Source organism: Pan paniscus, chromosome 1 (assembly GCF_029289425.2).
Source record: "Pan paniscus chromosome 1, NHGRI_mPanPan1-v2.0_pri, whole genome shotgun sequence".
In the NCBI taxonomy this organism is placed as follows: Eukaryota; Metazoa; Chordata; class Mammalia; order Primates; family Hominidae; genus Pan; species Pan paniscus.
Genome location: NC_073249.2, coordinates 152,189,412 through 153,342,844, shown reverse-complemented (window position 1 = coordinate 153,342,844; position 1,153,433 = coordinate 152,189,412). Strand labels below are relative to the sequence as shown.

General features: G+C 35.9%; 4 protein-coding genes and 2 long non-coding RNA genes across 12 annotated transcripts; 3 read left to right on the top strand and 3 right to left on the bottom strand.

Moving 5' to 3' along the window:
- Nucleotides 1–136,404: 136,404 nt before the first annotated feature.
- LOC130541789 (uncharacterized) lies at nt 136,405–200,500 on the top strand. The gene is made up of 4 exons (XR_010109733.1): nt 136,405–136,502; nt 161,429–161,526; nt 170,811–171,092; nt 197,627–200,500. It is a non-coding gene; the product is annotated as an uncharacterized LOC130541789 (long non-coding RNA).
- Nucleotides 200,501–489,284: 288,784 nt separating this feature from the next.
- Nucleotides 489,285–661,786, bottom strand: LRRIQ3 (leucine rich repeats and IQ motif containing 3). Its single transcript, XM_003830588.5, has 8 exons — nt 661,530–661,786; nt 646,970–647,218; nt 646,072–646,395; nt 618,923–619,056; nt 572,634–572,793; nt 537,865–537,994; nt 504,499–505,219; nt 489,285–490,243 (listed from the first exon to the last, which is right to left on the bottom strand). Exons 2-8 carry the CDS (start codon nt 647,216–647,218, stop codon nt 490,087–490,089), a joined length of 1,875 nt encoding a protein of 624 aa, XP_003830636.1. The 5' UTR covers nt 661,530–661,786; the 3' UTR covers nt 489,285–490,086.
- Nucleotides 661,746–1,007,426, top strand: LOC100990811 (fucose-1-phosphate guanylyltransferase). Of its 3 annotated transcripts, XM_055117300.3 has the most exons (27): nt 661,746–661,894; nt 663,196–663,363; nt 664,905–664,997; nt 699,723–699,831; nt 713,069–713,154; nt 714,285–714,382; nt 734,887–734,997; nt 794,458–794,556; nt 799,023–799,161; nt 805,844–805,988; nt 806,077–806,181; nt 816,304–816,398; nt 817,025–817,174; nt 830,296–830,382; nt 830,948–831,004; nt 832,062–832,154; nt 832,243–832,300; nt 832,427–832,621; nt 833,322–833,426; nt 903,246–903,298; nt 903,664–903,716; nt 906,681–906,813; nt 925,345–925,454; nt 953,219–953,278; nt 956,119–956,288; nt 1,003,258–1,003,337; nt 1,006,905–1,007,426. In XM_055117300.3, the coding sequence occupies exons 1-27, from the start codon at nt 661,774–661,776 to the stop codon at nt 1,006,979–1,006,981; spliced, it is 2,850 nt and encodes a 949-aa protein (XP_054973275.1). In that variant the 5' UTR covers nt 661,746–661,773; the 3' UTR covers nt 1,006,982–1,007,426. The 3 variants fall into 3 exon arrangements, with proteins under 3 accessions (XP_054973275.1, XP_008954285.2, XP_008954287.1); XM_008956037.3 differs by lacking the exons at nt 699,723–699,831; nt 713,069–713,154; nt 714,285–714,382; ... (19 more) ...; nt 1,003,258–1,003,337; nt 1,006,905–1,007,426 and adding an exon at nt 667,985–670,836; XM_008956039.4 differs by lacking the exons at nt 699,723–699,831; nt 713,069–713,154; nt 714,285–714,382; ... (19 more) ...; nt 1,003,258–1,003,337; nt 1,006,905–1,007,426 and adding an exon at nt 668,802–668,968.
- On the bottom strand, nt 932,988–976,357 carry LRRC53 (leucine rich repeat containing 53). Of its 2 annotated transcripts, XM_034967643.3 has the most exons (5): nt 976,259–976,357; nt 947,298–947,411; nt 944,189–944,895; nt 939,315–939,830; nt 932,988–936,225 (listed from the first exon to the last, which is right to left on the bottom strand). In XM_034967643.3, the coding sequence occupies exons 2-5, from the start codon at nt 947,351–947,353 to the stop codon at nt 933,905–933,907; spliced, it is 3,600 nt and encodes a 1,199-aa protein (XP_034823534.3). In that variant the 5' UTR covers nt 947,354–947,411; nt 976,259–976,357; the 3' UTR covers nt 932,988–933,904. The 2 variants fall into 2 exon arrangements, with proteins under 2 accessions (XP_034823534.3, XP_034823529.3); XM_034967638.3 differs by lacking the exon at nt 976,259–976,357 and having other exon boundaries at nt 944,189–945,004; nt 947,298–947,408.
- Nucleotides 1,007,427–1,031,068: 23,642 nt separating the features above from the next.
- On the bottom strand, nt 1,031,069–1,136,892 carry ERICH3 (glutamate rich 3). Of its 3 annotated transcripts, none has more exons than XM_003830584.5 (15): nt 1,136,435–1,136,892; nt 1,112,276–1,112,369; nt 1,109,731–1,109,856; nt 1,106,089–1,106,160; nt 1,104,393–1,104,521; nt 1,099,324–1,099,482; nt 1,094,756–1,094,971; nt 1,083,712–1,083,892; nt 1,075,590–1,075,776; nt 1,069,565–1,069,866; nt 1,062,664–1,062,900; nt 1,052,615–1,053,064; nt 1,039,846–1,039,887; nt 1,034,055–1,036,447; nt 1,031,069–1,033,395 (listed from the first exon to the last, which is right to left on the bottom strand). In XM_003830584.5, the coding sequence occupies exons 1-14, from the start codon at nt 1,136,455–1,136,457 to the stop codon at nt 1,034,073–1,034,075; spliced, it is 4,593 nt and encodes a 1,530-aa protein (XP_003830632.5). In that variant the 5' UTR covers nt 1,136,458–1,136,892; the 3' UTR covers nt 1,031,069–1,033,395; nt 1,034,055–1,034,072. The 3 variants fall into 3 exon arrangements, with proteins under 3 accessions (XP_003830632.5, XP_057159107.2, XP_057159108.2); XM_057303124.2 differs by having other exon boundaries at nt 1,099,387–1,099,482; XM_057303125.2 differs by lacking the exons at nt 1,069,565–1,069,866; nt 1,075,590–1,075,776.
- LOC134729632 (uncharacterized) lies at nt 1,039,896–1,089,099 on the top strand. 2 transcript variants are annotated; one of them, XR_010110897.1, is made up of 3 exons: nt 1,039,896–1,040,464; nt 1,078,154–1,078,244; nt 1,084,374–1,089,099. It is a non-coding gene; the product is annotated as an uncharacterized LOC134729632 (long non-coding RNA). The 2 variants fall into 2 exon arrangements; XR_010110898.1 differs by lacking the exon at nt 1,039,896–1,040,464 and adding an exon at nt 1,052,719–1,052,891.
- Nucleotides 1,136,893–1,153,433: the final 16,541 nt, after the last annotated feature.

Below are 1,153,433 nucleotides of genomic sequence, written 5' to 3'. Positions count from 1 at the left end.
TAGTCAATAATATTCATCCATTTTTAATAATAAACCAATTGTGCATTCCTCAAATAAATCACAGAAAATCATACACATTGCTGTATTTGGTTTGTTAATATTTCATGGTTGAGTGTTGCATCTGTTTGTGAATAAAATTGACCTGTAACTTCCCTCTCTAGTGTGACTGTGCTTGGTTTGTCAATCAATATGTTCCATTGTCACAAAATGAAAGAAGAATGTCTCTTTATTTTATGATTCTGAGATTATCTGTGAAGAATTGGAAACATCATATCCTGGAATGTCTTGCAGAAGTTGACTTTATACTAACTGAACATATTGTGTTCTCTGTGGAGAGTTTAATTATTGATATAATTGCTAATAGGACCACAGAAATTACATTATTTTGTGGCTAGTTTTAATAAATTATACTTTGTTAGAAATATGTTCATTTTTAAAATTTTTTCAGATGTATTGGCATTATATTTTTTAAATATTTTCTTATTTTCTGTTTAATCCCTAAAATATATCTAGTTCTGTTTCTATTTAATTCCTAAAATTGTTTAATGCCTTTTAATTGTGAATGTATTTGTCACTTTCCCCTATTTTGTAAGCCCTTAGAAGTGCCAATATTTGGCTTTGCTGGCCCTCTTTATTTTACATATTTTCTATTTCATTAATTTCTAACTCTATTATTCTCTTACATTTGTATTTTTGAAGTTTATTATATATTTATTTCCACTACTTATAGTGGTGGTTTAGCTTATTAATCTTGAGCTCTTATTATTTTTTAATCTCAGCTTGTGTATCATTAAATACTCCTCTATATACTGATTTAGTTGCAGCCCATGAATTTGATTTGTTATTTTTTTCACTGTGACACAATAATAAAAATATATTTGGTCTTTGTCTCCAGTTCCCAGCACACAGTTCTAAAACCTTTCTAATTTCCTGAGTGATAATCATGCTAGGAGCATCTTTTGTTCTAATATTTGGTTTTGACCTAGATTGCTGACACAAGAGCTCCTAAATCCCTTGGAATTTCTTGAGTGATCAGAGTAGGTTTTATTCTAATGAGGTTCTCTCGGTGGACTCCTAAATACTTTTAGGAAGCGGGGTGGTCACTAGAAAGACCAAGCCATAATTAGAAGCCTAGAATTTTCAGCCCCACTCCCCAACTCCAGAGAGGGGAGAGGGCTGGAGAATGAATTAATAATTGATCTGTTGACATTGCCTACGTGATGAAGCCTCCATAAAAACCCCCAAACTACAGGATTCTGAGTCCTTCCTGGTTGCTGAACACAGCCATGTGCTGGAACGTTGGTGCACTCCAACTGCAGAAGGACAGAAGCTCCTATGCTCAGGATCTTGCCATATCCACCTCTTCATCTGACTGTTCATCTATATCCTTTATAGTATCCTTTTTAATAAACACTCAAATATAAGTAAATCTTTCTCTGAGTTGTGTGAACCATTATAGCAAATTATCAAACCCGAGGAGGTTATGGGAGGCTTCAGTACACGGCTAGTTGCTCAGAAACGCACAAGATAACCGGAGATTTGTCATTGGTGTCTGAAGTAGAGGCGGTCTTAGAGGTCTGCGTTAACTCTAGGTAGTTTAAGTCAGAATTAAGTTGCAGGACATCCAGTTGGTGTCTACAGAGAATTGGAGAATTGTTTGGTGTGGAAAACCCACACGTTTGCTGCCAGATGTGCTATTTGACAGAAAAAGAAGATTTTTCTTTCATTCATATTTTTCAAATCTAATTTTCTTCTAATTTTTATTATGTTGTGTTCATTGTCCCATGATTTGATTAGACTTTTAAAATTTAAACACATAGAGTTTAGGCTGGGCACCGTGGCTCAGGCCTATAATCCCAGTCCTTTGGTAGGCTGAGGCAGGTAGATAACTTGAGGCCAGGAGTTTGAGACCAGCCTGGCCAGCATGGAAAACCCTGTCTCTACGAAAAATGCAAAAATTATTAGCCAGGCGTGGTGGCATCCACCTGTAATCCCAGCTACTTGGAAGGTTGAAGGACAAGAATCACTTGAACCTGGGAGGCAGAGGTTGCAGTGAGCTGAGATGGTGCCACTGCAGTTCAGCCTCATTGACAGAGCAAGACTCTGTCTCATAAATAAATAAATAAACACATAAGGTTTGTTCTAATTACTTTTGTTATTTCTGACTTAATTTTTCTAAAATACAAAGTAATCAGTTCTGTTTGAAATAACTCAACATTTTAGAGGTAGCTTTATGGTTTAATATGCACTCTACTTTTATAAATGTTTTATTTATATTTGAAAAGCATAATATCAAGCATATGTATTCTGTAATTGTTAAATACAATTTTAGATACATTTGTAAAATTGTACATCAAACAATTTGTGTTATTTCTGCAGGTGAAAATTTTTATGCCTTCATTGCTTTTTTAAAATCAGCCTGCTTTCTATATTTATTGGGTGACATGTGATTAAAAAGTGGTGAATTTGCTGATTTTTCTTTATATAGCTCTCAAATATCTGCTTTTAGTTTTTTTTTTCTGACTGAGATCTATTTTTCTAATTTTCTTTAGTGAAAAAAAATCTGTATTTTTTTAAATTTGAAAATATTTCATTCTTGAAAGGTGAGTTAGGTAGATGTGTAATTCTAGTTTGATAGTTTTTATTTCTCCATAAATATTCTATTATTTAAACATATTTTTTATTGTTCTTATTATGCTTGATAATTTGGCTTTTAAATAAGTTGCTGTTCCTTTGAAATGTGGTCTTTTTTTTCTTAGCTATCTTTAAAATATATTTGCTGTTGGTATTCCACACTATCAATACAAGGTGTCCATATGTATATTTCAAGTAGGTAAAGTATTCCTATGTCTATTTCTCTGCTGTTTCCTTTGGGTATCACTTGTGTCTCATTTTTTTTCACGTGTGCCTCGTGATATTTTAATTAAGAACTACTCGTTTTTCTCAAACTTAATATTATCATCTTTCACATCTAGGTTGAATTTGAATTACTCAAGAAAGGATTTGTGAAATTTTGGGGGACTACTTTTCTGGGAAGCTAGCAAGGTAAGTTGAGAAATTTTCTAATCAGTTTCCCCACTTGATCTTTCTTTGTGTGTTTGTTTTTCCTCTTCACTGGCAAAGTTAAAGCAACCAAGTTTTCTGTCATATTCGAGATGGTGGAGCTCATTTGTCACTTTATTTTGTAATATAGGTGTACCACTTTTAGTTTATAGCCTTATGTGGGGATTCTGCTTTTAGTTTCTCCACCTTAGGCTTTACCTTCTGCCTTGGGCTATATCCTCAGTTCTTCACATTCTGGGGGGTTTTCAGTGTACCTTTTGGTAGCCTGGGTTCATCACAAAATTTCAAGTTGAATACAAGTTTTCAAACCCACTTACTTCCCAGAATCATTGTTTTCACATGACTTCGAGGGTTTAAATATTCTTTTATCTTGTGCCAGGTCAATGATTCTCTTCCAAAGATAATTTTAATATTTTTCCCCTTCCTGCAGCGACATCCAATCCAGGTCTAAGTCCTTTCCTACCCAAAAATTACATGTTCAGTTTTTTTTTTTTTTTTTTTTTTAATTGAGACGGAGTCTCTCTCTGTCGCCCAGGCTGGAGAGCAGTGGCGCGATCTCGTTTCACTGCAAGCTCCGCCTCCCGGGTTCACGCCATTCTCCTGCCTCAGCCTCCCGAGCAGCTGGGACTATAGGCGCCCGCCACCACGCCCGGCTAATTTTTTGTATTTTTAGTAGAAATGGGGTTTCACCGTGTTAGCCAGGATGGTCTTGATCTTCTGATCTCGTGATCCATCCACCTCGGCCTCCCATTGTTGGGATTACAGGCGTGAGCCACCGCGACCAGCCACATGTTCAGTTTTAACAAACTTGTATTGCTGATATTTTTTCCCAGGTGTTTTTCTTAATCTAGTAAAATGAAACGAATGAACATAGGTTTTAACGAAATTTACTTTTTAGTGAGGTTTTTAGATTTAGTTAAGGTAAGTTACAAAATATGCATGGAAATTTGTCACACTTTCCAATAAAAAACAGAAAAAAAAAATAGACAATTGCATGGATTCCGGCTTTACTTACTAAGTGGCACACAGGACTTTTAGAAACACCATTTTTCCTTTTTTCTTCTACCTACATAAAGCAATGTTGTTGCATCTGATAATGCTAGAAAATGACCTTCATAAGCTAAGAACATTATGGAATCCTAAAGCATTAATGATTCATATAAGATAAAAAGGTTGAAGAAATAACCTTCCATGTTCCCACGTCTTCCCAAATCCACATGATCATGTCTTCTGAATAAATATAAAGTAGACTCTTTTCTCCCAGATATATCCAGCGAACACATATCTAGGTATTCAAACATATTCATAGTACACACATTGTATTCAATACTGTCATTCTAAATGGGAAATGTTCAAAACATATCCCTAAAAATTTCTCTTTAAAAGGTGATTAATGAATTTTGATAAATTTTGATATTTTGATAAATCAATGTATTGATACATTTTCCTATAATCAGCAAGATTTCTGAAGGAACATGAAACTTCATCTACAATTATTAAAATAACAGTGAACTCTTTTAATCAGTTTGATATTTACATAGTTAATTATATTTATGAGAAAGTCTGTATTTCCCAGTCTATTAGGATAGAAATAAAGCCTTAACAAATATTTTTCTGTCATTCTTATTCCTTTTTCAACAATATTCTCAAAAGATTCTTTAAACTATTTTAGAAACATTGCACATCTATGTCGAGTTCTCTAGCTTTAACTTTCTCTCTGTACATATACATGTTAAAATCAAGGTTCAGTGACTGCCAAACTAGCACTGACCTCTCAATAGGGGTGACATTAAGACTTTTTTTGTGGTTTGTGATTTTTAGCAAAGTAACACATAACTTCTGGAAGCTCCCATCCAACGCATACTTTCACAGTTCTTTGTTCATCTTTTTCTTTTGTGTCAGTGACTTTTAGAGGGGAAAAAGATAGCTCTAACTTTAAGCTTTGCTCTTTTAGCACTTGCAAATTGTAATTTTTTTTTCATGGCACCCACTAACACATAAAGATGATGTTGTTATGATACATAGGAGAAAGAGAATGAGTGTGAGAGATAAGAGATTGGATATTTTGTGGGTAAAATACCCATATTGTTGAATTTGTACAATAAAAACTCTCTTGAGAGGAGTGAACATTAGTATTAAATAGACGTGGTGTCCTATTTGTTTTTAAGGTTTGATGATTTTCTACATTCTATGTAAGATAATCTTACAAGGCAAAGGTAGCCTCTTGTGAACCACATTCCTCCTAGAATAATAAGAGTACTTATTTCTTGTATTTTAAATGTCAGTAAGCACTGATTTATTAAAAAGCATGCAGGTGAATGTGTTTATTCTTTCAGCATAAATTGCATAGTCGCTTAATTCTATTTACTATTGTAAAATACCTATAATATCACTGCAGATAGGGTAAGCAAGGATTCAAATGCACACATTTGATGGATCTCTCAAACAAACAAAAGGTGTGTATCCATGACAACCAAACCACTGAGATCCATTGGTATGTGAATAAGATACTCTTTAGCATTATGCAGATTTTTAAAAAAAAACTGACATGTAGTTACTGGGATAGAATTTATGAATGTGTACATTAAGTGCATTATGTGTTCCTGAATTCATTTATGATTTACTTGACCAAGAGCACTAGAAATGTTCAACCCCAAGAATGACACTGGCTAAAATCAAATTTTCTATTCTTTGTTTTGATTTTCATTAGAGGGAAAGGAGCTTTGAAAATTTTATTTTTTCAAGTATTTTTCAACCATTTTGTTTTTTAGATTTTTGGTGGTGGAGGAGGGAGTCAGAAGAACCAAATTCCTTGACTAGATTATAAAACAAGAAAAAAACTGTAAGCATTAAGCTTTTGCACTCCTGCCTCTGAGAAGTGAAACATGGGTGAATAAATTTCAATTTTACCCTTTAGGAAAAAGCCAAAACTTTCCATGCCTTAGCTGTTTCTACTATTCTTATGTGGTCACTTGTAATATATGCTCCATAATTAGTTGGTCTGGTTTAATTCTACCTAATTTTATGATAAGTTTGAGTATTTAGTGATGCCTACTTGTTTTCTTCTTCCATATTATTTTTAAGAACTTTTTTTGTCTGTACATATCTTATAATAGCCTAACTTCCCTCATCATCAAGCATATGCTTTTCATGTTAGCCCTATTTCATCTGGGGACTTGGGGCAGACTATGTCCATAAAGATCACAAATACCTTTAAAAGAATAAAGAATACCAGTAGAGTCCAAACTACTTTTAAAGTATTTCACTCTTAGGTTTATATAAAATTATCTAATTTAACTTATATGAGCCCCAAAACTTAAAGCATCTTGGAAGGTTCTGCCTTGCCTATTGCATTTAAGTAGACAAATCTTGACTCTAGAATTTAAGGCTGTGCAGTTAATTGCCCCAAATTTCTCTTCCATTTACATTTTCTCTACTCTTATACCTATGATCTATGTTCCAGTCAATCTGAATTAATATCTTAGAAATTCATCTCCAAGATCCCAATACAGTGACTGGCACATGGTTAGTTATAAATATTAAACATGTGAAGAATTTACATATTTGTTGGAGCAAATCTTAGTGTAGCAGACCTAGGTTTTTTTAAATAAAAACTTTCCTTGTGATTTATTTAAAATTTACATAGAAACTTTCACTTGTACCTAGGATAATGGTGACTTCCTAGATGTAAAATCTCTTTTCATGTTCTGCCCCAAAATCTATACATATCAATGAGGTGTGCAATAAAATCACACACAATCTTGTGATTTTTCCTGTTTCAAGGAAAATGAACACATGAACCACAAAATATCTGGAATTAGAGAAATAAACACAAAATACCCACGTCTCTCAACAGAGTTTGTGCTGTAACTACACAAATATATTACATGACATGAGAGGAAAGTTTGCATGAATGACTGTGCAATGAAGAAGAGGATCATAGAAATGAAAGCACAACTAATGTAAAAATAAAGTTACCTCCAGAAAGAGAAAGTTTATCACTAAGTGCTGAAGCATATAATGCAAGTTTAGGCCTTGCTAATACCCAACACTAAAACTAAGGAACATAATTGAAATATGAAAGACCAAGCAGCAGTCTCAGAGAGGCATCCTATTTTGGGTAGAAAAAATAAAAGAAAAGGCATCCTTTTCAGTAGATAAAAATCCATTCACTGAAACCAACTACAAGGGGGGAAGCTGCAACGTAACCCCTCAGATATGATTAATAATTTTAAAAATTGTGTAAGAATCAGGGGGAAAGAACTTGAATCAAATATTTTAAAACGAAGGACAGAAATGAATAAAAATAGAAATAAATCAGTGTAATTTCTCAAACTCAGGGAGGACATTAAAAAGAAAATTGAAAATCATTTGAGTATTAAAGAATAAAATATAAAATAACCAAATAAGAATATGTTTGAATAAAAATTTAATAAAGGTCATTAAAAATGGTAAATATACAAGATTTTTAAAAATAAGATAAATAAATAAATTAAAAGTATTAGAATGAAAATAATTAAAGAGTAGAAGGCAGGCAATGAATATCATGCAGACATATAATTGGAGCCACTAAAATAGAATAAGAAAACAACCCAAAAACTCTGAAATAATTTTAAGCTACAATTTTTAAAGTTTTGTCAAAATTGAAAGAAAAATAAAATCCACATATTGAAAGAATCTATCATGTTTCTGAGATAACTGACTCAGAACAATCAACTACAATACACATCCTAGAAAAAGTTTAGACTAAAATCAGATTAAAAATTTTTCACAGACTCTAAAGGGAAAAAATAAAACTTTTAATAATAGTACAAAAATAAGACAGGAATAAGAATTCTTAAAATTAACAACTCAAAAAATTATATGGAAATCAAGAAACTCAAGAAAATAAGTATAACTGTTTGATGTATCTTTTATATATTTAAGACTATAGAAAAACAGTTTATGCATGCAAAAATTTCAATACATACAGTACTCCTGAATCCTTCCTGAGGAATCCATTGGCAAATAAGTATCATTTAACTCAGATATAAATGAGGAAGATTTTAGCAAAAGAATTATAAGTGATCATTTAATATATTTAACTATAGAATAAATATATTAAATTTTTAATTGTATATTAAAACAATGGAACAGGGTTAGAAGTATCTATGTGAAATATAAAATACAAAAAATATGAAGTATAAAAAAATGGAGAGAAGGAAAAAAGAAAAAGGAAAGCAGAATAAATTCACTGATTAATGCATAGGAAATAGGTGAGAATTAAAGGATAACATTTAACAAGAACAAATCAGATTAAAAAAGCTAAGAAAGAAAGGAGGTTAAAGGCACTAAAATTATGTAAATGAAAGTGTAATCAAAGTAACAAAAATACAAACCTTCCTTACACCAAAATATATTTTAAAATTCTATGCACTGATAAGGAATGATTCTCTGACAAGATTTTGAACGGGAAAATAAAAGCAGAGTTCTGTATATACAAAACTTTATATATATATATATATATAAAACATATACAATTTACATATAATTTTCTCACTTTTCTGAATAAAATAAGACAGAAAATGTATCCCAGGTGTCTGTTTAATTTTGCAAATACATAAATTTTTTTTGTGTGTTTCTCAAAAACACCGGAAGGATAAACTTGCCTACAATTAAATGAGTGGGGTAAGAGAATGGGATGGAAGGGATAGAATGGAAGCTACACTTGTCTGAGTACATCTTTCTGTACAGATTTAACATTGGAATCATGTTAATGTTCCTCATATTCAAAATAAAAACTAAATTTTAAAAGATGGAAGTATGTCCTAAAATGGAATATAAACATGAATACAACTGCATTTCAAATGAATAATATGACCACACTGAAAAAAAGTACTAATTCATGTAACTTTTGATGAGAGTACCTTGACTTCTTGCCCTCAGTCTAAAAAGAAATTGTAAATATATTCAACTTTACTCCTAGGTATATGTTTTTATAGTGGTACTGGTATAGCAATTCTGAAACTATATTACCTACATTGTAAGATTATAGAAATAAGCATATTCCTTGTTAGAAGTCATAGCATCATTATAGAAGAAAACAAATATCAAGATTGAATGGCAAAAGTCAAAAACTGAATTTGTTGGGGTATATAAAAATAGGAATTATTAGTAGAAAGTCATGAATTCCAAATACCTTGCTCTGTCCCTTGTTCATCCCTAGCAGGGATGAACATCACCGGGGATCAGAGAATGATTTTTCCTGCAGTAGAATGCAATAAATAAATGTAGAACAAATGATAGATTCAGAACATCACCCATTTTCAAACCTCAAAATTAGAATCAATTGAGGCAAGAATCACTAAGAAATTATAAAACTAAACAGTGAAAATTTTATGAGGAACATATATTTATAGAATCACAAAGTATATTCCACAAATTGCGTTTTAATTACAAAGGGAAAAGAGTAACTTTAAAATAAAGGCATATGATGGATACCACCTTAGCTCTCCATTTTATTACTAAGCTCCCTGTCTTTTGTCTCTGCATATGATTTGACACTGCAGATTATTAGTTACCATATCTAGTACACTGAGATGAGATTATTTAATTAATAATAAGCTATATCACTTTTCAAAGATTGAAGAAAGAATGAGATGTAAAGAATTAGAAAAAGTCATTGGTGATTAGTCTGAAGTAATTTGGCTGTGATAGAAAGAAGAGAAATTTGTAGCTGAAAATAAATACGGGTCTAAGAAAGTATTATTTCTTTAAAAAGCAGATATTTGAGCATATATATATATGTATATATATATATATATAATCGACAGAGGTGCAGTGGAAAAGTGACTTTAGCTTTTGCTGATTTCAATAATGTAAATATTCCCACTATGAACATTTTCAAGTTGCCAACAGTTTAACAATCTCTTAAATCCCTAAATATTTAACAGGAGCAGCAGGGCATGGAGACAGCATTATGGGAATCCAAAACATCGTTGGATAAATTAGCAACTCTGATGCTAAAGAGAATAGGAAAAAGATTCTAATTATCTAGAGTGATGCTTAATGCTTTTGGCCCTAAATCCGTTTCCTCTAATGTTGATAGCACAAAACCAGCACATTTTTCTTAGAATTGGCCTGATAGGACTTTCCCTTCAGTTTTCTTTCAATCCCTTTAATTACTTTTTTATTTTTGAAAATTTGTCTTTTAAACTTGAGCAATCTGTTTCCAATTTTTTGGTAATTAATGATGTATATTATATGTACCATTGTTTGTGTTTTCTACTTGTGTGAGGTAATTTTCTGGGTTTTTCATCTTTGCTTGGCAAATTTTGACTGCTTGACCATTTTGTAATACCTTTATTGTGCATCATGTACAATTCCACATTATGAGTCAATTATTAATGATGACTCTAGCAATTACAACATGCACACTGAATTTAGTAAGTCAAAATTTAGGCAATATCTTTTTCTTCTTTTTAAATAGTCTAACTAATTTAGGACATTTAGCTCAACTCAATGTTACCTTAAAGGTTAATATTTTAATCTGTGTTCTATCATCTTCTTTTCTCTTTAAAAACAAAACACTGCTATTATTATTATTTTACAGAGTCAAGGTTTTATTTCAATGTTTACCCACTTTATTAGTCTGTTTTCACACTGCTGATAAAGATATACCTGAGACCAGGCAATTTACAAAAGAAAGTGGTTTAATGGACTTACAGTTCCATGTGGATAAGTAGGCCTCACAATCACGGCAGAAGGTGAAAGGCACATCTTACATGGTGGTGGCAAGAGAGAGAATGAGAACCAAGTGAAAGCGGTTTCCCCATATAAACTATCAGATCTCCTGAGATTTATTCACTACCATGAGAACAGTGTGGGAGAAACTGCCCCCATGATTCAATTATCTCACACTGGTCTCTCCTACAACATATGGGAATTGTGAGAGTACAATTATGATGAGATTTGGGAGCGGACACGGAGCCAAACCATATCATTCTTCCCCGGCCCCCCCTAAATCTCATGTTCTCACATTTCAAAACACAATCATGCCTTCCAAATAGTTCTCCAAAGTCTTAACTCATTTCAGCATTAACTCAAAAGTCCACAGTCCAAAGTCTCATTTGAGACAAGGAAAGTCCCTTCTGCCTATCAGCCTGTAAAATCAAAAGCAAATTAGTTACTTCCTGGATACAATGGGGGTACAGGCATTAGGTAAAGACAGCCATTCCAAATAGAAGAAACTGGTCAAAACAACGTGGCTACAGGCCACATGCAAGTCCAAAATCCAGCAGGGTGGTCAAATCCTAAAGCACCAAAATGAACTCCTCTGACTCCACGTATCACATCCAGATCATGCTGATGCAATAGGTGGTTCCCCATGGCCTTGGGCAGCTCCGCCTCTGTGGCTTTGCAGGGTATAGCCTTCCTCCCATCTGCTTTCATGGGCTGGCATTGAGTGTCCACAGCCTTTCCAGGAGCACAGTGCAGGCTTTCAGTGGATCTAGCATTCTGAGGTCTGGAAGACAGGGCAGTGGCCCTCTTCTCACAGCTCCACTAGGCAGTGCCCCAGTACAGACTCTGTGGGGGGACTCTGACCCCACTTTTCCCTTCTGCACTGCCTTAGCCAAGGTTCTCCATGAGGGCCCCACTCCTGTAGCAAACTTCTGCCTGGGCATCCAGGTAGTTCCATACATACTCAGAAATCTAGGCAGAGGTTCTCAAACCTCAATTCTTGACTTCTGTGCACCCACAGGCTAAATACCACATGGAAGCAGCCAAGGCTTGGGGCTTCCACCCTCTGAAGCAACAGCTTGAGCTGTACCTTGATTCCTTTTAGTCATTGCTGGAGCATCTGGGGGCACAGGGCACCAAGTCCTTAGACTGCACACAGGAGAGGGTCTCTGGGCCCAGCCTATGAAACCATTTTTTCTTCCCAAACCTCTGGGCTTGTGATGGGAGGGGCTGCTTCAAAGATCTCTGACATGTCCTGGAGACTTTTCCCCCATTGTCTGGGTGATTAACATGTGGCTCCTTGCTACTTATGCAAATTTCTGGAGTCTTTTCCCCCATTGTCTGGGTGATTAACATGTGGCTCCTTGCTACTTATGCAAATTTCTGCAGCTATCTTGAATTTCTACTCACAAAATGGGGTTTACTTTTCTGTCACATTGTCAGGATACCAATTTTCTGAACTTTTATGCTCTGTTTCCCTTCTAAAACTGAATGCCTTTAATAGCACCCAAGTCACCCATTGAATGCTTTGCTGCTTAGAAATTTCTTCCGCCAGATACCCTAAATCATCTCTCTCAAGTTCAATGTTCCAAAAATCTCTGGGACAAGGACGAAATCCTGCCAATCTCTTTGCTAAAATATAACAAGAGTCACCTTTGCTCCAGTTCCCAACAAGTTCCTCATCTCTATCTGAGACCACTTCAGCCTGGATTTCATTTCTCATGTCATTATCAGCATTTTGGTCTAAGCCATTCGACAAGTCTGTAGGGAGTTTCTCACATTTTCCTGTCTTCTTCTGGTCCCTCCAAACTGTTCCAACGTCTGCCTATTATCCAGTTCAGAAGTCTCTTCCACATTTTCGGGTATCTTCTTGGCAGCACTCCCCTCCTGGTACCAATTTTCTGTTTAGTCTGTTTTCAGGCTGCTGATAAAGATAACCAAAGTCCAGGCAATTTACAAAAGAAACAGGTTTCATGGACTTACAGTTCCACATGGCTTGGGAGGTCTCACAATCATGGCAGAAGGCAAAAGGCACTTTTTACAAGGCAGCAGCAAGAGAGATAATGAGAATCAAATGAAAGGGGTTTCCACTAACAAAACCATCAAATCTCCTAAGACTTATTTACTACCATGAGAACAGTATGGGAGAAACTGCCCCCATTATTTAATTATCTCCCACCAGGTCCCCCCGCAACAACACAGGGGAATTATGGGAGTACAATTCAAGATGAGATTTGTGAAGGCACACAGATCCAAACCTTATCACTCACATAGTCACAATGTTCCATATTCTTTATTCTTTCTTGTAATACAAGTTTGCTATTTGAGGTCAATTTCTTCTAATGTTTATCTTTTATAGTGCCCTTCAGTGAGGAAGTGATAGTGGCATATACTGTCTTTTGTTTTCTGCAAAATGAATTTCCCTGACTTAAAACCATAGGTTAACATTCACTTTCACTCAATGTATTTAAGATATCATTTTACTATCCTGTAATTTCCAATGGTGTTGAGGATAAATTAATCAATGTGGTAATCTTTCTTTGAAGGAAATTGTTTTTACCTAGCTGAGGTGTTCTCTTCATCATCTACACTTTCACAGTCAGATATGTAGCTAACTTTTTTCTATTTATCCTATTTGATTTTGATTTATCTGTGTATTTTTCTCTTTTATCTCTTCAGACAAATTAAATCAATATCACTCTTACCTTTCTCTGGAGTCAGATTTTCACGTGACAACCGGAATTTTAAACATATATTTTAAATAATATATAGATGATACATTTGTGCATATATATAATTTATATATAATTTGTAATGTAGACTATATATGTATATATAATTTATAAATCCTATTAGGAAACCATATTAGGTAACCTCCTCTATTTAAAATTTCCTTTAATCTTCTGTTCGTATTCAAAGTAAAATCATAATTCCTTAACATTTCTAATTCCTAACCTGATCTGACTTCTATTTCTCTCCTCTAATCTCATACTACTATTTCTCTTCATTCACAGACCACATTTTGCTGTTCTTATAAGACATTTAGGTGTGCTATCTTCATTGCCTTTGCACTTGCTTTTCCCTCTGCATGTAATTTTTTTCCTCTCAGAATGTGAGGTTTGGTCTCTCACTTTCTTCACATCTCTCCTCAGTTGTTATCACCTCCTGAAAAACCTTGTGGGATCACTTTAGCTAAATATTGTGTATCCTTTCCCAAAATATTCCAACCCCTTCTCTTTTATTCATAACACTTATATTGTTATACATAATTTCATAATATTTATTTATTTTATTATTGTATGTATCTTGACTATAATATAAGCTGCATTTATCCAGGAGTTTAATCTATGTTATGCAATACTATATCCCATGTCTTTGGGCAATGTTTGGCACTTACCACATTCTTAAGAAAACAGTATTGAATCAACAAATTACTGAATAAGATTTTCATGGTGTTGCTCAAACTCTATTTAAGTTCTGTGATTATACTGAAGTAGAAAAGTATAAGTAGCCTCCGCCTGAGAGTACTATAAGAAGATAGTTCTTTAGAGGGAGAAATAGGATTCAAATAACATAAATAGAAACTAGGAATAATATTTAATAAAAAGACCATACATGCCAGGATTTGAATTTACATGCAGTTACTCTAGAGCTATAGGATCTCTAACAGATGAACCTATTTAAATTTAAACTTTTGTTTTAAAAATACTAGTTAGTTATGAACAGCACTTGTTCAACGCAAATAAGCATCATCCTCAGCAATTTACACAAATAACTTAATTCTCACAACAAATATATGAATTAGGTTAATTATGAATACAGAGGAGTTAAATAAACTAATTGAGGTTCAATACTTAGTAAAAAGCGGAGCACAAACCCGAATCCAGCAAATCTGATTCAGAGGTTCTGTTCCTTTTTATTTTTTATATTTTAAATTATAGATCACAGGACATTGCACTATTAGTACTGAAAGGTCAATTCACCCAGCTTCCTCCAATTCACCCAGCTTCCTCCATGGTCACACCTTCTGTAACTATAGTAAATATCAAAACCAGGCAATTGATCTTTATATAATGTTTATTTTTGTGATGGTTAATATTGAGTGTCAACTTGATTGGATTAAAGCATGCAAAGTATTGTTCCTGGGTGTGTGTGTGAGGGTGTTGCCAAAGGAGATTACCAGTTGAGTTCATGGACTGGAAGAGGCAGACTCACCCTCAATTTGGGTAGGCACCATCTAATCAACTGCAAGTGTGGCTGGAATAAAGCAGGCAGAAGAAAATGGAATGAGGTGTCACTGAGTCTTCCAGGCTTCATCTTTCTCCCATGCCGGATGCTTCCTGCCCTTAAACATCGGACTCTAAGCTCTTCAGCATTTGGACTCTTGGACTTACAGCAGTGGTTTGCCAGGGGCTCTTTGGCCTTTGGCTAAAGACTGAAGGCTGCACTGTTTGCTTCCCTAATTTTGAGGTTTTGGAACTCAGACTGGCTTCCTTGTTCTTCAACTTACAGGAACCTATTGTGAGACTTCACCTTTTGATCGTGTGAGTCAATTATCCTAACAAACTCCCTTTCATATATACATATATCCTACTAGCTCTGTCCCTTTAGAGAACCCTGACTAATACAATGTTTTTAGAGTATACATGTACATAATGCATACAATATGGGCTATGTCATTTTTATCAGACATATTATGTTGCCATCACTTAAATAAAAATAAATATTCCATCACCACAAAACCTATTTTACCACTCTTTCATACTCAAAGCAAAGTATCTCTAACCCCTTAAAACAACTTACTTATTTTGTTTCTGTAGTTTTATCACTTTAAGAATGTTATTTAAATAAAATCATATAGTATATCAACTTTGAGGATTTTTTTCAGCATAATCGCCTTGAGATTGTTCTATTTGAAGTGTGTTCATTGTAGAAAGCATATTCTCCTTGAATCAGTATTTTTTCCCCACACTGGCAACAATTATTTTAATTGATGCATTTAGATCATTTATATTAAGGTAATTATTGATATATTAGAACTTGTCATTTATGTTTCTTTTCTGTTGTTCTCTGCTTTTTTCTTCAGTTTTGTTTTTTCTATTTTTCTATATGTTACGGATACATATTTTATAAATCCATCTTGATTTACCTATAGTGTTCTTTTTAACACCCTAATTGAATTATGAATGATATGCAAAGTACTGTACATATATAAATGTACACAATCTGATGTGCTTGGACACAGGCAAACATTATGATACCAACACCACAATCAAGATCATAGATACATCCAATATCTCCCAATGTTTTCTGTGTCACTTTGTTTCTGCTTTTAGTAATAAGAGCACTTAATTTGAGTTCTACCCTCTTAAAAAAAACTTTGAAGTACCCAATACCATATAGTTAACTCTAGGCATTATGTTGCACAGCAGATCTCTAGAAGCTATTCACCTAGCGTAACTGAAACTTCATATCCATTGAATAACAACTCCCCACTTTCTTCTCACCATGGCTCCTCCTTTGGTATAGAAATAACAGTATTGTATTTTTAGCTTCTCTAGGTTTGGCTCTTTTAGATACCTCTTAAAAGTGAAATCATGCAGTATGTGTTATGTGAATGTATCTGTAGTGTTTTTTAGTATATCTCCTTGTTTAGATTACCTAATGATGCTCTAAGTATCACATTCAATATAAATCCTTTATCAGTGTCTACTGGTGTCAACATTTGACTAGTTCAAGAATGGAAATCTTACCTTTTTGATATCTCTTTATCCATTACCATAAAATATTATGGCATTTTTTTCCATAGGTTTACTATTTCCATTCTTCTTTATTTATCCCTGCCATTCCAAGATTTCTTCTTCTCTTATTTCCTTTCTGTTTAGAGAAATGCTTTTGGCTATTCTCTCAGGGCATATGTGCTGACAAAAAAATTCTCATGCTTTTCCTTCTTCTGATAATGTATTGATTCCTCTTCTGTCCTCACAGATAGTTTTAGTGATACAGAATTCTGAGTTGACAGTTCTTTTAGCTCTTGAAAGATGTTGCGTTCTTCCTTCTGGCCTCTGTGGTTTCTCGTGAGAAACCAGAGTTGTCATCTTTTCACTGAAGGTAATGCTTTATTTCTCTCAGGTTGCTTTCAATATTTTATTGTAGTTTTTAGAAGTTTGATAGTATTCCTTGGCATGTATTTCTTTAGATTTTTCCTCTTTCAGGCTCAAACAGCTTCTTGAATCTGTAGATTATGTCTTTTACCAAATTTGGGAATTTTTCAACCAGTACTTTTTAAAGTACTTTTTCAGCAATACCTTTTCCCACCCTTCATGTTGTCTCCTCTCCTTTTGATACTTTGATGACAGCAGTGTTATATCTTTTGCCATAAACTCCCATGTCACAGACTTTGTTTATGTGAATTCATTCCATTTTCTCTGTGTTGTTCAGAGAGGGTATAATCATGGTATTGGCATCAGCTGAGTGTCTTTTCTCCTCCGAGTTGAGATTTTTCTGGCTGGTATAATCGATGATTTTTTATTAAATCCTGAAACTTGGGTATTATATTATGAGACTCTGAATCTTATTTGCAGCTCCTCTTTTAGTGAGACTCCACTGACAAGACTCTGGCAGGAGAAGAGTCTCTGCATCATTATTTCCAGGAGGCCACGCTACAAACTTGGCATCCATTGACACATTGGGAGAGTGGTCTCCGTACCAGTGGGTTGTAGTGATAGTTCTGACTCTCCACTAGGCTTCCTCTAACATCATTCCAGCAGGAAGAGGAAGAGGTAACTCATTAGTTTCAAATGGTGTTGGAAGTGCAGTCTTCCAAAGTCGTTTCCACTTGGCACAATAGAGGAAAGGGACCTGGCTATCTCTTGGCAAGAATGAAAGGCAGGGTTTCCCAGTCAATCTTCTTTAATTCCATGCTAGCTGGAGCTTAGGTTTCTCCTTCTTGACTGGAAAGGGTGAATGTCTTTGTTTCCCATATGATCTTTACCGAGGCAGTTGTGAGTGTGGCCAGTTTTCTCTAAGGTATTTAGCTAGGGTAGAGTAATTATTGTTGAACATTTTTCTGTCTTGCTAGGCTGCCCCTTTACCAGTCTTTTGGTTAGCACAAATAGGTTTTTCTGACGTTTTTTCACCCTTTGCAGTTGGTGTTTCTAGGTTGCTCACTTCTCCGGCATAAATTTGAAATATATGTGGCAAAATAAAAACTTAGAACTCATTACCATTGTATTTTTTGTCTACTTCATCTTTTTGAGAGCCCAGAGTCCATGTTTTTAACTTGCATTTTATCCTGCCTCTCAGTGAAGTTATGTATAAAAATCTTAATACATGAAAAAATTTTAAAAGTCTCCCTACTTGCATTTGCAAAATCAGCATTATAATATTTATAGCCCAAGATTGCTGTGACTATTAAATCACATATGGTAAGTAAAGATTTTGGCACAGTGCCTGGTGTTTAATAAGTATTCAATAAACTACAGTTATGCAAATAGGAATTGTAACTTCAAAAGATTTCAGTATTAACTGGTAGAAAGAATAAGGTAAAAACTCAGGAAAGATTAACACTACAAGAAAATTAATATTCAACCAATAATAATGACTCTTAAGAGTTTAACTACCAATTATGTTCCAAAGCCTTTATACCTGTTTGATGTCTAATTGTGATTATCATCTTATGAGACAGATAATATTATCATTCTATTTAAAAGATCAGAATACTTAGTAAAAGAGAGGTAAGTCCCATCACCCAGTATTCAAGGGAAATAGTATGCAGACAAAGTTTTAATTCTGTCTAGGCTGTATTCTACCAGAATACAATTGATATATAAATATATCATTCCCAATATGAAATATCTGAACATTTCCATACTGACCTCTTCAAATTATATCATGTTAAATATATGCTTATGATTATATAAAATAATCTAGAGCTTTTATAAATCATCTAAAGTATGATTATACAATCCACACCCTATGCAGTGAGTTTAAATCAGTGCTGTGTGATTTAAATCACAATTCACAAAAGAATAAATTGAATTATTTTGAATATCTAGAAACAATATAATAGTGATATGCTTAAAATAAAAAAAAATTTTAAAACCAGGGAAAATAATTTTTCTAGAGGAAATTAGACAATGTGGTATCTTGCAAAGAAAAAAAATGGTAGAGATTCATTATTATTTCAGATATTCAAGGTGAGGCATTAAGCTACACTAATGCTTTATGAGTTTATAATTCCCTTCCCACAGTAATGCTAAAGGACCAAGAAATGAGATGAGAAACACCCTCCCACTCTAATTCTTCTAAGCTGTGGACCATGTAACAAATCACTGGTATTACGTTGATAACTATGTAGTAAAACTATGTAGTAAAACTATGTGTTACTGACTGATATTGTTTGGCTGTGTCCTCACCCACATCTCATTTTGAATTGTAGTTCCCATAATGCCCACGTGTCGTGGAAGGAACATAGTGGGAGGTAATTGAATCATGGGGGCGGTTATCCCTATCCTGTTTGCGTAGTAGTGAGTGAGTGCTCATGAGATCTGATGGTCTTATAAGCGGCTTTTCCCCCTTTTGCTTGGCACTTCTCCTTGCTGCTGCCATGTGAAGGGTGTGATTGCTTCTCCTTCTGCCACGATTGTTAGTTTCCTGAGGCCTCCCCAGCCATGCCGAACTGTGAGTCAATTAAACCTCTTTTTTTCTTTTCTTTTCTTTTCTTTATAAATTACCCAGTCTTGGGTACGTCTTTATTAGCAGTGGGAGAACAGACTAATACAGTAAATTGGTACTGGGTAGTGGGGTGTTGCTGTAAAGATACCTAAAAATGTGGAAGCACCTTTAAAACTGGGTAACAGGCAGAAGTTGAAACAGTTTGGAGGACTCAGAAGAATAAAGATGTGGGAAAGTTTGGAACTTCCTAGAGACTTATTAAATGGCTTTCAACCAAATGTTAATAGTGATATGAACAATGAAGTTCAGGCTGAGGTGGTCTCAGAGGGAGGTAAGGAACCTGTTGGGAACTGGAGCAAAGGTGACTCTTGTTATGCTTTAGCAAGGAGACTGGTGGTATATTGTCCCTGTCCTAGAGATCTTTGGAACTTTGAACTTGAGAGAGATGATTTAAGGTATGTAGTGGAAGAAATTTCTAAGTAGTAAAGCATTCAGGAGAAAGCAGAGCATAAAGGTTTGGAAAATTTGCAGCATGGTGATGCAATAGAAATGAAAAACCCATTTTCTGGGGAGAAATTCGTCTGCTGCAGAAATTTGCATAAGGAACAAGGAGTGGAATGTTACCCACCAAGACAGTGGGGAAAATGTCTCCATGGCATGTTAGAGACCTTCACAGCAGCCCCTCCCCTCCTAGGCCAGAAGGCCTAGAAGGAAAAAATGGTTTCGTGGGCTGGGCTCAGGACTTTCCTGCTGTGTGCAGCCTAGGGACTTGGTGCTCTGCATCCCAACTGTTTCAACCCCAACCATGGCTAAAAGGGGCCAAGCTACAGCTTGGGCCATTTCTTCAGAGGGTGCAAGCCCCAGCCTTGGTGACTTCCACATGGTGTTGGACCTGCAGGTACCCAGAAGTCAAGAATTGAGATTTGGGAACCTCTACCTAGATTTCAGAGGATGTATGGAAATGCCTGGATATCCAGCCAGAGGTTTACCATAGGGATGGAGCCCTCATAGAGAATCTCTGCTAGGGCAGTGCAGAAGAGAAATGTGGGGTGGGAGCTCCCACACAGAGTCCCCACTGAGGCACTGCCTGGTAGAGCTCTGAGAAGAGGGCCATCATCCTCCACACTCCAGAATGGTAGATCCACTGACAGCTTAAACAGCATGCCCAGAAAAGCGCAGACACTCAACATCAGCCCCTGAAAGCAGCCAGAAGGGGGCTGTATCCTGCAAAGCCACAGGAGTGGAGCTTCCCAAAGCCATGGGAACCCATCTCTTGCATCAGTGTGATCTGGATGTGACACATGGAGTCAAAAGAGATCATTTTGGAACTTTAAGGTTTAACTGACTGTCCTATTGGATTTTGCAATTGCATGGGACCTGTAGCCCCTTTTTTTTTGGCCAGTTTCTCCCATTTGGAATAGGTGTATTTACCCAATGCCTGTACTCCTATGGTATCTAGGAAGTAACTAACTTGCTTTTCATTTTACAGTCTCATAGGCAGAAGGGAGTTGCCTTGTCTCAGATGAGACTTTGGACTGTGGACTTTTGAGTTAATACTGGAATGAGGTAAGAATTTTGTGGACTGTTGGGAGGGAATGGTTGTGTTTTGAAATGTGAGGACTTGAGATTTGGGAGGGAATGATATGGATTGGCTGTGTCCCCACCCAAATCTTATCTTGTGTTGTAGTTCCCATAATCCCCACATGTCATGGGAGGGACCTGGAGGAAGGTAATTGAATCATGGGGGCACTTACCCCCTTGCTGATGTTCCAATGATAGTGAGTGACTTCTCACAAGATCTGATGATTTTATAATGGGCTTTTGCCCCTTTTTCTTGGCACTTCTGGCTGCTATGTGAAGTAGGACATGTTTTCTTCTCCTTATGCCATGACTGTAAGTTTCCTGAGGCCTTCCCAGCCATGCTGAACAGTCAGTCAATTAAATCTATTTCCTTTATAAATTACCTAGTCTTGGGTATGTTGTTATTAGTAGCATGAGAATGAACTAATACAGTGACTTAATCCTTATTCTGTAGGTTTGCTTGATTGTTTAAAGGATTGGTGTAAGAGCAAGTGGAATTAAGGATGCATGCACAATTCATGCAATTCTACTGAAAATTAGTGTCTATTCAACAGCAGTATTTCTCAAAGTTTATTCTCCTGACCAGCAGCAACCACATGAACTAAAAATTGCTTAAAATGCCAATTCTCACTTGGAAGCTACTGAATCAGAAACACTAGTGTTGAAGCCCAGATGTTTGTGTTTTAAGGAGACCTCCAGGAAATTTTTATGTATGTTAAAGCTTGAGGACCACTGGTGTTGAAGACATAAGCCAGCTTCCTACTGTCCTCAATTCCTCTCAGCTTATGCCACTAACTTCTATGCATTAATTTACCCAAGTACACTTCCAAAACCAATTCTAACAAGGACAGAAATTTAAGAATTATGCCCTCTAATAAGTCTTATTATATAAACCTAAAATATTATTTCATTCCATGAGCACTATACACTCGTTTTCTCACTAACTCATTGTCTGTCAGTGATCTCAATCCCCACCTCTTTCCTCAGCCTCTTGGCTTTGACAAACTACTGAGAGACATCTTAGTTTCCTCCACTGACAACTGATTCTTCCTTCAAACTTTTTTCTTGAACCATTATTCTTTCCTTGAATTCTAACCTAATTAATGGATATTCTGCTTCATATTCTGTCTAGATCTAAGCAATCTTGGAAATTCCGTATATTGTTACTTTTTGCTGTTAGTCTACTCTACGTAAGTTACCGAAATTATGGGAATAAATAGAGTATTTAAATTTTATGTGTTCATAGAATTTATAATCTAGAGTGGATGAAAAATATTGATGAAGTAATTTTAAGTATGAACCGTTATGAAGAAGAAGTTTATGAACTAGGAGCATGTTAGGGGATAATAATAAATTCCCCATTAAAAATTCACAAAACGCTACCCTGATGAAGTGCATTTAAGTAGAATCCTAGAGGAGGATGAGCAGGAATTAGTCAGACACAGGTGATGTAAAGAGGAATGTGTGAATTTCCTAACAAAGAAGTATGAAGTATTCAAGCATCTGAAAGAAAGATATTTGGAAGAGAAGTACACAGAGATAAAATGAGGGAGGATACATGGTTGCACAGTACTTGGCTTGGGAGAGATTCAGGACCTTGTAAATCAGATAAAGGGTATTGAACTGAATTCCAAAGACAATAAATAAAGCAACTTATGATATGTGACATGAGGACATTTGCCATAAAGAAATATTGCTCAGAAGATAGCAGATAATGAATTGAAGAGAACAGGAATAGATGTCAGGAAAAGAACCAGGAAGGTATTGGGGTCAAGTGAGCAAAAGAAGATGATAACTTGGGCTAGTATGACAGTATTGAAGTTTGAGTGTTGCAAATACATTTGCAAAATGATTAACTGTTGCTATGGAGAGTCAAGAATAAAAGATGGCTACTATTATATGTAACTTGAAAACCCTAGTATCATATTCTTAATTCAATTTTTGGTGCCATCTATTTAGTTCTAAAAGTGTTTTATGAGATTAATTTTTAAGCTCCTATTCGTGAGTGACAAAATTTGATATTTGTCTTTCTGTGTCTGGCTTATTTCACTTAACAAAATGTCTTCCAGTTTCATTCATGTTGTTGCAAATGGCAGAATTTCATTTTTTATGGCTGAATAATATTCCATTGTGTAAATATACCACATTTTTTTATCCATTCATCCACTGATGGACACATGTTGAGTCCATGGCTTGGATATTGTGCATAGTGTTACAATAAACATGAGAGTGCAAATATGTTTTTGATACACTGATTTTCTTTCTTTTGCATATATATCATCAGTTGGATTGCTGGATCATACTGGTTCAATTTTTAGTTATTTGGAGAAGCTCCATACTGTGTTCTGTAATAGCTGTACTAATTTACATTTTCACCAACAGTGTAAGAGTATTCCCCTTTCTTAATATCCATGCCAGCATTCATTTTTTTAATGTTTTTGGTAAAAGCCATTTTAACTGGGGTGAAATGACATCTCATACTCATATTGTACTACAAAACTGTAATAACAAAAAACAGCACGGTAGTGGCATTTAAAGAAGACACTTAGAACAACAGAAAAAAAGCGAGAACTTTGAAATAAATTCATGCATTTATACTCAACTCATTTTTGGTCAATGACCCAAGAACATATATTGGGGAAAGGACAGTCTATTCAATAAATAAATGGTGGTTGGAAAACTGAACACTCATATGAAGAAGAATGAAACTAGACCCCTATTTCTTACCATATAAAAAAATCCACTCAAAATAGATTAAAGACTTAAATGTAAGACATGAAAGTAACAAAATTACTAGAATAAATCATTGGAAAAATGCTCCAACTTCTTAATCTGGGCAAAGATTTCTTGAGTAAGACCTCAAAAGCACAGGCAGCCTAAGCAAAAATATACAAATAGAATCACCAAGCTAAAAAAGGTTATGCATGACAAAGGAAACAACAAAATGAAGAGATAACCTACAGAATGAGAGAAAATATTTGCAAACTATTCAATTGACAAGGAACTAGTAACCAGTACATGTAAGCAACTCAGAAATCTCTACAGCAAAAAACCTCACAAATAATCAATTTAAAAGTGGGCAAAATATCTGAACAGATATTTCTCAAAAGAAGACATACAAATGAGCAACAGGTATATGGGGAAATGTTCAACATCACTAATCATCAGAGAAATGCAAATCAAATTCTTTTATACCATTTGATTTTTTTAAAGCAACAATATGTCTCATTAAATTTTTTATTCAAGGGCTATAAAACTAAAATAACTCTTAATAAATAGTTAAAAACCAAAATTCACAAATGGGACCTAATTAAACTAAAGAGCTTCTGCACAGCAAAAGAAACTATCATCAGAGTGAAAAGGCAACCTACAGAATGGGAGTAAATTTTTGCAATCTATCCATCTGACAAAGGGATAATATCCAGAATCTACAAAGAACTTAAAAAAAATTACAAGGAAAAGACAAACAATCCCATCAAAAAGTGGGCAAAGAATATGAACAGACACTTCTCCAAAAAAGACACTTATGTGGCCAGCAAACATACGAAAAAAAGCTCATTGTCACTGGTCATTAGAGAAATGCAAATCAAAACCACAATGAGATACCATCTCATGCCAGTTAGAATGGCGATCATTAAAAAGTCAGGAAACAACAGATGCTGGAGAGGATGTAGAGAAATAAAAATGCTTTTACACTGTTGGTGGGAATGTGAATTAGTTCAACCATCGTGGAAGACAGTGTGATGATTCTTCAAGGATCTAGAACCAGAAATACCATTTGGCCTAGCAATTCCATTACTGGGTATATACCCAAAGGATTATAAATCATTCTACTATAAAGACATGTGCACACGTATGTTTACTGCAGCACTGTTCACAATAGCAAAGACTTGGAACCAATCCAAATGCCCATCAATGATAGACTGGATAAAGAAAATGTGTCACATATACACCATGGAATACTATGCAGCCATAAAAAGAGGATGAGTTCATGTCCTTTGCAGGGACATGGATGAAGCTGGAAACCATCATTCTCAGCAAACTAACACAAGAACAGAAAACCAAACACCACATGTTCTCACTCATGTGTGGGAGTTGAACAATGAAGACACATGGACATGGGGAGGCGAACATCACACATCATGGCCTTTTGGGGGATGAGGGGTTAGGGGAGGGATAGCATTAGGAGAAATACCTAATGTAGATGACGGTTTGATGGATGCAGCAAACCACCATGACATGTGTATACCTATATAACAAAACTGCACGTTCTGCACATGTATCTCAGAACTTAAAATATAATAATAAAATAAGAGTTAAAAATTGTTCACTTATCATTTTCATCATAATTGGTATTTTTAAAAATCACAGATATTCTCAATATTATACATATTAATATTTTGCATTTGAAGTGAAAGGCTGAGGTTCTTCAAATTACAGAATGTATCTGTGGTATATTGATGAGAAAAATCACTTGAAATCATAAACAAATGTCTTGCTACAATTTGTAATATCAGAAAAATTTTGTATTTAATTTTAATACTTAATTCAAAAATTTGTGTTGTCCTCTTTTTCTTGAAAGCCAGCTTAAATCATCTCAGAATAGTATTTTTTCAGATCTTTTGCCAGTTTCCTTACAGAATAAAATGAGAAGTAAACTCAGTGGCCACAGTTTATATATCCAGTTACCAGTAATTTTATTAAGACTTCATCAAGATAAAGATATATAATTTTAACAACTATCTTCTATGATTAACTTTGATTCACATTTCCATTATACTTATTCATGCTATATAAATGGTAGTCTATATATATTGATGCCTATGCATTTTTGTATTCTACTCACTAAACAATCACTAACAAATGAAAATCTCTTATTTTGTGTCATGAATTTTCAATATTAAATTGAAGAAAATATCATCAAGCTACAGTTTAACTTTGAGATGTAAAGAGCTGAAAACAAAAGGAAAAGCATTGCTTCCTCAATTTTAAAAAGGAAGTAGAGTGGAAAAACTGAAATTCAGTATTTTTCATAATCCTAGTAGAGAACTGAGGTTGCAGAGAAATGAATAATCCAAAATCTGGAGAGAGATGAACACCTGCAGGAAGAAACAAAACTAGAGTGACTAGAACATTTGCTTACCTGTCGTAGAGGCCACAGAACACCATAGAAACTAGTAAGAAGCTGCAGCTTGGAATTTTAAGAATTCCTTAAAGTCAAGTGTGGGCTAGCATGAGAGTGTGAAGATACTGTAGGTTACAGAAAGAAAGTCAACACCTCCCTTTCATGTTTTTCCTTCAAGAAATTCTCTAAGAGCTCACAGGCTCACAGGGAAGAGAAGAGAGAGTCCAGAGAAAGCTTTCTTTGTGGTGATGACTCAGGGGAAACGGAACGGTGGACAGTGCTGAAATTCCATCCGTGATCATTTTGCTATATCCCCTAAGGAATCAGATCTATAATCTTCAAGGAAATAGCCAAAAACTCAAAAATAAACAAATAAATAAAAAAACAAAGAAACAAAACCCTCAAATCTACAACCTGTGTGCACCGGTGGAAACTCACTGCCAGTTGGGAATAGAAATAAAAAAAAAAGAAAAAGCGCCACTTTGGAAGAGGGGCAGGAATACATGCCAGCATTGCATCTCTAAGTGGATAGGAACATTTGTGAAGGCCACACGCAAGATTCAGGTTTACAGTACTTTCCTAAAACTATGGCTTAATTTAAAAATTTCATTCCACTACCCACTACCCACACAATAAAAAGCACCAAGGAAAACTAACAATAAAATACATAGAGAGAAGGGATTATTCTCTCTGGGAAGCAGCACAAGGGAAGACCCGAGGTCAAGTGAGCAGTACATTCATTCACCAGATGAATTTGAGGTCTCTGGTCCTCTGTCACCATAGCAACAATAAACTCCAAACCCACCCCAATTTCCTACTAGAGGAAAACAAACCCCTATACTAAAGGCCTACTACAGAAAAATATATAGGCATCTCAAAATATTTTCTTTGTTATCTACCATTCTATATAACAAGTATAGTTTTCAACAACAACAACATATAAAAACTCAAAACACACAAAAATCACAGTCTGAAAATATAAAGCAATAATCAGAACCAGATTCAGATATGTTACAAATATTGTTATGATCAGACAAAGTCATAAAATCACAATGATAGATACATTGAGGCCTCTATTGGACAAGGCAGATATATGATAAAGCAGATAGGTAATTTTATCAGAGAGGGAAACTGTAAGAAAAACCACTGGAAAATATTAGAAGTTTAAAACACAGTAACATAAGTAAAGAGAGTCTTCAACAGGCTCATCAGTAGACTTGACTCAGAGAAGAAAAGAATCAGTGAATCTGAAAATAAGTCAATAAAAATTACCCAATTCGAATGCAAAAATAAAAAAGAAAACAAAAACAGAACTGAGTATTCAAAAGTTGTAGGACAATGATGAATTAAAATAGAGACATAATAGATACAGTAAATAAAACCAAACGCTGGTTATTTGAAAAGATCAAGAAAGTGGATGAACCTCTAGTTAGGCAAACCCAAAAAAGAATGAGAGAAGACACAAACTGCCAATATCAGGAAGAAATGAGTGGACTTCACTACCAAATCCATCGACAGTGAAAGTATAGTGAAAGGATGCTATGGATAAGTCTATGCCTATAAAGTTAATAATTCATATAAAAGACAGGAATTAGCAAAAATTAATCAGGAAGAAATAGATCATTGGGTTAGTCATACGTGTATGACTTCAAATACTTATATATATGTGTATACATATGGGTGTATACATATATATATGTGTGTATGTATATGTATGTGTATGTGTGTGTATATATATGTGTATATACATTCAATTTGAATATGCATTTGAATTTGAAGTAAACACCTTCCAAAAAGGAAACTAGGACTATATACTTACACTGGTGAATTTTATTCAACAGTAAAATAAGAAATAATGTCAATTCTACATGATATTTTCCAGAATGAATAAGAGAATGAAATACTTACCAACTTATTTTATAATGTCAGATATGCCTTAATATCAAAAAGAGACAAAGATAAAAAAAGATATAAAACAATAATCACCATGGACATATATACAAAAATGCTCAAAAAAATACAAGTAAATAAAATTCAGCAATATATTTTTAAAGCGAATAATAAATTACAATCAAATGGGGTTCAGCATAAAAAAGTAAGGCTGTTTCAACTGAATTGTATGTCTCAAAATTTAGATGTTGAGTTTCTAACTCCTAAAGTAAATGTATTTGGAAATAGGACCTGTAAAGAGGTCATTAAGGTTCAGTGAGGTCATAAGGGTAGTACCCTAATCCACTATGGGCAGTGACGTATAAAACTAGGAAGAGGTGGTACAAGGGATGCACACACACACACACACACACAGAGAGAGAGAGAGAGAGAGAGACAGAGTAAAGGCTATGTGAAAATAGCAAGAAGATGGCTACCTGCTAGCTAAGGAAAGAGATCTCAATAAAAACCAAGCCTGTCAATACCTTGATCTTGGACTTCCAGCAACCAGAATTGTGAGAAAATAAATTTCTATTGTTTACTCTCTGTGCTGTCTTGCCATAGCAACTCTAGCAATTCATCGTATTAGCTGACAAAGTCAAACAACAGCAAAAACCACAAACTCATGATTATCACAATAGAGGTAGGAAAAGCATTTGCTAAATTCACATTTATTCATAACAAAAAGTGTAAAACTCTTGGAAGTCTAAGAATCAAAGGTAACTTCTTTTTACAAAAGGAACATATTTTTCCTATATGGTAAGGATCATCTATAAAAACCTACAGCTAACATTACATTTAATGGTAATACACTAAATGCTTCACCCCAAGTTAAAGATACTCTCCCTCATCACTTTTATTCAACGTCACACTGAAAGTTTTGGCCAATGCAATAAGCAAAGAATAAAAAACATAGTTTACAAGTAAAGAAATAAAACTATCTGTATTTGCAGAGGGCATAATTTTCCATATAAAAAAATCCAAATGTTATTTTAGCAAGCCCCTCTAACCAAGAGTTGAGTTTATCAAGGTCATAAGTTACAAGGTCAATACATAAATATCAACTGGATTTCAATATACCAGCAATAAACAAATGTAGTTACAATTTTTAAAAATTCATTTATTATAGCCCCCAAAAGTGAAGCATTTAGATATATCTAACAATATTTGCCAGATCTGTAAGTTGACAATTACAAAACACTGATGAGAGAAGTCAAAGGAAAGCTATAATTGGAGATACATGCAATGTTTCTGATTTGGAAAGCTCAATATTGATAATATACCAATTCTCCCTAACTTTGATCTATATATTCAATACAAATTCCCCCCAAATCCTTTTGTTTCACAGTTTGGTGCCTGTAATCCCAGCCACTCAGGAGGCTGCGGTGGAAGAATTGCCTGAACCCGGGAGGCAAAGGCTGCAGTGAGCAGAGATCATGCCATTGCTAATATTGTTATAAGCTAATTTTAAAATGTATATGAAAAGATGAAAGAAGAATGGTCAAAACAATTTTAGCAAAGAATATATTTGGGACACTAATATTTTCCAATTTCCAGGCTCACTATAAAGCTACAGTAATCTTGACAGTATGGTCTTTGCGAATATACAGACACATAGATTAATGGAACAGAATAGATAGCTCAGAAATAGACTGACAAAACTTAGACAACTGAATTTTGATTAAGATATTAAAACAATTTGATGGAGAAAAGTATTTTCAACAAGTTGCAAACCAATAGAATGTTCATATGCAACCTAGTAAACCTCAACACATGTCTCACACTTTACAGCAATGTTATCTCAAATAAATCACAGCTCTCAATGTAAAATTTAAACCTATAACACTAGTAAAAGAAAATGTAGGACAAAATATGCATGACCTTGGATTTGGCAATTAGATTTTAAATACGATGGCAAAATCACAATTCATGAAAGAAGCTGATAAACTAGACTTCATTAAATTAAAATTTTTGCTCTGCAAAATAAGCTATTAAGAGAATAGCTTACATATTGGAAGCAAATATTTCCCAATAACATATAGAAGATTCATATAAAATATTAAGAACATTTATAACTCAACGATAACACACTTAAAAATAGCAGATCTGATAAATACTCCTTCAAAAAGATATACATATAAGGATATGAAAAAAATGCTTAACATTAATAGTTGTGAGGAAAATGTAAATTAATACCGCAATGATATACCACAGGACATCTATTATAATGACTTACAAAAAAAGAAGACAAATATCAATATGAAATTATGGAAATAACACAACGCAGAACATCATGAATTCTCATTTTTTCTTGCTGGGAATGCAATATAGTATAGACACTTTGGAAAAGAGGTTCAGGGCTTCTTGAAATATTAAACGTATACCTACCAAAAACCCCAGCTATCCCACTCCTTTGTATTTACCCTAAGTGAATCAAAATTTTCTAATCATACAAAACCTGCACATGAAGGTTTGTAGCAGCTTTGTTGATAATGGTAAAAGCCCGGGAATAAGAAGATGTCAACATGTAAATGAAACGTAAACGACTGTACAGTCATAAAATGAATTACTACACTGACCTAAGAAAGTGATCAGTTGGTTCACACAATTACATAAATTAACCTTTCACACATTTTGCTACTTGAAAGAAGCCAGACCCCAAAGGCTACATATTGTATTATTCCAATATATATGGCATTCTGGAAAAGGTAAAACAACAGGGATGGAAGACTAAACAGTTGTTTCCAGGAGTTGCCACGGGCACGACTGAGTAAAAACGAATCCCACATGACAATTTTCAGATGATGGAACTGTTCTGTGTTATACTTCAGTTCTGGATATATGACTCTGAGCATTTTCAAAACCAGTAGAACAACACAACACAAATAATACATTTTATGAAAATTATGAGAAAAGTCAAACAAGATACTAATTCAAGTATGGAATTTAAGCGGTGACAAGTTAATCTAACCCTATTACAAATATAACTACAACTTCAATGGAATCTGAAAAAAGTACAGTCTTGTGCTGCATAACAATATTCTGATCAACAATGGATGACATATACAATGTGGTGGTCCCATAAGATCATAATATTGTATTTTTATTGTTTCTTTTTTTTTTTGAGAGAGAAGGTCTTGCTATGTTGCCCAGGCTAGAGTGCAGTGAATATTGGCTATTCACAGGTGCAATCATAGTGCTCTATTCCTCCAAGCTCCTGGGCTCAAATGATTCTCTTGCTTTAGCCACCTGAGTAGTTGCGATTTTTATGGTACCTTTTCTAAGTTTAGACATGTTTAGATACAAAATTACTTATCATGTGTTGCAATTGCCCACAATATTCAGTACAGTAATATGCTGTACAGGTTTGTAGCCTAGGAACAATAGCTTATACCATGTAGCCTGGGTGTGCAGTAGGCTATACCATCTAGGTTTGTGTAGTACCCTCTATAATGTCTGCACAATGGTATCTCCTAAGAACACATTTCTTAGAACTTATCCCTGTGGTTAAAGAACATGTGACTGTATATATATTAGCACTCTCTTTCCAAGAGAGAAGCTGACCTCCAATCAATATAACTCAAAAACAGTTTTGACTAGAAAACAAGGTTAAAGACAAATTACAAATAAACGAACAAAATCTATGACACACCTGTAATATAACATTATACTCTAGTTAGTAAAGATGTTTCGCATAGAATTTCATTTAGCAATTGCCTGGGCACAGTGGCTCATGCCTGTAATCCCAGCACTTTGAAAGGCCAAGGCGGGTGGATCACTTAAGGTCAGGAGTTCAAGACCAGCCTGGACAACATGGTGAAACCCTGTCTCTAAAAAAATTAGCTTGGCATGATGGCGGGTGCCTGTAATCCCACCTACTGGGGAGGCTGAGGTGGAAGAATCACTTGAACCCAAGAGGTGGAGGTTGCAGTGAGCTGTGATCATGCCATTGCACTCCAGCCTGGGCGACAGAGCGAGACTCTGTCTCAAAAATAAAAGAAAAAAAATTTCATTTAGCAATTATGAAATTAATTTGGATGCATGTTAGAGTTCATCAAGTAGTTAAATGCATTGTAGATGATGGGAAATAGGTTTCTTATTGCTAGGGAAATAAGTTACTTTCAAATATAGTAAATTCTCATGTAATGCTTTCCACAGATTCTTGAAAACTGACTTTAAGCGAAGCAACATATAACCAAACCAATTTTACCATAGCTCAATTGATATAAACAAGAATTCAGTGCTTGTGGCATATTTCTGGTCATAAAACCATCATCAAACTTCTAAATAAAGACTGAATCACTTCTAATATTAAACATTAAAATAAATGTGAACCATATATACATTTAAGAAATATAAATAAAGTAATTATTTACCTGCTTATTCAGTTAAGAGTTGGAGGTGGCTAAAACCCTTCCCAGCAGCCCAGGGTGTGAGGCAGAAACCAGCCCTGAACAGCACACCATTTCCTCCCAGGGCTCACTCTCACACACACCCCCACACTCACTCAGACTGGGACCATTTAGGCATGAAAATTCACCTAGTATGCACGTCTTGGATTGGGATGGGGATGTGCATGCTAAGTAAATTTGCTTGCCTAAATGTGGGAGGAAACCATAGTACCCAGAGAAAAGCCCTGTAAACATAAGGAGAACATGCAAACTCCATAGATAGTGGTCCCAGCTGGGAATAATTTTTTTTTTCTCATCCACATTATAACAAAATGGTATTGAATGAGACAACATTATTCACAGACCTGTTGTACATAAATAAGCAAGGAGGGAGATATGAACAAACCCCATGGTTTGTGTTAAGGTGGGATATATTAATATGAGCTCATGTTTACTTTAATACATATACAGATTAAGTAAATGCAGAAATAAATATACATATGGGTGTATATATATGAAACAATACATAAATATATTTGCTAGCTTTTTCACATAAAGGATCTCAAACTTGTGACTCTGTAAGATTGGATTTTAAATTCCAATCTCCAAGTAAAGGACCAGGGTTCTTTTTAGCACTGGCTGATTCTAGGGCTGTAACTCAGAAAATATAAGATGAACCTAGCACCTTAGGCTGCCAACCATAACAAAGTGTTAGAAACAAAGTCTGAGTACATGTCAAAAGGATATCAAAAGGATATGGCGACCAACCAGAAACAGCTCCTAACATCCAAAGGTAGAATATTTGAACAGCAAAATAAATTATTATGATATTGGATTATAATTCAAAGAATGAAATAAATATCAATGAGTATATACTAATATAAATAAAGGATCAATTAAAAAAATAAGTGGCAGAAAAGGGACAAACCTCATTTACAGATGGATTCCAAATACAAAATGTAGGAGAAATAAGGAAAATAATAGAAAATCATTATTTGAACACCACAGTTATAATTGCTGCAGACAAGACCAAATGATGAATGATATAATTAGCGGGCAAACATTAAGGAGAAGAATAATTTCATAGCCTCAAAGTATCTCCTAACAAATATTTCTTAATTATTGTAGTTGTTTAACTTATGCCCATAAAGTCCTTGATATTTCTGCCTCCAAGAGGTAGAGACTAATTTCCCTTCCCTTGAAAGCATGTCAGAATGAATGACTGACTTGTTTCTAACAAGGAGTATATGGAAAGGAAAAAAAATGAGCAACATCTCAGTGGAGAAACCTAGCAGACATCACCTTAACCATGTGATCAAGGTTAAAATGACCAGCAATAAGTCATGTTGATATCATATACTTTTGATGTGATGCAATAAAAAGGGCATTTCCCCTCTACAGTAATATTAAACATCCTTAATCCCAGTTTGATCATGAGAAAATATCAAGCTCAAATTGAGTGATGTTCTATAAAATACCTCACCACGACTCTTCAAAAGTGTCAATGTTATGAAGGACAAGTTAGGACTGAGAAACTTTCATAGATACGAAGGAAACTAAGAAGAAATTATGACCAACTGCAATGTGGTATCCTGGATTGTATGCTGGGATATAAAAAGGACATTAGTGAAGAAAAAGTGAAGAACTGCAATCTGAATAAATATATAATGCAGTTAATAGCATTATTCTGATATTATTTTTCTAGTTTTGATAAATATATTATAGCTATGTGAGATGGAAGCTGTGGTGTATGGAAATTGTATCATCTTTGCAAATCTTTAAAATTATTTTAAAATAACTATTTAAAATTTAAGTCATTGAGCTTGTTTTCTTTTTATAGCTTCTACTCATATGTCTAGTGCTGATTCACACTTTCAATATTAGCCATTTTCAATAACTCAAAATTGATAGATCTGTTAAGACACATAGGGGATATTAACTTTTCTTCTATCTTATATGCCATTGATAATATATGATGACCAAGAGTGCCATTTGACAGAATAATTCTGCCAACAGCTAATTCTGTTTTCCTTCTGAGCAATTGTTTTCTCTCTGTTTATTTGCCTGGTTTTCCAAGAGCCTTGGCAGTTTATCTTATACCAGTTAATGCTACATATGAAGAGCAACTTTGAATAATTCCTACATAGTTGGGTCCTTCTTCTGTGTGTACTGACAAAATTCTTTTTTTTTAACTAGAAAGTACTGATTTGTAATTTTGGAGAGAAAAATAAAATAATTTGGCTTACTAGAGCGATTAGCATGTTTAATTTGAAAAGCCTGGCAATCTGTGATGATTTAGCATGACTTTTTTAGAAAAGTTCCATAAAAAAACAATGCAATTTGGATTGGAGCAAACTAATCACTGCTCCAAATATATATATATATATATATAAAGTTTATCTTTCTGATATTTATATAAATGCACTAAACTTTGAGACTCTCTTATCTAGCACAAACAGACTTAACATTACATATGTTTAGAGGGGCCTTGTTCACCATGATTACAACTTGATTCTGCACTTTCACTTTCACACTTTCACTTTCTCAGTGAACTGCTTTTAAACTATACATACATCATTGTGAATTTGTGGTTATATTAGTTTTCTATTACTGTGTAACAAATTAGGACCAATTTAAGGGCTTTAAAATACCCACAATTATTTCACAGTTTCCATGGGTCAGGAGTCAGGACACAACTTGTCTGAGTCTTTTATTCAGGGTCCCACAAAGTTTCAATTAAGGCATTAGCTGGGCTGCATTTTCATCTGGAGGTTATACTGGGAATAATCTGTTTCAAGCTTACTCAGACTGTTGACAGAATCTGTTTTCTTGTTATGGTATGACCAAGGGCTCTAGCTTTCTGCGATCTGCAGATTGTTCTGAGTTCCCACAGGTATGTACAGTTCTGAGACTTTCCACAGTTCCTTGCCACACAGGTTTCTCACACACAGTCATTTTCTTTATCAAGCTTGCAAGTAGAGACTTATATAAGAGAAGTCTTATATAATGTCACTTAAACATGGGAGTGACATCCTGTCACCTTTGCCATATTATACTGGTTAAGTCCAAGTCACAGTCCCCATTCATACTCAAGAGTATGTGATTGCATAAATGCATAAACACCAGGAGATAGGGATCATTGGGAATCACCACAGTACCTGTGGCTACAGTGATGGAATAGAACAAATATCACAAAATGTAAATTTAATAAATGAAACTATCAGAATACAAAGCCTATAAAATTATGTTCACTGAGAATTATTTTGCCCTATCAACTACATATTAGCTTAAAATTTCTTGTAAAACAGTGCCAACTTTCATAAATTTCATGATTATTTAATAACATAATGAAAATGTATGTATAATTATAAATAAATTTATATATCCTGTGTATCTCATGCAAGTTTATTTCTCTCTAAAGCCACAAAATGCTTGCCAGCCATTTAATATGTCACCCAAGATGACCAGTATTCAGCAGACTATTCTTTAAGAAACAGCACCTGAAGTAAAGATCTCTTCTTAGAAAACAGTCCATATTATCTCATCAAGGTAAAATGTGGATTTGGGGCATTTCCCACACTCTAATTGCAAAGTGCTCTTTTAATATATACATTTTTCTCTTTAATAAATTCCTGTGGAGCAATACTACCATCAATGTGAAAATTACAGTGAAACTGTTACAACAAGCAACAGCTCACTGTCTTCTTGTAAAACAATTTATGTGCTAGGGTGAACACATAACTTTGTTTGATGCATTGGAGCTTCAGCTAAATTGTGAAAATGTAAAGAGGTGAATAAGACAATATGCCAGAATTTCTGGCTATTTAAAGTATGTACTATAAAAGTGTGCCTTAGCAACTGTTTATGTAAAAGATGGATAAGAAGTGATCTTCCCCCAAAAGATAATCATTTATTTTGAAGATGATTTGAAGAAGATTTATTTAAATCAATTGCAAGGAGAAAATATCATTTTAAGTACAGCTTCAAAAACAAGGAAAGGAATATATTACACTTGTAGCTCTTTTGCTAAAGACTTGTTATTTTTGTGCTAACTGGCCCATTTCAAATACAGACATTCAGTCAGCTGGAGTACATTCATTGTCTTCATGTTATTTCATTTTCTTGGCCTACAAAGCCCAAGTATGCTATTAAGCTAAAGAAAAAAAAATAGATACAAAAGGTATTAAAAATATAAATGGAGTACTTCAAATATGGCACTATAATAAGTAAGTAATATGTCTCCTTTTATAGTCGTAGATGAAGCACAGAAAGTGATTACAGCCACAGATTTATGAAATGTTGCAGGAAGCTTTTTTTGTAAGTTTTTAAGGTATAGTTTTTCATTTGCCTTGAACTAACTACTATTTCAGGTGGCAAAACTAACACAAAACACACTATTTTATTTCTATAGCTTAACTTTCAAATAGTATAAAAGTGTATTCCTCTGAAATGCATGTTTGCTTTATTTGTATCCACAACATTATCAAAACATTGATAACTTCTCTAGATATGCTTAAATCGCATCATATAAAGACTTTTTTTACTTGTTCTTTTACTTTTGCTCACATTCAATAGCTATATTCAGTAAATCTCATCTGTGTCAGAAAGTAAGAAAATTATACATTAATGCTATATAATGGGTTTATAGTTAAATTTCACAAAGGCATAGTCTTTCATTGTTAGCTTTCCCTTTAGCAATATTTCCCTGTGATTAAGTTAGAGATCTGATAACCTCCTTATGCAGTATATGCCCAATAGCAATATAAAACTCAATATCTGCTGCATTATTTTATAGACTTACTCCATTTTACATGTAAAATGAATACAAAATAAATAGATAAACCAAATATGAAATATAAAACATGGACATTTATCACTTGCAAATATGAATGGAAAGAACAAAATAAATAGAAAAAATTTGTGATGGCAATATAAGAATATGGAGAATAGATAAATCCACAACTTTGTATTTTTTATGTTTTAGATGGGCTTTGTTAAAGCTCCGATCCTCTGAAATGGGAAGTGTGCATTGTATAATCATCTTCATTAATATTCATTCCAAGTGCAGGCTAGGTATCATATTCATTTATTTATTTTTTCCTGAAAACTTCAGCGTTACATCGTTCAAACAAAAATCAAAGAATTAGTACAACTAAAGCTACATCTGGCTGATTTTCTTAGTTTATGGGAGAATAGCGTGGTTGCAGATTATTATTGATTTGAAAGTGATTAATTAGTCACTGAAAAATTGACTTTCTACTCATGTTAGATACCATTATTGGGCTTTTTTCCAAGATGGCAGATTAGAGGTTTTTAGCATGCCTCAGCCACTTAGAAATAGCTACATAGTGCATAAAAATCAACTCTGTTAGCTTTAATTCAATGAGGAAAATGGGAATCCACTGCAATAATGAATGATACTCTAGGTCTTAAAGAGAAGGCAGGCAAATAGCTCCCATGATGGCATCCTGCTGATAAAAGTGAATAAAACCCCAGTACATGAGAGAGACAGACAGCCTCCCTCTATGACTCACCTTTCCACTGGGGATTAGAGCAAACCAAACTGAGGGAGAGCACTTTGTTTTACCCAAGCCCTAGAGCTAACATGGAGAAGCTTGGAGATGTAGTGAGGCAAAGACACCAGGAAAAGCTGCAGGTGTTTTCCCAGAACAGGGACAGAGAGAAGGATGCCATTTTTTTTCTTTCTTTCTTTTTTTTTTTTTTGAGACAGAATCTTGCTGTGTTGCCCAGGCAGGAGTGCAGTGGCACAATCTTGGCTCACTGCAAGCTCCAGCTCCCAGGTTCACGCCATTCTCTTGCCTCAGCCTCCCAAGTAGTTGGGACTACAGACGCCCATCAACACGCCTGGCTAATTTTTTGTATTTTTTTTAATAGAGACAGGGTTTCACTGTGTTAGCCAGGATGGTCTCGATCTCCTGACCTTGGATTACAGGCGTGAGCCACTGTGCCCGGCCAAGGACACCATTTTTAATACAGGCTCATGCAAAATCAACCATTCTTTGGTCTGCAGCATGACAGCACAGACATTTTAGTCTTTGCGCAGAGATTGAGCACCTGCCCTGGAGTAGAATAGAGGCCTCCACAGCCAGAACTATGGAAAGTGCCTCAGCAGCAGGAACTGGAATTGTAATTTCCCCTGTCATTGGCCTGGGGCAGGAGAAGAGCTGCTACAGCTACAGTATCTCCTATATGATGGGAGTTGCAGCCAGGGCCAGCTTGGTAACTTGGAACTGGTCTGCGTGTGTCACTTCTTTGTGCCCCAGCTGGCTTCCCTGAAACCACAGTGCAGGGACCAACAGCCAGAATACCCATACCATTCCTGTGCAGAGATCCTGTGCAAGGAGGTCTCTCTGCTTCATGTCTAGGCAGATTCTCCAGACACTTGGAGCACCCACTTGCCTTGTTCAGCAGCCTGACCCACACTACCATTTCTGGACACAAATCATGGTATGGTGAGGCCATCTCCACTTCATGCCCAGGCAGATCTCCAGACATGTGGAGCACCCACTCACCTGGATCAGCAGCCTGAACTGCCCCACCTTTCCTGTGCAGAGATTTGGGTGCACTAGGTGCCTCTCTGCTTCCCACTCAGGCAGATCTCCAGGCATTCAGAACAACTGCTTGCCTAGTTCTGCAGCCTGAGTCACCCAATCCCTCCTTTGCAGAGGTGTTGGTTCAAAGGGGCCCTCTCTGCTCCATGCCCAGGTAGATCTCCAGGCATTCAGAGCACCTCCTTGCCTGGAACAGCAGCTGGAGCCAGCCCACCCATCCTGTGCAGAGCTTTATCAATGGACTGAACCAAGCAGAATTAAAAAAAAAAAAATCAGAGCTTGAAAGCTAGTCTTTCTAAGTAACCCAGTCAAACAAAAATAAAGAAAAACAATTTTAATAAATGAAAAAGTTTTCAAGAAATATGGGATTATGTAAAGTGACCAAACCTATATAAATAATTGGCATTCCTGAGGGAGACAGAGAAAAAGAAAACAACCTACAAATAATATTTGAGGGAATAATTCAACAAAATGTCCCTGATCTTGCTAGAGAAGTAGATAAGCAGATACAAGAAAAACAGAGAACACTTGTGAGATACTCTGCAAAACAAACATCACCAAGGCATGTAGTCACCAGACTGTTCAAGGTCAATGCTAAAAAAAATTCTTAAAGGAGGCTACAGAAAAAGGCCAGATAACATACAAAAGGAACCCGCTCAAGCTAACGGTGGACTTCTCAGCAGAAACTGTACAAGACAGGGGAGATTGATGGCCTATTTTCAGCATTATTAAAGAAAATAAATTTCAACCAAGAATTTCATATCCCACCAAAGTAAGTTTCATAAGCAAAAGAGAAATACAATCTTTTGCAGAAAAGCAAGTGCTAAAAAAATTTATTACCACTTGATCAATCTTGTAAGATATCCTTAAGGGGGTTCTAAACATGGAAATAAAAGAATGATGCCTGCTACCACAAAAACATACTTAAGTACTTTGCCCACAGACCTTATGAAGCAACCACATAAAAGACACTAAGCAACCAGCTAACAGCTTAATGATATGATCAAAACCTCATATATCAATATTAACCTTGCGTATAAATGGTCTAGACAGTCCAGTTAAAAGGCACGCCATGGCAAGTTGGGAGAGAAAACAAACAAGCAAACAAAACAAGAAACAACAAGACCCAGCTGTCTGCTGGCTTCAAGAGACCCAGCTCATGTGTAACAACACCCATTGGCTCAAAGTAAGAGGTTTAAGAAAGATCTATAGTGCAAATAGAACACAAAAGAGAGCAGGGATCACTATTCTTATATCATATAAAACAGGCTTTAAACCAATAATAAAGGACAAAGAAGAGCATTACATAATGATAAAGAATTCAATTCAATAAGAAGACTTAACCATCCTAAATATGTACACACCCAACTTTGGAGCACCCAGATGCATAAAACAAGTATTTCTAGACCTACAAAAATAGTTAGGAAGCCACACAATAATAGTGAGGGATTTCAACACCCTACTGACAGTGTTAAACAGATAATCGGGGCAGAAAACTACCAAAGAAATTCTGGACATAAATTTGACACTTGACCAGTTGGATGTAACAGACAACTACAGAATACTCCACCCATCAATTGCAGAATATAAACCATTCTCATCTGCACACAGAATTGGCTCCAGGATTGATCACATGCTTAGCTATAAAGCAATTCTCAATAAATTTTTAAAAAACCAAAATTATACCAACCATGCTCTTGGGTCATGGTGGAATAAAAATGGAAATCAATATCAAGAATATCTCTCAAAATGACACAATTATATAGAAATTAAACAACTTGCTTCTGAGTGACTTTTGGGTAAACAACAAAATCAAGGCAGAAATCAAAGAAATTCTTTGAAATAAATTAAAATGGACACCACATACAAAAATCACTGTGATGCAGCCAGAGCGGTGTTAAGAGGAAAGATTATAACGTTAAATGACCAAGTCAAAAAGTTAGAAAGAACTTAAATTAACAACTTAACATGACCCCTAGAGGAAATACAAAAATAACACTAACCACACATGTAGCAGGAGAAAGTAAATAACTAAAATCAGCGCAGAACTGGTTGAAACTGAGACTCCATAATCCATACAAAGAATCAAAGAAAGGTTGACCACTAGCTAGATTAACAAAGAAAAAAAGAGAGATAATCCAAATAACCATAATCAGAAAAGACAAAGGTGGCATTATAACAAATCCCACAGAAATACAAAGATCCTCAAAGAGTATTATGAAACCTCTATGCACACAAACTAGAAAATCTAGAGGAAATGGATAAATTCCTGGAAACACACATTCTCCCAAGATTTAATCAGGAAGAAATCTAAACCCTGAACAGACTAATATCAAGTTTCAAAATAGAATAAGGAATTAGAAAACAAAAACATAAACAAAACAAGCCCCAGACCAGCTGAATTCTAATAGACATGCAAAGAAGAGTTGTTACCAATCCTACTGAAACTATTCCAAAAATCTGAGGAGGAGGGACTCCTGCCTAACTCATTCTACAAAGCCAGCATCACCCTAATACCAAAATCTAACAAAGACCAATGAAAAAAGAAAAGTACAGGCCAATATCCCTGATGAACATAGACTCAAAGATCCTCAACAAAATACTAACAAAACAAATCCAACAGCCCATCAAAATGTTAATTCACCATGATCAAGTAAAATTCATTCCTGGAATGCAAAGTTTGTTCAAAATATGCAAATAAATAAATGGGATTCAACATATAAACAGAATTAAAAACATGAACTATATGATCATCTCAACAGATGCAGAAAAGCTTTTGATAAAATCCAACATCCCCTTATAATAAAAAACCATCAAAAAATTAGGCATTGAAAGAACATACCTCGAAATAATAAGACCCAACTATAACAAACCCCCAGCCAACATTGTACTGTGCAGGCAAAAACTGGAAGTATTCCCCTTGAAAGCCAGAGCAAGATGAGGATGCCCAATCTCACCACTCCTATTCAACATAGTACTAGAAGTGCTAACCAGAGCAATCAGGCAAGAGAAAAAAAATAAAAGGCATCCAAGACAGGAAGTCAAATTATCCCTCTTTACTGATAATATTTGTCTATACCTAAAAATCCCTAAAGACTGCATCAAAAGGTTCCTGGAACTAATAAACTTCAATAAAGTTTCAGGATACAAAATTAGTGTACAAAAATCAGTAGCATCTCTATATACCAGTATTTTCAAGCTGAGAGCCAAAGCAAGAACACAATCTCATTTATAATAGCCTCAAAACAAACAAATAAACAAAAACCTAGGAATACATCTAAACCAAAAAGGTAAAGTTTCTCTACAAGGAAATCCACAAAACCTTGCTCAAAGACATTATAAATGATACAAACAAATGGAAAAACATTCCATGCTCATGGATTGGAAGAATCAATATAACATGGTCATACTGCCCAAAGCAATCTACAGATTCAACACGATTCCTATCAAACTGCTAACTTCATTTTTCACAGAACTAGAAAAAAAAACTATTATAAAATTCATATAGAACAGAAAAAGATCCCAAGTAGCTATCTTAAGCTAAAAGAACAAAGCCAGAGTCATCACATTATCTGACTCCAAGCTATAGTATAATACTATAGTAACCAAAACAGCATGGTACTAGTACAAATACAGACACATAAATCAGAATACAGAACCCAGAAATAAAGCTGCACACCTACAGCCATCTGATCTTTAAGAAAGTCGGCAAAAATAAGCAACAGTAAAGGACTCCTTATTCAATGAGCAGTACTGGGATAGCTGGTTAGTCATATGCAGAAGAGTAAAAATAAACCCCTACCTTTCACAATATACAAAAAACAAAAAACAGTACGGGATGGATTAAGATTTAAATGTAAGACCTCAAACTGTAAGAATCCTAGAAGAAGGAAACACCATCCTGGACATTGGCCTTGGGAAAGAATTTATAACTAGGCCCTCAAAAGCAATTGCAACAAAACCAAAATTGACAAGTGGGACCTAATTAAAATAAAGAGCTTCTGCACCAGAAAAGAAACTATGAACAGAGTAAACAGACAGCCCACAGACTGGAAGAAAATATTCAAAAACTATGCATCTGAGGTCTAAATCCAGAATCTATAAGGGACTTAAACAAATGTACAAGCAGAAAACAAGTCACCCCATTAAAAAATGAGCAAAAGGCATGAACAGAATCTTCTCAAAAGAAGACATACAAGTGCCTAACAAACGTGAAGGAAAGCTCAACAAAACTAACCATCAGAGAAATGCAAATGGAAACTATGAGATATCATCTCACACCAGTTTGAATGGTTATTACTGAAAAGTTGAAAAACAACAGACACAGATGAGGCTGTGGAGAAAAAGGAATACTTATACACTTTCCGTGAAAATGTAAATTAGTTCAGCCACTGTGGAAAGCAGTTTGGAGAGTTCTCAAAGAACTTAAAATAGAACTACCATTAGAACCAGCAATTCCAATTCTGGGTATATATCCAAAAAAATAAATTATTTTACAAAAGGGCACATGCATAGGTATGTTTGTTGCAGTACTATTCACTGTAACAAAGATACGAAATCAATGGTGGATTGCATAAAGAAAACGTGGTGTATATACACCATAGAATACTATACAGCCATAAAAACTAATGAAATCATGCCCTTATATGCAAATACACCATAGAATACTACACAGCTATAAAAACTAATGAAATCATGCTACAGTACACAGCCATAAAAACTAATGAAATCATGCCATTATCCTAAGTGGATTCATGCCAGAACAGAAAATCAAATATCACATGTTCTAACTAATCAGTGGGAGCTAAACAATGGTTACTTCACGGAGATAAAGATGGCAACAATAAATTCAGGGGACTACTGGAGAATAGAGGGACAGAGGGGGTTAAGGATTAAAAAACTATTGGGTACTATTCTCACTAACTGAGTATGAGATCATTCATACCCCAAACCTCAAAATCACTTGATATACCCAGTTAACAAACCTGTACCCCCTGAATCTAAAATAAATTTAAAATTTTGTTTTAAAATTATAAGAATTTGAGATAATGCATGTGTTAATTAGATTGTCTTAATTATTCCATATGGTAGTAATAAGTCACAATACAACTTTGTACCCCATTAATACATACAATTATACATTCTCAATTTATAATAAAATAATAAATAAAATTATGATTATTTAATGCAAAGCTGATAAAGTTATGATGCAAATGAAATATACACTAGTAATATTCACACTGGTCACCCAATAAATATCTATTGAATGAATGAATAAATGAATATTTAAAAATTAAAAAAATAAGAAATCATTATTGTCATTTTCAAACAACATCTACTTAATGTTGGTTGGGACATTGATTTAGGGATGGAAGCAACTGTAAACTGTTTTAGTAATATCTAATATAAATGTTTCAGTTGAATCAGAATTGTGTTAAGAATTCTGGTTATTTTCTAAAATTTATTAAATCATATACAAGGTGATGCTATAGCCTTTAGAAAAACAAAGCTTTCTGAAAGCCCTATTTGCTTTGGATCTTCTATAGCTGGGCAAGTTTAGGATCTGTGTTACACAGACAAAAATCAAATACAAACTTGGAAAAATTAATTTGTTCTGCTTTCAGAACATATTTAGTCAAAATTCACATTGAGAATTGCCAAGTTGAAACTTGCAAATTTAAAACTCTTATTTCCTCCCCTTCCTTGGCAAATTAGACAGTGATGAGTAAATACTTTCTTGAACATCACATACTTTTTATCCTTTTTAGAGCTTTCTATTTCCTCTCTTATTTGTACACAAAAATTCTTTTCCAGTTTTGACAGCATTGGCTGATTTTATTAGCATTTACTTTAATTTTCCAATCAAGAATAGTATCTATTAAATCTGTTTATTTTTATCTTACTTCTTCTAAGTAGGCTTGGCTTACCCTGTAGGAAGTCAGACATTAACCACACTTCTCATTCTTAGCAGCACGATTTTCAGATAAGCCTTCAGAAGCAAAGATAAATAAGTATTAATATATGTTGTAATAATACCTTGCAGACAGATCTAAGTTATGCAATTTGAAAATTAAGAAAGAAATATTTTTCACTTCTCAAAATCAGAGATGAAAAAATATAAATTCTCCATTTTTGGGATTTCTATAAGAAGGTTGACATCTATTTATCCTGAGTACTTTGCCATTTACCTCCCTGGAAGCATTTGGTAAAGAAATTGTTTAGCAAACTTTGTGCTGGGATCTTTGCTAGGTGGCTCTGCAAGTACTTTAAAGATATTCTTTTGTGCCATCAAGGAGTATGCCGTCAGCAGAAGAGACAAAAAATTCACAATATTTTAAATGCTAAGACTGGGAGAAGCACTGGGTATTTGGAAAACAGGAACCTCTAGCCAAGGTGGAGTAGTGTAGGCCAAATGAAAATCAATCATTCCTTCAAAGGAGATGCAACATTTCAAGTCCACTAAAGAGAGAGTTCTGCCCATCCTCACTTTTCCCCATCTTCAGTTCTCTTTCTCCTTCTATTTAGAGAGTAAAATTGTCATTTGGTATAAAATCATTACACAGATGATGAAGCAGGGCTGTGCTGTATCCTGAGATTCTCAGCAGTGTAAAGAAAGTGTTTTATGAAATTCGAGGTAAGTGCTTAAGCTTTACCTACAGGGTACTGTATTTGTTCTTGTGCTTATTTCCTAGATGAGGCAGAGACACGAAAGGGCGGTTATTCGCCCCAGGTCCATCAGATTCACACTCAAGGCATGCTCAAGTGTTGGGAAATCATGAGAGATGGCAGAGGCTGTAGTAATCAACATGGCCTTCACACTTGAGTATGAGCAAGTAACAGGATGTAACAGATACAAATGGACATTGACTGGACTTATAAATATATCTCCAAATTTGAAGATAAATTAAGAGAATAAGTGGTGTTCCAAGGAAGAAGAACACTGAAGTAAAAAAGATAAAATAACACTACTGGGAAATCTCTATGCAAGAGAGTAATTCTTCATAATCTTTCATTCAAAAAATGCAATTTTGTAAGAGTCCAATTAACTATCCTGGAAAAATAATGCTGGAAAAAATAGGTTTTACAAAAAAGCATTGGTAGTTTGAAGATAGAAGAATATTGAAATAAATATGCAATGGAAGATCATAGAAAAGTAGAAAATAATTCAACAAACCTAAAATGCAATAGTGTAATTTAACATAATATGTATTTTAATGCAATATGCAGTTTACATATAAGATGCAGAATAGCATTAGAAAGAAAATTAGATGATGGGCAAACAAGAATCTCTATCAAAATTAAGAGAGAAGAAACAAAAAGACAAGGAGGAAAATAAAAGTATAAGAAAGAAGGTGATAAATAACAACAGAGAATGTAAATCCAACCTAAGAATGCTCAGTAGCCAAGGAAGAAAATAGAAAAAGAGATCTAAAATAGGGTGATGGTGATGAAGAGGTGAAGAGGGAGAATAAAGATGGTGACACTAATAATAACATTACTTTGTTAAGACAAGTCCTAAATACAGGCAAAATTATTCAATACTTAGAAAACGGTATTTCTAGAAACTCTGAGAAAGCTAAGAAAAAGTCCAACCCTCTAATGCTTGTTTTTTTAATATAAAAAGTGTGGATTTACAAACACAAAATATGAGAATTATGAGACAGGAAATCTAGGGAAATGTATATGTATCCAGATGAATACACAATACAAGTTGTTATTTTGTTTTTAACTTTGGTACCTACAGAAATAATGTTGTCTTCAACACATTCACTTCAATAACTTAAAGAAAATCACTAGAGGAATTAAAAACTGGATTTCTATCTCTAAAAATCACTATAAAATCTGATTGTCAAGTTCCCAAGAAAATGACCAGCATATACATAAAAAAGTTAAAAATCTGAATAACTGCTGAAAACTACGTTTTGTTCTGGTTTTTTTTTAGATAAAAGTTGATAGGATATTATTGAAAAAGTACAACGGACTTGTTTTCACTCTCTCTCATATTTAAAAGACAAGAATGGCATGGGAAATGCACATAACAAAAATAAGACTTCACTGTCATAGCCAAGCTTGAAGAGTGAGGCTAGAGCCTGAGGCAAGCTGATAAACACACAGAGAGCTACATGTTTCAGAAACAGGTGACTGCATTAAAGGAATCCTTCAAAGAGAAACAATCTTCCTTGGAGCAGTCAGCTACAAACAATGGTCTACCAAAGGGCAGAATAGTGAAAGCACTCTGTCCTAGACCAGAATGTAGAGGGTGAAGACAGAGGAATAAAATAGATGTGAGTATAAACAGATAGATAGATGACAGACACATGATAGATTAGAAAGATAGCTAGCTAGCTAGCTAGATAGATAGATAGACAGACAGACAGTTTTGGATATACATTATTGTATTTATGTCTCTTTATATTTTATATAACTCCTCCCAAATTTTAAATGAACAATAAAAGAATCAGAGAGTAAAATGAAACGTTTGGACAACTCTTCTAAGAATCTCTCCTGCAAGCATATTTGCCCATGTAGAGGAATATTTATGCACAAGAATGTAAATGCTAACCCTACTAATAGCAAATATCTGGAAACAATCTAGAAGCCTATAAAAAGAGGACTAATTATATAAATGGTGGTGCTTCTATACAGTGAAATATTGTAGCCCTTTGAGTAAAAATGAGTAGTGCTGGAATATGTGTGATTACATTAAAAATGAAGCATGATAGAGAACAATGACAATGGTATGTCCCTGCATGTTCATAAAGATCACATATATAAATATATATATATGCACAAACCATTTCTGTAATTGATATGTCTATAATTTTGTACTAGTATTATGCCATATTACTTATGTAGAATTATAAGTAGGCTTTGCCAATTTAGAATGAATCCAGATTGAAGGCTTTAGATTATTTGTTTTCTACTATAATTAATACCCTTTGACAAGGGCACAATTTTGTCCTTCCAGAGGGAACCCACGGCTCAAGCTCTTTAAAAACAATTGGCCAAATGAACGTCATTCACCAATTTTAACTTAACCATGCAGGCATTTGGGAATTGGGTGGGGAATAGTGACCAACACATGCCAGATGGAGTCGGGAGAATTGGCCACAGAGCTCCAGATACTAGAGAACCACTAGGACACACTACACACCAGGAGTAGTACAATGTTAAAATGTTATCTTGGATGAAGAAATGGTAAAGAGGCCAAGTCCTTCTCAGTGACATAATTGTTACTAAAATAAAAGAGAATTTTAAACACTTGATTCATAGAGAAATTTCCTATATGCCCCACAAGCAACTTTAGGCAGCCAATGCCTCCAAAAAAGTGAGAAATATTTAAGCATTAGTTCTTGGTACCTGCTGGAAATTATGTGCATTTATAAGTCAATGAGAGAAATATTATCAAGTCTTTTGTTGCAGACTGCTGGTTGCCGTCCCAAATCTATTAGCCCCTTTTTCCATAATAATTAAATTTTAGTGGGGCATATGGCCACAACTAGTCAGTCTAACAATTCCTAGTCTCTTTTGCAACTTGGTATGGTGAAGTGACTAAGTCCTCTCCAATGGAATGAAAAAAGAAATAATGAGTGTACAAGACATCTCAGATGCTCAAGAAAGTCCAGTTTGCCCAGGACTCCATTTACCCCTTTCATACGGTCTGGAGCACAGATGATATTAAAGTAGCTTCCATCATGTAGACATGGAAAATTCTCTAGGAGATGGTGGAGAAAAAAAGGTACAAAATTACCAAGACCCTGAATTCCTTCTGTAACAATATTTTGCAATACAAATAAGAAATAAAATTATATTTCTCCGCAAACACTATGTGGATTATTTTTGCAGCAATGTGGCCATTATCGTACCTATTAGACCTTTATTTTAGCTAAGTCAGCATACTGAGCCTCTGATACAGTGACCTGACTGAACACAGAGGCAAATCAATTATTACCTCCAGCTATCTTGATTACATTTGTCCACATTCCTTCCAATATCCTTTTCTAGCTGACTTTAACTCAAATACTTTCATGTCTCTGATATCCATTAGAATAACCACTTGTCTCAGGGTCAATTTCTTATTTTTTCTATGCTAATAGTACTCTGCAAAAGGATTCTCTAAGAAAATGTATGAAATTGGATATTGCCTGGATTGCAAAGATAAACTCAGGAAGACCAAAAAAAAAAAAAAAGCCTGAAAGCCTTTTATGGGTCCCTGTCTCTGAAACCACATACTCATTAAGTTTTGTTAAATTATGAATGCATTCATGTCATGACAGCTATAAAAGGTGAATTAAAATAATGTGTGGATGCATCTAGCACAGTATTAGAAGCTGAGAGAGTCTCAATAATCTTGTTACTCCCTTTTTCTTAGCCAATCTGATGGCAAAAATTTAATCCAATTATTATTATTTTTTTACACTGCAAATAAAACCAGTGTATCTTTATTGGAAAAGAGAGGACATAAGGATATAAAACAAAAGATCCTGTTAATTAATAATCTTTCTTAAAAATACAAACAACTCATAACATGTGTTTATTAGCACCTGTTTTGAATCAAGGATTGAGACAGTAGCCATGGGTACTGTATAAATTGATATCCAAGGTAACAAAGAATTAACTGCAATTGAATCTGAACATTTTTTCAAGAGATCCAGGGTCGGATTTGCATATTTAAAATTTATGTTACCCTAGCAACTGTTAAGTCATTTTTTACACATGGTTAGTATCATGTGATTGTATGTATTAATAATCTTTTAATAGTTTATAATTCACTAAGAATATTTATAATTAAAATCGGGGACATATTAAGATGCTAATAACACAACATATTAATGTGAATGCAGACAAAAAATAATACATGGTAAAATTCAATTTTTTTTTTAAGTTCCGCAAAACATGTGCAGAATGTGCAGGTGTTTTACACAGGTATATGTGTGCCATGGTGGTTTGCTGCACCTATCAAACCATCACCTAGATTTTAAGTCCCACACGCATTGGCTATTTGTCCTGATGCCCTCCCTCCCTCCACCCTCGCACCGACAGGCCCCAGTGCCTATTGTTCCCCTCCGTGTCCATGTGTTCTCCTTGTCCAAATCCCACTTATGAATTAGAACATGTGGTGTTTGGTGTTCTGTTCCTGTGTTTGTTTGCTGAGGATGATGGTTTGCAGCTTCTTCCATGTCCCTGCAAAGGACATGATCTCATTCCTTTTTATGGCTGCATAGTATTCCGTTGTGTATATGTACCACATTTTCTTTATTCAGTCTCTTATTGATGGGCATTTGATTTGGTTCCATGTCTTTGCTATTGTGAATAGTGCTGCAATAAACATATGTGTGCATGTATCTTTATAATAGAATGATTTAAATTCCTTTGGTATATACCCAGTAAGGGGATTGATGGGTCAAATGGTATTTCCGGTTCTAGATCCTTGAGGAATCGCCATGCTGTCTTCCACAATGTTTGAACTAATTTACATTCCCACTAACAGTGTAAAAGTTTCCTATTTCTCCACAGCCTTCCAGCATCTATTGTTTCTTGACTTTTTAATAATTGCCATTCTGACTGGCAGGGGATGGCATCTCATAGTGGTTTTGATTTGCATTTCTGTAATGAACAGTGATGTTGAGCTTTTTTGTGTATGTTTCTTTGCCACATAAATGTCTTCTTTTGAGAAATGTCTGTTCATATCTTTTGCCCACTTTTTGATGGAGTTGTTTTTTTTCTTATAAATTTGTTTAAGTTCTTTGTAAATTCTGGATATTAGACCTTTGTCAGATGTGTAGATTATTTTGTAGGATAAAGAACATTAGCAAATTCCAAATTGAAGATACATTAGGCATGAGAATAAACAGTATCTTTTTAAAATTTTGCAATCTTTCTCACAAGTTTCTTAAAGTTACTACTCTACACAAACTGTCCTAACCTGGAAAATCTTTTCTACTCTTAGTACATCAAAGGAGCCTTTCATTCACCACATGTGTGTATTTATTGGTGCAGTTCTGCTTAACACTTCTCACTGTGATCTATCTAGATATTTCTAAGACCAGTCTTTGCTACTTCTTTGAATCTCTCTTGAGATATTTGCACATAAAAATATGAAATAATGAATGCCAGGCAGTGTGGCAGTCATTTGGTAAGTACTATTACTATGTTTTACCAAATCTTCTGATGAATATACTGAGTCATCTAAGAAACCAATGACATGAGCCCTGTAAAGAGTGGAGCCAGAATTTTAGACCAGGTTATTTTGATTACAACAGACTTTCCGATATAGCATGCCACTGACTTAAAGAAAATGTTTCATAAGTCCAAGTCAGAGGAATGATAATCAGCTTGAGAGTTACAAATGGAAATCAATCATGTACTTTCCTATAATTCTACTTATCAATGACATAAAATAATTTGAAATATGCACACTGATTAGGTTTGTGTTACAGTTGAAGTATACTGACGAAGTCGCTGTTATCCTGAGATTTTATTTTTATAAGGGAAATAGTACAAAAATAATAGATGGTTTTAAAAAGTGGTTACTGTCAGGAAAATAATAAAATAGTAACATGACAGAAAGTAATGGAGGCTGCGTTACTCAAAAGAGGCCCTGGTCCAGACCCAAAAAGAGGGTTCTTAGATCTCATATAAAAAAATAATTAGAGGCAAATCCATAAAGTGAAAGCAAGTTTATTAAGAAAATAAAGAAATAAAGAATGGCTACTCTATAGGCAGAGCAGCCCCGAGGGCTGCTGGTTGCCCATTTTTATGGTTATTTCTTGATTATATGCTAAACAAGCAGTGAATTTATTCAAGAGCTTTCCAGGAAAGGGGTGGGCAATTCCTGGAACTGAGGGAGGATCCCCTTTTTAGACCATATAGGGTAACTTTCTGACATTTCCTTGGCATTTGTAAGCTGTCATGGTGCTGGTGGGAGTGTTTCTTAGCATGCTAATGCATTATAATTAGCGTATAATGAGCAGTGAGGATGACCAGAGGTCAGTTTTGTTGCCATCTTGGTTTGGCAGCTTCTTTACTCCAAACTGTTTTATCAGCAAGGTTTTTATGACCTGTATTTTGTGCTGACCTCCCATCTCATCCTGTGACTTAGAATGCCTAACCTCCTGAAAATGCAGTCCAGCAGGTTCCAGCCTTATTTTACCCAGCCCCCATTCAAGATGGAGTCACTCTGGTTCAAATGCCTCTGACAGCTGTGGACTCTTTATTTTAGGCCTGAGAAACTTCTACAAGATCTAAATAACAAGTAAACTCTAGCTATGAAGTTATCTGCATGATGAACTTTGCAAGCAGAAGGCACAGCAAGTGCAAATGACCTAACTAAGAGCAGTGTTGGAGAATTTCAGAAGCAAGCAGAAGGCATGTGCAACTGGAGAGTTCTGTGTAAGAGTGAGCTAATATGTGTCAATGAATCTACTGAAAATAATTTTCTTTTTTAAAAATGGAGAGATTTTATTTGAGTAGACAATTTGCAAACCAGGGAGATACAGCCTTCACTATGAAAATGAGGAATGCAAATTTGTTTGGTTGTGATTGGTCAAAGCAGGTCACAGTGTATTGTCTAGTCCAGGAGGCTAAACGATATTTTCCAGCCATTGTTTCAGGTGGCATAAATAGGACACAGCTATGAAAGTCCCAAAGTTATGTGAGCACGTGGGTTTTCTGGGAACACATGGTTTGTGTGTGACCTTTAGTGAGTACATGACCATTACTTCTATTCTGAATTTAGGCTCAAGGACTGACTCTTTCAGGGTTCACCTATGACATGAGGTCCTGAGAGGAAGGCTGAAGCCAGATTATACAAGCCATAGCAAGGCTTGAATTTTATGCCAAACTCAATAGGAAATTACTGAAAGGCTTTAAGCAGTGGATGACATGGGAACATGTGTATTTTTTAAAAAGATTCTATGAATGAGTAAAAATTTATGTATGCAGGTAAGAAGAAAAGATCCAAAGCTCTATCAGTGAGGAGATTATACAATAGTGAAAACAAAACAATGATGGTAGGTAGAACCAAAATGGGGAAAGGGAAAAAACTACATGTATTTGGTACTCTATTAGAAAGGTAATGTCAAAAAGACTTGCCAATAGATTAGATACAGAGAGTGAAGAATAGAGAGTGCTTTGTCTTGGATGTTTTTGTTCTCTCCAAAACTCATGCTGAAACTTAACCCCCAATGCAACAGTAATGGAAAACACGGCTTAATGCAGGGTGTTTAGATCATAAGGGCTTCACCATCATGAAAAATGTGATACCAGTACTAAAAGAGCTTGTGGGAGTGGGCGCACTCTCTTTTGCTTTTCTGCCATGTGAAGAACAGTGTTTCTACCCTCCAGGGAATTTACCCTCTAAGGCACCAACTTGGAAGCAGAGACCAGGCCCTTACCAGACACCAAACCTGCTGGTTCCTTGGTCTTGGACTTCTCAGCTACAGAGCTGTGAGAAAAAATTTCTGTTCTTTATAAATTGCTCAGTCTTAGGAATTCGGTTATAGCAGCATAAACAGACTAAGATAAAGAGGGACCTAGAAGGACTTTTAGTTGTATACATTAAAACCAAAAAACCTTGAATTCAAATCCAGGATATGCTATGTATTAGTTCTGAGACCTTATTCAAGCAATTTGTCTTCTATTAGCTTCATTGTCCTCATTTGCAAATTGAGACAATACTTACGTTTAGATAAGAAAAATAGATAGATTTAAATAACACTAAAAGAGGCCAGGCATGGTGGCTCACACCTGTAATCCCAGCACTTTGGGAGGTTGAGGGGGGTGGATCACCTGAGGTCAGGAGTTCGAGACCAACCTGGCCAACATGGCGAAACCTCATCTCTACTAAAAATACAAAAATTAGCCAGGCATGGTGTTGGGTGCCTGTAATCCCAGCTACATGGGAGACTGAGGCAGGAGAATCACTGGAACCTGGGAGGCAGAGGCTGCAGTGAGCCAAGACCGTGCCATTGCACTCCAGCCTGTTAACAAGAGCAAAACTCAGTCTCAAAGAAAAAAAAAAAAAAAACATACTAAAACAAATCATTACCACAGTGTCAAATATATAGTGAACTTTCAATAAAGGTGATATTAGTATTAATATTATGTTTACTTCAAACTGAAAAGTACCAATGGAATTAATATTTTTGCTGGAATCATAATTGTCTCTCGTTAAGTTGTCTCAAGTCTGTTAAAAACAAACAACAAGAGAAGTTTTATATCTGAGGTAAATGTAATGATGTAGTTTTATAGAAACCTTTATGGTGGTGTATATTTGGGTAAGACAGCATGTATCTCTGCATAACAAGAGAAATATTAGAGAAACTTACAGGGAAGAGTTTTTCTGGGTAGTCCTGTAGAAAATGAGGTTTAAAAAAAAAAGAGAAGGACATTTGAATTGAAGGAACAGCATCAACAGAAAGACTACAGAGAAAAGTGCTTGATGCGCTTCCTGGATGGAGAACAGACCAATGTAATGAGTGCTGAGTGTCGCTGACAGAGGAGCAGAAGGGTGAGAGATAAGGTAGGTAGACAGGGACCCTGCTCTGCCCATGTTTGCTCGGCTTCAAGGTAGGCTGAGGCAAGATTTGTAAAGGGCTTTGAAAGTATGCTATGAAGTTAGGAGTTATTCCCACAGGCAATGCAGTGTCAGAGTAATCAGAGTTTTAAGCACGATAAAATTGATGTTTTAAAAATATTACCCTTTTGGCTGTTGAAGCTGAAGTCAGAGTAAAAGCTACTAGAGCAGTAAAATGAGTTCAGAAACTGCAGGAGGTTTTTTTACTTTTTTTTTTTAGATGAAGGTGGAAGTGGTACCTACTTGATAATTATTAAGCATATAGAGTTTTTGTCGTGTTTTATTTCCCTCATAGTCAGTCATGGGCGAAGTCAAGGTCGAAAAAACAAGTCAGGGACGTAAACCCAACCCACAGCTTCGGATTCTCGGTTCAATACTTTATGCAGCTAAATAATGTGAAAATGTGCCTGGATGCTGCCTGATAGAGGGAAGGTTCCATTTTTAATATGTAAAACTTACCTTTGTATGCACGAAATAAATTATAAGAACTGTGCCACTTTAATCAATCTGTTTTGCTAGAACTAGGCTCTATAGCTATTAAAAGACTTCTACTTCCGGAGACTTCCTCATGCCATGCAGCTTAGTCATGCCTCCTTGAGCACATGGAGGCATGAATAAACTTTAAAAGAGAAAGAGGAATATGCCTTCACTGGTTTTGTAAACACAGTAGCCAATGTGTTTGCCTAAAGGGAGAGATCTGCCACTTTGTAAGTTAAGCCTGAGTGAATTGCAGGGCTTCTAGACAGATACTCAGGAAATACATCTGCAAAGTTTTAAAATAAAATCATTACCCTATTTCCAGGGCACAAGATATATAGGGCAGCTGGCTATTTGGAAAAAAAGGGTTGAAAAGTTCAAACGGAATGGTTTGTGCCTTTCAGGATCATTTGAGTCCATGGAAGTGGCTTCATACAAAGATCTATTTTTTAAATGAGGAATCAAAATTAAAGTAATCAAAGTGCTGTGCACGAGGTCAAATGGTTAAGTGGAAGACCTTCAGCTGCAACCCTGGCCTCATGATGACACATGCAGTGGGTTTTCTACCCTGCTACTTAACATGTTATGAAAACAGGGGCAGTGATTAAGCATGCTTTCACCCTGCCTTGTGATTGTGCAACTACACCCAAGAATGATATCTTCACTGTGTGTTTCCCCTCCTTGCTTCCTTCTTTCCACGGAGAAATACATTCTTTATAATTTCAAACTAAACTTTCTATTAATTTACACATGCATTGACTCATTTATTCATCAAACATTTATTATGCATCTATAAGTTAAGCACAGTGACAAAATCTCCAAGGAGGTCATAATTGGGAGATAGAGGAAGAGAGAAAGATATTAAACATTTAATCATCAGGGAGTATGAACAGTATTTGATTTTTTTTTAAAGAACAGGAGAAGCAAGAATGATTAACAATTATTCTTACCCTTTAAATTGCAGAAAACATACTGCTTAAGATTCTGTTAAGCCCACAGGAAATAACCAGGCTGGCATATTTAGATTCATTTTCAAACTTTGACATAAATGAAATGAGATGTCCCCCCCAAACACCTGCTGGCCTGCCAAAGTTTGAAACTCTCATAATTTGAGACATTAAATTATTAGACAACAAAAGCAGCAACATTATTGAAAATGAGTGAATCCCAGTTAAAATCACATTAATTCACTAGCAGGATTCATTTACTTAGATTAAATTGTTGATAGATCAGACTCTTCAAACACTGATTATGAAAAAGGTGACCTCGGTGAGCATTTGGACTGTCAGTAGATTCATCTTCAACACTTTTCTCTAATGTCTTAAAAAGAAGTTCTCAATAGTTTGCTGCAATAGAAGCATGACAAAGGATCTTTGAAATGAATCAGGTTTTAGAAACCTGTCCCTCTCAAGAGATAGGAAAAAATGATGTGCTTATCCTTTCCCTCAAACTACACAAGCACAAATCACCAATACAATAAACTACTTAAATTTAAAAGTCTACTCACTTCCTAAAAACAGGGTAATTAAGTCTCATTTCAATTTTTATACAAAGAATTTGCTATGGCCTGATATCATAAAACCTTGAAGTTATAAATAAGTTACTATTTACCTGTGAGAGGGACTTTAAAAGTGCACAAGAATTTCAAGTTCTTTTCAATGCTACTTTCTTCTGATTCTTTCCACTTAAAATGAAGTAAACAAAGAACAATATATAAGCAAAAAGGAAAAGTATTTGTGCTCAATCTAATATACTAAATAATACATTTAGTTTTATGGATGACTTCTCTGTTGAATTCAAAATATTATATTTATACTTTTTCTTAAAATCTTGAAAGTTTCTGTTAACTTTTGTGCATGCCACCTTCTTCAAAGCTTGCTATGTTTTAAAATATCAACCCTTAGATGATAAATAGAATTGAATAACCAAAATAGGAGGATACTTCATACTTGATTTAAAATTAATCTTTAGTCATTATCATTAAAACTCTTTTCTAGTTCTAAGGAGAAACTTGTTCAAGGCTTCTGATAACCGTATCTCTAAGGAGGAGAAAACGGTGGCTTCCCTAGAGTGAGAAAATCCACTGGCGCTCATAGGGTCTGGGCCTTATCATGGGGCATCAGACATGGACCAAGAGACACGAATCTAACAGCACTGAATTGGAGGGTGGATGGAGGGAAGGCCAAGGTTACACCCTTACCTTTTCAATGTCTCTAACTCATTAGATCTTTTTGATCCTGTACTTCTGTGGCCTTATTCATGTCTGTCTTATCTGATGAACTCATTAGCTTAATTACTGTCTGTACTAGCATTTGCCAGACCTTACTACTATGAAATGAATTTCACAAAGTTTGACCCAGAAGCTATCTGCATCAGAATCACCTGAAAACTTGTGACAAAGGCAGGTTACCACAGACCTACTGTCTGAAGATGGGTCTGATAACCCTTTATTTCAAACCAGCACCCCAAGTGATTTTCTTCCAAGATTAAGTTGGAGAAACACTGATTTTACAACATGAGAAATAGTTATTCTAGAAGTTGGTATCAAGCCTTTGGCTGCAAAATCTGAACCAATACTTTACTGAACTCTCAGCTTATTGATGACATTTCCTATTTCCCTTTTAATGATACAGAAATAGCATAGCTATGGAAATGATGGGCTTCAGAGTAAGGCAAACCCAAGTTCCATTTTGCCTGTCTTTTCACCCATGGAAGAGATAAATCAACGCCTCCTCAAGTGTTTTGGTTATTGTCTGTCTTCTACAGGAGATAAAACGCCATGAAAATAGTGTTCCACATCAACTTTCTCTGTATCCTCAGCATCTCAGACAGCCAACAGAACATAGTAATTGCTCAAAAAATACTTGTGAGTTTATTGCAGATGTTAATTTGATAAAATTTGTATATAAAATTGTAATGGGACCTGAAAAGTAAACTTAGCTATTGCTACTATTACTACTATTATTATTATTACTTTAAAATATGAGAAGTTTCAAAATAAGATAAATTAGTCATAACAGATATGTAGACTCTGGTTCTCTTCAGAAGAAAAATAAAGGGAGATTAAGTTTTACTTAAGAATGCATATTTCATTTCAGCAAAATAGATTATTCCGATTCAGAGCAGAAATATTTACAGGTAATAGAAATCATACAACTAGAATGTAAGTTTACTCAGGTATATGAGTGCTTAGAAAAGTAAAATTAAAGCTTATAAATTTTTCTTTTTATGAATAGCTCAAGGTAGATTTGGAACTCCCTTGAAAAAAAATCAGAATGGTGGCAACTAGCCTTTGGTTAATGGCTTAGATTTATTTAAGAGATGGTGTCTTTCTCTCTTGCCCAGGCTGGAGTACAGTGGGACAATCACATCTCAGTACAGCCTTGAACTCATGTGCTCAAGTGATCTTCCCACCTCAGCCTACTGAGTAGCTGGGACTCCAAGTTTGCACCACCAAATCTTTAGATTATTTTTAAAAGGGGAAGAATGTATGTACATCTTCCCATATAAGTAAAGTTGAATTATGAGACTAACTGTGTACCTGTGCTGCCAGAGATTCTCAAATAGAGCCTAATGGTGTCCTTGGATAAAACTAACGTTACAGCCAAAGTTGTGATGAGGCCCATCTAATCTGCTGCCATTTGTTGTCATCAACTCACTCATGCACCTCTGCAAATCTCTGTCCAAATATCACCTGAATGGAGAAGCTATTTCTGCTTCCTCACCTTACAGGGTGAGTGCAAAAGTAATTGTGGTTTTTGCAATGTTGAAATTTGCCATTTGATAGTGGAATGCTTTCTTAGACAAACGTGGCTGTGTTACACATCATTTTAAGGGGCACTTCTCACTTTATGTTTTTTGTTAATGATTATTACTTGCTGTTTATGTTTATTTTAGAATAAGGAAATGATGTTAGACAAAAAGCAAATTTGAACAATTTTCTTATTTAAAACTGGTCATAAAGCAGTGGAGACAACTCGCAACAACAACAATGCATTTGGCCTGGGAACTGCTAACAAATGTACAGTGCAGTGGTGGTTCAAGAAGTTTTGCAAAGGAGAGGAGATCCTTGAAGATGAGGAGCACAGTGGCTGGCCATCGGAAGTTGGCAACAACCAATTGAGAGCAATCATTGACACTGATCCTCTCACTATAGAAGTTGCCGAAGAACTCAATGTAGACTCTACATTCAAATGCTGAATGACCCTATGGTCATTGAGCATTTGAAGCAAATTGTAAAGATGAAAAATCTCAATAAGTAGGGCCTCATAAGCTGACTGAAAATTTTAAAAAGTCACTTATTCTACACAACAAGAAGGAACTGTTCCCTGATCAGATTGTGAACATGCAAGGAAAAGTGAATTTTATATGAAAACCGCCAATGACCAGCTCCGTGGTTGGACTGAGAAGCTTGAAAGCACTTCCCAAAGCCAAACTTCCACCAAAAAAAAAAGGTCATAGTCATTGCTTGGTCTACTACCACTCTGATCAACTACCGTTTTCTGAATCACAGTGAAACCAATACTTCTGAGAAGTATGCTCAGCAAATCAATGAGATGCACCAAAAACTTCAAAGCCTGCAGCCACATTGGTCAACAGAAAGGGCCCAATACTTCTCCATGGCAATACTCGACTATATGTTGCACAACCAACACTTCAAAAGTTGAACAAATTGGGCTACAAATTTTGCCCTATCCGCCATATTCACCTGACTTCTCACCAACCAACTACCACTTCAACCATCTTGACAACTTTTGCAGGGAAAATGATCCCACAATCAGTAGGATGCAGAAAATGCTTTAAAAGAGTTTGTTAAATCCCAAAGCACAGATTTTTATGCTATAGGAATAAACAAACTTATTTCTTATTGGCAAAAATGTGTTCATTATAATGATTCCTATTTTGATTAATAAAGATCTCTTTGAGCCTAGTTATAATGATTTAAACTTCACGGTCCAAAACTGCAATTATTTTTGCACCAACCTCCACTGGTGCAAGTTAAAAAGTAGCGTCAGCTAACTCATTGCTTATTTTTTAACCTCTTATCCTCTTTATTTCTCTCTGTAACACTGACCACCATTTAAGATGCTGTTACTTTCTATTCACTTATTGTCTCTTCCTCACTCAACATAATATAAGTAGAAGGCCTGGATGATGCCCATCTATATTGGATGAGGGCAGACCACAAGCAGAATGTTGATTTAAGGTTATAAAAATGATAAAATTTGAGCCAAGATAGAGTTAGACTTTGAGGGGTCAAGACTGGTTTTGGGCAGTGATAGACGTACAGTATAGATGTGACTCTCTCCAGCAGAATGCTAGTAGTACTGAAAGCCATATGAGAAGAATCTGTTTGAATATCAAAGCCTAAGTCAGCATTTCTCAAAGTGTGTTCTATTAAATACTTTGACAGATTAAGAAGAAAAAAGGAAAGAAAGAAAAGTGAACAAGGTGGGAAAATAAAATCAGGAACTTTTAAACTACATCTTTTTTTAGGTTTGCATTTAATATTAACACATCATAAACTATGAGAATCCATGGAGCAAAAAAACAAACAAACAAACAAACAAACAAAAACCCTCCTTAACTGAATATCCCTTGTTTCCTAAACTTATTTCATCAAATACTATTTCTTCCTCACATCACATGCTTTAACAATGAGTTTGAAAGAGGTAATTTTCACAATAATTAAAAATTACAACAATTTTAGCCATGTAGGGAGTGAATTAAACCCCTTGGGTTATTTCCAATGAAAAAGACATACCACCAGTGGCCTTGAAGGAGAAAAAGAAAGAACAGCTTCTCTGTTAGTACCTTAAGCTGTCGTCCCCTACAAACTCAGCTCAGTGAGATGTGACCTCATCCTGAGAGATTCAGGTCTTTTACTGACTTTATTAAATATTTCTTTTTGCTGAGTCTGAGTTTGAGTTCTGTGTGGGGCCCTGTATTCTCCAACGACCCCCTCAAATGTATTATTTATTTTGTTCCCTGTGATTTAATGAAAGATTGTGGTTACAATATCCAAACTGAACCCAGATATCCTGTATTAGTTAGGGTGTTCCTGAGAAACAGACTCAATAGAATATATGTAAATAGATAGACAGATGAGGGGAAATATATTATGGAAATTGGCCTACATGATTATGGAGCTGAGAAGTCTCACCACATGCCATCCACAAGCTTGAGAACTAGGGAAGGTGGAGGCATAGCTCAGTTCAAATCTGAAAGCCTGGGAACCAGAGAAGCTGAGAGTGTAACTCTGAGTCTGAAGCTGAAGGCCAGAAAATCTGGAGTCCTGGTGTTCAAGGACAGAAGAAGATGGATGTCCTAGCTTTAGAAGAAAGAGAAAGTGAATTTATCTTTCTTCTGTCTTTGGTTCCACCTGGGTCCTCAAGAATTGGATGGTGCCCTTCCACATTGGGTTAGGGCAGTTTTTTCTTACTCATACCGCTGAATCAAATGCCAATCTTTTCCAGAAACAACCTTGCATTAGTTTATTTTCATGCTGCTAATGAAGACATACTCAAGACTGGGTAATTTATAAAGGAAAGAGTTTTAATGGACTCACAGTTCCACATGGCTTGGGAGGCCTCACAATGGTGGTGAATGGCTAAGGTAGAGCAAAGGCACATCTTACATGGTGGCAGTCAAGAGAGCATGTGCAGGGGAACTACCCTTTATAAAACCATCAGATCTCATGAGATTTATTCAGTATCATGAAATCAACATGGAAAAAATTCATCCCTATAATTCAATTACCTCCCAACAGGTCCCTCCCATGATGTGTGGGAACTATTAAAATTCAAGGTGAGATTTGTTTTGGGACACAGAACCAAGCCATATCATTCTGCTGCTGGCCCCTCCCAAATCTCATATCCTCACATATAAAGATCATTCATACCTTCCAACAGTACCCCAAAGTCTTAGCTCATTTCATCATTAACCCAAAAGTACAACTCCAAAGTCTCATCTGAGACAAGGCAAATCCCTTCTAACTATGAGCCTATAAAATCAAAAGCAAGTTAGTTACTTCCTAGACACAATGGGGGTGCAGGCATTGGGTAAATACACCTGTTCCAAATGAGATAAATTGGCCAAAACAAAGGGGTTACGGGCCCTATGCAAGTCTGAAATTCAATGGAGCAGCCTAGTCTTAAAGCTCTGAAATGATCTCCTTTGACTCCATGTCTCACATCCAGGTCATGCTGATACAAGAGGTAGGCTCCCATGGCCTTGGGCAGTGACACCCTGGTGGCTTTGCAGCATACACCCCCCTTCCCAGCTGCTTTCATGGGCTGACACTGAGTGCCTGTGGCTTTTCCAGATGCACAGTGCAAACTGTCAGTGTATCTACCATTCTGGCATCTGGAGGACAATGGCCCTCTTCTCACAGCTCCAACAGGCAGTGCCCCAGTGGGAGCTCTGTGTTGGGGCTCTGACCCCACATTTCCTTTCTGCTCTGCCCTAGCAGAGGTTCTCCATACCCCTGCAGCAGACTTCTGCCTGGACATCCAGGCTATTCTATACATCCTCTGAAATCTTGGCAGAGGTTCCCAAACCTCAATTATTGACTTCTGTGCACCCGTAGGCTGAGCAACAGGCAGAAGCTGCCAAGGCTTAGAACTTGCACCCTCTGAAACCATGGTCTGAGCTGTACTTTGGCCACTTTCAGCCACAGCTGGAGCAACTAGGACACCAGGCACCAAGTCCTGAGGCTACACACAGCAGGGGCCGCTGGATCCAACCCAGGAAACCATTTTTATCTCCCGGACCTCTGAGCTTATGGTGGGAGAGGCTGCCAGGAAGGTCTCTGACATGCACTGGGGACATTTTCCCCATTGTCTTGGCAATAAATATTAACTCGTTAGTTATGTAAATTTCCGCTGGCTTGAATTTCTCCTCATAAAATGGGGTTTTCTTTTCTCTCACATTGTCAGGCTGCAAATTTTCCAAACTTTTATGCTCTGCTTCCCTTTTAAAAATAAATTCCAATTCTAAAGCATATCTTTTTGTGAATACGTAAAACCGAATGTTTTTAACAGCACCCAAGTCACATATTGAATGCTTTGCTGCTTAGAAATTTCTTCCACCAGATGCCCTAAATCATCTCTCTCAAGTTCAAAGTTCCACAGATCTCTGGGGCAGGGGCAAAATGCTGCCAGTCTCTTTGCTAAAGTATAACAAGAGTCACCTTTGCTGTAGTTCCCAACAAGTTCCTCATCTCCATCTGAGACCACCTCAGCCTGCACTTTATTGTCCATATCACTAGTATTAGAATTTTGGTGGAAACCATTCAACAAGTGTCTAGGAAGTTCCAAACTTTCCCACATCTTCCTGTCTTCGTAGTCCTCCAAATCTCTAGGAACTTCCAGACTTTCCTATATCTTCCTGTCTTCTTCTGAGCCCTCCAAACTGTTTCAATCTCTGCCTGTTACTCAGTTCCAAAGTCACTTGGATCTTTTGAGTATCTTTATAGCAACAGCCCACAACTGGTTACAAATTTACTGTCTTAGTTCGTTTTCACACTGCTGATAAAGACATACCCAAGACTGGGTAATTTATAAAGGAAAGAGGTTTAATAGACTCACAGTTTCACATGATTGGGGGGGCTCACAATCATGGCAGAAGACGAAGGAAAAACGAAGTCATGTCTTGCATGGTGCAAGCAAGAGAGCATGTGCATGGGAACTCCCCTTTATAAAACCATCAAACCTCATGAGAATTATTTACTATCATAAGAACAGCACAGGAAAAACCTGTCCCCATAATTTAATTACCTCCAACCAGGTCCCTCCCATGACATGTGGAGATTATTACAATTTGAGGTCATATTTAGGTGGGGACACAAAGCCAAACCATATCGACCCTCATAAACATACCCTGAAATAAGGCTTTGCCAGCTATCTGGATATCCCTTAATCCAGTTGAGTTGATGACTAAAATTAATCATCACATACACAGTGGTGCCCCTTAAATGATTTTTTTTTTTATTTCATTGATATTGAAAACAGGTAACTTTGATTCATATTCAACCCAAAACCTGAGGGAAACCTGGAAAATCAAACTGCATTCTTTTTCCAATAATTATCTGTCCAAAATTCATTTTGGAAAATATCAAATTTAAATGATCCCTCTTTTGCTAGGTTTTGAAACTGACAAAAGGAAATTTTAGTATTCTAAAATAGAGCTGAACCTGGGCCAGTAAATCTCTGCTGCATCCCTTCCCAAGTCCTTACCATCAACCTTGAAGATGGGTCTTTGAAGTCAGCGTAGGGATGGAAATGGGGCCTTGTTGGAAGCAGTAACAACAAGAGCTCCAGATGTTCTGACAGGTGGCCTCCAGGAAGGTTTCATTATCAGGGCAATTAATATGGATGTGACCTTCATCCTGAAATGAGCCAAGGAGGCTTTTTGATATTTTCCACATTTCAGGTCTGAGAACCTTTCACAGCAGTCAAGATCAGATAGAGCAAGCCTATTAAGTCTCTCCGGATTCAAATATATACAGTGTGTTAAGAAGAGAGTAAATTTATCATAAAGGGCCTAAACTATTTTTTCCCTCTGTAAATGATAAGACTATATCTAGAAGCCTACCTCTACCACACCCTTGTCCACACTCCCCCCACAACACTTTCACAAATTTACAAATATACAAACGTGAACACACAGAAGCACATTTTATACTCTAAACTGTGTACTCTGAAATCTGATTTAGTTATATAATACGTGTCACATATTTTTCACTTCACGAGGTTCACATAGAATAGATTTATCCACTTTAACTTCAAATATCTTACTCATCTTTCAACTTTTAACTTCACTGTTATCCTCTCCAAAAATTTTCTTTTAACTTATCTTTACCTTAAGTGCCGCCTTCTCTGTATTTCCAAAGCATCCTAAAACTATCTATGTCTTTTGGAACCCTTATTGTATTGCATTGAAATATGATTCAGTATCTTGTGTCTAAAGATTTCTAACAGGGCAAGGAGCTGGTCTTGTATTCCCAGAACTAGGCACAGAGTCTAAAACATACTATATTCCCAATAATGCTTATATGATTTATCATAACCTAAGTCTTTATACACAGTTAAATAGTAATCTATCAGGCTGGGGTGGTGGCCCACGCCTGTAATCCAAGCACTTTGGGAGGTCAAGGCGGACAGGTTACCTGAGGTCAGGAGTTCGAGACCAGCCTGGCCAACATGGTGAAACCCTGTCTCTACTAAAAATACAAAAATTAGCCAAGCGTGGTGGCACATGCCTGTAGTCCCAACTACTCAGGAGACTGAGGCAGGAGAATTACTTGAACCCAGGAGGTGGACGTTGCAGTGAGCGGAGATCGCACGAATGCACTCCAGCCTGGGTGACAGAGCAAGACTCTGTCTCAAAAAAAAAACTAGTAATCTATCAGACAAAACGTTCTAACACCAAGAGAGTACTGGCAAATGAAAATATAGTAAAGTTATGTACTAATTGTAATTCTGTGTGTATGAGAAAGATCTTCGTTAAAATAACATTTAACTGAAATTTTCATATAGGAGTGGTCATCTAAACAAATGTCCTTTAAAAATAAAATGTGGCTTTTCATTCTGGGATGAGAAATCATAATCCCAAATTTTTACTCTGTGGTATAGAATCTATAATATTTTATTAAGATTGAACAATTTAATTTTAGCTTTAATTAAATATTTCTTTGATCAAACATTAAGGACAATAGAGTAAAAAGATAAATTTGATTTCTCACATTATTTTTCATAGCTTTGAACATAGTATCTCAAGCATGCTTATTTACACCAAATAAATATATTTATAAATGGTTTACACTTGACTTGCCATCTTTTAGCATCATTTATTCCTCTTCACTTGAAACAACTACTCTGGTTTTCCTTTGTTGAAATAATTACACTCAAAGAAGGACACTCCTATTGTGAAATGAGATTGTAGGATCATGACAGCTGTCATCTGGATTATGAAATTCCCCAAAAGTACTTTTGTTTTCCATTATTGTCACACTGTAAACACGTATTTCACTCTAGCCCCCAGAAGGACTGATTGAACTGTCATAAGATTAGAAATGTTTAAATACATAACTGAGGCTATTTTTTTTAACAACACACACTATTTCAGGTTAATCTAAGTAATACTTCCCAAAAGCATAACATCTAATACTGCATCTGGAATTTCTCACAATTCTCTGAAGTATTCACTCTCAGAGACAACTTAGTATAATAGACAAACTTTGCCAACTTAATACCTATTTCGTCTGCAAAATCATTAATAAATATAGCATATAAACCATCTGCATCTCTACTCTACTGTTGTTAAATAGCTTGAGGGTGATTTTACATTGCAAAGTTGTTTCAATTGCCCTTCATACTGTTGTTAACTATTTCGTTAAGTGCAGGCAGTTTCATCTTTAAATCCTTTGTTCATCATAAGAGTATGACTCATCTTCCTCCTTAAGGGAACAATACTTCACTGTGGAAACAAACTTTTACTTCCATGATCATGGTGAAAACAGCTATCATAAACTATTCAAGGTTACACACCAGGAAACTAACTGCATGATTCCATTCTCCTTTCTAGGCACCAAAAAAGCTATTCAAAGAAGCAATTTATTCATGAGAGCAGGAAGTTGGTTCTTGCTATAATCTTTCCAATTTATTGCTGAAGTGGGTAATTCTGCAATAATTAAGCTCATCCCTTATTATTCTCAATGTGACATGATTTTGCACCCTATTGTTATTCGATTTATAACCTTTGCCTTTCAGCTACAAGTGAGCATTAACCACATTTTATGAATAATCTCTCCTTCTGGAGAAAAATAAACATAAAATCAAAGGACATGCTGCAATAATGATACTTTATGCAGTAACCAGAAATGATACCTACCAAGATGGTGACTACGGGTTAAAAATAAACTATCAGAATATGTTTTTAAAAAACCATCAATAACAACAACAAAAAAAAAAAACAAGCATCTGTCTCATCTCCTTTGTTTTTTTAGAATAGTGTGTTTAAGAAGAGTAAAACATAAAATCAAAGGCCTAAGTTTGAATATTCCATCTCCCTCATTGGTTATGTGACTTTTGGAAAACTCAGCTAACCCTTAAATTTGGCCTCTTTATCTATAATGTGGATGATAATGACTGTCCTGTTTACTTCAGCAGGCCATTATAAGACTGAAATCAGGCAAAATATATGAAGAAAAATTTTAAGATGTAGACCACAATACAAAAGTGATATAATATCAGCAGTCTTTCCAGAAAATGAATAACGTTAAAGATAATTTAAAATTAGGACAATATGATGATTTCTAAACAAGTATGTGGGAGCCTAATATGTTTCCTTTCCTGAATGTTGAAAGGTAATGTTAAAACCCATGCCTGGTACATTTACACTGAATGTTTAATAAGTTGTGGTTACAGCAAAGCTGTGCTTCTCTTTAATGGAAATAAATATCAAGCAATTAAAAAAAAAGAGTCAGGTAAATAATCTTCCCACAAAATAAGATCAAATGATTCTTCCTAACAAGACTATTGTTTTTCTAGTTTATTTATGTATGATGGCCATATACTAGAAGGAATAAGGGAATCAAGAAATAAACTAGAAATTTTGGTGGGAGTCCTTAAAAAAGTAATCTGAAACCACCGTCTACGTCTTTGGTTTCAAAGCAGTTAGCGAAATAGAGCACCAAATTACAAGTCATCTCAATAAACTTTGCTTAAAGATAAACTAACTTCCTAGCTTTGAGGCTGAGTGAATTGTTTCAAAGAAGATTGCTGTCAACAGGATTACTAGAAACTGACTATGGTCAAAAGGAAAGCTTTATACATTTCAGAAGTGACAAAGCCTATTGAAGTGTATCTTGAATAGTCAGACCATGGTGACCATTCTGTTAATATCTTGTCCATTTATTTCCCTTCCCCTACTTCACTAAGAGCATAGGTAGTAAAATAACAATTGTAGTTAAATCCTTCCCAGTAAAATAGGCCTGTAACCTTAAACAAAACTGTGACATGGTACTCTGCAACTTGTTCTGTGAAGTGGGGAAGTCAGATTGTTCCAAATTTTAATTATATTTTCTAATATTCCTTCTTCTTTGCAGTATTCTTCACATACATCCTAAAGCTAATTTGTATTTATTTGCTGGCTTTCAGGATAAGACCTAAAACTTAATGCTCTTATCTTTGGTCACCAGTGTCAAATGTTGCTTACACTCATCTCTGTGTCCTTCTATATGGCCCCTCATTGCCTTTTTTTTTCCTTTTGTCTTCATTTTAACATTCATTTCTGTATTACTCGGGCTGCTTCTTTGATGTTCTAGGGTTTTGAAAGGTTCACTAGTCTAGAAATTATTGTACAGAGGAAGGGCTTGAGATTTTGAAAAGCTAGTATAGCAGTGTCTAATCATTCTCTCCATGAAAATCATGGCGTGGATATTTGAATGCTCATTGGGGCCAGACATAACTTGGGGGCAGAGTGTAAGGGTATCTTTCATGGTCTTTTCAGGCAACACCCTGACTCCTGTACCTGGTATTTCTGAAATTCTTGGTTCATAATAAAAAAAATCAGATATCACCCTGTATTAGTTGGTTCTCATACTGCTATAAGATACACTGGAGACTGGGTAATTTATAAAGGAAAGAGATTTAATTGACTCACAGTTCTGCATGGCTGGAGAGGCCTCAGGAAACGTACAATCATGGCAGAAGGTGAAGGGGAAGAAAGGCATCTTCTTCACAAGGCGGCAGGAAGAAGAAATGCTGAGTGAAAGGGGAAGAGCCACTTACAAAACCTTCAGATCCACCCGCCTCGGCCCCAGCTACTCGGGAGGCTGAGGCAGCAGAATGGCGTGAACCAGGGAGGCGAAGCTTGCAGTGAGCCGAGATCGCGCCACTGCACTCCAGCCTGGTCGACAGAGGGAGACTCCGTCTAAAAAAGAAAAAAAACCTTCAGATCTCGTGAGACCTCACTCACTATAACGAGAATAGCATGGGGAAAACTGCCCACATGATTCAATTACCTCCACCTGGTCTCTCCTTTGACTTGTGGGGATTAGGGGGATTACAATTTAAGATGAGCTTTGGGTGGATACAAAGCATAACTATATCACACTCTCATGGAGACATGAGTCCTGCCATGATCCTGGTAGTAACTTTGGGTCTAAAAGAAGATACGATAAATGTAGGGAACATGTTTTCAACCACCCACCAAAATATTCATCTATCAATTGATTAAGCAGGCAGTTTATGATAGTATTTTGTTCCTTTAGCATATTCTAGATGTAAAGACTATGCAAACAAATTAATCAGCTCATGTATTTATATTAATATTGTGATATGCAGTATATATGATAACCAGGGATATAGCTCAGCGATATGTACACTGTGGTGTGTTTTTGCTTGATTTTGTTTGTTTGTTTGTTTGTTTGTTTTGGTCAGGAATTATAGTTTAAGGTACTCAGTTCCGTGATACACTAAATTAGCATTCCTCAGTAGGCCTTCCAATTTCATTCCTAAGCATGTTCAACACCTTCGACTTTAATAAAAGAAAAAAAAAAAACCTCGGCATTCAACAAAGTGCAGAAGTTTGAATGACAAATGTGTTACACCTCTAACACAAATGTCACCTTTGAGATGAGAATCTGAAATACTCTCCTGAGGTTATCTCATCCTGAGAAAACAGGGAGAACAAACAGGCAAAAATACTGCCATGAAAGATGGCCAAAATGAAAAGTAAAGAAACACAGGCACTCACTCACCATAGTAGCTACAATGTACTCTATGCCTAAAATACAACGGGGTGTTTCCTTCATCATTGGTAATACTGACTATTTCAAACAAGCTCAGAGGAGTTTAATAACCTCTCTAAAGTAATGTAGGTTGTAAGAAGTAAAGCCAAAGATTTGTTGCCAGGTTCATCAAAGATTTGATGCCAGGTTCATCTAAACACAGGTTCAGGATCTTTTCAGGTGCTGTTGAAGATGCTAAGTCATTTTGCATGCACAATTTGAACCATGACCTTACTTATTTCTGTATAACAACATTTGGATAGATATTTTTACAGTAAGTCCTCAATGTTGCCTATAGGTTCTTGGAAACTGCAACTGTACTGCAAAATGAAACCAATTTTACTGTAGGCTAATTGATATAAACAAGAGTTAAGTGTCTATAGCATACAGTACATCATTTCACTTAAAGGTGAGCCTAGAATCTATCAATTACATTAAGCAAGAACTTACTGTATAATTCCGATATTAAGATAAAGAAATGAAGGCATAGAAAGACTTCAATTAGCTTGCTTGGTATTGCCCATCTCCTAAGTGGTGAAAACCTGAGTGTTACTTTGACATCAAAGCTCAAGTTCTTAAGCACTGTGTTTGTTAATATACAATATGTGAACTCTAAAAGAATACATTCTATTTTGAAACCAGAATTCCATACTTATCACACTCAACATATTCATTCAATGAACACTTATTTATACTGCTGTATATGACACAGTCTATTAATCAACTATGGATCCAGGAAAAAGTAAACTAATATCTCTGCTTTTGGAACCTTATAAAAGCAATGGCACCACCAACAAAATCCAATCATAGAAGGATATTATATTTACATGAAACTACATTTGGTACAAATCACAAATCCTCACCTGAGTAGAAATTGAAAAGAAATAGGATATTAAATGAAAGATTAAAGTAATGGCAATATTTATTTCAGATACATGTAGAGTTATTGATTAATTTAGTAATTAATTAAAGTTAACCCTCAAAAAGAAAAAATCCTATACCAGGCTCTTTTTAGGTACTAAGGAAACTATGGGTAAATGAAAAATTGAGAAAATATTTGCTATTCTAATAGCCTCACATTTTTAAAGCCCCAGTTGTCTCTACTGTGTTACCTTTATTACTGGAAGCACTATTTGTCTAACTGATATATAAATAAATAAGACATTCTCTATTGATTTGGCGTATTTTCAGACATATATAGAAATACTATAAAACATGAGATTTTATAAATAACTTTTATGTACTCTTTAGAACTACCGATTTATAAAATATTTATCGTTGGTAAATGTTAACATCAGTACATGATGAATATCTTATCTTCTTGCTAGTTTGAATGTGATCATTTTTCTCTGGAAGTTAGTAAAATAATGCCCATTCCTACTTTTAAACCCCTCTGTTAAGCAGTTGGTTTTCATCCCAGCAGTGTGTACGTATGTGGAGCTGCATGTCAATCAAGATCGCTATTCCTTACTGCTTGGCACTCCCCCTCATCTCAACACACACATACTAGCTCTCTTAGATTAGTGAATACCTAGTGTAAAATAGGATACCACATCTCTACCCTACTTCTACACCCTATCAGACTTTATGCTAAAGTATTGCTTTTTTCCTGGCATTTCTAAGATATTTTTCTCAAACTTATTATGCTTTTGACCTTGTGGCAAATAGGCAAATTAAATGTGAGGAAACAAAGGTACTGCCCCATCTGACTAGAGAGCAGAAGTCCATTTAATTCTACTGTTCTTCCCAAGTAGTTTCCAGGGTCCACATGGAATGGATATAATTTTGCAGCTGCTAATTTTCTAAGGGATTCAAAAGAAGTCATGAGAAAAAAATATGTATGTGGCCAAGGAAAGATCCTTTTAATGCATTTTGCAATTTATGCAAATCTATACCTACTATAGCTTGCCATTTAGGAAATTACATTAAACCATTTTCCATTCATTAACCATTAACCTAGCTTGATGAATGTCCACTAACTTCCCTACAGTTAAGGTACTACAAAATTTCCATTTATCCCAGCAGTTGGATTTCATTTTCCTCAAAGGACTCCTCTCACTCCCAATGGTCATCAGCCACCATGCAGAGCCTCCCCACTTTTGTTTCAGTGAAAACCTTTCAAACAAGTACTCAAGAGCAAGTGCCTTAGAATCCTCCTTTCTTATATCTTACATGTGTCACTGAAAACAAAGCTCAAAGATATTTTCTCTTTATCTTGTTTTTCTTTTTTGATGCAATTGCACTTAAAGGGCTGTACAGTTTGGGAACAGATTGATACAAATCATTTCTGATGTGTAAGCATCCCTGAGTGATGCATGTGCTGTTACCTGTCGGCATCTTTCTTTCCCTGCTTAAGTTTACCTGCCAACTTTGAAAGAGGCAAATAGCTGATTTTATATCCAAGCTCATCTGCAAGTAGAGGCTCAGAAAGAAACTTGAAATGGAGGGAGGAGTTGTTCTGAGAGCTTTCTTTTCACATGATGCCTTGTTCCTACGGAAACCATTTTTGTCTTGTTTTTAGATGAACCGACCTGCTTCTGTCATATAAAAAAGTGTGTGTGTGTGTGTGTGTGTGTGTATGTGTGTTTCTTTTTGCTCATTTTTGTCCCCAGAACATAATTGTAAACTCTGATTAAATAAAAATAAAGTGGCATTGTTTTTATATTTCTTATATGATTATCCTTTACTCAGTGAGAAGGTTTGAAATTGAACTGAAGCAATTGGAGTCAAACTTTGTTATTATAGAAATTTTAAATGTTTATTATGTCACTATGAATTTGCCGAGGACAGAAAGGTAAATGCAATTACATCACTGTGTTAAAGTTTATTGGTATAGTACTACAATAAGGCAGTAGTTATATGAGGATTAAGACAAAGAAGAAAAATGCTGTTTATAAAATATATAAATTTATATGCTTATATTCAGGAAAAGATGTTGACAGTCTCACACTAGTGCATTTAGTCAGAAGTTATTATTTGTTCTCTATAATTTTGAAAATCAGATTGTTTTAATCTTAAAACCTTATTTTTCTTCTTCCTCTTGGGAAGAAAAGCTGTATATTTTTCAGTGACTTTCAACAACAATGCTAGTTACTCTAGATTTTTCACCTTCCTGGAATAAAGGAATCAGCCTCAAACTGAAAACCTTTTCTTCTATCTGCAATAGATATAGCTATCTAGTTAGATAGACAGATAAATAGATAGATAGATAGGTACAGATAAAGATATGTAGAGATATATACACACACAAACATATGTACATTTTAAATTGTGAATCTAATGTCAATGTATCATGGGAAATAATGAATAGTATCTGTTATTTTTTTGTTTCTGAGTCTGAGATGTATCCCAAATTGCAGAGCCTGGCTCAGAGGCCACTCTGAATTTATTTTTCTCAAATGATTATAAAATCAATGGAATTAGTAATCAGAAAGTCATAAAATAATTGTGCATTATACTGACGACTCCCCTCCTTTACTATCCCACTCTTATCAGTATGCAAGACATAATTACCTTATTTTTTCCCCTCATAAATAACACCTAACAGCTTGAGAAACATGGTTCATATTACTCATTCTTAGGACTACACCTCCTGTAGTTGATACTCTGGGCACATGATCAGAAGGAAGTTTGCTTACCAAATTCCTTCATCTTTGCTGCTTCTCTAGTATGGTTACCAATCACTCAACAAAAATGTTGTATAATTAAAGCATTGTGTTTGCTGAACTGAAAGGACAGCCCAACAGCAGCAAAGTTCCTATCATAGATTTGGTTTTTCCTCATCTATTCTGCCTCTGTTGTTACTTTTTAATCATCACTCCCACCAGGCATTGTCTGACTATTCAGACAATAGCTAAGTGAATTGAGAATTCTATTAGGTTTACATCAGCAGTGGGCACTGCAGACATTACCAACTCATTAGAAAAGGAAATTCAAAAGAAACAAATAAGAGCTTTTTTTCCTCTCACTTTCGAAAGATTTCAGATACCACTATGTAACAATGACTATTCATAGTTCAAAAGGTAGAGATGCAAGCTACAGCTTCACAGGAGACAGACTCGTTATTTTTGTTTAAAATGTTCAATAAAATATTGTCCTCTAATTTCATTTTTCATTTTAGACCACAGACATGTGAATTATATGCCTGCAATTGTTTAAATGACCTTGTATCAGCTAAACAATATTTATTTTGAAAAAGCCCAAATTACCATAGACTGTGATATCTTATACTTAATTCCTATATTGTTTTATCGTGATTCTTAGCTTCTTTGCGTTGGGTTATAACGTGCTCCTCTAGCTCGGTGAAGTTCATTATTACCCCCTTTCTGGTCTACTTCTGTCATTTTAGCCATCTCAGTCTCAGCCCATTCCTGAGCCCTTGCTGGAGAGGTGTTTCAGTCATTTGGAGGAAAAGAGGCACTCTGGCTGTTTGACTTTTCAGCGTTTTTTGTGTTGATTCCTTCTCACCTTTGTGCTGTTCTCGTAGGCCAGAAAGAAAAACCAGGCCAAACTCAGCTGACGCCCATGGAGGGAGGATTTAAACCAGCCTGACCTCCCGAAGTGCAACCCTGTTTGTAGGTTATCCAGATAACCGCACACTGCAAACAAAATCTGAGCTTGACAACAAGTTACCTTCTGTGTGACTAAAACTATCACTTAATTTTACTATAACACTATTTCTATTGAATATTCAGTACCTTATTCTTCTATTCAAAATTTACGTACTCCAACACAATCTAAAAAATGTGTCATTCTATTTTCACCTGATAGTTCTATTTCTGCCTAGCCACCCAATATACTTCCAGGCACTTTTAGAATAAAGATAATCATACAAAATCTTGTGCCTAGAATTATCATAAAGATGGATTTTAAATAAGAACAGTGGTTGTTTAAGAATTCACCAGTCAGAAGAGAATTCTAATGAAGTATTTTTGTATACACTTTTATATTATATCAAGCTTTGTTATGTTATTCCAAAATAAAAATATATACCCATTACTAGCTAGATGTATTTAATATTATAACAATAAGACTAAAATAACTTATCTTGACAGCTGTATCAATTAACTATAATCACTCTACTTAATATGCATCCAGTCTAAATTTTATTGCTTCCCTTGACCTTAATTATTAGACAAAATAATTGTCTGTAATAGAACATTGGTTTTTATATCTATCCTTTCCAGCACTTATCCTTTGAGTTGCAAACAATCCAATTACATAGTTTAAGTTATGTAATAATATACAAGTAAGTATTATTAACTATACTCACCCTATTGTGCCAAAAGTAGTTGGACTTATTTATCCTTTCTATTTTTTTGTACCCACTAACCACCCTCACCTCTCCTCAAAGCTCTACTGTCATTCCTAGTCTCTGGTAACCATCCTCTTACTCTCTACATCCATTAGTTCAATTGTTTGATTTTTATATTCAACAAATAAGTGAGAACACGTGATGTTTGTTTTTCTGTGCCTGGCTTATTTCACTTAACATAATGATCTCAATTTCCATCTGTGTTTTTGCAAATGACTGGATCTCATTAACTGAGGTGAGATGGTATCTTATTGTAATTTGATTTGTATTTTGATGATGATCAATGATGTTGGCACCTTTTCATACGCCTGTTTGCAGTTTGTATGTTTTCTTTGAGAAATTTGTATTCAAATATTTTGCCCATTTTTTATCAAATTATTAATTTTTTTCTGATAGAGTTGTTTGAGCTCTTTATATATTCTGGTTATTAATTCCTTGTCAGAGGAGTAGTTTGCAAATATTTTCTCCCATTCTCTGTGTTGTCTCTTTACTTTTTTGATTGTATCCTTGGCTGTGCAGAAGCTTTTTAACTTGATGTGATCCCATTTGTCCATTTTTGCTTTGGCTGCCGGTGCTCGTGGGACATTGGTCAAGAAAACTGCCCAGACCACCAACATCCTGGAGATTTTTGCTATTTTTTTTTTTTGTAGTGGTTCCATACTTTGAGGTCTTATACTTAATTATTTAATCCATTTTGATTTTATTTTTGTACATGGTGGGAGATAGGGGGTCTAGTTTCATTCTTCTGCCTATGGATACACAGTTTTCCCAGCACTAGTTATGAAAGAGACTGTCTTTTCCCCAGTGTATGTTCTTGGCACTTCCGCGGAAAATGAGTTCACTGTAGGTGTGTGGATTTGTTTCTGGGTTCTCCGTTCGGTTCCATTGATCTATGGGTCTGCTTTTATGACAGTAAAACGACCTTTTGGTTACTATAGCTCTTCAGTATAATTTGAAGTCAGGTAATGCAACTCCTCCAGTTTTGCACTTTTTGCTTAAGACAACTTTGGCTATTTTGGCTCTTTTGTGGTTTCACATAAATTTTTTCTATTTCCATGAAGAATATCATTGGTATTTTGATAGGGATTGCACTAAATCTGTAGACTGCTTTAGGTGGTATGGATACATTAACAATATTGATTCTTCCAATCTACAAACATGGAATATCTTTCCATTTTTTGTGTCCTCTTCAATTTCTTTCACCAGTGTTTTATAGTTTTCATTGTAGACATCTTTCCACATTTTTGGTCGTTAATTCCAAGGTATTTAATTTTATTTGTAGCTATTGTAAGTGGGATTACATTCTTGATTGCTTTTTCAGATTGTTTGCTGTTGGTATATAGAAATACTACTAATTTTTTGTACCTTGCAATTTTACTAAGTTTGTTTATCATTTCTCATATTTTTTTGGTGTAGTGTTTAGGTTTTTCTGTATATAAGATCATAGCATCTGCAAACAAGGATCATTTAATTTCTTCCTTTCCATCCAACTGGGATGCCATTTATTTCTTTCCCTTGTTTAATTTCTCTAGCTAGAATTGTCACACTAGTTTGAATAACAGTGGTAGTGAAAGTGGGCAACTTGCCATGTTATGGATCTTAGAAGAAAGGCTTTCAGTTTTTCCGCATTCAATATAATGCTAGCTGTGGTTCTGTCTTAAATTACTTTCATGATACTAGTTGTGGGTATATTCCTTCTGTACCCAGATTTTTGAGGGTTTTTATTATGAAGGGATGTTGAATTTTACCATATGCTTTTTTATCATCAAGTGAAATGATGATAAGGTTTTTATTCCTCATTCTGTTGATATGGTGTATCATGTTGATTGAGTTGCACATGTTGAACTGTTCTTGAATCACAAGGATAAATCCCACTTCGTAATAATAAATGACCTTTCCAATGTGTTGTTGAGTTTTGTTTGCTAGTATTTTGTTGAGAATTTCTGCATAAATAGTCATCAGAGATATTTGGCCTGTATGTTTTTTATGTATCCTTGTCTAGTTTTAATACGAAGGTAATACTGAACTTGTAGAATGAGTTTGGAAGTAGTCTCTTCTCTAATTTTCAGAATAGTTTGAGTAAGACTGGTATTAGTTTGTCTTTAAATGTTTGCTAGAATGCAGCATTGAAGCCACCTAGTCCCTGATTTTTCTTTAATGGAAGAAGTTTTATTAAGACTTTAATCTCCTTGTGATTGGTCTGTTCAGGTTTTAGATTTCTTTCTGGTTTAACCTTGGAAGGTTGTGTTTATCTAATAATTTGTTCATTTCTTCTAGGATTTCCAATTTATTGGCATATAGTTGCTCTTAGTAGCCACTAATGATCCTTTAAATTTCTGCAGTATCAGTTCTAATGTCTCTTTTTTATTTCTGCTTGTATTTACTTGTATCTTCTTTTTTCTTAGTTAATCTGGTTAAAGGCTTGTCAATTTGGTTTAGTTTTTCAAAAAAACACCTTTTTGTTTTATTGATCTTTTGTTTCAAAGACATTTTCTTGATCTTTTTTTTTCACTGATTTTATTGTTCATTTTAATTTTATTTCTGTTCTGATCTTTCTTTTCTTCTTCTAATTTTGGGTTTGGTTTGCTCTTGCCTTTCTGTTCTTTAAGATCCATTTTTTAAAATTTAAATGTTTTCCTCTTTTTTAATGTAAGCACTTACAACTATAAACTTCCCACTGAGTGCTGCTTTTGGTGTATCCCGTAGGTTTAGTATGTTGTGTTTTGATTATCATCTGTTTGGAGAAATTTTTCGATTTTCTTCTTAATTTCTTAATTGACCCACTGGTCATTCTGGAGCATATTGTTTAATTTCCACATATTTGTAAAGTTTGTAAAATTCCTCTTTTTATTAATTTTTAGTTTTATTCCATTGTGGTCAGAGAAGTTATCCAGATACTTGAAAAGTCCTGTGTATTGTTATCTAAGATGTTTCTGTTTTAGGGAGTACCTGAAGCCCCATAATGCTGTGCTTTGTGCAGACTCGTAAAGATACTACCTTGATGGTCTTGGACAAGACATGGAAGAATTTTCTAGATTACCAGACAGAGACTCTTGCTCTCTTCTCTTACTTTCTCTGAAACAAAAAGAGTCTTTCTGCTCGGAGCCACCTAAAGCTGAGGGTGGAGTGTGACAAGCACCCCTGTAACCACCACCATGACTGCAATGGGTCAGACCTGAAGCCAGCACAATACTGGGTATAATAACTCAATAAACAAGAGGAGAAATAGGTACATGCCAATAAACAAGAAGAAAAATAGACATCTGTGCTATTCCCCCAAGTCCACCAGATCCAATCTCTGTACTTCTTCTTTTATTAATTTTGAAATGGCAAGCTTTATTATAGCTTTTACAAACTGTAAAAATGAATATCTTTTAAAAAGATCTATACGAATATTTTAACAAGTCCTGCTGGAACTACTCCCTAGCTAATACCTATGTTCACTCAAGGCCCTGAGGTTCTACAATCAGTAGGTGGCAAAGCCAGCCAGGCCTGTGTCCTTCCCTTCAGGGAGGTGATGTGCCTCAGGCCCTGAGTGGGTCCAGAAGTGCCATTCAGGAGTCAGAAACTGAAGTCAAAAATCTTAGACATCTACCTGATATTCTACTGTGTTGCCACTGAGATGGAACTCAAACCACAAGGCACAGTCCTTCCCATTCTTCCCTCCACTTTCCAAAGGCAGACAAGCCTCACTCTGTAGCTACCACCACCCATGGCCATGAGGAGTACTGCCAGCCTATCACCAATGTTCTCTTATGGCCACCCTCTTTAGTCAGCTTCTGGTGAACGCTGCGTGGCCTGGGACTCACCTTTCAGGGCAGTGGGTTCCCCTCTGGCCGAAGGCAGGTCCAGATGTGATGTCCAAGTGTCAAGTCTGGAATCAGGAACCCCAAGAGCCTGCTTGATGCTCTAACCACTTGTAGCAGTATTGGTACCTAAGGTGCAAGAAAAAGTCCCCTTTACTTTTTTATCTCTGCTTTTCTAAAGCAGAAGGAGTTTTGGACCATAGCCACCAAACTTGGTAATGTGCTGAGTCTTGCCTGAAGCCAGAAGTTCTCAGAGGCTTACCCAAGGACCGTGATGTAGTAGCTGGGTTTCACTGTTGGTTTATTCAAGGCCCAAGGGCTCTTCAGTTAGCATGTGATGAATGCTGACAAAACTGGGTCCTTTCTTCAAGGCAGCAGGTTCCCTTCCAGTTCAGGGTTATTCTAGAGATGTTGTCTGGGAGCTAAGGCCTAGAATGGCAACCTAATGACTCTTACTAGTGCCCTATCCTGCTGTGGCTGAAATGGTATCCAAGCTGCAAGACGAAGTTCTCCCCACTCTTCCTTCTCCTTTCTTCAAGTGGAAGGAAGGAAACTCTTGGCTGCAGTAGCTGGTATTTCAGTATGTTGCATGCCCCCAGCCACTCCACTGTCTCTGGGCCTAGTTTGCCCCTAGGACTCACCTACAAATTGCAGTCCTTATGGCTTAGACTTCCTTTCAAGTTTCCTTAAAGATCCAGAGCACTCTGGCACTAGGTGGTGAGGTTTGTGGGCACTCACGTGTAGACTGCTGGGATCAGCAATTCCCCTCTGTCTAGGGCTGGTTTAAATCCTCCCTCCATGGGTGTCAGCTGAGTTTGGCCTGGTTTTTCTTTCTGGCCTATGAGAACAGCACAAAGGTGAGAAAGAATCAACACAAAAAATGCTGAAAAGTCAAACAGCCAGAGTGCCCCTTTTCCTCCAAATGACTGAAACACCTCTCCAGCAAGGGCTCAGAAATGGGCTGAGACTGAGATGGCCAAAATGACAGAAGTAGACCAGAATGGCAGTAATAATGAACTTCACTGAGCTAGAGGAGCATGTTATAACCCAATACAAAGAAGCTAAGAATCACGATAAAACAATACAGGAGCTGACAGCCAAAATAGCCAGTTTAGAGAGGAGCATAACCAACCTGTTCAAGCTAAAAAACACACTACAAAAATTTCACAATGCAATCACAAGTATTAATAGAACAGAACAAGCCGAGGAAAGAATCACAGAGCTTGAAGACTATCTTTCTGAAATAAGACAGGCAGATAGGAAAAGAAAAAAAATGAATGAAAAGGAATGAACAAAACCACTGAGAAATATAGAATTATTTAAAGAGATCTAATCTATGATGGATTGGGGTACCTAAAAGAGATGGGTGAATGGAACCAAGTTGGAAATTATACTTCACGATGTCATCCAGGAAAAATTCCCCAACCCTGCAGGACAGACCAACATTCAAATTCAGAAAATGCAGAGAACTCCAGTAAGATAATCCATGAGAAGATTATCCCCAAGGCACATAATCATTAGATTCTCCAAAAAAGAAAAAAAAATTGTTAAGGGCAGCCAGAGAAAAAGGCCAGGTCACCTACAAAGGGAAGCCCATCAGACTAACAGTGGACCTCTCAGTGGAAACCCTGCAAGCTAGAAGAGACTGGGCGCGTATATTTAACATTCTTAAAGAAAAAAATTTCCAACCCAGAATTTCACATCCAGCTAAACTAAGCTTCATAAGTGAAAGAAAAATAAGATCCTTTTCAGACAAGCAAATGCTGAGGGAATGCACACGACCTGCCCTGCAAGAGCTCCTGAGGAAAGCACTAAATGATGAGTTAATGGGTACAGCACACCAACATGACACATGTGAACATATGTAACAAATCTGCACGTTGTGCACATGTACCCTAAAACTTAAAGTATAATTAAAAAAAAAGAAAAGGAAAGGAAAAAGCATTACCAGGCACTACCAAACACGCTGAGGCACACAGACCAATGATGCTATGAAGCAATCACATAAACAAGTCTGCAAAATAATCAGCTAGCATCATGATGACAAGATCAAATCCACACATAACAATACTAAACTTAAATGTAAATGGGCCAAATGTCCCAATTAAAAGAAACAGAGTGGCAAGATGCATAAAGAATCAAGACCCATTGGCACGCTGTCTTTAAGAGACCCATCTCACATGCAAAGACACACATAAGCTCAAAATAAACAGATGGAGGAAAATTTACCAAGCAAATTGAAAACAGAAAAAAATAGGGGTTGCAGTACTAGTTTCTGACAAAACAGACTTTAAACCAACAAAGATAAAGAAAATACAAAGAAGGGCATTAAATAATGGTCTGGGTTCAATTCAACAAGAAGAGTGGACTATTCTAAATATATATGCACACAATATAGGAGCACCCAGATTCATAAAGCAAGTTATTAGAGACTTTCAAAGAGAATAAAACTCCCACAGAATAATAGTGGGGGGCTTTAACATTCCACTGACAATATTAGACAGATAATTGAGACAGAAAATTAACAAAGACATTCAGGACTTGAACTCAGCTCTGGATCAAGTGGGCCTGATAGATACATATAGAAATTTCCACCCCAAAACAACAGCAGATACATCCTTCTCATAGCCACATGACACTTACTCTAAAATTGATTGCATAGTTGGAAGTGAAACATTCCTCAGCAAATGCAAAATAACTGAAATCATAAAAGTCTTCCAGACCACAGCATAACCAAATTAGAACTCAAGATTGAGAAATTAACTCAAAACCACACCATTATATAGAAACTGAAAAACCTACTGCTGACTGACTCTTGAGTAAATAATGAAATTAAGGCAGAAATTAAAAAGTTATTTGAAATAATGAGAACAAAGATACAATGGATTAGCATTTCTGGGATGCAGCTAAAGAAGTGTTAAGAAGGAAATTTATAGCACTAAATGCCCACATCAAAAAGCTAGAAAGATCTCAAGTTAATCTAACAACAAAACTAAAAGACTAGAGAATCAAGAGCATACAAGCTCCAAAGCTAGCAGAAGCCAAGAAATAACCAAGATCAGAGTTGAAGTCAAAGAGATACAGACAGAAAAATCCCCTTAAAGTGTCAGTGAATCCAGGAGCTGGTTTTTTGAAATAATTAATCAACTAGATAGATAATAGCTAGACTAATAAAAAAAAGAGAGAAGATTCAAATAAACACAGTTAGAAGTGATAAAAGGGATATCATCACTGACCCCACATAAATACAATCATCAGAGAATAGTACAAACACTTCTACGCAGATAAACTAGGAAACATAGAAGAAATGGATAAATACCTGGACACATACACTCTTCCAAGTCTGAACCAGGAAGAAACTGAATCCTTGAATAGAGCAATAACAAGTTCTGATATTGAGGCAGTAATAAATAGACTACCAATGAAAAATAAAAATAAAAAAAGCCCAGGACCAGACAGATTCACAGCTGAATTCTACCAGAGGTACAAAGAAGAACTGGTGCCATTTATACTGAAACAATTCCAGAAGTCCCCCCTAACTCATTCTGTGAGGCCAGCACCAACCTAATACCTGGCAGAGATACAAAACACACACACACACACACACACACACACACACACAAAAAAAAAAAGGAAAGAAAAAAAAAAAAGAAAACGGCAGTCCAATGTCCTTGATAAACATCGATATAAAAATCCTCAACAAAATACTGGCAAACTGGATCCAGCAGCACATCAAAAAGCTTAGCTACTACAATCAAGTAGGCTTCAGCCCCAGGATGCAAGGTTGGTATAACATCCACAAGTCAGTAAGTGTGACTGTGACCTTTGCAGGGACAAGGATGGAACTGGAGGTCATCATTCTCAGGAAACTGATGCAGGGACAGAAAACCAAATATCACATGTTCTCACTGATAAATAGGAGCTGAATGATGGGAATACATGGACACAAAGGGAACAACACACACTGGGGCCTGTCAGAGGGTGAAGAGGGGAGGAGGGAGAGCATCAGGAAGAATAATAGCTCATGGATTCTGGGCTTAATACTTAGGTGGTGAAATGATCTATTTAGCAAACTACCATGACACATGTTTACCTATGTAACAAACCTGCTCATCCTGCATATGTACCCCTGAATTTAAAATAAAATAAAAATAAATAAATAACAAATAAACCTATTTTTATTCATTTAAAGAAGATTAAATATAAATTAAAAATTGGCTTTTATTACCTTATAAAATTATTATTTTCAATATTTGTCTCAACAATTATAATTTTCAATAAATCATCATCAAGTACTCAAAAAAAAAAACAAAAAAGAAAAGCACTGAATTCAATGCCTTGCAGTTGTTGTGTTCCCTCTCCCCCAGTACCCAGGGATGCTCTCCACACCATGTAGCTGCTGCCAGGGGTTGGGGAACACATGGCATTGGTGATTCAGGACTATATTTTCTATCTCTTCTGTGCCTCCTTCAGAGAATTTTAAACCAGGTACTATGGGTGCTTATCTGATTTTTATTTTTTACGAAGCTATTTTCTTCTGTGTAGATAGTTATTAACTTAGTGTCCTTTGTTGGGAGTTCCGGGGGTGATGTGCCTCCACCAATAGAACGTTCTTATTTAGCTTAGAGCAGATACCTTTTTCTCTGGTTTTAGAGTTTAACTTACCAAATGCATTACTTAAAAACATAGATACTTTCTAAATATGTGATATCCTTTAAACCTTTTGATAAAAGCTGGTATTTCCTTCTAAAATATATTGCAGTTAATCTTTTAAAATAGATTTAGCCCACAATACTGGTGATTTTTTAAAGTATCTTTTTCTATTATAGTGCTGTTATAAAACTATCATGACTAATAACCCAGTAAACAAGAGAAGAAATAGATACATCTCCAACTATCCCCCAAGCCCACCAGATCTGATCTCTTTACCTCTTGTTTTATTAATTTTGAAATGGAAAATCTTATTTTAGCTTTTAAAGGCTAAAAGAAAAATGAATATCTTTTTAAATGATTTAAATCAATATCTTAACAAATACACCAAAATATTTACATACAGGAATATATTCTATTCTCTGTAGTAGTTACTCAGAACTTGCACTTGCAAAGTTTTAATCTCTCAAGACACTTTGAGACAGTTCCTAAAGAATTTCTTTCTAAGAGATGGCACGCAGAATGAATGAAGATTCTGGAGTTTTATATTGGATAGACAGTAGCTTAAGGCTTAGTTTTATTTTATCACTAGCTTTGTAAAAAATTACTTAATCTCTCTGTTTATCTCAGTTGTGAATTTATAAAATGAAGTGAGTGACAGTAGCATTTACCTCCAGATTGTGGTAAAAATTATGAGAGTTTGAAGAATGTCAAGTACTGAGCAAATTATTTGGCACATAGTAACACCTCAATAATACAAGCTATTTTATATTAAAAAACAACCTTTTGAAAAATTAAATCATACCCTTTAAGACAATACTAATATGTCAACATTGGAGAAAATTAAAACTATTTGTGGAGGTTTAGAAAAGAATTCTCAACAAAGAAATCCAACATTGTTTTTAAAAAATGACTTAATCTGTAAAATTCAAATGTACTGGACTCTGAAGTTATAACCTTATGAAATGTATAGCTATAACTTATAACCCATAAGCAAGTAGATTATTTAAAGGACCTAGGGATATGCCACAAAAAGAAAATCCCAGATGGTGATATACCTGGTAGCCTGAAAGTAGGAGGGTAATTTCTTTCGGGGTATACTAATACATATATGCTTTATTTCTAAAGACTGGGCAACCGATAAAATAATAAAGAAAACTGGCACTGACTAAGATACAGTGGTTATTCTAAATAGCAACAGAGTAGATGAGCCATTTACCAAAACTCATATTGAACTTCAGAATACCAAGAAGGTGGAAAAAAACATGGATAAAGACTTGGTCTGGAATCTGCTCCTACATTCGCCTCACAGGTAAAAATTACAAAATTTCATCAACTTGTTTAATAGTGGAGTTTGCTTGACTACTATTTTGTTTTTATTCTTCCTCAGCTATGCTTGCTGTTTGTTTTTTGAGTGTGTTTTCCTTAGTATTCTGTTCTTTTTGCTTTGGTAAGGATGCTTAGAGCATCTGGGTGCTATATGGAGCTTAGCTGTAGATCATCGAGTTGTCTATTGCTGCATAAAACTACCGTAAATATAGAAACTTAAAACAGCCCCTAGCTATGTAAGTCAAAAGCCCAGGTATACTGATTGTGTTCTCTGCTTAGCATCTTACAATAGTGCAATCACGTTGTCTATAGGTTATGTTCTCATCTAGAGCTCTGAATCCTTTTCCAAACTCTCTCAAACTATTGGAAGAATTCAGTTCTTTTGAGGCATAGAAGAGAAAGAATCCCTTTCTCTTCTTACTGTTAGCCAAGTATTGGTCTTAGTTCTTAGTGAGCACCTCAGTCCCTTCCCACATGGCCCCATTCAACTTTCAAGTGAACAAGAAATCTCCCTTGTTTAGAATTTTCCTCATGCTTCAAATCGCTGATTTGCTCTAAAGGAAACTAAAGGCTCATGTGGTTAGGTCAGGCCCACCAAGATTATCTCCCTGTTTTAAGGTCAACTGATTTGGGACCATAATTATTTCTTCAAAATCCCTTCAGAGTTGGTACATGGATTGATATTTGGCTGAATGACTTGGAGAGAGTGCTGGTACAGTGGGTTTTTGGAATCTCAATAGCCATCTTACAATCTGCCTACTATGGATGGATGAACAGATTGAGTAGACACAGTCATTCTTTGGATCCAACAGAAGTCAAATTCATGTACAAGAATAGTCTATTTCTGGGAAGCTTGCCCAAATTCTACAATTGAAACAATAATTCAGACTGTAAGAAAAAAATACTCGGTCTTCTCAGAGGGTAGCTAGTTCAGTCAGGTGTGTTACCCAATGTCTTCTCTAAATTTAACATCCCTAACTGTGTAGTGAAAATTATTAGTGCTTGGAGCTTAATTGTAGACTCTAGAGGCTTAGATCAGACAGTTGTACTGTTGTTCACTTTCCCCTGATGTTTATATAGTGACTGAATGTGCTGCCGCTACTGGCACTTAGAACAGAGGCTTGGGCTTTTATTTTTTACGTGCCTCTGGAAAGAAAATCAAAATCAATTTGCTTTTACTACAGAACATGAATGAGTTAGACTAACTCTACCTAGTAGGAATGTAAACTTTTAGTGGATGTACAATCTGTACTAAGATGACTTTTTGGTAATGATCTCTGCTAAGAAAACTGCTTACAACATTGTATTGAATGCCATATAAACACTGACTAAAGATAAATGGATTTTGCTAGGGCAAAATCTGTGACCCCACCACTCAAGTGTTCACCTTGGGAGCTATCCAGACTACCACCAAAGAACATTAAAGGCAAACTGTTAATAACAACATAGGAAGCCCAACACCTGATTAGTCACTTTGGGTATTGAAGACAGCACATTCTACTCCCAGGAACTTTATAACAACCTCTATAACAAGTCAATAGACATATGTTCAAATTTAAGTGGAAGTTCTTATAGCATGAAGCCTTGCAAGAAGTACAGACAATAAATTAAGTTCAATCCTAGAATCCTCTATATTCTTTAGACCTCATAGAGTTAAAGCTAATTGGGAAATGTGCCAAAATATTCCATCAGTACTCAGCATCTTCTAGGCTTTTATATTTGAAGATATCATCCCACTACAGATCAGTGACTATAAATATTTTGCAACTTGCTCTTAATAGAAATGGAAAAACAAATTATGACTTTCCAATCAATCTTCTCATCCCACAATGAAATCTTTAATTAAGGGCTCAAATGACCCTCAACACCTTAGCCACATTTATAAACAGATAACTGCTCACTTATTAGACATAGAAATAACCTTGCCTACTACTCCAAGCAAATTTCTGGCTCACAGGAGGCCTTGACTAAAAGACCTCATACTTCCAAAGACAATAAGGATTACTATTGAAAACAGCCTGTCTTCAGATTGGATCAATCCAAAAGACTACCACAGCCATTCATCATAATTACTTCAAATTACCATTGAACCATAGAATTGGATACTATGTACAATGATCCAAATATCAAATGGTGTTCCTGTCCATACAGTGCACTGAGATAGGCACACAGATTCCTGGGCTACCAATAATAGGCTAATCCTATGATGATGACATTAAGCTATCAGGACCTTATTACTAATGACACATCCATATACATTAACTTGCTCATGAACTAATCTTTATTTATACATATTTATGTCCACATAAAGTGACCATAATTAAGAAATAGTATCTGGAATGATGAGCCCCATCAAACATGCATGGCCATCTTGTCTACCAAGCCTATGGGTCCTATTCTCTCATTCTCTAATCCACTGCAGTAATGAAAATTACTGTAAAGACCTGGGACGTACACCAATAAAATATTTTTGCATATGTTGGAGCCCCTGTTGTTCACAAGATCTTTCCTTTTGCCAGCTATTCTCACTTATTAAACAAAGTCCTTTTCCAAACCAAAACATTCCATTGTCTTTAACTATTTGTAAGTTTCTAATGGCATGCTCAACTGTGCCTTTGTTGATTTTTCTGGCACCCACAAGTGGGGTATAAAACAAGGAGAATTTAAGAAAGAACCTAATATTCTCCTCCTTTTCACATAAGGGTATTCTGCTTCCTTTTTTTGTGTTTACTGTGCTCTGTGAAAATGTGTGGGAAATCGTGGCAGTGGCAGAGCAAGGTGGCTAAATAGAACTTTTACTGATTGCCCTCCCTACAAGAACACCAGGTGAACAACTATCTGCACAAACATGCACCTTCAGAAGAACCAAAATTCAGGTGAGTGATGAAAGTACCTAGTTTTAACTACATATCACAGAAAGAGGTGCTGAAGAAGTAAGAAAGACAGTATTGAATTGCCAATGCCATCCCATCTTCATCTCCTAAAAGCGCAGCATGGCCTGGAGAAAGAATCTATGTGCTTGTGGGAAAGAGAGTGTCATAATTGTGGGAGTTTGGATTGGAACTTAATGCTGCCCTGTCAGAATGGAAAGCAACACCAGGCAGAACTCAACCAGCATCCACAGAGAGAACTTTTAGATCAGCTCTAGCCAGAGGCAAATTGCCCATCCCAGTGGTTGGAACCTGAGTTCCAGCAAGCCTCACCACCATGGGCTAAAGTAAATAAACTTGAAAGGTAGTCAAGCCCACGAGGACTGCAATTCTTGGGAACATTCTAGTGCTGTGGTGAACTTGGAGCCAGTGGACTTGGGGGACATGTGACCTAGTGAGACACCAGCCAGGATGGTCAAAGTAGTGCTTGCACCACCCCTCCCTCAACCCCAGACAGTGCAACTCACAGCTCCAGGAGCCTCATCCTAGCTGTTTGAGAAGAGGAGAATGAAGAGTAAAGAAGACTTTGTCTTGCAACTTGGATATCAACTCAACCATAGTAGGATGGGGACTGGGCAGTTTCCCTGAGGCTCCCATTCCAGGACCTAGCTCCTGATGACATTTCTTCACACACCCTGGGCCAAAAGAAAACCTATTGCCATGAAGGGAAAGCAGTCCCAGTGGGATTTACCCCCTGCTGATTAAAGAGCCACTGTGCCCTGAATAATCAGCAGTGAAATACCCAGGCAATACTTGCCATGGGCTTAAATGAAACTCAGAGATGTGCTGGCTTCAGGTGTGACCCAGCACATTCCTAGCTATGGTGGCTATGGGGAGAGACTCTTTCTGCTTTAGAAAAGAACAGGGAAGAGTAAAGGGTAATTGGTCTTTCAGTTTAGGTACCAGCTCAGCCACAGTGGAGTAGACCACCAAGTGGGCTCTTGAGGTCCCCAATTCTAGGTCTTGACTCTTGGATGGCATTTCTGGACCTTTTCTAGGTTAGAGGGGAGTCTGCTGCCCTGAAGGAAGAATCCAGGCCTGGCATCATTGAATACAAGTTGACCAAAAAGCCCTTGGACCTAGAGTGAACGTTGACAGTAGTCAGGGAGTACTTGCCATGAGCCTGGGGCAGTGAGGCAATAGGGAGAGAATCCTCTGCTTGTGAAAAGTGGAAGGAAGAGTGAGAAGGACTTTATCTTGTGTTTTGAGTACCAGCTCAGCCCAAGTAGAATAGAGCACAAGGTAGATTCCTAAGGTTGCTGACTCGAGGTCTGGGCTCCCAGGTTGCATCTCTGGAACTGCCCAGGTCTGGGTTGGGGGGACTCATTGCCCTGAAGGGAAGGACACAAGACTGGATGGGTTTACCACCTGCTGATTGTAGAGCACCAGGGCCTTAAGTGAACATAGGCAGTAGTTACCATAGGCCTTGGATGAGAACCAGTATCTTGCTGGCTTCAGATCTGACCCACTGCAGTCCCACTGGTGGTGACCATGAGGGTATTTAGGCTGCTTCTCTTCCAGCTCTAGCCAGCTCAGCACAGAGAGAGAGAGATAGAGACTCTGTTTGAGAGAAAGTAAGGGAAGAGAACAAGATAATCCAGGTAATTCTTCTAGATATTATGCAGGACCACCAAAGCAGTACCTCTACAAGTCTGCAAGAGCCAGCATTACTGAGCTTGGAGTGCCCCCTAATGCAGATACAGCTTCACAGACCATAAACTTAGATTACCACATCTAAGTCCATCTAAACAGCAGAAAAGCTGTATTAGTCCTTTTTCATGCTGTTGATAAAGACATACCTGAGACTAGGCAATTTACAGAAGGAAGAGGTTTAATTGGATTTACAGTATCACATGGGTGGGGAAACCTCACAATTATGGTAGAAGGCAAGGAGGAGCAGGACACATATTACATGGATGTCAGCAGGCAAAGAGAGAGCTTATACAGGGGAATTCCTCTTTTTAAAACCATTGGATCTCATGAGACTTATTCACCATCATGAAAACAGCACAGGAAAGACTTGCCCCCATGATTAAATTACCTCCCACCAGGTCCCTCCCATAACATGAGGGAATTCAAGATGAGATTTGGGTGGGGACATAGCCAAACCATATTATTCTGCCCCTGGTCCCTCTCAAATCTCATGTCCTTACACTTCAAAACCAATCATGCCTTCCCAACAGTCCCCCAAAGTCTTAACTCCTTTCAGCATTAACTCAAAAATCCACTGTCCAGAATCTCATCCGAGACAAGGCAAATCTCTTCTACCTATGAGTCTGTAAAATTAAAAGCAGGTTAATTACTTTTTAGATACAGTGGGGGTACAGGTATTTGGTAAACATTGCCATTCCAAATAGCCAAAATAAGGAAGCTACAGGCCCCATGTAAGTCCGAAATCCAACAGGGCAGTCAAATACTAAAGCTCCAAAGTGATCTCTTTGACTCGATGTCTCACATCTAGATCATGCTGATGCAAGAGGTGGGTTCCCATGGTCTTGGGCAGCTCCACTCCTGTGGCTCTGCCGGGTATAGTATCCCTCCCAGCTGCTTTCACATGCTGGCATTGAGTGTCTGCAGCTTTTCTAGGTGCATTGTGCAAGGTGTAGGTGGATCTACCATTCAAAGGCCTGGAGGATAGTGGCCCTCTTCTCATAGGCAGTGCCCTCCACTAGGTAGTGCCCCAGTAGGGACTCTGTGTGGGGGTTCTGACCCCACATTTCCCTTCCATACTGCCCTAGCAGAGGTTCTCCATGAGAACACCACCCTTGCAGCAAACTTCTGCTTGGACATCCAGACGTTTTGATACATCTTCTGAAATCTAGGCGGAGATTCCCAAACCTCAATTCTTGACTTCTCTGCACTCACAGACTCAACATTACATGGAAACTGCCGAGGCTTGGGGCTTGTACCCTCTGAAGCCATGGTCCAAGGTCTATGTTGACCCCTTTCAGCCACAACTGGAGCAGCTGGGATGCAGGGCACAAATTCCCTAGGCTGCACACAGCATGGGGACCCTGGGCACGGCCCACAAAACCATCTTTGACTCCTAGGCCTCTGGGCCTGTGATGGGAGGGGCTGCTGTGAAGACCTCTGACATTCCCTGGAGACATTGTCCCCATTGTCTTAGGGATTAACATTTGGCTCCTCATTACTTATGCAAACTTGTGCAGCCAGAAAATGGGATTTTCTTTTCTATGGCATTGTTGTGCTGCAAATTTTTGGAACTTTTATGTCCTGTTTCCCTGATAAAACTGAATGCCTTTAACAGCATCCAAGTCCCCTCTTGAATGCTTTGTTGTTTAGAAATTTCTTCCACCAGACACCCTAAATCATCTTTCTCAAGTTCAAAGTTACACAAATCTCTAGGGCGGGGGCAAAATGCTGCCAGTCTCCTTGCTAAAACATAACAAGAGTCACATTTGCTCCAGTTCCCAAAAAGTTTCTCATCTCCATCTGAGACCACCTCAGCCTGGATCTTATTGTTCATATCATTATCAGACTTTTGGTGAAAGACATTCAACAAGTCTTTAGGGAGTTCCAAACTTTCCCACATTTTGCTATCTTCTTCGGAGCCCTCCACACTGTTCCAACCTTTGCCTGTTAACCATTTCCAAAGTCATTTCCACATTTTGGGTATCGTTTCAGCAATGCCCAACCTACTGGTACCAATTTACTGTATTAGTCCATTTTCACTCCGTTGATAAAGACATACCCAAGACTGGGCAATTTACAAAAGAATGACTTGTGCAGGGGAACTCTTCTTTTTAAACCAGCAGATCTTATGAGACGTATTGAGAACAGTATGGGAAAGACTTGCCCCATGATTCAATTACCTCCCACTGGGTCCCTCCCACAATATGTGGGAATTCAAGATGAGATATGAGTGGGGATACAGCCAAACTATATCAAAAGCCTTTCCAAGGAGGACAACTACAAATAAGTCCAGACTGTGAAGATTACAATAAACACCAAACTCTTCAATTCCAAGACACCAAAAAGCATCCAGAAGCATCAAGACCATCAAAGAAAACATGACCTCATCAAATGTACTAAATAAGAAATCAGGCACCAATCCTGTAGAGACAGAGATATGTGATCTTTCAGAGTAAAAATTCAAAATAACTGTTTTAAGAAAAGTCAATGAAATCCAAGATAACACAAAGATGATATTCAGAATCCTAGCAGATAAATTTAACAAAAAGATTGTAATAATTAAGTAGTCTCAAGCAGAATTTCTAGAATTAAAAAAATGCAATTGACATACTGGAGAATGCAGCGGTGTTTTATTAGCAGAATTGATGAAGCAGAAGAAAGAATTGATGAACTTTAAGAGAGGCTTTCTGGCAATACTGAGAGGAAACAAAGTGAAACAATAATAAAAAAGAATGAAGCATGCCTACAAGATCTAGAAAATGGTTTCAAAAGGGCAAATTAAGAGTTATTGGCCTTATAGAAGAGGTAAAGAAAGATTGGGGTAGAAAATTTATTCAAAGGGATAATAGAATGTCCCAAATCTAGAGAAAGGTATTAATATTAAAGTACAAGAGATTATACAAGGAGGTTTAACCCAAAAAAGACTACCTCAAGGCATTTAATAACCAAACACTCAAAGATCAAGGGTAAAGAAAGGATCCTAAAACGAGCAAGACAGAAGAAACAAGTAACATACAATGTAGCTCCAATACATCTGGTATTTTCAGATAAAACCTTGCAGGTCAGAAGGAAGTGGCATGACATACTTACTTAAATTGCTTAAGGAAGCAACCTTTTACCCTAGAATAGTGTATCCAGCAAAAATATCATTCAAACATGAATAAAAAATAAAGACTTTCCCAGGTAAAGAAAAGCTGAAGCATTTCATAAACACCAGACTTATGCTAAAAGAAATGCCAAAGGGCATTCTTCAGTCTGAAAGAAAAGGACATTAATGAGCAACAATAAACCATCTGAAGGTGTAAAACTCGCTGGTAATAGTAAGTACACAGAAAAACACAGAATATTCTAACACTGTAATTGTAGTGTGTAAACTACTCATGGCTTTAGTAGAAAAACTAAAATGTGAACAGATCAACAATTTAACTGCAATGGCTTTTCAAGACATAGACAATACAATGAAATAAATAGAAACAATAAAAAGTTAAAAAGTGGGGAGATGAAGTTGAAGTGTAGAGTTTTTATTAGTTTTCTCTTTGCTTGATTGTTAGTTTGCTTATGCAATCCACGTTAAGATATGATTTGCAAGCCTCATAAACTACTCGTAGCTTGAGTACAAAGACTAAAATATGAAATGATTAAAAATATAACTACAACAAATTTTCAAGACATAGACAATGCAATGATATATAAATAGAAAAAATGAAACTTTAAAAAGTGGGGAAATGAAGTTGAAGTGTAGAGCTTTTTTATTTTTCTCTTTGCTTAATTGTTAGTTTTCTTATGTAATCAGTATTAACATATTATTTGCAAGCCTCACGGTAACCTCAACAAAAACTATGACATAGATATATAAACAATAAAAAACCCAATGAATTAAAATGTACCACTACAGGAAATTACCTTCATTAAAAGGCAGGCAGGAAGAAAGGAAAAAAGGAAGGGAGGACTAGAAAACAAATAACAAAATGGCAAGAATAAGTTCTTACTTATCAATAATAGCATTAAATATAATTGAACTACACACTTCAATCAAAAGACACAGTAGGTGAATGGATTAAAAAAAACAGGATCCAATGGTTTGTTGCCTACAAGAAACACACCTCACCTATGAAAGACCACTTAGACTAAAAATAAAGAAATTTAAAAAAGATATTCTATGAAAATTGAAGCCAAAAAAGATCAGGAACAGCTATACTCATATCAGACAAAATACATTCCAAGACAAAAACTACTAAAAGGGACAAAGAACACCATCATAAAAGAAAAAAAAGGTCAATTCAGAGAGAGGATATAACAATTCTAAATATGTATGCATCCAACACTGGAGCATTGAGATATATGAAGCAAATATTATTAGAGTTAAAGAGAGAGAGATAGTTCCCCATACAATATTAGCTGGAGACTTCAACAACCCATTCTCAGCACTGGACAGACCATGCAGAAAGAAAATCAACAAAGTAGCATTGAACTTAATTAGTACTGTACATCAAATGGATCTAATCAATATTTACAGAACATTCCATCTAATGGCTGCAAAATACACATTATTCTCTTCAACATATGGATCACTCTCAAGACAGACCTTGTGTTAGGCCACAAAATAAGTCTTAAAAAATTTGAAAACACTTAATTTATATTAAGTATCTTCTCTGAACACAATGGAATAAAACTAGAGGGCAGTATACAAGAGGAAGTTAGGAAACTGTACAAACACGTGGAAATTAAATAATATGCTCCTAGATGACAATTGAGTCAATGAAGAAATTAAGAAGGAAATTTTAACATGTTCTTAAAACAAATGATAATGAAAGCAGAGGGTACCAAAACCTATGGGATACAGAATACAGTGAAAGCAAAACTAACAGGAAAGTTTATAGTTATTAAGTGCCTACATAGAAAAAGTCAAAAAAACTTCAAATAATCAACAAAATATGGCATCTGAAAAATTAGAAAACAAACAAACAAAACTCTCAAATTAGTAGAAGAAAATAAATAAAGTTCAGCGCAGAAATAAATAAAATTGAGGCAAAAAAATACAAAAGATCAACAAAATAAAAGATGGCTTTTGAAAAGGTAAATACAATTGACCAAACTTTAGCCAGACTAACTATGGAAAAAAGAGATAAGAATAGAGTAAATAAAATCAGAGATAAGAAAGGATACTTTGTAACTAATTCAACATATCATTAGAGACTACTGTAAGCAACTATATATCTATAAATTGTAAAACCTTCAGAAATGAATAAATTCCTAGATACATACAATCTAACAAGATTGGACCATGAAGAAAACCAAAACCTGAACAGATCAAAAACAAGCAACAAGATTGAAGCCATAATAAAATGTCTTTGAGCAAAGAAAAGCCAAGGACTCAGTAGCTTTACTGCTGAATTTTACCAAACATTTAAAGAAGAAGCAATACAAATCCTACTCAAACTATTCCGAAAAATAGAGAAGGGGGGAATATTTCCAAACTCTTTCTATGAGGTCAATATTATTCTGACACAAAATCCAGATTAAGACACATCAAAAAAGATAACTACAGAGCAATAACTCAAAAGAACATTAATCCAAAATTCTCCACAAAATACTAACAAAGTGAATTCCACACAATGAGAAATCATTTATCAAAACCAATTTTGGATGTATCCCACAGATGAAAAAATGTTTTAACATGGAGAAATCAATCAATGTGATACATCAGATCAACAGAATGAAGGATAAAAACCTTATCATCATTTCAATTGATGAAAAAAAGCACTTGATGAAATTCAACATCCCTTCATGATAAAAACCCTCAAAAACCTGGGTATAGAAGGGACTAGAAGGGACGTACATCAACATGGTGGAAGTCATATACGAAAAACGCACAGCTAGTATCATACTGAAGGGGAAAAACCAAAAGCCTTTCCTCTAAGATCTGTAACATGGTGAGGATGCCCACTTCTACTACTGTTATTCAAACTAGTACTGAAATTTCTAGCTAGAGAAATTAGACAAAAGGAAGAAATAAATGGCATCCAAGTTGGATGAAAAGGAAGAAGTTAAATTATCCCTGTTTGCAGATAGGAGCTTATATTTGGAAAAACCTAAAGGCTCCATCAAAAAACTATGAGAACTGATCGACAAATTCAGTGAAATTTCAGGATACGAAATCAACATACAAAAATCAGTAGCATTTCTACTGATTGTTTGCCAACAGCAAACAATCTGAAAAGGAAATCAAGAAACTAATCCCACTTACAATAGCTACAAATAAAATAAAATACCTAGGAATTAACTTAACTGAAAAACTGGAAAGATCTCAACAATGAAAAATATAAAACATTGGTGAAAGAAATTGAGAGGACACAAAAAATTGAAAGCTATTCCATGTTAACGGATTGGAAAAATCAATATTGTTAATTTATCCATACCACTTAAAGCAGTCTACAGATTTAGTGCAATGCTTATCAAAATACCAATGACATTCTTTACGGAAATAGAAAAAAAATCCTAAAATGTGTATGAAACCAGAAGAGACCTAGAATAGTCAAAGGCGTCTTAAGCAAAAAGCACAAAACCGGAGGAGTCACATTACCTGATTTCAAATTATAGTAAAGAGCCATACTAACCAAAAAGCATCATACTATCATAAAAACAGACCCATACACCAATGGAACAGAATAGAGAACCCAGAAACAAATCCGCACACCTAGAGTGAACTCATTTTCAACCAAGGTGTCAAGAACATACCTTGGGGAAAAGAGTTCCTTCAATAGATGGTACTGGGAAAACTGAATATCCATATGCAGAAGAATAAAACCAGATCTAGTCTCTTGCCATGTACAAAAATAGAATCAAAATGGACTACAGACTTAAATATAAGACCTCACACTACAAAACAACTACAAGAAAGCTTTGAAGAAAATCTCCTGGACATGGAGCTGGGCAAAAATTTCTTGACCAATGCCCCACAAGCACAGGCAACCAAAGCAAAAATTGACAAATGAGGTCATATCAAGTTAAAAAGCTTCTGCACATCAACAGATAGTCAACAAGGTGAAGAAACAACACAAAGAATGGGAGAAAATATTTGCAAATTACCCCTCTAACAAGGGACCAATAAACAGAATAACACACACACACCCTCTCTCTCTCTCGTTTGCTTACGTACATGGTGGCCAAAAATTATTTTCTCCAACTATTTTGAACAGTGACTCATAAAGACAATTCCTTAAAAGGTTGAATATGTTACTGTATTTGTTACAGATGCACGGAACCTTATTAAGGCCTCACTCCAAGAAGACACTGGAAAACTACCACTCTCAGACAATGCTGTGATGCCCTCTACTGATACCAGCAGCAATCAAAGGTGATGACATGCTTATAGTCAATAAGCCTGGAGATCCAGGGTATGAACTGATCAAAGACAGGTCTGGGTGAGTCTGGAAGCTCATTTCCTTCCCTCTTCTGATAGTTTGGCAGAGAGATGGCTTAGCTGAACTAAGCCCATTTAAGGAGAGACAACAAGACTTGCCATGAATGGCCACATTCCTACAAGGTAAGGCTGTCCCCAGGTCTTCCAGTTGCAGACTTTGGCTCATTTTACTTAGGGAAAAGGTATACCTAGTCCTTCTTAGACTAGCCTCCAAATATGTATACAGGATAGGAGCAAGACTCAGTTTCACTCATGGGTGTCCTATTAGTTGTGTTAGATCCCTCTCCACTGTAATATTGTCCATGATGCATAAAGAACACCTATGTCTGGTCTGCTTTTTGGAACAACGGGAGTTGCTGAGTCTATGTGCTGTACTATTTCTCTGCTTGACACTTTCCCCTTAATAAGTCCTAGATCATATCTAACCTGTGTGGTGCTAGTGGTCTGTGCTCATGACCTTCATGCTGCCCACTAGAGGATTCAACTAAAGCAATGATGAGAAAAAAATCTATGGTCTAAAATGCTCATACAAATAGTCAAAAAGGAAAAAATGAATTAAGCACCTAAATAATTTAGAAAAATTAATAAAGCCCAAAAGAGCAGATGGAAGAAATTAATGAAGCTGAAGCACATACTAACAAATTAAAAAACAGAAAACTAAAAAAACCTAAATTGATCATTTAAGACAAGACCACAAAAGCAGAGATAAACTGCTAAAAATGTAATTGAGATAAAGGGAGCATGAATAAGCAATATAATAAATTAAATAAAGAAATAACCGCCAGAAGAGAGGTAATTTAAAAAAAGAAGAAGAAGATATTTGGACTACTTTAAATTTACTTTTAATGACTAAAATATAATTTACTGAAGTTAACTCCAGGAAACATAATATCTGTGTAGCCTGATTTCCATGGCCAAAATAGAGATAGTTATAAAAGAACACCATGCCCAGATGGCTTGAGAGTGCAATTCAATCAAAACTTTTCTTTTTTTTTTTTTTTAAAGAAGTACTTTCAGTGCTATTTAAACTCTTCCGGCATAAAATGCGATAAAAGTCCAAATTCTTATTATGAAATGGGCATAACATGGGAAAATTTTACAAATATTGCTCTGTAAAAATACTTTCAACTAAGTTTACTTTTGAATACAATCAAATTCCTTAATATGTTTAGCATATATAATCCAGCATGATATTGAAAGAATAATACATTGATTTTTAGTAGATTTGGTTACAAATATGGGTAACTATTCAATATAAGTACAATTATCAATATGGTTTATTATATTAACAACTCATTCTCTCTTGAATCTATTTCAGTTGAGTATTCACTGTCACCATTTATCTGAAATAGCACTTGTAAGTGTTGCCAATCACTCCACAGTACTAAACTCAGTAGTTCTCAGTCCCTGTGTTTCTTAACATTTTAGTAAATTCTGATACAATGGATTTCTCTTCTTTTTAAAATATTTTCTTTACCTGACTTTTAAAACTTTGTGATAGCCTCATTTTCTCCTTCTATCTCTGGATTTTCTTTTTCAGTGTTGCTTACTGGTCCCTCCACATCTCCCGGAGCTCTCAGTGTTGGAGTCGCTAATGGCTCAATTCACAAACTTTATTTTACTAGAGCCAAACTTTAACTCTTGGCCTTCATGTTCATCTTATGGTTTGAAATAGTATCTATGCATGATGGAATCTTCAGCTCAGACCTTATGCCTGAAGTCCAGAGTGGTTATTGAACATCTCCGCTTAGAAGTGGACAATGTATCTCAACCATAGCATATTGGAAACTGTGCTCTTGATCTTAAACTTTCTTCAAAATATATTTTTTGTGCTATCCTCTCTATCTCAGCATACAGTAACTCCATTCTTTCAAGACTGTCTTTTCATCATAACTCACATTTATTTCATTAGGAAACTTCATAAACATTACTTCTTACCACTACATGTAGCGCTAACTACCACTATATTCCAAATCATTTCTCACTCAGATTATTGCAACAACTTCCTAAATTTCCTCTCCACTTTGCCTGTGCTCTCTTACAATCTATTCTCCATTCAACAACCCATGTAATCTTTTAAAAACGTAAGTCAGATCATTTCACTTTTCTGTTAAAAACTGACTTCCCACCTCACCCAGAGGAAAACACAAGGTTCCTATAACAGCAGTTTCACAACATGGCATCTAATCAAGTGTCTGACTTTATTTCCTGTTTTTGTCTCTTGCTCTTTTTGCTTCAGTCACTTACCATTTCTCATTTTACAGAGAATGTAACAGGTAAGCTCAAGGTTCAGGGCTTCACACAGACTGTTTCCCCCTCCTGCAGTGCTATAATTCCTCCTCTCCAAAGCTTCGCTTCCTCCTCTTTCAGATTTTTAGCTCAAAGGCCACATTTACCATGAAGCAGCCCATTTTTTTAAAGATAGTATCTTTTTTCCCCTCAGAAATTCTATTCCCTTCACATGCATTATTTTCTTCTTAGCACTTATGAACATCCATATTACATGTTACTTTTTCATTTTGAGGCCTGTCTCCTCCATTGGAATATAAGCTCTGCTAGGTCAGAGTTTTGTGTGCTTTCTGCACTGCTGAATTTCCAGTGCTTACAGCAATGCCTGAGACACAGTCAGCATTTGGTAATTGTTTGTTGAATGAATTGATTTAATAAATGAAAAGTAGCATCTCAAATTACAGAAGAATCTAGTGGCCTACACAATAAATGATGTTGGCGCAGCACTGTAGCCATTTTTGGTCAAAAACTGGATCCACACTTAATATCAAGATACATTCCAAAGGAACCAAAGATGTAAACATGGAACAAAAATCTACCATGTAGGGTAGAAAATTTAGGGGGATTATTTTATAACCTCAGTGTAGGGAAGCTTTTATAAATATGACACAAGATCCAACAGCCATAAAAGAAAAGGTTGATAAATTAGATCACAAAATCTAAACTCTAACCATAGGGCAAATATTATGCTTAAAGAAACTCAAAAGGCAAACAACATAGAAAGAAATATTTAAAACATAGTAGAAAAAATGATTAATCTCCTTAATATGTGAGTCTATAAATTGATATGAAAATGACCAACCCAGCAGAAATTATGGGCAAAAGATATGAACAAACAGTTCATTGTAAAGGAGATACAAGACATTTTATTTTATTTATTTTTATTTATTTATTTATTTTTGGGTGGGGAAATGATAAGGAGTGGCTAAGCCATCTGTTTCTCTGAAAGATCTAGGGAGATCCAGCTGCCACGTCCACCACCTGTGGATGACACCTCCAGAGGTGATTGAAATGACCCCACCTTGCAGTCAGGAGATATGAGAAATTTTAAATGTGAAAAGATACTAAATAAGGGAATTGCAAAGTCCAAATACATAAGGGCTCAGTAAAGACTTGAGAGTTTAATAACAATTCTGTTGGCATGGGTATGGGAAACAGGAAGCCTCAAAAAATGCTGGTAATTATATATACGAGCACAATACTTATGGAACAAAGTTCAGCAGTATCTATCAAAATTACAAATCCATATTTCCTTTGCCACAGAAATTCAATTTCTGAGAATATATACTTCAAGCATAGTAGTATCTCCACAAAATTATGTATATCAAGTGTAGCGTGAATTATTTAAAGCATTTTTGTAATAGCAAGTTATTGACAATTTTTAAATGAATATCAGTAGAGAACTGATTTAAATAAGTTTAATTAATGTAAAAGAAGAATGAGAAAGTCGGTATATGCAATTTGCAAAAATTTTCAAGTTATATTATTAAGTTGCATAGCAGAGTTTATATGTGCAATTACTTAGGTTAAAAAGGCAAAGGGGGAAGAAAGGAGATGTATTTTTTTTAAATGTTTTAAAACTCTGGAGGCATAGTCAGGGTATCCAAAATGAGGGCTACTTGTGATTAGGAGGTGTTAAAATGAGTTGATGGGACAAGGATTGAGGGAGGAAGTTTCACTATGTAATTTAATTTTTGAACTGTGTAAATCTTAACTTTTCAATAGTGTGAATTTTCCTATTTAAAAAGGTAAATCTGTATTATGATAAAAAAAGAAACTCCCTGCATAGTACAGACCAGTTGCTGTAATCTTACCAAATCATGTGCCATTTCCTCACCTTGGCTTTCAGGTCTTCATGCTCTTGAATATGTGTCCAAATAAGTCTCAAAAGGATATTCCAAAACTGATGGTTCAAAATGAGGTTGGCCAGCAGCTCTTATTGAAGCATTACCAATTTTCCATGGGTATACGAAAATTAGATAAAAGCATAAATCATAAAAACTAAGACAGACTGAAAGAAAGATGCCAAGTCCCTAGGGGAATGTACACTAAGTGGACTGAAAGGTACACTCAGACTTTAATTATGATCCCAGGAAATTCTACATGTCAGCATTAAAAGCTATTTTGAACACCATAAAACTTAGAATGCTATATTCCAGAAGAACAAAGAGGGATTACATAGCCTTATTCAATAAAAACAATGGGTTAATGTAGAAGGAATCAAGAATACCGTTGGCATTTAGGTGTTAAATTTTCTTGCGACGTGAAAACATACCTCGCTTATCATGTATTCTTATGGAAAAAAGCAAAAGCACCTTCCAAATTAGATTTCTTTCATCATGGGAGATTATTAAAAATTTGCTATTTTGTATTTTAGCAACATCAATATAATATTTAACATTGTTTAACGTCTATTATTCCAAACAAATACGTCTTATAACACCCTTCATTTGGCTTTGTAACATGTATTAAAATGTTTGTACCATGTGTCAGTTGGTACTTTCAGGTAAATATTCACAAGGAAAAAGGGAAAAGAAACAGTTGAATACATGATGACCAATGTAGCCATGAGTAGGAAATTTAAAAATAAAACAGCTAAATTTACTGAGTTTATTTAATTGAATTTGAAACTTTTTAGAGCCATCTCCTTGAAAATACCCCAAAAAAGAAAAGTTTTAATTGGATGACTCTAAAATAATCTAAGAGCATGGGAATAAGTTTTACATCTATGTTACTTACTTTTTAAATTAAGGTTAAGACTGAGTGACAGTTTATTGAATTTTAGAAATATCTTTCTTTTGAAAATATTTCCAGACATTCAACAAGTCCAAAATGTGACAGGATTTATCTTTCCTCGATTTAGATATCTGATTTGACTAATGAGGCAAAGCTTTTCATTTGGAAGTGTTTTCATTTTGGATTTATTTTGGCTTAAAATTCCTTCAGATCAAAGAAATGACATAAGCACCCGCCTTGACATAACTATCCCTTTCCTCTCATCTTGTACCCAGCATTTTGTTGTTTGCTCATTTCTTGGGCAACCATGGTCACTAAGTATACTCATCAACTATTAAACTCTTATGTAATTTATTTAAACATCCTGATTCCTGATTCTTGTTCAAATAGCATCATGAACAGAAGATATAGTTTCCCCTTTCCTTTTCACACCCCTAAAAACAACCATTAAAATAATTTGTCTTAAGATCACATCTAACAACAGCCAGGAAAAATAAAAATACAGACATCAAATAGTAAGCACGTTATTTCTAGTTTGATATAAGTTGTATATCTCTTGAGAAAGCCATGAAGCCATGTTTCAACTTTCCATGGTGTTTGTGTGTGTGCATTCTAAATTGTTAGGTAACAATAAGCTATAATAATAACATAATTGGTAAATAAAGCTATTATTTGGATAATCTTCCCAGTTTTATAGCCCACCTGTTGCTGCATTATTTCAACCCATGTAACTTTTGCATAGTACTACTCTAGATACAATTAGATGATTAAAAGAGAAGTAGAGCAGGATTAGAAGAAGAAAAAGGAAATTATAGGGTTTGTTGTAAGCTGCTTGTAGCTAAGTGACCCTCACCAAAATTCTGCTGCCAATGCTTTAGCATTTTCTTTAGCATTTTCTCTTTGACTGTGTGAACTGATAGGCAGAAATATTCAATTCCCAGTTCATTGACAGATCTTCATTAAAACAGACATAGGAAACAACAGCCTACAAGAATAATACTCCCATAATGCAAGGTAATGATAGTAATGAAAAGGAGTCATTTATATTGGCATTGAAAAGAGGTTACATATAGAACACACAAAAGATTCATTATCGAGTTACACAGAGTATTGCAAAATCAAGAAACTGCAATATCAATCATCAAGTATGACAGTGTAATATTGATCTGCTCCATATATGTGGAAGTGAGTAAAAAACAATTTTTATTTTTCCTCAAAAATGTATGTGTATCCCATTGCTTAAAGCCTGCCTGTGATTATTAGCTTTTCATTGGAAGACATATAATTCAAAGATGAGAATGTACTTTTTATCTCACTATAACTATTTAGCAGTGAGAATGAAACGATGTGGATTTTACTTGTGTCTCTGGCTTCTATTTGTTCTATATTAGTTTTCCAGTTCTGTTTCCTCATGTAGAGTATGCAAAGGCATGCCATTCTCTAGCATATTTTCTGGCTATTTTATAGTTGTCTGGTTATCTCATAGCCTCGTGAGGCAGCATCATTAACAAACAGTTCATAAATAGCATGTTTGTTTATCATCAACTGAGATACCAGCCATACCTTATAGGATTTGTAATATCAGATTTCTTTTCAAACATTGAGTATTCTTCTCCATAAGGCTACTTTGGTGGTATGTGAAAAGATCATTGGACTCAGACTGACACCTGGGACTCAAATATTTGCTGTATCTTAAAAAGAACATTATATTTTTGTGTAAATTTTATCTTTACTTTTCTCTTCTATAAAGTAAAAGTACCCCTTGGTTCCTTTCTAAATGTAGCATCCTGTAATGTTATGTGGCAAATCTGTATGTAAATCATATGAGCTGTTTTATGAAGAGGGGGTGGTGTAAAAAAGGATAAAGGCATATAGGAAAAGAAACATGTAATTATGATGATAAATGACCTTGTTTCTAGTCATGACCCAGTATTGTCATAACTACAGTAATATTAGCAAGTGTTTTAAACTCTCTAGTCATTGGTTTCTTCAACTGTAAAATGTGAGAGTTCTCTGGATCAGAGGTTTTCAACAGGTCTTCTCAGGGACCTAAAGACCATGCCAGTTGCAAGTGAAAAAAGGTGAAACCTTCCTTTATTCCATGTCTTCCATTCTTTCTCCAGGTCCACGATATTTTGTTCATGAAGTAATTGCTAAAATTTTACTAACCTCTTCATCTCAAAAGTCTCCCTAATAAGTCCTCTTATATACTAATTGGTATGTTTTTCCACCCACCGTGTATATGGATGTAAAAACTGTTGTCTAAACATATCAAATTTTTACCTAAGGTAACATTGCTAGGTTGACAGTAGAGTAAAAACCAGAACCCACTTCACTTATCATTTTTTCACCACAAGTTGTTAATGAGGAGTAAATAATCATCGCATCAATATGTTACAGCATATCTACACGGTGGTATGACACATGACACAGTAGCGTTATACCATTAAGTAATTCAGAAATTTATATGGTCTTAAATTCCTATAAGCATAGATAAACATTGGACTCATAGAGTTTTAAAACTAGAAGGGAATAGATATCATCTAATTTAATTACACATGTTAAATAAATATTCTCTTTGTATTTCTAATGAATAATCACCCCTGTCTATAATTTAAAAAAATTCTGGTGTTGTTTAGGACACATTCTCTTCGTTTTTGCAGTTGGCTGTGGCCATGTGCCAATTTCATGGATCCCAATTCTTTCCTGAGAGTCCCAACTACAGCCATGAAAGTACTCTGCAATGAATAAGTTACTTTTACCTAGTAGAGGCCATGATCACATAAGCCTGGATTAGTAAGGATTCTTGTGCCTTTATTGATAAATCCTTTTGGATAGCTTAGGGAAAATAGACTGTGAAATTGTTAGTTTAGATCATGAAGATGACTTCTCAAAGAGAACAACTGTGAATTGTGGCCAAGTCTCCCAAACTGGTTTTGTTCAGTTCTGAAACTTGCAATACACCAGAAATTTTAGGGTTTGGAAATTAGGAGGTCAAGAGTTTGAATGAAGAAGTGGTAAACAGTAAGTGCAGGACTATTAGATAGTAAGAACATTGAATTAAAGCGCTCAGAGAAATAGATATGGGAAGAGCCTTGGACTTAGTGGTAACGTCTTAAATCCACACTCTAACCCAAGATAGAGTATGATGAGCATCTTGGGAGATGGCACAGAGACAGTAAAAGTCTGGCTGCATAAGGTAGAGTTTCTTTCCTCTGACCCTGACTCCTATGTTAATCCCGACATCACCAATGAACTTTAGTCCTATAGCATGCTTACAGTTATCTTGAAACAGAAAAGTGGTTGAAGATGGAAGGAACAGTCATACAGATGGGGGCTTGCCTAGTAAATGTGGACATGAAAGGGCCTCTCAGTATTCCTGTCAAGGGGGCTTGGGAAATGTGACTAAGGACAAATGTTCTTTAAATTTCTATGTTAATTCATAGGAGGCAATAAATCTCAATATTTAGTCACAAAGACTTTAGACTTTGAACAGTTCCTGTCTCTATCCATCAGAAGCTATGGATTCTAGGTCAAGTTACTTAACTTTTCTGAACCTTAATATCCCAAAATAGAATGGGAAAAATAGAGGAGTACCTACCTCATAGGGTTGTTGTCAGGATCAAATAAGATAATCCCCATAAAGCAGTTAGAACTGGGCCTGGGAGGCAGTAAGAGCTCAATAAATGCCATCATTTTATATAGAAATTGTGTACCAATGCCTCCACCTTCTATCCAACGTTTGTTTGGAGAAGGCTCTCTGGCTTAGGTTACCTGGCTGTAGGTCTGTGTTGCCAGTAGTCTTATGAATATAGTAGTTCATTTATATTATTTTAGTATTGTAATAGTTTCCTTATAAGGTGCTATTCTTCTAGAAATTAAGAATGCATTATAAATTCCTTCTAAAGACATTGCAACTATGGCTGTGTGGCAACTGCAGAATTAGACCCACATTGTTCTCAAACACTAAAATCAAATTAAGAGGCTGTACTATTAAAAGCAATACTTATTCAGCTCCTTTCCTCTTTAAAGCACTTTGTAAACACGAACTAATTAATCCTCACACTCTTATGAGGTAGGTAAATAATTGTTAGCCCCCAGTTTGAGGAAACCAAGGTTAAGGTTAAGAGGTTTGCTTGCTCAGGGTAATAGAGTGAGGCAATATTTAAGTCCCAAATTAAAGGGTTTTAATTTATATTAATTTATTTTGGACACTGTATTGAATTCTAATGATAATTTATTATATTGTATTACCTTACACTATTTCTGTCCACATAGCAGATAGAAAAATGCAATTCTTTCCTGAGTGAATAAAAATTGGTGGAAGAAACACAAGAACTGCTGGTATTCATAGCTTCTGTAGGTTTCCCCAGTTTCCTTGCTTTCTTTCTGTGTCCTGCCTGTAAAATCACTGATTGCCTTAACTGCTCTGTAACCCAGTCAACTACAGGTTTTTCCCAGCAGGCTTGAATCCCAACCAAGGCCTTGAACATTCCCAGGCACTAGGTTGTTGCCCAAAACACTGAAATAAACTGGCCCTGGCTCAGAGCCAAATGTCTTAAACTCATATAAACTCCATACCCTTACCTGTTCACTGCAAACACACTTAGGCAGAACACCCCTTTTCACTTGTTGTCCATGGCAAGGATGTGAGTGCAGCACCTCTGTGAGCATCCTTAATAAATGCTTTGCACTGGTGAATTTGCTCATGTCTAATTTTGGTGTCCACCAAAGAAAAACCATTGCTGTTTGCCTGTACTTGTGCTTTCTAGTCTTCTTATCCTTTCTTCTCTCTAATCTCATATCAGATTCTCTGTGCCTTCCTGTAATCTAACTTTAGGCAAACTTCTGGGAGCATGGATATATATTGGATAAAAGTTTAGTAAGAAAGGTTTGTAGGTGTAAAGAAATTTTTTCAGCAGAAATTTTGTACATAGAGTACATATATTTAACACTTTACACTACCTCTCCATGAAGCCAACTCTGTTTTACTTATTTTATCTGGTTACTTAACTAAAGAAATAATGCAAATTATTATTTTAAACATTGGATACATGTGATATGACATTTTTTGTTTCTCTATGACTATTTGAATTCAAAGCTGGGGAGAAAATTGTTTTAAGTCTTGTGAGGCTGTGTTACCCCAATAGTCACCCCAAGTCCTAACTAATTCTTAGGATATATAAGTGCATAAAGAAGAACAGGGGAAACTTTCAGAGCCATAATTTTTTTTTGTCTTGTGGGGAATACCAAGCCAAATAAAGAGAGCTCAAAGATAATTCTTTATAGGAACATGTTGATTACAAGAAGTCTAGATTATCAGTCCCTAAAAAACGCTGTTTAGATATAAAAAGCCTGTTTATATCAGTCCCTAAAAAATGGTGTAATTATGTAGCAGTCTCTCTTATCTCCTTTGATACTTATATTAATAGTAATAGAAGAGAATTGGAGAAAATCTGGGAGTAGAGGGAGCACACAGTAGAACAGCCTGCATTCCCACAGTTTGGCATGAAATGGATGCATACGTTTCATATGAGCCAAGCAGATGCCATGCAGCATAGTCAGACTTTAGCTATCTTGTTAATACTTCATCCATGAAAAGGGATCCTAGCAGGAAGACGGTTTGGGGTGAATTGGCAAAGGTGGGATCTCAAAGGGTGTGAAAAATTGAGACATTCTACAGGAACCTGTACAATGAAGAGATCCATGAAATGCATCCTAAAGAGCAAATGCATGCACCTTACAGGGTTTGGATGCCTACCATCAAGAGGCTGGGTGATGTTAGAGCAGTAGCAGAATCAATCAAGGACAAAAATAGCTCCAATTAAGTAAATCCCAAAGCACCAGAGAGGAGAAAAACTTAGAAAAAGGAAATGAAAAAAGTAAAATCATAGCCCACTTCTTATCATAACTGAGGAAAGGCATAGAAGTTCCTACCAATTACCGTGGTTCAGTGGTCCACAAGAGGACCCAGTCTCAAGAGATTTGTATAGCAGTGCGAGTTCCCCCTTGCTGAGGAGCTCAGCAAATATTGTTTACTGAAGACTTGCTTAATAACTTACTACGTCAAGATGCTCAAGCTGAAGTTTGAGGAGGGCTGAGAAATGGGAAGAAATAATCACTATCTTGGAAATAATATTGGAGTTTCCAAACAGAGTGAAGTAGACAGGACTGAAAATAAATGGAAAATTATGAGATTTGCCTGAGACATCATGGATGAAAGTAATAATAGGAGAAAAATTATTTCATATTTATGCATCCACTGAATTCAGGCTATTCAATGAAGTGGTTAGAATAGTATTCAGTAATTATTGAACAAAATTATTAACCATTTTAAATATTTAATTCTCTAACATTTTAGTTGAAGAGTAAGCAACCTATAATGTTACCTCTGAAAAATAATAATCTATTTCAGGTTCTTGATGACAACTGGCATGATGCTTTTTCTTATAATGATCCCTCATGACAATTGTTTTTGGTAATATCTGTTGTCTTAGGTGTTCTGCCAGTAGGAAACATCTAATTGACTAAAAATAAGTAAATAAATAAACAAACAGATAGTCATGTAATTTAAGATTACAATGACATAAATATATATGGCTGTTTGGTAAATTGTGAGCTACTTATTTTCAGGAGCCAATAAAAGTGTGCTCTTGAGTAACCTGCAACCCAATAAGACTGCTTTAAAAGTCTCTCATGCTGTCCCTGTTGGTATGCTTTCAATCTTCTGTCCTAAAGATTTCAAGGACACAAGAAAATAAAATATAATACTGTGTCACATAGAGTTCTCGAAGCCATTGAGTCTGAAAGACAGTTTGTCATTGGTGCTCAGGATAAGATGATGATATGTCTAGTGCCTCTGACCTGATAATAGTTTTATAATCAGTGATATAGCTGTTTGCTCTGCTAAGTCAAAAATCTGTCTAAAATATCTGTATAATGTTTTTGTTTGTTTTTTGTTCATTTTGAAATTGTCATTACATTTATCATATATTTGCTCCATAGTAAAAAGAAAGGAATCCAGCAATGTAGTTAGCTCTCAAAAGGCGCAATAAAATCTCTTCACAACCACTGTGCTGACCTTACAGTGTCAGGAATACCAAAGGGGGAGAGATTTTGATGAAAATAGCAGTGATGGCTCTTGAATAAATTTAAAAATTATGAGATATGGACAAGAACAAGCCTTTCCAGTAACCAAGCACATGCCTTATTATTTCTTAGCCCCAGAGTGATACAAGTTCAATGTATTCAATTTTAGAAATATAATTGCAGCAAATTCAAGAAAATACGTATTTTACTAAGCAATAAATAGAGCCATTTCTTTTTCTTTCTCTGAATGATAAAAGGATCAGTGCTAGAAAACAGCTGCAACTCCAAAAAGATAAGCTTAGCATCTCAGAATACACGGTTTGGATTTTTCTAAGTGGTCTAAAGGAATAGCCAGTTCCATTTCTCTACCCCCCGGAAAAGGATGCGAATGAAGGGTCCTTTCAGACAGCTGCAAATGTGAATGATTAAAGTGGCTCAGACAATGGAAGAATGAAACCTGCATTTGCAGATGTCACCTTCAAAATAGTGTGGAGTTGACAGCATTGTTTTTATCTGCTCCTAGCACCTAAGAACAAGCAAATTGATTTCAAAATGAGGAACCAATATGTTCATTTTCATGAAAAATACCAGCCAAGTCTGGACTCTGTATTTTTGTTGCTTATCCAGAGGCTGATGCACAGCAACAGTATTATTTTCTATAACCATAGAGTTGATTTTATCTTTTGCAGTCAATTGAATGCAAAGATATGTAAACAAAGAGATTTTGATTCTCATGTAATTTCATAAGGTTTTAGTATCTTTCCAAGATTTTTTGTTTAAATGCACTTTTCTGATCTTCAAATTTATTTGGAATATTTTTCTTTTTAGATTTCTGCATGTCTACTATGCCAACGGCAGCCCTTACTAATGAATGAGTAGGGATCCTCTGATTTTACAAATTTTAATTCTCACTGTTTCTAGGACAAACAGAGGTATTTTGTGGGGTGGAGGGTGAGATAGCTGTAGCAGAAGGTATTTTCACCTTGCTTCTTAAGGTATAGGCAACACTGTCTGGAACTACGTTTTCTGTGAATTCCTCATGTTTCATTATCTTACCTCAGTTCTATTTCTGTTAGTCTCTGTTTTATATCCTACAGCTGGTTTTGTTATCTCCAGGCCCACATCACATCAAAATAGCATTCAACACAGGCAACTGTATGTAACACAGTTTTAATGGAAACTAAGGTGTAATAGGTATATGGCACCAATTAGAACAGAAAGTTGAAAATTAAACATTAAATCTTTCAGTTTTTCAAAAGACCCCAGGTTTTTCCATCAGCTTGATTCCAGCATTCTATAATGTCTCTCCGTCCTCACTTTCTCCTCTCTTCTCTGCTCTTCTTCACCTTTCTTCCAAATTCTTGTTTATTCCTTATGCAGAGGTGTTCGGCTGTTTGTTCTTGGCCTTTCTCCAGAACACTCTGAAGTTCTCACCTTATCTTTCTAAGAAGATGAATAGATATTGTCGTGGGTTTTTGTTTTTTCTTTTTTTTTGAGACAAAGTCTCACTCCATTACCCAGGCTGGAGTGAAGTGATGTAATCTTGGTTCACTGCAACCTCTGCCCCAAGACTCAAGCAATCCTTCCACCTCAGCCTCCCAAGTAGCTGGGAACACAGGCATGTGCCACCACACCAAGTTAATTTTTGTACTTTTTGGAGAGATAAGGTTCTGCCATGTTGACCCGGCTAGTCTCAAACTCCTGAGTTCCAGTGACCTGCCCACCTCAGGCCTCCCAGAGTTCTGGGATTACAGGTGGCAGCCATCATGCAAGGCTGGACTATTGTTAATACAAAAATTTTCCTCATATCACACAACGAATAAGCTCTACCTCATACCATTCTGCTTCACTCTTATTATGGATTGGCCTTTTTTTTTTCATCCCTAAATGTCAGCAAACTGATTTGCTTCTTAGAGTCTTTGCAGTTACCATGTCTTCCATTTGATCATTCAACCCTAAATTATGTTCATGTCTTACATCATCTTGCCATCTAAATCTCACCTCAAAAATATATTTTGAGAGATCAGTCATTGATATGCTATTTAAGTTACACTCACATCACATACTCATACTTGATTTTTAGGATATAATGCTGTGTTTTTAGCACTTATTCTTACATAAAATTATTTTGGATGTAAGGCAGCAGAAACAATACAGAAAAGGTTCCAATGTTACCACCACTACTAAAGTACTCCAAAGTCTCTGCTGTAGCACATGTGGCATCATCATGTCACCACCACGTGTTTCCATGTGTGAAACCCAACCACTCCTTCATACCCACATCAGACACTCCAGACCCAAATTCCTGTATGGGATTTCAGATTATCTTGGCTTTAGATCACGGGCCTTCACCTTGGCTGCCATGAGAAAATTCTCACTGGGTATCCCTTCTTCATTTTCAGTAGATGATAGCAGAGTACTATATCTCAATAACAAGCTGTACAGTAAGGGACTTCTCCCACAAAATAGCAATGATATTTAGATGCTGAGAAGCCAAAAAATGATCAAATATCAAGAGGGGATATTGTAAGCAATATACAATGTAAAACAACATTCCTAAAATGCAAATAACTAATATACATATATATGTAATATAGATACGGTATATTGCTTTGTCCCTGAAGTTTCCTCTGGAAATAGTGAAGTTAGCATAGCAAATTTTCTTTTAATGCCTATTACATTATTAGAGGTGGAATAAGCAAAAAATAAAGCTAATTGTCCATATTTCTCTGCTAAAAATACTTAAGTGACTTCTGTCCTCATAGAATTATTACCTTTGGACACAGAATTAATTTCCTACATATAAAATTTAAAAGTAGAGGGCATTCTTCTTATTTTTTTAAAAAATTTGCCTTTTCTGTACCATCAAACAGAGAAAAATGGAACAAAGTCACTTTTAGAGTTTCAGGACAGTTTTTAGATGAAATTAGGCAAAGCTCTTTCAAAATCTAAATTACAAAATCTACCAGCTCATATACATTATACACTGATGAAATTTGAATTTGTGGATCAGAGCTATGCAAAAATGTTTAGTTCCTGATAAGTTTGCTGCAGTTACCTATTATGGAAATTCCACCTGAATAGATCATTTGTATTCACAGAAGTTATAGAAGGAAAGAACTACACAATTACTAGGTCATTTAATCTGTTTCCTAAGCAAGAGAAGGCTATTCCCTACACTGTGTTTTCCAGAATTTTGTGATGAGTATGTGATTGGGCCTAATTCTTGCCATTTTTCTGCAAATCTCTAAAGTTGTTTCTCATTCTTAAGCTTTGGAAAGATGAAAGAAATGTTTAAGCATGCACAAAGGAAATGATTCTCATTTGAGTCTCCTTGGTTTGTGATTTAATAAATCTATGCTGTCTAAAGTTAGATTATATGTATTTGAACAAAGATATCTGGTGTGTTATTATTATACCTAGTTAAAGCTACCATTCTCTGTACTACAAAAGGAGGAGAAAATGGCTTCATTATTAGAAGTCCATTTTACTTATGTTGTAAAACCAGTTAACATTTATCTATTCAGAATATTTTGTAATTTTTGTTGTTGTTGTTATTGCTGTTGTTTTTCCAATACAGACTCTTGCTGTTGCCCAGGCTGGAGTGCAGTGGCTCAATCTCAACTCACTGCAACCTCTGCCTCCCAGGTTCAAGCAATTCTCCTGCCTCAGCCTCCTGAGTAGCTGAGATTACAGGCACGTGCCACCACGCCTGGATAGTTTTTGTATTTCTAGTAGAGATGGGGTTTTACCACGTTGGCCAGGCTGGCCTTGAACTTCTGACCTCGTGATCCACACAACTCAGCCTCCCAAAGTGCTGGGATTACAGCCGTGAGCCACCACGCTTAGCGTAGTTGTTAATACTGATAACATATTTAATCCTCACAACAAACCTAAAAGTTTGGTGTTTCTCTTACCATTTTAGAACAAAAAAAGTTTAAAAGTCAAATTATTTATTTAAGATTATACCACTAGAAAGTGGCAGAACTGAAATTCGGACCCAGCCTCATTGTTTTCAGAGCCCATGTAACAGTCTATTAAATTGATTTATTTTCAATAATATAATAAATATCTGGTATCTGGAGTTTCCATTCAGTTGGTGCCAAATCTATAGGTCTTTCTTTAGAATTTTCTAGCTCATTAAAAGAGTGTCAAATTTATCAGACAGTAGGGAAATCATAAAGGTAATAAAAAATAAGCAGCTCCTCATTTTTGTGTTACAGACTCTGTAAACCATCAGTGTATTCCTGAGGATTCCTACAGCAGAACCTCCTATAGTTTTTTGCACCACATAGAAGTTAAAAGTGACCCTACCATGTGTTGTATAAAGTCTAATCATTTCATAAATAAATTCCACCTTACCAACCAACCTAGTAGTACTTCTTGAATAATCCTTTATACTAGGCAATATGACCATGTCTCAGCCCCCTTTTTTTTGGTCAAGTATTAAGGAAAAGAGTGAAGAAAAGGTGAGGAATAAGGGCAACAGTTCCACAAACATCTCTTTGTGAAAAATCCACAGCCAGACTTTCTAATAATGACTTTAAGTATTTAGGTCATGTAAGGGGAGATTCTGAGTATACATACCTAGATGCCAAATAGGTATCTCAAAATAAATATATCCAGAAATTTCTGATGACACTCCTTCTCCCCACACCAAACTTCCATCTTTGACTTTGTTCCATTTTAGTTGATGACTACTGCATCCTCCCAGTTGCTCTGGACAAAATCCTTTGGTATACCTGGAACTATTCTCTTTTCTCCCATACCTTACATCCAGTCTGTTGTAAGCTCTGGAGTGTGTACCTTTAAAATATACAAAGTTGCTTCAAAGTAACTCAAGAATTGGGAAGGAGGTTGAAAGTCAATGGGGTATAGATAAACAAGTTTATGTATGACTTGATAATTGAGCTGAGTGACAGCTACATTGGAGTACTTCCACTTAACTTTTTACTATCTGATTTTTTGATAATGTATACGTATATAGAAGTGTATGCATATTTCTCTTTCAGAGAGACAGAAACAGAGATATAGTAAGAAACAGAGATATAGTAAGAAACAGAGATAGTTCAATCTGAATCACCAATAGCATTTTGGGGACTAATTGCAACAGCCCCCTATGTAGTCCCTTTGTTCCCTAAAGTTTATTTTAAATAAAACAGTCAGAGTAATATTTTTAAATGTAATTTTCTGCTGAAAAGCCTGCAACTGCTCCTCATTTTACTCAAAGTGAAAGTCAAAGTCTTTACCATGCTCTTGTTCTTGTCTTTCTCACGCATTCCTTTCCCCTTTCCCATCCTACTTCAGCCATACTAGCCTGCTTGCTCTTGCTTGCTCATAACAGCTCCTTACTTAGAGCCCCTGATTGACAGTTCTTTGCCCCAGAGAAGCTTAGCCTCTGTATCCTCAAGGCTCTCTCCTTTGCTTCATCCAATGAGATCTACCTAAATCCGCATACTGCATGCCACTTCTACCTCCGACGCCTTCAATCCCCGTTACCCTGCTCTGTATTTTCTCTTTGCCGTAGCAATAACCATATTGTAACTTACTATATGTAATGATGTAGTTATATAGTATATATTTATGTTTATAGCTTTTCTCCCCCCTTCTAGAGTATAACTTCTATGAAGACAGAAACCTTTGGATCATCCTTGTACCCTAAGTACAAGGATGCACTTGATAATTTTTGTCAAATGGAAAGCTAAATGAATGATCCATGGAGAAAGTTTGGTTGCTTAAAAGCACCACTTAAAAGAAAAATTTGAAAAGTCACCTGAAAGAAAGTTAGCGTTAGCTTAAACCTTCCCTTAAATAAATCAAATAATTTACCCAATGCTCTTCTTGATTTTACAAGAAGTGATGTTTGAAAAAAATGGAATCTTTAATTAAACTTTATGATGGCTAAATAATTTGGGGTCCAACATTTGATCATATTGTTTTATATTCTGCATAACATCATAAAATAAAAATGAAGCCCCAAACATGAGGTACAATACTACTTAAATATTTATGTCTATTTTATAGTACTTGAAATATAGTTTTATTATTTTTCAGTAATTGAAGAAGATTATGAATATTTTATATTTGTTTTTTATCATATATTGTTGAGTATGCCTCTGGCTTGTTTTATGGTTAATACTTAGAAATTAACTCTTTCTTTTTTAATTTTGTAACATTGATTTCATGGGAGTCTGTATTTGCCTTCTGGTGACCTGATTCATAACAATGTTACAGGATGTATGATTATATAAACCAGGCGCTTTTGAACCATGTTTTTTTTTTCTACCATTTAATTTTAGCATTTGCTGTGATTTTGGAGATACAAATTACATATCTTTTTGATAAAGTTATCTGAATCCTCAAGCACATGAAAGCAATTTTACCCCATATTCTCATTATGCACTGTGTTTTTCTTTGTCACTAAAAATCATACTGTTTTATTATTATGTAACTCTATTGTGTAATGATCTCTAAACCAAGTCTAAGAATGTGCTTAAGATGGAAAAATTTAGGCTGGAGAATAAAATAGTAGTAACTTATGTTTCTTATTATTACATTTAACTAATTTTTTAAGTTTTTTTGAATCTAGATAACATAATAACATAATTTATTGCCACTGGAATTGTTAATATTATTTATAACAAACTAAAACAAATAAGAGAGACATGTAGAACTTTTAATGGTGATGTGCAACAGTCTAATTGTTTTGAAGGCCTCCAATTTAAAATACTTAAGAATATATTAGTAACTGTGGGTTCCAGTTATCTATTCTGAGGTTGCAGCAAACCAATGCAAAATTTAGTGGCTTAATACAATTTTTTTCTTACAGTCTGTGAATCAACTGGACTCAGTAGGGTGGTTCTTATGAGATTACTGTTGTAATATGGCTGTCTTGTATTATTAAACTGAATTAGACTGAATTATCTGAAGGATAGACTGGAAGGACTCCCATCATGACCTCTTACCTCACATGTCTGGTACCATACCACTCCTCCTGCTGCCTTTGTCTCCAGTAGGTAAGCATGAACTTCTTACCTGGTGTATGCATCTTCCAGAAGCAGGTAGCAGAAACTGCCAGGGCCCTTAGAGGCTCTTAGAGAAAAGACTCAGAACATGCACTGATATGGTTTGGCTCTGTGTCCCCACCCAAATCTCATCTTGAATTTTAAACCCCATATGTAGAGGGAGAGACCTAGTGAGGGTGATTGGATCCTGAGGGCAGATTTCCCCTTTGCTGTTCTCACGACAGTGGGTGAGTTCTCACGAGATCTGGTGGTTTGATAAGTGTCTGGTGCTTTCCCCCTGCTCTCTCTCCCTCTCCTCCCACCTTGTGAAGAAGGTGCCTGCTTCCCATTCTCTTTCTGTCATGATTGTATGTTTCCTGAGGCCTCTCCAGCCATGAGGAACTGTGGGTCAAATAAACCTCTTTCCTTTATAAATTACCCAGTCTCAGGCTGTTCTTTATAGCAGTGTGAGAATGAACTAATACATATACAGAAGTGACAGGACAGGCCACATTTAAGGGCTTGGAGAAATAGACTTCACCTCCCATTTGGGGAGTTACAAATGCACTGTGAGTCACAGGATTGATGGCAGACTTATTGTAAATAAGCTTTGTAAATAAGCCACAATTTATACTTGTGAAATTCACTTCTTCATAAATCAATTTTTCTCAATTGTAGAGTGGGAACAATAATAAAGTCTACTTCTAGCATAGTTATGAGGGCTAAATGAGATAATGCTTGTGAAGTCCCTAGCACTGTGCCCATAATAGAAGCTCTAAACAAATTCCAGCTAACATTACCATCCTTTCCTATGGAACTGAGACTTCCTTAAGGACAGATATTGCCTGTTTTCATCTATATATCTGGACATAATATAGTATCTGATAAATTGCAGACCATTAATAATCATGAAATTAATATATAAATAAATGAATGTTAACCTAAATATTTCTGGATTATAGTGCCACAGGGTCTGTGTACTGGCATCAAGTGGAAAAACCTTAAGCAATCTGGGTCCAAAATTGTATGTTCAGGATTGTCTTTCCTAAATTAACAATACTTAATAGAATGGTTTACTATTGCTTTGTTTCTTATAGACACAGTCTCAGGGTGACAGATTAAAATATCCTCCCATACAGTGAAAAATATCTGAAGCTGGAAAATAAATATGGGCACACCTTGTTTTTGTTGGTAGACTAAGCAAAAGAGCAGTACGCTGATGTAAAATGCTTTCAAACAACTCAAATACAGGTTATATAAATGATCAAGAGGAACAGAATTGCAAAGCATCATGGGCTGCAAAGCACAAAGCTCTTCAAATTATTTCTTATTCATTTATAAAAGTATGGATAATAGACCATATCCAGTAAGCAATAGCTTTTCAGATATAGATAGACAATCTCTTAAAAACCAGTTTACGATTGAGAGGAGGACAATGAGAGAGGAGCTTGAAACATCACCTCCTCCGCCCACAGAGTATTCTGCGACATTTATGGCTCTGTTCTCAGATCAAACCTGAGTCTCTTGCTATATCCTGGCTGTAGGATCTACAACACTTCCCAAGTATCCAACCCCTTATTATCTCAACCTCTCTTTGCCAAAGTATATTAAATGTATCAGAACTTAGCACATGGTCCTTCCAAGCCTTTAAGCTCAGGTTATGACCTTGTAGTTATCTGGAAAAAAATACAGTTATAAATATTTTGGGATCCTTAAAGATCCAATAAACTGATTTTGAAACTATGGTAACCACTATGTGTACCTTTGTTATCATCAGGGAATATGATCTATATTCTAATCATTTTTCTTACCAACTTACGGAATATATATATATATATGAATACACCCTCTCCAACACACACACAAATGTTTTAAAGTAAGCAATGCCTTTTTTAAGCACCTATATTTCCTCATAATAGTTTATCTCCTTGATTGGCAATAAAATAAAAAGTACAGTCATGCATTTCTTAACAGAAGAACATGTCTCTGACTTCCTTTTTAAAGATTATTATAAAAATGCCTTATTTTAAGTTCTTTACTTTTGTATTGGTATACTTACACCAAAATGATATTTTTGATTATTTTTTGTGGTATTTAAATATGAAAAACACTTTAGAATATATATGTTTTCTAACAGTTGTCTTAATGATCAACAATGTGTATCTAAACAAAGGTTTAATCAAATGACAGTATAGTCGGCATTAAATAAAATGGGTAGAAGTAGCAACATCTTAAAAAATGTATGGATAGTTTTTACCTGGTAAATAATGATAATCAGAATATTTTGTTTTCCTTAATGTAAAGTTAAAGGGATATAATTCTGAGGCACTGGATCTTGTGGGATTTCTCAGCTCTGGATTGTTTATACTTACTGCCAGGCAATCTCACCAGATAAAAGTAAGGGTGTGAAAGGCCAAGTATCTGGGAGAAGTATTATTTAAGAGCTCAAGCCACTTGACCTACTGACTTATAAAACGATAATAATTTGAGTATATTGACAATCTGTACTTCATTAAGAGAATAATGTTGTTTCAACTCCATTTAACTTTTGCATCTCTGAATGTTATGCTTTTCTACAAGAAAATGGGCTGCCATGGGAGCCTTCGTAGGTCCTGACTGAATGAGTAACTCCTCTCATTTATACTTGTCGTTAAGGGTCAGAGAATCTTTTCAACATAGACTAACCCACCAGGACACATAATTAGAGCCATAACATGGTTTGTGTCAAAATTAATCATACTTAGTGTTTAAAACAATCCGTCCTGAAGGAGGAGATTATATCGGCTTATTTTGTGATAATTTTGAGGATGCACTTGATAAATACTAATAAACTCTTTTTCAGAGGAAGACTTACAGATAATTGTACTTGGCCAAAGAAGGGTTGACATATGTCATTTATGTCATAGAAAAAAAAAATAGGCCTAATTCTAAACAACATTGAATGTAGACTTCATTATGTGCTTTGGGCAAGTGTCCAATTTGACACCATTTTTTCCCCTATTAAGAGTAGATTTTCTTATTGAAAGAAACATTTTTTAGAAATGTGAATGGTTATAGAGTATTACTCATAGGAATTAAAAATGTCTTTTCTGCCCAAGGCAAAATGACATTGCCAATCCCATCATAACTCTAAGCAATTATAATATAATAGTAATTGTGTGCATGAAGATGAGTGTGATAAGTAAAGGATACAATGGTTGTTTAGAAATACACACACACACAGGCATCCACTATTTTCTTTGAAATATTACAAATTATTAAATATTTCTCTTGTAGTCCTTAAGGACTATATGGTACCATATTTGGCTTCCAATGGTGTCAATAAGTCACTGTTCTTTCACTGCCTATAGAATGGCAGAGTACAGAGTGATCATTTTTAAGGAGATTACCCAGAAGCTACACAGATCACCTCTCTTCACACACTGCCTTTTCTCAAACTTAAATAAATAATCCCTTATAGATTTAAGAGAGACTAGAAAATACAGCCTGTACCTAGGGGAATAAATTAATATGTGTGGTTAATATTCAAAGGGTCCTATTACCAAATAAAATAAGAGATATTCGATACTGAGGCATGTTTGTAGTTTATACCTTATGGAAGTTAGAAGATTTTTTGGCTGCTAAGTATCTGTCCTTTTTCCAGCACTCCAAATTTCCTGTGTGGAACCATGCTTTTTCCACTTTTTCTCTGGAAGATTTCATTTGATTTTCATTACCTGATTGCAGGAGTGGAGCATTTTACCTAGGTCTATCAATTAGAATGATTTTATCTTGAGGGCCATAGTGATTGATTCTGCACTGGGTGTTAAACTGACCTAGGTTCAAATAAATACTCTTTCATTGTTGACAGGAACTAAATTCTTTTCCATTTGATGTGACTATAAAGCATGATTGCTTTGATGCTATTAGGGGCCATTTAGCCATAACATGGAGCCTAACAATGAAGCCAATACAGAGCAAACCCAAACCAAACAATAGAGATAGACAAGGTTTTAATTACCTTCTATGAGCCCTGTAACCAATCCTTTTTAAACTGGTATTTATCTGCAGACATTTCAGCTATATAAGTCAAAACATACTTGTCAAGACTTAATTGATAAAAAGCATTATAAGGAAGCACATAAGTGAGAAGAGAATTAATTTTTTGGTAAGTTTTTAGATGATAACTCTAAAATACAATGGAGTAAACTAAGTGTTTACCCCGTAAGCACTTTCTTCAATTATGCAGAATTTTGAAATTTTTTTCATGGGTTAGCTTAGTTCATCTGGGCTGCTATAACAAAATACCATAAACTGGCTAGCTTATAAACAACACAAATTTATTTCTCACGGTTCTGGAGGCTGGGATCTCCAAGATCAAAGCATCAGTAGGTCTGGTGAAGGTCTGCTTTCAGCTTCACAGGGAGGATTTTCTCTGTGCATCCTCCCATGGTGGAAGGGGCAAAACAACTCTCTGAGGCCTCTTTTTTAAAATAATTAGATTTTATTTTATTTTTTATTCTTCTAACCTTTATTTTAGGTTCAGGGGTACACATATGTGTTTGTTACAGGGTAAATTGCATGTCGTGGGGGTTTGTTGTACAGATTATTTTGTTACCCAGGTAATAGGTAGTTTTTCAATCCTCACCCTCTTCCCACCCTCCACCCTTAAGTAGGGCCCGGTGTGTGTTGTTCCCTTTTTGTGTCCATGTGTACTCAATGTTTATGTTTCACTTATAAGTGAGACGTGTAGTATTTGGTTTTCTGTTCCTGTGTTAATTCGCTTAGGATAATAGCCTCCAGCTCCAATCATGTTACTGCAAAAGACATGATCTCATTCTTTTCTATGGCTGTGTACTATTTGATGGTGTATATTTACCAAATTTCCTTTATCCAGTCCACCATTGATGGGCATTTACGTTGATTCTATGTCTTTGTTATGGTGAATAGTGCTGCAATGAACATAATGCATGTGTCTTTATGGTAGAATAATTTATATTCCTTTCGTTGTCTACCCAGTAATGAGATTGCTGCGTCGAATAGGAGTTTTTGTTTTATCTTCTCTGAGAAATTGCCAAACTGCCTTCCCCAGTAGCTGAAGTAGTTTACACTCCCACCAGCAGTATATAAGTGTATCACATAAATCTAACTAAAAATGAAAAACGTATGATTATCTCAATAGATATCTATGGAGATATCTATTGAAATATTATCTCAATATTTCATGCATGAAAAGCTTTCAATAAAATTCAACAACATTTCATGTTAAAAACCCTAAACAAACTAGGCATTGAGAGAATATACCATTGAATAGGCAAAAGCTTAAAGCATTCCTCTTGAGAATTGTAACAAGACAAGAATGCACACTCTCAACATTCCAATTCAACATGTTACTGAAAGTCCTAGCCAGAGCAATCAGGCAAGAGAAAGAAATAATATACATCCAAATAGGAAGAGAGTAAGTCAAACTCTTTGCAGATGGTATGATCTTATACTTAGAAAGCCCCACAGTCTCTGTCCAAAAGCTCCCAGAGCTGATAAACAACTTCAGCAAAGTTTCAGGATACAAAATCAGTGCACAAACATTAGTAGCATTTCTGTATGTCAACAACATCCAAGCTGAGAGCCAAATTAACAATGCAATATCATCACAATAGCCACAAAAAGAATAAATATCTAGGATTACATCTAGGATTACAGCTAACCAGAAAGTAAAAGCTCTCTACAGTGATAGTTACAAAATACTGCTGAAATAAATCAGAGATGGCACAAACAAATGGAAACACATTCCATGCTCATGAATGAGAAGAATCAATATTGTTAAAATGGCCATACTGGCCAAAGCAATTTACAGATTCAATGCTATTTCTATCAAACTACCAATGACATTTTTCACAGAATTAGAAAAAGAAGATTCTAAAATTTATATGAAACCAAAAAAGAGCCACAACAGTGAAATCAAACCTATGAAAAAAGAACAAAGCAGGAGCCATCACACTACCCAACTTCAAACTATGCTACAAGGCTACAGTAACCAAAAAAGCATGGCACTGGTACAAAACAAACAAATAGACCAATGGAACAGAATAGAGAACCCAGAAATAAAGTCATACACCTACAACCATCTGATTTTTGACAAAGTTAACAAAAACAAGCAATGGGGAAAAGAATCCCTATTCAATAAATGGTGCTGGGATAAGTGACTAGCCACATGCGTAAGATTGAAAACGGACCCCTTCTTTTCACCATATATAAAAATCAAATTAAGATGAATGAAAGACTTAAAGATAAAACCTTAAACTATAAAATTCATAGAAGATAACATTGGAAATGACATTTGATGAATAAAAGACTTAAAGATTAAACCTTAAACTATAAAAACCGTAGAAGATAACATTGGAAATGACATTTTGGACCTAGGTCCTGGCAAAGATTACATGATGATGATACCAAAAGCGATTGCAACACAAATAAAAATTGACAAATAGAAACTGATTGCAGAGCTCCTGGAAGGCAAAATAAAACAAAACAAAACAAAAACAAAATTAAAAAAAACCCAAACCAACAACCAAGAACAACACAACAAAACCCTATTAAGAGAGTAAATGGGCAACCTACAGAATTGGAGAAAATATTTGCAAACTATGCATCCAACAAAGGCCTAATGTCTACAATCTAAAAGGAACTTAAATCAACAAGCAAAAAGCAAACCTCATTAAAAATGGGCAAATAATGTGAACAGACACTTCCAAAAAGGAGACATACAGGCATACAACAAGCACATGAAAAAATATTCAACATCACTAATCATTACAGGAACACAAATCAAAACCAAAATGAGATACCATCTTACACCAATCAGAATGACTATTATTAAAAAGTCAAAAAATAACAGATGCTGCCAAGGTTGTGAAGAGAAGGTGAGCCTCTTTTTTAAGAGCACTAATTCCAATCATGAGGGTTTCAACCTCACGACATATAATCACCTCTCAAAGGTTTCATGTCCCAATTCCATCACTTTGGGTGTTAGAATTTTAATATATAAATTTGGATGGTGGGATCAAAACACAAATAGATCATAGCATGGGTAAAAAAAACATTTTCAACAAAGACACTTCTAGCTCACCTTATATGAACTTACAATATTAAAATAGTATTTTTCTAAAGTGCTTAAATAAAATGATTCTTTTTTTCTCATATTAGTAACAATTCTACACTGTTGCAGCATGTAATACAATTATTTTAAGATTTAGCTCAAACAGAAAAGTAAAATCTCTTCCAAGAAGTTTCATTTGGCTTTTCTTGTTACTTAGTTCTCTTATCTTTTCTATGCTGTATGTATACCACTGTATTGTCACTCAATTATATTGAAATTACTTGTTTAATTGCCTGTTTTTATCACTTCCATGTGCTTAATACATCTTCATACTCTCAAGGCCAATAATAACGCCTGGCACATAGCAGGAATTCAATTTTTTTAACATAAACTGTTTTTGAAGCTGCTTTAGTTTCACAGTATAAAAAACTGAGCAGAATATACAGACAGTGCCCATACATATACTCCCTGCCCTCACGTACCTACAGCCTCCCTCACTGTCAATTTCCTGACACTCCCATAGTGTTATTTGTTAATAATGAACCTACTTTGTCACATCAGGATCACTCAAACTCCATACTAGACATTAATTAGGGTTCATTCTTGGTTTTGTACATTCTATGGGTTTTGACAAATGTATAATGACATATATTCACCATTATAATATCATATGGAATAGTTTCACTGACCTGAAAATCAGTGCACTGCTTCTTGATTTCTTCCTCCTCCCAACACCTGGCAATGACTGATATTTTTAGTGTCCCATAGTTTTGTGTTTTCCAAAATGTTATATATTTGGAATAATATAGTATGTAGCCTTTTCAAATTGGCTTTTTTCATTATGTTATACTTATTTAAGATTCTTCCATGTCTTTTCTAGGCTAGATAGCTCATTTTGTTTTAGCACTGAATAAAATAATTCATTGTTAGGATGTACCACAGTTTCTTTATCCATTCATCCATTCACCTACTGAAGACATCTTAGTTTATTCCAAGTTTGGGCCTTTATGAATAAAGTTGCTATTAACATCCATATACAGGTGTTTGTGCAGATACAAGTTTGCAACTCCTTTGGGGAAAAATTGAGGGGTGTGATTGCTGGATCATATATAAAGAGTATGTTTTACTTTGCAAGAAACTTGCAACCTGTCTTTCAGGCGGCTGTTTGCACTACCACCAGCAATAAGTAAAAGTCTCTCTTGTTCTACATCCTTCCCAGCATTTGGTGTTGACGGTGTTTTGGATTTTAGCCATTTTAACAGGTGTTAGTGGCATCTCATTCTTGTTTTTGTTTGCAGTTCCCCAATGACATGGTACTGTGCATCTTTTCATATGCATATTTGCTATCTTCTTTAGTGAGCCGCGGTCTGTTCAAACCTTTTGCTCATCTCATTTTTAATTCAGTTTGTTTGCTTTTGCATTGCTTTAAGTGTTCTTTATGTATTTTAGATAAGAGTTCTTTATCAGATATGTCCTTTGCAAAGATTTTTCTCCACCCGCAACTTGTCTTATTATTCTCATGACAGTGTTTTTCACAGAGCGTAAGTTTTTATTTATTTTAATAAAGTCCAGTTTTTCCATGATTTTATTTATGACATGATATCTAAAAAGTATTCAGCATACCCAAGGTCATCTAGATTTTCCTGTATGCTATCTTCTAGAATTCTTATAGTTTTACATTTTACACTTAGGCATATGACCTTTTCTGAGTTTATTTTTGTGAAGGATTTTGCTCTAGCACCATTTGTTGAAAAGACTATATTTTCTAATGTTTTGTTGTTGATGGCTGAATTATCAATATTTTTTAACTTTTAAGTTCAAGAGTATATGTGTAGCCTTATTACATAGGTAAAATTTTGTTGTGGGGGTTCGTGGTACAGATTATTTCATCATGCAGGTATTAAGCCTAATACCAATTAGTTATTTTTCCTGATCTTCTCCTCCCTTCTTCCCTCCACCCTTTGATAGGCCCCAGTTTGTGTTGTTCTTCTCTGTGTGTCCACGTGTTCTCATCATTTAGCTCTCACCCATAAGTGAGAACATACCACACACCTACAACTATCTGATCTTTGACAAACCTGGCAAAAACAAGAAATGGGAAAATGATTCCTTATTCAATAAATGATGCTGGGATAACTGGCTAGCCATATGCAGAGGATTGAAATTAGACTCCTTCCTTATACCATATACAAAAATTAACTCAGAATGGATTAAAAACTTAAATATAAAACTCAAAACTATAAAAACCCTGGAAGACAATCTAGCCAATACTATTCTGGATATAGGAACAGGCAAAGATTTCATGATGAAGACAACAAAAGCAATTACGACAAAAGCAAAAACTGACTAATCATATCTAATTAAACTAAAGAGCCTCTGTGTATCAAAAGAAACTATCAACAAAGTGAACAGACAGCCTACAGAATGGGCGAAAAGTTTTGCAAACTACACATGTGATAAAGGCCTAATATCCAACAACTGTATTTTCTCTATTGTAATGCCTTCACTCCTTGTCAAAGATAAGTTGACTATATTTATGTGGGTCTATTTCTGAGCCTTCTATTCTGTCTATTGTCATTGTCTATTTGTCTGTTTTATGGCCAATACTAAATTGTCTTGATTATTGTAGATTTATAGTGGGTCTGAATTTAAATATTGTCTTTGCTATTTTTCATTATTGTGTTGGCTATTCTGGATCTTTTGCCTTTCCACATAAACTGAGGTCAATAAATTGTGAATAAGTGGAATTAAGCATTTGCATGTACTTATCTCACCGATTCTAAAGTCTTTGTAATAGAGATGGGCTTTCCCTCATGGAAAATACAATAATCCTGATTCATCATCAATGGGATATAGGAGTTAAAATTTCATGACCACTTTGTCAATAACAATAAAACAAGTGTCCTATTATCTCTCATTTAATAGTCTTGTATCTTATTTTGAGTTAGCTGGCTGAGCTAGACTTAGAGCTTAATTTATGTCTGTGCAAAGTAAAGGAATGGACAAAAATATGGATTGTAGCCTTATATATTGATAGAAGTGATTATATTTCAACTTTAATTTTGTATGCTTGAAGATAGCTCTGGTAAATGAACTGGAATAGAGTCCTGCACTTCCATTTAGAAAATCTGGTCCAGTCCTGCTATTTGCTGTATAATTAACTGTTTAATCTTAGAAAACTCCTTACCTACCCACACCCAGTTCAACCAAAAGCAAACTTTGTTTTATAGCCTGGAACAATGTTTTTTCCATAAAACAGAAGTTGTTTCTAACATTAGAATATCTAATACATGTGAAACTGTATCCTTTGGGTATAAGGGAGGTATACATAGGTAGTGATTTTTATTTGATTGGTTGCACAGTAGTATTCCTCAATCCCTTTGTTTTTAAATAGTACTGTTTCTGTGATGAGATAATATAGCCTCTTAGTAAAAATCTGTTCCTAAATGTCCCAAACTCTACCAAATATATGAAGAGTGGGAAGAACAGGCATCTTGAAACAGAGAGGCAGCTTTCTGCATTTACTATCATTTTGAACATTAAATTCCTGAGGAAAGCAAAAATCTGTATAATAGGTGACATGGTTTGGCTGTGTCCCCACTAAATCTCAACTTGAATTATATCTCCCAGAATTCCTACATGTAGTGGGAGGGAGCCAGGGGGAAGTAATGAAATCATGGGGGCCAGTCTTTCCTGTGCTATTCTCATGATATGAATAAGTCTCACGAGATCTGATGGGTTTAGCAAGTTTCTGCTTTTACTTTCTCCTCATTTTTCTCTTGCCATTGCCATATAAGAAGAGCCTTTCACCACCCGCCATGATTCTGAGGAATGGCCAAGCTATGTGGAACTGTAAGTCCCATTAAACCTCTTTTTCTTCCCAGTCTTGGGTATGTTTTTATCAGTAGCATGAAAATGGACTAATACAGTAAATTGGTACCAGTAGAGTGGGGCACTGCAGAAAAGATACCCAAAAAATGTGAAAGTGACAAATGGAACTGGGTAACAGGCTGAGGCTGGAACAGTCTGGGGGGATCAGAAAAAGACAGGAAAAAGTGGGACATTTTAGAACTTCCTAAAGACTTGTTGAATGGCTTTCACCAAAAGCCTGATAATGATATAAACAATAAGGTCCAACTGAGGTGGTCTCAGATGGAGATGAGGAACTTGGGAACTGGAGCAAAGGTGACTTTTGTTATATTTTAGCAAAGATACTCGTGGCATTTTGCCCCTGCCCTAGAGATTTGTGGAACTTAGAACTTGAGAGAGATGATTTAGGGTATCTGGTGGAAAGGATTTCTAAACAGCAAAACATTCAGGAGGTGACTTGGGTACTCTTAAAGGCATTCAGTTTTAAAAGGGAAACAGAGCATAAAAATTCAGAAAACTTGCAGCCTCACTATGTGAGAGAAAAGAAAAATCCATTTTCTGGGGAGAAATTCAAGCCAGCTGCAGAAATTTGCAAAAGTAGCAATGAGCCAAATGTTAATCCCCAATACCATGGGGAAAATGTCTCCAGGCCTTGTCAGAGACCTTCACGGCAGCCCCTCACATCACAGACCCAGAGGCCCAGGAGGAAAATGTGGTTTAGTGGGCCGGGCCCGGGGTCCCTGTGCTGTGTGCAGCCTAGGGACTTGATGCCCTGTGTCCCAGATGCTCCAGCTGTGGCTGAAAGGGGCCAAAGAGCTTAGGCTGTCACTTCAGAGGGTGGAAGCCCCAAGCCTTGGCAGCTTCCATGTGTTGTTGAGCCTGTGGATGCACAGAAGTCAAGAATTGAGGTTTGGGAATGTCCCCTAGATTTCAGAAGATGTATGGAAACACCTGATGCCCAGGCAAAAGTTTGCTGCAGGGGCAGGGTCCTCATGGAGAACCTCTGCTAGAGCAGTGTGGAAGGGAAAAGTGGGGTCAGAGCCCCCACACAGAGTTCCTACTGGGGCATGGCATAGTAGAACTGTGAGAAGAGGGCCACCGTCCTTCAGACCCCAGAATGGTAGATCCACCAACAGCTTGTACCATGTGCCTGGAAAAGCTGCAGGCACTCAATGCCATCCCATGAAAGCAGCCAAGAGGGAGGCTGTCCCCTGCAAAGCCACAGGGTCAGAGCTGCCCAAGTCCATGGGAACCCAGCTCTTGCATCAGTGTGACCTGGACGTGAGACCTGGAGTCAAAAGAGATCATTTTGGAGTTTTAAAATTTGCCCCGCTGGATTTCAGACTTGCATGGGCCCTGTAACCCTTTTGTTTTGGCCAATTTCTCCCATTTGGAATGGCTGTATTTACCCAATACCTGTACCCCCATTGTATCTAGGAAGTAACAAGGTTGCTTTTGATTTTACAGGCTCATAGGCAAAAGGGACTTGCCTTGTCTCAGATGAGACTTTGGATCGTGGACTTTTGGGTTAATGCTGAAATGAGTTAAGACTTTCGAGACTTTTGGGAAGGCATGATTGGTATTGAAATGTGAGGGCATGAGATTTGGAGGGGCCAGGGGTGGAAGGATATGGTTTGGCGGTGTCCCCACGAAATCTCAACTTGAATTGTATCTCCCAGAATTCCCACGTATTGTGAGAGGGACTCAGAGGGAGGCAATTAAATCATGAGGGCTGGTCTTTCCTGTGCTATTCTCATGATAGTGAATAAATCTCATGAGATCTGATGGGTTTATGAGGGATTTTGCTTTTGCTTCTTTCTCATTTTTCTCTTGCTGCCACCATGTAAGAAGTGACTTTCACCTTCTGCCCATGTTTCTGAGGCCTCCCCAGCCATGTGGAATTGTGGAATCTCACTTCATTTCATTCATTTGATCTTCAATCACTGATGCCCTTTCTTCCAGTTGATCGAATTGGCTACTGAAGCTTGTGCATTCGTCACATAGTTCTCGTGCCATGGTTTTCAGCTCCATCAGGTCCTTTAAGGACTCTCTGCATTGGTTATTCTAGTTAGCCATTCATGTAATCTTTTTTCAAGGTTTTTAACTTCTTTGCGATGGGTTCGAACTTCCGTTAGCTCAGAGAAGTTTGATCGTCTGAAGCCTTCTTCTCTCAACTCGTCAAAGTCATTCTCCATCCAGCTTTGTTCCATTGCTGGTGAGGAGCTGCGTTCCTTTGGAGGAGGAGAGGCACTCTGATTTTGAGAATTTTCAGTTTTTCTGTTCTGTTTTTTCCCCATCTTTGTGTTTTTATCTACCTTTGGTCTTTGATGATGGTGACATACAGATGGGGTTTTGGTGTGGATGTCCTTTCTGTTTGTTAGTTTTCTTTTTAATGGTCAGGACCCTCAGCTGCAGGTCTGTTGGAGTTTGCCGGAGGTCCACTCCAGACCCTGCTTGCTTAGGTATCAGCAGCAGAGGCTGCAGAACAGTGAATATTTTGCTGAACAGCATATGTTGCTGTCTGATGGTTCCTCTGGAGGTTTCATCCCAGTGGGGTACCCGGCCTTGTGAGGTGTCAGTCTGCCCCTACTGGGGGGTGCCTCCCAGATAGGCTACTTGGGGGTCAGGGACTCACTTGAGGGGGCAGTCTGTCCGTTCTCAGATCTCAAACTCCATGCTGGGAGAACCACTACTCTCTTCAAAGCTGTCAGACAGGGACATTTAAGTCTGCAGAGGTTTCTGCTGCCTTTTGTTCGGCTATGCCTTGCCCCAAGGCAGGCAGGCCTCCTTGAGCTGTGGTGGGCTCCACCCAGTTCCAGCTTCCTGACCGCTTTGTTTACCTACTCAAGCCTCGGCAATGGAGGGTGCCCCTCCCCCAGCCTCACTGCTGCCTTGCAGTTTGATCTCAGACTGCTGTGCTAGCAGTGAGCAGGGCTCTGTGGGTTTGGGACCCTCCAAGCCATGCACAGGATATAATCTCCTGGTGTGCCATTTGCTAAGACCATTGGAAAAGCGCAGTATTAGGGTGGGAGTGACCCAATTTTCCAGGTGCCGTCTGTCACCGCTTTGCTTGGCTATGAAAGGGAATTCCCTGACCCCTTGCACTTCCCGGGTGAGGTGATAGCTCACATTGCTTCAGCTCATGCTCGGTGCACTGCACCCACTGTCCTGCACCCACTGTCCAACAAGCCCCAGTGAGATGAACCCGGTACCTCAGTTGGAAATGCAGAAATCACATGTCTTCTGCGTCACTCACACTGGGAGCTATAGACTGGAGCTGTTCCTATTTGGCCATCTTGGAACCTGCCAAGTGTTTTTTCTAAAGAAGTGGTATTTGTATGTCTTTTTATAAGCATTTGTACAGTTTTTTATATAAGTGATTTTAAAATGATGAATTTGGCACGTTTTCCTCTACAGTCATTTATTATTAATACCATTGATGATTTTAAGCCATGAGTTCTTTACACTAGGTGTTATTTTATTTATTTGCACAAAGACTGTAGGAAAAGGCTAAAAAGAAAGATAATGAGCAAAGTTAACTACTGTATGTTTGGGGGTTGGAAATGCAAGCTTTTTCATAAGTTAATATAAAATGATGTATTTTATTATTTTATTTCTGAAAAGACAAGTAATAAATTTAAAATTATTCATCCAAAATACCCAATAAAAAGCATTTCTCTATCTTAGTGCATTGATATTATATACTCAATCTTTTAATACATTTCATGTCATTATTTAGAAAATTGCATTATTCCTTTCGACCAAAGGGAGAGTCAGAATAGCTTTAAAAAACTGATAATAAGAAATGGATGGTTTAGAAATAACCTTCCAATATTCAGATAATCTGTCACCAAAAATAAAATAATATGTGACAATTGTTGAGCTCTTACTTAATTTGGAGCAATGTGTTAAGCACTTTCTAGGTGAAAATAGGTGTTAAAAATCAGATCTGGAAGTACAAAAGAATATTTCTGCCTGTGGAGATATGATAAAAAAATCTTTTTGGAGGGTTTCTTTTTTTTTTCCCAGGGACAAAAACATGGAAAATAGGGGTATATCAGATAAAGTAAAAAATGGACCTGAGGCTGAAAAAAACATAGGGGTCAGAAGTTTGAACTTGATCTTAAATGGAACAGGGAGACTCTGCAACTGTGGATGCATACACACAAATTTGTATTTGGAGATGACAATTCGTTATATTGCAACATTCTGAGTATATAGTAATATAATCCAGAATTAAAGCACTAGCCATAATAACTGAAAGAAGAGGGTATATATATATTTTTAAATCTCAAAGTAGAAGTGCAATTATTTGGTGACAAAATGGATATAGATGATCATGAACAACAACAACAAAAAGATGACTCTGGAGATTCTAATTTGTCAAACTAGAATTTCTTATTATTGAAAAATTATTAAAATCAAGTGTATTGATGGCAAAATAGTTTCATCTGAGATGTTTTAAACCTCTCAAATGTTAGAATTTCACATAGACTAGATCAAACGCAGCAGTAATTAGTAATGTTACTAAAGCATAAATGATTCCTCTGATTTGCCCTTGTGAATTATGAAATAGTAGCTCTCAGAATATAACTTTTCTCCTAGCAACTTAGTGATATTATAAGAATTATAAAGAGAAGATTTAAAAAATACACAAGTTCTAAATTATGCCCAGATTTTGTTATACCATGAGGGGCTGTGGAGTAGGAGGCGATGAGTGGTGATATTTGTCTGTATTTCTCTTCCTCACCTCCAGCTGGAAATTAATGTATTATAACAATAACAAATAAAATATAACAAAATGATGTGTATTCATCATGCAAAGTAGAGATATGAGTGTGTGTTTTAATGATCTAGTCAACTTCTGAATTTGGAACATATGGTGAAGATAGAAAAAAATATGATCTGACTATAAATTTGCTGATCAGTTGGTACTATGAATATATTGCTCTACACATCTTGGGCACTTGAGAAATGTTCATTTAAAAAATGAAATTGAAAACCTGTGTTTTCAAATGTTCCCTTATCACATTCATACAATTTTGGTCATAGAGTATGCATATTAACAATTGCAAAGAAGAAATTTAATTATGAGAAGACACTGATGTGCTGAAAAGATCACTGGCTTGAAGTCGGATAGCTCTGGATTCCAGTGCTGGCTTTTTTACTAGAGTTATGTGACCTTGAAAAAATATGTATTGAAAGTCATTTTCTTCATTTAAAATGCTAGGATAGTACAATATAACTCATTGTCATTGGGTTCTTGGAAGGATTAGCTTAGATATCACACATAAAAAACACTTAGAAAAAATCTGTGCCAGATGTGGTGGCACACACCTGTAATCCCAGCTACTTGGGAGGCTGAGGCAGGAGAATCACTTGAACCTGGGAGGTGGAGGTTGCAGTGAGCCAAGATTGCACCATTGTACTCCAGCCTGGGCAACAAGAGCAAAACTCGGTCTCAAAAAAAAAAAACACCCAAATCCGTGCCCTCTAAATTAAAATAAAACATTACAAAAACACAGGTCTGAATTAACTTGTCAATAATGTAGCCATTAATATTGAATATTTACTATTAACATAATCAGAATGAATCTGATACGGTTCGACTGTGTGCCCGTGCAAATCTCATTTTGAATTGTAGCTCTCATAATTCCCACCTGTTGTGAGAGAGACCCTGTGGGAGATAATTGAATCATGGAGGCGGTTTCCTTCATGTTGTTCTCATGGTAGTGAATAAATCTCATGAAATCTGATGGTTTTATTAAGGGGAAATCCCTTTCACTCGGCTCTCTCTTTTCACCTGCCACCATGTAAGACATGCCTTTTGCTTTCTGCCATGATTGTGAGGCCTCCCCACCTACGTGGAACTGTGACTACATTAAACCTATTTTTCTTTATAAATTACCCAGTTTCAGGTATGCCTTTATCATTAGTGTGAGAACAGGCTAATACAAAATCATCTGTGTGACTATGGGTTTTTTGTTTGTTTGTTTGTTTTTTGAGATGCAGTTTCACTCTGTTGCCCAAGCTGGAGTACAGTGGTGCAATCCTGGCTTACTGCAACCTCTGCCTCTCAGGTTCAAGTGATTCTCCTGCCTCAGACTCCTGAGTAACTGGACTTACAGGTGCATGCCAAGATGCTCAGCTAATTTTTTGTATTATTAGTAGAGACTGGGTTTCACCATGTTGGCTAGGCTGGTCTCAAACTCCTGACCTCAAGTGATCCACCCACCTCAGCCCCCAAAATGCTGGGATTACAGGTGTGAGCCATCATGCTCAGCCTTCTGTGTGATCATATTTAAAACAAACATGGAAACACAAAGCAAAATTAAAATAAACAAACAAAAACAACAGCAACACCAAAAGAATGACCTCATTAGTTTTAATAAGCTCAAGAGATGGTTTCCATAATTCTATACTAAGACCACAAGTATCACTGGAAATATGTTGTTGAATATGTACAAAACGCCAATAATAATTATGCCATTCTTCTTCTTCAGCTGTTCAGTTTGAAATAATGTTGGGTTTACTGAAAAGTCACAAAAAATATTAGGGAGAAATTCCATATACCATACACTCAGATACACCTATTTTTATTTTACTACATTTGCTTTATAATTCATATAAATATATATACATCACACTTATACATAAACACGTCAATGTATGACCATTTTATTTATCTATATATATAAATAGTTGTTCAAGTTTATTTTTTATTTTTGCGCCGCTTGAGAATAGATTACAAACGTCGTATAACCTTATCCATTAATACTGTAGTATATATTTCCAAGGAAGAAAGGTATGTTTTGTATTTCAAAATAAATTAATTTAACATTGATATGTTTACCTTATCTATAACCCACATTCTAATTTTCTCAATAACTTCTTTAGATTAACTGAAGAAGTCTCCATGAGCACAGGTAATAATAAATAAATGCATAACCAACTAACTAAAGTAGTTAATTAACAATGAAGAAAGGAATGTGGATAAATTGTAGAATTAGATAAGCAACATTTTGCAACCAACATAGTAATAATTGATTTGGGCAAGAATTTAAACAGAAATTTGATAATCGCATGGGGAAAAAAGTCAAGCAAATTGAGCAAAATTGACATTACCAGAGAGACATCACGTACCTCCAGATAAAGTACCCTAAAAAAAGGACACAACAAAGTTTTTGTGGTATTTCTACTGGGGAAGCATAACTCAAACTTAATCATAAAATAATATTAAATCATTTATTTTTTAAAAGAAACTTGTAGCAACATCAATTCAGCTGTTATCATCCTATTTTCTAGGCCTAGCACCAGAGACACTTTCCAGAGAAGAATTTGACTTTTCTTTTGCCCCAGACTGGAAAGCATTTAGCATCACGCTGGATGCAGATTATGACTGAGCTCTGGAAGAATTCTTTAAGGAATCAGAGTGGTAGTTGCTTATAATACTCAAGGTCTGTGACTTGTAGGCCTTTTCCTCAACTTGGAGAACGTAAACTAGAAAATAGGAAATTAATAGTTCCTAAAAATAGGCATATATTGCTAGCCATTTTCTCATTAATAATTGTTCCAGAGACAAAAATTTCAACCAAAATTTGCTCAAGCAGCATGTTGTATAGATGGAGAATGTATATGATTCTACCCGTCTGTCAAATTCATAAGTAAAATGACACTCTGCCATGCGAATTAAAACAAACATGCAATGCAGAGAGTGGTTAACTATATTCTCTCCTTCGAGTATATCATAGTCTTATGCACTTGAAAGGAGGATATCACTAAAATTATTTTGAAAATAAAAGTAGATCTTTCCAAATCAACACTCTTGTGTATTTATTGAACACCTGCTTACCTGTCAGAGGACTGTAAACTGTACTGACATCACTATTTAAACCAATTACAGAGATTACCGTTGGAAGTGGACAATCAGTTCTCACCAAATACTCTGAGTTAATATTCAAGTCAGCTCATACTTTCTAAGATTATTAAACTAACATCTTCCTACAAATAGCTTATTCTCATCTTTCATTAGGAGGAAAATTAGTCCTGAGTCCTCCTACCTCCCGGTACCTATCACTCACCTCTTAGTACAATGTTAGATCCTGGGTCCTTCTATCTTTCTGTACCTGTCACACTTATTTGTCATGGTTTGGTAGCGCTTAAGAAAATAATAGAATACAGGTTGCCTCTGTTTTATATTTATAATGAAAACTGCATTGTGAGTCTGGTCACCTGTCAGTTGTACAATACCGCCTTCCTATATGATTTGGGGGATCTAAATACTGACTATGACCTGCTGAGATTTGGGGTTGTGTAATTTTTTTTTCTGCTTCTTTGGCTCTCTCTGGGTCTATTATGACTTGTTTGTTCTCTGTCTGTCCTCTGCCTGTCACTCAAGACTGAAACGACACCTCTTATGCTAAACTGATAACATCAGTATGTGCACCTTTCCTGAAGTTTAAATATAGACCTCATGGCTATACTGTATTTTTAATAGATAAAAATTATTCATTCACTGTAATTACTAAGTGAACTTTTAATACAGGCCATTTCCCTTCTTACCCTCACAGCAATTACCCGCTGTACATGACTGAAAACAATAGCATCCTTTTAAAACCAAAATGGCGATTGATACATATTAGATGCAGAACTATATTGTTTGCAGGTTAGTAACTGTGGGAAGACTGTATTCTTATCTGTTTAATTAATGATGTAGGCTTTTATATTTGGTTTTCATAAGAAATCTGTTGCCTGGTAACAGATTTGCCTGTGGGCTCCCAGAAGAAGCTGGGCTTTCTAAGCAAAGCACCCTGTTGTCTTATAAATAGGGCAGTAAAGCTTGCTCAGACATGCCTTAGGCATTCAGCAGTTCTTTTCCTGTACAAGTATCTGATTCCAGCTGGGAGGTTTCCTTCACCAGACACACTCAAGTGGACAAAGAAAAAGAATAGCCCCAATTTCCATTTTAGCCTAATACTATGAAGAAAGAGAAGAGACCAGAGAGCTATTTGTTCTCATTTCCCAAACTGGCAAAATAAACTACTTTAGAGAAGTATTAATTAGCTGAAAATAAAAATCAATTATAATTCCTGGACAATTTAGCTTTAGGACAAACTAAAGCACAGTGGGACAATGGCAAGCAGTGTAATCAAAACAGAAACACTGAAAAAAATCCTATTTATAAAAATGGATTCTATAAGTTATGTATCTCTGAGCACAAGAAAAGGTTTTGTTCAGTCGGGGTAACTATCCCCTAAGCTACCTTTTATCACTTGTATGAAATTACCTTCTATTTTTTTCTGTACAACTATTGGTTGGTTTGCTTGTTCTCTATGCCAATACAAGTTCCAAGAGTGTAGGATGCTTTCCCTGTTTTTCTTCATCTATGCTCACAATACCTAGAACAGAAGATGACACAGGTATGTGCCCAGTAAGTGCTTTCTGAATAAAAGTACTTTAAATAGTCTATGAGCTCTTTAAGGACAGAGGCAATGTAAAATTCCAAGGTTTTTTAAATTGGTTTTAGTTTTGTTTTATTTTTAAATTTTCACTGCCCAGCACATGATTGTTTTTCAATTAAGTTCTATTAAATGAATGGTAGCATGAGTGAATGGATGGATAGCTGAGTGGGTGGAGGGATGGATGGATGGATGGATGAATGGATGGATGGGATGAATGAATAAATGAAGAAATAAATGAGTGAATGAAGAAAAGAAAGAAGGAAGGAATAATGAAACCTCTTTCCTGGTGAAAACTGAGTTAAAAGCTACTAACATAAAAGGACACCATCTAGTGGTGACTAAATAACAACAGGTGAAAGTAGAAAGCAGACAGTACTGAGGACGTGCTCGAGAAACCAATTTTGACATAATCACTAAATGACTGTGGGTGGGTGGAAGGATCAAAATTGTTGCCATATATTCTAAGAATTTACTATAATTCATATCATCACTAAAATCTGTTTCAAATACATATTTTTACCATTTTAAATTTAGCTACTACTTACTGAGTGCTTAATATATTCTAGGTACTATTTTCAAATTATTTCTAATCTTTAACATATATCTTCTTTCATTCACACTGAGAAAATTAAGACAGGCAAAGACTAAGAGATTTGCAAAGCCTCCATATAAACTAAGTAAAATATACCTGTGCTATGTAAAATATACCCATGTTTTGCAAAATAAATTGAGGAGAAGCATTCTATATATATATGTATTTAAATGATATCAAAATCCAAGTAAATGTTAAGGGTCTAAAGTAAATTTAATATTTAGAATTTACCTGCAACATTGAAAAAATATTGACCATAAAAATGCTAAATCTTTCTTTATCTTAATACCCTGGAATATTTACTTAAGAAGGCAGAAAAATCTTACAAGAATTATATACTAGGTAAGCATGTGTGATGTTTTGTTACTGTTGTTATTGTTATTTTTGTTTTTTGGTATAAATAGTAAAGATTTGATGTCTACATGAAGTACACATAAAAAGTTTAGTCAAATTTTTGGCAAATTAGAGCATTTATTAAGAATGGTTAAAGTCTCAATTACAGAGTATCGAATTTTGGGGGTACTATTAAATATTTCAATACTACCTTCAATTCCTTTAATTACTGCTTAGAGATTTACTAGCAGTTATTTTGTAAAGGGGAGGAGCTTTATAAACAAATGTAAATGACTTTAATGTATCCTATGCTAGCACCACAGCAATGATTTATATTAATATCACTTGTGTCTCAAAGTAAATAATACCTTCTTTTTCTTAAGGCAAGAGTTATTTCTTAAAGTACATTTGTATTTCTAAGCTATATAATTGGCTCTGTTAAAACAGTGGAATAGAAAGAAGTGAAAAATTAAACTCATTTAATAGAAAATATTTTCTCTGTTCTTGAAAATATCTAATCACATCATATATACTAGTGTTGCAACCTGCATGAAGTAGCAAGTAAAATACCCATCTTTCTTTCTATACATTTATAATAGTTCACTCCCAAAATAGCCATTTTGTTGCAGCTGTCATGTTGGAAGCACATCAACTTACTAGCAAGTCTAGGAGGGGATAGTAAGAAACGATGGCAAAGCAATGGTTTCAGAAATATAATGTCACAGATTGAGCCACGTGAAACAGAGCAACCCAACTCATTTAATATAGTATAAGTAAAACTGTTTTATATAAATTTATTTCTTGAAATTCAACTCTTGATTTTGAAGCAAAGCCCATAATCTAAAACTCAGTACCCTCTAAAATGTTATAATACTTTATCATTTATACCATCTGGCCCTTCTGAAAATAGGAGTCTTTCTTATTCCTGGAACTCATAAATCTGTTCATTCAAATATATATCATCATTAATAAGTAATTAATAAATATATATCTATCAAATAAGACTGAAAGTCTTCATTTGCTTTTATTATGCCCTTAGTGATACATCTTTGTAATGCTAAATAAGCTGCCACAGTAGTAGTAGCACTAAATCATGGTGGTTAAGCATGCAGACTAGAATCAGGCTGCCCCAGTTCTAGCACTTGTTAATATTGTGACCTTAGCATTACCATTTTGCATTTTCACAGGCTCATAAAATTAAGATAATAAAAATATATCTGTCTTATGGGATTGCTCTAGAGATTAAGTAAGACCAATGATGTGAGGTATCATTATTAGCTAATTTCAATAGAATAAAAGTAGCATATAAAATATTTTTGGTATATTCTACAGAAAATAAACTTACTCAATTTAATCTAACTGAAATTTTACAAAAGTCATGGGCCTTGTAGTTTACTTCTCATGTAGATACCAATCAAGAAGCAATTTGTCAAGAAAATAGCATGAGCTAGTTCTCTTAGAATCTAGATACCATATAAGTGCATATATGAGTTCAATAACAAAAAGTACCAATACTCAATTTTATTATGATTGAGCTAGAATTGTGAGCCCATTTTTCACAGAACAAAAACAGAAGTCAGATAGGAAGTGTAATTGTAAATGAAATAAGCATTTCACAGAGATCACTTAGATCAAGGACAAAACAAAATTCTAATACCTGGTACCAATTTTCTGAACTTTAAATAAAACCAATTTTTTATACTGGGCCATGAATATTTCTTCCAAAGCATATTTCCTCCAAAAATATTTTCTCTGAAACAATAATAAAAGGCAGGGAGCCAGGCATAGTTGTGCATTTTTAAAACTGTCAAGTTGTAACTTAAAAGAGTAATCCAAATTAAAAAGAGCATTTCAGAAAAAATAGTCTATCAATCCATAGTTAAGTCTCTTCTCTAGTCATCTACAGATGAATATTTTGGAAAATTTCAATTCTTTTCAGTTATCAGATCCTTGATTTTAGACAATACTTAGTATTTGCAGACATTTATGCCAGTTCACTTGTTTGACACAGAAGGCTAACAGACCACCAATATTCATGGTCTTCTACAGTACAACATTTGCTGTCTCTCTTGTATCTAGATGGTGCTATGTGACTAATTCTGGTTAATGAAATATGATCAGAAGTGATAAGTGTCAATTACAGACTGTCATTATTAAGTATACGTGCTCTGCTCTCATTTTTAATCAATTTAAAAACCTAGTTTTACAGATGGTAGCTTCACAAAATGAATGAAGCCTGAATTAGTGAGAGACATCATGTGAAAGAGAGCCACCCTGTTGAGCTACTTGATAAGAACATCAGCATTGGAATTTATATAAACAAAAAATAAAATTTATCATGGTAAACACTTTAATTTGCAGCTTGCTTCTTTAAAAAAGTTAGTCTACCTGAATAATAAAGATGTCTAGACATTTCAGAGACTTTGGAGTCAATTTTCATTACACTATAAAATTGATCAATTATTAACAAGAAAGTTGTTCCTAAGGAACATCATAGGAATAAAAGACCTGTTCTTTGATATGAATTTCTCTAGCATCTTTCCTCCTTTGTATGTCAGGCTTCATTTCATAAAAGTTTTGAAAATTTATGTCTTCGTTACTAAGTATATATATTCAGACTCTATCTTTTAGGAGCTCAGAGACATGTTAAAGAGATGCTGGAAGTACACACAAAGGGCATAGAAGAACAGAAGAGTTGAAATTTCAACCTTCTTTGGTGTATCAGGGAAGTTTTCATCTGATAGTTAATTTTTAAGCTAAAATCTATGAACAGGAGTTTGACAGATGGCCAAGAGGAGTGAAAGATATTTCAGACAGATGGAACCATATGAAAAATGACAGAAAATTAGAAAAGGAATGGTATGGAGATAAGTTCAATAAGGATAAAGTCTGGAGTTCTGGTGGGTAGTACTGGGGAGGGGAAATAGACAGGTAGAGAAGTGAAGGTATGGTTATCAAATTAACAGGCTAGATTGGAGTCAGGGTTGTAAGATGGCATAAGTCTTACTTAAAAATTTATTTCCACAGACCTTATATAAGTTTCTTTCATAGTTCATGAAAGGTACTTCTGTAGCTACTTGGTCCATTTGTCTGTCTTCCAATATGAGATAATTCACATTAAAGGCTCTGAAATTATCACTTGTGTATTCATAATGATATACACAATGCTCAGTTGCTCAGTAGATTAAAAATGTTGAATAACTATTTCTTCAAAAAATGGATTTGATGTGTCATACAACTGGATTTTGAAATAGTCTAAGTGATTATAGGAGTTGGAAAAGAGGGAAAACTGTTCAAATATGTACCCAAGTCCTCTTCAAAAGAAGGTGAAAACACTAGAGGCCTATCTACATGACCTAAGATGATGGAAAGTAGGAGGGAACACGGTCATAAAGTATATTTACAGAGGAAAGGCTATTTTAGGAAAAAATAAATACAAACCACAAAATTTCAGTGGAGCACTGGAAGACAACTGCTTTTCCTGTTGTACCAGGAAATGTTGGGAGAAGAAAGGGCAGATTGGAAGGAAGAGGAGGATGGCCAACTCCTAACTGCTAGTTAAAAGTGAAGAGAGGTTCTGTGGACTTTTTGAGGTCACAGGCTAGATGAGTGTTCTAGGAAAAGAATGATATGTGAGAGAAACTCTTGTAAATAGGACAGGAATTCCAGAGGATACAGTGGAAAATGTTAGTTAAAGGACAGTACAAGGAGTTAAAGCAAAGTACAGGGAGTGATAAAGTTCGATCCAATGGCAATGAGCATATTCTAGCAACACTTCTTGACTTTTCAAGAATAAATCATTTTGAAACCAACTGTATAACATATTACATCAAATGTCACCCTTGATCAGTGTGGAAACTTTGAAAACTTAATTGAAGACGGATTCGGTACCTGATCCTCCATTATGTATATTGTTTTATTGTTTTGTGTGATTCTGGAAGATCAATGTTTCACTTTATCTCTGTGGTTATGCTAGCACACTTGCACACCACAATGTGACTACTATGTCTTCACCATTAAACATGAGGCCCTTTGAAGACAAGGCATGTACTTCACTCACCATTACCTACTTTTCACATGAATAATGAAAGTTGATTCCTTAGGATTATTGATATTAAGAAAAGTTATGATTAAAAAGTAAACTCACACTTGCTTCAAGTCTCTGTGTCATTTATACAATGGAGATTAAAAAATTGAAGTATTTCAATTAATTTTATTGAAACGGAAATTTGAAATAATTTTTTAAAAAGATTCCTTGTTCATTTGTCTATAAATATCATTTTCTGCACAGTGCTTGAAAATTTAGCCATGTTTATGAAATAATCACCATGAAATGAAACACCTGCTGCATTTTTTCTAAAGTACAGGGGAATGATAAGTCAACCAGATAATTCAATTGACCAATTTTTTTGACATCAGCAATGATAGATTCTTTTTTTCCCATGATGTTAGAAAGATGCTGATGAAGTATATATTTCTTTTGAAAATTTAAGACATGAAGTTCTTATAATCAACTAATATTATGAAAAGTGCATTTTCCTGTATTGCAAAGGCTCTTAAATTCAAAATTCGAGATAGCATGATTAATAAGAGAATTAATTGTGAATTTAGCCATGTCTTTTCAGAACTGACAGCTTTGCCTCTTCTAATCAAGTACTTGGTTTCACTACACTGTCAATCCAAAAAAAAAAAAGATAAATAAAAGAGACAGTGTCCAGTTTCTATATTATTAATTTACAATACATGGCTAAAAGTTTTATATAAGAATCTTAAACAAAGGCAAAAAAAACTCTGATTAAGCAGATTAGAAATAATTTATGGCAGATTATAATAAAATTGTATGATAACAACTGACAATATTATGGAATTGATAGTGTTTTGTTATAAGTGAAAGTAGCCATAGATTCTCTCTCTTTTAAAGGCTGCAATGAGATCATTTAAATCAGATTGTCATGTGGCCAACTCACCATCTACAAGACTATAATCCTATCTAAATGTGCCACAATAGATATCACCATGTAATTATTAAATCAATAAACTAATTTCCCCCTCAAAAATAGAAATTATGTTAATTCTTATGATATAGTGCCAACAAATGTAAGTTTCTGCCTTAAATAATAAGTAATAGACAAATGATTAAATTATTTTATCATTTTATTATTTTTACATTTACTCCTATAGTTCAGCAATTATATAGTACTGAATCTTGTTTCTAAGAAAGGAACAATTACAATTTAACTGCCTAATTAAATGTTGATTCAGAGATTTTAGATTTGATAAATTATTATTACTATTTGTAGAATATAAGTAGTTCCTATATTTTTAAGTGTCAGTTTTATTCATTAACTCTTATTAAATAAGTACTTACTAAGTATCTACAAAAAATTTATTAAAATATATGGAAATAATAAATTGGCAGATAAATGTATTTCATTTTATGATTATTTCATAAACATGGCTAAATTTTCATGCACTGTGCAGAAAATGATAATATATTTATAGACAAATGAACAACATACTAAAATATGGTGAGATTCACTATATTTGATTGTGTTATAGGAATCAAATATTTAAATTTTTTTTATGTTAAAAAAGAAGATATAAAGCAAGTGGCAACTTTTAAAACCTTTTTTAGATTTAGCATATATTTATACAATCATCTAGATCAAGATTTTGAACATATTCAGCACCTCAGAATATTTTCTGGTGTCCCCTGGTGTCCTACTCATTAATTACCTACAAAGGTAGCTACTATTCTGATTTATTTTTACGGTATATTAGTTTTGCTTATTCTTGAACTTCATGTACATGAATTTATGTGATATGTACTCTTGTATCTGGCTTCTTTTTTTCAACATAATGTTTATGGGATTTCTCTTGTTGTTGCATATGGTAATAATTTATTCATGTCATTGTTCCATAATTTTCTGTTTTATTAATATGTCACATTTTATTTGTCAAGTTTGCTGGCATCAGGCATTTGCTATTTGCAATTTGTCTTTAGCTATTACGAAAAAAAGTAGTCATGCGTATTCTCACACTTTTTTTTTTATAGACAGAATTTTACTTTGTCACCCAGGTGGGAGTACAAAAAAATGATCACAGCTCATCACCATGTCTGGTTAATTTATCTATGTTTTTTGTAGAGGTGGGGTCTCACCATGTTGTCCAGGCTGACATTGAACTCCCGGCCTCAGGTCATCCTTCTGCCTTGTCCTCCTAAAGATTTGAAATTATAGGTGCAAGCCACTGTCCCTGGCCTCTTGTACCTATTTTTGATGAAGATATACACTTATTTCTGTTAAAAATACGCCAGGCAGTACAATTCCTGGGTCAGTTCATAACATAAACCTATGATCAAGTTTTAGGTACTATGAAGTGATTTTCCAAAGTAGTTTCGCCAATTTATACTCTCACCACCTATATATAAAAGTTCCACTTATACCATCCTCTTGTTATTTCTTGCTATTATTAATCTTGTTTTAAAAAAATTTTTAACTTTTATTTTAGGTTTAAGAGTACATGTGCAGGTTTCTTATTTAGGTAAATTTGTGACTTAGGGATTTGGTGTACAAATTATTTTGTCATCCAGGTACTAAGTATAGTACCCAATAGTTTTTACTTCTTGTTTGTTTGTTTTTTTCCTGAACCACTACCTCCTCCCGCTCTCCACCCTCTGGTAGGCCTCAGTGTCTGTTGTTCTGTTCACCTTTGTGTCCATGTGTTGTCATTGTTTAGCTTCCATTTATGAGTGACATCATAGGGTATTTGGTTTTCTCTTCCTGCATTAGTTTGCTAAGAATAATGGCCTCCAGTTCCATCCATGTTCCTGCAAAGGACATAATCTCATTCATTTTTATGGCCACATAGTATTCCATGTTGTAGACATACCACATTTTGTTTATCTATTCTACCACTGATAGGCATTTATGTTAATTCCATGTCTTCGCTATTGTCAATAGTGCTGCAATAAACATGTGTATGCATGTGTCTTTATGGTAGAATGATTTATAGTTCTTTGGGTATATGCTCAGTAGTGGGACTGCTGGGTCAAATGGTAGTTCTGTTTTTAGTTCTTTAAAGAATAGCCACAGAGCTTTCACTAATAGTTGACTAATTTAAACTTCCACCACAGTGTATACACGTTCCCTTTTCTCTGCAACCTTGTCAGCATCTGTTATTTGTTGGCTTTTCAATAATAGCCATTCTGACTTGCTTGAGATGGTATCCTGTTGTGGTTTTGATTTGCAACTCTCTAATGATCAGCGATATTGAGCTTTTTTTCATATGCTTGTTGGCTACATTTTTGTCCTCTTTTAAAAAGTGTCCATGTAATTTGACCACTTTTTAATAGAGTTGTTTGTTTTCTGCTTGTACATTTGTTTAAATTCCTTATAGATTCTGAATATTAAGCCTTTCTCAGATGTATAATCTGCAAATATTCTCTCCCATTCTGCAGGTTGCCTGTTTACTCTGTTGACAGCTTCTTTTGCTATGCAGAAGTTCTTCAGTTTAATTCAGTACCATTTGCCAATTTTGGCTTTTGTTGCAATTGCTTTTGGCATTTTCATAATGCAATCTTGGCCAATTTGTACATCCAAGATGTTATTCCTAGGTTATCTTCCAAGGTTTTTATAGTTTTAAGATCGACATTTAGGTCTTTAATCCATCTGGAGTTGATTTTTTTATATGGTGTAAAAACGGAGTCCAGTTTCTTCTAATTGTATACTGATATCTCATTGACAATTATTTTTACACAGGAAAAGTAAGCCTCAGGAAAAAAAAATAATCTGAGAAAAATGACAATTTATGTTTTTATAATATCATAATTGTTTTAAAATATCCCAATGAGTGTAGGCAGCAAAATCATAAACTATACATATTATTTATATTTTGAATGCAAAAACAAAATATTTTCTATTGAGTTTTTTAAATTATACTCTAAGTTCTGGGATACATGTGCAGAATGTACAGGTTTGTTACATAAGTATACATGTGCCATGGTGGTTTGCTGTACCCATCAACCTGTCATCTACATTAGGTATTTCTCCTAATGCTATCCCTCCCCTAGCCCCCCAACCCTGACAGGCCCTGGTATGTGATGTTCCCCTCCTTCTGTCCATGTGTTCTCATTGTTCAACTCTCACTTATGAGTGAGAACATGTGGCGTTTGGTTTTCTGTTCCTGTGTCAGTTTGCTGGGAATGATGGTTTCCAGCTTCACCCATGTCCCTGCAAAGGACGTGAACTCATTCTTTTTTATGGCTGCATAGTAGTCCATGGTATATATGTGCCACATTTTCTTTATCCATTCTATCATTGATGGACATTTGGGTTGGTTCCAAGTCTTTGCTATTGTGAATAGTGCCACAATAAACATACGTGTGCATGTGTGTTTATAGTAGAATGATTTATAATCCTTTGGGTATATACCCAGTAATGGGATTACTGGGTCAAATGGTATTTCTGGTTCTAGATCCTTGAGGAATCATCACACTGACTTCCACAATGGTTGAACTAATTTACACTCTCACCAACAGTGTAAAAGCATTTTTGTTTCTCCACATTCTCTCCAGCATCTATTGTTTCCTGACTTTTTAATGATCGTCATTCTAACTGGCATGAGATGGTATCTCATTGTGGTTTTGATTTGCATTTCTCTAATGACCAGTGACAATGGGCTTTTTTTCATATGTTTGTTGGTCACATAAATGTACTACTACCCCTTTTGTACTCCTTGTTTGAAACTGCTTGAGAAATAAAATCCAAGATACAGACAATTAAAAAAGTAATTGTCATTTTATCATATGGCTAAAGCTATTTAAACACTATGGCTCTAGATTTGCAACCACATCCCTCACCATATTTAGACAGTTATGCCCATTGATGTAGATGATCACATATCTCTCTAAGAGACAGAATCTGCCCACCTCTCTGCCTGAAAGAAAGCTGATTAAATACATTCTCACTTCAGGATACTTTTTCAGCAGGCCCTGAACAAGAACAAGAAATAAAACAAAAAACAAAAAGGAATGGGCTCAGCATACTCTTTACTTCTTCCAAGAGTAACAATTGGATAATTACAAAGAAGTGGAGAGAGTAGAGAGTGGAAAATTTTTCTGGGAGTATTGGGAGTACTAGCGTATATGAAGTCTCACCACACGGCTACACAAAGCCAGAGAAATTTCTTCCTCCTATAATTTCCTAAAAGGGCTACTTCTTCATAATACAGCATTATTTAAACAACTGCTCTTTGCATTATCAAAGTACGTTCTTATGTGTACACTTTTGATAAAGATAAGCCTTTGCAAGATAAATTGTCATTTTTTAAGTTGGCAGACTGATCATTATACCTACTTCTTTTCTTGCAGAAAATAAGAGGTTTATTATTTGAAGAGATTCAATCAGAGAGAACTTGGACCCAAGGGCCCAAGACACAGTTGAGGTAGAAATATCATATCAAAAGTAGTAGTATTAAATAAAAGACTACATATTAAATAAAGAAATCTCTAGCATTTTAACTTCATTCAATGCACAGCAAGCCAGGCTTCTCCCTTTTATATAGAAGGTTGGTGCCTATGTAGGAAAATGGAGAACCAAGAGTAAAGGCCTACAGCCATTTCATTCTGTAATGAACTTCATGACTCAACAAGTCCAGCCAATATAAACCTAGATTCCCATTAGGTTTTTACTTATTCTGACAATCTCCTTTAAGCTATTTAAGTTTAACATGTTGTTATGATTGGATTTAGGCTTATTGTTTGTTTCTTGTTTAGACTTTCTTTTTTGCTCTTTTGCTATCTTCAGGTTAAATAACTATTCTTTTTAAGTAATTTCATTATAATTTATGTATTGGCTTTTTGCTGCAACTTTCTGCAGACTTTTTTCTTTAGTGTTTGCTGTAGGATTATAATGTATAGCTTTTATAGCCCACTTAGTGTTGCTATTACATTATTGAAAATAAATTGTAAGAATTTCACAAATCAGTAAGTATATTTACCACCACCACCATCATTTATGATCTAGTTTTTATTTGTATTATATCTATATTTGTTGTAAACCTCATAAAACAAATAGTTTTTCTTTAATCATATGCATTTTAAATAAATTAAGAGGAAAAAGTATTTTATATCTATTTATATAATTACAATTTCTGGTTATCTTCATTCTTTCCTGAGGATGTTTCCACCTGGTATCAGATCCCTACAGAATGAAGAATCTCTTTTCATTTCTTATTTATTTATGTATTTATTTATTTTTATTATACTTTCAGTTCCGAGATAAATGTGCAGTACCTGCAGGTTTGTTACATAAGTATACATGTGCCATGCTGGTTTGCTTCACCTATCAACCCGTCATCTAGGTTTTAAACTCCGCATGCATTAGATATTTGTCCTAATGGTCTCCATCCCTTTGCCCCCCATCCACTGACAGGCCCCAGTGTGTGCTGGCCATGTGTTCTCATTGTTCAAATCCCACTTTTGACTGAGAACATGCGGTGTTTGGTTTTCTGTTCCTGTGTTAGTTTGTTGAGAATGATGGCTTCCAGGTTCATCCATGTCCCTGCAAAAAACACGAACTCACTCTGTTTTATGGCTGCATATATTCCATGGTATATATGTGCCACATTTTCTTTATCCAGTCTATCATTGATGGGCATTTGGGTTGGCTCCAAGTCTTTGCCATAGTAAATAGTGCTGCAATAAACATATGTGTGCATGTGTCTTTATAGTAGGATGATTTATAATCCTTTGAGTATATACCCAGTAATGGGATTGCTGGGTCAAATGGTTTTTTTGGTTCTAGATCCTTGAGGAATTGCCACACTGTCTTCCACAATGGTTGAATTAAATTACACTCTCATCAACAGTGTAAAAGTGTTCCTATTTCTCCACAGCCTCACCAGCGTCTGTTGTTTCCTGACTTTTTAGTGGTCACCGTGCTAACTAGTATGAGATGGTATCTCATTGTGGTTTTGATTTGCATTTCTCTAATGACCAGTGATGATGAGCTTTTTTTCATATGTTTGTTGGCTGCATAAATGTCTTCTTTGGAGAAGTGTCTGTTCATAGACTTTGTGCACGTTTTGATGGAGTTGATTGTTTTTTTCTTTTAAATTTGTTTAAGTTCTTTATAGATTCTGGATATTAGACCTTTGTCAGATGGGTAGATTGCAAAAATTTTCTCCCGTTCTGTAGGTTGCCTGTTTACTCTGATAATAGCTTCTTTTGTAGTGCAGAAGCTCTTTAGTTTGATTAGATCCAATTTGTCAATTTTGGCTTTTGTTGCAATTGCTTTTGGTGTTTTAGTTATGAAGTCTTTGCCCATACCTAAGTACTGAATGGTATTGCCTAAGTTTTGTTCTAGGGTTTTTATACTTTTGGGTATTACATTTAAGTCTTTAATCCATCTTGAGTTAATTTTTGTATAACGTATAAGGTAGGGGTCCAGTTTCAGTTTTTGGCATGTGGCTAGCCAGTTTTCCCAACACAATTTATTAAAAAGGGAATCCTTTGTCCATTGCTTGTTTTTGTCAAGTTTGTCAAAGATCAGATCATTTTAGATGTATGATGATATTTCTGAGGTCTCTGTTCCATTCCATTGGTCTATATATCTCTTTTGATACCACTACCATGCTGTTTTGTTTACTCTAGCCTTGTAGGATAGTTTGAAGTCAGGTAGTGTGATGCCTCCAGCTTTTTTTTTCTTTTTTTCTTTTTTTGTTGTTGTTGCTGTTGTTGTTGTTTGTTTGTTTTTGCCAAGAATTGTCTTGGCTACATGGGCTCTTTTTTGGTTACCTATGAAATTAAATTTAAAGTAGTTTTTTTCTTTTATTATTATTCTGCAAAGAAAGTCATGGGTAGCTTGATGGGAATAGCATTGAATCTATAAATTGCTTTAAGCAGTATGGTCATTTTCACGATATTGATTCTTCCTATCCATGAGCATGGAATGGTTTTCCATTTGTTTGTGTCCTCTCTTGTTTTCTTGAGCAGTGGTTTGTAGTTCTCCTTGAAGAGGTCCTTCACATTCCTTGTGAGTTGTATTCTTAGGTATTTTATTCTCTTTGTAGCAATTGTGAATGGGAGTTCACTCATGATTTGGCTCTCTGATTGTGTATTGTAGGTGTATGGGAATGCTTGTGCTTTTTGCACATTGACTTTGTATCCTGAGACTTTGCTGAAATTGCTTATCAGCTTAAGGTGTTTTGGGGGTGAGATGATGAGGTTTTCTAAATATACAATCCTGTCATCTGCAAACAGAGACAATTTGACTTCCTCTCTTCCTATCTGAATACCATTAATTACTTTCTCTTGCCTGATTGCCCTGGACAGGACTTCCAATACTATTTTGAATAGGAGTGGTGAGAGAGGGCATCCTTGTCTTGTGCCAGTTTTCAAAGGTAATGCTTCCAGCTTTTGCCCATTCAGTCTAATATTGGCTATGGGTTTGTCATAAATAGCTCTTATTATTTTGAGATATGTTCCATCAATACCTAGTTTGTTGAGAGTTTTTACCATAAAAGGATGCTGAATTTTATCGAAGACCTTTTCTGCATCTACTGAGATAATCATGCGGTTGTCCAATTTCAATGTAGTTGTGTGGTTTTGAGTGAGTTTCTTGATCATGAGTTGTAATTTGATTGCATTTGGTCTGAGAGATTGTTCGTTATGATTTCCATTATTTTGCATTTGCTGAAGAGTGTTTTGCTTCCAATTTTGTGGTCAATATTAGAATATGTGCTATGTGGCATTGAAAAGAATGTATATTCTCTTGATTTAGGGTGGAGGATTTTACAGATGTCTATTAAGTCTGCTTGGTCCAGAGCTGAGTTCAAGTCCTGAATATCCTTGTTAATTTTCTGTCTTGTTGATCTGTCTAATATTAACAGTGGGGTGTTAAAATCTCCCACTACTATTGTGTGGGAGTCTAAGTCTCTTTGTAGGTCTCTAAGAACTTGTTTTATGAATCTGGGTGCTCCACTATTGAGTGCATATATATTTAGGATAGTTAGCTCTTCTTGTTGCATTGATCCCTTTAATATTATGTAATGCCCTTTGTCTTTTTTTGTCTTTGCTGGTTTAAAGTCCCTTTATCTGAGACTAGCATTGCAATTCTTGCTGTTTTTTTTTTTTTTTTTTTTTTTTTTTTTTTTTTTTTTGCTTGCAATTCGCTTGGTAAATATTCCTCGATTCCTTTATTTTGAGCCTATGTGTGTCTTTGCACATGAGATGGGTCTCCTGAATACAGCACACTGATAGGGCTTGACCCTTTATTCAATTTGCCAGTCTGTGGCTTTTAATTGGGGCATTTAGCTCATTTACATTTAGGGTTACTATTGTTATGTGTGAATGTGATCCTGTCATCATGCTGCTACCTGGCTATTTTGCACACTAGTGGATACAGTTTCTTCATAGTGCCATTGGTCTTTATATTTTGATGTGTTTTTGCAGTGGCTGGTACCAGTTTTTCTTTTCCATATTTATGGCTCCCTTCATGTGCTCTTATGAGACAGGCCTGATGGTGACAAAATCCCTCAGCATTTGCTAGTAAAGATTGTATTTCTCCTTCTCTTATGAGGCTTAGTTTGGCTGGATATGAAATTCTGGGTTGAAAATTCTTTTCTTTAAGAATGTTGAATATTGGCCTCCACTCTCTTCTGTCTTATAGGGTTTCTGCAGAGAGATCCACTGTTAGTCTGATGGGCTTCCCTTTGTGGGTAACCCGACCTTTCTCGCTGGCTGCCCTTAACATTTTTTCCTTCATTTCAACTTTGGAGAATCTGACGCTTATGTGTCTTGGGGTTGCTCTTCTCGAGGAATATGTTTGTGGTGTTCTCTGTATTTCCTGAATTTGAATGTTGGCCTGTCTTGCCAGGTTGGGGAAGTTCTCCTGGATAATACCCTGAAGTATGTTTTCCAACTTGGTTCCATTCTCCCCATCACTTTCAGGTACACCAATCAATTGTAGGTTTGGTCTTTTCATATAGTCCCATATTTCTTGGAGGCTTTGTTCGTTCTTTTTCATTTTTTCCCTCTAATCTTGTCTTCATACCTTATTTGAATAAATTGGTCTTCAATCTGATATCCTTTCTTCTGCTTGATTGATTCAGCTGTTGATACTTGTTTATGCTTCACAATGTTCTCATGCTGTGTTTTTCAGCTCCATCAGGTCATTTATGTTCCTCTCTAAACAGGTTATTCCAGTAAGCAGTTCTTTTACCAAGATTTTTATCAAGGCTCATAGCTTCTTTGCTTTGGGTTAGAACATGCTCCTTTAGCTCAGAGGAGTTGGTTATTACCCACCTTCTGAAGGCTGCTTTTGTCAGTTCGTCAATCTCATTCTCCATCCAGTTTTGTGCCCTTGCTAGAAAGAAGTTGTGATCATTTGGAGAAGAGGCACTCTGGTTTTGGGAATTTTCGGCATTTTGCACTGGTTTTTCCTCATCACCTCTTCTGCATGTCTGCTGGAGTTTGCTGGAGGTCCACTACAGACCCACTTCACCTGGGTATCATCAGTGGAGGCTGCAGAACAGCAAAGATTGCTGCCTGCTCCTTCCTCTGGAATTTTCTCCCAATTTATTTATTTTTTGAGATGAGGTCTCACTCTGTAACCCAGGTTGGAGTGCAGTGGTGCAATCTTGGCTCACTGCCGCCTGGACCTCCTAGGCTCAAATGATTCTCCCAATCACCTCAGCTTCCTGTAGCTAAGACTACAGGGTTGCACCATTACATCCAGCTAATTTTTTTTTTTTTTTTTTTTGAGACGGAGTCTCGCTCTGTCACCCAGGCTGAAGTGCAGTGGCGATTTCGGCTCACTGCAAGCTCTGCCTCCCAGATTCACACCATTCTTCTGCCTCAGCCTCCCAAGTAGCTGGGACTACAGGCGCCCGCCACCATGCCCAGCTGATTTTTTTTGTATTTTTAGTAGAGACGAGGTTTCACTGTGTTAGCCAGGATGGTCTTGATCTCCTGACCTTGTGATCCTCCTGCCTCAGCCTCCCAAAGTGCTGGGATTAAAGGCGTGAGCCACCATGCCCGGCCACTAATTTATTAATTTTTGTAGAGACAGGGTCTCACTGGGTTACCCAGGCTGGTCTCAAAATCCTGGCCTCAAGTGATCCTCCAGGCCTGGACACTATAAGTGCTGGGGTTATAGGTGTGAGCCACCATACCCAGCTTAAGAATCTTTTAGTACAGGTCTGTTGGCAATCAATTTTCTTAGTTTTGATTTATTTAAAAATGCCTTATTTTGCTTTTACATTTGAAGGATGTATTTCCCAATATATAGTTTTTTTCTTTCTTTTAGTCCTCAAGAAGTAGTTTCATGATCTTCTGAATTCCAATGTTTCTAATGAGAAATACCCACTTTTGAAATTGTTTATTGTTATTTTTTCAAGCTTTTTTTTTTTAACTTTTACTTTAAATCCAGCAGTACAAGTGCATGTTTGTTACATAGGTAAACTTGTGTCATGGGGGTTTGTTGTACAGCTTATTTCCTCACTTAGGTATTAAGCCCAGTACCCATTAGTTATTTTTCCTAATTCTCTCCTTCCTCCCACCCTCCACCCTCTCAAAGGCCCCAGTTTGTGTTATTCCCCTCTATAGTTAGCTCTCACTTATAAGTGAGAACATGCGGTATATGGTTTCTGTTCCTGTATTAGTTTGCTAAGGATAATGGCCTCCAGCTCCATCCATGCTCCTGCGAAGAACAAAATCTCATTCTTTTTATGGCTGCATAGTTATTCCACATCCTCCTGTTTTAATGTAATATTTTTCTAGCTCTTTTTAAAATTTTGTCTTTATCCTTAATTATCTCAGTATAACTATGATGTAATTTACTTTGTATTTATTCTGCTTTGGGGCTAATGACTTTTGAATCAATAGATTTGTGACTTGTACTAAATTTGGGAAGTTTTTGGCAATTATTTGTTAAAATATTTTTTTCTGCTTTTCTTTCTTCCCCTTCATTTCTGAGACTTTAATAGCTTGTGCATTAGAACTTTTAATATCACAAATTCTTTAGGCTCTGTTTGTTTATGGGACCATTTTTGTCCTCTGTGTTCTTCAAATTCTATAATTTGTACTGATTTGTCTTCAAGTATACTGACTATTTACATAGTACCTATATTTCTTTTTTTAAGCCCAACCAGGTATTTTTATTTTATATATTCTAATTCTCAATTTTCAAATTTCAATTTGATTCTTTGTGGTTTGTATTCTTCTGCTGATATTTCCAAATTGTTCATTTATTTTAACCATATTTTTATTTATATTATTGAACATAGCTATAATAGCTGTTTTAAATGACTTTTCTCTCAAATTTTGCATCTTTCTGTTGGTTTCTATTGATTATCTTTTGTATGAAGTACTGTTCTCATTCAATGAACAAAACAAACCCATAATCTTTCCTTGTGGAATTTATATTCTAGTAAGAGAAGGCAGACAATAAACAAGTAAATTATATTACATATGAAAAGACAGTAATTACTACAAAAGTGAACAATAAACAGATAATTTTAAATGCGACAATTAGAGAAGACGTCACTGAACATGATTGGGGCAAATATTTGAGGATGATGAGGGAACAAGACATTCAGTTCAAATAGCTAAGATGAAGGCTTGAGGCTCAATGAACAAAAAGTGAAAATGCCATTAGGAAAAAGCATGAATGGTGTGCTTAAACACCATCAACCAGGCTTGTTTGCTTAGAGTGAAATGGGCAAGGGGAAAGTGCATTAGAAGCAGGTATAGATAAGTAGTGAGGATGCCAAATTATGTACTGGCTTGTAGGCCACTTTAAGGACTTTGGTTTTTACTCTTAAAAAGATAGAGAATCATTAGAGGGTTGTAAGTAGAGAAATAATATTATCTGATTTCATCTTTAAAATATTATATTCATCAATATATTAAAATATTTTCATTAATATATTAAAAATATTTTCATTAATATATTAAAATAGACTATAGAAAAAGAAGGTTATAAGCAAGAGGTCAGGTAAGGGGCTGTTGTAAAAATCTGAGAAAGAAAAGGTAATGCCTGGGATCAGAGCAACAGCACCTGATTTGCCGGAAGAAGTGAGCCCTGTTTATGTTGAAGATAAAGTGAAACATATTTTGTGATGATATTGTGAGTTGTGAGAAAAAGAGAAGAGTAAAGCTTAACTTCAGGGTATTTGGTTTAATTGCCCGGAAGAGCCATCAATACTAACTAAATAGGGAAAGGCTTTGGGTAGTACATGTTTAAGGGTTAAAGAACAGGCCTGAATTTAATTTTTGCCTTGTTACATTTAAGATATCTAACAGACATTCTAATGAAACTTTAAAGAGAAAAGCAAAAACAAACAAACAAACAAACAAAAAACAAAACTTTGGAGTTCAAGTTACAGGTCCATGTCTGATATATGTGTTCAGAAAGCAACAAAGTGTAGAATATTTAAAACCATATTGCTAAATTAGGTTACCTATTGAGTTAGTACAAACAGAGAAGAGAACCAAGAGTTGGGTCTTGAGATACCACTACATTAAGAGGCTTAGGGAGATGAGACAAATCCATTAAAGAAGATTGATGAGAATCTGCCAGTTACTTAGGTGGAAATACTAGAGAGTGACATCCTAGAAGCCAAATAAAGCAAGATTATCAATGAGGAGGGAATAAGCTTTTGACAAATACTGATGACAGGTTAATTAACATGAGGGCTGAGAACTGGCTATTTAAATTAGCAAAAATTAGGCCATTAGGAGCTTGACAAAAGAAGTTCCAATAAGAACAAAAAACTAACCTACTAGCAATAAAGATATGTTTCACATGAGTTTAAGGGAAAATGAGATGAGAAAAAATAGAGACAGTGGGTATAAATAAACTTTTCAATAAGTTTTGCTGTAAAGGTAGAAAAAAATGAGTGGTTAGCTGAAGGACGGAGCAGGGCCAAGAGTGTTTAAGATGGGATAACTTATTGTATGATGATACGTTGATAAGAATAAGCCTGTATAAAATGAAAAAAATGATATAGACAAAAGGTTTGAAAATTCCTGGAGGGATGTCTTTCAGTATGTGAGAGGATATGGAGCATTTGAAAGAAGCAGGGCTAATTCATCTATAGTAATAGGTAGGAGGCAGAATAAATATGTCCAGGTGGTGGTATCTGGGTAAATGTCATTCTAAAAGTCTGTAAAACCTTTTTTTTATACAATATTTTCTATCTTTCTCAGTGAACTAGGAAGCAATGTCTTGAGCATAGGAGAGAAGGTCTTGTAAATTTGTATTCAGGGGTTGAAGAAGAAATTCATCATCTATTAGAAAAATTGAATGGACTGGGGTATTGTACAGCAGTATTAAGGATCTGTAATAAATAGAAGGCATTAGAAAATAAATATTTAGAGAAAAAAGGAATTCATAGAAATTAACTTATGATAGCAAAAATGCAAACTTCAATTGAAAATCTAGAAAAAAATTTGAGGAAATATCCTAGAATAAGAAGTAAAGAAGTAAGTGGTTATAAAATAGGGAGAAAGTTTCAAATATAGGGGTGCATAATATCTAAATAATAGAAGTTTTATAAATAAATAAAAAATAAAACGTACAGGATTATAAAAGAGTGAAAAATTCATGAAAATTATTGAGATAATTTTCAAGATCTCAAGATTAGAAAAGATTTAAAAATTACTCCCAAACAGGAAGGAAGCACAACAGATAAGAAGGAAGAAAAAGATTCACACCAAAGCCCCATTGACATGATATGAAAATTTAATACAGGAAGGCTCAGGGCAAAACAATAATGTCTTCAAACTTACAAGAGGAGTTAATTCTCAGTCTATATATATATATATATATATATATATATTTTTTTTTTTTTTTTTTTTTTTTTTTTTGAGATGGAGTCTCCCTCTTGTTGCCCAGGCTGGAGTGCAATGGTGCAATCTCAGCTCACTGCAACCTCTGCCTCCCAGGTTCAAGTAATTCCCCCACAACAGCCTCCTGAGTAGTTGGGATTACAGGCACCTGCCAACATGCCTGGCTAATTTTTTTGTATCTTTAGTTGAGACGGGGTTTCGCCATGTTGGCCAGTCTGGTCTCAAACTCCTGAACTCAGGTGATCCTCCTGCCTTGGCCTCCTAAAGGGCTGGAATTACAGGCGTGATCCAGCACGCCCCAGCCAATGTATCCATTCATTGTGAGGCTGCAATAAATACATTTTCAGACTTGCATATACTCAAAAAAGTAATTTTGTTGTGTTATTTTTCAATAATTTATTTAAAAATTTGCTTCACCAAAAGGAGAGAGTCATGAATAAAGAGGAAGACTTTGGATAACATACAGGATATTTATTACAGGCAAAGGGCATCCTGCAGATGATGGTTAAGGGAGATTCCAGGATAAGCACATTCGTTAGGACTTCCATTCAGACTGCTATATGAGGGCAAGAGCCCTGGCAATAATGATTTTTAAAAAGTCCAAAAACCTTAGAGTTCCTGATATGTGTAAACAACAGAAAAAACAAATATCTCACCTGATTCCCTGTAATTGCCTCCTAACTCTTCTCTCTGTTCCACCCTGTTTGCCTCCCAATATAGTCCCCACTATTCTCAACCCAGCTGCCAAGCAAATCCTCTTAAAATGCTTTTAAAAGACTTTTAGAAACACATTCTTTTAAAACTCAAATAATATCACTTCTCTGCTCAAACCCTGAAAACTTATTTCCCATAAAATAAAATCGAAGTTTGAACAGTGACTTACAAGTCCCCACATATGTAAACCCCATTTCCTAAATTTATCTCCTACTCCTCAACTCCTCATTCTGTCAGTTCCTACCACACTTTTCTCCAACATGCCAGGCATGCTTCTAGATTGGGTCCTTTGCTCTGACTACTTTCAAGGATGTAAAGGAGGTCCTTTAAACCTCTTCTCTAATGTCAGCTTTTCAAGGACACCTATGAACTCTGCTTTCTATTCATCATAGCCTACCCTACCTTTTGCCCCCATAACTTCTAGCACTTCTAATGTTGTAGATAGTACGTGCCTTGTTACAATATGGTTTACTATATGTCTCACTGGCCAGATTGTGAGCTCCAAATAGTCAGAGAGCTGTTTATGAGGATACTGTTAGGTTCCAGATTCTCAGAGAAGTACCTAGCAATTTAAAGGCACTCAGTAAATATTTCTCAGAGAATTGTTTCTGTGCCAGATTTTGAGGATGAAGTAGCAAACAATATGTATTAAACAAAAGAAAAAATGCTCCAGTTATTAATTCTAAGAAAAATAATATTTGTACAAAAAATAAAATAAGCTCATAGTCTACTACCTCACTCAGCTGCGGAAATATTTACACAGTATTTATAATATAAGCTTTGCTTATATTATATTATATATTATATAATAAAAGCTTTGTTTATATTACTATAAACAAAATTGGTGATATAAACTTAAGAGAAAGGTTGAAGGAATAGTGTGTATGTGTGTAATAAGTAAAAAAAAAAAAAACCTAGGTCTTCCTATAATTCTAGGAAATAAAAGTATATATCTAACTAAAATATCACAATTACAAAAATTGCGAGAACAATTTTAATAAAAAATAGTGGCAAAGGGCCGGGTGTGGTGGCTCATGCCTGTTACCCCAGCACTTTGGGAGGCTGAGGTGGATGGATCACTTGAGGTCAGGAGTTTGAGACCAGCCTGGCCAACATGGTGAAACTCCATCTCTACCAAAAATACAAAAATTAGCTGGGCGTGGTTGCAGGTGCCTATAATCCCATCTACTCGGAAGGCTGAGTCCAGAGAATTGCCTGAACCTGGGAGGCAGAGGTTGCAGTGAGCCCAGATTGGGCCATTGCACTCCAGCCTGAGTGACAGAGTGAGACTCCATCTCAAAGAAAAAAAAAGTGGCAAAGTTTTTTTTTCTAGTGGGTAGAAATTTTGGAATTTGGGTGATGAAAACTTTTTTTAATAGTGAGATATAAAAATAATTTTTAAAACTGTATCCATCAGTAACTTGGATTTATCTTAAAAATAAATGTATAAATATTTTAAAATGTTATTCATCATTTTGTGAACTATTCTTCCTTGTCATGGTCATAAGCTTTAGGTTAACACCAATGAATCAAAACCACTAAATAATTTAAGCCCCTTTTTCATTTAGAGGTCCAGAGCACTGACAAACCAGTTTAGCCAATTTGTATTAAAAATGGATCCACTGGCCGGGCGCAGTGTCTCACGCCTGTAATCCCAGCACTTTGGGAGGCCGAGGCGGGCCGATCACAATGTCAGAAGAGCGAGAACATCCTGGCTAACACGGTGAAACCCCGTCTCTCCTAAAAAATACAAAAAAAAAATTAGCCGGGCGTGGTGGCGGGCGCCTGTAGTCCCAGCTACTAGGGAGGCTGAAGCAGGAGAATGGCGTGAACCCGGGAGGCGGAGTTTGCAGTGAGCTGAGATCGCGCCACTGCACTCCAGCCTGTGTGACAGAGCAAGACTCCGTCTCAAAAAAAAAAAAAAAAAAAAAAAGATCCATTTATTTAATCATAATTCTCTCCAAAGCTATGGCACAAATAACTCATTTAGTGTTTATTAAAACATTTTACTGGAACCATACCAGTCTAATTTATGCAAAATTTGTCTTGATTACAATACGTGTAGTTCATATGGCTCTTACATAGTACAAATGGGTTTGTAATTATTTGGCTGTTTAAGGGGATGATTTACAAGTAAATTTTGCATGGTTATAACTTAGATTTTACTTAGAATGAGTTGCAAATTTAACCCTCTCACTCAAATAACAAGAAAATACAACATGGCAATTCTAGAAAGACTAGGACATTTAAAATATGGAACGAAGTTAACTTCTGAAAGATAATGGAAACCTCAAAGACGGAATCATTTTAATGTTGGGATATTTCTGCAAGTGTTTTGTAAATGTGCTCCTTAGCTTCAAAATCAAATCTGCTAAGTGAACTGAAGTGAGAAAATGAAGTGCATTGTTCAAGTTCCTGAATGTCAGGCTACAAGTTTATCATTTCAAAGCTTAAAATGCTTTATAGCTTTTCAACTGGACTGTGAATAGAGGTGAATATATTAGTTAAGCCAAAGACATTTTTTATAATCTCACTTAATTTTATTTTTTCTAAATCGGGTTCACAGAGAAAAAATATTCTTTTTCAGCAAACTTTAATCATTAACCAAGTACCAATAAGAAGAAATATATACTCTTTACCCTATATTTGAAAGGTCAGCTGTCTGTCATATATTCTTTTTTGCCTTGAAAGCAGCATGAGATCACACAATCTTATTTTACTTGGCTTGCTTCAGATTTATCACTTCTCCAGCTATCAATGGAACACAGCTTATAGCATGTTGTTCACATAAGCTGTGATATACATCTGCCAGCAAAACATTCTAGTTTCTAGGATTTCTCTCTCTTCTTCATAAGAAAAATTCTTCCATTTCTCATTTGCTTACTTCAGAAGCATCCCTTTTGAAACATTTCCCTGTTGTAATACATGTCTGGTTGCAATCACTTGTGAGACTTGGCTTTGGATCATGGTACAGTAAAATACAATATATGCTCTAATTCATTTAACATAATTTCAATGAACAACCATTACATGCAAAACTTTTAGTGGATGTAAAAAGATGTGTATCGTGTATTATATGAAGTCTCAATATAAATAATAATAAATTTTCCAAAGATAAAAGGGATCCACGTTAGAAGTAGTTTCCCATCACCAGAAGTATCATACATGGGAAAGATGACTAATTAGTACATGATGAATTTTTCTGAGTATTACATATGAGGAAGAAGAATCAATCACCAAGTAAGGTGGGATATTGTGTAGTAAAGAATTTAATCTTGCCCCCAAAATAGTATGGGCCTTGCCCTTGATTTCTAGGAGGTAAACTATAAGCCGTTGGAATATCATGGATGATAGGATTATTTTTATATGCCTGGAGGCCTTGGGTCATGCCAGACAGTCTAACAATGTTATTCAGGAAACCAGCCACTTTGTTGGCTTCTAGTGAATTTTCCTGTAAGTGCACTAATCCATTGTCCACTTAGATTAACCCGACCAATAAAGACTGGAACTCAACCTGCTGTATTTGTCTCATAGATAACTTAATTTGTCTTAATAGATAACTATTCACAGAGCTCCAAGCATCAGGATGAGGCCTACCTGTAGGACTGGCTCCAAACAGGCCTTCCAAGTCCCCAGACACCAGCAGATTAATACATTCCACAAATCATCAGGATCTAACTTAGAAATCTAGCTTCATTTTTTCTTTCTTCAGTTTGTGTGTTGAGTTTTCTATGGTTTTTGTGTTATCCCCTTCACTCGGCCCAAGGTAGAGCAGAATGTGTTAGCAGTTGCACAGACTCTGCATTGACCAGCAAGAAATAATTCTGGGGAAAGTCTATTGTTCATCATAACCCTGGCCAGTGTTTTGATGCTGAATTGAATGCCATGTAGGGATAAAAGTGTACATGGATTAATTCAGCTACAGTCAGAGACAAATTTTACAACATATTTTCCTAATGGGAGAACTCACATTGTATAGATAACTGACTATAGTATGTAAATAATAAGCTAATTATTCTTCCTGTAAGTTTTCTCCCAAGTAACTAATGGCAACTTCATTTTAGAGAGACCTCCACAGTCATGGGAGGGATATAAGTTTACTGGTGACATTCCCTTAAATAAGTGAAGGCCTCTGGGACAATTCCTAAAGTGCCAATTTCTGTGTTTTGGGGAAGATGGCAAGATAATGTCTGGCTTCCACACAAGAAGCACAGTCCTGGAGTTACATATGGGAGGAAATTGTTGCTTACATTTGTTGGGACACCCTAAATAGGAATGATATGAGTTGGGTGACAGGTTGACATTTCTTCCAACACTCCTCTCAACCAACTGATATGCCTTAGAGTTGCCAGTTCAGTTTGAATATTTTAGTCTAGTTCTTGTTTTGGAGGGAATGTTTGAAGATAGTTGGTTCAACCTGTCCTGTTTGTTCATGTCACCAGATGGGATGGCTACTCTGTGGAAAAATGGAGAGAAGAGAAGACTACAGTGATGGGAGCAGGTACTATATCCAGTGGTATTTTTCTTGGGAGGTGCTGGAGTCAACCGGCTGTTTCCAATATACTTCTTAGTAAGATTAAGAGAAATGGCAATCAAATTATGGTCAGACCAGAGTCATGATGTCATGGTGAGAGGGTAGGGAGGGGATGGCAGTCAACCCAGCAGTCAGTTACATTTAAGGTGCTTGCCACAGTGTGGGAGAGCCACACAAGGCATTTTCCTTTATTAGAAAGGGTGAAGGCAAAAGAGCTTCTGAAAGACAAATTATCATTAATGGTTCTTTCTCTTCCATACCTCCCAGGGTCTAAGGTATTCTCTCCTCAGATACTAGGGTTACTCTACTCCACTAGCTCAAAATCAATCTGTTCCTCTCCAGTAGCTATAAGATCACTGTTTTTCCAATAATTTCCTATTCACACCTAGAACATTTGTCCATAAGAGTCAATTGCAAGAGAGGCAAGAGCATTATTATAAAACTCAGCCACAATTAAATTTGAATAACCTCTTTTGGCTGAACTGCCACTTGGAGGGTGCATCGGTTATGCCTGCCTAGGGTTTCCATTAGAGGGAAAGAAGTACCCATCATGCCCAGAAATTGTCAGGGTGGAATCCTGAACTTTCATCACTTTTATAAATATTTTTACTCTTGTAAGACTATTTTTCTCCCAGTCCAGTCTCACTTGGCTAACTCCCACTATTTCTAATTATAAGTGTTTCCACCAGAAGTTCTTTCATCCCTCTTGACTAAGTTAGTTGCTTTTCTACTTTCTTCCAAAAAGTATCTTCCATAATACATAAAATTGCCTACATAGATTCCCAAGTTCCCTACCCTAGTCTTTACTGGCTTAGATTATGTTTTAATCAATAGTGCATCGGCAGCATTTAGCATAGGGCCTTGCACGTAACTGATCTTAACAGTGTAGAATAAATGAATAAAAGAAACCTAGAAAAATAAAATCTTTGCAGGATAGTTTCAAATCGTCAATAGAGAGAAACTAAGGCTCAGCAATCTCACTGTCAAGTCCAGAAAATGTGCATTTGTATACTGATTGCACTATTGTTCGTAATAACAAAAATTGGTAACTAAATATTGAACAGTGAAAGAATTGGTTAATAAATTGTGAGGCATCTCTGTTGTAGAAAACCATGCAGCCACAGCAAAGAAGATGTTGGACCTATATACATTTTATACATTGAAATAATGTATCATTCACATATTTAAAAAATAGCAAGTTACAGATTCTTACATATAGCATTATCCCATGATTATGATTATTAAGAAACAAAATGTACACTTGCACATAGGTCAAGAGAAGACAGAGAATGAGAGAGACAGTGAGAAAGATATGAAAAAATCCAATTAAAATACAGGAATGCTGTAGCCATCTCTAAAGAGGGGTTACTTCTGAAGGTGAACTGGAGTTGGTGGAAAAGACTTTTGTTCATTTCTTTATATCATGCAAAAAAAATTGGAAACAAGGGTAGTTTCTCGTATTTTGTTATTTCTATTGTTCAAATAGCTTAAGCAATACATTTTTAAAGAGGAAACCAAATAAAGTATTAACAGTGCTATTTTAGTGAAGTTAGATTGAAGGTAATTTATCTTACTACTTATATTCTGCTGTATTTTTCACTTTCCTGCAATAAGCATATATATTAAATAAAAGTTATGTAAGAATCTTTCTTGGCAAAGCCTGGAAAAGCAATGAAGAAGATTGCTAGAGCAGAATATGCTGTTATTTTATCTTCTACTCAATTCATCTTGAAAGTAAATAGATTGTAATGTAGGCCATAATTTTGTGTTTAATTGCCACCTATATATGTTTCTCTCACTGCAATTAAAATGGACATAATGAAGAAAATGTTTATACTTTCTGTATAAATCATCAGAAAGTGTCCCTCTGGAGTTCTCTGTCAAGAGTAGTTGTAATGTTTGTATTTTAAGTATTTATTATAATAGTGTGAAAACCCATCTTGCTTATTCCCACAGTGTCTGGGCTTGTATTAGGCACATGTAGATTTAATAAATGTTTATTGAACACCAAAATCATTGAATAACTCTAAAACTATAAAATCAAGTCAATTAAATAGAGAAAGAAAGTTAATTCCCCTAGGGAGCTTTTTCTGAAACAAAATTTCACAGCCTGGGGAAATATCCATTTTGGAGTTGAACTCTTTATGGCTTAAACTGCATGGGGTGTCATGATAAATACGTTTCCTTAAGGTTGCCTTTGTCTGACTGTTAGCAACTCACTAGGTGGCTGCAACTGTGGAAAAATATTTAGTTCTTTAAACATTTCAGTCATGCAGTAGTTCTTTAAACAGTGACAAATAGCCAACATTTCTCCATAGTTTATAACCTTTTTCTTAATAGGTTTTCCAGTGGGAGTGAGAGCTCCTATTTAGTCAACATTTAGTTAATGTTATTTTTCTAATTATCCAATATGACTAATTTAAAATGTCTTAACTTTTAATCAAATCAACTTTCTGCACCAGCATGGCTACTTTTTCAAATGCATAGTTTTATAGTTCTCAGTCTACTCAACTGTTCAGAAACAACTCTCCTTTAAATTGTGAATTTAGCAAACATTATTGACTACCATGTTCTGGTCCAAATCTACACCAAAATAACTCTATTAAAGCTATCAAATTGTATACTAGTAATACATGTAAAACTTTAGAATATTTGCATTTGACAATCCATTTGATCTTTGCTTTCATCATTCCTCTATTCTAAAAGTTAATCTTAATCTTCACTTGTTAAAACTTATTTCATTTATAAAATCTGGCCAAATACCACTTCTTGATGCTTAATTGATTCTCCTTATTTAGAAGTCATTTTTCCTTCCTTTGAAAATTCATGGTATGCTTTTATTTACGTTCAAACGTGTTTTTATATTGTGCAATCTGTTTTCACCTACCTATTTTGTTGATTATCATTTATTTGATACTCCGTAAAGTATTCAATAAGCATTAATTATGCGCATTGTACATGATGAGTACCATTTTTAGGCACTGAAGAAGTTATAGCAAATATGAGAGAGTTTTGTCCTTAAGGAGCTTACTATCTGGATTTTTCACTTAATGCATTCCAATTTATGTTAAAATTTCTCTGGTCTTAGAATACTAAAATGAAAGCATCTTAAGTAAGGAGATATCAATTTATTTATTCTCGGATACCTCTTTGCTCATCACAGAGTACATAATGAGCTTTGCAATATTTACACTAACATAACAAATTATTATTGATCAAATATGTTATAATATATTATCTCTTTTAATCCTCATTGCAACTATAAGATATGTACAATTAGCCTTATTTTAAAGATCTTACTAGAATTTCATTGGTTATTCATACCAAATAGTATATCAAAAATTTCCAAAGATTTCTTAAATAGTAAAAATTGTAAAAATATGCAACTCAGTGGTCAAGAAATCAGAGGCTGTATGGACCAAATAGCATGACCATTGTTTTCTCCCTAATAGCAAATGTAAGGATGCTAAAATAGTCATGATTATTTGAAAATAAGTATTATTGCCATATAACTAGACATGTTTAAAACATTTCTCACAGAAACAGTGATGAAACATAGAAATAAGAGCTCCCAAAATTGATATAAAATGTGATAAGACACTAATAATCACTATTATTATTACAAATATTTAACCTTATAATTGCCATAGAACATGGGATATTAATATTTTAACTTTTATAACTATATTTAAAAACTTCAATGATTGCAGAATACGTCCAGTGCAGGATCAGTCATTGAATTAATTTACACATATGTAAGTCTAATACTAGCTTCCTGGGGTTAAAAAATATGATTCATCTACATAACCCAGAGCTCTCATGACACTATACTCTTTTGATCTCTGTCATTTACTTCTTCATTTCTTGAGCTAGTCTTTCCAACCTCACTTAATCATCACAAATTAAAGTTTCTCAGATTTCTTGCTAGGCCCCTTATCTCCTGACTTTATTTTCTACAAACGTAATCATAGTTACCCCCATAACTTTAATTATGTGGCCATACTTCAATCATTGCCAATTTTCTAGCTGTAACACTTGCTCACTAATTTATGAGGTTCAGACTGCAGAATGGGTTCAAAACTATTTTTTTTTTTTAAATCCAAAGGCTATTTTCCAAAGAATTCTCCATGGCTCACTCTGGCAGATATTTTAGTTTAACAGAGTCATAGAGCACCATGTAAGCTGTTGTAAGAATTTGTTTTCACCTTCATATGAAATGGTGACTGTAAAAAAATATGTGTTTTGGGGTCAGGGGTGGGGGTGGGGAATGGGCAGCCTCAAGAAAGCAAGAAGAGAGCAGTTAGGAAAGAAGTTTGAACAGACATGTATTGCTGATGTGAATATTACAAAAAGAGAGTAATCAAGGATTAACATAATTTTTTTCATCCAAGTATCTAGAAATTTGGAGTTGTCATTTACTGAGATTGAGAAAACTACAGAAAAAGCAGCTGTGGAAACACAAATGGGATTACACTTTAAAGTTAAGTTTTAGAAACCTATTTTATATCCAAAAGAAGATGTATGAGTCTATATTTGAAGGGAGATGTTCAAATTGAAAATAGAGACTTGGAAGCCATTAAATGGGTTTTAAAGCAGTGAGATTTGATGAAATGCCCTCTTGAGTAAGGGACCAGAGGGGTAGATCTGACTTATTTGTGACTTAGCCCTTGACATGTCTCAGAGCAAACATAGATGAGGCTGTGCAGATACCACGTAAGTTAGTGCAATTTAGACTGTTAATGTGAACACGATTTATTTCACTTACAGACAAATTAGGACCTCAAGGAACACAGATTAGAGTCGAATAGTTGAGTATATATTTGTCTCATTTACTAGACTGGGGGTTTCTCAAAGCTAGAATTCATATATTATTTAATAATTTCAGCTAAGACTATTTCTTGAATATATTGAATGTGCAATCATTGTTGAGTTAAACAGAATAGGAAAGTATTCCTATAGAAAATGCAGTTGATGCCCATGCAGATCTTTGCAAGCCAGGTTTGCACATCCTTCAGCCTTTGCATTGTTTCTGTCTTCACTATTCTCTGGAGACTTGCCCTTGGCAGATGAGAATGACCTTGCAGGGAGAAGCAGGTTAGACCCCATCCCCTTCCAAGAGTTACTAGTAGTCAATGCCTGACTTGTGAAGCCCTTAAGAGTCTAGCACCTTTAGCTCTGTGGTGTAATTCAGTTACCAGAGCTCCCCAAATAATCAGACCTGGGCTACATTTCTCCTGAAACCATATCTTTGCATAGCTTCTTCTCCTGCCCTATCACTTGAGTTTCCCTTGAGAGCCCTCCTTCAATGAGTCACATGTGCAAAGATTTCTGCCCTAGACCTTACATCTAAGAAACAAGAAATAAAGTAATAGCCAAGTCACAAATGGACACATATGACTCCCCAGGCATTTATCTAATATAATTAAATTAACCTAGAACTTCTAAATTATTAAACCTTTCTGGTTTGGGGGATGGAATGGAGAAGGGATTCTATTCTGTATTATTTGTGAGCTTTCAAATATAAATGACTCTGGAAATTTCAGGTCATCGCTTATTTTTCCCCCACGTCTCACCCCAGCAAAATGTCAGACTCCTCTTTTTTTCCAAGGTAAAGAGCCACTTATAGGTGAATGTATAAATATGTAAACTTTCTAAATTAAAGTCATATTTCCAATGTTGTAGAGAGAAATGCATCGTCAGGCAAATTCATCTCTATGTGAACATCATAGAGTGTACTCATACAAAGCTAAAGGGTGTAGACTACTCTACACCTAGAATGTATTGTATAGTCTATTGCTTCTAGGCTACAAATCTTTACAGCATGTTACTGTACTGAATAGTATAGACAATTGTAATACAATGGTAAGTATTTGTGTATCTCAACATATTTAAATATAGAAGAGGTACAGTAAAAATATGGTATAAAAGAAAAAATGATAAACCTGAATAGAGCATTTACAATGAATAGTGTTTACAGGACTCAAAGTTGCTCTGGGTGAGTCAGTGAGTTAATGACTGAATGACTGTGAAGGCCAAGGACATTACTGTACACTACTGTAGACTTTGTAAACACTGTACACTTAGACTACACTAAATTTATTTTTTAAAATTTTATCTCTTCAGTAATAATGTTATGTGTCTTATTGATTTATGTACTTTGAACCATCTTTATGTCGCTGGGAAGAATCCTACTTAACCACAGTCAATTATCTTTTTAATATATTGTTTAATTCAGTCTGCTGGTATTTTGTTGAGAATTTTTGCATTTATGTTCATCAGCGATATTGACCTGTAGTTTGCTTTGTAAGTTGTGTCTCTGTTTGGTTTTGTTATCAGGGTAATTGTGGCCTTGTAGAATGAGTTTGGAAGTATTGCCTTCACTTAATTTGTTAAAATACCTTGAGTAGAATTGGTATTAGTTCTTCTTTAAATGTTGGTATAATTCAGCAGTGTAGCCATCTGATCTTGGGCTTTTCTTTGGTGGGAGGCTTTTTCATTACTACTTCTATCTCATTCCTTGTTATTTATCTGTTCAGGTTTTCTATTTTGTCATGGTTCAATCGTATTAGGTTGTATGTGTCCAGAAATTTATCCGTTTCTTCCAGGTCTTCCAATTTATTGCCATATAATTGATCACAGTAGTCTCTGATGATAGTTTGCATTTTTCTAGTATCAGTCATAATGTCTACTTTTTCATTTCTGATTTTATTTATTTGGTCTCATGTCTGTTTTTCTTAGTTTAATTAAAGGTTTGTGATTTTGTTTCTCTCTTAAAAAACAAACTTTCCATTTCACTGATCTTTTGTAGTTTTTTTAGCCTCAATTTTATTGATTTCTTCTTTGATATTTATTATTTCTTACCTTATTTAATTTTGGGTTTGATTTGTTCTTGCTTTTCTAGTTCTTTAAGATGCATCATTAAAGACTCAATTTTTTGGATGTGGTCATTTATTACTATACACATCCCTCTCAGTACTGTTTTTGCTGTGTCCCACAGGTTTGGGTATGCTATGTTTCCATTTTCATTTGTTCCCATTTTTTTTAGATTTTCTTCTTAATATTTTAATTGACCCATCAGTAAATCAGGAGCATATTGTTTTATGTTCATATATTTGTATAATTTCCAAAGTTCCTCTTGTTTTTGATTTCTGATTGTATTCTATTGTAGTCAGAAAAGACACTTACTATGATTTCATTTTTTTTGAATTTGCTGAGACTTGTTTTATGGCCTAACATATAGTCTATCCCGGAAAATGTTCCATGTACTGTTGAGAAGAATGTGTATTCTGCAGCTGCTGGATGAAATGTTCTGTAAATGTCTGTTATGGCCATTTGGTCTATATTGCAGATTAAAACAGATATTTCTTTGTTTATTTTTCTGTCTAGATCATCTGTCCAATGCTGAAATCCCCAATTATTGATGTTGAAGTCCCCAGTTATTGGAGTTAAATAATAAATGAGCCCTAGCTTATTTTAACTTTTTTACTTTATATAATTTTTAATTATTTTTAACCTATTACCTTTTCTGTAATAATACATTTTAAAACACATACATTGTACAGCTGTCCAAAAGTATTTTCTTTCTTTACATCCTTATTCTAAATGTTTTTATTTTAAATTTTCTTATTTTTATTTTTTACTGTTTAGATTTTTTGTTGAAAACTAAGGCACAAACACACACAGTAGCCTAGGCCTACACAGGGTCAGGATTATCGGTATCACTGTCTTCTACCTACACATCTTTAGGTAGATCTTTAGGGGCATTAATACACATGGAGTTGTTATCTCCTATTATAACAATTCCTTCTTTTGAAATGTCTCCTGAAGGACCTGCCTGAAACTGTTTAACAGTTAACTTATTTTTTAATGAATAGAAGGAATACACTCTTAAATAATGATATAAAGTATAGTATAGTAAATACATAAACCTTTAACTTAGTTGTTTATTACTATTGTCAAGTATTATGTACTGTACATAATCATAAGTGCTATACTTTTATAAGACTGATAGCATAATAGGTTTGTTGACACCAAAATCATCACAGTCAGGCAAACATGTGAGTAATGCATTGTACTAAAACATTACAATGACTCTGATGTCACCAGGCAATAGAAATTTTTCAGCTCCATTATGATCTTATGGGACCACCGTCAAACGTGTGGTCCCTCATTGGCTAAAATGTTATGCAGCATGTGACTGTATAGCAAAACCATAAAGAGTTCAGGAAGTCTTTGAAATGTTTTAAAATCCCTGATGTTTAGTTGAAGTTATACTATTTAGAAATAGAAACAAAATCCTAAGCCCCTCAACTGACTGAAATCTCCCCTCTTGGCCAAGGGGTCACCAGGAAAACTTTGGAAACTAAGTTCTCAGCCATGACAGGATGAAAGGTCAGACATGCCTGTTATAACCTCTCCCTTGCTAACTACCATTAGGCTTTCTTCCCTAAGGGCCAAACAGAAAACAGCCCTTTCAAAAGACTCCATCCTTGCCATCAACCAACCGCCTGACTGCCGGCCTTCCCTTTTGGAGTTTCAACAAAGCTAGTGACCACCATTTCTTCCTGATGAGAGACCATTAACCATTGGTTGTTCTGGCCAAGGGTTTTCGTGTCTTCTATTTCACCTTTTCATGTCAGGGAGTTGAAAATTCCACCCTTGAATCATGCCAATGCCACTGATTTTTTGTACATGGAACCCCTGAAGAGGCATGAAGCTCAATTGTGCACATTTCTCCTCTCATAAATATCAGGACTCCTCCTGTAGTTTATTAAATATGTGTATTTGGCTTTCCTTCTCAGTATAAATTTCTATTCCCTTTACCCCTCCCTCAAAGTATGTTTCTGGCTTCTGGCCACAGGCTATGGTTCTCAGCCTGTCAGAATGGCCATCCTGCAGGCTGCACCCTCTTGTAAGAAATAAAGCTCTCCTTTCCAAATTTATGAACTTTGTCATTCTTTAGTGGACACTGTGCTATTATAACAAATATTTATTTTGAAAGACAAAGCCAATACCCTGTGCTTTGACTTTGGAAATGTCTTTATCTTTTCTTTCTGTAAATCATAGGTCATTATGCTCTGCCCACGTGCCCATCTGTTCACACGTATGTAATATGCAGCATGTGCCTCACACTGTTACCCATTGGAGTGCCTATGTGACTTAGCTGACTCCTACGCTGCTTGTTTTGGCCCAATCAATATCTATGTGATATAGCTGAATTCCTACTCGGTGTTAACTCTGCTTATTTTTAGGAAACAGGATATCTGTGGTCAGAAGTTGCCTCTTAGGACTAAACCAGTGAAAGATGGGAAAATCCATGATGGAAGCTTGCTTGAACTCTGAAGAAACACTGGCTTCTTTGTAATCCAATTTCCATATTAAATGACAGTCCAGCCAGTACCATGAAAGTTGAAAATCACCATGACAATGACAAGAAGAGACCAAAAAAGGGCAGAAAAGGGGCTCCTTGATTCCAGGGAAATCTTCAACCCTCCTTGATTCCAGGAAAATCTTTATCCCTTCCTAAGAAAAGCGTAAGTATTCCTGCCTTTGCTTTCAATTCCCAACCCCTTCATTAAAGTTATCCTATATCTGTAACTTCCTGGTTCTCAGGAGCCAAGAAGTTGATTGGTGGGCCACTCTCCCACTTCTCCATTTTATGACCATCAAATAAAGCCTGCACTTCTCAATGCTCCTTTCCCATTTCATATACTGGCTTCACAACACCAAACATAAAAGACCCCACCTTTTACGGTAACTGGGAACCCCTAGTAACAATAATGGTTAAAGTGTCACAGAAAATATTAGGCCCAGGCATTAACATAACTAGAATCCAGAGAGAGAACAAGGAAGGTCCTCTTGGGGGAAGGAAGCAAGAAGGAAGAGAAAATGAAAGGGAGATGAAGGAATGAAAGGACAGAAGTATGAAGGAGGGAGGATGGCTAAGAATGAAAGGAGCCTAGAAAGCTGGCCTCCAAAGAAATTTAGGCTCAGCGTCTGCAGAAAATTTATTTCCTTGACCCAGGGAGTCCCTCTTCGGTAAGGAGGATTATTAAAACTTCGATAGGTCTCCCTTGGCAATGTTCGTATATTATTTCCCAACTTATATGAAAGAAAACAAAGAGACAGCTTGCCTTGTGAGAAGACAGTGTGGATGTGGCAATGAGAAGATGAAATGTAAATCCTTTTATATTGTTACAAGTTAGACATAAAGAAAGACTTCACTGGTGTGTCTAACAGTCAGTGATTTTGCAGAGACAGCTTGTCTGGCTCTGCCCCTTGCATGGCATTGTGCTGTGGCTAATTAGACCAGGCAGCTCTTTTTCATTAGTGTTTTTAGTTCCTGCCCTAGTAATGTAAAGGTAAATCTATTTTTATCTTCTTGGCTGTATCTATTGATATTTAATGACAGGAAGTTCACCTTTCAGTACAACTAAAAATATTATGCCTCTGAGGATAACTGGTTTTCTTTTTATTCTTTTTTCATCTACACTGAACAGAAAGATCACCATAATAATCATATGCTATTTTAATGATAGTGTAAATGTATTGGCATTTTTCCTCTCAGGTAGAACTCAAAGTGAAGCTTTCAGGTTTCTGGAGAGAAATATTTTGGTCTCTTCATAGTTCGCACTGTTACACCCCACAGTCAGCTGCCCATTATTCATTCTCTCTGCCCAGATGATAAAATAACAAGCTTTGTACTCCATTGCTGTGTGTTTTGGTGCTTCAAAGATGGCATGCTGAGAGAACCTGCCCTCTCCTAAAGTGAATGTTAGAGGTTTCAGGAAAAGGTCCAACGTCCTTCAAAATCTTACCTTCTCTAATAAGGGAGGTGAAAGATGTCAAGAAAAGGCCACTAGCAGTCCACTGTGAATTATCTGTTTCCTCACCAAGAACTAATGGTCTGCACTGGGATTCCTCATCTTTTAACTCTCATGCCATAGTCAGGTTTCCAAGAAATGCAACATATAGCATCCTACAGAAAAAAAAAATACCCAGTATTAGTTATGTACAGATTTCTGTCCTGAGAATGGCTCTAGGGATCTGGGATCAGAGTATAGGAGAAAAATAAGAAAGTCATTTTCCTCCATTAATTCTAGAGCTTATCCAAGTTATCAGGTTCCTTAGTCATACCAACTTCCAAATTTTTCAAAATTAAAGGTAATATTGAATTAATTTAATCTTGTAAGAGAAACAGGTTGATAATACTAAACTTCGAGTATATAGGTGCATTAACCTTGGAATATATAAGTTCTTTCTATCTCCTCAAGTTCTTCTGATTGATTCTCAACTTCACTAAACAAGAATCCGTAAAGGCAGAAGACAAAAAATATGTGACTATAGTCAAGTGGGCTCAAAAGTCTTCACTCATATTTATAGAGTCCTTACAATGTTACTGGCATTGAGCCAAGTATTTTATATGTATTATCTCACTTAATTCTCACCAAATCTGATATGAATGATGTTATTTTCTGCTCTTGTGGATAAGAAGATAAGAACCAGGGAGGATAAATAACTGGCCCACAAACATATAAACAGTAAGTTGCAGAGTGAAGTTTAAATCCAGAAACCAGAGACTTTGCTCTCAACTGCTGATCTGAAATAAAAGTTATTACTCTTCTAATGAGGGAGACATTTCCTTCAAGTCTTGTTTTTCTGCATAAAAATTCATGCAGATATTATGTGACAACTTTTAATATTTGTTTCAAGAATAAAATTTGTTTAATGCAACCTTTTGGTTACCAGATAAGACACTGTTGCATTTTAAAAATTAGTTTCTGAAATTTTGGTAGAATTGAAAAATATAAATATTACATATCGAATTTTCTTATTATTGTATACATACACATAGATTTGATGTAAAAAGCGATCAACTGATGAAGGAACAAATGTGTGATCTATTAATTCTGTTGTCTTCCATTGTACATTCCTAAAAATTGGGTCTAGTCCGGCTTAAGAAGCAAAGCAAAATAACGCTCCACAGATTAAAATCCTCCAGTGGCTTGTCTGGAATGTAAAGTCCCAACTAGGGAAAATATAGCCCTTGATGATCAATTCCTGGCTAATTCTCCAGCTTTACACCTAACTCTAGTCATATTCAACTTCACTTAAAAATCCATACACTGGCCGGGCGCGGTGGCTCACGCCTGTAATCCCAGCACTTTGGGAGGCCGAGGCGGGCGGATCACGAGGTCAGGAGATCGAGACCATCCTGGCTAACACGGTGAAACCCCGTCTCTACTAAAAATACAAAAAATTAGCCGGGCGTGATGGCGGGCGCCTGTAGTCCCAGCTACTCGGGAGGCTGAGGCAGGAGAATGGCGTGAACCCGGGAGGCGGAGCTTGCAGTGAGCCGAGATCGCGCCACTGCACTCCAGCCTGGGCGACAGAGCGAGACTCCGTCTCAAAAAAAAAAAAAAAAAAAAATCCATACACTATGCTCTAGTTACTTCTAATTTTTCCTAAATCCCTGCTCATGTCCAGAGCTTTTTGCAATTCTCTTGCTCAGTTAATCACTCTTCATTCTTGGACTTCTACTTAAACATTTCTTTTGGAACATCTTTCTTAATTCAGTTCTCTAAATTAAAAGTAGATGACTTTCCTATGTATTCCCATATATACTATAATTCTCCATTTAGTACTTGACCCTTAGTATTGAAATCGACTTACTATTGATCTGTATTCTCCATTATATTATAAACTCTTTGAGAGCAAGTGCAATGTCGTATTCAGCTTTATTTTATTTTATTTTATTTATTTTATTCAGCACTTAGCACAGTACCAGACCTTCATAGTAAATGCTTAAGAAAATATTGACTATTGAATTAATTATTTTACCTTTACTACTGATGAAGGGAGTTGAAAAGTAGTTATTAGGTAAAACAATTGTAGCAGTAAATATCAACTCCTTTTACTAACCTAAAATTTGGGACATTTCACAATGTTATATAATTACAATGGTGCTCAATGAATTTATATCTTTCATCATTATTTTATCCATTTATCTATTTTTTTAGAGTCTCTTTACTCTTTTTGTCATATCTTCTTCCTCTGACATTGGCCTCTATATAGAGCTCTGTCTGAGCAATCTGAATGGGATTTGAATAGAGGTGACAACTTGGTTTAAGTTCAGGCCTATCCAAATCATTGCTCTCAGTGGATTCACTTCTACTTCTTAAACTACATAATTTGCTCGTTTAATACACTTATAATAGTTTTATAAAAATAGAGTACTTATTTGCCTCTTTGAGAATTGTAATTAGTTGTTATCTTTCTGGCATTATTGCATCATCTTCTAGATTGTGACTTCTACTTCACTTGATGAAAAGAGCAATGTCTGCCTGCTGACTCACTGTGATTAGTAACCCATTTTACATACAGGAAGAAACAAATAGGTTTGCTAACTATGTTATTGATTGGACAATTCATTTGGAAAAAGCAATTCTTTTCTTTTGATGTAATTTTTGCAAAAGGGAGAGAAAATGCACTTCATAAAGAAAAGACCAGTATCTGTCCTCCATAATTCTGTGTATGAGAGTCACAAAAGCAGATAGATGGGACATTCAAATCGAGTAATATGAGAAGAGCTTATTTAATGTACTGTTTATAAAAGTACTTTCATAACCACAACATAGGGCTAGTGCAGTGCCTAAAGTTAGTAATAGTAGAACACCAAGAGGGAAAGATTACCAAAATCTGTAGACAGAAAGAGAGAGAGATGTGTGGAGCGATCTTTCCTCAAAAGATCCAGCCTATTTATGGCATATCCACAGGGAGTAGGTTTACTCCTTTCCTCCAGTCTCCAGCCAGTACTCTGGAGTAGTTTAATATAACTGGTATCCAGAGAGAGAACAAGAAAGGTCATGGAGGTAATTCTTATAGATTATCCTCTTGGGGTACACAGCAAGTCAGAGAAGGTTAAAGAGTAGATCTGAATGTCCAAACAGAATTCGTGAATACATCTAGTTTCCAGTTGAGCTCCACCGACTATTATTAAGTAACCTTTAAGTTCATAGGAAAATAACATAACAAGCTTAGACTGATCCATCATTCACCCAGCTCCAAGACCTTTTGCTGAACTCAGGGACTCTGCCCTTCTGTTAGGGGTATTCTAGCAAAATTACAATTTACAAATTGACAACTTCTAAAATTGACAGCTCTTGTATGTGTATTTTCAAATACTTCTTAATGCTACTACATCATTAATTTCTGATTATTACCAAGCTTTCTACAGTTTAGAAAGATGTGTAGTCTCACAGCCTATTTCCATCATCCAGAATGTTTATGTCATTGTAGTTATAACTTCTCACCCTTCTATATTGTGTCGTTCAACGTGTGGTTTCTCTGGGGAGATGGATTACATTTTCAATAGATCCTAACTAACCTCTGGTCATTAGACTGAAAGTTCCAAGAATAAAGGATTCATGTTAGGATATATTTTTGGATATTTAACCTTCTATTTCAGCAAAAGTTCAATGTCTTTTTAAAATAAAAATGAATATAAAACATATTTACCTTTTTTCCATTTTGGCAATTAAAATCATTTACCATAATGAAATACTTTTGAATTTTTTTAAGTGTGGCCAAAGCATTTTTCAGGTCTTTATCAAGGCCTTTGTCTCAATATATTTTTCTTATAAAAGATAGACTAAAAATGATTTCATATAGAGCTTGAGATTTATTGGGAGGTACATTACTAAGGCAGCAAAGGTGAGAGAGGGAAGAAGGTAAATCAAATACAGGATATATATTTCAAAACTATTCAAACCTCCACAAGAAAATATAACAGTGACTTAATCACATGAAACAGGTAAGGTTGTTCAGAGCCATGCTGCTTTGCAAAAGTTTCCTGGGGAAAGAAAGGAAAATAATTTATCTTCAGATTTCCTGACCTTGTCTCCTCTTTCTCAGTGGCCAAAAATTGACCACATGCATTAACAAAGCCTACAAAAAAAACCTTTCAGGTTGTGTCAACTAGACACTCCAGCAAGCTGCTCTGGAAGTCATAACCAAGCTCTGATGTGTGAGGCTTTACCTAAGTCCAGAGTGGTGGAAGGAGCCAGAGCCTCTTGAGATCTGTTTATTCCTGGCCTGGGCTCCTAAGTCCTAAAGCTCCTCATTATGTTGGGGCCAAGGGAAGCGAGACATTAATCATAATCTTGAGGCTAGCAGAGACAAGTGGCAGTATTATATGATGGAACATGACTTTCCGTTGGGCAAGAGGTTTGGGGCCAGGAACTTAACTATTTAGCAATTAACTGTGAAACAAAGTGAATCTGGGGAACATCATAAATTGAGTCTCTGAGATTCACATACATACTCCCATGATATCTGGCTTTGTGGTAACAAGAGAAATAATAACAAAATGTTATAACTTCTTCTGTGAAACAGGAGGTACAAGTTCAATCTCTGAAGATGATGGAGGAATATACCTACGCTTGAATTCATCTGGAGTCACAACTTTACACCTCTCTCTTCAAAGTCCTCTTTCCCAAGACAGGCGCCCCTTTCTAGGGTCATTCATTCTAAAATCTATGTGTAATTTCAGCCTATGTGAACTGGAATAGGAGTAATCAACCAAATCAGTGTTGTTTTCCACAGTAAGCTCTAAAGATGAGATATATTTTAATAAACATGTATCTTTTTTATTATACTTTAAGTCCTGGGATATATGTGCAGAATATGCAGGTTTGTTACATAGGTATAAATGTGCCATGGTGGTTTGCTGCACCCATCAAACCATCATCTACATTAGGTATTTCTCCTAATGCTATCCCTCCCCTAGTCTCCCATCCCTGACAGGTCCTGTTGTGTGATGTTCCCCTCTCTGTGTCTATGTGTTCTCATAGTTCAACTCCCACTTGGGAGTGTGAACATGTGGTGTTTGGTTTTCTGTTCCTGTGTTAGTTTGCTGAGAATGATGGTTTCCACTTTCATCCAAGTACCTGCAAAGGACATGAACTCATCCTCTTTTATGGCTGCATAGTATTCCACGGTATATATGTACCACATTTTCTTTATCCAGTCTATCGTTGATGGGCATTTGGGTTGGTTCCAAGTCTTTGCTATTGTGAATAGTGCTGCAATAAACATACGTGTGCATGTGTCTTTATAGTAGAATGATTTATAATCCTTTGGGTATGTACCAGTAATGGTATTGCTGGGTCAAATGGTATTTCTGGTTCTAGATCCTTGAGGAATCGTATAGTATATATTCTTGTCCTGACAACAGAGTAAGATAGTAAATAAAACACATACCTGTGACAGACTTTCCAATGGAAAATATTCTAAATGGAGGACACTGACTAGAGCAGTCCTTGTTAGTTTCCCTGTAGAATTCTTCTAAAATTATAGAAACACTCAGCGCATAGGACAATCACAATTATACTTACAGCTTTTGTTTATGAAACACCTAAATGTCTGAATAATAATATCATTAAGGAAACAAAAAATAATTTTGGCATTTACCTATTTCCTAATATTCCTGATTGCATATATATATTTTAAAAATTCCTTTTGTATAAACTCATCAAAATGTTTTATTATTTTGTTCTTTGTATTTTACCCATTTACTTAGTAGTTCTATTTTTAAAAGCATATTTAGCATGCCATAAAATATCACTACAAAAATAAGTACCTCATTCTTTCTCTCTCTTTTTACTGCATTCTGTCTTGAAACCAATCCAATTCAATCTAAATGGAGGTGACTCCACAGCACCACTATTATGGCTAATGCAATACTGACTAGTGTTTTCCACAATACTCTGTTGATGGTCTGACATCCTATCTGGAACTATTATACACAGGTGATGGAAATGATCATTCTTTCCTTCTTAAAGTATTCTCTTCACTTGACTCTAGGATACAATATATCTAACAACAGCTTTTTACCTCAAGAGCAGCCTATTCAATGTCTCATTACCAGCTTCTGCTCCTCTTGCAAACTTCTCAGAGAGTGTTTCACTTCTCTCAATTCCTGTCTTCTCACGTACATTCAGATACCTAAATAAACTCATCCAATCCGATTAAAAAAATACTACGTCTGCTCTGATGATTTCTAAATTTCTATGTCTAGTCTGAATCTTTATTCTGAGCTGCATACTCATATACCCATGTGTCCAATTGTGTTCTCACATCTCCATCTCATATCTAAAAGGCATCTCACATGTTATTTGGCCAGAACAGAATACTTTTTCTCCGTGTAAATTTTTCTTCTCTCAGGTTTCCAATAAATTGAACAATTTCTTCAGGTAGTCAGGCCCCAAAACTTAGAGTCTTCCATAGCTCTTGTTTTTCTTCTAAACTCCTTACTCAATTCATAAGCCAGCACTAACGTATTAACTTTTAAAATACGCGCTGAATCACCATTTCTTGATCCTACGTTACCACTGTCCTGGTCCATGGCACTATCCTGTCTTCTTTTGACTGCAGCACTGAGCTGCAAATTTTGCCCCCATTCATGTACATTCTTTACAGAGCAGAATGGCAAATTTCCTTTTTTCTCGCCCAGTCTTTTTCCTCCTCTATATCACTCTTTATCAGAACAGAACAGAGAAATATGATTCATGCTGCCACTTGCATCTCTCCTAAGACTCTGGCAATAAGTAACTGTTGAATTTTTTTTTCATATTGCTCCTATCTTCCTAAATTTTCTAAGTTACTCCTCCTTTCTAGGGCCTTTAGTTGACATAAAAGGAATTTAATTAACTAAATTTTGCATTTTAAAAGCATTACATTACTTAAGATCAACTATAAAGCAGCTTCTAACTAAAGATCTTATTAAAGGTATCCAAGTGTTTTCTTACCGAACATTTTAAGCACATAACTAAACATATTTTAAAACTAGTGTTTTGGTTACACTCTATTCACACTCCACGCAAGTTCTAGAAAATTTGCATTTTAGTCAAATATGTGTAAATCAATTCAAATTAATTCAGGAGAAAGATTTATTTAAGGAAATTGTACAGTGAGTCCTTTTAAAAGACTTTTTTTATTAAGTGAATCATCACTCTCTAAAACATCTCATTTTAAAATTCAGATTTGCATTTATAAGGTTTACTTATCATAGGAGCCCCTGTATCTCCAAAGTTCTCTAGCTTAAAAATATTTTTGGCTTGGTTTTTCTCTTAGTAATAAAAACATTGTTTTACTGTTTGATTAGTATGTATCTTAAACTGACTTCAAAACTGACACATTTCCCTGTCTTAATTCTACTGAGGGTTAATCCTCTTGGTCACATTTGAACATCCTTCCAATCACTGTTATCTGACATAATTAAACTAAAAATGTCACCTCTTTTTATTTTTATTCATTTTTACAATTCATTATGTAATAATTTAAGCATATGTAAAAGTAAACAAAATTATTTTTACTTATAACCACTTGTTTCTGAACTTCAGCAGTGTTGACATTTTAGACCAAATAGTTATTTTGGGGAAGTGCTGTCCTGTGCATTTAGGAATATTTTAGAAAATTTAGCAGTATCCTTGGCCTCTTTTCCTAGATGTCAGTGGCATCTGACTCCCAGCCATCACAATAAAAAATATATCCAGATCTTGCCATATGTTCTCTGAAACAGGGCTTCTCAACCCCCGAGCCATGGACTGGTACCAGTCCATGGCCTGTCAGAAACTGGGCAGCACAGCAGGAGGTGAGCAGTGGGCAAGCCAGCATTGCTGCCTGAGCTCTGCCTCCTGTCAAAAACAATGGTGCCATTACATTCTCACAAGATGGCAAACCCTATTGTGAACTGCACATATGAGGGATCTAGGTTGCACAGTCTTTATGAGAATCTCATGCATGATCATCTGAGGTGAAACAGTTTCATCCCAAACCCATCACCTCCAACCCCATCTGTGGAAAAATTATCTTCCACAAAACTGGTGTCTGGTGCCAAAAAGATTGGGGACCGCTGCTCTGAAGGATAAAATTGATCCTGCTTAAGAACTACTGCAAAGGCCATCCACCACTCCCTTACTTTCCAGATATATGATTTAATCCATATATTCTCCAGTCATCCATCTATCTATCTATCTATTTATCTATCTATCTAAAGACTTATAAACAATCACAACACCATCACCATAGCTACAAATATGTAACAACAATTCTCAATATCATTAAATAGCCAGAATCTTCTCCAAATTCCAATTCACTCATATATAACACATTTTTCTTTCTGCAGTCTATTTTTGTGTGTTACATTCTGTCTCCTCTCTTTTTCAATCTCTAGATAGATAAATGTTAAAAGATAGATAGATAGATAGATAGATAGACAGATAGATAGATAGACATGTAGGTACATACGCTTATCTCTGGAAAGATAAGTACATACTCACACGCACACAGACAAAGAATACACATATATTTGTGTGAGTGTGGGTATGAGTGGGTGCATGTGGATAGTTTGAATTAGAGTACAAAGTAAATATAATATAATTAGATTTAAGTCTTTTAAAATCTTTATGGTTTCATTATCATTCTCTTGATGTTCCTAGGGAGTTATATATTAAAGAAACTGCTTCATTTTTCCTATAGAATTTCACAAAGACTTGATTTTCTAATTGTACCCCCATAGTGTAGATGACTCTGTTTTTCTTGGTATTTCCTGGCATTTGAATCCAAATGAAAGTCTTTGCACATCCATCTGAGGGGATTAACCCTTTATTTCCCAAGGAAACAGAAATGGCCTCCCTTGAGGCAACTGCCAATCAAAACATACAGCTCCTCCTCAGTACCTATGTCCACCACAAATTTTTGCTTCTGGGCTTATAACTAAACTCAAAACCCAGCAGACCCCTCAAGGTGAGGTGCAAGTGTGACCCATGAGAAGGTTTGTGACACTCCAGAAGCTCTAGATTTTTCCAATTTATACAGATAGAAATCCAGGGTACCCGTATGGGAATGTAAGCGAAGGATTTAGAATAATGATGAAAGGAACATAAAGTTGAATCGTGCTGAATTTACTTATATTGGCTCACTATGCAGAGATTTTACATTTAACGACGTAGCTCAGAGAATTTAAAAAGGGCTGTAATAGTTTATTTGGTTTGTGGGCTGAAACATGGATCAAAAGATGATCTCCAATGAGTGAATTAGAAATGTCTAATCTTAGCCGGGCATGATGGCTCACGCCTGTAATCCCAGCACTTTGGGAGGCCCAGGAGGGCTGATCACGAGGTCAGGAGATCCTGGCCAACATGGTGAAACGCTGTCTCTACTAAAAATACAAAAATTAGCTGGGCATGGTGGCATGTGCCTGTAATCCCAGCTACTCAGGAGTCTGAGGCAGGAGAATCGCTTGAATCAGGGAGTCGCAGGTTGCAGTGAGCCTAGATCTTGCCACTGCACTCCAGCCTAGCAACAGAGTGAGACTATGGCAAAAAAAAAAAAAAAAAAAAAAAGGAAGATGGAAAGGAAGGAAGAAAGAAAGAAAGACAGAAAGAAAGAAGAAAGACAGAAAGAAAAGAGCGAGCCTAATCTTCCTTAGTTTAATGTAGAGGGGAAAGGATTCAAAGTTCAAAGCCTTTAGGAAACTGGAATGTTAGAGTAGATTTGTCATTTAAGATACTCGCTCACAGTGGGAAGGTCTAGAAGACATATTTATTATGAATATTATGAGAAATAACATTATGATAGAAGCCCTGCATCCTTGAAGAGCTTCATGATCATTATTCTCTGCAGGCCAGACCTTTCAGTGGGAACTGCAGCCACTCAATTGGGAAACCTGAATGCAACAGGAGTAATTGGACCTCAGGGTGGCAGCAGCCAAAAGGCAGCATTCAACTGCCAAAGGCAATGCGGGAGTGGTTACCATTATAGACTGCAGAGTCAATGAAGCAATCAGAATGGTATGGCTCATGCAGACTAATTGATCATAGAGTTTCCAGAAGTGAAATTGATAGGAAATCTACTAAATTCTTACTTGATCCTCCATCAATGTCCAGACTTGAGTCAGGTTACAGACCCAGAACCCTTTGAGTACAGGGGAGGTCAAGTTCCCTTGAGGAAAGACCCTGGTATACTACACAAAATGTATACTGTTAATCTTTCTGCCAGGCTTTTCCGAAGGAATCAAAAAGGATCTATGGCCTTTTATAAGCATAACTGTATATTGGAGAAAAAGAAATAATTGGGCCTTTGGGAGACTACTTAACGTTGGCTCTGAACTGACACTGATTCTAGAATAACAAAAACATTATTGTGGCCATTCAGTCAGAATATGGGCTTATGAAGCTTTACCTCATGTTCATCACATACTGGGTAAAGTGGGTTTGAAAATCCATCATGTAGTTATTTCCCCAGTTCCATAAGTATAATTGGAATAGAAATACTTAGCAGAGGCAGAATTCTCACATCAGTTCCCTGATCTGTGGAGTGAGGGCTATTATAGTGTGGAGGGTCAAGTAAAAGCCATTAGAACTGACTCTACCTAAGAAAATAGTAAATCAAAAACAATATTAAATTCCTAGAGAGATTGCTGAGATTAGTGCCACCTTCAAGGACTTAAAAGATGCAGGGTGGGCAATTTCTACCACATCTTTGTTCAACTCTCTGATTTGGCCTGTGCTGAAGACAGATTAATATTGATGAATAACAGTGGATTGTTACAAGCTTGACCATGTGGTGCTTCCAAATGCAGCTGCTGTACCATAAATAGTTTCATTGCTTGAGAAAATTAACACATTGCTTGGTACCTGGTATAGAGCTATTAATCTGGCAAATACCTTCTTTTCCATACCTATCCCTAAAGTTCACCAGAAGCAGTTTGTGTTAAGATGGCAAGTCTAGCAATACATCTTCACTGTCCTATTTGAGGGGTATGTCAACACTCTAGTTTTATGTCGTAATTTTGTTCACAGGGATCTTGATTACCTTTTTCTTTCATAAGATATCAAACACTGGTTCATTTCATTGATGATATTATGCTGACTGAACCTAGAGAGCAAGAAGTAACTACTTTAGACTTATTGATAAGGCACTGTATGTCAGAGGGTGGGAAATAAATCCAACTAAAATTCAGGGGTCTTCTACCTCGTGAAAGTTCTAGGAGTCCAGTGGTATGGAGCATCTTGAAATATCCCTTCTAAGCTGAATGATAACTTGTTGCAGTTGACTTCTCCCTCAACTGAAAAAGAAGCACAATGTTTACTGAGCCTCTTTGGACTTTGGATACAACATAGTTCTCATTTAGGGATGTTACCGTAGGCCATTTACAGAGTGATCTGCAAAGCTGCTAGTTTTAAGGGGAATCCAAAGGAGAAAGCTCATTGTAAAAAGTCCAGCTTACTGTGCAAGCTGCTCTGCCACTTGGGTCATATGAACCAACAGATCCAGTGGAATTTCAGGTGTCAGTGGCAGACAGATATGTTGTGTGGAGCTTTGGCAGGTTCCTAGAGGTGAATCCCAGTGCAAGCCTTTGGGATTTTGAAGTAAGATCCTACCACTAATTATAGATAACTACTTTCCTTTTGAGAGACAGCTCTTGGTCTGTTACTAGGCCTTAACAGAAACTGAGCACTTGACTATGGGTTAACAAGTTACCATGCCCATCATAAACTGGGTAATATTTCACCCACCCAAGCCATAATTGGGCATAAATAGCAGTACTTCCTCCTCAGATGGAAGTGATATCTATGTGAGCAGACCTGAGCAGGCCCTGAAGGCACAAGTAAGTTACAGGAAGAAGTGGCTCAAATGTTCATGGTCCCCATTCCAGCTACACTGTCTTCTCTTTTCCAGCCTGCACTTACAGCCTCATGGAGAGTCCCCTATGATCAGTTGACAAAGGAAGAGAAGACTCAGGCCTAGTTTACAGATAGTTCTGCACAGCTTGCTGCAGCAGTGGCAAATGGACAGCAGCAGCACTACAAACCCTTTCTGGGACATCAGTGAAGGAGAGTGATGAAGGGAAATCCTCCCACTGGGCAGAACTTTGGGGAATGCAACTGGCTGAGTACTTTGTTTGGAAGTATATATGACCAGATTTAGAATTATAAACCAATTCATGGGCTGGAGCCAATGGTTTGATGGATAATTAGGGTCTTTGAAGGAGCACGGTTGAAAAATAGGTGACAAAAATATTTGAAGAATAAGTATGTAGATTGACTGGTCTGAATGGGCAAAACACTAAGATAATTCTGTCTCATGTGAATGCTTAGCAAAGAATGACCTCTGAAGAGAACTTTAATAACCAAGTGGATAGGATAACCCACCCTGTGGATTCCAGGTTCTTTTCCTAGCCCCCTTTGTCATTGTTCAATGGGCTCATTAACCAAGTGGCCATGGTGACAAGAATGGAGGTTATGCATGGGTCCAATAACATGAACTCCCATTCACTAAGGCAGATATGGCTATGGTTCCTGTAGAGTGCCCAACTTATCATCAGCAATGACCAATACTGAGTCTCTGATATGGCTTTATTAACCTGGGTGATCAACCAGCTTCCTGGTGGCAGGTTGATGACATTAGACCACGTCCATCATGGAAGAGACAGTGTTTTGTCCTTACTAGAACAGACACTTATTCTGAATTTGAATTTGCCTTCCCTAGACTCATTGCTTCTGCTAAAACTACCATCTGTGGACCCATAGAATGCTTAATCCACCATCTTGATAGTCCACATGGCATTGCTTCTGATTCAGGAACTCAACTTTGCAGTAAAATATGTGAAGCAATGAGCTTATTCTCATGGAATTTCCTGTTCCTATCATGTTTCCCACCATCCTGAAGCAGCTGACTTGACAGAATGGTGTAAGGGCCTTTGAAGATGAACTTACAGTACCAGCTAGTGGCAATACTTCTGATGGCTGGGGAAAAGTTTTCCAGATGGTTGTATATGCTCTGAGTCATCATCCAATTTATGCTGCTATTTCTTTGATAGCCAGAATTCATGGGCCCAGGATTCAAAGGGTAGAAATGAGAATGTCTTCATTCACTATTACTCCTAGTGAACCTCTCTCAAAATATTTGCTTCTTTTTCCATGAATTTATGCTCTTTTGGCCTAGAAGCCTTAATTTGAGCAGGAGGAATGCTTTCACCAGAAGAAACCACACTGATTCCACTAATAGTGGAAGCTAAGATAGCCACACAACCACTTTGGGCTCCTCATGCCTCAGAATCAACATGCAGAGAAGGGAGTTAGAATGTTGTCTAGGGTAATTGAAATGTACTACCAAGGGGAATTGGACGACTACTTTAAAATGGAAGTGATGCAGAGTATGTCTGGAAGGCAGAAGATCCCTTAAGATATGTCTTAGTATTGTCACGCTCTTAATTAAGGTCATTAAAAAATTACAATGACACACTCCAGGCTGAACTACTGACAGCCAAGATCCTTTAGAAATGAAAGGTCGTATAACCTTGCCAAGTGAAGGACTACAACCAGCTGAAAGCAAAAAAGAAAATACAGAATGGGTAGTAGAAGGTGCTTATAAATGCCACATGCAACTACATAATAACTTACATAAATGATAACTGTAATTGTCATGAGAATTTCCTCCTTTTTCATTATGAATACATTTGTGTTTACATATATATTATATACATTAAGCAAGTATCTTTTTTCCTGTTATTTATCATGCACCATAAGATGTATTGACATTATATCAATATTTAAGTATAATATTTTTATTATATTTTTAAGTTACAGGATAAGTGATGAGTAAACATCATTCAAAGATGTTAACTCCCTTTCTGGGGAAGGGACTAATGCATTTTGGTTGTGCTCAAAACAGTTTGTTTTATGTTAGGTAGAATTATGACTTTGTCAGTGTCTTTATTTGGAGTTTAGGTATGGTTCAAGGAGATCTATATGGGTGCCATGATGACAAGTGATAGACTTATAATAGTTAATTTTATGTGTCAACTTGACCAGGCTAAGGGATGCCCCGAGAGCTCATAAAACATTATTTCTGGATGTGTCTCTGAAGGTGTTTCTAAAAAAGCTTAGCATTTGAATTTTCAGACTGAGTGAAGAAGATCACCCTCCCCAAAGTGGATGGGCTCTATCCAATCCACTAGGAGCCCAAAGAGAATAAAAAGTTGGGAGAAAAAAGCAAATTACCTTCTGTTTGAATAAAGACATCTACTCCTGGCTTTATATATGAGCATTCCTGGTTCTAAAACCACAGGACTTGGACTTACTTGCATCACTGCATTTTCTTGTTCTCCAGCTTTCATAGAGCAGGTAGTGGAACTTCTCAGTTTACATGGCCATGTGAGCTAATCCCATATATAATATATGGAATATATATATACACACACGCACACATATGTATATATATTCTATTGGCTCTGTTTATCTGGAGAACTCTGACTAATACAGATGACATCACAAGGTTTTGTGTCCCTCCAATAGAAGGTACATGATGCCTGAATGTCTTTCTTTATATAATGCTAAAAGTGATTGATACTCAATGTTTGGGTACTTTAATCCATTAAAGGTTGAAAAACTGCTATTCTAATTCTATTATTCCTTCTTTCATTTGTTAGCTGGGATATTTCTCTAAATAGAATTTTCTCACAACTACTATTGGACTACTCAGGGGTGGAAAGTGTATAGAAAGAAGAGGATAAAAGCTAAATTATTTCACCTTATGGCTGCTTTTCATAATAATAACCAATTTCAGCAGAATCTTCCAATGGTGATAGGCCAGGTTTCTTTTGTTAATATTATCTTTATATACTCATGGATTTAAATATGCTTTATTCATTTCAACTCATTACAGTTATTAATTTTTGTTAATGTGAAGTTTTCCCTTATATTTTCAGTACGATCTCTTCAAACTGACTCCAGAATCCTCTTCATAGGGCTCAAGAATCTTTGAAAATATTTTACTCCGTGGTATGTTCAGATGTCCAGGCTCATCTTGCATATTTCCAAACCTGAAATCAGCCATTTCTTTAAGCACAGAAGAGCACAGTTCTCACGACAATTAAAATAATGTCTTTCCATGTCACTCACATTTCATCAAATCTATATCTATATCTACTCATTTTTCCATGCATATGATGTATGAAATTTACAAGTCGACCGGGCGCAGTGGCTCATGTCTGTAATCCCAGTACTTTGGGAGGCCAAAGCAGGCTTCTGTCTGTAATCCCAGCACTTTGGGAGGCCGAGGCAGAACTTTGGGAGTCCGAGGCAGGCAAGGTTAGGAGTTCAAGACCAGCCTGTCCGATATGGTGAAACCCCGTCTCTACTAAAAATACAAAATTTAGCCAGGTGTAGTGGCGGGCGCCTGTAGTCCCAGCTACTCGGGAGGCTGAGGCAGGAGAATTGCTTGAACCCAGAAGGCAGAGGTTGCAGTGAGCCAAGATCGCACCACTGCACTCCAGCCTGGGCGACAGAGCAAGACTATGTCCCCCCACCCCACCCCCGCAAAAAAAGTTACAAGTTAATGTTTATTGAAAAAATCTCAAAAATATGCTAATGAAAAGTAGTGAGAAAACTATTACTGGAGTATCATTAAACAGCAGAGACTTTGGAGTGCAACAGTAGTTTTGGATTCAGCTCCTCCATTGACTAATTCCTTGACCCCGTTAAGCTACTTAATCTCTTTGAGCTGATTTTCTCATCTTCAAAATGGAAATATAATGTTTACCCTTTTTTGGTGTAGCAATTATTAAACTTATCAATGTATTTTACCATGCCATGTGCTGATGTATTTTCTGGTGCATGGACACAATACATAATCTTCGCTATTATTATTATTCCTCTCCTTTTCTAATTGACTCTTTTCTGTTAGGAAAACCTATTTCTTTGCTCTCAGAACCTTATAAGTTATTTTGGCAATAGGTGTCTTATTACCTGTCCACCACATGGTAATAATTTTTGTCTGCAATACAGAAACCACAGATTTCTGAGGTTACTATGGAAAATAGGAATTAGCTGTAGTAAAAAGGAATTATATCTGATTGTTCCTTTCTCTCTTGTTACTAACATAACCTATCATCTTTACCTTCCTTGACTACTACTGTGCACTGAACTGAGTTTCAATGTTTCCTTTATAATAACTTCCCAAGTCCTCTTACTGGTCAGTGTGCTAACTAATTCTTCCATTTAACATCTACTCCCTTGGCTTGATTTCCAGCTCCTAAAGAAATAAAGACTCAAGCTGAACTCTAGCAGCAATCTGCTTGTCTGGATTATAAACCAGATTACTTGTCAAAAGAACCTGTGAGAAGGAATAGAGTGGTTATGATTTTTGAAGCTAAGACTATTATGCCAATTTAAATAGGTGAGACCACTTGCCCTATATTCTTACTTATTCCATCAACAAGAGCACTTTAAATTTTCTTGCAAGACTGAAAAACATTCTCCGGTTTAGTGACACCTTTAGGAAAACCAATATCTCAGTTCAAAGATTCTATTGCCAAGAGGAAAAAAAAACTGTTTTAAAAAATAAAATGAAACAAAATAAACCTAATGCCTGTTTTTATGGGGACTCTGCACTTGCCTTGTTTTCAGCCATGCACAAGCTAAACAGATTTAATTGCCTTTTCATATGTCAAAACCAGCCTGTCCAGAGGGACGCAATAAGAGAAGCTTGTACAGGAACATTTTATGCTGTATCTGTTCCTGGAGCAATGGTGCTTATGTTTCCAAGACTGTCAATTAAGCATATTTTTCCCCAGCACATATTCATTAAGACACAGTTGCCAAGTTCATTGCCACTGCATTTTTTATTATATACATTAGTTCTGGTTAAAGGACAATTTAGGAATGTTTTTATGGGGAATAAAGAGGGCCTCTGGCTGGATGATTTTTCTATCATTTATTACATTATAGTAGCAGAGAAAAATGGCCCTGTGTCCCTCATGATACACACTTATCTGCATTTAACTTAGTCTGATCCTTTGAATACCTTTATTGAGTAATGTTTTATCACCATGTAATTTGTTCAAATACACAGTAAATATGTGTGTATTGGCCTTTCATTGGAGATGTCTTACTAAATATTAGCTAGCAGGGATGGGAATATGAAGCAAATGACCAAAGGGATGTTATAATAAATATGATATAGGTATATTAAGAAATTCAAGCAAGTTGTTGTGTCTAGATGGTCATAGGTATGGAACAATGGCAGAAACTAAGAAACAGAAAAAGTAACCCTCCCATATTAGGAGAGTCAATGATGTTCTAAGGACAAAACAGATGGGGTTGAGTATACCTTTACATATAACTTGTAGTTTGTCTTCCAGTCCTGTTTCTATGCACTCTGTCCTAGTCCTAAAGGAGTTAAACAATACTGCTCTTTGATGGATTGTGTCCTGATTTGAGGGGCAGACAGTTTCCAACCTTTCAACTTGTAAAGAAGAATACACAAGAGTGAGCATGTGTCAGAAATCACCATGTGCACATGTTTACATTCAGAGAGGTATACATTTCTAAATGGTTATTTACATGATATACTCACATTTTGTCAATTACTTTAGCGTAGTAAATTGGAAACTCTATGTGGAGCTATCAATAAAAAGGGCAGAATGAAAGGACGCCACCAGAATGTCTTGGTTTTTGAGGCTATGTGAAACATCTCTGTAGCCCCTAGGATGTTTTTGCTTTTCCCATCTGAGTCATGACTGTTGGAGAGAAACAGACTCCAAGACTGATAAAACCATGCAGGAAGTTTATTAACGAGTGATTTTTGCATCGTTATTTATGAAAAGAAGGGAAAGAAACACAAATGGAAAGAAAAAGAAGTTAAACTGTGATGCAACAGAACCTTAAGTGACCCTGCAGTGGTCTCTGAAGATAAGGTGATGCTTCAGAGTTATATGGAGTTGGGTGGAGAGATATAGGTCTTTATAACATTAAATTAACTAGCCATTCATTTTGAACAGTGAAGGGCTAGTGAGCTTGGGTGAAGCAGCTCTCTTCAGCTGGGGCAATGCTCTACAGGGGCTGGGAGCTGCAGGGTATATTTCTGGACAGCATTCCCAGAAGATGTGAAGATTCTGGGTACTGTATTACAACTTCTACAATGGTGGAAATGGTGACAATTTTTTTTCAAAATACTGCTGTAATGATTAAATTTGATCAACCTATTTCTTGGCATAAGGCTGGGGCTCGATAAATATTAGTTAAATTTGTCCTTCTAATAAAATTCAAGTAAGAGTTTTAAAAACTTTTAAAATTTATAAAAATTTATGTGGAAGGTATTTCTGCTATAATATGTTTCTTTCCCCTTGGAGCGGGAACAAAAGTTTTTGAGTAATAATATCATCTCATCTTATAATAACTTTATAATGCAGGTGTGATATACATTTTATTTTACAGGACAGGAAACTGAGATTTAGATTAATTTAGAAATACTTGCACAAAGTCACAAAAATCAACTGTAAAGAACCCAAGATTTTATATGACAGTTTGTTTTCTTTTTATTGTAAAATGAGAAGATTTGCAATAAGAAGATCTGATTTGCTTTATAAGTTCTTGTAATTGGGCAAACTTAACAAACGCTGGTTTTAATTTTTTTATTTATGCATGCAACTGAATCTCCAGGCTCTGTAAGCCATGTATGTCAGGGGCACATCCCAATGCAAGTGACATATAAAGAGACACTTTAAGGGCAAAGTAAAGAAACATAGGCTGTATATGTCAGTAACGAGAAAGTATGGTATATTCAGATATTTGAAGACAGTTTTCTATGCCAAGAGCATATAGTGTGATGACATGAGAGAAGTAGGGATGGGTAGGAAAGAAAAATAACCTAACATGACATGATTATGAACTTGGACTTGGAGTCATAGACAATGATAAGCCACTGAAGAATTTTAAGCTGGAGAGTTGCATTATGTCTATTGATCTTAGAAATATCACTCTGGAAGTAAATGGGTGCTAGATAAAAGGAGAAGAAGCTGGAGGTGAAAGCCCTATTCAGAATTCCATGTCAGAATTATTAGTACTAAATTGGAAAAAAGTGAGTGATAGTATGAAGAAGGGAGGGTTTAGGTTCAAAAAATACCAAAGATATAAAATAAACATGATTTAGTAAAATCTTTCATTTATTGATTCATTTAACAAAGTGTTGCTGAGTATCTTCTTTGTGGCAATAACTTTGTGAATCCTTGGAGATTTCTCCATGGTTGAGTGGAGAAAAATATATAAAACTATGTATAATTTTTATTAATATTTGAAGAAAACAAAAAGTACATATCCATTCAACTCTTTTGTACAACTGTGTTTTCCCTTACTGTCCTCTTTGAAAAGACTCCCTGCTTTATAATTTTAATTTTTCCTCTTTCTTGGCTTTTTCGTTTACTTATATTTTATCCAGAATTAATATATGTGTATTAATTCAAGTATCAGGGTAATCCTAGCTGCTAACAGAAAGGAATCCTATAATTTATATGGCTTAATTCACTAAGAGTTTAATTCTTATTTACATAATATTCCATTGTGGGTGCTTCTGATTGACAAAAAGCCTCCTGCTTGAATTCTCCTCAGGATACTTTCACTCTTGTAGCTACATTCAATTTTAGGTTTTTGGAGTTCTATGCCTTCAGCCATAAACTGAGAAAATATTGGGAAGATTAAAAAAAAGGAAGTTGTTATATAACCCGATGAGAATAGCACACACTATTTCCACTTATAATACCTAATACAAATGCAAATGCTATGTAAACAGTTGTTCTACTCTATTGTTTAGGGAATAATGACAAGAAAAAAGTCTGCACATGTTCAGTACAGATGCAACCAACTTTTATTTTTTCAAATATTTTTGATCCACACTTAGTTGACTCCTCAGGTGCAGAATCCATGGATACAGAGGGCCGAATATATTAATATTTCAAAAAGTATAAAATATATTAATAATAAAAGAAAAGACATGGGGAATCTCAGTAGAGAAGTAGAAGCTATAAATAACAAACAAATGGAAACTCTACAGCTGAAATGGATAATCACTGACATAAAAAATTTACTTGATTGGTCTCAGAGTAGACCAGAGATCGCAAAAGAAAGTCAGTGAATTTAGGCCAGGCGCGGTGGCTCATTCCTGTAATCCCAGCACTCTGGGAGGCCAAGGCAGGCAGATCATCTGGGGTCAGGAGTTCAAGACAAGCCTGGCCAACATGGTGAAACCCCGTCTCTACTAAAAATACAAAAATTAGCCAGATGTGGTGGCACAGTGGCGTGTGCCTGTAGTCCCAGCTACTCAGGAAGCTGAGGCAGAAGAATCCCTTGAAGCTGGGAGGCAAAGGTGGCAGTGAGCCAAGATCATGCCACTGCACTCCAGCCTGGGCAACAAGAGTGAAACTCTGTCTCAAAAAAAAAAAAAAAAAAAAAAGAAAGAGTCTGTAAATTTAAAGATAGGGCAATAAAAAAATTCAACTGAAAAAAAAGAGAGAGTAAAGTTGAAAAAAAAAACAAACAGAAAAAGGCTTAATGTGCTGTGGGGTATTACCAAGTTATAAATATGTATATTAGAAGTAGCAGGAAGATACAAGAGGGAGAAGAAAGCACAAAAGTATTTGAAACACTAATGGCTGAAAACTTCCCCATGTTGGTAAAAGGAAATAAATATCCAAGAAGCTCAATATATCCAAAAGAAAACTTACTCAGAAAAATTCAAGATAAACTCGTAGTTCTTTTTGATTTTATATTGTATATCAATATATACAACCAGAGCAACATGTTCAAGATTTTCTTGAATCAATTATTTTCTGTTTAGTTATGCTCATTTAATGTAGTTATATTTTTGTTTGCCTTTTAACTTTTAAGTTTATGTTTATAAACTTCTTTATTGAATGTTATTTTTAAATATATGAAATATTACCATGTTACAAAAATTAAACAAACCCCTTTTCTGTACCAACCCCCTCTTACCATAATATCAGTTTAAATAGTAACCCAGTCTCTGTGCACCTCACGATACATGAATTTCAAACAAAGTCAAATTGTGCACTTACTCAAAGAACAGGCTTGCAATGCAACATTTATTTATATATTTATTTATTTGTGATGGAGTCTTGCTCTGCCACACTGGCTGGAGTTCAGTGGTGTGATCTTGGCTCACGGCAACCTCCATCTCCCAGGTTCAAGCAATACTCCTGCCTCAGCCTCCCAAGTTGCTGGGATTACAGGCACCCGCCACTATGACTGGCTAATTTTTTTGCATTTTTAGTAGAGACGGGTTTCACCACGTTGGCCAGGCTGGTTTTAAACTCCTGATTTTAAGAGATCTGCCCACCTTGGCTTCCCAAAGTGCTAGGATTACAGGCGTGAGCCACCACTCCCTGACAAAATTCAACTTTTAAACTAATATTTGTATGATATCTGTATCAAGAATACATTAAAAGAATAATAAAAAACTATCATGAACAACTCTTTGCCTGTAAACTTGATAACCCAGGTGAAATGAACTAGTTCCTTGAAAGACACCCTCTACTCAAATTCATACCAGGAGAAACTGACAATTTAAACAGGTCTATATCCATTGGATCAATAATTAATAACTTTCCCAAAATGAAAGCACTAGGCTTAGATGGGTTCACTGGTAAATTCTACCAAACATTTAAGAAAGAAATATACAATTCTCTACAATATCTCCCAGGAAATATAGATTGGAGAAATACTTCCTAACTCATTCTATGTGGCCAGCATTATCTTAATACCCAAATCAAACAAATATATTTCAAGAAAGAAAAACTACAGACCAATATCTCTCATGAACATATATATAACAATTGTCAACAAAATATTAGCAAATCAAACCCAATAGTTTGTAAAGATAATTATACACCACAATCAAGTGGGATTTATTTCAGGTATGCAAGACTGGTTGAACATTCAAAAATCAATGAATGTAATCCATTACATCGATAAACTAAAAAAGAAAAATCATATGATCATATCAACAGATGCAGAAAAGCATTTGAGGAAATTCATCAGCCATCCACGGTAGGAACTCAGCAAAATAAAAATAGAGGGGAACTTCAACTTGATAAAGAACATCTACCAAAAATCCTACAGCTAACATCACATATAATGGTGATAAATTAGATACTCTCTCACTAAGATCAGAAACAAGGCAAAGACTGTTATTCTCACTACTTGTATTCAACATTGTACTGGAATTTCTAGCTAGTGCCATCAGGCAGGAAAATAAAATAAAACATGCAGATTATAAAGAAAGAAAACTATCTTTGTTCATAGTTTTAAACTATATGCTATATAATATCATTATAAATAATATAAAATAACAAGAGACAATCTATGTCATTTTGGGTTTTGTGATTACTTTAGATGCACCACCACAATTAAAATCTATGAAAAAAAGATAGATTAAACATCATTAAAGTTAGAAACTTCTCTGTAATAGTCACTGTTAGGAGAATGAAAACACAAACCATGGGCTGTGAGAAAATATTTGCAAAACACATATCTGACATTTTAAAAACCCTGGTATTCAAAATCTGCAAAGAATGTTTAATGCTAAATAATAAGAAGGCAAACAACCCCATTAATAAATTGGCAATACATCTCAACAGACACCTCACCAAAGGAAATTAACCAATGAGAAATACACATATGAAAAAATAATCAACACTGAATGTCATTAGGGAATTTCAAATTAAACAACAATGAAATATCACTATACACCTATTAGAATGGCCAAAATCAAAATCACTGACAATAACAAATATTATGGAGAGTGTGAAGCAACAAGAAATTCTTATTCACTACTGGTAGGAATGCAGAATGGTACAGCCACTTTGAAAGATAGTTTCATAGTTACTTACAAAACTAAATATACCCTTACTATATGATATCATTTGGTTCTGTGTCCCCACCCAAATTTCACGTCGAGTTGTAATCCCCACGTGTCAGGGGAGGGACTTGGTGGGAGATGATTGAATCACGGAGGCGGATTTCCCCTATGCTGTTTTCATAATAGTGAGTTCTCATGAGATATAATGGTTTAAAAGTGCAGCATTCCCCCCTCACCTTCTCTTCTGGAGCCTTATGAAGAAGGTGTTTGCTTCTCCTTTGCCTTCTGCCATGATTATAAGTTTCCTGAGGCCTCCCCAAGCATGCAGAACTGTGAGTCAATTAAACGTCTTTTTCTTATAAATACCTAGTCTCAGGTAGTTCTTTACAACAGTGTGAAAACAGACTAATACACCATATAGTCCAGCAATTATGCTTCTTGACATTTACTCAACTGAGTTGGAAAACTTACAGCCATACAAAAACCTGTATATAAATGTTTATGGAAACTTTATTAATAATTACCAAAATGAAAGTAATTAATGCATTCTCTAACAGGTGAATGGATAAACAAATTGTAATACATTTGTATGATATATGATACATTCAGATATTAAAAGAAATCAGCTATTAATGTAAAAAAGACCTGGACAAACCTTAAAAGCATATCTCTAGGTGAAAGAAATCAATCTACAAAGTCAACATACTGTATGAATCAAATTATATGACATTCTGGAAGAGGCAAAACTAATGAGGCAATACAAAAATTAGTGGTATCCAAGTGTTCAGTGTAGCAGTAATGGAGTGGGGAGAAAAGACTTGGTGAGAAACAAGAGGTTGTTGGGGCAGTAAAACTATTCTGCATGATATTGTAATGGTGCATACATGCCGTACATTTGTCAAAATTTATGAAATATACAATATGGAGTTAACTGTAATATAGACTATGGATTTAGTTAGTAATGATGTATCAATATTTGTTTATTAGTTGCAGCACATATACCACACAAATTGTAAGATGTTAATAATAGGAGAAACCAGGTGGGGGGTGAGGGACTATATGGGAACTCTATGTATTTTCTGCTCAATTTTTCTACAAACCCAAAGCTACTCAAAAATACACTATATTAATTTGTTTAAAAAGAGGCTTTCTGATTTTTAAGCATCTCAGGCTTGTGGGTTTCTGTGATGAGTTTTCTAAATTATAAAATTCTGGTGTCCTTTAGTAGAACTAAATAAATGCACTATTTTGCTCATGTTAACTATGGTTTTTGTTTCTTTGTTCTTTAATTCTGAGATCAATATTTGGAGACTGAGCCCTCAGAGAGTTCTATTCTGTCCAAGCAGGGATTCATATTAGTGAATAGAATACTGTGACTCTTTTAATTAGCCTGTTGCTTTATTCTATGAAAAAAGAATTACTTTACTTCCAGGGTTTGATGTATGAACTGAGGATGGCCATATTTATTCCCTGATGCTCTGAAAACAGAATCTTATAAGATGTCTGCTACAAGTGTGTGAATAGGAACAGCCCAGAGTACAAACACAGTTTGCACTTACCTACTGGCTATTATAAGGCTGACTGTACACACGTGCCAAGATTTCTTAGGGCAGGCAGAGAGAGAATGTCAGTCACTCAGAAATTATTACAGGATATTTTGGGGCCTTGATTTTTTTTTCTACTGGGATTTTGCTAACTTGCCTTTTATCCTATTTGGCTAAATGCTTTGTTCTGTTGATTCACTCATACTATCAATATGAACATGATTGTTGCTTTCTAAACATACCTGAAAAGTAAAGCCAAAGAGATCACAATGTATAGAAAAATAGATATATCCCCAGGGTCATAGCCTGCTGGAAACTGATGTGTTCCTTTTGAAGAGATTAAGTATAAATTTTCCTTAGTCACAGGTCTGGAAGAAAAATTGGGGAATAAATAGCACCTTTTCTGATTAAGAATAGGATACCTAATATAAAAAGAGTATAACTTTATCCATGTAGTGGGATGTAATTATTGAAATAATAGCAATGATAATAATGTTATAATTTATAGACCATGTATTTTATAACAAATAATTGATTTGCCTGCCTTGTATCATTTTAACATTTGCCATGTAGTTTTGAATATAATGTTCCATAATTTTACACATTATGTAATTGAGTCTTTATATATTTATGTAACTTGTCTATAGTCACAAACTAATAAGGGATAAAGCCAGGATTCAAATTCAAGTTTACCTATTGTGAGGTCAAAGGTGGCAAAATTAATGGTACTTTAGCTAAATCAAGAATGTAAACAGTCCAATAACTTCCTATAAAGAAGTTTATTAACGGCCCATCTGTATTTGCAGGTATACTTCAGATGACAGCATGTGATGTGATGGAAATCTCTACTATTCCCAGGAAAAATGTCCTGTCAAAGTTATCAGATCCATTGCTTAACAAACTTCTATCCTAGCCGATTGACCAACTGAAAGATTTCTGTTGTAAAACATATTCTCCCTTAGATTTTATGGGTTGATTTTCTTTTCTTTTTTTTATGTTTCTTCAAAACACACACAAAAATCATTTCTTGCCACCAAACAAAATAGGATTTAATATGATTGATCGGAACAGGATACAATTAAAGTGAGGATATCCAATGACAATTATAGTCAGGGTGTTTGAACAGATTTCCTGGTATCTCTAAGAATCCCTTAATGATTCACAATTACAAATTTATGTTAAATCCAGGTTTCTCATTCTCTGGACTAAAAGGTAAGAAATGAGACATCAGTACTTTGCTGGTTTGAAGATATGAGGAGTTTAGTACTCTGATTATAGCACTCTACAATAAGTTTGCCTAGTTCTTGAAAACATTGAGCTGTCACTGCAAACGAGAATTTTTCCTTTCCCCTGTAGTTTGAACATATGATGCAATCAGTCTTCTAATTTTTGACAGAAGAGGAAAAGGAAGTGATGTCAGCTATTGACTGGATTTCATAGTCGTAAAGATTAGACTAGGACTGGTTCCTGACTAAAAAAATATAGCAAAGATTTCTAGTTTAAGATGATGGATTAAGCACATATGGTTATCAGATATTCCACTTAAGACTTCAGTGAAATAATGGTAAGGGAAAAAATAATAACAACAAAGAAAAGGAGAGTGGTAATGTTTCAAACAATTATTATAAAATAGAATACAAATAATTTCTAACTTAAGAAGCTGAGGGAAAACACTATATCCAAGGATACGTAAGAAGGGAGCTGCAGCCAAGAAATAAATCTATTGCCTTCAGTACTGTAAAGAGGTTCAGACACAAGACACCTCAAGTATTTCAGAGCCAGAGAAAGAGAACTGGAATTGAGAGGATTCAGGGCAGTACAGGTGAAAAGGCACTTTCCCAAACGTCATCAACTTGTGACTACATAATACAGCAAGGAGGCATTTACTCCTCAGCAAAAGCGATATAAGGTTTTTAAATTTTTTATTTTATTTTTTATTTACATATATTTATTTATTTACTTATTTATTTTCTTAAAGAAACACTGTCTAGAAACTCTGGGAAGAACAAGCACTAGCACACCAGAGCAAAGCCCAGCGGCTCCTCAGGGCCACAGGGCACATTTTCCAGTGCCCTGCCTACCAACAACAAGGTCAAGCCTTCAGGTCTACAACTCTTTCACTGATATATGGAATAATAAAGGTGTTCAACTGACTCATTTTAAGGTATAGAAGTTTACCCAGGCATTAGAAGAAAGTCTAAAACATAAATACCTTTATTCAGAAGTAATAATTAAATCCTAATCATGTGCCAGGCACTATTCTAGGCACTAGAAAAAAAAACCAGCAGTGAACAGAAAACAGATGAAAATCTCTGATCTCATGAAGTTTGGTGGGAGATAAAATACATATATACATATATATAGACAATTTACAAAATAGCAGAATTTCATAAGCATTCTGGAGGAGAATAAAAAACAAAAGAAGACAGTGAAGAATGAGGAATGTGGGAATTTTAAGTGGTGTTGTCATGGGAGTCCTCACTGAGAAGTGGTATCTGTGCAAAGACCTGAAGGAGACATAAAAGCCAATCTCAGTAGATATTAAAAAACAAAAACAAAAATATGGAAGTAAGAGTAGTAAAGTAAAAAGCCCGAGGTCAGATCATACTTTAACATTTAATAAAAGCATGGACGGTTGTGTGTCTTGGATGCAATTGCATGTGCAGGCAAGTATTAGATGAGGTGCAAACGAATAGAGTGAGGCTAGACTTCAATAGGCCATGTAAGTCATGGTGAAGACTTTGGCTTTTTCACATTCAATAAAGTACACAAACTTTAAGTATACAGCTCAATGAATATTGACAAATGAATAGTCTGTGTAACCGTGAGCCAGATCAAGTTTAAGAACTTGCCTCTCATCCCAGAAAGTTTCTTGTGCCTCTTTTGATTCAATTCCCCCCAGCCAGGCAACCAATACTATAATTTCTATCACCACAGATTAGTTATTTATGTTCTTGAACATTCTGTACATGTGTTCATAGAGTATGTACTTTCTGCTGTCTAGCTTCTTTAGCTTTACGTAGAATGTGAGGGATAGGTATGATTACATTAGTCGCTCATTTTCTTTTATTGCCGATAGTATTCCATTGTATAAATGTACAGAGTTTGCTCATCTTTTGTACTGTTGATAAACATTTGGGGGCTACCAACGTTCTTGTTCACAAGTCTTTAACTGAATGTCTTTCTCGTGGGTAAACACTTAGGAGTAGGAATACTAGGATCTAGAGTGTTAACTATATTGGAAATTATTCAAAGGGTTTAGCATTTTGCAGTCCTGCCAACAATGTATGAAGCTTCCAGTTGCTCTGCCTCCTCCTCATTATGCCATATTGTCATTCTTCTCATTTTTATCCATTTTCCTGAGAATTAATGATGCTGAGCATCTCTCTATGGTTAGCACCCTATGGTTAGCATATCTTGATTGTGAAGTGTACTTTTCATGATAGTTTTCTCTCATGTTTAATTAGAGTGTCTGATTTTATTTATTGATTTGTGTAGATTGTTTTTATTCTGATATTAGTCCCCTTTTGGATATATGTATTGCAAGTAATTTTCTCCCAATCTGTAGCATGTGCTTTCACTTTCTTAATAGGCTCTTTGGGTTTGTTTTGATGTTGATGAGAGTTTTATTATGGATAGGTTTTGTTTGTCAAATTTTGTTTCTCTACTTATTAAAATAAATATTTGGTTATGACCTAATTTTGGAGATTTTTATTTCTCTTTGATTACATTGTGGTGAGAAAGTATATCCTGTGTGGTTTCAATATTATGAAATATATTGAGATTGAGATTTATGCTTTTGGCATATATATTTTCAAGTGCAATTAAAACAATATGAATTCTGACATTAAATGTAGTATTCTATAAATGCAAATTGTTCCAAATATGTTAATAGTATTGTTCAAATCTTCTTAAGATCAGTAATAAGGCAAGGACTTCCAATCTTAAGATATCTACTCAACGTTATACTGGAAGATCTAACCAGATTAATAAAGCATTAAAAATAAATAAAAATTATATAGATGGCAAAATAAGAAAAACCGTCACTCACATCAAAAAACATGATCTTGTGCATAAAAACTGTGAATCTACAAAACAAAATTGCTGAAACAAAGTAAATGTAGTTATTTACTAGTATATAAGTTCAATATACAAACATAGACAGTATTTGTATATATTAGCAATAAATAATTTGAAAATTAAACAATGTCATTTAAAGTGACATCAACAATAAAATACTTAGTCATACATTTTAAAAATGTGTACAAAATCTGTACAATAAAAACAACAAAATATTAATGAGAGTAACTCAAGAAAATCTTATAAATGAAGAATTAGGTCATGTTCATGATTTGGAAGACTCAATATTTTTAATACCTGACTTTTTTTCTAAACAGATACATAGATCTAATGCAATTTCAATCAAGATCTCTGCAGAATTTTTGTTAAAATTGATTAATTTATTCTACAATTTATATGGTAATATAAACAGAATAGCAGAATCAATCTTTAAAGTAAGAAAGAAAAGGATAAAAAGCACTATGTAATTTCACAATATAAGTCCATAGTAATTAAGGCAGTGAAGTGTTGGCATAAAGATATACATAGATCAGTGGAAAAGGCTAGAATCTAGAAATAAATGTACAAATTTATGGTCAATTAACTTTCCAAATTAATTGACCAATTTATGGTCAATTAATTCAAATCATACAGGAAAAACCACCCTTACATTGGGAAACAAATTAAATCTTTATTGTAATCTCACACCTTAAAAAAAAAAAACACAAAACAAAACTCAGAGTGGATTATATACCTAAGCATAAACAACAAAACTATAAAACTTTTAATGGTAATGTGGGAAAAAATCCCTAGAGTCTTGTGCTAGGCAAAACCCATTTTGGTAAGTCACCAAAATTAATACAAGAAAAAAATGATAAATTGGACCTCATCAAAATGTGAAACTTCTGAACTTCCAAGGACACTTCTAAAAATTAAAAATCAAGTCACATGCTGGGAGAAAATATTCACAGCATAACAAAGGATTTGTAAATAGAATATATAAAGAATTTTCATTAAGAGGATAACAATTTAAAAATAAGCTAGGACTGTCATGGTGGCTCACTCCCATAATAAGAGCACTTTGGGAGGCTGACGCGGGCAGGTTGCTTGAGTCCAGGAGTTTGAGACCAGCCCAGGCAACATGAGAGAACCCTGTGTGTGCAATAAAATATTAAAAATTAGCAGGGCATGGTGGCATGTGCCTATGGTCCCAGTTACTTGAGAGGGTGAAGTGGGAGAATCACCTGAGTATGGTAGTTCAAGGCTGCAGTGAGCCATCATTGCATCAGTGCATTCCAGCTGGGGCAACAGCATGAGAATGTATCTCAGAAAAAAATTAGAATTAAATAAAAACAGGGTATTAATATGAATGAATGCTTAGTAAAAAATACATATAACCAATGAGGATATGAATAAATGCTTAACACCTCTAGTATTCACAGAAATGCAAATTAAATTAACAATAAGATAGCAATACACACCCACTAAATAAGGAAAACTTAAACAACTAGAAATACAAAGTGTTGACAAGCATATGGAGCAACTGGAATGCTCAATATTTAGTGGTGGAAACATAAAATGGTATAAGCACTTTGGAAAATTTTTTGGCAATTTATTATTCATTTAAGCATTTAATAATTAAATAGCCCAGAAATTCATTTACTTGACAGACACAATAATATATGTTCACAAAAAAATTTCTAAGTCAATGTTCATGAAAGCCCCAAATTGGAAACAATAAAGATGCTTCTCAACAAGTGAACAGATAACCTAATTATGGTTTATATATACAATTGAACACCACTCCACAATAAAAACAAGGAACAAACTGCTGCTACATTCAACAACATGGATGAATCTCAAAAACATATTAGACAAAAGAAACGCTATGTAATCTACATATTCCAAATATGTAAACAAAGTCATCGAAGTTTTAGTTGCCTTTATAATAAGGAATGATTATCTTAAAAGGAAGTATGTTCCACCTATTATAAAATAATAGATGGAAGTAAATTCCTCTAAAAAGGTGCCAAACACTAAAATTTAATATATAATGGGGAGCTCATTTTACACCTACTTTCTAATGAATTGAAGAGTAAATAGATTTTAGAAAAATTTATTCATTTCATTATAATCAACAAATATTTTCTGCATTCCAACTACAGCCCATGCACTAGTTTTATAGCAGATTTCAAAAAACAAAACAAAAAACCTATTCTCATGTAACTTACAAGCTAATGGTGGGGTTAAGAATGAGAAATAAGGAAAACCAAAATAAACTAGTAAAATATGTAGTACGTTAAATAATGATATGAGTACTTTGGAGAAAAATAAAACAGGAAAGGAGGAAATGAATATCTTGGGGTTTATAATTTTAAATAGAGTAGTACTGGGGACCTCACTAAGAAGGTAACATTTGAATAATTAGAATAAATGAGTGAAAGTGCCAAGTGGCCATTTGGAGACAGGGCAGTCCAAGCAGAAATGTCTTCCAAGAGTTTAAAGCATCGTTATAGAAAAGTATATCTCTACATTTCTAACTCAATCATTTTCAGAAGCTATTTAAAATATGCAGAAAATAATTTAAAGGATTTGGGAGATGATAATCAAGGGGTACAAAATCTCAGAGAAAAGGAATATGTTTGTTTTGGGATCCATTGCACAGCATGGTGAATATAGTTAATAATAGACAATTGTACATTTCAAAATTGCTAAGAGAATAAATTTCCCATGTTCTCAGAACAAAATTTTTAAATATTTAAGGTGATAGATGTCTTCCTTAGCTTGATTTAATTACTTACAATGCATTCATAAACATGACACTACTTTGTACCCCATAACTTTATACAATTACATATTGTCAATTTACCAAAAAAAAGAACTTAAAGGATCTGATTTTTAGGCTGTTCTTTCCTTCTTATCAGAGGAACATCCCTGAGACAAAGAAAAGAAGGGAGATGCTCTAATTTATCTTCTTGTTAACATAATTATTAGACCTCCGAGTATATAGAATAGCTATATTTAGTAGTAGGGGGGTTTACTTGGAGGTATATCTGAGAAACGTTCCTAACATAACATGCCTGGTTGGCAATTGCTTATAGAAACAGTTTGGCGATAAACTAAAAGTTTGGACCTGTGTCCTTGCCCAAATCTCATGTTTAATTGTAATTCCCAAATATGGAACAGGGGCCTGGTGGGAGGTAATTGAATCATGGGGACAGACATCCCCCTTGCTGATCTCCTGAGAGTGAGTGAGTTCTCACAAGATCTGGTTGTTCAAAAGTATGTAGCACCTCCCCCTTCACTGTTTTCCTCCTTCTTGGGCCATGTAAGACATGCCTGCTTATCCTTCCCCTTCTGCCATGACTGTACATTTCCTGAGGTCTCCCAACCATGCTTCCTATACAGCTTGTGGAAGTGGGAGCCAATTAAATCTCTTTTCTCTATAAATTACCCAGTCTCCATTATTTTTGTATAACAATGCAAGGATGGACAAATACACTTAGAATTTATGCATTATAAGGTGTGGATCTCGGGAAAATTTCATCACTTCTCTGTTATAAAAAGACTGAACACTTCTTGCTATGTGAGGTAATAAAATTAGTACCTCACTTGGAGGCCTTATCTACTCTGAGACGACAGGGTGCCTCCATGCAGAAAAGAAATATTCAGAATAGCCCTCAGTCTCCAAAAACATTCCATGCTTCTTCTAGCCTCTTGATTTCTTGTATCCTTGAAATTACTCTTAGAATTTGATACTCCCAAGCACAGTGGCTCAAGCCTGTAATTCCAACAATTTGGGAGGGTGAGACAGGAGGAATGCTTGACAGGAGAGGTTCAAGATCAGCCTGGGCAACATAGTAAGACCATGTATAAAATAAAGTTTAAAAGTAAAAATAAATTTATATGTAATACCTAATCATATTTTTACTAGATAAAAATCTTTGAAACTCTTCACGGAGTAAAAACCTTACTAAGTGTGAATCTTGAAAATTTGACTTCAGAATCCAATCATTTTGATAAGTTAAAGATGATATACAGTGTGATATATGTTCATAGTTGCCAAGATAACTCAATGTTAAACCATATATTCCTGAAGTGTTGATTGTACTGAATAGTAAATCTGTATAATAGACATTCATCATTTATATCTAGCCAACATCTCTTCTCCTTTTTCAGTAGCAACATTCTGCTTTCTCACTGGAGAACTCTGTTTTACTAATTCTATGGTTCTACTGGGATTGTCAAATTTTATTCATCTATTCCAATTACCTTCACTTTTTCAAGGACAGGCACACAAATCAAGATACTCTATTCAAATTCTCTTTTTAGGGATTTATTTATTAAGCAAAGTAACATAGGGAGAAAAAACACTTTACGGCCACTGGCAGTGTTCTGAAGGCATTGTTCATTTATTCCTCTTCTTTAGTTTCCTTAAATTGACTTGATTCCAGTAGTGACCACAGTGAAAATAATTTGTACCCTCGACTTAAAGTGGATGTTTTGTATGTATTTTAGATCTCAGATTTATGAGAGGAAATGTGTAATCACAAATAGAAAAGTTTTGTTAGTTGAAATTTATTATTCATCCATAATCACCTACATAGTGGTGCATTGCTACACAGAGTATGTGTTTTAGTCAATTTTCATACTGCTATTAAGAAATACCTAAGACAGTGTAATTTACAAAGAAAATAGGTTTAATGCATTCACAGTTTCACATGGCTAGGGAGGCCTCACAATCATGGACCAAGGAGAAAGAGGAGCAAAGGCACATCTTACATGGCAGCAGGCAAGGCAGCATGTGCAGAGGAACTGCCTTTTGTAAAATCATAAGACTTCAAGAAACTTATTCACTATCATGAGAACAGCATGGGAAAAACTCACTCCTATGATTCAATTACATTCCTCTGTTCCCTCCTATGACCAGGGGATTGTGGGAGCTAAAATTCAAGATGAGATTTGGGTGGAGACACAGCCAAAACATATCAGTATGTCATAGTATTATGATACAAGTTAGTTCAAGTATTAATGAATCTAAAACTTCAGTTCAATTACTGGAGAGTTTATTAAAATTCAGAATTATGCAACCCATCTCATTCAGTTGATCTGCCTTTTTAACAAATACCCTAATATTTCCCAAGGAATGGGAACAATGCAAGCAAATTGAACTGGATAGGTCTCACAATTTTAGTGTTACTAACAGAGTACATATCAACTTTCAAATAGCCTATAAATAAGTTCCCTACTATCTCTGAGAATGTGGGATATGATGGGTTGGGTGGGAAGTGCTTAAGAGATTCCATGTAAAGAGCAGAGAGGAATGGATTAAACAAAAGACATATTAAGTTTTCCCCATAAGATTAATTGAAATAAATCCCAAAGTACTAAACACAGATGAAATTTCCTTTTAGAAAAAGGACTTGAAAGTGTATAGAACAAGAAGTGGCAGCTCAAGAAATGTTAATTTTGAAAGAGAGGAATATATATGGAAGAAAAAGGTATGGAAATAAATGGAACAAAGAAACTAAGAGACAAAAAAAGAGTGAAACAAGAATCATTAATACTTCACTTCAACCACCTCCCAAGCACCGTCACTATCTGTAATAGAAACTGCTGAGTGGGGCTCTCAAACTAAGAATTCATTATGGGAAATTAATTGGAAAAGGGAAAGTAGACCACATCCATACAAAAGTAATACAAAAAATTAGAAAATACATGGGAAAACTTTCCTATTAACAAAGTCTCATTACCCCAAAAAACACAAAATTGAAGAAAACTGAAAAACAATACCCCAACTGAATTAAATATCCTCAAACAAGCCTTTAGGTATGTGAAGAAATACTTTGAATCTGAAAATCAAAAGCAAAGAACAACAACAACAACAACAAAAACAAAAACAACAGAAAAAGCTGGAAGGAATAAAACAAGAATTAAATTTAGCAAATAAATAGAAAAGAAAGATAACATATTGATCATACTCTCAGTATGAGATATATTAAGTAAATAACTAGAAACACAAACTAAATTATAAGCCACCATAGGGAGAAATGATTAAACAAAAATTTAATTAAGGCCAAAATAGAAAAGAACAAAAACCGAAAGGATTATAATGAGGAAATAAAAAGCATTAGAAAGAAAATAGCTGAAATGGAAGGCCAGCAAAGAAGGTAAATCATATGTATAATTGATATCCCTAAAGAACAAAATCAAAACAACATAACAGAGGTAATAATTAACACTTTTAAAGAAAACTTCCAAGAATAAGATCTGAATTTATACATTGAAAGATCCCACTAGTTCAACTGGGTATTGACAAATGTTGAACCAGAATAATAATCTCTAATATATATTGCAGTAAAATGACTAGAATTTAAAGATTTAAAAAAATTCAACAAGCAAGAGATTAAACTTTCAAAGCAACATAATTATACTGGCATTAGATTTCTCACAAGCAATGTACAAGGCAACAATGGAAATGTAATTTCAAGAACCTTAAGCAAATCAGTACAAACCACCTAGGCTGTTAGCAAGTGCAAAGGCAATAGGAAAAACAGTATTAAGAGGAGCCAGAACTCAGTGAATACTGTAGACATGTGTCCTTCCTGAAGAATCTATTAAAGCAGAGATTAGCACACTATTCTATGACACGTTTGATAGTAAATATTTAAGGCTTTGGGGATCATTTGGTCTCTATCAAAACCACTCAACTATGGTATTGCAGTACAAAAGCAGACACAGATAGTACATACATATTACATAATGAAATCATTAATGCATTACAATAAAACTTTTTAATTATAAAAACAAGAAGTAAGCTTAATTTGACCTGTTAGCCTTAGTTTGTCAACCCATACTAAAGGATAAGCTTTATCCAACCAAACAGTGACTGGAAAAGCTTTCTTAAAGTTACTAATAATGAACACTTTTCTTATTTAAAACATTTATTTAGACGGTTAAGACTAAAACAATGTTAGTGTCATTAATATATACGTATGTAAACACCACATGTTTTGAAAAAAGTAGAAATGATTCAGAATTATTTAAAAAGAGAAGAAAAAGGGAGAAGTAGGGACATGGATGAAATTGGAAACCATAATTCTCAGTAAACTATCGCAAGAACAAAAAACCAAACACCACATATTCTCACTCATAGGTGGGAATTGAACAATGAGATCACATGGACACAGGAAGGGGAATATCATACTCTGGGGACTGTGGTGGGGAGGGGGGAGGGGGGAGGGATAGCATTGGGAGATATACCTAATGCTAGATGACGAGTTAGTGGGTGCAGCGCACCAGCATGGCACATGTATACATATGTAACTAACCTGCACAATGTGCACATGTACCCTAAAACTTAAAGTATAATTAAAAAAAAAAAAAGAAAAAAAGAAAAAGGGAGAAGTAGGATAAGATCATAGTTTTTTAATAGGAACTAGGTTGGAGTCAAAAGAATGCCATTTATAACTGGCATATCAAAGGGTTAAGGTTATAGTTAGGTTAGATAGAGGGAATTAAGGGTACTAAAGGTAGTATTCACACAAAAGTAACTACTAGTATATTTTTAAAAACCTTCCTAAATAGTAGAAATACATTTAAAAACAAAATAGGCATATAAAATACAGAAATAAACACAAATATAAATCACACAGAATATATACAAATAAGATAATATGATAGAATTGAGACCAAATATAATTGCAATTTGCTGAGTAAAGCAAAACCTATTTTATAATCTATACAAATGACCTAATAGTGAGGGACAAAGATTTGTCAGGTGAATGGGAAGAACAAAAAAGTAAGGGCTGAAATCCTGACACATAACAAAGCAAAATCTAATCAAAAGCATTAAATGAACCAAAGAACACTCTGAAGTTAAAAGACATGTCCCACTGTATTAGCTTGTTTTTGCATGGCTACAAAGAAGTACCAGAGACTGGGTAATTTACAAAGAAAATAAGTTTAATAGGTTCATGGTTCTGCAGGCTGTAAGGGAAACATGGCACCTTCATCTGCTCAGCTTCTGGGGAGGTCTCAGGGAGCTTTTACTCATGGCGAAAGGTTAAGAGAGACCAGGCATCTCACATGGTAGAGAAAGAGAAAGAGAGAGAGACTGGGTGGGGCGGGGTAAGGTGTCACACACTTTTAAATGACCAGATCTCCTGGAAGCTCAGAAAGAGAGCTCACTTATCATCAAGGGGATGGCCTAAGTCATTCATGAGGAATCCGTCCCCATGATTCAAACACCTCCCACTGGGCCTCAGCTCCAACATTGGGAATTACATTTCAACGTGATATTTGAATGGGGACGAATGTCTAAACTATATCACCCACAGTAAAAATATGAATATATATGCACCAAATGACACAATAATGATTTATATAAAACAAAAGTTTAAAAATAGTAAAGAGAAATAGATAGAAACAGAATAACAATAGTAGCCTTTAATACACCACACTCAATATGTGATATATCAAGTGGACAAAAAGTAAGTAGGTAGATCCAAACATATATTACATTCAGATAGTAAAGAATACATCTCCTCAAGTTTATATGGAGCATCCACAAAAAATGACCATCTATAAAATAAAAATATTATAACCATTCTGTGTGACTGCCATTCATAAAACTGAAAATTAAGAATTCCTATTCCTATTCTTTGTCCCCACACAAAAAAATCCCTTCCAACTGGAAACTTAGAATATATTCTATTAAACAACTCTTTGGTGAAAGGAGAAATGCAGACAGAAATTATAGAGTATCTGAAAATAATAACAAATAAAATACTACATGTTAGAATTTAACAAGTGCATTTAACAATAATTGGACATTTTCTAGCTCTAAACATCTATATCAATATAAAGTAAATAATTATACATAAATGCTTATATTTCTAAGTCAAAGTGCTTGACAATAAAGACTACTGTAAACCCAAAGTAAGTACATGGAATAATATAGTAAAGATAAAAATATAAAATAAGATAGAGAAAGTAAAAATAATAGATTAAATTAATAAATCAAAATCCTGTACCTTAACAATTTCAACAAAATGGACAAACAGTTGTTTTAAAAGAAAAACTGAGATAAAAGCATACAAAATAAGAAATTACATTGGTTATTATAAAGATATTGTAAAAAAAAAATTTTTAATTACACAGGGAAATAACCATTGATATAAAACAATTTAAGAATGAAGGTTAATTTGCCTACCTCAATGCAAACAATCATTGTTATATTATTACTTAGATTGTAAAGGTATGTTTATATACTTTGTACACTTTTATTTTATTTTATTTTATTTTATTTATTTTGTTTTATTTTATTTTATTTGTTTTGTTTTAAAGACAGAGTCTTGCTCTGTCTCCCAGGCTGGAGTGCAGTGGCACGATCTTGGCTCACAAAAACCTCTGCCTCCCAGGTTAAGGTGATTTTCCTGCCTCAGCCTCCCAAGTAGCTGGCATTACAGGTGCTTGCCACCACGTCCGGCTAATTTTTGTAGTTTTAGTAAAGACGAGGTTTCACCGTGTTGGCCGGGCTTGTCTCAAACTCCTGACCTCAAATGATCCACCCACCTTTGCCTCCCAAAGTGCTTGGATTACAGGCATGAGCCACCACAACTGACCTATTTATACATTTAATATAATTCACAATAAACAAGAAAATACAATATTAAGTATGAGCATTATTTAAGACAAAAAGTGATATAGCAATAATGTGACATCTTAGGAGAGAGTAGCCTAACTTAGTTGACATGTTTTTGTTACTGAGATTTGAAATGTACCAAGAAAAGTGGCTCCATTTTTTCTACAAGAAACCCATTTGACAGGAAGTATGGCTCGCACCTATAAAGGTGAGATAAAAGAAGTTGAACTGTCTAAGCTTCCCTTGGGGTCAGCATTTCTCAAGATTATTATATTTTCAGATCCATTAGAAACAACATAAGCCTTCTTTATCGCTTTGAAAATAAAATTTTTTAACAAGTTCTCTAGCTCTCTCAGAACTTCTGGTTACCTTTGGCATGTGTTTTTCTACTTTGTGCCCATCATTCTGCATTTTTATCCATAGTCCGTTACTGATGGTTACTTAAACAAATTATTTAATTACCATAAATTGGTAGTACTTCCTAATAATTTCTCCAAGATTCAAAATTATTTCTGTGAATTCTGTATTTTAAATCTGTAAAATATTTATAGCAATCAGCTCTAGTGAATACACTAAATGTTTGAGTATATATTTTAAAATACCTTTCTAGCACTATGAAGACTAAATTTTTTTTTTTCAGGCAGGCTCTGTCTTTATAAATGTTAGATGATGAAAAAGGACATAAGTCCAAGTTAAATAGTCATTGAACAAGTCTGCACTGTAAAACTTCATTAGATTGAAACAAATTCAGAATGTGTTTTTAAAAATCACTTACTATATAGGAATTATGCATGCCATATTTTAAATTTTGCTTTATAAAGTCATTTCTAAATTTAAAAATAAATCTATGTAAGAAAACTATAAATCTTCAAAGGAAAAAAATGTAGTATGTTTTCAACTTATTAAAAAAGTTGTAGCTGAATTTTTCTTTTCCTTTATCTGTATAATCATGACTTTCAAATGTAGAACTATTTTAGTTGTTATTTATTATAAGCATCTTTTTTATTAGTAGCAGTTAAACATTTTGACTAATATATGTTCTGCAATGAAAGTTTATAGCTGTAAAAATGTTTCACAATTTTCAATTGGTCAAAATATTTTCATGCACCCACTGAAATTGATCAAATTTGAAATAATATTATCTGGATTATTATTAAAATCACAGATAACAATAATATATTAAATTTATATTAATAGTTTTAGTTTGAACATATTTTCTCCCATCCAAGTATTAACTAGGCCCGACCCTGCTTAGCTTCCGAGATCAGATGACATCTAGCGTATTTCAGGGTGGTATGGCCATAGACTGAACAGATTTTCTCACACAATTCTCAAACTTTCCTTTCCATAGTCCTTTTGATCCCATTTCGGTGAATAGCTCTCTGTTAGTTCCACAATATAATAGGCTAAGCAAGACCAAAAGAAAAATTTTCTCTTGAAGTTTGTATTTTATTTAAAAATTTATGCAACATTTGGCTTCTACTATCAATTATGCCCATATCCGTTTTAATATAAATTTAGCATGCGACTTCATTACAATCATTCATTTGCATATATCTTCAGCTCCCTTGCCTCTCTTTAATTCTTTGTCCTCCCCTGGAAAATTCCAACCCTGATTAAATCTAATTCTCTTCTCACTTCTGGCATGCTCTTCTGCAGCTAAAAATAGCTGGAGGATTAAAAAAAAGAAGAAGAAAAACTCATACCCATGCTGACTGATTAAATTTTAAATTTACAACTCCTAATCTCAGTTGGGTTATCTCTTCTACATAGCTATCCATTCAGTCTTCCACTATCCTAAAGAATGATTTTACACATTCTTCTCTTTCATTATACTTCCAACTCATCTCAGTAGTTGCAGTGCCAAAAGTCCTGTGGTAATCAGACCACCTAAGGCTGGTTGTACTGATTGCCTTATTCGATTTTGCCAGCACAACCCTAGTCCATATGGTAATGTAGAATAAAATAGTAAAAAAGATGCCACTGTCTCAAGACACTTTAATAACATATGCCCAAATTTTACTGTTATAACTGTATAAATCTAGGATGAATGTGAGGTGAATGTGTTCTCTAGAGCTGTGCAAAACATAAGTTGCACAATCACAAGTAGCATCTTGAACCCAGCCAATCTGATGTGATCATTTTTTCATGTGAACCAAAATATGAAAAGAAAATGGAAATATTACTACCAGAAAAATCTTAACCATTTCTAAATTATGGAAAGAAGGAAAGCAAGCCAATCAGCTCACTGGACATAAAAGGGAAGAAGGGAAGGAGTAAAATTATTCTAATTATCTTCTCTTAATTGAGAGTGGTGTTTAGGACTATAACATTGTAGTAGGAAAAACAATGCATCTTGAAGAGGAAACGACTGATACTATCTTTAAAAATATAGTAGAATGCTATGTGTTCCATTAAAATAAAGAAAGCAAAAGCAGTCATTAGCAAGAAAAAGTGTCAGAGAACTTCAAAAAAGCAAATGAAAGAAAGAACAAACCAATTAGATCCAGCCTTCAAAAATGGGGAATTGAAAAAAAGGAATCGATAATCTAAATTTGTTTACAAATACAGAGGCTATCAAATTGAATTAAAAACTAAAACCTATACAAATGCTGTTTATCATAAGGACACTTAGAAAACAAATCAGTGAAGTGAGATCTATTGAGAGATAACTGCAAAAATAACTCCAGTTTTCCAACCATGTTATTTCTATACCCTTTTCCTATGTAACTCCTCTGAACTAGATGTGGAGTCTATCACCTCACTCCTTCATTCTGAGCTGTTTCTGGGACTCAGAATCAAGGGGAGAGCTGTTCCTGGGACTTGCTCTGGCCAAATGAATTTGATAAAAGCGACAATCTTGCATGTTTCTGACCTATATTGAAACCTTACCACCATCATGGAAAAGCCTATGCTAGCTTGCTGGAGGGTAAAAATCCACATGGAATGAAAGTCCAGTTTTCCCATCTGAGACCATCCTAGATAAGCCTATAGCCAATTCCCAAATATTTCAGAAAACTGGTCATAGATCAGCAGAACCACCTACTGACACTGCAGTTTACAACAGATCCATGAGTAGAACAGCCAAAGTAAGACAACCACCAGCTGCCTCTTTAAGAATATACAGTCGTTATTTTAAGCCACTAATTTTGGGGATAGATTGGATTATTTTGTATCAATGGCTAATTGGTACATATTGAAAATAAAGAAAAGCAAAAAGATAAAACACAGGTACTATCTAAAAATAACAGAATGGCAATATTAATATCAGACATGGTGACATTTAAGTTTGAAAATAATAAATAGGAGATAGTGAACTAATGATGAAGACACAATTTAAGAAGCTCTAGTGTTAGTGAAAAATATAGAGATTTGAAAGGCCACTTTCTCTAATGTTGTCAATAAAATTGGAATTATTTTTTAATTACCAAAATATTCCATAAAATTAATGAACAGCTCCCGGATAATACTTAGGTAAAAGATACACACAAAAAATAAAAATTCTAAACTATCTAGTAAGAAATGAAAGGAGAATTATTTGCAAGAAATCTAAAGAATAAGCAACACCTGTATTTAGAGGATAAAAGTATAATTTTAATTGTCATGCTTATCAAAAAAGAACAAAATAATAAATTCAGTGTCCTTCTCAGGGAATGAAGTTTTTCTTTTCACTAAATAAACCAAAGAAAATCATAAAAATGAATTAATAAAATACAAAAGCTAATTAAATATAAAAAAGATTAAGACATGTATGAGAATATAATATTGGCAGAGTTAATTCAATACATTAGGAAAAGCATGAAAGAATTTGAACAGTACTGTGACAATAGACTTCCATCTGGAAGAAAAAATAAAATAATTCAATAAAGAAATAATTTCAATTGAATTAATGAAAAGTAGAGAAGAAATGAAAATCTTGCAAATAAAATAGAAAGTTGCATGTATAAACAATATGATATTTTGCTCAGTCAAGACTGAAAACAAAGAAGCCACAAATAATAGACATTATGACATAACAATTTTAAAACTTTACATCATTAAAGATACCAAAAACTTCAGTGAAAATAAAATGAGTCTAAAAAATTTGTAATTCAGATGATAAATGAAGGAGTTAATATCTATTTGGAACTAAGTGATCTGAAATAAAATCATCTACGAAAAAACAATGAGCAAAATATATTAACAGAAGTTTTTTAGCAGAGTAAATTTAAATGGCCAACAGAAATATGAAGAAATACTAAAATTCAGTAGCAGGCATGCAAAAGAAAATTAACAATGAGAAATTATTTTACTCCCATTAGACTGGCAAAATATTTGAAAATTGTTTTAAAATGTATTGTTGACAGGTATGTGGTGAAAGGGATTCCCTCATACATTGATGGTAGAAAAGTGAATTGTTTACCACTTGGGGGAAGCAGACTTTTAGCCCCTTGAGTTAAAACCTGATACACTAGTCAATCTAGCAATTCTATTTCAGGAAATATACCCCATACAAATAAAAATACATATAAAGATATAGGTAGAAATAGATCTATTGTTTGTGGGGGAAGAAACCTTGTGGGGGCAAATGTTTGTGGAGGCAAAACCCAGGAAGCAAATAAATGGCCATTAATTTCTGAATAAAATATGGCACAGACACCTATGAACTATTATGGAGCTATTAAGCATGATTAGAGCTACTGAAGAATATAAGTTCTTATTTCCGTTACGTAGTTTTGAAGAAGAAAAAACAAAATTCAGAAAGGATAAATTATATGATTAAAATTGGGTAAATGAAACCTAATTTTAAAAACCATATTTATATGTTTGAAAATACAGGCTCATATACTATTATGAGTTCTAAGGAGTGTGCATAAGGAGAATACAGACTGTTTGTAAGGACAGAGAAAAGAGAAATACATGGAGAGATGGAAAAGCTCAAGCCTCCTCCAACTCCAGAAGCCTTCTTCATATCCTAACTTAATATAAATAGCACCCTTGGGTTTATAAATAGCACAGTTTGCACAGTTGTACATGGCAGCTACGCATTGATCGAAGTTCTGTTTAGAGTAAAACTAGGAACCTCATCTGAGTTTAACAATAACAGATGCTGAGGTCATCCAGTTGTCTGCCATGTTCTTATGGACCTAATGTTTGTGTTCCCCTACGATGCCCTAACCTCAGAACTGATGGTATTTGAAGATGGGGCCCTTGGGAGGTAATTAGGTCAAGAGAGTGGAGCCCTCCCGATGGGATCATTGCACTTATAAGAAGAAACTCTGGAGACCTAGCTTATTTTCTCTGCCATGTGAGGACAGACCAAGAAAGTGGCTGTCTGCTAGCCAGGAAGAGAGATGTTGTTACCAGAACATAACCATTCTGGCACCCTGATCTCAGACTTACAACCTCCAGAAATGTGAATAAAATTCTACTGTTACATCACCTAGTCAATGGTGTTTTGTTGTGGCAGCCTGGGCAGACTAATACATACGAGCTAAAAGTAGAAGGTGGTAACAAGCATATCATATTTTCTTGTAAATTTCTGCTTTAGAATATAACCATCATTTCTTGTAATGCTTTGTGGGAAAATCAGCTCATAATTTTAATTTGACACCTCCATCAAGGAGCTCATAAAGAGTTCAGGAGGAGCAACATGCAGACACCAATTAACTGTGACATAATATGATGAATAATGAAGTTCTAATACTCTACTATGGAAGGAGGGAAGAAACAATAGTTTTGAGTTGGGACTTAGAAAATATTTCAAAGAAGAGACACATTATTAATAGATCTTGAAATATGAATGTTTTCCCCCAAAAGCAGAGAAGTAAGACATTAGAGATAAAGAGGAATGTATAAATAAATGTACACAGATTGGGAATTTGTTTACTTTAAAAAGATAGATAGCTTTGATTGAAATAGATTGTAGGTATATGGCTTAAAGTGGCCTAGATGAAGTTGGAATGCTCACTGGGAAAGATATTTTTCTTAATTTGTGTTCCCAGAATCAGATGATGAGACAATAATTTGAATACAAGTGGTTACTTGGAAGGGGTGGGCACCAGCAGAGGAGTGGAGAAGTGATCAAATAAGAGAATGCAGCCAATGGGTTTGCATTATCAAGCTAATTACCACAGCAAGAGTGACTGGGTGTCTGGAGCTTAATCTCATGAGAAACATAAGAAATGGTGTAAAACACTCACTAGGATTGTCCTTCCCAAAGTGTGCATGAGATTTGAGGTATGAACTTATCAGCTCCCAAGTGGCATTATTTGAGAGCGGTTCCTGGAGAGTGTTAATTCTCCAGCTATACCAACTTCATATATGCATCTGCAAATTGCAGAAAAATCAATATTATCAGGAAGAGTATCCTGAAATAGTTAAAATCAGATTAATATGGCAAAGGACTTACAGCATCTGATACAATCTTGCATATTATGCAAAAGAGTTGGAACTTTATATGTTAAAAGGAATGAGTAAGGTTTTTCTGAGTAAAGGAAAGTGCATGATGATCACAGGTGTCTTGTAAATTAATTATAACAACAGCATGGAAGTTCAATTGTATTATGTGGAGAGTGAAGCGTGATGGTGAAAGTTTAGGTGAAAGATGAACTAGTGCTCCAACAATGGCAATAGGAAATAGGAAGGATAGATGTATATTAGTGACATCCCTTTAATTTTTAATTAAAGTACAGACTTGGAAATTCAGTAAATAGTTAATCTAGGGATAGGGAATACTTGAAACGATCAGTAAAATATATATTTGAGTGGCTGGTTAAATGGTGATAGCATTTAACCAGCTAGGGAATTTGGGAAAAAAGACTGGTTAGGAGTGAACATTTTAAGTGTGGCTTGTGCTGTATTTACTGACTCAGAACTCACTTTGGAATATTCTGGTACAGATGATCAGTAGATAATTACGTTGGAACTGGGGCTCAGAAAATAAGTAGGACTTCTAGAAAGAGGAGATGTATGAAGTCCTAGTGTTGTATGAGTGAGTATGTGGCTGCCTCTCCGCTTTCATGTACTTTGAATAAAAAAATCTTGATTCTAATTTCCAACAAATTAAAACTCTTGTGAAAGGAAGAAAACAAGACCTGAAGTAACAAAATTTGGATATGAGTTTAGATTTGCCATCAATTAGTTTTAAGGTTGAAATGGAGGGACTTCAAAAGGAAAACACTATAATAATAAGGGCATGTACTACAAGTTTCTTACGGGAGATGGGTTGCTGGAGAAGAGGGATAGATGTGACTCTGTTTGTGTTACATTTGGTAAAACAGGTTCTCTAAAGATATAGGGAGAAAAAAGTACTCTTCCCTACACTACTCTCCACTCAACACAACACTTCTGACATTAGATGTTGGGGAGTTTCCCCACGCACTAACCATGCAATTCTCCAGCTGGCCCCAGCTGGGTGCCCTCTTATTCAATTCAATTCTGATACTGTCTACCTGGAGACAGCATCAGTGCCACAGGTTGAAGGCTCAGTCCCACAAGACTGCTCTCCACTTCAGATGCCACTTGCAAGTAGTTGATTGTCACTTATACAGTACTTCTGACCTCCCTGGCTATAAACTGGACGCTCCCATAAACCTCTTCTCAGGTTTATTAATTTGCTAGAGCATCTTACAGAGCTTAAGGAAACACTTTACTTACATTACTCAATTCTTATAAAGAATACTCCAAAAGATACAGATGAACAGTCATATGGAAGAGATGCATAGGGCAAGGTATGGGAGAAGGGGCATGGAACTTCCATGCCATCCCCAGGCATGTCACTCTCCAGGAACCTTCACATCGTCAGCTATCTAGAAGCTCTCTGAAACCAATTCTTTTGGGGTTTTGTGGAAGCTTCATTACATAGGTATGATTGATTAAATCATTTGCCAGTGGTGAGCACCTCAACATTCAGCCTCTCTCCCTGCCTGGAGGTTGGGGTGGCTTTGGTCCAATCATGCCAACATTAAGTTGATTGGCTTCGGTCCAATCAATAATGCCAAAAAAACAAAACAAAACAAAAAAAAACTATGCTTTGGTCTTTTTGGTGACCAGCCCTTATCCTAAAGCTATCAAGGGGCCCCAGCCAGCAGTCATCTCATTAGCATATAAATGTGCAAAATACACTAATCATTAGGGATTCCAATGATTTTAGGAGCTTTATGTCAGGAACCTGGGACAAAGACCAAATGTATATTTCCTAATCTCACACAGGTCATGTGGTTAAATAAACAAACAAATATGTAAAGTATAACTTTGGCAAACTTACATAAGTGGGGAAAATAAATTCTTAATGGCAAGGCTTGATCTCATGACTTTGCCTAAATTGTTTAAATTCCAAATGTATATTGCAAAAATTAATAGAATATCAGATAACTTTTAAATTACATCTTCAAAATTTAGCAAATTTTGGTGATAGAAAGCTATATTCTACCTTATGGTGTAGTGTGTATGCATTTTTGAGTGATATGGATTAGGTCTGTATGTTTTATTTCTCAAAAGGAAATTATCCCTAAGAAATGCAGAGACAGTTTGCAGGAATTTGACATAGATTGAGAGCCCTGTGTACTACAAATGAAAGAGTTCAGAGCTTTCAAATTGCACTATGTAAACTGAAGAGGCTGGTTAAATAACAGATCCATCCTTCTTTCTCTTTTCAAATAAATTGAATACAAACAAAATGCTGACTTAGTAAAACTGTTGAAAAAGCTTGTTTCCTGAAGAAACATAAAATTTAATTATTATTATGTGAAACAGAGAAAATGTGACTAGTAATGTTTTACATGAGTGAACAGGATGGTAATTTTGAGACACAGTAGTAAATATCCAGAAATCAAAAAAAAAATAGGTAGCAATGCTATCTATGATGGGTGACTTCCCATTAGAACTAATTGTCTATGTCTATTTGATATGTAATAAGACAGGCAAAGGAGATGCAGAAATTCATTTATAAGTGGTTGTCTCACAACTGTAGACAAAAGATTTACTGAGAAAACGTATGCATTAAAAATGTAAGTTCCAAGGCCTCTTTTTGTATTAACTGGTATTCATCTCCTCTGAGATCTAATCTGCTCAACAGACTTCAACCACGTTCTTACACGGCAACAATAAAGAACTGCAATTAAAAGCATTTTAAATTTGACTTAGCAAACTGTTTAAAGCTTTTCCAGAGGAAATAATGTGTGTCCTTTACAACAGTCCATTCTTCATTCTCTCCTAAATTAGCTGCATAATATGTGAGCAAATTTCCATGCCTAGTTAGAGCTCATTATTCAGTGAAGTCTCTGGGAATTAGGATTTTTTTAATCAATTTTTTTTTTGCCTTTGCCCTTTAAGCAGCTTTCCAATTTAAACAGCCCTAAAGAACACTGATATCATAGTACCCATTAATTTCTTCTTGTTTTTGATGAAATGGCAAGAAGCATTGATTTTTTGCATTGACGATCTATGTGTGTATATGTTTTGAAATATATTTATTATTGTAAAAAATGCATAACTTGGTAATTGTAAATGTGTAAATATAACATGTGGAGATTATGAGTCAGAGAAGATTAAATGTAGAATAAATAGCTAACAGGATAAAAAGAAAAAAAAGGCTGCATAGAATGAAGTCTTAAATTGCCAATCTATTACTTGAATATATTAAGTTTCTTTCTTTGGGGTGATCATTTTCTAGATTTGATTTAAAGACGTTCTAATCATTGTTTGCTGCTGCTACTGCTGCTGCTTCAGCTGTTTGCAACCTCAATATGTGTCCATGTCAAATCGTAATGTGGTACAGTCAAATTCATAAATGGGAGCCTTTTCTTTTGTTTACTTTTGTGTCCAGGATTTCCAGATGCAAACCTAAGAATTAAGGAATTCACGAAGAACATATCTGTTTGATCTAAATCCTAATATCTGCATGTGATTTTGTGTTTCCTACTTATTTTTAAGGTGATTTGTAGCAGGTCAACAGCCAAAATTAAAATAATTGTGTTTAAGGAAAATGGCTCTTTTAATCAGATCCAACTGGGATAATGAAGTATTTTTTATCAGAAAAACAATATATGGAAAAAAGGAGAATATGACAAAATTGTTTTAAATATGTGTATGAATAACCATTATTATTATTAAGGACAGTTAGGAAAAAATCTAAGATTAGAATTGGCTTAGATTAAAATCCAGCTGTTGGCATTTACCAATTTGCAGCACTTAATCTCAATAAATTTCAATCATATTATTAAGAAAGTGGTAATATCACCTAAATCACAAAGTTAATGAAGAATTTAAAGTAACTATAGTATTTGAGAAGTGTCAATGTATTTATTACATTTCACTTAAATTCTTCAATTTAGTATTCAAATTAATTAATCAACTCTTGTTATACTGATAACATTCAAAAGGCGATAAACTGAAAAAACTGCTATGCCTCTGAAGGTGTAGTATCACATGAACATGTAACATTTGCTATTGTCAGGGTACAAGTTTCGGTTTTTAAATCCAACCTCTAAGTATTTATTGATTCATTAAAAGAAATAAACTGATCATTGGGGTATGCTACAACCATATGGCAATAGATACTTTAATATCATTACCAAAATGCAAGAATCTGGTGTTAAGATTATTATCATGGGTCTCTAATTTCTTTGCTTTTAAAATCATGAGAAACTAATGATGAAAAATCAATGCAATGGAATTAAAAAGAGGTCAAACATGTGCTGGCCTCTATTGCTTTCCATCGTGCTGAATGCCATCTCTCTCTCTCTGCTATTTCAAGAAACAAAGCTGCCCATGGCTACATTTTTTTTCAATTGGAGGTTTGTTCAGCTATATTTCTCTTCTGAATTTTGAGAAGCATTGTTCCTCAAATTGCCTTTTCTTTTCTAATCACTAAATTAGTAGCAAGCAATGGTTGCCTTAGCAACTCTTTAATAGGCTGCAACTCTCAAAACTTGCTTTTTCTGGAGAGAGTCTTCAGACAGGCTTTCTAATGGAACCAATAGCTCTTTTTAATAAATATGCAAAAACATCATTTCTGACTAGAAAACTAATCTTGTAGCTTAAATATTTAAAATATTTTATTACACATTTGAGAGTTAGCTACAAATATTTATCAAAATCTTAGTTTTTATTTTACAAAGTAATAGGTGATAATGGTAACGTCTCTAATTTGTTAATTATTGTATTATCTAATTTTTTTCTACCTAAGAGGTATGTATATGCAGCATTACTTTTTATGTTTATCAGATGAGAAAACTAAATTTTACAGTAGTTATTTTGGTATCATGCTGGTATTTAACAACCAGCAAGCAGTCCTCTGAAAAAAAAGTATGTATTTATAAAATTTTATTTTAATATATTACTGAAATAAAGTATGTATTGCACACATAATATAAAAATAATAATTACCTTTAACACTGGGTATTTTATTTTATGTTTATGTAACTTAATTTTTAATAAAGGCTGTATTTCATGATTGGCTTGCAATTTTCCTGAAAATTAAAAAATAGACACTTGCAATCTAGTACTAGTTATCTCCAGCTTACCATTAGGTTAGTTACTACCTCAAAGTCACACTGCTACTGAGGACTGGAATATGTAGCAGTAACAGTAATATTTAAGAAAGATACTTTAAAAAATATGGCTACAGAGATGTCTCAGAAGTTCAAAGAAAGATTACCCTGTTGGCACAAGCTACTCACATTTAACTTAAACTTCTTCTGTGTATTTCTCTGCACTTGTGATTTCCCTGGTAACATACTGCTCAGGACCCAGCACTTACTGTAACTATAATTTTCTGGCACAAAAATATTCTTAACTCATTCATTCTTAACTCATGACCTACTGCCCACTTCCACGGTTGGCCTGAGAATTTGCCTCCTCAGTTTCGACCCTGTCAACTACCTTTCTTGGAGATCTCTTCTCAGTCTGACCTGTTCTTCTGGCTTTGTTGTGCTGTTTCCAACACAGTTTTGTTCTTCAGCTGCCAGATTTCCACATGCCTTTACAGAAAACAGGTGCCCTTTGAGACAGCACTGACAAAATGAAGTTAGAGCATGGAACTCTTTGGACCTGAGGACTAACCCCAAAGTACCAGTGGCACACTGACCAATAGCCTCAGCAGTGTTTGCTGCTGGCAAAGCTGTGAAGAAGGTGAAACTTATGTTTCACACTTCTTTATCCTCTTTTTATTACTCTCCTTTTATGTATTCTTAAGTCACCTGACTCCTCTTTTTCATTTAATTTCCTCACCCTTTACTACCCTTCCCTATAAGTAGATCCTCAAGGCTCAGCTCAAATGAACACATTCCATTAAACTTTCTCCTTTAGCCACCATCTGAGTTAGTATCAAACAACTACGTCTCTTCCCTCCCACAACATTTTGCTCATTCCTACACTATAATCAACAGTAATACCTTTCAAGAAAAATGTATGGATTAATCCTTATGTGCTAAGCACCAAGACGTGTGCTAACAATACAGAGCTAAATATAACCAGAAAGTACACCTTGATGTAAAGGATAATTTTTGGAAATGCAAAGTACTGGGGACAAAGGAAATTGTTTTGAAAGGGGAGTGAATACATTTGTTTTTGTTGATCCTCAAATCTCACATCGTGGCCACCTAGTCTTATTCTGCTTAGGATCAATCTTAACATCAGCTAAAATAGAATAGAACGTTAATTTCTTCATTGAAAGAGAAAAGGCAAGTGCTTTTTTTATCCACTTTACTTCATTTATTAATGCATCAATGGTATTATTTCCAAGTACTAAAAGCAGAGTTGGGGTAGGAGACCCTATTTGGATTGAAAGTATCCTAAGGGGAATCATGTTTTAATTTAACAAATATTTACGGAACATTTACTCTGTGACAGGTACTAGGCTAGAGATTTTCAAAATGACATTTAATCCTTCCCACAACCTTCTCTTTTATGGGTGAGAGAACTTATCTTATAAATGAATCCCGCAGCTCCTTAGAGCTTGACCATGACAATTGGGAAAATAGCACAAATACCAGGGTCCTGTCTATATAAGAGATGACAGAGTATAATGTCATTAATTCATTGTTATCTTAGCCAAACATAGAAAGCCATGCATATTCACTAATAATAGCATACTGTCTCTGAGGAATAATTCCATGGTTGATTCTACAGGGACAGCATGTGTTTGTTGTTGTTAATGTTGCTTTCTAAAAAGATGATAAGTATTTTCCTTTTATTGTTGTTTTTGTTCAATTGTTTTGTATTTATAGAAAGAGAAGCACTATGGGCACGGGCTGATGCAGGTGAAGTCCAAATAATTGCCTTGAAACTTGCATGGCATTCCAATTCAATCTTAAATGCTCATGAAATTTAAAGCAGAAGGATCTAGCGTGAGGCAATACTTAGGCTTTAGCCCTCTCTAGTTTTGTAATTGTTTGCTTTTCCTTGCTCTATGAATACTTTATGACTCAGGATATCAAAAATGCACCAACAGTTGCAGTAGATAAAAGACTCTCCACCATGTGCAATCCATGGGGAGAACGCCATTGGAGACCAAAGGAGCAGTCTGACCTTTTCCAGAATATTCACTCCTTGCAGGAAGTAAGGATTTCATAGTAGTGGTTTCAGTATCATCACAAAGCACCTCTTCTCTTAAATATCTGGCCCTCTCAAGGTTAAACTTTTGATCCAATTATCAAATATCTATCTAAGATATTTCGCTTTTTACTTTGTATTTGGTTGTGAATTTTGTTACTTATAAAATACGAATCTTGAAATCCAGGTAGATATATATCCTTTGTATTTGCCTGACTAGCTTGCAGGAGAATAACTTACCTGTAATCTCAACAGGGTTTAATCATTTGTTATGCTTCTCAAAAGCCTTAAATATATAGGAGTTTATACTTTGAGTATACATTTACATGCAATAAAACAAATCCAGTATTTATAAAATGTCTTCACATGGTCCTATTATACACCCTGAATATTTTAAAGGGTTTAAAGTAAATTTAAAACCAATTAACCTATAAAAAATCTCTATCGTGTAATTAGTGTCAACAAATAAATATCTCTAGAATTACACCTGCCCAAAATAGTCTCACAGATATTTAAAAATGTTTAACTATATGTGGAGTCCTTCTAGAGAATCATGAATTATAACTTCTATAAGATTTGTAGTAGGAAATGAATATATAAATGTACAACACATAGAAAAATAGGTTTTTTGATATTTAACGTCATTAGAAAAAGACAGGGCAGATTTTTAAAGAATCCTCATATCTTGTTTTCTCTGATTCCATGGTGTTCTTTTAAAGAGATTGAAAAAGACTAGAATTCATTACAAGTTCTTAATTGCCAGTTTCTCTACAAAATAGATGTTTATGTGCAGGCTTCAGAATAGCTACCATTCATTTGAGGGAGATCTTGTACAGCCGAAGTTTAAATAAACAGCAATGTTTTACTAAGTTTGTAAAAGCATAATTAGTCCTAGAGGCACAATATTTTTAAGCATCAAATACTTGTTCTCCAGCTGTACTCGTTGGTTCTGTAGTTTCAGAAGCAGCTTATAGCCATCTCAATGAAGTCCAAGCCTTCTCATGACTGACAAGCACTTTCACTGTGTGTTGTGCTCACAGAAACAGAACAGTATATCACCAATACTTCTTTGATAGAGGCATCTGCTACTCTTTTTGTTGTCCAGTAGTGCATATAAACACTGCAAAATGGATTCCATGGGGGCCTTGTAGCATTAATTTGTGTTTGTTCTGTCATGCAATTGTATTAGAGAAATAAAAGAGCTGATGAGACAATTCCCAGGGGGCAGAAATGGTAGTTTAAACATATCTTTTCTACAATTCTGTGTTAGGATCTACAGGGGATTATAGTATTCATTTCTTTCCTCTAATAATACCCTAGTCAAAGTCATTTTTAGGTATTTGAAGATTTTTGTTTTTAAATAGAATTTTTTTCCATGCATATTATGAATAACAAAATCAGCATTTATAAAGCATCTTCACCTTAACTGCTTTCTAAGTAATGCACCCTTCTTATTACAGCTAGTTCAGGTGGTACCTTTATGGAGTTAATGAGACACAAGTCACTGGCCATAGCACTAAGTGTGGACCACATTTAAACCAGTAGACTATGTTCTGTACCTTGAAATGTGTATATATTTGTAACCATATTTACAAAACATAAAGATTGTTATTGCTCCTATAAAGAATTAATATATTGCCAGGTGTGGTGGCTTATGACTGTAATCCAAACTACTTGGGAGGCTGAGGAGGGAGGATCACCTGAGGGCAGGAGTTTGAGGCTAAAATGAGCTTGATTGCACCACTGCACTCCAGCCTGGATGACAGAGGGCGACCCTATCTATAAAAAAAAAAGAATAAAAATTTATGCCATATAAGTTAGTTCAAATTCATCAATGCTATGTGGAATAAAAATAGATATAAGAAAGATAGATGATAGTTAGATGATAGATAGATAGATGATAGATAGATGATAGATAGATAGATAGATAGATAAATAGATAGACAGATTATATCCTTTTGTAGGTGGCAACGGCCATTTCCTTCCCCTTCTTTGTGCACTTGCTGACACTGTGAAGCTTGGAATGCTCTTTTTCTCCTATTTCAAATATTCAAATCTTATTCATATGTAAACATCTACCAAATGCTATCTTTTCCATGAAGTTTCTTGTTTTATCCAAGTGGAGGTAACTTCTTTTCTCTTTTGACACTGAACAAGGATTTTGAGAACAAGGATTATATCATTTTGTTATTTAGTTCCTTGTCAAATATTAGATGTTCAAAAAGACTCTAGGTACGATAAATTATTTTATCCCTATTCTAATAAATAAAGAAAAGGAGATTTTATAAGGTGTCACATAGTCTTGAATACAGTTCCCTTATCATATATCTATTAAAACACTTTTCAAATATGAAATGGGCTTCTGGCTCTGAAGAGCAGAATGATATCTCTGATTTATGACAATTCTTCAGATGACAGTAAAGGAATAATAAAAATATAAATGCACAACAACAAAGAGAATGGCAAAGAAGATAAAAGCAGACAAAAATCAGATAAGGTGTCGGTGACTGATTAGGAAAAACCAAAAACGTTTTATGTGGGAATACAAAAGACTGAAATATTTGCAATGGTAAGTAGGGGCAAGGAAATGGCCATATTTTAAGAGTATAATTTTGCATCTGTAGAGCAATGAGAAGCTATTGAAAATTGTATTTTGGGAGGTTGACATAATAAGATCTACATTTTGTAAAGACAAATGAGACCTGGGGAAATATTTGGAATATATGTTAAAGATACAGGCTTATCTGTATATAAAAAGCATATTAAAAGTTCTTATACATCTATAAAAATGATTTCTAAAAATGAGCAAATGTTATAAATTGCCAATTCCCAAAAAAAACACATGTCCTATACATAGAAAAATAAAAATTTAAATATCAGTGAAACATGGTTTACCTACAAGACATCATAATTAGAAATTGCTAGTGTCCATGCTATAATACTCTCTGCGGCCATTGGAAATGATATTAACTATATATATTGGTATGAATAGATGTCAATGATTCATTATAAATAGAAAACATGAGTTTCAAAAGTCTCTGCATTGAATTATTCCATTTTTTGTAATAGTTGTGCATGTGCACACACACACACACAGAGATTAAAGTATATAGAGGTAAAAATATAGTAATTATTCCTTTATATATAAGAAATTGCCAAGCCTGTGCATGTCTTCCATTTTTTTCCATTTCATCAATGTCTATGCATGCACTGTAAGCTTTCTTTAGATATTTTCATTGATATTTTACATGTATGTATAACTTATTTAAAATAGAAAATAATTTGTATTTTACATGTATGTCATTGGCATGTATTACTTATTGTTGACATGATAAATTTTCAATCCAATTACATTATACACGTGTGTGTGTGTGTGTGTGTGCGTACACAGGGCCTTATCAGTGAGACAGTAAACAGTCTGTTCCCAAAAAGTTAAAGGGATGTGCTGAGCTGAGCATTCTCACTACATAATGCATCCAATCATATAAGTTGCTCTACAGCTTACTTATATTATTGTGTGTATTTTGATGTGTAGTCCTTCTTCGTATATTCGTCTATCTTCCTTTTGAGATCGTTGAGGTCAGGAACTCTATTTTACATTTCATATTTCCAGGACTTACCAACAACTAATAGAGACTGGGAGCTCAGCATTTTTCAATGACATGAAAAAACTAATCTTGAGCATTCCACCTGAAAATCAACAGTCATCTCTCCTGTGAGTTTAGGTAGCACATACCATTCCCTCATATTTGACAATGGTTTGAATTGGTTTAGTAGTTTTAAATGCACTTATTCTTCTCTCTTAACTAGAGTGACTGCTCAAAGACAGAAAACATGTCAATGTTTGCTTACCCCAGTCCATTTGGCACAGTGCTAAGTGCAGCCTGCAGCTCAGCATATTCAACATTTTGATAATAATGCATTCATTCTTTTAACAATGAGAATTGCTTTATGGTTTTTAGGTTTCAAAAGTAGTTTTCCCATCTAACAATGACCTGATATAATCATTTCTTCCAGTCTTTTATTCTGTGAAGACACACACACACATACTCTTTCTTTCTCTTTCTCTCTCTCTCTCTCTCTCTCTCTCTCTCACCACATTACATAAGCCTTTGACGGGTGAAATTCTCTAATTTCTCACAGTAGACTACATACTCCAATTTATTCTCTATTAGTATCAGTCTCACGTTTTGTCTTAATTCTCAACTGATTCAACACTATGGGAGTTATGGTGCTCATTCAAATTGCGAGCATTGTTGAGAAAGAGACAATCTCAAAATGAGGGTAACATGAAGTGGAATTGAGCAAGCCATAATTTGAAGAAAAAAGTTGACTCTTATCTTTACACCAATGTGGTATTTTCACAGTAATGATTAATGGTGATTTTGGTGTGATGGGAAATAAGCTTGAGATTTTTCTATGTATTATTTCATATAATCTTCACAAATATCCTCAGAGAGTGCTCCTTCATTTTAAAAATAAGTAATTTGTATACTTATTTTACAAATAAGTATACAAATTACACTCTCGTTTTACTTGTTAAAGACAACCAAGTTAAAGACCATCAAGATAGTAAGCAGTCGGATTATGGTTCAAACCCACTACTCTCTAGCATCAGAATACATGCTGTTTAATAGTAAACCACATTAGGTTTTTAATAACTCTTTTCCAAAATATCTTCTTTAACAGCATAAGCTTTTTAAGCACTTAATATATGCTAGACACTTCCTAAGTATTGTGAACAGAAAGATAAATAAGTCAAAATCTCTTATTTAATAATTTCACTTTCTAACCACTTCCTCTCAATATACCTTTTTGCCTTTTCCTTATTGCTATGAAAATACCACTAAATAAATGAAACAACTATTTGTACAGAAATGACTGAATAGATGTAGGAAACTTTGAGTCTCCAGACAAAAGCATTCTATGAGCTTACGGTATTGTAATTATTATGAATTGGCGCAAAAAGTTCTATGACTCATTTTGTTGTGGACTTTGACTTTATTTTCTAAGTGTAACCTTTCATACCCCAATTTTTCTAACTTTTAGAAAGTGTTCATTTTTAAAAGATGAATTAAATACATAGATTTCCAGTTCGCTTACACTTCAATTAGCATGAGATCATCCATAAAGGGTGATGAGACTTAGAAGCAAAGGACACATGAGCCCTACTACAAAAGAACTTGTACACAAAGAGCAGTCCAGTGCTGAGCTGCACAGCTGCAATTCTGGACATATTCTCATCTTGGCAGAGGGCATTTTCTTCTTGTAGACACAGTGTTGAGGAACAAAGATTCCATGTGGATCAATTATGATTTATTATGTTTCAATTTAACCTATAATTTTTGGCGCTCAGGAAAGGTTTGTAAAAACCACAAGTGATAAAAATGCACACTATTTTATAAAAGAGGACTTAAGGATAAAAGCAAAGACAAACCACTTTTCTAACAAGCCACTTTTTCTAAAATACTGATGGAGTTTAATCCTTAATAGTTCTTATCTGGAGAGATAAAAGTATAGTAATTATTCTTTTATGTATAAGAAATTTGCAAGTCTGTGCATATCTTCCTTTTTTCCCATTTCACCAACGTTTATGCATGTAAGCTTTCTTTAGATATTTTAATTGATATTTTACATATATGTATAAATTATTATTATTATTATTTTAAATTTTATTATTATTACACTTCAAGTTTTAGGGTACAGGTGCACAATGTGCAGGTTTGTTACATATGTATACATGTGACATGTTGGTGTGCTGCACCCGTTAACTCGTCATTTAACATTAGGTATATCTCCTAATGCTATCCCTCCCCCTTCCCCCCACCCCACAACAGTCCCCAGAGTGTGATGTTCCCCTTCCTGTGTCCATGTGTTCTCATTGTTCAATTCCCACCTATGAGTGAGAACATGCGGTGTTTGGTTTTTTGTCCTTGCGATAGTTTGCTGAGAATGATGGTTTCCAATTTCATCCATGTCCCTACAAAGGACATGAACTCATCATTTTAATGGCTGCATAGTATTCCATGGTGTATATGTGCCACATTTTCTTAATCCAGTCTATCATTGTTGTAAATTATTTAAAATATAAAATAATTTATATTTTACATGTATGTCAGTGGCATGTATTACTTTTCGTTGACATGATAAATTTTCAGTTCAATTACATTACAAACTTCTGATAAATAGAAACTATCAGGGTTTTTCCAAGGTCACTGAATTTGAAATTTAAAAACTGCAATCAAGCTAAAACCCTAATAATTTTAGAATCAGTATGTAAACAGAGGCAAGTAGTAAAGGGCATGGCTGTTAGGTCAAATGGTTCTCCCCAAAGATAGGAACTTGAACCAAAAGCAGATAAAACCATTTGAGAACTGCTTTTAAGCAGAACGATAGCAATATAAGAAAGACCCTAAAATGGTATTCAAGAGAAAAAGCCATATTAAGCATGATAGAGAGAGGATAAAATATTTAAATGAGTCATATTTTGTTTAGTTCTGTTTTAACCAAGAAAGTGTTGACACATTGAAGTTGTCATTAATGTGGAGTGAGTGCTCAAGATTTTGGATTCATTCAGTATAATCATAACATTGAAGACTTCAAAAAGTTCTATACTTGAGAGACTGAGTTATGTTTGCACAGTTGTTTTCCCCAAATTTATATATACACAATTCTTTACTATATATGACTAACATAGATTAAAATAACCCCACACCATCATAAATGACTTGATGAAATAGAAATACATTCAGGTAAGACATGCCAGGACTCCAGCTAAATTAAAATTCCAGAAGAGAAGTTATGTCCTTTTTGGTTACTGATAAATTCTAGTACCACTCACATGCCAGGCATGTAAAAAGATGTGCAGTAAATGCTTATTAAATGAATGAGTAAAAAGAGAATGTAATAAGTAAGTGAAAGAAGGAAAAAACATAGATTATTTTGAAATAACTACCAATGAAGACTATGTCATAGGGTTTTGGGTAAGATTAAATTAGCTAATATATGTACCATGCTTATAAAAGCATCTAGAAATTTGTAAGTGTTCCAAATTTTAGCTATAATTATGAGTTATTTACAGAGAAGGTAGAAGTTAGGGCCAATTAGATTGTAAAACAAACTGGCTCTTAAAGTTGCTGAGTTAGATTTAGACAATAAACACTTTATAAAGAGGGTGAGAAAATGTTTATGGATTACTAAAGGCATTGGTGTCTGAGGTTTAAGAATCCAGCAGAAACTGTATGACTGTCAATGAGGCAGGTTTCTCACAAATCTTAATTTGAGAGTTGGTATAAATGATTGTAGGGGATGCACATCCAGTTCCAATAAGAATTTTACTTCGTGGCTGGGAACACACAAAATGGATCAAGTTCTTAAAAAACAGCATTCACAAGAGCATGATGCTGTTCCCAAATGATCTACAATTAAAAGTCTTCCCTGAAAAGTCAGTAGAGAACCCATTAAAACATAACTTCATACTGTACCACTGAGACTTCCCTCCTGTTCACACTTTTGACCTGCTGCTGTTTACTTTTACCCATGTAACAATCCCTGACCATCAATTACCTGAGGGTAGTAGAGAAGGCTTTGATCTCTTTCTACATACATTTGTTGAAACACTTGCACAGCATCCAGGTCTGCTCAGTTATGAAAGAAAAAGAATGGCTGTACCCCCAAAGGTATGTTCTTTTAGTATGGGTTTGTTCTACTTATTTGGAAGCAAGTCTGCCATTTTAGTTACATGTTCTCATGATTCTTGGATTTTACTGTTACACTAAGTTCCTACATTTTTGTATTCCCACCTAGCTGCCTTTTTCGTTTGCCACTGTCATTTTTGGCCAAGAAAATTGCTCTGAAGAGATTTGTCCTGTCTCTAGTACTGATGGCAGCAGCAGACTGTCTGGAGCAGCCACTGCCATCACCAAACCACTGCAGGGAGGGTGTGGGGAGGAAGCAAACCCCCCTGCAGCCCGCCACCTTGCTGACTGCCAAGATAGGGCTAAGTCATGTCACCCTCTGGCAGGGAAGCAGCACCATCAGACAGAGAGGAGCTCTGAGGTAGAGCTGGGCCCTGGCAGTGCTGTGCTTGTTCACAGAGATCTGGTACTGCCCAGGGAAAGTGGAGCTGGAGCCATGCTTCTGGCCTGGGGTGGAAAGTGGGAGCAGCGATGCTTTAGGGACCTGGCCAGTAGTACAGCCACTGTGCCCACCCAGCCAAGGCTGCTGGGATCCTCTGCCTTGGGAGGAGGCTCTGCATGGAGCCACCAGAGGCCATACCCCTGGGGTCAACCCACATCGGGGGTGACCGCCAAGCCTCACACTCCCTATGGCTGGGCCCAGGGATGATCTGCTCTGTCCTGGGTTGCCCCTAAGCACTGGGGTAAAGGGGAAGCTCTTAACAATGTCACCCCTGCCCCAGACACCAGCCCAGGCCCAGCGAGGACCTGGAGACCCCACCCCAGGCTGCGAGGGGGCACTGCTGGGGCTGCGTGCTCCACGGAGCTGGCAAGATCTGGGAGCATGTGGCAGCCCCACCCTCCCAGGTGTGGCTACAGCTATCTGACTCAGAGTTGTCATGCCCATTCCAATCTCAGAGCACTGTGGGGCCGAGCTCTGGTGCTGTCACAGCCAAGCCGGGGGTACACACACTTGAGGTAGTGCTGACATGCCAGTCGCCTGCTGCCTCAACACCCTTTGGACTTTAGGTGCCAGTGAGTGTGGGTAGACAAGCCAAGGGTGGGCTGAGGGCATCTCAGCACTGGCCTGCAGGTGCCCCTCTGCATGAACAGCCTGGGCACTATGAACAGCAATGGGAGGCAGACAGGATCTTGGGTGGAACGGAGTGGGTCCTGGGTTAGGCCCCACCTTCAAGCCAGGGAGGGCCTGAAGGCTGGGACCTGGGCTGCCAGTCTTGCTGACCAGTGTGGGGACTTGTGGTTCCTTTTCCAGGTCCACCCATGGCTGCCCATGAACCAATTGGTTCACACTTCCTTCCCTCTGAGGCCTATAAAAGCCCTGGGCTCAGCAAGAGAATAGTAGAGGATGGAGAGATGATAGGAGGACCAGCTGCAGAGAGCAGCTACACTCTCTGCTGAGAGCTGCAGACAATGGGATAACCAGCTGCAGAGAGGAGTTGCCCTCTCTCCTGACAGCTGAACAATTGTTAGATTGACCAGCTACAGAGAGGAGCTACCCTCTCTGCTAGGAGCTGAATACCTGTTGGGGCACCGTGTCTATGGAGAGGTGCTGCCCACTGAGGGTTTTCTCTGAGCTCTTCTATTGTTCAATAAAACTCTTCTTTATCTTGCTCATCCTCCACTTGTCTGTCCACCTCATTCTTCCTGGTCGCAGGACAAGAACTTGCTACAAACTGAAAGATGAGGGTAAAAGAGTCACTGTAACACAAACAGGGCTGAAACATGCCCCTTGCTCACCATGTTGCAGGTGAAGAGAAGGAGAGAAGAGCTGTGGCCCTTTGGGGGTCCTAGACCTGGGAGCTCCCCAAGCCAGGACTGTGACTCCCTCTTTGGAGCCCTGTGGTTCCTGGCATCTCCAAGCTTCCAGGCACCACTGCATTCCCCGGTGCCAGCCAGGGAAGCTGCTTGCAGTGCGCCTGGTTCAGCCGCAGCCTCACAGAGAGCTGGCACTCATGCCAGCACCTGTAGCTGCCTGCCCCATGTCAGCAGCCGGCATGTCTGACTACGCAGTGGCTGGACCCCATGCTGGCTCACACACAACTCTTGCCACTCCATGCCTGGTTCCAGTCACCCTTGGATGCATGGGATCCAGGCTGGTAGCATGAGCTGAGCACAGTCTGCCAGGCCGAATGAGTGGAACAAGCCCAGTGGACAAAGGTATCACCAGCCAAAGATTTCTAGACAGAAAAACAACACCCCAAAGATCCCATAATGGCACCTTGCCATAGGCTTAAGAAAATAGTGGCTCTGCTGAACATCTCTTCTAGTTCTAGCCATGAAGGTGCTATTTATCAGCAGTAAAGGGAATGAATATAGCCTTAAGGAGTGCATGCATGATCTTTCAACCATCCTAGTCTCCTTGCTCATTCTCAGCCCTCAGATTCTGGGGTAAAATCATAAATTGATTTTTATAGCAGTTTTCTACTCTTCCCCACCATAATTTACTGTACTTTCCATAAAGAAAGAGACATATATTCTTGACATTATCTTTTAAGGGTGTCCTTAAAAAATATTTCTTGCTCTATTTTATGTAATAGTGAGAAATTAACTTTTACACTTTTTGTAAACATATATTTTGGTCCTTTTATGGGATAGGTTCACAGGGGTTTTTAAAGATGTATTCACATAAATTGATGAACTGATACATTATTGTTACTTTTGTGCTACCTTGAAATAGCAATGACAGACATGTAGACTCCTGCTGATAACAGACATTATTTTTATTTTTACAAATAATATGTGGAAATGGTTTGATAGATGTAATAAAGCACATCTAAACAAGCTAATGATAATCATTTTTAATTTATTTTTAAAGGATCTATAAACAAAAACATATTTCTTCTAAGCCACTATAACACCAAAAATTTACCCATGATCCTAAAGCAACAAACAAATAAAAAGAAAACACACACATACAAAAAACAAGCCTAAATCCACTTTGGTGAATATCTTTTATTTTCAAAACTTATATAAATATCTAATTTTTAATGGCATGTTATTCTTGTGTTATACACAAATGACTCCAAATATATATAGCACAATAATTAGAATTTAAAAGATAAAACATAATGGCACATATGAAATAATGATGTATATTGCAGTTTCATAGAGATTGACATATTTCATTGGAATAGCATTTATTTTTTCAACAGCTCTTCATTAACTTTTATTCATAAAAAGATAAGCCACATATTGGGAAGAGATATTTGCAGCATGTAAAACTTGATAAAATATTAGTATCCGTTGTACTTAACAACTCTTAAGAAAATGATAAGTAATACAGTAAAAGTAGGTAAAATACCTAAATAGAAAATATAAAAGGAAACATTGAAACTTCAAAACAGGCTCTACACCTTTAAGGTAAAGGTTTTAAGGTGACAAAATCAAAAGTTAAGATTGCAATTAGATAGCTTTTATACTTACTAGATTGGTGAAAAAATTTCACAAAATCAAGTATTTGTAAGACTGGAGGAAGGGGAACACTGCTGGTAGACGTATAATTTGTTTAAACAACTTTTGAAAAGAGTTTGGCACAATTTGTTACTATGACATATGCTATAACCAGTGATTACGCTCCTCGGCATATACTCTAGAGAAATTTTTGAATTTTGAATTACTAGGTAATTAGCAGAATGTTTGTAATAGCATTATTCAAAATAGCAAAATCTTAGAATCAACACACATATCTGTCAAAAGGAAATTGGGGCTGGACACGATGCCTCACACCTGTAATCCCAGCGTTTTGGGAGGCCAAGGCAAGTGGATCACTTGAGGTCAGGAGTTCAAGACCACCCTGGCCAACATGGTGAAACTCCATCTCTATTAAAAGTATAAAATTTAGCCAGGCGAGGTGGTGCATGCCTGTAATCCAAGCTACTCGGGAGGCTGAGGCAGGAGACTCACTTGAACCCAGGAGGCGGAGTTTGCAGTGAGCCGAGATCGTGCCACTGCACTCTAGCCTGGGCAACAGAGCAAGACTCAAAAAAAAAAAAAAAAAAGGAAATTGAATAGATAAATTGGGATAGTGTCATACAATAAAATAGTCCATAAGAATGAAAAATTAATGAGCTGTAGTTTATGAACCAATATAGATGAATTTTGAAGGGTGATAATATTGAGTTAATAAAAAATAAGTCACAAAAGGCTGTTGTTATTATGATAACATTTTAACGAAGTTCAAAGCAATACCGAAAAATATATTGTTTCAGTATTGCTGAAAGAAAAATACATGCAGCCAATACTGAAAAATATATTATCTAGTGAAATTCGATGCATGAGATTAAAATCTATAAGCAAGGATATGATACACTAAAAATTCAGAATGAAGGTTATTTCTGTGAGGAATGAAGATGCATTGAGAAAGTGGTGTACTAGTAACAATATTGTTTTGATCTATTCCTTAAGTAGAACGTTACAACCGTATCTATTTGTTTTCATTATTATACTTCAAAACTCATATATAAAGATTTTGTATATATAAGTTTTTGTATAATTACTTATTTTAGAGTTTTGTATGTATGTCATAAATACATAGCTATATGTATATATCAAATATTACATTATTATCATGTATTGTTTTTTAAAAAGAATATGATAGCTTATTTAAATGAATTACTTATGTGTGTTCTCAATATGATAAAAAATTAACTCAGTATTCGAAATTCACAGAACAAATAGTCAACAAATGGTATAGTAAGAAATGATAGGTTTGCACTCATTGAGGAGTTTTCAAGATCGGAAAATTTTTATTTTTTCACGATTATACTCCATGGACAGTCAAGTCATAGAACCTAGTTTGTTTTCATGTGATCTCCCACTCTGGGTCAATTCTCTGGCCACAGGAGTTGTGGGCCGGAGTCAGGGATGTGAGTAAATGTCAAATTACATATTATACAGAGAGGTCTATGAAGTGGTCTCTAATAGCATAAGTACCCAAAACAACTGTAGGGAGAAAGTAGATAAATCTCAAGAGTGGCCATTAGAAATTATTACACTACAGCTGTTGAGCGAACCACACAGATCTAAATCGCTAGAGCTGCCTTGGATCTGGAACATTTCCACAGCAAAGTCTCCTTCCAATCTGAGAAAATTCTAGCTATATTACTGTTACCTTCTTTATGTGGGGTTTGGCTACCCAGCTAAGATCACTGCCTTCCTAATTTTCACAGTTATTTTATTTTATTTATATATATATTTATTTATTTAGAGACAGAGTCTCGCTTTGTTGCCCAGGCTGGAGTGCAATGGCATGATCTCAGCTCACTGCAACCTCTGCCTCCCGGGTTCCAGCAATTCTCCTGCCTCAGCCTCCCCAGTAGCCGGAATTACAGGCACCCATCACCACGCCCGGCTAATTTTTGTATTTTTAGTAGAGATGAGGTTTCACCATGTTGGCCAGGCTGGTCATGAACTCCTGACCTCAAGTGATCTGCCTGCCTTGGCCACCCAATGTGTTAAGATTACAGACATGAGCCACTACGCCTGGCTTAATTTTCACATTTATGTTTAGAATACTTATGATTTGAGACTGAAATGTTCTAAGAAGTCATCTTGCTGTAACTACATCAATATCTGGTAGAATACTTCCCAATATATATGGACATATAATCCAGTTTCTTTCTTTAATGTGTGCATATATATGGTCACATATAATTTTTGTGTATTTATACATAATTTTAAATACAATATATTATTTACATTTTCTAAAAATTTAAATTAATATTTTACTTCAAAAGTAAACTTGTATAAGACAAAAAGAAAGCATAAAAGTAGAAAACCAGATGAAAATTAAAAGTATTTTCCAATTTCATTTATAACTCATCCTCCATGTGTAACCACATACAGCTGACCCTTGAAACAATATGATATTGAACTGCATCGGTCCATTTATACATGGATTTTTTTTCAACGAATATCTTTTAAAAAATTTTTAGGGATTCATGACAATACGAACCATGTATCCTAGAAATATCAAAAAAGTATGTCATGAAATACATGTATATATACATAAAATACACGAAGAGTGCATAAAATACATGTATATATTAGTCTATTTTATCATTTATTGCCATAAAATACACACAAATCAATTATCAAAAGCTAAAATTTATCAAAGCCTATGCACACAAATGCTTACAGATTGTACCTTGCACCATTCAAAGTCAAGATAGATGTAAACAAATGTAAAGATGCAGTATTCAATCTTAAGTGTATCACTGTCATAATTTTGTAGCCACCTCCTGTTGCCATTGAGGTGAGTTCATGTGTTGCCAGGATCCCGTGTAATGCTTACTCTGTGTGAGGAGTTTGTCTTTCCAGGAAATTGCATTATCACAGAAAACATTTATTCCTCCATGTTCCAGCATATGTTTTCTCATGTTTAGTGCAATACCATAAACCTTGGATAACACCATGAAACACATATGAAATGGCACTGGTGATGCTGGAAGTGCTCCCAAGAAGCAGAGAAAGTCATGACATTACAAGAAAAAGCTGAATTGCTTGATATGTACTGTAGATTGAGGTCTGCTGCTATGGTTCCCTGCCATTTCAGACAGATGGTCCATCCTGTAAACAGATGATGGAAATTTACAGTATTGATAAATACAATACAGTAGTGTAAAGGCATTTCCTCTTTCTTATGATTTTCTCAACTTTTTTTCCAACTTAGTGTATTTTAAGAATATTGCATATAATGCATATCATTTACAAAATATGTGTTAATAGACTATGTTATCAGTAACTTTTCTGGTTAACAGTAGGCTACTAGTAGTTAAGTTTGGGGGAAGTCAAAAGTTAGATGTGGATTTTTTTGATGCCGCAGGGTCAGTACTCCTACCCTTATGTTGTTTAAGGGTCAACTGTAAATACATGTGTATGCACTGTAAATATATATGTATGCATATAGCAGGCTTGTCTGTAATAGCAAAATCTGGAACTGAACAAATTGAGATGGAAAGGTCTCTCAACAAATAAATGCAAAAAGGTATTGAACATTATATAAAGCATTGTATCATTTGTCCAAGAAAGAGATAAGCACAGGTGCATATATTACGAGAAGACTATTTTTGGAAGGACATGTAAAAATTTTATATTCTTATATAGCCATACATATTTTACATACATACATATATACATATACATTTATATGTATACATGCATATATGCATATATGTATATCTACATATATATGTAGATATACATATTTTACATACATACATATATACATATACATTTATATGTATACATGCATATATGTATATCTACATATATGTATATCTACTTATATACATTTTCAAAATAATAGATTGAAAAGAATTAGATAAGAACTTTCACTCTGTATAAACATATACATATATACAAACATATACATATAAACACTGTATAAATACATATAAATGTATATATGTGTGTTTATATAAGATTATACAATTTAGTAAGTACACAATAAATACTATTATTATTATTATTTGGAGTTAAAATTTAACAAATAAAAGAAGCTATGCTACTCCTCTGTACAGGAAAACCCCAAATGTTCTCAGTTTCATGTATAACAGAACATGGAAGATTTACACTTAATGAAAATTATTTTACTATTAGAGTTTCAGTACTCTATTTCACAAATAATCTAGCTATAGAAACCAAGTCTAAATATTAGTAATCCAATCTCTCTTCCACATGTTTGCCATTCTTGCATGATTCTGAAACCACAATATTCCTGATAGGCTTGCTATGTTTCCTCCTGTTTAAATGGAAATTCCAAATTCAAAATCACTGTGCATGTAACCCTGGAACAGAAATAGGACATTAGTGAAAGAATTGATGAAATCTGAAAAAAAGTTGAAGCTTAGTTCGAGACCAGCCTGACCAACATGGTGAAACCCCATCTCTACTAAAAATACAAAGAAATTAGCCGGATGTGGTGGTACACGCCTGTAATCCCAGCTACTCAGGAGGCTGAGGCCGGAGAATCACCTGAACCCGGGAGGTGGAGGTTGCAGCGAGCCGAGATTGCACCCACTGCACTCCAGCCTGGCGACACAGCAAGACTCCATCTCAAAAAAAAAAAAAAGTTGAAGCTTAGTTTATATTTATATATCAATGTTGGGCTCTTAGTTTTGACAAATATAGCACAATAATATAAACTGAAATTTGGTTTGAGTATACAGAAATTATCTGTACAACATTTGCAGCTTTTATGTGAATTAAAATTAATACAAAATTAAAAGATTTTATATACATTATTTCATGCATAAATCTATTTTAATTTAAGTGGTTCAGGGAAAATTACTAGATTGAGCCTAACATAGACTCTATCAATCTAATATTGAAAGTATTCTGTTATATTTTTTCAGTCCTCTTATTTACTCAGTTTGAAAACGAATTAGAAATACATATATAGTCAGCAAATATTTATCAGATAGCTACTCTGTACCACTAGCTGGAGGATACATTAATGAATTAGGTATAGTTTATTTTCTAGCAAGAGCTACAAATATGTATATAAATAATAATGATTCAATAGAAGACTTGTTTCCTACAGGAAGGGTTTAAAGTGTTACTAGAATTTATAGAAGAGAAAATATCTTCTCTTTGCAAATATTGGATCAAGGAAAGTTTTAAGTAAGAGTTGTCATTTGAATTGGACCTTGAGTGATCACTTGTTTTTGGATAAGTATTGATTAGAAAATGTACATAAAGAAAGACTACAGTATACAAAGTCAGTAGAGTATATGGAGTTTAGGGGACATACAGAATTATAGTGGAAAATAAAGACAGAGCCAGAAAGGTAAGTTTCCAGTATTTTGTAGAACACATTAATGACCAGGTTGTAATGTACTTGATTTTTCAGGGTTTTGACAAAAAAGTAATGTCAAGACTGTAATTTCAAAATACCGCATTCTTCTAAAGATACTGTCTCGTTTCCATATGGAATTAGAGAATGTTCTGACAACTTTTTCACTTAGTAGGATGAATTAGAACCCCTCAGGAGACAGATCCTGGGGAACAGAGCAAGCCAGCAGCTGGGAAAGTTTAGTGTGAACGCAGATAGTTCATCAAAAGGAAAATGTTGACATATGCCAAGTGGTTACGTGGGAAATCAGTTATTTCCAAGGACAGAAAGTAACAGATTTCTCTACAGGACAACAGAGTGTGAGGATATGGAAGCCAGGATGGAAAAATTGTGTAGCAAAACATATGGTCAACATAAGGGAAACAGATATCAGAGTCCAAGCTATTGTGCGCACATTTAAGACAGAAATCCAAATTTGCAAAGAAATGGAATTAATCAGACCAGTACTTAACCCTTGTCTAGAAAGGATAAAGCAGAAAGTTGATTATAATAACTAGATTCCTGTTTAAATCCGTGGAAAACCCCACTTATTTCCTATCAATATTAAAGAAGACTCTAATCTGGCCTTTGACAATGATAGAAATTCATGAGTTGACAGGAGACACTTATACTATTGAAAGGGCACTTGGAAGAATGAGAAATGGAAGGACAAGGAAAGAGGTTCAGTAGGAATTTGTACTTCGTACTCTGAGGACCAAGGAGAAGAACGAGAGCATTGGACTGAGAACTGTTGGATTGTACAAAAATTAAAACCAAGGCTCCAAGAATAGCCAAAAATAGACATTTTAATCTCAGTTAAACTAAATCATACAAAAATACTTGTATGCATGAGGAAGCATACTGGTTAAAAGAGAATTAGAAGCCCTGCCTTCTCTACATCTATCTGCCTTCCAAACTTGGACAAGTTTAAACATTTCCCTCAGCATGTGCCACCTAGATTAAATGCACCTTCTTTCTCTAAGAACTGATGGTTCAAGTGGAAAGGCCATCATAACTCTCTGAAATTTGACCAGTCTAGTTCTGAGTCATATTAAATCTCATGACCCATGTGGGTAGCCACAGTTGCAGGAATCACTGCCCCTGGAACAGTAATCAATACAGAGATTGGGTATTGAGGATATCACAGGTACACTTAGAAAAACCAGGTTATGCATCTGACAATGAGTCCGTAGAACAAGGCAGAACAAAGTTTTCCAAATTGAAGAGTAGTTTTTCATTTTTTCAGACTGTTGTTCAAGTCTAATATGACTGAAAAATGTATTGAGAGATTAACATATAAAACAAAATATGTAATAGTTTCTTCAGCATGACTGACTATATATCAGTAATATACAGAAGCAAAATAATATATACCTTACATCATGTATGTGAATACCAGCATTTTAAAATTTAAATTATCTATCAGAGGGATATATTTATGTTTGAACATAATGCTGTTCTCTAAAACTAAAGTCATGTAAATAACAAAAGGAAATACTTTGAGGTTGATAAGAGAAGCTACATTTTAAATGCATATATTATAAAAATGTAAAATACATCTTAGTTTTCCTAGCAGAATATGATTTAATTGCCTCTTTAAAAATCAACTGTTGTCTTCCTATAAAATGAATGTTCTCTCATAACATTTTAATACACTTAACTCTTCTGCCTCTTTCAGCATTCTACATCCATTTCTAGGTCAGGTGTTTACCATTTTCAAAGCATTTATTCTGTCATCGTTAATATGGAATTAATACAGGTCTTAGTTATTTATCCTCAACAATTTTCAAACCAATCATTTAGAGTGAAATACAGCTTAAAATTTATGGACAAAATAGTTGATAAATTAGGAAGAATGACAAGAAGAGTTGAGATGATTAACATTTCTGCGTTACTTTTCCGGAAATAGACAAAATAAAATAAGTTATTTTGATGAAGATGTAAATAACATGAATCACTTTGGTGGAATATAAAACAAGTGAATGATTTTCTTAGAACAGCTAAAAATCTAGTTGTTATTTTTCTAAATGAGCTATAAGAAAAAGTTGGTATTTTTAATTTAATGTAGCAGTGGAGTCTTTACCTGGTGTATGCACTTTTCTAAGCTCTATTCTTGTGACAGCCTATTAGAGATCCTGGAAATCTGTGAGGACCTGTTAGTGTTATTTTGTCAGGAAAAGATCTTTCTGAACAGTAGCCAGAGAAAAAGCTCTTTGATTTAGAGAAAATAAATGGATTCTTTCATTATAATGCCATTCTAAGTTAACACAGTGTACAATTTAAAAGTAAAACGTTTAGGAGGTTTAAAAAAAGTAATGCATTAGTTTTTGTTTGTTTTATACACTAAGAGATACATGGACTTTAGGTACTGGTATTGCAAATGAAAGTCAAATCAAGTGAAAAAGCCACTCAAAAGCATAATCAATATGGGGTAAAGATTCTAAAGACTGTGAACTAGGAGACTCACATAGAACTAGGATTAGGTTTTAGTAGATTTAGTCCAGGTTTAGTTCAAAAAGCTCTTTAATTGCACATTCAATTAAAACAGCTACATGTGAGTAATGACTATCATATTAGACAATGTAGTGTTAGATCATCCATTATATCTATAGTTTTCTTTAGATAAAAACCATTTTTATTGCTGAATCTTACCATCACCAATAATGCTATGCACCCAGTTTGACCATCATCTCTTTTTATCCAGGTCATTTCTTTCAGTGCCATGATCCAAACTAACCTTTATCCCTTTGAATTTATTAATCCTAACACCTTTTCACAGAATCCATCTTACATTCCATAACGTAGTGGTTAATTTTATGTGTCAATTTTACTGGTTCATGGGGTGCTCAGTTTCTATGAGAGTGATTTTGAATGAAATTAACATTTAAATTTGTCGACTGATTGAAGCAGATTGTCCTCTTTCATGTGGGTAACTCTCATCCTATCATGTCAACCCATGGATAGAGAGAATCCTTCCTGCCTGACAACCTTTGGACTGAGACATCAGCATTTTTCCTTCCTTTAGACTCAAACTGAAACATTGGCTTTCCTTGGTCTCCAACTTGCTGACTCATTCTGCAGATCTTTGGACTTGCTGGCCTCCATAATCATATGAGTCAATTCCTTATAGTAAGTCCCAATCTCTCCCTCTCTCTGTCTCTCTCTGTACATTTGAGTATCAATCTATCTATCTTATTCATTTTGTTACTCTGAAAAGCCTTGAAATAGTCAATTATTATAATTAGGCTAAAGTCTCTTGCTTCTCTCTTCATTATACTCTGAATGCTCTGTCTCTCTGCCTTCTCAGAACCTCTTCTTTGAAGATGAATGTAGAAGAAAAAAGGATACAAAAACAATAATCAGTGTCATGTTGGGTAGCAATCACCAACATCAGTGCTGTAAGAAAAACATTCTATACATTTCTAATTCATTTACTCTAGAACTCTTCTAAGTGAATATTTACAATCTTTTTTCTTTCCTCACATTTTAACATTTTTCTCCCATCCCAACTCTCAGGTAAGACTTTTGGAAGCAATTTCACTAATAAATTTATCTGAAAAACTTCTTCAGGTGCCCATTGTCACATCACCTACCTACCAGAATTCTTACCCATATATGCTGCCTCTTCACCTGAGATCACACATAGGGCCAGACTCCGAAAATAGCCAGTTCATTCTTTGTTTTTTGCATCACATGCCCTCAGCTATTACTTCCCTTAACTTCTCTTTTTTCTGAGTGAGAATGAAGATAAAGAGAACTTTTTAAAGAGATAAAGGCAGAGGCCACTTATCCTTAAAGAGAAAAAAATTCCCCAAGACTGAAAAGAGCATATGTTTTTTGAGGGTTAGATTTCCTAAATAAGGTGTACTATCATCATTTTTTATAGAACTTTGGAGAGTTAACTTCAGATCAAAATTTCTGTGGAGTGGTAGTATCAGGGCTTTAAAGTTACTCAAGAATATCCATGCTCAAAACTGACATGAACATTTTAAAGTTTTCTCTGTAAAATACATCGCAATCTTAGAAAATAAGTATCTCAGTAGTAACTATGAGAAACAGAAAAGTAATTATTCTTCTCTGACTTTTCTCATCACTTTAGTAGTCTTCTGATCCTTATATAATTCTAAGTAGGAGAGATCACTTCAAGATCAAGTTTGAAGTTCTTCCCATATTGATAAATATAATTTCATAGTCACATTTTATTTGATTTAGAAATAATAAGCCAATGTGACAGTTCTGAACTCAGATGTAGTGACTGAAAATTCATACTTGGTACATATATGAAAAAATTTCCAAGATTATTAAAAATTTGTATGCATCAGATAATGACACCTCAGAGAGAATAAAAACTCTAGAATTGGAGCTGACTTTAAAAACAGCCATGATCTGGGATAAATCTAGTGCATAAAAGTAACTGTGAACTCTCAAAAGTTACTGGTGACTTTGTAAATATGTGTAGACTGTTAGGAGTCTGAGTTTGCAAAATTATGTCAAAATGCTTTAAAACCCTTGAGAAGATACAGGGTGACAAGCAAAAGGACTTTCAAAAAGAAGAAGGGTGTGAATTGTTTCCTTGCTAGAATTTTTTGACAAGATTAATATCTGCACAATTCCCTATAAAGCAAGGAGATTAAAAGTGATCTTTCACCTTCATGTTGCAGACTATGGATCTAAACATCTTGAATCATCCTTAGAGGCACGAAATACTTAGTTGTGACTCATTCTAGTTTAAAGAATGCCCTTGTTTCCCTAATGCTGTACTTATCACCATATTTTGGATAGGTGGTAAAAAAAAATTGTTTTGCCTAGTTAAGAAAAGTACTCCCAAATAAGGATGCGTTTTAGGAATAAAATGGCTCCCAAAGAAGAAGAGTACATTGACTATTAAGTAAGATACAATCTTAGTGCTGTAGCAATGGTGATTCTCTAGGCTAGGATACAGTCACAATTGATAGAATTTCGTGTTTTCCCATATTTTGTAGCCGTTTACATTCACTGACTTAACAATACGTCATTGACAAAACAGCTGAGAATATTGGAATATGTTCCTGGAATTTCAAGTAAATCATACTTTATATCAAATATTTGACTCACTGGGTGTGGCTCTGGAGAAAGTCAGACTCAGGAAGTTTGCCTTAACTACATTACGGTCAGTATGTAGGCAGGGCGAGTTAAGTGGCGTGCTCTGCTCCAAGCTCAGACAGCAGACAGCACTAACATCCTGCTCCTGACTTCTTCCAGCCACCAAAGCTGTTTACACATACACAAAGCAGAGGAGAGGAAGAAGTAATTGATTGCCTCCATAACGAGGGCAATCACACACACAGATAGGTCAATTTCAGTGGTACAAGACCAAGCCGTGCCACCTGAGGTGTTATTATAACAATTCAAAGTCTCGACTACTTGTCAAGCTCTTGAAAGGCCAGAAGAGAGTACCTTTCTACATACCTCCCGAAACTTTGCTGCTGAAAGTGTCGCCCATTATCCAACAGCATTAGCATTGCTGGAAGATTGCTAGAAATGCAGCAAATATCTAAGATTACCCAAAATGTATTGAATCAGAATTTGAATTCTAACAAAATCCCTAGTTTAGTCATATGTACATTAAGGTCTGAGAATCAATGCCCTAAATTCTGCCTTCCAGAGTGAGAGAACCTGCATATCATCCTAAATATTACTGTCCTTCAAGCACTTATGGTTATTATTGCCTACAGCTCCCAGGACTTGGAGTAAGAGAATAGACTATGTGCTAAGACTGCCTGAATACAAACACAGAATATTAGCATTTGCCAGGGAAGCACTACCATATGTTATGGAAATAGACAACTCAGAAATCTCACAATACGATAGAAGGTTTTGGTTTTAGATTTTTGTTTTCCCTCACACATGTTATAACTCAATATAAGTCAGGTGATCTTCCGCATGTTATAGCTTTACCATCTGGAACAAGTGGCCTCCAACGTCACCATGGCAGGAAAAAAAAGAAAAATTAAAGGGGCTCACTAGCTCTTCATTGCCTTAGCCTATAAAGGACAGATATTACCTGTTTGTGAACCACCAGACAGAACTAGTTAAATAGTGAAAAGCATAAATATTTAGTGAGCTCTGCTTCAATCTTCCTAAATGCTTTTATAATTATATTTTATTTGGTTCAAGTTTTCATATTTCTCCTATAGCAGCTCAAATTCATCAGGGGTCACCTGTTTTGGGGTTCTTGTGCATTTTTTCCTCTCACTGGCTATTGGATCCCTATTTGATGGCCTGTTATTTTCATTTATCTGCTTATTGGGGCTCAGGTCCAGCTTCCCAGACAGCTTACGTATGGGGCTGCCAATGACTTATGCAAGTGCCCGTGTCTTTGCTCTTGTGAACCAGCAGGTATTAGCCATCAAAGAGGTCAGTCTCTGGTCGTCACCTAGCAGAAAGCCCTCAGTTCCTCCCAGCCCCAGTGCTTCAGAAGAAGATTAAACTCAGCCCATCTTTTAAGTTTCTCTTTAGTTCTTTATGAACCATAGAGACTATAAACACACATTAATGTCAACCACGTCAGATAATTTGAGATCTCTCTGGCTGGGTTATCTTTCTAATCTTCTATGTTCCAAGGCTTACTCCCAGGGCTCTTAAGTGCTGTCCCCCAGGCTCTTCTCCACTGGAGCAACAAATGACTGAATGAGCTCTTTCTATCAGGAAAAGACAGAGACTGGTCTCATTTGCATTACCTCTTCTCGGGCAGCTGCTCAGCAACCTAAAGATATCCAGGAATACAGTACATCTAGGAAGCATCCAAACTATTATTTATCAGGATTTCTCTCCATCCTTTACAGAAAAATCGGCTTAATGCATTTCATTTCCTTTGTACTATATTAATTAAGCTGTAAAATGTAGAACAGGGAACAGAACCAAGGTTAGCTGACTACAGCTTCTAAGGTACCTGTATCTGACAGGTTCTACTGAGTCACATCAGCTTCAGTGTCAAGAGCAGGACAGAGGAGAAAGACAGATGTTGGAATCACAAAAGCAAGTTGATCACATCTCTATATACGATTGCCATAGGATCTGAGATGGGGGAGGAGTACTTAAGAAGGGTGAATGAGCCAGGAGCAGTGGTTCATGCCTGTAATCCCAGCACTTTGGGAGGCCAAGGCAGGAGGATCACTTGAGGTCAGGAGTGCAAGACCAGCCTGGCCAACCTGGTGAAACCCAGTCTCTAATAAAAATACAAAAATTAGCTGGGTGTAGTGGTGCACGCCTGTAGTCCCAGCTACTTGGGAGGCTGAGGCAGGAGAATCCCTTGCACCCGGGAGGCAGAGGTTGCAGTGAGCCGAGATCATGCCATTGCACTCCTGCCTGGGTTACAGAGTGAGACTCTGTCTCAAAAAAAAAAAAAAGAAAAAAATGGTGAATGAGGTCCCACTACATGGATAACCAGAGAATGGCTGTGGTTGCCTTTTGCTCGAACCTGTTTCATATCCCCAACTTCATGTGGAGGGGTCAAATAGATAGGTGTCAGATTTCCCTCTATTGCATTGATGGAAGGGCTAAATGAAAGAGTCAAGTGGGATGGGTCAAGAAACCCAGATGCCTTGATCCAACTGGAAGCCGGACTGGGTATCCTGCCATACATAACCTCAACCTCTACCTCCACCCAGGCCATGGCTATCCTAAACTTTCCAGCTAACCAGAACAGCAAAGTTCCAGTCAAGTATCAAGAAGACTGTAAGAAAAATCTTGGTATGGTAAATACATCAATCAGTCCAGAAAGACTGGCCAGACTAACAACCTTTACAGATAGACTAAGCAAATCTAATCAGACTATGGGACCGGGCACATAGCTTGGACCTTCTCAGATGTATTGAAGACTCTAAGAGACCAGCCATTCTGCTAACGAGGATGGCCTAGATACTCGGGGTGCTCCAGAACACTGTCTCAACAAACCTTAACACACACAATTAAAGCAGTTTAGAGTCAATGATCACCTCAAAGCCTCTGACCGTCTAAAATCAGTGAGCTAAGGCAGACAGAAAACGCAGTATACCACCATATTTGACCTTTCCCCGACCCTCCCCTTGGCACCCAGGAAAACATCTGCCCTCAGTACCTTGGCTGCCTTGAGTTACACATAAAGGGCAGAGAAGGCTGAGACTACTCAGTGATTCTAGTTCAAGGCTGAAATTTTGCTATGTTTCAGTTTGGTGTGGTTTTCTCGTACACACATCAAGCTAAAAACACAAAACATCTGTGAGAACTACACTACATCTTGACAGGGACATTTGGCAAGAAGGTAGTAACTGTTTTTGAGATTTCCTTCCCTACTTAAGGGTGTGCACACCTCTGATCCTGCCATGGAAGCAAATGTTGAACCAGATTATCTAAAACATCTTCTAACCTGCCTTTATCTTTGGCAAATATACATTGCTCTTTCAAGAATGCTGTCATTATATCGATTTGATGTCGTATTTGAAGTTTTTAAGATGATAAAAAATTGAACGAAATGTGCTATTAGTGACAACTATTAAAAATGTTCAATGTACAGATTTTATACTGTATAAAGATTATTCAAGTTACATTTTGAAGGGTGAAAGAGCGAGAGAGAATTGGAAAGAGACTCCTGGTATAGAAAGTAGCTTAAATAAACAAAACCAAAACCAAAAGCCTTTCCAAGGGACAAATGCCTTTGTAGAAAGTAGTGAGGTCAGTAGTTGAGTATCTCATTAATTCATTTGAGAAGAAATAGAAAATGGGTTGAATGAGGCAAGATAGTGCAAGGCTAAGGGCTTGATGAATGCCAGATTGAGGGGTTGAACAGTTGTGTTGAGCTCTTAACTGGGGTTAAACAGATAATTTTCATTTGATTATCTATCTAGTAAACAGTGGAAAGTTATGTGAGGATATTCACAAGGAAGGATATGAGAAGAATAAAACCAAAAAAGTAGAAGTGAGTCCATTTTTGTCAGTGTTTAATTGCAGAGGATATTAAAGAAATGAGAGAATAGAATCCTAAACATGGAAAAATATAATGAACTCTTAATAGTCATTTCACATAAAAATATATTCCTAGAGTGATATTTCTCTAAAACTATTATAAACAGGCAACTAAATAAATCATTTTATGTTTAACAAACAAGTATCTTTCAAAATACGATTGCATTTTTAACTTGGCAAAGCAGTTTTGCAGCTGTCAATGAATAACATAGAAAAATCTTACCAACTAAAGAGCCATTACATGGAAAAGAGAAATTCCAGAGGAATAATGAAAGGCTTACTTAAGGAAAAAATATGATTTTCAGTAAATTTAAATACATACTTAGATTTTTCAGCTGCATTTTTGTCTACATAAATGAAATGACTGATTTGAAGATTTCCATAAAGAGTTTAGATAAATGCTTACTATCAGATAAATAAATAAATATTAAAATCCTATGCTGCTGTTCTCAATGATCAAAGTTAGCCAAGAAAGAAAATGGACAATATTTCCAAATGATCTAAAATTTATGGAAAATTACATTTTCCAAGGTTGTGCTCACATCTGATCATTATAGTCATTTAATTATAAGGTTTTTGGGAAGAGCAACGGTAATTTTTTTCCCTAATCCATCAAAGACTCCATAGCATAGTCGTTAATATTACAGACTCTACAGGCCAGATTGCCTGGGATCACATTCTGATTCTGCCACTTACTAGCTATATGATTTACTTCTCTGTGCCTCAGTTTCTCATCTATAAAATGGTAATGCTGATCATAGTACCCATTGACCTAGGGCTGTGTGAAGCAGGTTCACTGTGCACTGGTTACTGACCTGTCTGAATCTGGTGAGGCAGTATACTTGTACACACAACATTACATGAAGTGGTTTTATTGCCTACAGATAGGTAGCAAGGGACAAAAGAAGACTGGCTGTGTCAAAATACCATCCCGCCAAGGTTTTGTTAGTTGTGGTTGTGACATTGTGCCACCTTAGACCAGCTAAATTAAAACAGGGTCCCTCTGGCTCTCTCCCATGTGGCAAGTATCAGGTCTTCACTTGATAATCCAGGGCTCAGCTTCTATAGACGCGCACTGTAGTATTGGGAATGCTGGTGTAGTTCACCACTGGCAGGATGTAAAGTTGTCTGTGATCTGGGACAGAATGATGTCCAGGACAGCAGATTCAGCATTTCTTCAGGTTACCTGCAGTGGCTGCAGCTTACACAGCCAAATCAAGGCATTTTTCTTCCAGGTCTCTGCTGTCACATCCTTGTAAAAAAAGCTGACTGACAGTTAGTACCTCACCCCACTTCCCTCCTGGGGTCCCAGATGTTCCCCACCTATCACATGGGGATTGGGCTGAGTTGGTGTAGTGACCCAGTCCTGTTTCAGTCTCAAGACTACCGCCTGTATAAGGCACCCATTGCCTTATGTTGTTTGACCAATAACTTTCAACCTTCAGGTTAAGAAGAGGTCATGTCCCATACTCATTCACCCAAATGGAAGGATTACATGCCCCAGAAGCTACTAGAGGGACCTTAGCACCTTGGTATTCCTTGGTTCTGTTCCTCACCACTGTGGGAGCTCATAAAAGGGAGGCACCTGGGGGAAGAAGTGCCTCCAGATTAGAGTCAGGGGTCCTTGTCTGGGGTACTACGACAATCTGAAATGGAAACCACCCCCAGGATGTGCACTGTAATGGGAAAAGGGGAAAAATGTTGGGAACACTGAAATTGATATTCTGCAGGCACAGCTTAATCAGGAGGCTGCCTGGTTGACCTCCACTCCCACCATGCTCAGTGTTTTCTAACATGCACTGTGTGCCATTTTTCCATTGTGTTGAGTACAGTTTTTAGTGTACATACTACCTTGTTAGATGGGGGCACCACCCTTCTAACATTGGCTAGAATATTCATGTCCAGTCTCAGTCAAAACAAGGCCATCCACTGGCTGGACGGTGGCCATACCCCTGTGGACCCTATCTGCTTATTTCACAGAGCCATCAATAAACCATGCTATGCTGTTGGCATGCATATCTCTGAATCTTGGGTTGCAAGTACCTATGAAAGGAACTGGAGGATCCCTTATGGGTCATTTGGTCCCTTCTGATAAGCTAGCCATTTGCTTATGGAATCTACTAGTAACTTGGAGTCCTGGCTGGGCCTGATATCAAATGTACCATTTCCATTTGATAATTGAGCTCTGTGGAGCCTGTCTAACATTACTGGTTCCGTTTGTGCGGCCCAAGAGAGAGAATGAGCAGTTCAGGTCACAGCATCCCATGTGGCACTCCACCTGTAAGATGCTCAGTCTCCACCTGTGCCCAGTAGCAAACAAGGAGTTGCTGTTCGAAAGGGGATATATCTGCCTCAGACAACTTATAAGTCCCAAATTTGAGAGACTGGTATGCCCTGGTAGCAGTTTTCTGTTGTCACAGACTTCAATCTGCATGCATAAACATTGCACACACCAGTAATTCCATCAAGGTAGCAGACTCAAGGTTTTCAAGGTGGTGCCTGGGTCTTGACTTGTTGAATGGCTTCCAAGATCTGCTGCTGCAAAGGGCCTCATTTAAACTTGGCAGCTTTGCTGGTCAACTTGTCTAAGGGGGGCCAAAAGAATATGCAGGTGAGTTACATGATGCCTCCAGTACAAAAGACACCTACTGGCTGTTGGGCCTCCTTTTCCTGAGTGGATACTGCCAAGGTCAAAATTATCACTTGACTCTATCTGGGATACTTCTTTCGTTGCTCACCCAAGTAGCATTGGCATTCAGCCTGCAATAGTTCATTGTTAGTCTCCATTCCTCTGAAGACCTTTTTGATGAGCCAAACTGAGGTATTACACTGTGACAAGGTGGGTTGTAACATTTTTACCTGTAGCAAGTTTTGAATTAACCAAGTAGTATCCTCTCCTCCACTTAATAAGCATCACAGCTTTTACTGAATAGCTAAGGCTCAAATTCTTAGCTGTGAGGGGACACACACCCTAGGGTGGTGGTGATGTTCTGTGTCACAAGCAGCCGAAATAACAATGCTTAAAGTCATTCAGCAGTGGGAACCATGGTCATTGGCACCCAAAATGGCCCACAGAGTCCCACCCACAAACAGACAAGCATCATAAGCAAGTAAGCACAATGAATCATCACATTTGTCTCAAAAACCTCCTGATGTCATCAGTTTAATTTTTCTCCTAAGAAGCCCTAGAAACATTGTCATGTGGGCTCAAGTATCCAAAAACCCCAGAAAAGTCCTTTCTTTCTTTTTTCATCTTCACAGGAGTATAGGGTCACTGGCCTCGGATGGGGATCTGGAGACTTTGGCCCCATTCTTAACTGCACCGTTTGGTCTGAGACACTTGGTTCTGCAATGTCACTTTATCAGACAAACACATCAGCTAGACTACAGAAGGTTTCCCTGGCTTTTCTTTTTATCTGTTTTTCAGTGCTCCCTTTCTTTTTTAAAGACCTGTAAACTAAGTGTTAATTTCTGCTCAGATGCCTCAGAATCTACCTGAGCACTCATTTCTAGAGCTCCCCAGCCCTGGAAATGAACAATCACTTACATGCCCCCATAAAACAGGAGATGGTGTGCTGCTCTCCTGTTTCCACAATTCTTTTCGTGCCTCAATCTATGCAGCCAGCTCATTCACATCTGTTGGGGGGAAGGGTGACTTATCTTATATTCCCCTTACTACCCATTCTTCACCTTAAAACATCTGATTGCATGTCCAGCCCCTGCACCCCCAGGCTGATGTTTCTGTCCTAGGCTGGGTCCTGGGAGGTATCACTCTTCCTGGTTTGCCAATAACCCATGGTTCTGTCAGACTGGACCCTGCTTGCTAAGCCAATTTTGTAAAGCAGGTTCACTGTGCACTGGTTACTAGCATGTCTATGTTTGGTAAGACAGAACACCTGCACACACAACAAGTTACGTGAAGCAGGCTTATTACTTGTAGATAGGCATCAAGGGAAAACAGAAGCCTAGAATTTTTCAATGTGAGATATGTCCCCCAAGCTCAAGTAAGCTGCTGGGGCAGATGAAGTCTCATCTGTGTGTGCCTCACTTGCACCACAGCTCAGGAACCCTGGAAAGCAGGCATGCCTGGGATTTATATTCCCTGGGGTCACTGACACGTTGGACAGAAATGCTGATGGACATCTGTTTTTAGGGGAGGATTAGAACTGATCCAGTCTGTTCCTGTCAGTCCCTCCTCACCTCAGGTTGTTGCATTCCCAGCACAATATACTATACAGCATGATCTACAGCTATTCTTGAGAACTACAAGTGAGAAAAGGGAGCAGGCTAATCAGAAAACTGTCCTGCAGGTTGTTAAAAAGAGCAAATGTAAAAATACTTAGCAGAATGCTTGGCAGTGCTAGGCCTTACTACAAATGACAGAACTGTACATGGCCCCACTCTGGAGAGAATATTGATAATCATTAAGGTAACAATAACAACTGAGGAAATGGGAATTCAAATGTGGAGGAGACAATGAAAAAAAGTGAAAGAGAAAATGCAGAAAGGAGAAAAGACAGAAGGTGAAATTTAGGTTAAAGTAGCTAAAATATACAGAGAAAAAAAGATAATGTTCCTTTGAGGATTTTAAAAAAATGATGGCAATATCAATGACATATTACACTCATCCTGTTCTCCAGTGTTCTCCATTAGAATTTACATAAACAGATTCTGACTACCTAGCATTTTAGACACAATGCTCTAATTAAGCCAAAATTCAATATTATTAGACTAAATGCATAACATAATTTATTGTGTAACTAACCACTAACACTCAAAATATAAGATAAATTATTCTTTTCCCCAGCCGTCGAGTGGACAATTTAATGGTTATTACTAGGCATAGGATTTGCCAACAATCAATATAAAGAAAAGCTATTGTTTCTGAGCTATATCACACGTTTTGAGAGATGGCTCATTTATTTCTTCTTTCATTCTATATAATATATTGGTTAGAAATCAATCCACACCATCAAAGTCCATGGGAGAAAAGCTGGAACATAAGGTTACATAGCCAGAGGTCTTCAGTGACAGCTAAGGCATCCAAAGAACAATCATGCAGTAAAATAAATATTCCACTGGAAGCTGGAAGCAGAAATTAGGAAGGGTTTGACTATCATTTTTTAGTTCTATAGTGTGATAAAGATGTTCTAGATATTTGTGCTTTCACTAGTACCCAGATTTATCAATGATAGCAAAGAATGACTGGAAGCTTAAGCCCAAGATCTCCTAAAGATTTTGACAAATTTCAGACACTACTTGATAATTCAAGGTAATTTCATATTAAATCCTAAACATGTTTTCAGTGTGTTAGGCAAAGTATTGTCTGTTTTTACTTAGTCTGTATAGTTTCCAGTACCCACAGGAAGAAACAGCATTCAAGCATCTATCCTTCTAATTATTAGCACAGGTCTTTTCTTAATGTTGACATTATCACCTCCTGCCTTGTAAAAGACTGAAAACATCTAAATATACATGCAAAATGTTAAATGTTGCAAAAATAACATTTCATGGTATGGGAATAAGTGATCTTGAACAACTGCTAGAATCATAGGCAAAGCCACTGGTATGTGACGATTAGGCTGATTTAAACCTGTTAACAATTGAAGAAGAGAAAATTAACAAGGTGCTTCAAATGATAATGCTTTGAGTTTTAAAGTCTAAAAAATGGCTCTTGGAAAAATTGATGAAGCTCTAGTATATTTTGTAAAATTGATTCTTTTTGTGATTTGCTGCATAAGTCAAAATTGTATTTAGAATATAATTTGGTGCTATCATACTACTATTTTGTCTAAATGTAAAAATACTATATATATGTGTATACATATATATATATATATATATAAGGCTTAAGTCAGTCTGTTTTAAAAATTAATAACAAATTAAGATCGTAGCACAGATTTTTTTTTTTTTTTTTGAGATGGAGTCTTGCTCTGTTGCCTAGGCTGGCATGAAAGGGCACAATTTCGGCTCACTGCAACCTCTGCCTCCCAGGTTCAAGAGATTCTCCTGCCTCAGCCTCCTGAGTAGCTGGGATTACAGGTGCCCACAACCACGCCCTGCTAATTTTTGTATTTTTAGTAGAGACGGAATTTCACCATATTGACCAGACTGGTCTCGAACTCCTGACCTCAGGTGATCTGCCCACCTTGGCCTCACAAAGTGCTGGGATTACAGGCCTGAGCCACTGCGCCTGGCCTGTAGTCCAGAATTTTAAAGCATAAGATAAAATTACTTTTATTATTAATTTTTCAAAATAAAGTCTCACTCAACCCCCACATCTCCCAGCATTTGGTATAAAATTTTGACCTTATTTTAGGAGATTTTCTTATGTCTATTATTTTATGCTAAGTTACCTTGTACGACAAGGACCTCGTGTGTATGTATGTACGTATATATCATGATATCTATGGTAAGAATTCTAGTTGTAGCCCTGTCTTTATCTCCCTAATAACTTGTTACATTTAATTCTAAATACAAGAGAATGTTTCTACAAGCTCCTGGAGGGATTCAGAAATTCAACCAATTAGAGATTATCTACTATTCACCTTTCCAGAGAACATCATGAAAATTTAAAATAGGAAAACACAAAGAAAGCCTAAGCATCTCCTTTCAGAACAAAAGATGTTCTGTAGTAAAGAAATTTGTATTTCTAAAACATGATTTTCTGTCTTAAGCCTCCTAATGTTTGAAGCATGCCAAGAAGTAAGTAATGCCATTACATTTATTACCTAATATGCCAATGATAAGGTGCATTTTGGAGTTAGTGGGAAAGATATGGCAGATTAACATTAGATCGTTTAAATAATAACTAAGCATATTCTTAGAAGGTTTTGGATATATATGAGTGCTGAAATTCATATTATTCTTGCTCAAGTGTTAGCCCAAGACTACTGAGGTTTTCTGGGTGAGTATAGATAAAAGAAAAGTGTTTTAATGATGGTCATTTCCACCCCTTTTTCATGCATGTTTTAGCATTCTGTTTGGAATTGGAGATCTCTCTTTTGATCTCTGATGTAACAATGAACTCTGATATATATTTTTCTGAGAGATCTGCTTCCTACTGTTATTTTTCAGATTAAGGTTCCTCCTCAGTACATAACCATCTCATCTTTTTTTCTGAACAGAATCTCTTCATTCAGTGTCCCCTGCTTGCACAGCCTGTGCACAGCCTTGCTCCAGGCATCCATCCTTCCATCTGATACTATTTATCCATTAACAACAAAGATAATATGGCCTCAAAGGTGCTCAAAGTTTTAACAGTTTAAGGTCGCACTGTCAAATTTGCTGCCTCTTTAGGGAACTCTTTGTTGTCTTTTAGGCTTTGCTTCAATACCTTAACAATTTATTAGAACTCTCAATGTGACAGAGTTAATGTACATTCAAGATAATTTGACTAGTACTATGTTAAGTATTTTGAAGGCTACATAGCTATAAGAGTGAAGCAAATAGACAATTAACCTCGATGAGTTCAAGGCAAGGTTATTAATAGAAAATAAACTATATCCATTATTTCTGTCCACTGGAAGAATTAGTTTTCAATACACATCCAGCAACAATTTGATATACATACTTTTCTTTCTAAAAGTAGCAGTAGGGACAGAACAAACAACAGAACACAGAGAGAGGAACAGGTAGATATACATATGGAAAGAACACTCTTGTTAGCTACATTTAGGACCTACACAAGTGTAGATTAACATATGGATGAACAATTCAATTACGTTCTTATATCAGTTAGAATCTTTGGCAGGCAACTGAAGCCAGAGCTGGCTGAAGGCATTTGAAAGATGAATGCAGGATAGAACATACAATTAAAGAAAATAATTTTTAAAAAATCATCTCAAATAGTTTTGGAAAAGCAGCTACAGGAATCTGGAATCAGAAACTGCTGAACAGTCTCTTTAAAAACAGAAGCAATCAGCTGTCACCATGTTTATTCTTTTGGTTCTCAGCTTAGGAATCTAATTCTAAGATGAGAAAATCTAGCTGGCTTAACTTGGATCATTGGCCCTTTGCCTTGAGAAGGGCAGGGCCCTTGATGAATGGTTACTTTGCATCATATCCAATGGGATATGCTCCTTAAAGCAAAATCACCTCCATACTATCAATAGGAAGAGAAAGAGATGTCGAAAATGCAAACCAACCAATGTCCACAACATACTTCAGAACAGACTTAGATAGGAACAAAATAAGAAAACTAGGATAATTTAAGATGTCTAAAGTGGAACAGAATTATTCTGTTGGCAAGAAAAATAAAAAGGGGAAAATAATTTTACTAACTGGTGAGAACAAGTTAGAAATTCATTCTGGAGCAATCTGTATTAGCTTCATAATGTCACATGGCAAAAGATCTTCTCCGAGCATTTTAAAAAATATTTCTAGGTCAGGTGCAGTGGCTCACGCCTGTAATCCCAGCAGTTTGGGAGGCCAATGCGGGCAGATCACGAGGTCGGGAGATTGAGACCATCCTGGCTAACATGGTGAAACCCTGTCTCTACTAAAAATACAAAAAATTAACCAGGTGTGGTGGTGGGCATTTGTAGTCCCAGCTACTCAGAGGGCTAAGGCAGGGGAATGGCCCAAACCCAGGAGGCAGAGGTTGCAGTGAGCTGAGATTGAGCCACTGCACTCCAGCCTGGTGACAGAGCAAGACTCCACCAAAAAAAAAAAAAAAAAAAAAAAAAAAAAAAAAAAATTCTGTATTTGGTATATACCACTACCTAGTACAATCAAAATTCTGATGCCCAACATAGATAAACCAGGTAAACAAGATCACTAATAGCATCTTGCTGTGGCTTGACTTTTTTCCGCCTGGTTGAGCTACCTGTGGTTTGTTCAATTGTGATCATGGCAGAAACTGTGACCTAAAGAAAGATGAGAGAGCTCTCCTATTACTTCACTCGTATTGGCAGAAATAGGGTATGAACTCTTATGTTTTCTGCTTCCACGTCCAATTGCTCCACTAAAAGAGAAAGGTCTCTTCAAGTACTTAGAAAGAAAAAAGTTGTATGACCATAGAATAAACTGCAGTGAAGGAATTCCATTAGCAATTTCCACTGGTAAAAGGAATAAACAATTCGAGGACCTGCTTGACAACAGGTAGGAAACCCAAAGTAGAATCCCAGCATAACCACTCGGTTTGCTATTTGAATCCAAGCAACAGCATTCTGCTAACTGTTTGTTAATTGTACAGTGAGATGTTGTATCTTAGATAGTATTGTTGGAAGGGTAAGTTGATCATATTAAATTGCTTTTCAAGGGTACAGCTAATTTTGGTTTTCTACAAAACACACTATTTTTCCTCTTGTATTTAAAATGTGAAGTTTTTTTGAATACACTAAGCAACACCATAGTTATTACAGTTCCCAGAGACCAACACTTTACTCCACCAATTTAGCAGAATGTTGTTAGTGCTAACTCATATTTTCATCTCAGGAAACACAATATTGAAGAAGAGTATGATCTTTGGAGTCAGATGGATGGGCTTGCATCCCAGTTCTGCACTTATGCACACTGTGTCTCCAGACATGTCACTTAATTTTCCTAAGCCTCAGTTTCCTCTTCTACAAAATGGGAACAATAAGGGTGTGTGTGTGTGTGTGTGTAATAAAAATTATCCATATAAAATGCTCAGGACAGTGTCTGAAACATATTAAGCATTCACAAGATATTGGCTATTATTTTATAAACTGCTGAACCTGTCCCAGGATAATTATTTTATCTATAAGTTACAAATAATCTATGTTTTTATTGCTAAAGTGCAATTAGGATTGAATGAGATAATATATATATATAACTGTAAAATATGAAATACCATTTTTAAAAAGTATTTTGTGATTATAATAGTGAAGTATTAAAAGTAAACAAAGAGACTTATTCCTGGGGTAAATTACCTCCTATATAACAGAGACAAAAAAAAAATTACAGTTAAGAAGAACAAAGACGAAATACATGCCACAAAAAAGCATAAGGTAGGATTCTCTGAACTTATTGCCTACTAAGTATGAACTCTTGCCAAAACAGACTAGTGTAAGCCTTAAAATGAATCATACCCATTCCCGAATAAGAAGTAAAAGGCTGCTATAGCAATACTGGTGTATCTACAGCATTTGGTAGCAAACTCAGGTAAAAGCCTTGCTATAGTTTGAATGCATCACCCAGAATCAAGTGCTAGAAACTTAATCCCCAGTGGGACAGTTTTGGGAGGTGGGTTCTAGTGGGAGGTATTTTGGTCACGAGGGCAGAGGTCACAGAAATAGATTAATGCCATCTTGCAAAGGGCTCATGGGAGTGGGTTTCCTGTCTTAAATTCTTACTCTTCTACCTTCCATCATGTGATGATGCAGCAAGAAGGCCCGGTTAGATGCTAACATCTTGATCTTGGACTTCCCAGCTTCCAGAACTGTGAGCCAATAAACTCTTCTTTATAAATTATCCAGTTTGTGGTATTTTCTTATAGAAGCACAAATGGTCTAAGACAAGCCCCTTTTCCAAAACAAATAAAATGATAAAAAATCAAATCAGCCTTTTGTTTTAGAGAAGTCTGAAGCCATGAGATTGTATATGTGCTAAATATATTATGTATTACAATGATATGATATATATCATAATTATGTAAATAGAATGTCTTCTGAATCCAAACAAGAATGGATGTCTCTCAAAACAAAACAAAACAAGCTGTACAATATAACAACTTAACATGCAGTAAATATGCCAACCTGACAGAAGGTCTGTGGTCTATACGAAGGATTGAAAGTGGATGTCAAAGGATAAGGAGCACTTGGTGTCAATCTAATACTAATATATAGTGACTGTGTTTCTGGCCTGTGGGCGGTCATGGCATCAAACTTCCCTATGCTGATGAAAAGAGCCCTTTGTAGTATCTCCTTCTCTCTTAATTAAGGCTCTTTAATACTAACTGAATGTATTTACTCACCAGAGGAGACCAGCAGCAGACTTTGGATTAGTCAAATATTGCTTAAATGTCAGGTGAGTCTGTTGGCATCCTGATTTTCATGGCATATGTACGTGTCAGTACCTCTAGTCAGTTTATTAGGGATAGATGAACTCTGTGAGGATGGAATCGCATGATGTTTTATTGTGATTCTAACAAACCGCTCACACCTGTGAGATGCTGCCTGAAGCAACTGGATTACCCCTCTCTGTATATGTTTCTTTGCAGCAGTATGTTACTTCGACTAGCTTCCTCATTTTATGGAAAAAGAAAATAAAGCTAACATGTGTAAAGACAATTAGCAGTAGAGTTAGAAATAAAGCAGAGGTCTTCCAGGCTTGTTATTTTCAAGTATAACATTGTATAATTGGCAGAAAGACAAAAATGGAGGGAGAGGGGGCAAAGGTGAGAGGGAAAAAAAAGCAGAGATAAATGAAAAGAAAAAAGGAAAGGCAAGAAAGGGAAGGGGAAGGAAGAAAATAAAAGAAATTCTGGCCAAATATTTGGAATAAAACTTTTCCCACATGTCTTATTAAGACAAAGAACAAAATGAAATTTCCATGGTCAGAACACTCATGATTTTCTGTCCCTCTTCGGCTTTTATTTTAATGTTTTTGAATGATTGGGACTGGAATATCATTTTTCTCAATATTTTACACAAATAGAAATATACAAACAAGCTTAAATAATGTACTTTTTGGAAATGTCATTCAGAACATTGAAATAAAGACAAGAACACTAATGTCGCTTTTACTTTTCCTAAGTGTGTGTATAAGCAGCAAGGCCTTTAAGAACATTCAGGCAAATGAGGAATAATAAACTGTCTTTAAAATAAACTGAACAGGACAAAGTAAGGAATTCATGGAAAAATATCCTAACAGCTGTGTTCTACTTTGATTATAGGCACTATAGTAGACCAGACACTCCTAGAGTGACCACTAATTGTCCATGTCTTCATATAATCCCCTCCCATTGAATGTGACTCAATTCTAAACACTGAATTCGATAAAGTTGATGAAGTGTCACTCCCATCCTTACATTATGTTTTATTTATACATATAAATATGTATAATTATAACACGTATAAATACAATACAAATAATTTATATATAAATGATACTTATAAATATTTATTATATCATGGAAACCCTAGAATAATAATAATGTCTTGTTTTAAGTCACTAAGTTTGTGATAATTTGTTACACAGCAATAGAAAACTAATATTGCTCTGGTCTACTGCAGTTTAGCCTGGTAAATCTAATAAATTTTCCCTGAGCTGACAGGATAGAGCCAGATACACCCACAGTAAGAGTCTAGATTCATCAGTACTAACTATTCCATTTTGGTCAAGTCCCTTAATTTTACTGAGCCTCAGTTTTCTCATGTATAAAAATGGCAATACCCTTAACTACCTTGCAGGTTTGGTATAAGGATTGGAAACAATAAATATAAAATGCATGGTACATAATAAGCATTAAGTAAATAGGAGCTCCATTGTTAGCTGAAAGTTGGCCTGTTGTTTTTGGCTATGAAAACCAGAACATACTCCGCAGATTTACTTTCAAAGAAGATGCTGTTGTCTTTCTGGTCCTGGTGGTGACCACTGAGACCCACTATCTAAGTTCTATCATTCAGGCCAATGACTTTACTGATCACATGGGCAAGAGGCAACTTGAGTTAGAGCTAAGATTTGGGCCATGGAACAGAGCAAGTCTATGCAGACTGCATAGATTCAAACATATATTTTGAGTTTAATCATCCATTTCTAACCCACAAAAGAATTGGTCACAGCTAGAAAAAGGAAATTGTGTAGCCAGTAAATATCTTTTTCCATGAGTAAGAAAAAAATTACAATCACTTAAAGGCTTGAAGTTCTTAGTTTAGTCAGGTAAAATTTCTTAGCAGATCTTAGCACTAATTATAGTAATTTAGTCTCTCTCATATATTTCTGGGGAACTTTAATCAAAGGAGAGTGAAGCTGTATAAATACTTTGATTTTACTGTTTGTATCTTTTTTCAGTTCTTCATATCTCTTTCCATTTGATTAGTTCAAGAACGGCTGGGTTTTAACCACTAGAGTGAGGACTCATTATCAATAAAAGTCAAAAGAGGATTACTTTACAATAGTAAATGTCATAAAGAACAGGCTATTCCCTGGAGAAAATTTCTCCAAGTGGGACTAATAACATCACAATTTCTCATCAGCTGTAATTGCACAATACAGAGGGCAAGGTGGTAAAAATAACAAAGCTCTGACTCAGGGAAAAATCTTTTTCTTAATAGCTGTACAAGAGAGTGGAAATAGGAATTTAATATACTACAGTCTCAGCTAGTGCTTTATGTTAACATAAAACACGTTGGTTTGGTTTGGTTTGGTCTGACTCCCTTGGATTGGTAACATGGAATAACACATTATGAAAGCACAGAACCTTCCACTTCTATGTCATGAGTGTTCTGCTCTAAATACACACTGAACAACTCCACCAAGGGAAATAGTCTCTGAAGCAGAGGGAGTTATGGTCCATGCACTGTTTCTTTTGTGCATCCTTACTACTTCTGAAAATTGCACAGTCAGAGAAGATCCGATAATTAATTTTATACCAGAAAGGGAAAATATGATTGGGCTATATAAAACTGCTCTCAAACTAACACCAATGCAGGTATTAATATTCCAAATCTTTCAGGCCTCAGTCCCACTATGAAAACAAGGAAAATATTCTTGATTGCTTCTTTTACTTAGATTTACTAAGGGTCCAATATTTTGCATATTTTTAAATGAAAATTTAAGACAAAATATTTTTCCACTTTTTTGAACGTTATTGAGATTAGTGAGTATGCAGAATTCAAAATACAGATCAAAGGAGTCAATGGTATATTCATTTTATTGAGTAAACTTGAAGTTCCCATTTCTGGTTATATTCCTACAATTTTAATGATAACGCATTCATTTCTATATAGCTCGTAATTAAAACTGTAACAATCCATTAGACAAAACTTGTAAGATTTGATAAGCATAATGAACGTCACTATATATATGAACTTCAGAATTAAATTAAGAATTTTTTATCTTTCATAACATAGAAAAATATTAAATATATTAAAATATTAGCTACTTATAACAAATGCCAAGTAATAATAAGTATTCTTATTATTATATGTATAATAATACTTATAATAATATACTTATAAGAATACTTATAATAATAAGTATTATATTATTATAAGTCTTATTATAATACTTATAATATAAGTATATGTAAGTATATTATACTTATAAGTATATGCAAGTATATTATACTTATAATATAAGCATATGTAAGTATATTATACTTATAATATAAGTATACGTAAGTATATTATACTTATAATATAAGTATATGTAAGTATATTATACTTATAATATAAGTATAATATACTTATGTATACTTATAAGTATAAGTATATTATATTTATATTATAAGTATAAGTATATTATACTTATAAGTATAAGTATAATATACTTATATGATAAGTATAAGTATATTATACTTATATGATAAGTATAAGTATATTATACTTATATGATAAGTATAAGTATATTATACTTATATGATAAGTATAAGTACATTATACTTATATGATAAGTATAAGTATATTATAGTTATAACATAAGTATAATTATAAGTATATTATAAGTATAATTATAAGTATATTATACTTATAACATAAGTATAATTATAAGCATATTATACTTATAACATAAGTATAATTATAAGCATATTATACTTATAACATAAGTATAATTATAAGCATATTATACTTATAACATAAGTATAATTATAAGCATATTATACTTATAACATAAGTATAATTATAAGCATATTATACTTATAACATAAGTATAATTATAAGCATATTATACTTATAACATAAGTATAATTATAAGCATATTATACTTATAACATAAGTATAATTATAAGCATATTATACTTATAACATAAGTATAATTATAAGCATATTATACTTATAACATAAGTATAATTATAAGCATATTATACTTGTAACATAAGTATAATTATAAGCATATTATACTTGTAACATAAGTATAATTATAAGCATATTATACTTGTAACATAAGTATAATTATAAGCATATTATACTTGTAACATAAGTATAATTATAAGCATATTATACTTGTAACATAAGTATAATTATAAGCATATTATACTTGTAACATAAGTATAATTATAAGCATATTATACTTGTAACATAAGTATAATTATAAGCATATTATACTTGTAACATAAGTATAATTATAAGCTTATTATACTTGTAACATAAGTATAATTATAAGCATATTATACTTGTAACATAAGTATAATTATAAGCATATTATACTTGTAACATAAGTATAATTATAAGTATATTATACTTGTAACATAAGTATAATTATAAGTATATTATACTTGTAACATAAGTATAATTATAAGTATATTATACTTGTAACATAAGTATAATTATAAGTATATTATACTTGTAACATAAGTATAATTATAAGTATATTATACTTGTAACATAAGTATAATTATAAGTATATTATACTTATAACATAAGTATAATTATAAGTATATTATACTTATAAGTATAACAAGTATATTATACTTATAACATAAGTAAGTATAATTATAAGTATATTATACTTATAAGTATAACAAGTATATTATACTTATAACATAAGTATAATTATAAGTATATTATACTTATAACATAAGTATAAGTATATTATACTTATAACATAAGTATAAGTATATTATAATAAGTATAATTATAAGTATAATAATAAGTATTCCAAAATTAATATATATGCATGTATAATTAATTTATATCTTTCATGTTTACCAAAAAAAGACTCAAAGCCTATTTATTTCACCATAGAAAATTCATAAGAACTGTAATGAATATTGAAGAACAATTGATAATAGTTTTTTAAAGTAACCTATATTTTTAGTAGGCATCTTGAGTTTTTCTCAAATGTAAGTCTCACAACATCCTCCAGAAGAATCAATCAACAGTAAGATGTAGTGAGAGGCTTACGCCAAAAAGAAAAAAAAGCCATTCTGTTATTGAGTTAAACCCATGTTTATATCAAAGCCAGGGTTTCTAATGTCAGACTTAAAATACCCAGAAAATGTATTTATTAAGAAAATGGCATTATCACATTCCTTCAACGGTGGAAAAAAGCTTATACGTTTATGCTCACCATATCTCTCCTCTTCCAGCAATGTGTACATTAAACAGTAATCTAAATCTAGGTCACTGCTTTACACTCTTACTCCTCTTCAAGGATAATGTTGGGACAATTGCACATCTATCTGTGAGTCTCTGAACATATTATGTCCTTGCCTGCCTCTGGCTTCTATTCCTGCTTTTCCTGAGCCTGGAATATTTTCCAAAAACTCTTCTTTTCCTGCATCTTCATCAGGCCTTTATAAATGTTACTCATTCTTCTAAATACAGCTAAAATAACACTTCCACTCTGAAGTCTTCAGTCACCACAAGCAGGAATGAATCACATCTTCCTCTGGGCTCCCTAGTAATGTGTTTATACTTAACTTTTGACACTTGTCACTTCATGCTTTTTGTTATGGTAATTTTGAAACATATTTTTCTTCCCAACTAGATTGTAAAAACATTTAGGCCAGAGATGACACCTTAGTAAACATTGGGTGAATTTAATTTAATTGCAAATGTTTGCTCAAAATGGATAGAAAAAAAAATGAAAATACGTGTTTGGCTCTTATTGTTGAAATATGTTTCTCCCCAACTTCACAATTATTCCCAGTAGTAAATGAACTATGAGATATTGTTCATGAATACAGGCTTTTAATGGATATTTTCTGATGAGATGTCCTTTATTTGAAATTTCTTGCAAGGAACACAAAAGCTCTGGAAACATTTTTTTTTTCTTTTCTGTAGCCTAACTAGAAAGCCACAGTAGGTTGTTTTCTTTACTACTACTCAATGAAATCGCTAATTAAGCTTTTTCTAACCCTGTCTAGACCAGTGGTTATCAACTTTTTTGGCAAATAAGAATCTCTTTTCAGTATCAATAATATCAGGAATCTCTAACACTGTTGTGTCTGCTGCCGTATCCTCAGCACATAAAACAGTGCTCAGCTCATTGGTGTTCTTCTAGAACACTCCTGCTAGTGCCCTACTCCAACATTCCTTAGATCTCAATGAAACACTGAATTAATTGCCCCATCACTTGTTCACTCTTCCCCCCCACCACCCACCAACTCCCCACACTCTCATTCTCTTCCTCGCTGAGCTTGGCATCTATGATTTATCATTATATTTCTGCTTTGCATACATCCTCAACTCACTCCATCTTCCAAGCCAGGCTAAAATCCAACCCTCGTTAAACGCAACTCTCCTCACATTCTACTCCTGCCTCAGCAGGTGAAAGTGGCTGCAGAGAAACACTCTCTGTTCTGAGCTATATCCTTGAATCACTAGTGGAGCAGAAGTGCTATACTGAGCAGTCTGGCTCTATTATTCTTTTTTATTTTGTCCGCATATGCATACATATTTATTAATTAAATATTTATTGAATGCCTACAATGTACCTAAGTATATTTGGCAACAGTAGAATTTTTTTTTTTTTTTTGAGACAGGGTCTTGCCCAAGCTGGAGTGCAGTGGCACAATCTTGGCTCACTGTAGCTCTATTACTCTTAACAGATAATTTGGCTTCAGATTTCACAAAGATTTTGTACTTGCTCCCCTCAGATTTACCAAATAACTCACACGTATAACCTGACCCTCTGCATGTCCCCCATTATGCTGTCTGTATAGCTGTCTATGGCCTATTTACACAAGAAAAATATGGCTCAGAAAGGCTTAAGGACGTGTTCATGTGAGGGTCTAGCCTTTGAACATAAGAACTTAGGCATTCTCATACTCATAAATTCCCAAAGTAAACATTGTTTTCTAGGGTGGCAAAATGATAAGTAACATTTGAAGAAAAACTGGTTAGACAAGGTTGGGTTCAACTCATGACACCACTTTGCACTAGTTGCCTGACCTTCGTCATAGTATCGAAGTTCTCAAGGCCTGTATTTTGTAAAATGAGGATAATAATAGTTGTGTTACAATTAATTGTTAGGCCATTATTGAGCACTAAGTAGGTACCCTATAAATTTTAATGCTCTTCTCTTCTACTTACAAAGAAACTGAGTCTTGGTCTCATATTCTTTGCATTGCCTATGGAGAAAAACATGGCAGAAATTCCATAACTGTGAGTTAATACATCAGAAAACAAAGAATAAGCAAGGAGACATTTACTGAAACATGCACATTTCTGTTCATTTCACTTTGAAATTTTAAATATTATTGGGCATTACTCTCTTAATCCTAATCTGAGACATAAGCATGAACTATAAATTAGTTAATTTTGGTAGGACAAAGTAGGTCAGAAGAATGCACAGTGTCCCATTATGGGGATCCTGGAATTTCTTCCTATCATGGCCCATCATTGCTCTATATGTCAACACCAGCTCTCAATAGTGTGTGTCTGTTGCTTATTTTACCTTTCTTACCTGACTGTATGGTCATGTGTCTTGCAAAATAGCCTATTTGTACCTTCCCTGTTGTAATTATCTCAAGTGGCGCCTTCTAATCGTGGCAAAGATAAAAGATAGTCGCAAAGGTCCCCCGCAGTGACACTTGAAAAGTTGGCCACTTAGAAATGTTGTCAATGAGAAAATTTTGAAGCTGTCTTTCAAATCCTGACGTCTAGTGTTACCATATTGTGACAGGCAACTTTAAAAGAGAGAATAAATCTTCTAAGCTACTATCCTTTCTGCAAGTTGCAGATTTATTTCCTTTTCAAATTACAGCCTTCACTCTTGCTTAATTTTCATTGTCCTAATAATTCATCACAGTAGGCTTCATCTCAACGTGACAGCAAAAAAAAAATGGAAACTTTGCTGGTGCTCAATGAATTCATATGTGAGGGAAGAATTTATTCAGAATAAATGTTAATAAAATGCAAGCACAGATTGCTAGATAATGTTAAGACACAGCTATATATAGACAATCAAAGAAGGCTGCTTCAGATAAAATCCTATATTATTTATGATTACTATTTAATTTTTCAATTCCAGATAATTTACCGTTACTAAAATGGTTATGATTGAAGCTGACCTGAGTGTCCCTCTTACTCATCTAAGAGCACAAGTAAATATATAATTTAAAATACCAAATACTTATAATCCTATCCATAGAAGTTGAAAGTTAGTGGATAAATTTCAGTGAATAATACTACTCTTTAAAAAAATTAGCATATCCAATCTGTACTCATAGTACCTATGGTAAATAAGGGAGTGAAAGCTAGGAAATACAAAATAAAATTCGGAATACTAATTTAAATTCAGCTTTCACTGATACATCTTTTTCCTCTAGCCCAAATAAAGACCCTTATGTAGGAAAACAATTACAAGACACAGAACCCACATGTCACTTCCTTTGACATCTGTCACACTTTCTAAGGATTTGCCAATGCATAGAACTGTAAGTGCAAATGTACCCAAAATAAACTCTTTTCTATATTAGGCTAGAGAGATCCTGAACGCTGTGCATTTATTATTTTAATTGATGATTATTACAAACATCACATATAAGTTTACGATTCCATTTGTCTAATGAAGAGATAGCAAATTCAAATTACTTCAGGTGCCTGACAGAAAACGCAAATGTAGAATCCAGAAAAGTGGGCCCTGTTTTGAAGAGGAGAGGACATGCCCTCTGTAAAAGTATTCAAATTAAAAATTATGTTAAACACTCCAAAGGGTACATCTCCTTTAGTCACTAATTTTTGACCCCTGGTCTACATTATCTAGCTTTATTCCCTAACATGAAATTACAGAATGAGCATGCATTCAAGAACAATTATAAGTGACAAAGAGCATAAAAAGTTAGCTATAGCTGTTGGGATTTTCTACTGATCATTTCTTGTAGCTGAGTAAGTCTTAAGAAGCATAAGCAAAGGCAGAGTTGTTGAATGGTAAGGAATACACAGATCAATGAAGACATAAGGTACTCCTCAACTTAAATAGAATGATGGCCTCTGAATAATACGTGTGTCGGTCATATTTTCCTGATGATTACTGACTTGCAACAGATTATTTCTGTGGCCTCAGGAAATCCTAAAGTTCACAGCTTCTTTAAGATTGTTGCTCCAGGAATATCCCTAGTCTTTCAGAACTACTGAACAAATCCTAGCTTAACCTATTTTGTATAAACACAGTGTACTATATTTGGATATTCAGGTATTAAAACAATTTTTTACACAGGAAACAGTTCAGGCAGACCTGCCTTAACATTTCTTGTGCACGCAAAATTCATGACTTTCATTATTTTAAAGTGAACGCTCAGCATAATGTCAATTCATATACTCCAGGTTCTCTTCTAGGATGTCAAAATCCGTCTAACTTGTTCATTGATTTGAGTAAGTTTCCTTATTGTGCTTGTTCATTAATTATCAAACAGCTGGAGAAGAGGCTATAAATTTTGGCATAGCAAGTTATGTTCTTATTACTGGTTAGAAAAGGTTGAAGAAGTAATTCTTTCTCAAAGATTTCAATATGATAAACTGAATTTTAAAATAATAATTCTTGCTTAGGATTTGATTTATTCTTTCTGTTGTCCTATCAGGTAAAGAGTTGCCTCCTCCATGTGAGCTTATCATGCTCAATAGTTACCCATGGGGATTTAACTAATTTAGGATTACTTCCAGGCTCTACAGATGCACAAATTGCACCCAAAATACTCCTTTCTTAAAACGTGAATTTTGAAAATAAAAAAATCAATCTCTATGTTTACTGTGAACATGACAAGAAATTAACATCCACGTGTTTACTAGATTGCTTCTTCATTTTTGGCCAGCTCACCTCAACATAAAATGAAGTGGAACCGGCCAGGCGCGGTGGTTCATGGCTGTAATCCCAGCACTTTGGGAGGCCGAGGCGGGTGGATCATGAGGTCAGGAGATCGAGACCATCTTGGCTAACACGGTGAAACCCCATTTCTACTAAAAATACAAAAAATTAGCCAGGCATGGTGGCACATGCCTGTAGTCCCAGCTACTCAGGAGGCTGAGACAGGAGAATAGCATAAACCCAGGAGGCAGAGGTTGCAGTGAGCCGAGATCACATCACTGCACTCCAGCCTGGGTGACAGAGCGAGACTCTGTCTCAAAGAAAAAAAAAAAAGAAGTGGAACAGAATAAATATTTTGGAAAAAAAAACAAAACTTGTATGCTCTAAGAGTTTAGATAACAGTTGATGTGAGGCGAACGTGATAACCACTACACTACGGAAACAACTACATATCGTTTCACACCAGTTAGAATGGTGATCATTAAAAAGTCAGGAAACAACAGGTGCTGGAGAGGATGTGGAGAAATAGGAACACTTTTACACTGTTGGTGGGACTGTAAACTAGTTCAACCATTGTGGAAGTCAGTGTGGTGATTCCTCAGGGATCTAGAACTAGAAATACCATTTGACCCAGCAATCCCATTACTGGGTATATACCCAAAGGATTATAAATCATGCTGCTATCAAGACACATGCACCTGTATGTTTATTTGGGCACTATTCACAATAGCAAAGACTTGGAATCAACCCAAATGTCCAACAACGATAGACTGGATTAAGAAAATGTGGCACATATACACCATGGAATACTATGCAGCCATAAAAAATGATGAGTTCATGTCCTTTGTAGGGACATGGATGAAGCTGGAAACCATCATTCTCAGCAAACTATCACAAGGACAAAAAACCAAACACCGCATGTTCTCACTCATAGGTGGGAATTGAACAATGAGAACACATGGACACAGAAAGGGGAACATCACACACTGGGGCCTGTTGTGGGGTAGGGGTAGGGGGGAGGGATAGCTCTGGGAGATATACCTAATGTTAAATGATGAGTTAATGAGTGCAGCACACCAACGTGGCACATGCATACATATGTAACAAACCTGCACGTTGTGCACATGTACCCTAAAACTTAAAGTATAATAGTAAAAAAACAGACTTAATGATGTATACCTTTCTCCCCTGGAGCAAAACATCCAGAAAAAAAACAAAAACAAAAACCTAAGATCCTAAATATGACAAGAAGACAGGGAAATAGACTTGCTGTTATCCAGTTGATTCAATTAAAGTTGCCTGAAATTATCTCAAATCAAGCATTTTAAAAGAACTAAGATAAAGTCAGTAAAATGTTTCAATTTTTAGTATTCTGTCTTTTTTCATCGAAGATGATATAAGGAGACTGTAAGTTCCAGAGATCTCACTGATTCCCTTTTGCTTGCTTCCATAAAATAAACTTCGTATTGGAAGCAAAGCCCTCTGCCATCCTGACTGTCTCAGCTATGTTGACTTTACCACCAGACAGGTTTGGCATAGCTTCCTAATCCAGTTCTTCAGTAAAAGCATACTTGTGAAATTATTTTACTCTAATATTTTGTGATTACAAAAGGAAAAATAAGCCAGTTTGACTTGTCTTGTTGTAGTTTGTTTTAACCCTGGTCTCTTTTTTATACGTTGTAATATTGTTATTTTTGCTCTTCTTGTTATTTTTGTTATCATTGCTCATGTTTTTATTGTTTTAATAATTAAGCCATCCAATTGCTTAGAGGGTAATTATCAGGAATAAATTTAAAAGGTTGTAAAGATAGTCATCAAAATAAAAGGGAAAGTCATTTAAAATTTGTCTGGAGTTTAATTGAGTGAGAGGGCAAGTACTTTATACACATGGTAGAGTATAACCAAAATTCTTGCTGTAGACTTATGAATTTTGACACCAAAAATCAGAAGATGAGCCACTTTAACTCATCTCCCCACTCTTTATTCCAAATCTCTCACACAAGAGTGCATTGTACTTTATTGTCTCCATCTCCAAAACCCATTAAGGGTAGCATTCAGCTCATTCAAACTCCTAGGATGCTACTTTTTCACCTTGGCTCTAGTAATCTAAGTCTCTGTAGTCCAAGAATGTAAATTGGATAATACACCATTTTTATTTACTACATTTCTCTGAAAAGGACTGGCTAATTAACAACATCACACATTATTCAGAAACAAATCTTAAAAGCCCACTAGGTTAAAAGCATTATCCATAGCTGAACAGTAAGGCAAGGACTAATACAGGTTCAGCTTTCTGCAGAAATAGTATTAGGAACTTTGGAAAGAAAAGTATGCTCTTATAAACCAAAACCGAAAGTCATTTTTATATATAAACACAAGTAAAACAATATAGTTTTTAAAGTCTATCATGGAGATTATATCCCTATGGCTTCTTGAATAGATCAAGTAAAAGTGGCTGAAGAGACAGGAAAAAAGGGAGAAACCATAGAGTATTTTAATTACACATAAATTTACTGAATTTGTAGATTTTGTACCAAGATGTGAAAGTTGTAAATGTTGAAAAATGCATGTCGTCTGCAAACAAAGACAATTTGACTTCCTCACTTCCTATTTGAATACGCTTTATTTCTTTCTCTTGTGTGAGTGCCCTGGCCAGAACTTCCAATACTATGTTGAATAGGAGTGGTGAGAAAGGGCATCCTTGTCTTGTGCCGGTTTTCATGGGGAATGCTTCCAGTTTTTGCCCATTCAGTATGATATGGGCTGTGAGTTTGCCATAAATGGCTCTTATTATTTTGAGATATGCTCCATCAATGTCTAATTTATTGAGAGTTTTTAACATGAAGGGATGTTGACTTTTACCGATGCCCTTTTCTGCATCTTTGAGATAATCATGTGGTTTTCGTCTTTAGTTCTATTTACATGATGAATTACACTTATTGATTTGCGTAGGTTGAACCAACCCTGCAGACCAGAGATGAAGCCGACTAGATCATGGTGGATAAGCTTTTCAATGTGCTTCTGGATTTGCTTTGCCAGTATATTATTGAGGATTTTTTCATCGATGCTGATCGGAGATATTGGCCTAAAGTTTTCCTTTTTTGTTGTATCTCTGCCAGATTTTGGTATCAGGGTGATATTGGCCTCATAAAATGAGTTAGGGAGAAGTCCCTCCTTTTCAGTTGTCTGGAATAGCTTCTGAAAAAATGGTACCAGATCCTTTTTGTACCTCTGGTAGAATTCAGCTGTAAATCCTCTAGTCCTGGGCTTTTTTTTTGGTTGGTAGGCTATTTATTACTACCTCAATTTCAGAATTTATTATTGATCTATTCAGGGATTCAAATTCTTCCTAGTTCAGCCTTGAAAGGATGTATGTGTCCAGGAATTTGTCCATTTCTTCTAGATTTTCTAGTGTGGTTGCATAGAAGTATTAAATAGTATGTTCTGATGATTGTTTATATTTCTATGGGGTCACTGGTGATAGCCCCTTTATCGTTTTTTATTGTATCTATTTGATTATTCTCTCTTTCCTCCTTATTAGTCTAGCTAGTAATCTATCTATTTTATCAATTGTTTTTCAAAAAACCAGCTCCTGGATTCATTGATTTTTTGAAGGGTTTTTCATGTCTCTATCTTCTTCAGTTCCACTCTGATCTTGGCTATTTCTTGTCTTCTGCTACGATTTGGGGTTTGTTTGCTCTTGGTTCTGTAGTTCTTTTTGTTGTGATGTTAGGGTGTCAGATTGAGATCTTTCTAGCTTTTTTGATGTGGGCAATTAGTACTATAAATTTCCCTCTTTACACTGCTTTAGTTGTGTCCCAGAGATTCTTGTCTGTTGTTTCTTTGTTCTCATTGGCTTCAAAAAACTTCTTGATTTCTGTCTTAATTTCATTATTTACCCAAGAGTTATTCTAAAGCAGGTTGCTCAATTTCCAAGTAGTTGTGTGTGGTTTTCAGTGAGTTTCTTAATGTTGAGTTTGAATTTGATTGTGCTGTGGTCTGAGAGACTGTTATTATGATTTCAGTTATTTTGCATTTACTGAGGAGTTTTTTACTTCAAATTATGTGAACTACTTTAGAGTAAGTGCCATGTGGCACCAAGAAGAATGTATATTCTAGCTTTTTGGGTACAGAGTTCTGTAGATATTTATCAGGTCCACTTGATCCTGAGCTGAGTTTAGGTCCTGAATATCCTTGCTAATTTTCTGTCTCCATGATCTGCCTAATATGCAGAAGATTGAAACTGGATCCCTTCTTTACACCTTATGCAAAAATTAACTCAAGATAGATTAAAGACTTAAATAGAAAACTCAAAACTATAAAATCCCTGGAAGAAAATCTAGGCAATGCCATTCAGGACATAGGCATGGGCAAAGAGTTCATAAAGAAAACACAAAAAGCCATTGCAACAAAAGCCAAAATTGACAAATGAGATCCAATTAAACTAAACAGCTTTTGCACAGCAAAAGAAACTATCATCAGAATGAACAGGCAACCTAGAGAATGAGAGAAACAATTTGCAATTTATCCATCTGACAAAGGTCTAATATCCAGAATCTACAAAGAACTTAAACAAATTTACAAGAAAAAAACAAACCACCCCATCAAAAAGTGGGCAAAGGACCTGAACAGACACTTCTCAAAAGAAGTCGTTTATGCAGCCAACAAACATGAAAAAAAGCTCAACATCACTGATCATTAGAGAAATGCAAATCAAAATCACAATGAGATACCACCTCACACCAGTCAGAATGGCTATGATTAAAAAGTCAAGAAACAACAGATGTGATGAGGCTGTGGAGAAATAGAAATGCTTTACACTGTTGTTGGGAATGTAAATTAGTCCAACCATTGTGGAAGTCAGTGTGGCGATTCCTCAAAGACGTAGAACCAGAAATGCAATTTGACCCAGCAATCTCATTACTGGGTATATACACAGAAGAATACAAATCATTGTTATGAAGATACATGCACTCTTGTGTTCACTGCAGCACTAGTCACAATACCAAAGATACAGAATCAACCCAAATGCCCATCGATGACAGACTGGAAAAAGAAAATGTGGTACATATACACCATAGAATACTATGCAGCCATGAAAGGAATGAGATCATGTCCTTTGCAGGGACATGGATGAAGCTGGAAGCCATTATCAAAAGCAAATTAACACAGGAACAGAAAACCAAACACCACATGTTCTCACTTATAAGTGGGAGCTGAACAATGAGAACACATGGACACAGGGAGAACAACACAAGGTGGGGCCTGTCCAGGGAGCAGGGGGAGGGAGAGCATCAGGATAAATAGCTAATGCTTGCTGAGCTTAATACCTAGGTAATGCATTGATAGGTGCAGAAAACCACCATGGCATAGGTTTACCTGTGAAGCAAACCTGCATGTCCTGCACATGTATCCCAGAACTTAAAATAAAATTAAATTTAAAAAAGAATAAAATATAATAATTAAAAAATTAAATGAAAAGAAATAATGAAAGAAAAAAGAATTCAATTTTTTTGTTATAAGCACAACAATACTCTGGAAAGATACTTAAGAAAATAAGGACAGTGATGACATGTAAAGAGGAGTTTCTTGGAACTAGGCAAATGAGATGAAAATAAAAACGGGATGGGATAATTTACACTATGTATATTTTTACAGATTTTTGAAACCATGTGAATGTTCTACTTATTTTAAAATTAAATAAAAAGTAAATGAATGCCTAATAAAAGTCAAAACTATGTAAACACACACTCATTAAAGGGTTTTCACCCTCTCTCCCTAAGTCTGTGTAATCAAATTCTCGTTCTAGGCCTATGATTCTGAGTGTTCTGATATATTGTTTGCTTTAGAGTCACTGGCAAGAAAAGGAAAGTGATGGGAATTCTTTCTTTCTACAATGTCACAAAGAGACACTCCGTCTTTTCACACAATATATCTTATTTACTTTTAAATTATGTTTTTATTTTATTCAAACCTTTTTTTTTCAATTTTCACAGGCCTATTTATTTTGATTATCCAGAAAATATTCCGCCTCTAATCTTTGTTAGTGAATTCAATTTACTAATCCCTTAAGTTTAGGTAAAATGTGATCAGTCTTGGAAATTAATACTCATTTTACAATTTGTCTTAGATCTCAGCTCTTTATATTGATATCTCTTCAATATTACATTGTGACTTAGATTCTACTTGATTGCTATATCCATAACCAGCTGGGTTCAAACATTTTAGTTGGTATAAAACTGTTACTGAAACACTCTTTTAAGCCTATTGTACAGGGCAGCATTTTAAAATGCACTTTCTTCTTCAAAAAGCCCAAATTTGCCCTAATTTGATTCTTACGATCTTTCTTCTGACCAATCCCATAATCCTTCAGTTTGATCAATTTCAGCAATTCCTTATGTAAAACATGTGAAAATGCCATGTGTCAGCCCTCTAATTAGTCAAGTGAATTTTCCAAATAGACTCGAGGCTGGGATGGTAATGACAGTCACAAAACTGAAGCACCTATGTGCAAGAATCACATTACTGTTTTATCATTCCTTTTGAATAGATCATATTTACTGTGAATTTGATGGTTTTTTATACTATTGAACTAAGGGAAATGGAATAATTTTATCTAATTTCTCTGCTGCCATTCCTAGAAAACCCTGAGATGCTTTGCTACATCTTATGGATTTGAACACTTAGCACAATATATGATAAATAAATAGTAACCAACCTCCCCCTCCATACACACACACACAAAGAAGTAAATAGAAACAGTCCCCATTGGGGCGTTTAACAAAGTTATCAGTTTTGTATTTAAGCTGCTAAAAGAAAACCACAGACAACAGTATGCATAAATTGAAAGACTGTTACACAACAAACTTGAAAATGTTATATTTACATGGCAACCAGCTTATTATATTTACATGAACATCTGGTGCAGGTTCACTAAAATCTTAAAAACAGATGGACATGAAGAAAGAACTAGTAATTAACAAAGCTATATGCTGATTGAATCAGCATGTGGTTAATTTTAATGATTGCTGATCTTTATTAAGGATGGTGAGATTTTAAAAATCAAATCTCTTTCACTGACATGTCAATTGACCAAGGAGGTGCTGATAGCTACTCTGGTTATTAACATGCTATTTCAGCAGTTACCACAGCACCCTAACTGCACAAGGCATGTTTGTAGAAGTAAAATTCAAAAACTAATATTATATTGCCCCTGAAACCCTCTCCTTATTATATCTGCAGAGGGGAGCTTAGCAGCAACAGTTATTATCCTTTGGGAATAATCACATACAGATGTATATTATTTGAATATTGCTTCCATGTTCTGAATCATTTCAGTCAACTCAGTGCCTCCTGCTGCCCTTCATCCATCCTGAAGTCACATTGTACACCTCTCTGAGCTCTCCAAATAAGGCACCCTTTGGTTGCCAAGCAACCACAGATTTTCTACAAGTGTCTGTGCCATGTGTACTTAAACTGCGGTTGGCCTTTTTTCCTTTAACTTTTCCAAGTTTAGAAAAATAAATATATGAAATAAAGGTAGAGCTATGTATGTTTTGAAGGAGGCACTGGGAACTCAGAAACCACTAAAATAGCAGAATCCCTTTCAGATATTGTGTCCAGATATGTACCTTAAAAAAAGGAAACCTTTACAAATATGTATTTTATTTTATTTTATTTTATTTTATTTTATTTTATTTTACTTTTAGGGAAGGGTCTTGCTCTGTTGCCCATGCTGAAGTGCAGTGACGCAATCATAGCTCACTCCAGCTTCCAAATCATGGGCTCAAGCAATCCTCTTGTCTCAGCCTCCCAAGTAGCTGGGACTACAAGTATGTGCCATCAAACCCTCTAACAAAAATATGTTAACAAAGTAATTAATTCATCAAACAAGTAAAAATTACACTGTCAATATTCTCTAAGATAGAGAATATTTTATATCCAGCACCAAGTGAGGGGATGGCTGTTCCTGTGTTTTTCTATCAAGCATTACGGAGCTTCAATGTGAATACATAGAATGTTAGTTCTGACAGTCAAGTTACAATTAGTCTATTAGGTCTAGCAATGGTCCCCTTCTCTAGATGGAGTTTGTCTGGGTTGAATGGCCTTGATTTCCAGAGAGAGGTATTGAAAACTTGCTCACTAGTGGCCTTTAACACCAATTTGCAAAAAATAGATGGATTTTAGAGAATCCATCAGTCACGTCAGCATTGGAGAATGAGTCTTATGGTTGGCTTTGAAGAAAAGACTGAGTAATTATTCAACATTCAGGAAACAAAACACTTCACTATAAATTAAGTTTATCTCATTTAAAATCAATTTTATTTACATATTTTGTTTGTAAATGTTTATATTTCCAGAACAAAATAGGAATTTTATTTTCATGTAATTATATGTCCTTGAATTAACTATTTTACCTAAGTGTGATTGAAGATTGGTGTGACTGATATTTGTCATCATGAGATTTGGCATCTTAAGTAGAATTTGTTTTTTCAGTAAGCTAAGTTTAACTGAGTGACCTGTGAATTACAGAAGAGGAATTTATCTTTATCAGCCATGTTCTAACCGTTCTTGTGTAACCTAAGACCAGTAAGACACTGAAGTCATATTTCCTTGGTGAAAGTCTTGGCTCCATCATATAGTAGCTGAGTGACCTAGAACAAAACACTTCTTTTCCATTTATCAGTTTTCTGTAAAATCAGAGGGTAATAGTACCTATTTAATAGATGTTATAAATATTAAATGAGAGAGTGGCATGAGCAAGATAGCAAAATAGAAAATCCCCAGGCATCACTCCCTCTACAAAAATACAACTAGAAAGTATTAAAAGATAAGAATACCATCCTGGAAACACCAGAACTTGAAAGAGAAGTGGAAGAAATTCCTAGACCCACAGAATTCAGAGAAGCTGCAATGAGTAAAAGAAGTATTCACTTTCGATGACACCCCCTGCAAGCTGGCATACTGCCACTCACAGAGAATTTCTCTAAACCCATGGTTGCCAATGGGGGAGGAGAGAATTGGAGGTACACATTTGATCTCCCCACTGGTTTGGGAATCTTCATGGGAATCTGACTCTGGTCCTGTCCCGTGGGAAATACTGGGAGTGCCGGGAGGACTTTAACTACCTGAGTTAAACTGGGGACAAAAAGTAGGTGCTGATCTTAGTGTCCAGTGTGCAGATCTCAGTGGCTATTAAGTGCTCAGACTAGTGGGAACACCATGTTGAAGAGAATGTTCGGTGCCATAATCATAAAAGAGGACACAGTTCATGACAAGACTTGAATCCCTAGCAAGTTTTTTCACAATGCCCAGGAGCTTAGGTGAAGCCTTCTTTTGGCCTGTAAACAACTAAAATGTTGATATTACATTCCAGTGCCTGCTTTCCCGGAAGATGGCCATTGGGAAACAACAGCAGGACAGCAATATCATTTCAGGACAGTATTTAAGCTCCAGGGTTCACTGTAAGTTTCCCCACACCATGAAACAATGGCAGGGCAACAAGTTATGTCCAGTGTAGTGCATTAATTCTTGTGCTCACTATAAGTCCATTCCAGAGTGAGAAGCAACAACAGGACAGTGTTTAGGTTCTGATACTAAGAAGTAATGGTCTAACACCACTAAAGAACACCTGCAAAAGCTGGAAGCAGTGGCTGTGTTTTTAAATGTACAGGCATCAATGTAAAGACACAAGAATTTTAGAACTCAGAGAAAGATGACACCACGAAAAGAAGCCAGTGAAGCTCCAGCAATGGATCCAAAATAATTGCAAATCTCTGGAATATCTGTTGAAGAATTCAGAATAATTTTCTTAGAGAAGTTCAGGGGATAACAGGTTAATAGGGGTAGAAAACTAAATAAAATTTGGAACACAATTCAGAAACAAAATGAGAAATTTAACAACCAATAAAAACATTGACAACAATTTAAAACATAGAAAGCCTAGAACCTGAACTAAAAAACTCATTAGAGACCTTCAAAAGCAAACCTGATCAAACAGAGAAAATAATTAATGAGATGGAAAACAAAACATATGAAATTACACAACAGAAGATCAAAAAGAAAAAAAGCATAAAAAAAGAGTAAAGAAGACCTACAAAAATCATGAAACACCATCAAGCACATTAATCTCTACATAATTGAAATTCCCAAAGTAGACAAGGGATAAAATTGGCCTACAAAACATATTTAATAAAAATGGCTAAAAATTGGCCAGATTTTGAGATAGACAACACCATCCAAGCACAGAAAGTTCAGAGATCTCCAATGAAACTCAACACAAAAGGAACTTCCCAAGACACATCATAATCAAATTAGCAAAAATCAAAGACCAAGAAAGAATACTCAAAGAAGCAAGACAAAATAAACACATCACATTCAACAGAGTCCCAATACAGCTTTCACTAAATCTCTCAGTAGAAACCCTGTAGGCCAAGAGAATGAGAGATGCTACATTTAAAGTGCTGAAAGGGAAAAAAAAACAAAACAAAAAACTCACAACAAAGAATACTCTACCCAAAAAACCAATTATTTAAACACAAAGAGATAAAGACTTTCCCAGACAAACAAAAGCTGAGATAATTCATCAACAGCAGACCTGTCTTAAAGGAAATACTAAAGAGAGTTTTTCAGTCAGAAATAAATGGATGCTGACACATAACAAACAAAAAATCTAATGGTAAAAACCTCACCGATGAAAGCAAACAGACAAGTTCAGAATACTCTAATAATGTAATTATGATAAATAAACCAGTTTTATTTTAAATATTAAAACTAAAAGACACCAGGCATGATGGCCCACACCTGTTATCCCAATGATTTGGTAGGCCAAGACAGGAGGATTGCTTGAGTCTAGGAGTTGGTGACCAGTCTGGGCAGCATAGTAAGACACCATCTCTATAAAAAAGTAAAATAAGTAGCAAGGCATGCTGCCATGCACCTGTACTCTTATCTACTTGGAAGGTTGTGGGAGGGTTTTTTGAGCCCAGGAGTTCAAGGCTGCAGTGAGCTGTCATGGCACCACTGTACTCCAGCATGTGCAACTGACAGGAACCCCATCTCTAAAAAAAAAGGACTAAAAGACAAAACTATTAAAAACAACAAAACTATAATAATTGATTGAGATATATGCAATCTGAAACATCAAAAGTCCAAGTGTAGGGAGGGATGGTGTTAAAGTGTAGAGTTTGTTTTGATGCTTTCTTTGCAATCAATGCTACGTTGTTAGTATAAAATAGCCTGTTGTAACTATAAGATATTTTTTGTAAGCCTCATAGTAACCATAAAGCAAAAACCTGTAATAGGTACACAAAAATTTATAGCACAAAATCAAAATATCTGCTAGAAAAAAAAATCCCTCAACCACAAACAATGACAGTAACAGAGAAAAATAAATAAGAATATATAAGACCATTATAGAAAAAAGATATCCAAATTAGATGAAAATTTTAGAAGATCTAAATAGATGAATAGCTATGACATGCTTACTTATTAAAACATTCAATATTATGAATATCTCAATTATTCCAAAATATAATACCCTTCAAAGTAAATATAATATCAATAAATATCTCAACAGAAGGTTTGGGGAACTTGACATACTGATTTCAATATTTATATGAAAAGCAAAGGGTCAAGAAAGCCAAGGCACTGCTAAAGAAGGGCAGTGTAGAGGATCTTTGTACATAAGGTATAAAGACTTTTTATAAATCTATTACAAATTGTGGTATCAGCACCATAATCACAAATAGACTACCAGACTGAAAGATCTCATGCAGAAACAGACCCACACATGAAAACCTGAAAAATGAATTGGAAAAGGGCAGAAAAAACTTAAAGATAATTTGTGAGCAGAATTCCTAAAATTCATGTGAATAGTAAAATAATAACTAAAATAAATGACAGTTAACAAACAAAGTTAATTCAATTAGCAAATTTAGGCTGTGAATTATCTTATTTGGCTGTCTAAATATCAATTCAATAGAACATGTAAACTGAATCACCACTTGCATTTATGCTGTATAAACAAAGTCTGAAAGACATTTTAAAGAAAGAGGGATGTTTTGCATAATTGACATTTTCTCTGGACAGAAAGTAGTGATATTTTGTAGCAATGCAGTAACATCAAACAGGTCACACGAAAGGAATGTCACTTTTTTATTGAAAAGAGGGAAAAACACCATGGAAAAATTCATTTTCTTGTCTAGATAACTGGAAGTCCTGCAAAGAAAACAAGACAGAAGGCTTATAAGGGGACTATGATGCTTGTTTCCTGAGCTTCAGCACTACATGATTTTAGCCTAGTATTCTGTGAAAAATGTATTTATCATCACTGGGCTTCGAGCCTCTAGACCTTAACTACAAGATCATCTGAACTTACTAAGGAGATTCCCTTGGATCAAGATCAACCGCAGCCTATCATGTTCAAGTATTATGAGTCTCATAATTAGTTTTAAAATGGAAAGCTAAATTCTACAGCACTCTATAATAACAAATAATGATTTCTCTGAATCTCCTAAACATGGTCATGTCAAGAAATGAACATGGAAAACTGATCTTATGAGAAAAGCAAAATATAGCTCCAATAAAAATTGCACTGATGAAGGGGTATTGGGGGAGATCTCAAACTCAAAATGTAAGCCTCACAGATAAGGAATGCTGCTATGTACTAAGCATCTTTATCCTCATTCAGCAATAACAGAGATCAGCAAAACATTGTTAGAAATCATGTCCGTTAGCATGGATGCTATTGTCAAGATTAGATAAATTAAACTGATAAATCCCAAGTTTGGATCGAAAATATCTATCAACATGAAATAAGTCAAAATATGTGTCAGGCAGTGCTGCCAAGAAGGTTTTCAAAGTTCCCACAAGCATAGTATGATTGGAAAATCTACAATTTTTAAGGAAAACAATAGACCAATTGCCAGGTAAGTATAAGCATATAGGTCTGGCATTTGTCAGAAATCTGGCATTGGAATCAAATCATGGCCAAAACAAGGTGCACAGTGTATGTAAGTGACTTAGGCAGTTTCACATTGTCAGCCAACCTCACAACAAATGACACCGTGTTTTATTGGCAAGTGTTTTGTACCTTCTTAATTGAGTGCTACATGAGAGTAACTTACCTTGTACTAGGGGCAACAACCTAAGCATCTGGAGATAAGAAAGATGTAAATTTAATTCTGCATCTAAGAAAGAATTCATGTTCTTCTGCAATAAAGAATTAGCTTTGAAAATATACTGGAAATTCTCAGATAGATTTTTCTAACATATTACTTAAAAAAATGATAGCTATTGATGGAATTAAAGAGAGAAACAAAAGGATGAAATGAAGGAGGAAAAGAGCAGTTGATGAATCTATAACTATGAGAGCCAGTGGAAAACATGTGGTTCTATGTCTCATGAGGCAGATATGCAGCCCCAAGGGGAATCTTCAATTTTATGAAAAGTCAATAAGAGCCCAAGAAGCTTTTCACTTTATTTTAATATTCCAATCACTTTTGGAAGATCCTAACAGGTCAGTCTTACTCTCAAAGTTTTCCTCTGAGATGTTTTCTGGGTTTACTTGCACACTTTGAGAGTAAGTTACAGAATCTTAGCTTTCCAGAGCCAGAAAGAACCTTTAAAACTATCTATTCCAATCTCAGCATTTTGTACAAGGTCACAGATCATGAAAGAGTTTTTTATCCCTGAATTAATATGTTATATATTTTTGTATTTACAGAGTTCTTTAAAACGACTGAAGAACTGTCACAAACGTAGCAAAATGGTCTTCATATGTGATACAGCCGCCTCTCCAGAAGTCAGCTTTCTTACTGTATTATTGATTCTAACCTTGGGAAAGCCTTCCTATTATCCTTCAAGTTCTGCTGAAAATGAAGTACTTGGGATCAAGGGAAAAAATACCTACTAGTAATGCTCAGACTTCAGGAATAAATGATCTCCAGGATGACATTAGCACAGTCCTTCACCTGGGAGACAGCAAGAACTAAGAGAAAGGAAAAAAGTACCCAGGTTCAAATGATGACTTTTAGAATAATTTTCTGATCTGGCCAGGACAGATTTTACTGTAATGATCATGCTAATCTAGTCTTGATTAGCATGACCATGAAAATAATTATCATTTATATGTAATTTTAAATCTTAAAAGCCTTTGTTAAAATGTTCTTTCCTGCTATAGCACATGCAGTATTGACTAGAGTAATGAATTCATTATGGGGCTTCTGATTTTTTTTCAAAGTCTATAAATACATACCTTGTACCCAAGTCCTAATATTAGCACATAGACTATGTATTGAATCTTTAATATGTCTTTCTGGTCATTAATATTTTAAAATTTTAATGTATATGTATTTTTGGTATGATATGTTGGGAGACATTTCTGTAACGTGTGTATATATATATATCTTATTTTACTTAGAAAATTACATTCTTTCTGAACTTCATTATTTCTTCACTTACATCACTCTAATGTTAAGAGCTTGAAGATCATATAAACTTAAGTACTTGCTAACTACTTTTTCCGAAGGTATTTTAAGAAACTGTCTTCACCACATAATTATATGAATAGTCTCACTTCTGTTTTCTAAAAAAATGACTACGCTAATACCTTTTAATGTTTTAAAATTATACTAACAATAGATGCATTTGAAATATTGAAACTGTAGTGAGATTTTAATATCATAAAATAAATACAATAAAAAGCGGGACAGTTTTTCAAAGAGAGCAACTTGATATCACTTTTAATGTGTTACATTCCAAAAGTTCTCCTTTGTGAAAAATTAAAAACAACTACATACATTCTAGGAGAGAAAAGTCAACGGCAAACCTCCTTAAGTCTGAATGAAGAAAATTTAAGATAATTTTCACATCTGCAAACATAATACTCTTCCTGACTATAACACCAATAAATGTATGAGAATCTATTATCATGATAAGAATGTGTCTAAGGAAAGTACTCACATGTTTTTGTCTAAATAATATAACTTCATAAAACTGTATACAAATTGGTACACAAAATAACTAAACTCCTAAGTGTGGAGTTTTGTTGAAAGTGTTTTTATCAATTTATTATTTTTTCAAGTGAACTTTAGAACAAAATGTTTCTCTTTTATAGAATACTGGTCTAAAGCACACAATACTTTAAGGTGTTAAGAACACATGTTTTCTGTTTCATTTACAAGAAAAAGACAGAGTCCTTTTATGACTCTGAGGGCAGACAGGTTTAGTTGTGGTTTTCAAATTGGTCAGACTCACTCAAGGACTGTTAGAAGTGTAGTTTCTAGCACTTCATCCTGGAAGTTTTGTTTAGTAGTTTTTAGGGTAGAGTCTACGAAAGTTTTTATCAAACACTCCAGGTACTTTGGTATAAGAGATCTACTGACCTGTATGTAGGATCCATAAGGATAGGATTGAAAAATGATAAAATTCAAAGTAAGTTGACAGAGGAAGTGAGCCTTCATTCTGCCATCTCCTATCAACATTTGTATAGGAATGTCACTGTGACCCTATAAGCCTAAACTTCCTCAATTGTAAGGCAAAAATATTTTGAGAATCAAATGAAATAAAGATAATGCAAAGGTATAATAAGTAGGAAAAAATGAAATGAATACTAATTATAATTGAATATCTTCCTACAATAGAGTAGATTGAAATTAGTGAATGCATTTGGTAGGGGAGAAGCTAAGTTATACAAGGAGACTTCAAAAAAATTCATAGAAAAATTGAGCAAGAGCATTGTTTGTGGTGGAGCAGGATCTCTGATGAAGCTTTCTCAGGTGTTTTTCCTACCTCCTCCCTCAATTCTCTGCCATAGCCTCTCTGAAAATCAAAGAGAACATGAGAATGGCAAATGTAGCCTCTTGCAATCTAAAGAAAAGCGGTGGAAGGCTGGGTCATGGATCTGAGAGCAAACAGGGAGTTGACCAGCATAGTAATCTAGTTAGACTGTAATGATTAAAGATATAAAGCAACAAACGTGTTAAAGCCTAGAAGCTAGCTTGTTCTAAATATGCCTACCACTGGTAGGCTTCTAAGCAGGAGGGTACAAGGAATGCTTCCTTAAAATCATTAATGGTTTAATTGAGAGGCAGTATAGCAACAGCACAGGTTTTAGGTTTCCACCCTGGCTCTGTCACTTCCAAGCTATAATAAACCTTCTCCCAGCCTTAAATTTTTAATCTGTAAATTGTGGTTAATAACATTTGCCTTACCAAACAGGTACAAATAATAAAAGAGGTAATGAATGTAAAGAGATTACTACAATGCCTTAACTGATCGTAACAATAATGATGGCTTATAACATTATTGGAAACTAGAAAAGAAGAAAATAAAAGTGGTAGCTTAGTGTCTTATAAAATCTTGCTTTAATCTATTTTTTTCTATATTTAACTGTGATTTTATAACCATAGTTCATTAAATATAGATGGCGTCTAATGTAAGACATTTTGTAATTTTTATATACCTCTAAGACAGAAAAACATTCCATTAAACTATGACACAGCAATACGTCTTTCTTTTTATTCTCATTTGAACTGAATGTCACTGGAAGTAGCTTCTGTTTAAAGTAAGCACAAAGTTTCTGACAAATTATATTTGATACCCTATAAAGATAGTTCTGCACAATGCATAAATGGATCATATGAGGCTCTTGCTGCTTTGAAATTTTTTACTTGTCATTGTCAGTTTACCTGCCTTTCTGTTGCTTTGTTTAATATTTGTTAGACAAGCCTTATGCATGTACCTCAGTAACAACATTTAGCCTCATCTCTTTATAAGTTTCTTTTTTTGAGTACTTTCCTTTTCTTATTTGTTGCTTTGCAAGAATTTGGTTCATTTCTCTCAAGACAAATATTTTCTTCTATCATGTCAAATTAATATCACCGCACTTTTCCTGGAACTTTCAGTATACACAGCAACTTTTTGCTTAAGTGCTGAATCATAGTGTAAATTTCTTCAAATTATTTTAAATGGCTATTAAATTCTAAACTCTCTAGTGTTAAAAATGTACAAACTCAACTTATGTAATGGCAGTATGAACAAATATGATCAAGTTCACACACCATGTCAAAGTTGTTGCCTGATCAACAGCAACTGTGGTATGGCAAATATTTTAGGATGCATCCCAATTTTATTAATAGATGTGCTTCTTGGTACCAATAAAATATGATCACATTTACTGATGTACCAAATCAATTTGTGGGCAAGTGAAAAGAACAGAAATTAAAGAAAAAAGAATCAAACACAGAATTTTCTACGGAGAATGTTTGTTTTTAATAGATAGAAAATAATGACATCTATTTAAGTGTTTATCAGAACCCAGAACATATTTCCAATATTTAGCTATTTTTTTCTATGCTTATAACTTATATGCTGCCAGGGAAATATCATGTATCTTTTTATTTTAAAAATAATAAGCAGTAGTAGTGAATAGGCATGAGAATTCTAAAATTGAACTCTACATGGGCAGAAATTTTATAGATATTTTCTCTAAGATCAGTAGTTTTTTTCTGTCAAAAATTTCATTGAAAAACTGCATCTTACAGCATAGCTGGGATAAATAATTTTTAAATGATTTCTTTTAAAGAAATCACCTATTTTTTAAAAATTAAGACAAAACATGATACATGATCACTATTTGCTCAGTAGTGGTGAATAGGCATGAAAATTCTAAAATCAAAATTTATATGGGTATGAAAAAATATTAAGGTAAAGAATATTTAAGATCTGTGGAGGAATATGATGACTCATGGAATTAGTAATGTGTTGCTAATAGCACCTAATACAGCATCGAATTACATTTTTATAGCCTTTATAGTCCTAGTTAAACCATTCAACACCCTGAGAAATGGATCAATGCATTTATCTCTAGCTTATGCAGGAAAAAGGGATTCGGTAATGAGCTATCTTCATTACCGAATAAGATAGAGGTTGGTAGAGATAAAAGTAGACAAAAACGAAAAAGAAGCTTGTTGCTTATATGAGTTTGGTTCATCCTGATTGAGGGTGGCATTAACCAGAAGTTTCTAAAGCTCCATTGTAGCCAACTGTAGCCACAGCCCAGTAGCTAATAGTTGAGGAAGATATGTTAAATCAACCTGAAGCAAAGAATGAACATTTGAGTTATGATTCACAAAGCAAGAAAATCCTCAGTGGGGGTTCCAGAGGGAAGGCATACTAGTAGAAGGTGGATTGTTAAAAATATTTCAATCCAGAAGCAAAACTATTGGGAAACTCTATAGCATCTGGAAGCATAAGAATCTAATGGGGATCAAGATTTAATTCATTCTGAATTTCCAGATATATCTAAGAAGATTCTAAGTTGCTAATAACTAAGAAGGCATAATTGAACAAAGCTAATACAGATGCTTTTATAGAATACTGTTCTTACTCATACTGGGACTGACTGGGTCTAGAGGGAAAACATACTTCCTCTCCTTAGAATATTTTATCACATCTAGACCAAAATCCCCTCCATTTTCCAAGATTTCCCTGTTTGCTTTATTCTTTTCACCTCTAACCTACTCTGTTCATATAGATAATGCATAAATGACAGCTAGAAATCTTAGTGGACTAATGTGTAAAATACATACACTTTAAACATAGAATCATTTGTATCTTAATTAAATATATGATGATCAATAAAGTAGTCTGTCATTATTAAAGTCTTGTGAGGAAACAAAAATGAACCCAGGTAAGTTATCTGCCTCTGGAGGGGCATACAGACTAGTAAAGAAAGTGCATCTATAAATATCTAATCATAATAAAAGCAGAATAGAGTAAGTGCTAAGTAGAAGCAGAAATACTGTACTGTAGCAATCAGAGAGGGAATGATTAATTGTAATTTGGAAGATCAGTGTCAGTGACAGCCTCTCTGAGGAGATGGTATTTAAGTCTCTTTTGAAGGATTTCAATAAATAATGTAGGGAAGATGATTTCAAGCTGAGAGAGACAGCATGAGTAAAGGTAAGGAACGTTGAAAGTGCATGTTATTTTTGGAAAGCCAAGAGGAGGAGTTAGTTTTGCAAACAAAATGTAGATTACAAGGAAGAATAATATGTTTGAACTTGCTTGAGCTTCTGATGCATTGGCTAGTTATTTTCAATTGGCTTTATGTTATGTATTCTGCTTACATGTTTTAAATGTATGTTGTGGTTGAGTTTACTTGTTATTTGCCCGAATGTATTATCTTTTAGTGGAAATGCTTTTTTTTCTAGTGATGGTCACACAATACACTCAATTCTACACTTTCTTCTACAGTGTGACATTGACACATTTCAAAAGAGTGGTAGAGAGTAAGTTCTCTCCTGTTTTCCCCAATCTAGCCTTATGACTTGCTTGTAACCAAAAGAATGTGGTGAAAGTGATGCCACAGGACTTCTGACATTAAGTCAGAAAAGGCCATGCAGTTTCTGCCTGGTTCTCTTGACAATAACCCCTCTCAGAATACTTCCTCTTGGAATCCAGCTGATATGCCATAAGAAGACCAGACAGCATGGACAGGCCACATTGTAAGTCCTCCAGGCAACAGTATGATCCTAGCGTGAATCAACCCAGTCCAGGTACCAGCCATGTAACTGAAACAGTCATTTTAGAAATAGATCCTCTAGTCTCAGCTGTTTTAGCCCCCAACACAGCTCACCCCAGACTGAGGTCCCAGATACTGTGGAGCAGGGGATATCTTTTCCTGACAAATCTCCAGTTAAACAACCTACAGATCCTCTGAAGATACAAAAATTGTTGTGGCTTTATGGCACAAAGTTTGGAGTGTTTTATTATGAAGCAATAATAATTGATACACTTTTCCTCCCTGTGTAAGAAAATTACACAGGGAGGAAATAATATGCTGATTATGCTTTTAATAAAATTTAAGATATAAATATGCTAAGACAATGTATAAATAATGAAGTCAGGATTGAGGAATCATGAAATTTTTTTGTTGTAAGCTTTTTAAAGAACTAACTGATTTAAAAACTTATATTACACAAATTATTTGTACTTAGTCCTTTCATTAATAAAATTAAAGTTTATTTTTTTCAAAAATAGCTAACTGGAACATCCTACGAATGAATAAATACATTTTTCTCTTCTATCTCTAAATCCAAATCTTCAATGAATTTGGGTCTCTCTCTTGCTATCACTCTCTCACATACACAGATACACACACACACACACATTGCAGCATAGGATAGAGTGGATCACTGAGAACTCTCTGGAAGTTATGATACAGATGGATTCTGTAGTATACTGAAATTGGCTTCAATTTTTTGAAATACCTCTTATCAAGAGTTGGGATCTATTTCTGCACCTCTTGAATTTGGGCTTAAAACAAATAATAGGGAGGGGAGGAGAGGAACACCAAAGGGGAGGGAAAAGAGAGTGGGTAGGGGGAGGGGAAGAAGGGAGGGTAGGGGAAGGGAGGGAAACAGAAGGGGAGGGAAAAGGAATGGGGGAGGGAGGAAAGGAAGAAAGGGAGGGGAGGGGAGGAGAGGTAAGGGAAAAGGAAAGGAACGTGTACATGTTCATCTATTAGAAATGTCTTGAGAAAGACCTGTACTATATAAAAAGATGCCTGTGTTTCTGAGTATAAAAAAGAAACTGGCTGGGCACGGTGGCTCATATCTGTAATCCCAGGACTTTGGGAGGCTGAGGCAGGTGGATCACCTGAGCTCAGGAGTTTGAAACCAGGCTGGCTAACATGGCAAAACACTGTCTCTATTAAAAATACAAAAATTAGCCTCATATGGTGGCATGCTCCTGTAGTCCCAGCTACTCGGGAGGCTGAAGCAGGAGAATCACTTGAACCTGGGAGGCAGAGGTTGCAGTGAGCCGAGATCGTGCCACTGCACTCCAGCCTGGGCAACAGAGTGAGACTCTGTCTCAAAATAAACAAACAAACAAACAAATAAACTGACAAAATTGATAATATGCATAATAAAATATTTTTAGTAATGACGTAATTCAATTTAAACAACTTTAAATTTTATGTGCATAATCCCTTAATTTCCTGAGGCCAAGACCAAGAAGGATCATTGATTTAATAATTATTAGTAGAGACAGCAAAAAAAAAAAAGGAAAACCACATTAAAGGTCAAACAAATATTTTACTAATTGAAATACCATCAATTTAACCATAAAAATCGGAATTGTTTTCTTTTTTAGTATCGTGACATGGTCAAGTTTGTGAATCTAATTCAGATTTCACTGATTCCTCTGAGTCACCTGGGGCCATCAGAAATTACACATAGAGTCATATACATTTTTCATAACCCCTGCTTATGAAATTCACATTGTTTAGCAAATTTATAATTATTTTAATTTCAAGATATATCAAAAACATTAGGGCTTATTTAAAATAAACTTTGGCTAATATTATAGTTGTAAGTTTTTAAAATTGCACTTTATATTGTGGGAATTTAAACCTTTACTCTTAAAATTGAGCACTTACATGTATGTGAATGGAAAACATTTCGAGTAATACATGCCCAACATGAAAGAATAAGAGTGGAAAAGGGCCAGAGGTTGCTGTTTTCACTTTTCAAATATACTTTTTATATTTACATGATTATATACTTTTCATATATAATATGTTTTATATTGTTTAAATACACTTTTATAATACATTTGGAAAATTTTATACTTTTTTTAAATGAGCTTAAATAATCAAATTTAAAAAGTTATGTTTCATATATGGAAGGAAAAAAGGGAATGCAATTTGGAATACCCAATATGGACACAGGCAATGACAGACAAACATTCCTAAGAAATTTAAAATGGGAACAGAAAATGACTAAATGATTTCTGATACGGTGACTTTTTTTTGTTTGTTTGTTTGAGACAGAGTCTCTCTCTGTCACCCAGGCTGGAGTGCAGTTGTGCAATCTCTGCTCACTGCAACCTTGCCTCCTGGGTTTAAGCAATTCTCCCGCCTCAGCCTCCCGAGTAGCCGGAATTACAGGTGCATGCGACCACACCCGGCTAACTTTTGTATTTTTCATAGAGGTGGGGTTTCACCATGTTGGCCAGGCTGGTCTTGAACTCCTGACCTTAGGTGATCCACGCACCTAGGCCTCCCAAAGTGCTGGGATTACAGGTGTGAGCCACTGCACCCAGCCAATATGGTGACTTTTAAGACCCCAATTAAATCCGCTGGTACACCTCTTTAATGCCATTAAAAACGTTGAAGAGAAAGAAACATAATTAGTATATAGAGATGCACTATAAGAAATTTAAGAAAGAGCAAAGACTAAAAATCAGGCACTATATATCTGTCCTCATAGGATCACAAAACAGTGGAGTCAATATGCTGAAAGGTGTGTATATTTCCCGTTTTAAAGAACATTTTCATAGTTATTTTACTACAAAAATATTTTTACAGTTATTTTACTCCCAATTTTTTTGACTTAAAAAATGAAAGGAACTGTAAGTTTCCATGCTATGGTTTGCTCCCTCCAGGTCCTCAAAATCCTCTGTCTTCCACCAGATTGAAAAAGGATGGGAGTGATACACTATGGGCCATGCCTGGAACTGGTTCACATGTACTTGTCCACACCTCAGTTCTATGGCTATATTTAACTATAGGGAGGTGGGAAAATGGAGCTAATTTGTGAGTCCAGGAAGAGGAGAGCACAGCCATTGGTGACCACTGAGATGATGAAATGGAATATGGCCTAGTCGTTGTGATACAGTGCCTTTCCAGAGAGCCAGAATTCCCTCCTCCTAGATTCCCAAGTCCTACTTTGTTATGACTGGGATGGAAATTAGAGAAAATGTCAAACTATATAAGGACATCTACTCATTTTACCTTCAACAGACTTATCTGCCATAAAGTTTTTTTAATGTTTGGGAGTCATTTGTTGTGCCTAGTGTTCCATTATTGGAACACAAAGCATGTGGGGGTTATTTATATCCTACTCCTCAAGGTCATCACCAAGGTCTGAATGCAAAAATTCAAAATATTGCAACCTCAGTCATAACTGGGTTAAAAAAGCAAGTTACAAGTAACATAAAAATGTAGCCATAAGACTTTGCTATAAAGAACTTCTTTAATGACAGATTTAGTTATGCAGCAGATGATGGACTATCCTGTGTATATAGTAGTGTGAAAGGACTGCTCCGGTTACAAGGAGCTTGGATGCTCTTGTCCATAGGTATTAGCATTATAAAAGTCTTTAACGATAAATAGATACAAGTACTAAACTAGGAATAGATAAATAAAACTTCTAATAGTACCTTAGTTTGATCATATTTGGCTTAAAATGAGTAGTAAAATAAAGATAAAAAGATAGCATTATGTAATAATTGGAAGGGCTATTCTCAGTTGAGGCTGAGATAGGTGGATATTTCTTTCCTACAAGCTTTTCAATGTTGTTTTGTCCCAAACATAGTGAGGGATGGGGTAAGCTGATAATTGGTGTAGTTTCTCTTGCCTGGGATGCAGGCGTCTCCATGCTCAAGCGGTAGCTCTATTGCCCAGCCTGGCAACAGTATTCTTAAACATATTAAGCCATGTACTTTATGGTTGTCTGTCAAAGCAGAAATGTAAAAGCTTATCATCTGAATCCAAAATAACTTTTAACCATAAGTTTAAAAACCAATATTTGTTGATTAAAAAAAGGGGGGTTTCGAAATTACTGTGTCACTTCCTTTAGCATGTCAAGGAGGCAGGCCCAACTGATGACAGACTTTTATAAAAGGGTGCTCACATCTTACAGATGGAACTGAATGACTAGAGGCAGAAAAAGGAGAGAGGGGAAGGGAAGTAGATAGTCAGGCTATTGCCCTGACCTGGTAAATGCCAAGGGAGGGCTTTTGCTGTGGTTGCCATTGAGAACTCCAGAGGACAGTGCCTCTACCTAAGCCTAGAAGAGGATATACCTAAGCAAACAGCATTGCAGTTAGGCAGTCCGAGGGTCTGAGCTCAGTTTTCCTGGTTCCTGGGTGGACTAACACAAAGCACAGAACTTCATGATTAGCATGGAGTAAAACAAAGCACAGAACTTCATGCATGCCTAACTTTGGCATGAGAATTGACAGACTATCTGGCTGGGGAGTTCACAGGAGCAACCATTGCAAGGACAGAGGCAAAGGCCACAAGAAAACTGTCTTCATCAGGAATATATATGTCATAAAGCCAGAATTTTAGAAAGATCCAACACCAAAAACTTGTTAGCAATCATCAAAGTCTCCAACATCAAGAAAACATTGTACTGTACTTTCATCTGCAATACATTTAATTTTAATGCTAATCCCTAGGACAAAAAGTATTAACCTTATTTTATTAACAGTAAACTTGAACCTTAGAGTAAATAACTTGCCCAGACCACCTGGTAAGTGGAATTTAGATTCATGCTGACTCCTCACATAAAGTTGAACTTGTTCTCATTTAATGTGGCCTATAATACATACTGTTTTCTGTGCCATCTTTCTGTTCTGGTACAGGATATATAATTTATAAAATCGTTCTTTTGGATTTTGTCTCCAAAAAGGGCCTTATAGAATATCTTCAATCCATTTTGCTAATAATTCTGCCTCCAGAATTATAAGTGAATATGTAGTTGAGGGCATGATGTAAGTTTAGAGTTATGTAACACCCCAAGTTCCCAAGACCTCCACTGCCCTGGAACAAGATTATACAACCCTACTTGATTATCATGCCTGAAGGATCTTCCAAGTTAAGGGATTTCCATGACTTAAAATGAGATGCTTCCTCTGACAGGTTAAACAATAAAACATTTTACAACCATTTTTACCTAAAAGGTATTATAATCTAGAAGGACTGGGACATAATTAGGTAAAGCCAAGATTTATAGAGATATGACCATATGCAAGGAGCCGTCCCTGGCATTAAGAAGTGCATACTCTCATAGAGAAGCCAAATACAGTGATCATAAATCTCTGTGTGCCAGATACTGTGCCTGACTCTTTACACACAAAGTCCAATTAACCCTCAGAGAAAGTTCAAATTAAAGGTCATTATGTCTGTTTTATAAATAAGGAAACTGAGGAAAGAGAAGTTAAATCACTTGTCCATAATCACACAGCAAATAAATTGTAAAGCCTGGATATAATGTGATACATGTCAAGATAGAAGAAATAGAGTTAGACATGTATATCTCTTATTTAAAGCAAGGGTTAAGGAAAACTTAAAAAACAACAAAAAATGTTGACACCTGAGCAGATGTCATTTGAAGTTTAAATAAGTTTGACAGACAAATTAAAGAGCACACAAAAAATGTGATATAATATATAATGTCCCTTACATATCAGACAGAATTCTTTCCATGCATTAATCCTAGTGATTCATCTTCAAGATGAATTGTTTAACCACTTAAATGTCAAGGTAAAAATGAAGTATATGCTTGTCACAAAACTATAACCTTTTTAACAAGGTACTTTTTGTTTTGGAAAAGTAGGGAAATTTCTGGAGTAAGTATAACCACATTTTGAAACATATTTCCTAGTAAGAGACCCTGGGTGCCATGGATGAGTTTGAGAGGCTCTGGTCAGCAGTACAGAGCCCCCATTCTTACCCCAGCACAGAAACAGCTGATGCGTTCAACCTAGGTAGGTGAGGGTACGGTTTTCAAATACTCATTTCTTCCAGCTTGCATGGTCTATTTATCTCATAGATAGCATTTATCACATGATATTGTACTTATTCATTTATATAACTGTTTTCCCACTACCCTGCAGGCTTCAACGGGGCAGGGAATCACATTCCACAGCACCTATATGCCGCTGTGATACCTAATAAGCTCTAACCGTGTGATGGTTGAACAAAACAGAAACAATCCTTCTTGCTGATAGCAAACATCATACCAAACTGAAATGACAGCTTATTAACCTAGCTTGAAATACCAGATCACTCTCTCACTCCCGAAGACCTATTCACATTTCCACAGTGACTCAAACCAGAATGTGGTGGTGTGTGCCAAAAGAGCCAGATGTACTTCTCTATTCATTTTCCTCAGGCTTTTTAGGCCATATGGCTCTCACCAGTCCTATAATGAGACTTTAGGTTTAAGATTCATAAGTCCATCATTTCCAGAACGCATAGCCCAGACACAGAGCCCAGGCTATTTTTTCCCAAGTTGACTTGGCGCTGGATCGTGGTGTGATGAATTTATTATGTACAGCAGCAGGCATGGCACTTTTTAAAAGCAAGTGCCAGAAACAGAAGCCATTGATGAAAAAAAAAAAAAAGTCAAAACTTTGCCAATTTTCTCCAAATACCAGCAGAGTAAACTATCATCAATACAAGTCATTTTCCCCATAAATAACAGCATGAAGCAAATCTATTGCATTCTCAACTCTTTAAAAAGACTAAAAATAACCTCAGAAAGCTGATCTAATTATCCTACATAAATACAACATGTGAACATTAGAGTATGGCACCGACTAATTGAACAGCTAAGGCTACTGGAGAACTTTTAATGGAAGATTCTAAGATTACGTGAGCTAATAACGATGGCATTAAAAGAATGCACTGATCTTCGCAGTATAGTTTGAAGACCATAAAACATTGCAAATGACAACAGCTGCATTTTGATGTGCAGACAAAGGTCTTCCATAAGGGAACTCTGCTTTCAAGCTTTTTATAATATATGGTAAATTCAAGGGGTCTTCTTCCATTTTTCTGCAGAAACACATATTTTCTTAATTTCCTGGCATTGCACATTTGATTACTACAGAAATGTCACTACTTCCTATTATACTCTAGTAAGCCTAGTTATGCTAGCATTCTCCAATTTAGACTGATAACACTATCATTAAAAGTTATGTTTTAGTTATAGTGCTGATCTCCATGAAAATGCTGGTAATAAGTACGTGCAGTACCATCAAACATGAATGTTACATGTGAAGTAAAATTAAAAAGTACTGTAACTAATCACTGATTTCCTTTAAGAGATGCTACTAAATATACATTATTAAAGCACTACATGCCAATATTGATGAAGTTGAGACACTAACAAATTAAGCCCAGGAAATTAAACACTGAAATCAAAGCAGTGACTTCAATGCAAACTGTACAAAATAAACATACAATATCCATACTGATATGAAATCCAAACTTCTGATATGTCATTGGATTTCTTACTGGTTGGACTTTTCTCTTTCTCCAGCTAGTCAAAGATAATTAAATATTTTCTTGAATAGGAAGTGTTTTTTATTTTGTGGTAGAGAAAGAAAGCTAAGCCATCGTTGCCGAAATCATTTCACTGTAATTGACTTGCATTTATTTCTTTGTTCAATTTTCCTATAAAATTATAATTTTAAAACCTACTTTCCCTATCATTAGGGATGTTTCCTCTTTAATCACTAAAAATTCAAAGAGCTCAAAACTTGGTTACATTAGCTTCAAAAATCTGTCATTGGAGAAGGGTCATAAAAATGCTATTTTATAGTTGTAAAAATCACTGAACTCTATTGAGTGAGTTTATTCAGTTAATGTGTTTGAGTCCTATGCAAGCCACTGAATCAGAGTGAAGGGGTTCTAAGGATTTAAGGACACCCTTTCTTCAAGGTGTCCTCTGTCTGACAGAAGAAGTTCAAGGAAAATATGTAACCACCTATAATACAATGTAATAATATAATAGTTGCCATTATTAAGATAAAATTGTTATGTGATTTTAAATGAGCAAAAATAATATATGGATAGTGAATGTAAAGTGTCATTAGGTAGAGGATGGAACCTGAATAAGAAGGATTTGGTAGGTAGTCATGGGAAGGCCATGGATATTATGCAAGGAAGGGCCATGATGAGCAAGTAGCCTGGTTTTATTGGAGTTTCATATGAGTGATACAATTTTAAGGACATCAGACTAGATGGGGTGGAGTGTGCTGTGGGGAAAAAAGCCTCAATTGCTGGAATTAAGAGTTGATATTTAATTTTATCAGCAAGGAGGTATATTGAAAATGACAGGATTGAGGACATGCAACCCCAAAATATGGCTCCATGACATATTGAATATTTTTAAAGAAATTTGAGAAATGGCAGGTATAGGAGGGATTCTCTGAAATTCTCCTAAATTAGTTCATCAGACCCTCATGTGAGAGGTGCTCTTCTCATCCAGAGGAAAAGAGCATCTCTATCTCCAAAGACAGAGGGAAGCCAATAAAACTCTGAACCAACAGGCTTTGCTAAGATTTCCCTTAGCTTCCTACCCCTAGCTCACACCCTCTTCTCCTATCATATTTTTCTATAACTTGCTATTCTTCAGTCTTCATATAAAAATGCTCGATTAACTATATCCTGTGATCTTTATTTCCTTAGGAAGGCTCCCATGACATGTTAAACATATTAAATACATTTGTATTATTTCCTTTTGTTAATCTTTCTTTCATTACACAGTATCAGCTGATAATCTAAAAGAGTAGAAAACAAAATGTATTTTTCTTCCTCTACTAAAGTTCACCAGCAAGAAAGGATCCAAAAAAAAAAAAAAAAAAGGCTAGTCTGGAAGTGGAGCAAGACATTCAGAGAGTGAAGAAAATCTGGAGGAGTTAAGTTAAGGAGATTGAGTAAAAAAAAAAGAGAGTACAAAAATCATACTAATAAATTAAGCTACCTATATAGTAATTTTAGAAGTCAAGAATTCAAAAGTAGAAATTGAATTCGTTAAATACAGGGATAAATTTTTAGATGAAAAGTTTCAAACTGAAGGAATATCTTAAACACATATATATTTATAATAAAATCTATATATATTATATATACATATATGAAATATATAAATATATATAATATATACTATATATATGAAAAATGAAGTATTTTGAAGTCTTGACCAGACTCAGTAGAAAATACAAAGGTCATGATCAACTAATAATATACAGTCATTTGAGTGCTGATTATTTAGCATCCTTAGTTTACTTCAGATCTTGTTATTAATTACTTTCTAACAATGTTATAGGAAATAATAATAAAAGGGCAAACAAATATGGATACATAAACATCATTACCATGCTACTATTCAAGTAGAAAAGTAGAAACAATCTAAATGTCTAACAGACTGAGAACAAATAAAATTATTTTAAAGATTATTTAATAATAGGAAAAGGTACAAATAATAATGTTAAAAGAAAAAACTATATGATCTAATCGTTCTAAAATTATATAGAGGAAAGAGTGTTAAGAACTACTTCAACTTCACAGAATTTAGGATTGAATAATGAGAATATAAGTAATTTAATTTTGTTATTTGTACCTTTCCATACTTTACAAATGCTTCAAAACTATTTGTAATAAAAGACACATTTTTAAAAGTTTAAAATCTTCCTAAGATAGGAATTGCTTTCTTCCCAAATAGAAGCGCCATTTTATCTAATATTCTCTAATCTAAGTATAGCCAGACTAATCCTCAGATATACTTCTCTGTGAAAAGAAATTCCAGAGTTTCCTGTATTTATTTCCCAATTATTTCATAAGTAATCAGTTCAGCTTTCCAATTTTTAAGAAGCATAAATTCACCCAGGAGCAATGTGGGATTAAGGACACTACCCTTAGAAGAGGGGGTGAACTACTGACCCTAAGGAGAAGAAGAGAGAAGGAAATGGGAAATTCTGTATTCTTTGGAGTTGCGTTCTTCATAAAACATGTTAGCTACAGAATAGGCACAAAAGTCTTTTTTTGTTTGTTTGTTTTGAGACGGAGTCTCACTCTGTCCCCCAGGCTGGAGTGCAGTGGCCCGATCTTGGCTCATTGCAACCTCCGCCTTCCAGGTTCAAGCAATTTTCCCGCCTCAGCCTCCCAAGTAGCTGGAATTACAGGCGCCTGCCACCGCACCTAGCTAATTTTTGTATTTTTAGTAGAGGCGGAGGTTTCACCATGTTGGCCAGGTATCGAACTCCTGAACTCAGGCAATGTGACTGACTCGGCCTCCCAAAGTGCTGGGATTACAGACGTGAGCCACAGCACCCAGCACTAAAAGTCATCTACTTTCAGTGTAATTTAAAACACGCGTTGTTGAGTCTTATTATGTGGCAAAATCTGTGCCAGACTTCATTGTTTAAAGGAGACACCCTAAGAAGGACTCTGATGCGGCCGGACCGGGTGGCTCAAGCCTGTAATCCCAGCACTTTGGGGAGCCGAGACAGGCGGATAATGGAGGTCAGGAGTTCCAGATCAGCCTGGTCAACATGGTGAAACCCCGTCTTTACTAAAAATAAGTAATAACAATAATTTTTTTAAAAAAAATAGCCGGGCTTGGTGGCACGTGCCTGTAATCCCAGCTACTGGGAGGCTGAGGTGGGAGAATCGCTCGAACCTGGAAGGCGGAGCTTGCAGTGAACAGAGATTGCACCTTTGCACTCCAGCCTGGTCGACAGTGAGACTCCGTCTCAATTAAAAAAAAACAAAAACAAAAACGGCTGGACGCGGTGGCTAACGCCTGTAATCCCAGCACTTTGGGCGACTAAGGCAGGCGGATCACCTGAGGTCGGGAATTCGAGACCAGCCTGACCAACAGGGAGAAACCCCGTCTCTACTAAAAACACAAAATTAGCCGGGTGTGGTGGCGCATGCCTATAATCCCAGCAACACGGGAGGCTGAGGCAGGAAAACTGGTTGAACCCGGGAGGAGGAAGTTGTGGTGAGCCCAGATGGTGCCACTGCACTCCAGCTGGGCAACAAGAGAGACTCTGTCATAAATAAATAAATAAATAAATAAATAAATAAATAAGGACTCTACTGAGTCACAATCCTGTGGTGTTTGGCCTGGGCGCAGGGGGAAACATCTTCCATTTTCTTAATTAGTAATAACTATGTTGTAATTATAATTATATAAATGCAAGAGTTAAAGGCTAAGGGAACAATTCACCAAATTAAACATGAATAAGCAATTTTCTGAAACCCATTTGGTCTGATAGTAAACAGCCCAATGGAATATAAACTGTGGATATTATGATTTCCCCAGGGTGCTTTTCTGTCATAACCAAAGACCCAAAGCCTTATGAATCTGTTTTGGTTCTATCCAATTTTAACTCAGCTAACCTAGCACTGTTACTAATCCAATTGAGTGTGTGACCTGGCTAAAGTGGACAGCATAATAGAGCTATAGCTGTTTTGACAATGTCATTTCTCTGCTAGGTTCCAGTTATTCAGTTTCATCTGTGATTTATATGCAGAGTTCTCCATGGTTTGGTAATAATTTTCTCTGTTTTTATGATTCCAGGGAAATAAAAGATGCCTTGCAATCCATTTATGCCCACTAGCTTTACTTTATAAACTCTTTATCACTCTGAGGAACACGATATTCTACTTTATCCAAGTTCTAAGAATGTTTCTTGAAGAATTGAGAAAGTTCAATTCAAATAAAACTAAAGAGTGGCTCACAAAAGAAAGGTTTTAAAAATGTATTCCAATCTAACTCTTCTAGTAACTGAGGCACAATGCCACTTTCCTGTTTAATCAAAACTGCTGAGCCTGACATTAAGGACCTTTTGCTATAGCCCTTTGTAAGTACAAAATTAAATATCTTGCCAGATTTTAACTCCTATCTTTTACCCCAGCCACATAAAGTTTCTTTTAATTCAAGTTCACATGTTCTCTTAGACACACTGTTACTGCTTCTGCTTTCTTTCTTTCTTTCTTTCTTTTTTTTTTTTGAGACAGAGTCTCCCTCTATCCACTGAAATGCAGAGGTGCGATCTCAGTTCACTGCAACCTCCACCTCCTAGGTTCAAGTGATTCTTATGCCTCCCAGGTAGCAGTTACGATGACTTGCTTCTCTTCATCTCCCCCACACTTAACCCCCAAACTTCCCTGAAGAATTTCTATTCAACCACCAACACTCTGATTAGGTTATAAAATTAATGAATACTTCCATTCAAAAAGAAAATTTGGATATGTCCTGAGATCTATCAGTATTATACTCTGTTAGACAATTTAGTTGATTAAATGATCTTTGTGTCTGGTAATGTAGCAAATTTGTCATCCAGTATTGACGAGAGACAGACCACCCTGGAAGGGTCACAGATGGAGCCAAAATAGATAGGCATTTGGGCACTTGCTAAAATTATAGAAGCATACGTACTAAAGAAAGAAATTTCTGGTCTTTCTATTTTTTGTGGCTCTGGTTTAGCATTAATTCTTCAGGGAAATTTAAAATCACTGTTATTGTTCACTTTCATAATGGTTGTATGAGGCACTCAATGGACCTGTTATCCAGTAAAACAACCATAATCAGTGAAGATCGTATATTTTAAAAATAACCATTTAAGGTCTCTGAAAATTTTACCAAAGGCATATAACAATTAAGAAATGTGTTGAAGAAAATATGCTAACGTTCTGTCAGAACGGTGAGAGTCTATTGTACTTGAGCCATTACCAGTTTCCTCCTTCTCCTGTTCCAATGTGATGGACACTCTGCTCCAGGAAGTTGTGGCTAAGAAGATGGTGCTCCCTTTTGCCCAAGCTCACAGTGAAAGGCTAAAGTAACTTCATGGTATGTTCAGGCTGTCAGTATTTTTCACAATCCCCAGCCTTGTGTTACTGATGTTCAATTCCAGGCAAATGCCAACAAGAATTTGAGCATTTCCCTTCTCCATCCAATCAGTTCTCAGAGGGTAAAGTCTGTACTCCATGTGTGGCACACAGAGAATACGGGGGCCTCAATTACTCTTACCTTAGCTGCTAGTAGGGCAGATGTTCAATGCCAGGAAAGGCAAGCCAAGAAAACCTGATGCTACCACATTTTTCCAGGGTGCTGCTGATAAAGCAGTGTTGTCACTCTGGGAAAAGTAGGACACTATCACCATCCTCAGTTCTGGAGTACTGATTCAGACATTTAGCCTGGAGAAAGAGGCAGGCCATAATAAGAGAGAACTCTGAAGTTCTCCCCAAAGGAACTGACTTTATTTGGAACAGGGTGTGGAAATTTTTAAGGCTAAGAGTATTTGGGAAAACAATGTAGATTCTATTGTTAAGCAATTATGAAAAGGCTGTTAGCTCCTCCTAAAACATAGGGCAGCTAGTTTACCAGAGAGAAGCAGGAAAACAGACAGCTGAGAAGAGTCTTCTTGAGTCATAACCAACCTCAGATACTGGCTTTAAAAACTAGACCTGCAAAGGAACTTGAATTCAATTGGATCAGAGTGTAAAAAAATGTATGTCCCATGACATTGCTGAAAACAACAACACAATCAGATAGCAATTAGGAAAGCCTAATGCTGAGTATGACATTAAGAGAGGCAGCTAGCTTAACAGTGATCAGGGAAAGAGACAAAGAGAGTCCTGCTAAAGAACCATCATTCCAATGTGACTGTTGGCATGTGCAAGGCTTTCTTCTCTAAGAAGTGACATCAGAGGCTTCACTGTGGGAAAAATGAACTTCAGTAAAATAGTTCAGCCAAGTCTCTGATTAAATAAGCAAATCACATCAGCAAAGAGAGTAACCAAAAAGGTAAATACAAAAAGATTCACACACGACACATCATATTAAAAACATAGAAAGCCAAAGACAAGACAAAAATCTTGAAAGCAGCAAGAGAAAAGTACTTGTAATGTACAAGGGAACTTTAATAGAGCTAACAGCTAATTTCTCATCAGAAACACCGGCCGCCAGATGGCAGTGGGATGGCATGTTCAAAGGGATTTTTAAAAAGTTAATCAAGAATCTTGTATTCAGCTAAAGAATGTTTCAAGATGAAGACAACGTAAGGGCTTTCCCAAATAAAGGAAAACTAAGATAATTCATCTATAACAAATTTGCCTTACAATAAATACTAAAGAAAGTTTAAGGCCAAAAGCAAGTGGCACAGACAGGAATTAGAATACACATGCAAACACAGACATAGGTAAAAATAATTATGAAGTTATTAAATACAACATATGTGCATATTTCTTCATTTCCTTCATAAGTTGCTTTAAAAGTAATTTTATAAAGAATATATTTACATATAACTGCTTCTTGGGATTAAAGCATATAGAAATATAGAATATACTGGATAACAATAAAGAAAAGGAGATAAGAGAGAGCAAAGTGGTAGGAGAATGCTGTGAGATAATAACTTGAATGCACAGGAACAAATAAAGAGAACCAGAAGCAATAAATAAAAAGATTAAAATAAGGATCTCTAGAAATATATACTTACTCTTTTTTTCTCCTAGTTTCTTTAAAAATTAAATTATATGTAGTAATAATTATATCAATAGACTGTTGGGTTGTTAACATGTATATATGTAAAATATACAGCAGTAATAGTTCAAAAATGGGAAAGAGAATAGGGCAATATAGGAATGAGTTTCTGTGTATCACTGGAATTAGTATAAACCAGAAGTAGACACTCATAAGAAAGCAGTATATAGTAAGTCCTAAAGCATCCACTAGAAGATAAACTCGTATAGAACTGGTAACATTATACTGTAACATTAAAGAAATATTAGCAAACATTTCAATGAAATCAAAATTTTACACACTAGAAAATATTCAGTTGATACTAAAGAAAGCACTAAAGAAGAATAAAAAAGACATGAAACATATTGAAAACAAAAGTAAAATAGCAGATATAAATCCAGCTATATCAATAATAGTATTAAATGTAAATAGATTTTTAAAGTTAATCAAATGACAGAGATTGTCAAATTTGATTTTTTTTTTAAATCCACCTACATATGGTCCACAGGGGACATACTTTAGATTCAAACATAGAAATAGGTTAAAAGTGGAGGGATGAAAATATATGTCATCCAAAGAGCAACCATAAGAAAACTGGTGTGGCTGAACTAACTAATATAATATAAAATAGACTAAAGAAAGTTACTAGAGATAACGGATGACATATTAACAATGATGCAATAATTCATCAGGAAGTTATAATAATTATAAAAATATATCCACTTAACAGAACCCTAAAGCACATGAAGAAAAACTTACAAAATTGAAAGGCAAAGAGACAACTCATAATAAAAACTAGAAATTACCATACCTAATTGTAATAAAAATTAGATCAACTATGTGGAAAATAAAATGAAATTTAAAATTTAAAAAATTTTATAAACCAACTAGATCTAACCAACACATATGGAATACTCCACTCAAGAATAATGAAAAAAGGTAGAATTGAAACCATACAGAGTGTGATTTCTGACTATAATTAAATGAAATTAGAAATCAATAATTAAAAAATGAAAATTCATGAATATGTCAAAATTAAGACACTCCTAAAACCAATGAGTCAGAGAAGGTATCACAAGATAAATTATAAAATACTTTGAGAAGCATGAAAATGAAGACACAAAATTCCAAAAATTATGGAATGCAAACCATACATACAATAAGAAGTTAATATTCAAAATATATAAGGATTTCAATTCAATAACAAGAAAACAAATATTCTGATTAAAAATTGGGCAAAATACCTGAAATTGACATTTATCAAAGGAAGACACAAATGGCAAACAGGTATAAGAAAAAGTACTCAATATCACTTGCCATCAGAGAAATGCCAATAAAAGCCATAACGAAATATCATCTCACACCTGTTAGAACGGCTACTATCAAAAAGGCAAATGAAAACAGACATTGACAAGGATGTGGAAAAAAAGGGAACCCTTGTATAAAGTTAATGGGGATGTAAATTAGTGCAGCCATTATGAACAATAGCATGAAGATTCCTCAAAAAATTAAAAACAGAACTACCATATGATCCAGTAATCTCTCTTTTGGGTAGATATTCAAAAAAACTTAATCACTACATATGTCAAAGTGATATATGTACTTTCATATCCATTGTTGCATTATTCACAATATCCAAAATACGAAATCAACTTACATGTCTATCAACAAAAAAATTGAATAAAGAAAATGTGCTATAGATAAAAGATAGATAGATAGATAGATAGATAGATAGATAGATAGATGATAGATAGATAGATGATGGATGGATAGATAGACAGACAGGCACAAAACTGAATTCTATTCAGCCTTAAAAATAAGGAGGAAATCTTGTCTTGGGACAACATGGAAAACCTGAAAGACATTATGCTAAGTGAGATAAGGCAAATGCCATATGTTCTCACTTATATGTGGAATATAAGAAAGTTAAATTCATAAAGAATAGAATGGTGTTTGCCTGGGGCTGAGATGGGTGGAGAGTGTAGCAGAGAAGGCTTGGGGAGATGCTGGTTAAAGTGCACAAAGTCTCAGTTAGAATGAATAGATTCTGAAGACGTACTGCACAGCATCATCACTATAGTTAACAATAATAATGTATTATATACTCAAAAAAGAGATTAAATCTTAAATATTCTCACCACAAAAAGTATATATGATGGATATGCTAATTCGTTTGATATATTTCACAATATATACATATGTTAAAACATCACACTGTACTTCATAAATATGTACAATTTTTATTTGTCCATGATTCCTTCATAAATCTGGGAGAAAAACAGAAACAAACCAAGTGCCCAACAATACAAGAATAAACAAATTGTGATATTATCTGTACAATGGAATACTACTCAGCAATAAAGAGGAAGAAACTTCTGATACATCCTACCACATAAATGAATTTCAAAAGCACTATGGTTAGGAAAAGAATCCAGAACAAAAGAGTATGCACTGTATGATTTTATTTTTATAAAGTCCAACAGTGGCCAAAACTAATCTATGCAATTTAAATTAGAATAATATTTACTTTTTATGGGGAGAGGTAAAGAATGAAAAGGGTCATTTGGGGGTATTTTAAGGTGATAACATGCTCTGTGTTTCAACTTATGTGTTGGTTACATGGGCATATACTTTGTCAAAACTCACTAAACTCTCCACTTAAGATCTGTGCATTTTTGTGTGTGTAATGATATCTTAATCTTTAAAAATCAATTTTCAAACTGTTCAAGTCAGCAAGAAAAAAACCACAAACAAATAAACAAAGGAATGAAGTCCTGATACATTCTATAATATGGATGAACCTAAAAACATTATGCTAATTGAAAGGTCAGTCATAAAGGTGCACATTTTGTATGATTGCATTTACATGAAATATCCAGAATATGCAAATGTCTCCAGACAGGAAGTAGATTATTGCTTGCTTCGTAATATTGATAGAGGCAGGGAACTGGGAAAAAATGGTGAGCGATTGCTAACAGATGCTGGATTTCTTTTTTGGGTGATTCAAAAAGTCCTAAATTTGATTGTGGTGACTGTTATACAATATGTGAATATACTAAAAAACATTGAATTGTAATCTTAAAATGAGTGAATTGTAGGCCATATAAATTATATCTCAATAAGTATATTATGCTTTGAAAAACCAAACTTGTTATTCTCTCAAGGAAATATATGCCATAGCAAGATTATCTTCCAGCACGTTAATAGTCAAAACCACAGGGATAACTACGATCAATGAGGAGGTGCCTTCTGAACTGGGAATTTGACATTTTCAGTGTGCTCAGAACAGTATCCCTAAGGTGGGCTTTTTCAACAATCAACAAACAACAATAAAGGGGAGTTTATTTAGTATTAACTTACACAATCACTAGGTCCCACAATAGGCTGTTTGCAAGCTGAGGAGCAAGGAGAGCCAGTCCGAGTCAGATTTTCCAGGGCAGGAAGCATGCAGCACAGGAGAAAGCTGCAGGCTTGGAGGCTAGGCCCATCTCTCCTTTTCACGTTTTTCCGCCTGCTTTATATTCGCTGGTAGCTGTTTAGATTGTGCCCACCAGATTAAGGGTGGATCTGCCTTCCCCAGCCCATTGACTCAAATGTTAATCTCAATATTAACCATCTCAATATTAACCATCACAGTCTGTTTGAAAATTGCACTGTATAATTTAACAAAATGTCTAAAAATCAATGGTTGAATTACAGATCAATTTATGGATGGAACACTTTTGTTTTCAAACATATCTTCATTACTAGTTATGAGCTAGAGGTCTGGGGCATTACCTCCAAGAGCTTCCACAGATGTCCCTTCATAACACAATGTTTTGTATTTGTTGAATTACCTTTTGTCTTACCTTCAAATTCTCTTAGCTGAATATGTATTCATAATATTAATTGAAGGGTATTTGGAGAAAAAGAAAGGCACATAAAAATTTCAAGAAAAATAAAACCTCAATAGAATTCAGAAACTACTATTCAAAAACTGTTTACTCAGAAGTATAGTTTCTAAGTCTAAACTCAATTAATGTATCTAATTAAACATCGAAAAGAGTTTCTGTGAATGGAATGAAAACACATTGAGAAATCAAAAAAATATATGAAAATCTATGTGAAATTGGGCTTATTACTTCTTAGAAGCAGTTGAGAAAAGCTCTTCATTAAAAAGATATATATTTCCAGCTAGGCACGGTGGCTCATGCCTGTAATCCCAACACTTTGGGAGGCCGAGGCGGGCAGATCACCTGAGATCAGGAGTTCAAGACCAGCCTGGCCAACATGGTGAAACCCCATCTCTACTAAAAATACAAAAATTCACCGGGCATGGTGGTGGGCACCTGTAGTCCCAGATACTCAGGAGGCTGAGGCAGAAGAATTGCTTGAACCCAGGAGGTGGAGGTTGCAGTGAGCTGACATCATGCCACTGCACTCCAGCCTGGGTGACAGAGGGAGTCTCCATCTCAAAAAAAAAAAAAAAAAAAAAGAAGAAGAAGATATGTATTTCCTCTAATCCCAACACTTTGGGAAGCTGAGGCTGGTGGATCGCTTGAACTCAGGAGTTCAAGATCAGCTGGGCAACATGGTGAAAACCTGTCTGTATGAAAAATACAAAAAAAAAAAAATGTCACGTGTGATGTTGGGTGCTTGTAGTCCCAACTACTCAGGAGACTGAGGTAGGAGGATTGCTTGAGCCCCGGAGGCAGAGGTTGCAGTGAGCCAAGATCAGCCCACTGCATTCCAGCCTGGGTGACAGAGTGAGACCCTGCCTTAAAAAAAAAAAAAAAAAAAAAGATATATACTTATTTTGATTACATAAATAACACATTTAAATAAGTAATAAACCGTTGAAATAACTAAAATTATGTGTCAACAATTATTCTTTTACCCCATACCTCCTTGTGTAATTTAATTGAGTCAAAAATAGTATCAATATGAGATTTTTGGTGTCTTTGAAGGTAGCTTTCATACAAAATAAATGCTATTCAATATCTATATTATTAATATTTTATTAATGGAAAAATTTAAAAACCTAATTTTTAGCTATACTTCTAATTTAAATATATCATGTTATTCTGTTGATAAATCCAGCATTTCAATAATTACTTTTAAGAGAAGTTTTATTTATTAAAAATTTTTAAACATTTTAATCTACACACAAATTTAGTATTTCGATCTTATTTTTCAGGTACATTGTCTAATAAGTTCTTATGTGGTTCTTGTAAGTTAAAAATTTAACTAATAATTTTAATGTCTCTTTAAAATACTAATAATTTTTCACAAATTTAAGAAAATCTTGGTATAAAAAATCACAATTAGTGACAAATTTTAAATTAAAATTACAAGTCTAATCTGCTAAAAACTTTAAATTGCCAAATTGTACTCCTAAAATGCCAAATCCCCTTTAATGCTACAAATACTCAAAATACTAAATATGCACAGATTATTTCCAAATATAACATAAAACTACGAATACTATGGATTTGATTTATCTCATCATTTAAAATTTAATTTTAAATATTCCCAAGATTAAACATAGTCATTCACAAAAGACATAATTATGTGTTTTTCAGCAATTCAAAACCTGATAATTCAGGTTTATCATCCAATGCAATTTGGGGTTTTTTACCCGAACAATTTTGGGGTTTGCTTCTCAACTAGCTGAGGCTGCATGTCAACAGAGATTTAGGTTAGATGCATTGGTTGTTGTAGACATCCAAGGCTATTTTTCTTTGCTTTTTAAACTTTTTTTCGAGATAGGGTCTAATTCTGCCACCTAGGCTGGAGTGCAACGGTAGGGTCTTAGCTCATGCAGCTTCCAACTTCTGGGCTCAAGGATTCTCCTGCCTTAGCCTCCCAAGTAGCTGGGACTACAGACACATCATCATGCTCGGCTAAGCCTACTTTTCTTACCAGAGTAAGAGATAAATAGGTTCCTCTTCTGGTTTTGATAAATCATTATGCCCTTTACATGGGGCAGTCTCACAATTCACATCCCTGGAATGAAACACACATTATCTAATTACCAAGTATGATTTAAGTTCTTAACCACTAAACAGTTCTATTCCTTCAGTGGATCCAATTACTCGAGCTGCTGCTTAATCCTTGTGTGAATCATTTTCATAAACTTCTGGTCTGGAAAACAAGAACTCTTTATAGACCTTTAAGTAATATACAACATCATTCTGAATCTCTTTTGTGGAATGTCTACGTCTACAGTTACAGCATTAAAATAATGTTAGTGAGGGGTTTCTTCTTTTTCCCATATTATTATAACATCTTATTATTCATTAATTTATCAAATCTGTCAAAACCTACTGAATCCTAAGCAATCACACTGTGTTCTACTTATGTATTCACATGTTACGTTTCAGCACTGGTTTTAGTCAATTTTCAAGCATCACAATAGTTGGCACTGAATGCAAGGAGGAATTAAGAATCACATGATGAATTAAGCAAGTACTTTGCTCACCCTACTCCTTCTTCCTCTTCCCTCAACATCAAACACAAACAACAAACTCAATAACAACAAACTTATATTCATTTTATTAATATACACCAATAATTTTAAAAAACATTCTGGATTGCTTATACTTTGTCTTTTGGGTTCACTGCCTGTTTTTAAAATCTTTTTAAAATTGTTGTAGAATACATATAACATAAAACTTACCATCTTACCCCTTTTTCAGTGTACGGTTCAGTGGTATTAGGTACATTCATAATTCGCAACCAACACCACCATTCATCTCCATAACTCTTTTCATCTTGTAAAACTGAAATTCTCCTCATTAAACAATAATTCCCCATGCCTCCCTCCTCCCAGCCCCTGGCAACCACTGTTTCTGTTTCTATGATTTTAATTACTCTAATTGCTTCATATAAGTGGAATCATACAGTGTTTGTCTTTTCATTTCTGGTTAATTTCCTTGAGCTTAATCCATGTTATAGCATATGTCAGAATTTCCTTTCCTTTTGAGGCTGTGTAATATTCCATTGTATATGTGCATGTGTGTGTGTGTGTATGTGAACGTGTGTCATGCCTTGCTTAACAACAGAGATACATTCTGAGAAATGGCTGGTCAGGAGTTTCCATTATTAGGCAAACATCCTTTAGTGCAGTGGTCCCCAGCACTTTTGGCACTAAGGATCAGTTTCATGGAAGACAATTTTTCCATGGATTGAGGATTCGGGGAGATGGTTCCAGGATGAAACTGCTCCACTTCTGATCATCAGGCGTTAGTTAGATTCTCATAAGCGGGGTGCAACCTAGATCCCTCACATGCGCAGTTCATAATAAGGCTCGTGCTCTTATGAGAATCTAATGCCTCCACTGACCTGACAGGAGGCGGAGCTCAGGCAGTAATGCTGGATAGCATTTTTTGTTTTGTTTTTAATGGCCATCCTGAAATGTCACGTGGTATCTCATTGTAGTTTTGGTTTGCATTTCCCAATTGATTAGTGATGTTGAGCATCCTTTCAGGTGCTTATTCGCTATTCATGTATTTTCTTCGGAGAAATGTCTATTCAAGTTCCTTGCCCATTTCTTAATTTAGTTGTTTGTTGTTTTCCTGTCATTGAGTTTTAGAAATTCGTAATATATTCTGAATATTAATCCTTCATCAAAAATATAACTTGCAAATCTTTTCTCCCATTTTGTGAGTTCCCTATTAACTGTGTTAATAGTGTCTCTTGCTGCATATTTTTTTTTAATTTCCATTAAGTCAAATTTTTCTGTTTTTTTACTTGGTTGCTTATGCTTTGTATCATATGTAAGAAATTAATGCCAAATCCAGTGTTCTGAAGCTCTTGTTCTATGTCTTCTTCTAAGAGTTTTATAGCTTTAAGTCTTACATTTAGGCCTTTGATCCATTAGGTTAATTTTTATATATGGTCTTAATAATCTAACTTCCTTATTTTTCATACAGATATCTAGTTTTCCCAGTACCATTTGCTGATAAGACTGTTCTTTACCAATGAGTGGTCTTGGTACCCCTGTCAAAAATCATTTTCATGTATGTGAAGGTTTATTTCTGTGCTATCTATTCTATTCCATTGTTCTATACATCTGTCATTATGTCAATACCACACTATTTGACTAATTTAGCATTGTAGTTAGTTTGAAATCAGAAAGTGTGAGTCCTCCAACTTTATTCTTTTTCAAGGCTATTGTGGCTATTTAGGATCTCCTGAGAGTCTGTATGAATTTTGGAGTGGGGTTTTCTATTTCTGCAAAAAATATTATTGGGGTTTTAATGGGATTGCATTGAAGCTATAGATTGCTTTGGGTAATACTGATATCCTAACAATATTGCCTTCCAATTAATGAACATGAGAGGTAGTTCCATTTATTTTTGTGTTTTAAAATTTATTTCTGCAATGTATTTATGTTTTCATTGTACAAGTTTTTCACTCCCTTTGTTAAGTTCATTTCTAAGCTTTTTTATGATACTGTAAATGGAATTCATTGAAACACCAAATTTGGGACATTAAAAGCAAGCTGAACCACACAGGCTTAAAGCCTCAAAATTTACCAATTATATGATGTACAGAAAGATCCTGAGCCACTCTCTGCTTCTGTTTTCTTCTCGTCTTTACAATGGAAAAAGTAGAAGTCCCCATCTCACAGGGTTGTGATGAGGTTTACATCTATAAAGCCTTAGAACATTGCCTGGAACATATGAGGTACTTAAAGCCCATTAGATATTTTGTTAATACAGAGAAGAACAATGGACCAAAATAGCCCCTGTTTTGAAGTAGCTTACAGTCTTAAGTAAATTAATGCCAATTCTGAAAAGTCATTCAATAACAGACTCAAAGATGAAACAATTGCAGTATTTTTTGCCTTCAAGAGGTATTCATTCTCCCTTGCTCACAAATCCTCACTATCTCCCTATAGATTACAGTTTAATTTCAAATGCTGAAATTTAACATAAGCAAAAAGAATGGAACACTGGTTTGCAAGCTGATGTTTCAAAAATCTCACATAAAACTATCCACCACTGCATAAGCCTTTTCCATAGTTATTAGCTGCTGGATATTGTTCATGCTGTCTTCACTGCCTTGGATGCTGCCATTTCCACCAATTTAAATCATTAATACCTGAATCAAATGCAACTTGAAATTTATTCCCACCTGATTTAACATATTCTCTCCTTTCATGGAGCCCCCATAACATTGTGCATCTTTCTAATAGCACTAAATTGATCCTGATTTACATTATGCTTATTTGTTCCCCTGTGGTCACTTTCTAGTTGACCTTATTTCTTTGTTTTTTATCCATTTCTTTAACCTCTCCTCCCTGTGGTGTTTTAAATGCCATAATTCTCAATAAATGTTTTAAAATAAATATGCTGAATTTTTGATGTGTACATCAAATCTATCGGTAAACTTAACGAAAACTAGTTGTACCAAAACCAATTAGTTCAATGTACCATATTTTGGCCTTTTAATATGTGTTGAACTTCATCAGTGTGTAATTACCAAAGTGATGTGATGCAAGGAAGAATGACGAAGCTTATTTGAGCACTTACTCTATGCCAGGCATATTATTTTACATTTTACTCATAACAACCTTTGTTTTACAAATTAAAAAAAAAATCAAAAGAGAGGTTAAGTAACCTACCCAGCATCACATAGCTAATAAATAGATAACTCGGCAAATGACACAGATCTATAGAGCTCAAAATCCATGAGTTTTGTCTTTGTTTTTTGTTTCCTCCTTCTTGTCCTACTCCTCTTTCTCCTCCTCCTTCTTCATTTTCTACAACACAAGCCTGCCATCAAAAATGTTGCCATGGACATTTGAACCAGAATTCAATAGTGGAAATTATCAGATAATTAAGAATCACTCAAAAAGATAAAAATTAGTAAATGTTATTAATGTTTCTCCACTTGAAAAAACTGCTGCAACCAAATCTCTGTTTTATTTTAGTTGAAGTGACCCCTTAATTTTCAATTCTATTGTGTTTGATAAAATACACCTAGAAATGGGAAATATATGGATGAGGAAAGCAAATCTTCTTGATACGTAGTTATTGACTTAATTAATATTAGCTCATGAATATGAGTACTACCTATCTCTTCTTTTGTTATCTCAATAAAAATAAATTTTACCAAAGTAAAGAACAAATAAGAAGTAATGAAAGACTAAATAAAATCAAATTTATCAGCACTTAAAAGCCAGTATAAAGTACACTGAAAACTGTCATATCCTAAAATATAAACTAAACATATATCCCCTCTTCCACAAAACACCTAAATCATAGAGTACATGTACTGTGACCATAACAGAAAAAGATGTTCTTTTAAGTGGTAGGATTTCTAGCAATTTATCTCTGTAGTCCCTTTAGAAACATATACTTTTAAAAAAGACCACCATAGGCTCATTTGATTATTATAGATTATTGATAAAAGTGGACTTTGAGATGGAGTGCAAAAAATATATACAGAGGAGGCATGTAAAATGTGAACACTGTGTCTAATTTTAGTATTTTGACCTAGTAATATACAATTAAAGCCCAAGAAATCTCTGATATCAACACTGTCTCTCACTACTCCAAGCACCTAGATTTAAGAAATGTAGTAGAAATCAGACCTCAGTCACACCTTGGCACACCAGAAGTGGAACTGCTATCTACATCTTCACCTGGCATTACTGTAGAACTCTTGTATACTTTGTTTTTTGATTCAGAAAAGCAGGAGACTAGCTGAAAAGTTAAGTAAGAAGAACAGTATTTGAGTTTTGATGGAAACAATGTCTCTCTGCTTCAAATTTATTCCAGACATCCTTTAGAGCCCAGTATGTTTGAAATGTAATAAAGGCTAAACAGACAGCTGTTATGTATTGCACAAACTTTCTGTGGCTTCCAGTGAGGCAGCCATTCTCTGAATCCCTCCAGAGTTCTAAAATAAACTAAGGAAAAAACAAGGCCTAGAAGATCATTATGTGGCATGAATATGTGAAGTAATAAAGCAATGAAAAGAAGAAGTGGTGTCTATGGAAAATTTCCTAAAAATGTTGAAAAGGAGGGCAGGAAAAATAACATTTAATACAACAAAATATTCTGTAAATGTTATTTTGTTGTGTGTTTGTTTATTAGGGCTTATCTACTTTGTTCAATATTTTGTGCCCAGATCCTAGCCTGATGCCAGGCATATAATGGGGACTTAATGAAGATATTTTAATGAATGAGTGAATGTTCCACAATCCAGTGTTCTGGGTATTATTTCTGGGCTGTTCTCAAATTTTTATATCTCAAGTTATATAAATGCAATGCAAGCCAATATATATTTATGTCTTTCAAATTAGATTTTTAAGCATAACCTACTTGCAATCTATATGACAAAAGAATTTTAGTTTGAAGAGACTTGCTTATTTCATGGACGGATTAAAAAAGGAATGTTCTTCCAAAGACCTGTTTCCGAATGAAGGAGGGAAATACAATGACTAATTCTGTATTATGTATTCAACATGTCTTATTTTATTTAACCCATACAATCTGTTTATAAGTTAGCTATTATTATCCTTTCCACAAAGAAGAGAACAGAATTAAATAACTTGCCCAAGCTTAAAAGCTAGTCAGTGTAATGATTTGAGCCCTAAAACTCATTGTTTATGGCTCTAAAACCTATGATCTTACCATCACACTATATACTATGGAGATGGCATCTTGTAAGACAAGACAAAGCTACCTTAAATCAAGAGAAACTGCCTCTGAGTAGTCAAGTCTTAACAGACTATTATTTTTCCTTGATGTCTTTTCTATTTTAAAGCAGCAATACTTTTAGGGTGATGTATAAAATGTAACTAAAAGTGGAGAGTAGATTAAGAAATTTACATTGCACTCTCCAGCAAGTACAAATTATATCTCTTCCAGTTTTCATTTGAGGATATATATGAGAATTTATTTTTCAAGGATTACCATACAAAGATAGATAGATACATAGTGATAGCCCATCCAATATGCTCTTCATACAATTCAATGTTGACATATCTCAATTAAGAGGGGGCAGATTTTTCTATCCTTAAGACCAGTCTGAGCAACACAATCAGACCCCATCTCTACATAAAAAATGTTTTAAAATTTAGCTGGGCATGGTGGTGTGTGCCTGTAGTCCCAGCTACTAGGGAGGCTGAGGTAGAAGAATCACTTGAGCACAGGAGTTCAAGGGGGCAGTGAACCATAATTGCTCCACAACACTCCAGCCTGGGTGACAAAGCAATTAACACAGGATTCCTGTCTAAACACCATTGATAGAACACTTGCATCTGTTTACACCCTTTACTGAAGTTCCATTGAAATGACATTATACATACATACCTCATAAGGATAGATAGAATGGGAAAGTAGCAGTATAGTGGCCATGAAAATGTACCTCTCTGATCTCCTACTGTGGGAAGCATAAATGATGAACAGCTCAGCTGCTTCATTCTGAAATCCATCATTGCATTCATCCAGAGGCCACATTTCCCATAAGCAGCTAAGCTGCTCCTGGTCAAAGAATGATCTCTATAGGAATGCTAACGTCAGGTCCTGGGAGATGTGGTGCTCCCCTGAGGGTTGACTTTGGCTAGATCCATCCCATCAAGTTTGCTGAACTCTTAAAAAAATGCATTGCTGTGTAAGACTCTTCCACTTAATGCTTCTTTCTTCCTTGCTTTTCCTCTCTCCTTCAAAAGTATCAGACCAGCATAATGGTCTAACAGCCCTCCCAGCTTCCTTCAGGTCCCTCCTAATTTTTCCTCACAGGCATTTCCTATAAGAAATAATATGTTTCTGATATGTCTAAATCTATCTTGGTGTCTTCTGCTCAGATGACCTCAAACTAGCACAAGCAGTAAGAAAGTTCAGAAATTTTTGGAAAAGGGAAAGGATACAGAGTGTTAACATACTTAGCAAAATTTTTTTTAAAAAAGCTAAAACCCAAAAGCCTGCATAGGAATGACAAAAAGAAATAAACAGGTTCACAGCACAAAAACCATAGAAATGTGCATAAATTAGAAGCATGAAGTATTACAGAAGATGGTGTTTTGGATATGCCTGATGCAGGAACATTGATTGGAAGTCTAAATAAGGAGACTGAACAACCAGGTTCACCTCCACTTCTTACAGCCAGAAGACAGCCCTTCCTCTCCCCAGAGGAGAGTGTGTGGGTGTGACACTGAACTAAAAATGAAAGGGTAAAGATATTTTGGAAATATCTTTATTTAATCTCCCCACACTGAATGACAAGATTGTTATGGACTGAGTGTTTGTGACCTGGTCCCCCCATCCAAAAATTCATACATTGAAATCCTAATTACCAATGTAATGGTACTAGCAGGTGGAGCTTTGGGGAGGGAATTAGATCATGAGGTGGAGCCCTTATAAGAGAGATCTGAGAGCTAGTGCTTGCTCATCACCCCGCCCACCACCACCTGCGGATACAGGACAAGACAGTCTTCAGCAAAGTGGGAAGATGCCCAACCGGGCACTGGATCTGCCTGCACCTTGATCTTGGACTTCCAAGCCTCCAGAACTCTAAGAAATAAATTTCTGTGGCTCAACCCACACAATCTATGGTCTTCCATTATAGCAGCCCAAACTGACTAAGAAAAAGACTTTCTAGATAAGAGAGACAGAGGCAGAGTGAGAGCGGGAGGGAGAGAGGGAGGAAGGAAAGAAGAAAGGAAGGAAGAAAGGAAGGAAAGAAAGAAAGAAAGAAAGAAAGAAAGAAAGAAAGAAAGAAAGAAAGAAAGAAAGAAAGAAAGAAAAAAGCACTCTGAGGCACTAGGATTGGCAGATTTAGCAAATAAAATACAGGATACTCAGTAAAATTTGAATTTCAAATAAACAACAAACAATCTTTTCATATATATGTTCCATGCAATATTTAGAACATACTTCAAGTAAAAATATATTTGTTATTTATCTAAAATTCAAATTTAAGCCCAGCATGATGGTATATCCCTATAGTACCAGCTACTGTGGAGGCTGGGGCAGGAGAATCACTTGAGCCCCCAAATTCGAGGTTAGAGTGAGCTATGAACATGCCACTGCACTCCAGCCTGAGCAACAGAGCAAGATACTATCTCTAAAATTAAGAAAAAAGAGAAAACACAGAGTTAATTGTGTTGCATATTGTATATGGAACTCTGTGAGGTACATCATTGAAAAAAATTTCAAAATACTCAAGATAAAGAGATCTTAAAATCTTACAGAAAAAAATTAAAAGAATCAGATATAGGAATGGCATCTGGCTTTCCAAAAGCAACTACAAAAAAGATACACAAAAATTGAGCAATGCCTTTAAAATTCTGGGGGTAAAAATTTCATCTTAGAATTCTATACCCAGGCACATTGAGTTAGTTTGGATATTCTCAGACATGTGATGTCTCAAAACATTTACTCCTGTAGCCATAGTGGTATAAGTTGGGCATTGACTGAAATAAAATTATAATACAACCACTTGGCTAGACTGAAGTAAGTTAGAGAAAAGGAAGGTGGCAGGAAGCTCAGAGACAGTGCTGGAAAATGTGGTATTTAGCTCCTATGAGGGAACCTAATGTCCCTGCCTCCCTGTATTAACTCCTGTGTGTATGCTCCTCTGGCATTGCACTAGAGTTTACATGGATGACCAACAGAGTATGATAGGGAAGATAAAAAGTCACATCCAAGATTAGGTGATACAAAGTCATGGTATCTTTTATTACCCAACATCACAATGTGCACACCCTGGGGAAGCCAGCTGCCATGCCTTGAAAACACTCAGAGTCTCCCTTGGAGTGGTCCATGTGCCAACAGCCTCTCTTGGAATCAGATTATCCAGCCCCAGTCAAAGCTTCACATGATACAATCCCAGTTCAAGTGAAACTTCCTGAGACAACCTGAGACAAAACCAGCCAATGATGTGGGTCCCAGATTACTGACCCTCCGAAACAGAGAGATAATAAATGTGTATTGTGTGAAGCCACTACATTTTGGCATAATTTGTTACTAAGTAATAGATAACTAATATAAAAGATAACAGTGCAACATCTCAGTGTTCTGTAATAGTCAAAAAGAGCAGTATAAGCTTTATTTTTTAATTTTAAAAATTTCATTAGTGTAAATATCAAAGGAAATATCTAAAAGATAACAAAGTGTTATCTGTAGAGGAGATTCTACATCTGTGGACAGAAGAAGCAGATGGCTATGATTTTTTGTTAGAATTCTTTTTTATAAACTACTACTATAATTTTTTAATGTTCATTTTAATGAATACTAGATGTGTGATTTAATAGTAAATGGATGTTTATTTACTACAGAAAATGTAGTTATTCCATGAAATGACTGTGTTTAAACTCTTAGTTTTGATAAATTTTTTAGTCCTTACTAGAGTAAGAACTAACAAGAAATCCACGTAAACATTAAAGAAATAAAGTAAAAATAACCAGATCTTTCTAGCTATATCTGACACAAAGTAGGTGTTCAATAGCTGCTAAATAATAGTTGTGTCTTCACCATTAATATTATTTTACATTTTGCATTATATAAAGTAACGCTTGATTCCCCATCCAACTGGCTAAAAGGGAGATGAAAACAGAGTTTCATTCTGGAAGAATTGACTAAGGTAATTTTTAATTTTTTTGTTAATTGTGTTATCAAGACAAGCCATTCATTTTTTTTTCTTTTTTCATTTTTCAATCACTTAGGTCACTGTTTCCTTTCATCAGCATAGGTAATTCAGCTGACTTCATGTTTGGTTGAACCAGAAGCAGGGACCTAACAGAATGAATTATAATCTGTCTCTCCGATACTTGCCAAAACAATGAACTGATCCCCTGCCTCCCTATTGAACAATGCAGCTCCGAGGCTGTTTTGGATAACAAAATACAAATTCCATAGATCACTTCAGAAGTGACTCCTTAATACTGTTCTAATAATAATAGCAACCATATGACTTTTAAGCACTCCAACTGGAACATTACATCCCAAGCCAGTTTATAGGTTGACCTCAAAGATAAACAGTGTATACTTTCACATGCAGTGTAAGTCAAGAATACCAGGTAGATACTTCTGTTCAAACTGTCACCTCTCATACCTACCAATATCTCTGATATTTCATTATTAAAAGGTATATTGACAGGGGAAATTGTTTAAGGTTTTTGTAAGATACACATATTCCTAGGAATGACACTCTTTTAAGATAAGGGTCTTCATGCTTCAAAATTGTATGATCACTGCTAAAGAAAGAAGATACTAATGGTAAAAGCAGTGACTGATCTTGTGTGAGAAGATCTTGAACTAGCTCTAAGTGGATATATACATGGGGTCCAGAGAGCTTCTCAAAAACACAAATAACCAAACGCCACCCCATCTTGTATTATTATTTATTAGATCTTGGATATTCACCATATGTCATTTCCCCCACCCCTCCCAGAAAAGTTCCCCAGTTAACTAGATAGTCAGGGTTAGCTATGATGAAAAAAAATATTTAATATCAACTGAGCTATCAGGATCAACTGATTGATAACCTAGGAAATGATACACATGCACGCAAATTAAAATCATGCCTCCAATAAGAAGCCTCTTCTAATACCATGTATCATTCTCACCTAATAAATCCTAATTATTTAAAGTGCCACACAGCTTTGGAAGACAAAGCAAGTAATTCAAGAAAACTTCATAATTTGGAGATAAATAAAGAGATGTTCTCTTTATTCCCACAGTGACTTTTCTTAACTTGAAATTAAGTAGTGCTGAGGCTCTATAGCTCTCCCAAAATGATAGATGTTACCCTTGAAGGGAAGAGACCATGCTTGTTTACCTCCTCTGCCTCCAAAGGCACGATTAAAATAACCAGTTAGGATCAAGAATGGCATTCTGTGATCTCTTGGATCTTTCTCCCTTGGCTTTGCAGAGCATGAGAAATCTAAACATTCTGCTGCTTAGTATATTGCAGATGATGAGTGCCACCACCAAGATTCAGACTTACCCCCAAACTCCTAAATGGATCCTCTTTTTCTTCTCTTTATCCAAGAGTCACCCAAGCAAGAAGGCGGGAGTAAAGAGTGTTCTTACCCACAAACTCTTCAATTCTCTTCCTTCCTTTACTCTCCAGACTTCTTTAAATAGATAAGAAGTAGGGTGTTGGAAGGGAATATAGGAACTTTCTATTGGAACGTATCCACTTTCATATCTACGGCCTGTAAGTTTATATCTTTTCCCTGAGGGAAAAAAAATACCTACAGAAATCTTAAGTTTATGCTTTCTTGAGTTTAGAAGCTACCAAGTGGATTGACATTGAACAAATTGCTTTTATTTTCTATAACTCAGCTTCCACATCTGTAAGGGTCATAGACTTAATGATCTCAAACAACTCTATTAATTTCCCAAATATTTTGTTCCAAAATTCAACTGACTCTCTGGCCATGTCATACCTACGTTGTATGCTTTAAAGATTCATTTTGGCAAGCTGAAGCCAGAGGAAGTGCACTGAAATGGGTCAAGCACTGGTGGTTGTCTTTGAAGAGACAAATTTGCTGTTAGAAGAATAAACCCTTGGATGTTAACTTGCATTGAGCATTATGGAATATTATTAATTATATTTTTACTATTATTCTGGTGGAGATCTTTTTTTTTTTGAGATGGAGTCTTGCTCTGTCGCCCAGGTTGGAGTGCAGTGGTGCGATCTTGGCTCACTGCAAGCTCTGCCTCCCGGCTCACGCCATTCTCCTGCCTCAGCCTCCCGAGTAGCTGGGACTACAGGTGCCCACCACCATGCCTGGCTAATTTTTTGCATTTGTAGTGAGACAGGGTTTCACCGTGTTAGCCAGGATGGTCTCGATCTCCTGACCTCGTGATCCACCTGCCTTGGCCTCCCAAAGTGCTGGGATTACAGGCTTGAGCCACCGTGCCCAGCCTCTGGTGGATATCTTATATCCCAATTTAAAAATTTATCTGTTTGGATGCCTTTATTCTTCCTTTTTTCCTTCCCTCCCTCCTTCCTTCCTTTCTTTCTTGTTCTTGTTGCATATTGGGTGTCCATACATGACGCTCTTACTTGTTAGTTATTGTATTTGCCACCCATTGCTATATAGCAAACTAGCTCACACTCTGTGGCTTTCAGCAATAGTCATTTAATTTTACTCAATAGCCTACAGATTGGCTTCACAATTTTTCTGGTCTGGTTCAGGTTGACTCATGAGTCAGCTGAAAGCTGGTAGGTGGCTTTATTATGTTTGTCTGGGCTCTAATACATTTTGGGGCCAGTTTGGACTTGCTTTCATGGTTGTAGCAAGGATTTAAAGAGAAAGTAGAATAATGAATAATGTCAGTCATCTCATGGCCTGTAACAGAACTGACATACCATCACTTCTCCACTTTTATTGTACAAAGCAAGTCTCAAGGCCTGCCCAGATTCAAGGCATAGATAGACAGACTCCACCTTCTCATGGGAGGAACTTCAAAGTCACATTGCAAGGGGCATGAATACAAAGAGAGAACAAATTGAAGCCATTTTGACAGTCAATTTATTAGAGTTACTTAATCATTTTTAAAAAGAAAATAAATACGTGAGAATCCACCACCTAAAGGAACAACTAGAACTTTGGCAACACTTAAGTGTAATAATATAATTTCCTCATCATATCATTGCCCTTCTTCCCAACTCAAACCATCATCTGAATCACATGATCATCATTCACTTGTGTTTATTTTTACATATTTGTATTGCATATATAAAAGTTACTTTTTGGTTGTTTTTAATTTTTGCAGGTTTACCATGTGGTTTTCAATCTTTCAGAACTTTTCCCATTGAGTATTTTCCTACTAGCATTTGTCTATATGTAACTATACATCCCTGTAATTCATTCATTTCAACTGCTATATAATATTCCAATGTGTGACTCCATTTCACTTTACTATTTATTTTTTGACACGGTTCCCCTAAAATTTTCATTAAGATCTGTGAATCACACTTAGTAACTTCAATATTTCAATGTGAAACACATCCTTGAATAAGGTCTTTTAATGAGGTAGTACCTGATGCTCTCAACAGTTATGTGAGCAAGACTCATATTTTCACTATCCATAAAAATATTCCCACAAAAGCTAAGGTGGAATGAAGGCATTCATTGTGTCTCTCTTTCATTGAAAATAACAACAAAAATAAGGGGAAAACAAATCAATTTCTAAACTCTTCAGCGATTTTTAACATTAGATTGTCTTTTGTTAGAAAAAGGAGTTACTTTTGCAATCTCTATTTGCTGATATGTGGCTTCAGACTTAAATAGCTTGGTATGTCTTTTAATGGGTTCTCCTCAATGAAAGCCCTATGGTTTGTAAACACTGTACTTATAAGTATACACCTATGCACTGCTGTTTCAGAAGTGACAGGCATTAAAGAGCTGCACTAACCTTCTGCCAGTTCAGGACCAGTTCCAGACTATGTTATGTGCCAGTGACCAGTGTGACTTAGTGGCTTGAATACACAGGATTCCAGATCTCTACTATTGAAGAGTTAATCTTGCTAATCTTGGATACAGAACAAGGTCCCATTAGGCCCACTGATAAAATTGATTCACTTTCTCTCTGCCTCATCTTGTTGAGGTTTTACAGGCTATCATATTAGCTATCATTATTGTAAACAGGACAGAGCTTCTGGTTCTTTGTTCCTTTTTCTGCCCCTCCTCCACCGTCACTATATTGACAGAAGCAGAATATGCTGCATGAAGTGAAGCACTTATCTCTTCACAGACTTTTTACTGAGCAAAGTGTGTTTCATGTTCCTTGAGGCAGGTACTACTTCTCTAATTATAATTTTGCAATAACTAATGATGTTCTGTGTGTGGTGAGGGAAAAAAAAATTTCTTTGGGGAAATTCAAAGAGCAGTTATAAGTAGACTGTATAAAATTGAGCAGTACACAGCTGTATTAATCAGGGTTCTCCAGAAAAAGAAAACCTAATAAATAGGATATATGTATGTATATATGTATATGAGGAGGTTTATTATGGAAAATGGCTCGTGTGATTGTGCAGGCCAAAAGTCTTCATATGACACCGTAGGCCATCTGCAAGCTGGAGAACCAGGAAAGCCACTGGTGTAATTCAGTCTGAGTCTCTTTACTTTTTTTAGAGACACTGTGGCTTCAGCCTAATTGGCCTTCCTTCATTTCCTTGACATGAAATGCTCAGAGCTTTCAGAGATGCTGCTTCATCTAACTGATGCTGTCCCCAAACTCTTCTCTCCCCTAGTCCCTCACACAATCCCTGTCGCAGTTAATTCCTACTCATCCTTCAGAACTCAGTTCAAAACTATTTCCTCATCATTTCCCTACCTGCCTAAGCTACATGCTCTCATAGTACCTTACCCTTTACCCTCTGTATTAATTCATTCTTGCACTGCTAGAAAGAACTACCCGAGGCTGGGTAATTTATAAAGAAAAGAAGTTTAATTGGCTCATGGTTTCACAGGCTGTACAGGAAGCATGGCTAGGGAGGCCTCAGGAAACCTGCAGTCATGGCAGAACGTGAAGAGAAAGCAAGCACAACTTACATGGCCAGAGCAGGAGGAACAGAGAAAAGGGGGTGGTGCTACACACTTTCAAACAACTAGATCTTGTGATAACTCACTCACTATCACGAGAATAGCACCAAAATGGAAATTGGCCCCCATGATCCAATCACCTCCCACCAGGTCCCTCCTCCAACATTAAGGATTACAATGAAATTTACGTGGGATTTGGGCAAGGACACAGACCTAAAGAATGTTGCTCTCACTACACTACTATGCTTATAGTTAAATAATCACTAGTTTCATGTTAATCTCCTCAGCTAGAAATTAAGCTGAGGGTATTGAACATGTCTGTTTCTATTTACCTTCATGCTTTGCACATAGTAGTCATGCAATAAATGTTTATAGAATAAAGTAGTAAATGTACATACACTAAATAATTTTATTAAAATTACAGGAGGTTTACAATTCCTAGTATCTAGATACTTTTCAATAAGAATCTCCGGTAATCATTAAATTCCTTTTCAGATGAAAAAAATGACTATGTTTTGCACTGGAAACTTTAAAAAAAGATTTACAAAAAGATCAAAGAACAGGAGAATGTAAAAGAGAAAGGGGAATAAAAAAAATAAAAGGGAGGCCTTTGGAGAATTGCTAAAAGTTGTATGCTTATGCCAACATTGACTTCAATTGCTTTCAGCAAAGAGAGGAAACTAATTAGCAGAATAATCTTTGTTTCCCAGTTTGAAAGATTACTGTGATTGCTTTCCTCCAGTGCCATGCCAGGCCTTAATGGTTTTAAAGATTAATTGACAGCATGTGAAAGCCAACTAGCTAATGGCTGCATGTCACCTAAGTGCCCTGAAGAATGTGTGTTCACAGCGCTCAGGTAGTGAGGACTCATGCATTTGTTTACAGTGTTTTGTTCATTGCTGTGTGTCTTCTGCATATCTGTTCCTATTATATAGACTGCTAACTATGTGTCAGTAGCTCCTCATAGCTACTTTGTAAATTAACATTTTTTTATGTTTAGTAGTAAGAATCTTACCTATACCAATTAAAATTCCTAGCACTTCAATAATTATTATAACATCTTCTTACATATAACATTTATTTTGTGCATCCATCTCATGTCTAAATTTTGTTTACGGTGAATTTTAAAATGAAGATTAATTATGTGAAAACCTATCTATTCAGAGTTCTATGAAATAGACAAAGCACTTGATCTCAAAATGTTTCCTTTATAGAAAAAATTTTAAAAAACACACATTCTAGCCACAGATCAGTAAAAGTTGTTTTGAGTTTAGAGCAACTTCTTTGCTACAGACATCATAAATTCTTTTACATTCATTTCTTTTCCCCCAATTATAAGGATCTGAAACACACAATTGCTTCTCAAATCTATTAAATTTGTAATACTTTATAGTAAACGTTTTGAATATTGACTCATCAGCTTCATATTGCGACCTTCATTTTTCTTTGCAACCCCAATTCATTATCAATTTTTTTATCTCCTAATAAATGTATCCCTGGAAAATGCCTAAAATTATTTGGATAAAAACTGTAAAATTTTTAAATTAATAAATCTATTAATTAATTAATCAATTATAAATGCAAAATAATTTTCAATAAGTAAACGCTCTCATTCTGTAGTGAAAAGAACCAAACCACATGGACAAACTCATCTATATCCCAAATCCTATTTCCTCTGATTTCCAGTTTTAATCAGAAAATATTCTGAGCTTTTAAAAAGGTCCCAGGACATGAAATAGTCATATGCAAATAACCATTGTAGCTGTTAATTTCAATATGTCAAAATATTAGACTTACATCTCTCTATGGATATCAGCGTTTTAAAAAGAGGAATGACATCCCTGATTTCATTCTATTAAGGCATTTAAAGTAAGCAATCCCACACCGCTCTCTAATCACTCAACAGAGAAGAGGGTTTAGCTGTGCAGGCACAGACTGAAATCCCTTGTTTCTCCTAGTGTTATTCACTGCAAATAGAAATACTGGGCAGACCAAGCATTGCCAACCAAGGCAAGCCTCTTTGAGAGATTTGCTGTTTCTTCATCCAACTAAGGAAGCTCTGCCTCGAACTTCATATTCATGGTGTTTTACCTGGCAACCACCCACACTTTCCTTAAATCCTTCTGTTGCATGTTGTTTGTACTTGCTACTGATTTTCTATGAAGCAATGTGTCTTGGCTGATCAGAATAGAAAAACCCTCTCTTCTGGCCGGGCGCGGTGGCTCACGCCTGTAATTCCAGCACTTTGGGAGGCCGAGGCAGGCGGATCACGAGGTCAGGAGACTGAGACCATCCTGGCTAACACGGTGAAACCCCGTCTCTACTAAAAAAAAAAAAAATACAAAATATTAGCCGGGCGTGGTGCCGGGCGCCTGTAGTCCCAGCTACTCGGGAGGCTGAGGCAGGAGAATGGCGTGAACCCGGAAGGTGGAGCTTGCAGTGAGCCAAGATCCCACCACTGCACTCCAGCCTGGGTGACAGAGTGAGACTCCATCTCAAAAGAAAAACCCTCTCTTCTGTTTCCAGGAATTAAATTGTCACTGCACATGCACAAGTATGTTCATCACAGTACTTTTCTCAATAGCAAAGACATGGGATTGACCTAGATGTCCATTAGTGTTGAACTAGATAAAGACAGTGTGGTACATATATACCATGGAATACTATGCAGCCATAAAAAAGAATCAAATTATGTCCTTTGCAGCAACATGAATGCAGCTGGAGACCATTATCCTAAGTGAATTAACACAGGAACAGAAAACCAAATACTGAATGATCTCACTTATTGGTAGCTAAACATTGAGTACACATAAACACAAAGCAGGAGCAATAGACACCAGGGCTTACTTGAGGCTAGAGGGTGACAGGAGGGTGGAGGGTGAAAGGAAGGTGAAGATTGACAAACTACCTCGCAGGTGCTATGTTACTACCTGGGTGACGAAATCCTCTGTACACCAACCCAGCAACATGCAATTTACTCATGTAACAAACCCGCAAATATACCCTCTGAACCTAAAATAAAAGAAGCAAGACTATTTTTTTAATTTTAGAAAGTTAAAAAAAATAGTTCCAGTATAAACAAAGAGACTGACGTCAAAGATAATTTTGGAGAGTTTGAGCAAAGTTGTTTTGTGATATATGAAAAGAAAGAAAAGGCATACTTTTAAACGGGTATATTTTATAAATAATATATAATTTATAATATGTAAATATAACTAATTAATAAATTAGATTAAATATTTTTAAAAAGGAGTAATTTGTTTCTGCGTTGTCACTCCAATCACTGCCCTATACAATGACTTCTGACACAGACCTATGCAACACAACAGAAAAATGGTGCACATCCACTAGATTGCTGAGTCTAAAGGAAAAAACATCTGGGCCCCAGCTGGTTCTACTGCTGGTGCCAGCTGGCCATGATCTTCAGGCTATGTGAAGTTCTCTAGGTCTCAGTTTCCTTGCCTATAAATTAAGAGGGTTGGTCTGCAGTAGGAGTCAGTTAACTTCAACGTGTATATAATTCTCTAGGAATCTTGTTAAAATGCAGTTTCTGATTCAATAGATCTGGGATGAGGATAGCTTTAGGATTCTGCATTTTTAACAGTCTTTTGGGGTGATGTTGATGTTGCTGATTTGTGAAGCACATTTGAATAGTTAGAGAGAATCATTAAAAAAATTGTTGATTTCATTACACCATCTAATTTAAAGATGACATGTAAATAAATAGGAGAACTTCTTTCAATATTACTATTGGGGGAAATAATTCACTTTAAAATTATTGTATTCTTTTTGACATTTAATTGTCCTCAGTGTCAAACAATTTCTCCCTCTTTCTAAAACTCCTTTTCCCTTGATAAAAAACAAAACTGATATGTATTGAATATCACGTGCCATGTGTGTACCTTTAGTAAATATCGACAGATGATGAAATTGGAAGCAGAGCAATCCTATGACAAATCTGGATTCAAACCCAAGTCTTCTAATAGTGATATCTCTCAGGACTTCTGCCTAAAAGAATAAACTAGGGGACTCCAACAACATTGCTGTCATCCACACCTCAGTTGTATCATTGCTATGTTTTGAAGACCTAGAACAGCCATCTCACTCAGAAACAAAAGTGTTTAAAACACATGTAGAAGAAAACACAAGGAAGCAGAAATGTTCTGGTGGCCTACAGACATTCAGGACTTAGAAAAAATGCCCTCCCCAGAAGTAATGGTGGTAATTAAAGATGCAGGCCTATCAGACTCCTGTGAACAATGGAAGATGTTCTAGAGGCCATTCCAGCAGAAGACTCAAAGCCAAGTCTCCATGTCATACACATTTAACTCTTACCCAACCACTTCTATGTCCCAATAAAAGCTTATTCCCATAAATATTATTTAGGAAAGACATCAAATTATTAATAGTTCTCTTGATAAATTAAGAGTCACCATTTTACAATTATATAGATAGATGATAGTTTTCCAAATTTCTTCTAGCTAAAGTGCAGTTATAAAAGCATACAATTAATTATTTATAAAAGTCTTTTTTAGGCAGGGCATGGTGGCTCATGCCTATAACCCCAGCACTTTGGGAGGCCTAGGTGGGTGGATCACCTGAGGTCAGGAGTTCAAGACCAGCCTGGTCAACATGGTGAAACCCTGTCTCTACTGAAAATACAAAAATTCACTGGGCATGGTGGCACGTGCCTGTAATCCCAGCTACTCGGAAGGCTGAGGCAGGAGAATTGTTTGAACCTGGGAGGCGGAGGTTGCAGTGAGATGAGATTGAGCCACTGCACTGCAGCCTGGGTGACAGAGCGAGACTTGTCTTAAAAAAAAAAATCTTTTTCAGTGTAAAACTGCCATTCAACACATAACTTTAGTATTATTCCAACATTATTCCTGAAGTAACTCCTACCTGCTCTTTGAGTTATAATTCTAATGCTATTGCTATCAGCTTTATCTAAATTGACCTCTTACAAACTCCTGATACCACAGTAACCTGTGTGTATTCATGTAAAGCACAGAAGGAGAAAACTTCCTTTTCCTGTCCTTTTTAACAAATTCTTTCTGAGCATAGATTATACACAAGGCAATGTGCTAGGTACTAGAAAACATGTATTGTTTTTCATTATTCACTATGTGCTAGGATATACATCTCATTTAATCCTCATATATAATCATGGTATAGAAGTGAATATCTTCATGTGGCAGATAAGGTACAGGTTTGTCAAGGAAAGTGACTTTCTTAAGATCAATTTTTCGGCCGGGTGTGGTGGCTCACACCTGCAACCCCAGGACTTTGAGAAACCGAGATGGGATGATTAATTAAGGCCAGGAGTTCGAGACCAGTCTAGGCAACAAAGCAGGACAATATCTGTACAAAAACATTTTAAAAATTAGCTGGGCATAGGTGTGAGCCTGTAGCTCCAGCTACTTGGGAGGCTGAGGTAGAAGGATCCCTGTAGCCCAGGAGATCAAGGCTGCAGTGAGCTATGATCACACCACGACATTCCAGCCTGGGCCGTAGAGCTAGACCCGGTCTCAAATTTTAAAAAGTCAATGTCTCCACAGTAGCAGAGTGTGAAATCCTACCTGAATCTTCTAAAGCAGATCTTTGTTCTTAAGCCATATACACTTTCCATTTCACACACTCAATTTTAGGATTTGGTACAATTATGGCATCTATGACCACTTTTGCCAAAAAGATTTTTCTCTGTTACTTCTATAGGTATGCAGGAAAGTGTCTGAGAACTCCAAGCAGCATGTGCTACTAGCAGTCTGAAACAGTCCACTTTTTCTTGGAGCTGTGCAGCCAAACACAAATCCAGGGACTCTGCATTCTCTGCATTTGGCATAAAACAGAGGAATATGGCCGGGTGTGGTGGCTCATGCCTGTAATCCCAGCACTTTGGGAGGCTGAGGTGGGTGGATCACCTGAGGTCAGGAATTCGAGACCAGCCTGGCCAACATGGTGAAACCCCATCTCTACAAAAAATACAAAAACTAGCCGGGCATGTTTGCATGCACCTGTAATCCCAGCCACTCAGGAGGCTGAAGCAGGAGAATCACTTGAACCCGAGAGGCGGAGGTTGCAGTGAGCTGAGATTGTGCCATTGCACTCCAGCCTGGGTGACAGAGCAAGAGTCCATCTCAAAAAAAAATTAAATAAATGATAATAATAATAAAACATAGAGGAATACATTACAGACAAGACAATACCTGCTCTTTGGAGCATATTAATATTTTTGCTAGCAAATCCTACTCAGGTGTGTGATTTTCTCCTCTCTCTCGTGGGTGTTCTGTATTAAATAGTGCAAAGTTGAGCGAACCAATACAAGTTGCCTTTTATAAGTCCATTTATAAGAATTTTCTGAAAATATGATGTCGCTTTCTGTAGCTTTTAAAAATACGGTGCTAGCTTTACCTATCTAATGCTCCACCTTCTGCTTCCCACAGAAGAGCTAAGCACAGAAAGTCCTTAGTGACCTTCACTGTTTGCATCTCCCTGGCACAATCAGCTGCAACGGGAGTGGAGTGTAGTCTCCTCCATAAAACTGACTTTCCCCATTGAGGGTAAACCACCAATTAAATTGATTTAATATCACGGAATGTAAACACAGTCAATATTTAACTGAATTTTCCACTCTTCGAGACATTAGCTAGGTATAATACCTGTTCTAATTCTCAGTAATTCCAAACTTCAGTAAATATTTATTAAATGCCTAATATGTGTCAGAAAATGTGCTAGGCCCAGGAAGAAGAAAGGAGGCAAAAATCATAAAAGAAGACATAAAAATTACTAAATCAGATGAAGTATGTGAAAAGATTTTGTAAATGAGAAAGGTATGGAAACATAAGATTTTTCCGTAAAAGCTTTATTTTCTTAAGTCTGAAAAGGGATATAATGTTAGGCATATTAACATACGCTTTATTCTAGAAAAAGAAAATATTTCAAATCTTAGGAACCAAAGGCATCTTATCAAACACTTACGACCTACCTGGAGTCTGTATTGTTTTAAATATTGTCTGGGAGAAAAAGTCATCTGGTGTATGCTACAATATTTTGTAGAATCTAATCTCTCACCTACAGAGAGAAATGGTCTTTGAATGCAAGGGAGTCTTCAGCAGTGGCACTCAATATGACAAAGCAAATGCAAACTGGGTCTAATAACTAAAGACTTTTTGACTTTTAAGATGTTCAATTGAACATTTAAAAGGTTTAGTCTCATATCAGTTCTAGAAAGCCCCCCTGGGGCAGGCTTAAGTAACTATGCCATTAGGCACTCACTGCAAATTGCCTATTAAGTCTGACTGAAACTGTAAAATTGCTTTTCACAATGCAAATTAATGTAAATAAGAACAATTGGTTACACATATCACAGGCTATCAAATTGTCGACAGATGATGCATAATTTTTTCCCCTCTCTGAATTAGCATTACTTTAAAGTTACATTTAGTAGGCCTTAACAGGCTTGGGTGTCCCTACGATAAATTTCACAAATTTATTATCAGCAGTTCTTGTGTCCTCTGTATGTTATCTATATGCAATACAAACCCCTTTTTGTCTATTCTCAGGGCACTTACATCCAGGTACAGTGGGTACAGCACAAAAAAAACTTAGCTTTCACTCTTGGGTTACAGTAGAATTATTCCATTACTATACATTTTTAAAAATATTTATCTTTTAAACAAATGTATTATAAGAATGAAACAAGTTAGAACTAGATCATAAAAATGGCATAAGTCTTCTTTAGTAATATGCACAGAGAAACCTTATTGCTCTTATATTTATGATTCTTATATCGGAAATTTGCAAGTTAACCTATTTTAATCCCTTAGTTTTCACATCTGTCAGATCGAAAGTGATAACATGTAAGCACTAGGAATGTTGATGGGGAGTGGGGGGAGATTAAATGAAATGCTGTGTGTTAATGTTTGAAGGTATTTGTTAAAAAAAAAAACTCTCCTTTGTTTTTCAACCCTAGGTTGAGGACAAATTAAAATTTAGGCAAATAAAGGTAAAAAGATTACCTATATTTACGATAAATCTATAGTGATGACCATGGCTTGCTGATTATACTCTATCCCAGACCTAAACTGACCCTCTGAATTGTTAACAGCATTGTACAATAGCCTACTTACTGGGACCAAAACTTCCACACCCAATTTACTACCCAGTCAAGAGCAGGGAAGAGCATACCTCTTTTGCCTGCCTCATCTCAAGGGAGTACTGACTATAGGGGTGTAGCAAGAGACAAAAAAGTATTCTAATGAAGCTTTCTTCACAGGAAACAGAAATTAAAAGGAAGTTCCTTCAAATGATGCTTATAAAGCACAGGGCCCAGTGTCTGGAAGGAGATTCTAAATGTACCTATTGTGGCTATAATTTATTTGTTCATTATGATTTTTCTGACAACTCTGAGGAATAATACCAAACAGCATAACTTGATGGCAGTGGAGTAGAGAGGTGGTAGCTGGCTTAGGTGCACACATTTCCCTGCATTCTTAGGTCTGTTGCCTCATTAACAAACAGAATTGCCAGTGAGTCCCAAATATGGTTTCAAGCCTCCTTCCTAGGACAGAAAACTTCCACACCCAATTCACTACCTGGCCAAGAGCAGGTAAGAGCAAGAAGTCCTTGGCACCTTAGAGACTGGTATCGGTTGTTGTCTACTTGCACCAATCTGTTCATTTCTGCTTCACTTTGATATGAGAGGGATTTCATACCATAACTATAAAGTGCACATAGTGAGACTTGAATGATGCCACAGGAAAAAGAAATATTCTTAACCACTATACCTCACTAAAAGAAGATAATCCGTAACACTTTAGGGGTTTCATCATGTAAGTTCCCACTAAGGAATGTAGAAATACAACTTGCTACTATCATTTTGTCCTCAACATTTTAAAGATTCAACCAAAAAACTGATAGAAAAATATTTTAAATTTAATATTTATTACTATGATACCTGTAAACCTGTCAAAATTAACAGTTTTAAACACCTCCTATCATGTTTTTATCATTGTGCTCAAGATAAATATGAGACAAGTCTCGACTATTCTGGAAGAGAATTTAGCAAGCAAGTAAAATAATAAAGAAATGTAAGTGTCTGACTTTTGTGTGTGTGTGACAAGGTCTTGCTCTTTTGCCCAGGATGGAGTGCAGTAAGGCTATCATAGCTCACTGCAGCCCGAAATTCATAGGCTCAAGAGATCCTCTGGCCTTAGCCTTCCAAGTAGCTAGGGCTACAGGTGTGTCACCATGACCAGATTTTTTTTTTTTTTTTTTTTTTTTTTTTGGAGACACGGAGTCTTGCTATGTTGCACAGTCTGGCCTCAAACTCCTGGCCTCAAGCAACCTTCCTGCCTCAGCTTCTCAAAGTGTTGAGATTACAGGCATTAGCCACTGCATTTGGCCTGACTTCTTAAAAGAAACTATAAAAAGCAGTATTTCTCCAATTACAGTAGTTACATATCTTCTCCATCATATAGTACAAATATTCATGTGAAAACAGTCTACAAAATTTTATTTGTGAGATCATTCTAATAGTGTTTTTTGCAGAAATGATCAATATGTTGCTTTCAGAAAAAAATTTCATACATAGTACCAATTAAAATTTTATGTAATTATAATAAAATGGTATAATTCACATGGGAAGAAGGTTGTACAAATGAGGTTTCTTTTCATTACCTCAGTCATGTTCAAACCGAAGTGGCAACTTTTAACGTTGTATAACAACACAAAGTGGTACACTCATTAACAAAAAGAGATGTCATACTGCATTCCAAAAGATATTGCATATACATCTTTCTGTAATTTCTATATTTTGTAAATCACATATCTGTAAATCACATATGAAGCATAATTTATATTTTAATGCAGCTCTTTCAGTTACCCTCAGTTATTATTAATAATTAAGAGTAATGGCAATTAGAAAATAATTTCTTTTGGAGTAAAAATAATTATTGCTCAAGACCAAATCATAATACAGACTTCAGTTTCATGGAATCACTACTGAACATCCCAGCAAGAGCAACATTCATTCTTAAAAAAAAAAAAAAAGATTGTAGGAAGACCAAGCCATATTGTTACCTTTGCAAAACATTTAGAAAATCTAAAACTATTATAGCATTGATATTTAAATTATTGTTAATTACCAGTTTTTGTTATTAATCATCTATAGTAAATGCTGTGGATACACACCAACACCTTTTAACTGCAATCACCTGTTACTCTTTCTGCACACGGGAGCCAGGAGTAGGAGTGCCATGGAATTAAATTTCCTAGGACTATGCCTCAGGCCATTAAAGATAAGCACCAATTTTTTCTACTTTTTGAAGGCAACATTGCTGAGGAGTATTCTGTATTGCTTCCCGGAGTTCTCCAGCATAATTGAACATAGGTTGCCCACTGTAGAAACCTGCTCAATAACACACTTTATGAAATTTCTCTCCATTCTTTACTTCCTTACTTTCTTACCAGTGTTTCCTGGACGACCCCACAAATAAACTACCTGTACTCAAACCTTTTAAAGAAACCCAGCCTTTGATAGCAGCTATTATATACAGCATGATGTTATGTATGCCATCTACAAAGTAGAACTCAGTTGAAATGTTTAAAGTTTACTTTTTCCTTTATTAATTTAATCTTCATAATAATTCTACAATGAAAGTATTAGGCTCTTTCTTTTACAAAGAAATTGAGGTTCAGAAAGGTTAATGTCTTGCTGAAAATTCATATATTTAGTCAGTGACAGTGCTGAGAGTTGAGCCTTTTTATTTGAACTCAAGTCCATGTGACTAGTGTGGAGGATTTCTGTTTGAATGCGTTTGTGCAAAATCTGGTTGACCAGTTGTTAGTGATATTGAAGAAGTGTTTTGAAATATATGCACATGTTGCCTGAGGTCACTGATAGTTTTTTTTATACCATTCAGCATCAAATTATATAAGGTATAAGACCTTGTCATGCCTATGAGATTAGGTATTCCTCTGTCATTGGAGGAAACTCTGAAAATATCTTATTTTCACTGAGGTTATCAAAGCAGCCATGTTTTCTGTAGTGAAATAGTGGAGAGTTATATAATGTACTCCCTTATCTAGCTTTAAATATATCTATGTCTTTCAGAGCATTCTGGTAAATTGCATTGCACTGAAAAGGAAAGCACAGATAAAATTGGGGATTAGTGATCTTTACTAACCTGAAGAAAAGCTTGAAAGCATGGAACTGGGTTGAAGGTAAAATGTATCCATTGGTAGAACACAGAAAATACTATATTTTGTTGACAAAGATATTTGAGCATCATCTTTCTCTTTTGCCCCTTTGCTATTGCTTGCTGAAGAGGGTGTTCTCTAAAATCCAGAGATCCTTTTTAAGAATTTATAGCAGGGCTGCCCCCTTAATCTTTTCCTCATCTATAAATCACTGATCTTGAAGCTTTGCTTTGAAGGTTTATATGAAATGCATCCAAATACCTAGTATATACTAGGCATTCAACAAACGGCAAAATATCATCCATATGGCAAAATAATCTCTTAAAGCAGAAATCTTTCAATGTTTTGTCCTTTCTTAACTCTGACCCTTTTGCTAGTCAGGACTCTATTCACATTACCTAGGAAATAAGAAGGACTGATATTGGAAAAAAAAAAAGAGAGAGGGAGATAAAGACAGACAGAGAGAAAAGAAGGAAGGAAGGAAAGAAGGAAGTCATTTTTTTTTTTAAATTTCCAAATAAGGCCTTGGAATCCGATAGGAATGGCCAAGTAGGAAGTCAAGAATGGAATTTGGCTGGCATGGTGGCTCAAGCCTGTAATCCTAGAACTTCAGGAAGTCAAGGCATGGAGATCGCTTGAGGCCAGGAGTTCAAGATCAGCCTAAGCAACATAGCATGATCCCCATCTCTACAAGAAATCATTTTAAAAAATTAGCTGGGCATGATGGCACATGCCTAAACTCCCAGTTACTCATGAAGCTGAGGTGGGAAGACTGCTTGAGCCCAGGAATTCTAGGCTGCAGTGAGTTATAATCATGCTGCTATTCTCCAGCCTGGGCAACAGTGTGAGACTCTGTCTTTAAGAAGAAAAAAAAAGTTTTTGTTGTACGACAATAGATTAGATTGGGAATCAAACCAAATTTCCAACCACTCTTGTACTTAGTCAAAGGCCTGTCATTCTTGCTATGCTATTGTCTGAGAGTGCACCTGTCAATAGCTGTCTAGTGTGTTCTATGATCATTTAGGAGAGATGACAGTGGCTGGGCCCAAAATTTGCTGTGCCTCAACTGATGAAATAAGCCTCAGCTAAATACTGCCCAGTGTGGTGGTTCAAAACATCTCCAAGAACCCCAAAATTGAGGATGAGAGAATTGAGACTCACAGGCAAGGGAGGGTGGGACAGAGACAGCCCCCAAGAGCCTTGTGATTCTGCCCAGTGGTATTCTAGTTGCTGCCATTGTCACCCTTGAAACCATATTATATTTTCACTATTGTGCTTCTCAAAATAACATAGTAGTCCTTATATTGTGTTGGATTTGCCTTCCATTCCCTATTCCAGAGACAGAAGTGTATTGCTAGACTCTTCACACAAAAGCCTCCCCCAATGCCAAATAACTCATTTAAATATGCTTTTTATTTTTAAGACAAATATTTTGTGTCATATGCAAAACTGTCAGTACTTTTAGATGTTTCTGATGGTTTTTAAGATAATTCTCATTACACATTCAATCTAATTTTGCTTTATCCTGACATTTTAATATTAAAGATATATTCTATTAGTTACTATGTTGTTTCTGGGAATACTTTATTTTAATTCTAGAAAATTTGCATTAGTCTCCTCCTATTAAGAGAGGTTTTATTCTCCCCTGATAAATTTTGCTTTATAAGAACATGAAATTTACTGATATACTAATGGCCATTTTAATCACATGTCCATCTTGTAGAAAGGAAAAATAATTTTCCCTCTGCCCTTCTAAGTTCTCAGTTGGGACCCATGTAACTAAAGCTGATTAACAAGAGAAAAACGAACAAGTTTATTAACATGTATACCTCATACATATGGGAGAAAAGTCAGGGAAAATGTACCTCTCAACGAAGTGGTTTACAACTCTTTTTTAAGCAGCATCGTCACTGAAGAACAATAAATTTGTAAAGAAATGACAGGACAAAGGGAAAAGGGCCTAGAGTCTCCAGGGGCAGAAAACTGTGGGAAGGCAAATATATGGGGAACTAAATAAATTCCAGCTAGTAAAGCTTGTTACATAGGCTCCTCTGATGCTGACTCCAGGCTGATGTCATCTTCAGTGATCAACCTTTGTGCTTCTGGTAAGAGAGGGGAAGAGAGATGCTTTTTAAAATATTTGTCCTGCTTTTCAGGCAAATGGGGGAAGATAGAGCTCTGCTTGTATCTGCTGTTTCTCAGCTGCCTTCAGCTCAAAATAATCTTTATGCCACAGTGGCATATTTTGGAGTGGTATATTCTGCCACTTTTCAATCTTTAAAAGAATATAGAGACCTATATTTGATCCAAAGAGTAAAAAAATAAATTAAAAAGACTATTTTAGCAATCAAAAGTCAATATCAAAGCCTGTGGCAATTTGCTGATAGATTATCATAGGAGTATTTTAGTAATAAAAAGTAAACTCTGAAAACCAACTTATATTCATTTGACTATAAGAATAAAAAATTATACTACATCTTTTAATATTTATTTTCTAGGAAATTTAGGAAATTCTCCACTGATGTTTTTTATTCTGAATATAAATTAAATGCTGTTCTCACTTATTATTAACTAAATAGCAGTCTGAAGGATTTACTGTGAGCCCACATTTTATTTTTTAAGATTTGATTCATTTCTCTTTGTTGTTATAGTCTTCATGTGACTCCTCAGGTGTTGTTAAGCGCCATTACTAATGTGATCTATTTTGCTCCAGGTATTTAATTACTTTTTAAATTTAACTAATGCATGTTCTTTTGTAGGAAATACAATGGTGCAAAGATAAAAATCCTAATTCACTGATAGCACTAATATCCAGAAAAAAATCATAGTAACTTATTAGCATATAAATGTAACCCACCTATGCATATGTGTCTGTAAATGTCTGTATACGTGTGTATGTAAGTGGCAAAAGTTAGTTTAAACTGTGCATGATGTTTTCTCTCTTCTCAAAATTTCACTTTTATAACTTCCAAAGAGAGAATTAGGTAAATGTATTAATTTTCTCTAGCAATATTTGGTGCTTGTAATGATATCCTAAAAAATTTAATTTACTCATCCAACTACTATTATACAATAACAATATATTGTGCTTTATTTGGTTTAAATATTTTCATGCAATATAAGTGATGTAACACTAATAAACAGTTTCCAAAAAAAATATTAATTATATATTTCTAGGTACTTCATTTTATTTTCAAGGTAAAGCTATTGAGGAATTCTTTGTTTCAATGACTCATCTTCTCTTATCTGGTAGAGATTTCATTTATTTCCTCCTCCTTCTCCCACCCTTTAAAAAGATAATTTGCTTACCTACCTGCAAATTGTTCATCTTTGCTAAACTTTGAATTCTTTCCGTTTCTTTTAGTATTTGGCTACAATCCTCCAAACTAACTTTTCCAATTTTTCTCCCGCCCACCTGACCTAAAGTCACTGACAGCTAAAACCTTAAAACCCAGATCCCCATCCAGACTCTGTTCCCTTCCAGCTTGACCTTTTCCTCAGGATCTTAAGAAGCCTTGAGAACCAAAGCTCAGTGATATGGAAGACCTCATATATGGACTGGGCCATATATGGACTGGATTTCTTGCTAGACAAATTATTATTTGATTCACTAAGAAAGCCTGAATGAAATGCTCAGATCATCCATGTCATTATATAAGAGGTTTAAGACTGAACAATTTCAATGAAAGCATTGACATACTATCTAGAGTACTGGAAAAAATTCAATGATCCATGCTGCATAACTGACAGATTTTCCTCCTTCAATGTCTTGAAATTCACTGGACTGGTTAACTTCAGAGTTAAGCTATTGGCTTTTCAATATAATCTCTAATATTAATGTTTCTCTTTTTCATTTTAGGTGTCCCAGTTCTAAAAATGACTGAACTCATCAAAACAAATGACTTTTTTCACTACCTCTCTATAAATGGTTCAACTGGTTTTGCAGGATCAAGTCCTAGAAAAGGCCTCCAGAGGCCTATTTTTTGACCTTGTTATAACCCACTCAGAAACCACTCATATATGTATATATTTGTTATATATATAAAAAATATCACCACAAAATTAATGAGCAATATTTGCCTTAAATTAAAGAAGAGACTGTCAACTTTGAACGTTACCTGACTGTATACTCCAAGAAATTAGGGACTGTTGGAACCAACTCCCCCATCCCCCAACCTTTCCATATTCCAGAAAGGCTCACCACCTAACCAGCTAACTGCAAAAGATTACGTTGAACTGGAATGGTCCTAGGTAAGACCCACCTTCACCCCTTCTCAATGACTCAGACAAGGCCTATCTCCATGTTTCTTCAAAATTCCTTTGTTGACTGGCCCCTATAAGACCTCAGTCCTATCTTTTCCTTGTAATCTTTCTCATTATGAAAGGTAGCCTTATTGTACCAACCTGAATAAAATCACCTCCTTAATTGCCTGATTCATTATATATAGCTTGTAGTCAGAAGGTCAAGATCAAAATCCAGTTCTGAATGCTATTTACATGACTCTAAAGTTGCATTGGGTAGCAGATGCAAAAATTTTCCCTCAAATACATTTTTTTTCTAGAATTCGCTTGCTACAATATCTCATTTATACAACTGTCCTCTTCCTTAAGTATAACATTTAATAATAATGACAAAGAAGTATACATTTGACAGGGTCCAATGTATCCCTGTCAATTATCAGATCCTCTTCAGTAGTTTAGCCCTAAGAACTAGAAGTCACTGTTTATTAAATGTGCATTAACTTTTAAACATTTTAGAGCATTTTCTACTTTATTTTATTTTTTAAAAATAGGCATTAATATATACTTTTTATCAAATTGAAAGAACTAAGGATTATTTTTCTAGTGCCACTTCTTTTTAAAACTTGATGTTAATATAAACACATTCTCTCTTACAAAGAGCTAGTTCATAACAAGGCTAAGATTAACAAATAGTCAGTTGGCTCTAAGATTCATTAGGGGAAAAAACTGAGTTACTTTCAGTATATCACTGGAACCACATTTGCAAAGATTATGACAACAGCAAGAGAAATCTAACATGCCTGACTCTGTCTTGCTTCTAACCTCACATTCTGGCTATCTTCACTCATTCCTGGGTGCAGGCAAAGCTGACTATGGAAGGAATTTAGTTGACAGTTTAACTTGGAAACAAGGAGGATACTAGGCCCTCTCCAAAACTAAATCCCTCCTTGCTCAGGGACCAAAAACTAATGAAAGGCCATGAGATGAGGGTTATGGGAGGGGCCTGAATTCTGCTAAAATGCAGGTGTAGTTTCTATAATCCCTTACAGCTCAGGAGTCATGTGACCAGAAATCACAAGATTTGTGACTTCCCAATTGATCCGATAGACAATATCACTATTGTAGAACCCAAGATTTGTCTTCTGAGATTTTTTTTAGAATTTTGCATTCTGTTGACCTACTGACTTCACCCGGACCCATGACTCATGACTCAGCAGGTCCTGTAGTTGCCCAGCCAGTGGCAGACTCAGCACATGTGTACCATTTTCCTCACCCCTATGATTTCATCCTCAACCAAGCAAGAGTACCCATTCGCTAGGCCCCTGCCTATCAGATTATTCACAAAAACCCTAGGCTTTGAATTTTAAGGGAGGCTGATTTGAGTGATAACTCCAGTTCTGTCATGTGGCCAGCCTTGAGTTAATTAAACTTTTTCTTTACTGCAACACCATGGTCTCAGTAAATTTGCCTGTGCAGTGGGCAGGAAGAACCTGTTGGATGATTACATTGCCTTAAAACTATTTAGCATAATAGTGCACAGCAACAGGTTAAAGAAGATGCATCTTGGCAGGATTAAAGATAAAGTTAGCTTATGGATGAGCTATCTACAAAAACTGAAGGTGTCCTAAATATTCTCAACTTTACCTTCAATTTAGGGCCCACACAGATTGGAAAGAGCTGGAAATAAACTGGAGCTGGAGGTCGAAGCAAATAACAGAGATACCCTAGAAAAGTAGAGCAGAGGAAATAAAGGAAACACAAGAAGAGATCAAATTGATTGAACTGCTCTAGGGTGTGGTGATGGGTGTGTACTAATCTTGGAGACTGAAAGACTTCTGAGGATCGAAGATGAAAAGCTAAATAGATTAGAAAGGCCATTTCGGAAGCCCAAGCTCCCTGAGGACTTCTTATAAATAGAAAGATACACCCCACATCAGATAAAGGACTATTTTGTACATTCTTTCCGATTTTTTGTGTGCTTTGCCAGCTAACAACAAGAATGTCAAATAGTAAGAAGTGTAACTACTCTCTCCCACCGGTAAGAACTTTAGTAGATTTTCAATACATGCATGTCTGCCTCTAAAACATATGATTCTTTCTCTCTCTTCTCTCTATGTTTCTTTCTTTCTTTCTTTCTTTTTACTATCTTTGGCTGTTCACTATTGATTACTCTGTCTTTTGTCTCAAGAAGTCAAGAGTTACTACATAACCTGGCTTTAGTTAAGAATAAGGGGATTTAGTGTACACATAAGTAAAAGAAGCTGGATAAACTTTATTAGTTCTCTTATGAAAAGTGCCCTGCAGTCCTTGAGGTGTACATTTCACAAAGCAGTTTTCTGCTCAGAACTTTGCAATGTGTCAGCATCAGGTTATTTACAATTGTATTTCCTTGCTAAGGTAAAAGGTAAGCACGGAATGAAAGCAATTATCACTGTTTTTTTTCCACTTGGGCTGTCAATGCAACATGCCCCTGTGACACAGCCTGACACTTTTAATGAATTCCCAGGGTTATGCGACAATACCACTAACACCCACATCTGTCACGCAGAGATAGGGATTTTCCTTCCGTTCTTGAGCTTGGATGCTAACATTCTTTGTCCCAGCTAATGAGGATCTGACTTTTTATCCTGGAACAGGGCACTTTAATAATGTGTCTCTACAGATCGCATTGAACAAACCCTAAAGTGTGATTCAGTCAGAGCTGATTTCAAATACAATGTTTAATAAAATTCAGTGGAACATGCTTAGAGGCTTTTTTTTTTTCTGTCTGTAGAGATAGCTGCATACGTTGTGGAGTCAAAAGGCCCATAGTTAAATTTACCACTTTCTCTTTACAACAGCACTGCTTTGCCATAAGTCCACTTCTATTTGTGTGCTTGCTTGCCTCTTTACTGACAGGGACTTCTGAAAATTTGTTTTGTTGAACTCTGGCAGAAATGCATGACTGCCTAGCATTATTTAACAGTCTGTGCTAGGAGAGGCAAGCTTGCCTCTAGGAGTCATAGGCTCTTGGCTCCCTACTCAAACATGACTACAAAGCATCTCTACTCATTCTGTTTTGTTATGAAAGACAGAAAATAGTAAAAGGCAGGATGTAAGGTATGAGCCAATGTAGGAAAACAGTTTTTGGGGACGAAATTCATTAGTATGGACACTTGACATGAACTGAAGCATGAGTTATAATAGAGCTTTAGCAACTTAGGAAGAAAGGGTACAGGCTAAGAAAGACAGCTTCCTAAAAGTTTGCCTCTGGATGAAAAGTAGAAGCTTAAAATATTGGGTGCAGTCATAAGAGATGTGGTCAATATAGCCTAGTTTGGAAAACTCAGAAGATTTATTGCATTAGGTGAGCTGCATCAAGGAAAGTCCAAGTAGTGGGTAACATTAGCCTCAGATGTGCAGCTCTGGACAGATTTCAAATTCTCAGCACATTCAAAGTGAGATAGTAGCCACGAACTGGAGGGATCGTAGGGAGATAGGATCCAGCTAGAAGAAGCTATGGAGGGTGTCTAACTCCAGCAAGTGGACTGCAGAAGAGAAAAAAAGCTTCAGTACTAGAGGAAAGCTTAGGTACCACATTCCAAAATCAAGCCAAAAGCCCAATGATGACACCTCAAAAAAGAAAAGAAGCAAGACAAGAAAGGGCAAGAGAGAATTGGCAAAGTGGGTTAAATTTTAAATAAAGTGTTCATTAAGCAAAGTGATCAGTAAGAAAACAGATGTGAGGTTAACTGACTTTGGCAAAGCGGACTTTTCCCAGGTGCAGAAAGAGATAAAGGACAGGCTGCAATTTGAAGAGCCTATAGGTGCCTAGGACAGAATCCAGTCAAAGGCAGCAAAACTAGCTCCATGTCCCATAGGTTGAGGTGCTGATGATCTTAATAGGTAGCTTACCAAGATCAATGTTGTTCAGAAACTGAGTGAACCTCAACGTACAGGTGGAAGGCATTAGCAGCACCGGCAGAGAATTGCTGAAAGAAGGCAGGGGCTGATTGGCACGTGAAATCATCACAGGAAGTTTATAAATAAATTCTAATAATTAGTCAGCTTAAGACAAGCATTTAAAAAAATACAGCCTCTGCTGCTACTGCCTTCAAAACAACAAAGACAATGAATCTAAAATTCCCTTATATATATTAATATATTTAATCTTGCTATATGCATACCACGTTTATTACCTTTGTTTTTCACTTGCGAAAATCCACGGATAGAAAATTTTTGTGACTTTTTTAATATCCCACAGCAGAGCCATGAAGTAATATCAGGTACCCTAACTTATGAAAGGCACCCTAAAAAACTACTACTTCTTAAGATAATAAGCAATAAATAGAAAACAATGTTAAAGCCACACATACAGAACAGTGAAAGCAGCTACAGTTGTGATTTCTACCACTGTTGCAAATCCCAAATCCCCAGAGGTGACAGCATATGAAATTGGAATGTCCTATAGACCTCACCACATTGTGGGCCCTCATTACTGACACCTTCTCCCAGGGGGTCGCAGGGTATGGTAGTGGTGAAAGTAAAGTCAGAAAAACACTGGTTTAGTAGTTAATGCAAGATTTTTAGTTTCCTGGAAAGGTAATAATTTGTACTCCCAAGGTGATGAGACATGGGCATAGGATACATACGTGTATAGAACTCTTTCTTTTCAGTCTTCTTGCACCTATACTGTCAAGAACTCATGTGTGATGGTAGAATTTTGTCATTGGAAGTCTTCAGCTTTGGAAGAGCCAACCTTGGGCTTATAACCTGGGTCAACGATTTACTAGCAGGGAAAATCATTTGCACTCGCCAGCCTTAGTTTCCTCCTCCTTGTAATACATATAATTGAACCTGACTCAAAGTGTTAGGAGGAGGATTAAATGAGACATTATAAAGTGTCTAGGGCTACATATGGTAACTAGTAGGTAGACATTCAACAAACATGACTTCCTTTTCCTTGCTAATCTCCCTCTCATGAAAATTACTTGAGGCTTCAGCAGTCTGTAGAAAGCAGAGAAGTTCTAAGAGACCTGAAGTTTGGTGCAGACTTCCAGGCTAGGATCCCTTTCTAAAGGGTGAAAATTTTGAGAAAAGTTTTCTCCCACTCAGGGATGCCCCATATGGTTCTACAGGCTGTGCCCCAAAGACAATAACATATCTGAAAGGGGACCATTCACATTGTAGACCTCATCAATTCGTTTATTTAGAACAACAATTTCCTGGCAGATGGCAGTGGTCTGTTGCAGCAAAGTCAGCATATCACAATTTTCCAACAGATGAAAGTAAGGTGTCTTAAGGAATGGGTACTTCTGATGTCCAAAGATCCTTTATGTGCTAGCAGAGGCCTTGGACACTGTTTGCCTAAATGTTTTTCATTTCCTTTTCCACAGTGCTTGAAATTCCATAAACTAGAGATTCATTTTGCTGTATATATATATATATAATGTTATATATATATATATAATGTTATATATAAATAAATATAAATTAAAAGAACTTAATACATTTTATTAATAAATATAAATTAAAAGAATTTATATAGATTTATATATAAATCTATATAAATTAAAATAATTCAAAATTATTGACTCTAAGTTATTCATATATGCTGCTTTTAGGGTTTATGGTTACTCTCTTGGAATACCTGTGAGGAGATATGACTCTGGACAGATTTCAAATTCTCAGCCCATTCAAAGTGGGACAGTAGCCATGAACTGGAGGGATCATAGGGAGACAGGATCCACCCGGAAGAAGGTATGACTCTAAATCTCTCTGCAGGGATATGTTATCTTTACCTTCCTAAGTTGTTTTCTACTTAAACAGCTAAGAAGATCCATACTATAAAGAAATGTAAAAAAAAAAATCCATACAGACATTCACCACAGAGTCATGAGGTGTAATAATACTATTACAAAAGAGTAAAACATTGAGATGAATAATTCAATATACCATATTCTGCCTAATATTTCCATTAGATTTAAATCTTTATGAGTAATCCATACTATTAAAATATGTGAGGGATTATATATTTTGCTAATTTTAGAGTTCAACCAATATATGTGTGTTCTAATTTACCACTTAATAAAATCATAATTAAATATAAGGTACCTATATTACCCACGAAGGTATAGAGTGTTACTTTAAGGTAGACTTAGATTACTTGTAAATACATATTGCAAACTTTAGGGATGTGGCTAAAAATATTTTTAAAATAAGTATAATTAATATACTAAGAAAGGAGACACAATGGAGTTATATAAAATGCTCAATTAAAACCAGAAAAGTCAGAAAAATAGTAGAAGAAAAAAAAAGAAAAAAACCCATGACAAAAAGCTGTTATAATTAAGGTAGCTATCCAATCAATAATATCAATATCAATTTAAACGTAAATGGTCTAAGTATATCAGTTAAAAGAGACTATCAAAGTGGATTTTTTAAAAAGCAAGACCTGATAGAATGTTTTCCATAAAAAAATCACTTCACAAGCATGTATCTGATAGACTCATATCCAAATTATACAAAGCATTCCTAAAATTTGACAATGAAACACATTTTTCTTGGGATTACACTACTGTCCAGTGAAATCATAGTGAGAGTAACACTGCTAATGACATTAACTAGAGCTTTGCTTTACCCTGGTGCAATTTTTGAAAAAAAGAAAAACCCATTTTCCACAAACACAAAATCTCAACAATGAGAAAACAAACAACTCAATAAAAAATGGGCTAAAGCTCTGAACCAACACTTCGCCAAAGAAAACATATCAATGACAAATAACATATGAAAACATGTTCAACACCACATATTATTAGGGGGTTGCAAAACAACAATGACAGTGGGATATGACTAAACTCCTATCTGAGTGGCAAAATCCAAAATACTGACAATGCCACATGCTGACAAGGATATGGACCAACAGGAATTCTCATTCATGACTGGTGAGAATACAACCACTTTGGAAGATAGTTTTGCAGTTTTGTGCAAAGTCAAACACAGGCTTGGTAAATGAATCAGCTTTAGTGCTGCTAGGTATGTATCCAAATCAGTTGAAAATTTATGACCACATAAAAACCTGCACACAAAAGTTTATATTAGTTTGGTTTATAATTGTCAAAAATGAAAGCAACTAAGGTATTCTTCAACAGGTGAATGGATAAATAAACTGTTTATATGTATGAGAATTTTATCTGATCAACATCTAGACAACGGACTATTATTCAGCACTAAAAAGAAATAAGCAATCAAGCCATTAAAAGACACGAAGGAAGCTTAAATGCATATTGCTTACTGAAAGAAGCCAGACTGAAAAGGCTACATACTGCATAATTTCAACTGCATGACATTCCGGAAAAAGTAAAAGCATAAACACAGTAAAAATATTGATGGCTGTCAGGGTTTGAGGGTGGAGAGAGAAGTGATAAATAGGCAAAGCACAGGACATCTTTAGGAGAGTGAAATTATTCTGTAAGACACTACAATGTTGGAAACATGACATTATATGTTTTTCAAAACCCACAGAAGTGTACAACATAAAGAGTTAACTCTAATGTAAACTATAGACTTTAGTTAATGTATTAATATTAGTTCATTAATAAATACACCACATTAATGTGAGGTGTTAGTAATAGGGGAAATTTTGGGGGCAGAGGAGGAGAAAGAAGAAGTATATGGGAACTCTCTCTACTTTCTGCACAATTTTTATTCAAACTTAAAATTGCTCTAAAAATAAAATATATTCTTAAATTATAACAAAATATGTGTTAACATGATTTGTTTAATGTCTCTCTCTTCTCTGTTCTATGCTGTAAACTTTATAAGAATCAGAACTCAGTAGTTTCTTTATTTTTTGAGACGGAGTCTCACTCTTGTCACCCAGGCTAGAGTGCAGTAGCGCGATCTGGGCTCACTGCAACCTCTGCTTCCTGGGTTCAAGCAATTCTCCTGCCTGAGCTTCCTGAGTAGCTGGGATTACAGGCCCCAGCCACCATGACTGGCTAATTTTTGTAGTTTTGGTAGAGATGGGCCTTCACCATGTTGAAAAGACTGGTCTCGAACTCCTGACCTGAAGTGATCTGCCTGCATGGGCCTTCCAAAGTGCTGGGATTACAGGCGTGAGCCTCCATGCCCGGCCAGTAGTTTCTAGATAAATATTTGTTAAATAAATTAATTAAAATTCAACATATAATATCAATATAATCTAGCCTATCTGTGGAACCCCAAAAAAGAGTTCATGAAATATTACCTTTTCTGGTGCTATGATCTGAATATTTTTGCTCCCCTCAAATTAATATGTTGATTGATACCTAATTCCCAATGAAACAATATTAAGAAGTGGGGCATTTGGGACGTGATTAGGTCATGAAGGCTACACCCTCATAAATAGGATTAGTGCTTTTACAAAATAGTCCTGGGGAAAATTTGTTTGTCCTTCTGCCATGTGAAGACTCCATAAGAAGGGGTCATCACTGAAGCAGAGTGAGCCCTCTCCAGATTCTGAATCCTCTGACATCTTAATCTTAGATTCCCGGCCTTTAGAACTGTGAGCAATAAATTTCTGTTGTTTATAAATTACCCAGTCTATGGTGTTTTATTATAGCAACTTGAACAAAGGCAACTTGGATGCTCTCACTTTTATCATTTTTGAGTATTTCTGGGAATACCTGACGCACAGAAAAATGTAATCTTGCCAAACTACTTCTACGTCTTACCTCAAGATAATCAATGAAGATATTTAACAAAAGGTTGTATGTAATGACCATTAAGTCAGTGTATAATGGCATATGAAAGCTGAAAATTTCACAAGTTACTGAGCTCCAATTTTGAGAATCTTATTTTTAATGGGTGTAAGTGATGTGGAGCCTTCTAACAGAATTCCCTTACTGGCCCCAAAACCATATCTGTGAAAATTTCCTCTAAATCTTTATTTTATCATCTTGATCTAATCACCAACTCTGTGCCCAGCTGCGAATAATATCTCATTTCTGCCACTCATACACATAATCTTAAAGAAAAAAATTGAAAAACTACAGATTATTTCTCTCTTTTTTGCTTTCTTTTCACCTCCATAAATATTCTACTTTTTCCTTTAATAGTTCTTGAATTATTTGAATTTGTTTTATTTTTATTTTTTTGTTCCCTTGAAGGATTTTATTACTTCATCTACCAAAATCTTGCCCCTCCCCTGCCACCATGGCAACCTATAAATCACCACAGCATCCTCCCCTCAGTGTGGGGCAACAGTCAAGCCAGAATAATCTCCAGGTGTTTTATATTGACTTCCATATGTGTTGCATCCATGTGCTTAATGTACATGCATGTGAATATCTACATGCAAATGAAAAACATCCTGATTTTCTGCTGGAGTGAATTTTGGACATTGACAGATGCAACCTTTTTCAAAATTGAAACTCTGACTAAAATCATATGAACTGGTAATGAGAGATCCCGGATTATAATTATGAATTTTTGATTATCAATATAATGCTCTTTCTACAAACCACTCTGAAATTAGACTCTATACTTTCATGTAGTATAATCATTGCCTACCCTGGATGGAAATAAAGATGATTTTCATTAACATTTTGCCTGAGGGATTTCAAATGGAAGTAAGAGTCCCTTGAATCTTCCAATTTCTTGTACTCAAGCTTAGTAACAATTGAAAATTATTCTCTGGCATGACGCCATTTTCTCGGCAAGGGGAAGCTAAGTCCCACACTGGTGCAGTTTGCATTTTAGTGTATTTTGTAAATAAATTCTTAACAGATGGACAAACCAGCAGGAAGCCAGCACCAGGGAGTCAGCAGGTGGACAGGAAAGCCAGAAATGGACTGGCACTGATCAGATTAACAAAACTAAAATATCTTGGGATTCACACATGCTGCCCACAGAATAAGTTGGCACTGACCAGATAGGCAAACTCAAATCAACCCTGAGCATGGAAAATTTCCATTACTCTGATGCCTATAGGGTACCAAGGTCCCACCCAGATGGTGACGCCAAAGCTATAAATCCTTCAGAAAATCAGTCTGTCTTATTTTTCTTCCCTTGAAGTTGACATCCAGCAAAAAGGCGAGAGAAAAATTATAATTTTAAGGAATATCAAACTTCTCTTTATACAATTGCGTTAGCCACAATAGTAAATGGGAATGGAGGAAGACACTGTCACTGAACACTAAAAATTATTGGTATAATTTCCCAAAGGACTTGAAATATTTCACTGCCACTATAGGCACATTCCCTTCTACTCTTCGACCCATGGCATTGTTCCCAAAATGTACAGCTCTAATAGCCTCATTTTAATGTCTGCTGCCCTCTCACACAAAGATGTTACTCTTGCATTAAAAGCTACCTTCCCACACTAAAATGTGACTCCCAGAGGATCTCTGCCCTCTGCCTTGCATCATAGGTGTTATCCGGTGAGATAATGGCTGGCAGCAGAGGTCTAGTGCTGGCAGGACATCCAGGAACAGTGCACTGGGCACTTGTCCTGGTCAGGCTCAGGGGTTTCTAAACGTGTCAAGCTTTCCCAAATCTCCATGAACTCATAATCTTCATTTGCAAATTCTGAAATGCTTAATCACATCACTTAAATTTTTATGAGTTTTATAATAGGTGTAGCAAATCCCTAGAGTCAAGGTAGACTCAGATTTAAATTCTGACTTTGCCATTACCTAGCTGCCTGATTATGAAAAAGTTGCCTTGGATCACTGAGCCTAACTTTCCTCACTTCTGAAACTAGGATTGTGAGGATTCACTGAGAACATATATATAAAGAACTTAGCCAAGCAGCTAGCACATAATAATAAACAAATAACCATATCTATTAATATTTTTCATTATTATTATTTTATTTGCTATTAGAAGTTGAAGACTGGGTGCAGTGGCTCACACCTATAATTCCAGCACTTTGGGAGGCTGAAGTGAAAGGATCCCTTGAGCCCAGTTCAAGATCAGCCTGGGCAATATAGTGAGATCTCATTTTTACAAAAAAAAAAAAAAAAAAAAATATATATATATATATATATATATATATATGTATATATATATAGCTGAGTGTAGTGGTGCATGCCTGTAGTCCCAGCTGCTGAGGCAAGTGGATCACTTGAGCTCAGGAGTTTGAGGCTGCAATGAGATATACTCACATCACTGCACTCCAGCTTGGGTGACAGAGTGAGACTCTGTCTCTAATAAATAAGTGAATAGAAATTGGAGTAAGGTTGGTGTGAAGGCTCTGATTTTAAAATTATTCTTAGAGATCACTGATACACCTGGCATAGGAGATTTAAAAACCAGTCATAATGTATAATGAGGCTTCAGAAGAACAGGAACATACAGGGATAAGGTTAAAGAAAAGTAGGTTTAGAGGCTTATTGTGCCTAAAAGCAAATTATGAAATCCACAAGTTTACATGTAATGTGTTGAGCCTATATTTAATCTAAACTGATTCTATATAATAATCAACTAGATTAAATTAATATCCCAAGTTTAGCCCAAACTGGATGAACTTGAAATAGATAGAAAGTTCTCCAAATAGCAAGGATAATCCTACTCAGAACCACAGACAGTGACTAGGATAATAGGGACACACCTAATTGGTCTCCAATTCCCAGAATAAAACCTAATCTACTATATTATAAGGCCTAAAATTTCATGAGCTGCCTTTCCATCTTCAAACCTCACAGGGCCCCAAAGAATGAACTATGAGTTTTCTTGCTCTCACCAGATGTGGCCCTCACAGAAATGGGAAAGCTCCCCACCCAGCTGCTTCCCTTGTCAGCTAGAGCAGCTACACTCCACCCCGTTTCTGTCAGAAGTGAATCTAACAGGATTCACCTCCTTATCATCATATTAAGGTAGTCAACAAAATTAATACCATACTCCCACAGGAACCGGGGATCACAGCATCCTCTTGTTACTATAGATCCTATCTCTCACAACCCATGCTTATTAACTCTGCTCTCATGCACAAGCCCTGTGCGGCCCTGCATTGTGTAGTGTCCTACTCCCGGCGTCTGTGACTATCCATGACTTAGAAACTTTTGTCAGCCTCATGTGTCCAGTACTGGGTGCTGTGTGTTCAGACATCCTCCTAATCTTAGTTGGGGGAAATCTCCCTCAACACTGGAATGAAGAGGAGATAGAAAAAATACCTACCAGAGTCCAGCAGGTTGAATACAACATAGGTTTACTCTCCTGTTGCAGAATGAGCACATAATCAGATAACGAAGTCCAATTGACTTGTCATTCCCAGTGAGGGTTTGAAAGGAAAGGTGCCATATGCAGCAGGCTTGAGACAACAAAGACAAGAAGCAGGGAGGCTTTTCTGCAAATCTGAATCCTTTTTTTTTTTTTTTGAGACGGAGTTTCGCTCTTGTCACCTGGGCTGGAGTGCAATGGCACGCTCTCGGCTCACTGCAACCTCCACCTCCCAGGTTCAAGCAATTCTCCTGCCTCAGCCTCCCGAGTAGCTGGGATTACAGGCACCCAGCTAATTTTTGTATTTTTAGTAGAGACGGGGTTTCACCATGTTGGCCAAGCTGGTCTCAAACTCCTGACCTCAGGTCATCCACCCACTGCGGCCTCCCAAAGTGCTGAGATTACAGGCATGAGCCATCATGCCCAGCCTTCCTTCTGATGTTCTACTAGAATGGGACCAGAGACAGCAGCCCTCAAGGCCTGGCTTTGTACTTACCCCAACTGAAAATTAAGCTGTCAGAGCTCAGGGATACCCCAAAGCTAGTGGTATACCAAGATGCATTTTATCACTCAAAAAAAAGAGAAAAAAATCATTTTATTTCCCATTCACTATTTCTATAAAATGATGAAAAGGAAAAATGAATTAAAGAGAGAAAATTTAGAATTTGATCATTGTCATTTGCCTTCCACAAAGATTCACCCTCTTGCTCTTAGGGAGGTAGTGACAGAATACTATTTATGGTGATCAATTGGATGACCTTCATTTACCCTTTAAAATCTCCCACATGACACAGAATAGAAAGCAGGAGTGGAGGCTGAGTATATGTGGCCCCCTAGCTATGCTATGGACAAGTTTATTCAACATGCTCTATCTCTAAATGGCATTTTAAACTATCAATAGATCTAGATCTATGTTAACTTTAATGAACTAAACTGAAAAACTGACATTTTAGGACCCTGTACACATTACTTAAACAAAATATAGCTCTAACAGATTTAGCTGAGGTGATTTCTTTTCAAACCCATATTTACCTACATCTGTGAAAAATAAGGGTAGGATGAGACTCTCAAATCTTTTTGGACAGATGTCCTCAAATGTTCCCTTAAAAACTTTTCAACATCCCAGAAATATTACAAGGATTGGGTTCCACCTATTCCTGGATGAAATGGCTGCATTGTGGATAATGGTTTAAGTGCATAATTATTGATATGGATACCTCTATTACCATCATGAAAGTTAAGCAAAAAGCAGATTAAGATTTAGAAACAGCAGTAGTAAGTCATGCAGGAAAGAGCTATTTTTCCGCAAAGGATATTTTCCAACCTGTTTTTTGTAACAATACACCAATCAGAAGATTTTGTTTGGGTTAATATTTTGCAACCTGTGTTTTGTAACAATACACCAATCAGAATATTTTGTTTGGGTTAATATTAATGTGACCAATCTAATGCTTTCTTTCTTTCTTTCTGCTTCATTAAAGGCTATATGTAGAGTGTCTTAAATGAGTTCCCCCAAAGTGGACCCCGAGATGAGGATTAGGGGAAAAGCAGTTTCTCTGTGACCTGAGCCCAGGAAACATGAACATGGGAGTGGGGGATAAGACAGGGAAGAGGAGAAAGCCAATACAGGGTGCAGGATCAAGGAAGTTACTACGGTGGGCAGCCAGAGCTCGGAGACAGTGGATCCTTTGCTTTAAAAATGTCAAAGAATAGGGTAGGGATTTCTTTCCAAGATGATTTTAGTGCAGCCCACCCCACTTTGGTAGGGGAGAGTGAACCAGATGCCCTCTCAAGGTCTCTTCCAATCTTATGATTATATGATTGCTCATTATCAAAAATTGGCCCGTAATTGGTTTGACTCAGAGAGGTCAGGATGTGAAGGGGACTGCATAACCTTTTGATTTTATAGTAAAGAACAATGTAGTTATCCCAGTCAAGTTTCTGAAGGACATTTAAAAAATTTTCGTAAATGTGCCATGATAATCTTCATGACTGCTAATTAAGCGAGATCACCTAGGAGTAGGCTACAATTTTGACAGGTAGATACGGGAGTTTTATTATAATGGAAATGATGGGGACCCGTGACAGTCCCTAAATACTATACATGCATGTATGACCCTGCTTTGGTTGTCTGTCTGTTTTTAAACTACTACTTTGTTGATATATAATCAGATACTGGTTTTAGAAATGATTTAAGAGAGAAAAAAACTCATGCTTCATTTTGCTTGCTTCTAATTGGGGAAAAAATCATCCTTTTACAAACAAATGGGGATCTCACTTTAATTATGTGACTCTTTGTACATAATTTTACGTAAAATTAGTCACCCTGAATGCATATTTTAAAAGGACTAGCTATAGCTAATTGACCAACAGTGAATTTTCAAAGCGATCAGTCCAATTACTGTCTGCCAAGATGCAGAGATCAAACGCGGTTTTCTCTTTTTCATAGTCCTAAGGTTTGTAGGAGCAGAACATTTATACTCAGAATAACTTTTTTAATGCAGTAAACTTAATGAAATAAAGTTCTCATTTTAACTAGGAGAAGCAAAAGAACATAAAAGAAGTTATCTGAATAAATAAAAGTATATTAATTTTCGTTTTGCAGGACCCCTTGAATCAAACCGGTAACAGTATAAAATGTTAGCATTGAAAAGAACCTTAGTGACTGCACTAGTCCAGTCTCTTAATTTTGTAGATGAGACAATCGAGGCTGAAGAGGTTTCAAGAGAGGTTTCTTTCCATGATCAATTTTTTTTTGGAGCTAAGTACTTGGAGTTATTTATTTATTTATTATTGTGTATATTTAAGGTGTACAGCGTGATGTTTTGATATACATAGTGAAATATTTACTATGTTCAATCAAGTTAACATATCCATTGTTTCACACAGTACTTGCTTTTTTGTGTGTGTGGTAAGAGCACCTGAAATCAACTCTAAGCAAATGTCTGGTATACAATACAATATTAAAACTATAGCTTCCATGGTGTACCTTATATCTCTAAACATTCATCCTAGACATTTGAAAATTTTTACCCTTTGACCTATATTTCCCCTCCCTACACCCAGCTCCTGGTAACCGACCTTTTCTTCTCTGTTTTTATGTGCAGCCATGTACTTTTAACGGGGATATATTCTAAGAAATGAATCGTTAGACAATTTCATCATTGTGTTGACATTGTAGAGGGTACTTACACAAACCTAGATGTTAAAGCCTACTACACACCTAAACTATATGGTATAGACTATTGCTCCTAGGTTACAAACCTGTATAGCATGTGACTGTGCTGAATACTGTAGGCCATTGTAACATAATGGTAAGTATTTGTGTATCTAAACATATCTACACATAGGAAAGGCATAGTAAAAATGTGGAATAAAAAATTAAAAATGGTACACACCTATATAGGACACTTACCATGATGGAGCTTGTAGAGCTTGAAAGTTCTCTGGGTGAGTCAGTGAGTGAGTGGTGAGTGAGCATGAATGCCTAGGACATCACTGCACAATACTGTAGACTTTACAAACACTATCCACTTAGGCTACACTAAATTTCTAAAAACAAAAAAAGTAATTGCACTCTGCCATTGTGATGGCTACGACATTACTTGGGGGATAGAAATTTTTCAGCTTCCTTATAATCTTATGGGACCACCTCATATATCTGATCTGTCATTGACGAAAACATCATTATGCAGTGCATGACTGTATTTGACTTTTTAGAATTTGAACTCAAGTGTCCCGTGTGTTAATATTCTTTTCACAATAGTAACTAGGGAAATAAAATTATATGTTGAATTATTTCAGAAACATGACTTAAACCTATCTCACCTTGAAAAATAAGAACATTTTGTAAGATATTGTGAAAAATAACATTTTCATATTATATCCAACCTCTACCCTTCACTTATAAACATCATGCTATGAATCTTCTGTAGATACACTTCAAGAAAGAAAGTGTCAGATTAGGATACTCATTGTCAAATCTAATGGCTTTCTTTTGAGTTTGACACTAAAACAACATTTTTCTGGTAATGTGATTCAACATTACCTTAGAAATAGGTTAAAATAGGCTGGCCACAGTGGCTCATGCCTGTAATCCCAGCACTTTGGGAGTCAGAGGCTGGTGGATTACGAGGTCAGGAGTTCAAGACCAGGCTGGCCAACATAGCGAAACCCCATCTCTGCTAAAAAAATAAATAAATAAATAAATAAATACAAAAATTAGCCAGATGTGGTGGTACATGCCTGTAATCCCAGCCACTCGGGAGGCTGAGGCAGGAGAATCACTTGAACCCAGGAGGTGGAGTTTGCAGTGAGCCAAAACCACACCATTACCCTCCAGCCTGGGCAACAGAGCGAGACTCCATTTCAAAAAAAAAGGAAATAGGTTAAAATATTAATCATTTCCACCAAAGTAAGTAAAACATTTGCAGTACCAAAAAGGTTAATAGGTATTCCTACTACCAGGTATTTTCCCTGGCATCCTATCTGCATGAAGATATATTTCCTTCAAAAAAAAAAAGATGATTGATAAATGAAAAGAAAAGGTTATCTAGTTTTTCACAGAAATCTGGAAAATAAGCCACTAAAAAGCACTATTTGCCTTGTGGCATAAATGATTTTCCACCTCTACAAAAGAGTAAAGAACTGAAAGCTATGATTTTGTTTTTATTTTCCTTGTTGTACTTGTTTAAGTACTCCAACTTCAGTTTTATTAGGCTGTGAGTTGCTTGAGAGTGTCGGCTATCTTTTTATTAATCTTTATATCATTATTGTTCAGCATAATGCCTACAACCTAAAAGACAATAAATGTTGGAAAGGTAAATGAGTAAGAATCTGAGGTAGCTAGCAGTAACAATAAAATCTATAACCATGGAAATAAGAGTAAAAAATATTGATCCAGATGCTAAAGAAGAGGAAAGAAAAATTACATCAGAAGCAAAGGCTAAGAGAAGGTATTACAAATGAGCAGAAAACAGCTCAGAACTTCTCAAGATCCAAAGTAAAAAGAATTGCTTGAAAGGTTAATATTTCAATATTTCAACATTCAACAGTGTTAAATGTTTCAACATTTAAATTGGTGGAAAAATATATATTAAAATCATATTTTAAGTTTACAAGAAACTTTAAAAAATAAAATTCAATAAATATCCATTAAGCATCTAATATTTTGAAGACACTTCATTAGGCAATGTGGGGCTGTACAGAGATAAAGAAAATAGAGTCATCAGCCTTACAAAGGCTATCTAATGTATGACACAAAACAAACACATACATGAAAATAATGCAGGGCAAGATGGAATACATCCTTAAGAAGTATGATGCGATTCAGAGGTGAAGGAAATCACACATGATTGCAAAGATCATGAAAGTATTCTTAAAATAAATTTTGTTTGAGATAGGCCTTGACATTTAAGTAGGTTTATGAAATTTGGACACATGGGAGTTCAGGTAAGGCTTTCAGACATGAGGGGAGGATGTACAAAAACTCCCAGTTAAGAGAGCATGTTTCACCCTCTTAGAGAAGTGAACAGTCCTTGTAATATAAGTTTAACTCTAACAAAGGCTTTATGTCAGGAAGTAATAAGAGATAAAGCTGAATTAGTACTTGTAATACTAGTAGAAATCCACTACCTCCTGAAGAGAAGTAATTTTGCAAGAAACAAATTCAGCATCCTTATCTTGATTCAAAGCCCATCTTTAATTTCCACTCAGGTTTGAATTCTTTGACATATCTAATTTTAATAATTAAAGGACTCTTTGGAATACACAGCATCTAGTGTTCTTTTATAATTCATGAACTTGAAAAAGTTTTAATATTGTATGTATGTGAGTGAGCTTAATAAAATGGGCTAACAAGCCATCTGCTTCATGACACACACTTCCATAAATGTCATGAAACTTTATGTTATCACAAAATATGACAACAAGGAAGAACTTTCTGTGGAAGAGAAGTTCTCTAACAGGCCTTTGCAGGATACTCTGGTCTTTGCTTGATCTGGCACATTGCAGCTATAAGAATAAATGCCCCTAATAGAAGCAGAAGAAAAATTGGCCGTAAACTTTCATAGGAGAAAGCCTGATGCTTTGACCACAGTTTCTATGTTCCTTTTCTAACAAAAAATGCCAATGCTATCCAAGTACCTATGCTATTTAGAAGATCCCACAGGTCTTAAATTCTCTTGTTTAGAAGACTAAGATACTAAGCCAGAGAAGAGGAGTCATCTATTATTTTAGTAATGCATAAATAGTAGATGTTTACTACTCCCTTTTCAGGGCAAATGTAACTTTCTAATGCTTTTCCATAAATCCTGCTGCTATGGTTAAGCTACCTTTTGAAAGAGTTAATCCTGTTCCCAGGGATAGATATTTTATTTCCTACTTATAGGAAGTAGCACAAAATGAACTCTCCTTACATATATTTATAATATGTAATATACATAATAAATATATTTCTTGATGTATGCATCAAAACCACATAATGAGGCTGCACTCTGCTTTAGTTCCTGGTATCAGACACATTCATAGGAATAATCATATTCCTAGTTGCCAAGGGGTTGCCACAGCCAGTTTCTTATTATATGTGGCTTACATGGACTCATCAACAAATTTGCAAACTCCACAAGTCTATGAATTCATTTTCCTGTGTTTCAACGTCTTCCCTACTCACCCATATACACAAAAGAGAAGTCACCAGTAAACAACAAATATGCCATAGAAAAGCAATTCTGCAATGGTTCAGGTTTTATGTTCTAATAATGCTGAAATCCCAGCTTCTAGGATTCAGTGTACTATATCAGCAATCATGAGTAAAACTACAGAAACTCATTAAAGAATTTACTAATCAGTGCGTTAATTGAGGCTATCTGCTTCCCATTATACAGAGACAAATTAAGCAGGTTAAATGGTTCCCAGAAAACATCTGTGGCAGCATGTCAAAACTAATGATAAATAAAATAGAGCTCCCTTTGTGGTTGATTTTTTCACCCAGCTGCATCCTAAAAGTGCTATCAGAAAAAGCTATTCATTGTTTGTCAAATCAGAATAAAATCCCCAAACCACTAATAGGATTTTTCTTATAACTTTTGAAATAAAGGTGATCAAGTTCATAAAATAGCCATCACTTGTGCCACATATTGTGGGTTGAAAAAACAAATGGTCCTTTGGAAGACATCTACCAAATCTATGTGAAATATATAGAGATAGTTAATAACCTCCTGAATAATGTGTTTTACAGAATAAATCAAAATTATCTTTCTAAGAAAGAAGTGATTGGGTTATTAGAAATATTGCTTTCATCAAGGTTCTACTCTTTGGTTAAGCAGGCTGGTTATTTGGGTCAACATAGTGAAACATAGAGGAACAGTATAAGAGCAAAGTAAGAGGGAATTCAAATTTTTGAATTATTTTGTGTTTGTGTGTATGTGTGTGTGTCAATATACATATATACACACATACATATGAAAATAACACCATGATATTAGTCACTTCTAATTATATAGATACTATATGACAAATTATCAGGCAATGTCTCCTGCTTACAACCCATTGATAGCTTTCCTTTTTTCTCAAGATACAGTTTAAAATTCTTAATAGAAGACACAAAGCCCTGGGTGAATTAGCCATGGCTTTTCCTATCCGTTCATCTTCCTGTATTCTCTCCTTTACTTTGGTACTTTTTATATACTTGGTCTTCTGTTCCTTAACTGTGCCTTAGTCCTTCTTTGTACATGCTATTCCTTTCTACTAGAGGGCTCTCCATCCCATTGCCACTCTCATTCTCCACATCTGCATAATTCCAGTCCCTCTTTAGATGTCAATTTGTATGTCATTTTTCTTTATAAAATTTATAATATAAATCAGATTTCCCTTTAATACACTCTTATTATACCCTGCTTCTTTTTAAAATTTTTTACAAAATTTTGAATAGATTTAATGATTAGATGTTTAGTAGTAAAATTGGTAGCATTAATAGTTCACTGTGAAAACTGGTAGAGGAAGAACATTTTCAACTTTCAGATTAAGCAACTGGATGAAGGAAGGTGCCATTCATGGGAAAAAGGAAGAGTATGACAGAAACAAAATTAAGACTACGAGAGGTAATGAGTTCAATTTTAGGCATGTTTAGGCTTTAGTGTCTCAAGGACCTCCATATGAGATGTACACCTCACAGTGAGTGGCACACAAAGTGGGAAGTAAAAATGTAAAATATGGATTGGTACAGATTTCAGAGTGCTCATTCTATAGATGATAAATAAATTGATTGAGATCTCCAAAGAAGATTGCGTAGAGGAAGAAGAGAGGAGAGTATAACACTGAAACTAGAATTTAAGGGCTAGGTATAGGAAAATAAATGGAACTGAGAAGCAGCAGCCACAACAGTAAGAGAAAACCCAAGAGAGCTGGTATCTAAAAAAGAGCAAAAGAAATACCCTTCACGAAACAGGAAGGTCAATGGTGCCAAATATGGCTAAAAGATCTGGGAAGACATTGACTGAAACTGATATTTATCAACAAGGATAACCTTGGCAAAAAGAGTAAGAATCAAGCGCTGAGAGAGGAATGAGTGACAATGAAGCAGAAAAAGTACAGTACCTATATCAAGAACTCTGTGAATGGAGAAAGACACTACTGCATCTAGAAGGGATATGAGATGGAGAAGTGGGGTGTGTGTGTGTGTGTGTGTGTGTGTGTTTGTTTTCTTGTGTAACAATAAGAGAATGCTCAACTGTTTGTGGAAAGGAATCAGCAGAGAAGCAGAGGTGTACTGTGTGAGAGAGGAAAGAACATCAGTAAATTTCTGATGCTCTTTAGGGTAAAAAATTTCTGATGCTCTTCAGGGTAAAAAATTTAGGGTAAAAAAGGGTAAACAATTTCAGTAAATTGTGTCTTCTGAGAGGTGTAAAATTGGAAAGAAAGATTAGAAAAACATGGTTATAAAAACATGGGAAGATTGAGGAGCAGTTTTAAATGCACAGTGAACCAAACTGCACCATTCTGTGAATTCTTCAGCTGTGTTAAGCACCTCAGATGTAAGGGCAAGGGTATTAAATTAATCAACATGTGTTCCCTGTGCAAGCTCAACAGCAAAAATAGGTGATGGAGTTGAAAATATTGCTAAGAGAGTCATGAAAGTAATGGTAACTTGAAGTCTAGTATGAATAAGACATGAAATAAAGATAGGGATTGGGTAAGGAGACTGATAGAGAAAAAGTAGGTAGACCAAAGGATTGAATAACTAAATGAGGGGGATGATCAGCAGTAACTTATTAGACTACTTTAAAGTTAGGAAATTAGGGAAGCGAATGGAATGTTTGAGTTCAGGATTTTAAAAGAGTAACATCTCCAGATGAGAAGAAGGTTCAGAGTGTGATCATATGAATGAGTAGATGAAATGGTGTGGAAGTAATGATGCCTAAAAATGAGGAAGTCAGCGGCCAAGAGCCCAGAGTTCAAAAGCTTGCTTTTCACAACATTTGTTGAAGACACTCAGGATGATCATAAGATGATATTTCAGTGGAAAGTAAACATTTTAACTGGGTATCAAAAGCTTCCATGAGTAAAGTGGAATAATCAGGTAGTCAGCATTGACAGGAAACAGAAAGGTAGATTTGTTACCGGGAAGTGTGGGGGTTCTCAGTTCTTGTCTTTCTTGGGAGAAAGAATTTGGCCAAGAGATAACTTAATAAAGAGAGCAGAGAGTTTTACTAAGGAAATAGTGTACACTCTAAGAGAGGAGCAGGATGGTCTGGCTGGAAAACAGCAGCAGTAGCCGCAAGCATTAAGTAGTAGCAGAGTTTATTTAAAGAGACAGTATGCTCTGAAAGATCAGACAGAGTGGGCTCCTCAAAAGAGAATAAGCCAGCAGCCCTGAGAGTTCTGCATTGCGGTTTTTATGTTAGACTCATTTTTTAAGTTCCTGCCTCTCTCTTAAGTCTCCGTCTTATCCCTCAGCTAGTTACTGCCCTAAGTTTGTGGGATTCTTCCTTACACTCAGTTGATGATCACCTGTGGGCCAGGTGGTCAGTCAATACAAATTCTGCCTGATGGCAGCGTTGCTCATTACTGCCAGCCTAGGAAGGTCGTATAGTGGTCAAATCTGTACTTACTGTGCCTGCACATCTCTTAGGAATTTCCCCTTTGTCCCTTTTCTCTTCTTATCATCAGGTAGCTGGCTACAGTCTGACAGGTTAACTGCAAAGTCAGCAGTTACTGGGCATCTTAAGAGGTGTTTTCAGGCATTCCTTTCTGCATAGGTATTTCCCCTCCCATCTGCTCTTAGCATGTTTCGTGCATGTTTCAGGTAGTCTCTGGGACAGGAAATGTTCCAGAACTTCCTTTCTCAAGGGCTTCCCCTCCTGCTCATGTCTAGCTATCTGCGTACTCTAACAGATTGTAGAAGGATTAAATGCCCAAATGTGGAAGCAATGGTCTGTATTTACTCTTAACAAAGGAGAAAACAGATATTCAAACTTAACCTTGAAGCCAAAAGACTAGGAAGCTTGAATGTTTCTCCCATCCATCTTTTTCTATGCAAAGTCAAATACCACTTACTAAATTTGTGAAAGAAGTAAGCTGCCAAGGAGTGTTGAGATCTGTGGGTGTAAACTGCAATCTAAATATGGCCTAAAGACGCATTTTGTTGTATTAGACTTTTTTTGTTATGGTTTTATTAGACCACTTTTTACAGAAATAGAATTTGATAATCTTTAGTCAGGGAAAGCATGTTTTGTTTTATCAATAGCACTGACCACTTTCTATTTTCTTACAACTGACTTAATTTCCATATGCACATTACATGGTTCCCCCATAGGTATTTGAATAGTCAACATCTGCTCCAGGTTTTTTTTTTTCCAGAAAGAAAACATGGAAATTTTGGTGTTTGTGCTCATTCTTATACTCTAGGAAGTTCCAAATGTAGTTTTTGCTGGACAAGAAATCTTGAGCATAGTGGTAGGATTGGTAGGGACTTCTGTGTCAGTGAAAAATAAACTAAGGTCAAGTAGTACTCTAGGTTTAGGGCAAATTAAATATTAGCTAGTATGCAATCTATAAACTGAGAGGTCACAGAAGCAGCAGGCTAAATAATCATGTAGTTAAATACAGGACTTCTAGCTTAAAAGGCAGAGATATGGTTTTCCTGTGTAAAATAACTTGTAACTGTTAGTCCCAGGACACATGATATACCAAGAAATAAGGGGAAAAGCACCATGATGGAAAGACATTCCTAGAAAGAACAGGGAGGAGCACTCAGTTGCCATTGCCAGATAATTTCCAGATCAGATGTGAATATTGATCAATGTTTAGTAATTTAAGCATGGAAGACAGAAGAGTGGCAATGGAGATAAGGTTAGCACCTGAAGAAATGTCAGCGCATATCATGTCATCCACCAATCTACACTGCCCATGATTTATAAGTACCAATGAGTTAAAATATTGTCCAAAAATAGAGGTAAAAGGAAAGGTTAAAAAGCACAAGAGTGGCAGGCAGTGCAGACAATTCTGGTAAATGAGTACGAAAAAAAGTTATTCTCTAGCATTCACTTATTTATTCATTCAATAACTAGTAGTTGAGCACTATTCTAAACTCAGTAGTATGCTAAGCACTGAGGCTTGATAAGGAAAATAGAAGCTCTTGCTCTCACGGAGCTTATGGTCTAGTCAGACACTTTACAGAATGTTTCCAGCAATCTTCTTTCATCATCCAAGAATTAGAAAATAGCTGTAGTTAAATAAAGAAAATATAATATAGTGGGTGGACACACACACACACACACACACACAGAAACATGCAGAGTGGAAATGTTAATATACTGTGTGGTCCATGCTCTTTCAAAGACCTAAGCTGGCAAGCAAAAATAACAATGTACATTAAGTCAAAATAAATAAATAAACTGATCTAACTTTAAAAGAGATGCAGGAGCTAGAAAACAGAACTGAACTTCGGTAATGTAAAACATTTTATAACTATTACTCCACTAGAACAGCAATAATAATTGTGAACAAGTATCATTATAAATAGGCAAGCTTAATGTTAAAAGGGGGAATTAGAATGGACTTTCAGAGTTAAAATGGGCTGAGATTGTGCATCTAAGATTAGGTGATACATTTAATTGAGAAAGCTTTAGTAAAACTCGTGGTGAAAGCTGCAATAGAGCCCAGAGGAATAATTCCTTTGAGCTCCCTACAGAGCCCCCTACAGATCCCCTAGCAGGTTCTTAGATAGAAAAAAATGACCATGGGTCAGGCCTGATGGTAATCAGCATTTTGAGAAAACGAAAAGGTCCCTCCAACATCAGAGAGTGCCATTTCCACTCACCTCTTTCCTCTGATCCTGCTGCAATATTTTCCCACCTAGATGGATCATACATGGCAAAAGGCCCCGTCTATTCATGTGCTTGATGGCCTACTAAATTGCTCACTATTATTTTTGACGCTGGCTCTATGAGGCTGTCATGGTTGTCATTTCTGTTACAGATTCACTACTTGCACAGCAACCCCTTTGACAGTCAGTAGCATAAAAGGGCATTGAAATCAAGACTCACAAACCCCTTCTGCCAAGGATAAAGGAACTTCCTGGGGGTACTTCAAGCACTCTGTTACATAGCCGAATGAGATGAAAGGAAGCAAATCCTGTTGATGGTCATTCAGAAGCAGCCAGATTGCTCTGCTATGTGCCTTGCCTGTAGATTGCCAGTTTACCACTATTGTTTAATTTTCAGGAAGTATGAACAGCACGCAGTGTAGTGTACAAGTCCCTGTGGGCAGTCAAAGCCTTTGTAAAGAGCTGATATGCAAAAGAGATATGTGATTGTGATGGTGGAGCCCTTCCTGGGAGGTAGGTTCATATTTGCCTAACCATTTGTTCTGTTTGTTTGCTAGCTTTATTTTACGCATAAGGACATCTTGGGAAAGCAAGTATTCCCATTTGAAGACCACCAATACCCCAAGAATCTGAATTGATCATCCTTAAAGGAGTGGGCATATTGTAAAGACAGATCTTACAAATAAAGCTTGATGAAAAGAGTGTTTCTTTCTATCAACTGCTTAAATATTTATTGGGCATAATAAACAGACTGATACCATTTTTGGTATTTGATTACTGACAGATTTCATGCCCCATAACTCTCCCTTCCCCTTATGTCCCACATTTGGGAAAGCTAATAAGAAGTCTGGTGTTCCTTCCTTTGGGACTAGTGGGAAGTTAAAATTACACAATGCTCAGCTGATAAGAGTGACCGTCATCCCAGGCCCACCTTCTAACTTCCATAAAACTCCAAGCTGGTTGCTACCCCCTGCTCATCAAGCCCATTTTGGACTACTTAATGGGCCTTTCCAATTCTTCCCAGAAAGTTTCATTATTTAAGTAGAAAATATGTTTGTACTATGTTGCATATATGTCATCAGTCTCAACACTTAACCATATTTTGGGTAGAGGGTTCATCTCAACTTTACACAGTGACCACTACTTTAAAATTTATCAAGAGAGTCATATTACTTCTAATATGGTGGATGAAAACCAGAAATTATAGCTGGCTTCTCAGTTTCCTATTTAAAAAAATCTAAGCCCTGTATGTTGTCTTAGACACCGCTAGTCTAAAGAGAAGTGGGGGTTGGAATAGGGCCCAGATTTCTCCATTGGTTTACTGAAAGATTGAATGCTTGTTGCCATTATAAGTAGTTTCCTCTGGGAGACTATTGCCTCAGTTTCTCCTTTGAGTTCCCACAGAGTGAGCAAACTTGTTGTCAATAACAAAGAATGACAAAGGATGGCAATGAAGCAAACACATTCTTTTGCCCTGAGAAAGAATATCGTAACCATCTTAACAAGTGGAATAGGAATAGAGGCGAAAGTTTAGTGAAACCATCCTCAGATTGGCTAGCAGATTGCCATTCGGCCTTTGCATATTTGAGTAAAACACAGCTCATCTAGCTAGAATTCATACAGTATGGTATTTCAGATCACCACAAGACTGGCCACAGTAGCTGGTAATGAAAGTAAAAATAGATTTGGAATAAGAAGATAGGTTTCAGTTTCAGCTCTGCCAGTGATCACCTATCACACCCCTATAATAAACCCATTTTGACAAAGTTGCCAAGAACATACACTGGAGAAAAAATCATTTCTCAATAAATGGTGCTAGGAGAACAGTATATCCATATACAGAAGAATGAAACAAGATCTCTACCCTTCACAAGTACAAAAATAAAATTAAAATAAATTAAAAACTTAAATCTAAGATGTCAAACTATAAAACTACTAAAAGTAAACTTTGGGGGAAATCTCTAGGACATTGATCTGGTCAAAAATTTCTTGAGCAGTACCCCATAAGCACAGGAAACCAAAGCAAAAATGGACAAGTAGGATCATATCAAGTTAAAAAGCTTCTGCACAGCAAAGGACACGATCAACAAACTGAAGAGACAACCCACAAAATTTGTGAAAATATTTGCAAATTCCCCATCTGTCAAGGAATTAATAATTAGAATACATAAGGTGCTCAAACAACTCTATAGGCAAAAATTCTAAGAATCCTATACAAAAAAAAATGTGCAAAAGCTTTGAATAGACATTTCTCAAAAGACATACTAAACGCAAACTGGCATATGAAAAGGTGCTCAACATCATTGATCATCAGAGAAATGCAAATCGAAACTACAATGAGATATCATCTCACCTCCAGTTAAAATGGCTTACATCCAAAAGGCAGGTAATAACAAATGCTGGCAAGGATGTGTGGAAAAGGGAACCCTTGTACTCTATTTGTAGGAATGTAAATTAGTACAACCACTATGGAGAACAGTTTAGAGGTTCCTTAAAAAACTAAAAATTGAGCTATCATGTGGTCCAGCAATCCCATTGTTGGATTATATGTCCAAAAGAAAAGAAATCAGTATATTAAGGAGATATCTGCACTCTGTTTGTTGCAGCATTGTTCACAGTAGCTAAGATTTGAAAGCAACCTAACTATCCATCAACAGATGAATGGATAAAGAAAATGTGGTACATATATACAATGAATTACTATTTACCTGTAAAAAAGAATGAGATCCAGTCATTTGCAACAACATGGATGGATTTGGAGATCATTATGTTAAGTGAAGTAAGCAGCCAAAGAAAGGCAAACATTAAATGTTCTCACTTATTTGTAGGATCTAAAAATCAAATCAGTTGAACTCACAGATTTAGAGAGTAGAAGGATGGTTACCAAAGGCTGAGAAGGGTAGTAGGGAGCAGGAGAGGAAGGAGGGGATGATAAATGGGTACAAAAAATAGACAGAATGAATAAGACCTAATATTTGATGGCACAACAGGGTGACTATAGTCAATAATAACTGAACTGTACATTTTAAAATATCTAAGAGTGTAACTGGATTGTTTGTAATACAAAGGATAAATGCTTGAGGGATGGATATCCCATTCTTCTTTATGTGATTATTATGCACTGCGTTCCTGAATCAAAACATTTCATGTACCCCATAAATATATATCCCTACTATGTACCAACAAAAATTAAAAATAAAATAAAAAATATTAAAAGATGTATATGACCTTGGAAAAAGAACAAAGTTTTTTTTCATTTGTTTCCTTTCTAATCTTCAATATATTTGCTTAAGAAGGTAGAAAGTACAACTCACCCTTGAAGGATTAACAGAGACAACCCCCTGCACAGTAGAAAATCCATGTGTAACTTTTGACTCCCCCAGATCTTAACTACTTATAACCTACTGTTGACTGGAATCCTTGCCGATAACATAAGCAGACAATCAGCACATTTTATATGTTATATGTATTATACACTGTATTCTTATAGGAAAGTAAGCCAGAGAAGACAAAATATTATTAAGAAAATCATAGAGAAGAGAAAGTATATGTACTATTTATTAAGTGTAGAAATGGCTAATCATAAAGGTCTTCATCATCATCATGCTGCATAGACTGAAGAGGAGAAAGAGGAAGGGTTGGTCTTGCTGTCTCAGGGGTGACAGAGGCCAAAGAAAATCCATGTGTAAGTGGACCTGAAGTTCAAACCCGTGTCGTTCAAGGGTCAACTGTATAATCACACTGATTTTGGAAAGTTTTGGTTTTAAAAAGTGTCAAATAAATGTTTTGATGCTTACAGGGATTAAAAATAAAACATCTCTATTGCTAATGTCAGCAAGAGGAAAACATATTTATTCAGGTGGGTGCAATAATATAAAATGCCTGACTGCCACGATTGTTTTCTGTAGTGTTAGTACTTACTATATTCAATTTATAGAGAGACTCTATCTCTAGTAGTTCCATAGTGAGTAATCAAATAATTTTATATTACCTATACATATATTTGTGACAACTATCTTACATGTATTTCTGCTATTTTATGATAATATATAATGAAGAAACAAAGAATATTAATGCTACTGTGAAATGATAATTTCAAATAGTCGTTATAATTTTGTTCCTGTCTTCCCTCACTCAGTGCTCTATTCTATATAATTTCAACATCTCCATAATTCCTTTTCAATTCCTCTAGAGCAGATAATCTTGTCTTCTCCTCCCCTTTCCCTCCCTCTTCTCTCTTCCTCTCTCCACACAAACTTCCAGGGAAAGGAATATTTATTCTACCTGTGTAAAGAAGGGTCAGGACTCAAATCTTGCTACAAATGCTCTTGGAGACATCTTTGTCAAGATGAATATGAGGTAGCCAGCCTGGTTGATGGGAAGAGAAATACTATGACTATGATTCTTAAGAATCCCTGGAGACCTACTCACACATGTGCTGTGCTCATTTTACTAACTGAATACAGGAAATTGCATTCTATCTTCAGACAACAAGATTACCCTGGAATTGGCCACTTGAAATTGCAACTTCAGTTTGCCCAGCAAGTGGGCATGAGGCAGAACAGGGTGAACAGGAGTAAAATTATATAGCTGCCCTTTATCTGAAGCTAAAATAATATTTTTTTCTTTCTTTCCTTCTTTCTTTCCTTCCTTCTTTCTTTCTTTCTTTCTTTCTTTCTTTCTCTCTCTCTCTCTTTCTTTCTCTCTCTCTTTCTTTCTTTCTCTTTCTTCTTTCTTTAGTATTTTTTGTTTTTTTTGAGACAGAGTCTCTCTCTGTCACCCTGGCTGGAGTACAGTGGCACAATCTTGGCTCACTGCAATCTCTGCATCCTGGGTTCAAGCAATTCTCCTGCCTTGGCCTCCCGAGTAGCTGGGATTACAGGCGCGCACCACTACACCTGGCTAATTTTTGTATTTTTAGTAGAGACGGGGTTTTAACCATGTTGGCCAGGCTGGTCTTGAACTCCTGACCTCAAATGATCCACCCGCCTCGGCCTCCCAAAGTGCTGGGATTACAGGGGTGAGCCACCATACCCGGCCATATTTTTTTTTTTTTCTTATTGAGACCCAGGACCATTTCCATAGTGACATAGAGACCATTTTCTATGATGGGATAGACATGCCATCTGCATGGTTGTTACTAGAGTATTTCAGTCTACAATCTTTATCTGCCCATCCTGGCACTCAGGTTCCTCTCCAGTGTAAAACAGCACTCTGATTTTGCTCTGAAGAATGCTCTCTGTATGTCTTTGCCCATGTGTTGTAGCAATGTTAAGTCCCTCGTGCTCTGGACATGTAGATGAGTCCTGTCAAGGCTTTCCACTGACAGTGTCTCATTCTCTAGGACAGTGATAGTACTTTCTGGGATTTTTCTTAGAGTTATGTGGAAAGAGGAATTATCTTTTTCCTGTGAAGTCTACAGCTTCTGGAGGCCATCTTGCCCCTATGAAGTTAGAATCCTCCTGAATCAGATAAACAAGTTAACACAAAGACAACTCGAGCTGAGACTTGTGGAAAGATGAATTCCTGACTATATGAGTGTGCATCAGCCTTTTCTGAAGATGGACCTGGACTATTAGTTTTATGGAACAACTCATTTTCTTTGATTTTAAAGCCTATTTGAGTTAGAATGTGGTCATGTGAAACCAAAAAAATTCTCTTTATTGTCTTTGTTTTCCTCTCTGTTTCTCCCAGTTGACTGCAAATAATTCCAAGTCAGAGATTGTGTCTTAATATGATTTTTATGTTTAATATCCAGGAAAGTATTCGAGAAAAATTCTTAAATGAATATTTGAAGAGAAAATGTAGATTAAACACACAGAAATTTGATATTATTGAAAGATTCATGCAGCAGCAACAATATATTAAACACTATCTTAACTTTTCAAAATTTGAAATGGAAGTTTTCAGAGATATAAATATATTGCTATGGAATACAAAAAATGCCACTAGTGATTTTTTACTATGAAGCTACCTAAATTTCTCTTTTATTTTTCTTTCTTTTCCTCTTGAATTTGGAAAATATACAAGAGTGTTTTAATTATTATTACATTTCTTATATAAAAAATAATTCTAGATCAATTACTGAGAAATGATACAGGTTAACAAAAGTTAACTTTTGGTAGGAGATTAGCCATTCACTTAGCAAATATGATCCACACAAAATAAAGCATATAGAAAATTCAAAACTAAAGAAACACATTGTTCAACTCCATTTACTAAAATTTTATTACTAGAATTTATTTGTTTGCAGGTCTCTTTGATCTCTTCAAACCAACCACATTTTAGTGATAGAATCATGTGATTTTGTGATGAAATCATGCCAGTTTGGAACCTCTTCCTTATAGCAAAACAATGAGAATGACCTCAATTTCGGCAGATGTCAGCAGTATTTCAACAAAATAGCTAAAAACATATTGATAAAATGTGAAAATAAATTAAACAATAACATGTATTTATTTAAATCTAAGTTTATATCTTTCTGTTTATATGCATATATAAAATTGTATTCTTTGGTCATTTATTTGCATCAGAATACAACTTCTTTCCTTGTAGTAGTCGTGGGTCTGACATGAGGCTAGATCATTGCGATGACTACAGTACTGAGGATTTCTGGGAAAAATGTGGAAGAAGTGGAAGATACTGATTTAAGATCTTTTCAGCCTGAAGAATTATGTAATTAAACCGTAATTCTACCGTATTTTTCCCCCTTATAGTTTCTGAGTCTAGGGAATGAGGGAAGATGACTGTTATTAAATCATTTGTTTGTCACATCTCCCTATAAAACATATGGTCATAGACATTGCTATGGCATCCCTCCACTGTGTCTCAGTAAAGAGAGAAAAAAAAATAAATTCATTAAAACAAGAATGAAGTCAAAGAGCTTCTAATGAAAAATAATTTTATAAAATTTATTTTATGAGACAGTATAGTTATCATGCTAAGAAATTCAATAGATTATGGAGTATGAACCCTTGCGACTAGTCATTACATAATATTTGTTCATGAGATGCCAGGAATTTACCCAATTTTTAATATAATTAAGCACTGAAACTTTAATGCATTAAATTCATATAAGTTTACAATTAAAATAGAAGGTGACAGGGTAATTAATGTTTCTTTTTTTCTCTGTGTTTTTCTTCTTTCTTCCCCCCAGCCAGCCACAAAAAGGTCACCGTTTAATACTGCAGTCTTCTGTTTAATTGAAAGTTGTCTTGGAAATTTTTTTATGCAAAACTTTATACACAGTCTCTGCTTGCTGCACTCCACATGTGTGAAGAAAATTAAGAAATAAGCGATTATCACAGTGCAAATAAAAATTTAACAACATCAAAATTGCAAACTCTCTTTACAGTATATAAATTGATGAAATGTATGAAACAATATCCTCTTTCTCTGTGTCCCTGAGGTTTTCTACTTAAAAAGGAAGCTAACTGAGCTCCTGTCAGAAGTCATGCACTGTGTGAGACATTTTCACATATGTCACTGAACCTTCTTAGCAACCTCAACAAGGAGTATTTTCTCCTCTTTAAACAGAAAGAGAGTGAGGCTCAACCAAAGAATAAATGAGCAACTTACCAGAGGTCACAAACATAGGAAGCAACTGACCAGGGACTTAAACTCAGTTCTGCCTAACTTCAAAACCTATTACTTAAGGGATTTGCCTTTCGGTTGACTGGTTTTTCAAGTAGTAATGAAAATAGTATCTTTATGTAGTGGAAACTGGAACTGCTGTCAGAAGCTCCTTCCAAATGAAAAGTGGCATCATTATTTTCTTTTCTCGTGTAATAGGCTATGCAGTTTATCTAATAATACATACTTATGAGATACTTATATATCTTATAATATGAATACTTATGTAAAATAAAAATGTTTTTTATTCTTTTAATTATACTTTTAAGTGTTCCTGTAGTATAAATAATAAATGTTATTATTTTCTGACCTATGTTTCAACCAGAGAAATAACAAGTAGAGTTTGTGTTGAAAATCAAAGTATTATTTAAGAACATACCAGGGGGCCAGGAAGAAGTCCATTTACTTCAGAGCATTGAAAAGAATCTTCTGGCCCAGTCCCCGTTTTATGCATCATCATATAAACTATGAAAGCATGCAGTATGTAATCAAGTGGTAATGTGTGTGGCATGGATTATAAAACCTTTCAGAATTTAAAGGACAGATTAAGGAATAAACTTTATCATTATAAAGGTAAAGAGATACAGCATCCCTGTTAGATTTAATTGTCTGTATATGTGTACTGCGAAAAGTTATTTTTTTCCTGGGATGCACTGTAATTTCTCATTTTAAGGAAAAAATTTTCAGCTGGGAGACAAGTAGAAAGAAGAAAATATCATTGATATGATCCCATTAAAATAAGTAGGATATCATAAATTGAAGTATAGAAACCACCAGTTTCCTTTATTAGAATTTTTTTCAGGCAATGTCTCTGCTGGTCTCCTGTGCTCACACTGGATCATATCTAGCAACAGCACCATATGAAAAATGGCCACAGCATACTTAATTACCTTCGTTAATTACTCAGAGATCTGCAGCAGCAAGAGTATCTCACATGGGTCTGTTTTATTTCTGCTTTGCAATTATGTGTGCAACCAGGTTTCCCTTAGAAAACAAATGAGCAGAGCTGTAAACAAAAGTCACTAACAAGAAACAAAGGTGATCATTTCTATGGCTGAAAGCCATGAATTTGGAAAAACAAAACAAAACAAAAAACTAATCTTTCAGAAAATCCAATTTCAAACTTCCACGTTCACAAGAAGTTATCTCCAAATTCCCTGAATTAGTCATATGTGTGGTCTATGAGAAACTAGTGAGTCTCTTCTCCTCTAACTGTAATTGATGAATGAAGGAGATAACCACTACCATGTGACCTCAAATGCTGTAGCTAGTTGGCACCACAGAAAAGTTAATTATAATCCTTGAAACAATGTAGCATTTCATTTTGCAACCATGAATCATTTGCTGTTTTGTCTAGTCTCCTGAGAGTCATTTTTATAGTAAACTAGTCTTTATAGTGTCACACAGTGATTAGCAACAGTGACACATTTTACAGATTGGGTTCTCAGAGCTGTGCCTACCATGTTGCTATAAAAAGTTTGGTAGAGATCTTAGTGTTAATAATCTTGATTTGTCCTTACAAAACAAAATTGGACTAAGATTATAGCCAAATTACTCTTAACAACATTGTATGATTAAATACATTGTAATAAATTGGACCAACAGACATGAGAGGAGAAGGAGGTGAAACTGTCTTCCCAACAGGTTAACTTATATTTGCATGTTTGTCAATTAATGACATTTACAGTTTAGAAAAGTGTTTGAAAGCTCACAATGTAAGAAGAGGTTCCTATCCTATTAGGTTTAAATATCAAAATGCTCTGAATATTCTTAAAACGTTCTCAACTTTAAAAATGGCAACACATTTTCTACGGATATCATTTACCAAAAAGTGTAACAGATAAAAGAAGATTTGAGAAAGAATTTGGAAGATTTGAGACGTCAGAAAGAATATGTATTAGTCTGTTCTCACAGTGCTATAAAGAACTGCCCAAGACTGAGTAATTTATAAAGGAAAGAGGTTTAATTGACTCACAGTTCTGCAAGGCTTTGGAGGACTCAGGAAACTTACAATCATGGTAGATGGGGAAATGAACACATTCATCTTCACATGGTGGCAGGGGAGAGAAGTGCAGAGTGAAGGGTAGAAAAGCCCCTTATAAAACCATCAGATCTCATGAGAACTTACTCACTACCATGAGAACAGTGAGAATAGGGTGGGGGAACGAACCCCATGATATAATAACTTCCTATGAGGTTCCTCCCCCAACATGTGAGGATTATAATTCAAATTACAATTCAAGATGTGATTTTGGGTGAGAACACACCCAAACCATATAATTCCCCTCTGGCCCCTCCCAAATCTCATGTCCTCACATTTCAAAACACAATCATGTCTTCTAGTCACCCATAGTCTTAACTCACCAGCATTAACCCCAAAGACCAAGTCTAAAGTCTCATCTGAGACAAGGCAAATCTCTTCCACCTATGAGCCTGTAAATTCGAAAGCAAGTTAATTACTTCCTAGATACAATGGGGGTACAGGCATTGGGTAAATACATGTTTCAAATGGAAGAAATTGGCCAAAACAAAGAGAGTGCAGACCCCATGCAAGTCTGAAATCCAATGGGGCAATCATTAAACCTTAAAGTTTCAAAATGATCGGTTTTGACTCCATGTCTCATATCCAGGTCACACTGATGCAAGAGGTAGGCTCCCATGGCCTTGAGCAGCTTCATCTCTGTGGCTTTGTAGGGTAAAGCCCCCCTCCTGGCTACACAGGCTGATATTGAGTGTCTGACACTTTTCCAGGGACATGATGCAAGCTGTCAGTGGATCTAATACTCTGGGGTCTGGAGTAGGGTTGCCCTCTTCTCACAGCTCTACTAGGCAGTGCACTGTGGGGGACTCTGTGTCGTGGTTCCAACCCCACAATTCCCTTCTGCACTGCCCTAGCAGAGGTTTTCTGTGAAGGCTTTGCTTCTGCAGCATACCTCTGCCTGGACATTCCAGGCATTTCCATACATCCTCTGAAATCTAAGTGAAGGTTCCCAAACCTCAATTCTTGTCTTCTGCACACCAGCAGGATCAACATCACATGGAAGCTGCCAAGGCTTGGGGCTTGCACCCTCTGAAGCCATGGCCTGAGTTGTACCTTGGCCCCTTTTAGCCATGGCTGGAGTGGCTGGGATACAGTGCACCAAGTCCCAAGTCCGTACACAGCAGGGAACCCTGGACCTGACCCAGGAAACTATGTTTTCTTCCTATGTTTCATCCTGTGATGGGAGGGGCTGCAGCAAAGGTCTTTGACATGCCCTGTAGACATTTTTCCCATTGTCTTGGTGATTAGCATTCAGCTCATTACTTATGAAATTTTCTGCAGCAGGCTTGAATTTCTCCCCAGAAAATGGGTTTTTCTTTTCTATTGCATTGCTAGGCTGCAAATTTTTCAAATATTTATGCTCTGCTTCCTCTTGAATATTTCGGTGCTTAGAAATTTCTTCCACCAGATATCCTAAATCATCTCTCTCAAGTTCAAAGTTCCACAGATCTCCAGGGCAGGGGCAAAATACCACCAGTCTCTTTGCTAAAACATAGCAAGAGTCACCTTTGCTCTAGTTCCAAAGAAGTTCCTCTTCTCCATCTGAGACCACCTCAGCCTGGACTTCATTGTCCATATCACTACCAGCATTTTGGTCAAAACCATTCAACAAGTCTCTAGGAAGTTCCACATTTTTCCATATACTCCTGTTTTCTGAGCCTTCCAAGTCTCTAGGAAGTTCCAGACTTTCCCACATTTTCCTGTCTTCTTCTGAGCCCTCCAAACTGTTCCAGCTTCTGCCTGTTACCCAGTTCCAAAGTCACTTCCACATTTTGGGGTATCTTTACAGTAGCACCCCACTCCTGGTACTGATTTACTGTATTGGCCCATTTTCATGCTGCTATAAAGAACTGCCTGAAACTGGGTAATTTATCAAGCAATAAGGTTTAATTGACTCACAATTCTGCATGGCTCAGGATGTCTCAGGAAGCTTGTAATCATGGTGGAAGGGGAAGCAAATACATCCTTCTTCACCTGGTGGCAGGAGAGAAAACTGCAGAGCCAAGGGTGGATAAAACCATCAAGTCTCATAAGAACTCACTCACTATCACGAGAACCACATGAGGGAACCACCCCCATGATCTAATCACCTCCCACTATGTTCTTGCCCCAACATGTGGGGATTATAATTTGGATTACAATTCAAGATGAGATTTTGGATGGGGAGAGAGCCAAACCATATCAGGATACACATGTAAGCCAAGGTAAGTGACATTATAAATGCTTTTGCATCTCTTAAGAATGCAGTTTGTGTTATTGACTGTGTATGTGTCTTTCTATAATTTAGTGGAAGTGTATTTAGATTTTTCTCTGCTAGTATGAACAAGAACATATTAAAGATGAAATTGTGTCTGAGCTTCCTTTAGTCATCAACTTTAGATCATCAGACCCAAAAGATAACTTCTATATTTGAGAAAGAAAAATGAGACCTTCAAGTAAAGAGGGAGAAACATTTGAGAGAGATCTTTCTTACTTCCTCTCTCCTCAGACAGGTATACATAGCTTGAGGTAGTTTATTCTCAAGTCCATGGTTAGGGTAATGGGGTTTAATGTGCACAGGAAGGGTGAAGGAGAGACACAGTTGTATTAGCTTCCATTTTAAAATGTGTGTTACCAGGATGACGCCTATCTGTAAAAATTGCCTACTATAATTTTGTATTACAGATTGTGAACTCCCAGCTGGACATAGTAGCTCATACCTGTGATACCAGCACTTTGGGAGGCTCAGGCAGCAGGATTGCTTGAGCCCAGGAGTTAAAATCAGCCTGGGTGACATCAGTTAAAATCAGGGGCAAGGCCCTGTCTCTACAAAAAATACAAAAATCAGCTGGTCATGCTAGTACACAACTGTGGCCCCTGCTATTCTGGAGGCTGAGGCAGGAGGATTGTTTGAGCTCAGGAGGTCAAGGCTGCAGTGAGCTGTGATTGCACTACTGCACTCCAGCCTAGCTAACAGGATGAGACCCTGTCTCAAACACTATAACAACAACAAAAATCAAATTGTGAACTTCTGAACAGCTCTTTCCATTTATCTTTGTATGCAGAACTTAAAGTGGGAGTACCTGTTTATCATGAAGACTCAGATTTGGAATCCGTGGATTAACCACTTGTGTCTCTCACCAGGCATTAACATTTATAATATAATACATAGAAATTTTAACACATGACCATTGAAAGAAAACTGTCTGTGCCATTTGAAGATAGCTGTGTCTTTATGTAGCATCACCTAAATTATGTGCAAAAGAAGTCAATCTCATGTTGCTGACAACAATCCTCTGTAAAACCTGCAGATATAAAAGTTGAGGAGTAAATTATAGCACTAATAAAGTTAACCTGGTAGAGTCCAAAATGGCATATGCAGCAGAGAAAAAAAAAGAAACAGAAACAGTTCATGCTGTTATAATTGCTACAATTTCACTGGCAATTTAAATAAAATAATTCAAATTGCTGCAATTAACACACACATAGAATTCAAAGGATATGGGGTGACCTCGCACAAAACACATTGTAAAATCAGCCCTCCTCCTAAGAATTAACCTTCATAAATCATTTGCATCCAGAGGACGCCTGGATTCATACTCTGCAAAGATTATAAGCACTGGAAAAGCAAGGCCCCTAAAGGAGAATGCCCATCAACAGCAAGCATTCTTTCCTGGGTTGTATCACCCATATGAATGCACAGAGATTGGCCGTGTTATATTCACAAACTCCCTGGCTGAAGGTAGGATTTTGCTTTTTCTGCATGGTTGCCCCCGTGCAGCTTAGAAGGAATCTGTCAGCGAGGACTGAAGGCTGCTGTATTGCTGAGAAGTGATTCTGATTCACATTGACAGAGATTCCACTTTTACTTGACTGCAGAAGCACAGGACCATCTTGTCTGTGATTTAAGTCTGAATAAAGGGCTCTCTCCTCCAATGCATTAGAGCACAGTCACCACAAATTGTTATTTGCAAAGTGGGGGAAATTTGTTCAATGTTTCTCCAGTCACCTGAAACCAAATTTAAGACATATTATCTGGGACACATTGAAAGCCTTTTCTCTTATTAGGTCAGACTTATGCAAGCACGGAACTGACAGTACCAGGAATGATGATTTGTGGTCAAAAATCAAAAAAGTAACACTTGAGTGAGTCTAATATGAGTGAGAGATGACCTTTACTATCCCTTGTTCAGAGGTTAAGATTTGGGGAACAAGGCAACCCATTTGAACAACTGCCGAACAGAAAGAACTAAAGAGAACTTTTAACATCCAGAATGTGTGATTTTTTTAACACCTTAATAAGAATCTTGACTCTGAATAATGCTGTTTAAATATTATAAAACTCTTTTCTCTGCCATTTTTGAGTTCACACATAGATGCTTTACAACACAAAGGCAAAGGAAGAATTAAATTACTACTTGCCACTCACATTTTCCCTCAAAATTTTTGTCCTACTATGTGTGTTTGTGGCCTTGTCTGCTTAATTGATACCAATGCATTTTGCAGCCAATTTTGGCTACAAAATGCATTGGTATCAATTTAATGCCTTGTATTAAAAATATGTAGATATATTGAAGTCTAAACAGTGTTTAATAATAATAATAAATTATTCTTATGTTAAATTTAATTTGTTTGATGATTATTAAATCATTGGCAATAGGATAGTAAAAGAATAGTTAATAACAAAGAGAATTCAAGTGAATTTGAAGAAAAAGTACAATTTACTCAGCTATGGAAATGATAATTGTGAATTGAGAGGGAACTGGACCTCTTTGCAAATTATTCATATAAGGGTTATTGTCTCAAATGGAGATAACAATAAACAAAAGCATCTATTTAAATTAGCCTCTCCTCTTCAAGGTGGGTGGGTAAATCCTTCTTACAGAAATTCTATGAATGGCTGTGGCTGGATCCAGATGTCTCCAGCAGAACAAAATGGTGGGAGGTATAAAATAAAAATCAGAGGAACCAGCAGAAGCATGTACCTTGCTTGTGAAAAGTTCAAGTCCAATTAGTCAGGAAACAAAAAAGTAGTGTTTTGAAAGAACAAAAATATGATTCAAAACTAGGAAACAAAATGAGAATTCTTGAATACAAAATATTTGTATGCAAATCAGTAGAAGTTAAAGAACATTCTTCTTGAAATAAGTACTCCTTAAAAGGCTGACAAAATCAGATTCTTAAGTGGCTATCTGAACATTAGTTGAAACAGCTTAAATGGTGCATGCTCAGGAATAACAAGTTTTAGTAATTTATTCCCAAAGTGACCTTTCCCAGACCATAATAAATCATCCATATGTAGTGTCTTTTTCCATGAACCTTCCATTTAAGAAGGCAAAAATAGAAATACTGCTGAGAGTTTGAGGCAGTGACTGACTCCAATAAGAAAACTGAAATTGAAGCATAAAAGCACAAATCTAACTTCCTGGCTGAAATTCATCTTTAAAGAAAGTGCATGTCCTATGGCTACACGGCTGAAATCACTCTTGCCTCATGCCCCAGATTTCTTTTGCTTCCGTGGATAGTCAAGAAAAGAAGAGGAGTCATTGCTCTTATTATTCACATTCAAATGTTAACTAAGAAAATCAGTGTTAAATAAATGAACAAAATGATTAGTGGGGATTGTGTTTGTCCCATTGAAACAGAAGCCTAAGGGACTAACTTTAGAATTCTAATTTTGAGTCTCAAAATTGTCACTATTACTCTTATTTGAAAATGAATTGTTTAAATCAAAGTTATTAAAGTGGTAATCATAATGACCTTTCATCCTTTATATACTTCTTCTGTTTAACCAAAATTTGTACTTAATAGCCCTAAATTCTGTCTAAATTTAAGGCTGAAGTTTTAAAGAAAGAATGCTATGGGAAAATCTGAAGCTTCATAACAGCATTTCCTGCAGTTCTTTTGGCTCATTGCACATTGTTGTTTACAAATTATGCACAGAGTTGGAAGTGGGAGAACTATATGCTTAATATAAATTTATATTTTTCAAATAAAGTCATACTTATAAACACAATACACACAATTACAATTGGTATTGTAATTGTATTTAAAATTACACTTGGTATTGTAATTGTATTTAAAATTACAATTGGTATTGTAATTGTATTTAAAATTACAATTGGTATTGTAATTGTATTTAAAATTACAATTGGTATTGTAATTGTATTTAAAATTACAATTTTTCAAATAAAGTCATACTCAGAAATACACAATACACACAAGTACAGTTGCCCCAGCTATGGAAATAGTAATTGTGAATTGAAAGGGAACTGGACCTCTTTGCAAATTATTCATATAAGGTATTCATATAATGGTATTAATATAATGGTATTGGTGTAAAATTAGGTATAGTTATAGAGAATAAGTGAGAAGAAAAAGAAAACAGAACAATGTAACTATTGCCATACAATAGAAAGTTTAAAGAAAAGATAAAACCACGCTTCACGTTTTTTATAAATGACTGAATTTTAAATTTCAATTGAATGACACTTAAAATTCCCAAGATGGAAATGGGTTACCCACAAGCCACCCTCTGCCGTCATTCTGTAATTACAAATTAAACAATGTCACAAAGTAAATGAGGTTGATAATTTGTTATGGTTTTATAGCATCATAAGTATAATGACAATTTGATGTTATGCCTTATATTAAAAATACGTAGCTACATTAAAGTCTAAACAAATAGTGTTTAAACAAGCTTGCATATAAATTTATCTTTGAAGAATGGTTTTGCTAAAGGAATAGTAGGCACAAAACACTACTAAAATAATGATAGATCAGTAAATGTGCATCAAAAATAATAAAAGACTTGTGATGAAATATAGATTTGAATTGAAATATAGACATGGATCACCTCTATAAATACATTGTGGATTTTAAACTATCCCGTGAGAAGAAGTATCCAGATCAAAAAAGATTGCATAACACTGTGCAGCCAATAATGGACAATTTATAGACGTGTATTTCTCTGATTGTATGAGTTATAGGAAAGGAAAAAAATGGGCTATGCTCCATGCCTCTTACTGGAAGCAAGTTTTTGCCTTGATCAGGCATACTATATTCACTAAACTAACACACACACACAAATTCTCAAAATCCATTTATGACAACTCAAATATAGAAGAAAAGGGGAAAAACAAAGCATCTATATGAATTAGCTGGACAAGTAAAAGTAGGAGAGGAAGATATTTTTCATTTTGACCAGAGAAATTTGCTCATAGAGAATGGTTAAGAAAACTAAAAGAACAGAGGTGTCAAAGTGTTAAAAGTAACTCTTAAATTGCTCTGGAGAGAAATATCAGCAGAAATAGAATATAAGTGTCCAGTAACCTACAATATTTCTTGTTAATATTTTATTTTCCCTAAAAAATATACTTCAGAAATCCCTTACATGAAATGAAAAAAGTAGTTCTGCTCTTCTTGAACAATGCATTTCTCAAAGCAATACTTATGAATTATTTAACCTTTCCTTATTTATTTATCTAGTGAATAATGATTAGGCAATAACTTAAACGAAAGAGTTAGAGTTCAAAATAAATTGTTCAGTGCTTCATATATTAACGTACATCTTAAGAACAAATAGCTAACTGCAGTTCAAAAAAAATAGTGTGAGACGTGGATATCAAACCAGAAAGATTTTGTTCCTGGTTTGAGGAGTATTTTGCAGTGCTAAATTACCTTAATATATCCACTTTAATCTGATTCCTTTTTCTATAGGCAACAAACAAAAGCCTTTTATGCAAATGATCAAGAGAATACTGTGATGAAAACTCTGCAGTTAGGAGTTGGAATCTAGTAAAGCCTTTACTGACTTGATTTTAGATGGCTGATGAATCATCTAAAATCTATTTGCTATGCATCGCTTTCTTCACTTGTACCTCGATGGCATGCTATTACAGAGATCTTGGATTTCTAGTAATCAAATATTATGATCAGGAAGCATTGACATTGCATAATATATCTCATTTTATAGTCCTTTCTGAGAAGCCGATCACTGTACAATATAAATGATGAAAGGAGTAAAATGAAGTCAAAAGGGAGTAAAATGAATAATCCCAATTCTCAGTAGGGAAACTATGTTGTTGAAAGTAGAACACAAAATATTTGATACCAAGACAATTGCTGAGCCAGTTTTTACTCAAAAGTTATAATTTTTAAAATGAAATTTCACTAACCAATGTAGCTGGGATCACTCATTGCACAATACAATGAACAATTGATTAAGTAGACCCTTTGGTATTAAGTGCCGGGAAGCTTTATGTTAAGTAACTTAGGAAGAAAATGTGAAAAAAGGTGGAGTCAGTGCAGTGTGCAGGGTTATATGCATTTTTAACTGTTGTAAGTCACATAGCAAAAAATGCCTAGTTAGATACAATCATGTTGAAGAAATAGTGACCACACTGCATTTACTGGCAAGAAATTGATTTGCTTGATATCATCTAAGAAGTAGAGACTCTATGTTCCAATTTGCACCAGGCAGCAGAGATACATATATACTGTTCTGGTTTCTCTTCATGATAGAAATGCAACTGGCTATTAGAAGTATTATTATTATTTCCTTAATTGATGCTTGTGATCCTCTGAAACAAAATGGATTTAGCAGTTGGTATTATATCAGACTTAATTTGAGAATAAAACAACAAAGTTTCAATAGCTTTTTGTTTGTCTCCAAGTTTAGAAATGCCACGTATCTATCCATTTTCACCATCTCCACTGTTTCCATCATAGATGAATATCCTGTCAATGTTCATACAGACCTTCTCAGTAACTGGACCCCTACAATATTTTACATGGTCTTTCTATCCATTCTCCACGCTGCAACCAGAGTTAACTTTTCCTAATGCAAATCTGTGTCACACAGCAAAATACTCCACTCAAAACCTGCTAATAGCTACCCATTGCTCATAAGATGAACCTGATCTATCTATAAATCTGCCTATATGTTTTGTATAACTTACACTTCTCCATGCTGCAGGCACCCTAGGTTTTATTCAATTCTTTGCATCTCTTGCTTGCCCTCAAGCCTTTGCATAGGCTCTTTCTTAGTCTAGAATGCTTTTTCCATTCTCCCCATTCTCCATTAGCTTACTTACTTCCTAGTCTCCCATTTAAAACTCAGTTCAAGCTTTACTTTGTTTAGTTTTTAAATTCCGTCACAGATTGGTATTGCTTTATTCCAATGAACCCATGTCAGAATATATTTATATGTGTTAATTCTAAGTGTTAAAAAGTTTTTCACAAAAAAATATAGAATACAGGAAAGTGCACAAAACAAAAAATACCTGCTCAATGATTTATCATTAAGAAATAAATGATGTACCCACCACACAGGAGGTAGAATTTTGCATGCATTATCCATGCCCAATTCATGCCTATACTCAATGAATGCACATTCTCAACACTCCTCCAAACGGAAGCATTGTTATGACTTGTCTATTGAAAACCTGAAGAATTTTACTATCTAAGCATATATCCCAAACACAAAAAGCATGGATTTGTTTGCATTTTTTTCTTTTGAGCATGATAGAAATGAAATCAAAAACTAACTATTCTTTGTTTTGATTGTTGATAATGTAGGTCTTTCAGCTTTATTATTTGTACTCAAAACTGCCTACATAATTTTTGGTTGTTAGCATTTCAAAATAAACTTTTGAATCAAATTTTCAATTTTCGCCAAAACAAAAATGAAAATGCCTTACTGGAATTTCATTAAATCTGTTGATAAACATTAAAAAAGAGATATATTGGCAAAAATAGTTTTCCAGTTTATGTACACGATACAGTCCTCCATTTGTGTAACTCTTATTTAATTGATCTCTACATTGTCTTATAGTCTCCAGTATAGACAACTTGCACATTTTTAGTTGGATTTATTTCTAGGTGTGCTTTTTCATTCTAAGTTGTATCAGTTTTTAAATGTCATTTTCTATTTGTTTCTAGAATATAAAAATATAATTAATTTTTTTCAGTTCCTTGTATCTGGGATCCTTTATATAATAAATTCAGTTATTATATTTAATCATTTTTGTGGATAATTTTGGATTTTCTGCATACACAATAATGTTACCTGTGCATAATTACATTTTTATTTCATACTTTCAATACATACTTACAGTTTCTATTTTTATTTTCCTAACTTACTGTTATGGCTAGAGCATTTAATACAATACAACATAGATAAAAAGAAATGAACACTTACATCTTGTTCCTGTCTCAAAGGGAAAACTTTCAACATTTCAAAACAAGGTATAATGTTTACTGTAGGGTTTTGTGATACCTTTTACGTAAGTAAAAATGGTTTACGTAGATGCCATTTGTTAATTGTAATACATGTTATTAAATGTTATTGATCTCTTCTATATTTTGATCTCCTCTATTATATGTTTATTTTCTAGGTTAATTTTGTGCTCACCTTTCTTATTTCCTTCTTTTTATGTTTTGTTAATATTATTTTTGTTCTTTTTCTAAAATTTTAATATTATTAGGTCATTGATTCTTAACTACCTCAAGTACTGATTGATTCTAATTTCACAGGTTTTTATGTATTTTAATTTTATCATCATTCTTCTGAAAATACTTTCTTATTTTATTTTATTATCATTTTATTATAGTATTATTTCTTCTCTGGCAATAAAAATATTCGTGGTGTAAATTTTTTGATTTCTAGATAAATGTATTTTTTAACAGAGAATATGTACTGAAAAATTTTGATCCTTTGAAATGTATGGAGACTCAATGGTTAATTTTTTCAAAGGTTTTACATTCATTTGAAAGGAATGTGTATTCTTCATTTCTTGCGTACTCTATACTAATATGTTAATTAAATCAAGTTTGGTATTTCTGTTGTTCAAACATTCCATATCATCATTGATTCTTCTATTAGTTACAAATTGGAAGTATTAAAATATGCCACTAAAAATTGCAGATTTGCCTACTTTTCATCGTGGGTCTATGTACTATATGTTTTAAAGCCATGCTACTGAATACAGATAAATACAGATATCTTAGTTCCTTTATTATTATTGTTTTCCTCTTTGGCCCTACTTAGGCATCCTTCTTATTTGGTCTGCTATTAATGTAGCTACACTTTTTCACTTGAATAATGTTTGAATGTTGATGATAGTGTTTTTTTCTCACATTTTACTTGCATTTTTCTGAATCCTTATGTTTTACATGAACCTTCTAAAAATAACGTTGTAAGGATTTGTTTTTATTTGGTCTGAACTTTGTATTTTAAATGGAATTTAATCAGTTTACATTTAATATAACTACTGTTAGATTTGTATTTAAATCTATCATCCTACTATGTGCTTTCTATTTGCCATACCTGTTCTATATTTTTGTCTCTTCTTTCTTGCTTTTTTCCTTGATTCAGCATTACTTGCTATTCCATTCCCCTCTTCTGCCTCTTGCAAGTTATGCATTCCTTCACTATGCCCTTAATAATTACCCTAGAGATTAGAACATATTTTTTTCACCAATGTCTAATATTAACTGATATTTTTACATTTTATCCAGACAATGCATGGACTTTTAAGCACTTTACTTTTACTTCTTTCCTGACATTTATGCCATGCATGTCATATATTTTAATTCTACATAAATTTTAGAATGCTCAAATTATTATTATTATCATACCATAAGGACAAGGTCAATACTTAGATGTTTAACATTTTCACAACTTTTTATTCTTGCCTATATTCCTGATCTTCCATCTTGTAATGAATGATCATGTCCCCCACAAAATTCATATGTTGAAGGCCTACTCATCAATGTGATAGCATTTGGGCATTTGGATGTGGAACCTTTTGGAAGTAATTAGGGTGAGATAAGTTCATGAGGGTAGGGCCCTCATGACAGAACTGCTGTCCTTATCAGAAGAGACACCATAGAGGAGCTCTCTCTCTCTCTCTCTCTCCAGCTTCCTCTACCCCAGAGAAAGTCACATGAGCACAGAGCAAGAAGGAAGTCATCTGTGAGCCACAAAAACAGCCCCTCACCAGAAACTGAATTGGTTGGCAGCTTGATCTCAGAGTTAGCCTGCGGGACTGTGAGAAATAAATTTCTATTGTTTGACATGCAGCCTGTGGTCTTGTTATAGCAGCCCAAGCTTACTAATACACATCTAGAATGATTTCTTTTCTGGAGAACATTCTCTATTATTTTCTTAACTGTGAGTTTAGGTTTAGAATTTTGGCTTAGCAAATATTATCTCTCAGAAATTTATAATTTTTTATGTCTTCATTTTCCACTTTCTCTTGTACTTATTATTATATCAGTTCTTATTCTAATTATCACCTCTATAATGATACTATAAAGATAATATATCTTCTTTTTCTTCTCCCTTTTCATAATTTTCTCTTAATTTTCTTGCTTACAGTTGATTTTCTATGGTTTATCCAAGTGAGGATTTATTTTTCCTGGAGTTCATAGGGCTTCTCCAGTGAGTAAATTGATGTTTTTCATCTTTAAAAAATGTTATTAGCCATTTCCCCTGTCTCCTTTGATAGACTATAAACTTTATAAAAATGGGATTTATATCTGTTATTTTAGTTGCTCTTATATTCCAGCACACAGTTTTTGATAAATGTATGTTGATTTATCAACAATTCTGGGAGGTCCTCTTGATATGTCCTTCCTTACTCTTTTCTATTCTGATTTCAACATCTGCCCCTTGTGCCTCTCAGTATTCTGTCCTTAAACACACTATGGTTCCTATTGCATTGAAAGCACGGTGCTTCTCAGGCAAGGCAGTCACCTGTGGGTGTATTCAGCTATGCCATCCGGGTGAACACAGACATGAAATAACTGTGGCCCAGGCTTCAGAGGCATTTGGGTAAATAGTTTTACAATAAAGTTAAGCAATTTCATTACATACTTGAAATATTTGTATACATAACAAACACAGGTGTAAAAGAGCCATAGTTTTCAAGATGGTTCTAAGAAACCTCAGTCTGCAGCAGAGCCATCTCTGTAATGAGTGTGTGGGGTGTATATTCCCAAGTATTTTATATGTTTATCTGTCTACTTTGGATTGAATTTTCTATCAAAAATATAAATAGTGAATAAAAGGGATCTGAAAGCCATTTGAAAAAAACTCCAAACAGCATTCTTTAAAAAGAAGAGTTATAAATGCCAAGCATTCAGGCTATCTTCCCTGGTCCCCATTCTCTCTTCATTAGGGAAATTTCAGAAGCACTGTGTGCACTTTAATTCAGAATTTACTTGTATATCTTCAAGATTTTAGACATTGGGATGGCATAACTTTTGCTTTTAGTCATCTTTATATTCTCCAAGCCTAGCACACTTAAAAAAATAAGAACTGAATAAATGAGTGGATGAATACATGAATTATATTATGTATTGTAGTCATTTTATGTCTTTGAGAATCACTTCTTTAGAAAAAAAGGAGTTAATAGGTGGCAGCACAAACCATGAACAATTCTCAGGAAAGGCCATTCAAAAATTAAAGTAAATGAAAAGATATAAAAGCTTTATCTACAAAAGGTAAGCACTTCTGACATGATCTGTTTCAGCAATGTTAGTAAAGCTAGACTGGAACAACTGACGTTCTACATAATCATTTCAGTTAATATATTCACTCTAACCTATTTTGCATCTACTTGTTTATTGCTGCATAAACAGAAGTGAAAGATCTACTGTTTGCTAGCTACTTAACTTTTGTGAGTGTAGCATAATTATAAGTGAATTGATAAGTAATGAAAACATTAAGTGTTGTGTAAAGATTATGACTCCAGTGCCTAGTAGGGCAATTAAATTTGATGTTTGTTACTGTGTCTCACAGTGAATAATGATACGGTTTCCCCTGTGACTATGTAAATAGCTGATTGATAACAATAAAGAAGTGGTTATGAAGGCCGATTCTACTCATTATTAAATATGTGACTAAGCAATTCATTTGACAATGAAAGTGATTGGTAGCAAACACTGTAATATGGCACAGATGAGATCAATGTTGGACCGTAATGAGTGTTAAATGGTAAATGCTTTTTTTTTAATTTATTGATCTGTGAGAGGAGCAAGAAATGAACATCATGGAGCATTAGTATTTGTAAGCTGTGACTTGATTGCCAATTCATTTGCCTGACACTAATAAATAAATAATAAAATGAAATATAGCCAACATTTTCAGAAAGTAAAATTATATTAAAACCCAATACATTGCACATGGTGTGGATCCAATGAATATATGTTATTAAGTTGTTTTGATTCTTTTGTTTGTTTGTTCCTTTCTTAACATTCCTTGTAGCAATAAATACTTTAATAAATAAATAGTCCTTTTAAAACAAATTTTGTCAGATATGTAAAAATCTAAGGTCTTTTATTTTTACATTTGACTCAAGTAATAATCAACAGCAGGTCCAAGAATGAAACACACGGATAATAATAAATCAAGAAGTCTTTGTATCACATCTGGATTGCCCAACAGTCAGGCCAAATATTTGCTGAAGGAATGAGCAAAGAAGACCACAAAAATCATTTTTGGAAAGATTTTTTAAAAATAAAATGCACAGTACTAGTTATAACAAGAACTGTTAAGACTGTGTTGTATTGTCCTAAATTTATTTGATGATTTTGTATTATTTTGTATTGAATTACATTAAGCTGAGTGGAGGCTGGAAGGTAATATAAATTATAGGGTGATATAAAAGACTTAATAAGGCCCAGCCTTTAGATAAATATAAAAATCTGCCTTAGCCTCTGCAGAATAAATTAAACTCCACACATGAGGATGAGGAAATAGTACCTGAATGACACCGTCTTTTTTTCACAAGGTTGACAGAAGTGTTTACTGGGGTTTGGACATATACTGCCCCTGTTTTAGAGACTGAGGCTTTAAGAGTAGAGAACAGAAGGCACAGTTTAGAAGACACCTGATGGTTCATATGATGTTGTCCTGTTTCTCGGAACAAAATTTAACCAAAATTTTAAAGAAAAACACATTGTTTTAAATTACATTGCACTGGTTATTTTAGAGCCTAGGCCTTTTTGAAGCATGATCGTCTTTCTGTATTTTTAGAATAATTTTATTAAAGTCAGAAATAGGCCTTTAAATTTGCAAGGTGAAAATTATCATACTGAAAGGTAAATTAGTAATTCTGAAAAATGTTTTACTATAAAAACACAACTTTTACAATAACGGCAAATCTTTTTTTTTTTTTTCACCACAATTAACCATCTGGCAAATGAGTTATAATTAGGTCATCATTTGGTAATGTGATTTCAATAGACAAAAAGAATACTAATAATACAATGAGCCAAATTTCATTATTAATATAATTCATTATAATTTCTCTAGCACTTCAGTTTTGTTTTAAATGACTCTATTTGTTAATCTTTCTACATCTCTTTCATGAAGATGAATAATACAACACATTCTCAATTGATAGACATGGAAACTGAAGATAAATGCCAAGTAATTTATCCGTGGCAATTTCTAAAAAGGCTATGTTATTTATGTAGCCTCCGGTAACTTCAGACACAATTAATTCAACAAACATTTACTGGATACCTACCATGTATCAACACTGTATTGGCCATTATCCACCATGAAGACAACATAGGCTGTGACATAAATGAGTTGAGAGAAAGAAGTGAGAGAAAATTATAAATGCATGTTGCAAAGTAAAGTTCAAAATCACCAAACTACCAAGAGAATAGGATTTGCCTGGAAACTATAAAATGGATCACAAGAATGTATTTCAAGAAGTTTACCAGATGACTAATTGGCTATGGGAATTTGTGAGAAAAAAAGAGTCTAGAATTTTTCTTTCTTTTTTTTCTTTTTTAAAAATTGAATTGATATCATTGATGGTACTGTGCTCAATATGGGCAATTCATGAGAAGTAGAAGCTTGGGAAGAGAAAGTAATTAATTCAATTTCTATGTGATCAAATTTGAGTCTTGATGGCACTTCAGATATGTAGCGTAAGAACTTGCTAAGTTCTAGAGATGTTGATTATGAAACAGTTAATACCATTGAGGGGAATCAAAAAGGTTGGCCAGGGAGAATATATTGAGTAAGAATAGATAAGGCTGAGAATGAGGTTCTGGGGCAACATTTATGCTTGAATGATGAAAAGAAGGAAAGAGGCCAGCAAAGTATCTTAAGTGGCAATGGTCAGAAGTACAAAAAGAAGCAGAAAGTGGTATCATGGAAACTTCCTCCCCACCCTGCAAAATATATATATCACAAGAAGATTAAATCACCCAGGGTTTTTCTTTTATTTTTCTGCATTGATACTGTATAAAAAAACCCACAAGATATCAGTGCTTACAACAAAGCATTTATTTTCTGGCATATTGATCTATGAGTCAGCAAGGGCAGCTCTGCTTCATGTTTTGGGCAGTGCCAGGCCTGGCTACAGTTATAGGTTGAGTTCAGGTGTCCACCATGTGTCTCCTTGTTCTCTCCAGACCACCACTAGCTGGAAATGTTCTCAAGCAACATGGAAAGAGCATGTGAAGCCAAGCATATTAGAGCCCTGGCTCATGTCGTATCCGTTAATAGTCTATGGGTCCAAGCAAATCACATGTCAAAGGATCAGCAGTATATACTCCACATACACTAGTAATAGAGGCTTTGCAAAGTCACCTGGAAAAGAGCACAGGTTTATAATTCTATAATATGGACAGAGTGAAGAAATAAAAACTGTAATCCAATCCAATCTGTAACAGAATAATGTGGTCAACTGTCAAGGATCAATTAAGGGAAGAGCCAGATAGAGCGGAGTCTACGGTTTTTGTAATAACTCACTCATTTCCAAGTATAAAGGTTTAGGGGAAATGAGAATTTCTTGTAGCATATATTCTCTCCTCTATTCTACAGAGAAATATAAATACCTGAGGAGATTTGTAAAAATACCTATGCTTGAAACTAGATCAATTAAATCAAATGTACTGAGGCTGAAAGGCAAACTTTAAAAAAAAATTTTTACAATTCCTCAAGGGACTGTAATATGCAGGAAGGGTTTTACAGAAGTAAACAGTCTCCACTTTGCAAGGGATGTTAGAAAAATAGTCACATTATTGCATAGTTTTAATTTTATGTATATGCATGTACATGTGGTATTACCTGTATATATATGTAATATATATGCAAATATGTATTTGTATACATACACGTTACAAGGGAAAAGAGAGAGATACAAACATCATGTTTACCTCTGAGTGATGGGTTTGAAAATGCTTATGATTTTATTATTTATACTTTTTTACATTTTTAAATTTTCTGCAATGAAATGTATGACTTCTAAACTCTGAGATAATAAATCAACATTAATAAGTAAAAATTCAGACTAAATTAGATGCCCAGGGTCAAAACTGCAAAATATTAATAATTCACAAAAACAGAGAATAGTCTTCCAGAATGAAGATGTGAAAATTATTGAATATCTGAAGGAAAAGAAAAAACTGAGAGCCAACTATTTCCTATAAGTGGTCAGCATGTTCTAAAAGATCATGATGAGGGCTAAAATGTAGTGATATACTTTTATTTGAATCTAAACTATTTCAATGCAGAATTTTGTCATAAGGGTCTGACTATACTCTGAAATATCAGGTGAAAATAAGATTGAGAATAAGTTAGTGACAGTTCAGTGTCCAATATGCATTTTTCTTCTCTGCCTTTCATGAAACTTGATAGGTTAAAATTGATCCTTTCATACCATGAAATGGGATAATTTTTCATCTCAGTTTGATCTTATCAGGCATCCTGTACCTCTCCACTTGATGATAAAAAATAAAACATACCACTCCGATGGAAAAAAAAATGAAGAAAACTGAAATAAAATAGAGATGGAGGAAAAGTAGCAATTGCCGAAAGTTTGGATATATAAATATGCAAATGTAATATATCCCAGGTTTTAACTCAGTTGATTTGTTGGGCCTTCACAAAAGATATGGGCAAATTTATGGCCCATTTTTTTCCTGTCTTTCTAAAAAATTATTTTGTTTTTGAGCACTGAAAAGGGAAGACTGTCTGTATTTTTGTAAATAAATGTGCCTGTGGTTTGTGAGATCTAGGCACATATGTTTCAAGCATAAATGTTTTCTACTGGGAACTCTATAGAAAACCTATTATTGAGAGTTAGATGATTTCATGCCTCATAAGTTTAACACTAACTGGCAGAAGTCAAAAGGAATTAACTTTTTTGCAACTGTGTCACAACTCCAAACATTGTGCCAAACATCCCAGTTTTTAAAAATTGACTGGGTAGAAACATCCATTTGTAGTTGATGTCTGTGTTGAACTCCTGACAATGACTATTGTTGCTTTTATTATTTAGGTAGTTATTGTTCTTATTGTTTTTAAATGTGAACCAAATATATGCCCCTTTAATTACAAAATATAAACTACACTTTTTCAACCACACTGGTGGCTTTACATGAAACTAGCATTGCAACAATGACTTCTTTAATAATCCTACACTTGCTTCCATATGAATGTTAACATTACTGCAGAAAATCCAAAGTTTGTGATTATAAATACACGAACACTAAAGAAAGAAAATTAAACAATATTTTCTTTAATAAAAGACTCTGAATATTTACATTCTAATTAAGAAAAGTTTAGTGGCTGGCCGAATCATGGTAATGGTGGAAATGAAGTATATGAATTCCCAGCCCCATACTCTGATCATTTAAATGCACTGTGTATCTTTCCTTTATCCACAGGCAAGATTCAGGGAGCAGAGACACATGAACTCTCCCCATGACACCCCTAATGACCATTGCTTAGTAGAGGTAATACCCTTTCTCTAATACAAAACCCATTAACCTGAAGACACCCAAAGACCTCCATACTCAAACTGAGGTTTAAGTTCTGCCTGTACATCTCTTCAACCACAATTGACCTCAAGGAGAAAACTATAGCAAATGTGCTCAGCATGCGGTAATCCTGTATTGGGCCATGAAGGAGGAGATATAATCCTTCTCCCAGTTGAAAGCTCAAAGGGACGCCAAGCTCTTTTTACATTAGTATAGAGAGTGTGCTAGTATAGGGTAGCACCACTCACTGAAAAAGGGGATAAAGTTTTTATGACCCCAGAAACACAGGAGAGAGGTTCATTCTCACTCCTAAGGAACAATGAACTTAACTGTTGTTCCTTTAGCATGGGGGGATTCGTTTACCATTTCCGTAGATTAGTACCACCTATTGAGCCAGGCTATTTTTATGCAGGGTACAAGGTTACAATGAGATTTCACTTTCTAGAAAAAGAGCAAAGAACAAAGATCAGTAACCAGATTCAGAATAAAGTAGTGTCTATGTGCTTTGTTAATAATGAAGAGAAACAGAAAATTTCAAGCTTCCAAAGATGATTTCAAACAATGGAACTGCTTCTTCTCCCCTCATTGCACCCATGGGAACTGCTTTTGCTTATTAACCGCACTGAGAAAGATCAATTGCAACCTGTCGCTTTGATAGAAGAAGTAACTGTTCGTTGCACTCAAGCAAGTCTTCTTTTTAAAAAAATTTTGAATAGGAAATGCCACAGACATGTATGGCATTTAAAATATTGTATTCTTAGTACATCGATTTTGAGAACAGTTATTTAATGATATTTAATGAATTGCAATTATTACTATAGACACAATCTCATAATACAGCATTTATTTAGGCTTTGGAGTAAAAGGGAGTGTTTGTACAAACCTTTTTTTTTTCTTTCTGTAATTGAAATGTTATTTACCTCTTCCTAACAGACCGAGCCATCTGTATAGACTGGTATTTAAAGGTAATGCTGGGTTTTCATCTGTTCTATTCTGGCTGTGAATATCTCCTGATGCCTCCCTCTTTTTTCTTAGATGTCATGAAAGGGCAAACTCAAATATCCAGTGTTTTCATATAAAATGTCATTCATCACATGGCTATAGCCATCCATTTATTGAAAATCATTATTGGGAGAGGTCTTAAAAGGAAAACCTAGAGATAACTCATTTGTGGCCTTAAATCTAAAAGAAACCTAACATGCAATCTACATAGAAAGAGAGACATAACTTGTTCTAAGCATGATTTATATTTTTAGTCATTTTCTCTTTCTCTAAATTTGTGCTTAGATTTTTAAATGAGTCAGAACCCTTCCTTAAAAAATCTATTCCTTTCAAATTTCCATGGCAAAAACTATTGACAGCTTTCCATGAGACAATAGATCATATTTGGAAAGACCAATTTGATGCTAACATTTGATCTCTGAGTGGCATATATTCCAGAAGGAGATTTAATTATACATCTGACTCCCACTCACCCATTTGGCAGAGTTTCATTTGATTTTTATTAAACACAAGACTTGAAAACATGAGATATAGCTTTATCTTTCATGTTTTTTTAATGCACCAGAAAAGTAGTTAGAAAGCTGAAGTTCAAACTTGTGTAGATACAAGTTCTTGTTCCCTCTTGCTTTGTAACTGATGCCTTAAATTCAAAAGGGAAAACATTTTTCTTCTGAATACTTTGGAGTAAGTAACTTTACTGGGACTCCTCTCTCCCTCACTCCACACTCCAGGTTATAGAGTGAGAAGACAGCCTATTTAAAGACTTTTTTTCATTATTAAGAACCCTTCCAACCATACCCATTAAATGCATAACATTAATATATTCTTGGGGTAGTGGTGACCTTGGTTTAGAGATACATGGGAATAAGATCTATAGTTCATGGGTCCCAACTCACTCCTATCTTACAATAGAAACTCTCATTCAATAAGCCTTTGGATATAGCAAAGTGATCAAGAATTTCCTCAGACTTTTTGATATACTTCAACTCTGGTGCTGGTTTTGAGTGACATTTGGCTAGTCATTCAAACTCTTTACTCCTCAATTTTCTTATGTTTCAAATGAAAAAGAAAAAAAGGACATACTAATAATTTAGGATACAGTGAGAAAATGAAATACTGCGTGTAAAACTCTTATTCTAGTGCTATGCCAGAAACAGAGTAGAAGAAAGTTACATGTTTAAATAATTTAGATACCACGATTCTCTCTAGGAATCCATACATGAACAAGTTGTTACTTCAAAAAGTTAATCATCTGGGGAGATACAGAAAAGAAAGAAAATACAGGTGGAGTGTGAAAAATGATGGAGGATAAGCCGGTTGCTGTGCAATCATGGAAAGGGGGAAAACTTTTGACCAGAAAAGAAGAGGAAAGCAACAGAGTTTATCTAAGCAGATGCCTGAAATGTAGGAGGATTTGGTTAGACTGTTCACAGGAAGCTAAAAGTAAAAGAGAGAAAGGAACACACGTGATCTACTGTGCCCTAAAGATCCCTGTTTATTCATTAGCCCTTGGCAAACTACAGCCTGGGTGTTAGCTGACATCCTTGCATAGCCCTCTCTTCCAGAATAGAGAACAGACCTTGCCTTCCTTCCTGAAACAAACACAAACATTCCTAAGATTGTCATATAAAAGGAGGGATAGTTATTTTATTATTCTTACATATAATATATCATTATATACATTGTATCCACACAATAATGATGAAAATATTAATTATATTATCAATTAGTAAATTATGACAAATTTAAAACAAAACTGTTAGCAGCTATAAAACATGCCTTTAAACATTCACAGAATCTAAAATATAACTCATCATCATGAAGTTTTTGTGGTGCCTATTGTTCTGTTAAAAGGCATTACATTTAATCTGCCCATAAGTCGTTAGTAACCTTGAACCCTTTTTTTTTTTTTTTTTTTAGACGGAGTCTCACTCTGTCACCCAGGCTGGAGTGCAGCCAGCACAATCTCAACTCACTGCAACCTCCACCTCCCAGGTTCAAGCGATTCTCCTGCCTCAGCCTCCTGAGTAGCTGGGACTACAGGTGTGCGTCACCACACCCAGCTAATTTTTTGTATTTTTAGTAGAGACGGGTTTTCACCGTGTTAGCCAGGATGGTCTCAATCTCCTGACCTTGTGATTTACCAGCTTCGGCCTCCCAAAGTGCTGGGATTACAGGCGTGAGCCACCATGCCCAGCCCCCACTCATCTTTTAGGTAAACTTTTGAATGGTCTTTTAATGTATCAACTTTGCTCTCATTGTCTACTTATGCTTCATCTATCTTCCATCAGTGTCATACATTTTATTAATAGGTGTTTATTTTTCATTCAAGTTTTACAGTGGCTTAGACAATATTCAAGAAATTCACCTTATGTTTTATAAAGTATATCCATTTTCTTACTAGTCATTTGGATCCAATCTGAATAGCACATTTTCTGTTAGAAATCACTATTTAGGGCCTAGAAGTTTAGTCTTTAACTACCACTCTTGCTTTTAAAAAAGGTATACATTTAAAACAAAGTGACCCCCTAATTTTTACCCATGCTACACACATGCACATACACACACGCACACACACGCACAAACTAGACTAAAACATTTAAAGTTAAAATCAATTATACTGATATTCAGTTAAAATACAAATCCATGTGATTCAGAGTATATATTTTTACATAGGCTTTATAACCATAGATTATGTACACCCAAATCAAAATTGAATTACATACCAAAGCGTCTCAGGATAGTCTTAGAAAGGTTGTGATGAGAACAGGCCCATGGAACTGTCTCCAAATATGTCTTACAGCCATTCATACTTCCAGTTATAAAGAGCATTTAAATTTTTTTGCTTCCTTGACGTTCACAGAAACATCCAAATTGCTTCTTAAATCCCTCTACTCTGAATTCCCCAGCTACTCCAATGACAATATTTTGTAATGTTAGCACCTTGCACAGTTTCCATCACTCTGTAGAATCACAAGCTACTCTGTAAACCTAAAACAAGTTTATATCAATATAAAAGGACCACAAGTGATTCTCTTATCTACCTTGAATCAAAACTGTTAAGACTAAAAGCAACTTCAGAATAATCTTACTTAAAACCACTAATCTCTGGTTTATATGCAGTCCATTTGTTCATCTGTTCATCAAAAATGTATATAAGTACTGGGCATACAACTGTGAGAAAATAGATACTCCTGCCCTCTTGATTCTTATGTTCTTTTAGGTAAACTTTTGAATGGTCTTGTAATGTATCAACTTTATGTTCCAGTGGAGGAAAAAAATTATAATGAATAATATATGTAAAATACATAAGATGTTAATAGGAAGGGGAATAAGAAGTGTTGATGGAGTTGCCTCATTATACAGGTGACATTTGAGTAAAGACTGGAAGGACATAAATAGCAAATCATATGGCTATCTGGAAGAAGCTTTTTCTAGTAGAGAGAAAAATAAAGGCAAAGAGAAGAATGAAGGAGGGGTGGAAGAGTAGGAAATGAAGATTAGATAAATAATAAGAGTGCAGAAGCTTCCGTAGAAAAGTTTAGTCTGAGGGAAATGGGAAGATACTGGGTGATATGGTTTGGCTCTGTGTCACCACCCAAATCTCATTTTGAATTGTAATCCAAATTATAATCCCTACGTTTTGAGGGAGGGACCTTGTGGGAAGTGATTAGATCATGGGGTTGGTTCCCACATGCTGTTTTCATGATAGTGAGTGAGTTCTCATGAGATCTGATGGTTTTATAAGGGGCTTTTCCCCGCTTTGGTCTGCACTTCTCTCTCTAGCTGCCATGTGAAGAAGGGTGTGTTTGTTTCTTCTACCATGATTCTAAGTTTCCTGAGGCTTCCCCAGCCATGCAGAACTGTGAGTCAATTCAACCTCTTCCCTTTATAAATTACCTAGTCTCAGGTATTTCTTCATAACAGCCTGAGAATGGGCTACCACACATGGATAGAATGTTTATACCCTCCAAAACTTACATTGACATTTAACTGTCATTAAAACAGCATTAAGAGGTGAGACCTTTATGAAGCCTTTAGGTCATGAGGTTCTGACCTCATAAATGGACAAATTCTGCTTTCAAGGGAGTAGGTTCATTATTGAGGAAGTGTATTTACTGCCTCATGCTGTCTCTCCATTTGCTCTTTCATCCTTCCACCATGTGATGCCTTTCACCACATTATGATGTAGCAAGTAGGTCCATTGATTTTACACTTCTCAGCATCCAGAATTGTGAGCCAATAAATTTCTGTTCATTATAAATTCCTTAGTCTGTGGTATTCTGTTACAATAGCACAAAACTAAGACAGAAGCCAACTGGAGTGTTTCGAGTAGAAAGATAATACAATTTTACAGTTTAATAGGACCACTCTGGCTCCTCTGAATGTGATTAACTGGGACAGGAACTTATGATGCCCTATAAATATAATCCCTTATAGTACATTAACACTTAGAGCAATGATATCACCAAAGTGTGTACATATTGATTTTAATAAAAATATTGAAGGGCTGAACATTATGATGTAAAGACCAGAAAATGAAAAGTAGACAACAAAGAAGACTAAGAAGAACAACTAATGAAGTAGAAGGAAAACTGGTGGTGTGTGTGATCCTGGAAGTCATGTGTTTAATGGAAAAGGGAGTACATCAGTGGTGCCAGATGCTGCTAATGCATCAAATGAGATGAAGACTGAGAACTAACCACTGGGTTTAGCAATCTGGGAATCATTGTTGACCTTGACAAGAGAGTTTCAGTGGAGGAACATAAGTAAAAGCTTTGTTAAAGGAGTTCAAGGGATAATTGCTGGAAAGTAACACAGGAGAGTGAGTACACACAACTCTTGTACTATAAAGGAAAGGTGAGGAATAGGGAAATAGCTGGAGATTAAAATAGGGTTAGAAAAGAGAGGTTTAAGATTGGAGAAATAACAGATTCTTTGTACACATAAGAAAAATCCAGTAAAGGGGAGCAAAGGAGATGAGAAGAAATAAATATTCAGGTGAGAGAAAAAATGCTGGAGCAATCTTAATGAGACCAAAGGGGTTAAGAGGAAGCCTACTCAATAGGGGAAAGGATTGGCCTTTCTTCAGATCACAGACAGTTCAACTATAGTAATAGAAGTTTATTACGGATGGAAGGTTAGATGTGATGGTAGGAGTTTGTTGAAATTATTTTCTGATTGATTAAATTTTTCCCAGTTAAATAGAAAACAAGACCTTAATCTGATGTTGTAGATAAAGGAGTATGTTAACAGTTTTAGAAAAGAGGAAATTATATAAAATAATTATATGAGAGCTGAAGGATAAATGAACAAGAAAAATCTAGTATAATTGTTAGGCAGCATTAAGGGCTCATTTTAGGTTAGTGATCCTGAATTTAAAGTGAAACCATTCAGCATGGCTGTGTGTTTTTCTCTAGTAACATTCAGTTACAGAGTAGCAATTTGCAATTAAGGAAGGTTATAATTTTGGTAAGTGAATACAATGAAGTAAGAAAGGGGCAAGAGCTTTAGGAGTATATGCAAGAGAACGATTATAGTAATTGTTCATAATATTGAAACTTGAAACAGAGGATAGTCAAGAAATGAGGGGATAAGAGACAGAAAAGATCATAAAAATCAATGAATTGTAGGTCCTAGTGATATAAAATGATTGCTGGAGTTAGGGTCCTAAAATAATTAAGTTGAAAAGATTGGAAATGATGAAGAGAGAGTCAAATGCTTGAAATTAAGGTTATGTTTCAACAATGTTTAGGTTCTGCCCATTAGAGAAAGTAGCTGAGGTAGGCAGAAATTAAGATAATTAGAGGATGAAAGTTCAATGAAATGCAGGCCCAAAGTACTATTAGGATAATCTACAAAGATAATGATATACCCTAAATTATGACAGAGGTGGTTTAGAAGAAAGTAACTCTTTGCCTGTGAATAATATCTTCAAGAAAGAGGATTAGAAGTTGACTATACCAAGGAGGTATTGTAGTTGATATAGTTTTATGCATGAGAGTCAAAAGTGGGAGGCTTAGGTAAGAGGGAGGAAGAATAAAATGGAAGCAACTAAGAGAAAATGGACAACCACTCTCTTTGCCTTCCTCCGGCAAATGTGGTACAAGATGAGTGGGAAAGAAAACAGCCACCACATGAAATGGCTTCAAGAGAAGCAGTGTCCTCATGTGAGAGGTAGATTTCAGATAGAGCAAGAGGGTGAAGACAGAGGGATTTCTCTGAAGATCTCTGTCAGTTGCAGAAGAAATAGGACAATGCTTTTGAGAGTTGTAAAGGAGTGCTATCAGAAACAGGGATATACAGTCTTAGACTGCAGTGTAGCAGAAGATAGAAGATAATAGATTTGATTTTCTTTTGCTAACTAAAATTTAAGAAGCCATATGAATTAAATGTATGTCAAGGTTATTGTTGAAAACCAGGAATCTAAAAGTTCAAGCATCAGAGTCTGGGAAAAGGAAACCGGTGTTTGGGCTATGGGGCTGTTAAGCTTCATGAGTAGTCATAAACAATTTCCTTTTTTGTTATGACCATGATAATGATCAAATCTTATAGTTAGAGAAGTATATGACAGGGTAGAATCTTGACTTTCCACTCTACCCCGCTACCTAATTGCTGAGAGAGTACCAACCCTTTCTCCTACATTACCAAGGGATTTAGGGAACTTCCCTTCAACAACACATAAACTGTATGACATACCTTGGGCTTCCAGCTTTACACAGCCACCTTCAAGTCGAAGGAGGACCGATTGCTTTACCTGTCGGCTTTGCAGAAGACCATCTGCCTCTATGGGAAGCCAGACCAAAGAAAATTGATCTTATACACAATTACGTCCATATCTCAGGCTACACACATGATCCCAAAATGTGGCCTCTAAGTATTATACTCCACTCTTTCAGCCACTGATACAATTTTTGTTTATCAGGCCCATGATACTAATCACTGGTCATGCTTGGAAGACCCTTGAAGACAATCAAGTCAATGAACAGGAAAAGGAAGTATGTGAGTAACACCCGTGACTCTCTACTAGTCCGGAAGCCAAAGAGGCCTAGATCTAGACAGCAGAAGAGATCTCAGGAACTCTTAAACCATCATTCTGCCACATTTGGGGGACTAATTGATTTCTCTTATCACTGATATTGATCCTTATATAGGGTGACCATAGAATTTATTATCCAAGCCACATGATATTTGAGAGTTGAAGAAGATGCTTAGTCAGAATTTCAATCTTGCTCAATAGCTATAAGCTGGAATTGTTCCAGAAAAACAAAAATATGTGGTCACTCTACCTACATACAACATGTTTGCTCAGGGAGCAGATTACTCCTTGGCTGGCCAACAGACTTAATTGTTTAAAATTATCCTAGCCAAAAAGCCAAGGCTAATCTGCTGCCTATAAAGCTCACATAACATCTTTGGCGTTTTGGCCTGGGATAGGTGACAGATTTTCTATTGTCCTGGTTACCTTCCTCTCAGGAATGAGATCACAAGCAACGTCATGGAGTCATTACTACTATATACACTCTACAGGTCAGAGATTGGTCATGGGTTCTGCAGGAAGGAACCCTAGAAAACTTTGAAAGGGAAGTCCAGTCACTCCCAGGGTTCAACTCTTGTGGATCTGAGGATGTAAGTGGAAATTATTTGTACATATAGGAAGAACAGCTTGTCACCCGGTTAGAGACTGTTCTTACCATAATGGACACAGGCATTGCATGTAGTTGGGAAATACTGGTATTTGCAGCTGCAAGGAATTGTAGTAATGCTTTAGAGGAGGCAGTGAGGTGGGACAAAGCAGGAAACAATCAGTTCCAAAGATGTGAAAGTACTTCCCATAGGTCTTAAACAATAAGTTGAATATTTATGAATGTCGGAGATATACATGCAGAAGAGCATGATAGGAAAAGGGGATGAAGTGTTCAAAAGTACCTAGGAAACAATGGGGAATTTCAGGAGACCACATATAATGTAATGTGTCTATCAACAATAGTGATTGCTATCATTTGTCAAGTGCATACTTTATAGGAAGAACTGTATTAAACTTTTCTCAACAATTCAACATGATCCAGTTCCTATACCAAATCCCCATCTAAGAAATAATAATCTGACTCCAGAATTCTGAAGACTGATTCAAATATTTCTTAACTATTTCTTTAAAGGAATAGCATAAGACTCTTACGTAGTACCTTATAGAAGAAACTTTTTACAAGCCTTTGTAGGTGGTTCTCTCCCAAAAGATTCCCAATCTAGGAAGCTACTAAAATGCTCCTCTTTCTGTCTCTGCTGCTGTCTCAGAACCATGCTGTTCCTTTCTCCATTTCCTCACTCCCTGTGTCATTTAGATCCAGGATGTCTGCAGTAAAATTAGTCCTCTGGAAATCTCCCTTTCCTGTCTGCTGATGCAGACCCTCCAAAAGCACTGCAGGACTTCATGACAAACACAGTCCTTGTGAAGGATCCTTTCTTCTTGCTGAGAAAACAAGCTGAGCCCTTACTCTTACTCTGCTCTTCTGGGGAACAGCAATCCACTACCTAAATTCTGCATAGCGAGAATGAACTCTTGACTATATATATATATATACAGAATGCTTACTCCTTTGTAGGTGGCATGGGGATAGAAACGGAAGAGAGAGATTATAATTATTTGAACATTAATACTTTTATTCCCATTACAATAAATTTCAACAGTGATGATGACAGATTATACCTACTGAGCACTTTGCATTGGGCATTCTTCTTAGTGGTTTAGTTTTTCTAAGCACTTCAAATCCTGAAAACAATCCTGTGAAGTAGATTCTATTGTACCCCCTTTTACATATGAGGAAACCAAGGTACAGCAAAGTTATTTAACTTTCCCAAGATCATACAGCTCATTATATTATAATTATAATTATAAGAGGAGGTCAAAGAGCTAGCTTGCCCTCTTTCTGTCATGAGAAGTTACAAGAAGTTTGATGTCTGCAACCCAGATGAGGGCCCTCACCAAAACAGAAATATGCTGGCACTCTGATCTCAGACTTTCAGCCTCTAGGAATGTGAAAAATAAATTTCTGTAGCTTTTAATCCACCCAATCTATGGTACTTTGTTATACCAGCCTGAACTGAGACACCAAACTAATGCACTCTGATTAGTCTGATGGTATATACTGATGACCTTTGAACCATGCTGAGCTTAGTCTTAATAAGAAGTAATATTGCATATTATTAAAGTTTTTCAAGTATGATGGAGAAGGAATAAAAGCCATGATGCCCTCCCTGCTCTACTTAGAATAAGTGAGGCATGATTAGAGAGGAATATGATTAGGCAGGTTTCAGATTTTCTTCAAGTATCTTGTCCATCATGCTAAGGAGTTTTGGTTTAATCTAAATATAATGGGGGACATTAAGAGTATCTAATCTGGGGAATAAAAAGATCAGGCTATGTTTGAGAAAAATCTTACAGAAATTGTACTGTCAGCTCTCTGCATTCATAGATTATACACTTATTGTTGTCAAATTTGAGCAGCCTCAATGATTCCTGACTTGAAATATTTTGGGATTTTGCTGAGGCATGAACCTGAACCCCATGCCATATGAGGCCAGAATGGAAAGAACTATTGAGAAAGCCTGGGGTCTGTTAGAAACTATGGTCCAACTCTGTATCCTCGTATCAAGGATCTAAGTCCCTAGTATTAGCACTTTTCCAAATCACATCATACCTGTAATAATGTAATAATTTTGCTGATTTTTTATATTCTTAATTGCTCTTTGAGCCTGTCCTACATCCCATGGTCCTATCAGTCTTCCTGTAACTATATATAACTTAGAAAAATAAGGCCTCATATTTTATTTGATTTTTTCAAATAATTTATACTTTCACTCTCTAATTTTTCCTTCACAACAATCCTAAATTAGGCAGGGATGGTATATAGTTTAGTAAAAGTAAACTTTTACCATTTTGGAAAAATTAAGGGACCAAAGAAGGATCAACTAGTTAAGTAGTGATGGAGTCAAAACAAGAATTTATAGTTTATTTTATGAGCACGGAGGTGTTATGGAAATGTTCTGCATCTTTATTGTTTCAGTAGTTTTACAAGCATGTAAATTTGTCAAAAGTAATCAAATTGCATGCTTTAATAGATGTGCTTCATCCAACACAAATTATACATAAATAATATTTTAATAAGTTTAGTTTAAAAAACAGACCTACTGTTATTAACTTTAACAGTGCTAGAATTAAAATCTATCTGTTTCATTTTGGACTTTATCAAAAATGAAACAAAATAAAAAGTACTTCCAATTGTATATTTTCTACAACATTAAATTTAAACTAACTCAAAAGTTTTTCACAATTAAATTCCATATTACTTTTGTAGTCTGATTCCAACTCTTACACCTATTTCCACTTCCTATTCCTACCTCCATTCCTTTTCTGCATAAACTCTGCTACATCCAAACTATACAACTATACATTCCCTGAATCAAAAGGAGGTCTCTGTACTTTGGTTCATGTTAGACTTGGCCATGAGAAACCACCTTCCACCTCCTCATACACACCCAAATTTTTATATTTCCCACTTTCCCCCTCCTCATACACACCCAAATTGTTTATATCCTGCTTTCTCATTCCTATCTTCAAGATTGTTCTGATAGCCTTGCCTTGGTGGTTACTTTTCTTTCCTTCATTCATATAGCATGTATTGCTTTTCATCATTTGGACGTTTAGTTCTTTCGTTTAGTCACACATTTTTTCTGTGCCTCTTACGTGCCAATGATTTTGTAAACATATGTGTTTGTTCTTTCCTGTCAAACTACTTAGATTACAATATCTCAGTCCTATGAAAAATTATATGCTTGGTATCCCCAGTATACTTTAAATAAATAATAGGCACCCACTTAAGATTGTATGATGTCGTTCAAAGAGCCCTGGACAGGGAAATAGAAAACCTATTCTCTGGGCTCAGACTCACTAGATGAGCAAGTTGAGGTATAGTCAACTTTTCTGAACTTAAATTTTCACATTTTTGATTGGGAAAACTATATTAATTATGATACTTAGTTCTGACAGTCCAATGAAGCAATGTATGTACAAGTGCATTCTAAAACACTGTGTTCCTTCTGCAATTGTGGTGCAACTCTGTGTCAACCTTTCTTCAACTTTTACTGCTTCTTTAGACAGTCAACAATTTATTCATGTGTTGAAGGTAATCCATGCATCAATACATCGATTGATCCACAATTCATACATCCCATATCAAAGCTGATGCTCTATTATGCACAATAATTTAATCTAATTTATAGAGTAAACCTGACTTTCTTTCTCTGCCTGTTTCTGATCAACTTTTAGGAATGGCCCAACTAAAAAATATTACAAAGACTAGAAAAAAATTTGGTTAATTGAGCACTTTTGTTTTCCAGCAGCAAAATTCAACTCTTGATCAAAGAAGCTACTCTAGTCTGGCTAGCTCTGATTAAAAATTCAGTAATTCCACTATCTATGGATAATTAACTAAAATGTTGACAGAGTGGTGGGATGCTACTATGATTCATTTTAATATGCTTTTGTTTAATATTGGTAATGGAGTAAATATAATGCACTAGTTTATAAATTATGCTGAAGATAATTTTAATTCTTTTGAATTAAATATATCCTCTTCTAATTTAATTTTATACATGTAAAGTTTATTATAGATGTGACTAATGTTTACCAATTTTCAGGATACTCTGGGAGCCTGGTACTTTATTAACTAGATTTCTATTTCCAAATTATTTCTACTATTTTCTTCTTTTAAAAATATAGCATTCATGCTTGAATTTACCAAGTGCTTATTTACCTATGCTACTTTTTGCCAGATACTACTTTACCTAGTACTCCAACTTAATATGTTCTTCTACAAACTCTCCATTCATTTGGGTTAGTTGATGCAAACAAGTGATTATTTATTTACTTGCAATGATTCAAGTAACATTAGGATGAGTCATTTACTTGCAAAGATTAAAGTGACTGAATCAAGTAAAGTGAGCTGTTGGTCACATTAAACCACCTATCTGGTGACCTCTGTGCATTGTCATGCAAAATCAAGCAAGAAAGCCATGCTTTTTAAAGTGGGAATGTGCTACCTAAGCAGAACAGTGAGAAGACCTCTGCAGACACAGATCAGATGAAGGACATTCACTCTGCTCAGTAAATCTATGGGGCTTGAGAGGCTTTTCCTGACCTGGTAATGTGCTGAAATTGCAAGAAATTCTTGTAGGAAAATGATGTGTGATAGGGGAAGGGTAAAATACACTGCCCCACCTTCATTTGTCTTGACATAGCCAAGTTTCTCCATTTTTCCATCCCACATCTAGAAGTAGTAACATTTTTTCCCTTCACATCTCAAAGGACTCTTCTGAGCATCAAAAGGGATCACATAGATAATAATATGAAGGAAAATGTAAAATTGAATACAAATACGAAAATCATAGTTTTCTGTTTCCATCCCCACCCATAAACTAATGAATGACATTCAGGATAAAAGATATGCAAGGGTAGCTGAGGTCCTGATTCCCCTGATCAGGGATATTCTGAGGGAAAAGAAGCTTAAAATTTTGTTATTACTCAAATTAAAATTAATAAACATGCATTGAGAACCTACATGTATGTATAGAACATTATGATGACTACTACTGGGAATATAGGTGATTAGTTGGGCCTCTTGTATACAAAGAAAAACTAAAAACTAAATGAAAGAAACACTGTACAACTGGAAATTCTCTAAGACATTTGCACAAGCAGAGAGAAGGAGAATTTTTTTAGCAGAGTCTGAAAGATGAATAAGAGCTTGAGAAGAGGAGAAAGCACAGAGGAACCAACCACATTCATTAAGATAACAGCATAAGCAAAGGGATAGAAGTATGATTGGATAGTACACTGGGAGGATGAAGAAGAGAAACACTAAGACGTTGGATGCAAGAGGGGAATAGAGTGAAAAGTTTGATACATTAGGGCAAGGTTAGAGGCTCCTAATATGATTTTATGTGCACTTGCCAGTCAGACCAGCAAAATGACAATACTTCGGTCCGAATATTTGAATTCTAGAGACCAGTCTTTCCACATTAAATCCCTTTTATCAAACTTTACATCTGAGCAGCTTTAGGGATGTTTGGCACTTCTCCGTCTCCTAGAAAATGTTCAGAGCCACGGAACCCAAATTAGATATTACTTTGATCAAATTGCCACTGAGCTCAAGAAAAGGTTCTCTTCATGCTCTGTCACCCAACAAAACAAATAAGTATCAACCAAAAAATTACTTGTGAAGAGAATATTAAAGAACTGAAGTTGAACACGTTTTCCAAAAGCCAACTGCCTAAAAGTCATTAAAGGATTCCTTAGAAATTTTCCATGAGGACAGTATGTTTTTACACATGTGAATAATGTGCATGATGAAATTATAGAATGGAGACATGCAGCTAAAATGTAAAATTGAAATGCTAATTGTCAATATCAAATAGTTTCTGAGTGTCTTCCCACCTTACATTTACATGGACAAGCAACTTCAGATTCTTCCTAGTAACCAGGTTTAGTTCAAGCATCTAAAATGAAAATGAATGAATCCCATTACATTTACAATTGGTGCCAGTTTTACTGAAGATTATAACTTGATGAAGCCACCATATATCAATAATTTTGACTTAAATTATTCAGAACAAAACCCCTCATTTCTACCAAAAAAGCTTCCTCTAACACAGTCTTATAGTATTAGTCAGAATAGGCCATGTTGTAGTAACAAACAACTCCTACATTTCAGTGATTAAAGCAACAAATGTTAATTTTTCACTCATACATCATGTAAATAAATGATAAGCTGCAGTTCTGCCTCCACGTCACCCTCACTGTGAGACTCAGGATAACGGAGCAACAACTATTTGAGACGTGAATTATCAATGTAGAAGACAGAGTTATGGGGGATCTCTGTTGGCAACTAAATGCTTGGTTGTCATATAAGACTACATTTTATTATCTAATTCAAGCTTAGGGTTATATCACATATTTTTTATCTTCTCACAAATATATGTTAACACAGATTCTTAGTTATTTTAACAGACTCATCTGAAATAATTTATTCCTCAAACTGCACTTGTGAAAACTGTAGGGCTATATTTATTCCTAAAAGGTATTTTCTTGATCTTTTTTGCATTAGTGATTTAAGTGTATGAAACATATATTATATAAACTATATTTCCAGCTTTGGGTCATGTTCTTAATAGTATTTGTTGGTATACGTGGAGTACATTTTTAAAAACTTGATAGAAAGGAAATTATTCTTCTGAACCAAATTAGTTTAAAGTTCTTTCAAGCATTAAAGTCAATATTTCAACCACTTTAATCTCAGTTCTAAGCTCTAGAAACATCTTTTTCATGATTAGTCTCACAATACCAAGTTTCTTGAAAATGCTAAGTATGCAAATAAGACTTGAGCTTAATTTCTAGGTTACATTTAGATAATTAAGAGATTCAATATAGATTCTAAATCTTATCAGACCAAAAGGAGCATAGTTATAGAACAGATAAAAGTGGAAGAACAATAGTAAAATCATAAATTTTATAATGGTGAATTAAATTAATGGTTAACCGGGATGTTATTGTTGGTCAGTAAAAAGCCGATTCAATCTGAAAATATTTTTCTGACTTGTCTTCCAACATACTCAAAAATTTATTTTTCAAAATTTATTAAGTGATTTTTTTTTGTATCAGACCCTTTGCATAGAGAAACACATGATATGGCCACTGCTTCAGGAAATATGTTTCCTAGGTGGGATGAATGGCCAATGTGTTAATAATTCTATTCAGTTGTGTGGCTGAGTCTGGGCTCTAAGTACAGTGGGGCCACAAATGGAATGGTCAATTCTACCTAAGTGGTCAGAAAAAGCTTCACAGAAGATGACATAAGAAGAGTTTTTCGAAATGAACAGGTTGGATGCAGTGGCTCATGCCTGTAATCTCAGTACTTTGGGAGGCCAAGACAGACAGATCCCTTGAGTTTAGGAGTTTGAGGCTAGCCAGGGCAACATTGCAATATCCCATCTCTACAAAAAAATGCAAACAATTAGCAGGGCATTAGTGCACCTACTCGGGAGGCTAAGGTGGAAGAATCACCTGACCCCAGGAGTCAGCTGTGATAGCACCACTGCACTCCAGCCTGAGCAACACAGTAGACCCTGTCTCAAAAAAAAAAAAAAAAATTTTAAAAAAAAGAACAGATGTTCGCTCTTTGAAAACTTTAAACTCCAGCAGAAATAGCACCAAATATTAATCATCCTATTCCACAAAGGTACTTGTTTACATTTGCCTTCTATAATTAAAATGGAATCCCATAAGGATCTCTATTCTTGGATATTTCACTGCTCCACATTTCAAGTCTAATTGCTTTGCTGTGTTCAAAAATTTGAACATACATTTAAACATATTGATTTATATTTTAAACTGATTTGAGTATATTGGAAGAAGCAGAAAAGTGATATCAAGATTGTAAATCACAAATATTATATTTAGTTATTGATACTTTACTACTACCAGAACTATTTATCCAGATCCAGCTGTGGAGAAACAGGATGGATCTATTTATTGCCCCAACCAAAGCAAGATCAAAGCTGGAGAAATTAGCCTTATGTGGGATGATCAAAATTCTAGTGGGTAGAATCATAGTAGTGAGTCTGAACTAAAGTCCCAGAGTATGAGGCCCAAGCCAGAAACGCAGGATCAGTCAACAAGTCCAAAGGTCAGTTTCAGGGTCCAAACAAGAAGACTGAAACAGCAGTAAGTTTGCCAGCAGTGATGAGAAACAACAGAGGTTAGAAGCAGCACAGGAAACATTCTGGACTGTCTTAAGTGGAATTGTAATGACATTAACATCGTGCTTACTGTTAGAGTATATTTAACGCTACACACAGTAAATGTTTAGAAGTGCATAACTTCTAAACATTTATTGATCTAGTATATATTCCTTTTGTTGTATAAAGGAAAAACCTCTGGTATAAAAAGAAAAAAAGAATTTATTACAAGAACACCGAAGTAGCTAATATAATCAAAGGGATAACTATGACTTGAGATAAAAAGGCAGCAGACAGGCCCAAAGACCACTGTAGCAAGGATTCATAGACCTTTACTGTAGACACAGCTCCAGGGTCAAGTGTCTTCCCCTGTATCAATAAACTATGGTCAGTAGGCCCAGGTCATGTAATCCAGAAGAAGGAAAATCAGTGTGAGCTAAATCATCTGAGAGATGGTTTCTATATTTTCTCGCAGTTAGCGGTTAAATACAGATGTGAGAGTAACATTTGGTTGTAGGCTACAGCCACATCCAAGTATGAAACTAAGCAACGTAGCTATTATATCAGCACAAAACCTACTGGATGACTGAAATTAAACCAGTAGATTTCCCTTACCTCCTTGTCTTTTTGAGGTCAGTGTTTGCTTTAATGAGTTTCTGAATAAAGCTAGTCTATGGCATAAGTTTAAGCTATTTGTATAGTAGCATTATGAGGTCAGAAAATGGCATTAAGAAGATACCTGGCTTCTATGGGTTCCGAACACCTAGAAAAATGCTACCCATGGAGGACTTACTAAATGTTTGCTGGATAATTTTAAAAATGAATACATGTTTCCTCTGGGAACTCCCAACTTCTAGTGATATCTAAAATACAGCAGTCTTTCTGACTGGACATTGTAGGTAGTAAATACAACTCTCTTGAGACAACCTCATAATGGCTGGCACAAAATCAAATAAAGCTTGTAATTACATACAGGAATCTAAGTGCTTCTGGATGAGAAAGCATATCAACTAAGGGGAAGTCAGAGTATCTTCCAAGATCCAACAGGAGTCTTGAGTCACAGGCTAAGATACTGATCTGTAGAGCAAGCAATCATTGTAAAGTCAATTGCATGACAGTTTTATCCCTTATTATTATATTTCCCTTTGCCTAAGGCTTTATTCAGGAAAGAATTCTTTTTGAAAATCCAATAAGATTATTGCTTCTTTTTATTTCCTTTACACGGCCATAGCACATGTTTGGCTTTATTCCCATAATTTATCAGCCCTTGGCCCTCAGGCACAAGAATTTTGTAGCATAGTACAATAAATAGTGACCAGAATAAGCCAGGGCCTGTGGGACACTAGCAGTAGCAACTTAATAAACGCTGAGTTTGTTGCTTCTGGACAATCTTTTTTGATGACACAATTTAATTCTCAACACATCTTAAAGAGAGAACAATTTTCACTATTCTCACTGTAAATTTATTAAGGATCCGAAGAGCTTAAAGAAATTAAGCCATTTTCCTTGCAATATGAGAATAGCAGGGCTGAAATCAAAGAGAACCATAGTCAGAGCTTAAACCTTGGACAATTATCAACTGCCCATAAACCTTGTCCTCATTCAAGGTCAAAGTTTTCCATTGGGGAAACTTCTTATTAAACTTCTTTCAAAAATTGACTTAAGTAACAGAATGTAACTCTAGGGAGAGACTTTCATTTTGAACACATCTTGCTTATCCACAGTGGAGACAGCAATCAGTGAGCTAAGTTGCTTCCATTGACCTGACTACTGCTCCTTTGAGTATCCTCAAAGTTAGCTCTCCCATAAGGCATAGGCAGCTCAATAATTGTGAAACAGCGGGGAATAGAATATTTGCCCCAGGAGATATTTCTTAAAGGAGTTTCATGGTCATCTTCCTTATAATATGGGGATTCTAAAAACTTGGAAATTGTAGAAGTGTGTTAGTCTATTAAAAGCTTTGATAATTCTTTGATACAGTAAAGAAACTCATTTAACACAAGATCTCCCAAACACATTGACCATGCAATCCCTCCTCATAGAATATGTCTTGCGGAACATGCTTTGGAAAATGTTACCATGAAGAATTAGGAGAGCAGATGGTGCTCTTCCTCAAAGATATTGGGTGTCTGATAATCAGTGAGATACCTTTCAGGGTGAATGCCTTCTAGGTGACTTCCTGTACAAACAGCAGCCATCCCACCAGACCCACTAGCATATCATAACTCAGAAACAAGCAAATTCCTCAGGTCAGTTTCAAAGTCTGCCTTAGAGCCTGAGAAATATAGAATGTACATGCTGCAGCAGCTCCATTAGAAAACAGAAATGCGTGATTTGCTCATGGGAAAGTAAGAGAACAAAAGAATATGTGATTAATTGAAGTACTGGCTCCCACACTTGGAGCCCACAGCTGGAGTCATTTAGCACATTAATAGAGATGATGACACTAAAAGAAGAAAAAAGGTGGAGGAAAAGGATGAGGAGGAAAATACAGGATAAGGGGTTGAGGAGGAGACAAGGAAGTAGCTGACAAAAAGAAAAAGATAACTCAAAGCAAGCCTACTGTGAAAACTTTTATAGTTTCAATTTAGAAGTAAGGGTAGATGTTTTGGTAATTGAGCATTGGGAACACTGGGAAAAAAAGTTTTTATTTCCAGGAATGTTATGGGTCCTTTCACCCTGGGAAAGCTCAGTCCTGAAGTTCATTAACACTATTGAGGTTTTGGAACACTACTGAGGCTGAAGAAAATACTTCTACCCTGTAGCTATAATTATCCAGTAAAAAGGTTAATTTACAAGTGGGAGCAGACTAACAAGGGTAATGTGAAGAAAGGATCTTAGAGTTACACATCTCTAACATGCAACATACAGACTTCTTCTGTGGATTGACCATCTACAGGGTTAGATGTCCCCCATATAGCTGAATAACACCAGAAATTTATATAGTTACTCTGAATCACTTAGAGTCAAATAAATCCTGCCTGCTACTACAGCCCACATTCAGTGTGGTAATCAGATAAAAGGATGTATTTGGAGTCAAATAATATACCATATGATCTAAGAAATATTTTCTCTTGTGACTTACATTGTGCTCCTTCCATTCAGGGACCCTGACTGTAGCCATTTTGGGCTGACTCTGGGAGTTTCCCAGACAAGCTGTTAGATTCCTACATGCCTACCTGCTCATTCTGACAGCACCTACAAAAATGTCTTTTTCATGACCATGATCTTTTACTACACTCATAATTTCTCTCAACTCTTCATTCAATCCATTAGAAATGTATGTTAGTTCTATGTTTAAAATATATTATACCATGATTGCCCCCTCCCATTTCTTGTTGCTATATATCTAATCCAAGTCACCAGCATGTATAGTCTGGATTTCTGCAGTAACTTCCCAATAATTTCTCTCATTCCATGTTTTCTCAACACTCTTATCCCCATAATCCATTCTCTATAAAACAAAACCAAATTCTAAGTTTTTAATATCAACTCAGATCTCTTCACACTTTATTTCAATGTTTTCCTATTGTGATTATAGCAAAATAAAACTCTTCGTCATAGCCTAGAGTGTCTTATATTATCTGGCTTCTGCCTATTTCTTTGAATTCAACTCCTACACTATCCTGCTTGTTCATTATTACAGTCTAGCCACATTGGCTTTCACTTTGTCTCTGGAACATACCAAGTTGACTCTTCTTCAAAGAATGATCCTTATTGATCTCACTACCTAGATTGCTTTTATGTATAGGTCTCCTTATAGGTGCTAGCTCATCTTTCAGATCCTAGTTCAAAACTCATCTCAGAGGAGCCTTCTCCGATCATCACCACACCCATCCCTCTCCATCACTGTTACCTTATCTATCTTATTTATGTGTGTTTTTGTAAATCAGACTACTCATTGTAATGTAAGCTCCAAGAGTGCAGGAACCTTGTCATCTTATTCACTGATGTGTTTTCAGTGCCTAGAAAAGTGATTGACACAAAGTAGGCACTCATAAAATGTTTCCTAGATAAATAAATGAAAAAAAAAATGTCATTTGTACTGAAACTCGTTTTGGTCAAATCTTCCAACAGCAGGTAGTCCAAACTAGCCAGGACCTTCTAATAGGACTATTGCATCAGTCTCTCTCCTTGTCTCCCCGTTGTGCATGAGTGGCAGGATGTTCAGTAGTATTAAAAGGTTCCATGGAAACCTGTGTGTCAACAATATGCTCTAGAATGTCAAGCGATGTGGCTATTTCTGGAGGCAAAAGGAGTAGTTACTAAAGGTAGTTACAAAAGAGTTCCCGAGGATGCTTTGGATTATATATAAATTTACATTCTCTATAAGGCTTGCTCTATTATTCTGAATCCTATTTCAAGCTCCACTTTGCAGATGGCATAACTCAACACAACCCCAACTAATACTGATCTCTCAGCATTTGTGCAAGTAATACCACTACTATTGTCATTGTTTTTTGACTAATATAATACTACAAGTTGTACACCGTGCCAGGGAAGTTATGTATATGTTTTATTTAATATTCACAACCTTACGAGATAGATATTATTGTTGTTCATGTTTTTAAAGATGAGGAAACTGAAACTTAGACTTTTCTGTCCGAGGTTGTATAATTTAGAAATGAAATCCAGGTCTTCTTGACTCCAGAATCTGAGCTCTTAATTGCTACACTCATTTCCTTCACAATTATAAATACAGTCTTAAGAGATCCTTTGTATAAGGACTTGACACCAAAAAGAACAAAAATAAGATTTTATTGAGCTAGGTTCCTTTGTGTCTACTACTGGGCTAGGTGAAACAGATAAAAAGATGAACTGTCATAGTTCTTGCCTCAAGTTACTCATGGTTTAAAAAAGGAATTAGACCTACACAAAATAATTATTATACAGTGTACATGTTATAATACTGGTGAGGTGTGTATGGTCCAAATTAAAGTAGTCCAGGTCAAAGTAAGATTTTTGGTATAATTAATGTCTGGGCTAAACATTCAAGATAAATCCATCTTAAAACTTGAACCAATTTCTTCTTGGTTAAAAGCCAAGGCAAAGGGAATCAGACATATCTGGACTATGTTACCCAAATGCCAGCCATGTAACATCTAAGGGCAAATATCTTAAATCCTCATTCAGTGTCTTGTAAAAGTCTGTATGCTCTTCAAAATAGCTGTGAACTACTGGGAGCCTTGCATGGTCAACCTGCAGCTTAGAATTCCTGCTTTCCTTAATTCTCTGCTTTTTTTCTTGAGACTGTTTCCTTATCTTAGTGCAGTTCTGACATCTGACAAAACCTGGGACTCTTTGCCTTGTCCCCAGCCTCCTCTTTCACCCATCAACAGAAAGTAAACCACAGATAAAAGTCTGCAGCAGAAATTTTACTGGAGATTTGTGGATCATGGTGAAGAGTTTACACCATTGAAACACAAAGAATACAAATGTAAATCATATACAGTGGATTCTTGTTACAGCTTTGTTCAATAAAGTCTGTACAAATCCTGAATTAGCAATACTGAAACATTGGTCCTCGGGGGAAGACAGGTTAGTCTCCTGTGAAACTCTGGTGACAACATTCCATCACCAAATTAATAAATAAATTTGTTTTATGTGTGTTTCTGTTTAAAAACACCTTTTAAAAATATATATTGGTGATTCATGAACATGAAACTCACAACCAACAGCACTGTAATTCATGACTGATTTAAATTTATCTAAGACTTTTTTTTGTTTTTTCTGTAAGGCATACCACAGCCTTCTTTCACTTAAAAACAGTAGACAGCACTTCAGCACTATGATTGGGGGCTGTTTTAAACAGAAAAATTACAAACAAAAAGGACACAAAAAAAATGTCTAAAAGTGTCACTAAGTGTATTGCAAAAGGAATACTTTTTCACCATATAAAGGCTGAAACAGGATGACAGAGCATTGCTTTGTCCGTTGACCTCAAGCTGTGCCCATCCAACGACTCAAATTTTTTTTTGTTTGCCATTTTGCACATATCTATGAATGACTGAAAAAGTACCACTCGTATGGATTTTGGGGTTACAGATACATTTTAGTAAGTGGGCAAGTTTTTAAATGCAGAATCCACCTTTACTAAACGATCGACAGTATTAGACACTCTCTTAGTACGATTGCCAACAGCACCCTCTTGCTGGCTTTCCCCCAACCCCATCCCCAACTGCCTCAACCTCTTACCATCTGCTGGTTTATTTTATTCCCTTCAATTTCCCATCTTATTTTATTATATCATTTTTCCAGATTGCCATCTCTGATCCAAATTCTTATCTTTCTACTATGAGAAGTAATATGTTCGAAGCCACCATTAAAGATATATATCTAGCAAATGATTATACAGAGCCAGCAATGTCTCTGTGATTATCGTCTTTTTTATTTCAGATTATGTTAGTTTCCTAGAGCTGCAGTAAGAAAGTACAGCAAACTTGTTGGCTCAGAGCAATACAAATTCATTGTATTATATGGCTAGAGGCTACAAGTCCAAAATCAAGGTGTTGTCACTGTCATGCTCCGTCTCAAACCTGTAGAGGAGAATTTTTCCATGTGTCTTCCTAATTTCTGGTGGTTTGCTGGCAATCCTTGTTCCTTGGCATGCAGGCACAGCGTTGCAGTCTCTGCCTACATTGCCACATGGCATTTTCCCTGTGTGTATCTGTACCTTTGTGTCTCTTCATTTCTTTTAAGGACACCAGTTATATTGGATTAAGGACCTAACCTACTAAGTGTGGCCTCATCTTAACTAATTATATCTGCAACAACCATGTTTCCAAATAAGGGAACGTGCTGATGTACTAGGGGTTAGGACTTCAATATATATTTTTGGGACCACAATTCATTCCCTAACTGCAATAGCAGCAGCAGTAGTAGTACAAAGTAGCAGGTGTGGTTTTCAATAGCACCATTTTCCCCTTTCTTTTCTTTTCTTTTCTCTCTTTCTTTCTTTATTTATTTTCTTTCTTTCCCTTTCCTTTCTTCTTTCTTTCTCCCTCTCTTTCTTTCTCCTTCCTTCCTTTCTTCCTTCCTTCCTTCCTCTGTCTCCCCTCCATCCTTCCTTCCTTCCCTCCTTCCTCCCTTCCTCTCTCTCCCTTCCTTCCTTCTTCCTTCCTTCCTTCCTTCTTCCTTCCTTCCTTCCTTCCTTCCTTCCTTCCTTCCCTCCTTCCTTCCTTCCTTCCCTTCTCTATTTCTCTCTTTCAACAGAGTCTCACTCTGTTGCCAGGCTGGTGCAGTGGTGCCATCTCGGCTCACTACAATCTCTGCCTCCCGGGTTCAAGCAATTCTCATGCCTCAGCCTCCTCAGTAGCTGGGATTACAGGTGTGCACCATCACCACAGCAGCTAATTTTGGCATATTTAGTAGAGACAGGGTTTTGCCATGTTGGCCAGGCTGGTTTCGAACTCCTGGCCTCAAGCAATCTGCCCAACTTGGCCTCCTGAAGTGCTGAGATTATAGGCGTGAGACATTGCACCAAGCCAGCACCTTTTCTCTTTCTATTACAGTTGTAATCACAACTCTGCAATGTGACTCTTGGAAAATTGTTCAGTCTTCCTAAATTGTTCAGTCTTCAAAACTAGCTTTGAGGATCATAATAGATAATATATATGAGCCACTTAGACAATACCTGGCATTTAGTTAGAGCCTAATAAATGGTGCCATTAATAATGTAATGCACATATACATACACACAAATGCACTTACAGGTGTATGTTCATGCTAATAATGTTAGATATATATCTAGCAAATGATTATACAGAGCCAGCAATATCTCTGAGATTATGGTCTTTTTTATTTCAGATTATATTAGTTTCCTAGAGCTGCAGTAAGAAATGTTAAAAATGTAGTAATAATGTTAGCATGAATATGCACCTGTAAGTGCATTTGTGTGTATGTATATGTGCATGTATGTCTCTATATATGCATATGCATTTTGGCTAGTGTTTGCCTAAAAATATTGAGAAGATAATAAATTAATCAAAATGCAAGGTAATCAAAAGGAAGACTATTCTTTAACAATTTAAGAGGCTCACTTATATTACATCATCATATTCAACATTATTTTTCCTATTTTCATCCAGATGTTTCAAGAGTAGTCAAGAAGTTTGGCTTTTCATTGACTAACGTGTATAAAATTTAAATATTGATTATTCCATAGTTGATAATCAGGCATTGATTTATCTAAGTGGGGCTATGGCAAGTGTCCAAGTTTTTCCTTGGGAGACGCTGTAGTGAGGAAGCTGATTTGTTGATGCTGACTCAATAAGCACCTGAGGAAATAAAGCGAACAGACAATTTTAAGATTGGATGATTGGATGGTGGCAGTTGAGAGGGTGTAAAAGGAAAACCATCACCTACTGTATCATTTTATGCTCCTGAGACGGCTACATTCATACTTTGATTCTCAATTTCTCTGACAACTTCCTTTGGCGCAGTTTTCACCTGAGTGATGAGAGGCTAGTGAGACTGAAGATCTTGCAAATTGAGGAATATTCTATCAAATTTATATCAAATATTCTATTAAAATATCTGACACCAATCCTGTAACCGAATTTGATTGGACAAGGTATGCACCAAGCTAGATCATGAATATTCTCTCTTCCAGAAGTTTGGGTGAATGGGAGATAGATGCTGGTTTCAGCTGTTTAAGTTGAATTGAGAACATCTTAATTTGGTAGCTGCAAGAAACCCAACTTCCGTCATATGCCCGGAGAAACAGAAAGAGCAAAATCAAGCAGAGCTGAAGGGAGAAGCCAAGATGAGAGACCATGACTTAAACACACACACACACACACACACACACACACACACACACACACACACACACACACACAGAGACGGTGGCTACCTGGGAACCTGCCAATTCATATCGCCTTCTTTCTGGAGTCTCAAGTGTGCTTTTTTCCATTGGGTTCCATGGGACATACCTGTATAGGTTAACAGGCATCCCACCTCTTTTTATATTATTTTTATTTATTCACTAACTAGCCTTCACTGAGATAAAACGCAGTTAGACCTTTCCACCATTTGTTAGTGCCCTGGGTGAGACAGTTGAGCTACTGCCATAAGGCTGGCAGGAGAGAATTTATTTGACTTCCTGTAAAACTTATCTGATGAACAATGGTGATATGTAAATTACTGAAGTATAATATTTTAACCTTATGAGGAGTAAGACTATTTATTATCATAAACGGTCAAACTGACTTAGGCACTCTGTCTCCTCTTCATTTTTAAAGAAAATATATACTCCTTAGAAGAAAACATTAATAACTTTGTCAACACTTTACTTCAGTGCACTGCAAGTAAAACTCCTTCGTAGGTGTCTGAGATATATGTTTTATATTTTTTCCTACAGTCTAACCACTTGGCTCCACCTCCTGCCAGAGGCTATAATACCTTAAAGGCTTTAACAAAGAACTATCCCAATGTTTGTCATTTTACACTGACATTGAACTTAATGAGTTTCAGCTGTCATCACGTTTTAAAACATAAATCTATGTTCTATTTTTCGTTGTTTTTTTCGGTGACATTTTTAAGGTTTCCTAAAATTTTATGGCAGATTTGACACACTTGCCCTGGAGTGTTTTATCTTCACAGCACTCAGGAGCTAATGTCTAAAATGCTGAGATCTTGTTCCACAGCACATATTCGTTGATTCATTTATACTTTAAACTTTTGTGGAAAATCTTCTGAAGGCAAGACTTTTGAGAGGCATTGTCCTGGGTTTCAAGAATCTTACAATTCAGGAAAGCCATGTATATAAATGAATCAAAATAAGCTAGAAAACATAAGTACTTTAAGAGAGAGCATCCAAAGGATCAAGATAGTTTTGCTTCTGGATAAGCAGACTAGGAAATGTTTTGAGAAATAATAAAATTGGAATCATTATAAAGGTTGATATGATTTCGCTGTGTCCGCACCCAAATCTCATCTTGAATTATAGTTCCCATAGTCCCCATGTGTTGTGGGAGGGAACAAGTGGGAGGTAATTCAATAATGGGAGTGGGTTTTCCCATGCTGTTCTCATGATAGTGAATAAGTCTCATGAGATCTGATGGTTTTATCAAGGGCAGTTGCCCTGCACAGGCTCTCTTGCCTGCCACCATGTAAGACGTGCCTTTGCTCCTCCTTTGCCTTCTACTATGATTGTCAGGTTTTCCCAGCCATGTGGAAGTGTGAGTCCATTAAATCTATTTTTCTTTATAAATTACCCAGACTTGGGCATTTCTTTATAGCAGTATGAAAATGGACTAATACAAAGGTAAAAACTGAAAAATGGTGTGCAGATTATTTATTTTCTTGGTACTTTAAAAATTAAAATAACAAATATTTTCTTTTAACTTCAGCTAAAATATACATCACTTTTGTTTTTACTGATTGCTTCCATTCTTACAGTAATCCAACACTTATTAGCAAACCCTATGTTATTTTACCCTTTTTTATAGGCTTCCCTAATCTGATCAAAAATCTTTTCACAGTCAGTGAAGAGTCAACATATCTCATTCTTTTTCCCAGGCTTATAGGACCTGTTTCTAGACCTTCCAATTTCTTGATAATTCTGCAAAGTAAACAACTGCTTCTTCTTCATATAATCTGATCATGAATATGCCCAATAAATAAACCCCTATTATGAATCAAAATGTATTCTGCAGAAGATGGGCTCAAGAAAAAAACAAAGAATGTCTTCTATTGAAGGACATTTGTTTATACTCAAAGTATCAGAAATAAAATTAACCACAAGTAAGAATTCAACTAAACTGTCATTTCATGTATATATTGTTTCCAAGTGATAAAAATATGCCACTTGATATTTTACAAGTTTGCATTCAGTATCAGCAGGAAATCCAAGAAGGAAGACGGCTGAATCTCCAAGTTTAAGTTATGTAAAATTATATGCTTTTTGCCTCATGAAATCTGTGACATTTGAGAAGGACCAAAAGAAAGGGTAGTTCCCTCTAAGCTGAAGAAAATTCTGCCTTGGTCTATATGTAAACTCATTGCAATAGAGAGTGTAGGATTAAGTGATTCAATTCTCTATCCAAGTAAGAGAAATATGCGAAAATTATATTTAGTCCACAATTTTTTTCTTCTGTCATCCTGTTTGAAGGAGAAATATCATGCATATGGATGTCGTTTTTTGTTAACTAGAAAGTCTTCCCTCATAAACACTCAATCCCTATCTCTTTCATCTCAGGCAAAAATACAAAAGAGCCTCCCTCAACAATGTACAATTCTTGTGGATATACTGATGGAAATTCACAAACTAGTTACACAGAAATGAAAACAGAAAAATGATTTGATCACCTAAAGGAAGCAGACTTTTTTTTTTTTTCTGGAAACAGGAGAGGTCAGAACCCTGACCACAACATGTCAGTTCTCAAACTCTGAGATGCACTGAAACATGAATGTTGTCATTTCAGCAAGACTTGGTTGTGATCCAGACCTGCAATGTATGGTTTTTCTGATTGTTCTCCAAATAAAGGCACTCAGCTAAGAGGACAAGAGGGGAATGACATCCAGCCCCTGCTTTTGGAATAAGGAACACTTTTTTTCTAGTTCATATGCAAGCTTAGTTGTCTCATAAGTCATGGGTCCTAAAGACTCCACCTCTTTCAATAAGGTGTTTTCACTAATTCCCACAACAGCATAGTATGGGCTAGTGTTGACCTAGAAGTAACACCAAAGAAAATTATTTAGACTCTGCTGTTAAGGGTAAATGATGTTAGATATGAACTAAAAATAATGTCTTTAAAATGTACTATGCACCAGACTTAATGCAATCTCATTAAACTTTTCCATAAACTTTATAAGATAGATGCTATTACAAAGAACCCTCTTAAACATCTTTTATCTAAAAGACTCTGTAGATTAAAGACATTCTCTACCCTCTTCCGTGAAACATAATGAGCACTGAACACTTAAAATCATGAAATTAATCTTTAACACTGAAGACTGCTGAAGAGTTTTAATTTCTCCATTCAAAGTTTCACTTTAATGCTACCAAGAATGAGTTGAGACAGATCCCAAACTTGTCAAATTCAGGTGTGACTGTTTTAAAATTTGTAATTTTTAAAAATAACTTATAAACCAATAATTGGAAATTTCTAAATAATGTTGTTTTTTTATAAACATTAAGTAAATCATTTTTGGAATCTAATAAAGATGGGTCAATAAAAAGAATTTATCTTGTATTACAAGTTTGTGCAGCCACTATAAAGTGTTGGGAACCATAGATAAATTAAGGAAGATTGTGTAGACAGATTGCTTCACAAGTATTTAAGTTCTCATTCATTTTAAAGAAACTAATATGAAAAATCACAGATGATACATAATGGATGCGGTTTATGGAATACAACAAGGAAGTCCAATCAGCAGACTAATACTAAAAGAAATGTTTTTTACTCTTCATCAAAATATTGGCAAATGCTTATCTTTAAGTTATAATCACGTTTAGGATATGTACATCACTTTTTATGATTACCCACTTTGACAAACTTTTTAAAAGAGCTTTTACTGTGCTTTTAAACATTATAAAGACGATGAAAATGCACCGGCATATTATATAAACTGCAAAAAGTAATAGCCAACAGATGACAGAACCTTTCATAACCTTGGTCCCCACACTAATCCATGGTATATCCAGCCCTGAGATACGTCTTAAGGTCTCAATGATTTGGACTCTGCTCAGAATTACGGTCCCATCTATTGCCAAAACCTCACTGATATTCTAAACTGTATGATAAACTGCCTTGAGTTTCTCATATGTTCGACATTCTCTCACTCTTTCCGAACTTCGAAGTCTCTGAATTTGAACCTATCAAAAATATCCTTCCCTTTCCCTTCCATATTACCTGGCAAACATATATTCTATAGACTTCAAGTTTCAAAACAAGCATCATTTCTTCTTTGGAAGATGTCTGTGCCTTATGACTTCCCTCCCACTCAGATTAGAAGCCCCTTTAATAGCACCTTCACACTGGCCTTTTATACCTTTCATAATACTAGTTATTGTCTATTTATTTATCCTCCTGTCTCAACTCAAGCAGGTATTCTTTAAGCTCAGGAACTATAGAGCTCATCATCACATATACAGCATCAAACATAGTGCCTGGCACATAATTTGTCCTCAATATATATTTAGGAAAGAAAATCAGAAATGAAGACATTCAGAGATTTTAATTAATCTTTTCTAGAAATAGAAGAATTATTGTGTCGCTAAGAGATTATAACTAAAAGAATGCCATGATGGTACCAAATATATATTCATGCCCTGGATCTTAAAGACTTGCCCTATTTCAAGATCAATTGAAAATCTATTTTTATCATCCCATAATTAATACACTTAAAATTTTAAGAGAAACACACTAGAAAATGAGCTAGAACTTTCATAGAGAAATTTTTATATACCAAGTATTTTAAAAATTTAGTTTCACTACATGAGTCACATTATTTCAGGCTCCACTCATTAAAAATGTATAATTATTCAGTCATAGATTAGGGTGAAATTTACCTTGTGAATTTCAAAGAAAAATCAAGCTTTTAAAGCTAAAGAAGAGTATTAAAAGGGATTGCAGAGGAAATATTTATCTGATTTAATATAATTACTTAAAGCTCTTAGAAAAATGTTTCTACCTCAAAGTAATCAATACTATAATTGTAATTTTACTGTCTTCGGTTTCTTAAAGCAGGCTTCTTAACAGGTTTTCTACGTATTTTTTTTTTTTTTTTTTGGTTAACCTGAGTTAGTTTACCTGAAGACAATAAAGTATATTTTTAAGAATATAATTTTAACTTTTAATTACAGACATATTTTGTTTGCTTGTGCTTAACTTTATGTAGTTTTACACATAGGGTGTATTTGTTGTTTGTTTGTTTGTTTGTTTTTTACAAACTGAGGGTTCGTGGCAACCCTGTGGTGAGCAAGTCTATAGGAACTATTTTTCCCATCAGCATGTAATCACTTCATGTCTCTGTCATATTTTGTTAATTCTCACATTTCAAACGTTTCCATTATTATTATATTTGTTATAGTGATCTGTGATCGGTGATCTTTGATGTTACTATTGTTAAGTGTTTTGAGGAGCCAAAACCACACCCACAATGGTAACTTAATGAATGTTGTATGTGTTCTGACTAATCCACTGAGGATGGGCAACTCTCCTGTTTCTCTTCTTCTACTCTGGCCTTATTCCCCGAGACACAACAAAATTGACATTAAGCCAATTAATAATGCTATAATGACCTCTAAGTGTTCAAGTGTTAGGAAGAGTTGCACACCTCTCACTTTAAATCAAAAGCTAGAAATGATTAGGCTTAGTGATGAAGGTATGTTGAAAGCTGAGAAAGGCCAAAAGCTAGGTGTCTTGTGCCAAATAGTTAGCCAAGTTGTGAATGCAAATAAAAAGTTCTTTTAAAAAGCTAAAATTGCTACTCCAGTGAACAAATAAATCACAGAAAAGGGAAACAGCCTTATTGCCAATATGGAGAAACTTTTAGTGGACTGGATAGAAGATGAAACTAGTCACAACATTTTCTTAATCCAAAACCAAAACAAAGACCTAACTCTCTTCAATTCTACGAAGGCTAAGAGAGATCAGAAATCTGCAGAAGAAAAGTTGGAAGCTACCAAGAGTTTGGTTCCTGAAGTTTAAGGAAAGAAGCCATCTCCATAACATAAAAGTGCAAGGTGAAGCAGCAAGTGCTAATGTAGAAGTTGCAGTAAGTTATCCAGAAGATATAGCTAAGATCATTGATGAAAAGGGTTATACTAAAAAACAAATGTAGACAACAATGTAGAAAAATAGCCTTCTATTGGAAGAAGATGCCATCTAGGACATTCATAGCTACAGAGGAGAAGTGAATGCCAAGCTTCAAAGCTTCAAAGGACAGGCCGACTCTCTTGTTAGGGACTAAAGCAGATGGTGACTTTAAGTTAAGCCAATGCTCATTTGTTATTTTGAAAATCCTAGGGCTCTTGAGAATTATGCTAAATCTACTCTGCCAGTACTCTAACAATGGAACAACAAAGCCTGGATGACAGCCCATCTGTTTAGAGTACGGTTTACTGAATATTTTAAGCCCACTCTTAAGACCTACTGCTAAGAAAAAACACTGCATTCAAAATATTACTGCTCATTGACAATTCACCTTGTCACCTAAGAGCTCTATGAAGATGTACAAGGATATAAATGTTGTTTTGATGCCTGCTAACACATCTATTCTGTAGCCCATCCATGGATCAAGGAGTAATTTTCTTTCACATCCTAAGCTGTACCTGCCATAGATAGTAATTTCTCTTATGGATCTGGGCAAGGTAAATTGAAAATCTTCTGGAAACGATTTATCACTCTACATGTCATTAAGAACATTTGTGATTCATGAGAGGAAAGCAAAATATCAACATTAACAGGAGTTTGGAAGAAAGTGATTCCTATCCTCATGGATGACTTTCAGGAAATCAAGACTTCTTTGTATAAAGTAACTTCAGATTTATGGAAACAGGAAGAAAACTAGAATTAGAAGTGGAGCACGAAGATGCTCCTGAATCGCTGCAATGTCATGATCAAACTTGAAAACATGAGGAGTTCTTACAGTTGAGCAAAAACAGTTGTTTCTTGAGATGGAATCTACTCTTTGTGAGGATGCTATGCACATTGTTGAAATGAAAACAAGGGATTTAGAATATTACATAATCTTAGTTGATAAAGCAGAGGCAGGGTTTCAAATAATTGCCTTCAACTTTTGAAAACACATCTACTGTTGGTAAAATGGTATCAAACAGCACTGCATGCTATGGATAAATCTTTCATGAAAGGAAAAGTCAATTAATGTGGTTACCTTTATTATTGTCTTATTTTAAGAAATTGCCACAGCTACCCCAACCTTTAGCAACCATCCCTCTGATCAGTCAGCAATCATAAACACTGAGGCAAGACCCCCCACCAGCAAAAGGATTATAACTTACTGAAGGCTCAGTGATCATTAGCATTTTAGCAATCAATTTTTTAAATTAAGGTATGTACATTATATTTTTAGAAATAATGCTATTGCACACTTAATAGACCACACTGTGGTGTAAACACACATTTTATATGCTCATAGAAACCAAAAAATGGGTGTGACTCACTTTGTTGAGATTTTTGCTTAATTATGGTGGTCTGAAACAAAACCTATAGTATCTCTGAGGTATGCTTATAGTTGACATTACACTTCCATTTATTTCAAGGTGTTCTCAATATTTTTACTGTAACATACATGAATGATAATCATTCACCTGATCATTCACTTATTTACTCCATGAGAATTTATAGAAAGCCTGCTGATTTTCAAGTCCTGCCCCTTAAAAACAAAACCACTTATTTACTCCATGAGAATTTATAGAAAGCCTACTGATTTTCAAGTCCTGCCCCTTAAAAACAAAACCAAACAACAACAACAAAAAACCTTTTAAGTTCAGAAGTACATGTGCAGGTTTGTTATATAGGTAAACTTGTGTCATGGGGGTTTGTTGTATAGATTATTTCTTCACCCAGCTATTAAACTTAGTACTCACCATTTATTTTTCCTGATCCTATTCCTCCTCCCTCCTTCCATCCTCCAACAGGCCCCAGTGTCTGTTGTTCCCCTCTATGTGTCCATGTGTTTTGAGAGTTATGAAAATGGCAAAAGACGAACAGACATGATCAATTTTTTTTTTCATGGAGCTTACGTTCCACCGTAGAAACAAAAATAAACAAATGAACAGAGTAAATGAGGAAATGACAAGTGCTACGATAAAAATAAAATGGTGTGATGTGTTATGGAGTTATTTCAGGTTGTATAATCAGAAAAAAAAATTCTAAGGAAGAGGCATTTGAACCAAGACTGAGTTTGAGTCAACTTCTTGAAAATCTAGGAAAAGTATTTCAGAAAAAATAGTCCAAGATCCTACTTAGTGAGGACAGTGGATCATAAAATGAGATGAAGTCAGAGACATCAGCAGGAATTTGAGCAGACAGGCCTTTGTAAATAAGGGTTAGGATTTTATTCTGAGGGTTATTTTGTATAATTGAAGATTTTCAAGCAGGTGAGAAATAGAATGTGATTTCAGAAGTTCCTGTGCATATCATATAGAGACTGGGCACAGGTTGGGAGAATAGGAACAGAATGAAAATGCTAAAGCCACTTAAAAGTCATTTCAGTTGTCAACAGAACACTAGATGGTAGGATTACAGAGGAAAAGAGTGCACAATTTTAGGTCTACAGAACATAATGACATTCTATATGTCATATTGGAGGTAGAAGAAAGAGGAATAAAGATTAACTGTCATGTTTTGAGGTTGAGCTCCTAAATTGTAATGACATTCGCTTAGATGGAAAAGACAGGGAAACATTAATGTTGGATTGGAGGATCAAGAACTCTGTTTTAAACACTTAATAATTGAGATACTTCTTTCAAATGGATAAGTCACATAGTGTTGGGTCCAAGAGGCTGGAGTTCAGAGTAAAAATCGAGATGAAACTAATGGGTTTAGTGTGCCCCCGCAGAGACTAAATTTCAAGGCATAAATCTGGGTAAAATTATCTAAGAAAAGAGTAGCAATTAAAAAAAATTTCCAGGAACAAGATTGTCATAACATCAATATTTAGAGATTAAGAAAAGGTATTGAAGATAGCAAAAAGAGAAGCAGAAGTAACTAGTTAGGGAAAATAAAGCCAAAAGAACTTAGTATTATAGAAGACATAAGATAAGGTTTCAAGGGCAAGGGAGTCATTCACTCTGTCAAAGTTGCTGAAATCTAGTAAAATAAAAGAGAAAAATGAACCTCAGACTTTGGCAAACTAGTGATTATTAGAGACCATGGTATGAACAGTTTTAGTAGAGTAGTAACCAAGGAAGTTTGATTAAAGTGAGTTGAGGTGAGGATTAAAAAATGGTAGAATAGAGAGCACTTACATGGATAACTCTTTCAAAACTTCTTGCTATGAAAGACGAGCAGCAAAAGGAGGATACAGCTGAAGTGGGACATGACCTCAAAGAAAGATCACATCAAGATTCATGATATTAAGGCATATTTGAATGCCAATGATAATGTTACATTTATATACTGATGTTGGTAATATGAGAGAAATATGATAATTTAAAGACTGGAATTTTTGAGAAAGTTAGGGGCAAAAGGAACCAGGGTGTTTATGGAAGGGGTGGACTGTGATTGGAGCAGGGCTATGTCATCCATTTTAACAAAAGGAAAACAAAGAGTATGAAGCAGACAGATGAGCTAGTAAGATTGGCACTGATGTGTAGTACTATTTCTGAGTTCTCTGTTCTATTCCATTGGTCTATATATCTGTTTTGGTACCAGTACCATGCTGTTTTGGTTCCTGTAGCCTTGAAGTATAGTTTGAAAAGTCAGATAGCATGATGCCTCCAGCTTTGTTATTTCTGCTTAGGATTGTCTTGGCCATATGGGATCCTTTGGGGTTCCATATGAAATATAAAGTAGTTTTTTCTAATTCTGCAAAGAAAGTCAATGGAAGCGTGACAGGAATAGCATTGAATCTATAAATTACTTTGGGCAGTATGGCCATTTTCATGATATTAATTCTTCCTATCCATGAGCATGGAATGTTTCTCCATTTGTTTGTGTCCTCTCTTATTTCCTTGAGCAGTGGTTTGTAGTTCTCCTTGAAGAGATCCTTAACATCCTTTGTAAGTTGTATTCCTAGGTATTTAATTCTCTTTGTAGCAATTGTGAATGGGAGTTCACTAATGATTTGGCTTTCTGCCTCTCTATTATTGGTGTTTAGGAATGCTTGTGATTTTTACACATTGATTTTGGATCTTGAGAGTTTGCTGAAGTTGCTTATCAGCTTAAGGAATTTTTGAGCTCAAACTGTTGGGTTTTCTAAATATACAATCATGTCAACTGCAAAGAGAGACAATCTGACTTCCTCTCTTCCTATCTGAATACTGTTTTATTTCTTTATTTTGCCTGATTGCTCTGGCCAGAACTTACAATACTATGTTGAAAAGGACTGGTGTGGTGAGAGAGGGCATCCTTGTCTTGTGCTGGTTTTCAAAGGGAACGCTTCCAGCTTTTGCCCATTCAGTATGATATTGGCTATGTGTTTGTCATAAATAGCTCTTATTGTTTTGAGATATGTTCCATCAAACCTAGTTTATTGAGTGTTTTTAGCATGAAGGGATGCTGAATTTTATCGAAGGCCTTTTCTGCATCTATTGAGATCATCATGTGGTTTTTGTCATTGGTTCTGTTTATGTGTTGGATTACATTAATTGACCTGTGTATGCTGAACCAGCTTTGAATCCCAGGGATGAAGTGGATTTGACCGTGGTGGATAAGCTGTTTGATGTGCTGCTGGATTCAGTTTGCCAGTATTTTATTGAGGATTTTCACACTGATGTTCGTCAGGGATATTGGTCTGAAGTTTTCTTTTTTTTCCAGGTTTTGGAATCAGGATGATGCTGTCCTCATAAAATGAGTTAAGGAGGAGTCCCTCTTTTTCAATAGTTTGGAAAGGTTTCAGAAGGAATGGTACCATCTGGTCCTGTGCTTTTTTTTTTTTTGGTTGGTAGGCTATTAATTGCCACTTCAATTTCAGAACTTGTTATTGGTCTGTTCAGGGATTCGACTTCTTCCTGGTTTAGTCTTGGGAGCATGCATGTGTCTAGGAATTTATCCATTTCTTCTAAATTTTCTAGTTTATTTGCATAGAGGTGTTTATAGTATTCTCTGATGGTAGTTGGTATTTCTGTGGAATCAGTGGTGCTATCCCCTTTATCATTTTTTATTTTGTCTATTTGATTCTTCTCTCTTCCCTTCTTTATTAATCTAGCTAGCAGTCTATATATTTTGTTAATTTTTTCAAAAAACCACCATCTAATCTTTGACAAATCTGACAAAAACAAGCAATGGGAAAAGGATTTCCTGTAATAAATGGTACTGGGAAAACTGGCTAGCCATATGCCACAAACTGAAACTGGACCTCTTCCTTACACCTAATACAAAAATTAACTCAAGATGGATTAAAGGCTTAAATGTAAACCCCAAACCATAAAAACTCTAGAAGAAAACCTAGGCAATACCATTCAGGACATAGTCATGGGCAAAGATTTTATGACTAAAACAGCAAAAGCCTTTGCAACAAAAGCCAAAATTGACAAATGGAATCTAAGTAAACTAAAGAGCTTCTACACAGCAAAAGAAATTATCTTTAGAGTGAACAGGCAACCTACACAATGGGAGAAAACGTTTGCAATCTACCCAGGGGACAAAAGTCTAATATCCAGAATCTACAAGAAACTTAAATAAATTTATAAGAAAAAAGCAAACAACCTCATCCAAAAGTGGGCAAAGGATATGAACCGACACTTCTCAAAAAAAACATTTATGCAGCCAACGAAAACATATGAAAAAAAGCTCATCATCACTGATCATTAAAGAAATGCAAATCAAAACCACTATGAGATACCATCTCATGCCAGTCAGAATGGCAATTATTAAAAAGTCAGGAAACAATAGGTGCTGGCAAGGCTGTGTAGAAATAGGAACACTTTTACACCGTTGGTGAGAGTGTAAATTAGTTCAACTATTGTGGAAGACAGTGTGGCAATTCCTTAAGGATCTAGAATAAGAAATACCATTTGACCCAGTAATCCCACTACTGAGTATATACTCAAAGGATTATAAATCATTCCACTATAAAAACACATGCACATGTATGTTTATTGTGGAACTGTTCACAACAGCAAAGACTTGGAACCAACCTAAATGCCCAGCAATAATAGACTGGATAAAGAAAACATGATACATATACACCATGGACTACTATGAAGCCATAAAAAATGATAAAATCCTGTCCTTTGCAGGGACATGGATGAAGCTGGAAGCCATAATTGTCAGCAAACTAACACAGGAACAGAAAACCAAACACCACATGTTCTCACTCCTAAGTGAGAGTTGAACAATGAGAACATGTGGACACAGGGAGGGGAACAACACGCACTGGTTCCTGGCAGGGGGTGGGGGGCAAGGGGAGGGAGAGCTTTAGGATGAATACCTAATGCATGTGGGGATTAATACCTAGATGATGGATTGATAGGTGCAGCAAATCACCATGGCACATGTATACATATGTAACAAACCTGCACATTCTGCTCATGTATCCTGGAACTTGAAGTAAAATTTTTTTAAAAAAAGATTGGTACTGAGAGGGTGTTTCTTTCTGATATTTTTCTCCAAGAATTATGAGGAGGAGTCATTCCTTAAAACTGAGAGTGGGGGGAAGGGTGTGAGATGTTTTAGGGAAAAGTTGATGCTATGAAACCTTCACTTGGAGAGAGGGAAAGGGAATGCATAATGGCTGCCAAGCAGTACTGGGAGTCTATTTGAATTATGTGAATATGAATTTAAAGTGTAATACTTGTGGGATTTTTAAATCTTTTTTGAGCAAATTTCAGTGTCTCTGGAGCAGGCACTATATAGACAGATGATTTAACAAGGACTGGACTTTTGCTGGCCAAGTATAAGAGGGACAAGTAGGAGGATTAAAGATGTTCATAAGGTAGTGTGTCATAATTGTGGGGTCAATAGAAGATATAAAGACTTTCCATTAACAAGGGAGTATATACAGCTTTAATTTCCAAATATTTAGATTTTACAAGTAACTTTATTTTTCATATTGGAAACTCACAAAGGGTTCTGTTTTTTCTCCCTAAGATCCTCTAAAAAAACAAAAAACTCAATTTATTATCATCATGATCATTTCATATTTCAAAATAAAGACCAAAGACTAGGGAGGACACAACTTTAGGATAAAAGGCAGCCTTTCATATTAAATTTAATTAAATAAACTTAGTTTTCTAGAACACTCAAAATATTGTTCTTATTTTATTATTGATGAGTAGAAATTATTCATGGACCAGTACAATGTCACTGACAATTACTTGGCAATCACAGATGTACACTATGGATGCAGAATCAGAAAGACATAATCCTAGGTCCTGGTTCTGACAGCTATCACCTATGTGATCTTGGAGAAATTGCATAATTTTTTTGAACCTCTGCAAAATGAGGTATCTTATCCATACATTTCAATAAGGTATCTCATCTATACATTGCAATAACTACTACCACACAACATTCTATGAATATCAAATTTGATCACATATGTAAAGTGCCTCATATAATGCCTGGAGTATATCAAACACTCTTTTATGATATCATTTGTTATGATGATTGACTTAAAATCATGAGGTTCATAAATTTGGAGAAGAGACTTTAATTCTTATGAAGTGTTCCAGCCTGTAAGTTGGCCATCTTGACAGGCTGGGAAGTGGCAGAGACCAAAAGCGAGCACTTTGAGGATGGGGAGTGGAAAAATAATTTATATTGAATGAGTTGGCCAAGTATAAATTTTCAGCAGATTATAGTAGAAGCTATGAGTATTCACAAAGAGGGGGGATGTGCACAGGTGTAGTACGCAAACATGCATGTTACATATGTCTCATGCTCACTTCGGGGTGGAGATCTAACACTTTAATGCATTACAATTAGGCCCTATATATCAGAAGATGAAGCAGGAACATGAAGGCACTCAAGTGCACAGCCTCTGTAAACCAGCCAGAACCAGTCCATGGCCAGTGGTTTATCAGGAGACAGTTACCGAAATCAGTCTCTTGTCCAATCAAAGCTGTAATTATATCTTGCGGAACTAGTTATGGCTTGTCAGTTAGTCAGTGTCACATTTGGTGAGCTGCAATTGTTTTAATATTGTTTATCTCACTGCCAGAGGAAAAAAAAAATCTTGTTGTAGTTAGAAAACAGTTTATTCTTTAAGTGAAGTGGTATGCAAATTAACCCTTGCCTGTCATGGCCGTGTGCCCTGTTTTAACAGTCTCCTTTTTACCCTCTGTGAAACTGCTATTAAAACTGAGTTGTATCCATTATAATCTTTTCATCCTTATCTTTAGTGTCTCTTATAAAAGAAATCAGACCACAAACTCCTTTAAGGTATTTATCAACTCTGTTGAAACAGGGCAGGTATCCTCTTATTAAGACAAAAAGACTGAAGTAACAGTATCTGTACCTATTTTACATTTGCTTCCAAAGTGATAACTTAATATTCAGTTAGAATTAATATATAATCCCAACTTTTGGTTTAAATCTCTACCCTGTCAATGGGTTTTACTTTTGTAACTGTTTTTAAAAACAAAATAATATTTGTCCTTTATTGTGGGTTAATTAAAATTTATATTTAGTTCCAAGATTCCAAAGATGAAAATTAGAGAATGGAAGAGATGATCTTTCATATGTCAATCAGAAGTCTAGTGGATCCTAGAATGAATCTTGACCTTCTCCTGAGTAAATATCTTTCAGGACCTTACAAAGTTGGTCAACCAACTTTGACCGATATATACACAATAAGAATTCTCAACATTTGCTTGTTCATTTCGGATTGGAGATTGGAACCTTTTATGTTAACTTGGAATTGCAGCTAAAACCTTAAAGTTCACTCAAAAGAAACTAGTCAAACATATACCTCCAGGACTACCTAACCAATATCCTTATAAAACCACCCTGTCTGACCTGTTCATGTAGAAGCCTAGGGAGAATTTTGAGGAATTTCTACAAGTAAGAGTTACCCAATTAGAGAAAGAATGCAATGGGAAGGGGGTACTTCCACAGGCAGGTAATGAGCCCCTCCAGGAAAAACTGCTCACAGAGACTGGGTTGCCTACAAGTGAACTTTTTGTGACACGAAATGCTGTGTGTTTCCAAAAACAACCAATTCTCCAATCTTCCAATACCAACTGAGCATTCCACAACTCAATTCAATTCTGACACTATCTACCCAGAACTAGAGCAGACTGCACAGGTTAAGGGGTCGGTTCCAGAGAACTGCCCCCTCTTCAGATGCCAGCTGCAAAGGGATTGCTCAGGCTATCCACACTACATCCACTGACTACAAATTTGGGGGTTCCCCCAATGCTCTACTCAGGATCAACAATTCACTAGAATAACTTACAGAACTCAGGAAAGCACTTTATCTATGACTACTAGTTTATTATAAAGGATACAACTCAGGAACAGCCAAATGGAAGAGCTGTGTAGGGCAAGGTATTGGGAAAGGGGTACAGAGGTTCCATGCCTCTCCAGGCACACCACCCTCCAAGCACATTGATGTGTTCACCAACCTGGAAGCTCTCTATCCCTGCCATTGTTAAGAATAAATAAAGTTCTCATTACTTAGCCATGATTAATTAAATCATCGGTCAATGGCAATTGAACTCAATCGCCATCCCTCTCTCATCCCTGGAGGTTGAGAATAGGCCTGAAAGTTCTAACCCTCTAATCACATGGTTGGTTTTTCCGGAGAGCAACCCCTGTTCTGAAGCTATCTAGGGCCCTCAAGAGTTGTTTCATTACTACACAAAAACAGTAAGCTCTAAGGTTTTAAAGAGTTTTATGCCAGGAACTGGGGACACAGACCAAATATATATATATTATATATATATATATAATATATATAATATATAAATACCTAAAATATATAAATATATAAAATATATATAAATATATATAAATATATATAAATATATATTAAATATATAAAATATATATAAATATATATAAATATATATTAAATATATAAAATATATATATATATTTTAGTATATCACTCTGCAAGAAAAGAAAACTGGCATTTTATTTTGCTTTCCACATTTGCCAGGCAGTGACCTGATGACTTGCCCTCATGACACTTCCAGAAAGGAGCACTTCTGGTAAGACAGAGAGGAAGCACTGAGATTTTGTTCCCTTCCCTAAGGAAAGGGAAAATAGGAATTAATAAGAGCTCATTTGATGGCAGTGAACATAGTTTATTCTTCAATAAATTGGTTATTAATTATATATAATTAATAATATATGTAATATATATATATATATATATATATATACATATACATATAATGCCTATTAAGCCAAACACTCTTCTAGTCATGCTGGACACAACTGAAAGCAGAAGAAAGTCCCTGTTCTGTTCAGGGAGTATACTGTACATTGTGGAGGAGATGGACAATAAGCATGGGAGCACATAAATGTCATGGTTTTAAAGGTGGTTGCTATAAAGGAAAAAAAAGGAAGAAAACAAAACACAACACAACACAACAAAACAGGGTAATGGGGCAGGCTGTTGGGATGGGGGATGGAGTTATTTTAGAGAAGCCCTCACTGTGGAACTGATATTTGAGCATAGTTTCCAGTGAAATGTAGAGGCAAGCCACATAAAAATCCAGTGGGCTTATTTTGCTTTTTATCAAAACAGAAATGAATACACAGACTTTAAAATAACAAAAGAAGAATTTCAAGCTATAGTAATGATAGTTGAAAAAGTAGAAAAAAAGAGTTTGGGTAGTCTAATTGTCTGGTAAGCATGCCTTGTTTACATTTTATCAGCAACCCTTCTTTATGTAGCAATCAGAACAAGAATAAAGAACATGCATTCAATTTTTTGACTTTCACACAGACTAATGGTTTACAAGAAGTTATTTTTTAAATCATGCAGACTATCTATTGCCTTCTAATCAATATGTGGAAATCAATGATCCAATGATGTCTAATGAAATTTGAGGGATGTAATGCTTCTCTTAGTTCTTTAAATGAGAAAGCTTGAATTGCATGGATCGATAGACAATGATCCAAACTGCCCTTTCTGGCAGGCAGCCTGACTGAGCAGAAGAATATATCCAACTAAAGAACTGGGTTTACAGGCACTTGGTAGAACTGCTTTCTCTTTTAAAATCCACTAAGTGGTTTGCTTTCTTTCAGTTATGACATTTCTCTTATTTGAATGGTAGTCAATTTTGGATTTGACTTTTGACCATACCGCACTGTCTGCTACTTTAGAACAGGAGCTGAGCTCTAATAATTGTTTTACTTCTCACCCAGCACATTAAGTATAAATAAATATTTGCCTTGTTCCTTAAATTCTAGCTTTAATAGACAATACATTTAAATTGTTCAATAACTAAAATTAAAAAAAGTACACATTGAAAGCCCTTACTCCCATCCCTGACTCTATCCCCTCAATGCCCACCTGTTCCCCCAACTATTCCCAGTAGTTAATGACTTTCTTGGATATATTTTAAGTGTTTCTTCATGCAAATGTATCCAAATTAAAATAAATAACCTTAAACTCTTTTATTCAAGTCTTACACAAAAATAAACAGCCGATATACTGTTTTGCTCTTGACAGTTTTTTCATTTAATAATGTGTCTTTCTATATCAATACATTGAGAACATCTTTGTACTCTGTTGTAGCTGCATGGTATTATTTGTGGCTATATTTCTGCCATCATAAACTGTCTTGTAATCAATAACCTTTTGCTTTGTGGTAGGCAGAATTCTAAAATGACCACCAATGACCCATGCCTTTTTATAATTCCTTAGCCTTTGAGTGTGGCAGGAACTGGTGATTGTGATAAAATATCACTCTTCTGATTAGGTTACATTATAAGGCACATTTGCCTTAAGAATTATCCTAGGTAGGCCTGATCTAACCAGGTAAGCCCTTGAAAGAGGAGATTCTCCATGTCTGGTTTTAAAGATAAAAGGACACAGGACAAGGAAAGTAGACAATCGTTACTTGCTGAGAGCAACCACCAGCTCACAACTCCCAAGAAAATGGAGACCTTAGTCCTACAACTGCAAAAAAGTGAATTCTGCCAACATCCTGAAGGTGCTTTGATGAAGACCCCAAGCTCCAGATGACACAGCCCAGCCAACACATTGATTTCAACCTATGACACATAAGCAGAAAATCTAGTTATGCCTGGAATTCTGCCCTATAAAAACTGTGAGATAATGAACTTGTGTTGCCTTAAGCCATTAAGTTTGTGGTAATTTGAATATATGGCTCCTCTTTTTCCATTTCCCTGGATATTCTTACTTGCTTAGATTTTTTCAATAAGCTTTTTAGAATCAAATTTTATAGCTCCAGAAAAATGAAACTTGTGATATATTTTTAATTAACTTAGGAACAACTGATGTCTTTCTTATTTTGAGCATTTCTAATTTAAGAACATATTAATTCTGCCTATTTTTTACATCTCCTTTTATTGAACAGAGGAAAATATCTGTGAGGTAAGGTGGATTCCCAATTATTTAACATAAGTTTCTTTCCAGGAGATAGTTGAGTTTTCAACTCTACACAAGGAGATAGGTCAAAGTACCATCTTCTTCCAATGAAATGTGGATGGTGTCTTGTGAGGATGTTTTGTGTGTGCATATGAAAGAGGAAAAAAAATGAAGGAAAAATGAAGGGAATAGGGAAGAATAGTGGAAAGGAGGGTGAGGATTTCAGTTATTTCACAGGAGGTTCCTTTTGAATACCAATAATGGAGCCAATCCAGCTACAAATGTTTTGGGAGGAACTCCACTGGTGTTCTCAAATTCAGGAGACTCTCTGGGGCATAGAGAAAGGCCATTGCCACAATTTCCAAAAGCATGTGTAAAGAGTGACAGACCACCTAACTGTATGCTCGTTGCCTTGGGCCTTGTCACTGTCTCCAAGAGCTTTCTAATGGATGGGTTAAACAACAGAAAGTTATTGTCTTACACACCTAGAGTCTAGAAATCTAAATTCAAGGTGCAGCAGGGTTGGTTTCTTCTGAGTGCTGTGAGGATATGTCTGTTTCATGCCTCTCTCCTACCTCCTGGTAGTCTCAGGATTTTTTCAGCTATGGATGGCATTCTCTCCATGTCTTCACATGATTTTCCCTCCATACATGTCTGTTTCTGGGTCCAAATTTATTCTTTTATATAAGAACACAGACATATTGGTTAAAGCACATCCTAATGACCTTATCTTAACTTGATCATGTGCGAAGACCCAGTTTCCAAAGACTACCTTCATGGGTACTACAGATTAAGACTTCAGCATCTTTGGGGGCACACAATTCAACCCACAACAGGTCTCCTCAGTGGATTTTACACAAATATCCCGTCCTAATTCTAATAAAAACATGGCAAGTTGTTTTTTAAAATCTTTTCTAACTCTACCACCTTGTAACTAAAAGACCCATGTGATTTGTTTTAAAAAGATATCTAAAATGATAAAAAGTTAACTTTCATAAGTCTGAGGCTCTTCACAATTCTTAAATGGTAGGTTCAACATAAAATTATAGAGGGTCATGTTTTCTTAAATAAATTTCTGACTCATCGAATTCTTGGGGAGAAAAATTAAACAGACAAAATTAACTCCAAACCTGTCAATTGCCAAGATACTTGAAAATAAAAAAGCTTAATTTTACCTTATTGCATTACTTGAAATTTAGTTAGCATTTCAGGGGGAAGGTAAACGTGAATTTTTATGAGTCTTTTAGAGCTTAATGAGTTTTATTTCTTAAGTAAACCTTTATCAGAGGAAATTAACATCTTAAAAGATTTTAAATGGAACAAAAGCAAAATCAAAAGCTAATGTTGGTAAAGTTCACAGCCTTAAACATTATCACTTAATAATTTGTTACCATATGCTGGAGATCCATTATACCTCTGGTTGCAGGTTTTGAGAGCAGACTTACCTACTTCTAAAAATAATCAATTATTTATAATGCCTTGGAATAAAATATTAATCTATATACAATCTAATGAGAATATATTGTCCTTTATATTCTTTTTCATTCTGTTGCTCTTAATTTAAACTTTTTATCTCTTTTTTCTTTTCTTGTTTCTTTCTTTTCATCTGTTTTTTGTTTTTTTTTTTTTGGTGGGGGGGGTGGAGGTGCCTTTGAAAGAGATGAACATTGTAATCTAGGCTTGAGGAAAAGAGAAGAAAGAAGGAATGAACTTGGAAGGAAGACAAAGTCCATTTGTCTTCTTAGTAACTGTAATTCTACTCTTTTCTTCTGTATGCAGGCAAAACATTTTAGCTTTTCTCTGTTTTCGTGAAAAGACTGATTGGCTGAAAGCCTAAAACAGCTTCTCTCTTTCTCCTTTCCTCTCTTGCATTCTCCTCTGGCTTTACCTCCCTCTTCCACTACTGTATCTAATGACCTTGCCACAGGAGCTACAATCAGCCATAAAGCGTATCCTTACTGGAATCACCTCCATATTAAAAATATCATCCTGGATTCCACCCTCATCTTTGAAAATAGAACACGCTTAAGTCTACAGAAATTATGCCAACTCACTCAGCTTAGGAAAGACATCCTATTGTTTTAGTTATCATTATAAATGCTGCTATTTTTATCTTTGTTAAATTTTTTATTCTTTTCCTTAAGCATGTTTGTAGAGTGTTAAAGTAAAGGGAGAAAGATAATCAAGCCAGCCAAAGTGAGCAGGTTTCTCTATGAAGCAAGTAGAAGGTGGCATGACTGCCCAGATATTCTTTGTAGGGCAGTTGCAATAGGAAGACAGTCCTGGTATAGCCTTAGTGTAAACATAACATCAGATCACAAGAAAAGGATATATAGAGATCCTCTGTTTAGGTCAAAGCTCCACAGATGAATAACCTGAGGTCACAATCTTGCAAACAGTGGCTGTTGAGGGTCCACTGATTACCATCAGTACACTTTCTCTCCTACTACCTTTTAGCAACAGAAGCTTCCAAATTTTGGCTTGGCATTTGACTTCATAGCTATAGTCTACATTTCAAAACTTCTTTAATTTGTTTTCTATTTTTGCCATAATAAATTATCACAAATATATTGGCTTAAAATAACACACATGTATTATCTCATAGTTCTATAGATAAGAAGTCCAGGTGTACTCAGCTGGATTTTTAAATTTTTTAATGAACATATAATAATTGTACATATTTATGGTGTCACATACTGATATTTTCATACATGTAATGTATAGTGATCAGATCAAGGTAATTACCATATCCATCACTTAAACAGTTATCATTTCTTTATGTTGAGAACATTCAATATCCTCCTTGTTGCTATTTGAAATTATATGTCATTGTTAACGATAGTCATCCTACTGTGCTATAGAACATTATAACTTATTCTTATCTAGTTGTAATCAGTTAACAAATCTCTCTCTATTTCTCACTTCTCCCTACCCTTCCCAGCCTCTTGTATTCTCTATTCTACGTTTTACTTCTATGAGATTAACTTTCTTTAGCTCTCATATGTAAATCAGAACATGTTGTGTTTAACTTTCTGTTTCTGGCTTATTTCACTTAACATAATATTCTCTGGTTCCATCCATGCTACTACAAACTACAGCATTTCATTCTCTTTTATTGCTGAATACTATTCCATTTTGTGTATATACCACATTGTCTTTATCCATTCATTTGTTGTTGGACTCTTAGGATGATTCCATATCTTGGCTATTATGACTAGTACGACAATAAACATGGGAGTGCAGATGTCTTTTCAATATACTGATTTCCTTTTTTTTTTTTTTTTGGATAAATGCTCAGTAGTGGGATTGTTGGATCATATGTTATTCTATTGGTAGTTTTTGAGGAATCTCCATACTGTACTCCATAGTGGTTGCACTACTTTATATTTCCACAACAGTGTATAAGAATTCACTTTTCTCTAGTTCCTGGTCAGCATTTGCTATTTTTTGTCTTTTTGATAATAGCCATCCTAATTGCTGTGAGATAATTGCTCACTGTGGGTTTTATTTGCGTTTCCCTGGTGATTAGCGATGTTGAGCATTTTTTATTTATTTGTTGGCAATTTTTATGTTTTCTTTTGAGAAATGTCCATTCAGATGATTTGCCTATTTTTTTCTGGATATGAATTCCCTGTTAAATGAATAGTTTACAAATATTTTCTCCTATTACGTAGATCACCTTTTCACTCTGTTGATTGTTTTACTCTGAGCTTTGCAGAAGCTTTTCTATTTAATATGATCCTATTTATTTATTTTTGCTTTTGTTGTTTTTTCTTTTGAGATCCTATTCAAAAATCTTTATCCAGAACAATGTCCTGAAACATTTTTCCTATGTTTTTTTTTTCTAGTCATTTTATAGTTTCAGGCCTTACATTTAGATCTTTGACCATTTTCAGGTGATTTTTATAAAGAGTGAGAGGTAGGAATGGGGTCTAATTTCATTCTTTTGCAGATGGATATCCAGTTTTCCCAGCACTCCTAATTGAAAAGACTATAATTTCCCCAGTGAGTGTTCTTGGCATCTTTGTCAAAAATCAATTGACTGTAGATATATGGATTCATTTCTGGGTTCTCTATTCTGTTCCCTTTTTCTATATGTCTGTTTTTATGCTACTTTGGTTACTATAGCTTTGTAGTATATTTTGATGTTAGGTAATGTGATATCTATAGTTCTGTTATTTTTGCTCGGGATTGTTTTGGCTATTTGGGACCTTTTGTGATTCCATACAAATTTTAATTTTTTTTATTTCTCTGAAGAATGTTATTGGTATTAGGATACAGACTGCATTGACTCTATAGATTGCTTTGTGTAGTATGTATGGTCATTAAAAATATTAATTCTTCCAATCCATGAACATGAGATGTCATTTCATTTGTTTGTATATTGACTCAGGGCCTCACAATGCCAAAATTAAACTGGTGGGTGAGCTGGGATCTTACTGAGAGCCTCTGAGGAAGAGCCAGTCTTATTCAGATTGTGGGCAGAATTTAGCTCCTTTTGGCTGTTAAAACTGAGGTCTCTGTTATCTTGATATGCGGACTCTTCACTTTCAATCTGACAATGGCATGATGAATCCTTTTCATGTTTTGGAACCCTGACTTCCACTTCTGCTACCACCAGAGAAAGAACTCTGCTATTAAGGGCTCCTGTGGTTACATTAGGACCAACCAGATAATCTAGGGTAATTTTACAGTGAGTGGACTAGTAACATTAATTATATCCCTTTTGCCATATAATGAAACATACTCATTGGCATAACACTGGGGAAAGTTCATGGGGTACAACATGCTGCCTACCACTCTCTTGCACAAGAAGCAGCTATGCTAGGGCCACCATTCTCCGGCACAAGCCACAGAGTATCATGAACCTGAAAATATAATTGAATTACATCCCTTGAAGGTGTGTAGTGTGAGAGAACTGTGCTATACAGCTAGGTTTTAGCAAATAAGAGGTAAATTGAAATAATGTGTACATTTTAGATTATTTTATTAAACCCAAAGTCTCTTCCCATGTTTCTTTCCTTTCTCCCTTTAAATTAAGTTTAAAATAGCAGTAATATGAACAATCTAGGAAGCCATGTGTTGAAAATGGCAACTCCACCCTCCCAAACCCAAACCATTCATTTCTGACCTATTAAGTAAAAGAGGAAAACAATTATATCTTATTCAAGCCACTGTATTTTATGGTTTATTCATTATGGCAGCGGAGCTTGGCAATGCTTCTGTAGAATCAGAAGTAAAATCCAGGCCCATTCATTCCCAGTGCAGCACTTCTTGTCGCCTTTTGTTTCTCCTTATTCATGTGTGTCTTTAGTTTCAAACACTGCCACTAATCATGGGCCTATTGTTCCAGGTTCCTTCTCATTCAGTACTCTAATATCCTCTGGTATCTGGTTCATTATTCTTCTCCTGTGTTCTTCAAAAGTTCTGTAAGAGGCTGAGATTGGGGAGACATAGCAAGCTTGGTTGGAGGGTGAAAAGGCATAGTTCAGGCTGATAATTATGAAGGTGAGGGACTTAACAGTGGTGCATGAGGCAGACTTATATAACACTTTAAGTCTTTGTGTATAAAAAATCTGGGGTTAAAAAAATGTGTATCATTATGTACACAAATTCCTGAAAAGTGGTAGATAATTCTAACAGAAAATGAAATGTATCATGATAGAGAAAAAGCAAGTCATGTTCCAGTAGAATCCCAAAAAAATTCAGGCTTGTTCATTACACATACAACATAAATATGAAGAGTAACTAAATAATTTATTGAAAAATTTTATATCTAACGTGTGCATTCATAAAACAATAAGTTACTGACAATACCAAATCAAGCAATAAATAGCATTTGCCCATTCTAATAGCTGTATTTTTCTCCATCCCCTTCACTAAATGGCATTCAAAGTCTTTGTCATGTTCCAGATTTAACAGTTTTATTAATCTTGGCAGCAATGTGGTCATTGTTCTGATGAAATCCTCTCAGGAAAGAATGCAGCCAATGTCTGTGACCCCTTAGCCTTTTTCATGCTGGCTGATAACGTTTGTCTTAACTTCAATTGTTTCTATGGCTCTGAGCCTCTTTGAAACAGTTAACTGACACAATTTTAGGCATTATTTTTAAAAATTTAAAACATTACTTAACAAAGTAACCCTTAGAAAACACATGTGTTCATAGAGTACAATCAAAGACAATTTGAATAGTACAATATCCCAGGGCAACTGGGAATGCAAATGATGGCTGATAAACCATCTTTCATTGTGCTGTGAGGCAGAGTTTCATATCAGGTTTTACTTGAATAGTTGGAAGGACTTTGAACCCGCAGTATGACTAACAATATAACCCTCCTCCTGCAAAGATAAATAAATAATGAATTTCTCTCAGGTATTTCAAAGTGTATAACTACACAATTTTTTTCTATATATTAATAAAGGTGCAACTTTTTCACTTTATTCTCGAAACAGAAAATGATTGTGAATAAACTGGGTTGTGAATTTATCTACCATAGCTAGATATTTGTTATATTTGTTATTTGTTCTAGGGATGGCTGAGCAAAAGAAATTAAAAGAAGATGCCTAGGAGGGGTAGAAATAACATTAACAAGCAGAGAACAGACAATAAAAGTCAATAGCTCCCTGGAAGATGAGCCTTTGGCTACCTATATTGCCTTTGAAAAAGTTATTTAATATCTCTGACCATGTTTTCTCATCTAAGATATGGGGATTCTAGTATCTACCTCTCCATGGATTTTTGAGAATATAATGAGAAAAAGGTAGTAACATATACCATGGTTCTAGTAACCTAGTGGGCACCCAATTATGGTTTCCTCTTACTCCCTCTACACACTCTTATCTTAGCCTTTATAAGTTAAGACAAGCTTGGAAGGAAAATATTTAGAGAGTGAGACATTCCCTGGGTACAAATTCATCACCAGCCTCAACTATATGAAACTTCAGAGGGTGGAATAGAACTCATATCTTTTGCCAAGCTTCTTCCAGGTAATATTTCTCTATAAAGGATAATATTATACCTAAGTTTATATATATTAGTTTTCTCTTGCTGTATATCAAATAACCACAAATTTAGTGGTTTAAAATAACACAGATTTGTTACCTTTTAGTTTCTGTGGGTCAGAGGTCAAAGTCTAGCTTAAATGGGTTTTCTGCTCAGGGTCTTACCAGGTTAAAATCAAGGTTCCAGCTCAGGCTGTATTCTCATCTGTAGCTCATGGTTCTCCTGCATGTTGTTGGAATAATTCCGTTTCCTGCAGTTGTAGCACTAGGACCCCTATTTCTTGTTGGCTATTCAGTGGGGGTCACTGCTTTTAGGTTCTTGGTTATGAAGTCTTTCTTAAGCCAGTATCTAGAAGGGTTTCTCCAATGTTATATTCCAAAATTTTTTATGTCTTCAGGCCTTAGATTAAGTCTTAGATCCATCTTCAGTTGATTTTTGTTTAATATGATATATGAAGATACAGTTTCATTCTTCTACATATGGCTTGACCATTATCCCAGAACCATTTGTTGAATAGGGTGTCTTTTCCCCACTTTATGTTTTGGTATGCTTTGCCAAAGATCAGTTGGATGTACATATTTGGCTTTACTTCTTGGTTCTCTATTCTGTTCCATTGGTCTATGTGCCTAATTTTTTAAACCAGTACCATGATGTTTTGGTGACTATGGCATTATAGTGTGGTTTGAAGTCAGGAGGCGTGATGCCTCCAGATTTGCTCTTTTTGCTTAGTCTTGCTTTAGCTCTGTGGGCCCTTTCTTGGTTCCATGAGAATTTTAGGATTTTTTTTCTAGTTCTGTGAAGAATTATGGTGGTATTTTGATGGGAATTGCATGAATTTGTAGATTGCTTTAGGAAGTATATTAGTCCGTTTTCATGTTGCTGGTAAAGGCATACCTGAGACTGGGATAAATTATAAAGAAAAAGAGGTTTAATGGACTCACAGTTCCACATGGCTGGGGAGGCCTCACAATTATGGTGCAGGGAAAAGGCACATCTTACATTGGCAGCCAGCAAAGAGACAATGAGAGCCAAGCAAAAGGAGTTTACACTTATCAAATCATCAGATTTCATGAGAGATATTTACTACCATGAGAACAGTATGGGTAAAACCACCCCCATGATTCAATTACCTCCCATCAGTTCCTTCTACCACACACGCGAATTATGGGAGCTACAATTCAAGATGAGATTTCAGTGGGGATACAGCCAGACCATATCATTCCACCCCTGACATCACATTTCAATACCAATCTCAGATCCTCACATTTCAATACCAATCGTGCCTTCCAAACAGTGCCCCAAAGTCTTAACTCATTTCAGCATTAGCTCAAAAGTCCACAGTTCAAAGTCTCATCTGAGACAAGCCAAGTTCCTTCCACCTATGAGCCTGTAAAATCAAAAGCAAGTTAGTTACTTCCCAGATACAATGGGGGCACAGGCATTGAATGTTATACCCATTCCAAATGGGGGAAATTGGCCAAAACAGAGGGGCTAAAGTCTCCATGCAAGCCTGAAAACCACTGGGGCAGTCAAATCTTAAACCTCCAAAATTATCTCCTTTGACTCCATGCCTCACATCCAGGTCACACTGATCCAAGAGTGGGATTCCCATAGTCTTGAACAGCTCCACCCCTGTGGCTTTGCAGGGTACAGCCTCGCTCCCAGCTGCTTTCATTTGCTGGCATTGAGTGTCTGTGGCTTTTCCAGTTGCACAGTGCAGCCTCTTAAGGGATCTACCATTCTGGGGTCTGGAAAATGGTGGCTTCTTCTCACTTCTCCACTAGGCAGTGCCCCAGTGGGGAGTCTGTGTAGGGAATTCAACCCCTCATTTCCCTTCTGCACTGACCTAGCAGAGGTTTTCTATGAGGGCCTTGTACCTGCAGCAAGTTTCTGCCTGGACATCTAGGCATATACATACATGGTTTGAAATCTACACACATGGTTTAAAATAATTGAGGTTCCTAAACCCCCTCAATTATTGACTTCTCTGTACCTGCAGGCTCTACACTATGTGGAAGCTGCCCTCTGAAGTACCCTCTGAAGCCCCAACCTGAGCTTTACCTTGGCCCCTTTTAGCTATGGCTAGAGCAGCTGGGACACAGGGCACTAAGTCCCTAGGCTGCACAGAGCAGGGATGTCCTGGGCCCAGTGAATAAAACTATTTTTTCCTCCTAGGCCTTCAGGCCTGTGATGGGAAGGGCTACTGCAAAGGTCTCTGACATGTCCTAGAGACATTTTCCCCATTGTCTTGGTGATTAACATTTGACTCCTTGTTACTTATGCAAATTTCTGCAGGAATGCTTTTAACAGCACCCAAGTCACATCTTGAATGCTTTGCTGCTTAGAAATTTCTTCTGCCAGGTACCCTGAATCACTTCCCCTAAGATCAAAGTTACACAAATCTCTAGGGCAGTGGCAAAATGCTGCTAGTCTCTTTGCTAAAACATAGCAAGAGCTACCTTTACTCCAGTTCCCAACAAGCTCCTCATCTCCATCTGAGACCACTTTAGCCTGGATTTCATTGTCCATATCACTATCAGCATTTTGGTTAAAACCATTCAACAAGTCTCTAGGAAGTTCTAAACTTTCCCATATTTTCCTGTTTTCTTCTGAGCCCTCCAAACTATTCTAACCTCTGCCTGTTACCCAGTTCTAAAGTCACTTCCATATTTTTGGGTATCTTTATAGCAGTGCCCCACTCTACCAGTACCAATTTACTGTATTAGCCTATTTCCACACTGCTGACAAAGACATACCTGAGACTGGGTAATTTATAAAGGAAAGAGGTTTAATGGACTCACAGTTCCACATGGCTAAAGAAGCCTAAAAATCATAGTAGAAGATGATGAAAAAGCAAAGGAAGAATGAGAGCCAAGCAAAAGGGGTTTCCCCTTACAAAACCATTAGATCTCATGACACTTATTCACCACCATGAGAACAGTATGGGGGAATTTGCACCCTTGATTCAGTTATTTCCCACTGGGTTCCTCCCACAACACATGGGAATTATGGAAGCTGCAATTCAAGATGAGATTTGGGTGGGAACACATTCAAACCATATCAGGTGGTATGCTAATTTTCATAATATTGATTCTACCCATCAATGAGCATGGGATGTGTTTCCATTCATTTGTGTCATCTATGATTTCTTTCAGCAGTGTTTTGTAGTTTTCCTCCTAGAGGTCTTTCATTCCTATGGGTTTTTTTTTCCAGCTATTGTAAAAACGTTTGAGTTATTGATTTGATTCTCATCTTGTCATTGTGGATGTGTGACTGTGCTATTGATTTGTGTACATTAATTTTGTATCCAGAAACTTTGCTGAATTCATTTATCAGTTCTGGGAGCTTTTAAATGAGTCTTTAGGGTTTTCTAGGTACATGATCATATCATCAACAAACAGTGACAGTTTGACTTCTTCTTTACTGATTTGGATGCCCTTTATTTCTTTCTCTTGTCTGAGTGCTCTGGCTGGAACTTCCAGTACTAGGTTGAATAGAAGTGGTGAAAGTGAGCATCCTTATCTGTTCCAGTTCTCAGGGGGAATTCTTTCATCTTTTCCCCATTCAGCATAATGTTGATTGTGGGTTTGTCATAAATGGCTTTTATTACATTGAGGTATGTCCCTTCTATGCACATTTTGCTGAGGGTTTCAATCATAAAGAGATGTTGGATTCTGTCAAGTGTTTTTTCTGCATCTATTGAGATGATCATGTGATTTTCCTTTTTAATTCTGTTTCTGTGGTGTGTAACATTTATTGAGTTACGGATGGTAAACCATCCCTGCATCCCTGGAATGAAACCCACTTGATCATGGTGGGTTATCTTTTTGATATGCCATTTGATTCGGTTAGCTAGTATTTTGTTGAGGATTTTTACATCTATGTTCATCAGGGATAGTGGTTTATAGTTTTCTTTTTTTGTTATGTCCTTTTCTGGTTTTGGTATTAGGGTGCTATTGGCTTCATAGAATTATATAGGGAGGATTCCATCTCTTTCTCTATCTTGTGAATAGAATTGGTACCAATTCTTCTTTGAATGTCTGACAGAATTCAACTGTTTTTTTTTTTTTTTTTTTGAGACGGAGTCTCGCTCTGTTGCCCAGGCTGGAGTGCAGTGGTGCGATCTCGGCTCACTGCAAGCTCCGCCTCCCGGGTTCACGCCATTCTCCTGCCTCAGCCTCCCGAGTAGCTGGGACTACAGGCGCCCGCTACCACGCCCGGCTAATTTTTTTGTATTTTTAGTAGAGACGGGGTTTCACCATGTTAGCCAGGATGGTCTCGATCCCCTGACCTCGTGATCTGCCCGCCTCGGCCTCCCAAAGTGCTGGGATTACAGGCGTGAGCCACCGCGCCCGGCCCAGAATTCAACTGTTAATCCATCTGGTCCTGGACTTTTTTTGTTAGCATTTCCCCTTACTTCTTCAAAGCATGTAGTTGTATATAAAACAATCTAATCAAGAGAATAACTCCCCCATTATATTCTCAGGTCCTGCCCACGTTCAAGAGGAGGGGTTTATACAGGGAATCTGTACCGGAAGGTAGAAGTCTGGGGACCATCTCAGAATTCTGTCTATTTTACTCTAGAAACTCATTTTGAACCAAAATAATCTGCTTTTCCATGTCAAAAAAAAAGTGATATTTTTAAGTCAACAAATCAGGTGTTGCCATATTCTTCTATGTGTATTATCTTTCACAATCTGATTCAAAGAATCTTAGACAACAATTTCTAATTATTTGTTATTCTGAAAAACAATCACTAGCCAGACCATGTAGTTATGTGAAAAATTACTTTAAAGAACTAGCATAGGACAGGTGCTATGTTTCATACCTGTCATCTCAGCACTTTGGGAGACTGAGGCAGGTGGATCACCTGAGGTCAGGTGTTCAAGACCAGCCTGGCCAACATGGCAAAACCCCATCTCTACTAAAAATATAAAAATTAGCCATGTGTGGTGGCACATGCCTGTAATCCCAGCTACTCGGGAAACTACAGCAGGAGAATTGCTTGAGCCTGGGAGGCAGAGGCTGCAGCGAGCCAAGATTGTACCACTGCACTCCAGCCTGGGCAACATAGTGAGACTCTGTCTCAAAAAAAAAAATAGAGCTAGTATAAAGTGATTGTCTGAAGAAGAGTACAAATCATTAATATCTAGAAAATCCAATTCTACACAGAAGTAAAGTTTTGTATTATGTTTGTTTGATTTTCACATGATGAAAATAATATACACCTGATACAAAAGAAATACAGAAAGGTAAAAAGAAGGAAAAACATGTTCATAATGTTCAACCTTCAAATAAACATTTTGTTATATTTATTTCCAGGTTTCGTTTTTTCTTCCTGTATTTAAAAGATTATCCAGATCACAATTTTACTTTATCATTAAAAGCACAGCTCTAAAGAAGCTCCTAGAACCAATAAATGAATTCAGCAAAGTTTCTGGATATAAAGTTTCCTGGCTATTTGACCTTTTTTCCAGTTACTTAACCTAAGTTTTAGGTTTTTTATTTAAGAAATATATATGTATACACACACATACATAATACACACATCCATATATAGACACATATAAATGCAAAGTAAATAAGATTCTTTCTAGAATCAGATAAGAATATTTGTACAAAACATTTAGTAAAATGTGTGGGCTATAATAAGCATCATATAAATGTGTTTTTACTTAAGTAGTATTCCTATAGATACATACACACATTTCTTATTGTTACAATAACAAATTACCACAAACGTATCTTCTTTAACAGTACAAGTTTACTCTTTATCATTTCTGGTGGTCAGAAGTCCACAAGTAGTCACAGTAAGCTAAAGTCAAAGTGTTGTCAGGACTGGTTCCTCGTGGAGGTTCTGAGGAGAGAATCTGTTTCCTTGCCTTTTTCAGTTTCTACGTGCTGTCCTTATTTTTTGGCTTGTGGCAATTTTCTCTGTCTTCAAAATGTACATCTTCAAATTTCTCTTTACTCCCATCATAATTGCCTCCTTTTGCATTTTACTGCAAGCAGCAAACAGAAATCAAGCCATACCCTTAAAACTTTGCTCAGAAAGTTCCTTAGCTAAATATCCAAGTTACTCTCTTAGCAAGTTCCTAGAAAACAAGTTCACTGCTTCCAAAATATAATGGTAGGATAGCCATAGTAGAAGAATTATGGACAATTCCATTCAAAAATCAAGAAAAAGAAAAAAAGAGTTGGTTCTCTCAAGCGATTTTAAAATCCAGCAAGGCCAACTCCATTATGTTTTAAGGCCTGGAATAATCTTCTGTGACTTTAGGCTCATCCCTCTATGCCAGCGGTTCCACCATCAGAGTCATTTTTCCTTTATGTTACAGGATAGCATGTGTTTGCAACTAAATGGTTTTATCAGCCTGCTTCCTGCCTATAGAATTTTGGAAGTTCAACAGCTTTATTTCATTTCATCTCCTCTGTCCTTTTAGAGCAAAATTAACCATATTTCTTCTGATCTAACATTCTCAAGTATCAGTGAGTGATTCTTTTGTGTATGTCACAGGAATTCACTCCATTAGACAAGTGGGTCCTCCACAGGTTTTTCTGGATTATTCTTCCTCTAATTTTGGCTTTTCCAGAGATAGCTGAGAGGATCCATGAGTCAGACAACTAAGCTCCTCAAAGAGTCCTCTGTGTGACTGAATACTGATTGTGAGCTTTTGTTACTTCTAAGAAATTAGCAAAAGGTTGTCCAGCTAAATTCTTGGCTTTTCCTCAGAGCATGCTTTTCTGACAGTGAATCTCCTCATTATAGCATCTTTTAAAGTCTAGATAAACTGAGAATGTCCAAAATCATCAATTTCTGTTTCCTCTTTGCTTAATAGTTGTTTCCTCAATTTATCTCTTCCTCTCACATTTTACCATAAGTAGCAAAAAAGAAACTAAGCCTTGGCTTCAACACTTTGCTTGGAAATCTCAGCTATATATCCAAGTCCATCCCTTACAAGTGTAGGACACAATGAAGGTAAGCTTTCTGCATATATAAAAAAAGATTATCTTTACTTCTGTTTCCAATAGTATGTTGTTTTGTAAAATTTAAAGATTCTTTTGATGGCAAGACGCAATACAGGAATACTCAGATAAAAGGCATAACTTTTTGTTCTTTATGGCTTGAAATGACAGAAGGCTGCAGGCAGAGCCACATGGGGAGTTGCAACTGGAGACAGGGTAATAGGAAGCTGGAGCTTTAGGGGAAAGTTTCTGTATCTCAAATGGAGTGAAGTGTGCTAGATTTCAAGGGCTCCTTGTTGATTGGCTAATTTGAATTATTTCTCCCTAGCTGGCTGGTACCTGGCTCTGGGGTGATTAAAGTTGATGCATAATGGCCCATAATATGAGAGCTTGATAAGGGATGTGGTTACAGTGTGGCCTTAGGCAGCTGCTCAAGAAGGGGAACTAACCAGCCTCTAGCCAGGGCATTGTTCCACAGTGGATACATATAAAAGTATCACTTTATATTCCACAAATATATGTGATTATTGTTTGTAAATTAAAAATAAAACTTAAACTCTGGATAAACACAGAAAAGAAAGCAGAAAAACTATGTTACATACGTTCCTCATGTCTTTCTGAGCCCTTGCCAGTGGAATTTAACACCCATATTTCTACAAAAAGTCTATTTGAGGCAATCTAGGTTTATTCTAACTTACTTCTCAAAATTCCTCTAGCCTCTACTCATTACTTAATTTCAAAGCCACTTCCACACACAAGTGTGTTCTACAACTGGCTTTTCCCACTTAATATACATTAGACATCTCACCATAGCAGTAACATAGGTCTGGATCACTATTTTTTATATTCCATTATGTGGCTGTGTCTTCACTTATTTATGGACACTTAAGTATTTCTTACATTTTCACTATTTCAAATAGTGCTACAACTGACATTTGGAAATTTGTTAATTATTTTCTTAAAACCCTCCATAATTTTGATTGGTTGGGTTGTTAACTCATACTGTCCATAAATATATTTTATCTATGTCTTTCTAAATGTTCTTTGATAGGGTTTATCCCCAAATAGTGTATATTTGTTAGATTTCTTTTTAAATACTTCAGAATTCTGTTGTTCTTTGAAAATAATATCTTAATTTCTGTTTGGTTTCTAGTAGTTTCATACCAGTATAGAGGAACAGTTGTTTCTACATGTTAATCTTATAGCCAGCAACCTTGAGAACTCTCCTTTTAGTTCTAATAGTTTGTTGAATTTCACAGGTTTCTATGCAAAACATTATAGTATGTGAAAACAGTGACTACTAAATCTCTTCCTTCTATAATATACACTGCTCAGTGTGGCCATCCCTCAGTTGCTATGAATGTTACTGCTAATGGCTCATACAGGCAACCTCCTCCATAGAATGGCTCTTCAGTGATTAGAGCTGCTGCATGAGGAAGTGCCTGGGAATTATGCCCTCTTACTCCAGGATGGCGCATATCTCATGACTGATGATATGAGCCTCACTTACCTAAAGACAAAATAAACTTTGGGCAATTGATACTCCAGAAATCTTCTTAAGATCATCCTGAGGCTACATTTCACATAAAATTGTGTTTCTCAGCCCCCTTTTTTCCACTATTGTCCCCTAAAGAAACTTCATAGACAGTTTTTTTCCCCTAATCATCCACTGCCATGAAATTTTAATGTCAAGAGAGACCATCTATGTATTTATTTGTGTATGGTGGTGTTTTAGAGGGCTACACACCATTATAATATCTTTCACTTCCCAACAATCAATTTTCACTCCCTTGGGGGTGAGATTGCCCCACTGAAAGTATATGATCTGAATTATATCGTTGCTTAATTTATTTCCTTTCCTTATCCTGCTTACCTCCCTCCCTCATAGGTTTCTTCTGAGAGCACTCTTAATAAATCACTTTTTCCTTTTAATTATTTGTTTCAGAGCATTGTTCTGAAGAATGTTAACATAATTTTATCAGGTGAAAAATATCCTAATTGGAATTCTATTTTAATTACAATAAACCTACAATATAAGTTTAGACAAACTGACATTTTAACAATATTCAGTCTTCTCATCCAGAAATATAGTGCATTGCTTCATTTACTCAAGCATTCTTATATGTCCCTAAAATATCACATGCATTTCTCATTAAAATTATTCCTGTTTCACATTGGTTGTTAATGTGAAAGTATTTTTTATTATTGTTTTACTTTCTGATTATTTATCTTTATAAATAATTTCAAGAGTATATTTTTTATTTTTAATTTAATTTTATTTTAAGTTCCAGGGTATATGTGCAGGACGTGCAGATTTGTTACATAAACATGCCCTTGCTGCACCTATCAATTCATCACCTAGGTATTAAGCCCTCCATATATTAGCTATTTATCCTGGTGCTCTCCCTCCCTCAAGAGTATGATTAAGAGTAAAAACATTGTCTTTCAAATAATGCCAAGAAAATTAGAATTGTTAACATCTTAAGAATAAGTAATTCAAAATTAACAAAAAGTGAATGGAAATGAAATCGAGATCAAAACACAAGCAGGCACGTAACGATGAGTAAAAAAATGGGAGTGTATTAGAAAATACATTATGAGGAATAAAAATAAATAAATAAACTGAGATCATAGTACAGATGCTTCCCAACTTAACGATTGTTTAACTTATGATTTTCTGAGTTTATGATGGTACAAAACCTAGATGCATTCAGTAGCAACTATACTTTGAATTTTGAATGGTGATTTTTTCCCCCCAGGCTAGCAATATGCAATATAATACTCTCTGGCACTGCTGGGCAGTAGCAGTGAGCCACAGCCCCCCGTCAGCCACAGGATCATGAGGATAAACACAGAGATTCTGTAGTGGACTGTGTTGCCAGATAATTTCACTCAGTTGCGGCTAATGTAAGTATTCTAAGCACATTCAACATAGGCTAGACTAAGCTATGATGTTCGGTAGTTTAGGTGTATTAAATCCATTTTTGATTTATGTTATTTCCAACTTACAATGGGTTTATCTGGATGTAATACCATTTTAAGTCAAGGAGCATCTATATTTCACAAACTAAGCAGATGTGTAAGCTATATAAAGCTGTCTGAGAAGAAAACAATGCATAAGATAGCAGATTATGTTAAAAAAAAAAAGGACAAGGAAGAGTCTGTGAATAATTGTCTTTCTTTATTCAGTGCTAATTGGGCCCTTGTAATAATACTGCATTGTTGGAAGCCAATGTTTCTACCAATAATAATTAATATTAGGTTTGTGCAAAAGTTTTTGCATTGCTGAAGTTTGCCGTTTGATACTGGAATACAATCTTAAATAAATGTGGTTATAAATCACTTTAATGAACATTTCTCACTTCATGGTTTTTTTTTTTTTTTGCTAATGACTTATTACTTCCCATTTATTTTATAGTTATTTTGGACTATGGAAATGATGTTGGACAAAAAGCAAATTCAAGCAATCTTCTTATTCGAGTTCAAAATGCGTCGTAAATTAGCAGAGACAACTCACAACATCAACAATGCGTTTGACCCAGGAACTGCTAACAAACCTACAGTGCAGTGATCATTCAAGAAGTTTTGCAAAGTCGACGAGATGAGGAGCATAGTGGCTGGCCAGCAGAAGTTGCCAATGACCAGTTGAGAGCAATCATCGAAGCTGATCCTCTTACAACTACATGAGAAGTTGCTGAAGAACTCAAAGTCGAACATTCTATGGTCATTCGGCATTTGAAGCAAATTGGAAAGGTGAAAAAGCTTGATAACTGGGCGCCTCATGAGGTGAGCAAAAATTGAAAAAAGTCATCATTTTGAAGTGTCGTCTTCTCTTCTTCTATGCAATAACGATGAACCATTTCTCAATCAGATTGTGATGTGCAACAAAAAGTGGATTTTATATGACAACCATCGACCACCAGCTCAGTGGATGGAACAAGAAGAAGCTCCAAAGCAGTTCCCAAAGCCACACTTGCACCAAAAAAAGGGCATGGTCACTGTTTGGTGGTCTGCTGCTGGTCGGATCCACTACAGCTTTGTGAATCCTGATGAAATCATTACATCTAAGACGTATGCTCAGCAAGTCCATGAGATGCATCGAAAACTGCAATACCTGCAGCTGGCATTGGTCAACAGAAAAGACCCAATTCTTCTCCATGACAATGCCCAACCACATGTCACACAACCAACACTTCAAAAGGTGAACAAATTGGGCTATGAAGTTTTGCCTCATTTGCCATATTCACCTGACCTCTCGCCAACCAACTACCACTTCTTCAAGCATCTCAACAACTTTTTGCAGGGAAAATGTTTCTACAATGAGCAAGATGCAAAAAATGCTATCTAAGAGTTTGTAGAATCTTGAAGCATGGATTTTTATGCTACAGGAATAAACAAACTTATTTTTCATTGGCAAAAATATGTTGATTGTAATGGTTTCTATTTTTGTTAATAAAGATGTGTTCGAGCCTAGTTATAATGATTTAACATTCACAGCCTGAAAGCATAATTACTTTTGCACCAACTTTTTTTTTATGGCAGTGTATTTTCTTTTATCACATATTTAGAATTATCTAATCATACATTGTTGGAGCTGGCTGATAACTTAGAGATTTCCTAGTTTGCCTTCCTCATTTAAAAAATAAAGAAGTTAAGCTCCAGGTAGGCTAAATTGATCTTTAATTAGGTGAAATTATTTTCCCTCTGATTTCCCTTCCTCAGGTGAAGCCATCAGAACTCATTCAAGCTAAAAATCTGAGTCATTTTGAAATTATTCTTTTTATCTCATATCCAATCAGTGATCCGCATGCTATTTAGTTTTATATCCTACGTATCTCACTAACCCAGAGACACTAAGGTAGTTCAGGTCCTCATCATTGCCTCCACTCTTTCATACCCCAAATATTCTTCTGCATCTTCCGCCAGCCACATATTGCACCAAATACTGAAAATATGACAGTAATAGTCTGTCTGTGGCTGCCTTGGGTTCCCACTTCCCCCTAATTTTGATCGATCTTCAACACATCTATTGGAGAGTGTTTTACAGAACACAAATCGTATTATGATTTCCCTTATTCAAAATTCTTCAGTAGCTTTCTGTTACCATGTGAGATTAACATCAAGTCCATTGGTCTTTCTCAGAGTGATCCTTCTCTTTATTTGGGGATCTTTTCTTGCTCATATTCAAGCTTTGGGTCTACCATTCTACAGACCCATGTGCCACACAGAGGTACTAACTTTTATCGAACTATGACAGGCACATTCATACTGTAAACATAGAATGTTAGCCTCCCTTTCTCTAGCTTATTTGGGGGAAAGTGAGCATATCACATGTCTGATCGTGAGTCATCTCCTTCGCTGTTGCTACCACATGAGATATGTTTTCTCCCCTGCTTTCAGCTCTAACTCTGGTCATTATTTACCCTACAGCTGGGCACTACCTGATACTCCAGGATGCTTGGTTCTTCAGTATAGCACTGCGGCAGCAGTACTAGCTACAGTGAAAGGTGATACGAGGAGCATCACTTTTTCCTTTTTGGACCCATCCCTTAATTCTCCATAAAAATCATTACAAAAAATAAGATTTTATGTATGTAAAACATTTTATTACACTGTTGATAACTAAAGAAATTAAAATAAATGTAAAACAACAACTTTAGATGCTACTACGATTGTTCCTAGTATTCAAAGAAAAAATAAATAATAATTAATGCCCTTTTTCTTAGTCTTAATAATAGAAAACTCTAAGAAATGCTTTGGGACATCATGTATATTCTTTAAGATTGCCATGACAAGGCGAGGTACCGATGTACCTCTTAATTTTTCCTGTAGTTTTGGAATGAGTAACTATTAAAACACACACATGCACATATACAAATATACAAGCCATTTATAAGGACATTAAAAATTAATAGTCTGAAACACCTTAAGAAATTTTCTTTCTATATGCAAAAATGCTTGTACTGTTATCCCTGGCCACAATGTATGTAGAGCTGAATATTCTAATGAAGAGAAAATTGACTTTATTTTTGTAGGTTCCAGAAAATACACAAAAGATTATTGGATTTTTTTTTAAGTGGGCCATTAAAATACCTTGACAAACATCAGAACCATCTACATCTTGCTCCTGTCCAGAAAATAAAAACCCACTCAAATAATTGGACATATGAGTTTTAGAGAAGAAAGAAAGGAGATTACTCTTTTAAAACACACAGTTTTAGATCTTTTCATATATTCTTTCTCTTGCTAAAGATGCTACTTCTTCTAATAAAAAGGTTCAAGTTGAAATGTCTTCTCTGTGATCCCTCCCTTACTCCCCTGTGCCTTTACCTGATTGTCCCTCCTACACTTCTCATAAAAATCTGCACTTTACTATAACTCACCACATCTCATCATATTTACTTACATCTCTCTGTCTCTCTGTGTCACCTGTGAGCTCCTGTGGGGGCAAGAAATAAGATTCTATTCATCTGTGTCTTCCGGTACTTAGTCACAATAAGTGTTCAATAGATATTTGGGAATAAATTAGAGAAGGAATACATTCCCAAAGTTATACAAATTAGTGACCAAGTAGATAACAAAACTAAGGATTTATGACTCCTAGTCTAGTATTTTCCATAATTATATAACTTGGTCTCTAAACAGCAGTTAATTCCCAAATTGCAGGCTAGACATCCAAGAAGTTTAATGAATTTTTCAAGATCACATTTATAATATCAGAAACATCATTATTTCAGTCAGCATAGATTAGGTTATGCTGCAGTAATACTCTCCAAATTCCTACATACTGAAACAATGAAGGTTTGCTGATTGCTCCTGCTATAGGTCCATCATAGGTAAGAAGAGGATATTGATACTGCCATTGAGAGACACAGGCTGATGAAGCAGCCACAGTCTTGAACCCTGATTGCATTTATGCCACAGGGAAAAAAATATTCTGAAGACTGTCCACCAGCAAATAACTTCTCTGGTCCGGAAGATGTTACTTCCCCCCATTACTCATCACAGGATCCCCAGCCAACAACAAAAAGATTGGAAAGTATAATTCTACCATGTTTGAACTGGAGATGATATTTGGTTAGCAACCATTTTCCTTAAAAATGCAAGTTGGTCAAGACTAGTACCAAGACTTACATATAATAAGTATATCAGAGATATTTGCTAAGTTGAATATAATTTTTATTTCTAGCCCAGTATTCTTTCTACTAGGCAGTTATGAGATACACTTATTTAAGAAAAATACCAAGGATGTGGGCATTTTTATTTTAAGATAATTCAGATACAATAAATGTGAAACTGTTCAAGGAATTATACATCTTAGCTTAAGACCAAGAAATAATTGTGATTATTTTTTATGGAAAATAGCTGTCTTTAGCTACACAGTAGGTGATAATAAGAAAAACCATGACTAATTGTTTGCAGATTGTTGAATACAGAGAAATAAACTTAAAGGTCAATAAAAAGTTAAATGGGGTGATTTTCATTAAGTGCTATATAAAAGCAGCATGACACCTTCCTCCCCTAGACAGGGCTTTGGGGCAGGAAAGCCCAAAATTCTAGACCTAAATTCATTACCTATTAGCAATGTAACCTCGACTCTCCTGTAGGCATATGTCTTGCTGTATAAAATGAAAATCTGGAATAATGTATAAGATTCCTTGCAATTTAAAATTATGTGAGCTACGTGAGTTAACTTGTCATAACTCAGATTAGGAGTAACTTCTATAATAGTTATGGTTGCAGTAACTGCTATAGTAACTACTCCTCAAAATTTCAATCCCATAAAATAATATAATTCTATTTTTCATCCACATAACAATGTTCTTGTTTTTCCACATGGTGATTCATTCACAGGCTTCTCCACCTATTTGCTCTATCATTCATTCACTGGAGCCTCAGAGTCCTCTGCTTCTGGTGAAAAAAAGGAAGGAGAGTGGAGAAACCTAGACCATAAGTGGCACACATCACTTCTGCTTAGCTTTTTTTGGGGAGAATTTCTCATAGATGAGAACACATTACTGCAACTGTATACAAAGGAGGCTGGAGAAACATAGTTCCTGTCCGGAGATTCCTCTACCAGCACCAACTTCACACTGTGGAAGTAGAGACTCAAATTTTTGGAGAACATCTAACCCGTGGCACATATTCTCAAGTCTTTCTTGACCGTCAACTTTGTCCATTGAAGAATTTATCACTTCTCTCTGCTGCTTCCCCTACACTCAGACAGGATGCTATCCTGAGATCTACATTAGTTGGTTTCTTTAGGTGGCAAAAATTTAACAGCAGAGACAATTTTTATTTTAGCCTTGTACCTTCCAGCATGTTGCCCTGTTCCAGGATAGAGCAATTATTTTGTTAAAATAAATAAATATATATATATATATGCACACACATACACACACATATATATACACACACATATATATACACACATACACACACACACACACACACACATATATACACATATAATGAATTTACTCAGAGCCCTCTCTGTCACTTTTGTGTTTTATTTCTGTGTATTTGGGAAAATATTTTAATCTACAAGAACATTATTAAAACATGTACCCTGCAATACTATTGAGGGCATTAGATGAGAAACATATATTAAGTGCTTAAATATAAATGATGTTTCCCAGACCCTCACTCTCCACCTGAAATCACATCCCCTTCGTAAGTAGGAGATGGAGAGAAGGCCTATTTTTGAAATCCTAATGTTAGGTATAGGAATTGAAATATGCCCTTATTCCCTCAGTTTATGGCCATAAACATTGTTGTTGTTGTTGCTGCTGTTTTATTCAGAAAGGTAGAAGTCACAATACTACTTCTAGAAAGACAGAAAAATTCGATTTTGTAAACTTACAAGTAAAGACATAAGTGCACCCTGAAAAGCAGCACTTAGACTTCATAGGAAATACCTGGGAAGATTTTGTCCACGAGCAGCAAGGAAATATTTTGAGAAATTTAACTTTTAGGTCTTATTCAGTTCAGTCAAATATATAAACATGTAATAATATGTTTAATGCAGAACAGGTATTCATTCATTTATCAAACCAACATTTATTAAGCATTTACTTTGGCTTATTAACTTACATTATTTAGGAAAAAATCAAACCATGTTTTTCAAATTACCTACGTAACTATAGAATGCTTTGGACTGGATATGTAGTAAGATCCTTGGGGAGCATTTTTAGCCATAACATTTGGACCATTAAATGACCAGAGCCCATTCCTACACATTGCTTGAATTCCAATACACATTTATGGAATAAATGCAACAATAACTATAAAAATTCATTTAAATCCCTTATTTAGACTTTTTAGCTATGACAATGTACAATTTTACTAGAACCCAGGGATCTTGGAAAACAAAGGTGTTAAAGAAATATCCCCATCCTTTTGTGTCCCCAAAGATACCTTACTACAAAGAAACAGCCTTCCCTATGACTTATTTAGGGATGCTTTCCTTGGTTTACCTATGACCAATCCAGACAAAACCCTCCAAACTCCCATTCTTTGCTTCATTAATAGTTAACTGAACTGCTGGTCCCCACGGATCAATGAGAACAAAATGCTTGTTAAGCAAGCTTTGTTAAAGCATCTCTGCTTCCCCAAGGTCCCTGAACTTTGAACCACCTTCAGACTAAACAAGCAGACAGCCCCTTAACAGCAACTCCTGAGAATAATCTCAGTAACACACTTTCTTATTTACTGTCCAATCTGCTGTCCACTCTTTCATCCCATTTCTCCACACCTAAGTTTTTTCTAGCCTTGTTTACTTCTTATTATAAAAGGAAAACTCTTTTTGTTTAATCTTTGAATACTGGCAGGTCTCACGATCTATTACAGTAGTCCCCCTCCTTCTATTACAATTCCCCTCCTTCTATTCTCTTTCCTCCTTGCGATAATTTTTAAAAATATTTTCTTTACCCTAATTCCAGATTTGTGTTTTATCTGATACCTGCTTTGAAAGAGGATTATTTTCCCCCCCACACACACCCAATGTACAAATGTAAACGAAATCTCCATCTGCTATAGTCCTAACTTCATTTTTTCTCATTTGACCTCTTAGAGTGTTTTTCTGATTTTCTAAAGTGAAAATATTTATTAACATTCAAGTTGAATAAAAAAGGATGTTTAGAGCCTATATCAAATAAAAATGTGTTGCAAATAAGAGTTCCATGACTCTGTCTTGGGGCTTGAGGAGCACTTACAGAAAGACTGCCTTCTTGAATGTTAGGGGACACTGTTTTAGTTACAGTAACTGTCTTGCCATAAGCTTGAATATGTACTGCCATCTACTGGTAAATACTACAAAATCAAATTAAAACAAATGGCACTTCTTTCTTGAAATAAGTATGTGAACACATTTGTTGAAAAAAAGGTCCTCTCAACAGACCTAACAAAAAATGTTTATGTTCTATATACATAATTTATTTCTTAACTCACCATGTTTAAATACTGTTTTATCTTGTATTTTCTTAAAAATGTTTTTTGGTTTATAAAATATTTTTAACTGATTCAGGGTTAAATATCTGAACAAGTCCAATTATTGTACTATGTTGAATAGGATAGTACAGTTCAGAACAATACAGAGCTTTGATGTGCAAAGGTGCAGTCTGCTGACCACACTTTAGGTACAAGAAACATCTGGGAGCTCGTTAGGAATTCAGAATCTCAGTCCTCTTCCCAGACCCTCTTAGAATCTGCACTTTAACAAGATGATTAGGCAAATGGTTTTCACATTAGAGTTTGGGGAGCCCTGGCACAAAGTAAAGTATAGCACTGCATAGGCAAAATCACTAGTCTGAAATATTAAAAATCAAAAACAAAGAACAAAGGAACTCATGGTCCTGGAATCATTTTTTATTTTTCAATCTTTAAATGGACTTCATCCTGCAATTAAAATATTTTGAATCACTGTAAGATCAATTGAAGCAGTTATGAAACAAATTATAATGCAAGACAATTAAGAACAATACCCTAGAGCTAAATGTTAATATTATACATTTGTGCATATTGGAATTCATTTTTCTGTTCAGCATCCTTGATGAGACTTTCCATAACATTAATTACTGAGACAGCTATGCCAGCAGCCTCCCAAGAAAGTCAAGAAATAGTCGAAGAAAAGATACAAAGTAAGGAGTTGGAGTTAAGAGTAAAGTCAATGAGCAGTGCTAAACTTCATGCAAATGCATACACATATACAGATGCACACACACACACACACACACACACACACACACACTGAGAGTGATCTCCCAATATCAAGTTGGCAGACCGCAGGAGCCAAAATTTCAAGGTTCACTGGCTCTCCACAGCTCCTACAATCACTTTTATTAGAAAGAGACTCCATTGCTCAAGTGATCTTATTTAGTGTGCCAGAGGCCTCTTACTTGAAAAAGAAACACAGATAAAAGTGTACATTCAGCAAAAGGGCACAGTTTTCCTTTTTTAAATGTAAGCTGTATATATTATCATTGTCTTTGAATTTATTGAGACTTTCATTATGATTAGCACACAGTCATTTTTTTAAAAATGTTTCATGTGAGCTTGAAAATGTGCATTTTCTACTTCTTAGGTGCTAAATAGATAGATAAATCAAACTTGTTAATTGTTAATTATGCTGTCCATACTGTCTATATCATTATTAATTTATTTCACTGCCTAACTGATTGATTAATAAAAGTACATTAATATCTCCCATTATAGTGATAAATTATTTTTTTCTGTTTCAGCGGATTTTGCTTTCCATATTTTATGACTGTTTAACTAAACTGTTTATATTTTCCTAAGAAATTTATTATTTTATAATATATCGTGTCCCTCTTTATTCTTAATAACATTCATCTTAAATTCTGTATAATTTAATATGACCCGATGTAGGCTAAACTTCACAGGTTAAGAGTCAGGAGTCCCCAGGGCCACTTTTACTTTTGACCAGTTGGTGACAAATTAGAGTGTTTCAACAACCACTCTCAGGTTTGATAATTCAAGAGAAAAAGTCATAGGACTCACTAAAAGAAAGTCTAATACTTAAAGTTATAGTTTTAATATATATATTATATAGCATATATAATATATATATTCCCAAATTAGAAGAGATGCATAGGGTGAAGACTCAGAGAGTTCCAAACACAGTTTTCATCATCTTCTCAGCGTCAAAGTGCGACGATACTCAAGAGTATTGCCAACCAGGGAAAGCTCACTGAGCTCCAGTGTTAAGAGTTTTGTTTTTGTTGTTTTAAATCGGACTCTAACTCTGTAGACACAATTGATTGAATCATTGTCCACTGACTCAATCTCCAGTTAGCTCTCGCTTCCACTGGGGTTAGGGTGATATAAAGATATAAGGTTGATCTTTCAAGTATGGCCAAATCCAACCTAGTCAACTCCTCAGCATAAACTATCTAGGAGCTAACCATCAGTCACCTAATCAGCATAACTCTTTATCAAGTGGGTTCTAACAGGCCCACCATAACAAAGACACTCCAATTACTTGGAAAATTCAAAGGGTTTAGAGGCTACCTCCTGGAGCCAAGAAAAAGGCCAGACTTCTCTTTTGGTAAAGTTAGTTCTTCACCACACAAGTACTAATATTGCCACCCTAGCTTTCTTTTCATTATGAATGACCCACAAAGTATAAAATAAATGGTAAAAAAATCCAAATATTTCTGTAATCACAGTAAATATAAATATACGAAACTCATTATTAAAATTTGTCTTATTGGAATAAAATAATTCTTGTTATTTACAAGAGCCAAACATAAATGATATGGACACGTCATCAAATAAGTGCTAATTAAAACCACAATGAAACACCACTATGCACTCACCAGAAGAGGCAAACTTTAAAAAACTAATAATACAAAATAATCATAATCTTCATCTAAGCTTTGGTAACATGGGAATATAAATTCACCTGTAAAATGTATATAAGTAGAAATTATCAAGCCATACATTTAAGATATATGCATTTCTGTGTACGTTATATCTCAATAAAATAATTTTAAAAACATGAATAAAAAAAGACATTCGCTTTCAGGACAGCCTCATATTCTAGTTTCACTCTTCAAAATCTGCTTGCAGCTGGTTTCAATTCACTGATAGAAGTAATACTGCCTACTAGACAGGGTATTGGAGAATGTGGAGAAATAGGGAATGAGCCCAGAACAGAGGAAGGATATTGATATTATTACCCAAAGTTAATATAGTTGAACAGAGACATCTCAGTGCTTAGGTTGAAAAAGAGGGATAAGAAAAAGAATAAGGCATAAAAGAAGGAGATAGGTTGAATACAGGAGTACTGGCTAGAAAGTTAGGAGGGCTATGGAATCAATGTTCTGCTTCAGACTCATGGGCCTAGCTAGATAACTAGTATAGTTTTTATTCCCACAAGTCAGTGAAGTAATGTGAGAAAGTCACACCGAACTGACAGATACACCATTGAACATTTGGCTGCATCTCACATGGTAGTATGGTCCAGTTATAGGGAAATAGTTGACTGGCATATCAACATGTCCTCCTTCTCCTGAATCTAGCAAATTCTCTCATGTGTCCAGTTGAAGTCTTCCTTTCTCCAGTTGTATTAGGTTTCTAGGGCTGCCATAGCAAAATACCACAAAGTCACTTAAACAACAGAAATGCTTTGTATCACAGTTGTGGAGGTCAGAAATTGAAAATCAGGTGTCAGCAGGGCCATGCTCTCTCTGACAGCACTGGGGAAAATCTGATTGAGACCTCTCTCCTAGTTTCTGGTAGTTTCCTGGCTTGGGGCAACATAATTCCAATATTCACATGGTATTTTTTCTGTGCGCATTTGTTTCAGTGTCCACATTTTTCCTTTCTATATGGACACAGACATAATGGACCAGAGTCTACCCTAATAACCTAGTCTTAAATTGATAATCATCAAACACCCTTTTTCCAAATAAGGTCACACTTAACAGGTATTGGGAGTAAAGATTTCAGCATCTTTTTGGGGATACAATTCAACACATAACACTAGTCCTCTGTCTTAATACTGACACTGCAATGTCCTTGAACTTTTACCTTAATTAAGTGGTCAAGACCAAGTCTTCCTTCCTAGAATCTCCTTTGTGTCACGGGTGTCTGAGTGAAGAGACCACCAACCAGGCTTTGTGTGAGCAATAAAGCTTTTTAATCACCTGGGTGCAGGCGGGCTGAGTCCAAAAAGAGAGTCAATGAAGGGAGATAGCGGTGGGGCCGTTTTATAGGATTTGGGTAGGTAGTGAAAAATTAGTCAAAGGGGGTTGTTCTCTGGCGGGCAGGGGCGGGGGTCACAAGGTGCTCAGTGGGGGAGCTTCTGAGCCAGGAGAAGGAATTTCACAAGGTAATGCCATCAGTTAAGGCAGGAACCAGCCATTTTCATTTCTTTTGTGATTCTTCAGTTGCTTCAGGCCATCTGTATGTATAAGTGCAGGTCACAGGGGATATGATGGCTTAGCTTGGGCTCAGAAGCCTGACACTTTGTGCTATCTTTTGTGGACAGATTGAGATTGCATCATTCATATCCACAAATACATGACCTGTCCATTCTCCTCTTCAAGTACCTAGCAGTTGTTTCAGCAATTACTCATAAAATTCCTATCAAATTATCGCTTTGTAATATCAAAGATCTTAAGGAATCTAGATCTCCAGGCATTCTGTCATAGTGCAGATATAAGCAAAACCACTGGTTAATGCACATTACACAAATGGAGGTGAAGAGGGAGAAAGAGAAATGCTAAATCCCTTGAACTGTTGACCTCCTTTATCCCCAGTTCCATTACGTAAATTCAAGCCTTACCATCTTCTGCCTGGATTATTTTAATGACCTCCTAATGGGCTTCCTATCTCCAATCTTGTCCATCTCTAATCCATTCTCCACATTAGACCCAGAATGATCTTTTTAAGTCACCCACTCCCCTCCTTAAAATCCTATCTTAGCTCAAAACTGCTCTCAGGATAACGTACCAAATTCTTATAATGCTTTTTCAGGCGCTTATTTAAATGAAGTTCAATTCTTTAAATTCACCTTACACTCTCTGTCTCTTAGGAAATTGCTCTTGCTTTTGTTTCTGCCTGGAATTCTCTTTCACCACTGTCACTTATTGCAAGCAGCTAACTCATTTGAGCCTTTCATCTTTGCATAAATCTTTCCTGCATCTCCAAAGGATAGATTAGGTGTTACCTTCCACTACCATTAAGTACTGCCACTAAGCACTCAGTACCAGTACTTAAATCTTATTACAGCTTTTATCACTGTCTATTGTGATAATTACCTGAGCACCTCTCTGTTTCCCCAACTATTGCCTAAATTCCTTCAAGGCCAGCATCTTATGTTATCTTGTTCATCCTTCTCTTCTTAACACCCAGCAGTGCCCCCTCCACATAGTAAGTACTCAGTAAAGCTGTCTAATGTATCTAATTTTACTGAATTATTTTAATTTTACCAATTTAATAAAATAGTAAAATAATCAGATTATTCAGGAAAAAATATATTTTTTGCTGCCAGTATTTCTTTCTCTGAATAAAAGTGCCCCCAAACTCATTTTTAGATGATCAGTTTCACTAATTTTAATACTATGGAATATTGCTCTAAAGCTGTCAGATACAAAGAAGTAATATTTTATGTAGAATAATCTCATATTTGATTTCATCCAAATAGGGTTAGTTGCTAATGTCCCCAGAGCACTTCATTATAAGTTGGCCAGATTTAAAAGGCTTAGACACCAAAAATGCATATCTAAAACAGATGTCTCTCTCAGAGAGTAAGCTTTTCCAGCACAATAAATTCTACTGTGCTTTGCTTCAGAACACAGAAGTGCATGACATGCAAGAAAAATGTGTGAAATACAACAGGTATTTTGAGATTTTTTTTAAAAAAATGGTATAGAAGTGAGTCTTTGAACAAAAGCTGTTTTGTTTTGTAAACCAACTTGTGTTCACAGACACAACTATCCTCCACTCACTGGATAGAAAAGTGTTTTTTGTTTGTTTGTTTTGTTTTTTTCTTGGGAGAAATAAATACAGTATTTTATAGGATCTTTTCTCCCTGCCTTTCACAACTGGAATATGAAACTATGTAGCCCTTTAGAACACTTTTATGTCACCTTTCAAAAATGAAAACAAAACAAAAAGCACATTTTTTTATTTTTGTAAAATAAAGAAACATAAATTTGATGATTTGGTGTATTTCTGCAAACAAAGTACACAATCTGAAGGCTTCAGAGAAATAAAACATTGTTACAAGCTAATAGTTTCTTACTTGTAGCTATGTGCCAGGACACCTATCAAAAACATGTCCAGTCAAGAGGTTGACACTGTTTCAAAGTGAGGCCATTAATCTGGTGACAGCACTCCATTAAACTAACTCTGCAAATAATTTTGTTGGAGGAGTGAACTATTGGAGAGAGAGTGGGACCCCTGTTTACTGTCATTATTGACTAATTACAGCATGATTGCTTAGGGACAAGCCAATTGTTTGCATCATGTAGAAAGATAACGAAGATAAAGACACTCCACTTTGGAGGAACGCAGCTCCAAGGGGATACATTTCTCTTTCTCACTCTTCTCAGTAAATGAGAAAAAATCCTGTTCTACCATGTGGATGAAGGGAAGATTTCATTTAAGGTAACATAATTAATAGAACACATTTTTATTCTATAAATAAGCTGTATGTACATTTTGGTAGCATTCTGAGTAATGTATTATTTACTATTTCCTTTTTTATTTTTATTTTTATTTTCTTTTTGAGAGAGAGTCTTGCTGTCTCCAAGGCTGGAGTGCAGTGGAGGGATCTGGGCTCACTGCAAGCTCTGCCTCCTCGGTTCACACCATTCTCCTGCCTCAGCCTCCCGAGCAGCTGGGACTACAGGCGCCCGTCACCACGCCCGGCTAATTTTTTGTATTTTTTAGTAGAGACAGGGTTTCACCGTGTTAGCCAGGAAGGTCTTGATCTCCTGAGCTCGCGATCCGCCCACCTCGGCTTTCCAAAGTACTGCAATTACAGACGTGAGCCACCGCGCCCGGCCTGCTATTTCCACTTTATACACTACTATAGTAAAATATTGGCCTACCAGAAAATAGAGTTTTTTACATTTTGGTTTCCAACTGTGATATAGGACAGTAACAGCCAGAAAAATATTGATCTAATGAAATAAATCAAATATCTCTTATGGTTGCATTTACCAGCTGTTTTATTTAAACTAAGTTTGTCATTAGAAAATTTCATGAGATTTGTTTGGAATTGTTCTCCCAAATGTATACTCAATTCTTGATGATCTAAGAGAGCAGAGCGTAGGAAATAGCAAAGATTACTAAAACTACAAATCCCTTCCTTGTCTAAACTTCTAACAAATTTAACAGAACAACTTCATCTCAAGTCGATATGTTAATGAGCAGGAAACCGGAGAGTGAGTAGCAAAACAGAAAAGAAACAGAAACAAGGGCTCTGGAAAATTTGTTAGCTGCTTTATTGACTCTAAAATACACCTTTATGAGGCAGCAGAGAAGTGGAGGAGGATTATTTCATTGAATAAAATGCAGGCCAAAGTTTGTTATTTTTGGATGTAAGCCAAACATATCTATAAAGGTCTTATATATTATGAGATATATTCTCTAATATGTTATGAGATATGAGAGAATAAACGAGTAGATCTTATGGTGTAGTAGAGTAAAAATTTAGTCTCTGTAACTGTGAAACAAGGAAGTAATTGGTTAAGCATTCTTAGCCATTTATAAAATATCCCCTAAGTGCCTTACAGGTTCTATGTTAGCTGTAGGAATAGTGATCATTAAGACAGGTACAGGTATTTCTTTCAAGAATTTATTTAAACAGTTATTAAGTGAATTATTATAATTAATTATTAGTTAACATTATGAAAAACCTATGAGGAAATAAAGGGTGTTATGAAATAACAAAACAAGGAACTGACTGAGTCTGAGAGGGAAATATCCTCTGGGGAAGTGCAATCTGAAGATCATCAGGTGGTAATTCAATTAAAAAACCTTATTGAGCCTTTGCTGTATATATACCATATATATACAGCAAACTATACCACACTCTGCACATATTTTTGCATGTGTATAGAACTACACTTTTTGATAATAAGATGTGGTTATACAATGAAGGAATGTTAAGTCATTCACAAATAACTATAATAGGAAGCAGAATGTATTGCCACCAAAACTTGTCTTAATAAGTTTTTGGTATATCAGAGAAGAAAAAATTGCTACTGCTTCATTTTCTTGATAAGATTAGTTAAATTAAATTGAAAGAAGACACCGATCAGATTATTTGAGAAACAATGGCAAAAGACACACTTCTCAATGGCTTCCAAAGACCTGGCAGGGGTGACAAAGGCTGAATGAACAGCTTGCATGCTGGACATGATAATACCAGAGAGAGACAGCGTCCTCATGACACATCTTTCAGTATCAAATCCTAACATAAAATGAAAACAATGGTCTCAAGGATTCTTTGGAGCTGGACTTTTTAGTAAGCCATACATAGTTATTGGGTTGTTAATTTGGGAATGTGAAGCTCAAGTTCCACTGGTTCCAAAAGCTTCCATTTTATTTCTCTTCTTATTTTGTTGATAGGGTGAATTAGTAACACCCTTAGGTCAATTTTTCATTTAGGAAAAATGGTAGAAACCTGTCAGGCTTTTTATTAGCCTTTATATCAACAGAAATCCTGCGCTCCGTAAATTTGACAATATTACATGTAAGAGTAAGTACTTAGATGATGGCTGAACTGGTAATGGGTATCCGTGTAAAGCAGTATTTGTAATTTGTCAAACGAATTCAGTGAACACATTAGTTTGATCGTGTTTTTTTAAAGAAAAACTTGAGAGAATTCCTGGATGAAGAAGATCACCACCCTAATCATGAAAATAACCATTTACTAAGTGCTAACTACATGGCACACCGTGATTAAAACATGTAGTAAACATGACCTCCTTTAACTCCCTCAATAAATCCATGAGGAATGCAATAGTCAACTTACACATGAGGAGCTTCTTCACTTATTGTCATTCAAAAAAAATATTTTATACCAGGCGTATTTTCCATACTCTGAGTATGCAGCCTAGAAAGTTTATTGAAAAGTGCTGGGAGCTACACTCAACAAGTAGTGGACTAGGAGTTGAACCCATAATTGCATCTACCATGTTATTTTCTTCAGCAGTTAATGGCAGTCAATCTTCAAAGCTTAACTGAAATTTTGTTTGTAATCAATGAGTTGCAAACTTCATAGATCAAGGGAGAAAATAGATCTATTGAGGAGGAATATGTTTGTTGCTTTCCAAATTACATTTCTTATAACTGCAGAGAGCCTCACCTGCCTCAGTGGGCCCCTCTATCCATCACCTGCTGTGCTGAGCAGATTCCATGAAAGCTTTGATCTGCATGTGCTGTTTCTTTTAAATTCACACAGGATTTTTAAAGTGACTAAATATTAAAAGTAAAATTAAGAAGTATTTTTAAGGTTTTTTAGGCCATGCATCTGATTCAGTGGACATTTCAAAAATATATGTTTTTATGTTGTATCTCCTCTTTTCTGCTTTGCTGGGAAGTAATCCTATGAATTCTTTATTTCTGTAGCTCTGATATAGATGGACCTATCACCTAAATAAGTCAATTAAATCCATAAGAGCTATTAGTCTACTGGTTCGATGACGATGTGCCAAGATTAAAGTAAGTCAAATATGGCTGAAGATACTGGAAATGAATGAAGCAGAATCTTTGGCATATATCCATCTTTACACACTTGATGAAGGAATAAAAAAAATTCCATGGCTAATGCAGTGCACTGTAGTAGTGACTAATCTTAGATTTAGTCACTCTTAGGATTAGCAGCTCCAGATTCCCATCTTTTCCTTTCTCCATTTTTGCACAATTTTCAAACAAATCAATTCCTTATTCATAAAAAGCTTTTTCCATATCATTAAAATTAAAAGTCTTAAACCTGTATATCATGATGTTGTTGGTTTTTCCATTTTAAATATGCCTTCATATTTTATTAGAAAATTACTTAGAATGCTGAGCAAATGTCTCTGTGGATATTTGGTCAATTATGCCAAACAGTCAAGACAAATATGACCCCTCTGAATGATCTAGTTTTGTAGACAATAGAGATAAAACAATTGATTGTAAAACAGATCATTATCTGAGTCTTACAGATTTACTTTTAACAATAAGATTGTTGATTTTTGGCCGAGCTTGGTGGCTCATGCCTGTAATCCCAGCACTTTGGGAGGCTGAGGCAGGCAGAGCACCTGAGGTCAGGAGTTCGAGAGCAGCCTGGCCAACATGGTGTAACCCCCGTCCCTACTAAAAATGCAAAAACTTAGCCAGGCGTGGTGGCTGGTGCCTGTAATTATGTAATTATGTAATTCCAGCTACTCGGGAGGCTGAGGCAGTAGAATTGCTTGAACCTAGGAGGCAGATGTTGCAGTGAGCCGAGATATTGCCATTCCACTTTAGCCTGGGTGACAAGAGCAAGAAACAAAAAGAAGAAGAAGAAGAAGAGTATAGATTTTTTTAAGTGTATGAAAAATATACTGCTGTGACCTAAAAATGAAAATTTTCATAGATACTTTTACAATTTCCAGTATGACAAGGTCAGCTGAAATAATGTTCTCGTGATAATTTTTAGCCTACCCATTTAGCTAAGGTTAAAAGCAAAGAATACAAGTTATTTTTATGTTGACTCGAGTTTTGCCTTTTTGATTCATTTCATATTTTTTACCTGTACTTACCTGTACCTGTTTTAGCTATTTTTCTTTTCTTTTTTTTTTGAGACAGTGTCTCACTCTGTCACGTAGCCTGGAGTGCAGTGGCGCAATCTCGGCCCACTGCAGCCTCCACCTTCCAAGTTCAAGTGATTCTCCTTCCTCAGCCTCCTGAGTAGCTGGGACTACAGGTGCCCACCACCATGCCCAGCAAATTTTTGTATTTAGCAAAATTTTGTATTAGTAGAGACGGGGTTTCACCATGTTGGCTAGGATGGTCTCGATCTCCTGACCTTGTGATCCACCTGCCTCGGCCTCACAAAGTGCTGGGATTACAGGCTTGAGCCACCATGCCAGTCGTGTTTTAGCCATTTTTCATAGTAGGCCAATTCATTTCAAATACAGAAAATGTTATTCTTTCTCCATTTTTTCTCATTTCCAGCTTGGGAAACTTATTACAGCTGATATGAGACAGAAATTGATACAGTTGGTGCTGTTAACAACACTCATCAATTATCAACTGTGTACACAGTATCAGATTGCATTAGACACTGGAGAAGGATATAAGAAGAGGGGCATTTGCTTCTGCCTTCAATGCACATGCAATCTAATGAGATTTATATAATACATACCCATGGAAACATATGGTACACTAGAGAAACACTTTTTGCTTATTTAACAGGCTCAAGGACAAAATTAATTATAGAGAAATGTGTTCATTTCTTTGTTCAAAAAACATTCATTAGGATTCCATTGCTAATAATATTAGGCACAATAAATTTCAAAAGGATCATGAAAGACCCAAGCAGCTATAACAATAACATGGTAGTTAATTTTACAGAATGCCTAGTGCATGCCAAACCCTGGAGTTTTACATGCAGTCTCACTTATTCCTCCTGACAACCCTGCATGCAGGGTTGGGCCCTGTTTTCGGCATGAGGTAACTCAGGCTTAGACAAATTAAGTGTTTGGTCAGGGGTTATAGCTGATAATGGTAGAGTATGGATTAAGAATAAATTATTCCAAGTCCAAAGTCCAAGTTTTTCCCATTTTCCCACACAAGCTCTGGAATTGCTTCACCTGGCTAATCTATTCTGAATAATTATTTTTTTTTCTGTTATACTGCCTATATTTACCCTCTGACCTCAGCACACTATTATCCTTTTCTTTTGCACCTTTCTCCCTGTTTTAGGCTGTTATCAACTGGGCAACACAAGTATCACCAGTGCCACCACCAGCACCAGTGGCAGAGCACAACTTCCTGAGCGCTGCGAACTACATTTTCCTGGATGCGCTTTTCCAGGAGTGCTGGTACAGTTGGCCTTTGGGGGAACATTAACACCATTTGGAAGGTGAAAGTGAAACTGAAACTCTGTTGTTCTCCCGCGTGGGGTGCTCAGGCTTCCTGGAGTGCTTGTGCTCCAGTGTCTCCACCTGTGCTTCCGTCTGCAGTAGTGAGTGATGGTTGCCCAGTCCTCCAGCTGTCTCTCAGGCATTTCCCCTTCAACTCCTCACACATTCTTTAAACCCTAAATCTTCTAATAAACAACCTTTATTCCCAAAATACCTTACCAAGCTAAGACTGACACACTCTCTTCAATCTGTAAAGCCCCCCTTTCTCACCTTCATCTATGTAATTGCAACCAATTTTTAGAAGGCAATTCAAGGGAAAGAGAACTAGCGTTTACTGAGCAGCTTCTGTGTCTGACGATGTGTGCTAAGTTGTTTGCATCATACCTGATTTTATATCCAGTAAGTCTTTATATCTAAAGTCACTTCTCACTCTCCTGAGCATCATTGCTATTTACTGATTCAACAAATGTTTACCAAGTTCTCATTATATATCAAGTACTGTGTTGCCTACTGATGAGAAAATGATAAGAAGGCAGGTCTGTACCCTCAAGAACCTTAAAGTCTATGAAAAGAAAGTCAATGGGAAAATATATTACTATATGATAAAAAATAATGACAGAGATGTAGAGGGCCCTATGCATACATGGGAGGGACACCAGGCTCAAATGGAAGTAGGAAGGTGGAGTGAGACAGAAAAATTTCCAAGTTTGTTATATGGAGGCAGCATCTTAATTATGAATATAGGTACACCAAAACCAGTAGCTTGTGAGTGCAGAATACTCCAGGCTAATGCAGCACCATGTTCAGAGTGGCTGTATGTGACTAGAACACAAAGTAAATGCCTGGTGGAGATGCGACTGAAGGCCGATGAAGAAAATAAATTTTAAAGGGCTTTCTCTCAGAAGCTAAGTTGCTTGGGTTTTTAACTTGAAAGCAATGGGGGAGGCATTAAGGGTTTATTTTTTAGCTAAGGAGTGTAGGTACAGATTTATATTTTAGACAGATGATGAATCTGAGGTGTGGGGCCAGAAAAGCTGGAAGGAGAAGGGTTAATGGGTTGCATTGCAGTACATCCAGGTGAAAGATGATGAAGGTCTGAACTCTTGATGGAGAGAAGTACCAAAGAAATTGATTTTAAATATTTTAACTGGAAATGGGCTATAGATTGTTTAGATGAACAGGATAGTGGAACAGTGGGATCTAGGATGATGCCTCGGTATCTGCCTTGGATGATGGGACCTTAGAGGAAAGCAGTCCCAGTGGGGTGAAGGAGAAGGTGAGGGTACATTTGGTTATAGCTTAAGGTGCCTACCAACCTTTCAAATGGAGACACCCAGAAGATATTTCTCCCTGAGTTGGTTGAGATCTACCACATATTCTCTTTAACTGTAATTTACTATTTTTGTGCATGTTTTTAATCTAATCAAGTTTTTTTTCTTTTTTAATTCCTTGAAAGAAGAAGGAGAATTGCCTTATAGTCCTTTGCATTCATCACAGGCCAAGCACAATCCATTGCTTATAGTGGTCGCTCAGTAAGGATTTGTTTCTCAATAAATGCATTGTTTAATTGCAATAGAATGACTCTGATACATACTAAGTTAAGTTGGATACAGTTTACTTGAGAGGGCTTTACAAAGGATTTCTGTGTGAAGGGTAGAAGGACAGAAGCATGGTGCATTTATGAAAATCTTTCTGCCATCAGTTTTTTAATGTGTACCCTCAATACTCAGTATCTTAGAAACTATTACTTACATACATTTTGAGAACAAAGATTATGTCTTATTTTACCCTCATTTTATCCCAAGCTACTTTCATGGCACATAGTAGGTATTCAACAAATATGTGTGGAATAAATGCATGAACCAGAATCACTTGTTCACAGTTTATGTACCAAATTACATTGTACAATTCAATATTTAATAATAGCTATATGAAAATAATAGATGGAATTTATGTAATTTTTACTGTCCAATAATCACAAAGTATCTTTGTTTGTTATCTTTATGATATATTTGTAGTTGGAGTCTGTCCCTTTATATCTGAGCAACTCTGCCTCCATCTGCTAGTGATGCCAGATGGAGGAGAGGCAGGAAGACCAAGAGATTAATGAAGCAACTCATCAAGTTGTTTGAAAGGCAAAAAATATATAAGAAAATTAAATCTGTTGAGATGCCCTTTAAAGAGCAATGGTTTCATGTTGTATATGTTAAAAGTTTCTAGAGACAAAAAAGAAAAAAAACCTAAGAAAATTTCTGGGAGATAAAATTGTTAATGACTTGTAAGACATCCATGCCAGAAAAACACAGGGTATCATCTTCTCCTTAGTGTCTGTGTTAACACCCTGGTGGCAAAGGAAATTAACTCTTTCTGACCACAAGGGTGAAATTAACTGCACTGGGGAGTACAAAGTCCATTAGTGGAAATGGTTCCCCATGGCTCTTATGTGGTGATAGGCTCACAGACCATGAAATAAGGGTGCAAGCTAGTCTTTCCAAAAGAAAGCCAATACTTAAGAACAAAGATATTGCCTGTAATTTATAGGAGGGAAAGAAAGGCAAAATCAGGTGAACTCTGCTGGACTTGCAATTCTTTGGAAAGCAGTAGTGAAAATGGAGGGGAAAAAACTCATGCACAACAGTTTAGGACAGTGCCAGATGTCAGCTAGTGAGAGATAAAAGATAAAAAGTTCCTCAAACAGTGTTGTAATGCAATAAGCTACATTATACAACTCACCATTATGAAGTGTATTCTAGTAGAAATAAATTCATTTTAAATGTTGATAACATACATTTGCATGACAAAGAAATAGTGTTGATAACATTACAAATGAAAAAATACACAATGAGAAAAATGTTATTTATTTATTTATTTATTTATTTTAACTTTTATTTTAAGTTCAGGGGTACATGTGCAAGTTTATTACATAGGTAAACTCATGTCATGGGGGTTTGTTGTACAGATTATTTCATCACTCAGGTATTACGCCTAGGACCCATTAGTAATTTTTCCTGATCCTCTCCCTACTTCCACCCTTCACCCTCCAATAGGTTCCAGTGACTGTAGTTCCCTTCCTTGTGTCCATAAGTTCTCATCTTTTAGCTTCCACTTATTAGTGAGAACATGCAGTATTTGGTTTTCTGTTCCTACATTAGTTTGCTAAGAATAATGGCTTTCAATATATTTTAAAAGCAGCTAAAGCAGTGAATATATCTGTATACCACCCAAACAAATATTCTTAATAAAATAATTATGGAAACTTACTCATTAGAATTATATAATTCCCTTTTCTAAAGAAAACTTTAGGTGGTTGCAGCCAAGAAAATGTAAATACTAATTTTTTAGTTTCTGTTTGCTTAGCTTTCCCTCTCAGCTCCTGGTGAGTCAAGTGCCATGTAGATCTGTAGTTCACCTCAATTTCTCCCTTGGCCTAACATTATTTTTTTTTTTACATTTAACTTCTCAAGGTCAATTCTTTTGTTTGTTTAAAAATAACAGTCCTAGTAAGAATCCTGAGTTCAAATTATTTGCTAAATTTGGTTCACTTGACAGAATATAATACTTTTGAAATGTAAGTAATTTTATTTAGTTACAGCCACAAGCAGGCCAGACCTGAAAAGAGATATGGGGGAAAAAGGCAGAATTATATTATAGTACTGGGGCTTTCTTGCTGGAACTTTAGGAACACATGCCTTCTTTTTTCATCTTCCAAGAATTACAGTCATCATGAATATTCTCTATTCACTCATTAATCTTTCACTTATTCAACAAACATTCTTAAGTTCTCATATATGCCAATCACTATTCAAATTTCTAAATGTAGATGGCACTGATCTTAAATTTACACATATATATGTACATACACATACACACACACATATATATATACATACATACATAAAGTCCTCACTGTAACACTGTCAATAGATTCTTAGAAACTGTGACTTTAAGGAAAACAGTGTAATAAAATCAATTTTACCAAAGGTTAATTGATACTAGAACAGAGTTATGGAGAGGATTTCTGGCAAGATGGCCGAATAGGAACACCTCCGGTCTGCAGCTCCCAGCAAGATCAACACAGAAGCTGGGTGACTTCTGCATTTCCAGCTGAGGTACCTGGTTCATCTCATTGGGACTGGTTTGACAGTGAGTGCAGTCCATGGAGGGCAAGCCAAAGCAGGGCAGGGCATTGCCTCACCCAGGAAGCACAAGGGGTTGGGGGATTTCCCTTTCTTAGCCAAGGGAAGCCGTGAGAGACTATACCATGGGTCACACGCCCACAGAGCCCAGCAAGCTAAGATCCACTGGCTTGAAATTCTCGCTGCTAGCACAGCAGTCTGAGATCGACCTGAAAAATCTGGAGCTTGGCAGGGGGAGGGGCGTCCGCCATTGCTGAGGCTTGAGTAGGCAGTATTATGCTCACAGTGTAAACAAAGCCACAGGGAAGTTCGAACTGGGCAGAGCCCACCACAGCTCAGCAAGGCTGACTGCCTCTCTAGATTCCACCTCTGAGGGCAGGGCATCTCTGAACAAAAGGCAGCAGCCCCAGTCTCCCTGGGACAGAGCCACCTTGGAGAAGGGGCAACTGTGGGCACAGCTTCAGCAGACTTAAATGTCATTGCCTGACAGTTCTGAAGAGAGCAGTGGTTCTCCCAGCACAGTGTTCGAGCTCTGATAATGGACAGACTGCCTCCTTAAGTGGATCCCTGACCCCCATGTAGCCTGACTGGGAGATACCTCCCAGTAGGGGCTGACAGACACCTCATACAGGAGAGCCCTGGCTGGCACCTGATGGGTGTCCCTCTGGGACTAAGCTTCCAGAGGAAGGATCAGGCAGCAATATTTGCTGTTCTGTAGCCTCTGCTGGTGATACCCAGGCAAACAGGGTCTGGAGTGACCATCCAGCAAACTCCATCAGACCTGCAACTGAGGGTCCTGACTGTTAGAAGGAAAACTAACAAACAGAAAGGAATAGCATCAACATCAACAAAAAGGATGTGAACACCAAGACCCCATCTGTAGGTCGCCAACATCAAAAACCAAAGGTAGATAAAACCACAAAGATGGGGAGAAACCAGTGCAGAAAGGCTGAAAAATTCCAAAACCAGAACAGCTCTTCTCCTCCAAAGGATCACAATTCCTCACCAGCAAGGGAACAAAACTGGATGGAGAATTAGTTTGGTGAATTGACAGAAGTAGGCTTCAGGAGGTGGGTAATAAGAAACTCCTCCGAGGTAAAGGAGCATGTTCTAACCCAACGCAAGGAAGCTAAGAACCTTGAAAAAAGTTAGATGAATTGCTAACTAGAATAACAAGTGTAGAGATGAACATAAATGACCTGACGGAGCTGAAAAACACAGCACGAGAACTTAGTGAAGCATACACAAGATTCAATAGCTGAATCAATCATGCAGAAGAAAGGATATCAGTGATTGAAGATCAACTTAATGAAATAAAGCGAAAAGACAAGAGAAAAAAGAGTGAAAAGAAATGAACAAAGACACTCCAAGAAATATGGGACTATGTGAAAAGACCAAATCTACGTTTGACTGGTGTACCTGAAAGTGATGGGGAGAATGGAACCAAGTTGGAAAACACTCTGCAGGATATTATCCAGGAGAACTTCCCCAACCTAGCAAGGCAGGCCAACATTCAAATTCAGGAAATACAGAGAACACCACAAAGATACTCCTTGAGAAGAGCAACCCCAAGACACATAATCATCAGATTCACCAAGTTTGAAATGAAAGAAAAAATGTTAAGGGCAGCCAGAGAGAAAAGTCGGGTTACCCACAAAAGGAAGCCTATCAGACTAACAGTGGATCTCTCAGCAGAAACCCTACAAGGCAGAAGAGAGTGGGAGCCAATATTCAAAGTTCTTAAAGAAAAGAATTTTCAACCCAGAATTTCATAACCAGTCAAACTAAGCTTCATAAGTGAAGGAGAAATAAAAGCCTTTATAGACAAGCAAATGCTGAAAGATTTTGTCACCACCAGTCTTACAAGAGCTCCTGAAGGAAGCACTAAACATGGAAAGGAACAACTGGTACCAGCCACTGCAAAAACATGCCAAATTGTAAAGACCATCAACATTGTGAAGAAACTAAATCAACTAATGGGCGAAAGAACCAGCTAGCATCATAATGACAGGATCAAATTCACACATAACAATATTAACCTCAATGTAAATGGGCTAAATGCTCCAATTAAAAGACACAGACTCGCAAATTGGATAAACAGTCAAGACCCATCAATGTGCTGTATTCAACAGATTCATCTCACATGCAAAGACACACATAGGCTCAAAATAAAGGGAGGGAGGAATATTTACCAAACAAATGGAAAGCAAAAAAAAAAAAAAAAAAGCAGGGGTTGCAATCCTAGTCTCTGATAAAACAGACTTTAAACCAACAATGATCAGAAGAGACAGAGAAGGGTATTACATAATGGTATAGGAATCAATGCAACAAGAAGAGCTAACTATCCTAAATATATATGGACCCAATACAGAAGCACCCAGATTCATAAAGCAAGTTCTTAGAGACCTACAAAGAGACTTAGACTCCCACACAATAATAGTTAAAGCCACTGCACTCCAGCCTGGGCAACAGAGTGAAACTCCATCTCAAAAATAAATAAATAAATAAATAATATATATTTTTAAAAAGAGTTAAGTTCTTATGGCATATTTCTGGTCACAAAAGCATCACCAAACTTCTAAATAAAGACAAAAGACTTCTAATATTAAATATTGAAATAACAGTGAGTTATACATACATATAAGAAAGACTAACTAAAACAAGTAAGATCATTATTTACTCAACTTTGGTGAATAAGTGAATGACGGTGGTCATCGTGGTGGTGGGTTAAATCACGATGTTTGCAAAGTGAAAACTTTAAAGAGTACTTCCTATCACCACACGGTTCAAAAACAATGACAAATATGGCAAGTTCACTGAGGCTTTTGTACAGAGTCATTTATTGTTATACATTTGTATGATTATTGTATACTTTACAAATTTTTTTGACAATAATTTGTATTCATTCAGTCATTATCCAACCCATTTATTCTAGTGGGTAGCTGGAGCCTATCCTGGGGACCCACCCTGGACAAGCTGCTATCCCATCAAAGGGCATGCACACACACATCCACACTCACTCAAACTGAGACCATAAAGACAGGCAATTCACCTAATGTGCACAGTTTTGGGATGTGATAGGACACCAAAATGGAGAAAATCCACAAATACATGGGCAGAACATGCAAACACCCCACAGACAGTGGCCCCAGCTGGGGATCAATTTTTTTTTTTCTCATCAATTTTATAAGGACATTCTGTTGAATGAAGCGATATTATTTGAGGACCTGTTCTGTGTGTGTGTGTGTGTGTGTGTGTGTGTGTGTGTGTGTGTGTGCATTTGAAATGAAGTTCCCTTGTGATGGCTGGTCAAAGATAATGCCCCCGTAAATATTCTCTGTATTAGAGATGAACTTGGCTGTCCTTCCTCCCTAAAACATTTATCTGCTCCCCAGCATTTCCAAAAGCTCTTGTATTAGGTGAAGCCATGTGAAAAGTTCTGGCCAAGGACTCTGAGCAGACTTGACATGTCATTTTGGAGCCAAACCATTTAAGGGTTGGGCCCCCTCCTTTCTACCATGTTCTTTCTTTGCCATAGCAGCATCACAGGCCATCTGTAAGACACTGACACTATTAAACAGTGATGTCTTCCTTAGTCACACTGGACATGGAGTATCAGTGAGAAATGAACTAAACTGGGCTAAGTCACTGAGAATAAAGGGTCTGTTACCCTAGTCTGACAGTGTCAGGCTGTTAAACATGATGGAATTATCCTGAAATGATAGAGGAAGTGTTGATATGAAGAGTAGGGATTATAATATATCAAATCATACATTTCTTGACTTCTAGGAACTGTGTGTATCAATTGAAAAGTATTGCATATTATACAGATATAACCATTTAGTTTCTGCCTGGTTGGTAATGACCTCTATTCATGAGAAGATAAAAGAAGGTTCTACACCTCTGACAATCCACTTTCTCATGAATTATTTCCTTCATCTTGAAGAGACTTTTAGATTCTCAGACTATACAGGCAGATTTATAGTGAAGATAATGAGGCTTAACCTTCAGTACCCCTCATATTATGGTCCCCTTCCAAGGCCCTATACTTAACTTGATAATTTTGTATTATTTTCCCAAAAGAGCATCCTCTCAAGTTGAATAAGCTTCAGGCCCCATAAAAACCTAGATCTAGCTCTAACTGATCTTTTACATTACTACATTTACCTGGCACTCGGCTTTATTTTTGTGTTTTACCAGTTATTTATCTAGTTCTCCAGAAGTAAACAATAAAAAAAACCTTCTCCCCTTGTGGCCTGGGCACTGACTATGCATATTTCCCTCTTTAGGTTATTGGGCCAAAAAGATGTTTCCTTTGCCTGGGTGTTTAAGCCACTGATGTTGTGAGCTTCAGTAATCTTCAATAGCTCTCATTTGCATATGGAGACTGGCACCTACATATTCACATATACATGGAAACACATATACACACCCACAGACTTATGAACACACATGGAAAACACATTTTGTGATGTGTTTATTTCATATAGTAAGATCACCTTGTAATAGAGACCTTTACCACATATCAATATCAGGTGAACAAGGCCACTGTCTAAAGATTTCTACCGCAGAGGTCTGTCATTTTCACAAGGTCCAGCTCATCTCACAGGCCACATAGTGTACTCTTAGGCAAATTAGTTAAACCATATTAACCTATGCTGATGAGTTTTTGGAGCTAGCCTATCAAATGAACAAACAAAAACAAAAATGAAAAAACAACATCTGTATGATTACCAGGTGACTTTCTTCTTCTCAAAAGTACTTTATCGTGTAAATCATCAGAGCAGCTGCCATTTTTATATGGATCCATTCTGGCTAGAAGGATGGCAGGAGGAGGCAAAAGGGGTGGCCAGGAAAAGAGTGGTTAACAATTACACATGCAGGTAGCGTGTTAGAAACTCTCTTTCTAAAGCGATGATAAAGTACTCCATTCTTTATTTAACTCTCATAATCAGTCTTCTTCTTTATCTGAAGAACCACATTTTTAGAAGTAAAATTCTAAAAAACGTCAGCTTTCAACTTTGTATTTTTTTTCTCTAAATGTAGGAAAGAAGGGAAAATAGGAGGTTTTTGAAATTACTATAAATAGGGCTTTTAACCTAAAAGTTGATTCCTCAGCAGAATAGTTTAGAAAGTTAATGCAAATAATGAAGCAGATTAGAGTTTTTTTCTTGAAATATTAGTGGCACTGAATGCTCGTATCTCAATTTTGTCAATCTATAGGATATATTTATCAACCTTTGACCTCTACATAGGACAGAAAATTTTAGTAAAAACAATTAAAATATTTAAAGGGTATTATTTGTTCTTGATGTCATTCCAAGGGCTAAACAGTACACACAGGAAATTAAAAGATATCCCTCTTTCTTGTTTTATTAAGCACTGGGGATAAACAAATTAAGATACAGGGAATCCACAGTCAAATGTGTGGAAGAGCATATAATCAATTTGTTGTAATGCCATGTAAATAAGTAATATAATAATACAATAATATAATAAAGGCATGCACAGAAGCACTGGATAAAAGACTTTCAGAGCATGCCCCTTGACTCTAGAAGATCATTCAGAAGTTCTCTAAGCAGACAAAAGCATAAGAGCACTTGAGGTAGAGGAGTTAGAGAAGTGAATAATCTGATAGATGGAACATGGGGCTTGAGACTTCTGATGGCAGGAGAAGCTGGAAAGGTAGGAACTGTCAAGGCCATTAAGATTTTCTTCTTTCCTGCTACTTGGAAAGGGTTTTTTTTTTTTTTAACTTTATCCTATTGCAGTTGGGATATGACCAAAGAGTTGATTTCCACTTCAGGATATGCAGAATAGATTTGAAGAAAGAAATAGCAAGAACTAAACATTGTCATTGGAGATTCAGAGGAGAGTTTTAAGAGCAATGAGATAAGAGGATGCAAAAGAGTTGGTTATATAAGACATGTGGTGGAGAATTATGTTAAGGATGACCTGCAGGATAGGTTCTGAAAGGGAAGATCTATGATTTTAGTCTGTAGCATGTTGAGTTTGAGTGTCATGTGGGTCATCCAAGTGAACACGTTCGGTGGATGATTAGAAATATGCCTGGAACTCAAGAGAGATGCTGTTAGGACCTGTTAGAATGTGGGCAATGTGATTATGGGCAATGTCAAAAAACATGGCCTTGCATGCTGTGAACCAGGAAACATACAAATTGAGAAGAAAGCTATATATGGGAGAATGATGCAGTAGTCTGTTCAGGATGATATAAATACCATAGACTTGGTGGCATATGAATAACAGAAATTTATTTCTCATATCCCTAGAGGCTTGGGAGTCCAATATTAAGACACTGGCAGATTCACTGTCTATGAGGACCTGCTTCCTGATTCATAGATGGCTGTCTTCTTGCTGTGTCTTCACATGGCAGAAGGGGTGAGGGAATGCTCTGGGGCCTCTTTTATGAGCATTAATCCCATTCATCTCCTAAAGGCCCCACCTTTAAATATGATCACTTGAGGGATTAGGTTTCAACATATAACTTTTAGGGAGACACAAACATTCAGTTTACAAATGTGATAGCACCAAAATGTAAGGAAAAAATAACAGCAGGAAAAAAAGTCAGAAGGGTAAGAAAGGATATAAAGAGCAGCATGTGGTGTCATGGAAATTGAGATGGAAAAAGATGTGTCAAAGAGGGCAAAATTAATAGTAGTGAATGCTTCTGAAAGTTCCAGCAAAATACAGGCTAAAAGATGTTGATTTGACTTAGCAAGAAGGAGGTTATTGGTGATTTTGTTGATGTTTTCATTACAGGGTCAAAAGATGAAATGGAAGTCTGATTTTATAGAATTGATATGTAAAACACAAGACAGGATGTTTATGTATTTTGGTAAGATTTGAATGGCCTGAGAAAGTGTATATTTAGCAGAGAAGGAATCAATAAAGGTGACAAATGGGGCAGATAGGAAACTACAGAAAAGAGCAAATAGTTGTTTAATCATTTCAATATACATATTTATAATAAAAGTAAAAAAATATATAAAGAGATTCTTTGTTCTTTTTGAATGTAGGCTTTAAAAAATCTTCAACTTTGTTACACACTAAATCATAGCCAAGGAAGATATCTGTGAATGACTATTAAGGACCATTGCAATGTGTAAGACACTGCTAGAGAAGGCTGTCAATAGAAAGATGGTAACACACATTTTCTGACTGTAAAGACTTTATAACCTAAGTGAGGCAATTAAACAAATAGGCAAATGACCGGAACAAAAGATAGGGTAAGATGAGTGCCATAGGGCTGTACAGGCAAAGTATCATGCCTGAACTTCAATTTATTGTGCCTTCTGATTAGCAGCCTCTGAAGCATTCCCTTCCAGTTTTCCCCAAAGCGGAAAATTCCCAGCATGGAAAATAATGAATAATAACAGCAAACACTTATCTAACACTTACTATGGCCCAGGCACTGTTCTGGGTATATCACATTCACTTATGTTTAAAACTTTCATGATAGATAAATATTATATCCATTTGACAGATTATTAAGACAAAAAGCCTACTTTTTGCGCTTTAAAAAGATCTCTTACAGCCGGGCGTGGTGGCGCATGTCTGTAATCCCAGCACTTTGGGAGGCTGATGTGGGTGGATCACGAGGTCAGGAGTTTGAGACCAGCCCGGCCAATATAGTGAAACCCCGTCTCTACTAAAAATACCAGAAATTAGCTGGGCATAGTGGTGCATGCCTGTAGTCCCAGCTACTTGGGACGGAGGAGAATAGCTTGAATCCGGGAGACAGAAGTTGGAGGTTGCAGTGAACCAAGGCTGTACCATTGCACTCCAGCCTGGGTAACAGAGTGAGACTCTGTCTCAAAAAAAAAAAAAAAAAAAAATCTCTTACATTTGTAAAGTGAGATTTACTGAGACAAAATAAATGTGTTGGAATTCTTCTTATTCTGGTGTATGACTGAGACCATTGCTAGTAAGAACAACAAAGATACTCACTGGAAGGATTGTTGGTAACTCATGAATCTAAATGAAGAAATCTGGGACCAAGCTCAGAAAATGGGTAGATATCAAAGCAGGCTAGGTAGCAGAAGCTCAGTAGATAATGCCACATATATGGCCATCTTTGACATTGCTATCACTGGAAATTTTCTGCTGCCACTCTTGGACTCAACACCACTGGGAATGACTTCTTGTCTTTCGTCCTGGTATCACTTTAGAAGTGCTAACATGAACATCAAACGACTGGCTCTATATCCCAGGAGTTGAAGTGAAAACTTTTTGATCCCTCTAAATTTGTGTTAAGACATGGTTAATAACTCAAAACAGGCCAAAGGGTATTTCCCCAGAAAAAAAGAACATTTAGATGATTTATAGGCAAAAGTAAACAAAAGAATCTGACAAACGTACATCTACATTTTTCTTATGATACTAACACCTCTCACTACTCCCATAAGGTGGCTCAATCCTAATATAAGTATTCTTTATACAACCACAAAAGCATACATCCACTTCTCTAAGGGAAATAACTCAAAGTCTCATTAGTTACTACATTCAGCTTGGAGCCCAGGATCACTGTGCAATGGCCATTATGCTCCAGTTCTATTATGATACTTCATTAATATTATATGGAATAGAGGAAATGGAGAGGAAGAAAAAATATAAAGTATACAAATGCATTCGTGATAAAACATGAAGGCGATATGAGTAGAGGTTGTGATCTTTATTTCTGTATATATTTATGAAGCCATAGTTAAAATGTATTACTTTCCACCTCCACCATCTCTTCAAGGTACCTTTTGCCTTCAGCCAACAATTCACTATAACAGGCTTTACCTGGTAGGCTTACCCAAATATTCTTTCCTGAGAAATACAAGCCCTTGCTTGTAAAGTGTTGAGGCAGCCTTCCATTAACTTTAGCTCTAGACATGGAAGTATATGGAGATGTTCCAAGGGATGGCTGGAGCTCTATCTGTACTCCTTCATAGTTTTATTGTGTGAAAACTCTGTTTCCCATTGATAATCAGACACTTACTGATAAAAGTAAGCCTAGAAATTCCCTGGTTAAAGTATGGGCAGGAACTTAGCAAATCCAGTGGCACAAAACAAAGTCATGTTAGAACACAGAAAGAATCTGGAAGAACTTCTGGTAATACAGCCATAGGAAACTAGTAGCTTCTCTCCTGGAATGTTGAGCTGCAATGGCAGTGAATAATTTATAAATTACCTCTGTCTTAGCAATATTTCAAGATCCAGAATCATGGGCAAGAATAAATAATCAATCAGGTGCCCTCACTGTAGCCGAGTGTAGGGGGAGGGAATGTCTGATACCTTTAGCCTCCATTGTGAATGACAAGCAAGTTTCCTCCTTAAAAACCCACAAAGCCTACTAATACTTTGCCTCATAAAACCGAGAAGCCTCACTTGCCTAAAATAAGACAGGGAGATAGGTTACTCCCTTTCCACTACTGCATCCTAGTTCAAACCCTGTATCTGTACCAGTATAAAAATGGGATATCTTCCCCAGTATGAATGTGTTTGCTGCTACTTATGCTAGCTAGAAGTCTGCTGAATCACTCTGTATAGACTCATCCATTATGATATATTAATTACAATAAAACTGTTGGTCAGAAAATGTATATGTTTGAATGTATAGGGTGGTGCTCGTATGTCTCATTTGCTTTAAGTGTGAAAGTTATCATAGGATTATGGATGAAGACAAAGACAGGAAGAGCTCAGCCAACAATTGTTTAAGTGTCAGTGACCCAGAAAGTGACAGGGTAGGGTGGAGGAGTTGGGTGAGAAGCAAGAGAAAGAGATCAGTAAACAGAACAACATGCATACATACATATACCCCGAAACCTAGAAAAACAACCCAAAATATTAACAGTGGTTATCTGTGGATCATAGGCTATTACTTTCATTTTATAATTTAAATACATTTTCTACTTTTCAAAAATAATGCTGCTATTATAATTGAAATACAATATTTTAAATTGTTATAGGGACTCAGAAGAAAGTGTAAAATACATCTAATTGGAAGGATTAGACAAATTTCTATGGATCACAGTGTTGGGGTATTAGATTTCATTAAAAATTATGCAGGTGCCACATTTTCTTAATCCAGTCTATCATTGTTGGACATTTGGGTTGGTTCCAAGTCTTTGCTATTGTGAATAATGCCGCAATAGGGAGATATACCTAATGCTAGATGACGAGTTAGTGGGTGCAGCGCACCAGCATGGCACATGTATACATATGTAACTAACCTGCACAATGTGCACATGTACCCTAAAACTTAAAGTATAATTAAAAAAATAAAATTAAAAAAAATTATGCAGGTGACATTTGTGATATGGAGCATATCGGCCAGGAGTGAAAAATAACTGGAGTCAAGGAAGAAGTCATATAATCATGGTTTTCAAGAACCATTAATGTTCTAATTTGAATGGGATGGGACGTGCTATTATAGGTCAAGCATCCCTAATCTGAAAATCTGAAATCAAAATGTTCCAAAGTCCAAAACTTTTTGATACCTGACATGACACAAGTGGGAAATTCCACACCTGACCTCATGTGATGGGTCACAGTAAAAATGTGGTCAAAACTTTGTTTCATGCACCAAATTATTGAAAATGTTTTATAAAATTACATTCAAGCTATGTGTACAAATGTATATAAGACACAAATGAATTTCATGTTTAAATTTTGGTCCTATCCATAATATACCTCATTATGTATATGCAAATATTCCAAAATTTTTTTTAAAAAATCTGAAATCTGAAACAATTCTGGTCCCAAGCAACTTGGATAAGGGATGCTCAATCTGTAGAAGATAAATACCAGAAACAAATCAAGAAATATAGTAGCGCTTCTAAAGAGAGTATTTGAGGTAGAAATAATATATTGTTCTTTAGACTTTCTTTTATTATGTATGTGTCTGTACATATGTGTGATCTGTGTCTGTGTGGGTGTGTGAAATTTTAAAAAAATCATTCTGCTTACGTCTGTAATTTGCACTGAAGGCAAGAGTTACTCTATGAAAGAGTGCAACAGAATTCTAAGAAATCTTTTAAAAAGTGCTGGCTGAAAGGGTAGGAATAGGAAAACAAATTAACCAACAATACATATTGCTTTCTAGATTTAACTAAAAAAATTTTTTTAGACATAAGTGATCTGAATAATGAAGTTAAAGGCAGTATAGGACACTAACACCCAGAACCCATAACATTTAAAACTTTACATGGGCTATAGTATGAGTAGACCTGGGTCTCCATATTTCTGTCTTCAATATTGGTTTTCTTACTACCCCACAAAGCCAGTACCAGATACGTTGGGTTTTTGTGATAGTAGCACTCCTATTTCGGTAACAAGTTCTCTACTGATTAAATCACTCATAGATGCTGGCCTAATATAGTTGATGTGGTTGCAAAGCCCTTAATATAACTGAATTTTCTTTTGGATGATGTAAAGCACAAAACAGGTATTCTCCATCATACTCCAAACAGGGATTTAGGAGGCCACGTTCTTTCTATCTGGGGAATTTTTTAAGCAACAATGTTTTAAAAGCTTACATATATAACCAATGAGTATTAAAGAGAAATTTTGAATAGCATTAGCTACATCATATTTAGTGAACAATGTCATAATTACAGTGAGACACCCATCTTTCTAGATATATGAAATCACTATTGAAAATGGATGCAAATTTTACAAAGGATTTTTATGTCTTTTTTAACAGTTTATTTTTCAAATTTTCTACCATTGGTATGTATTAAATAGACTTATGGTTAATATATACCATTTCTGTATATTTTATGATTCCAATATATAATTATATGGGTTCTCTCTTGCTTCTCTCCTCTGTCTTTTCCCTGTCTTCCCATATATACCAAACAGGGCAAACGCATCAAAAGTAAATATACAAAAATCTTACAGTCTTCAAGGAAGGTGATAAGAATGTTTAATTTACTTTTCATAGTTCATATTTTCTGAATTTTTACAACAGCATATATCACTGACAAAATATTGAAACCATACTTTAAAAAATAAATTCAGAAATTGTTTTAACAAAATAAGCAGGAAATATAATTACATATATAAAAGCAGGTAATAAAAGTCATCAACGTACACAGTGTCTTAATAAAAGTCAGCAGTTGGAGTAGAAATTACTATTCTAAGGTTTCCAGAAAAACCTAAATTAGCTTATGAATTGCTATATTTAGAAAGAATATGAAACAGAATATCAGCAATGTCATTGCAACATTGTCTGCAATAAATTAAATTAGTTTAATTGTTCCTTAGGCATCTGATCTAAGAAATTTTTCAGAGGTGCTAAGTCAACTTTAAGTTAAATTATGACCAAAAAGAGAAACATTTTAACTAATCTTTATATTTTTAGAAGACTTATATATAAATCCATCTTGTGATGTAGAGTATTTCTTGCTTTAGAGTATTATTTCAAATTCCTTCAACTAAAAATAATGACTATAATTTAAGATGATCATAGGATGTGATCTGGCATTGATTCATTTTATCAGTCCATTGGGAACTTTAAAGTCTAAATTTGTTTTCACAATTGCTACTTTTGTTTTAGCATCTTGAAGTCTTTCACAGGCTTTTTCAAAGGCAATCATATCCATAACAAATTTTTCTTCACAATGTCTTTTATATATTTCTTGAGATCTAAGAGAAGAAAGGTAATAGAATGAGATACTTTTAAATACTGAAACCATGGCAATCTATTAGACTGTTAATGATAATAATTAGATGTCTTCGAAATAGGCATATACAAGTGAGAAAGACAGAATTCCATTTATATAACTTGGTTATATCATTAAACAATACTCATATTAGACAAGTATTTATATCTATAAGCTATAATTAAAAATTCTCAACAACTATGGCTTAGATTTCCAAAGAGGCATCTAAACTACCCTATGTCATCACTTAAAATACAGCTACTTAAGCTTCACTAAACCCAAGCTACTTCTTCGACTCTGTTACGGACTGAATGCATTCCACCATATTCATATGTCAAAGTCCTAACTCCCAGTGTCTTTGAATGTGACTATTTGGAGATAAGGCCTTTAAGAAGTAGTTAAGGCTAAATGACATTATATGGGTAGGTCCTAATCCAATATAATTTGTGTACTTATAAGAAAAGGAAGCAAGAGCAGAGATGTGAGTGTACAGAAGAAAGGCCATGGGAGGACACAAGGCAAAGGTGGCCATCTGCAAGCCAAGGAGAGCGGGCTCAATAGAAACCACACCTGCTGACACTTTGTTCTTGGACTTCCAGCCTCCAGAACTGGGAGAAAATAAATTACTGTTTAAGCCACCCAGCCTGTGATATTTTGTTATGGCAGTCCTAGTAGACTAATACCCTGCCAAACCGGGGAAATGTCACAGGCCTTAGGAGATTTCATTCATTCATCCTTATTTATTCAACAATTATGTATTGTGATGCATGGCACTAACCTTAGATGCTGGAGACATAAATATGACATGATGTAACTACATGAAGCTTATCAAAAGTTAAGAGAAATAAATGTATATAAACATACAAATGAGATAGTATGGTTCATCGTGAAAACATTATGTAACAAGTCAGAGTGAGGAAAAACTTGAGTAAAAACTTGGTAAATATAAACTAAAGAGCAAGGAGGGGAAGATAAAAAAAGTTTAGAGTTAAAATAACCTTTGAACTGAATCTTGAAAGATGTGTATTTTCCAGTCAGAAAGTGGAAGAGAATTTTGTTCAAACTATTTTTATAGCACGAACATGGTCAAAACAAAGGTAGAGAGGGTAGCACAGCTTGGAATGCTCCAAGAACTGGCATCAATCTAATTGTCTGGGTCTTACAGTCTGGGAAGGAGAACAAGGAAGCAGGCAAGGCTGGAGAAACAAATTTAGGCCAGATCATAAAATACTTTATTTATGTGTAGGTATACTCAGAATTCTGAAGTTGAGGAGAGAAAGAGAGGGTGAAGTCTAAAAAGCCTGCAGCTTATTGATGATGTGATTTTGGACAAGATATTCATGTTCTTTCTCTCTCATTTTCTTCATTGTTAAGGAGATAATCTAACTCATAGGGTTAGTAAAGGACTAAGTGGGTTGATACATTAAAAATTCTTAGGTGAATGCCTAATATTAAATAATTCATTTTACTGGATGGATAATAGTGGCGTTCAACAGAAAGAAATGTAGGTAGAGCAACAAGACGGGAAGAAAGATTAGAGTTCTGACTGGAAATGGTTAGTGTTAAGAGCCTACTTATTCATGTGGTGATGCCCAGGGTGTTGAATATAGAGAAGTGAAGGCTTATAGTTAAGAGTACAGGTAGTAAAGCCATTCTGCTTGGCTCTGAAATGTATTGTTGGTGTGATTTTAGATAGGTTATTTAAGTTGTCTCTGTATTATTTTTTTTCATCTTTATAAAGAGGACATTTCAACTCACAGGGTTTAGTAGGAAGTAAATAAACTAACACATTTAAAATCCTTAAAGGAGTGCCTAGCATTTAATAATCATTTTAGTAGTAGCTAAAAGTTAGCTACTAGTACTATAAGCCTAGAAATCAGGAGAGTAGTCAGGTCTGGACGCGTAGCAGAGTAGAAATCATAGCAAAGGAATCTTGCACATGTAATTAAGGAAAGTAATTAAGTCAATAAATGTACTAAAATAGCCCTCCTACAGATAAACATTATAAGCTGTGAAGAAAATGTAAGTAAAAGAACTATTTAAAAGTCTTAAAGATTTTTGCACATTGATTTTGTATCCTGAGACTTTGCTGAAGTTGCTTATCAGCTTAAGGAGATTTGGGGCTGAGACAATGGGGTTTTCTAGATATACAATCATGTCATCTGCAAACAGGGACAATTTGACTTCCTCTTTTCCTAACTGAATACCCTTTATTTCTTTCTCCTGCCTGCTTGCCCTGGCCAGAACTTCCAACACTATGTTGAATAGGAGTGGCGAGAGAGGGCATCCCTGTCTTGTGCCAGTTTTCAAAGGGAATGCTTCCAGTTTTTGCCCATTCAGTATGATATTGGCTGTGGGTTTGTCATAAATAGCTCTTATTATTTTGAGGTAATTTATTGAGAGTTTTTAGCATGAACGGCTCTTGAATTTTGTCAAAGGCCTTTTCTGCATCTATTGAGATAATCACGTGGTTTTTGTCTTTGGTTCTGTTTATATGCTGGATTACGTTTATTGATTTGAGTATGTTGAACCAGCCTTGCATCCCAGGGATGAAGCCCACTTGATCATGGTGGATAAGCTTTTTGATGTACTGCTGGACTTGGTATGCCAGTATTTTATTGAGGATTTTTGCATCGATGTTCACCAGGGATATTGGTCTAAAATTCTCTTTTTTGTGTGTGTCTCTGCCAGGCTTTGGTATCAGGATGATGCTGGTCTCATAAAATGAGTTAGGGAGGATTCCTTCTTTTTCTATTGATTGGAATAATTTCGGAAGAAATGGTACCAGCTCCTTCTTGTACCTCTGGTAGAATTCGGCTGTGAATCCGTCTGGTCCTGGACTTTTTTGGTTGGTAAGCTATAAACTATTGCCTCAATTTCAGAGCCTGTTATTGGTCTATTAAGAGATTCAACTTCTTCCTAGTTTAGTCTTGGGAGGATGTATGTGTCAAGGAATTTATCCATTTCTTCTAGATTTTCTAGTTTATTTGCTCAGAGAGCCAAATCATGAGTGAACTCCCATTCACAATTGTTTCAAAGAGAATAAAATACCTAGGGATCCAACTTACCAGGGATGTGAAGGACCTCTTCAAGGAGAACTACAAACCACTGCTCAACAAAATAAAAGAGGACACAAACAAATGGTAGAATATTCCATGCTCATGGATAGGAAGAATCAATATCATGAAAATGGCCATATTGCCCAAGGTAATTTATAGATTCAGTGCCATCCCCATCAAGCTACCAATGACTTTCTTGGAAAAAACTACTTTAAAGTTCATATGGAACCAAAAAAGAGCCCACAATGCCAAGTCAATCCTAAGCCAAAAGAACAAAGCTGGAGGCATCATGCTACCTGACTTCAAACTATACTACAAGGCTACAGTAACCAAAAGAGCATGGTACTGGTACCAAAACAGAGATATAGACCAATGGAATAGAACAGAGCCCTCAGAAATAATACCACACATCTGCAACTATCTGGTCTTTGACAAACCTGACAAAAACAAGAAATGGGGAAAAGATTCCCTATTTAACAAATGGTGGTGGGAAAACTGGCTAGCCATATGTAGAAAGCTGAAACTGGATCCCTTCCTTACACCTTATACAAAAATCAATTCAAGATGGATTAAAGACTTAATGTTAGACCTAAAACCATAAAAACCCTAACAGAAAACCTAGGCAATACCATTCAGTACATAGGCATGGGCAAGGACTTCATGTCTAAAACACCAAAAGCAATGGCAACAAAAGACAAAATTGACAAATGGGATCTAATTAAACTAAAGAGCTTCTGCACAGCAAAAGAAACTACCATCAGAATGAAAAGACAACCTACAGAATGGGAGAAAACTTTTGCAATCTACTCATCTGACAAAGGGCTAATATCTAGAATCTACAAAGAACTCAAACAAATTTACAAGAAAATAACAAACAACCCCATCAAAAAGTGGGCAAAGGATATAAACAGACACTTCTCAAAAGAAGACATTTATACAGCCAACAGACACATGAAATAATGCTCATCATCACTGTCCATCAGAGAAATGCAAATCAAAACCACAGTGAGATATCATCTCACACCAGTTAGAATGGCGATCATTAAAAAGTCAGGAAACAACAGGTGCTGGAGAGGATGTGGAGAAATAGGAACACTTTTACACTGTTGGTGGGACTGTAGACTAGTTCAACCATTGTGGAAGACAGTGTGGCAATTCCTCAGGGATCTAGAACTAGAAATACCATTTGACCCAGCCATCCCGTTACTGGGTATATACCCAAAGGATTATAAAGCATGCTGCTATAAAGACACATGCACACGTTTGTTTATTGCAGCACTATTCACAAAAGCAAAGACTTGGAACCAACCCAAATGTCCAACAATGATAGACTGGATTAAGAAAATGTGGCACATATACACCATGGAATACTATGCAGCCACAAAAATTGATGAGTTCATGTCCTTTGTAGGGACATGGATGAAGCTGGAAACCATCATTCTCAGCAAACTATCACAAGGACAAAAAACCAAACACCGCATGTTCTCACTCATAGGTGGGAACTGAACTATGAGAACACTTGGACACAGGAAGGGGAATATCACACACCGGGGCCTGTTGTGGGGTGAGGGGAGAGGGGAGGGATAGCATTAAGAGATATACCTAATGTAAATGAGGAGTTACTGGGTGCAGCACACCAACATGGCACATGTATACATATGTAACAAACCTGCACGTTGTGCACATGGACCCTAGAACTTAAAGTATAATAAAAAATATATTTAAAAAAGTCTTAGAGAATGAGAAATATGAAATAATCAATTATATCATTATATCCATGTATACCAATGTCAAACAATTGGAAAATAAAATCAAGTGATTCCACTTACACTGTGACCAGAAAAGCATAAAATATTTAGACATAAATGTAATAAAAGATAGGCAAGGTCTATACCTAAAAATGATAAAATATTGCTAAAAGAAATTTAAAAAGATCTAAATTAATGGGGAGTTATATCATCTCAAAGATTATAAGATAATATTATTATGATGTCAATTTTTCCCAAGTAGATCTATGGATAAATAAAATTACAATTAATATGCCAAGAGCCTCTATGATAGAAATTAGAAATTAACATTTACATTTGTTTTAAATATATATTAATTTAATTCAGATTTATTTTAAATGTGTTAAATTTAAATGTTTTGAATTTATTAAAATTTAAATTTATATGAAAATGCAAAGGTCCTAGAACAACCAATACAATCTTGGGAAAACAGAACAAAGTTGGAATCTATTTTTCATTCCGCATAACAATTTACCCATAAATGTATTGGCTTACAACAACCACCTTATAATACCTCATAGTTTCATTAGGTCAGAAGTCCAGGCACATTGTGGCTAGTTGGGTTTTCTGCTTAGGTCTCACAAGGCTGAAATCAAGGTGTCAGCCAGAGCAATGGTTCTCATTTAGGTCTTGGGTCCTCATCCAGGATCAGTGGTTGTTGTCAGAATTCATTTTATTATCACTCTTTCCCTGTGCTTCCCTCTATTTTTAAGTCAGCAATATCATGTACAACCCTTCTTATACTTTGAATCTGATGTTGTCTTTTGTCTCTGTATTTATTTGAAAGGCTCATGTGATACATTGGGCGCATCTGGATAATTCAGAATAATTTCCTTATGTTAAGGTTAATTAAGCAATATCCTTAATTACATATTTAAAGTCCCTTTACCAACACATTCACAGGTGTGCTATCTCATCATATTCATAGTCCTGGGAATCAAGGAGGGCATGGTATCTATCTTCTTGGTAGCCATAATTCTGACTAACACAGCAGCCTTACATTACTTGATTTTAAAGATTATAAGAATTATAAGAGGAGAGTTTATTAGCTTTTAACAGAAAAATGGAAACCTAATCATGAGACAGCAGAAAAGGAAACTGTGGTAAATATAAAATATATAGAATTTTATAAATATGGATATAGGAAGTTGAATGAATTAAAGCTTGAAGTCCTAAAATTTCGTTGGGAAATAGATAAAGTATCTTGTTGAGAAGGAGAGGTCATAAGTGGTGTTTGAATAGAAAGCTGTACTGTTGAAGATTTTAAATGGCTCTTGTAGGTAAAAGGAGAAAGAGCAAGCAACTGTGGGAGCAGCTCAAGTTGGAGACCATAAAATTAATATTGGCATAAATCTGTGGGGCATTGATTTCTTCTAGACATTTTTATCCAAATACAGGAAATGAAGATAGATAGTTGAAATGTCCCAAGGGTTGTAAGGAACATTTTAGCTAATCAAGGCAATGAAATGAAAGAACTTTAGAGACACTGGAGAGAATGGACAAAATAATAATTGAATTAAAGAACCCCGGAGCCTACACTAGAAATGAAAATAAAAGTGTATAAAGGAGGTTATTTGATGGATGGGTGTCACCATATATTTGGAGGATATGTGTGGTGGAAGTAAAGGAAGAAAGGAGTTGAGGAAGAAAGGAGTTGAAAAGATAGATTTTAGTTATAAATAAATATATAGGAGTTGAAGATTTAAGAGGTGGGGCAGTTCCAAGTGATAAGAGGATCTTTGTATGTGTCTATGGAAATCAGTTTATTAACATCCGGTAGGATAAAGATTGTTGGTGTCCAAAAATGTCGATATTAGGTAATTGGGAGGGCTGTTCTTATGAATTTGGAAGTTAACAATGATTATGGCAGAAATTGGATGGAGAGAAAAAGCTTCATAAGTCAAAATGATGTAAAGACCACAGTAAATGAAGATGGTAGTATGGGAGGTCAATTGATGACCAAATAAGGACAAGTTGAAGATGATGTAATTGAAAAACCACTTTATTTTCTAGCTCTTCCATGCTAAGTGATACCCTACTTCAAAATGGACACCCTGCCCTCCTGGCTTGAACAGTATCATCACTTTCTCAGAGTACAGACATGAATATCTTAGAAAAACCCCTGACTAGCTTTTATCTGATATATAGATTCTTTCATTTCAAAGTCTGTCTTTAATTAATGTTTAACTACTCCTGTGGGTATTTTATTAACTTTCTAAATTAGAGCTTTATGGTTCCCCTTTTTTCTTTTACTCTTTCTCATTCCACATAGCAGGATTAGGGAGCTACATTCTCAATAATGACTTCACTAGTTATTGAAATTTATCAGAATGCTTTTAGGTCAAGAGAATAAAGAATCATCAGCGGAAAAAGTATCAGAATTGAAAAATTTCAGAAGTCTCCAGTTAGATTTCACTTTTTGATCACATCTTCTTTCTGTATATTGATACCTAATCTTTATTTGAAAATATTTAGAGTAAAACTCAAAGATGCCTACTGGAACATACTACTCACATAACCAAAACATTGCCCTATTCTTATGTGCTCTGCAGGTTAATACTTTTGCAGTAGCTTATGAGAGAAGATAATTCAGTTAACATATATTAGGATGCTTATTTGAGTCTGTATTCTTTAAAAATTAATTATGGCCAGATATTCATTTTACTGTGAAAAAACTAAGCTGATTATATTAGATTGATTTGCACTAGATTTGTATTTCAATACATACTAGCTTTCATTTTCTTTTCCAAAATACTTTTTTAAATTAAAATAAGTTATAGGAAATATTTCCAAAGCACACACAGACACACACACACACACACACACACACACACACACACACACACACACACCACAAAGTGTCCACTAAAGAAAATGATTTTAAATTTGGAAGGGGAAATATATAGTATTTTTCATACGTAATAAAGTATTACATAAAACACATCAGTAAATAGCTTAAATTGCTTATAAGTAGGAAAAGGCAAATGCTTTTTTTTATTTAAAACTTCTTTCTAGCACAGGCTTTTAAAAACGATGCTGTTAAAAAATTTAAATAAAATAAGCAGTTCTGAAGATCTCTAAGTGTTTCTATACAAGCCTTAAATATGTATGTACATAATTTGGCCATTTGAAATAGCACTAGGATAAAACTGTGGCTGATCAGTTTCAATGTAATATCAGAGAAAAAATGTGTGAAAGACTTTGAAAGGGTAAAAGAAAATTACTAGGAGTCCTGGCTAGTACACCCTTCAGAACTATCTGTGCCTTTCAATCTCCGTGAACAATTTTACAACTCTAAATTAAGAAAAACTGTGAGCAATACAAATGATTCTTGTTTATAGAGATATAAATAATTGTGTTCAGCTAAGTTACGTTTGATTATTGCCCAGTGAATATTGACTAGTTTTGCACCTATCTGTGAATTTAGTTTAGCATTTTTGATTGCCAATATCAATATAGACATAGAAGTAGACATAGACATAGACATAGATATAATATATAGATAGATAAATGCTCTTTGATTTCTCATAACCGATTTATTCTTTAATGAGTTAAATGATATCTTTGGCATGTGCTCATTTTATATTTATATGGGTCATGGTTTTATGTTCTTAAAAATGTTCCTTGGCAATTAATAAAATTTAAATTTACTAACTGTAAGTTAAAATATTTTGAGTCAACAAAGCTCCTACTTTACCAAATTTGGTTTAAAATTTTAAAATCTTCACCATAAAACAATTTCTATTTTTGCAATTGTTTGAGAAAGTTTTGTCCGAAGTGTGCCCTAAGAATTATTTTCTGAGATATTTCTTGAAAGGAAAGTTTTATGGTAAAACACATGTGTAAAATGCAATATATCTTTCTGGTAGGAATCCTAATGGTCTTTATTGCACAACTATCTACTGAGACTTAGAGGCTCTTTTTAATCAAGTTGATGTTTCTCAAGCAATTGCACTGTCAACTACTCTTCATAAACTTTCTGCTATAGGTACAGGAATAGTCACGATCTCCTTGATCTCCCCTAGCTTTACCTATTTTGAACTTTCCAATTTGCTTATCCTCTTCTCCTTGCCTCACCTCTCTACTATAATGGTCTCCTCTCACCTCTCTGCTTTTCCAATGTGAATCAACAATTGTACTTCTCCTACTACTATTTTTTGTAACAATTGAAATGTATGCTTATGTTTGCCACTGGACTGTGAGTTCTTAGAGGATCAAGAATATCTTATTCATCTTTGTATGGCAGGGCAAGGGAGAATTTAAGTGAAGTAACACTCTGGTTTAGTTAAGGCTTCTCTTTGAAGGTTTTGATTTTGGAGTAGCAAAAAATGCTGCCCCCAAATATGGCACATTGGCACACTAGATATTTTAAGCTGAAGGAAACTGAGAAACTTGCAGAAGCAGAAAGATTGCTCTCAACTTCCGCCTCCTGTCTTTTAAACACTGTGACAAGTGCCATGCTTTAAACCATGAGGGAAGGAATCTTATATAGAAAGGCCAAGAAGAATCTGAACAAACAGGCCTTGCTTGGTACCCCAGTTTATTACCATTAGGTCATACCCTTTTCTTTCTGTTCCAATCATACTTCTACAAAATTGTCTATTCTTCATCAAATCTAAGCATAAAAATAGTTGTCCCTGGGTCTTCATTTTAGAAAGCTTCTAGGTCACATAACATTTTGATGAAATAAATTTGTTATGCCTTTTCTTGCTAATCTGTCTTTGTTATAGAAGTGTCAGCCATAAACCCATTAATGTACCCGAAATTTTAATTGTCTATTCATAATGTTTGTGTTATTGCTGGTATTATTATGTAACTCTGTTAATCTCATTGCTTTTTGCCGTATTTCCCACCTCAATTTTCAGTTTCTTGGGCCAAATGATCTTTACATGACTACATCACCTGTAAGAGAACTCTTCAAGAGCTAGAAATGAATTACTACTTGAATTATTTGAATTGAAGGTAGGTACTACTTAGTAGAAGCACCAATGATCACAGAGGGGCAGAAAAAAATGTGCAGGGCAAATTTACTGCCATGAATTAAGCACTTGTACTAAGAAGTTTACTTAGTCTAATGATTAGTGAAGCTACTTTCGTAACTTGGTTAATTACATTTTTACTCTATGTTTAATATTATTCTGATTATTTATCTTCATTGTAAAAGCATTTAGAAAAAATATACATTGCTTCTTATTCTAAATGACTTAAGTACAAATACGTAAAAAGCACTCTCTTCTCAGTGGTTGTTACATGACTTAAATGAGTTTATATACAACCTTTACTAATTGAGGTTCTCGCCTATTTTCCTCAAGAAATGTGTGTTGAATAAATTTGTTAACTAGGTACTATACTGGGCATTGAAATAGATGGAGTGAATAATACAAAGACTTGATTATTTTCTTGAGGGGGTGGGGCCAAAATGGCTGACTAGAAGCAGCAGTGATTGGAGGCTGTCATCAAAAAGAACCATAACTGCCTCCAAATCCTGCACTGGCAACTGAGGTATGCAGGGTCTTCATCAAAACTGACTAGGGCCAGGTGAGGTGACTCACACCTGTAATCCCAGCAATTTGGGAGGCTGAGGGGGGCGGATCACCTGAGGTCAGGAGCTGGAGACCAGTCTGGCCAACATGGTGAAACCCTGTCTCTACTAAAAATACAAAAAATGGCTTGGTGTGGTGGCGGACGCTTGTAATCCCATACTCACGAGGCTGAGGCAGGAGAATCATTTGGGAGGTGAAGGGTGCAGTGAGCCAAGATCATGCCATTGCACTCCAGCTTGGGCAACAAGAGTGAAACTGTGTCTCAAAACAAAACAAAACAACAAACAAACAAACAACAACAACAAAAAAACAAGAACTGACTAGGCAGCTGGTATGACCCATGGAGAGGAAGGAAGAGCAGTGTGCTGTGGTGGCCCACCTAAGAGCCACACGGGGCAGGGGAGCCCCCACACCCCAGTCAAGGGAGGTGGTGAGTGTGCTACCCAGCCTAGGAAACCGTGCTTTTTCCATGGAACTGTGCAACCCAAGGATTGGAGGATCCCACTAATGAACCCATTCCACTGGGAAGCCATGCAGATTCTCAACAGCTACTCAACTAGAATCTGCTTAAGCCTCCCAGGGGAGGGGCAACCAGCACCACAGCTGCCGCTGCCTACTGTCTAAGCTGCCTGAGGTCCTTAGGGGAGGGGCACCAGCCAACACTGGGACTGATAGCTGCCTAACACATTAAGCTCCCAGGGTGGGTATAGGGCAACAGCCATCTCTATAGCTCCAGGATATGCTTTTCCCCTGATGGAGCCAGGGAGGCTGGATGGCTTGGTCCCAAGAGGTATCCCCCACAGCCCAAAACACCGCCTGTGGCAGGCTGCAGCCAGAATGCCTCTTCAGGCCTGACCCTGACCCATCCCTCCTCACTGGGTGGGGTCTCCCTGCAGGAACTCCAACAACTCCAGCCAGGGGCTCAGGGACAGAAGCCTGATCTCCCTGGGCCTGAGCCCCCAGGGTGAGGGGTGGCCACAGTCTCTGCAGACCAGCAGACTTAACCTTTCCTCCTGCTAGTTCTGAGGAAACTGGGCAGCCCAGAGAAGTGGGTTTCCCCCCAGCAAAACACACCTTTCACCAAGGGATGGTCAAAGTGCTTCATTAAACAGGTCCTGCTCCCTGTGCCACTCAACTGGGTGAGACTCTTAAACAGGGATTGTCAGACACCCTATACATGAGCATTCCTACTGAGATCAGGTAGGTGCCTCTCGAGGTCAGAGATCCCAAAAGAAGAAGCAGGCACTCATCTCTGCTGTTCTCCAACCTCCTCAAGTGACATCTCCAGGCACAGGAGTGAACCAGATGAATAGTGCTTGAAGCGAACCTCTGGCAAACCTCAGCAGCCCTACAGAAGAGGGACCTGACCATTGAAATAAAAACAATCAAAGAGAAAACAACAACAATAGTATCAGCAAAAAAGAATTCCCAACTAAAGCCCTATCCAAGGGTGAGCAGCCTCAAACATCAAAACTAGACATACTCATGAAGATGAGAACAAATCAATGAAAAAATGCTGCAAAACCAAAAGGCCAGAGTTCCTCCTCTCCTCCAAATGATCATAATGCCTCTCCAGCAAGGGTGCAGAACTGGACAGAGGATGAGATGGGTGGATTGACAGAAGTAGGCTTCAGAAGGTGGGTAATAATAAACGCCACTAAGCTAAAGAAGCATGTGCTAAAGTTCTTAGCAAAGAAGGTAAGAACCCTGATAAAAAGTTAGAGAAGGTGCTAACTAGAATAACCAGTTTAGAGAGGAACATAAATGACCTGATGGAGCTGAAAACATAGCACGAGAACTTAGTGAAGCATACACAAGTATCAACAGGTGAATTGACCAAGTAGAAGAAACGATATCAGAGTTTGAAGACTACCTTGCTGAAATAAGTCATGAAGACAGGATTAGAGAAAACAGAATGAAAGGAATGAACAAAATCTCTGAGAAATATGGGACTATGTAAAAAAAAAAAAACGAACCTATGACTGACTGGAGTACCTGAAGGAGATGGGGAGAAGGGAATCAAGCTGGAAAACACATGTCAGGATACTATCTAGGAGAACTTCCCAAACCTAGCAAGAAAAGCCAACATTCAAATTCAGGAAATACAGAGAACACCACTAGGATACTCCATGAGAAGATCAACCCCAAGACACATATGGGCAGCCAGAGAGAAAGGCCAAGTAATCTACAAAGGGAAGCACATCAGACTAACAGTGGACCTCTCAGCAGAAACCCTACAAGCCAGAAGAGAGTGGGGACCAATATTCATCATTCTTAAAGAAAACAATTTTCAACACAGAATTTCATATTCAGCCAAACTAAGCTTCATAAGTGAAGGAGAAATAAAATCCTTTCCAGACAAGCAAATGCTGAGGGATTTCATCACCACCAGGCCTGCCTTGCAAGAGCTCCTGAAGGAAGCACTAAACATGGAAAGGAAAAACCGGTACCAGCCACTGCAAAAACACATCAAAATATAATGACCAATGACACTATGAAGAAACTGTACCAACTAGTGTGCAAAATAACCAGATAGCATCATGATGACAGGATCAAATTCACACATAAAAATATTAACCTCAAGTGTAAATGGGCTAAATGCCCCAATTAAAAGACACAGACTGGCAAATAGTATAAAGAGCCAAGACCCATCAGTGTGCTGTGTTCAGGAGACCCATCTCACGTGCAAAGACACACATAGGCTCAAAATAAAGGAATGGAGGAACATTTACCAAGCAAATGGAAAGGAAAAAAGAAAAAAAAACAAGGGTTGCAATCCTAGTCTCTGACAAAACAGACTTTAAACCAACAAAAATCAGAAAGACAAAGAAGGGCATTACATAATGGTAAAGAGATCAATGCAACAAGAAGAGCTAACTATCCTAAATATATATGCACCCAATACAGCAGCACCTGGATCCATAAAGCAAGTTCTTAGAGACCTACAAAGAGACCTAGTCTCCCACACAATAATAGTGGGAGACTTTAATACCCCACTGTCAATATTAGACTGATTAATGAGACATAAAATTAACAAGGATATTCAGGACTTTAACACAGCTCTGGATCAAGTGGACCTAATAGACATCTACAGAATTCTCTACACCAAATCAACAGAATATACATTCTTCTCAGTGCCACATGGCACTTATTCTAAAATTGACCACATAATTGGAAGTAAAACCATCCTCAGTAAATGCAAAAGAACTGAAATCATAGCAAACAGTCTCTCACACCACAGTGCAATCAAAGTAGAGCTCAGGATTAAGACACTCACTCAAAACCACACAATTACATGGAAATTGAACAACATGCTCCTGAATGACTCCTGAGTAAATAATGAAATTAAGGCAGAAATCAATGTTATTTGAAACCAGTGAGAACAAAGACACAACATACCAGAATCTCTGGGACACAGCTAAAGCAGTATTAAGAGGGAAATTTATAGCACTAAATACCTACATTGGAAAGCTGGAGAAAGATCACAAAATGACACCCTAACATCAGAATTAAAAGAGCTAGAGGCCGGACACGTTCGCTCATGCCAATTGAGGTTGATAGCACTGGTCAAGAGGCTGATGATGATGCCATTTGTGACAAGAAGAACAACTCATAACTAAGAGGTAGATAGGTTTTGTTGCACAGGTGGAGAGATGGGGAAAGACAGAGTTATTTTATTGCCTTATCTTTGGTAATATATTAGTACATTATTTGTTATTTGTTTTAATTTTTCAAAGTAGAATGTACTATGTTATAAACATAATACTAATTATTAGGTCTTAAAATTTAGCATGCAATATTCACATGTAATTGACTTTAATGCTTCTGTTATATCTAAATTGTACCTACCTAACTTTTTTCATTTCTTTAAGTAAATTCTTTCCATATTTTTCTGCTTTTAGTTTTTGCTTAACAATCAGGCTTTTCTCTTTTAGGACAGCCTCATTCTTCTTCAGTCTGTCAATTTTAAGTAGTCCTCTGGTCAAAAGAGTGCGCTCATTATTTAAGTTTTGAACTAATAAACGCTCTGCAGCCTTTTGGGATTTTTCTTTTAGAAACAGAGCTTTTCTCTCTCTAGCTTTTTCAAGGTAGTTGAATCTGTTTTGCCAAACTTGTCGTAAACTGTTCTGAATTGTCTCTTTATTTTCTTCAATTCGTTTTTGTGTAGCATATTTTTTCTGACTCAAATGTTCATTAACAGTTACTCTAACTCTTTCTCGAGCAACCTGTGCCATGGCTACAACTCTTACTTTTTCTTTATGGTATTCCTGCTTCTTTTGTTCTGTGTAATATTTGTCAATATCACTAAATGTTCGGAGTTTCATACCAGCTCTTTGTGTTGCAAAAAACTCTTTCATACTCCGCTCCAATCGTATGTCTTTTTTAATGATTGGCTTTGGATGAGTAGTATAGATTGGCTGAGGATATGCAGGAAAAAAATGTTGTTTTTTCTCTCTCAATACTGCATTATTCTTCAATGAACCTGAAGTGTATATGGGTAGTTTGAAAACTGATATCCTAAAACTGGCATCCAATTTTTCATCCACAATTTCATCTTCAGACTCCTGACCTACATCAAACAGAAGCAAATATTATACATTATACAAGAGCTAAGCACATTTTATTTTCTCTCCAAATATATCAATAAACTTGATAAGAACCTGTTATTTACTTTACTAAGAAGAATTTTTCCCAAGTACCTTTTCAACTTGTGATTTAATAGTAACTTTGGAGAAGAAAATCACTATTAAAACGTTTTCACATAGAAATGCACTGAATCTAATTCTTATATTTTCTGTATTATCTTCCACAATTACTTAACTTGCACTGACTCAATAGCAGCATCTTATCACATACTTAGTACTACTTAACCACACATATTATTTTTTCATATAGTTTGCTAAAAGAAACAAAGTTTAATTAAGCAAAGAATAATTCATGAACTGGGTAGCACCGAGAACCAGTGAAAATTTAGAAAACTCTGCGTAATAAATGAGCAGGGAGTATTTATACTTAGAAAATGGAAGAAATATAGAAACAGCTTGATTGGTTATGGTTCAATTTTGCCTTATTTGGACATAATCGTATCAGTTGGTGGCCTGTGATTGGCTGAAGCTTGACTGCTGTGATTGGCTATGACTTAGTTATCTTTTACAAAAATATACCCGTAAGTTAGGCTTTCAGTTTGTTTACATACTAAGTTAGGTTGCAATTCATTATGTAAGGACTCAAGGAACAGAGGCAGCCTTAGGCCACATTTAACAAGTTATTAGTATGTCATATTTGCAAAGGGCATTGTAATCCATTTTACCTTATTTTTCTTAACTCTGGTGGAAAACAGTAGCAGCCATCAATCGTTTTTCCCTTTTTTGGACAGACAAAATTACTAAAACTCTTAGCTTCCTTTGCTTTCCTTTGTGTGACCATGGGCTAAGTCCTTTTTAATAGAGTGTGAACACAATTGTTATGTGTTATTCCTTGTCCAAGGGATTGTTTTAAGAAACAATGTGCACCTTCTTTCCACTACGTAGAGACGAGAATGAAACCCCAAAAGATGGTGGAACCATAAGATAGAAGCCGCCTACCTGCCTGAATCACTTGTTGAAAAAACTTCTCATGGACCAGAATTATCCAAGTTGGGTCACTTATGAAGCCAGAAATCAAAAGTAATTATGTTTCAGTCAATATGCATTTCTGGGTCTATTTGTTACTATACCCAACCTAATTAATACAATAAATTGAATCACATTGTTGTTTGCATATTTACTTTTTGACAAACCTATTAATGAATTCAGAATCAGGTGACAAATACAAGTATAAAAGTTATGCTTGTTAATTAAGGAGAAAAAGATGTTTCTTGATTTCTTCCACTTATTAAAATTACATTCCTGCTAACTCTAGTCTACAAGGGTTTGATCTTCCTTAGAAAATTACCTTGTCTTTATGTGTAAAAATGTCAAATATGATGCTGGTGGTTTTATGGAAGTTAAGGGAACTATGAAGAAGGGCAGGGCTTGTAGTCTAGACGGACAGTAGAAAATAATTGAATAGGCAAGATTTTTCACAAAAGGCTACAGGAGTATCAACGTTGGAAAAGTAAGTAAATTCTACAGCAAAGTAGGAAATCAAGTCTAGCAAATAGAAAAGGCAGTCCATCAGGATACAAAGCCAAAGTGTCCAGAAATAAACACTAAATATGTGTGTCTAAAGCAAGAGACTGAGGAGCCAAAGTGTCAAAAGTCAGAGTCTCTCATTAGTTGGTTGAACGTAGTCCCATTAACACTTTTAAAAGTCTCCTAATTTCTTTCTCTGTTTTCAGAATCTCTGTTTCAAGAAATCACTCACTGCTATATTTATCTTTCTTAAGTAGGGTTCTAACAACATTGTACCTTATACACAAACAAAGGAAGACAAAATCTTTATGGCTTTCCACCCATAGTCTGAAGAATAGTTTCCATTTTTGGCCTAGGATTATATAATATCAGAAAAGAGCGACATATTTTTCCCCAACACATGCATCATATCTTATCATCATTGGGCCTTTGCTTCTATTATTTTAAGTTTTGCTCAGTATGCTGTTTTTCTTATCTGTATCTGTTCATATTCTACGCATTCTTCCATGTCTTTTCACATGTCATATTTTCCTTATTGCTTAAAAAAGAATTCATATGTTTTAAACTATCACATATGTTTTTCCTGATAGAATTAATCATATTCCACTTACATTAAAGCTCTATGTAGTAGTTTTTAGCTATAGGATCGAACTTGATATAACCTTCTTATGAGTAAGGATTTACTACTTTGGTCTTTGATGCTACATTCCCAGCCCCTAGCCTACTATTTTGCACAGTTTGGTTTGTGCAGCAATGTAGTTGAGATGTGTGTCCCCTCCAAATCCCATGTTGAAATGCAATCCCCAATGTTGGATATTGGGCCTAGTGAGAGGTGTTTGGGACATGGGGTAGACCCCTCATGAGTGGCTTGGTGCCCTCTCGTGATAATGAGAGAGTTCCTGTTATATGGTAGTTCATATGAGAGCTAGTTGTTTAAAAAAGTCTGGCACCTCTGTCTTCATGTGATATGCCAGCTCCCACATCACCTTCTGCCATAATATTAAGGGAAATTTATAGCACTAAATGCCCACAGGAGAAAGCAAAAAAATCTAAAATTGACACCCTAATATCACAATTAAAAGAACTAGAGAACAAAGAGCAAACAAATTCAAAAGCTAGCAGAAGACAAGAAATAACTAAGATCAAAGCAGAACTGAAGGAGACAGAGTCACAAAAAACCCTTCAAAAAATCAATGAATCCAGGAGCTGGATTGTTGAAAACATCAACAAAATAGACCACTAGCCAGACTAATAAGAATAAAAGAGAGGAGAATCAAATAGATGCAATAAAAAATGATAAAGGGGATATCACCACCGATTCCATAGAAAATACAAACTACCATCAGAGAATACGATAAACACCTCTATGCAAATAAACTAGAAAATCTAGAAGAAATGGATAAATTGCTGGACACATACACTCTTCCAAGACTAAACCATGAAGAATTTGAATCCCTGAATAGACCAATAACTAGTTCTGAAATTGAGGCAGTAATTAATAGCCTACCAACCAAAAAAAGTCCAGGACCAGAGGGATTCACAGCCGAATTCTACCAGAGGTACTAAGAGGAGCTGGTACCATTCCTTCTGAAACTATTTCAAACAAGAGAAAAAGAGTGAATCCTCCTTAACTCATTTTATGGGGCAAGCATCATCCTGATACCAAGACCTGGCACAGACATAACAAAAAAAGAAAATTTCAGGCCAATATCCCTGATGAACATTGATCCGAAAATCCTCAATAAAATACTGGCTAACTGAATCCAAAAGCATATCAAAAAGCTTATCCACCACTATCAAGTCAGCTTCATCCTTGAGATGCAAGCCTTGTTCAACATATGCAAATCAATAAACATAATCTAGCACATAAACGGAACCAGTGATAAAAGCCACATGATTGTCTCAATAGTTGCAGAAAAGGCCTTCGACAAAATTCAGCAGGCTTCATGCTAAAAATGTTCAATATACTAGGCATTGATGGAACGTATCTCAAAATAATAAGAGCTATTTATGACAAACCCACAGCCAACATCATACTGAATGGGCAAAAACTGGCAGCATTCTCTTTGAAAACCAGCACAAGACAAGGTTGCCCTCTCTCACCACTCCTATTCAACATAGTATTGGAAGTTCTGGCCAGGGCAATCAGGCAGGAGAAAGAAATAAACGGTATTCAAGTAGGAAAAGAGGAAGTCAAATTGTCTCTGTTTGCAGATGGCATGATTGTATATTTAGGAAAACCCATCATCTCAGCCCAAAATCTCCTTAAACTGATAAGCAACTTCAGCAAAGTCTCAGGGTACAAAATCAATGTGCAAAATACACAAGTACTCCTATATACCAATAAAAGACAAACAGCCAATTCATGAGTGAACTCCCATTCACAACCACTGCAAAGAGAATAAAATACCTAGGAGTACAGCTAACAAGGGATGTGAGGGACCTCTTCAAGGAGAACTACAAACCACTGCTCAAGGAAATAAGAGAGGACACAAACAAATGGAAAAACATTCCATCCTCATGGATAGGAAGAATCAATATCATTAAAATGGCCGCACTGCCCGAAGCAATTTATAGATTTAATGCTATCCCGATCAGGCTACTATTGACTCTCTTCACAGAATTGGAAAAAACTACTTTAAAGTTCATATTGAACCAAAAAAGAGCCTGCATAGCCAAGACAATCCTAAGCAAAAAGAACAAAGCTGGAGGCATCATGCTACCTGACTTCAAACTATACTACAAGGCTACAGTAACACAAACAGCATGGTACTGGTACCAAAACAGATATATAGACCAATGGAACAGAACAGAGGCCTCAGAAATCATGCCACATATCTACAACCATCTGATCTTCAACAAACCTGACAAAAACAAGAAATGGGGAAAGGGTACCCTAATTAATAAATGGTGCTAGGAAAACTGGCTAGCCATATGCTAGCTGAAACTGGATCCCTACCTTACACCTTATACAAAAATTAACTCAAGATGGATTAAAGACTTAAACCTAAAGCCATAAAAACTCTAGAAGAAAACCTAGGCAATACCATTCAGGACATTGGAATGGGCAAAGGCTTCATGACTAAAACAACAAAAGCAACAGCAACAAAAGCCAAAATAGACAAATGGGATCTGATTAAACTAAAGAGCTTCTGCACAGCAAAAGAAACTATCATCAGAGTGAACAAGCAACCTACAGAATGGGAGCAAAATTTTGCAATCTGTCCATCTGATGTAGGCCTAATATCCAGAATCTACAAAGAACTTAAACAGATTTACAAGAAAAAAAACAAACAACCCCATCAAAAAGTGGGCAAAGGATATGAACAGACATTTCTCAAAAGAAGGCATTTATGTGGCCAAAAAACATATGAGAAAAAGCTCATCATCTCTGGTCATTATAGAAATGCAACACAAAACCACAATGAGATACCATCTCACACCAGTAAGAATGGCAATCATTAAAAAGTCAGGAAACAACAGATGCTGGAGAGGATGTGGGGAAATAGGAATGCTTTTACACTGTTGGTGGAAGTGTAAATTAGTTCAACCATTGTGGGAGACAGTGTGGCGATTCCTCCAGGATATAGAACCAGAAATACCCAGCAATCCCATTACTAGGTATATGCCCAAAGGATTATAAATCATTCTACTATAAAGACACATACACACGTATGTTTATTGTGGCACTGTTCACTATAGGAAAGACTTGGAACAAACCCAAATGCCCATCACTGATAGACTGGATAAAGAAAATGTGGCACATATACACCACAGAATACTATGCAGCCATAAAAAAGGATGAGTTCATGTTCTTTGTGGGGACATGGATGACACTGGAAACCATCATTCTCAGCAAACTAACACAAGAATAGATAACCAAACACCACATGTTCTCACTCATAAGTGGGAGTTGAACAATGAGAACACATGGGCACAGAGAGAGGAACATGACATACTGGGACCTGTTGGGGTGTGATGGGCTAGGGGACGGATAGCATTAGGAGAAATACCTAATGTATCTGATGGGTTGATGGGTGCAGCATACCACCATGGCACGTGTATACCTATGGAACAAACCTGCACTTTCTGCACATGTACCCCAGAAATTAAAGAAATTAAAGTATATATATATAAAAAAGAGGCCTGATAGAGGTCCTTCACCCTCTACCATTTGTGAGCACACAGCCAGAAGGCACCATGTATAAACCAGAAAGTGGGTTTTCAACAGACACCAAATTTGTTGGTGTCTTGTTCTTGGACTTCCTAGCCTCCAGAATGATTTTTAAAAATCTGTTGTTTATAAGCTACCCAGTTTATGGTATTTTGTTATAACAGCCCAAATAGAGCCCCAACCCCCAGTGTGGCTTTATTTGGTAGTGGGGCCCCTCAGAAACTGATTAAGGTTAAATTTGGTCATAAAGTGAAACCCTGATTGAATCAGGTTAGTGTTCTCATAAGAAGAAATATCAGATAGCTCACTTTCCCTTCTCACTATGCACACATATCAAAGAAAGGCCATATGGACACAGCAAGATGGTGGTTTGCTAAAAGGCAGAGAGCCCTCACTAGAAACTTACCATGTTGGCATCCTGATCTCAGACTCAGACTCCAGAATTGTAAGAAAACAAATTTCTGTTCTTTAAGTTACCCAGTCTGGAATTTTGTTATGACAGCTTGAACAGACTAACACAAAGGAAGTTCCCTCTCCTGAATTTTTAAGTAAAGTTGCCCAACTGGTATGCTGTGGCAAACTAGTGTGTTATTAATGGATAATAGGAGTGCTCAGAGACATTGATCACCCTGGGATGGTTATTTATTTCCATTTTACTTCAATTTTAATTCATCCTAGCATGTCAATAATTCTTCTAATTTGGAGAGGGGAGTATAATGTTCCTAGAATGTCCAAAATGTGACCATTTGTCCAGTCTTGGGTCTCATATCTCAATTTCATTGTGTTATTAATGTAACAGATAACAATTTCCCCCATAACCTCCCAGCAGCTACTTAAAATTACATATGATCTCAATGAAGGATTAAGTAGCTTCTGGCTTCCTAGAATCATTTTGATTCATTCACCAATTAATTCATCTATCTATCCTTCCATCCATTTATTCATATTTTAGTAGCTTGCAAATTCTATGGAAATTCAGGGATCACAAATATAAAAGTTATTATTCAAACTTTCTTTAGTTCTTAACTTTTTCTGTAATTTTTTTCCTTTGTGTTTGAGAGTTGTTTTCCATGAATATTAGCAGTCTGTCTTTACTCGTAAATGTTTTCTTTGTTAAATATAGAAGTCCAATAATAATATAATGTGTGAACAGTGTATACATAAAATTGAATGTTTGTTGTGTATAAGACACTTTTCTAAACAAAATACATGAGGTATTTACTAAGAAATGCACTATCCCAGGGCTCATGAAACTTCTATTCTAGTGGAGAAGATGGATAACAAATTTATAAATAAGAAAATATCAAATAGAAATAAATGCTCTGATAAAAATTAATTGGCAGTGAGAGGGTCTAGTAATTAGATTGGGTGGATAGGAATGGGTTTTTAGAGGATATCTGACTTAACCCTAGATGAGAAAAGATAAGTAAGAACAAGCAAGGGGAAACAATGAACATTCCAGAAGAAAAGAGAAGCTAATATAAAGGCAGTAGACAGAAGCACATTTAGCCTGTTAGGGATACAGAGAGAAAGCCACCTGAAATCCACTAAGTAAGAGGAGAGTGGTGCTAGAGACGCTCACAGAGGTAAGGCAGGGGCCAGATTCTATGTGGCATGGTAGGTCACAGAATAAAAGTTTTGGATTTCATTCTGAGATTTGAAGTCGTTGAAGTAGGGGACTGATATGGTATGTGATTTACCATGAAGGCAATGGATTTGAATGTGGCCCATAAAATTCTAAGTAGGGGACTGGTTAAGAGGCTACTGTAGTGGCCCAGGTAAGATTTTATGATAGGAAGGGCCTAGAGGAAAGCAATAAATTCACAGAGAAGTAGAAAGATTTGGCATATGTTTTACAAGTATGGTCAGAAGGGGCTACTGATAACTTAGATGGCAGAAGTGAGAAAGAAAAAAATCAAAGATGAATGGTAGCATTTTGGCTTGAGAAACCAGGTGAATGGTGATGCCATTTGCTGACATGGGAAAAACTGCAGGAAAAGCAGATTTGGTGAGCTAGAAGAAATATTTTTATATGTATTACTGTTTTGCAGTTCATACTTTTCATATTTAAACACATAACTAACATTTTCCTAATTCAACGTCATATTCAAATTGTTTATATTAAAAAATCATTTAAAACTTTCACTAATGTAATGTCATTTTAAAGTATTTTATTCTTAAAATCATTTTGAACAAATACCATTTATTTCCATTTACATGATTCCTAGTAATACTCAGGTTAAAACTGAGGAAAATGACACCTTTGCGTCTTTTTTTTTCTTTTTCTTTTTCTTTTTTTTGAGACGGAGTCTCACTCTGTTGCCCAGGCTAGAGTGCAATGGCATGATCTCAGCTCACTGCAACCTCCGCCTCCCGGATTCAAGCAATTCTCCTGCCTCAGCCTCCTGAGTAGCTGGGATTACAGGCACACACCACCACACCTGGCTAATTTTTGTATTTTTAGTAGAGATGGGGTTTCACCATGTTGATCAGGCTGCTCTCAAACTCCTGACCTCATGATCCGCCCACCTCGGCCTCCCAAAGTGCTGGGACTACAGGAGTGAGCCACCACACCCACCTTGCATACTTTTTAAATAATAATACCAGATAATACTTGAAGTACAGGTTCTCCTTTCTCCAGCCATAACTTCCACAAACTGAATTTTTTGACACAAAGGCAACAAAAGGGCTTGTTTTAGATATAGTATTAAAGAAAAGCTTGCTAAAAAGCAATTATTCTTCTATTTGTACCTTATATGTGCCTCTCAACTTAAGAGCAAAACAACTGGATCATATCAGCCAATTTACTTTCAGTTTTCTGAACAGATAGTTGGATCTTTTAGGACTCAGAGCAACACAGAAGCCAACACCATTTGTGGTAAACAGAGCTTGTTTGATTCTTCTGAACGTATTGCAGATTTATGAACCATCTGTGAAGAAACAAATGGTCCAAACCTATTTAAAATCAGCATAGCTGTGATTTGAATGCTCACAAGTGGGTCTGAAGCAGTTGCTTTCCTCAGCAAACTGGCCTGACACCTTTGCACAAGCTTATAGCCTTATGTGATACATAAGCTTTAAGTTTAGGTGAAGCAAAGAACAGGAAAATAAGGAAAATGAAACGAATATAAGGAAGAAAGCAGTGGCATAAACTTCTGTCACGTACTGAGTTTTTCCTGATTTGCTAGATGCAAAAAGTTCACTTATAGCAATGGTTGCAATTTCTTCCTATTTTCTTAGTAGCAAATGTTTTCAATGAAGTCTCTCCCATTACACACACACATATACTCTGGTATAAATGACTTATCTAAGATATGGTATAAGATCACCATAATAAAGAATATAGTTTATGAAACATCTTACATCTCACATGTAATAAAGCTCTACTGGGGATTTATTGTAATAGAATAGAAAGTTACAGAGATGCACAGGAGTTACCCCTCTCACTTTACATCTTTAATCAATTTCTGAAAATTAGACATTCTGTAAAGAAGTGCTATGCGGGAGCCTATTTCTTTACATTCTACATGGGAAAATTGTAACACATTAAATGTTAACCACCAACCCTTATTTGATTTCCAAAAATGAAAATAGAGCATTAAAACATTAAAGCAGGAAAACACACTAAAACATGAATTTATAAGTACCATTCACACTAATGTACAAATTGCTTAAAACATTGCTTTTTGATTATCAGTTATTAAGGCTGCTTACAAATAGTATCCATTGCAATGACGTGACTGTTAGTGACAACGTCTCAAATAGCCATACCTATTGTTGACATTTGGCATGCTTTAAAAGTTCCTACATACGATTTTAAAAACATCCGTATTGAGATATACTTAATATTCCATATTAGTGGTATATTAAATCATTAAAGTGTACAATGTAATTGTTTTAATATATTTATAGAGTTGTGCAACCATAAGTATCACCACAGTCTAGGTTTAGAGCATTTTCATCACCCCAAACAGAAACCCCATACCCATTAGAGTCATTCACCATCCCCTGTCTCCTACCATCTCCCCTACCTTAAGCAACTACTAATCTACTTTCTGTCCGCCAGATTTTCCTATTCTGGACATTTCTTATAAATGCAATCACACAATATGTGATCTTTTATAAGGGGTTTCATTATTCTAAGGTAGTAAATTACAGCTTTATGATACGTTCTCTTTTAAAATTTGCCTTTTATACAGTTTGCCTTCGCCACTCCACTCAGTTCTACCTGTCTGGTAATTTTAGGTAGAACAAAATATTTAAACCAATTTCATACCTGGCCATAAAGAGTGAAAAAAACAGACTGGGCAAGTTTGGCTTGGGATTAAGGTCAAACTTTCTACAGGTTCCTGAATAACTATGAATCAGTCTGTTAATAATTATATTATTTCCCTTTTCCCAAGCTTACCATTTCTTTCATCTTCTAAGGATCATGACGCTTCAATCTTTTTTCCCTCTAAGATCAGGATCTTAATTTGAAGATCTAAATTTCTCTACTTGATATCTTAGGTCCAAATATGTGAGTTCCACCAGGACCGCGCTGACTACGTAAGTCTTACTAGTCCGATGTCCACTGAAACAGTGCTTTGGATCTAACTTTCTCTTTTTTTGAGCCATTGGACAGCTACAGCCACTGTTGGATAGTAGTTAGGGTGAAAAACCAGGAGCACAATCACTTGCATATCTGAAATGCCACATCCTATCATTTCAGAAAGTAACTTCATGAAAGTTACTCAAATTCACGATGCCATAGTTTCTTCATCTGTAAAATGGGAGAATGAAAGTGCCCACCTTATAGATTTGCTGTGAGGGTTGAGTGAAATCTGCTTGGCACTGAGGAAGAAATTTTAAATTTTAGTTGTTCTTATATCAGCTCTCAATTTCATTTTTTGATCTACAACTTCTTATGTCCTCAATAATGGTAGACATCTCTAATATCCTCAAAAGCCTTTCTCACACTGCTTTTCTCACACTCTGGGCAGAGAGCGGTTATTCATTGGAGTAGATTATAAGCCAATACAGATTTACTATCTTTATCTGATATAATAAATTTTGCTTAATCTCTTATTATATAACAATTACAAATCCCTCTCTGAGCTCTTCTCTCTGTGGAATATATTCAATCTGCATTTCCTTTTTTTCATAATGTGTATTATATCTGACTTCTTTAAAACAAAATAAATTCTAGATTGTAGGAATCTTATTTACACTTGATCTTAAGTCTCCAATTAATTTTGATTTAACGATTTCCTTGTTCACTATTCTTTCTGGTTTTTAAAAATAACATCTTCTTTGAGATATAATTCATATGCCAAAGAATGTATCTTTTTAAAGTGTACAATTACAATAATCAAAACAGTTTGGTATTGGCAAGAGTATTGACAAATAGATCAATGGAACAAAGTAGAGAGCCCAGAAATAGATCTGTCCTGTGATACAGTCAACTTATCTTTAACAAAAGAGCAAAGGCAAAACAATGAAGTGAGACAGTCTTTTCAACAAATGGTAATGAAATAACCGGTCCTCCACAAGCCAAAAAAAAAAAAACAACAAATTAATCTAGACATAGACCTTACACCCATGACAAAAATCAGTTTGAAATGGCTCATAGATTTAAATATAAAATGCAAAACTATAAACTCAGAGAAGAAAATGGAAGAAATCCTATATAATTTTGAGTATGACAATAACTTCTTTAAAAAAACCAAAGTTCCATGAAAGAAATAACTGTTAATCTGGATTTCATTAAAATTAAAATTTCTGCCCTGCAAAAGAGACTATCCAGAGAATGAGAGAGCAGCCACAGACTTAGAAAACTATTTCAAAACACACAGTTGATAAAGAACGTTATTAAAACTCAACAATAATAAAATAAACAACCAGATGAAAAAATGAGCAAGGGGCTGGGTGCACTGACTCACCCCTGTAATCTCAGTACTTTGGCTAAGGCAGGAGGATTGCTTGAGACAAAGAGTTACAGGTTGCAGCAGGATATGATGGCACCACTGCACTCCAGCCTGAGCAACACAGCCAGACCTTGTCTCTAAAAGCAAATAAATAAATAAATAAACAAATGGACAAGAGACTTCCTTAAAGAAAATATACAGATAGCAAGAAAGTATATAAAAAGATGCTCCACATCATATGTTATTAGAGAATTGCAACTTCATAAGATAACACTACACACCTACTAGAATGGCCAAAATTCAAAACATTGACAACACCAAATACTGATGAGGTTATGGAACAACAGGACCTCTCATTCATTGCTGGTAGGATGCAAAATGGTACCACCACTTTGGAAGACTGGCAGTGTTTACAAAACTAAAGATATTCTCACTGTAAAATCCAGCTGTCATGTTCCTTGGTACCCATCAAAATGAATTGAAAACTTTGAAAACTTGTGTCTGTACAAAAACCTGCACATGGATATTTATATTTAATAGCAGCTTTATTCATAATTGGCAAAATATGGAAACTACCAAATATTCTTTAGTAGGTGAATGGATAAATAAACCTTGGTATATCCAGACAATGGAGTATTATTCAGTGCTAAAGGCTTGTGCTATCAAGCCATAAAAAAAAACACAAAAAATAAATGCATATTATTGAGTGAAAGAAGCGAATCTAAAAAGGCTACATACTGTATGATTCCAGATACTGGTATACAATATGTATGAACAGGTAAACCTGTAAATAATAGTAAAAACATCAGTGGTAGCCAGGGATAAGGTGGGGAGGACAGGATGAATAAGGAGTGCAGAAAGGATTTTTAGGGCAGTGAAATGATTCTAAATGATACCGCGATGTTGGATAAATGTCACTGTACGTTTGTCAAAACTCATAGAATGTACACCAAGAGTAAACCCTAAGGTAAATTATGATCTTTTGCAGATAATAATGTGTTAGTTTAAGTTCATCTATTGTAACAATTGTACCACTATATTATATGTGGTGTGGGATGTGGATAATGAAAGAGGTTGTGCGTATATTGAAACAGACTGTTATGGAAAAATCTCTGTACTTTCTGCTCAATTTTGCTATGAACAAAAACTGTCCTAAAAGTTTATTAATTACAAAAAGGAAGAAAACACAAATTATACATATATATATATACCTACATACACATACATATAAATACACACATACATACATATATACATACATATACACACATACATCCACATTTTTAATGCATGTGTATATATGTATATATTTATGTGCAATTATAAATATAATTTAAAATCCAATTATGAATTACAACTATAAATTATATAAAATATATAATTGTATTACACATTATGAATTATATAATTATATAAAATATTATAAATATATAATTATATAAAATTTAAATATATATTTTAAATAATATGTAAATATAAATATAGCTTATATAAATACCCACATACATATAAAGTGTATAATCCAGTGGGTCTTTGCCACTTTTTATCACAGAATAACACAACCATCATGACATCTATGCACATACATACACATGCATACATACACATACACACATGCATACATATACACTTTATATATATATATACACACATACATATAAAGGGTATGATTCAGTGTTTTTCTGACACTTTGTCACAGAATAATGCAACTATCATGACTACCTAATTCAAGAACATTTTCATCACCCTAGAAAGAAAGCAGGTATCTATTAGCAGTCATTTCTTGTTCCCCCTCTTTTCTGCCCCTGACAACTACAAACCTATTTTATATCTCTATAGGTTTGTATTTTCTGGGCAATTCATACACATGGAGTCATAAAATATGTGCTTTTTGTGTCTTCTCTCTTACTTAACATGTTTGCAAGAATCATCCATGTTGTAACATATATCAGTATTTCATTCCTCTTTGTAATTGAGTATCATTCATTATACATATTCATTATATGCCCAGGACTGGGCAATGCATTTTTTACTTACTGGTTGATGGATATTTGATTTTTTGATTTGTTTCCACCTTTGAACTGCTTTAAGTACTGCTTCTTTCATATACAATTTTTATGTGGACATATGTTTATGATTCTCTTGGGTATACCGCTAGAAATAAAATTAGGGGTTCATATGGCAACTGTTTAATGTTTGAAGACTGCCAATCTGTTTTTCAAAAGTGGCTGTATCACAGGAAAAGCACTCATGAAATTAAACACCCTTTCTTGATAAAAATTGAATAAAGTCCTGGCATGGTGGTTCACGCCTGTAATCCCAGCACTTTGGGAGGCCGAGGTGGGCACATCACGAGGTCAGGTGATCAAGACCATCCTGGCTAACACGGTGAAACCCCGTCTCTACTGAAAATACAAAAAAATTAGCCGGGTGTGGTGGTGGGTGCCTGTAGTCCCAGCTACTCAGGAGGCTGAGGCAGGAGAATCACTCCAAGCCGGGAGGTGGAGGTTGCAGTGAGCCGAGATCATGCCACTGCACTCCAGCCTGGGTGACAGAGTGAGAATCTGTCTCAAAAATAAATAAATAAATAAATAAATAAATAAATAAATAAATAAACTCAACAAATTAGATATAGCAGGAACATACTTCAACACAGTAAACACCATATATGACAAAACCATAGCTCATATCATACACAATGGGAAAAAATTTAAAGCTTTTTCTGTAAGATCTGGAAAAAGATAAGGATGCCCACTCTCACCGCTTGTATTCAACATAGTACTAGAAGTTGCAGCCAGAGCAATTAGGCAAGAGGGAAAATAGGGATCCAAATTGGAATAGAGAAAGTCAAACTGTCCCTCCTTGCAGATGACATGATCATACATATAAAAAACTATGAAGACTCCACCAAAAAACTCTTAGAATAAATCAATTCAGTAAAGTTGCAGACACAAAATCAACATACAAAAATCAGTAGTGTTTTAATACACCAATAGTGAACTGTCTGAATAATAAATCAAGAATGCAATCCCATTTACAATAACTACAAAAATAAAATAACTAGAAATAAATTTAACCATGAAAAGAAAATATTTCTATAATATAAAATACAAAATACTGATGAAATAGTTTCAGGAACACAAAAATAAATGGAAAACTATCCTGTGTTCATGGATTGTCAGAATTAGTATTGTTAAAATGTCCATACTACCCGATATGTGTCCCCAACCAAGTCTCAACTTGAATTGTTACCCCCACATGTTGAGGGAGGGACCTGGTGGGATGTAATTGGATCATGGAGGTGGTTTCTCCTATGCTGTTCTCATGATAATGAGGAAGTTCTCTCAAGATTGATGTTTTAAAAGTGGCAGTTTCCCCTGCACTCACTCTCTGTCTCCTGCCACCATGTAAGATGTACCTTGCTTCCCCTTTGCCTTCGCTATGATTGTAAGTTTCCTGGGGCCTCCCCAGCCATGCAGAACTGTGAGTCAATTAAACCTCTTTTGTTTATAGATTACCCAGTTTCAGGTAATATCTTTATAGCAGTGTGAGAATGGTCTAATATACTACCCAAAGTGATCTACAGATTCATTGCTATTCCTATCAAAATACTAACGACATTCTTCACAGAAATAGAAAAAAATTCCCCAAATTATATAAGATCCTGAATATCCAAAGCAACTCTGAGCCAAAAGAACACAAGTTACTATAGCTTTTTAGTATATTTTAATGTCAGGTAGTGGAAGCATACTACCTGACATTAAAATATACTAAAAAGGTATAGTAACCAAAGCAGAATGGTACTGGCATAAATGGAGACACATAGATCAGTGGAACATAATAGAGAGCCCATAAATAAATTCATACGTTCACAGCCAACTGATTTTAGACATAGGTGGCAAGAATACTCATTCAACAAGGACAGTCTTTTTAATAAATGGTGCTGCAAACACTAAATATTCACATGCAGAAGAATGAAACTAGACCCCTATCTCTCACCATATAAAAAATCTACTCAAAATGCATTAAAGACTTATATGTAAGACTTGAAACTTTGAAACTACTAGAAAACAAAAGAGAAATGCTGCATGACATAGGACCGGGCAAGGACTTTTTGAAATAGACTTCAAAGGCGCACAGGTAACAGAAGCAAAAATAGACAAATGGGATTACACCAAACTGAAAAGCTGCTGCACAGCAAAGGAACCAATCAGCAGAATGGGAGAACATATTCACAGACTATACATGTGATAAGGGGTTAATATCAAAAATACACAGGGAACTCAAACTCAATAGCTAAAAAACAAGCAACCCAACTAAAAAATAGTCAAAATCCCTGACTAGACATTTATCAAAAGAAGATATAAAACTTGCCAGCAGGTATATGACAAAATGCTTAATATCACCAATCATTAGGAAAATGCAAATCAAAACCACAGTGAGATATTGCCTCACCCCTCTTAGAATGGCTATTATCAAAAAAACAAAAAATAAATACTAGTGAGAACACAGCTAATGGAGAACTCTTATACACTGTTGGTAGGAGCATACATTAGTACAATGACTATGGAAAATAGTACGGAGGTTCTTCAAAAAACTAAAAATACAAGTATCATATGATCCAGCAGTTCCACTACTGGGTGTTCATCCAAAGGAAATGAAATTAGTATTCAGAGACATCTGAACTCCCATGTTTGTTGCAGCACTATTCACAATAGCCAAGAAATGGAATAAACTTTTGTTCATCAATAGATGAATGGATAATGAAAATGTGGTATATATACACAATGGAATATTATGCAGAAATAAAATGGAATGAAATCTTGTCATTTGCTACAACATGGATGAGCTTGGAGAATGTTATATTAAGTGATATAAGCCAGGTACAGAAAGACAAATATTACATGTTATCTTGCATATATGGAAGCTAAAAAAGTTTGTCTCATAGAAGTAAAGAATAAAACAGTGGTTTCCAGAGGCTGGGGAGTGTTGGAGAAGGGAAATAGTCAGAGGTTGGTTAACAGATACACAAATAGATAGGAGGAATAAGTAAGTTCTAGTGTTTTGTAGCACTGGGGAGTGACTATAATCAACAACAATTTGTTGCATGTTTTCAAATAGCTAGAAGAGTGGACTTTTAATGTATCTAACACAAGGGAATGGTAAATGTTTGAGGCGATGAATATTCTAATTATGCTATTGATCATTGTGCAATGTATACCTGTATTGAAACATCATACTGTACCCCATAAATATGTATAATTATTATGTATTAATTATAAACATAATAGAAAGTAAATTGATGTATCATTTTACAGCCAGCAATGTATGGAAATCCATCTGTAATCCACAGTTTCCAATTTCTCCTTATCTTTGCCAACCCTTTGCACTATCTGTGTTTTTTATTATAGCCATCTGAATGGGTATGAAATAGAATCTCATTAAATTCTTTATTTGTATTGCCCTTGTGGCCAAAGATGTTGTAAGATATTTTTAATATTTCTGGGTACAAATCCATAGCAGATATGTTATTTGCAAATATTTTATCTTACTCAGTGAGTGTCTTTTCACTTTCTTGATGGTATACTTTGAAGCACAAAGTGGTTTATTTTTTCAACTTTGATGTGGTTCAATCTTTCATTTTCTATCTGTATTTATTTGCTTCCTTTTTTTTCCTTTTCTTATTAATTTTGGCTTATGATCCTAGTGGCATATCTAAAACATCATTGCCCAAGTTAAGGTTACAAAGGTTTACTCCCATCTTCTCTTTTAAGACATTTATAATTTTAATGCCTATGTTTAGATCTATGATCCATTTAAAGTTAATTTTTGTACATGGTGTGATGTAGAGATCCAACATCAATTTTTGAATGTAGATATATAGCTGTCCCAGCACCATTTTTTGAAAAGACTATTCTTTCCTCAATTATCTTGGCACTCTTGTCAAAAAGTTGTATTGCCTTGATCTAAATGTCTTTCATTATGCCAGTTCCACATTGTCTTAATTACTGTAGCTTTGCAGTAAGTTTCAAATCAGGAACTGTGAGTTCTTCAAATTTGTTTTTATTTTTAAAGATCATTTGGTTGTTGGAAATCCCCTACATTCTATGTGGACTTTAGGATCATCTTTTCCATTTCTGAAAAGAAAAAGCATTGAAATTTTGATAGGGATTGCTTGTATCTCTAGATTGCTTTCAGTAGTAATATTATCTTAATTTTAAGTCAACCATTTTAAGAAAAATGAGTGTCTTTCCATTTATTTAGATCTACTTTAATTCTTCAGTATAGAAGTCCTGTACTTCCTTCATTAAATTTATTCCTAGGTATTTTATTCTTTTTTGTTGCTATTATGAATAAAATTGTGTTCTTAAATTATTTTCAAATTATTCGCTATATGATTGATTTTCAAATATTTGCATATTTTTATACTTCTAGGAAAGTGTTCCTTTCATCTAACATAAAATTTCTTTGCATATTGTTCATTGTATTCCTTTATCATCCTTTTTATTTCTGGAAATTTTGTGGTAATGTCCCCTGTTTCATTTCTGATTCTAGTAACCTGAGTCGCTGTCTTCTTCTTCATTGTCTTCTTCTTTTTCTTCCTCTTCTTCTTCTTCTTCCTCTTCCTCTTCTTCTTCTTCCTCTTCCTCTTCTTTCTCTTCCTCCTCCTCCTCTTCCTCCTCTTCCTCTTGTTCTTCCTCCTCCTCCTCCTCTTCCACCTCGTCCTCCTCATTTTCTTCTTCTTCCTCCTCCTCCTCGTCCTCTTCCTCCTCCTCATCTTCTTCTTTTCTACTTCTTTTTTTCTTAAGGTGGAAAGTTAGGTTATATATTTGAAGTATTTTTGCATTTTTAATACAGGTGCTTACAGATATAAATTTCATTCTCAGCACTGCTTTAGCTGAACCTCATAAGTTATTTTTGTTTTCACTTACCTATCTATATTTTCTAATGTCATTTGTAATTTTTTTCTCTGATCCATTGGTTATTGGAGAGAGTGTAGCTGGGTGTGATGGTGCATGACTGTAGTCCCAGCTAATAGAGATCACTTAAGCCCAGGAGTTTGAGTTCACAGTGGGCAACATAGCAAGACCCTGTCACACACACACCAAAAAAAGGTAGAAGGAACATCTGCCACCAAGGGACCAGGATATCAGGAAGACTGGTGCACTCCAAGCAGATCTTCAGAAGGAAGGCATTGAGAGTGGACAGAGAGGAAACACATGCTAGGTTGAAGGGGCAGGAATCTGGGACCTCTGCATGTAGCTACCACACATCAGGACTCATTTTGACCCCCAGTGACTTCTGGGGAAGGAGTGAGTTTAGCAGGCAAGAAGCGTCCCACTCTCACCACAGACCTCTGGAATTCTGGCAGCGGGAGATGTCACAACTTTCAAGGACACTTGAGCTGGCAGGGAAAGCTGCTTAGAGAGGTGGAGGGGCAGGAGTTGATCTGATATATGACCTCAGCAAAGTTTCAGGATATGAAATCAATGTACAAAAATTAATAACATCCTCATACGCCAACAACATCCATGCTGAGAGTCAAATCAAGAAACCAATTCCATTCACAATAGCCACAAAAAGAATGAAATACCTAGGAATACAGCTAACTGGGGTGGTGAAAGATCTCTCTCATGAGAATTGTAAAACACTGCTCAAAGAAATCAGAAATGACACAAACAAATGGAAAAACATTCCATGTTCATTGATAGGAAGAATCAATACTGTTAATCAATATTGTTAAAATGGTCATATTGGCCAAAGTAGTTAACAGATTCAATGTTATTCCTATCAAATTATCAATGACATTCTTCATTGAATTAGAATATTTTAAAATTCGTATGGAACCAAAATACAGACTGAATAGCCAAGACAATCCTAAACAGATAGAACAGAGCTGGAGGCATCACATTACCTGACTTCAAACTATACTACATTTGCAGAAAATGAAAACTCGACCACTTCCTTATACCATATAGAAAAATCAACTCAAGATATATTAAAGACTTAAATGTAAAACCTAAAACCATGAAAACCCTGAAGGTAACCTAGGAAATACCATTCTGGACATGGGACCAGGCAAAGATTTCATGATCAACATGGCAAAAGCAATTGCAACAAAAACAAAACTTGACAAATCAGGTTGGGCATGGTGGCTTACACCAGTAGTCTCAGCAGTTTGGGAGGCCTAGTCCAGTGAATTGCTTGAGCTCAGGAACTGGAGACTAGGCTGCATAACTTAATGAGACCCTCTCTCTATAAATAATACAAGTATAGCCAAGCTTGGTGGCACATGCCTGTAGTCACAGCTACTAGGGAGGCTGAGGTGGCAGGATTCCTTGAGCCTGGGAGGCTGAAGTTGCAGGGAGCTGAGATCATACGACTGCACTCCAGCCTGGGAGACAGAGTGAGAGTTTTTTTCAAAAGAAAATAAAATTGACCAATGGGACCTAATTAAATTAAAAAGCTTCTTCTGCAAGGCAAAATAAATTATCAACAAAGTAAACAGACAACCTACAGAATGGGAGAAAATATTTGCAAACTGTGAATCCAACAAAGGTCTAGTATCCAAAACCTATAGGGAACTTAAATATACAAGTGAAAAATAACCCCATTAAAAATTGGGCAAAAGACATGAAAAGACACTTTTCAAAAGAAGATATATATATGACCAACAAGCATATGAAACAATGCTCAATATCACTAATCATTAGAGTAATGCAAATAAAAACCACAGTGAGATACCATCTCACACCAGTCAGAATGGCTACTACTAAAAAGTCAAAAAACAACAGATGCTGCCAAGGTTGCGGAGGAAAGGGAAGGCTTATACACTGCTGATGGAAATGTAAATTAGTTCACTCATTGTAGAAAGCAGTTTGACAATTTCTGAAAGGACTTAAAACAGAATGAGTACTCAAAGGAATAGAAATCACAGCACTATTCACAGTAGCAAAGACACAGAATCAACCTTAATGTCCATCAACAGTAGACTAGATAAAGAAAATGTGGTATATACACAACATGGAGTACCATGCAGCCATGAAAAAGAATGAGATCATGTCCTTTGCAGTAACATGGTTGGAGCTGTAGGCCATTATCCTCAGCAAATTAACACAGAAACAGAAAACCAAATACCACATGATATCACTTATGGGAGCTAAACATCAAGTATATATGGATACAATGAAGGGAACAGCAGACATTGGGGCCTACTTGAAGGTGGTGGGTGTGAGGAGGGTGAGGAGCAAAAAACTACCTATCGGATACTATGCCTATTACCTGGGTGAGGAAATAATCTGTACACCAAACCCATATAACATACAATTTATATATATAGTAAACATTCATATGTTCCCCTGAACCTAAAATAGAAGTTAAAAATAGAAAGTAAAAACAATTAAATAAAATAGATACTCAAGTAGTCCTAAAATAACAACCACTACCAAAGCAAAACAAAACAAAACAAAATCAAAACAAAACAAAACAAAACAAAAAACCCCAAAACCAAACAACAACAACAACAACAACAAAAAAAAAATGAGGAAGGGTGTTTCCTAATTTACACGTATTTGTATATTTGTGAGATTTCAAAATTTTCTTCTATCATTTCTAATGTAATCTCATAATGAATAAAGAACATGTTTTGTATCATTTCCATCTTTTAAAATTCCTTGATTCTTTTCATAACGTGGTATACTTGTATATGGTTTAAACTGGAAAATATTCCACGCACACTTGAGAAGAATATGTATTCTGCTATTGGAGTGGTTTGTTCAATGTGGCTGCTTTAAATTGTTGGTCAAATCTTCTAGGTCCATTTGGATCTTCTACCCATTTATTGAATCCTTTATTCAAAGTGGCGTATAAATGTCTCCAATTCTTATTGTTGCATTGTCTATTTCTCTCTTCAATTCTGTCAGATTTTGCTTTCTGTCAATTTGGGGTTTCTATTGTTATGTGCATATATTTTTATATTTGTTATATATTCCTAAAGTGTTGACTCTTTCTTTATTGTGACATGCCTTTCTTTATTTCTAGCAACACTGTTTTTTCATTTTAATTTTTATGACTGACATTAATACAGTCCCTCCAGTTCTCTGATGATTGCTGTTTGCATGATATCATTTTCCATCATTTTAGTTTCAAATTACATGAAACTTTAAATCTAAAGTGTGTTTGCTTTAAAAAGTATGTAGGTAGATTGTTTTTAAATTAAATCTGGCAATCTGTCTTTTGATTGGATCTTTATCAATTCACATTTAATTTTATCTTGATATGGTGTGTGAATATTTTCTGTGGCACCGTTTTAATTATTTTAATTATTGTTTAATTTTATTTTTGAGCCATATTCTCAGGGGTCACTGTAGGGCTTGCAATAGATATATATCTTAAGTTATCAAAATGACACCAGATTTCCAGTAAATTCCAGTAAAATATGAAAACTTTACTCTTACAAATGTCATTCCCCACTTTTGTGCATATTTAGGTACTATATATAATGTATAATGTCTATATATGGTAAAAATATTTTTGTAATTATACTGTATATATATTTAGAAAGCTGATGAAAAGTGGAGAGCAAGTATATATAGTCATAAAGCTTGTTATTATCTTTTTTATTTACCAATTTTTATCCTATTTCTTTCTGTAGGTTTGTTATCTTACATCATTTCATTACTCCAATATAGCTTTGTTACACCTGTCTCCTTTATGCTGTTATTACCAAATATATTACATTACTATGTGTTATATGGCCAACAATATAATTATGTATACATATTGTTTTATTCAGTTGTTTCTAAAGTAAGTTAAAAGAGAAAAGGAGAAGAAAGGTGCAATTACATTGTGTTTCATAATTACTGACTTTATGATCTTTATTAGCACTCTTTGTTTTTTCATGTGGATTTGAAATACTGTTTGATGCCACTTGCTTTCAACTCGTGGAAATTTCTTTCATACACCTTCTAAGGTACATCTTTTAGCAATGATATCTCTCAGCTTTCATATATCTGGGAATGGTTTCATTTCACCTTCACTCATCTGGAATGTCTTTATTTCACCTTTATTTTTGAAAGACACTTTTTCTGGATTTAAGAATCTTGGTTGATAGTTTTCTTTTCTTTCAGCATTTTGATATTATCTCACTGCCTCTGGCCTCATTATATCTGATGAGCAGTAAGTTATTATTCTCACTGGAGTTCCTTGCGTGTAATGATTTGTTTTTCTCTTACTACTTTCAAAATTCTATCTTAATATTTTGTTCTTAATATTTTGATTATAATGTGTCTGGATGGAAATATTTTTGTATTTATCTTATTTGGAGTTTGTTGATATCCTTAAATGTGTAGAATACAGTTTTTCAACAAATTTGGAAAGTAACTATTTTTTGAATAATTTTTCTTTCCCTTTTGTCTCTTTTCTCCACCTAGTTCTCCCCTTACATTTGGCTACTTAATATTCTCATATATTTCTCCAAGACTTTGTTCACTGTACTTACAATCAAAGAACTGCAGACTATTACAAGATAGCTGGCACTACAGAAGACTTCTAGTACAACCAAGCCAATTATTTTTATTGCCTTCCTTATTCAAAAAGCTCAACAAATGTTCATCCCAGCTTATGCTTGCATATCTTCAGTGAAGGAAGTGACTAATTCTTAAGTATTTCATTTTGATTTTATGCTGGTCTAATTTTAAGAAAGCTTTATATTAAGGAACAGTCTTCCCTTGTTTTGATTCCAAGTCCCCTTAGCATCATAATTACCCTTCTCTCTAAAAGCTTCTGTTAGTTATAATCATTTTCAAAGGTGAATCATAATCCTAGAAGAGCTGACATCAGAGTAAAATAATAGGTTTTTATCTCACTGTAGATGCATCAGTTCATAAAGCTGAAGATATATCAGCTATTGAAGAGGTACAAAATACACTGTTCCTCCATAGTTAACTTGAGGTCAATTAAAAGTTGAATGTCTTCACATGAATTTGCTTTAAATCATATATCATTTAATCTGTGTTTGAATAGAATTTTTTAAATGGCACACTTATATTTGCTAAAAATTTTATATTCCTGGGTTTAGCTCTTTGTTTCAGTCTAAATATTTGTAATTTTATTTTTTATTAAATATTAGCTCACTCTTCTGGCCTCATAAAATGTATAATCATGTTGTTTGTACCTAATTCTAATATGGTAATAAACAGAATGATCCTGAGATAGCCCCTTAAAAAGCTAACTTCAGGTTAACGTTGAAGCATTTATAATAGTTGTTAAGTAAGATTATTCAACCACATAAAAACTGAGGCAGGGCACAATGGCTCATGCCTGTAATCCCAGCACTTTGGGAGGCCGAGGTGGGTGAATCACCCGAGGTGAGGAGTTTGAGACCAACCTGACCAACATAGTGAAACCCCATCTCTACTAAAAATACAAAATTAGCTGGGCGTGGTGGTGCATGCCTGTAATCCCAGCTACTTGGTAGGCTGAGGCTGGAGAATCACTTGAATCCGGGAGGCAGAGGTAACAGTGAGCCAAGATCATGCCATTGCACTCCAGCCTGGGCAAGAAGAGTGAAACTCTGTCTCGAAAAAAAAAAAAAAAAAAGTAAAAATGTACCCATACCTTAATATTTTCTATTTTGTCCTAAGATTATTAAGAAAATCTCTTAAATTCAAAGATCTCTAAAAATCAAGATAGCCTGTGTATTACATAAATTATTATTTGAACACCAATAATAATGAAAATTAGATTTATTTGACATAATGTGTACTTAGTAATCCCCTATGGGCTTCCATTTCTTATCTATTTTCTTTCTAAATTCTCAAAAAATATTATACAATAGACACATTTTTTGGTATAACCACAGCTACTTTTCATAATACATTTCAGTTCTATGGGTATATGAGGTCTAATAACAACAATAACAGCAGCAGCAGCAGCTAACATTTATTAACAATTATTCTGTGCTAGATATTTTACTGGAAAATTGAGTATACACATGTGCTAGACTTTATGTCAAGTACTATCCATGCATTCTCTCACTTAATTTTCATAGCCTACTTATGAAATATATGTTTTTATTATAGCTATTTGATTATAATAAAAGTCCATCACCATGGTTAGTATATTACTCAAGATAATTAACACTAGATGCCATGGCAGACAAAACCTAAAATCATAATGGTTAACAAAACAAAAGTTGATTTCTTGCTCATTCAAACCTAAACTGGATGGGGCATTCTTCGTATGTAATATAGCTAGACCATCTGAAACATAAGCTAGCTCTAGGGATGCTAAAGCAACAAAATAAAGAGAATACTGTGCTTAGCCCAGAAGTGACACACTTACTTTGAGTCAGAATTTATTAACCAGTAATAAATTATGTCACCCCAATTAAATTTAAGGAAAGCTAGAAAATGTAGAGAAACAAGTAGAATACTTTGTAAGAACAAAATTATTGCCACAAGTCACCAAAGATCCTTTGATCCCTTTTCGCCAAACATTGAACACATTCCTAAAAAATGACAACTGAAATCCCATCAAGTCCAGAATCTCTACATGTGCAGTATCTCTCAATCAGGTCTGGATAAGTTTTTAATCCAGAGACTTATGAATTAAAAGACAAATCATCTGCCTTCTGCCCCACCCATTCTTATACATGTTAAATATACAAAAGTGGAAGAGGGAAAGACTAACCACAAGTGGAAGTACACACTCTGTGAACTTCTCCTACCTTAAGGTACAGGTGGTTCCTGAATTAGTCCCTGATTCTGCTTTCCGTGTGGAGTTAGTTCTCTTGCCTTCTGAATGTGTGGAGAATTACGGAATTGCCTACCTCAGAGGCTACAAAAGCTTTTTCAGTGCACTTTTTAGTGCTGAAGATGAAGAAATCAAGTGTATATTTAAGTCTTGAATGCTCAAAGGTATTTTAGGCTAAAATTCTCTGGTAATCCCTCTCTGTTAAAATTATAGATATCTGATCTATTTTCTTCTGTGAGTTCCATATGTGGTTGATCACAGTCAAAATTCTTTTGGAGTCATATGTAGTTTTCATATCTGCTTTTTTTTCTTAATTTCTTCCCACAATTCACTCTCTAGCAATTTAATGGAAGTTACTATAAATCTGGAATAATATACAGGAAGCCCATACGCTTAATCTAAACTGTGCTGTGAGTCATAATTTTCACTTAAGAAGTTTGCGCCCTTGTCTAAAAGACTTGTTAAATTTATTGTTTTACTATTTGTTATTTAGAGGCAGACAGCTTTCCATATGTGCAAGGCCCTAATTTTGGAGCTCTTCTTTTTCTTTTATTTTGTCTTGAAAACCAGCTACTTTTCTGAGCTCTCTTTTTACTATAAGGTAACTTGCCAAACATAGTCAAGTACAACCAACACACAGAATCAATATTCCGTCTTCCAGCTTCTTGCCTTAGAGACATAAATTAGTAGGCACATAGTTTGCCTTCCAAGTTATCACGGGGAAATTCTTTGCTACTAAACAACTTGGACTGCCATCATTTCAGCCCCTGATATCAATTTTTTCATCTCCTATAACTAATCACAAAGATAAGGCCATATTTTAGGTTTTATGTTATGATACTAATTTCTGTATTTAATAGCATAATTAATCCTAATTTCCCTCACAGATAAACCCTGTAATCTCAACAGTTTAGTACAGTGAAGATTTCTTTATTTCTCATCTAAGAACCAATGTGGGTCAGGAGGACCTTTCAGCTATATTAATGGAACATATGGCCTCTAAGATCTGCATAGCAGGGAAATAGAACAATTCTCTTAATTTCTTTTACTCTGAAGTGATCACTTTTACTTTTGCTCACAGTCAAGTGGAGAGACTGATCACATAATTTTTACATGGGAAGCTGGGCAATGCAGGGGAGCACAAGGAATATATGGCACTGGTGCTTATAATTACAAAATAAATTCAAACATATCTGATTTAAATTTCACCTTCTTCCTCTCTGTTCTCAGTAGTAAAAGTATTTAAAATATTTTAAAAGCAATTTGAAATATTACATAGATACAAAAACAAAATACATTTTTGGTTTGTTTGCATGTTTGCTTTTAATTTAACATCTGGTGGCAAATATTTCTAGTCTTATATGCATGAGTATGCTTTAATTGCTCGTCTGGAGTAATTTAGTTGATATTATTTTATATCCTAGACTAAAATTCAGTCATTCCAGCAAACAATTTAGGAGAATGGTAAAAAAAAAAAAAAGCACTGTTAAAATTGCATAAAGCACAAGTGGATTGAGATCAGAAAGGTGATAAATTGGATGAATTTGGAAGAAAAATGTTGGAGGCAGAAAATGTAATGTGTTTCAATGGAAACCATAAAATCACCTTTAGAGTCTTCATTTCAGATATAAGTGGATTTGGAGCAAGACAAAGTATATAATGAAGGTAAAATAACTAAAGACTGCATAAATCTGATCACAGGCAGGTTGATACAATGACCCTCAAATAATTAAACTTTTGACCTTTTTGGCTGAATAGGAAGTAGCAGTTTTGTTCTCAGAAATATCTTTTATGTAGCAGCTGGCACTTTCTGGAAAGTATTTGAATTTACTTCTTTATAACTGTATCTGAAATATAAATGGTCCTTGAAATGGCTATAGATTGGCCCATTCTGCAGCTATACTTACTATAAAGGGTTAAAAATCACTAACAGAACACACACTTTTAAGGTTTCAATTTCAGTCTTGTATGCCACATCTTTTCAGTATAAATCAAGAAATTTGTATGTTAATTTCTAATACTGAAAATGCTTCTTACAGCAGCCGATGAAATAGGTATTCATGAAGTATAGCATTATTTAAAAATGTCTGACCTACAGTGTTATATCATTTTTGTAGAGAAAAATTAAAAAATTTGGATAAGCATTATAAAATGAAGCTAGGAGAAATAATAGCTTTAATTTAAGTTAAAGAAGATAAAAGCACCTATTATTACAAACTAGCTAATTAATAAAACAAGAATTTTGGATAATATTTATAGCAAAATCAATCAGCAGCTAAAATGTCACATACAAGTAAATTACCATTTATTTGATAATATAAATGAGACAACATAATATCTATCCTTAGTCACAAGTTACAAGTAGGTGCATGGAGACTTTGAACTTCATAATCTTCCAAAATTTCCACTGAATATTGTAATATCATCCTTACAATAATATGCAAGCTCCATGACAGTAGGATTTCATATGCCCTAGTTGAATTTTGAATGCCTAGGGCTGATAAAAATATTTATGTAGTATCACTAATCATTAAAGAAATGCAAATCAAAACCACAATGAAATGCCATCTCGCATTAGTCAGAATGGTTATTATAAAAAGTCAAAAAACGACAGATACTGACAAGGTTGTGGAGAAAAGAAAAGGTTTATACACCGCTGATGGGAATGTAAATTAGTTCACCCACTATGGGAAGCAGTTTGGTGACTTCTGAAATAAAACTTCAGAATTACTATTTGGCCTAGCAATTCCATTATTGGACATTGGACATATACCCAAAGGAATATAAATTGTTCTATCATAAAGGCACATGCACACATGTTCATTGCAGCACTATTCTCAATAGCAAAGACATGTAATCAACCTAGATGACCATCAATGGTAGACTGTATAAAAAAACATGGTACATACACAAGATGGAATACTATGCAGCCCCCAAAATAATGAGATAATGTTCTTTGCAGCAAGATGGATGGAGCTGGAGGCCATTATTCTAAGTGAACTAACACAGGAACAGAAAATCAAATACCACAGGATCTCACTTATAGGTGGGAGCTAAACATCAAGTACATATGGATACAAAGAAGGGAGCAACAGACACTGGGCCCTACTGGAGAGTGGAGGGAGGCAAGAGGGAGAGGATCAAAAAAATATGTATTGGGCACTATGCTTACTACCTGAGTAAGGAAATAATCTGTACACCAAACCCCTGTGACATATAATTTACCCATGTAATAAACCTGCATATGTACCCCTGAACTTAAAATGATATATATATGTATATATATAATTGTGTGTATATATGTGTGTGTGTGCATGTTCAGTAATAACTTATGATTTAGTAAAAAGAAATCTAAGCATAATAAAATACCTCTCAATTTCAAAATCTGTTGAAGGGGCAGGAGGAAGGAGTTAAAGTATTTGTCCAATAATCCACTCATTTTGTTTATAAAATGAGGGCATGTAGGAAGAAAAGAAGACTGTGATGTAATCTAATCTCCATGTCAACTGGAACTCCAGAAAAAATAGAGAAATTATATTTTTCAGGAGAAAGACACCTTACCTATTGCATGCCTTTAGCAGGGTGGTCCGTGGCTAAAGATTGTTTATATCTATCAATATATATATATAATTGATTCCTTGTCTTTGCTATACACACACACACACACACACACACACATAATATATAGATATATAAAACTATACAAATTTTATAGTTATATATATAGGTTGTTAGGTAAATTGCTTGTATGTATATATAACTATCTATTGTCTATCATCTATCTATGTAGTTATATATAGTTATATAATCTTTTAGAGACAGGGTCTCGCTGTGCCACTCAGGCTAAAGTGCAATAGCATGATCATAGCTCACTGCAAACTGCAAACCTCAAGTGTTCCTCCTACCTTGGCTTCCCAAAACTCTGAGATTACAGGCATGAGCCACTGTGCCCTGCTAGGATTGCTTCTGTTAAATAAACACAGAGTCTGTAAGGTGTGTTCCCTGGAAAATGTCAATAAACTACACAACCCTCTGGAAAATAAAATGAAAATATTTTGTAATGCAAACACTTGCCTCCGTTGGAAGTAAACTCATAATCCTCACTAGAGACTTTATTTTTCCAAGTCAGAAGTGCATGTTCTCCAAGGAAAGAGAGGACCTAGAAAGCTACCCTTGATGTCCCAGATGCCTCCTTGTTTCATTTGAGTCTCTTGATTGTATCCTTGATATTATTAGTACAGTTTCATACTGAGATAAGATCTTTGATTTGTGTCATTCTAATTTGATAAGCCAATCATGTTAAACTGACTTATGAAGAAGAAAAAGTAAGGCACATATGTTTTGTATAATAATAAAATATCATTTAGACTGGAGCATGTTCAAGACTGAAAGGCACTGTTATACACCAGGACAACAGGCACTAACTCAGACTCTCTGGGGCCAAACTGGGACATGTAGTTATAGTACAAATAGCATGGGTCCCTTTCATTAGTGTATTTATCTAATAAATATTTAAAAAGTTTTGCCAACTTTGAAAGTCTAGGTGAGAAAATGGAATAATATGGTCCCATATGGGATTTGTAATACTCAACAATATATTAACTATTCAGGCTGATCTTATATTAACAATATAAGGATTAGAAAATACATAGAATAACGTTATTTTCAGTTAAAAATTAACAAATCATATATTACTCTTAAGGGTAGTTTGATTATCACCATTATATTTAGCCACACAAATATCAGTATTTAAGAATGGTATCTAAAAGTTGGAATTATGGTAATAGGTGATATGAATAGCACTCAAATTAATCTATACTCTGTAAGAAACATTAAGCATGGCATATATCTCAAGTAAGTCTTATATACTGTCTAATGTTTAGGAATAGCTCAAGGAATGAAGATACAAAAGTGTGCAAGATATGTAATTGATAATACCAAAACCATTACTTACTGAGGTGAGCTTCTCTTGGAGATTTTAGAGGTAGTATAAAATCTCGCATATTAGCTAAATTATGTGATTCTTGTTCGTATCAACTAATTTAAGGACCATAGATGGGCTTTGGTGATCCCATGAACCTCCTAAAATTATAAATAAAATGCTTTTGTGCTCATATATATATTTTTTTAAATTGAGAGATTAATGTTTTTATCATGTTCTTAAATTTCTTCATATTTGGGCTTGTGAACAAAGAAGAAAAAATAATCAGTGCTCAGGAGTAATAGTATCTAGGAAATAGGTCTACTGAGAGATGATCCATATTGTGGGGCAATTTATGCTCACATTTATGCTCTGATTATGAAGAGATCTCTAGCCTAGTTGGAAGTAGGTACCTATTAGCAGACTGTACCATTTTGAAAAAAAATTTAATCCACAGTCATTCACTCAAATTCCCTTTACCTTAGAAGGCAGGAGTAATATCTAGAAGTTATTATATCCAAAATTAACTTTGGGTATGAAGTTTTGATTATTCGAATATTCTGACCATAATGTTCTTTTATAATTCATACATATATAATAAATTTTCAAAGTATAAATATAACAAAATATTGATAACACTAAAAATGCTTTTGGCTCATAATTTAGAATTTTTGATACTCAGAAGGTTGATTTCTTTCTTTCAATGCCTTGAGATTATTGAGAGCATAAAAATTGTAAAGTTTAAAATACCTCAAAAGTGTTAAATATTGTCAATGTTTTTACTCCTTTACTTCCATTCACTCTTAACCTTCTCCAACATGGTTCCTATCTCTGCTCCTTCGCTGAATTTGCTTTTGTCAAGGTCACCGTTGATATCTATGTTCCAGATTCAATAAATACTATTTAGTTTTCATATTCCAAGACTTTTGGCCAGGCGAGGTGGCTCACGCTTATAATCCCAGCACTTTGGGAGGCCGAGGCAGGCGATTGCCTGAGCTCAGGAGTTCAAGACCAGCTTGGGCAACATGGTGAAACTCCATCTCTACAAAAAATCCAAAAGATACCTGTGCATGGTGGCTTATGCCTGTAGTCCCAGCTACTTAGGAGGCTGAGGTGGAGGATCGCTTGATGCCGGGGGGTCGAGGGTGCACTGAGCCATAATCACTCCACTGCACTCAAACTTAGGTGACAGAGTGAGACTGTCTTAAAACAAACAAACAAACAAACAAACAAAATAAAAAGACCACACACACAAAGGCTTTTCAGCTGGCCTTCAACACAGTTGAACAGTCCATTCTTTTTTTAAAAAAAAACTAGTTTTATTAAATTAGTACATGTGTAAAATGGAGAACTGATGAAATATAGCCACTGGCAATGAGGATCTAACAGAGTTTGACCAATTCATATGCAAAGAAGAGAAAATCAAATGGGATAAAGACAGCATCATGGGATTAAAACAGAAAGATTTGAATGTTTAAGAATTAGGAGAAGCCCTTGAGAAAAATAAGACCTTCAAATGATTTTACAAAAGTGATTTTATGATTCTTCTGTGAAAGATAAAGAAAAGTTTATCTAATCATGACAAATTTTATCAGAATAAATGTTGTAAAACAAAATCAAGATCACATTTAAAACTAAAATTTTATCAGCAATAAGACAATAGGCATTTTTATTCAACAAAAATGATTATGTCCAAAGTCTGAAAGAAATTTAATAATTTATAAAATTTAACTAATTTGTAATAATTATTCTGATACTTGACAGATTTCCTGAAGGAGGTACAATGCTGACATAGCCATACAGTAACAAAGCTATCAGTTCAATGATTCTTCCTAAAATAATTTCTCCTAATTCCCAACTTCTACCCCAAATGAGGTTATTGATATCCATAAAGTAACCTTCTGAATATGTATATTTAGAAAATGTTGAATAAGATATTTTTTAACATTGCTGTAATATTTTTAATGGGAATAGAGAATACATAGAGAAAAGTGCACAAATCACAAGTGTATAGGTGGATGAATTCTTCCAAAGCATGTAACCAACACACAGATCAATAAATAATATTATCAAAATCCTAGATGCCTGTCTGTAATTTCTTCCAGTCACTACTCCCCTATGAAGATAATTATCATTTTTTAGCTTTTTATACACGGATTACATGTACTCTTTTGTGTCTGGCTTCATTTGCTCCAAGATATGGATATTTTATCTAGAAGTCTCAACATATATTTCATAGACTTTTGGATTTATACTTGCAAATCAACATGCCCAATTTCTAATTATATTATTTACTCTTCATCAAAATATATTTATTAAATATAATTAAAAATTCATATAACTAACCTTTTTGAATGAGATGTCTTGATGTTTTTGATTTCATGCCTAGATCTTTTGGTTTTAATTCACATAAAATAGATGACACATGTTTTCTGTGTTCACTGGAATTTTTTAAATCAACAGGATAACATATATTCTGTGAAAATAAAATAAAAGCAATGACAATGATAATATCTCATGTGTTTTAGAGTTCTTCAAGGGTTTTCACATGAATTATACATTATCATGATTGATTTTCATTTAAAACACAAAAACAAAAACCTGTGAGGTAGGCAGGGTTAAGAAAAAAATTTAAAAAGCTCCATTGTGTATAATTTTAACAATCTGTCTTTCTACTAATATTGTACCTTGGCCAATGCTGTAAGAGAGATTGAGGGAAAGAGAGACCTGCCAGGAAAGTGCTGTGACAAAAGGAACAAGGGAAGAGGGAAAATAAGGAATAAACAAAGAGAAGCAAGATAGTGTTCCCCAGAAAGCCTGAAGGAAGATTCAGAGTAATAAAAGGAGGTACAAAATTATTTCACAGAGCACTAAAAGGCAGTAACATGGGGGAGGAAAAGGAGGGACAATAACAGGAAGAAAGGAAGGGAGAAACGGGACCAGAATTATCACACATTTTAAAACTACAAATGGGCCAGGCACAGGGGCTCACACCTGTAACCCTAGCACTTTGGGAGGCCGAGGCAGGTGGATCACCTGAGGTTAGGAGTTCGAGCCCAGCCTGGCCAACATGGCGAAACCCTGTCTCTACTAAAAATACAAAAATTAGCCAGGTGTGGTGGTCATGCCTGTAATCCCAGCTACTCGGGAGGCCAAGGCAGGAGGATTACTTGAACCCAGCAGGCGGACGTTGCAGTGAGCCAAGATTGTGCCAGGCACTCCAGCCTGGGCAACAGAGCGAGACTCTGTCTCAGAAAAAAAAAAAAAAAAAAAAAAAAGAAAAAGGACAAATGGATCAGCTATGTGTGGGAAGAGTAGCAAGTAGCTTCATGGGGAACAGAGGCATTGTCAAATGTAAACTGTATAATATCTGTGAACTGGTTGGGATGTTTTAGTGACAGTGTTACCTGTTTTCCTCTTCACAGTTCATCCAGGACTGTTATGGAGCTTTCATCAGGTTATCAGGGACATAGGCTCTTTCAAAATTCCTTTATCATCTCTTACTGTATCTGCATGGGTACTATCCTCAAACTTTTCACATGAGTGAAAATAGCTACTAGAGCTCCAAACACCATTTCAGTCAGAAGTTAGAGGAAAAGGGAAATGACAAAAGGACACAGGCCCTGTATCTTCAGGAGCTTTTCCAGAGGTTCTTCAAATAACTTCTGTTTAATATCTCATTGGCCCCACATCCGGCTATGAAGGGGAGGGTAAAGAATAATGTATTTTGCTAGGTGTTTTGCTGCCTGGAATGAAATTTGGGCCTGTTACCATGACAGAAGGAAAGAGTAGATATTTGTAGGCAACCAATAGTCCATCAGAGAAAAAGTTCAGAAGCTTAGATGAGGGTACGTGTTTACATATTAAAAAACTTTCTCGGGATATGATACTTTCTTTGGTAAGAAACACTGATATGACTTCTGAAGACTCACAAATATTTAGTTTCCATAGATCTTTCTGAGATCTTTGGTTTTGTGTATTTGTTTCTGGAACATTTACATAGTGCTTATCATTTGCTATTGTGAAGTTCTTTATGGATATTAACTCATTTAATAATCAAAACAACCATAAACTGAGCTCTTTCACATGGACATCTCATACTCAAGAGAATCAAAACAATATTTTTTTCCTCCAAATATATTTGTTCTTAGTCCTAGTTTCAGTGAATGGCACCACATTCATTTAAGAAGAAGAAAGTCAGGTAAACTCTGATATGTCACAGCTGACAGAATTTTGAAATAGAGAATTCATCCTCACATTTCCCCCATTACTTCGACCCATTCACTTGTTCAAACCTCCTTTATTTGATAATTTAGAAAAGACACTTGGATATGTGCCTTGGTCCCCTGTATTTACAATTTTCTTAGTTTCTATTATTCAAATTTTATATGTAATATTCTCTAATTTACTTATCAAAAACAATTTGTCTCCAAGCAGTGACTCATAGGGTAAGGGCTTTTTAATGCTCATTATAGGTGTTAAGTATCATCTGTTCCTGGAATAAACCTGTTTTTATTTTTCATTTAAAAATTCTTCACTCAACTCTTACACAAGACAATTTCTATTCACTCTTTATGTGATAAAATCACCTCATTTTGCTAGAAACACAAATAAGTACTTTTAAGCTCATACATTCTCTTTACATTTAAAAATTTTTCAATGTTGCCAAGGATAATTAAAATTTAAGAAGTCACAATACCAAAACATATTGTCAAAATATGACACAATTTTAAGTAATGCTGCTTCTATTTTCATTTAGGCCCTGGTTTTTCTATTAGAGAAGTATGACAAAATACAATGTGTGGCACTATTTTGCAATTCCAGTCTGTAACAACAACTCTAAATACTTTTTCAACCTCAAATTCTTCTGCAAGTCCTCTTCAAGTTACATGATCACTCTCGTATTTTCCTACTTCTAAGAATTTTGCTCTATTTGGAAACTTCTCTCTGTTTCTGCCACCTAACGATGCAATTCATCACATGTTGAAAATCACCTCAAATTGCATTTGAACCATAGAAATGTGTCATTTCTTTCTTCTATATATCTCACTTTTATCCTACCCATGATAAAATAATGAGTATGTTCAGTGATCCTGCTTCCACTAGTACTTACACCTTTAGATTCCCCTGAAAAAAACAAGAACCCCCCCCCCCAAAAATCTGTCAAATTTGAGATATCCAAACTCTATCACAAATACAGTTAATTTATAAACTCATGAAATGTAAAGGGTCAGAAATTAAGTAGACAGCTAGTTAGCTCCTTTTAGAAATATATTTTCTTCGTTTCTACTAATTATCCTTTTTCATGTATCTGGCTGTCATTGCTTGCCACATTTTATAAAAATATTTCCTTCCATGTTTTTAGAAAAGAAGAATTCATGACAAAGGGTACATATATGACAGGGGAACAAATCTACAGAAAGATGATCAAAAAGTTTAAAGCTCTAAAGGAACTGAGGCTTACACAAGCTGCAAAAGTAAAGAAATGGGCTTTTCTGTTATATGTAATGCAAGAAGGGAAAGAGAATGTGTGCACTTACTGATAGATCTTTGAGCTCATAGAGAAGGAAAAGTTATCAGAAGACTGGGAATGATCTAATAACGATCTTACTTGCAATAACAGAAAGTATATTTGATTAACTACCCTACTTTAGACTTAACACTGGTCCTCAATAATTGCAGAAAATAATTTAAGGATATTTGGTAGCACTTAGTAAAGGAATAATAATCAAGGAATAAGTTGACAATAAACTAATTACATCAAATACAATTTCATTTTTAACAAGGTCAAAATTAATTCAGGTTCAAATATCCTTCGCATGGTAAACCTGTATTCAGCAGTCTGTTTGATAAAATCTTTCATTACTTTTAGATAGAGATCAGAAATGTTGAGTGACCATGAAAGACTGAAGATTAATAAAATGATGCCAAGCTGAAGGGAGGTATCTAATGTCATGATACATGGTTCTGTTTTCAGCTCCATTCTGGTCAACGTTTATATAAATGAGAAGTAAAATATAAAAGAAATGCTTGCTACCTTTTCCAATGAGATAGTAAAAAAAACAAAATCAATTAATACCAAACAAAAATCTAAGATAGTGTCAACAGCCTGGAAGTAAATTAAGCAAATGAAGTAACATAGAAATAAATATTGCAGTTGGGCAACATACGCTTAATCACTGGGATACTTGGTGGTGATTTTAAAACATGCATGATAAGACATATTATATTTATAAAATACATTTTAGTTAAAAGTAAATTAGTTAGGAATTCGTTATATGATGTGACCCTAAGCTGTATTAAGCATTTCGTTGAGAAAGAGAGAAGCAATAGTTTTACCATATTCGCTTCTGAAGAACTATGTCAGATCAGGAAAACATATTTTCAGATGATTTTGGATAACCTGGAACATGAATAGTAAGCAGCTTACCTACTGAATTATTGTGAACGTAAGCCCTATATAAATAGGCTATAGATAAATCCAGTATAGAGAAAAGATAAAGGGAGATTCAGGGTCCCTATTTCCTCCACTATCCATCTTCTTCATTTTGAAAAATAATGCAGAAAAAAATAATTTTTGATCAACTCAGAAATACTTAGAATTTGTTATTTAACCCTTCTTCTGAAACCTTATGCCTAAGCTATCAGCAAATCTTGGCAAGGCTACTTCGAAAATATATTTTAAATATGCTTCCTTCTCTAAATTTTCAGCTACTTCTCTATTCTACAGCTATAATCGTCTATTTCTGGTCAATCACAAATGCCTCTTATTGGACTCTGCCTTCACCATGGCTTTTATAATATACATTTGCATTTGTCAAAATGTAAATCCAATCATGTTTCTCTTTTAGCTTTAAATCCTCCTACTGTTCAAGATGCTAAGTCCTTTCTACGAGGTATAGAACATCATCAAAATATGGCTCCTCACCACACAGCCAAACTCATCTCATGCTACTGTTGACTTGGTTTATTACAGTCCTGCTATACTAGATCTAATGCAGACTCTTGAACAAACCCCAAACAAAATAAGCTATTGCATGCCTCAGGTCCTTGTGTAAGATCTTTCTTCTGCCTGGAACACTCTCCTTCCCAAAATGTGCATGGCTAGCTCCTTTTCCTTCAGGACTTAACTTTAAATATTGTCTCCTCAGAAAAACCATCCATAACAATCTTATGAGAAATAATCCTCCTCCTATTATTCTCTATCTCAACATCCTACTTGTTTTATTTATAACATTTATCACAATTTTGCTAACGTAGGTTAAGATTTGTTTTGTTTTGTTTTGTTTTTTCCCTAGAATCTAATCCACAAGGGCAAGGACTTTTCTTTTCTTTTTTACTCAATGCTGAGAATGTTCTCTGACACTCAATAAATACTCAATAATTATTCATTAAATGCTGAATGAATATAGCCAAAGAGAAATAGCAGAAGGAATGAGTGGAGATTTAGAAACTTCAGTTCAATATGATGTAAAACAAAGCTCCATTCTTTGGAGACAGTCCAACAACGAGAAATAATTTTAAAAGAAACGTATAGCTTGTATTTTCTACAGGACTTTGCCCCAATAACACATTCAACATTCTCTTCTTTTCTTCCTGAATTCTTTTACATCTTTTTGTTACTCCAAAGCTTCTCACTCAGCAACCCTTCACAACTCTTGCATCTCTTTATAAACTGTTTATCACGATTCTCTGAATTTAGATTCTCTGAATTTTTTGGTGTCTTAGATTCTCTGAATTTTTTGGTGTTTCTATCAACTTATCAATTTCTGAATTTGTCACACACACAAAAAGCATAAACATAAACATCTGGTAAGAATAATTTTATCTTTAGTCAGATACATCTATCTACCTGTTCTGTTGATTCTATATCACACACACAAAAAAACAAAACAGCAATTAAAGAGCCATCCTTAGGTAATTCAGAGTGAAGAAGCTAAGAAAAGATAATCTATAATAGGGATAGAAGTGGGGGAGACATAGTATATTAATAAATCTCATCTAATCATAATAAGAATTTCTCAGAGCATTATTGAAAATTGGAATAGATTATCTGAGGAGCTATAGAACTCTCCACAATTGACAAATTGAATAAGTACCTGGTTATAAAAGTCAGATGGATTATGGTACTAGATATGTATTTTCCCAAGAGAGATAATGATTTATCTTTAAAAATTAAGGAGCGGTAGCAGTGGTAACAATTGCCTCTATCTTCTTTCTAGATCAAGAATAAACACTTTACACTGAACTCTGCTGTCTTTCAAATTCAAGGTGCATTTTCAACCCTTCCTAGTTTGAGTTTCCCAACTTAGCCTAGTTAGAGCTCTAAAAAATTGTAATTTTGTTTTCACATTCTGAATGATACAGAGTGCTAATCCAGATCTTACCTTTTCCAGATAATACTCAAAGAGATTATACTAAAACACAAACAAAAAGAGTCGCCTTTATTTGTTTGAATGAAAATCCTTAGCTCTAGTCTTTGGCAGCACAGCCGCTCATTAACATAGTATGCAAAGCCTTCACCTTAGCGGGAGGTTAACGTGTACAGCAATCCATGTATGGCAAGTAAATAGGGTTGTCCTCAAAGTGGGTAAACTATAGAGTAGCACTTGGACTCTGCTTTCAATAATAAGTACTGGCTAACAAGAAAAACCATGGAGAAAGGAGCGTGGTTCAAATGGTTTAAAATGAAGTTTTACCAGAAATAGTTACTAAAAAGTAACTCTAAAAAGTTACTTAAAAAAGATAACCCCTTTAAGTGACTGGCAGGTTTAACTGCGGTTTGAATAATTGCTACTATCCTGCATTTGATATCAATCTTACTTTATCTTAAGAGAGTGAACTAGAAGTGATAATACCCTTGATGCGTAGGAGAGAATCCAAAAAGAATAGCCTGGATAAATAAACACAGGAAACATATAGTATAAATAGAAGAAATGTGACATTTCTCTTCTACACATAAAGTAGCCAAGAAATGAGGGCACCTGAATATTATATTATTCTGTAAGTGTCCAGTTTAAGAACACATGACAAAAAATATAATAGAAAGCTTATGTTCCCTCAGTTCAAGAATGGTCTAATAGTCTAAGGTCTATCTTTACTAAGATTGGAGGCACCAATGTGTAAATTAATAATTAATGATGCCTACTCTTAGCTACACTACAGTGGACACTTGGTAGTAGCCTTTGTAGAACCCAGTGAAAAAGAGATGTTGCAAACTTCCATGAGATTTTAGAGCAGGTTATAGTTTCAAATTGAGGAAAAAACAATGCTAGTTTGTGTATTGTAGTAATTGATACTAGGTGGAATAAGTAAAATAAAGGACATGGGGAAATTTCAGAATATATAGTTTTTTATTTTATTTGAAAATCTCTCCAAAAATGTATTTGATTAATTTTTGTTTACATTTTGATACAATTCTATTCACAACCCTATTTTTCTAGTACGTGGATTACATTATCTAGTAGCTAACATATTATTAGTAATGATTAAAAATAATTCTATATCTTTATCTAAAGATCTCATTTTAAACAGAGTATAACTCTCCCTTAAATAATTAATACCATTGTTTATAGCCTTCAAAGCATTTGTTGCATTCTACTTTATATCATAGTTATGTCCATTGCTCACCCCTAGTAAAAATTACTCTCTCTGAGGACTGAGGTTGTGGTTTACTTATCTTGATATTTCCGCACCAGTTTGATTGTATTCTTCAATCTGTTGTATTATCAAGTCACAAATAACAAAAAAGGATGATAAATTTGTTTAGTTTATTCAACAACTATGTATTGAATGGCAGCTATATCCATGGCATAATATTAAACATAGGCACAAAGTTATTATTAGTAAATATTTAAATTATGTCTTTTTCAAAATATTTCATAATTTACTGATTATTTCCCTACGTAGATGTGAAAACAAGAAAAAAGGCATTGAAAGTGAGAAAAACATAGTAGAAAGCATAGGCTAAATTCTTAAGCTCCTGATAAAAATCTGCATTTTATTAAACCTCATGTTTTAGGTCAATTAGTTATGATAATATTTTCAATTTATAAATCTAATCATTTTAATGAAAGAGACATACGTATATGAGTAATATGAGTTTACACTGCTTAAGTAATTTGCAATTCTGAAAAGTTCATAGGGTCATGTAAAATTTAATGATGAGCAATAAAATGGAATTTTCAAGAGGGAAATTCTTTTTTCTTAACAATAAAATACATAGCTCAAGAGTCTATATTTCTAAGTATATTTGAACAATGTCTATATTTATGAAAGATTTAGAAAAAAGCCACAAATGGGGACTTGCCAATATTTTATTACTGATTAGTTTGCTCTTACTTTACCTAAACACCTTAAGTAATCCAGCAATTTAGAATTTATATGTTTTAAGTTTGGGTTTGAATCTGAGGAGGGATTTATATTTTTTCATGAGAAAAATGTCTCCTATTAACAAAGTAGCTATATATATATATAATTATATTTCTAAAGTAAGGCATATTACAATCTACTTGCATGTACTTTATAAACACATATTGATAAATTATGAAATTGACTCAATAACAATTACTTGAATAATATTTTCTAAAATTGAGGTTTTATCCCCCTGCAACTTGGAATAATATATTTATTTTAGGATTTCAGAATATTTCTTAAGTGTTACTTCATGTAAGTTTTTATTACAATATTGAAGCCTAAAATGACTGTCTCATATGCAGTATAGTTATGTTTCTTCTCCGCCAAATGCCACATGTATCTCTAAAACTTCAGGGACTCTTTTTATCAAATGATGGATTATATAACAAGGCAGAAAATACACACACACAAACACACGTGCGTATGTATGTACATATATATCTCCTGAGGCTCAGTCTCAGTAAACTGCTATCACTCACCCAAGGTAGGCAGCCTGAAAATTCTACAGCCTCAGTACAAATCTTAGTCTGTTTCACTCCACATTGTATTCAGCACAGCTTGCTTAATAACTTTATGCCTACTGCTCTGATCAGAAATACTTCAGTCACTGCCCAAATGTTAATTATTTACAAGACTCCAATATTGCAGGGACTGGATAAGGTGACTCAAAACTGTAGTTGGCAAACTATTTCTACCAACAAGCCTATTTTAAGTTCTTAAGCAATTAAGGCAAGTGTTGTCAGAATCTTGTATATTTTATTTTTTAAAGGCCTTAATATAAAGAAATGCCTGCAAGTGACTGTAAGTCTCTCTGGGCTTTGTAGGTGAATTTTGTCAGCAAAACCCAGGCTTATATGGAGTATCTAAAAAACTATCCTAAGTAGACCAGAGAGCATCGGTGTGATTCAATAGTTAATATTTTCCTTCCAAGTCATGCTGCCTAAATAAGTTTTGAGAAAATTCAGTGCTGTTGATGTATAGGTAAGTCATAAAACACAAATCTTTGTCATTTAAAGCTTAGACCAATATTGAAATACATTGAAATAGCCAATCTCTCTTACATTGAACAAATAAAAATTCATTCTAAGTAAGTGGTAAAGAATGGTGCTTTTATTGATCTTATTATCTTTTTCATTAAAAAAGGATGAACAGCTTAAAAGTTTTTGCATTAGCAGTCTCTGCAAAGCAATTTTTATGATGGTATGTTTCATTCAATTTAAGAATTGTAATGTTAGCTTTCTTATATGAGGAAGGAAATAATATCATGAACATTTTAATGCAAGTTTTGAATTGTTAATAAATGCTAGCTTGAGTGAATTACTAAGTGTATTTCTCTTTTCAACTTTACACTTATCTTGTGTGTACAGCTGATATCCCTAGTGTCCAATCAGAGACAAGTTTTCATCCTGTTGTCCAATGAATGATGTGCATAATTCCTTTTGGCACTGACGAGAGATGAATACACACATCCAGCCCACTTCAGTGAAAATTGACCCATAATTTTTTTTTATCCTGAAGAAAAATACAGTAATAAAGTTTAAAGATGGAAAAAATCAGTTAAACTCTTGAGGTGTACCATTAGTTAACAATAATCAGCAAACATTACATTTTGCCTGGAGGACAGTGAGCTCAAGATTTGCTTTTAGGTGCTCATGAATTCTAATAATCATGGCTCTCCAAATGATAGCAAGAAACCTAAACATGTGAATTTTCACATTTCAATGAGCTCAAAAGTTAAAATTCAAAAGGATAGGCATACTTTTTAATTATTTTCTTCTATCTCTACTGTCCCTGAATATTTTTCTTGTGAAACGAGTGTATGCATTTCTGATAAATATTTAGCAGTTGAGAATATATATTTATTTCCCACAGAAAGACAAAAAGTGCAGATCTTATGTAAAACTCCAATGCTGTCTCTCTAGTAGTATTATCAAGATAATACCAGAATTCTAAGAATTAAGGGGAAAATGACTTGGCATACTGAGGCAGACTAATTGTCTTATATACCAAGTATTTTACCTCTAATAGTAGTAAAAAGGAATATGCTGTAAAAAGTTGTTTATCCACCAAAACATTTTAATTTTCTTTAATAACCCTTAAGAATCTACTATTCATTAATTTATCTACGTGATTTATTTTTGGTCTGTTAATATCATCAGCCTATAGAATTTCCAGAATAATGAATTTCATTACAATGACCACAGTACTGGTAACCCCCTTACTTTATCTATCTTTGAAGGGTATTCCAAGTTCTACTATAACAGGACTGTCAAGAAAATCAGTTTTATTTCTATAGCTCATAACTTTATGTTTTATTCTTTGACTTGCATCTTATAATGTTAATGTATTTTCTTTCAATGATTCCCTTCAATCTTCCCACCCACATACAAATATCACAATGATAAGCAGATTCTGTCAGCTATTATTTTATATTAGGGCAGTAGAATAATGTTTTCACAAAATATATGAAAATGATTACGTGATTTATAAGTTGTAACTCAAAATAATATAAATAGAATTTGGATTATACTTTTTAAATGCAACAGATACTATTTTAAATAAATAAATATTTTTTGAGCGCATCCTATGTGCATATCACTATGCTAAGTACAGGGTGGCAAAAAAAAAAAAATAAAACACAACCTGCCATAAAATGGCTAGTATTTTTAGTGTAAAAATGTTCATATAGAATAGTCACCTTAAAAGGAGGTCGAATATAAATAAATTTAAATAAAGACATAAACAAACCTGAATAACATCAGAGAGAGACTAATTTCCCCTAATACTAAAAGTGATCTTTACTAAAAGAGAATGAATCTTCATTCTGGATGACATCAGAGACTATATTATTTTATTTACCATTGCAAGTTGAAGTGAAGAGGGAAAAGATAAAGAGGTACAATCTTGGAATAAATTATTCCGAAATAAATTGAAGGAGTTACCAGGAAGGAGGTTTTAGCCTGGGAGCCCAGAATTTAATTTAAGGCAAATGAACAAAGGCTTTTTAGTGCCTACTTTAAGATAGCATAATTGTAGAAAGAAGGCAGTGTGCTGGAATGGAGGTGAAGCAGAGAAGGACATATAGTGATACTTTTTATGTCAGACCTATCTGTGAAAAAGACTTTGCTCTCAATAATTGACTGATTGATAAATAGGCACTAAGATCAAACACAGTTAATTCTAACACACAATTCTAATAACGGAATCTCTCACAATATGCAGCCATGGTTTGCTTCTGAGAAAAAAGCTGCTGGTAGAAATAATGCTCCATCTCTGTAATCACCCTCTCCATCCGTCGGAGCTACTAAATCAACAAACAGAGACCCCACTCTCTTTCCAGTTCTAGTACCTGTGACAGGAGCTATTTAAGTGTCTTCAGACCAAAATTTAGAACTCTTGATAAATTTATCTTTGTGAACAGCCTAACATATAATGCTGGTAGTTAGGTTTTTACCTCATTTTGAGACTTCATCACCCCTTTCTGCCTTTGCAATGTTTCCCAGTTTCTTCAAACTTGACATCTGCCTTGAGCCATTTCCTAAGCCTCTATTCTACCTATCCAGTCTTTAGTCCAAGTTTTCTTCTTAAGACAATACTTCAGCATGGTGTCTGGGATTTGATACCTGATGACAGATTCCATTAACCGACTTTTAATCTTAACCTGGTCCAATTTCAATGTTGCTAAATGCTTCATGCCAGTTGCTCAACTCTTTCTTGCTGTGTGGACAATGAATAGAGCTTACAGTACTCACTGGATACCAGACTGACTCTCTTTTTCTAATTCCTAGTGCTATAACCATTCTGTCTCCTGTACTGTCATACTAGCCCAGTCCAAATTCTTCCTTAGTTTAACCTATTGTGTTTTAATTAATATACCATCACCTGTGAATCTCAAGATAAAGTATATGTTTAAGTTTTAATATGAGTAATAGGCTAAAAGCTCTAAAAGTTATCAACAGATTGAGCTCATTGGAAAGCATCTTAAAGAAACTGGGAACATGAGTTAGGCAGATGTAAAAGAGTAAATAATACTTAATTTACATTAGGAAAACATGAGGCAAACAGGTAATAATGGACAAAAGACTAAAGAGAATGGTGAACAGACAACAAAAAACAATTAAACAGTAAGCCAAAACACCCATAAACTTCTGTAATCTATAATCCTATTATGCCCTTTTATCTAGGCTCTAGGAAGTTTTCTACACTTTCTTGTCATCTGTAACATTTTACCACCTACAAAACTTTAGGCTGACAGGTGTAAGAACTTACTCTTTACTCTTTCTTTCATATCTTAATTACAATTAAATAGCAATCCTAACATTTGGTTGCTTATATGGAAGATTAAATAATAAATGTAACTTGTTTACTCAAAGTATTTTGATAAATATTATGCATATAACTCCACAACTCCACATATGGTATTAAAATATATAGAGAGAACTTTTATTGCCAAATAATCATTTTGAGTGCTCAAGTGAAATTAAAATATTCATTAACTGCCCTATCCACTTGTTTCCACATTTTGTCTCATACATCTCTATGTTTAAGATAATTTCCTTTCCATTAACACATTTGCCAAGCTAATTCTCACTTCCACAGCTTTGATCATATAGTTTTCTTAGTTAGCATTTTCCTTCCTCTGTTCTTCTGAATAGTATTATTTAAAATTTTATCTTTTTTTTTTTTGACTTTTTGACTTTCATTTTTTTCAATGATCCACCACAGAGTTAGTGTTTAATCATATAAATGTATTGGTCTCTATTTCATCTGTATTCCTCTATTACCTCATCTAAAATGCTATTTCATAAAAAAAAAATTTACCCTCTTTAATTATCCCATTGCATGTTGAGGTGAAAAAAGCACGTAAGAGCATAGAATGTGAAATTTTTAGCTAATCTTTAGTACTCATGTAAAAACAATGTGTTGATATCTGTATTGATACTTATATCTATAAATTTGTGTGAGTACCTATCTACTGACCTTTAAGTATATGAGCAAAACTGATTTTTTAATTATAAAGACCATCATACTTGCATTATACTGTGTGGCCTAAAAGTGGGATAAATCAGTATTTCTATAGGTAAAAAAGTCATCAGGCCGGGGGTCGTGACTCACAGCTGTAATCTCAGCACCTTGGGAGGCTGAGGCAGGTGGATCATGAGGTCAGGAGTTCAAGACCAGCCTGGCCAATATGGTGAAACCCTGTCTCTACTAAAAATACAAACATTAGCTGGGTGTGATGGCGCCTGTAGTCCCAGCTACTCGGGAGGCTGAGGCAGAAGAATTGCTTGAACCCAGGAGGCAGAAGTTGCAGTGAGTGGAGATTGCACCACTGCACTCCAGCCTCGGCAACAGAATGAGACTCCATCAAACAAACAAACAAAAAAACAAAACAAAACAAAATCAATTGTCTCTCAGATATTTGAATATTCTTTCCATATGTCAACTCTCAGAAACTAACTCTCCACATAGATTTCTATCCATTATGAGTCTAAAAATTACAAACATTTCGTAAGTTTTTTCAGAGAAAATAACACAACATTCATACACATGGGAGGAATTATTTGCATGTTAATTTCTGAAATTTATTATAATGACATAAAATGCTTACATTTTAGGATAATAGATTTAAATATTAAGCATAAAACAATAATAAACTATACCATTGAAGATTCTTAAGATTTTTTGTCCTTCAGTAGTAGCATACCTTTTAAATAATATAAATCATTCAATACCAAAATTATATATACAGACATACATATCAATAAAATAGAACTTAGAGTCCAGGAATAAATCCTTGAATATAGTCAATTGAATTCTGACAAGAGTACCAAGATAATTCAATAGAGATAAGGAATTTTTCTCAACAAATGGTAGTGGGACAAGTGGATATCTACATGTAAAATAATAAAGTCAAACCTTTACCTCTCACCACATGAAAATTAGCTCATGATAGATTATAGGTCTAAATATAAGAGCTAATACTATAAACTCTTAGAAGAAAACATAGAAAAAAAATCTTTGAGGCCTCAACTGAAAGAATGGTTTCTTAGATATGACACAAAAAATAAAGGCAACAAGAAAAAAATATAAATGTAAGTTTACCAAAATAAAAAGCATCTGGGATTTAAAGAATACCATTGAGAAAGTGAAAAGACAACCCACATAATGAGAAAATAACTCACAAATTATATATGTGATAAAAGATTTGTATCAAGAATATGTAAAGAATTCTCACAACTCAATAATAAAAAGATAATCTATTATAAAATGATCAAAGGATTTAAATAGACAGTTCTCCATAGAAGATATATAAAGGGACAATAAATACACAAAAAGATGCTGGCATCATCATTGCTAGGGGAATGCAAATTAAAACCAACATGAGATTACTTTGTAACCCGTAGAACAGTTATAATCATAAAGACATAAAATAACAAGTATTGGTTAGGTTTTGGAGAAATTATAACTCTCATGCATTTATCATGTAAATGCAAAATGGTACAACTGCTATGGAAAACTGTTTAGCAGTTTCTCAAAAAGTCAAGTGTAGAATTACCATATCATCCAGTAATTTCACTTTTAGGTATACCCAAGAAAACTAAAAACATATATTCATTCAGCAATTTGTACATGGATGTTTAGAGCAGCATAATTAAAAATATCCATAAATTAGAGGGAACTCAACGAACGAATGGAAAAAACAAAATGTGGCATATCCATACAACGGAATATTATTGAGCCATAAAAAATAAATGAATTGTTGATAAATGTTACAACATGTTTGACATGAGATTTGGGCAGTGAAAAAAAAGTGTTTCAACATGGATGACTCTTGAAAACATTATACTAAGTGGAAGTAGCCAGACGTAAAATAACATATATGCATGATTCCGCTTATATTAAATGCCAAGAATAGACAAATTCATGGAGAGAGAAAATAGATTAATGTTCCCAGGGGCTGTAGAGAGAATTTCTAATGGGTATGGGGTTTCTTCTGGGGAATAATGAAAATTTTATTTAATTAGTGATGATCGTTTCACAAATTTGTGAATATACTAAAAACAACTGGAGTGGACACTTAAAATGTTTTATTTTAATGGTATGTGAATTACATCTCAGTAAAGATGTTTTTAAAAATGGTGAAGTTGGCAATGTAGCTTCAGTAGTGTTTCTCAAAATTATAACAAAATGTAAACAATGTGAGATACCAAAAATAATTAACATAATAGCAAGAGACCTGAGAAAATTATTATAATTTTTCAGGCAATTTAGGATTCACATTTTCAAAAACTGTAACACTTTTTACTATTTCTAGTGATAACTCAAGAATGTAAAAAGAAGCCAAGTAAATATGAATTTTACTATGTTTTTACTGTTTGATAAAACTGAAGCTCAAAATAACTAAAATGCAGAAAACAACATATTTATCATTAATTACTAGCTATAACACTTCCAGAACTTTCATTTAAACTTGGTAATAGGATCGTATGCATTTTCTGTCTTTGGGGATCCAAATATAAATTATTTGATGGCATCTACAGAATTATAATAAATCAGGATTCAAGATAGACTAGTCAGAATGGAAGAAAAAATCTACAAAACAGTTTTTTTTTTTAAAACTGAAGTGCTAGGAAGATGAGAAAACTATGAGAGAACTTTAAAACTTAAAAATAAATTATAAAATCAACACAAAGTACATCAGATTTAGTATTTAAAATACAGCTAAAAAGAGAGAATGATTATCAGGTCAAAAGAAGACTGTACCAGAAATACTTAGTAATGAAAATAAAATTTGGAGAGTAGAGACATCCATAACCAGGACTGGTAAGATATAAATTTGGACTAATTCTCAAGTTTCAAAAAGCCCTGTGAAAGATTTGTTTAGGCCAGGCATGGTGGCTCACATCTGTAATCCCAGCACTTTGAAAGGCCAATGTAGGAGGACTGCTTGAGCCCAGGATTTCAAGACCAGCCTGGGCAACAACCTTGTCTCTAAAAAAAAAAGTATAATAATAAAATTTAACTTAGCTGGGTGTGGGGGTGTGTGCCCGTATTACCAACTACTAGAGAGGTTGAAGTGGAAGGACTGCTTGAGTCCAGGAGGTCAAGATTGGAGTGAGCCATGAATGTGCTACTTCACTCCAGCCTGGGCAACAAACAGAATGAGACACTATCTCAAAAAGAATAAGTAAATACATAAATCAAAATAAAAAAATTAAAAGTCTTTTGAAAATTAGGAAAGAGCTACCAAGAAAGCTAGGACTTATCAGGTCAAAATTTAAGAGAAGGCAAGATCCCCCAAAGGTAAGTCCTCAAAGATGCTTTTGTTCTGATAAAATTTGCAGATCAGGAATAACTTTGATGGCTCAAGGAGATCAGGAATCAAAAATCAAATCCCACGTTCACCAAAGTAGAAGATCCTGTCCATAGTGAGCTGAAAACTCACACAGCTACAGCATGATACAAGTAAACATGGAATAAAACAGGCTGTAAATTAAAATGATACCTGAATAATCCATAAAATCTTGAGATTTAAATTGTGCCATGGTCAAATATTGGTGGTGATTCAGTTTCTAGTGGTAGAAAATGGAAACACTATGGAGGAAAGTACCTTCATTCTAAGGCCTAAAATTTTCACAATTGATATTTCAAATACAATTAGCAGTACACAAGACCTGAAGTATCAAATGAACATGAAAAGACAAAGACTATAGAGTTACTCTGCTTATTATTTTTCAATAAAGAATGAGCAATTTTGATATATCTGCAGGAAAAGAACAAAAAATTAAAATTTATTGATTAAACATAGCTAACAAGAAAATTAGTGAACTGGAAGAGTAGTTGAAAAAAAATTCAGAAAGCATCAAAGAGAAACCAAAAACAAGTGAAATTCAAAGAAGAGAAACAAGAACCATAGAGAATACAAGTTTATTAGTAAAAAGTAACAAACATCCTATAGCAAGATTTTTGACATCAGTGCAACCTAGCTTTGCTTTAACTGTCTCAGGCAAATAAATGTCTTAATAATTCAAGTGGAAAGTATCTATTTTATTTTATAATATTTTATTATAACATTCTACCTCCATTAAATACTTTCTTTACTTCTTGATTATTTTCTATTGCTTTGCCAATTGCTTTCCATACCTACTCTGCAGCAAAGACTTATATTTGTTCTTTAATATTCGTTTACCTTCGCTTTCATAATAGAATCTCTGATTTTTATCTGGGCACATTTCTGCTTAAAATAACACCTACATATTTCAGCCTTCCTTGCAGCTGAATGTAATGATAAAACCAAAATCTAGCCAAAGATATATTGTGTGGCATCATTTAGAAACCTTACTTAAAACACATCTACAAGTTCCCTCACACTTTTGTTTTCTATCTCTTCCTCTTTCTTGATGGCTGGAGTGTGCATGTGATGCATGGAGTAAGTGCAGTAATTTTGGGTCATGAGGTACTATTTGACTGGAGGTCATGTGCAGAAAAGCATGAGATAAAAACAATCAGTCACTAAGTACTGAGTGAAATAGTTCCATAATATCAGTCCTAGACTGTATACCTCTGGAGTTTTACCTGAGAGGTGAACAAACATATTAGTATCATTTTAGATCTTTATTACACATAGCTGAATCTAATTTAAACTGATAGCAATATGCTAGCTGGAAGTGGGATGGTACAGATGAAAGAAATGTAAAACATTTGACACTACCTTAGTACAGGAGATTGGGTGACCAGTGATAAGGACTCAAGATATTACAGGCTGAAGAGCTGGTGACCCTTGTTATTATGGCTTCAAAGCATTTTCACTTTGGAAGGCAGGCTACATGCTGACTGAGTGTGTTCTGTTACAGAAATTTTCAAAGAAATACCATATTTGAGTGTGTCTTAGATGTTACTTGTAGCTTTTATTTAAGTCTTTTGAGAGAAAAAAAATCTGGGTTATATCTAGCCAGGCTGAAATAAGAGATGGAAATAGAATAAAATTTTTGATAAGGCAGGTACTCTTTGAAGACTGCAAGTTAAGCTTACTGAGATTCTAGTGATTCAGGGCCTTGTGTAGGTGAAAAAACCAACATCTCGTTCCTCAAATTGAAGCGGTTACAATAGGGGACTTCAAAGTAGAAATAAGACTTATATACAAAGGTGTAAATGTCTGCAGGAAAGATGAGATTAAGAATTTTGTCTTCCCTCCAACACCCATTGTTTCAGAAAGTACACCTATGGGCACTATCATTAATTTGGAAGAGAGGAAAATGAGTAGAGAACAAAAACCACTAAGTGAAAGATCAGAAGCTTCAGGATTATAAACAATGTCTAAACAAGATCTTTCTACTTGCTTAAGGATAGAAACTACTGACATCAAATATATCAGAAGCATACTAAGTTTTTGAATGAAATGTATTACCAAAAAAATTAAAGTCTGTCCTAAAAATACCTGTGGTTCTTCAATCTCTATAGCAACCCATAGGCCCCTAAATCTATTAAGACTATGAAACTCCAACACTCAGGAGGAACAAATTCCCTAATACCTAATTCTGATATTGCCATAAATATGAATAAACAGGTAAGATGTTTTCACAGGGAAAATATAGGAGATTGTCCAGATGTGTTTACTCTATTTCAAAAGAAGAGAGTGTTTACTATTCCTATCAGACTGATTTGGTAACTGCTATGGGGGCAGAAACAACTGTGTTTCCCTTTTCCAAATTAGAGTTTTATTATAGGTATGCTGTTTCTATGCCACTTTATATGCTAGGTATGTATAAGGTGAATATTTTATAATTTAGCTATAGGTTGCTAGACTATGAGTTATATCTTGTCTAAGTGAAGCAGACTGGGCATCTACCAATATAACAATTGGAATTAAGTTTAGCTTCAAGTAGTGACTTATTCAATATAGGAGTACTTCCATGTCACATGAATATCTGAATGTAAGAAGACCAGGGCTGGTATGAAAACTGCAATTTTCTGTTATCCAGGATACTTCCAAGTTTCCACTCATATATGGCTTTCACTCTCATGGTCTAAAATGAAGTTCCAAGCCACAGAATGAAGGAAGGCAGAAAGAAGAGACAAAATCCATTGCCAACTGTCTTTTGGGGACATTTCTCAGAATCTGCCAAATACTTCCATTCATGACATGGTTTGATGAGCTGAATAAAGGGCTGCCAAATAATCTATGTCCTAATCCCCTGAACCCTGTGAATGTCACCTTATATATTAGTTGGGTAGGGCTTCCATAAAATACCATAGATTGACTGGCTTAAAACATAGTCTTTTTTTTCTCACAGGTCTGAAAGTTGGAAGTCCAAGGTAAAGGTTCCAGCTGATTCAGCTTCTGATGAAGGCTGTTACTGGCTTGCCGATGACAACCTTCTCATTATGTCCTGATATAGTCTTTCCTCAGTATGTGCACATGGGGTTGGGAGAGGGGGAGATTCTTAATCCTATCAGGTCAGGACCCCATCCTTATGACCTCATTTAATCTTAATTACTTCTTTAGAGTCCCCATCTCCAAATATAGCCACACGAGTTTAGAATTTCAACATATGAATTTTGAAGGGACACATTCAGCTCATAACACTTTATAGGCAAAAAGATATTTGCAGATGTGATTAAGGATGTTGAGATGAGTTGATTATTGTGGTGTGCCTGATAAAATAATAGGGGCCTTTGTAAGAGGGAGGCAGGACATTAGAGAGGATGTATATAAGAGATGAGATGACAGAAGAAAGAGGTTAGGGTGATGTGAGGTAGGGGTCACAAGCCACAGAATATAGGCAGCTTCCAGAAACTAGACTAGGCAAGAAAACAGATTCTGCCCTTTGAAAAACATCAGCCATGTAAACACTTTGATTTAGTCAAGTAAAGCCAATTTTAGTCTTCTGGAACTATAAAGGAATGAATTTATCCCATTTTAAGCCACCAAATTTGTAGTAATAGAAAACTAATATACATGCCAATATTTAATTGCTAGAGAAGCTGAGAAATGCAAATTAATCCAGACAGCTAAAATTTGGGGATGCTATTAGAGAGGAAGAGGATATGATAGATATTAGAGGGCAAACATCACTTACTGACACAACCAGAAATGATGGAATTTTTTCTGACTATTATGGTGACATAAGCTTTTAGGTTTGCTCCCTTTGGTAGAGGCTTTGAGTTCTGTTTTTGGAAAAGGTACAGGCAAATGTTTGAAACTGTCCTTCAACAGTCATTCCAATCTTATTCTACAATAAAGGAAACTCATGTTTTAGCTGGGCATTTGGATGGTCTGAATGAGACTTTATTTCTTAGCCTCTTGTAGCTATGAGCCCAATTTGTGGGGCCTACCAGATATAAGCAGAGTGTTGCATGGCAGCTTCTAGGAACTTTCCAAAAGTAAACACAATAGCTATGCCCTCTTCTTCTTTATTTCCTCTCCTTTCTGGCAGGTTAGAATGAAAGCATAATGACTGGATCTGGTGAAACTATTGTGGACCACGAGAGGACCTGCAAAATAGAGGCCATGTATGCTGGAGCAACAGGATGGAAGGAGTGAAGAACTCTGAGAACATTATGATGCAGGGTTGTTATACCAGCGATGCACTGTCTATCTCTTGATTTTTATGTGAGAGAACAGTTGTTTTGTTTAAATCGCTATTAGGGATGATTACTCCCAATTCTAACTACTGCATTCTCTTCCTTCTTTATTATTTCTCTCATAGAACTGTTCATGTAAATTTTTACTCGTGTCTCTACATACATATCCACAACATGTATGACAAAATTTTGTCTTTAAAAATGTAACATTAGTGAAGTTATTTAAAGGCATATGTGTTGTGAACTATTATAACTAAGATATTGGGAAGGAAATTTGTTAAATATATTATGCCTAAATAAATCTCATAAGCAACTTACATTAAGCACAGGAATTCTAGCTAATGAGTAAGAATGCTTTTTTATGTAGACAGTATGTTCAATATTGGATACTTTTGTACTCTAAAATCATAGCCATATATAACTAAACCATGGTCACATGGGAACATAGTAAATAAAAAATGTAAAAATACATTTAGGTCATTACTGCTAACATATAAGTTTATCCAAAACATTCCTAATCTAAGTGTTACTTTACTATCATATAGTTATATTTAAAAAGAAATGATAAAAATTATATCTGATGGAGATGTTTAGCAGAGGGTCTCAAACTTTTTGGTCAGAGGACTCCTTTATTTGCTTCAAAATTATGAGGCCCCTAAAATCTTTTATTTATGCTTATTATATTCTTTCAATATTTACCATACTAGAAATTCAAAGTGTAAAAAGTTTAAAGTATGCATTAATTTATTTAAAATAACAATAAGAAACCCATTTTATTTTCATGAAATTACACATTATTATAAAACAGAACTATATTTCAAAAAAAATAACCTTTAAGAGTGGGATTGGTCTATATTTTTAAGAATAGATTTAGTGTCTGGCTTAATAGATAACCCACAGATTTTCATATCTGTTTATATATTAAATCTCTTATTGTATCACGTCATGCAGCCTCTGGAAAAACTCCATGATACAGTAATGGGAGAATGAGAATCAAAAAGGAAAATACTGTTTTAGTATTATTATAAAAGCTATATTGGCATGGTGGATCCTTTAAAAAGATTTCAGGAACCTAAGGTGGTCCCTCAACTACACTTTGAGAACCATTATTATACAGAATAACTACAAAGATAAATCTTACAAAACTGGATCAATTATAGGAAAGCCAGTCAAAAGGCAATTATAGGAAAGCCAGTCAAAAGGCATGAAAATTCTCAAGGTTATAACTTCCTTCTTTGGCTTGGAGAAGTTTAATCGTCTGAAGCCTTCTCTCAACTCGTTAAAGTCATTCTCGGTCCAGCTTTGTTCCGTTGCTGGTGAGGAGCTGCATTCCTTTGGAGGGGGAGAGGCGCTCTGATTTTTGGAATTTTCAGCTTTTCTGCTCTGTTTTTTCCCCATCTTTGTGGTTTTATCTACCTTTGGTCTTTGATGATGGTGACGTACAGATGGGGTTTTGGTGTGGATGTCCTTTCAGTTTGTTAGCTTTCCTTCTAACAGTCAGGACCCTCAGCTGCAGGTCTGTTGGAGTTTGCTGGAGGTCCACTCCAGACCCTATTTGCCTGGGTATCAGCATAGGAGGCTGCAGAACAGCAAATATTGCTGAACAGCAAATGTTGCTGCCTGATCGTTCCTCTGGAAGCTTCGTCTCAGAGGGGTACCCGGCTGTGTGGAGTGTCAGTCTCCCCCTGTTGGGGGATGCCTCCCAGTTAGGCTACTCGGCGGTCAGGGATCCACTTGAGGAGGCAGTCTGTCTGTTCTCAGATCTCAAACTCCATGCTGGGAGAACCACTACTCTCTTCAAAGCTGTCAGACAGGGACATTTAAGTCTGCCGAGGTTTCTGCTGCCTTTTGGGGGAAGTTTGAACACATCACAAAGAAGCTAAAATCCTTGAAAAAAGATTAGACGAATGGCTTACTAGAATAACCAGTGTAGAGAAGTCCTTAAATGACCTGATGGAGCTGAAAACCATGGCATGAGAACTACATGACGAATGCACAAGCTTCAGTAGCTGATTCAATCAACTGGAAGAAAGGGTATCAGTGATTGAAGATCAAATGAATGAAATGAAGCGAGAAGAGAAGTTAGAGAAAAAAGCGTTAAATGAACAAAGCCTCCAAGAAATATGGGACTATGTGAAAAGACCAAATCTATGTCTCATTGGTGTACCTGAAAGTGACAAGGACAATGGAACCAAGTTGGAAAACACTCTGCAGGATATTATCCAGGAGAACTTCCCCAGCCTAGAAAGGCAGGCCAACATTCAAATTCAGGAAATACAGAGAATGCCACAAAGATACTCCTCGAGAAGAGCAACTCCAAGACACATAATTGTCAGATTCACCAAAGTTGAAATGAAGGAAAAAATGTTGAGGGAAGCCAGAGAGAAAGGTTGGGTTACCCACAAAGGGAAGCCCATCAGACTAACAGTGGATCTCTCAGCAGAAACTCTACAAGCCAGAAGAGATTAGGGGCCAATATTCAACATTCTTAAAGAAAAGAATTTTCAACCCAGAATTTCATATCCAGCCAAACTAAGCTTCATAAGTGAAGGAGAAATAAAATCCTTTACAGACAAGCAAAAGTTGAGAGATTTTGTCACCACCAGACCTGCCCTAAAAGAGCTCCTGAAGGAAGCACTAAACATGGAAAGGAACAACCAGTACCAGCCACTGCAAAAATTTGCCGAATTGTAAAGACCATCGATGCTAGGAAGAAACTGCATCAACTAACGAGCAAAATAACCAGCTAACATCATAATGACAGGATCAGATTCACACATAACAATATTAACCTTAACTGTAAATGGGCTAAATGCCCCAATTAAAAGACATAGACTGGCAAATTGGATAAAGAGTCAAGACCCATCAGTGTGCTGTATTCAGGAGACTCATCTCACATGCAGAGACACACATAGGCTCAAAATAAAGGGATGGAGGAAGATTTACCAAGCAAATAGAAAACAAAAAAAGGCAGGGGTTGCAATCCTAATCTCTGATAAAACAGACTTTAAACCAAAAGATCAAAAGAGACAAAGAAGGCCATTACAAAATTGTAAAGGGATCAATTCAACAAGAAGAGTTAACTATCCTAAATATATATGCACCCAATACAGGAGCACCCAGATTCATAAAGCAAGTCTTTAGAGACCTACAGAGAGACTTAGACTCCGACACAAAAATAATGTGAGACTTTAACTCCCCACTGTCAACATTAGGCAGATCAACGAGACAGAAAGTTAAAAAGGATATCCAGGAATTGAACTCAGCTCTGCACCAAGCAGACCTAATAGACATCTACAGAACTCTCCACCCCAAATCAACAGAATATACATTCTTCTCAGCACCACATCTCACTTATTCCAAAATTGACCATATAGTTGCAAGTAAAGCACTCCTCAGCAAACGTAAAAGAACAGAAATTATAACAAACTGTCTCTCAGACCACAGTGCAATCAAACTGGAACTCAGGATTCAGAAACTCACTCAAAACCACTCAATTACATGGAAATTGAACAACCTGCTCCTGAACGACTACTGGGTACATAACAAAATGAAGGCAGAAATAAAGATGTTCTTTGAAACCAATGAGAAAAAAGACACAACATACCAGAATCTCTGGGACACATTTAAAGCAGTGTGTAGAGGGAAATTTATAGCACTAAATGCCCACAAGACAAAGTAGGAAAGATCTAAAATTGTCACCCTAACATCACAATTAAAAGAACTAGAGAAGAAAGAGCAAACACATTCAAAAGCGAGCAGAAGGCAAGAAATAACTAAGATCAGAGCACAACTGAAGGAGATAGAGACACAAAAAAAAACCCTTCAAAAAATCAATGAATTCAGGAGCTGGTTTTTTGAAAAGATCAACAAAATTGATAGACCACTAGCAAGACTAATAAAGAAGAAAAGAGACAAGAATCAAATAGACACAATAAAAAATGATAAAGCGGATATCACCACTAATCCCACAGAAATACAAACTACCATCAGAGAATACTATAAACACCTCTACGCAAATAAACTAGAAAATCTAGAAGAAATGGATAAATTCCTCGACCCATACACCCTCCCAAGACTAAACCAGGAAGAAGCTGAATCCCTGAATAGACCAATAACAGGCTCTGAAATTGAGGCAATAATTAATAGCCTACCAATCAAAAAAAGTCAAGGACCAGACGGATTCACAGACGAATTCTACCAGAGGTACAAGGAGGAGCTGGTACCATTCCTTCTGAAACTATTCCAATCAATAGAAGAAGAGGGAATCCTCCCTAACTAATTTTATAAGGCCAGCATCATCCTGATACCAAAGCCTAGCAGAGACACAACAAAAAAAAAGAATTTTAGACCAATATCCCTGATGAACATCGATGCAAAATTCCTCAATAAAATACCAGCAAACTGAATCCAGCAGCACATCAAAAAGTTTATCCACAATGAACAAGTGTGCTTCATCCCTGGGATGTAAGGCTGGATCAACATATGCAAATCAATAAATGTAATCCATCATATAAACAGAACCAAAGACAAAAACCACATGATTATCTCAATAGATGCAGAAAAGGCCTTTGACAGAATTCAACAGCCTTTCATGTGAAAAACTCTCAATAAATTAGGTATTAATGGGATGTATCTCAAAATAATAAGGGCTATCTATGACAAACCCACAGCCAATATCATACTGAATGGGCAAAAATTGGAAGCATTCCCTTTGAAAACTGGCACAAGACAGGGATGCCCTCTCCCACCACTCCTATTCAACATAGTGTTGGAAGTTCTGGCCAGGACAATCAGGCAGGAGAAAGAAATAAAGGGTATTCAATTAGGAAAAGAGGAAGTCAAATTGTCCCTGTCTGCAGATGACATGACTGTATATCTAGAAAACCCCATCATCTCAGCCCCAAATCTCCTTAAACTGATAAGCAACTTCAGCAAAGTCTCAGGATACAAAATCAATGTGCAAAAATCACAAGCATTCCTATGCACCAATAACAGACAAACAGAAAGCCAAATCATGAGTGAACTCCCATTCACAATTGCTTCAAAGAGAGTAAAATACCTAAGAATCCAACTTACAAGGGATGTAAAGGACCTCTTCAAGGAGAACTACAAACCACTGCTCAACAAAATAAAAGAGGACACAAACAAATGCAAGAACGTTCCATGCTCATGGATAGGAAGAATCAATATCATGAAAATGGCCATATTGCCCAAGGTAATTTATAGATTCAATGCCATCCCCATCAAGCTACTAATGACTTTCTTCACAGAATTGGAAAAAACTACTTTCAAGTTCATATGGAACCAAAAAATAGCCTGCATTGCCAAGACAATCCTAAGCCAAAAGAACAAAGCTGGAGGCATCATGCTACCTGACTTCAAACTATACTACAAGGCTACAGTAACCAAAAGAGCATGGTACTGGTACCAAAACAGAGTTATAAGCCAATGGAACAGAACAGAGCCCTCAGAAATAATACCACACAACTACAACCATCTGATCTTTGACAAACCTGACAAAATCAAGAAATGGGGAAAGGATTCCCTATTTAATACATGGTGCTGGGAAAACTGGCTAGCCATATGTAGAAAGCTGAAACTGGATGCCTTCCTTACACCTTATACAAAAATTAATTCAAGATGGATTAAAGACTTAAATGTTAGACCTAAAACCATAAAAACCCTAGAAGAAAACCTAGGCAATACCATTCAGGACATAGGCATGGGCAAGGACTTCATGTCTAAAACACCAAAACCAATGGCAAGAAAAGACAAAATTGACAAATGGGATCTAATTGAACTAAAGAGCTCTGCACAGCAAAAGAAACTACCATCAGAGTGAACAGGCAATCTACAGAACAGGAGAACATTTTTGCAGTCTACTCATCTGACAAAGGGCTAATAACCAGAATCTACAAATCACTCAAACAAACTTACAAGAAAAAAACAAACAACCCCATCAAAAAGTGGGCAATGGATATGAACAAACACTTCTCAAAAGAAGATATTTATGCAGCCAATAGACACATGAAAAAATGCTCATCATCACTGGCTATCAGAGAAATGCAAATAAAAACCACAATGAGATATCATCTCACACCAGTTAGAATGGCCATCATTAAAAAGTCAGGAAACAACAGGTGCCAGAGAGGATGTGGAGAAATAGGAACACTTTTTATATGTTGATGGGACTGTAAACCAGTTCAAGCATTGTGGAAGACAGTGTAGCGATTCCTCGGGGATCTTGAACTAGAAATACCATTTGATCCAGCCATCCCATTACTGGGTATATACCCAAAGGATTATAAATCATGCTGCTATAAAGACACATGCACATGTATGTTTATTGTGGCACTATTCACAATAGCAAAGACATGGAACCAACCCAAATGTCCAACAATGATAGACTGGATTAAGAAAATGTGGCACATATACACCATGGAATACTATGCAGCCATAAAAAATGATGAGTTCATGTCCTTTGTAGGGACATGGATGAAGCTGGAAACCATCATTCTCATCAAACTATCACAAGGACAAAAAACCAAACACCGCATGTTGTAGGTGGGAATTGAACAATGAGAACACTTGGACACAGGAAGGGGAACATCACACACTGGGGCCTGTCATATGGTGGGGGGAGCGGGGAGGGATAGCATTAGAAGATATACCTAATGTAAATGACGAGTTAATGGGTGCAGCACACCAACATGGCACATGTATACATATGTAACAAACCTGCACGTTGTGCACATGTACCCTAGAACTTAAAGTATAATTAAAAAAAAAAAAAGAAAATTCTCAAGTTTGTAAGAGTGCATTTGGAGACTATCAAGAGGACAAAGTAGATGAGAAAAAACATTCTTCATAGTTTATCGCAGATCAAGAGGGAAAATAATATTTAGAAAAGAATAAAAATGAAACTACTACTCTCCAAATTATTCGATACCGATATAGTATTATCTTCACTGAGTGGTAAATAAAGGTATAATGTTGAATGTTTTCATTAAGAACTAATTTAAAAATTGCCTAAGAACTTGAATAAACATTTCTTCAAAGAAGACACAGAAATGCCTCAAAAGTATATAAAAATGCCCAATGAAACTAATCATCAGAAAAATGCAAATCAAAACTGCAATAAGATATTACCTCATATCTGTTAAGATGGCTATTATAAAAAATAGTAAAAGACAAGTGTTGGTAAGAATATGAAAAAGTTGAAACTCCTTTGCACTGTTTTTGAAAATGCAAAATGATGTAGCAGCTACAAAAAGCAGGATGGAGGTTCTTCAAAGAATTAAAATTAGAACTATGATATGATTCAGCCATCCCACTTCTAGATATTTATCCAAAAGAATTGATATCAAGATCTCAAAGACATGAACACTTCCTAGTTCCTTTCTCTTACTCTTTCCCTTTCCTCGGATGCATTGTGTCATTTGATAACCCTCTGTTCAACTCTCTCATTTCCCCAGTGATCTCTCTATTGACTTTGGCAATTCACACAGCTTTTTACCTCAGATTATGTATTAATCTAGCACCCACTTGCTGCTTTTTGAAACCAATTCTGCAATTACTTGGCTTGAAACCTTTCTTATCCACATATATGGAGCTAGGTATAATAAATGGTGTCAAAGATGGGTTTCTCCAGAAAGGGCTATAGCCTCCCTTCTAAGCCATCAATATTGCTTCCTTGGACCTTAAAGGCTGAACTACAATTATCTTTAGCCTCTGGTAGCTCTAGTATCTTCTCTATAGATTCTTCTGACAAATATCTTATACTTCTACCTAAGTAGACACTAAAAACCACTACTTCTCAGAATTCCTAATACTCAGAACAACTCCAGCTTCTTATATGAGACCCATTAGTTGCAGGTGGCTGACTGACTAAATTGTACTTCATTGTTTATATTTCCCTCATTTCCATTCTTTATAAAATCAACCTCTGCCCAGTGAGATTTTTCTAGCTCTTCCCCATCCCCTACAAGTTCCAGCATAGAACTTGATTGATTGCAAGTTTGTAGGCCTTATGCTTTACTACACTGCCTGGAATATTGTAAATATTCAGTAAATATCTATTTAAAATAAATTGCATTACTGGTGGAACCCTAAAATGAGAGTTATACAATAACAAAGGACAATTTTTAGAGTAGATGTAAGAATGTCATCACAAAGTTCATTTCTTAGCATTAGTTAAGCTAGAACAAATCCCAGAAACTGAATAATAATAATATTTTACTTTCCAGCATAAGGAAACACACTATTTCACAAAACAATGACATAAATTGACCCCCAAAATAAAAATACTTAAACATATTTTTTAGCATTCCATATTATAAAAGAAGGTGACCAGTTCCACATTTGCTAAATCTCATAGAGAATCAACTCCTTCACTATTTTCTTAGTATCATTTTCTGTTGAACAAGATAAAAAAGAAGATGAGTAGTAGCTTCAATATTTTGGCTTGTAATATTATGGAACTAATTATTCTCCCTCTGTCCTTCCCACCCGCCATATTTACCTGAATTTAAAGTAGACATAAAATACTAAAAGCAATCAAATAAGACTAGTTCTTGATGTATGAAATTACAGCAACCTCACCGTGACTTGCCAGCTCTGTTCTGCAACACTCTAGTCAAAGCCAGCTACATAGACTGTGATGTAAATGCACTCCTGTGCTACGCAATGCAATAGTCCTGAGTAAGGTGAATCCTTCTCTTTCCTCTCTTATATAGGACAGGTGACAAATTATCTCATCTTTCTAATAGTAAAAGGAAAATTACATCTCACCAAAGAATAAACATAGATGGTAAGTAAGCATACGAAATGTTCAACATCATACATAATTAAGGGAATTATAAATTAAAGCAACAACGAGGTACCACTACCAACCTATTAGAATGACCAAAATCCAAAACACTGACAATACCAAAAGCTGATGAGGTCTTGTGTAGCAACAGGAACTCTTATTCATTGCTGATGGGAATGCAAAATGCTACAGCTGTTTGTATGACATTCTCGTCATACAATCCAGCAATTGTATTCCTTGGTATTTACCCAAATGAATAAAAAACATGCCCTCACAAAAACTTGCATACAATATTTGTAGGAGCTTTATTCATAATTGCCAAAACTTGGAAGCAAACAAGATGTCCTTCAACAGGTGAACGGATGATCTTTCATACAATGGAATATTATTCTGTGCTAAAAATAAAATGTGTGCTCAAAGCCACATGAAAAAGGCATAAAGGAGACATAAACACATATCACCAAGTGAAAGAAGCCAATCTGAAAAGGTTACATACTATATGATTTCAACTATACGACATTTCAGAAAAGGCAAAACTGTGGAGACAGTGAAAAGATCAGTGGTTGCCAGGGGTAAGGTAAGAAGGATTGGCAGAGTACAAAGAATTTTTAGGATAGTGAAACAATTCTTTATACTACAATAGTGAATACATACAGTTATACATTTGACAAAACCCATAAAGTGTACAACACCAACAATGAACCGCAATGGAAACTGCGGACTTTAGGTGATAATGATGTGTCAATATGGGTCCATCTATTTAATAAATTTACCACTGTGGTGTAGGATGCCAATTGTGGGGTATAGGGAAACTCTCTGTACTTCCCACTCAACTTTGTTATGAAACTAATACTGCTCTAACAAATAAAGTTTATGAATTAAAAAGAAGAGAACTGATGATGTGGCATAAAATATAAAACAGAGGTACCTGAAGGCAATATTTCTATATTTATGTTATCAAAAAAGTAAGTAAATTTTTTGTTCACAATAAAAACGTTTTTATTTTGTAAATAAAACATATTTGAATTTTTAAAAAGATGTATAAACCTTTAGAAAGCAATAATTATCTAAAATTGTATTAACTATGAACACTATTAATATCTTGCTGACTATACCTTAATGTATTTTTTCACATCTATGTGGTGTGTGTGTGTGTGTATTTTTTTTTTTTTTGAGACAGTCTTGCTCTTTTGCCCAGGCTGGAGTGCAGTGGTGTGATCTTTGCTCACTGCAACCTCTGCCTCTGGGATTCAAGTGCTTCTCATGCCTCAGCCTCCCAAGTAGCTGGGATTTCAGGAGTATACAATCATGCTCAGCTAATTTTTGTATTTTTAGTAGAGATGGGGGTCTCACAATGTTTGCCAGGCTGGTCTTGAACTCCTGGCCTCAATTAATCTATCCGCCTTGGCCTCCCTAAGTGCTGAGATTACAGACGTGAGCCACCATGGCTGGCCTATGCGGTATAATTAAAAAGTTATCTTGTTGATATTTTTGAGTCCTTATTAAAATTATAATAGATTTAAATACAAACAGCTCATCAGATTTAAAAATATATATTTAACCTTTAGAATAATACATCTAATAATAATTAATGGAAAGGGTTCACAGGGAGAATTGTATATGAGAACATTTAATTTTATTTGATCTTACAAAATGGCACTCAACATAGCATGTATATAGTTCCATGAGTCTTATTTATAGGAAAAATTAATCTTTGGAAGCAAAGCAAAAGTAAATAAAAATATTCTAGAATTCAAGCAAATCAGCAGTTATAAAACAAATCTTACTTTAGTAGAGCTGAATGCCAGGTTATTTTATGTCAGGTGTTTTCTGGAGGTATACAAAGCCATAGAGTACAAGATGTGAACATTCAGTATGTTAGAAGTGGTTCCGAGTAAGAGATGCCTTTCAGAGAGGTTGTATATGGTTACCCTATAGACAGCTTTCCTCCTTTGCTGATAACCAGGGAGAATCAGGCACCCTCTCCAGAAGATTAAGACAGAGGGTGTGAAATTCCAATTTTCATGCCTCAAGGAGAAAGGGTATTGCTCAAGTTCTAAGAAAAAGATTAGATCATTATCCTAGGAAGTGGACTGTCAAAAAAGATAGAAATTCACAACATATAGACTGATTCTTTTCTTTCCACATGGTTGAAGCAGTAAAAGTTTCTGGCCATCACTTTCTTACTTCACAGATGCTTTCTCTCCTTCCTTACAACATAGGAACTAAATCAGCACAAGGAAGCTTCCGATGTATGTGGCAAGGAGTGGGGATGGCGGGGGGAGGAAGGGAGGGGAGCTAGGCTGCCTCTAACATAAATATTTTGGGAAATGCCCCCATCTATTTCCTTTTGGCTCCCATGGGTGTGAGTATCTCTCACACTATATTCCTTCTAAATTCATGTTTGAAATATAGGAAGTAGATGAAAGCAGACTATTTATGCCAACAAAGTATAGGTAATAAAGGAATTACAACACAGTCCAGCCTAGGTTACTTACTATAAGTTTATAAGGAATTTGAAGTCAAAGCCCTGGTGGGGTATTGGTGTGTTTGCTATTACTCCCTGAACATATATTTTGCTTAGAACAGCAGTAACCTCCAAGGGAAAGGATCAACGATACCAAAGCCGATTTTAAATATCCTTAGGCATCCTAGCAAAATCTTTCATATTAGTATTCAGATTTTCCTAAAATCTATCATAATAGTATACAAGTTTTCCTTCAATTGGATCTAATTGAACTCCCACAGTTCTGTATTTATGCCAGCCTAATCTGTACCACTCACAACCACGCTTTAATACCTGTAAGCCATGGAAAAGTAATGTCCCTAGTAAGTGTCTAGGAAGTGTTCCACATCCTCCATTTCTTCTATTCTGACCCAGCTGCTTTTGTCAAATTCACTCCTCACAGCCTCTGACTTCTGGTTCTCTATCTCATTTACAGTTAGTTCTTGCTCCATAAACACTGGATGTTTATTTGAACATCTAGTTTTGCATCGTGGTATTTCCTAAGTGAATGTAGCTTGAACTCACTCCTCTGTCTCTTCGCACTTTAGGTTCCATAGTTATGGGAATTATTAAACCCTTTAAGTCAAGCACGTTTTATTCCCAAACAGGAGAAGATTCAGATACTGATTACTTCATCTAATTACTGAACCTTGAATTCTATTCTTGGCTAATCCTTTGTATTGCTTTGCTCATGGCATGTTTTGTTGTTGCTATTGTTTTGTTTTTTATGAACTTTCAGTATTAAATGTTCATGTTTTCTCACCTCCACCCCTTTCCCTACTCCTTAACCCTTTCACTGTTCCTTTAGATTTATCAATTATCACTATAGTTTCTTACAAACCAAACTCCAAGGAACAAGAAATCAGGTAGCTCACTTAGTTGATATTATTATTTTTACCACTCAAAATAATAAAAGATAAAAGAATAATAAGTGAATAAAAATAATACATAATGAATAAAAGAATAATATGTAATTATTATATAAATAATAAAATAAGAATAATGAAAGATAATAATAAGAGAATAATATATCAACTAAGTGAGCTGAAGAGGAAACTACAAATGAAGCCAGCAGAAGATTGAAGGACAATTTTATATAAAGAAACTATTCATCAAAAAATAAAACTTACAATTAAAAATAATTTTAATTACTTTAAGAAATTGAGATGAAGACAACTTCTATAATATTCTATGAATGGTGGTTATAAAAAATAAAAATGCACAACACAATGTACATATTTATCAACTATGAAAGAATAGTTCTTAAAAAGTAACATTAATAATTATATAGTTAGCAGAATTATTCAAAATACAAGGGAGATTTCAAACATTCTTTATAATAAATTTATCTTGAAAAAACTTCATAATATTCAAAATACTTGCAAAACCTTGACAATGGTACATTTTATATAACTTTATACATACTAAAAAGTCTTTGGAAAATGAATATTTTATTTGATTTCATGCACATATATATTTGCTTGCCACAACAAAATATATACACGAAATATATATTTATACACAAACACATTGGTTGTCAATATATTAAAATTAGTTATAATTACACAACAAATTGGTTATCAGTATACTGATATCATACTCTCTAATCATACTCCGAAATCATACTCTGTATAAAGTATGTAAAAAAGCAGGTGGTATGCTCTGAAATCCAGTGATTTTATATTCTACACAGAGGGTCAAAACATACTTTAGATGAACTTTATAATTTTATATTACACACTATCATCTGGAGCAAATTAATACTGTTGGCACTGAGTGCTGATGAGGGACAAGTTTTAAGTAGAATACGTTTGCCTTTTGTATCCTATGTTTTTATTCAATGAATAACTTTCACACGATTTAAGGAGTTGAGAACATTACTATGCTATATCTGGAACACAGGTGTTCATTTGCCTTGAAATAAGACTAATGACAGTCTGGACCTTTTGTATTGCCTTCTAACAATGCTAATGTAATAGAAATATTTGTAGTTTAGGCTACTCAAGCAGAGAGCCACATATGAAGGAGCTTATCACAAACTAAGTGCTTTAGAAATTATAGAATGTTCACTCCAGTTAATTCTACTATAATGCTAAGTATTCATTTCTACCATTAATTAGTGTCCAAATCAAAACAAAATTATAAAGATAAAAAAGCACAAATTCTAGAGTCAGAAGACCTGGAGTCCAATCCTACCTATTAATTATGTAGCTTTTGGTAAGTTAATTAACCTCTATGTCTCTTAGTTTTCATATTGGTCAAAATGAGATAAAAAATATCTATCTATGGTGTTACAGAGAATAAGTTACATACCACTTGCAAAATGTCTAGCACAGTGCCTGGGATATAGTAGGCATTCAATCAACATAAATAAATTTCTTTCTATTTCCACTGGGTCCTCAAAGCAATTTATAATATAGCATAAAACCAATGAATGAATGTTGTATTATAGAGTTCCCACTCTTTAATAAACTAAATATTTATGTTTTCAATCACTGAGAAGTGGTTTTTACGTTACTATTACTACTTGTAAAAACTAAATAAAAAATTATATATATAAAGCATAAATTATTAAATGGTTGTGGTATACTATACTATAGATGCACCACAAAAATATATTTGTATTACATTACTATATAACTTTTTTCAATCAAAAAATATAAAGCAGGATATTAATAATGTAATGAAGGACATTTGATAGAGACTGAAGAAATAATAGCGCTACCTAAATCATAACTTTAATATCTTAAATAAATACATTTCAAAGAAAAATAATAAACTAATTATACTTACATGTTTCCAATATGCAAGCTTTCCTTTTATATTAGTTTCAGGTTTGAAAAAGAGATCCTTAAGGAGCTTATCTTCATACCCTTTGGTTATGTAAATCCATTTTGTTTCATATCCTCTAATAATTTTTTCCTGCTGTTTTTTTTTGTGGAAAAACACAGGGCTGAATATAAGGGGAGGGGAAAACTATTTGTTAGTTTTTTGCCATTAAAAAACATGAAAATTAGTCATGAGTTCACTTACATCTTAGAAAACATAGTGTTAAATTGAATGTAATAATATATTTATTTTCATAGTAGTATTATATAATGCTACTTAGTAACTAAGATTTGTTCATCAACATTCATCAGAGGATAAATGAATGCTGAGAAATTTCAGCTGATATGAATCTACAAACAATTCTGTACTTACATCTGGCTAAGCATTTTAATAAATAATGGGAAGGAGAACATGTCTAAATTATCTATAGAAACATAAGGTGAACAGTGTGAAGTTATTTTTTTTCCAAACCTAGTGAAGAAGGAACTTTTTAAATGAGGTAACAGTTATTACTATATCACAAAAATTATATTTGTACTTCATTACAAACTAGGAAATATACTCTAGAGCAGTATGTCCAACATAATATAAGCCAGAAATAATTTTAAGTTTTTGATTAGCCACACTAAAAAAAAAGTTTAAAAAACAGGTAAGCTTAATTTTAATACTATGCTTTATTTAACCCAATAGATCAAAAATATTACCCAATAAATGGCATCTACAAGCTAACATCATACTCAATGGTCAAAAACTACATGTTTTCCCTCTAAGATTAAAAACAAAGAAAGGATGTAATCTTTCATCAAACCTACTCAATATTGTACTACAATGCCTACTGGTCTAATAAGGCAATAAAAAGAAAACCATAGACCAATCTCACCTTTGAACACAGGCACAAAAATTCTAAATATTAGTGAAAAGAATCTAGTAATGTAAGCAAAGAATAATAACACTATGATCATGTGTTGTAAAACTCACTACGTCAACAAATTAGTGGAGGAAAAAAGTGTGATTATATAAGTACACACAGGAAAGTCATTGGATAAAATTTAGCAGCCTATCTTTATAGAAAAATCTTTGTAAAACAGGATCAAAAGAAACCACATCAATATCATGGAGGTGATTTACCAAAAATCAGTAACATCCATTCTGAGTGATAAAATAATCGTTTGAAGTAAAATGATAAATGAGGTAGATGGTTACCATTATTACCATTATTATTCAATAGGAGAAATAAAACTAGGAATAACTGAGGAAAGCAATCTTCTCACTTCTAAGATGTTTTAAGCAGACTCCACCTATTTACTCCTTCATTCAAAATATTTGTATTAATGACATACAAATTAGTTAAGGTAAAATATACTAAGATAATACAATTTATAATAATTTAAATAAGGCCGTTTACTTTCTCATGCTGACCAGTCTAGGCTAGTGGAGTAGCCCTGCTCCATAAAGTCATTCGATTTTGTTTTACCATATCCAAAATCACTGCCATCAGCTACATGATGAATGCACTCTAGCCCATGGAATAAGGAAACGTGAAAACAAAGGCGGAGCAATAACAATTTAAGCACATAAAATTGAAGTTGTACTCATTACTTCTGCTCACTTTCCAATATAACAACAACAACAAAAAATTGTAGTCTGATGAATATACTTAGCCACGAGAGAGTGTGAATACAATCTCTAGTTTTCAGTCAATTGCCAAAAGAAAAGAAAAGAATGGATGTTAAAGGGAAAAGTAGTCTTCTGCAAATGCTCAATATGTGCCCTGTGAAGAGAAAAAAAAAGTTTCTACCATGATGAAGCTTATATTCTCTACTATGTAGAGACAGATAGTATATAAATAAAATACAAAATATATAATAAGTAAATTGCTTTTTACATAGTCTGGTCTGGGATAATATTGCTAAGAAGAGACAAGATATAGCGGGCATCACAGAAAAAAACATTCCAGTCAGAGCAAATACCAAGTGCAAAGAACCAGGCAGAAGTATGCTTCATGAGACAAGACCACATTTGGCATGTCTGAAAAACAGAAAGAAGGTCACTGAGATGGAAAGTCATTGCAGAGCTTTGAGCAGAAGAGTCGCTTTGAAAAGGATCATGTTGGGGAGATGATTTTCTGGAATAGAGATGTGAGAAATTCTGTGGAATCTCTTCCCAGTGAAACAATATCTAGTGGAAATTATTTTTTTAAGTTATATATCTCTAGAAATTGTCCAAAGGGCATACAGCAAAATAAACATCTATTCAAGAAAATCTATTACATCTCAGTGTTAACAGTGAATCTTTGCCATTTAAACCACAGTTTTCTCTCTTCTTTCCTCCCTTCCTCCCTCAACCCCAGTTCAGTATGACAGAAGTTCCACCCTGAATAAGTACTGCCAAGAACATAGGATCCCTCTACCACTGGGTCCCAGTTGAGGGCTATGGTATTTTCACAAGAAATGCATAAATTTATCTCACATCCCGATCCTACCTCCATGCTTCAGAGATATTATGTCAGGAAAGAATAGTTGAGAGGTCTGGGGCTTTCTTCATCCCTCCAGCTCCCACTGATAGGCAGAAGCTCTAATCAAGGTGCAACGGGTAGAGAATACTGGAGCCCTGGTAGCCCTTACTCCAGATCACTTGTAAGATAGCGATTCTGTGCCAGGTGAGGCAAGTTGAGAAGACTAGAGACTGCTGTCACAGCTGAGCACTCTATTTGTGAGTGTCACTCTGAAAAAAGTGAGCCACTGCCTCCTCCTTCTGATCTAGGACAGTGGCACAGTGATTTTGCCTAAGGATAAATGTAGCCCATATGAACATAGAACCTGAAGTGCTCTCCTCATCCTCTCAAAGTGAACTGACTTTATGAAACAGAGTGTGGAGAATTTCAAATCTAAAGGCACTGTTAAAGACAGTAGAGATTATGATGTTAAGCAATTAAGAGGAGGATGGTAGCTCCATGAGACTAAAAAGGTAAACTGAAGATCAGGTTGAAGTTTTCCAGAGAAAAACAGGAAAAGAGCTAAGAAGAATATCGGGATTAGAGCAAACAGCAAAAACTGGCCTCAAAGATTACCCTGGAAGGGGCCCCAACATAAAATGAATCAGACAGTGGGTCAATTTATGTTCCAGAGCATTGTTAAAGACAATAGAACAATCAACCAGCAATTAGTGGAGGTTGACACTGGGTTTGATACTAAAAAAGTTCAGACAGCTTAACAGGGAAATCAGAGAAGACAGTCAAAGAAAGCTTATACCACTGTCCTACCAAGAGCAACATAGCTGGCCAAATAGCTGACTATAGCTGGTGCACGCTCTGAGGAGCAATATCAGAGCCTTGCACAATGCAGGGAAAATAGACTTCACTAAAATAGTCCAGCCAAATTATTAAACAAATAAACAAATCACAACAAGAAACTCTGGGTGGGGCTACAGTATCCCGGATTGTTACGATACATTACCTAAAATGTCTAATTTTAAACAAAATGTTATTAGGCAAAGAAACACAAAAATGTAAATTATATACAAAATAGGGCAGACAACAGAAACCAACATAGAAAGGGCTCAGACAACAGGCGAAACAAAGACTTCAAAGCAGATGTTATAAATATGTTGAAAGAAAATCAAGCTTAAGTAAGTAAATACACTTAAAAGAAATCAAATACATTTAAAGGCATGACAACAATGCCTTTTCAAATAAAGACTATCAGTAAAGACATAAAAATAATTTAAAAAAACAAAAATTTTGCAACTGAGAAGTACAATAACTGAAACAAAAAAAATTTACTATGGTGGCTCAACAGATTATGCTGAAAAACAGAAATAAAATGAAGACAAGTGAACAGACCCACAAAAAGTTGAGGGATACAATTAAGTCCACCAGTACAAATAATGGGAGTACAAGAAAATAAGAGAGACAGAGAGAAAAAGGCAGAAAATAAATATTATAATAATGGCTAAAAATTCTAAAACTTGATTTTGAAAAATTAATCTACACATACAAGAAGTCCAATGAATGTAAAGAGGTCCACGTCCAGACACATCATAGTAAAACTATTGAAATCTAAAGACAGAAAATCTCGAAAATGTCTTCTTGAACTCAAGAAAAATGATGAGTCATGTCCAAAGGAACCCCAATAAAATTAACTATGGCTCTCTTATGAGAAACAATGGAAGCCAGAAGGCAATAGTATGACATTGTCAAAGTTCTGAAAGAAGAAAAAGAAGAAAGAAATTCAATTAACAATCTTAAATCCAGAAAATATGATCTTTCAAAACTGAAGGTGAAATAACAACGTTTCCAGATCAATACAAGCTAAAATAATTTACTTCTAGCAGCATGCTTTTTACGAGCTAATAAAGGAAGTTCTCTTTAGGCTGAAGTCAAGAGACCTCCATGCTTTTTAAGATTAAAAAAAGCAGAATGCTGGCAAAGGTAATTATGTAATTATTAATGGGTATAAATGCATATTTTTTCTCTTAACTAATTGAAAAAGTAATTATATAAACATATATATATATAAATCCCCTCTCTCTCTCTCTCTTTCTATATATACACACAACTATATATATAATTGTATCATTTTATGTGTATATTGTTATATACATACACATATATATAATTGTATTGTTGGATCCATAACATATAGAAACATATCTGACAATAAGAGCACAAGGAGGCAGGTGAGAGCAAGTTGGAATAGTGAAACTACCCCAAATGGTAGCTCAAATCCACAAAAATAAAGAGAACTAAAAATGATAAATAGAAATATAATATAACAAACTCTATGAATATATCCATTCATCTTTTAGTTTCTTTAAAAAGCTTACAGTTTTATAATGTAACAATTATAGTCACAAACTGTCGGATTTGTAACATGTATAGATGTAATATGTCTAATTTAATAGTACAAAAAGTGGGGAAAGGGAATAATGCTATATAGAAGTAATGTCTCCAAATCTCACTAGACTTAAGTTAGCATAAATATGAAGTAGACAAGATAAGTTAAAGTGTATATTGTAAGGCCTAATAAAAGCACCAAGATCATGCCTGTAATCCCAGCACTTTGGGAGGCCGAGGTGGGTAGATCATGAGGTCAGGAGATCGAGAGCATCCTGGCTAACACAGTGAAACCCCATCTCTACTAAAAATACAAAAAATTAGCCAGGCGTGGTGGCAGGCACCTGTAGTCCCAGCTACTCAGGAGGCTGAGGCAGGAGAATGGCATGAACCCAGGAGGCGGAGCTTTCAGTGAGCAGAGATGGAGCCACTGAACTCTAGCTTGGGCAACAGAGCGAGACTCCATCTTAAAAAAAAAAAATGCACCAAGAAAATCACTAAAAACATACAATTAAAAAATCAATAAAGAAATGTAAATGTTAAGCTATAAAATATTCACTAACAATAAAAGCTGTAAAAGAAGAGAGGAACAAAAAAGATATAAGACATATCTGTGAATAATGTTAAGATTTAAGTTTATTTTAAAACAAATTCCCCTTTTATTCTTAATATTTTATACAATTATATGATTAATTTTACATGGCTCCTATTTTAAATATAATCTTTAATTTTATTTTCACTTTCTTTCTAAAATATACTATCTTACCGAATGATTTATTTTTTATAATGTCTGAAAGAAAGTAAACTCATAGAATTGAAGCGGTACAAATCATTTCCACAACCTACAGATGTTAAAACCTAATTTTTATCTCAGAAGAAGTATTTATTCACTCTTTCATGAATTGCTCAATCATTCATTCATTCAAAAAACACTGTTCTAGACTCTAAGGACCTATTGATTAAAAATCCAAAGTCTAATGATGTTTAGATTAGGAAAACTTCTCAATGGAAGATTATTTTTCTCTTATTATAATGAATTATAAGGACAAAACATTTAAATTTAACTTTTAACAACATCAATTATTTAATCTCAACATTTCTTTAATATTTCCATCTCATCTTATTTTTACTGGAGACTCCCTAAATGACATTCTAACAGGAAGTGGCTTTTTAATGAACTACTGGCTGGAGGAATTCAGGAATTATCTGGTTGCCTTAGCAATTAAAACTGTCATTACAAAATAGAAAATAACTCAAGAGTTCAAAATAAAATGGGGTGTTTGTAAAACTTTGCTTTGCCTTCAATAAGTAAGTGGCTTCATTAATCCATTAAGATCCTGGCTGGACAGTGTGAGACAGTCTGGATCTTAAGATCAAGGTAACCTAGCCAGAAGACAGGGGTCTTGGATCTTTCATGAAATAACTCAGATTTACTCTAATTTTCCAAGAATAAAGGCTAAAAAACAGGAGAATTTTAAAGTTATGGTATATATTACAGTTTAGCTTCAGGGTCATGAATCTATACTGAGAAAAATACCCATAGCTTTCTTCAGATTCCCAAAGGAATCTGAACCCTCCCACCAAAAAGTCAAATGTTGGAACAGGTGTTAAAACAACTAAGAATGTTCTAAAAGAGAAGAAAAACAAGACTTGATGACAAAAACCAAATAATAAACGCTTAAAATGCATAATGTAAAATAGAAAATCAATACACAGAACTAAAACAATATAAATGAGGACATTATTCAATTAAAATAAGTCCAAAATATACATTCTAACTTTCTTTTTAAAAATCAAAATATATTGATTTTAAAAACCTGAAAACAAAAAACCCCACTACAGCTTAAAACAATAAAACAGAAGAATTCTCCAATATAGACGTTTTTCCACAGCAGAGTACCCAATATTAGAGAAATGTGTTGGTGTAGAGAGAATACCAACAGAATAAAAAATAAAAATCCATACACTGCCCTATACCTGGAGCTCTTGCCCTTGCCCACTGAAATTAAGGTAATAGAGTCTCACTATGTTCTTTTGTAACTTTGGAAATATGAGGTCATGTATTAAAGAATACTATCATGGCTTGAAATTTGAAGGCTAGAAAACCAATATAAGGGTCTATTAACAGTTCTCTGAAATGACAACATACAGGCAATCAGATATAAGGCTCACCCCCACTGAACCTGTCAAAGGGTGAGATAATAACTTCGGCAATTTCAGAAAAAAAATTGAGATTTCTTTCCATGGTATTAAATAAAAAACAATTGGATTAATTATTATTCTACAATTCAATACATAGGTATTATTAACTAAAAAATATTAGATAATTTTTAAGTTTTCCTCAAAGTTTGTTGCTAATTACCTGGGTTCAGTAGAAAAATACAAGGAAGTGAGCATCAAAATTCAAAGGAAATGTTGATCACAGTAATTTTTACATAAGAAAGAAGATACATATGTTTAGAATGCTTTAAAAGTATCTACAAAATGCTATCTGCAAAGAGCTTTAAATTTACATATTAATGAAAAAATTTAAGCCATTATGTAAGTATTAAGATTTTATGATAATAGGTAATATACCATTAATAAGGTATAAATTGCAGAAGCATGAAGAGCCAAACTTATAAAGACCCATAATTCAAATGATTATTAATTTAAAAGAGTAAATCTGCCCTGTTATGTACTTAGTCTTCAGCTCTATTTGTCCTAAAAAGGAAATGATTAGTTATAATGTAGTGCCACCTTTTAGTTCTTTTCTACTGTAAAACAAAGAAAGGTATATTAAATTATTTAAAAAGAATCATCACAATAATCATCACAATCAGTAAAGGAAAAGTCACTATCATTTTCAGAACATTTGTATATCAAAATATTTTAAATAGAAGTTATCCAGAACTGATGATAAAAGGTGATTTTCCAGGTAACTTTGGCAATGGTTGAAAGTAAAAATATAGATAGATGGAAAAGATGTGTATATTTTATCACAATTGGAAATATTAACTTTCAACATAGCCTTTAAGAGCTACCTCCAACCACCTTCATTCCTGTGGCTCATTTCATTAAATAAAGACTTGACTTAATGACAAGAGTCTCATGTAAAAAGTATGAAGAAAAGATAAGCAAAGTATGAAGAAAAGATAAGGCCTTATTATTTGTATTAACAGTAGTACAATTATTAGCAGAAATAATAGAAAAACAAATATTGTCTTGATAAGATTAATAATATACCAGCTTAGTGAGGTGGCTCATGCCTGTAATCCCAGAACTTTCGGAGGCCGAGGTGGGCAAATCACTTGAGGTCAGGAGTTCCAGGCCAGCCTGGCCAAGGTGGTGAAACCTTGTCTCTAGTAATACTACAAAAAGTAGCCAGGCATGGTGATGCACACCTGTAATCCCAGCTACTCAGGAGGCTGAGGCAGGAGAATCACTTAAACTCAGGAGGCAGAAGTTGCAGTGAGCTGAGATCGCACCACTGCACTCCAGTCTGGGTGACAGAGCAAGACTGTCTCAAAATAATAGTAATAATACACCATATAACTAGCAATTACTAGTATCAGTAATACAATAATAAAAATATAATTCTATATATCCATTGACCTGGCAAATCAAATTCTAGAAACTGTTTATAAAGACATTATAATGGATATATAGACATATGTAAATTTACAGGGTTTTGTCCCTATCTTTTTATAATTTAGAGAAAATAGAAACCATAATAATGTCCACCAAGAAGGGAGAATTTACCTAAATAAAACATAACCATTTAAAAGAATACATTTAGCTATTAAAAATTGTTATGGAATAATATCTAATACTATAGAAAATGGAACCAACCCTATTAGAAAATAGCGGGCATAACATACCCTTTTTTGTAAAATAAAAATACACTCACATGTATATGTACACATTTTTAAAATTGTATACACACACACACACAATTATCAATCATTACTACACTCTCGCTTTTACAGACCATTGCACAGGCGCCTACCCATACATTTGGTTCCACATTTTTCCCTTGTTCAAACGGACATAAACTTTTGCCCTTGTTTTTTGCAAACAAAGAAGTTTGTTAAATGTATTTTTTTTGTAACTTGCTTTTCTAACTTAATACATTTCTGAAATCACTCAAATTAAATTTCAGAACTAACCCATTACTTTTTAACAACTGCATAATATTTTATACTGTCTTTGTATCCAGTTTTCAACAAAGGACACACATAAGTTTTTCAAGAGTTTTGCCACCAGAAATAAGACAGTATCTCTCTTGCTCTCTTTCTCTCTCTGTCTCTTCCCAGCCTTCTCCCCAACCCCACTACCTCCCACACACATATTTTATTTTTGTAGTATAAGTTTCAAGAACTGTTATTGCTGGCATAAGAGTGTATTAGTCAGGATTCTCTAGAAAAATAGAACCAGTAGAAAAAAATATAGAGATATATACATAGAGAGAGAGCAAGAGAGATTTATTTTAAGGAATTGGCTCACGCAATTGTGGAAGCTGGCAAGTCTGAAATCTGTAGGGCAGGCCTGCAGAGAAAAGTTGATGTTGCAATCTCAATTCCAACTCTGCAGTCTCAAAATTCAGGCAGGGTTTCTATGTCGCAGTCTTGAGGAAGAAATGCTTCTTCAAGAAATCTTGGTCTTTGTATTTGAGACCTTTAATTGATTAGATGAGGCTCACCCACATTATGGAGGGTAATATGCTTCACTCAAAGTCTACAAATTTAAATGTTAATCACATCTAAAATTCTACCGTTATAACAACATCTGGGCAGGTGTTTGACCAAGTAACTGAGCACCGTAGCCTAGCTATGTTGACACATAAAATTAAACATTACAAATAGTATAACACTTTAAAAATTAATTTTAGTAAAAACTGTCATTTTATTTTTTAAAATGGTGATAGCAATTGTCACCAGCAATATAATTCCCTTTCTCTTAAATCCTTATAAGAACTATTATCCCACTTTAATTTTTTTTTCAAATTATTAGGGAAATATATCTAATTGCTGATATAATTTGCATACTCTTGAATATTAATGAGGTTAAAGATCTTTTGATATGTTGGTTGGTAGTTTATATTTCTTCTTCTGTAAGTTGCCTATTCACATCCTTTGTCCATTTTTTTCTGACTCATTTTTCTTTGCTCGACTACTTTATATACAAGCTATTTATATGTGAACATTTTCTGATTTGTATAGACATATTCTTTTGAAAGTAGTTAAATACATTTTCTCCATATATAGGTCACTCACAGTCTCCCCCACAACAACGTTACAAAAATATTCAACTTAATTATCTTCTAATGTCCTATATGTAATGTTTTAACTCATCTGAAATATATTTTTGTTTATGGGTGTACAGTAAGAAAACAAATATTTTGTTTAGAAAGATAAACAATTTTACCACTATCAATTATTAAATAAATCATCCTTTCCCCACCAAATTAAAATAATACTCCTATCCTACTTTGAGATTCCCTTATATACACAGCTCTTTTTAGGGGCCCTTGTTATTCTGTTCATCTGATTTCTCTATCCCTGTGTCAATACAATCATATATCGATAAAGTGGCCTAAAAGTAATTTTTAATATTTGGAAAGGCATATTTCTTCAGATGTTTCTTGGATATTACAAAGCACTTAATTTTCCTTCTCTGGAACTTTAAAAGCATATTTCCCAGTATCTCTACAAAAACAAGATTGTAATTGAAATCACTTATGTTTAAACATAAACTTAGAAAGGATGGTTATTTGTATTATACTGAATTCTCACCCAGAAATATGGTATTTTTTTATATATGTTCAGGTTTTATTGTTTGATAAAAATTATTATTTTCTTCACATAGGATCTTTATTTTTTGTATGTTGTTTCTTTTTTTTTTTTTTTTTGACATGGAGTCCTGCTGTGTCGCCAAGCTGGAGTACAGTGGCGTGATCTCGGCTCACTGCAACCTCTGCCTCCTGGGTTCAAGTGATTCTCCTGCCTCAGCCTCCTGAGTAGCTGGAAATACAGGTGCATGCAACCATGCCCAGCTCGTTTTTGTATTTTTAGTAGAGACAGGATTTCACTATGTTGGCCAGGATGGTCTTGATCTCTTGACCTTGTGATCCGCCCACCTCGGCCTTCCAAAGTGCTGAGATTACAGGTGTAAGCCACAGTGCTGGCCTCTATGTTGTTTCTTAAATATTTTCCGGTTTTATTAACAAGGGGAAATATAAAATTTTCCATTTATATGCAATTGGAATTTTGTTAGTATGAAGAAAAACATCAATTTTTATATATGCATATTTTGTATCCAGCCACCAGCCAAACAAATTTTTAAATTCTACTAATCTCTTTGATTTACCATTCATATTAATACATTATATAATAATATAATTTCTTTCTTATTTTCTAAACATGTGGCCAGATTTATCTTATGTATGGCCTTAACTTGAAACTCCAAAACAATGTTAAAAATTTTAAATTTTAAAATAAATATGATAATATTTAATAAATAGCTCAGTCTTTTAAAATTATTTTTATTAGAAAGAGTGTTAATTTTATTAAGTTACTTTTCGGGCACTCAATAACATGATTACATTTTCTCCATTAATTAATTGTATTAATAAGTTTCCCACTTATTATCCCTCGATTCGTGGACTAAACTTTACTTGGTCAAATTTATTAAACCTCTCATATATTGCAGAACATTATGATTGATTAACATTTAACATTTGTGTCTACCTGTGTTCCTGATGCTGGGCAGTAACATTTTTATTACCCTGTCATGTATTAGAATTAAAATTGTACCAACCTTATAAAATGAATAGGTATTTAAAAAACTTTTCCTATGGGCAGGAATAATTTAAACAATATTATAGTCTTGTTCGTTAAAGATTATGTGGAACTCAGAAATAAAACCACTTGAGAATAGTGTCTTTGTCAATGTTCATTCATTATTTTATTGTTTGCTTATTGGTCTACAGAGATATTATACTCACCTTGAGTCCATTTTGATGGTTCGTATTTGCTAGATATCATTCTTATTTTGGCAGATAAGTGCCATCCAACTTTTCCATGTCATGACAAACAAAGAAAATGATATTATTTGTTTATTACTGAAAACAAACCAAGTAACTTGTGGCTGGAAGGGACCTGCCAAAAAGGTGCAGAGGATTACGGCTGCCCTAGGCTTGCACTGATTGCTGAACCATAACCCCTTATGGGCAAGACTATGTGGCACAGTAAGCTAGTGAGAAGTTTTTCTCTAGACTTTAATATTTCATAGTTTTGTAGGCTAGTCATTTATATAATTTTAATCTTATTAGTAATTTTGGTTACAGATCTTCTCATTACTTTTCTGTTTTTTTAATTATACTTTAAGTTTTAGGGTGCATGTGCACAACGTGCAGGTTAGTTACATATGTATACATGTGCCATGTTGGTGTGCTGCACCCAGCAACTTGTCATTTAACATTACATATATCTCCAAATGCTATCCCTCCCCCCTCCCCCCACCCCACAACAGGCCCCAGTGTGTGATGTTCCCCTTCCTGTGTCCATGTGTTCTCATTGTTCAATTCCCACCTATGAGTGAGAACATGCAGTGTTTGGTTTTTTGTCCTTGCGACAGTTTGCTGAGAATGATGGTTTCCAGCTTCATCCATGTCCCTACAAAGGACATGAACTCATCATTTTTTATGGCTGCATAGTATTCCATGGTGTATATGTGTCACGGTTTCTTAATCCAGTCTATCATTGTTGGACATTTGACTTGGTTCCAAGTCTTTGCTATTGTGAATAGTGCCGCAATAAACATACATGTGCATGTGTCTTTATAGCAGCATGATTTATAATCCTTTGGGTATATACCCAGTAATGGGATGGCTGGGTCAAATGGTATTTCTAGTTCTAGATCCCTGAGGAATCGCCACACTGACTTCCACAATGGTTGAACTAGTGTACAGTCCCATCAACAGTGTAAAAGTGTTCCTATTTCTCCACATCCTCTCAGGCACCTGTTGTTTCCTGACTTTTTAATGATCGCTATTCTAATTGGTGTGAGATGTTATCTCATAGTTTTGATTCACATTTCTCTGACGGCCAGTGATGATGAGCATTTTTTCATGTGTCTTTTGGCTGCATAAATGTCTTCTTTTGAGAAGTATCTGTTCATATCCTTCGCCCACTTTTTGATGGGGTTGTTTTTTTCTTATAAATTTGTTGGAGTTCCATGGTACTGGTACCAAAACAGAGATATAGACCAATGGAACAGAACAGAGCCCTCAGAAGTAATGCCGCATATGTACAACCATCTAATCTTTGACAACTCTGACAAAAACAAGAAATGGGGAAAGGATTCCCCATTTAATAAATGGTGCTGGGAAAACTGGCTAGCCATATGTAGAAAGCTGAAACTGGATGCCTTCCTTACACCTTATACAAAAATTAATTCAAGATGGATTAAAGACTTAAATGTTAGACCTAAAACCATAAAAGCCCTAGAAGAAAACCTAGGCAATACCATTCAGGACATAGGCATGGGCAAGGACTTCATGTCTAAAACACCAAAAGCAATGGCAACAAAAGCCAAAATTGACAAATGGGATCTAATTAAACTAAAGAGCTTCTGCACAGCAAAAGAAACTACCATCAGAGTGAACAGGCAACCTACAGAATGGGAGAAAAATTTTGCAATCTACTCATCTGACAAAGAGCTAATATGCAGAATCTACAATGAACTTCTCGTTACTTTTCTAAAATATTTTTTTCTGGCCTGGGCCTATTTCATTAGTCTTTTGAGAGAATAAACATTTAGCCCTCACTCATTTGTGGGAGCTAAAAATTAAAAGCATTATTTCCTAACTCTAGTTTTTTTGTTCAACTTCTGTGTTAATTTTCCATTCCAACTTTTATTTACTTATTTTTAAATTTTTAATTTTTGTAGGTACATAGGAGGTGTATATAGTTATGGGGTACATGAGATATTTTGATACAGGCCTATAATGCATAACAATGTCATCAGGATTAATGGGGTATCCATCACCTCAAGCATTTATCCTTTCTTTGTTTTACAAACAATCCACACATATTCTTTCAGTTATTTTATAATGTACAATTAATTATTCTTAACTATAGTCACTCTGGTGTGCTATTAAATACTAGATCTTATTCATTACATTTAACTGTATTTTTATGCCCATTAACTGTCCCCATTCCACCCACCCTACTACCCTTCCCAGCTTCTGGTAACCATCATTCTATCTCTACTTCCATGAATTCAACTGTTTTAATTTTCAGCTCCTATAAATGAGTGAGAATAAGCAAAGTTTGTCTTTCTGTGTCTGCCTTATTTCACTTAACATAATGACTTCCAATTCCAGCCATGTTGTTGCAAATGACAGGATCTCATTCTTTTTCTGTGGCTGAATAGTATTTCATCGTGTATATGTACCACATTTTCTTTATTCATTCATTCATTTGTTGATGGACACTTAGGTTACTTTCAAATCTTGGCTATGGTGAATATTGCCACAATAAACATAGGAGCACAGATATATCTTCAACAGACTGATTGCCTTTACTTTGGGTATGTCCTTAGCAGTGGGAATGCTGGATCATATGGTAGTTTTTGTAGATATTTGAGGAACATCCAAGCTGTTGTCCATAGTGGTTGTCCTAATCTACATTCCTACCAACAATGCCAATGTCAAATTATACTACAGAGATATAGTAACCAAAACAACATAGTACTGTCATAAAAACAGACATCTACAGATGTCTCTATATCTTTGCCAGCATTTGTTTTTGCCTGTCTCTGATAATAGCCATTTTAAATAGGGTGAGATGGTATCTCAATGTAGCTTTGATTTATGTTTCTCTGATGATAAATTATGTTGAGCACCTTTTCATATATATGTTTTCCATGTATATGTCTTCTTTTGAGAAATGTTCATTCAGAACTTTTGCCCATTTTCTAATCAAATTATTAGATTTTTTTCCTATAGAGTTGTTTGAGCTCCTTATATATTGTAGCTATTAATTCATTGTCACATGGATATTTTGCAAATATATTATCAATTTCTGCAGGTTGTCTCTTCACTTTATTGTTTCCTTTGCTGTGCAGAAGCTCTTTAACTTTATGTGATCCCATTTGTCTAATTTTGTTTGGTTGCCTGTGCTTGTGGAGTATTACTCAAAGCTTGTTGCACAGTCCAATGTCCTGGAGAATTTCCCCAACGTTTTCTTATAGTAGTTTCATAGTTTGAGGTATTAGCATTAAGCTGTAAATACATTTTGATGTGATTTTTCTATATGGTGAGAGATGGTGGTCCAGTATCATTGCTCTGACTACAGATACCCAATTTTCCCAACACCACTTACTGAAGAGACCGTCTTTCTCCAATGCATGTTCTTGGCACCTTTATCAAAAATCAGTTCACTGTAGATATATAGATTTGGTTCTGAGTTCTCTATTCTATTCCATTGTTCTATATGTCTGTTTTTATGACAGTCCTATATTGTTTTGGTTACTATATCTCTGTAGTATAATTTGAAGTCAGGTAATATGATTCCTCCTGTTTTGTTCTTCTTGCTCAAGCTGACTTTGGCTATTCTGGGTCATTTGTGGTTCCATAAAAATTTTAGGATTGTTTTCTCTATTTCTGTGAAGAATGTCATTGATATTTTGGTAGGGATTGCATTGAATCTATAGATTGCTTTGAGTAGTATGGACATTTTAAAAATATTAATTATTCTAATCCAGGAACATATGTATTTCCATTTTTTTGTATCCTCTTCAATTTCTTTCATCAATGTTTTAAGTTTTCATTGTAGAGATTGCTCACTTCTTTGGTTAAGTTAATTCCTAGGTATCTAATTTTATTTCTAGCTATTGTTAATGGGATTAATTTCTTGATTTATTTTTCAGATTGTTCACTGTTGGTATACAGAAATGCTACTGGTTTTTCTATGTTGATTTTGTATCCTGCAACTATACTGAATTTATTCATCTGTTCTCAATTTTTTTGGTGGGATTTTTGGGTGTTTTCAAATATAAGATTATACCATCTGCAAACAAAGATAATTTGACTTATTCCTTTCCAATTTGAATGCCCTTTATTTCTTTCTTTTGCCTGATTGCTCTAGCTAGGACTTCAAGTACTATGTTGAATAACAGTGATGAAAGTGGACATCCTTGTTGTGTTCCAGATCTTAGAGAAAAGACAGTTTTTTCCTATTCAGTCTGAATCTAGCTGTAGGTCTTTAGTACACAGCTTTTATTTTGTTGAGGTATGTTCATTCTATATCTAGTTTATTTAGGTTTTTATCATAAAGGGATATTGGATTGTGTCAAATGCTTTTTCAGTATCAATTAAAATAATTATATAATTTTTGTCCTTCAATTCTGTTAATATAATGCACCACATTGATTGATTTATGTACGTTGAACCATCCTTGCATTCCTGGGATAAATTCCATTTGGTGGTGATGAATGCTCTTTTTAATGTGTTGTTGATTTTCGTTTGCTGTTATTTTGTTGAGGATTTTTGCATCCATGGTTATCAGGGATTCTGGAATGTAGTTTTCTGTTTTTGACCTGTCTTTTTCTGATTCTTTTATCAGGATAATACTGGCCTTGTAGAATGAGATTGGAAGTATTCCTTACTCCTCTATTTTTGGGAACAGTTTGAATAGGATTGGTGTTGGTTCTTCTTTAAATGTTTAGTAAAACTCATCAGTGAAGCCATCAGGTCCTGATGTTTTCTTTGCTAGGAGACTTCCTATTACAGCTTCGATCTTATTACTTGTTATTGCTCTGTTTAGGTTTTGGATCGTTTCACGGTTCAATCTTAGTAGGTTGTATGTGTATAAGGATTTATTCATTTCTTCTAGGTTTTCCAATTTATTTGCATATAGTTTCTCATCGTATCAACTAATAATCTTTTGGATTTCTGTGGTATTGCTTGTGATGTCTCTACTATCATCTCTGATTTTGCTGATTTGGGTCTTCTCTCTTTTTTTCTTGGATAATCTGGCTAAGGGTTTGTTGATTATATTTATCTTTTAACCACCAATTTTTCATTTCATTGGTCTTTTGTATTATTCACCTCATTTCAATTTCATTTATTTCTGCTCTGATCTTTATTACGATCTTGTCTTCTACTAATTTTGGGTTCCATTTGCTTTTGCTTTTCTAGTTCTTTAAGATGCATTGTTAGGGTGTTTAAAGATTTTTTAATATATCTGATATTGGTGCTTATAGCTATAAATTTACCTCTTAGTAGTGCTCTCACTGTATTTTATAATATTTGGTAGGTTCTGCTTCCATTATCATTCGTTTAAAGAAATTTTTAAATTTCCTTCATAATCTGCTCATTGACCCACTGGTCATTCAGGAGCATATTGTTTAATTTCCATGTGTTTGTATAGTTTCCAATATTCCTCTGGTTGATTTCTAGTTTTATTCCATTGTCATCAGAGGAGACACTTGATATAATTTCAATTATTTAAAAAATTTTAAGACTTGTTTTGTTGTCTAATATATGGTCTATCCCTGAGAATGATCTATGTGCTGAGAAGAAGCATGTATATTCAGCGGCCACTGGATGAAATGCTCTGTAAATATCTATTAGGTCTATTTGGTCTATAATGTAGTCTAAGTCCAGTGTTTCTTTGTTGATTTTTTTTGTCTGGGTGATCTCTCCAATACTGAAAGTGGGGTGCTGAGGTCTCCAGCTATTTTGGTTTTGTGGTCTAGCTCCCTCTTTTTCTCTAATAATATTTGCTTTATATATTTGGGTGCTCCAGTGTTGGGTGCATATATATTTAAAATTGTTATATCCCCTTGCTGAATTGACCTCTGTACCATTATATAATAATCTTCTTTGCCTCCGTTTATAGTTTTTGTATTGAAATGTATCATGTCTGGTATAAGTATTCCTGCTCCTTTTTAGTTTGCATTGGCATGGAATATCTTTTTCCATTCCTTATTTTCAGTCCATGTGTGTCTTTATAGGTGAAGTGTATTTCTTACTGGTAACCAATCATTGAGTCTTGTTTTTTCATCCATTCAGCCACTCTATGCTTTTGATTGGAGAGGTTAGTCTATTTACATTCAATGTTATTGTTGATAGGTAAGATTTTACTCTTGCCATTTTGTTATTTGTTTTCTAGTTGATTTGTGATCTTCTCTTCTTTCTTTCCTGTCTTCCTTTTAGTGGTATGTTTTAATTTCTTGGTTTTTGTGTGTGTATCTGCTGTATTTTTTTATTTGAAGATACCATGACCCTTGCAAATGATATTCTATAACTCATTATTTTAAACTGATGACTTAACAATGATTGTATAAACAAAAAAAGAGAATTGTAATAAAAATTCGACACTGGAGTTCATCCTCCTGCTTTTTAACTTTTTGTTGCTTCTATTTACATCTTAGTATGCTGTCTATGTCTTGAAAAGTTGTTGTAGTTATTATTTTTGAATAGTTATCTTCTAGGTTGTTTTTACTCAAGATATGACTAGTTTAGACACCACAATTACAGTGTTAAAATATTCTGTGTTTTTCTGTGTACTTACTATTACCACTGAGTTTTGTATTATCAGATGATTTCTTATTGCTCATTAACTTCCTTTTCTTTCTGGTTGAAGTACTCCTTTTAGCAGTTCTGGTAGGCAAGTCTGGTATTGATGAAATCCCTCAGTTTTTGTTTGTATGGAAAATTATATCTTCTTCCTATATGAAGGATATTTTTACTGGACATACTATTCTAGGATACAGCTTTTTTTTCCTTCAGCACTTTAAATACATCCTGCCATTCTCTCCTGGCCTAAAAGTTTTCCACTGCAAAGTCTGTTGCCAGATATATTGGAGCTCCATGTATGTGAATTGTTTCTTTTCTCTTGCTGCTTTCAGGAATTTTTCTTTATCTTTGACTTTTAGGTGTTTGATTATTAAATATCTTGAGGTTGGCTTCTTTGGGTTAAATCTCTTTGGTGTACAATAGCTTTCTTGTACTTAGATATTGACATCTTTCTCTAGGTTTGGGAAGTTCTCTGTTTTTATCTCACTTTTTTGTCTCCTCTGTATGTTTTGTGATGGCATGTCTTAAAGCTCACTAATTCTTACTTCTACTTCATTAATTCTTCTGGTAAGAGACCGATTTACTCTTCAGTATCTCAATTGCATTTTTCAACTCCAGAGTTTTTGTTTCATTCTTTTTAATTATTCAATATGTTTGCTAAATTGATCTCATAGGATTCTGGACTCCATCTCTATGTTATCTTGAATATCTTTGAGTTCCCTCAAGACGGCTATTTTAAATCATCTGTCTGAAAGTTCACATATGTCTCTCTCAACAGGATTAGTCCCTGGTTCATTATTTAGGTTGTTTGGTGAGGTCATGATTTCCTGGATAGTCTTGATGCTTGTGAATGTTTATCAGTGTCTGGCCACTGAAGAATTGGGTATTTATTGGACTCTTTGCAGTCTGAGGTTGTTTGTATGTGTGCTTCTTGGGAAGGTTTTTCAGATATTTAAAGGAATTTGGGTGTTGTGATCTAAGTTTTTGATCTCTGTAGTCATATATACATTAGGGGGCAACCCAAGCCCAGTAATGCTGTGGCTCTTAAAGATTCATGCAGGTACTTCCACGAAATTCTTCTTGGATAGTTCTGGAAGAATTATCTGGATTGCAAAGCAAAAACGCTTGTTCTCTTCCTACTTTCCCCTGGATAAACAGTCTCTCTCTGTGATGAGCTACATATAGTTGAGGAAGGGTGGCATAAGCATCCCTGTGGCCACCACCACTGGAACTGTGCTAGGTCAGATCTAAAGCCAGCACAGAACTGGATCTCAACCAAGTCTTTCAGTAACCACTGCCTTGCTATTTTCTGTGTTCACTCGAGCCTGCAGAGCTTTAAAATCAGCAGTTGGTGAAGCCAGCCAGGCTTGTTTTCTTTTCTTCAGTGTGGCAAGTTCCCCTTGGTCCCAGGTAGGTCAAGAGATGCCATCCAAGAGCGAGCACCTTGAGTCAGTTACTTTAGGAATCTACCTGTCACCCAAGCCACAAAACAAAGTCCTTCCCTACTTCCCTCCTCTACCCACAAGCAGAGAAGTCTCTCCCTGTAACTATCACCACCCCAGTTATGTGGTGAGTGAGTATTACCTGGTTACCTCTGATGTTTATTCAAGGACCCAGGGCTCTTTAGTTAGCTTGTGGTAAATGCTGCCAGGCCTAGGACTCTCCCTTCAGTGAAGTGAGCTCCCCTCTGGATCAGAGATGGTATAGCAATGCCATCTCAGAGCCAAGACCAAAGCCTGGAATCTGAGACCCTTGGTGCTCTACTCCGTTTGGGCCACGCTGGTACCTAATCTGCAAGATGAAGTCACCTTTTCTCTTCCTCCATTTTTCCTCGAGAAGAAGGAGTCCCTAGCTATAGCCACCACAGCTGGAAATGTGCAGGGTCACAGCTGAAGCCAGTATGTCTCTCAGTCTCAACCAAGGCCCACCATGAGTACTGCCTGGGTACCACTGCTGATTATTCAGTACCTAAGGGATCTTTAGCTAGGAGATAATGAATCTTTCCAGGACTGGGTCTTTCTCTTCAAGACAGTGGATTCTCTTCTGGCCCAGGGTATGTCTAGAAATGTTGTCCAAGAGCTAGGTCCTGGAATAGGGGCCTCAGGACTCTGCCTCATGCCCACTTCTACTGTGGGTGAACATGTATCAAAGTTGCCCCCCCACCAAAAAAAAGCCCTCCTTACTTATCTCTCTCTTCTCTTCAAACAGAAGGCAGAAGTCTCTCTTGGAGTTGCAAGCTATGTTGTCTAGTGTTGGGTGAGGGGTGATGCAAACCCTCCCTTGGCTGCTTCTCTGGCATCTCATTTGGTTATGCTCCCCTGTCAACTCCACTGACTCTGAGCCAGCCCAGCACCAGGATTTGCTCACAGATTGCAGACTTTGTGGTCTAGACTGCCTTTCAAGTTAATGTAGGCCTCCCCAGAGCACTTTAGCCCCGGGTAAGGTGGTGAGGCTTGTTAGAAGTCAGGCTCTGACCACTGGGATGAGCAACTTCCCTGTGGCTATGGCTGATCTCAATGCACATTCCATGAGCACTGGCTGAGTTCCACCAAGTGCCACTTTCCACTGTGACAGGGCAGCACTAAATTTCAATGCAAAGTTCCACAATTACTGTGTTCTCACTCTCTCCCAAGTGCAGATTCTCTTTCCACGCCATGTGGCCACTGCCAGAGTGTGGGGGAAGGGTGATGTTGGCAATTAAGGACTGGCTTTCCTACCCTCTAGAGTGGCTCCTTCATTGATATGAAGATAAAACCAAATATAGTGATCACTCACTTGATTTTTGGTTCTTATAAATGTGATTTTTTTTTGTGCTGACAGTTCTTCAATTTGGTGCTTCTGCAAGGAGGATGATCAGTAGAGGTTTCTATTCTTCTACGGTGCGTTACCTCTTTCAATCAGTATTTCTACTTTTAAGAGGTATTGTTGTTTGTTTTTAAATAAAAATCTCTAAATGCCCACAAGAGAAAGCAGGAAAGATCTAAAATTGACACCCTAACATCACAATTAAAAGAACTAGAGAAGCAAGAGCAAACACATTCAAAAGATAGCAGAAGGCAAGAAATAACTAAGATCAGAGCAGAACTGAAGGAGATAAAGACGCAAAAACCCTTCAAAGAATCAATGAATCCAGGAGCTGGTTTTTTTGAAAAGATCAACAAAATTGATAGACCACCAGCAACACTAATACAGAAGAAAAGAGAGAAGAATCAAATAGACACAATAAAATATGATAAAGGAGATATTACCACCACAGAAATACAAACTACCATCAGAGAATACTATAAACATCTCTACTCAAATAAACTAGAAATCTAGAAGAAATGGATAAATTCCTGGACACATACACCCTCCCAAGACTAAACCAGGAGGAAGCTGAATCCCTGAATAGACCAATGACAGGCTCTGAAATTGAGGTAATAATTAATAGCCTACAGACCAAAAAAAGTCCAGGACCAGACAGATTCACAGCCGAATTCTACTAGACGTACAAGGAGGAGCTGGTACCATTCCTTCTGAAAATATTCCAATCAATAGAAAAAGAGGGAATCCTCCCTAACTCATTCTATGAGGCCAGCATCATCCTGATACCAAAGCCTGGCAGAGACACAACAAAAAACGAGAATTTTAGACCAATATCCCTGATGAACATCAATGCAAAATTCCTCAATAAAATACTTGCAAACCGAATCCAGCAGCACATCAAAAAGCTTATCCACCATGAACAAGTGGGCTTCATCCCTGGGATTCAAGGCTGGTTCAACATATGCAAATCAATAAATGTAATCCAGCATATAAACAGAACCAAAGACAAAAACCACATGATTATCTCAACAGATGCAGAAAAGGCCTTTGACAAAATTCAACAACCCTTCATGCTAAGAACTCTCAATAAATTAGGTATTGATGAGATGTATCTCAAAATAATAAAGAGCTATTTATGACAAACCCACAGCCAATATCATACTGAATGGGCAAAAACTGGAAGCATTCCCTTTGAAAACTGGCACAAGACAGGGATGCCCTCTCTCACCACTCCTATTTAACATAGTGTTGGAAGTTCTGGCCAAAGCAATCGGGCAGGAGAAAGAAATAAAGGGTATTCAATTAGGAAAAGAGGAAGTCAAATTGTTCCTGTTTGCAGATGAAATGACTGTATATTTAGAAAACCCCATTGTCTCAGCACAAAATCTCCTTAAGCGGATAAGCAACTTCAGCAAAGTCTCAGGATACAAAATCAATGTGCAAATATCACAAACGTTCTTATGCACCAATAACAGACAGAGAGCCAAATCATGAGTGAACTCCCATTCACAACTGCATCAAAGAGAATAAAATACCTAGGAATCCAACTTACAAGGGATGTGAAGGACCTCTTCAAGGAGAACTACAAACCACTGATCAATGAAATAAAAGAGGACACAAACAAATGGAAGAACATTCCATTCTCATGGATAGGATGAATCAATATTGTGAAAATGGCCATATTGCCCAAGGTAATTTATAGATTCAATGCCATCCCCATCAAACTACCAATGACTTTCTTGGAAAAAAACTACTTTAAAGTTCATATGGAACCAAAAATGAGCCCACATTGCCAAGTCAATGCTAAGCCAAAAGAACAAAGCTGAAGGCATCGTGCTACCTGACTTCAAACTACACTATAAGGCTACAGTAACCAAAAGAGCATGGTACTGGTACCAAAACAGAGATATAGACCAATGGAACAGAACAGAGCCCTCAGAAATAATACCACACATCTACAACCATCTGATCTTTGACAAACCTGACAAAAACAAGAAATGGGGAAAGATTCCCTATTTAATAAATGGTGCTGGGAAAACTGGCTAGCCATATGTAGAAAGCTGAAACTGGATGCCTTCCTTACACCTTATACAAAAATTAATTCAAGATGGATTAAAGACTTAAATGTTAGACCTAAAACCATAAAAACCCTAGAAGAAAACCTAGGCAATACCATTCAGGACATAGACATGGGCAAGGACTTCATGTCTAAAACATCAAAAGCAATGGCAACAAAAGCCAAAATTAACAAATGGGATCTAATCAAACTAAAGAACTTCTGCACAGCAAAAGAAACTACCATCAGAATGAACAGGCAACCTACAGAATGGGAGAAAAATTTTGCAATCTACTCATCTGACAATGGGCTAATATCCAGAATCTACAAAGAACTTAAACAAATTTACAAGAAAAAAACAAACAATCCCATCAAAAAGTGGGCAAATATGAACAGACACTTCTCAAAAGAAGACATTTATGCAGCCAACGGACACATGAAAAAATGCTCATCATCACTGGCCATCAGAGAAATGCAAATCAAAAACACAATGAGATACCATCTCACACCAGTTAGAACGGCAATCATTAAAAAGTCAGGAAACAACAGGTGCCAGAGAGGATGTGGAGAAATAGGAACACTTTTATACTGTTGGTGGAACTGTAAACAAGTTCAACCATTGTGGAAGACGGTGTAGCGATTCCTCAGGGATCTAGAACTAGAAATACCATTTGACCCAGCCATCCCATTACTGGGTATATACCCAAAGGATTATAAATCATGCTGCTATAAAGACACATGCACATGTATGTTTACTGCGGCACTACTCAAAATAGCAAAGACTTGGAACCAACCCAAATGTCCAGCAATGATAGACTGGATTAAGAAAATGTGGCACATATACACCATGGAATACTAAGCAGCCACAAAAAATGATGAGTTCATGTCCTTTGTAGGCACATGGATGAAGCTGGAAACCATCATTCTCAGCAAACTATTGCAAGGACGAAAAACCAAACACCGCATGTTCTCACTCATAGGTGGGAATTGAACAATGAGAACACTTGGACACAAAAAGGGAACATCACATACTGGGGCCTGTCGTGGGGTGGGGGGAAGGGGGAGGGATAGCATTGGGAGATATATCTAATGCAAATGACGAGCTAATGGGTGCAGCACACCAGCATGGCACATGTATACATATGTAACAAACCTGCACGTTGTGCACATGTACCCTAGAACTTAAAGTATAATAATAAAAAAAAGACAAAGCACATAATCCTACCAAACAAAATCTCTATACTTCCTTATAAGTATTTCAGCTGTATTTTGTCTTATATGAAATGACACTCAATGCTTTTTTTAACTTTATATTTGAATTTTTATTTGATTCAAGTATTATTTATGAGAGTATTTTTTGATTCCCAGGAAATTTTGACATTTTTATTACTCATTTCTAACATTATTGGAGTAAGAGTATCTGATCTTCAAAAATTATTTCTTAAAATATAGAGGTCTTCTGTAATGGCTGAGTGAGGGACTTGGCAACTCCTCTTTCCAAAGAGTAATTGTAAAACTGAACAAAATTTCCCAAAATTATCATTTTAAGACTAGAAATTCACTAAACGCATATAACCAAATGAAAAGTCTTTATTGATGAAATGATAATAAATATAAATAAGAACAGTGGGGAGTTTGTAGCATTTTAGCCTGGTGCTGCTCCTGCTACCAATAGCCCCCCATAACCCCTACCACTTCTACCTACATGGTGCAAAGGTACTACTATGGCATAGCAGACTGAGAGCAGATTGAAGTGACATCAGACAGTAACTTCAATTGACAGGAAGAAAACATGAGTAATAGAAATTATAAATACATACGTTAATTTCAAAGAGTCTATAAGTATATATTCCCTCCTCTTAATATCTTTAAAAGCAATAACTATAACACTCTTTTCTTTGGTTTAAATTACAATATATAGATGTAATATAGAGCAACAGTAGGGCAAAGGAAGGTAGAGGGATTTAAGTTTTACTGGAGCAAAGTTCTATATTTTACTGAAATAAAGGTACTATTAATTTGAAGTAAAATGTGATAAGATACATACTGTAGTACATAGAGCAACCACTGAGAAAATAACAAAAAACACAGTAAAAAGCAAGAAAGAAATCAAATGGTACAGTAGAAAATACCTGTTTAATATAAAAGAATGTGGTAAAGGAGAAATACAGGGAAATACATGTGATATATAAAAACCCAAAGGAAAAATGGTGGGTGTTAAGTCCAGCTATATAAATAATAATTTTAAATGAGAATGGATTAAATATTCCAATTAAAAGACAAATGTTTTCAGATTAACTTAAAAATAGCAAAACGTAAGTTTCTAACTACAATCTGTCTACAAAAGAAACTTTAAAATTCAGAGATGCGAATCAGCCAAAAGTAAAATAATGCAAAAATACCATAATAAGAGTGACTATAAGAAGCTGGAGTGGGTATTCTAATATTAGACAAAATAGACTTTAAGATAAAATATGTTACTGAAACAAAGACAAAAATTTTACAGTGTTGGAAATGTCACTTCATCAGGTACACACAACAATTCTAAGTATGTATGTACCCAAAAAAAATGAGACCAAAATATATGATGTAAAAAGTGGCACAATTGAGGGAAGAATTACACAATTCACCAGTAAGAGTTGTGGACTTTAATGCCACACTCTAAATAATAGACAGAATGACAACACAATAAATCAACAAACATATAGCAAATTATAGGAACTCTATCAACCAACTTTACTTAACTGATGTTTATGGAACAATTCACCCAATAATAGAATGAAATTTCTTCTCAATCACATGAAACATTCTCCAGGATATATCTCATAACAAGGCTATAAATAAGTCTCAATAAATTTAAAATAATTGAAATCAACAAAGTATGTTCAGTAATCATGGTAAAATTAAATAAGAAATCAACAACAGAAGAAAATTTTGGAAATTCAAATATATCTGGAAATAAATTTATTATTTCTCCATAACCATGGGGACAGGAATAAATCACCAAAGCAATTATAAATTATTTGAGTTGAATGAAAACACAACATATAAAACATTATGAGATGTAGCTAAAGCAGTGCTTAGATGAAAACACAGCTGTAAATGCCTATATCAGAAAATAAGAAATGTCTCAAATCAAAATCCAAACTTCCTCTTGAAAAGTGTGAGGTGGAGTGTGGAAGGAGGGAAGGTAAAGGAATCCCATAGCAAGCAAGATTGAAGGAATAAATATGAGAGAGGAAATCAGTGAAATAAAAAACTAGAAAAGTAGTAGAGAAAATTAATAAAATCATTGATTCTTTGAAAATATCAACAAAATGGCAAACCTCTAGGTAAGCTAAGTAAAACAAAAGAAGGCATATATTACGAAAATAAAAAAGAGACCACATTACTAATGACTTACAGAAATTAAAAATATCAAAAGAAAATATGAGAAATAGTATTATGCCAACAAATTGGAAAATGTAGATGAAATGGACGAATTCCTTAAAAGACACTAATTACCAAAACTAACTTAAGAAGAAATAGAAAACCTAGATAGATCTGTAACAAGTAAAGAAATTGAATTCACAATTTAAAATGTTCCCATAGATAAAATCCAAGGCACAGATGGCTTCACTGGTGAATTCTACTAAACATTTAAGATAGAAATAATACCAATCTTTTACATACTCCTCCAGAAATAGAGAAAGAAACACATCCCAATTAATTCTGTAAGACCACAGTGTTCCGCCATCATTCCAGATGGTGGCTACACAGAAAGTTTCTTAGCACAGCAGTGAGCATCATTCCAAGGTACCTCTCTGGAACCCTACTAAGCAGCTTAACGGCAATTTCAAGAATAAAGTACTGTTCAAGAATCCATAAAGAAGAAATAGATCTAATTATATATATATTAGAAATAGCAAAAAATCATCAGGGACTTTGATTTTGTTGTTGGAATTATTCCCTAATGTGAGCATTAATGAGTTTTATCTACCTTCTTATCCACCATTCAAAATTTTTCTATTACTTTGGTTATTCCAGTCAATTACTCAGAGGCAAATTGGGAAGATTGTTCTTAGTAATTATTTTGCTAACTGTAAATGCAAAATTTCCTTAGCATTCTTCATTCCTTCCACTCCCTTCACTATCATTCAGTAGAAATTATTAAGGCTAAAGGGAAAACCACTTTGATTCATTTTATCTGAAACTCAAACCATAAACAGTTTAAGTAGAAAACTTTTAGAGTCTTATTTGCTGAACCTCATAACGGTTCTTTATTTATATCTTCAAGCACTGAATTAAGTTTATTATTTTACTGCTGTTTGTTAAAAACATGTTAAGTATTTTACGAGTATAATATTTTTGTCTATTTCTTGCATTCATGATTGCTTTTGTTTTCAACTTTCGGTTCCTAAGGGGCAGGAGACATGCCTTTACAATGATCTAAATAAAAATCATATATACCTAACAGACAATATATCTAGTATAATTACAGGGGGAAAAGCATCTCCTCTTTAAATTTTTTTAAATTCACTCCTATTTTATTTGCAACACTTTTTAAAATTAAACAATCAACCTAAATTGCTATTGCAGATTTTACATAACCAACATCTTTCTATATACTATAAAAATAGATATGAACAGACACTTCTCAAAAGAAGACATTTATGCGGCCAAAATACATATGAAAAAAAGCTCATCATCACTGGTCATTAGAGAAATGCAAATCAAAACCACAATGAGATACCATCTCATGCCAGTTAGAATGGCAATCTTTAAAAAGTCAGGAAGCAACAGATGCTGGTGAGGCTGTGGAGAAATAGGAACACTTTTACACCATTGGTGGGAGTGTAAATTAGTTCAACCATTGTGGAAGACAGTGTGGTGATTCCTCAAGGGTTGAGAACCAGAAATACCATTTGACCCAGCAATCCCATTACGGAGTATAAACCCAAAGGATTAGAAATCATTCTACTATAAAGACAAATGCACAGGTATGTTTATTGCAGCACTGTTCACAATAGCAAAGACTTGGAACCAACCCAAATGTCCATCAATGATAGACAGGATAAAGAAAATGTGGCACATATACAACATGGAATACTATTCAGCCATAAAAAAGGATGAGTTCATGTCCTTTGCAGGCACATGGATGAAGCTGGAAACTATCATTCTCAGGAAACTAACACAAGAGCAGAAGACAAAACACTGCATGTTCTCACTCATATGTTGGAGTTGAACAATGAGAACACAGGACACAGGGAGGGGAACATCACACACCGGGGCCTGTCAGGGGGTGGGAGGGTAGGGAAGGGATAGCATTAGGAGAAATACCTAATGTAGATGATGGGTTGGTGGGTGCAGCAAACCACCATGGCACGTGTATACCTGTATAACAAACCTGCATGTTCTGCACATGTATCCCAGAACTTAAAGTATAATTAAAAAAAAAAAAAGAAGAAGAAAAGAAATAAATATCCTGGCTCTTTTGCTTCCTTTAAACAAACAAACAAACAAACAAACAAACAAAAACAAGGCCCTGACTTTATTTCATGGTAATGTGACCTGGATGTATGATTACAAGTATGGGGTAGAGGTCAGTACAGATAAGCATAAAGACCTTTAGCATTTTTCATTTTAAAGACGATCATGTTTATAGCCAAATCACAGTTCATAATTATCCCAGGTCACAAAAAGTCTATTTTCAGCTATTCCTTCTGAGTAAACTGGGGCCAAAATGCCCAGACTGTCTCCACATATCCTTCAATCCATTACCAGACTTACATACTTACTTTTTGGTGTCCCATGGGCAGGGTCTGACCCAGAGTTCAGCTAGGCATGTCAAGTTGAATGTCTGTTGTCTCAATATGAGAAACAAAAGGAGAAAAACTGCAAGTGGAACTCTTCAGGAGAGTGAAATGGCCTTTGTTTAAACAAAAATCCCTCTTATGGCTGCTTTCAAGAAAGCAGCCAGAGAAGACTGTATTTTGAAACAAGTGGATTGAGAAACTACATTTTTGGACTCAGAACATGTTGCAAGTTATACTTGTAATGGGAGTATTTTTCATTTTAAAGATGATCATGTTTATACTCAAATCACATTTCATAACTCCCAGGACTACATGGGCTCCAGGATGTAACTGGGTTACATATGAAATTCAATTATCTGTGATATATCTGTTCCTCTCCAAGCACCTTCCCTTCCTCTCCAATACAGCCCCCAGTACACTTATCATAGAAAATAGGAGAGTGGCTGGGCATGGTGGCTCATGCCTGTAATATGACACTTTGGGAGGCCAACACTTGAGGCCAGGAGTTTGAGACCAGACCGAACAACATAACAAGACCCTGTCTCTACAAAAAATAAATAAATAAAACACAAACACAAAAAATGTATTTATGTGTATATATATATACATATATGTATGTGTGTATGTGTATATATATATACATATATGTATGTGTGTGTGTGTATATATATATACGTGTGTGCGTATATATATACACACATACATAAATGTAAAATGTTAGGCTGTAAATGATGAAAATATGATGGCTTTGGGGAAATAAAATGTATAATTTGACTTCCAACTTTTCAGTGGAAAGAAGGAAGGGAGAAAGGAAGGAAGGAAGGAGGGAGGGAGGGAGGGAGGGAAGGAAAAAGCGAGAAGCTAGGAAGGGAAGTAGTGAGGACTGGCCACTATCCATGCAATTGCATACACCAAAATTTTTAGTGTCATCCATCATTTGCTTCTTTTTCTCACCATAACAACCACTACCCATTTGCTCACCAAATTCTCTAATCCTCTGTATTGTACCCATAAATACCTTTATCTGATCCCTACATCTATATTTTATTCCAGGCACTTATGACTCACCTAAACTATTTTAGTAACCTAGGATTGATGGCTTTAGTCTTCCCTCATTAAAACTTTTATTCCACATAACTGTAGAGTAACATCCCATGGCATCACTTCTGTGCTTAAACACTTGTAATGGCTTGCCACTACTTATAACAAAGGATAACATTTCTTGATATAAATACTGACTATATAAAAATAACAATATTAATGTCTTATTATAACCCATAGATAAAATTATAGTACATGACAAAATAGCATGAAAGTTGAAAAGGAGATATAATGAAAATAGAGTTCTAAAATTTTTATATGGTCAAGAAGAAGAGTAAAGGTACTAATTAAATGAAGATATATTAAAGTAAATAAGCATATTTTATTTGCTAGGATTACTGATTCTTCAAAATTGGAAATATAGAGTGTATCTTCCAAAACAGTAGAGGGGGAAAACATACAACAATAAAAACTAAATTCCAAAGAAGGCAGGAAATATGAGGGAGAAAATTTACAGAACAGGAGAGAAAAGCAAAAAGCAAAAATAACACAATGTATTTAATACCCCAAACATCAGGAATAACATTTAATGTAAATAGTCCAAATATGATAGTTAATATAAAAATTGTCAGACTGGGTTTAAAAAATCAAACTCTGTTATTTATGAACTAGATAGACAGATAAAGATAAATATACAGAAATATTATAACCAAATGGATAGAAAATAAATATGCAAAAACTAAATACAAAACAAGCCAGTGTAAATACATCTGATAAAGTAAACTTTAAGCCATAAAGATTACTAGATGAATTGAGAGTCATTTCATAAAGATAAAAGGTTCAATTGACTGATTGACATAATGATTTTTAATTTTTATGCAACTAATAACATAGTTCAAAATATGCAAAACAAAATTTGACCTAACTATAATGAAATAATAATAATACATCTACAATCACAGTGAGAGATGTAAGTTCACTTCTCCCAGTGACTGATAAAATTAGTAATCCCAAAATTAATAAGGAATAGAATAGTTGAACACCACCTAACCAGTGACCTAATAGAAACACAAAAAATATCTTAGCCAATAACTATAGAGGACACTTTTTTTAAGCACACGTGAAAAGCGTGGGCCATATGCAAATCTCAATGAAATTCAAAGTCAAAGGACTGAAATCATATAGGACAGGATTTCCTACTGCAAGGAAATTAAGCTTGTTTCCCCTGCCCTAAGATATATTCACACCAAATAAGTTATTATCATATCAATGTGAAATGTCCTTCCCTACCTCAATAACTTTACACATCCTACAGTTTGACTAGAATTAAACCCTTTACAACTAATCTCACTCTTCTGGCACCACATCCCTTTCAATATAAAAACATACATACATTCCATACTTGATGAAATTTTTAAATTTTTGAAAAAATTCATGTAATATAAGGTCTATGAAGTCTTTCTTGACAACCTCACCCAATCAGAATTAATTGTACGCCCACAAAGTTGGCTGAATATTTGTCTACTGTAATATTTATCATAGTAGATAAAATACTGTGTTTGTTTGTCTGTATAATTGAACTATTATCTTCTTATGATTAGGAATCATAATTTGTGTCTTTTTATATTCTCAACACCTAAAACACCTAAAGCACTTAAGACACAGCAGGCAACTAATATGCTAACATCATGGAACTAGGTTTTCTTTGGCTGCCAAGATATTCTTGTTGTCTATTCTGATTTATATCTCCAATAGTAAATTTTAAAAAATATACTTCAGTTTCTTAATAGTACATGATAGATTATCAATTCAAAATACAAATAAGCTGATGATTCTAAAAATAAGCATGGTTAGATGGCAATGTTGCATCTATAAAACACGGTTTGAGCTAATATTTTACACAAAAGTATAACTATGGCTTTTTCAAGAAAAAAAAAATCAGTTTGCCTGTATTGCCACAAAAACAGTAGCTAGAAAATATGGACAGATATATTGTTTGAATTGTTTCTAAAAATTTTTAAATTTCTAAATGTTTTGAACACACCAATGTAGACATTAGCTTATTCAATAATTATTTATTAAGATCTGGTATTTTTAAGATGCAGATAATTTAACTCAATACTTTTTATTTCTAAATACGTATTAGATACGTATTTTGTTTGATAAAAAATGTTCTGATTTTTACAACAATTTTATGTCACTTTTATCCAAAATTATGAGTTATATAAAACTAAGAAAAAAAACACAAACAATATTATTTTGGTAAAATATTGGGCTCATTTTGTTGCTTCACGAAAAATTTTCCTAGTCCACTTTTGTTTTCCACTATTAAAAGATAACTGGAGTATCAACTGAAAAGCAGTTTCATAATTTAATCCTGGAGAGATTAAACTGAGAGTTACCACTTCTTCCCCTAAAGAATTCTCATTATTTTTAAAGGTGCTGAATAATATTATTCTGAATAATATTCCATTTATACACACACACACACACACACACACATATTACACAAACATATATAACAATTTATCTGTATAATGTAGACATGACAATGAACGTGAGAGTGCAGGTATCTTTACAAGTTGGTGATTTCATTTCCTTTGAATTCGAAAGACTGGGGTTGAATTGTTGCATCATATGGTAGTACTATTTTAAGTTACTTTAGGAACCTCCATATTTTTCCCACAGTAGCTGTACCAGTCTCTATTCACACTCATAGTATCACCAGTACTTCCACTTTACTAAAAATACTGCTTCTCAAATTATTAATTATCCCATCAAATGAGATAATGAAATCCACATACTACTCAGGAATTGTTAAAGCTTCAATTTTAGCATATTCTCCTCCTAATAGTGTTTACCTACTTTCCCAAAGCAGAATTAATCACACCACACCCAGTCCACATCAACCAAGGAAATACTACATTGTAATGTGACTTTCTGACTTTGCAAATTAGGCGGCCAAACCATTCTTCGAGTAGGTAGCCAAAGCCTATGTAAAGGTAACAGATATAAGGCTGACTGTTAAAGTAGCTTAAATTTCAGTGTCATGTATTATATACAATTTCACATGAATTTTGTATTTTTAAAGGGTACTTATTCCTGGAATGGCCACAAATGCTTGCTTAAAAGAGTCAGGGGTATATTCATCTGAACCCATAAAGACGCAGACAGAGGCGATCATGCTGTTACATCTTGAATCATTAGGGCATGCGTCAAGGCCATGCCACTTATTTTTGCAGCTCCTGAAACTTGCTGATGGATGTACTATTCTTGCCTTAAGTGCAGGAAGACCCACAGATTATTGGAATGAGCCCACCCATCTTTTTATGACACCAGTCTTCCAGTAAGTCTAATGAGGACAAGAAGATAGCAATAAAGCTGTCTTGTATGTGTATCTATGTAGAAGCCCATTCATTTTGAAAGAAAGCAAACACACAAAATATTCTGCTCCTAGTACCACTTCTGAAAAATGGAAAACTGCTTTCTAATAAGACTAATATAAACATCTATTTTTTATTCTGAGTTTCAAATGAGTCAAAATATTTTGCAAAGTATTAGTGCAATTAAAATTATTTGAAGTAAACTTCAAATAAAATAAAGAAACAATTCAGTCCAATTCTGACAACTTCAGCAGAGTCATTATTCAACTGGGTAAGATGAACAGGAGACACTATTTTATGGATAATATTTAATTATGAAAATTGTTTACCCAGTCATAAAATGTTATTGATTCTTTAATAGCATTTTAATAAAGATAGTTTTTGGTTGACAAATAGTAGAAGAAAGCACATCTGTGTTCCAAGATAGCATTAAAAGAAGTAAGGTAAATTTTGAAGATGCAAAATTTACATAGTATTGCCTTGAATCTGTACTTTGTCGTAACAGATGGTCAACAATCCCTACCATATGCAAAGCTAGACTATATTTTAAATCATTTTATATATCCAGGAAATTCACTGTATTAAACATTTTTCACGCAAATGTTGGCGTACATTTATTATTTAAAATATAATTTTCTTTAAGAAACTTGTGCTACTGGTATCTTCAATATACCTAACTTTTAAGGTAGGAATTAACCTAATCTTCATTATACATAAGTAATATAATCATTGTTGAACACACTCAGCATTCAGAATTACATAATTTACTATAACAAGTTATAATAATCTTTTATATATTATATATTACAACTTTTTATCTCATAATTCCAAAATGAAGTCTCAAAACCCAGGTAGCTAAGGTAACTACTCTTGGCATATTAGATGTATTACTAAAAAGTTGCGTATAATGCTTTCATATTAACAAATTATATTAAGTACATTATAAATGTTTTATACTTAAATCTTTAAGGTGAGTAATTTTAAATGAGACTAATCATTTCCTGATTCATATAAGTTGTGATAATGCTATTTTGAGTATTATAATAATTTATATTCCTTTAAGAACTAGTGAAGCATTAACGATGTACATTTAAAATGCATAAATAGATGTTGGTGTTTAAAGTTTTGACCTCAGAATCAACTATGATCCATTTATTCTTTACCTATTTGGGCACCTTTCAGTTAGTAGCTCTTGTTTTTTCTCTTTTCTCCTTAACAAAGTGCCCTTAAATTTGACAGACAAATTAGCTAACTTCCTAGTCCTGACCTTTGGTCTAATTTCCTAGATGATAATCAGTGTCCCTTCATTTGACAAGGAGTCTTATTTGCAACCATATTTGGCATAATCCCAGGATATCCACATATCAAATACTCCCCAAGTAATCAACAATGCAGATTTCTAAGTTAGTTATCATATGGAAACCTAATCTAGAACAAATTTCTGTAGTCCAGTTTAACATGAAACATTTCTTTATTTTCAATAGATTTTATATTTCAAGGAAACTAGATTAATATTTTTCTATCAACTTAAAAATTAGAAAAAAAATGTTTTTTTTTCGCTTTCTTGGACACATCTTCAAGCAATCCTTAAATTCAGAGGACTGTAACAGTCTGTTAAAAAAAAAAAAAAAAAAAAAAGCAGCAAAAAAAACCATTTACCAAATTATCTCCATTGTATCTTCTGTACCAGTCAGGGTTAACAAACTTTTTCTATGTAAAGCTAATTAGTAAATATGTAGGCGCTGGAGTGTACATATGTTCTATTGCATATTTTTCTTTTTTTTCTAACAATCCTTTTAAGTTATAAAAACCATTATTCCTTCTGCACAGGCTATATCAGATTTTTCTTGCGGACTATAGTTTCCCAACCTTATATCTATATTTTGTCCTAATTCATACATGTATGTGTACACACACATTTTTCTCCCATATGGCCTTAGAAATTTTTGAGGAAAAATGAAAAATAAATGAACATACACACATATACATATACAATTTTAAATTAAATTTAAAATATTTTTACCTACAGAAATATTATAGAGACCCCAGATCAATCTTGCTTATTATGATAATATGGTCTATGCATACAAAAATAGTTTAATGTACATTTAGTAGAGGTATACAACACCTGAAAATCCTTCCATTTTGGGTACCTCTACTAATGTTGTTATCACTAGCGTATGAATGACTTAAGAAAACAAATTCCATTTTCCATTTTCCTAAGAGCTAAGGCCACAGTCATATGACTTAGCTTAACCAATTCGGTGCTTTTTCCCTGGATTTTTACTTGTCAGGGACAATCCAAATGCACAAGGACAACAAAAGGGTATTCATGACAGCTGCAACAGAATAATGGGGAGACAAGTAGCCAATAGTAACAGTAAACTAGGAATGCTCTCTGGTGGAGTTGGCTCTGCCATGCTTCTAACTGCTGTTCCTTTTCCAAAGCCAGTTACTGTGTCTTCCTGAATTTTTCGTGAGCTTCCTGAAAAACCTCTAACAAATTCTATTATTGTCTAAGTCATTTATAGTTAGCTTCCGCTGTTTGCAAGTAAGAACTCTAGATACTACATAATCTAATCTTCTAAACTTTTATGTGAGAAGGATTTAAAAAATTACTTGCTTTAATCAATTATGAAAGAAATAACTCATTAACTACTCATCAACAAAATAATCAGAAAAACATCACAAGTATACTAGGCCTACAATCCAAATTTGAAAAGAGTTTTGTAAAATATTCCACCACTAAAATATAATGAATTACTAATTTTTTTCTTAATTATATTTGTATTAAGTATTTACATGTAGTATTTTCTCTTCTTTTTATCTAGTTTTAAAAATAAATCCTCAATTTTCTCTATCATATCTATGAAGTAATTATATTTACCTCACAGAACTGCTGTGAGGATCAAATGAGTTAATAAAGACAAGTGTACATTTAAAATTTCCAGCAAAGTATACAGTTATATGCCATATAATGATGTTCCAGTCAATGACAAACTGCATATACACTGGTGGTCCCCATGAAATTATACTACCATACTTTTACTCTCTTTTCTATATTTAGATACACAAATATTTATCATTATCTTACAATTGCCTATAAAATTTAGTATAGTAATATGCTGTACAGATTTGTGGCCTAGGCTACAAATACGCTATGCCACCTAAGTTTGTCTAAGTGTAGTAGGCTATATAACCTAAGTTTGTCAAAGTACTCTCTATGGGTTCACACAATGACAAAATCACCTAACAACATGTTTCTCAGAATGCATCCTTGTCATTAAGCAATGCATGACTGTATTTCAGCAAAAATAATCTATTAGGAATAAAATAATTATGTTATTTAAAATGTAAAATCATATACAATGTTAGTGTACCATTATATATGTTCCATGATATGCCACTATATATGTGAAAATAGTAATTCTATTAAAATATAAACTCCACAAAGGCAGTGAATTTAAATGTTTTGTCTGCTGTTGTGTCTTCAGGACCCAGAAAGGGCCTAACTTATGGTAGGCACTCAATAAATACTTGTAGAATGAACTGATCGATAAAAATTAATAATTATATCATGCCTATAAGGCAGGTAGTGCACATTTGTATATAATTTCATAACTTTGCTATGAAAATTTTATTAAGAAATAATATTTCCCAAGATCTAGCAAGTGCTAGCAGAATAATACAAATTATTTTATTTTATTTTATTTGGTTATGATCCATGAAATATGGGCCTGAGTCCTGTGTCTATAACTTACAAGTTTTGAAACCTCAGGCAAGTTATTTGGGATTGTTTATAGGATCAAATGAGGTAAATTACATAAAATGTCTGGCACACAGTGCCAAGCCAGAACTTGAATAAATTATCTGATGATTCTAATCCACTGTCAACTTTGAATAACACCAAAAAATTCACAGTAGGTAGGATAGTTGATTAGACCTAAATAGTTAATATTGTTTTATAATAAATAAAATAGTCTTTATAAGAGTTCCCTATGATTGGTCCGCCAAGGCGGCTCATACTTGTAATCCCAGCACTTTAGGAGGACAAGGCAGGCAGATTGCTTGAGCCCAGGAGTTGGAGACCAGCCTGGGCAACATTGCAAAACTCCATCTCTATAAAAAATACAAAAATGAGCCAGGCATGGCAACGCATGCCTGTGGTCCCAGCCACTCGGGAGGCTGAGGTGGAAGAATCGCTTGAGCCCAGGAAGGTGGAGGTTGCAGTGAGCTTAGATAACACCACTGCAGTCCATCCTGGACTACAGGTAAGACTCTGCATCAAAAGAAAAGAATTGCCTATGAACAAGAAAAATTAAAAAGCAAACTTAATTTGGTACACTTAATCTCTAAAATTTTCTAGGCAACAAGAACATTCTAAAAAAACTCCATATGAAATAAATACATTTTTCTCTTTTTATCTACTCTTTTTCTTTGGTCAACCATGAAAGATTCTAACTCATGATAAATAAAAACATTTTAAGGTATTTTTCAAACCCAATTAATTTGATATTTGATAACATAGGTTGCTACCCTGACAATCATAGTAGAGAATAATGATTTTATGTCAAAATGCTAATCATTTCAGGAGAGCTTTCCAATATCAACACAATGTCCATAAAATAAAGTGAAAGTGTCAGAAATCTTAAAAATTTAATTTAAAAGGCATGCATTATTGATAAAAACATGTTTTGGATACAGTTTTAACTGTTAGTCTGAGGGGGATTTCCTTATATGTGACTTGAGGCCTTTCTCTTGCTGTCTCTATCATTCTCTCTGCTTTTGTCTTTTGTCAGTTTAACTATAACGTGCCATTGAGACGACCTTTTGGGGTTGAATCTTTTTGAGGACTTTTAAGCTTTCTGTATGTGGGTCTATATGTTTTGCAAGACTTAAGATGTTTTCAGCTATTATTTCATTAAATAGGTTTTCTTCATCTTTGTCCATCTCTTCTCCTTCTGGGTCTTTCAAAATGTGAGAATTTGGTCACTTTAAATTTCTCATTCAACAAGTCATGAATTGCTTTTCTGATATCTTTGTATTGTTTAACTGTGTTCCTTTATATCTCATTGAGTTCCTTTAAAATCATTAAAAAAATTTTTCAGCCATTTCAAATATATTTTTTCCTTTGGAATCTGTTTATAGAGATTTATTGTTTCTTTGGAGGCATTATGTTTCCTGCTTTTTCATGTTTCTTGTGTCCTTACATTGACATCTGTACATCTGGTGTTAACAGTTGCTTTTTCCAAATTTTGTAGGGAAGTACTTTTTGTTATAGATGCATCTACAGTGTTGGTTGGATAGGATGCTTTGACTTTGAATCTGGTGGGTGTAGTGGAGTAGTCTCAGTATAATTTATTTGACCATAATTAGCATCAGAAGTATCTGTGAGTTCTTCAGTGCCTGAGGCTGCGGTTGCTGGTAGAGGCTGTAGCAAGACTTTGCTGGTGACAGAGACACCAGTCAGGCCAGTCCTCAGTCACCAGTTGTGGCAGTGGTGGGCTAGACATGCTGGTCCTTAGGCCTCCACATGGCATACATGGGTGGCAGTAGTTATGGTTGTGGTTAGGCCAGTCCTTGGGCCTCAAGGATGTTGTAATTATAAAAGACACAGATAAAGAGATGCATAGGGTTGTTGTGGGGGAAGAAGCATGGAGCTTTCCTTGAGGAACCTTCACTTGTTCAGTTATTCAGTGAAAATTCTGTTTTTAAAGTACTTGTGAGATAACGTTAGATCCATCTAGATAATCTCTCCTAAGGTCAACTGATTAGTAAGTCATTTTAATTACATCTGCGTAATATCATTTGTCCTGCAACATAACATGATCATGCGAGTAACACCAGGGAACTAAAGCCATGTGGGTCACCTAGGAATTCTGTCTACCACATGTGAGAAGAGATTAAATAAGATCAAATCTTTGTTACCTTGAAACCATGCCAAGTGAGGACACAATTGGCTTATAATAGGCACACATTTTAGTCAACATGGTTCCAGGCAAAAGGGAGGAATGCCCATGGTGTTATTTTCCTCTTTTAGTCTGTTAATATAAGTGATTTTCTAATGTTAAACTAACCTTGTATTCCTGGAATAAATTATATTGGTTATAAGGTATTATTTTTTCTATATCATTGGATCTAATTTTCTAATATTGTATTCATGATTTTTACATCTGTATTCATGACACTGACCTGAAATTTTCTTTCTTGTAACGTCTTTGTAAGATTTTGATATTAAGGTTTTGTTGATCTCTCAAAATAATGTGTAAAGTGTTTTCTTTTACTCTCTGGGAAATTTATGTAAGATGGCATTATATTTTCCTTACATGTATAGAATAACTCATCAGTAAATTCATCCAGGCTCAATGTCTCTTTGTGAAAAGCACTTCAAGAATGTGTTCAATTTTTTAATGTATGTACAACTATTTAGTATTTTTATTTCTTCCTTTGTCAGCTTGAAAATTGTGTTTCTTCACAGAATTTTTTCATATCACATAAAAAATTGTAATTTTTGATATAAAGTTGTTCTTATTCTCTTTAATATCTGTAGACTCACAGCAATGTGCCTTTTTAAATTCTTTACGTTGGTAATTACTCTTTGCTTTATCAGTCTTGCTGGAGTACTACCAATTTCTCTCCACAAATAATGTATTCTTAAATATATTAATTTTTTCATGTGCATTTTCTCATGTTTATTGTATATTTGTATTCCATTTCATTCATTTCTGATACTACTTTTCTTATTCCCCTTTACTCTGTTTGGGTATAACTTCTGCTATTTTTCTATCTTCATGAGACAGATGCTTAGATTCTTGATATTCTAGCCTCTCTCTTTTGTTCATACATGCATTTGTAGCTGCTAGGCAATAGTTATTATTTTGTCTTTTGCTTTCAAATATTCTGTGGCAGAAACTGCCACTCAATTCCAATTCTCTTTTTAATCCTTATAACAGTAGCCAAATTTCATACAGGTGACAAAGTGATCAGATAAAAGACCCTATTTCTTAGCTGCCAGTGTACCCATACAACTAAATTCTGGCCAAGGAAATGTAGGAAAGGGGAATTCTGGCTAACGAAATGTAGGAAAAGGGAAATGCAGTATATCCGATAAGGGTGATTAAAATTGCTGTTATAATCAGGAGATGTGCCCCTTTCTGCCATTCAGTATTGCCTGTCTTCCAGCATAAAATCAGATGTAAAGATTGGAACTCTGGCAGCCATTTTGACCATAAATGACCTTGAAGATAAAACACACAAATTAGAAAGGTAGATTGAAAAGTTAGAGGAAGGTTGGATCCTTGATTTTGTGCAGTATCACAGGCCTGGACTTCTTGAACCACAGACTCTTCTCACATAAAAAACAAAACTTCTGCCTAGTTTAAGCCAAGATATTGGGGATCCCTCTTACATAGAACTGAATTGAATAAGTAAAACATACAAATATATTATTTCTTCTTTTTTAATTATCAAATTTACTAAAGCTTCAGGAAATTGTAATATATAGTGATGATTATGGGCCTCCTTATCTTGCTCCCCATTGGATAAGATAACGTACTATTTTGCTATTATTTTCCAATATGTATATTAATGTATTTTAATCATATTTACTGGAAAACGCAGTCTAAGTATCTTAGACTTTTCTCGCTTCTGCTAAAACCTAGTTTATTATAGCCCTAGCATTTAGATGGTTCCTACATTAACATTACCTGCAAAAAGAAATTTGCAACCATACAATCAGACAATCAGAGTTAAACATTTTTCCTGGAAAATAAGCTGAAATTTGTCTTTCTAAAACTTTCACTCACAATACCTGATTCTTTTATCTATTTTACTTACAGAAAATATTCAACAATTTGAGGTCAACTATTTGAATTGCCTTAAATTTACTCTTCTGATACTTATATATCCAAGTTCCCCTAATCATACCTCTCATGATATGACTACAGGATATTTCATTTCTCTCCACCTTATATGTTTTAAGAAATAAATATTTATTTAATAAATATCACCTAAAATGTGAAAGTCACAGAAATTTAGTTTGCCAGAAATAGTTATTGAATGATGCTTTTTTTTTTTTTTTTTTTTTTTTTTTTAGATGGAGTCTTGCTCTGTCACCAGGCTGGAGTGCAGTGGCGCGATCTCGGCTCACTACAACCTCCGCCTCCTGGGTTCAAGCAATTCTCCTGCCTCAGCCTCCTGAGTAGCTGGGACTACAGGTATGCACCACCATGCTCAGCTAATTTTTGTATTTTTAGTAGAGACGGGGTTTCACCATGTTGGCCAGAATGCTCTCGATCTCTTGACCTCGTGATCTGCCCACCTCAGCCTGAATGATGCTTTTAACATGTAAACACTACTTTTTAAAGGCACTGTGGGATAATAGTTATGGCAGTGGCATAGTTTTCTAATTTCTCCAGATTCCTTCATAGAAACAAACATAACAACTAGAAGGCAAAATTTTTTAAATATCTACAACAGTACTATGTGACAAGGTATCCTCAGGAAATCTAAAATGTGAATGAATGGGGAAAAATCATAGACAATTGTGAGCCCACTGCTGTGTTAGCAATTATTCAGGAGTAAACAGACAAAAGTAATGAGGCATTTGATGGATAGAAACAAAATAAATAGAACAGAAGCTAAATCCGTGGTGGGGGGATGGGCATTAGTGTGTGAATACAATAAATAAAAAGTCTATGGTAAGATCTAAAGGATCTGAAGCATTCCGGGACTCTAAACCCCCAAAACTAACCAGCCAAAACTCTCTTACAGGTCAAAGCCCAAAGTGAGGAGAATTTCCTGGGAAAATAATAGTAATTGAGTAGCAGAGAAAAACAGTGAAAAGAGAGAGCAAAATATCCACATTAACAGGGAGGTAATAGAAACCACAGCCAGAGACAGCAGAAAGAGAACCACGATACTGTGGATGCTACACAAACACAATAGGAGTAGTTTTAAATACTAAAATAAGAAAAGCTTTTCCTTAAAGTTCAGAAAAACTAATTTTATAGAAACAGCAATGCAGAAAAATCACTATCTCGTCCTTTACAGAATTATAATAAGAAGAAAATAAAGAGCATAACAATATCATTGTAGACAATGGAAGCAGGCCAGAAAGTGAACCTTATAAAAAATAAAAATAAAATTACACCTATTATTTCAAAATGAACAAAAAGATAGCAAGAAAATTATATAAGACATGTAAGAGAAAATTTAGAAATGCAGTGATAGAAATGAGAAAAAAATCAATATTTAAAAACTAATTTTATATATAAAGACTAAACCAGAAGGATTATAATTATAAATGAAAACAACAAAAAATTTCCTAAGTGAAATAGACTAAAATAAGAAATATTTTAAAATTAAAAAGAAAATCAGTAGAAAAAGAACTACCATCACTATGATAAATGAATATGAGTAACTATTCAACAAACTATTTCAACAATATATCTCCAGTCTAATCATTAAAAAAATCCTGCAACAAATCTTGAATTGTATTAAATACATTGTTGATAGTAGTGTGTAGTAGCGATTATGAAACTATTTTGTGTATATTGTAGGATTAAGCTAATGAGTAAAATTAATAATGTTGGCAACCAAAATTCGAAGGGAAATATAATGTTGAATGAAAGCAGTGACTAACCCTCTGTGTTGGATTAACATTTGGGGTGTTAACATGAAATTATGATGGAAAGAATAATCCATATTCTGTCTGCTAAAATGGGCTAGGAATAATGACACCCCAATAGCAATGAATACATCTAGTTTCTAGATCTTACTTTCCAAATACCATTCCTTACTGAAAGGACTAGAGCTGTTTGGAAAAGCTGACTTCAGGGGTGTTGTTAGAAAAGTAAAAGGAGCATGGAATTTGGAATGTGTTAATACCGGAACCTGATATTTATTTACATGCGGTTTCATCTTTTCATAACTGACCACAAATGACCAACACAAAATGGCTTTCTAATATTGATTCATATCTTAGCCTCCCCACCAAGTTTAAACTCTTAATGTTTCATCTGTAAAACAGAAAATACAGAAAGACTCAAAAGCTCTGTTTTATTAAATAATATAATGGATTAATGTACCTAACATGGTGCTTTACATATATTGCACATTCAATAAATGTTTGTTTCCTATATTTTTTTCCATTCTTTTTTTTTTTACAACCCATCAAGACAACCAATAATCCTCCCCATGATCTCAGTATAGCTGCCTTTACGTAGGTTTAGGAGGCTATCAATCTAATTACAACATTTCATTCTAACAATAAAAGTATACTTTCCTTATATTGTATCACTCGTACTAGAAATACTACCACTCTAAAAGATAATAGCATTAATCATAATAATTTTATAAATTTTGGCCATATATATTTCAAGTACTTAAACTTAAAAATTTCGAAGTACAAAATATTTGGGTGTCAGGAGACATTTCTCATGCCTAGAAATAGAGACACAAGAAGACTAATCACTCGGACCCTAGGTTGTGGGAATCTATAGTTGCCTCTCAGGGGAGCTCTTCATATTTCCTAATTCTTACTTTCACCTTTCCATGCATGAATCCAGATCTGATTTCAGCTCCCACTGTCTCTCCATTTGCTGATGTATTAATCAATTCAGAAAGTATTTTTGAGCACCTAACATGTGTCAGGCATTCTGTTACATATTAAAGATACAGAGTGGAAAACAGAGATACAGTCTCATAGAGTTTATAGTAAATCTGGAGATACAGGTAACTATAGAGACGACTATAATACGGTATGGTAAGAGCTTGTGATAATAAAAGTATGTGAAACACATCAAAGAGGCAATATCCCAAACATTTGTCCTAAACAAATAGAAAGCCACTGGAGGACTTTAACTTGGTGAATAAAATGATTAAATTTGTATTTTTGAAAGATTACTGTCTGCATGCTGGAAGGGAGCAAGAAATCCAAGGAAAATTTCCCATGGGGCCAAATAACACAGAGAGCACTAAATATAACAACAACAATGATAATTAAATTTTTAAGGCTGGGCGCGGTAGTTCACGCTTGTAATCCCAGCACTTTGGGGGGCCAAGGCGTGCGGATCACGAGGTCAGGAGATTGAGACCATCCTGGCTAACACGGTGGAACCCCGTCTCTACTAAAAATATAAAAAATTAGCCGGGCGTGGCGGCGGGTGCCTGTAGTCCCAGCTACTCGGGAGGCTGAGGCAGGAGAATGGCGTGAACCTGGAAGTCAGAGGTTGCAGCGAGCCGAGATCGCGCCACTGCACTGCAGCCTGGGCGACAGAGCGAGACTCCTTCTCAAAAAAAAAAAAAAAAAAAAAAAAATGTAATATCTACTTTTGTCAGGTGCTAAGAGCATTATATTGATCATCTCAATTCCCACAAATAGAAATAAGAACTTTTTTTATCCCCTGTTCTTTACAATTTTACAGATAAAGAAATTCAAGCCCAGCATAGATAAGTAATGGAACTAATGGAACAGAGCTTTAAAGAGAGAGAAAATACAAATCATCTTGTCTTGAACCCTGCCATATATTATTACTGAAATCTCTTCCTGCAAAACTCTCTATTCATACATGCTTAGTTTTTAAAGATTGTTCCCATGAACAAAGTTTTAATCTCATGTTACATGAGCGTCAGTGAGAACCTTCATTCTACCAGAGAAAAAAATCCCTGCGGAATAAACTAAAAACAAGACCCTTTAATTAGATCTGTATTTAATATAAAGAGCACATTAAATTCCAATGCAAAATAAAGACAGAATTAATATTTTAAATAAGTATGCACTTTTCAGCAACTGCCTGATTGATTCTTTTGCACCTCCTTTACTCAGGTAATTTGACTTGTCTCCAATGTGAGATTATGTTCTCTCATATTTTGACCTCAGTGTGGAAAATTATGTGGAACCACTTCCTCAGAAGTTGGAGGCACTGTATTTATGGTCAGTTTCACTACTTATTCCTCATACTTGTTTCTCTTTATCAGGACTATTGCCACCTATGATTTAGCATATATTGGCTTGTGCTGGAAGGCATTGCATCTCATTGTGTCTATCTTACCACAGAATGTTGAATCTCATTTCAGTGAAACTTCCTAATCTTGCTTTATCAACAAATGTCTGTTTTCTTATTCCAGATCTACGTCAATCCTATCTATATTTCAGGGCCAAATTTCATTTCTATCTTCTGAACTTTACCAATTAGAATAAGCTATATGAATGTTTTCATTTAGTTTTTCATATGTTTGACATTTGGTATGACCAATACTATAAATTGATGACAGAGTATCCTATCATATCTCTGCAGGTACAATGTTGAGAAATTCTAGCAAAAAGGTTTCCATTTATTTGCAAAGCTTAGCTACTGCAAAGGAATGTAAGAAACAAGAAAAGAGGAAAAGACAACTAAATAAAGGACAATATAGATTGATGTGGTAGCAGATGTGACAGCAAAATTGTATTCGCATCTAAACAAAATATAAAATCTTCCATGTATGTTCCATGTTTTATATTCTATTGTATCCCATTATATAATCCATGGCTTACATTTGTATTTATATGGTAAGTTGAAAAGAAAAAATAAAATATCAAATGTTGATTATGTTAAATATTATATTACTATAGAGTCTGTGGTATTTTTCTTAAAGTTAGGTTAAACAGACTATACCATTTTAATGATAGAGAATACAAAAATGCAAATTATTGGAGAATTGACTTCTTATCATTTATTTCTTCACCTTCTTATTTCAATATTCAAATGGTAAAGAAAACAAAACATACCTCAAATTTTTTCTAACTAAGAAACCACGTATCCATCTTTGAACAATCAAAACTGGTGAATTATGAGCCAGAATTGCATTAATTTTTGAAGTAATATGTTTAATATTATTAATTTCCTCTTCATAGGTTGTTCCCTGTATAAAGAAAATATAATTAATAATTTTTATCTTTCATGAAAGTATTTTCAAAAGATATTTTAAATTTGGTAATCTATTGGTTTAAATAAACTAACAAAATGTTCACAAGGTCTTACAGGCATTATAGTTAAATTATGATATGGTTGGATGTTTGTGCCCTCCAAATCTTATGTTGAAATGCAATCCCCAATGTTAGAGATAGGGGCTTGTGGGAGGTATTGGATCATGGCGGCTGTTCCCTCCTGAATGGCTTAGTGTCATCCCTTTGATGATGAGTGACTTCTTGCTCATATAGTTCACATGAGATCTGGTTGTGGGACCACCCCTTCTGTCTCCTGCTCCCTCTCTCACCATGTGACTTGCCTGCCTCCCATTCACCTTCCACCATGATTGTAGGTTTCCTGAGGCCCTTACCAGAAGCAGATGCCAGCACCATACTTCCTATATACCCTATAGAACCATGAGCCAAAATAAACCTCTTTTCTTTATAAATTACCCAGCCTCAGGTATTTCTTTATAGCAATGAAACTGAGTAATAAAAATAATAAATACATTTTTATTATTAGAGTAAAAGAACAATAATTAGTAGCATCAAGTAATTTCAATTCTCTACACAAAACATAAGATTCTTGATGATAACTTTTTCCATTAAAGATTATTTTCCCAATCTGATAATATATGTATAAAATTTTAACCATAATCATTCTGCTCTCTAAATGGTAGTGGCACAAACAGGTGTCCAATGAAACTGCAAATACTCTGTCAGCCCCCATAAAGAAAATTGATATACTTTGATTCATAAAATAATGTATAGTAGTTAAAAATTTTGTTGTAGCTTAACTAGAATGTTGGACACTTTTATTGGAACACAGCAAATTATCTTGGAAAAGAACCTGTATTGGCTTTGAGAAAGATCTCCTTTCCTGAAAATTTTTAGATTTGAGATCGTAGGCTCAGTATATTTCATTGACAACTTGACTGGTTAGAAATAAGGTCACTGTTTATGTTTTGAATGTAAGATAATGCATTAAAAATACTGACAATTGCATTGTTCATGAAGCACCTCTTCTGAAGATTATCAACCCTATTACACTTAAAACATACACCTTTTCCGCATATACACTCAATAAAAAAGTTTACAGGAAACAAAAAAAAAATCACAACACCTTGCAGATTAGTGCTGCTTCCGATTTATACTTTCAAACACTCATTGCTAATTATAAACTTATTTCCTTGGCTCTGTCTTTATTCTATTCCCAACATTAGCTACTGAAAACCTTTGACACTATTCAATACTCTTCCAGTCCATTCCCTGGAGCTTCCTAAACACTCTGCTTCTTTTTTCACAGAGAAACTAGAGCCATCAAGTCTGAACTCCATCAATTAACTCCCCTCCATTCTCTGTAAATTTAACTATATTCCTATCTATACTGAGTAGAAGTGCCTTCTACTCAAACTTAAAACAAGAAGTAACACTTTTTTTGTCTAAGATTGGCACTCTATTATGAGTCTCATATCTATTTTCTAAGGCTCTCCCTCTGCTAGCACTATCTGTTCATATATAAAGATGATATAACTTTACCTATCCTTAAATCCTAACTCTCAATCCTTTATATCTAACTTTCATTAAGAGCCCAAAATCTAGAAACAGAATTCCACGTTTGTTTCTCCCACTTTCTTTTTTTTTTTTTCTATATCTCATTCCACTGGTTTCTATCCCTATCATCCAAGGGCACTTTTTTAGAGTTAACATTGGACATTCCCTCCTTGAAACACTTGCCTTAGATTCTGTACTACACTTCTTTCAGTTTTCCTCTAAATCTTGTTTACTTCTGCACTTCAAAAAAAAACTATATATACCATGTTTATCACTTCATTGTTACATTGAAAGAATTTTCTCCATGTTGCTTTTTAATCTCTACACATCCTCCAAATGACCACTTCTAAGTTCATAGCTTGAACACTCACTTTTGTGCTACAGACTCGCAGATTTCTATGTTTAGGCCTGACCTCTCTTCTGAGCTACGTAACAATATAGTCAAACTGATATCTAACTAAATACAACTTTCCCAAATATGAATCTTCTTTCCCAACCTGCTTTCTCATATACACTACCTTAGTAAATGGTACCACTGCCCACAGTTGCCTAAACCAGAAACCCTGGAACCATCCTAGGTTCTCTCTTTTTTTATGCTTCCTGGCATGCAAATGTTACTAGATGCAGTACATTCAACATCCCAAATATCAGTCTTACCTCTCTTTTTCTTCTATTTTCTGCCATTGCTTTTCCTATGTCTTTAACACCACTTCCGTAACTTACTAAAATTCTCCTAACTTATATCTTCATTAATTCCTGTTCCCCCACTTTCTCCAAACCATAAAATGCACTATTGCTAGATTGAGCATTCCAAAATGCAAATCTTATCATATGACATTCTAGATTAATATATTTATTGGCTTGCCAATGAAAGACAAATTACAAATGTCTTGGTTTGCCACACTAAGTCCTTCTTGATCTAGTCCCATCCTAGCTCCTTAATCTCATCTCCATTTATCCTACATAGAATTACCTGATAATCAAACTTAAATGCTTTTTGCCATCTGTATTTCTTGAACTGCCTTTTTCAATGATTTGTCTCACAATTTTAGTCTTTGGGAGACTCAGTTCCTTCCCCCAAGAAGACTTTCTTGATGTTGATCTGCATTCAGTGTCTTTATACAATATTATCCTGTGTCGTGTGAAATAATTCATTTGTCACTCTCGACAATGTTGAGTTTTACCTGACCCCTGTGTTCTTGGAAAACAGTGAAAGTTAAGAAATCTCCTCAGTCCTTTGTTTCAGGAAATGGCTTACTGTAAAGAAGCACCCTGCTCTTTATGACTGACTTAAATAATACTCTTGGATGCCTTTCTTGTTTGTTTATAACAAGACCTGACACAGACCTTCCAAATTCCCATTCTTCCCTTCTTTAACAATTAGCTGAAAGGTTTTGTCCCCACCAATCAATTGGAATAAAATATTTGTTAGCCCAACTCTAGTTGAGATTATTTCCTTCCCCTGGGCCCCTGAACTTTGGCCCACCATCAGCCCCAGCCAGCACACAGTCTCCCTTTAACAGCCCCTCTTAAGAATAGGTTTTTCTCAGGGTAAAACAGTCTGTGCTCTAAGGTCAGACCATACCACTTTTCTTCATTCCACTTCCCCACATTCATTTATTTATAGTCTTGTTTATTCCTCCTTATATATGAGAAATTATTTTGCCTAACCATTATGACTTTTGCAGATCTTATGGTCAGAACATTCTCCACATTGTAATAATCCCACTCTGCCTATTGCAATAGTTCCTTTCCCTCACGTGCAATCAGCTTTTTGAATAAGGTCTCTATTTATTAATCCTGATGTTTTTAGCTGACAAATTATTCTTTAACGCAATCATTGGTGTATCTTCTCCATATAAGCTCACCAAATTTAACAACTCTTCATCCTACATATCTGGACTAACTGAGATATCTGGTCTATAACTGGCATTTGATTATCAATTGACTGTTAAAATACTAAGTAATCATCATCGTTGGCCTCCAAGCATGACTTAACAATGTCAATCAATTTATTCTTGTAACTCAATTATTTTGCATGGCTACAAAGACATCACACTCTTTTTCTCCCTTTTAAACTTTTCTTAGTCTGTTTTGCTGGTTCATTTTCTTCTGCAAACATTTAAACATTTGATTTAACTTAGATTTTCATTCTTTTTCATCTTTCTTGGCTAACTCTTCTCAAGTGATCACCTTCCTTGTTATATCTTACTGCCTCACATACCTAGATTATCCACATAGCTGTAATCTCCTGTCAGACATTCTTTCTTAAATTACAGGCATATAAAATAAACTTCCAATTCCATTTATTTACTTTCATGTCAAAACTATAAATAATTATCTCCTTAACTTGAATCAATCCACACTCATATTGTATTATCTATATAGTCATAAAAACGATTCTTCGTCGTGTCAACCAAGTAATAAACCCATATTCTTCTTTCTCTCGCACCTTTTTCCATTCAATAAATCACTAAATTCTATCAAATAGCCCTTCAATCTGTTCCTTATACACTATACCTCAACTATTATAATAGACTCCTAATTCCCCTATATTCAATTTCCCTCCACTCCAAAATTACAGAATACAGGATGATTTTTCTAGAATAAAAATCAGGTCATATAAATGCCTGAAATGTTTCCCCAAGATCTTGCAAGATAAAGTCCTGTCTCCTTAGTATTACATATAACACCCTTTGCTATTTTAATCCCGTTTTTGTCTCCAGCATCATTTGACATGCCCAAACATATCCTCTAAACTCCAAGAACACGAAACTACTTGTTGTCACTTGCATGTGCCAAGCTCTATCAATACCTCTGTGCCTTTGCAAATGCTTTCCACTCTGCCTCACAGGCTCTTCACTCATGCCAACACTTCTATTTGCCTAGTGATTTCTTACATTCAAAAAATTCATCAGAAATATAAATACTTCTGCATTTTTTCCTGTGATTAGAGAATTGAACTTCAAAGATTTTTAAAGAAAATATATGTACTTTGCTCACAGAATTTTTCCCAGTACTCAGATTCATGGTGTTTTATCCATTATTTCCTTGATTATTGCTTCTCCTTTATTTGCTTTAATTTTCTCTACCGTAATTCCATCCTATTTATAAATATTACATGAATGTCTACATTGTTTCTCATAACTTTATGTATTTATTCTCATTTTGGTGAAGCCACTCTGTCAAAGGTCAGTTTCTCATATTGAATTTTTTATTTAGCTTATCAACTATTTCAGTTATGTGGCTGAGTCTAAGTTCTTTTCTGAAGCTCCTAACTGCTCTCACACGAGTCCTATCATATACCATTTGATATTTACTGTAACCCTGACTGTACTTGAATATCTCCATGAAACCTATTCTGTAGTAATGGATCCTGTCACTTGTTCTATCGTCACCCTGAAAACATAGAGGGTTTTGCAGAATTTCCTCTAGTTCCTGTGATTTTATAACATTTTTCAGGAAGAATAGCTTAAAGTCAGGCTGCCTTAGTTTCTTCTTTTGATTCAGTTATGTCTTAGTCCATCTGGGTAGCTACAACAAAATACATAGTCTGAGTAGCTTATAAACAACAGAAACTTATTTCTATCAGTTCTGGAGGCTGGGAAGTCCAAGATAAAGCTACTGGCAGTTTTAGTGTTGGATTAAGGCCCATTTCCTGGTCCATAGATGGTACCTTCCCACTGTGTCCTCACGTAATGGAAAGGGGACGGATCTCTCTGGGGCCTCTTTACAAAGAACACGAATCCTATTTATGAGGGTTCTACCCTCATGACCTAATCACCTCCAAAAGTCTCCACCTCCAAATACCATCATATTGGAGATTAGATTTTAGCATGTAAATTTTAGACTGGCCACATTTAGACCATAGCAGTCTCACCTTCATCGTATCCGACAAAAAGTCTTTGCTATGTCTAGAATTATCCAGAGCTAATAATATTTTGTAAGAATATTATCTTTTACTAGTTTCTAGTATAGATGTGATTTCCACAAATCTATATGTTTCTTTGTTAATTACATTTGTGCTCATGATGCCACCTGTGGTTTAGGATTAAAGGGGTTGAGTGTAATGATGTAAAAGTGCATAAGTGGTGGCAAGGGGATGGGGGTAGAAGTGTTGGAGAAGCAGAAAGAATACAGGATGGAATTTAGATGATTAGAACCAAGTAGCCCTGGTCAGAAGCAGTTCTCATCAGTAGAGAAACATTAAGCTCATATTGCAGTTTACATCAGAGTCCTGCTTCTCACTGAGTCATGAAAAATTCCTTCTCATTAAAGAAATAAACAGAATATTCATCAGCTCTGGGTAGTATGAGTGTCCCTTCCAGAGAACAAGTAAACTCCAGACAATACTTAAGCTTTCTGATGTCATAAAACAATGATCTTGAAAAGTAACAATAAAGACCCTGCAAAATTTTACAAATGCCATAAACCATTTGATGTCTGAAGATGAAGGAATCCTCTTTGTAAAATAATAATAATAATAATAATGCATTCCCTCCATTAAAGAAGTGACGGCTCTGAAGAAAAACTACATTTGTTTAAATCCTAGTTCTACCACTTGCTAGCTGTGTATTATAGGGTAAATAACCTATCTGTCTCATGTTTTCATCATTTGTAAAATGGAGATAACGATGGTACAACTCACTGGGTTGTTGTGAGGTTTTAAGCATGCAAACAATGTTATCTTTCAACAGTTTTATAGCAATACTTAAAATGATATAGTGTTTTAGGGTTTATAAGGGACTTCTACATACATTATTATATTTGATACTTACAAAATTTTATCTAAAAAGAGACATGTACTAATTAATTTATCCAAACTAATATAATGTAAAATTATGAAATCAACAAATTAACTATAAAAGATAATCACTACAAATGTTTTCAATCCAATCAAAGGAATTATAGTAAAGGCTTAGCAAAGAACAAAAGATGCTTAGGCAAAAAACTATCAACAATCAATAAAATGATTGGTAGAATAATAGAAATTCTATACTACGTGCCTGAAATGAAACGGGCTATTACTAATCCTGGAACGAAATAGAGTGAGACATGCAAAAGAATATTAAGGACTTTTATAATTATGACTCATATGGATGACAGTGTTTTGCATGTCGACAGTAAGAGTTGTTTAAAAACTAATTCTAAAACTATATGCTAGTCACATTGTATAAAATGATGCAAAACAATTTCCCAATTAATTTGACATTCTAAATGCCTATTGTACTTATATAATTTTTATCTTTCCTACTTCCATGTTTTTAGTTCTACGATCTAGTCCATAAAGTTTATCTTTTTCTATTTTATTTGTGAATATTTTCCATAAGAATATTTGATCTCATAGAAGTAAAATGTAGAACAGAGGATACTAGAGGCTGGGAAGGGTAGAGGGAAAGAAGAGATAGGAAAAGATTTGTCAAAAGACAGAAAATTACATGTACATAGGAGGAATAAGTTCTAGTGTTTATATCACTGCAAAATGACTATAGTTAATAATAACATATTATATAGTTTTAGATAGCTAGAAGGAAGATAGTGAATGTTCCCAACACAAAGAAATGATAAATGTTTGAGATGATGAATATGCTAACTATGCTGATTGGATCACTATACACTATATATTTTGAAACACCATGAATGCCATAAATATGTACAATTATATCAGTTAATTTTTTAAAAAAATCCAAATTTGGCACACATTTTCTCAGCATATTTGAAAAGTGTAAAACATACCAATCCCATAAGTGTTTATTTCAAATAAAGAGAAATCATATCATTTTTACCTTTTTATTTATTCTTTTAATATTATGTTCACTTTAATAGTCCCACAAAATGGTAAAAAATCTGTGTGAAACTCCCCACACTATCATGGAATCTTTTGCATTATTTAAATCAGTATTTCTAAGGATCACTTGGTAAACACTGAGGTACAAGATGGCTGTGTTTTATTAACTGTAAACCCAGGGCATAGAACAAAACTGTAACATAGTACATAGTAGTTATATAACAAAAGTGAGTACTCTAAGTGTGCTAGGCAGTGAAAATATAATTTTTCTATTGTTGAAATAATTTTATATAAATAGCATTATTCTATGGACATTCATACAGATTGCTGCATGTGTATCAATAATCTGTTAATATTTCTGGTTGAGTACTATACCATGGTAGGGATGTGTCAATTCATTTAACCATTCACTCATTGAAGGACATCTAGGTATTTTCCAGTTTGGGGCCATTACCAATAAAACTGCTTTAAACACTCATGTACAAGCGTTTATGTGAACATAAGCCTTCATTTCTCTGGGATAAATTCTCAGTATTGCAACTGCTGAATCATGATTATTCCATGTTTAGTTTTTTCAGAAAATGTCAAAATCTTTTCCAGAGCGGCTGTACTATTTTATTTTCCTACCAGTTTTGCTGCATACATGCCAGAATTTATTGTCACTCTTTTTTTTTTTAATTTTAGCCATTCTGAATAGTATGTAGTAATATTTCATTGTGGTTTTAATTTCCATTTCCCTAACAGCTAATGATATTGAATATTTTTTCACGTGATTACTTTGCCATCTGTATATACCCTTTGGTGAAATTCCTCTTCTGGATTTTGTTCAATTTTTAATTAGATTGTTTCATATGTTTTTGACATGTGTGTGTATGTGTGTCTGTGTGTGTGTGTTTTAAGGCTTGAGAGTTGTATACATTTTCTATATACTAGTCTTTTTTCAGATACAGGGTGTTATAGGCTGAATCGTTTCCCCTCAAATTCATGTACTGAATTACTAACCCCCAATAACTCAGAATGTGACTGTATTTGGAGATAGAGTTCTAAGAGGTAAATAAGTTAAAATAAGACCATATGGATGGGCTCTAATACAGTATGACTGGTGTTCTTTTAAGAAATTTGGGGCCGGGCGCGGTGGCTCACGCCTGTAATCCCAGCACTTTGGAAGGCCGAGGCGGGCGGATCACGAGGTCAGGAGATCGAGACCATCCTGGCTAACACGGTGAAACCCCGTCTCTACTAAAAATACAAAAAATTAGCCGGGCGCGGTAGCGGGCGCCTGTAGTCCCAGCTACTCGGGAGGCTGAGGCAGGAGAATGGCGTGAACCCGGGAGGCGGAGCTTGCAGTGAGCCGAGATCGCGCCACTGCACTCCAGCCTGGGCGACAGAGCGAGACTCCGTCTCAAAAAAAAAAAAAAAAAAAAAAAAAAGAAATTTGGACACAAACACTTTCACAGAGGAAACACCATGTAAAGACAGGGAGAAGAAGAGCATCTACAAGCCAATGAGAGAGTCTTCAGAAGAAATCAACTTTGCTGATGCCTCAATCTTGGACTTCTAGCCTCCAGAATTGTAAATAAATAAATACATTTCTCTTTAAGCTACCTGGTGGTACTTTGTTATGGCAGCCCTAGCAAACAAATACATAGAGTTTGCAAATACTTGCCCCAAATCTGTAGCTTATCTTTTCATTCTCCTAACAGGGTCTTTCATAGAGCAAAATTTTTGAAAAAAAATTTGTTTACGTGCATTTTATCATTTATTCCTTTTACAAAGTATGCTTTTGATGTCAGGTCTAAGAATTCTGTCTAGTCCTAGATGCCCAAAAGTATTACTTTTCTAAAATTCTGTAACTTTACATCTTACACAACTGCTTGACCTATTTTGAGTTAATTTTTGTATAAAGTATGAAACTTAGACTGAGGAGTTTTGATGTTATTGGTCTTTTGGCTATGGATACCCAATTGCTCCAGGACCATTTATTGAAAAGAGTTTTTTACTTCATCAAATTACATTTGTACCTTTGCCAAAATTCATTTGGACATATTGCATGAACCTATTTTTAGGTTTTATTTTCTGTTCTATTGATCTATGTGCCCATGTGTTATCAATACCACCACAGTCTTGATTACGATAGCTACACGTGTCTAAAAATAAGGTAACTGATGCATCCCACTTTTTTCTTGTTTTTCTAAGTTCTTTTAACAACTCTAGTTTGTTTATATTCCCATATAAAATTCAGTATAATCTTGACTACATCTACAATCTTATGGAATTTTGATAAGAATTGCATTGAAGCTGTATATAAATTTCGGTAGAATTGAGATCTTTATTTTTATTTTTTAAATCAGTGTTATGTAGTTTTCAGCGCAGCAGTACTGTGCATGTACTGTTAGATTTATATATTAAGTATTTCATTTCTTTGAATGATGATAAATTGTTATTTCAGATTTTGGCTTCCATGTGTTCATTGCTAGTATATAGAAATATAATTTTTGTATGTTTATCTGGCATACTGAGACAATGCTAACCTTACTTATTAGTTCTAATATATTCTTTGTAGATTCTTGAGGATTTTTTTACATAGGTGATCATTTGATCTGCAAATAGAGTTGTATTTCCTCTTTTCCAATTTCTTTTCCTTTTGTTTCCTTTTCCCACCTTGTTGTACTGGCTATTTTCTGGCACTATGTTGAAAAGAGAAGTGATAGTGGACATCCATGCTTTATTCCCAATAATGTGGGAAAAGCGTTCTTTCACCATTAAGCATAATGTTAGTTGTAGGTATTTTCTTGATGTTTTTCCTCAAGTTGAGGAAGTTGCCTTCTAAACATATTTTTCTGAAAGTTTTTGTCACAAATAGATGTTGAAATTTGTCAAATTTTTTTCTGCATGAATTGGTATGACATCTCTTCTTTAGTCTTTTAATAAGGTGGATTGCATTCATTGGTTTAGAATTTTGAACCATCCTTGAATCCCTATACTTGGTCCCACTTGATCATAGTATATATTTTTATATACTGCTGAATTGTATTCGCTAATATTTTTAAAGATTTCTATGCTTATGCTCTTAAGGAATATTGATCTGTGGTTTTCCTTTCTTGTGCTGTCTTTCATTTTGGTATCCAGATAATTTTAGCTTTATAATATAAATTAGGAGGTGTTCCTTTTTTATTTTTATTTTTTGGAATATATTGTACAGAATTGGTGTTACTTTTACATGTTTGGGATAATTCCCCAGTGAAGCAATCTAGGCTTGTATGTTTCTCTTTTGTGAATTTTAAAACTATGAAATCAATTTCCTTAATAGTTATACAATTATTCAAATTATCTATTTCATGGTGGGTGAGTTTTTGTAGTTTGTGTTTTTTTTCTGTAGAAGTGTTTCATTTCATCCAGACTGTCGAGTTTACGTGTGTAGAATATTTAGTATTATTATTCTGTTAACATTTGCAAGGCCTGTGATCTCCCTGGTTTCATGCATGATGTTGAAAATTTGTCTCTCCCTTTTCCTTTGTCAGTCTTGACAGGTTTGTCAATTTTATTCACTTTTTCAAAGAACCAGATGTTTGTTTTCCTAATTTTCTCAACTTCTTTGGTTTTTCAGTTTCACTAATATTCACTCCTTATCATTTTGTTCCTTCTGCTGGCTTTGGGTTAATTTTGCTCTTCTTTTTCTAGTTCTTGAGTGGGAAGCATAGATCATTGATATGATATTTTCCCTCTTTTCCAATTTAGTGCTATAAATTTTCCTCTAAGCATTGCCTTAGCTGTGTCCCACAACTTTTAATACTTTGTATTTGTATTTTTATTCAGTTAACCATTTCTTCATTTCTTTTACACCATCCTCTTTTGGGCTAAGGACACGAATAGACAATTCTCAAAAGAAGATATACAAATGGCCAACAAACATATGAAAAAAATGCTTAACATCACTAATTGTCAGGAAAACACAAATCAAAACCACAAGGTGATATCACTTTACTCCTGCAAGAATGGCCATAATAAAAAAATAATAATAATAGACGCTGGCGTGGATGTGGTGAAAAGGGAACACTTTTACACTATTGGTGAAAATGTAAACTATTACAACCACTATGGAAAACAGTGTGGAGATTATTTAAATAACTAAAAGTAGATCTACCATTAGATACAGCAATCCCACTCCTGGTTATCTATCCAGAGGAAAAGAAGTCATTATACAAAAAAGATACTTGCACTTGCACACAGATGTTTAGAGCAGCACAATTTGGAATTGCAAAAATATGGAACCAGCCCAAATGCCCATCAATCAACAAGAGGATAAAGAAAATGTGGTATACATATACCACGGAATACGACTCAGCCATAAAAAGGAATGAAATAATGGCATTTGCAGCAACCTGGATGAAATTGGAGACCATTATTCTAAGTGAAGTAACTCAGGAATGGAAAACCAAATATCGTATGTTCTCACTCACAGTGGGAGCTAAGCTATGAGGACTCAAAGGCATAAGAAGGTGATAGGTTCATAGGTGCAGCAAACCACCCTGACACATGTTTAACTATGTAACAAACCTGCACATCCTGCACATGTACCCCAGAACTTAAAATAAAAATAAAAATTAAAAAATATGACACTCTAAACTTCCACATATTTTTTTTAAAGAATGATACAATGGACTTTGGGGACTTGGGGAAAGAAGTGGTTGGGGGTGAGAGATAAAAGACTGCATACTGGATATAGTGTACATTGCTCTGGTGATGGGAGCACCAAAATCTCAGAAATCACCACTAAAGAACTTATTCATGTAACCAAACAGCACCTGTTCCACAAAAACCTATTGAAATGATAAAATACACTAAAACCACTGAATTGTACAATTAAAAACATAAAATAAAAAAACACACACACACACACGAAAGACTTCCTCCTTGACTAATGGATTTATTAGAAATGTGTAATAGTTTCCAAGTGTTTGGAGATTTTCCTCTTATCTTTCTGTCATCAGATAGCACACCCTGTATGATTTAAATTCTATTAAATTTATTGATATTTGTTTTAGGGATAGTTGCTGATATTTGATTTAAGGATATAGTCTATATAGAATTTCATGGACACTTGAAAAGAATGTATGTTTTGCTGCTGTTGGGTGGTGTTCTATAAATGTCAATTACATACTATTGGTTAATAGGGTGCTCATATTTTCTATATATATCCTAATTTCATATCTAGTTGTTCTAATCGTGTCTAGTTGATAGAGAGAAGTATTGACATCTCCAACTATATTTGTAGATTTACCTATCTCTCATTTCAGTTTTCTGTCCATATATTTTGTTGCTTTATTGTTTAATGCATCCCCATTTAGAATGGCTATGCCTTATTAGTAGATTGAACCTTTTATCACGATATAACATCTCTCTCCACCTCTGATAATTCCCTTTGTGCTGAAATTTCCTTTATCAGATATTCATACAGCTACTCAATCCTACTTTTAACTAATTTTTGTATGATACATATTTTTCCATCATTTTATTTTCAATTTGCCTATAACATTCAATTTGAAATGTTTATTGTTAACAACGCATAGCTGGATAAAGTTTTGAAGCCCAATTTGCCAATCTCTTTCTTATAACTGGCATATTTAGACCATTTACTGTAAATTTTAATGTAATTATAGACAGGTTAATGCTTAAGACTACCATTTTATTTTTTGTTTTCTGTTAGATTCCTCTGTTTTTTCTTTCATTGTTTTCTTCTCTTGATTTCCTATGGGTTACTTAAACATTTTTGGAATTCCATTTAGATTTATCTATAGTGAGGTTTTCTCCCCCAGTTTTCCTGACATATAATTAGCATACACAAAAAGCCTAAACATAATTAATGTATGGACATATGTATTACTTGTGTTACTATGTCCATAATCAAGGTAATAAATATATCCATCACCTCTAAAAGTTCTTCTGGTTGTCTTGTGTCATTTTTATTTTCTTTTGTTTGTTTGTGGTAAGAACACTTAACATGAGATCTACTCACTTAATAAACTTTTAAGTTTACAATACATTATTGCAAGTTTTAGGCTCTATGTTGTACCACAATTTGTAGGAACTTCCTCATCTTGCATAACTGGGTATTTGTAAACCTTGAACAACACTTCCCACGGTGTCCTCCCTATCCCCTGGTAAACATGATTTGATTATCTACTGCTGTAAATTTGACTATGTTAGATGCTTCACATAGGAGAAATCATCCAGTATTTGTCCTTCCATGACTGACCTGTTTCACATTGCATAGTATCTTTCAGGTCCATCCATATTGTCACAAATGGTAGGATTTCCTTCTTTTTTTAAGGCTAAACAATATTCAATTGTGTATGTATAGTTTATTTCTGTATTCATCTCTCCGTGAACGTGCAGGCTGTTTCTGTCTCTTGGCCATTATGAATAATGTTACAATGAACATGGAATACTATTCAAGATCCTGATTTTAATTGTTTCTTATATAGACCCAGAAGTAGAAATGCTGGATCATATGATAGCTCTATCTGTACTTTGTTGAGAAACCTCCATGTTTCCATAATAGCTGTACCATTTTACGTTGCCATCAACAGTGTACAAAGGTTTCAATTTCTCCAACACTTTTTTTTTAAGAGACAGGGTCTTGCTCTGTCACCCAGGCTGGTGTGCCACTGGCAAAATTGTAGCTCATTGCAGCCTCAAACTCCTGGACTCAAGCAATCCTCTCACCTTAGCCTCCCAAATAGCTGAGACTACAAGTGCACGCCACACCTGGTTAATTTCTTAATTTTTTGTAGAGACAGGGTCTTGTTATGTTGTCCAGGTTAGTCTTGAACTCCTGGCCTCAAATGATCCTTCTGCCTCAGCCTCCCAAAACACTGGAATTACAGGCTGTTTTGTTGTGTTTTAATAGCCATCCTAGGAAGTATGCAATGGTATCTCCTCATTCTTTGATTTTCATTTCTCATATGATTAGTAGTGTTATCTTTTCATATATCTTTTTTATGTATTCATTTTTATGTATTCTTTGGAGAAATGTCTATTCAAGTCTGTTAACCATTCCTTATTCGGGTTATTTTTTGTTTGTTTGTCTTTGCTATTAATGTATAAGAGTTCCTTATATAATTTAGAAATTTACCCCTCATTAAATAAATGATTTGCCAATATTTTCTCCTAGTCTATAAGTTGCCATTTCACTCTGTTGATTGTTTCCCTTGCTGTGTAGCAGCTTTTTAGTTTGATGTAGTCTTAATGGACTGTTTTTGCTTTTGTTGATTGTGTTTTTAGTGGGATATTGGAGAAACCATTGCCAAGACCGATGTCAAGGTTTTCCCCTGTTTCCTTCTAGAAGTTTTATAGATTCAGATCTTACCTTTAAGATTTTAATTCTTTTTGAGTATAGTGTAAGACAAAGGTCCAATTTCATTCTTTTTGATGTGGATATCCAGTTTTCTCAACATCATCTATTGAAGAGAATATCTTTTCTCTGCTGTGTATTCTTGGCACCCTTGCTGAAAATTAGTTGAACATATATCCATGGGTTTATTTCTAGGTTCTGTATTCCATTCTATTGTTCTATATGTCTACTTGTATGCCAGTACTACACTGTTTTAATTACTATAGATTTGTAACGTATTTTGAAACCAGTAAGTGTGATGCCTCCAGCTTTATTTGGTTTTTGTGTTTGTTTTGCTTAAGATTGTTTTGGCTATTCAGGATCTTTTGTGGTGCCATATTAATTTTAGGATTTTTTTCCATTTCTGTAAAAAATTACTTAGGTATTTTGATAGGAATTGATCAAATCTGCATTGCTTTGGGTGGGATAGACATTTTAACAATACTAATTTTTTAGTCCATGAACCCAGGATACCTTCCAACTTATTTATGTCTACTTTAGTTTTTCCATTAGTGTTTTATAGTTTTCAGTGTACAAGTTTTCACCTCCTTGGATAGGTTTATTCCCATGTATTTTATTCTTTCTGGTGCTATTTTAAATGGGATTGCTTTCTTATTTTCCTTTTCAGATTTTTTATTATTAATGTATAAAAATGTAACTGAGTTATGTGTAACTTTACTAAATTCGTTTATTAATTCTAACAGTATTCTTGTAGCATGTTTTAAGGTTTTCAACATATAAGACCATGCCACCTGCAAGTAGAGATAATTTTACTTCTTCCATCCTAACTTTCATGGCATTTATTTATTTGTTTAGTCCCATTGCTTTGGCTTGGACTTCCAATACTATGTTGAATAGAGGCATCGTTACCTTGTTCCATATCTTAGGAAAAAAAACTTAAAAGTTTTTCACTGTTGAGTATGATGTTAACTGTGGGCTTTTTATATATAGTCCTTATATTGCATTAAGGGAAACTCTTTCCATACATAATTGTTGAGAGCTTTTTTAATCATAAAAGGTGTTGAATTTTTGTCAAATGTTTTTCTGCATCTATGGAGATAATTGTGTGATTTTTATTATTCATTCTGTTAATGTGGTGCATCACATTGATTGATTTGCATAGGTTGAACCATCCATGGCTCCCAGAGACAAATCTCTCTCAGTCACAGTGTGTGATCCTTTCAATGTACTGTTGGATTCAGTTTCTTAATACCTTGGTGAAAATTGCTGTATCCATGTTCATCACAGATATTGACCTGTAGTTTTCTCGTGTAGTTTTTGCCTGGCTTTGGTAGCAGTGTAACGCTGGACTTATAACATGAGTTTAGAAGTGTTCGCTCTTCTTTTTGGGGGGCAGAATTTAAAAATAATTGGTATTAATGCTTTGAAATTCATATATAAAGCCATCTGACCCTGGACTTTTCTCATTAGAGAGGAATTTGATTACATAATCAATCTCCTTATTTGTTATAGGTATGTTCAAGCATTCTATTTTTTCTTGATTTATTCTTGGGAGGTTGTATGTTTCTGGGAATTTATTTATTATTTCTTCTAAGTTGTCCACTTTGTTGGAGTATGTTTTAAATGAGTCTCAAAATCTTTTTTATATCTGTGGCATTAATTGTAATGTCTCTTCTTTCATTTCTGAGTTTATTTAAGTCTTCTTTTTTTCTGTGTTATTATTGCTGAGTTTGTCTATCTTGTTTGTCTTTTTAAAAAGCCAACTGAATTTTGTTGAATTTCTTTGCTATTCCATATTTCATTTATTTTTGCCCTGATCTTTATTTCTTTATTTCTGCCAATTTTAGGTTTAGTTTGTTAATTTTTCTAGTTCCTTCAGGTGTACAGTTGGTTGAGATCATTTTTTCTTTTTTAAAATAGATTTCACTATAAACCTCCCTTATCATACTGCTTTTACTTTATCCTATAAGTTTTGGTAGGTTGTGTTTTCACAAATTTTAGTAAGTTCATTTTCACTTGTATCAGTGTTTTATAATTTCTTTTGATTTCTCTTTTGACTCAATAGTTGTTTAATTTCCTTGCATTTGTGAATTTTCCCAATTTCCTTTTGTTAATGATATCTAGTTTTATTCCATTGTGCTTAGAAAATATTCTTGGAATAAATTCAATCATTTTAAATTTCTTAATACTTATATGTGACTATGTCATTTATTCTAAAGAAGGTTCTGTGTGTGCTTGAAAGGAATGTATATTATATTACTGCTGGATTCTGTGTACATGTCTGTTAGGTATATTTGGCCCCCAGTGTTATTCAAGTCTGCTGTTCCCTATAAATTTACTTTCTGGATGATCTATCAATTGTTGAAAGTGGGGTATTGAAGTTTTGTATTATTGTGTTTCTGTTTTCTCCTAATAACTGCTAATGTTGCTTCATATATTACATAATTTAATGTTGAGTGCAAATATATTTATATTTGTTATAGCTTCTTGTTGGATTAACCCTTTTATCATTATTTGATGACCTCCTTTGTCTTTTGTAAGTTTTTTAATTAAAGCCTACTTTTTTAATAAATGTAGACACTCCTGGTATCCTTTGGTTATGATTAGCAAGAAATATGTTTTTCCATTTCTTTCCCTTCACCAATATGTGAGGATTTAAATCCAAGGAAAATCTCTTGCAGACAGCATATAGTTGGGTCTCGGTTTTTTAAAAATCCATTCAGGCCAGGCACGGTGGCTCACGCCTGTAATCCCAGCACTTTGGGAGGCCGAGGCAGGTGGATCACGAGGTCAAGAGATTGAGACCATCCTGGCCAGCATCCTGGCCGTCTCTACTAAAAATACAAAAAATTAGCTGGGCGTGGTAGCGGGCACCTATAGTTCCAGCTACTTGGGAGGCTGAGGCAGGAGAATGGCATGAACCCAGGAGGTGGAGCTTGCAGTGAGCCGAGATCACGCCACTGCACTCCAGACTGGGCGACAGAGTGAGAGTCCATCTCAAAAAAAAAAAAAAAAAAAAAATCCATTCACTCCCTCCTTATCTTTTAACTGGTGAGTTTAATCCATTTACACTTAAAATAATTATTAATAGTAAGGCTAATGATTACCATTTTATTGTTTTGTTTTGTAGTTCTCTTGTTCTCTTGTAGTCTTTCTTTGTGGCTTGATAATTTTTATACTGCTATGCTTTGATGCTATTTTATCTTTCGTGTATCTACCATAGGTTTTTTTCTTTGTTATCATGAGGTTTGTATCAAACCTCTTAATAAAGTCTATTTTAAGCTGCTATAAATTATTGTCAAACACATGTACATTTCTGCACTTTTACTGTCCCCTCCCATATTTTGTCACTGATATCATACTTTTCATATTGTATATTCAGTAACAAATTTTGTTTAGACTTAATATTTTGTTTCAATTCAAACAATAATACAAAATAATAATAATAAAATAAATTTTGTTTCAATTCAAAAAACTTCCTTCAGCACTTCTTGTAAGGTAGGCCTAGTGGTGATGAACTCCTTCAATTTTTGTTTATCTGTAAATGTCTTTATCTCTCTTTTATTTTTTGAATAAGCATTTTGCTAGGCATAGTATTTTTGGTTGTCACGTTTTGGGTTTTTTATTGTTGTTTATATGGTGTTCTGAATATACCATCTCATTTTCTTCCAGCCCACAAGGTTTCTGATGTATCTTGATGTAAATTTCTTTCATTTCTATCTACGTGCAGATTTTTGGGCTTCCTAAGAATTGGTATCCATTTCTTTCTCCAGATTTGTGACATGTTCAGTCATTATTTTATACACTTTCTTCCCTCTTTTCTCTCTGTCTGTCTCTGTTAACTTTGTAAGATATCCATAATGCGTTATATTGTTTTACTTGATGGTGTCTCATCAGTCCCATAGAGTTTCTTCACACTTTTTTTTCTTTTCTTTTCATCTCTCTGACTGGACACTTTCAAATGACCTGTCTTTAATTTCACTAATTCTTTCTTCTGCTTGACTGAGTCTACTGTTGAAACTCTCTATTGAATTTTTCAGTTAATTCATTATAACACTGAACTCTACAATCCCCCTTCCGCCCTTCCCCTCTTCCTTCCTTCCTGTTTTTGACAGGAGTTTCACTCTTGTTGCCCAGGCTGCACTGCAATGGTGCGATCTCAGCTCACTGTAACCTCTGCCTCCCAGGTTCAAGCAATTCTCCTGCCTCAGCCTCCCAAGCAGCTGAGATTACAGGCACCTGCCATCATGCCTGGCTTTTTTTTTTTTTTTTTTTTTTGTATTTTTAGTAGAGACAGAGTTTTACCATGTTAACCAGGCTGGCCTTGAACTTCTGACCTTGGGTGATCCACCTGCCTTGGCCTCTGAAAGTGCTGGGATTACAGGCATGAGTCACTGCACCCAGCCTACAACTTCATTTTGGTTAATGTTTTCTATTTCTTGTTGGTTAATAGTTTCTATTTCTTTAACATCCCATTTTTTATGTATTGTTTTTCTGATTTCATTTAGTTATTTGTCAATGTTCTTTTGTAGTTCACTAAGATTCTTTAAGAATATTATTTTGAATTCTTTGTGAGGCAGTTTGCAGATTTCCATTTCTTTAGGTTTGGTTGCTAGAGAGAGCTTTATTAGTTTCCTTTGATGGTAGAATGTTTCCCTTATTCTTCATTGTCCTTATATACTTATGTTGGTGCTTGTGCATTTTAAGAAGCAGTTACATCTAAAACAATCTTCTCATCTTCATAGGCTGGCTTTAGGAATTAAAGGTCTTCACCAGTCAGTGCACCCGGGGATTCTGGGGCTCTGACTGGTGTCTATGGCTGGTGAAGCCTGCTGACCAGTGTCTACTGGCTCTAAAGTCAGATGAGGCCGATGGGGTCCAAGGTCAGGTGAGGCCAGCTGGTCTGCTGGGGCCAAATGGAAGAAGATGTTGTTAGGTGAAGATGATGACAGGTCTACAGTCAGTCAAGGCCAATGGTAGGGGCTATGGGGCTACTGCCAATCTCTGTTTGCCCACCACTAACAGCTCTACCCTCCCCCTTTTTTTTGTTGTTGTTGTTCCTAGTTGTCCCATGATGATTTAGCTGTGCTAATTCTCCCATATTCTGACTGAGGCAAGATAGAAGTGCACCTCTCAGGCAACACCCTGAAATGCTGAGGAAAATGAACATTCATCTCAGACTCTCCTTCCCCCACTGGATAAATGGGAGGCCAAAAAGATCCTTCTCACTGTGATGCTCTGCTAGCTTGGGGAAAGGGTGACAAAAGTAAAGTAAAATTGTTCCTTTTATCCTTTTAACATTCTTCCCCAGATTTTGCACTCTACTGGGTGCTGTAACCTCTCCCCTGGGTTCTGGAATTCTCACAAAGGCATTATTATCCATGAATAGTTACTAAATTGGTGCTTCTGAGGGAGGGCTAGAACTGAGAATCTCCTATTCTTCCATCTTGCTGACATCACACTCCTCTCTATATATTGTTTTTGTATATCTCTTTGTACAGCTTTCTTAGTAGATGCTTTAACATACCACAGTCAATTAATGTCACAACCATGTAATGTCACCAATTTACCAAATCAGGTGAAGTATGGAAACCTTATCCCTCTTAACATCCCTTTACACTCCTGTTTATAATTCTTAAGTATACATTCTATATATATTTAGAACAACCTGAGACAGTGTTATAATTTTTGCTTACACAGTATTTATAATACTCAAGAGAAAGAAAGTGTATTTCGTTTACCCATATTTTTGCTTACCATGTTCTTTCTTCCTTCCTGATATTCCACAGCCTTCTTTTATCATTTTCTTTCTATGTAGAGAGCTTCCTTTAGCTATTATTTTAGGGGAGGTATGCTAGTAATAGATTCTCTTAGTTTTCCTCTATCTGAGTATATATTAATTCCTTCTTCATTCCTGAGGAATATTTTCATTGTCATAGAATTATGATTTGATAGTGTTATTTTCTTTCTGAGCTTGAAAAATATTTTGCAACTTGCTTATATTCTTTACGGTTTTTGGTGCAAAATTTTGTCACTCTCATTGTTTTTCACCTATAGGTAAAGTGTTGTCTTTCTTCTTCGTTTTCCAGATTTTTTTCTTTGCCTTCAGTTTTAAGAAGTTTAGTTAAGATATTTTTTGGCATTGGATTTCTTTGGGCTGATTTGGGGTTTTCTCAGCTTCTTAAATCTGCAGATTTATGTCTATTGCAACATTTGGGAAGTTTTTAGCCATTATTTCTTAATCAAGCACCTTTTCAGTGCTGCACTCTGTTTTCTCGAGACTCTGATGACATGAAAGTTATATCTTTTATTATAATTCCATGGACACCTGAAGCTATGTTCATTTTTCAGTATTTTTTTCTGGTTGTTTATCTTGTAGGGGTTATAGCTCCTGTGTGGTATTAATTGGCACAGCTTTAGGGGTAGCCTTGTTATCACCCAGCAATGGTAAAAGTCTTGATCTCCATTAGTGTCAGAGGAGTCTGACACCACCTCAGCAGGGAGGGGCAGGAATGTTGTACTACAATGGGTTAGTAAGGGCTTATAACTGGCCAACAGAAATGAAATCCCTGGTTCCTTACTTGGCCTCCTTTGACATCACCCTACAGGGTGTTGGGTTGCTTCACTTGAGTCTCAAAAAGGTAGAGGTCTAAACTCCCCACCCAGACTTTGCTGCATGGGCGAATGTGAGACCACAGATTTTTCTGTACTTTGACTGCAGTAGAGTGGTTATTTTCTAAAAGTTATCAGTCTTGCTATGTTGATCCTTTCCTGTTCATTTAGATAGAGAGAGCAGGCTTCTGTTACGTTTTTTAATATGTATTTTTTTGTTTGCACCCTTTGTCCCTTCTGTGTTGCTGAACTTTCTCAGCTTCAGGTTTTGGATATATGAAGGTGTAGGGGTTCTTTCAGCTGCTAAGTATGTCTATGCCAATTATGTAGGCTGGCACTTGGGAAATGACTGGCCTAGCCTCCCAGCCTACATCTTTCTCCTGTGCTGGATGCTTCCTGCCCTCAAACATTGGACTCCAAGTTCTTCAGTTTTGAGACCCAGACTGGATCTCCTTGCTCCTCAAGCTTGCAGACAGACTATTGTGGGACCTTGTGATCATGTAAGTTAATACTTAATAAACTCCTCTTTATCTATCTATCTATCTATCTATCTATCTATCTATCTATCTATCTATCTATCCTATTAGTTCTGTCCCTCTGGGGAACCCTGACTAATAAAGAAGAAGAAAAACAAACCAGGAAAATGAAGAACTTACCACTGTGTCATTCCTTGCGTTTCAACTGTTCTATCCAGTCTGCCTCTTCTCTTTACCTTTTTAGTCTCTTGATGTTTTGTGTATAATTTTTAAGATATTAATATGTTTATTACATATAATATCTTAAGGAATTATATGTTTTACATTATATGTTTTAAGGAACATATATTTTAATGTTTTAGGGAATTAATATGTTTATTACAGATCATACAATTTAATTATATAATACATAGTAATTACTACTATATAATGTCCAGGATATTTAATTGTACTTAGCTAGAGGAATATCTACTCTATCTTCCTAGAAATGGAAGCCCTATGTGCTTATTTTTCCACACATAATTTGTTGACATAAAAATGTTATGTTTTCCTTCCACTATAATATTTTCTATCGATTTATTCTTATATTTATCAAAGTATTTATGGTATATGTTTTTGCATAATACTATTGTGCACATTAATGGTCAGAACTAAAATATCATTATTGTGGCAGTTACTTTTTATATCAATGAAAGAGTTCCTATCTATGCCATTTAATGCTTTATATACTGAATTCTACATTGTTTGAAACTAATGTTAAGTATTTGCTTTGTTCTACTTAATATGTATTTGCTTAGCATTTTATGTTGCTCTGTTCACCATTACTTTGGTTTTTGGAATCAATCTTGCCAATAAACAACTTTATTTCAGTTTTTACATTCATTTATAATACACTTACAATTTACTTACATTTACATTCAGGTAACATCCATAAATGTAAATATGTAATTTTCATAAGCCATAATCTTACTTTTGACACTTTTATGGTTTTTTCATATAGACTGTTTAACTGTATATTCTTTTTTATCTTTTGTATTTTTTGAAAGCAAAAACACGTTAAATTTTACAAAAATTATTTAATCTATATTACTCTATTGAGTGAATTATAAATTTACTTTTAAATAGTTTTTGGTAATTATACATATGATTTTTATATTTTGTTTGACATTTACATTAAAAGAACAAATGGATGCTAAATGCTCAAGCTAAAAATCTCTACCTTAAAATATCAACCTTGTACTGCATTATCAATTTGTTTTTCTCTGTGTGACAGAAATATTAGTTGCCTTACAAGAATCTTCCTTCTTTTTTATTAATAGAATATTGGTTTTGTTTAGGAAGTAAATGTGTCCACTTAAAAATACTCATCAAACCAGATTCCATTCTACCTAGTGGTAGTCATGTGAGGCAGTTCCAGTGGTAGAAGTCTATCAAGTAAGACATTTGCAGGAGCTATTATTTCCTAATATAAAATGAACGGACTTCACTGGCATGTGATTTTTGTTCTCATCAATCCCTTTTTTTCTGCCCTAAGCACATTCTTGGATGTGAAGTTCATTGCCTATGAGAGGTAGGGGGACTGTCCACTTGCTAAAGGTGGCAGAGCAGGAAGCTAGAATAAACTTGGTCCTTCATGATTTCCTTGAGCAACTACAAGGAAGGACTTCCTATATCCTAACTTTCTGTAACATGATGAAAATAAAATCCTTGTTTAGATGGATTTCTATTACATGTAAACAAAATGCAATACTGGCTGATAGCACTGGTTTCTTGCCCATATCACTCTGATCTTTAAAAAGTTACATATATACAACAATCAAAATATAAATATATATCCTTCTATGATATGATTTTAGATAACTAAGCACTTCAAATTTGTAAAGTTACTTTGATTTCGTATAGCAAAGAAGAACCCATGCTTCCTTGTTTTTTTCTGACTCAAAAAATAAAGGTTAGAAATCATTTTATGTCACAATTAAGGATAAAATCCTTCTGGATATTTTTATTGTGTTATAAGGCACAAGCTTTAATTACACTATTAGATTTGTCTCTTTTCAAATGAGCATATGCTTCTTTAATTTCTATATTCAAGCTCTCCTTGAATGTAGAATACCAATTATATAAAATAATTGTGTGAACTCTTACAAGGCTCATTATTTTTCTGTTTTCATAATATTCTTATACTCATTAATAAGTGCAATGTTCTAAAACATATATTTCAAACATTACTAAACAATTATCTCCATAGGTTCATATTTATTCCTTCTCAAGAGTTATTTTTGTTGCTGTAAATTAAATAAAATACAAAACATTTCAATGATCAAAGAATAATCAAAAGAACTTTGCTTAGTGGAAGTAATGAACACAAATTTATAGGTGGCCTCAAAAATTGTTATTCAAACAGATTTCTTTAAATCTTCACAACTCATAAAAATCATGTCAGCATTTGGTATGCCTATATCTCTTTAAGTCTTACTCCATTTGTGTTACCGTCCATTCATACTTCTTCACAATGATTTTCTCCAATTATTTCCTCATTTATGACATTTTCAGTCTCTTTCTCTTTCTAATCAAAACTCATTTATCCTCAGTTTATAAATATGGTAAGTTATATATTTGGTAAGTTAAAGTGAGGCAAGTATCACTTCACTTTAATAAATCTTTCATAAATTCTATTTCCTATAGTTAAAGCTTTATTTTTCTTCTGTCCAAAATATTCTCAGTAAAGGTTCTATACTTGGCAATTATATATAACCCACCGCAATTTCATGTCCAACAACTGCAAGCTATTGAAATTCTAAAGATGTGACATCCTCTTTACCATAAAAAATTCTTCCAATATGTTTTTTTTTCTTTTCTATTTAACTTTTTTTTTTACTCTTACCTGCTGAGATCAATTATCCTTTATCTTCATTGGTTACACTGCTTTCTACCCACAAAATGAGACAGTGCCCCAAGGTTGTGTCCTTAGTTTTCAGCCTTTATTGATCCCTGTATTTACCTGAGAGAACTACGCTTTAACTATGACCCCAAGCAAATACTCCTGAATTTACAATCAAGTCCAGAACACTATTTCTGAATTTTTGTTTTTCATTTCCAATGTCTAGTTATTATTTCTTCTTTAATATCCTGCCTCAAAGAAGTATGACCAAACTTATCTTTTTACCAAAAGTCTTTAAGTGCTGCCATTTCTGTTAAATAAGTTCTTTTCTGTCCCAGTTATCCAGCTTCAAAATAGTAGAGGAGTATTTCCACACTTATTCTTCTCCTCTTTCCACACTCAGTGTCAAAAGTACACTCAAATCTCTGCACTGTCATTTGTGATGCAATGTTGACTGCAGACTTGTTGAAATCCCAGCTCATGACTCATTTTCTGTCCAATATTGGGTAAGTTCCTAAACCTCACTATGCTTCATTTTCTCCTGTAAAATAAAACTAACACTTTTCCACATCCAAGGAAACAATGAGGAATAAATATTTTTCAAAAAGGCCTTCCCCATCCACCCTAGCTAATGTAGCCCAAATCTCTACCCCTTTCAGTCTGTGTTAATGCCTTACTTTCTTTTCTTTAGCAACTAACACTAGCTGACATTTTATGGTTGTTTTGTTTTATTTTTGTTTCCAGATTTGTCTATTCTCTGTGCCTTTCCCTTGGACTTAATGAGGACAAGAATTTTGTCAGTATTATTTACCACTGAATCTCCAAGTCCCAGACAGTCCTTTTCATATATTAGGTACTCAGTATATACTTGGTGAAAGAATGAAGAAATAAAATGTATAAAGCGCCTACCACAATGGCATTCACTGAATATGTGTCTGTCCTCTACACTGTGTTCTTTCTTCTTTATTACTGGTATCTGCCTATATCAATCCTAATCACATCATTTTGAACCTACAGTAATTGATCCCCTTGCCCTCATTTGGCTTCTATCCTCCACTAATCTGCTAGCAAAATGTTGGGTTGATCACCTTTTAAAAACCTTGTCAATACCATTTATTCATAGAGCACTTACTATGAGGGACCTACCCTAATTTTCCTACTCAAATAATTTCAATTAATCTTCATTATATTCATCAAGTCTAAGCTCTTTAGTAGGTCATCCAAGTTCTTTCTCAATGCTCACTGCCCAACTTTCCATTACTTCCTTAAATGAATCTCAGTCACTTCGATTATCCTTAAAAGGGTCATGCATGTTGCCACCTTTCATTATGCCATACTACGCAACTGAAGTACCTAAGTGAAATTCTTTATTTAGGGCCCAGGTTAAGATATCAGACTTAAATACTACCTTGTTTTTTATATTTTTAACTATTAGTACAAAATTATTACCAAAATCCTAAATTTTTAAAACTATTACAAAATCACTAATATGTCCCTAATTAAAAAAATTATATGCAGTAATAAAATTCTTCCAACTTTGTAATTTTGTTTTTCCACGCATAATCACTGTTCAATGTTTATATATTCTTTTAGATATACTCACTGTTCAAAATTATGTTCTATTCTTCCTCAAAATTTCTACACACATATATGTGACTTCACATATCTTTAGAACATATTATAAACATTTCCTGCAACTTATTGTTACTATATCTTGTACCTAATTTAAGCCCCTTTTTAACTCTTAAATGATTTGTTCTAATATTTATTCATGTGTTATAAAGAACGTTTCCTTATGTTTTTGTAAATCCACTTAATTAGTCTGTATCCGTTAACTTGGTATCAACTTTTCACAATCACTTCTTCTAACATTTTATAAATCAACAGATAATGATGGTTTTATCTTGTCAAATAACCAAATCAATTGTGTAAGAATTAAATATTTTATCTTCTAATAATAATCTAAGTCATCCTTTAACGCTCTTAAAAAACATTAAGTATTTCTCAATGGAGTCTTTCATATACCAAATTCTGAATAAATTAGAGATTTACTTTCAATTTAAAAAACAAAAATTTGTTTCTCTACAATTTGATCATTTCAGGCTTTGTTTAATGTAGTTGGCATGCAAACTTTTATAAAGTTTCAGATAGAAAGACATTACAAATATATTCATTGGTTTACATTATTTTATATAAATGATGCAAAAATATTAAAAAGTTTATATAATTTAGATATAGAACTCAGAAGCTAAAATTTTCCTTTTATACATTTAATTAAAATGAAACCCTAAAGAAGCCACTTACCTTTCTCAAAGCTGGGCAGAAATTAAAGAAAAGTCGATGGTTACATGCTTTGAATCTTTCAGGAAGATGCCAGTTCTGAATTATTTCTTCATCAGAAATCACATGATGATCCAGCGCTTTGAGAGGCCATATACTGTTAACAAGAACATGTCTATATCCTTTTTTAAGGCTTACTGGACAATCAAACATAGTGAGGGCAATGAGGGTTGGACAGGCAGATAATACACATATATTCTTTAACTTTGCAAACCCATTGTCATGAAGATAGAGTAGTTTTAGGTTCTTCAATCCATTCCAAAATTTGGTATTTGGTAGACTCTTTATCTGAAATATTATTAAAAATCTTTTAAATTCCAAAATTACTTTTTTCGAATAGCACAGAAAATGGTAAAATATTACACATATAAAATTCAATATTCCCCAAATAGCAAGTTTCTAATTAATAAGCAAACAGAGTATTTATAATTATCCAATGATGGCCAGTTGAAAACCATAATACACTGGGTATCTGAGATAATTTATTATTATTCACGTAGTAAAATGCATAACCATACTTTTTTGTTCAAAGAAAATTTCTTTGTAATAGGTTGACTCTTTAAACTTTTCTAAAATACTTTCCTTACCTAAGGAAAATTAAGGAATCATGAGGCATTCTTAATCCAGGCTATAGATTTAAGTAGTGAAACATACCAGATTACACACTATTTATGTATTTTCATTTACATCAAAGTGTCCGTATTTATATACATCTTACATGCTTTTAATTTATTGTTAAATTTTTGTTTATATTTTAGACAAAAAACCATGTTGAAGAAATACTGTGGATAGGTAACATAAGTACTTATTATAAGACTGAAATTTCATTTATATGAAAATATCTGAAATGGCTATTGCTTACCTGATTTCCATGGAGATCAAGTTTGATTAATTTTATACAACTTTGAAGTGGATGAATATCTGTAATAAAATTGTTTGAGAAGATGCATACTCTAAGAGAGATGCAAGACTGCAAATTTTCCATAGACTTTAAATGAAGGCCATTGAACTTCACAAAAACAAAATCTTTTTGACCTTCTCTTATGTTTTCATTATAGTGACTCCATTCTTCATGACTGGTTAGCTCTTCTGTGATTGTTCCATGAAACATCTAGGAAAGATAAGAAAGTGCTTTGATTTTTTTTTTTCCACTTTCAAAAATTTACCTGAAAACAAACAAAATTTTGCCAAGAGATAGTGCAAGTAAAAGGTGTTATTAAAGTTACAATTTAAAAAAACTCATTCTTATAGAACTTTCTATCCCAAAATAACTTAAATATCTAACATTTCAATAACAGCCAATCAGAATGTTATCACTGCCCTCACCAGTGAACGAACTAATTAGCAAGAGGAAGACAAACTTCCATTTTCATAGAATATTTGAAAAATTCAGTGAAGAAACTGAGATAAAATCATCCCTTCTAGACGAGACAACTAACAACAAACAAATGAAACCATACTTTATATAACTCGTATGATAATTTTTGTTAAAATATACTGTTAAAGAAATACACTGAATAATAAACAAATCAGGAGAGTGATAATCTTTGTGAAAGAGGCTGAACAATGCAGCCAGATAAAATAAAGGTGCTATACAGGCCTTCAAATGTTATCAACAATATTTGTGTCTTAAAGAGAAAATTTGTTGTCACAATATTTACATTCAATTCAATTAGGAAATTAGGCTCAGAATTCTAATAGCTTTAAATTTTGACTACTTAAATTTATCTAAAATATTTGGACAAATGGTTTTTAATATAATTTTACACAGTATTTCTCATATATGTGAATTTTCACTTATTAAGAGTAATTTCAGCTTTCATAAAAGGTAGTCAGTGATAGGTGAGAAGAGAATGTATGAGCTGAAGTGGTCTATTTGGAAGTATGTTTTAAGATCAACATTCCCCAATGGAAGAATCGATTTCTACGATGTGCAGATAAACTAAATCAGTGTGATTCAAATGAGAATAAATGTGAAAATCCAGATACACTCTTGTACTCTTTCAAGACACTGGTTACTTTATATATCATAACCAAGGCCTAAAACTAGAATCCTCCAGCTCTAAGTGTCAATGAATTAACTAGAAGGCAGATTCATGGGCCCCATCTCATATCTACTGTATCAGAATTTCTGGGCTAAGGGCAGAGGAATAATGTTAACAGATGATCGACGAACACCTTACGAAAGATTAGCCTCAACTACAAGTAAACCAGTCTTAAAAATATAGAGTCAGATATGGAATACACAGATATAAATAAATCTTTACAAATTAAACTCATGAAGCTCTATTGGTGCTGGGATGTAGGATAATATACACATCATTTGGACTTCCAAAATAGAAAAGATATAAGTCTTTCCTCATTTAAAGAAAGCTTAAATTTAAGGTTCCTCCAAGTCTTTAGAAAAATAACTCATTTTTTAAAGTACTGAATAACATTCCATCGCATGGATGCACTATGGTTTGGTTTATTTATCCATTCACCTATTGAAAATGTCTTGGCTGTTTCCAACTTTACACAATTATGAATAAAAGTGCTATAAAAATTTATGTGCAGGTTTTTGTGTGGATATGTTTTCAACTTACTTGGATAAATACCAAGGAGTTCGTTTGCTGAATCATATAATATATTTCATTTTGTAAAAAACTGCTACTGTCTTCCAATGTGGTTGTACCATTTGGACTCCCACCAGCAATTAATGAGAGATTTTATTGCTCCACAACCTCACCAGTACATAATGTTGTCAATGTTTTGATTTTGGTCATATTAATAGGTGAATAATGGTATCTCATTGCTTTAATTTGCAATTCCCTAATGATATATGATGTTGAGCATCTTTCATACATGTGGCTTATTAGCCACATGTATATCTTCCTTGGTGAGTTATCTGTTCAGATCTTTTGTCCATTATATTTTGATTGTGGTATTGTGTTATTGTTGAGTTTGAGTACTTTGTATTACTTCAGATACCAATCCTTTGTCAAATATGTGTTTTCCAAAGTTTTTTTTCCCCTTCTGTGGCTTGCCTTTTCATTTTCTTAATTTTCATTTCTTTTTTAGCTCACAAATGCATAAAAAGTCCTTGAAAGGGCTGGGCGCAGTGGCTCACGCCTGTAATCTCAGCACTTTGGGAGGCTGAGGCGGGCGGATTACTAGGTCAGGAGATCAAGACCATCCTGGCTAATACGGTGAAACCCCGTCTCTACTAAAAATACAAAAAATTAGCCGGACGTGGTGGCGGGCGCCTGTGGTCCCAGCTACTCGGGAGGCTGAGGCAGGAGAATGGCGTGAACCCAGGAGGTTGCACTACAGCCTGGGCGACAGAGCAAGACTACGTCTCAAAAAAAAAAAAAAAAAAAAAGTCCTTGAAAAACCAACACCGATCAACATGGAACCTCAGAGATCTCATTTCTTCACATAATGCTAAAGGTGGCTTTATACTGTTAATCGTGGCATTAGTACACAAATTATATACATGTACACAAAATTATATATATAATTATATTTAATATATAGCTATATAAATATATATAAATATTTTTATTTCAAAGGACTTATTTCTCACATTGATTATTCCATCTCTTAACAGTCTATTTTGAAATTTCTTTATGAAGATATTATCTTCTTCCTGGCATTTATTTTCAGGGATTCTCAACAGTGCTATTAATCAAATATAGTTAGTAATGTCTATAGATTCATCCACCAGGAATAATTGTTTATTTTAAACCTTCTGCATTAATGCTATCTATATGCCATTTGAACATGCCAATGAACTACTAATGGTATTATTCCAAAGTGGAGTTTTTTCTATTTTCCTTACTGATCTCAGATATATTAGAGAATTTTCCAAAATGAGAGGTTCTACACTTGTGTGAGACATTCAAATTTTAGCTATTAGATGAATAACCTTGTTAGTAGCTTTGTGACATTAACAAATACTGTTGTAATGAACCTGATAAAATAACATTGTCCCCTCCCACCAAAATTCTTAAATATGTTCAAATATTTTTCTACATAAAATTTGTAATATATAATAAGTGAATTGGTATGATTGGCACTCTTGCCTCACTTGAAAACTTCTTGTAAATAAGACATAGAGTTTGAGGAAGAAATGAAATATTGGTTCACACAAATCCAAATTTGGGATAATGCTCAGGATATTACATAATTCAATGCCTTTTTTTTCCATTTTGTACAACAGTTTACTTTCCAGTTTCAATCAAAAAGATGTCTATTAGAAAAAAAATTGTAAGAATTAACTACTAGTGTAATTAAGGATATATTAAATTCAAATTTGAGATCTTTTTGATGTTACTTAATGCAGTGTCTTTTCCTCCATTTTGTTCAACTGCCTACTTTTTAGCTCTAATCAATGACTATTATAAGCAAAAAAAAAACCACTAATCATCAGGGAAATGTAAATTAAAACCTTACTCCTGCAAGAATGGCCATAATTAAAAAGTCAAAAAACAACAGATGCTGTCGTGGATGTGGTGAAAAGGGAATACTGCTGGTGGGAATGTAAACTAGTATAACCACTATGGAAAACAGTATGGAAATTCCTTAAGGAACTAAAGGTAGAACTACCATTTGATCCAAAAATCCCACTACTGGGTATCTATCCAAAGGAAAAGAATTCATTATATAAAAAAGACACATGAACATACATGTTTATAGCAGCACAACTCACAATTGCAAAGATATGGTACAAACCTAAGTACCCATCAACTAATTAGTGGATTAAAAAAATGTGAGAGAGATATATAGATATATATATATGGGTATATGTTTATACACACACACACACACACCATGGAATACCACTCAGCCACAAAAAGGAACAAAACAATGTCTTCTGCAGCAACTTGGATGGAGCCCAGAAGGCTACTATTCAAAGTGAAGTAACTCAGGAATGGAAAACCAAATATCATAAGTTCTCACATATAAGTGTGAGCTAAGCTGTGAGGATGCAAAGGCCTAAGAATGATATAATGTACTTTGAGGACTCAAGGGTGAAGGTTGGGAGGGTCACGAGGTATAGAAGACTACATACTGGGTACAGTGCACACTGCTTGGGTGACAGGTACACTCAAATCTCAGAAATCATCACTAAAGAACCTATCCATGTAACAAAATAGCACCTGTACCCCAACAACTATTGAAATAAAAATTTAAAAACAACAAAAAAAGTCAAAAAATAACAGATGCTGGTGATGTTGTGGAGAAAAAGGAATGCTTATACATTGTTGGTGGGAGTGTAAATTAGTTCAACCATTGTGGAAGACAGTGTGGCAATTTCCCAAAGACCTAAAAACAGAAAGAACATTTGACCCAGCAATCCCATTACTGGGTATATACCTAAAGCAATAAAAATTGTTCTATTATAAAGACACATATACGTACGTTCACTGCACCACTATTCACAATAGCAAACACATGGAATCAACCTAAATGCCCATAAATGGTAGACCGGATAAAGAAAATGTGGTACATTTACACCATGGAATACTATACAACCATAAAAAGAATGAGATCATGTCCTTTACAGGAACATGGATAAAGCTGGAGGATATTATCCTTAGCCAAAAAATGCAGGGATAGAAAACCAAATGCTGCATTTTCTCCCTTATATGTGGAAGATAAATTATGAAAACACATGGGACACATAAAGGGGAACAACACACTGGGGCCTACTAGAGGGAGGAGAGTGGGAGGAGGGAGAGGATTAAGAAAAATAACTAATGGGCACTAGGCTTAACACCTGGGTGACTAAATCAATTGTACAACAAACTACCCTGAAACAAGTTTACCTATGTATCAAACCTGTACATCTATCCCTGAACTTAAAGCAAAAATTTTAAAAATCCAAACTATTAAGAACCCTGGCTTCTTAGTTAATGAAATGTGCTAACCTGCTATCTTAGGATGTCACACTTCTCTCTCAGTGTAACCTTCTTTGGCAAATTATTGTCTAGTCATTATTTAGACTCTGATTCTATCCCCACATCCCCAATTTAGTGATTACATATTTATATATGTTATTATTTAATGGCCCTGTTTTCCACTAAATTATATGTACCCTGTGAACAGAAAACTTGTTTTATGGTTAGGTAGTTTTTCAAATTTTTCCATAGGACCTGAACTAGAACTGAGTCAGGTTTCAATAAATGTCTCTTTCATACACATGTCTGTCTTTTCCTTTCCTCAGAGAAATAGCAAACTATGGGGAAGGAACCTTTAAAAGACTTCTAAGTACAAATGACAAAGTCTCTCCCATTTCGGTAGAAATCTATTGTAAATTCCTTTATTTTTAATTCTCCACAGCCAATAATCACTTGCAAAACAACAAAAAAGGTTTATTTTTCAATTATTTATGTAGTGTAACAAATCACTCCAAAATTTATTGGCTTAAAATAACCATCATTTTGTTACTCTGAAGATTCTGTGTGTTAACTCAGTTGAAGTAAGCAGTTCTCCAACTGACAGTGGCTGAAGCATCAGTTAGTTCACTCCTCCAGTGAACTGCTGGAAGGTTAGGTTCAGCTGGAATGCTGAGATGAACCAGTCTTTCTTTCCATACTGTCTCAGGACCTCTCTATGTTGACCTGTCCTCTCCATGTCATCTATCCATGTGTGTCTGAAATAGGGTAGCCAGACTTTCTACATGCTTAAGGGCTCCCAAAGCATAAAAGCAGAACCTGTCCAAACTTCCTAAGGCTTAGGTTCAACTGAAGCGTCTCCTCAGCCACATTCTACTGGTTACGACAAGTTCATTTTATTTTTCAAGCACCCTATAAACTAAGTACAGAAAAAGGAAATGAAATGTAAGTTGTTCTGAGATTGGTGATCTCAGGTAAATTATGTATCCTGTGCCTCAGTTTCCTTATCTGTTAAAAGAAGATAATAATAACAGCCCATAGAATTGTTATGAGGACGAAATGAGTCAACCTAAAGGGTTTAGAACAGTGTTTGGCACTTAATGATATGGTTGGGCTGTGTCCCCACCCAAATCTCATCTTAATTGTAGCTCCCATAATTTCCACTTGCTGTGGGAGAGACCCAGTAGGAGATAATTGAATGATGGTGGTAGTTTTCTCCATACCGTTCTTGTGGTAGTGAATAAGTCTCATGAGAGCTGATGGTTTTATAAGGGGAAACCCTTTTTTCTTTGTTCTCATTCTCTCTTGTCTGCTGCCATGTAAGATGTGACTTCCACCTTCTACCACGATTCTGAGGCCTCCCCAGCCACATGGAACTGTGAGTCCACTGAGCCTCTTTTTCTTTATAAATTACCCGGTGTTGAGTGTGTCTTTATCAGCAACATGAAAACAGACTAATACAGTAAGCACTACAAAATTAATTGAATGCCTAGTTCCATTAACAATTCAAGATAAAATATATGCTTCAAAAAGTGTATCAAGGGACCTGCAGTTTCCAGTATGGCATGTAAGGAGCTTGGAGTAGTCACTCCATCCTAACAACACATTAGAAAGCTGAACAAACTAAAAATCAACAATTCTTCTTAGCTACACAAAGTAAGGTCATAGGGTAAACTGCTGACCACAAAATTGGAGCAACAGACAGGCAGTATAGAAACTCATCAGGAACAGACACACAGATGTCAGGGATGTTGGAAATATCAGACTGGGAATTGAAAACAACTAGGATTAATATGCTAATGGCTCTAATAGAAAAAGTAGGCAACATACAAGAACAGATGGACAATGTAGGTAGAGAGATAGATATTCTAAGAAAGAATAAAAAAGAAATGGTAGAGACCAAAAACATTATAACAGAAATGAAGAATACCTTTGAAGGGCTCATTAGTAGACGGGACGTGACTGATAAAAGAATCTCTGACTTTGAGGATATGTCAACAAAAACATTCAAAACTAAAAACCAAAGAGAAAAAAAAAAGACTGAAAAAAAAGCATAATATTCCAGAAGTGTGGGACTTCTAAATGTGTAACATACGTGTAATAAAAATGCCAAAAAAGGAAAAATAGAAAGGAATAAAAGCAGTATTTAAAACAATAATGAATGACAATTTACTCTAACATCGGACACTAAGCCACAGATTCAAGAAACAGAGAACATCATGTAGGATAAATGTAAGAAAATAAAAAAAAAACAACCTCACACGTAGATATTTAATATACAAACTTCAGAAAATCAAAGGTAAAAAAAAAATCTTGGAAAAAGCCAAAGAATTTTTAAAAAATCTTACTTATAAAGGATCACAGATAATAACGACATTTGACTTATCAGAAACCATGCAGGCAGAAGATAGTGGAGTGAAATATTTGAAGTGTTAAGAGAAAAAAACTCACTGACCTAGAATTTATAAGGGGAAACCCCTTTCACTTGGTTCTCATTCTCTCTTGTCTGCCGCCATGTAAGATATGCCTTCCACCTTCTGTCATGATGCTGAGGCCTCCCCAGCCACATGGAACTGTGAGTCCACTAAACCTCTTTTTCTTTATAAATTACCCAGTGTTGAGTGTGTCTTTATCAGCAGCATGAAAACAGACTAATACAGTAAGCTCTACAAAATTAATTGAATGCCTAGTTCCATTAACAATTCGAGATAAAATATATGCTTCAAAAACTATATCAAGGACACTGTATGGTGCAAAAATTATTCTTTAAAAGTGAAAAATAAATAAATTCTATTAGATAAATATTGAAGTAATTTGTTGTTGGTAGGCCTGCCTTGTAAGAAATGTTAAAAGTTCTGAGAGAAGAGAAATGATATAGGTCAGATACTCATATCTATGTTAAGAAAGAGTGTTGGGAAAGGAACAAGTGAGGATAAAATAAAAATCTCTTATTTTTCTTATTCTTAGTTGAATAATTTGTCCAAAATAATAATAGCAACTAGTTTTATTTTAATTCATCCAACAACAACAGAATATACACTCTTTTCAAGCTCACATGGAGCATTCACTCACCAAGACAGACCACATTCTGGGCCATAAAACATGCCTTATCAAATTCAAAAGAACAGAAGCCATGCAACGTCTTCTCTCAGACCACAGTGGAATTAAACTAGATATCAATAACAGGCAAACAGCTGGAAATTTCCAAAATACTTGGGAGATTTATAAACAACACACTTCTAAGTAACACATAGGTCAATAAAAATTTAAAGATATTTTGAACTAATAAAAATAAAATGTAAAATTTAGCAAAATTTGTGGGATATAGTACAAGCAGTGCTTAAAAGGAAATTCATAGCACTGAATACATATATTAGAAAAGAGCAAAGATCTAAAATGAATCATATAAGCTGCCATTTCTAGAACTTGAAAAAGAGCAGCAAATTTAATCCAAAGTAAATATGAGAAAATTTTTCTCATATTTTTCAAGAAAATTGTAATTCTTAATTATATTCTCAAATATTCTGGGAGGAGGGGCATATTTTATCATTATCTCATTCCAGAAGAGACCATAAAGATCTATAGTCTCTATAAAAAATAAATACTCTACTCAGATTATATGTAGGTTCTTCTATAATGTAAAGCATCTAACCATTAACCTGTAGTTCACATGTTTAGTGAAGAGTGGGGAGGTCTTTCCATATACTCTCTGTGGTTACTTTTACCATGCAATAATAAATCTCACTCCAAAATGTATCCTTTCCTTATCTGTTAGGACATTCAGAGTTAATTTTTTTCCAACTTTTATTTTAGAATCAGGGAGTACATGTGCAGGTTTGTTACAAAAGTATATTGCATAATGCTGCAATTTGGAGTATGAATGAATTTGTCACCCAAGAAGTAAGCATAGCACCCAACAGGTAGTTTCTTTTCAGCCCTTACCTGTCATCCTCTCTCCCAATTCTTGTATTCCTCTCAAATACCAAATCTTATCCGAAATATGTGTCTAAAAACATATTTTTCAGTTCCTCTTTACTGATTTTTGTTTTATATGTATTCAATATTTTAAAATCTTCTCAACTGGTTTCTTTTTAGTTGATGTGATATGAACACTAAAATAATTTAGTCTTATAAGCAGTCTTCCCCATACACTATATTAATTTACATTCATTTTCTCTATTAATATTCACCTCTGCCAACAATATGTATTTGCCAGTATATAAACAACCTTAATATTTTTAAAAATTACAAAACAGAACATAATAATACCTGGTTAATGCTATTAAAAGGAAAGATTAACATGATTAATAAATTACAGAAAAAACTAGTATTCTATATTCAGAATATAACGTATGTGTCAGTTATTTATATTATTCAGCTACATATTCTGTCGAACTTTCCAATCATTATGGAAAAGTGGGGATTTTTCATATTTTGTTTTAACTACCACATGCAGCATTTCAATTTTGTTTCTCATTATTTATTTATGTTGTACATCTGAAAACTGGAATAACTCAAATGACCAGGCCCCAGAGCATGTCCCCTGAATCATATCATTGCAGCTATGGGCCCATATGATTCTACTGCCTACCAAGGGAAGCTAAAAACCACTACAATTGATATATCCTCCTCTACCAAGTTGGAAGCCCTTTACCACTTGTTGCAAATTTAAAATATGCACATAGAGGAGGAATCTAGTCACTTTCGTTCATTTTAGACTTTGATAATTTTATAACTATTTTGTGAAATGTATATACACATTTGTAAATTATCAAGTTCAAATAATAATATAATGTTCAAAGGCAAATTAAGTATAGCAACACGTTACAGAACGTATCAAGTCTCCAACCACAGTTTCAAAGAAATTCTGCAGTTAAAAATAAATCAGTACCATTATCAGTAAACCTTTCCTTAGTTTGTATCAACTAAAGTACCAATTTAAAAATTATCCTACATTTTAATTGCACTATATAAACCATGTCTATAAAATAAAATGCACATCAGTTATATCTCACCTTCACTCCCAACTTTGATGGCAAACACATTAAGTGTAACTATACAAGGTTATAACTCATGAATATTTAAATTAAATATTAAGAAGTAAAAACTATTTATTTTGTATATTTATTTCTTTTCCAAATGTGATACATAATAAATATTGGGAAAAAAGTTTTCAAAGTAAGTCTTTGCTGAGTGTACTAATTACCTTTAGACTTAACACTTATTCACTGAAGCTTTTAGATACTTGGAAGACAGATCATCATTATTTTAAGTAATATATTAAAATATTAGATTTGATGGTCTACATGAAAGTAATTTATTTTATAAGCATGAACTATAATATTAGATGGAAATCTGAATACTAGACTCCAGAATTATCACAACAGCTGTTATCTGCATATAAAATCAAATCATAAAAAAAGAATAAAAAGTCTTAGTTTTTAGAAAATCTAATTGTAAGGATTCTAATCAGTAACATTTTATACATATTGTGATTACAAACTATTTTTAGTTTAGAATGTCTGCAACATATTAAGTGCATCTCTATTAACAAAATAAAGAAATTATATTTTTTAAATACTTTTTATTTGGATAACAGATTTGTTAAGTAACGACTGTTTTAATAAAGAATTGCCATGGGCCGGTGCAGTGACTCATGCCTGCATAATCCCAGAACTTTGAGAGGCCAAGGCAAGAGAATGCTTGAGTCCAGGAGTGAGCTATGATCTGCCATTGCACTCCAGCATGGGTGAAAGGTTGTCTCTAAAAATAAAAATCGTGTCTCTAAAAATATAAAAGAATTGCCATGATTTTATATCACAGAAAAAAAATATTTTAAAAGTTAAGAAGGGGAGAGTCTAGTAGAACAGTCAGACTAGTACATGTGTCCTGGAAAATGAACACAGAATATAGTGCATTTATAACTTAATATAAATAACCTTGGTAGCACAAAACATTATATTTTCATGGCATATTCTATATGTTTTCAAACGACATGAAAAGTCATTCAGAACAAGGAATCAGAATTCATTTGTAATTATAACTTTTTTTCTTTAAATATATTGGCTTTTTAAATTTTAGAAGGTTATATACTTCTGTTCAGAAAAAAAGCTTTTGTGAGACATCATTTTTCAATTTTTATTTTTATTCCAACTTGGAGACTGCAAAAGCATAAGCCTGAAAAAACTAAAAGGTGGTGAGCCAGAAGATGGATATTAAACAGCCAAAATTAATAAAAACATTCACAGAAAATAATCTGCACAGGAATCACAACCTCTTAATAAAGAAATTAGCACGACAAATATTTCTTCTAGCCCAAAACATTCCTTGGTTAGCTTTCATAGAACAGATTTTGGATCTTCTAAAATTAAGCCATTAATACCTTTTTCTTAAGTGTCATAAATATTGTATTACATTAATTAAAATTTAATTCTTGACTCTACTAATTTATATTCTTCAACCACTTGCCCTCTCCCTATCCCTTTCCCCTCCCCGAAACCTCATCCTGGTATTTGGACAAAGTAGATTATGATTACACTACTGGGGAACTCCATTTGGAAAAAAAATCTACAAAATACTAAGGGAGGAAGTATAATAAAAGTTCAGGGGTGGGAGAATGTTTCTCTGCACTACAGAAAGTTGAGGGGTGTGAGGGTTCCTCCAACAGGGCATAGTGAGAAAAAAAATATTTAAGAAATAAATTGAGAACAGGCTAGCTGAGTAAATAAATCGAAATAAAACAAACCGCAAAAAGACAATTTTTGCTTTCGTTGCATGTCAGGAAGGGTAACAGGAGGAAACAGTGGTTAAACAGAGCCATGAAGCACAAGGACTGGAAACAAGTACAGCCCTAGCTTGGCCTGGCCACAGCATGCACTACGAGCTCCACAGTATATAATCCAGGACCCTATTCATTTGGCTTCAACTTCCTCATATAAAGAAGGGGGGAAAATTAAAACATTCTTCTCTATAATTTCCACACAACAGTCATAGTTATGCCTGTAGTAATAAAAAAACAGTGTAACTGGCATTAACTGTAAATGGGTTGGAAGACATTTTAATGGGGGGATGAAAATGTTCTAAACCTGTACCTCAATAAAGTTGCTTTAAAAAATCTATCTCATTCTTCCTTATGGCAGCTCTTCAGATACTCTCTACTCTCCTCCTGGAAATAAAAAGCCCAAATGCCTCCACAGAATATAATTTTTCAATTTATTATAGTCTAGTATGTTCAACATCTTTTTAAAAATGTGGAATCCAAAACTAAACAGATTATTTCCTGTGTGTTTGATTTGTGCAGAATTAATGGGCTTACAGCTTGGCTGGATTGATACATTTTACTCTGGTAAAATAACATTCTGATAAATACCTGGAAAAACTCTGTGGCGAATTCTCTAGTATAATAATACTCTGGTAGCTTAAGATGTTAAACAGTCATATCACACTGTTTTATTATAGTGAATATGAACTTAAATAAAATCTCTAAACTTTTTTTGCCTCCAAAAATCAACTGCCACGGAAATTTACTCCTACTCATATATATAGTATTTTTTAATTTTTTTAACTAAAAATTAATATTAATAAAAATTTGAGAAAAGAAAGAAAACAGAAGCCATAGCTGATAATATGGTATATTTATTTCCAGCAAATTTTGATTGCATGATATAGTCATATTGAAAAAAATAATATCCAATTTCTATGGCCATCCTTCCCAGATCCAAGAAATACTCTAATATTCTGTATGATACAGTCCCAGATCCAAGAAATACTCTATTTAATATTCTGTATGATAGAATCTAACACATCACTCTGTTTGTCTCCTCACAATTGTTACCACTGGATTTTTTATTTGATTACTTCTTCCTTCTTTATTTCACCTTATTAGAATATACAGACCCCAAACATATAGGCTCTGCTGACCTTCACTCCCTTGGGACCTCACTTAGTTCCACAGTTAAAATTAACTCTATCTTCTTGCTGACAATTCCCAAAATTGTATCTCTAGCCCAGACCTCTCTCCTGAATTCTAGACTCGTATGTATAATGCATACAGACACATACACACACAAACTTCCATTACATATTCACTGCATACACATGTCTCTTTATTCCACATGTCCAAAATCAAATTCTGGACCCTATTACCCCAAAAACCTTCCTCAGTCGGAAACTTACCCATCTTAATCGATGGCCAATCCATCCCAAGGCAGTCATTTTGACTCCTCTTTTTCTCTTACAGTCCACACCCATTAATTCCATCAGCACATTTTATTGTTTTTGTCTTAAAAATATATCCAGAATCTGACCAACTTCTCACCATTCCCACTGCTACCATCCTGGTCAAGCCTTCACCAGCTCTCACCTGCAATATTGCAGTAGCCTCCAAAGAAGTCTCCCTGCTTCTATCATTGCCTCATCCCCCATTATAATCTATTCTCCTGTCTCCGAGTGATCTCTTTAAACATAAGCCAAGTCACTTCAAAACCCTGCAATGGCTTTGTTTCCCTCAAGAGTAAAAACCAAAATTCTTCCTATGGCCCTTTGTTCTCTCTCTGACCTTCTCTCGCTACTTTCTCCTTTGGTTACTTTCATCAAGTCTCTGTATTTTCTAAATGTTCTTCAATAAGATACTGTTTTTTTAATTAATGAAATTTTAAATGTAAAACTATGAAAGAGTAATCTAATCTGCCATTTTATCCAAATGCTTCCACTATCAGAACACGATTGTATAACAAGTCTGAGAAGAAAAACTAAGTATATTTATGACAAGAGTTTATGGTGCCCTGAATGTCTACGTACCTAATGAAGACGTTGATACAGAGAAATCTTCTCAAAAAATCAAACGGTATGGTGAAATAGCACAAGTTCTGGGTTTGGGATTGAAATATATTTCTTAAATCTTTTATTACTTACTAATTGTGATACCTTGACTAACTCACTATTCTCTGATTCAGTTTTCTTCTGTGTAAAGATGAAGTGGTCTGTAAAACCAAGAAACCTCGTGTTCTATAACAGGAACACCTTTATATAGCTACCCAAAAAACACCTAAAAAGGCTGACTTATTCCTAAGAATGTTATTGAACATTCTAGATTAATCTACATATACAAAAGAATGCCAGAGAAGAAACCAAAATACCAAAAATATTTGGAGCCTGGTTGCGGACTGAATTTTATACAACTTTCAAAGACACTATCTGAGAGGCTGTCGTGTGTAGCCTACTAAGAAAAAACAGAGGGGTGGGGTGGCTCACTCTCTAGAAACCACAAACTTAAGGTTCCTAGAAAGAGCAGAGATTTTAAATATTCAGACTGTGTATGTATCATGACCCAGGGTTGGGGGCAGATGGCCCGGGGTGGCGGGGGAAAGGAGAGATGGCGGAGATCTTCTATCAGGCTATCCTGGGGAACTGCTCCAGGCTGCAACAAACCACCAGTTAGGACGAACCGCCTTTGATGTGAAAGCTGGGAAGCTAGAATGTAGTTTTGCCTTATCCTTAGCGGGTCGGTTCTAACAATTTTGTCACCCAAACTGAACCACTCACCGGGTCAACTGGGCTGCAAGCCCTTATGAGTTGGAGACAAGTGGCCCAGCCCCAACACAGTCAGACAAATCGCTGGGTGGCCATCTGCTCCTGAGACCGTTGCTAGAGAAACAAGACAACATCCAAGTTCTCCACATCATGGTTTTCCGGGCGCCAGCCAAGGCGCTCCGGGGGCGTGGTTACGTGGGCGACGCACGGAGGGGGCGGGTCAGAAACAACCGGGCGGAGGCGCACCCCAGGGCGCATGCGTGCTGTGCGGCGCGGTGTCAGGGAAGGTGGGGCTATGGCAGCTGCTAGGGACCCTCCGGAAGTATCGCTGCGAGAAGCCACCCAGCGAAAATTGCGGAGGTTTTCCGAGCTGAGAGGTACCAGAGAAGGCACCCGAGTTCTCCTGGGCAATGCAGAGGGAGGGTGCTTTTACGTGCCAGGAGGTTTGCTGGACTGTCACTTCCCGTTTACTTCTCATCTGCAGGCCTATGACGCTCCCCAGGAGTAGCTAGCTAATAATCCTTTTGAGTTTTTTATTCTTTTCACTGTCCCTGCTTGACATGCTTGTTGCTTACTTTATTCTTAGTAGTATAGATATTAAAAATGAGGGCAGAGGAAGAAGAAGAAAATCTGACTAGTGAAGTTATGCATTGATTAGCTCATTAATAAAAGTTGCTTTAAATAAATCTAAAAGATATGAAGCACAGTATTTTGAACTTTATGAGTAGATGCCAGCCCCTATCTACTTCACGCTTTACATTACGTTCATCTACTTCTGTAATGTAAACGTTTGTTGAGGGAGTAACAGAACATGGAGGAATTATGGATTAAAAATTAAAAGGAAGAAATTTGTTATCAAAAAATTGGCTATGACACTTAATCCCTGTAAACCTGTCTATAAAAGTGATTATATTTGTGTTGCAGTGACTGCTTAAAAAATACTGGGACTAATTCTTGGATAACAGTAAAACATTCAGGACTATTAGATTCTAGCTGACAAGTTCTGTTTGTTAACTAATTAAAACGCTAAATCATTTTGTTTATCAATAAAGAGATTCCAACTGTCTACTAAAAGTGCACACTGTCTTTTAAAGTTGTCATCAGAGAGTTGGGACCTTCTGTAATCCAGAATTTTATGTTATATTCTAACAGCCTATGTAAGTTTGCATGGTTCATCTTAAAGTAATAGAAAATAAAGTACCCACATTTATAAACAGCAACATTGAGGGAAGGGATCTTTGGGTTGTGTCTTTCTTAGTCACCTAACACCAAGTGTCCCTGATACATAAGAATTGATTTGCAAAGCTGGAGATTTGTTTATGTTTATCTCCTCTTCTTATTGAAGAGTTGAGGCAATAGTCTTTGGCAAGTTAAAAGTCGCTCTCTTAATCAAGAAACATTATGTCATTCAGAATTTATAATTAAATTGGATTGCAAACCATAAAAGGAGGGAGTGATCTAAAAGAAAAAAAAGGAACTTGTGAACAGTCCTCATTATAACTATTTTGAATCGTATTAATGCACCACTAATTATTCCCTAACTTTCAAAAGCCAAAGATACATTTTGGAAGATGATAATGGATATTACCTTCTTTTTCATCTTTCTCAATAGGCAAACCTGTGGCAACTAGAAAATTCTCATAATTTTTGTTTTCATTTCCTTGCTTTTTCCAAATAGGCAAACTTGTAGCACGTGGAGAATTCTGGGACATAGTTGCAATAACAGCGGCTGATGAAAAACAGGAACTTGCTTACAACCAACAGCTGTCAGAAAAGCTGAAAAGAAAGGAGTTACCCCTTGGAGTTCAATATCACGTTTTTGTAGATCCTGCTGGAGCCAAAATTGGTACGCACTTTATGGTCAGTTTTATAATATAGGTCCTAAGCAGAATAATCATTGAAGAAAAGGTTTCTGTGACTTACAGTGTATAAGCTGCATATCTCTACCCACAGCTTTACAAACTTTAAAATTTGAACATAAATTGACTTTTTTTAGAAAGATAAAAGGAATAGCAACTGTTCTTACCCATTATGACTTACCTTGAAAAACTTCCAGAATGTTACTTAAAAGATAATTTTATTAGTTTTAATGAAATTCACACTATTCAGATAGGAATACTCCTTTGGACCTTATCAGTAGAACCCTTGAGGTCCTCTCCACTCCAGAGTTCCTCCAGCAATTTACATGAAGAAAGCAATTAGTGGGAAAAAATACTCTTGACCTTTTGGGGACATAATGCAGAATGCAAAAGAACACTGTCACATGGCTTAAATATAATACATATATTTGAAAACCCTAGTTTAGGTCAGCTTTGCCCTTTGACCGTCCATTGCAAATAGAAATAAATGCTGTTTTTTCTGAAGGCTGTTTTCTATGTGATACTTAAAGTTGAAGCCCCCGATACCAGAGATAAGATATCTGTATATGACATTAATATGACATTAGCATTATTCTAATTAGCCAACATTATTTTAATCCTTACAACTATGAGGTCAGTACTGTTATTATTTCTTTTTTTTTTTTTTTTTTTGAGAAGGAGTCTTGCTCTGTTGCCCAGGCTGGAGTGCGGTGGTGCGATCTTAGCTCACTCCAAGCTCCGCCTCCCAGGTTCACGCCATTCTCCTGCCTCAGCCTCCCGAGTAGCTGGGACTACAGGTGACTGCCACCACGCCTGGCTAATTTTGTTTTTGTATTTTTTAGTAGAGACGGGGTTTCACCATGTTAGCCAGGATGGTCTGTATCTCCTGACCTCGTGATCCACCTGCCTCGGCCTCCCAAAGTGCTGGGATTACAGGCATGATATTATTTCCATAGATGAGAATCTGAGGTACTCAAGAGTTAAGTAACTGGCCCAAGATAACTAGTGTGGTAGTTATATTTAAGATTTTTGTAGCTTCAATTAAATAATCGGTTTTATGACTAAAAAAAAAAAAAAAAAAAAAGATATTTTTTTGGGAATCCAAGTTCTAAAAATCTTTTTTCGAAAGGAACTCTAACTTGTGTTTTTGATTGTGTCATTTGGGAGAATTATTTAAATGGGCTTTGTGATTTGTAACTCTGTATGAATGTTTATATTTATCAGTCTTCTAGTGTTACAGATTGTGTAATTGATTCTTCTTTCTTATAATTACTATTTTGGGGAGAATATTACCTCAGCATTTATTACTGAGGGTTGTTGTCTGGGTTTCATTGCTAATTTATTGATTGGTTGTTTGCTATGAGATGTTTTTAATTTTGTTCTATTGCCAATACCTTTGATGTCCATCTATTTACTTATTCCTGAAAGGCAAATCCTTAAGGTTATATAACACCTAAATTTACTGTCATGACAAAGTTTTAGTAGGTTTCTATTAAATAAATTGTGCTTTTTTAACTTTGTTTTTAAGGAAATGGAGGATCAACACTTTGTGCCCTTCAATGTTTGGAAAAGCTATATGGAGATAAATGGAATTCTTTTACCATCTTATTAATTCACTCTGGTAATGTTATACTTTACTAATTTACATTTTCTTTTTAGTCTTCCACCTTTAATACTTTAGAGACTTTTTTCTTTCTTGCAAACACTTTCCTTCTTTTTTAAAAGAATCTTTGAAGTTATTCTGCTTTGAAAACAAATATTTTATGATTTTCATGACTTTTTTTAGGTTGTAAGTAGTATAGTGATTTTCACAAATTTTACTCGTAAAATTGTAGATCACGTATATCGTCAGTCTTTTATGAATATTGTTTTGTTTTGGGTATGTATATAGAAAATTATTTTCCTAAGACAACTCATTCAAATATGAATAGTTCTCGGGAATACTTTAATGGGGATTTTTCTTTTAATTTTAATTTGTATTTTAAGTTCCAGGGTCCATGTGCAGGTTTGTTACATAGGTAAACGTGTGCCATGGTTGATTGCTGCACCTATCAACCCATCACCTAGGTATTAAGCCAGCATGCATTAGCTATTTTTCCTAACACTCTTTCTCCCTTAATGGGGATTCTTGCTTTGAGGGCAGGGTGGTTTAACACTGTCATTACTAGACTTTTGCCAGTACTTTTTATCTTGCATTTTTGTGTGATTATTGGTAGCCAGAGGCCACAATGCTTAAAAATAAAAGGAAAATGTGACAAGATACAGAGTGGACAAGTAAATATATAAAAGAGAAATCACACACACAAAATAAGACATTTTAAAACAGAAAAGTAGGAAGGACATGGTCTCAGAATAAAGAATAGCTTTTTAAATTGAATACATTTAGTTGTGTGAAAATTTTGATTACATGAAAACCTTTGTTGTTTTTCTATGTATGTTAAGGGGCTAATGAAAACTGTCATGAACTGACACCAGTCCAGGGACAGGTATTTTAGAATTATTCATCTACATGGCTTCCAAGGCACTTTTTCATTCTTATGATTTACATACAAAACAATGATTCTTTGTAAAGATGATGTCAAAGTAAAGCATCCAAGTTCTGGTTTGAAGCCTAAAAATGTGTAAAAAAATCTAATTTACAATTTTATTTAAGAAAATAATTATTATCAGTTTAGTAAAAATTAAATTAGATACCAGGAAATGCATAGTTAGATAATTTTTTTTATTTTTTATTTTTTGGAAATAGATAATTCTTAGTGCTAAACTTGACTATTGGCTGCTCTTTGAAAAAAGAAAAAAACAGAAATTTATTAGCTCTCTTTTGTTGAACAATGTACTGTGTGCTGCCAAGTGCTTTACAGGTATTACTGATCTTCAGTAATAAATTAACCTTAGCTTACTATAACATTTTTACTTTATAAACTTCTTAATTTTTTTTGACTCTCTTGTAATAACATTCAGCTTAAAACACAAACACTGTACAGCTGTACAAAAATATTTTCTTTATATTGTTAGGGTTTATTTTGTTGTTTTTATTTTTACTTTTTAAATATTTTGGTTAGAAATGAAGACACAAACATATTAGCTTAGGCCTACACTGGGTCAGGATCATCAGTATCACTGTCTACAACCTCTATAGTCCTACTAAAGTTCAGGAGCTGTCATCTCCTATGATAACAATGCTGCCTTCTGAAAGACCTCCTGAAGGACCTGCCTGAGGCCATTTTATGCTTAACTTTTTTTTGTATGTATCATATGAATTTATTCTAAAATAACAAAAGTATAGTATAGTAAATACATAAACCAGTAAAATAGTCATTTATTACCAATTATTATATACTATATACATAATTGTATGTTCTGTAGTTTAGTAAACTGGCAGCACAGCAGGTTTGTTTATACCAGCATCACCACTTGAGTGGTGCATCGTGCTAGGACTTTACAATGGCTCCAACATCACTAGGTGATAGGAATTTTTCAGTTCCATTATGATCTTATGGGACAACCTATGTATATGCTGTCCATCATTGAGCGAAATGTTGTAAAGAAGCAAGTATTTTAGCATTAGTATATTAGTTTTCTATAACTTTTATTTTCTGTGAAGTAGATTTTTTTTTTTTTTTTTTGAGATGGAGTCTGGCTCTGTCGCCCAGGCTGGAGTGCAGTGGCACGATCTCCGCTCACTGCTGCAAGCTTCGCCTCCCGGGTTCACGCCATTTTCCTGCCTCAGCCTCCAGAGTAGCTGGGACCACAGGCGCCCGCCACCACGCCCAGCTAATTTGTTGTATTTTTAGTAGAGATGGGGTTTCACCGTGTTAGCCAGGATGGTCTGGATCTCCTGACCTCGTGATCTGCCTGCCTCGGCCTCCCAAAGTGTTGGTATTACAGGCTTGAGCCACCGCGCCTGGCCTTCTGTGAAGTAGATTCTTAATTAGAAGTCTAAACATGGTTGAAATTTGTTGTTTAAAATGTAGATACAGGCTGGGTGCGGTGGCTCACGCCTGTAATCCCAGCACTTTGGGAGGCCGAGTTGGGTGAATCACCTGAGGTCAGGAGTTTGAGACCAGCCTGGCCAACATGGTGAAACTTCGTCTCTACTAAAAATACAAAAATTAGCCAGGCGTGGTGGCAGGTGCCTGTAATCCCAGCTACTTGGGAGGCTGAGGCAGGAGAATTGCTTGAACCTGGGACACGGAGGTTGCGGTGAGCCAAGATCGCGCGTCACTGCACTCCAGCCTGGGTGACAGTAAGACTTCATCTCAAAAAAAAAAACAAATGTAGATGCAACATCATGTTTTGGGCCGTGGTCCTTCTTATTTGTTATACATGTAATTCAAAACATTTCACAGATTCTACAGTATATTTAAAATTTTTCCTGACCTACAGTTTTTAAAATTGTCTTATATCAAATGGCAACAAGAAAATTTCTCTTCGAATTTTTAATCTGGATTTCATTACTCTTTCCTGATTTGCAGTAACAAGTGGTATATATTAAATATCTTTAAAGATATTTTGATTTGTAACTTATGGGTTATAAAACCCTGGGGTTTTGAAAATTTTATAAATAATACTGCATTTTTAAATGGTTATTTCGTTTTAATTTTATAGGTGGCTACAGTCAACGACTTCCAAATGCAAGTGCTCTGGGAAAAATTTTCACTGCTTTACCTCTTGGTAACCCCATTTATCAGATGCTAGAATTGAAACTAGCCATGTACATTGATTTCCCCTTAAATATGAATCCTGGAATTCTGGTTACCTGTGCAGATGATATTGAACTTTATAGTATTGGAGAATTTGAGTTTATTAGGTTTGACAAACCTGGCTTTACTGCTTTAGCTCATCCTTCTAGTTTGACGATAGGTACCACACATGGAGTATTTGTCTTAGATCCTTTTGATGATTTAAAACATAGAGACCTTGAATACAGGTCTTGCCATCGTTTCCTTCATAAGCCCAGCATAGAAAAGATGTATCAGTTTAATGCTGTGTGTAGACCTGGAAATTTTTGTCAACAGGACTTTGCTGGGGGTGACATTGCCGATCTTAAATTAGACTCTGACTATGTCTACACAGATAGCCTATTTTATATGGATCATAAATCAGCAAAAATGTTACTTGCTTTTTATGAAAAAATAGGCACACTGAGCTGTGAAATAGATGCCTATGGTGACTTTCTGCAGGCTTTGGGACCTGGAGCAACTGTGGAGTACACCAGAAACACATCAAATGTCATTAAAGAAGAGTCAGAGTTGGTAGAAATGAGGCAGAGAATATTTCATCTTCTTAAAGGAACATCACTAAATGTTGTTGTTCTTAATAACTCCAAATTTTATCACATTGGAACAACCGAAGAATATTTGTTTTACTTTACCTCAGATAACAGTTTAAAGTCGGAGCTCGGCTTACAGTCCATAACTTTTAGTATCTTTCCAGATATACCTGAATGCTCTGGCAAAACATCCTGTATCATTCAAAGCATACTGGATTCAAGATGTTCTGTGGCACCTGGCTCAGTTGTGGAGTATTCCAGATTGGGGCCTGATGTTTCAGTTGGGGAAAACTGCATTATTAGTGGTTCTTACATCCTAACAAAAGCTGCCCTCCCCGCACATTCTTTTGTATGTTCCTTAAGCTTAAAGATGAATAGATGCTTAAAGTATGCAACTATGGCATTTGGAGTGCAAGACAACTTGAAAAAGAGTGTGAAAACATTGTCAGATATAAAGTTACTTCAATTCTTTGGAGTCTGTTTCCTGTCATGCTTAGATGTTTGGAATCTTAAAGTTACAGAGGAACTGTTCTCTGGTAACAAGACCTGTCTGAGTTTGTGGACTGCACGCATTTTCCCAGTTTGTTCTTCTTTGAGTGACTCAGTTACAACATCCCTAAAGATGTTAAATGCTGTTAAGAACAAGTCAGCATTCAGCCTGAATAGCTATAAGTTGCTGTCCATTGAAGAAATGCTTATCTACAAAGATGTAGAAGATATGATAACTTACAGGGAACAAATTTTTCTAGAAATCAGTTTAAAAGGCAGTTTGATGTAGAGATATTTTAAATATTGTACACTTTGCCTTTTTGAGTAACATTCCAGAGATAGGTATTTTTTGTAGGCTGTTTCACTGAACTCAGTTAATGAAAACTGTATTAACATAATTGTTGTAGCATAATATTAATAGTGCAAAAGTACATATAAATCATTTTGATGAAAAATATTCCAAGACTAAGTTGAGAAAAGAGATACTATTTTGGATGTGTATCAGTATTTTTGTTTTTAATAATGATTGATTTGTGGAGCATTGTTTTTTCACATAATTAGTTTTAAAGGTAATTTTCTAAGCATACCTTTGGAATTTTTCCATCTTTTTTGAGGCTTTTGGTCCAGTGAAGTTCTAAGTATGCACTGGCACTTCTCTCCTCAACTGTAATTCTATTTTTAATAATAAAAATGGCATACTGTAGGGTCTTCAGAGTAGTGTAGGAATACTGTAGAAATACTTTTTCAGAAACGAATCCATAGCTGACAAATTCACTCAGTGCCCAATATATTGTGATTATTTTCGTTGATAAAGAACTAGATAACAAAGACCTCTGAAATTGATGATAAAATTTGTATCTCATTAATTTTATCAAAATGAAACTAAAAGTACATATGTATTATACACTTGAACATGTGTTTGTGTATCTTTAAAATTTTCCTTTATGTTCCATTCCATAGGAAAACACACATATGCACACAAAACTCAGTTATCTGTGGGGAAAGTGGTAGTAATAATTGAGATTCATCAATAATCATATAATTTCACTATAGACATTACTTGCATTATCTCCTATCAGTCCTTCTAACAAAACTTAAATTACCAGATGAACTGACTTTAGTTTTCATCTTATTTTTTGTCCACATGCTGGTGATGCTGAGAAACAATAATTGGCCTAAATGCAGACATCAAGAAGCAGGCAGGAAAACGGAAAAACTGAGATAATACACAGGTGATAAACAGTTTCAAGAAAATAAAAATTGGCTAGAATCTCAAGTTATGTGTTTCTATATTGGTATAAGCATATAAGTGAAAAGTCTTTTAAGTGTAATAGAGAAAAGATTTGTCAGTGTGTTTTTTTAAATGAAATAACTAGTCTGTGCTACTTTATGTCAATATAAAAATTGGTAAACTAGAAGTAACTTGTCCACAACCCTCAGTTATGATACTTATGTGCATGTTTTTTTTTCCAAAGTTTTTCCCAAGGAGAAGATACAAATATATGGTAGCTATTGTTTAAAAATGATTGATTTACTTGCAGATTTTTCAGAGGATGTTATGTCTTTGTCATTCATTAAATGTTCAAAATTGTAGTTTTACCAAATCTGAAGTGCCATCAGTTATAAGAATCATCATTATTTTATGTTCCATTAAGAAAAACACAATAAAACATGACACTGCTTTTTTTGTTACTTGAAATTTTCATATTTATTGGAGAGCTCTTTTAGATGTTTTTAAATACAGATTTTTATTTAACCCTCTTGCGTATACATATAAAATAACAAAAAAATAAAATATTGAGATATCATCAAGAAATTTCTACAGCTTCACATTCAAACTCTTCAGCACTTTCAGAGCTATTGATATGCATATGTCCACCTAGTACCATCTTCTGTGCTTTCAGAATTATTGGTAAGGCTGCATTTCCTGAATGCTCTACCACACTTATGTCTGGATTTTTTTTACCCAGCTACAGACCCACACTCCTGCAAGTTTTGATACCCTTCTATTTGGCAAAACTCAGTTTCACTTTTCTTTCAGTTTAATCACAGGTCCTTAGAAGATCGGACCTGTGATTCTATTCAAAGTCAGAAAGAGATTTCTCACAAATTGATGTCATATTAACATGTCAATATGAAAATTATTGTTTGGTAAACCAGAAGTGACCTGTCTGAAGCCCTCAATTGTGGTATTTGTGTGTTTGTTTTTTCTTTTTCAAGATTCTTTTTAAAGAAAATATATGGTAGCTGTTGTTTAACATTTATCTACTTACAGAGCGTTCAGAGGATGTTATATGTTTATGAAGTGCTCAATACTGTATTTTAACCTAATCTGAATTTTAATCATAATCCTGCACAATGCATGGATTCTAGTTGCTTTGAAATGGTTCTGTTCAAAGGACTTATCAATGTCTCTTGCTTTGAGATGTACTGCTTGGTGTGTAGTAGCACAAACGTACCACCAATAATGTACCTAATTCAACTGAAGTGACAGTCATATACGCAGATATGACCAAGTTCACATGTGAGCAAGTAACAACTCCATGACTATTGCTGCCTGGCTAATAGCTATTATACTATCATTTGTAAGGCACATTCTGTTTTCTGGGGTGTCGAAATGTGGATAAAAAAAGATGAATTAGGAATGATTCTAACCTAAGTATGTGTTTTAATAAAAGGATCTAGGCAAAAAAAAAAAAAAAAAGTAAGTCACTCCTAAATTTAATCCCTGAATAATGTAGTGTACATGATGATAGAGGAGAAGTGTGTTTTTGATAAGAAGTGACTAAATTTTGTGACAATCTTAATTTTTTAGGCTTTTCATTTAGTCTCCCAATAAAGATAATTTTTTTCTGAGTTTTATCAGCAGTAGAAAAATAAGACCTACATGGATAAGTTTGAAATTAAACATTTTGTCTCATTTTATAATTTTTATTTTTATGAAATCATGGCACTTACATCATATACTCAGGTGTGTAAAAGCCTGCTATTTGTAACTATAATCCATAAACTTATTGATGATTTAATAACTATCAACAAGGGCATGGGAAAAATTCAACATTTGATAATAATCTTTTACCTTAGGCATTTATTCTCTAAGCAAAGCAGAAATAAAGGATATGTATCAGTGTATACTGATTGAAATAAAGCTTTAAAAATCCAAGTGATACTCTGAAATTGTCAAAAGTTTGATGGCATGAATCCAGGATTAATTCCCATAACCTGTGATGATCTAGTCATCTTCTGTAGCTACATAGTACTCCTAATGTTAAGATTACCAAATTCAGCAATAAAGCCAAAATCAAAACTGCCTTCTGTCACATATAGCTGTTAAGTAAACTACACAAAATCAGAGTTGCTGTTTACATACATCATGATGCCGTCTGGACTTGAGCACCTTGGCGGCTCAGGATTAAGGCACCTCAGTCTAGCCTAGCAGAGTTACAATGGAGAGAAGTGAAAACTCATTAGTAGCTCAAAACAAGCTAAAGGATTTCAGATGCTCTTTTTCTTGTTCATCTAAATCAAGTCTTCATCTGTGTCAAGAACTAAATTGTTAAAGACCTTTTTAATTTGCTTAGTGCAAGAAAAATAATAGCAACCATATATCTAGTTAACTTGAGTCTTCTGTGCCTCTAAAATTTTGTTTAGAGAAAGCCTATTTCTATTGACGTTGAGGAACACAATTCTAATACTTAGTAAAATTATTAACATTCCTTGCATTTAACTTTGTCATATTTTCCTTCCTCCAATACTAGTGTGCCAAATTCTGTAACATAGTAGCATTTTTCATGCTCCCATTTATCTGTATATACAGAAACTTCTGCTTAGGTTTTTTTTAATATATAAAGAAAGTCTAGTCATACCAGTTTGGTTGAAGAATACTAATTCTGTCCCTGGAAGAGCTGTCTACGTGAGCCACAACAAACCAAACTTGCCACATCATTCAAACTTGCCAATTTGGCCGTAGTTTAGTAGATGACAACTTTGGGTCAGGTTAATATTTGGGGAAATGGAATAATAAAAGCTGCTGATTTTCCTACTGTATTGCTACTTGGAGGATTGGAGGTGTAGAGGGAAGATGCCTGTAAATGAGTCACTGTTATCACCTACCTGCACATCAGCTTGATTGTTGACACTTATGTCTAAAGATGTTCATCCCAAGAGTATTATTATGCATGCAAGTAACTGATTGATACTATCAGAGTTAACATTTTATTTTGGGCTGCTTGGACAAAAAGTCTTATCTTTTTGAAGCCTCTGGATGCAGGGATCTCTTAGCCATTGCACATATAAATTTCAACCATTCACACAGAGCAATTCATTTCTGATTGCTGTAGACTAGTGCAATCCATCTGCTAGTGTCATTTCCTAGCTATCTGTGCCAGAATTACACTCCTTCAATTGTGCTTCAGTGCATTTCTGAAACAATCTAAACTAAAATGTCTGTATTCTTTGGCCACTGGCTTATGATGTGTTACTGATATGCTTGTTGAATCTCCAGCCTCTTTAACGCTTTTTAAAATCTTTGTTACAACCAACACATCATAGCTAAGTAATCTGCACATGTAAATGATTTTTTTTAAATTTCTTTTCTTACCAGTATCCACTCTTTTCTCTCTGTAGCACATTCAGATGGTTCAAGTGAGTTTTAATTTACCACTTCCTTGTAGGAGAGTGTCACATCACCCAGAATAGAATTAAAGCATTTACATCTTGAGGCAAAAAAATCTTTTAAAATACAACTATGTAGAAATCAAGTAAGTGTTCATTTCATTTGCAGGTTTAGAAATGTTGCACTGCTTAATGAAGTTTTACGTGAGTGGTTTCTTACCTATTATTTTTAGCCTTGGGGTTTGAGAAAGTAAATTATGTCCATCAATTTGCTGTACTTTAGAGAAGTTTCAAATATTTCTAGAACTAGAAAACTTGGGACTACACAAAGAAATAATTATGATTATATCAGGTGGCCCAAGTGCAGATTTTAAATGTACAGGCACGCTGACAAAGTCATAAATTAAAAATGCACTAATTATATATCACTGGGATCAATCTTTAATGAATTGAATAAGAAAGATCACTCATGACTGGTTAAAGTTGATAGAGCTTCTAATTAAGCATTATCCAGTCAAATAAAGAGCTGTGTATGGAAGCCAGCCTATGAGGAAGGAAGGAAAAAGTTTTAGAGTAATTATTTTTTACTTGTTGCAACAGCTGATCTTCAATACAAAAGAAATATTTACTTTGATTTGCATTTCTCTGATGGCCAGTGATGGTGAGCATTTTTTCATGTTTTTTGGCTGCATAAATGTCTTCTTTTGAGAAGTGTCTGTTCATGTCCTTTGCCCACTTTTTGATGGGGTTGTTTGTTTTTTTCTTGTAAATTTGTTTGAGTTCATTGTAGATTCTGGATATTAGCCCTTCGTCAGATGAGTAGGTTGCGAAAATTTTCTCCCATTTTGTAGGTTGCCTGTCCACTCTGATGGTAGTTTCTTTTGCTGTGCAGAAGCTCTTTAATTAGATCCCATTTGTCAATTTTGTCTTTTGTTGCCATTGCTTTTGGTGTTTTAGACATGAAGTCCTTGCCCATGCCTATGTCCTGAATGGTAATGCCTAGGTTTTCTTCTAGGGTTTTTATGGTTTTAGGTCTAGCGTTTAAGTCTTTAGTCCATCTTGAATTAATTTTTGTATAAGGTGTAAGGAAGGGATCCAGTTTCAGCTTTTTACATGTGGCTAGCCAGTTAGAGGATGTGGAGAAATAGGAACACTTTTACACCATTGGTGGGACTGTAAACTAATTCAACCATTGTGGAAGTCAGTGTGGCAATTCCTCAGGGATCTAGAACTAGAAATACCATTTGACCCAGCCATCCCATTACTGGGTATATACCCAAAGGACTATAAATCATGCTGCTATAAAGACACATGCACATGTACGTTTATTGGGGCTCTATTCACAATAGCAAAGACTTGGAACCAACCCAAATGTCCAACAATGATAGGCTGGATTAAGAAAATGTGGCACATATACACCATGGAATACTATGCAGCCATAAAAAATGATGAGTTCATGTCCTTTGTAGGGACATGGATGAAATTGGAAATCATCATTCTCAGTAAACTATCGCAAGAACAAAAAACCAAACACCGCATATTCTCACTCATAGGTGGGAATTGAACAATGAGAACACATGGACACAGGAAGGGGAACATCACACTCTGGGGACTGTTGTGGGGTGGGGGGAGGGGGGAGGGTTAGCATTAGGAGATATACCTAATGCTAAATGACGAGTTAATGGGTGCAGCACACCAGCATGGCACATGTATACATATGTAACTAACCTGCAGATTGTGCACATGTACCCTAAAACTTAAAGTATAATAATAATAAAATAAAATAATTAAAAAAAGAAATATTTACCATGAGTTCAGTGAGAAGAAGCAATTTACAAAATTAGCCATGTTTCTAGTGTCTTTGAGTATGTATCTCTAAGACTACAAACGTGCTGGAATTTTCCATAACATAAAAATAAGCAAAAACAAAAACAATATTTCTCTTAGCCATATTATTTCATCAGGATATAGTCAGCCTAGTTTCATCTACAATGAAACCGAAGTTTTACTAGCCATCATACCCAACACTGAATTCTAGATTCAGATATGTACCTCCCTGCTTCGTATCCCTCCCTTACTGGAAAAAAATACATAGGCATCTCTATTTGGAGAGCTCTAATCTTCTATCAATTAAGGTAATCTTTTTCATCTAGATAAATGACACAGCCATTCACCAAATTGCTCAAGGAAAAAACCTGGAAATTTTCCATGACTCTTCAGGTACTTCCCCTCATCCTTTTCATCCTGTTTTCAACAAGTGAAATTTATGTATGAAAAACACAACCAAAATCCATCAACCTCTCTCAACTTGTTGAGCTACCACTGTTTTCTAGACTAATGCAATAGTTTTTTTTTTTTTTACATCCCACAATGCCTTATTGTGTGCAGTAATAACAATGATCTGACTTTTATAATTGCACATGAACGCAAAGTTGCAGAAAGCCTGCAAAGGAAAGATTTAGAAGATTGGCATTGGGGTGTATGAGGCATTGAAAGAAAAAGGAATATTGTGGCCATCTCAACCTTACTTCACTAATTTGGTACTGTTTTTGTATCCCATTTTGCTCCCCTGAAGACTACCTTTTAGGACAAAGATTCATACTACTTTCTAACATTCTACACTTTATTTTCTCCATGAAGTTTTGCCTGGTGATAGTCTGCAATCTCTTTACCACCCACATTGTTGTTTTTTACCTTTTTCATATTTGCTATGTGTAATCAGATGTCAGCTGGAAATTTGCTTTCCCTTTAGATGTAGGCAACATTAGTTGAACCTCTATTCTAAACCCCAGAGATGTCAAAAACTTCTCTCAAATATCTGTGAAATTCCTGAAGATCATATATCTCCATAATTACTTTGGACTGTAAGCTTCCATTTCTGGTGAGTTAGTTCTGTTTGGGCTTGCATGTGATTTTCTCACAATTCTATGAGCTGAGCGCCTATTTTTCACTATGTGAGTCTCAAACTTTTCCTCTTTCCTGCAATTAGGGCATCACCAAATCCTCTCCAGAAAAAGGCCTTCTCACACAAATTTTGTGTGTAGCAAATTTCTCTGAATCATTGGAGCTAGGGAGGAAGGTGCTGGAAGGAAAGAGAAGGATACATATCAGAGCACAGCATTAAGTAATAATTGTTCTTAGAAATCCTTTGGCATCTTCATCACCAAGACTTTCTTCACTAGCTATTTTTTTTTATAATCCAAAATTATGTCTAACTTTTTTTCTCTTCCTCAGACCAACTTCTTCCATCCCCTTACGAGATATGCACACGTTGTTTACATTGTAGACATATAGCATTTATCTCTTCTTTCTCTTGTGTCATTGGTTTTCTTCCTTCAATGGATTATTCTCATCAGTACACTAATATTCTGTGATTTTTCCAGTTTAAAAAAAAAAACCTTCACTACACTTCCTTCAGGTATTACTTTATTTCCTTGCTCCTTTTACACTAAAATTTTTAGAATACATTGTCTGTTTTTCCATTCTTCAGTTCCCGTCTTCCTATTTACTCTTCAACCCAATTCAGGCTTTTAGCACCCCTCTCCATTACCACTACTCCATTAAACTTGTTCTTCTGAAGATTTCCAGTGCTCTCGACTTTGCTAAATCCAGGGGTCATTCTTGGTCTCATCTTCTTGCCCTTTAAACAGCATTTATCTCAATTGATTACTTCTTTGACTTGCATTCTTTACCTGGATGCAAGGAACCCCACATTACTGGTTCTTGTTCTAACTTACTGGTCACACTTTTTAAGTCTCTTTAACTGATTTCTCTTCATCTTCCTCACCTCATATCACTAGAAGGTCACAGATATTTGTGTTTGAATTTCTGTATCCACATTCACTCCTTTGGAATACCATCCATTTTCATAGCATCTATGTGTTATCAATTCTCAAATCTGTATTTCTCATTATCAAAATGTAACTCAAATTGTTAAAATATGAATCCATAAATTGTGAACATAGGTCAGAATTTTTATCAGTGAGGAAGCCAGCAGGATTAGGAAGTTGATTTTTATATTGTTCCAGATGCTACAGGAAGAAAATTTATATACAACATTATAAAGAATTTTTTCCAATAACAGAGTACATTTTCTTATGAGATAATAGGCTTAAAAGACAATTTAGCAAGAGTTTTCTCAAGAAGTTCTTATTTTAGATAAGAGGTAGGATTGAGGCAGGAAAATAGGGCCTGGAGGCAGGGAACATAAGGCCAATTCACACTTAAGCTATGACAGGAAATATCCTTTTCATAGGGTGTATGCAGAGTAAATGACTTTGTAACTTTACTTCTTCCTCTCCATTTACATATGGCATACACCAAGTAACCAGTGGAAATCTCTAGAGGGTATTTAAACCCCCACAAATTCTGTAACGGTGTCCTTGAGCCCCTATGCTCAGGCCCACTCCCACACTGTGAAGTGTACTTTCATTTTGAATAAAGTTCTTCATTCTTTCTTTGCTTTGTGTGTTTTGTCCAATTCTTTGTTCAAAATGCCAAGAACCTGGTCACTCTCCACCAGTAACAGGATTAGATAATGACTGTGGGTTGGATTTCCTGAAAACCAGAATCTGAGATGTACTTTAGAATGCAAAATATTTTTAAGGAGGGCCTGTGGGATTAATACTTGTACAAGGAAGGGGAGAGAGCAAAACAGAGTAGAAGAAAGTAAAGCTGAGATGCAATCCCAAAGACAGCCTTAATTGGCTAATCCCAAGAGGAGCTCTGGATATTAGAATAGCACTTCAGTGTTTCCCAAGTTGAACCTGATTGGCCAGGATTTATACCACACATCAATTATCTTTTCTCAGGTGCCCAATTGATAAGGAAGACAATGGACAAGATATCTCTTTAGGAATAAGCCAATCTGTGAAAGGGGGCTGACCGATGAAAGCTGTCTACTGACAGCACTTGCAGTATCTGAGGTAACAAGCCCTTCACTGAAGAAGCAATATGGGTGCCATCACAGTGTCCACCACAATAACATTATAAAGTCCACTCAATTCCAAGATTCGATTTCTATATGTAACTATTTTAATGAAACATTGTTATGTTTTAATTCAAGTTGAATTATGACTTCCAAACTAATCATGCAATATTGTACATATTTTAAGTGTACCCAATCCAAGAAGAAACTATACTTTAGTAGATATGTCAATCATTGATTTACAGAAGCTTTTTTTTTGTAATACTGTCACAAATCTACATGATAATCCCTAGTGCCAGATTTTACTTTTGACTAGCTGAGCAAGCTAAAATATTCATAAATTCACATGAAGCCAGATGGCTTCCCACTGAATATGCATTTGAATGATTCCTGTACATTATTTATTCCAAGAAGTGCACAAAATATACCATCGTCATAGTAGAGATTCCTAATAAGTTTGTTTCAAAAAGGAGTCAAGGAATAACAGGTGTCCAATGCTAACTATATTTTGGACTGAACCATGATTCTATGTATATTTGAGAATTACTAACAGCAGATTCAATATAGTTAGTTTCTATTAGTCTCTGAAATATCAGGAATCTGAAATAAGGAAGGTTCAGCAAGAATGACTAGCATTTTGGAAAAAAGAGGATTTAATGTGGCTAGCATAATTTCTTAATATTTGCTTAGTTCTCTAAAATATTCAAATGTACAACACAAAGTATTAACCATTTTTGTCAAGTCTATCAGTATGTTTTTAGGGGTACTTTTTTCAGGTTAAAATCACAGATGTGAATTTGAAATGAAAATATAACTTAATCATTAAAAGCTTTTTCTCCAACATATTTGGGGAGAGAATAAATGAAAATAGTATTTTTTTCTTTTTTAATTCATAGAGTTTTCCTTTCATTTAAATCTGCTGTGTCCCTTTTTAAAGTTTCCTGTTCTCTGGACATCTGTCATCATTGCTGTCCCCACCTTCCATCTTCTGTTTTTTTCCTTCAAATGTGGTAATCAATGTTGTTTTGTAAAACAAATCTAATAATTCTACTATCTGAAGTCAGGATGGGTATGCTTCTGATCCTTCTTCAGTGTTTTGTTGCTATGCTTTCATGTATATCTGATTGACTTTGTTTGTTGGTCATTGTCCTTAGCAAAGTATTTGCAGAGGTTTCCCATGGCCTAAGATGAATGGACTCTCCTGTAGAGGCTTTGCATTTGCTTCTATCGGGAGACCAGAGAAGCATTGCCACTTAAGAGCAACCTCAGATTAAGTTCAAGAGTGAGCTTTTCTGACTTAGAAGGCTCTGTATAAATCCAAAGTGAATATTTTTGTAGCAATAATTGCTCAGGAACCTTATTTTACTTTCTTCTCTTTTTTCCTTTCTTCTTCTTTTTTTAAATTTCTTCTGCTCTGCTTAACAGCAAGGCAAGCTGCTTGACAATTCTTTGGTTTGGAATAAAGGAGGACATATTTACTTCTAGCTGATTCTTATCCAAAGGCATATTTTTGGGAGGCTTTAGATTATTAGGGTGTCAAAGACACCCTCTAAGAATTTCCGACCTGAGGAAACACTTGGCTACCCTCTGGTTCCTTAGAACCTAAGTTTAAATGTGTGCTTTTGGCAAATTCCTCAGGGCAGAAACTTACTCCATACGACCTATATTTCTTATACAAAGAAATATCCACTTATATCTCTGTGTTTAAGCATTTTCCTGAAATGGTTTGTGTATACAACTTTATGGTTTTTAGTTCCTCATTGTTTTTTGCGATTATGACTTTTATACTTAGCATTTAAAATCAGTCCATTATTCTCACTTATGTGAAACATAACTCTAATTCTGTATTATCTTATTGACTTATTATCCAACATTTTCACTAGTGATATATTTTAGTTAGTAGAGGGTATGGTATGTTAGTGGGAGGGATAGTACTAGTAGATGATATATTTTTATAATGAATGTTACAGTCATGGAATGTAATGATTATGAAAATGCTAAACATATGAAGAAAAAATGAGGAATAAAGTAAGTATTTATACCCTTATCCCTTTTATCCCCTATCCCATAAGCCACATGACGGAGTAGACAGCTCAGCACCTAGCATGATGCTGCTATGAGATGATAAACCATGTTAAATCTTTTACAGAGCAGGTCAGAATAAACATAAGCAGACAAAAGTATGTTAAATGTATACTTTTTGAAATAGGAAATAAGCCTACAAAATTTCCTTTAAAAAAGTTACCATTTATAATAGATAGAACACATAGACCAGTGTTAGACCCCCTCTGACTTCAAATTATCACAATTTGAAGTTAATTATGTGCCAGGATATTTGATCAGCACTAAGAATATTTTATCCCTTGCTCTCAGGGTTCTTCCAGTTTAGTTGAGGATAAGATAGGAAAAAAAATAATTGCAATAATTCCTAGGTAGAGCTACCATAAGTAAGGCATTTGAATAGTCAGCCAAAGAGACTAACAAAAGCTACATGATGAGGAAAGATCTCTTAGTTTGGTACGCGAGAGTGCTCGGTGCATAGCAAAGTCTGAAAGAAACCCAGTCAAAGTGTAGTGTGTCACTTCAGAAATCACATGGAAGTGTAAGAGTGGCTTGGGAAAAGGTCTACACTTGATTAATTTATAGTATTTTATATAAATATGCAGATAATTTCATATTTATATAAATACGCAGGTACCTTAGAAATTAAACCTCTGACCAAATTATGATTAACAATTTATTTCAAAGAAGAGGAAAGAAGAGAGAAAGTCGTATGTGTTTATGTGTGTGTATGTAATATGGGAGTGATATTCCCAGTATTTGGCTACCAAATGACAAAATTGAGTTTAGACATTGATGAATAGTAACGAATAAGGAAACAAATAATAATAATAATTAATGTCTTCCCACAGATCACTTCCTAATAAAACACTGTAAATTAAAGGATATGGTAATTTATGTGATAGCTTTGCTTAACGATAAGCAGCACTTATTGAACTGTGTAGAACTGAAACAAAAGAGAACTGGAAAAGAGAAACTTCACAAATGAATTAACATAGTACAAATATTGTACAGCAGTTTATTTACTTTGAACCTGAAAAAATTTAATTAGATTTCAAAACCTTATAAAAACCTTATTTTATATTCTCGTTAAAACACATATTTCTTGGAAATGATTTTGTTTAGACATGAGTAGGTACTTTTGTCTTTACAAAAGTTTATCCTTATCTGTGCTGAGCTAAAAATTCAGTATACAGCTGGCTTTTTGATTGATACAATATAGAAGTGACACCACATATTATTATATCAGTCTGATTTAAAGAGCTGAAAGAAGGTGTTTATGGAGTAAACTACACTGCATAAACTTTTTTTTCATGGCTCTTAGTAGAAAAATAACAACAGCAACGACCAAAATATGTGCACAAATGCACATTTTATATTCCATAGTCAGACATTAACTAAACCAATAAAACAATCTTCAAAGATTTTTATTGCATAAAAACAAAATATAACTTTCTAGTTAAGCATTAAGCTCAACAAAGGAAATGTATAAAAATGAAAAAACATTTTAGCTTTGTTCCTAGCACTGCTATTAACTCACCGTGATATTCATTAAACCAAAAGTCAAATATATGAACAGCAAGGGCCACTGGGCATTGCAAGTCTGAAATGGTGTGCTAGAAAGTGTTTTGAAATTTAAAGGAAAAGAAAAAAAAAAACCTTCCCGACAGGTGAAAATATGCCTCCTATTCAGTTATGATATCTAAGAAAATTTAATGGAATTATTAAAGGAGCACTTACAGAATATGTGCAATTACTTTCTTTAGATGGGACAAATATATTTCATAACCGATTTCTTCATTTCCAAGAACAGTTTTATTTCTTTGATCTTTCTTTCATGATAATGAGGTAGATGTGTACAGGATTGAACATTACATTTCAAATGTAATCCCAACAGACTTGCAACAAGCAAATTTTTTATGTTATTCTTTATAAAATGATACCTCTGTTTAAACCACTCACTTTCTTCAACATACTATGAATTCATATATAATTTGTGTATTTCTCCCACTTACAGAACACTGGCTTATACCACTCTTCAGGTACGTCTCTCCTCCAATAATTATATTGTGTTTTTGTGGGGTTTTTTTTTTTAGCTTTTCTAAGTTGTTTTGGTTTGATTACATGTTTCTTTTTGTAACTCTTTTTATCTTTTCTGTTCATAGTTTCTACCATTGCTGCTACTTTATATAATTTCTCTGTCATTTGATATTTATGACTTTGCCTAATTTAGCCTCATCAATTTTTAGTCCCCAAAAAAATCCAAGATGAAATTTAAATTACTTTGGTCCCATCAATTTTGTTTAATTTGTTTACTGTGTAAAACAATAATAGAGATTTTAATGAACATCATCTTAATAATTTTTCTGAGTTCTCTGATGTGATATAATCTAAATTGTGTCCAGACTCTTGATTTATCATATTTTAGATATTAAATTGTTATTTATTTTCCCACTGTCTAAGATTTTTAAAAATCTACAAGTAGCAAGACATTGCAAATCATGCCAGATTTAAAAATCCTTCTGTACTACTAGCCCAATTAACCCTTTCTTCCTCTTTCATAGCATGTGGAAGTTTTTTTTTTTTTGATACTCATCAAAAGCTACTTTGTAAAATAAGTTAGTTAGATTTTTGAATATCAAATTAGGTTGTAAGCTCTGTAAGCAAGGGCCCTGCCTTATACTTCCTTATAGACAAGCTGTGTCAAACCACTTTTTGGAGTTTTATTTTACTTCTAATTCAAGGACCTAACCTCAGCAGATTCTGATTTAGTTGATCATGAGTAGGTTCTTGTAATTGTAGTTTGTAAAATCTCCCTGAAAGTCTGGTTTGTAAGTTATTGCTAGAACATCAAATCCCTTGTATAAATTACTAATGCTAGCAACTCCAACTAATGCAAAAACATCTTAAGGATTACATATACAGGAAGATGAGGAAAACAAAGAGACTAATATTTGTGTGAATTTTCCTTGCATAGAATTTCAAAAGCCTGTAGTATTTAGGCTGCAGAATTGCAATGGCCTACTCTATTTTCACTTTACCTCTTTTCCAACTTTAGCAATATTCCTCTTACTGAAGGAATGGATTCTAAGCAATTCAATTGGTTCAGTCCCTTTCAGTTCAGTTCAATTTTATTCAGTTCAATTCATTCCAAAACAATTAAATTTATGTCTATACTTATAAGGAACTGTGGTGGGCTATTTCAAATGCAAAGATGCCTGCATTCAAGTTACTTATTGCCTGGGAGGAGGGATAAAAGCATTAATTCTATATTCTATAATAAATCCCTTAATAGAAGCAGATGCTGCATGGATAGCAACTTAGAGTAGGATTTAAATGTGTTTAATTTCTTGCCTATTCTTAAACTACATATATGTATTGTATATATGTATATATATTTATGTAATGTATACATGTGTATTATATATAGTATATATGCACACATATAAAATTATAATATAAACTTACCAAATATAAATATGTTTAGTCTTCAAAATGAAATAGTTACTAACAGCCATCTTTAGTAACATTAAAGGATGCAGCCCTGATAGATCATCTCAAGGTGACTTTGTAAATTAGTACATGTCCAGACTCTGTAGAAGAAATGAGTTTTATATAATAAGTCAAAGAGAGAATATATAGTCTTTAGGGGACCCGAACATAACTATTGTAGTTCACTAATAGGTTAACTGTTACATAGCTGCACCGAGCATCATGGGCAATGAGAGTTTCAGAAAGATAATGATGGAGTTAATTGTGAAAACTCTCATGTGATAATATGCATTTCTCTCTCGTTCTGATATGCTTAAGGCCTACACATTTTCCAAATGCCGTGTTACCCTTTACCACAGGCCCTATCATTTATTCTCTGGCTGTATATATGAACTAGGGAAATATGGGTGATAATTTTAGGTAACTATTTGTGTACTCAGACCTAGACCTCAACCTGGGAAACTCCGGCCAGCAGTTAGGAAATGATAACACATGGTGAGCCAACTTAAACAAATAGACTCAAGACTTGTAATCAAATCCAGTATATTCTATTATGATTTAATAAACCTAGGCATCAGAAACACCACAGTTAGAATTGTCTTTGCATCATTTGCTTTGGACCTCAAGAGGGGGTGACCTTAAATTATAAAGTTACTGGTACGGGAAGAATGAGACCCCCGGACAACACAGAGGTGCTTCTAACACCTTTGCATGTACAATTTCCTTATGTAATTCAGAACATGCCTCTTAGTATTGATGACAATTTCATTTTTAAAGTTTCTAGCTTGAGCTTAAGTCCATTAATTCACAATTTTTCTTCTCCGTTAGTGTGAACTTCATGTGACCAAATTATGGGTTTAAGAGACAAAGAAGGGTATGAGATACAATGGGAGCAGCAAGGACAACATGGCCAAAATGTTCTGTGAAGTTGGTAAAGACTCCTCAGAACAGCTGACATTTTGAAGCAGGAATATGACTTTCCTGGAGATAAAGGCAAGAATACTAGAGCAATCACTCTCCATATTACCAGACAAGGAAGTACAATTTAGGCTTACTAGTAGCAAGAACTCCTAAAAATGGCTTTCTGTGAAAACAAGTGGTCTTGAAATTCATAATAATTATAGTCTACTCTTGATAATCCATGTTGAAGAAGGGGAGTACAGTTGTAAGGAAAACATGAAGTTTTTCACAAATTGTAATTAAAATGTAAATCTTTTTGTATATACTTAGATACTAAACTTGAATTCTGGTTGGGAAGGGTATATTATTTGGATGCCAATAAAATGAGATATAAATCTATGAGGACATATGTTGAATTGGAAGCACTTAACTTGGGTTTATTATTAAAAGTCTGCCTGGCATTAAGGATGCACTCAAATATTACTTGCTATAACAAGTCCCTAAATAATTGGCTTCAGAGACAATAGTCTCTGCAAAATGAAATCAGAAATCTGTGTGACCATACAAACTGCAACTTTCTATTAATTCACCAAATGAAATGTGTTGATCCACTAATGGGGTTATGAATGAAAGCTGAGTTTTTTTTCTTTTTTTTTTTACCCCAACAGCATTATACTAACTCCTAGCACTCATTTAAATTTTATGCAAGATGTTAAAGATTATATATGTGGAATTTCAAGTATGAAAAGAGCCAGTCTAGCTCCACAACTAAATATACAATGTATAGAAACAAAATACAATTGAATCAGAGTTAGTTCTTATTGGTGGAGTGCTGAGCTTGCCAATGCGATGAAGGAAGATCATGAACCTTTGCGTACACACAAATTGCTAATGCTATTTCTGCCACTGTTATAGAGGATGGTGACAAGGGGGTTAAAAAACATAGTACATGAAAACTATAATCACCATTCTGGCATTAAGAAGATATAGGAGAAGATGTAACAAAAATAATGGTAACTACAAACAGAGAGCTTACTGAGACTTTCTCTGCTTGGCAGGAATAAGCAAAGAACTGGTCCTATGGAATCACTCATCATGCTAACTCAAAGATCTTACATAAACCAAGAGACATGGTGCTTAGATAATGCTCTTCTGTCTCAGGGCCTTCAACTTTTTTTTTTTTTTTTTTTTTTTTTTGAGACAGGGTTTCACTCTTGTTGCCCAGGCTGGAGTGCAATGGCGCGATCTCGGTTCAGGCATGGCATTTCCCTTAAAGTTGAAGAACTACCAGGACCGATTTTAATTTTGAGTGGCCACAGTGTAGCAGACACAGCAGCTTCCTGCTTTCTCTATCACTGGAGTCTGCTGCAGTAAGCAACAGGGAATTAGTCACTGAGTCAACAAGGGGGAACCACCCAAACTTGTTTATTTAATTTTGCTACATAATAGCTACATATCTATGGATTCTCTAACAACCACATTATATAGTCCCACTTTTCAAATCTTTAAATAATTTGTCCTGCCTATATCAAAATGTATTTCTTTTCACTTTGAGGAAAAGCCACAGGTAGATAATTGACAAGTGAAAAGAAAACTCTCAAAAAGAAGAGGAAAGAGTAAAGAGGACTTGGTCGTCCATCTTCGATACCAGCTCAGTCACGGTAGAATATGGCACCAGTCAGAGTCATGAGGTGCCCCTTCTAGGCTCTAGCTTCAGGACAACATTTCTAAACATACCCTGGGCCAGAAACGAACCTGCTGCCCTGAAGGGAAGGACCAAGTTTTGGCAGGACCCATCACCTGCTGACTAAACAGCCTTTGGGCCCTGAATAACCAGCAGTGATACTTAGGTTGTATGCTGTGCACTTTGGGTGAGACTCTGAGACTTGCTGGATTCAGATGAGACTCAGCACTTTTCCAGCTGTGGTAGCTACAGGGAGAGACACCTTCTACTTGAGAAAAGCAGAGAGAAAATAAAGGGGACTTTGTCTTGCAGCTTAGGTATCAGCTCAGCCACAGTCAGGAAGAGCACCAAGCTCTTAAGGTCCCTAATTCCAGGCCTTGGCTCTTGGACAGCGTTTTGAGACCTGCCCTGGGCTAGAGGTGAGACCATTGCCCTGAAAGTTGAGTCCCGGGCCAGGTGGCATTCACCACAAGCTGACTTAACAGCCCTTGGGTCTTAAAGGAACATTGGCAGTAGTCTGACTGTACTCCTCATGGGCCAGTGATGGTGGTAGTCACTGTGTGACGTTCCTCTGCCTATGGAAAGGGGAGGGAAGAGTGGAAAAGACTGTGTCTCATTGTTTGGGTTCCAGCTCAGCCAAAGTGCAATAAAACACCAGGTAGACTTCCAAGGTTTTGACTTTAGTACCTGGCTCCAAGATGGCACCTCTGGACCTGCACAGGACCTGGATAATCTTGCCATCCTGAAAAGTAGGACACAAACCTGATTGGCTTTCCCCTCCTCCTGCTGATTATAGAGCCCAGAGCCTTGAGTGAACATAGGCGGTAGCCAGGTAGAGGTTATAGTGGCTCTTGAGTGAGACCCAGTGTGAAGCCCCAGTGGTGGTGGCCACAGGGGTGCTTGTGTCATCCCACTTCCAGTTTCAGACAGCTCAGGACAGAGAGAAAGATTTTGTTAGTTTGTGAGAAAGTAAGGGAAGAGAACAAGAGTCTCTGCCTAAAAATTCAGAGAATTCTTCCAGATCTTATCCAAGACTATCAAGGTAATACCTCCACAAATCTGCAACAGTTATAGCATTAATAGGCTTGAGGTGCCCCTGAATACAGATGTGGCTTAGACAACAACACCCAAGTACTTTGGAATACCTGGAAAGTCTTCCCAAGAAGAACAAATATGAACAAGCCCAGACAGCAAAGATTACAATAAACACCTTACTCTTCAATGCCCAAAGATGAATATCCACAAACATCAAGGCTTTTCGGGAAAACATGATGTTGCCAAATGGACTAAATAAGACACGAGTGACCAATCCTGCAGAGACAGAGATATTTAATTTTTCAGAGAATTTAAAGTAGCTGTTTTGAGGAAACTCAAAGAAATTCAAGATAACACAGAGAACTCAGAATTCATTCAGAGAAATTTAACAAAGAGATTGAAATAATTTTTTAAAACTCAAGCAGAAATTATGGAGTTTAGAAATGCAATTGGCATATATTGAAGAATGCATGAGAGTCTTAATAGCAGAACTGGTCAAACAGAAAAAAGAACTAATGAGCTTGAAGACAGGCTATTTGAAAATACACAGAGGAGACAAAAGAATAAAAAAGAATGAAGCATGCCTACATGATCTAGAAAATAGCCTCAAAAGGAAAAATCTCGGAGTTAATGGCCTTAAAGAGGAGGTAGAGAAGGAGCTAGATAGTGATAAAAGCTTTATCCAAAGGGATCATAACAGAGAACTTCCCAAATCTAGAGAAACACATCAATGTCCAAATACAAGAAGTCTATAGAACACCAAGCAGATTTAACCCAAAGAAGACTACCTCAAGGCATTTAACAATCAAACACCCAAAGTCAAGGATAAAGAAAAAAATCCTAAAAGCAGCAAGAGAAAGGAAACAAATAACATAAAATGGAGCTCCAGTACATTGGCTGAAGACTTTTCAGTGGAAACCTTACAGGTCAGGAGAGAGTGGCATAATATATTTAAAGTTCTGAAGAAAAAAAAAAAACTGTTACCTTAGCATAGTATATCTGGTGAAAATATTCTTCAAACTTGAAGGAGAAATACTTTCTCAGACACACTAAGGCTGAGGAATTTCATCAACACCAGACCTGTCCTATAATAACTGCTAAAGGAAGTACTTCAATCCAAAATAAAAGGGAGTTAACGAGCAGTAAGAAATCATCTGAAAGTACAAAACTCACTGGTAATAGTAAGTAAAAACACAGAATATTATAACACTCTAACTGTGGTATGTAAACCACTCAAGTAGAAAGACTAAAAGATGAGCCAATCAAAAATAACTACAACAACAAATTTTTAAGACATAGATAGTACATTAAGATATAAATGGAAACAACAAAAAATTAAAAGTGGGGGCACAAGTTAAGGTGTAGAGTTTTTATTTGTTTTCTCTATGCTTATTTGTTTATGCAAAGAGTGTTAAGTTGTTATCAGCTTAAAATAATGGGTTATAAGATAGTATTTGCAAGCCTCATGGTAACCTCACATCAAAAAACATGTGGCAGATAAACAAAAAATAAAAAGCAAGAAAACAAATCATACCACCAAAGAAAATCACCTTCAGTGAAAGGGAGGCAGGAAGGAAGATAGGAAGAGAAAATCACAGAACAACTAGAAAATAAATTTAAAAATAGCAGGAACTAAGTCCCTATTTATCAATAATAATATTGAATGTAAATGGGATAAACTTTCAAATTAAAAGACATAGACTGGCTGAATGGATGGAAAAAAAGACTCAATAATCTGTTGCCTACAAGAAACATACTTTGTCTATAAAGATACATATAGGCTGAAAATAAAGGGATGAAAAAAGATATTCTATGCCAATGGAAACCAAAAAAGAGCATGAGTAGCTATACTTATATCAGAAAAAATAGATTTAAATACAAAAGCTAAAAAAAGAGTCAAAGAAGTCATTACATAATGGTATAGGGGTCAATTCAGCAAGAGGATATAACAATTCTAAATATATATGCACCCAACACTGGAGCGCTCAGGTATATAAAACAAACTTTGTTAGAAGTAAAGAGAGAGATAGGCCCTAATACAATAATAGCTGGAGACTTCAACACCCGACTTTTCAGCACTAGATAGATCGTCTAGACAGGAAATCAACAAAGAAACATTGGACTTTATCTGCACTATGCACCAAATAGACGAAATAGATATTTACAGAACATTTCGTCAAATGGCTTTGGAATACACATTTTTTCCCTCAGCACTTGGGTCATTCTCAAGGACAGATCATATGTTAGGTTACAAAACATGTCTTGAAACATTCACAAAAATTGAAATAATATCAGGGATCTTCTCTGGCCACAATGGAATAAAACTAGAAATCAACATGAGAAATTCTGGAAACTGTACAAACACAAGGAAATTAAACAATATGCTCCTGAATATTCAGTGGGTCAATGTAGAAATTAAGAAGGAAATTGAAATATTTCTTGAAACAAATGTTAGTGGAAACAAAATATACCAAAATCTTTGGGATACAGCGAAAGCAGAACAAGAAGGAAGTTTATAGCGATAAGTGCCTACATCAGAAAAGTAGAAAAACTTCAAATACACAGCCTAATGATACACCTTAAAGAACTAGAGAAGCAAAACCAAGCCAAACCCAAAATTAATAGAAAAGAAATAATAAAGACTAGAGCAAGAAAAATGAATTTGAAATAAAACAAAATGTCAATGAAACAAAAAGGGTTTTTCTTGAAAAGATAAACAAAATGTACAAACCTTTAGCCAGGCTAAGAAAAAAAGAGAAATGATCTAAATAAAAAATGAAAAAGGAAACAATACAACTGTTGCCACAGAAATTCAGAGGATCATTATTGGCTACTATGAGCAACTATATGCCAATAAATTGGAAAATATAGAAGAAGTGAATCAATTTCAAGACACATACAACCTACCAAAATTTAACCATGAGGAAATCCAAAACCTAAACAGACGAATAACAAGTAAAGAGACCAAAGCAATAATAAAAAGCACCTCCCAGCAAAGAAAAGCCTGGACTCAATGGTTTCATTGCTTAATTCTACCAAACATTTTAAAAAAGAAATAATACCAATCCTACTCTAACTGTTTGGAATAATGGAAAAGGAAGGAATACTTCCAAACTTATTCCATGAGGCTAGTAGTACCCTGATACTAAAACCAAAGACCTGTCAAAAAATGAAAACTATATGCCAGTATCACTGATGAATATTGATGCAAAAACCTTCAATAAAATACGAGCAATCCAAATTCAACAACACATTGAAAAGGTCACCATCATGACCAAGTGGGATTTATCTTAGGGATGCAAGAATGGTTCAACATATGCAAATCAATTAATGTACTACATTGTATCAACCAAATTAAGTACGAAAATCACATGGACATTTCAATTGGTGCTGAAAAACCATTTGCTAAAATTCAACATCTTTTCATGATAAAAATCATAAAACTTGATATGGAAGAAACATACTTAAACACAATAAAATCCATCTATGACAAATCCATAGCTAGTATCATTGTAAATGATAGGCTTTCCTCTAAGATCTGGAACACAAGGATGCCCGTTTTTCACCACTGTTATTCAACATAGCACTGGAACTCCTAGCTAGAGCAATCAGAGAAGAGGGAAAAAAGGACTTCGAAATTGAAAAGAAGCAAGTCAAATTATCCTTATTTACACATGATATGATCTTATATTTGGAAAAACCTAAAGACTCCACAAGAAAACGACTTGAATTGATAAATTTAGTAAAGTTGCAGGATACAAAAAGAACATACACAAAAATCAGTAGCATTTCTCTATGCCAACAGCAAACAATCTGAAAAAGAAATCAAGAAATTAATCCCTCTTATAGTAGCTACAAATAAAATTAAATATCTAGGAATTAACCAAAAAATTGAAAGACCTCTACAATAAAAACTAAAAAACATTGATGAAGGAAATTGAAGACACACAAAAATGAAAAAATTGTCCATGTTTGTGAATTGGAAAAATTAATATTGTTGAAATGTTCATACTACCCAAAGCAATCTACAGACTCAATGCAATCCCTATCAAAATACCAATGACATTATTCAGTGAAATAGAAAAAAAAATTTTATATGGAACCACAAAAGACCCAGAGTAGCCAAAGCTATCCTACGCAAAAAGAACAAAACTGGAGAAATCACACTACTTGACTTTAAATTATTCTACAGAGCTACAGCATCCAAAATGGCATGATACTGGCATAAAAACAGACACATAGATGAATGGAACAGAATAGACAACCCAGAGGTAAATTCATACATCTACAATGAACTCATTTTTGACAAGGATGCCAAGCACATACATTGGGAAAAGGACAGTGTCTTCAATAAATGGTGCTGGGAAAACTCGGTATCTATATGCAGAAGAAAGAAACTAGACCTCTATCTCTTGCCATATAGAAAAATTACATCCAAATGGATTAAAGATTTAACTACAAGACCTCAAAGTATGACACTACTAAAAGAAAACATTGGGGAAACTCTCCAGGACATTGAACTGGGCAAAGATTTCTCAAGTAGTATCCCATAAGCACAGGCAACCAAAGCAGAAATGGACAGATGGGATCACATCAAGTTAAAGAGTTGCTGCATAGAAAAGAAACAATCAACAATGTGAAGACAACACACGAAACGGGTGAAAATATTTGCAAACTACCCGTCTGATAGGGATTCATTAATATCCAGAATTTTATAAAGAGCTCAGACAAGTTTACAGGAAAAACATCTAATAATCTTATTTTAAAATGTGCAAAATATTTGAAAAGATATTTCTCAGAAGAAGACATACAAATGACAAACAGGCATATGAAAAGGTGCTCAACATCATTTATAATCAGGAAAATGCAAATCAATACTACAATGAGATATCTTCTCACCTCAGTTAAAATGGCTTATATCAAAAAGGCAATAACAAATGCTGGCAAGAATGTGCAGAAAAGGGAATTCTTGTACACTGTTAGTATGAATGAAAATGAATACAACCACTATGGAGAACAGCTTGTAGATTCCTCAAAAAACTAAAGATTGAGCTATCATATAATCCAGCAATCCCACTGCTGAATTACATATACAAAAGAAAAGAAATCAGTGTATCAAAGAGATAACTTCACTCCTATGTTTGTGGCATCATTGTTCACGATAGCTAAGATTTGAAAGCAACCTAAGTGTCCATCAATAGATGAATGGATAAAGAAAATGTGGTACATAAATGCAATGGAGTACTACTCAGCCATAAAAAAGAATGAGATACTGTAATTTGCAACAACATAGATGGTATTGGAAATCATTATGTGAAGTGAAATAAGCCACACACAGAAAGACAAATTTTGCATGTTCTCATTTATTTATGGGAGCTAAAAATAAAAGCAATTGAACTCAAGGAGATAGAGAATACAAGAGTGGCTACCAGAAGCTGGGAAGGGTAGCAGGTGGTGGGGTTGGGGATGGTTAAGGGGTACAAAAAATAGTTCAAAAGAACGAATAAGACCTAGTGTTTGTTAGCACAACAGGGTGACTACAGTCAAAAATAATTTAATTATACATTTGAAAATAACTAAAAGTTTCTAATTTGATTGTTTGCAACAAAACAGATAAATGCTTGATGGGATGGATACCCTATTTGCCCTGATGTGATTATTACGCACTGTATGTCTCTATCAATATATCTCATGTGGCCCTTAAATATATATATATCTGCTATATACCCACACAAATTAAAATTGAAAAATTAAAAAAAAGAAAAGAAAAATTGAGAAAAGAAAAGAAAACTCTCAAATAAGTAGAACTATTATTTTGGTTTCCCTCCCCCCAATTTTTTATGTTTGTTTATTAAACGATTTAGAAACCTCTAATTAGAGAAACCTCTAATTTTTAAAACAAACAAACATAAAGTTGATTACATTAGATTCTAAATAACATTTTTTAAAATGTTATTTGTCCAAAACAATAATTAGTTATTAATTGAACTATAATTATCACACAATATCATTTTTAAGCTGGTTAATTAACTCTTAGGAGGGGTGAAGAAAGAATTAAGAAGGAACGGAAGTGGCCTGAGTCATGAAGTTTAGATTATTCTGATTATTTTAATTCCTCAAAGAAACTTTTTCTGATTGAAATTTAGCCTTTAATAGATGGACTTTCTCATGCCAATCATGTATATCTCATCATAGGACAAATACTGCATTGCGGTTACCTGTTTACTCATGCATCTCTGGCCCCATGAGCTCTGTGGATTTCTTGGTACAATACGTATTTGTTGAATGGATAAATGGACTGATCAGTTCGTAAATTGAGCTAGATTGACAATTCAAAGAAGTCATATAAATTTGAAAAAGAAATTTTAGCCAGTTACAGAAATGTGACTCTTACCTCTATTTAATCTAGATTATTTAATCAACTTTATTTCATGTTTACCCACCAACAAAGGAAGTCACAGGAAAAACTATGATCTTTGCATTTGCTGTTATACTTTATTGGACACAGAAATAGCAATATTGTTTATTCCTTTTTAAAATATACTCTGGCAGTTAAAGATACTGAGAACACATACTTAAATTACTGTGACATTGTTTTCTTCATATTATAAATGTATATTCATTATAATGTATTCTCAAGTCTTACTCATTTTTGAGGATTAATCTGAATATTACCTCAACATGTTCAGACTGATGATGGTGATTTATACATCATCCAACATACTAAAAACTTAGATATTCTAGTGAAAAAGAAAGAAAATTGTTTGATAAATAAGACTCTTACAAATTATGCTTGTTTAAATGCAGAAACACATTATTTAAAAGAAAATTAATCAAATAATTGTGTGCACTTGAATAGTTGTATGCATCTTAGGCAATGGTCAATTTATTTTTAAAATAATTTTATTTCAACACAAATTATTTAATCTTTATTAAAAATAAAGGGAAAAAACCTAAATATAAACTAACTAGTAATTCCAGCTTCTTATGTTTAAAGCAATGATTAATTTGTCAACCAGATGCAACGCATTGAAACTCTACGCTTCCCCAAAACATGGAAATATATTAATAAGGACTAATATACAATGAAGAAATTATCAAAGTATAAATTAATTCAACTTCTAAATGTGATAATAATTGTTCCAAGTGCATTAGTTTGATTTCATGGGATACATTTTCTTTTATCATTTCTCTGTTGGAACCATAAAGGTAGAAGTGTCAAGGTCAATTTTTACGTTTTTCATTTTGAAAGCATCCTTTTAAATCTTTATAAAGAAATCAGTATAAAATAAATATAAATAGCAGATGCGTAAGTGTAGATTGGGATAAATAAATCATATAAACCCCAAATAAAATAATGCAGAAAGAACATAAGTGGGTTTATTGAAGGAGTATTAGAATATAACTATTTGTATGCAGAAGTGGTCTGAGAAATCAGTTGAAAAGACAGAGGCATTAAAACTAGATTTAGGCAATTCAGTAGAATATCAAACTTAGTTGAAACAAAGTAGTTGAAGAAATAATATTTCATAAATGTGTTCTGACATTTTCTAATGAAGAAACGAGCAAGCATAAAAGAAAGAAACCTTACTATTAATCATGTATTTGAGTTGGCTTTTCTTTATAAATTATTAAATTTCCTTGAGTACTTCAAATGCTCTTTTTAAGGAATTATTATTTTTTGCATCATTTGTTTTATATTTTTCCATAATTTTTTAAATTAATATTTTGTTAGAATTGTTTTCAGTTTACAAAAAACATGGATCAGAAAGTACAGAGTTACTATATACTCCCCCTACACATACACAATTTTTCTTATTAACATCTTATATAGTATATTTGTTAACATTAATGAACCAATATTGATACATGATTTTTAACTAAAGTCCATAGTTTACGTTAGTGTTGTGTAGTTCTATGATTTTTGCCAAATGGATAATGTCATGTATCCACCATTAGAGTATCATACAGAATATTTCTCTACTCTAAAGATTTCCTGTGCTTCACCTACTCATTTCTTCCTCTCTCTCCTCTACCCCTGTAACCACTGATCTTTTTATGGTTTGTATAGTTTTGCCTTTTCCAAAATGTCATATAGTTGAAATCACACAGGATGTAGCCTTATCAGACTGGCTTATTTCACTTAGTGATATACATTTAAAGTTCTTCCATGAATTTTCATGGCTCCTTTCTTTTCATTGCTGAATAATCTTCCATATTCTGGATATACCACAGTTTGTTTCTCCATTCACTTATGAAGGAGTATCTTGGTTGGTTCAATTTTTGTGAATCACTTTTAAAATACGAGACTATACTTGCATAGCCAAATCATGTATTGCCCCAGGAATTACCACAGGATAGAACTCTTTGATAATCTGAAGTAATCTTTCTTTTGTTTTTATTCTACTTATCTCTTTTCTCTTGCATGAAATTCAAAGGTAAAAAAATTTCTGTTAAGTAGCATCTCACTTTAAGCAACCTTAAAATAGTGCTTCTTAAATGATGCTCCGAGTAGCGTCTACATTAGAATCATCAGAGTTACTTGTTAAAGTTCAGATTCCTGGGCTCTACTCTTGATGTACTGAATCAGAATTTCTGGGGATGGAGCCCAGGTTTCTATTTTTTTAAACAAAGCTCCTCATGTTGCCTACCCTCACTAAACTTTGAAAGCAGACTACTTTTGTAATCAAGTTGTGTTTTTGATAATGTATGATATAACATGCTTTCTCCATTTTTGGACGTCTCAGGACTGGGGAAAGTAGGATTCAACTTAGAGTATGTGGCCAACTCTTTATTAGAAAGAAGTACTTTTTACAGAAATGTACTGAGTATTAGGGAAAATATTTTTTGATTCTACGTTGTTTCTTTCCAACATTCTTTGGAAAAGGAATGCAAGGATATTATCCTGGACCATTTACATTTCCAGCATTTCTTCATCAGGCTGAAGGTACCCAGAAAAAATTACTCTAGTACCTCAAACCATTACCTAGATCCACATTCTTAAGAAGGGCTTAGAGATAAATATTGTTTCTTTCAAACCAGGAAACTGTTATAGTTCAATAATGGTTAATATTTTGGGTAATATTTTGAGTAATTTTCTGCATTTCTTATATTGCTATCGTTTCATTTTATTTCCAGCAAAATGTATTGCATTAGAATGTGGGAGAATTCAACTGAGTTGCTGATTGGATTTTCAAACTCATCGCAGAAATCACACCTTTGAAAGCCAAAGCTTTCATTTGTAAAACCTAGGCTTTTTAAGAGAATAAAAGTATTCTTGAAAATCAAAAGGAAAAATTCTAAAAAGCAGTACATCAGACTTGTGTCCCAAGCAGGAAATTAGAAACACAGTGGAAGATGATGTAAGAGCTAATTTTTCCTCCATATGTGGAAAACATACATGTACACACACACACATGGATGGAAGATCCGAGATATTAGAAATAAGAAAAGAGATCAAGAAAAATATATTTAGTTGTCCTCTAGAAGGCTCCCATCTTTGTCCTTCTGGATTCAGAGTATAGAAACCATGATTATTTTAAGAAACTCTGAGAGGAGAAAGAGCTGGTGCATTATTTCCTAAAGTGTAGCCCTGGGAGATTGCAAGTCTTTTAAAGAAAGCTATCCAGTATGGTCTTCAAGATAAGGAAGAAGAGATTAAGCAGGAAGGTCCCTGGACAAAACAAAGACTTTCCAAACTGAGAAAATGGGGGTCACAGAAGTGCTTAGAGAAAGCTGGTGGAACTGAAGATGTCTGGTTTTCAAACAAGGAGAATGTAGAGTGTATGGACCAAGGTAACCAGATGCCACTGCAGTATAGCAAGTATCAACAGCTGTGGTAGGCATGTACTGATAAGAAGGGAAAAGGAGAATATGTCCAGATGAGGACAAAAAGTGTCTATGAAGCCAGACACCTGATGCGCCAACAATATCTCATCAGTCTGGAAGCCTTACCTCTGAAACTTCTATTACTTTTGCTGAGCAAAAATATGTGGTGAATCCTAACTTTGTCTAAGCATTGATTCAAAAAGAGAGTTGTTTGAACATTTAACTATAGGAAATATGAAATCCGTATCTGTTAAGTTAAAGCTATATCCTCTGGATGTGAATCTGAAGATTAAAATTTATACTTTCTAGGTATAAGAAGATTATCTGAAATAAATATATAGTGAAAAATTTAATGTTTTCTTTCTGGGTTTCCCATTTATTCTCCATCATAGACTGGGTTCTTTATATCAGTAGAAATAGGCATACAATATGCATACAAAGAGATATGTCCTAATAAAGTAAATGGAAGGTGCATGAAAGAGAAATTCTGGAAGACAAATCAATAATATCTAGCTTGGATATTAGAGTCACATGGTCAGAATTGATTCCAGACTTCCAACTTACTAGTAACTTTGTGTTTTCTCATCCATAATTTGTGAATAATATCTACCTAGCAGCACTGTATGTATGAGATTAAATAATGAGATATATGTAAAGCACGTAAACTAGGGTCTGACACATAGCAAATGCTCAATTTTCTTATTCTTAATCTTACTGTTCTTGTCATTTATTATTTTATGAATTGCTATTTGTAGAACTTAATGTTTTAGATTCTCATCTATGATTCTTATGGTCGGAATAATCCACAATAGTATAAATCTTGGTCTATGTTGAGAATTTCTTCATACAAACATAATTATGTAGCTCCTATACAGGCCAAACCTACATTCATTTCTATTAGTTATATGCTAGAGGTAATGAATTTTTATTATTTATTTATTTATGTAGACACATGCTATTACCACTCTTTACCAACTACCATTATTTTGGCTTAGGAGAAAATGATCTTGAAAGAAGGTCTAGGTAGTTTTAACAGCTCTTTTGTGAACTTCAGATGTAACTGAATCATTTTCTAGATTTATCTGTTAAATAAATGGTCCATGAAAGTATGTATGGGTAGATAATTGATGGAAGCAAATAATCCTATTGAAACATTTGCTATTTATTTTTGATACAGTTCTTTTAAACAGACTGATTAGTTCCCTTTATGATTTCACCCTCGAAAGCACACACGATTTTGTTCTTTATCATTGTTGCATGACATTCCATTTGGCAGTTGGGCTTATTTTTAGCCAGACTATCAAAGTATTTTTCAACTGGACTGTCACTGCACTTGAACTTGGAATCTTATAACTTGAAGAACTGCCCTGGAGAAAGGAAGAAACTTATAATAAATGGGAAATTATAAATCTAGACCAACCCAAACTTGTACTGGTAATTATTCTAATTATTCTTATTTCCTTAAATGTAATATGGTTCAATTATAGTTACTGATAACTAACAACTCATTGGAATATGTGTTAATTTGTATACGGAAGATAAGGCAGCATGTTATGTGAAAGTCTTTGAAAAACTATCTGAACTCAAATTATTTTTTTCTGAAGATCTTTATAGGAAACAAGAAATTTCTTACAAAAATATTATTTTAGTTCCTTGGTATAATGTTACAGAAAAAAATTTGGAATATTGCTGAATGTAGGGATTTTAGAATTATATCTTAAGTATCTAGTATTTAAAAACTAAAAACCGTCTTGCAACTAGAGATTGCTATAATTAAAATGCAATAAAATCAAATGAAATAAGTCAAATATATTTTTCTATGTAAATATATTATCCAATATCGAATGGGTTCTTAATTACTACAATTCAATATGATTGCATTTTAAATATAAACATCTGCATTTTAAACTCACAATCAGTAATTTAAATTAAGTATTGTAGAATCTAGAATAAAAAACAGTTTTGATTACTTGTATGTTATGATCTGTGTCTACATTTTGCAAAACACAACTATAAATCAATCTCATTTGTTCTTCTTTACTAGATGAATGGAAGAAAAAAGTCAGTGAATCATATGTTATCACAATAGAAAGATTAGAAGATGACCTGCAGATCAAGGAAAAAGAACTGACAGAACTAAGGAATATATTTGGGTAAAGTTGTAAGAGTCATTATTTCTTTGTATAAGTGTCTTCAGTATTCACCTTATTTTTTAAAGTATCTGTATATTTTTTAAACCCGTAGAACCTCAGACATAAGCAGTCATGTTCTAAGCCTTAGGATGTCAGATATTTCTCTTTGACCACTCATATAGCTCTCAAAATGCAAACATAACATCTCACCTCCTTAAAATATAAATTGTAATCTGCCATCATTAAAGTTTAAAAATAAAAACCTAAAGGCTAGCCTTTGAATGCAAGCTATTGTTGATCTCAGTAATCTTCTCAGGAATTAGATCATTCTTGTAAACCATGCCGGCAATGAAAAGCAAGATTTTTCTTCCCACATAGTGGTCGCATATTGGCCACATTGTTCTCTTTGAACTATGACGGTAAGTCCAGTTTTAACAAACCCTCTGGTCTCTTGTCATTGAAAGGCTGTCCCTTAATGGAACTGAGTATCATTCTGCCCCTGAACAATCATATAACAACATATAATATTGCCTTCAGGATTTCAGTAGATTTTGTTGCATGATAACAAGAGAAAAATAATCTAAGTGTCACAACCTTGGAAGACACAAAATGTTCAGAAAAGAGGAGCAAGACCCTTATATACACAAAAAGCCTTCTGGTTAAATTGAATCTGACATTGAGAAACTAGATGCCCATTAGAGGGTCAAGAAAGTTACCTGCCTGACTAAGGAAAAGTTCCATATAGGCCAATTAGCCATGTTCATTTATAGCTGTGTTATGTAATGCACTCATGGCAAAGAACTCCCTCTATTTTACTTAGAAAACAAGTGTAAAGCAATGACCAAATGACACATCTTTAAAACAAAATTTTAGATATAGTAAACATATAAATATCACATAACTGGCAAATAAAATCATCCATGTATAATATAGTTTATATGAAATTCGTCAATGGATGTAACAAGGCTTTCACAAGTATTCAACTTATGGTTCAAAAAATAGTTGATTCTCTCTATAGTTTGGCCCAGGATGATGAACTCAACACTGACACTTGTGATGAGATACCACTGATCTGACTTTTGCAAGTAGTATCACATGTTGAGATATGGAACTACATTTGAAATTCCTGTAGAAATATAACTGGCATGTTAGTATAGTAGAATTATAAATATGTATTTGTTTTGTTGGAAAAGTATGAATATAGAACTTAATCATAAACATCTAGCTCTTATTGACTTAAATAAATATGCTAAATGAAAAATGATTACATTGAAGAGATTTTCCTCAACTTTTAAAGGTCAAAGCCTCAGTTATTTAGTATTATTTTTTAATTTAGAAAGTATTGAGCACATAGGTCAAGGCTAGCTTAAACTAGATGTATCCAAACCTGAATATTAGGATTAACAATGGATTTAAAATGTAGGTTCTTTCTCATACCACATCGACAACTACAAGCTGTTTTGACAACTGCTATAATGGACTTTTCTTGTGTTTCTACTAAATGCAACAAATGTGACCTTCTTTTTTCTGATTAGCATTGGGGGTGAGATGCAGGAATCTGTGTCAGGGAGCTTACAGTCCAGAATTTGTTGAGTGCCAGCTCGTATTCAAGTGTTGTTCTGCATACATCAAATACAAGACATTATTTAATCTATAGTCATATGTAGATTGTTGTCATTTCATGTGTGCCAAATAATATTAACTCTGGTGGATGATAAACTAAGGATTAGAGACAAGGCAGTAGGAGTTGTCAAGTCACATGGTCAGTAAATTCTGGAATGTGATTTGTGTCAAGGTCTGCCTGACTCCGTAGATAGCGCTCTTCCTACCATACCCTGCTTACAAAAACAAGATTTAGGTCCTGATTTATTCATTGATTTTTGGAATCATTGTAGATAAAAAGCATAGTTAAGTAAAGGTGTGTAGGCAAGAATGAATGAGTACCATAGAAAGTTTAGGAAAAGTGAGAAAAAATAATGTCTTCACCATATTATCTGACTTGAGTAAGAAAGCTATGTGAATCAATGTAAGAATTTTGGAATCATACAAACATGGTTTTAAATACAGCTTCTTCTATTTATAAGCTGTATATCCATGGATATGTTTTTTAATCTCCTTAATCCTCATTTTCATCTATAAAATGAGGTGAATAATAATCACCTAACAGGATATTTTCAAAATGAGGTAAATTAAATACTAAGTACAGGGCCCAACACATAGTAAGCATTGAGTAGTTGGAAATTTCTATTGTCATGATTGATTGGATAAATAAGGACAGTTTGAAGGATAGAAGACTTATCATAAAGTGAGAGTAACAAATAGCTTATTAAAAGTTAGAAAGAGTGAAAGTTTTTATGAAGAGGATGATTTCAAAATTAAAAATGTAAAGTATTAGCACAATTTAGGAAGATGCCGAAATCTGAAATATAGCTTTTAATGATTTGGATTGAAAGGGATTTGAAGAATTTTGAGACTAGAGTATTAGAAGGCTAATCAAAATGGCTATCAAATTTACTGAGGATAATGGTGAGACATTTTTGGAGAGAAAGACCAATAGCCTGGTGCTGATGACATTAAAGAAGCTACAGAATGTGATGATAAGGAAGCTGAGGAGAGGATTATCCAGTCTAGAATGATGTTTCTGCAACAACTAGGGGCCTCTTATGTTAATGGAGATGGAGACTGTAGTACTTGCTAAAATTTTCGATTCCATGACTCCACCCTTTATCATGTGAATCAGAATCTCTGGAGATGTCTTCCAATAACCTGAATGTTTAACAAGCTCCCCAGATAAAACTATGCATAATAAAAATGATACTTCTAAAGTTTGAAAACTATACTTCTAGAAAGATATCCAAATTGCACTGAGAACTCTTTGCCTGAGGTGATATTAGTGAAGGGATGAGGAATATGGGAACAGAAAGTAAGCAACTGATGTGGTCTAAAGAGAGTCAAGAGAACCAAAAACAAGCAAGCAAAAACAGAATAATCTGCTTTTGTCTGATTTCGTCAAGGTAGAGAGCATAATCTGGGAGAAAAAAGTGAATTGCTTCCAGGGCAGAGTTCTAAGGATTTTCTTTTCTTTGGAATAAAATGATGGATGAAAGAAAGAAAAGAATAGTGTGCTGAGAATGTAAATTGTCTTACTCACTCATTCACAAAATTTTAAAGGTAGTTGGGAAGATCAAACCTAACACTTTATGAAATGACATTTAAATGAGTATCTAGAGCATTATAGGTGCTAAATAAATGTTAGAATCTCATTACTCACCCTTATTCATTTGTCTTATAAAGAGCATTCCTGTGATAAACAATTATGTTATGTTGCCTGACATCAGCCTTTCTCTAAACATTTAGATAGCAAGGAGACTGTATACAATGCCCAAAAAGGAACATTTAAACTAGCATCAAACGTAAAGGATCACTGATGTAAACAGTTTTTCATTTGCTAACCAATTTCTTTATGGCATTCCCGGTAGATGCTAGTTTCATTCATTATAAGAGATTTTTCACCACATAATACACCATTGCTCTATCAGCTCGAATACACAATCTTCCTGGCATAGCTTTTACCCACAACATAATAAACAGCAATATAGTGCTAAATGTAAGACAGAAAGAGCTAAATAGTTATCCTGCTTATGCCAATTTATAGCAGCTTTGGAATGGGAGCTTGATGTGGGAAAGAGGGGAAATGGAAATGGAATGTTCTTTCATCTTCTGCTATAAAGTTGCATTCACTCGTAACTTTGGACATTTGTTTAGGTAATGGATTGGTGACAGGAAGAAATGAAGAAAAAGAGAAGGCAGGAGGAGAAAGAAAGACAGAAAGGGCACCTTAGAGTACCATTGTCTGACTATATCCTCCTCTGTGCTGCCTCTAATCTTTATCAACATAACAGCACTTACTACATGGTGTTGTTTTTATCCATTTATAGGTCTATCTCCCCACTAGTATATGTGTTCATTAAAGGCAGCTTTTTTTCTTATTTAGCCTTATTTATATTTGTACGTATTTGTAAAACAAACTAATAACTTAGGGCTTACCATATGCCAGAAATGCTTCTACGTATCTTTTTATGCATCAGCTTATATAATCCTAATGGTGTATATGTAAAGTGCTTTAGCACAGTGTCTGGCACATGGCAAACCCTCAAAAATGTTAGTTAACACTTAATCATTATTGTTTATGTTAACAACCCTCTGAAGTAAGTGTTGCAATTGCCATGTTATACCTGGAGAAAATGAGGCTAATCAAATTAAACTGGCTTGAACTAGATTAAACAATTTGTATGATTTACCTAGGATTGCATCCATCTATATTTGATTTCAAAATGTATCATATGCATAATCTTGGTTATGAATATTATACAACCTTTTTGAAAAAACTATGGAAGTGATGGCTCTCCACATGTGACTTCAATTGTTTTCAATTAAATTATTTTGTTTCAATAGTTTTTATCATAATAAAATTTAAGACTATGTTTTGCTAACTTCATTGTCAAGCCAAATTTGTATCTGCTTAATCTATAATATGAAATTTAAAACCATGAGAATACTCCAGAAAAGTTATAATTTTTCTTTTTCTTTTTCTTTTTTTTTTTATTATACTTTAAGTTTTAGGGTACATGTGCACAACGTGCAGGTTAGTTACATATGTATACATGTGCCATGTTGGTGTGCTGCACCCATTAACTCATCATTTAACATTAGGTATATCTCCTAATGCTATCCCACCCCCTCCCCACACCCCACAACAGGCCCCCATGTGTGATGTTCCCCTTCCTGTGTCCATGTACTCAATTCCCACCTATGAGTGAGAACATGCGGTGTTTGGTTTTTTGTCCTTGCAATAGTTTGCTGAGAATGATGGTTTCCAGCTTCAACCATGTCCCTACAAAGGACATGAAGTCATCATTTTTTATGGCTGCATAGTATTCCATGGTGTATATGTGCCACATTTTCTTAATCCAGTCTATCATTATTGGACATTTGGGTTGGTGCTTGGTTCCAAGTCTTTGCTATTGTGAATAGTGCTGCAATAAACATACATGTGCATGTGACTTTATAGCAGCATGTTTTATAATCCTTTGGGTATATACCCAGTAATGGGATGGCTGAGTCAAATGGTATTTCTAGTTCTAGATCCCTGAGGAATCATCACACTGACTTCCACAATGGTTGAACTAGTTTACAGTCCCAACAATGGTGTAAAAGTGTTCCTATTTCTTCACATCCTCTCCAGCACCTGTTGTTTCCTGACTTTTTAATGACTGCCATTCTAACTGGTGTGAGATGGTATCTCATTGTGGTTTTGATTTGCATTTCTCTGATGGTCAGTGATGATGAGCATTTTTTCATGTGTCTTTTGGCTGCATAAATGTCTTCTTTTGAGAAGTATCTGTTCATATCCTTTGCCCACTTGTTGATGGGGTTGTTTTTTTCTTGTAAATTTGTTTGAGTTCATTGTAGATTCTAGATATTAGCCCTTTGTCAGATGAGTAGATTGCAAAAATTTTCTCCCATTCTGTAGGTTGTCTGTTCACTCTGATGGTAGTTTGTTTTGCTGTGCAGAAGCTCTTTAGTTTAATTAGATCCCATTTGTCAATTTTGGCTTTTGTTGCCATTGCTTTTGGTGTTTTAGACATGAAGTTCTTTTCCTTTTTTTTTTTTTTCAGACGGAGTCTCGCTCTGTCGCCCAGGCTGGAGTGCAGTGGCGCGATCTAGGCTCACTGCAAGCTCCGCCTCCTGGATTCACGCCATTCTCCTGCCTCAGCCTCCCAAGTAGCTGGGACTACAGGCACCCACCACCACACCTGGCTAATTTTTTGTATTTTTAGTAGAGACGGGGTTTCACTGTGTTAGCCAGGATGGTCTCGATCTCCTGACCTCGTGATCTGCCCACCTTGGCCTCCCAAAGTGCTGGGATTACAAGCATGAGCCACCGCGCCTGACCCAGAAAAGTTGTAATTTTTAAACACTATGACATCAACATAATCCAAAACAACTTTTTTGGCATTGAGTAGATACATCTTGGTCAGTAATTACAGTGCCTCACTTTAAAATTGACTAGGTTTAATTATGTACAAAAAAGTGGTCAAAAGAATGCTCTGTTCCATTAAATAGTCACAATGTATAGAGGAAATAAAAAAATGTTTTCTGAGATACACCTTTTTGTACCTTTTCTCTATGAAAAGTTCATCTGAGGCCTGTTGCATTCCACTATACTCATCCTTAAAACAAAATATCTTCTAAAATTATTGCACTATAGCCAACTATGAAATTTGGCTATTATAAGATGAATAGCACTGGAAACTTTTCAAGCTGATCTTATTTAAGAGGAGTAGACCCTTTCTGTCAAACTACTAAGTAGGATATTGAAGGGGAAATGTCATCTTATAATTAACATAGAATGAAAATATCATTTGGCATGTTTGGTGGTGTGTTTTGCCAATTAGCGACAAAACAAAAAATAAGAATCGTCAACAACAACAACAAAAACCTCAAATCCAAAAGGAAACAAAGAATTCATAATGCCCTAAGGCAGTCTATTTCTCTAATTCTTTTCTTGTTTGTCCAGGTAAAACTAGTTAAGAACCATAATTTTACAGGAATATCTTGTGAAATCATTGAGAAGCAACTTGACCTCAATCTCTCTCTGCCTCTCTCTCTCTATCTCTCCCTATTGTTCTCCCTCTCCTTCTCCATCTGTAGCTCGCTATCTTTCTATCATTTTCTCTCCCCCTTACCCTTCATCTCTTCTTCTTTTCCATCCTGTACCTCCATGATTCCTTCTTTCCTATCCCTGTTTTGAAGAGCAAAACAATACAAAAACAGTAAAAATAATATCAATGCCTTAATAGAAATAACTATTATAGCAGTTAATATTTATAAAAGCTTTACAAGCTCTAACTTATTTACACTTCACAACAATCTTATAAGATAACAATAATTATGCCAATTTTATCATATCTGTCACTCTAATTGTTTATTGTATGAATGGCTGAATAAATGAATATACTTCACAGTATTAGTTTGCAGATTTTATTTGCAAGATATCAAACAAATATATTTCTGGATATTTCTTGGAGATATATATTAGAAACAGATCTTATTGATATAGTCTGCTTCTATTGTTTGGAGGGCATGGGGCAGGGAAGAATCTGCAATGAATAGGCAAGAAGTTGCAACTAGCCATTTGAAACTTAAATGATCAATTTGGGAAACTAGACAACCCATAAAAAATCCTTACCTTCTTTCTACATTCTTGGCTTTCCCCTACGTTTTAACCAATGAATTAGCTTTAAAATGTATCTACCTGTCTGAATACCTTGGAGAGCAGTGTGTTACTTTTTGGCCAACTGTTCAAATGTTACATTTTAATAAGTTCCCACTTGTGGTCATGTTAGATATCTTCTTGAAAGGATGAGGTCATGAAAAAGAAGTTTAATTGGATCACAAAATTGCACACTTTTCTAGGTAAAAGGTAAAGGCTAGGAAAAGAATTCATTATGCTACAAGAAAGAAAGTAACCTTTGGGTACAGAACTATCATTTTTAATGATTAAGAACAGCATTTACTATTAGAAATATATTCATAATAGTGGCTTTATTTTAATTAGGAACTTCATTCATGCCCCAGCATGCACTATGAACTCATTAGGATATGTTAAGTTACAGTGTGGCATGGCAGGTGATGAAAAATGTAAGGGGAAATTAAAAAATAAATTGAGCTTAGGGTATTAGAATACATAAGTGATGCTCAATTGGCAGTGAATTTGACATACACAGTTACTTTAGAAGAGGCAAAAGAAGAGAAAATGGAATTTCTCTCCTAGGAATGATTGCTTAAATATCTTGAATATTTTAATTACATGTTTCAAAACAGAAACGTTTGACTAGAAGTTAATGGGAAGTGAGAATTAGGATTCAAATATAGCCCCCAAAGTAACTCTCATTTTAAAAATGTACATTCCAGTTATTAAAGTTGAGCTAAAAATTGTACTATTAAAAATCACACTTGACTGCCAAATATTATAGGAGTCTATTCTCTGTTGATTCATTTTGTTGACATTAAGAGAAGCTGCATGAGTTCAAGGAGGATATAATTCAAGAGGAGAACAAAAGCAACAAGCAGCGGCTCAGTTTAAAGCAAGGAACTCTTTACGACTCTATACTGAGTCACTTATAGATGGTAAAGTCTAGTTCAAGATTCAGTTAGCTGAGGAACAATTGTTGAATAAAGAGTCATTAATTTTGCTTTCAATTTTATTTATGTAAATAATAAACATTCATCTAGTGCCTTTCTTTTTTAAAAATAAAGCAATGGACCCTGGCATCTTGTATTTTCTGTTTATTCCATGTTCATTTGTTTTGCAAAGCTGATCAGAGTATTAGATATCAGGACGAACACAGCAGTCAATTTCAGGATTTTATCTAGTATGTGTATTTCCAGGACTGATGCATTCAAAGGATCCGGGATTTAGTGAGTAGTTTATATCAAGGAGACTCTTGAAAACAACCTGAAGTGAGCCTTAAGAGCAGAAGTGAGGCGTATAGTAGGTGTTTAGTAGGTGTTGTGCCAGACTTATTGAATGGATCATCAAATTTAGATCACAGAATAAGAAAGCAATTGAGTTTACCCTCTCAAATAAAGTGATTTTCATCTCAACTTTAACTTTTTACCCTCCTTTGCATTTTTCATTCTTTGAGTCTCTCCACTGTTGAAAATGTAGTAATATTAAAAGTTTGAGAGATCAAGTTTAAATAAGAGAATCTCATGTGCAGTTCTGTGTTCTATGTATAATTTAAACTTTTCAGAGCACCTTGATGAATAAAAATTATGTATACATAGAAAACAGACATCTGAAAGTAAACTCATTTCACTCACACACAACATCTCACATAATATCTACAGAGAAATTCAGGAAAATCCTTCCAAAAAGAAAGGTGGGGGGAAGTAGCATCTGATAAGATATTGGAAAAAAGAATATAATCCCAATGTATTACAACTTCTGCCTGAAGCAAAGTTCTCTTGTACTCTGACTGGGTCAGATTTCACAGATAAAGGTCTAAACTCTGGTAGGGTACTCTGATATAGTCCCTGGTGAGAAGTGGAGTGATTCTATTAATGAAATCCTTGTCTTTGTCTGAACAAAGACCATTGCCCCAGGAGGGCCCTTGAGAGCCACAGGTAGCCTTTCAAAAGGAATGTAAAGCTAAAATTCTCGACCTCTTGAGGTCCATGGTGCTCCCAGGACATTTTTCAGTAGAAATGAGATCATATCCTTGGCTTCACAGGTCAATTTCAAGCTGCCTCCTGCCTATTTAAATCTCTAGCAGCTTTAGAGAGATAGCATAGTCTTTGGTGAGTGAGCCAAAGTTTCATATCACTTGTAAAGTACTTACACTTGAAAGGTACTATAAATTCAGAACATTATCATCAAGGCATCCAGTTAAGAACATCAAAAGCTATTGGAATTTTAAAATAGAAAAAGAAAAAGTGCTATTCTCCAGGGTACTGCTAAAAAGAGAAAGGCTCTAAATCCAGGGTCATTGAAGAACCTCAGTGAAATGCTTTAATTAGAAATGGCAAGCCTTGTGGTTTATTTTCACAGCCATGGGAATGCAGTATTCCCAAACTTTTTTTACCCTCCTACCCTTCTTGCTTTCTGTGTTCCCCTGCAGCAAAACACATAGACATGCTTACTAATACTGGGAAACACACCTCAACTTGCTTTGGAAAGCCTTTTGTGGAAGTACAATAAACTCCAGTGTTTATAAATGTTAATAATATAAGAAGGGGGTTCAGAATTTCATGAAGATAGTTAAGAATTTAACTCACTTCTATCAGCAATTTCCCTCAGCTCAAAAAAATACTGCAATCAAAATCATTTCTGATGAAAATGCCACTGTTTGAAATGTCTACTTATAATAAAATGAGCCTACTTATAAATGATAGAGCTATTTATGGTATGGCAGTAACTTCACAAAATAACATGATTCTTAGAAATGTGTGGTCTTTGGCCCAGCCTGGCTTTTAAACCCTCAAAGCCAAATACATTATGGATGTCTTGGAAGAAAGTAAACTAGGTACTTGGAACACACTTGGAAATGCAATCACAGGTCACAGAGGTCTTCTTTGTGGTTATGACTTCAAATAGTAGAGGTATTCAGCGGAGCTGAACTCTACCTTTCAAGCTAGGTAGATTGGATTTTTCTCTTAAAGTTTGTAGGAAATCAGTGTCCATAAATAAAAAGGGAATGAAAACTGTGACTGGAAACTGAGAATGTTGATGGACAATGATTCAGCTCTGAGCTGCTTCGGCTTTTCTTCCCTGGTCTTTCTATTGTCCAGCAAATGAAACACACTATAAAACCACAAGAAAAAAAAACACAAAGTATTGGACTGGGGGAGGAGAGAGAGGCCTTGTGATCCTGAGAAAAACTATGTAACCAGCAGCCTAAGCAAAACAGGGAAGGATGCACATTCTTCTGAGCTAATCATAATGAACTTAATGGCAAATACTGAAAGAAGAAAAAGCTTTGGAGCTCTTCTGTAGCAATAAACACCTGAGAAAATGCAGTTTTTCAATATGTATGTCCAATATTGTATAGCAATACCTGTTATGTTTTGCTGTTTTCAAAGTGGAAAAAATCATTTCATCAGTGTGGTAACCCTTGAAAGCCTCATTCTTATAGTTATACCAGGATTCAAATCCTATCATGACTTTTAAGTAGTTTGTTCTTTTTTTCCAACTTGGGCAAGTTATTTAACCTATTTAAGCTTCAATTTCTTCAATTATAAAATGAGTAAAATAATATATGTGACAATATGCATGACTTTGTGCTGTTGTGTCCGGAATTGGTGGGTTCTTGGTCTCACTGACTTCAAGAATGAAGCCGCGGACCCTCGCAGTGAGTGTTCAGTTCTTAAAGATGGTGTGTCCGGGGTTTGTTCCTTCTGATGTTTGGACGTGTTCCGAGTTTCTTCCTTCTGGTGGGTTTGTGGTCTGCTGGCTTCAGGAGTGAAGCCGCCGACCTTCGCAGTGAGTGTTACAGCTCTTACCGCGGCGCATCTGGAGTTGTTTGTTCCTCCCGTCCGGAGTTGTTCATTCCTCCCAGTGGGTTTGTGGTCTTGCTGGCTTCAGGAGTGAAGCTGCAGGCCTTCATGATGAGTGTTACAGCTCATAAAGGCAGTGCGGACCCAAAGAGTGAGAAGCAGCAAGATTTATTGCAAAAAGCGAAAGAACAAAGCTCCCACGGTATGAAAGGGGACACAAGCAAGTTGCCATGCTGGCTGGGGCAGCCTGCTTTTATTCCCTTATTTGGCCCCACCCACATCCTGCTGATTGGTCCGTTTTACAGAGAGCTGATTGGTCCGTTTTGACAGGGTACTGATTGGTGCATTTACAATCCCTGAGCTAGACACAGAGTGCTGATTGGTGCATTTACAATCCTCTAGCTAGACCTAAAAGTTCTCCAAGTCCCCACCAGATTAGCTAGATACAGAGTGCTGATTGGTGCATCCACAAACCCCAAGCCAGACACAGAGTGCTGATTGGTGCATTTACAATCCTCCAGCTAGACATAAAAGTTCTCCAAGTCCCCACCCAACTCAGGAGCCCAGCTGACTTTGCCTAGTAGATCCCACGCAGGGGCCACAGGCGGAGCCGCCTGCCAGTCCCACGCTGCGTGCCTGCACTCCTCAGCCCTTGGGCAGTGGATGGGACTGGGCACCGTGGAGCACAGGGTGGTGCCCGTCGGGGTGGCTCAGGTTGCCTGGGAGCCCACGGGGGTAGGGGGGTGGAGGGGCCTTGGGCATGGCGGGCTGCAGGTCCTGAGCCCTGCCCCATGGGGAGGCAGCTGAGGCCTGGCAAGAATTCAAGTGCAGCGCGGGTGGGCTGGCAGTGCTGGGGGACCTGGTGCACCCTCTGCAGCTGCTGGCCCAGGTGCTAAGCCTCTCACTGCCTGGGGCCGGCGGCACCAGCCTGCGGCGCAGAGTGTAGGACCCACTAAGCCCACGCCCACCCAGAACTCACGCTGGCCTGCGAGCACTGCACACAGCCCCAGTTCCTGCCCACTCCACTCCCTCCACACCTCCCCACAAGCAGAGGGAGCCAGCTCTGGCCTCGGCCAGTCCAGAGAGGGGCTCCCACAGTGCAGTGGCAGGCTGAAGGGCTCCTCAAGTGCAGCCAGAGTTGGCACCGTGGCCTGAGGAGGTGCCGAGAGCGAGCGAGGGCTGCTAGCACGTTGTCACCTCTCACTGTGGTGAGGAATAAGTAAGATTAAGCGCTTACTACAGTATCTGGCATGTGATATGCAATCAAAAAATGATTATTGCACTGTTGTTACCATTGCCAACTTCACTGTGAATATACAACTTTCTTTTTGAAGTATAACTCTTGGGATAATTTTAGCATCATTTTTGTTGAGGCTTAGAAAATGACACCTCAAAATGAAGGCCTTACAAGCAGCCTTAGAAGCCAAACTTTCTCTCTGACCTTCTCCTGTCCTCTTGTCTCTGGCCCCTCATTTTCCCCAGAGGGTAGCCATAGAGACTAGAATCCCTCTCCCCTCAAGGCAAGTCATAGAAACTAGAACTTACAGAGTTATTCCTGTATCTTTGAGTCTTCATTCTGAAGGCTCTTATGTCTTGTATCTCTTGTGCCTTTTAAAACTATGATCAAATATATTTTATGCCTTTTCTTCTATTAATGTCCCTTTTGTCAGTTGATTTCAGCAAACCTTCAGAGAGGCAAAGGGGAAGGTCTTTCTTGGCCCCTATAATTTCATGCCATATTTGACTTTTCTTGGCCTTTTATATTTGACAACAATTTTCTGATTTCTGATTTCCTGATTTACATAATAATCAATTTTATATATGTATTATGTAAGTATTCCCTACTAACAGTGACTCTCAGGTTCCTAGATGATGTCTGACCTTGGTTTTACTTGTCTTTAAAAAGTGCCACTAAATTCGCTATTGTGACATCTAGTAGCTGTCAGTGATTCTGGAGCAACTATTGGAATCATAGTGTTATTTCTGGTGACATCATTACAATGTAAAACTACAGAATTTCCTCTCAATTTTAATTCTTCATATAGAGGGTTCAAGATTCTTTCTGTAAGTGCAAAATAATCTTAGAAAAAATACATTTCTGAATTGATAGTAACAGGATTTGCATTTATAATTTTCAAATGCAAGACAATATGCTAAAAGATGAATTTTGTGATCATCTGTAACATGTTTTTTCCAGCTCTGATGAAGCCTTCAGTAAAGTCAATTTAAATTACCGCACTGAAAATGGGCTGTCTCTACTTCATTTATGTTGCATTTGTGGAGGTGAGTACTTGAAACTTAGTACTTCTTAAACTGGTTATATGTGTATATCGTCAGTGACTTGAGCTGCTTAATAGTCTGCAAAAGAATTCTATTCATACTCAATTTTCCCTTCTGCTTTGCCTTTTCCAACCTTGATAATCTCAGTTTAGGCAGTAACTATCAGGCAGAATATTCCAATTGATTTAGCTTTAAATATAAGCTTCATTGTGTTGCTACCGGAAACCAAGTCCCTCAGTTTGCTTGGAAATCAAAAAGCACTTTTCAATATTGGGCATGCCAGTCAGGGATTAACTTAAATTCAGAAGCACTTAAAGATTCCCCAAAATATCATCAAGCAGTTGCTTCACAATATTCAACAAGAGTATGTGGAAAAGTGACAAATGCCAAAGATAAGATCTAAAAGTGAAGATTGATCGAAGTGAAGATTAAGAGTTTAATTTGGCTTACACTTTAGTTTGTTTTGTTTATCAATGTATCTCAAGTACTTTGAATGGTGCCTGGCCTGTAATAGCCACTCAGTAAAGTTATTGAATTAATGAATGAACCATTAATATTTATTTTGTTAATCCAAACTAAATTCATTGAGCTTAACTTCTTAAAATGGAACAGAAATGTGTAAGTGTCAACTCTAACCATATTCCTTAACCATTTCTCCCAAACAAACCAAACAGACTCTGCTTAACAGATTGTTCTCTCAACTTCAAACGTGCCTTCCCAACCTTGGTTATATCCTTCATATTTCTTTGATCTAAATAAGATCTACTGTTAATAATGTTCAGATAAATCCTCTACAATTAGATTTTTTAATTTAAGCTTTTTCACTAATAGTTTATTGTGGTGAATTCTCTTATGTGTTTATGTTTCAAAACCATCTGATGATGAGGGTACTAAATAAAAAATCTAAGACAAAGAGTCAAAATACACAGCATTTGAATAAAGTTTTATAAATGGAAAAGAAATATCCCCTAGTAAGTAAGGTTGTCAATTAATAGAAAACTTTACAAATGGCCTGCAGAACAGCAGCTTGACATTTTTATACAGCTGTATGGCATTTATCATTAGGTCAAAAAGAGTCTCAAACTCACCCCATCCCCACAACGATTTAGCCTTTTTTCATTTTTCTCTTTAAGGCAAGAAATCACATATTCGAACTCTTATGTTGAAAGGGCTCCGCCCATCTCGACTGACAAGAAATGGATTTACAGCCTTGCATTTAGCAGTTTACAAGGTAGGACACTTTAATTCCCATAAACACTGCATTGGAACTAAGGATAGTGTGTATCTTTAGGCTTTTTTTTTTTTTTTCAAATTAGTAATCATGGAAAATTTTCAGTGACCAGAGGCGTTACATTACTAAAGGACTTCTTTCTCTTTATTGAGCAGATACCTGCTGCATACTAGACACATACTCTTTTTAATGCTTTCTGTATTTAACTCATTTAATTCTCACAAGAACCCCATGAGTGAATATGATTATTATCCTCAAGGTTACATGGTTAGCCAGGGGTTAGCCAGGATTTAAGACAAGGCAGTCTAGTTCTGTTGCCAAAGCTCCTCATCAGAACACCATGATGCCTCTGTGCAGAGAGAGATGAGGTTGTATTTAAAGACAAAAGAAGCACACTGAAGCTGTATTTCTTTACTGCAAATTTTTCTTAAAAAACCTTTTTGCTTTAGCTGTTTATTTTCTTATATTAGCCCCTGGCTCCAACCTAATCTCAGCACCTGATAGAATAATAAATATAATAGTGGATTGGACAAACTGGGATACTTAGTGTTGGAATTGAACCTTGAGATTTTCATAAATATAAATTTATAAAACATACAAATTATATTATGCATTGATCATTTTATAATTATAATAACAATTTCTACTTTGTATTTATTATGAGCTAAATATCATACTAAGTTTAATGTATTTTAGTCATTAAAATAACTGCATATTAGGATTTACTTTACAGAAAATGCAATTAAAGACTAAAGTAGATACCTGGACAATATTAGAATAGTGATTAAAGTCAGGTACAGTTGGCTCATTACTCCCAGAATCTCATTTGTATATTGCGTATTTTGTTCTTTCTCATTTTCATGCGAGTCTGTGACAGAATTTTATTTCAGTTTTGTGTGTGCACGTGTGGGAGGAGGGACAACTTTTTGCTTGTATTAGGAACCCCCTGCACTATCTCCCTCCCCCAACTGCTAGAGAGTTTGTCATTGGGAGGGAAGAGGACCTTATTTTCCCATGATCTACCATCACAAATTCCTGTAATTCATAGCGCAAATACTCTAAAGTTTCATCTCTTTTCATGCCCAGTCAATGCCTAGTCAATTCTTCTAATTCCTTCTGGGAGAAAGCCTCAGTTAAGTGCTAAATTGTCTTTAGTACCTGTTAATTATCCTACTAAACTATGAAACATTCTGAGTTTCCAGTGTAGAAAACAGCATCTGATGTTGACTTTTCTTCTGAAAGGCAGGAGGTGAAAGTAGAAGAGCTCCAAGGAACAGGAAGGTAGTGATGGATAGTCATGGCACTGTATGAAACCATGAATTCTGAACCTCACCGTCTGGGAGATTTTTTCTGTATTAGTTCATTTTGCAAAGATTTAGCATGACACTGGCACATAAATGGGTTCTGAATCATTTAGTCCTGCAATATTTAGAGAATATATTTCTTCAACCTCTGTTTATAATAACTAAATTTCCACTTTTAGAGTTTTCTTTGCTCTATTTTTATGTTTTTTTCTATTTTAGAGAAGGGTGCATAAACTATAACTTTTTCATAGCAAGTTTAAATGAAAATTTAGATTCTTGGGAAACAAAGCAGGCAAAAATATTAAAAGGCCATAAGAAAATGCATAGTTATTTTGCAAATTTCTTAACAAAAGTGAAAAACAAATTAAAGTTACTATTTCATTTTAAACACAAAAATAATATAAAGTAGTTGTGTGTCCAGAATTGGTGGATTCTTGGTCTCACTCACTTCAAGAATGAAGCCAGGGACCCTCGCGGTGAGTATTACAGTTCTTAAAGGCGGCATGTCCAGAGTTTGTTCCTTCTGATGTTTGGATGTGTTTGGAGTTTCTTCTTTCTGGTGGGTTCGTGGTCTCACTGGCTACAGAGTGAAGCTGCAGACCCTCGCAGTGAGTGTTACAGCTCTTAAGGCGGCACGTCTGGAGTTGTTTATTCCTCCCTGTTGGTTCGTGGTCTCGCTGGCTTCAGGAGTGAAGCTGCAGACCTTCACGGTGAGTGTTACAGCTCATAAAGGCAGTGTGGACCCAAAGAGTGAGCAGTAGCAAGATTTATTGCAAAGAGCCGAACAACAAAGCTTCCAAAGTGTGGAGAGGCACCCGAGTGGGTTGCCACTGCTTGTTCAGGCAGCCTGCTTTTATTCTCTTATCTGGCCCCCACCCACATCCTGCTGACTGGTCCATTTTACAGAGAGCTGATTGGTCCATTTTGACAGGGTGCTGATTGGTGCATTTACAATCTCTGAGCTAGACACAAAAGTTCTCCACATCCCCACTAGATTAGCTAGATACAGAGTGCTGATTGGTGCATCCACAAACCCTGAGCTAGACACAGGGTGCTGATGGTGTGTTTACAAACGTTGAGCTAGATACAGAGTGCTGATTGGCATATTTACAATCCCTCAGCTAGACACAAAGTTTCTCCAAGTCCCCACTAGACTCAGGAGCCCAGCTGGCTTCACCCAGTGGATCCCGCACAGGGGCCGCAGGTGGAGCTGCCTGCCAGTCCCACGCCATGTGCCTGCACTCCTCAGCCCTTGGGCAGTTGATGGGACGGGGCACTGCAGAGCAGGGGGCAGCACGCTTCGGGGAAGCTGGGCCATGCAAGAGCCCATGGCAGGGGGTGGGGGGGAAGCTCAGGCATGGCGGGCTGCAGGTCCTGAGCCCTGCCTCACGGGGAGGCAGCTATGGCCTGGTGAGAAATCTAGCACAGCGCCAGTGGGCCGGCACGGCTGGGGGACCCGGAGCACCCTCCGCAGCTGCTGGCCCGGGTGCTAATCCCCTCACTGCCCGGAGCCGGCAGGACTGGCCAGCCGCTCGGAGTGCGGGCCCCGCCAAGCCCACGCCCACGCCCACCCAGAACTCTAGCTGGGCCGCAAGCCCCGCGGTGCGGCCCCAGTTCCCGCCCGTGCCTCTCCCTCCACACCTCCCCGCAGGCTGAGGGAGCCAGCTCCAGCCTCGGCCATCCCAGGAAGGGGCTCCCACAGTGCAGCAGCGGGCTGAAGGGCTCCTCAAGTGTGGCCAGAGTGGGCGCCAAGGCCGAGAAGGCACCAAGAGCGAGCGAGGGCTGCGAGAGCTGCCAGCACGCTGTCACCTCTCAGTTGTTCACACTACCAGGCATTAAACCTAGTAACCATTAAATGCATTAAACCTACTTCTAATTATCCCTTGACAGAACTACTCCAGTAAGTATATAATTCATTTTGGGCTCCAGTTCCCTTCCCCCATATAGTATTAATAACTTTTTAATTTTAATATTATTTCAAACTTACAAAAACAATTGCAAGAATAGTACAACAAACTGCTTATCCAGGTTCATTAACTGTTTGCATTTTGTCCCATTTCCATTATTGTTTTTTTAGAACCATTTGACAGTAAATTGTATAAAACATGCCCTGTTGCCACTTCAGTCTTCATTTCCTAAGAACAAGAAAATTCACTTACATAACTCCAATGCAATTATAAAATTAAAAAGAACATTGAGATGATATTAACATTGATAAGATATGATAATCTATAGTTCAAATTCAAGTTTTATCAATTGTCCCAATTGTGTCATTTATAGATTATTTTTTTCTTGTCCAGGATAGGATTCAATCCACAATCATGCATTTTCAGTTTTTTTATTTCTGTAATCTCCCTTACTCTGAAAGAATTTCTCACCCGATCCTTGTATTTTTTTATCTTAATATTTTTCATGCATACCAGTTATTTATACATATTTCTTTGAATTTTTTTGGTATTGCAATCGAATTTTATTTTGTTCATAACACTCACAAAATGAATAATGTAACTCTCCCATCCTTTTGTTCACTACATCAAATAGCTCTTTCAATTATACACCCTGGCATGCTGGGCCTGACTCATTGTTAGAGGAAAGGGGTCCCGATCCAGGCCCCAGGAGAGGGTTCTTGGATCTCGCGCAAGAAAGAATTCAGGGCGAGTCCACAGTGCAAAGTAAAAGCAAGTTTATTATGAAAGTAAAGTGGTGAAAGGACAGCTACTCCATAGACAGAGTAGGATGTTCCTGAAAGTAAGAGGAGGAGCGCATCCACCCTAGGTACAATGCTCGTATACATGGGGAGATGTGTTCTGCTGCAAGGGTTTGTGATAACATATTAATTTTCTTAATTGCTATATTTTGCAAGAATCGATATTATTATCTTTAAAGCAAAATTAGGAATGCCTTTGTTCTACAGATATCAGGATATCTGGACACTCCCAAGTCTGGGTCTGTTCAGTAAACATTATTAACTTGTTCTTTAACTGTAAACATCTAGAGGTTAAAAATGCCTAACTTTCTGAGAATGTAACCCCGTAAGTCTCAGCCTCATTTTCCTATTTTCCTAGCCCTTACTCAAAATGGAGTTGTTCACTCTGGTTTGAACGCCTCTGACATCATGACTGTATATTTTCTAATCAATAGAGTAATCTCTGCTTTCATTAATAAAAGTGAAGCAGATATTTAGCTATTTAATACCACATGAATGATTAATCCTCATACATCTTTTTTTGTTTTAGTTTGTTGAGTTTTTCACAGGGTTTAGTTTTATTGAGGTTTAATGTATACCAAATACAATTATCAATTTTAAGTCTACAATTGTTAGCTTTTGAAAATGTATGTAATCATGTAACCATCATCACAGTCATGTTATAGGACATTTCTACTATACCAAAAAGTTCCCTCATGCCATTTTGCAGTCAGTCTCCTTCTCACCTGGTCTCTGGAAACAAGTGTTTTCTGTCACTATAGTTTTCTCTTTTCTAGAATTTTAAATAAATTTATTACATCCAGTATGTTTTCTTTTCTATATGGTTTCTTGCACTTATCATAAGGCTATTGGGATTCACCCATGTTGTATATTCTGTAATTAATGCTTTTCTTGTAGAATTGTATTCCCTTATATGGATATACCACAATTTACCATTTACCTGCTGATGGACATTTTCCCAGATTTTGACCATTATAAACAAAGCTGTTTTGAACACTCACATACAGGTATTTGTTTGAACATATGTTTTTATTTCTCCTGGGAAATACCTAAAAGTGGAATTGCTGAGTCACATAATAAGTATATGCTTAATTTTATGAGAAACTACCAAACTTTTTAACAAACTAGCAATTCCTTCCTACATTCCCATCAGCAAGGTATGAGAGCTGTAGTTTTTTCACATCCTTTCCGGCACTTGGTGTGGTCAGTCTTTTTTTTTTTTTTTGGCTATTCTATTGGATGAATTTTAGTATTTCATTATAATTTTAATTTGCATTTCCCTGAAGACTAAAGAGGTTGAATAGGTTTTTATGTGCTTATTAGGCATCCTTTATTTTTTAATGTAGTGTGTTAAATCTTTTTGCCATTTGTAATTTTGTTTATTATTTTCTTGAATTGTGAGGGAACTTTATCTATTCTAATACAATTCTTTTCTTGAATATACTTTTGCAAAAATTTCTCTCAGTCTCTGACTTGCCTTTTCATTTTCATAACAGTGTCATTTGAAGAGTAAAAGGTTTTTGCATTATTTTTAAACTTATGACTGTAGTGATTACCATACAGTTATAGATTCTCAACATTTCATAGTCCACTCCCTGCAAATGTTGATCTACTTCACTTAAAATATAAGAACCTTCCAGTAGTATAGTTTCATTTTATCTTCATTCTTTGTGCCATTGTTGCCATATACATTGCATCTATACATGATAAGAACCTAAATATATTATTAAAATTTTGTGTTACACATTTATATCTTTTAAAGAAATTAATAAGAGAGAAAATATGCTTTTCGGAAGTTTGATTATAATAATCCTACATATGGTTTTCTATATTTAAAGCTCTTTGAGATTCACTGAGTTTTTATATCTGTAAATTTATGGTTTCATCAAATTCAGAAATTTTGACCATTAGTTTTTCAAATACATATGTTAGATTGTTTGATAATTTTCCACATATCACTGAGTCTGCTTTTTTTTCTTCCTTCTTCTTTCTTTCTGTTCTCCAAATTAGATTATTTCTACTTATTTGAATTCAAGTTCACAAACCACTTCTCTGCCATCTCCCATCTGATAACAATCCACCAGTGAATTATTCATTTTGGTTGTTTACTTTTCCATTCTAGGATTTTTATTTATTAAGATTAATTAAGATATAATTTCAATTTCTCTGCTATGATGACACATCTGTTATTTCATTTTTCCATATTTTCTTTCAAGGTTTTGAACCTATTATTTGTGACTACTTTAAATGTTCAATCTGCTGTTTTCAACATCTAGATTAGCTCAGTATTTGTTTCTATTTCATGTTGACTACAGAGCACATTTTTCTGTTTCTTCATATATCAATTAACTTTTTATTGAAAGCTAGAAATTATGTATTATGTGTTATAGGAAATCTTTATCATGTCATCTTCCTTTAAAGAATGTTGAGTTTTTTTTATGTTTGTTTTTGTTTCATTTTTGGCGGGTAGTTACACTTCTGGTGGATACATTTCAATCAAATCAGTCTTGATTTGATTTTTTGTTAGGCTGAAGCTATTTCAGTTTGAACTTAGCCTCTTGGCTTACCTCTTTTTTTTTTTTTTTTTTTTTTTTTTTGAGGCGGAGTCTCGCTCTGTCGCCCAGGCTGGAGTGCAGTGGTGCGATCTTGGCTCACTGCAAGCTCTGCCTCCCAGTTCAAGCCATTCTTCTGCCTCAGCCTCCGGAGTAGCTGGGGCTACAGGCGCCCGCCACCACGCCCGGCTAATTTTTTGTATTTTTAGTAGAGACGGGGTTTCACCGTGTTAGCCAGGATGGTCTCGATCTCCTGACCTTGTGATCCGCCCACCTCGTCCTCCTAAAGTGCTGGGATTACAGGCGTAAGCCACCGTGCCCGGCCGCCTCTTGGCATACCTCTTATTCCTAGCATGTGGCTCTCACACCTGAGCATGGTGCTTACTCCTAAAGTATGGTTTTTTGGCATGTCACCTGAATTCCCAAGTCTCTCAGTAAAGTCTCTTCATACCAGCTGACAGGAGTTCCAAAATCCCCCCGTACTACATGACCTCCAGTATCACCACCATTCACCTTTTAGCAATAAATCAGGTGATCTTTTCTAGATCTTCCAGAATCTTTCTCTGTGCTTGTGCAGCCCAGCTCAACGATACATAATGGATCTCCATGCAGATTTCTGCAGTGCCCTCTCTGTGCAGCTTCTTCTTCTCGGTTACCCTGCTCCACAAATACAGCCCCTTCATAATATCAGAACTCTCATTTACACTCTTAACTCAGTGAGACTTCCTATTATGCTTTGTGGCAGAAAAGTATTTCAGGCAGAAAACCATGGCAGTCATGGGATATTGTGTGACTTGCTTTATATCTTTCTCTTAAAGGACAGAGCTGTTTGCTTATGCTCTTCAGTGCTTGAGAACAGTTATGTCATATATTTTGTTCCATTTTGTAGATTTTATTTGCCAGTAGAGAAAGTCTATATAAGTTGTTCTGTCATGCCCATATCTACTTTTGCATTGCTTCCAAAATGATCTGAATGAAACAAAAATCTATGATATCGTTGCTCACTTTAACACTTACTATTGTCATCCATTGTCTATATAATGACATTCAAACTCCTAAATATGAGACTCAAGATCCCTTAATTTATAACTTTTCTGGAATCACTTTCCATACTCTTTTCCTGTAGTCTCTGCCTGTTCAACCCTAATGGTTTTCAATGTAATGTGCATGAGGATCATATAGTAACATACGTTTAAAATGAATATTTCCCTTTCTACTTTACTTTCATTTAAATTGGTACATCTAGGGTATTCTAGGAATCTAAATTTTTAACAAACAACCTAGGAATTTTGATGTAAACAATCTAGGTCTACATATTGAGGATTACTGTTCAAGCGTGGCAACTCAAATTATGGTCACATGATCAGTAGCATCCACCCCAACTAAAAGATTTCAGAAATGCTGCTCTCATTTCCTTTCCAGCCCTATTCAACCAGTACTATTCAGGTGTTTCTAGAGAAATTTAACCAATAGGATTAATGGATCTATCTATCTATCTATCTATCTAATCTAGAGACATATTTATTATAGGAACTGGCTCACACTATTATGGAGCCCAAAAGTCCCACGATCTTCTGTCTATAAGCTGGAGAATCAGGAAAGCTGATAGTATGATTTGGTCCATGTCCAAAGACTTGAGAACCAGGGGAGCCTATGGTGTAAATCCTATTCTGAGTCTAAAGGCCCAAGAACGAGGATCAGTGATGTCTGAGGGCAGAATATGGATGTCTCAGCTGAAATAAAAACAAATTCACCTTCCCTCTATCTTTTAGTTCTATTCAGGCCTTCCAAAGATTAGATGATGCCCACCCATATTGGTGAGGGTGATCTTCTTTTTCAGTCTACTAATGAAAATGCTGGCAGGGCATAGTGGCTCATGCCTGTAATCCCATCACTTTGGGAGGCTGAGGCAGGTGGATCACTTGAGCTCCGGAGTTTGAAACTAACAGGGTGAAACCTCGTCTCTACTAAAAATACAAAAATTAGCCAGATGTGGTGGTGTGCGCCTATAGTCCCAGCTACTTGGGAGGCTAAGGTGGGAGAATCACTTGAAGTCAGGAGGTGGAGATTGCATTGAGCTAAGATTGTGCCCCTGTACTCCAGCTGGGCAATAGAGCAAGACCCTGTCTCAAAAACAAACAAACAAACAAACAAAAAACTAATGCCTTCTGGAAATACCCTCACAGACATCCAGAAATAATGTTTTACTAGCTAACTAGGCATCCCTTAACCCAGTCAAGTTGGCACCTAAAATTAAGCATCACAACCAGAATGTACATTTTTTTAAAAATCTCAGCTGATGTATTTGTAGATTAGAGTTTGAAGATTGCCATTTTAGATAACTCCATTCTTTAGGCCAAACAGTTCCACATGTCTTTATTTTTGTTTTTATAATTTCTTCTGCTTAAATATTTTTTAATTTCTTTTCCTGATGCAAAATTATTACTTATTTAAAGCCAAGATAAATTGAGTTTTATTGAACTCGCAGACAGAAATTATTGCACTCTCTTTTGGGTTTCAGTTATTAAGTTTACGTTATCTTTTATTGTAGCACTTATAATTATTTATTTGCATATTTCAAATGTTGGTCTGTGAACTTTGGACACTGGGACTGAGTCTTTTTCTTTGATTCCTCAGTATATGTGACCTGTAAAGGATCCTTGAGAAATACTTGTTTGGAAATTAGTGAATGTCCAAACATTAGAAGAAACAATACTTGACATTTGTTGATATTATGTAGCTTAAGAAAGACTGTAAGCTTAGAAGCTAGAATACTTCTGTTCATATCTCAGTTATGAGACTTGCTAATTATGCATATTTAGGCAAATTGAGTTTTCCTTATGCTCCTCAATTTTCTAACCTCTAAAATGAAGCAGATAGAATTATCTATTTTATTGTGTAGTTTAGAGTTTTAAGGAAACAAATCATATGCAGTACTTAGCAAAATACCTAGCATATAGTTAATACTTAATAAAAATTAACCATTATTGTTGTTGAACTCTAACTTTGACAAACATTTATTGGAAACTAACATGTTTTTCATTTTGCATAGAAAAATTAAAAGAAATGGATTGGATTTTCTGGATTATTACATTCTAAAGAGATGAGAAAATGTAATCCTAACAATATAAAAGAAATGGCATCTATACTTAGATCAATGGACTACAAACATCTTTTATCACGTCCTCTATAAAATTAGCACTCCCAAACACATATATGTGTTCATAAATTATATACATTAACAAAAAAACCCATCAGTTAATAGCTTAAGACAAAATCTACTCTTTGGAAAACAACCAGTGTTAAAGTTTGTAGCTATACATTTATATTTCAAATAGCCTTTTTGATAATATAAAATATTTTGACAAGTTTATTACAAATATGATTAGATTAGGAAATTGATTTATATGAAGCTCAGATTGGTAGAAAAAAGTACCAGCTTTTTCTTTGCTGCTTCTTACCTTAGTAATATATATGTTGTGTATTTTATTCACAGGACTCTTTTAAAGATACCTGCCAATTTCGTCTATTCAGTTAAAGTGTCTATTCAGTTAAAATTTGATATTAAAATTTATAAACCCACTTACTTTGGCTCACATAAGCTACAGCACATCCCCAATAACTAAAAGCTAAGAAAAAAAAAAAAGAGTGAGAGGCAGCTCTCAGTCCTTTCCCATGTAGAATTTTAAGTATATATTATACTTTGGGTACTATATGTGACACATGACTAGCTGATATATGAACTGAAGCCGCCAGTGTAAATTTACATGTTAAACATGAATGAAACTTCATTTATCTTTATATATAAATGTATATAAGTAGATTTTCTAATTCTTTTTGTACCCTAATGAATTTTATTACAAGATTCCTGTCACATTTATATCCCTCTATAGGGCATACTTCTTTAGGTGGTATCTAAATTGTATTCCTAAAATGAAACACAAGACTTTGGGGAAAAAATTGAGACCTCTGATATAGTTTAGAAGATCTTAATTGAGAAAACTAATGAACAAAATCCTATTAGACCATCTAATTTAGCCTTACATGTAACTCTCATTCAATACACAGACAAGCCACTTAGTGAAATTTCTTTAGTGAGAAAGAAGTAGCATTTTGATTCATTAACTTATTTTTAACATTTCGTATGATAAAAGCAGATATTGAATGGTAATGGTCTATCCCATCCTATATATTTCTTGCAAGATTTAATTCCTATCATTCAGAAACAACTCATTTTATATATGTATTACAAAAGGGAAGGACATGAATGGGGGAAAAATCGAATTAAACCTATGTTGCCTGGCTTACCAGACCTAGGTATTTTTTGCTACGTAACTGTGCCCATCAGAAAACTCTGACTTTTCTATCAGTGGCGATTCGTAGCCTGAATCATTGTAGTAATATCTTTTATCCTGACTTTTTTTTTCCTCCTTAGCACATATATTTGATTGCAAAGTTGAAATTTTCAACTATCCTGAAACTAAAGACCCAAAGTAAGTGTTTCATAGTTTCTAACTGCTGTCGATTTAGACCAAGGTTCAACAGCCTTGGCACTACTGACAATTTGGATTGGATAATTCTTTGCTGTGGGAGGCTGTCCTTTGTGTTATAAAAATGTTTAGCAGCATCCCTGTCCTCTGTTCTCTAGATGACAGCAGCCACTTCCCTCATGCCCAGTTGTGAGTACCAATAATATCTCCAGATATCACCCCTGAGAGGCAAAAATCACTCCCAGTTGAGAACAACTGATTTAGAGGACAGATTTCAATATTCATTAACTTAAATGGATTTTTAAAATCTTAATTACCTTTATATTTGAACAAATAAAGTTTCCTGATTAAAGACTGCATTTTCCCTAAATGGGAATTTGACAAGATAGTAATAAGAAATAATTTGAAGAAAAAAAAAACTCAAAAAAAATCCCACTTTTTGCATATTTAACTAAATTCTCCAGTTAGTGATGACTTTTAAACACTTTAATAGTAGATTTTCACTTAAGAAACTAGAGAAAATTTTTACTCATAAATTACAGCAATCATTAAGATAGCTTGTTTATATGCAAATTTCCCTTTAGTAATGAAATATTTCATAATCTCTTTCTAAATGAACACATTCTCAATAAAAAGTTAATAGGATCCTAGCTGAAGATGGTAATTTGCAATTTATGCTTCAATTCTTACACCAGACAGTAGTATTTCCTGGAAAACCTTCCCTGATCCCTCCCAAGTTTGGGTTAGGTATTGCTTCATTGTACTCTCTTAGCTCCTAGTACTTACTATGCTGTGTATGCTACTGTATATTATTACTTAGTTAAATCTTTATATCTTCCTCTATATTAGCGGTCACAATCTCACATATTTTAAGGATGACATAAATAAATGAAAGACAGACAATGATAAATGGGAAGTAAAACTCAAGACTGAATATTTTTGAGATATGAGAGAGTGGCAAAGACTGTGGTAACTTAGAAAACATATGCCCCATGTAAAGGGAATGGTCACTCTTCAGCTTCAGCTAATCATTGTCATGTAAAAATGTAGACCCATTATTTCCCAAAATTTCAGAGAATCATAAATTATGTGAAGTTTCCTAATATTTAAATGCTGGCCATTAATGCAGATTTTTAGTCATAAATACTCAACAGGCTAAGCCATATATATTTCCATTCCTCTTGTAGCCTGTTTGTAATCTCTGATAGTAATTATGAGCATCATCAAGGCAGAGACCAGATCCAAGTTGCTTATCATCTTATTCTGAGTGCTTAGTACAACCATTGATATATATACATTAATAAATCGATGTTTTATAAGTGAAGAATGAAGTTATAGTTCTCTGGTAACTGGGGGGAAGAAAAGTGTTTCAAAGGAGGTAGGATCAGGTTGACAATGGGCAAAATAGTGTCCTATTTGGGCCATTAGAATAGGAAATTAGGAAATTGTCAGATATCTCTTTAAGGGATATTTTAGTAAATTTTGGGGAGAAGAGGATATAAAAATGGGTTCAAAATAAATACAGTTAGGGAAATGGAGGCAATAAACATTAATTTCTCTTCCAAAAGTATAAGATTGGGCAATATTTGAGGAATGGCCAGATCAGGAAGGTTTCTGAAACAGCATTGTCCTATCTTTTTAAACTCTTGCTCCTTAAATAAACATAAAAGTTCAGAGTTTATTTAAATGTTATTTTTAAACTTTAAAATAGATATTATGTTATAGCTAAAAACAAATTTAAAAAATTAGAATATTCATTATGCCTTTTCAAGTAGCATGTATTTACTTCCCCCGCCCCACTGCAATAGGTAGAGATTCTTATTATCCTCTTCCTGTTAAATCATCTCTATATTATTAAATGAGAGACGATTTAAGGATGTTCAAAGGCCAATTGGAGGCAGCCTGCAGGAATAAATACATTATGGAAAATGAGAAAATAGAAGAAGGAGGGTTGGCAGAGGTGAGGGGAAAAAATAGGTCCAAGCAAGGGTACAGATAATCTAACAGTATGTTACTTTTCTTTTTTTCTTTTTTTTCCCAAAATTTCAAGCAAAGTCAAGTATTTGCACCACACTGAAACTCTTAAAAACTGATACCTTTTGTGAAAATAAATCCAGAATTGTTTCAACAAGAGACATATAGGTATGAACCTTTGTGAGTTGAGCAGTTATTTTCATACTGATTAATGGATACTTTCACTGGGGATGTCTATGATGCACAAGGCAGCTCTAGTCCATTAAATTTTAATGCCTGGAACTAAGTACATTTCATACTGAAGCCCTGAATAGTTCCTTGTCCTAAAGGAAAACTTAATAATATTCTTCAAAGCCTCCAAAATTACTTTTCTAAAAAAACCTTTTTCTTTATAAAAACACATAAACTTCAACAATTGCTATGCTGGTGAAGAAAAAATATACTTAGAGAAACATATTTTAAAAACTTTTATTTATATGTCCCTATTTTATATCCAGAAACTTAGTTTTCTTTCCAATCAAAGTTCAGCTCCTTCTTGGAGTTTGGTATGACACTTCAGGGAATATTAGAGGTGAATAAGGTATTACAGAAAAAAATTTAGCCCAACTCTGTAACCCTGCAGATAAAGAAATGGAAGTATTTTATGACTAAACATCTCTTGGGACAGAGTGGGCTAAATCATAAGGTGAATATTCTCATAGAAGTAGGCCAATCTTGGGGGTGATACATTTAATATGAATATGAGCTTACACCTGTAAGTATCTTGAGTTTATAAGCATTTGCACATACATTATGTCATTTGATCTTTATTACAATCTTGTAAGGTAAGTAAGGTAGGTATTATATTTCTTTTTATACAAATGAGGAATATAAGGTCAGGGCTGATACATGAAAGACAAATTATTAGCAGCTGAAGGGTAATTGGTGGGGAGGGAGAAATAACATGATGTATTAAGAAAAGCATAATGTTAAAAATCAGAAGACCTGATTTCAAATCCCAGTTCAGCCTCAGTTTAAAGTTACATTAAAGAAACACATTTTATGCTATGGAATGCCAATTGGGTTCTCTAAAAAGTGTTCTCTGAAAAGAATGTAGGAGTACAAGAGGTTTATTTAAAGGTGACACCTGTGAAAGGAAAAGGAATTAAACAGAATTGGTTATGAGGTGCCATCAGATCCCAATACAGAGCTGCTAAAATCTCTGCCAGCCCATTGAGGAGCTCCAGAGGAAAAATTGCCTATGAAAGGAGTGCCACACAGGGTAGAAATGTCGAGGCCCTTCTTTTACCACCACCTTACTCAGTCATTGACTGGGAGTAAGGTCCACCCTGAGAAGAGACTGAACACAGCTCTAATGCTGCAGTGGGTCCTGAAATAACTGAGAAAGCTGCCAGTGAACTACCATCCTGCCACACTCTTCATAAAGGGAGGTCTCAGTGGCATATCTATTTCTGCCACACATGAGGAAATGCTCATGATTCTATAATATATGAAAAAAGGAAATTACCTATATGTAGAATTAGATCAATAGTGTACATAATAACAATTATTATGTGTCAAGCATTGTACTAAATGCATTACAGCATTATCTGATGTAATCCTCACAACAATGCTATGAGAATGATACAATTGTATCTTCATTTTACAGACAAAAACTTGACAGCTCAAAAGGTTAAGAAACATGTCGCAAATGTAGGAAGTGCCCATCAATATTGAAACACGAGTTTGCTTTGCTGGGATAGCTTGTGCTCCATCTGGTTGCACAAACATATGTACATAGGACAAAGAATGGAAGGGAAAAATACACACATAAATAATAGTGATTATATGGTAGTACTATGGGTTATTGAATTATTTATTCATTTTCTTTGTTTTTTACATTTTCTTCTCTGAGGTATTCTGGTTGTCTGTTGAGGCATAACAAACTATCCCAAACTTGGTCCTCTAATGCAACTATTTTATTATTCTCATGGATTCTTAGTTCAAAAATTCAGACAGGATGCCGTGTGGATGGCTTGATTCTGTCCCACAATGTTTAGAGCCTCAGCTGAGAAAATGTGAATGAATGGGTTTATTCATCAGCTGGTAGCTTGGAATTCTCTGGAGGCTTAACACACTGACTGGAATAACTGTAAGGCTGGACTTAGCTAGAACAGTTGATTGGAGAGCCTTCATGTGCGATGTACCTTCTCCATGTGGCCTGCATTTTCTTATACCATGGCTGACACAGGTTAGTCAGATTTGTTACGTTATAGATCAGGGCTCCCAGAGCGTGTTTTTCAGCAAACAGAAAGGAAGCTGTGTGGTCTTCTATGTCCTAGCCTTAGAAAAGAAACACTCTGCTCCACGCTATTGATCACAATCCACCCAGGTTCAAGGGGAAGGGGCATAGATAGCAAATATCTGTGGGTTGAGTATAGATGAATGCTCACCATGTTTTAAAACCACCAGAAGGTATATTTTGTCCATAATCAGAAGAAAGTACATTTTTATACATCAGTTTCTTTTCTATACTGAAATAGAGTTGAAATTTTTTTGTTTAATAAATACATTTTAAAAATGGATGTAATATGGTAGTAGAGGATTTGAGCTCTGTGATATAGTGGTTGCTTATCTTGGCTTTATCCATAGCAATAATCACAGAGCTAACAATAAGGCAGGATATTAAGTAAGCATTGTTTTAGAGTTTTATGGCTAGTACAGAGTTGCAGTTACTACCATTACAAAATATTTTTATCCATTTACATACATTTTGGGAGATCTATTCTACCTCAAATTCTATTTCTCAAGGATATAGCTGGAGCGCTTTTTTGTCTAAGCCTCATTCTTCCACACATGGATTTTCTTCTGCTTAAAAATAATAAATATGACACACACAAATACATTACAAAGAGCTTATTTATCTCACACTTATAGGGTGCCTCTGTGTGTCACATTGAATAATAATGCTTTAAATTTGGCTAGAGAGTGCATAAAGGAAACTTGTCAGTTTCCACAAGACTCTTTTCTAAACAAGTCTTAAGAGACTTTCTTTTAAAAACATTGCCATTAGACATTTCTTATATATGGTAAACTGCAAGCAATAAATGAGATCAAACTTAGAGTATTCAAAATTTGCCTAATATTTGCATTTTACAGGAAAATTTTTTCCAGGAGGTGTGTACCATATTGCTGACTCTTAAAATTATTCCATTGGGACAAAATATTCCAGTAGAGTAAGAGGCTTATCAGTTAAATACAGCAAAAGTATGTCCTCTCAAGTTTTTCCTTGAGACTCGATCAGGAAAACCACTATGGAAAGTCAGAAGTGAAGTACAGACGTTGGAGTCCAACAGGCCTGGGTTTGCATCTACCTTCAACACTTACAAAGTAAGGTTCAGTTAGCACTTTAAATTCTTTGAGCCTGAGTGACATCGGCTATAAAATAGGGTTAATAATTATTTTCTCTCATAGGTAAATTGTGAAGCTTAAATGAGAGGATATAGATAGAACATTTTTCATGGAAGTTGGCTCATAGTAAGCAATTTATATGCAGCAATTACTGCTTTATGTTTATTATCTTTAGCATAGCTGCATAAGATAAAAATTTTATTTTGGCAGTATTCAGTTAAAAAGTATTTAGATCAATTAGAGGTCAATCTTGAGAAATCCAACCAAGGTATGAAAGGATAAATTATTACTCTTAACTTTTGACCTTACCATTTGCCCATTCTGAAGGGATCCTAATATACTTAAAAAAAATTCCACAAATATTGACTGAATAAGGAGAAAAAACAAAGATACTTGAAGAAAGGATAAATGTGTGTTTACTAAAACTGCCTAATAGATAAATGTTTCACATGCTCTGTGATTTACATAAAATTTATTTTAATTTAGCCTAGTACAGTGCTTGTCATAAAATAGACATCCATTAATAAATATTTGTTGAATAAAAGAGTATCCATCTTTCTACTGATTTATACAAGTTATTTATGTATTAAATATGTAAACAATTTGTCAGTTTTATACGTTGTGAATATTTCTCCAACTTGTCACTTGCCTTATTGTGTTTTTAACACTTTAATTTGCTCAAATCTATCATATTTTCTATTTTAAAATATAACTTTATGCTTAAAAAGACCTTCCCTACTACTCTGCATTGAAATTTCTGACCATCTGCAGGGAAAATGTTTTAAGGCAATGTTTTTCCTATTTATCTCAAGACTAATCATGCCTTTAGCCCTCACCAAGATTATTGGTAAAGTGAGAGTTAACTCCTGTGAACTGTTTTCTCTGGAGGAGGAATTCTCAGTTTCTGGCAGCCTATCCATGGCTAAACTAGTAGACATTTTCTCGCTTCCAGTACTGGTACAGCCTTTTTCCATGTTTTATTCCTTTGTTTGTTGCAGTGCCTAACTCGTGAAGCAGAGGGAGTGGAGTTAGGAGGAAGAGGTAAAGGGAAAGGAGAAAGAGAAGCTAAGTGATTAAATCAAATCAATATTTTATTTGGAAGGTACTATAGGTATTATCAGAACAATTTTAGGGTGGTTACAATTACTCTTTTTTTATATAATCAAGGAAATTAGCAAAAAGGAGTGACAGAACAGCTCCAGTGCACATAGTCATTGTGAGAGCTGAAATTCTAATTAGGGAGGCTAATTCTATGACCTGCATCTTAACCCTGCCTTATATGCAGCTCAAATTTAACATGTGAAAACAAAACATTTTACTTCTGCCTCAAAATCTGCTTCTTCCTGGTTCTCTATCATTAATTTCCGTACTACTTATTGCACTTGGAAAAAAATCCAAATACCCCATACCATGGCCTAGAAGGCCCTGCAAGATTATACATCTTTGACCTCATCTTGAAAATTTCTTTTCCTTTGTTTAATCATTTACTCAACATTGGCCTTATTGCTGGTCTTCAAACACAACAAGCTTATATCTGTCTTACGACTTTTGCACTAGCTATGTTTCATATTTTAATACTTATCCTTGAAATTGTGACTTTTTGCCATCTACCATTTATCTCAAAGGTCACCTCTGCAGTGAAGCTTTCCCTGATTAACCAGTTTAAAATAGCCATCTAATCATTTGTCTATTTTTATCTCATATCAGTTGGTACTTTAAGCTACTGTATAGCAATTTCTTATTTGTTTACTTTTTGTCTCTCCATTCACATAAACATAGTAAAATATAAGCTCTGTGAGAGCAGGGATTTCACTATCTTTACTCACTGCAGTGTCACCACTGCTCAGAAAAGAGTTTGAAACACCAGATATGCTCAATCAATATTTGTTTAGCATATAAAGGGTATATTGAAAAGAGAAATGCATAATCAAAACTGGGTGTAGGAAAATGTATCTAATTGTATGCAGGATGGACTGCAATGGGAAAAAGTATTAGTCGAGGAGACTAGTTAGGAAGCTGCGTAATACAGAGGATGATGCTAGAAATAAGAAGAAATGTGAGAAGTATAAGTCAGTTAAAACCAGTAGAATTCTGAAACTGAGCTGAAGGGACTCTAGGTCCCTTGGAATAAAAAAGTGCCATTCATATAAATAAGGAATGTTAGATGACAAGTCAGCCTGGGAAAATTATAAACGATAATTATAAGAACAATTTCAAATTTTGCATTTGAGATGCCATTGATAGGCAAAATATATGGGACTCAGACTTAGCAGAGAAGTCAGGACCAAAGATGCATTTATCAGATTGTATAATAATTACCAAAGTGGCATTTAGGAATGGGAAAGCAGCTTAGAGCTACATTTCCAAATCATACACTTTTAGAAGACAGTCAGAAACAAAGAATAGGCAACAAAAAGGAATCAAGGAATGCATAGTTTTAGGAAAGCAAAGGAGATAAGAATTTTGAGAAGAAAGAGATGATCTAATCATAGAGAGAATGACTACAAAGACACTGGATTTGATAGTTTACCTTTAGAAATTGAAGAAGTGATTTCAGGAGACTGGTGAGGTCCTTAATGCCTCAGGTGGAAGAAACAGTCATGGTGACTTCACCTGGTAATACGATGAAAAGAGATGTGGGAAATAAATCTGCCTTAGTGAGGAGTAGTGTGAGAAAAGCAAAATTCAATGTAGAATAAGTATGGTGAACTCATTTGAGATTTATGTGGAACTTGGGTATACCTACCTAAAGATTGCTAAAGAAATGAGACTGGAACTGTCAACAGATTCAATATCTTTTTTCAGAAGGCTGGAAAATGAAGGGAATAATAGAGATAAAATCAGCTTAGCTTCAGTGGGAAAAAAAAAAAAACTTTTTTTTTAAAACGGAGAAAACATAAGTTTATAGTTCAAGCATATAGAGCCAATGCAAGAAGAAAGGTTGAAGACGCAATATTTATTTCACTTTCTTGGGAGAGCAGGTAGAAAAACGGGAAGATTTGGAGACTATAACATTAATTTTACTATTTGTAGCTCTTTACCAAAGTTTTTTCATTTTTTAGAATTTCTTGTAGGCCTTTATGCAGGTGTGACAGCATTAAGAAATCAAACTTTGCCTTTTAATGGTAAAATTTTCTTAACAAACAGTATTTGATATTATATGTATGTAAGTCATAAATGTACTGGCCTATCTTATGACTTGACTTTATTGCTACTTGGTGTGTTGATAGACCAAATATTATAGAAGTTGTGGTTTAAATTCCTACTTTGAGGCTTAAACATGGAAATCTTTGTATAACAAAGATTAAATACAAAACAAAATTACATATTGAATTTCAAAATAAAAATTCAATGACTGTTAATTGCTATTAATATTATAAATATTATTTCATGTATCTCCAAAGGCAGAAATACAATACAAATAATATTATAAAAAAGTAAGAATTACTTTAATTGTTGCACAAATTTTTCGAATTTGGAGGCTCAAATAATGGTTCTAACGTATTCACTGGTAAAATGAGTCAAGTTAAGAAAGATATTATGAATTAATTGTGCCTAGATTTAATGATATTATTTATTAGGTAAGAAGAAATTACTGAACTATCATGAAACAGCCTACTGGGCTGCATGTACTTTGTTCAGTACTTGGTTCATACTCTCTTCTTAAATGGCATATTTCATCCTCATCTCTAAAAGAAAAAAAATAAACCTTTAAACTGTGACTGTAAATTCCTGACCTCACTGGGAGTTAATTCTAGTTGCTGGAAAAGCATATTCATTGGAGTAACCTACCTGTAAAACTGAGTTTGTGGTTGCAAGAGTCTCACCATAGGTAATGTCCTTTCTGTCTTTCTTGTTCAAGTGATAGATGATTGATTAGAACTGAACACCTCTGTCATTTGGTCCTACTTTCCACCATCTGAGAACTATTCTCTGGTATCTAATGTGCTCTTATGCTAGAAATCACACTTAAGTTTCCTTTGAGCACCTGAACTGGCTGATAGGCAGAAAATCAATACATCCTGTTGCACAGCTTTTGAACCTGTTATTAGCAGAAAAGTAACACTAGAGATATGTTTCCTTACAGGATAATGCAGAATTGATCACTTCTCTGCTTCACAGTGGAGCTGATATACAGCAGGTTGGATACGGTGGCCTCACTGCCCTCCATATTGCTACAATAGCTGGCCACCTAGAGGTAAGTCATGCCTTTGGCACCTGTGAAAACAAAGGTTATTTACCTTTTCGGTTGTTGTTCTTAACTGTTTTGAAATACTGTCTTTGAGACTTTACAAGTTGGTTTATTTTTTAGCTACTGAACACATTCATTTCTTATTGGGGTAAAATTTAGCTGTATAAATGAGCTTTGGATAGTCAATTCAGTCAATTTTCTAACAGTGTATTTAATCATCAATTAACATAAAGGTAGCTAGATATACAGAGGCTTTATAGCAGCTCAGTTTCCACAACTTGCTATTTTAACCTTGGGGAAGTTACTGAATCTCATGACCTCCCTCTTTTCTTCACTTATAAAATAGGAATATTAGTAAGCCTATTATAATGATTAAGTTAGATAATTTATATAAATCACTTTGTAGTTTGCTTAATGCAGAGTAAGGACAAAATGAAAAATCATTCACTCATTCATCTACTTATGTATTACTTGAATGAATATTTATTCATAACCTATTATGCACCGGATACTGTTTTAGGTGCTGGGATGACAGTAGCAAGAAAGTCAGGCAAAATTTTCATTTTATAGAGTTTAGCTGTAAAGAATAAAATAGACAATAAAGACAAGAAAATATTATATAATTTTAATTAGTAGTGAGTACCATAAAAATAATAAAGTGAGGTAAAATGAAAACAACGAGAGAGAAGGGGGCACTATTTAAAATAAGCCGTACAGTAAATATCTCTGAAAGGAGGTCATATAGGAAAAGAGATTTAAATATATTGAGAATGTCAGCCATGTAAAAGGAGAGAAAAGAATTTCAAGCTTAAGGAATGGCACTTGCAAGGACCCTGAGGCCTAAAAAGGCTGGGTGTGTTTGAGGGACATGATTGAGCCAGAGTTGTTAGAGTGGAGTGAGCGGAGGAAGAATGATGAAGACAAGGTCTGGTGATGAATGGTTCCAAGCCAAATCACACAGTGTTTTAAAGGTCATTGGAAGGACTCTGGATCTTGTCCTAAATTTAAAGTATTAATTTTATATATCCTATTATGGGAAGGACTTCCATTTGCATGATTTGGCTAACTTCACAAATCCTCATCGAATAGTTTTTATTGCCGCTGCCATTTGATAGATATAAAACTAAGGCTCTTATATAGTAATTGCCTTGACAAATTACAAAGCTATTGAGGAAAAGAGCCATGTTTGGAATCCTGATCATTTTACTCAAAATCCCATGATTGTCACACTCTATCAATTGTGGAAACACCAATAGCTCAACAATGTAAAAGATGAGAAGTCTGACATCCTTATTATTAAATAGTTATGTTTCCCCCTTTTAGTCATGTTGCAATTCAATTATACCTTCTTCACTAATACACACACATATACGCACACAAACTGTGAACAAATAGAGCTGCATATAAAATTATACTTGAAGCCTATAAAACAGATATGATCCATCTCTCTTAACAGTGTCACTTCAAAGGGCTCTTACATTCAATACAAATTAAAATATCTCGTTGAGAGCAAAATAGTTTCCTTCATGTTGACATTTCCACTCCTTTCCATATCACCTTATTTCCTGGAAAATAAATCCTTTTAGTGAGATTCATTGTAAATATAAGTGAGTTTGTGTTACTTATGAGGAAAGGGGAAATTCCATTAGATTCACCTAAATATAAATGTTTTCCAAAAAAGAAAGAAAGAAACTGAGGCCAGTGATAAAGTAAATGAGTGGTAAACATTAAGGAATCTGGGTGAAATAATTTATGAGTTAGACACTAACTTCTAGTAAAACATGATCAACCTCTTAATGCCAGGAAAATTAAAGACTATGTCTTCAAAACAAAATCCTTTTTTTCCTAATGTTGTTTTGATTACATTTGTGAATGATAGCATTACAGTGGCTTCTAAAGCAAAGTGGTTAAGAGCTTAGTTTCTTCATCTCCTATTCAAATAGCTCTGTTTTCTTTCTTTCTAAATCATAATATGGAAGAAGGTATTATATTGATTTTACCAGACTTAGGGCAAACTTCACCAAAGTATTCCAAATAGATCTCTACTCTTGCCTTGCAATTCTTCATGGGTTTTCTAATTTTCCTCATTAGCTGATATTTGATGAATTTTATAGTCAATAGCTAACACTGCAAAAAGCAAGTATAGATACATTAGTCTTTATTCTCTTCTTATATGGGGGACTAATTAAATTATTGATCAAATAATAAAGAAAAGGGTATCCAAAGCTATCTAAAATAATTATATTCAAAATGAACGTTTTTGTTGGAGTATTTCTTTGAAAACTATTACCATTGACTTTTGACCAATGTGGGAGTTAGGAGCACTGATCCCCTGTACAGTTGAAAATCTATATATACATTTTGACTACCCTAAAACTTAATTATTTATAGCCTACTGCTGATTGGAAGCCTTATTGATAATATAAACAGTCCATTATCATGTATTTTTAATGTTACATGTATTATATACTATATTCTTAAAGTAAGCTAGTGAAAAGAAAATGTTATAAAGAAAATCATAAGGATTAGAAAATATATTTACTATTTATTAAGTGGAAGTGGATAATCATAAAGGTCTTCATCACCATTGCCTTCACATTGAACAGGCAAAGGAGGAGGAGGAAGAGGAGAGGTAGGTTTTGCTGTCTCAGGGGAGGCAGAGATGAAAGAAAATCCATGTATATGTGAACTTACATAGTTCAAACCTGTGTTGTTCAAGGGTCAACTATAATTGTAGTAAATAGTCACTGTCAATATATCTTTACCCATACGTGTGAATTCATTTAACATTTTTTCAGCCCCTACTTTGTCTATAAATGGTTAGAATATAGAAATATAGGAATGATACAACAAAATAAGACATAGATTTTTCCCCTAAATATTCTGTAATGCAACTGGGCACACAAAATAAATATGCAGAAAAAATATATAAGCAATTCAAATGTAAAACAGCAATATAGTTATAAGTAAGGAGTAGGATGGATGAGAGTAGGTTTGATAATTGGGAATACAGGTGTTCCTCAACTTATGATGGGGTTATATCTGAGTAAATCTATCATGAGTGGCAAATATCATAATGGAAAGTGCATTTAACACACCTACCCTACTGAACATCATAGCTTAGCCTAGCTGACATTAAATGTGCTCAGAACTCTTACACTATTCTACAGCTGGGCAAAATCATCTAACAGAATACCTCTTTTGTAAGAAAATTCTGAATATCTTATTTAATTTATTGAATACTGTACTAAAAATGAAAAGCAGAATGGTTGTATGGGTACTCAAAGTATAGTTTCCACTCATATGTATCACTTTCACACCATTGTAAAGTCAAAAAATTGTAAGCTGAACCATCGTAAGTTAGGGATTATCTATAATTAGAAACATAATAATATAGAGAAAATCTCAGAGAACACAAAATAGAAGAGTTAAGAGTTCAGTGAGGATAGAGATTGTATTAGTCCATTTTCACACTGCTTATAAAGACATACCCGAGACTGGGCAATTTACAAAAGAACGAGATTTAACTGGACTTACAGTTCCACATGGCTGGAGAAGGCTCACAATCATGGCAGAAGGCAAGGAGAAGCAAGTCACGTCTTACATGGATGGCAGCAGGCAAAGAAAGAATGAATGAGACGCAAAAGCAGAAACCCCTGATCAAACCACCAGATTTCCTGAGAGTTATTTACTGCCACGAGAACAGTATGGGGGAAACCACCCCTATGATTCAATTATCTCCCACTTTGTCCCTCCCACAACACATGGGGATTATGGGAGTACAATTCAAGATGATATTTGGGTGGGAACACAGAGCCAAAGCATATCAGAGATTAATGTGGACTCAAAGAGTTAGGGAAGGAGTTATGAGAGGGGATTTAAAATTGAACTAGTCTAAAGAATGATGAGAACTAGACAGCAAAAATAAGAGGGATCTGGCCCAAAAATAGGAAGGAAAGAATGAGCTAAGCACAGTAAGGGACAGTGAGTAAAATGATAACATGAAACAAATTGTGAAGAGTCCCTCTAGGTAAAATTAGGTGTTAAGAATAGACCAGACTAAAGAAACTTGGAGAGTAGAAGTCTAAGGCATTTAATTTAATGCAAGAAGCAATTACTGTGGTTTACAACGTATAACACAATTTCTGTGGTTTACAATATATAACACACAAGAGTAGATGGCATGGCAGATTAAGAGATTAGTAGAACACAGAATTTCTCACTCTTTAAAGAAAATTAGAAGAACCAATGTGATTTTTCCCCCATAGGAAACAGGGACTAATTGAGAAAATATTTCAGCAAGAGAATAATTGGAGATTTGATAAGTAACATGTTTAAAAGGATTACTTTACTTTGACTGCATGATTTAGCATGAATTCTAGTGCGATTACATGATGATTAAACAAACAAAGATAAAAGCTTGGGTAAAGGATTCAATTTGGAGGAAAAATCAATTAGCTCCACACATGTTGATTTTCTGATGACATCCAAATTTTCAAGTGGAAATGTTCATTAATCATTTAGAAACATACAAATGGCATTTAATGGACACATTTGGGCTTAACGTAAATTTTTAGAAATTATATATAGAGAGGTAATATTTAAAACCATAATAACAGCTTAAAGTTGTATATTGGGCATAATGTATGGTCATAGGACCGAGCCTAAGAGAATCTCCCCGGAGACTTAAGGAATTATTAAATAAGGAATTATTGAAGGAAACAAAGAATTACTCAGTGATATGAAAAGGACTAAGATTATTTTAATATTGCAATTAGGAGAGTTTCAAGAGTTAAAGGATCCCAGGTATCAAAAAAGTTAGTGCAGAAAGGTAGAGCACATTGGGATAAAACACACATCGAGTATTTCTTTACTATGCTAAAAATTTAGGTGCTTATTCCACTCCTATTTTTTATTATCATGGTTAGCAGAAATAGCAACGGATCAGTGGGTGTTCTGTTTCATTACTAGTCACTATCTTTTATTGCCCACCTTTCTCTGTGAAACAATAGCTGATGGTAAGTCTGACAGGACTCTTTGTCTCCACATATCAAATTCAGACCTTCCATTAGTGTCTCAAGTGTGTTTGTCCTCCCATAATTGTGAATTCTATTAAACAATCTTACAATAAAATTTACATTGACTAGGCAGCTGTCTTCTTCAATAATAGAAGAGAACATGTGCTGCAGATTCCTAGACGTGCTGACTACAATTTGGGACTCAGATTTAAATTTACTGTGCTTTGAAGAGTAGGCAAATATTAGTTGTCCCAGGTCTCAATACTTCTCTTTGACTGATACATCCATCTATCAATACATTTGCATATGCTTCTTTGTACAAGGCCTAAGATCCTGTCAGCAATCAATAAACATGCATTAAATCCTCTTTTTCCCTTTAGGTTTGGGGAATGTGAGTCATACGCTTTCTCAGGCATGGAAAAGGAAAAATATTAGCTAACATTTGGTGGTACTTTATCATTCACATACATTTGTCATTTGGTTGTTTTGTGAGATAACTACTGTCAGACTCAGTTTATTAGTGAGGAAACTGAGGACTGGAGAAGCTGAATGACATCTACATGGGCATTCAGATGATAAATAAATAAGCTGGATGGGACTCCAACCTGGGGATCTACCTTCACATCTGTAGTCTTATACATAAAGGAGTGATTACTCCCCAGAGACTCTTCTGTTTATTGCTATAACACAGCTTATACCCACAAGACACAAAAAAAGTATTTGGAAAGTGAAAAAAGAAATGGAATATGTTACTATATAAAGCCCAAGCATTACTACATATACGATTAAAGCAACATTAAATGATACAAAACTAATTTTATAATGCATTCACTATATGGGCATAACCTATGGAAGTATAATGTAGGTATATGAGCACAAAACACACACACACCGCAAGTGTAAAACACTTTATACTTAAATAACTCCTTAAAAAGTTGTTACTCTGGTGTTACGTGCTGTAGTTTCTGCAGTTGCCATAAGTCAAATCAGTTTTCTGCAGCCGTTGACAACTGTTTGAGCAGTGAACAGAAAGTCATGCAGCAAACATGTAAACCAATGTGTAATGTATAGAGGTTGTGTAGTGGTTTTCTTATTACAGAAAAGTGTACTTTCATATACACCTTGTGAAGGTGAGCGTATTATTCATAGTTGAAGTTATTCTATCCTACCATATCCCATTTTCAAATTGTAAACACTTATTCAATCACTGCTTCAGAAATGCTTCCCAGTTATTTTGGAACTTATTTCTGATTTCAAGGTAATGCACTCAGTATTGTTTCAGTTCATTCTTTACTAAATCATCTAAATGTTTCAGTAGAGAATTTTGTTTACCAAGAAGCCTCGGACCCTGTGTAAGTTATTTTTTAATAATCGCTTTAGTTTCCTCTCCAAAGGCACAAATGACAGAATGCTTAGAATTATAAAATATGGTTTCTCTCTCTCTTTCTCTTATTTTTAATTTTTTAGAGAGAGGGTAGTCATGAGTTTTTTACCTAAACAGTAGCAAGTCTGCCCCAATCTTGTGAATAGGCAATAGTCCCTTGTGAACTCCATTTGGAATCAGAACAAATAATGAAACAAAATAATAGTTAATGCTTTGAATAGATAACTTTGTACTGACCATATTAATTGACTTGATCCTCAGTTGAGAGCTCTCTCACTCACTGTGCTATACTGCTTCTCTCCTGATCCAAACAGTAACCTCTCAGCTCACCTGACCAGAATTTAAGCTTTGGACATGATACACAGAAGCTTAGAATGTGTCAGGAAAACATGCCATATCTGCAGATCTGAACCCCCTCAAAGACTTAGCACATTAAGATATTCTGGTGCCTTTTTGTATGGTCCCCATTCTTTTGGGCTGTATAATTTTTCTCTAAAATTTCTGCATTACATTTTAATAGCTTTGTTGAGATAAAATTCATATACCATATAATTCATCCATTTAAAATGTACATTTCAATGGTTTTTAGTATAGTCGCAGAGTTGTGTAATCATCACCGAAATCTAATTTTAGAATATTTTTGTCACCCAAAAAGGAAACTTAATACCCATTAAGTAGTCAGTCCCACCCACCCCTCACTGCCAAGACAACCATGAATCTACTTTCCATCCCTACAGATTGGCTATTCCAGACATTTTATATAATTGGAATGATGTAATGTGGTCTTTTTGTGACTGGCTTCTTTTATTTTGTGTAAAGTTTTCAAGGTTCATTCATTTTCAGTAAGGTTGATTTCTATCAAAATTATGTTATAATTACATATGACTTTATTTAGCAAAACAGAAAAAGATACAGATTCAACTGATAGTGTAAATGCAATTTCTTTCTACTACCTGTCTATTTTCATTATAAATCAATGCTGGAAGGAAATCTTCAACTAAAACTTCAAGTCCCCAAACTACACTTCTAGTCACAAAAATGTGCCTAAATTATCAGACTAGGAACACCCCCATGAGAGAAAGTGGCTAAATGGGGTATCTTCCTGAATGGGCAGGCCACCTCTTACCTGGGTATTGGACAAGGCCCCTACTCCAGATGATTAATCCTCCTTCCCACCACAGGCTCACTCTTTGCATTCTTAAGCAGTTATGACTCTGTAAAAATGCAAAAGTTTCTAATGCTTCAGTTGCGGTTAGCTTTTTGTAGTTAAAATTTTAGTAATCAGTTCATAGGCTAAAGCTTTGCTAATCAAAGTCTGATTTATTGATTAGCAATATAGTATAACCAGTGAACTTCTTTGAAAATAGAATCTCAAGACTACCTCAGACCTGCCTATAATTAGCATTTTAAGATTTCCAGATGATTCATATGCATATTCAAATTTAAGAACCCTCCCCTAAAGAGTATTAGAAGAAATTAGATTTAAAAGAGATATCTGAGGAAGATAAATAGAAACAATGAATGAATGAATGAATGAATGAATAGAAAGATGTAGCTTTCATTTGTTTTGCTTTACAATTTGCTTTTGGTTGGTACTGATTTAAGTGCTTTAGTAACTATTAAAGTGGCATTCAGGGCTCATTCTAGAGCCCAGGATCATAATCACTCATTATGCACAATATATGACTAGTACTTCACACATTGTGGGTGCTCTAAATGTATGTTATCTCTCTTTTCCTTTCTAAGATATAAAATTTCATAGTAGTAGTATTAAAATAAGAAGAAAGTTATAATGCAATGGAACTACAACACAATAATTATAACATGTAATAAATAACCCAATTGAAAAATGGGCTGAGAAAGAGGCAGAGCAAAATAGCTGAAATGAACTCCCCAGCAATCGTCCCCTTAACACCCCACAGGATAACTGAGTTGAACCACTGCCCAGGCAAGAAAGCACCTTCATAATAACCAAAAATCAGGTGAATGATCACAGTGCCTGGTTTTAACATCAAGAAAAGAGGCACTGAAGGCTGGGTGCGGTGGCTCACGCCTGTAATCCCACCACTTTGGGAGGCCGAGATGGGCTGTTCACGAGGTCAGGAGATCAAGACCATCCTGGCTAACACGGTGAAACCCCGTCTCTACTAAAAATACAAAAAATTAGCTGGGCGTGGTGGCGGGTGCCTGTAGTCCCAGCTACTCAGGAGGCTGAGGCAGGAGAATGGTGCGAACCTGGGAGGCGGAGCTTGCAGTGAGCAGAGATCGTGCCACTGCACTCCAGTCTAGGTGACAGAGCGAGACTCCATCTCAAAAAAAAATAAAATAAAATAAAAAAGGAAAGAAGCACTGAAGAGGGTGGGAAAGACAGTCCTGCATTACCTAAACTCTTCCCCACCTCCCCACTAGTGGCACAGCATGGCACGGAGAGAGAATCCATGTGTCTGGGAGAGAGAGAGAGCAAAGTGATTGTCAGACTTTGCATTGGAACTCAATGATGGCCTATCATAGTGAAAAACAATACAGGGCAGAATTCTGCCAGCCCCCATGGAGGGAGCATTTAGACCAGCCTCAGCCAGAAGGTAACCCTCCACTGCAGCAGTAGGAACCTGACTTCCAGCTAGCTCTACCATTGGTTGACTACAGTGCTGGGGTCCTGAAAAAATTTGAAAGACAGGCCTCAAGGACTACAGTACTTGGGCAAGTACTGATGCTCTTCTGGGCTTGCAACCAGTGGACTTGGGGTGCACGTGACCCAGTGAGACACCAGCGGTGGTGACCAAGGGAGTACTTGCATCACCCATCTCCCAACTCTATGCAGTGCAACTTGGGGAGAGACTTCTTTTGCTTGGGAACGGGAGAAGGAAGAGTATAGAGGACTTTGTCTTGCAACTTGGGTAACCAGCTCAGCTACAGTAAAATAAAGCAACTAGCAGATTCCGGAAGCCCTCTCCTGATTCCAGGCCCTGGCTACTGAACAGCATTTCTAGACCCACCCTGGGACAGAAGGGAACCCAGTGCGCTGAAGGGAAGGACCCAGGCCTGGCAGGATTCACCACTTGCTGATTAAAGAGCCCTCAGGCCTTGAATAAACATGAGTGGTAGCCAAGAAATAGTCACCACAGGCTTTGGGCAAGACCCAGTACTATGCTGACTTCAGGTGTGACCCAGCGCAGTCTCAGCTATAGGAAAGTAATTTATCCTCCCTTGGCCTCAATTTTCTAGTTTTAGAAAGTGGATTATACTATCACCCACAATAATAGATGTGTGTGTGTGTGTGTGTGTGTGTGTGAAATGTCAATATATGTCAAATGCTTAGACACTACCTAGCACATAAACTTTAGGAAAGTTAGCTCTCATTTTTATTTGTTCTGTTTTGTTTCTGATTTTACTGTTATATAGTTGTAAAGAAAATGTGGTATCCTAGGTAGGGTAAAACATTAATTTACAATTTAACTTAGGGAAATTTAATGTCCCCATTATATTGAGTCTTCTGTTTCAGAGCAAATTCTTTCCATTTATTCAAGTTTCTTTTTCGATCTTTCAGCAGAATATTCTTCTCATAAATTTGTTAAAATGTATTCCCAGGTATTTTATCTTTTCATTGCAATGTGAATGACATTTTCTAGTTTGTTATAGTGTGTGTATCCTATAAACACACTATATAAAACATATTAAAAATCAAGAAACATTGGTTCTTGATATTTAAGTTTAAACCATTAAACTTACTGATTTGTTTTATCATCATGTGGTTTAGATGAGTCTTTTGGAACTTCCTGGTTTACAATTAAATTCCAATATATGGTGATAATTTTGCTTCCCTTCTGATAATTAAACATCTTGTTTCTCTTTTTCCTAATTGCAGTGGTTGATATTTTCAGAACAATTATCATTTTTCAATTGAATTATCATTGTACTCCTGGAATGAAACACAATTGGTCATGGTACATTATTCCCTTAGCTTGCTGCTAAACTTGTTTTGCTAATATTCATAAGTGAGGTTGGCCTATGGTTTTCTTTTTTGTATTATGGCATTAGTTTCCAAGGCTGCCAATAACAAATATCACAGACTGAGTGAAATGTATCTCACTGTACATTAGAGTAGAGTTAGATTAGAACACAGAGACCAAGATGCCAGACATGTGCACACACAGAGATATGACCATGTCATATCTGCTACTGCTACCATGGCCCATCTGCTACTTATCACTTGTTCATGTACAACTATACATTTCTGTACAACAGAAATATATTTTCTCACAGTTCAGGACAATAGAAGTTCAATATCAAGGTGTTGGCGAATTTGATTTCCTCTGAGGCCTCTCTCCTTGGTTTGCAGATGCATTCACTGTATGTTAACATGGTCATATCTCTGTGTGTGCACATGCCTGGCAGCTTGGTCTCTGTGTTCTAATCTACTCTTTTTATGAGGTCACTTGTCATATTAATTAATGCCTACCCTAATGACCTTATTTTAACTTAATTACTTCTTCAAAGGCTCTATTTCTAAATAGTCACATCCTGAGGTATTATGGGGTTAGGGCTTCAACACGTGAATTTCAGGGGACACAATTCCCCATAGCAATTATCCTTGTCAGATTTTGAAATAAATGTCATGTTGAATCTGTAAAAATAATTTGGAAGCTTTTCTCTGTCTCTTTCTGTCTCTCTCTTTCTCTGAATCTGTTATGTAGCCTGATGTTGTTTTTATTTCACACAATGCATCAATATTACCTTGTCTCTGATAAGTCTCCCAAAATTTCACAGACAGAGAAACAAGTCCTGTTTCTGTAGGAGACCACCAATATGCACATCTCAGACTACCATAATTTGGATATGGAAAACATCACAAGGGCCAAATATGCCAGCCGATGCACATCATTATAAATTATTGTTTAAATATCAATCTAGGGAATGTCATTAATGATTGATAGGTATTATAATCACCATTCATTGTCATTAACTTTATAGGTTTCCATACTTGGTTTTTGTAGTCATGTGCAGTTCCACAATGCTAAAACTTGATATACCTTCATTTTAAACAGTTAAGTTTCTAAAAGTAAACCTTTCTTTTACACATAGTCCTAAATATCTAAGACTCAATTTAAGAACACTGCATATTCTGTGGCATTCGAAAATGGTTTTCTTGGGAGTTGAAACCATGAACTCTATACCCCATTACCGAGTGTGCCCTATGTTACAGAATACTCTTTATTAAAGGCGAAAAAGCAATCTACTACTCTGCAGGCTTTTGGTCTGGAGATAAACACAAGATCATAGATCGTGTATTATTATCAGTTATTTTAAGGTCTCAGAGCAATTCTTTAAACATGTATCAATTGTAAGGAGTAATATAAAAGGACGCTAGCTTGTCAATTTCCTTTTGTCACTCAGGTCTTTGGCATAGACTCTGTTAGCTTTATTAAACATTAAGTATTGCTTTCAGGGTGAGGTAGAAGAGCATAAGCAAGAAAAGCTTTATAGGCTAATAAAAATGTAAATGAGATGTTCATCAGCTTGCTGCCCTGGAAAATGATGTAAGAAACATTACCTGAAAAATTAGATTCAACGATTATTGCTAATCAAATCAACCTGAAATGAGAAATCCCTTTGTAACCATTTGTGTTAATTTGCATCCTTATGTCAATCTTTCTATGCACTGAATTTGCTTCCAACATCCTAGGTCCTCTATACATATATATGTAGATAATGTATATACACATTTTTATATATACATAGAAATATATACACATATTTGTATAATTCATGTTATTAATTAACATGTATTAGCTAAACAGAAATATTTCTGTTACATATTTGCAGCAGTTGGTAAGAAACGCCTATATATTTTAATTCATCTGCACTTAACCTTCTTTTTGCACACCATACTCCTTACCAGGAATTTGAAGACTGAGTTGTAAATCAAAATTTCTATAGCTTGTTAAAGTCACATCCTCAGAGTTTGGAGACATCTGAGCTCACTGTGTCTCAGGAAGACAGGAAATTCTTCTTCTTCTTCTTCCCCTTAATTAGGAATACATTGTAATAATAATATTTTCTACCTGACCTTTGAATACAGTAGTAAAATAACAAGTGGGGGCTACTTACTTTTTCTCAGGGATGATTCATCCTGGGATGGTGTTTAGACAGTGGCCTTTGAGTATTAGATATTCTATAAACATCATGTGAGTTTTCTTTTTGATGACTCCCTTTGGTGGATCTCCAAAGACCCTTTAGAAGCTTGCTGAGGGTGGGATGGAGGAAGAGGCTAGAGCCCCCATAACTGACTCTCAGCAACTGTCCTCTCTCACAGAATCTCTCTTTTGCGGTGACCCTTAAAGGCACTTGGCCCATCTGCTACTTATCACTTGTTCATGTACAACTATACATTAGGCCAATATATTAGGTTGGTACAAAAATAAATGTGGTTTTTGCCATTATTTTTAATCTAAAAAACCTGCAATTACTTTTGCACCAACCTAACAGTTATTGTAAAGGATGGAACTTTTAAGCAAGGCACACAAAACCTTCTAAAGTCACTCTGAGAAGCAATTCAGAGTAGCCCCTTGCTGCATCTTTCATTTTGCTGCCATTTTACTCTTTTCTCTGCCCTAAAGCAGATCTCAGGTTACTAACTAACCCATTTATGCCAGAGGTTGCACATTTTTTTGTGTGAAAAATCAGACCTGGGCGATGACCTTGAGCAGTAGGATATAAATAACTCCCACAAGCTTAGCGTTCCAATAATGGAACACTAGGCATAATTGGGCTAACTCCTTCAGCTCTGGGCTGAGTTTCTCACAATTACTGCAGATCTCCACATCTGGGCAGGTCCTGACAATAGTTAAAGATTTTTTTTCTCATAATTTGTCCCGAAAAGCCATATATTGAGCTATTCAGGAGACTTGAGAAAAGTTCCAAGTTAAATAGGATAAAGGGCAATGGATACACATTTTTTGTTCAGAAATATAAAGATTATTCTTAGTTAGAGGTGAATATGTTCCTTCACTCTTTTCTGAATTCATTCTGTCATTCTGCTCCTGGACTTCCTACAATAGTACCTTGACTTATAAGGCCCGTGTCCAGATCTTTTACAGTCCACTTCATTCAAAATGCTCCTGAAAAATTCAAGGGACTCACTAACACGTGGCTTTGGTAAAGGCATTCTCCTGAACAAAAACCTTTCTGACCTCAAAATACACCTAGCAAGGGATTTAGTGGTGATAATCTAGCTCTCCTACCTTTTCAGCCCTGGATCTTTATGCTCTTTATCTTGCAAAACATGCTCTAAATTAAATTAACTGCTACCCATTTGTATGCCCCGTGTTTCTACAACACTATAGTCTCTTTATGGTTCACCTTTTCTACCCATCCCCAAAGCCCAGATGAAATGCCACTTTCATGAAACTGTTGGATCCATCTATCTCGAAGTTTCTCTATGCTCTGAACAACCACAATGTTTTTTTTGTACCTTTCTAACAACATGTAACACCACCTGTTTCATGAGCATAGTTTTATTTGATTATTTTATTATACTCTTTTTTGAGCACAGGAACTGCACACTAGAAATCATCATATTTCTCACAGGTTCCAATATTGTGATTTTTGCATATAGTAGATTTTTAATAAGTTTCTGTCAAATGACTAAACTAATAATTATTCAAGTGTTTTAGGAATTATACAGAATGAGGAAAATTATTTCTACTCTCCATAAAAGCAGAAGAGATTATAATGATACGTTTCATGAAGAAAGTAGCTTACAAAATTACAAGCAATTTTCATGAATAACTTCAAACAAATTAGTCTTAATACCTATAAAAAGTATCACAGCCTTAAAAAAATGATGACAAGTGATGTCAGCAGTATGGCAGAATAGGTGTTTCCATTGCTTGTCATCTCACAGAAATATCAACTTGAAGAACTATCCACACATAAAAATACCTTCACAAGAGCTAAGAAATTCAGATGAGAGATTATGGCATCTGAATGGAGCAGAGAAATCAGCAAAGACACATTGAAGAGGACAAGAATAGTTTTACATTATGCATGTCACCCTTCCCTAAAGCCTGTGCAGTTCAGTACAAATAGAGATAGCCTCCATGTAAAGGAAAAGAATAAAGTGAGTCCCTAACTTCATTGCAGGCCCCAGCACCATGCCTACCCCAGTGGATTCCAGAACCAGGCCAGTCCTCATGTCCCCAGACCTCTCTCTGGCCCCCATGGACCCAGCATCCAGGCCCATGTCGCTGCCAAACTAGCCCCTGTAGCCTGTGGCCTCAGGCCTCAGGCTCATTCTAATATCAGACCAGCCCTCACAGCTCCAGGCCTGCTCTGGGCCACCCCAGTGCCAGGAAGGCCCCCATAAGTCAGGCTGCAGGCCATCCCTAGTAGTCCCAGGCTACTAGGGACTAGAGTTCATGTAAGCCCTCCTACATGAACTTAGGTACGAGGCTTATTCATATGGACCCAATGTCCAGGCCCTCCCCAGTAGACCCAGGCTCCAGGCTTGCCCCTACAAAATAAGACATCAGATTGACCCCTGTGGACTTAGGCACTAGGCCCATGAACCCACTGACCTAGGCAGCAGGCCAGCCTGCCTGAGGACTCCCGTGGCAAGCCCACTGCAAACCCCAATGGATAACCTGGTCAGAATCTCTGGACAAGCTGTCTGGTGAAGGGCTTTCCTTGCCAGTCTGTAAAGACTGGAAGAAGTGTCTACTTCAAATGCACAGATACCAATACAAGGCCACAAGGATCACAAATAATTAGGGAAACATGATGCTACCCAGGAAACAAAGCACCAGGAACTGACCCTAAGGAAATGAAGATTTCTGAACTGCCTGACAAATAATTAAAAATAATCACCTTAAAGAGGCTCAATGTGCTCCAAGAGAACACAGATATCAGAAGTTCAACAAAGAGGTAGAAACCATAAAAAGAAATCAATCAGAAACTCAGAAGCTAAAGAGCACAATGATTGAACTAAAAAATTTCACAGAGAACTTCAACACAAACTTGATCAAGCAGAAGAGAGAATCAGCAAGAAAAAAAAGAAACTAAGGAAAAAACAGGTCATTTGAAATTACTCAGATAAACAAAAAGGAGAAAAAGAATGACAAACGTGGAAAAGCCTACAGCACTTTTGGTACATCAACAAGTAAACCAGTGTATGCATTATTGAGGTCCAAGAAGAAACAGAGAAAGAGAAAGGGGAAGAAAGCTTATTGAAAGATATCATGACAGAAAACTTTTCAAGTTTGGAGAGGGAAATGAATATCCTTATCCATGAAGCCCAAAGAACCCCAAAGATACAGAGATATTCACTGAGACACATCATAATTAAATTCTCAGAAATCAAAGACAGAGAAAGAATTTTGAAAGCACCGTGAGAAAAGTGACTCATCACATATATAAGGGTATAAGAATATTTATTCAACAAAGGTGGCAGGAACACACAATAGGAACAGGACATTCTCTTCAATAAATGATACTGAGACAAATCAACTCAAAATTGACTAAAGACTTAAATGTTAAGGGCTGAAACTTTAAAACTACTAGAAGAAAACATAGAGAAAAGCCTTTTTGAAATTGGTTTGGGCAATGATTTCTTGGCTATGACCTCAAAAACATGAGAAACAAAGCAAAAAGAGATTAATAGGATTGCATCAAACTAAAAAGCATTGGCATAGCAAAAGAAGCAATCAACAGAATAAAGAGACAACTTATGAAATGGGAGGAAATATTTGCAAACCATACATCTGATAAGGGGTTAATACTCGAAATATATAAGGAATTCAACTCAGCAACTCAGTAAAAGGACAACAAATATTCCAATCTAAAAATGTGCAAAAAACCTGAAAAGACATTTCTCAAAAATAGGAAATACAAATCGCCAAGAAGTATATGAAAAAAATGCTTAATATCGTTAATTATCAGGGAAATGCAAATTAAAACTACAATGAGATATTACCCCATACCATTATAAAATGGCTACTATCAAAAAGGCAAAAAATAGCAAGTATTGACAAGAATATGCAGAAAAGTGAAACGGTACAGCAGTTATGGAAAAGAGTATAAAGATTCCTCAAAAAATTCAAAATATGACTACCATGTGATCCAACAACCTCATTTCTGAGTATATTCAAAAGAATTAAAATCAGCATGTTGAAGATATATCTGCATTCCCATTTTTTAAAAATGGTGTCTCATTCTATTGCTCTCTCATTCGTATTGCAACATTATTCACAATAGCCAAGATGTGAAATCAACCAATCAACCTAAGTGTCCATCTATTTATGAATGGATAAAGAAAATGTGGGTATAGAATACTATACATATCATATATATGAATATTATTTATCTTAAAATGAAGAAAATTCTCTCATTTGCAGCAACATGAATGAACCGGGAGGACATTATGCCAAGTGAAATAAGCTAGGCACAGAAAGACAAATGCTTCATGATCTCACTTACATGTAAAATCTTAAAGCCTTAAAATTACAGAAGCAGAGAGTAGAATGGTGGTTGCCGGGGGCTGGATGTGAAGAAACAGGGATGCGTTGGTCAAAGGATACGAAGTTTTAGTTATGAAGAATGAATAAATTCTGGAGATCTAATGTACAATGTAGTGTTTATAATTATTAATATTATGTTGTATACTTTAAATTTGCTAAGAGAGTAAATCTTAAATGTTCTTACCACAAAAATTTAACTATGTGAGGTGATGGATATGATCATTAGGTTGGTTGTGGTAATCACTTCACAATGTATATATAAATCAGTCAAAGCATCATGTTGCACAAAATAAATACATACTTTTTATTTGTCAGTTATACCTCAATAAAGGTGGAAAAATAAAATTTTAAACACTGAATATAGGTAAAGCTAAAAGTTATATGTGGGGATATGGGGAAAGAGTGTATGTTGTGGCTTGGAGCAACAAGTAAAAGGATTACATCTTCATCTTCCACATAGTGTGGTTAAACAGAAAAAAATAAATATTTAAAAAATCAATTATTTTTACATTGTGTATGTAAATATCCAAAGAAGCAGCTAAATTAGTCAAAGTGCTTATCTTTGGGAAATAATAATGGAAGGAGAAGTAAACCAGAGAACTTTGTTTTTCAAAGTTGACCTTGTAGAACCATTTTTGACTTAAAAAATGGATATATGCTGTTTTGATTTTTAAAAATTAATTTAAAAATGATGATCACATTTTGTCTTTAAAAATTTTTGTTTAAAACGTATCCATTTCTTCTCCCCATTTAATATATCTTTTGACCATTTAAAGTATAAAAAAAGAATTTGGACTTAATCTAATGAAGAAGTTTGACCCTAACAAAAGAGAGTAATGGGGTTTAAATTTATGCCACTCTACAAAAAAGAAGTCGAACTCACCCATAGGTAGTGTCATTAGTCTTTTAGGTCTGCATGCCTCTCTCTATGACTTGGCTGAATTTTCCCAATCTTTGTTTTAATCAATAATCTTGTCTCCAGTCTAACATGGGAATTGTGCTCTCTGGCATAAAATGGGCTACTGACTTACAGTCCTGTGCTATATCACACAGCCTTGCCATTGACAGCATCGAAATACTTCGAAATACTGCTGTCAAAATTTGCAAACTGTCAAGATAAATAAGTTCATTCAGATTATTTATATCTGCTGTTTCTCCCACTAACCTCATACTTAGAAAATTATATATGTCTAGTCCTTCTCCAACTTGATTTTATGTCTTTTAGCCTAATACATTGGCAAACCAAATGCATGACTGACACCGATAATACTAAGAAGGGCTGAAATGAATTGTTAGAATGAGAGACAGTCACTTTGTTTAGAAGGGAGTGCTCCATGAGCAGTGTGATAACATAGCTCCTTGAAAATCTAGTCAATCACCACTTTATAGTAAAAGCCTATGAATTTTTGTAGCTTGGTGTCTTATTGCCTCTATTCAATAGTTGCTTCTAACTTTTCTGGGCATCCCCAGAAAAGTGGAAACCTCCTGTGAATGAGGCAAATTTAGTAACCTCCAATTAATCAAGCACACTAAGCACATACCACATCTGCAGGAATAAACTAGGTATGGGATTAAAGAGATGTATAGAATTAATTCTTTGCTTAATGTATTTTGCCATTCTATATTTCTTTTTTTTTTCAAGAGAGCAAGTCTAAGCCCTCCCTGGAGAATTGTTGAAATAATGCCTAATTTAGGTAACTAAGCATTTTAAGCCTTTCTACACTTTTATAATATTTGTAATTGAAAAAAACCCAGCACCAATATATAAATAATTAATTTACCTTCGAAATACTGCTGTCAGAATTATGATGCAAACTCTGCATCACATTTTTGCATACCTTTTAACCCAGGAAATTCACTTCTAGAAATTTATTTTACGAAAATAATAAGAGATTGAATTGCATGGGTGCTCATGCAAAATAAAAAAGTAAAATGCTCTAAATGCCCAGCATTAAATATTGATTAAATCAAAACAGTGCATGGATATGGTGGGACACTATGCTATCATTAAACATGACATTGTACAAGATTATACACTGACATGAAAAGACACATATAAAGACTTTGTGAAACATGTATAATGTTATTTAAGCTTTGTTGTGACACTCAAGTTTTTTCTTTCTTTTTAGTTTTTCTTATTACTAGAATGAATGCATTTTCTTAAATATTCACCTTTACAGAAGTGACTACACAATTAATGGCTACACACCTCTCCCCACTTATTTCTGCCCAAAGACAACTACTGTTGACATTTTGGTGGATATTCTCCTAGGTTGTTTCATGTATGTCTTTTTCAAATGTAGGATCACACTAAATGCTTCTGAAGCATACTTTTCTTATTTAAAAAATACAGCAGACAGCTTCTAAGTGTGCACCTTGTTCTTTTGTAAACATATGTATTTTAAATATATGCACATACATAAAGAGAGAGAAAGAGGCTGTTTAAAGAGTAATTGTTAAGTGGATATTCATGCAACGACCACCAGTTTAAGAAGTAGATAATTTCTAGTTCCCCGGAGAATCTTCATGAGAACTTCTGATTTCATATCTGTCTCCTTCTTCTAGAGTAATCCCTCTCTCTCTATGGTAACTATTCCTTTGCTTTCCTAGATATTAAGTATATGTAAATGTATGTGTAACTCTGTGAATGTGTATCTCTGTATAAAATCATTAATTATATATTTTTAATTTTTTCTGTTCTTGAACTTTATGTAAATGAAATCAAAGGCATATTTTTGTGACTTTATTATTTATTGTAACTTCTTTGTGAGTGATCACTTATGACATTTTAACAATTTTTTTATGCATGTGGCTGTTACATAGCCACATAATATATGTTTACATAGGTCTTATGTACAAGGGAAGGTTCTAAGCACATTATACAGATTATCTTGTTTTATGTCGGGAATAGGTATCATTATTCGTTTCATTTTACAAATTGGGAAACTGAGTTCCAGAAAGGTTAAATAACTTAATGTAGGTCACACAGCTAGTAAGTGGTGTAGGTTATATTCTATCCTAAGTTGACTGACTTCATAGTCTGTGATCTTAACCATAGTTCCAACCTGCTTTCTGTTATGGATGAGTATGCTACAGATGCCTTCTGCTTATTTAGGGTTAATGCTTTCATATATTAAGAATCCCCCAAGACTCAATTTCATAAAGATATTTTAAATTATTATCTTAAAGTTTGATGGTTTGCCTTCAGTATTTAAGTGCTTTACCTACCTAATATTGATTCCAGTCTATGGTACAAAGCATGGGTTTAACTGAATTTTTTGACATGTTCAATTGTCTCAACACCTTTTATTAAAAAGCTTATATTTTCCTTATTAATAATATACAATACTAATTCTGTCATATATCAAGTGTCCATTTAATTGCAAATCTGTTTCTAGATCTCTGTTCTGTTCATTTATCTATTTATCTAGTCATGCAACATCCTATATAAAGTTGTTCAGAATAGTCTCTTAATAATTTTAATTTTCTACCAATAGTGGCATATTCTTTTTTATTCCTGATACTGATTATTTTGGTCTCTCTTTTTGTCGGTCTTATCAGAAATCAGAAGTTTAGCAATTTTGTGTCTTTGCAAAGAACCAACTTCTGGCTTTGTTGAATTTCTCTAGTATTATATGTTTGTCTTTTTTAAAATCAATTTCTGCTTTTATCTTTCTTAACTTCATATAATTTCACTACTGTTTTTCTAATTTCTTAAGATGGATGCATAGCTTAGCTTATTAATATTTAGCCTTTTTTTCTAACAGCATTTTAGGCTACACATTTGTAAGTTCTGTTTTTGGCACCTTTAAGTTGTAATATATTTTGTTACTGTTCAGTTTAAAACATTTTTACTTCTGCTAGAAATTCTTTTTGGACCCATAAATTATTTAGAAGTAGGTTTCCAACTTTACAAACTTAGTGTTTTTAAATTACCTTGATATTGATTTTTAAGTTAGTTGTACTGTAAACAAAGAGCTTTGTCATTAGTTTTCCAGTATTTGAAATGCATTGAGTGCTGCTGTAAGGGCCAATATTTAGTCAATTTTGTGAATGTTCCCTTTATTCTTGAAGTGAATATGCATTCTGCAGTTGTTTGCTACACAGCTTATAGGTACAAATTTGATCAAGGTCTTAATTGTGTCCTTCATGTCTTTCATATCTTTATTGTTTCTTGTTGGCTTTATTTATCAATTTTGTGTTAAAAATTTTTCACCATGATTGTAGATCTTGCTGTTTATTGTTGTAGTTCTATAAGGTTTTGCCTAATATATTTTGATGCTATGTGTTATTGATATAAAATTTAACATGGTTTATAGTTTCCCAGGGCGAATTAATGAATACATTACAATAGATTGAACTTCTCTATCTCTAGCAATGGTTTACTTTACCCATGAAGTCCAATTTTTCCCTTACCAATTTAATAATATGTGACTTTATTGCTTAGAATTTATTGGACATATCTTTTTCTATACTGTTATTTTAAGACTTCATAACTGTTTTACTTTAAAGGCATTTTGTAAATGGCATATAATTGAATTTTATTCTACCCTAGACAGATATTCTTTTGCCTGAAAGATTAATTCACTTTTATTAGATATTATTACTTACATATTTGGAGTTGAATCTACCAACGTATTTTGTATTTCCATTTGCTCCATCTTGTCTTACGTCAAATATTAAGTGCCTGTATATGTGATGATCTGTTTCTAGACTCTATATTAACCTACTGTTCTATTTGTTTGTTGTATGTGAGTACCACTGTGTTTTCCTTGCTGAAGCTTTACAATGAGTTTTGACGTCCAAGCATATGAATGTAATAATCTTCTTCTTTAAGGTTTTCTTTGTTACTTTTTCACTTTTTACATTTTATTATATATTAAAATCAGATTGGTAATTCTGTGATTTTTGATAGAACTATTTTTTAAATTTAAATTAAAATTTTCATTTGTTTCTTGTTGCTAATGAATAAAAATATAATTTTTGTACACTGGCCTTGTTTCTAGTGATTTTGTTTAATTCACATTTTAATGATTTATATTTACCATGGGAATGATTCGATTGCAAATAGATTCTTCTGTCCTTAGTTTTCTATTTCTTTTTCTTTCCTTATTTCATTGGCACTCTAGAACAATGTCAAACAGAAATGGTGACAAAGAATAGACCTGTTTTATTCCTGATTTTAGGGATAAAATTATATTTCAGTATTAGCTATAGAGTTTCTATAATTTTGTGATTATTTTCTAAGTATGTATAGACATTTTTATCACATTAAGAATTTTTTCCTTCTATTGTTTGCTAAGAATTTAGTCCACAATTACTATTAACATTAAATTGTTATCAAATATTTTCTCATCTATTGAGATCATTATGTAATTTTCTTCTATTATTTCATTAATATGCTAATTTACATTGGTTTTGAATGCTAAATTAATTTTGGATTCCTAACATAAGCTGCACTTTTTCTGACATGTCATTTTTATACTCGTTGAACTCAGATTGTTGATGTTTTTATTTTTTAATTTACAAATAAAAATTATATATATTTATGGTGTACAACATGATGTTTTGATAGATTCTTGATATTTTCTTTAGAATTTTTGCAACTGTATTTGAAAGACATTGTCCTATCATTTATTTTCTCATAATGTTAGAAAACCTTGGCCTCATAGAACAAATTAGAAAGTTCTATTCTTTGGAAAAGTTTGTGAAGATTTATGTTATTTCCTCCATAAATATTTAATAACATTATCTAGTAAATTTATCTAGGATATGGGTTTTCTTTCTGGAAATGTGTTCAAATTATGAATTTGATATTTTCAGAAGATATGGATAGTGGTTTGTGGGAATCTGTTGATACTGACACTGGCTCAGGGTGCATTTTGCACACCTCTTTCTAACTCTCTCCTCAGTGATGTCATGCAAGTAGCTTAAAATTAGCCATCGTGGAAATATTTACAACACAAAAATCAAAAAAAGTGTGGCTTATTTTTTGAGAGCTGAAGGAAAACTTAAATTTTTTCACTTCTTCCTATGTTCATTTTTTAAAGTTGTGATTTCCAAGGCATTTGATTGTTTCACCCAAATCTCCAAATTTATTGGCATAAATTTGATCATAAGTGCTTCATTATATTTAATGATCTGCAATAATGATCTTTTTCATTACTAATATTATGTATTTGTTCCTTCTCAATATTTTTCCTCAGGTATCTGGTCAGAAATTTTTCAATTTGTAATTATTGTTTGTTTAAAAACCTTTTGTACTTTTGTTATCTTCTCTATTTTTTAATTCAATTTCATTGTTTTTTTCTTTTTAACTGTTTCTTTTAGTTTTCTGGGGAAAATATAACTTGGAATTTTTTCTAACTTCTTAAGATGAATTATTAGATTATTTATTTTCATCCTTTTTTTATTGTTTAATATTTACATTTAAGACTATAGTTTTTCCTTTAAATACAGGGTTAGTGGTATACCTGAATTTTTATATATTTACACACTCATTCACTTCAAAATATTTTCAGATTTCCATTATTATTTGTCTCATGAGTCATTTATTTTTTCATTGCTAAATTTTCAAACATTTTGAGAGTTACTAGTTATTTTTTTACTTTGATTTGCAGTATAATTGCATTATGGTCAGAAATTATAGTTTGTGTTATTGCAATGTTTCAAAATTTGGTGAGGCTTGCTTTATGACCAAGCATATGGTGGATTTTGGCAAATGTTCTCTGCATACATGAAAAATATGTCCATTGTTCAGTTCCTGCTTTAGTTCCCACTTAGGTAATTTTTGTCTATCACATTTTAAAAATTGTCTGTATACTTACTGTTTTATACATTTGTTCTATCAGTTAATAAAAGAGTTGCTTTAAACTCTCCCACTATAATCATGGATATCTATTTTTTACTTCTATTTCTCAATATTCAAATTATATATTTTAAGCCTATAGTAATAAAATGCCTGTTGATTTAGAATTGCTATATTTTCTTGATTAAATGGCTCCTTTTAAATTATAAAATGTCCCTTTTCATCTTTAGTAATTCTCTTCACCTGAATTTCTACTTTATCTTTTAGCAATATCACTATGCCAGCTTTCTTTTGAATAGTGTTTGCATGACATTTTTCTTTTGATCCTTTTATGTTCAAACTTTTTGCATCTTTATATTTAATTGTGTCTCTTGTAAGAAATATTCGTATTTTAAAATTTGAGACTAATAATATTCCATCTGTTTATTTAATATTTAATTTATTGGATATATTTGAATTCAAGTATATTGTTTTATTACTTGATTTTGTTGCTCCACCTATTGTTTTTGTTCATTTTCTGTCTTCTTTTAAGTTAAGTATTTTTACTGGTCTCTGAGTGGTCACCTTAGAGATTATACTGTGCATTCTTTACTCATTATAAATTTGGGCCGGGCGCCATGGCTCATTCCTGTAATCCCAGCAGTTTGGGAGGCCAAGGCGGGCGGATCACAAGGTCAGAAGATCGAGACCATCCTGGCTAACACGGTGAAACCCCGGCACTACTAAAAATACAAAAAATTAGCCGGGCAAGGTGGCGGGCGCCTGTAGTCCCAGCTACTCTGGAGGCTGAGGCAGGAGAATGGTGTGAACCTGGGAGGTGGAGCTTGCAGTGAGCCGAGATCGTGCCACTGTGCTCCAGCCTGGGTGACAGAGCAAGACTCCGTCAAAAAAAAAAAAAAAATCTGATATAACATTGTTCATTAAAGTATAATTAAATTTGCTACTTCCCAAACAGTGAAAGAGCTTTAGGATACTTTAAAGTATACCTCTCACTTTCTTTTATTCTATTTTTGTCATATATTACCTTTTTGTGTATTTATTTAAAATGCTATAAGTCATAATTATTATTTTTAATATAGACTATTTATTTAGCTTTAAACATATATTTACCCTTTCCATAGCTATTTATTCCATTCTGTGTGTCTGTTATTCTCTCTGGAGTCATGTTGTTCCTGCTTGAAGAATTTCCTTTAATATGTTCTTGAATATTTCCTTTAATGCACATATACTGGGGGTGTATTTTCTGGTTTTGCTTGTTAGAAAAAAAAATGACTTATTCACTATCAATTTTGAAGGATATTTTTAGTGGTTACTGAATTCCGGTTGGACAGGAGTTTGGTCTTGCTTGGTTTTGTTTTCATACTTTAAAGACACAATTCCATTATTTGTGTCAAGCAACCAATCATCAATTTTACTGTTGCTTATTTGATAGTATTGTGTCTTATAAAAAATCTTGCTACTTTAAATTTTTTTCCATTGGTGTTATCAGTTTTACCATGATATTCCCAGTGATGATTTTATTTTTATTTGGAATCCTTCAGATTTGTAGTATTAATTGAATATGTGGCTTCATGTATTTCTTCATTTGAGAAAATCCCTCAGGCATTTCTTCATTTCTTCATTTAAGAAAATCTCTCAGGCATTATCTCTTAAAATATTGCTTTATGTGCCATTCTCTCTTTCCTTTCCTCTTGGGACTTGATTTTTTTTTTAATTTTAGAAATTTTTTACACTAATATAATACCTTCCCTGTGTTTTCTTTTTCTCTTTGTCTCTGTACTTCAACATAGATCAACACCATCCAGTAGAAATTTCTGTGATGGTGGAAATTCTGCGCTGCTCATTTGGTTACTGCAGTCACATGTTGAATACTTCAAATGTAGCTAGTGTGTTATGGGCTGAACACTGGTATTCCCCCTGATATTCATATGTTGAAACACGAATCCCCCTTGGGATCATATTTGGTGATGGGACTTTTGGGAGACCGTAAGATCATGGTGGTAGAGCCCTCATGATGGAATTAAGAAGAGGTAAGAGAGAGCTTGCTTCTTCTCTCTCTTGGCCATGTGAGGAAACCAGGATGAGGGCTCTCACCAGAACTTAACCGTGCTTGGCATCTTGTCCAGTGTGTGTGTGTGTGTGTGTGTGTGTGTGTGTGTGTATAAATATAATATTTTCTTTATCCATTCACCTGTCAATGGACATTTCAGTTGTTTCCATATCTTGACGACTGTGAATAATGTGCAATGAGCATGGGGGATACAGATATCTCTTCAAATACTGATTTCATTTATTTTCATTTGGGTTTTCTCATAGCATCTCAGGGTAGTCGTATTTCTTATAAGGTGCCTCTGGTCTATAATTTTTTATATTTCAACAAATAAATAAAAGCTACATGGCCTTTTATGACCTAGCCTTGAAAGTCACATAGCATCACTTTTATTGTACTGTATGGTTAAAACAATCATAAACCCATCCAGTTTCAGAGGGAGGAGAAACTGACTCAACTTCTCAATTGGAGAGTTTCAAAGAAGTTGTCACTATTTTTTTTAGCCTCCAAAGTCTGTTATTTGACTATAATTTATTTACTTTAATCCCATATGCAAAATACATTCTCCTCTTCAGTTTCCCTCCCAAAATCTCATTCCATTACCACACTATGCTCAGATTTCAGGATCTCATCAAATAAATCAGGTCTAAGTGTGAATGAGGATCCACAGTTTACTTCCTCCACTATGGTTGATCTCATTCTGAATACTAACTAAAGATATCATTTATTTGCCTTTCATATACTCAGCATACAATAGTAGAGTAGGCATAGATATACTTATTCAAAAAGTAAAAATTAGAGGCACACAACATGTAACCTGATACTGAGTTTGAGTATCTTCTTCTCAAAGACTCAAACACTGCAACATAGTCAGGTAGTGTAAATAGTAATGAATGATTGCAGTAAGTTGTAAGAGCTCTTGGTTACTTATATGAATATATAGGTAAGCATTTTAAAATAAAGAATTGTCATTTGTGTATGTCCGATTTAAGTATAAATGTTTGCACAACTGCAAATTGATAATTGAAATTTTTATCATGATTTAAAAATTACACTGATCTTTTGGTCACTCAAATTTGAGAATTAAATCATCCAAATTTTGAGATATCATAAATCTGCAATAGACTTTGTCCCAGGTATCTGGTTAAATCATCTTCTTCTGTAGGTTTTTCTCCTTTTCAATCCTCAAATCATAATAACTACTTAATAAGTTTGGACGATGAAAACTGAGGCCTCTTTCACACATACTATATATAATATACTTCCCTGCCTTATGCGGGAGTTGCATCACGGAATAATATTGTGAGGATAAGAGACATGTAGACATCTCATGGCTAATAAATTTTCAACAAATATTTTAGTTGTTTTAATTTTAATTCTGAAGGAATCAGAAAGTGTCCATTTTGGTTTATAAAAAAGCATCAATGTATCTTCTAAAAGTGCCATAAATAAGATACCAGTTGGCAGATTTATTGTTGATCTATGTTTAATTTAAACTTGTTTTTGGAATATAGGAAACATGGTGAAAGGAAACTGACAGCTTTGAAAAGATATATCATCTGAAACTCTATACTACATCACTCATTTTAAATTAAGACTTGTTATTCTTCCTGAATTATATTAGAGGTGGAAAGAGACAGAGTGAGGTTTTGTTCTTCAGAGTGGGAAAAACAGAAATTAAAAACCTCCTGAATCATTGATTTCATGAAATATGTCAAATTATTTGCCACTGTAAATGTAGCAGCCTCTACCCTGAAGCGTGCTGATTGGTGACAAATATATGTGTTTAACTGCTTATGGTTACTGGTTTTTGCATCTTTGTGACAGAACATTGAAGTTTATTTTTTGTTTAGAGAATTTACCAGTATACATGAGTGTAATCCTGTTTATCTTGCTATTTTAAATACGTTGTTAGTGTAAGCGTAATATTTTGCAAACATATATCAAATAAGTAGATTAGAATCTTGAAAGACTTGTTTTGATACAGTAAATTTCCATTCCAGCAGTATATCATTGGCTGAACTATTGTGAAATAAATGTAGCACAGATGAAGCCACCTATCTTTGAAAACAACCTGTATTGAGCGTTTTCAGTATGCCAGGTATTTTCTAAGCACTTTACATTGATTATCTCTTTATATTATCATAACTCCAAAGATATGTGGTATTATTATCTTCATTATAAACATGAGGAAACTAAGTCACCCTATTGAATGTGAGAATATTCAAGGTGAAGGAAACAGCATAAATAAATTCACAGAGGCAAGAATCATCATGGTATATGTAGAAAAATACTAGCAGTTTTATGTGGCTGGACCTTGAAGTTTAACATAACAGGGTTTGGAGAGGATGCTGAAGAGACAGGCAGTGGCTCTTTTATGAAGATATTTGTATGTTATCTTCTAGAACAATAAGCCAATATTTGCTACATTGTATTAGCTAAATTATTAGTTTATATTTACATATCAACAAATACATACTGTTAAAGATGTACTAAATGGCATATTCATTAAAATTTCATTCATTTTTGTTCATATTCAAGAAGTTTTCAAAACTTTCTAGCTAATTTTATAACTTAGAATCCTATATATTTGCGTCTACCTTGAATTCACTCTTTTGGCTTTAGAATTATCTTCTTTCTTTATCACTTTTGTGGCAGGATTAAATGGCATTTGTCATAATTTTCAAGAAGCAGAAATCTAAGCAACACACTGGATATTTAGGGACATAGTAAGAATGAGAAAATACTTCTGAAAAGACTTTTACTTGGCCAGAGATGCATTAGATCAAGTTTATGGACCACACGATTTGTTTTTCTGTGAGAAAAAATGACTTTAAACAGACACCTACATATGTGCTCACATAGTCATATATTTTACAGTCTATTTAAGTCATTGTATCAGAATCTCGCTTTCTAAGGGTTTTCTTTCAACATAAACATAATTTTTAGGGTTTTATTTAAATATAACTAAGATATATGTTATTACTGACACTGATGGGAAACTCCCTGAATGGAATTACAGAATTATCATTTTGATGTTAGAAGATCTAAGCAAATAAATGATTTACTAGAGGACAAAGTGAAAGGCAGAAGAGAGCCTAGAGAGCAATATCAAATGCAAAGATCTTAAGCCTAAAGCTTTGGAGCTCAGAGTTTAGTAAAGACCATTCTCCCACTAAAATGTTGAAATAGGATTGAGCAGAATTATTCACAATTCCTGTTCCAGTTTGTAGCTTGTACATCTATTTCATTGTATTTCGTGCATAGACACCAGTTATGAGGCAGTACACTGACTGGTTAAAAGTGTAGGTATGCTCTGTGGAGGCAAACAAATTTAAATTTAAATGCCAGTTTTGTTGTTTGCTATCTGGCTAGCCTTGGGTGGGGATGAGGTGCTTACTGTATCAAACTCTACATTTCTTTCTCTCTAACATAATCATAATAACAGGATTGACTTGTTATGTTGTTTTGGGGGAAATGTAACTAAAGAGCCTAGAACCATGACTGATACTGATCTACGAGGTTCTATCTCCTTAATTAAGCATAAATATGTCAATAAAGTGTGAATGTGCATTTCTATGGAGAGATATGCAAGATTTATCTTAAGGATATGACTATGTATAAAATACATACACATATTTCTCTCTTATATGTGTTAGTTTAAAAGGGTAGGGCTGGGTGTGGTGGTTCATGCCTGTAATCCCAGCACTTTGGGAGGCTGAGACGGCGGGATCACCTGAGGTCAGGAGTTTGAGATCATCCTGGCCCACATGGTGAAACCCTGTCTCTACTAAAAATACAAAACTTAGCCAGGCGTGGTGGTGCACGCCAATAGTCCCAGCTACTAGGGAGGCTGAGGCAGGAGAATTGCTGGAACCCAGGAGGCAGAGGTTGCAGTGAGCCGAGATCGAGCCACTGCACCCTAGCCTAGGCAACAGAGCAAGACTCCATCTCAAAAAAAATGATGGGGAGGGGGTTGATATAGGAAATTAAGAATGACCCAGACAATCCTAGAAAAGGTAAAAACAGAAAAAAGATCAATAGCTATCACATCAATAGTTACATGGAGAGTAGGAATAACTGAAGAATTTCAACTTTATAGATTAGTCACAAGTCCCCTAAAAAAGACTTGATTGCAGAGAATTGATCCATTGTGTCCTGGGAGATATGGCTTCTCAGTGACCCTAATGTAACAGAGCAGCTAACCAAAATCTATGTTCTTTTCTTCCTCCTGGACATTCAGGAAGACTGAATTTTCCTGTCCCACTCGCAGTTTGAGGTGGCCTTGCAACTGAATACTCAATGAAGGAGGGGTGCACTATTTCCAGGTGTGGCCTTCAATAACCATACTTGCTTTTCCATGCTATTTCTCCTGTGGTTGACTAGAATAAAACTATCTGTCAGAGGAACCTTGAAAACATTTTAGTAAACACAGCAGTGACTTCTAAATGACTATGTGGAGGAGAGGCAACATGCCAACCTATTTACCAAGTGCCTATTGGTAAATGTGCAAGAAATGAACTTCCATAGCATACCTTGTTTCACTGCACTTTGCTGTATTGTGCTTTACAGATGTTGCATTTTTATAAATTGAAGGTTAGTGGCAACTCTGCATCAGTCCAGTCTGTCGGCATCATATTTCTAAAAGCCTGTACTCATTTCATGTCCCTGTGTCACATTTTGATAATTCCCACAATATTTCAAACTTTGTCAATATTATATCTGTGATGATGATGTGTTGCAATTGTTTTGGGGAACCATAAACAGTGCCCAGACAAAACGGTGAACTTAATACAAATTTTATGTATTCAGACTAATCCACTGACAGGCCATTTTCCCATCTCTCTTTCTCTCCTTGGGCCTACCTATTCCCTGAGACACAATAATATTGAAATCATGTTAATTAATAACTCTACAATGGCTTCTAAGTGTTCAAGTGAAAGGAAAAATCACATGTCTCTCACTTTAAATCAAAAGCTAGAATAATTAAGGTCAGTGAGAAAGATATGTCAAAAGCTGAGATAGGCCAAAAGGTAGGCCTCTTATGCCAAACAGCCAAGTTGTGAATGCAAAGGAAAAATTCTTGAGGAAAATTGAAAGTGTTATTCCAGTGCACATATGAATGATAAGAAAGCCAAACAGCCTTATTGCTGATACGGAGGAAGTTTTAGCAATATGGATAGAAAGTCGAACTAGTCACAACATTACTTTAAGCCAAAGTTTAATACACAGCAAGGCCCTAACTCTTTTCAATTCTATGAAGGATGAGAGAGATGAGGAAATGCATAAGAAAAGTGTGAAGTTAGCTGAGGTTGGTTCATGAAATTTAAGGAAAGAAGCTATTTCCATAACATAAAAGTGCAAGGTGAAGCAACAAGTGCTGATGTAAACACTGAAGCAAATTATATTGAAGACCTGGTTAAGATAAGTGATGAAGGTGGCTACACTAAAAACAATTTTTAATGTAGATGAAACAGTCTTATATTGGAATAAGATGCCATCCAGGACTTTCAGGCTAGAAAGGAGCAGTCAATGCCTGGATTCAAAGCTTCAGAGGACAGGCTGATTCTCTTGTTAGCAACTAATGCAGCAGGTGACTTTACCTAGAAGTGAATGCTCATTTACTATTCTGAAAATCTTAAGTCACTTAAGAACTGTGCTAAATCCACTTTGCCCATGCTCTATGAATGGAACAACAATGCCTGGATGACAGCCCATCTGTTTACAGCATGGTATACTGAATTATTATTATTATTATTTTGATATGGAGTTTCACTCTTCTGCCCAGGCTGGAGTGAAGTGGCATGATCTTGGCTCACTGCAACCTCCACCCCAGGTTCAAGTGATTCTCCTGCCACCTGCCACCATGCCCAGATATTTTTTTTCTATTTTTAGTAGAGACAGGGTTTCGCTATGTTGGCCAGGCTGGTCTCTAACTCCTGACCTCATGTGATCTGCCCGCCTTGGTCTCCCAAAGTGCTGGAATTACAGGCATGAGCCACTGTGCTCAGCCAGTATGCTGAATATTTTAAGCCCACTGTTGAGACCCACTACTCAGGGAAAAAAAATTCAATTCAAAATATTACTGCTCATTGGCAACATATCTGGTCACCTAAGAGCTCTGATGGAGATGTACAAGAAGGAGATGAATGTTGCTTTCCTGCCTGCAAAAACAATATCCATTCTGTAGCCCATGGACCAAGGAATAATTTCAACTTTCAAGTTTCATTATTTAAGAAATACATTTTGTAAGATTATAGCTGCCATAGATAGTGATTCCTCTGATGGATCTGGGCCAAGGAAATTGAAAATCTTCTGGAATGGGTTCACCATTCTAGATGCCAGTAAGATCATTTGCCATTCATGGGAGGAGGTCAAAATACCTACAGTAACAGGAGTTTGGCAGAAGTTGATTCCAGCCCTCAAGGATGACTTTGAGGGATTTAAGACTTCAGTGGAAGAAGTAACTACAGATGCAGTGGAAAGAGAAAAACTAAAATTACAAATGAAGCCTGAAGATATGATTGAATTGCCAGACTCTCATGACAAAACTTGATTGGATGAGGAATTCTTCTTATGGATGAACAAAGAAAGTGGTTTCCTAAGATAAAATCTACTCCTGGTGAAGATACTGTGAACAATGCTGAATTGACAAGAGATTCAAAACATTTCTTCAACTTAGTTGATAAAATAGTGGAAGTGCTTGAGAGAATTGACCCAAATTTTGAAAGAAGTTCTACTGTGAGTAAAATGCTATTGAACATCGTTTGCTACAGAGAAATCTTTCATGGAAGAAAGAGTCAATCAATGTGGCAAACCTTAACATTGTCTTATTTTAAGAAGTTTCCAAAGCCATTCCAATCTTCAGCAACACCCACATCAGCAGCCATCAACATCAAGGCAGGATCTTATAGGCAAAATGACTACAACTCACTGAATACTAGGATGATGGTTAGCATTTTTAAATTTTTTAGCAATAAAGTGATGATGATTATTATTACTATCTTTAGACACAGGGTCTTGCACTGTCACCCAGGCTGGAGTGCAGTGGCACAATCATGGCTCACTGTAATCTTGAACTACCAGGCTCACATGAACCTCCTCACTCAGCTTCCAGAGTAGCTAGGACTATGGGTTTGTGCCACCATGCCTGTCTAATTTTTAATTTTTTTTTATAGAAATGGGGTCTCACTATGTTGCCCAGGCTTGTCTCAAACTTCCTGCCTTAACTGATCCTCCTGCTCCAATCTCCCAAAATGCTGGGATCACATGCATGAGCCACTGAACCCAGCTGACAATAAAATATTTTAAATCAAGGTATTACATTGTGTTTTGAGAAATAATACTGTTCATACTTAATATAATACAGAATAATGTAAGCATAACTATTTTGTGCACTGGGAAACTAAAAACTGTGTGTGACTTATTTTATTGCAAAATTAATTTTATTGCTGTGTTCTGGAACCAAGCCTGAAATATCTTTTAAGTATGCCTATGCTGGATTTGAGACATGTATTTGTGAGTTCATTAGTTACAGCAGCTAGTATTACCCTATTTTAGTTATTAATTATAATAATATGGTAATGAGGTATAATGAAAGTTAAAATAAGCTAAAGTAGGATATCAGATATCTATTCTTGTTGGACTTTGAGTAAGAAAAAGAGGCATAGGGAGAGGAGTTACAAGTAGGAAAGGGATGTAGAGAAGGTGGGGACCATATTCATGTATTGTGTTTTGGTCAAATTGACAATTTTGATGTTGATTATCAGGCAGGCTGCAAGTAGTGAGGGGTTCTCTAAGAGCCAGGTTGAAGTGACCGCACTGTAGAAGCCTACTTCAGGACTCACTTGAAGCTGACTCACACAGACATTAGGATCAGGAGGTTTTTGGAACATGCTTTCAGGATCAATACCCATGAAGAAAAATAAGGAACCAGTACTGAGCTGGGAAGAATTTGGGTTGTGATGCAGCCTCAATGAAAGCCCAGTCAATCCCATGAAGAGCTCAGAAACTAGATAACCCTTGAAGCTTTTCCAAGCTGTAAGGAGGGAGCTGTGCTCTTATACTTGCAAAGCAACTAGTCGTTGGTCTCTTTCTGCCCAGTGGAAGGGGCACATGACTTTGAGCAAGGCAGCCATCTTCAGCCAAGGCAAATCCCCAGAGTGAGGCTGACAGCTAAGGGCTGTGCTGTCTGCTCTTGGCCCAACAGTATTCCCAGAAGCTTGGGGAATACCTTCTTCAGCTATTACAAAGCCATCTCAGTTGATCAAGACCTAGATTCAGTTGGTTAATTTTTAAAATTTGCAAAAGAAATAACTCATTAAAAATACATATTATAGTTCAATATTTTGTTTTAATTTAATATATAAAATACACATTTATTGTCATACTTTTAATATGGAACCAAAGCTTATTCTTTCTTCTTACTATTTTTAAAATTTTAGTTTCAGGGGGCACATGTGCAGGTTACATGAATGTATTGCATAATGCTTGGGTTTGGGCTACTGAATACATCACCCAAATAGTGAACGTAGGTAGTTGTTCAGCCATTGTTCACCTCCCTTATTCCTCACTTTTGGAAACCTCAGTGTCTATTTCCATCTTTATATCTGTGTGTCAATTGTTTAGATCCCTCTTATAAGTGAGTACATGGAGTATTTGATTTTTTGTTTCTGAGTTAATTCTAAGTGTTAATTCACTTAACACTTAATTCACTTAAGATATGGCCTCCAGCTCCATCCATGTTGCTGCAGAGGACATAATCTAAACTGGCCATGTAATATTCCATGGTACATATGTACTACATTTTCTTTATCCAATCCATCACTGATAGGCACCTAGATTGATTCCATGACTTTGCTATTGTGAATTGTGCTACGATAAACATATGAGTGCAGGTGTCTCTTTTGTTAGAACAATTTATTTTCTTTTGAGTAGATACCCAGTAATGGGATTGCTGGATCAAATGGTAGTTCTATTTTCAATTTTTTGCAAAATCTCCAAACTGCTTTCCACAGGGGCTGAACTAATTTACATTCCCACCAACAGTCTATAAGTGTTTCCTTTTCTCTGCGTCCATGCAAACATGTGTTAGTTTTTGACTTTTTAATAATAGCCATTCTGACTGGTGTCAGATGGTATCTCATGGTGGCTTTAATTTGCATTTCTCTGATGATTAGTAATGTTAGGCATTTTTTCATGTTTCTTGGCCACTTGTATGTCTTCTTTTAAGAAGTGTCTCTTCATGTGCTTTGCCTACTTTTTAATGGGGTTATTTTCTTGTTGGTGGTGATTTAAGTTAAGATATTAATCTTTTGTTGGATGCATAATTTTTTAACATTTTTCCACATTCTGTAGGTTGTCTGTTTACTCTGTTGATAGTTTCTTTTGCTGTGTAGAAGCTCTTTAGTTTGATTAAGTCCCACTTGTTAATTTTTGTTTTTGTTCCATTTGCCTTTGAGGTCTTAATCATAAATTATTTGCCTAGGTCAATTCCAGAAGAGTTTTTAACCAGGTCTTCTCGTAGGGCTTTTATAGTTTAAGGTCTTACACTTGTCTTTAACCCATCTTGAATTAAGTTTTGTATGCAGTGAGAGGTAAACGTCCAGTTTTATTCTTCTGAATATGGCTAGCCAGTTTTTCCAGCACCATTTATTGATTAGGATGTCCTTTCTCCATTGTTTATTTTTGGAAATGAAAACACAATACTTGCTACCACAAAAGCACATGTAAGTACAAAGTCCACAAACCCTATAAAGCAACTATACAATTGAGACTGTAGAGCAACTAGCTGCAACACTACGACAGGAACAAAGTCTTACATATCAATATTAACTTTGAACATAAAGGCCTAATTGCTTCTCTTAAAAGACATAGAGTTGCAAATTGGATAAAAATCGAGACCCAACTGTATGCTATATTCAAGAGACCCATCTTGCATGTGATGGGTTTACTTTGACCCCTTAGGCTCAAAGTAACAGGATGGAGAAAGATCTGTCAAGCAAATGAAAAATGAAAAAAGAGCAAGGGTTGCTATTCTTGTATCATATAAAACAAATTTTAAACCAACAACAGTAATAAGGGACAAATAAGGGCATTATATAATGATGAAGGGTTCAAATCAACAATAAGTTTTAACCATCCTAAATATATCTTCACCTAACATTGGAGGGAGCACGCTTATTTGTAAAACAATTACTACTAGACCTAAGAAAAGAGATAGACAACCATTCAGTAACAGTGGAGGACGGCCAGGCGTGGTGGCTTAAGCCTGTAATCCCAGCACTTTGGGAGGCCGAGGTCAGGAGATCAAGACCATCCTGGCCAACATGGTGAAACCCAGTCTCTACTAAAAATTCAAAAATTAGCTGGGCTTGGTGGCGCATGCCTGTAATCCCAGCTACTCGGAAGGCTGAGGCCGGAGAATCACCTGAACCTGGGAGGCAGAGGTTGCAGTGAGCCGAGATTGTGCCACTGCACTCCAGCCTGAGGACAGAGCAAGACTCCATCTAAAAATATATATATAATAGTAATAATAGTGGAGGACTTCAACATCCAGCCTGGAGACAGAGCAAGACTCCATCTAAAAATGTATATATATATATAATAGTAATAATAGTGGAGGACTTCAACATCCCAGTACTTGCATTAGACAGCTCATCAAGGCAGAAAACCAACAAAGAAATTCTGGACTTCAGTAGCACACTTTACCAAATGAACCTAATAGACATCTACAGAATAAGCCGCCTATCAACCGCAGAATATACATTCTCCTCTGCACAGGGAACATCCTCTAAGATTGACCATAGGCTTAATCATAAAGCAAGTCTTAATAAATTTCAAAAAACTGAAACTATACCAAGCATCTTCTCAGACCACAGAGGAACAAAATTAGAAATCAATACCAAGGAAAACTCTTAAAACTACACAAATACATGAAAACTAAAAAACTTACTCCTGAATGACTTTTGAATAAATAATGAATTAAGGCATAAATCAAAAAATTATTTGAAACAATGAAAAGACTCACACCATATCAAAACCTCTGGGCTTCAGTAAAAGCACTGTTATGAGGAAACTTTATAGTGGTAAATGCCTACATCAAGAAGATAGAAGGATCTCAAATTAACAACTTAATGGCACAACTGGAGGAGCTAGAAAAACAAGAACTTAACCTAAAGATAGAAGAAGAAAAGAAACAACTAAAATGAGAGCAGAACTAAATTATATTGAGACCAAAACAATATACAAATAATCAATGAAATGAAAAATTGGCTTTTGAAAGGATAAACAAGATTGATAGGCCACTAGCCAGATTAACAAAGAAAAAAAGAGAGAAGACTCAAATAAGTGAAATCAGAAGTGACAAAAATAACAACTGATTCCACAGAAATACAAAAGATTCTAAGGGACCACTATAAATATCTCTGTGTACACAAACTAGAAAACCTTGAGGAAATGGATAAATTCTCGGAAACACACCACCTCCTAAGACTGAACCAGGAAGAAATTGAAACCTCAAACCGAACAATAAAAAATTATGAAACTGAATCAGTGATAGAAAAACTACCAACCATAAAAAGCACTGGACCAGACAGATTCACAGCTGAATTCTTCCAGATGTAAAAAGAAGAGATAATATCAATCTTACTGAAACTATTCCAAAAAAATCAAGGAGGAGTAATTCCTCCCTAACTCATTTTAGAAAACTAGTATCACCTTGGATACCAAAATCTGGCAAGTACACAACAAAAAAGTAAAACCACAGGCAAATATTCCTAATTAACATATATATAAAAGTCTTCAACAATATACTAGAAAACTGGATCCAGCAGCACATCAAAAGGATAAATCACCACAACCAAATGGACTTTATTCCTGGGATGCAAGGATGGTTCAACATATGGAAACCAATAAATATGATCCACCACCTAAACAGAATTGACAACCAAGAACAAATTATCATCTCAATAGACACAGAAAAGGCACTTGATAAAATCAAACATCCCTTCATGATAAAAATCCTCAACAAATGAGGCATTGAAGAAACTTACCTCAAAATAATAAGAGCCATCTATGACAAACTATTACCCAACATCATACTGAAAGGGCAAAAGTTGGAAACATTTTCCCTAAGAACTAGTACAAAACAAGAATGTCTATTCTCACCACTCCTATTCAACATAATACTGGAAGTTGCAGACAGAGCAATTAGGCAAGAGAAAGAAATAAAAGGCATCTAAATGGGAAAAGAGGAAGTCAAATTATCTCTGTTCACTGACCATATGATTTCATATCTAGAAAACCCTAAAGATTCCTCCAAAAGACTCCTAGACCTGATAAATGGCTTCAGTAAAGTTTCAGCATACAAAACTAACATACAAAAAGCAGTAGCACTTCTTAATACTAATAATGTTCGAGCTGAGAATCAAATCAAGAATGTTATCCCACTTACAAGAGCCACACACAAAATAAATAAATAAATAAAACACCTAGGAGTACATCTAACCAAGAAGGTGAAAGATATCTACAAGGAGAACTACAAAACACTGATGAAATAAGTTATAGATGACACAAACAAATGGAAAAATATTCCATGCTCATGGATTGGAGAAATCAATTACTAACATGTCCATACTGCTCCAAGCAATCTGCAGATTCAGTGCAATTCCTTTCAAATTACCAATGTCATTTTTCACAGAAGTAGAAAAAAATTCTAAAACTCACATGGAACCAAAAAATACCCTGAATAGCCAGAGAAGCCTAAGCAAAAAAGAACAAAGCCAGAGGCATCACATGACCCAACTCCAAACTATACTACAAGCCTACAGTAACTAAAATAGTTTGGTACTGGTACAAAGATAGGCATATAGATGAACAGAACACAATAGAAAACCTAGAAATAAAGAATAAAACCATACACTTACAATTAAGCTTTTTTCTTTAAATGCAAGTTGTCAGGTGGGTATTCCTCTTTGTTGATTAAACAACACTTGTAATGGATTAGCTACAAGTTTATTGTTTTAATGTTTTTTAATGAACTAAGAACTTAAAGATACATGCAAAGGTATCTGAATTTAGAATCTTGGTAAATTTTTTTATAACTATGTCTTCTATCTTTTAGATACTTCTTGTTCACTTAACTTCAGTGAAAGACCACCTCGTTCTATACAGAGGATGGCCAAGTGCTATAACCTCTACTACCTCACTGTACTTTCCTCTCAGTACTTATAGACAAAACAGAGCTAACCTTAAGAAAGCCCTAAGTCAGTTGGTCCCCAGTTAAACATTATTTCTCTTCAAGATATATGTTTCAAATTGTAAATCAGCTTGTTGTTGAATAGATTCATTTTTTGTTTTTATTGTTTTTGCAGTTAACCTCCAGCTGCAAGGATCATTACTTTTGAACTATGTATTGAACTATGTATGGTACATGGCAAATTTGGAGATATTTGATATTTGAAAACATAACTTTTAATCATTATTCTTCTTTCAGAAATGTGAGCAATTAGGAGTTAGAGTGAGTTATACTAATACGTTTTCAGTTGTCATAATCACATAAATTAATTCAGAACTTGTAGGCTTCTAGCTGTCAAGAAAAAAATCTGTCATATACAGTGAAGATTTTTAAAAATTATTATCTCTAATTAGTTCCCTCCTTATTGAAAAAAGTCATTATTCCAATTATAAGTCCCCTTGGTTCTAATGAACTAGGGCTAGGATTCCATATGTAACATCTTGTATTTTTCTATGAAAATAGCTTAAAATATATTAACACAGAAGAATATGAAACATGAAATATGACAAAAATAGATTCAAGCCCTTCTTCTCAGGATACATTCCCAGGGCACATTTCATGAAGGTATCAAGAACAGTAAATTGTTTTTAGTGTGCTTAGGAAATGTCTGTTATCTGGTCCGAATCTGAAGTCTCTTTGTTCTTGGTGACATTTTATCATGTAAATGGGAGTGAGTCTTGCCACAGGTCTGCAAATGAAATTTTAGCCTGTTTGAGCCTCTCCTCTGAATACTGAAATTTTGTGCAGAAAAATCCTTTGCTTTTTATATAAAGGTATTTGATAAAAGATTATTATAATGTATATTTTTGTTGGTGTGTATTGTGAAATAATTTACAAACTTTATAACATTCTGGCCTAATCATTAGTACTTTAAATATTAACTATGAATATTTGTATTATGCCTCATTAACATTATAAAGTTAACAGCCTTTAAGTTTGATAACCTGTGTGATTTCCATTTCATGTAAGTTGTATTTAGATTCTATGAGTTCTCTGCTCCCTTGCTCTTTTAGAAGATGAACAGCTTTTCTGGGAATGTTGGTTACTATACTTCTTGGGTTGAAAATCACTTATGTTTATTCATTCATTTTTAAAAAAATTATAAAGCATATGGACATGGAAAGAAAGTCGGGGGGAGATACAAATACAGAGAAATTGTGGAACCTCTTTTCTGGAGATTATTAAAAGTAGGATAAATCACTATCAGTCTCATTTGTTAAAAGCAGTCACCTGCCAAAGAGGGCAGTGCCTGGAGGTCCTCCTAGCTTCTTGGTAATCCTCTACTCTGATACATGTTCAACAGTCTTTGACATTGGCTGATTTGGGTCCAGGGCAATGCTTTTGTTCAGGATACAGGGTTTATCACAGAATATGTTTATGAAATTGCAGCAGAGCTGAGTGTTAAGGGCAAACAAAACATAAGAAAAAGATAAACAGGGTATCTTCTACTGAGATTATTTATGACTGATCTTGCCTTTGCAGGCTGACTGGAAGATGACAATGAGATCTTGTATATTTTTAATCAAAATAAACACAAGGCCGAGAGGAATTTAAATTATTTAATGAGGAGAGATTAAAACAGGAGGCTGATTTCTGATTATTCTGGACTATTTTCTAATTGGCAAAACTGTCCAAGTTAAGCCTTATCAATGATCCTTTTGGCCACCTCTGTCTTGATCATCACCTTGCTGGGATGGTTAGGAAAAGAAGAAATCCTGACATCTCTTCTTTTCACTAGCTACCAACTAAAAATTCCACATAGGAGAAAGGGGAAATCTTAAAACGGGAGTTGAGGGTTGCTGTTTATTTCCTACAATACTGCTACTGTCTCTTCTGTTATTGCCCCTGTTATCTTTGCCCCAATTTTTAAATCTTTGCCTTCCTTGTTTCATCAATGGGGCCACCTGAGCTCCCGTGGAAAGGCTCAGTTCTGTTTTAGAACCAATCTGTACCTAGGCAGACAGTATTCAAACAGCCTCAGTCACTTTTTAATCCAGTCTTTTTCAATGAAATTGAGACTGGCTCACTGTCTTGGATCCTAGAGCCTGGGATTCTTCTGGTTTATATCTTTGGAACTTCCTTTACCTCTTTCCTGGATAGCTCCTACATGTTCTCCTAAGATGCAAAATTCAATACAGGCATTATCTCTTTGGGGGACTCACTTCCCATCCCCTCATCCAGTCCCTCCTCTTTGCTCCATAACATGCGATTTATCTCTACCGTTCTTCTCTCACCACATTGACGTCACATATTTTATTTATCCACTCTATACAGTAAACCTAAATCCGGGACCAGGCCTGTCTATCTCCTGTGCTTGGCACAGAGCAGGCATTCATTAGACACTTGGAAGATAATTAGAGGTTGACACAGTCTGAAGCCACCCTAGACTCATAATTTTCTCACACCAATTCCCAGGTCTGGCTTTCTGTTTAGGCTCCTCTTTTCCTGTCTTCATTTGGTCAGGCATTTTCCTAAACCTGGAGTCTTGGCTTTTAGAGCCTCACTAAGGTTTAGCAGATTGTCCAGAGGACAATCATCTGCCTGCTGGACTATAGTAGTATTCTTGGGACTCCCAACTACTGCATTCCCTCCATAGATCTAGCACTCAGAGTTGCCCTACAGAGCTAGACTTGCCTTGCTTTCAGACATAGTGCTGAGCATGATTTGGATCCTCTGCTGTCTCAGGGCCTGCCTGGTGAAAAGCTATTCTCTGTACTCTGTGTTGATGCTTTAATCTTAGAGCTGAGGAGTGAATATTTATGAAGAATTTACTTTAGGTAGGGCTTTTGCTTACTTTATTATTACATCATCAAATTTAATCCTCACTTAATGTTATTGATGAGAAAAACAGAGATTAGGTAAATTGTACCAAATCATACAGCTATTGTTTCAGAGTCTAAATTTTAACCTCTGATAAGACTGAAGTCTTAACCGATATTCTGTAGAGCCCAAGAGAGGGAACCTTTAAGAATATTACCTCAGGGAAGCTGACAGGAGAAAGTTCATTGTGTATGTGTGTGTATATATATATATGTATATATATGTATTTCAAGTTCTAAAGTTGGCCATTTAAAAGACTTATTCACAGTATTCCCCATATATATATAAATATATATATATTTAACTTTTATTTTAAGTTCCGGGCCTGCTATATTTTTTCATCCATCTTTGGTGATCATTTAGAATATTGCTAAGGGTATATTTCAGAAGAACTAGAAAAGAAAATAGCTGTTTTTCAAAACTTTCAAGGTGTTTTCTTGGTTGATTCTGATTAGCACTGAAATTTTTTTAACTCAAATTTTCTTTAACAAAGAACATTTTGTCAAAATATTTACAACAAATAAAGTCGCTTTCTTTGTTTGTATCTATCTCATTTGCATATTATTGATCTGCTTAAAAATTTGACTAATTTACTTCTCTGAACAGGCTACATAATTTTCAGATCTCAATGAAAAAAATGAAAGTAGAGTCTCTTGTTTAAAAATGGGGGTGTGGACAATTTCAAGACAGCAACAGCAGAACATTAAGTCATGCAGGAAGTCACCCTAAGTACAGCATCCTTTGCAACTGCTTGGGTTGCACACCTTGATGTCATAAACACATTTATAAATATTCCTGAAAATGTTCTTAATAGAGAAGTGATCGAAATCATAATAAAATGAAATGCTGATAGTGAAAAAATATATATGTAATTGTCTTTGTTTCCTCTAATTTGATTACAATTTGGGTAGAAACATGTTTGTAGTTAGATAATAGTGAAGAGACACCACAGGCTCTTAAACTATAGTTTATATTTTGCTAGAGCTTAGGAAAATGATTTGAGTCATTTATATCTTATACTTAGGAAATAGGTCAAAGGAAGAAAAGCAATTTGAAACTTTTGTTTCTACCTCACTCCCTGCCTATTTTATTATGAAAAAAATCATGAAATGCCTCTACGAAGCCTCTGTTAATTGTGACCAAAATTCGAGCATATGAAGAATATTACCGAAAAGAAAATACAACCCATTATAACCTCTTTGTTACGTGAATGCTGCATATACTCTGTGATTTGCATACAAGTTATTCATGGACAGAAATTAGGTTTTATTTTGATTTAGTAATGTGAATTTGTCACATAATGAAAGAGAGCTTATACCAGCAATTTTACAAGTAAAAGTGTCTTTAGAAGAGAAAAAGTGACCAGAAACAGTGAAGATTCCATTATTAGTCTAGTTTAAATACTATTTCCAAGACTGATATTTAAACACATTATGTATTTTCAGCCCAGTGAAGAACCATTAGAGAATGAATAATATATTTATTGTGTATTTAAAATGTATCATGTATCTCCAAGCAGTAAAATGTATTATTATTGTGTATTTCAGTCAACCAATTAATGCCTACATTTGTATATTACAATGTCAGAGAATTAGTAAGCTGGATGGAGACTTGGTTTGGTAAATGCTGTAGGTTTGGTTCTCTTGGTGTGATTTTGACAAATAAAACCAAGTTTTTGGTTTTTTTTAACTGGATTTGTAGGAAAACAAGATAGCTTGCTCCATTATTATTGCTTTCCTAGAGGCAATTTTGCAGCTATGATTATAAATAAACTTCTATTATCAAGTCTTATTTCCCAAAAGACAGGAGGAAAAAATCTATCATCGATTCTCCTTTGTGTTAGTTTCATAGTTTCTGGCAGTATGTAAACCTTAAGAGTTCATGCTATCTGTTTAGACTTTTTAAAGCTTATCTTGACTTTCTAGAAGATTTCTTTTGTGTTCTACATATTTTTCTTCAAGGAAATTTATACTGTAGGAGATATAAAAATAGACTAGGGAAACAGCAAATCAAGTTAATCAACACTTATTGACCACTATGCACAAGGATATAGGATAACTGTAGAAATTGAAAGAAGTATAAAATATAGCTTTATGCCATCTAGGAATTTACAATCTGCTAAAGAAATCAAAATTTGAAATATAATTATATACATTCACTGATTCTTTTACACAATTATTAAACAAATATTTACCAAGCAACTAATAGGTTCCGAGATCTGTGTTCAATGTTGGTAATTTAATGGTGAATAAAATTGCACATAATTCCTAGCCTCACCAAGCTTGTGGTCTAGTGAAAAAGACTGGCAATCAAATAATCAACAAGAAACATAAAACTGCCACTAGGATAAAAGCTGTGAGAAAGATCACCATGATGCTATGCCTAAAAGAGGGTAACTTGATCTCCTTTCTTCTGCCTTTTCTCCATTACCCTGTTTTGACATAGTAGCCAGAATGAGATTTTAAAGTGTATGAGATATGCCACTCTGCTGTTCCAAAGACTTCCCATATTATTCAGAACAAAAGAACTCATTTCCTGTCTAACCTTCATCTCCACTCTTTTTATATTCATTCCTCTTCAACCTTAAGTTTCGTAAACATGCCAGGCATGCTCCTGCCTTGGGACCTTTGACCTGCTTTTCTCTACCCGGACTTTTCTTCTTTCTCAGTTACTGAATGTCTTACTCCCTTACCTTCATACAGTTCTGGTTCAAATGTAGTTTTCTCAGGGAGGCCCTTCCAGACCATCCTAGCTCTGATACTGTCTAATCGCTTCCCTCTTTTATTATTTTTTTTAAATTTTTATTTATTTATTTTTTTATTTTTGAGACGGAGTCTCGCTCTGTCGCCCAGGCTGGAGTGCAGTGGCACGATCTTGGCTCACTGCAAGCTCCACCTCCTGGGTTCCCGCCATTCTCCTGCCTCAGCCTTCTGAGTAGCTGGGACTACAGGCGCCTGCCACCACGCCCAGCTAATTTTTTTTTTTTTTTTTTTTTTGTATTTTTAGTAGAGACAGGGTTTCACCGTGATAGCCGGAATTGTCTCAATCTCCTGACCTCGTGATCTGCCCACCTCGGCCTCCCAAACTGCTGGGATTACAGGCGTAAACCACTGTGCCCAGCCTCCTTCTTTTATTTTTCTCCAGCACTGATCATTATATAACACAGTCTATCTTTTATTTCCTTTTCTTTACTGCCTGTCTTCTGGCTAAGATATAAGCTCAACAAAGACACATAACTTTGTTTTTGTTTTTCGTTTCATTATTCTCAGTTCCTAACACAGCATCTGCCTGCCACATAGGCAACACAATATTTGCTGAAAGTATATATCCATGGTCATGGAGGTTGGAAGAGAATCACTGAGGAATTGATCACTTGGCTTACAACCTGAGAATCTGAGTAGGTGTTAGTCAAGTAAAGAGAGGAAGAAATAATAAGGATAGTATTAGTTGTAGTAGTAACAATTACATATAATGCTTACTATGGATTAAGTGGCTTACAAATATTAACTCTCAATCTTTATAACTGCCCTGCAAGGTAGGTAAAATTATTATTTCCACTTTAGAAATAAGAAGCTGGGGTACAGAGGGAGATTTCTGGGGAGAGGAAATCTAGGTGTAAGGAAATAGCAGGTATAAGAGCTTTCTGGCTGGAGGAAATGCAGTGAGGACACATGAAAAGAGGGTATGTCAGGAACTGAGTTAGGGAATATGGTGGAATGGAAGCCTAGAGAAAATGGCCAGGGACCAGGTGACTAGGAGACTTATTTGTAGAGTGACCACATATTCCTGATTCTTCAGGACACTCCTGCTTTATGTCTGTTTTTCTGGAGTAATTAAGTCAACCCTCTTTTATTCTCAAAGGAGGTTTTCCAGTCTGGGTAGTGGGAATAGAGTCTATCCCTGGACCTGTGTCAGCCCTGGGCACTGTTGCCACTAATTGTCTCTGTTGGTCCATTTCCCAATCAGTAGTAGTTTCTTCAGATGGACCCGCTGATCAATGCTCTGTTGAGTCATCCAGGGGAACCCCCTGCATATCTCTGCTGTTCTTTCTTTGCACAGTTTTCTTGTCTTTGCTAATCTATTTTATGAACTATAGCCACCTCGCTTTCTCCAGACTCTCAACTATGTCTTCTCAAGAAAGGTAGTTTGCCTAGGTCTGTCTGAATTTCCCCTTTTATATCATGGCCTGGAAACTCTCTAAAGATAATAAACTGGGGCAATTGTAGGGCTCATCGAATTTGTTCTCATCGCCTAGGAACTATTGTCCTTCATTGCCTGATGTCCAATTTCATTTGTTGAAAATTAATGCTTCATACATTTAACCCATTTTGAGATTGTCTCAGGTAAGAGTAATCCAGTCCCTGTTACCCCATATTGGATGCATGAAGAAATCCCTAAGGAGCTATTTTAAAATGTAGATTTGTGGTATCGAGAGATTCTGATTCAGTAATTCTGGAGGGGATATCTGTAATAAATTCTTTTTAAAAGCCTCAGTGTGACTCTTAGGTTACCAGGATATTTAATCACTTGTCTAGATAATTAATTCAATAAAGTTCAAGGTCTAAGAAGGCTTTTTGAAGAGAGTACACTTCAAATTAGATTTTAAGAATGGATCGAATTTGGCGGGCACATGCTCTGTGCCAGGTGCCAGTGGATGAGCAAATGTTTGAGGAATGGATAAATTGTTTGATTCTCCCCTGTTTGCTTAGAAAACTTCTATTTCACGTTTTAGGTTTATACCTCTCTATAGCTTTCTCTTTCTTCCCCAGACAGAATGTAAAATGTACAGCTTTTTGCCTTTGTTGTGATAGTTCACACATTGTCATCATCAAATTTACATGTACCTTATATCATAGTTATTTTGTTTCTTCCACTAACCTGTATATTGCTTTGGAGTAATTAATTTATTTTTGACCCCCAGTGCCTAGCACAGTGGTTAGAATAGCTAGGTACTCAAAAATATTTATTGATCTGAGCTGTTGCTCCTCTTTTAATATTTAAAAGTAAGTCGTAAGTAACTATTCCAATGTAAAAGTCATTTCCAACCTGGGTGTTTTAAATAATGAATTGAGAGGCACAATAGTATATTAAACTATTTATTGTTATATAAAACATCACCCCAAAACTTTGTGGCTTAGCAAAACAAACATTTATTATACTGCAGTTTCTATAGGTCAAGAATCTTGGAATGGCTTAGCTGGATCCCCTGGCTTAGGGAGTATCTCTCAGAAGACTGCAGTAAAAGTGTCGGGTGAGGCTGTAGCCATGTCAGTGAGTGTTTGGAAGATAATCCACTTCCATGCTTCTTCACATGGACTTTGGCAGGCTTTAAGTCCATACTTGCTGCTATCCGGAGGCATCAAAGTTACCACGTGTTTCTATCCATAGGGCAGTTCACAACAAGGCACCTGAGGGAGAGGTCAAGAGAGTATAAGACAAAATCATAATCTTGTTGTAACCTATTCTTGGAAGTGACATTTTATAACTTTTGTATATTTTAGTTGTTAGAAATAAGTCATTAATTATGTCAACCCCAAACTCAAGGGAACTACTTAGCCTCATGTAGAAGCAATACCACTTATATTTTATCCAAGACAATATCAAATATATAGAGAGATGGATTCATAGAGAGATGGATTCATACAGAGATTACTTGTTATGTCTCAAAGATATGGACTCCATTACCCCAGGAAACTTAGCATGATGCTATACTCATGTTTTGGCCTCATCTTCATCTAGGAGCAAACATGGCCTGGCAAGTAGATATGGTAGCAATGCTATTCTCCAAAAAGTAACAACTCTTTTCTGTGGAACAATGATTTTCAATATGTATTCTCTGATGTCTAAGGTTCCAGTGGTACCTTGGAAGTCATGCAGGGAACAAGAAACGGGTGCTGGGTTATGCCCCCTACTATTAGGTGCCATCTAGCTCTACTCTGTCATAGTACTCAGGTTGAGTTCTGAGTTCATTGAATAAAAGTGTGAAAATATTTGAAACTTTTGCAAAACTTGGCTCCAAGAGCAATGGTTTTTGACCATAGCATAGCATAGCAGTTTAGTCATATGAGCTCTGGAGCAAGCCTGCACAGTGTGTTTGTATACAGGTTCTGCCATTTCCTAGCCATGTGTTGGGTTATAGAAGTCTGGGTTTGAGTCCCATCTGCAATTATATCTTGTTCATTTCTGTTTCTGAAGCCAAAACTACTTGGGTGCATGTGATATTGTGCTTCTTTTTATTTTTATTGTAGGCTTCTATTATTTAGCCACCCTGTATTTACCTTAACATGGTTTAATATAACCAACGGAATGGTTGATACATTTACCACCATTATGCTTACTATTTTCCTTCCTAATAATAGGTTTCTGACTAGATGATGTGTGTTCTTCATTTTGATAAACTCTTCCTCAGAAAGAAAATTATCCATAATCCATTTCTGTATCTGTCAAAGCATAGTGTTTCATAACCAGTTAAACATTTTTACAACTGTGGAAGCACCAATTTCATGGAATCACTTATTCTAAAATTTTTGCAGACCAACATTTTCAATTTTATTGTTAAATAGTCTGTAAGGTACAACTGATTACACACATCTGCTGTCCTAAAATAAATTAAGAAAGTATCTTGCAATATATTAAATAATCAGTTTTCTGGTTTTATTAATGAAGGAGTTCCAAAAAAGGCACACACTTCATATTCTACACATGTACTTGCAACAAGATTAACCCTTGAGCCCAAGATTTAATTGTTAATGTTGTCTTTTTTGTTTTTATATTCCAGCTGCTTGATACTCATTAACCAATGACATAACGTTTAGAATTTTTATTACTTAGTCTGTGTAAGATGCAAAATCTTTGTGTCCCTTCTTATGTCTTAGTAGATGACTCCAACTCACCTTTTGAGTGTAATTTAGAAGTTGATTTTTCAAGTAGAGGCAAATCACTTTGGTTTTCAAAATACTTTTGGCAGAAGATATTTTTTCTGAAAAAAGAGAGGAACAGGTGAGTTGAGTAGGGGGGAGGAAAGTCATGAAAAAAACTGGTTGTCAGATGCTACTTTCATTCCTCTGTAATGTGAGGTTGAAGATAGGTGCAATGTGAGGAGGAATGTGAGAAGGAGGGAGTTTAACTTGTACTCCAGTTTCCAAGTTTGAGCAATTGCAATGTAGTGAAAACTGTGGGGCCTGTGGCAATTTATATAAATAAATCCCTAAAACAGAATTTTGGCTTTTGAAATGCATAGAACATGATGTGGTCATAGCATCATGAACATTGAAAGCCTGTTTTCTCAGCCAGGGACTTTAAAATAAGAGCTCCACATAAGAGAATGATGGGGGAAAATGTATGCATCTAATGAAGCAAATAGCACAGCAAGATGATGATTAACTGAACAACACAGAAAATCTGCCTTTCTTTTCTTACAAATATCTCTTTTGTGGGCTCCCTTGACAGGCATTCTTTTGTTCTCTGCTTCTTAGATGAGTCTTTTCTTTCCCTTTCTGGCTCCCTTCCTCCCCAGTTTTAAACCATAAATATCCTACAAATATCTCCTCTTACTTTAGTGAAAGGATGTTACTTGCTAGTTTCAATTATTACCTCTATAAAATGATATCACTTGTATCTTCAGCCTTGCCCTCATCTCACTTCTCCTCCCTCTCTCTATCCATCAGCTTTTCTGCTTGTATTCTCATCACTTCCTGAGAAGTGATGCTAAATTTATATAACTGATGAAATTATTTTATATACATAAGGTAGTGTGTGTCTCTAAGTTTTATTTCCATGACTTTATAGAGCTTCCTTTTAATTTCTTTTATGATATTATCTTGTGGAATCATCTTCTGTGTAATTTTAAGATCCAATTTAATTTTAACCTGTGATAATAAGAGAAAGATCACATAAAAAGACCTCATTTCTGTGACAGCCTGAAGAAACTATTTTCCAATAGATTTTTGTACTCAAATACTTAATTAGAGATATGTCAAGAAAATAATAGTCATTACAAAAATATTCAACCAATGTTATAACTGAAAAACTCTGTAATCACATGACATAGAGAAATCTCAGCTAACGTTTGTAATGGTTGTCAAGGAGTGGAGATTATATAAATATATAAATTAAAAATAGAAAAGCCTATAGAAATTAAAGCATAGAGTCAAAAAAGGGCTTGGTAACTCTAAAGCAAATGTTACCATCTAAAATGCTTTCTAAGCAATATAAGCCTTCAATACAAATGGGTAAACAATTCCTGGTAATTTTAATTGACACAGCTTTCAGTTCATTTGTTTGAAACCTTGAGAATTATGTTCAAATCTTGATTGAGAGATTGACCCCAGTGGAAACAGTTTGTGGTGTTGAATAAGAGCACAGTTCTGCCAAGGTTAACCAAAATAAACTAGCTATTACAAGTAATTAAGAGACAAAAATTCAAGGTGATTTTCCTACTTTGTAAGTTCATGAAGTAAACAAAGTTTTATCTTCATGTTCATCTCCCCTTGTAGGCATCCTCTTTTATAGTCATTTGTTGACCATTTCTTCTCATCTTTACTTATCACCAGCCTCCCATATGTTGTCATTCTGACTAATTCTACCTTTTTTTTTTTTTTGTCATGGAGTCTCACTCTGTTGCCCAGGCTGGAGTGCAGTGGCACCATCTCGGCTCACGGCAACCTCCACCTCCCAGGTTCAAGCAATTCTTCTGCTTCAACCTCCTGAGTATCTGGGAGTACAGGTGCACATCGCCACGCCCAGCTAATTTTTTGTATTTTAGTAGAGATGGGGTTTCACCATGTTGTCCAGGCTGGTCTAAAACTCCTCAGCTCAGGCAGTCTGCCCACCTCGGCCTCCCAAAGTGCTAGGATCACAGGCACTTTGCTGGGCGATTCTACCATCTTAATATATCTGAAATCCATTCTCCATCTCCAGGCCAACACTACTACCTCAGCTCATTTTATTCTTATCTCTTAAAAACGAAACAAAACAAAACTTACTGCAGGATGTTACTCACTGATTACCTGTTTCCAGTCTTGTTCTTTCTTCAATCCATTCAATCCATACATTTTTCCTAGAAAGATCCTTCTAAGATGCAAATTAAACATGTTTTACTCTTTCTTAAAGTCTCTTGGTGCATCTCTACATGGAAAAAATCCTAAAATTCTCATTTTAATATATAAGACTCTGCAAGACCCTTAACATATGACTTAGAATATGTTTAACTTTTTTTTTCAGTCAAGTGGAAACAATTATATAATCATGGTCCTTTTTACAAATATGCTGGTAATATGACTATGACTGAACAACCTTTGAAAAGCTGTCTCCACAATAGAACTTTCTGCAATGGGAAGGAATTACTAGCTGGCCCCAAATAATGCCACATAAGACAGAAAGCAGCATGGTTGCCTTTTGGTGCCTTTGTGCTCTCATAAACCTGAGTTTAAACTTAAGTGTTTTTCCTTACAAGCTGTAAACCTCTGAGCTTCACTGTCCTTATCTTTAAAATGCAGCTATTAATAACAATTCAGTATGATTGTTGTGAACATTAAATGAAATAGATATTCTTGGCCCGCTAGCACACATTTTTTTTTTTTTTGCCTTCTAATGCTTCATTCAAAATAACAAGAATCAAAAGGCAAGTGGTAAAGATTTGATCAATGCAAAGACAATATCAGCCGAGAGTAAAGGTGGCTGGGAAATAGGGAAAAGATACAAAACAGGACTATCAGTTGCCAAAGAAGGTAGATCCAGTATTGGAGGAAGTCTAAGAAAAACACGTGTGTGTGAGTGTTTGTGTGTGTGTGTTTCTAGTAGCAGGAGTAGAAGTAGTAGTCTTAGATGAAATCAATCAAGGATATGTAGAGCAAAATATCTATAGCTATCACTTCTGGAATATTTATTCTTATATACTAAGCATTGTGCTAAGTGCTTTACATGTATTAATTAATACAAAAGAATTACAGGAAACAAAGGAGAACAAAAGGAAACACAAATGTCAGTGAGAAAAAGCAACACTTAAGAGATGAACCGAGAAAAAGCCATTTCTATGGAGGAATAATAATAAGTAGGCAGAGAGGTGGAAAGAAAACTCAAAAATTGTGGTGTCAAGCAATCTAAGGGAGAATAAAATCTTAAGGAAGAAGTAGACAATAGTAACAAATGCTGGATAAACAGTCAAATAAGGAAAAGGTCATAATTTGTTCTTGAGGTCTCCCTCACAAGAGGACTATAAACATTAGTCCTGCCCTGACAGGGCTTCAAGATAAAGCTACTTCTTTATCTTGGCAGATAGCCAAATACCTAAGTGTCCAATTTGTGACCAGGTGCTCCTCTCACAGGAAACTTGTTGATATTTACAGACCTCCTTGTGGCTCTTATCTGACCTGTGTCCAGTATTTTCCTACAAAGAGGGTCACTCTTTAGGAGAGCCCTGACTTAGAAAACAGGCTCAATGTGTCAGTCAGGTGAGACACAGAGGAGGCAACTCAACAAAGCACATGAAATAACAGAAGCTGTCAACTGCAAACAGTAACATAGTCATGATCCTTTTTACAAATATGCTGCCGATATGATGATCACTGAAATACCTTTGAAAAGCTATCTGCTCAATAGGACTTTCTGCGGCGGGAAGGAATTACTAGCTGGTCCCAAATAAAACCACATAAGACAAAAAGAAGCATGTGTGCTTTTTGGTGCCTTTGTGCTCCCATAAACCTGAGTTTATAAGATAAACTTACAGATCTCAGAAAGAAGAGGGCAGCACACCTTACAGGGCCAGTGGGAAGTGGGGCCAGGGACAGTTCAGGACACATACACTCAACCAGCACGTGGGGAGCAAGAGAGAGAAAGAGAGACCATTATGCTAAAGCTTTTATTGGGTTCCAATAAGGATCCAACAGTTACACAAGTGGGTTTCCTGAGGGAAGTTCTAATTAATGGCTTTAGAGTAAGCAGGCACTAGCTCTGTGGGGTCTTGCTGTGATTGAGAGGGATCACTGCTGCTTATCTGCTGCTCAGTTTGTGCTAGGTGTGAGCATCAGAGGAGCAAGCCAAGTAGATTATGTGTAGGAGATCGATCAGAGTGGTGGCAGAAACTATAGGGAAAGGAGCAGACCTTCTGAAAGGTCAGAAGGCTCTGCATACCTTCGGGGAAGAATAAGCTGAAGTCAGCTGTTCTCTGACACTGAGGCAGAGGGCAAGGAGTAGGTACAAGTAAGTGTGGGGGAATTAATCTTAAACAGGCTTGTTTATTTATGTTGACCAGGAACTGACCTTTGATCATCCGCATGCATGAGTTTCTGTGAAAGGGGAACAATAAATGTTACTTACCCACAGACTGTGTTTGCTCCAGGCTTTTGGAGTTATGTCTACACTGAATAAAAGCAAGCAGCTCGCACTTTGGCCACTAGAGCCCTGCAGACCCCTAGCTGCTCTTACACTGCATATCTGTGTCTGAGTACTCCCTTTCATCCATCGCTCAGCCAGGTCTGTGGGACGGACCTGGTGATTATGTCTAGCTGTCCCATAGGGAGAGGGTCACCAGGAGATTGTCATACACGGCAGGTATCTGGATCAACCACATTGAGGAACTGGGAAGAGGCAGAGAATTAGAAACTGTGTCCCTGGTGACTAAGTCCTGCTTGTGGTATAAGAAAACTTATATTCAAAATGAATCCTGAGAAAACGTAAAATTATAAGAATCCACTACAGGCTAAAAAGCATCCATGAGAATGGGCAATTAGGGGGCCTTTGATGTCATTTTCCAGAGAAATATCCCTGGAGTGGTGAGGTCTAAAGACAGATTGTAGTGGGCTGAAGAGTGAATAGGAGGTGAGGAAAGGTAGAGGAAAGTTGGAGATGACTCTTTAAAAAATTGTCTACGAAGTTTAGGAGGAAGGACAATAGTTGGAGGGGACCATAATTGAGAACTGGTTATTGAATGTCAGAACTGAAAATAACTGGAAAAAATATCAATCCTAAATCAACTTTCATGCTAATGTCTTTAGGATCATTTTGAATTGATAAGTCATAGACTTTGGAAAAACAATTTTTCCTCTAAAGCTTTACTAATGCAGATTTTTCCACTAAATGGAAATGGGTGTCATCCCAATACAGCTTCATTGTTCTTCTCTTTATAAATCTCAATAATAAAGGTGAGACACAGGCATAGAGAAGAGAAAATTGTAGCTTTAAGCAAACTGTAAATCTTAAGGAAAACATTGGTATAAGCATGAATTTGAAGAAGATCCAAAGAAATAATAGAAAATAAAATACCACTTAAAGCAAAGAAAAATTTAATTTCCAAGTGTAGATATTTATTGAAAGTCTGCTAGGTATGAGATACTGTATTTGGTTTGGCAATTTCAACTGAGATTGATTGCCATTTTATTTCATCTAGAATTTACCCTATTCTATTTTCTCTTCCATGGGACATTTGGTTCCTCTTTATACGGTCATTCTTTTTTCTCCTTTAACCCTGCCCAATGACTTCCTTAAAATAAAAGAGAGGGAGCTAAATGGAACCAAGTCAAATAAGTTAAAGTTATACTGTAGCAAAAACATTTAACAAGAAATAACAGTGAGGGCCTTTGTTATTATAGGCATTACTTTTGGAATTTCTGAGATTTTAAATAAGGTCTGGCTATTTTAGTTATAAGGATTAAATTTCAGGGCCTCAGGTGAAAAATCCTTTTACCTGGAGTCAAAACTTCTTACACTTTATAGAGACAACTTTGGAACATAAGTTTAAAATTTTATGAAAGAGTGATTTACCCACAGTGTTAATTACCAGAAAGATTACATTGTGTCACTAAGTTTTATAGGCATTCAGAAAATAAGTGATTAATACAATGACCTATTTTCAAAAGCTTTTCATGGAGAACATGAGAACTGAGCTTGGTCATGAGACTGGGTGTGTGGCAGAGAAAGAGAAGGGAAGACATTCTAAAAAGAAAAAGCAGGCTCATGCCTGTAATCCCAGTACTTTGGGAGGCCAAGGTGGGCAGATCATGAAATCTAGACCATCCTTGCCAACATAGTGAAAACCTGTCTCTACTAAAAATACAAAAATTAGCTGGGCGTGGTGGTGCACACCTGTAGTCCCAGCTACTCAGGAGGCTGAGGCAGGGGAATTGCTTAAACCTGGGAGGTGGAGGTTGCAGTGAGCCGAGATTGTGCCACTGCACTTCAGCCTGGAGACAGAGCAAGACTCCGTGTCAAAAAAAAAAAAAAAAAAGGAAAAAGAAAAAGCAGAATGTGCAAGTCGTGTTTAAATTACAAGCTAGAAACTGGAGGAACTTCACTTGGATGTTTTTTGAGAGTCAACTGGTAAATAAAAATATTGTAAAGGGTAATTCATACAGTAATTGTTATACTATCAAAATAAAGAGCTCTGACTTATTTTCTGTGCTCATAAAACAACCACTTAATGGGAGACAATTTATAGTCCTTATCCTTCCATCAGTGAAAAGTACCAAGTTACCAGCCCATATTTAAATCTTAGTTCTTTGATAATAATACTACTGATATATATATTTAATAATATTTATATAGATATATTTTATAATACTGAGATATAAAATACTGCTACTGAGATATATATATATCTCAGTATTATTCTTATATATGTATTTCAGTAGTAGCACTTAATATATATATCAGTATTTTATATATTGAGTATATATAATATATATCTCAGTAGTTGTTTAATATATATATATCAGTGGTATTATTATATATTACTATTATATTAATAGTATTATTATATGTCAAATATGTCTTTTTATATATCAGTACTATTATTATTAAATATAATCATATATTTATATAAATATAATATATTCTATACATTTAATAATATTAAACACATATTTAATAATAATATTAAGATGTATATTTATGTCAGTTATATAAATCTAAGTATGATACAATTTATATCCTTAAAGTGTTTAAAGATTTATGTCCTTAAAGTATATTAAGATAGCTGTCATAAAATCTGTTTCTAGTTTAAAATTTTACTAGTTATTTTTTTCTGAGAAAAAAAATCATGACCATATAGTCTCACAAAAAAATTCAAAATAACAGAATATATACCATGCAAAAATGTTAATAATATATTTAAAACTCCAATAACAGGTCTTGGAATATAGCAAACACTTGGGATTTGCTGAAGGTTAATTTGAAATCAATTATCAATAAATGTTTGATGAATTGAATTATTTAAAAATTCTATCATATAATTAAGTACTAATTATTAATGTTTATATTACCTTATGCCCGGTGGCATATATACCTTCCAAAATTGTACTTTAACTGTACTGGAAATACATCCAATTTAACAATTATTGGATGCCTATTACCTACCTACCATAGTAGGGAACAAAATAGATTCAGTCTGTGACTTCACAAGAGTTTCATGTAGTGGAAAGAGTGTGAAGTTGATTTACCAACTTTTTCAGGTTCTGAAGCAGATGAATCATGAGTAAAATAACTTGATAGGTATATATTGAAGCCTAAATGTTTGTATGAGTGTACTTGTCTTAGTCCACGTGACGGACAATATACCATATTCCCATTAGAATGCTGGGAGATACTCTCCCCATCATTACTCCAAAGGTCATACAAATTAGTACATGAATTCTACTCATTAGCTAAAATCAGATAATTCTAAAATGCATTGCTCTCAATGGTTAAGTATTTTCTTGAATTTTAAAACAAACTAAGTAAAGCCTACAATTCAAAAATGACTCTGTATGGTTTCATTAAAACTTACATTTTGACACTTTCTCAGAAAACCAACACTTCATAATTAATGAATGTTCAGCCAAATGTTGACCTTCTGAATAACTGGAGAAGTGCAAACTTAGGAGGAAAAAAAAATGGCTTTAAACTGTTTATTAAAGCCTAAGAACTCTTATCTTTTAGAATGAAAGTTGTGGAAGCATGCCTAAGAAATTGGCTCTATAGGTTAACATTTGAAAGTCCGTTTTGCATAAAAATTCATGCTGTCTACTTTATGCTATATTTAAAATAAGAGGAATTGTAAAAAGCTTAATCTACCTTGATTGCTAGGGGCCTCCTTCAAAGGTTCCTGAGATTCCCAGGCATGTGAAGCCTAAAGATACCAAGCTCTTGTTATAAATGGCTTCAGCATTCATTTTCAGTCTAAATCTATGGAGCCTCTACTGACAGATGGCTTCTTCCTATCTGGGATTGAATTAGTTACTTTATTTACTTAAAAGTTAGTGTTAATAAAATCAAGGTCAGAGGAGTGGACTGGTAAAAACAAGATTTGATGTCAAACAGACCTGGATTTGAATTTCACTTCTGCTCCCCAGAGGTTCAGTTTCTTCATCTTTAAAATGGAGAGGAGCACCTCTTTCTGTATTTTGGCATGAAACAGAGTAGACTTTGATTACCACTGATACACTTGTTTCTGGGCCTGATACATAATAGTCCCTCAATAAAAGCTCATTGTGGTTTTAATTTTTGTATTATAAAAACAGCTCACTGTACACAATGTGTATTCTCCTGATCATTAGTCAGCAATATTCAAGTATTAACAAAGAAAATTGTTGTGAGAATGTATAGAAGCCTATGTACCTGCTTATATTTGGACCCATCAGAAATTTCGGATTTTTCAATAAAAATTTGTGATTTTATATGACAACTATTAGCATCTCCAATGCTATCCCCGAGTGAATAAATTATGAGGTAAGCATGTAAAATAATAGTTTTGGCTCATATTTGCTCAATAAATTGTGTTTAATGGATGAATAGGTGATTAAAAATTAACTATTTCAAACTATGAAGCACTCAGAAACAAAGCTTGAGGCAAGAGACTAAAGATTTAGTTTCCTATTGACACTGACTTGCTCTATGACCTGGAAAAATTTCTTAATTCCTGGTTCTCCATTTTTTTATCTTTAAAATGTAAGGGTTTGATATGTAATGTCCACAGTCCCTCCCTAGTTCTGTAGGTCTATGATTCACACAACTGACGAAACATGACTTAAGCGGCAATTTGTTCATATAAACAGAAGAGGTGATAGGACATAAGTCCCTTGAGCTCTTAAATTCCATCTTTCTGTTTTCTCTTCTAATAGACTTTTGAAAAAATTTCAAAATGTGTAATATTTGACCAACTGAAGAATAGACAGTACATTAGCAAAGTCCACAATGAAAATGAACACATTTGAAGGAAATTATTTCAATGTGTTGAACAGAAAAGAGAGACTCGAAGACAGGTATTTAGGAGAAGAAATTGGAAATATTAACAAGTTTGTTGTGAAAGGTAGCAAAATATGCTCCCCCAAAATAGGCTACTTTGGCGTATTGATTATTTTGAGCTACAGAAAATTGAAAAGAAACAGATATAGGAACTCTTTGCTCTCCTTCTATTTGCCTAAAAGAGGGACACAAATTTATGAAGGATTCCTTTCTGTCTTCTCTACCAGAAAGGATAGAAGTTAATCACAAGAGATAACTCTAGACACTTATCAGCCCAGAGAAGTCACCAGAGGAATCTATATAAGAAACTTTGCTAAAACCAACTTTTATTTTCCATTAGTTTCCTCCATATATTTACCTTCCCCCAATTTGTTGCCAGTAGAAGTTCAAAGTTATTTTTCTTTGTCTTATTACTGCTCTACAAAGTTATTGTAAATTTTTGTTAAGATTATAGATGAGACCAAGTTCTAACTACTACTTTGAGTTACTCATCACTGAGTAGTCCCATTTATGTGCAATACACATGTTAATAAACTCCTGATTGTTTTTCTCTTATTTATCTGCCTTTTTGTCAGTCTAATTTATATGGCCTCAGCCAATAAACCTAAAATGGATAGAAAAAATATTTTTTTTCTCCCCTACAAATACCAATCTATGGCTTTCCATGATGACAATTGGCCAACAGTTCCTGGTAGGGTTTTTCATTTGTTCATTCATTTCTTCAACAAATATTTATTGTATGATTGTTATTTGCATGATCACATGCTAGAGTAAGAGTATAAAGATGAATCTGACATACACTTTGTCCTTAAAGAAATTTCTCTTTAGTAAGGATGGTAAGGTATGTATATAAATAGAAAAATGTTCTAAATTATATGAGTGAAAGTTATATGAGATTTATGAGGAGGTAACATTTAATTTCAGCCAGGCAGATGGCAATGAAGGGAGGGAAATTGAGGAAATCTGGGAGGAGATGGCATTTTAGCTGGAGATAAAGCATGAATATATGAGGCAGAAGGACATTTCTGGCTGAAGAAATAATGTGAACAAAGCCTCAAAGGAGCAGGAAGCTGGATGCAGTTTGACTCTACAATTGGGTTTAGGAAAGAGACTAATGAGAAATACATTTAAAACAAACACTGTCGGATTGAAGGGACCCTGAATGTCATACTAAGGAAATTTAGTCTTTATCTTTCATAAAAAAACAGGACACTGGAGGTCTTGGATAAGGTGGATGGAAGAAAGTTGTGTTTTAGGGTGGCAACTCCTGAAGAAGATTTGTGCATGGTGGTTGTAAACTGAATCTTAATAGGCAGATAACTCAACTGAAGTTCTTAACCATAATCATTTTCTTGTCCAGGCTGCTGATGTGCTGTTGCAACATGGAGCTAATGTCAATATTCAAGATGCAGTTTTTTTCACTCCATTGCATATTGCAGCGTACTATGGACATGAACAGGTAAGTCTGACAGTAGGATTTCCAAAGGTTAGGTGTTGCTTAAGTGTAGGCTTTTGTTGAATTGTCCTAGCTTCAAAGAGTTTATATTTAAAATATCTTTGAATTATTTTTGCCATATTCTCATCAACCCATCCTTGAGGAACTTGTAGATCCATATAAGCATTACGGTTGTCATGTTACTCATTTTTGCTGATGATCTTATTACACGAAGAGGCAGAAAAGTACATTGGTAAGTGTGTGGCCTCAGGAATCAGTCAGCCTAAATTTGAAAAATTCCTAGTGTTTTGACCAGGTGTAGGTTATGTAATCCCTCTGATCTTCATTTATTCACCTATAAAATGGGGAAAGATATTAATTATAACCTCATAGGGTTGCTGTTAGGATGCAATATAAATTGTTTGGCAAATGCTCAGTAAATATAGCTGTGATGATGCTAATGGCAATAACAATAAAACAACTCATAAAGACTCTATAGAAACAATTACTAATGTGCTTTATAATTTACTTTATGTGATTCTATAACAGGTCCATATTTATAAAATTTTATTTTCTGTAATAAATAATATATATAGAAACTTTAAAGTTTTTAACATACTTTTGTTCAATACATGATTTTTATTTAACCTTCACAACTTTATGAAATTAATGAATTGCCACATGACTGAGCTTATACTATGGGATAAGCACTATGATAGAACCTTTATCTTTTTTTCTAATTTTTCCACAACCCTGAAATTGGCTATTTGCCCCTTTTTTTTTTTCTTTTTTGTGAGACGGAGTCTTGCTCTGTCGCCCAGGCTGGAGTGCAGTGGCTCGATCTCGGCTCACTGCAAGCTCCGCCTCCTGGGTTCACGCCATTCTCCTGCCTCAGCCTCCCAAGTAGCTGAGACTGCAGGCACCTGCCACCACGCCTGACTAATTTTTTGTATTTTTAGTAGAGACGGGGTTTCACCATGTTAGCCAGGATGGTCTCGATCTCCTGACCTCGTGATCCTCCTGCCTCGGCCTCCTGAAGTCCTGGGATTACAGGTGTGAGCCACCATGCCCAGCCTATTTGCCCATTCTTATCAATGGTATACATGAAGCTCAGTCAGGTGAGGTAGCATGCCAGAGTCATGCAGCTATTAATAATAAATAGAAGAGCTGGAATATGTACTCAGTTCTGTCTGATCCCAATGCCTATATTGTTTTGCTGTACCACAGTACCTCTTCTTATTCTTCTTCAACCAGTGAGACAAATTATCAAGTCCAAACAATTTTCCTAAATGGAGAAGTCAGAATTCAAGGCAACATGTTCTAACTCCAAAGTCTGCTGATTTTCAACCTTAACATATCAAAAGACAAAATTTCTATGTTTCTTTAAAACACTGCCCTTTGGCAGTGAGAATACTCAAGGAACTGAAAATAACAAAAAAAAAAAAAAAAAAGAGAGAGAGAGAGACAGAGAGAAATACAAATGTAACTGGATAACCAAATATAACTGTTCATTGAATACTCCATTTTCACTCTTCCTCACTTTGTCTTTCTAGACTCATTCAATTGTAGGTTAGAATTATACCTTTTTACTTTCCTGGAGGTCATGCCACAGCACCACCTGAGGGTTCCAAGTTGAAGATCAAACTTACTTGTGTCCCTGTGCTCAATAGTCATTGTGCCTTTATTCCTCTGCTAGCTGGCATATGCCTGGACACTCTAAGACCTGTGAAGCGTGACCTATAGGTAGGAAGATTGCTTATTTCATTGATGTGCTGCTCAGAGTGCACTGGAGTGCAATGAAGAGCTGGGCACTGAAAATACTTTTAGAAGTACAGGCCCAAAAGCACAAGTAATGGAAAAATCCCATCATTTCCTAACCTCAGGCACAGACAGGATATATACAATGCATATTATTTGTAGAGTCATCCTCTTTGACGATTAACCTCATCACCCAGCAGAAACATAAAGAGCCTGTATGCATGTTGGGTGGAGAACTAAATTTGTTTACTTTCCCTGAAAATATAGTCACAGTCTTATAAAATTATGCTAAAATGTGGATGGCCCTTTTATGATAAGGGACTCACTTTCTGTGTGTGAAGGCAGCACATAAGTAATTTATGGAGGCTATTGTCATTTGCTAAAATATGCTGACAAGGAGAATGGTACATTCAATATATAAATGTACCTAATGTGCCATGTTCCTTGTCATTTGTTTATTTACTTATTTTTAAGTGGAAGAGTAGATGTTTTGCACCAAGAGCAATATTTCCTAGGTATGTAATAATAGTCCTTAATAGACAATCGATTTCAGAGATAGTTTAAATCAGTCTATTATAAAGTCACATAATCAGAATATATGGAGTCTGTGTAAGTGGAAATATCTGCTTAGGCATGCAAGGTTCTTGAAACTAAACTTCTGCTGTTCTGATTTCACCTGAATTAAGTCTTGATCTGCCCATTAGCCAACAAAGAGATAAAATGCACATGCTCCAAGTTGGGGCTACCACTTTTACTAACAGTTATTGAATGCCAGGCACTTTTCTGAGTGCTTTTCATGCGATGACTTATTTAATCCTCACAACAACTCCAAGAGGTAGAAATATTATTATTCCAACTTTAGCAATGAAGAAGCTGAAGTATCAAAATGATAAACAATTTGTTCAAAGCAATATAGCTGATAAGTAGAAGACTGATTTCCAAACCCTTGCTCTTGTCTATTGTACTCAATAGGAACTCAGTTCCCCACATCACACCCAGCTAATATTTTCTCTAGAATTTCTCTCAAATGTCTACCACATTCTTGAGAGATTTATACTCAAGACATGTTTATTTGCTGACTCATGGGAAGTAAAAATAGTTTTAGAGCTTGAATTCACTTTTGTGCTGACACTTCAGTGGTCAAGACAATTGAGAGGGGTCAATTGCTATTTGAACCCTAACTGCTATTTTAAGGATTCAGATGCATCCTAACTTAACCTTAGTATCACTGAGGTGACTTTTGAAATTCTCAGGAGAGCCAATATCAAGTTTACAGAAGTTATTGGGAAAGTTCTTAAGTATATATATAAGTGACTCAAAGGAATTCCTAAATTACCTGAAACAATCGCAGGAAGACTCCCACATGCTTCATTACTTTATCCCTCTCTGACCCTATGGATGTAGAGTCTCAGTTAAATGGAGAAGATGCCAGGGCTACTGTTTCTATCTCCAGTTCACTCACATATCCAGAAAAAGACCCATATGACTGAAGCTGCCATGAAAATCAAGAATCAAGTCAACTACCACTGGCTCTGGCCAGAAGGAGACTTTGGAAGAGATCATTCAGAGAAGATTCTGCATGACTCTAGAGAGGATTATTTATGTAAAGTGAAGACCTACATTATGAAATTGACAAGAGAGTTGATACTAAAGAGAGCAAATGACAAAAGTAGGTTTTCAAGGTCAAAAAATGTGGAGATGATTTTTAAAAAACGTTTTCAAAGCTCCCTAGCATCTCATCTAGCCCCACATTAACTCTGAAACAGAAATAGTAAACAACATTGTCTCAGTTCACCAACAAAAATAAAAAATAACATTTACAGAACAAATACTGTATGTCAGTCATTGTGCTATGCACTTTAAACAAATTCCTAATCTAATCCTCATGACAACCCATGAGTTAAGTCTTAATATTATTCCCATTGCACATATGAAAAAACTTGGGTATAGATAAATTAACTAATTTTTCTCAAGAACACAGAGCTGATATAAATCAGATTCTAGATTCGAATCTAGGACTATCTTAAACTGCACCTTAACTCTTAATCAGTATATGATATTACCCCTCACGTTAACAGCATAAGGTCAGTAGCAGGCACTATTGTTTGCTTAGGCAAAGCTATCATTTCAACTGTTACCACTTTGGGCCATATATTTTTTTCTTTCTTGCAGACTCCTTATTTTATTTCACTGTTCAACCTCTCTCCTAGAGGTTGTGCTTAGAGATGCTCCTATCCCCAGCCACTGTGTGTTAGATCTTAATTAGCTGAAGCCACTCACAGTAAATCTTTCCCCTTGCCCAGGGATTGGTTTAGAAAGTTGCAAATGACCTAGTCCAGACTGAAGAGATATGGGAAGATGGTTTCTGGAGAGTTTTTAAGAAGGAATTTCTAGATTTAAAAAAATGGTCGCTTGTTCCAAAAGATAGAGGTCATCTCCTGCTCTACCCTGTGAACTTCAGTTTGTAATGGCTGGAGATGCTGCAGCTCTCTTACTACCATGAGTTGATCTATCCTACTTGCTGAGCATGGCAGAACAGAATGACAGAAAGAACTTGAGTTATTAAGCTGTTGTATTAATCAACCCTAGAATTGTTCCAGTTTTGGACTTCTTGCTAGGTGATATAACAATAAATTTTTGTGGTTTAAGCCAGTTGTGTTCTTGTATACTGCCAAAAGTTTTGCATTATTGTTTGAATTTTTATACTGATTTCAAATGAATAAATCCTTTAGGTAACTCGCCTTCTTTTGAAATTTGGTGCTGATGTAAATGTAAGTGGTGAAGTTGGAGATAGACCCCTCCACCTAGCATCTGCAAAAGGATTCTTGAATATTGCAAAACTCTTGATGGAAGAAGGCAGCAAAGCAGATGGTAAGATTATATATTTAAAAGACCTTTGCTATCATTTGCTTTATGTATACCTTTTACTTGTACTTCTCTTACTAGAGATTAATCTTGAAGTTGACTAATCCTGTAGTCATGTACTTATTTGCTCCACAAGTCATAATTCATCTTTAATATATTTATCAGGCCTACATGCGAATCCTTCTTAACATGTTTTAGCTCAATTCTTTTTTTTTTAATTATACTTTAAGTTTTAGGGTACATGTGCACAACGTGCAGGTTAGTTACATATGTATACATGTGCCATGCTGGTGTGCTGCACCCACTAACTCGTCATCTGGCATTAAGTATATCTCCCAATGCTATCCCTCCCCCCTCCCCCCACCCCACAACAGTCCCCAGAGTGTGATATTCCCCTTCCTGTGTCCATGTGATCTCATTGTTCAATTCCCACCTATGAGTGAGAATATGTGGTGTTTGGTTTTTTGTTCTTGTGATAGTTTACTGAGAATGATGATTTCCATTTTCATCCATGTCCCTACAAAGGACATGAACTCATCATTTTTTATGGCTGCATAGTATTCCATGGTGTATATGTGCCACATTTTCTTAATCCAGTCTATCATTGTTGGACATTTGGGTTGGTTCCAAGTCTTTGCTATTGTGAATAATGCCGCAGTAAACATACGTGTGCATGTGTCTTTATAGCAGCATGATTTATAGTCCTTTGGGTATATACCCAGTAATGGGATGGCTGGGTCAAATGGTATTTCTAGTTCTAGATCCCTGAGGAATCGCCACACTGACTTCCACAACGGTTGAGCTAGTTTACAGTCCCACCAACAGTGTAAAAGTGTTCCTATTTCTCCACATCCTCTCCAGCACCTGTTGTTTCCTGACTTTTTAATGATTGCCATTCTAACTGTTGTGAGATGGTATCTCATTGTGGTTTTGATTTGCATTTCTCTGATGGCCAGTGATGATGAGCATTTTTTCATGTGTTTTTTGGCTGCATAAATGTCTTCTTTTGAGAAGTGTCTGTTCATGTCCTTCGCCCACTTTTTGATGGGGTTGTTTGTTTTTTTCTTGTAAATTTGTTTGAGTTCATTGTAGATTCTGGATATTAGCCCTTTGTCAGATGAGTAGGTTGCGAAAATTTTCTCCCATTTTGTAGGTTGCCTGTTCACTCTGATGGTAGTTTGTTTTGCTGTGCAGAAGCTCTTTAGTTTAATTAGATCCCATTTGTCAATTTTGTCTTTTGTTGCCATTGCTTTTGGTGTTTTAGACATGAAGTCCTTGCCCATGCCTATGTCCTGAATGGTAATGCCTAGGTTTTCTTCTAGGGTTTTTATGGTTATTAGGGGCTCCAGTGAAAGTAAAGAGTTCTCTTAGATGAATTAGATGTCTTCACTGTTGTTCACTAATCTTTTATAAATTGAGACATTATTTACTTCTAGCAAATTCTGAAATCTTAAAAATATAACCTGATGAATATTTATGTATGTATACATCCATTGAAAACCACCCAGATCAAGATTTAGAATATTTAATTACCCCCTAAATTTTCCCTTATCTTATCTTTCCCTTCCCTTACCTCATCTCAGGTAAATAGACTTTACCACCAAAGGTAATTAATATTCTGGCTTTTATTGCTATATATAGTTTTGTCTGTTCTTGAAGTTTGTATAATTTTGTGACTGGCTTCTTTTGCTCAACAAGATGATTTGGACATATATCCATGTTGTTGTATGGATCGTAGTTTGTTCTTTTATATTGTTTATGATTGCATGAATATACCATAATTGGTATATCCATTCTTCTCCTAGTAGACATTTTAATATTTCTAGTGTTTTTCTATTATGAATACAATTGCCAGTAACATTCTTATTCACGTCTTTTTGTGGACATATATGTTCATCTCTCTTGAATATATATATAAACACATATATATATGAGAGAACTGATAAATCGAAAGGTAATAATGCATATGTTTAATGTTTTAGGAAATTTCTAGACAGTTTTCCAGAATGTTTGTACTATTTTAAAATCTTTCAACAATATATGAGAATTTCAGTTGCTTCCCACATCCCCAATATTTGATATTATATTACTATACTTTTTAATAGAGTTTGAGTGTGATCCATTTGGGGAAAAAAAAGCTTTAGAATACATAGAAGGACTTCGGAATCAGTTGATAGAATAGAATTTCCTTTCATTTTTATTTTCTTAATTATAAAATAAATTTTGGAAAGTTTACTATAGGTATTGAAAAATTTCTTTTTTTTGCTTTTCCTCACAAACTTTATTTTTTGACAAAAATTCACTCAGAGTTGCGTCTTGCCATTAAATTCTCTCAGGCATATCCAACATTCTTCCATTGACCCCCAAGAGACCTAATTAAAAGCCCAGCTGTAAGAACTGCTGGCCTTTGCAGCGGGAACAATACACATTTCCAAAAGGACATGGTTGTCAAATCTCTGGAACTGCCAGTTCCTTGGTTCAAAATTCAGATTGATATTTAGTTAATAAAGCTAATCAATGTTTTTTATCTACCCATAAGGAATACACAAAGTATCCTAGAGACAACCGTGGCAAGAGACTAAGGTAATTTCCAGTTTCCAAGTTGTAAACAAGGGCCACTTTATTTCGTAAAATTTAAGAAACATAGCTTGCATTGTTTTCTATGCGCCAGTATGCAGTAAATCAGGCAGCTACTTTAGAGCATTATTATAAACAACCTATGTTGTCAGGATGTAAGGAATGCTGTTCCTTGGACCTTGTTTAAGCAGTCTCTTTCATTTTGTTAGTCTAGAATAGGCACAGGTACACCTGTGTGAACGACTAAACACATAATCGTGTTTTTGAAACTGCCTCACTCTTCCAAGGGGTCAGGAACTGCATCACTTTTTCCTTTCATTATTGATGCCAACCTTAGCTTTTTATTCCTCTGCACAACTCCAGAGCTCAGTAGTGTCAAAATGAATGTCATTTATGATCAGCATGTCTCTTTCAGTGCAAAAGGCATTGAAATGTGTAATACTACAACCATATTCCCCTTACATACCAGCATCATATGATACAATTTTTAACATTTTCTTTTTGTTGCACGCAAGTATTACATGCCTCTTACTCAATTATTTTATAAAGTCAAGAGATGGCGTGACTCACATTTTTAAGTATTTTTATTTCTTTCTAGTACACGCTTGATATTTAAGTCCCATTTGTACTTCAACCAATTGCAAAAAATAAACCAGAAGATCTGCTATGCCAATGGACACTGTGCAGGACTTATTATTAGTTAGTTCATTTATTCTAAAATGTAGCTAAGCCTCCAAATGATTAATTTTAGATCTGGACCCTGCCTGTGGTAAATGGACATAGGAGAAAGATTAAATAAATGACCCCAAAGAGAGTACAATTTGAAATCCAGTATTTACAGTATGTTTCCATGTAACAGAATGTCACAAATGAAAATAAATTCAGGTTGCAAAATTACCCAAAATGTAATTCTGAAAGCAGCCTCTTTGGTTCAGCATGTTTGAGAGGCTGACCTATTCAGTTAGGTATGTTTTAAGTCACTGTTTTGCTTCTTTGTATCTCTTAGGGTAATGAAAAAGGAGAAGTATAATGCCCCCTAAATGAGATTGAAAAGTTTAAAATATTGATGGACTGAATAAGAAAAAAAAATAGTGATACAGCCTTCAAAATATGCCATTTTGATAATGTTAAAAATTGAAAAAATTAAATTTAGAATTAATAATTTCTGTCATCTTAATCATAAATGCTATATTTCTTTTAAATAACACAATCCTTGCAACTGGACAGAGCTGGATATTACAGAAAGCCACAAAAAATTCCTAGAACATGTCCAGCCATAGGAAGTGTTTTATTTTTTGAAATATAGCTTGTTGGATGTATTACACAGATCTGTTACTGAAAGCTTATTAAAGACAGACCTGGGAGTAATTTTAAAGATCTTATAGGACCTGTTGACATTGCTTGGTCAATCTGGAAAATTTTATTTTATTTTTAGGGTCAATAAGCGGAAATAAAGAAGAAACAGCACACATTCACCCAATATTCAATATTTCTTTCAAAAGACATCACTATCTACCTACTCTCTTCAAAACAGAGCACCAGGAACTAGATATTTTCCTAATAATGATTTACATGCATTTTTTGTTTTAAATTCTCCTTTATATGTTTCTCAATAAGATGCTAAGTTAGAGCAAATAGAATGTTATTCATGCATTCAATTTTTCTAAGATATAATAATATATTTTCTTTTTTGTCTTTGCAAATTGTCGAAGACAAAACTAAATACATCACAATGACTGAGGCAAAAACAGACGTGTATACGCATAAATTCTATGTCTGATTCCATATTTGTCCTGGCTTGTTCCTTCAGTTGGTATTTACATCTTCTTTGATGGGAATAATGTTTCAGCCACTGTGGATAATTCACCAAGTAAATAATCTAATTTGAAGTTTACTAATTCAATTGGCGAGGAATACTGGGTGGGGCCAAGGATGGCCAAAGGCAAATTATAAATTAATAGAAGATTGCACTGCATTCTGCTTTGCATTTTTCCTTCTGAACCTTAAGAATTCTTATGTCACACTCCAGATGCCCTGGACTCCTAACTGTTCTCAAGCATTGACTTGTGGCATTGACTTTCCCTGGCTTAGAACAGCACGTGAACAAAGGAAAAGCTTTTTTAAAAGGGAGATAATCAGAAGAACCAACATTCTTCTGAATGAAAGGCGTCTTTTTGAGCTGCTCATTAATAAAAAAAGATTCAAAGGTTTGTTTGTAATAACAGCCTTGGGAGGAGAAGCTCAGTGACTTTGTTAAAGATTTGCCTTTGGCTTAAAATCTTGCAGAACAATAAAATGAGGATGATTGTTTACAAATATAGCAGCTACAAGGCCTAATTAAGACCCTGTCTAGATTGACAAAGTAATCAAACAATAAAACAAATGGCTTTAGAGCAGTTGATTCCATTATTTTAGTTTTAAAAATTATTAAAGCCAGATTAGGAATTGAGCAGTTTGATGTTCAGTTGTTATTACTTCAGTACTGTAATTATTGACTGTTTAACTAGACTGTAGGTTATTTGAGAGTATAGACTCTGCATTTATCTGTTATTAGCTTTGGACACAGCAAATTTCTAAGATGGACATTAGTAAAAAGGTTAAGTAATTTTTATTAAATGTCTAGTATGGGACAAGCATCATGCTAGATAGACGCTTTCCAATCATGATCCTCTTTATTCTTTTCAGCATCCCTGGAACAATGATCTTATTATATCCATTGTTACTGATAAGACATCCATACCTCCAACACTAGCTTAATGGCTAATACATAGTGATCACTTGATTCTTGTTGAGGAAAGAGAGTGTATCTGTCAAGTTTTTTTGTTTTCGTTTTTGTTTTTTTTTTTTACTTTCAAGTATTAGAAACTAACTCTTGCTAATTTAGGCATAAAAGGAGTAGATTAAAGGATATTATGTAGCACACAGAATCTTCTTCCTCAGAACAGAGTAGAAAGCCATGTTTGAAATTCTCACAGTGAGGAACAACATCCAAAATCATGCCCAAATGTGGTCCTGTGAAGATGCACTGCCACCCTTGCTAGGCACACATAAACTGTTGTGCTTCTGATGCCAACAATGCAGGGCATTGAATCTGTGGCTGGAATTGCTACCATGGGAAATTGGATGGAGCTACTGCCACCACTGCCACATTGCCAAGATAGATTAGGCCCTGCTTTTTATGTCATCAGCTCTGAAGTCAGAGTCTCATATGATGTGTTGATTGGAGGAGTCTACAGATAGGTATCCAGACCAGGGAACTGTTGAGAGTAAAAGTGTCATTATTAAGAATTATTCCAGGATAACAAGCCTAAACCAGGACATATGGTCACCCTCTGCTATTTCTGTTCCCTAGCTGCAAACAGATCTTGGAAATCACATTTTCTGCTTCTGTGATAGAATGTGGTCTTGGCTTCTCATTAATACTTGCAGTATACGGAATTACCCAGACGTGAGAAGAGGTTATAAGGCTGGGTGTTTCAACGAGAAGGACACATGTCCACTACTGAATGAAGAATTGAATTTTAAATAACCTGTCTAAAGTAAAACAATTAATGAGGTCTGCCTAAGTCTAAAGTGCTTTTCCTTTCATGATACCATGCTTTGCATACTGTAGTATGGCAATTTTCAGCTAAGGATATACATCAGAGCTGTTTACAACAGTGTTGTAAACATACAGGTTGTGGGACCCCACTCTAAGCTACTGAACCCAAATCTCTGGGAATGGTGCTGTGGCCAGGATCTGTAATTCTTAACATCATTCAGATAGAAAAACAATCAATTTGAAATGTGATCCTTGTAGAAATAAGGCCACGTGTACCTTTTGGATGCTATTAGTTTCCCAAACTGTTCCACTGTGTAAGATAGATTTGATTTGATGTGTTCCATAGAATTTATGGAAGCTAGAAGGAAACCTGTTTAATGTGGTAGTAGGCAATAGAATAACATTATAATTTTAAAAATTGGTCGCCCTTAATTTCCTTTATGATTATCATTAACTGGCAATTTCCAGGAATCACTCAGGCACTTAGAAATGTCCATGATACTATACGTATGAAGGTTGAGAAACAAAGAATTCTAGATAACATATCTTTTCCTTTCTTGCTGATAACAGTGAATGCTCAAGATAATGAAGACCATGTCCCACTCCATTTCTGTTCTCGATTTGGACACCATGATATAGTTAAGTATCTGCTGCAAAGTGATTTGGAAGTTCAACCTCATGTTGTTAATATCTATGGAGATACCCCCTTACACCTGTGAGTATTATGTAGCATTCCATAGATTCTCCAGGTATACTGCATGTACTTGCTTACAATATTAACAAGATATTTTCTTCAAATCTAGGGCATGCTACAATGGCAAATTTGAAGTTGCCAAGGAAATCATCCAAATATCAGGAACAGAAAGTCTGACTAAGGAAAACATCTTCAGTGAAACAGCTTTTCATAGGTAAAAGAATATTTAAGTGCCATAGCCACTAAACTTAGCTGACACTCTAAAGCACCTGAAGTTGTGGGTATAAAGCAAGAACAAATAGTGGCAGATGTTGCAATCAGAGAGCAATAGCAGAGGTAGGGCAGAGGACAAAGAGCCAGAGCTAGATGCATGGAAGAAAAGGTGGAGGCAGATGCTGCAGTCAGTACAACAGATGGGGCCGGAGCCAGATGCTGTGTTCCTGGCAGCAGCCACAAAGACAGGGACTGATGTTGCCAAGGCAACAGGCATATCAACATCTGTAAGCATATTGCTTCTATTCCTCTTCACTCCATGGAAAGCTGCCAAAAAGGGATGTGCCCATAATCCTCCTCCAACAAGAATCTCATTACCAGAATTCATCAGCATTAAAAGTGACACTTGTTTCCTTTCCACTTAAACCTTACGTGAAAATGTGTCTACCTATCTAAAACATCCATCTGTCAGCCTGTAAAAGCCTAGTCAGGGTGGCCACTCAGATACCTAAGAAAGCATCAGCTCTTCTCTAGGAATTCATGAGAGCCCTTTACGGTGTGCTCTAGAAAAGCACACTGAAGGAACAGCTGGGATTAGAAAAGTTGCAACCAAAATAAAAAGAGAGAAAAAGAAAAGAAAGAAAAGGTTGCTAATAAGTCAGAGCTATAGTTCCCTAAAATGCCCAAAAGGAAGGTGGATGTTTTATAAAATCTAAGGCTTTCATTTTTAATGAGTAACTATTTTGCTAAAACAGTAAAAGCATAGTAATTTATATTTAGTAGATCTTGAAAATTAGTCCATTTGCCTACACATTACATATGTTTCCATTAGTTTGTAACCTCTAAAATTGTATTTGAGACTAATTTGTTGTTCACATAATGTTTTTGTATTGCATTGATGAATAATAAAAATGAGGAGACTCTCTTTATTTCTTACCAAACTAAAATTAAGCTTGTGCTTCTGCATCAGGCATCAACCTGTCAAATTTCACATACATTTCCAGATTTTTCTTGTCAACCAAAGACTCAGTCAAACAAGGGTGAAGTAAAACCACCATTTATGGAATAGTGACCATATGCCAGATGATTCGCATCCATTATCTCATGTAATCCTTACAACATTTTATGAAGTTGGATTTATTATCTCTCTTTTACAGAAGAGAAAACTGAGGCTCAGAAAAGCTAAGTAACTTGCCAAAGTTTCTTATGGATAGAAAATAATATTGCAAATGCCTACCTAATTCTAAATCCTGTGCTTTTTACATTTCTTCATGTTCTAGTACCAACATATTTTGTCTGTTTTCTACACACTCAGTAACAGAACAGATGCAAGAACTCCTTAGATCATACCTTCAGTCAAATGGATCAGTGGAATCTGTCCCTGCAGGGGACAGTTGGCAGAACTGATATGTACTGGTTGCTGGTATTCTCTTTCCGTTTAGGTCATGCCTGTTACAGCTGACACCTCAGGCTAGTTTTCAAATCATTTTGCTACTTCATGTACTAAAATTGAAACCAACTGTAATCAGAGGGTGACTGTCACCTCCAAAAGATTGTTTATATGAGAAGATTTGTGAAGTGAGTTGAAAGTATATACCCAATTGTTTTATTTCGTGTAAGCCTGTGGCTACTCAGAGTAACAGATTAATGTTTTTGTTATATTCATTTTAAGCAAATATTTATAAAAGAAACTCCTTTTACGTGAGGAATTCACTCTGAATATGAATTTTTTATGTACATAGTATTTTGCACAGAGTAAGCACTCAGTACATTTCTGTTGTGGTTTTCATATGTATACACACACATATACAAATATATATGTATATATATGTACACACATACACGTGTGTGCGTGTATATATGTGCATGTATGTATGCATGTATATATGTGTGTATACATGCACATATATACACATATATGTGCATATATTCAGAACTCATTATCTGTAAGTAGTTTCTTTGAAAAAGAGCAATGAATCAATATTAAATGTGTACTGTTATGGATCGTATTTATAATGCAAATAGTTAATGATGATATGATATATTGCACTGAGATGGTAGTTTTTTTATTCACTCAATAATTCAAGAAAAAGTCATTAAAGACCTACCTTGTATTGGTGCTACTGGGGACATTAAGATGACAGGATTCTTTCAGTCCTTAAAGGAGCCCTATTGTAAGGTATCAAAGTAAACAGAGGTGTATCCAGTACCATATTACAGTGTGATAAGCAGTGTAAGATTGAAATTACAAAGAAGCAGACGGGTCAGCAATGAATTCTGCCTTTGGTTCATTAGAATACTTCATATTCAGTTTAATTGGATAAAGAATGAATGATATTTCATGAAAGAAAAATGACTTAGGCAAGCCTAGACAAGGCCATCCCAGGAAGAGGAAATGCTAAGACCCAGTGAACTCCCTCTTTTTTTCTAGAACCAAGTCCCTATGCCCTTCCTTTAGCCATTATTTAGTTGGGGCTTTGCCCAATGCAAGTTCTTTCCAGTCAGTTATTACATACCTCATATCTCTTCATGACTTGAATGTAGAGTATTGTTAGTTAACAAGTGATAGCAAAAGCAGAGGTATGAGGGAAACTACAGGAAAAGAACATTTATGAGAATCACTAATCAAAAAGTTAAATCCAGTAGTCATTACTAGGCATGCTAATTTCATACAAAATCTTTTTCTCAGTGCATCTTAGCTTTCCCAGTAACCAGTAGAAATCAGAATTTCAGATAAGTATTTCAACAAATCTGTGTGCAAAATTTGTCTATAAAAATCTTATTTCCTTGCATCTTGAAATTTATTAATTTTTCCACAAATACTTTCTCACACCTGGAAAGAACTGATAATGAAAGGTCCTCTACAATTTGTAATGTGATTCTATAAGCATTAATTCACTTGAAATTTCAGCAACAATTTGGCACATTGATAGGGTATTGTCTATTATAGTTTTATAGATGGTAAAACTAAAACTCACAGAGGTCAAAGAACTTGTCCAGGATCCTCTGGTTTGTGTGTGGCAGAATTCTGGATTTTGAGTCCACAGCTAATGCTCCTTCAGTAAAATGAAAGCTTTGAGATCTTACCCTCTGGTCAAGAAGTGTTTGGAGAGACAGTAGATGGTTTTACCAGGAATCATTTCAGACTGTGACCTGGATTTGACTAAAACTCTCAGAACCCTCCTGAATTTCTAATTTGATTGTCCTGCAGAATATTTCCTAGGTCCTGCAGCTAAAAATGCAGGGAACTCTTATGTCTTATCTCCTTTTATGAAAAATGACTAATATCCCTGAAAGCAGTTGATAAAAAACACTGGAAATTTTATACAGCTCTTTTCTTAAAGGTCCAGATGTGAGAATCTTTAGGATTTTCTCACCATATATCCACATTTTTATTTAGCCTTTGTAGATGGTGCTTGTTTATTTTTCATCACCTCCTCCCTTCTCTGTTTCTTTGGCTCTCTTATATACATGTGTGCATCTAGAATGCCTGGCGTAATCAGGGCTGCATTTGTTTGTTAGGACTGTCATAAAGAAATACCACAGACTGGGTGGCTTAAGCAACAGAAATTTATCATCTCACAATTCTGGAGGCTAGAAGTCCAAGATCAAGGTGTCAACGGGTTTGGCTTCTCCTGCAGCCTCTTCCCTTGGCTTGCAGATGGCTGCCTTCTTGCTGTGTCTTCACATGGCTGCCTCTCTGTCAATGTCACCTGTGTCTTAATCCCAGATTCTTCTTCTAAGGATGTCAGTCATATTGAATTGGGGCCCACCCTAATGACCCCATTTTAAATTAAATACCTATTTATTTATTTATTAATTATTATTATTATTTTTCTACTTTAAGTTTTAGGGTACATGTGCACAACGTGCAGGTTTGTTACATATGTATACATGTGCCATGTTGCTGAGCTGCACCCATTAACTCCTCATTTATCATTACATATATCTCCTAATGCTATCCCTCCCCCCTCCCCCCACCCCACAACAGTCTCCGGTGTGTGATGTTCCCCTTCGTGTGTCCATGTGTTCTCATTGTTCAATTCCCACCTATGAGTGAGAACATGCAGTGTTTGGTTTTTTGTCCTTGTGATGCTTTGCTGAGAATGATGGTTTCCAGCTTCATCCATGTCCCTACAAAGGACATGAACTCATCATTTTTTATGGCTGCATAGTATTCCATGGTGTATATGTGCCACGTTTTCTTAATCTAGTCTACCATTGTTGTACATTTGGGTTGGTTCCAAGTCTTTGCTATTGTGAATAGTGCCGCAATAAACATACGTGTGCATGTGTCTTTATAGCAGCATGATTTATAATCCTTTGGGTGTATACCCAGTAATGGGATGGCTGGGTCAAATGGTATTGCTAATTCTAGATCCCTGAGGAATTACCACACTGACTTCCACAATGGTTGAACTGGTTTACAGTCCCACCAACAGTGTAAAAGTGTTCCTATTTCTCCACATCCTCTCCAGCACCTGTTGTTTCCTGACATTTTAATGATTGCCATTCTAACTGGTGTGAGATGGTATCTCATTGTGGTTTTGATTTGCATCTCTCTGATGGCCAGTGATGGTGAGCATTGTTTCATGTGTTTTTTGGCTGCATAAATGTCTTCTTTTGAGAAGTGTCTGTTCATATCCTTCACCCACTTTTTGATGGGGTTGTTTTTTTCTTGTAAATTTGTATGAGTTCATTGTAGATTTTGGATGTTAGCCCTTTGTCAGATGAGTAGGTTGCAAAAATTTTCTCCCATTCTATAGGTTGCCTGTTCACTCTGATGGTGGTTTCTTTTGCTGTGCAGAAGTTCTTTAGTTTAATTAGATCCCATTTGTCAATTTTGTCTTTTGTTGTCATTGCTTTTGGTGTTTTAGACATGAAGTCCTTGCCCATGCCTATATCCTGAATGGTATTGCCTAGGTTTTCTTCTAGGGTTTTTATGGTTTTAGGTCTAACATTTAAGTCTTTAATCCATCTTGAATTAATTTTTGTATAAGGTGTAAGGAAGGGATCCAGTTTCACCTTTCTACATGTGGCTAACCAGTTTTCTCAGCACCATTTATTAAATAGGGAATCCTTTCCCCATTGATTGTTTTTGTCAGGTTTGTCAAAGATCAGATAGTTGTAGATAAGCAGCATTATTTCTGAGGGCTCTGTTCTGTTCCATTGGTCTATATCTCTGTTTTGGTAGCAGTACCATGCTGTTTTGGTTACTGTAGCCTTGTAGTATAGTTTGAAGTCAGGTAGCATGATGCCTCCAGCTTTGTTCTTTTCGCTTAGGATTGACTTGGCAATGAGGGCTCTTTTTTGGTTCCATAAGAACTTTAAAGTAGTTTTTTCCAATTCTGTGAAGAAAGTCATTGGTAGCTTGATGGAGATACCATTGCAACTATAAATTACCTTGGGCAGTATGGCCATTTTCACGACATTGATTCTTCCTACCCATGAGCATGGAATATTCTTCCATTTCTTTGTATCCTCTTTTATTTCATTGAGCAGTGATTTGTAGTTCTCCTTGAAGAGGTCCTTCACATCCCTTGTAAGTTGGATTCCTAGGTATTTTATTCTCTTTGAAGCATTTGTGAATGGGAGTTCACTCATGATTTGGCTCTCTGTTTGTCTGTTATTGGTGTATAAGAATGCTTGTGATTTTTGCACATTGATTTTGTATCCTGAGACTTTGCTGAAGTTGCTTATCAGCTTAAGGAGATTTTGGGCTGAGACTATGGGGTTTTCTAGATATACAATCATGTCATCTGCAAACAGGGACAATTTGACTTCCTCTTTTCCTAATTGAATGCCCTTTATTTCCTTCTCCTGCCTGATTGCCCTGGCCAGAACTTCCAACACAATGTTGAATAGGAGTGGTGAGAGAGGGCATCCCTGTCTTGTGCCGGTTTTCAAAGGGAATGCTTCCAGTTTTTGTCCATTCAGTATGATATTGGCTGTGGGTTTGTCATAGATAGCTCTTATTATTTTGAGATACATCCCATCAATACCTAATTTATTGAAAGTTTTTAGCATGAAGGCTAAAAACTTTTCTGCATCTATTGAGATAATAGATGCAGAAAGGCCTTTTCTGCATCTATTGAGATAATCATGTTTTTTGTCTTTGGTTCTGTTTATATGCTGGATTACATTTACTGATTTTCATGTGTTGCATCCCAGGGATGAAGCCCACTTGATCTTGGTGGATAAGCTTTTTAATGTATTGCTGGATTCGGTTTGCCAGTATTTTACTGAGGATTTTTGCATCAATGTTCATCAAGGATATTCGTCTAAAATTCTCTTTTTTTGTTGTGTCTCTGCCAGGCTTTGGTATCAGGATGATGCCGGCCTCATAAAATGAGTTAGGGAGGATTCCCTCTTTTTCTATTGATTGGAATAGTTTCAGAAGGAATGGTACCAGCTCCTCCTTGTACCTCTGGTAGAATTCGGCTGTGAATCCATCTGGTCCTGGACTTTTTTTGGTTGGTAAGCTATTAATTATTGCCTCAATTTCAGAGCCTGTTATTGGTCTATTCAGGGATTCAACTTCTTCCTGGTTTAGTCTTGGGAGAGTGTATGTGTCGAGGAATTTATCCATTTCTTCTAGATTTTCTAGTTTATTTGCGTAGAGGTGTTTATAGTATTCTCTGATGGTAGTTTGTATTTCTGTGGGATCGGTGGTGATATCCCCTGTGTCATTTTTTATTGCGTCTATTTGATTCTTCCCTCTTTCCTTCTTTATTAGTCTTGCCAGCGGTCTATCAATTTTGTTGATCTTTTCAAAAAACCAGCTCCTGGATTCATTGATTTTTTGAAGGGTTTTTTATGTCTCCATTTCCTGCAGTTCTGCTCTGATCTTAGTTATTTCTTGCCTTCTGCTAGCTTTTGAATGTGTTTGCTCTTGCTTCTCTAGTTCTTTCAATTGTGATGTTAGGGTGTCAATTTTAGATCTTTCCTGCTTTCTCTTGTGGGCATTTGGTGCTATAAATTTCCCTCTACACACTGCTTTGAATGTGTCCCAGAGATTCTGGTATGTTGTGTCTTTGTTCCGTTGGTTTCAAAGAAGATCTTTATTTGTGCCTTCATTTCGTTATTTACCCAGTAGTCATTCAGGAGCAGGTTGTTCAGTTTCCATGTCGTTGAGCAGTTTTGTGTGAGTTACTTAATCCTGAGTTCTAGTTTGCACTGTGGTCTGAAAGTCAGTTTGTTATAATTTCTGTTCTTTTACATTTGCTGAGGACTGCTTTACTTCAACTATGTGGTTGATTTTAGAATAGGTGTGGTGTGGTGCTGAAAAGAATGTATATTCTGTTGATTTGGGGTGGAGAGTTCTGTAGATGTCTATTAGGTCCACTTGGTGCAGAGCTGAGTTCAATTCCTGGATATCCTTGTTAACTTTCTGTCTCGTTGATCTGTCTAATGTTGAGTGGGGTGTTAAAGTCTCCCATTATTATTGTATGGGAGTCTAAGTCTCTTTGTAGGTCACTCAGGACTTGCTTTATGAATCTGGGTGCTCCTGTATTGGGTACATATATATTTAGGATAGTTAGTTCTTCTTGTTGAATTGATCCCTTTACCATTATGTAATGGCCTTCTTTGTCTCTTTTGATCTTTGTTGGTTTAAAGTCTGTTTTATCCAAGAGTAGGATTGCAACCCCTGCCTTTTTTTGTTTTTCATTTGCTTGGTAGATCTTCCTCCATCCCTTTATTTTGAGCCTATGTGTGTCTCTGCACATGAGATGGGTTTCCTGAATACAGCACACCGATGGGTCTTGACTCTTTATCCATTTTGCCAGTCTGTGCCTTTTAATTGGAGCATTTAGCCCATTTACATTTAAGGTTAGTATTGTTATGTGTGAATTTGATCCTGTCATTATGATGTTAGCTGGTTATTTTGCTCGTTAGTTCATGCAGTTTCTTCCTAGCCTTGATGGTCTTTACAATTTGGCATGTTTTTGCAGTGGCTGGTACCAGTTGTTCCTTTCCATGTTTAGTGCTTCCTTCAGGAGCTCTTTTAGGGCAGGCCTGGTGGTGACAAAATCTCTCAGTATTTGCTTGTCTGTAAAGTATTTTATTTCTCCTTCACTTACGAAGCTTAGTTTGGCTGGATATGAAATTCTGGGTTGAAAATTCTTTTCTTTAAGAATGTTGAATATTGGCCCCCACTCTCTTCTGGCTTGTAGAGTTTCTGCCGAGAGATCAGCTGTTAGTCTGATGGGCTTCCCTTTGTGGGTAACCCAACCTTTCTCTCTGGCTGCCCTCAACATTTTTTCCTTCATTTCAACTTTGGTGAATCTGACAATTATGTGTCTTGGAGTTGCTCTTCTCGAGGAGTATCTTTGTGGCATTCTCTGTATTTCCTGAATTTGAATGTTGGCCTGCCTTGCTAGATTGGGGAAGTTCTCCTGGATAATATCCTGCAGAGTGTTTTCCAACTTGGTTCCATTCTCCCTGTCACTTTCAGGTACACCAATGAGACGTAGATTTGGTCTTTTCACATAGTCCCATATTTCTTGGAGGCTTTGTTCATTTCTTTTTATTCTGTTTTCTCTAAACTTCTCTTCACACTTCATTTCATTGATTTTGTCTTCCATCACTGATACCCTTTCTTCCAGTTGATCGCATCGGTTACTGAGGCTTGTGCATTTGTCACGTAGTTTTCGTGCCGTAGTTTTCAGCTCCATCAGGTCCTTTAAGGACTTCTCTGCATTGATTATTCTAGTTATCCATTTGTCTAATTTTTTTTTCAAAGTTTTTAACTTCTTTGTCATTGGTTCGAACTTCCTCCTTTAGCTGGGAGTAGTTTGATCTTCTGAAGACTTCCTCTCTCAACTTGTCAAAGTCATTCTCTGTCCAGCTTTGTTCCATTGCTGGTGAGGAGCTGTGTTCCTTTGGAGGAGGAGAGGTGCTCTGCTTTTTAGAGTTTCTGGTTGTTCTGCTCTGCTTTTTCCCCATCTTTGTGGTTTTATCTACCTTTGGTCTTTGATGATGGTGACGTACAGATGGGTTTCTGGTGTGGATGTCCTTTCTGTTTGTTAGTTTTCCTTCTAACAGTCAGGACCCTCAGCTGCAGGTCTGTTGGAGTTTACTGGAGGTCCACTCCAGACCCTGTTTGCCTGGTTATCAGCAGTGGTGGCTGCAGAACAGTGGATATTGGTGAACCGCAAATGCTGCTGCCTGATCGTTCCTCTGGAAGTTTTGTCTCAGAGGAGTACCCAGCCATGTGAGGTGTCAGTCCGCCCCTACTGGGGGATGCCTCCCAGTTAGGCTACTCAGGGGTCAGGGACCCACTTGAGGAGGCAGTCTGCCCGTTCTCAGATCTCAAGCTGCGTGCTGGGAGAACCACTACTCTCTTCAAAGCTGTCAGACAGGGACATTTAAGTCTACAGAGGTTATTGCTGTCTTTTGTTTGTCTGTGCCCTGCCCCCAGAGGTGGAGCCTACAGAGGCAGGCAGGCCTCCTTGAGCTGTGGTGGGCTACACCTAGTTCGAGCTTCCCGGAAGCTTTGTTTACCTACTCAAGCCTGGGCAATGGCAGGCGTCCCTCCCCCAGCCTCGCTGCCACCTTGCAGTTTGATCTCAGACTGCTGTGCTAGCAATGAGCGAGGCTCTGTGGGCGTAGGACCCTCCAAGCCAGGTGCGGGATGTAATCTCCTGGTGTGCCGTTTGTTAAGCCTGTTGGAAAAGTGCAGTATTTGGGTGGGAGTGACCCAATTTTCCAGGTGCTGTCTGTCACTCCTTTCTTTGACTAGGAAAGGGAATTCCCTGACCCTTTGCGCTTCCCAGGTGAGGCGATGCCTCGCCCTGCTTCGGTTCAGGCATGGTGCGCTTCACCCACTGTCCCGCACTCCCCAGTGAGATGAACCCAGTACCTCAGTTGGAAATGCAGAAATCACCCATCTTCTGCATTGCTCATGCTGGGAGCTGTAGACTGGAGCTGTTCCTATTCGGCCATCTTGGCTCCACCCCTCTTAAGTACCTCTTTAAAGATACAATCCCTAAATACAGTCTCTTTTTCAAGTTATGGGGGTTATAACTTCAGCATATGATTTTTCGAGGTGTAGGGGAGAGGGCACAATTTAGTTCATAACAAGGACCTTCTATCTTTCTTGTTTTATGGTTTTTTTTTTCAGTGCTTGTACCTATGGCAAGAGCGTTGACCTAGTCAAATTTCTTCTTGATCAGAATGTCATAAACATCAACCACCAAGGAAGGGATGGGCACACTGGTAAGACTGTGGTGAAAACACCACTAGTTCTAGATGCTTATCAATGATTAAGAATAATGGTATGCAAAGGGATGTGGGGGCATTGGGAGTGCTCAACTCCAGTGGGAAAGGGTATTTTATCAACTGCCAGCATTTAGAATTGATAATGACTGATAATAATAAAAAGCAGACTGACTTTTTGGTCAATTTTATTATTGTGTTAAATTATTTGCAGTCAGTGCATCCTCTTATGGCCAGCACTAGGGACAGACTGACCACACTGCTCTGCCCTTGATTTGGTGATCAAAAAAAAAAAAAAAAAAAAAAAACCTGTGATGGGTCTTTGTTCCTTTATTTGTGTAAAGATGCTAACATTTGTTCTTGGTAATTACAGTGGATGTAGAAATACTATAATTGTACTGAGGAAAAGACAGTCTCTATAGAAGATTGAGTACAATATAATACCCGTTTTGCTTAAAGTGATGTCTCGTTTGGTCAATAATAAAATTAGTTCTTTATCAAAGAAATCAATCCTTACTGCATACCTTTGGAAATAATGCTATTATGTGGTGATGACTGTCTTTTGAAAATTGGGGAGCAGTTTTTCTTTTTTCTCCTTTTGTTCTTTCAATTCTTTTCTATTACAGGATTACACTCTGCTTGCTACCACGGTCACATTCGCCTGGTTCAGTTCTTACTGGATAATGGAGCTGATATGAATCTAGTGGCTTGTGATCCCAGCAGGTCTAGTGGTGAAAAAGATGAGCAGACATGTTTGATGTGGGCTTATGAAAAAGGTATATTTTTAATCATCATGTCTCTATAGTGATACATTGAACTGTGTGCATAGATTATGTCAGTGCATCAATAATTACTTTGCTTGCATGACTTGAACACTCTCATTTCTTCTGTAGATTTTACTTGAGTTTATGGGGCCTTGGATCAAAGAGTCCAATACACTGTAATCAGAGAAGGCAACTCCTAGGCTGCAGATGAACCAAAGGCATTCTCAGTATTGGCACTTTGAAAAGGGAATTGTCACATTTCTAAGTACCAGAGAAACAAAATTGTGATGGATAATGATAGTAGAGTGGGCTCAGAGCTAGTCTTTATCTCTTATATGGGGGAATTTTGATGTGGTTTCAAATTTATAAGAAAGAAGTACAAGGAGAGGGGAAAGAAATATTTGTCAGATCTAACCCTGCTGACAATGCTTGTGCTAGAAAATGTGAGGGACCCAAGTGTAAACTTATTTGAATATAAACTTATTTGCTTAAGTATAAACTTATCCGAGCTCAAAGTGGTGAAAGCTTGAGATCTGGTATGAAAACAACTGGGTTTAAATCAAGCCATATTATTTGACCTTGTGCAAATTATTTAATATTTCTGAACTCCATTTTCTTCATCTGAAAAATAAGGATTATAAATTCTACTTTATAAGATTGTAAAGGTTAAATGAGATAATATACGCAAATTGCTTAGAACAGTGGCTGACACAAAATAAATGCTAAGTAATTGCTATTTTAGTGTGATAACAGTGGGACTACTAGTAGCTCAGAAATAAAGATGATTGATAACAAATTCATCATTTCAAGGGAGAAGTAACTGAAGACATTCAGATGGTGAAAAGCATCTTTATAATTGTTATTGAGATATATTTGCCTCATAAGCAAGCTCTCCATATACACATACACTCCTAAGGAGTTTAGATTTTTAGGTGATATGAAAGAATATATATTGTCTTTGAAATTATAGGTTATAATTGAATACTATAAAAAAATGCCAGATTTTAAAGTCACATTTTAATTGATATTTTAACTTTTGATGACTGCATTGTCTTTTTACGATATTAAAAATATTTAAAGAAACATAGTTATCTTTTTAAATACTCAGATCCTAAAAGATTGTACTGAAAATAACAATTATTAAGCTATAAGATTTCCTAGCCTACCAAGTTGATTCAAAAGGTTTTCTGACTAAAGTGGGATATGGGCCAGGTGTGGTGGCTCATGCCTGTAATCCCAACACTTTGGGAGGCCACTGTGGGCAGATCACAAGGTCAGGAGTTCGAGACCAGCCTGGCCAACATGGTGAAACCCTGTCTCTACTAAAAATACAAAAAGTAGCTGGGTGTGGTGGCAGATGCCTGTAATCTCAGCTACTCGGGAGGCTGAGGCAGGAGAATCGTTTGAACCCGGGAGGCAGAGGTTGTGGTGAGCTGAGATCATGCCATTGCACTCCAGCCTGGCAACAGGGCGATACTCCGTCTCAAAAATAAATAAATAAATAAATAAATACATAAAGTGGGATATGAAAGTCCATCAATGAAAGGAGAAATGTAGTCTGATGGATGAAAATGTAGAGCTGTTGTAAGCATGCAGTAAGCATATAGACAAGGAGAAGGAAAAATGTACAGGTCTGAAGACTGCTAGTAGAAAAATGATGTGGGAGTTACTTTAATAAAGACAAGTGAACAGACATAGAATATTAAGTAATAAGTTAGATATAGGCTTGCTGTGTTTTGGTGGGCTTATTTTGCTTTTTATTTGAATATTGTATAAATACAAACATATATATACCTTTGCACATATTATAACCATATAGGTCAATGAATTTCACAGATTGAACTCACCCAGCACCCAAATGAAGAAACTGAACATAACAAGTCCCCTAAAAGCCCCATTGACATTCTCTTCCAATCACTCCCCTAAAGTAGGTTACCACTGCCTTCTTGTGGCATAGTCGTTTTGCCACTTTCTGCACTTTATATAAATGAAATGCTATGCTATGTACTTCTTTGTGTCTGGCTTTTTTCAGCCAACAATATGTGAGATTCATTCACATTGTTGCAGGCAGTTGTAGATTGTTCATTCTTATCATTGTATAGTATAATGTTTTGTGACTATATCACAATTTTTTAATTCATTCTACTGTTCATGAGCATTTGGATAATTTTCAATTTGGGGCTATTAAGAGTACTGTGTTATGAACATTCATATATGTAGATATATGTCTTTCGTTGAATATATGGTTGCATTTCTATTAGATATAAAGGTGTTCTACTTTGTATTAAAAAATCTAGGTAGCTCTATATCTTAATATCAATTGGAAAATCTTAAATTTTCTGAAATCTCAGGAGGCCTTACTAAATTCTACCTCCTCAACACATTGCATTTATTCAAGTGATTCTCAGACAGTGACTCTCAAGAAATGTGAGCTTCAGCGTAAGACTGTTTACAAAGCATTAGTCTTCCGGAAGGCAGCTCAGAAATTGCTGCTGCAGCTATCTCTTCACAGGGGTTGGCTTTGTTTGTTTTTAGCTGATTGAGAATGATAGTTGAAAACTGGCTTTACTTTTATTTTTCATGGAATTCCACACTTCTATGAAACAATGAATCATTGTGTAAGCTTCTAAGATTTCCTATGAAATGTCAACAAAGATCCTTTAGCTTAGAGGACTTGCCCACTGGCCTCTTCAGCATATGCTGTATTTGTCACCGTATTTGTTCAAACTAATGTGCCAGGCATCAGTGTTGCATTCCATTATTACTATGAATTTTAAAAAATTGAATGTTGTTGCTGAGAAGACAGATGGATGTTTTGCAAATGTTCTAGGGCAAAGCAAGTCAAATGACAAATGGAATTGTTGCTATTTTTCTCTTCCTAAAAAAATGTTGCATTGTTTTCATGTGTTCAGGGAGAACTGAAGTGGCCTTGTTAATATTGTCAGCAGTGCACCTGTCCCTGTATCCTTTGAAACAAGAAGTGCTTCCCTGCCTCCTTGGAGAGGGAATCACTATATTAATTGATATAGTATACTAAGGAGTTCCCTGAGCAATTTGGAGGTAAAGCTGAGGAAGGACTAAAACTCTACTTGATGTAAGAATGGCCCCATCATGATTTACCATGTACCCTATCCTATCCCGGGAGAGATAAACAAGAAGGGAGCTTCACAATCAAGGGTGTCTATTTGAATAGGTGTACTTTTGGATACGCCCAATTTAAATAGTTCATCCTAGTCTAATCTCTTAACAGAAAACCATGCAGTCTTTCTCAGCAGCACCCATCTCTATCTGAATGGCTCTAAGCCAAATTTTTCACCTGAGCCAAGCTAAATTTTAGCTTACCTTCTTTCTACTATTCTGATATGGCACATTAAAGTGTGATTTGGAGTTCTGGAAGAGTTATATATTCTCTTTTGGAATGCTTTCAGAAAAGGGTTTACTCACTATGGTTCCCTGTGGAATCAGATATAAAGAATGCTTTCTATTTGCGTAGCCCTTCTAACCTAAATATCAAAATCAATCTTGAAAATAGTTTTCCTGGTGACCTTCATCCTACACAGAAGCCACTGTTTAAGTTTCAATATTTATCTGCCAGCGTGCTTAGAGCTCCAATTTTACAATATTTAGAGTGTCTCCCCTCCCCATCTCTCCCCTTCTTCGTTTCTACTATTCCAATCTGAAAGTGTAGCGATCGCTGTCTCACTCACTTGGATTTGTTCTGCCCTTTTCCTGTGGTACAAAGGACCTGCATGAATCAATTTAAATTGGTCAGAAGAAATAGCCAGCAGCCTGCTTATGTTCAAATCCTCTGCCCTAATCACCAGTATGGAAAACCCATTGAAAAGACCTACACATAATCTTACATCCATTGCATTAAAGATGAAACTGCCGAATTGAAAAGATCTCAGCCAATTAGAATTGAACACATAGCTCAATAGTGTGTCTGGCAGTTAGATTTGAAAAGGCTGCCTTTGACAAAGAAAAGCACTCCTTTATGTCAGGCTGTTTAGGGTCAGAAAATAACCTAAACTAGAAACAGAACTAAAAACTTCTTATTCGTTTCAGTACTGACACCAGTTAAAGTAATATACAGAGGCTCCTATCACAATATCTAATTACCCAGAATACAATATTTGTATACAGCAAAGGCGCCTAATTCACAGTGACAGGAAGCTGGAGGTGGAGAATTAGTGAATAAGTGAGCAAAAACAATAAAAATCAAGGCTCCTGTACCATGATATATACTTTGTTCATTCCTTTTGACAAGTGTAGTATTGTGTGAATTATTTGTAGTAAATGTACTATAGTGTATTCTCTGAAAGTAATGAAATCTTACAGTCATGAGTTTCCACAGTTTTTAGACAGTAAAAAAATAACTGACAAATGAGGGTGGGAGAGGAGTACAAGTAAGAAGAGATAGATTCATTAAATTATTTGATAAATTTTCACCAATAGATTATGAACTCTCAGGCTTTTTCTATATTGAATTCCTATCTATTTCAAGTTTAGTTACTTAGTTTAGTGATACTGGTTTAGTGTGCAAGAGTGGATTGGGGTAAGGAATCCATGTGTGAATTTTTGTTTTCGTATACTGGTTATCTTCTTACATGTTTAGCTGCTCTCTTTTAAAAAAAATAAGTAAGTAAAATAATCTCAACTGTCATTAGAATGGAAAAACCTTCATCATTGCAGGGAAATAACTCACAAAAGTGTTTTTGAAATATAATAACATAAGAATTCACATACTTAAAATGGATAGTAAAAGAGAACTTACATTCATTGAGTATCTTTTACAGATGCATATATATGTATATATAATTTAATCAAAATAACCCTTTAAATTTTTATTATCTTTGTTTTATAGATAAAGAGATTAAGACTTAGGGCTGTTAAGTCACACTTGCCCAATCCATGCAGTTGTTGAGTAGAGAGGCAGTACCAAATAGGAGGTCTGTCTTGTTGTAGAATTCAAGCTCTTACCAACACACTGTAAAATTAGATCTAAGCCAAAACTCCATCCTTATTATTTAATGACCTTGTGCAAGTCCTTTAACCTCTTTCAGCATTTACCCTCAAATTCAAAATGAGGATATTAATAACCACTTTACAGAATTCTGACGAGATTTAAGGATAAGATTTAAGTGCTTGGCACATAACAGAGTCTCAATAAGAATGGCGGCAGCTCTTATTGGTAAGTGCAGAGCAGAGATTCAATCGAATCCACATAACTCCCAAATTTCATGGTCTTTCCTAATTTATAACATGTACAGTTAGAAATTATAATATATTAGGATAATAGGAATCCGCTATAAACCCTCTGATGAAGGGCTTATATTCCTGCCAAACGCCTCTGGACAATCCCTGCATATATAAAAGTGTGTGTTGTTTTGTTATATTGGTATTTCTTATTTATGGCTCAAGTTATACCATTAATTTTAAGCCTCAGAACTGAAGCAAAATAAAGGAGATTTTGAAAATAACTAATCAAAATATTATGAAAGTAATCCAAAGACATTATTCTAATGTGCATAGTTGCATGCAAATACATAAAACAATATTTTAAAACTATAGCACAAATTTGCAAGCCTCTTTCCTACAGCAGGGTTTTTCTCCACAGTCAAGGAGGAATGTCAAAGAATTTGTGATCATATTTTCAAACCACCATACCAACTGACTGCTTGATTTCTTTGCTTGGATATCTGAGGACCCTGCAAAACTCAACAAGTCCAAAATTGAACTTAACATTTTTTTTTGTCCTCATGATTCTCTTTCTTGTACTATGTATCCTTTATTCAATCAGCCATTTAATGGTATTACCATCCACTTTGTCACTTAGGTCAGAAATCTTGACTGATGCTTGATTACTTTTTCCTCCTCAACTTCTCCTCCCACCACACATCCTATCGATTCAATCAAAAAGTCTTCTTTATTTTGCTTAATAAGTACATTTTTAATCCATCCTTTTTTCTTTTTTTTACTATCACTATTTTAATTCAGACCCTCATAATACTTCTTCTAATCCATTTTAATAACCTCATAACTGCCCTTTTTTGTCCTCAGCATTTTGAAATTTTCCAACTGTAGACTGAGAGATATATTCAAGGTGCAAATAAGGCCGTATTATTCCCCAGTCTAAAACCTTTCTCTGATATACTATCACCCATAAGAAAAAGTCTCAGCTTGATATCATAACACACAGAGACTTTATTGTCTTGTGTACTTCTTGCCTCTTGAACCTCATATCCTCTTACTCCTGTTACATGGGCAACCCCACATGCCACAACCATCATCATATTCGCTAGATCACCAACATTCACTCAGTGTTCACTCTCTGCCATGCTTGTTCTAAATACTTCACATATATTAACTCATCAAATCCACATAATAACCCTGTGAGGCTGTGTCACTTCACATAATAGGAATAGTATAAAACTGCTCATTCATCCTTACATATGTCATGTTATTTCATGTTTCCAAGACTTTTATCATGGCAGTCCAATCTGCCTTTATGTCCTCTCTGTCCTCTCCATGTCACCCCATTCTTTAAATTTCTGATTGCCACTTGGTCTTCAAGACTTAGTTTATGGAAGTCTCCTAGTCTTATTGAATATTTCTAGAAAGTCTTCCCTGACATTCCAGCCTAGCACATACATCCTTTCTTTATATTTTTTTTTTTATGTGCTCATCTCTTTCTCTGTGTTTACCACTTTATACTGAAACACTCTCTTCTCTTACCAAATTGTAAACTTCTTGAGAGCAAGCATTTGGGCCTTTAATTCATTGTCTTCCAAAAATTTGAATTCAGTGGATGACTCCTAATAGATATTCATGCTTGTTGAAATCAGTAAGAGAGACAGGAAGAAAATATTTTGACAACATTCTTTTCCATGTTCTGCTACATGGCATCTGGTGAGTTGATATTCTAAGAAATACTAACTACCACTTTTCTGTTGTCTCTGTAACTATTTCTGTAAATATCATAGGTTCCTTATTAACTGCACAGTCATAATATTCAAATAAACAGGCAAAATATTTTAAAGTATGTTCTAAAGCTCCTCTTTCCATGCATTGGAACTGCAAAAATTTTCTTCTGGTTGGAATGCTTTTCTCTTACCTTTTTGCTTAATGAGTTTGTCCTCATCTTTCAAGTTGAGCTTAAAAGACAGTCTCAACTATCCTGACTCTTCCAGACTGTTGTAAGATTCACCATTATACACATTCACATCATGTACCTTTTCTTCCTAGAGCTTGGCTAAATAAAATTTGAGTGAAATTATATTTATATAATTTTTTCCACTAGATAGCATTGAATATAAAAGTAAATAATATTTCTTTTTCAACCCTCTCTCTCATACCTAGTACCATTCATTCGTTCAACAAAAATGTATTGCCAACCTAATGTGTGATAGACACTGTGCTAGGAACAGTAAAACAGATAATACCTCCCTGATCTTAGGAAGTTTGCATTTTTAACTTGAAGACACAGGCTGCAAGCAAGAAAGCAAATAGAAAATATGGGTTAACAATAAGTGCTATGAATAAAATAAAAAGGAAATGCAATGGTGAACACAAAATTTAAGGATACTATCTAAAATTGAGTAATCATGGAAGGGGAAGGTCTCTCTGGGAAGGTGTTATTGGAGCTGGCCCCTCATAGGTGCACAATGAATATTTAAGGAAGAAAAGAAAAGAGAAAGGAAAGCAGAATGAGAAAAAGAGAAAAAGGAAGGATAGCTAAATAATTTAGTTTGGATATAAAAATATCTTGGCAAAAGCATTCATGCCTGTGGATTCTTCTCTTAAGGTAAAGGACCAGTGACATCCTTACTGGGGCCTGCTGATTAAGGAACAAGAATAATGGGTCAAAGGGGATGTGAGTTCCCTCTCTGTGATATAAAATTAGGACATCTTTCATATTTAAGTGATGAGAAGATGTAGCAAGCCAGAAATTTTTGTCGCCTCTGATCTAATAATGAACAGTATATGGGACCAGGGTGGTCAGGAGGAAGATGAGCCATTGAAGGGCAATTGTCCAAAGCCACCCTCTGATTCCACTTTTCAATGCTTCTGGAAAGTGAGTTTTTAACATAATGGGAAGGGGATATATTAAAATATTGAACAAAGCCTAATATTTATCATTACTGTGAAAGTTTCATTATTTGGGCCAGGTATAAAGCAAGGCCTAGGCTGTTCCTTTGATGACCTGGGCATGTGAGACATGAGGTCAATGAGAATTCCTTCTGTAACTGAGACTAAATCTCCATGTTCTCTATCCAGCCGTGAACCCAAAGGGTCTCTGAGTCACCAAATCATGGAGGTCTTAGTACTGGTGTCATTTACCACTAATCTCCAGATCTAGTTCTTAAAATATTCTCATAGCAAGAGATTAGAATCAGCTTTCATTGTTTTTAAATTAAAATTGTGGGGGACAGAGAGACAACCTTATAGGGAGATAAACTGTACTTCCCTTCTTAAATAATTATAAAGCATCTATTGTATATATGACTATGATGTAGATATTAAATTGTCTTTGTAACAGTCTCTTGGATTGACTTGTCATCTTAAACAAAACTTAGGTTTTAAAATAACTATTAAGAAAGTTGAAAGCAAAGAGGATTTAAGAGGGGGAGAAATCACACCAAATATAAGAAGTAAAGGAACACAAGTAGACAAATTATAGGGAAAGCACTGAATTTGGAGAATACACACAGGACTGAAAGAGTGAGGAGCAGGAAATGAAAGAGATTTCAAGCTGGGAGAAGAATCACATTTGCCAAAACCCTCAGGTGCTCCAGTGAATAATACTCTAAAAGTGCAGATCATCATTAGAGCTGCATTAGGCTAATAACATAGCGACCTTCTATTTTGGTAAAATGCTTGGGTGTAGATAGTAAATTCTTAAATATAGGAAAACATTTTATTTAATTAGTGGAAGTTTGATTATCTCTGGAGGTATTCCATTAGTGTGCCTTGGTTATCTGGGTGTATGCATTATCAGGAGTTTGGCTTAACAAGTCCATTTAGTGAGCTCCATTAAGGTTTATTTTTCTGCTTAACTCCTTGTGGCCAAGTGTCCAGGAGCTGGGCTTTAGTGGGTTTCGGGTTTCTTTGCATGTACTTTAATGGCTTGTCAGAGCAGTTCTAGTCATGGAAAATTTCCCATACGTGGGTGCCTTAGCCCACAGTTAGCAGGAGGTGGGAAATCAGGCAGAGATGCCTTCCAGAGCTGAAGGGGCCTCTTGGCATTTCCCTGGCAGCCTCATGCTTATCATCAGCCAGAACCCAGGCACTCATTAGGCTCTTGATGAAAAGCATCCCAAAGAAAATGCCAGCAAATTGTGCCACTGTGCTGGCAGGAAATGAAAACTGCTCAGAGCAAGTGGAGCCAAGAGAGCTGTTGAAATGAAAGGTAACATCAAGGGTGTGATCACTAACTGACACAGGCGCTCAGGATTCAGGATGCAACTTTCTGCTTCACTGGGGAAAGCATGAGGCCCTCTCGTCTGTCAGCCGATGTCAATTCTATATAGGGGCTGAGACAGACTGGAAGGTGGGCTCTGTGAATTAAGCTTTGTTGTGCTTGGGTAAATGTAGGGGTTTGGGTTGTTTTTATTCCCCCAAGAAGTGTCTCCTAGGAAAAACAGAAATAAGAAAAAGTTTTTGTTTTTGTGTTTTTCCTGGGCCCAAACACTTGAAGACCAAATTAAGTAAAAGGAAGATTCCAAAAGCACTATAGGTCCTATTAATGTGGGATTAGACAGTGTGAAGGGAGGAAAAAATAAATAAAAAATAAAAAAATAACCTTAGAATCTGTGACTCTAGCAAGGAACAGATGAGGGGTATTATTATTATTATTATTATTATTATTGTTATTATTATTATTATTATTTTAGAGACAGGGTCTCACCCAGGTCTAGCCCAGGCTGGAGTGCAATGGTGTGATTGTAGCTCACTACAATCTTAAACTCCTGGGTTCAAGTGATTCTCCCACCTCAGGCTGCCCAGTAGCTGGGACTACAGGCAGATGCTACCATGCCCCACTAATTTAAAAAAAAATTTTTTTTTAGAAATAGGGGTCATGCTATGTTGCCCAGCCTGGTCTTCAACTCCTGGCCTCAAACAATCCCCCCACCTCAGCCCCACAAAACACTGGGGTGTGAGTCAAGACACTCAGCCAAATTTTAATTCCAAAGGAATTTTTGGTCTTTAGTACTACTTTTATCCTGAGGTTAAAATGGCCACCAAAGCTAGAAAAGAAAATGCTCAACAGCAGGCAGCACCAACACACAAGCAAGGCACAAGCACACTGAAATATTCATGAAACTGGATGTGGTAGGTAGAGTAATGCCCCCTCAAAGATGTTCAGCTCCTGTTTACTGGAACTGTAAGCAGGCTGCCTTACATGGGGAAGAATCAAGGAGGTAGAGTAATGCCCCCCGCCACCCCCAAAGATGTTCAGGTCCTGTTTGTTGGAACTGTAAGTAGGCTGCCTTACATGGGGAAGAATCAAGGTTGTTATTTAGCTGACTTTAAGAGATAGATTATCCTGGATTATCCCAGTGGGCTCATTGTAATATGGAAAAGGGGGGCAGAAGCAGAGGTCAGAGCAATATGATATGAGGACTAAGCCAACCATTGCTGGCTTTGAAGCAATAGGAAGGGGGCTACAAGCCAAGGAATGTGGGTGGCCTATAAAACTTGGAAAAGTCAAGGAAACCGATTATCTCCTAAGGCCTCTAGAAAGAAATGCAGTCCTGCTGACACCTTGATTTCAGCTCAGAGAAAACCATGTTGAACTTTTGACCTCCAGAATTATAAGATAATAAATTTGTATTGCTCAAGTCACTATCTTTGTCATAACTAGCAATAGCAGCAATAGAAAATGAATACACTGGTATTTAGAAGATTCGTCTGAAATTCCAAAAAGGAGTTTCCAAGTTCACCTACAATTCTTGGGGCAAAAAGTAAAGTGTAAAAGCAGTGACAAGACCCAAAATGCACACTGATGTGTTAGAACTGTAAGGCATATTACATACATCATCTTAGTTAATCTTTACAACAATCTTACAAGGGTGGATTATTGTTTCTAACCTGTAGATGAGGATCTTTTTAAAAAGTAAAACAGATCATATCCTTTAACTAATTAAAATGCTTCAGGGGCTCCCCATCTCGCCTACACTACACGAAAATCTCATCTCCTTATCCTCACCTGTAAAGCTCTACATCAGTCGCAGTCAAAGTGCAGATTGCTGATGAGCATCACCTGGGACCTTGTTAGAACCACAACAATCAGCCCCTACTACAGACTTTTTCAATTGTGATCTATTGGGACAGGGCTTGGGAATCTGTTTGAACTTGCACTTCAAGTGATTCTTATACATAGTAAAAAAATTTGAGAAGCACTACTCCACGTGAAGTACACTTGCCTACCTCTCCAACCAAATCTGATACCACTCTCATCCTTGCTTGTGTACCCACACTGGCCTTTATTCATTCTCTAAACATGTTATGTTTGCTCCCATCTTGGGACTACTACATTATCTATTCTCTCTGCCTATTAGGTGCTTCCCCTAGAAATTAGTTTGTTGGCTAATGTCCTTAAATTAGTCTTAAGGTTTCCCTGATCGTGAGCTCACTACAGTCCAAAGAAAGAATGCCAATGAGACTGCCCCCCACGTCATTTCATTATAACTTATGCCTATGATTTGAGAAAATTAGAGATCCACCAGTCATGAATAGAAAGCTGGAGATGATAAGAAAATAGACACTAGTTTTTAACTATGTAGATTTAAGTTTTGCTACCAGTTTTAGCAATTGTAATCACAATGCTTTTTTTTTTTTTTCCTCGAAGAATCTTAACCTTGTTACCTTTGGAAAAGCTTTTCGTGTTTGTAAATACCATGATTTTTCCACCTCATGATCTTGAATGCACTGTTCATTTAAAGTTTTTGGGGAAGGGAAGATTTGAAAGGCAAGCAAATCTCAGCATATACTCTCTACATAAGCTAGATGTATGCTTAACCCATGTTAACTACAGATCCTTTGTGATGGATAAGTATTTATGCTTTTTCAATTCCTTAAATTTGCCAGTTTTACAATAAGCTCTGTTGTATTTCACAAATCCTATGGCAACATCTTTAAGGTTGGCTGTTTTTCTCTTTTGTAAATTAGCTTCATAGATTATTTTTATAGTGAACGCATTAAAATAGTATTGAAGTTTAATTTTATTGAAAAACATTGCATTACTCAGAGGATCATTTGGCATTTTTTATCCTTCACAATCATAAGCCCCTAGTGTAACTAGTAAACACTAGATTGTTGGTGGTGTTATAATAGAAAAGTATTTCTCATATAGCACTCCAGGGTGGGCATTTCTGGTCAGTGGATGGCTTTCTTCCAACCCTCAGAGCTTCAGAGCCTTCTGCATCTAGCCAGCAAATGGGAAGAGTAGAGAAGGCTCACCTGTTTCTTAAGGCACAGACCTGGAAGTTACTTCACTTTTGCTCATATTCCCTTCATGAAAATATGTCGCAAGGCCACAGTTGATTGCAAGGTACATAGGAAAATGTCACTGGGTGGGCAGCCATTCCCAGTGACAAAATCACCCTGTGAAAGAGGAGTACAAATATTGGCAGGCAGCCAGCTGTCTCTAAAAACCTATGTAAATTATCTTAGTGCTGCATAATACTACAATACTGAATCAAATGTACGCTCAATCACAGCAAATACATCTCTCTTTCCTGATTACTGTATGTACTTTTTGCCCTTTTAATAGTGCCCTTATTATATATTCCCATAGTACTTAGTATTGCCTTATTTAGAAATCCTCATCATTTTTCTGATTATTTGTTCAACTACATTGTAAGCTTCTTAAGGGTAAGACCATAGTCACTTTGTTCACTGCATCACCAGTACCCATTCCCAGTAGAGTGCCTGACATAGTGCTTCGCATATGGTAGTCAAGAAATTATTTTGAACCAAAGAATGAATGAACTAAATTTCTATTGCAATACATTACCTCTTATGATTTGTCCTATGTTGTAAGCTACTTCCAATAATTTTTGGATTTGAGAGTAGACTGAATAACTTAAACAAAATTTAGGACTCTTTGTTCTTTGTATCTTTTCATAAAGGGCATGATGCCATTGTCACACTCCTGAAGCATTATAAGAGACCACAAGATGAATTGCCCTGTAATGAATATTCTCAGCCTGGAGGAGGTACCCCTTTTCTTATTCAGTTTTCATTGTTGTATAATATATTGTGCCTAAAGGTAAACCTGTGTTTCTGTTACTATCATTCTTTCAGGGGTTAGGGAGGAGGGCATAGCCTATGTCAGATTAGATTTATTTTAAGTAACCTTATGTCTGGGAGAGGCCGAACATAAAGAAGCCTCCATTTCAGCTATTTTCTAACTCACCAATCTGCAGCTCCTCCAAGTTTAACATTTCCCAGACTGGATGTTTATGAGGCTTGTGCATGACTAGGAAGGCCTGGATAAGCTGAGAGCAGTCATTTTCCATTTCAGTAATCTATTACTGAATACTCATATCCAGAGACAAATTAAATCTGCTAGAGTCTGCTACAACTTGGATTTTCTAAAAAATCTTTTTATGCACTTTCTAAATAAACACTTGCAGTACAATTTCAGTATCCAGAGAAAGATTTGGGCCTGAAGCGATAGTTTTACTTCGTTTCGTCACCTGCTTATTTTTATAATGTTGAACTTTTATGTAGAAAAAAATGATCGCTACTTTCAACTCTATTATATAATTTAATTTCTAGATGGCTCCTATGTGTCTGTTCCATCACCCTTGGGGAAGATTAAAAGCATGACAAAAGGTACTTATAATCTGGGACAATTGTTATATTTAATTACTAAGGATAACTATTGCTTCAAATGTAATTTTCAATTTTGTTTTACATATTACAAATGATGACTATTTTACAAGCACAACAAATATTATTGACAGACCGTTCTTTTCATAATTAACCTTACCCTTTATCTCCTTTCAGTGCATAAAGATATAATAACAGTGAAAATTTCACATGACTATTAAAGAAAAATCAAATTCTCACTGGACTGTTTAGATGTTTCTGTTTTTTATAAAAATGAATTATAAATATTAATATTTCTTTAAGGAGAATTGGGACTAGAAAACATATGTGAAAAAATATATATTATTTTTCAAAATATCCCCAATAAGTAATACTTTGGGACCATTTTTGAATGTATGCTTCACACAGAAATGAATAACATTGGACCAGGAAAGTAAAAACTTTGATTCAAATGTAAATATATATTTAACTATTTGGAATTTAAATTCCAAATAGTTTCCTTAGAATGTAGAATGAGTGTTTCCTTAGAATGATTCATACGCTTATTTCCTGTCATTTAATTGGCATCCCTTTGAGGTTAGTTTATGGATATTTGGCTAAGCCTATTGGAATAGACTGAAGAGAGTTACCAGATCAGAACCTTTATCATAATGTGATACGGACTGGACTCCAGGGTTGCCATGTCATGCAGGAATAGATCAGGAATAGACCTTCAGCCCTGGTAACAAGGAGTGAGTAGATCAGGAATAGACCCTTAGTGCTGGTAACCAGATCAGGAATAGACCCTTAGCCCTGGTAACCAGATCAGGAATAGACCCTTAGCCCTGGTAACAAGGAGTGAGTAATCAAGACATAGAACTAACATGATTTTAATGCAGGGGGGTACGGATCATTTGGGTTAAGGTTTTAGCATCTTTAAGTAGTCAATTACAGTTGGAAAATTAAAAATTAAATGTTATTAGGAAATTATGTTTTTAGTTAAATATATATATGCACGTGTATACACATCCATGTGTGTGGTTTTTACCTTAAAAAATAAAATGACAATTTCTGTTTGCAGAGAAGGCAGATATTCTCCTCCTAAGAGCTGGATTGCCTTCACATTTCCATCTTCAGCTCTCAGAAATTGAGTTCCATGAGATTATTGGCTCAGGTAACCTAAAATAAATAAATAAAGGTCCAGTTTAGTTGAATGAGTTTAAGTTAATATGTGTTTATTTATTTATTTTAAACAATTGTAGGTTCTTTTGGGAAAGTATATAAAGGACGATGCAGAAATAAAATAGTGGCTATAAAACGGTAAGCAAGCAAATGAAAAAATTTAACATCCAGGTGGAATTGTGACCTTTGAGAAGCATGTGCATGGCAAGCCCCTTGTTTGGATCCATCTGTTTACTGAAGATTTTCTGTTGCTGCCATTTCCAGTTATCGAGCCAATACCTACTGCTCCAAGTCAGATGTGGATATGTTTTGCCGAGAGGTGTCCATTCTCTGCCAGCTCAATCATCCCTGCGTAATTCAGTTTGTGGGCGCTTGCTTGAATGATCCCAGCCAGTTTGCCATTGTCACTCAATACATATCAGGGGGTTCTCTGTTCTCCCTCCTTCATGAGCAGAAGAGGTATGGGTCTTTTGTTCTGATTTATCCTTGGACATTCCATAGAAACTACTCTTGCAATACTTCAGAGGGTTTCCCATTGGATGAGCCTTCACCTTTTGAAATCTGAGTGCTGCTAGCAAGTGTGTCATTTTTAATATCGCTAATAATTTATGCCTAATAACTGTTTCAATGAATAGAAATACTTTATGCTTTCTTAGCAGAAATTCAGTTGAAGATAACAAATTTAAGGAATTTAAATTGGAAACTGGAGCTTAAAATAATTAGGCTAAATTTGAAATACTGATAAAGACAATATATGTAAGCTCAGAATAAAATAAACTTTTAAAAAAGTGATCTTGCACAAATCCAATGTGAATTCACTTTCTGAGTTTATGCATATAGTAATTAGAATGTAGTTTCATACAGTGATTAAAATAGATTTCATTTTACAATATTACAAAGAAATTAAGTATAGTATTATAAATAAATTATAAAACCAAGTATAATATCTTAAACAAGAGATGCAGTATATCTTAATTGATTCATAATTAAGCATTTTCTGATGTAGGAAAGCTATTCAGATTTGTTGAATTTCTAGCTTAACCTTCAAGAAACAAAAAATGATTAAGATGATATAAAATAACAACTCTCACACATCATTTGCTTTTTTGATATTCGTTTTGACCATTTCATCTCTGTTAAATCTATTTTTAAATTCTAGGATTCTTGATTTGCAGTCTAAATTAATTATTGCAGTAGATGTTGCCAAAGGCATGGAGTACCTTCACAACCTGACACAGCCAATTATACATCGTGACTTGAACAGGTATTTTTTTCCTAAATAATGAACTCAGAAGGGTATGACTAACTGGGAGTTTAAGACAGATTTCAGTGAAGATACATTTTAGACTTATTGCAGATCAGGGTACTCTGTGGTTAAGAGGACAGGCTACCATAAGCTTAGGTGATAGAAAGTTTTGTCATTGTCTTTTAAGGAGTAGAAAGCTGTATAACTGCTTCTCAGGGATCTCTTAAATCTATGAAGAATATTCACAAATATAGTAATATCTGTAACATGCACCAGCTAACTAGTTCCCAGGTCAGTAAGGTCACATCAAGCAGTGAGCTAAATGGCTATTAAAAAATGATATGTCTCCTATAAAGTGAAGTGTTGGAGTAGCTCCTGATATAAAATTATCTGAAACGTACTTTGTGCTACCGTAAATTCAGCTTAACCACAACAGCTTATTTACGTAGTTATCAGGTAAAGAGGATTTCATGTGAAACAAATATGAAATCAGAGTGTTCCAGTGGTGGAACCCCAAGTGACCTCAAAACTTTTCCTAAATAGTGAAAACTTTCTCTGAGTAAAGTCTTATAGGAAAGGCCAATATACAAAATGGAGCAGTGTTGGGTGAAGGTAAAGTGGGGAGGAGAAAACTCTATTTACTTCCCATTTCCCACTGCTAAGGAGAGAGATTCCTGCACCACCTCTGTGGAAGCCCAAAGGTGCTGTAGAGAATAGTTGGACAAACACTGATTTAGTTTATGAAGCAAGTCAGATTATTCCACATCAATCACTTTCATTTTATGATAGTCAATAAGATTCAAATAGATTGTGTATATGGTCCTTTATAGAAGGTTTACAGTTCTGAAGCTAGTAAATATTGATTACTCTAGTCAGTCATTTGGTCAACAACTATGTTTGAACATATATGTTTAAAGACTATTTTCAGCACAGTAGAGCTTACAAAGTGGGACGTTCATAGACTACATTCAAGGAGTTTTCACACTCTATGTAGAGGAGAAAAATATTTACCTAAATGTATTTGAGGTATAAAATAATAAGTTATATACAAGATTTAGTACAAAAATTTCAGGAACAAGAATATTAATTGCTTCTGAGGATTCTAACAACAACTCTATGGAAGGGATGACATATGAGCTTGGTCCTGAAAGATGGGTAGAGTTTGGAAGAGCATCCTATAGGCTTAGGGAAGACATAATAAAATGCATAGAGATTAGAAAGTTAAAGGTATATATAGGAACTATAGTTTCATTTTAGTATACAAAGTGTATAAATGTATGTAATGTGTATAATGTAAGAAGTGGACAACTGGAAAAAAGTATAGAAAAATAGAAAAAGAGCACAGACACCAGTGAATGCTATTACTAAGGTATTTCAGATTTTTTTTTCTGTAAGGAGACCATAAAGAGGTTTGAGCTGAAAGTCACAAATTTGGAGCTATATTATTGAAAGATGAATCCAGCATCTGGTAAAATATCAACTTGAAGGGAAAGTCAAGAAACTAGTGAGGCAGTTGTTGCAGTAATCTAGATAAGAAGTAACGAAAAGCAGAATTTCACCGGTGGCAGTGGATATGAAAGGAAGAGACATGTCAACTTTAAATAACAAAATACAGAGTTTATTCAAGCTCAAAGCTTGAGGATCATTACCCATGAGCATGGATTCAAGTTGTCCTGAATACATACTCCAATTAGCAGTGGTTACAAGATAGTTTTTAAGAAAAAAAAAAAAAAAAAGCAGTTTTTAAGTTGTTTACAAAGAATTTACATAAATAATATAAACTATTGATTGGTTGTACCTTGTTCTTTAATCAAAAATTATAGGAACATAAAGATAATGGGTAACACAGCTAGTCAGGAACAAAATGCCTTTACACTATTGCCCCAGGGAAATGGAGATTGGAGACATGACTAAAGTCCCATGCTCATGTCTCTCTGGGCCTGATAAATTTTGTGTTGCTCATACAGCTCAGACTGCCCTCAGCTATTTTTCTCTTCTCAGATAGATATGAAAGATAGGAGAGATAAATCAGTTACGTGAGTGGTAGAATCTTAAATATTGAAAGTAAATGTATATAAGTCTCAATCTATTTATAATTATTTACTAGTTTTCACATAAAAGTCATTTCTTAATTTTTAGCTATTAGTTCTTTACCTTTCTTAATTTCAAACCAAACATTTACGTTAACAAACATTTAACTATTTCAGAAACAGATTTAGATGATAAATTAGCATAATATAAACAGATGATTTTGAGTTTTAAGAGTATTATCTTTCCATCCCAAACATTTTTGCACATGGTATTAAAACAAATGAGTAATCATTGCAATAAGTAATCATTGCAAGTTTTCTCTAGCTGTAACTCTTCATTTGTGGGACCATTATATATTCTGTTGCCCTGAGTTATGTGCAAGTTGTTACCACCAGTTGTCAGGCAGGACCAAAAATATAAATGTTGATTAAAATAAAAACAGAACCTTTACTATATAGCTGATATAAGTTTATATCTACAATTTTTGCTGCCTCTAATCTAACCTAAATGCTTAATTGCATCAAAAAGTTTTTAAATCTTATGAAACACCATTTTGTAGGTGCCTTCATTATGACAGAGTCCCAAACTATTGTATCAATTATTTGTAGACTATTTTCTATCAATCTTTAATCTGGTAGCAACAGCAACACATTGTTTTTCAGATGCATGCATATGTAGCATTCTACATGGCTCAAAAGAGCCTGGGTCCTTTCCCTCAGAGAGCTTACTGCACTACTTGGCAAATAAGACATATGCCCAGAAAGCAACTAGAGTTCCACTTTATATAGAAAATAATTAAGGGTCAAAATGATGAAAGAGCAGCTTTCAGAGGATTTCAAGTAAGTCAAAGATGAAAGTAGAGTAGAATGCTTCTTAGCCTATGTGGAGCTAAACGTAGAGTTTGAAGAACAGGCATTAATCTTTTCTCAGGCTTTTCACAGCATACTAACCTCTGCTTTAGCATGGTACCTAGAAAGTCTCACTCAAAGAAGTAGAGAGAAAGATGCACATCAGAGATTGGGAAACTCATACACTTATTTGCATTTGTATTGACATGATGTGTTTATATTTTTATATTCCCCATTAGCCTGGGCAAGTCAGGGTTTCAGGGGCAGAGACTGCTCTCTTCATCTCACATTTTCTGAACTAAGCATTGTGTCTTACACAGAGAAGATGTCTAATATTTTTTAACTGAACCAAATTCTTGTGGCATTTCTATGAGTGTCATTTCATGAAGCAATGACCTAATTGGTATGACTACTTGTGTATAGCATCCAACTTGCCCAATAACTTTTATAATTTTAAAGGGAAAAGGATGTTTGAGCCCACAGGATGGGGCACTTTTATATTTGAGTTTGTGGTTGTTGCAATTATTTGAGTGAAAAAAAAGAACTCTACTTTTCCCATGGCAAGCAAAGCCAGCTGAGGGTTTTTACCATCCAGTTCTGAAAGTTAATTTTGATCTTCAGTAAATGTCCCTTGGCATCTGCAGGGGATTGGTTCCAGGACCTCTCAAGGATACCAAAGTCTGAGAATGCTCAAGTCCCTGGTATTAATTGCTGTAGCATTTGCATATTTCCTATGCACATCCTCTCCTGTACTTTAAATCATTGCAAGATTACCTATAATATCTAGTACAATGTAAATGCTCTGTAAATAGTTTTTGCACTATATTGTCTAGGGAATAATGACAAAGGAAAAAGAGTCTATACATCTTCAGTACAGACACAATCTTTAAAAAATTTTTTTGGTCCATGGTTAGTTGAATCCACAGAAGTGAAACCTATGAATTTAGAGGGCCAACTATATATACTAAGGAAAAGTTCAAGGAAGGAGTAAGAAAGTAGTTATTTTCAGTGTAAATGATGATAATGATAATACCTACCATTTATTTATCACCATATGAAAGGAGCTTTGCTAAGCCTTTTTCATGCTTTCATTTAACCACGCAACTCTATGGGATAGTTGTTATTATTTCCATTTTACAGATAAGGAAACTGACTAAAGAGACTAAGTCTGTAGTATTCTGTATCTTCTACTGTAACAACAACAGCAAAACCATGTGAGAAGAGAGAGATAGAAGGAGCGTACTGATGATATTGAATGGGCATCAGCAATATTTATCAACCTTACTCTCTGTACTTTAATCTTTTAAAAAGTCAATTCCTGTGACCCAAACAATTTCTCATATCATCTTATGCTTCTGTGTTCCTGCTTTATTTCTTCTTTCACACTCCATGTTCTGCTGGTGTGGAACAGATGTTGCATAGGAGGCATGCAGATAGGTTTTGTTTGGCCCATAGTGTTTAAATATTTTGAAAATGTTCATAATTCAAGCAGGAATGTACCTCTCTAATTTGCTGTAGACCTCACCACCTACCAACTTATATTTGGTCTAATTTATACATTAATTTTGTGGCATTGGAATTTGCTAGTCATTATTTATAGCTTAAAGGATTTAAATTTTTTACTTAATACTAGGAGCTGTGTGTTTTTCTTGGAAAAGTATATTTTTCAAATTGTTTGACACTGAAGCAGAAACATCACTGCAAACATACATGGATCAAATACATGATATTCTCCTTCTATAAAGATATAGTATTATATGTTATACTAACACTGTAAGGAATTAAATAGTGATAACCTCCATCACAAAGTGCACATGGCATTCACATGAAATATGTATATGAAATCATTTTATAAACTGTGAAGCACCATACAAAATGCATTTTTTATTACTCTTAATCCCTCATTTGTTCCCTTTAATATTGGGGATGGAAAAACACTCCACAATTAAAACCACCTTTGCAAAAACTACAACTGAGAAAATTATGACTGAAAGATCTGACTTGACTCCACTTTGCTTCTAACCGGCAAGCTGTTCTTGTTCATTCATGGACATAGGCCAAAATAACTTTGGGAGGAACTTGAAACTAAGACAATAATAGCCCTTTCACAAAACAAACCTCTTTCCTGCCTGGGGACTACACTACCTTCATAGGACTAACAAATTAGCCACAAGATTAGAAATAATGGTTTAGGAATCACATAGCTGGAGACTGAAAGATTCGAAACCTCCCCAGATTGCTTCTGGGGATAAATCACTATTACAAAACCTAAGATCAGTGCTTGAGATATTTTGCAGATGCTGTACAGGATGGCTCAGCTGCTACTACCCAGACTGATAAACTGTGTCATCTGGTCTCCTGGCCCCAGGAGACTGACTCAGCATCAAGAGGACAACTTTGACACCCTATGATATCATCTCCAACCCAACCAATCAGCAGTCCCCACTTTCAGACCCCTACCCACCAAGTTTTCCTTAAAACCCCCATCCTCAAGTTTTTGAGGAGACTGATTTGAGTAATAATAACACTCTTCTCTCCTGTACAGCTGGCTGTGCGTGAATTAAACTTTTCTCTATTGCAATTCCTGTCTTGATAAATCAAATCTATCTAGGCACCGGGCAAGGAGAACCCACTGAAGGGTTACAACGATATTCTCATACATACAGAGGTTTTTTTTATATGATATAACTAATTAGTTTGGGGTCTAGATCTGAGAAGGACTCACCTTTTTTGACTGTCAGCTTATTCTAGTGGGTATAAAGGAAAATAATGAGTGATAATTTTAAAATAGCCAACTTTCCAATGACAAATGACAGGTAATTTAAAAAGACAGAGCTGTTATGAGCTAAAAAAATCTTAATTTTGAAGATGACATTTAACTCAAATAGTGAAGATTTTAGGAAGTGCCAAAGAAAAATATTATTGATAGAAAATTATAATAGTTGCTTTTAATTTGATATATGCATTTGCCTCTCAGTTGAATGCAAAATATAAAATTCCTGCATGTAAAAAAACACAGCAATTAAGTAAAATAAACAAATTGTTAATTTTCTAATTTGTGTTCCTCAAATTCCATGTATTATAGAGTCCCTCTCCCAGCTATTTCTTTAACTTGTGACTTTTCTAATAAGTGCTTAAACAGAAAGAATTCTGCATCCATTGGCAAATATCATCTTCAGGAGACTTCTGAAGACCTGTATGCAGACCAATTAACTGATTATATTACCATACTTATAAAAGTCCTGCAAGAGAACCCATTAAAACTCTTATGAAATCCTTGACAACCCTGTATCTGTGATTCTCTAGTATAAAACCAGTCATCACAAGTAGCATTTTAAATTTTATCAATTATTTTTACTCATTTGCACTTGAAAAATGTCAATTAATTAAATAATATCAAATACTTATTGAATACATGATATGATCTAGGGTCTATGCTATGCCATAGGGATACAGGTGAGAAGGACAGATCATAACACTTGTTCCAGCAGAGCATAGAGCCTAAGGAAGCATTTACAAACCTTCCTGAAGAATCATTTGGGGGCCTTCATTAAAAAAAAAATAAAAGATTCAAAGACACTGAAGGGACTGACTGATTCAGCTTGTCTTACGTTGGGCCTGAGAATCTACACTTTTAAACAAGACTACCAATTAATTCTTATGATCTAGGAGAGGAAACATTGTTCTAGTGCAGTGGTTCTCAGTTTGGCTGCACAGTATCTAAGAGAACTTTAAGAAAATCCTGATGCTGATTACATCAGAATCTCCAGTCTTGGGGCCTACGTATCATATTTGGAGAGAGAGCACTTCAAGTTATTCCAATATCTAGGCAAGGTTGAGAATCACATTTTAGTCTGATGTCAATTATTCCTCTTGATCATTTGCCGTATAACTTCATTCTTCTCTGCTGCCAGAGTAAAGTGGGAATATTAGGGAATCAAGTCACAACGTAACTCCAAATGTTTTCAAAGTAATCACCCTAAAGTCAGTCTAATTATTCATTCATTTGTACATTTGTGTATTGACTTACTCAGTAATGAATGTCAAAGACAGAGATCCACACACCCATGGTACCTATGGCACAGAATAGGTCCCAAGATTTGGCAGTTTCCATGGGAGTTGTACCATACAAGGCTCCTCCAGAGAAAATAACTTCTAATTTATGAATGACACTAGAAAATTCCCTAGAGTGTAGAATCTTCACAAGTAGCCAAAACAGATACAAAAGTTTCAATACCAGACAATTATATTGCACATGGTTTATGTAAGTACTATATACCCATATAATACAGAATTATATGTAATAAATAGATACACATATACAGAGAAGGATTCATATATATGTGTACATATTCTATATTAGTCTAGGGTTTATAGCCTTGAATACCCACATGAACTGCAGTGTGCACTGCGGTTGTCTGATATTAAAACTTTTATTTCTGTTTCGGCTATCTGTGTAGATTCTACACTCCTGGGAACTTTCTGATATCACCCACGAATTCTAAGTAATTTGCTCCCAAGGAGCCTAGCACAGATATCACAACTCCCATGGAAACTGCTAGATCTTTGGACCTATTCTGTGCCATGGGTACCATGGGTTTGTGGATCTCTGTCTTTTTAATTCACTATTATATCAATGCACATATAAGTATACATATTTATATATAAATGCCCATATAAACAGACACATTTCCATATGTTTTTGTAATGCTTCCAGCCTTTTAAAACTAGAAGAAAGAAGTCAGCTCTACAGAGGGTGAGTTCAGGGATGATTTTCAAATCTCCTCAGCGTGAGAAATAATCACTATCATTTGGAGTACATAGAAGAAAAGTTAATTCATAATATACAATGGATGCCTTAGGGATTAGGGCTACCTGTAGTTCTGAAATGTTTATGTCCAAAATTGTAGTCTGATTTCAGATTTTCAAGTTAAAATTTTTCTTAAAAAAGCAATCAACTGCAATCAGATTCAATTTTATTACTGCTTTGAGTAATGAAAAAACTAAGCTATATAATTTATTAATATTTACAATATGAAATTCAGATTAGTTAGGGTAGTTTATCTGCTGTAACGATAGAGTCCATAACGTATAATGGTTCCAATACAATTGAAATTTGCATCTTGATTGTGTGGATGAACAGGTTGTTGAGGCGGTCCCTATCCATGATGTTACTCAGGACCCATCTTCAACGTGTGACTTCTAGGGGGTCAACCAAATTCAAGTGAGCACTAATGAGGCAAGAATATATAAGATGTACATGACATGTTGTATGGGCCAGGCATTAGCATGGCACACATTTTGTTGTTGTTGTCAGTTTAATTTTATTTTATGTATATATATATATATGTGTGTGTGTGTATATATATATATGTGTGTGTGTATATATATATATATATTTCATTTCATCACCTCAGCTAATCCCCAAGGGCATTTACACAATTCATAATGACCAATGTGACTTGACAGTGACGCTGAGGGCTTGGCATTGGGTGATACAGTCAGCTCTGTCTTGGTGGCACCATATGAGGTCCTGGGAAATGTAGTCTAGCTGTGTGCCTAGAAGAAGAGGAAATGAGTTTTAGTGGTCAGCCAGAAGTCTGTGCTACATTGACCCTATGTATACTGGTGATAACAGGTAATAGGTGTCTGAGTAATGGTTATAATTAAGAAGGCTGATCTGGATTTGCATGAATCAGTTATACAAATATAATGTTAGTTGCATACTAAATATTTTTAGTTTATTAATGTATTTTCACAATTTATGAACTAATAGCAGTAATTGGGAAATGAATGAAAACTAATAAAGCATGCTATATATGAATTAATTTTGAAATAACTCTTCTCATTCACTTTTGTTAATTTAAAAGCATGAGAATAGCTTCGGGAGTGTGGCAACATATGTCTATGAATCAAAATGTGGTCCAAGAAGAAAAACCTCATTATGACTATGTCCCTGAATTGAAATATGGCTCAAGAGGAAAAACATATAACTATATAAATATAATAGTATGAAATAGGCTATATACATTTTAAAACATTGTCATAATCTCATGCACTATATGTCAGTAAACACACATACACGCGTGCACACACACACTTTTTTTTCTTCAGGAGTAAACATTAAAATAAAAAGACTATGGCCACTGTATTTAGAGAACCTTGTACCACACCCAACAGAAGGGGCTCCTTAACCACTTAGTTCTACAAATTACTCTAATCCTATTTATGAGCTGCACTCAGTTGTTGGTGTCCAGTCATAATTTCTATCCCCATTTCTGACATGCTCAGTTTCCATATTATGAAGTCAGTCTGTCTGTCTGTCCTCAGCTCCCTGAACCTCCAGAAGAAACAGTGAGTTCTCTCTGACTCAAGTTTCTACCCATTATTTCCACAGAGATTCACTATCCAACTCTTCCTGGTTTTTCTCTGAGGGTAGATTCATCCCTGCCTCCTCAACTAATGCTCATAGTTTCCAGAGGGCCAACTGTGTCCCAAACATTCTCATGACATTTCACTTTGGTTAATATTCTCCCCCCTATACTTCACTACTAGAATGTCCTTTAGTCCTGAGTTGTCCTCTTTTTGTCCCCCTACAGAAATAGCTAAAGTTTCCTCCCAGGGCCAGTTAAAATGTTGTTCTTCTCTCATCTGCCTTCATTAGGTCTCATTTAATTTTGGCTGCATTCACTAATTCTAAAAATAGTGCTCTTACTTAACACCCCATTAAGTAAATTCCCTTAGACACACTCCCTTTAAATGAAAACAGGTATATTTAAGTCAGAAAAAGTCATTCGTTTTCCCCACACTATCATATTGCTTGCATAAACCTGGACAAATTTACCATCTCTTACAGTAGCTCCCATCAGAACCTTTGCCTCATTCAGCCCAGACAGACAAATTCCCCAATCTCACATCTTCTGTATGCCATTTGAAATGCTACACAAGACGATGTGTGTGTGCAAATAAATGTATCTGTATAACAGCACAGAAAGGTACTAATTTGACCAAAACTAGAAATCCTGTGATACCAACATTTACTTTTTATTTGCTATAAAAATAGTGCTACTCCACACTGGAACCTGGCAACAGGATTTCTTATTCCAGTGCGTTCTTGTGGTTGAAGTGGTTCACTCTGCAGCCTCTTTCCTTAATACAACACTCACACGGTGCGAATGCTCAAAGCTAGTGTAGTAACTGTACCTTCCCTGTAACAATGTCACCTTCCCTCACCCACAGACTGAGCGTGGAAGGGAGAAGCGACGCCCCTCCTGATCCTCTAAAACCTTTCAAATGCTTTCCTGTAACTGGTGGTGAACTCACTGGCCTGCAATTTTCTGGTGTTACTGGTTTCTTACATTGCCATTTTCTATTCTTTGGGGATATGGCCTGAATAAAGTTGGCTTTTGAAAATGTCAACAAAAGCTTTTCTCTGTTTGGCTTCGTTTCTTCTCTGCTGTCATTTCTTGGGAGGCACTGTGAATGCCCTCTTGGCACCTTGTCGATTTCCTAAGCAGCTAACCTTTCAATAATGATATTAATGCTGCCGTGTGGTAATCTTTGCATTTCTCACTTGATCGTTTTCAACCCTTGCTTGCTGAGATTGATTTGTGTTGTTGTGTTCTTAAGATTCTGGAGTTTAATTGAGTGCAACCTGACTAGGGACCCAGAGCCAAAATTTCTAGCTAATAAATGAGAAACAATCTTAATAAGTGGAAATTTCTTTCTAATTGAATTTCCAAGAGCTAGCTATACTTTGAATTTGGCCTTGAAAAAGAGATACAGATAATTATAAACCTTTTTAAAGTCTCATTTAATATTTTCTATTTCAAAATCCTCCCTATTTGGAAGAAAGTTGCTAAATAATGTTAATCTTCTCTGGCTGGGACTACAGCATGGATGCCTCTGGGGATATGTGTTGATGTGGGCTATCACCCTATTGGAAGACCACAGGAGAACTAATTGAGGGCATGGGCTCTGAAGCCAGACTAAGCATGTTCACATCCCAGCTCTGCCACATTTTACCTGTGTCCTTGGTCAATTTATTTAACATATCAGTTTTCTAATTTCCAAGACGGTTATATTTAAATGCCTACCTTATTGGATTTAAATGAGAAAATACATTAGCATTATTAGCATTATTTTTCTTCTTTATTCTTTTGAAAGAATCTTTTCACTATTAAATTTTCTTGCATGCCCTAGTTGCCCTCCTGAATTAAATGTTTCTAATGATCTAGCTCTCCTTTTTTATTGTATTACACAAACTTTGCTTATAATATCTCAGATGGATAATTTCTTCTTGCCCTAAATATCTGGGAAATAATTGGATTGTTTTACTGTAGATCTCTTTCTATAGAGAAGGTCAAGGGGATTCAAATAACAGATTACTGCCTTCATTAAGACCTCTCACTCCTTCTTGGTTCGAACTTGAATCAGGGATTCAGTCTGATACTCCCATTAGACAGAAGCAGATCTGGAATAGAATTTGATTAAAAATGTAGCTGAGGGTTAGCAAGGTTATTTGATTATCCAAGATCCTTCTCAGTGATTCTTCTTCCTAGGGCTCCTTCACAAAACTTAAAGGTGCAATTTAAACACCATCCACTTAGACATTCAACCATCATTTATTTGGAAACATAATGGCAGAGAAGGGGAAGTATCATCAGAGGCACATTCCAGAGACTAAAAAATCCAAGTAAGAGAGGCTCTATTTTTGCAGAGGATGTGTATAGCACCTATGTGGTTAGGCACCTTTTCTTCTCCATACTCAAGTAGCACTCAGCGACTCAACTCAGCAGTTGTCCTTCCGACCATAAACAACCAGGGAGGATGTTTTCAAAATTAGCATTGAGAAGGTTGTCCCTTATCCTTCCTTCAGTAGTGAAAGAAAAGGAAGAATTCATCCTATCACACCTTCTTGATTCCCAAGAGACAATTCCCAATCGTTTTTGTCATTTCTGTTCATGTTCTTACTGTGTTGCTGTTATGTCACTTGACGTTTTTCTGCTTCAGATTTCTGATTTACAAAATGGAAATAATGATGTCCATGTCTACCTTTTCAGAGAAATACCCTTGTGATTAATAAGGGTACCAGGACAACAGTCAATGGAGGATTTTAGAGAAAGATTCTACAAGAGATATTTGTATACAATGTATATTAATTACATAAAGCAGGGTTACCAGAAAGTCTTGGACTAAGATTCATTTTGTATCCAGCTGCTGCATCAGTACTATTTGCAGAATTGTCTAGATTATCTTTCTGTAACTGAAGGTGAAAGGTTTTGTTGTTACTAAATGATGTGGGAAACAGCATAGTCCCTTTCTGAAAGATGCAGTGTTTCTTTGGCCAGCATGGAGGAAAGAGCATGCAAGCTTCACAGAATGATTAGAACTCTTTAATCCTGGATGGATGGTCTTTGTATCAATTATGTTTCAACCCTTGTATGTGAAGAACTGTATTCTCAGTCACTAAACCCTCATTTAATGGTTTTAGCAACCTACAGAAAGTTAGTGAAAAGCATGCCTGGTGCCATAGATGAAATAGTGTTAGAGCATTGACGATGTCTGCCTTCTTTTCTTTTGGGAGGGAAATCCCCCTTCTAAATTCTTAAAATAGAGTTGGCTTTCATTAAATCTATTCAGAATTAAGGGTCTGGGGATCTTGAGTGACCTCTTTCTTTGGGAATGGAGCACATTTTAATAAGCTTTTTCCTGTCCATGGTCTCTGAAAGACAGCCTCTGGCAGACCTCCTGAATTGCTGGGTTTTTTAAAGGAAAGGATTGATTACAGGCTTCGAATTCTTTCTCTTTCTTTAATTTATTTTTTTTTCTTTTCATACAAAGAATGTGAAAGACATTCTGAGTCTTCTTCTGTTGAGATATGGGTGGCCTTGCAGGCAGACATTTAGCATTGAACTTTTATTAATTTTCTGTGGGTTTGACAAAGTTTCTTCTTTTTTGCTTCCTAAATATGAGTGAGGCTAAAGAGCTATTACTTGCCCAGCTTGTTCTTCAGCACTGTAAGAGATAGAGAGGAAAAAAAATAGTTTTTTTGTTCTTATTTTGTTTTCTGGCTTTCTTGGTGGAACTGCCTCTATAGCCTTCATCTGAAAAGCTTCATTTATTATAGCTCTTAATACATGCTATTCCCTCAGAAACAAACATTCGCCCCTGCCTTACCTCTCTCTTCTCTGTGCCCCTCCTCACACTTCCTACATAAAACTTTCCTTCTAACTCCTGTCTATCCCAAATGCTTCCTGCAGGAAGCCCTCCTACACGTTCCCACAGCACATCAGACTCTTGCTTATTTCAGGAGAGCTCTTCTCATGCTATTAAAATTGCTCATGAACTTGAGAGTGTTCCCACTACACACTAAGCTTAATTGGTACAGGAGCTGTGGATTTTTCACCATTTTATTCTCAGTGCTTTGTACAGTGACTGGGGCCTAATAAAAATTCAATTAATATTTGTCAGATGAATGAATTAATAATAATCAAGGAACATAAGGATAACATATATTAATGTTCTTTATGCCAGGTATTGAACTCAATGCTTTACAGACATCATCTAATTAAATCTTCGTAGCTCTATATGATGACAGTTTTGAATACATAATGACAGAAAAAGGCTAAAAAGAGACTTTGCAAATCATCAAGGTGATAAAGCTGGTAAGTGACAGACTAAGGTTATTACCCACACTAGATAGTTAGGTAATCCAAAATATAGGGATGTATAGTCATTTAGCCCCACAAAACAGGAGCAGTAGTCAGATAATCCAAAATATAGGGATGTATAGTCATTTGGCCCCACAAAACAGGAGCAGCACTGACTGAATAGCAATGCAATGTATTTTTCAGATCACCTTACCAAAGGAGCTGTACTTTCTAGAATTCATAGCTGAAATGAGAAGGTAGTTCTCATTTAATATTGAACAATTCTGTGGCATTTAAGAGTGTGAAAGTCATTCTTTTGCTCAGTTAACACGCTATTCCACAAGTCACTTCACTGGCTATTTTGTGCTGTAGATAATTATTTGCATGCTAGTCACTAAAGCCTGTCTATAAAAAACATTGAGAAAGGGAAAGACAATCAGTTGTTTGACTGATCTGATTTTCTGTTTTACTTAGGTGAAAAGTTAGTCAAACAAACTCGTTTTGCAATGTAGCTATAGCTCAAGACTATCTGATGCTTTTGAAGAAAAATACAACCTCCTGAAATTTTAGTGATTTCCAGTCACTACTGACCATGTAAATTTGAACCAATACTTGCTTTTTCTAAATCAATTGATTTTCCTTCTCACAGGCAACATTTTATTTTCTAACCTGCAGCATTTCTCTGCCTGACTGGAATATTTTTGCATTTGATTAATGTTTTCATTTGACTTTCAATGAGGTCTCAAAACAGTTTGGCTTGTCACAGTCAAATTATTTAAATATTCCTCTGAAAAGAGTATGTGGGAACTAAAATCAGATTCATGTGAACCTGAAAAAACAGTGGCAACGTTTCCTGAACTTGTTAAATTTTTATGTCTAAATTAATCATTTCACAATTTTCTTTCATGTTGATGTTCAGCTTCTTAAATATAGTGATTATTGGATGCCTTAATGGAAAACTTTTAATTTTTAGCTGACCCAGAAGTTGGTCTCTGATAAGGATTTTTGTTCTTTTTAAATATTCCTTATGGTTTCAACAGCACCGATATATTGCGCCTTCTACTCATATTAGTAAAAATTATTTTAATTTATCTAACCCATCCTTTTCACTTCTCAGCTACTCCTCACTCCTCCTAATTGATCAGAATTATCTCAATTATGGGTTCAAATATGGTCAACATTCTCTGCCTTCATTCCACTTATGCCCTGTGAAAGAAAGCACACGTAAAATAGTACATACCATATTATCCCACTTGTATATAATTTTAGAAAATGCAAACTAATCAATAGAGTTGAAAAGATTAGTGTTTTCCTAGGGCTGAGGTATAAGAAAGGAACTGATTGCAAGAGGGACCATGAATCTTTTTGGGTGACAGAAATATTTTTTGTATTGATTGAGATGGTGGTTTCACAGGAGTATATAACTGTTAAAACTCATCAAAGTGTAGTCTTTAAGTAGATGTAGTTCTTCCTTCTCATGTGGATACAAGTAACTGCCTAACATGGGTGGTAAATACAAAAATGTGAAAATCTTAGAAAGAGGTATGTAAAGTAATGTGAATTGGCACCTTTCCAATCATGAACAAAGGTATTTGTCCTTTTCAAAACCTTAAAAGGGAGAAATAATCATCTGCCAAATAATTTCATCAAGGATATCAAAAACAATTCCAGCTAAAGGAGAAAAATCAACATAACTGAAATGGAAGAAAAAAAGGTTTACTAAGATGGCATTGATTAATACAAATCTGTATCACACTGAGGTCAACATAGCTGTCTGCAAAGGTTAAGAGTTCAGTCCAAGCACCATAAACATTGACAGGAATGAAGATGAGAGAGTGCCTTTGAGACTGTGCACTTACTTTCTATTCTTGTAGGTTCTGGTCTGATGCAAAAGATATTCAATGACAGAAACTACTCCTTAGCCAAATATGAAAGTGCATAAATTGGATGGCAAAGGAAAGGCCTAGAGTATTTATATATCATCTGATATGGCTTGGTTGTGTTCCCCCTCAAATCTCATCTTGAATTATAGCTCCCATAATCCCCATGTGTTGTGGGAGGGACCCAGTGGGAGGTAATTGAATCATGGGGATTAGTCTTTCCCATGCTGTTCGCGTGATAGTGAATAAGTTTCATAAGATCTGATGGCTTTACAAAGGGGAGTTCCACTGTACACACTCTCTTGCCTGCCGCCATATAAGATGTGACTTTGCTCCTCATTTGCCTTCCACCATGATTGTGAGGCCTCCAGCCATGTGGAACCGTGAGTCAATTAAACCTCTTTCCTTTATAAATTACCCAGTATTGTGTACGTCTTTATTAGCAGTGTGAGAACAAACTAATACATCATCAAACAACTGGTAGATTGAAGACTTCAGACCTATTCGGTATTGAAAACTGGCAGATATAACATCTGAAAAGAAAAAAAAAATACCCTAAAATCATTCCATTTATTCAGAGTAATGTGTTACTAGATATGCAACACTGAAATGTGGAGCATGGGAGTGCAGCTAGAATAAGTTTTTCCTTTTATAAAATATCATTTATGAGAAAACGCATCTATGGGATCTAATGAAATTTGATACAGTAACTCAGAAAAAATACAATAAATTAATTAATTTACAATCAAGTTCAAGAAAGGAAGCCATATAAATAATATAATTCATGTGTAATAAATATAAAATCAGACTTCTTCAAAATTAGAATTGTGGGGCACTTTTACATAGTCTCAACAAGTGAAAATTATATATCAAATAACTGGTCTGTGAAAAATATTTTCTTTTGTACTCTGATCCAAGGTCAGCTTAGCCCAAATTCAGACAATTGGGTTGGACAATTTAAAATTAGTTGACAGAAAGAAATTGGTAGTGTGAAAGTTAAAACTTCAAAATAAACATGATGAAGGTATTTGTGATAAATTAAATCATCCCTTGATGACTATAAATGACTCACAAAAATATAGTTTACATTGATCTCATTTGGACAGTAGTTTATTTACTTTCCTAACCTTAACTGTATATTAAGGATATGTACTCATTGTCAAGACAAGGGAGATTTGGGAATTTCAGAGAGCCATTTGTTTACTTGTAAATGTTAAAATTTCTATAGACAGGCTACACAGGATATATTATCTATATTCATTCTTATTATTTGGCAAATACATTTAACAGATAGTTTTTGCTGAAAGGAAGCTGTAATTGTATAATTTCCTATGCTTACCTTTGTTCAAATGTCTCAACAATTGAACAATACAAACAATTTATGATACATGTTTTCTATTGTGCTTCACATTCTTTAGAATATGTTAAGGAAAAGTGTGATCTTCTGGTATGTAAAACCTACCATGGTGAGAACAAAGAATATACTCTGGGTCAAAGAAACAAAAAAAAGCAATTAAAAAAGAAACAAGCAAATACATTTAAAAATTCATATTTTCAGCATTTGATTAGTGAAGTGCCATGAAAATCGTATTTTGGTCAAATGTTTGTATAATCAGCAAGAATACACAACTTTATACACAAGAAATTCCTGCTTTGAAGATTAAGCTTCATAGCTAGGATTTGTTTCAAAAAGAGAACCATAGGGACTTCCCAAATTGAAGCCCATGTCTCAAAAGCTGGGCTTGGCTTGCCCAAAAAAGCTTTCGGTATCATTTCTTATAAAGGAATTTACCATGAGCTTTGGTCAACAATACAGAGATTAGGAATCAAGATGGCAGTTTTAACAGTAGTGGAAAAATAAAAGAGAACCTGTAACCAAAGTATAGCAGAAAGACTGTGCACTTTGAAGTCGGCGGTGTCGAGGCGTAATCCCAGCTCTGCCACTTCAAAACACTGCAATGATTAACAAGTTATCTAAACATCAATTTTTTCATTATAAAATAGGGACAATATCTACCTCATAGTGTTTTAAAATAGCTAGCAGTGTCTGGCACATAGTAGATATTCAATAAATGTTAGTTCTTGGTCCCTTTATCTTAAATGGTTCTAGAAATAACTTGTTTGAATGTGTGTTTATTAAGGTATCAACTCTCATATCTTTGTTACAAGTAAGTTTCAAATAATACCTTTAAAGAACACTTAAGGCCGGGCATGGCAGCTCACGCCTGTAATCCCAGCACTTTGGGAAGCTGAGGTGGATAGATCACATGGTCAGGAGTTCGAGACCAGCCTGGCCAATATGGCGAAACCCCATCTCTACTAGAAACACAAAAAGTAGCCAGGTGTGGTGGCACGTGCCTGTAGTCCCAGCTACTCAGGAGGCTGAGGCAGAAGAATCGCTTGAACCTGGGTGGCAGAGGTTGCAGTGAGCCAAGATTGCACCACTGCACTCCAGCCTGGGTGGCAGAGCAAGATTCCGTCACAAAAAAATAATAATAATTTTTTTCTGTCTTCCCACTCTCCTACCCAACAAATATTCTTCCTCTTGATGGCCACAATATGCTTCGTTTACATTAATCATCTCGAGAAATAGCAAGAAACAGTAGAAAAGGAGGAGGAGGAAAATGCAGATGCAGTGACAATTCAAAGAAAGTAATAGTCCAAGGTCAATATTAAAAATATACCTTTTAACAGTCAAACCACAACTAATCAGTCTCCCTCTCCTCATCTCATCCACAACATCGGACTTCGTCTTATCTCAGCCACCTGAGATCTGATTAGGTAGGAAGGAAACATTAGGTCACCAGAAATAATTTGTGGGTTGAAAATTGAGAATTGACATGATCCTACTTTTAACTTTATATTTATTTATCTTCCTGACTTATCTGAAAAATATAACAAGGAAAACGGTTCTCGTATTTGAATATTTTCCTGGTATTTTATATTTATTTTTATTTTTTGATTCTTGAAAAATATACCATCAAACTACAGGTACAGAATCTCATACTAACCTTCCATACTGCCAGAGTAACATCTCTCAGGAATGTCTCCCCACCTCCAGGTTTCAAATTAGGCAATAAGTAGCTGGGAAGTCCAGCACAGTACAGGAACTTCTTGCTAGGAATTCTTGTGCACCATCTGTGACATTCATGTGCTGCCTGCAACAGGCAGCTAACACAAATATGTAACCATCCTCAAAGCACTCATGCAACTGAGAGTACTTTGTTGGATGAAGAGACCATGCCCCGACCTCAGTATCAGCTAACTGCAAGGGAACGGACCACAGATACAAGACTCTCTGGCAGTGTTATCGAGAGTGGCTTAGTACAGGAGCATTTGTCATAGGTCAGGAGGAAATTAAAATAGCACAAGCTGGAAGTAATGAGTGTTGGATCTGAGACGGAAGCCATGGGGAAGCAAAGGAATCTAAAGATTATAGATTTATGGTAGAGGTGAAATTGACTGGATCTGGTAACTGATCCCAAGTAAGGGTGAGAAGAAGAAAAAATGGAAAGATGTCAATCAGCCTTGTTGTCAGGGTAGATAATGATGCACACAATAAGATGCACATAAAGATGTTGAAACTGATTTCAACCATTTTGTTTGAAATGCCAGCTAAATAATCGTCTTTATAGGAAACTGTGAAGAATATGGTAGAGGGCATTTGGAAATTTCATGAACCTTAGTATCTTTTAGAAGCTTTGTTTGATACACCTCTCCTCTTAGACCAGGTTAGGTACTGCCTTTCTGTGTTCCTATCACACTTGTTTTCTTCCTTATCTTAACACTTATTTCCTTTTATTGGAATTTTTTAAATTCTGCCACCTCACTTAGAATGTAGGCTGGGCAAGATAAAGGACCAGGACCATTTTGCTAACCTTAGTACCATTACACCAAGCATAGAGCCTAATAAATAGAAAGTGTTGAAAAACTGTTGAATGATTAACTATTCATTTAGACCCTTTAGAAGTTGGAAAGGGCTAGATGTAAATTTCAGGAAAACAAAAGGTTATAGCTGTGGGATTAAATGACTGCTTCATGTAGAGAGTTCAATTAGAAATAGCAGTGGGGGTAAAACATTAATACAGGATTAGGAGCCATTAGGAAAAGGAGAGAGGGGTAATCATGGAGATAAGAGAAAAGGGACAATTTTAGATAGTACAAGATGTCAAAAGTATCAGTTACCTTAAAAAATCTAGGACACTGGGAGAGGATAATGATATTAGAGGCATTTGAAAGGTGGTGGGCAGTGAATAGCACTGGCAGAGCAAAAATAAAAGGTCTCATTATTAGTCCAAAACTAGGAAGAATGAGTTTGAGAAAAATGTAGAGAGCATCTTAATAGCTCCTATAATCACTGGATTCTTTAATTCAGTGTTTTCCTAAAGGAAAACTCTGGAATTCTGGTCAAGTGAGATATGCCATGGAAAAAGACTCTCTGATGAAAGAAGTTTGGGTAAGATTGAGTATTATCTCTCACTTTTAGGGATCCTGAAAATTAATTAGACTTACCCATTAACATACAGAGAAAATCATATTTCCTGGACTTTATTTTGAGGTACTCTGCTTTGATTGTTTAACAGCAAATTGGCTTATATTCTCTAATTATAAAAGGTACAGGAGTGAATATTGTCAGTATTTAACTCTGAAATGTTTCTGGTTCAGATGACTCTTTGGAAGTGATATATTCATTGAGGTCATCACAGTGCTTTGGGCAGTAGTGATAATACTGTATTTTAACATTTCTTTTTTATTTTACCAAGATTTATTGTGCACCTACTATCTACCAGGCACTGTGCTCAGTACTGAGGTTATAGGATTAAGTAAGATGGCAAAGGTCTCTGCTTTCATGAAGCATACAGATTACAAGTGGGTAGGAGAGGTAGGGCAGGAGGAGACAGATAATAATATAAATAAGCAAGGATATTTTAGATATGGTAAGTGCTGTAAAATGTATAGATGTGAGAGTAAGTTATTAGGAATAGAGAGACTAATTTTGATTGTTGGTTATGAAAGCCTTCTCTGAGAGGGTGACATCTGAGCTGAGATCTGAATAATCCAAAGCAGCTCCATCCTGGTAAAGATATGGGTGGGAGGTCATCCCAGAGAAACAATGAGTCAGCAAGTGAAAAATCTCTAGGTAGGAATGAAAAAAATATTTTTTTTTTCAGAAAAAAAAAAAAAACTGTGTGACTGAAAGATACTGGATAATGAAAGTGATAGAAAATAAAATAAAATAAAACTTTAGCAAAAGCCACAACATGTATGTCCTGTGGGCCATTTTTGAGCTGAAATCTTACTTTGAATATGATAGTACACCATTGAGATGTTTAAGCAAGAGAGAAACATGGTCTGCTTTATTTATTTGTTCATTCGACAAATATTTATTGAATATATACTATATGCCAACTCTTTTTTGGACACTAGAGATACTGCAGTTGCCAAAACAGATCCTGCCTTTATGGAGGTTATATTTTATTAGATTAATACTAGAATATTCTGAATGTATTAGGGAGAAAAGGGCAAAAATGAAAGCTGAGAGAGCAGTTGGGAATCTATGGTGACATTCCAAGTGGCAGATGAAAATAGATTGGAATAGAATGGTGACAGTGGACATGGAGAGAAAGCAATGGATTTGGTGGGTTTTGTTTGTTTGTTCGTTTAGGTAGAGTGTACTAGATACATATAGGAGATGAGGGGAAGAGAAGAAATAGGCAGACACAGGTGAGATTTTTGAGACGTTAGTTGGGAAGTAGCTTTTGGGAAATAAAAACCAAGAGGTCTTTTGTGGCCATTTTAAATTTGAGGTGCCTGTTAGACATTTAAGAAGAGACCTTCAGAAAGCAGTTGGAAATGCAAATCTAAGCTCAGAAAGAGACAAATACTTAAATTATACATTTGAGAGTTTCAGCAAATGGATGTCTTTTAAAGCTATGGAGTAGATGAGATCATTTATGGAGAAAGAAAAGAGAAGAGAAGAGGACCTAAGACAGAGGAGTGGGTGCTCTCAGAGAAGACTGAGAAGGCCTGAGAAAGGGAAAAAGGAAAGCCAGCAGCAAATGGTGCTATGGGAGCTGAGAGGGGAGCATTTTTCAATTAGTCAGAAGTTATCACTATGCTGAATGTACATGATAATTTAAATAAGACGAGCAAAACATTCAGATGTTCCTTGATTTAGGATGGTACAGCTTATTATTTTTTGACTTCACAATAAGTTTATCAAGATATTAAATGCACTGTCCACTTAGGATATTTTCCACTTATAATAAGTCTGTCATAAGTGGATAACTGGATTGTAACTGGAGAGGGCTGTGGGTCAGGGAGGGATTTGAAGGATGGGAGCTACTAGAGCCGATGTCCATGATAAGGGAATAATCTGGTACAGAGGAAAAGTAGATGTTGCAAAATAGAAGGATCTAATTGTGTGAACAAAGTCCTAGCACTTGGCTTAGGGCCTGGCAGAGGTAGGAGCTCAGTATGAGCCTGCTGAATTACAATAAATTACTTAAACTCAGCAGGTAACAGAACTGGGATTTAACTCCTCATCTCTGACTCCTAGTTTAGTTCTCAAGTCACTAGACCGTGCTGTCCATAGCCCTTAGTCCAGTCTACTTCTCATCTATAAAGTCATTTCTCCCAGGTTCCATCAGTAGCCCTACTGCTTTAGATGCAGAAACCCCTGATTCAATTTCTTGCTGGAATGGATTTCTCACAAATAAGGATAATCCTCCATTTCATGTTTACTCACTTGGTTGACTTCCTGTTTTCCACACTCTTCCCACAACAGGCTTTGCAGTTTTTATTTTCTGAGACATTCCAATAAATGAGAGTTGGTATTGTGACCGAGTACCTCCTGAAATGCATAATTTTTCCCCTTTATCATTTTTGAAATGAATGAATGAATTGCAAAGGAGCTACATTAATGAGATGTTTAATTTGAGGTTTTAATTTTGCAAATGTTGGGAAGCATAATTAAGGTTCAGGCAGTATCATAAGTGTCTTCAGGAATACAAAATAACTGTTTTTGCATCTAGAGTTTCTGGGAACATTTTCTGCCTAAACACAAGCCACTTATAGCTGTTTTCCTGTGTTCTAAAAGCACCCCAGGCACTGTGAAGACACAGAACATGTGGTACTCATAGAGGTGGCAAATAATCAGCATGGTTGTCATTGTGATGATTAGCAGAAAGCAGTGTGCTGAGAGGAGTGAAGGTATAGGTGAAAGGCAGCAGGCACTGGCTTATATTTATTTTATTCTCATAATTGCAGGGCAGTTTTCTTCAATTTTATTCTATATGCTATCTCAGATAATTAAAGCAGTGGAGAAGGACAGGAATATTGAGTTAGTTAGGGATATAGATAGGATGGAAAAGCATTCTGGACAAAAAAAAAATGAGCATAGAAAGGATTTGAAAACTTAAGAAACAAATTATTCTCAAGCATTTTCTTTGTATCAGCATACCATATAATTTTAAAAAAAGGAGAAAGAAAAATTTATATGGGCCTGGAACATCTATCAAAAGAACGTGAGCTTACTTTATGGGGTGGAGAAAGGGCTACTTGTGTTCAAGCACCTGAAATCACTGTTTCTTTAGCAGACCACAAAAGGACTAGAAATAGAAATTAATTTTCCAGGCAATTTCTATCTCTTGTGCTATGTCTAAACACACAAGCCAGTTTGAACAAAAAATAAGGTGGATCAAGTAACAAATATTTACAAAATTGCTATTTTGACTTTTTTTGGAATAGTATTATACAGCAGCAGTACCCAAACTTTTTGGCACCAGGGAGCAGTTTTGTGGAAGACAATTTTTCCACAGAAGGCAGGGAAGTGGGGGATGGGGGCCCTGAGGGGAGGCAAGGCCAGGAGGGGAATAGTTTCAGGATGAAACTATTTCACCTCAGATCATTGATCATTAGAGATTTGCTCATAAGGATCACACAACCTAGATCCCTTGCATGCATAGTTCACAATAGGGTTTGTGCTCCTATGAGAATCTAGTGACCCTGCTGATCTGACAGGAGGCGGAGCTCAGGTGGTAATACTGACCTGCTTGCCACTCATCTCCTGCTGTGCAGCCCAGTTTCTAACAGGCCACAGGTTGGGACCCCGTCATACAGCCATGGGATAAAAATAGTGAAACTCTATTGATTTATTGGACTTGTATTAGGGTAAACCGTATGAAACTGCCTTTGGTCAAATATTGCCTTTGGTCAAATATTGATCAAAATGGTTGCAAATCAACAATATTATCTGGTTCAAGGTAATGCTATCTTTAAGCTAATGGGAAAACCTCCTCTTATGATCAAAATCAATTAATATGCATTTATTCCATATTCAGGACTGCACCAGATGTTTCAAATCAGTGGTTAGAAAGCTTTTAGGTGTTGCAATCTCTTTTAGTATTAAAAATTAGGAAGACCTCAAGGAATGCTGTTGAATTTTTAGAGTCTGTCTCTTTTAGAGCGTGCTTAACCATGCTTCCCTAAAGTGAATAACTCTTATAAATAATTTTTATATTTTATTTACTATATGAAGGAAATAATGTATACAGTGGTCCATTTCCAAGACAAAGTGCCTTGAATAGGCTTAAGTCAGCAAACTACAGAAGAAACAGGATATACTAGGCCCCTGCTGGATAGCTGATGCCTGCTTGTCAGCAACCCCCTTTCCTCCCTTAGCTGCCCTCACCCAAACCAAAGAAGTTTAGTCTAAGATGAAAGTTTACTAGCCTGCAAAATAGCTCACTTTTGTCTGTTCTATTCAGCCTGCCCAGCTATTTAGGTCGTAAGTCAAATACTTGAAAAGCCTCTGAGCTAAATAGGATTGCAATGTATTGTGGGCTGCAACAAAATGCAGCAGGACAACCCTAAAGAAAACACTTAGGCCGGGCGCAGTGGCTCACGCCTGTAATCCCAGCACTTTGGGAGGCTGAGGCGGGTGGATCATGAGGTCAGGAGATCCAGACCATCCTGGCTAACATGGTGAAACCCCGTCTCTACTAAAAATACAAACAATTAGCCGGGCATGGTGGCGGGCACCTGTAGTCCCAGCTACTCGGGAGGCTGAGGCAGGAGAATAGCGTGAACCCGGGAGGTGGAGCTTGCAGTGAGCCGAGATCGCGCCACTGCACTCCAGCCTGGGCGACAGAGCAAGACTCCATCTCAAAAAAAAAAAAAAAGAGAAAACACTTAAAGCCCCTACACAACAACTGATAGGTGACATCCAGGAAGACTGTGACCCCCATAGTACCCAGCCTATGAGGAACCAGGGACTACTACAAGCAATTTAGGGGATAAATTGCTTGTTGTAACCATGCTGGGGGTGCCTGAGCATCAGACACCTGATCTTGCAAGACCATCATTAAAAGTCTCACTTTCAGTGTTCTCAAGGTCTCTAAGTCCCTTCTTTGGGTTTGGACGGGTGAGTTTGTTTCTCAGGACCTGGTGGCCTGTATGGGGAACTCTGTGCCTGCATGGAGTGGGACTCCAGCCGAAAGGGGAGATGCATCCCACCTGATTTAGGTGGACTGCTCTGCCCAAGTGTCTTGTCTCCCTGCAGAACCCATAGACAAACCTGAGACTGTTATTCAGGAGATGATGAAAGTGACACAGGGAGAAAAGCTGGCACCCCAGCAACTGGGCAACCTCGTGTTTGAGCCAAGGTAGGAAAACTGGACTATGTGTACTGCCTTGGTGGTTCAGCATTTTCAGAGGTTGAGTGCGTGTGACTGAGATGTATCTAAGATATGAAGCGAGTGCAGAGTCCCAATCCGTGGTTATGTCCTCCCACAAGGGAAACGGCTGGAGACAGATGAAGTGATTCTCAGGGCATGCAGGAGACCTCCAGTACGGGGGCTGAGTACACAGGGAAAAGCTCAGACACAGAGACTAACTGAAAATGTGAAATAAGAATTCTAGGCCTAGGGAACAGAGGAAAGAGGGAACTGAAGAGACTCCCTCTGAAATTCCCCCAGAGGGAAAAGCAAAAGATGATAAAGTATTGCTGTTTTATCTGGCCCAAAGAGCCCATTCATCAGCCTTTGGGCTCTTGGCCTAAGTTTGGCTCAGATGAGGATTGAGTGTGCCAAGCTTTAATTCTTTATGTGAATAATAAAACCCCATCCTCACAAGAGGAGATGGGTTATGCTCTTTGTTGGATTAGTGAATTAACCCTCATGCTCCCCCTTAAAGAGGAAGAAAAGGAGCATAATAAATAGCCTTCTCTCAATGAAAAGCTCTGGGATCCCCTAACATGCTTGCCCCATCTCAAACATCTCACAAAGTAGAGGACAGGGAGATCAGAGGGCAGCAGGAAGGCCAGAGTAAGAGTAATCTGGGGGTCATGAAGGAGCTAAACCCAATGCTCCTTTAAACCCTTATCCAAACTTGAGGAAAGAATTAGAAAAATGTAAGAGAGACATTGAGAATTTCCCCGTTCCTTCTAAACAGCAGATGTCTAACAGGTACCCTCTTAGAGAAGTCCCTGTGGGACAGGGAGAAGTTGGATTTGTGAGTGCACTTCTAAAAAGTACTGAGGTTAGGAATTTTAAAAAGAGAATGAGGCCACTCTTGGAAGATCACCTCGGTTTAGCAGAGCAGCTAGATTAATTGTTAGGACCCAATTTTTATACTTGGGCTGAGATAATGTCAATCATGAATATTCTGTTTACTGGGGAAGAGGGGAATGATTAGAAGGACAGCCATGACCATTTGGGAGAGACAGCATCCGCCCGGGCAAGGAGTCCTGCCAGCTGAGCAGAAATTCCCAAATGCACATCCCGGATGGGACAATAATGACCCCAGGAAATGGGTTCAAATACAAGTCCTTAGGGAGCTAATAATTAGAGGGATTAGAGTCCACTCCTAGGACACAGAATGTCCCAAAAGCATTTGAGAACCAACAAGAAAAAGAGGAGATTCCTCCTGCTTCTGCAGAGACTCAGGGATCAAATGAGAAAATATTCAGGATTAGATCCAGAGGACCCAGTAGGGCAAGGCCTCTTAGAGGTTAATTTTGTGACTAAAAGCTAGCCTGATATTACTAAGAAGCTGCAAAAGACTGATGGATGGAATGAGAAAACGATTGAGGAATTACTGAGGGAAGCTCAGAAGGTTTTTGTAAGGAGAGAAAGTGTTAAGCTGCTGACCCTGAAGGCAGGGGAAAGCCAGCCATGCAGCTGTGTGTGGGAGCTGACTGCTGAAAGTTGTTGATGAAAGCTGCTGCTGAAATGACACAGGGGAGCCAGGGCACACCACAGCTCGGCTCAGGCACAGAGAGAGAAAGAGGAAGAAACCGAGTATGAGGGAGAAAGGAAACATGATGACAGAGAGAGAGACAGAAGAAGAAAATGAGTGAGAGAAAGACTGAAAAAGACAGAAATTAAAGAGATACACAGAAGGTGAGACTGGAGAGAGAGAGATAATGTAAAAGGAAGAGTACAAGAGGAAGAAAGAGAAAGAGAGAGAATGGCAATAAATGACAGGAGGCAAAGAGACAAAAGTACAAGTAAGCAGTAGCTGCCACGGCCCTGCTCGTAGAGGAGAGTAGAAAGCTGACCTTCATCAGGGCCCTGGTAGTGAGCACCCTACGTTAGGTCAGGAATATATTAAATCAAAGAGCTGGAAGATGCTTGACTGGTTCCCAAATTTTAAAATATGAAGCCATATTATTATAAAAAGATAATTTGTCTTAACAATAGATACTTGCTTGAATTCAGCCAGTTTCTTATGAAAAGGAGAGGAAAATGAGGAGTCATCAAACCATAACTGCTTAGATATCAGAGTGTCAAACTCACGTTAGAGCAAACCTTAAAGAAACTCCACTACATGATGGGATGAGTCTGTTTGTGGATGGGTCATCCCAAGTGATATGCAGCATATCCTATGTTATGATAGCATAACACAATGGCTATGCTGTCATTGATGGAAACAAACAATCTTTATGTGAAAAAGGTAGATTACCCAATAACTAGTCAGACCAAACTTCTGAATTATATAGGCCCTAAAGCTCCTAGAAGGCCAAGAAGGCACTATATATAGTGATTCCAAATATTCCCTGTGGAGTGGTACACACATTTGGAAAGATCTGGACAGAGCAGGGCCTAATAAATAGCAGGGGGAAAAAATTAATACATGGGGAACTGGTTAAAAACGTTTTAGAAAGCCTCCTGCTTCCAGCAGAGGTAACCATAGTTCATGTAAATGGCCATCAGAAGGAAACACTATAAATGCTGTAGGAAACAGGTGTGGGGATAAAGCTGCTAAGCAAGCCTCCCTGGAGGAAGAAGTTAAACTGTTTAGCCTAATCCCAGATATTCCTAGGATGGTATTCAGGCCCTAATTTTCTAAAGAGGAGGAAGAGCTGAGCAAGATACAGGCCACCCAAACTGAGGATGGGAGGTGGATGCTCCTTGATGGAAGAGAAGTAAGCAAACCCACAATGAAAGAACTGATGTCCAAACTGCATAGGAGAAGTTATTGGGGTCCCCAGCCACGTGTGATGCAATACCAAGAATTATGTGTGTATAGGGATTTATACCCTTGCTAAATAAGTGTGTGGGGGTTGTGCGACCTGCCAGACGATAAACAAAAAGGTAGTTAGAAAACAGACTACCAGAGGGAGACCTCTTGGGTTAAGGCCATTTCAAAGCATTCAAGTAGATTTTACAGAAATGCCCAAAATAGGGAGACTAAAGTATCTACTGGTAATGGTAGACCACCTCTCAGGCTGGGTGGAGGCCTTCCCCCTCCCAACTGCCACTGCCGGGAATGTGGTCAAAATAATTTTAGAACAAATTATACCCAGATTTGGCCTGATAGAAAATATTGATTCAGACGATGGGAGCCACTTTATCTTGAGGGTGCTAAGAGGAATTATGGAAGATATACACATTAGATGGGATTACCACACCCCTTGTTATCTCCCCTCTTCTGGAAAGGTCAAGAAAATGAATCAAACTCTCAAAAAGCATACTACTAAACTAATCTTAGAAACTAAAGGCTGAGTATGGTGGCTCACCCCTGTAATCCCAGCACTTTAGGAGGCCGAGGCGGGTGGATCAAACTCAGGAGTTTGAGACCAGCCTGGCCAACATGGTTGAAACCCCATCTCTACTGAAAATACAAAAATTAACCAGGCATGGTGGCGGGCGCCTGTAATCCCAGCTACTCAGGAGTCTTAGGCAGGAGAATCGCTTGAACCCGGGAGGTGGACTTTGCAGTGAGCCGCCCAGATCATGCCATTGCACTTGAGCCTGGGCAACAAGAGCAAAACCCATTTCAAAAAAAACAAAACAAAACAAACAAAAAAAAAACACCCAAAAGCAAAACTAAAATGCCTTGGACCAAATGTCTCCCAATAGCACTCCTTAGGATTAGGACAACCCCAAGGAAAGACTTGGAATTTTCCCCTTACAAGTTATTACGTGAACTCCCGTATTTAGGTAGGACTACTGACCTTCCTAGTGTGGAAACCAAAGACCAATTTTTAAGAAATTATATACTGGACATATCCTCCACACTGTCATTCCTTAGGTTGAAAGGACTTCTGACTCAAACCCCACCTCTTGAGTTCATGGTTCACCACTTTCAGCCTGGTGACTCAGTGTTAATTAAGACTCTAAAAGAAGACAAGCTCCACCCATGCTGGGAAGGTCCCTTTCAAGTGCTCCTGATCACTGAGACAGCCTTATGAACAGCTGGGTGGAGCCGGGGGGTGGGCGGTGGACACATTACCCTCGAGTCAAGAGACTGGTAAAAGAATCCCCAGATGGAAGGGAAAAGGATGAATGGGAAGTGTATAGATCACCTAAGGAACCCTTAAAGCTAACCCTAAGGAAAACCCAGAAGGAAGCTATGGGCAGGCTCTGTTATTGGGGGTGGATGTGGTTAGGATTAATTCTACTACCAAGAGTGAGAGGGTTCACAATTATTGGATGGAGCACAATAGAAAAAGAATATCCAATCAAACTAATAGTCAACATAACTAGAACCTTCACCCCTCAGACCATAAAATTTGATGTCTACCAAGTCTTACATTGTGGGAATTTAGGGAACCAAAGGCAGATGTCACAAGCAAACAAATATCTATGTCCTGAAACAGGTCGCTATTGGGGAAAGCCCTGTGCTGGCTGGAATGAGGTCTAGTGGACCACCCAATTTTGAGGCTGGGTGAGCCATTCTTCCAAAAATAAACCCTTAAAGAATAAAATACATTTGTATAAGGGCCCTACGCCGCCTAACTGTAGAAATTTATAATGCAATCCTATATTAATTACCATAAACAATCCAGCTACTCTAGACCAGGAACCTTGGAGGTATGGATTAGGAATAGACATCTGAGGAAGGGATCCCATAGGATGGTTAGCTTTTAGGCTAGTCACCAACTCCACCCAAACCCACCTAGGATTACTATAACTACCGATCCCACTACTTCCTTTAATCCACCATACAATGACCCTAAGAGAGTAGAAATAATTAAGGTAACTGACTTGAGGCTGACTTTACAAATTTAGACTGGATATGGGGATGTAAATACCTAGGTTGAATGGTCCAAATTTTCGGTACTAGCTCTTAATGAGAGCGACTGTTATGCATGATCTCCTGGGCGGCCTGAGGCACAGGTGGTTCCATTTCCCCTAGGATGGTATATCAATCGCAACCAAATGCACTGCATGTTGGCTCTATACTAGGACAGGGATGCATAGGAAATGAGACCTGCAAAAGTCTATTGCTCTTTCCCACCTTGCAGAAATCAGAACCTACAGCAATTCCCTCCTTCTCCATAGGAAATATGAACCACTCCTCTTGCCTCTCTAGGGAGGGGGCAGAGTTCAATAAGCTCATGAGAGAACTCTCAACTTATACCCACATCCTAAACATTACTGGTGAGTCAAACAAAGGCAACTACTTGACTCTTCATGTACCCCAGGCTGATGTCTGGTGGTATTGTGGAAAGAGGAACCTCCATGAGCTACTACCATTCAATTGGACTGGGATTTGTGCCTTAGTTCGATTGGCCATTCCATTCACCCTGGCATTCCATAAGATTCCTGAGAATCCACATGGCCACCGAAGTCAGAGAGATCTAACAAATTCTTTTGATCCCAACATTTATATTGACTCAGTAGGAGTCCCTAGATGAGTACCTAATGAATTTAAGGCCCAAAACCAAATAGCTGCTGGGTTTGAATCAGCATTCTTCTGGTGGTCAACTATTAATTAAAATGTGTATTGGATTAATTACATCTATTATAATAAACAAAGATTCATCAACTATATTCTAGATGCTCTCAAGGGAGTGGCTAGCCAGTTAGATGCCACCAGCCGAATGGCCTGGGAGAACAGACTTGCACTAGACACGATCTTAGCAGAGAAAAGGGGTGTATGCGTCACGTTGGGTGGAAAGTGTTGCACTTTCATTCCTAACAATACTACTCTAGATGGAACCATCGCAAGGCATTCCAAGGATTAACAACTTTAGCCAATGAATTCATGAAAAATGCCGGAATTGATGACCCATTTACTGATTGGCTAGAGAGTTGGTTCAGGAAATGGAAAGGACTGGTAGCCTTCATTCTTATGTGGAAATGGGACCAATAGGAGTAAAAAAACGAAAAGGACGGAATTGAAAGACATAATGTATACAGTGGTCCATTTCTAAGACAAAGTGCCTTGAATTGGCTTAGGTCAGCAAACTACAGAAGAAACACGATATACTAGGCCCCTGCTTGGATAGCTGATGCCTGCTTGTCACCCCCACCCCCCGCCCCCGCCTGCCAACCCCCTGCTTAGTTGCCCTCACCTAAACCAAAGAAGTTTAAGATGAAAGTTTACTAGCCTGCAAAATAGCCTGGTTTTGTCTGTTCTTATCAGCCTGCCCAGCTACTTCGGTCATAGGTCAAATACTTGAAGAGCCCCTAAGCTAACTAGAATTGCAATGTATTGTGGGCTGCAACAAAATGCAGCAGGACTACCCTAAAGAAAACACCTGGCTGGGCACAGTGGCTAACGCCTGTAATCCCAAAACTTTGGGAGGCCAAGGCGGGCAGATCACCTGAGGTCAGGAGTTCGAGATCAGCCTGGCCAACATGGTGAAACCCCATGTCTACTGAAAATACAAAAACCAGCCGGGCATGATGGTATGTGCCTGTAATCCCAGCTACTTGGGAGGCTGAGGCAGGAGAATCGCTTGAACCTGGAGGCAGAGGTTGTGGTGAGCCGAGATGGTGCCATTGCACTCTAGCCTGGGACACAGAGTGAGACTTCGTCTCAAAAAAAAAAAAAGAAAAGAAAGCACCTAAAGCCCCTACCCAACAACCAGTAGGCAATGTCTGGGAAGACTGTGACCCCATAGTACTCAGCCTATCAGCCTATGAGGAACCAGGGGAGGGACCTGTGTACTAGGGGATAAATTGCTTGTTTTAACCTTGCTGGGGGTGCCTGCCCATCAGACACCCGATCTTGCAAGACCGTCATCAAAAGTCTCACTTTCACTGTTCTCTGGGTCTCTGAGTCCATTCTTTGGGTTTGGATGGATGAGTTTGTTTCTTACGCTATAGTAGTGTTGCTTATATTTGAAAATTAATGGTATATATGTGTGACACATATATTTAGTCTGTAGACAAAGCTTAATGCAAATTTGGATTGTTAGACTGTTAAGTGACCTTTTAAAGTTCCAAATGGAAGAAAACCCATTCAAACTGGCTTAAGCAAAACAGAAATGATTTTCTCTTAGATAACTGAAAAATCGGGAGTAGATGTCATTTAAGCATGTCTAGATGTAGGATTTCAAATGATATATTTAAAATAGGTTATCTCTCCATCTCTAAGCACTTTTTCTTATTAGTTTTATTATTGTTGGCTTTATTCTTAATCTGCACCTGGTGACCTGATGGCTACTCCTGCAGTGGAAAGTAGTCTTGTATTTCCACATTACCAATACATGTCTTGGATACCAAATACCAACACGTCTTACAATTGTATATCTTTGGCTCTGATTGCCCTAGCTTTGGCCTCATACTTATTCCTAAACCAATCACTAGAGATAGGAGGATGTGATGTTCTGATCAGCCAGACAATTCATAAACCACTCCTAGAATCCTAGATCTACATGAACCTCATGAACTAATAGCATAAAGGGAGACTCCCCAAGGAAAAATCAAGAAGTGTGAGTGTATGCTGAACAGATGAAAATAACAGTTTGCCAACTGTGTAATTGCCAAGCAATAACACCCTGACCACCCAAGGGACTATGACACATGAGTTGGACCTCCGTACTATAAAGACCATATGATGAAAGGGGTGCATCCTTACCTTGTTGTTGCAGTTAATTGGCCTGTTCATATATTCAGCAAGAATCGATTTAGAATATACTCTATATTATGTTTTGTATGAGGGGATTCAAATTTAACTTAGATGTAGTTTCTGTCCTTATAGAGCTCTAAACCTAGTAGGAAGGCAAAATTGCCAAATTTGATACAATGCATCACATCATGAATGTACAGAGGAAAATGTAACTACTCTGCACAGAGAATGGGAAAGGGTTCAAAGCCACCATGATACTTGAGCTGGGACTTGAAGGAATAGGAATTTCCAGCCAGAGCAAAAATATATAAAATTAAATTAAATTAAATAGTAGTGACTGAAATAAGCCAAGATAATTTGGTGCTTAATTGGGACACTTAAACTCTGCTGCTGTATGAGTTGAGAGAGGAAGATACATGGGGATCGGGAGGGAAAACTTTGAGTACTCACACATACCACAGACACAAACACCATTGGACTGAGGAAGGTCAGGAGCAATTTAAAGCATTACGAGAATTTAGAGAAAAATTCTATACAACATCCCATACCACTGTTTGTTTGTGTAACTTTTCTTAAGCGCTATTTAGCCCGAGAGAAGTCAATTAAAATGGGTAGAAAAAAGGGTTCACTAATGCCTTTTAATGAGAAAAAGAGGAATGGAAAGAAATTCAGACAATCGCAGTGATATCTTTGGGAGCAGAGAACTGAACCATTTCAATATCTTGTTTTATAAAGAAAGAAGAAAAAGAAACAGCAGAAGGTTTTCGAATAATTTTAAGTCTAAGAGAAAGTTGACCTTGGTAGTACTTGGAAAAGGGATGTCAAGAATATTGGAAAGTTTTAAAGTCTTTAATTCAATATTCACTTTCTTACTTTTCAAAGTTGACAATGAGCCTAATACTAAAGGCAATTTTTAGGTAGTTGTTCTGTACTGGCAAAGGCATTAAGTAAGTGAGGGTAGCCTCTATACCTATAGAAAAGCTTTTGTAGAAACATAGATATCTTCCTATAAATCATTCAAGCACATATGTGTGCATGCATATGACACATCAAATGCCATATATGGTTGATTTTCTAGGTCATGCAATTCTGGTACTTTGTACAGTTCTTTGCAATGTTCTAAAGCTTTTTTTAATGCATTCACAGTGGGAAGAAAAATGTTTTTCAAACTTTTTATTTATTGGTTTCAATACTTTACTGTATAATTCAGACCATTGTTATTTACAAGTGGTATTGAATCTTTAATAACACTATCAGTGAGAAGGCATGTACCTGTCTGCATTTTGTAACAAAAAAGAAAATATATAAATAGCTTGCCATTGTTTGGTAAATTCTACTGTTCAGTTATTGGGAAGCTAAATAATCCATACTCCATTTGAACAAGTTAGAAAAGAATATTTAATGAGCTACAGAGGGAAGTACTTTTAGAGTACTAAACATTTTCACAAATGTTGCTGGAGAGGCAATTGCTCAAATATAATTCTCCCATTAGGAGGTTAAGAGAGATAATAACAGCTTAACACAGAGAAAATAACAGAAGAAATAAGATGTCAAATATGATCAGATTCGTCTTTGCCATGTAAATTCAAACCATAAAATTGCTATGTAATTAATTCAAAACTCTTCTTATTTTATGTTTCAATATTTAATTCTTCAAGCAAAGGTCTGCCATTACCTCTAGGATCTGGATCACCCATAGTATTTGCATCTGGAGGGGAGCTCATTACTTTAACAGGGAAGAATGCAATTTCAGGTGTATGCTTACTTCTGCTATCCTAAAAGGTATTGATGGAAATGATACAAAGTTAAAATTTATATATATATATATTTTGAATATTGAATAATAAACTTAAGTTGGAATAATCTGGTTCTCATCCTTTAGAGTTTTTTAGTTTATTTCTTCATTCTATAATAGCTAAATTTTGTTCCACCATAAAGAATTATCCAAGTGTAGACAGACAAAAACACAACTGGGTCAAGTGATCTGACTTCTTGAATCAACTCTTGCAGTAATTATGTGACTTTTGAAAAGGATGGAATGGGGTGGTAGTAAGAAGTTATTTCAGTAGACAACCCAGGAAGCCTAATGCCTGCTTTCATGGTGATTATACTGCTCTTCTTTTACAAGTTCCTCAGGAATAGTTATGTAGAGAGAACTATGACAAAGCAAGGAATAGTAAGATATTATTAGCTGTGGATCTACCTCCAAAACCCACTGAAAAAAATGTGTTTCTGGTTTGGACCATTTGGAGAAAACTCATTTTTCTCCTATTCTGGAATTACACGGAAGTCTTGAACCATGGCACGTTGAATCAAAACTCAAATGTGTAATTATTACCCCTTCCCCAATACTGATATGTGATTCCATGGATTAGACTTGCCTATTTTTAACTCTATATATGTAGATTCATAGACAATTTTCATATCTGGTTTATTTTGTTAAACTTTTTTGGTAGTCTTCAATTTTAACATTTTAACCCACTTCTGAACTATTCAGGTTGCTGGCAGAAACAGTTCTTGTGGTTGTAGGACTGAAGTCCCTGTTTCCCTTCTGGCTATCAGCTGGAGGCTTCCCTTATCCTCTAGAGTAAGCTTGTCCACCCCACAGCCCACAGGCTACATGTGGCCCAGGACAGCTTTGCTTTGAATGTGGCCTAACACAAATGTGTAAATTCTTAAAACATTATGAGTTTTTATTTTTTTTTAGCTCATCAGCTATCATTAGTGTTAGTGTATTTTATGTGTGGCCCAAGACAATTCTTCTTCCAATGGAATTTTAACAACTCTGTAGTATTCCACTCATATTCATAATATGAAATTCCATCATTATTTTTTCATTCTAATGATGATAGATATTTAAACTATTTCTGTAATAAGAATATGCTACTCTCAGCATTTTTTACATGTCTCTTGGTGTGTTCTATCTATGTGCTTCTGGGTATTTTATTTAGGAATGCAATAGGAAGATTTCCAAAGAGAAAAAGTGACCCATAATTCTGGAGTCACATTCCTGGTTTCATTCTCATTCTGGATCATAGCCCTTTAATTCTTCACTGTATTTAGCTGTTTTCGAACCTTCAAAAAATATTTTATACAGTTCCTCTCAGAAGTAGTTTTCATCTGTTATTATCAATAGTAAAAATCTCATGGTACATCCTCTTTAAGTGATTTTAACTTATAAACATCAAGCTTGAGGTTCAATTTCATAAAATAGAGTTATATTTTGTTCCAAATTTTCTAGTTCTGAAGTAACATTTGTTCTCTCCCGTGTTACTGCCAAACTTTCAGTATGTCAATACTAATTAAATTAGACATCGTTGAACATAAAGTGGGGTTCAATAGACATTTGATTTATTATTATTGTCTATTATTAACGTTAGATTCAAACCCATAACAAGTTATCAGAGGGGCAAAAACAATACTATACTGGCTGTAGCTACCAAAATATATACATGAAAAATGAAAATGAACCAGTGGCTTTGTTTACATAAGCTAAATATTTGTATTTGGGGACACACCTAGATAATTGACTGAAGTTTCAGTCTTATATGAATCTTTGGCATCATGCATGCAAACTCATGGAACTTCTGCTCCTTGTTAAGAATTCTTGCACATAGTTAATGAGAAACATAGTTGAAAGACTTGGCTGAAGTCCATGCTAATCACATTACCATGGATAATGAAGAGAGAGCTGAGTATTTGTTTTTAAATTTTACTTCTTATGCTTCATTTTGCCTGCATCCTGTTCTTATTACCACCATTTGAGTAAATAATTGAAATTTCTTCGGTCCTTTTTATGTGTTGTCTATTTAGTAATGTGTGTTAGTTAAGAACCTGGACCCCACTGCCCACCCCAATGTCCTTTAATTTGAGCTGGATTGACTACTTCATACATAAAAAGTCAGGAGATTTGGATATAGATTGTAAGAAGAAAATGCCTCTCACCTAAGAACAAGAGGAAATGTGTATCTGAGTCACCTAGAAAGCTTTCATTAAATATGAATTATTACATCCATCCTTTTCATCACCACCAAGGGTAAATCAGAATTTATATCTTCCCCATCCCCAAACCTATCAAGACCCACAACCTTAGGAAATATTGGCTCAATATTGCTGTATGAGTTGTTTTTTGTTTCTCTATCTATTGCTCTATCCCTTCTATCTCTTCTTGCCCGTTTAATTTCATCAGGTTTGACAGCTTAACTTTTCATATCCAGTTTCTCTTAACTTGTCTCCTTCCTCCCAAGAACTTGATATCTTAAATATTTGACTGTGCTTGCTAAAATCTAAGTCACTCATCTAATTCTCTTGGCCTATGACAGTAGTTCTCACACTTCAGCATACATCAGAATCATCTGGACAGATTGTTAAAGTACTGATTTCTGGACTTCACTCCTGAGTTTCTGATTCAGTACGTATTAGTTGGGGCCAAAATATTGTATTGCTAACAAGTTCCCAGGTGAGACTAATGCTGCTGATTTGGGAATCACACTTTGAGAACCTCTGGCCTATGCTGATCTCCCAGACTATGGACTCATTTTACCTAATTTCACTTCTCTATGCTTCATCCTCTTTATGAATCTCCTATAATTGTGGCTCTGATTCTTATTTATGTTTATAGACCACTATAATCCTGCTAAGTAAACTCCTGGTTATGATTCTGCTTCTCCTAGCCCTAAGGGACAACCAGAGCTCTGTTAACTGATTTGATGATTGGTTGCTTCATTTATTCATATTAATTTCATCATTCAACACATATTACTTAATGCCTAGTATGTGGCAGTCATTGACTATATAAGATTTAAAAATATTATTTTTAAGAAGTTTACAGTTTAAAAAAAGAAAGACCATTGAGTGAACTGACAATGTCAACAAAATCAGTGTTTTATGACAGTGTTAAGCATTGGCATCTACAGAAACACAGAGATGAGAGCTCTAACCCTGCCTGGAAGATAGTACTGAAGGCTTCTAGAAAGAGATGGTGGCTAAGTTTAGCTCTTAGGTGCCAGTTGGATTATTCAGGTGATGAATAAAGACAAGGCATTAGAGATGGGGGAGCATATACAAAAAGTTGTGGAGAGCTTAGGTATCTCAGTGTGATTGATCAAAGAATATAGATATGAGTCTAAAAAAACCATGAGGCTGAAGTATGTGCCAAAATACGCAGGGTGGTTTAAACCAAGCAACTGAGTTTTGGAACTATGAGGAGTCATTAATTTTAAGCAGGTAAATAATATGACCCTCTCTACATTTTTAGAATTGAAAAGTGGTAAATAAACTAGTCTTAGGTGATAAGCAATGAAATAAGTGAATGATAATGAGAATAAACCAAAGTAGTGAAAACTGATATGCGGAGAACTAGAGAGGTTTTTAAAACTGTTTACAAAATAGCACTTAAAAGACTTCATGACACAGAGAAAAGCACCAAGGATTATCTCACTGTCTTTATGACAGAACCAACTGGCACATCAGGAGGAAAGATTAAAGAGGCTAGTTAGATGGGGGAAAAAATGAGGATTAGAGAAAATGTTCTAGAAATAGAAAGAAATAAACATGATTTCCTATGATCAACTACTGGGCTCCCTGTAAACAGCTTTTAGTGATGTTAGAATAAGCCAACTGAGGTGTTATTATTCTCTTGTGATTTTCAAAAAGTTGGTTGAACACTAATCTGAAACTTTTACATGTGAACATTGGACTTTTGCTTACTATAAGCATGTTCACATTTAGTTATATTCACGTATTAGGTTTTCCTTGCTGGTATAACAAATAACCACAAATTTAGTGCATTAAAGCAACATACATTTATCATCTCACAGCTCTATAGGTTAAAAAGCCTGGGCTAATTTATTTGCTCTGGGTTTTACAAGGCCAAAATTGAGAGATGGGTCAGTTGATCTCCTATTGGGAGGCTCTTGCTGGAAAGAACCCACTTCTGAACTATTCAGGTTGTTGGCAGAAACAGTTCTTGTGGTTGTAGGACTGAAGTCCCTGTTTCCTTTCTGGCTATCAGCTGAAGGCTTTCCTTATCCTCTAGAGTAAGCTTGTCCACCCTACAGCCCACAGGCTGCGTGTGGCTCAGAATGGCTTTGAATGTGGCCCAACAAAAGTGTGTAAACTTTCTTAAAACATTACGAGTTTTTTGTTATTTTTTGTTGTTGTTAGCTCATCAGCTATCATTAGTGTTAGTGTATTTTATATGTGGCCCAAGACAATTCTTCTTCCAATGTGGCCCAGGGAAGCCAAAAAATTGGGCACCCCTGCTCTAGAGGTTGCAATCCTTGCATGTGGGCTCCTGCATTTTACAGCCAACAAGACATTTTGAATCTGTCTCACACTTTAAATCTCCCTAACATACTTTACTGTGTCTCTTCTGCCTTCAGCTCCAGAAAGTTCTATGTTTTTAAGGCCTCTGGTGATTAGATTGGGACTACCATGATATTTCACAATAATCTCCTTATTTTAAGGCCTGTAACCTGAGTTACATATGCAAAGTTATTTTTGCCATGTACAGTTTAACACATTTATAGGTTCTAGGGATTACAGTGTACACATCTTTGAGTGGCCATCCTGCCTACCACAGTTCCTATTAAGGCTTTACATCTACTAAGAAAACAGAAACCACAGTCAAGTGTGAATGGCCTATGCCATTTACTATTATCACTGCAGAATGTCTCCGCTGCTGTTCCAAAATGACATAAAGAACCTCCAGAAATGTCCTACATCAAGCAAATGATTTAAAGATGTGCTCTTTGCCTTGTTTCTTGCTTATCCTCTTCTGGCACTCCATTTGTCAAAGTTAGTGTCTTTGGTATCAGTGAAAATGCATTCCCATCCAAGCCTTCCAACAATAAATCTGTTGTCAATTTGAGCTATTTTTAAGCTAATGAATACACAGGATTAACATGTATATTTGAAGGCATGATGTTCAACAAAGCCAAAGTTAATAGTACAATCAGTGAAGATTATTCTGCTAAAATTTTTGCTATCTCCTCTGCATTTAAAATAAATGAAAAAATATTCAGCTAATGATAGTGTGGTTAATATATACTAGGAAGTCTACCAGGGGCTTCTAAGATTGAGAAATAATGCTATTAACTCAGAACTCCTCGGAAGATATAATTGTATAAAATCTTTTATCTTGGTTATTTTGCTACTCTGCCATGCAGCAGGGATTTCTGCCATATCAGATACAAGGAAATGTGATTCTGATGCCTAAGTATAAAGGAAATAGTATAGAAGTTATCAATAGAAAATTAAATTAGCATTAAATTATACAAACTTTTTTTTATTCAGGAAATAATTTTTAAGGTCTTATGATTAAAGATTTGCGTTTGGCACAGTCATAGATTTTGTTGTATTGTTTTTCTGAAAATACATATTTGAGTGGAATTTAGGCTGACTCTGTCATCTTCTTCAGATTTACACATCTTCTCCACTTTGAAGTACTTATATATTTCCTTCATTTTGAAGTGAAGATAATGCCTGACAGCTGCTGATCTTATACTTGACTTTAAGTGAAGAGGAGCTACCTGGTCTCTAAACTACATCAACTTTCTGTGTTATTTGTACAGAATGGTACAATTTAGAACCTTTTTCTAGGTCCCAGCCAAAGAAGATGGTCTAGATCTTCTACAAACTGATGTAAGGGGATACCAATTATGATGCCTAAATAATAATATAAAACTTTAGCATTATGAAAATCACCTGCTCCTTTTGCAGACCCTACAGGTATATGCTCATGGTTATCACCAATTTTTCCTTTCAAAGTTCCACAATGTCACTCGTCCTCATAGATCACACTCATGAATTTGACCTACTATTGTGGTCACTGCTTATAACACCACTACCACTCCCATACAGTAACAATCTTTCCCTAAGAAATCTCAAGACTCCTGGAGAACCCTTCTCAAACACTTCAAGTTGCTTTTCTCTAAATATCACCACATACATAATAGCTAGATGTGAGCACCCTTATGTCACATAAAACAATCTACCTTGTTTCCACGACAAAATACAGTGCATGGGTAGGACATTGAATGCCAAACCGATGACAATTTTCAAGTAGGGATAGGCTTCCTTATGAAGTGCTGGCTTTCAAAAAGACCTTAGTGATCACTGAAACTCATTTACATATACCACCTATTAGCCCATGGACTAAATCAGCTCATTCCCTTTTGTGCACTCTTGCTTTCTCCTATAAAAACTGAAGTTAATATTGCTGGCTTCATAGCATTCCAGTGAATAATAAATGAAGATTTATCTCCAAAATAACTTCCACATTGCCCAATGTATAACAGATAGCTAAGCAATGTGGTTCCTGCACTCAGTTCTCTCTTGCTTTTGTCAGGCTTGTGTTCTGATTTCTCCAGTTATTCATTCTTTCCAAGAAATCTAAGTCTGTGTGATACATTTCATCTGCCCACAAATCAAGTTCAGAAAAGATAGACATTCTAATTCTGGGTTCCCTGTTGATCATCAGTTACTCAAGTTAGTCACAAGTCATAGGCCTAGGAAGTTAAATCCTTCTTTATTTAGTGTACCTGGATTTTTAAAAAGCAAAAGTCCCCGCTTCAAATCCAAATGCAACATGGTAATGTATTGTCAGAGTCCTTCAGACTAAGATTATAGTTTAACATTTAAGTAGATAATTTCATAACATAGGTCTGTATAAGACATTTTGTTGTACTATTTTGTAGAAAACCTATTTAAACTTATCACACATACGCCTTAATTAGAAAAAGCTTTGTCTTCATTATGTATAAATGTAGAAGACTTCAAGAAAGATGACACTCATCTAATGCCTCCATATAACCAAAAAAAATAGAGTCTTCTTAAAGGTACCAGAATTAACTATTCTATCAAATAAAATTACATTGTCATGGCACTTTGCAATTTATCAATACTTTTCTATTCATTATTTATTTGATCTTCTCAACATTCCTATAAGATAGAAAAGACATTTATCACTGATTTGCACTTGAGGACACTGAGGTTAAGAGAAGTTATATTAATTGCCCAAGGTCATGTAACTAGGAAGTCCAGAACCCAGTATTCAAACCTAAGTCTGACTAAATAAAGACAGAGCCCAAACTCCCCACTGTTATGACAAAGAGCCATCCAAATCTCCTTACTCAATAAGCAGTGCTCTTTTATCTAATCTGTGTTACTACCTTGCTACCTTTTTTGAGGTTATGTTTAAATATAAAGAAGTGTTCTTTATTGCTTTGATTTGCTTAAGATTCCATGCATAATACTTTGAACTGTGTATTCTACAACATGTAAACTATTTTATTTTCTATTTGTTTCTTTTTTTTTTTTTTTTTTTTTTGAGATGGGGTCTCACTCTGTCACCCAGGCTGGAGTGCAGTGGCACCATCTCGGCTCACTGCAACCTCTGCCTCCTGGGTTCAAGTGATTCTCCTGCCTCAACCTCCCGAGTAGCTAGGATTACAGGTGTCTGCGACACACCTGGCTAATTTTTTGTATTTTTAGTGGAGATGAGTTTTCACCATGTTGGCCAGGCTGGTCTCGAACTCCTGACCTCAAGTGATCCACCCACCTTGGCCACCCAAAGTGCAGGGATTACAGGCGTGAGCCACCACGCCCACCTTTTCTTTTATATTTATTATTACATTTGTGCACATCTCAAATTGTGGGGTGTAGGGATTTTATTTTTTTATTATTATTCTTTTATTGACAATTGGATAAGTTAGTGACTTTACTATGAAAGTCAATGAGTGAGGTTGCACCAAGATTCCAACTGATTCAGTGATTACTCTTAGAATCTGTAAGAAACATGGGACTTAAGGAAATAGTTTAACCCCTGATCTCTGCCAAATATGCTAAAACAAAAAGATAGTTAAGCTGCAAGAATTTAAAGCATACATGTAAGAACAATTTTGTTTTAAAATAATTATTGAGTGATGAATATAATACTGGAATTCTATATGACAAATTAATTCTGATAAAATATACAAGAGGACCCAGGCTGTTAACCACATCAATAAAGGAAGTTTCTATTTTTTAATTATATGTTGCCATTTATAGAATCCCATTTTAAAATTTAAAATTAAAGCATTATTAATCCCCAATTTCTTGTTTTAAAACTGGAACTTTAGCTGTCCCAAAGAGCTTATATTAATTTTCCAAAATCACGCAACTAGTTAATGGCAAACTGAGATTAGAACTAACATTTTCTAACTCTGATTCTTAATCCAGTGCACTTTCCACTACTCCAGGCTTCCTCAATATATGAATCTCCAGATTTTCATAACAGAAATGTGTGTCTCTTGAGAAGTAAGAAAATATTAATTTCTAAAAGGATAAAATAATCTAGTTTTATTTGCGTTTCACTACTTACCTCAAGTTACACTACAATTCTTTCATTAACCTGGTTTCAGACCTTGTCTAATATTTCTCGAAGAGCTCATCAGCTGCAAAACTAAACCATGAATGACTAGATAGAAACTTGGCATCTAAGAAGAGAATTTTTTTAAAGCCTGGTATTCCTTCTAAGATACACTAATGTAATAGCCAAGATGATGAGATAGCTGTGAAAAGCCAGTAGGGATCTTGAATTGAGATGTATTCTTTGAAAGCCTAACTATGCTCTTATGGTGCTCTCAAAATCAGTGGTGCCTTATGAGGAATCACAGCCTGAGACTGGCTTTGAATGATCTCACCAAGAGTTTCAAACAGACTGATTTCTTTCAGTGTTCACTTGTGTCCTGTGGTGATTAAGAGATTGTTGAAAAGCAAAGGTTTTTCTCTTTAACAAATGGTGGATTATTGTGGAAATAATTTTTTTTGTCTTTGTGTAGTCATACCTTAAAGCATACATTGCATGCTAAGTTTCAGGGCTCAAAAAGTTCTAATGGTCTTCCATATTTCAATTTTATACCATAAAATTGAAGTTGCTGGCAAAATGCACAGCATCACTGGTTTTATCAGCTCCCAGGCTTTTATGATGTCTATATACCGTAGATTTTTATATTTGAAGATTTCCCAATAAAAGATAATAGTGTGACCATTTCATTAAATAATGAGCATGGCTGTAAGGCCCCTGAACAGGTAAGGCTCTATTTAACTGCTAATTATCATCATTATAAACCATTTGGGATGCAGCTAAGTGCGGATACACTGAGATACAACCTTTTTATCTAAAAGAGAGGATAATAACCATGGGTAAAACTTGTTGGTTCTTGTAAGTATCAACCTGAGATAACCCTCAATTAGAAATTTTTATATACAAATGGAGCCAAAAGGGGTCTAACACGTAGGTCAAATAGGTAACAAACTATTTGGTGTACATTGAAGAAGGACCCCCTCCCCCACCCTGACACACAGGTCTTGTCCAGAAATAATGGCCTTAAAGACCCCTGACTGCTGCCTGAAATTCTGCTAATGCATTTATTCACTCACATTTTTTGATTGCCTACTATGTGTCTTACACTGAGGGGATAGAAAAATGAATAAGAAAAATTGCTGCTTTCTAAAAGATAGTAAGATAGATAAAGAATGGAAACAAATAATAATTCACAACAAAGAAAATAACACAGGATATAGATAAGGTAAGGAGATATTAACATTTAAATGTTGGAGGAGTGAGCATTGAGGAGGAAGAAGAAATAGAGACAGTGAATTTGAATCTTATCTTGAAGGCTGGACAGAATTTGGACACATAGCTATGTAGACATGGGAGAAGGGGCATTCCAGGCTGAGAGAATTGGGTAAATTAGAGTTGTTTGTTATTAAGAAATATAAAATAAAATAGTTTACATATTGTTCAATACATAGTTCAAAGTATTATCCATGGAATCTTAAGCAAATCAAAGCAATAAAGAATCCTTCTTTATATTTAAACATAGCTACAAAAAAGGTAGCAAGGTAGCAACACAGATTAGATAAAAGAGCACTGCTTATTGAGTAAGGAGATTTGGATGGCTCTTTGTCATAACAGTGGGGAGCTGGGCTCTGATTTGTCTTCCTCACATCTAATTAAATCTCTGATTTGCATCCAGAGTAACTTTTCCAGACTATGTAATTAATTCCATTATTCTTTGGTAGATTGTTATATTAATCCCCTCCCCCACTCCAAGGAATCATGCCTCCTGGTTATCACACACTTTTGTAGTCTGTTCCTACCCTGACTGAGGACTTAGACAAGTGACTTAATTTAGGCAAAGAAACACCAGCAAACATGACACAAGCAGAGGCTTGATATATACTCATTCATAGGAATTTGCCCTCTGGAATACTGCTATTACCATGTGAGAAGCCCAAGCTGGGAGTAAGGAGGAGGACGTGGATGCAGCCAGAGTAGGAGGTTGCTAAAGATTTGGGAGTTTTAAGATACCTATTAAATATTGTCTCACCTTGACTCAATGACATCAGGCCACATAATTTTGTACTGTTTTTTCATCACATTCAATCCTTGTTTTTCTTTTTGAGATGGAGTCTCACTCTGTCTCCCAGGCTGGAGTGTAGTGGCGTGATCTCAGTTCACTGGAACCTCCCCCTCCAGGGTTCCAGCAATTCTCGTCCCTCAGCCTCCTGAGTAGCTGGATTTACAGGCATATGCCACCATGCCTGGCTAATTCTTGTATTTTTATTAGAGATGGGTTTCACCATGCTGGCCAGGCTGGCGTCGAACTCCTGACCTCAAGTGACCTGTTTGCCTCGGCCTCCCAAAGTGCTGAAATTGCAGGCATGAGCCACCATGCCCAGCCCATCACATTCAATCTTAATCCCCTCTTCTCTAAATGTACACCATGAGTTCTCTCTTGTTGAGGTAAGAAAATATAGGTAACTCAGTGAAAGATAGTCATTGTGGGTAGAAAAGAATACAAAACAGGTGTTATTAGTGATGTCAGGTTAACAATGCCACGTTCATGAATTGATTATTGGTAATTAATTCAGTCATCTATGTGTTTATTCTTTCATTCACAGAGTAATCATTTATTTAAACATTTATGAAAAGTTTACCATGTGCTGGACACTGTAGGAACAGAGAAAGGAATAAGACAGGCTCTTCTAAAAAGCATAGAAATAAAAGTCGATACACTCAGGCTTGTCTGAAACAAATGAGAAATTCCTGGATATTAGTATAAAACAACATTAAATATAATTTATTCATTTTAATTTTCTAGCATCTTCTCAATACAGTCACACAATACATTTCACTGTACAAAGAACATTTCACACCTCTTCTTAATCCCAAGCTATATGAAGAAAGCTATTGTTTCTGAAATAGTGGTAATCAATTACAAAGGTGTTGTTATGGTAGAGCCACATATTCTTCCTAAATTTTAAGAATATTGTACAGTCTGATATGTTAATGTTTAAGAAATTAACTGATATCTTCTGATAAAATGTATTTAATCCACAGTATCTGTGCCATTACATTTAATAAAACTAAAATGTAGCAACTTCCATAGAAGTTGATTGGAGGCACTTTAATTCTGTATAAAGAACGTTGCATACTTTGAATACAAGTGCCGAAAATTTACGATTATAGTAGTATTCTACATTAGACTTGGTGTTTTAGTGTGCATCCAAATTATTGTGTTATTTCATGTTATTTCTTAATAATGTTCCAAGTGTCTTTCAAAGAGAATAGAAAACAATGTGCCAACTTAGAACAATACATAGATTTCAGTAAAATCAGTTGCAATCAGTTCTTTTAACGGTGTGATTGCAGATGATTTAACGTTGATATATTTATCATTGCATTTAGAATGCTTTAAGATACATATCATGCATTGGATTTCACAACGAGTACATCATTTTCCATGGCTATTTGCTGTATGATAGCAGAATAGGAGCACTCTACAAGTTTTCACCTCATTAAAACCTACTGAAAAAAATGAATGGATCATCAAATACATACAGAGTGACAATTTTATAACGGAGCTATTGTGTTTATTAGTGTTGCACTTGTGGCATCTGAATTAATCACGGATTTAAAATCCTATGAAATTTTTACTTGAAAATATTCTGTCCATATATAACAATCTATGCTGGTTAGTTTACAATTTTGATTAATAACAAATCATTCTGCATTTTCTCTAAAATTTATACCTTGACATTGTGATGTAAGGGTCTAATAGTGTTTCATTTTAAAGAATAAAATATGCATGGAGTTTCATAAGAAGAAATTATAACAATAAAATAAACATAGGATCATTTATCTGGCATACTAATTTTAACCTTTATTACATCCAGTTATACTTGGGATTGTGATTCTGCTCATGAACTTGTGTCAAGCAATGGATGGAAAATTTTTGAGTAGTGTCGATGCCTTTTACATTGTTCTGCTTCTCTTGCTATTCAGCAATGCCCATTTTGATGTACCTGTATATTAGCATATATAAATTGAACTTAGTTTAAAAATATTAATTGCTTGTTTTAGGGCAAATGCTATGTTGGTACAAAGGATCTACGTTGAAAAATATATCTATTCTGTCATCATTGAACTTGAAAGCTTATAAGAAAGATAAGCAAATCAATAGGTACCAAAGACATCTAACCATTCAGGAAATTCTGTCAACTCTCTTGAATGTATGTGCAGAATTAGACTGTTTCTCACTATCGCCATCACTGCCATCTTGATCCAAATCACTCTTAATCACTCACCTGGACTATCATAGTAAATTCCTGATTCATCTCTCTGTTTCTGTTCTAGCTCCTCCCAATCCTTTGTCCTAACCTCAAAAAAGTAACAAAAGTCATTAAAAAAATAAAAGTCAGATTATGTTACTCCTACACTCAAAACCTTCTAATGGCTTCCTAAATCATTTGCAATGTAAGTCAAAATACGGTTGTCTAGAAGGCCCTACGTCATCTGGTCCCTGTGAAAACTCTGACAAATTCTTTCTTTCTGGTTTACTCTATCCCAGCCACGACGGGGCCTCTATTTTGTTCCTGAACACTCTAAGCATGCCCAATTTTAGGCCTTTGCACTTGCCACTCCCTCAAGTTGAAACAGTTTTCCCCCAGCCCATATGGCTGTCCTTCTCATTTCCTTCCACACTCAAATATTATCCTATTAGTGAGTCCTTCCCTGACCATTATAGGTCAAATAGCCACCCCCACCCTTGCAGCTTTTCCTGTTTTTCTTCTACTGTGTTGTATTTTACTACACATAGCTTACATCTCTCTGACCCATCATTCATTTATTTGTTAAAAGTTCATTGTCTTCTCATACTATATGTAAATACTGTGAGTATAGAGATTTATGTATTTTGTTCACTGCTACAGCTATGGCTCGAAAAGCTGTCTATTTTTCTAACATTTATTATTCCTGCTTTCATTGTTTTCACCTGTTATGTTTATTTGGTAAATCTTTCTTACTTTCTGAAAAATCTTTCTGTAAAAATCTTTGTCGTTTAATATTGGTCTCTAATAGAATCACATTTGTTATTATAACTGTTATTAAATTTTACTAATTTCTGATTTTTATACTTTCTACTTTATTGACCTTTATGCTTTATATATTTATACTTTTTTGATTTTTTTTAATATCTTTCCTATATAGACTAAATTTTCTTTGTTTTTTTTTTCCCCAGTGATTTGAACAATATATATCCCGTTCTTGGTTTTAGATTATGGTCATCTTTATATTTTTATAAATTATTGTTAAATCTACTTTCTCTACATAATATGAGTGAGATGAGAGTCCTAGCTTTTTGCCAAGCTACAGCTACTACTGGTATGCAGACATTCTGGTTTGCCTTCCAGAAAGGAATATGCTTTAGATAATTGTCATGAGGAGTTTTGTGGACACAAAGAACAGAAAGAATCGTCAGTGTGGGAAGGGGAAGTCGTCTGAGACTGATTCCAGGCTCCACCTCAAAATTTCAGTTCTGAGATCTTTGGAAGAAGGTGCTGTACGTGGGAGTCACATTTACCCTTTTCACCAGAGTATCTCTGGTTCTCAAGCGTCCAAATATAGCACATGACTGGGGAAACCTCTTCTTGCTTTGGCATGAAGCATAGCATAGCACCAAAATTCAAAGACGTGAGGAGTTTAAAAAGCAGAGTCAAATTTTCAAGTGAAAGGTTCATAGCAAAGTCAGGTGATAATAACCTTGTATGTCATTGTAGGCACTACCAAAAGGGACCTTAGTGTGGTGCCTTTGACGGGCTACACTAATGATGGAGAGTAACGAGCAGAGCTGAAGAAGGAGCTGTGGAACTAGCACAGAGCAACTGAAAAGAAGCCTTTGTTAGCATGCGTGACATAGTTTGGGGTGCCTAGAAGTTATTGGAGTAGATTCTCCCAAAAGGTAGAGGCTTTACACTAGTAGGTGTGACAGTGGGAAGGTGGCTTACATAGTCAAATCCAAGAACCAAATTATAACTTTGCATTCCCCTGATAAAAAGCAACAAAATTAATATGCTTCTGTTTCCCCTTCCTCTTCTATTCATTATTTTCCAGTGTAATTGAAATTAGATACATGAATTTTAATAGATTTTTTTTCTTATTCTTACATTAAATATCTTCTTTTTCAAGAATAATTTTTGCCCGTATGATTTAATTTTGTCATATTTACCACAATCTTTTAGAAAAATGTTTAGTAATGTTATCTGGAATTCTTTTATACTATGTTTTCTTCATTTCTGTCTTTCTATTTTCTACTTATTTCTTCCAAAATATATCTTTGTGGAAGACTCCATGGTGTGTGTATATTTTTAGCCTTTGAATGTCTGATTATTTCCTCCCGTTGTTTTTAGATAGATAAAAGACTTGACTAGGGTGTCTCCAGCTTTTACTCTCACCTGAACTCCAGAATCCTATGGCTATCTATAGTCATCTCCACTGAATGTTTAAAAGATATCTCTGTTAATATGTTATATAAGATAATTGTGTAACATATTAACAGAGATATCTTTTAAAAATTGAAATTTCAGAGAAAAGATGAGAGAGAGAGAAATGCATAATAATGGCATTTTGATTATTCAGGGAAATATACTTGTTCTTAGGATATATGTGATGAAGTATTAGGTGTTGTAGCAACTATGAAAATGTACTGCTCAGATCTCCTGTAGACAGGAGCAGAATTGACTACCGTGATGGCTATATTTCATGTACTTCCCTGTTCAAGCCAAGGTACCCTTCATGCTGCTTCCAGTCAGTGGCTGTGCACAGTAGGTGTACTAATGCAGGCCCATGCCCTCAAGAAGTGGGACCCCATTAACAGATGACTTTGGCTCAAGACTTCCCATTGGCCTGGCCAAAACTTACTTAGAAATGTGCTGCGTTCTGAAATTTTTCTCCCTAATCTCCTCTTCTTCTCTCTGTTCTTCATAGGAGTCTCAAGTATCTCTCAGCCTTCTTCTGCTGCCCCAACCATTTGTTTCTCACAGCTCACACAATATATCTCTTGTAAGCCCAACTTATACTGGCATCTACTTCACAGAGGGTCTGAACTAACAGGGTTACATGCTATGATGTCCAAGTAGTTAAGGAGAAAAGTGTACGTGTGTGTGTGTGTGTGTGTGTGTGTCAGAGAGAGAGAGAGAGAGATGAGAGAAAGGAAAAAAAGGAAGGAAGCAAATATCTCAAAATATTAATAATTGACACATTTAGGAGAATACTATGTGTATTCATTGCATCATTCTGTTTTAGATTTGAAAGTTTTTAAGTAAAATGTGGCTGCTAAAAAATAAAAATCTAAAAATTACAAAAAAAAGATACATGAAGCTCAACATGTGTATTGATGAGACATCTATTTCCAATTTCAATGTCTATTCTCCTCAGCAACAAATCCCTGATTTTATTTGGGGCACGTTGCATCCAGCCTAGAATTTTATTTCAATTAAAACATCATCTGACTCTTACATTCAAGCAATGGAAATACAAGTAAACATGTTATATGGGACTGTGGGAAGTCTTCCTAAAAGGTAGGAGGTCTTTCCTTTTCTCCCTCTCCTTTAGGGCTTCCTGAACTGTGTATGTGATTGCTAGAGCTCAAGCAGCCATCTTTGAACATGAGGCAGTGCATCAGAAAGAGCAGAGCAGCAAGAAAGAAGGCATCTCAGTTCCTAACGAATGAAGTTACCACATCAGCCATAGAAGCCTGCCTCTAGGACTCTGAAATAAAAAAAAGAAATAAACTCTTAGCTTAAGAAGTTGTTATTTGGTGTCTTCAATTTATTTAGACAGCTCATTCTAATGCTTTTTTTTCTTTTGTGATAATTTATTTTAGAGTTCTCAGTAGTAATTTTAATCTTCAAAAACTTATTTGAGGTGATACTGGATTTCAAAAGCATTGTCAAAAGAATTTTATTATAGTCCAATGTGAATTGTCTATCTTTATTTGAATATTAAATATTATAAAGTAGTCAATTTTACATAGCAAAGAGCGTTTCTAATTGGGTAAAAATTTACGGAAAATGGTTGGCATTTACAGCTCAACTTAATCTTACACTGATTTTCTGTCCAAACTAACGACTCAATTTCCATCTTAACCTCCAAAACAAAATTCTCCCTAGCCCATTCTTCTAGATGTTCAAGAGAAAAAAAATAAACACATAAAAATCATCATAAACTCCCTTTTATTTAAGTCAGTTCCTTTCTTAGATGTTTATAGGATACCTTCGGTCATTGCAATGTTTTATAATTCACTATGATATGCTTAGTTGTGGCTGATTGCTCCTACTTAGCAGGTGGGTAGTAATCACAAAGAGGCATTTAGATGCTTTCTCATAGTTCCTTCTTGTTTCTGCTGTTGCTGTTTTAAAATTCTGGGTTTAAATTAACAAAGAATTATTTTTTAACCAGTCCATCTATATTAGTTTCCTGTGGCTTCCGTAACAAATTATCAAAAGTTGGTGGCTTAAAACAACAGGAAGTTATTCTTTCACAGTCCTGGAGGGCAGATTCAAAGTTAAGGTGTCAGGAGGGTGGTTCTCTGTCTAGAGGCTCTAGGGAAAATTCTGTTCCTTGCCTCTTGTTTCTGGTGGTTCTTGGTCATATCACTCCAATGTCTGCCTCCTTCTTCGCATCACCTTCTCCTCTGTGTGTCTGTGTCTTCTTCTTTTCAATCTCTTATAAGAACACTTGTCACTGGAGTTAGGACCCATCCAGATAATCCAAGATGATCTCATCTCAAAAAACTTAATTACTTAATTATCTATAAAAACCTTTTATCCAAATAAGATAATATTCACAAAGTCTGGGAATTAGGAGGTGGTCTTATCTTTTGAGGCCACCATTCAACTTACTACACTATCCATGCTACAATTAGGGATGTTTTCTTTGAAAGATCAGCCAATCACCGATTTGTGCTATTGTGTATTGAGTGTCTATCATAGTGCTACTGTGAATTTGTGTGTATGTGTGTTTGTGATGTGTATACATTGTGTAAGTGTTTTGTTTTTCTTTGGTGCTTCAAAAGGAAGTTTGAGGGTACCCAAAAGCTTGTGTCTACAAACTAGATATTCAGCATATATATGAAATTATATAATCCATTCTTTTTCAGGCAAAAGTTTCCATCTAGTTCTCTGCTCTCAGGCAGAAAATTTGGATAACCTACACAGGATATTATCAAAGTAGCATAACAAATGAAAATTGCTGACAAAAGCTAAATATGCTTTCATTTATGCATTAAACACACATCTCTGGGATGACTATGATGTTCCAGGAATCATGTTAAGTATAGAAATGATTAAGATACATATATATTGTATTCACAGATTTCATAATGTATTAAGAGGGTGTGATACAACATAAATGGCTATACATCAAAGAAGAAAATAATAAGGATCTGAGGAGAGAATACATTCAAATGGCATGGGTGTTAGGAAGAGCGATAAGAGAAAAGACAAAATAATTTAGGGGAGACACGCACTTTGATTCCTTAGTATATAGATATGAAATGAATGAGTAAATAGATTTGGATGCATTTTTTATGCATTTGCAACTACAAGAGAGGTAGAAATCTGCGTAGTAAAAGCCAAAAATTAACTAGAAGAAGTTCTCCTATATTTGGAGGAGTAAAACTGCAAATAAATCATTTGCTATGTTTAAATTAATATATTTTAAAACTGCTGTTTGAAATTTAACATTTTAGAATTCACATAATTCATTCTATGCACCTATTTGTTCAAAGAAAAGAACAATGTAGGAGTCTAGAAAGACTGCCAGAGGAAGGTACTGGGATTTGCTCCCATGCAGTGTCTTCCTTGAATTTCACTTTGCCTTTGAGGATAAGAACAGGGCTTGAGAAATACTTCAAAGTGGTTCTCTGGCCAGCTATGTTTTGCCAAGCTCTCACAGCTTTCTCAAAGCTTTCAAAATTATTAAATACCAACATACATCTCCTACACTTTTACTTTATCAGGAGAGAACACTGCAAGCAGCATCACAGCCTTCAGAATTCTTTATCATGTCATAAAGCAGCTGCATTCAAACTGCAATGCTTCCACTCAAGCCATAACAAGGCAACGTTGACATTAAGATGCAATGTTCCGCAGATGCCAGTTTTAGCAATAGCTATAATAAGTGTCAGAGAACATTATCACATGGTAACTCTTTAAAGTTGGGAATGTGACTTTTATCAATCTTTGAAACTAACTGATTTCAAATTTACATGCCACCTTAGATAGAAAAAAATGGCTGCTTCTTATCTATATTGTCAGGAATTTTAATTAGTTTTGTTCTTTTTCTTATCTTAACCCATTTATGCTAGAGGTTGCAATTTTTTGAATTTTTGCATGAGTGAAAAATCAGACCTTGGCGATGAACTTGAGCAGTATGATATAAATAACTCCCACATGCTTAGCGTTCCAATAATGGAACACTAGGAATAAGTGGGTTTAAAAATATCTTTTCTCTATCCATAGTCAGCATCAGTTACTTATCTGCTTTTAGGTGGAAGAGCAATTACTGGAATTGTCTTGAGTCTCTATGAAGTTTAAAGGCTCTTCCTGATATATTTGACAAGCCCCAGAACACTGCCAGCATGAATAACGTTTACTGAATGTCCAGTGTGTAAAAATCAAAATCAAAACCTTACTGACTTCTAATTGCGAAGATTTAAAGAACAGAAAGGATGATTCATGTTTTAAAGGTGTTTACAGCCAAGTGGGCATTCAGAAGTACACATAAGTGATGAATGATTACATTTGTATAGTGCTTTGCAAATTACTAAAAGGTCTTACAGACTTATTCCTTAATCTTTACAATAATCTGGCAAGGTAGCTCTTAGAGATAAGAGAAATTGAGGTAACATTTTTTTTTTTAATTTTTTTTTTATTTTTTATTTTTTATTTTTTATTTTTTATTTTTTTATTTTATTTTTATTTTTTATTATACTTTAAGTTTTAGGGTACATGTGCACATTGTGCAGGTTAGTTACATATGTATACATGTGCCATGCTGGTGCGCTGCACCCACTAACTCGTCATCTAGCATTAGGTATATCTCCCAATGCTATCCCTCCCCCCTCCCCCCTCCCCACCACAGTCCCCAGAGTATGATATTCCCCTTCCTGTGTCCATGTGATCTCATTGTTCAATTCCCACCTATGAGTGAGAATATGCGGTGTTTGGTTTTTTGTTCTTGCGATAGTTTACTGAGAATGATGGTTTCCAATTTCATCCATGTCCCTACAAAGGATATGAACTCATCATTTTTTATGGCTGCATAGTATTCCATGGTGTATATGTGCCACATTTTCTTAATCCAGTCTATCATTGTTGGACATTTGGGTTGGTACACCTTATACAAAAATCAATTCAAGATGGATTAAAGATTTAAACGTTAGACCTAAAACCATAAAAACCCTTGAAGAAAACCTAGGCATTACCATTCAGGACATAGGCGTGGGCAAGGACTTCATGTCCAAAACACCAAAAGCAATGGCAACAAAAGACAAAATTGACAAATGGGATCTAATTAAACTAAAGAGCTTCTGCACAGCAAAAGAAACTACCATCAGAGTGAATAGGCAACCTACAACATGGGAGAAAATTTTCGCAACCTACTCATCTGACAAAGGGCTAATATCCAGAATCTACAGTGAACTCAAACAAATTTACAAGAAAAAAACAAACAACCCCATCAAAAAGTGGGCGAAGGACATGAACAGGCACTTCTCAAAAGAAGACATTTATGCAGCCAAAAAACACATGAAAAAATGCTCATCATCACTGGCTATCAGAGAAATGCAAATCAAAACCACTATGAGATATCATCTCACCCCAGTTAGAATGGCAATCATTAAAAAGTCAGGAAACAACAGGTGCTGGAGAGGATGTGGAGAAATAGGAACACTTTTACACTGTTGGTGGGACTGTAAACTAGTTCAACCATTGTGGAAGTCAGTGTGGCGATTCCTCAGGGATCTAGAACTAGAAATACCATTTGACCCAGTCATCCCATTACTGGGTATATACCCAAATGACTATAAATCATGCTGCTATAAAGACACATGCACACGTATGTTTATTGCGGCATTATTCACAATAGCAAAGACTTGGAACCAACCCAAATGTCCAACATATTTAGATATAAGCAATTTGAGGTAATTTTTTAAAAAAGAAAAGCTATTTATTGGTAGAGCTGTGGTAAAGTCTAAATCTTTTTTCTCTAAATTCACTGTTCTTTCTACACTATAATATGAATTAAATGCTGTAAGAACTTAAACCAGAAATAAAAATGATTGCAAAATGAGAAAATGGTAGATACTTCACAAGGATGAGTGGCTTAGCTTGATTGCTAAGGATAAGAGGACTGACATCACCTGAATATCTGGCAGGGGTAAAGACATAAGCCATTCTGTGTCCTTGAGGAAGGGAATGTGCTGGGCCTTCTCAGGCCCACTGTGTAGCATACCACCCTCAGCACTCTTAACATGGAATGGCCTCCTGGTCACCAAACTCCCAGGTTTTCAACTTTCTGAATGCATTTTTCCAAGTTGGTTAAAATTTGAAAAACCAAGAGTCACATGCAACTTAGGGAGGAAAGAAGAGCCCGGGATTGCTTTTATTATTATTATTATTATTATTATTATTATTTATTTATTTATTTTAGTTTTTTTCAGCACAATTACTTCTTTTTAGAAACCTACTCCTCATAATAAAGGGCATTTTAAATTGAGGAGATAAATATATACTCGCTCACAGCCTTTAGAGCCATAATGTGCTAATACCTTCTACAAGAGTTAATGTCTTCAGGTGATTTCTACCTAAGGTTATGTATTCTTGTTCTCACTATTTAAGATTGTTCACACATCCCCTTTACCTGAAATAAAGTGAAGGTATATGTGTATTTTTTATCACTCTGTGAGGAATATCTCATTTGATTTTTTTATTTATATCCTATTAGAAAGCAACCAATTAATTCTCCAATGCAGGTATTTCATTTCCATTATTTATTTCTTTACTGAAAAAACACTATATGTCAGGTTTATGCTAGATGATTTTTTCCACAAGTATTATTTAATTTCATCTTTATTAAAAATCTCACATTTCTAAAGAAGAGAAATGTGAAGCTCAGTCAATTAATTTCTTCCCCCAGATCACTCAGTGATCTAAATGGCAGAGCTGATATTTGAACCCAAGTCTCCACTTCACAGTCCCTTACTCATTCCACATTCCACAAGAGCGCTCTAACCAAACTTCAAGTGCCTGAGTTTAGGGCCACTTCAACTCATCATCTGCTGGAGACCAGCCACTGAAATTAATGTTTGCATTTGTTTTCTTGACTATACAGGGTATGTGGGTAATCTTTATAAGATTCTTGTTTCCATTACCATGGAGTTAAATAGAACAGCTATACATAAATCAAGACAAAAAAAAACCCACTAAATTCTTTAGGAACAAAATGTTCTGCAGCAGGGATAAAGCACAGAATACAAAGTATCCACAATGTGCTGGATAGCTCGTAGACATCTTTAGAATACTAATCATGTGTCACTTCCATGATGCATACAAAGTCTCAGCAGCTATTGGTAAACTTGGATAAAATCACTGGGTAACTTTCGGCTTTGTCTCAGTTGGTGGATTCATGAGTAACCTGATCACATAAAGACATCATCATGAAATATGCATAGGGTTGAACTGTTTAGTCACACATCACATTTTCTATTAACACATTCTCATTAGATTTTCTAAACACTATCAGGGTAATTCATCCTTTCATGCTTCAGCTTATCTCCTCCTTCAGATGCCAAAGGTCGCTTCCACCACCACTTCCCCTCCCAGCCCTCCCACAGGTACACACCTCACCTCTCCCCTTCATGTGGCCCTCTGTCTTTTGTCTCTCCATGTTCCAGACTTTTCCTTAATCATCATTTTTTGTGCCCTTTGTTGCACATACTTTCTGTAGCTTATAGACTGCGCTCTTCTAACACTCATTCTCCTTACTTCCACTAAAAACAATATTCAAAGCAGATGTTCCCAAATTAATTCAACAAATTAGAAATCTAGGCCATACTTTCTAATTTAACTTGATTTAAATCATTCTGTATGACCCTGTCAAAGCATATGTGGAGGAAAGTAAATGAATTTAGAAACCAGAAAAATGTGGATTCTAATCATAATTCTGACACTTTATCAAATGTGTGACCTTATACCTCAGTTGTAAAGATGAAGTATTAATATTACCATATAAGGTTACTGTGGAGACTAAATGAGATGAGGCATTTAAAATATCTCGCTGTGTTACCATACCGCAGTTGCTTAACCTTTCTTTGATTACATTTCTTCATATGGTTTAACTGTTTAGTCACACATCACATATTCTCCTTACACATTCTCATAAGATTTTCTAAGCACTATCAGAGTCATTCATCCTTTCATGCTTCAGCTTATCTCCTCCTTCTTCATATGTAAAATTGCGTAATAATTATATATCTCATTGGGTTGTGTGAATATTAAACTGGTTAACATATGTTGCTTACAACTATGCCCCGCACAGAGTAATACTTATCATTATAATTACTTAATACCTAACATCGTGTCTACCATTGAAAGGAGAGCTCCTGTAGTTCTACAAATGAGATATTAGAAAACAAAGTCTTAGATTATTGATTTGTCAAGTGGAGATAAGTGCACACTATCGAATTGAGTAATACCTAAAAAGCATAATGGACACATTAGAATAGATATGAAAATAGAATTGTTAGGACATGGTGACATTTTATGAAGGAGCTGAGAAAGAGGGAGGAATCAAGAACAGCCCCCAGTTTTTATCTGGGTAACTAAATTCATGGTGATGTCCTTCACTAAGAGAAAAGAAACAAGCTTTGGTTGAGAAGAAGGAGGGCTCAAAGGCATTATGTGGTATGATATAAAGCCTAAAAGATTCCATTGGATTTAACCACACAATAGTTTACATTGAAAAGGTTTATTGGAGTGGTAAAGACAAAATGAGACTGTAGTGGATTGAAGAGGGGATGGTCAGTGAAGATGTAGAAGCAGAAAACCCTTTAAGAATATTGATTATAAAGAAGAGAGAAATAGAGGCTGGACACAGAGGCTTGCACCTGTTATCCCAGCACTTTGGGAGGCCAAGGTGGGTGGACCACTTGAGGTCAGGAGTTTGAGACCAGCCTGGCCAGCATGGTGAAACCCCATCTCTAATAAAAATATAAAAATTAACCAGGCATGGTGGCAGGCACCTGAAATTCCCACTTCTTGAGAGGCTGAGGCAAGAGAATCCCTTGAACCCAGGAGGTGGAGGCTGCAATGAGTTGAGAGATCTTGCCACTGCACTCCAGCCTGGGTGACAGAGTGAGTCCATCTCAAAAAAAAAAAAAGAGAGAGAGACATAGAATGTTTCTCAGAAGGTTGCTTTGAAGAGTCAAGATGTAATATCAGTAACTATATTGATTATTCACAACCATAATGTTTCTTGAGCTGCTATAATTTGCTCAGATCGTAGGGGACAAATGATACAAAGTGGCTTAAGAATAGTTTTAATCGAAATATGAGATCTGTGCAAAGAGAAAAAAAGTAGTAAGAAGAGAGAACATATACTAAGTACCAAATGTATGGAACTGAAAATAGTTATAACCATTTAGTCTCAATTGGTGCAGGCTAGAATATTTGGGTAAAGATTCAAACAGCAGGCAAGACAAGCTTGTTTTAAAATAAGGACGAGGAACATGTTGGTCAGGAAGGGCATGAGGCAGAAGTCATTGGTGTGAGTAGAGCTTCAGGCAGAAGGGCCTGGCTTAGGCATGGCAGTCAATGATTAGAGGGATAAAGTGAAGAGTGTTTATTCAGCTCATTTCCTCATCTTTACTGGAAAGGTGAGTTTATTGGAAAGCTGTGTCCTGCACAATATCCAGCAATGTAGTAAAAGCCAAATAAATATTTCATAAATATTTATTGAGTAAATGTTGAATATATAGAAAACCTGTAGATAAGAATTTTCCTGGAGTAACACTAAAAGGGAAAAATTAAGGTTTTAAGTCTCAGCAAGTTTATTTTGAGTCACAAATTGGATATTTATAAAAAATATGAAATAACAATTTGGTCTGATAACTAACGAATTCAATTCTAGGGAAAGTTACTGCTAAATATAACCACCACATAAAATTCTCCCATTCTTCTCATTCTTTCTTGCCCTTTACTCCTCCAGTGTCAGGAATACATTTTAATTCAGTATGAGTTTGTTGGTTACCAATAACTCCCCTGGCATGGTTCTTGCTTCGGTGGAGCTTCTAACCTTACTGGAAACAAATACTATGAAAGCCGGGATGAGAAGAAATAATCGAGCAGGGTCCTGAAATATGGGGATATTTATTTAGAGAAAAAGTTGTAAGTAAATTCAAACTTGGAGGAGACACCATGAACAAAGGGAAGGAGAGAAGCAAGAAGGAGCTAGAGGGTATTCTGGGGACAGTCACACAGCATTGACGAAGGGTTAGAGCTAAAATAGCCCTAAACCATCGTGGTTGATAACTTACATTCCTGTGACTAATACTTCTAGCTCACAGGGATAGACTGTCTGGTGTCTTGAAAAAAATAAACAGCTTCTCAGCAACTGAAGAGACGCTGAAAGGTTCAGTGAATTTAAAAAAAAATAGTTATGTTCATTTCTTGTGAATTTTCAAAGTGTCCTTGATGGAAGGCATATGGGACTAAGTACATTTTTAACCTGCCCTTTTGCAGAGACATGGGCATTTAGTTTCCCTGTGTTCGCTAAGGGGAGATGGAGATACCATAGTAAAAGCTATAGTTTCAGATTAGTCCAGTAGGTAAAAGCAGTTTCCTTTCCTGAGTTACCAACAAATCCCCACTTTGCAAGGAGCTGCAAACAAATTCCCCTGAAGTCATACTTTTAAAAACACTCATTTGTGGCTCCTTCTGAGAGGTTAAAAGAAAACACTCCTTAGAGGTCAAGCTCTGCAGGAGCAAAGCCTCTGCTCGTCAGAGATAGAGCTGCTTTGCCTGCTCTGTTGGGGTTGCCCAAGTCTGAGGCTTCTCTTCTTAATACAGAAAACCTTGTTCGTTGATAAAGCCCAGCTCTCCTCACAGCTGTTATTTTTAAGCTCAGCCCTCGTCTGCTTGACACATGTACACCTACGCCAGGGTCTTCTAACAGGAAACTTGGCACAGAAAATGTCAATGGCATCTCTTTTTTTCTATCTTACTCGTCTTTCGTATAGTTCTTCCTTTATTCTCTCCTCTCCCTGGCCTTGTTTTGTTTCCCTCGCTTCCCCATTAGTGTCTAGGATTTAATTTTAACATGCAGAGATGGACAGTATTAACAGACATTTTATGTCTGGATGTTGAATAGGTGCTCAGAAGGTCCCTGGCACATTGCCAGAGAGTTATTCTTGGATCTGGTTTCTTAAATGTGAGTGAGAAGAATCCGGTGACACTTCTGTGCAAATAGATACCCTGTAGTTAGTGCCTTTAGCATCTGTATCTCCACATTTCACATAGGCTGTAGACATGCTTAGATCCTCAGTTCAGGGAAAAAAGAGTAAGTAATATAGGAAAAAGAATAGTTGTTAGTCAAATGATTCATTAGGTGGCCTTGGGAGGAAAAACAGCTCTTCCTTTATAGAATAAGGGATCATTTAATGATCTTTTCCTTTCAATTCTAAAATATTGCTTGCTATATCTCCTTTTTTCTGCCTGCTACATTTCTGCTATGTAGATTTTCATATTGTTTTCCTGCCTGTCCTTTGTTCTGGAAGACTTGTGTTTGCTCATCACATGTAAATGTCCAGTGCGTTTCAGGGCTTATGTACAGAGTAGGGATTGCATAGGGACTTTATAATTTTTAGTATATTCAGAACTGAATATTCAGAAAGGTGGCTAGGAAGCAGTATTTAGGTAATAGTTAAAGAGCAAAAGTTGGAAACATTTTTTATTTTTTTTTTGGCTTGATGACTTTATTTTAGTAATCAGACTAGCTAATTATTACCTTTCCATACTTAAATGTAACATATCTTTTGCCATCTTCTTTATTCTCTAAGGTTTTGACTATATGCTTTATGGGAAAAAAATCTCCCACATTGTTCACCTGTGACCACCAAATCCAAGTTTCACAACCAATTGTTGGAAGTCAAAAACCTCTGTTCATCCACGGTACCAATGCACTAGAGAAATGTTAGTCCTTATGAAGAAAAATTGCCAATTTTGTTCCAATATCCTTCCTCCCTTTCTCAATTTTAAATTTAAAAAAACAAATTATATATAATGAATACATAGCTGTCATCTCCTGTGTTGTTACCTTGATCGTCACTTCAGCATTCAAAAATGTTACATTTTGCAGTTTGCATACCTAAGATTCTTCATAAGATTATACCATGTTAAGATGAATAAGAAATGACTGTAACCATACATAGAAATGAAAATTATACTTGCTTGTTCATTCTAGAGCACTTGCTCATAGAAACCTCAGAATCAATAGCATGCATGTATGTGGTTAGATTTATTTAGTCATTATCACTCTTCCACTTGCTTTTTATGGTGCTGAGCAAATAGTAAGTGAAGAGTATGAGGTTTTTTTTTTTTTTTCACGTTACCCTCAATAAATGGGTTTAACCACAATACAAATCTTATAATCCACCTCTTCAATCCCACTGGCAGTGGGACAAATCCACTAGCTTTAGAGGTAAGCCTTCAAATATACTTCTACTGACAGGTTGAAGTTTGTTTTAGGAAAAATCAAGGTTCTACAATCCTTTGCATTTATTGGAGTTTTCAGTTTCCATGGTTTCCAAGAGTTCACTGAAATTAGGCTTTCCATGTTTAGAAGTCATGATAGGGGCTTTGGTAAATTCCTTTTCTCTAACCTAGATTATGTTTAAGATCTGTGTATTGCTATTCCTCGATGAGTATTGGGAGCTATTGAACGGTCAACACAGCTCTTCACCTGCATGCCTCCTCTACAGAACCAAGGGTATATACGAGGAATTTCAAGGCAATCTATATGAAGTCAAACTAGGGTTGTTTTCTGGGATCATAAAATAATAACATTACAATTTGTATTTGTAGTGAAGAACTGCCTTCAAAGGGATTAATGGGGAAGTCTACATTTGAGGTTCTCTGGCCTTTGGTAAGGAGGGGAGTGCCCTGATAAAATAACGTCTAAAAAACAGACTTCCATAGGCTTCATTTATCTTGAAGAAAATTCTTCTGGACATGGTAGGAGTCCTGAAGTAGTTTATGTTAGGCCCCAAGGTATACGGAGGTGTCAAGAATGTAGGATGAAGTGGCCTGAAGCAGGGGCTCATGCCTGTAATCCCAGTGCCCTGAGAGGCCAAGGAGAGAGGGATTGCATGAGGGCAGGAGTTCAAGACCAGCCTGGGTAACGTATTGAGACCTCATTTCTGCAAAATGTTCAAAAATTAGCCAAACATGGTGGTGTGTGCCTGTAGTCCTTGCTACTCAGGAGGCTGAGGTGGGAGGATTGCTTGAGCCCAGGAGTTCGAGGTTACAGTGAGCTGTGATCACACCACTGCACTCCAGCACTCCAGCCTGGGCAGCAGAGTGAGACCCTGTCTCTGTAAAAACAGAATGTCGGGTGAGGCTTTATTTGGCCATGAACTTAAAGTATGCGATATCTCATGTTACTGTACAATTGTTATTATGTTTCTATCTGCAGCCCAAATTGTGAAACAGCCTCAGGTAGTTCCTGACAGTCCAGTTACCACATAATATACATGAATAAGGAGCTAATCTCCCTGAGCCCAAACGTACTGTCTCTGTTATCCTGGGGCTCAAAACCAGGACCTCCAGCAGTTATCCTCAAGAAGATAATGACTTTATGATCAACAGTTGTTACCTAGCTATGTAAGAAGCAGAGATTAGATAAGTAGGTAGGTAGATAGATAGAATCAAATAGAAAAAGACCAAAATAGGAAGTATATGAGACTATATTTGCAACTACAAGGAGCTGATCTAGATGACTTGGAAGAGTTTTTTAGGAAAGGGTACAAAGATCCAAAGTAAGTGGATGTGAATTGCACCTCAAGGGTCTAATCAGCTCCTTGAAACAAATTGGAATCAGTTCAGTGTATGGGAGTCTTATGTTCAGGTATCCCATTGAGTTTGGCAGTGGCAGCTGCCAAAAGTTCATGAGGGGTTTTCAAGGAAGACTCAAGAGAAGAGAAAAATGTAGTTGCCTATGCTGAAGGTCACCAAGGTAAGACTCCCCAGAAAGGTCTGTGGCAGGAAGAGAGTTCTGAGCCATCACATAGCTCTAAGGGCAAAATATGGCAGCCAGCAGATCGGAAGACCAGGACTCCTTAGCATCAGGTTTGAATGATTGCCTGTCAGGCAGATGTGTTTGTAAACTAATGACTTTCACAGTGTGATGAGATTGAAAATGAAGCCTAATTGCTTCCACTGATTTAACCCTTGGAATGCTTCCAGGCATGCTCACAGCCATGTGTCTTTAATCATGTGAGTTAATCACCTTCAGGGATACATCAGAAAACAGTGGCTTATAGGAAGCCTGGGAAGCATTGCAGTTGTGTTATTAAGCCTACACTTCTGGGGGCTGTCATCTCTTCAAATAAGGACGCTGAGAGGTTGGCCATGGTGCCCTTACACTAGTTTTTGTTAGTAACAACTGACATAGGCAATTACATGGCTCTGTAATTCAGAAAAAATGAATTAATATTTATGAATTTTTAAGTGACTTTAAAGAACTCCTAATGGTAGTGGAGTGAAAGTAGCAAGTCACCTTGATCCTTCTAAGGCCACCATGAACTTCAGTCCAGCTCTGGAAGAAAATCAGAATTGGAAAGTGGTCTAATAATCAGGCCAGTCTGATTAATGGTGACAATTAGTATTGGACTACAGTGCATAACCAACTGATTATGAATCATTCGAGCACTTTAGGTAAATTTTCAATACAGGCAATTAAAATGAAAAGACTCATGATCCTTACATAATGACTTCATTAAATTAATTCAATTCTGAGGTTGGGGAAAATTTTCTTTTGTAGAAAGGAACCAGCAGAATTTAACTTCCATTCACTTTTGGTTAAAAGAAATCTGGAGAAAACATAAGATTTAAACACAACACACACACATATGCACACACCACTTTGCAAACAGCTTATTCATGTCTGAATGTGAACCGTGTTACTGAGGAAGAAAGAACTGAAGGTCAGAGCATGGATTCTATTCACATCGCTTATTCAGATGAAGTAAATCTTGCCCGCAGTTATATTTTGTATTCCACTAAGTGCATGCATTGTTAAGGTTAAAATAACATTATTGTGGAGTAATCTGTGAAAGACAGACACTTCAAAGAGATAAATACTCACTTCTGTTACATAAACAATTGACTCAAGTCATTTGCTTCATGGTAAAAGACAAAGCTAGAGCCAAATCCAAATACTGTGGTATCAGTGCAGTCAGGGGAACAAAGATTCCTTTAAGTGAAACGCCATCATTCAATCAAAGCAGAAATAGTTTTGGAGAAATAGACAATAAGAGTGGAAGGAGAAGAGACTCTCTAGGACTAAGAGTGACTTGAAATATTCCACAGTAAAGTCTGTCTCTATTGTGAGTTTTGAGTCAGAAAGTCACTTTGCTTCCAAGATTCATTACTTAATACCTAATGTATACAGCTTTATTGTTTACAAAAGTGCATTTGCACTTAAGTTGTACAGACATGCTGTAAGCTAGGTATTATGTGTATTAATAATAGCTAATACTTATTTAGCAGTTCAGAATTTGCCAAATTCCATCTATCTCTTTTTCATTTTCTTCATTCCTCTTACAATTTTTGAAGATGAGAAAAAGAGTCTCAAAAAGTTAAAGTATTATAATTTGGCCAAAATCACAGGACTAGTAATAGCAAAAACTAGGTATTAAGCAGTCTTCTGACTATACATCCTCTTTCTATGTAGTACCTCCTGTTCCTCATATTTCTTAAGACTATTTTTTTCTACTTGGTTAATGATCTTTTTTATAATAAATTCTTACATTCACTATATTATTTTCTAGGTATCTCAGAATGAAAACCACTTTAAATTTTAGATTATGTACCTAGATCTTTCTTTCAGTTTGCATTTCATTCCCAATCAGACCACACTGTCTTTCTGAAGGCATACACTGCAATTTCTAGCACAGAACTTAGCCTTCGCAGCAGAGATAGTAAACTAAGTCAGTAATTGGTTGAGCTAGAACTTCAGCCCAAGTCCTAACATCTGGGGCAAGGAGCCGAGGAGACTAAGGAGCAAGAGATGAAAAGAGATACATTACAGTAAAATGTAGAGATTTGTTCAGATCTCCAGATTAGTAAATGCGCTTCTAGCATATCATATCTCCTATAAAGCAGGGTGATCAAAAGGAGCAATAAAGCCTTCTGAGCTGCTGACACTGCAAGGTTGGCTGGGCATGCTCTTGAACTTGCTTCTGAACTTAAGCCTCACTTGACGCAACAAAATTGCAAGTTAGCAAACAGCATGGAGTATAGAAATCACACTTATTTAGATGAAATCAAAATGTTAAATGCAGAAATGCTAAAAATTACTCTAAGCATAAAGGACTAGTTGACTTTTATCTACTTAAATTCCTTTAATGGTCTTTACCAAACTCGCTGTTATCTAAAAAGCATTCCTCAGTGACTCTTCACTCTTGAAGATGCTTCTGGAGAATTTAAGATGCAAGTCTGTGTATGTGTGTGTGCGCGCACATGCATATGCACAGCTTATGTGTACATGTTTGTATATTATAGTATAAGTATAGTATAAGTTAACCATTTTCCTTGACCTCAAAGGTAAGGGCTAAGGCGCTAGCTCAACTGACAGGTTTGCTTATCTGTCAAATCAAATCAAATTTTGCTGATTTGTCAGATTCAAATCAGAAGGATCTGACTCATGGGGCTGTTTCCACGAATGTTATAATGCTCATGAATATGCTCTGCAATATCATATATAACAGAAGACTGCCTTTCTCTCAAGATTTTATAGAAGAGCAAATGGATGTAAATAAACCTCTTGGGTGGTCTTTTGAAGGAAAAGAAGTCTGAGAATTCCCATCACCCTTCTCTCTTCTGATCCTGATGATTGTCTCCCTGGTGTTGACACTCTTCATGTGCCTGGCTTACTTCCCAGGTCAAATTGCACTTTCCTTGTTTGCAGTGATTATGCTTCCTTAACCTACATTTCTTTAAAGAGCCTATGACATAGCATCCAATCTCTTGAAGGGAGGAAAGTTAGTCTTTGCCTGCTTTACCTTGGTGGAACAGAGGTATATTGGGTTTATTTCTAGTTAGCTTATTGATTTCAGTCTCATTACCTTACAGTAACATATTGAAAACAGGTATTTTGGGCACTAGCTGGTAGGCCTGACTTCACCCAAACAAGATTTCTGGAATTTCTTTCCAGACATCTAATTATAGCAGTCCTGCATCATCCTTTGGGTATGGTTGGTGTGAGAGTCAGCTTCTCCTAAAACAGGAAAGTTTTGGAGACTGAATACTGGCTCTACCTCTTCCCAGCTATGATACAGGACACTGATTTCACCTCTTTAGCCTCAATTATCCATCTGTAAAATAGGTATGCTAATACCATCTCCATAGTGGCTCCATGAGGAATGGAAAAATGTTGAAAACACCAGTGCCTGCTCACAGGAGACCCTCACTCAATTTTACTCCCTTCTCTCTGCACTGCCACCATCTCTGTCACTGCTCCCACATTCCCACAATCTTTACACTGCTGCGGACTTGTAGTTCACGACATCTCTCAGTAATAAACTCTTGAACTTACCTTTAATAATAATTGTACCACTTCTGTTGTCCTAGCTAGCTTCAGCTCCAAGCTCTTCTCCTTCCCTGGTATCCTCAAACCTGACATTGCTGACCCTTCACACAACCTCCCTGATTTTAAAGGCTTTGACTCTGGGTGTGATGCCCACTGAAGCTGTCACTGTGACTGATTAGCACAGGTTCTGTCAGCTTCAACCCTGCCTGCCCCCCTTCATAAACTTCACTCCATGTAGGAAGCACGGCTTACTTCAAAATGGAAAAAATGAGTGAAAGAATCTTAGAGATGGTATTACAATTTAGTTTTCATTATTACTGAGTGGTTAGAGAAGGAGTGGACAAATCCAAGTCTATCTTGAAGTGAATAGAAACTTTCACTTTATTCTAGCACTTGCTAAGTTGCTCTCATTCTGCAAAGTCACTTTCACAGCATCCTTTTGACATTTAGACCCATTATTGCTATGAACTCTCGTTGTCCTGTGTTCCTAAACTGTCACTGCATCCTTTGTTTTGTTTGACTTGTTACTGTTTTTTTATAAGAGTTCATTTTGAATGTGACCTCAATGTGATAAATGTTATAGTTGTTTATCAGGTGGGTCTAATCTTGCCAAGCATAACTCTGACTCAAGTTCCACAGACTCCCAACTAAGCCACTAGGTTATTCACAAAAGTTGCCAGGTTTTCTGGTTATATGGCTCTTTCTCACTGTGTATATTATTGCTTTGTAGTTAGAAGACAAAGCTAGAATTTTGGAGGTTATCTTTGTTTTTGTTGTTGTTGTTGTTGTTGTCTTTTAGTCTCTAATATTTAAACTGCTCCCAGATAGGCTCCCAGATATAAACTGCTCTCAGATATTTTGATGGATCCACTCTACTGCTTTCTTTTTTCTACTCTACCTTCGCACTTTAGTCATTTGGTAATTGCATTCTAAAATTATTTGGAAATAACCAGTCTGTGATTTCAGAGCATTAAAATATATGCATAAAAACCTGTACTAGTGCCTTCTGACATCCTGCATCAAGTCCAGAATTGTTCTCTAATTTCAAATTCCCTAGCAATTCAACACCACTTTCACCCAAATATTCCCTCATTATTTTTTAGCATGCACTCTCTGATTTAGTAAGTACATTTTTAGTATAATTTCTATTGCATACTACACACACTCCCAACTCTTGCCCTTTGCCAAGATCTTTCCCCAATCTAGAATTCATTTCCCCTTTGTCTCTTCCAGCCTCATCTCCTTTACACTACCGTATAAATTCAGTCTTTGCCTGTCTTGTTCACCACTATATCCCAGTACAAAGAAATTTTCCTGGTACATGATAAAGTCTCAGCACATATTTATACACTTACTAACTGACTGTTCTTCAAAACCCACTTCAAAGCTAATCCCTTTCTTAACCCACTCTATCTAGTAGTACAGCGTGTAGATGCAGTTTTCTTATTGCATTTGAACTTCCAGAGAGCTCCTGGTGCTGTAGAGTTCTCTGACAGGACAGTCTGATTCTCATCATGTGTATTAATTAGTAATTTGTGGTTAAAGACATCATCTTGGAGGTCCCTGTTTTGTTTGACATCCTGGAATACTTCTACACTGTGCTACTGCAAGAAAAATGATTTTAACATATTTTAGATTTTCTGTAATTTAAAAGAAGATTATTTATGCTCCAAAGATAAAATCAGTAGCAATTACAAGAGAAGTTCAAAAGTAACTTTTTTATAAAGGTCAAGTCAAGGCAGGAAAGCAATTATATAAAGTGATTCAATATCATATTGGACTCACTCAAGATTAAGAAATAGTGGCATTTTTCTTGTTTTGACCATGAAGCAAAATAGTTAAGGGTAAAGGAACATTATGTAATTTATTATAAAATAAATATAATATAGCCCATATGCACTAAAAAAATCCAGTGGCAATCTCCTAATACTGAAATGACTCATTTACAAGCCAAATGTAAAATGGGCATCAAAGACATATGGTAAGAAGCATTCAAAGACAATCTTGGACTATCATATGCATGTCTGTAAAATAGTCCACAATTAAATTTACTAATTCTGGGGAAGAGTAAGCTCTCTTTGGACTATCTCAGCTTTGATTTACTTCTTAAAAAGGACACTCTTTTTTCTGCCCTTATTGAGGTTTAATTAACAAATAAAAGTTATACGTATGAGGCACAAGGTGATGTGACATATGTATACATTGTGAAATGATTACCATAATCAGGCTAATTAACATATCTATCCACCTCATATGGCTACCTTTTTGTGTGTGTTGTGAGAACATTTAAGATCTACTCTGACACTCTTCTTAATCTAACTTGAATTCTTGGTTGAAGGAGGACTTTGGTGACCTTTATGCTATTCTCCTCAAAACCTTAAAAAATGGTTTAGTTGGCATCATTTCACAGATCTCAAAACACTCCTTTGTGCTGAGATTGTATCTAGAATGTATTGATCATGGCATTTTCCATAGAGAATCCTTTTGCTACATTCATTTCAGGACTTTTCTTGAACTGTCCTTGTGCCTAGGGTTCCAGCAAGCTGGTTCTCTTGCTCTGACTCTAATACGCCCATGATGCTTTTCACTCTTTCCTTGTAACCACAATTGTGTTAGCAAATGAGCCTCAAGGAGCTGAAAAACTGATCTTCAGCTGATGGGTCTTTTTGACAAGTTTAGAGGGTTTGTCTAAAGTAGGAATTCTTTATACATTCAACATTAGATGAAGTATAAAAATGATTACATTTTATAAATAGCTGTTTTGAATCAGCAAAACTAAAAAATTTTGATTTAGCCTTTTGGGGCCCATTTATTCTCTAGGGCAAACAAATGATGTCTATGGTCCTCTTCTTTGAGGGGCCAATTAGATTAGGACATAGCAAAGCTTACTCAATGTCTACTTTTTTTTTTTTTTTTTTTTACAGTCACAATATTCTTCTCTATGAGGATGGTCATGCTGTGGTGGCAGATTTTGGAGGTGAGATACCCCAAAATGGCATCCTTTTTTTCTTTGTTCCTAGCTGGTACAATATGGTGCCTGATATTGTACCGTGAAACTGAACACTGAAAACTGACAGCTATACTACCCTGAACACTGACAGCTATCCTACCCTGAACACTGACAGCTATCCTACCCTAAATCATTCAAATTTCAATGACCCTACATTTTGAAACTCTGTCATTTATTTCTAGTTTTTCTTCTTTATTATCTCCAGCCAAGAGAAGGGAAGTGAGAATTTGAATAAGACAGAAGTCTCTTGAGGTTTCAAAATTTTAACTGTGATCTTTTACCTTGGTTTTAAGATATTTCCTTTGACGTGATTTATTTTCTCTTTCCCTCAGAATCAAGATTTCTACAGTCTCTGGACGAAGACAACATGACAAAACAACCTGGGGTTTGCTGCTGCTTGTGTTTCCTATAATTATAAACCAATTAAAATGTGTAAACTCAGCATGAGAGGACGTAAGATGAGAGCAGTTTTAATTGGAAGAAATGTCATTGTCTCAGTGTCGGGATAATGGCTTATGTTTTTATTTTTAGTAAGCTGTCAAAATAACTATCTCAAGGCTCTACTAGAGAAATAGATAAGATATATATTTGGAAAACATTATGGATAAAATAATACAGAATATGTTTCAAATGTAACTGAAAAGAATGTTGTGGGCATGGATCTTTTCATATTTAGATCACCTAACTACTTATAGTAAAGTAAACATTTAATAGGGAACTCACAATAAAATTAGTAGTTCATCAGCATCTATTAACTATTCATCGTTCTCCATTTTAACATTGTAATGTAATAAGAAGTATATCCAAGTATTAATGTTTAAGTAAAATATAAATTATAATAACTGAAGCAAGGATAATTGTACTCAAAACGTCTGCAATTAAATTCATTACCTGCCCTCTCCTTCACTCTCCCCAATCCCTCCCCCTGAAAAAAAGTAGACTTCTCTTTCTGGACTACTTGTGATAACTAATTACCTAAGCCTGGAGTAATTTTTCATTCTTTCCCTTTCCTGCTTCTACTTACACTCAGTCACTTTTTCTGGATGTCTCTTTCTTTTCTTTAAGTTCATCTTAACCTCTTAAACCTCTCACTTCCTGCTGCTTCAGTTCAGATTCTCATCATTTCTTTTCTGGACTAGTATCACAATAGGCTTCTAACTCCAGTCCTCTCTTCTTGTTCATTTTTTGCATCATCAACTAAGTTCTCATTCCTATGGAGCTAATATTCTACCGGAAGGGGATAAATACTGGACAAATTAACAAAATATATCTCAGGACGTGATGAGTGTTATGAAGAAAAATAAAAGCAGAGTAAATGAATGGAGAGTGATGAGGTTGTCATTTAGATAGGATGAAGGAAAACGTTAACATTTAATAAGAGGCCTGACATGGGAGTAATCTACATGGGGGGAGAGCTATGCAGGTGGGGGCAATAGTAAGTGCAGAGGTCCTGGGGCAGGAGAATTCTTGGTGTGTTCAAACTAACATGGCTGGAGTGAGGTGAGCAAGGAGGAAAGTGGCAGTTTATGAGGTAAGGGAGGTGGGAACAATAAGTGATCTTTTGGCAGGACACAAAGCTCATCCCAGACATGGGACATAGAGGCAACTAAATTAGTGGTCCTCAAGCCTAGGTGCACATTAAAATAAGTTTAGAAACTTTTTTTAAGCATAGTGCCTGAATCTGATCCCCAGAAATTATGATTTTATTGGCCTAAGATTGATCTTGAGTCCCTGCATCTTTTAAAAATTCCCCCACATAATTCTAAAAAGCAGTTAGTTGAGACTCTCCAACTAAATAAGCTTTTGTTGAATGTAATTAAATTGAATTTAACCAACAGCAAATAATATTAACTCTCTTATTCTAGCCGCATAGTCTTTAAGCACAGCACTAATAAATAAATAAATTAGTGCTAATAAATAAATTAGTGCTGTGCTTAAAGACTATGCTGCTAGAATAAGAGAGTTAATTTGAAATTTATTTTGAAAGCTGTTTTGTTTCTCATTAGTTATGTGGCTTTATGTATGTTATCTAATCAGTCTATGACCCCTCTGTGCAAAAACGGGCATACTGTGTACCTGCTCCCACATATACAATGTTGTGACACAATGTATAATCTGCTATAAAAATGGAGACTCTTTGGAATGTGGAAGCTCATGTAGAAGAATTGCATATGAGCACCATAATAAGAATAAAGATATTATTGGAAAGCTGTAACTATGCATGGTTTCAAAATAAGGTGGACATTTCCAAAGAATTAGCAACCAACACTACACACAAGATTTTGGTAAGAGTGATAAAAGAATAATGGTTTCCTTCAATGGACATTTAAAAGTGTTTAGCAAAGTTTATTAATGAAATAAGGTGCAATGGGGATTTAGAACTGGGAGGGTGTGGCTCCTCTGTTTTGTCCTTGAGGAATCTGAGGTCCAGGAAACATGACATACTGAACAGCTACCCAGAGCTGTTCAGTAAGTGGTAGAGCCAGAACTAGAATTTTCATCTCCTAACTCTAAATCCAGTGTTCTGCACCCTAAACTAGAAATCAACCAAATTTATGCATTTGCATCCCAGAATGGAAACTATTTTTTTTTAACTGAAAAATGTGAAATCACAAATGAAAAGAATGTAAATAATGTCATCGAAACAGAGGCTAGAACTTTGTATGGAGGGACTTGTAATATTTTATGGGCTTCCTTTCTGGAATATTGCACAAACAGCATTCATAAATAGCACATCTGGGCAGAGAAAGTAAGACAGACCTGATCCAGCCAGTGATAAATCTACTTCATAGGAATATTCTGGGCACTCCTCAGGAGCCATTTCTCTCCTCAGCCATGAGCACACTATTTATGGGCCTAATTTAGTAACTTCCTAAATTACAACCTGAAGACTTGAAGGAGGTGCCTCCCACAGTGTGTGATTCACTCCCAGGGAGACATAGGGTCCCTGGATGAATCCATGGTTGGCTATTCTGAACCTTGTAAGGCTTCTAAGGGAGAAAGATGTTTATAGATTTTAAAAAATAATGCTGCTTCTCATAGTATAAGAGGCAGACTTACTTGATGATTAATTACTTGTGTGATGTTTTAGGAAGAATTATGAACTTTATGATCTTCCAATGATTAAAAAATGCCCTTTGAGGAACTGAAAAACCACAGTAAACACACTGTGTATGTATAAACATGTTTATTGCACACACTGAGGGCAATATGTATGGATGTTAATTTATATATATGCCTTTTGAGAGCATCGGGAGAACACAGCAAATTCTCACTAAGAAGAATGCTACTCTGCAGTGGAAGAACCAAACACTTGGTAAATGGCTTGTGGATGTTTCTTGATGTGCAGAACCTCCGTTGGATGGCTCCTGAGGTGTTCACGCAGTGCACTCGGTACACCATCAAAGCAGATGTCTTCAGCTATGCTCTGTGTCTGTGGGAAATTCTCACCGGCGAAATTCCATTCGCTCATCTCAAGCCAGGTAAGACACACTGCAATTGAAGTTTTCCTGTTTTACAGAGTTCACTGGATTTTTATAACTTCAAGAAAATTTTTTTTCACAAAATGATTAGTCTCAGTGAGATGGCAAAAGAGGAGGTAAGCAAACAATCTTAAATTGTTTTAAGGTGTGTGCCCAACCCAGAAAATTTAATGACTTACCTGTGATTTCAGACCCAGACACACAGAAATGCAGGTATATTTTATTAAAGTTTGGGACTTGATTTATTGATTGTTAATAAAACAAGCAAATAACTATGATCATGTGGCATGTGAGAGCAAATAAGGTGGACAATGTGATATTTATTTTTTGAGGTGAGATTTTAGAATTGCCCTTGTAACATGTATATAGGGATAAGAAAGTAGTAACACAGAAATAACCTGTTAAGGCTGCTCCCTGCTTATCTCACATCATAAAAAAGAAGATGGGTTTTCCTAACGTTTTTGTATTATATGCATATATATATATATATGGATATATTCTAAAAATGGGGCATGCAGTGAGTCTGGCTTTCATTGATGATACACATTATGCTCTGCTCATGTGTAGAAAGTGAAGGTGAGGAATCTAATCACAGGTACAATATACACATATTTTAGGTTTAAAGTAAACTTCATTTGCATCTATCTCTCAATTGCATTTGGATTGCTTTCATATCTTGTCACACTAGACAAATCTCCTTAAGGACTTTGCATCCCTAAAACTTAGCACACTTGTAAAGTAGTTGTCAAATGTAATCATAAGTAATTTTAAATGATTATATTGTAATCTCCTAATGACCACCCTACAACAATATATAAGAAGGATAAAGTCAAAAGAGATGTTACTTAAACATCCCTTTTAACAAGTTAAAAGTCTTGACCAAGATCAAAATATTTATGAGTACTCATGTACAGAGAGGTAGCCACATCTCATCTCATACTCTATTTTGGAGTTTTTTTTCCCCAAGCTACCATATGGTCTTTTAATTACACCCTGCATAGCAGAGTGCTTTTCACAGGTTATGTGCTCTGTGCACAGTTTGTTAAGCGTAATGATGATGTAATTGTCCTAATTTTTCTCTACATATTTTCTATAGTTTTAAATTAGACTTAGCCCTTATTATAGTGTGGATGTGTGGACTCTATTTTGAGCTGTACCAACATTGCCATTTGTAAGGTCTTGTTCTGATGTCCTTCCTTCTCTCCACTTCTTAGAGTGTGCATCCTGATAAGATTGATGGATATACAGAAAATTGATTATAATTTTAGATGTACTGTGGTGTTTTTTCATAAGAAAGAAATACAACTCCTTTTGCTTCATCCCCTGTGTCAATCCATTAACCTGGCCCTGTTTATTTTACCTTCTAATACATGGGTTTCTCTACCACTTACCATCATCCACCACCATCGTAGCCCAAGCCATCTTTCCTTTAAACCACTGCAATAGTCTTTTTAAAAATAGGGTTTATTTAGGCATAATATACCTGCAGTAAAATTTACCTTTCTAGGTTAACACTTCAATGAGTTTTAATAAATATATACAGCTGTATAACCACAATGGCAATCAAGATGCATAACATTTCCATCACTCCAAAAAGTTCCCAGTGCCTGTCTGGGATCAATCCACTTCTCACACCTCCAGCCCTTGGCAACCAATGACCTCATTTCTGTCCGGATAAGCTTACTTATATACCAATGTCATATAAATGGAATCATGTTGCTTCATTTATCAGTAATTTATTCTTTTTCACTACTATGTAATATTTCATATTATAGATGTGCCATGATTTATTTATGCATACAGAAGTTCATGACCATTTGAGTTCTTCTCATTTTAGGGCCATTAAGAATAAATCTGCTCAAATAATTGAGGCTTTTGTGTGGTTGTTTTTGTTTCCATTGAATAAATGAGTAACAGATGGATTGCTACATGTTATAATAAGAGTTTTTCCAAGGTGTCTGTACCATTATGAATTTCCAACAGTAGTTGGTGAGAATTTCAGTTGTTCCACATCCTTGCCAGCACTTTGAATTGTTTATTTTTAAATATATATGTATATATTAGGCATTTGAGTGGGGGTACATGGAACATCATTGTGATATTTACATTTCACTGTTGACTAGAAATATTGACACTTTATGTGCTTGTTTGATATCCATATTTCTTCTGTGAAATGTTTGTTTAAATAGTCTCATCATTTAGTTGTAAGAGTTCTTAGATTATAGGGATTATAGGGAGAAGTACTTTATCTGCTACATGTTTTGCAAGGATTTTCCTGTAATCTGTGGCTTGCCTTTTTGTATTCTCAGCAATGTCTTTCAAAGAGCAGATGTTTTTAATGTCAATGAAATCCATCTTACGAAAATTTTAAATCAATTTGTATCCTATCTAAAAATATTTTTGCCTTACTCAAAGCCATAAAAACTTCCCCCTATTTTTTTTTATAGAAGTTTTACAGGTTTAGGTTTTATATTTATAAGATCTATTTTGAGTTCTTATTTTTTTAAAGTACCCAGTTTGGGTTGAATTTGGTATTCTTTGGTTTATTCCTTTTTTTTTTAATACAGATGTCCAATTCTTTTCTCATAATTTTTCAAAACTACTATCCTTTCTTATTAAATTATTTTGGTACATTTTTCAAAAATCAGTTGACCATATATGTATGCACTTATTTCCAACTCTATTCTGTTTCACTGATCATGTGTCTACCCTTAAATCAATACCACACTATCTTACTATATTATAGTGAGTCGTGAAATTAAGTAATGTGAATCCGCCAACTTTGTTCTTCTTTGTTAAAGAGGCTCTGGCCATCTAGATTTTTTTTTGCTTTTCCATATAAATTTTAGAATCAGCTTGTCTATATTCCTATAAAAATCTTGTTGGAATTTGATTCGATTGTATTGAATTATTAGATCAATTTGGGAAGAATGAACATCTTAACCGTGTTAGTCTTCTGCTCAATAAACATGGTTTATCTCTATCTTCACTTAGGTCTTCTTAAATTTCATACATTACATAATTTGTTATATATTTTAGCATACAAACCTTGCATATTTTTATTATACTTATCTCTATCTATTTTGTGTCTCTTGATATATTGTAAATGTTACTCTTAAAAATATCAATGTCCTAATTGGAAGTAAAACACTCCTAAGCCAATGCAAAACAACTGAAATCATAACAAACAGTCTCTAAGGCCACAGCACAATCAAATTAGAATTTAAGATTAAGAAACTCATTAAAAATCACACGACTACATGAAAATTCAAAACCTGCTTCTGAATGAATCCTGAGTAAAAATTGAAATTAAGGCAGAGATCAAGAAGTTATTTGAAACCAATGAGAACAAAGAGACAACATACCAGAATCTCTGAGATGCAGCTAAAGCAGCGTTGAGATAAATTTATAGCACTAAATGCCCACCTCAAAAAGCTAGAAAGATCTCAAATTGACATCCTAACAATTACAACAAAAACAACTGGAGAACCAAGAGAAAACAACCACCAAAGCTAGCAGAAGAAAAGAAATAACCAACATCAGAGTGAACCGAAGGATATAGAGACACAAAAAACCTTTCAGAAAATCAATGAATCCAGGAGGTGGTTTTCTGAAAAAATTAATAAAATAGATACACCACTAGCTAGACCAATAAAGAAGAAAAGAGAATAATCAAATAGGCATAATAAAAAATGATAAAGAGGATATACTTCTGACTCCACAGAAATACAAACAACCACCAGAGAATACTATAAACACCTCTATGCAAATAAACTAGACAATCATCTAGAAGAAATGGATAAATACCTGGATATGTACACCCCCGCAAGACTGAACCAGGAAGAAGCTGCTTGCATGAATAGACCAATAATAAGTTCTGAAATTGAGGCAATAATAAATAGCCTATCAACAAAAAAAAGCCCAGGACCAGACGGATTTACAACTGAATTCTACCTGAGGTACAAAGAGGAGCTGGTACCATTTTTTCTGAAACTATTCCAAACAATTGAAAAGGAAGGACTCCTCCCTAACTCATATTATGAGACCAGCATCATCCTGACACCAAAACCTGGCAGAGATACAACAAAAAAAGAAAACTTCAGACCAATATCCCTCATGAATATTGATGCAAAAATTCTCAATAAAATACTGGCAAACCAAATCCAGCGGCACATCAAAAAGCTTATCTACCACAATCAAGTGGGCTTCATCCCCACGATGTAAGGCTGGTTCAGCATATGCAAATCAATAAACGTAATTCATCACATAAACAGAACTAAAGACAGAAACCTCATGATTATCTCAATAGATGCAGAAAAGGTCTTTGATACAATTCAACATCCCTTCATGTTAAAAACTCTCAATAAACTAGGTATTGATGGAACATACATCAAAATAATAAGAGCCATTTATGACATACCCACAGCCAATATCATACTGAATGGGCAAAAGCTGGAAGCATTCCCCTTGAAAACTGGCACAAGACAAGGATGCCTTCTCTCACTACTCCATTCAACATCGTGTTGGAAGTTCTGGCCAGAACAATCAGGACAAGTGAAAGAAACTAAGCATATTCAAATAGGAAGAGAGAAAGTCACACTGTCTCTGTTTGCAGATGACATGATTCTATGTAAAGAAGACCACATTGTCTCAGTCCAAAAACCTACTGTCTCAGTCCTTAAAAACCTATTAAGCTTTAAGCAATGTCAGTAAAGTCTCAGGATACAAATCAATGTGCAAAAATCACAAGCATTCCTATACACCAACAATAGACAAGAAGAGAGGCAAATTGTGAATGAACCTCTCACTCACAATTGCTACAAAGAGAAAAAAAAACCTAGGAATACAACTAGCAAGGAAAGTGAAGGACCTCTTCAAGGGGAACTACAAACCACTGCTCAAAGAAATAAGAGAGGACACAAACAAATGGAAAAACATTCCATGCTCATGGAGAGAAAGAATCAACATCATGAAAATGGCCAGACTGCCCAAAGTAATTTATAGATTCAATGCTATTACCATTAAATAACTATTGACGTTCTTCACAGAATTAGAAAAAAAATTTAAATTCATATGGAACCAAAAAAGAGCCCATATAGCCAAGACAATCCTAAGCAAAAAAAGTAAAGCTGGAGGCATCATGGTACCCAACTTCAAACTACACTACAAGACTACATAACCAAAACATCATGGTACTGGGGAAAAAAAAGACACATAGACCAATGGAAGAGAACAAAGAACTCAGAAATAAGACCACACATTTACACATCTATAACCATCTGATCTTTGACAAACCTAACAAAAACAAGCAATGGGGAACCCTATTTAATAAATTGTGCTGGGAGAACTGGCTAGCCATATGCAGAAAACTGAAGCTGGACCCCTTCCTTATATCTTATACAAAAATTAACTCCAGATGGATTAAAGACTTAAATGTAAAACCCAAAACCATAAAAACCCTAGAAGAAAATCTAGGAAAGACCATTCAGGACATAGGCATGGACAAAGATTTTATGACAAAAATGTCAGAAGCAATGTGGCAAAAGCAAAAATTGACAAACGTGATCTAAACTAAAGAACTTCTGCACAGCAAAAGAAGCTATCATCAGAGTGAACAGACAATCTACCAAATAGGAGAAAATGTTTATTATCTATCTATCTGAAAAAGGTCTAATACCCACAATCTACAATGGACTTAAACAAATTTACATGAAAAAAAAACCCATTAAAAAGTGGGCAAAGGACATGAACAGACATGTCTCAAAAGAAGACATTTGTGCGGCCAACAAACATACAAAAAAACGCCCAACATCACTGATCATTAGAGAAACGCAAATCAAAACCACAATGAGACACCATTTCATGCCAGTCAGAATGGCGATTATTAATAAGTCAACAAACAACAGATACTGGCAAGGCTGTGGAGAAATAGGAACGCTTTTACACTGATGGTGGATATGTAAATTGGTTCAACCATCATGGAAGACAATGTGGTGATTCCTCAAAGGCCTAGAACCAGACATATCATTTGACCCAGTAATCGCATTACTGGGTATATACCCAAAGGAATATAAATCATTCTATTATAAAGATACAGGCATGTTTGTGTTCAGTGTGCAGCACTATTCACAATAGCAAAGAGATGGAATCAACCCAAATGCCCATCAATTATAGATTGGATAAGGAAAATGTGGTACATATACACCATGGAATATTATGCTGCCATAAAAAGGAATGAGATCATGTCCTTTGCAGGGACATGGATGGAGCTGGAAGCCATTATCCTCAGAAAACTAACACAGGAACAGAAAACCAAACCCCACATGTTCTCACTTATAAGCGGGATCTAAACAATGAGAACACATGGACACAGGGAGGGGAACAATGCATACTGGGGCCTGCTGGGGAAGGCAGGCGGAGGGAGAGCACCAGGAAAAATAGCTAATGCATACTGTGCTTAATACCTAGGTGATAGGTTGATAGGTGCAGCAAACCATCATGGTACATGTTTACTTATGTAACAAACCTGCACATCCTGCACATGTTTCCCGAGAACTGAATAAAGTAAAATGAATCAATGTCCAATTTTTTGCTACTATTAATATATAGAAATATAATAATTTTTATTGCAATCTAGTACCCCACAAACTTACTAAATTTACTTCTCCATCCTAGTTCCCTTTTTTGTACCTTCTTTGGGATTTCTACATAAATAATTATGTCATCTGTTAATAAAGAATTTTCTTCCTTCCTTCCTTCCTTCCTTCCTTCTTTCCTTCTTTCTTTCTTTCTTTCTTTCATTCTTTCTTTTCTTTTCTTTTCTTTTCTTTTCTTTTCTTTTCTTTTCTTTTCTTTTCTTTTCTTTGCCTTTTTGAACAGTCAGGGACCTCCAGTACAATGTTGAATTGAAGTGGTAAGATATATACCTCAGATTTGTCTATTTCTCAAAATGTTTCATCCGCCATCACCCTAGTGCAAACTGCCAGCTTTATCATTTGAACTTCTGAAATTGTTTTTGACTGTTCTTTCTTGGTTTATTTTTGTTTTCTTTTCCTCTCCAATCTCTAAACATCCACTGAAATAATATTTTAAAAACATAAACCTGATATATTACCATTGCTTAAAATTATTGTATGGCTTCCCATATTCTTAGCATTAAATCTCAAAATTCTTATGTCCTGTAAAACTCTCCCTGATTCTGTACCTCTCACATTACTAACATCAGTTCACTTTCTGCACTCTCCGTATGTTGCATTTCATCTGACCTCTAGGCATTTCCACAAGTTCTGTTTCCTCAGTAAATGCAATTAATGATGACTACCACAAAAAATTACTGTGAGCATTCAATGAGATGATGTTTGTGACCACACTTTATAAATTGCAAACTCTCTGTAACTGTAAGGTGCAAGATTAGGAAAAAGTGTAATACAAGGTCAAGGCTCCTTTTGATTCTGCACTTCAGTGGCACTCTTGTTCTCTAGGTGGCCCATGTAGAAACTTCAAAGTCATCCTTGACTCCTCTTTAGTTCTCGCTTTATTTATTTCTCTCTTTCTTTCTTTTTAAAATTATTTTCCTATTTTCAGTTCTACAGTTTATCTCTGAAATCCATCCAGTTATCTCCATCTCCACTGCTACTTCCTTATTTCACATGTCAAATACAGCACATTATCTTAAGTAGTATCCTGTCTTCAGCTTTGCTCATCATCTTTTTTCCACCAATCACTAGATTTAGCTTTCTAAAAATGCAAATTTGAACATAGCACTTTTCTGACTTAAAATCCCCAGTGTTTTTCTTTTGCTCTTAAGATAAAAACAAAACATCTTAAAACAATCTTCAAAGCCCCTTATGATTATGTCCCTGCCTGCCTCCCCGGCCTCCATCTCACCACATGCAGCCTGTCATCCAGAGTCATCCCAACCACAGGAAACTTTCATATCCCCAGCATGTGTCCTCTCACCTCCATGCCTTTGTGCACACTAGTCTCTTTGTCAGAGACACTCTTCTCCACTTTTCATTACACCAACTCCAATTTATTTTTAGGTCTTAGTCTAAATATAATTTCTTTCCAAAAATCTTTCTTAATTCTCCAATATCAAGTGCAATTTCTTCCTTATCCCAAGTCACCATTTATCATTGCATTTGTCGCATTTCACTCACAGTTTTGTAATTTTCTCTACTTCATTAGACTTTGCTAATTATAAACTAAATACTTAAAAAAGGTAAAAATGTCCCTGAGATTTTAGTTCATGGACCCCAGAAATAGTTACCCACTTTAGAAGGAGAATATTATTTAATAAAAAGTTGAAAGTCTTGCCTAAGAGTATCTTTATTCCAATATCCCAGATATTAAAATGTATAGTACTTTATTGGAAAGAGAGTTTGTTTATGATAGATGCTGAATTTTTCAAAGTTGGACAGTTACCATGAATCAAGAAACAAGATGTCTAATATCATTTCAGTGGTTAGGCCATCTAGCATATGTTCAGCAATAAATTATGTGAAGCATCAGATTCAATATAAGCTACATATTAGCCATTTACAACGAGGAACGAATCCATGACTGCAAAGTGAGACAGCATTATCAATTATGGTAGTAGCAGCATTATACAGGACTCATCCTTCTGGATTTAACAGCATACTACCTCCTGGGAAAAATATAAACAAAGAACACCAATATTAGCATTGACTCCTACACAAGTGATAGGGATACATTCAGAAAAGCTTGAAGTTAGGGTCTCTTTTGAATCTCACATGTTTAAATTAACCTGCAATCTCAGGTTTAGGAAAACTGAAAAACCATCACATCCACCACCTTAAAGGTCAAATCAAAAAGATCAAATGCCCACAGGACCATGCGGATGCTCAAGGCAGAACAGTGTGATGAATAAGAAATCACGTGCTCTGACTCACGCTCTAGCCAAACAGCGCTGAGCAGGAACGTAGGTATACCCACGCTGACCATATCAACTAATTTCTTTCTGCTCATTAATTAAGAAATCTATACATTTTTTAATGTCGGCAATTAATTCAGCATTTTAAAGAAAATATTTTTCAGGCTAACACCGTAGGGGCTAAAGAGAATTGGCATGTGTCTTGCGACCTTGTGCAATTTATTTAACCTATCTATACCTTAGTTTATTATTTTTATTCTTAATTCTTTCTTTTATGTTATTATGGATACATAATAATTGTACATATTTATGGGGTACATGTGATGTTTTGATTCAGGCATAAAATGTGTAATGATCAAACCAGAATAATAGGGATATCTGACTTAAGCATTTATCATTTCTTTGGATTAGGGACATTCTAATTCTGTTCTTTAGTTGTTTTAAAACATACAATAAATTATTGTTAACTATAGTCACTCCATTATGCTACTGAATACTAGATCTTATTCATTTTATCTAACTGTATTTTTGTATCTATTAGCCATTTCCACTTTATCTCATATTCCCCACTACCCTTCCCAGCCTCTGGTAACTATCATTCTACTTTCTATCTCCATGAGTTCATTTTTTTTTAAGCTCCCACATATGAGCGAGAATATGTGATATTTGTTTTTCTGTGCCTGGCTTATTTCACTTCATATAATGGCTTCCAGTTCCATCCATGTTGTTGCAAATGATAGGATTTCATTCTTTTTATGTCTGAATAATATTCCTTGTGAATATGTACCACATTTTCTTTATCCATTTATCTACTGATGTACATTTAGGCTGATTCAAAATCTTTACTATTGTTAATTGTGCTGCAGTAAACATGGGAGTGCAGCTATCTCTTAGATATACTGATTTCTTCTCTTTTGGATATATACCTGGCAGTGGGATTGCTGGATAATATCGTAGTACAATTGTTAGTTTTTTGAGAAACCTCCATGCTGTTCTCCATCTCAGTGACTGTACAAATTAACATTCCCACCAACAGTGTATGAGAGTTCCCCTTTCTTTGCATCCTCACAAGCATTCATTTATTTTTTAAATGGTCATAATAATAAGACCTACTTCAAAAGGTTAGAGCAGTGGTTGATAATAATAAGCACTCAATAAATGTTAGGTATTATTATTATTATTATCTTTAGGCCACCACTGAGTTCTTTCTTTCTGGGCCAGGAACTGCGCCATAGTAAGCAGAAAATAAAGAGGACTAGGTCGCTGACCAGGCCATCAAACTACTCATAGTATAGAGAATGAGTGACAGAAGCAAAATCAGCAGAGTAAGTCTCAACTAGAGAGAAGCACAGAGGACTAAGGATGCTCCCTGGAAGGGCCTTCTACCCAAACTGGAGGAAGTAAAAGGATATCAGGGAAGGATGCTTAGAACAGATGATACCTGAATGCACTTTTGAAAGATGACTACTAGTTAAATAGGTAAACTATGAAGAAGTGAGGAAGATGATCCAGCAGAAAGCTGTATCAGCAAGGTCCAGAGGCCTGAGAAATCCACAGATAGTTCAGTAGGGATGAATCAGGGAATACAAGGACATCAGTCAAACAACACAGACTATAAATGTAAAACTGGAACCAGATGTTGAAAGTCCTTGTACAAGTCAGGGTTCTCTAGAGAAGCAGAACAAGTGGAATATATCTATTTATATGTATAAGAGGTGATTTATTGTGGTAATTGACTCATATGATTATGAAGACCAAGAAATCCCACAATATGCTCTCCACTAACCAGAGAACCCAGAAAGTCAGTGATGTAATTCAGTGTGAGTTCAAAGTCCTGAGAATCAGGAGGGTCACCACTGTAAGTTCCAGACTCTGAAGGCCCAAGGATCTGAAGTGCTGATATCTGAGGTCAGGAGAAGATGCATGTCACAGCCCCAGAAAAGAGAGCTAATTCACCCTTCCTCTGACTCCTCATTCTGTTGGGGCCCTCAAGGCATTGGATGATGCCTGCCCACATTGGTGAGGGTGGATCTTTTACACTCAGTCTATGACTCAAATGCTAATCTCTTCAAGAAGCACCCTCACAGACACACTAGAAATAACAGTTTACCAGCTATCTGGGTACCCCTTAGCCCAGTCAAGTTGACACATTTAATGAACTATCACAGGCCTTGTGTGTGTCATCAATGGAGGTCACTGCAAAGTTTTAAAAAGGAATATAGAACAACTCTTATTATTATTTTAGAATGCTTCTCTTGTAACAAAGCAAAGGCTGGACTGGAGAAATTCAAAACTGGAGGCAGGGAAATCAGTTCATCTAGAAGAAATATCTATTACGTTAACTGAAGCAGTAGCTTTGAAAGAGAAAGGAGATATTGGTTTAAGGAGATTTTAATAGGACTTCTGAATGGATTGAGGTGTGAGCACAAGGGAAATGAGGAGGTCAAGAAAGACTTCCAGGCTTCTGGCTTAACCATCATGATAATGATGGATACAAGAAAAGGAGGAGATTTATGAGGGAAATGATCAGATTAGGAGGAGAAGGAGCCAAGGTGTGAAGCCAAACAGATAGAGAAGAACCAGGCAAGATGAAAAAGAAGCAGGCACAACCTGGCAAATAAGAGCTGTCCTCAATACATTTTAGAGAAAGAAATCAACACCTGCTTCCCAGATTTCATTTCTCTCCTGGGCTTGTCTCCTCTGATACATCATGATCAACTAAAGAAGAAAGCTGAGATGAATTAATCCATCAATATGTATTGTATCCATTCCCATTTCCTTATAACCAGGTACCCAGATTTGTGGATCACTTTCAAATTATAGTCTGGGCCCAAAGAAGAGGGTCTCTTGTTTTCTTTTTGTTTTCCTGTGTGACACCAGCTGGTTCACAAAGAGATTTAAGTCTGTGTCCTGGGATTCCTTAATGCCAGGCTCTTAGTAGTCTAGGATATAGCAGTAATTTAAGAACATCTGCCAATTTTTTCTAGGCAGGTTTTGGTGAGACTTCACATTGAGACTTTAACTCAGAGTTGCAAACTGGAAGTCCGGGAACCAAATATGGCTTGCAGACTTTTTTATGTCACATATGGTATTTAAAAATATGAATTAAAGTACATTTAAAGACACAGATATTCAATAGGTCTCATATTGATAGCCATTTGAGTTTACTACCCCTCCTTAAATATTAGATGATTATGCCCTTTTCCACATATTATTTGGACCCTAAAGCATTCTGGATATAATAACTTCATAGGATATAAACACACTGATGATGTGGACTGTTCTTTGACAAGCGACAGGAAAATAGGAGTGAGCTAAATTTCTGAAATCTTATGTTTATTGTGCTAATCCTTATCAGTTTATCACTAAAAGGAGTAGAGCCAACCAATCACCACGCAGATCACTGGAAAGATTAAATCAGTCCAATAGATGGAGATATTTCTATGAATATAGCTGATATTAACATTCCAATATTTCATTACACTGACAAAGATTGCAATGAGAACAGACAATGGAACAAATTAATCTATTCTTCTGACAGTATGTAATGAGAATGGGATGTGGTTTAAAAAATTAAGCCATTCTTAGTGCAATCTCAAGATTGCAATCTCATGGTCTCTCTCAGATGCTATACACTCTGGTGATACATCATTGAAAAGTGTCAGTTTAACAAAGAATGTGTCTTAGCTCTTGCTGGGATTGTAGAACACATTTGCTTTGTCTCACCACAGCCCTGCCCATTAAAAACAATGAAGTAGAATCAATTATACTTTTCAGAACACATATAAACACAATCAAAGTTGAAAAATTAAGATACTTCTGGCAATTTTATATAGGTCAAAACTTACTAACAAAATATTGTAGCATATTGCTCTCTTTTTAATCTTTTTAATGTGAGTTTCTAAATTTAATTTTATAAAACAGAAGACAGTGAAAGGTTACTTTAGGGATTGAGAATCTAATACTAACTTATCCATAAGTGGGGTATAGATAATTAAGGTTGTCATGGAGAGCTGCACAGTCATTCTCTCTGCATAGTCATATTGCATTATGAGCTGAGCCTTATGACCAGTGAGATAGGTTGTAGCCTTAAAATTTGCAGTAACTCAGTGTAATATTTTACTTGGTATTCATACCCAAAGAGAACCTAAAAAGGACCTAAGTTGACTGGTGTTCTAAACAAAACAGAAAACATACAATTATGTTTTTTATATCTAGCTCTCTAGGTTCAAACCAAAAAGAATTGGTAAGACTTTTAGATGTGCAGATGATGATAATAGCAACAACAACAACGCAGCTACACTTGTTGAGAGCCAACAATGTGCCTGGAGCTCCATGTATATTATCTCAGTTAGTCCTAGTAACCTGTGGGTTAAGTTCTTTTAGGATAAGACATTTGCTCAATGTCACATGCTAGTAAGAGGGCAGTCAAGACTTAAATACTCGGGTTCTCTGTCTTCAAAGCCCATGTTTGCCACCATTATACTCTCTCTTCCCTGCTTCATCTTACATTTAGCAAAATTAATGCTCATGAGGCAAATTGGTTTAATTAGTATCTCCCAGAGAGTTTACAGCAGAGCCAGACTGAAAATTAGACCTCCAGATTTCCTTGGTAAAGGTACTTCTTATTATGTCACTCTGCTTTAATTTATTGAAGCACCTCCTCCCATATTTTTGAATGAAAGATATTATATTGATTAAATTTGCCACTAGATTTCAGTAATTTACCTGCTCATGTTGTCATCTAGAATTAAACTAAACATTATATTCATTCTACAGTGTTTCTTGATGGCTAGGCATTGTGCCCTGTTCTCTAAACATAATAATGAATAAGATATTTATTGCTGTTAAGCTACTATCATCTTCATTCATTTATTCAATAAATGTTACTGAGTCCTATATACCAGAATTTATATGAGTTCCAGTTAAATAACACTTTTAGTGCCTATGTTTTTTAATTGTTTACTATTATTCAACTTCTATTTTAGATTCAGGGGGTACATGTGCAGGTTCATGGGTATATTGTGATGCTCAGGTTTGGGTTATGGATCTCATCACCAGGCAGTGAGCATAGTACCCAATAGGTAGTTTTTCAACTTGCCCCTCTCTCTCCCTTCCTCCTCTAGTAGTCTGCAGTGTCTATTGTTCTCATCTTTATGTCCATGTGTACCCAAAGTTTAGTTCCCACTTATAGGTGAGAACATGTGTTATTTGGTTTTCTGGTCCTGCATTAATTCCCCTTGGATAATGACCTCTACTGTCCACAATAGCAAAGACATGGAATCAACTTAGGTGCACATCAACAGAGGATTGGATAAAGAAAATGTGGTACATATACACCATAGAATACTATATGGCCATAAAAAGAACAAAATAATGTCCATTGCAGCAACATGGATGTAGCTGGAGGCCATTATCCTAAGGGAAATAATGCATACCTTTTGAATACCTATTAATAGCCAAGTACTGTGCTAGGCACAGAAGATACAATGGTGAAAAGACACAGTCCCTGACCTCAAGGCATTTATGATCTATATGCACAGGCAGACAAATAAAGAGGCAATTAAGTATAATACATGTTATGATAGTACAGGTTGTTATGGAAGTACATAGGAAGGGTACCCAGGAAAAGTCAATCAAAGATAAGATCTAAATGACAGTAGATGTTACGAAGGAAAAAGAGGTAGGGGAGAACATTCCAGGCAAAAGGAATTGCATTTTAGAATTAACAACTGAACCATAAAATGCAGTGAAAAAAACTAGGCATTCACATATTTCTTATTTATTCATTTACCAATTTTCATTGAAAAAAATAACACCAGATTATTTTTGGTTTATTATCACTTACATAAAATAGTCAGTACATTTTGACAAATGAATACATGAATGAGGTTATCACATGTTGTGCTGAATGCCTGTTCTGTAGCTTTTCACTGGTCTATCACTTTTGAGAAACAACATAGACAATCTCCATTCATGTCTTCTCTTTTCTTGATAAAGTATCGACAAACAAGGGAGAAGTTGAATCCACAAATTGACACTATGTTTATATAGACTCTGCAGCTGACTCACAATACTGGGTTTAACTCTTGTTTTTCAGGATAATGAGAGTGCAAGCTATGCTCTAGAATTATGTTGTTTAATATGAAAGCCACTTACCATGACTATTTAAATTTATATTAAATAAAATTAAACAAATTAAAAACTCAATTTATCAGTCACACTAGCCACATTTTAAGTGCTCTGTAACTTTATGCTATCATATTTAACAACATATAACTTTTTTTTTTTTTGAGACGGAGTCTTGCTCTGTCGCCCAGGCTGGAGTGCAGTGGCACGATCTCGACTCACTGCAACCTCTGCCTCCCAGGTTCAAGTGATTTTCCTGCCTCGAGTAGCTGGGACTACAGGCGCCAGCCACCACGTCCAGCTAATTTTTTGTGTTTTTAGTAGAGATGCGGTTTCACCATGTTAGCCAGGATGGTCTCAATCTCCTGACCTCGTGATCTGCCGCCTCAGCCTCCCAAAGTGCTGGGATTACAAGAACATTTTTATCAATGTAAAAAGTTCTATTGGATACTCATACTCTAGATCTAGGTTATTATTTCTGCTAAACTATTGATAAATATTTCAGGAGAGTGTTGAGAAATAATAGTTGCTCAATAAATAGTTATTAATATTTTTAAATTTAGCTTTATTCTCCTTTAATGGCAAAGTCTCATTCTTTAAAGTAGAAACCAACATTTACATAAATCCTCTAACATATTTTTTGTAGCAATCAAGGTAAAAATTTGATTAATGGGCTGACAATCTCCTTCCTGCATCTGTAATACCAGAAAATTTCCCAGATGTTAGTGTAGCATGGCTGCTTAGGCAAGACTGACAAAACAATCTCAAGGTGACAAATTTCAATTTCATGACCCCCTCATGTTACATTGCCCACTTTCTGGTGGAGGCACTAATGAGTAGCATCACTGCCAAGAGTGCTTAAAGCAAAGGGGAGGAGATGCCAAGACTTTGCAGAATCTACTTTGAATAATGAAGAATTAAATATCATTCATCTTAAACTGATTTTCCAGACACACTGCCAAGAAGCAAACAAGTAACTCTATATTTTTGATACCAGAATCTAAAAGAATTTCAAAGGGGGATGGTTGGCACCTGCATCTGAGTTTAACTCATTTTATGACTAGTCCCTCCCCACCCATTAGACTATGCACAACTATTTTAAATGTGCTCACCATACTGGCTTATGTACTTATAGCTACACCAGCTCAACAATATCCAAATGATCATAAGGTAACAAAGTAGAGTTAGAAGATCAGTGATTGCTAAGCACCAGTTTGTTTGCTTATTGATTTACCTCATTCCAGAAATAATTTAAAAATAGTCAAGAGTGGCCCAGCATGGTGCCTCACGCCTGTAATCCCAGCACTTTGGGAGGCCAAGGCAGGAGGATCACGAGGTCAGGAGGTCGAGACCATCCTGCTAACACAGTGAAATCCCATCTCTACTAAAAATACAAAAAAATTAGCTGGGGGTGGTGGCATGTGCCTGTACTCCCAGCTATTTGGGAGGCTGAGGCAGGAGAATCACTTGAACCCGGGAGGCAGAGGCTGCAGTGAGCCCAGATCACGCCACTGCACTCCAGCCTGGGTGACACAGTGAGACTCTGTCTCGAGAAAAAAAAAAAAAGTCAAGAGTAACCAGTGAAAGTACTCCAAAATGCCTAATTTTTTGTGACACAGAAGACACATTTGATAAGTAGTGACATATTTGATAAGAACACAATCTAAACAACAAAAAAAATGAGTGGATATATTTACCTCTGAAATTAGTAACATGTTTTATAAAATGAGAAAACCTAATTCTGGTGCAGATGTATTGATAACCCTCACACACATGCTGTTGAGAGTATAAATTTAGTACAACTGTTAGAATAATTGTTGTACCGAAGTCTTTAAAGTAGTTATGCCTTTGGCACATCATCTTCTCTCCTCAAAATATCATAAATGAATAATCTATGAAATCTGGCAACTCATGTTGAAAAGATATTCTTTGAAGTGTTTACACCCAAATTTGGAAAAACCTAAAATTGGGAAATGATTAAAAACTAAATGCAGAGTCATTAAAATATGTTAACATAAAGTGTTAATAACATGAGAAAATGCTTCATTGCTTAGATTAATTCTTTAATATTTAGAAAAAACAATTACATAATTGTATATTGACATAAGGTCAATGATGTAAAGTATAAGAAATATGTGAAATATTTTAACAGTGGTTTCTTCTAAATGATAACATTTATTCCAATACTCTTAATTTTTTAAACTTCTACAAGGAAGAAGTATTAATTTACAATTGGCAAAATTAGGTAATCATTCAGAATAATCCATAAAGTGTTGATCAAATCACATTGCATATAATTTCACTAGGCCTACTGAAAGTGTATGGATAAACAGAATTTGATGGGAGTAAATTTTGGTAGAGTAGAGGTAGTAGTTGTGGCTTATATCTCAGAAGTCATTAAGATATAGACAGATGCTTACAATACCACAATCTAAAAGACAGGCAGCAGCAATGTCCTGGAACTTTATCCTCTCACTGAGGCAGAGCAATTTTTGTGAGGAATAGACAGGGCATATGTGTTGATTACAGAGTATTTTTCTTATAATATGTGCTAAAGACAGCATGGATTTTGAAACAAAAGACTGCACCAAACATTAGTTATATGTAAAATGTTTATAAATTAAAAACTAGTTCCACACATAACAACAACAACAACAACACCTACTTTGCATGGTGGTTAGGAGGATTAAAGGAGTTTATGTAGTTATCTACCATGATGCCTGATACAAAATGCATTCAGTAAAAGTAGCTACAAGCTTGGTTTCTAAGGGAGTATAGAAATCATTAGTTGCAGAACAGGAAATATTTAGCAATCAGGAATCTACAGTGAAGTTCTAAGAATCACAAAACAGTGATGCAGACTTTGAGATGAGCGATATTCAGAAATCCATGCAGGCAGGCAACACGACAGACTTCAATCAATGAGTATTGTTAGCTAAAATAAAGATTTGAAGTGTCCAACAGAGTTTTAAAAATAATAACTACTTTATAAATATTAAAAATTAAAATCCCAACAACTTTGTAACCAGTAATAGGATTTAAGCTTTAAAAAATCTACTTTGCTCAAGTGATACAGGTGCTATAAGAAGTGCAAATTTCAGTGGTATTCCATGTTTACTACATACAATATAAACTCTTTAGCCTGGGATTTATGGCATTATACAGTCTTGTTTAATCTGCCTTTCAATCTTTACTTCTTATAATATCATGTACATACCCTATACTTCAGACACACAAAACTACTTGCTCCTTGCATATTCCTTCACTCCTTATAAATGCCCTGTACTATTTATTGAGTCTGAAACCAAATGAATAAAGATAAATTTGTAGTATCAAATTATCCATCACTTTCTTTAGACCATTGGGGGAAAAAAGCCTAGAGGTCTCTTTGAATGTCTGCTGATGTTGCTCAGATTGATTTGTAATGCCTTCTTGTGTGTGTGTGTCTTCATTTGTTGCTTGAAATAAACATGTGAATTTCAAAACTGACATGACCATTTGGTTTGCAGCGGCTGCGGCAGCAGACATGGCTTACCACCACATCAGACCTCCCATTGGCTATTCCATTCCCAAGCCCATATCATCTCTGCTGATACGAGGGTGGAACGCATGTCCTGAAGTGAGTAATTTTTATTTCCTCTTAGAAAATGTGTTATGGTCAAAATCTGTCACAAATAGTATAACTCCAAAGTCTACTTTCAGTGTGTATTTTAAGACTGTCAAGGCGGGAAGACTGATTTGCCTTCTGCTCTTTAGTCTCTAATTGCCTCAAGAAGTCTGAGTATCTCATATTTCTTAGCTGCTGCTTTCTGATTTTGAAACGTTTCTCACAACTGATTAGTAAAAGAGAGACCAGGGTATGACAGATGACTCACAGTCTCATCTCAGCTGCAATTTTTATTAACTACGCGTGAGCCACACTTAGTCATTTTCTGAAGCAAGAAATTTGGCACAAGATGGATTTGTGTTGGCTTTTAAACATGAGGCAGGCCTCAGAATAGGTGGTCTTCAGTAGCACTGGCTCACGTAGGAGGCAGAAGACCTGGGTCCTAATCCCTCTCTAACTTTCTGAGTTGACAGTATTATGATGTGGTTAACAGCATAGACTTCGAATTCAAATGGAGTGATCAATGTTATGGAAGGGATATTTAAACAGTAAAATAAATTTTTTTTTCTTTTTTTTTTATTATACTTTAAGTTTTAGGGTACATGTGCACATTGTGCAGGTTAGTTACATATGTATACATGTGCCATGCTGGTGCGCTGCACCCACTAACTCGTCATCTAGCATTAGGTATATCTCCCAATGCTATCCCTCCCCCCTCCCCCCTCCCCACCACAGTCCCCAGAGTATGATATTCCCCTTCCTGTGTCCATGTGATCTCATTGTTCAATTCCCACCTATGAGTGAGAATATGCGGTGTTTGGTTTTTTGTTCTTGCGATAGTTTACTGAGAATGATGGTTTCCAATTTCATCCATGTCCCTACAAAGGATATGAACTCATCATTTTTTATGGCTGCATAGTATTCCATGGTGTATATGTGCCACATTTTCTTAATCCAGTCTATCATTGTTGGACATTTGGGTTGGTTCCAAGTCTTTGCTATTGTGAATAATGCCGCAATAAACATACGTGTGCATGTGTCTTTATAGCAGCATGATTTATAGTCATTTGGGTATATACCCAGTAATGGGATGGCTGGGTCAAATGGTATTTCTAGTTCTAGATCCCTGAGGAATCGCCACACTGACTTCCACAATGGTTGAACTAGTTTACAGTCCCACCAACAGTGTAAAAGTGTTCCTATTTCTCCACATCCTCTCCAGCACCTGTTGTTTCCTGACTTTTTAATGATTGCCATTCTAACTGGGGTGAGATGATATCTCATAGTGGTTTTGATTTGCATTTCTCTGATGGCCAGTGATGATGAGCATTTTTTCATGTGTTTTTTGGCTGCATAAATGTCTTCTTTTGAGAAGTGCCTGTTCATGTCCTTCGCCCACTTTTTGATGGGGTTGTTTGTTTTTTTCTTGTAAATTTGTTTGAGTTCACTGTAGATTCTGGATATTAGCCCTTTGTCAGATGAGTAGGTTGCGAAAATTTTCTCCCATGTTGTAGGTTGCCTATTCACTCTGATGGTAGTTTCTTTTGCTGTGCAGAAGCTCTTTAGTTTAATTAGATCCCATTTGTCAATTTTGGCTTTTGTTGCCATTGCTTTTGGTATTTTGGACATGAAGTCCTTGCCCACGCCTATGTCCTGAATGGTAATGCCTAGGTTTTCTTCTAGGGTTTTTATGGTTTTAGATCTAACATTTAAATCTTTAATCCATCTTGAATTGATTTTTGTATAAGGTGTAAGGAAGGGATCCAGTTTCAGCTTTCTACATATGTCTAGCCAGTTTTCCCAGCACCATTTATTAAATACAGAGAGCCAAATCATGAGTGAACTCCCATTCACAATTGCTTCAAAGAGAATAAAATACCTAGGAATCCAACTTACAAGGGATGTGAAGCACCTCTTCAAGGAGAACTACAAACCACTGCTCAAGGAAATAAAAGAGGATACAAACAAATGGAAGAGCATTCCTTGCTCATGGGTAGGAAGAATCAATATCGTGAAAATGGCCATACTGCCCAAGGTAATTTACACATTCAATGCCACCCCCATCAAGCTACCAATGACTTTCTTCACAGAATTGGAAAAAACTACTTCAAAGTTCATATGGAACCAAAAGAGAGCCCGCATCGCCAAGTCAATCCTAAGCCAAAAGAACAAAGCTGGAGGCATCACACTACCTGACTTCAAAATATACTACAAGGCTACAGTAACCAAAACAGCATGGTACTGGTACCAAAACAGAAATATAGATCAATGGAACAGAATAGAGCCCTCAGAAATAACGCCGCTTACCTACAACTATCTGATCTTTGACAAACCTGAGAAAAACAAGCAATGGGGAAAGGATTCCCTATTTTTTTTTTTTTTGAGACGGAGTCTCGCTGTGTCTCCCAGGTTGGAGTGCAGTGGCGCGATCTCGGCTCACTGCAAGCTCCGCCTCCCAGGTTCATGCCATTCTCCTGCCTCAGCCTCCCAAGTAGCTGGGACTACAGGCGCCCGCCAACACGCCCGGCTAATTTTTGTATTTTTAGTAGAAACGGGGTTTCACCATGTTAGCCATGATGGTCTCGATCTCCTGACCTCGTGATCCGCCCGTCTCGGCCTCCCAAAGTGCTAGGATTACAGGCGTGAGCCACCACGCCCGGCCTAAAATAAATTTTTAAATACGGTCATAGGTCTAAAAGAATAGAGAGGGAATAGTCATATTATCACAGAATGAAATTCCAAACAATCCGCCTGCAAGAAAGGATTCTTAAGTGTGCAGACAGGTTATGTCTGCTTTGTTCTCAGAGATCCACTGAGGAGATTGCACAACTTCTTTCCTAGTAACACAGTTCAGTCCAGTGTCTAGTAATCCTTCTGCCAGTATATTTTGTTGTCTATTAAAATCCTTGTGCTTTGATATCAATCAATTGATTCCATTGCTCAGAGTGGAGAGTATTAGTTTGCATTCTTTACAATGGAGGACCTCATACGTAAAGACCTAATGGTTCTTATTTTTCCATCCTAAACCATCCTAGTTATTGTCCTCTTAAATTATAACTTTGTTTCTGATCCTTCCTAGGCACTTTATAGCTCTTCAACAAGAGAATAAAGTGAGGCTGTTATTATTTCAGGAAATATCTCACTCAGGAGAAATAAAATAAGCCCCAGTCCAGATGTTTGAAAAGAGAATGCAAATTTTCCATTCTTTTCCTAAAGGCAAAATCCAGACCAAGTCATTACCTAGTCTCATCTGTGTACACAGAAACTCTTAAGAAGAAAAATGAAGATCGTTTTGGGATGTGGATTGAGTATCTCAGAAGATAACCTCTTATCCTGGCCATTCAACCTGATGTGTTACATGTTTATTTGTTTAGAATCTTCCATCACTACCAAAATGTTAGCTCCATGAAAGCAGTGCTTTTTGTTTATTTTGTTCACTGCTATAACACTAACATCTAAAGCTGGATGCTCAAGAATGTTTGTTGAGTAAATGAATGAATACCAGTATTGCCTATCAGTGCCTTCAATCTCTGCATCTGAATTTTGATGTCCAGAAAATTTCATCTTGAAAATTACATCACATAAAATAGTTTAGGAAAACATTTTCTTGTATTTCAGTGTGAACTTCAGGCATATTTTCTCAGAAAAAGTATGTCAAGCACCTATTCTAGAATTTCCTTCTCTCTGTGGGATGTGAGCTATTGAGAGGTGACAACGTGCTAGCAGCCCTCACTCACTCTCGGGGCCTCCTTGGCCTCGTCGTCCACTCTGGCCACACATGAGGAACTCTTCAGCCCCCAGCTGCACCGTGGGAACCCCTCTCTGGGCTGGCCGAGGCCGGAGCCCACTCCCTCAGCTTGCGGGGAGGTGTGGAGGGAGAGGCGCAGGAGGGAACCAGCTGGCGCTCGCGTGCCAGCATGAGTTCTGGGTGGGTGCAGGCCCCATACTCGGAGTGGCCGGTGGGCGCCACTCCGGGCACTGAGGGGCTTAGCACCCGGGCCAGCAGCTGCAGAGGGTGGGCCAGGTCCCGCAACACTGCCGGCCCACCCACACCATGCTCAAATTCTCACCAGGCCTCAGCTGCCTCCCCACACGGCAGGGCTTGGGACTTGCAGCCCTCCATGCCCGAGTCACCCCCTAACCGTGGGCTCCTGCGTGGCCCGAGCCTCTCCTATGGGCACTGCCCCCTGCTCCACGGCACTGGGTCCCACTGACCGCCCAAAGGCTGAGGAGTGCAGGCGCGTGGTGCAGGACTGGTGGGCAGCTCTGCCCACGGCCCTGGCCCTGTATCCACTAGGCAAAGCCAGCTGGGCTCCTGTGTGGGGTGGGGTCTTGGAGAACTTTTATGTCTATCTAGAGGATTGTAAATGCACCAATCAGCACTCTGTGTCTAGCTCAGGGACTATAAACACACCAATCAGCACCCTGTCAAAACGGACCAATCAGCTCTCTGTAAAATGGACCAATCAGCAGGATGTGGGTGGGGCCAGATAAGGGAATAACAGCAGGGTGCCCAAGCCAGCAGCAGCAGTAAGCAACTCTGGTCATCTTCTGTATTGTGGAAGGTATGCTTTTTGCTCTTACCAGTAAGTCTTGCTGATGTTCACTCTTTGGTCCATGCTGTGTTTATGAGCTGTAACACTAACCCCGAAGGTCTGCAGCTTCACTCCTGAAGTCAGCGAGACCACGAACCCACCAGAAGGAAGAAACTCCGGACATATCTGAACATCTGAAGGAACAAACTCCGGACACGCCATCTTTAAGAAGTGTAACACTCGCTGCATGGGTGTGCGGCTTCATTCTTGAAGTAAGCGAGACCAAGAACCCACCAATTCTGGACACACTATGACAAAGTTTACCATCAAATAACAATCAAGGGAATCCCTTTTTCTTTGATGAAGTGTCTCTTCATAATTATAGATAACAGGCATGTGGAATTTCTAATATCAATGTAAAGATAGGTCATTGGCAGGTTCTAAAAGCATTTTTTGGGTAGGATGGATGTCTCAAGCAAAGAGTTGGGAAATGACAAACAGAAATTGGAATATGGCCAAAGGATACTGTTAAAAAAAAAGAAAGGATAAAAATCGATTGCTTAGCAGAAAAGTTGTACTGTTAAGAAGTGAAGTTTGTCAGCACGGAGTCTTTGTTCTGCTGATGAGATGAAGAGGGGAAGATGAAGAAAAAGCATATTAGGAAAGCAAAGTCTTCAGCTAACTTGAGATATGTGGGTCTGCCAGTCAGTTGAGCCTGGCTTGGCTCTGGTAACCACCTCAGGATACTGAAATTGAGCTGCTTCTGTATGTGACTCAGTTGAGTCTTTCTTAATTGTCCAGTAAGGTCTTCATCATGTTAGCAAGCTGAGTGGCAAAGAAAAGGGAACAATGGGCTGTTTTTCATTCTTTCCTTCAACAATTATTTGTTGAGTTCCTACTGTATACCTCCTAGGATAGGGGAAAGGGATTCAATAGAGATGTAAACTCTTAAATGGAGTTTAAGACCTGCTAGTTATATGGAGATTGATTGAATAAACATATTAATAATTCTATAGTTACCTGCCAAGATTAAGAAAGACAAAACTCTGTGAGACTATATACTAAAACAATACTACTCGCAAGTTGGGGGACAAAGACAGAATGCAGGTTAGTGAAGGCTTTCCAAAAAGAGTAACACTTGAGCTGAGACCATAAACAGTAGTTTTCTGAAAGAAGGCGGCTTGGTGAGAAAGAAAAACAGTCTAAGCAACCAGAACATATGAAAATTCATTAGGAGAACAGATACAAGGGAAAGACTAGTAGCAGTTGCAACATTGTAGCCATGGAGAGGTTAAATCTCTGTATCAGGCATTATTTGAAACAAGTTCATCTTTAGATGGAGGACACTAACATCATGCTATTCTGGTCATTACTTTCTAGGTTATCAACTGTGCTTCTCATTTTTTCTTGCATATCTGTCTTTACTTCATTCCTTGAATTTGAAGCACAGTATTTTCTCCAGGATGTCTTCTTAGTCAAAACTCATAAACTAGAACATTGAGGAGAGTAAGAAGAACAGTCTATTGAAGATGGGAGAAGGTTGGAAAACAGTAAGAGGTAGAAAAAAGCCTGATACTAGATAGTGACAGATTTTGGAAACTGGAACAGGAAATTTGGACGTGAAATTATGGCAATTACATTTTTTTCTCTAAAGGAGTGAAAAGATAAAAGTAATTTTTTAGGAAGTTCATCTGAGTTTGATACAAAGGATTTATTTACTTAAAAAATTGCAGTTCCTACAGTAAGGCAAACACTGAATTATCTTGTAATGCTCATTGGAATAGCTAAGCATTGATTCTTAATACGTGGGCTGCAAACTATGTATTCCAGATTACCCTGGAAAGTTTGTTGAAATGAAGATTCTGGGGCCCTAACCTAAGTTTACTGAATGAAAATCTCTGAGATGGAGCCTGAAACTCCACATTTTAACAAGCGCCCCAGGTGATTTGTGCCCAACAAAGATAAAAAACGAATGGGTTGAAACTCAAGCAAAAGACAATGAAGTTGGAGCAGCCAGCTGGACTGCTGTTTGAGTAATCCAGTTGATTACAACACACAGACTACAATGGTTACCATGGAGATTCAAGGGCAAGGGTAAACCTGAGAACTATTTCAAAGGAAACATCATAAAGAGGTAAAAGACTGGATTTCAGAAATGGAAGAGAGAAAAGAGACCAGGAGAACTAGGACTGCTGCCTCCTGAGAGTCAGTTAGTGACCAAGAGTACTCATTAGGACTCTAGATAATCAGGGATATTCTTGGCAGTGAGAGCAGAGAGAACAAAGCTAAAGGTGCTGAAGTAAGGTGACAGCGCTTTAAAAAAGAAGAAAAAAAAAAAAGGAAAAAGAAAGATAGCTACCAAGAAAAAAAGTGACCTGGTCTACAAATATGAAGAAACTGTCGATTAGGGTGGAATAAACTTATCATGCAAGAAGTTGGCATAGATACTTGTCTCACCTTAAAGGTGCTTTAAAAATAAAGTGGGATCAGGCAAGGCAGATAGGTGGCATAGGAGTTAAGCTCAAGCAGAGATAATGAACAAAAATACCAGAGGAATTAGGATTAAAAGCAATAAAGTCTTGAATATTGGCGAGAAAAGATGAAGAAGAGAGGTAAGAAGTTTAGGAATTTTCAAAATAAGAAACTTAAGTCATTTCCTAGCAATTCTGAATAGGAAGGGAAACAAAAGAGGCGGGGTATGTAGGCAATATTTATGTTGTTCTAATCTTATAAGGTTTATAAAGCTTATTTATTATTATTATTCTACCAAATGCAGATATAAAGATGTATAGACCTAAACAGGTGTAGAGATAGGAGAAGAGGAGGTTTGTTTCCCTTTTAACCTTTTTGTTCCCCTACTAAAAAATGTAAAATATTATAATATTCTAAACTGTGAAGGTATGCTTCAAATATTTTTTACAGTGGTCTCAATAAATTATTTGAATATATCTTTATTTTTCAAATAAGCATGGCTTTGAATGAGACATGTTTGTTCTGTTACTGTTTTTAAATTTAATATTTATATTCACATTTAATTCCAGTGTATAAGGAGGAGTTCTCACTCCAAACAACAGTGGCATGCGAAACCCAAGAGATCAGACCTTGAAAGCTATGCACTAATAGGTTATTTAGTTTTCAAAATCTTAAATTAATAACAATTGGCAATAAAGCTCATTAAAATTCCTTTTGTTCAGGATCCATTGTGTCGATCTTCAAGCCCTGTTCTTCTAAAATGATTGAAGCTGAGATCTCCACCTAGTGGATATATAGGATTTTGCAGATCTTTATGGGAACAGCCAACTATCCCTGGAAATCCTTAATTTTTTTCTCTTAGAGAAATAACAAGTTTTAAATACTTCTACTTAAATCTAGGATAATTGTCAACAGGACAATTGCAAATGTATGAAACATACCAATATGCATATCAGTTAGACTACAGTTAACAAAGCTGAATTTTTATTTTCATACTATAATTAGGAAAACAGATCAAACACAAATATGAATATATAATTATCCATGTAGAAAGCAATATTGTAATACCACTAATTGAGATATGTATAATAATTTACATAAAATAAACATCAAATGTAAATCTGCTCAAATACTCTTCTTATGTAGTTTTTCATTTGTTTAAGGCTTTTTTTTTTCAATGTTTGCTTGCTTTTGCAAGACTTGGCAAAACTTTACTTACTTGTTTTTTCATTCCTTAGAGAAGCATACTCAGTTAATTGTGTCAGACGTATCCTATGACTCCATCTTTGACTTTTGTCATATATTCAACTCTTTGGTTTTATTTTATTGATAACAAAGAGTTACTGAGGACGTTGTTGTCCTCCAAAATGATGCACTTGTAATGCATGCAAAGGCTAGTCCTCTTGAAGAAAGCTAAAGTAGAAAAGGATTATTATTTGAGTTATTTTGTTCACTTTATTCTGTTTCTAAAGATGATGTAGTAGCATATTCAGCAGATGGTGGATACAGTACAGGTTTTGGAGCAGAGTTTTCAGCTTCATTTATTCTGCTAGGAACTAAAAACACCTCATTTTCTGCCTCAAAACTGTCTTTTAACCCTGGTAAGAAGGAAAGCGCTTCATGTGTCCCCACTGTCATTGCGCCTTCTTTATGTGCACTATCTTTATCTGGTTGAATATTTTGAACTTCTCTAAAATTATGTACATTACTGTTAATTTCAGGATCTACTTCACTGCAAAGTATTCTATTTTGGGTTTCATGGGAACTTGTGATACTTAAATCTTTAGCTGTAATGGTCTCCTCGGCAGAGCTTGCATCATGTAATATATGTTTTTCACTTGTTCCATTTTCCCAAGTTTGCTGCCTTTCTTTTGTGATGCCTTTTAAGGTCATTTGTGAGATCTGAGTTAACATACTAGAATCTGTCTTGCTTTCATCAAGCATATTTTTCTCTTCTTTCCCTACTATTTTTATCTCTAGTGCTTCAGTGCCGTCATTTCTGGGCAATGCATTTGTGCTGTCAATTCCTTTTTCGCTACTATTGGTTAGGTGCCAAATGGCTTGACTACTAACAGGAGAAGTACTGATATCCTTGGGAAGTTCTATTCTATTTTGGTATGGAATTGAATTTGTCTTCATAAATGATAGGTCGTTCGTGGATTGTGTTTGGGGAATGAGAGAGGAATCATAAGTTTCTGTTTTTGAAAGTTTTTTTCCTACATCATTTTCTTCCTTATCCATAATACAATTTTCCACAATTTGATGTGGTATTTGGGGTTTTGTCATTAATGTTTTTTCTTTATTTTCAAGCTGTGCATGACTTGAATTTTGCTCTTTGTGTTGTAAGGCTTCATTTTGGTCTAAAGTGTATTCCTTGTTGTAGCTGTCAGTCTTGTGAGCATCTAAAAGTTGTGTTTGATTCCTCGGGGACAAAGAAAACTGATTTAACTCACTGGTCTTTGATACATTCTGTCCCATGTGCTCAGTGGACTCCATTGTCCCTTGGTCAGTAGCCCCCCTGGAATGTTGGAATGGTAAAACATCACTTCCTGTATTTTCCCAAGTAGTTGGTAAATAACTAAGCACTTTTGATTCAAGCTGAGTTGCATCGTCCATTTGCTCAGTTGAGAATTGAGAATGTGAGTGCCTGTGCTCAGCATCAGTGGGTGTAGGTTGAGGCAATTTTAATGTGTTTCCATCAGGAATGTGTCCAGCTGAGTAACAGCTGCTTTCTATAAAGCTCTGGTTGACTACAGACAAGTTGTTAGCACTGAGCAGGGGGGCACGTTTAGTGTTTCGTTGGTAATATGGGGTCTGCTTTGAGTCATGTTTCAGAGGCAGCCTCTTTGAAGTGAGTCTAACATAGTTGCTACTCTCTGACTGTTGAAGAAAATCTGCAGAAGACACAGTATTTATTTTGGCTTTTGTCTCAGAAGTTTTGGATAATTTCTTAGGAGGCAAAAATACCTGCTTGCATTGCTTTGGGAGACCTGACAAGGATTTTTCTGGATGGACTCTGACTTTTCTAAAAGGATGTAAATTTAATTTTAAGTTTTGTCCTTTAATTTTCCCTTTGAGGTCAGACTGAGGGGTTCTCTTCCTTTTCAGAACCCATGAATTAGTAAACCATTTTTCTCCTTTATTTCTCTCCCCAGTGTTGCTAAATTTTTTAACATCCAACTTAGTCAGTTGGTTACTTTGATTTTTCTGTCGTTTCCAAGGGGTTGATATTTTGGGTGACATCATCAACCTATTTATTTCTACTAAATCAGGATCATGGAAGCTAACCCTCTTTGGGGAATATGCTTTCTTGGTTTTTGTTGATAATCCTGATAAATCTATGTTGTCCTCACTCATAAGAAATTTTTCTATTGCACTGTTAATTTGGATTTGCTCTTTCTCAGGCTTTGAGTGTTGTCTACGATTTGGCTTCTTTTCTTTCATGTAATCTTCAAATTGCTCACAGGGCACATATTTACAGATAAGAGAATTGTTTGGCTGAAAATACCTAGGTTTGCTCTGTTTTAACAGTCCACAAGGATCATCATATTTTGATCTATGTTTTTGTACGATCTTTTGTACATAGTGTTCCTCAGGCTCACAAGGCTTGGATGATGAGCTTGTAATAAAATGTCTTTGCCTATGAGGGTGTAAGCCATTGTCTTCTTTTTCTATTGGAGGCTGCCATGATTCATTTGTTAAATGCTTCTCAAGACTTTCTCCTGCCAAGGCTGAAGCGGGTGTTGCATATCTTCTAAATATGTCACTGCTGATATCTGTGGAACAATAAATGCAAGAATTTAGCACTTAGCAGAGTTTTATTACCCCAACCAAACAGATGCGTAGAAACCTTATGAAAAGTATAAAACTGACTCCTCTGATAATTGTAGTCCTTCACTATTTCCTAATTTGTAACCAAACCTACAAAGGACATTTGTCAGTCCCATATGTTTTGCAATGACACTCTTTATGGTCACACTGCAGTCAGTTGTGATGCTGACTTAAAAGTTGTGGAGTTAGAAATATAAATGTTATTTATAGTCATATATCTTTAGTTGTTGGTTAGGTTAGCTTTAAATATGAATAATATGTAAATCCTTTGTAAATGGCTATAGTAATTTTTTCCTGAATTCATTTCCCATTTGCAACTTAAATATTGGGCAGAACATGGGTGCAATATTGAGTAATGTTCAGGTTTCAGATAATCAATAATAAGATAATAATTTGACAACGAAAGGGAAATACTTGCAATACTATTGACTCAATGAAAGCAGAGACCATATCTGTTTTATTTCCCATAACTTAATAAAATGTTCATTAAATATTTGTTAAATAAATAGGTATTTTGAAATATAGCCAGGTTTGTGTGGCAGCAGTCTTTACCTGGGACTTTTAAACTGGTACAGATTAATATAATATTTAATCTTATTAATCTTCTAACTTCTTCTGCTAGCTTCTTTTAAATGTCTGCCTGCAAATTCCTCTTCATGTTACAATCTTTCATTTACTAAAGGAAAACAGTACATGATGAACCATTCAGAAAGGAAGCTTCCTTTGACTGTTTGGGGACAGACCATATCTACAGCCCTATAGGCACATGTGGAAGAAGGAAACTTGTACTGGCTTCTCCTTAATGTCTGCCTCTAATCTCCTTTTACACATTAAATAATATTAATAACAAAAATAATAGTAATACCATTAATTGAGCACATGCTAAGAGCTAGGCATTGTGCTCATAATGTACATTCATCATCTCTTTTAATATTCACAAGAGACGTGATCCATTGGACAGATCCTACTGTCTTATAACTTTTACAGATGAAGGAATGAGCTTTAAAGAAGTTGAATGCTTTCCCGTAGTCACACATCAGCTAAGTGTTGAAACCAAGAATTGAACCCAAGTCTATCTGACATTAAACGACCCTATTGTCTTAACCACAATGCATCTAAAATTTAAAATTATTTATTAGTATACTTTCTATTGTTTCATGAAATTTTTTCATCCAGAGGAAGAAGTTTTTTATTCCATGAGAAAAAAGGAAATCTTAACTGCAAAACATCTTAACCGCAAAAAATCCTAACAGCACTATTGCTATTTAAAAGGCTAATTTTTTTTCATTTTCAACATTGTTAGGTGTTAGACCTCAAAATTAACTTTTAGTAGACAGGAGATGTACTCTCAGCTCCTAAGGGTGGGGATACTCCATCTCCAATTTTCCCCAAGAGGTAAACTAAGTTCCAGACTAGCATCTAATTCCAATCTAAGATCTGCCGTCAACATTCTGGGTGACCTTGGAGAAGCTGCTTGTTCTCTGTGTATTAGAAGGTTGGACTAGATGGGAGCTTTATGTAAATAAACAAATTATGTTGGGGAAAGAATCTGTAGCCTTTGTCAGAGTCTCAGAGAGTTCTGTGACTCAAAGATAAACTTAAGAACTATTAGTGTAGATCTAAAGTCCTCTCTACGCTGAAAAGTCTATAATTCTTTTTCCAAGTCAGAAGTCATAATCACAGTGGCAATTTTTCTTCACCGATTTCTGTTCTGGAGCAGATGTGACCTTGGCTGTTTTCTCCTCAAATACCTACCCTCTCTAGTTTTGGTACAATGCCTGGCATAGAGCAGAATTTCTGGTATTTCTTAAAAGTATTCATGTTAATCTGACAGACCAGTGTTCTCAGTGTGAAAACAACAGACTGGGTTTTAAATGGTTAAGAGAGCACATCCCCTTCAGTTATAGGAGTTTCCCACAGAGAAGTTCAGGCATTGGACAAAGTTAAAAGATGAAATGAAAGATCTGCCTAAGGTATGATTCTAATGAAAGGGTAAGTGCTTATTTCTTTATAAAATAAAGCCAGTCTGACCTGGTTTCTATGGCATATGTTTCTTTCCTCAGCCATCCCTCTGTTGTGTGAAATCATCAACCCCCAGACACTGGTAAGAACTGGAGTGTGGGAATGCAATGGAATAAACTCACATCCTACCTTATAACATACGTGAAATAACATATGGTTTTATTCTTATCCAGTCGCCCCAAAATGCATCCTTAGGGCCAGACCCCTGTGGTAAGAATTTCTTGATACAGCACCTCTGTCATTCATACTCTTAGAGAAAGCTCTGCTTGTTGTGAACCAATTCAAATAAATGACAGGAACCTCTTTACAGAGCAGCTGTCAACATTTTCACTGCTGAGCCTGAATGCTTAGCCTTACTATTCAGGAAAAAAAAGGAAGACGTTTAATTCATTGCCTTCACCTAAATATTGACATTGCCCCTGTACAGTGGGTAGATGTCACGGCCAGATTCACTTGGCTCCCAGCGTGGGACGATGAATTAAGTCCTGACTTTCCCTGGACTGGGAAGTTATCATCCCTGACAGCTCAGCAAGCAAAGTACGTTTCTTGACATCATTCCTGAAATGAATCACTAGCATTAGAGGGCCCATTCTTCTAACATGTCATGCTCTGGGAAGGTTGCTTACTGCAGAATTGGCATTAGAGCTCGAAGGATGTTGGAATAAAAGCTGATACTAGCTATCCCATAGATCTTAACAGCACTATTGCTATTTAAAAGGCTACTTTTTTCTTTTTTTAACATTGTTAGGTGTTGGGCCTCAAAATTTACTTTTAGCAGTCAGGAGATGCACTCTCAGCTCCTAAAAGTAAGAACACTTCATCTCCACCTCAGCACACACACACACACACACACACACACACACACACACACACACAGTATTTTTAGAAAAGGAATAGACTAGTGCTATAGTGATTTTTATAGTATTTCCTGTTGAGGAAATTAAAGGAGGGAGGCTCCCTCCTTCAAAAAGAATTAAACGGAGTGGGATTTTCTAAAACAAGACAAACTCACTTTCTGTTCTTATTATATGGTGTTGCAGAGTTTGAGGCTGGACTTCTCCAGGCTCAAGATTCCATAGCTTTTGAACTTTCCTTGGATTATATGTTGTAAGTAAGCCTGCTTCATTAAAAGCTGTCGTATTTCCAGGAGGCTCTGAACATTCCGAATGCAGCAATCTACCATCCTGGCAAAATAAAGTGCTGCCTACCCCACGGTCTTTCTTTTTCAGGTTTCTAAATGATCCGTCAAGGGTTGCAGACTCAGAGGCCAATGTTGCTTGATGGCTATTTTCCTGTAAAAGTGGCATTTCCTTTCTGGACCCCACAATGGACATGACCTTTATCTCGTTTTCCTGAGTTAAGTGGCAGTTGCAGTATCCCTTAGTGTGGTAATTTCTTGCCTCATGAGCACACAGGGGTTCATCGAAGGTTCTGCAACAAAGGTTTTCTGATGTGTGTTCATTTGCTTTGCCTTGTTGGAGTTTCCAGTTAAATACAACTAAACCTAGGCAAGTGAGACCAACAGCTCCTGTGACAAATAGAGAGACCATTAAAAGATAACATCTTGGGAAGAAACACATAAATCATCAAATGTAAAAACCACAAATATAAAGGTTAATGGCTTGAAAGATATCAGAATGGGTAGGAAGTCCTTCACCATTTGGAAAAATATCAGTCCAGACAGAGGCTACCATTGACATTGTTCTACTTTCCAATTTGGATCTTTATACCTATTAAAAATTATAAGAAACAACACCATCTGGAATCTCTTTGGTAGAAAAAAGGCTGTTTCATGAACTGAAACTCATTTAAGATAAAACAGTTCCTGCAGTAACATTATTTTTTCTGTCTACGTCACCTCCTTTTATGAACTCTCATAATAGAGTGAATGACGTCTAATCTCAGACTGCCTGGTACTGTCATTTCATGTTCTATGTAGTTTGTCTTCTGAATAAAATTGCAAGATCCAGTGTTTCTCAAACCCATATGCCGACTCTAACCTGTTTCTATTTCACTTTTTCCTGTCTTGACAAATGGCATCCTCAACCACCTAAATGTTCAAACCAATGTCCCTGAGTCATACCCTCATTATCTGTCTATCACAATGATTTCCCTTGTTTTTTCACCCTTATGAGGTGTATTATTCTGTTTATTCATTCATATGCTTGTTCGCAGACTGTCCTCCTCTGCTACAACTGAGCACTGTGAGGCAACACATCCTTTTAGTCCTGTTCAACATTCTATCCCCAGTGTCCACAACTCTGAGACAAAGGAGGCAGAAATATTTATTAAATATTCTTAAATCAACAGAAGGGATTCTGTTTATGAATTCTGATAATGAAATCATTGGTGATCTAATGTTATAAATCCTCAAGATGTGATTAGGAAGATATGGTGTCAGTACAGATTGAATAAAGAGATCTGTGCCCTAAGCCCACATCTGCCTGAGGACAGTGCCCTTTTCTGGAAATAAAGACAGCATTCCAGATTCTGTGACTGGCTACACCATGCCTAGTTTTATCCACTGGAGACAATATTAATGAAAACATATTTTTAAAACTTAAATGAAAAGGGAGGGTATCAGGTCATGATTGTTTCTTTTTTTTCTGTTAAAGATGAAGAGCAAACATGGAGAATAGCAGTTTCTGGTAAAATCCTCAAACCATTGTATAGTTTACCATATCTTGAACTCTTAAATCTATTTTAATTCATTTGCCAACAATACACTCTTGGAAAGTGCTATAACATATTGAAGCAATCTCTATTAAAGGCACATTTTTAAAGTTATAGCAAAATTATATAAATAATAATCCTTTTATTGACAGATAGATTCTAGAGTTTGAATTATCCCAAACAAGGATTTTGGTTTTAAAATGTTAAAGAATATATTAAAAAATTAAAAATTAGAACCACTCTTTAACTCATATGGGTAAGAAAACTCAAGATTCAAAGCTATGTTCTGACACTTTTCTTGGGTATTTTCTAATTCCTCTAACACTTATTTTTTTCTCCTTTCACAAATGAGGATAACTAATACTACCCAGGGATTAAATAATATATGTGACATGTTTAATACAGTGCTTTGATTCAGCGAATGTTCATTGTGATTTGTGATTATGATTACTGAGCTACCATTGTTTAGGTTTTGCATTGCTCTATTGGTTCCTGGAAGACTCACCTGTCAGGAACAAAAAAATCCAAAAAATAAATCATTATGATGATATTTTAAATGACTAGTGCAGTTAGTAGACCAAATAATGAAGGAACAAAAGGGCTAAGTTTTCTTTAAGACAAGAATCAGCCACTGAAATGAGAGTAAACATAATCTGATTATAGGATACAGTTTCTCCTCTAATTGTGTCTGAATGGCAGGGACCCACTCACTCCCCTGCTCTTGATACTAGATATATATCTGTATCCCATTACCAGTCAGGTATGGTCACTTTCCATTAGTGCAGAAAGCAAAAGCAGCAAATGAAGCTTGTAGGCAGGCGGAATGTGCTATTAAGAAGACGTTTGAATTTTCTTTGCCATGGGCATTGTTTCTATTTTTAAAAAGTGTTCTAACAATCTATCTGTGTTGGCAAGAGAAAAAGGGAAAATTAATGATTAGTTCTTATTGAAATATTAGAAACACATTACAGCTCCATAAAAACTTTTTATCTACCAGTTCATAGTGTAAGTGTCAAGATATTAGTGTTTGATGCCAAATAACCATTTATTAGTTTTAAATTTACAAATATAGCTATTTATATTCTTTGGAATTTTTATGACTTAGATATAGCTGAAGAAGAAAATGGTCTCATAGGCAAAATTATAGTTCTAAGTGTTTTTCCCACAATCTAGAAGTATAGATAACTCACCACACGTGTGCTTCAGAAAGAGTGGAATCTTAATGGAGCAAATTAACATCAAAAATCAGAGTCTTTTTAAAGAAGAATCTCTTCTCAAAGCACTACAATTTAACAATTATTTGATGAAAGATATATTAGTATGATAATTCACACCAAAACTTAACATATATGTAATCATATTTATAATTTATCAGAATTTATTCATGTATATTAAGCTCCCAGTCATTTTGACAAAACTTTTGGAATCTTCTAGAATTTGTATTCATCTCAATACTAATAAAGAACTGTTAATGTAGCTAAATATATTTCTGAATACATATTTCTGAAAACAGATGTAAAAGTAACTAAAAGATACTAAAAATTGCTCTATTATAATATTTCCAAAACGATGTCCTCTAGAACACAAATTCAATGAAATCCTCTATGAAAAAAAGGGATCATGGCCAAATAAGTTCAAGAAATGCTCCATATCACACCTTGTTCTTAGAAATTTATAGTGCTTATTAGAAAATGAAAGGTTACGAGAAGTGCTGCAGTGAGTATACCTGTTTCACTTTGCTTAACTTAGTACCTTCTAAACCTATGTGAACCCCACCATCTATTGCCTATGTGTGCATCTGTGTGTTTTTATTGGAATATCTATTAATTATCCACCAGTGCTAGTATTCTAAGAAGCACATTTAAGGGAAACCTCTCTGCTGCCCTATCACTTATGTCTTTATGGTAAATTATTTCTTAGCACATACAATTACTGACATAGTTACATGGTTTTTAAAAGAATTTATTTTCCTAACATTTGAATTTCCTTCCAAGTGAGTTGGATTACTGCTGATGGTAGTTCCATTGTCTGTACCTGATGCTGGTCTCCATCTATTCTGATTAAAAGTGTAATTGTCAGGAAGTAAAAAGTACAATCAATCAATTCACTAGATAACTGTTATAGAATAATGATTTATAGCACATATTTAAAATACGTCAGTCTTGGATGCCATTTGTTGGTCTCTGGTCTCTCTCTCTTTCTCTCCCCACCCCCTCATCACCATGGTTACCCACAGGTGCAGAGGATTTCACCATGCACTGAGAGCATGGAGGAAAACACACACATCGAGCTAGATAACTTAAGAAATCTCATGCATCTTTGGTCTTCAACTAATGACACTAAGTGTCATTTTATATTATTTATCCAGTGAGATGTAATGATAGCTGATGCATAGTTTCATAAATTTTAAATTACAAGAAATATATAAAGAATTGCATATTATCCTCCCCTTAGTTGGTCTGGGGAAGTATGGGCCAAGTTTACATAGAGTTGGACAAACAGAAATCTTAGAAGAATTCAAAGCCCCCCAACAGGAGGAAAACCAAGGCACAGAGAAGTTAGATAATGCGTCCAAAGTCACACAGCTAATAGCAGAGCCAGGATTCAAACCTAGGTAATCCAACTACAGAGCTCATTTATTTAACTACTATGCCATACAAACACTGCAGACTAAGATATATGAGATTGCCATAATAGCATCTCTTCGTCCATCTGTGAAAGCCCTCTGACTCTTATTATACACCATGGAGAAGCATACAAATGTAAGTGCCTTGAGGAAAGAGTCTATGTCCCATCAGTTTTTAAATATCTATCTCCTAGGGTCATAACAAATGCACTAGTACTCTTTGGTGAAAGGATGATTGATGAAATATAGATATTATTCCTGTATTATACACAAGGAAACTAAAGTCTAAATAGCAAGTTAACCTGTTCAAGATCACCAATGCTATTTATGCCAGGGCTGGAGCCCTTGAATTCTGATCCAGGGCCCTTTCCTCTATGTTAGACAGCTTCCCTGAAACAGGAAATTCTTGCAACCTGTGCCAAATCAGCAACTTGTGCCAAATCAGCTAATATCCTCCCACATCTACTGGCAACCTCTCCTTTCCATTGCCCTGGCAACCAAGTGTCTGAGATAAGCATCACTTAGCATGCTGCAAAAATATGGACAAGAGAAGAGAAAAGAGGAGGGCACACTTCTCCCCGGCATACCTGCGAAGCCAAGGACAGTCAGCAGGGCCACATCTGGCCCTGGGAGGAGGGGACTTCTGTCCTTTAGAACCAGAGTGAAGTTGGGAGCTTTGGAATCACAGTTGGTCTCAGACAGCCTCAGCACACTCTGTGCAGCTGCCACAGCTGCGGTAGATGGCTGGCAATTTAGGTCCTTGGCATTCCTGAGCGTGTGAGCAGAAGACTTAATGTAGTTTCTTAAAAACCGAGCAAGGGGATGGAGATCACAAGTGCAGCTCCACTGGTTCTTATCTAAGCTCAGAAGGATTAACTGCTTCAGTGGAGTGAACACATCCGGCATGTGGGCTAACCTATTTCGGGAAAGGTCCACTTCCTGTAGTTGAGGCAGGGGCCGGAAGGCATCTTTCCCAATGTAGGAAATAAAATTGTTGGATAAATCCAGATACCTGAGACTGTGGAGATTCGTGCCTCCGAAAGAACTGTCTGTGAGATTAGTAATCTGATTCCCATCCAGCTGGAGCCGGGTCAGGCCGCTTGTGTTTCGGAACCAAGACCCTCGTAGGGTGCGGAGAGCATTATTGCTCAGCACCAGCACCTGCAGGCTGTGAAGCTTGCTGAAGGTGTGATCAGTGAGCGAAGAGCTGGATATTTGGTTGTGCTCCAGCAACAAGGTCCGCAACATCGTAAGGCCATGCAGGGCATCTTCCTGAACATCCTCGATACCATTTCTGCTTAGGGAGAGCAGGGCAAGATTAAACAAGAGAGACAGGTTTGTGCTCTCAATAGAGGAGAGATATCCATCGGTGATGATTAAAACCCTCGTGGTCATAGGGGCTGCTGTGGGGAAAAAAGCACAGACTAGATGCAGGATACACATGAGTGGGAGGGAGGGGGTATGGTAGAGAGCAGAGAATCAATATCCTCTGAGCAATCTTATCACCTGGGTAAAAACAATAAACAATACAAAAAATGAAAATGATTTTCTGATTGCTAAATTTGAGGGGAAGCTGGCTATATATCAAAATGATGGATTTTTATATTCTTTGCTGCTGTGACATGTTTGTTTGAGAAACATAAACCCATCTGTTACTTTAGATGTCAAAGTTAATTCATTGTTTCGGATTATCTTCATCGATGTTATTTTGAAGTTGTCTTTTCAGGCCCTCCCTCCGAGGCTATGTACTGACCTGATCTAGCCCTGCAGATCCAGGACAGAGTCAACTAAGAGCTGAGTCTGTGTCTGACCCCCATAGTCAGTGTTCCATAGCAATGTGTATTTATGCTGTGAAGTCAATCATCTTTTCTCCCAAACATAAAGGTGCGTGTTGGGATGGGGAGAGTGAGAAGGAGCATTGATTTCTGCTTTCTAGCCCCAGGCTTATAGTTGGCAACTTGGTAAGGATATACATTCAATCCAGACAACCCAAGTACCTGTCAGTGGGGTTCTCATTATAGTCTGGGCCATCTTGGCCTCCTGTCTAATATCTTTTCCCTCCAATGAAGTCCATCATGTGATGACAGGTGGTACTCAGGGCTTCCAACTGTTAAATCCCTTCACCGTAATCACCTCAGAGCTATCACTGCTCTGTCATTAGAAATCAAAGCATTTTAACTCAATAAAGATGTATTATAATCAGGAGTTATTGTAACACATCTTTATCATGCTAACATTGTTTTGACTGCAAATGACAGTGTCATAAGGATAGAGGAGTCCATTGTCACTGGGAGGTCTATAGGTGATATTAGAATAGTCAACCCCAGGGAAGCAAATCACAAATCCCTTAGGAAATTCAGACTGCATCGCGGAAACAAAGAGATTAAAAAATATGTAAAAGACAAAAGATTCTCAGAGTGCCTTCTTTTGGAAGAACTGTTCTCATCCCTGCAGCACAAGCAAGCTTAAATCCTGGTGATTTTTTCAGCATTTATGATTGATTATTTGGATTCTATTAATTCTGGCCAGTTCTGCATTTTGTTTCTCTCATCATTGTTTTAGATATGGGATGAAGGAGGTTTGTTTTCATGGGTCCCCAGTCCTTTAGGGATTTGCTGACTCTGAATGAGCAGGCTATTATTTCTGTCAATTACTTCTTGTCTAGGTCTAGACAGAAACCCCACTCACAATTCATCCATTTTATTCTCTGTATTTATGAAATCTAACTTCACAAATACGGTGTTCTGTAAATGAGAAGGGGGATATAGAGATGCAACAATGTAGATGAGAAATATTTGTTTCTTACAGACTTCAACTATCTCTGATCAGGAAAAATAAATGTAGTGAAGTCAAGAAATCCATTTTAGATGGTGAGAGTTCAGTGTTAAAGCGTTTTCAATACTGATTAGAAACAATATACACATCAACTATCCATGAAAACTTCCCTGTCCTGTCAAGGATGGTGACAACATCTACCTCCTAATTATCAGAGTCGTGGGATATTAGAAATGGAAGAAATTATCCTCTTCCACTCTGTCGTAACTCAAGCTTGTTTATGGAAATTTTCCATTGGCAGAGCTTATAGCTTGTTTATCTCTTCTTGGATATCAGGATGTAAATCACATTCTCCTCAAATTTGTTAATAAGGTGTCTTATTAAATTGTTGACTTAAGCAAGCAATATGTAATGAATACAGGCAGTGTATCTTGTTAGCATTTCTACAGCTCATTTACCACCAATAAAAAAAGACCAGACTTTCAAAATGAGACGCACTTTGATAATAATCTGTTTCACTGGTACATCACTTAATCTTACTAATGCTGAACAATTGCAGTTCAGGTTTCTGATTCATTTATATTTCTTCCAGCTGGTGGTAGGGTTCAAATCTGCACAAAGTATGTACAAAGATATTAAAGTGATGTATTTGTTAAGTGTGTAGCTGGATAAAATGGTGATATTCTTTTGCAATAGCAAAATATCTCAGTTACCTCTGAAGGTCTTTAAATAGTTTTGATTGAGACCATCAGGAACAGGAAAATAAAATATTGCCAGTCTCTTTAGTCATTGTATGAAGTGTACTCATTAAAGGGTTACCTCTTAACCTGAGCCCAGAGAACAGTCAGTACAATGAAAGGTATGGCAACCAATTTTCCAGGTACACTGAGCACTGCTTTTTAGAGTTATTAGTTTTATTACCTACTATATAGGTTAGCTGGTGACAGAGGGTTACATCTTTGGTGCACACCACACATGACTCAGGGCAAGCTGCCACCAACCGCAACACGATGGCAAAGAGTACCAGCCATCCACCTGAAAGGAAAGTAGAGGGCAATGTATATCATAATGTTGGCATTCACTGTCCATTATTTCAGTACATACAGGTCATGAGGCATTTTGGTAATTTCTACTGTTCAATGAGCATCTTGGTGTTCTCTTAAGATGCCAAGTAAATAACTACATTCCTTAATTTGCATAGAATTTAAACTGAAATGTTAAAGCATTTGACTATAAATTCAGAGAGCTCACATCCAGAGCATATTTATTAGTATTTTGAAAAAATTAAGTTACTTTGCAAAACAATGTATAGTTTGTAGTGCTTTCACCAAACATTATCTTACTTAGTTCTTTTAATTCTGCAACCCAATTGGAGACTAAAGAAACAGCTCAGGATGGTTAGCAAACCATCCTAAATCACATAGCGGCTAGGTATTTAACCAAGTCTTTTAACTTTCAATCCAGTGTTTCTTCTAGTATGCAAAGCTAATCTCAGGCACTGAGTCTTACATGATTACAACTAAATTCTTACTCCTTATAGATTTAAATGCCACACCTAGGGAGTGAGTATGAAGTCAAGATTAAGCTCACAAGCTCTACTTAGCTTTGAATTCAGCTGTTTGTATTGACTATATTATCTTAGAAAAAAAATTTTCTTTTTATTTTTTGCTTTTTCATGTGTAAAATAGAAATAATAAATGTCTACAGTACAGAGTATTATAAGAGTTAAATGGGTACTCTAAGTGTTTAGTAAATGTTAAACTTTACCTTTATTTTAAAGCTTTCTCAACCCCCCAGTGAAATATTTAACATCATTTGAATTTTATGTTCAAAAAAGACAATTCATTTATAATATCTTCCCTGGTTGATTTAAAAAAAAACAAGGAGCAAATTATAATAAAACCCTCTACCTATATAATAAGATAGTTTGAGAACAAAATAAAATGTAGAAAAAACATAAAAAGATTAATTATATCATTTGTTCAACAAGAATTTGTAGATCACCTTCTGCATGCTAGGCACTGCTCACAGTACTGGGCATAGAGCAGGGGCTGACAAGCACCTGCCCTTGTGAAGTGTACTTTCTATAAAAGGATATAAACAATAAACAAATAATATAAAATATGTATTAAGTCATATGGTGATAAGTGCTCTAGAATAAATAAAACAAGAAAAGGAGAAGATCGCATTGACTCGAGGGCTCTAAATATGGCAAACAAGGAAAATCTCTCTGATAAAACAACATTTGAACAATAAGCTGGAGAAGGTGAAGGCATTAGTGTGTCATGGTGGAGAGGATCCAATGCAAAGTTCTCAAGGGCATGAGGAGGTTGGTGTGATGACCAGAGTGGAGTGTGTAAGAGGAAGAGTAGGGCACAGAATCATAGGAGCAGGTTGTTGTATACCTTAGAGATGAATGCAAAGACATAGCATTTTAACCCAAATAACATGGGAAGTAATTGGAGGCTATAGTGAGTGGCATTACTTGGCCTGATGTATATTTTTAAAGATCATTTTAACTACTGAGTTGGGAACTACTTTTAGATAAGCAAAGAACATAAGTAGCAAAAATAGGAGGCAATTGTAGTAATACAAGGAAGGAATGATGTGGTGTGGAGAAGGATGAGAGGTAAGCATATTCCAGATGATTTTTTATCATAATGATGCAATTTAATTTAACAAATTTGAGCTCATTTAACCTGTCTGATGGAATGTGCTAGGTGTCTAAGAGTAAATAAACCATTGTATCAAAGAACTTTCTAGCTAGTGATAGACATGTAAATACCTATCTATAACACAAGAAGAAACGAAGTAAATCTAAATGCAAGTGAATAATTACTTTGTGGAATAACTTGGATGCTTTAAGGAGGATGTAGCTCTTGAGTTGGGCCTTGCAGAGTACAGTGAATTTCCATGGGCAGAGAATAAGCATTAGGTAATTCCAGTCTGAGAAAACAGTAAGAACAATGCCCTGCATGGGGCAGCAGATCTAATCTCAGTTCATTTATTTTAGTCCTACCTGGCCGGTTAGTCGGCCTCATGGATGTGTGGTTCAGGGGCAAACCTGAGATTGAGGTAGAATTTACACACAGACTCCAGGGCTTTTTCCAGGATCTCCTCTCATTCTCTACTGCGTATTTGTGATAAGCAGGATTCTAACATGACCTGCAAGATTCCTGTCCCCTGGTGTACATGCCATGTAGAATACCCTCTCCTTCAGTGTGGGCAGAACCTGTGAATACGATGAGATATTACTCCCATGATTATGTTTCATCATATGACTAAAGGAAGATTATCCCAAGTGGGTCTGACCTAATTGGGTGAGCCCTTCAAAAGCAGAATAAGTTTTACAGCTGGTCACAGAGTAGGAAGTCAGGCATGTGCCCTTGCCGGTTAGGAAAAAAGCAAACAGCCATGTTGTGAACTGCCTATTTGGCAAGCAGCTGTAGGCATCCTCTAGAATTTGAGAGTCATTTCTGGGCAACAGATGGCAAGAAAACAGACATGTGTCATACAACCACAAAGAAATCAGTACTGCCAACAACCAATGCGCTTAAAAGAGGCCTTGAGCCTCAGATGAGAATCACAGTGCCTGCTGACTCCTTGATTTCAGCCTAGTGAAACTCTGAGCAAAGGACCCGGCTAATCTATACTGGACTCCTGACCAGTGGAAACTGAGATAATAAATGAACATTGTTTTAAATCACTAGGTTTATGGTAATTTGTTATAAAACAATAAATAATACTCTCCAGTTGCCCTGAATTCTGTCCTGTGTTCCTTCAAACAAGCAAACCATCAGAATTTTAATTGTTTCCTAAAATGCAGAAGTGGTCTACCCTCAGGCTAAATGCTATAAAGAGAGAGAGAGAGAGAGGTGGGAAATATACTAGTTCCTTTCTTCTAAGTGACTCACTCCCCTCCAGGATCTACTTGCTTTTATTAACTTTCCAGTGCCTTCAGGTAGCTGTCATTTACATTTTGTCCAGAGTTTCTCGTTGTTTTCTGTAGGAGGGTTGATCTAATATAAGCTACTTGACCATTCAGATACTGAATGGTAGTATCAATATAATTTGCTGGTATATAAGAGTAAAGTATGATAGAGTAGTCAAACATCATCACTTTTTTTGTGTGTGTTTTTTGTTTTTTGCTTTTTTTTTTTTTTTTTTTTTGCCTCTGCAAGCAGAAGGATGGAGTTTCCATTTACTGAAATGGGAAAGGCTATAAATATAATTAATTGCATGTATGAGTTTAGAGTTCAGGAGAACGTACTGGGCTAGAGATAATAATCTGGAAGTTGTTTTTTAAAGACATAAGACTGAATTAACTCCTCAACAAATTAATTTTAAAGAGTAAAGAGACTCAAAGACTGAGTCTTGGGGCAATAAAAAGCTTAAAGATAAGGAGGAGAGATGAAACCAAAAGAGGAGACTAAGAAGAAGCCAATGAGCGCAGAAAAAAATAAAATAAGAAAATGGTGTCCTCAAAGCCAATTGAAAAACATGTTTCAGGGACAAAGGAATTGTTGCTTATATTTAATGCTATGCCAAGCGAGATGACCACTGAGATGTAACCATTGAATTTAGCAATGAGATCTTTGTAACCTTGACAAGGGCAGTTTCAGCAGTGTTGTAGGAGAAGGCTTGATTAGGATGGATTGCAAATGGGAGAAGGGGAATTAGAGACCGCAAATTTGGATAACTCTAGAAAAATTTTGCTGTAAAGTAAACAGCAATGGAACAGTAGCTTGAAGGAGGACGTTAAGGGTTTTATTTTGCTGTTTGTTTTTAAGATAGGAGAATGTATAGTATGTCTGTATGCTGGTGGAGATTAAACAATACAGAAGGAACATGAACGATGCAAAAAAAAAAGGATGAGAGAATTATTGCTGAAGCACACAAGTGAAGGAGTTGGCCTCAGAATCAGGCAAATTTCATCCACAGAAACAAAAGTGAGGGCAAATTATGTAGGTCATAGGTGAGTAGGTCAATGTAGTAGTGGGAGCTAGAGGTTTAGGAGAGAGGAAAACATACAAAATAGCCATCCGAAGTGTGAGAGAGTGAATGGACTAGAAATATGTAATAGGCTCTCTGAATAGTACTGACGGTCCATGGGAGATTAGAGGGTCAAGATTTTGAAGTAAGACCAGGCAGAATGGATTCAATAAAGTTTAGGATTCTTTCAGTACTGTACCAAATGCAAGATGAAGCAAGGGAGTTGAGGATGTGTGGAAGGGAGTGATAGTTGGGAGTGAATCTAATGATAAATGTAAATGAAATATAAGGTAAAGGGAAAGTGAGCGACAGCGAAAAGATGATGAAATGAGCAAAAAAACAAGTAGGGAAAAAGATAGGCAGATGGGTAGGTAGGTAGAAAGAAGAGCATCTACTTTAGGACATATTTGGAACTGCTCGTAATAAAAAGCTCTTGTTTTATTTTGTTTTGTTTTAAGTGGTAAAATGGCTTCCAAGTACCAGTGTGATCAAAGCTTGTTGGAGTCAGGTTTCTAGAAGAAGTGAGGTAGAGAGAAAGGGACAGCTCAGAGAGTCGTCTGATAAAGATTGAGAGGTTAAAGAGCATGGAGGGGTGGAGGCATTGGTCATGACAGGGTCTAGGGTATAACTAAGGGGCTGAGTGACTAAAGGAGTTTGGAGGACAAGCTCATTGGAGAAGAGTAGGCAAAGGAACCCAGAGGTCAGGCTATTTTAATGATCATTTGCATGGATAATAAAAGTACAAAGAGTAGTGTTAGAGAGTATGAAGTAAGCCAGTTTTTAAAATCCCCAAAGAATGAGGGGGTGTGGCTAGACTCTGGTGGTATAGCCTGACAAGCTGGTGGTGTTTAAAGGAGAAACCATTTGGAAGTAGCAGTGACAGCAAGGAAGACACAGGGTTTTGCTCACTCCACTGCTCCCACTGCTCCCACTGCCCCCACCAACCTAGAGATACAAGGAGTATGTGAGAGGAAACAGCTTATAAGGGAAGCAGTGTTCTCAGGGGTGGGCTAGATAGTAAGGGAGAAATTGTTCTACTAAGAATCTAAATTAGTTGGTTACTGAACCTGAATGTTAAATTGGGCTCTCCACCTCTTGGCAGTGAAAGTTTCAAAAAGAGAGAAATGATAGGGTGTATGGTTTTAGGATCTGACAAAAGAAGACAAATAATTTTCTCAGAAGAGGCCAACATTTTCTAAAATTCCAAGAATTTTTCCAATAATCATTTTTATATCCCTTGCAACTGGAACAAAGCTTGAAATATATTTGGAATAAACATTTTTTTAACCAAACTCATCTGACACAGAGGTTCATAATGGGCAATATCTTTAATGGCACTGTCTGAAGGTAAAAAGCTTATCTTAAACCCTGAAGTAAGGCATAGTCCTGAGGTTTCTATCATCATCTTAGTTTTGAATCTGAGATGATCTTTTCAAAAGTGAAGTTCATTATAAATCTAGCCTTAGCCGTTCTTTTTATACACAGTGTGCAGTGTATTACAAGGCACTGAGATAGTTAATAGTTTTTAGTATTCACTATTATTCTTTCATTTTGAAGAGGAAACCTGCCATTTAAAAACATGCAAAGCTAATTAAAGCTTTTCCACTATTTCATTATCTGAATGTAGTTGCAAATTCTGACTTAAAACTCTTATCAGAGGGAGACTCAACATCCCTCCATGAACAGCAAATGAACATTCAATTAACACTTCAATAAAAGTGTATTTTAAATAAAAATATACTTTATTGTTAATCTCATTCTTTACAAATGCTAATACCCAATTTTAACATCCAAAGAGAGTCTCCTTCCTTTTATTCTTAAGGGAAAAAAGGTCTTTTTTCTATTTACAGGGAAGACCCGAATTTTCTGAAGTTGTCACGAAGTTAGAAGAGTGTCTCTGCAACATTGAGGTAAAAGCTTTAGCTTCTGAAATATGTCCATAAAAAAGCCCTGCATATCCAAGGCTGTCAGGGAATGTAGATGAGCTGGTGCTTATGAAAAGTTACTATGAGGACCCATAACTCCATCCATATTTACCCTATTCATTAAATTCCTATGGTGGAGCAGAATTAGCTGTATCTACAGGGACAAAGGCAAAGTCAGAGTGAATTCGAGACCTTCCAACAAATAATAGGGCAGGCAAATGGACACAGTCATGCTCAGCTTAAAAATTGATAAGTAAAAATTGGAAAGTATAACAAAGACATTAGAAGGTAATTATTTAATCAATTTTTATGCAAAAATTCTTCATACAGAGATTTGTAAGTCATTGTTCATTTACATTCAATGCGAAAAGAAAAATTATCAATAAAATATGTTCATAAATTAATTGGAATGCATTGCTTTCACACCACATATATGTTGCTTAATGTGATATATGTTGGTAATCAGGCGAATGGAATTTTCTTGCCTTATTAAAGCTGTTTGCTTTAAGTTTCTCTATAATTGCCTTAATTTTCTACACACCTGGTCAAGAGATAGCATTTCAAAATAATCGAGGGAGCTAAAACATGCACACTACTTGAAAAATAATATATTCTCAAATGGAAATAAGTGCTACTGGTGGAGGAAGACATACATCACACATAGAGGATCACATATGCATTTGCATATGCAGGGAAGGGGCAACAATAGAGAGAAATAGCATCAACCTGAGATTGCACCACTAAGTCTCAAAGTGGAACCATCAAGAAAAGTAGGATTTTTTTTTCTAAAAAAAACAAAACAAAACAAAAAACAAAAAAAAAAAACTCAACTAAGAGTCATTGGACCTAGTCTATTGGAAAAGGATTTGCAGTTACAGCCTGCAGTGAGTGGCTCTGTCTCATGACTCTTTGCTGGAATTTCTAAAGAAAACTTTTGTGTAAAAAGAAGCTTCAGTGTTTAGACCTAAGATCCTCTTTCCCTTCTCTTATTCAGTACTGGGACTTACAGAAAGTGGGGAGAAGTAGTCATATATTTGGTGGGGCTTCAGCAGCCCCTGTGGACAAAAGCATCTGCCAGAAGCCTTGGGTATTAAGAGACACCTTCAAAACTTGAATTTAAAATATCCTCTCATTTTGAAACTTAGGATTTGAGTGAGTTTGCTTCGAGCCTAATGGGATAGATATATCTGGAGGTGGATTCCAGAAAAAAGGAATCCACCATGATAGGATCTACAAACATGATAGGATCTACTAAACTAGCTTGTCTTATTGTAATATATTGATCAAGCTTCTTATTTATACTCTCTCCCCAAGGGAGAAGATGAATGGGCTATATGCTGAGAGAGTTTGCTGGACTGAGTTGCACTAATTAACGGACGAGAGTCAGCCTAAAGAGGCTTGACTTGTGCAGTTTCATAAGACCTTATCCTCTCTATTCTTCAACTTTTCAGTCAACGGTTTAGATCAAGGCCAAGAGGGAGCTACTCATCCCATGTGCAGATATAATCAAGTTAAGAGGGACAGAAAGTATTTGAAAGCAGTACTCTAGATCTTGGAGGATGAAGTAACAGGACATGTCTAACAAGAATAATTTTAACAGGAATACATATAAATATAATGTCCTGCAGCAGAGCCAAAGCAAAAATAATAAAAGTATCAAATGGTGGAGACCTGGCTTAGGAGCATCATGAATGCTAGTGGATAATAAGCTCATTGGGAGTTAAAATATAAAGTGACTGTCTTGCTGCAAAATAAAAGATATGATTAGTCTTGTTCTGAAATGGCAAAGTGGTATCCAGTTGTGTCTGTGAGACTTTTAAAGGAATAATTAAAACTGGGATACACATTTCAGAAGAGAGAGATTTGAGTGGTGAATAAGCTGAAAATCACGTAACATGAAAACCGGTTGAAGGAACTAATGATGCTTATCACAGAAAAGAGATAATTAGGGTGAGTCCAACACCCTAATTTGTTTGTTTGTTTGTTTTTGAGAGAGAGTCTCGCTCTGTCTCCAGGCTGGAGTGCAGTGGCGCAATCTCAGCTCACTGCAACCTCTGCCTCCCAGGTTCAAGCGATTCTCCTGCCTCAGCCTCCCCAGCAGCTGGGACTACAGGCGCGTGCCACCACTCCCAGCTAATTTTTGTATTTTTATTAGAGACGGGGTTTCACCATGTTGACCAGGATGGTGTCGATCTCTTGACCTCATGATCCGCTCACCTCAGGCTCCCAAAGTGCTGGGATTACAGGCATGAGCCACCACACCCAGCCAAGTCCAACAGGTGTTTTAAACATCTGAAAAACTATCACATGGTAAAGGGAGTGGCCTGTTCAATATGGGAAAAGACTTGCCACACATTAAAGCATTTTTCATCTTATAAAATTGATGTATTCTTGGAAAAGTGTGTAAATTCATTTTACATGAAGGGAATAATTTCATGTAAAGGGAATAATTTTAGCTATGATTTAAAGGAACTCTGCCATAAATCTTATTGCCATAGTGAAGAATGTGAAGAATCTTTTGATCATTGAATAATAACCTTCTAAATATATTTTATGAATCTGAGTTGGGCCTACTGTGTTTTTAGAAAGATGAGCATAAATTTAACAGGCCAGCTCTCAGCACAGAACTGGGTCAAAAAAGTAAATTAAGCTAGCCAGATGTTGCCACTAGACTTTTTCCTGAAAGGAAAAGCCAGGAGCAAGCTGAGTGAATAGAAATTAAAATATGGGAAACCTTGGAATAGAAAGTTAAATCCATATTTTATGTTATGTCTTCACACCTGTTGGAAGTATTAAACAATTGAAATTGCCCCTCCTCCACTCAGCTGATGTCTCCTGCATCAAGTAACAGCAGTGGGTCTCTCTCACCTTCTTCTTCTTCTGATTGCCTGGTGAACCGGGGAGGACCTGGCCGGAGTCATGTGGCAGCATTAAGAAGTCGTTTCGAATTGGAATATGCTCTAAATGCAAGGTCCTATGCTGCTTTGTCCCAAAGGTGAGTGGTAATATAAGCAAATCTCACAGTAAAGTCTTATTTCAGAATCTTATCAAGACAGTCAACTGATTTGATTACTATTAACAGGGTTTGATTACCCCCTGAAAAACTTTGAAAGAGGGGTTTTCAGCCCATTTTTCTTATGTTATGACTAAAAATTAGAAATTTTATTATCTGTTAGCCTAGGTCCTCTAGTTGCAAGTAACAGGCATTAACCTAGCTTAAGTAAGACACGTCTATTTCAGAGCAACAAAAGGGATTTATTAAAAGTATTCTGAAGCTATTTTATGGCATCCAAGCAAGAATTCCTGTGTGGAAACCAGGAAACAGCTTTGAGGATCTGAGCAACAGAAGTTCAGCGTTCTAAGAATTACCATATGACCCAGAAATTCCATTCCTAGGAATATACCCTAAAATTGGAAATAGGTACTTAAACAAATACTTGTATTCAAATGTTTATAGAGCAATATTTATAATAACCAAAAGGTGGAAACAACCCAAAAGTCCATCAACCAATGAACAGATTGATAAAACAGGTTGTCACAACAAAATACCATATACTGGGTACATAAAACAGCAGAAATGTATTTCCACAGTCTGAAAGCTGGAAGTCCAAGATCAGGCTCAGCATGGTTGAGGTTCTGGTGCGGGTTCTCTTCCTGTTTTCTAGAAATCCACCTTTTTTTCTCTGTCCTTATAAGGCAGGGAGAGCTCTAGTGTCCCTTTATCTTCTTATACGGGCACCAACTCTACTGGATCAGGGCTTTACATTTATGACTTTATTTAACCTTAATTATCTCCTTAAAGGCCTTCTCTCCAATTTAGTCACATGGGAAGCTAGGGTTTCAACATATGAACTTGAGGAGGGTCACACTCCAGTCCATAGCAATAGGTAAATCTATAAAAACAAAAAGCAAATGGGTGCTTCTAGGGGATAGGGAGGAGGGAGAAATCGGGAGTAAATGCTTAATTGTCTCCCAGTTTTATTTGGGGCTGATGAAAAGATTTTGGAATTAAAATGGTGGTTGTAAAACTGTGAATGTACTAAATACCACTGAGTTTCTAGTTTTAAAATGGTTATTTCTATGCTATGTGAACTTTACCTCGATGAAAAAAGAAGCAAAAACAAAAAGATTAAGCAAAAAGGTAAGTCAGAAAAAAGAGAAAAAGAAATCAACATTCTTTCATAGCTAGCTCTGCCGTTCACATGCCCCAGTTCCCAATAGATAGTCTCTTTGTCTCTCAGCTTAAATGTTAAGTTTCAAAGAGAAATATATCTGTCATATAATGCTATAATAATTCTGTATAATAACCCATCCCAGAATTCAGGGATATACAATCATAATCATTTATTTCTTGCTCACTTGTTTGTGGGCTCATTTTGGATGAGCTTGACTCTGAACTACAGATTGTGTTCAGGTCTATTCCTTGGGTCTATCAACCTCCTTGGACACCCACATAGAAAAATATACTACCTGGGGTAGATTCTTCTCACAGACAAAGGCTAGTAACTCAAGAGGACAAGCCCAAATTTACATGCACATTTAAAGCCTTTGCTCAAGTTGTATCCTCTGACAACATTCCATTGGCAAGTTTCACAGCTGACTTCAACATCAATAGGAAGAAAAAATATACTTGATTTTTAGTGGGAAGAATTGCAAAGCCATATGGCAAAAGGCATGGGTAACTGGAGTGGGAATGGGGTCATAGTTCATTAATATAAATACGGTTGTCAGGGGCCCCTGTTCTAGATGGGGAGCAAAGAAGGCAGTCACTGTGAGCTTCATAGATACCCTGAAGAGTGCATACTTTCCAACCCATGGAAGACCAGAAAAGACTAGTTTAAAATCTTTCTCTGTCCACGTGAGCACCAAAGCATTTGCACACGGCCCAGTTACACATGCACACTCACACCCACACCTGCATATACATACACACTCATACACTCCATTATCAGAGTAAAGGTTCTTAAGTGGGAAAAGATTATCTGGAGTTAGCAAGGGTTTCTATACAATCTACAAATTGCAATTGTTGCTTTTTTAGCTGTAGTTATTATATTCCTGATCTGATAAAGGAGTTGCAGCTGCAGCTATGAAGAGATGGGACTCTGATTCGTGAAGTCTTTAATCTATAAAATGTCATGAAATTAAGTATTAGTAGGTTTGATTGATAACCACACAAACTGGACACCATTTTTTATTGGATTTTAGTCTCTCGCGTAATTTCAAAAAGACCCATAGGCCAAGACTACATTAGATTTGGTCACATCATCATCTTCCAGTTCTATCTTCTGTTCTTATTCTCTACTTGTGGCTTTTAAAGCTATTTCTCTGAACAGCCAGATTTTGATATTTCTAAAGCACAGTCACCTGAGGTTTGTCCACTTGAGACAGAGGTTAAGAGGATGAGCTGTGGAATCAGACAGATGTGAAGTTAAATCTTGGCTTTGCCATGTACTAGCTCAATGACCTTGTCAAGTTATTTAAATCTCACATGTAAAATACTGATAATAATACCAGATCTTAGAGTTGTTTTAAGGAGAGGTACTATTGTCATAGTAGTGACAGTACTTGATTGAAAGATGCCAGCAGGACCAAGCAAAGAATATAGGTCCAAAGATGTAGGCAAGTCACAGAATTTACAATACATGGAGAGCTACACAGAATAGGAGGCACAGCAGCAGTCCCAGTTAGGCAAATGAAGGGTGGAGGGGACAGAGCTTCTCTAGCCTTCAAGAATCTAGAGATGTATACCACTACTAATTTTTCAAAAAAACCTACATGCTGGGTGAAAAAACCCATCAGCTTTTTTGAGATGCTCCTTTTGATATTCTCATAAAGTGTTTTATAGCCTTCTGGCCCTTCCTGACTGTTATGGAACTCTGATAAGGGTGTATCTGTCTGCTAGGTGCAAGTTTCTCTTAACAGCATGGCATTTCCCTGAGGATTTGCTGTGAGGGTGCGTTCAAGGTCAGTTTGTTAGTACCATTCCTCCGAGTAAGCTCAATCCTTGCACTACTTAAAATCAACTCTAGGAATCGGTAAAGCGTTTAGCTAAGTTTTAAAACGTGTCAAAATAGAAATTATGTATGTTCTATTCATTACTGTATCCTTAGTATCTATCTAGCAGTATGATTGGCATAAAGTCAGTAAGAAATATTTGTTGGGCAGATAAAGAATAAAAATTGGATAAATTGGCTCAATAAACAGGAATTATTTTTCACTTGGTGTGTAATCAGTGAATGAGCCTTAACTATTTTCTCTTTTCTTTCCATTTAAATAGCTGTCACTATTGAACATCCTGGGCACTATTTTAAACACTTTAAATAGTCATCTAATTCAGCCTTAGGAAGTAGGTATTCCAATTTTTATAGATAAGGAAACTGAGGCTCATAGAAAAGGTAAGCAACTTTCCCAAGTTAATGGAGAGTAAGTAAGCAAAGCTGGAATTCTCACTCAGGACTCTCCTGTGCTTTCTGAGTTTTTCTGGCATAGGAGGTGCATGTTCCAGAAGCTTGAAATATTTTGCCAATACTTGTATTTGCTGGACTTCCAGTTTCTCCTGGAAGTCAATCTGTGAATAACTTCGGCTATTTCTCCCAAGCCTGCCTTTTCAGCTTGTGTATATGAAGGCAGAGGAAGTGAGAACAGCGATCAATAGGTGTTTAAAGTCAGAGAGCCCAAGGATATAAGAATTGATGGACTAAGTACAGGAGGGCCATGAGTTTAACAGCTTGTGAGACAGTGGTTCTCAACTTTGGCTGCATATTAGAATCATCTGGGAAGCTTTTACAAGTACCAGTGCCCAGGACCAATTAAACCAAAACCCATGGGGTTGGCACCCAGGCATCAGAATGCTTTAAAGTTTCCCAGGTGATTCCAATATACATCCAAGTATAAGAAACATACTGAAAGAGAATGATACAATGCTAACCTGCCAGTCATTCTGTAAGAAGGGGATGCAGCTAATGAGAGAGGAAAGAGAAAGCCAAGGTGAAATAGCATCTGTGACCAAAGGGGACCATTTTGATGACTTATTACGTGCATCATCCCTGCCAAAATTCCTTGCAATGTACCACTAACTTCTGATCTTTGGATTTCCTAATTAATTCAAGTTACAGAGTTAAAATGTAATTTTTTAGTATAGCATTATGATTTTGAAAAATCAGTACAAGGTTTTTCCTATAGTCCCTACTAATGTATGGATGTGGGGACACCTCAACAATGTCTTGAAAAATGATGCATTTACTTTTCAATTTTTGGTCATGAAGTTCACAGATGATAGGTTTGAGTTTTGTAATGCTTGATTTGATGGGGTTTTTGGTTGTTTGTATATTTGTTTCTAATTATTACTATTCTTTATAAATAAATTTAGAGGTGCAAAATTGTGTCAGAGATTTTCTCCACAGATAATAGGAATTCCCTAATTCCTACCAAAACCATAACTTGATAAAATCTGAGATTGAGAAAGGCGCTCTTGAAGTTCTGCCTCTTTTAAAATATTTTGTGCCTCTAGATATATTTGGAAAACTAAGCATGTGGCAGTTGCTCCTCCCACAGGGTATGAAATCCCATCTTGTACATGGATTACATCATGTAAATTTAGAAATGACAAACTGATACACAACCTTTCAGATGTGAAAACCAATTAGTGTTTATGTGGGGCTGGGCTCTAAGAATAGAATGATTTGACCTAGTTAGCTGTCCAGGAGAAGAAAACCAGGGATCCAGAGTTTGGAACTGTAAAACAGATACATTTGGGATTAATTTTTCACACTACAAAAGGGTCCATCAAAGGTTTCTTTAAATAGCTTGCCTAGTGCACTTAGAATGGAATGCAGTTTATAAAAGTTGAATATAACTTATAAAATTTTAATTTACTCATAGTTTCTCTGGGTTACAACAATTGTGTAAGATGATAGCACCATGACACTGATGTTCCTAGGAAGAATGAAGAAGGGAGAGCAGCAAGGGGACCGTGTCCATTTGCTTCAGTATAGCAGATGTTTACCAGATAACAGTGGCCATGTCTCCTCCTCATCACCCCAGGTCAAATACTCCCCTCTTTCATCTACCACCTCTCTTGCACTCTTTTTTGTACTAAAACTTTCAAATACTCCCTTTTCTTCCAATCTTTCAATCCTCTCTCCATCCCTAACTTCTTGTCAACTCACCACAATCAGCAATTTCAGCACCTTGCTCATGACCACTGTAAATGTTCTCAAACATTGCTTCCTCTTTCCATGGGTCTTCTCGTTGTTTCTACAATCCCATGGCTTCAACTCACACCACATACATGCACACACACACACACATACACATGCACACGCACACATCTACACACACACACATTCCTCCACACACACAATTGAACCCCAGATCATTTATTCAGCCTTGACCTCTCTGCTTCCTAGCTTTTGCAACATCTTTAACTTCTCTCCTGTTCCAGCTTCCTCATGCTCTAACCCACCTACTACCATCATAATCTTTATTATGTAGAACTCCAATTCTAATTATATTATTTGCATTAAAACCTTCAATAATTCTCCATTGCCTCTAAAATTAAGTGAATTCTGGAGTCCAATTGATTCAGGAGTCCGAAATCCTCAGTGATACAGGTTTTCATCATACGTTCCAGTGGTTCTAAACAGAGAGTGATACTGTTGCTCTCTCTCTTCTCAGATGCATCCTAGGCTTTTTGAACTGTGGGAGGCTTCTTTTTTGTTTGTTTGTTTGTTTGTTTTTGTATTCCCAAGGACTAAAGAGATGCTATTACCATTTAGTGAGCTGGGACCAGAATGTTGAGGTTTCTCCAATGTTTTGGGCAATCTCAAAAAACAAAAAATTATCTTACACAAAATGACAACAGCATTCTTGGAGAGGAAAACTACAGGCAAACTAGAAGTTCCACTAGTTCCCATAAACACCCCATGTTTATCCTACCATCAACCTATCACTGTATCTTAACAGTTTTTTTAACCTTGACATCCCCCTTATCTTGTCAAAATATTAACCAGCCTTCAGTAATTATCTCAATCAGCGTAATCACTATGTCATGAAGAAGTATTTTCTGGGGGCTACCCCATCTCCATTCATGCCTCACTAAAGACCACAGCACTCTGTGCCACGTTATAATTCATGTTATTTTTTCTTATGTGTCTTATTCCCTATTAGATCATAAATATGTTAAAAACAGAAATTCTCTTCTTTTTTGTTTTGTTCAGGTGCCTACAATATCTCATTTATTATTTAATTGCATGTGGTGAATATTAAATATTTTTATTTATAATAAACTAGGAAAATTATTAGTTAGGCTGTAAATACCAGGCTTTGTATTTCTGCAATTTAAGTGAGTAAAACTCTGGCATTCAGATTTTTTTGACTCCTACATTCCTGTAAAGTTCAAAAATATTCTCATCCAAAAATAATGAACTACTAGATATTCCACTACTTTTCCAGTCTCCCCCCCAACTATTAGCACACTAAATGTCAATATATTTCTTTTTTAATTACTAAAAGGATAGAATATAGGTGACTAAGATGTGTGAGGAGAAAAGTGACTACCACATTCATTCCCTGTGTGTTTTTTAAAAAAAATTTTTAATATTTAAAACTTCTATAACAAAAGGTAATGTTCCTTCAAAGGTGGATTTCATGTGCAGAGCGTTAATATGGCACTTATTTTAGCATGAAATAAAAGCAAAACATAATATTCTGATAAATACACCAATTATTGACTCATTCATTTTATATTCTATTAATGTGAATCTTCATTAGAGAAATGAATAAATAAACAAGCAAACCAACAGAACAATGGACAGAAACATCCCAGGAATGCAGGTGTGTGCACACTGGGTTACAAGGGACAACCAGCATGCATTTCCCTTGAACTCAGGGTCTTTACTTTTCCTGCAAATGGGACCATGTCTGATTATTTATTATGAATGAACACTTTACCTAGAATTTTTTCCTTGGCTCAAGCAATCCTCCTGCCTGAGCCTCCTGAGTAGCTGGGACTACAGGCATGTGCCACCATGCCCAGTTAATTTTTAATTTTTATTTTTGTAGAAACAGAGTTTTACTATGTTGCCCAGGCTGGTCTCCTAAGGTTAAATGATTCAGCTTCCTAAAGTGCTGAGATTATAAATATGAGCCACTGCACCAGGCCCCACAATAACTTTTATTAAAGTATGTTGTTATAATTGTTCTATTTTATTATTAATTATTGTCAATCTCTCATTGTGCCTAATTTATAAGTTAAATTTTATCATAGGTATGTAGGTATAAGAAAATATTATATTGTATATTGGATTCAGTAATATCTTCAGGTTCAGGCATCCACTGGGGGTCTTGGAATATACCCCTGGTAGATAAGAGGGGAGGGGGCTACTACAATTTTTATACTCAGCTTGTATTTCCCACCAAAAAAATGAGATTTTGATTATAGCTATTTAAGCCTATAGGTCAATATGAAAAGATCTGACATCTTTATAATATTGAGTTCCCCTTACCATGAATGTAGTACATTTTTGCATTTATTTAGATGTTCTTTAATATCTTTTAGTAAGAGTTTACAATTTTCTTTATGGGGTTCTTATACACCTTTTGTGTGATAAATAGTTACATTCATTGTGACTGCTGAAATCGTTTGGACTAATTGCAAACATATTATTTTATTCTGTCTAGTATTTTTTCTCACCCTATCTTTCTATCTTTTTTCCTTTCCTTTGATTATTTGAATATGAGCTATATTTCTATTCTTTGGTGAGTACCCCAGAAGCTTTAATATATTATTTAAAATAACTAATTATATTTTTAATATGTTTGTCTTATTCTTAAATGAAAGATCTTAGACCATTTTAATTAAAATCATTCTCTCCTGACCTCTATAATACCTCTTTATTTTAATTTCCAGTATTTTATCTTCATCAAGATTTTATAAATTCCATAATGATTTCATTGTTTTATACAACTATGTTTTATTTAGGCTTACCTCATGTTTAATGTTTCATTGTTTGTTATGGTTACATTTCAAATCTTTCTTCTAGTATCATTTTTCTTTTCCATAAATGCACCTTTAAAAATTATTTAAGCCTCACTCTGTTGGAAGTAAACAAATGAAAAACACTTATCTTCCCTCTTTTTTAAGATATTTAGTAGATAGAGGATTTTAATTGTTCAGTTACTTTTTTCCCTGCACCTTCAGGGGGAAAATGCTATTCCATGTTTTACTTTCTTTGTTGCTGTTAAAATTTCATCTATGAATCTAATTGTTATTTCTTTTGTTTTTAATCTGCCTTTTAAAACTGCTTTTAGAAGTCTTCTTTATCTTTGGTATCCTACAGTTTAATTATGTTGTGTATAGATATAAATTTATGTTTATTTATTTTACTTGTGATATATTATGTTTCCAGAATTTGAAAATTGACATCTTTCATAAATTCTGGATAATCCTCAGCCGTTGTCTCTTCTAACATTTCTTTATTACATCTTCTTTAGTATCTCTTTCTGGAATTCTAGTTGGATATTTTTTAAAGTTTCTCACTCTATTTTCCACATTTCTCAGTCTCTTTTTAAAAAATATTTCCCACCCTTTACTTTCTCTATCCTGCTTTCTGGGTAATTTTTTCAGATCTGTCTTCCAGTTCACTTATTCTCTCAGAAGCTGGGTTTAATGTGTTGTTTACTTTGTTCATTGCATTTCTAATTCAATTTATTTCTAATTTATATTCCAGTTCTAGAAGTTGCATGTCATTTACAATTTTACAGGAGAGTTTTAAAAAGCTGTAGACCTGCTCCATACTTTTCTTCTTTTATTTCTTCAAACGAATTTTATCTAGAGACATTAATACCTCAAGACGACCCAAAACTTCAACTCGGAGGGTTTTTTTGTTTTGTGTGTGTGTGTTTGTTTGTTTGTTTTTTGAGACTGGCTCTGTCACCCAGGCTAGAGTGCAGTGGCACAATCTCAGTTCTCTGCAACCTCTGCCTCCTGGGTTCATGCCATTCTCCTGCCTCAGCCTCCCGAGTAGCTGGGATTACAGGCACACACTACCACGCCCGGGTAATTTTTGTACTTTTTTAGTAGAGACGGGGTTTCACCATATTGGTCAGGCTGGTTGTGTATTCCTGACCTCGTGATCTGTCCACCTCGGCCTCCCAAAGTGCTGGGATTACAACCATGAGCCACCGCATCCGGCCAACTTGGAGTTTTTCATAGAACACGTGTAGTAATAATTCTGCTTTAAACTAGCTTGTATGTGGGCTGGCAGATGAGACTTCTGAGGGTTATATATATATATATATATATATATACATTTTCTTTTTCTCACTTTACCTGGAGCCAGGAATAATGTAAGATATTTATCCTCTGCATATCTTTATGTAGAGTGAATTTTATTTTTTCTGATTTACCTAATCTGGATGTTGCCCTTTGAAGATTTTGACTTTATACTGGTGTTTCTTATCTGACCCTCCACCTTGCTTGGACCCATGATGTATCTCTACCATATAATCTATTAAAATTCATGCTATAATTCAACAAGAGTCAGTATGAGAACTTCATAGCACTTATATTTACTTGGAGTGATAATCTTAGAAAATCGTTTTCTTTTATATTCATACCCATAGTAGATTGTAAACATCATGCAGGCATAAAATGTCTCTCCTTTTGCTGCTGTTTCTCCAGTACTTAGAACAGTGCCCGGTACATGGTAGGTGCCAAACACCTATTTGTGATGTACATGAACATAATGACTTCCCACAAACATGATGCCATTGAATTCAACAGTCTTGTGAAGTATGCCTCATGGTTTCTATTTTTTAGATAAAACAGAAACTCAAATAATGTAAGCAATGCATATAACTATTTAGTAGAAAAATGGTAGTTCATAATTTAATTTGGGCCTGTCCGGTAGTGTTTTCATTACATCATGCTATCTCTGGAGACTAAACTTTGCCAACATGTTTGCCAACACCAGAACGTTATAATGTCAAGTTTGGGCTTTGAAGAGAATCAGCAGGGAGCTATCCAGAGTACTGAACTACCTCGCACTTAAACTGCCAGATCTAGTGGAACATACTTCCCTCTGTCTATGGCCAATAGCCTTTGATTGGAGGGAAATTTCCCTTCTCACTCTAACTCTGATAGTAGCCACTTTGCCTCAGCTTATGCCTCCTGAAGAAACACTATAAATCACCTGTCTGTGCTGATACGGACCCAAACTGAACACAACTCCACAGCTGCTGCCTCGTTCACAGGCGTGCCGTGGACTCCCTCTGTATCTTCTTCAAAACAGCCTCTCCCAAACAGCCTCACTCTCTGACCACATTTGTAAAAGTAGCGACAACCAATCAGAGCACATAAAAGGATAAACTTCTTCCTTCTAGGAACTTAACTGAAGTGACACTTGTGGACTAGCTTTGAGGATAGCTCTACTTCAGCATGATTTCTTTATGGAACTGAGTACACTGTAAAATTAGGCTCTTCTTTTCACTTTCTCATTAAACGTACTCTCCACTGTAGTAGCCAAATGCAGTCAATGAATGAAAAAAACAACAACAATCTTTTAGCTGACATTTGTGGGCAACAATTGACTTTCTGGTGATGAAAGTCCAAGAGTTTTTCAGGGCCAGAAATGAAGAAAAAGACTGCTCTTTCTCATGCATAAATACAATAGGGAATCAGCATCTTTTAGCTAATTCTACTTAGAAATAATTTTAATATTTATAAATTTAATAAAACCAAAAAGGGTCTTTGGCTTTCTAACTTATATTTTACTTATTCAAAGAATGCTGATTTGAAATATGATATCTATAGAATTTACAAAAGACTGTAGTGCTTATTGGAACATTATATTAGTATCTAACCCTCACTTCAGCAGTGTCTTCTGAGCTTGTAGGAAGAGTTGTCTTTCTTACTCAGTGACACTGTTGACTTAAGTTCTATGGATCTTGTATGTATAATGAGGAGAACAAGATGTTGCTTGCCTAAATCTAGGGACAAGACCATTTTTTTAAGGATAGCTATCATCTCTGAGACGTAAAATTTTTATGACACGCACTTCCTGAACGTCAGTTATCAAGCTCATTAAGGGCCTGCAGTGGCAAAATATAAAAGGCAAAGGAGAGAAGCTAGAATCTAAGCAAGTGCCACGATGCCTATCAGTTGCCTTTTATCTCTTTCTTTTTAAGCTCATAACTTCTTGAAATGCCCATAGGTTTTACTAATTAACAAAATCAGAAAATCTCCTAATGTTGTGGTGGTATGGGGCTGAAAAGGGAAATATATAACTATGCATGTTGATGTGACAGTGTGAAAGTGTTTGGTATACCTCATTATGTTCCTGAATGCCATCTTATATAGATGGGGAAATTAAAGAAAGTGGGGAGTGGTCTTTCACGAAGTTAAAACTATCTCCATGAAGATCCAAACAATAAACACAGCCATTTACTATATTTACATAACACCTCTTCACCGCATCCCTAGGTGCATACCCAGACAGCACTATAGTGAAATATACAAGCAATTCCCTTATGCACACATATACACGAAAAGTGAAAGGAAGGCTATAAATTGACTGCTAGTGCCCTCTGCATTGCATGCTTCTGGTATCTTACAAATCACCAGAATTGGACATAGTCTGTGCTGAAAGGTGATAGGACTCTATGTTAAGAACTCCTTTTCGGCTGATGTGGACTAAAGTAACCATGCTAGCTGCTTGTTTTTAGCTGCCTTGCTCTCTAGCGCCATCTAGCAGTCAGTTGCCAAACCACGAGTGAGGCCTCCTCCAGCCCTCCTGAATGCTGTACTAAGGATAGAGGCTTGGAGACTTCACGCCGAACAAAGGTGTGCAGCCTCAAAGTTGAGGAGCATGTGAAAAATGTCAATCTTTTCCTTCACTTTTAAAACCACCCTTAGTTTGAAACAGCCTTTCTCCATGAAAAATGTAAAAGAAAGAACATCAAACAAAATATTCTGTTCAAAAGAGGAGGTGATGAAAATGGAAAATTAATAAAAGTGAAGATATGAGAACAGCCCTGCGTGTGTAAAATTGGCACCTTTAAAAAAAATTTAAGTACCTGGATTTATTGTCACACATAAAAGATTTGCATGAAAAGAGTGAGCGAGTGACACATTTAGGTTACAACATATCCACCTGAGAGAGAGAATGAGATGCAGCTCTCACCGTGGCTATTCTGATGCTGTAATTTCGTGTTCTTTTCTATCCGTCAGCAGTGCTTGTTAGCGACCTAAAATGCACTCCCTCCTAACCCAAAGGGCGAGCCAGAGTGCATTTCCCTCTTCAAGCGTTTTGTAATACTAATTAACTAATTCCCAGCCACATGAAGAGAACCTGCGAAGATTCGCCGGAGGCAAACTGCTAAATAAATGGTGACAGATTTCTCAGTTTTCAATTAGATGAAATGACATATTGGGACAACGAATGGCCTGACTTTCTAGTGATGAGATTTCTATGAGGTTTTCACTCCTGGAAATGAAGAGAAACCCTCTCCATTCATACACAAAGGAGGGCCCGGGCCCACTCTTAAGCACATCAAAGCACACAGATCCCGCCTTTGGCAGTTGCGTGTGTGTACAACTGAAAGTAAGACTTGGTCCAAAAATGCTGCTTTTGAGACTGCTTCTGCTGTCCTGAAATATCTGACAGGACAAGCACAGGGACCAAAGAGAACAACCGGCCTAATTAAATCTATACAGGCAGCACTGTGTTCTGTTCATCCTCCCTGACTCCAGCTCTGGCCTCGCCCTGCTCCCTCCTGACTCCAGTATTTGTGTTGCGAAGCTGAATCTCTTGCTAGCATGGCAACTGTTGCTATGTTCGCAGCAATAAGAAGTGGGTGATGCTGGTGTCTCTGTAATGATTCAGATACAAGAGCAATGATTTCTAAATAGATTTCTGAAGCAGCTCTTACAATGGCTCTGAACAGTTTAACAGGTTTAATTCCTCATGGATTGTTTTTTCTTTTTTTCACCTTTAACATCTTCCATGTGGACTATATCTAAACCTCATATAATGCAAAAATGGCATCATTCTTCCTTTTGCTTACTCGTATTTGAAGCAGGAATTTTCTTGTAAAAAAACACATTTAACCAGTTGTCATTTCTCATTATCTCCTTGGAACCTATGAGATGGAGTTTTTCTTGATATTTAGTTAATGGCAACTAACGAAATCTGAAAAAATACTGGACCCAGGAAGAAAATAACTCCTGAATTAACCAAAGTGGAATGAAAATCTTCACCATTAATATTTGTGATATTAGCTGAACATTTTTTATTAATGTGCAGATGTTTTAAAGGCCTCATCTGCAAACGAGTACAAAAAATTTACTAGTGGATATATGTTTGCCACCCTGACTTCTCTTTCAAAGAGAAAGTAAAAAAATGAAATCACTTTTTGTTTTTTTGGCCTTCATCAGTCTCTTATTTGCCAGCCCAGCCAGTGTTAACTATGCCACTAAGTGTCACCAGATGCTAACACAGCCCGGGCCCTAGGGGGATATGATGTAGATAATATTGCCATGTGCACTGATGGCAATACAGACCTGGCCAAAGGATAAAAAGAGAAGTCACGTTACATGTTTTGATCTGTGACATAGAACAGAAATGTGTATTCAAACATAGACACTTAGTATGTTCTAGACGCTATTGTGCATTTTTTGTATGCCTGTCGTAGCACAGACTTATTACAACTCTTCTACAGCTAAGAGTTATTTATCAGTATTCTACAAATGAGAAACTGAAGCACAGAAAGTATAAATGGCCTGCCCAAGGCTTTGTAACTAGTAAACAGCAGGGCCAAGATTTGAGCAGAGATCAGCCTGATTCCAAAGCCCATGATCTTTTTACTACTTGCTGAGCTGCTATAGTGTGAGACAAGAGAGCTGCTCTCATACTAATCAGTTGTGTGACATGAGCAAATCCCTTTCTGCCCTGGGTTTTAGGATTATCATCTATAATGAGGCATTTGAATTGGATGCTTGCTATTCAAGGTGTGACTCACAGACCAGCAGCTCTGGCATCACCTAGGAGCTTGTTAGAAATGTACAATCTGAGGCCCCACACCGGACCTGCCGAATCTGCATTTTAACAAGATTTTAACAGTCGACTTGCAAATATACAGTAACCAATCTCTGGGGACCTTTTAGCTTTAGTGTACTGTATTTAGAATGTCACCTTGCTCTTATCTCTTTCTAGATTTTTTTCCTTCTCCAAGGTTGTTTTACCGCTCCCTATGAGCATTCCTAATCTCATTCTTATACTTGATGGAAAGATTCACTGTCTTCTCAGAAAAGATTTATCCATCTTAATTCATTTACCACTTTCTACTTGGTATCATGTCTCTGTTGAATAAGTTTCTTGAGGGGGAGAGCCATTCATATTAAATAATTTCATATCTGTAATACCAATTGACAAGGTTCATTAAACTAAAGAAAATGTATTGAAAGGAATGTTGAACAAATTATTATCTTAATTTAGTTACAAATATTACATACTGTGCTGATCGCAAGATCCCTGTATTATTCATTACAAATATTTCAAGGCAAGCACAATCCAAGTTCTTTAAATATAGGTCCAGGAAAATTTGCAAATAGCACACATGATGAGCAGTTTTTAAATTTCTTCACCCCCCCCATCTTTTTAACACAAAAATACATAAAGGATTCAATTAAGACCAAGTTCAATCCCAATGTCTCCTCCTGTAGGAAGTTGTCCTAAATACCCTCAACTAGTTACCCATCATGTTTGCTGTTACTATATTCTGTACAGATCCCATCAGAGAATAGAAACATTATTGTAATTTTTGATGTCTTTGTATGTCAATTGCCATACACACACACATGCACACGCACTTACACACAGAGTAAGCTTCTTGAAGCCAGGAACTGTGTCTTTCATTTTTGCATTGTTCATATTTATCACAATGCTTGGCATATAGTGTGATGGATATATGTGTATTGAATGAATGAATGAATGACTCAATCAATACAAATCTTTCTGGCCCCAAAGTCTCTTTTTTGCTTTAATGTACTTCTTGTTCTCCTTCACATTAGGATGGTTCGCTGACACCAACAACATGGAGATGCACAGTTAGTTCTATGGTGAGAATTTCAAAGAACTTGTTTTAGCCATGTTGGTATTCCCTACTAATATGGTACTTTAGTGTACTATGGCATGAGCTAGTCATCCAGGAACATGGGCTCTGAGACTTAGGAACTTAAGTACCTTTGAAATTACAAAGGCTGAAAATTGAAGCAGCGTTTGTATTTTTTCCTCTCTGGTTAGTCAGGTGTTCATTCAACAAACATTTGCAGAGTCCCTATATTGTGCTGGGAGTTTGCCAGGAGCCAAAGATGCTGAAAAGCAAACATAGTATAATATTTCTACCTTTAAGTAGTTTGTATGGAAAATAGACCCCAAATGTATTATAATGCAATGTGATTGTATACAATGATGGGCACACGACTCTAGTGTATTCTAACACAGACGGAGGCATTACTAAGAAAAAGGAGAGGCAGGCAATGATTCCATCAGGTTAAAGGGCATGTGGATAGCTTCTTGCAAAAGGTGGCCTTGCCAAAGAGATGCAGAAATACCTAATGTAAATGATGAGTTAATGGGTGCAGCACACCAACATGGCACATGTATACATATGTAACAAACCTGCACCTTGTGCACATGTACCCTAGAACTTAAAGTATAATAAAAATAGTAATAATAATAGCCATCATAAGTGTAACCATACTGAGTTCTTATTTTGTACCAGATAACAGGCTATGGTACTTTAAATGTGTTATCTCATTTAATCTTCATAAAAATAAAGAAGGTATTATGATTTTTTCAATTTCACAGATGAGAAAAAATAAAGTCCCCAAAATACAAGTGGCAAATGCCTGACGTAGGACTTAAACCTGGCCAGAGTAGTTCTAGAACTGGTGAATCTGGACACCAAACTCTACAAAAGACAGAGAGAAAAGTGTTAAAAAAAATAGCCCACAGGCCAGGAGGCAGACTGCATTCAGAGGATAAGTAGCGAATCAGTCTGCCAGAGCGGTAGCATGGGAGACTGCACACGAACTGAGAAAACCAACAGCAAGCTATAGGTCAGAGCCCAACCCGGGGCATATGTCTGGTAGAAGGGAGGCTCAGGAAGAAGGGTGCTTTGCTGATAACATAAGTGGGAGTTAGTGTGCTATACTGGGAAAGAGCTTGCATCTTGAAGCCAGAGGTATGTGTTCTAATCCCACCTCTGCCTTTAAGAACAGTGTAAACTTGGGCCTCGGTAACTAAAATAGGGACCATAATATTACCCTGTCTGGTTTTTACAGGGTCTGCAGAAAATTCATATAAAACACTTAATATCATCCCTGAGAAACTTATGTTGTTTTGTTTTAAACTAAAGATAAATGTCCCTATTTCACAGTTCTACCCACGGATGGATAAACCCCTTTCTGAGGGTGAGAAATGAAAGCCTGTGTCTATCTGAAATTCAGGATCCTTATTCAGACACTTTCTTCTTCTTTTTATCACTTATTCTCTTTGAGATAGTAGAGCACTCCTTTTTCCTCATTAAATAGCAGCTTTACCCATAAATTTCTCATAGCTTTTCCTTACTTATTTACACTACTTGATTGTCAAATTTGACAGTGTTGACCATTCCTCAGTCAAGTTGCCATTTGGAATAACTTAAAGGTTTCTGGATGTTTTCTACCCAGCAGCTATTTATGACAATGACAGAAATCAGGAAAATGACATTTGAGGATTTCAATTTTCCTCTATAATCCCTGAAAATAAAGCGATAGTCAATTGTGAATGTGGCTGCTGAATGCTAGAGTACTATATAACAATAGAAAAGATTTAAGATGCTTGAGAACTAACAAATCTAAATTTATTGGTTTTACACAAATGAATGATTTTCATTTCATTTTAAAAATTGTCCTTTATTGTTTAGGGCAAGATAAATTGTATACTCTTTTCTTCAATAATATTTTATCAGATTAACATAGAGGACAATGAATTATGAAATTATGAAATAAATAAAATTGAGGACAAAGCACCATATTAAAATGTTGATTGTTGTTTTTGTCATGTCATATATGTTAAGGAATAGAGTGTTGTGTTTGACTTTGAAAGGTACCTATGAACTGCTTTCTGGTTTTGAGTGATCTGAATTTCTTTTTTTTTTTTTTTTTTTTTTTTTTTTTGAGACAGGGTCTCACTTTGTTACCCAGTACAGTTGTGCGATTATGGCTCACTGCAGCCTCAACTTCCCCAGGCTCAGGTGATTTTCCCTCCTCAGGTCCCCAAGTAGCTGGAACTACAGGCGTACGCCACTGCACTTGGCTAATTTTTGTATTTTTTGTAGAGACAGGGTTTCACCAAGTCACCCAGGCTGGTCTTGAATTCCTGAATTCAAGCGATCTGCTTGCTTTCCAAGGTGTGAGTCTATGCGCCCAGCTTGAATTTCAATGTCACAAATTTTCTATTGCTTGTGAATTCTTTGGGTATTTTATTTCTTTTGTAAAAGGTAGACAGTTCTGAGTTTAAGCATGACTTAGAGATGTTTAACTACATTTCTTACCCCCTGATTTTTACTTCCTGAGATCAGTAGTAGAGAGGGCAATCAGTTCTCACCTTTTAAAAAGATCTGAGGCCAGGCACAGTGGCTCATGCCTGTAATCCCAGCACTTTCGGAGGCCGAGGCGGGCGGATCACGAGGTCAGGAGATCGAGACCATCCTGGCTAACATGGTGAAGCCCCGTCTCTACTAAAAATACAAAAAATATTACCCGGGCATGGTGCCTGGCGCCTGTAGTCCCAGCTACTCAGGAGGCTGAGGCAGGAGAATGGCTTGAACCCGGGAGGTGGAGCTTGCAGAGAGCCGACATCGCGCCACTGCACTCTAGCTTGGGTGACAGAGTGAGACTCCGTCTCAAAAAAGAATAAAATGAGAAAAAAATTATTGAGAGATTGTCAAATCTCTTGAATTTTTTAAAAATTATTGCTCATTAAATTAAACAGCACCTTGTCTATAATTTGTTCAAAACTACCAACTACCAGATCTATGTGTTATACTTTGTTAAATAAACTTCCGTTTCTCTTTGGGAAAGACATATATAGGATCTTGAACAGTATATAAAGTTTAATTAAATATGGCTAGCATTGAAAAGTTCATGGAATTAATCAACTAACTCACAAATATGTGTTGATTTCCTTCTAGGTACACAGCACTGTGTCTGCCCCTACCCAGAGAGGCCCAGTATTTTGACAGCTAGTCTTGTATTCTTGTATAAAGAGTTTTAGCAAACTGAATATGCTTTTTTTCTTTTTTGAGACGAAGTCTCACTCTTGTCCCCCAGGCTGGAGTACAATGATGCGATCTTGGCTCACTGCAACCTCTGCCTCCCAGGTTCAAGTGATTCTCCTGCCTCAGCCTCCCAAGTAGCTGGAATTACAGGCGTCTGCCACCATGCCCAGCTAATGTTTGTATCTTTAGTAGAAACAGAGTTTCACCATGTTGGCCAGGCTGGTCTGGAACTCCTGACCTCAGGTGATCCATCTGCCTTGGCCTCCCAAAGTGCTGGGATTACAGGCGTGAGCTACCGTGCCCAGCCTATTTTTTTTTTTTTTTTCGAGACGGAATTTTGCTCTTATTGCCCAGGCTGGAGTGCAATGGTGTGATCTCGGCTCACCACAACCTCTGCCTCCCGGGTTCAAGCAATTCTCATGCCTCAGGCTCCCGAGTAGCTGGGACTACAGGCACATGTCACTACACCCTGCTAATTTTTGTATTTTTAGTAGAGATAGGGTTTTGCCATGTTGGCCTCGAACTCCTGGTCTTGAACTTCTGACCTCAAGTAATTCACTCTTATTTTCTTTATTTAAAGAATTAACAATATATTACTTACAGGTGGAAAACACAAATGTATGTGTCATTTTCCCTATTACGCTAGCCTCTTCACTGATCTAATTTCATTGGATATGCATTTATCTATCATTTATTAAGCAGCTCTTATGTATTGAATCATGTAGTAAATATTGGACACCCAATGATGGATTAGAGATCTCTTCAGTCCTGGGGGAATTCACAGTTTAAGGGAGGAGGTCAGAGAAACACATAGGAAGATAAGTACTGTGCCATGTGTAGGTAGCCCTGTGAGCCTGGGAAGAGTCAAGGTAGGCTTCCCAAAAGCCATCCCGTTTCACTTGGGTTTGGCAGAGTTAACCAAGCAGAGAAAGGAAGAAAGAGTATACTAGGAAAGGGAAGCAACAGGGACAAAGGCAGGAAAGTGGGAACCTGCACAGTACATTTGGGAACAGCAAAGGGTTGAGTGTGGGTAGAGCAGAAGCTATAGATGAGGATCTAAAGTCAATAGAAGTAGAAATAAAAGAACGTGGAGACAAGTAAGTTCAGTACCCAAGGAAAATCGGAAGGAAGAGGGCAGCTTTCCTTCATGCAGCTTCCCTTCCAGTCACTGAGACCTCAGACTCTTCTCTTCATTCAGGCAGTGAGCATGAAAAGATCTGGATGGGACTGGATATAGCAGCCACCAGTCTTTATTGAAATTGCCCTGGGGCATGACTCGAACTGTGAGGGACCCTAAAGGGGCATGATTTCTGCAGCTGTGTTTACTGTCAGTGATTGTACAGACTCAGACATGGAGCTAGGGATAATATGGTAATCCAGATGAGACATGAGTGACATAGACACAGTAGAGCTCCACCTTGAACCCAAGATTGGCCCCTAGAACTGTGCAAAACAGGCAACACTGCAGGGTGGCTCATGGCACTCAACTATTCCTGTACTGATGACATTCCTATACTGATGACATCACCCACATGATCATCTGTTTATAAGTCTGTCTCTTTAAATGGTGAGGAAAGAGAAATAAAGGTGTAAAAATCCAGCCATCATAACAAAAACACCAAAAGAAAGAAATTAACTTACCCAAAGGTCTCACAGCTTGTAGTTTGTGAATCTCTACATTAAAAGGTGGATGATGAATCTGAGACCTACGGAGTTAACTGTCCAGCATCTCAGCCATATGCCTTATTCCTCTTTATATGCATCTCCACTCCCGCACCACCCCCTCCTGGCTTCATCCTTTAGTGCCTGGAATAACGCCTGGCACATGGTAGTTACTCATCAGAAGTCCACTGAGTGAAAGAACAAACACCTACCACTGACGGGTTGCTATTTATACCATTCTGTCTTCACTGTTGGGAGCTTCATACTGTATTCTTCAAAATGGGCACCCCCTGCAGCATGCCTCACTCTACAAGGAAAACTTCTCTGTTAACAAGCCTTATGATGGGGTCACTATGTGATCACCTAAAGCTGGCCTTTTCTGTCCCTCATCCAGGTAAATGGCTCACCATGGAAAACTATAGATGACTTTTGCCCTTTCACTAACATTCTTCTTGATAAGACACTTAAAGAGGAAAATAGTCTTGACTCTTTAAAGTTGATGCCAGTTTGGGGCTGTTAACAAAGTCAAGGGATTCTGTTGTTAGAATCAACCTAGCACACAGCTTGCTCAGTCGATACTGTTTCACTGGCCTGAGATTACAGCAGAGGTAGGTGCCTAAGATGAGGAAATGGTTGTGGAGAAAGAGTCCGAATGACCCAGAGGCCCACGTGTGCTTTCCTAGTTCGTTTATTCAGCTGATATTTATTGAGAAATTATACTGGGATGTGGAAATTTACTGAGTCTCCGTCCTTTCATTATTTTAATCCAGTGCACTAGGTGTTCTTATCAGAGTGAGTCCATGAAATGTTGGGGATGCAGGGGCACTGGTAGTAGGAGTTGAGAACCTGATGATGACTGTCTTTGCAATGTTCCCTCAGAAGAAAAGGTTTGTGCAGAAGGCGCATCCCACTTCAGACTCCTGCACATCTGCAGAGAACTTTGCATTCTCACTGCAAGAGGAGTTCCTCTTCCTTTCATTTTTCCTCTCTTTGTCTTCCTTTTTTTCTCTATGCCAAACCTAAGCAAATCTGCTTCATCCAGAGGCAGCTGGCGCTACTATGTGGGAGTGTTAAATGTTTAACATCTTGTCACTTGCGTAACTGATGGAGTCATCCTTTTTGTTTCAGAGTTTCATGTTTAGGGGTTGAAAAGCTAGATTGATGAGCATTACCAGAGAGAAATATTTTTTGGAAAGTAAGTGAAGCTGATGACACATTACTTTACAGTTTAGTGAAATTCAGCAAATCTAATTCTATTATCCTGTCAAAGTTTCACAAAAAGGAGACCTGAAAGCATATTTTAGATGAATCTTTAAAGATTTCAAGAAGCCACAACCGCATCTGCAAAGCTCAGATGCATCTGGTGCTGACAGACCTTTGTTTTTCTATAGACTAAGGGGAGTAAATAATCTTCCAAAAACTAATTAAGTAAAGTTATCTTTGGTTGTACAGTGCCTGCCTCTCTCTCCCTTGAAAAGGTTGTCAGCCAGTAAACGATAACTGCGTTTTTCAATTCAAAGGCTATTCGAAGTTTGCATAGCCAAATTTACCCAGGCACACCAAAATAGAAGCTTCCTTTATGAATCATAGAGTCTTGTAATGCAGACTTTATAGAGCATTTAAAGCCAGATCATTTATGTCCTTGTTTATTTTCACAATCAAGTATAAGATACGGTCTAATAAATACATTCTGACCAAAATGCTAGGAGCAATTGTTTTAAAGCGTTTTCACACAATTCTATGTATTTGTCAGAGGCTTACAAGCTGACAAGCTGAAAGCGCTTTGTGATGCTTTTGGCAATTTGTGTGATTGTGTATACACTTGCACAGAAGTTCCTTATTGAGAGGAAGCATTTAAGTAAAAAGGGGAGCATTAATGAAAAGGTCCATTTTAATAGAAATTGCTATGTTGTTCTCTACTATCTAACAATTATTCACTTAAGAAGAAAAGCCTTGATAGAATTTATTGAGAACCTACTATGTACTAGTACACATATTATCAATATAATATTCCCAATTATTTGCTAGGTAGATATTATTTCCATTTTGAAGATGGGAAAACTGGTCAAAACAGGAAACATCTCCTGAGATAGTAAGGGGGGAAGCTGGGATTGACTCCAGTCTATCTAAACCCAAAGCCATGTGTGCTCTTTTTAGGACAGCATAAGAAATTCTGTTTGGAACTCATGATAAAAAACAAGATCAAGATTGTGGTAAAAATGTGAAGGGGTATTATGGGCTGAATTGTATCCCCCAAAAAGATATGTTGAAATCTCAGACCCTGGTACCTCAAAATGTGACCCTATTTGGAAACAGGGTTGTTGCAGATGTGAGAAGTTCATAGGAGTTTATACTGGAGTAGGGTGGGCCCTTAATTCAAGATGACTTGTGTCTTTATAAGAAGAGCACAAAGACATGCAGAAGAATGGCATGTGAAGATGATGGAGGCAGGGACTGAAGTGCTCTACCTAGAAGCCAAGGAATATAAGGATTGTAGCCCTCACCAGAAACTAGGACGCGGGCACAGAATTTTCCTCAGAATATTCCTTCAGAAAGAACCAACCTTGCCAACACCTTGACTCTGGACTTTTAACCTGCGTAACAGTGAAAGAATACATTTCTGTTGTTTGAAGCCTTCAGGTTTTTGGAACTCTCTTATGGCAGCCCTAGGAAATGAATACAGAGGATGACATAACTTCATAGAACTTAGGAAGAAAACCAACTCCAGACTGAATGTTAGGTCAGTGCCCTTCCTGAGGGTCATAGTCACGTTATTTTTCCTTCATCATTTGGGACTATGCGGAAAACCCACACCTAACCCAGTATGAGACTTGAAATACTTTTTTTGGTGCTTTGTCAGAAAATAAATATATGTTTAACCAAAGTTAAGGTGAAATTCTAACGTTTTATCATGCCAATAAATATAGAAATGATACTAGGAAAGGGTGTGCTATTTGACTGAAGTTTCTCTGATGGTTGCTGTTGGCAACCAGTTTTACAAGAGGCACAAGTCTAATTAGGGCAGAAGTCAGGAAGAGATTGCAAGTAATTGAGGTCAGACATAACTCAGGGTGGGCAGGTGGCTGACATCCGATGTAGTCAAACTAAGGGGATCATGGTTTGAGGTGGGCAGACACAACAGGTGAGGGATGGAGACTGAACACTGATGGAAATAACTAAAAGCTGAATCTGGCAATGACATTCAAGTAGGTCAAAAAATAAGTATGATAAAAGCTAAGGGAAATCTGAGGTTTTTCTCTTCAGAAGCCTAGTCTTCCTAAATTGGCTATTTCTTTAGACTGGAGATCATTAGTTATTAAAAGGACTATACTTACACCTGCCAACCTAATGCCCCATAGAGCCAGTTTACCTCCTGGCTGCCTTCAAGGTTCTGATGTCTGACTCAGTTGAGAAGAAGGGACTTGCCTTTGCAGAAAATGTAAATGGAGAGAGTAGTACTGATGTCTTTAGGAGCCTCACTAGAGGGGAAGGAAAGGACAATCAACTTACTGGTGAAGCCATCTTCTGTGGATCTTTGAGTTGGAACTAGGCTGAGAATGTAGGTCTGAAGTGCAAATCATCCATGTTCTTATTGATAATAACTTTGGTATTTCAAAATTTTAAAAATATGGTCATTTATTTCTGTTCTGAAATTTCCCATTAGCCAGGAAAAAAAATTTTGACTAATGTTGAAGACTACTCAATGAATGTTGCTATCCATTTGTTTGTTCACTCATCTGCTCAATCACTATTTACTTGGATGGGGAAGGGATTCATAATTTCTAGATATGTTGCTAAATGATGAAAATAAAGGAAAAAATAAGACATGGTTTCTGACTTAAGATGAGAATAGTTGAGTCAGGAAGGCAATATCAAATCCGTATAATACAAGGCATGAGGTGTCAGAGTAAAGAGATGAAGTCCTTTTACTGTGGGGCTTAGTATGTGAGAAAAACTGTGAGAAAGAAGTTCATTGTGTGTAGAGCCTGCCTATATGAGGCAGGGAGCAATAGAGGATGAGGCTGGAGAAATAGACCCAGGCCTGCTGCTTGAGACCTGGACCGTGGGACCTTGCTACTATGGGCCGTGGGACCTCAATAGTAAGTGGCACGGTCAGCCACGTTTAAAAAGAAGGACATTTCCACAGCTTGGTTGAGGATGGCTTGTATATTCCCCATCACTAATTCCAGCATTATTTCTCCAGTAGTAATAATGAATGTGCCCTCATATAGCCACATTTCCCCAGCCCTTATTATAACAAGTTAAGGCAGCTTACTTCTGGGATTTTTCAGTGTTGGAATATTCTACATAGATGAAATGCCCTTATTGCCAGTTCACAAAAATGATATCAACAATTGTTAACTACATGATAGACAGTATTTTCTCCAGCAACCTCTCTACAGAAGTCTAAAAGAAATATTTACAGTCATGCTCCCATGAGCATCATTAAGAGAAAACACTGATAGCAATTCAAAAAAATAAAAACAGAAACATTCTTGTCCCCAGCTCTGTTGATAGGGATTATTTAATTCAGCTTTTCCCCCACCCCTATTTTGGTAGATGCTGTTCATTATTATGTATTACACAAATCATTCTCAACACCTGTGGGCACTTTCTATATGCAACATATCTTGTAGGGGTAACTCTTTAAAAAAAAAGGTTAATAACATTAATCCCATTTTACAGATGGGAACAAAAGACAACTGGTTTATTATATTCTGTCAGGTCAGATAGCAAATCAATGCCTCATTAACGTTCATTAGAATTTTCACTCCATCCAATTTCAAACTAAGCTTCTTCTTCCCTAAGGAACTTAATTAGTATCAAAAATTTTCTGGCATTAGCTCCTCACTGATTCATATGTCAAACCTTCAAACACTTACTTGAGCAAGGTACTGTGCTGGTGGTACCAGGCTGGACAAGAAACGGTAAATGGGTCAACTAAGCCAGCATGTAGAAAGCATTTAGAATCAGAGCAGGAGTAGCCTTTAATAATAATTGTTAGTAATAATGGTATTTATGGAGAGCTCCATATGTGTGGGCTGTGTGCTAAGCATTATATATAATCTGCTATGTCCAACTCACAGTGGCAACCTCAGTTAGGTTCTATTTCATTGATGAGGAAGCTGAGGCTTAGAAAGTGTCTTGTGTAAAGGGTACGACTGGTAAACAGAAAAAGGATTTGAAACTAAGACATCTTAGTTCATGGTCTCAATCACAAAGCCAGTGGCTCTCAAAATTGAAAATGCACCAGAATCACCTGGAAGATTTTTTAAGGCACAAATTGCTGGGCCCACTACCAGAGTTTCTGATTCAGCAGGTGTGATGTAGAGTGAAACATTTGAATTTCTAACCAGTTCCCAGGGGAGGCTGATGTCCCAGGCATCATACTTTGAGAACCACTGCTCTAGCTAGTACTTAAAGTAACAATCTTTGACTGTGGTCGGCATACAGTGGGAAGTCATTCAAAGTTTTTGAGCAAGCGATGACCTCGCCAGAATAGCACTTTTAGGAGATTAATAGGGCAGCCGTGTGCAGGTTACTAGAGGACAGATGGTGGACCAGGAGGTTCCCAGGTAAGTCAGGAAGAAGCAAAGAAATGATAATAGATGTTGAGAAATATTGGCCCAGTGGAGTAGATGGAGAGGGTTTGCTGATCAGTGGAGGAAAAAAGAGTTGTCAGATGTGACAGTCTGCTTTTCAGTCTGGATGGCTAGAAGAATCATTAGGTCATCAATAGAAATTGAAAGGAGTTCTTCTTTTATATTTATTTTCATCTCCTATTTCCACATAGCCTCTTACTGTTCACTCCTTTCATTGTTTTTATTTATGAGATTTCCACAGCATTTTCGTTCTTCTTCTTTACCTAAAGGGACCAATGTATCTAAAGGGCAGTTATAGACTCTTGGTTGCTTCTGAGATGCTTTTCTTACCTCAAGGATCTCTGATTCTCCCACCTCAATACGCCTTCTTTTTAGGGTGGCTCTATGGCTCCCACTGCTTACAGATCTCAGTGGATTCTACTAATCGTGACGAAGCTTATGGTTCCCGTGTTTCACCTGATGCCTGTCTGGGGAGCACACTGTCAGTGCAGAGGCTTCATAGTCCATTGCTAATAGTGTTTTCAAAACGATATCTGTTTTTTAAGCTCAAAATTATTATATTAGTGTTTTGAACACATATTTTGCTTTTATATAATTTATTTCCATAAGTAAAGGGTGTGTTTTTAAAACAACATTTACAAATATGGATTATTTAAGGAGTATTTAGTCTTCAATTTAAAACAAATTACCCTACTTTAAAAGTGTAATTTTTGAATTGATTTTTAAACTAAAATCATAAGAAAGCCAGAATAGAGATAAAAACTTCTAAGAATCTTTTTTATAAAGTAAATAGTCTTACAAAATAACCCCACAGAATATATCTTTAAAAGAAAATTACATTTTATACATGAAATTTTTCTAATGTGAGGACAAGTACCTATAATGAAGATATGTTATAGTCAAGCCAAAGCTTTAAGTTTATAATGTGTGTCATTCAGAGGTGAAGGGAAGATTGAATAGTCCACAGGGTCCCTGTGGCAGTGTGGGTGTCCTATCTGTGGGAGCACAGATCCACCTTCTCTGCTCTGGATGCCCTGACTGGACAGCATGTTCTTACAGCTATTTCTCCTTTGGATACTGCCATTTTCTCTGTGTGATCTTGCCCAAGCTCATTTATATATTTAATTTTTTATTTCCATAAGTTTTTGGGGAACAGGTGGTATTTGGTTGCATGAGTAAGTTCTTTAATGGTGATTTGTGAGATTTTGGATCACCCATCACCTGAGCAGTATATGCTGAACCCAGTTTGTAGTCTTTTATCCCTTACCCCTTTCCACCCTTTCCCCCTGAGTCCACAAAGTCCATAGTGTCATTCTTATGCATGTGCATCCTCATATACCTTGATTATAAATGATAATTCAATTTTTCAAAAAATTGACTCAACTGGAATCTTGAGTGTGAAATTTTAAGATATGGCATTTAAATACACGTACAGAATTGAAGTGACCTTGCTTCCGACTTTTCTGAAGAATTTGAGACTACTTCGCGTGAGTTCCACCACCTTTCTTCCTCAGCCCCTCCAGTCTCTCTGTGACTCCATGGATTCTCCTCTCTTCTCCTTGGATGGAGAAATCGACCTTCTCATTTCTGAGGCCCATCCATCCATCTGTTTCCCTGTTATCTCTTCTGCCTCTGGCTCTTTTTCCCTCAGTCCTTGCTTGTCTCTTTTGACCTTTTCCTTCCTCCCTTTCCAAAATTTTTGGCAAAACACCAAAATTTTTGTCTCACAACTTCAAAAAAAAATGGGAAAAATCAATCCTTCTTTAAATATTAACTGTATGGTCTGCTTCCATTTTTAAGACACTGAGAACAAAAGAGAAGGAAGGGAGGCCTGGGGCATACTATGTGGTATTTGGGACTTGGTCTATGTGGCGGTGATAAAGAAAACAGTCCCCTTTGAGTTGCAACATGTGGGTTGCAGCTGGGGTGGGTGTAACAGGGCTAAGAAGCCCCTTATGAAATTTAGATCTGGAAGGTACATATGGAGCTGGCTCATCTTGGGGAGGATTGCTTGGAGCTTTAATTTGCACAGTTGTGAATAGTGGTGACATGGGAGCAGAGGTGAAGGGAAGATTGAATAGTCCACAGGGTCCCTGTGGCAGTGTAGGGGTCCTATCTGTGGGAGCACAGATCCACCTTCTGTGCTCTGGTTGCCCTGACTGGACAGAGTGTTCTTACAGCTATTTCTCCTTTGGGCAACAGCTTCAACTTCAGAATATTTTTAGATAATGTCCTCTCTCCATCACCACAGAAGTTTGTAGAGCTGAAATTAGGATATATTTGGAGGTTGTGTATTGTAGTTATAAGGAGCATGTGCTCCCAGTAGGACTGGCTGGGTTCACATTGTGGCACTGCCATTTTCTCTGTGCGATCTTGCCCAAGCTCATTAACTTCTTTCTAGTTGCTCTTTGCTTCCTAATCTATAAAACAGGCATAATAATGATACTTACTTCATGGTTATTATGAGGATTAAATGAAACAAACTATGTAAGTCACTTAAAACAATACCTGGCACATAGTTACTGTTCAATAAATGTTAACTATTTTATGAAATATGTATTCTAATGCAATAAATCCTTACCTTATCTCTCTCACACACACATACATGTAAATGCATTACGTATGTGTGTATGTGTATATATATATACCTATATATACATATATGCAGTCAAAATTAAATGCTACTATTTCCATAAAGCCTTTTTCTGCCTTCCTTTATTTAGCAAATGATTGGCCTTTCTGCCTTCCTTTATTTAGCAAATGATTGGTAAAGACGCACTATATTCCTAGCATGGAGGTCACAGTGATCAGCAAGACAGCCCCAGTCGCTATTCTCGCAGAGTTGGTGAACAAGCCATTTCAGCAAAGCGTGATAAATTTATGATAAGAAGGGCACAGGGTCTCATAAATGAATACATGAATGAATAAATGGGTGAGTGAATGTTTCTTGCTATTTCTACTGAAATGTTAGGTGTTTTGATCCCTGAGAATAAGTCAGAATTTCTTTAAAGCCTGTGCTGGTCTATTCATAATGCCATTTCTGCTATGAATCATAACTACTCAAAAGCCCAGAGTGATTCTGGGGCTGCATCCAACTGTTGTTAATCTTCTAAACAGGTAACTGAGATCCAGGTAGAGTAAAAAAAATTCAGATGAGGGAGATATATCAACATCCCTCCAATGATATATGACAGACAGTAATTACTATCTGCCTTATCACTTTTCCAATGCTCTCATGCTGATTCGCTGGCCAGGGATTGTTCTTTTTAAAAAAAAATCTGGTTCAGGCACTATTGGAAACTTAATATAGCAGGTGAAGCATTCAGGCCCTTGATGAATCAGGGCCAGACACAAATACAAGGCTATAGACTCAGGGGCTTCAAAGAGAGACATTTAGGACAGATCTGCTCTTGGAGCTGCTGCTTGTACTTGCTAAGAGCCAGAATCCAAAGGATGCAGCTGCCGCAAATGCGCATAAATAAAGGCAGTGAGTTCCTAGCATTCCTATGGGAACCTGCAGCAGCTCAGATTACCTGTTCCCTAGACAGGATTTCCTTTCAGCTTGGTGTCTCATATTAAAAGGTAGACCAAGGAGTACACTTCCAGAATGGTGCTTGGGGAATATTTGTAGTACGAGTTGCATGACTAATTCTCCCCACACAGTATAGAAGACCTACTCCTGAGGGTATTATACATTTAAAAAGTAGCATGAAAAAGAGAGAATCTGTCTTTTTCCTGCATATTCCCAAAATGTAAGTAGCTGTTTTTCTGGTCCCTAAGGTGTATGTGTGTGTGTGTGTGAGAGAGAGAGAGAAAGAGAAAGAGAGAAATGCCCCAGGAAGCAATCCCAGAATAACATGATTCATTTTCTGATTGGAATATTGATCATTTGATTCAAATCTGGATTAAAACTGGTGTATTTCTTAGGTTGAAAATCTGTAGTCTTTTTACATTAGCCCCTGGCTTTAGTGGAAACTTTACCTGTAGAAGGAATTCAAGATTAAACTGTGAACACATAAAATCCAGCACTGCGTGATCCAAAGCTTCAGTAGGTTCATGATCAGAAGCCTACACTTCTAACTCCAAGCCCAACTGCCCACTGGAAATTGAAGAATCCAAATTACTAATGAGAGGGGAAACCCCATGCATTCACTACAGCAGATCACAAAGTTTCTGTAATACAGCCATGTTGTGGAGCAGAAAAACAGTGAGCCTCAGTATAGGTTCTGTCTGATTCCTCTCTTCCCTCTTACAGGCCAGGTGACCTGAGGCAAGTTGCCTGACCAATTTGCCCTCAGTTTCTTCAAGAAAACAATATATATAATAATACCGATACCACACAGTTGCTGGGAAGATTAAATAAGGAATTGTATGTGAAATAAATTTTCTAACACCTATGATTTCAAAAAACACATTTATAGACATTATCTCACTTGATACCTCATAGTGGATTTCTAAAGACATGTATCATCAAATTTTGAGCATGATATTTGTGTTTTTCTTTACACATATCTAAGAGAACAAGCAATTTTTTTTTCCTTTATTGTGTGTGTGTATTCAAACATACTTGGCTGATGTATAAGATTTTTCTTTTTTTTAATTTTCTTTTGAAATGCCCAAAAGCAACAACAAGAAAGAGAGAAAGAGAAAGAGACTCACTTAAAAAAAAAGGCCTCAAAGTTATAGGCTCGGCCTGGCCATTAGCTGCTTATAGTAATTTCGGTGAATATTTAGACTTCAGCTCTGCCCTCTTCATGAGTCTAGCTTTGCAGAGGTTGAGCTCCTACTGTATGCCAGGCCCTGACAGTTGGCAGTGTCTGGTCTGGTATGCAGTAGGTGATCAATACCTATTTGTTGGTAATTGCTAATACAACTTTTGAGGTTTTCTTTGGTCTTGGGGAAACAGTGCCCTGTGGCATGTGGTTTTCTTTTTTTTAAATTATACTTAAGTTCTGGGATACATGTGCAGAACGTGCAGGTTTGTTACATAGGTATACATGTGCCATGGTGGTTTGCTGCACCCATTAATCTGTCATCTACATTAAGCATTTCTCCTAATGCTATCCCTCCCCTTTCCCCCCACCCCCGACAGGCCCCAGTGTGTGATATTCCACTCCCTGTGCCCATATGGAGAACAAGGCAATTCCATCAAGCCACAATTCCAAAGGCATGAGTGAATGTGGAGTTGTTGCTTTCACCAAAAATTGTTTTTGCAAAGCATTGGCATTTGTCAAGAGCCTAACTGTGGCCAGCCACAAACACAGTCCAGTAGTATTTGCGGCAGTGCCCACAAAGGCTCCAGTGAATTCTTCTTTGTGAAAAGTCTTCAAAACACAGAGTAACCATGTAGCAATTACCATCAGAAGTATTTAGAGGCATTCTGAAGAGTCTGTTGGGAATTTTAACAGCCTGATCTCTGCCCCATTCAGATGGTTATGGTAACATGCAAAGTGAATAGCTCTGTGGGCCTGCCAGAAACAGAGGGGGCTTGGCCCATTAGATAGCAAAGTGCAAGTCTTCTGCACCTGACACTGTGCGGACTCCAGGGCTGCTGTGGAGTTTCACTGGCTGTGGCCACAGCTGGAGTATGTAGGGCCAACTGGTGACTAACTGTGGAATCTCCACACAACTTCTCCCTATTAAAAAATTGCACAGGAAAATGCATTAGGAAAAGGTCACATAAATCTCTTCTGGAATGATGCTCATAAAAGATTTGTCATTTTTCTTGGTTCTAAGAGCAATGGGCATACTTTAATCTAATGTATTCGTTCACTTAGCAAATATCCAAAGCTTTTACTTTTAGGGTCTGGAGATACAGCAGCAAATAAAACACAGAAAATAATCTTTTCCCTCATGGAGATTTTATTCTAATGTGAGAAGAGTGACAGGCAACTTTTTAAAAAAGTAAAAAAAAAAAAAAAGAAAAAGAAAGGAAGTAAAGGGGCTGCATTATGAAGGGGGACAGGCCACTGGTAGGACTTGGAGATTTACTATGATTGAGATGCGTGCCACTGCAGGGGTTTGGGCAGAGAGGTAACATCATTAGGATTGTTTCTAAAAGGATTGCTCTGGCTGAGGTACTTTGGGGCTGGAAAGAGAGGTAGCCAATTAATTTGCTTTTTTATACCTACTTTCTATGCATTCAATTATATAGTAAGTATTTTACTTAGCATGGGCTATGAGCTGGATACTGGGGAAAGAGACAAAGAATGAAAGATGAGATTCTTCAGTGTGATAAAAAACATACTAAAGAGGGCACTTAACCAAGTATTGGGGAGAGAGAAGCTGAGGCCTGAAAGATAAGTAGCATTATTCAGTGGAAGAGGGGAAGGAAAGAATGCAGCAGGCATAAATGAGAATAAGAATAATAACAATAATAAGGTAGCTAATACTGAGCACCTCCTGTGTGTTAGGGATTCTTCTAAGCACTTTGCGTGTATACCATCTCATATAATTCTCACAAATACCTACATATGTGATAAGTATTGTTATTGTCCTTATGGTACAAAAAAGGAATGTGAGGCACAGGAAGGTAAAAAATTTTGCTTAAGGACAGCAGCTAGGAAGTAGAGGTGCCCAGACTGAAAACTAGCTCAGTCTGATTCACACCCTGAGTCCCTGACCACTTGGCCAACTGCATAGAACATTGAGTCTGAGAGATGAGGCTGAAGAAATGACCAGGAGCTCAGTTCAACCAAATTTATTTTTAAAATAAGTGTTGCAAGTAAACTCTCTGCCCAAATGCCAAGGCTACAGAGATAAGTAACAAAGCACGGCTCCTAGTCTGAAGGAGTGTGCTTCTGGTGTGCCACATATCAAAGCTTAATAAATAACCAATATAAATATGACCATGGAGGCCTGGCTGTGCAGAAGGCCACAGAGAACTTCTTACAGCATCCACAGTCATGGTCTTGTCAATACAGAAGCCGGGAGCAGCAGTTGGCCCAGCAGGAAATGTCAAAACCTGTGTTGCCCCAGGATTCAAAGAGGCATCACAGCACATCACACCAGAGTGGGGTAAGAACCCCCACATTACTGGCAAGAGAAGAGGTTTTCAATGAGAACAAGGCACCCCAGCTACATAATATCATTTTGTTATTCAGGGTCTGACAGCAAAGAATACACAGAGGAGGAGAGGAAAGCTTTGGTGTTGTGTGATGAGGCAAAGGGTCCCAGAGGTTTGGTATACATTCGCTTAAAACAAAACAAAAAAAAACAGTGCTTGTAATTTTGTAACCTCCTTAGGGTATTTCAAATGGTTTGTGAAGATCAATGTTCTGCATGTTCAAAGAGTTTAGGGAGTTTTAAAACCTTCCCATGCAGACTGGCTTGTCATAAAGAACAAAGGAACATGGAATTTCTTGCAGGGATCTGAATTCACACAAAGGAGCCCAGAGATCTAAAATCAACAAAGATGGCCTTTGAACTTTCCTCAATCCAAAAGGGGAAAAGAATATGTATTGCTCTGTGGGCTCCAATCTAGTTGCTGCTTTTATCTTCCATCAATAAAATTGGTTTTGTGATTTTTATTTATGTAACTACCCAGTGGCCATTGAGTATAAAGTAGTGGTTAAAAGCTTGGGCTCAGATGGACCTGAGTTCAAATTCAAGTTCTACGGTTCTTATAACCTGTGACTTTGGCCAAGTTGGTTGAGCTCTCCAAGTCTCAAATTTCTCAGCTATAGGATGAAAATAAGAATATCTTCTTCTTCATTAGGTTGCAATGAAGGTGACGTGAGAATGCAATTTCTACATGTCTAATATGTGGTAAACACTAAATAAATATAAATTGGATATTTTTTTCTGTTTTCCATTAGCTCATGCATTTTAGTCTTTAACATTCCTCTCCTAGGAGAAGCTATGAAAATCTAAGATGAATGGAGATCCTACATTCACTGAGATATCATTGTTTGGCCCAAAGGGAGAAGGCAGCTTAGGAGAGCAACACGTATAGGACTTATCTGACACTCTAAAGAAGAGATTGGTAAACTACAACTCATGGGTAAATCCAACTCCCTGCTTGTTTCTGTAAAGTTTTATTGGAATACAGCCACACTCATTTGTTTACATATTATCTATGTCTGTGTTTGCACTGAAACAGCAGAGTTGAGTAGTTGCAAGAGACCATATGGTCCACAAAGCCTAAAATATTTACTGTCTGGTCCTTTACAGGAAAAGTTTGCTGATCCCTGCCTGCTCTAAAAGCATAAAAATCTATATTTGTTCAAGTCACGTAGCCCCAAAACTGTATACATTGGAAATCCATCTCCTAGTGGAAACATATGAAGGCTACCTTCAGGTCACTGTAAACAGTTTTACTAGCCCGTGCCAGGTGCTGTGTGAAGTGCCAGGCACACGGAGACTCATAAGGCTCATCCTTGAGCAGTGGCTAAAGAAATGAAAGGAGGTTCACCAATGACCACAAACTTTGTTAAAAAGAATCAGAGTAAACAGACAAAGATAAACATGAATAAAATTGCAGAGGAGGAAACATCATTCATTCATTCAATCATTTCTTTAATCCATATTTACTGAGAAACAAGGCATAGTAGAAAATAGGAAACACAAGATTAGATGGAGTGGTAAATGACAAAAACAAGTCTGCCATAAGAAGACTCTGAGAAATGCATTCAGCAGAGCTAAAAAGCAAATGTGGGATTTATAAGGCATGAGCAAAAAAGGAGAACCAGAAAGCCACTATGGTGGATAGGGAGGGGAGACAGGGCAGATAGGGACAAGATGAAGTTCCAGAAGGAGGTAGAGGCCAGGTCACGAGGGCTTTATCAGCCAGGACAGGGTGTTAGGATGTTGATCTACATGTGTTGGGCAGCCACTGAGGGATTGGAATCAGGGAGGTGACATAATCTGATTAGCATTTTAAAAATTTCACCATTGTTACTGTTTTATCTCTTCCCTTCCCTTCATGAATGATTTAGTCCAAAACCATTGGACAGGGCTGAGTAAGGTGGACTTCCCCAATGGATATGGAGCAGAATGTCAGAGTCCAAGTAAGGTGTGGAGAATGTCTATGTGGTGGATGGGAGTGGTGGGTGGCACTGCCTGGCATACGGTGTCAGAACAGAAGTGGGAGAAGGAAAGGGTTTCCACAGGAGGTTGGGGCTGCCCAGCCAAGGTGGTAGTGCTTAAGTATGGTAAATAAGGTAGTCACGTGGGAGAGTACCCTGGCAGAGGAGATCAGAATCGAAGCCCAGGAAAAACGTTATGTATGAGAAGGGTGGAGAGAATAGTGGCTCAAGTAAGGCCAGAGCCCAAGAGTGGTAAGCAGGACATCCTACAGAGTAGTGCCACTGTGGTTCCATGCAGGCTAAGAAGGACATGGGCACAGGAAAGTGCCTGGTGGAAGGAAGTTGGAGCATAAGAGTGGTGAAGAAGGTGTACGTGTGGGCAGGCAGCCCAGTGCAAGGGGCTGGAGCCTGAGCAGGGTGAGGAGGGCATGGCATAGGGACATAGTACAGTGCTGAGTGCTGGATCCCCAGGTAAGTGAGGAGCAGACCCACTTGGGGCAGACAGGTGGGGAATAGGCAGGTAGGTGTCAGAACACATGAGAGTGAGGAAGCCTTCTGCATGGGTGTGGGATATTGGAGCCCCCGTGGGTAAAGGAGGATATCTGTGTGTGTGTTGGAGTGGGGAAAGGGTACAACAGCAATGGGAGATTTGTACATTCAGGGACAATGATCAAATAAGTAAATATATTTAGGACAATGGGAGCTAGGTTTCTCACTGTCAGATAATGGTGTTGTGAATATGGAGAGAATGAAAACTAGAGTCAACTCTGTTGGTTGGTTTGGAACTGGAGATGTTGCTGGAAACTTATGCTTTGACAGAGCGAAGTCTTAATGTGTTTACACACCTATGTATGCTCATGCATATGCTCTAGCTGTTTCTGCTAAATGAAAGCACCTGGGAGGAGTGGCACTTCAACTGCAGGAACACACCTGGCACCTTGATCCTCATTTCCAAATACTATTATTTACCAAAAGGAAACAAGGCACTTGAAGAAATGACAGACTTTAAGGCTGACACAAGGAAGGTACAAAACAAGAAAATAAGCCTGAAACATCTTGCACCAGAAAGGAGAGAGATACAAAGAAAGATGGTGACATATCAAAGGAATACATCGAAGGCACCCCAGGTGGTCAACTATGAGTTAATTTGAGTATAAAATAAATGATGACAGTGACATCAATAAAATTGTAACTATAAGTTCATATAGATATAAATAAATGATAGAAGTAAATAAAATTTGGCTGAGATGCAGAATATTTATATAGTCTCAAAGCACCTCCTCACAAAATACTTATTAATTACAAAAAGAAAAAGAGTAATTTTATAGTGTGGAAGCCTATCAGACATCACTCAGTCAAGTAATCAAAATTAACAACACAATAATGGGACAAATCAAAATGTGATGGGACACAATGAAAGAAACAACATCCCTTCTGTGATACTGCCCTCCAAAGATGCATAATTTGAATCTAATCATTAGGAAACCTCTGATAAAACCAAATTGAAGGACATTTTGCAAAATTACTGGCTTGTCGTCCTCAAAAATGTCATGGTTATGAAATTCAAGTAGAGACTGAGAGACCATTTCAGACGGAAAGAAAATAAAGAAACATGACAATTCAGTGCTGCATGTGATTCTGAATTAGATTCTTTTGCTATAAAAAGCGTTATTGAGATAATTGGCAAAACTTGAATGGCGTCTGAGAGTAGATGGAAGAATCAAATGATTGTATTGTGGTTATGTAGGAGGATGTCTTTATTTTGGAAATACACTAAAGTATTTGGGAGATGATGGGCATTAGATTGTCAACTTACCTCAAATGCTTCAGAAGAATAAACACTGTATAATTGTGGCAACTTTTCTTTATGTTTAAGATAGTTTTTAAATGAAAAGTTTTTTTAAGAAAGTTCATATATTCACTTCAGCCATTTGATTCCAAAGTCTTTGCACATGCCCCTGCTTTGCTCTCTCCCTGGATGACCCCACCCCTTGTGAACCAGGGCGTGTTCTTCATTTTCTCTGCATAGGGAGAGTGTCCTTAGACCATGTCCTTTCTCCTGTGTTGAAGTTTACCTGTACATGCCTATGGGTTTTTTTCCTTGTTTTGAGGCAGGGTCTTAATCTGTCACCCAGGCTGGAGAACAGTGGTAGGATCACAGCTCACTGCAACCTCTACCTCCTGGCCTCAAGAGATCCTACTGCCTTGGCCTCCCAAAGTGCTGGGATTACAAGCATGAGCCACTGTGCCAGCCGTTAGGTGTCTACGTTTCTATTTACCCCAGAGGGTAGGGTCTATATCCATCACACTCATGTCTGTATTCCTAATATATAGCACAGCTCCTGGCATTGTGCTTGATAAAAAGCCATGGAAAAAGGAAGAGAGATAGGGATATAGCCATAACTTTGAGAATCACTTCTAGAGCCAACAGGTTTAAGTTGAGAAAGACTTAATAACTGCCTGGCTTAGGTTTGAATTACAACTGGGTTATCTTGGATAAGACATAGTCTCTCTGAGCCTTGGTTTCCTCATATATAAAATGGGTTGTTAGGTGGGGCAAATTCTGTAAGTTTTGTAAAGTATCGAGTAGAGTCCCTGGCGCTTAGCAGGTATGAAACAATTTTGTTTTCCCACTGTCCTTAAAAATAAAGATAAAAATCATCAAATAGAACTAGAAGATCAGAATTCTAGGTTATAGTCTTGATTTCACTACAACCTTGCTATATGAACTGGGATAGGTTATTTCAATTCTCAAGGCCTCAGTTTCCTTCTTGGTAAGATGGTAGGTGGGAAAATGAGGAAGTGAGGAGTGGGCCTTATGACTGTCATGCTACCAAGAACTCAAAAAGTTTTTTTTTTTTTTTCCTGGATGATAGTATAGAAGGTGAGGGATATGAAAGATTTTGCTATAGAGTATGTTCCTCAGTTTTAGCAGTCAAGGCATGCAAAGTCTGCCTCTTAATGGTTTGCTCAGCTGACTCATTTATACCTGCTTAAATTAGTAGGTAAATTGAGAGGTGGTAGTGTTGTTAGGTTACTGTTGAGCCTATTAATAATTTATGAGCCATCAAGGAATTAATACACACTTTAAGTTCTCACTGCATTTTTCCTTATTCATAATTCTTTGCCTAATTGATTTTTCCTTTAAAAATGGGGGGAGCTGAGACCTTGGATATTTGCCTAATGGCTCAAGCAGAACCATGACCTGGTTGCCAAGTCTTTCAGTTCTTTTATACCCTGGGAACATTTGCCATTGAAAGAAAACTGATGGGTTTGATATTCCTGAAAGAGATATTTTGCACTAACCTCTGGCCCCATTAAATGCTTTGGCACTTGCCCATTCTCTGTAATGGGAGCAATAAATTTGTTTCAATTTAGGACATTGTCAAGTAGGAAATATTGACAAAAACAAAATAATGCTTTGAAAACAGCCAGGATGAAACCATGAATAAATAAACATATTGAACTTAACTGATAAATTAGCAAATGGCCATTCATAAGAGTCTGACTGGACCATTTCAAAGTTAGGCCAAGTAAATTCCTGTCTCTAATAGAAATATCATCTTACTCTTTAGGCCAGAGGAAAGGTGGGCTAAGAGGAAAGGTGGGCTGCATGGAAAGACACTGCAAAGCATAGAAAGGCATTTACTCTGTCTGACAGATCTGTTTTAAATAGATCTGTTTTCAGCTAAATGCCAAAAGGATGAGCCAGATGACTCTAGTAGCCTTTTCTATGGCAAGGCATTTATTATCCTAGTGTAAACACCTTTATTAGGCATTTCAGCAAGCTGTTTCTCCACCTTTTCTTTGTATTAGTTCCTTAGATTGGGGCAAATAACTGAAATTCTGTTTAAGTATTATTGTATGTGTTTCCTCTTGAGTATAAGAGATAACTTCTAACTTAGAGATATTCCTCTTGAAGAAGGGGATAAGTGTGCATATGGCATTGATCCTTGTGCTAATATTATCACATAGGTAACATTGTTATGACAGACGGCAATAAACTACAAAACATGTTTGCAAACTTGTGAGGCCTTAAATGGTGTTGCCTTATTAAAAATCCAAATGGCTAAATCATCCAGAGTACAGGTAGCCTGAGGGCATTGTTAGCTGCATAAAAACTAATTGGACCAATTTGAATGGAAGAAAATGTTGCCTGAAGTCTTTAATCACACTAATAACCTAATGGTTTTCTGCTCAACATAGCCCAGGCTGTGTTTAGGAAGATGAATCCATGCATGCAGCTTAGAAAATTTTACACAAGACCAGAGGGTTGAGAGGAATAATAAATTTCTCATTTAGAAAGTTTAGTGCATGTGTATCTCATGTTTTAGCATCATAGCAAGGTAACAGCAAGCAATTGTTGGATAAAGGAAAGTATCTTTTTTTAAAGATGAAGCAAACATGAGAAAGATGATTCTGATTTTGCTCTGATTATAAGGGATGTTTCTCTAAGAAGAATTTAGTGTTCATTTTTATGTGCAAATAATCCAAAACCCTTTAACTTATTATCAGCTCTGTAATTCAATGAGCTCCTGAAATGGTAACTGAACAATAGTTTGACATGTGCTATTATTATTTTTTTCTTTTTTTCTTTTTATTTTATTATTATTATACTTTAAGTTTTAGGGTACATGTGCACAATGTGCAGGTTAGTTACATATGCATACATGTGCCATGCTGGTGTGCTGCACCCATTAACTTGTCATTTAGCATTAGGTATATCTCCTAATGCTATCCCTCCCCCGTCCCCCAACCCCACAGCAGCCCCCAGAGTGTGATGTTCCCCTTCCTGTGTCCATGTGTCCAAAACAGCATGGTACTGGTACCAAAACAAAGATATAGATCAATGGAACAGAACGGAGCCCTCAGAAATAACGCTGCATATCTACAACTATCTGATCTTTGACAAACCTGAGAAAAACAAGCAATGGGGAAAGGATTCCCTATTTAATAAATGGTGCTGGGAAAACTGGCTAGCCATATGTAGAAAGCTGAAACTGGATCCCTTCCTCACACCTTATACAAAAATTAATTCAAGATGGATTAAAGACTTAAATGCTAGACCTAAAACCATAAAAGCCCTAGAAGAAAACCTAGGCATTACCATTCAGGACATAGGCATGGGCAAGGACTTCATGTCTAAAACACCAAAAGCAATGGCAACAAAAGCCAAAATTGACAAATGGGATAGAATTAAACTAAAGAGCTTCTGCACAGCAAAAGAAAGAACCGTCAGAGTGAACAGGCAACCTACAAAATGGGAGAAAATTTTCGCAACCTACTCATCTGACAAAGGGCTAATATCCAGAATCTACAAAGAACTCAAATTTACAAGAAAAAAACAAACAACCCCATCAAAAAGTGGGCAAAGGACATGAACAGACACTTCTCAAAAGAAGACATTTATGCAGCCAAAAAACACATGAAAAAATGCTCACCATCACTGGCCATCAGAGAAATGCAAATCAAAACCACAATGAGATACCATCTCACACCAGTTAGAATGGCGATCATTAAAATGTCAGGAAACATCAGGTGCTGGAGAGGGTGTGGAGAAATAGGAACACTTTTACACTGTTGGTGGGACTGTAAACTAGTTCAACCATTGTGGAAGTCAGTGTGGTGATTCCTCAGGGATCTAGAACTAGAAATACCATTTGACCCAGCCATCCCATTACTGGGTATATACCCAAGGACTATAAATCATGCTGCTATAAAGACACATGCACACGTATGTTTATTGTGGCACTATTCACAATAGCAAAGACTTGGAACCAACCCAAATGTCCAACAATGATAGACTGGATTAAGAAAATGTGGCACATATACACCATGGAATACTATGCAGCCATAAAAAATGATGAGTTCGTGTCCTTTGTAGGGACATGGATGAAATTGGAAATCATCATTCTCAGTAAACTATCGCAAGGACAAAAAACCAAACACCGCATGTTCTCACTCATAGGTGGGAATTGAACAATGAGAAGACATGTGCTATTATTAAATGGAGTGTGTTTTAGTAGAAAGAGTATGGAATGAAAGTCTGAAAAACTTTTGTTCAAGTTCAGTTTCTGCCTCTGGCTAGCTCTGTGAGTTTCTGCAAGTCATTCGAACTTTCTGAGTCTGACTTTGCATCCCCAAAACGCAGGTGAAATTAATTCCTTCCCAGACACCCCACAGGAGTTTTATAAAAATGTTACAAGCTAATCAATAGAAAAGTATATGCAAGCTATAAAGCCTTCTGCAAGTATAAGCAATTATTATTATTATATCATAGTAGAACATAATGTTCTGGGTCTCTTTATTTAAAACAATTCTCTGTAATTGTTTTAATTTCACTCTTAACTTTCAAGCCATGTAAAATAGTATACGTCTGTTATAATTCACCAAATCAAAGTTCCCAAGTTTGCAAAAGCCACGCTCAGAAGAATGTGATTTAAAAAAAAATGATTCCTTTTGGACTGTATACCCATCTGAAGTCTTCTTTGGAATGCAATTCAGTCAGAAGCAATTGTGGCACTAGCAAATATTCTGAGAATTCATGAAATCCCACAGCCAAAACCATGATTCATTGCTCCAATACCAAAAACATTTGGCAGGCTGTAGTTTGGAAGCCACAACACTGTCTGTTTTTAAGGCTCTAAATGGAGCCATTTGGATTCATTGTGACACTTCCTGGTCCCACCACACTAAAGAGATGGCACCAGAATTCCCCAGTCTCTTCAGACATTATTTTTCGTATTTCTTCTTGGGACTTGCTTAACAATATATCTCTTTGGATTAAATTACATAGAGTTTTAGGAGTATCTCCTCTATCCTGTAAGCATTGCAACATGAATATTCTACAAATTTCTTTTATATAAGAATTCTTGTTAAGCAGCTCTGGATTTCCTAGTGCCAGCCTTATACAACCTGTCATTCAAATCCTTAACGATGGGTTTATGTGAAAGTGGTTTCTCTACAGTTTCCTCTGCTTCATCTTAAATGGAAATGTAATTCCTCCTTTGAAATGGAGCATTAAATGCAATGGTTCCTTTAGGCATATGGCACGTTTCAGTTACCATTTCAAATGAAATGTATTTAGACAAAAGCTACTAACAGCATGCTGAGTAGCAGTGGTAACGTATAGCCAGATATGCTGTGGCATGTATGTAAAAATCAGGCATTCAGCCCTGGCCAAATGTTGGACACGTCAGATAAGGAAGCTAAAAATCTCCTGCCTAAATGGGGACTGTGTAATTTCACTCTGCCTTTCCAACATGCCAAAGCTAGCTTCTCAAAGTCTGCATGATTCATGAATGCCTTATAAAGAATCACAGAATTCTGTGGCTCACATCTGTAATCCAAGCACTTTGGGAGGTCGAGGTGGGTGGATCAACAGGAGTTCGACACCAGCCTGACCAACATGATGAAGCCCCATCTCTACTAAAAATACAAAAAATTAGCCAGGCATGGTGGCACATGCCTGTAATCCCAGCTACTCTTATGCTGACACACAAGAATTGTTTGAGTGTGGGAGGTGAAGATTGCAGTGAGCCGAGATTGCACCACTGCAATCCAGCCTGGGTGACTGAGAGGGACTGTGTCTCAAATCAAACAAACAAAAAAGGAATCACAGAATGTAAGAAATGGAGGAATCTGGGATGTCACTTGTCACATCTTGTGACCTCCAGGTAGGTTCCTGGATCCCTCTACAGCACCTGGAGCCAAGAGGTGCTTCAGTCCTTAGCTTACAGACTTCCAGGGATGGAACAGTATCCCCTACTAGAACAATTCAATCTGTTTTTGGACAGTTCTAATCTTAGGAAATGCAGCATTTTGTTTTAATTATTGTTTATGTCTAAGGTTCAACTTAACTCTGTGGGAATGTCATCTATATGAAATACCTTCACCATTTGAAGACTGTGTCAGTTGTGGATATTCAGTCAGTCACAATTGAATCTAACCACTCGTCATCTGGAACAGATCTCCCCTTCTTACTTACAAAGCAGTCAGGAGTAATTCTGTCCAACACTCTGCTAGAATCCAGCTGTATGTTCTAGCCTATTGATTTCCCCTTATTATTTATCTTCATCAAAAAAATAATAAAGTAAATCTAGAATGATTTTCTTTTCTTAATGTATCCATGGTAGCTCCTAGTAATCAGTGTTTTTCTAAGAGTGCAGAAAACTTCTGTTTAAATCATTCCTTTCTGAAGCTTTGCCTATAATGTACATTAACTCACTAGCCTAGTTTATAGGCTGTCTTACTCCTGCTTTGGGGAGTTGAGTCTGTATTTGCATATATTATCTTCTAGCACTTTTCCCATTCTTCTTAGCTCTTCTGTCATTAGTTTTAAATGCCCTGGTTCCTGTCTTTACCCAGGGTGCATTAATTCATTCACAGACAATGTGACCATTTGCAAACAGGCTACTTTGTTCTGACAAGCCATGGCCTAAATGGCATGCACACTCCAAAATACAGTTTACATATTGTGGATTTGAGTGTGAACTGGTCTAATTGGCAGATGTTCACTAGGACATCTATACCCCTAAAGCATGAATTAATTAGTAAAAATATTTTTGAAAAATTTGTTTCTGTTCTTAATTTTAATAAATTATTCATATCCTAATGCACCTTTATAAAAACGGTGACTGATGATCATTTTTATATTTATGTATACATCATGGAGCTAATTTGAATTAGCACTAAAATAATATATACTAATATAACATGGTAGTATGCAAAAACTAACCTAAAGACTATGTTATTCTCTTTTCATAAAATAAAATTTCATTTTACATCCACAAAATTACCCATATAGGAACTAATAATTCATATATATGGCTATCTATGATATATATCATCATCTTTTTAGCATAAAGAAGACTACCTAGTTGACCAGCAATGTTGAAATACTTGCAAAATTGAGTGCTTTCCTTACCTGTCATTAGCTTGCATTTACTTTTGTTGAATTCCTGAGGCAGCTGCATCACTGTATTTTCACTGACCACAATTTCAGCAAATAGAGGTCCTGATGTATCTTCTAAATCCGGGCATCTGTGAAATGCTTGCTGAAGTCTGGATGCACATGGGTGGAAACAGCTAGTTCCATTGATCAGGGTCTGGTTTCTTCTGTTTTGTTTGACCTGGCATGGGTAGCTTCCATCTGTTTGTCATCCTAGAACAGCATCTGGAGCCAGCCTATGTGGTATCTCTTGGGCAAAAAGGTTAAGTCGTTTGACATGGATTGCATTTAGCAACTGAACAAACAGAGCAGCTTGGATATGAGCTTTTATTCAGAAGAAACCAGATAGCCATTTTGGTGATAAAATATTTATTTCCTATTATCTTGTGTTGCCAAGACTACTTTGTATAGTACATTTCTTAAAAGGAGATAGAGTTCTAAAGAAGTTAGGTATATTAATAAGGGAAATTGTATTTTGAAAAATGTCTTGAGTGATATTCTATTGCCATATTTATTGTTGATTGAGAACACATTATGTCCCATTTAAGCCAATACTTTGTCTTCTTTTTAAGTATTGCTTTCTTCTAAAAAACAACATCTTTACTCTATAGCTTGAGGAAGTGAGGCCAAAGATGCAGTCATTTTTAAGGCAGGTAGAAAGAATTAATCAGTGTGAACTGATGTTAGCTTTCAGGAAAATCTGATGTCTCCAAATGAACATTTTGTAAGAATTTAATTTTATTTAACTTAACATACATACTTTTATTTTAAGTATTTGCAGAGTACTGGCTAACCCCTGTGGGGAATCTAAAGATGTCAGACATAATCTCTGACCTCCAGGAGCTATCTGTGTAATGAGGTTCACTAGCATACAAATACAGATAATTCTACACTAAGGCAGACTCTGATGGGTACTGTGGTAGAATTATCAAGTTCTAGAGGGGTATGGAAGAGGAAGAGGTTAGTTCTGACTGGGAGTTTTCAAGAGGGCTTCAAGGAAATGCCAACTTTGAGTTGGACCTTTATTGAGTGCTTACTAAATTTCAGCAATGTTCAAAGTGCTTTAAATTTATTAACTCTTTTAATTCTCATGATTAACTTTATAAGCTAAGTCTTGTTATAATTCCCATTTTATAGTTGTATCACTGAGGTATGGAATAGTTAAATAACTTGCCAAGATAGTAAGTGATGGTGTCAGGATTCAAATTCAAGGAATCTGGCACTAAAATGCTCATTCTTAACCATAGCACTATACTGCTTCCTGCCAGGGATAAATAGCCATATTCAAGCAGTTGAGAGCGCTCAGCCATAGTCATAGAGAAAAGAAAATTGAGGAATGTTTGCAAAATTCAGTTTTTTAGTCTGGCTTGAACTTGGGTAAAAAAAAAGTTGAGGAATTGTAGAATACAAGACACAGAGACCCAAGTAGGGCTATAGAGGACTTGGTATATCGGCTTGGGGAATTGCAGGGGAATGCTGCGGTAAGGCTTTTATTATAATAAGACCCTTTGGGGGGAGTATTGAATGACTGGGGGGTAGAATGTCATTTAAGGATCTATTAATTCTATTAAATGCTCCAAAAACTCTTTGTTAAGCTTCTCTTATGTACCAGGCACTGTTCTGAGTGTTGAAGATATAGCAGGGAACAAGAGAAACAATTCTCCACCCTCATTGTGTGGAAAGAATATGGAGGGTGTATAAGTAAACAGATAAATAAACGAGATAATTTCTGAAAGAAGGAAATAAGGCGATGTGATGTGATAGAGAGTGGCCATGGGCAGAGGAATAGTCACTCAGAATGGTGGTCAGGATCTATTATTGGCTCCTCTGCCATTCAGGCCTGAACTGAGGCCTAAATTGCAGAGGAGGCAGTCATAGATGAAGGCAGGGCAAGTGTTCAGCAAAAGGGGATTTGCGTTTATTAAGAAGAGCATTGCAAGCAGCGTTAACAAATGCAGAAGCTCTGAATTGGGAAAGAGCTTGGAGGGTTCAAGAGACAGAAAGAATGCCAAAAAGAAGAAGCATTTAGCAAAAGATGGGGAGAAGGGTATGGGTTGAAGTTTGAGAAGTGGGAAGGACAAGAACCTTATAGGTAGAGCATTTGTATTTTATTCCAAATGAACTGGGAAGCAATTGAAAAGTTTTAAGTAGGTGAATGATGTAATCTGTTTATATTTTGAAAAGATCACCCTAGATAATATACAAAGAATGGACTATATAGAGACAGAAGTGAAAGCAGGACGATCAATTAGGTGGCAAACTGCAAAAGCCCAAAGAGGAAAAGATTAGTCTAGGCCTTGAGGCTGGAGAGAGATGGATAGATTAGGATTATATTTTGGAGGCAGAGCTAAAAGGACTTGAATTGAGTGAGAAATGTGAGAGAAAGAAGCTATTACCAAGGAGGACTCCAAGAATTTTGGCTCAAGGTAACTGAACGATGTAATACTGGTAACTGAAACGGAAAGAACTGGCTTGGGGGCTGGGAGAATTAAGAGTTCTTCTACAGTCATGGTGAAGTTCTGGGGGGAACTAGGGTAGTTGCTTTGAGAATGACAAATGATGAATGGATGCTAGAGAGATTATAGATATACAATTAACTGACTGATGTAGTTAGATGTTAGGATGAGGATTTTGATAAATTCAGGTTTTGAGTCAGATGAACTGGGAAGGAAGTGACCCCATTTACCAAATCGGCAAAAGAGAAGGAGGAGTTTGAGAAAGGAGAAGGATCAATACAGAGTAGGAATCATTAGGAAATTCATATTCGATAGTAGATAAACACATCAGCTTTGGAATCTAAAAGATGAGGATTTGAATCCTGGATGAGCTGTTAGCAAACCTGCATGACAAGTTACTTAATTGTTCCAGTGTCAGTTTTGTTATCTATAAAATAAGGAAATGATATTATATTATATGTAAAGCGATATATATAAAAACAGAAAAGAATCATGCAATGAATATTATCACTATATCTTATCATTATCATAAAAATAATATTATAATAATACTTCTTGGGATGTGTTTTATTTATATTATTACTAAGATAATGATGTTCTTGTTTTAGTTCTTTTTAGTAAGGATTACAAGCACAAACTGGAAATTATTTATGTTCTTTTCCTATTTTACAGGTAAATAAACTGAGGCTCAGAAAGGATGGCATACCCAAGGTTATACTGCTAGAAATTGTAACCTATGCTTAAGAGCCAGGACTCACACTTGGATATGACTTAAACCAAATAATTCTGAACTCTTCCCCAACTAGTTACTGTTAAGATAAAAGCTGCTTTGTATCACTTTGCCATTTCTCTGGGATCTATGTTGAGTGGAAAAATTCTGTGTTTATAAAAATGTTATTATCAGCTCACCACACTGTGAAACTGTGTTTTATTAATTTTCCAGTGCTGGACAATATTCCTCTCAAGGTCTGTCTTTGGAGGAGATGAAAAGAAGTCTTCAATACACACCCATTGACAAATATGGTAAGTAGGCAGATTCTTTAGGTTTGTTAAGAAAACTACCCCTAGGAAGGTGATGTCTATTTGACAAAAAGGGAGAAAACATTGCATATTGTAATATCCAAAATGACAGATGCTTTAAAAATATAAAAGTATAAAATTTGATTTTATATGTCTTTTATAACTCATTTACCTTTAAGGTTAATAATGTCTGTGTGAGCATGTGTGAGTGTGCATGAGTGTGTAAGTATATGTGTGATTATGTGTGAGTGCCTGTATGTGTTTGTGTACATAGAAAAAAGTACAACTCTTTTTTTAAAAAAAAAAAACTCCTTCCTCTCATGATATTCCAAATACTTTGTCAACATTTTATTAAGTCCATTGCTTCTAAGCCCCACATTAAGTGTGTGTGGGTAGGGAGAGGAAAAACAAGAGATGAATTTTCACAATTACCTAATATGTTGGGAGAGCTATTCCCCTTTAGCCAAGCACTCAAGGGTAAAATGCAAATCCAGCCATTCCTTCAAACAGCTGGAGAGGCGGTGAGGGGACAGTTTGATGGGAACCATTTTACACAGGACTTCTTCAGAAAGAATTAATAAAGCTCTTTGAAATAATTAACAAAGTTTTTTTCAGGCCTCTGGAAGCCAGAGGATGGACAATTGCCTTTATCATCAGCTGCGATATCAATGTGTTAGGGCTGGGATGTCCTTTTACCAATCTTTAAGCCTGAGAGGCACTATGTTTAATTGGAATTTTAGCACAATGGGCCCATTTATCCATTGCAACTTCCTTTGACTATTTGAAGGACTGAAAAAGTATCTGTCAGTTAAAGAGATCAGATTTATTATAAGAGCTGGGTTTGGGAAAGAATAAATTAGATGATGTGAGCCTGGGTAGGGGGCAATAGACCTGGGAGACCCTCGGCTTTGGGATCCTCACCAATTCACCTCATCTGCAGAGACTCATTAGCTAAGGCATTAGAAACCTTTTAAGAAACAAAGGAAAATATATGTTCTGAATAGATGCAGACAAACTATTTGGGCACATTTAAAAAAGGGAAATTTTGTGCTTCTGATTCCCAATACGTGTCTAGAATGCAGATGAGTGCTTTTTATCATCAGTTTTACAACATAATTGGCCAGTCCAGTAACAGATCCTCTTGAGGGGCAAAATGCACTCCAAGTGTCACATCCTCACATTTTTTAATAGATATAATATCTTTTCTTCAAATCTTTACAGATGTAACTTCATAACCACAAAACATAGGGCATCCTTTGAAATATTTGCTTTGACCAGAAGTCTTCCCTTTTGTGGTAAGGTTTCAAGATGAAGCATTTCTTTAACTTAATTTGTTTCTTAAAGAAGAATTCCCCCAAGATGGAGAAGTAAGAGAAATGTGATGTAATAATGCAAAATTTGGTTTTCCTATGCATACCTGTCTCAGGGATGAAAGAAAACATGGAGGGTGTTTGGATGGAGTGAGAGTACCTATAAACAAAGAAGATACATTCGATATCTCCCATTAGGAGCATCACATCATACAAGAAAGAACGCTTTAATTGCCCTTTATTCTATTTCATAAACTGATTGCAATATAACAGCAATTTTATGGGCTTCTTCTCCCCCTGCTTTGCCGTCAAAGAGCAGAGCTCGAAAATGGAGATAAAATGAAACACATAGCTGTTTTCTCTCTACTTGAGACCTTTTACCTTAAAGTAACGAAACATTAAGACTTGGTTCAGTCTTTTCCTAAAGCCTATGGTCAAATTTCAGTTGAGTTCTTCTTAAACTGAGTGGGCCCACAATCTGACACATCTGTTCTTACCTTCTGGCAATAATGACATCAATAATAAATGCTAGCCTCAATGCCTTACTGATTTTGCTGATCATTCCTGAGGGTAGAGCCCACCCACCCTTTGGGGACATATGTCCACAATCAAATTTCCATTGGAGTCCTGTGGGGCAAGAGGCACTGGAACATCACAGGCCAGTAAAATTGCATGTGGTATGTTAGAAAGCTGATTATGGTCATAAAAGTATTAAAAGTTTATGGAAGCATCTACCTATGCCTGAAATGAAGTCTCATTTTTAGCCTGGATACAGAAAATATTTTGCTGTAGAAGGTAGATTTTGTTTTAGTCTACACAGAATTTGGATCTACTGATATGTATCCTACTGCACCTCATCTCATCCTCCCCCATCATAACCTTCCTCACATCTGACCAGAGCCAGTCCCAAAAGAGGTGAGTGAGAGAGACCAGTTGACAGGAGTATCACTATCAGTGGCATTTTCTCTTAAGAGAGTTTATGTGCTACCTAAGATATTTTGACAAGAGACCTTTCTTATGAAAATAAATATTTCGATCCAACTGCATACTGCTAGATGTCTTAATGAAAATGTAGATGACTGGGTTGGTTATGAACACTCAGCTATCAAAGGGGAGCAAAAGCAGCAATAGCTATTGACAAATGTGCTCACTTTCATGAAGCAATGAATGGCTTTCTTGCTTCAGAGTGAAAAGAAAACTGCTTCCCTGTACATAGCTCTGTGGTTCTCTTGGACAGTGGCCTGATCCTGAGCCACTAGTTTAATTCTCTGGACACATCCAAGGCTATTGCTTCAAAGGGCATCAAATGCCACTGGTATTTAGACCTAAGAATTTTATGTACCTTTAAAATTTGGGCTACCAGGGAGAAGAAACAAACAAAGCCATCTGGTTTGAGAAAGAAAGGCTCTTTCCTTTTCCTTTTCTTTTTCTCTTTTTTTTTTTTTTTTGAGATGGAGTCTTGCTCTGTTGCTAGGCTGGAGTGCGGTGGTGTGATCTCGGCTCACTGCAACCTCTGCTTCTCGGGTTCAAGTGATTCTCCTGCCTCAGCCTCCTGAGTAGCTGAGACTACAGGCACATGCCACCACACCCGGCTATTTTTTGTATTTTAGTAGAGATGGGGTTTCACCATATTGACCAGGATGGTCTTGATCTCCCGACCTCATGATTCGCTCTCCGGGCCATCCCAAAGTGCTGGGATTACAGGCATGAGCCACTGCGCCTGGACTCTTTCCTTTTTCTTTACCTTCCTTTTTATAGCCATCTTTTGTTTAGCATTCACTGGTATCAGACAGTGCTAATTGTCTTAGGTGCATTGCCAACTTTATGAATAAGTGCTATTGTTTCTCCCATTTACAGATGAACACACCGAGGCATAGAAAGGTTAAGTTGACAAAAGTCACAGAGTCAGCAAGTAGTGGAATCCGTGCTTAAACCCAGATTTGCCTGACGTGAAAGCCTGGGCTTTTAGCCATCCTGACATGCCATCTGCCTGAGCCGTACCCCTCTTTACTCCAAACCCAAAATGCCACCTGGCCAGCTTGGTTCCAAATTAGACATTCGTCATTCATATTTGCCTGGTCTCAGCTCTCTGTTTTCATTGTAAATGTTGCTTGTGCTTTGCAACTACTCATCAGCAACCGTTGTCCAGATTCTCTGTTCACATGGTCTGGAAGACCTGCCTGGTTCAGGCTGGTTATAAAAAATTGGGGGATGTACTGAAAGACTAGTAAGTAACAACTGAACTTCTTCTCTGATGCAGGCTATGTATCCGATCCCATGAGCCCAATGCATTTTCATTCTTGCCGAAATAGTAGCAGCTTTGAGGACAGCAGCTGACAGCATTCGGCGTATACCTAAGGAGAGTTTTTTCCCCGAACTGACAGCAACGATTCCAACCACGGCAAGCTGGCTTCCAACTATAACATTTTATTCTCAAAGGTCTCCTTAAATTGGGCTTGTTTTTACTGGTCCTATTTAATTCCCCACTATTAGCAGGCTTTGGATTTGTGCCTAAGGAATAATGTGCAAAAGAACCAAGACAGAATGTATATGAAGAATTGTTTTTAATTTTGTAAATTAAAAAAAATTTAGATCGTTACTTGGAAATGGAGCCTAAGTCTGTGGTGGACAGATAATAATTATGTTTTCCTGGGCTGAATTATGTAGACTTGTGTTTGACAGCTATGGGTTTATTTCTTAGAACATTGTTGATTTTCTTTTCTCATTATGTTACTTCTAGTGTTCACCTCTGTGATTAAAGATTCTTTGGTGAAATAGAAAATAGATTTATGAGTGTATTTTATTTCAACAAGACTTCCACTGAGTATATATTCTTTCCAGCCATATTGGTAAAAACAGTAGCAACTTTTAGGTCAAGAAGCTTGCAAAAATATAGCACTAATTTAGTCCCCTTTCCATGTCATGCCAAGGGCTCCATGATCTACTTAGGTAACCTGTTGCTGTCAGAACAAGAGGTCGTAGATGCTATCGGGTCAGTTGTGAAACCAGCCTATGCATGCAAACCTGCCATTTTTTTATACTAGAGTTTTGCGCAATGTGGTGGGAGAATACCTAAGGTGCCTACTGCCTTCGAGAAATGAGAAATCTGCCCTCCATACTGGTTCCTAGTTGGAAGACAGGAATGGTTCTATGAGACAAAATAGTTTTTCCATTGAAAGACAGATGGGAAAAAACAGGGAGGAAACTATAAAAATTGAAGGATAATTGTGTGTTTTGATTTTGGCAAGATAAATAAGGTTAGCAAAGGAATCTTGGATATCCTCTAAATCAAGTTTCCTCAACCTTGGCACTGTTGACGTTTGTTGAGAGGGTGGGGGGCTGTCCTATGCATTGTAGGATGTTTAGCAGCTTTCTGGTCTCTATCCGCCAGATGCCAGTAACATCCCCTATGATAGTTAACTTTATGTGTCAACTTGACTGGACCATGGGATGCCCAGATATGTGGTTAAACATTCTTTCTGGGTGTGTCTGGGTGTTTTCTTAAGAGATTACCATTTGAACAAGTAGACTGAGAAAGGCAGATGGCCCTTCCCAGTGTGAGTAGCATCATCTTATCTATTGAAGGCCTGAATAGAGCAAAAAGGTGCAGGAAGGGAGGATTTGCTCTCTGCCTGACTGCTTGAGCTGGAGCATCCATCTTCTCCTGCCCTTGGTGCTCCTGGTTCTCAGGATTTCAGACTCAGGTTGGAATGTATACTATTGGTTCTCTAGCTCTCAGGCGTTTCAACTCTACCACTGGCTATGCTGGGTCTCCCGTTTGTAGAGAGCCGATCATGGGACTTCCCAGACTCCGTAATTTCATATATCTATATCTATGTCTGATTGGTTCTCTTCCTAACAGAGAACCCTAATGCACACACTCCCAAGTTATGACAATCAAAAGTGTCTTCAGACATTTCTACATATGCCATGGGGGACAAAATTGCCCCAAGTTGAGACCCATTTCTCTAAATTCAAAGAGGATAACCACAGGCCTAAAGAGCAAACAAGGAATTTAGAGCCTGACTCTGGCTGGCTGCGTTTAGGCATACGTGCTTTCTCCTCCTCCTGAAGTAATGTGGGTTCATATATAAATGGAATTGGATAATTGGATAGTAGAAGTGCTGATTGCTCCTTAGATATCTGTGGCAAGCTCCTCTCTCCTCCACTTCCCCCTTGCCAGTTAGAAATTATGTTTCTAGAGGGCAATTTCTATCAGAACAGGAACACCACCTTTAAAATCCCTTTGAGCCTCTTTTTATGACTTATGGTTGCAAAGTCACAAATCCTAGCATGCTCTGATTAGCTTGTGGATAGCCCAGTGTAGGTTCAGAGACAGAAATTAAAAGCAACTTGGTACTTCCAACTAGATTTATCTTCTTTTAGCCTCCAGCTTTTTCCATTTCCCTACCCAATTATTCTGGAGTCGCAGGTACTCTATCCCACCAATCAGATTCCCAAAGGACTTTATAATAAGCAGGACCGAAGAACCTGAAGTGACTGCTCAGGCATAAACCCTTCTGGCAAAGACAGAGAAGGAGAAAAAGAAGCTGATTAAAGAACACCTGTCTCCATAGCTTTCCCCCTATTCCTTTGCTCTAGCTACTCTAGGAAATGAACCAGCACTTAGCCTGGGATACTTTGGGGCTTAATCCTTTCATGAGTTGAGTTGAAAGAAATACCTTAGAGAGTTTTTTTCAAAAGATAGTTTTAACCAAAAGAATCACAGTATACATAATGCCAAATGTGTGTATAGTCAGGGCAGTGGACAGTGCTGGGGTAACTCTGGCTGGCCGCATTGAGGCATACCTGCTTAGGTAACCCCAGCCAGGTGCCCTCCCAGGTCATATCCAGAGGGAGGATTGTTTGCTTCTGAAATGCCCCTCTTTTAGAAAGAGATTTTCTAGAACAGATTCATCAAGATCTCTTTCTTTGCTTCCTCTAATTAGCCACCTCTTCTCTTCACACTGCATTTCCTGATGTTGCTGCTTCCCTCTGGCTCTTGTCTTGTCAAATATCTGCAAATAATGAGACTAATGTGTCTTGATTCCTGAGAAGGAGAACCTTTTCGCAGATTACAACCTGTAGCTCACAAACCCTTTTCATTACTGCACCCTTAATGGGGCCCAGGGATCATCTCAGAGCTTGTATCAAGACCATGGGTTTTATGAGTTTTTTTTCTTCCTTGCTGAAAAATGTCGCACTAATTGCTTTCTTTTTCTTTCAGAAAAAATGAACTTCTAAGATCATGTTTTTGCATGCTTAGCACATTAAATTTCTTTCTACATGCATGCAGCACTGAGCTCACTCCGAAGATGTTCAATTAACTGTAATTGTAAGCCAAATTATAGCAGCACCAGGAAAGAGTTATTCCAACAGAGTGATTATTTGGGTTAAATTATTTCCAAAGCTGACATTTCCCTAGGAAAGAGAAAAAATGGGTGCTTGTGGTGGGAGAAATGGCTAATGCTAGACAGTCCATCTAAAATGAAGTGTCTGATTTCTCTCTCTGTTTCTTTCTCTGTCTCTCTCTCTTTTTTTATTTTTCCTTTCCCTTTCCTCCTTCCTTCCCTATTTTATTTATTTGTTCTCCCTTTCTTTAACAATAAGCAGTGGCTTTGGAGTCACTCAGACCTGTCATAGTAGTTGTGTGACCTTGGGCAAGTCACTCAACCACTCTGAGCTCCAGTTTATTATCTGTAAGGTGATAGTAATAAAATGTATCTTTTTGGCCTGGTGTGGTGGCAATCTCAGTACTTTAGGAGGCCAAGGCAGGCAGATTACTTGAGCCCAAGAGTTTGAGACCAGCCAGAGCAACATGGTAAAACCCTGTATCTACTAAAATTACATTTAAAAAAATTAGCTGGATGTGGTCGTGCACACTTGTGGTACCAGCTACTCAGGAGGCTGAGGTAGGAGAAGCACCTGAGCCTGGGAGGTCAAGGCCGTGATTGTATGACTGCTCTCCAACCTAGATGACAGAGTGAGACCCTGTCTCAAAAACAAACAAACAAACAAACAAAAATTTATCGTGTAGATTTGCTGTAAGGGTTTCAAATGATGTAAAGTATGTACTACGGTTCCCAAAACGCCATAGCAATTTTCTTTCTTTTTTTTTTTGAGATGGAGTCTCGCTCTGTCACCTGGGCTGGAGTGTAGTGGCGCAATCTCGGCTCACTGCAACCTCCACCTCCCGGACTCAATCAATCCTCCAGCCTCAGCCTCCCAAGTAGCTGGGACTACAGGCATGCACCACCACACCCAGCTAATTTTTGTATTTTTTGTAGAGACAGGATTTTGCCATGTTGCCCAGGGCGGTCTTGAATTCCTGGGCTCAAGAGATCTGCCTGCCTTGGCTTCCCAAAGTGCTGGGACTATAGGCCTGAGCCACCAGACCTGACCAGCGTATGTTGTTGTTTGTGTTATTGTTACATGACCATGCATCCAAAGAACTATATTATAAAAGGAGAGCATGAAAACAGTGAAGATTTTTTTCTCCATTGTAAAAATAACTATCAGTGTCCCTAAAAACCTCATCTTTGCAAACAGCAAGTTGGAGAGCCTACACCTCTGAGGCAGTTTGAGCCAAGATCCAGCAGACCTTAGACAGCAATGCCTTGTTTATCCTAAAATTAAATTAGAAGACAAATCAAATCCTTTCAGCCAAATACAAGAACCAGAAAGGATTCCCCAAGCAAGGGGGATGCTAAGTGAAAATAGAAACAGTATACACTTGTTGAGCACTATTATGTGGCAAAAATGGTTTAAAATGACTTAAAATATAGTATTTGGCCTAATTTTCTGCATAGCCCTGGGAAGAGGGGATTTTTATTATTATTATTATTATTCAAGTGGGGAATCAGAGAAGCAAAGTAATGAATCCAATCTCGTATAGAATAGAGGTAGGTTTCAAACAACTTTTTTCTTGCACTCATGTCCATGATTTGTTCATTACACAATACAGCCTCCACTGTGAGGGAGGAAAAGATAGAAAAATAGCACATACTCACAATCCAGAATTGTGATAAAAATGAACAACTCTGCAGTTCTACAGTGCTGAGGAAAATTTGGAAACTATCACAGGAGAAGTTTCAGGAGCCAGAAAAACCTTTTCCTGATTGCTACAGCTTATTATTGCAAAGTAAAACCAAAAAAATAATAATCATTATTTTCCCTGTTGTAATTATGGAAGAGAAGGGGCTGGAATAATCTCAAGGCTCAAAAAAAATGCATTGTTATTTTCTAGGCAGAAAGAACCAAAAATGATTGACAGAAACAGGACTCTCACCATGATAAGCAAGAACAAAAAAGTTATAAGGGCAAAGCACAGCAATTAGGGAAGCCAAGGAGTTTCACATTTTCCTTTCCTCATTAGCACACTGGGTAGGGAAATTGAGGAGAGAGGGTGTAGCCATTTCCAGTAGGATTTGAATACCGTATTTTTTCCTAGTTTTGTTTTGCTTGCAGTTACTCAAGCATGCAGACAGAAGAGCTCCCCCTGATCAATTTGCTTCCATATTTCAAGAGCCACAGGGGCAAAGATGAGCCATTTGACACGTGCAATCCCTTCACTGGGTATCAGCTCAAGATTCAGCTGCAGCAATAACAGACTGTGGTCCAAGACTGTCAGCTCAATTAGCACCATATGCAAAACATGATGGAGAAGCAAAGTTCCTCTCTCTCCTTGGACATCCTACTTTTGTGAGGCTAACTAGAAATAAAAAGAGCAGGGGTTGCACATTTCTCCTCAGGCCAGAGATCCAAGGCGGCACAGCAGCCGACCCAGTGCCAGGGTGCTAATTAAATTAGGCTTCTTGAATTAAAACACTGCCACGGGGGCCAGGCCCTGCTGATGAGGACATGTCTCCAAAGCACTCCCAGCCTAGCTTTATGTTTAATTAGTGAGATAAAAAGAATATTATCTCAAGTATCTGTCTTTTAACCAATGGGCTCATACGCAGAAAAAAGTTATCTTTACCATCTTTAAAGAAGGTTTTTAAGCGCACTAATTTCACTGACCTCCATCTCTTCTTTTATCTCAACTAATCAGGGAAGGGTAAGATTGAAGCAGGACTATGATATGCAATAAAAATAATTTGAATGTAGGTTTGCCCTTCAGCTTTTTACTTATAATAATCCATGGTCTGCTTAACACCACTTCAAAAATTAGTCCACAGTGAAGAATATCAGGCTTGTCTTTAAGACTATTTTTTTTCCTTTCCTGAAACTCAAAATCATCTGAGGAATAAGAATTAATGTTAATATTGAGGGTACCTTGAGGTGATCAGAATGAAAGTGAATGAACGCCAGATGACACATGTTTGCCCTATACAGTTATGGAACTATAAAAGGTGGAATAGCATAGAGCAGTTCTTAAACTTTAGCCTGCGGCAGGATTTGTAGAGGGCTCATTAAAACACAGGTTGCTGGGCCCACCGCCAGCATTGTGGAATCAGAAGCTCTGGACTGGGGCCCAAGAAATTGTATTTCTAACAAGTTCCCAGAAGATGCTGATGCTGCTTGTCCTGGAACCATACTTGCAAAGCATGTGCATAGTTGTCAAGGGCATGAGCTTTACAGTTGGGCTTGATTGAATGTCTGGCTCCCCCCATCACTGTGTGACCTGTGCAAACATGGGCAAGTTACTTCATTTCTCTCACCTCAGATTCCTCATCTGTAAAATGGAGAGAATCATTCTTACCTCAGAGAGAGGATTAAGTGAAATAATGCATGAAAATCACTTATCACAGGGTCAGGCACATGATAAATGTTCCATAACAATTGGCCATGCTTGATATAACATGACTGAGAGAGGAATCAACCAAGCACTGAGGGCTAATTATTTATTTCCTGGATGCTAAGAAAGCATTATGGCTTGAAAAAATTTGAGTGTTTGTAAGATAAGCCCTAAAGTAGGATGCTGCAATGGAGGCTCTACAACAAAAAGAATATGAAAGTAACACAAAAGCACAATCTTATCTGGATACAATTATAACTAGATTTGCAATATAGTTCAACAATTGCTAATATCTTTATGGAATATATAGTAGACATCTTTTAGATCCCACCTCAGATCTTGGCATCACCTATGCCCTTGGCCGTTAAGCCACCCACCATTACCATAACTAACTTCATGTGGACACAACCTCACCATGTTCACCTAAGGGCAAGGCAGGTCCCTATTGCCTCTTGCTCTGTTCCCTGGAGCTCTCCTGTTGCCTTGAGGAGAAGTATTCCAGGTCTTCCCAGCCTTGTGGAGACCAAAGCCAGGAAATAAATTCTTACCCTTGTCCACAGCACCCCATTGTCCTGAGGCACAGTCATGTTTAGAGCCTCAGAAGACAATTCCTTGAGACTGACAATCAGTTGCCCTGGGTCCCAAACAGCATCTAGCTCAATAACACACTGTAAGATGTGCTCTCCCTCCTCTCCTTTCTCACTCTGACTTTCCTCCTTTCAATCCTAATTTTATAGGATTGCATGCCTTAAAAAGTAGCAGTTTCTGAACTTTGGCCTCAGGCTCTACTTTCAGGTGGGACCAAACTAGGATAGACAGTATAGAAAGAAATTTTCACCATCAGCTCCTCCTTAGTAAGGAGTGGTTTGTGGAATGAAGGAATAAGTGAATTAATGCTCAAATGAGAGTAAGAATGAATCAATAAATGAATGAATGGGTTTAGTTGGATGTTAAGATGAGATTATATTTTTAGTCTTGTTTCTTTCAGGACCTGTGACATCTGTTGTCTCTTTTTTACTGTTTCACAGTCTCTTACATGTGGCATGTTGTACTCAGCACTGCTGTGCTTCATCAACCCCACTGCAGTCCGGCTATCATCAGCAAAATTAGGGGGTGTTACTAGGAATTTGCTGCCTTTGCTCTATCTATTTCCATGAAGTTATTTGTTTCCTCTCTCTCCCTCTTTGTTGTAGCTCTTACTCTATTAATCTGCTTACTCACTTTCCTACTTTATTAGAATATTAATATTTAAACTTCACATTATTAATAGTATTCTTGATTTGCTTGATCCATGTCTCCACAAGGTGGCAAGGACTTTTTACCTGTTTTTCAGGATCTTCTGTTATTTGCCTGAAAATAATCGGATTCCTGGTGTGGTCTGGAGGATACTAACCCCCCAAACAAACTGTCTTCATGGTGCTTCTTGTTCCTTCCTTTTAAGCATCCCTCACCACCCTAGAGGACTAATGAGTACAATGATCTTTCATTACTTGTACTTTTAAGTCTTCAATACTCATTAACCTGGGCCTCATGCATTGTTTTTTACCACTAGTCCAGGAAGAATCAGGAAGCAAACACTCAAGTTTTTCTATAGGAAAGCTGCACCTACCCACCACCTTATAGTTTCTCCTTAGTTACAGTAATTGCCTGCCGATCCTTCAAGCCATAGTTCTGCACAAAGAGAACAAGGAAACTAAATAAAAAAACAGAATGAAAGACTGCTGGATTAGTCTGGGCACGGTGGCTCACACCTGTAATCCCAGCACTTTGGGAGGCTGAGGTGGGAGGATTGCCTGAGGTCAGGAGTTCTAAACCAGCCTGGCCAACATGGTGAAATCCCATCTCTACTAAAAATACAAAAAAATTAGCCAGGCCTAGTGGCTTGTGCCTGTAATCCCAGCTACTTGGGAGGCCTAGGCAGGGGAATCGTTTGAACCTGGGAAGCGAAGGTTGCAGTGAGCCGAGATCTTGCTGCCCCTGCACTCCAGCCTAGGCGACCGAGTGAGACTCTGTCTCAAAAAAAAAAACAAAAAAACAAAACAAACAAAAAACTGCTGGATTGGAAAGGTACCACGTTAAAGGTATCGATAAATACTAAAATGCAAAGTAATAGCAACACAGGATTGTTATGCTCGGTGGAACCCAACTGTCTAAAAGGTTTTTTTAGCATTCACTTATTCACAAAAAACCTTTCACCTCTTGTTATACTAAGTCAATGCGTTCTATGGCCAAGTTCAACTGGTCAAATCTAGCAAAGCAAGCACATTTTTAAAAATTTTAGTAATTAAAATAATTGCTAGCTAAGAAAAGACTGTCTCAGTTAATTGGTGTCCACTGAAGAAACATTAAACTTTAGGGAAAATGCACGTTTAATAGAAGTAATAAGTTATTAATACGAATGGAAATTCTGCATAATGTAAAATAGTGAGTAGTGGAAACTGTTCAAGTTGCTTGCCTAAGCTAAATTAGTATGTTCCTTTCCCCACCCTGTCCATTAAGCTGTTAATTGATTTATATAATACAGCTCAAGAATCACAGAAAGATATCCCCTGTTTGCAATTTTTCCATCAAATGTTACTGCTGTATCAAAAATGATTATTCATAACACAAGCCTTCTTTGTAATTAATCAGAATCACATTGCACAACAAATAGGAGTGTCTATAAGTGTTTACAAATGTTCTTACTCTGGTTAAAAGATCCTCTTTCATCCCCTCATAATTTTAAATAATCTGCCTTAACAGTCATGTTTTCACTTATTTTTATATATTCCATAGAGTTCATTTTTCCTGTGGTGCTAATTTATGGTGTATGTTTGTAAAGCATGGCATTAATAACTATCCAAATAACACTATTCATTTAAAAGGGGCTATTAGTCATGTCTCTAAGGAGAAGATGACTGGTTTCCTGTACCCTTATATAGCTGCATGTCACCCTGCCAGGTCACTCAGGGATTTCATAACAGAGTACACAACAGGCAAATGAATGTTTGTTATCACTAATTAGAGCTTTGGCCCACAATGCCTTTGGAGAACTACAGCAAACTGTATGTGTCACAAAGACTCCTGTTTCTCCATTCTTTTCAGGTCTAGTCAGAGACAGGTACAACATTCTCCTTCATGTCTCCCTTCCTCTAGGCCTTACCCTACTCTCTACTTTGATTTTTAAAAAATTTTTACATTATTATTTATTTTTCATTTTTGAGACTGGGATCTCACTATCTGGCGTAGGCCAATCTTGAACTCCTGGACTTAAGGGATCTTCCTACCTCAGCCTCCCAAATAGCTAGGATTACAGCCACTGTGCTAGACCCCCACTTTGGTTTTTTAGAAAACATTTTTTATTTTATATAATAATTCACAGGAATTTGCAAGATACTGTACAGAGAGGTGTTGATATTCATCACTCACTTTCCCTAGATGGAATATTTTGTGTTAGTATAGCACTGTTCCAAAACCAGGAAATTGACAGTGGTGCAGGCTATGGTTTAAATGTATGTGTCCCTCCAAAATTCATAGGCTGCAACTTAACCCCTAAGTTGATGGTATTAAGAACTGGGCACCTTGGAAGATGATGTGATTAATGCCCTTTTAAAAGAAGCTTCAGAGAAGTAATGGGGAGAACAGAACCAAGTTAGAAAACACTCTTCAGTACATTATCCAGGAGAACTTCCCCAATCTAGCAAGGCAGGACAACATTCAAGTTCAGGAAATACAGAGAACACCACAAAGAATCTCCTTGAGAAGAGCAACCCCAAGACACATAGTTGTCAGATTCACCAAGGTTGGAATGAAAGAAAAAATGTTAAGGGCAGCCAGAGAGAAAGGTCGGGTTATACACAAAGGGAAGCCCATCATATTAACAGCAGATGTCTCTGCAGAAACCCTACAAGCAAGAAGAGAGTGGGGGCCGATATTCAACATTCTTAAAGAAAAAAATTTTCAACCCAGAATTTCATATCCAGCCAAACTAAGCTTCATAAGTCAAGGAGAAATAAAATCCTTTACAGACAAGCAAATGCTGAGAGATTTTGTCACCACCGGCCTGCCTTACAAGAGCTCCTGAAGGAAGCAGTAAACATGGATAGGAACAACCAGTACCAGCCACTGCAAATACATGCCAAATTGTAAAGATCATTGATGTTATGAAGAAGCTGCATCAATTAACGGATGAAATAACCAGCTAGCATCATAATGACGGATCAAATTCACACATAACAATATTACCCTTAAATGTAAATGGGCTAAATGCCCCAATTAAAAGACACAGACTGGCAAATTGGATAAAGAGTCAAGACCCATCGGTGTGCTGTATTCAGGAGACCCATTTCATGTGCAAAGACACACATAGGCTCAAAATAAAGGGATGGAGGAAGATCTGTCAAGCAAATGGAAAACAAAAAAAAAGCAGGGGTTGCAATCCTGGTCTCTGGTAGAACAGATTTTAAACCAACAAAGATCAAAAGAGACAAAGGCCATTAATAATGGTAAAGGGATCAATTCAACAAGAAGAGCTAACTCTTTTAAACACATATGCATCCACTACAGGAGCACCCAGATTCATAAGCAAGTTCTTAGAGACCTACGAAGAGACTTAGACTCCCACACAATAATAGTGGGAGACTTTAACACCCCACTGTCAGTATTAGACAGATCAACGAGACAGAAAATTAATAAGGATATACAGGACTTGAACTGAGCTCTGCACCAAGCGGACCTAATAGCCATCTACAGAACTCTCCACCCCAAATCAACAGAATATACATTCTTTTCAGCACCACATCACACTTATTCTAAAATTGACCACATAGTTGGAAGTAAAGCACTCCTCAGCAAATGTAAAAGAACAGAAATCACAACAAACTGTCTCTCAGACCACAGTGCAATGAAATTAGACCTCAGGATTAAGAATCTCACTCAAAACCACACAGCTACATGGAAACTGAACAACCTGCTCCTGAATGACCGCTGGGTACATAACAAAATGAAGGCAGAAATAAAGATGTTCTTTGAAACCAATGAGAACAAAGACAAAATGTACCAGAATCTCTGGGACACATTTAAAGCAGTGTGTAGAGGGAAATTTATAGCACTAAATGCCCACAAGAGAAAGCAGGAGAGATTTAAAATCCATACCCTAACATCACAATTAAAAGAACTATAGAAGTAAGAGCAAACAAATTCAAAAGCTAGCAGAAGACAAGAAATAACCAAGATCAGAGCAGAACTGAAGGAGATAGAGTCATAAAAAAACCTTCAAAAAATCAATGAATTCAGCAGCTGGTTTTTTGAAAAGATCAACAAAATAGATAGACCACCAGGAAGACTAATAAAGAATAAAAGAGAGAAGAATCAAATCGATGCAATAAAAAAAATGATAAATGGGATATCACCACTGATCCCACAGAAATAGAAATGGACAAATTCCTGGACACACACACCCTCCCAAGACTAAACCAGGAAGAATTTGAATCTCTGAATAGACCAATAACAGGTTCTGAAATTGAGGCAATAGTTAATAGCCTACCAACCAAAAAAAGTCCAGGACCAGATGGATTCACAGCCAAATTCTACCAGAGGTCCAAAGAGGAGCTGGTACCATTCCTTCTGAAACTATTCTGATCAATAGAAAAAGAGGGAAAACTCCCTAACTCATTTTATGAGGCCAGCATCATCCTGATACTAAAGCCTGGCAGAGACACAACAAATAAAGAGAATTTTAGGCTAATATCCCTGATAAACATCAATGTGAAAAATCCTCAATAAAATACTGGCAAACCGAATCCAGCAGCACATCAAAAAGCTTATCCACCACGATCAAATTGGCTTCATCCCTGGGATGCAAGGCTGGTTCAACATACACAAATCAATAAACATAATCCATCATATAAACAGAACCAAAACCACATAATTATCTCAATAGATGTAGAAAAGGCCTTCGACAAAATTCAACACCTTTCATGCTAAAAAGTCTCAATAAAGTAGGTATCAATGGAACATATCTCAACATAATAAGAGCTATTTATGACAAACCCACAGCCAATATCATACTGAATGGGCAAAAACTGGATGCATTCCCTTTGAAAACCAGCACAAGACAAGGATGCCCTCTCTCACCACTCCTATTAAACATAGTATCGGAGGTTCTGGCCAGGGCAATCAGGCAAGAGAAAGCAATAATAGATACTCAAATAGGAAGAGAGGAAGTGAAGTTGTCTCTGTTTGCTGATGACATGATCGTATATTTAGAAAACCCCATCGTCTCAGCCCCAAATCTCCTTAAGCTGATAAGCAACTTCAGCAAAGTCTCAGGATACAAAATCAATGTGCAAAAATCACAAGCATTCCTATACACCAATAACAGACAAACAAAGAGCCAAATCATGAGTGAACTCCCATTCACAACTGCTACTAAGAGAATAAAATACCTAGGAATGTAACTTACAAGGGATGTGAAAGACCTCTTCAAGGAGAACTACAAACCACTGATCAACGAAATAAAAGAAGACACAAACAAATGGAAGAACATTCCATGCTCATGGATAGGAAGAATCAGTATCGTGAAAATAGCCATACTGCCCAAGGTAATTTATAGATTCAATGCTATCCCCATCAAGCTACCAATGACTCTACACAGAGTTGGAAAAAAAAACTACTTTAAAGTTCATATGGAACCAAAAAAGAGTCCGCATAGCCAAGACAATCCTGGGCAAGAAGAATAAAGCTGGAGGCATCATGCTACCTGACTTCAAACTTTACTACAAGGCTACAGTAACCAAAACACCATGGTACTGGTACCAAAACAGATATATAGACCAATGGAACAGAACGGAGGCCTCAGAAATAACACTACACATCTACCACCATCTGATCTTTGACAAACCTGACAAAAACAAGCAATGGGGAAAAGATTCCCTATTTAATAAATGGTATTGGGAAAATTGGCTACCCATATGCAGAAAACTGAAACTGGACCCCTTCCTTACACCTTATACAAAAATCAACTCAAGATGGATCAAACACTTAAATGTAAGACCTAGGACCATAAAAATCCTAGAAGAAAACCTAGGCAATACCATTCAGGACATAGGCATGGGCAAAGACTTCATGTCTAAAACACCAAAAGCAATGGCAACAAAATCCAAAATTGACAAATGGGATCTAATTAAACTAAAGAGCTTCTGCACAGCAAAAGAAACTCTCATCAGAGTGAACAGGCAACCTACAGAATGGGAGAAAAATTTTGCAATCAATCCATCTGACAAAGGGCTAATATCCAGAATCTACGAAGAACTTAAACAAATTTACAAGAAAAAAGCAAACAATCCCATCAAAACATGGGCAAAGGATATGAACAGACACTTCTCAAAAGAAGATATTTATGCAGCAATGCAGACATATGAAAAAATGCTCATCATCACTGATCATTAGAGAAATGCAAATCAAAACCACAATGAGATACCATCTCACACCAGTTAGAATGGCAATTATTAAAAAGTCAGGAAACAACAGATGCTGGAGAGGTTGTGGAAAAATAGAAACCCTTTTACACTGTTGGTGGGAGGGTAAATTAGTTCAATCATTGTCGAAGACAGTGTGGCAATTCCTCAAGGATCTAGAACTAGAAATACCATTTGACCCAGCAATCCCATTACTGGGCATATACCCAAAGGATTGTAAATCATTGTACAATAAAGACACATGCACATGTACGTTTATTGCGGCACTACTCTCAATAGCAAAGACTTGGAACTAACCCAAATATCCACCAATGATAGACTGGATTGAGAAAATGTGGCACATATACACCATGGAATACTATGCAGTCATAAAAAAAGGATGAGTTTATGTCCTTTGCAGGGACATGGATGATGCTGGAAACCATCATTCTCAGCAAACTATCACAAGATCAGAAAATGAAACACTGCATGTTCTCACTCATCAGTGGGAGTTGACCAATGAGAAAACATGGACACAGGGAGGGGATCATCACATACCAGGATCTGTGGGGGGTTGGGGGCAAGGGGAAGGATAACATTAGCAGAAATACCTAATGTAGGTGACAGGTTGATGGGTGCAGCAAACCACCATGACGTGTGTATACCTATGTAACATAACTGCATGTTCTGCACATGTAACCCAGAACTTAAAGTATAATAATAATTTTTAAAAAGAATAAAAAAAGAGAGTTTCCTTCTCCCTTCTGTCCCTTCTGCCACGTGAGGACACTAAGATGGTGCCACCTATGAGAAATGAGCCCTCACCTGACACGGCATCTGCCAGCAATTTGATCTTGGACTCCCCAGCCTCAAGAACTGTGAAAAAAAAAAAAATCCCTGTTGTTTATACATGACCAAATCTCAGATACAGTCATGTGCTTCATAGCAATGTTTTGGTCAAAGACTAACTGCATATAGGATGGTGATCCCATCAGATTATAATGGAGCTGAAAAATTTCTATTGTCTAGTAATGTGTAATGGTCTGGACTCTGCACAGACCTAGGCTAATGTGTGTGTTTGTGTCTTAGTTTTTAATGAAAATGTTTAAAAAATAGAAAATTTTTAAAATGAAGAAAGCTTATAGAATAAGTATATAAAGAAATAAAATATTTGTGTACCGTATACAATGTGTTTATGTTTTAAGCAAAGTGTTATTACCAGAGTCAATAACAAATCAAAATTTTATAAAGTAAAAAATTATAGTAAGGTAATGTTAATTTATTGAAGAAAAAGTTTAAAAAATAAATTTAGTGTAGTCTAAAGTTTGCAGTAGGATATAGTAATGTTCTAGGTCTTCACATTTGCTCTCTGACTGACTCACCCGAAGCAACTTCCAGTCTTACAAGCTCTATTCATGGTAAGTGCCCTATACACGTATGCCATTTTTTAAAATCTTTCATGCCATAGTTTTACTGTATCTTTGCTAGGTTTAGATACACAAACACTTATCATTGTGTTACAATTGACTACAGTATTCAGTACAGTAACATGCTGCCCAGGTTTGTAGCCTAGGAGCAATAGGCTACACCATATATCTAGCCCAGGCTATAAGGTTTAAGTTTGTGTTAGTACACTTCGATGATCACATAACAAAATTGCTTGACATATTTCTCAGAATGTATCCCTGTCATTAAGCAATGTGTGAGAATGTTTTGTTATAGCAGCATAAACAGACTAAGACAACCCACTTCCCCTAGTAAAGGGTCCTATTGCTTACTGCTAAGTAGAGGCTCTGAGTCCATCTTATTTTACCAACTACAGCAGACAAGTTACAAAAGAGTAAAAAAAAAAAAAAATAGGATTCTCAAAATACTTAAGTCCTTTGCTTCTCTAAACTTTCATACAATTTAGCTGTTTCCTTGACCCATATATGAACCCTGCCTTGGAGTCGAAATAAGAGAAGAAATACTACTAACAAGAGCATTGCAATTTTGAATGCCACTAAAAAGAATATTACAATGTTAAATGCCAATAACAAGAGCATTGCAATTTTAAAATCTCTTCACAACCATTTAAAGACAATTGTGTTAAAACATCATGTAAGAAGTTTCGGTTGTGAAAAAAACTGTCTCAATTGCTAGTATCTTTATAATCAAATTCAAACCTTATTCCTGGGACCTCATAACTACTTATATATTGGTACCTATGAATATTTGGAAAACATATATGTATTCTCTTACTTTTCAATTAAATGATACAGTTATTTTAAAGATTGTGTCAAAAGTCTGCCTTTTATAATATAGGGACTCTATACTTTGAAGGGCCTTTCCATTATAACACTAGTAGAGCCCACATAAAACATTTTTTTTTATTGCTGAACTTGCAGGAAATAAGGAAACTCATTCTAAAAAAAGTGAGCTTTCAGCAGTGATCTTGGTAAGCACAATGGAAAATCAAGGTTTCCCTGAGGACAATGAAATATTAGTACTAAAGTTGGAGATTAAGCCTTCAGACAAGAAGAAGAAGATTTATTAAAGACTGGCACATTAAACTGGACTCCAAAAAATTATTCACAAATTAAGATTAACTGAATACACATGCAAATTAAGAAACAAGCCATCATGAATAAAAGTCAGTGGAAATTACAAACTGCAGAAACAGATCAGTAAGAATTCCAGATAGTGGAAGAATCCATTTCAGAACAGAAAATAGCTAAGTGTAAAATATTTAAAGACATTTTTTAAATGAAATGACATGAAGTATGAAAACTTAACAAGCAGCCTGTGACCATCAAAAATGATCAGGTAGATTTGGATTAGTGACTGCATAAAACCTTAAGAAAGAAACAAAAAAATAGACCAGGCATGGTGGCTCACACCTGTAATCCCAGCACTTTGGGAGGCTGAGGCAGGCGGATCACCTGAGGTCAGGAGTTTGAGACCCGCCTTGGCAACATGGCGAAACCCTATCTCTATTAAAAATATAAAAAAAGTAACCAGGCGTGGTGGCTGACACCTGTAATCCCAGCTGCTCCGGAGGCTGAGGCAAGAGAATCGCTAGAACCCAGGAATCGGAGGTTGCAGTGAGCTGAGGTTGTGCCACTGCACTCCAGCCTGGGCAACAGCGTGGGACTCTATCTTAAAAAAAAAAAAAAAAAAAAAAAAAGAGAGAAAAAAAAGGAAAAATACAAAAAATAAAATTGTTGAAAGCACAAGCTCAGTGGATGCATTAAACAGAAAATTAGAAACAGATAAATAAAAAAACAAATCGGCAGATTGCTCTGAAAAAATTACATAGAATGCAACGTTTGAGAACAAAAGGGTAGGAAAAAATCTCAGAGCTTTTTTGCCTCACCTGTGAGGAACTAAAATGCCTGCCCTATCTTCTTTCCTTGGCCACTAGATTCTACTTCATGAGAATAATGCAAGGTTTGTGTGATAATAACCTGTAAATGGAAACCACTATTACATATCAACAGGTATAATCCATGAGACTGCCGTGGTTTCTTTCCAACTCTTCTCCTCGGGCTACTGTTGTCTAACTTATTTTTCTCAAAACCATTCTTGTTTCTTATACCCTGATTTCTCTTGGAGATGAATGTTGGGAGACAAGATAAATACACACTGTGATTTGACCCTTCCCAACCTCCTTAGGATCAGCTGAGGCAGATGTTTTTCAGGGGTGGACTGGACAAGCACAGAGGTTAGAGGCACTCAGTTTAGAGAAGTCCCCTTGACTTGGGTGGATTGGGGTGCACAACCATCTTACATTAAGCGTCAGGGGTCACATGAGCTAGTGATTGCCACGAATATGGGCTCTCTACTTAGACACAGCACTTAACACGCCGTGGCTGTCCAGAGGCAACATCAGCCCCACATCCACCAGGACTCAGCTTCACAGATCTTATGGTTTGCAAAAGGTGATGAAAATCTGAAAACCAATAGAATCTAACCATTATGGGAGAAACATTCTACTCCAGAAGAGGCCTCAGCGGTGAATGGAAGGATATTTATTGGCATCTTTCAGAGTAATAGTGTGTTACTCAAATACTGTGTCTTGGATGACAGAACAATGATCCCACCATAACTCTTGTAATTGTAGTAGTACTGTGCATTGGACACATTGTAATTGTAGCAGTATTATGTATTAGAGATGAATTTCAGCAGTGTGGAGGGCGGGATAGAATGTTGTGGCTAATACAGTGTACTTTAAAGCAGTGGTTCTTTATTAGGTCTGCACAGATTGCTTTAAAAAGCATTGATGGCCTGGTCTTACCCCAGAGATTCAAATTGTCTGGGGTGAATGAGGATCAGGATTTTTAAAGCTTCCCACAGGACTCCATGTGTAGCCTAGGCTGAGAACCACTGACTAGTCATTCTCAAACTCTAGCTTACATCCATATTACCAACACAATTTGAATTCTAGGTTCTCAAAATCTGGTCCCTGTTGTAGCGACATCAACATCACGTGGAAACTTGTTAGAAATACAGAATTACAGGTGGCTTGCAGCCCTATTGAATCAGAAATTCTAGGGATAAGGCCCAGCAAATTCTATCCTACTAAGCCCTTCAGTCTTACACAGACCAAACTTCAAGAACTCCTGTTCCAGATGGAGCCACTTTGCCTGATCTGAATATCAGCTGTGATACTTCCTTGCCCTGTGTCTTGAATATGTCACTTCACTTTTCTGTGCTTCAATTTTATCATCTATAAAATGGGCTAATAGTGCCTTCCTCATGGCATTCTGAGGTTTAAAGAGGAAAGGAGAAAAAGAGGAAAAGTAAAGAGTAAAACAGTAAAAGCATAATGGGTCAAGGTGTGTTATACTGATTTACATTGGCTTGTGAAATAACATTTAGGTCTGCTTTTTAATCACAGTAGCTATTCAAACTTGAGGTCAGTGGTGGGAAAGTTTAGCTGCACGTATCAATCACCTGGGAAGATTTTTTTTTTTTATTGTTCTTATGCCCAACTTCTACCCCCAGAGATTTAAAAAAAATCTCTTCAGGAAAATTCTAATATACAACCAATACTGTTAATATGCAGGAATTTAGATTTGAGTTTGTTAAGCCAATTTGTGTATGCTTAGATAGGTTTGTAATTTGTTGAATTTTACTGGAGAGTTCAGTGCTAAGTAGGGAGCCATTAACATTATGATTAGTTCAGTGGGAAGAGTTTCCATTCATTCTCAGAGATTTTCTTTCCTTTAAGTTAATGACACAGGTGTGTGTGTGTGCATGCACGGGTGTGTGTATGTATGTGGGCAAAATAACCACTGTCTCTCTCTAACTGACCTTGACAGTCTCAGTGGGGATTATAAAAGGGCAATGACCAATTTCAGTGACCTCTAAGATCCAGACAACCAAAATGTTTCACCTTATACTGCATTTGAAAACTTGTATTTCCATGTTTGCAAAGCAAGAACTAAATTAGCTGTTCTAAAAAAAAAACAAACAGAAAAAAAAACACTGAGTTTTAGAGAGTAAGTTTGATTAGAAATTAGGATTCTGTGTCTCTGAAAAGAAAATCTGACTAATGAGAAACAGCATTTTGAAGCGAAACAAGCTCTAGACTAAAGATAAAAGTTCCAGTTCTGTTTTTGTCCCTAATCAATGTGTAACCCACTCCTCAGACCCTCTTGTTCTCTGCTTTCTCAGTCTGATACATAAAGGGGAACAGGTAGAATGTGTGATATCTAATGTCCCTACCAACTCTAACGTATTATGAAAATTATTAGTTTTTCTCTTCAGTCAACAAAGTCGGATACTCCATGCATGCTATCAGCATCATTCAAATCTGGGCTTAAAAATGTTTAGAACAGCATATAACAATGCTCCCCCAGTCTGTATGTTAATTCAGGTATTCATTCATTTCCATATATTTATTGAGCATGTACTGTGTGCCAGACACTGCTCTTGGCACAGGGGACTGCATGTGGACCAGAACAGATCACATCTCTTCTCTCGTGGGGCTAATACTGTTCTATTGAAGAACAAATCAGCCTGTGTTAACATGAAATGTAATTGTCAGAATTCTAAAGTTATTTTTCCCTTCGTCACGACATCTCACATTTGCATTCTAACAGATGTAACAGAGAAGATGGGAATGGAAAGGAAGGATTGAAAACCTGACTAAAATGAAGCTTTTAAAATAATAGTCTTAAAAGGAGAAGCAAATTCTAATAAATCATCCATTCCACTGAAAGATTAAAGGTCATTCATTCCTTACTCCAGTTATTTCCAAATCTTTGTGTTTAAGGCACATTTTTGAAAATTAAAATTTCTGTGGCAGAGTGAGGATTATTCTTCATAGTTACAGAACTATTTATTAAGTTGAAAGCGCTTTAGAAGAGGTCTGCAGAGCACAGTCCTCAGGCCAAATCTGACACTTTGCCTTTCTTTGTAAATAAAGTTTTATTGGAACACACCCATACCAATTCCAATCTTGTAAGTATTGTCTATGGCAACTTTCATCCTAAAATGGCAGGGTTGAATATTTGCAACTTTATATCCCACAAAGCCTAAAACATTTGATATTTACAACCTGGTTCTTTACAGGAAAAATTAGCTAATCCCTACTCATTAGCAGTGAGATTTTGTTTGAATACAACCGTTAACTGCCCTGTATTAGTCCGTTTACACACTGCTATAAAGAACTACCTGAGACTGGGTAATTTATAAGGAAAAGAGGTTTAATTGACTCACAGTTCCGCTTGACTGGGGAAGCCTCAGGAAACGTACAATCATGGCAGAAGGTGAAGAGGAAGCAAGGCACATATTACATGGTGGCAGGAGAGAGAGAGAGCAAGGGAGAAGCTGCCACACACTTTTAAACTATCAGATTTCATGAGAACTCATTACGAGACAGCATTAGGGGAATGGTGCTAAACTATTAGAAACCACTCCCATGATCCAATAACCTCCCACCGGGCCCCACCTTCAACATGTGGGGATTACAATTAGAGAGGAGATTTGGGTGGGGACATAGAACCAAACCATGTCATGCCCTGATGATGTACTCAGACACACTAGAGGGGCATGCTTCCTTTCCTAGAAACAGCTAGACATTATGCTAGGACTCTTCTTCCTTATAGCAACACCAAGCTGGATGACCCACTCATTTATTTTACTGGCAGACATCACTTTAGCAGTATGTAGACAAAACAAATTTTGTACATTAATCAAAATTTTGGCTACTGATTCAGAATGACTGCCGGGCCACAAGAAACATGGCCCTCAGCTGTTCATCTTGTCCTTTACACTAGTGGACTCCCAATATTTCTGTTCACATACCTCTGAAAGGGTTTTGAAAAACGATATGCCCTCATATATTTTTATATTGACATGTAAACATTTTTATATATTTAAGTAGTTACAGATGTAACTTCTATTATTTTATAAAACAAGACGCTTTAATATGAAGTTGTTGTATCTTTTTTCTACATGTATCCAAAGAAATGAAAATGCTATAGCAATTCCATATCACCTTTATCCATGTCGTGGACGCAGTGGGGTGCCACCCTGATAGTCTCTTCACAGTGGATACGATCGGCCTCCAGCAGCCTGGGGTGGGGTATGCTACCTGAGTTTCTCCACAGGAATTGCTTTTGACTGAAGGGACCACCCAGCCCAAGATTATGCTTGCTCCTGAGTAGGAAGCCAACATCAAGCGACTGTCCTGTTGTGGGCACTTAGAGGCCTGGTCCTTCATCTGCATTTGGCAATCCCACCTCAAGAGCTCCCCTTTGATGAGCTGCACCTCTGTGGCAACTACAACTCTATCAATCTTGTATCTTGGCCCATTTCTGCTTTTTCAGTTCTCTACAGTGTTGTTCCCAGGGCATGCCCCAATAAACCTTCTGCACACAAACCTCTAATCCAGAGTGTTTCTGGGTGAACCTGACCTAAGACATCCATTTTCAAAAGTATGTTGCTAAGCTCTACTTTAGTGTTAGAAAAAATCTCACGTTTTTTATTTTCTTAAACTTACATTTCCGTTCCACTTTGCTCACAGATTTTTATGCTACTTCGGTATATTTTTATACTTAAAAGTCTTTTACTTCTCGATCTGTCATAATTATCTGCCATTAAATTATTATGTAACTTAAATTTTAATTTAAAAAATTTCTTGTGACCATAGGACTCTATGTGTTAAATCTCTCCTGGACTGGGCTATCATTGCAATTATTAGTAATACACACTTAATCAAAACAACATTTATACTATAAATTTTGGCAAATATTACACATAAAAAGTAAAAGCAAAAATGCATCTAAGATAGTGATTTCTATTTTTAATTTGTTTGTATGTCTGCGAACGAATATTATTTACCGCTGGAATAACAGTGTTCAACATCAGTTCTATTCCACTTTCTGTTTTATTTTCATAGATATAAAAATATAGTAATTATGCATGTCACATAAATAAGTGGATGGGAATGGAAGTCATTTTGTTATATTGTACAACAATGCTCCTATTTGAACTCCTTCCGATTTGCCAAAATTTACAGGCTGATAATATACCAAAAATATTTCAATGACTTATCAGTTGGCAATTCAATCACGTCTTCATTTAATTTTGTTGTAAACAAAGAATTGAAAACCACCTGATTTGCAGAGAGATTTGTTACCCAGTCATTTCCAGGAAGGAAAGTCCTCCCCTATGCCATATTTCACCTTGTTCCTTTGATTTGTGTATTTCTAGGGGTCATTGTATCACAGTAAACTTGGTAAGTGAATGAAGAGTTGGCCTCTATTGTGAAAAGAAGTGGGGGACTGACAAAAAACATTGACTGCAGGCTAGTTCTCAAGTCCATTTTAAGATAAAGTGCATACGGAGGTTAAGCATCTGCAAACTAGCCTTGCCAGTGAATCCCATGAAAAGCTTCATCTTCCTTGGGAGGTACATTTACACCAGTTTGAAAGTCTCTGTGTCTTATTAGTACCAATCTCCTGAACAACTGTGAGATTTCTCACATAATTTATGGGTCCCTAATATAATATTTAATTATAAGTAGATATTTAATAAAGACCAGGAAACATATGAGAAAGCGGCAAGATTTAGACACCGGCTTCTCTGTCCCAAGAATCTTCTGTGTACTGCATTTTCCCTAATTAAAAATGAGGGTATTTCAACCTTCCAAAATATTGTTGAGTCCCACAGATTATTGAACACCTTGAGCCTTCTGGAGAAAACTACAAAAGGCATGTGCCTTCTCAAATTCCAGCATTTTATCTTACAGATTTAGTTTCAGTTATTTTGAAGAGCTTAGTTTCCCTGTCACAGGGCATGCTATTAGAATAAAGAACAAAAAAGCAAAGGAAAAAAAAAAGGGGTGAGTTTAAGAACAACTTTTAAAGAATTCCAGCTGTATTTATTCCCTGTTCTCTTGTACCTCTTGCTGCTGGCCATGGTGTCAGGGAATTATTTTTTAAATGACATAATCAAATGGTACAGAAAACAGAGAGGAAATATTACCCAAGGTCAGGAGCGGCCTCTTCTGGGCTGTCCTTGAGACTGTTGGAATATTTCACTTAATAGATGAATCTTCCTTAAGGCTTTCTTTTCTTTTCTCAAACAATAATTTTTCCAAAGGCAAGAATTTTGGCAAAATTATTAATCTTAGAAGGATTAAGGAACTCAACTGTACTTTAAATTTACAACACTCTTAGAAAAGGCTTAACTCAAGAAGTACAAGCAGAAAACCTAATTCTACCTACGTTTCCTTTGATTGCCTATTTTTCTTTTGAACTATTTTAATAATCTCCTTTGTTCTTTGATTGACATTAGCTGGAAATATAACTCCCTTCTCACTGATAGAGGACATATTGAGGAAGTTTAATTTTTTTCCCTTCTACAAGTAAACAAAAACAAGTAGATGTTCACATATAATATCTTAGTATCTATTTAAGATACCTCTTCTTAGAAGTAGTGGATATGATAAGAAAAAGTCTAAATTTTGTGTCACATGACCTGAGATTGGCTGATTTTTAGACAAGCCACTTAACTTTATTGAGCTTTTGTTCAGTTACCTATAAAATGGTGATAGGTGATAATAATTTTTCTCCCTGAAATTATCTTATGTGTGTGAAAGACACATATGAGTGTAGACGGTCAGTATAAATACATCATATACTGTACTCAAAAATACAGCCCAGTGAAACTTCTCTGCTCTGTGGAGTTCAAATATTGTAAGGGAAGAACACAGAGATTTTAAAAGTTGAGTCTTATTTACAAAGAACCATTCACATGTATCTGTAAACATATGATTGATTTATGTTTTAATAATGAAGAAACAGGAAACAAACCATTTCAGGGGAACATACAAGTAATTTTATCAACATAGTATTTGCAGAGAAAGAATTCACTTATTCAAAATATAACAATACTGAATTTCACAGTTAAATTCACATGCAGATTGTAAAATTATGTTATGGGATGTTTTGATGGAGTGTGTTAAATGTAAAAGTAATCCAATGCAATACTATTTAGCACATTGTACAAAACTAATTTTTCAATGGGATTAATAAGTTTACTATCTTTCCTATAAGGTGTGATGTATTCAAAGTGCTCTGTAGCATTGAGTTTGAAATCAGGAAACAAATACTGTTAGAGCTCCACAGTAATACAGCTCAGTAATAAATGAACTTGAATATAATGTAGATGAAATCTACTCGTAAAACTTTAAGACAGATGATGGAGATTTATGATGTGCAGTGAGTAATATCCTTGAATAGGGAGTAGGGCAGAGGGACTTCGTGCATGTATCAATACAATCATAATAAAAATAAGTTTAAGATTGACTCCACCACTTTTATATTGAGTGCCATTTACTAGAGAAAGAAAGACAGATAAATCAGAAGACAGGAAAAGACAGAGAGACATAGAGAGGCAAAGAAAGAAAGTTCAAAATGCCTCTGTAGTTGGCTTTCCAACTGAGACTAATCCTCAATACAATCAATAGTCCATGACAGCAGTTTTCGGACATCAGTGTACATCAGTATTACCTGCAGGGCTTGTTAAGCTATGGATTACTGGAACCCACCAAGAGTTTCTAATTTAGTAGGTAGGAGACAAAGGCTGGGAACAATTTCCAGGTGATGCTGATGTGCTGATGCTTCTGATCAAGGGACCAGTCTACTATCTGGTCCAGTGTATTTTTGATCATTGAATGGCTCCATTACACATTAAAATGGAAAATACCTACTATGATAATACGCCTGGTCCCTAGGGACCTTGAGTGTAATGTGGCCAGCATGGATTATACGATGATTTAGAGCAGCGGTTCTCAACCTTGGCTACAGAGAAGAATCAAGTGAAAAGTTAAAAATATATATACTGATGTGTAGATCCATCTAAAACGAATTAAGTCTGAATCTCTGGGGTGGGGAAAAGGGTTGAGTCATTTATAAAAGCGTCCCATGAAAATCTAATGTATATTCTGGCTGGAAAATCACTGCTTAAGGAAATTTTTTTTACCTTCTCATATAGAGAAATGGTAGACATATACATGCGCTCTGGGGCACTTGTATGTCTTCAGGGAAATGAAAACCCCTAGGAGACAGGCTGATACACAACTAGAAAATAATATCAGGGAGTAATTTAGAATGCAATTGTTACTGTTGATTTATAATGAACTGCAAGGTTAGTTCACAGGTTTGAAATAACAGAACTTGGGAAGGTGAGCAGCACACTCATTTAATCCAAGTTTCTTTTCCATTTAATGACATCAACTAAAGAGTCTAGAATGTTGGCATAATGCTGATGTGCTATGCTTACCACTATAATTATTATACTTATTCCACTTAGCTAAATTATTTACTACTTTTATTTAAATTTGAGTGGGCCTATAAATAAGGCCCCAGGGACAAAATGCTGGAAGCTACCATTTTACTAGTCTACCCCAGAAAGCAGAACTACAGAAACACACACAAAAAAACAAAGAGCATTTTGAAATAAGATTTCCACTTTGTTATTCTGGCATAAATTAAAAGAATGAATATTTCTAAGTATAAGTGAATATACATGCCAAGAAATCTTTTGCTGGAAGAACTTAGAGATTTGGAGCAATCTTGAGTTTTGAGTGTACGTGGGAGGAAATTTAGAGCTCATTTTCACAGGCCAATTCATTAAAGCCCCAAACCACAGATTTTTAAATAAAATTCCCCTTTATGAAATTGAGATTGTGGAATTGACTGGGGCTCTGTATTGTAAAATAAAAAGGACTTTAAACAAACCCCTAACATTAGGACTGGGCCTTCCAGTGATCTTTGGTAAAAGTCAAGCATCTGAAAATTATCATTTTTGTTTAAAAATAATGTTAGGTGTGTAGAATGTGTAACAGCCTCACAAGTTTCTCTGTGAGGAACCACTGCTCCTAAGAAGGGTCCTACAGATCTACTTGACCTATTCTCAAGGTGCTTACTGAGCTACTGACCAGGGCTGACAGATTGGGAATCATCTCAGACAAGCGCAATGAGCAACTAAAAAGGAGAGAGAGAAAATCAAGAATCCTGGTGAGATGCTTGCGTGAATCTTTCTCCACTCTTTACATCTTCAGAAGACATCTTTAAATTATCCTGAAAAACAATAAAAAGGATAGTAGTACCAGGATAAAATCACTCACAATAGTAGAAACAGGACTAAGAATGTGAGGGCCTAAAGGAAATAGCAGAATATGCAAAAAATGATTTTAGTCTTTAGTTCGACTCTTCAAGATTTATATATTTAAATATTTTACATATAGAATGTAAAACATTTTATATATGTAAAAACTTTGCGAAACTGCAGAAATGAAAGCATAGGGCCCACTTAAAGGCAAATGACAACAAACAACCTTCATCTCATCCTTTAAAACACTAAGGTGGAAATGAATTGTGAAATATAGTTTGATTCTTTACTTTTGTGGCCTGTCCTCTGTGGCACATTCTCCTCTGTATTTTCTCTTTGGGGGTCCTATCTGGGAGACACAGATCTCACTACTTCAGTGAGCTGCCTTGCAAAGACTGAGTATGACTTGCCACACCGGGAAGAGCAGTGTGTCCCTGTGCATGCTTTGGCCCCTCCTCCATCTTTCCCAGCCCCTTTCCTGACAGACTTAGGGCTAAGTGACACAGAATTGAAGCCTGTGTGTTTATATGTGCACAGACACCAATAAAGGGACAAGCCAGCCCCAAGGGGAGGAGACCCACCGCAGGGCTGCTATTTAGTCCTACAAACACATTACGCTTAAACTCACCGTCTGCCAGCAAGTCTCCTAGACCTGCATGTTGTTGGGGGAAACATCTGCAGTCTCGCTTTCTCCTTGCACCATATGCTGTTGCTTCTCTCGGCTTTCAGTGAAATCAGGCTTCACTGGAAGTGTTGCCATCGCCTGTAGACTCTCCGGACTCAATTCCCTCTCTCCCTCCCGTGATAATCGTAATCGGAATTTTTCAGCTGCTCCCGACTCCTGCCTCCCATCCCCACTCCCAGTGGCTGCCTCCTGGCCCTCTGACCCTCCCTCTTGCTCCTGTCCTAGCCCTGAGGTCTTCCCCTCCAGGGCTCCTGGAGTGCCCACCCCAGCCTCTGTTGTACATGTCACTGTCATCTCCTCTGCTGCTGGCACTTCCTCCCCACTCCGTGCTAATTCCTCTACCACCACCTTCCCTGCAGCTGCTGTTTTTCCTACTAACTCATCCTGTTGGTGCCAGGTTTCTTCCTCAGCAACATCTGAAAAGGAGGAGGCTTTATTTGCTATTGTTTTCTCCTCGGCTGTCTCCGAACCTGCCAACACCTCCCTCTCCTCTGCGGCTGTTTCTGCCGTTTCACCACCTCCGTGTAGAACTTCCACAGCCACAACCCTTCCTCCTCCCATGCCCTCATTCCTTTGTGTGTTTCCTTCTCCTTCCATGTCCCCATCCCCTTCCGAGTTCCTGTCCTGCATCGCTTCTGTCTCCAGAGTGCACTCTTTGTCCTCTTCCTCCTCTGGGTCCTCATCCACCGCTTCCTCCCTGAACTTTTCTGCCATTATGGGATCTTCCTCAGGAACAGCTTCCTGCGTCCTTAGCACGACATCCACTCCTCCTTGCCCTTCAGCCCTCCCCTCCAGTCCTGCGCAGGAGTCGTGATCTTTGGCTGCTAGCTCCTCTGCCTGGCCTGTGGCTGGGATCAGCCCCTCAGGGGCCTGCACCTTTCCTGCTGGCTCAGCTTCAGGAGCTGCTAAGGCCCCCTCTCCATTTTGGCGGTGCCCCTCCTTCAGGGCCCTATTCTCCCTGCTGGACAGCTCTTCTCTGTCTTTGTGCTCTGTGTCTCTGGCTTCGCTCAGTCTTTCCCCTCCTCCTTCTTTCCTCAGAGCTGTTATGTTTTCCAGCCCCTTTTCAAATCCAGGCGTTGCTTCAAATATGGGAACCACTGTCTCTTTTAGTGAATCTTCTCCTAGAAGCCCTGGATTGTCAGACAACTCAGAAGCCTCCACAGGTGCTTCGTTCTCAGCATCAGATCCCATTTCATTTGGGGGAGCTTTTGTCTCTTCCTCAGATCTTACTTCCATCTCTGTTTTCCCTTCTTCCGCTTTAAGTTTTTGCTCTTCTTTAACAGCATCTTCATCCTTGAGTGCATTTGCCCTTGTCACCTCTTCTCTCTGAGAGTCAGTTTTCCTCAGAGATGTTTTCGGCCTCTCAGCTTTCCTTCGCTGTCTTGCTACATCTAATTCCTTGGGTAAAATTTCTTTCCTATCATCTTCCCTATTAGCTTCTGCCTCAGTCACCATCTCTTCCCCTTCCACATCTTCCTTGCAAAGGAAGGCTTCCTTTGCAAGGCTTCCTTCCTCAGGGCTGCCCTCCGAAACCTGCATCCGGCTTGCCTCTGCCTTTCCTGTGAAGGGGCTCAAGCGTGTTTCTGTTCTCATAACCTCTTTTCTCTCTTTGGCTGGTTCCTCTCCCCCAAGAATTGCCTCTTCAGAACCATCCTCTCTCTTTGATGCTGTGTCCTCCATGGGTCCTGTGTCCTCTAGGTCTATGGATGCTTCCTCTTCACTTTCTCCGACATCACTCACAGCCACCCCACCCTCAGCCTCTCCCTCCTCCGATGTCGCTGCCTCTCTCAGGGCTGCTACTTCATGAAGATGCTCCAAGTTCAGGGCTGCTGCTTTATTTGCAAGCACTGCCTTCTCCAAACCCTGTTCCCCTTCAGAAGCTGCTTTGTCTGTCTCAAGCACTGTAAGCATCAAGACTTGCTTTTCAGGAGCCTCATCTTTACTCAGACCCACAGCATCTTTTGCTGCTGCTTGTCCTATGGGGTCTGACCCCCCTTCACCCAGCCTTCTGACCCCTTCTGCTTCTGCTGCTCCCTCTGCCCCCCTTTCTATGCCTGGAGGGATCTCCCTTTTTTCTGTAAACTCTTCTGCCAATTCTGGCTGCTCTGCTGTTGGCTTCCACGCCCTCAAGGGAGCCTCATGAACAGCTCCTGCTTCTCCCCACAGTGCTGCCTCCCCTTTTCCCTGTACTATGTCAGCATCTCTGTGCTGGGGCGCTTCATCTTCCTCCATTGCTTCTTTCTTCTCCAGTGTATGCGTTTTTTGCGCCAATTGCTGGGATTCCTTGTTTGAGTTGATTGCTGCTGTTTCATCCACCACGAAATTCATTGTTGGTGCTATAAAAATAAGGTTAGAAATCAAGATTACTTTAATCCAAGCGAAAAAGGGAGGGGACACTATAATCTTATATCACACTTATTTACAGTGTGAGATATTTATATGTGATATCAAGAGGCCATTGTATTATATATAAAACACTTTCTCCATTGTTTCTAGGATGCTGACTATAACATACACCATGACTTAATAATGGTTTTTCATTATGAAAAGAAATGTCTTCAAATTTAAGGAACACATTGATATTAAAGAAAAGCTGATCATCAGAGATGTTTAAAATAAGCAGCAATAAGCAAAAAAAATCTCATGTCCCCATGTCTTGGAATCACCAAAATCTCCACCTCACTCTTTCTCTTGGCTTCCTCTTTCTCTCTCTCTCTTTCACATACATACAAGCTTCCTTTCTTAGAAATAATAATAAGTGGAAAAAATTATGCAATAAGAAAAATAGTATTTAATCTTCATATAAATTATTATTTTATTTGTCTCTTTTTCTCTCTTTTTTTTTTTTTTCAGGCAGGGTCTCGCTGTGTCACCCAGGCTGGAGGGCAGCAGTGTGAACGTGGCCCACTTCAGCCTTGATTTCCTGGTCTCAAGCAATCTTCCTGCCTCAGCCTCTCAGGTAGCTGGGACCATAGGTGCATGCCACTATGCAAGGTTAATTTTTTTGTTTTGTTTTGTTAGTAGAGACAGGGTCTTTCCATGTTGCCTTGGCTGGTTTCAACCCTTGGATCTCAAACTCCCAAAGTGTTGGGATTACAGGTGTGGGCCACTGCACCTGGCCCTGAACTCATTATTTTCTGTAGCAGCATAATATGTCTGTCTTCTGCCTGTGTTTCTGGTACTCACATGGGCCTTTAGCAACACAATCATTATACAGTGTGAACTGATGATTCTCACTCCCAGATGATAAGCTACTATATCTAGATTTAGTCATCACAAATTGGGCCTTTAGTAAAAAGTCTTACCTTGAGCTACATAGGGAAGTCTTACCTTGAGCTACAAAGCTACAAAGACACCAATTTGCATTACCTCTCACCTGTGTTCAGAAGCTAATTTGCCTTTGACAAGACAGGATCACAAAGCAAGATAGGACTTTGCAGACTGGGACAGTTTTCAGCATAAATAATCTTCTTAGAGTACACGTTTTCACCCATAATTTCCTGGTAAACCTGGGTGCACAAGCTATCATAGTTCATAGTTCAATAAATATAGGTTTGATATGTTTTTTAATGGAACAAAGTGGATTTTTTTACTATTAAATAAAGTTATATATATGTTGCAAGTAAAATAAGTAAAGAAAGGCATATCATGCCAAACACCTAAAGCATTTCAATTTCCCAACTGCAGAATAGCACTTAGGGAGCTAGAAGCTTTGAAAAGGTTCATCTTAATAATTTATATCAATTTAATCTTTTTTTATTAATTAAAAAGTCACTGGACTAGATTTTATAAAATAAGTTATCATACCATGATGTCAAACTCTAACTTAAAAAAAAAACTTATAAAGTAGGCAAGTATGATGCTCCTCATTTGTTTTTTACTTGCTTGCCTTCTTGGCTAGCCATCTTACCCCCAACATCATCACCAACAACCTACCAGAAGCCTGAAGTCCTGATCTTACTCACTTCTTCTCTACTTTATACCCCATCCAAGACTGTCTTACCATTTCATTACCACTTCTAACACAAAACGTGGTTATCGTTTGTTGCATTTCCTCGGTCTCTTGCCAGCTATTATGATAAACCATTTTGAGGTAAAGCAATAATAGCTGATATTTCATTTCCCTTAAAATGTGTTTGGAAGGTAATTTGTGATGTCTCCTTTCAAAGGAGTGAAATAAACATTTCAGGTCTATCAATAGGGCTGAGGTTGACTTTACAGGTCATCCTCTGCTTATCACAGCAGTTATTTCCTAACTTTTACCTAAAAGCTTCCAAAGCAAAATGTAGAATCAAATATTTGTTCACAGAACATATAGCCAATTCACCTGAGAGAATATGGTCCATTTTATTTCATTACAGATTATTACCGGATTTGAAACAAAATTAAACTGAAACAATAGGAAACAATAATGTGTGTCAAGTCTCTTTAATAGTGTATCTGTTGCTATTCAAATTCCTGCATGAAAGTATACTAAAAAGTCAGTTATAAAAACATTTAAAGAAAGTCCTCTGTTTTTCTAATCTGGTTTCTAAATTTATGGATTAATTAAAGAACATTCAGAGAAACAGGAAAATAAAATTGCCTAGCCACCATGTAGTAATATACTATGCCTAAATTCTAGGAGAGAAAGTGCTAATGGCATCCAGCTGAGATGTTATATGAACACACACACACACTATAAGGGTGTCAGACATGACGTTCCTCAAGCAAGGGAGAAAGAGTAATTGAAGCTTTTCTAAGAAATATTAGTATAAAAACATGACTTTTTTTATGGTAACCCCATGGGCTTTTGAAAAATTATTTAATATAAGAGAGCAAGCAATATTCACAAACAATGGCAATTTGATGTAGTGGAATGAGTGTGTACTTGGAAGTCAGACTAACCTGGGTAAAAAACGCCAGCTCTGCCACTTACTAATCATATAAACTGGGAAATAACACCTCTCTAATCTTTCATTTTCTTATCCATGAAATGGGAATAGCAATGCTGTACTCACAGAATCCTTTGACAGTAAATGAGATAATTTATGTAAAATGCTTAGCACAGTGCCTGGCATAAAGAAAGCCCTAATAATCTTCCTTGTGCACACCTTTCATTGCTTACAAATAATTAGATTTTCTTGCTTGAATTCAATTTGATCAATAATAACCAGTATCTCTGCATTGCAGAATAAATATTTGGGAAGGTGCACCTGAGTTCCTCTAGTTGAATGCCCATTATAAAAAATATGTTCTCTAAGATCATGGTGCCTCTGCTGTATAAGTCAGCCCGCTGCACAATCAAGTGTTACCTGGCCCTCTTCATGTTGCCAAGTGAGAAATGGAGCTCAGGGAACCAGCATAAATACAGGTACTCTGGCTACTGCTATTCGCTATGAACAATAAAGTCCTTTTTCTCTGACCCAGGTGTCTTATGTCTTCTGCCATGATCCATAAAACTGTGGCTGGCTAAGTTGTTGCTTGAAAGAAGGGTAAAATCTCAAATGCCTCACAGTGCTTGATGACAATTACTAAAATTGAAGGTGGGATAATGTGACCATATGATGAATAAATGAATATCTTTCCCTGCCCCCATACACATAAATATATTCAAATAAGCACACTTCTTAAAAGTCATTCAATAAATACTAGAAAGCCTAGTGATTTCAAGAACATGGGAAGTTTGACCAGATTTATGAGTCATGGTCTGTTGGATCACTCTAACTGGAACTCTTGCAGATGGAATACTTACCACCAAGAGCCAGGACATAGGCTAATGGCAATGAATCCTTTCCTAGTTAAAAAAAAAAAAAAAAAGAAAAAAAAAGGTCAAATGAATCACTGTGAAATGTACCATGGTTCTCCATCTCTCCAGTTGGGTCAGTTAAGGCAAATTCACCTAGCTGTTCAACTATCTGGGAGGCAGGCTATTGAAAGAAGACTGATCTGAAAATTCCTACCAGTATTGTATAATCTAATGTTCTTTAATTTAATCCTAGACATCAATATATTCAAAAAATAATAATAAATTTATACCTGATGTTAGCTGTAAAGCTCTCCTTAGGGCCTGTCAACTACTTCTGGCCATGCTATTCCTTAGTTGAAAAGAAAAAAAAAAGTGGCAGAAGGAAGAAACAAGAATAGGAAGGGTGGAAACAGGCCGTCTTTTGCAGAGGATTTCTGAAGGTTCTTCCTAGGTAATGATGTGCCCTTACTGCCACTTGTGTCAACCTCCAGCTTCCTCGGTGGCTTCCCACCCTCATCTTCACTGCTGACACCAGACTCAGCATCACAGTGGCAGTGGTAGCCCAATGCCAAGGCTTTTGTTATTATCTGTCCAGCTTATTGGAGGTCACATAAAATATCAAAATGTATAAAAACAGGTCATGGGAACATTGCTGAGCTATTTCACATCATTTAAATAAGTGGGGTCAATTTAAGTGCATTTACATTAAAAGGTAGCCTTGGTTTAAAAATCTCTGAAGCATAAACAACTCCCAAGCTATGATTTCAAAAAGAAAACACAATACACAACAGAAGATCATGAAGTAAAGAAATCCATGCAGAGGAATACTTGCATTAAAAAAAAAGAGAGAGAGCAGCCAGGAGCAGTGACAGATTTGCCAAATGCACATGCAATGAAATGATTGAAAAAAACAGTTTAGTTGCATTTTCCCTTCTAGGAACGTGTGCTATGGCTTTTATGACACCAATCATCACTGCTTTTTTAAATTGCTAAAACTACTAGAGCTGACTACACTATGAGCATTTCATCCATTAGTAGATTTTAGTGATTTGACCCCAATATTCACTCCATGCGGACAGAAGCAAAAAAGCTATTACACGATTCCTATAAATTTGACAGTAAAAGCTATTGTAGAAATTCCTGAATTCCGTTATCTGTAGTTGGTTACCAGCATAGACTTCAGGATCACAGAGACCTAAATTCAAGTCTCATATTACATACTAACCATATCACATTGAGTAAATGCTTTGGCCTAAGCCAACGCCTTGGTTTATCTGTCTGTCAAAAAGAGTTATCTATCCAATGGTTCTTGAGAGGATTAAATGAAATAATATAGAGAGAGCATCTTCATCTTCCACTTATTAGCAAGTGTCTAGGCACTTAATAATAACAGCAATGATGATGATGATGATGATGATGGGCATTTCTAAGTGTCATCACCCAGTGTGGTATGATTCTAGGCCAAAGTGTAAAGCCAATTAAATTTGTCTTTAGTTTCTGACAATTCCCTTTCTACATCCCTTGCTTATCATCTGATTACCCATATCGTGAATTCCATAAATCCCTGACATTACCATTATATCACCTCCTTCTTAACAAAAGTTATTTCAAATAAAACTAGACTTAGATCTGTCTTCTGGGGTAAGAACATAGTATTTCTGAAACTAACTTCTTTCCTTCCCTTTCTTCCTTTCTTTCCTTTTTCCCCCTTTTCTGTCCTTTTTTCCTTCCTTCCTTCCTTCCTTCCTTCCTTCCTTCCTTTCCTTTCCCTTCTTTTTCCCTTCCCTTCCCTTCCTTTTCCTTCCTTCTTTCTTTACCTCCTTCCTTCCTTCCTTCCTTCCTTCCTTCCTTCCTCCTCCCCTGATATTCTGTTACAACGGATATAACGGCTTTACTTTGAGAAAACAGAACTAGAATGCAGTTTCTTGCTTAGTTTAAAGTGAACTGCTAAGGGGTAATTACTTACTGACCCCTCTGTATTTGGAAACGAGTAGTGAAATACCTGCCTTAAATCGGTTTTGGAGGGAAAATTGTGACTTAACAATATTAGGACGACAAACAGAAATGAAAAAGGGGAATAATATAGTTCAAATATATACTCTTTTAAAAATATTTGAACATCAGTTTTCCTCATTCATCCAATATAACAAAAGTTTTTTACAATAAGAGTTTAGAGATTATATCGACTCATGACAATGATGTAATAGTTGGATTTACTATCAAGTTTTCATTTTAGAAACTTGACAAACATAATACATGAGTTAAATATCATCTTACTATAATAATGTGAATACTGTATATCTAGACAGTTCAAATAAGCAATGTTTTAGGTTTTGCATATAAATTTATTTGGCAATTACATGAAGCTTCATTCCATCAGTGCTAAGACATCAAAGCTTTTTCCAAGTAGTCCACAGGGTATAAAAATATAGTCTACAATATTAATAATAAACAATAAGCAATTAGCAGGTACTGAACCAAAAGACTACTATAAGAAGCCAAACAATACTAACATCATCTGAAAATTAAAACTCACTCAGAAATGATAGTGAAGCTTGTAGTCCCTCTGTCTCAGGGATGTTATCACCACTTGCCCACGTCTGCTGGCTTGCCCCTGGAGGATTAGCCTTCGGAAGTAGATGAGAGCCTGTATAGTTAGGTGTTGCCTATTTCAGATTCAGCAAGAATGGGATGCTGGCCTAAGTATCAAGGACTTACTAGGTGTGAAACCAGAAAAGGCTTCACTTGGTCGTTTTTTCTCAGATGTTCTTCTGAAACTGAAACTTAAAAGCAAGAACTTGGCTGGTGTCTAACCTCAACTGTTTTCCACCCATAGTAAAAGAGGACTGTGCATGCTGAGACTCCCATTTCAGCAATGTGACATATCACTTTGTTGCCTCTCTCTATTTAGCCCTTCATCCCCTAAGGCTCCTGTCTTTTACCTATCAATAAAGGTGACCACTGGAGGCAAAGGTGATTGTCAGTTCTCACAGCATTAGTTGCAAAATGGAATTGTCACACACAGAAAATTTCTTAGAAAGTCAGCTTTTTTTTTTTTCACTCAAATGATATAATGATACTTTAAGGTATTTTTTTAAATATCAAAATATTCTTATTTTACAATGTCAGCTTTTTAGTATAAAAACAAATATATTTAAATAATATGTATTGTATTTTCCCTAAATATGGAGACAGTATTTAGATAGATTATCCAAAGCTTGAAAAAACTAAAGGATACAAAGAAGAAAATAATTATCATAGTTTCACTACTCAGAGAAGACTACTAGTTAACATTTTAATAGATTTCCAAGTATTTTTTACTCGATTCTTACTAAAGGTAGCCCTTAATATCCCACTTTATTAATTTAGGAATATATTGTGACTATTTTCCCATATCATTAAATTTAAAAGACTCTTCAATAACACATAAAACATTATAATAAAGTCTTACTAAATTTCGGTTCATCAATGTCTATTGTTAAATATTGAGCTATTTCAATTGTGATTATAAAGCTATTTTAAACACTACTTATAATCATTTTTGCACATATTTCTGACTATTCCCTTAGGACACATTCCTGGAATATGAATTGCTATGAATTTTTAGAAGCTTTTTATACGTATTTCTAAATGTTCTTTTAAAAAGGAGGTATGATGAACAATGTCATCAATAATGACTGAAAGTCCTATGTGCCTGCACTATTTTCACAATTTCCACCAATTCTTTCTTTATTTGATAATTTAGTAATTGAAAAGTGGTGGCAAGGATAGAGCTTTCAATATTAGTAGCAAGCTTTCCTTTTGTGAATTTCCTGCTATACAATGTACATTCTTCTGTTATGACGTTTGCCTTTTCATTGATTTGTAAGAACTCTTTATGTATTACAGACATCAATCATTTTTCCAGCCTTTATTTTAGATTCAGGGGGTACATATGCAGGTTTCCTACATGAGTAAATTACATGTCACTGAGATTTGGTGTGCAAATGATCCCATCACCCATGCAGTGAACATAATACCCAATAAGTAGTTTTTCAATCCACGGCCCCCTTTCACTTTCCCCGCCTGGTAGTCTCCAATGGCTATTGTTGCCATCTTTATGTCCATACAAACATAAATGTTTTGTCATATCCATCTGGCAAATATTTCTTCCAGAGTTTGTTTTCCTGTATAGTCGTATGTTATTTCTGTTTTTGCAAAGAATTTCACATTACTCAGTACTATTTCTTCCAAATTAATGAATTTTTTTCAAATCCCAAACTATTATTGTTAGGATTTGCAGATGTTCTACAACAAATTTTGGATTTAATCTGGCAAAAATTATCATCATCTTTATATTTAGTCTTCTATTCAAATAGTTGGAGTGATTTCCCATTTATCATATTTCTTTTTCATCTGCTTTGTGTGGAATAGCATATTTTTCTTATTAAGCCCATGTATTAGGTTTTTCCTTCTTATACATTTCTTAAAGTCTGATTATGAGTATTTCTCCATTGCGGTTTATTACTTTTGTTGTTGTTGTTATAGTGTGAGTGGGGTGGTTCTTTGAGGCTATAGTGAGAAATTGGTCACCTTACAAATACCACCTGTTGGCACTAATAATTGCAATTAATTAATTATCCAGTGAATTTTTTTCTCTTAGATCCAAGAATTATTTAGAGTACTGCTTTTAAATTTTCAATTTTTCTGGTGAGAGTTAATTATATTTTGTAAATAATTTATAGCTTTATTGCACTGTTATCATTTACTGTGGATTCAACAAATTCTGCTCTGTGCTGCTATAAAAAAGGCATATGGAGAATAATAGTTACATGATAAACCAACCTTCTAAATTATATTAATCATTTTTTCTATGTCCTTATGTATTATGAAAAGGACTGATGTTTATATTTAAATATAAATGAGAGTTATTCATTTTGTATTTTCCACTAAGAGAGTGGATAGCTTCTTGAATGCTCTTAAATCCCATTGGGATGCAGATTTTCCTCAAAAACGTTAAGCTGAAATAGTTTCCAATTCCAATTCAGTGACCAAAGAGCTAGAGGAGAAAGGAAAGGAAGGTGGGGCTTTGAACCCTCTTAGCAGAAATGTAATTCACTGCGTTACTTTTCTGTGGTTGCAAGAGCTTCCAGGCTTGGTTAGACAGCTACTCTAGTCTTGACATTGCCATCTTCTTTGTTAGGGAAGTGCCTCTATGAATTCAGGGGAGAAGACCCTCTACCCACCAGTGTAGCTGACTTTTTGTTGGTGTTGCCTCACAAGCTTTCCTGGGGTGGTGGCAACAGTGGAGAACACTGAACAATTAGAGGCCAGCACACCGGCTTTTTACTTCCTCATGGCTCACCCCTGCTTCCAGCCTCTTCTAATCCTTTAAGTCTAGGATGATTTCTTTTTTAACTTCTATGAGGATGCTCCTCTTTCTCGTGGGAAACAAACACAAGATAGCTCCTGATGTCTTTCTCTAATTTGCCCTCATGTAGCAAATTCCTTGGATTTTGTGACATCTGGATGGTACCTTCCTTAGATACAAAAACACACTTTTTAAACTTTGTAAAACATTTAAACTGCTAGTTTTATACTTTCTTCCTCCTTTAAAATAGAACAGGGAGAAAGAAATCAGGTACCTGAATTCACATTACCAAATGAAGTAAATTTCACAGTGTTTCTAATTAACATTCTCCTTAAAAGTCGATTTATAGCCTTCATATCACTTGCTGCTATGTTAATGTAGAAACTTAGAAACTCACTGCAATAATTCAACTGCTTTTGTGGAAACAAATCAAATAACATATGAAAATTCAGGCCATCACAAGTGGGATGTAAAAGTTGACACTTTACTAGTCAAGATGCAAATTGAAATATTAAATATTTACTAAATAAAAAACATTCTTATGATCATTTTGAAGCATTATTTATGTGGTTTAAATGAATATTTTGGAATTTTTCAGGTATTCTTTACCATAAACTTTGATTTAATAGAAAAACATTTAGAATGATGATGATGAAAGTTGTAATTTTTCAGGCCAAACATAGTTGCAGGGTAGCATTTTCTCTTTTCTGATTTTTTTGTAATTCTGTGCTTATTTTGTTTCTTTCTTTCTCTTTTCTCCCCTGACCCTCCCACAATTTTACACATCCTCTAGGCCATTTTTCTCCTTTAAAACAATGTAAAAGGGGGCAGAACAAAGCCACAGTATTTCTGTCCTGTAGTTGCCTGGTCTCCACGGTAAAGCTTTAGATGTCATTGTCGGCCAGAGCAGATGAAGAGGAAAATATGCAGAGGAATAAGAAGGAAAGTTCAAGAAATCATCCAAGAACTTCAATGTACTGTATATCTTGGGGGCTTCAGGGGTTTTGTTTGTTTGTTTGTTTTTACAGTATAGGAGTCTCCCTTTATCTGCAGGGTATATACATTCCACAACCCTAGCAGATGCTTAAAACAGTAGATAGTATCAAACTCTATATATACTATGCTTTTTCCTATACAAGCCTCTTTATAATAAAGTTTAATTTATAAATTAAGCACATAAGAGATTAACAACAATAACTAATAATAAAATAGAAAATTATAACAATATACTACAATAAAAGGTATGTTGATGTGGTCTCTTTCTCTCTCTCTCTCTCTCTCTCCTTCTCTCTCTCTCTGTCTGTCTTATTGTACTGTACTCACCTATTTTCAGACTGAGGTTAACCATGAGTAACTGAAACTTCAGATAAGCAGGTCAACTGTGCTGCGTATTTTCTAGCCAATAGTGTCTGAGGGGTTTGGGCAGTAGAAAGGTAAGGAGAAGTAGAACCACTAATACATAAAACTTTAATAAATGGTTTATGCCCTGAAACAAAAATACTGGTTATTCTATTTCATGCTTACTTGAACCTTCATTATCGGTTCTTTCTTCCAGGTTCTCAAATGTCAAAACACAAATGCTCTAATTTGGTATATGTTACGTCTTTTACATTCCCTATCGTGTATTCTCAATGACATCTAATTCATTCTCTCTCCTATACTGTTTTAAACAAACCAAATTGATCCCATCTTAAAACATGTTAAGAATCCTGAGAAACTGAATATCAGAAGAGGGTTTTGTCAAGAATTTTCATCTGTATTTTAAGAATGAAAGAATGCCATAAAAACACCATAAAGATATGCCCAACTTATTCCAAGTTCCTGGTGACCTTGAAAAGTATCCCTGTGCTTTCATCATTCTTTGTGTAGCCAGTCGATTATCTTCCCAACAACTCACCATGACAAAATTCATGACTAACATCATCTACCTACACAGTGAAGATGTTCTTCTGTCATCTTTGACATTGATGCATGGCCCACAAAATACCAGGATTAATTACAAACCGAAGACCACAGCTGTCCAAAGACAGTTGCAGAGAATGCTAAAGTTTAGCCTCCATATAGTAGCCAGAATAATCTTTTCGAAACATTCAGATCATGCCATTGTGGTCTCACATCTTCCTAGAGGAAATATTTCCTAACTCAGAATAAATTCCTCCCCATGACCTATGAGCTTCCTCCTCTGACCTCATCTTGTACTACTCTCATTTGTTTACTAGACTCTGTCACACTGGCCTCATTTCCAATTCCTTCATTCAGCAGCTATGCTACCAATTTGGGGCCATTGCACTTGCTGGACCCCTGCTCCCTGTGGTCTTTCTGCAGATGACAGAGTGGCCTCCCCCTGCACTTCATTCATCTCTGTTCAGATGTCCGATCATTTTAGAGGCCATCCCAAAAATACTACCCCTTCCTCAAACCATCACTCTATTATCCCTTTACCCTGCTTAATTTTCCTTCTATTACTTAGCCCAGATACCCCATCTCATGCTTATTTTTCACTTGGCAGGCATATCTCCCTCCTAGAATATAAAATTCATGTGGAAAGGGACTCTTATGTTCACATTGAGAACAGTGTGTGGCATAAAGCAGATCCTCAGCAAATATTTATGGACTGAAGAGGTCTATTAGAACAACCACATGCTTCTACAGGTCAGTCAGAAATTGTATTTAGACCTCAACTCATAACACTTGACTTTCTTGTTCTTTCATCAGGACCATTTTATCCTGCCTGCCTGATGACAAAATTGCATTTCATTTTAGTTATACTATTATTTAAGTTCAAATTGCCTGGTCAAGCACTATGACTTTTCCTGATTCACATACAAAAATAGAAAATGCTTGTTCCCATATGCATTTTACATTATAATTTACATTAAATACACTACTCTTTATTTCATTTATATTTATGATGTATAAATTAAATTAAGTTTACAAATTAATGCACTTGAGTTATTCCACTATTAGAATATATTGCCAAGATTGTGTCACAATGCATGACAGCTTAAGCTGAAAATAACAGAAAAATAAACATTAAAATAACACTATGCCCTGTAATACTGGATTAACACCCAAGAACACTGTCTGATTGCAGCTAGCAATTATAATCTTTTACTTTATCTGCTTCACTGTGTACAGTACATCTTTTATTCAATTCATCTGATTTGTTGATGGACTGGACAAAGTCCAATTAAATATGACATACTATAAAATAGTGAGAAGGAAAATATCATTTTATGCAATCAACCTAAAAGGTATGAAGGCAATGGCTGTACTTTACTCATTTATCCACTGCTATGATCTCAAGTAAAAACAATTCACATTAAATCGTGTTAGCTTAGAGTCTATAAAACATCATTAATTGTATATGATTTTTAGCCCACAGATTTATTTGTAACATAGATTATTCTTTAACATAATAACAGCTTTTATTCTAACTGAAAAATGATTAAATACCATACAAATGTGAGACATGGTCATTTACACATTCTCTCAGCCCTCTTTCATTTCTACCTACAGTTCCAGTCAGGGATCTAAGTACAATATATATGTGTGCATATTTTGTAATTTTATGTGGAATTTTCTTAGAAATTGTTATTCATACAAAAAATTTCAAGAATATTTTTGACTTTTAAATCTATCATTTAAAATATTAACAAATTTATTGAATCATTTCCCTGAGTATTTGTATTTAGAAAACATTAGCCCCCCAACTGTTATAATCTACTCAGCCTCAGGTTTTTGATAGCATTAATCCTTCCATATCATTCTGAATATTATACATGGTCTTTGTTCTGTTTTACCTGTTAATGTCTTATGCTTTATATTCCCTGACTCTATATTTCCTGGCTTTCACAACCCTCAAATTTTGTTCTTTTGTGGAAGATGAACAATAGAACAAAACTATGAGTTCTTACACAGAAGGCAACGTATTTTAAAGAAAATGTGCAGTTATACAATACTGTGGCAATATAAGAATAACAGATAAGGTGAATAAGAAGAAAAGAGAAGTGTGCTTATGTGATAAGACATTCAAGATACAGTGTTAAGTGAAAAAAAGCAAGTCTCAGAACAAAATGTATAGTATGTTTCCATCTACATATACAAATAACATATGTATATGTATCTTTGTAATATAGCAATATATATTAATATATCTGTACCTATCTACCTACCTATAATTTCTGTAATCATGCACACACAAAAAAATTGCTATCCACCGTTATCCCTGGAGAAAAAGAGTAAAGGTTGGGCAAGAAAGACTTTCACTTTCACTTTATTCTTCTCTGTTCTGTAATGTTTAAACATTTAAACCAAATTTTTGTGAGAAAAAAGTTTATGAAAAACCTTAAAATATCTATAACTTTTGAACAAAAATTATACTTATTGAAATTTATCTTAAGAAAATGTTTATAAATTTGAAATAATCTTAGTAATAAGACACTAAAGTACTAATAACAATAGTGAAAGTAAGAAAAAATATAAATGTCCAACTATAAGGAAATGGCTAAATTATGAGAAAACCACAGAATGGCATAACACACAGAGATTAAATATGTTCATAAAGATTAAAGATGTGAAAAATGATCACGGTATAATGTTAAGATATAAAGCAGGATATATTTTACAAAATATGAAAACAAAACTTTGTAAATCCTAAGTTGACAAATAAAGAGCCCGACCAAATGTTAAAAGTGATCTTTTTGTGTGTGATGAACCTATGAGTAATTTTTCAAAATTACTTTTCTCTATTGTCTAAATGTCATTCCATGTGTATTATTTGTTAATAAAAAATTAATAATAGCACATATATTACGGCTTAACAAAGATAAACAGGCCGGGCATGGTGGCTCATGCCTGTAATCCCAGCACTTTGGGAGACCGAGGCGGGTGGATCACGAGGTCAAGAGATCGAGACCATCCTGGCTAACACGGTGAAACCCCATCTCTACTAAAAATACAAAAAATTAGCCAGGCGTGGTGGCGAGCACCTGTAGTCTCAGCTACTCGGGAGGTTAAGGCAGGAGAATTGCTTGAACCTGGGAGGCGGAGGTTGCAGTGAGCCAAGATTGCACCACTGCACTCCAGCCTGGGTGACAGAATGAGACTCCATCTCAAAAAAAAAAAAAAAAAAAAAATTAAAATCAAAGATAAACAGTCCCAAACCTTGCCACCTTGTGTTGAATCCACCTTAATAAAAAGATAACAAAATGTTTTAAAATTATAGATGTTATCAAGTCAAGACCATAGGTTTCCCAATATATTTGAGAAAATTAATAAGCCAATACACTTTTCATTTTACAAACTCAGAGAAAAAAAAAACTACTGTCTTCCAGGTGACATGATCATAGTGCTGCATCTCTGATATTCTACAGCCTAATTATGACCCTCATTATGTATATCCTACTTTACAAAAAGATGTCTACTTACACAAATTCAGGTAAACAATCTGGTTCTCTGAAGTGAAAATTTAAAAAATGAAAATAATGTTAGTGTTTCTATTGACGTTTAACACCTCTACCTTTTTGATTAGCAGCTTGTCAGCTTGTACACATTTTCTAGATGATACCTTATATGTATGAAAATTTCATAATGAAATTCAAGATCAAAGATTTGAATTATTTTATAAAAGAGTTTCAAATATATTTGAGCTAGAATCTTGATTTATATATGACAAAAATCCTTTTGAAGATGTTCAGGGTCTTTGCATTTTTATTCTAGGGCAGAAGTTGATGAACTTTATCTCTAAAGTCCCAGTTTGTAAATTCTTAGGATTTTGTGGGCTATTTAAAAATACAAAAATCATTCTTGGCTTGCAGGCTATTTAGAAAACAAGACAAAATAGTAGTGGTTTGACCCCTGGGCCAAAGTTTGTCAAACTCTGTTCTAGAGTTATTTTTGGTAACTTATTCAAAGGTCATATGCATTGCTATACTCCACTATCTAAAACACCTTTATCCTCCTGTATCCCACCTTCAAAATTGTATTTAACCTTTAAAGTTTCTCAAATACGTTCTTCGTGAAAACTGTCAAGGTGTCTTTTAACAAACAGGACTTCTCTCCTTTGAAGCCACATAGCATTTTGTACCTTCTCTATTTTACATGGGACTACTAACCTTTGTCTGGTGGTGTGCCAAGGCTTCCACTCAGCAAGTTATGAGAGAAACTCTCTCTTACACATTTTTTATTGACTATGGTGCCTTGTGCATAGTAGAAGATTAATAATATTGGTTGAAGTAATAGATAACTATTCGACATCTTCAATTCCTAGTAGACCCCAGTGGTTTAACAGTAGTTTTTAAGGGTCTAAAAGTAACATAGACGCTAAAAGTATTCATATGCTTTTAAAACGCAGCTGAATTTTAGTAATATTAAAATGTGAAAATAAATTTTATCTTAAAATCAAAAAGAATGGCTCCTGCACTGACAGGGGAGACAGATGAGAGAGAGCAACCACAAGACTGTGAACCAGTTCCAGGGCACAGGAGGCTAGGTGAGAGGCAAGCGTCGGGCAGGTGCAATCCAGCTCTCCACAGGACACCCCTCAGCCCTTCCACTGTGCTCCTCAACTTGAGAAAAGCATCAGAACTTCCATGTGTCTAAGGTCTGGGGCCTGACTATCCTGACACTCCTTACTCTTTCCATGTCAAATGAACAATCTTACACACCCAGGAGCCCCAGGGATCAGAAAGTAACTCAGTTTCAGAGAACTCAAAGGGAAGTTTGGAATCTTGTAAGAAAATTTTACACTATTATCTAAATCTAAATTCATATTACACAGACGCAATAGGCGATATTTATAAGTTCTGGAACAACTCTGCCTGAATTCATATCCTAGGAATGCCTCTTTTAGCTGTGTAATCTTTGGTAACTTATTTAACCTTTTGAAGCTACATTTCATTTTTTCATCTGTAAAAAAGAGATGATGATAATAGAATGTAACTTAGAGGGAGATTGGGTTTTTGTGAGGACGTGATGAGTTAATATATCTAAGTGTTTAGAACCATGCCTGGAACGTAGTAAGCACCTATTAACATTAGCTATATATCTGAAACTCCATGTATAGCTAAAAACAAATAGTATTTCTAGTATTAAATAATCTCTAAAAGCCACACACATCCTTGCCTTCAGACACATACTGTGCTTTATTTCATTCCTGAGAAGGAATTTCCATAGGAGGGAATTTACCGAAAATAGGAAACAGGCTGGATAGAAATTATCGAGTAATTTTTTAAGTGCAAGAGAAGGCAAACAGCAAACTGAAAATACATGTATGATTATGTGACAAAGAGAGACACAGCAAAAAATCTTGAATCCCTAAAGCATTGTCACAGTAGTATTTCCCAAGCTTTGGCATAATGCAATGACCAAAATCAGCTTCCATGCATGAGGATGATGGCAGCTCAACTCAACGGCCGTACTTACCACATTCCTCCACCCCAGGGAGACCTGCCTTTTTGTCCTTCACCTGAGCAGTGCTTTCTTCCCAAAGCTTACTCTTATCCTTTTCCTTTTCTTCTGCAGAAACATGTTTCCCGGACTTCTCAGATAAACCCTCTGCAATCTCTTGGGTTCCTTTCTCCGTTCCTTCTTTAAGAACATTCTCAAAGCTTTCCTCTATTGGCATCGGCTTGGTCTCCACATCTGCTGTTGTTATTTCTTGGTCTTCAATTTCAATTTCTAAGGATTCCTCAATTGGAAGGTGAGACTTTCTTGGCTTATCATTTTCACTCAGTTCCTGAGAAGATGACCTTCTGGCACTTTCATCTGTGCTGCTGTCAGTGTGGGCTTCCCTGTCCCCCACTGCAGATTCATCCTCACTGTCACTAGAATAAGGGTGACTTCTGGATGAGGTTGATGAAGCAGTTTTCATATCTACAAAAAATAAAAGTGATGACATTGTTGCTGTTCTGTAAAGCAATTGGTTTAATTGTAAAAATTATGTTAGCTATTAATAATACTAAAAATTTTAAAACATAGTTTAATATAGACCTGATACCCTTTTCCCATATAGTCTACTCAGTGGTCCCCAGTCTTTTTTACAGGGAGTGGTTTCATGGAAGACAACTTTTCCATGGACTGGGGTTGAGTGGGGATGGTTTTGGGATGATTCAAGTGCATTACATTTATTGTGCACGTTATTTCCATTATTATTACATTGTAATATATAATGAAGTAATTATACAACTGACAATAATATAGAATCAGTGGGAGCCCTGAGCTTGTTTTCCTGCATCTGGACGGTCAGATTTGGAGATAATGCGAGACAGTGGCAGACCATCAGGCATTAGATTCTCATAAGGAGCTCACAACCTAGAACCCTGGCATGTGCAGTTCACAATAGGGTTTCTGCTCCTATGAGGATCTAATGCTTCCACTGATCTAACAGGAGATGGACCTCAGGCAGTAATGCCAGTGATAGGGGATGGGGAGTGGCTGTAAATACAGATAAAACTTCGCTGGCTTCCCCACCACTCACCTCCTGCTGTGCAGCCTGGTTCCTAATAGGCCATGGACCCTGTACCAGTCCATGGCCCGGGGATTAGAGCCCTGGTCTAAATCATTGTTAGGATAAGGAAAACCTATCAAATCAATGGAATATATGAGTATATAGAAATTTTCAATAGATCACATTTAACTATCAACCATCCCTGGTTTTTTGTTGTTTTTTGAAAGCCATTTTTTATTGAAAATGCTTTATAAATACTCACTTTGTTATAGAAAAAAATGAATAACCCTTTGTCTCTTCAACAAAAGCTTTTTTAAAAAAATTTATTTCATTCTATCACCACAGTATTCTGTGTGCATGAAACTTAAATTTTTGTCTACTGTACTATCCACCATCCTAGTATATCTTGGTATATGGACACAGTAAGATCTGTGTATTTGGCCAGTACATAGACAAATATTTTTAGGTGACACTTGCATGTGTGTGTGTACATAGATGGAGATTTTATCTTATTTTGAGCTCTGCAGAAGCAGAAGCTGAGATGAAGATTCATGTGTGAGAAAAGTATTTAAGATGTGCTCCAGGAGAACTCTTAAGGGAGTAGCAGAAGCAAGGGAAGGAAGGGCAGAAATCAATCAAGGGAGCTATTTCAAGCCCCATCTCAACCTTAACCTGATCCCATGGGCACTTCTGACATGTAAGCTATATTAGGATGTAATTTATATTAGGCAGGAGCTGGGCTTTCATACTTCGGAAAAGTCAGACATTGGCTATGGGCCACCCTAGGGGGAATGTAAACTCTCTGGCATTTCCAGGCTCTTTGAGTCTGAGGGTGAAGCACCACCAGTAGTCCAGGGCAGTCCTCTGAAAAAGGTGAAGGGAGCAGAAGATGGGAAATGGGTGAACAAAGTTGGCAAGAGATTCTGGGAGATCTAGGCAGTGTGACGACAGGGTGCTACAGATTCGCAGTCTAGAAACTTACGGTAGCCACAGCTGGTTTATGTAATACCTAGAAAGGTTTTAACAATTTCCAGTAAAGTACCATACACACTGAATCTCAATAAGGAAGCTGGACAGCATAAAAAATCACTGCATACATTGCTACAGGCCAGAGAAATACAATCTAGCTTTTCTAACCAATAGGTCTAGGTCTGTAATTGTTTTTTTTATACTTCCAAATAAAATATCCTACATTTAAATGCTGCCTATTTTTTTGTTTTCTCTGTACTCCTTACTCTTTTTTCTGTTTCTTTATTTCTTTCAGTTCCATTTGGCAGCTGTACCGATGGCTGTAGCAGCTAATGCAGAGTTTAAGATAAAAAATACCTGTCTTTGCGCTTATCCTCTTCTCTCCATGCCTCCAGCCCTGCCGGCTCTCCATGACAGGTCTTAGCATTTTAAATATAGTCTCAGAGACATATCAGAGTTTCCACAAAGATTTGAGAGATGCTACACAGCAGTAAAAAGCAAACTCAAAAAGCCTTTCAGCAACAGAACCCCTGAAGTCTAATTCCATTTGCTTTTATCTCCTGATACCTTGACAAACACCAGATGACCACTATTTTTCAAATAAATCACATACTCTAGCTACTCATTCTTTATTCTCCATTTTATAAAATCTGGATATGCCATCTCTCTGGTAGAAAATGTAGCAAATCAAGGAGAGTTCTTCTCCATCTTATTTGTATCCGTTCAGAAACTTTAGGGTCTATGAACTCCCCTTTCCCTTCAGAGTCTTATGTTTCTTCTTTAAAAAAAGAACATCAGCTCTGATTTATTAGCAGTTTAATCAATGGCTTTCATTAATTACATAGTTAGCTAGGACTCAATGTTATACTCCTTCTGAACTCCAAAAATATATCTACCATCTGAATACGGAAATGACTCCTACTTTTAGCTCTGAGAGTTGGTCATATAATTTTTAAAAATGAGTGCTCCTCTGCCTTTCTTTAGCAGCTTCCATTAATTGTATTATTTTATTTCAAAGGGCTGAAATATACTCTGGTTCAAGTTTGAGTCAGTCCTTCAGAGGAGAAAGATCAGGAGAATGAATGGCCTCGAAGTGGCCAGGGCACCTGACCTCCCATACAAACTCATTTCAGTTTTCAAATTTCTCCCTAACCTCATGCTATAATTTAGTTTCACTCTCATTTCTTTCTCTCATTTACATACACAGACACGGGGGTAAGACTTTGCCTATAAAAAAGCTAAAAAAGCTTCAGGGTTATGAAATAGGATTTTCAAAACTAATTTTATTTATTCTCTTAGAAATAAAGCAAATGCTTATATTAAAAAAAAACTTTGAGAGCACATATGTAAATTTGCTTTGTCATTAGGAGGGAAAAATTATCTTGGAAGCATGTTGATAAACAGCTATGCCTCCTACCCAATTCCATTTGTTCATGTATTCCCTTCTGGTAGTGATGCTATAAGAACCTGCTTTTGCTTGTTTTGGCAAAGAAAAGATCTGCACTCATTGCCTGAGGTCTTGGCCGAAGCCAGCAAGTTTGGTGCCATTGTTCCATGTCCTAAGCAAGGTCTTTGACTTTTCTCTTTCCACAGTCAGGAGCTCTCCAGGCCCTTCTTCCCTTTTCATGTCATTGACAACTGCTTCTTTCTTTCTTTTTTGGCATCAATATAATTAAAATCTTGTTTGACACAGCATGAGATTGAGAAAAAATAACATATTCTCCTGTATGACAAACCCTGGTGTCCCAATCACAGCTCAGCTACTTAATAGTTTCGACTTTGGTTATGCTATTTAATTTCTTTAAGGCTCTGTTTTCTTAACTGTAAAATGGGGATAATTCTACTTGTTCTCCTTACATAATTGTAGAAATTACATGAGAAAAATATTTAACCTAATCAAACGAAATAATTATTTCTTTATAATCTTTTTTCCTCTATGACATCATACATGTAGCATATTCTAATAAATTTCTCTCCTGTAATTTCTTTCTTGTGATATTGAGTGATATCACAGCTACCATGATAAAGATAAAACCAATCATGATTATGCACCTACTATAAACCAAACCATGACATAGCACTTTACAAACATCTCATTTAATCCTATGAAATAATAATTATCTTCTATTTTGAGATCCAGAAAGAGAGATCCAAAGAGGTTCAATAGTACCCAATGTCCATTACCTAGTAAGTAGCAAGTTTTTGTAAATGCTTCTTTTGTAATGATAGACTGCAATAAAACCAAGACCCTTCTATTTGCTAAAAGGCCTTCAGACAGGAAGTACCCACAGCCATGGACCCACCATTGCTCCTCTTAGCTGACTTTCCACTGTTACCACTCGAGACTGACAGACAGGAAATTGTTCTCTTTCAAAAATCAGAACTCATGAAATGTGTAGTCTGTCCTTGTTTTTTTATCTCTACCGGTCATTCTTAACTTTGTCCACCACTCTAGAGCTCAGAGTCCACTTAAAATATTCTGAGGCACAGAATATGAATACAAAGCAAAAGCAAAAGGTAGCAATCAAAGTCTTCCCTAGTTTATTTATAACATTTATCATGATGCTATTTTATGAAAATATACATGTTATTCAGTTATTTACCAAATAACTACGGAACACTGTGGGGACACTCACAAAAATGGGGCGTGTGTGTGTGTGTGTGTGTGTGTGTGTGTGTATGCTTTGTATGCCAGCAGTCTTCACTGTTTATACTGCCTGATTGCTAGCTTGATACGCCTGACCAAGGGCACCAGCCACACACACATCCAAAGTCAACACCAGTCCAGCAAATCCAGGATAAAATCTGCTCTCCCTCCTCATAACTGAGGTTCTGAGTTGTCCTCACTTTCCTTCCAACTTACAGAGATTCATTTGTCCACTAAATACGTATCGAGAACTTCCTATGTGCCAGGCAATGTTCTACAAGAAAACAGAAACCTTGGTCCTTGCTTCTACCTATAATACACACTCAAAACAGAGATTGACTAATTATCCACTTCCTTTCGCATGAGGGAAATAGATCCACTGTACATGTTCATAAAGGTATTGGTTCACTCTAACAGTGACTGCTGATAACTCTCTCAGAAACTATTGCCATACTCTTATTGCAATCAGTAGCCAAATTGTCTGTTTTAAACCAATGACCAGACCTGATCTTAGTTTTCAATCATTTTCTCACCTGCTAGCAAGGAGCATAATTTTACCACAGTTTAAATTCACCATTTCCTTAATTAGTGTCCTGATTTTAACTACTTTGTTTTTGGTTTATTAGCTGGAAGCACCTACAGAAATTGCAGTTTAAGTTCGCAAACTAAAATGAGTAAATTAAGTTAAAAATTTAAATGATCTCAGTGACATAACCGTGGATCCCAACCCAGTGGATCCAATATGCTTTTCAACTCTAATACCATCCAATTCTCTCCTTCCTATTCCTTAGTCCAAGAGTTCACAGCAAAATCTGCATATATGCTGCTCTTAATTTCTTCAAATTAGCCATGACACATGAATTTATATATCCTACTATTAGTTGTATAAATAGTTCTGTCTTAATGAAACTTACAAGTTCATGAAAATCTGTTTATATTATATGTCAGTTCAATCAATATCTTCATGTACAGTAATAGCTAATTAGACAAGTACTTTATACTCAATAAATATTGTAGGATGAATCTGTGCTTAATGAAAATAAAAATATAAATTATCAAATTCCAACTACGAACAGTAACTGGTTTTTAGTCTTAAGAGGGAACATATGCCCGCATACTGATAGTTATTATTATCAGATTAAATGTCTCAAATCATCAGGGAGACAAGTATATGTAAGAATACATATTCACAGGTAAATGCAGATATAGCAGGAGGAGAATAAAATAAAATGTTCTCCATATTTACCTTTAATTTCACTTTCTAAACATTAAAATAAACTGTTAAAATATTTATAATACAATCAAATCATGTGTCATATTGTGCTGTATACATTATTTTCATTCATCTATTGATCTATTCAATCAGCCCTTCATTCACAAGAGTTCACTGAGTGTCTATGTAATGCCTTTGTTTTCTACAAGGCAGATTCAAACTGTAGAGAAACACTTCAGAGAAAAGTATTTTTGTGTGAATTAAAGGATGGTTCTACATTTAAGTACTCACCTGAAGTTATGCCTTCCTACTTCGACAATTGAAAAGTGACTATGGATTGGGGAATTATTACCATTAAGAAACATTTAAGTTTGATTGACCACGCAAAAAATCACACATATTATATAGTCTTTGGTCAGAAGCCATCTATAACATTCCCATAATCTTCTCTGATCCAAGAAGCAGATACATTACATTGAAGTCCAAGGGTGCGTCTCACAGCACATAGAATTTCAACACAGGAGAAGCCTACACCCCTATACTTCTTTTCAAACCCATATTGAAGCCAAAAGATTAAGGGTGAGATTCTTAAAATCATAAATCAATTAAGTAGAATATTACTGTGATTCTTGGACTTTAAAAGTTTATAAGATTTACTTCTTCAACAGATTGAAAAATAGCATGAATGAAATCATCTTTCTTACTAGAAAAAAATGACTTCAAGTCTTACTTTCTTTTTTTCATATTCTGGGAGAAGTCTCTTCTCTGTCTCTTTATCTCTACTTCAATCTCAATCTGTCTAATCTTTCTCAAAAGGAGCTAGTTAGTCTTTTTTTCATTACTAATTTTTAAATTTATAATTGACAAATAATTATTGTATATATTTATGAGACACAATGTAATGTTTCAGTGCATGTACACATAGTATAATGATCAAACTGGGGTAATTACATATGCATCACTTTAAGCATTCATCATTTCTTTGTGGCGACAATATTCAAAATCTTCTCTTCTAGCTATTTTGAAATATATATTACACTGTTATTCGCTATAGTCACCCTACTGTGTAGTAAAATACTAGAACTTATTCTTCCTGTCTAACTGTAACTTTGTACCCGTTGACCTCTTACTCATGGACACTATCATCCAAACTGTCCATAAAAGTATATTCTCAGTGACATGATACTTTTCCCCTCAACCTTATAACATTCATTTATGACAATATATTTTCAACTGGTGAATTAGTGCCTGGGGTTGCCAACACAAATGCAGAGAAAAGGAAGCTGTCGTTCTTTTTAAATGATAGGAAGTCTCACACATCATTCCTAAACCAGGGTCCTCTCTTAGTCAGCTTGCAGCCAGTAGCACTCTATCACTCATGGGCTGCTCAGCACAGTGTATTCATCAAGGCAGGCCGACACAATTGTTAGCTGGCAGTTCAAATGAGGCTGACTTGTCACAAGAGTGACAGCCTGGGCAATTGTTTGCCCTCTGGGAACAGGTGCAGGCAGGTTCAAATGAAACACATCCAAATACTAACAGCAAGATTCTTAATCATGTCAATAAAAAGGATGTACTGGTGTCTGGGATTCAGTGGTCACATATGCCTCTCACACTTTTGGAAATGAAATGCTGTCTGGCTTTTCAACAGAGTATTCCAAGGAATCCATCATGTCATTATCATTTTTAATACATGCTACTTGTTCGCTGGATAAAATCTCTAATGCTGACACTCCACATACTAAAAGACATGTTTATGCCTTGAATAACACAAAGGCAAGTTATCAAAATAAAGGAATGGAAAATAAGAAGTCTGACGATGGAGTAAAAAAAAACCATAATCAGCAATGAGATTTGATTTCAGAATGACACTGTTTTAAAACACCAAGCATGCAAAAGAGCCCTTTAAAAGCATAGCTTAATAACATCATTAATGAAACAACAAAAGAAAATAGCTAGCCAATTTAATTTTGGCTCTTAAATTTCCCAATATTTGTGAACCAGCTATATGTTCTTATAGTTTTCATTGCATATCTATTTAAAATATTATATATTATGTATCTACACAATGTTGCTAATTATACATTTTTCCCATTGAAAATGCCAATAACTGTAAAGTATAAATGTAGCTAGATATCATGGCACTAACTGAAACATCTTAGTATTATTGGTGTTAGCATTCAAGTAGTTGCTTAATATTTAAAAAATATCTTTTGAGAAATCAACTATGTCAATATGCAGAGGATTGAAACTAAACCCCTTCCTTACACCATATACAAAAATCAACTCAAGATGTATTAAAGACTTAAAAGTAAACCTAAATCTAACATTGAGATTGTTCACAGAACTAGAAAAACCTATTTTAAAATTCACGTGGAACCAAAAAAGAGTCAGACATTTTGTCTCATCTCCTGTATCTATCCTCTGAACATCTGTTGAGTTTCCAAACTCCTAACATCTAGTGAGAACATTACTTACTTATGCTGTAGTCTGCCACTGGTGTTTCGATCCTCTCCAATATTCTCTACTCCTCTTGCATTTTCTTTTCTAACTTGGGACTTTTTAAATTCTCTTTCTTTTACCATGAAAGTCTACCTACTGCTGTTTTCCATACATTTTCTTATATGTAGCTTTCTCTCTTTCTCCCATCTTACCTATTATTAAAATTATACTTTCTTATATTTCTGAAATGCTAAGGTATGTGTGAAAAATCATTGATTCAACTTATGCTAAAAGTGAAATTTAGTACTATTTATTACATGGATTTTATGGTCTTCCATTGAAAAGAATCTTTACCTCAAGTTGTTGAAAATAACTCATAAATTTCATAGGGATTAAGTATCTGAATTAAAATTAAATAATGAAAATGGATGAAAATTTGGGGATATGTTCCTAACCTTTGGATTAGGAGAAGGCTTTTTAATTAGAAAAGAAACTGTTAAGCAATAACAAACAAGATAAATAGATTAGAGTAATAAAAATCAAAAAGTTCTGAATGACCAAATATTAATGAAGTAAAAAAAAAATTGAATGAAAGCATGACAGCATGTGATAAACTATGCCTAATAAAGAGCCCCCCAATAGCCATAATATCCAATAGAGAAATGAGTAAAGCAAGCAAAATATTCACAGAAAAGGAAATATAAATGGACAATGAATATAAGGAAAGATGCTCAACCCACCAGGAGTTAGGGTAATAAAAACTAAAACAAGAAGCTAGTATTTTTTTGCCCATAAGATTAACATAAATAAGATTAATAAAATCCAGGTGAGTGGGTGTATCACAAAACAGGCTTTCTCTTATATCCTTGTTAGGAATGTGAATTATATGACCCTTTCAGAAAGCAATCTGCCAGGATTTACTAAAATTAAACATAAGCAAATACTTAAGGAAATCTAGCCTAAAGATACAGAAATATCAGTACACAAAACAATAAATTGGCATACCATAAACTTTCATATTGCTATTAGCAATAATAAGTTATTTATACATGTATTGACTTCTTAGGATACTGAATATGTGCACAAACTGAAAAAATAATTTCAAGAGTAACATGAATTATATGCTTACATATTTGTAAAAAATTACATAAACATTTGTATGTAAGTTTATGTAATGGAAAGATACACTGAACTGTGGAAATGGGGAATTTTTAACTTTTTCCTTCCAAACAATTTGTTACATTTTCAATGTAATTGGAACACTGATAGGATACGGCTATAGTCGTAAATGTCCTTTTTAAGATTCCTTTACATTCTAAAATAGTTACAGAGACATTTGTTTTATGTCCCTCTTTCATTAGGTTTTTGAAGCTGCATTAATAAAGTGTGAAGGTAACAAATTACCTCATACTGTCATAAGTGGGAGCTAAATGATGAGAACACATGGACACATAGTGGGGAACAACAAACACTGGGGCCTATTGAAGGGTGGAGCATGGGAGGAGAAAGAGGATCAGGAAAAATAAATAATGTGCTAGGTTTAATACCTGGGTGATGAAATAACGTGTACGACGAACCCCCATGACATAAGTTTATCTGTGTAACAAACCTTCACATGTACCCCTTATTTAAAAGTTAGAAAACATATATTCAAGAGAAAAAAAAGAGGATTATCTCATTACATAGAAAACAAAGAAAAGTAGTAAACACACTCAGTAAACAGCCTATGTTACGTGATAAGCTGAACAACTCGCCTTGTTTATCCTCTTCCAGTTCACTCTCAGAGTATCCATCATTCTCATCTTTCACATTGTCATGGGCATCTGGTGCCTTCTGTGATGAGGTTTCACTCTCTTTTTCAGGGTCTAAATCATCTTTTTTATCATCCAAAGGTGACCGTGGTATTCCATTCATTTGAACATCAGCCTGTCCTTCTTCATTAGCTTTTTCACCTTGTTTCTCCTCATCTACTTCAAAGTCTTCTTCATACTCTGAAATAGGAAAATCTCCACTATAAGAATGAAAATAGAACCCCTTATACTTAACCTATTTCTCTCTAATGAGAACTTTGACTCCATTATCCTCTCTTCTCTGAGCCTTTCTTTTCTTCTTCTTTTTCGTTCAATTAGTGAACATGGAAAACTAACAGCAAATGATCAAAGATTCCAGTCAGTTACATACACAAGAGCACAAAAGAAATGAAGCTCCAAATGACAAGGCTGAAACCTAATAAAAGTTCATTTACAAATGAACATCATCATCTAAAATAACCAAAATGGAAAGAGAAAAACTTGATATAAAACAATAAATTGAAATAAATTAAAAATGAAGAGAACAGGATTATAATAATGAAAGTTAATTTGGAGATCCAGTGAGGTCATATTTCATATGAAAAATGTTCAAAATATTTGGATATCAACTTAATGAATAGTGAAGTGGAAAAATTCAATTAATCAAGTCCAAAAGCCCTGAGAAGTAACACTGTGAATAGCACATTATTTAAGAAACAAATGGACATCAAGGAAAGGCATTATGAAGGATTCTATATGTAGGCCAGAAATGAAATCATATGCATTATTCATTCCTACAATAAATGAAATAATTACATTTCAATGATAAAAATTTACACAAAATAGAATATTCCTGTCACAGCCACATATTTGCTTTATTCCCTGCAGAGGTGCTATAAATCTGTAGCAGGAAAAGGAAATTGTCACATCAGATAAACTCCAGCTGTCCCTCGTGGTTATAATTTTTCACCTTTCATATTTAATTGTTCCCCTTTTTCTTCCACCAAAAACTAAAAATCTTTAAGTGACAACATGCCAAGGATAGAGAGCAAAAGGATCTCATGCAGAACCAATTAAGCAAATAAACAATTATCCTTAAAGTAAAAATTACCGAGAGAATAAAGGTTTCTCAATTTTGTGTGTTTTAGTTATTAGCTATTCTGGCTTCTCTGTGGGGGAGGGGGGCTTCTCGGGTAATTTACTTGAGAGCTGTCCACCCAGTGAAAGAAACTTAATCTAGAAATGTATACCCTGTGCATATGCAGAAAGCTCTGTAAATACAGAGGATGAGGGAGATGTAAGGGGAAAAGTGAAATCAAAACCTATAACAAAGAAAATTAGATAATCACAAAAATGTTTCCACAAAAGAGATTTAATACATTTAAATATAAAATATGAATATCAGTAAACCAAAATTGTAAAATAAGCAAGAAGATGAAGAATTTGCTTTATGTTGCTAGACACAAACAGAAACTACTAATAAAAACGAGTAAATATTTTGATCCAAGTATTGCCGGCCAAGTTATAGGATAATTCCTCACCTGACCCTGTTAACTATCAATCAATAAGCCTATTTTTTGAGAATCTTCTATGATTAAGAGGATAAAATTGCAAGACAGAAGACATTACAATAAGACAATCCCGGCCATGAAAGACTCTCCAATTTTTATTGAGGAAAGAAGATGTAGGTACACAAGAAATACTGTACTCACTTTGTAGTAGTTTTTAATATGTGATCCTCAGTAATGTTTTTCAACACAATGGGGCTGGATTGCTATAGATTCTTAGATAGGACATATAATTAATTATGTGAAGTAGAGTCAAGTAAGCAGAATGTAATGAAAGGAGGATGGAAAGTCATTTTAGGGACTCATGGAAGACTTCCCAAAAGAGGAAGGTAAGGTTAGCTGCAGAATACACATACATATATCACACTACAGGTGTTTGCTACTGACCATAAGATAAGCAGAGGGCCAGAGAGAATGTGAGTGGATTGCTGCAATTCCATCCATAGTGTTACATAGTAGTGAAATGTCAAGGTTTGGGAATCAGGCATTCATGTGCCCAAGACCCAGTTAAAACACTTACTGACTATGTGACCGTGGGCAATTTGTCTTTAAGCTTCAGTTTCTCCATCTGTAACATGGGTAATACAACGCTATGGTGAGTATTGAGAACAATAATCCCTGGAACATGCTTAGCACAGTGCCATGAATATCAGGGGCATAATAAATATTATGGATTAGTAGTAATCGTCCTTGTGATTGGGTAGTGAAGGGAGTAGATTATAGAACAGGAGAAATCACACACGATATGTACTCCTTTGACAGCAACACACTTTAGTGAAGGCACCTGATTAAAATCAGAGCAGTACAAGTGTCCACAATTAGGACACAATTACAGTTATATAATTGAGGCACAGCACAAAAGTGAAGGAACACGAAGTGAACCACAAGAACAGTCCCAGCATTGTATTTTGTGTTTTCTCTCAAATATGAAAGTCAAGGCTGCCCTGGCTTTATTCTATCCCTGCTATCATCACATTTAAGTATTAGCTTTCTGTTAACCACAAACCTTCCAAACTGTCATTATAGCTCAAAGCACACCACCTTTGTGTCATCTACTCATGTTTTTGATACGAATAAACCAGCGACATGCTTTCTAAAATCTTTTACATAATTTCTTCTGTTCTCCCACCCCATTTGCCTTCTTCTAGAGAACTTAATTAGCTTGTTGTTTACCATCCCCACTAATGAGGACGTGAGTCAACACGGGGTCAACATCAATCTAGCCACAACCTTCTCTTGCTGACCTTGATTCAAACTTCTTGCTGTCCTTACATCAGCGACTATTATGCAGAGAGCTAAACCCTTGCGGCTGTGGCTGCATTTTTAAAAACGGAAATGGACATTTAAAGTCCATTAACTAGCCAACACAGAAGAAAGAATTCAGGAAAAGCTTTATCATAGGTATCATGAGTATAAAGTACATCACTCATAGCACTAGTTATGTTGGTTTAAGAAAAAAAAAGAAAATGAAAAGCTTTCATTGAACATGACTTTCATAAACCACCATGCTTCAAAGTTAAAACACATGAAAACACATCCTATTTGTTCATACCTCTGTGATTACTATTGCTGCAGATATATTAAAATTCTCATCCCAAGATAAGACAAAGACTAGAAGAGATTGTGAAGAATGGTGAGCTGGTAAAAGTGCTCTAAGTGAAATCTTTTGTAAAAGATTCACTTTAGTCAGTAATAATCAAACATGAAGTCTAGTGCTATAACAGCCCTGTAATTATTCTCTTGGATTTCTGAAACACTTGGGCAGCAAAAATATGAGGTGGGGAAGAAGATACCTAGAAGTTGTCCCTTTCCCGAAGCCAGCCCTTCCACAGGTACCCCAACCCATGGTTATTGTGCCCCCTATCCAAGCTTTGTCTCTTGAGTATGAGGGACACAAAGCAGCTCTCCCTTTCTGATACTTTGGACACACTATCCACAACCATTTAGTGGGTAGGCTAACTTGTACAGAATAGAAGGTTGTATAGTGTTTGAAAGATTGAGCTTTGGAATTAGACAAACCTGGGTGCAAATTCTTATTCTGCTACTTTCTTTTTGTGTATTTAAGCCTCAATTTCCCAGCCTGTAAAATTGAAGTAGTAATAATACCTACCATGTTGAATGGTGAGGATAAAATGAGACAGTGTGTGCACAGTGCCTAGTTCGGTGCTCAGTGCTTGGCACTTTCATTATTGTTGTTATTGCTGCTTTAGGTATAAGCATATACAGGCATACCTATATACACATGTAAGTATATACAAGCATACCTAGATCTGTGAATGTATACCTATATATATATTTAATATACAGGTATACCTCAGGGATATTGCAGGTTCAGTTCCATGCCATTGCAATAAAGATAGTGATATAAATTTTTTGGTTTCCCAGTGCATCCAAAATTATGTTTCTACTATGCTGCTGTCTATTGAGTATACAATAGCATTATATCTAAAAACCCAATGTATACACCTTAACTAAAATCACTTTATTGATAAAAGATGCTAACAATCATCTGAGCCTTAGCTGGTCATCGTCTTTTTGCTGGTGGAGGATATTCCCTTGATGTTAATGGCTCCTGATTGATCGGGGTGTGGTTGCTGATGGTTGGGGTGGCTATGGAAATTTCTTAAAATAAGACAACAATAAAGTTTGCCACATCTATTGACTCTTCCTTTCACGAAGATTTATCGGTAGCATGCAATGCTGTTTAACAGCATTTACACACAGCAAAACCTCTTTTAAAATTGGGCTCAATCCTCTCAAATCCTGCCACTCCTTTATCAACTAATACATTTTATACATATTCTAAATTCTTTGTTGTCATTTCAACAATGTTCATGGCATCTTCAGCAAGAGTAGATTTCATCTCAGGAAACTTCTTTCTCTGTTCATCCCTAAGAAGCAACTCCTTATCTATTCAAGTTTTATAATGAGATTGCAACAATTCAATCTCATCTTAGGCCCCACTTCTAATTCTCTTGCTATTTCTACCACATCTGCAATTACTTCCTCCACCAAAGTCTTGAACTCCTCAAAGCCACCTGTGAGGAATAAAATCACCTTCTTTCAAACTCCTGTTCATGTTGATATTTTTACCTCCTTCCATGAATCATGAATGTTCTTAATGGCATCTAGAATTGTGAATCCTTTCCAGAAAGTTCCCAATTGAATTTGCCCTGATCCATCAGAGGAATCACTATATATGGCAGCTATAGCCTTACAAAATATATTCCTTAAAGAATAAGATCTGAAATTACTCCTTGATCCATAAGGATAACAACAGAATGGATGTTGTGTTAGCAGGCGTGAAAACAACATTATCGCACTGCACATCTTCATCAAAGTTCTTGAGTGACCAGGTACATTGTCAATGAGTGGTAAGATGTTGAAAGAAATCTTTTACCCTGAGCAGTAGGTCTCAACAGTGGGCTGAAAATACTCTGCAAACCATGCTGTAAATAGATGTGCTGTCATCCAGGCTTTGTTTGTTTCATTTATAGAGCAGAAGCAGATAAAATTTAGCATAAGGCTTAAGGGCCCTAGGATTTTTTGAATGCTAAATGAGCATTGGCTTCATCATGAACTCACCAGCTGCATTAACCCATAAAAGAAGAGTCAGCCTATCCTTTGAAGCTTTGAAGTCAGATGTTGACTTCTCCTTTCTAGCTATGAATGTCCTAGATGGCATCTTTTTCCAATGTAAGGCTTTTTCATCTACACTGAAGACCTGCTGTTTAATGTAGCTACATTTATAAATGATCTTCGCTAGGTCTTCTGGATAAAATTGCAGCAGCTCCTACATAAGCACTTGCTACTTCACCTTGCAATTTCATGCTATGGAAATGACTTCTTTCTTTAACCCTCACGAACCAACCTCTGCTAGCTTCATACTTTTCTCCTGCACCTTCTTCACCTCTCTCAGCCTTCATAGAATTGAAGAGAGTTAGGGCCTTTCTCTGACTTAAGCTTTGGCTTATGAGAATGTTGTGACTAGTTAGATCTTCTATCGAGACCGCTAAAATACTCTATATATCAGCAATAACGATTTCTTTTTTATCATGACATGTTCACTTGAAGTAGCACTCTTAACTTCCTTCAGGAACTTTTCTTTTGCATTCACAACTTGGCTAACTGCTTGGCACAAGTGGCCTAGCTTTTAGCCTGTCTTGGCTTTTGATATGCCTTCCTCACTAAGCCTAATTGTTTTTTTTTATTTAAAGTGAAAAACATGAGACTCTTCCTTTCACTTGAACATTTAGAGTGTATTATGTAGGGTTATTAATTAACCTAATTTCAATACTGTTGTGGGTTAGGGAACAGAGAAGACCAAGCAGAGGGAGAGAGACTGGAGAACAGCTGGTCAGTGGAGCAGTCAGAACATTGATTAACTTCACTTTCTTACATGGTACAGCTCATGGCACCCCAAAACAATTGCAATAGTAACAACACAGATCACTGATCACAGATCACCATGACAGATATCATAATAATGAAAAAGTTAGAAATATTGAGAAAATTTGAAACAGAGATGAAGTGAGCACATGCTGTTGGAAAAATGATGCTGATAGACTTTGGTGCAGGGTTGCCACAAATTTTTAATTTATAAAAAGTGCTATATTTGCAAAGCTTGCACAATAAAGTGAGCACAATAAAATGAGATGTGCCTGCATATATATGTGTGTATGTATATATATGAATGTGCGTGTGTCTGTGTGTGTGTGTGGGTGGGTGGGTGGGTGTATGTGTATGGAGAGAGGGAGACAGAGAAGCAGTGGAAGGCAGGAGAGAGGAAGAAGGAGAGAACAGAGAAAAAAGAAGAAAGCAAAAGAAAAAAGCAGACAGATAGGTTCCACAACCCTAAGCCTATAGTCAACTGCCTTTAGTTATGGCATACTCTATCACCATATAATCATATAGGTTGTACCTACCTGATGTCAAAGCAATTCATCAATTTCATGAAAAACAGTACATTCAAAAACTTTTAAAATAGGTAAAATTCTATTTGGTGAAAATGGTCTCTGCAGAAGTCAATAGAGTCTCTAACTCACATTGACATGTACTCATTCTCTCTCCTCATCTCTGCAGCCAGAACCTTTAACCTTTCTGGGGTTAGGTCTGCCCTCCTCTAAGGTAGGTGACACAGGACTCCATACAAAACAGCAAAGGAAGGAGGTCAGGGGCACCCCACATGTAACACAGCTGGGTAACATTTAATGGGTATTTTTGAAAATTTTGATCACATTTCAAAGACAAACGAAACAGCCACAGCTACAACAAAAGAAACTTGTGTTGTTGATTACCATATTTTAAAGTATTTTCCTGGTCATCTTCCAAGACTTCTTGTCCTGGTTTTCCTTTACTTGTCATTTCCTCCACAGCAGTTACCACTTCTTTGAGCCCTGTTTTTATTTCTTGAGCTGAAAAATTGGCTGAAACAGAGGTTTTGTTCTCCTTGATCTCATTTCTTTTTGGTATCACATACTCTCTCTCTTTCCTCACTTTCCCCTCAGCCTTCTTCAGTTCCTCTCCTTTCTCAGTGCTCTTTTCTTTCCTAGATTTTGGCAAAGACGGTTTTTTGTCAAGGCCCATTGCAATAATGCACCTATGAAAAATATTAGCAGGAAGTGTTTGTTAACCCTTGTAGACAGCACAATGGAACCTCAAAGATTTTGAAAGCACTTATCTCTTATTCTAGTAAAAAAAGACACAAAAATGTTTTGATTACTGTACACACTAATAAAAATAAACAATTAAAAAAGCTAATTAAAAATAAACTATTCTTTTTTGATACTAAAATCTTGTAAACAAACAACAAATTCTTAATAACGTTATCCACAATAATAAACAAAATAAAATAACTCGTCAACCAAGAACTATAGTTTCAAACTGAAATCTGTGCCTTCAAGTATATTTTTGGTCCTGAACAGTAACATGTATCATAGATACAGAAATATAGGTGGGTATATAATTTTTCATACATAAAGACATATCTCAAGTCCTTAAATGAGAATTTTGTGATAATAGAACATGCAGATTTACAAACAGAGAAGCTGATATAAAAATGGTCAGAAGAAGCAAGATGCCATTCAGTCTGATAAGTTATATTTTAACAACACAACAACAGTAACAAAAGACTTACAAGATTGGCTCTAAATAAATATGATTGATTTTTTAAAGAAATATATACAGTCAAATGTTGCTGCATCTTTTAAGTGAATAACTCAGGAGTTTGTTCACTTATTTTCATAGAACTGTCATTATTGCTTTAGAATGGCCTTTTGAAGTCTGCACTACAGTCTTCTGGTGATTTTTGCTGGTAATAAGTTCTTATTCCTCAAAAATGGCAGTAATTTATAGAGGTTATGAAGTCATTCCAAGTCAAATCTGGTGAACCATGCAGATAATCTGAATGCATTATGACATTAAAACTTTTTAAATCAATTATAACAAAAGTAATATGAATAAATTGTCTTCTATAGCTTTCTATTTCTTAAGTTGATATTAAAATAAGAATTCCAATGATAATAATATATACATTAATAAAAATGATGATTATGGTAATGATAAGATTATTGAGCACTCTCTCTGTGCCAAGCTCTTTTCTGGGTACTCTGTATCCATTATCTTAAGGAATTCATTACCTCATAGACCAATAAATTAAGAACTATCATCACCACTTTACAAATGAGAAAATCGAGGCTTAAAAGGTTCTAGCAGCTCAAAGTCACCCAGTACGTGGGTGATGGAGCTGGATTCTAGCTCAAGACTGCTAGGCTCCATCACATCATACTGAAGAACAACCATATTAGTCTATTACAGGTGTAGGCCTCGAGTTCCTAGCTATGATTTAACTAGTAGAGATGACTAGTTACACAGACAAATGTTACACTTTGAGCTTACCACCAAAGAAAGGACTCACGCTCTCTCAGCAGACACTAATACAATCTGGAGAAGTTTCTGGCAAGACCTGGATAAAATCCATGATCTGAAAAATGTTTCTGGTAGTTATCAGTCTCTTCAGTCTTCTTTCTCTAGAACTACTCACGTCCCCCTCTCTGCATGTGACACAACTACCAGAGAACTGAATTTATAGTGGGCAGGTGAAAGGGATCAGAAAGCAGTCAAGACTTGCTAGTCCCAGAAGAATAGAAATAATATGTAAAATCTCAAAAATGCCTCAACCTGAACAAATCCAATGGCAATTTCTTAAACTGAAGATTTCACTAAATTTCAGCCATCTGCAGTGTAGAAATAGCAAAGGAATTGATCTTAATAAATTTTCCCAACAAGCAAATATGAGAACTGAGTTATATCACTTAACTTTTCAATATCTCCCCATAAAATAAAGCTAGAAGGATTTGCACTCAAAGTAACTATCAGGCTGTAAAAAATGAGATAATGAGATTATACTTATCTCACCCATATTAATCATGATAAATATTTCTTGACTATAATGATGATGTGCTTAGCACATTGCTTTCCTTGGAATAAAGGTGTCATGAATCTTCACAAAATATGATTACTAGCATTGCCTTCTGTTCAAGCTGTTCTTCCCTTATCAATTGCAACACCAAATCCATTGATTTGGAGCCTCTGATATGTTGTTACTTTTAGTTTATGTTGTGGCTGCGTAAAGGCTTTGATGCCTCCCTACTGCATGCACAGACTTTTTATTGCCCATCTGCTGAAGGGAATTGGACAAACAAAGTGAGTAACATCTGTGCTCTCCTCGTCACTGACTACCTATTTGACTTCTGAATATAATTTGAGGTGTTGATTATGATTACTAAAGCTCAAAGCAGTCTGCATTCTACATGGTTAGGCAATTCTTCCCATGTTTCATGCTAGCAATTGAAAATTACTACGCCTCTTCAAACAGTTCCTATAATTGAGAGATGAGTACAGTTGTGGAACCTTACACTTTGGAAGTGACCACTGCTCAGCTTTTCTTGTTTTCTGAGGACCTTAAACAGGTAATTCCTAATCATTTAGAAATATAATTCTCTGTTGTTTTATTGTACCATGCCCTCCTTTTTCTCATCACAAATGTTTCTGGGACTGGTATTTTTTAAATAAATTAAAATTAATTTCATTTTGAATGTATTGGAGGAATTAGTGTACATTGTTTAACATAACTAAAAGTATCATTATGGGAGTGACAACAAAGCCAAGGTTACAGAAGGTAATAACCTTTGGGGTAGTTCTCAACTCTCCATGGAGTTCTGCAGTGTTATGGTCTCTAAAATAACCAGAAAAGTCTCAAGTGAGGAAGAGGACAAACAAACAAGGCTCTAGCACTTACTCACCTAACCCTGTACCATTTAAACCAGTCTGACTCAACTTTTACCTGACCTGCAACAGGGAGACATCCAATGACAATGCACTGTTCTATTCTGGGCATTAACAGATTTCATTGGAAAAATGGTTATGAAGTTAAAAAAAAAAATTGAAAACCATTCTTCTATAAGAACTGTGCATTTTAGTTGAGAGTCATAGGCCTTATTCTTTAATATTGTAACCATTTTGATATTATTATTTGAAAAGGTTGAAGAAAGAATCTAGAGGGTACCAAGTGTTGAAATCATAGAAATAATTGTACAGAGGCTAGTGGGTGTTGAATAGGAGAGTAAATGCCATCAGTCAGATTTTGGTACTGATTATTAAACTTCCACAGAAAGTGCTCAGGGCTAATAATTTACAGCTTAGATTTATACCACAACTCCCAAAGAATGCAATATATTTGCACATGGCTGATTGTAGATGTTTATTAGCTTTTCTGGGAATTAAATAGAATTATGTTAAATGACCTGCTCTCAAATCAGGAGACAGCATATTTGAGTTGGAATAGGAAGGCAGTTCAGGTGGCCCCTAAGTACAGCTGGGCATTGATACTATCTTGCCCTAGGCCATTATTCAGTCTTCCATTCTCTGGATGATTCTTTTACACTCTTATCTCTCTGAAAACACCCAATGCCGCTTCTCTCAGCCTTATCCTCAGTTGATAAATTTATGTATTGTTTAAGAAAATAGAAACAATCAGCAGAGAGCTTCCAGTTGTTCCCAGCACATCTATTAATAGCAACTCACATCTCTATCTTGTATGCCTTCTTTCTTTCCTCCCGTTACCATACAAGAATGTTCCTCCTCTTCTTAAGGCTTATACCCCCAATTGAGTCCTACATCTCATCTTCTCCAGTCTACCCAATCATTTAGCTCCAGAAATTTCCACCCTTTATGTCATACTTCATGTTTCTTATTCTCTAAAGTATTCAATCGTTTGTATTAGCATATAAACATATTATAGTATCTCCCATCTTAAAAAATAAAGAGGCTTCCTTGAACCACTACATTCTTCCTCCTGGCTACCACCTAATTACCATTCTTTATAGCAAAACTCTTTTAAAAACTTCTCTATAGTCTCCGGCCTTTGTTTTTCTCCAACTATTTTTTAAACCCACTCCAAGAAAGCTTACACCCCAACTGCTGCACTATAACTTGTGCCATGATCACCAGTAACCAACACACTACCAAATCAATGTCCAATCCTCAGTCTTCATTTTACTTCACATATCCACACACTCAACTCCCTTAATCATGCCCTTATTCTTTAACCATTTTCTTTATTTCCAAGATACTACTCTCTCTAGGTTCTCTTTCTATTCACTGCCTTTCCTTCTTAGGCTAGTTCCTGTTTACCTCCCTCACCTTTTAAATGGAGTGACACTCATCACTCAGACATCTTCTCTATGTTCAATTCTTAAGCAAACTTATACATGTCATCTATATGCAAACCATTCTCAGATTTGCATCTCCAGCCTGGACCTCTCACCTCACCCCAGATTCATATATCCAACTGCCTACTCAGCATTTCTACTTGCTTATCTCATACATGTCTCAGACTCAATGTGTCCTCGACCAAAACCACTTCATTCTACCCCAAAAACCTGCTTCTTCCACAGTCTCAATAAGTTAACTGGACATCTTTCCAGTTATTCAAGACAAAAATTTTGAATCGTCTTTGACTCTGCTCTTTATCTCATTCCCTGCATCCAATTCATCAGTAAATTCTGTAAGCTCTACCTTTAAAATTACTTCTAACTCATTCCACCATTATCTCTTCTCTGGATTAAAGCAGTTTCTGATATTTTCCCCACACTCCCTTGTTTATTTTTCCCATAAGAGTTACTATTAAATCATGGCAAGTCATTGCTCAAAACCCGCTTTAGAAGCTTCCCATCCTTCTCAGATAAAAGTTAAAGTCCTTGCAATGACCATAGGACTCTACATGGCTTGGCCTCATGGTCTCTGCGACCCCATCTCCAATTTCATGGTTCTATTCCTTTTGTGCTGGCCAAGCTACCTTAGACACAACAAACACGTGCCTGCTTCATGCCTTCTGTATATGCTTTTCCTCTATCTCAAAAGCTATTTCAAGAAAGAAATTTTTTTTCTGGTTTCTGTTCAAAAGACATCTTATCAGAGAGGCCCTTCCTAACTATCCTGCATAAAATAACATACTCTCCATGACTCTTGTCTCCCTTCACTCCATGTATCTCCCTTACCCTGTTTTGTGTTCATCATGCTGACCATCTCACATATATTAATTGCTTTGTAGGTACGTTATTAGCTTTTCCTCCATTAGAATAAGTTCCACAGAGACAAATACTTTAGTTGATTCACTCTTGTGTTCTAGCTTGGCATCTAGCCAATACTTTTAGAAAATATGAAAGCCCACAAGCAAGACTCCTGATTTCAAACAGAATGTTCAGTATGAAAGCTGATAACAGTCAAAACTGACCTTTTATCATGCATTTTGTTATGCCCAAGATTGAAACTAAGGGAGATAATGAAAATTGGGTCAAACAGTAATGCAGGCAAACCTAACCTCTAAAAGGCATAACCGAAAATGTCCAGTCATGTAAACCAGATGCTTGGCACACACTTTAAGGCTCAGTCTAAAACCAGTTACTAAGATGAATGAGGAAAAACAGACACACAAACAAAAACAACAAGCAAACAAAAATATCTCTCTCCTTCCCTTCAGAAACAGTTCTTAAAGTGAGAAGACAGGAGAGATAGAAAGTGAAATAATTTAAAATGCGCTAGCTTTTATCTTCGTTATATAACACCTCTGTAAGTCTGATTTATATCTTATAATTTCAAATTCAGCACACCATGTTACAATAAACAACCCTGAACCTAGATATTGTAGGCCCATCTATACTGAATTTCCTTAATAATTGTGAAGAGAAATGCATTAGTAAAAGCATTCAAAGAAAAATGTAGCAAAACTTGCCCTCTACCAAAGGACATTTGTTTTCATACTTGTAGCAAGGAGATGATCTCTCAACACACACAAACCCAAAGTAGCCTCGTTTGCCTCCAAGCCTGGAACCTTTTTGATGCTTGTATTCACAGCAGGAGCTTAACCTGTTCACCTGCATCCCATTCAGGAAAAAGGTGAGACTGAAGGGGAAACCATGATGCCTTTTGGAAATAAACTGAAAGGTCTCTGGAATTAAAATAGAAATACATTAGTGAAAGCAACTGACTTCGGACTAACATCTGTTAAATCATGTTTTTCTATTAGATAAACACAATATTATGATCTAGATCAGGGGTGTCCAATCTTTTGGCTTCCCTGGTCCACACTGGAAGAAGAAGAATTGTCTTGGGTCACATATAAAATACACTAACACAAACAATAACTGATGAGCTAAAAACAAAAAAAAAGTTCTTGTATAAATCTCATAATGTTTGAAGAAAGTTTTCAAATTTGTGTAGGGCCACATTCAAAGTTGCATGCAGCCTGTGGCCCACAGATTGGACAAGCTAGATCTAGATCATCTTTTAATTTGAGGACAATTTTTAGTGATAAAATTGCATTTGATTACTTTTATTTGTAATAAATACTCCAAGTTTTTATAAAAATTCTTTGATTTGTAATAAAATAATAATACCTAAGGTTACATGAGCACTTACTGTGGCAGGCATTATGCCTTATTATCTTGTTATTTTTCAATCATGTGAAGTGGGAATTTTTCTATTACTAGATTCTAGGTCAAGAAATTAAGACTTAGAAGAGTTCAGTAATTTACTCAAGATCATACAGTGAGTTGGGGAGTTAGAGCTTGAATCCAAACATCTCTGTAGATTCCATGCCTCTATCTTGCTATGCTATCTATTGATAAAGCAGTTAATAATAAAAGGCTACTGTGAGCTCATTAATACATTTTAAAATGCTTTTATTTTTAGTTGTGACTTTAAATATTCTAAAACATACATGAATGAAGCAGTTATTTCATCTCCAAGCTATACTCAATTCTGTTTGGATTTGAGAACACTTTGTTTTCCCCATCCACCCAAAAGTCCCACCAATAAATTTAGAACCACTGCTTACAATTAATAGTTTTTAATCATTCCAAGTCTTTATAATGTTATTTGCAAAGCCTGCCACCCTATCCCCACAGACGTCCTAAACCCTAAGTCTGGGAAACCTTATTCTCTGCAGAGTGACTCAAAATCCTGTGTCTCATGAATATTTCTTACGTCACTTCCTAAAAAGAAAAAGAAAAGAAAAGAAATAGAGCCTCTCTGGACCCTTCCACATCTGCCAATAATAAAGTTAACAATTTTCACCTCTCTACTATGTACGCATTTCCTATTGTTGCACTTACTACAATAGACTAAGATGTAGCTATACCAGTGGTTTTCAAATTTTAATGGTGTATCAGCATCACCTAGAGGGCTTGTTAAAATACAGATTGCTGGGTTTTACCTCTGTTTCTGATTCAGTACGTCTGTGGTAAGAACCAAGAATTTGCATTTCTAACAAGTTTCAGGTGATGCTGATGCTATTGGTCTAGGGACTGCCTTCTAAGAACTCTAATCTAGACATTAGCTGCTTTACATGTTTGTGAAATCCATAAGAACTGAAGTTGATGCATCTTTTTTCTCCAAAGCCCAGGACAATGGCATAGAAGGCTCCCCCAAAATAATGAGTGAATTATTATTTTTTCAGTTATTTAGAAACACTGTGTGTACCACATTTTTTCCCTAAAAAAAAAAAAAAACTCGGCCGGGCACGGTGGCTTACGCCTGTAATCCCAGAGCACTTTGGGAGGCCGAGGCGGGTGGATCACGGGGTCAGGAGATCGAGACCATCCTGGCTAACACGGTGAAACCCCGTCTCTACTAAAAATACAAAAAATATTAGCCGGGCGTGGTAGCGGGCACCTGTATTCCCAGCTACTCGGGAGGCTGAGGCAGGAGAATGGCGTGAACCCGGGAGGCGGAGCTTGCAGCGAGCCGAGATCACGCCACTGAACTCCAGCCTGGGAGTCAGAGTGAGACTCCGTCTAAAAAAAAAAAAAAAACTCTACACTAGATGCAACTCATTCTAAAGAACAGACTTATTAAAAAGGTAATTCAGTCATTTATACCTTGGTATTTCTGATGTAAAATTAAACTAGGAAAGAGAGAGCTGAAAAAGGTTAGAGTCTGGGAAAACTAGGATACAATATTTTAAAAAATCCTTTTGTCTTAATGATAAATGGACTCCTCAGGTGGTGAAAGCAAGTTTGATTGTTTTTGTTATAGAAGCTTGATTCTACATTCCTGTAATATAAACCATTCTGCTGCGGTATCATGCTCCATAACTTCCTAAGTTCCCAGTTCAGGAAGAGAGTGCACTTAAGGAAATGTTGAGAAAGGGCTCAGGAAATCAACCCCTAGAAGTGACTGCCCTTCCATCGGATGCTAACGTAGCTGGAGAGTATGCCCAGATATTACTCCATTTTGTTTTTTCATTGTTTTTCAGACTTCTAGAACAAGAACTGACACCGTTTGCCTTTACTCCTTTGTTACTTATTTTTGTATTTTAAATACAGTGACACCTCCCCATCCTGACTTGATGATTTCTTCATGGAGCAGTGGAAAGAACGTAGTCTAGAAATTAGAAGGTTTTGGTCCATGGCACACGTGAGTATATCTTGGTGAGTCATTTAACTTTGTTGCCTTTCAGAATTTTCACCCATAAAACAGAGATGGGGGTGGGTAGAATGTGCTAGTCTATCCACAACACAGTCTTAAATATTTTAGAATGTAAAATATTAGAAAGCATTATATATGATTATAATTATAATATTTGTACAGTTAATTATTTATTGTTCACTGACAGTTGGTAGCACTGTTTTAGGCACTAAAGAGAAACAAAAATACTGAAAAATATCAAATGTGTTCTCCTGACTCAAAAAGATATCATTAAACAGGAGAGGCAAAATTAATATATCAGTCTTCTGGATTGCGGTCACCAAATCCTCTCTTTCTTAAAATTTTATCTCTGGAGAAGAACTAAAGGCTTAAAACAAACTGAGAAGCATGTATTCATGAAAAATTACTGAACTTTAGGTAATGGGAATCCATGCATTTTTGCCGGGGCTACTCTTATCTCCAACATCTGCTACCGCCTTATCACAGCAGTTCTAATAGGGTAGGCCAGGCCACAAATAACCAGCCGCTTTGCTGTCTGTGGGGGTTGACTTGATTTAGAGTGCAAGGAGAAAAACCTTTGGCCTGTGGTATGACCAGTAATAAGTAGGAATCTCAAAGGAAAGCTAACAGGGAAGGTCAGAGGTTCTATGGGCCTGTGACTGTAGTTTTGGGTTTTTTTGTTTGTTTGTTTTGGTTTTGGTTTTGTTTCTTTGAGAAGGATTCTTGTTCTGTCGCCCAGGCTGGAGTACAGTGATGCAATCTCAGCTCACTGCAACCTCTGCCTCCTGGGTTCAAGCTATTCTCGTGCCTCAGCCTCCCGAGTAGCTGGGATTACAGGCACACAGCACCATGGCCAGCTATATATATATATATATATATATATACACACACATATATACACATATATATATTGTATTTTTAGTAGAGATGGGGTTTCACCTTGCTGGCCAGGCTGGTCTTGAACTCCTGACCTTAGGCAGTCTGCCCGTCTTGGCCTCCCAAAGTGCTGGGGTTACAGGCATGAGCCACCACAACCAGCCATGACTGTAGTTCTAATAAGGGCAAGCAACAGGCCAGCGGACAACTAAAAATTTAAAAGGAACATAGAAGCAATAAACCAGTCATAGAAGCATTTGATAAGCTCCCTATATATCCCTGGCTAACTGGAAGTGGCATGGATCAGAGAGGGCTCAACCTCTTCATACATCTCCAGCCTACCAGTAGCTTTCCCTTAGGCACAGAAGAAACACAAGAGAACCTGGTGGAAAATAAAAGTTGGAGCATACTTGAAAATTGCCCACAGTTTGAATGTACCCCTGAACCCACTGTAGTCGGCTGAATTGTGTCCTCCAATAATTCATGGCCACCCAGAACCTCAGAATGTGACCTTGTTTGGACATAGGGTCTTCAAAGATATAATTAGTGAAGGATCAGGATGAGATCATCCTGGATTTAAGTTTGGCCCTCAATCCAATGGCTGATGTCCTTATAAAAAGAGGTGAGGACACACACAGACACACAAGAATAGCATGTGAACACAGAGGCAGAAATTGAAGTGATGGAACCACAGGCCAAGGAAGGCCAGTTGACAGAGTTAAGAAGAATGCTTCTTGGGGCTTTTCAGGGAGTATGTCCCTGCCAATACCTTCATTTTTGACTTTTGGCCTAGAAACCCACAGGAGAATAAATTCTTGATGTTTTCAGATATACTTTTGGGGACGTTAGCAATGAGGTATAAAAACACAGAGACTACCCCAAGAGTCCAGACTAAAAAATAGCAATATAATATTTTTTAATCTGAGAAAAACATGGCTGGCTCTGCACCAGGATGATGAAGGCTAAATTTCACAGATTTAATTTTGGTAAGTTACTAAAAAAAAAACAACAAAAAACAAACAAAAAAAAAAGGAAGGAAAAACCAGAAACAACAATAACCTTTGATAGGGAAAAGTCAGAATCCAGAATTCACAGGAACTTTAAAATAGCACCTAAATATGTAGTTTTCAACAAACAATCAAAAGACATGTTAAAAAAAGGGAAAATATGACATATACCTAGAAATAAAAGCAATCAAAACCACACCTAGGAATCTAATCAAGAGCAACATGTATCTACACAAAAACTTGTGTTTTTATGTTCATAGTCCCAGACTAGTATCAATACAAATGTCCTCTAACTGGGGAATAAATTTTTAAAAATATGGTATATCCATGTAATGGAATATACTCAGCAATATAAAGAGAGAGCCACTACTGATACTACAAATATGCATGACTCTCAAAAACATTACGCTAAGTGAGTGTAAAAAGACAAAAGACTACCCATGGTATGATTGTGTTTATAGGAAATGTCCAGAAAAGAAAATCTGTACAGCCAGAAAGCAGATCAGTGTCTTCCTGGGGCTGTCTATGAGACAGGGACCAACTGTCAAAGAGAACAAGGGAACTTCCTGAAGTGCTGGAGATGTCCTACACCTGGTTTGTGATAATGGCTGCACAACTCTGTACAATTCCAAAAAGAAATTGAATTATACGCTTACAATGAATAAATTTTATGGCATTTAATTCACACCTCAATAAAGCTATTTTTTAAAACTGAAAAAAAAGTCAATGATAAAAGAAAAATAAGAAACAGGGCTGAGTGTGGTGGCTAAAGCCTGTAATCCCAATGCTTTGTGAGGCCAAGGCAGGGAGATTGCTGGAGTCCAGGAGTTTGAGACCAGACTGGGCAACATAGCAAGACCCTATCTCTATAAAAAATATTTAAAAATTAGCTGGGCATGGCTGAGATAGGAAGATCACTTTACCCTAGGAGTTCAAGGCTATAGTGACTATGATTGTGCCACTGCACTCTAGTCTGGGTGAGAGAGAGACTGTCTCTTAAAAAAGAAAAAAATTAAAAACAGTTAATATAAGTCAAAGCACAATGAACTGCTTCAGTTTTGAGTGCTGACTGAAAGCTATTGGGATAAAAAAGAGTAGAAGTCAGTGAGAAAGCTGCACAGCCTTAATCTGAGTCCTAAAAGATGGGTAAGATTTGAATTTGAAAATGAGAAAAGAGAAAGTATTATAGACAAAGGAAATAGCACAAGCAAAGGAAAAATAATAGTGTGTATGGAACAAGTGAAGCAGCTGTATTTGCCACAGCATAATGACGAATGCACAGATAGATGCAACAGGATCCGGTTATGGAAATACAGGAAAATGAGGCAGAAAAGGAAGGGATTCTAAGAAAGCCAGAAAAAAAATGTTACTTTATTTTGCACTTAAAATGAACCCAGGAAGCCATGGTTTGTGTTGTCTGAAAAGATAAACATGGCAAATAAATATGCCTGTGAAGAAATTGTACTCTACAAGTAGCAGGAAATACTCAGTAACTTAATAGGTGTATATAATAAACAATCAGCTTGTGGCTTGAAGTCTAAAATCAAATTGCAAGACATCATGAATTACCTGGGAATAAAGGATGCACTTGCCACCTTTCTAAATAATTAATTTTATTGTTACTTCTAATAAAAAGGCAAGATGAATTAACGAAAGCCAAATCTTAATGAGTTTACTGCTCCAAGCACAATGTTAAATGCTCCCCCTCCAACTTTTGTTAACAGAAATATTTTAAAACCCTATTCACATTTTACTGAATCATGCACAGCTTTGATTTGTAGAAAGGGCAGATTCTTTTCAGTCCAGCTAAATTGCTAAGATTGCTGAACCACAAGTCAACTCTGAGCCACCCAACTTTTCAATTTTGAACAATTACTTTCCTGGCAATCAAGGGCAAGCTGAGACAAAATTATTGCATGGACAGGATTCAATTATTTAAGTCCCCATTCCATGCTATTATTCAAGACTGTCCAATGCTGTAACAAAACGTCCCAGCATCAATATGTATGCAAAATAACACTGACTCAAGTAACACCCTTTCTCCCATAACCTTTGGTTTTTCACTCTCATCACAGAGTGTACATCGTCTACCAGAGAATCATTTAGCTAAGCCTCATTCTTTTTTCATTTGTATCTATCACATTTTCCAGCAAATAGATGTTATATATGCATTTTGTTGAATAAAGTGTGATCTAAAGTCCAGGACAGTTTTCATCACATTAATTCCGACTTTACAGCTAATTTCAGCATTCTCCTAAATCAATAGCTGAAAGTTATACTTTAGAAAAATAAGTGTATGTATCTATGCCACTATCATTAGGGGTTTCATCCCACTTATATCATGAAAATGTAGGAAACTCCATGCTACTCAGAATAGCTCACTGGGGCTGCCTGGAACTGATCAAGGGCCTTGCACCTAGCCAGGGGCTCAGGATTTGCTCTCGACTCTGGTCAGAGTGTTACCTTGGGGAGCCACTCCACCTCTGGAATCATCTCATTTTCCTCAACTACAAAATGAAAGGAATGAACTCTGGAATGCTACAGCAAAATAAACAAGGTAAATTGCATTCCTACCAAATATATAAAATGGAAATGGAAAAAAACAGTTTTTGACATCATTGAGCATCATATTGTGTTTCACTTTAAGTTGAAACTATCAGTTAAGTGTTTACCATTTTTGTGATGCAAAGTTTTACATATGTAATTCCTCAATATGAATTTATAGTCTCTCTTTAAGGACATGAATTTTATTTTAAGTAATAGTCACTGTCTTCAATTAATGAGGGAAATCAGAAAGACTAAAAGTAAAAATTCCATGTTTGTCCCCAATTCTCCCCGTAACTCCTACCAAGATTATCCAAATACATATATTTCTTTTAATTAGTAAAAATGCTACTACTTTTTGGACCCAGTTTCTTAAGCAAGGAAGTAACAATATAACCCTGTAAACACTATTTCTTTTCACTGCTGCTCCCTTGAACTAAATATTGAAGAAAAACATTACAGTATAATTTGCAAAAACCTATATCTCATATAAACATTATCCTATGCTGACAAACGTGGATTTATGATCAAATGAAAGCAAACATGTACTAAAAAGCTATTTAGCCAAATTCTCCACCAAGTTATTTAGGTGTGATTCACCCTGCAGTTTATTGGATTTGTGATTTTATCTCAACATACCTCTAAAGAACAAATTTCCAATCTGGTATTTTTCTCTTAGAATAATGTATGGCATAATTCACTATGGCAAGCCAAATAGTTAACTTGTAATTTCGGGGACACCTTATTCGTGCAACATTTTAATGATCATATATCTCCATCCCAAAATTAATCTGTTACCAGGTTAAATCACTCCAAATCCTTTCTTCCACAATCTGCGAGAGTAATTGCTGCTTCAGTTTCAATCACAGAGCAGTAAATCTAGATTTACTTTTAGGCAGCTGGTTTATAAGTCCCTGGATATGCATAATTTCATAAAGTGATTGAAGTCATTTTGATATTATATCAACAGCAGCTTATCTATAGCATCAACTCCAAGCAATTAAAAAACATTCACATTTTATGTGTACCTTTTTCAAGTAGTTTGCCTTTGTAGACACAAAGGTTTTCCCCACCACAGTGCTGCTGATAAACTTTAATTTCATCCCGGAAGTCAGGATTATCAGAAGATAGGTGCACATTTTTCCCCAAATAGATCATTGTAATAGCTGCATTACTATGTAAGGATGTTTTATGAATCCTTCTTGAATCCTGAAATAAACAAAAAAATGAGGCTTATTAACGAATTACTTTCTAATGAGAGTTCTTACCTGACATTGTAATATGAAGAATAAAGAAGGTTATTTTTAAGTACCTATCAACAAAATCTAAATAAAGTGTCAATTTACAAATGCACAAAAAGTCAAACCCTTTGCAAAATAAATCCTCCTAAATAACTATAACATACATGTTTTGGCTTTGTACTTTTAATGTAAATAATGGGGATTTGGATAGAGTTTGTCATTTTTTACTTTAAGTGCAACTGTGTGGGGAGGTGTGTGGGAGTGTGTTTGTTATATATAGCAAAAATTTCAATGACACCAAGAAGAAACTTTTGGCTCTTTTAGCTGGTTCTCCAATAAAAATCCAAACAAATGAACTAAATAAATATTAGTAACATCATTTTGTTTCAGTTTGAACTGACTTAGAGATTTAGCAATAGTTTTTGTAATTGGCTGCTTTATCTTTACAGCTGAGCACTGACAACACATCCTTCCCTGGGTTTATTCCATCTGAGAGGGAGATGCACATGTATGATTTCTTCTATGGTCATTCTGAAGATCGGTGTCATCAATAATTTGTGCTTGGGACTATCCAGTTTCACAGGGGCATTCAGTTGATTGAAAATCCAATATCAATATTGTTTATAGTATCAAAACAATCTACCGATCAAAGTCTCTAAAATTACTACAAAAACCTATTTGATATCCTATGGCATTGCCCAATTTAAATTATTTATAAAATATGCAGTAAATGTGTATGCCAGAAAATCAATGTCCTAGGCATTGACTCCTAATTAATTGTTTGAAATATTTTCATAATAGTGAATGAGCACAGCGTTTGCCTGACCTCTACGAGGAAGAGGAGGAAGTAGAAGCAGAACAAAGGAAAGGAGAAAGAGGCAGAGAAATAAGAAAGGCTGAGAGGGTTGAAAGACTTTAAGGGGGGCTAGTAAGAAAATTGTAGGCCTCTAGAATTGTACACAGGCCAGCCTTTCCTTCTCATCTACTTCACTTTCCTAAAAATCAATTTTAAGCTAGACAAAAAATGTGCAGAGACCAACTTTAAGTGGATCCAAGGCAGTAATTTGAGTTGATTCCATCAAATTATAGATGCATGAGAAGCATGCATTTTCTAAAGAATAACAACACTGCAACAAACATTTTTGAAGGAACTACTAAAATATTTCCATCTCTAAACTCATCCTCTTCCACTTCAGATAATTTTTTTTTCCATTTCATTCTATTCTCTGAAGCAAAAGCCAGAGGAAAGAAATCTGATGGAATGAAATTCTGCTAGCAACCATCTGAAAGTATAAATGAGGGAGAAAGTCCAAGATTTAAAAATTCAAGCAAATTTTCTTGCCTGTTGGAAGGAAGAGCTCTCAAATAAAGAGATAATCAAGAGACATATTACAGGGCATCAAGAGCCATGAAAGTAAATCAGCAAACTGGATAATTTCTTGCAGATTAGAAACTTCTCCCTGAATCACAGTTGAAGCAAAGGGGATGATGCCAGGTCTGACTCCTACTTGGAAAATCATAATCCCATGTTTCCTCTTGCCTGGGCAACTGTGGAGCTGTGACATGCCTGTGTGCAGCCCACTGCACAATCAGCAGACCTCAGGCAAATCCAGCTCCAAGCTGCACCTAGCACCTTTAATGAAGTGACTGATTAAATAAAAGCATCCCCCTTTTGTTAAGCAATACTTTCTGAAGCAGCATGGATTTAGAGGCAGCCCTGTGAGTTTGTAGGCGATAAGCACTATATAAATACTAGGTAATAGTGGGATTAGAGTCAGGGAAAGACCTGTGTCCTGTGTATGAAATGAGAAACTGGAAGGAGAAACTTTTAAAGAGAAAAATACAGGAAAAGGTAGCCCTTTATCCTTTTCATTTCCTCTTATTCATATTTCTTTCTGCTAAAGCTTATTTCTGATGGTAACATCTCTTTTCTCTTGGGTCTCATTATTTCATTCTCTTTTTAAAAAATATTCCCTAATTATTGCAACCAGGTAAATTTTTTCTGAGTTCTAACAGAAGGCCCAAGTGACAGCTCGTGATTAAATATACGCACTAGGAAACAAACAGTAGTTTCTTTCAATTGACTGAACTGCCTCTATACTTACCATCTTGCAAAGATATAATGACCAGAGACAAATGAAACTTTAATAAGGTTTCTCGGCCCTTTCTGCTATCCTCAAGTAAGTATCAAAACCTTCCATGAAAATTCAGTTCCATTTGAAGAACAGGAACAAGGCCTCATGCCCCTGCATAACTAAAGCTCTTCTTTCTGACTTCCTTCACCAGTTGCTTATGACTTTCCTTCTCATTTCTTTTCAGATTTCTCAGGCAAGTACAACTGAGCTGATAAATAAACAGCAAGCCCATTGAGTGGTTAACCCATCAGTCATTATATATTTGCAACATTTTGCATTCAATTGATATACTAAGTTTTCACTGAAATCTCTTTTATCCATGCCCACACAAACAGTATAGTGTCAAAGGGCCTGTTCTTGTTGGTAGTGTTGGGCAATAACTCCTCTCCATCTTCTTCACGAAGCCCTGGTGAATTCTGGACATCAAGTAGGGTGACCATGAAATTTATCATCCCAACTTGGACACACAGTGAAAGAAGTGTTACTAAAAATTAGGAAATGGGGGGGAAAGGGGCAGAATTTTGAACTATTCCAGGAAAACTGAGAAGTATGGTCACCCTATGAATTAGTCTCCCCACTTCTAGTCTGATATCCCTCAAAATCTCCCTCCTGTTGGAAATCAGAGTGATCTATTGTTATTAAACAGATCATGTGACTCTCCTGCTTAAAGCTCTCCAGTGATTCCCATTATCCATGGGATAAGTTCCAACATTCCCCAGGCAACATAAAATGTGTTATATTTTCTAATACCTACTATCTCCCAGTGATTGCAATTTCTCATGCTACATTTAAATGTCTGGCAACTGAACTGATTGTAGTGGCCCAAACACTATCAACTACTTTTAATCTCCAGGCCTCTACAATTGTATGAGTCACATGATATTGGAACTATTCCCTTGTATTATCTCTCTCTCAGTAGATAAGGATGACGTCCTAGTGATCTTCATGCCCCCAGTAACTTGCCAGTGCTGATGCTTAGTAAGGACCTAATTAACATTGATCCAACTGGACACAGACATGGAACAATTAGGCATTCCATATTCTGTCCTTTCCATATTCTGATAAAGCTACAGTAGGTTGGTTCTACCCTATATAGGAAGCTTGCTACATTTATAGAAACTCAATAGTTACCAGAACAGGAAAACTGATTCACAGTGTCTTGTTAAACCAAACACCAATTTTGGTTACTATTCCTTGCTAAAGATTGATACAAAACCAGCCTGACCATAAAGAGTGGCAATCCCCATGTTGATGCTGGTGGCCCTAGAGAGAGAAAGTCTGACACAAGCCAGAGTAAGAGTGTTCATATCCCAAAGACTTAGGAAGCAGCTGGTTGTATGAAAACCTCACAGCACTACATTACACATGCTCTTCCCTTTCTCTTCTCTTTCTCTCTGGTTTTGCCTCCCACTTTGCTTTTAGTATAGTTTCTCTTTTCTTTTTCTTTTGGGCCATTTTTCTTACTACTATGTAAACTTTACCTCATGCTTATTCCTAATGTGCCCAGAAGCACCTCAATCCTTACAGAGGCATCAGAGCTCTAGATTTTTCAGGATCTATCTCACCTGTTCCTTCCCACAGAAATGATAATAAGGGTTCCTGCTCACATTTCCTTCCCCACTCCCTCTGCTTCCTAACCTACTCTGGTGCTTCCTTGTGTGGCTCTGCATGGTGTGGTGTAAGAGTTATTATTAACATTATTGAAGATAGGGTCTTGCTGTGTTGCCTAGGCTGGAGTGCAGTGGTGCAATCACAGTGGTGCAATCACTACAGCCTTAAACTCCTGGGCCCAAGCCAACCTCCTGCCTCAGCCTCCTTAATAGCTGGGATTACAGGTGCTAGAGATTGGGTCTTGTTATGTTGGCCAGTCTGGTGTCAAACTCCCGACCTCAAGCGATCCTCTTGCCTCAGCCTTTCAAGTCACTAGGATTACAGATGTGAGCCACTGCACCTGATCTTGTGATGGTTAATTTTACCTATTAATTTAGCTGGACTCCAATGCCCAGATTGGTAAACATTATTCTGGATGGATCCCTGACCAATGCATGTGGTGTGTCCCCTCCTCTTGGGAACTGTGAGTAACAATCTATCTTTTTGATGGCAATTGTCTCTTAATCTGTAAGTCTCACCATACCTGAATAATTTTTAAAAACCCACATTTTAAAATAGCCATGCAGAACAATATACCTACTTTCATTAAGAAAGGGCCAACTAGTGAAGGTTTCAAGCAGTAGAGGAGCATGTTGAGAGTCTTTCCATAAAGTTTAATTTAGCACCATTATGTAGAATCTAATAAAACCGAGATGAATTTTGCTTATTCCTTTTTCCCCTTTCTGCTTTTCAATCTCAGTTCCCTGGTTCTATCTGCTAACTTCCTACTGATCATTCAAAGCCCATTTCAAATGCCACCTTCTCTAGGAGGCATTCTCTAATCTCCTCGGTCAAAACTAATATTTCTTTCCTCTATGTTTCTATTGTGCTTTATTTATATCACAATTATAGGACTCATCACAATATATCATGGTTAATTGTGTATATATATATATATATATATATATCTGTCTCTCTTGCTAGACTGCAGTCTTTCTGAGAGAAACAGTTTAGTCTTACCCATCTTGGTAACCTCAGGACCTAGCATATCATTTGCCATTATCAACAAAAACTGGACTGAGCTATATTCTCATTTAGAGGCAGGACAAGTATATAGATGATTGCAATAGTTCCATTAAGAGATTAGTTAGCAAGCCCCTGAACTAGAGATGTAGCAGTAAGGATGAAAAAGGATTATCAGGTACATGAGCCACTGTTCAGGTGGCATCTAGAGCTGTGCCATCCAGGACAGCAGCCATTTCCCCCATTTGGATGCTGGGCATTTGAAAGGTAGCTCATTTGCTGTAAGTATAAAATATTCATTGAATATCAAAGACATAGTATAAGAAAATAAATCATACTTAATTAAAATTTTTCATATTGATTACATGTGGAAATGATATTTTAGATATACTTGATTAAATAAAATATATTAAAATCTTAAAATTTATTTCATGTTTCTCTTTATCTTTTTAAATTGACTATTAGAAAATTTTAGAATTGCATATGTGGCTTGCCTTCTATTTCTATTGGACATCTCTGATCTAGAGAACTTAGCAACTAGCTTGATGTGCAATGCACAAGGAAGAAGAAATTATAGATTTTGAGGCCAAATTACAGGACAAAAGTTTGTGCTTTAAAATAAATAAGGCAACTGAATGGAGAAACTGGCTTAAGTTATAACCATGTTGAATTTGAGGAGCAGTAGGACCTATCAATTGGGCATCTGTAATTGCACAGGGCTTATTTGGTACCTAGGAGGTAGATAGGGGGCTTTCATGGAAAAGTCTCAAACTAGTGTCATAAACTTTTTGCCCTCTCTTTCAAAAAATGTATAAAAAATAAAAGCAAACTTTGTTATTGGTTTCTAAAATAGATAAACATAACCATTAAGTAGGTTCTTATCTGGAAGCCTGTACTTTCACTTTTATAAAAGCTATATATGAAACTTTCCACATTTTCAGCAGGCTGCTGTATAGAGTAGGTGACTGGTAAGGTTAGACCACCTCGATCCTGAATGAGAACTCAAAAGTCTGGAGGTGAGTGAGGTAAACCTTAGTGCAAAATGTAACTAGCCTCATGGATTCTGTAAATGCAGTATAAAGCTCTGAAGGTGCTAGAACAAAACAGGACAAAGCAACAGAGTCCAGAGACAACTTGCTGGACTGTGAGTCGTACCACACCTTGCCATTTGGCTCTACTGATCATCCCCAGAGACATGAATCACAGAAGCCAGAGACCATGTTGTTCTACACATTCATAGAGGAGCAGGTGGTGGATACCAGCAAGCCACATTTCATTGCTTTTTACTCTTTCTTTCCTTTATTTAAGAGCCTTTAAAAGATGCTTTGCTGGATGATAGTCATAAAATGAAAGATGAATTTATGTGTAAATTAGTCACAAGAGCCATCTCCCCTTAAATGAATCTTTTCTATATCTAAATAAACTAAACTCAAGTATTAATGTAAAAGTGTGTGACTCTCCCCACTGAGACAATTTTACTCGATGCCTAAGGATCAGGGCTGGAGTCAACTCCAACAGACATCTAGCATGAAATCATGTGTGAAGATGACTACATCTTGAACAGAAAAACAAGTGTAAAGGCTGAAGCCTATAGGGATGGGTAGATTTATGGATGAAGATGAAAAAGAATCACAAAGGAGTAGGACAAGAGGTAAAAGGAGACCCCGAGGAAGCATGAAAACAGAATGCCATGAAAGGCAAGAGAGGAGAGGTTTAAGGAAGAGTCAATTAATAGCATAAAATTCTACAAAGAAACGTCATGGTAAGTTAAAAAAAAAAAAACTAAGATGGTAGAAATAAGTCTAAATATATCACTAAACAAAGTAAATATACTTGGACTAAACTCATTTATTAATAGAACAGAGATTCTCAAATTGAATCAAACACAATCCACCCCTATGTTACATAAACATATTTAAAGCCTAAAGTTTAAAACCAAAGACACCAAAAGACTAAAAGTGAAAGGAATATATATACACATATGCTTATACACACACATACATATGTGTATATATACGGTTGACGCTTGAACAACATGGGTTTGAACCACATGGGTCCACACATATGCAGATTTTTTTCAATAAGTATGTTGGAAAATTCTTTGGAGATTTACAACAATTTGAAAAACTTGAAGACAAACTGTATAGCCTAGAAATATTTTGAAAAATAAGAAAAATGTATGTTGTGAATGCATAAAATATATGTAGATGCTAGTCTGTTTTATCATTTACTACCATAAAATACACACAATTCTATTATAAAAAGTTAAGATTTATCAAAACTTACACATACTCTTAACAGACCATGCATGGTGCCATTTACAATCAAGAGAAATGTAAACAAATATAAAGATGCAATATTAAATCATAACTGCATAAAATTAACTGTAGTACATACTGTACTGCTGTAATAATTTCATAGCCACCTTCTGTTGCTATTGTAGTGAGCTCAAGTGTTGTGAGTATCCACTTAAAATGCCATGTGACACTAGTCATGTCCACACGAGCAATTCATCTCTTTGGTAAATCATCTATCAGAGTAAAAAGTAATCTCTCAAAGTTCTTATATATTTTCCATCGTGTTTAGCGTAATACTGCAAACACTGAATAACATCATGGGACTCAACAAAGTTTCACTTGGAGAAACACTCCAGGAAGCAAAGTCATGACATTACAAGAAAAGGTTGAATTGAATTCTCTAGCTGAGGTTGCTCACGGGTGGACGATTCATTTTGTAAAGAGAAGACATAACTTATGGTATTGATAAATACAGTACAGTAGTATAAATGTATTTTCTCTTATTTACAGTTTTCCTAATAACATTTTCTTTTCTCTAACTTTGTAAGAATACAGTATATAATACAAATAGCATACAAAATATGTGTTAATTGAATATTTATGTTATTGGTAAGGCTTCCAGTCAACAGTAGGTTATAAGTAGTTAAGTTTTGGGGGAGTCAAAGTTTATATACAAATTTTCGACTGTGCAGAGAAATGACACCCCTTCCCCCCATGTTATTCAAGTGTCAACTCTCCATATACAGTACACACACACACACAGACACACACACAGACACACACACACTAATCTAAAGAAAATAAGAAGTATTATTAGACAAAATAGATTTTAAGACAAAAAGTAATATGACAAAAAGGATCTCCTCACCAGTAAGATTAAAATAATCTTAAGTCTGAGAGCATATAAGATTTTCTAAACATTTACAAACAGAAGTTGGCATAATTACAAAGACAAATTGACAAATCCATAATTATAGAGAATGGATTTTCATTATAACTCAAGAATTAAGAGACTAAACACATAAAAAGTCTACAAATGTAAAAATATGAGTAACATAATTAACATTTATCTATTGGACATTTATAGAACCTTAATTTCAACATTTAAAGGATATGATTCTTTCCCAAAACTGAACATATATTAGCTCACAAAGCAAGTCTCCACAAATACGACGGAGTTAAAATCATACAGATCAAGAATAAGATGCATTTTTAAAAGTAGTATTCACTGAGCACAAAAGGAGTTCTTAGAATTGAAACATGGCAGGAGAAAAAACTCAGTAGAATGTGTGGAAGATAAAATTGAAAAAAAACCTCTCAGCAAGTAGAACAAAAAGACAAAGAGGTAGAAAGTAGGAGAGAAAAGCTAAGAATCTTAGAGCATCAGTCTAGTAGTTCTAACATTCCCAAAATAGAGATTCCAAAAAGAGAGAAAAAGGTTTTTTTTTTTCTTGGAAAAAAAGAAGAGTAAGTCAGACTGAAGCCCTGTGACTCAGGAGACAGACATGATAAGGTCTGTCAAAGCCAGCATGCCTGACGACACCATGCTGTGCTTCTAACCTGAATGCAGAATCCCAGGGGAAGCTGGCTCAGATGCTTATTTGTGCTTCACTTGTCAGGACCCTGGGATGAAGAGGCTGCTGCTCCCTCCTCCATGCCCAGCTACAGAAGCCCATTCTCCTGGTCATTTTCCTGCTGGACATCCAGTGTCTGGCTCACACTAGGACCCCACCAGATACCTTGACACACTCATGACCTGACCACTCTGACTTCCCCAGAAGGGGCTTTTAAAACTGTTTAAAAACCAAACCCAGGCTGTGACCCAAAGATTCTATTCGCTTGTTTTCTTCCAGAAATAGCGTCCTTTCATTACAATGCTAGGTTTGAGCTTATTTCTGAAGTTTTATGCATATAAGCGATAGAACTCTAAAGAAAAGCAGGGACATAGTTCACAGGGAAGTCAGCATGGTGCTTGCTCTGGAAAAATTAAAGAATGATGGGGCAGGAAAAAGGGGGCTCTTGCATAATATGATAGTAGAGTTCATCGTGAAGGTGTAGTGAGTGCATGGTGCTTGCTTGGTTATTGTTGTTGAACTTGTACATATAGATAAGACTTTATATATTCTTATGGCTTGTGAGACATTTAAACTTGTGTTTTAAAAGAGCATGAACAGGTAGAATGTATCCCAGTAATACATTTTAACACCCGAAAATCAAATCCTGCCCCCCAAGTGTTTCAGAATGATGAGTAAGTCATTGTTTTTGCTAAGTGTGAGCCACATCTTTTGAGAGCATGTTCATTGGCCAGGTAGAAACCAATGCCAGCATGCAGAGTGAAAAATTAAGTTAGTGGATATGGTAGATTCTATTATTGTTCCAAATATTCACTGCCCTTTTCTGTGAGAGACTGATAACTTCCTACTCCATTGAGGTCAGTCTTGGTCAAGGGCTTGCCAAATGGCATTCAAGTGTAAGTGACATGTGCCACTCCTGAGTGGAACCTTAAAAGCATTCTGTGGTTCTGTTGCCCATGAATGAGGCCAACATATTCCAGACTCCTTCATTCTGAGCTGTTCCTCCACTCTGGGTCCTAGAATTACAGCTGACCATAAAATTGTGAGCAAGAATATTGTTGTAAGTTGAGTTGCCTGGGGTTGTTAGACTAAGCTCCAGTAAACTGCTCTATAGAGAACTTACTAATGAAGAAAAGATAAAACAGAAGTCTAAGGTTGCAGCATGTGAGGAAATAATTTGCTCTTTTATCTAAGGCCTGGATATGTTGAGAGACAGAGATGAGTATTAGAGGAAGGCAGCAAATCCAAATTAGAGAGAATGACAGATAGTATGAGCTACCACTGACAGTGAAAGAGTATCTGATCAAAGATGCAGGGCAAGGGTGGGCCTTGGGGATGAGAGAGAAAACATCCTGTCAAAGACAGCAACCAAGGGAGAGAATTGGTAAAAGTAGAGTTGAAAAAAGGAAATTCAAGCAAGCAGGAAGAAGATGGTCCCCATCTTCTGAGAAGGTTAGAGGTAAGGACAGCTGCTGGGAGTGAGATGTGGACATGGGGTGAATAAGGTTCCTGAAAGTGAAGTTGGTTTTTAAGAATCTATGTGCATGCTGGCACTTCACTTCTTGATGGTCAGTCAGTGAAATGTTGACCCAGCTTATTTGCCAATCACAAAACTTTCATTTAATTGCTATTGGTTGTATATTTAACATAATAAAAATGAAGAGATATTTTGCCTTCTTACTAGCTTGTATGTGTATAAAGTCCAACAGGCCTTAAAATTGTTTCTTCTATTAGTATTTTGAGGAAATCAGTACAACAAACTGTAATCTCTTAAAAAATTACTGAAATAATTTATCTATGTATGATACAGTAATTTGCCATAAATTGTTCAAAATAAACTATATTATGTTTTTGGGGTATATCAAGGTTTCTGAATTTTTACAAATTAGATGTTAAGATATTTCTAACAACATGTGACTGAACAGGTGCATTTAAGGAAATAAATGATTTGGAAATACGTATTGGTCAAATTAAATTTGACCACAAGAATTGTTAAATCTTTTATTATTAATTGTGCTAAACTCATTATGCAACTGAATTACTCAAGCCTTTGGTTTCAGATACATTCAAGCTTACTTATAAAATTGTATTTCTTTACACGCAACATTTTGCATGCAATTTCCTCCAAATTCTTTTACTGCAAACCTGGAAATCTAATAGTGCAATGTAATCTGAGAGAAATTAATAAAAGAAAAATTCGTTCCATAATCACCTTGGTCAAAAGAGGTTCTAAGCCATTTGGAGCAGTGGTTGGACGAAATCTTCTCCTTCTCCATGTTTCAGATCTATTTTCTCTTGTGATTTTCCCATTTGGGGGAAGTGGAGGAGGAATAGGCATCATGTAACTGTTAATGTTTGGAAGTTGATATGAATTCATTCTCTGTGAATTGCCTATGGAGTTCCTGAACTTCATCACTGCCTTCTTGCCCTGTAATCATATTTCATCACATAAGAACCAATGAAACAGAATCAGTGACTCAATGTAACCCAAATTTAAAGACAAGCCTAACTGATTGACATTGCATGCAAATACAACTGATATCAATAGACAAACTCAAAACACTCCAGTCTGCTGAAAAATGACACTTTGTAGTATCTGCAGCAAATTAAAAATTCTAACCTTATGTGGTATATTTTTTAACTAACATAAAGTGATGACACTTTTATAGTACTTTTGGGGTTTTTCTTCAACAATCCATTAAACCCAATACAATTAAACAATTTAAGATCAAGAAGTTTGAAGTGTGCTTTAAAGCAGAGCTTTAGTCCAGTTAGCAATAGGAAATTAGGACTTTTTTCATATTATTATTTCAGGCATCTAGGTATTAGAATATGCAGGGTTTGCAAAGCTGTAAACAAACTGGCATGTACTGTTTAGCATAAATAACTCATGTACTATTTAGAGTAAATTATTACATTTACAGAGGAAAAATTAAAATATTTATCAAAATTTTAAGGTATATATCCTTTGACCTAGAAATTCTAGTGGTAGGAATAAATCCTACACAGATAACTATACAAGTTCACTAATATAAATGTGTATAAGGATACATATACACACATGCACACACACACACATATATATGAAGAAGTTAGTTGCACAAAATGTAACATCATATAAGTCCATCAATAGGAAGATGTTTAACTAAAACTTGCTTTGTTCCTATGATAGATCTCACCGGGCTTAAACAAAAATAACATGAATATATTTATCCTGAAATAAAAAGGTTCATATGGTATGACCATAAATTTCTTTTAAATAATTTACGTGTGAATTCTGATTAAAAACAAGAATGACTGAAAAAACTTGAATGTGGGGCTACCTTTAGGGATATCCCTTCATATTGTTTTAGAGTTTAATCAGCATGTACTATTTTAATCATTAAAAAACACTAAAGGTATAGTCAATAATTACATTTGTCAGGTATAAGTGAGTCACTGAATTTTCACAAATTGGTAATTTTTGGGTATCTGAGGTAGTTTCCCAAATTTTAAGGAATATTTAAGTAGGTTTATCTATTTTGCACCAATTTATTTCTATTTCTACAATATAAATTTATATTGTACTTATGTTTATTTTTAAATTTCTAATTAATTTTTGATCAACTTAGTTTGTATTTTAATATGCTTATTGGTGAAAAATTATTTTGTAGAAAGGAAAGTCACTCTCCAAATATCTCTCATTGCTAAATGAGCAAAAGGAACTTATAAATGAAGGGCATGGATAGCCCATATTTTGATTTAAAAAAGCATATGAACCGAAAGAGATTTAAGTGGATATTCACCAAGGAGTTTATAATTGTTAGAATGGTTGATATTGCATTTTGTCATGCTCTAATTTTTCTTTTCTTATATTTTCCATTTTTTCTGTAAAGGAGTACATTTATATTGTAATAAAAAATAAAAATAAGTAAAAAATAATGACAAGAAAATCAATGAATCTAGAACTTTTTGTGTTTAAGGATTTAAAACAAAATTATTTCTGAGTAGGCATCAATCAATTACATGCCTTCTTTGGAAATGGTTTACCAGTTTTTCAAAAAAATTAACATGTTGTTCTTTACCTTGCTTCTTTTAGTTCAACAGCATTTTGGACATCTTTTCATGCCAGTGCAAGTAATAATACTTTTTAAATGTACTTTAATATAACATAACAAGTTAAAACAATACCCTATTACTTAGGTATCTTCCAATTGTTCACTTTTGCAAATACAACAGTACAAAATATTCTTGAATCTGTTTCTTTACACATATTCTGTATTCGTAGGATAAATTCCTACATGTTAAAATGCTTGAGCATGTTCATTTAAAATGGTGATAGATATTTCCATATTGCCTTCACAAATACTTGTATTAATTTCTACTTCTACCAATAATATATGAGAAACTCTCATTCTAACATCATTCATTTTCAATCAAGTCATTATTTTTCCTCATTTGCATCTCATCCCGTCTGTTTTTGGCCAAATCACTTTTGCCTAAATTAAAGACTCTCACTCCTGCTACTTAGCAAAGTTCAACCTACTTCTATCTGTTGTACCTTCAAGTACTTTCAACATGTATATACTTTACTCTTTAAAAAAGCAATAAGAGTTTTTTGAGTGCTCGCTACATAATCAGCAATGTACAGAATATTATTCTTCTTTAGGAGCTTCTTGTCTGATTTTATATTAAATCATTTTCATCATCAATGCCATTGAAAAAAATTACAGATAAGACATAATCACAGTATACTTTGTCTGTGAACATTACACTATAAGCTCCAATAAGTTACTTTTGTCTGTCTTGATGCCTAAGGCAGTACCAAGGCCATCATAAATGCTCAATAAATATTTACTAAATGAAAAGTGAGTTTAGCTAGTTGACATTATTGTGGAATTTATCTCAATCTTGTCAGCACATGACAGCTACCATTAGCTGCCTGTCTTTCAATAATACATACCCCAAAAACTTGAAACAGGAAAAGGCCCTGTAAAGATTCAATTAGTAAATCTATCCAGTGGCTCAGAACAGATTTGAAGAGTCACATTAAAGGAAAAAAAAATTGCTCCCCAGCCAGCAGAGCTTAAATAATACCTGATTGATGGTGTTCACATGTCTAATGGGACAAAGTATTGATCAAAGTAGCACTAATAATTATGGAACTTAAAAAATAGTATAATCACCTTGGCAAGCATGAAAAGCACCCATTCGAATACTATCTAGGGGAGAGGAAATCCTACTCATTGGACTTTGAATATTTCTAGTCCTAATGGCAAAGTTACCGCTGGAGGATACAGAGGGTTTTAGCCAAAGACCTTTGAGTTTTCTGGTACCTTTGGCTAGCCCATTCCCAAGATGAGATGGGTGTATCAGGCCGTATAGGCCTTATACGATTAACATTCTATTACACTATCTCCCCTCATTCTGATTCCATGCTCACTAGGCAACTTTCTCATTGTGATTTGGCTTCTCATATATGTCTGCCTACTAGGGGATAATGCACTTCTTCTATAAGCCTTGACTATGACATCTCTTGGTGAATAAATAGCCCCTGAATATCATTGAGTTGCCCATTTTCATTTATTATCTAGAGAAAAATGAGCTTGTTTTGAGTTCATTTAGTTAGCCTGGACAGTCTCACAAGATGTGACTATTCCTGGACCCTGGCTAAAACAGGAAATCTCTGGGTCTTCAAAGTGGAGACCAGAGCCTAGAAAGTGTCAAACTAATTGACATATGACTCAAGAAGTTCCTGCCTAACTGTAAGCAGTCTTCCCTGGATGAAGCACCACCACTTTTGGATTAATTTCTCTTGGTTTCTAGAAAACTATTATTAAATTAACTGAAATAAGATTTATGAAAAGTGCTTCAGAAACTGAAAAGCATATTAAGAAGATTAATATATTATTATTTTTAGAGTTGTATTTATACTTTTACTGTGAAACACAATCACTTGTCTGAATTAATTTCTTAGTGTCAAGGTTATCTGCCAATTAAAAATAAAAATATCGTAATTTCGTATATCTTGTGTTTCTTAAATGAAACATAATCATTCCTTTGAACATAATGACAATTGTAGTCATGTCACAGGTTTTTTCTTAAGCTGGCAAAATTTTCTTCATTTTAGAAAAATTAACAATACTTTCTCTAATTAGTGAATGTACTAATTCCTCCTCCCTATTTAAGTAACTCATGTTTCATGGTTACCATACCTCCTTCCTCTGCTCCATTAAAATAAGGGAAAATTATCTGAGATATAACCTTGAGAGGGTAGCAGAATCAAGCTCCTATGTGTGATAAACTCAGCGTTTTTTAAAGATGGACATTCTATTCTTTCTATATTCAACATTTTAAAAGTCAAACTTGAAGCAATTTCATACATTGATGGGAAAGTAAGTTGGCATGCAAATGCAAACCTATTCTTGGAAAGTTTCATTTTCTAGGTTTCATGCGTTTAAAATTTGGAAGAAGTCAACACTAGGTCTTTTCTGATAGAAGTTGTATCTGGTTCAGAAAAGTTTTCCCCTTTGTTTTTCAATCAGCCTTGTAAACTAAGGAGAAATCACCATGCATTATTACCAATCTATTCTTTACTTTTTTGCTCAGTGACACAAATTACAGGCCTTCCCATTTGAGTAAGACATAATTAATCACAAGTATGTAGTAAGTGTTTCATACATATACAATATAATTTTCACTGTGCAGATTTTAATCGAATATAATACCTTGACCACTGTAATGACCTATAATAATCTACTCAAAAATTAAAATATATTTATTGATAAAAATAACATTTACCCCAATGGGAAACAGAGCTTCATTTTCCAGCAATGAAGTTTTTGATCTGGACCTTGAAGTTACCTTTGGAACAGTTTCTACTGCAGGATTACTGGGAAGAGGCTGTAATCGAATTGGAGGCTGCATATTTCCTGGAGCAGTATATGGTCGAGGGGCTGTCTAGACAATTAGGGGAAAAAATTCCATTTAAATTAGTATCTTGACATGTTTCCAGAACCAATTAATAACCCAATAAATTGCCTAGAGTAATTAATGGTGCCTTTTTACTGAACAGATTAAACTTTAATTATGTCCTTCCATTATACATACCCTTATGACCCAAAGTATTTGTTAAAACATACGGTGTTGAAGTCCTCTACATAACTAAATGCCACAATTATAGAGCATTCTAGACAAAGGAGATGTCCTCCATTACATTCCTGTATTTTCATTCATACTGCAAACTTGCTGACAATAACTAATTTATGCTCTTCATACAATGGCTTTGCTCAATTTAATGTTACGTTGAATAACGTTCCTATTTTAGAGGTCTAAAAGGATATTATTGGAATGGACTCATTTCTGTCTAAATGTCTTCAATATAAACTCTACTCTGAATCTTTTAAGCCTTAAGACTGGTGCTGAAGTAAAAGCAGACAGTATAATTCAAACAAAAGAGGAAAGGAAATGCATTACAATTTATTCAACGGCATCCTTGAAATACTAGGAAAACAAAAATAAAAAAAATTGTAACTGGCAACTTTGGAAAATGTATATAAAATTGGATATGTTTTCTATGCTAGATATTTTCCATTTGTCCCTCTAGATCTACCATTCACCTTTTCTGGCCTGACCTAGACTCTGGGGGTCACTCCTTTCGGGACTACACACACTAACCTCAGGACTGCAGCTGGAGTCCACTAGTGACAGGCACTAGCAAGAGATGAAATTAGGGTCTTTCTTCTCCTTGACTCACCCTGCAGGGTCATAATGGGCCAGCTGGGTCCCTCTACCAAAGTCCACAGCTCCTACTGGGAAGCCCTCTCCCAGCTACAGGTACTAGCAGCTGGTTCTGGTGTGCAATTCCTCTGTTCCCCCATTAGGCCTGGGTGCTGTGGCTCCTGATATGCTGACCCTAGCATGCTTAGCATCCCTAGTTGGTTTTCCTTAGCCCTGCCTACTTCTTTGCAAATAGCTTATTAAACACTTTCTAATTACACTGTTTGAGCCATCTGTCTACCTCCTGCTGAGCCACTGACGGATGCATTTTCTAATCAAGAATATACCGCAGCAAATGCCAAAAGTGCTTGTATAGTGCATTAGAAGTGCTTTTGGGGCATTGAAAGAATATTGTTAGTTTAGTATAAAGATTAGCAATGTGGCTGGGTGCAGCGGCTCACACATGTAATCCCAACACTTTGGGAGGCCAAGGTGGGTAGAACACTTGAGCCCAGGAGTTGGAGATCGACCTGGGCAACATGGTGAAACCTTGTCTCTACAAAAAATGCAAAAATTAGCTGGGTGTGATGATGTGCGCCAGCTACTCAGGAGTCTGAGGTGGGAGGTCACCTGATCCCAGGCAGGTAGAGTCTGCAGTGAACTGGGACTGTACCACTGCACTTCAGCCTGGGCCACAGAGTGGGATGCTGTCTCAGAAAAAAAAAAAAAAAAAAAAAAAAGATTAGCAATGTGTCAAAAGTAGAATACATCAGACTTTTGACCCAATTGTTCTAATGCAATAAAATAGTAGAAAGTCTATCAAGAATTGTACATATATATTTAGGAAGGAGGATGAGAAGGATGGTATATAAGTGACTAATGAAAAGGATTTAATACATTAACTTTAAAGAATGGTGAACAACAAATATTCAGCTCTGGAAAAGTGTGTGTAAATACTTTAAAAAATGATGATAAGGCAGCTCCTACTACCAAAAACCAGCCTTAGAAGTTAGGCTTGAGAAGCATGTCATGTTGCTAAATCTCTGATTTTGTTAAGTCAACATTTATTGAATTCCCACCATAGAAACCGTGAGAACATAAAAAGTAATTTTTAACATCTAATGGCAACACAAAACAACTAGTGTCAAATGAACCACACAAATACTGCCAAACAGATAATAAAATACCTGAGACCAGAACTTAGAAGTAAAAGTTCTTAGAATCTTTAGGGTAAGCCAAAGAGGCTAATACAACTTAAAGTTCCACAGAAGCAGTTAGATTTTATCCCAATAGTAAACAAGAGAAGAAAGTGGATAAGCAGAGAAGAAGGATACATTTGAATATCCGACCAGGAAGAAAGCTGGTTGTGAGCAAGACATGGGAAGAGTAGCAAAGATAATATTCCCCAATATCTGTTTTCTTTTCTTCACTGGGAACATGGTTATTATGAATAAAGATGACATTTCCCAGCATCCCTTGTAATTCTGTGTAGATGTATGCCTCAGTTTTGGCCAATAAGATGAGAGCAGAAGTGACACATGAGACTTCCAGATCATGTGCTTAGAGAGAAGATATGTGCTCTCACTTTACCTCTTCCCTCTGGTGAAATATCCAAATGGCGATATACCATCTTGGATTTTATGGATAAAAGCAACACCCTAAGTTTGGCAGATCAGCAACACAAAAGGAGTCTGGGCTTTTGATGACTTCACAGAGTTAAGATAGCATGCCAGCTGAGACTCATGGATATGCTGAGATGGGGAGGAGACCCTTTTGTTTATGCCAATGTTTACATTGGCATATTTACAGTTTTCATACACAAACCTATGTCACAACCAATATGAGAAGCCAAGTGGATTGACTAAAGCAGGATTTGCTTTAAAGAAACAAAAAATAAGCCTATATGGTCCAAAAGGTAAAAGGTCTTAAAACCCACAAAGAGAAATTAGAACAGAGGTTTCTGAACAAAGGAATCAGATCACCCAAAAGAATTCTTTTGAACTTTGTGAAACAAACATGCCTCAAGGATCTCTCCTGTCAAATAATCCAACTGAACACAAAAACTTGAAAAATCTATTGTAGAAATTTAAGAGAACAGTTTACTGCAAACTAGAACATGATCTATTGGCTGTTGTGCTCTAAATTTTACTTCCCTACATTTGCATATAGATATCATTCAGTTAGATGAATGTGGTAGTCAAATGTTTAACTGATTACATTTATCTCTAAAAGCAAATCTGCACCATTAACTAACAGCTGTGAGCTACAAATTGTTGTAGTTCACATCAGAAGCCACCTTAAATTCACTATATTTTAAATTGTGTGTAATATATTTTCTTGGAATAAATATGGCATTGTAGCTTAACATTCTGAAAACCATACCAGAATATGAATTGAAATTAACTACCTGGTGATTACTTAGCTTAGCTGAGCATTTCTAATTCTTAGTAGAAGATCAGTGTGGGTGAATGTTCCAAGCATATGCAGAATTAGCTGAAATGATTTTCCATCATTTTAATGGGAGTGGTACAGCTAAAAATCTGTATACTATTTTGAAAGTTTAGGTTACCAAGGGCACTAACATTGCATTGGATGCTTTCCTTATTCACTTAAAAAAGTTAAAAAAGAAAAAATCAATGGCAAGATCTCAAAAGGATTATTATCTTCATCTCAGGGACACTTGGAGATCATGAGTCAAATTTAAAGAATATGTATCCAGATGGAAAAAAAAGGGAGGGGGATTTGGATTTCTGTAAAATGGGACCTATTTAATTCCAAGATCACAATAGGTATCCCTTACGGTGCAAAAGCACCATCAGGGCAGTCCACATGAAGAATCCTGGCTTACCAGAGAGAAAGGTTTTTGAAGCTGGTGTCAGTGTTTCCTGTAATTTTAAAATTACTTTTTCACTCCTACCACATTAAGATCTGCTGGATGTATCATAAACTATTTATTGAGGGTGTTCAGCTGGAAAATTGAAAAGAAAGCCTTTCAAGGATTTTTCCTCTCTGAAACAGGTGGGAAGACAGAAAACAGCACTTGATTGTTTCTTTTGTTTCACTCAGGTTAAGCTTTTGAGAGTCTAGTGAATTTGCCATCCAATAAAAGAATTTGTATACATATATATTCAAATCAAACCTGGAAATAGGGTGACAACAAAGGAAAGATGGTTGCTTTTCATCATTTGAGCTGTTCATCAAGAAATGTCAAAACATATTTACCCTTTGAAAAATGTCAAAGCTTAACACTATATGTGATGAACCTACTTCAACAATCTGTGAAAGCATTGCAATTTCTCCATAAATATTTTGCAATTCAGAAAAAGTACATGTTAACAAGGAAATATATTAGGCTACACAAAGCAAGAATAAAGACATAATCAAGCAATTTATTTACAACTTAAACCATCAACCTCCAGCAAATGTTTTATAAATCTTTTCCTGTATCTATATTATTTCAAGGTACTTTACCTTCCCTCAAGCAAACACCACTTTTAGATTAGAAATGAATCAACCTGGAATAAAATATCAGTGTTCAGTTTCTTCAGATAGAATTTCTGTACATTTAATTATTTTTATTTTAGAGTATGTGCACAGACTTTTAATAAAAGAAGCTCAAATGTTAGTATTTAGCCCAATATGCTACATGGTACCATTGAATATGTACAGATAAGGTGGAAGTAGAAGGAACAGCATGAAAAAAATCCAGAGGTCAGAAAATATAGAATATGTATAGTGGTCCCATTTTGCTGCATTGAAGGGTGCTAAAGAGTAATCATGCAGAAAAAATTTGGAATAGCTAATTTGAGGTCATATGGTTTAGGGTCTTAAATGTCACCTGAGAGTCTGAGCTTTTCTGTAGGGAATACAGGCCAGGGAAAGTACCTGGGTATGGAAATAACATAAGTAATCTGGACTTCCAGAAAACTAATCTAGCATTAACGAGCAAAATTGATTTGGCAGTAAGTGATATTGACTAGAAGTGAGATATTCAGAAGAGACAGAGTTGAACAGATATAAGACTATATTTTCATTCAGTAGGACTGGCAGCATTACGGAGTCATGCTCCCAGAGAGTATCCCTTCTGAGAATAAGAAATAATAAATTAATTAGCTGGGATACTGCATGACGAAGTGTTTAATATTACTCACCAGTGCTAACGGACTGGAATGTCCTTCATCAACCAGAACACTATGGCCACGATTAGTCTTTGGGCCAACTGGTGGGTGGGGAGATAGGATTGGCATGTTATTTTCAACAGACCTTCTTGTGTGCTCTCCCTAGAATAAGACAGCAATTTAGCAAATAGATGCATAGTTAGTAATCTAGGTTAGATTATGCATGACATGTACGAAATACTATATGACTAAAGAAATTATTTCTCATTTCTTCCAAGAGTTACTTTTGTTAAGGAGTTAGGTGTGGTGGTAAGGCAAGAAATTGAGTCGGCTTTAGTTGTGCTCAAAGAAATAACTGCAAAAGCAGCGTATCCTCCATTTTAGCAATAATATTTGCTAATTTGCTTCAAGCAGATCACTACAAAAGACATAATGAGCTTTACTACTGCGATCAGTAGACTACCAGAAATAGTACTTTTCTATCTTAGAAAATAAATAATTCCATTAGGCAAAAAGTGTTCCATGTTTTAAAAAAATGAGAGCTAAAATATATCTTGTGCCAAATTCAGTAATAAAGTGAAAATTGTTCAAATAAAAATCATATGAAGAGGCACAAGGGTAGCAAATCTCTGACAATGCTACAATATGCCCATGTACTTCCTTTAGTGGGTCTGGCTACCTGGGCAAGGGTGAATAACACACAGCAACTTTTCCTGCTTCATGCAGTGTGAGTGACTCTTTTTTTCCAGTAACCACATTTTCTCCATCAACATTTCAGCAGATAAATTACAGAATCTATGACTCAGTCCTTGATGTAGGGCAATACTGGCAAAGTTGGATTAACCACAAATCTCTACACACCAACTCTTTGATCTTGGACCCATCTTCTGTCATTTGAAAACATTTTTGTAACAAAATTATCTTCTCACCCTGATAAAATAGACCTGAGTCCATCAGGCAAGGGTGAAAAATTACTGTCTTTTATGGCAAGTTATTCTACAGAAGCTTTACAAATATTCATCAGTTTGTGAAACGTATCTTAGGCCACACATTTGTAATACTACAGTACACAGAAAATCAAGAACAACATGTGATTACAAATGACTTAAGAAACTGAGTAAAACTGCCAATCTAAATGGAAATCTTGAATTTAACTGAATATCTCATCTCTTGATTCAAGTTTATATTTCCTGAGTTCACTGCAAAGAAGATATATTTAAAAAATAGAAAACAAACAAAGAATTTTAAAATGCATTTTACAAAATCTACCCTTTATCATGCTTTCTTTTGCTAAAGAGGATCCTTTCCACCATATATTTCCAAGGGTCACATTCAAATGAAAATGTGTCATTGTATCATTCTTAAAAAGCCCTGTTTTCCATCAGGTTGGAAATATTACCATCCATTTTTACCTTTTTAAGACACAAACAAAAATCCCTTGGCCTGTATCACAAGAATATATAAAAGCAAAATTTCAAGAGCATTTTCAAGTTTGTCTTTGAAAGGTTTGTGCCTCATTAAAATTTGTTTTGTACAAACAGCTCCTATATTTGTCACAATCTTCTGTAATGATGATGGCTAAGATTTAGGCTTGGTGAACCATCATTGACTTCAACTATGTTTTAACCAAAAGTAAAGTGTCCCAGGGAACTGGAATCATAGTTTCACTGTTTTTTTTAAAATCATAAAATAATACTATGAAGTAAAAGAGAGTTATATAACTCCTTACCTTAAACCTCTGGATTCGCTCCTTCCTAGCTAAGGTCTCCAATTTCTTTTTTATTTCAAGCTGATGGCAATGCTAAGCATACAGGAAAGAATAAAGGAGAGAATCATATCGGTTATAGCAAAGACCAGTTTAGAGGAAAATAATTCCAACAGCTAACTATATTCTCAATTAGTCCTCTTGTCATTGAGATGGAGAAGAATCATCTGCATCAGTGCACAAGTGGGAATATAAATTGGTGCAACTATCTGGAAATTCAATTTTGAACATATATTAAGCAGTTAAAAGTGTTCATAACCTTTATCTCTTAAGTTTCACTTCTAAACCTGTGGGAAATCTAAGTAATTTTTTAAAATGTCTTATGCACAAAGATGCTATCTGAAAGATTTTTTTTCCTTTCTCTTCAAGGCAAAAAAAAAATGCAGAAACAATATGAACTATAAAGAGAATGGCTATCTTTCTGGCACATCCATATGATGGAATAAAATATAATTGATCATTATATAAGGTTCATACAGATTTTGTTTAAAAAATGGACAATGCACATAATGCAGGATAAAAGCAGGATACAGAATTTCACAGAAATACAATTTAATTTATCAAGCTCATATTGTGTATCTGTCCCTGTGCTAGGAAGGTTCTTCACATACATTATTTCTTCTTGAACAACTCTAATTGCCAAGCCACCCTATTTTACAAACAAAGGCACTGAGGCAGAGGATAATGAACTTGCCCCAGGTCATATACCCAGCCAGGGGAGGAGCTGTAATTTCAACCTTGGCCTATCTGACACTAGCTTACTGTTTTTCGCTTGTTTTTTCACAAAACCCTGTTGTCCCTGTCACAACATAGTATGAGTTTACTAAGGTAAAAATATGAATAGAAAAGAGACTAGAAAGAAATGCACGTTAACAGCCGTTGTCTCTGAAAGGAGGAATTGTATGTAATTATTTTCCTTTTTTATGCTTTCCCCCCCAAGTTTTTGTAATATATTATTCTATAATTTAAAAATAAGCCCCATGTAAAAATAATCTGCTTAAAAGGCAAATTGAAATTAATTAGACATATTTGAGAGTGTTTTATTCATTGGCCCTTTGAAAAAATGTTTCCCCTCTGTTCTTGGTTCCCTCCTGCTGCCTTAGGAACCCTGCAGACTCAATAATTCCCTATCATCAATCCTCTTCTTAACACTTCCCTTTCCTCTCTCTCTTCCTCTGATCTCCTACCCACTTATCATGAAACTGTTCAATTCACTATCAACCTTTTTCCACCTTCCATTTATTCCCAACTCACTGTAGTCATCCACATCTACTGACTTCCCACTTCCCTACTGCTGAAACTACTTTTGCCAAGTCCACCAATGTTTTTGTCTTCTGGGTCAAACCTAATTTCCTTTTGTTCCCACAGTGCTCATCTTATTTGACCATTCTGCAGCTTGTGAGAACCTTCCAGCTTCCAGGACACCATTCTAACAGGCATGTTTTTGACCTCTTGAAGGTTCCTTTTCAGCCCATGCTGTTGTTCTTGATCTCCTGCAGTGCACATACCTCCAACCAGGTGAGAAAATCTTTCTTCTGAGCTCTTTCTTCTCCCTCACTCCTTCACATTCAGTCAGCTTAAATCTTTCTCCCACTTCAGCTTCTCTGTAGACAGCTGCGTCTCCCAGCATTACCACTACTCCTATTAGCCTACACCCTTTGGCAATAGCTTCCTAATTGACCTCCCACCTCCAATCTTTTCCAGCTCATTAATCCATCTTCCACATTTTTAGCAACATCATCTTTCTAAAACAGCTCTGCTCATTTCTTTTACTCCCCTGCTGAAAAACATTTCATCGCCTCATCACCTACACCCCAAACTTAGTTGAGAATTTAAGGCTCTCCAGAGACTGGGTACCAACTTGTTGGAGAGTGTCACTTCCTGCCACTCCTGCCAACTAACCCACTGTGCAGTCTGGCCTCAGTGAGGGTTCCTTTCCATCTACTATGTCCTTTCACACCTCTGCAACTTCTGAGGTCTGGAACACCTTTCCCACATTTTCACAGGATCCCTCACTCGTCTTGAAACAGCAAGACCTCTGTTCAGTTTCCTCTGACTCCCACAGAGAAAAGTCATCCTCCTCTTCTTTTCTGAAGTCACTCTATTCGTTCCTCTCTTCTAGCACTTAGTCACATTCTACAGTATTTTTTTAATCCTACCTTGCAGCTTCAACACACAGCCTCATACTGGCACATGGTAAACCTGCAATTATGGCTTATTGCATGAGTGAATGCATGAATGTGAATACAGCAGTATTAGCAAGGAGCATCAGCATAAACTAAATGTGAGATAAATGTGACAATTTAAAGATAAATATTGTTTGTTCTATTATGTTTATATATTATTTATTCTATTATGTAACAATTATGTTATTTAATATATTACATATTAACATTTATCTAAAATATTTATTCAAAACTAGGAATCCACAAAGATTTAAATAATAGCATATTCAACAGTTATGATGTGTCACAGGGTGTTAAGTGAGATTTTGGAAAACTAGACTTCAAGGATTAAGGCTAACAGAGAACTCAGTGCCTATTGAGTAAATTTGAAACAAGGTATTAATTTTATGTTTTATTAATCTTATTTATTTTTTTCACAGAAAAATTACAGCTAATACTTTTATAAGCAAGAATTTAGGGCGAAAAACAACAATTCTATGTAATTCATGGACATGATATGAAGCAAAAAGTGAATTCCTAAATTAACAGATCATATACATCTTAAGTGAACACTTCATCTACCTAACGTAGCATAATAATAAATATTTTCAGCGGCACTAGACTTAATATTGGTTTACTGATGATTCTACAGTTGTTCATAAATGTTTACTGCACTCACAGGTCAATGGTTTTATGAGCCCAGTTTTCTGATTTACTGCTCGTACGGTCAAGCCAAGAAATGACATGCTTTTTCAGAGACTAAAATGGTGTTGATGCTTGAAACTACAAGTTCCATGGAGCAAGGCTGAAATAATTTATCAAATTAGCTAGCTATCCCATTAAGATACCCTGTCAGATTAAAAAAATATGTTGTTGATGCTTGGTTTGTGCATCTATGTTGACCAGAGTGGCCTACGGTAGGAGGGACAGCAGATGTTAAAATGCCTATTCCTTGAAATGTAACATACGGCTGAGCTTCAGAGCCTTAAAAGAATAACAGATCTGAAATAATTCATGGCAATGGAATTACTGATATTTAAACAGATGTCACCTTTTTTAGCAAATGGAAATTGAGGTACAGATGGTGAGGGCTGGTATGTTTTAGAGTAGCCATTGTAAATGGAAAACGTACATTTGGAAAATTAAATATCACAAAATATATAATGATGTCCATATTTTCCTCCAACTGAAATGAAGAAAAGCTTATGCTAGACTTCTGGCTCCTGGCTACCCAGAGAGATATTGAGTATTTCTTTGTTTCATTTTCTTTTTTAATGAAATGCAGAAAGAATATCTCTTTTTCTAGGTACAAAAGCATTATTAATTATCATATTAGACAAAATCAATTACAAAGAAAATAGTAAAGGTTTATACCTCCATCTTCAGTGATGTGGAAGTAGAAAAAAATAAAATAAAATAAAAAATAAGTATATATTTTTACCTCCATATCAAGAACTTTATGAAAAATTGCCTGGGCTAAGCATTCCCGGATATATTTTTGATGATCCCGCTTCATAATATTTAGTTTATATTCTTTTTCAGAAAGTATTCTTCCACTTCTTGTGATCTGTCATGAATAAATAAAATATACATAGAAATATAAAATAGAAAATGTGGTGTTAGTTTCCAAAAAAGGGAGGCTGGAGGGTGGAGAAGACAGACAGACACACACACACACACACACATACACAGAGAAAGAGAGAGAGAGAGGCATTGGGGAGGCAGGGAGGGAGAGAGAGAAAAAAAAAACGAGAGGGGAGAAAGAGGGAGAGAAAGCATCAGTAGCTTTTAAGCCTAAAGGAATATATCACTATGGTTGATCAACTTTCACTTTTAATGAATATTTCATGAGGCAAAAAGGAGAAAGGCAGTCTCATATACCCTTCATTGTGAAAACACACACAGGTGGCACACTTGACGTTTAAAACAAGATTTTCATCACAGTAACAATTTTCCCTTGATGGAACCCAGGTGTTCTTTTCATTTCTTTTTTGAACACTTTCCTGGAGGAAGGGGGCGGGGTACTACTTTGAAAAAATGACCAGGAGCAGTGATCACAGGACTGATGATCTTGTAGGAAGTACTTTGAAGGGCAAACATGCGAGCTACAGAGGATCTCATCAGTTTGCTTTAAAAATAATTGGTTTCATTACTTTGTTTTCCTACTGCTTTTTTTTTCTTCCACTCTCCAGCCCAAAATGTAATTTAATTTGTTGTTTTGATTCAGAATTTTACAGATTATGCATTAGCATACATAGAAGATATTCAATATTGGTCTCAACTGGCATCATTGCAAGTCCTAGGAATGGCCATTTTTGTTGTGGATTTACTTATTTTTCTTTTCTTTAATTCTTCCTGTGGGCATATTTGTTGATTTGTTGTATTGTTTTCTATCCCCTGTAAACAAAGAGTGTTACCCATATGGATTGTTCACCTTCTTCTTTTCCACTTATTTAAGCTTTGCTCCCCTCTTTCATGCAAGTCACATATTTTTCTTAATTCTGCTAACTGTAGTTTTTAACACTACTGTTGCAACACACTGGAGTATTAAGATCAACCAGAGTTGTGCTACAAGTGATGGCTTATTGATAATCTTTTTTGTAAATACATTTTCCACTGGAAGAAAGAGGTATACCTATAGAAAGTGTGCTTGGAATTACAAATAACCCACTTACAGTCTTTGTGTGACTATGTCTGATCTCCCCAACTAGAGTGGAAGCTCCTATAGGGCAAAGGTGCTTCAACTTGACCATGCATCAGAACCACCTGCAGGGCTTGTTGAAAAACTGATAGGTCCCTTAACAGAGCTTCTGATTCAATTAGGTCTCACATTCGCATTTTCTGTCGGGTTTCTGGGTGACCCTGAACACTGCTAGCTGAGAGGCTATATTTGAACCTCTAGAGAAAGGCCTGCATCTTTCTTATTTGAATTGCCATGCATACAACCAGTGTTCAGTAAGTGCTTGTTAATGATGCTGATAAGTAAATACAAAGTCCTTCCCATTTGTAGGCAAAGTTCACAGACTGTTATCCAAAGAAGTGACATTAATAGTAACAATAATTACAACACCCATTTATTGCACATCTCTAACTGCCACGACAATTCTGAGAGCTGCATGCCATCATTCTCATTTTACAATTGAGGAAGTTGGGGCTGAAAAAGTTAAGAAAGTGATTTACTCAAGATTCTATGGCTTATAAATGGCAAGCTCGGTTTCAGCCAGGTCTGTCTGATAACAAATCCTCAGGAGGAGAAAAGCAAGCTCTCTGAGATCTGTCAGCTAGAGTGCCAAGCACAGAAACAACAATTAGAAATGCAATACGTGCTCTTTCAACACCATGGCAACAATAGTTAAGGAAACCCATTGTGTTTTAAGAAGGTAAACAGCTAACACTTTCTATAACCACATCTCTTTCTTTCCATGGAATACTATAACATTTTGAAAAGGTTTCACATTGTACACATTTAGAGGAATAGAAATTTTGTGGAAAGAACAGTTGTGAAGCTAATGAAATACACTAATATTATCAATAAACCATCACAGGAAGTAATTGTTTTTAAATTTGGGGGAAATGTTGAAATGCACATGTCTTCCACACCATATTCTGTGAATATCAAAAGCAATATTTTTCCGAAGATGACAATAATATCTTCTCTATCTTCAATTCCTAACAGTTTCTAGCTCATACAATGTGTTCAATAAATATGTGTTGAATGAATGAATAAACAAACCATTGAAATATGCTGTTGGAAAGTCTCAGGGCCTTTTCCTCAATAATTTATAAGTTTTCTTAGCAGTCATAGTGACCTGCCTTCCTATCTTTTCAAACAACCTCAAATACATAAATCAAAACTTTGGAAAGAAAGTAATTTTTCTAAAATGAGGGCAAGTGGAAGATGTCACTCAAAGAGAAAGCCTGAAAAGGTAGGGAATTATTGGACTTAATGAAACAAGAAGGTCAGTGGAAAGTAAACCAAAACTTACCAGTCCTGATCTTAAGAGATGACGCCTTATCCTTGTATTGTTAAAATACCCAGCCAGGTGTTTATCCATAAGGCTATTATATGCAGCAAGTAAACTAAAATACAAAAATAAAACCAATAAGGTTTTACAAGGGGTTGTTTGATAACCAAGGCAATTCTTTACTGTTTCCCCAAATAGTGCATAATCATTCACTCATGCAGCCTGCCAGTCATTCGTATATGTGTTTAATAAACATGTATTGAGTCCCTACTCTTTTCTAAGTCTTATGATAAGATCTAGAAAATCATCCTGATTTTAATTATTCCACAGACAAGTATGGAAATCACACATCAACAAGTAAAGTGAATCGGGAAAGTACAACAATAGAAATATGCAAAAAGTCATGGCAGCACAGAGAAGGAGGCCACCAGCTCCATTTGTCAAAAAGGGCTTCACATCAGAGGGAAGCCCTGATGGGAAAGCAAGGGCTCCTTCAGCAGATTCTTCCAGCGTCTCATGTCATACCCTAAACTCTGGTAACTCAAACTTACCTGCTGTCTCTCATCTTCAGAATACAACGTGGTCTCCCAACTGTGAAGGCCCTTCCTTCACCTGCCAGCCAGCAGATAATATCTGTGGTGTATAAGCCTCTCTTCTCTTAGGAAACATTCTCTGATATGTCCTGGTGTGCTGTGTTGCCTTCCACTCCCGCTCCCCACCTCCTACCCCATAAGACCCTGAGTTACTATCTCATCACATAATATGTAATAATATGTAATATATAATTGTTTATTTCTTGGTGTCCTCTGCTAGATTTGAAGGCCAGGCCAGGATAGAGCATTATTCTTGGTATCCCTACTGATGATATTTGTTGTGTATCGAAATAATAATGTGCTCAGTAAATAAAGATATGATTTTGTTTGGGACTTATTTTTATTGTTATAAGTTCCTAACTAAATTTAAGCTCAGTATTTTGAAGTGTTAACTTCCTCATATATATCTAGACATTTGCATTAATTTCACATCCAGCACCAAAACAATAATTCGTAGATCACTTTTGATTTTTAGGGTCTTTTATTTTAAGAGTTAAAAGAGGATAAATTGGTTTGTTGATTATACGCTATACCTTAGTAAATTGTCAATCTAAGTCTGTATGTCAAAGTTGAGCACTATTTTCTGTTTCAATCTATCCTTCATTAATTATTCAGTAACTTACAAAAACATGCACGCACATATGTATGTATACATGGTGCATGCACATATACATTCATACATAGACATATACATAGATGTTAGTATATACAGTAGTCCCCCCTTATCCACAGGGAATACATTCCAAGACCCCCAGTGGATGCCTGAAACCGTGGATAGTACCAAATCCTAGGTATACTAGGTTTTTTCAATCTGATATCCAATACGGCTGGTAAGTGACTGAGTGGGTGGCATATACTGCGTGGATACCCAGGAAAAAGGGATGATTCACATCCCGTGCAGGACAGAGCAGGACAGCATAGGATCTGACAACACTACTCAGAACAGCATGCAATTTAAAACTTATACATTGTTTATTTCTGGAATTTTTCCATTTAATATTTTTGGACTGTGGCTGACCACAGGTAATTGAAACCACCGGAAGTGAAATCACGGATAAGAGGGGACTACTGTGTGTGTGTGTGTGTGTGTGTGCGTGTATACTTATATACACATAAAAAGAGAGAGACAGAGAGAGAAAGACAAAGAGGAAGACAGACAGAGATAGACAGAGGCAGAGTCAGGGAGAGGCAGAGAAAGAAAGAGAACAAGAAAGCTTAAAGATAGTCCAAACGCAAAGCTGTCTTTAACAAAATGCATACTCTATTACTGGCAACAAAGTTTTATAATCTATACATTTTATGAACCACTAATCCTTAATTTATTCTAAGATCAGAGCAGGGACTCATATTATAGAGTCAAGTAAATATCATTAGCAACAATTTTATTTAACAGTTTGTACTCCTTAATTACATGGAGATGATATAAGTGACTTCTTCATGCCTCTTTTCTCCTTAACAGCCCATCGCAGGAAAGTTCCATGCTGCCAAACAGTAAGAAAAGTTTAATTTCATTCTCAAAAGAGACTGAAAAGCAGTTACAAAGCTTAGAAACCAAGGTGCCACATGAGGGTTGCAGACATATGAACAACTGCAAAAGCCATTATTTCCCTAGGTTTATGTAAAAAGACAACCCAAGAGCTTCAGTAAGGCACATAGAAAACCAGCTCCGGATAATGCTTTGAAACCATCTTTTAAATGAACTGTCTTGGTGTCCTATAGTTCATCAAAGGTTTCCTGTCTCCAAAAGGTCAACATTGTATACCTTACCCTTTCTAAATCTCAGAATATCTTTTCAGCTCCTCATTTCAGAAAGGTGAGCAGGTGTCTCTCAGTCCTAACAATCATGATTCCACAGTTCACAGATTCTTAAGATAAATCATTAGAGTGATATCATATATAGTCTTTTGTCTGTTTTTCAGGCTCAAGTTTTTTCTTAAAAAAATCAATAATTTTGGAATAGCTGGGAGTGCTAAAACCTGATTAAATGAAGTGGGGGTCAAAAAGTTGGGATCACATAAACCTCAACTTCCCTATTGACTGATAAATTATCCCCTTCCTTAATTCAGGCTCTGTAACTTCTTTAATATTTAGATCCTAATAACAATTGCTTAGCCAGCTTTGGTAGCACCTGATTTTAATTCTGCTCTCTCGGGCTTCTACTAACAAATGTGTGCACGATGCCTGTCCAGGCTTACAAATCGTCGAGCAGGTCCAGTTGGGTTGAAACCTTTTTACACATCATCTTTTCCTATTTAGGAATAAATGTGGGTTCTTGCTTGGGATACCACTTGTAAGCAACTCCTTCCACAACTATCATCATATGACTAGCTTGGTAGGACAGCTGAATAATAACCGGCTCAGTTATTTCCTTTTTAGACAATGCTGGAATTTTTTTAACTGAAACTTTACATTACTAAATTGTTTGATATCAAGAAATTGCTCTAAAGTAAATTATATACAGATTTGGTAAAATGGTCAATTCAAGCATTTCCACTGCATGCATATACATGTGACCATCTTTCTGACCATCAAGACTCCTTTCCAGGGAGATGGTCAAATGCTGCGTGGGCCAGTGTCAGCTACACTGTGGTCTGGCTGATCCTCTCTGTTCTGGTCCTTTTCACCTGTACTTCATATGCGCTTGTAGCCCATCTTCGCATTTACCCAATTACAAGAGCTCACTGACCAACACAAACTCAGGTTAGCAGAGCTTTTCTGAAATTCCACCCTTTTCCTCTGCATTCAGTGCTACTTACTCCCTTCACTTTTCTTTTCTTTCTTTTTTTTTCTTGCTCATGGCATAACCCTGGGCTGAATAAGGTCACCTTGCTCTGGGCTTGGTGATTGTGTTGCAGCTTGTATGTTACGCTCTGCATCCAGTGTCAACACTAGACTTCCTGGTCGTGCTGCCTCAGGCCTGTGATCCTCCACTGCACCCTTTTCATCGATTCCGTTGGTCACAGCAAGCACCAGGGCATTGTGACCATATTACTCGCAGGCTATGTTGTCATGCCAAGACCCACAACTCACTGGCCTGACCAGTCTAACACGTTTGTTTCTTTATGTGATGAACAAGACTATCTACCCATCCCCTGGTCACTAGGTGGGGGAAAAACCCACTTCCTGGCTCAATGCACTGGGGAAAACAGTCTCCGAGGAAACAGAGCAACCTTGTCTCCATGCTGGTTCCTGTTTCCCTCACTTCAGTGCACACACCACATCCTTCAGGGCCTGAAGTTTAGAGGAGCCAAAGCTGAGTCACCGGGGTGCTACCTTCCCAGCTGCGGCCTTTCAGCACTTAACCCTCTAACCCTGCCTCCCACCATGTAATATATAAATGTGGCTCTGTAGTAAAGTCAGTGATTCATAACAATCCCTTCTCCTGATCCCAAAGAGAGACAGTCTACCATATAAAAATCCCAGCTAAAAGGAAAGGCACTATAATAGTTTTTTTAAATCACAAAAGCTTATTGTTTAATGACTAATTTTAGGTTATTCTGTAAGGCATTGGGGACACAGAGATGGCACAGACACTGCACTCATGGAGCTCCCAATCTAGTGGGGAGATACACACACTAGATACACACTGTGTGTGCACGTGTGTGTGTGTCTGTGTCTGGGTGTGTATGTGAGAGAGAGAGAGAGAAAGAGAGAGAGAGAGGAGAAAGAGAGAGAGAGATTTCTTCCTGTATCATAAGCTAATTCATTACCAAGTATCTCCATGTCAGGCACTGAATCCTGAGCTGGGGAAGGAGTGTAATATCCATATTCCATTTTGCAGATTACAAAGCACTCTCACATACATAGTCTCATCTAGTTGTTTTAGACCCATGTAATATGAACAATATCTAACTATTACAGCTCTTTTATCTTACTAAAGTGGAAAAGCTCCAAAACAAGATTATTGCTTAATGTGAGTCAGTTTTAGGAAAACCTAAGGCAATATTTCTTTATGGATCACATTGATAATGTTATTTCTTCTGGCCCGAAGCACCCTGTAACTCTACCCTCATCTCTCCCTGTACTACCCATCCCCACACTGTCTACATTACCTTTGGGGATGAAAAGAGATAGAGAAATGCCAACTCTAGCTTCAGTTCAATTCTGGCTCCACCATTACTGGCTCCATAACTGTGAACAAGTGACCCTCTGCCTCAATTTTTCTGCCTTTCAAAAACACTAGTATACGAACACAGTTCAGCCAATTCTTTGTCAATTTATTATAAGATTGCCTTTTCTCCAATTTCAAATAACATGTTCCTCATTTCCATTTGAAACCTCATTAAAATGACCTTCACCATCCGTATTTCCACCAACATTCTGTTTATTATTGTTTATGTATTCTCTAAGAAGATGGAGGTTTTCTCTCGTTTCTGAGTCCTCACAAGAATCACCTTTAAAAATTGCCTCATGGCAATCTAGGCTTTTTCTAGCATGCACCTCAGAACTCTTCCAGCCTCCGCCCATTATTTAGTTCCAAAGCCACTTCCACATTTTTAGATATGTATATCCTACTGTTAGTACCAATTTCTCTTAGTTTCTTTGGGGCTGCTCTAACAGAATACCATAGCCTAGGTAGCTTAAACAAACACTATTTTTGGAGGCTGGAAGTCTAAGATCAGGGTACCAACATGTTTAGGTTCTTGAAGAAGACCCTCTCCCTTGTTTACAGATGACAGTCTTCTCATCGTGTCCTCATATGGGAGAGAACAGAGAGAGAAGCCAGCTCTCTTGTGTCTCTTCTTATAAGGGAACAAATCCCTCATGATCTAATTACCTCCCAAAGGCCTCATCTCCAAATACTATCACATTGGGGATTAGGGTTTCAACATATGAATTTTGGGGAGACACAGACATGCAGTCCATAACAGAAGATATGATCATCCCCATTTTGTAGATGAGAAAAACAAGCCTTAGTTTAAATCACTTGCCAAAGACCATATAACCTAAGGCTTATTCCTGCTAATATGTAACGAATCATAGTGAACAGCACTCATCAGGTCTTGCTAATGTGAGGGCTACAGCATGCTAAGTATAATGATGGAAAAATGTGAATGGTGAAATATTCACGGAGAAATATAATCCACCCAGTTCTCCACTACAGAGATAGAAACCTTTCAAATAAAAATTCTTACAGACTTATATTAACAAATACATAACTTTCCTTCATAATTTTAGCATAAAAGCAATGTGCTGAAGTCTTAAATTCAGCTAATCTCTTAAATATATATTCCTGCATCCTGCTTTGCACTAAAAATTTCCTCAAAAGCATACTTGTTTGAGGAGATATTAAAAATAATTTTGGTTCAACCAGGTTAGTTTTATTTAACCCAAATTGTGACTTATTCCATATAAATTAATAAAGTGTTCATTAGTTTCCCATTGCTGCTATAACAAATTACCACATACTAGTAGCTTAAAACAATACAAATCTATTATCTTATAGCTCTGGAGGTCAGAAGACAGAAACAACTCAAATTAAGGTGGCATTCCTTCTGCAGGATCTAAAGGAGAATCCAGTTATTTTTCCCTTCAATATTCTGGAGGCTGCCTACATGCCTTGGGTCTTGGGCCCTTTCCATTGCCAAATGCAGCCATGGCTGGTCAACTATTTCTCACAATGATATCTCTCTGGTTCTGGCTCTTCTGCCTCCCTCTTCCCCATTTAGGGACCTTTGTGATTACATGGGGCCCACCCACATTAATCCAGAATAATTTCCTTATTTTAGGTCAGATGATTTACAATATTAATTCCATCTGCAACTTTTATTCCTCCTTTTCATGTAAAGTAACAGATCCACATGCTCTGAAGGCTAGAATATGGACATCTTTGAGGGCCATTCTTCTATGTTCTGCAAGGTCTCTCCCATAAGCCTGATGCCAGGAGCAGAAACATTGGACCCTGAATGTGATGGTGATAGGTCTGTGTCTTAGCCCATTTAATGCTGCTGTAACAGAATACCACAGAATGGGTAATTTATTAAAAAATAGAAATTTATTTCTCACAATACTGGAGGCTGAGAAGTTCAAGATCAAGATGCCATCATCTGGTGAGGGCCTTCTCCCTTCTCACTGCGTCACTGAAGGTTCCCCAGTTCCTTCACTTTTTTTCTGTATCATGACTAAAAATCAGAGTGCCTTCACTGCTTTATGACCCAACCAGCTGTGGGTTTTGCCCAGCAGGCCTGAACCCAAACTGAGGACTTGAACATTCCCAGGCACTGAAAAAGTTATCTGGGTTTCCTAGAAAGAAACTGGCCCGGGCTGTGAACCAAATTTCCTAAAATTTCCTATAATCTCCATATACCCTGGCCCCCTCACCATGGACACACCTAGAGAGCACATCCCTTTTCTCTCACTGTTCATTGTGAGAATATGCTGCAGCACTCTCCATCTAGGTTCCCTTAATAAATGCTTTGGACTGATGACCTTGGCATTTAGTGTTTCTTTCTTTGGAATCCCAACTGGCCCCATCACAAGATATTTTGAGGCCCTCCCTTGTGGGAATTCCTCTACCATCACTTTTGAAACAACTCCATCACAAAATAGTCATTGCATGGTGGAAGGTGGAAGAGCAAGAAAGCACATGAGCCCTTGCCCTCGACTTGCGTTCCAATTCTAATTCTACCCCTTATAAGATACATGACCCTCAATAATTCAATCTTCTTTACCTAGCCATTATCCATCAAGTAAAATGCTAGGACTACTCCCTGAAGTGAACATCTCAGTTTACTGGTCTGGAAATATATTTGCTTAAAGCTTCATCATTTTTGGAATATAGAAATTCACATGTGAAAATACCCACATAGAATCTGGCAAACTCCTTCATTTTACATTCAGGAAGCTGAGGTTCTAAAAGTAGGGAGGGTTCACCAATAAATCAATAAAGAACATGCCAAAATGTCACAGGAGTTCCCATAAAATTGTACCTATCTCTTTCCTAGGGTCCTTGTCTCACCACCTTCCACCAGAATTTCTTTCACCCATGTTTAATCACTGTCTTCAGACTCATGTAAAATTCTCTTCCTGTACACCCTCCTACAAGGTGTTGTATGGAGCTATGCACACAGTAAACTGTCACAAACCCAGCCAAGATTTGTTGAGTAAATGTACAAATCAGTTAATGGAAATGAAGCATATTGGTCCAATTCCTTGACATATATCCTTTTTTAAAATCCACATGTGAGGATAATCACCTTTCTTTTCTGCTTCTGGACAATAAATAGAAGTAGTCTATGGCAGAAGCATGTTTTATGTATTTTGGCTTTTTTAAATGCAGCACTCTCCACATGAGTGATCGTACTAACAATTTTGTTTTTGTCATTTGTTTTTGTTTTTTCTTGTGTTTGAAAAAATGGTGCCTTTGTGGCATGCTACATATTGCATTAGAAAAAAATATAGTTCCCAGGGAGGCAGAAAAGTATATCCTTTTGAAGAAACTTGATGAAAGACAAATATAGAACAATTGACATGAGGGTCAATTATTTTATATTCCTATATAAGAAAACTCTTTGCCAACTACAATTACACCAAGAATCTCTACAGCCTGTCACTTTATAGGGGGTGATTAAACTGATATCATATAAATGATTTTATATTACATTCTTCATTCTTTTTTACTTGCATCCAAACCTGCCAGATCTCAGTAATTATGCTAAATATTGATTTACAATTTTTCTCAGCTTATTCTAACAATGAAGCCAGATGAGAACCATAATATTATTTTATTTATAGCCTTAATATGATGGTTTGAAGTGACTAGTAAAAACAAGACTGGTCTCCAACTGTGCTGACTGCTGGCAAGACAGTTTTGCAGTGTTCACAGATGAGGCAATGGGGAAGAAATGAATGGGAGTCAGTAGGCCGGAGACACACTAAGTTTGACCAGTTGCATATGAGACATGGTATATGCTTTCATATACCATGAATTCTTCTCTTTATAATGTTACATCTTTGAACAGAAAAAAATTGTAGCAGCTTGACAAATATGCATTAATAGAAAAATTAAAACTAAGGGAGATAATGAGGCTGTTCAGAGGAAAGGTGACCAGAATGGAAACTTCTGGAAACTAAGAATTTTTATCACTAGCATTTATTGCGTACTTTCTTAAATTTTTGTAGTGCATAAACACTCTGTATAATATACACAATCTTGTGAGTTAGTATTATCTTCCCTCTTCAAAGATGAGTTAACAGATGTAGAGTGGTTAGATAACTAGTCCATAACTAGTTAAAAGCAGATCCAGGATTCAAACCAGGATTGTTCTGCTTTAACCATAAAACTGAATGTTCTCTATGAGGTATTCCTCCTCCTTCTGCTCTTCCTTTTCCCCTCCACTTCCCAATTCCTTGTCCTCCTTTCCCATCTTAGCTAATTTGAGGAAAGCAATTCTCAAGATTTGTTCAAAACACATGCTGAAATGCAGCTTTGGGTACAAGATGTTTATTAGTGATCAACACCTGTGAAAGGAAAAGAGAGGAAGCAGCATTGAGCAGAGGGAGAAGTCAAATCGTATACAGACCAAACAAACCCTTGGCCAACCTTTCAGGGAACTCTGTAGTAAGTAGTGCTTCTCTGTTAATGAACAATCAACAAACACCTAATAGGTGGGTTCTGCCAGCAATTGTGCATTTGGAAAAAAAAATGCTGCTGTGTAGGCTATATTTTCTAAATATATTATTGAGCATATTATACAAAGAAAAAAAATAAAATTGTACTAAAGAGCTTCATCCAAATGCCTGTCATTTTTTTCCACTAAAGATTAGGTTAATTTCCTAAGGGCTGGTTCTTTTAAAAAGTCAGGCTGTTTCTAACCATTTCTGAGATCATCTTACCAGTGTGTTGTTCACTTACCCCCACCCTCTGAAATACCCAGTTTTAAATCTTCTATTGACACTTGTACTCTATGAGTTCCAATAAGTTGTTTACTCACTATTAAGCTCAATTTCCTCATCTGTAAAAGGGGAAAATAATTGTGCCTTATATCATAGAATTTCTGTTAAGCGTTAGTATGATAATGCAAGTAAAGAGCTTAGCGCAGTGCATGACACTCTTAGTTGCTATTGTGTTATTAGCAGTGCTTTCTTCTTAAATGAACCACATATACATTTGCCTGTGCTCTGAAAGGAAAATAAACCATGGTTTAGAATCATAGAAGAAGTGCAGTAAGGAGACTTGGGAGCAGGGGGATGATTTAAACAATCAGGAAGAAAATGAAGTCTGAGCCAGTAGAAGAGAACTGAATAAGTGCCTGGCCATTTGAGGGGCAGGCGCGGGAACTTACAAGAGGATTGCTCCAGGAAGAGGGATTACCACATGCAAAGGTCCAGGGATAAGAGAGTACCATGGTGCCTATCTTTACACTGTCCTCCTGCTAGAAGCACCTCCTGCTACTGTCTCCACCCCTGTTGCACAGGCGCATGTGTGTGTGTGTGTGTGTGCCTGTGCACACACATGCACAGTTCCAAAACCCCCCGTTGGAAAAACAGATGACACCCACTGTCTTTTAAAGGCCAGAGGGTAAAACTGAGAGAAGGGTAGTCAGTCAGCATGCCTGCTGCCAGACACAAAGGAGATTAGAGTACTTATTTTGTGCAATAAACCCAAAGTGCTTATGTGCCTGGCCTCGTACTATCCCAAGGTTACAAAGCTGCACAGCTACATAAGCACAGTCCCTGCCCTGAAGGGACAATCCAACCAATGAAAGAATGGTAGTGAAGTATGGTGTGCTACAATCACAACAGCAACTGTTTATTGTGTGCGGCATGCACAATCTCTTTTAATCTGCAAAACATCCTATGTATCAGATTATTATCCCATTTCACAAATAAGTAAATTATACTCGTACAAGAAGGGTATCCAAGAAGAACTGAAATCTGAACTGGGTCCTAAATGACAAGTCAAGTGTTGAGGGAAGAAGTAAAACTTGGGTGGGTAATTGTGGGGACAGAAGTACTATCTGGATTCATTCTAAGAAGCAGGGAAATCATACACAAAGTCCCAGAGAGAGAGATCACAAGTTTCTGTCACCCAAATAGGAATTTGTTGATTATTTATGCTATGGCTTGGCTGTGTCCCCACCCAAATCTCATCTTGAATTGTAATTCCCTTAAACCCCATGTGTCAAGGGAGGGACCCAATGGGAGATAATTTAATCATGGGGTTACCCTCATGCTACTCATGCTATTCTTGTGATAGTGAGTGAATTCTCATGAGATCTGATGGCTTTATAAGGGGCTTCCCTTTTTGCTTGGCACTTCTCCTTCCTGCCACCATGTGAGGAAGGACATGTTTGGTTCCCCTTCCACCATCATTGCAAGTTTCCTGAGACCTTACCAGGAACCTCTTTAAACTTCTTTCCTTTGTAAATTACCCAGTCTAAGGTAGTTCTTTATAGTAGTGTGAGAACAGACTAATACAATTTAGTATAAAATTAATATAATAAAAGGGAATTGAGTTTACAGTATTATTAAACTGTAAATTGTTGATAAAGGCAGTTACCATTGTGTGTCAAATATACTTTAGAGGGCTATGTTGGCTTGGAAATCTGATCACTCTTTATTTATATTTGATCTTGGAACACAGTCTTTTATAGATACAAATAGCCTACTTAAACTCTTTAAACTACCATCCATTGATTATAAGAAGGCTCAATATACATGTGTGTACACATTCAGACACATGTGTGTATATATATATATAGTGTGTATATATATACACATGTGTATATATGTGTATATATGTGTATACAAGTGTATATGTGTATATATATAATATATATATTATGTGTATATATATACATATACACATAAATACTTTTACTCATGTATATATAATTTTCAGTTACTTTCTAGTCTTTGGGTATTTCCACAAATGCTTATGAATGGTACCTAATGGCTGTCAGTGATTTCCACTAGTTTTCTGTGATGCAAGTCATAGGGTCGGCTTATCTGAATCAAACTTGGCAAATTTTTAAAAGACTCTCACATATTCTTTCAATGTGAATAGTACTATTTTAATGTACGATGGGAAAATGTTCAGAAATGATCCCACAGAGCGAGATACTATGAGAAAGAAAAAAAGAAGAAGGAAAGGAAAAAGGGAAGAAAAACCAAAACAGAAAAGCCAGACACCAAAGAGAACAAATCAATAAACTTACTATGTGTGTTGAGAAGGAAAATATAATCAACCATGTTAAAAACCTCCTAAGTGCCCTAAAATGTAATTCTTATGAGCAGTAGTAAGATTTAAAATGGTAATGACATCTGGGCAAAGGTTAAAGAGGTTGACTAAATTTTAAATGCTCAGCCATTTAAAAATAATACCCATAAGATTTTCACCAGTCTTTCTACCATTTGTCAATGTCAAAGCAATGATGCAGTTTCATGAGTTTGTCTTGAATTCTCAAATTTGATAAAAAGAGCAAGTGTGCTAGAGAGGTACAAATGTTCTGGGTCATTGCTTCCATTTTTATTAAAATTCTCGGTTGTTCAGAGAATGATTTCCTTAAAGGAGCAACCTCATTTTGAGGGGTCATGAATTGGTAGGTCAATGTTAATTTTCTTTCTAAAGACTCATGAATCTAAGAAGAGGTTGTCATTTAAAAGAAATTAGTTTAATTGAACAAGAAAGTGATTTATTGACTGGAAACACCTTCTCTATGCTCCCTTCCAATTAGCTTGGGACATGTCTGCTTATTTAGAACTGTATATTTTATTTATTTGGGGTTTATGTCCCTTAAGAATTAAATCCTAAAGACTTAAGCAACATATGCTTTACACAAAGATCAAAATAAATACACAATAGGTGCCATTCACTGAGTACCTATTATATGTCGATATTTATTAGCCCCGTATTTTTGAAGGAAGAAAATAAGAAGCAGAAATTAACTCTCCTGAGTTTACATAAAGCATAACTGGAATTTAAAGCTACATCCTTCTGACTCCAAAAATAAATCCTCTTCTGAAATAGCATGTTTATCTCATAGTTTTTTGCACTGGACATTGATTTTTTTCTCTTTGGAATATCAGTCCTCTTAATTTAGAGGAAGAGAAAAAAGTGGGAAAGATGCATTTCAAACAGTTGGAATTTATTCATTCGTTTTTTGAAATGTTCCCATTTTTTGCCCACACTCCTGACTACAGTTTCTGAATATCTCTGTCTTTTAATCACCCTTCCTGAGTTCTCCTTCTCCCTGTCACAGCATTCTCAAGTTTGATTTTTGCTTCATGCTCTTGCATGTGGCCCTGAAACATCAGACTTTCCATTAATTTTTCTGAGCCAGTCTCCTCACCAAGGATTGGAATCTCAATATTCGTCTTCACACACTGCAGCCTGAGGCCAGCCTCACTCACTCCCTAAGGTTTTATTCTGGAAGATTCCAGCATGAATTGAAGTTCCATGTCTCCAGCTTGACTGAAAGGAAAGAAGAACTATGGGAAAGAAGATTTTAAAAGTCATAATCTTACATAAATCCCTATGAGTTGTGGTGAAATATTCATTTGTTGCAGTTGCAGAGAGATTCCAAACTATTGACTTCAACAGAAAAAAAAATGTTCAAACTCATTTTTATAAAGGCTTAGGAGATGATCAGAAATAAATCTGAAATTAATTTATGACTTAAAATTGAAGGCAAATATCATTTTGTTAAAAAAAAGGAAAAATCCTAATTTGGTATGTACAGTTAGTGTTCTACTCAAGGTTCCAAAAACTAAGTAAGACACAGTAAGTAGAACTTAAAAACAAAAGTTAATTAGAGGCATTAACTTCTCCTTACAGGTCAGCTTTCACATGGTTTTATAGCATGCTTGCCTGCTTCTAAGAACATGTCACCTAAATAGGTAACGCTGCTGTCTCCTCTCACTTATTTGAGGTCACAATAGACTACTGCAGTGATGACTGAAATTATACCATGTTTTTAAAGAGTGCTTTTTACTATTTAAAAATGTTTCCCAACCAGGCATGGTGGCTCACGCCTGTAATCCCAGCTATTTGGGAGGCTAAGGTGGGATAATTGCTTGAGCTTAGGAGTTTGAGACCAGCCTAGGCAACATGGTGAGATCACATCTCTAAAAAAATTAAAAATGTTTCCAGATATATCATTTTATGTCTTTCCCCTTCTTCAACATTCTTTCCCCAAATTACTCTCTCCAGGATGCCTTCTCCAATTAACCCAACTCTGCATCTAGCTCAGGACTTAGGTATGGAGGTTGTCCTGTAGAAATCTGTGCCTACTTATGTACCATCAGTATTATAAGCTACCAGACACCAAGCGAACATATTGACATATACTATGTGTCAGGCCCTGTGCTACATGTACTATAGCATCTAATTTAACCATAACAACAACTACAAAGCAGATATAAATCCCACAAGGATGGAAAAAAACAAGAATCAGAGAAATTACAAAATTTGCTTAGGGTCACACAACAACTATCTGGCAAATATGACAATCTAAAACTCAGCTGAAGTCCAGTAGCAGCCAGTCACTAAAGCTCTGTAGTGGACATGGTTGACTGGCTACAAGAAGCCATTCCCAAACTTGTCTTCCTTGCCTATCTCTCATAGAAGAAGTTAGAAAGTCAAATACACCCTTTCCTACTCTCTCCTATAGCAAGGCATGTCCATTGCTGCAGTTATGGTCCATGAGATATAAAGGAAAGTCTAATGGAAGGGTTCTAAAAATGGTGTCCTTCCTGATTTTTGTTAAAAAAAAAAAAAAAAAGAAGTCTTCTTCTTACCCATCTGTTTCCTTTTGGTTTGGAGTGGTTTGATAAGAATATAATGCCTGAATCTAGGGCAGTCATCTTGCTAACACAGAAAAAAATTAAAAAATGTTGCCCCAAGTCCTGATATTACTAAAAAATATAATCACCTACCTGTAGGACTACTCGTAAAATAAATAATAACTTTTATTATTATTTAAGCCACTAGGAGTTTGGCTTTCTGTTACTTTCAGCTGAATGTATTCCTAAGGTCACTAAAGTCAGAGACATATGGTAGGAATTATTGAGCTAAGTTTGGGACATAGTCCTGGGATACAATGAGAACCCAAAGATGTAGACAGGTATGGTCTCCACCCTATGGAGTTTGCAATTTACATGGGAGATATAAAAACTATTCAAATGCTACAAGGAAAGTATCTGTGTGGTACTTGTTGGTATAACTTTAAAGACAAAATAGTCTTAGAAGCAGCTTTTTAAGTAGTATAGCTTTATCAGTATAGTTTTAAAAACAGAATAATCTACTTGAACAATAAATAGGAATATAATAAAAATGGAAACTATAATTATTTATGGATGTAGAAGTTCAAATGATTTTGATTTTCCTCATGGTATTTTTCTGCTCAAAGTAAAAAATTTTCAAAATACAGATAAATACAAAAAGGAAGATTAAAAAAAAAAAACACTTGTATCCCTAGTACCCAGAAAGTTGAAGTTCCTTCTAACTCTATTATTCTAATTTACAGCAGATTATTTTATTTCAGTCTAAACAACAGAAACAATATTATGGCAAATATCTTGGAGCAAGCAATGAAGAGAAACAGCTTCTTTGTATGAGAGCCAAATAATATTCACAAATATAAAATATTACAATCCATGGCATATAGAGAATGCCAAATTAACTGCTACTATAAAACACTATGATTCAATTCAATTTAAAATCCTTAGCTTTTAATGCTGTTTCATAACTACTATGTGCAATTTATATTGTCTGTTTAGTTCCCTGCTGTTTCTTTCCTTGCTTCAATATTTTGCCCTAAGAATTTTCATTAATTTGTAAATGTTTATGACTATTATAGAAAAATAATAACAGTCGCATAAAAATGGATCATCAGCTTAAAATGTTGAATTTTCTGTTCCAACCAGCATCAGGCACTGAGAGGTAGGAAGTAATTAGATTACTAATCAGACTTAACAGTTCAACACTTACCTGTAGAGATCATTGATTTATTATCTTAATTATTTCTCCCCACTAAGTCTTTACTTATATTTTTTGTTAGCTTTGACTTTTATCTCCCTTTTGAACTTTTGGCTTCAAATCTCCATTCTCCATGTTATAGACTTAACGTCTGTATCACCCCAAAATTCATATGTTGAAATCTTAACCCACAATGTTATTGTATTAGGAGATGGGTTCTTTAGGAGTTGATTAGGTGAAGGTAAAAACCCTCATGAATGGAATTAGTGTCTTAAAAAAGAGACCTCAGAAAGCTCTCTCACCCCTTCTGCCATGTGAGGGCCCTGCAAGAAGATGGCCATCTGCAGCCTGGGCGACAGAGCAAGACTCCGTCTCAAAAAAAAAAAAAAAACGGCCATCTGTGAACCAGAGAGCAGGCCCTCACCAGACCCTGCAAATGTCTCTTGGGCTCCCCAACCTCCAGAGCTGTGAGAAATAAAATTCTATTGTTTATAAGCCACCCAGTCTATGGTATTCTATTTTAACAGACCAAATTGACTAAGACCCCCATGACCCCCATATGTTATCAATCAATCAATCATTTATTTTAAATGATTCTGCATTTCTCATAAAAACCACTTTCAGCCTTTGCAGAGCCAAGTAATGAAGAGCATCAACAGCTACAAACAGGTTGCGTTAGTTTGGTAGGGCTGCGATAACAAGGCATCAGGTAGCTCAAACAACAAAAATTTATTTTCTCATGGTTCTAGAAATCTGACATCAAGGTGTCAGCAGGGTTGGTTTCTTCTGAGGGCCATGAGAGAAGAGTCTGTTTCAGGTCTCTCTTTTTGGTTTGCAGATGGCCATGTTTGTGAGCATGTCTTTGTCCTAATCTCTTCTTATGAAGACACCAGTCACATCGGATTAGGGTCCAGATACTAGCCTGATTTAACCTTAATTACCTCTTTAAAGACCCCGTCTCCAATACAGTCACATTCTGAGGAACTGAGGGTTAGGACTTCAACATATAAATTACAGTGGGAGGGGGAGGCAGACAGAAGGGAGGGTGGCACAATGAAGTCCATGACACAGAAATAACCAGAAAGGTGACCAACCTAAGTATATATCATGGATTTAGACAGAAGAAATAAGGGACATCTTTTCTGAGTACATAAAAACCCAAAATACCATAACTTGATTCTGAATTATCTGTGCTGGCAAACAGAAAAAGATCATTGATGACCATCAAAAAAGGGCATAGATACCTTCTACATCCCAGAACATTCATGTAGATAGCTCAGAAGAAAGAGAAGAGGATAATGAGGATCTCTAAGAAAGTCCCCAGAGCATGGGGAAACCATGCTTTCACTGTCAGAAAAAACTGCACTTCACAGTAACCTGCTCATCGACCAAAAAAGTTAACCATACAAAAGAGACAAGGGGATAAAGACAGCAAGATCGAGTAGACCCACAAGAGAATAAGAAATTATTAAAGAATCCAGATCTATATGAAATCTATATATCTACACTCTTCAATGTTCTTCACTTTTAAAGTATGCTTCTTGTGGCTCACTGTGGAAGCAATGATTTTACAATTGTCAAAAAAATTTTTAATCCTAATACTGAAAGAGTCTCAGTAAGGTATGATTTTTCAAGCTGCACTATTCAACTTGTCACATCTTTTTCTCTTTCCTCCAGAAAAACATTAATCCAAAAAGGCAAGCTCTCAGGTGAATTACTTTAATCCGAGTATATTTCCTGATATGACAATTTGCAGCAATGATGTTGTCAATGAAGGATGTGTTTCTTTACTGGGACTTGTGTAAGAAGAGAGTGATTTTAGAGCTTCTGGCCAGTGAAAGAAACAAATGACTTCTGCTGTGCTGGAACCCAGAGGTATAGTAAATCCTATCTTATGTTTGGGTCAACTTTTTAGTTAGCACAAGATGCAAATATACTACTTGGTTAAAAAAAAAAAAAAAATCTATCCTTGAAAATCACTTATTTAACCCATGAAGTGCAAAACACATGATTGTGTGTTCAATGTACTATTCAGCAATTTTTGTATGCTGAAGTTTTAGAACCATGGATCTAAGCCAAAGAAATAAACAAAGGAAACATCAAAATGCAGTGCCTACAGATTCAAATAATTCTCCCTTGAGTATGTAGACATTGTACAAGTAGGGCACTGCACAAGTCTTCCTATTCAATATAATCAGGATTAGTAGCTGGTCAGTTAAACAGAAAGTAAAATTAATGAAATAACTGTATATGAATATGTTTACCTTAAATTTTTTTAATTAAAAGCATAAATATATATCTGTTCACTATTTTTTTGTGATGCCAAGGTCTTTATTTTGTCTATGACTCAGCTGATTTTCCTCTATCTTTTTTTTATATGAATCATACACATAATATATCATTTAGGATTTCCAGTTTAGAAAAAGGTGACAAACACACTTACAAACCAATATGAATGTTTAATCTTAGATTTTTTGTTTTTGCAAATTTTATCCTCATCTAATTTGACAGATTTATTTAAACTGATTGACATGTATGGAGTCATTCCATAACATACACTATTCTCAACTATTTGTGTGGGGAAGCGAGTAAGCCATAGCAGGGGAAATTCCAATAATTCAGTCTGCACACCGCTTCTCTTGGTCTGTACCAAAATGAATAACTAAAGGTTAGAAGATTATTTCAGTACTACCTTCAGTGGCTAAAGTTTTAATTGAAAGTGATAGCTCTAGAAATTAAAAATCTCAAAAATAATTAAACTTTACCTCAGGTTCTGAATATTTGGGGCTGATTTTTAAATTCAGAATTGAATCAGAAGTTTTATTTTCCCATCTCCCTGAAAACCTAGCATGGATTTATTAATAATCAAAATAAGTTAGGCACATCTCCACCTATCCTCCTAGTTAGAGATGCTTTTTCTCAGCAGAGACTGAGAGAAACCCAAAGACTTTCCTGGGGGAACTTGGATAAGGATAGTTGATATAGTTTGGCTCTGTGTCCCCACCCAAATCTCATCTCCAATTTTAATCCCCACATGTTGAGGGAGGGACCTGGTAGGAGGTGATTGGATTATGGAAGCACTTTCCCCCACGCTGTTCTTGTGACAGTGAGGGAATTCTCATGAGATCTGATGGTTTAAAAGTGTGGCACTTCCCTTTCACTTGCTTTCTCTCCTGCCGCGATGTAAGACGTTCCTTGCTTCCCCTTCACCTTCCACCATGATTGTAAGTTTCTTAAGACCTCTCCAGCCATGCAGAAATATAAGTCAATTAAACCTTTTTTCTTTATAAATTACCCAGTGTCAGGAAGTATCTTTATAGCAGTGTAAGAACAGGCCAATACAATTGTTTTAAGGGAATCAATTTCTATTGCTCAAGTTTGCTTTGTACTCCCTTAAAATTGATCTTCCTGAAAAATGCACTTCCAGTCATGTTGATTTCCACCTACTTTTTTATAATTATCTTTGAATTTTCCAGCAGAAGGACACATCTCTCTTCATCTGGTGGTCTTATTAGGTAGTGCTTTGAGCTTAGAAAAACATCTGAGAAACAGACAATTTGAAGTATTGCACAGGTATTAATACAACAAATGACTTTCATGACTGGGCAACAAATCTAATTGCAAGTCAAACACTGTAGTTTCCAATGCTTAGATTTCAATATAGTTGAAGAAGGACCTAATTGAGCTGTCATTTGAAAGATCATCAAAAACATTTTTTGTGTGTGATCACTATGTGATTTTTGGCTTATAACTCTGAAGGAATTCAAAGAATTAAATGACATTGCCATAACAAACCCCTTTCCATTCCCATCTACTTACATGAACATGTTTGTTAAAGGAGTAAGAGACGAAAAGACATATATATATATATTTAAAAGAGCAGAATCTATAACATGAAATGCTTTACAGTGGAAGCCACAAGAAATAAGCCTGTGCAATTCAACTCATTTAAGCACAATCAATTTACTCCTTAATTTGTTAATATTTAACAGGAGGGTGAATAGAAACTACCAAAGTTTAATTTAAATATTTAATGACTTAAAGTCTGAAATTCTGTGTGAAAGAGATAATTTTGGTGGTGCGAGTGGGTAACAAACACACTAGAATGTTACTGTAGCTATCCAAAGTACATCCCAGTTTGCTAACTCGGAAGGCAAGAAACGTATGCTACTTAAGAATGCAATGGACCTTTCTTTAGGAAATAATGTGGTGGGTTTATCATTGCTGTCTCTCCTGGATACACATACTATGTAAAATTGACAGCTTGATCTAACGGTAGTTTTTAATCTGCCTTCGATGAAAAACTACTGCGTTATCAGGGAGCACGAAGGATGTATTAATTCTTTCTTTACCATGCTTCAGTGTACTCTGTCATTACAGAAACACTTCTTTACATTAAAAGGGTATAAACTAATAAGCCTAAACTAACAAAAAATGCTTCTAAACCTTTGAAAAGTCTTTCAAAACATATGTCTTCTGCATTTTTTTCTTGTCATGAGCTATAATGCTTCTCATTCTTCCTTCCTCAAAGAAAATTTACAGATGAGTGCAACTATCTCTATTTACAGCCAAGTGTATCTTTCACACAGAAAGCCAACTTGAGCCAGAAGAGACATATCATTTTAGCCTTATGCATGACTGAGGGATATAAAATCACCATTCCACCTCTAGAACTCATGCACAACCCACAAACACACACATAAATAGCAACATGAGTGAGATTTAGCAAACTAGAAGGACAATCAATTGTAATTTTCCACTCTAAAACAATTTCATTCAAGATAGCAATGCTGGAAATGGTATTTTATAGTTGACTTCTACCAAATTATGATGCAGCTCAGATTCAAAATCTCTATTATCTTTGGCAGAAGTTTTAAAAATCATTTTTATTTACTCCTAACTCTATCTGAACAAAGCCGGCACAGGCCCTTTGCAATTTTTACATCAAGTGCTTCATGCTGTAATTAAGTAAGCAATGGAAATCAAAGGAAGCACTAAGAGAAGGAATCAGGACATCATTTATTGATTGGTGGCATTTGAGGGATTTAAAATTTTTGTTTTAGTGTATAACTGCACTTTGTTACCATTTTACCCTTAAAATGTAATAAGTACAAACTGCTTCAGTAATGATAGAAAAGCCTTCTCAGCTTTAATGAAACCTTTTATTTGCTACTGAAACTTTTATTATTTCCAAATGGTAACATAAGCAAGAAAAAGTCACTACTTTTATTTGAGGAAAAACTTTAGCAATTCAAATAATTTTGTTCTTGGGTGAATTTTAAGACATTTAGATTTGTTGTATTTGTGCTTATTGTTTTCATTTACTTTTGATAAATTACAACCAAAAAATGTATACACACACACTATTACAAAATTAGCCTCTAATCATCTATCAAAATACTAGATACTTACATACAGCCATCCTCTATCAGATGTTGGTCTGATCCAGAAACAATTTTTTATATATTTAGGCTCCTGCACATCTCAGTTGTTGACCATCTGAGGCAACATAGTGTGATGGTGAAGAGAAATGACTCTGATACTATATTGTCTGGCTTTGTATTCCAGCCCTTACCCTTCCTAGCAATGCTACCTCTAGAAACTTCTCAGTCCTTGTTGCAGGAAGTCAGGGACCCCGAACAGAGGGACTGGCTGGAGCCACAGCAGAGGAACATAAATTGTGACGATTTTGTGAACATTTATCAGTTCCCAAATAATACTTTTATAATTTCTTATGCCTGTCTTTACTTTAATCTCTTAATCCTGTTATCTTCATAAGCTGAGGATGTACATCACGTCAGGACCACTGTGATAATTTTGTTAACTATACAAATTGATGTAAAACATGTGTGTTTGAACAATATGAAATCAGTGCACCTTGAAAAAGAACAGAATAACAGCGATTTTTAGGGAACAAGGGAAGACAACCATAAGGTCTGACTGCTTGTGGGGTTGGGCAAAAAGCCATATTTTTCTTCTTGTAGAGAGCCTATAAATGGACATGCAAGTAGGAGAGAGATTGCTAAATTCTTTTCCTAGCAAGGAATATTAATATTAATACCCTGGGAAAGGAATGCATTCGTGGGAGGAGGTCTATAAACAGCTGCTCTGGGAGTGTCTGTCTTATGTGGTTGAGATAAGGACTGATATACGCCCTGGTCTCCTGCAGTACCCTCAGGCTTACTAGGGTGGGGAAAAACTCCACCCTGGTAAATTTGTGGTCAGACCGTTTCTCTGCTCTCGAACCCTGTTTTCTGTTGTTTAAGACGTTTATCAAGACAATATGTGCACCACTGAACATAGACACTTATCAGTAGTTCTGCTTTTGCCCTTTGCCTTGTGATCTTTGTTGGACCTTTATTAGTAGTTCTGCTTTTGCCCTTGGCCTTGTGATCTTTGTTGGACCCTTATCAGTAGGTCTGCTTTTGCCCTTTGCCTTGTGATCTTTGTTGGACCCTTATCAGTAGTTCTGCTTTTGCCCTTTGTCCTGTTCCCTCAGAAGCATGTGATCTTTGTTCTGCTTTTTGCCCTTTGAAGCATATGATCTTTGTACCTACTGTCTGTTATTACACCCCCTTCCCTTTTGAAACCCTTAATAAAAAACTTGCTGGTTTGAGACTCAGGTGGGCATCACAGTCCTACCAATATGTGATGTCACCCTGGTGGCCCAGCTGTAAAATTCCTCTCTTTATACTGTCTCTCTTTATTTCTCAGCTGGCTGACACTCATGGAAAATATAAAGAATCTATGTTGAAATATTGGGGGCGGGTTCCCCCAATAAGTCCTCAAATTCCTTATCTGTAAAAATGAGGGTGACTAAAAACCAGCATGAGTGGGAAGATTTAATAAGGTAGTTCGTATAAAACACTAGAATGGAGCCTGGCACATCGTATGCACATAATAAATATTTAGTTCTAACACAATTTTCATTTCCGAATACATGCATCTCTAGATTGGATGGACCATCCGGCAATACCATTTATTCAACACACACTTGTTGAGTTTTATTTTGTTCTGAACACTGTCCTAAGTAAAGGGAGCCGAGAAATTAATACAATATGGTGCCTACTTTTCCGGAGCTTACCATTTAAGTGCAAAGTATTTGTTGCCATCTTAACACCTTTCCTGAAGAGTACCATGAAACATACTCTTGCATTAAATCACAAATTTCCCTTTTCCCCATAGGCTTGGAACTAATGGAACTTCAGAAAAATTTGACTTCCGTTTCTGAAACCTTAATCATGCACAGTTTAATAAATAGCTACATTTTTCTCACATTTTAAAATAGATTATTAAATGGTCTAATCAGATTCTAACTAGCCAAAAACTTGAAAAACATAGGAAGACAACCATGACTGACATATTTATTTTCCCAAATGCAAACATACTGCAAACATCAGCTGCTGAAAAATAGCGCTATTTGCATCTTACGTAGCATCTTACATGACCCACAGATAACTAAAAATTGCACAGGAGTTCAGCATCAAAATGTTAAAAAGTACCTAAATTAAATTCAACTTGAGATAAAACAAAAAGTTTATGTAATCATAGCTATATCACTTTTCTAAAAGTTCTGAAACTGATTTCCAACGTGGCACCTTATATGGCTTTAGTTTTTTCAAACATTTTCATTTACACCATTACACTCAGAGAATTCATTAAAAAGTAAAATCTTGAAGTTTGGGTATAAGTTCCAACACAACGACTAATGTGGTACTTCAAACATCACAAACTCCAAATGATCTCAAATATGTTGTCCTCTGCTAATTTGCTGCTCCTAAAAATGTGCAATAAATGCAATTAAAAAGGAAAGTGCCTTCAATTTAATTGCAAGATTGACTAGGATATTTATCTTCTTACTAGATGTATCATAATAAAAAATTGTCTAATATGCATTACATTGTTTAATTCAGGAGGAAATTGGATATTCTCCCTTCCAATAAAAAAAAGAAACTTTTTTTTTGCAACAGCCAATAATGACGGTGTTCTTTCTAGAATACATTGAAAATTGCCAAAATAGGTTATCTAAGGGGTTCACCTACCTAAAGCAACTGAAGATCATGAGTAAATACACAGGCACACAACTCCTCCCTCTCTTTTCCTGTGCCATATAACCTTCCTTTATTAAAATACTTTTTAAAGACCCTTATGGTCCTTTTGAGATTGGGCAGAAAAAAATCCCTGAAATAATACCCCCTTTTCCCAATGAAACATCTTTCAATACTGAATGAACTCACACCTCGCTTATATGTAAGCTAAGGTGAGAATGCATCTCTCATTCTCAAATCTCCAAACGAATACTTATTTTGGTAACCTCTTCTTTTGCATCTAAACACACATGTTCCACACCACAGGATCTTCTTGATCCCAGCGAAGGTCCTTGCTTAATGTATGCGTTTTTCACTTCCATTTTTTAATCCTTCCAGGGTGAAAATTTCAAAAGGGGCGAACGTGGGTGAAAGAAACGAAGAAGGGGAGGGAGGAGACATGATGCCTGGGATTTCTGCCATCCTCGCTGCAACCCAGAATTCGTATATATTTTCCTCTCCCCAGCCCTCCCCCTCGCTCCCCTCTCGCCCCTTCCCTCCGCAGCAGTAGGGAGGAGGAGGGGCAGCTGGCTGAAGCCGCCACCTGCCACAGCGTGGAAAAGCTCCAGTTGTCACTTACCCAGCGGGGTGAGAATGGCTCATTTTTGCAGGATCCCTTTTGGACCCCGCGGCAGGTGCGGAGGGTGGGTGCGTGGGGCCCCGTGCGCGCTGGCGCTGCGACAGTCGCGCTCGAGGGGTGGCTCCGCACCGAGGTCCCCTGTGCGCGGGCACCTGGGCTGGGCCGCCGCCGCCCCTGGGCGCCCGGGCTACCCGCAGCCTCCCGGGCTCCCACCCTCCGTTGGTATCCACAGCTTCCCTGTTGCTAAGGGAGGAGAGAGGCAAGCGCCCAGGGTCTGGAGAAGCGGAGGCGCTACTGGAACCGAGCCTGCGGAAGCTGGAAGTGAAGCCAGCTTCTACCCCTTTTTCTGGGCCCTGATAGGGAGGAGACCCAAGCAAGCCCCTGCTCTGTTGCTCTAGGGCGCGAGTTCCCCAGGTATCTGTAATATGAAAACACAAACACACTCGTGCACACACACAGGCACACCCACACATTTTGGCTGGCGTGCTTCCTGCTAGGCCCTGGGGAAGGAAGGACTGGGTAGCGGCTGAGGGTAATAAGAGCAGGGAGCAGCTACTGCGTGATGCGGTGGTTTCCAGTGCTAAAACAGCGATTGCAAATTCGAGGGAAAGAAGGACGTCTCTCAATCTGTTTTTGGTTTTGAATTTGTTTCTGCATCTGTAAGGCATTACAATCGACTCATTTTCTCCTTGGAAAACCCCTATCCTTCTTCCTAGCTGAGGTCCCCACTTCCAGTGGGCAGGGCTGACAGTGCTGGCTTTCAGAAGATGGGGGAGACGCAGTTATTCAGTAAAGCACCCAGAAACAGTACTTATATTGGAATTCAGTACATGGAATGCAGGGCTTAGATGAAGCAGCCTGGATTTAAATGAGGATCTGAATGTGGAGGAAGTTTAAGCACTAGACTTAGATAACCTATTCTTGTTTTGTTCATGCTTGGTCAGGTGTTTTGCAGAGTGACTTGATCTCTGGCCTCAGGTTCCTCATGTATAAGTGAAGGGTTGGATGCATCAGTGGTGACTGAGCTTTCCAGGGTCTCTATTCTGGGTCAGCCACATTTAGAGGTGGGAAGAGCATCACCTCATTAATGTCATTCTGCTTTTCCTCACGTGGTAAAGGCCCACTGAGTATGACAGAGTTCAAACTCCTTAGTGTGACATTCAGGGGCCCTCATCACCTGGCCTCAGCGTCTTTCCCGAGCCTGTGTGACCACTTTCTCCACTACCTTAAACTCTAGCAAAACCAAACTCTTGCACTATATCTCTAGTGGAAACATACTTTCACCCTTGACTACTTGGAAAACTTCTATTCATCCTGTAACACTTAGCTTAAACACTTCCTCTTTGATATCCTCAGGTGTGCTAATGACTCTGGCCTCTGGGGGCCACTCGGCTGGGCTATGCCTGTTTTGTGCTTACCCCCTGTATAACACTTGCTGAAGTAGATGCTGCCTTTTCTACTCAAATGCAAGCTCCTCCATTTCATTTTGTACATCTATTCCATTTTTCTATATATTCAGAAGGAAGCAACAGTTTAATAAATGTTTGCAGCATGAGTGAAGGGAAAAAAAGAAACTCTTGAGTGGTAGCATTTGTAACGAGTTGTTACTAAATGCTCTCCTCAGCCTTTTATTGAGCATTTACTATCTCATTTAATCCTCATCTTCATTTTATGAGACAGGTTTTTTTCTCCATTTCATAGCTATCAAAACTAATACATAAAGAAATTAGTTATTTTTTCTGACATCTACAGTGGCTTCCAATGGGAAAAACTAGGATTCAAATCCAGATCTATCTGATTTCAGCCTACAAATGCCTTTAACAATTACAAGTTGATTTACTTTTCCGTGGCCCCTATAAATTGCCAGAGAAGCCAGATATTCTATACCATTACAGGTTTTGGACCTGAGTGACCGGAGCCATTCCTAGAAAAAAAAAAAAAAATGATGCTAGCCCAATAGCTTAGGTCCTGAGACTGAAGGATTCAAGGCTGCTTCAGAGCCCAACTGGCCAGAGCTAGACTAAGGCAGAGGTCATCTCCCCGTGTCCCCTACCGTATGTCTATCCCCACTAACACTGGTTTCCATTTGAGGTTGCCCTTAATGCTCACTGTAACTAGATTTCACCTGGATAAAAATCGGGACTGGGGAAGGAGGAGGAGGAACTAGAAAGATACACTGTAACTTGCCCCAGGTGCTGCCAATCCCTAAGGATGGTGTAAATAATGTAATCTTATATAGGTACTAGTTGTTACAACATTCATTTTTGCAAATAGAAAATGGTATTTTCTCACTGGTTCAATGAGAAGGGAAATTAAAATATACTATTTAGATACTCAGGATTCTGTAGAAAAGATTCGCCAGCACTCTGCAGACCGTGAGGTACCCTCAACAGCATGTATTAATTCATAAATGGGGTTTGAGTTCTCCACCCCTGTGAGCTCCACAATTTCACATTCCTGATGAAAACTGCAAGGAAGCTACTAATTTTCACTTCAGAAAATGCTCACTGTGAAAATGTATTGGGAATTTAGCCAGAATGAGTTTTTATGTTAATTTCCAGAATGGAGATAGGGAAAGGGAATAAAGAAAAAAACTAAATTAAACTTTTCAAGACCAAATAGTCACTGGAGTCCTTTTCATTTTCTCATAAGAAAAAAAAAGTCCCCAGATGTCCCCAGAAGTATCATAAATTTATACAAAGATTTCAGTTTTATAGAAAGACCTGTGGAGTGAGAGTCAGGGTCAGGAGATTGAGAGAAGTAGAAGGGCAACGGGGAGATAAGAATTACACCTACAGTGTTGATTGGATCTTCATTTAAGGCGAGCAGCAGCTGGACTTAGGAATCACAGATCTAAACTATCAGTGACGGTCTTATTTGTTTTCTGTTGCTATAACAGAATACCACAGATAAGGTGATTTACAAAGAAATTTATTTCTTACAGTTCTGGAGGCTGTGAAGTCTGATGTTAAGAGGCCACATCTGGTGGGGGCTTTCTTGCTGCATGATAACATTGCGGAGAGCATCACACGATGAGAGGGCAAGAACATGTCAGCTCAGGTCTCTCCTCTTCTTATAAAGCCACCAGAGTCATCACTGGGGACTCCACTTTAATAACTTTATCTAGTCCTAATTACCTCCCAAAGGCACCACCTCCAAATACTATCAACATATGAATTTGGAGATTAAGTTTCCAACAAAGGAAGTTTGGAGGACGAATTCAAACCATAGCAGTGACCATGTCTTAGATCAGAGGTAGGCAATGTATGGTTTGCCAACTACATCTGATTCACTGCCTGTTTCTGTACAGCCTATAAACTAAGAATGGCTGCTACAGTTTTAAATGCTTGGGAAAAAATCAAAAGAAGAATAATATTATATGATACACGAAAATTATATGAAATTCACATTTTGATGTCCACAAATATTTATTAGAATATGCTCACACCCGTATTTTTTTTTTTTTTTTTTACAAATGACCTATGCTTTCATGTAACAATGGCAGAGTTGAGTAGTTGCAAGAGTGATTTTATGGCCCATGAAACCTAAAATGCTTGCTATCTTTCCCGTTACAGAAGAAGTTTGCTGACCTCTGGCCTAACTTATCACCACAATTGGAGACGTAACTTACCCTCACGGACTTTGAGAACAAGGACCACACCTTTGTATTCCCAGTACCAAATGCTCTGTGCCTCTCACAGAGGGGTGCTGAATAAATAGGCAAATGAAGAAATTAATGAATAGATTGAAGAAATAAGTTTTCCATGTGTTTATTATTCTCCTGAAAGACAGAGTTCAGGTTACCAAGACTTTCTCCCCAGATGTAATCCCAAAGGCTTTTTGGAGATCTTCAAGGCTACCACTCCCATCTCAGTCCATGAGTGTCAGGACCTTAAAGCATGATGATTTGATGTGATCCAGGGCTACTTTCTTTATCAGCATTATATAAAACCTCAGTGGGAGGCGAATAAGGTAAGCATTTCATCAGGACATGCTCCATTGTGCAGAGGTTAAATTTACAAGTTTCCTAATACCTTACATCCCCCAATGTTAGCTTGGGTTGCTCAAAACTATCGCATTGAGAGGCTGAAGAATGAAGTGCCAATGTACAAAATTTAACTTCCAACCTTTGATAATAAGGGGTGCACTGCTCTGAAGTTGTTTTCTATTTTCAGAATGTCCCCCAAAATTCATGTGTTGATATTTAATCACCAATGAGATAGTATTAACAGGTGAGTCTTTAGGACATGATTAAGACCTGAGAGTAAAACCTCATGGATGGGAATAAGGCCTTTATAAAAGGGCTTGAGAGAGTGGGTTCACTGCCTTCTGTCCATTTTAGCTTGTGAGACCCAGTTTTCCCCCTCTCCAGAGGACACAACAACCCAGTGCCATCTTGGAAGCAGAGAGCAGCCCTCACCAGACACCAAACCTTCCTGTACTTTGATCTTGGACTCCCAGCCTCTAGAACAGTGAGAAATGAATTTCTATTTTTTATAAATTATCCAGTCTCTAATATTCTGTTATAGCAGCATATGCAGACTAAGACAATAAGCTTAATTCCAGTGATCCACTTAGTGAGGCATGGCATTAGACCTAGGAAAGGCTAAGCAGGCATATTCAATGAATAGAGTGACTAACTCAAATGTGCATCCCTAATTTAGAGTTCTGAATGACATGGATAGGCAAGCTGTCTCCAGATCTTTCTATCCCTATGTTTCAGTTGCATCAAATCTGCAAACTGATCAGTTGGAATAGGGACAGTCAACTGACTTATTTAGTGGCCATGGGAAATCAATGACATTTTCTAAGCCTGTGGTCTCAGAGATGAACAGAACTCCTGTCTTCCCTCAAATTTGAAGTCTATTGGGTAAAATGACGTGCAAAGAATGACAAAGCAAAAAGCCTAATGCTATGATGCAAATGTGTGTAAGGTGTCTTCTAACTAATGTTCCTGCCCCCTCACCCCACAACAGGTCCAGCTATGTACCCACTGTCTCTGATGCCAAACATCACTCCACAATTACCACATTATTATTTCTTCCATCCTTGAGACCCTGATTATTTCTCACCATTCTGTCCCAGAGATGCTATACGAGGAGAGGGAAGAGACTGGACAAGATGAAAAGATGAAGAGAGAAACATAAAGACCATTGGAGAGAAATAACTACTAAGAGACCTCCAAGGAGAATAAGGGACATTTATTTTTACATTTTTTCCAATAATTATATTTCTGATAAATACATTCCCCACCCCACCCCAAAATGTTTCTCTAGAGAATTCAGGAAGAACTCACAGAAGAGTCAGGGCTTAAGATGACCCTAAAAAGATATGTAAGAGTTGGCTGGGGAGATGGAAGTTGGGGAAAAGAGGCAAGTCTTCCCCAAGCCAAGACTCCCCATCAAAGCCTCTCCAGATGAGGGTGGACTCAACTAGTCTCTGTAGACCCTGCCCTTGCTTCTGTAATCTGAACATGAATGGAGGCTGTGATTTGGAACTGAGGAAAGGAGAGAAGAAAGAGAAGTGGTAGGCAGAGAAAACTTCATCAAGGAAATGGGATTCAAGCAGGGCTTAGGTGTGTCAAGCTGCTGCTTCAAGGTCGCCTCCTCTTCTACTGTGGATTGTCTGTGTCACTCTTGCCGCCTAACCACACACTGTGTTGTTGGTGTTCATGTCTACTCTTCTCCAACCCTAGCATAAATTTCTGCTCTTTCCTTCAGTATCAATGAAATTACCATGATTTAGAAAGTATTTAACAAGTATTTCTTGTACGATGATAGAAAGAGTGTAATCCATGTTTTCCTTGACACTCCAATTGGAGGAGAGGACATGAAAAATGTGACATAAAAAGAGTAATAAAAGGATATTTCTTTGGCTCTGGCGCCACCCATGTGCGAGTGAACTTGAGAGATATTAAGGAGCTCAGCATGTCTGTGATTGTCCACCATTAGCCAAAAATGCATTCTAAACAACAGGCATTGAATTTTGGGAGAGGAACTTAGTAGAGCCATCACAATGGCCTGATCCAATAGAAGAATAGGTTAGCTTACTTGATCTAGTTTTTCTGAAACAGCTACAGATGGCTGACACTACTGTTTGCCATTAGAAATAGACATTATACTTGGCATTCACAGAACTAAGGCTCCACTTGGCCCAAGATCAGAAAATATCCATTGACCATTTACTAAATATCAGGTACTCATTGAATCTTTGCACCTGTAAGGTAGGTTTTATTTTTATCACTGTTTTACAAATGAGGAAGCTGAGGTTCAGATAGATTAAATACCAGCTACTAAATGGCACAGCTGAGATTCAAATCCTGTTGTCTATGTTTCTAGAACCCGCACTCTTAAACACTTTGCTGTATTGCTTCCCACATCCAAGAGGTAAGAAGACATAACCTCACAAAGAGAAGGTAATAAATGCAGGGTCACTGATCTCAAATAAAAGCTGTTCTCAATTGTGCCAACTGTTCTTCTCCCAACCCTCATCACTCACAGTGACTCAATAATGTGGCTGGTGAAAAACAAAACTGAAGAGCAGGAATTTCATTCATTACCACACATCTGTTTTCTGACAGAGTAAATAGTATACTCCAAGCCCTCTCACCCTTAAGAGACACCATCTCCAAAACATTTTTATAGCTTCATTTGGTTTAAACGACTTTGAGTTGGCTCTTCCAAGGAAGCATAGCAGCACTGGTCTTCAAGTATTCCTGCATCATAAACTGCTGGCTGAATTGCCTTATTCTGTTCCTCTCCACAAACTTTGAATTAAATTGTATAGACAAGAAAATTATGATTCTTAAACTTAGGTTATAAGTAGATTCATGATCTCGAACAGAAGACTAGGATTGTTCATTTGAGAGGTAGATGATACTCAAGCTCATAGAACAAACCATGTGACCTATACTACCTTTTAAAAAAAGAATAAACATAACTTTATTACTTACACATTCATGTTGTAACTCAGACTTGATTAAGGAAACGCCACCTGATGGGACTTTAAGACATAGATATTGATAGGTAAAGATTCTTTTTGGTAATGACCATATTAGTTTCATGGAAATAAGCACCCTTAAAGGAGTTCATGGATTTTTCTCACAGGACTTAAATACTCTCCAGACAAGCATGCTTTCACTAGTAAATTGCTTAGCCAACACTTCCTCCCTAAGGGCACATAGGTTAAAAAAAGTTTTGTTGCTGTTGGAGTGATAACAAATTCAGAACTAATGAGAATTTCTTGTTATGATAAAAGACAATAACTCAATGGAAGTTGTGGAATAAACATCAAAGAAAATACAAAGAGAAAAACACATTTCTGGAGTGGGAGTTTGGAGAGAGGGATTATTCATTGGTGAATTGCAGGAAAACCCAAAGCAGTAAAAATAAATTAATAAATAGGCATATTAAAATAGCAAAACCATGCTCCTAAGTCTCCGCAGATTCACTTGAAAAGAAAAATCTGGGGATTCCTTGATAAATTGACAGTTTGTAATATGATCCCCATAGCTGACCCAAGATCAGAATTGTGGGGTTTCTTCGTTCCTCTGGGCTTCTTTTTCAATAAGTTTTTCTTTCAGTTAAAGGCCACATCAAAATCCACCTTTTGGTTGAGGAGGAAGAATCATGACAACAGGGTTTATTCTCTGCACCTGTGCAAGCCTGTCACCCTAGGGAGCTTTTATCCCTGAGCTAAACGGTCAGTCAGACAGGACGTGAGAAAAATGCTCTGATGAGCCAAGGTTCTGCAACATTGGAAACAGAAGCACAAAATGTTATGGTGCTCATTGTTCCAATGTGTTCCATACTCATACAAAGCAAACAAGGCTATTTCTTAAGCTGTAAGCCAAAGGGGAAAAAGCAAAGTGGTTAACACTGGAGTGTGCTATGATGTGGAGAAATATTTTGTAAGTAGGGAAAGGAAGTTGAGAGGGGAATATACAACTTTACTCACTTAAAAGGCAAATAAATGAAAAAGAAAGAGGCAAAGTCGACAAGGAAGGTGCATAGTTTCATTATGCATAATCACAAAAAGTAGAAAACCCACAAATCTCGTCTAGTTTTCTTGGCATTATACCTTTGCACTTAAGAGTTGAGTAGTTATGCTTGTGATATTGTAAATTCTGAGAATTTTTTTCGGATGTGCCAAAAAGGCCATGTTATGAAAAATGGATTTAAGAAGAAGTAAGAGGTTCCAGTTCCCCTATTTTGTCCATATGCAAACCAGCAATCTAGGTTTGAATTAGAATTCAATCACTTTAAAGATGTTATCACTTTGGGTTATAGGGAAGGCTTGTATGTTTCCACCTCTTTGATGTTAGGCATGGATGGCTATGTGATTTGTTCTGGCCAATGAAATATGAAAAGTGACGCATGTCACTTCTGGGTAGAATCTTTTAAGAGATCCCGCGGAATTCTTCATCTTTCTTTTATTGGCCCCAGTAACCAGCAACATTCCAGATGCTGGTGCTTTCCTCAGCCTATCCTCCTCACTGAGGATGATGTGGCACAGAGCCACACACAAACCCATGATGGACATGACATGTATGAGAAATGAATCTTTGCTGATTAAAACTATTCAGATCTGGGGGCTGCTGGTTATCACAGCAAAGCTGGCCTGTGGTGATGAATACAACCATAAATTAGCTATGTGATTTCGAGAAAGCTAGTTTCCCAAAGCCTCTATTTTCTAATCAGAAAATGAGGAGGGCCTGGTATATAGCAAGCATTCAAAAATGGTAATTTATCCATCTTCATGATGATAACTACACTTTATTAGACACCTACACTGTGCCAGTCACTATCTTCCCTGTACATACATCATCTCTCATCCTCACACCAATCTTATAAAGTAGGTGTTCTTGATCTTTTTTTATAGATGATGAAACTACGCGTCAGAGAGGTTTACAGATTGATGAAGGTATCAGCTTGTAGGTGGAAGAATCAGATCCTTCTGATTCAAAGCTCTTGCTTTATTCCCCATGCTACCTCTGTTAAGAGAATGCAGCTAATCTGTCATTAAATAAGTGAGAACTTACAATATTAAGACAAACATCATAACATTAAAAAACAAATAAAAAGAAAATAAATTAGAATTTTAAATTATTATATTCTTCAGACAAAGCACCTTTATCACTAAATGATTTTGCTTTCATAATTCCAGCTAAAGCCATGCTCAGTCGTTCTCAACCTAGGGTGACCAACACCTAAGGGTTTATTAAGGTAATAATATGGGTTTGCAACCTATTCTCAGGATTTCCACAAGCCTAGAAGGAATGAGAATTACATAGGGCAAGATGGCCCAAGCCAAATAAAAATTGCTTTTTTCTTTTTTATAATAATTATAGTGGGTCATCTCATTGTGGTACATTTGGCTTTCTCATAGGAAGACATTATTTGTTATTTTTCCTGCATAAAAGTAATCTTTATCGAAACACTACATTCATAGTAGTTCAAAAAAATTACACGAGGGCCCATTAGTTATAAAAAGGTTGTTAAACACTACTATATCCCAAATCTTAAATTTTGGCCAGTACAAGTGTAAATTTTCATTTCTCCATCTCTTTGCAGCTTAGCTCCTAATAACCCAGGTTGTCCCCTGTAGTCCTGAGAGGTACAGGGAAGTAACATAGCAGGAAACATCGTAGGTGATGACCAAGGGAGGATGGCAAAAAACACAGTGTTAGTAGAGGAACCAGCCAGAGAGTGAATTCAGGTAAAAGAAGAGGAAAGCCACTTCTCTTCAGGTCAATTCCATAAAAGGAAGAGCTGACAGATGAAATGAAAGTGACAGACTCAAAGTTACCTTGTTATTTATGAGGAACAGAACAGAACACCTAGAATTTGGGGGAGGATGTCTCTCAGAGAAATTGGCAGAAGACTTTGTAGATGATGTGGGTCAAAATGAATAAGAATTTCAAAATGGAGTGCTGTGGCCATCCTTCCTTCTACCTCCCCTGCTAGAAATCGGCTATTGATTTCCAGACTAACTAATTTAAAGGCTCTTCAGTTGTAACAAAACAAAGATAGTGTTTCAAAGACACCCTTTAGTCAGATTTCTGAAGGACAGTTTTGGGCCCTGCCATCAAAGCAAATAAACCCCACTATAGTCATGGTCGCTGGGGGAGGAGTAATGACAATTTAAAAAGTACTGAACATATGATGTGTGCCAGGCTCTGTGCCCAAATGCTTCAAGTGCCATGTCTCATCTTATGCTTAAATGCTATTGTTTCCCCCTTTTTACAAAGAAAGGTTCTGAGAAGCAGGGAATTGAAACTTGCCTGAAGTCACATGCTTATACGTAGTTCCTCCTCCTTAGCAACCATTCTCAGTCCCTGTGTCACATTGTCCCATGGAGGGTGGTTGGAGATGAGCAAAATCACAAATTGTAGGTGTCATCAAAGAAGGCAGAAGGGAACTTGTACTTATCTAGTGCTTCCAATGTGCTAACAACCTACACAAATCATCTCATTTAACTTCCACAATTCCTTGGGGGAGGCATTATTCTCATGGTACAGATGAGGATATTGAGGCTCAGAGAGATCAATGATTGGCCAACAAAGTAAACGAGGTAAGATGCAAACCAAGGCATTGTAAATCCTCACACTCAGGGATGCTGCTTCCGTAGCAAGTTGCTTCAGATTCATTTTCAAAAAATTATTTGCCCATATAAAGTATCAATATATGTGACCAAATTTCAGTTCATCTGGAAATACCGGGATATTTTAGTTGCTTGGAAACTGAATATAAGGCAATTTTGTGACATGGTAACTAAAACTATCAATGTGGTACTGGTTTATGCTCTCAGATATAAAAGTTCCTTTGTGTTTTGCATCAAACAGATAATGTTTGGAATACTGTGCTTATATGAAAGACTTATATCTCAAAGTACATATTTTTCACTGCATTCTCCAAATTCAGAGGCAAGGACCATTTTCTCTGAGTTATGCTCTGAAAACCCTCTTCATTTGGTTTAAGGCGAGGGGGAAGCGGGGAAGCATTCCCTCCCATGCATGGCAGGTAGGTGTAGGAACAGGGAGAACTCAAAACATTTATAGCTCACCCCAATGAAATCCATACCACCAACTTCTTCCTTCTTGCAATGAACTGCTTGCCTTCTTTCTTACACCCTGGAAATTGGTAATACGCTAATGCTTATTCTGCATATGTGTCTGGTACTTCTCTCTGGGATGTGTCAGGGACTTCTATGTAGGGTCACTCAGGCTGCACACTGCATGCACAACTACAGAGTATACTGTTTACATGGACCATGATGGGAATGATACCCCCCATGGTTGATTGTGCAATTCAGCAGTCCTACTGGCACATATTACTTTCTCTGTCTGTGCAAGCTCTCCTGAAATTAAATAGAAAAAAGCATGTTTAGTTTACTACTAGGTATGACATTCAACGTTCCAAAACAAAAGAACTTCCTTTTAAAACACAATATAAAATATAAATTTATTAAAATGATGATCACTCTAGAAACTATTTCATAGGAGAAAGCATTGAAATAACTGGTGATATCTAAAGTAAACATGATTGGGACCATGGAAAGTAGCAATGTCATAAAATATTACAAAGGATTCTATGCAGAAGAGGGAAGAGACTGAGAAGATCTATGGGAGATAATTAGGAGAAGGTATGAGATGAGTTTTGGCTCAGGAAAAGACACAACTTTCCAGAACCAAACAACAAATATAAATCTTGTCACAAAAACCCTATGAGAAAGGGCATAGTTTAATACTTTAGACCCATTTTATAGGGGACAAGTCCAAAAATGGATAATATTTATAATAGAGAAACACTTTATCTCTAGAAGTGATCAAGAAGAGGAATCAAATACTCTATAGGATATCCTTCCATGGAGTATTATTGAACTTAATGAATTATAAGGCATCTTCTAGGAAACTAACTCTGTGTTTATATGATGGTATCAAAACCTACTAACCTTGACCAGTCCTGGAAGAAGGAACTCCCATTACCTTCCTCCTGGAAGGAGGTTGAGGCTTTATAGAAGGTGCTTGATCCAGCCCTTATGTGTATGCATTTCAAAGTTTCTGTCAGGTCTCATGTAGCTAAGCAAGCACAGCCACAGAAATTCTATGTTTTATTAAAGGGCTGGTTTTATTTTTTATTCCTGGAAGACCTGAGAATCACAATTTGAGAGAGGAGTGAGAGTAGAAATAAAGAACCTAATACTGCTCTGTATATTAATAAGTTCTGCCAAATCCACTGTGAGAGAGGTGTCTGATCTGAAAAGTTTTTCTTCTTCCTTATGGTCTTAAACCAGGAATCGAAAACCAAAGGAGGAAGAAAAATATTAAGACACTGGGGAATGGCAGGCAGTCCTATAGCACCGTCTGTCTAATAGTTGGCTGCTTCTGAACTCAGAAGCTATGTCGCCTTCTAGAAATGCCTTCTAGGGTTGCCACAGATTCTGATTTTTCCAAAGACACTGAAAAGCTAGATAGATTGAGTGAATTTTTAAAAATGTTTTAGAACATTATGGAAGCCAAATAAATAATATTTATGGTTAGAATTCTGCCCACTGGCTTCCAGTTTATGACAACAGAGTAGGAATATAGGCTTCCTACTCAGGAAAGGAAGGCCTGACCTTCAGAAAACAGCAAGTGGGAAGCCCATGCACACATATATGTCTCCATATGAACCAGCAGGTATCTATCAGGCAAATGAAGACAAAGAAAAGTAGGAACAACTACACTGGTGGGAAGATCTGAAGAAGGCTCAATTAGAGTGACTCCTCCCACATGAGATTGCTTTGCAGGACTTGAAGGGCCAGAGGCCCCTCTTCACTGTCTTGCTGAAGCTCCTGGGTATTTCTCTCTGGAAGAAATAGCTCAGACTTGGGAAGGCCACTGGATCCTCTGGCAACATCAGCCCCTGTAGGTGGGGAGTGGATTTTTCCCAAAGGGTAAATGACCCTCAAGGCCTAGTTTGAAGAGAAAGTCATTCTCAGGAAGGAGCAGGGACCTAAGGAAGTATAGCAAGATTAGAAAGTGGGGATGACCACCAGAAGACACCCGTGAAAGCTTTAATTCTTTGCATGAATTTTTTTACTCAGACTGGGGAAAAAGTCATGTTTACTACACCATTTCAAGTGTCTTTCCCTGACAAAGACAACCCTCAGTACATAGCACATTTGCCATCAGCCCTGTTTTTAGATGTAATCTTCAACAGCTTGTTCATATGGATTTTAATTTTAATATGTTTGGTTACACAACCAAGCACTAGAAGCACCAAAAAAGTGACAGGCACAGGATAATCCTCTTTCACTGTGTGGGGAATGTGTTTAAAAAGAACAAAGGGGAAAAGAATTGAGTTTGAGATATGTTTAGATTTTAAAGGTGATGGATATAATATCTCTATATATCTTTCTTTCTCCTTGTTATCATGTGCATTTCTTTAAATTATAGACAAGTCTCAGAGACACAGTCTTTAGGGTTTTTCTAGAGTGAGAAAAAATGTGGTAAGGAACATCAGGGTTTATACATTGATTTTTTATGGACTTAGCTAATGCTCGACTCACTCAGCTATTCAAAGAAATCCATCAACACAAGGAGACAGCTACGTGACGATATGGCCAGCAAGTCAGGACAGATGGCGTCTAGCCTGAGCTGCCTCTGCACACAAATGGGTGTCAAACAAAGTCATCAACAGGCCCTACACCATCCGGCTTCTCCTATGCAAGATGGTCAATAATGCAACAAATATTGTGAACACCTGGGTGGGAATGTGCTGCTTCTCCTCCCCAGAGCTCTTTGGACTTAGCAGATCACTGGCCTCTAATAATGTCTTTGGGTCACAGCACCCCCGTAATGGAGTACTAATGACTATGAACTGGAGGGTCATACATCTGAGGATATATATCTAGTTGTCAATCATTTCTCAAATTTGGCACCACTGCACAGGCTGACAATTAGTCTGAATAAAACTAAGGTGATGTTTTTAGTTGCCCCAGGCAAATCAGGCATGCAACCAAAAATTACCATCAATGGCATGGAGTTAAAAGCCATATCCAATTCCTGCTGCCTATGTAGTCTGCTATCTAATGACAGGTCCTCTGCTTTGCTTTTCTGTGGCTCTTTGAGCAACCACCAGTAGTGGAGCTCATTATTGGAACAAAGAGTAACAACTCGTATTAATAAATCCACCTTATTTGGGGGAGCTTGACAGACAGGATTTGTGGTGATAAGGCATCTGATTTCAGATAAAGACCAAAGTGCAAGACTGCCCCGCTGTCCAGGCTTCTTTGTAGATATGAAATTTAGTTCATTATCATTACCTCCCTGAATAACATTAATTCCACTCAGTGCAAAACATCAAATGGCAGCACTGGTAACATTGTCAAGAAATAGAACTACTAATCAGCAATTGACATAATATTCGACCTGCCTTTTTAGTAACTGGAAATAGTTCCAGTTCAACAGTCATGGAAATAATGAAGTTTTGCAGAACTGCACAAGAAAATCTATGGATATTACAATCTATTGCATAGATTGCTAATGTCCTAACAGTATTTGTGTGATAATGATTCAAACCTCTGCAAATATTTTAGGATGAACAGTTTAATTTCTGGCACTATTTGGGTTCTTTTAACAGCAAATATCTGAAGCATAATTTATCTAAAATCAAAGGTGAATAAAAGGAGAGAAAGTTAGCATGGAATTAAGCACATTCACTGCTGTAAGATTCACTTTCTGTACCTTATAAACTGAACAAAATCTTAGAGTTTCCTTTCTCTCTTTCACTTTTTTTTTGCTTCTTTTTTTTTACCCAGCCCATGTGATGTTCATTAGAATAACACTATTGACTCGAATGCACCCAAAAGTATATACATATAAGATGATATGTTTTGCCTCTCCAAGTCTGATTATTTCTGGAATGGAAATTACAAATCACTAAACAATTTACACTTGTGTGCATATAATAAAATTAATAACCTTAGAAATATAGATTGCTGTATTGCTTGGTATATGGCCTAATCTTAATTTATTAAGAAAAATTCATTGAGAGATCATCTGGGGTAAGGCTATTCCTGTTGTCTCAAAGTGTCATCTTCCAAAACTAGTTTTAACCTGCAATAGAAGAAACCTTTGAATTTTTTTTAAAAAGTCTCTTCTATCCACATAAAAAGGTCTAAAAAGGTATATGTGATCTTGATCTGATGATAAATTCCTTTACATCTTCAAAAGAAAGTTTCCACTCAGAATTTGTTGGCAAATATATCCAGAGCTTCTTTAGAAGCACTAATTCTAACTCAACCCTACCACAAGGCCTCTGGAAGCTGAAAATTACTAGTTCTAGTAAAGCTCACCCCTCATTGAGTTCCTTCAGTGTTTAGGCTGGCAGTAATATCTATCATTTACATATTTCAGAGGTATTCATTGGAATATGGTGACAGGGCCATGACAGAAAGGAGATGTGAGGAGGAGGGAGCTGTGATTGCAGCTTGTGGACTAGGAAACTTTGGAGAGAATCTTCTCTACTGGAAAATAATTGCATGTGATTTTATGTAAAGTATCCAGCACTCCACATCACAGATGTTCAATAAGTGTTGCCTTCATCCTTCTCTAATACTGCTTTATGCAAATATAGCATTTTAAAGAACATGAAGCATGTTTACATGATTTATCTTATTTGGCCCTCACAATACCCTTTGTAAATGGGCTTTATTTTATGTTTGGAATTACAGATGATTTGAGATGCCAGGGTCTATATAGTCCTAGGTTACACGACTAGTAATTTTAGAATCCATCACCTGGATCGTCTGATTCCAAGACTTTCTTGTCCCTTTACTACCCTCAGCTGCAAGTATTCAGTAATGTGTACCTGACCACTGCATATCTTATTTAAATAATTTTCTTCACTATATGTTTTCATACTTTTAGAGATGATTTATCATCTCCTGGTGTTTCTTTTTCTGTTTGTTTCTTCATTTTCCCTGGTTCTCAGCTTGTAAAACTGTTACATTTACATTTCTAATGTTCATGGGTCCACGATTTAAAGTTTTTTGTCAGTATCTCGAGCTCTTCAAAGCTAAAGAACCCTAAAAATAAGGCACATTTCACTCTGGGCCATGTTTTTCCTTTGAGCTCTCCTGCTAAAATACCAAACACAATTTGCTTTTCGCTTGTGAGATGGAAAGAAACAGTTGTGTGGCTATAGCTGCCATTTTGCCATTACCATTCTGAGGTGTTGATTTTGTGCTTCACATTTTTCCTGTGTTTTTAACTTGATGCCCTAGCTTGAATTTTTATTTCACTCTAATCGTTTTTAAATTTGAAGTCTTCCTTTTACTTTGGCAATTTCAGTTGGAACACTATGTTTGGAAAAAAAAATGTTCACAGAGAAACTGAAGGTTAAATCAGCTTTATTCTGTAAACAGTGCCTAAATTATCATCTCCTTCCCATAACAGCCCAATTAATACGTTACAGCAAAGCTGAAAAGCCAAAAATCATGTTGAAAACATGGAGCTATTGCGACACCTGCTGGTAAGAAATAAAGTGCATTGTGTCAACAACAGCAAAAGCAAATGGAAACAATGGATCACTTGGATAGATTTTATTCCTACAAATCTATCTTTTGTGAATACCTGGTATGTTTCAGGTGCTGTGACAGGCACTGGAACTGATAGGGGGAGGTCTGATCCTTACACTCAAGAATCTCACAGAATTCTGGGAAGAAATATCTCTATCTACACACCTAAATATAGAGAGATTATTTTTTATAGTCAAGGTTGTCAGGTTGGGTTGGGTACACCTAAGATAACACAGGGCCCACAGAGATGACCTTTCACGAATCAGGGACAGTGTCACAGAGAAGGGAATGCTGAAATATTGAAGGAGGAGGCTCCAGGGACCCACTGGAGAATGTAAGCATAACAGTGAAGGGATCAGATTTTCACCTTAGAAAAATCACCCTGACGGCAATATGAAAGAAGGGAGAGAGACTAGTTAGGGTCAGGAAGGTAAAC

Excerpts from the sequence above, each read along its gene's own strand:
- ERICH3 (XM_003830584.5), bottom strand. The coding sequence starts at position 1,136,457 with ATGAGCCATTCTCACCCCGCTGG. Across the intron at positions 1,083,893-1,094,755 it reads TAGAACCTCTTTTGACCAAG|GATTCAAGAAGGATTCATAA; the intron begins GTGATTATGGAA and ends TGTTTATTTCAG. Across the intron at positions 1,053,065-1,062,663 it reads ACTGGAAGAGGATAAACAAG|ATATGAAAACTGCTTCATCA; the intron begins GCGAGTTGTTCA and ends TATTTTTTGTAG.
- LOC100990811 (XM_055117300.3), top strand. The coding sequence starts at position 661,774 with ATGCGTGCTGTGCGGCGCGGTGTCAGGGAAGGTGGGGCTATGGCAGCT. Across the intron at positions 713,155-714,284 it reads TTTATGTTGCATTTGTGGAG|GCAAGAAATCACATATTCGA; the intron begins GTGAGTACTTGA and ends TTTCTCTTTAAG. Across the intron at positions 831,005-832,061 it reads GATTAAAAGCATGACAAAAG|AGAAGGCAGATATTCTCCTC; the intron begins GTACTTATAATC and ends TTCTGTTTGCAG.
- LRRC53 (XM_034967638.3), bottom strand. The coding sequence starts at position 944,996 with ATGACCACGAGGGTTTTAATCATCACCGATGGATATCTCTCCTCTATT. Across the intron at positions 939,831-944,188 it reads GACTGTCCTTGGCTTCGCAG|GAGCTGTTGGTCTCACTTGC; the intron begins GTATGCCGGGGA and ends TATTTGTCACAG. Across the intron at positions 936,226-939,314 it reads CCATATAATAAGAACAGAAA|ATATCAGCAGTGACATATTT; the intron begins GTGAGTTTGTCT and ends ATTGTTCCACAG.
- LRRIQ3 (XM_003830588.5), bottom strand. The coding sequence starts at position 647,218 with ATGTTTCATGGAACAATCACAGAAGAGCTAACCAGTCATGAAGAATGG. Across the intron at positions 619,057-646,071 it reads TCTGCCCAGCTTTGAGAAAG|GGAACAACCTATGAAGAGGA; the intron begins GTAAGTGGCTTC and ends TTCTTTATACAG. Across the intron at positions 505,220-537,864 it reads AAGACATCTCATTCAAAAAG|GTCAGGAGTCTGAAGATGAA; the intron begins GTTAGTTATATG and ends TGTTTGATGTAG.